General features: G+C 44.6%; 18 protein-coding genes, 7 long non-coding RNA genes, 2 other non-coding genes and 3 pseudogenes across 86 annotated transcripts in view; 16 read left to right on the top strand and 14 right to left on the bottom strand.

The window, feature by feature from the left end:
• Positions 1-9,552, bottom strand: part of Bspry (B-box and SPRY domain containing) — an 18,584-nt gene extending 9,032 nt beyond the window's left edge. Inside the window, exons 1-3 of one of the 2 annotated variants that reach the window (XM_015998192.3) lie at positions 9,285-9,552; positions 5,005-5,103; positions 1,637-1,867 (exon numbers count right to left, since the gene is read on the bottom strand). In XM_015998192.3, the coding sequence (XP_015853678.1) occupies positions 1,637-1,867; positions 5,005-5,103; positions 9,285-9,509 (555 nt within the window). In that variant the 5' untranslated portion in view covers positions 9,510-9,552. The remainder of the gene's footprint in view (positions 1-1,636; positions 1,868-5,004; positions 5,104-9,284) is intronic. The other variant, XM_076564323.1, reaches the window with a different exon arrangement.
• A 10,166-nt stretch (positions 9,553-19,718) lies between these two features.
• Wdr31 (WD repeat domain 31) lies at positions 19,719-44,716 on the top strand. 14 transcript variants are annotated; one of them, XM_076564319.1, is made up of 12 exons: positions 19,719-19,815; positions 26,269-26,365; positions 30,237-30,287; positions 30,446-30,585; positions 31,016-31,145; positions 32,235-32,309; positions 33,413-33,557; positions 33,661-33,761; positions 34,999-35,066; positions 36,544-36,685; positions 38,099-38,261; positions 40,002-41,553. In XM_076564319.1, the coding sequence occupies exons 4-12, from the start codon at positions 30,473-30,475 to the stop codon at positions 40,160-40,162; spliced, it is 1,098 nt and encodes a 365-aa protein (XP_076420434.1). In that variant the 5' UTR covers positions 19,719-19,815; positions 26,269-26,365; positions 30,237-30,287; positions 30,446-30,472; the 3' UTR covers positions 40,163-41,553. The 14 variants fall into 14 exon arrangements, 10 of the variants coding, with proteins under 10 accessions (XP_076420434.1, XP_076420433.1, XP_076420436.1 ...); XM_042271245.2 differs by lacking the exon at positions 19,719-19,815 and adding an exon at positions 23,047-23,179; XM_076564320.1 differs by lacking the exons at positions 19,719-19,815; positions 30,237-30,287 and adding exons at positions 23,092-23,221; positions 23,343-23,483.
• A 232-nt stretch (positions 44,717-44,948) lies between these two features.
• On the bottom strand, positions 44,949-45,067 carry LOC121827768 (5S ribosomal RNA). The gene has a single exon (XR_006070068.1). It is a non-coding gene; the product is annotated as a 5S ribosomal RNA (ribosomal RNA).
• A 7,759-nt stretch (positions 45,068-52,826) lies between these two features.
• Rnf183 (ring finger protein 183) lies at positions 52,827-60,620 on the top strand. Of its 2 annotated transcripts, none has more exons than XM_006979534.4 (2): positions 52,827-53,019; positions 59,584-60,620. In XM_006979534.4, the coding sequence occupies exon 2, from the start codon at positions 59,622-59,624 to the stop codon at positions 60,192-60,194; it is 573 nt and encodes a 190-aa protein (XP_006979596.1). In that variant the 5' UTR covers positions 52,827-53,019; positions 59,584-59,621; the 3' UTR covers positions 60,195-60,620. The 2 variants fall into 2 exon arrangements, with proteins under 2 accessions (XP_006979596.1, XP_042127175.1); XM_042271241.2 differs by lacking the exon at positions 52,827-53,019 and adding an exon at positions 58,832-58,944 and having other exon boundaries at positions 59,584-60,342.
• A 3,423-nt stretch (positions 60,621-64,043) lies between these two features.
• On the bottom strand, positions 64,044-79,776 carry Prpf4 (pre-mRNA splicing tri-snRNP complex factor PRPF4). The gene is made up of 14 exons (XM_006979529.4): positions 79,583-79,776; positions 78,724-78,901; positions 77,418-77,604; positions 75,092-75,179; positions 74,246-74,325; positions 74,004-74,097; positions 72,795-72,889; positions 71,479-71,537; positions 70,244-70,367; positions 68,830-68,919; positions 66,298-66,420; positions 66,076-66,183; positions 65,877-65,995; positions 64,044-65,415 (listed from the first exon to the last, which is right to left on the bottom strand). Exons 1-14 carry the CDS (start codon positions 79,607-79,609, stop codon positions 65,222-65,224), a joined length of 1,566 nt encoding a protein of 521 aa, XP_006979591.1. The 5' UTR covers positions 79,610-79,776; the 3' UTR covers positions 64,044-65,221.
• Positions 79,777-79,808: 32 nt separating this feature from the next.
• Positions 79,809-91,844, top strand: Cdc26 (cell division cycle 26). 5 transcript variants are annotated; one of them, XM_006979530.4, is made up of 4 exons: positions 79,813-79,945; positions 81,785-81,894; positions 83,197-83,382; positions 90,591-91,844. In XM_006979530.4, exons 3-4 carry the CDS (start codon positions 83,302-83,304, stop codon positions 90,768-90,770), a joined length of 261 nt encoding a protein of 86 aa, XP_006979592.1. In that variant the 5' UTR covers positions 79,813-79,945; positions 81,785-81,894; positions 83,197-83,301; the 3' UTR covers positions 90,771-91,844. The 5 variants fall into 5 exon arrangements, with proteins under 5 accessions (XP_006979593.1, XP_006979592.1, XP_042127173.1 ...); XM_042271239.2 differs by having other exon boundaries at positions 83,261-83,382; positions 90,591-91,301; XM_042271238.2 differs by having other exon boundaries at positions 79,879-80,100.
• A 2,110-nt stretch (positions 91,845-93,954) lies between these two features.
• On the bottom strand, positions 93,955-127,932 carry Slc31a1 (solute carrier family 31 member 1). Of its 2 annotated transcripts, none has more exons than XM_015998180.3 (5): positions 127,795-127,932; positions 99,923-100,109; positions 99,453-99,525; positions 97,741-97,909; positions 93,955-97,149 (listed from the first exon to the last, which is right to left on the bottom strand). In XM_015998180.3, exons 2-5 carry the CDS (start codon positions 100,052-100,054, stop codon positions 96,948-96,950), a joined length of 576 nt encoding a protein of 191 aa, XP_015853666.1. In that variant the 5' UTR covers positions 100,055-100,109; positions 127,795-127,932; the 3' UTR covers positions 93,955-96,947. The 2 variants fall into 2 exon arrangements, with proteins under 2 accessions (XP_015853666.1, XP_042127168.1); XM_042271234.2 differs by lacking the exon at positions 127,795-127,932 and adding an exon at positions 115,751-115,851.
• Fkbp15 (FKBP prolyl isomerase family member 15) lies at positions 127,926-193,006 on the top strand. 7 transcript variants are annotated; one of them, XM_076564310.1, is made up of 28 exons: positions 127,926-128,262; positions 140,955-141,070; positions 142,061-142,148; positions 143,124-143,193; positions 147,665-147,739; positions 148,121-148,219; positions 149,744-149,893; positions 152,491-152,559; positions 153,716-153,862; positions 157,449-157,591; positions 158,027-158,084; positions 159,630-159,737; positions 162,769-162,871; positions 164,151-164,257; positions 165,771-165,885; positions 168,158-168,267; positions 169,117-169,224; positions 170,106-170,200; positions 171,350-171,422; positions 177,686-177,857; positions 179,389-179,525; positions 184,630-184,785; positions 185,801-185,959; positions 186,845-186,964; positions 187,518-187,625; positions 187,897-188,612; positions 190,282-190,378; positions 192,387-193,006. In XM_076564310.1, exons 1-28 carry the CDS (start codon positions 128,210-128,212, stop codon positions 192,462-192,464), a joined length of 3,630 nt encoding a protein of 1,209 aa, XP_076420425.1. In that variant the 5' UTR covers positions 127,926-128,209; the 3' UTR covers positions 192,465-193,006. The 7 variants fall into 7 exon arrangements, with proteins under 7 accessions (XP_076420425.1, XP_076420424.1, XP_076420427.1 ...); XM_076564309.1 differs by having other exon boundaries at positions 171,350-171,452; XM_076564312.1 differs by having other exon boundaries at positions 128,132-128,262; positions 148,121-148,325; positions 171,350-171,452.
• LOC143271862 (ragulator complex protein LAMTOR2-like) lies at positions 179,628-180,262 on the bottom strand (annotated as a pseudogene).
• Positions 193,007-195,354: 2,348 nt separating the features above from the next.
• Slc31a2 (solute carrier family 31 member 2) lies at positions 195,355-253,764 on the bottom strand. Of its 4 annotated transcripts, XM_076564317.1 has the most exons (8): positions 253,611-253,764; positions 250,945-251,110; positions 249,675-249,959; positions 227,828-227,919; positions 214,475-214,558; positions 201,166-201,232; positions 197,710-197,899; positions 195,355-196,849 (listed from the first exon to the last, which is right to left on the bottom strand). In XM_076564317.1, the coding sequence occupies exons 6-8, from the start codon at positions 201,230-201,232 to the stop codon at positions 196,681-196,683; spliced, it is 426 nt and encodes a 141-aa protein (XP_076420432.1). In that variant the 5' UTR covers positions 214,475-214,558; positions 227,828-227,919; positions 249,675-249,959; positions 250,945-251,110; positions 253,611-253,764; the 3' UTR covers positions 195,355-196,680. The 4 variants fall into 4 exon arrangements, with proteins under 4 accessions (XP_076420432.1, XP_006979588.1, XP_006979589.1 ...); XM_006979527.4 differs by lacking the exons at positions 227,828-227,919; positions 249,675-249,959; positions 250,945-251,110; positions 253,611-253,764 and adding an exon at positions 224,599-224,617 and having other exon boundaries at positions 196,154-196,849; XM_006979526.4 differs by lacking the exons at positions 214,475-214,558; positions 227,828-227,919; positions 249,675-249,959; positions 250,945-251,110; positions 253,611-253,764 and adding an exon at positions 207,754-207,863.
• LOC121827255 (uncharacterized) lies at positions 228,237-234,215 on the top strand. Its single transcript, XR_013049143.1, has 3 exons — positions 228,237-228,314; positions 231,720-231,792; positions 234,092-234,215. It is a non-coding gene; the product is annotated as an uncharacterized LOC121827255 (long non-coding RNA).
• Positions 253,765-253,816: 52 nt separating the features above from the next.
• On the top strand, positions 253,817-258,916 carry LOC107401502 (uncharacterized). Its single transcript, XR_001578344.3, has 3 exons — positions 253,817-253,886; positions 254,052-254,112; positions 255,507-258,916. It is a non-coding gene; the product is annotated as an uncharacterized LOC107401502 (long non-coding RNA).
• Positions 258,917-307,585: 48,669 nt separating this feature from the next.
• On the bottom strand, positions 307,586-312,262 carry LOC121827491 (major urinary protein 4-like). Of its 2 annotated transcripts, none has more exons than XM_076563545.1 (7): positions 312,118-312,262; positions 311,636-311,772; positions 310,484-310,557; positions 309,687-309,797; positions 309,231-309,332; positions 309,019-309,105; positions 307,586-307,844 (listed from the first exon to the last, which is right to left on the bottom strand). In XM_076563545.1, exons 1-7 carry the CDS (start codon positions 312,223-312,225, stop codon positions 307,705-307,707), a joined length of 759 nt encoding a protein of 252 aa, XP_076419660.1. In that variant the 5' UTR covers positions 312,226-312,262; the 3' UTR covers positions 307,586-307,704. The 2 variants fall into 2 exon arrangements, with proteins under 2 accessions (XP_076419660.1, XP_076419659.1); XM_076563544.1 differs by having other exon boundaries at positions 307,732-307,844; positions 309,019-309,064.
• A 7,763-nt stretch (positions 312,263-320,025) lies between these two features.
• Zfp37 (ZFP37 zinc finger protein) lies at positions 320,026-332,430 on the top strand. 5 transcript variants are annotated; one of them, XM_042271227.2, is made up of 4 exons: positions 320,026-321,559; positions 324,543-324,624; positions 325,051-325,182; positions 330,691-332,430. In XM_042271227.2, exons 1-4 carry the CDS (start codon positions 321,431-321,433, stop codon positions 332,241-332,243), a joined length of 1,896 nt encoding a protein of 631 aa, XP_042127161.1. In that variant the 5' UTR covers positions 320,026-321,430; the 3' UTR covers positions 332,244-332,430. The 5 variants fall into 5 exon arrangements, with proteins under 5 accessions (XP_042127161.1, XP_015843030.1, XP_042127160.1 ...); XM_015987544.3 differs by having other exon boundaries at positions 321,098-321,559; positions 325,054-325,182; XM_042271226.2 differs by having other exon boundaries at positions 321,180-321,559; positions 324,540-324,624.
• A 23,024-nt stretch (positions 332,431-355,454) lies between these two features.
• LOC102904915 (major urinary protein 5-like) lies at positions 355,455-360,087 on the top strand. Of its 2 annotated transcripts, none has more exons than XM_042272658.2 (7): positions 355,455-355,608; positions 355,954-356,090; positions 357,085-357,158; positions 357,844-357,954; positions 358,309-358,410; positions 358,577-358,622; positions 359,799-360,087. In XM_042272658.2, exons 1-6 carry the CDS (start codon positions 355,501-355,503, stop codon positions 358,612-358,614), a joined length of 570 nt encoding a protein of 189 aa, XP_042128592.1. In that variant the 5' UTR covers positions 355,455-355,500; the 3' UTR covers positions 358,615-358,622; positions 359,799-360,087. The 2 variants fall into 2 exon arrangements, with proteins under 2 accessions (XP_042128592.1, XP_042128593.1); XM_042272659.2 differs by having other exon boundaries at positions 359,806-359,900.
• A 28,039-nt stretch (positions 360,088-388,126) lies between these two features.
• Slc46a2 (solute carrier family 46 member 2) lies at positions 388,127-397,758 on the top strand. Of its 2 annotated transcripts, XM_042271225.2 has the most exons (5): positions 388,127-392,383; positions 393,918-394,001; positions 394,593-394,749; positions 396,796-396,881; positions 397,330-397,758. In XM_042271225.2, the coding sequence occupies exons 1-4, from the start codon at positions 391,249-391,251 to the stop codon at positions 396,851-396,853; spliced, it is 1,434 nt and encodes a 477-aa protein (XP_042127159.1). In that variant the 5' UTR covers positions 388,127-391,248; the 3' UTR covers positions 396,854-396,881; positions 397,330-397,758. The 2 variants fall into 2 exon arrangements, with proteins under 2 accessions (XP_042127159.1, XP_006994073.2); XM_006994011.4 differs by having other exon boundaries at positions 396,796-397,758.
• A 1,964-nt stretch (positions 397,759-399,722) lies between these two features.
• On the bottom strand, positions 399,723-500,395 carry Snx30 (sorting nexin family member 30). The gene is made up of 9 exons (XM_006994012.4): positions 500,018-500,395; positions 453,146-453,337; positions 444,020-444,130; positions 431,868-432,026; positions 427,192-427,387; positions 425,653-425,852; positions 418,598-418,684; positions 409,218-409,370; positions 399,723-405,478 (listed from the first exon to the last, which is right to left on the bottom strand). The coding sequence occupies exons 1-9, from the start codon at positions 500,171-500,173 to the stop codon at positions 405,419-405,421; spliced, it is 1,314 nt and encodes a 437-aa protein (XP_006994074.1). The 5' UTR covers positions 500,174-500,395; the 3' UTR covers positions 399,723-405,418.
• A 7,406-nt stretch (positions 500,396-507,801) lies between these two features.
• On the bottom strand, positions 507,802-530,180 carry LOC143271860 (uncharacterized). Its single transcript, XR_013049142.1, has 4 exons — positions 529,839-530,180; positions 519,857-519,932; positions 510,210-510,286; positions 507,802-508,739 (listed from the first exon to the last, which is right to left on the bottom strand). It is a non-coding gene; the product is annotated as an uncharacterized LOC143271860 (long non-coding RNA).
• Inip (INTS3 and NABP interacting protein) lies at positions 530,148-551,427 on the top strand. 3 transcript variants are annotated; one of them, XM_006994029.4, is made up of 5 exons: positions 530,148-530,305; positions 531,744-531,824; positions 545,006-545,108; positions 546,299-546,389; positions 547,754-550,934. In XM_006994029.4, the coding sequence occupies exons 2-5, from the start codon at positions 531,800-531,802 to the stop codon at positions 547,847-547,849; spliced, it is 315 nt and encodes a 104-aa protein (XP_006994091.1). In that variant the 5' UTR covers positions 530,148-530,305; positions 531,744-531,799; the 3' UTR covers positions 547,850-550,934. The 3 variants fall into 3 exon arrangements, with proteins under 3 accessions (XP_006994091.1, XP_076420422.1, XP_076420421.1); XM_076564306.1 differs by lacking the exon at positions 530,148-530,305 and adding an exon at positions 530,759-530,834; XM_076564307.1 differs by lacking the exon at positions 531,744-531,824 and having other exon boundaries at positions 530,150-530,305; positions 547,754-551,427.
• A 15,725-nt stretch (positions 551,428-567,152) lies between these two features.
• Positions 567,153-740,105, bottom strand: Kiaa1958 (KIAA1958 ortholog). Of its 8 annotated transcripts, none has more exons than XM_076564299.1 (5): positions 725,619-725,871; positions 642,953-644,147; positions 610,667-610,750; positions 590,404-590,576; positions 567,153-572,662 (listed from the first exon to the last, which is right to left on the bottom strand). In XM_076564299.1, exons 2-5 carry the CDS (start codon positions 644,121-644,123, stop codon positions 571,856-571,858), a joined length of 2,235 nt encoding a protein of 744 aa, XP_076420414.1. In that variant the 5' UTR covers positions 644,124-644,147; positions 725,619-725,871; the 3' UTR covers positions 567,153-571,855. The 8 variants fall into 8 exon arrangements, with proteins under 8 accessions (XP_076420414.1, XP_076420412.1, XP_076420411.1 ...); XM_076564297.1 differs by lacking the exon at positions 610,667-610,750 and having other exon boundaries at positions 567,153-572,331; positions 572,455-572,662; positions 725,619-725,870; XM_076564298.1 differs by lacking the exon at positions 610,667-610,750 and adding an exon at positions 587,047-587,129 and having other exon boundaries at positions 572,503-572,662; positions 725,619-725,870.
• Positions 704,713-705,119, top strand: LOC107399570 (large ribosomal subunit protein eL34 pseudogene; annotated as a pseudogene).
• LOC107399572 (uncharacterized) lies at positions 725,972-732,689 on the top strand. The gene is made up of 3 exons (XR_006069430.2): positions 725,972-726,133; positions 727,628-727,710; positions 732,355-732,689. It is a non-coding gene; the product is annotated as an uncharacterized LOC107399572 (long non-coding RNA).
• Positions 740,106-746,167: 6,062 nt separating the features above from the next.
• Hsdl2 (hydroxysteroid dehydrogenase like 2) lies at positions 746,168-788,513 on the bottom strand. The gene is made up of 11 exons (XM_006994016.4): positions 788,247-788,513; positions 778,058-778,221; positions 777,043-777,141; positions 775,800-775,914; positions 772,410-772,513; positions 770,650-770,748; positions 768,123-768,317; positions 763,547-763,618; positions 755,977-756,228; positions 754,403-754,531; positions 746,168-747,109 (listed from the first exon to the last, which is right to left on the bottom strand). The coding sequence occupies exons 1-11, from the start codon at positions 788,261-788,263 to the stop codon at positions 746,997-746,999; spliced, it is 1,359 nt and encodes a 452-aa protein (XP_006994078.1). The 5' UTR covers positions 788,264-788,513; the 3' UTR covers positions 746,168-746,996.
• On the top strand, positions 773,020-773,126 carry LOC121827671 (U6 spliceosomal RNA). The gene has a single exon (XR_006069991.1). It is a non-coding gene; the product is annotated as a U6 spliceosomal RNA (small nuclear RNA).
• Positions 788,514-788,816: 303 nt separating the features above from the next.
• Ptbp3 (polypyrimidine tract binding protein 3) lies at positions 788,817-908,083 on the top strand. 5 transcript variants are annotated; one of them, XM_076564300.1, is made up of 15 exons: positions 788,817-789,120; positions 796,035-796,113; positions 848,452-848,536; positions 860,917-861,086; positions 868,308-868,454; positions 879,510-879,674; positions 884,106-884,216; positions 885,420-885,594; positions 891,861-891,938; positions 894,131-894,270; positions 894,509-894,542; positions 899,364-899,456; positions 900,564-900,780; positions 903,990-904,067; positions 904,210-908,083. In XM_076564300.1, the coding sequence occupies exons 2-15, from the start codon at positions 796,060-796,062 to the stop codon at positions 904,340-904,342; spliced, it is 1,680 nt and encodes a 559-aa protein (XP_076420415.1). In that variant the 5' UTR covers positions 788,817-789,120; positions 796,035-796,059; the 3' UTR covers positions 904,343-908,083. The 5 variants fall into 5 exon arrangements, with proteins under 5 accessions (XP_076420415.1, XP_076420416.1, XP_076420418.1 ...); XM_076564301.1 differs by lacking the exons at positions 788,817-789,120; positions 796,035-796,113 and adding exons at positions 816,113-816,335; positions 819,315-819,348; XM_076564304.1 differs by lacking the exons at positions 788,817-789,120; positions 796,035-796,113 and adding an exon at positions 816,119-816,335.
• An 8,339-nt stretch (positions 908,084-916,422) lies between these two features.
• Positions 916,423-922,609, bottom strand: LOC102905543 (large ribosomal subunit protein eL43 pseudogene; annotated as a pseudogene).
• Positions 922,610-952,685: 30,076 nt separating this feature from the next.
• Susd1 (sushi domain containing 1) lies at positions 952,686-1,076,114 on the top strand. Of its 11 annotated transcripts, XM_076564286.1 has the most exons (18): positions 952,978-953,143; positions 961,831-961,944; positions 966,202-966,357; positions 978,546-978,698; positions 979,300-979,479; positions 1,000,678-1,000,857; positions 1,010,586-1,010,683; positions 1,011,932-1,012,118; positions 1,023,302-1,023,411; positions 1,026,382-1,026,574; positions 1,040,749-1,040,840; positions 1,042,220-1,042,406; positions 1,053,315-1,053,411; positions 1,056,420-1,056,678; positions 1,063,894-1,063,992; positions 1,065,225-1,065,264; positions 1,074,961-1,075,054; positions 1,075,377-1,076,114. In XM_076564286.1, coding segments are annotated over exons 1-18 (2,358 nt in total). In that variant the 5' UTR covers positions 952,978-953,025; the 3' UTR covers positions 1,075,378-1,076,114. The 11 variants fall into 11 exon arrangements, 9 of the variants coding, with proteins under 9 accessions (XP_076420405.1, XP_076420400.1, XP_076420402.1 ...); XM_076564285.1 differs by lacking the exons at positions 1,074,961-1,075,054; positions 1,075,377-1,076,114 and adding an exon at positions 1,069,180-1,073,825 and having other exon boundaries at positions 952,692-953,143; XM_006994020.4 differs by lacking the exon at positions 1,063,894-1,063,992 and having other exon boundaries at positions 952,986-953,143.
• On the bottom strand, positions 1,022,882-1,025,720 carry LOC121827253 (uncharacterized). The gene is made up of 2 exons (XR_006069429.1): positions 1,025,405-1,025,720; positions 1,022,882-1,023,379 (listed from the first exon to the last, which is right to left on the bottom strand). It is a non-coding gene; the product is annotated as an uncharacterized LOC121827253 (long non-coding RNA).
• A 12,314-nt stretch (positions 1,076,115-1,088,428) lies between the features above and the next one.
• LOC121827252 (uncharacterized) lies at positions 1,088,429-1,102,959 on the bottom strand. The gene is made up of 5 exons (XR_013049137.1): positions 1,102,729-1,102,959; positions 1,100,153-1,101,240; positions 1,096,705-1,096,896; positions 1,092,914-1,092,990; positions 1,088,429-1,088,788 (listed from the first exon to the last, which is right to left on the bottom strand). It is a non-coding gene; the product is annotated as an uncharacterized LOC121827252 (long non-coding RNA).
• On the top strand, positions 1,092,876-1,105,497 carry LOC143271858 (uncharacterized). The gene is made up of 2 exons (XR_013049138.1): positions 1,092,876-1,093,231; positions 1,103,856-1,105,497. It is a non-coding gene; the product is annotated as an uncharacterized LOC143271858 (long non-coding RNA).
• Positions 1,105,498-1,145,000: the final 39,503 nt, after the last annotated feature.

The following is a 1,145,000-nucleotide window of genomic DNA, read 5'->3' as shown; positions in this document are numbered from 1 at the left end:
ACTGTGGGGATGCAGACTTGACAGCAAAGACCAAGCACGAAGCTTTCTGGGCTGTTCTCTCCCATGCTCCTCTACCCTCCCAACACGCACAATGAATCAGCCATTGCCCCCTACCCTGTGGTGCCCGGGGGTCCCCTCAACTCCACTTCAGGACCATCCTCCAGAGACCCAGCTCCCCACTGCCACCTGCCGTGGAGACGACCTGCTCTTGGATGCCTGTGGTTCTCTGACTCTTTTATTTGACTGTCCCAGTGGCTGGGACAGAATGTGCCCTTGCCTGGAAGCTGGTCCTGAATGAATGCACAATCTAGGGCAGTCTGTCTCCATGACCACCCTACTTGGAAGGCAGAGGGCTGGCCTGGTTGTTCTTCATTCTCCCTCTGTTTGGTAGTTTTATTCAGGTGTCTTACTGTCCCTCAAAACTGGAGGCATCTGCATATCTATAAAGTACTTTGAAAAGCAGCACACTGAATATTAATTGTGGTTATGTCTGGTAAAACCTAGAATGTGTTTTTTATATTGATGCCCTTGTCTGCCCCAAGCACTGCCTTCTCCCTGTGTACTTCTGAACCCCCTCCACCTCCCCAATTCCCTGTACCTGGGTGCTTTTCTTATTACTTAAGTCACTTCATCCAGGAAGCTGTCTATGATCCATTCCAACTGCCTCGGGGGTGTTCTGACCTCCAAGGGATTCCTCTACTGCCGTGGCACACCGTACTTGTCAGTTTATGCAGTCAGCTCTTGGGGAGGGCTGGGAGTAACTGCGGCTGTGCCCTATAACCACCCCATCACACAACACTTAGGCACTCAGTAAGCATCGGCTTGCCGTTGAAAGTATATTGTGATCAGGTGCCAAAACACTCCTAATTTTATTCCCTGCCTCATGCTAAAAATGGAATGAGTCAATGATATTAAACACAGTAAAGAAGACAGCTACAGGGACCACTCACTGCCAGGGGACCTTGCAGTGGGTGAGAGAGAGATCGAGTTCAACTTTGAATACAGCGTGGGAATTGATGGCCATGGAGCAGGGTGGGAACATTGGGTGGAAAAATCACTAAGAGCAGTGTTCTCACCCTTCCTAATGCTGAGACCCTTTAATACAGTTCCTTGTGTTGTGGTGACCCCCAACCATAGGATTATTTTCAATGCTACTTCATAACTAATTTTCCCACTGTTATGAATCATAAAGTAAATATCTGTAATTTCTGATGGTCGTAGATGACCCCCGTGAAAAGGTCAGTCAACCCTCAAAGGGGTTGCAACCCACAGGTGAGAACTGCTGGCTAAGAGGAAACACTGAGGGGAAGGGGATCCTAGTTAAACCTACCTAACAGCATTCTTGCTCAAGACAGGCCAGGATGCTGAGACACCTCTTGGGGATCGTGGAGATGTGGAATCTGATAAATGCCAAGGGCTATCAGAGGTCAGTGGTCGGGCCTTTTGGCCAAGCTGATTTAGCTGGGTTCTTTGCTAAGAAAGCGCATGGATGGGCCTGGATGGGAGCAGCTTCCCAGTCTGGCAGAAATCACTGGCATTCATCCCTGTCCCAAGGCCATCTTTTTGGCATTCTCTGGGTCTTCACATCTGGGGGAACCTGGCTAACCTCCCGTGTCCTCGCCCTCTCCCGACTCACAATTAGCTGGAGGTCATCCAGATGGGTAAGCATGCCCACCAGGCTGGTACGTAGGGTGTCCAGCTTCTTCAGTGCCTCGGCCCAGTGTGCCCGCTGAGTCAGGATACTCTGGTGGGCCCGCTCCTCTTCGCCATGCACCTGCTCCAGCAATCGCTGTTCCTCACTCTCACACAGGCTCCTCACAAGACTCAACCTCTGGATCACCAGTTCCCTCGCCGCACTAGCCATGCTCTGGCAAGGGATAAAATGAGGAGTCAGATCCCGGCAAAGTCCCAGTCACAAGCAGGAGAGAACGTACCTGCTTAGGAGAAACAGTGTCAACATTGATTGACAATGTCTGCCATGGGCAGAGTAAGGAGAACAAAGGTGCCCAGCAATTTACTTTGACACCCTAGCATTCAGAGTTCCAAAGTGTGGTTTAAGAGAAACTTGAGATCCAAACATCCGGGCCATGTCTCAGAAGGTAACGACCACAGTATAAAAAGTGGGCGGGGCCTAGAGATGAACTAGAATTGGAAACACGATGGTCATGGGACAAAAGTGAGAGAATCATAGTAATCACAGGGCAGGACAGCCTTAAAGAGTTATTCTCATCAACCGACCAATACGAACCAGGCTCCAGCTGAAATTTCACCTGGCCCGTGGGCCAAAATCTTATCCCCTCCTAAGGCTTGTTCATTCCAACTAGTTCCAACACAGGGTTTTTATGTGCCATAGAGGGGCTTTGAAAAAATTCTCAGCTACTGATTTTTTTTTTATATGTATGTTTTTGTTTTTGTTTGTTTGTTTCGAGACAGGGTTTCTCTGTGTAACCACCCCGGCTGTCCTGGAACTCTCTCTGTAGACTAGGCTGGCCTCAGACTTACAGAGATCCTTCTGCTTCTGCCTTACAAGTGCTGGGGTTAAAGGCCTATGTCACCATCTCAGGCTCAGCTAAGGATGTTTATGAGCATCATCTTCTAACTCCCAGTGGTCAGGGTCTGGCCTGCAGTAGGTACCTCCAAATGTACACTTGGTGACTGAGTGGGAAATTTCTGATGTCTTAAAGAAAATCTCTTGCTAGCTTGGACACCGTGAACCAGTGGCAGAGGTGAACTAGAAGTCCATCCTCCTGACTGTCGGTCTATGCCAGATGCTACCTGGTAACCAATCCTCCACTTGCTGCACAAAGCACCTGCACTTGAACTCTTGCCAGATGTTGGACTAGAGCTGTCTTCTTCAGGTCCGGGGGCCAAGAACAGCCAGTCACTTCCCTGGGCCCTGTTTCTGAAGACTTGCTTTGTATAATACAGGAAGTAGTCACCCTCTTTTATAGAAGAAACCGAGACCCACGATCTGCCCAGTGTAGAGGAGAGAACAGCTTAGTGACGATCAAGGAAACTCACTTGGGTCTGAACCCCACAGACTCCGCTTGTATTATTATAACTGCTTCCCACCTGGTCTTCTGGCCTTTATTTTTGCTATGGTCACTTCCTACTATAGGGGGTTCCTTTTTAAACTGAAATCTCAATCTGTCTGCAACCCCATCCTCAGTGTGGTGTGTGTGTGTGTGTGTGTGTGTGTGTGTGTGTGTGTGTGTGTGTGTATGTGTGTGTGTGTATGACTGCCACATGCATGTTCGCTCTCCAGGAAATGAAGTTAAGTGTGGTTGTGAGCTGCCCAAAGTAGGAACTAGCAAACAGACTCAGGTTCTCTGGAAGAGCAGGAAGTGTTCTTAACCACTGAGTCACCCCTCTATCCCCTAAATTTAAGTCTTTTGTCTTACTAAAAAACAAAACAAAAACCAACTTTTCAGTGGCTTCTCTTTATGTCGGAAATGAAGGTGAACCCCTCTGTGACCAGGAGGATGGGACCCAGCTTCTCCCTGAACCTTTTGCTCTCTGACCCAGTTTCTTCCTGAACCTCTTCTTTCTCTGATTTTACTCCTTCCTGCCACCTCACCTGTTCACGCTGCTTCCGCCTCGCAGGACTCTCCTGGGCAGCTCAGGCACCCTTCTGCCCAGGGCTTCTGCACTCGCTAACCTATCTACACATTCTCCCCCCAGATGTGTGGCTCGTGACGCCACTCCTTAGGTTTCCGAGCAAAGAGAAACCTTCTTTTCCTCAAACTTTTATTATTTATCGTTATTGTGTATTGTATGTGTGTACATACACACACACTGTATAGTGCATGTGTGGAGGTGAAGTTCCTCATCGGTGTATGCCAGTTCAGTTTATGCGATTAAAAAGAAACTTGGCTAAGGCAGTGTCGACCTTATTCTGTATGCTATGTGTACATGTGTGTGTGTGTGTGGGGGGGTTTCAAAAAGGGATTCACAAGCCCTGCCCCGAAGGCCATACTTAAGCGTGAAGACATAACAGGTGCTGAATATGGGATCAGCAGTGTGATGTAGCAGGACAGCAGTGGCCTGAGAGGCGGAGGATCCAGGACATAGAACTGACTGAGCAATGAGGCAGTAGGGTCTTGGGCAAGTCAACTAACTCCTGTAAGACTTATGTCCCCATCTTCAAATAGTGATGTTTACTGCCACCTACTGCAAAAAAATTGCCACAGAGTACTTCAAAAATTCCTGGCATGGAGGTGCTTGCCTGTAATCTCAGCACTCTGGAGATGGAGGCAGGAGGATCAGTAGTTCATGGTCAGTCTTGGCTATACAGCAAGTTTGAGGCCAGGCTAGGCCACACAAAACACTGTTTCAGTAAACAAAACAAACAAACAAAATCTCTTCAAAGGACTGGAGATGTAGCTCAGTGGTAGAGCATTGCCTAGTAGTGCCTCACACTGCCAAGAAGAAGAAAAGGAAGATGAGGTGCGGGGGGGGGGGGGGGGGGGGGGGGGGGGGGGGGGGGAAGAATCCATGTAAAAGTGCCTAATAATGTCATAATTCTGGAGATGAGCACAAAATAATTCCACAGTTAAAGGCCTGGGGCTGGAGAGATAGCTCAGCTGTTAAGAGCACTTGTTTCTCTTGCAGAGTATCTGGGTTCAGTTCCCAACATCCACCTGGTGGTTCACAACCATCTCTAACTCCAAGGGATCCAATGTCCCCTTCCGATCTCTGTGGGTGCCAGGCACATATGTGGTGCACAGACACACATGCAAGCAAAACAATCAGACACATATGATAAATAAATCTAAATTTTTGTGAAAAAAAAAAAGGTACTAGTCTTTTTGATTTTCTATCCCCAAATCACCAAGAATTCTGCTTTCTAGTCTGTAGCCTGTGTACTGAAGGAAGCAGTCAGCCAGCTCATCCAGCAGCCCAATGAGGCTGTAAGTTTGGAATGGGATTTTAGACTGTGCTAGACCTGGGCTAGAGCCTTATCCTGGGGGCGGCACAGTGTCGGGAGGAAAGGGAAAGACTTACCGCTGCTTTCTGGTTCTTCCCTTGCAGCACCTCCGCCACATACTTGGAGATGCCAGCGCTCTGCAACTGCAGCCTCTCACACTGGTCCACAATCTTGTTCTGCAACACAGATGACATTAGGGTGTCCCTCTTCGTGCAGATGGGCCGCTCACTCATTCAAGTGACTTTTCCCTGTGACTCCACCCTTAGTAGCCCACTCCCATGGTCCGAACCCAGACGTCATCAGAACCAATAATACTCCTGGGGCCTTATGTCCAGGATCCCACACATGCCTAGGATGTCTTTCCTTCCAGCTCACTAATGCTGGCCTCCCCATTCCAGTTACTCATTTGGGGCCATCAAGACGCTTGGGTCTTGATGGGTTTGTCCCCAACCCCCTCTCCTCCCCTCAGCTCACCACTGGCTACTTTCACTTCTGATATTCTATCCAGATGGTCATGACCTCAGAGGAACCGGTTAGAACACCCCAAGTTGGGCTTCCCTTGTCTATCTTCAAGCGCCCCCACTATCACAGCCACTTTCCCTAAGGGGACCAGTGCAGGCCGCGTCCGACTCAAAACCTCCCGAGGTTTTCCAATATAGTCACAGTGAGAATAAGGCTCTTATATGAGCCCACGGGTCCTACCTGACATAACCCTTTGTCTATGCCACCTTCTGCTTCACACTAACCTTCTTTCTGCTCCTTAAAAATGCCAGATTCCCCCAGTCTGTCTAGGGGCCTTTGGGCTGGTTGTCCCTCCTTCAGCCTCAGCCTCCCCTGATTGTCTTGTTCCCTTGATCTACTCCTAAGCCGCCTCCTCAGAGAAGCCCGCCCTGACTTACCACGACCTTTGTCCTGCTTTTTTTTCTCTTACTTACAACTCCTGACTACATATTGTGTGTTTACTTTTGTATGTTTTTCTGTCTCCCTACTACTGAAGCATAAGTACCACACTCTGACCTCTGACCTCCCATCTAGAAGGAAGTTCCTGCGTATAATAAAGGGCCTTAAATAAATACTTATTGATGATGAACGCTCATTGCCTTGACCACAAGTGAGTCGTTAGTTCTCTGCTCCCAAACTCACTAGTATCAACCATCAAGGAACAGGAAGAGGTTTAGAAACGAGGAAGCCGAGGAAGCCGAGGCAGAAGGTTAACTGGCTCACCGTAGGAAACACGGTTAGACCTGGACCTCCCCACTCCTTCCCACCCGGTAACAGCTGGAGCGCTGGCAAGCTGCAGTCAGCCCTCCATCCCTCCCCGTGAGCAGGCCGCACACAAGGGAATTCGGCTGCCTCTTCCAAGAGACTCCCAGCCCTCCCTCCCATCCTAAGGGTGGGTTGTAGCACTGTGGTCATCGTGGGCCCGGGGACTAAGAGGACTGGGCTTAGCTTCTGTCCTTTTTTCTTTAAAAAAAAAAAAGTTTTGAGCCGGGCGTGGTGGCGCACGCCTTTAATCCCAGCACTTGGGAGGCAGAGGCAGGCGGATCTTTGTGAGTTCGAGGCCAGCCTGGGCTACCAAGTGAGCTCCAGGAAAGGCGCAAAGCTACACAGAGAAACCCTGTCTCGAAAAAACCAAAAAAAAAAAAAAAAAAAAAAAAAAAAAGTTTTATTAGTGTATGCTAATCATAGAGAACGTTGCACTGACTCTTCTATCATATCTATCACCCTTCATTATCCACCATCCCCCACCCTGCTCCTCTCTTCTTTAATGCTCCCCCTTCTAAGTTTCATGTCTCTTTTTCTTTTCAAGTTTATTTATCTATTGTGGTTATTATCTCATGTGCACTGGTGTTTTGCCTGCATGTGTGTCTGGGTGAGGGTGTCAGAACCGTTGTAGCTGGAGCTACAGACAGTTGTGAGCTGTCATGTGGGCACTGGGAATTGAACCCGGGTCCTCTGGTAGAAGCCAGTGCTCTTAACCACAGAGCCATCTCTGCAGACACCTTTTTTTTTTCTTCTTCTTTTTATTTGCTTTAAAAAACATTTAGGCTTTATTATGAAATCCAAACTGGCCTCAAACTTGTCATCTTGTTGCCTCACAGGAGTGTGCCACCACACCCAGCTCATCCTGTCTTTTTATGGCTTGTGTCTAGGTTCCATGTATGAGACAAACCATGGGACAGTTGTCTTTCTGAATCAGGTGATAAACCTGATTTCCAATAAGGTATGTTTACTATGTTGTTTCTCTTAACATGATGACCTCCTCTTCCCCCACCTTCCGGCCAACCACATAATTTTATTCTGTATTATGGAATAATACTCTAGTGTGTGCATGTATGTGAATGTATTCACATTTTTCTTATCCATTCATCCAATAATGGATACCTAGGCTGGTTCCTAACTTGAGCCTACCTTCTAACTAGCGTGGAGGCATGAATCCAGAAGCTAACAGTGGCTGAACTGGTAGTATTTTGCCCAGGTCAGTAATGATTTCTCTGCAGGCTGGAGGGAGGACGGAGGAGTGTACTGTAGCAGGGATCTTAAACGTTCTCATTGATAAAATCAAACCCTGGCCAGGTATTGGGGTGAACTGGAAGATCAGAGAACCAGAACAAGCCACAGCCACCTCACCTGGCTGGATCCTCAGCTGGTCCTGTTTCTTCAGACTGGAAGCCTCTGAGTCCTCATCCCAATGGCTCTCAGCTGAACTGTGCTCAAAAACCTGAATGCTTAACCAGCCAAATGCTTAACCAGGCCAAAAATGCTTCTAGTTCTTGGTCCTTGTGCCTTATACATCTTTCTGCTTTCTACCATCACTCCCTGGGATTAAAGGCTCGCTTTCTGGGATTAAAGGCATGAGTCACCATGCCTGGCTGTTTCCAATATGGCCTTGAACTCACAGAGATCCCAGATGGATTTCTGCCTCTGGAATGCTAGGATTAAAGGTGTGAATGCCACCATTTTCTAGCCTTTGTATCTAGTGGCTGTTCTGTCTCTGACCTCAGATAAGTTTATTAGGGTGCACAATATCTTGGGGAACACAATACCACCACAGTGTACTGAAGGCATTGTGTTCTCTAGGGCTAAGGATGTAGCTCAGTGGTACAGCCTAATATGCAAGAGGCTCTGGTTAAACCCAGCACCAAAAAAGAAAAGCAAACAAACAAAACACAGTATCTAAGCAGAAGGAAAGAGCCAAGGCCAAGCATGTGTGTAAGGTCTTCGGGTGGCCCAGAGATGGTACCTGGGGCATGGTACCAAGCCTGTCATCCTGCCCCAGACTTCACCCCTCCCACCGTTCATGATGGCTACTTTTCAAGGTTTTCCATGAGGTCATTTCCTCTTCTTAACCACTGAGGTCAAGCAGTGGTTCCCTCTTGCCCAGTCAATGAATCTCCCCTTCTAAGCCCTGAACACTAGGAGTCTGGGAGGAGTTACCACCTTGCTGCGGGCCTCCTTTTCCTCATCTGAAAAACCTGAGTTAGAACCCACGCTTCAGAAGCCCAGCCTGGGTGGAATGAGATGATAAATATCTAAGTCCTTAGGAATTTTTAAAATCCTTACCCATGATGCAAGCTGATTATATCAACTTTACTCAAGTTTATTTTCATCGTCACCGAGTAACTGAACCCTGCTGGCCCCCGTGTCCAATGAGGTACGTTTATTACAATCTGGTTTGAGTAGGTGATGTCCCTAGTGACAGCTCTCTGCACAGCAGGGCTTAACGCCAAGGTGGGGTTGGGAGAATTAAACCATTTAATCAAATTGCAAGGAGTTCCCCAGGGGCCACAGCTAGCACGAAAGGAATACTGCAGCACCAAGGTGACTTGGCCTCCAATCTCAGCAGCTCAGGGAAAAGGGTGGGGCTGGGGGGTGGGGGTGTAACAGGGAGGTGACCGGCCTAGAGCCACACTGAACCAGAAGAGGAGGAGGCCTTCGGAGACGGAGAGCGTCCTGCCTTTCTCCCCACCCTGGTCCATCAACTTCAAGTACAGTCAAGGCCAGGTTGGAAGGGAACCAGATCCCTCACCAGGAAACCCGAGGGGAGGGGAGGAGACTCTGAGTCAAGGGGTGAGGGGGGAACTGAGTTTTTCCGATGGCAGCTATAGCAAACACGTGGTATTATGAATGCCCCGAAACTATCGGTGAAATACAAACTAGGTTTTGTGACTCACAGGGAGGGGTAGGATTCGAACTCCGATCGGGTTTAAACCAGAGGTCACACCTTTAACCACCTAGTTCTGAAAGGGAAGCCACAGAGAAAGCAGCCCCTACCCACCCCTGCTTCCTGGTCCCTCCCAGTTCCCCGGCTCCGAGAGAGAAAGCCACCCCAGTTCCCGGCCCCATGCCCGCTCACTCGCAGCTCCTCGGCGTGCTCCTCCGCCCGGCGGATGCGGTGCCCGTGACAGCGGCCGCCCAACCCGGCGCAGGCGGCGCACACCGGCCGTCTCTCGGAGAGGCAGAACCAGCTCAGAGGCTCTCCGTGCTCGGGGCACAACTGGCCCGGCTCGGACCCCAGCCGGGGTCCCCGTCCCAGCCCCAGCCCCGGCCGGGACTCGGGCCCCGAGGCGTCCGCGGACATGGCCGAGTGCCCGGCGCCGCGCGCTCCACCTGTCGCAGGTGCCGGGGGCGTGGTTTCTTCTGCCCACGCCCTTCCAGGCCCCGCCTTCTCTGGCCCCGCCCCCAGGCTGCGCCCGCGCGCTAACCCGCGGCACACTGGTCCAACCCGCGTTAGCAGGCTTGGGCTCTTTGTACAATGAAGATGTGTTGTGCCTGAGTTTTTCAAACAAACAACGAACAACCAGTATTCTAGTGGCTGAAGGAAACTTTAGTGAGCACTTACCAAGTGTCGAGCTTTTGCTGAGTCCTTTGTTTAACAGCCAGTTTGAGAGGCAGCTGTAGGTAGATGTTTTAAAGCCAGGCTCCCCTCTCAGCCCCTCAGTGGTCTTGATTGTCAAAGGGGATTGAGAATCTCTCTCTCACTTTCTCACCTATTTGGGTTGAGGAGTAGATAAATGAAAGTACATGAAATGAGTCAGGTGGGGTGGCACAAATCTGTAATCCTATTGCTTGAGAGATGGAGGTGGGAAGATCAGGAGTTCAAGGTCATCCTCGAACATACGATTCGAGGCTAGCATGGGCTACATAAGACCCTATCTCAAAGACACACAAAATCAAAATACAAGCTGTAAGTGGTGGCACACACCTTTAGTCCCAGCACTCAGGAGGCGGAACCTGGCTGATTTCTGTGAGTTAGAAGCAACCTGATTTACATAGCAAGTTCCAGGCCAGCCAGAGCTACAGAGTGAGACACTGTCTCAAAACAAATCAAAAAAGCATGAACAGTGTTGGGCACACAGCAGCTGAGCACTGCTAACAGTCAGGGGGGAAAGCACTATTATGACACTTTTTTTTTTGGTTGTTGTTGTTTTTGGTTTTTCGAGACAGGGTTCTCTGTGTAGCTGAAACTCACTTGGTAGCCCAGGCTGGCCTCGAACTCACAGAGATCCGCCTGCCTCTGCCTCTCGAGTGCTGGGATTAAAGGCATGTGCTTATTATGACACATTAAAAAATTTTTTTTTTGTTTCTTTGTTTTGTTTTGTTTTTGTTTTTCGAGACAGTTTCTCTGTGTAACCCTGAATGTCCTAGAACTAGCTTTGTAGAACAGGCTGGCCTTGAACTCAGAGATCTGCCTACCACTTCCTCCTTCCAAGTACTGGGATTAAAATCATGTGCCACCACTGCCCGGCGGCACATTTTTAAAATCACGTTTATTCAGTGTGTGTGTGTGTGTGTGTGTGTGTGTGTGTGTGTGTGTGTGTGTGTCTTAGTTAGGGTTTTTACTGTTGTGAAGAGACACCATGACCACGGCAAGTCTTATAAAGAAAACATTTAATTGAGGGGGCTCACAATAGTCCATTATCATCATCATGGTGAGCACGGCAGCATGCAGGCAGATGTGGTGCTGGAGCTGAGAGTGCTACATCCTGCAGGCTACAGGAAGTCAACGGACACACTGGGCAGTATCCTGAGCGTAAGAAACCTCAAAGCCTGCCCCTACAGTAAAACACTTCCTCTAACAAGGCCACACCCACTCCAGCTAAGCCACACCTCCTAATGGTGCCACACCCTATGAGATTATGGGGACCAATTACATTCAAACTACCACAGTGTGTGTGTGTGTGTGTGTGTGTATGTGTGTGTGTGTGTGTGTGTGTGTGAGAGAGAGAGAGAGAGAGAGAGAGAGAGAGAGAGAGAGAGAGAGAGAGAGAGAGAGAGAGAGAGAGAGAGAATACATGGAAGTGCATGCACCACAGTGCACTCGTAAACCAGAGGAAACCAGCAGCGCAGCAATGGGATCCCTCCTTCCACCATGTGGGTCCTGGAAATTGAACTGAGGTCACCAGACTTGGCAGCAAGTGCCTTCACCCCCTGAGTCATCCCACCCCTGGTTACTGTTGTGTGGAACTGCAGTGGCTGATTGATGGCAATGATAACAAGACCCAAACACTGTGACTTCTGGCTACTAGGATGAGTAAGTTTTAAGTTACAACAGATTGAGAGACCCATTGAGAAGGTTGATTTTCCAAGTAGTGTATTTGCACTCAAATTTTCTGATGATTTGGGGGTTTTCTTTTTTAAATTGATTTTAAAAAAACAGTCATGTATATCTATTTTGGAAAAAAAATGGAATATGCAAGTAAGCATGTAACGGAAGAAGAAAACCAAAACACCCATTCCAAGAACAACTAACTGTTAAGACGTGCTTGAGTTTCCCCAGATAGGAGCCCTCTGCTGGGCATGCAACCCAGCATGCCTGACATGTGTGGGAAAAACTGTTCCTAGCACAAAGCAGGCCTCCTGGGGGCTCGGGCCTCTCTACTCTGAAAACCCTCTAAGCCATGCAAAGAGGATAAAGCCTTGCCTTTGCAGCTCTGGTTTAGCCCCAGATGTGAACCCAGATGGTTAGCCTCAGAGTAGTAGTGAGTGGAGCCATCCTTCCAGTACCGACACAAGACCACTCAGGTACACGAATATTATACAAGTGACATGGAGAGAACACAGGAATGTAGGGTTATTGGTTATACCGCCTGCAGCTGTCGGTCCTTGGTAAGGTTGTCTGGTTCTTCTGGTCTCCCTCTCCTCGTTGCTACCGTGGAGAAGTAATATCTCACTTAGAGGACTGTTTCAAGAACTAAATGCAATCTCATCTGGGAAGTGCTTAGTCTGGGGGGTTAGCATGGACCAGGCATGAGAAATGCCTTTATTACACATGAGGTCCTGGAATGTACTCATTGCAAGTTTCAAAATGCAAATTATGTGAGGTTCTTGGAGGAGAGGGTACTGTGGTTCTGATATCAAAAAAAAAAAAAAAGAAAAAGAAAAAAGTAGCCTAGGGAGCTGGAGAGATGGTTCCATGGTTAAGAGTGAGCACTGCTCTTGCAGAGGATCTGAGTTCTGTTCCCAACACACAAGCACCTGTAACTGGAGCCCTAGGGAATCCACTGACCTCCACCATCACCTGTACTCATGTGCACATACCCACATGGAAACACACAGTTGAAAAAATAAACCTGAACAACCAATAAATAAAAGTTCTTTTAAAATAAAGGTGGTCTGGTGCATTCCAGGTGGAGATGACATCCTCAAACAGCATCCATCCTCCAATGAAGTAGAGATGGAAACAGGCCACAGTAATTAGGAATTGTTGTTAGATATTTGGTGTTGCTGTTGTTTGAAAGAGGCAGCTGTGGGGGACAGAGAAAGATACTCCGTGAGGTCCTTGAAGTAAACTGGGTGCCTTCACTGGGAGGACCCCTGGGAGGGGACTACAGAGCTGCAGGCAAACCACCAGACACGCTTCCGGGCCAAGGGGCTAGCATAGCAGAGAGCTAAGTAGTGAGTGTGTTTACGTTTAGAAAGCAGGCTTTATTTGTCCCATTGCCAGCCCTAAGGAAGAGCACACAAACCTTCTGAGGTCATGTTTAGCGTGTTACACGCTGGATGATGTTGGCCTGAACTAAGGTGGTGGCTAGAGAGGAATAGGCAGGCTTTTATTTTTAGGATAGATAGGAGGCCAACCTGAAAAGGCTTGGGTAATCACTCTTGAACAAGGAAGAGAGGAAGACATTACAAATGACACCCCCACCCCCTGGAAAGTACAGCAGGGCCTGCAAGACACCAGGCCTGCCACACTCAGAAACTCCCTGGCTGGGGCTTTGACACATTAGATGGCTTTAGAATCACTGGGGGATGAAAGAGGGGGGTAGTGAGAAATGGATTTTTCTAGTAAGAAATTTGTAGCAGGCTTTCTTTCAGGCCACCGACCAGCTTCCAAATCATGACATGGAGACTTATTATTAGTTTGGAATGCTTGGCCTTAGCTTAGCTATTATTTTAATTTGTTTATCTACATTTTGCTTCAGGGCTTTTTATCTTTCCTTCTTCCTTCCTTCCTTTCTTTCTTTCTTTCTTTCTTTCTTTCTTTCTTTCTTTCTTTCTTTCTTTCTTTCTTTCCTTCTGTCTGTCTGTCTGTCTGTCTGTCTGTCTGTCTGTCTGTCTATCTATCTTATTGTCCTGCCGTCTCCATGTCCAGCTGCTGGCTGCCTGGCTTCTGGCCCCGGGAGAGTCCTTCTCTTTCTCCCTCATTCTCTTCTCCTTCTCTCTTGCCTAGATTTCTCCTCCTAATTATTCTCCAGCCTATCCCTCTACTGCCTAGCTATTGGCCATTCACTCCTTATTAGACCAATCAAGTGCCTTAGGTGGGCAAGGTGAACCGGTAACACATCTCTCCATAATTAAACACATTCAGCATAAACAAATGTAACACACCTTTACACAGTTAAAGTAATATTCCACAGCTTAAACAAACGTAGCACATCTTTGCCTCATTAAGGTAATATTCCACAAAAGAAATTATTCTATCTGTGGGAGACCCTAGAATCTGTATTTTTAGCAGTCACCCCATAATTAGGACACAAATAAGCCCTCTGAACTAAAGAATGCACTAAGCAGTGGCAACTCTTTTATTAGGCAAGGCTAGCAAGTCAAGGAAGGAGGAAAGAGGAAGGAGGAAGGGAAAGAACACGAGCGTAAACACTCGCTCTCCTCGTTGCTAGTAATAGATCTCACTTAGAGAACTGTTTCAAGAATTAAAAGCAATCTCGTCTGTGAAGTGCTTAGTTTGGGGATTGTGAGAGATCCCCAGTTGTGCCTTGTGAGAGATCGTCCTTTTGGACTAGCTCCCATGCAGGCGCCAACAGACCCGTGTGGAAAACCAAATGGAGTTGCTTAAGCTCACCAGCAAACTGAAACTAACTCATCACAAACTCGTTTGTCTGGAACTTCCAAGAAAACAAGAGACAAGGATAAAAAAAAGAGATTGTGTGACAGAAAGAAAGCCACATAATCTCTTATTAACCTTCACAAGCCAGATTTAGCTCAGTTAACTAGGAATTTCCCTGTGTTTTGACTCTATAAGGACAGTAACTTTGAAGTGACTTTATTTCTGCTTTCTGTAACTCTCCAAGTAAACTTCATCTACTCAGTCCGTCCATTTTATAGAATGAGATGTTGCCTCGTTCTAGAATTGTTAATAAAAATCAATTTAATAACATAAATAAGTGTATAGTCATTTCATCTTTAGGCTATATAAGGAGGAAGTGGTGACCGTGAGTGTCTCTTTCTGTGGGTGAGCCTTGGTGGGCTTGAGGCAGGTAGTACTTGAACTTGAGGGCTTACAAAAGCCGGAAACGCTTTGGAACAGAGAAGAAAGGATACCTTGTCACATTACAGTCATCCAAGAGATTTATTGGGTAATTATCTGTGTACCTGCCCTGTTTAAGCACTGGAGCTACAACGGTCAAGAGGAACAAAGTCATCTCCGTAGACAAATACAATAGAGTGTCAGCAGTGATAAGAGCTACAGGAAAGATCCAAAGTTGCTGGACCTGGTGGTACAGGTACAGGTCCAGGATGGAAGGTTATAACTAACATAAGAAAAACTATATACAAAAGTACAATAACTATATACAATATATCCAAGTAATACATACCTAAACAATGTCTAGTCCACTTGTATTTGACAAATTCAGAGAAAATAATTCCATTATCTATCCTATTTTGGTAAGTCCAAAATGTATCTAGTTCACTTTCTATCCTAATTAATCTTCAACTATAACTAACTAAACTTCAACTCCCTCAGACACCCAAGAAGGAAATAATATTACCTAACAAAAACAAAAACAGGAAGTACATGCAAGCAACTTCCAAAAATTTGTGAGTTGACAGAAACAGCCAGCTGCCTGGACAGTCACCTGAGGTTTCTCCGCAGTGTTGGGTCATCATCTTCAGCCTATAGGCTTAGCGTATCTGACAGACTCATTTGTGAAGTAGGATGTACACAAGGTCAATAGTTCGACCTCACATTGGGTGAGAGCAGTCCATGTACCAGAAACACCTGAATTCCACTAGTGTCATGTCATGATTCAGGATTTTAAATTCTGGAAATTGTTGATGGTTTTTTAATTCAGCTGTCCATTTTTCTTGGCTGTGTATATATGGCTTCATCTCAGCATCCCCTTCTTCTCCACATCCCTCTATTAAATGCCAGTCTACTATTGAGAGACATGAGCTTAGTTACTCTTCAAGAATAACTGTTTCAGCTGCTGTTCCATTGCACATCAGAAGCCATCAGCCCACTGCCTGTTCAGCTGCCTTCGAAGAAAAGGGCACTGTACCTTTTCCAGATTGCAAAGGCTACTTCATGGATGATGCCATATTGTCCTGGCCTCAGAAGATGCCTGGCCTCAGAAGATAAAGCCATAACCACACTTGTTTTGGCAAGAATCGGTAGTCCTTTGTTTCATGTCCTGTCTGTCCATTTTGTCCTGTTGATTCGAGGATACTTTGTTGTCCAGTGGCTAACTTTTGCCACAATGTAAGTTAACTCCATATGAAGTTTCTTCAGTGCCCATATTTTTTCTGAAGTAGATTGGTACATCTATTTGGAAGATTGAGACAGGAGGATCCCAAGTTCAAGGCCTATCTGGGCCCCAGGGTTCAAGTCCAGCATGAGCAAACTAGCAAGACTCTATGTCAATCAATTAAATACTATATAATGTAAGAAAAAGTGACCTAAATTTAATTTCAAGTGTTGGACAATGGGGGGGGGGCGGGGGGGGGGGGGGATGAAGAGGTTAATTAGTTGACAAACTCTAGGCCAAGAACAAAAGCTGCTCTATATATGTCTCCTCGGCACAGCCAATGTAATATAATATAATATAATAATCTATATTATATATTATATAGATTTAATATAAACAACTTATGCCCTCCATCTCCAAGTTTTCCCTTAACTACTATGTCCAGCAAATCGTTTCTGTCACCTAGTTCTGCTGCTGGTGGTTGTAGGGACTTGTCCCAGGGTCTGCTTCTTTGGGGGGCTGCCATCTGTAACCCCATAGTGAATCCTTTTATTTCTGAGACCCCTTGGCTCAAGAGTGAGCTTGAACAAGAGGAGTGAGAACTTGTGGTGGTGCTGGTCTAGGAGGGAGGCCCTAGGAAGACCCTGGGAAAAGTGAGCCATGAGAATCCCCGGGAGAAGCTGGCTTTGGGCACAGGGACAGTGAGTGAAAACATTCCTAGGTTTTATTGTTGTTTGTTTGTTTGTTGTCGTCGTCGTCGTCGTCGTTGTTTTCGGTACTGGAGACGGAACTCAGGGCCCCACACATGCTAGACACATGCTCTATCAATAAGCTCAGTCCCCTTTTTAAAAACAATGTTAGCCCAGGTTAGCCTTAAACTTGTGATCCTCCTGCCTCAGCCTCTAAGAAACTGGGATTACACACACGTACCGTCATGCCCAATGCAAAAGTTCTTCTTATGACATCTGCTTCCCCTTAGCAATGAATTTCATGCAATTTATAAGTGCAAAAACCTACAATAAATGAATTTACAGTGCGATAAGGGATTCTTAGCCCATCCCACATGATACAGGAGGGAGCACTGATTGTACAAACTGGGATTTGGCGAACAGCCGGCTCTGTACCCACCCCTTCACTTCTGTTCACGACTTTTCAGTGCTAAAGACTGAACTCAGGTCTTGAGCACATCAGGCTCATTCTGCCCTGAGCTACACCCCAGGCCCTTAAGCTTATTCTCTTTTTTGTTGTTGTTGTTGTTGTTGTTTTGTTTTTCAAGACAGGGTTTCTCCGTGTAGTTTTGTGCCTGTCTTGGATCTCACTCTGTAGACCAGGCTGGCCTCAAACTCACAGAGATCCTCCTGCCTCTGCCTCCCGAGTGCTGGGATTAAAGGCGTGCACTAGCACCACCCAGCTAAGCTTATTCTTTGTAAATGTTTTTCAGAAAGTATTTTAGGGAGCATTCTCCTTCCCCAGCCGAGGTGCTCTTCAATGGCAGAAGAGCCTTCACCACCTGCCTGGCAAGGCTCTGTGCCCTCTTCCTCACTGTTTACACCCTGGTCCAGAATTGCTGGTGTCTGGGCTCAAAGTCATCCAACTTCAATCTGCTCAGATTCTGGGAGGAACAAGGCTAACAACTTTATGGCTTCGTTTCCTCCTGTGATGTTTTCACAGGACAACTAGCTTCAACTGTCACCTTTAAGAGGGCTGGGCAGTCTGCCAGGGCCAACAAACTCAGACACATAGGTCCCGGTGACAAGGTCAGGACCCTGGGGCAAAGAGGCCTCTCCACTTGAGGCACACCAGATGAGCCCAGAGCTCCTCCCTAGAGGGCTTTCATGACCAGTTCACTCCATAGGAGGAGCATGACCAAACTGGGTGAACCAGGAGAGAACCAAACAACTGAGGCAATAAAGAACCAAGAGCTGGGGTTTGTTTATGTAAAGTGGAAAGGTGACATCATAGGCACTAGTAGCGTAGGTGGAGGAGATAGGAGATGAGGGCCTTGGAAGCGTGTGCATGAGATCACGTTGCTTACTACACTCATGGTATTCTAGAACCTATTCTGATTCCCTCCAAGATTCTTCCTCTTTCATTCTTTTATCAAAAGCGCTCAGCAAGTAAGGCTGCAGAGAGGACCAAGAGGTTAAAAGTAGTTGTTGCAGGTGGGAACAGAGGGGGAGGAAATGGGAGGAGAGAAGGGAGGGGAAACTGTGGTCGGGATGTAAAGTAAAAATTAATTAATTAATTAAAGACAAAGAATACTTGTTGCTCTAGCAGAGGACTCTGGTTCAGTTCCCGGCACCCATACGGTGGCTCATAAGTATCCATAACCCCAGTCCCGGGAGATTCAGCAGGCACATACATGGTGCACGTACATGCTATGCAGGCTATATATTCACACATGTAAAGTAAAATCAACCCAAAAATCAAAACAAAATTTAAACACCAAGTGGCTGGAGACAGCTCAGGTTGTAGAGTGCTTGCCTGGCATGTCTGAAGTCCCGGGTTCCATCCCCAACACCATATGAAACCAGCTGTGATAGTGCATTTCTGTAATGTCGGCACTCAGAGTAGGTGGAGGTAGGAGGGTCAAGGGTCAACCTCAGATACATGAGCTCCTGCTTTTTTTTTTTTTAAAGCAGGGTATGGTGGTGCATGTCCTTAACCCTAGCACTCAGGAGAAGATATAGGCAGATCTCTGTGAGCTCCAGGCCAGCCAGGCCTACATAGTGAGATCCTGCCTCAAAAAAAACAAAAAGAAAGAAGGAGAAAGGAAAAACTCCACTCTAGGGAAAGTGCAAGAGCTTTGAAAGCACAGAAGTAGAATCACTAACCGGGGTGGCGGGGGAGAATGACTCTAAAGATTTAGTGGGTAGACAGGAAGGTAGCCTGTGAGCTGAGGGTACACAGCCAGACAAAATAGGTAAAGAGATATGGATTAGTTACTTTATATCTTGCTGAGACAAATACCTGACAAAATCAACTTAAGAAACAGAGGGATTGTTTTAGCTCACAGCTTGAGGGATATGTCTATCTGCGGGTTAGTTTTTTGTCAGCTTGACATAAACGAGGGTCATGCAGGAAGAGAAAGTGTTGTGTGACATTTTGGTTGCATTCTGACAATGAAGTTCGTTTTGAACCAGAGGACTGAGATAGCCACTAGCTGACCAAAATTAACCACAGAGGTTTTGAAGGCCTGAGGACAGATAGAGAGACAGGAAGTAGTAAGGCGGAACTTAGAGAGAGAGGATCTCAGTCCTTTTGGATGGAGAAACAGAAAAGACAGGAGGTCCCTGGTGGCTTCTCTGATCATTCAGGTTCTTACCCTGATATCTAACTCCTAATTTTTTAATGATAAAGAATAATTAGATAAATGCCTCAAAAACTGTCCTCATTGGCCTGTGGCAAGCCTGTGGAGCATTTTTTTTAAATTAATGATTGGATGTGGGAGGGCTCAACCCACTGTATAAGAAAGCAGACTGAGCAAGCCAGGAAGCAGCACTCCTTCATGGCTCCTGCTTCAGGTCCTGCCTCCAGGTTCCCTCCTTGAGTTTCTGCACCCTGACTTCCCTTCATGATGAACTACAAGCATAAGCTGAAATAAACCCTTTTTCCCCTCTGCTGCTTTTAGTCGTGGTCTTTCATCACAACAACATGAAGCTACCTGATTGATACAGTTTACCATGGCAGGGATGGCATGGGTGCAGAAGCAGGAGGCAGCTGGTCACACTGCATCCACAGTCAATAAGGAAAGGGTGATGGATACTGATGATCAGCTTACTTTCTCTTTTTCATTCACTCCAGGACCCCAGATAGAATTGATAGATCTCGAAAACCACCTCGGTTGATCTATCTAGACACTCTCTCATGTGCACCGAGGTTTGTTTTTTCATGATTCTAGATTCTGTCCAGTGACAGTACTAACCAGGACAGAATGTAAGGATGGTGTGCCAAGATTCCAAGGTAACAAACAACCAAGTGTTGAATCAGGTTGCATGGTGGCAGAGAGGGTAAAGATACACACACACACACACACACACACACACACACACATATGAAAAGCCTTAGAGACTGGATGAAGAATTTGGACTTCACCTTGGATATTCATTGTTTAGTGGGCATAACAAACCACCTAAAAGCTTAATGACTTTAAATGGCATTTGTTTATTTGCTTATGATTCTGAAGATTAGAAATTGGGTTTGCTTACCCAGACCACTTTTCCGATGACTCTTCTTGTGGTTTCCACCATGTGATGGTTTATTAAGGACTAGATAGTATAAAACAGTCTCACTCATATATAGTCAGACTTTTTTGGACCCCCAGATTCTGAATGATGACACCAAGACTTTTTATTAATTATAAGAGCTTGGCCTTAGCTTAGGCTTGTTCCCAAATAACTCTTAAAACTTAAATTAACCTGTTTATATTAATCTACATTCTGCCACATGGCTCATTACCTCTCTTCAGTACTTTATGTCTGACTGGAGAGTCATCCAGCCTCAAATTATTTCCCAGAGTTCCTATCTCTGCCCGGAAGTCCCACCTATCCTTTCCTGCCTAGCTATTGGCTGTTCAGCTCTTTATTAAACCAATCAGAAAGTGCTTTAGGCAGGTGAGGAAGGACAAAGACACATTTTCATACAGTGTGATCAAATATCCCCCAGTAATCATATGCATGCCATTTGGTGCTAGCTGTTGGATGTGCTGTGTCTCTCAGGTGAGCTGGCTAGGATTTCAACACTGCTGTAATGGCAGTGGTTGAAAAAGATGAGAGGAGAAACTGAGTCCTTTTGAACTTCAATTCAGAAGTTCCATTGTAACTTCTGCTACATTCAAATGGACAAAATAATTTTTAAGGCCAGGCATAATGGAAGATTCAACAATGAATTTATGGTTATTTTTAACCTATCACACCCTGGATGATGTTGGCCTGAACCCAAAAGGTGGCTAGGGAGAAATGAGAATATTTAGAAAGCAGAGTTGGAAAATCTTGGGGGGAGGATTGTTCCTGGGGAGAAGTTACAAATGACTCCCAGGTCTGCGGCTTGGGTGATTGATGGGTGGCATTGCCCGGTATTTAGAGAAAGAAAAGAAGAACAGGTTTAGGTAGAAGATGATGTCTCTGAGTCATGTCAAGGAAGAGGTGTCGTTTAGAAAGCCAGGTGTAGATGAGCAGGAAGTAGGTGGAATACAGGTGAGGCTCAGGGACAGGTCTGACTACAGATACCAGTTTGGAAGTATCAGCTGCCAGAAGCCTAAGGCAGTTCTCAAAGAGGTTGTATCCCAGAGCAGAGTGTTTTGGGGATAGGACACTAATAATAACTTAGTTTGTAGCTATACTTAAACCTACTGGAGTCTCCAACACAATCAGGAAGTCTATCTTCTGTCAAGTGTATTGTGACAGCAATGTGAAAAGCAACTATTACGTGTGCTAACTCCAAAATTTATTTAATGTAGCTATTTATTGAAGTTACTTGTTTTGCCACTTGGTTAGGTGACAGTATTGCTCTGGTGCAAAATGAGATGATGGAAGAAATGAATATGCACAAAAAGTCCTCAGGTTTTTTTTTTTTTTTTTGTGTGTGTGTGTGTGTGTGTGTGTGTGTGTTTGTTTGTTTGTTTGTTTTGTTGATGTTTTCAAGACAGGGTTTCTCCATATAGTTTTGGTGCCTGTCCTGAATCTTGTTCTGTAGTCCAGGCTGGCCTCGAACTCACGGAGATCCACCTGGCTCTGCCTCCCGAGTGCTGGGATTAAAGGCGTGCACCAGCGCCACCTGGCGAGTCCTCAGTTTTTAAACTAAGACTTCTAACCAACATAGATGGAGCTTAGCACCTGCCAAGAAATTATCTCCCAACAACAGCCTACTTGCTCTAAAAGTAATGAGTGCGTTATCAACAGAAGGAACATTAAGGGCTAGAAGAGCCCCAATGAGGAATGCTGCAGAGGAAATTCTCTCCGTAGACTGGAAGATAAAACCTAGTGGCCAAAGCTGAATCTGTGAGGGCACACTTCTCTGTTAACACCCGTAGACACTCAACTTTCAGAATCACCGCAAATCCCCATTGAATGGTAATCCTACTGGGTGCCTGCTTCACACAAGGAGCACCACTAGGATAAAAAAGACTTGTTGGTTAGGGTCTCATCCACTCCCTCATTCGTTCATTTGTTCAATAAGCCTCATGCTGTGCATCCAGATAAACAGACGTTGGGTTGGGACTGGAAACCATTTTGTAGTTGCTCTTAGCTGTAAGTATCTTCCCATTTGGATCTCAAGGAGGTCCTGAGAGGCCTCTTTGTTACAGTGCTGGCCTGTTTCAGTTTAATGAAAGTCAAAGTGAAAAGTATGTAGTTTGGCAGCACATATACTAAAATTGAAACAATGCAGGGACTGGAGAGATGACTTGGCAGTTAAGAGCACTGCTCCTGCAGAAGATCCAAGTTCAATTCCCAGTACCCACAGGGTGGCTCACAACCATCTGTAACTCCAATTCTGTGGGATCAGACCTCAGCTGGCATCAGGCACACAAGTGATGTACATAGATACATGCAGGCAAAGCATTCACACACATAAAACAAGTTATTCTCAAACTATACTTTTAATTGGAATGATACAGAGAAAATAACATGGATCTTGTACAAGGACAGCAAGCAAAATCAAAATGTTCCATACATATAGATTCGCTTTGTTGTTTTTTGTTTTTCTCTGCATAACAGCTCTGGCTGTCCTGGAACTCACTATGTAGACGAGGCTGGCCCTGAACTCAGAAATCCGCCTGCCTCTGCCACCACCCAGCTAATGTTCCGTATTTTTGAAACTCATTTCTTTATATATTAAAAAAATTAACACACACACACACACACACGCCGAATGAAAGGAATGGAGTGGATGTTGGGAGAAACGTCCGAAGAGGGAAAAAAAAAAATCTCTGTTTGTATTCGGGGAAACTTCAAATAAATTATCTCAGCGAATAATAATTACACAGATGACACTTATTATTCGCCTTTGTGGCTATGACAGAGATATCACTGCGTTTTTTAGAAGATAAAGATTTTTCAGGCAACGTGGTTCAGCACAAGGCTCCTCTGCGCAGAATATCCATATATGGTTAAATTAGGAAAGAAAAATAGGCGCGCTCGGCTCGGCCCTTGGAAGACTTCCGGCAGGTGGAACCTCTGTACCGAAGCTGCCGTGGGCACCGGGAGCGTTTAACCGGTACTCACACCCTAGCGACGCGCGCCTGGTTGCTAGGGGCGGAGGAGCGGGAGCCGATGGAAGCTGCGGATGCCAGCTTCTGGTACCTGCGGGCCTCGGTGCCAGCCCGCCGGTGGGTATGGAGCCCGAGGTGGGAGATGGGAGTGTCGGGGAGGTGGGAGCCCTCTCGCTGTCCCCGGAGGCAGCCACCGACCGGCCCGAAGCGAGGAGAGGGTTGGGGAGGGTCTGTGTTGGACCAGTGTCACCCTGCTTCCATCTTGACTGAATGCTCAGAGGGCACGTGCACATCAAAAACAAGCTCGGATAATGGACAGCGGTAGGAGCATTTATAATCGGAAGAGGCCAGAAAGAAAACAAAACCAAAGACCGCACACTGATTTGTCCTCAGCCTCGGGCGTTCTCATCTAGCACTGGGTGTTTGTAAATCCTCTTAGTGTCTGAACCTTTTCCTTTTCGTTATCACGAGAGAGTCAAACCAGACCATCACCTACGAGCTTCTCTTCCTGTAGTCTTGTTACTCTTTGAACGTTGATGTAGATGTCTTGGTCTCAGAGAGTCTAGGTTAGATACATAAGTGAAAGAGAGATTCGGGACGAGAGTGGAGGATAGAAAAAGTCATTTACATGACTAGTGTCATGCTGGGAACAATGATGACAAGCTGAAGTCTCAATGGTAGACGTATTAACAAGGCCAGCATAAACACAAAGATTTATTGAAAAAAAATATGTTGCAAGAAAAGACAGGTCTAGTGGGTAGATTCTCAGAGAGAGAATAACCCCCTGAGAGGGAATAGTTTTTATATAAAACAGCTATGCTCAGATAAAGAAGTAGGGGGACCTCTCACTACTTTGTTAAGTAGTAAAATTTACATCACCATGTGTCTTGGTTATTTAGGTAGTAACTAGGAGTCAGACTAAATGTTTGTGTAAGACATCTCAAGTCACTAGGGCCAGGCTCCAAGTAGTCAGAGTCTGATGTTAACATATAACAATTTGGTTTGTTTTGAGTCTTTTTTGTGTTTTTGTCTCTACAGAGTCAGAGGAGTCCAGGGAAATAATATTCAGTTCACTCAGCTCTGCCCCTGTGACAAATCAACCCTATGGAGCCCAGTTGTCTTAAAGGCTATAAAGGAGTTTTTGCACTGTATAACTAAAGAGAATACTCTGAGCCCTATTTAACATGACCCCCGGGCCTTTTGACAGCAGATTTGGGCAGAGATAGGTCCAGGGTTCAGATGTAGATCTGCTTCCACCAGAAACCAAGATGGACATCCAAAGCCATGATGTCCTTTAAAGACCTTCCCGGGTCCTTCCAGCCTGTGGGTGTTGAAGCAGTGCAAGGTGCCTTCAGAGACCCGTTGGACAGTCTTGTTATGCAGTTTAAAAAGACCGTTATTTGGAGGTCTGGTCACACAAGCCTGCGAGGCAGGAGGGTTTGGGATTGGAAGCCAGCTTGGACAATATAGCAAGATATTGTTTCTTTAAAAAAAAAAAAAAAGGAACCCAGACCCAAACCAGAGGGTGTTATGTTGTGCCCTTAAAAAAAGCTTCTGGCTAATCTGACTCTTCATTTTAGTATGCCATTCCCTCATTCAGCAGATAAATGCCTCAAACCCATTCTCAGTACTAGGCTGGAAGCACAGAGGCAGAAACGAGCAAGATATTATCCTCCCTTTCAAGTCTGTTACATGTTTATAATATAAGCAATAGGTTAGTCTATATATGATGAATATTATCCACCAAGTATGTATATTTTTGTTCTCAAAAATTTAAATTGCCTTAGTGTATAACATAATTTTTAGTCTGATTGTCATGTCACTCATTGGGTGACATAAATGACTTGGCTTAACACCCTCCACACTCATAAATCCATCTATATATGTTGTCTGTGTGTGAGAGATATGTTTATTATGGGTATACTGTGAGCAATCTTACTTTGCCTGTCTAAAACACCTGATGGTCTAGTAAAGAACTAAACGGCCAATAGCAAGGCAGGAGAAAGGATAGGCAGGGCTGGCAGTCAGAGAGAATATATAGAAGGAGAAATCTGGGAGAAAAAAAGAAGTAGCCAGAGAAGGAGGAAGAATCTAAGGGCCAGCCACCCAGCTACACAGCAAGCCATATTATAAGAGTAAGATTGACAGAAGAGAACAGGAAAAGCCCAGAGGCAAAAGATAGACAGGATAATTTTAAGTTAAGAAAAGCTGGGCTAGAAACAAGCCAAGCTAAAGCTGGGCATTTATAAGAAATAATAAGCCTCTGTGTGTGATATATTTGGGAACTGGATGGGGCCCCCCAAAAAAGAGTAAAAAAGCAACAACACTTTGACTATTCTGTGCTTAGTGTAAACTCTCAGAATTGCTAGACTGTTGATCAGTAAGAGTTTATCCGAACCCTTTAAATAGAGAGGAAATAAAGCAGTTAAAATTGCTGCTTCTGAATAGATGTTTGGGGTGGAAATTCTAGGCTCAAACTCAAGAGGGCTGCCAAGTTATAATTTTGCACAAATAATCTTTCTGCAATTTCTAGATCTTTAAATAAGGGGTAATTTTTAAAAGCTCTTTGTTCACAAGTTCTATGATTCATACTTATTCAAAACAGAAAAGTTACCTTTTCCACAAAAATAGTGAAATCTGAAGTAAACAATTTACTCTGAAGATTTTTGGTGGACTGAAGAACTATACTGTCAGCAAAACCCAAATGCTAAATGATACAGTTCAGTTTCTATTTTGCACATCCAGAAGCTGATACACAGTGTCTGGGATGTACCTTGGTTGGTAAAGTGCTTGCTTGGCATGTGTGAGGCTCTGGGTTCCAACCCCAGCATTGATAAGCCATGCACAGGGGCAAGTGTCTGTATCTTAGCACTCAGGAGGTAGAGAGAGGCAGGAGAACCAGAAATTCAAGGGCATCCTTGGCTACACTGTGAGTTTGAGGCCAGCCTGGGCTACATGAAACCCTATCTCAAAACAAAAAACCAAATGTGTAGTTAGCATCATACTATACTCTACCCTATTGATGGAAATATGAGGTTTATATACTCTTGGAAATTTGTGTGCTATTTCCTAATGAGGAAAGACTACACCAATAATCTTTTCAATTAAACAAGATCCCTATTTACACTTGCGTTGTAAATCTCTTCGGTGCAAACATATGCTTAGACAGAGGGAGATTAACTTGAGCGTCCTTTCGTTAATTACAGAGATTAGGAAGTGGCTGTCTGACTAGTTTCCAGAGGCTGAATGAACTATAGATCACCAAATACAGCAGCTCATCAGGGTGATCCTGTTGCCTTGGGGGTAAGTAGTGCCAAGTTACCCTTCCTTAGACTGTCTCCTCAGTGAAGATACCCGGTAAGAATCCAGTTGGTTTTAAATACATGTATAGCCTCCATGGTTTCCAGTGACCTAGATCTGCAGGCAGCACCCGTCAGCAGTTTGATGACAGTGTTGGATATAGGTCAGGCTGGCAGACAGGCAACTCTGCAACTCTGTATGTCTATAAACAGTACGTATCACAGGTTTCCCGGATGCCGTCCTAGAGTCTTCCCCTTTAATACATCTTGTGGCCTATCCCAGAACACCCTAGAATGTTTGAATTGGAAGAGACTGCAGGTTCCGTAGTTTGCAACAAATATTTTTGTCATACTGTACAAGCCATTTGGGGTACAAAAGAGTCCTCATGGAACACATAGTCACTTAGTAGTGTGCTGCTACAGTAGATAGGAAGGCTGATGCAGGAGCCAGGGCTGGTGCAGGGGGCTGATTCAGGAGCAGGCGCTGGTGCCCCTCGAGGACACGGTGAGCAATGGGTGAGATGAGGCGGAGCTGGGGCCAGATCCCAGACCTCTAGTGGCACACACTGCATCCTTGGCACTGCTTTGTGCCTCTGAGCTGTACATCTCTTCTTTCCAGGATGCTAGCTCATGCAGTTCCTCAGCAGTAGGATGGAATTCTGGGAAAGTCCGTTTTTAGTGGCAGTGGTGTGAAGAGGAGTCTGTATCTGGCAGCTCTTGGTTGTTTTTCTCTCCGTTCTTCCTGGAGCTGGGATGTTTGTGTCTGTGACACATGAGTCCTTCAGAACTTCTTTAAGCAGAAACTTGGAAGAAATGAGGACTGGCCCCTCTCATTGCTCCTTTTAATTCTCTTGGCTCTTCAGCGTGTCAGGGAATAGCTGGTTTGAAGGACACAGGACCCAGAGAAACTGAGATTGTCTCCTGGTCCAATTCCGAAAAATGCTGGTGCTGACCACCTCTTCAGACTCCTCTCCTGTTCTTTGTAGCACCAGCAACTCATGCAGGAACATCACATGCTCAGGCGCTATTCCCTGAGTTAGTGAAGACAGGAGATGGACATCCCTGTTATTTTTCCTTTTATTTCTTTTTTTGCAGTACTGGGGATCAACCCATGTTTGATCGTGCTAGACTAGCCTCGTGATAGCCAGGCAAGCACTCTGCCACCTGCTGCCACCCACCTGCTGCCACCCACCTGCTGCCACCCACCTGCTGCCACTCATGCTGCTGCACCTGCAGTCCTAACATGAGCTTGCTTTCATTCATAACTCACTCCTTCTTATGCTTTCATTCATAACTCACTCTTTCTTCTTAGTTCTAGCCTTGTGAGCAGATGAAGACAACTATAAGTAAATCTGAAAAAAAAATTCTTCTTTTTTTTAAAAAGATTTATTTATTTATTTATTTATTTATTTATTTATTTATTTATTTATTTATTTATTTATTTATTTATTTATTTATTATACAGTGTAATGTCTGCATGTATCCTTGCAGACCAGAAGATGGCACCAGATCTCATTACAGATGGTTGGAGCCACCATGTGGTTGCTGGGAATTGAACTCAGGACTTCTGGAAGAACAGCCAGTGCTCTTAACCTCTGAGCCAGCTCTCCAGCCATTATTATTATTATTATTATTATTATTATTATTATTATTATTATATAACATCCAATGCTAACATGATGTAATGTCTAGGGCAGTTGTTCTCAAACACTTTGGCCTCAGGATCTCAGAATTCCTTTTCATGCTTAAAAATTACTGAGGATCCCAGAGACCTTTCGTTTATGTAGTTTTTGATTGGGTTTAGAGTCCTGCTCACTATTTTCTATATTACAATAAAGCTGAGAAGTTTAAAAATTAGTTCCCACTTAAAACTGAAAGTAATAAAGCTCTTACAAGTACAGTGTGGTAGTGCCTGACCGAATTAGCAGCACTTGGGAAGCAGAGGCAGGAGGATTGCATATTCAAGGCCAGCCTGGGCTACACAGTAAACTCTGGGCCAGAGTATGAGACCCTGTCTGTAAAAAAAAAAAAAAAAAAAAAAAAAAAAAAAAAAAAAAAAAAGCCTATGTGGGCCAGGTATACATGGCTTTAACCCAGTGTCAGAGGCAGGTAGATTTCTGTGAGTTTGCAAGCTCTAGGCCAGCCAAGGCTATGTAAATAGCATGATTTATTAAAAATAAACTTTCCAAAAATATTAGTTGGAAAAAGTCGTACTGAGTCTTTTTTTTTTTTTTAAGTCTCTTTAGTGTGTGGTTTAAAGAGAAGACAATTGGTTTCTCATACCTGCTTCTTCATTCTGTCTATCGTGGTATATTGCAATAACTGTATAGAAAGAAAAGCAGGCCTCGCACTGAGATGAAGGGGAGGGGAGGCCTTGGGGCTCCTGAGAGGCTCAGACATGTCCCCAGTGTCCTTGCTTTGAGAACTGTTGTTGCACAATAAACTCACGATGTTAGTGAATTGATGCAGAGAAATGACTAAAGATAACAAGTAAGGAAGGTTACGGGCTCTTAAGCTTTTCCAGGGCTGGTGGGATGACTCAGCAGGTAAAGACACTTGCTGCTGCGGAAGCCTGGCGACCTGAGTTCAATCCCAGGCCCCACGTGAGGGTAGAAGGAGAGAAGTGATCCCAGAATTGTCCTCTGATCTCTATACTTACAGCACACACACATACACAGAGAGAAAATAATGACTTTTTAATTGCCAAAGAAGAAGCTTTGCTAATACAGATTCTATTTTATTCTCAATTACATGCACGTAGTATTTAATTTATTGTGGTAGAGTGTATGTAACATAAAATTTACCATTGTGACATTTTATACATAGATGGTATTGTGTAGTGGTCACCCACTATCTAGTTGTGTGACATTTTTATCACTCCCAAAGGAAACTGTGTCTTTAGTAAGTAGTCACATACACCTCCATTCTCCACCTTGGCTCATCTCCTGGCAGTCACTAACCAACGATCTACTTGCTGTTAACTGTAGATTTTCAAACTGGGTATTTCATGTGAGTGGGAGTGTGTGTGTCATGCAGCTTAGTGTGTCTGGCTGCTTTTTTTTTTTTTTTTTGCTTATCATGGCATTACTGGGGATCAAATCCAGGCCTGTGCATGCTAGACAAGCTTTCTATTTACCACTAAATCACATATCCAGGCCTGATTTAGTATTTTTAGAAAAAAAATTTATTTATCTCTTTAACCAGTTCATAAGAACAAAATTATACATATTAATAGAACATTATGTATTGTTCATAAATATTCATAGTATGTAATATTTAAATTAGTTTAAAAATAATTACTGGGCTGGGGAAATAGCTTGGGTAAGTGCTTGAGGACCCAAGTTCAATACATAGCACCTACATAGAAAGCTGGGTATGGGTGGCGCTTGCATGTAGTCCCAGCGCTGGGGAGGTGGATGTAGGCAGGTCTCTGAGGCGCACTGTCCAGCCAGCCTAGCCTAATTAGCCCCACATCTCAGTGAGAGACCCTGTCTCAAAAGGCAAAGTAGATATCTCCTGAGGAATGACGCCTAAGGTTGGGGTATCATGCTCTGGCCTCCACATACATTTCCATACATGTGCACATGTACCTGCACACATGAACATACATACACACAAACATGCACACATAAAATAATTCTTAGTAGGCTGGGTGGTAGTGGCGCACGCCTTTAATCCCAGCACTTGGGAGGCAGAGCCAGGCTGATCTCTGTGAGTTCGAGGCCAGCCTGGTCTACAGAGCAAGATCTAGGACAGACACCAAAACGGAGAAACCCTGTCTTAAAAAAACCAAAATAATAATAATAATAATCATAAGTCTTAGTGTTTTTGAACATTAGTTTTGACTTGTTTATCTGCTGAACCTATATTGACAGCTGCAGTTCCAGGCCCAAGAGAATGAAGCAGCAGAAGGAAAAGAATCAAATGTACGTGGTTAATCTCTTAAAAACAACAACATGCACCACACACACACACACACAGAAAGAAAGAAAAGGAAGGAAGGAGGAAGGAAAGAATCAGCCTAATCGCACCACTAATGTTGGACCTAATGAAATTCCGCGTGTGCGCTCTCTCCATTCCACAGGGACCACACCTCCCGTGACTGCAAGGGATGCTGTCACTAGGCTGCCAACTGAAACCAGCTCTTCCTCGGGTTTTCTGTTGGATCTGGGCTGTGATGGGGAAACTGCAGAGCAAACTCAGACACAGCACTTACAAATACAGGTAGATGGCATCCGGGGGTCCCCAGTTCTATACGCTCCTTCACAGTTCTCTCCTAAGGAGACAAGGGGAGTGTTGGTGATCTTGCCTTCCGCTTGGTTTGGTGTATGTACTGTTTTAGGTGAGGAATGGTCACCTCACCAGCTAGTGGCTGCACTGCACACTCTGGGGGGCCCTGCATCTTTGGAGTCACCTCTAATGAGAGCAAAGACTCCTTGCCCGCCTCAGAATTCCCCTTTATCAGATTTCAATAACCCTGGGTGTTTCCCAAATAAACAGCACCATTTATTTCTGGGCATTTCCCAGACAGACAGTGGGTCTCTTTTCTGCCTCTGCCTGGCCTGAATTGCTATCATTGTCCACGTTCTTCTGCCTCCTGCTCCCCTGTCCTGTCTCAGGCAGAGAGCCTCATTTTCCATCCTCTCTCTTGCAGGCCTGATGGACTTATAGAAGAGAGAGTCCAGACTAAAGCCTCCCAAGAGTACAGCCCCGCTCACGTGGATACTGTCTCTGTGGTTGCTGCTCTGAACTCAGACCTTTGTGTCTTTGGAGGAAAAGACAAGGTGAGGAAACCGGCCCACTACAGGAAGGGGAAGATGTCCCCAGAGTCGAACACTGCGTTTCTGCACTGCAGCAGCCTGGCTCAAAGTTTGAGGCTGGAGTTTGAGCCCCGGCTCTATCACTTCCTGTTACTGTAGGCAAGTCTACATTTTCTGAGCTTTGGTGTCTCAGTCTGATACACGGGTAAACAGTAACACCTGTGTCCTAAGACAGTCATGAGGCTCCAATGAGAACCTCACCAGGCCACCTACATGCTTTTATAGATGGGAATGTTAATATTCCACCCACCTCATTCTTAACAGTAATACTCAGACCCTGGAGTCAGCAAAAAGAATTTTCTGGTTGCTTTATGTTTTGTTTTCCCAGATTCATGCTGGTGTACACTGCCCTTTTATATTTCGGTCTTTCCTCTTGCCGTCACCCTGGACTGAACTGCTTTCTGTCCTTACATTAACAGCTGTCTTGACAGTCACTGCTGGTAACTGCAGCAACAATACAAACAATACACTGGAGGGAATACTAATAATATTCCTTATTTCTAATAGACTTTCAGAATCGTAAATTTCATTTGCAAACTGTATTTCAAATTTGTAAGATGTATTTACTTTGGATGCCATGGCTTCAAATCAAGATACACTTGAGTATCAATACTTAATTAGTAATGTGATTTCTCTCTCTCTCTTTTGCTTTGTTTTTCAAAACAGGGTTTCTCTGTGTGTATACTGGAACTCACCATGTAGACCAGGCTGGCCTCAAACTCACAGAAATCCACCTACCTCTGCCTCCCAAGTGCTGGGATTAAAAGTGTGCACCACCACGGCCTGGCAACAATGTCTTGTCTTAATGTCTATATTATTTTAGATCTAAGAAACTGTATTATTTACTCACACCTCTGAGAAGTAAGCAGGGCAAGGACTGTTACTCTGTTTTGAAGACTAGGGAGCTGATAGATCAGATGCAGCAGTGACTGGGGCCATGCAGTACTTGCTCCCTTCTGTAGCAGCAGACTGTAGACACTCAGGAGGAAATGCTTCAAGGTCCTTCTCAGGCGCCAGCGTGGTGGTGACACCTGTAATCCCTTTTCTCTGCAGACCGCTGTGGCCTATAACTGGAGAACTGGACACGTGGTGAAAAGGTTCAGAGGACATGAGCGGGAAATCACTAAGGTAACTGTCAGATGCTTTTCTGAAGGGAATTGAGGAGTGAATAAAGAAATTCAATAGCTATAGCTCTTGGAAGGCTTGGTTTTTGTTTGTTTGATGGTTTTTTTTTTTTTTTTGAGACAGGGTTTCTCCGTGTAGTTTTGGTGCCTGTCCTGGATCTCGCTCTAACTCACAGAGATCGGCCTGGCTCTGCCTCCCGAGTGCTGGGATTAAAGGCGTGCGCCCCCGCCGCCCAGCTTGGAGGGCTTGCATATTTAGTCTGAAGGAAAAATGCAAAGGCTTCCTTTGATGCCAGGAAGAGCAGAGCGAATAATCCCAAACAATGGAATTAACCAAATACTGGGCAGAGGGGTGGGGAACTCACTCTGTAGACCAGGATGATCTCAGACTCACAGAGATCCGCCTGCCTCTGTCTCCCGAGTGCTGGGATCAAGGACATGCACCACCACCAAGCTTATTCAGTCTTATAAAGAACAAAAGGGCTGGAGAGATGGCTTGACAGTTAAGAGCACTGGCTGCTGTTTCAGAAGAACTAGGTTCATTCCCCAGCACCCACATAATGCTTACAATCACATGTAACTCAAGTCCCAGGGAATACAACATCCCCTTTTGGCTTCCATTGGAGATTGTTGAAGTCTGTACAACTATGTGAATATATTTGCTGTCACTGAGCTGTATACTTAAAATGGTTAAAGTGGTCATTTCTGTAACACACATGCACACACACACACACACACACACACACACACACACACACGCTCACAGAGAGAGAGAGAGAGAGAGAGAGAGAGAGAGAGAGAGAGACAGAGACACAGAGACACAGAGACAGAGACAGAGACAGAGAGAGAATTAAAAATAAATCTTTTTTTTCTTAAGAAAAACAAATTAATCTGGTCTACAGAGTGAGCTCCAGGACAGCCAGAGCTACACAGAGAAGCCCTGTCTCAAAAAACCAAAAAGCAAAAAAAGAAAGAAAGAAAAAGGAAAACAGGTTAAAAGAGTGTGTGTGTGTGTGGGGGGGGAGTAGACAACGCCATGAGCCATTCTGAAGTCCTGTCTAATGTGCACACCCGCGCTACTTCTGTTTTTATTTGTCCTGTGAACAGATAGCCTGTATTCCCAAATCAAGCCAGTTTTTCAGCGCCTCTCGAGACAAAACAGTCATAATGTGGGACCTGCAGGGCTCTTCCGAGCCCAGAGAGCAACTGTGTGGCCATGCCATGGTGGTCACTGGCTTGGCTGTGAGTCCAGGTAAAGTGGAACAGATCTCCTGCCAGCTCCTGGGTGCGTTCCCAGAACCCTTGTCCACATCCCAGCTCTCAGCCACTGTGTCTTCTCTCCATTGTTTTTCAAGACTCATCACAGCTGTGCACCGGCTCTCGGGACAACAGCCTGCTTCTGTGGGATGTAGGTACTGGACAGTGTGTGGAGAGAGCATCTGTCTCCAGGAACCTGGTACGTATTCAGACGTGGTGTAGAACAGGATGGTGGGAAGCAGCACAGAGTGAGCGGAGCCTGCCGGGGCATAGCTCATCGTAGATAGAGTGTAGTTAGCATGGGGGTGGGGGGGCTTGGGTTCAGTTGAGAGGTGGCGGCTGGGAGTAAAGAGAAGGGAGGAAGGAGGAGAAGAGAGTGGTATCCTCATTCATTTCTTCAGAGCATACTGTTAGCATGATTTGGACGGGCCAGGCACTGCTAGGAATAGAAATGTAGCAAAGACATGGTGTCCTGTCTTGCAGGAACCCACAACTTATGCGTACAGAGTGTGCTATAAGATGGCCGCTTGCCCCTCTGAATACGGCATCATGCAGAGATCAGTGTGCCCCTTGCTCGATGTAGCTCACTCTGTGACAGCTGACTGCTGTAGACTTTGCACAGCCTTGGGGCTCTGTCACACCTGGCTTCCACACTTGTGTTTGTGTGGGTTTTTCTTTTTTCCATGCTGGGGATTGAACCCTAAGCCTGTACATGCTAAGCAAACACTCTGCCTCTAATTTCCACTCCCAGGCCTGCTTTCAAGCCACAGATCCATCCCTTACTATTGTGAGTCCTGTATGGTGCTACTTAATCTCAGATTCTGAATATCTCCATTTATAAAATGGAAGTTATGTCACTAGGCAAGATTCTTCGGGTGACTGAATGAGATAAAATAGACTATAAAACAGCTGTCATTGTGCACGGCACAGGGCAGATACTCCTCAGAGTTTAGTTGTCTCCTGTTCTAGTTTGGAAGTCCGCTGCAGATGGTAGGATGTGCTTGCCTGTGCCCTCCATATTCCAGAGGATTCTGTGCTGAGAAAAGCACACTTCTGCCCTGGGTTGTTTTGGAACCTGTTTCATGCCTGTTCACCAGGGCTGCGCGGCCAGGACTACTGTTACTCTTAGGAACCCCTGAGGTGTTACAGCAGAGTTCTGGGGACCCCACTTAGCACAGGGGCTGCTCTTCTGGCTGGGGTTCAGGTCGTCAAGATTAACCACCAGGCCTGCCTGCCGGTGCCTTTGCCCCTGAGCACCGAGGAGATACAGGTGAAGGAGGACTGATGGGGAGCTGTGAGAAAGAAGGTGACCCTGCTAACCCAAGCTCACGAGCTCAGAACCCTTGAGAGGGGAGGATGGGGGGGAGGCTGGCCAACTAACGGAATTTCAGCAGAGGAATGACCTGACGTGGAGATTTGTTGGTTGCTTTCTCCAGGTCACCCATCTGTGCTGGGTCCCCAGAGAGTCCTATGTTCTCCAGTCCTCCGAGGATAAGACCATCAGGTGGGCTACTGAGCCGCTGTGGAGTGTTTCTGGTGAAGGTCTGTGGCTCCTGAGCTTACATGCCTCTGCTTCCATCCTGCTTCTCCGTGCTGCTGGGCCCTTCCTAGAGTGTTGCCCTTCACTCCTAGCTGCCACTGGGGACTCTCTGACCTGGAGCTTATGCGGACAGAGGGAAGGCACAGGATGGGGTCAGGCTAAGGTCCTGCTCTGAGTGGTTTGGAGTAGCTGCCCTCGCTGGTTCCAGTGTGTGACTGTCCAGATCACCTCGGCCTCACTGCTCACCCACCCCGTCAGGCAGCCTGGCCCTGCCATCATGCCCTGCGTGATTCTTGGAGTTTCCAGGCACCTAGCCCTCAGCCAGAGCCCCCCTGGGAACAAGGGTCAGACTCTACATCTAGGCGTTCAGATAAAGTCAGGAACTCACAAACTGTGGAGCATGCCTCAAAATTCTGGCTCTCCAAAAAGATTTTTACTCTAAAATGGGAGGAATGAGAGGGGAAACAGGGAGATAAGAGGTTCTGCAGAACTCTCCACTGGACTCCAAGGCCAAGGCCGGCATGGGCAGCCTCAGCCCGGATCTGGTTCTGGAACGGTGGTGACACTCTGGTAAGGATCTGTTAGCTGTAGCAAAGGGTCTGGACTGCAGTCTGAGCGCTCAGGAGGCCGAGGAGCATGGCAGCCTGGACTATGTAGCAAGACCTGCTTCAAAACAGCAGTAAAGTATCTTTGAGACAATTTCAATTATAGGCACAAAAATAGCCCCTGGTCCATTGAAAGCAGTGCCGTAAAGGATCAGGATAACGTGTACAGTTAAGATGTGTGTTCCAGCTGGGCAGTGGTGGTGAACATGTTCGATTCCAGCACTCAGAAGGCAGAGGCAGGTGCATCTCTGAGTTCCAGGACAACCAGGGATACACAGAAAACTCCTGTCTCAAAAAACAAAAACCAACCAACCAACCAACCAAAGATGTGCATTCTAGTCAGGGGGTGTTGGCACACGGCTTTATCTCAGCACTCAGGAGGCAGAGGCAGGCAAATCTCTGAGTTCTAGTCTGAGACTGAGTCTAGGACAGCCAGAGTTACACAGGGAAACCCTGTCTCTAAAAACAAACAAAAAATAGTGTGTTCTAAAGCCTCCATGAAAGGGTGGTGAGGTGGCTCAGCAGATAAAGGTGCCTCCTACCAAGGCTGACAGCCTTAGTTCAGTCCCGGGACCCACACAGATGCTGTGGCTTGTGCAGCCCCTCCCCCAATAAATAAGTGTAATTTTTTAAAAAATCCATATGACTTGATTTCAAAACAAAGAATCAAGATGGCGTTGATTTGGTTACTTCCTGTCAGCTTTAGAGTTTGTTAGATTGGGTCATTCTGTTCTGACTGGCCGCAAAGAGTCAATCTTTCCCTGTTCGTGAGCTATCATGCGTGTGTTTTAGTCCCGTTTACGACAAAGTCGCTTTCTGCTTCTGCTTCCTTGCAGATTATGGGATAGTCGGGGGCTTCAGATGGCTCATGTGTTTCCCCCAAAGCAGCACATCCAGACCCACTGTGAAGTCAGCGTGGACGGACGCACGTGTATCTCCTGCAGCAGCGGCTTTGAGGGCGAAGGCTGTGAAGCCACAGTAAGAGGCCATATTGATGAGCAGGCTGCTCTGGTCTCACTCCCCTCACCGTGCTCCACAGATAGGCTCTGCAGCAGCACTGGCCTGCTTCAAGTGCAAACTGTCAATCACCCTGTGCACGCCGGAGGCTTCTTTAAGAAATCTGTTAAGCTGGGTCTGTCTGAATTGGTAATAGACAAGAGGAACAGGATGGGACTCAAGTAGAGAAGCAGCCTGCTAAGGTCCTTGCTCCTGGTGGAGCTTAGACAGAGAGGGACTGCTGGAAGGGCCATATATATGCCTTTTGTATATGTGGCCATGCCAAAGGAAGCGCAGCTCATTAGGGGAACTGTGGAGCTCTGAAACTGGTCCAGGCGCCCTACCCCCACCCCTTATCCAGCTGTACACCTTACTTGCGGTAATTTCAGGATATACTCTTTAGGCCCCTCCAAAGTCCCTAGATTCATAATTGCAGGTTGTCAGTTAAAAAAATCATCTAGCCAGGAGGTGGTGGCGCACACCCTTAATCCCAGCACTCGGGAGGCAGAGCCAGGTGGATCTCTGTGAGTTCAAGGCCAGCCTGGGCTACATAGTGAGTTCCAGGAAAGGCACAAAGCTACACAGAGAAACAAAACAAAAGAATCATCTAGTTTCCAAAGTTATCAGATTTGTATTTCCGAGTTATCAGATGTGTATGCCATGTCAGGTATTGAGCTAAGCATGCATGGTTTCATTTCATTTAATCCCTAAGACAAGCTGTTTCAATGCGTATTTTACAGTTGAGGGAATGGAGGCCCGGCAAGTTGGAGTCTCTTACTCAGTACATACTCTTAGAAGGGGTAGAATAAGGTGTTACAAGCTTTAGATGTCGCACCTCTTGTCAGAGCTGAGGGATCACAGGGTCTCCTGAGACCCTACCCAGTATTTGGACACCATTCAGTTTTCTCTTGTCTCTGAATGGTACCTTCCAGGTGCGATGTGACCTGTGTCAGTAGACGTGGGACAGGTGGGATTGTCGCTTCCTTGTCAGAGGCACTCGGCATCAGCTCAGAGTATCTGCGCCTGTATGCACACGTGAGAAGGTGCTCCTTACTGTATGGTCCCCACAGGACACACAGATGCCAGGAGGCAGCTCTCCGAGTTGTCACGGAGAACAAGGCACCCCGTACTGTCCCATCACCCCACAGCACTGTGAGCTCTTACTTCTCTCGTCATGGAAAAGGCAGCGCCCTTCCTCCACAGCCACAGCTAGTGTTGTTTGAGACACAGTTGATGCTACAGTAGTTGCTGGGTGGATGTGAGGTTGGGTAATGAGGGATGAGATAAGGACTTCATGAATGGAAGGGATCAATAGGTCATGGGGAATGGGAGGACAGGTATTAGAGACATATGAACATCTATATGAGTGAGCTGGCTGCTGTCATTTCTTTGCAGTTGTGGGACCTAAGGCAGACAAGAAACAGAATGTGTGAATATAAGGGGCATTTCCAGACAGTTGCCTCTTGTGTCTTTCTACCAAAATCCATGGCCTTGATGCCTATGATTGCTACCTCAGCACATGACTCCACGGTGAAGATTTGGAACCAAGATACTGGAGGTAAGCAGCCTGCTCTCAGTGTTTCTCAAAGCTGAGTGCAGCCTGGAGACTTTTCCCATTGCTCACCATATGCAAAGCCACTGTGTCCTGCCACTGAATAGTCCCTTTGTAGTTAAGAGGTGAAGCACCAAAGTACCCACGTCTTTCTGTTCAACCTCTGGCTCTAAGCCAGCACCGTGCTTCCCACATACCATAATGTCCAGAGTTAATCCTAAGACTCCAAGAGAACATGTTTGGCTCGTGTATTCTTTCTGAATTCTTGTCTGAAGTTCCCCACCAGATTTTAACTTGTGATGCTCGGAATGTCTGGAAAGGGGAAAAAGAATGCTGCTTTTGAGTTCTTATTTCAAAGATACAGTTAGAACCTCAGCTCTTGCTGGGACTGTGATAAAATGAGAACAGAGTCAGAAAGGCTCCCCCTGTTGGGACTCTTGAGATCTCAGTGAGGTCAGGGCCCCTTACTACCCCAGGAAATCCATGTCTTGTGGACCATGGCTTCCCAGAGTCTTCTACATGTATAGCCATACAAGTCAAATGGTAGACACCTGGGGATTTTGTGAGCCATGGTCTGAACTTTTGATGCCTAGTGCCTCTGACTTGAATTCAGTCATGGTGGGACATTTATCCCTTGGAGGTTGCCGAGTACTGTGAATAAGCGTTGCATTCACAGCACTGCTGGTGTGCTGTTTTACTCTGGACATGGGATTTGGCTAGAGACAGGAAATTGTTAATTTAGAGAACTTCAGAAGCTTCTCATAGTCACTCACCAACAACTCAGTTCCCCTCAGGGTGAGAGAACCACCTTCCAGAGAAAAGAGGTGGGCCTCTCTAATGTCACTCTGTAAACAGCTGTGGCCATAAGCCAAACTTAAATAGTGAAGGCAGGCCTGCCATCCCCTCCCCTGGAGCTGGATTCCCCACTGCCCAGGTGTGATATCTGTGGGTGAGGAAGTGGATGCTTCCGATGTAATGACACATGCCTCAAAGTGGGGACCATTGACCTGAACAGATGGCACCACTGTCCTGCATGAACTCCTGGCATTCCTAGAAAAGTTGCCTCAGAGATGCAGCTGGAGGGATGGCCCAGTTAAAAGCAAAGCCCAGCCTTTAATCCCAACTCTCAGGAGGCAGACGCAAGCAGATCTCTGTGAGTTCGAAGCCAACCTGGTCTTCCAGGATGGCCAAGGTTACACAGAGAAACCCTGTCTCAGGGAAAAAAAAAACACCAAAAAAACCCCAACCAAACAAAAAAGCAACAAAGCCCAAGCCTGGCCTGCAGCAAATCTCTCTGGCAGCCCAGATCCCTGTCCCTGTCTCTTTCCCCGACTCAGCCTGTCTTGTTCTCTACCCTTCAGATATGACCCCAGTTGTCTGGAATACTGCTTGGTAGCCTCCATCCTGTTGGGCCTGGGTACCGTTCTCTTTAGAAGTCATGGAGGTGACCCAGGTTCTCACAGTCAGGTGCACTGGACCTTGTTGAGAGGTGGAAGCCTCTCGTGGCTTAGATGGTACAGGACATGCTCAGCTTCTTGTCCTCATGATGTATACAGTCCCATACTGTCTAATGACGTTTCAGTGAATAACAGAGAACATCCAGGAGCTGAGAAGTGTGGTAGTGGGATGTACTATATCTATGCGTGCACACTCCAGGATGTCACAGAGCGGCCACACTGTCTAATGATGCCTTCCTCAGAGATGTTTCCATCATTAAGCATAGGACTGTTCTCCTTTCTTCTCCAGCTTGCCTTTTCACCTTGTCTCTGGATGGATCAGGACCCTTGACCTCCCTGGCTGTTGGTGACATCACCTCCTTGTTATGTGCAAGTTTCTACAGAGGAGTTCACTTACTAAGAGTGGACCACAGCCGAGGGCTAGAACTGCAGGAGGTGGCAGCCTTCTGAAGCCAAGAGACATTGACTGGACAATATCACACTGTGGCCCCTCCTTTCTGTGTGGCTTTGTGTTTTTACACATGGTCTTGGGGAGCAGGGTACAAGTCTGGTGTTCTTTTCTTAGGATCACTTAGAAGGCGTATCAGGGTTAGATGTTGGTTTAAGTCCGGTGATTGAAAAATTGTTTGTACCAGGATCACTCTGTAGCCCAGGCTGGACTTGAACTCATAGCAACCCTCCTGCCTCAGTCTCCTGACTACTGGAATTATAGGTGTGAGCCAGCATGTCCAAGAAAATTCAGGTTTAGAAACGTGAACTCAATATGAAGTTCATGATCTCAGGTAAATCCAAATGGAGTTTCTAGTGAGCTTTTGGGACTACTCTTCAAAAGAAATGTCCTTATTGCTCAGGATGATGACTTGGAGACTTAAGAGCAGCAAGCTTCTGTGAGAATGAAAACATGGGCTGGGGTCATGATGTTTTCCTTGTCTCCATGAAGGAAAAATGCTTCAAGACAGACCAAGCTGGTTGATTGTGTTGTTCCATGGAGGAAGTGGATGGTGGACAGTGAGATTAAACAAAACCACCTCCAAGCCTCTTACAGCAAGAGAGCAAAAGCCCTGGCTTTGTCCTGGGGAGCAGAACAGGAGGCAGGACCTCCTGCCATCTACCTTCCTGGGCCTGCGCTGCCCAGGGGATGGGCAAACAGGCACAAGGACACCTACCCCAAATGACAGGAATCATTGAACCTGCCTCATGTACGGAAAGCAGAGGGGATGGGAGACTAAGGCTAAGACATACGCATTTGTAATTTGAGTAGTTTTATATATATATATATATATATAAAACACACCCACATCCTCCCTACCTCCCACCCCTGGGGATGGCCAGAGGCAAAGGAGTCAGCTCTGGAACATAGAACTGGGACACAGAGGGATGGAATTAACTGAGCCTGGCTACTGCACACCCTTCAGTGAGGAGGGTGATGGTGCTTACATTCCTGTGTGGTTCCCACAGGTCAGTCCTTGGCCTGGAACTTGAGAGAAAATGGAGGCCTTTTTGCTTTTAGATGAGTCTGAGGCTGGCCAGAGAATGACTGCCTTTATAGCTGCTGGCTCCTGTCTGTCCGTGGTTCAGGACTGGCCACCATTTCCTCTCTCCCTCCTGCTGTCCCCAGGGTCAGGAGGAGAGTGTGTTCTTGAGGGCACAGAGTCTGGCCTGAGTGAAGTTCCACCTCATATGTAATAATGGTAATATTACATGGTAATATAATATAACATGGTACTCGCGGCCATACCTCCCTCACGGGGGTATGGTTCCTGAGGGCAAGATGCAAGGGAGGCACCAGTATCTTGTCTGGACTGAATGCCTTTTCATAATAAACATTTACCATTCCTTCATCTGTTGTCAGGTCTTATTTTCTAATCGTTTAGCCTTTCAATTCCCTAGTTTATGGATCTTTGAGCTCTAGAGGACAAGGGAGTGGTGTGAGAGGAAGTTACTTCATTGAACACCCTCAGTGGACTAAGTAGATTCTCAGCACCAACACCAGCCCTTCCTGAACTCTGCCTGTGTGCTCGATGCCAGATTCCCTCATCTGTGTCTGAGAAGCAGGAAGACAGAAATGCTCACATTTATAGAGCCTTTTAAAGTTAGTTTAGAGCCGGGCGGTGGTGGCACACGCCTTTAATCCCAGCACTCGGGAGGCAGAGCCAGGCAGATCTGAGTTCCAGGCCAGCCTGGTCTACAGAACAAGATCCAAGAAAGGCGCAAAGCTACACAGAGAAACCCTGTCTCGAGAAAAAAAAAAAAAAATTATTTTAGGCCCTAATTAGGATACTCTTGGTGTCCAAGATTCTGGCTGCTGAAGTCATGAACTCTTCATTTTGGAGGTTGCCCTCTACATTCATATAACGGAATGTTCCAGACAGTTAACTTTTTTCCTTCCAGGAAAGTGTGTAAGCCCTTGGAATCTTGTCAATCATACATTTAAAATTTAAACACATTTATATATTTATTAACATGTTTCTCATTAGGATAGATATACACCAAGGAAAATGGGTGGCGATTATTAAAGGTCTTAGACTAGGGTTAGCAGCAAAGCGCAGCACTCGGGTTACTTGGAGAGTGTAACCTTTCGGCATGGAGGAGCAGGACTCGGCTATTTCTGAGTGGCCTTTTGAGGGCAGTTATTAGAGAGCAGTTTCGTCAGTAAGCACAAGTGTGGCTGTGGTGGGACCTGCCTGTGTGCCAGCACATGGGAGGTAAAGCAGGGAGTCAGGAGTTCAAGGTCATCTTCACCTACCTCACCTACACAGTGAGCTCAAGGCCGAATGAGGTTTCCATGCCTGCCACCTGGACCCACTCCACAGATTACAAATATTGTTAGTTGTTCCCCTAAAGTTGGCGCATTTTGGCTCGGGTTGGCCCACTAATTCCACATTCCAGGCAGGTGTGCCATGGGAATAGTATGGAAATGACGTCCATTACGTTCACCCAGTTAGTTTGAAAGGAATGTGGATGGGTGGGTCCAGGATGATCCCTCAGGCCCATCCCCATGGAGGAGTTGGGGCATTTGCTAACTGCTTCATCGGCCCAGATGACCTCACAATGATGGGATTGTAAGATAGAAGGAAGCAGGGCCCCGAGTCACTTTGAGTTGAGCTACTCGCCTGCCTGGCCACACTGTTGCTGAGAGAGAAATGAGCCTCTTAAATCTACTATATAATTATTTTACTAGGTTTAGTAACCATGAGGACATTTTCAAATGTCCGAGCTTAAAGCTCTGAATTTTCACAAACTGAAAATACTCTAGAAACCAAAACCCGGCTGCAGATATGTGCAGGACTTAGAACCAGTATGTTGCTGTATTCCAGGTGAAGTTGGGCAGACCCAGAACCAAAGCTTAGCCCCTCCCATTCCTATGTTTGAAACCGTGGGCAAAGTGCTGCATGTCTCTGGGCCTCGGTTTTCCCATTTGTGAAATGGGAACATCACTGGGAGTGTTAGCGAGACTATGGATCCAGCTTTGTGGCCCTGCCTTCGTCCTCACGGACCTCTGCACCGACAGGTAAAGAGGGTGGTCCAGGCTTCAAGGAGGAGAGTCTGCACTGCAGGAATGAGGTCTTATGAATGACATCACCGAGGGCCACCAAGCCCAGCCAACCTCAGCAGCACAGCCTGGTACATGAACTCAGCACAGCCCACGATCCATGAGAAATAGTAAATCACGCTTGCTTCAAGACTGTGTTTGGGGTGGTTTGTGATGCTATGAGAGACTTCAGTGAGACAAGCATGGACTGGTCGGGATGCTTTTGCTCAGCATGTCCATGACATTGACACAGTGCTTACATGTAGTTGGACCCCATCCTCATTATTAGGCAGGAGTCCGTTGCATGGAGACACTGGTCTTGGCATGGAGTCAGTACTTGGTATTGCTCCTAGAACATTCTCGTAACAGGTCTTTCGGTGAACAGCTGCATGTTCTGTGCCCACTCTATAAGAAGCAGAGCACTTGCCGGGCTATTGTAACCCATGTTAACCCATGTAACCAGCTGTAGTCAATCAATACTGCCAGACATTCCCCCAGAGAATTTGTGCCACTCTGCTCTCGAGCAGGTAGCAGGGGAGTCAGAGGTCAGGCTCTTCACCTTTGCCCACCCTTGGTGCTCCGGAACTTTGCAACCCTCCATTATAAAAATAGCAGTGAGAAGGCCGGGGAATGCACCACAGGAGCGAGTTCCAGGGGCCAAAAATAGAAAGAGGCCGGGCCTCCTGTGGAGAGGTCAGAATTTCACGCTAAAGCCCGATGTGCAGACAGCGCCTGGTATTTTACACTCTCACGGTCACGGCCTCACCTGCTCCTTCCAAGAAAATAACTCCCAGAGAGATGGCATGGAAATTAGTATCTCCAATAGAAGAGAGGCATGCCCAAGGTCCAACAGCATGTGGTAGGCACAGACACGAGCCCAGGTCTTAAACACACAGGCTGGTTCTTCCTGGCAAGGCCCTCTGCTTTTAGTGGTTTTTATGGTGGGAGTCAGCCTGAAGGCCAAAGGGGCTGGGGACAGGTAGGAAGTGTTTGTGCCTACAGAAATAAGTAACATTAAGTCTAAACATCACACACACAACGCCCAGTTCATCCCAATGTTATCTCTTCCAGATCTGGAACACAGCAACCGTTCTAAGTCCTGCACACAGACAATTGAAAAGCCCAGCCTCACCTGGCTGTGGTGATGTGCACACCTTTAATCCCAGCAGTCGGGAGGCATTGGCAGGCAGATCTCTGTGAGTTCAAGGCTAGCCTGGTCTACATGGTGAGTTCCAGTACAGCTGGGCCTATGTAGAGAGACTCTGTCTCAAAAAAAACTAAAACAAAATCTTTAAAATATATTGACCATGGCTTACCTGGGTATTGAGTGTAAGCTGAGCTCATACGCTCTCTTCTGCCTTGAGTAGTTTTGTGACTGGAATATGTCAGCTTTCTTTTGTAAACTTACCTTTGAAACAGATGATACATTCAGGTAGTACAAGTACATTTACATTTACAAGCCACATTTCCTGCATCCTATGTTATGTACAGGTTAGAAAATACATGGGATTTTTTTTTTTTTTTTTTTTTTTTTTTGGTTTTTCGAGACAGGGTTTCTCTGTGTAGCTTTGCACCTTTCCTGGAGCTCACTTGGTAGCCCAAGCTGGCCTCGAACTCACAGAGATCCGCCTGGCTCTACATCCCGAATGCTGGGATTAAAGGCGTGCGCCACCACCGTCCGGCGGGATTTTTTTTTTTTTTTTAAGCCTACAGCACCCGGTATTCCCAGGCGGTCTCCCATCCAAGTACTAACCAGGACCGACACTGCTTAGCTTCCGAGATCAGACGAGATCGGAAGCGTTCAGGGTGGTATGGCCATAGACGGGATTTTTTTTTTTTTAAGATGGAGATTTCACAGTGAAAAGACTGGCTGAATGGGAGGATGGCACTGAAGTGTGTGAATATTTTGTTCACGTAAGTGCGCTGCACTCATGCAGTTCCCACAGCAGCCAGAAGGGGGCGTCAGATCCCTTGGGCATTACCAATGTGAGCCGCTGTTTGGGTGCTAGGACCTGAACCCCAGTCTTCCAGAAGAACAGCTGAGCCATTTCTTCAACCCCTTCAGGACCTTTGTTTTTGAAGTAAAGACTTCCCAGCCTGCATGATTTTATGATACAGAAAGAAAGATGGCGAGGTGGAAAGAAGGCTACCCAATGGTACACAGGGGCCAGCACAACAATTTATGAAATATATTTCTGTATTTAAAATATAAGGAAAAGAGACAGAGGGATACACATCTCCAGATGTGCTAGTCAATGACTAGCTAGCTCTGCGTGGAGGGTCTGAGGCGAGTTGATTCCCTCTTCCAGAAGGTGTGGCTTTCATAGCGGAGGGGTGGCTTAATCTGTGCATTAATGTCCTTGTCTGAAAAATGGAGAGGATGGTGAGAGGGTGTCATCAGGGTCAAGTTATGAAATCCGATGACCCTGGAGAGTGTGCCTTTCATTGTTCCTAAGTGTCAACAATTGTGTTCACCCGAGTCTCATCATTTTTCTGTCCTGGATGTATCTTATGGAAAAGTTAAGCAGCGGTGATGGGAAACAACGGGAGGGTGTGTGTGGCCGTGGAGAGCGGAACATCCAGAAGGCCTGAGAGTACAGCAGTGAACCTGCACACCCATGGCATAGGGATCGCTGACGTTTTGACTTCCACACTGTGGGAATCCCGTGGGAAAGACTTCCCGCTGTTGATTCTTTCTGTAACGGTATGCCAGAGACCGTACAGGCTAAGAGTTTCAAGATAATGGTGCAGGCTTCTGGTGAGGGTCTTCTGCGGCTTCAGTGCACAGTGGAGAGAGGGAAGGCAGCTGGGACTGCTCCGTGACAGCTCATAGTCTGCTCGATGAATCTGCAATCCATAGGAAGCATTACTCCTCTTAATGATCTAATCCCCTTGTAATGGCATCACCACCTTCAGCACCGTCACAAGCAAACAGCAAAGTTTGGGAGTGGACAAGCTATAATAAAACATAGCATTGTGGTGATATTGTGTTCCCCAATATATTGTGCACCCCAATAAACTTATCTGGGGTCAGATAACAGAACAGCCACTAGATATAGAGGCCAGAAATTGGTGGCACACACACCTTTAATTCTAGCATTCTGAAGGCAGAGATCTGTCTGGATCTCTGTGAGTTCAAAGCCACACTGGGAACAGCCAGGCATGGTGACACACGCCTTTAATCCCAGGCAGTGATGGCAGGAAGCAGAAAGGTATAAAAGGCATGAGGACCAGGAACTAGAGTCTTGTTAAGCTTTTAGGCTTTTGAGCATCAGTTCAGCTGAGATCCATTTGGATGAAGACTCAGAAACTTCCAGTCTGAGGAAACAGGATCAACTGAGGAATTGGCAAGGTGAGGTTAGCTGTAGCCTGTTCTGTCTCTCTGATCTTTCAGCATTCACCCCAATATCTGTCTCTCTCTCTCTCTCTCTTTTTTTTTTAAAGATTTATTTATTTATTATGTATACAATATTCTGCCTGCATGTTTTGCCTGCAGGCCAGAAGAGGGCACCAGATCTCATTACAGATGGTAATGAGCCACCATGTGGTTGCTGGGAACTGAACTCAGGACCTTTGGAAGAACAGCCAGTGCTCTTTTTTTTTTAAATTTTTTTATTTATTTATTTTTTGGTTTTTCGAGACAGGGTTTCTTTGTGTAGCTTTGTGCCTTTCCTGGAACTCACTTGGTAGACCAGGCTGGCCTCAAACTCACAGAGATCCGCCTGCCTCTGCCTCCCGAGTGCTGGGATTAAAGGCGTGTGCCACCACCGCCCGGCCAACAGCCAGTGCTCTTAACCGCTGAGCCATCTCTCCAGCCCAATAATTACTAGGGTTTTGTTGTTGTTGTTGTTTGTTTGTTTGTTTGTTTTTGTTCTTTTCTTTTGGTTTTTCAAGACAGGGTTTCTCTGTGTAGCTTTTGGAGCCTGTCCTGGAACTCACTCTGTAGCCCAGGCTGGCCTTGAACTCACAGAGATCCGCCTGCCTCTGCCTCCCAAGTGCTGGGATTAAAGATGTGCACCACCACTGCCTGGTTGTTTGTTTTTATTAATAAGAGTTTTTAAGACTCATGTTACATAGCATCCCATCCCTGCCTCCTCACAATGTAAAATACTCCATCCCCCAAATCTAAACTTGTTCCAAAGTCCATCCCCAAAGTCCTACTTTGTTTAGGCACCAGCTGTAAAGTCCAAAGTCCCATTTATCAGCTTATGAAATCACAGTAAGTGCTCTACATCCAAAACACAGCATCAAGACCAGCATAAGGTAGACAGACATACTCCTGTTCCAAAAGGGTGACACAGGCCATCTGCCCCCTAGGTCCTGAGTGTCTAGAATAGCAGCCACCATTTCAGGAGCCACCATTTTACTCTTCATCATCAGCTGGAGCTCATGTTCTGCACACACACACACACACACACACACACACACACACACACACACACACACACCATGAGCACCGAAAGAGCACAGGGTGTGCCCAAGACCGCAGATCCCCTGTCCTCCAGGAAGGGAGGGAAATTTGAGGCCCTGGGTCCCAGCCTCAGCTCTGACAATTAGCATTCATATTAGCTGCTCTAAAGGGCTTGATAATCTGGGTCAGCCTGAGGTCAGAAAGGGCTAGAAGATAGAGCTGTATCAATGTTTTTAATTTCGTTCAACTGACACAGTCTACATGTAAAATAAAATAACAAGATCAGCAGCCTAAAACCCTATCTTTAATCCCCAAATCCCCTGCTCTGAAAAATTAAGATTTTTTTCATTACATTTGATGCCAAAACTTCAGATACTGTTGTGCTGTTTATTCTTCTGATGCCAGTATTCATAATAAACTGTAGGCTATCTTCCAAGACTGGGGGTAGGGGCAGTGCATAAACTGGTAAACGTTATGGTTAAGGGGAAGGTTTTTATTGTCGATGTGAGGGAGAGAACAGCCAGAGGCATCGGAAAGAGTCCAGAGCACAGAGAGAAAGTAGTAGACTGAAAATGGCCAGCAGACTGGACCGGGAAAGGAGAACAGAGAGAAAGGGAGAGAGACAGGGGAAGACAAAGAGAGAAGAGCATGGCTGGACTAGCAGGGCTATGGGGCGACGAGAAGCTGGGATGGGACGAAGTGCCAGAGCCGGAGAAGTTTACAATAGAAGTGAGAAGAGCTAGGTTCTTGTGATACCGAGGGAGCCTGGAGGCCAGCATGCACTTTGGTGTGCCAATAGGCACCACAGATGGCCATTTGCCCCTCTGATGGTGTTGAGGGAACTGGCTCCTTTGGTAGAGGGGAACCTGCTTCACCAGTTCCTGAGGAACGCTGGCTTTTGTCTAAAGGCCAGAACTTGGACCTGACAGTCAGTGCTTACATGAATAGGAAAAAGCCACACCTAGGTTAAAGTGTCTACAAGGGTGCCGGACCAATCAGAACTTTACAATGGTGACTGACTAATCAGAACTTTACAAGAGTGCCGGACCAATCAGAACTTCCTGATGAGAAGTTTAAATTTGCTGATCCAGAGTCAAAATTACCTTGAGTTATCTTCAGTCTCTATATTAGTCATTCATTGTCCATCTACATGTTTGATCCAACAGAAAATGTTTAAAATGTATTTTTAGGGGACCACTAGCTTCTACCAATTCAAAACCTGAGAATGTCATCAGTTAACATCTGAAACCTATAGCAGATTTTTTTTTCCTTCTCTGCTTAACCCACCTACCCATGGCCCTCACCAATGTATTTAGTAAATGTGTTGGTTTATGACTTTCTTCTGTTCTGTGACTAATAAAAGCTCATGTAGGGGTGGAGAGATGGCTCAGAGCCTAAGAAGACCTGGGTCCTGTTCCCAGAACTCACACGGTGGCTCATAACCAACCACCTGTAACTCTGGTTCCAAGGGATCCCAAGACCTCTTCTGGCCCCCATGGCTCCTGCACATACATGGTGCACATAAACTCACACAGGCAGACATACATGCACATAAATAAATCAGTCTTCTTAAAAGAAGCCTATGTAACCACTTCCAAGGCAGGGCATGTCATTCAGGACAATCTGAGTCTGAGTTCTTGGGCTGTGATCACTCATAGTTGGCTCAGAGTAAACTGTCTCTTACTCTTTCAAGGTGATGTTGTGCTTTGTATCATCAGGTTTTAATGCCAAGGATGACCCACTTTCTCTAGAACAATCACCAAGACCAGTGTCAAGTTCTATCATGGGATGTTCATGCTGAACGGTCCGTGCGGTAGAAGGCTGGGGCCTGGACCTTCGTTTTGTTTCAGTCACTGGTCCATTGGTCTATTCTGAGCTGGTCCTTGGGTGTTCTCTCCTGTTTCAGAGCACTTGTGTTATTTGTTTACAGAGTATTTGGTTGGAATATTTGATTGCTGGCATCTAGCCTTTTTCTCCTGCCATTTCTTCATGTTGTATGACTTTTTCCTGGGGAGACATGAACAAATGTCTATTCACCCCAGTGTGCTGGCTCGGTTTATGTCAACTTGATTCAAGCTAGAATCATTGAAAAGGAGGGAGCCGCAATCGAGAAAATGCCTCCATAAGATCAGGCTGCAGGCAAGCCTGTAGGGCATTTTCTTAATTAGTGATTGATGGGGGAGGACCCAGCCCATTGTGGGTGGTGCCATGTATGTACTGGTGGTCCTGGGTTCTATAGGAAAGCAGGCTGGACAAGCCATAGAGAGCAAGCCAGTAAACAGCACTTCTCATGGCCTCTGTATCAGCTCCTGCCTTCAGGTTCCTGCCCTGTGTGAGTTCCTGTCCTGCCTTCCTTCAGCGAACAGTGCTGTGGAAATGTAAGTCAAGTAAACCCTTTCCTCCCCAAGTTGGACATGGTGTTTCATCATCAGTGACCCTAATTAGGACACCCCTGATAAGACACCAATGACTGACCAGAGAGAATGGTTCCACCAGAGTCTGTACTGGAGAACCTGTGGATTGATTAGATTAGGGTTACTTACAGACTTCTACTTACCTTAGAGTAACTATGTCTCCACTGGCTCTTGCCAGTAGTGATATTTGAAGTTTGGGTTGATTCTTTTTAACAAAATTGTATAGAACAATTCATCTCCAATAACAGCATTATTTATGGTGTTTTATCCTCTTGCCTGCTTCCATCCGAGACAGCCAATCCCTCCTTAGGCCCGGTCCCCCACCTTGGCTGTGATCCACCGAGTCTTATGACCCTTGGCTCACAGGTTCCAAGGTAATGCTTAGGCCAGGTACTTTTCCAGCTGGCTGGCCTGGTCCCCCCAAGCATGAACTAAATTAGTTTAACTCTCAAATTCCTGAGATGCCTCACCCTCTCTTCTGGGTATTTCTCAGATTAAAAAAAAAAAAAAAAATTCCATTGTTTACAAAGGACTTCTTAGCCTGGCCGCCCACAGACATCAAGATGATGGTCTCCTCACAGGACGGTTAGTGACCCAGCGGAGGGCCAGGGCCTCTTTTATGTCTGTTTCACGTCCTGCAGTGCCCTGACTGACTTCTTACCTGCACTACTTACTTTCACCTTAAAGTCTTTAAAAAATCATTGACTTTTATATTTATGGGTGTTTCACTTGCATGTATTTCTGTGCACCATGTGCATGTCTGCAGAAGCCAGGAGAAGCTGTTGGATCCCCTGAGAGCGAGTTACAGACAGCTGTGAATCACCATGGAGGTACTGGTTATCGAACCTGGGTCCTTTGGGAGGAGCAACCAGTGCTCTTAACCACTGAGCCATCTCTCCAGCCCCGATGCTTAAAGTCTTTAGAGAGCTAAAACATCCCAAAGTCCACAGTTTCATTTCATACAACTCTAGGCTAACCTAAAAAAAAAAAAATCTATAGTTACTATTGCATTTATCTTTTCCATGCAGTATTTACATATTAAAATTAAAGGGTTCTGCCAGCCATGGTGGCACGTGCCCATAGTTCTAGCACTTGGGTCGTGGCGATAGGAGGATCACCAGGTGGAGGCTAGCCTTGGCAATATAGTGAGTTTGAGACCAGCCTGGGTTGCCAGGACATCTTGTCTCAAAAGCAAAACAACAACGGCTAAACTTATTGAGTGATTAGTTAAGTAACCGGTGGCACAGCCATTCGACAGAGCAATGCAGCCGTTACAAAAATAAGAACAATCGGTCTGGTGAGGGTCAGTGAATAAGGGCGTCTGCAGCAAGGGGCAGAGCAGCCTGTAGAATACGCACGTGTGGATAAAAGGATGAGAAGGGACAAGGAACCCAGGCATTTTGCTTGTGCACACACAAGACATCTTTGAGAAGAGACACAAAAAGCATGTATAGTGTAATGCTTTAATTTTGAGTGCACCTAAATGGCTGGGAAAAGAGCTTTTACTACAAAATCAAGCCTTCCATATACTGAAACACATGAAATGTCCCCGTTCAAAAATAATGTTAGCCGGGCCGTGGTGGTACATTCCTTTAATCCCAGCACTCAGGAGGCAGAGGCAGGAGGATCTCCGTGAGTTCAATGCCAGCCTGGTCTACCAAGCAAGTTCCAGGACAGCCAGGACTGTTACACAGAGAAACACCGTCTCGAAAAGCAAAAAAAAAAAAAAAAAAAAAAAAAAAAAAAAGTGAACAAAAATGGGCTGTGTGTGAAGATGGTGAAGCCATAGGGCAGATCACAGGCTGGACTTCCAGTCTCCACCTGAACTCCTGCGTGTGTGCTCCATTTGCATTTTTATTATTTACCTGATCATGCTATAGTGACAATAATAATAATAGTTCTAACTGAAGTTCACTGTGTGTTTCTGTATGCCATTTACAACACGTCTGTGAATTAGCTCATTTAATCTGCACTCCGAGTAGGGGTGTGTGTATGCGCGCGCACACAGACGCATGTCGCATGTAGCGAGCAGCCAGAGGAGGATGTCAGATGTTTCTGCTTTATTCCTTTGAGGCAGAGTTCCGTCAAACTGGAAGTTGCTGTTTGGGTCGGCTGGCCAGCAGGCCCCCAAGACCAGCCAGTCTCTCCCTTTCGCCCTTTCCAATGCTGGGGTTATGGGCACGCCCAGGTTTTTACACACGTGTTTGGGATTTGAACTCAGGTTCTTGCACTAGCAAAGCCAGTCCAGTCCTCTTAGCCCACCCCCAGTAGGTGCATTTCTCCCCCTCCAGTTTCAGATGAGAAAACCCAAGGCTAGGAGAAGCAAAGTTCCGTCTTCATTGCTGGTCTGCATTCAGAAGTCACTGATTCTGGATTCCTAGTGGGTCTGATGTCTGGCTTGTTGAAGAATTAATTCAGTCACTTCCTGCTCATGTTTACTGAAATGTCATTTAACTCTTTGTTTGTTAGTTTGTTTGTTTTGTTTTCCTGCTGGGTTGTCTGTATTTTGAAAGAGCTCTCGGTGTGCCTTCATTGCTGTTTGGGCCTCAGAGTAGCCATGTATCTGGCTTTAGGGATCCCCTGGCTTCCCTGAAGCCAGGCTGAGTGCGAGTCAAGACAGGTCAGCCCAGAGTAAGAGGAAGGCTAGAGCCCCTCCCATTCCAGCAACCTGCAAGGATGAGTGGACTTCCTCCTACCAGCTCGGAGAAAGCCAGGGTGACTCACAGAAGTAAACGTCTAGGTCTCTCGTATGTGCAGAGGTCCAAAGTCGCCCGACGAGAGAACCAGCCAGAGTGGATCAAGAGCTGGGAGACCCATGCAAATGAGGCTGGCCCCCAGCAACCTGGAAGCCAGGGCGGAAGTGAGAAACCAAAGCACCCGCCTGGAGACTGCTGAGAGAGGAGGAGGAGGCTGGCTGAAGCTGGTGAAGACTAGGAAGAGGGTCTACCAGGTAAGGGTTGGGAGGGAGTCTACCAGGTAAGGGGTGGGGACGGGGTCTACAAGGTAAGGGGTGGGAGCGGGTAGTGCAGGTGGTGTTACTTAGTGTGAACTCTGACCTGGAAGGCAGGCTCCTGGGTCAGTTTTCAAGCTCTGCAACCCTGGCCACGTCCTTTTCCATCCCGAGCCCCACCTTTGCCATCTATCAGACGGGCATTAAGAAAATCATGCTGGCTTCTGTGCTGACCACCCACTGTGGCATGCTAAGGTCGATGCCACCCTCACAGCAGCCTGCGAGGAGGGGTCATAAGCTTCTTCAGTGCAGGAAAGTGGAGTTCAGAGAAGTGGAGTCATCACTCATTGAGTTCAGCGAGAGTCTTGTTTCACATCGTGAAGACTTTTTACTCCCCACTCTGGCTTGTTTCTAGCCTGGGTTTAGAGAATCAGAGGGCCTCATAAAAACAGAAACAGTTGTAAAAGGCAATTACACTTTCTCGAGTGTTACCACACTCAGCTCCTGGCAAGGACCAGCCCCCTTGGAAAGCCAGCAAGTGCCACCAGAATGCCCGTTTTCTATGCCTGCTCTCAGGGTGTTGACAACATGGAGCAGAGGCTACAAACAAGTTACCGTTAATAGTGACTGCCGGGTGCTGCGTAGAATTTACCATTGCTGACCTGTCCAGGTGGGAAGCTGGAGCCCATAAGTCCCCGAGTGTCTCCTGGAGACACTGAACTCTGTACAGTGGGTGTCTGAGAGAAGCACCTCTGATAAGGACCCAAGCAACAGTTGCATCTCTTTACTGATCATGCATTTAGAGCTGTGGCCATGGGACTTCAGAGAGAATGTAGGTCATCTGATCTAGGCTGACACGGGAGATCTTCAGGGATAGGAAGACAAGCTTACCAGAATAAAGTTAATGTTTTCGTTCTTTCTTTTTTTAAAAATGATTTATATATTTTTATTTTATGTGCATTGGTGTTTTGCCTGCGTGTATGTCTGTGTGAGGGTGTTGAATCCTCTGGAGCTGGAGTTACAGACAGATGTGAGCTGCCCTGTGGGTGCTGGGGACTGAACCTAGATCTTCTGGAAGAGTAGCTGGTGCTCTTAACTGCTGAGCCATCTCTCCAGCCCCAAAGTTAACATTTTTTTCAAGTAATAGAATTAAAAACAAAAACTCTAGCAATAAGCCAGGTTGACGTTTTTGCCCACATCGAGAACCACTATTGATAGTGAGTGGTTTCTAGGAGTGGCAGTGCACGCCATTAAGCCTAGAACTTGGGAAGCAGAGACTAGAGGATCACTGTGAGTTGGAGGCCAGCCCGGTCTACATAGAGAGTTCCAGGCAAGCCAGAGCTACAAAGTGAGACCCTGCCATAAACCAACAAACAAACAACAAAAAATACTTGGTAGTTATCTTTCGGTAGATATTTTTCCATAGTGCACACATTTTTCAAAGTAGATTCTGTTGTAATTGTCTTATCACTGATTCTTTAATACTTCATAATGTTATATCATAGACAAACTCCAAATAAGAATTGTTTTATCACATCATTTTAAAGGCTGCAGAATGTCTCCCTCTTAAATCCATCTTCAGTAATAATGCAAATCACCTTTCAAACAGAACTGGCTACCTGCATGTGTATGTAGTGCAGAGGAGGCCAGTGACACTGGGTCCTCTGGAGCTGGAGTTACAGGCAGTTGTGAGCCACTCCACGTGGGTTCTGGGAACTGAATTTAGTCCTCTACAAGAGCAGTATGTACTTTTTTTTTTTTTTCCAGACAGGGTTTCTCTGTGTAGCTTTGCGCCTTTCCTGGGACTCACTTGGTAGCCCAGGCTGGCCTCGAACTCACAGAGATCCACCTGGCTCTGCCTCCCGAGTGCTGGGATTAAAGGCATGCGCCACCACCGCCCGGCGACTTTTTTTTTTTTTTTTTTTTAAGATTTATTATGTATACAGTGTTCTGCCTGTATCTCATTACAGATGGTTGTGAGCCACCATGTGGTTGCTGGGTATTGAACTCAGGACCTTTGGAAGAGCAGTCAGTACTCCTAACCGCTGAGCCATCTTTCCAGCCCATCAGAATGAATTCTTAAGACTCAGTTGTCTCTGCAGTCTGTGTCCATCCTCTTGACCTGGGCTCTATCTAAAAGCTTCATTTACAAATTGGATACAGTTTGTGATCCTTGCCTAGCATGAGCAATGCCCTGGGTTCAATCCTGAGTACTTTAAGAAAACAAACTAAATGCTTCATGACTTTTAGCTTTCTTTTTCACAAAGGGAAATTGAGTCAAGAGAAGTTAAGCAACTCACTTGGAATTATAGTCCTAACAAGTGGTAGAGCCCCAACAACTTGGTTCCAGAATCTATAACCTTGCTTCCAAGATGCCTCCTGGCTTCCTGGAAATGATTTTGATTCTGTCTCTGAAGGTATCTTTCATGCAAATCCCACCATTTCCTTATTTCTTTTTTTAATTAAAAGTTTATAGTTAGTATACAAAACAATGTGCTTCATAATGTCATATTCATACATGTACATCATTGTACCTTCCTCCATCACCTCACTGTCCTCTCTCCTCCTCCTCATCTCTCTCGCTGGTCCCCTTCTCCTCCTCAAATAGTATTCCTTTGTTTTTATGTCCCATATATACACCCACATATGCATATATGTCTCCATTCCACAATTGAGAAGAAGCATGTGATATTTCCTTCTTCCCCTCCAGTTACCCTCTCTAGTTACCCCTATATCCTCCATCCATCCACATATATAGGAACAGATACATTTAAATCTAGATTCTGCATATGAGAGAAAATACACATTTTTCATTCTGATTCTGGCTTATTTTGCTTACCATGGTAACCTCCAGTTTCATCCACCTTCCTGCTAATGGTGTAATTTCACCCTTTATGGCTGAATAAAACTCCATTGTGTATACCTAACACTTATTCTAAAAATCCACTATCTACTGATGGGCATCTAGGCTGGTTCCATGTCTTGGTTATTGTTCATAGTGCAGCAGTGGACAGATGTCTCTGTGGATACGTATCTGCTCTGCTGACTTAGGCTCGCCCAGGTTCACACACAGGACGAACATGGCTGGGTCACAGAGTTGCTCCCGTTGTTCAAGGAGCCCCAGACTGATTTTCATAGTGCTTCCCGCAGTTTGCACTCCCACCAGCAGTGTACAAAGTTCCCTCCTCCTCCAAGTCCTTATCGCCCGACACTCATTTCCCTTTTTATCTACTTTTTTACATTCACTTCTTTTGGAGGAGCATGTGCATGTGTGGAGGTCGGAGGTCGGCTGACGGAAGTTGGTTCTTCCCTTCTACTATGTGCTCCAGGGGCTAGAACTCAGGTCATGGGGCTTGGCGGCAAGTTCCCCACGGAGCACCTAGATGGAGACCTGGTCGCCACTTTTGTTCTTTGTTTTCTTGATAGCCGTTCAGACCAGGTGAGGTGCAATCTCAATGTTAATTGACACTTTCTGATGGCTGAGGACGCTGAACAGTTTTCAGATAGTTATTGTGTGTTGTATTCTTCCAGCTGTACCCTCACCAGACCTACAGCAGACATCACCGTCACACACTTGAACTAACCGCTGTGGCCATAACTGATCTTTTGTATTCACTCTTGGCCCTTCCAGTCTCTTCTCTGTACTACAGCTGGATTGCCATTTTTAAAATGGAAATGGCTCAGGAGTTAGGAGCACTGGCTGCTTTTCCAGAGGATCCAGATTCAATTCCTAGCACCCACATGATAGTTCATAAATGTTTGCAACTCCAGTCCCTGGGGGAAAACGACACCCTCTGCTGGCCTCCATGGGCACCGGGCATACATTTGGTGTACAGATATACACTTAATACCAAAAAATTTTATATTAAAAATAAAATGGATTTAGGAATCCCATGGTGGCTCACATCTGTAATCTCAGCACTTGGGATTCAGGAGGCAAGAGAACCGTGAGTTCAAGGCCAGTCTGGACAAATAGCAAGTTCAAGGCAGCCTCAGCTCTAGCATAAGACCCTATCTCAAACAAACAAAAGCCTCCAAACAAATGAAAATGAAAGCAAGTCAAGGATTAGGCATACCCCATCAACAAAACTCAAATGAGGTTGGAACTTACAGACCCTGCTTCCTGCTTTCACTCTGAGCACTTCGAACTCTCGCTTACCCAGCCCCTCAGCCATCTTGGCCTTTTCTTTCTCACATTGGCAGACTTCACCTCTGGGTTTTGAGATGTGCTGTTTCCTGGGCCTGTAACGCTCTTCCTCCACTCTGCCTGGCTGGATTGTTTTCAACCTTGACTTAGCAGGCACATCACCTCTTTGGAGAAACTTTCTATTCATTTCCTTTTTTGTTCTTTGTAGCATTTGTTATAATCATGTGTTTCACTAGGTGTAATACTACACTAGGTGTAGTAGCACACGCCTTTAATCCCAGCATTCAGGAAGTAGAGGCATGTGGATCTCTGTGAGTTTGAGGCCAGCCTGATCTAAATAATGAGTTCTAGGACATCCAGAGCTGCATATATATAAAATGTAATTTGTTTCTCATTACTCATGAGACATCAGTTTTGCCTCAGCAGCCTATGAACATCATGAGATCAAAGACGAGGCCGATTGTGTTCACTTTTATCTGTCAGTACCTAATACAGCACCTGGCATGTGGTAGGCATTCCCTGATCAGGAAGGAATGGATGGCTCACTGCTTGGCATCAGCACACGTCCAGTGGCTGTGCCAGCTTTGGTTATGGCTGTGCCATCCATCCCTCCCGGAATGTCTTCATCTCCTTAGTCCATGTTTGAGCTGTGACTGAGGTCCAGACAAAACCAGGAAGTAAAAGTGGACACAGGGTTTGCTTTGGTATCAAATTGCTCAGGATATAGAACATTTTATCAAGGAAGTCACACTGCCCCGAAGTCTTCCTTTGCACGATTCCTGGGTTCCTACCCAGAGAATCTTAACTGACACAAGGAATCTCAGAGGAAACAGGAGTCCTTCCTATGTAGCTCTTTCCACACATCCCACAGGTGGACGGAATGGATGCAGCGTCTTTGTGACTGCAGCACATGGACTGGGAATCCAGACATGTGTCCCAGTGTCATAGGAACTAGCCAGAATCACTTCCTGTTTCCATGTGTAAAGTGAATGGTTTCAATGGAGTAGTTTCCTTAAATACCTCCCCCACAGCAACTCAACTCTTCAAATCATTTAAACGGCCAGTATAAGCAAGAGATAAAAGCCAAATGTTTCCGCTTGAAATGGGGAAACAGGGCTCAAATGCTCCTCTCCAAGGTGGGCAGAACGGCCAGCTCTGGGGCTGGAACTGTCCCTGTCCCCAAGGCTTGCCTGCCTTGGTTGTCGCTTCCAAGATGAGCGGTGAAAAGGAGAGGAACAGGCTTTGGGGATTTGATAGATCTTAGAGGTTTGTGAGCAAGCGAAGTGCACGGCAGGCAACTCCTTAACGCAAGGAGGAGGTTCCAGCGTTTTAGGAAAGAGATGAGGGCCCAAGAGAGAGGAAACCCAGAAGACTTGCCCTCATGGTGATCCTGAAAGAGGAAACTGTCACCCTTACCTTTCCAGTCCAGGGATTTCAGGTATGAAAAGAGCCACCCTCCGACCTGTATCTGCTCTAGATTCAATTGGTTGCCACGCCCTCTGTGTGTGTGTGTGTGTGTGTGTGTGTCTCATCTGGGTCTCCCAGGCACCACCCTGGCAGGTCTCTGGCCTTGACTCCAGGCAGGTGTGCCAAGGCTGCAGCCAGGGCCACCTGGCAGCTCCAGGTGCTGTGAGCATGCTGTCATGGAAACGGCCCTGGGGTTGGTGGCAAGGCGGCAGTTTCCCAAAGCTAGGAGGATTCAGGAGAGGGAAAGACGGGAAACTCATACCCTTCAGAGTGGTCTCTCTGATCCCCCTCTCCAGTCCACAGAAGCCCAGGTGGGTGTTGGGAGAAAGCGGGAAGGAGGAGCCATGGGAGGTGAGAACTGGGAAGAAACACAGAGCTGATCTAGTGGCCTGAGTGAGGGAGTCTTCTCAAGAGTTGTTCCCTAGGACCAGGACCAGTCAGTCAGCTGTGAAGAGCTGGCCTCTGGCCCAAAGGAAAGAGCAGAAAGGGGGCTGGCATTTGTCCCCAGCGGAGGGACAGACCAGGGAACTCACAGAGCCCATCTCTGCTCTGGTTAGGGATTTGAGGCTGCAGGAACGGAGACTCACCGAATGTGTAATGCTCTCTTGCTGCATCGAGCCAAGGCAGCCTAGAGTAAATGCAGGGAGGGAAGGCTGACGTTTCAGTCATCTCCAAAGCCCCGGTGTGGCCCCCTCCACTACCGGCTCATTCTACGGGTGCTAGGGTAGGGTGACTCATAGGGTGGCTCAGGCCTTCACCCTCGGTGATGGACAGCTTCAGACTTCAGTCAGTGATCAGGACGGGGTGTCGGTGGACAATATGCTTTTAGACATGCATCCTCCCACCTGTGAAATGCGGGTAGACAGCTTTTAGCCTCTCCGAGCTGAGGGCTGCAGACCAAGCTCAGGGACAGAGCCCCATGGGTGTGCTTTACTCTCTCTCTCTACCAGGACATCCCCTGTGGGGTTCCCCTGCATGTGATCGGAGGATGGCCGAGCCACAGGGCCAGGAACTCACAGCTGAGTGTCCCGTCTGCTGGAACCCCTTCAACAACACGTTCCACACCCCCAAAGTGCTGGACTGCTGTCACTCCTTCTGCGTGGAATGCCTGGCCCACCTCAGCCTGGTAGCCCCAGCCAGGCGCCGCCTGCTCTGCCCACTCTGCCGTCAGCCCACCGTACTGGCTTCAGGGCAGCCGGTCACGGACTTGCCGACAGATACTGCCATGTTGACCCTGCTCCGCCTAGAGCCCCACCACGTCATCCTCGAGGGTCACCAGCTCTGTCTCAAGGACCAACCCAAGAGCCGTTACTTACTGCGTCAGCCTCGGGTCTATACCCTGGACCTTGGCCCGGAGCCCGGGAGCCAGACCGGACCCCCTCCGAACACAGCCCCCGACGCCAGGCCTGTGCCCATCCCCAGCCACTACTCTCTCAGAGAGTGCATCCGCAACCCTCACTTCCGGATCTTTGCCTACCTGATGGCCGTCATCCTCAGTGTTACCCTGCTGCTCATCTTCTCCATCTTTTGGACTAAGCAGTTCTTTGGGGGCATGGGGTGAGCATTCTCTGTGCCAGCACAAGGAACCACGCCTTTCTCTGTGGTGGCTGTAATGGGGACTACCGAGCCGCCGTTGACGTTGTCAGTCTGTGTGGTATTGCTCATTTGACAGCCCAGGGATGGGTTAGGTCATGCGTCTGCTTTGGAGAACAGAGACCTGGAAGTGAACTGTGGGGGCATGGAGTGTAGAGGAGCAGTTCTGTGGCTCCGGGGTCCCACAGCAAGCTGTGCCAAAGGGCTGGACGGCACTGTCCAGACCGACCAGCTGCGATGGCTTGCAGCACCCACCACCGGCGCTGTGTTGAGCTGTTCGTCTGTTGTCGACAGTTCTGCAGTGTTTGGGTTTGTGGGCCAACGCGCTTGGCTCCCCTTTCAGCCTTCCTGATTCTCGCCACCATTCCCAGTAAAATCAGCCTGCATTCTTTAATCCACTGGTTTCTTCCTTCCATGACCATTTACTGGGCAGAGACAGAGGGAAGAAGAGAGAGAATGATGGGGGGTGGGGGGTGGCTCTCAGTGGAAGGGAGGGTGTGCAGGATGATGTCTTCAGCACGCAGTGTGAAGAAATCAATGTCAAGGTGAAGGAAGCTGTGGGGCAAAGGTCTGTTGCCCTGGTCAGCAGCTGCAGGGCGGATGGAGCTGAGGCCAGCACCAGAACTCTGGCGGGAGGACCCCTGGGAGGAAGGAATGCTCCAGCCCCATCTCAGGCTTGAGGAGCCCAGGGCACAGGGGTGACCCAGGTCTTCTCTTATGACAGACCCCAGAATCAAGTATCTGAAAGAGCCAGGCCAGCTGCTCTGGGGCAGACTGGCACTGTGCCATGTGTCAGTTCTGATTCTCTGGCCTGAACGTGTCTGTCTGGCACCAGACTTTGAAGCAATCCCAATGTGTCTAACACACAATCAGGAAGACATTTCCCTTTTTGATTTATAGAATAAGCTGTCCGAGGTCAGAACTTGAGCCAGTTTTATTTGCTCTAAATAGTATTTTCACAGAAGTGTCATTTATTTATAAATTCCTTAGGGGTCAAAGATGCTATAAAATAGTCAAGATATAAACTCTATTTTGGCTTAGTAATCCAGACAGTTTTAAGCGCTGACGTGGAGGAAAATTCTCCATTACGAAACTGGAAAGGTCCCTGGATGTTCCTCCTGAGACCAGCGCCTGTCTCCACTGACCGCACCAGGTAACTGCGCTGACGCCGACTCCGTCCCCACGGACTTCATTTCTCTGCACTTTTGCTTCTTAACTTGGTGGCAACTAAGTTAGGCAGCTACCTCACCACATTCTGAGCTAACCAGGATGGGCAGAGAGGAGCTGGTAAGAACCCAAGAAGGAGCATCTTCCCTCCTCCCGAGCCCCGGGACCAAGAAAGCTTCGTGCTGGATCAGGCTCAGGCCAGGGCTATCCAGCTACCAAGTGCTGGAGTCCTTTCTGTAAGAATAGAACTTAGATTTTATTTTATTTTATTTTATTTTAGTTTTTCGACACAGGGTTTCTCTGTGTAGCTTTGTGCCTTTCCTGGGACTCACTAGGTAGCCCAGGCTGGCCTTGAACTCACAGAGATCCGCCTGGCTCTGCCTCCCGAGTGCTGGGATTAAAGGTGTGTGCCACCGCCGCCCCGCTATTTTTATCTTATAGATAAAGAAACTGAAGTTCAGTAAGGTAGAACATCACAAAGCCCAAAAGTGCTAAATTTAGCATATTTAATTAACTAACTAGATTCTTAGGATGGTGGCTATACCAAAACTAGTTGGTAAGTTTGTTACACTGGACAGAAGTCTGTCTAGGGTGCTGGCTTCTACTTCACACATTACTTCTAACCCTAGGGCAGTGTGAGTGAGTCACTTTCATGTCACCGTGACAATAGCTGACAGAAACAACCTGAGGCGAGCTCGACTCCGACTCGGTTTCAGAGGGTACAGAGCTGTGCAGGGAGCCTGCTGCAGATGCTTGCTACATCACAGCACACCAGGAGGCAGAGAGCAGCTGGGAACAGAAGCTGGTGACCTATCGGCACCAGCCGGGTCCTGTCCCGAGGGTTTAATGGCACACCACAGTGCCAGGGACATTTCTGAACCAAATCCTAACAAGCACCTCACCCACTTACAGCAACACACATCTAGAAACACACAGGAACATCTTCTTTGGGTGTGCTAAGGTTGGGGACATAGACCTGCGGCTGTGCTGGTTCTATGGGGCAGTAACACCTCTCCGGAAATACAAATCCATTGAGCAACAGCAACAGGCTCCAAGTCAAGATAGGAGTGGAAAAAGAACTCCATTTTTCATAAGTCAGAGTGATCTGTCAATGGCATCTACAAGAAAGGTGAAAATGCTATCTAGCAACCAGGCCACATGTGCCATCCTGGCCTTGTCGTGTGTCCAACCTTCTCCATAAGGCTCTGTGAAATCACTTCACAGTCTCAAATGGTTCCACCACTTACAAGCCAGGTAATCTAGCAGGTCACTTGAGTCTGTTTTGCCCATAAAAATGGAATACATCTCAGTAATCTTTTTTTTTGGGGGGGGGGGGGTTTGGGGGGTGTTTTCAAGACAGAGTTTCTCTGTGTAGCACTGGCTGTCCTCTGTCCTGGAACTCACTCTGTAGACCAGGCTGGCCTAAAACTCAAGAGATCCGCCTGCCTCTGCCTCTCGAGTGCTGGATTAGAGGCGTGCGCCACCTCCACCCCGCTCCACCTCAGCAATCTTAGGAGAAGGAGCTGTCTTGGTGTGCCTGACGCACCACTTAGGCAGGGTTAAGTGATAAACAGTGGTTCTGCCGTTCAGGCTCCACTAATCATTTCCTTACAAAGGTTTACACAGAGCATTTCCAACTGAAATGCTCTCTTGGAACAACCAAAATGTCCTAGTAAAGTTTAAACCAGAGAAAGGGGAACTTGGAGTGCTAGATCCTGATTGCAGGGTAGCACACCAGTCTCATCATTTTACACACACTACAAGAAAGTCAAGAAAAAGGTCCTTTCCATGGCACACTATCATAGGAACCCAACAGGTCAAGGGCAGTAAGTGCCAAGAGAAGGGTAGACCTGAGCTTACAGCTATAGAGGAAATGTTTAGTTATAACTGGAATCAGATTAAAATTTGTTTAGCTGGGTGTGGTGGGCAGCCTCTTTAATCCCAACACTTGAGAGGCAGATGCAGGTGGATTACTAAGTTTGAGGCCAGTCTGGTCTAATACATCAAGTTCCAGGCCAGCCAGAGCTACATAGTAAGACCCTATCTTAAAATACAAAACAGAAAACCAAGAACAACATGTTTTGCTCTATACCACATATCCATAATCTGCAGAAGAGCAGAACAGAACGGGAAGCTGGTAGAGTGTAGTTTTGAATACTGGAGGGGACACCACCATAAGTCCATGGTAATTTTACTCTATACACAACCTTCTTTGAAATTACTCTTATGTGGATTTACTGTGCAATTCTGGAGCTGAGGATATATGCCCATAATGGGAAGGTGGAGATAATCACAAGACTGATGAAGAATTATGGAACCCAGACACACAGTTCACTGTAATATGTTCTCCTAGGCCAAGCATTACAAAGGCTGTTAATACCACCCCTTCACCTGTAATTTACAAACCTTGAGATGCAGAGGCAGGAGCATTAAGAGTCTGAGGCCAATATGAGCTACAAAACAAGACCCTGTCTTAAAAAAACCTATCCCCTGCCCCCTGAAAAACCCACCATAAAAATCTGTGAACAGTGATAGAAACTGAACAATTCACACCTGGAATTACATTAGATCTCAAAACTAAAAAAGGGAACCTCTTTGGACTAATGGTTAAGACTCATAAAAGGATGAACTAGAAAAGAATCCTTTGAAAGACATTTTTATGGTAGGATTTTACTCTCAGCAAGTGTATAATAAGGAAAAAATGTTTATGTTTGGGAATGCCCAAACTAGATTAGGGATTTGTCCCTCATTTACTTTGTCAATGAAGTACCCTTTAATACAGAAAGTACACCCTTTAAATAATCAACAGAAGGAGGTTGTACCAGACATCATGTTTGTTTTCTAAAAACTCATTTGAATCTGGATCCAGTGGCCTTGTCTTATCAGGAAGAATGCCAAACTTCAAAGCAAATGGAAGAGGTTTCCCCCAACAAGGCAGATGTGTTCAGTTCCGAGTTCCGTGATGTAGTTAACATCCTCTGTGAACTCCACAGGAAGAGGGTAAATCTCTGCTGCGGAACCATCATGCAGTTGCAGTCTACTGCTTGACATCTCATTCTCAGGGGCAGGAGAGGAGCGTGCCCTCAGGTCCTGCTCAACCAATGCACAGCAGCAGCATGCCCTCTTAACGGGGGAATTTCAAATATAGTCCGCTGTCTTCTTGCTGGATCACGTGTAGAAGGGAGCACATACCACGCTACAGAGACAATGCAGCTGTCAGGGGCAGCAGCACATTTCTGGAATGCCATCACTTGAAAGGCAGAGGCTGGAGGATCACTTACAATGTGAGGCCTCCTGACATGTACACAAGTTCCAGGTCAGTCAGGGCTAAATAGACAGACCCTGTCTCAAAATGCCAAATTAAAAAACTTAAAAATGAAAGAACAGCTGGGCGGTGGTGCCTTTAATCCCAGCACTCGGGAGGCAGAGCCAGGAGGATCTCTGTGAGTTTGAGGCCAGCCTGGTCTGCAGAGCGAGATCCAGGACAGGCACCAGAACTACACAGAGAAACCCTGTCTCGAAAAAACCAAAAAAAGAAAAAAAGAAGGAAGAATAGCCACAATCCTGAGTACCGAGAGAGGTGGGAAGGCATTCAAAAGTGATGAGTCTAAACAATGTCTACACAGTTTATGGCAGAACCTGAGACGAGGATTGCACTAACCACGATCATCTAGACACTGGGCTACTCAGAAGTGGGGCCGACGTGAAAATCCAATCCTACACGTGGTATCTGGCAGAAAACAGGACAGACCACAGCACAATTCTTTTCCTCTGAGGAAAATGGCTCCTTGGTGAGAGCACAAGGTCCGAGGCCTTCCATGGTCTTGCTTACTCTGCCATCCAGAGCTTGAAGGTCCTGTCGTATGAGCAAGTGGCTATGAGTTGCCCATCAGAAGAAATGTCTAGGCCCATTACTTTGCCCTCATGGCCAGCCAAAGTCTTCAACGGCGACCAGCCTGGGTGGGTCCAGATCTTGGCTGTGTTATCATAGGCACCCGTGAGCAAGAAGTCTCCATGGATAGCTGCAGGAGAAATGAAGCAGGCAGGAAGAATTTAAGTATTCAAAAAGAGTCTAACAACCCAAAGATCTGCCCAAACGTGTTAGTTTGAAAGGAAAATTATTTCTGCATTCAGATAAACCCAATACATAGATTCTGCATTTCTAGGGGGCCTCCAAGAGAAGGCAGTCACAAGCAGATTGAGGACACCCAAGGAACGGTAGGAAGGCGATGTGCTCTTTCCCTGGTGGACAGTCTGTTCAGGAACATCAAGCATTGAGTGCCTGCCCCACCGTCCATGGAAGACATACTGAAACAGCCTTCACCGGAGTCTGCCTCAAGAAGCATGCTTTGCCACAGCCTTGTCTATGGGTATGGCAGAGGCAAAGAGATTAACATTTGCTTCTTTCACAGAGGTTCCAGGTCTAGGTCTAACCCTGGCACGCACTCCATGAAGCAAGGCTGCAAACCAGGGCAAAGCTTACGCTCAAACTTGACGCCGGTCACTAAGTTCTGATGGGCAGGGATGGTGTAGACACAACGCCGCTGTCGGAGGTCCCACACCTTGCAGGTGTTGTCGCCACTGCCCGTCGCAATGTGGTAGCTGTGGATCAGAAGTACCACAGTCAGGACCAAAGAGTACGATCTATGACCAGAGCCCTCCCTTCACTCAATGTGCTTTACCCATTGGGGGAGAAATTTATCCCGTAGATCTCCTTCAGGTGGCCTTCTAGGAACATAATGCACCGTCCTGTGCGCAGGTCCCAGACTCGACCAAATGCATCCAGTCCCCTGAAGAAACAACATACATGTGAGTACTCCGAATCCCGTTCCACAGGAAGCAGGGAAGCCTAAGAGGTGAGACTACTGGCCTGCCCACCCCTTGCTTTGGGGAGGAAATCTTACCCAGTGCCAGCCAAAGAGCCATCTTGATGGAAGGCAATGTCATACACACCCATGCTGTGGCCTTCCTGATGCAGGATCTCCTCTTGAGCCTCTAAATCCCACAAGCGCCACGAACGGTCGTAACTTCAAAATAAATAAACCAGCAGACTGATTCAGTGTCTACTATCCACAAGGTACTACAAATAACTGCAGCGCAGCTCATGCTCCTGAAACTAGTCACTCAACCACGTTCCTCTCTGGCACAAACAGTGCCTCACCATTCAAGCCTTTATGTCTTAGATGACATCTGGGAGATCAAGAACGTTCTAGACTTTACTTGAGCGGCTATTATTAAAGAATTCCCCGGTTTGGGGTCAGGGCTCAATAGGAGGGCGTGGGGCTCGCCCGGTATGTGCGGGGCCCTGGGTTCAGGCACCAGCAGAAACAAAAACGCAATTCTTGACGAACAGCCCAGCAAAGACTATTGTTGCTTCCCTCCCTCATTCCAGTGCTGTATTCCTTCATCCACCCAGCAAGCATCTGTGTATCTACTAGAGCCTCAATTGGACGCTGGCATTTAAAAAAAATTCAGATGGACACATAGAGCAGATACAGACTAGACCCAGATATACATGATCAGGTCTCACTAAGGGTGCTAAAGCATTTTTAATAGAAATCTTCAATGATGGCAGCACACAGGCTATGGCAGTACAAATACAGAAAACATAAACTCAGCTGGGTGATGATGGCACACGCCTTTAATCCCAGCAGTTGGGAGGTAGAGGCAGGTGGGTCCAAAGCTACACAGAGAAACTTTGTCTCAAAAAAAAAAAAAAAAAAAAAAGAAGAAAAAAAGAAAAAATAAACTCGAGTCTACTCAAGAAGGGCACAGTAGCAGGGCGGTGGTGGTGCACGCCTTTAATCTCAGTACTCGGGAGGCAGAGCCAGGCGGATCTTTGTGAGTTCGAGGCCAGCCTGGGCTACAGAGCGAGATCCAAGAAAGGCGTAAAGCTACACAGAGAAACCCTGTCTCGAAAAACCAAAAAAAAAAAAAAAAAAAAAAGAAAAAAAGAAAAAAAAAAGGCACAGTAATTGGACCCTGCCCCAAAGAAGACATGCACACGGCCAAATCCTCACCAGCAAGAGCTGTGAGGGCAGTAACACTAATAACGTAAGGTTTGCTATGTGCCAGCTGCAATGGGTGAGATAGAAGACCGACAACAGCAAACACTGACAAAGCAGCCAAAGCAGCTGGTCACACGTCTTTACTCTGGGGAATGGGGTCCCACCATGAAGGCCAGGCTGGCCCAAGCTGTGGCACTGAATCCAGTTTGCCTGAATGTTTGAAGAAAGCTAAATATACATCTACTCTATGAACTAGCAATTGTACTCCCAGGTATTTACCCAAGAGAAAGGAAAAACAAAACAAAAAGCTTCAATAAGAATATTTATAGCTAGGGATGGAGGGACGGCTCAGTGGTTAAGAGCACAGGCTGCTCTTCCAGAGGACCCAGGTCTGATTCCCAGCACCCACATTACAGCTCACAGCCATGTGTAACTCTAATTCTAGGGGATCCAATGCCCCTTTCTGGACTTTGTGGGCATGAGGCACACGAGGCACACAGACATATATTAAAAGAAAAAAAAGTATTTATAGTAGCTTTATCCTGACTAGCCACACCCCAGAAACATGCCCAGGTGCCCATCAAGAGAACACATAAACTGGCAAACACACCACACACTGCTGCTCAGCTGAACAGCACACATGACTATAAACAGGCTGAGTGAGCAAGTCAAGTCAGAGGCTGCTTTGGAAGGGGAGGCTAAGAAGGGGTGGGAGAGAACTCTGTTGGGTGATAGAAACATTACAATGGTAAGGGTGTGGGCTATAGGCGGTGTGCACTTGTCATGGTTGACTTGTACAATAAAACAATCCCGTCCTATTGTATGTTACTTAAACCTCAAAGAAAAAGATTTTTAGTAGAACTAAGCCTCGCTAAACTAGAGAACTACAGAACTAGAAAGTCAATGTGTTGGCACAGAGAAATTTTATTTATTAGCATTTCTATTTTATTTATTTTTTCAAGACAGGGTTTCTGTGTAGCCCTGGCTGTCCTGAACTCGATCTGTAGATAAGGCTGGCTTTGAACTCAGAGATCTGCCTGTCTCTGCCTCCTGAGTGCTGGGATATAAGGCGTGCGCCACCACCACCCAGCTCTATTTTATTTTATTATTTTCAGTCTTGCTATGTAGCCCAGGCTGGCCTCGAGCTTGTGATCCTCTTGCTTTAGCCTGCTGAGTGCTAGGACGGTAGGTGTGAGCCATCACAGCCAGCTGGGAGCCATTCCCATAGAGTGCAGTGCACTCAGTGAGAGTGAAAGCAAACATCCTCTGCTCTGACGGCTTTTGGCCTCTTTCTTTCTGATTCTATTACTGAAGTTTGAGAAAGTCCTAAGTGAAGATCCTTGCTCTATATATTTACCTGGCACATAACTGAAAAGGATTATCAAAACCAACAGGCTTGTACAAACTGGACACTAACAGATGGCTTACCAGGTCGTGCCCAGGAAACGCCCCGATGGATGCCACATTACCCGAGCCACACGCACTGTATGGCCTTCAATATCTGCCACTGGTTCATCACTGAAAGGAACCAAACACACGGGTTAAACACAGCCCCTCAGTTTACTGCTGCTGTGCAGACACACCCACGCTGCAGTTTGTACACAGCATCTGCAGAGCGAGCAGCACAGGGGCTGACAGCACCTGCACACGGCTGTGCTAACTTGGAAATGCACCTGCAGTGGGTTACAGTCTTAGGGATAACAGTAATTTAAGCTACTTGCTAAGGTTCTGAAAGATGGAGGATTATTTCTGTGACCACAGAGTAAAGTGATCACTGTCTCAGTTCAGTGTGCCGATAAATTCTCCATCGAGGATAAGAGAAAAGTTCTTCAGACTGATGAGCAAAATAGTTCCACCACATCAAAGTATTCAAAAAAGAAAATATACTTTGGTAGAGGTGTGGAAACTGAAATCAGTTTTGGTCCAATGGGTTCCAGATAATCTGTTAAGCCTGTTCAAAGACTCAAATAAAAAAAAGAACTCCTAAGCTAGAGTGACTCAGTCCTCTGGATGGCCACTAATTTCTGCTACCTAGCAACAACAGAAAGGCTGAGACACCAGAGAGAGGAAATAAACATGAGTCTAAAGAGGGCAATTAGAAGGGAGTGCTGTCAACGAGCACACACAGACCCAACCAGCGCCCTATGGGGACAAGCACCGCTAGATATTACAAAAGCCAATTAAAACTTGCCATGCTAGTAGCTGAGACCCTATCTAGCAAAGACTGCAGATGCTAATTAGTGCTTTGGAAAATTCTGGAATAAAAACTTTGCTATGCTTTCTCTAGGAAAGAAAATGAACATTCAAATGTCTTTCAGATTATAGTATACTTCCAAAATTTGAGTGGACTAGTAAAAACACCCACATGCCCACATGAAGAGAGAAAACCGTGCTGTAGTTGGAAAATGCATCCTAGGCAGAGGATGACACCAGTGGCCTGTACTGCCAGACAGAACCTCACGTCCCTCTCCTCTGTGGCTGTGTGCACAGATCCAAGAGGCTGCCAAGATGATCACCTTTAGCCCATCTACAAAACTGCATGTTGCTACTGCTAATGTACCATGTAGGTTAAACTGGATTGTTTTAGAATAATGGGAGCTGGGAATCAGTGACTCCTATGCTAAAGGCAAAAACTGAAGCCCAAAGCCAGCAAGGAAAGAAAATCCCAGCACACCTTCTGTGAACGAAAATGGTCTAAGAAAGACATCTTCTATTTTCTGTGAGCTCCTTGGACTCTTGGAGCATGTCTGGGGTTAAATGTCCCATTTTAAACCTAAAGGCCTAGTCATCTGCACATCTGCTTTAGGGATGGCACTATGGACTGCAGAATGGTAATAATCACCTGTCCAGACTCCAAAGCTTCACAGAACCATCGGCTGCGCAAGAGGCCAAGTTGACATCCTTTTGGTCCAAGGAGACAGTGGATTTAGGATGGAATACAATAGCTCCTACATTTGTGTTATGGCCTAAAGAGATAAAGGAGAGCAGAGTTAGAGGGTTCTTATTCTTCATAACCTATGAGCAAACAGAGGCTACTATAAAGAACACGGAAAAGTACAAACTAGGGAATGTTAAAGTGACTAGTCAACTACTAAAAAAAAGAACATCTATTTATTTTTGAGACAGGGTATCTCTGTGCAGTTCTGGCTGCCTGGAACTTGCTATGAAGACCAGGCTGGCCTTGAATTTACAAAGATCGACCTACCCCTGCTTCCTGAGCGCTGAGATTAAAGGTGTGTGCCACCATGCCCAGCTATTTATTTTGTTTTTTAAGATTTATTTTAAAATCATGTATATGTGTGAGTATGTGCACATGAGCGCAGGTGCCTATGGAGGTCACGGGATCCACTGCGAGCCACCTGACGTGTGTTTTGGGAACTGAACTCAGATTCCGTGTAAAGGCAATCATGTTTTTAGCCGCTGAGTCATCCTCCAGTCCCCAAAAGAAATGTTTTAAACAAATACTCAAATTGCATTTTTTTTTTAATTTAGGGGGGGAAAAAGGTCAAAAATGGCATAGTGGACTTTATCAATAAATCTAGCACTTGGGAGGCTGAGGCAGGAAGATACTGAACTGAAGGAAGGCCTGGGAAACAGAGCAAGACTCCATTCTCAAAAGACTAAACCAAATAAAAAAAAAAAGACACAAAACCTTTGTGTCTTTTAATTTAGATGCTGTAAAAGCCTGTTTGGCTGGACAAGATAACAGACTGCATGTTGTGAAGTCCTAATATTCTGGTGTTGTGGGGAGAGAAAAACACACACATTCACTCAAATAAAAATAAAATGCATGGGCTGGAAAGACAGTCATCAGTTAAAAGATCTACTGCTCTTGCAGGTGGTTCACAACTGCCTGTAACTCCGGCTCCGGGGAATCAGACACCTTCAGCTGGTCTCTGCCACCACTTACATATGTACACAGAGTACACACACACACACACGTGTGTGTGTGTGTGTGTGTGTGTGTGTGTGTGTGCGCGCGCGCGCGCGCGCGCATGCGTGCGCTTATTAACTGGAGTTTTACTGTTTAACAGACTTGTTGAGAAAAGAAGGAGAGCTCCCGAGATTGTCACTCACCTCGAAGAGTGTGAAGGAGGCTGCAGTCAGGGACAGACCAGAGCTTGCAAAGGCCACTCCTATCAAACACAAAGGAAAGCATCTCAGCCAGGGTTGGTCTGGGAAGGAAAAGGCACCTTCATAACATCACCGAAGGACAATTTTGTCTTGCCCCTACACACTTGACAGTGGCCAGCAGAAAAGCAAAGCCTTGTTGAAAAGAGAGCTACAGCAGCTATTAGGCAACCAGTGGCCTCCTAGATTACCATGGGATGCAAGCTGCTAGTCTTAATGTACAGGTCAACTTGCTAGGGATGGGAGAAAAATTAAATTGGGTCAATAATGGCAGGACCTGAAATCCAAGCAGGATTTTGCCATCTACCAAGTGCTTTAGCCTTTAGCTTTCTCCTGAAGCACAGCTTCGATTTCTGCCCACTGAAGCCTTCCTCTGCAGTCAATGTTAAGTTTCCTCTTTCTAAGACAGCCACGAACAGGGTCCAGGAATTGGCTCACATACTCAACAAAGTGCTTGTATGCGAACATGAGGATTTGAGTCCAGGTTCTCAGCACTCATGTAAAAGTTCAGTATGTAATGCCCGCAACCCCGCACAGGGACAGGCAAATCCCTGGGGCTCATGGACCAGTCAGCCTAGGTGAAGTGATAATTCCAGGTATAGTGAGAGACCGTTTCAAAATAATGTGGAGAGCAGTTAGGGAAGGAAGAAGATGTCCAACACTGGCCTCTGGCCTCCACATGCATACACATATTGAACCGCACATGTGCAGAGGTCCACATAAACACATACATACACACCACACATACACATACCCCAGCACCCCAAAACCAAAGCGATCATACACCCTGAGTTTCCTGTATATGTGGTAATATGCACAAAGCAAAGATAAGACTAATAATTAACATTTACCAAGTTCTTATCAAATGTGTGGCAAATATTAGCTACTGTACCAATGGTACAGATAAAGGCACCGAGGCTTCCAAGGATAGCCTACCTCAGTGAAACCACAGAACTAAGAAAGCAAAGCTGGACTAAGGTTTATAAATACATACTTGGTTTATAAATTCCCATATGAACTACTCCAAGACACCAGTGGAAGAACATGAGAGACATTACATGTCACGGATCTCTGGGGCCTTCACGAGTAGTAAGACCTGCCCAGCAGAAGCTCTGCCCGTGCCTAGGAGCAGGCAGAGCCATGACACCTGCCGCAGAGGAGCAGAGGAAGAGGACAGAGGGACAGACATCTGAGACAAAGGCAATTTTTCTTCCTGAACCCATGCACAATTCAGAAAAATGTTACTGTAAAATGGAACTTACCAACAAGCTGTGGCTAGCATTTTAGAATTGGGACTAAAGTGACAATAGGAGATTGGCCGATCATCTCCAATCTGACTGCAGAAATTATTCAAAGACTGAAAAACAAAAGCAACAACACAAAAGGTGATCATTTCAAAGGCTAATCTAAGAGTTCTTTGGCTTTTCCACTTCTGGGAAAAAATGGGGGCTATGGGGCTGGGATAGAGGAGGAGGCAGCAGCAACATCCTCCCAGTGTAATCCACCTCAAGACCTTGTACACTTTGCTGCTGTCAGATGATTATGGTGGTATTTTATTTATACTGAAATGTGATTTTCATTGTATGTTAATAAATAAAGTTGCCGGGGGTCAGAGCTATTAGAGCCACAGCAAGAGCGTGGCAGCACCGGCAGCGGCAGTGGCGGCGGTGCCCGCTGGCCCACACCTTTAATCCCAGCACTTGGTAGAAGAGCTAGGTAGATTTCTGTGTGTTCAGGGATACAGCCAGCATTGGAGACATACGCCTTTAAGACCTGGAGGGCTGTATTTACAGGCAGTGACGAGGCAGTCATGTGCTTGGGTTTACAACCAATGAGAAGGCAGAACAGAAAGACTATTTAAAGACAGACACACAGGAAGTAGTTCTCTTTTGGGAAGCTAGGAGCACTGCAGGAGGTAAGATTTTAGCTCTGAGCTCTGACCTCTCGGCTTTCTCTTTTTTACATTGGTTCTGTGTTTTTTATTTTAATAAGACGGTTGGTTACATCAACAGATGACACTCATGTTGAAGGAATGGAAAGAACAGCATAAAGGCTCATCTGGAACGCTCCCCCACCCCCTTTACCCCCCTCACTCTGGTTTCTCTGTGCAGCCCTGGCTGTCCTGGAACTTGCTCTGTAAACCAGGCTGGACTCCATCTCAGAGATCCACTTGTCTCTGCCTCCCGAGTGCTCTGCCAGGGTACTTCATTAGCTTTTACATCAGTTAAACACAAACAAAAGCACACAGAAAATCTAAGCACCGCTTGACCAACTATGAGAAGGGAACAGTCAAGAGCAGAAGCCCCGGTCTCTGGGAGCACAAAGCACAGAATGTTCTTGTCACCACAGCTGACAGTGTCTCCGACATCACCGATCCATCAGGTGGCATGTGCCTTTACCTTCCTGTGGGTGGGGCCAAAACAGAATCTCTACTAATGGAAGAGACTGGACAATAGTGAAGAGCATCTTACCCGGAGAGACTTGTGCAGCTCTTGCATCTGGGAGGTTCTGGTTGTCTCAGGAATCTCCTTATGGAGACGGGCCTCCTCCAAGCGTTTCATTGCCCTGTGACCCATAAACATCATCACTAAAGGAGCTACCAACAAGGGTCTGTACACTCTCTACTTCTAAATCCCATACAGTAAACACCACCATCAGAGTTTAACCCCAGTCCCTGAAATGACAGGCTTCTTTCTTCTGGACCTCTGCTTACCTGGGGAGTGAATAATTAGCAATCCACAGTCTGGCCACTTTTAGGCTATTTGGCCCTTCATGGTACCAGGTTTGCTGATACTGAAAAGGAATTAACAGAAGAAATGTTAGGTCTGAAGCACACTTGCTGTTCTCAATTGTAACTGCTCACAAAGAAAGTGAATCGATTCAGTAATGGAAAGAAGCAGGCACATGTTCTTTCTATTAATTGCCTTTTGTTTTCTTTAAAAAGATTTAACTATGTGTTATGTGTCTACATGGGGGATATGCATGTGAACGCAGGTGCCATGGAGGTCAGAAGACCACATCAGACGGCTTGGTAGTTGTGTGTTGGTGACTCTTGTAGAGCAGTGTACACTCTTAAGGACTGGGCAATCTCTCCAGCCTCCTACTTTTCTTCCTTGATGTCTTACTAGTTTCTGGTTTCTTACTGAGTCACATCAAGAGGGCCACGGTGCCTTCCTGAATGGAGAACTTACAACACCATTCAGTTGTATAAGAATTACCAATTTGAGCCGGGTGGTGGTGGCGCACGCCTTTAATCCCAGCACTCGGGAGGCAGAGCCAGGCAGATCTCTGTGAGTTTGAGGCCAGCCTGGGCTACCAAGTGAGTCCCAGGAAAGGTGCAAAGCTACACAGAGAAACCCAGTCTCGAAAAACCAAAAAAAAAAAAAAAATAAATAAATAAATAAAATAAAATTAAATTAAAAAAAAAAAAATAAATAAAAATTACCAATTTGTGTCATCAACCATTCCCAAATGGCAGAACCTGTAGACACTTCCCCTCATCCTAGCAAAGCATAGCACTGGAAAGAAAGACCTATCCTCAAATTTCTTTACATTTTACCTCTTCTTTTGACTTCTTAGATTTTTCATCATCCTTTTTAGTCTTTTTTAAGGCATCAGTTCCAACCACTGAGAGGATATTTCTTAACCTGTAACAAAAAAAAGGTCAGAAACCAATATGGATGAAATAAGACTGTCAAAAGGTCCAGCAGGACCCCACCACCACTTGTGAGAGAGACATGTCAAGGTCCCCAGATGCCAACAACCACAGAGAGCAATGAACCCTACCCATACTGTGTTTGTTCCCCAGCTCATCTATCCTTATGATAAAGCTTAATTCATAAATTAGGCAAGGTAAAACGTTAGTAACAAAAACCCAGATTTTTATAATTATTCGAACAGGGTGTTTTCTTTCTCCTTCTCAAAATTATCTTACTCTCCTGCACACTAATGGAAGGACACAGCCGAAAGACAGAGCTGGATGGTGTGACACTGCACTACATCCCTCAGAAGGGTGTGCAACTCAAAATTTATATAGTGTCTACTTCTGGCATCTTCCCAGTCAGGATTTTTGGGCCTCAGACGACTATGGATGAGAGAAAGCAGGAAAACAAGCAAGACCACACAGCAAAGGGGAAGGCTGTGCACTCCTTAATCTTCCCCAGACCTCCCCCACTCCTCCTTCTTTATCTGAAGGCTCCCTAATGCAGCTAGCAGCAATTGTTCTCTTCCATTTAGTCAACTGGCCTATACATGGCTGCCACTCAGTCTTTAAGGATGGCTGGAATCCACTTAATGCCATGATGTGGAGGGCACTGATTCAGGGGCTAAGTATATTTAATGACTAAGAATAGTTCCAAGCTGGGCATGGTGGTGAACGCCTCTAATTCCAGCACTTGGGAGGCAGAGGCAGGCGAATCTCTGAGTTCAAGGCCAGCCTGGGCTACAGAGTCCCAGGACAGCCAGGGCCACACAGAGAAACCCTGTCTGGGGGCGAGGGTGGGAGTAGGGAAGAATAGTTCCAAAGGGACTATGCTTGATGGCACACACCTGAACCCCAGTACTTGGGAAGTAGAGGTAGGCAGATCGCCCTGAGTTCTAGGCTAGCCTGGTCTACAAAATGAGTTTCAGGCCAGTCAGGGCCACACACTGAGATCCTGTTTCAATAAAATAAAAATTAAAAGGCAGGTGTGGTGGTGAGCTCCGGGCCAGCCAAGGATATATAGTGAGAGCCTGTCTCAAACCACCACCACCACGAAAACTAAAGACTGATTCTGAAGGGACTACAGACCACAGTGCATTACACCAGTACTGGACAGCAGTGGGCAGCATGTGAAGGGAATGTGGAAGAAGTATGGAATCCAGGCTTGAGAGGAGTGTGGGGCCGATTCCAGGAAAGGCTTTCCAGAAAAGGTGTTGTCAAGTGCTCATTCAGGCCAGAGTCCAAACAGAAAGATGACAGCTGAGGCAGTGGGTAAGGAAATGTCAAGGCCAACAGTCAGGAAAACAGGCTGAGCTTAGACCTGCAAATGGGCAGTAGAGCTGGAATGTGGAATACAGACGGCCTGTGGAAATTCATGTGGGGGCCCGGTCACCCGGTCACCCGAGCTATTCATGCTATACACAGGAGGGAGGGTCTGCAAGGACAGTGATGTGGCAACAGGCGGGAGAGGAAGAATAAAGGTGGAAAACCAGGCTTTAGTGTCACAGCGAGCGCAAGCCACAGTGGTGGCCCTGAGCTAAGGCAGTGGCAGTTGGGACTCAGGCATTCACCTAAGGGACCCAATGATACAGACAGATGGGACACACGATGAGAGGGAACCAACTCTCACAAGTTGTTCTATGACCTCTACACCGCATCTTCACAGACACACACAAATAAATAGGATTTTAGAAAGCATCCTTTAAAAGGGCTTTCACAGGAAATGGGGGAGGCTTACTTCACAGGAGAAAGGATCTGTGAGTAAGTGGTACTTATTCTCAAACAAACAAAATGACTCTAAAAGGTGAGAGAGAAACAGAAAGTGAAATGCTGTGGACCAGGGCCAGAGGATATGGTGCAGCAGTTACAGAGTGCTTCCTGATCTTCAGGAGGACACAAGGTCCGTTCTCAAAACCATACAGCTCACAACTGCCTGTAACTCTAGCTCTAGGGGATGACACCATCTTCTGGACTCCCAGGGTACCAGAACTCATGTGCACATTCCCACACACAGATTTACATAATTAAAAATACATCTTAGAAAACAAGACCACCCCCCCCCAGCATTTCAAACAAACAACTTCAGAGGAGAGCAGGAAAGGGATTGATAGGAAAGCTGGCACCTTCTTCACAGTCCATAAAACCCTGTAATTAGAACAAAAGTGTAACTATTTATAAAGGACACCTTTCTCTTCTTTCAGCAGGGCCCTCTCCAAAAAGTGTGATAGGTTCTCCCAAGGCTCTGAGGCAAGCCTTGACCTCTGAGTCATCCGTGGAAACATTGATTTGTCGGGCTCTCTTTCTTCTTTCAAACTCTGCCAAGACTTCCGCCTGCCGCTCACTGATGTGTTCCTCGATTTCAAATACTTCCCCTATGCGAAGACCAGGCAACACGGGGGAGAGAGACAATTAGAAACAACTTCCAATCAGAGGCTGCGTGTCCTGGAGTAGAGCTTCTTAAACCAGACGGAGGTGCCATGTGGTGTCTAAGTGTGGGGCTCACAGAGAATTCAGCAACACTGAAGGGCTTCTGAAGGGGCAGTGACCAACAATTAATCCAAAATCAAGTTCAAAACAAATCTGCATGTATGCCTGCATGCCAGAAGGCATCAGACCCCATTATAGATGGTTATGGGCTGCCATGTAGTTGCTGGGAATTGAACTTAGGATCTCTGGAAGAGCATCCAGTGCTCTTAACCGCTGAGCCATCTCTCCAGCTCTTTTTTTAAAATTTTGTCTTTTTTTTTTTAAACACAGAGCCAAGGACTTAACCCAGGACCCTGTGCTTGCTAGGCAAGTGCTCTATTACTGAGCTAAATCTCCAACTCCTCACCCCCGCCAAAAAACAAAACCCAAACCAAAACAACAGGGGTTCTGAGGAATCAATCTCAGGTCCTAATGGTTGCACAGCAAACCTTTTGTCACCAGAACTAGCTCCCCAGGCCAAGAAAGGAAGGTTTTGACCCTATAAATCTTAATGTTATGTGGTCTGGGAAGGTGTTCATCAGAAAATTGGATCAGCCAGGCGGTGGTGGTGGCAGCGGCGGCGGCGGCGGCGGCGGCGGCGGCGGCGGCGGCGGCGGCGGCGGCGGCGGCGGCGCACGCCTTTAATCCCAGCATTCGGGAGGCAGAGGCAGGCAGATCTCTGTGAGTTCGAAGCTAGCCTGGTCTACCAAGTGAGTTCCAGGAAAGGTGCAATGCTACACAAAGAAACCCTGTCTCGAAAAAACCAGAAAAAAGAAAGAAAGAAAGAAAGAAAGAAAGAAAGAAAATTGGATCATTAAAGGTGCACGGTGGTGTACACCTGTTCTAGTCCCTGGGAGGAGGCAGGAGTGAGAGTTCAAAGGCAACTGACTAGCCAAAGGATGGAAATGTGTGGTTCAGTGGTGGAACACCTGCCTAGCATGCAAAAACCCTGGGTTGGATCCCGCCCCCCCCCCCCCAAAAAAAAAAAGAAAAAAAGGAAAGATGATTCACAATTTGTATCTTACCAGAGGTTATATTAATATTTCCGGCTTCAATGCCTGCTTTGAGTCCTTCTTTTCCCAAAATCCCAGATTCTCCTTTGGCCAGACGTTCCCTCTCTTTCTCTTCCAAGCTTCCATAATATATGTGTGGTTTCTTCACAACAGGAGCAACTAAATCATCAGGTGCTTTAGTTTTAGTTGCCTGTTAAACCAAAGACCCCGATTAAAGCTTAATCCGAGTAAACCATGCTTCCCAAAAGAACGAAGCTAATGCTTTCATTCTAATTTCTCCAAAAACTACAGGACAAGGTGGGTATCCGTCAAGATTGACTTTGTGCGAGTTCAGGCTCTCGTTAAGTTTGGCAGACAAATACAACGGATCAGCTTCTGTTTGAAGTATCTGGTTTGCTTTGGGGCCCGTTTGGATTGGAAATGCAATCTTCGGTTTTACAAAAATAACTGCCCATTACTGGACAAGTACCAAGAATAACCCCAAACAATCATGGCGGTTTTAGATGCACCAAGTCACAATGTTACCGGAATACACATTTCAAATACTTCCAGAGCCCATTTGAAGTTGGGAGGCCTCATCGTTAAGTCCCGAGTCATACAGTTTAAGTCAAGACATGTCTCCATTTCTAAGCACCGTGTTTTGGAGCAGTCATAAAAAGCGTTCACTGCTCCGGGCTGAAGTGAGATCGGTGCAGAAGGAGCTGCGGCACACTGAGGCGTTTAGACATCAGGAAAAGGCTGCTAAGCTCCTCGCTACGGTCCCTCAAGTCTTCCTCCTCCGCCCTGACCCTCAAGGTAACGGCCCCTTCCCGCGGGGACCCCGCCCTCTCTGGGATAGGACCGGCCTGAACTGCGATCCGGAGCTCCGTACCGTGGAGGAGGCTCGTGAGGAGGCCATGCCGGGCTAAGGAACCGCGAGGCCCTGGCCAAATCGGCGCTCTGCTTTCCAGATCGTCCACCGCGCGCCCAGCGAAGTGGAAGTGCGTCACCGGCCGGAAACGTATCAGAGCGCACTCCGAACTAGGAGTCGCGAAGTATCTTGGGCGTCGTAGTTGCCAAGCGTCTGCTGGCGTCGAGGGGCGTGGCCTCATGAGCGTTCAACACAAGCTCGCGGGAAAAAGAGGCGTGTGGGAAGAGAGGCGCAGAGTGTTCTGGGAAGTGTAGTTCGGGACGCGCAGCGATGGCTTCTTGGTGGGAGTTGAGGTTCTGGGAAGCTGCAGAGGCCTGAAAAGAGGTAGGTTCGCGGATTTCGACTGTAATCAGGAGCGAACCGAAGGTCTCTGCTCTCCTTCGGGAGGCCTTCCATCATCTCGAGGCCGAGAGCTGTGTTGCCATGGAAATCTCTCCCTAGACTAGTGCAGCCTTGGAGCTGGTAAAGAGGATTGTACGGTAGGTACGGAAGTCCTCCCGGGGGCCCCTCGTAACTGGGTGGCTCCGCAGCGATTTTGGGCTTCAAGAAGACAGTAAACTCTAAGAGCCTTCTAGGACTAAAAGACGTGGCGGGGGATCGGCGGCCTAGTTTGTTGTTGGTTTACTTGTCTACAACCTATTCTTTGTGTTCTTTGAGATAAAGGGTCCAGGGAGGCGCCAGGGAGAGTGCATACCAGCAGCTGTCGCTCCCCGGATTGCTAGGCCATCAGAGATAAGGTTTCTTTCTTCTTCTTTCTTCTTCTTTTTTTAATCCTTACATGAAGATTGTGCGGATTGCCAAAATATTCGTGTTTGCTGAGCTGGACAGACTCACTCCTGCTCTTTCCCAAACAAATGCAATTATCGGAGCACTTCATCTTCGAGTGCTTACTAAACGCCGAATTATGCACAAGGAGCTAATTCTATTTTAGTTATCCAAGTCACGTGACAACAGACTACAGAAAAATAAATTCTGGTGAGAAATGAAGCTAATCCGTCGTTCTGGAGCCATAGTGTAGTAGGATTATTAACGTGGCAAGTGGAGAGCAGTTCTTTTAACCCGCACTCAATACTGCCCTCTAGTGGCGAGGCTTTCAGTTTGTATACAAGTAGAAAACTTTTCTTCTAATTATTTCTTCCTTTTCCTTTGGAGCTGGCTTCCTCTTCCATTTCTCTACTTAGGGATCTGGTAGAACGTAGTATGTGATTTAGAATAAAGCAGTTTGAAATGTCATGGGCCAGTGTTTTGTACTGATTATATCACCCCTGGCTATGCTAAGAGAGAAAGGTAAATGTTTCTTCATTTGTATACATCGTAGTCTTTTGATTCTAGATGCATACAAGAGTAATTTACATATTCACACTATAATCTTTCACTTGGATCATTATCATTTAACTCTTTTCTCTAGTGGTCTATGTGTAACTTTTATAGGCAGCTGATATTGTTAACTAAACTGTTTGCTTCAATTTTACAAAACTGCAATAATTTTTCAAGCTTCACAAGTCTTCTGTATTAAAGTAATATAAAGAATGGGAATGTAGCATGTTCAGTGGGTAAAGGAACCGGTACCCAGCTTGACATCCCCTGTGGTAGAAAGAGAACTGACTCCCAAAGGTTGTCTCTGACCTTTGTTCATGGGCTGTGGGCTGTGTGCTGTGTGCTTCCACCCACACCCAATAAATAACCAAATATAAATTTTTTTTTTCAAAAAGCAAAGTTTTAAAAGTTACTAAAGAGAAAAAAAAAAACAATAATAATGGAAGAGTCTAGGACTCAAGAAAAGTTAGTTTCACCCTCTCTTATTTGGATAGCTTAGATTATTCCAAAACTTGTTGTTTGCTAATTATGGATACTGTGGAGGACATAGAGATGATACCTTCAGTGGGTACTAAGCTCCACTTAGTTTTTTGTTCTGAAACAAACATGGGCTTTGTCAACACAAGCATTCATTTGCCCTATGAAATGATTTTGAACTCCTGTGGCCTTATTGGTCCCTATCTGCCTCCCCTTCAGATTTCCCACAGGGAGTTGACATTCCTGGCCCCTCACATGCAGCCCGGCCTGGGCTCAGTGCTCATGCAGCGCTGTTGAAGGACCCTCCTCAGAGTTCTGTTTTTCCACTAGATTGCCGCAGTCTGTTGTCTTGTCTTGTTTTCCCCACAGGTTGCGACAGTGCCTTTAAATGTCTATAGCTCAGCACAGGAAACATCTGATTAGTCAGTGATTTGCCCATTTAGGACCTGGCTAGATCCTGTGGATAATCCTGTGAATTGGTAAGTTTGGTTTTCATGAGATTTAAGCCATGGTTTTAATATCCAGGAATGGTCACAGTCTCTGATGATGTTCATAGAAAGCAGATTGAATTTATGGCTTGTCCACTTTCCCTAACTATGTTGAATTAAGATGAGATCGTTAACCATTTCCCATTTTTCCTTTGTGTGTATGTGACTGTAAGTGTGGTATATTCACATGTGTGTACACCTTGAGGCTAGAGGATGTTTCCTGGGTGTCCTGCTCTGTCCCACTCTGTCTTACTCCTTAAGACAGGAGCTCCCCCTGAATCCGGAGCCAGGCTGATAGCCAGCAAACCCTAGCAATCTCCTGTTCCTCCATAGTTCAGGGCTACAGGCCTCTATAAGATCATGCCCAGCCTTTTTTTTCTTGAGACAGGGTTTCTGTGTAGCCTTGGTTGTCCTAGAACTTGCTGTATAGACCATGCTGGCCTCAAACTAAGATTCACCTGCCTCTGCCTCACAAGTGCTGGGAAAAAGGGGTGTGCCACCATTGCCTGGCTATGCCTGTCTTTTTATGTGTGGGTTGGAGATTTGAACTGAGGTCCACATGCTTGGGCAGGAAGTGCTCTACTTGCTCAGTCATCTCCCCAACTCCTGACTTTCTTCCTCTTGTTTCTCGTCTGTTTTTGTTTTTTTCAGACAGGGTTTCTTTGCTGGCCTCCAATGCCTATGCTCAAGTGACCCCAGGCAGTTGGGGCTGTAGTCACAGGCCACTGCCCTCGGCTAATTTCTTTTAGCTAGTGTATTTCTTTGGAGGTTATTGGAGCACGAGATTAAGGTGATTGTTGGGGGTCTTGCTTGGGAGCTCACAGCCAGAAGGGTTTCAGGACCTGAGTCTGGGGACCCAAGCTTGGTTTCTGACCTAAAACTCTTGACAGAGAATAGTTTCTGTGCTGCTGTATCTGTAATGTCCTCCGGGTTTTGAATGAAGCATCTCAAAAAGTGTTAAAAAGAAAAAAAGACACACACAAAACAACCCAAAAAGATTGCTGCCTAGATTCTCTGCTGGCATTTTGCTGGGTTTGTTTTTGAAGATTTCATTTTTAATTTTGTGTATATAGGTATATGCACATGAGTGCAGGTGTCCAAGGAGGGCATAGGCATCTGATCCCCTGAAGCTGGAGCTACAGGCAGTTAGTTACAAGCTGGGAATTGAACTTGTGTCCTCTGCAAGGGCAATATTTACTGGAGAACCATCTCTTTAGCCCCCAGCAAAAAAAGCCTATGCGTGAAAATCTAAATGAGTTAATGTCCTGTTTATTTTATTGTTCGTGTTTACAGATTTATCCGTTTGTAACTGAGACTCCGGCACCTGAAGTTTTTCCTCTCTCGACATTTTTAACAGCCCATAGCTCCCTGGGTCTGACTCCTATTGCTGATTTCAATATGCTGCGACGAAAACCAACACGCCTGGAGCTCAAGCTCGATGACATTGAAGAGTTTGAGAGCATTCGGAAGGACCTGGAGGTGAGAATTCACTTCCGATTCTTAGGGGTATTTCAGATAGTAATTACCTTCGGAACCTCAGACTCGACCAGCGGCTTATTTGAAATCTACTAGGGTGCTTTTCAGGGATCTCAAAATAAAAATGAATTTCCTGTGACTATCATAGCAAAGAATTTGGTGGCCCAAAACAACAGAAAATGATCCTCTTATAGTTCTTTTTTTATTTATTTACATTACTATTTTATTTGTTTATTAACTTTTTCATATATTTTGGTCATGTTTTCCCCAGCCCCAATTCTTCCCAGACCCTGTCTACCTCATTACTCACCCAACTTTATGTTCTTTCTCTCTCTCAAAAAACGAAACAAATTCCCCAAACAAGAAACAAAAAGTTGAGCCGGGCGGTGGTGGTGCACGCCTTTAATCCCAGCACTCGGGAGGCAGAGGCAGGCAGATCTCTGTGAGTTCGAGGCCAGCCTGGGCTACAGAGTGAGATCCAGGAAAGGCGCAAAGCTACACAAGAGAAACCCTGTCTCGAAAAACCAAAAAAAAAAAAAAAAAAAAAAGAATTTTGGGGCTGGAGAGATAGCTCAGAGGTTAAGAGCACTGACTGCTCTTCCAGAGGTCCTGAGTTCAATTCCCAGCAACCACATGGTGGCTCACAACCATCTGTAATGAGATCTGGCGCCCTCTTCTGTATACATAATAAATAAATAAAATCTTTAAAAAAAAAAAAAAAAAAGAAACAAAAAGTCCACAAAAATACCACTGAGTTCATTTTGTGTTGGCCACCTACTCCTGGGCGTGGAGTCTGCTCAGGAGTGTGGTTGATATCCCCAGTGATGTTGGAGACATTAGAGAAAACTGATTTTCCCTGAGTGTCAGTTGCAGCTAGCCTCTTGGTTAGGGGTGGGACCCTGTGTCTGTCTACTTCTCCCTCAGTGCTGGGACCCTGTCTGGCTCGAACCCGTGCAGGTCCTGTGTGTGCCGCCACAGGCTCTGAGTGCATACGTGCATCAGTCCTGTTGATCTGGAGGGTGCTGTGTCCTTGGAGGCATCCTTCTTCACCTCTTAACGATCTTTGTGCCTCCTCTTCCACATAGATCCCTGAATCTTGAAGGGAAGGGTTTGAGGAAGACAATCCAATATTACTGAGTGCTCCAGAGTCTTCCACTCTCTACACATTGTCCAGTTGTGGGTCTCTGTGTTAATTGCCATCTAGTGCAAGAAGAAACTTCTCTGATATGGCTGATCTGTGGGTACAGCAGTATGTCATTAGGAGTCATTTTATTGCAATGTTCCTTTATCAGAATAGTATTATGTTTTCCCTTAGGTCTGTGACCTATCTAGTCTCAGGCTTGTGCATGCTAGGCAAATACTCTACCAACTGGGAACATTACAGCCTGTCAGCATTTGTTATTAACTTGGAGTTATTTTATTTTCCCCTCAGTGCTGAAGATTAACCTAGGACTTTGTGCATGTTAGACAGATACTCTTATTGAACATTCACCTGCTCCTTGTAATCATTTGGTTGTTTATTGTAAAATCTTTTACATTAGGAACTTTGAGTAAAGAAATCCTATTCATTTTCTTCACCATTGAATTTCTAAAATCTAGCCTGCAGTGGGGTACTGTTTATATTTTTTGTTTTTGTCTGAGACAGGATCTCACTGTGTAGCCCTGGCTGGCCTGGGAACCCATTATGTAGACCAAGCTGGCCTTGAACTTGAACAGTTGCCTCCTGAGGACTGGGATTAAAGGCACACCCACACTTGGCAGCTGTATATATTTCTAAATCTGGCTTTGCCACACAATATTAGATATCTATTAATAAGAATAAATTCTTCCATGCCTTCAGGATGAAGTCCAAATTCCTAAGCATGGTACATGAGGTCCTTTATGACCTAGTCCTTGCTCATCTCTCCACTTTATCTGCCAGGTTGTCTTTAATCTCAGTGCTGTGTACTCTGCTCCCTTCCCACCTACCTCATCTTGACTTGGCCCCTTCCAGCCCCTGGCTGGATTAAGTTCACTCCCCACCCATGTTGATCTACCTCTTGTAGGTAGCACCACTCTCTGTTTTAACTCTCTGTTTTCTTCAGCTGGGCCAGAAGCTCCTTGAAGGCAAGGATTAGTATATTAAGCTCTGGACTCTTTCCAGAGGAGGGCTCCCTACAAGCCAGTTTGCATTTGCTGCTCGAGGAGGTACTTTATTTAGATGGTAGGGGACATTACATCTTGCATGTACCCAGCATGGAATTGGCTTTACATCATTCATACGAAGACTGACAACTTTGGTTTCTCTTGCTCTTCATTCCAGCAACTGTAGTGCTCATAAAGTATCATCAATTTTTTGCTGTGTGTGTGTGTGTGTGTATGTGTGTGTGTGTTGGTGGAAGTTCTATCCAGCCCACCAGTTCCCAAATAATGGACACAAAGGCTTAATACTAATTATAAATGCTCAGCCGATAGCTCAGGCTTATTACTAGCTAACTCTTACATTTAAATCAACCCATATTTCTTATCTGTGCTTTGCCATGTGGCTCATGGCTTGTTACCTCATTTTCTGCACGTCTTGCTTCCTTGGTGCCTGGCTGGCCTCTTCCCGAATCTGCCCTTCTTCCTCTCGGCATTCTCAGTTTGGCTGTCCCTCCTATATTTTTTGCCTGGCTACTGGCCAATCAGCGTTTTGTTAAACCAGTTCAAGTGACACAAGTTTTTACAGTGTACAAAAGTATTCCACAGCATGTGTGTGTGTGTGTGTGTGTGTGTGTGTGTGTGTGTGTGTGTGTGAGAGAGAGAGAGAGAGAGAGAGAGAGAGAGAGAGAGAGAGAGAGAGAGAGAGTGTGTGTGTGAGTGTCCTCATGCCATGGAACATGTGGCAGCTAGAGCACAACATGCAGAAATTATTTCTCTTCTCTCACCATGTTTATTCCTGGGATTTAATTCAGGCTCAGTCTTGGCAAGCAAGTGCCTTTACTCACCCAGCTGTCTTGCCAATCCAGGTCTTTTTTTTTTTTTTTTTTTTTGCTTTTTAAGAATTCATATTGGCAGTATATTATTAAGCATGAGGTTTTGCTCTTTTTGTGTTTTTAAGACAGGGTCTCACTGTGTAGCCCAGGTAGGCCTGGACCTCATTGTGACCTTTCACCTCAGAGTCCTGAGTGCTGGGATTGTAGGCATTCATCTTCAGTCCTGAAAAGGATGAGTTTCAAGAATGGTTTAGGTTTTAATTGTGATGAGTCAAAAATGCTGGCCCAGTGGACTTTGACTCTGCAGAATGAGCTCATTGTTGAATCGGCCTTTCCACTAAAGGTAGTGGGTTTGGTGTCCTTTCAAACAGTTCAGGAGAGAGGGACACTCTTGGAATGAGTGAAAATGAAAACAGTAGGAAAAGCGGCCCTTCCTCTTTCCGTCCTCCTCAGGTTCAAATAAGTAGCCCAGGCTGTCCCAGCTTCTCCTGCCCCTGCCTCTCAAGGACTGACACTATAATTGGGCACTGTCCTATGCCTGGCTCTGCTCTTCCTCCTTTCCTTTTCTTTTTTCTTGTTTGGTTTTTCAAGACAGGCTGTCTTTACATAGCCTTGGCTGATCTCGAATTCACAGAGATCCCCTGCCTCTGCCTCCTGAGCGCTGGGATTAAAGGCGTGCGCCACCACCGCCCAGCTCTGGTCTTTTTTTAAAAAAATCTTTGTGAACTTTTTGACTACATGTGTCCTCACCATGTGTATGCAGTGTCCATGGAGGTCAGAAGAGGGCATCAGAACCCCTGAACTGGAGTTACAGATGGCTGTGACCTGCCATGTGGGTGCTGGGAGCTGAACCTGGGTCCTTTGCCATGTGGGTGCTGGGAACTGAACCTGGGTCCTTGGCAAGAGCAGCAGGTGCTCTTTCTTAACTGCTGAGTCATCTTTCCGCCTCTACTCCTTGGTATTTCATTTTTCACTAAAGTTGTTTGCACCTCAGGAACAGTCTGTAGTTGTTCATAACATGAAACTTTTAAAACGATTTCATTCCAGTTGAGTATCCTCAGAGATCCCTTTGCTTCTTAGAAGTAGTTTTCATAAAGATTTTTGGGGGTGAACCTCTTAAGGTCACTTCTTTGCAGTGTTGACTAACTGAGATTAACAGAAATTCAGTACACATACAAACGTGCGCGCGCGCGCGCGCGCGCGCGCGCACACACACACAATTTTATTTATTATTATTATGTATATGATGTGGGTGAGTGAGCGTGTTCGTTTTCCACAGTGCATGTGTAGAGGTCAGAGGACAACTTTCTCGAGTTGGTTCTCTCCTCCGCCATGTTGAGGCAGGCTCTCTTCCTGTTTCTGTTGTATACTTCAGGCTAGCTTGCCCAGGAGCGTCTAGGCTGTCTCTGCCTGCTAGCTTACGGCTAGGAGTGCTGGGGTTACAACTCGGCACCACCACATCCAGTTTTGTTTTATTTATTTATGTATTAAAACCCCATGGGTTCTGGGGATTGAACACAGACTGTCAGGGTTGTGCAGCCATCGTACTGGCCAGGTTCCTTATGTTGTTATTTAAAAGGTAACCACAGGAAATTTCATATTTGGGGGCATTTTAGATTCTGGATTTTTAGCTTAGGGATGCTTGACTTCTGTAGCAAATGCATAATATTCCAAAATCTGAAAGAAAGAAAAAAAAAACTTGAATCTCAAATACTTTGGGTCCCAAGCATTTCGGAGAAGGGATCCTCAGCCCAGCCTTATTTGATTGACTCTAGTACATTGATGCTGGGATTTGAGGGGTCACAGTTCACAAGTGAGTGGTGCAATTACCATCATAATTTCAGTGATCAGAGCAGCTGAGCTGTGTTCCCAGTAAAGAACTGTAGATAGAGCATTATCACTTAATGCCATCTTTATAGTCAGGGAGTGGTGGCTGTAGGAATCTGTAGTCACTTGTGATTTAGAGCAGGACCTCTTTTGTGAGAGAACAAAGCCTAAGTCTTCCTCTGTATCTCCTGTTCAACTTGAATTGGCAAGGTCGAGTTCAGTCTCCAAACAGCCGTAAAGTTAGTCTGGTCTCCTGCGGCCTGACTGAAGCCATTGCTGCTGTAACAGGAGGATTAAGGGCGTGAATCAGAAGAAGCAAAGCCCTGATTGGTTGGATGTATTGATCTGACCTTTGCAGGTACAGCCAAGAGCTCAAGAACACATTTGCAGAAGTGGGGCAGACTCACAAATTGTCTGGTCTCGAGAAAGCCCCAAACAAAATGTTCATGGGCCGTGGTATTGTTCGGACAGATCAGCATTTGCTCCTCCATGCAAGGTGGATAGGCAGAGTGGAAGGAACCAAAGAGCCCTTTCTGGAGAGGATGCCTTATGCACATCAATAGTGAAGATTTTTGTTGGTGACAATAAAATACTATTCAGGAGCATGTGTTTAAGAGACTGCTTTGAACTGTAGAGCACGATTGAAAGAAGTAGTTGTGAAAACAGTGGAATAGAGAGGATTTGTCCTTATAACTTGTGCCAATTATCATACAGTTGATTCAGAAATAACACCATTCATTGGCATCCTTTTGACATGGAAAAGGCCTTTTTGAACAAGACGTTATCCACTGCATAACGAGGAGGCCGGGGCGGAGGTGGACCTGGTGACCTTTTTAGGTTGTGAAGAGAACTTTGGAAGTGCTGGAAGTAACTTTGGTCACGGTGGCAACTTTGGCAGAAGACGAAGCTACAGTGATGGAGGCGGAGGCGGTGGCAGCAGAGGTTGTTGTATGAAGCAGGCTGTGGGGGCTGGAGAGATCTGTAACCAGGATCCGGCTGTGGAACCTAAGCGAGACATGGTAGTGGCGGGATCCATGGTGGCTGCAGTGAAGGGAATTTGGCAGTGGTTTAACTAATCACAGTGGTGGTGAGAACTCCATGGCTTGGAAATCGGTCAGATCAGAGACCCATGAAGTAAGTTTCAGTGAAGGAAACTCAGGCAGTGTGGTGGTGGATTGTAGCATAATTCTTTTGTTTTTGAGATAAGGTTTTACCATATAGGCCAGGCTGGCTTTGAACTTGTAATAGTCCAGTTGTAGAGTTCTAAACAGCGCAGAGAAGGGCTTCCATTCTTAGGAAAGAGTTGTCAGGAAAGCTCTAGATTACTTAGGACAGTCCAGCCAAATGCCTTAAAGAAACTTTAGGAAATGAGCCACAGAGGGAATGACACCCCTTTCAGGAAGGTTTCTGCAGCGGAAGCAGGAAGCCCTTCTTGTTCAGGAGGTTCTCAGCCACAAGTGTAGAGACAAGTGTAGCAACTGTTGATGGTGCAGTGTGGTGCCAGCTGGATTGACACCAAGGTCATCTATCTGTTGTAGGTTTTCTTTCCATTGCATTAGACTTATGGCTCATTGAATTGCAATAGTGGTACCGAGAATAAAGAGGAAATTTTCCCAAAAATTCAAAACCAAACCAAAAGCAAACCAGGGGCTGGGATATAGTTTGGTGGTAGATTGCTTGCCTACCATGCATGAAGCCTTGGGTTCAATCCCTAGCATCATCAATAAACAAATAGACAATTAACTTACAAAACTGAAAAGGCAGAAGGAAGCCCCCAAACTGAGACCTGCCCCAGGTAGCATCGTCTCTTCTTGTGTTACCATAGTTGTGGGGAACCAGTCAGGCTGCAGGTTTCTTTTTTATTTTCTGGTTTTTTGAGACAGGGTTTCTCTGTGTGACCACACTGGCTGTTCTGGAACTCACTCTTTAGACCACTGGCCTCCAGATCACAGAGATGCACCGCCTCTGTCTCCAGAGTGCTGGGATTAAAGGCGTGCGCCACCATGCCTGGCAAGGCTGTGGCGTCTTGGTGACTACGAGTCATGTCATTTTTCACTTGTTCTCATTAAAAAGTTTGCTTGACACACCTTTTGTTGCCCCATATCCACTATCTCCACTAGTTCCTGCAGGCCTCTGTACTGTACCCTCTGTGACTTCCCTATTATAACCTTGAACTCTGTGTATAGAACTAGTAGTCTCCATGCCCGTTGCCTTCTAGACTGCGATATTCTGGAAGGTAGGGGTACATCTTCTAAGACTGCATGCCTGTATCCTTGTAATGATCCTAAACTTGGGATATCAGTTTATTGTTTATTAGCCCCTAACCTTGCCCCATACCCAATACTTGTGTATGGTAAATAAATGCTAGATTAAATATTTGCTAACTGAAAGAATGTTTTTCCTAATTTTTTTTTTTTTTTTGACTTTCAGACCCGTAAGAAACAGAAGGAAGATGTAGAAGGGGTAGGAACCAGTGATGGAGAAGGAGGGGCTGCTGGGCTCAGCAGTGACCCCAAGAGCCGGGAACAAATGATAAATGATCGAATTGGTTACAAACCCCAACCTAAGCCCAACAACCGCACATCTCAGTTTGGAAACTTTGAGTTTTAGAGATGGATTCTCTTGCATACCAGACCCCTGGAACGGAATAAAATGATGGCGGAAATACAGAACAGATTTAGAGAATTAAGTGTGTACAACCAAGCAGAAGGTTTTCTGTCTCCTGCAGGGAGAAATAATGTCTGCGTGAAATTACTGCTGTTCACCTTTTCTGATAAGCTAGAAGCCAAATTCTGGCTGTTTCTGGAAAATTGGACTGTGGAAAGCTTACCTGATTTTTGTTTTTAAAATTAAATATATTTTTGGAAAAAATGTGAGACATCCTTAAACGTAGTAGCAATGAAGTCCCTCGCTCTGAGAGGTAATCGCCATCAGAGGTGATGTCCTTGTCTTTACAAAAGGACCCCAAACCCGGACACTTGGAGTTGACCCCCTGGACTTTCACTTCACTTGTTTATTCAGTATTTGGTGACTGCTGCCCGTCCTGCAAGCAACAGAGATCCCAGATGAGTGTGCTCGTGGCTCTAACCCTGCACTTGGAAGGCTGAGGTAGTCTCATGAGTTGGAGGCTAGTCTGGGCTACAGAATGAAGTCTTGTCTCAAAATGTAAAAACACAAAAACAAAACAAAAAAACCAATCCAAACCAAGACAAAGACCCTCATGGAGATTGGATTCTAATGAACAAATTGTCAGAGTCAAATCAAAGGCTTTATACAATGAGGGAAACACGAGCATTCCTAACAGTAAGAGAGGTACTTTAATCCTTCTTCCCTTGGGACTCGCCTAAGAATTCTTGCAGCAGGAACCCATCTGAATTCTGGATATATTTGCACCATGCCCCATTTTACCATAAAATTCAGGGACAGAACCACCAGCTGTGGAAGCCAGAACACCTGGAATCAAGTTTCAAAGAGACTCCTTAGCTGGGTTTTACCCAGGCTTCTGGATAGTTCATGAGTGATGTATATGGGAAGGTAGAGAAAAAGAGGAATGTGTAGTTTCCTCTTCCTGCTCCACGCTTTTTTTTTTTTTTAACAAAACTTTTATTCCAGTTTTATTAATGACCCCTGAGCCCTGTTATCTTACTGTCTTAAAAAACAATAAAACCCGAGACACAGGCTGTAGATAGGGACTCTTTATTGCAGCCTGCAAAGGCCTTACAGAGGGCAAAGAGAAGATTCTGCCTGCATTACTCCTTCCCTCCTGCACCTCCCCGTAGGACTTCCCAGTTGTTTTCATGCCTCCTGCATGGCTTGCCTTTGTACTAATAGCTGTCATGCAGAGGGCTGTGTAAGACAGTGCGGAGTGATCCATGCAGACACCACAATTCCTGAAAGGGCACACCTGTCTGAGTCTGCAGACGTGAACCAGAGCTCAGCCATGAAGTGGCAGGTAGTAGATTTGAACCCGGGCAGTCTGCTTTCCTTGCCCATGCTTCTAAATGGCCTTCAATATGTTGCTTTCTTAGTGTTCCTGGCTGAAAGCAGTGTGTGGGGGATAGAAGTTTTTATTTTTAGGTTTCCAAGAATTTCCATGCTGTTTTATGAACAGAATGACAGTTATTCATCAGTAGACTAGGACTTACTGCAATTGCTAATCTTTTTTGGGCATTAACTACATTATGTTTCAATTCTGTATTCCTTAGGATCTGTTCATTTCTGGATTACCAGTGCCCAGGAGGTTAGCCAGGTGCTTGTAAAGATACTGACCTTATTCAGTAGAGTGACCTCTCATTTTCCTGAAGTCTTTAGGGACAGAATAACCAGTAGATAGTGAAAACAATATGGGTTGGATATGCCTGTGTTGTGTGGAGTACCTCATCCATTGCTTTTAATTTAAATAGGTAGGTGCTATTACTCCTTTGTGTGTGGGAGTATACACACTAGGCGTGCTACAGATTGAACCCAGAGCCTTAGAAAAGCACACTCAGGCAAGCACTCAACCACCAAACGACACCCGTAGCCATTTGTTTTTGCAACAGGGTCTCACTGTGTTAGAAGCCCAGGCCAAACACTGCTCAAGTTATGCCCTCTCTATCTCCATCTTCATAGCTGGTTCTGAGATCCTTGCTGCTGCAGGGACAGACATACTGTGGAGCATCTGTAAACAGAATACCCAGGTGCCAAGATTCCATTCTGTTTGCCTAGACTTAGAGATCAGGTTGCTAGACTCCCGGCCATTAGAGGGCTTCTGGTGGGGACACATCTGCCACCTGTGTGTGCCCCTCCTCCTTACTTCCCCCGTATCCAGAGTGGTGCATTTCTTTGGAATTCTCTCCTTGCCACCAAGAATCAGAGATGGCCTGACTGGTGCTGAGGCCTGAACTCTCGGACCCTGTCATGCTGCTGTCGATCTTTTCATGGCATTAACGACTCTGAATAGAATTCTTGCCCAAATGGAAAATCTACCTGTGTTCCCCTCTACCCCCAAACTGAAGACCTTTAACTAGGTAGTCCAGGTCTTTCCTCATAACCTTCCTGCCTCATCCTGCCAAATACTAGCATTACAGGCACATGTCACCACACTTGACTATCAACTGCCTTTTTATACATGAGAAAACTTTGAGATGGTTAGAATAGTTTGTCCTAAGTGGTGCAGCCCAGATTTGAGACCCCTGTCCTCAGGGGCCGTGTTTATCACAGCGCACTAAAGACTGCAGGAATGGTGGGGAGCGCTCTGTGGGCCAGCAGGAAGACCAGTCACGGCGACACCGGCCACTACCACAGCGCTAGGCAAAGTCCGGCAGGGAGCCTCCTGGAAGCCAGTGCTCCTGCCTGATGGCATGAATGCAGAGGTTATGAATCATGGATGAAACGGGGCAAAAGTTAGCTTCTGAACTCAACAATCCCTCCTATACTGAAAGACTTGCAGACACAGGACCCGTGTCCTATGCACAAGGTCATGCTGATCTGGCAGGCACTAGCCCAGACTTTTTTTTCTTTTTTTTTGAGACAGGGTTTCTCTGTGTAGCTTTGGAGTCTGTCCTGGAACTCGCTCTGTAGACCAGGCTGGCCTCGAACTCACAAGAGATCCGCCTGCCTCTGCCTCCCGAGTGTGGATTAAAGGTGTGTGTTACCATTGCGCTAGCCCAGCTTTTTAAGTACAGTGAGAGGACAGCAACAAGGCCACGTTATCTAAGAGACAGACATTGTAGAATTCATGGTAATGGCCAATCCCCAAAGACTGCAAAGCGACCAGCTTCCTTAGAGACTACTCTGTGTAGACAGACATGCATAGAATCACAAAATCAAGACATTTATTTTGTTCTCTTGCACACAACACTTACAACGTTCCCATTACAGCAGTCCTGCTCTCTGGGAGCTTACAGTCTCTGAAACAGTCAACACGAACGGAGACCCAGTGATTAAGGCATTACATCAAATGCAGACTTGTCATTTAGATGAATTTTCTGAAGTGGCTGGAAAGGGCAGGCTCAAGATTAAATGATATGACGTACACCCCGCCTCACTCTCCTGAGTCTAGTAAGGAACCCAAGCCCACAGTCTGAAAGGGAATTTGGGACAACCCTACCATAATAGTAAAGAAACTTGGATGGATGCTGAGGAGCTTCCCTATGTGGGAAATGGGGTGTTGAGTGTTCTTGCATCTTGGACTGGAGTTAGTACCTAGGATCTGTAACTCTGGGGGTAGGTAATCCTTTACTCAGCTTTATAGAAACTAATGGGGCAACTGCTTCTTGAAGCAAACTTAAGGCCTGTACCCAGTTATAAATACCAAGTTCTAATCAGTAAGATAATTATAATAAGCACAGCATTGCAATGCCTACTGCATCAGGAAGCTGAGAGACTTTAAAAAACTAAGCTGCCTGGGATAAGACAGGATGGGAAAAGTAAGCAGGGCTAAAGAAATTTAGACCTAGTCTTCCCACAGAAGAAAGGAGACGTTTAGATGAACACAAGAGCTGGGCATTAATGTTCAAGAGCATGGATGTTAGCTTACCTCTGTCCCGTACTAACCACACCCTCCAGAACCTAGTCAGGGATCTCAAGTGCAGGTTTTGCAGTAGACTGCTTCTAACCCGAAGAACCACGTCAAAGTGAGGTTTCTCTTGGTTTCCGATTCATAGCACCTTGTCCTAACTGGCCTTGGTTCTTCCCACCTCACTGGTAAGGTCTTGTTTCTGATAGTGTATGCTTTATTTTTAGGGTGTTGGTTAAACAAGGCCTGCATATGCTAGCTAAGTGATCCCTATCTGAGCTGCATCTCAGCCCCGGAAGGTGTTTTATGGCAGCTCATCTGGAGATTTTTAGAAAGCACCAGGGTCCCCACTGAATGTGGGTTCTGTATTCCCCTGGGTTGTTCATTCCTTGGCTTCTGAGATAACAACAGGGCACATCTGTCTGCACCATAATGTCGGGCTCCGTCAGTACCTGGCATTCACTGTGCAATGCTAAAAACCAGCACAACAGGATTGAATGAAGAGAAAAGCAAAGCTCTAAAGTGAATTTCTTAGATTTTTTTAGCCTCTATCCAGTAGGCTTATAACCCTCTCTTGGGTCAAAGCCACCAAAGAGCACATTCCTTGTTCTCCGAGGTTTAATTGGCACCCATAGAGAGGAAGTATAAACTTCAGAATCACAACACTGGCCAACAAGACAGCAGGTTTGTTTCTTCTGTTCCGAGGCACAACGGATCTAGCACCAAAGGAGGAGGGATGAACAGACGAGCACAGGAAGAAGAATCACTTTAAAGAGGTAGTTTGGGAACAAGCCTGTATGGAGACTAGTGATTGACAGCACATCCAAGGGGATTCTTCAGTGAGAAAAGGGGTTTTGGCCACTCTGAGCTACGTGAACCCCCATAAATGATAAAGGCGGTCAAGCAGAGGATGGGGACCTACATAATGCTCACTGAGAAAAATCTGGCTACTAGACCATGCCCCACGTCTCTCCAAACAGAAAGTCGGGTTTTTGCCCTTCTGGCCTTGGACTGGCTGACCTGCACTACAGGACAAAGGTCTCCTGGCCTTCAAACTACTTCCAAGGAACCCCAGATCTTTAAGTCAGGACTAGAGACTATATATGCTGCTAAGTGTACTTTGGCTATACACAAGTGTGTGTATATACATAAAGCCTACTTGGAGCTAAATAAGTTTGTGGAATGAATAAGTATTGACCAGCAGCATTTAGATATGACATGTGCCCAAGACATACCACCTACCAACCAGCAATTCTGATTCTTATGCCTGATGCCAGGGAGCCCCACCCTCTGTCCCTTCCAGGTGCAACTCTGCTATTTTAATGCTGATTCTTAGGGTAATCCTCTTGATGTCAGCAGAAATGTCACCTAGGAACTTAGAAATGCCAAATTGGTGGCTCTAGGGTTGATGTCCACCAAGTAGTGTCTTAACAAGCCCTCTGGGTGATTCTGAAACATTCTAAAGTTTGAAAATCACTGGTTTCAAGGAACATACAAAAAAACAATAATAGGAAAAACAATACAAACTCTTGCTTTGTTCAGCTGGGACAAACCAAAGTACTGAGTCAAAGTAAAATGGCAATGGTTTATTTAAAAATCTCTATTTCTGCTATCTCAAATTGATTGTCCTGTTTTGCTTTGATTGGTAAGTTCACTTCTAATCCAAGTGTTAATGGGAACAAATGTTGGTGAGTGAGGAAGAATACATACTCCACAAACCGTAGGCCGTATTTAGTCCCTAACCACGTTCTACACACTACTAGTATTTTGGCGTAACACATCACACCTAGAGAAAGGCACAATGTGTTTCCTGCTCACTAAGACTGGAGCTTATTTTCTAGTGTGAAATTTAAGTTCCGGGTTGGGTGAGATGTCCCTAATTACTATCAATTCTTTTTGAAGTTAAAATCCCTTTCTGTTACTGACCCAGAACCCCACCCACCCAACACACATATTATCTGTTTAAAACGAAAATGCACCCCCTCCCCCCAAAAAAAACCCAGAAAAATAAAAAGAAGCAGATAATCAAGTCATTAACTAGGAAGCTACCTGGATTAGACAAGACTCAGGATTATGAGAGAGAAGACATCTCACAGATGGCTTCTCAAGACAAAGTCAATTTCATCTTATTAGAAAAACCACTACTCAGAGACTGTAACTAAGCCTCTATTCAGTGTGTGTGCATAAAGAGACAGGAGAAAGAAGGGATGATTGGAGAGGGAATCACATCTTCCGGTCCCGAGATGCTTCCTACATACAATTGATAAGGCCACATGTGGAGTCTGATGTTAATGGCAGTGCTCTGTGATGTCCACTACCACTGCCTTCTTCCAGCTGAAGAGAAAGTATCCCGTCCCAGCCCCCGCTGCTACTGCGATGCAGAGGTACCCATTGTAGGTCATGAAGATGAGCATGAGGAAGTAGCTGATGACTACCTGGATAATGTGCAGCACTGTCTGCAGGAGGTGGGGGAAGCTGAGCATCTGCTGCCTGGGGAGTAAACAGACAGGAAAGTCAGACTTGGGAGGCTGCAGTGCAGGAGAAAAGCTGTGGCTGTTAGCACAGCTTCAACTGGACTGCATCACAGCTATCCCGGACACTGTGTGGGGGTGGGGTTGGGGGTGCGTGGGTATTTGGTGAGATAGAACTTTCGATTTTCATTGAGCCAGTCTCAAACTCACTACGTATCTAAGGACGGCCTTGAACTCGGATTCTCCAGCCTTCACCAAGTGCTGGGATTACAGGCATACATCATGCTTGACTAGATTTAACTTTTGACAGAAAGGAATCAGGTGCATTCTGCCATTCTTTTATATCTTGACTCTACATTCTTAAAATGCTCATTACTATTTAGAAAATATTTAAAAAATTGGATTCCCTTCAACTTCTTTCAAAGTGGCCAACACTTGCAACTTAGAACAACATGTATGTGCCTTTGCAGACTGCAAGTCCCGTAACCCACAGCTGCGAACTTCTAAAGTTACATGGAATCACTAACTCAGGGAGAAAAAAACACTTGCTTTGTTACATTCTTAAGACAGCTCTCTAGACCTTTCCTTTGGATCTGTTCCGTCTTCTTACCCAACAGTTTTGTGCGTCTCCATCAGGATGGTTCCATTTGGTCCGGGGACAGGCATGGAGTTGTAGCGAATGCTGACCTGAGACTTGCGCAGCAGACCTTCTCTGGCTATCTTGAGTCCTTCATAAAACATCGCTAGTAAGAACACGGCTACGAAAGCTCCAGCCATCTCTAAGAAAGGGAGCAAGGAAGGAAGGAGGTAACGGCACCGTCAAAATCATTGGCCAGCATGCTGCTGGGCACAGTGGCGCCCTCCTGTGGTCCCAGTGCTCGGGAGGCTCAGGCAGAGGATTCTGAGTGCAGTCAGCCTGAGCTACATGGCAAGGAACTATCTCAAAACAGAACAGAAAAAGTGTCATCTCAGTTTATGAATAATTGGATGGTTGCCTCTTTACCCACTCAGGAGAGCTGAGATGTTATCAAAAAAACCACTGCCTCTGCTCAAGAACATATTTACTTTCTGATTATCCAAACACATGATATAGAATATGGAAAAAGGGAATAGCCAACTGTTGTTTTGTTGTTTAACAGGGTTTTGTTGTGTAGCCCAGGTTGATCTTGACCTTCTGGAAAGTCTCCTGCCTCAGCCCCTTGAGCACTGGGATTACAGGTATGCACCACCACATCCAGCTAAAACAACCTGTTTTTAAAAGTGCTGCTTATGTATTTTGAATAAGCATTTTAAGAGATAATGTATATATAAAATGAAGAATTGGTAAGATGAATGTATTTATGTGACTAATTTAAATTTAACATACTACTTGAACTAAATGCTTCCCCCTCCTTCTCCAAAATCAAATTGGTTTATTTCAGAAATAACCTTGGTAGCTAAAGCAGTTTAAGTGACCAGTAAACTCACTGAATTGCATTTAAATGTAAAGCACCAATATATACATGATAGATAGCAAAGACAGGTGACAGCCACCTTAAAACTAAGAGTGACTCTATGATATGCCAAGTGTCAGGACATGGACACCATAGTTTGATGTAGCAGAGAAAAGTGCTGGTTTAGAGAGTTCTAGGAAGTATGATACTTGTTTTAGCTCTGTCGTAATAAACTGTGTGTTTCAGGGCAAGGCATTTCATTATGTGTATATATATATATATATATATATACATATACATATACATATACATATATATTCACTATATATATAATATATATATTCACTATATATATATATCTGTAAACAGGCAGTTATGAGATCAATACTTTTTTTTTTCCAGGCAGTATCTATGTAGTCTGGCTATCCTTGAACTCTCTATGTAGACTAGGCTGGCCTTGAACTCACAAAGATCCTCCTGCCTCTGCCTCTCAAGTGCTGAGATTAAAGGTATTCACTGCCACACCTGCCAGGATCAACAGTTCTTAACCAAGGGTTACACTGTGGTATTTGAATATGCTTGTCATCTTAAACCTAGGACCAATTACAACTTAGCAAGCAAGAAAAGGATTACAAAAGATCGTTATCTGAAATTTAAATTATTTTTCAGTGCTCCAAAACATACACATTACCTAAAGGAAGCTCACTGGAGGATCCAAAAAAAAATATCATGTAGTCCATCTTCTGATTAGGAAATAGGAATCGTGATGGTTATGTAGCACAACCATCCGGATCCGGTAATAGGACAGAAAGAGGTGCTGGACTTCCAAATCTATGTCACCATCTCTCATGTGATTGTCATCTCCAAAGATTACCTGATGGTTACTCACCTCCAGGTGTGTTGATTACCAAACCGGAAAACAATAGTTCCACATTATTAAAGCCAAAGTAGAAGGTCATAGGCTGCCAGAAAACAGAAACAAGCCAGTTAGAGAAGCCTGAAGAGCTAGTGGGCATCTCAGCAGAGGCTCACAGTAACACACGCAGACAAGAAGAAATACCTGAAGCAGTGGGAGGCTTTACTACCATGAGCACTAAGAGTCTCCCCCCCTCCATCTCATGTCCTTCTCTCTTTTCTACACAAAACACAAACACCAGGACTTAATTCAGGAAGGGATGGATTTCAAAAGAGAGGCTTAAAGAAAGAAGTCTAGAAAGTCTGGTTCTGGTGTCACTGTGTATGCTGTCGTCTGACTTGCCTGGGGCGGGGTCTGCTTTGGTTCTCTCTTTGGTGACCTCCCGGTGCTAAAATTCCATGTTCCTATTATCCAAGTGTGGGGGCAGGTCCTGTGACACTTACCATCATCATCATCATGCCGTCTCCTCCACCATGGGAGTGGGAGGTGGTGGGGTGATGGTGAGGTGGCATGGTACTGTTGTTGTCCATGTGGTTCATCTCCATATGGTTCATCCCCATATGGTTCATCCCCATATGGTCGGAAGGATCCAGTTTTCCAGACAAAGAAGAGAGTCAGCAGAAAAAAATCCTTCAAGAAGAACAACTATGTATTATTAAGGACATAAAATATTTTCTTGATCAATACTTTGTCCACACAGAACTTTGCCCAGTGAACAAATGCTCTCCTAGATACGGAGGTAACTTGCACTACTAGTAAGGATCACCTTCGAGACAGACGAAGGACAAAGGGCTGTACTGGAGACTCGAGACACCCACTCCTTATTCTGCACAACTACTCCTCTAAGACACAGGCTTAACAACGTGTGTTCAGTTTAAATATGAGGTAGAGGAAAGCAGCCTCTTCAGATTGCAGGAAATAGAGAATCTGAAATAACGTATAAATGGAAGCCATTAACAAAATGCGATGACTCCAAGGCTCTCTAATCATAAACACCAGTAGATAAAAAGCCAGGACCAGATAATTCTCCTAATTGGGATGGCCTGTGTTTAACCAGGAGAGTCAGATTCCACTTAGAGGACAATCAGCTTTGAGTTCATTTAAATCTCAAGAAAGGTCTGCTGCTGCCTCAGGCAAGGAGTGTGCCCAGCTTTCAGACACAATTTCAGCCACCAGGACATTAGCATTAAGAACATGAAAAATAAGGTATAAATTGGATGGTCTATATTAAATTAAGTCTAGACACTGCATCTTCAGCTTGTACCTTTGCACCATGTTAATACTTTACTGCAGAAGTCAACATGAGTCAGGGTTCAGTGACTCCCACAGCTGCTGTGTGGGCAGGGGACTATACTGTGCAGAGGTAGCCCTGGCTGTCCTGGAACTCACTATGTAGACCAGGCTGGCCCTGAACTCAGAGATCCATCTGCCTCTGCCTCCTGAGTGCTGGGATTAAAGACATGTACCACCACTGACTGGAAAAAAACTGTCTTTTCTCTAAGTTGTGTTTATTTTTATTTGTATGAATGTTTTGCCAGCATGTATGAATGTGTATCACTTGTGTGCAGTGCCTGAGGAGGCCAGACGAGGGTGTTGGATCCCCTGGAACTGGAGTTACAGATGAGTGTGAGCCACCATGTGGTTGCTGGGAATGGAGCCTGGGACTTATTCCAGAACGGCAAGTTTGCTTAACCTCTGAGCCACCCATCTAGCTCCTGAAATCTCTGTGTCCCTCAACTCCAGTGTGTAGAAGAAATTCAAAATAGGATCAGGGCATGGTGGTGCACACTGTAATCCCAGCACTCAGGGTGTTGAAGGAGAAATATTCAGACTCTGAGTCAAGCCTGGGCTACATAGTGAGCGCCTGTCTCAAAAAAGGAAAAAGAAATCCCAATTAGGTATCTGCGGACTTGAGTCTGAGTACGCTTCTGACCACTCAAGCTCCTATCATGGACCAGACTGGGAGCTAAGTACTAGTAGTTCAACAGCAAATAAAGGGAAGTACTTGGTAAAGAGAGAGGTCGTGAAGTAAGCAGAATAATTTCATGACGTAATCAGTGCTATGGGGGAACTAAACAGGGCAGCGTGACATCGCTCAGATGTGGAGAAGAGATGCAGCTCAACTAGGAAATTTACAGCCAGGAAGCTACATGTCTGACTCAAGAACAGCCGGCTTACATAGTTCTATCACACAGACATGATCCAAGTTCCACTTTCCACTTGAGTAACTGTCATTCTAGACTCGGCAGTATCATCACAGAGCTGACAGTCTATCTAGTCCTCTCAACACCATTGTTACGGTATTAAAATGTTGATCAGTGGTTTTACTCATGGAAATTTTATAATAAATACCAAATAACAGAATATATAAAATAGAGCCGGGCGGCAGTGGTGCACATGCCTTTAATCCCAGCACTCGGGAGGCAGAGCCAGGTCGGATCTCAGGGAGTTCGAGGCCAGCCTGGTCTACAGCGTGAGATCCAGGACAGGAACCAAAACTACACAGAGAAACCCTGTCTCGAAAAACCAAAACTAGAAAAAAAAAAAAAAAGAATATATAAAATAGTGAGCCCACAAGTGTCAATGATGAGACCATTGTCGAGCAGTTATCAGTTTTCCTTTAAAAAAAGGCAATTATGACAGAATGGTAGGAATATTGGTTATAACTCATGATTCTAAACCAAACGAATAAAAGGAGCCAGATGACTAATAAAGACACCAAACAGAAGTTATAAATTTCATTTTCTTCCAGGGCAAGGCTGGAAAATGATAACATTAGAAAAGCATAAAAGATAATTTCACTCCATATCATCGACAGGAATCCAGGTCATGGAGAGGCAGTGAACATTTTATTGGGTGCCTTTATTTCTAAGAGGCAGAGGGAGATAAAGAAATGAACCAGACACAATCTTTCCTTAGAGACTCAGTCGAAGGGGAAGTTGAGCAGTCACACTCTATGACATGTACTCTTTAAAAAGCAGGAACACGGCACCACAAACTGCTTGAGCCCCCACACCCTTAACTTCTCTGACCGCTGATAACACTGTTTTCAGTAACAATATTTGAAGACCGGGCAGTTAAGTCTGTGTAATGGTAAATATTATCAAAAAGCCTTCAGGCAGATCAGTGACCCAGGTTCAAGGCTCAAGGAAAGCTCCAAACCATGCACCTGCTCTGCAGTGTCGTGTGTGTAGGATGCATTCCACATTCAGACGCACCAGGGAAGAGAGCAGGAAGAGAATCAGCTTGTTTTTCTTGTAGTGCACAATGGACTTCTGTAATGGGAACCTTCTGCAAGGCTTCCCAGTGGGGTCTGGGCAGGGAGGAGATCATCAAGCAGACACTGTAGCTCAGACTCCAGCCTGCTGCTCCCTGTGTTCACCCAGTGGGGTCTGGACAGGGAGGAAATCATCAAGCGCACAGTGTAGCTCAGACTCCAGCCTGCTGCACCCTGTGTTCACTAAGCTTCTTCGGATTACTCAGGGATACAGAATTTGCTTAGTATGTGTGGGCTCTGGTTTTGACCTTAACAGCAAAGGTGTGAGATTAGGAAAATCCCACAGGACTATGTCAAATCAAATTTATAAATATATATATTACTATATTGTGCATCAGGAAGAACTTAGAAGTTATTTATGAAAACAAAACATATAAGGGCTGGAGTTAATTGCTAGGTTGCAGAGTTCTTGCCTAGCACTACTGAGGCCCTAGGATAAATCACCAGCATGGCAAAAAAAAAAAAAAAGGTTTTATTTTTCAAAAAATTTGTATCTTATTTACTTTTACTGTATGAGTGTTTTGCCCTGCATGTATATATGTTCACCACATGTGTGCCTGGTCCCTGTGGAGGTCAGAAGAGGACATCAGATCCCCTAGGACAGGCCATATAGGTGGCCGTGAGCCACTGTGTGGGTCCTGGGAATTGAACTTGGGTCTTCTGCAAGAGCAACCAGGGTTCTTAACCACTGAGCCATCTCTCCAGTTCCCTGAAACTTTAAATCATAGTAAGTACATGCCAGTCTATATGTTTTTTGTATCAACTTAGCTTTTCAGTGATGTGTCTGGATATGCCATGTGTCTGCATAACCGATTGTATATATAAAAAAAGATTCAAAAATCAAACACAACCCATTCTCTCTAGAACATAGGCAGCAAAATGGTATTTGTTGGTTTTCTTTTGATAGCTTTAAGTTGATCCAAGCTCAATTTATTGAGAACAGAAATGGATACTGAAGGAAGAAAGGGTAAGTCAGAACCCAGGCACACACGGCTGTTGGCCTTAGTTCACAGTCTGAGTGGTCTGACCTCAGAGTAATCTGGAGCCGGCTGTTTGACTCATTTATGTTTCCCAAACTCCACAGCATCTTGCTCTCTAAGAACTGTTTCCTGTGATTTAGCTCCACCCTTACCACCTCTTTCTAAGAACTGGATTCAAGGTCCACAAAGCAATTCCTGTACATTTTATGGACTCAAGTTCTCCATTATAAAGCAATTAGTTGAACCCGAGGATGAGTAAGAGATGGAATTTAAAATCTCTGAGATAAAGCATTGATTCAATGGGTGACTGTTTGGACACAGCGGGCATATGGTAATTCCATGCTAAGACTCAACTTTCTCTTTGCTCCTTATCCTCTATCATTTCATCAGGTTCACACATTATTTAAAAAGAAGAAATAACAAAACATGGATAGAACAGAAAAACAAAACAAAAAAATCCTTGATTCTTAACTGATAAAATCTACTTGCAATACTGTTGTTTAAGGGCTTCTTATAAGACAGCAGAGAGAACAGAAATACTGTGCTTTTTTTATATTGTTGCCATTCAGATTAAGCCAGTTTTCTTCAATAGAATTCAAGTGGGACCCATATTAGAAAAACACCTTTGTATTAGAAAAGATAGTCAAGCAATTTAGACCCGGTCGGTGGTGGCGCACGCCTTTAATCCCAGCACTCGGAGACAGAGCCAGGTGGATCTCTGTGAGTTCAAGGCCAGCCTGGCCTACAGAGTGAGATCCAGGAGAGGCACCAAAACTACACAGAGAAACCCTGTCTTGGAAAAAACAAAACAAAACAAAACAAAACAAAACAAACAAACAACCCCCCCCCCCAAAAAAAAAAAAATTTAAAAAAAGGCAGTGAAGCAACTTGACAGCAGGATGTGGAAGTTCCTAAGCTGCTAGTATGGCCAACTTGGATTGTTAAGAAAATACAAAACAGTCTAAGAGCTGACTTCAAAACAAAACAAAACATGGAGCAGATTTTAAGGAACGTAGTCCGTATAACCGCAAAGAAGGCTTTTTCTACTCAGCTTCTCAGGAGTACCTTACTTTAGAGGTACTTGAACTTGGTCCTGTCGCCCTCTCTACCTGTAGAGTCTATACTGAACACTGGATAGCTCTGTCGTTCGTTCTGTGTCCTCTTTTCCTGCATCTGAGCATAGGTGTTTGTTGTGGAATATTTGGCTGCTGGGACGACAGAGAAAGACCTGATACAAGTGTTTATACAAATAGCTTTCTTTCTATTACAATTCAGTCAGTCTACCCTAAGAACTATCAGAAAAGGGCAGTTTCCCCTAACTTCTCTAACAAAGACTTACCTAAAAGATTAACTTGAGGCAGGTCACGGCACAGACCTGTAATCCCAGCACTTGGGAGGCAGCTCACAAGTTTCAGGCCAGCCTGAGCTACATAAGGAAATCCAGTCTTACAAAGCCAAACCAAGCCAAGTAAAACAAAATGCTTAAAATGCCAAACTGCAAACCCTAGGATATCTAGCAAAATAAAAATGAATTTGTGGGCAAAAGCTAGACTGCAACAAGAAAGCTAAATCCTGATGGCTTTCGGGGCCTCAGCACTCACTGTACTTCTAATAGGTGAGCGCCACATTCCTTCTTTGTCCTGGCATTACGTAACGGTGGAGGAGAAACACTCCCTGGGACTAGCAGTGGACCCACAAAAGGCTATAAGGAAGTGGTTATGCTTGGCATGAAGGCCCCCTTCCCAGCCCAGGCAGATGGAATCTAGAGTCTTGGACAGTTCTGGAGACTGCCTAGGCCTTTGCCGACTTTCATGTTAAGGAGGATAAAGAAAGCTTTTATTCTTAAAGTGATTAGGTTTCTGTTTCCTTTTAGACTGGTACAAACATAAGACAGACACTCAGCTTTCCTGCTTTTGGCAAAAAAGATATGAGAAACTCAAGGTCAAACACATTAACCACAATAAATAGGGATTCATGTTCCTGGACTCTGTCCACATGGTCAAGTAACCAGTTTAGCTGTGCTAATACTACCTTCTGATGACCTGTACAGGGCTAATATAGATCCCGAGATTGGCCTGACTTTGTTTCAAGTGGCTTTCAAAACTTCCTTGTATGAAGGATCAATCTACTCTTCCATAGTTCACCTTTGAGACAGACTATAGGAGAACTTTCCAATGGCTAAACTTTAAACTCTCTTGATGGCTTTATGAAAATCAACCCCCCCCCTCTCTCACACACACACACACACACACACACACACACACACACACACACACACACACACACACACCTTCTCTCTTAGCTTTTCATATTTTAAAGCCCTCCAGTGAGCTGGTTCTGGTGGCTCATGCCTTTAATCCTGGTATTTGGGAGGCAGAGGCAGATCTTTGTAAATTGGAGGCTAGCATGGTCTACATAGTGAATTTCATGCTAGCCAGAGCTATACAGTGAGACCTGTTGCAAAACAAAAAAAAGAAAAATCCAGGTGAAACAATGTTTCAGTTTCACTCTAACTTTTTGCTGGTTGATAATAAAAAAAGCACTAAGGGATCTTCTATAAATCCTCATCTGCTTCTCTCCACAGCACTGGTGGGCTGAGAAAGACGCCAGGATGGGTTAAGGGTTAATGCAGCGATTCTTTGCAGATTTTAAATGATCACTATGTTATTTTCTCCTTCTTCACCATATATCACAGGAAGCATTACTTCAGGTCATCTGTGGCATCCCTGAAAGCACTTTTCATGGAAGGAAACTGGGCTTATTATTCATTGTTCACATTCAGGCAACAGTAGAATTCATGTGGCTGCCTTAGTCATACATTAGACTCCCAGGGCGCATCAAAAGTAACTACCCACCAGACACATAAAGGGGAAAACTACTTCAAACAATTAAACTTAAGAGCTTTCCTTCATAAGAGTGGCCAATAATCTAGGCAAACAAGAAATGCTGCATGGATTGACACGTTTTTAAAATCATAAAACAGCAGCTATCAATTAGTGGCTCTTCTACCTGGAGGCTCTTGGCTAGGAATATCTATTCAGCAAGGACAGTAATTTGACTGCCCTTGTCTCCAAATCTAATTCTGTCTGTGGAGAGCAAACCTGTGATCTGATTCTAATCAGAAAGAGACAAAAAAATACCCTGTTTCGGCTGTTAGCTGAAGGTCACCTTCTGGTGTCATAAATTTCATCAGCCCACATCACCCACCCCACTGTATGAAGCCGTTTGGACTGAAGAAGCCAGATAGGAAACCTGTTAGGGCAAGACAGATGCTGGGGGACTGCCTGCCTGAGGAATTACAGAGCCACCGAGGGCCATCCTTTTTAGAGAAATCATGCTAATGTCAAACAATGCTTAAAATGCTGCTGACCAGTCCCTACGTCACTCACGTCTTCTGACAAACATGAATGGACGGTACAACTACCACATAAGCAACAAAACACAGGAGAGGGAAAAACCAAACCCAAACTAGTTTAAACATGAGACTTGGTAATTAGTTTACTCGGAAAATTGTTTTGTACTTTAGAGCCTCACTTTCCCTAACTGTAAAAACAAGACAGTGTATTATTAGTGGGGCCCTACCAAAGCCAAAGCCTCATTCTACCTTCCCACGTGCACCCAGTAGAACAGAATGCCTCTAACACCCTTACTCCTGGACTGTAAGTTGAGGGAGCATCCTGCCTTCTTTACCTTTGGATTGCCTACATTTTAACACCCTGAATACAGTAATAAATTATAATAAAAACCTTCATAAGTAAATTGCTTTTTTGAGACAGTCTCACCACACAACTCTGGCTGGCCTTGAACTCAGAGATCAACCTGTGTCTGCCTCCCATGTTCTGAGATTAAAGGCACGCCACACTCGATTTCCTTAATATTTAGGAGTATACTAAGACAATCTTAATTTCCTCTTTACTACCTTAATGAATCTGACATGTTATATAGTATCTGATAGGCTTCAAAACTATTCAATAGCTTTATCTTAAGAAGTAGCAAACTGTAGTTGATGTAGAAGTAACATAGGCAAGTTTGTTAGCCTTACTTCAGACCTAAGTAAAATCTAGGAAAGGGACCTTGCAGGTAGGACTATTCATTATTTATTTTTGTGGTGGTGGGACTGAACCCAGGGCTCTACACCTTGGCAAGCAACACATAAGCGTACAATAGAGGAAATGAGAGAACTGTCAGATTAGATCAGCTTACAAGTACATTTACTCAGTACATTTACTAAATAAATAATTGCATAGAACCTGAACAAATGTTAAAAAAAAAATCCTTCCTGGAGGCTGGAGAGAAAGCTCAGAGGTTAAGAGCACTGACTACTCTTCCAGAGGACCCAGGTTCAATTCCCAGCACCCACATGGCAGCTCACACCTGTCTATAACTCCAAGATCTGACACCCTCACACAGACATACATACAGACAAAACACCAATGTACATAAAAAAATCTTCCTGAAAATCCAACATAGTATCTTTTCAAGATGGAGGAACCAAGGCACAGAGAGCCCTGGTCTGTTCAATGCTAGAAAGTTGAGGCCCCTTTGCTAGGACCCGCATATCTTCACAACTAGCCTAGTGTCTGTAAGTTAGAGATCTTCTGGCTGGCCTCTGGGTTTCACCATCAACAGCTCTGTTCTCACCTTTACATTACTCTTGTGCTCCAGACAATCATTTCTTCAGCATCAAAAGTCACCCTTCCAATCTCTTGGGCAACACATCCTCCCTGGCTTCCAGGGTCTACTTCTAAGATTGCTACACATCTGTGAAACATTGTACCTTCTCCAATAGTCTAACGGGGGTCAGGTGGCAACAAATCCTTAATCTGTTTTCATGACCTTTTCAATCTGTGCTTATTTCCGTCAACATGCTAACAGAATTGCGTGGTGAGAAGGTACAAATGGTTGAGCCTGGTCCCAAGCAGTCAGGACCCCCCACCCCCACAAAAAAAAGAAAAACCTGAATGAACTGGAAAAATCTTAGAAGTCGTATCATGCATGAACTCTTTTGTAGATGCAGGAATTTTTAATAACTTAATAACTGCTCCAACACCTGTGGGGACACGTCAGGAAAGTGTATTGCTCCATTCCAGACACATAAGCAAGCTCTTGCAGCCAGGCAAATGCAGAGGCTCCCCGGGATCTGAATCATGCTGCTTGATGGAGCTGGCGTTGGTCAGAGAACCAGCAGCCCAGGTTAAACTCGTGTCTCCACTCCAGGGCTTTACTGCTTCTCAAGCCCTAATTTGCTTTTTAGGCTGCAATAGGAGGAACTATCTTTTCCTCAACTGGCACTGATTTATTACCTGACTTTTATGTCTGTCTGTCTGTCTCCCCCTCACCCCCTTATCTCAGTCTAATCATCTTCACATGGATGTGTTTCACGAAGACAGTTCTTAGTTTTTCTGAATGAATTTAGCACTTTGAAACTTACTTTTCTTCCTTTTTTTTTAAGAACTATGTCCTCTTGGAACTCTTTTTTCTCCAATCATCTGCATGAGTCCAAATCCTGTCACCTTTCACATTCACTGTGCAGTACGCACACAGCACCCAAACTAAGGAGAGATCAAAGCCTGAACTCTTGTGAGTGTACACTCTGTCGTAGTCAGGGTTTCTAGTGCTGTGAAGCGACAGCATGACCACGGCAGCTCTTGGAAAGCATTTCACTGGGGCTGGCTGACAGTTTCAGAGGTTTAGTCCACTATCGTCATGGTGGAAAACATGGCGGTGTGCAGGCAGACATGGTGCTGGAGAGGAGCTGAGAGATCTCCATCCTGATCCACAGGCAGCAGAAGACTGTGTGCCACACTGGGCATAGCTTGAGCATAAATGACCTCAAAGCCCACCCCCACAGTGACACACTTCCTCCAACAAAGCCACACCTCCTAAGAGCGCCACCCCCTATGGGCCAAGCATTCAAACACTTGAGTCTATGGGGGACCGTACCTATTCAAACCGCCACAGTCTAATTCATTCTGTAGAAAGAACTAGGATGTCATGTCTATGAAGTTTTTCTTATATTTCTAACAAACAAAATCTCTTTTTGGACTTTCTTACTTACGGAAATTTTAACTGACCGTTCTTAACATTAGTTAAGATGGAAAATATCACATATACTCGCTAAGTTCCTTGAAGGCAAGTAACTTTCTAATTCTTACCCTACAGCCTCTGGAAGAACACTCTACAAGCAGTCTTTCAGAAGATATTGGTTGGGCTGGGTATGAAGTTCACTCAGCGGGTTGAGGGCTTGCCAGCATGCATGAAACCCTGGGCTCCCTCTCTAGCACCACAACAGGGCACGGTGGTGCAGGTCTGTATGCCTAGCATTTAGGAAAAGAAACGGAAGGACTGGAAGTTCAAGATCATCTTCAGCGTGAGTTCAAGGCTAACCTATGCTACATGAGATCCTTCCAACCTCCCCAAGCAAAAGTATTTATTCATTCTTATAAATTCATGTAGATTTTAATATCCATCTACATGGAACTAGATAAAAATGAAAAGTCATTGGCTTTTGGGGAGCTCCTATAGGAGAGAAAACCCTCATTAAATATAGAAGCAAATAAAGATGTGTAGGTGTAGACAGTCTGTGATAAGTGGATGAAGGAGTAAACAAGCATGGATGGAAGAACAGGAAGGACAAAATCAGATCGAGGGGGGCAGGTAGGAGAAGAGAGGAGTGCTCTTTAAGGAGGTGCCATCTCAGCACTGTTAACTTACTAGGGCTTGGTAAATGAGCAGGAGAGTGTCCATGGGGGCAAGAGAATCAAGGGCATCCAAGGTCAACAACACATTCAGGGAAGAGGTTAATGAGACTGAAGTGACTAGGCCTTTGTTCAGTGGTTCTCAACCTGTGGGTCACGACCCTGGGAATGGGGTTGAATATCAGATATCTTGCACACATATAAGATATTTACATTACCATTCATAACAGCAAAATTACAGTAATGAAGTAGCAATGGAATAATTTTATGGTTGGGGGTCACCAGAACATGAGGAACTGTATTAAAGGGTCTCAGCATTGAGAAGGTTGAGACCACAGGCTTAGACAGTGCTCACGAACAGAGTTGAAGAATGTCAGTTCAATGACTTATAGTTGATCAGTGAGAAGCCTGTAAGCTGCATCTCATGAGTAACTTGGAATTATTTCTGAGTAGCAAGCAGGGGATGACATAAGTGTAGAATTATATGGTATTCAAATCCTGGCTCTGTTCATTTCTGGCTCCTAGAGATAATTCTTTGAACAGTCCACGATCTTTAGGTTTGCAATAAGTACCACGCACAGAAGTTGTGTTGAATTCAATAGCACTTGTGTAAACCACTCAAATTTGGTACTTACTAGCCAGCTAGCCAACCAGCCAGCCAAACAAACAAATAAAATGTAGGTAGACTAAGCTCCAGGAAGAACACAGCAGAATAAAAACAGAAAGTGCTTAATGGTTTTTCACTGGACCTCGTAACTGTGCTACACCAGGACATTTTCTACAGTGACACAGAACAAACCTCATGCCTCACTTCTACCTCCCCGACCACATCAGTGACTAACAGGTAGTTCATTTTTAATGTCCTGCTTTAAAGACAATGGCCAACATATGAGATTGAGTCCACCAGCTGGATGCTGGTTCCAACACCGTCACACAGAATTATTTTGTGTAAAACACTTCTCAGTCTCAGGATCACTGACATTCTGAGCTGGAAATCCTTCATTACTGTCACATGCTACAGGATGTTTAGCACCATCTCCAGCCTCTCTCACATAGTAACAGCCAGAAAACCATTCCCACTCACAGACTCACACTTGTCTACATAATTCCCAGACACCGTGAGTTCCAGGCCACCCGACCCTTTATGGTAATTACAGTAGGAAATTTTAGGTCTAGCCCTGATTATTTTTCTTATACATTAGGCAATTTAACCTTTCTGGTCATAGTTCCCTGAGTCAAGGGATGGAATAATTTATCTTTAGTGCCTATTTAGTTTAAAAGTTCAGAAATGGACAGCAGTTTCAATAAAGCAAACACACACTTGTCTTCTAAATGTACTCGGAGTAATAGATGATATGCTTTAGACATTCTGACCTTTCAGTGTCTTTAGCATTTACTTATCAAACACACTTAGATCACCTAGCACTCTGCAGTTCACTTTTAAATAATCAGCTCCTCTGAGAGGCATTTTGCTAAAGTGGAGACAGCAAGAGCCTTCGCAGCTTCCAGAGTCAGGCTGCTGACTGGTATACGGCTCTGCCATCACTGGAACTCAGAACAACTTATTAAAACTTGGTGAGAACAATATGCACACATAAAACTGGGATAATAACATCACAACATTATAAAAATCAAATGGAAATATATAGATGAAAGCAACTGCTGCCCTAATCACACACACAGTAAATAATAAATGCTAATTACTTTCTTCCTAACTCAAGGGCTTCTCAAAGTGCAGTCCAAAGACTACTTGGATCAGAATTCCCAGTAACATTGCTGAAAATAAACCCAGGAAGCTAAGGAGACAGAATTATGAGGTCTAGGCCAGGTTGGGCTACATGGTAAGTTCAAGGCCGGCCTGGTCTACCAAGTGAGACTTTGTCTTACAAAAAGAGATGGCTCAATGGTTAAGAGCACTGGCTGCTCTTTCTAGCACCCCAATGGCAGCTCACAGCCACCTATAACTCTAGCCCCAGGGGAATCCCACACCCTCTTTTGGCCTCCATGGGTACAAGGCACCCACATGATACATGGACATTCAAGCAGGCAGAACACCCATACACATGAAATTTTAAAAAAGTGAAAAAAAGAAAAAGAAATGACAGGATACCACAATAACCCCTCCCCAGTCAGTCTATGTTCTGTGGTTCCGAGGTAAGTGTAACACACTGAGATATCTGTGGAAGGGCCAGTGAGCCCTTAGCTGCAAAGGAACCTGCGGCCAAGTGCGTTTACCCTAAGCCAGCCCACTGGCCCCCAATCATTTACTTCCTGCAGTTTTGCATTTCCAGTTTTAAAAACAAGGCAGCCATGGATAGAAAAGAGACATTTTATTTCCCCATAATGTTTCAAAGTTACTACTTCTGCCTACAAAGGATGCTTTTTTCATATAATTGCATATTTTAAAATATATATTCCTATGGTCATTTCACTAGGACTTTGGGAAGGAAAAGATAAAGGTTCAAATTGCCATATTGAAATGGAAATGTGATTGATTATACTAGTGTATATACATATAGAGTACAGTGTTCTTGCCCATCTTGTCTTTTCTAGTTTAGAGTAGGAACAGTTCAGAGGCACAATGCAGCACCCTCTGGTACAGCTGAAATCATAACAAAGGAAACTCTTCATGGCTGGTTTTCTGGAAGGTTTCGAAGCCTCTGACAGATTGTCTAGCTTGGCAGAAAGGTGGCCTGCAGGGCAGGCTTCAATCATCCTGCCACGACTTTCCCTGGGAGCCTGGAAAGCGTCAGTAGGGCTACCTAGGGAAGCCATGTGTTAGTCTCCAATTCTGTCCTCGAACCTCTGGGAGCTGTAGTTCCACAGTGGGCCTGGTTATTGCATGTCCCCCGTCACTGGAGCCATTCCACAGAGAAATGATGAATGAATGCTGAGAGCTTGGCCAACAGCTGAGTTTTATTCTCAAGCCCAAAAAGTCAACACTAATCAAACTGTATCATCTTGGTGGCTGTAAGAGTTCATAGTTGTGAGATGTGATGGCGCACACCTTAATCTCATCGCTTAGGAGGCAGAGGCAGGTGCATCTCTGTGAGTCTGAGGGCAACTTGGTCTATATACTAAGTTCCAGGACAGTCAGAGCTACATAATAGAAAGACCCTATCTCAAAAAAAAAAAAAAAAAAAAGTTATCTATTTACTTTGAGTTTTATGGTTTTATAAATATAAAGGGAGATTTTTTTGGGACTACAGGATACATGTTTGATATACCCCTGTGCTGTTCCCACTATGTGTGCTACCCTCCACAGCCGCAAAACAATGTTCCCAAACTTCAACTATAGCACCAAGAATGACACTGGAAACCAGGGATGTGTGCATGCATTTACTGCAACACATACACATGCACACATACCTCCTCAAAGGCTGCTAGTCTTTGGTCTTTTCTCTAGAATATGTGGAGGGATGCGGAGTTGAAAAGTGTGTCAGAGTTGTGCAGAGAAGAGGGAAGGCAGGAACTGACAGGGTAGCAGAGGCTGGACTACCTGACTTCCTACTCTCTGCCCCAGGGGCCACAGGAAATCCACACAAAAAGGTCAGGAGGCTCTGGCTTAAAGCTGCAAGAACCCACGGCAAATTTCAGAAAGGCCCTGGGCACCTGGCAGCGGAATGGAGGTGGGGGAAGGAGGAAGAGGAAGTTACAGTCTATGCTTAAGTATGAAGGAAAATACTGCACGTGGTGACATACATGCCTCTGATCCCAGGACTCCAGAGGGAGAAGCAGGGGAATCGAAAGTTCAAAGTCCCTCAGCTACATAAGTAATTCGAGGCCAGCCTGGCCACAAGAGACACTGACTCAAAAAACAAAAACAAAAACAAAAAAGGTAGCTGGCAATTTTGACGTGCTTTTGGTCTCTAAGCTCAAAAAGACACAACTGTGAGGGTGCCACACACTTCAGAAAGTTACCATAATCACAACATCGGAGGACAGGGGAAAACACAGTACTCTTTGTAACCCCAGTCCCTCTGTGGACGTTATGAAAAGGAATCTCTTGACTCTTATGTGTAAGTACGGCAAGCATGACTGGGACACGGTGCCTTTTTCTAAGTTTAGAAAATATTCACCTTGTAAATCAGCTCTTAAATAACGCCATACTGAAAAGCATTAGGAGATGTCCAGGACTGCGACACAGGTAACCGCAGTGCACTGTGCAGTTCCCAGCAGAATCTCATTTATAGGAAAAGGACATGTCTAAACAACGCCTTGTGCAATGCTGGTGGCTCCTAGTTTCACCTTATCAGCTCCTCATTCTATCCCAGGCATCTCCAGAGCACCTCACTTACCAAATGAGAGAAGAAAAATGGTTCTTAGCAACCATTTCGGGACATCACCAAATGAGATATGGCTGACAGAGACAGTTAGTTACATACTCTCTTGGAGAAGCCCACACTGGTACTTGGGTCCATCTTGCTTCTCCTCTCTTCCTTTGGGAAGCTTAAGTACATCTGTCTGTCTTCTGAGTGCTTCTTTCTCTTAATCTTCAAACTTGAGCCTATATTAAAATATCCTTAATGTCCCTAAAGCTTCAGGAATTCCTCAGGCCACTGAGGATGGCAGTGTAGAGCTGTATCTGTCCCTCACACTTGACAAAGTTACCTATACGAGGTCTCCACTGAAGATTTTGTCTCTAAATAATAGAAATTAAGGTGTTTCAAAATTCACTGTGCATTGGCAATTAATACCCCGCAAATCATAAGTTGGTCTTCAGTTTTCAGTATGATGTATACATCCCCTGACACCTTGAAACAGCTTCTAAGTATTTACCCTAAGGGCAAATGTATGAACTGTTATATGAACAAAGCTATGCATCACAGGCCTGTCTGTGACGCCACAACACTAAAAATACAACCCACGTGTTCACTGATTAAATTAGTTATATTTCCAGAAAACAGAATACTTTATAGCCATTTAAGAGTGAGAAATGTCTGTCCACCTTTATAGGATGATCGTTCAGATATACTATGAAATTGGTGGGGGGAGCAGAGCACACTGTATGATGTAATTTATAAAAAACGTTAAAGGGAGAAAGTATACACACATAGTTTACAGTTTTAAAAATCAAGTGATCAGGTTCCATGCCTTTATTTTCCAGTGGGGAAACGGATGCACATGTTACTGGAGAATGACATGAACATACTTTCTAGCCACCTTTATATTTGCTTCTGCAATGCGACTCTGTAACAGCCCTCCCATTTCTCCCCACGGCTTGCTGGGAAGTGGAAGCAGGAGGGGTTCCGAGCCCCACATAATCCTGTGTTGGCAGTAACCGTCCAGGAGCTCTTTTCCTTAGCCCACTCTCACCTTTCCACACAAAGCAGATCAGGTATAAAGCCACATTCTTCACAAAGGCCTTTAGAGAGCTTTTATTTGCTTGTTCCCCAGAGCCCAGCTCACACTGGATAGGACAAACAGACTGGAAAGGCCCTTTAGTTATGCAATGGCAGAGGGGCCCAAGTCCACTGATCTCCCGGACGCTGGCCCTCACTTCTCTGCTGCCCTTTGCTGCTGGCTGAGCCATCCTGGAATTAGGAGAGCAGGAATGCGCCCTTCCCTTCTCCTCTGAGTGCCCCACTGGAGTCTGGGTGCAGTTTCAGCCCCTAATCAGAATGATTTCCAGTATATTTTGAGTAAAGATTTCAGAATGCTTTATGTATGGTATCAGAGTGGAGGCAAGTACTGCATTATTCTTCACAGATAGAAGTTTGTCACATATTCGTTATGTGACATTAAGAAAATCACCAATGAGATGACTCTGTGGGTAAAGGCACTTGCTGAGCAAAGCTGGCAACCTAAGTTCGATTCCCAAACCCAAGCAAAGGTGGAAGAACTGCAGCCTCCACAAAGTCATACTCTGACCTCCACACATGTGAATACTCACACCCATATAAAAAATAATAAATAGTTCAGCTGGCCTTGAATTTACTATGTAGCTGAGGACAACCCTGAATTCTTGGTCTTCCTGCCTCCACTCCCCAAAGTATATAGCTTTTTGTCATTTGATTTAAAGAATCCTAGCTACACAGACACACACAGGGGCAGAGCATTTCTTTGGCTACTTGCTTGCTGTAGTCAAAGACAGATTGTACTCGCTACAATCCAAGGTCTTTTATTGTTTAAATCTGTCTTTAGTTACAGAGGATTTCAACTGTCTAGGCTATAATATTGATGTGCCCAGAATATGATCTGAAACAGAAACGTCAAAACAGATGAGTTGTTCTTTCTATTCAACAGAAAGCTGAAGTTAAATAGATTATGTGACAGGAACTTACGTCCCTCAAACCACTAATTAACAAAAGATGACTTTATCTAAGTGCAGTAGGAGAGAGAGTACAACTGAAAACAAGAAGATCCGCTCCTGGGTGTGATGGCTCAGACCTTTAATCCCAACACTTGGGAGGCAAACTCTGTGAGTTCGAGACCAGCGTGGTCTACATAGTATGAGCCTCTCTCAAAACAACTGAATAACAAACAAACCCTCAAAGAACTAAGTTGTCTGAGCTGGGGGTGGTGGGGTGGTGGTACACTCACACCTTTAAAGGCAGGCGGATCTCTGTAAGTTTGAGGCCAGCCTAGTCTACAAAGTGAGTTCCAGGACAGCCAGGGCTGTTACACAGAGAAATTCTGTCTTGAAAAGCCAAAACAAACAAATAAACAACCACACAAAAACAAAACAAAACAATACCCCCCCCCCCCCCCCCGCCGCCAAAAAAAAACCTTTAGCTGTCTGAAGCCCAGATAGAGGCTTCATGGAAGAGTGCAGCAAGTCCTGAGCTAGGCCTAGGAAGGGTGGTTGGTACTCTAGACCTGACCCCAGGCACTTGCTAGTTATGTGAACCTGAGGAACTTGTTCATTCATGCAATATTTCTAAAAAGATTTATTGCACAATGTAATGTAAATTTCTAGTCCTTCAAAGTTACTGTTACAAACTATTTAGATTAATTAAGAAATACAAGTTAGGGGCTGGAGAGATGGCTTAGAGGTTAAGAGCACTGACTGCTCTTCCAGAGGTCCTGAGTTCAATTCCCAGCACCCACATGGTGGCTCACAACCATCTATAATGAGATCTGGTGCCCTCTTCTGTATACATAATAAATAAATAAATCTTTAAAAAAAAAAAAAAAGAAATACAAGTTAGATCCCTGACTTCAAGTTCTATTATAGAGCTATAGTAATAAAAACAGTTTAGTATTGGCATAAAAACAGACACATGGATCAATGGAATTGAATCAAAGATCCTGACATAAATCCACACACCTATGAACACCTGATTTTTAACAAAGAAGCCAAAACTGTATGATGGAAGAAAGAAAACATCTTCAACAAATGATGCTGGCATAACTAGAGGTCAACATGTAGAAGATTGCAAACAGATCCATATCTATCGCCATGCACAAAACCCAAGTCCAAGTGGATCAAAGAGCTCAACATAAATCCAGTTACACGGAACTTGACAGAAGAGAAAATAGGAAATAGTCTTGAACACATTGGCACCGGACACCACTTCCTAAATATAACACCAGTAGCACAGACACTGAGAGCAACAATTAATAAATGGGACCTCCTGAAACTGAGAAGCTTTTGTAGGGCAAAAGGCATGGTCAATAAGATGAAATGACAGACTACAGAATGGGAAAAGATTTTTACCAATCCCACATCTGACAGAGGGTGATCTCGAAAATATATAAAGAATTTAAGAAACTAGACATCAAAATACTGAACAATCCAATTAAAAAATGAGCTAGGCAGTGATAGCACATGCCTTTAATCCCAGCACTTGGGAAGCAGAGCCAGGCGGATCTCTGTGAGTTTGAGGCCAGCCTGGTCTACAGAGCAAGATTCAGGACAGGCACCAAAACTACACAGAGAAAACCTGTCTCAAAAAAACAAAACAAAACAAACAAACAAACAAAAACAACAAACAAACAAAAAGGGCTACAGAGTTAAACAGAGAATTCTCAACAGAAGAATCTCAAATGGCCGAAAGACATTTAAGGAATTGCTCAACATCCTTATGTTGAGGAAAATGCAAATCAAAACGACTCTGAGATACCATCTTACACCTGTCAGAATGGCTATGATCAAAAACACTGATAACAGCTTATGTTGGAGAGGATGTAGAGCAAGGAGGAACACTCCTCCACTGTTGGTGGGAGTGCAAACTTGTACAGACACTTTGAAAATCTGTATGGTGGTTTCTCAGAAAACTGGGAGTCAATTTACCTTAAGACCCAGCCATACCACTCTTGGGCATTATTTGTAATAGTCAGAACCTGGAAACAACCTAGATGCCCCTCAACTGAAGAATGGATTAAGAAAATGTGGCACATATACACAATGGAGTATTACTCAGCAGTAAAAAACAATGACATCGTGAAATTTGCAGGCAAATGTATAGAACTAGAAAATATCATCCTGAGTGAGGTACCCCAGACTCAGAAGGACAAACATGGTATGTATTCACTCATAAGTGAATACTAGAGGTAAAGCAAAGGATAACCAGACTACAACTTACAGCTCTAGAGAAGCTCAGTAACAAGGAGGACCCTAAGAGGGACACATGGATTGCTCTGGGAAGGGGAAATAGATGAGATCTCCATGAGCAAACTGGGGGTGGGGGGGAATGGAGGGTAGGAGATGGAGGATGAGAACATAAGGGATCAGGATGGTCGAGCTAGAATGGGGACAGATTGGGAGAGCAATGAAAGAAATACCATGATAGATGGAGACATCATGGGGATAGGGAGAAACAGGGTGCTAGGGAAGTTCCCAGGAATCCCCAAGGATGACCCCAACTTAGACTACTAGCAGTAGTGGAGAGGGTGCCTGAACTGGCTTACTTCGGTAATCAGATTAGTGAATACCCTAACTATCATCATAGAGCCTTCATTCAGTAACTGATGGAAGCAGATGCAGAGATCCACAGCCAAACACCAGGCTGGGATTCAGGAGTCCAGCTGGTGAGAGAAAGAGGGATTCTATGAGCAAGGGCATCAAGATCATGATGGGAAAACATACAGAGACAACCAAACCAAAGTAGTGGGAACTCATGAACTTTAGACCAACACCTGTGGAGCCCCCAGGGGATTGGATTAGGACCTCTGCATAGGTGAGACAGTTGTCTTGCTTGAACTGTTTAAAGGGCTCCCTGGCATTGGGATCGGGATTCGTCCCGGGTGCATGAGTGGGCTTTCTGAAGTCCAGTGCCTATGGTGGGACACCTTACACAGTCTTGGTGCAGGGGGAGGGGCCTGGACCTGCCTCAACGGAATGTACCAGGCTCTGCTGACTCCCCATGGGAGGTCTTGCCTTGGAGAAGGTGGGAATGGGAGGTAAATTGGGGGGAAGGCTGGTGGGTGAGAGGAGGGAGGAAAGGGGGATCTGTGATTGATTGGTATGTATAAAGAATAGAAAAATTTTTAATAATAAAAAAAGAAAAAAACTATATGTATGAGTGTTTTGCCTGCATCTATGTAGATGAACCATGTGTATACAGTGCTCAGAGGCCAGAAGAGGGTGTCAGATCCCCTAGAACAGTGGTTTTCGAGACCTCTGGTGGGGGTGGGGGGGTGGTCGTCGAATGACCCTTTTACAGGGGTTGCTTATCAAATATTTTGCGTATCAGATATTTACATTGTGATTCATAACAGTAGCAAAATGACAGCTATGAAGTAGTAATGAAAATAATTATGGTTGGGAGTCACCACAACATGAGTAACTGTATTAAAGGGTCGAGCATTAGGAAGGGTGAGAAGCACTGCTCTAGAACTAGTTACAGACAATTGTGAGTTGTCATGTGCAGGGAAGCAAACCCAGGGACCCCAGGTGCAGCCAGTGCTCTTAATTACTGAGCCATCTCTCCAACCACAGAACTCTTAGCTTTTTAGATTTATTTTATAGGTATGAGTATTTTGCCTACGTCTATATGTATGTATATGTACCATGTGCCTACCTGATGCCCATGTAAGTCAGAGTGGGCATCAGAAGCCCTGGAATTGGAATTGGAAATACAGATGGTTATGAGCCACCACATGGGTACTGGAAATTGAACCTTGGTCCTCTGTAAGAGTAACCAGTGCTTTTAACCACTTAGTCACCTCTCCAGACCCCATTCAATACGACCCCCCCTCTTTTGTCGAGACAGGGTTTCTGTGCCACTTTGGAACCTGTCCTGGAATTAGCTCTGTAGACCAGGCAGGCCTCAAACTCACTGAGATCTCTCTGCCTTTGCCTCCCAAGTGCTGGGACTAAAGGCATACGCCACCCCCCACCCCACCCCACCCCCACCCCCGACCCATTCAATACTTCTTGCTCATGCACTGAATGAAAGAACTACAATGATGCCCTATCCCAAAGATGGTGAAAGAAACATGTAACTAACTACAACACAATTTGAGATGTATGAGTTACAGATAAAGACTATATGGAAGCTGATAAAAAGCTAACAAAGGCTGGGCATGGTGGCACACAACTTTTATCCTAGTACTTAGGAAGAGGCAGGCCCTTCTCTGAGTTCCAGGACACCTGGTCTACATGGTGAGAACTTGTCTTAAAAAGGAAAAAAAGAAAAGAAGAAAAGAAAAAGGAAAAGCTAACTGACAACGGACTAGAGACCATGGGAACATAGTTAACAGCATTCCCCTTTCATTTTATAAACCAAATAACTACATTCTAGTACTCTGAACTGCTTGAAAATTGTATCAATATCATTAGAGTTCTTTAACATATGTACTGTCTATTTAGGGAACGACCAACAAGGCTAAAAATGGTCCATTAATGTGTTTAAAGTTTTACTGTTGAACCATTTTTCTGAATTTACTTTTGAGAGGCAGACTTCCATGTCATGCTGTATTGCATAATGTCCTCAGCTACAAAAGCAGGTTGTATACAACCCCCTGGGGTCATTGTGCAAAGGAAAAGAGGTAGGGTGGACCCTTCTCAAGCCTTCCTTCTCCACAGGGTTTGCATTCCTAAGGATGGGCCCCTCCTCTGCTTAGGGATGTTACCTAAACCATAAAATGATACAACTCAAAGCCATGGAACTTCAAAAGCATTTTCCTTCCAGTACCTACTATAAGATGTGTGTGTGTGTGTGTGTGTGTGTGTGTGTGTGTGTGTGTGTGTGTGTGATAAACAGCACACTCTAATGTATTAAGTTTAAGACTTTTGATAACTTGTTACATACCTAGTTACAAAGGACAGGAGACCAGTTTTAAAAATGGCTTTGTTGTGCCAGGAGCTGAATGTGGGAGCACAGGCATGAGCAACTTCCTACTGCCTCCGCTCCCTGCCCCCACTCACACTTGCCTGGCAAACTTTCAAAGGCAGAAGTTTCTGGGTGAGTTATCTGACATCAGTTGAACTCTTGTCAATGTAAACATGTCATTTTCTGTGACAACTGTCTCATCTTTTCCCTCTTGTCCCACTGGGACAAAGACTCAACAACAGAGCCAAGTTAGAGACAAGAAAGACAAGAAGGGAAGGAATGACCTAAAGAGAAGAAACATTTCACACACACACACACACACACACACACACACACACCAACCATACTGGTCTCAAGCTTGTTATCTATTTACCTTCTCTGATCTTGAACTCCTCCCTCCCACCTCTCCTTCCCAGAGCTGGGATTACAGGCCACCATTCCAGCTAAGGACCAGAGACTACTAGAATTGAATTATTACCTTCACAACAGTCATTTCGTTTTATCTATAGTCTGGAACCTTTACTTTCTTCAACTTGAAATTTACATTATAATCCAAAGGGAAACTGGATTGAAGTTTTTAAGATTAATATCACTGCCCTAAGTAGTGTTTACTATGCTTTACCTCAGTCACTCTGCATAACCTCATGTTCTAGGGATTAAATTTTTCCTTTATAAACTTCTGAACTAACTGAATTTTTTAAATGTTGACCATGTCATGCTGTGCCAGTACATGCATATAATCTCAGCATGGTGGAGGCAGAGGCAGGTGGATCTCTGTGATTTGGAGGCAATCCTGGTCTGTATAGCTCCAGAATAGCTGGGATACATAGTAAGACCTTGTCTGCCGGGCGGTGGTGGCGCACGCCTTTAATCCCAGCACTCGGGAGGCAGAGCCAGGCGGATCTCTGTGAGTTCGAGGCCAGCCTGGGCTACCAAGTGAGCTCCGGGAAAGGCGCAAAGCTACGCAGAGAAACCCTGTCTCGAAAAACCAAAAAAAAAAAAAAAAAAAAAGACCTTGTCTAAAAATCAAACCAACCAACCAAAAATATTAGTCATGTCATTTAGAGTACAAATCATTTCATGCTGATCTAATTGGAAACTTGTTATCTTGGACTAATAAGTATAGCTTTGGGTTCCTTTTACATATTACTTTTTTTTTTTTTTTTTTTTTTTGGTTTTTCGAGACAGGGTTTCTCTGTGTAGCTTTGTGCCTTTCCTGGGACTCACTTGGTAGCCCAGGCTGGCCTCGAACTCACAGAGATCTGCCTGCCTCTGCCTCCCGAGTGCTGGGATTAAAGGCGTGCGCCACCACTGCCCGGCAACATATTACTTTTTAATCTTCTGTGTATATTATTATCTTAAATTCTCTCAAACAATTTATCTGACAAAGAGGAGATTTATTCAATGTGGCTACAACAGGAAGAGGAGGGAAAAATGCAGTGACCCTCCCCCACAGTCCACCTTCAGGATTCTGAAGTGAGGTGCTGTTTCAATAGAAGACCTGTCTAACAATCGCAGTAAAGGTGTGGTTCCACACATCACTGGGTCTTCTACAAGGCAGTCCAACAGGTTTAAATCTCTTTCCAGGAGAAGAAAGCGTTCTTCTCTGGCTGGCCCAGGCTTTAGACTTCTTTTCTCACAGTATGAGACCAAAGACTACTGTTTCAATAGTCTAGAAGCCAAACTGTGGGGACACAGGTATCATCCTTGCTAGGTCGGATATACTAACACTAACTGAGTACTTAACTACCTGCAAGTATTATTCTAGTACTTTATGCCTTATGTGAATTAACTCATATGACTCTAGGAAATGGGGTACTGCCAGGTGGTGGTGGCACGTGCCTTTAATCCCAGCACTTGGTAGGCAGAGCCAGGTGGATCTCTGTGAGTTCGAGGCCAGTCTGGTCTACAGAGCGAGATCCAGGACAGGTACCAAAACTACACAGAGAAACCCTGTCTCAAAAAACCAAAAAAAAAAAAAAAAAAGAAAAAAGAAAAAAAAAAGAAAATGGGTACTATTGTAACCCCTATTTTATAATGGAAAAAGCATAGCAACTTGCCCAAGGCCTATGCAATTAATAAGGAGTGAAGAAATTTGACCCCAAAGCTTAAGTACATAACTTCTACTCTACACAGCCATTCTAGTGGTTGTGTCTATGAAAATCAAGTTGAATGCTTCAGCTAGACTAGATAAGAAGGAGTCATATAGATGCCCACAATCTGCTGTTGGATGCAGGAATCAACTCTAAAGGCTGGCAGAAATTTTCATAAACCTCTAGAAAAAATTTGTAGTCAGGCTGCTTTGTGAGTGACTTTGAAGTAGTTATTGTATGTTGAAGAAAGCAACCATATATGATTCAGGCCAGGGTTGATAAGTTTTCTATAAAGGACCAATGACTAAACATTTAGGCACTGTGGACCACGTCATTGCTGCTACAGATACTCAACTCTACCTTGTAGGATGAAAGTAGCCATAGATAATATGCAAATAAATGAGCATGGCTGTGTTCCAATAAAACTGGAAAACAGGCAGCTGAGATAAGATTCGCCTGTAGTCTGCTGATCTCTGAGAACCATATTCCAAGAAAAAGTTGAGGCTTTAGGTTAAAAACAACAAAACTCACAGAGGTACTGTGTTTTAAGCTGGAATAAGATATGTAAAGTGTGCATGACCCCCTACTTTAACACACTTTAGTTAGCCAGGCCACAGTCCTAGGTGCAGCGGGTCAAAGGGCATCTCTTGTCTTGGAAAATTTTGCAAAGCCCCCTTTAGGCTGGCGATATATAGCTTAGTGGCAGAATGCTTGCCTAGCTTGTGCAAAATTCTGTCTTCAATTCCCAGTGCCATAGAAACATGCACCTGCCTGTGTTTGCCAAAGCTGCTTCTTCAACCTGGAAAGCCTTACCTCCCAGTGTCCTTTTGGAATCCTACTCATCGTCAAAGCCCTCTATGTAACCCTACAATTTCAGTAGTTCAGGAGTCTAAAAAGGAAAGGTTAATCCCTAGAACATGGGGTTTTGCAGATTGGCTGAGGTAAGGCATGGTTTAGGGCACTGGTACTAAACTTCAACCCAGTTTCCCTTTGGATTATAATGAAGAGATATGATCTCTTCCTACTTTGGTATTCTACAATAATTTCCTAGAGAGTTCATTCCTGATCTACACAAAGGCTAGCATTACACACAGTAGTCTCTGAGGTGATATTTCTCAAATTGTATTTTATATTCTTCTGCCTTTAGCAACTTGAATGAATAGAATACTATAGACATATTTTTAATCTACATTCAATCCATATCTCTATACCACTGGAAGATTTGTTTGATATAAAAGTTATCATCTTTTTGAAAATTTGATTTGAAGGAATTATTAAATTTGATGCTTCCTAGTTAATCTTCAGGGAATCTCTCTCTTTCTGTGTATGTATGTATAATATATGTGTGTGTGTGTGTGTGTGTGTGTGTGTGTGTGTGTGTGTGTGTATTTTAAAGACAGTTTTCACTATGTTGGCCTGGCTGGCCTCTAATTCTCAAGATCCACCTACCTCTGCTTTCCAAGTGCTATGATCAAAGAGGTATGCTACTACATTTGATGATCAACACACTTTCTACATATTTCAGTGCTGTATGGTTCAGAAAATGAAATGAACAAACATACTGAACTCGAACTTGAGCTTAGGGTTGTATTTATTACTTATCTTTGCACTCCCAGTTCTCAGCAGACATGCCTACATCTTATCCCTTTTTAAAGGTATTTAGGAAACCTGACCTAAACTCTGAGCACATTATAAAGGCTAGGGAGGAACTCAGGTTTCCAGACTCCAACTCCAGTAGTACCAAGCTAGATGTCCTAAACCAGAATGACTGGCTTTTCAGAAGCACCAGATCCTACATTTCCAACTCTAAGCCTGAAAGACTGAGGAAGACCAATTTCTACCTTTCTCTTCCTCATGTTGCGAATGAAATTCAAGATCAGATATTATGCCTGCCTAGAGTGTCCCAATCACCAAACAGGCCAGTTTTAGGGTTAATGAATACCTAAGAAAGGCCATTTAAAACACCCATGAGAAAAACACCTCCATCCAAGAATACAAGAAAAGAGCTCAGACACTCTCTAAGGTTTCCTGTTTACAACAAACAAACAAACAAACAAACAAACAAACAAAAACATTATTAGCCCAGTGTAGTGACATAGTTTTCAATTGCTGCACTTGAAAGGCAGAGGCTGATGGATCTCAGTGAGAGTTCAAGGCCAGCCTGGTCTACATAATGAGTTCTAGGACAGCCATGGCTACATAAATAGACCATCTCAAAAAACAAAAAAGCAACCAACAACAACAACAACAACAAAACCAAGCTGGGCAGTGGTGGTGCACACCTGGCACTTGGAGGAGGCAGATCTCTGAGTTTGAGGCCAGCCTGATCTACAGAATGAGTTCCAGGACAGCTGGGGCTACATAGAGAAACCCCGTCTCAAACAAAACAAAACACCAAACAAAAAACAAAAACAAAAATAATCCAAAAAAACTAAAAAAGAAAGAAAGCAAGACTGAAATGTTTTAGTACTGGAGTGATCAGACCTAGGGCAGGGTTAGAATTTATTATCCATTCATCCCCTCCTCCCAACTCAAGTTCATAATGTAAACAGAGCTACTGCTCTAGGCTCCAGTCCCTCTGCACAGATTCCAGTTTATCCTTGCTTTAACAGTCAGATTTCACTGCTGTAACCATCTTAATCTGTAAAATAAACACAGGAAGCAGACCAACAGCCTTATCCGCAGATAAACAGGAATAATTTACTTACAAAAATTATAAGTAACGTATAATATTTCTAGCTACACTATTTCCCCTTTCCCCTCCCCTGGAGTTTTAGACAATAGTGCAGTCACCTTCAATGAACAAAAGAGACCAAGCAACACAGACAGTTCACAGCCAGTACAGCATTTTTATCTTTCTGGAAGCTACCTATTAAAGACAAGAGCCATCGTTGGCTCTTTGGGTCACACGGGGAGGGGGCGGGAATGAGAGTAAATTAAGGAACAAGGATAAATTCTATTATTCAATCTAATAAAAAATTAATGAGAACCCACTGTGGGCAAGAAGACTTACAACTTAGTAGTTCAAAAACTATAATAAAGAGCCCCACAGGGGAAGTGCCAAGAGGTACAAAGTTCTCTGGGAGACAGCTACCCGTCCCTTCAACATCATCCAACAGACTAAAGCATTCCGGTAAGGGACACTTACAGGGCCAACCTGACTGAGAAGAAAAACTCAGAGAAAGAACTCCAATGAGATCTGTGGAAATGGACGCTACACTGGGACACGCTATCGGCTTATCCACAGCGTGGCTAACCAGGTCTGTCTGGTTCATGATTGTTCAAAAATGATACCGGGTTACCCAAAGAAATACAGAACACACACACACACACACACACACACACACACACACACACACACACACACACACACACACACACACACGGTGAAAACTGGAGGCGGAGAAGTCAGCAACAACTAATGTTGACTTAAAACCTTGGAAGCAAAACTCAGTCCAGCAAAAGTGAGCTGAGGATTTTCTACCTTCAAAGTTCCCTCCATCACCCACCCTCCCGAATATCCCAGCTCTTCTAGACCTCTCCTATCTGAATTTTAGAAACGAGGTCCTTTCTCAAGCCGTATGCCACACAGTCTAGTTAAGGGCCAGGGTTCTCCTTCACTCATTAGCTCTCCAAACCCTGATACAAAGGACCAGGTTTGCCCTTTACTCTGCGTGACCTCGGACTAGTCACCCAAGTGGTTAGTTCTCCTGTTTTCTTTTCTGCAAATTCGTTGATTAAGAAGAGACCCGGATCCGACTCGATGATCGCTGAGATTTTAAAACCTTGGCAAACCGCACACGGAGACACTGGACACACGGTCCTTTGCGTAGATGGGGAAACTGAGGCACCGAGCACCCTGCCTAAGGTCATAATCGCAATAACGCTGTGGGGGGACAGGCCACCGCACGGCTCAGATCCCCAGACTTGTAGTCGCCCGCTCTTTCTCTTTCCGCCCAAGCCCGGAGGAGCTGCGGGGGGTCCTGATTCGGGAGGGGAAAGGACAGCGGACACACTGGGATTGGGAAAGGGAAGGGACAGGCCTTACCCTCCCAGGTCGAGCTCCGCCGCCCGTGCCTTCCTCTGGAACTGGAACCCCTCACCAGGTCTGGACTTCTCCCAAACCCCCGCCACTACTGTCGGGCTCGACGCGTCCCACGACTGCAGCAGAGGCCACCGATTCCCGCCCCGGCCCCGCCCCCTGCGCTATCTGACCAATCGTCACCCAGAGCCTAGGAACTCCACCCCCTCGGAGGGCTGGCGAGGCCTTGCGTCACCAGGAGCTCACCTTCTCATTTGCCTTTGCTCCACCTTCTCCGCCGCCGGGTCTCCTCTGGGCCCCACTACCGGGAGAGAGTTTTCCTGCCGGAAAGCAGCTCGCGGCTGCGGCAATTTACGACATCGGTTGTGACAGGCCCTGGGAACATCGACTTCCTCCCTTAAGCCGTGCTAAAGCCGACGGGATGTTCGGGGCCGGAGACGAAGATGACACCGACTTCCTCTCGCCAAGCGGCGGGTGAGTGATTGAGAAGTCGGGGCTGGAGCGCAGGCCCGAGAGACCGGTGGGTGGTTGCAGGGGTCGGTCTCTGCTCAGGCCTCTTCTCAACTTCCGGGTCCAGCCCCCTGCCGCACTCAGGGGCTCGGACTTGGCGGTCTGAGCACAGCTCGCCCGGTGTCAGACCGGTCGATTTGGGTTCAGGACCTGGCATCTCCACCTGACACCCTTTTGCTTTATGAATCACAGTGTCTCCAGTGAAATGGAGATGATTACCGAGAAGACTGCCTGCCTCGGGGTTTTTATAGGAGTCTGCTTCTATAAATACATGCGCTGTAAATTCAGGAGACTTTCTCTTCCCAGTGAACCGGGTGGTGACACTTTGAACCAGGAGCTGGTAGGCAGCGTCCTTCAAAGCCTACCTCGGATGTTACCTTTTTGGCGATCCTCTGCCTTCACAGCCCCAGGCAGAATAGACTGCATTGTCTTCCTTATTCCCACGAGTCTTTTGCACATGGGAGCTACTGAAGTCTAAGTCCTGACAGAACTGCTTACGTTGCTCATTTCTGTCTAGCTCTTAGAAGAGTAACTCCTGGAGCATGTTGATTGCTCAGGAAGTGCCCGCGAACTCACACTTTGTAAGCCCCGAGGCTTAAAGCCATTGGGAGAGACCGCACCATTTTCTCCTGCGTCAAACATCATATGTACTGTCTTGGGACAGAAGTCTTTAAAGGGAGGCAAGATTTCCCCCCTCTTTTTAACAATTAGCTTAGTGTTTTCCATTTTTGTAGAGGACAGAGGATCAGTATCAGGTATAGACTTCCACTTTATTTTTTGAGACAGGTTCTCTCACTGAACCTGAGCTTAACATTTTGACTAGACAAAATGTTTCCATTCTTTCCTATTTCACCCAAAATGTTTGCAGCCTCTACTGCTGTTGGCTGGATTTTCAGCCAACACCTGTTTTGTTTGTGTCTGTATATGGGGCCTTTTGAATCTCTTCAAGGTTTGTTCATTTATTTGAGACAGTGTTTCACTATGAAGCCCTGGCTGGCCTAGAATTTTTTTATATAGACCAAGCTGGCCTTGAACTCACAAGGATCTGCCTGTCTGCCTCCTGAATGCTGGGATTAAAGGCATGTGCCATCACATCCAGCTTTGAGGTATATTTTAATTTCATAATCTTCACTATGTGAGAGTATTTGAGGAAAGTCTGTAAAGGAATTTTAAGACTCTCAACTTTCATGCATCAAGGACTCTGCTGCTGACTAGGCAGACAATGGCAGTCATGTGCTCTTCTCCTGATTCCTGACCCAAGATAAGTTTTTCCTAGCTCAACTAGCCTGCTTCCTTGAGCAGGCTTAACTAAGGATTTGAGATTCATTAAGCGTATGACTGTGGGTCCTAGGCATAGCAACAGACAATTTGATGATGAAAAGACTCAACAACAAAACTATACAGATCAATTCTTTGTCCCCAGTTATAGCTAGGAAAACAGAATCAAATTTAAGATTAAGAATAGAAAAGTGAATGGGGGAGATGGCTCAGTGGTTAAGAGCATTGGCTTCTTCTCTTCCAGAGGACCTGGATTTGATCCCCACCACCCACATGGTGGGTCACAACCTTCTGCAACTCCAGTCTTGTGGCCTTCTGGCCAACACCATCTTCTGGCCTCCTTGAGGCATGCACATGGTACATAGTACACACATGCAAACAAAACACCCACACACATTAAATGAAGAAAAAAAAAAAAAAAGACGAGAGGCAGTTCCGTGAGCAGTCTCTGATTCGGCTATCCCCCATTGGTTTTGTTAAGGAAATACCACATCTGACAGTGAATGCTGACACTGATTTTCAGTTCCTCTTTTACGAGTGCAGTTTAATTTTCCCGAAGTTATGACTTTCCTGATTCTATGTAGGCTATTGAAGGCTAACCGGAGTAGGAGTACTGATGTCTGGGGTGTAGCAGGAATCTTAGAGAGTCTTATTAATAAAATCAAACCCGGGGCCAGTTATTGGGGTGAATACTGGAAGATCAGAGAGACAGAACAAGCCTCAGCTACCTCACCTGGCCAACTTCTCAGCTGATCCCGCTCCTTAGACTGGAAGCCTCTGTGTCCTCATATCCGAATGACTCTCAGCTGAACTGTGCTGCTCAAAACCTAAAAGCTTAACCAGCCAAATGCTTAACCAGCCAAATGCTTAACCAACCAAATGCTTCTAGTTTCTGGTCCTCACACCGTATATACCTTTTTGCTTTCTACCATCATTCCCTAGGATTAAAGGCTCGCTTTCTGGGATTAAAGGCGTGTGTCACCATGCCTGGCCGTTTCCAATGTGGCCTTGAACTCACAGAGATCCGGAGGGATTTCTACCTCTGGAGTGCTAGGATTAAAGATGTGAGTGCCACCATTTTCTAGCCTTTGTATCTAGTGGCTGTTCTGTCTCTGACCCCCAGATAAGTTTATTAGGGTGCACAATATTTTGGGAGCACAATACCACCACACTGGGGTGGTGGTTTAAGTGACTGATAGTCTGCTTTTCACGTTCCTGGGCCTCTTTTTGTTTGTTTGTTTGCTTGCTTCTTTGTTTTTGAGACATAATTTTACTGTGCCTCTCTGGTTAGCCTGGTATTCACAATTTATGGCAGACTAGCTTCCAACTCAGAGATCCGTCTCCTTCTGCCTCCGGAGTGTTGAGATTACCCAGATTAATTGAGCCTGGACAAGTTCCCCAGCCTTAAAGTCAATGGCTAACCTAAAATAGTAAACAAAAAGCATATCTCTCCTTCCGTCTTAGCCCTTTCCCCACCGTTGTGACTGACGTGAAGAAATGGGCAAATGTTTGTTAAGTACATCGCGTTTGACTTCAGCTAAGACAGAGAGGAATAAGGCATAGTTCTTACCCCTTAAACAGTGGAGTAAAATAAAATAACAAACAAATCACAAAGCTTTAGACATTTTAGATTTATTTATTTAATGTTAATGTGTAAGAGTGTGTATACAGGGTGTCAGGTTCACAGATGGTTACAAACCACCATCTGGGTGCTAGGAACTGAACCCAAGTCTTCTGCAATAGCAAGAAATGCTCTTGACATCTGAGCCATCTCTCCAGCTCCCACAGGCTTTGTTTGAGATTGCATCTCACTATATTGCCCTGTAATTTCTTAAATTCCTGGCTTCAGATACTCCACCAGAGAGCTTCTGAGCTGCATCCCCACCTGACCTTCCTTTTATTGTCAATTATTGGTGTGTAAGCAATTATACCTTATCTAGATTTAAGCTTTGGGCCAGCAAAATGGCTCAGTGGATAAAGCCTTGACAATCCAAGTTCAATCCCCATAAACCACATAAAGACAGAAAAAGAGAATCATTTCCACAAAGTTGCCCTCTGGTCCTGCATGCACACTGTGGCACATACTCCTACACATGCAAGCACATAGACATTGTACATACGCAGTACTAATAATAAGTTTTTCAAGATTTATACATATAAGACTTGACAGTTTTTCACTATTGCTAAAGGTATTATTGCCCAACTCTTCTAGAATTTAACCCCTTTAAGAACCTCAGCCAGGCATAGTAGCACATGCTTTTAATCCCAGCACTCAGAGGCAGAGGAAGGTAGATTTTTGTGAATTCAAGTCCAGCCTACTCTACATAGGGAGTTCCCAGGCAGGCAGGCCTCATAGTTAAACACTGTCTTAAAAAAAGAAAGACCCAGCCCTACAGAAAGCACTAGAAGGGAAAATCCAACCCAAAGAAGCTAAACACATCCATGAAAAATCAAGCAATAGATAATCCCACACCAACATACACCACAGAAGGACAACACAACACAACCACAAAAAATAACAGGAATTAACAATCACTGGTCATTAATATCCATCAATATCAATAGTCTCAACTCACCTATAAAAAGACATAGGCTAACAGAATGGATAAGAAAACAGAACCCATCCATCTGCTGCATACAAGAAACACACCTTAACTTCAAAGATAGACACTACCTCCGAGTAAAGGGCTGGGAAAAAGCTTTCCAAGCAAATGGACCTAAGAAACAAGCTGGTGTAGCTATCCTAATATCTAGAGAAAAAGGATGTTTCAAAAGAGAAGAAGTCTTGTGGCAATGCCTCAGTGGTCCAGGTAACTACCAGAACTCGGAAATCCGCGACGGAGGCTAAGGCAGCAGAGATCTAGAGTGGAGTGCTGAGTTCTGGCAAACAGCTGCATCTTTCTTCCAGTAAGTACCTGAACAGGTCTGATGTGAATTATGTACAGTCCAGATTTTAAGAATCATACTCTCTCAGGGATCTCCACAAACTAGTGGGTGTCCTCCCTCACTGCCCCTGTGAGACAGTCTCTGTACGGGAGAGGCCTCACGTGACTTTGTCTCTGGTGTTCCTCTGGGGACATCTGTGTGAGAAACTGTATGCTCCAGAACCAGCTCTCGTGTCCTTTGGCCAATGCCGGAGTGTGAAATAGTCCAATGTGGGAAACAAAAGATGATCCCAATCGGGAATCGTGACATTTTTTTTTTTTTTTTTTTTTTTTTAGATGATGGTCATGTTCTGTTTTGAAATAACCTCTGTGTATTTCATTTATTTTCTTTTACCTGGCGATCTCTGAGCAGGCTTCAGATTTTGACAGTTGATGAAAGATACGACAAGCATTAATGTGTGGGTGAAAAGCTTGGTGAAATTCTGAGTGAAGTTTTAGTTAAAGTTGGTTGAACTTGGGATTGACTGGGAGGCCAAAGATTTAAAAAGCAGAAGATTCTCTCAAGACACAAGTTGTGTGATAATAGTGTGTTTTGTGTATGTGAATGAGAATTTGTAAATGTTGAATTCTAGGCTTCGACAATCATTGTCAGTGCAGATCAAGCTGCAAGTATTTTTTCAAATATCTTAAGTTATATTTTCTTTTTCAGAGCTGCTTCTTATTTGGGGCCAATTTTTTTTTTAAACAGGCGTAATTCATAAAAGGGTATATTGTTTTGATGAGACTTTTTACAACTGTGGCTGGATGTCTTTCTTTAGTCTTCCAAGAAGGGCCATTTTACTTTTTTAGAGTTACTTTTTAAAGTCATGAGGTCAACAACTTGGACTACTATGCATGTAAGTGCTAATGCAAATTAAAACCCAAGTTGACCTCCAGCAGCAGTTCATTCTATGTTGACAGTGAGAGAACACTTTGCCTGTTAGGATACTGTTACTTATGGACTGAAATGCTGAAGAAACCCCTCCCCCTATTTTGTTTTTTGCAAAAATCAAGGTATATTCTAGGGTTTCCTGGTTGACCTCAACAGATAAACTGAGATGATAGTCTTAGTTCAGAAATGATCTGAATGTAGATTTACAGTCTACGCGTACAGCTGGCTAAGTGAGATCGCTTTCACAGTTCTGCATGTATCCCATCGGCTCCCCATTAGTCACTGAACTCTTAAAACTGGTATTGTAACATTATCACAATGTTTTGCGCCAATTTTATAAACTTTACAGTGCAATATGTGTTCCTTTTCTGAGGCAAACCAAAGGTATATTTCTCAAGGTTCTGCTGCTAACAGCAGCGTTGATGGAGGATTTTTTATACATTTGTAATAGATAGAAATAAACCAGAAAGAAAGAAGGAAAAAAAAAGTGGTGGAGGAAAAGGTGAACATTGCAAGAATACTCAAAAGGCCTGAGAGTTGCAAACGCCAAGAATGGCTTTGCATAGTAAATGGAATAGAACAGCTCTGAACTATAGCTTACTTTTCCTGGTTTGGTCTGACAGAATGATTGAATGCTTTTGTACAAAAATCAGAGCCTTAAAAACAAGGATTTGGTGAGATTGTAAAATGGTGTGCCACTTTGGCAAAACAGTTTAGTGGTTGGTCAAAATGCAAAACATTGTTACTCTGTTACTCAACAATTCTACCCTTAGGAATAAATCCTCAAACTACTGAAAATGTGCACCTATGAAACTTGTACAAGAAAGTTTACAGCAGTGTGTTGCTAATAGTAAAAAAGTTAAAACAACTCAAATAGCTATCAAATACTGGAGAGAAATAAAATGTGGCTTATTCATACAATAGAATGTTATTAAGACAAAAATGAATGAGAAACTGACAGATTAAGTGACTTTGGTGAACCTTCATAATTTCATTTGTAGATCTTTCCATTTCTAATTTATAAATACATTTGGGGTTATAAATTATAAATGTACTGCCTCCTGTCAACATTGTATACTTCTATTTGATGATTTCTGTGTCAAACATTATATGGAAATGTTTCCAAGTATTTTCTGTATTAACTGTGAATGAATAGAACAAAATAAATTGCCTGTGATGGAAGAAAAAAAAAAAGAAAGAAAGAAAGGGGAGAGAATCTTTAGGTCACCCTGACTAAAAGGAAAAATCTCAGTTTCTCCTATGTCCTTTTATTTTATTAAGAAAAAAATTTTTTATTCGTTTTACATACTAATCACAGATCCCCCCCCTTCCCTTCTCCTGCCCACCAGTCTCCCCTCCCCCAACCCACTCCCCATTCCCTCTTACAAGAAGGTAAGGCCTCCCATGTGTAGCTAGCTACACCCATGGGGAGTCAGCAGAGCCTGGAACATTCAATAGAGGCAGGTCCAAGCCTCTCCCCCTGCCTCAAGGCTGTGCAAGGTGTCCCACCATAGGTAGTGGGCTCCAAAAAGCCAGCTCATGCACTAGGGATGTATCCTGATTCTACTGTCAGGGGTCCCCTTAAGCAGATCAAGCTACTCAACTGTCTCACTATGCAGAGGGCCTAGTCCAGTCCCATGGAGGCTCTAGAGGTGTTGGTCTAAATTTCATGAGTTCCCACTAGTTTGGTTCAGTTGCCTCTATAGGTTTCCTCATCATGATCTTGAAGCCCCTTGTTCATAGAATCCCTCTTCTCTCTCATTGACTGGACTCCTGGAGCTTGGCCTGGTGTTTGGCTATGGATCTCTGCATCTGCTCCCATCAGTTACTGGAGAAAGGCTCTATGATGATAGTTAGGGTATTCACTGATCTGATTACTGGGGTAAGCCAGTTCAGGCACCCTCTCCACTATTGCTAGTAGTCTAAGCTGGGGTCATCCTTGTGGATTACTGGGAACTTCCCTAGTACCCTGTTTCTCCCTATCCCCACAATGTCTCCATCTATCATGGTATCTCGTTCATTGCTCTTCCACTACATCCCTGTTCCAGCTTGACCATCCTGATCCCTTATGTTTTCATCTCCCGTTCCCTACCCTCTATTGCCCACTCCCACCCCCAGTTTACTCAAGGAGATCTCATCTATTTCCCCTTTCCAGAGCAATCCATGTGTCCCACTTAGGGTCCTCCTTGTTACTGAGCTTCTCTAGAGCTGTAAGTTGTAGTCTGGTTATCCTTTGCTTTACCTCTAGTATTCACTTATGAGTGAGTACATACCATGTTTGTCCTTCTGAGTCTGGGGTACCTCATTCAGGATGATATTTTCTAGTTCCATCCATTTGCCTGCAAATTTCATGATGTCATTGTTTTTTTTTTTATTTTATTTTACAATACTATTCAGTTCTACATAACAGCCACAGATTCCCTTGTTCTCCCCCTTCCTGCCTCCCTTCTTATCCCCCCAGCCCACCCCCCATATGTCATTGTTTTTTTACTGCTGAGTAGTACTCCATTGTGTATATGTGCCATGTTTTCTTTATCCATTCTTCAGTTGAGGGGCATCTAGGTTGTTTCCAGGTTCTGGCTATTACAAATAATGCTGCTATGAACATAGATGAGCATGTGTCCTTGTGGTATGATTGAGCATTCCTTGGGTATATTCCCAATAGTGGTATAGCTGGGTCTTGAGGAAGATTGATTCCCAGTTTTCTGACAAACCACCATACAGATTTTCAAAGTGTCTGTACAAGTTTGCATTCCCACCAACAATGGAGGAGTGTTCCTCCTTGCTCCACATCCTCTCCAACATAAGCTGTTATCAGTGTTTTTGATCATAGCCATTCTGACAGGTGTAAGATGGTATCTCAGAGTTGTTTTGATTTGCATTTTCCTCAACATAAGGATGTTGAGCAATTCCTTAAATGTCTTTTGGCCATTTGAGATTCTTTTGTTGAGAATTTCTCTGTAGCTCTGTAGCCCATTTTTAAATTGGATTGTTTGGTATTTTGATGTCTAGTTTCTTGAGTTCTTTATATATTCTGGAGATCAGCCCTCTGTTAGATGTGGGGTTGGTGAAGATCTTTTCCCATTCTATAGGCTGTTGTTTTGTCTTATTTACGAGGCTTCTCAGTTTCAAGAGGTCCCATTTATTAATTGTTGCTCTCAGTGTCTGTGCTATGGTTTTATATTTAGGAAGTGGTCTTCTGTTCCAATGTGTTCAAGACTACTTCCTACTTTCTCTTCTATCAGGTTCAGAGTAACTGGATTTATGTTGAGTTCTTTGATCCACTTGGACTTGAGTTTTGTGCATGGAGATAGATTTGGATCTATTTGCAGTCTTCTGCATGTTGACATCCAATTATGCCAGCACCATTTGTTGAAGATGCTTTCTTTTTTCCATTGTACAGTTTTGGCTTCTTTGTCAAAAATCAGGTGTTCATAGGTGTGTGTATTAATGTCAGGGTCTTCAGTTTGACTCCTTTGGTCCACATGTTGATTTTTATGCCAATACCAAGCTGTTTTTATTACTATAGCTCTATAGTAGAGCTTGAGGTCAGGGATGGTGATGCCTCCAGAGGTGGCTTTATTGTACAGGATAGTTTTAGCTATCTTCGATTTTTTGTTTTTTTCCATATGAAGTTGAGTATTGTTCTTTCCAGGTCTGTGAAGAATTGTGTTGGGATTTTGATGGGGATTGCATTGAATCTGTAGATTGCTTTTGTTAAGATTGCCGTTTTTACTATATTAATCCTACCTATCCATGAGCATGGGAGATCTTTCCATTTTCTGTTATCTTCTTCATTTTCTTTCTTCAGAGAAGTAAAGTTCTTGTCATTATAGGTCTTTCACTTGCTTAGTTAGAATTACCCCAAGGTATTTTATATTATTTGTGGCTATTGTAAAGGGTGATGTTTCTCTGATTTCTCTAAGATTATTATTATTATTTTTTTTTTCCGAGACAGGGTTTCTCTGTGTAGTTTTTGAGCCTGTCCTGGATCTCGCTCTGTAGACCAGGCTGGCCTCGAACTCACAGAGATCCACCCAGTTCTGCCTCCCGAGTGCTGGGATTAAAGGCATGCGCCACCACTGCAGCCGTTTCTCTGATTTCTTTCTCAGCCTGTTTATCATTTGTATATAGGAGAGCTACTGATTTTTTTTAGTTAATCTTGTATTTTGCCATATTACTGAAGGTGTTTATCAGCTGTAGGAGTTCACTATAGAATTTTTGGGGTCACTTATGTACACTATCATATCGTCTGCAGATAGCAAAAGTTTGACTTCTTCTTTTCCAATTTGTATCCCCTTGATCTCCTTTTGTGTCTTATTGCTCCAGCTAGGACTTCGAGTACTATATTGAATAGATGTGGGGTCTCCTATGTTCTTTTAGCGCTTGTTGATATCTTAAGCAGGCATTACTCTCACTCAAGTATTACATTTTCATTGTAATCTAAACCTCTGTCTTTAAAGAAAACATTTGTGGTCCCATTTACAGGACACTTAAAGGAACATTCTAGATTCTTTAAGAAAATAATAGTGCCAAACCACATTGAATGTATTTTGTGAAATACTAATGTAATGCACACATATGAATTATGCTTTTAAAAAGCCAGAAGAATTGAGTTGTTGAGAAGCTTCAGAGTTTGTACACCCCAACCAAGAGCAACTTTGGAGAAGAAGAATTCAGGGATAGACTGGATTTGAGAGTTAATTATTTTCTCAATTGATTTGTGTTGCTATAACAGAATAGAACAGACTGGGTAAGTAATTAAAGAAAATAGATCTAGGACTTAGTTGGTGAAGTACAACACCATATACGGTTGCCCCTTTGGATAACTCATAATTTGTGATATCTAATCTCATTTGATCATAAACTTCTGGAAAAAGAATCCAGTTTTGCTCACCCATGTTTACCTAGCTCTCAGTATAGTGCTTAACATCGCTTAAGCCCCAGGAAAACATCTAACTTAGATTAGATTAGCTTCCAGGGAGACCAGGCACAGAAGAATGCTCCAGGTAGAAAGAATAGCATGTCTAAAGGCCTAGGGATGTGGTTTAATGATCAAGTCTTTGCCCATCCTGCATGAGACTCTTGAGTTTAATCTCCAGCTACTGCACCCCTCTCCAAAAAAAAGTTCCTGCCTTATATAAGAAACTGAAGGATTTGGAGATGGCCCACCAGTGAAGAGCACTGGCCGCACTTCTACAGGACCTGGGTTCAATTCCTAACTCCCTTGGCAGCTCACAACCCTCTTTAACACAAGTCTCATGGAATCCGATGCCCTCTTCTGGCCTCTATGGGCACTGCATGCATGGGATGCACAGACATATATGCAGGCAAAATCATGATTTCTAGCATAGCCAGGGCTACGTATAAAATCTTTAAAAAGAAAAGAAGCTGAAAGTTCCTTATAGTAGCTGTAGCACACAGTTGGAGATAAGAAAGAAATGACTAAGTAGGAAGCTTCGGAAGTAAGGAGATGAAGTCTTGAAGGGTTTTCTAAAACCATCTTCATCTTGTAGAGTTTGGATTAAAAAAGAAAATTTTTTTACATTTATTTCTTTACTTATTTATAGTGTGTATGTGTAGATGCATGGGTACAGGCACACATGTGTGTCATGGCATGAGTATGGAGGTCGGGGTAACTTGTAGGAATTGTTTCTCTCCTTTTGCCGGCCACCTGCTTTCTGCAGATTGAGCTCATGTCATCAAGATTGGTGAGAAGCACCTTTACCCACTGAGCCATCTTGGTGGCCCAAGTTCCAAGTCTCTATCTTACTAATATTGAAGAGTCATCAAGAATAATCATGTAGATGCAGTGTGTAGAATGTATAAGAAGTAGATAAGAGTTGGGTCTGGTGGCACATGCCTGTAATCCCAGCTACACAGGAGGACTGAAAGATCAAGGTCAACCTGGCCCCTTAGCCAGACTCCATCATAAAGTAAAGTAACATAGAAAAGGGTGATGGTGATGGCTATAGCTCGGTGGGAGAGCACTTGCCTGACATGTTCAAGGCCCTATGGTCAATCCCCAGTACTGGAATAGGTCTGGGGAGAGAGAGAACTGTGTAAGACGTAGATGGGGGGGGGCGGGTGAATTAGGAGATTATTGCAGTTATTAAAACTATACAGAGGTGGCCAGGTGGTGGTAGCACACGCCTTTAATCCCAGCACTCTCGAGGCAGAGCCAGGCGGATCTCTGTGAGTTCGAGGCCAGCCTGGTCTACAGAGCGAGATCCAGGACAGGCACCAAAACTACAGGGAGAAACCCCATCTTGAAAAAAACCCATACAGTTTCTTCCTTTTCTCATGTGGTCTTCATTTACCATGGTCTCCTATTCCTTGTTCTCCCTCTCTGTTCTTGATCTAGCTGGGATCTCCCGCTCCCACAGGCTCTCTTTCCCTCGACCCTCGCCCTTCATTACTCCCACTCATGTCCAGGCTGTTCATGTAGATCTCATTCATTTCTTCATTATTGGGCGATCCTCCTGTCTTTCTTGGGGTCCTGTTTTCCAGGTAGCCTCCCTGGTGATGTGAGTAGCAATCCAGTCATCCTTGTTCCACCTCTAGTATCCTCCTATGAGTGAGTACATAGAAGAAACAAAGTGCTAGAGAGGCCCACAGAAATCCACAGATACCCCCACAATAGATACCCCCACACAGACTGGCAATGGTCAAGAGACAGCCAGAACTGACCTACTCTGGTGATGGGATGGCCAAACACCCTAATAGTCGTGCCAGAAACTCCATCCAAGGATTGAGAAATCTGGATGCAGAGATCCACGGCTAGGCCCCAGGTGGAGCTCCGGGAGTCTAATTATCGAGAAAGAGGAGGGTTTATATGAGTGAGAATTGTTGAAACCAAGGTTAGATCAAGCACAGGGACAAATAGCCAAACGAATGGAAACACATGAACTATGAACCAAAGGCTGAGGGGCCCCCAACTGGATCAGGCCCTCTGAATAGCTGAGACAGTTGATTGGCTTGATCTGTTTGGGAGGCATCTAGGCAGTGGTACCGGGTCCTGTGCTCATTGCATGAGTTGACTGTTTGAAACCTGGGGCTTATGCAGGGACGCTTGGCTCAGTCTGGGAGGAGGGGACTGGACCTGCCTGGACTGAGTCTACCAGGTCGATCTCAGTCCTCGGGGGAGGCTTTGCCCTGGAGGAGGTGGGAATGGGGGGTGTGCTGGGAGGAAGGGGAGGGGGGCAGGAGGGGGGAGAACAAGGGAATCCGTGGCTGATATGTAGAACTGAATGGTATTGTAAAATAAAATAAAAGGAAAAAAAGAAAAAAAACCCATACAGAGGTGATGGCAGCATAAATGGAGGATGTGAAGTGGGGAATGCATTTGGAAACTCTTTAGGAAATACAATCAGATGGAACTTGGGTCAGCTACTGATTTCAAATCACAAATACTTGATTTCAGAGAGCCTCAGCTGCTACTGCTGTTACTGAATGGTGAGCTACACCATCAGAGATATTTAAGATCACAGGCAGCAGCATTTAAAGTGATTAAAAGTTTGGGATATGTCAGATGAAATTTTATTTTCATTTTTCATTAACAGTGCCAGGCTGGCTTCTCTTTTTGGACTGGATCAAGCAACTACGGGCCATGGAAATGAATTCTTCCAGTACACAGCCCCAAAGCAGCCTAAGAAAGGCCAGGGAATAGTGGCCACAGGTAAGTTAAGAGGCATTAGGATTGTGTCATAATGGGTTGATTGGATGGCTAACTGTCTTTGGAAATGACATGCTATGATGGTTAATATTGGTTGTTAACTTGGTAGTATCTAGAATCACTTAAGGGACCAACTCTGGGCATATCTGTGAGGAGTTCCTATACTGGACTAACTGGATGAGGAAACTACTCTAAATATGGGTGAAGTTTTATGGGAACAGAATAAAGAAAGACACAAATCAAGGTTTTTTTCATATACCTCGGTGGAGCCATGAGGATAAAACAAACAGAAAATCTCTGCTGTAGGCCTCAGATGTTATCTGATGACATTCTTAGCCTTTTGGTTGGTGGAAGCTAGTGTTCTTTTAAGTTAATACATTCCGAAAGGCTCTGCCTGTTAGTCACCAGGATGTTAGATTAGACACATGAGTGGGCAAGAGAGGGCTACTGAGGGGGCTGAAGACAACCCAGGATAGGTTGTAATTAGGCTCTGAACCTGCAAACCTTCTTACCTCAGCCCGATCACTGGTCTTCTGGTCAGTTCATCAGCCTTGTAGGAGATTCAGTGTTAGGTGGAGTTCCTTCCAGGGACTTTCATCCACACTATCACCCTAAATTCCCTGTACTAGAAGAGGGAGATACATTTATTTTTATATACCCTAGTTGTCTGAGCATTGAAAAGAGAAAAGAACACTGTAGTATGGCCCTGTTTTCTAGACAGTACTTCTTATCCAGCCATAACATTCGTCTGTGGTATATGGTGTTGGGGCTGGAGTGAGTCTAGCATCATCTGCTGTCATTATGTAAAGCTCTCACTTAGAGCCTGTTTCCTTACCACCAGACAAGGCTGTGGAGCTCTTTCTGGATCCAACGAGGAGAGTGGTAATGAAAGCATTGTTACACCAACCAGAAAGCATGAAGTGGAATTTTGAGGCTAGTTTTGAGGTGAAAAATCAAAAAAATGAATGACACCTTTGTTTTCTTCATCTTCAGGAAATCAGACAGCACCAAAACCAGCAACCACCACCACCACAGGCACTTCGTCAGTACTGTTTGCAACCGCAGTGCACGCATATCGCTAGTGAGTAGTTGGGAGACAAAGCTCTGCGCTGGTGGAGGGTAGGGAAGTGTAGGATGCAGTTCCTGTCCTTTCTCAGAAGCCCATGCTCATTGCAGCCTAGTTCCTCAGTCCTTGCCTAGACAGGGCCTTAAATAACATTATCTTGTCTGTGCTGTTAATGTTTGGGCCCTCCACAGCAGCTTCTTAAGTTCTTAGGAATACTGTGGATAATAGATGATTTGTTGTATGATATCATTTTAAGATGTGTTACTTTTGTTTATGTTGCATTTGTTTAACTCTGTGAAGCTGTGTTGCTATGCTTATCTAAAACATCTGATGGTCTAATAATGAACTGAATGGCCAATATCAAAGCAGGAGAAAGAATAGGCAGGGCTGGCAGGCAGAGAGAATATATAGAAGAAGAAATCTGGGGAAAAAAGTAGTTGTCAGAGAAGGAGGAGGATTCAAGGGGCCAGCCACTCAGCTACACAGCAAGCCATGGAGTAAGAAACAAAGAAAGGTATACAGGAATAGAAAAGGAAAAGCCCAGAGGCAAAAGATAGATGGGATAATTTAAAGTTAAGAAAAACTGACAAGAAACAAGCCAAGCTAAGGGCGGGCATTTATAATTACGAATAAGCCTTTGTGTGTGATTTATTTGGGAGATGGGTGGCGGGCCCCCAAAGAGCTAATGGCAAAAAACAACTAATAAAACTGACTGAGGAATAAAGAAGTTGGAGCTGGGTGTGGTGACACTCATCTTTAATCGCAGCACTTGAGAGGCAGAGACTGCAGGATCTCTGTGAGTTCCAGACCAGCCAGAGTTATACCAATGAGAGCCTGTCTCAGAGAAAAAGCAGTTGCGGAGGAGCTTTAGATTAAAAACTGTTCACCTCTGACCTCTTCTAGAGGCCAGATGCCTAGCTGTATCAAAACAGTGCTGGCTCTTCATGGTTTATAGAGGTCCTGATATCTGTTGTTTTCTTGCTTTAATAGCATAAACGGTCAATATGCAAAGCAGGGCAAATTCGGAGCTGCTGTCCTGGGGAACCACACAACCAGAGAGGTGAGAAGCCCCACATCAATTCATATGCCACATCCCAAGTATTGTTAGTACCAGGGGTCTGGTTTTTATCTGCCTGATCTGGCTCATGTGTCAGGATAACAGTGGCTACTAATGATAAGTCTGAGTGTGTAGGATTCAGTAAATGGCCTCAGTTTGTATACTGTTAGGCATTAAAGCAGGTGCAGCTGCTCAGAATGTTTGCTTTAGACGTTTCATTTGTGATGGTTCTAGTGTCAGAACTGGAAAGCTTTGGAGTAAACTGTTAAGGATGTTCTTTGTTGGGTAGTTAATGATCATTCATTGTACTGTCAGCACATTCCATCTTTATCAGCTAATGACTGATATTTATCCTTTGCAAGTCTGAAAACAAGGTTGAGCAGTTGATCACTGCACATTAGTCAGGGTGAAGTGTCGTGGATGTCATCAAACACCCCTAAGCCTGACTTCTTTGAGTTGGTACATCTAGCTCAAATACCGCTCCAGAACGTTGAGTTAGACATTATTGAGCTGAACATCAATTCTAGCATTTCAGAGGCCCAGAGAACACAGGGTTCCTGCTGCTCTGCCACTCTCAGCACAAAGCTAAGATTAGTTGCCCATGGTAACTGATACAATGGACAGCACTGTAAGACACACAAAAACAGGTATGGGAGATTTGAAACACAAATCAGCGGGGCTTAAATATGCAGCCACAAGTATTAGTACTAAGCTCTTGCTAGGGTTATTAAGTCTTTCATCTGTGATCACACCCTCACCTTTCTTTTCACACTCAGCTTATTTTGAACAGATCTCAATATACAATTTCAGTGGTAAATGCTTTAGTATATAATTCTAAGAGATGAGATACTTAAAAACAAAACTGTCAGGTCATTATCACACCTAAAGAAGTAAACAGTACATCTTAATCTCAGTCACTACCAGGAAGTGTTCAAATTTCCTTGTTCCTGTTTTGTTTTTCTTCTTGTACATCCATTTGAATCAACATCTAGTGAGGTTACCCATTGCAGTTGGTCCCTGTGTCCCTTAAATCTTCCATCCTCCTATCAGGAAGCAAATGATGTCTGGCTGTCTCTTGTTTTGTGTTTTAGCAGCTGCTGCTAACTGTTATCTAGACCTGTTAATTCATTCGAGATTACAGTTTGGATCTTAGAACTCTAGCTGTGAGACATCACTATGCTTGACGGCCAGAAAGAGGTAGTAGGTTGGAGAAGCAATTATAAAGAAGCAGATAAGGGGCCGCGATATGGCTTAGTGGTTAAGAGCACCAGCTTCTCTTCCAGAGGACCTGAGCTTGGTTCTCAGTGCTCACATATTGGCTCACAACTGTCTGTAATTCCAATTCAGGGTATCTGATGCCCTCTTCTGGCCTCTGCATGCATGTGATGCATAGACATACATGTAGGCCATATACCCAAACATAGAAAATAAAATAAATTTGGGGGTCTGGAGAGATGGCTCAGTGGTTAAGAGCCCTGGTTGCCCTTTCAGAGGATCCAATTCAATTCCCAGCATCCACATTGCTGCTCACAACTGTCTGTAACTCAAGTTCTAGGGGATCCAATGCTCTCTTCTGGCCTCAACAGGCATCAAACACAAGTTACAGACATGGTGCACAGATATGCGTGCAGACAAAACACCCATTCACATTAAATAAAGAGTAGAAGCTGATAGCTGGATGGTAAGCACACACCTTTAATCCCAGGACTTGAGAGGCAGAGACAGGAGGATCTCTGTGGGCTCAAGGGAGATATGGTTTACATAGGGAGTTCAAGGCCAGCCAGGGCTACACAGTGAGGTCCTGTCATTAAAAAAAAGAAAGAAAGGAAGGAAGGAAGGAAGGAAGGAAGGAAGGAAGGAAGGAAGGAAGGAAGGAAGGAAGGAAGGAAGGGAAGGAAGAAAGAAAGAAAGACAGACACAGATAAATTGCAACAGTTATATTGTAAAGTTTTTTGGATAAAAACCTCGCTGGAGAGCTATAGAAATGTTGAAGGGAAGATAAATTAAAATCTTAAGGAAAAACCACCAATGAGGTGCCTCTGTTCTCTATCTTGAGTACATTGCTGACTTTAGGTGTAGTTTAGGCAGCAGGTATGACACAAGCAGAGAGACTGCTCAAGAGAAGAGAAGTTGACAAAACCAGAGTCTCGCAGCTCTACATCAGTTTTCCCCCCTAGGACATTTGTGGAATTCAGGGGTGCTATGGAAGTCCCGGCACTATGCCAGAGTTGGAACGATTACTGCAGCTTTGTGGTGCATAGGAGAAACACTTGTAGAGGGAGAGACCTACACAATAGCAACTCTCTTCCTCTGCTTGTATTTGCTAGATTTTGAACTTCACGGGGAAGTACTAAAGAACTCAGCTAAAAATCTCTGTTGAGTAGAACTTTAAGAATCAGGGAGTTGGAGAGACAGTCTAGGCTTTCAGCCAAAAGCAAGGTGCTGCCTGAGAATCAGGACTACTCAGAAGTAGATTGATTCTTAAAATATCTTAAAGATTTATTTGTTTTATTTTATGTATAAGAATATTTTGCCTGCATTATTTTTCTGTGCACCAAGTGAGTGCACTGTGCCCACAGAGGTGAGAAGAGAGTTTTGGATCCTTTTGGAACTGAAGTTAGGATGGTAGTGAGCCACATGTGGGTATCAAGGAATCAAGAGCAACAGCTATGTTTAACCTCTGAGCCAACTCTAATTATGATACTTTAAGTCAGCTCTAGGTTATTTGTACCGTCTGATAGATGTAAGTGCTGCATAAATCGTTACTATATTATTCAAGGACTATAAGAAGAAGTATATGTTTAAATCTACAGAACTGGAATCTAGGCACATAGAGGCCGACTGTGACATATTTTTTTTTATATATAAAATTTTGCATTTTAACATTTTAAGTACACAGTCCAGTGGCTATTTTGTTTTATTTTTTAATTAATTTATTATATATTTATTTACATAATGTATATGGGTGGGTTGCCTACATGTCTGTCTATGTACCACTTATGTGCCTAGTGCCAAAAGAGGCCAGAAGAGGGTATAGGATCCCCTGGAACTGGAGTTATGAGCTACCATATAGGTGCTGGGACTTAACTCAGGTCTTCTGGAAGAATAATCAGTGCTCTTAACTGCTGACCTGTCTCTCTAGCCCCAATCCAGAGGCTTTAATTACAATTACAGTATTAAGTGCTCATCACTACTAGTCCCATTTTTTTTTTTTTTTTTTTTTGTAATCTCAAACAGAAATGATCCATTAAATGGTAACCCTCCATCTCCCTACCCTTACTCCTCCATAACCTCTAATCTGCTGTCTCTGGGAATTTACCTGTTCTAGATACCTCATGTAATTGAAGTCATGTGACATTTATCTTTTTGTGATTGACTTGCTTTATTAGCTCAGTACCCTCAAAGTTCATCCCTGGTTTTTCTTACCCATGACCTTTCTAAGTACATGCTGTAGCCCTGTGCTATAATGCTGACCCCCTGTGTATAATTCTATGCCAAAAAAAATGCCCGTAAGAAATGAGGACAAAATAAATTTGCAGACAAACGAAAGTTGGGAGAACCTATTGTCAGTAGACTATTACTATGGGAAACTTGAAAGGAAGTTCATTAGGTAGAAGGAGGTACATGTCCACGTCCTCTATAAGACATAGAGAAAGTTCATAGATGCACTATCCATATAGTTTCAAACTGGACACAACTTGAATAGCCACGACTAGGAGAGTGAGTAAATAGGTTGTGGTATATTCATATAGAATAATAGTAATGGACAATAGAGAACCAAGTACTGGTAAATTAAGTGACAAGGCTTAGTCTACATTAAATGAAAAAGGCAGGACAAAAATCAAGATCTATAAGCCATTTATAGTAATTTAACTATAATGAAATTGGTCTATGACTGAGTCATAGTAGTGGTTCCCTGGAGTAGGAAGAGATTATTGATGGAAAGGGGCAAGGGAGCTATTAGGATGTAGGAAACAATGGTCTTTTCTCAATCTGTCTGGTTGCCACATGGGCACATATATGTGTGAAAATTCACTGAGCTGTAAGTGTATGATTTATATGATTTCCCCCCCTCAAATTTAAAAGATTTTTGTTGTTGGTTGGTTGGTTGGTGTTTTTTGAAACAGGGTTTCATTCTATAGCTCATGTTGAACTCAAACTCATGGCAATCCTCCTGCCTCAGCCTCCCAAGAGCTGGGGTTACAGGCATGCACCACCAAATCTGGCTTGCATTTTCTGTAAAGCATTCAGCCACTATCCCTTAGTTACCCCTCATATGAATGAAAATGCCAACAAAATACAGTTATTGCTATTTACAGTTAAAGAGTGAGGCCAGAATGAGAGGAGGTGAATGGCCAGTGAAAAATCCTGTTTCACAGACTGAACGGTTTTGAGATTTGTGGCTGCAGGAAGCATAGCCTCATGTCTTACTGATGGCCTGTTTTCTTTTCCTGTCCATTGTGTTTGACTACAGTATAGGATTCTTCTTTACATCAGTCAGCAGCAGCCAGTGACTGTTGCTACAATTCATCTGAACTTTGAGCTAATGGTAAGAGTCCCTCCTACTGGAATCTCTAGCCCCGTTAGGCTTGTGGGAAAGATGGGCCTGAACATTCCTGATAGAAAAAGATCCTCTGCTCAGGCCTGGACACCAGTAAGCAGCCCTTCAGAAAGGTCTCCTGGCTCCTTTTGGGAAAGTGGACGTGTGTGTGTGTGTGTGTGTGTGTGTGTGTGTGTGTGTGTGTGTGTGTGTGTGTGTGTCTGTGTGTGTCTCTGTGTGTGTCTGTGTCTGTCTGTCCGTCTGTCTGTGGGTTCCTGTTTACTTCCTGAGTCCCTGAACCAGTCCTCAGTCCTCCTCTGGGAGCTGAGACAGTCAGATTTACCCACGTGCTGCTCTGCTTGAATTACCCAGACTTTTTTGTGCCCCCAGGTTCGGTCCAATAACTACAGCACCTTTTATGATGACCAGAGACAAAACTGGTCTATCATGTTTGAGTCAGAGAAGGCTGCTGTGGCGTTCAATAAACAGGTGACGTCTTCTTACTCTTTCCTGTGCAAAGCCAGAGCACTTGTTTGGAGTCTTCCTTATTTAAGTTATGGCAAAACCATAACTGCTCTGTGTTATTAATGACAAGGTAAAGAACCCACTAAGCTTGCTGTGTTTCAGGAAAAGAATAGATGTTCTTACTGAAATTGCCTGAGGAAATATTTAAAGGGAAAAATGGGGAAATGTAAGCTTATTTGATTAAACTTTTTTGCTGGGCTGGAGAGATGGTCCCGTGTTAAAACACTTGTTGCTATACAAGTGTAAGGACCAGAGTTCACATCCCTAGCACTCAAGTAAGTGCTGGATGGGTGTGGCAGAGAGGGATTCCCAGGACAAACTGGCCAGTTAGACTAACAGAATCAGGGAGCTCTGCCTTCAGCCAGAGACCCTGCCTCAGTAAATACAGCAATCAAAGAAGACACCTAGCATTAGCCTCTGGCCTCCAGACACACACAGCCTCATATCCATGTGCCCACACATGTGAACACAGATACACATATACCACACACACATACAGATGCAAAAATCCCTACCTTTTTTGCTACACAATTTTCTTAAAGATACATGAAACCTGTAAAAGTAGCATATCAAAAGACTTAAAATTTTATAAGCTCATTGTAGAAAAACATCTAAAAAAATCATTTAAGAACTAGTTGGTAAAGTGTTTGTCATGTAAACATGAGGACTTGAGTCCGATCCCCAGCACTGTGTGATAAAGAGAAAGCCAAAAGTGGTGGTGAGTACTTATAGTCTCTACACTTTAATTCTTTGGCCTCTACACATATGTACACACACACATGTATCCACACACAAGCATGTAGCACACACACATTCGTAACTTTACTACCCAGAGTAACACATATTAACACATTACATTGCTTTTTTATGTATATAGTAAGTGTATGCATGTATATTCCTTCAAGAGTTCTATGGTTTCTGTATTTTATCTTCCTACCTCATGAAAAATTATTTAGAAGCTTGTACTATGGATTTTGTCTGCTATGGTTTGAATGTACCTTTCCCTAGGAGGTCACATTATTGAAACCTAATCACTAAGGTAATGGTACTAGGAGGTTGGGTCTTTGGGAGGTGGTTATTAGATCATGAGGTCAGAGCCTCTGTTTACTTACTGGTATTTCCTAGGTGCATTGCTAAGCACTCTGTTTGAACTGGCCTGTCTAATTTCCATAGCCACCCTATAAGATTTGCAAAGCTGTTCTTCATTTTGCAAGTGGGATCGGGTAAATCTATGGAGATTAAGTTATTTGCTGAAGGTCAGAGTTAAGAAGTGGCACTGCCTGGCTCTGTACCCAGACATTCTGACTCCAGTGCTGTCTTGTTAGGCACCTAGATTCCTGGCCCGATTACTGACTTGGGAATGGCTTACTTCTGCACTTGTAATCTGTTTGTTAGTAGATGCAGCTGTTTGAGAAGAATATTAGCGGTGATGGGATGGGTACGTATGAAGCTTAAAGCAAGCTTATGGTGCTCTGGTTTGACTTGCAGGTGTGTGTGGCCAAATGCAATAGCAGTTCTTCCTTGGATTCGGTGCTGTGTCAGGACCTGGTTGCAGCAGAGGGTCCTGCTGTAGATACTGGAGATTCTTTGGAAGTAGCCTATACAGGCTGGCTCCTTCAGAATCAGATGCTGGGCCAGGTAAGACAGTGTACTCTCCAAGTTCTTTCTGTGTAAGTGGCACGTGGCTTTCCATGTGCACATGGAATGTGATCTGTGGCTACTGATCAGGAGAAACCTTTGCAGAGACTGAATCAGTCTTCACAAAACACATTCATGAAGTACTTCTGTGCAAATGTGCTCAGTGACCCCCACACCCCATCTCATATCTAGGGGGACACAGTTTCCTAAGGATAATTGATGCGTATGTCTTGTCCTCCCTGCCAGTTTCAAACTTGAATATAACTTGAAGAAATAGATTATTGAGAGCTGCTGGTAGTGAAAGTCCATGAGAGTATACGGCAGTGACAACTAGTGTTCAGAAGGTCAACCTATCAGAACTAAGGGTTCTGTTAGAGGAAACCATCACACAAGGTGTTATGGGATTACTGCCTTTTGAATGAACTGGCTGTCTCTTGTTGTAAACTTCTTGTGCAATAACAGCTATGAGTCTCCCCACTTACCGTGCATCTCCATATTAGTGTACATGTAATCTCACAATTGCACCTCAATCTTGGGCACAACTTTCCCTATACATTTGGGGTAATTGGATAACTGTTCCCAGCTGTGTTTATTTTTCATTAACATAAATCTGGCCAGGGCCATTCTCCAGACAAAAGTATTTCAGCAAAGATACCTTTTTCCAAGGACAAAACTGCACATAAACATTAGCTCATCTCACTCACAGATAGAGAAAAGAACCACTAGCAATTAAATCCTAAACTCCTTACCTTCACCCCGGGTTATTTACACAAGACCTAACTTAAGAGATTTACTGCTCACATTCCTGGCATGAAGTTTTAGCCATTTGCTAGGTACTGAGTTAAGTCAGTTTCTTCCCACTGACCCAAGGAGATTGCCTCCAGGCCAGGCAGGCAATAGGTGCCAAGCTTCTTTCTTGTGCAAATTAAGTTTTTATTTCTCCTCAGCCAGGTGCTATTCCTAGATTTTCTCCTCAGCAATTACTCTGAGTGAAAGTGTTTTTACTAACCAAATACTACATGCTCTGACATAGGTTGCTTAGCCACCCAGCCTATGTCCCCCTCCCTATCAGAAAGCAGCTGCAGCCGGGCTGAGTGGGAAAAGTGGCGCCAAAGACAGTTTACTTTCTTGTGACTTACTGACCCCTAACATTCTACCTAGCATTTCTAGATTATAGTTTGAGCACATAAATTCCCTAGTGATCTTAGCCTTTAGTTGACCCTACCAGAGAACTCCCCATTAGTCACTCCCCTTTTGGGTTGTAATTGGAAGCTGACAATTAATTGCTTTATGTGTGGATCTTTATCACCTCTCTCTGAGACCCTGAAAACTTCAAGCCTCACATTGCTTTACCAAAGAATTACTGGGTGGGTATATAGACTGGTTCTCTGAGAGCACTAGAAGAGGATTGATGGAGAAGAACAAAGATGAGGACAGAGATGGAAAGAACTAGGGAGAATGATGAGAGAACAGCAGAAGGGACTGAGAGCAGGAGGGACCGAGAGGAGCTAAGTAAGAGAACAGAAATAAAACTGTGCAGATAGAATCGCCATAGAAGAATGAAGTGAATGGACTAAAGAACTCAGTGTGCTTAGATTCATTGAATAGCCCTCAGATTAGAATCCTCAGCTGGTTGGTAGACTCTTCCGCAGACCCTGTGAGCAAACAATATAGGCTGGACCTATTATTGTTTGCGTTAATAGATCTTATTTTTAGACCTTCTCACTGTCTTTCTTTTTCTTTTAGAGACAGGGACTCACTGTGTAGCCCTGGATGGCCTGCAACTTGCTATGTAGACCCGGCTGGTCTGGAGATCACAGAGATCTGCCTGTCTCTGCCTCTGCCCTCTTTCCAGAGTTCTGGGATTAAAATCACATGCCACTGTGTCTAGCTACCATTTTCCTTTTACCAGACACTGTAAATATGTTGGAATTGTTGTGTTTTTAATACTGTTACGTTCTCAAAAGCAATGGGATGTGACAGAAAGAGTTGTATGACTTAAAAAGTGTGAATATGTGGGCTGTGGTGGCACAGGTTTTTAATTCCAGCACTTGGGAGGCAGGTGCAGGCCTATTTCCATGAGTTCAGGGCTTGCCAGACCTACATAGTGAATTCCAAGCCCACCAGGGCCACATAGTGAAAGCCTGTATCAAACAAAACAAAAGACAAAACACAACAACAAGCAATGGGGGGGGAGGGAGGGCGCAGATCAAGGCCCAGCTGTATCCCAGCTTGACCTGGATCAAATCTGTGAAACCCGTGGGTTTCCCCATTTGTGCAGGGAGGTTAGTAATCCTCCCCAGCTTTCCTGGCAGGACGGTATCAGCACCAAATGAGTACAGTCACTGAAAATGTGTTATAGATGTGATGGTGCCAGAGCGTGCTGTTCCCCAGCTTGGCAAACCATTGTTCCCAGGGTGTTCGTTGTGATAACCTCCAACCATGACGTAGTCCCATCCTTTTAGCTTCTTCAGGAGCCACGTGCCCGTCATACCTGTTGTTTCCTGTTCCGAAGTACTGACCCCGGTAGTTGATTATCATCATGAGGATTATTGTTTTTGAAACTGACTGACTTTCTTTACTTTACCAAATGGCAGGTTTTTGACTCTACTGCTAACAAAGATAAACCTCTTCGCCTGAAATTAGGATCAGGAAAAGTTGTCAAGGTAAAAGCCTGTTGGAATTTAGCTTTTATGTTGTAGCATCCTCAACCTGTCCTTATCTTCTAGAGTCTGGAGATGCTTGGTTGAAAAGTGGGAAGGGGCTGGGGGGTGGTAGCGCATGCCTGTAATCCCAGTACTCAGGAGGCAGAGGCAGGCGGATCTCTCTGAGTTCGAGGCCAGCCTGGGATACAGAGTGAGTTCCACGACAGGCTCCAAAGCCACACAGAGAAACCCTGTCTTGAAAAACAAAACAAACAAACAAAACAACAAAAACAAAAAAAAAAGAAAAGTGGGAGGGGAAAGGTGTTCTGCACTGTCGATATTGGGGAATGTTTACCTATGAGAAGCTGTGCTGAAGAGGAGTGCATTTGTTTTCTTAGACTCTCCCTTCCTTTTCCTCCTGTGGCTCTGAGGAAGTTATTCCATTGTTCCCGCAGCCTGATGGAGAGGTGGCACTGTTTCTCCCAGCTGCTGCCATGATGCTCGATTCTCGTCTTTTGACTGCGTGTAGCATGAGGAGCCCTGCTCTAGGATTTGAGTTGTGAATTTTGCTTATCAGTGGCCATTTTAACATATGTTCAGTGTCATGGTATTGGGCATGTTAGGGCATTGTGCTGGGTCTATTCATCCATGTACAAAATGTTTTTTCACTGCATTGCCTATGCCTGTTTTGCCCAAATTCTTTGGAGACTTTTTCTGTTAAATAGTTAAGGCCTGCTCCTTGAAGTTTGACGGGTCTCATGTTCCACATCAGCTTAACACCTACTGACTGTGTAATCTGTAAGCCAGTTATTGAACCTCCAGAGTCTGTTTTCTCACTTAAGAAGTGAAGGCAGTGCTAGCAATCATGGGATTCAACAACAAGCAGGTGGAATGCTTAACCATAGCTATACCTGGAAAAATGTGATTTAATAAGTGATAGCTTCCATTCTCTTTTAATACTATAATTCTGCGCCCACTCCCATCATTTAAATGTCTTGCCCCACTCCAGATGTGCCAGCTTTTATTCTTTTTTTACATTTGTTTATTGTTTCTGTGTGTGTGTGTGTGTGTGTGTGTGTGTGTGTGTGTGTGTGTGGTGTATGTAAGTTTATGTGTTTGTGTGCATGTTTATGTTCTTTTTGTCTGATGAGCTTTTTCCTACTTCCGGTTTCTGTAGGGCTTAGAGAATGGACTACTGGGCATGAAGAAAGGAGGAAAGCGGTTAATTATCATTCCTTCAGCCTGTGCTGCTGGCTCTGAAGGAGTAATAGGCTGGACTCAGCCAATAGACTCAATCCTGGTGTTTGAGGTAGAAGTTAGGCGGGTAAGTGAAACTGACCTGTGTTGTGCTTGTAAATCTGATTCTGAAGATATAGATTGCTTTTAAAAAATAGGAATGGCAGGGAGGGAGAAGGTTGGTAGAGTCCTTGCCTTCAGGTCTGAGCTCAGTCCCCGGAACCTACACAAACATGCTGGTATGGTGATACGTGTTTGTAATGACCATACGTATTTGTATACATATGTGTGTGTGTGTGTGTGTGTGTGTACATATACATGTATATATATGTACATAGAAGACATATGTATGTTCATGCATTCCTAGGAATTTCTAGAAGCTTTAGAAGAAATGATGAGTGGTTTTCTCTGAGAATGGACTTGGAGTTCATCATCTTGTCTTTTTTTAGTGTATAAAAATCTTGTCAGCCAGGTGTGGTGGTGCATATCTTTAGTCCCAGCATTTGGGAGGCAGAAGCAGTCAGATCTTAGTGAGTTTGTGGCCAAACTGATCTACTAATGAGTTTCAAACCAACCAGGGTCACACAGTGAGACCCTGTCTTTGAATAGCTATAATTTCTATACTAAAATAGCAACTAAATTTGGTTGGTTTATAGTATCCCTTCCCTCAAATGACCTTGTTATTATTAGGGTTAAATGTTATGGTGCTGGTAACTATAAACTATAAAATACAATACAAATAATGAATATTATGACTATTTCTATGTAGTAGTTATGCCTGCCACAAAGAGAGGTAGCCCTCGTAATGAGAGACCCTTCTCTCTGCTGGCCATATCTAATCTTCTTACAGTGACATGTCCCCAGCTGCCTTTTTTATTTTCAAATATCTTCTAGTTCTCTCAGTTTTTCTTTGAGCCTCAGGAAATCATAGGTAATGATAGATGACAAACTATTTCAAAACTATTAATACTGACTTATAAACATAAGCAAAAGTTTTGTTTTTGTTTTTTTTTTTTGAGACAGGGTTTCTCTGTGTAGCTTTGCGCCTTTCCTGGAACTTGCTTTGGAGACCAGGCTGGCCTCGAACTCACAGAGATCCACCTGGCTCTGCCTCCCAAGTGCTGGGATTAAAGGCGTGCGCCACCACCGCCCGGCGCAAAAGTTTTCTACTTTACCAGTAATCAAGAAGTTAGACTGAATGAGGTAACCCAAACCCAGAAAGACAGTCATGGTATGTACTCACTCATAAGTGGATTCTAGATATAAAATAAAGAACAATCAGACCACAACCCATAGAACCATAGAGGCTATATATATAGCATGGAGGTCCCTAGGACAACTGTGGCTTATAATAAACTTCGGTTTTACTCAATTATTGAAGAAAAAAAAAAAGAAGAAGTTAGAGCTAGGCATAGTGACCTATGCTGTTAGTCCCAGCCTTTGAGAAGCAGAGGCAGGTGGATCTCTATGGGTTTGAGGCCAGCCTGATCTACATAGTGAGCATAGTGAGTTCCATGACAGCCAGAGCTAATAATAAGACCCTATCTCATATATCTATCTATCTATATATATATATAGAGAGAGAGATTAGAAAAAGCATATGTAAGACAGGAAAAGAGACTGGAAGGGGGAAATGAAGGGGAATGGGATGAGGGGGATGAGGGGGAGAACATCTACTAAAATATATTTTGTTTGAAAATGCCTTGTATCTAATATCTTATATGCTGATTAAACAAAAAGCCAAGAGAACTTTGAGTTTAAAAAAGATAAAGGAGGGCTGGAGAGATGGCTCAATAGGTAAGAGCACTTACTGCTTTTCCAGAGAACCAGGGTTTAGTTCCCAGCACTCATATCAGGCAGCTCACAACTGCCTGTAACTCTAATTCCAGAGGATCCAGTGCCCTCTGCAGGCCTCAGTGGTAACTGCATGCAAGTGCCACACATAAAGTTATACAGGCACACTCATTTATGCATAATTTATAAATAAATTAATCTTTAAAAAAATTAGCCGGGCGGTGGTGCACACGCCTTTTATCCCAGCACTCGGGAGGCAGAGCCAGGTGGATCTCTGTGAGTTCGAGGCCAGCCTGGGCTACCAAGTGAGTCCCAGGAAAGGCGCAAAGCTACACAGAGAAACCCTGTCTCGAAAAACCAAAAAAAAAAAAAAAAAAAACTGCATAAAAAAATTAGAGCTTGACAAAGCTGATAATGATAACCCTCAGCTAGCATGTCAAAGATGTTGAGAAAGTTTATATACTGCTATGGCTTATGGGCTGGTTCATATTTTATAAAGGGAATTTAGGGAATTTAATGATTTATGTAATAGTCTTTAAATATGAGCACACTCTTTAAAAAACATTTACTTATTTAGTTTGTGTGTGTGCGCACATATGTGTGTGTGTGTGTGCACATATGTGTGTGCGCATATGCTACAGTGCATGTGTGATGGTCAGAGGAATCAGTTATAGGAATCAGTTCTCTCCCTGTGGGTTCTGAGAATTGAATTCAGGTTGTCAGGGTTGGTGGTTAGTCTTTCTGGCCCAGGAATACACCTTTTTTTTTTTTTTTTTTTTTTTTGGTTTTTTCGAGACAGGGTTTCTCTGTGTAGCTTTGCGCCTTTTCCTGGAACTCACTTGGTAGCCCAGGCTGGCCTCGAACTCACAGAGATCCGCCTGGCTCAGCCTCCCAGGAATACACCTTTTATCCAATAATTTAACTGATTGGAATTTGTACTCAGGAAGTATGTAAAATTATTTGCAAAGATCTAGACATAGAGCTAGACATTAAAGCATTATTTGTGATAGAAATAAATTATCTAATTATGTGAAATAGGTTTTTATTTATTTAAAGATTTATTTATTTATTATGTGTACAGTGTTCTGCCTGCATGTATGCTTGCACTGCATGCCAGAAGAGGGCACCAGATCTCATTACAGATGGTTGTGTACCACCATGTGGTTGCTGGGAATTGAACATAGGACCTCTGGAAGAGCAGTCAGTGCTCTTAACCTCTGAGATATCTCTCCAGCCTTGAAATAGCTCTTTATAATAGCATATATAGCCGGGCGGTGGTGGTGTACGCCTTTAATCCCAGCACTCGGGAGGCAGAGCCAGGCAGATCTCTGTGAGTTCGAGGCCAGCCTGGGCTACCAAGTGAGTCCCAGGAAAGGCGCAAAGCTACACAGAGAAACCCTGTCTCGAAAAACCAATAAATAAATAAATAAATAAATAAATAAATAAATAAATAAATAAATAAATAAATAAATAAATAAATAAATAAATAAATAAAAGCATATATATTCATAACTTCCCTTTCAAAAATCCTTTGGAGACTTTATTTTGTAGATTATAGCAGGAAAGAGCATGACCTAGAAGTTAGACACACTCTTCAAGAACTGAAAACAATGAAGATAAATATTTAGTGACAGGAAATACATTAATGTATAAACAAGAAAGCAGAACAGCTATGAAGCTGTAGCCCCATTTGTAAAAGCACACATGCCCTCGTTCATACACGCAGATGATGTAATGGTAGCTAATTGTAACTAACCATTCCCTTTGTCTTTTCTTCTGCATTTTTGATTACCTATACTGAATAGGCAATAGCTTGTATGCTAAAGAATAAAGAAAAGAGACTACTGAAGGGTAAGCGTGTACATTCTGTTCTACCCCAGGTGAAGTTTGCTAGAGATTCTGGCTCTGATGGCCACAGTGTGAGCTCCCGGGACTCTGCAGCCCCCTCCCCTGTACCTGCTGCTGACAGCCTCCCAAGTGACCCTGCTGTGATACCACCCATAACACTGCCTCTCAAGTCCGGGTAAGATATTAGGGCCATGGCATGCTCTAGGATTCCTCAACATGGCTCCTCATATGTAGTTTAAAACTGCAATCAATATTAAGTAATTGAAAAAAAAATAAACAGGATCAGGAATGGGAAAATGCTGCATCAGATTCTTCTGACAATGGATTAATAGTCTGTAAAAGTGGTAATAAGAATATCTGAAGAACCCTGGGAGAAAGCTGAGTAAAGGGCATGAATACAGAATGCAGGCCCATGAGAAAGTGGACTGAATTTGAATGAAAGATTGTTCAACTTTGGTGGCCTTCCAAGACTATACAAGTAAAGAGGAGTTAAAATTCTGTTTTAGCTGTTCAGTTGAATATTTTAAAAGCAATGTTTTTAAGCCAGCTTAATTTGTGTTTATGACTATAGATTTTGTAGTATCTCAGGATTTTTTTTTTTTTCTTTCAGGGAGCCGGCTCTTCGTTCCAAATCTAACTCTCTCAGTGAACAGCTTACTGTAAATACAGTAAGTATGACTCTGTACCCCAAAGCCCTGGAGTGCTTGGTTTCATGTGCTTAGTACATGGTTTGAAAGCCACTGACTAGGTTAGAAATTAAATATTACTGTATTCATTTTATCCTACTTGGAAATCAGTCAGTAGAAATTAGCTTGGGCTAATACACCAGTAGTTCTGAATTAAAGGTATGTGGCCTTGAGAAAGGATCTGACTTTTCAGATCCTCAGTTTCTTTATTGTTGCAGTGGAGATAATTTTCACAGCCCCCATTTACAGTTCTTGTAAGGACTAAAGATGCTCTTAAAGCCCTGAGCTCAGAGCTGTGTAAAGTTGTTTTCAATGGGCAGTAGCTGTGGTGTTATCAGGAGAGAGGTGTGAGGTTGGGAGGGAACCCCTCCAGTCGAGTACACTTCCGTCTAGAGATGCCATTATTCCAACAGGGATGGATCAGAGGTTAATCCTTGGCTTTCTCTGTTGCTTATTCTGTGTGACCTTGAAGAGCTTACTCTCTAAAGAGGTTTATTTCTTCGTATGTAAACTGACGTAAGGAAATGAACACTTACTGAGTTTTCAGTATTATATCTGACATATTGTAAGTGATTAATAAGCATTGTTCACATTAACATTGATGCTAATATAATTTTATGTTATGTGTATTTTATCTCAAAAAGAACAAAATTCTGTAACTGCCACCACCACCAAAGAAAGTGTGTGTGAGAGGGGGATTGGAGAGCACTGATTTACCTGAAAGAGTAGACACCTTGTGCTTTTGTTCTCTCAGAGGAGCTGAGGCTTCTTCATCTACTGGTTGACTTTGAGCAGGTCATTGACTTTGTTTCCCCAAAGGTCAGAGGAGAGGACCAGTTGCTATTTCAGTAAAATTTGGACTTGAATGCCTTTAGGAGGCATGAAAAGGTAGTTTCCTGCTGCCCTGCTTGGTCCATGCAGGCTCTGAGTGTGCAGCAGGGGGACCAGATGGTAGACAAAGAACTTCAGGTTCAAGAAAGGCCTTTCCCTGCCACTGGGTACAGTAGGTGATGGGTGGAGCCAGCCCTGTGCACATTCAGCCACAGCAGGACCCACTTCATAAGTAATTGGTCCTGGTGGAAAAAACTTTCTAAACACAGGAAGTTAAACCAAGTGTGCATTAGCACTCTCATTTTACAGCGGGGACACTTGATTTAAAAGAGATGGATCGTATGCAAGCAGTCCATTCCAGATCTATAGGGACTCATTTTGACTGTTGTTGTTATTATTAATTATATGCTTCTATGCATGGCATCTTTAATTCTTACTTTCTTTTGTGGGGGCGCTATAGGGATTGCGTCTGAGCTAAATGTACACAGATAGGCTTCTTTCTTGTCATTATTTCCTCAATACTGTATTTATATAGCATTTGCATTGTATTTGGTATCATAAATAATTCTTGCTTTCTAGAAGAAACGGCTTCTAATAGGGAATAGTACGGGTAAAGGTTTTGATACAAGGCAAAGAAGTTGAACTGTTTGAAAGCAACAAACCACAGTCACAGTGATGTTTACGCCTTCTTTTTAGAGTCCTGACACAGTCAAGGCCAAGCTGATCTCTCGGATGGCTAAAATGGGCCAGCCCATGCTGCCCATCCTCCCACCACAGCTGGATTCCAATGGCTCAGAACCAGAAGTATGTCACCTTGACTGTATTAGCATGTGTGGTACAGGTGCTGCCATCTTGTGTTTCTTTGGTTGAAATAAGTTCCTTTCCTGTGTCTAATCCAGAGTCATGAGATCAGTGCGGGTACATGTCTTTCTACTGTGATTAGGCCTTCCCCAAATGGAGGTAAATCCTGCATATCTGACCCAAGAACTGGACTGTTTAGAAGCAGTTCTGCACATCAGGCACAAGAACTAGACCATTTAGAGAGGTTTGGTTAGTGTTCATGTACCAGGATCTTGAATCTGTCTTGCTCATAATCTTTAGCTGCCTGTCTGAAATGAATAAATCTGCTTCATGTTGAGAAAAAAGAATCAGTCTTCAGACAAGATGTACAACCCATAACAGGCACTCTATTCTACTTTTTGAAAGTTTCTTTTACTCTTTAAAAATTTTAATTTTATTATTTTTGTGCATGAGTGTTTTGCCTGCATGCATGTCTACAGGTGCTCAATTCTTTTTTTTTTTTTTTTTTCCCCGTGGAGACTGAGTCTCACCATGTTGCCTAGGCTCGTAACTCCTGGGTTCCAGTGACTTCCTACCTCAGCCTTCCCAGTGTGTAGGACCATAGGCACATGCCACTACTTCTGGCTTCCATCCATGTTTGTTAATTGAATGCTTGGATCAGTTTGGGAAATACTGGTCTTCTCACCCATGTTTAAATACAATGTTTAAATACCAAACTGTTACATTTTATGACTTTATATATGATGTTTTTTCCTGTGTTTTAAAAATATTATTTAGAAGTTCAAGAATTTTGTTGAAATCCTATCTACAATCCCCCTTGCTTTTTGCTCTTGACACTGTGCTCAGAAAGCATCCCCAGGATGGGGAGGTAGTTCAGTGGGGAAGGTCCTTGCTATGTCACCTAAGCAGCTCTCCAGCATCCACATCAGAGCCGGGGCAGTGCCTTGTGCCTGCAATCCGAGATCTGAGGAGGGCCCACAGAGGTACCCTTGGGGCCTGGGAGTCAACCAGTCCAGTCAACCAGTGAGCTCTAGGTCTGGTGGGAGACCTTGACTCAGAATTAAGGTTAAAAGTGACCATGCAACACACCCAGTGTTGACCTCTGACCTCCACATGCCCAAAAGTGTACAATGTGCACATTCCCTCCTGTATACACACGTGAACACATATAAACACTCATATACAAATGAAAACACTCCTATTTTTAGATTTTAGAAATATGACATATCTTTCAGAAATATGATTATTTTATATTTATTTAGATCTAAATTTGTGGTCCACAAGAATATAAAGTAACTTAAGCTGTTTTTTTTTCTTTCTTTTTTTATTAAGAAAATTTTTTCATTCAAATTATACACCAATCAAAGATCCCCCCTCTTCCCTCCTCCTGCCCCCTGTCCCCAAGCCTCCACCTTTCTTTGGTTTTTTTGAGACAGGGTTTCACTGTGTAGCTCTTGCTGTCCTGGAACTGGCTTTGTAGACCAGGCTGGTCTCGAACTCACAGAGATCCACCTGGCTCTGCCTCCCAAATGCTGGGCTTAAAGGCATGCGCCACCACCGCCAGGCTAAGCCTCTTTTCAGTGGTTAGCTTGTTACTGATAAAAAAAAAAATTCTTTCTCAAATGAACTGAAATATATGATAGATTGATTTTTGAGAATTTTTTCATTTGATATAAAATGAAGAGAAAAAATATAAAATGTGCTCTGAAGTAGGGTTTATTTTTCATAGTATTGTTTTATTTGTTTCCTGGAAAGTTCTAACATTTTAAATGGAGCTTACTATTTTGTTTTTGTTTCCTGGTTTCTACAAATGAAATTTGAATAATATAATTCATTAAAAATTACTTTTTTATATATAATTAATTAAAATTTAAGTATAATTAAAACTAAGTTACTTTATTGCATAATAATTAAAAATTATAAAGAAAGAATATACTTAACAAAAAAGGCATTTCCTTTATATATTGCTTTATAAACTAACTTTTAAACTTATTGTTATATCATAAATGCCTATGTTAATATCAGTTACATATATATATATATATATATATATATATATATATATATATATATATAATGTATATTGCTTTAAAGGCAATTCAGTGGCCTTCCATTTATCATAATTCCCTTTATTCTCTTGGTAGACATTTGAGTTGATTTAGGAATTGGTAATAATCTAAAAGTGGGTTGATTTTCCCAGAAGAGAATACTGGGGTCTGGGGGCGCTCTAAAGAATGACGAAGAAGTGACAGCCTTGAACCACAGCACTGCAGATGATGAACTGTGTGTCAGGACTGCCTGCCCTGGCACGAAGATGGAGCAGCTTTATTTAGGGTTACAGCTTTGGTTTTATGATTTTTTTCAAAAAATATTTTAAGAATGAGAGCCAACAGCTAGGTGTGGTGGCACACACCTTTAATCTCAGCACTTGGGGGGCAGAGACAGGAGGATCTCTGAGTTTGAGGCCAATCTGGTCCACATAGCAAGTTCCTGGACAGTGACAACTGCATAGAAAGACTCAAAAAACTTTCTCAAAAAAACAAAACAACGAAAGAGTTCGGGCAAACATTCTAGACAGGAAGCATCGAAGCCAGCCTGCTAATGAGGTGGAGTGAATCCCACTCTGTCCAGTTTCCTATGGCTGTTTGGGGTCTGTGAAATGATTTGGCTGAAGAGGTGAGGCTGGGTTGATGCTGGCTGTCCTTGTAGGAGGCCCTTCTCGTGGGAACGGGTTAGATCAGTTAGGTAGCTGATGGAGCGTTCTGTAGATCGGTCATGGTGAAACATCGACAGCTTAGAACACCAGTAGAGATAAACTGTGTTTGATTATTTGGTATGGTTTATAGGAAGAAGGGCTCTTGCATAATTGAATGCTTCCTGCATACAACTCATACCCTTGACTTTTGCATTTCTGCCTGCCTTTCCTTCCTCTTTCTTGCCTGGAAATCCTGTATTGCGAATAGAGTTAGAGAGGAGCAGCCTCAGTCTTCAGCTAAAGTCCTACACATAGAGACCGACCCTGTGTCTCTTTCAGGATACAACTGTTGTACGCGGAGCTGGGCAGTCCCTGGTGACACCGTCTGTCCAGCCTTCTCTTCAGCCAGCCCATCCAGTGTTACCACAGATGGCCACACAGGGTAAGAAAGGAACCTCTCTAAGGCTTGGCCCCTGAGTCGGATCTAACTTTTCTTCAGTGTTCCTTAGATTATTAGCTTGCCTTGTTAGTGCTGGGGCCTGGGTTGGGGACTAACACTTGAGTTTGTCTTAGTAGAACACTTTCAGACTCAGAAGGAGTCAGCCTGTCGTCGTGACTTCTGCTTTGTTGCATTGTCCCTTTTGGAAATCTGTGCTCAGCTCTTGAGACATCTCCCTGTGTGTTATTTGCACGTGTGTCAGCAGATGGGATCTGAGTCAGATGCACAAGGGAGCACTGTTTCCATCAGTTGCTGGGATGCTGGTGGAACAGTTCTGGGAGTTTAAGTGGGGAAACTGGTCCAGTTTAAAGCATGGGAATGCCAGGTGCCAGTCCAGACTTATGAGTGTGAAGGAAAGTTCCTGGAAAGGCCCCACCTGACTTGAACCTTCTTAAGGCTAACTTACTCGAGGTCAGTGATTGTGTAGAGGCAGAGATCCAGCAGGTTCAGAGACGAGTTGTAATTTATCTTGGGCCATTAATAGCTACCTGGAAGAATTCATTCATTCATTCATCCATTCATTTATTCATTCATTTATTCTATGTGTCTTTAATGGCCACCTGGAAAAATCTATTTATTTATTTATTTATTTATTTATTTATTTATTTATTTATTTATTTATTTATTTATTTATTCTCTGTGTCTTACATTGTGTTGTGGAGATCATGCTGATTTGGGTCTGCAGGTCAGGTCCCTTTACGTGCTCCAGCAGATCATAGATGGGGTGAATGATGGGACAGGCCTGGGCAGTTGTAGGGTTCGTTCACAGAAATGGAGACAGTTCTCCGTGCTGTCCCCAGCCTATTCTTAATAGCCACTTATTGCCCTTCTTTGGTTGTGACCTAACATCTCTGTAACTATTAGGTAAATCCTTTGAAATGTACAGAGTATTAGCCTTCACCAATCAAAAGCTAAGAATGTGGTCAGATAGCATCTGAGGCCCGAAACTAAAACCTCCTGCCTTTCCAGAACACACCCAGAATACAGATGTTTTCACCACTGTATTTAAAAAAATGTCTAGATCTGTGAAAACTTCATGAGATTGTCAACTACATGGGAACATGGAATTTGGAGTAACCCAAATCCATGTTCCCGAGCCATGGTCATGATTGCTTGGCTCCAAAATTATCTTTTATCCCCTTTGAGGTCAGAGTTGTGTTTTTGTGTTAACACAAGAAGCAAGGATGGTAACAGTAGAAATATCTTGCTTTATCATACCTAGCACCTCAGCCATCTGTTTCTGGGTTCCAAACACCCTCTGCTGCCTTGATGCAAGTTGCTCCTGTTGATTCCCACTCTGTTGTATCTGGAAATGCTCAGAACTTCCAGGTAAGTCTTTTTTAATTAATTAATTAATTAATTTCTTTAGTTGTTATTTTGAGATAGGGTCTCACTATGTAGTCTTGGCTGGCCTCGAACTCTCAGAGATTTGCTTGCCTCTTGCCTCCTGAGAGCTGAGATTAATGGAGTGTACCACCACGTCCAGCCCTCAGGTAACAAACAATATTATTTTAAAGTGGTTTTAGTCATGAAATATAATTTCTGTTGGTCTTCTTGTGTGAATACAGAAGATCCCTTCTCTCCTTTTTACACAGCAGCAGTTCCCCAAGTCAATATTTGTAATTTCCCTTTCCCTAAATTACTCCTTTCTTATCCCTAAACCACACAGAGTTGTCTATTCACAACTTCCTGTGAAGAGTAAGTGCAGGAATAAGCAAAGTACCCATTCAAGGCCTGGGCCTGGCACACAGCGAGGTCCCGTTGGTGCATGCAACATAGCAAGAGCTCTCTCCAGCCCCAGCCCCTCGTGGTGATTGTGAACAGAGACTCAAAACTGAAAACATCTCCCACAGTGGAAAATCCCTCTGTCACAGACTAAGAATTTTTGTTTTAATTTAACAATGTTTGGATTGTTATATTGTCCTTAGAAATAAACAAGTTCTTCTATGGGGAGAGAATAACTCTCCTCAAAATGATAGCTGATGTTTATTGAGCATTTGCCTTTTGCCAGGCATTTAATTTGCCAATTTTTAGGGGCTTTGCCTGTATTACCTCATTTAGCCCGTTAGCAAATCCCCATGAAACAGTAACATCTTCCTTGCACAGTTGAGATACTCCGGTTCAGAAAAATAAGAGCTTCTGGCCACCCAGATAAGCATCAGGATCTAGCAAGGGTACTGGATGTGGTGGCAAACATCTGTGATCCCAGCACTAAGGAACTGGAAGCAGGAACATTGAGAATGCAAGGGTATCCTTAGCTATATAGTGATTTTGAAGCTAGCCTGAGCTACATGGAACCTTGTCTGAAAACACACAAACAAAACAGAATCTAGGGGCTGAGCAGTGGATGGCTCAGCTGTTAAGAACGTACCATATCAGGTGGGTTAGAAACCCCCACACATTTGTGCATAGACATACATGCATACAGATTTTAAAAAGCCTGTAAAATAATTAAAAAAAAACAAAAAACGATTCTAGCAGGGGAGAGGCATCCAGGAAACTGACTGGCTTAGTTTGGAATCTTGAAAAATAACTTTTTTTTTCCTTCAAGAGAAACTAAACAGGGTTTGCTTAATTTCAAGTTTTTCTTAAAAATAGGCTTGATAGTAGGGAACCAATTCCCACTTTATTAAATCATATTGTCAGAGGACTGATAGTGATACAAGATTCCTGTTCCTCAGGTTCTGGGTAGGACTGGAGTGACCAGGTACTATCAAGTCCCAAAGACAGTGGCCTAACTGTGGTCTTATCATTTCCAGTTTTAATCACCTCAAGCCTCCTTCCTGTTTTTCTGCTTTGTTCTATCATAGGAATGTAAACAAGTAACTTGTCACTTTGTCAGCCCTGTGCAGGTGTGCAAGCCTACACATATCCCCAGGCATGCTCAGTTACCTCGCAGCTGCAGCCTGTTCGGCCCTTGTACCCAGCACCACTGTCCCAGGCTCCCCACTTTCAAGGTAGGGAATAGCTTTCTCCTCCCAGTTTCCCCTCTTCTACCTTTGCTGGGCTCTCCTCCCTCCCATTCTGTTTTCATTTTTCCTCCAACAGCTCTCTGCCCTTTCTTTCTTTTCATTGTTTTGTTTTAGCAGCTTGGTTGAGTTGTAATTTATATACCATATAATTCATTTAAATATATATTTAAATATAGTATATATAGTACATGTTGTGTATGTATATATGTGTGCATGCATATGAGTGTACAGGTATGCGTACTTGTGTACATATATGTGGAGGCCAGAGCAGGACATTGGATATCTTCCTCTATTGGTCTGCAGCTTATTGTTTTGAGACTAGGTCTCTCAGTGAACTGGAAATCTTGCCATTTTTGCATAGACCACCTAGCCAGGAAGCTTTCAGGATCCACCTGTGTCTGGGGTTCCAGGTATACACAACCATGGTCAATTTCCTTTGTTACTATTTTTGGTAGGTCCTGGAGATTCAAATTCAAGTCCTTGAGCTTATGGAGCAAGGCACTTTTACTGGCTGATCATCTCCCCAGACCCCAGCATCTTTTTTTTTTCTTTAGGAAAAGTTCCGAGTTGTGCATTGTAGTTGGAAGTTCTCCTGTGTCCTGCCCGGTCCGCAGCCGCTCAGACCCAAGTAAACACACAGAGGCTTATATCAATTAAAACTGCTCGGCCATTAGCTCAGGCACACTACTGACTAGCTCTTACACTTAAATTAACCCATTTTTGTTAATCTATATGTCGCCACATTTTCTTTGGCTTTACCTGTGTGTCATTACATGCTGCTCCCTGGATGGCGGGCTGGCATCTCCTCCTCAGTTCTGTTTTTCTTTCCCAGGATTCTCCTTGTCTGCTTATCCCGCCTATACTTCCTGCGTGGCTCCTGGCCAATCAGCATTTTATTAAACCAGTGCACAAAAGAGTTATCCCACAGCAGTGCATCTGTCACAACAATACATTTTTTAGAAAATTTGCATCTTCTCCGAAGTTCCTTTGTACCCACAGTCCTGGTCTTTTTCCCTCCATGCTCTCCTACCAGCCTTTTTAATTCTTCTGTCAGAGTGACTGGAGCCTATAGCAGATGGTGAAAGAGCAAACACTGGAGGGATTGAGAGGAAGCATGAGGACTACTGTGGGTGTTGAGTGCCTCGGATGAAAACTACTTTGTTAAAATTTGTAAATTAGGAAAGTAATTCACTTTAGTAAAAATGTCAAACAATACAAAATGGGATAAAGTAAAGGTAACTGTCTTCTCTGTCATTAAACTTCTGCCCATAGGAGAGCATCTCTCATAGTTGTGTGAGCAACTTTGTGTGTATTTTATGCACTTATGCAAGCATAGATGTGTTTTGTAAACAAAGTAAATGAAATGTTGACTGATGTGTGGGTTTTCTGCCATTGTGTGCAGCCTGTCTTTTGCTTGGTAATCACTTTGGCATGAGATAGTGGGAGAGGAAACTAGTGTATCTTCAACAGCCTAACTTGCAGTTCTGCAGTGGGAAGGGCTTCCTAAATGCAGCCTTTGTCTAGAGCCCTGTCCCTTCTCCATCTTTGAAACACTTTGGCATCCCTCCAACCTGACATTTCCTCTGGCTCAGCACCTCTCCATCCACTGCTTCTGTAGACACAAGTGCATATGAATGTCCCCAGAAGGTTAGTACTATTTTTAAGGTGCTATTTTTGTACCTTATACATGGCCTATTTTTTGCACTTGAAATCACCTCCTTAAAAAGTTGTTTTTCAGATAGTATCTCATGAAGCCCAGGCTAATCTTCAACTCTGAATCTTCTGTGTGCCTCATGAGTTACAGTCATGTGCTGCTGTGCCCATTTGAAATTTAAAACACTCTGTTGTAATGATTTGTCTATAAATTGAAGCCCACTAAGATCTGGGACCATGTTCTATTCATGACTGTATTCCTGGTGCCTGTGCAATGCCTGATACACAGCTAGGTGAAAGGGGAAGCAGTGTAAGTGCCAGGATTATAGTAGTCCAAAGTGGGTATACACTTGGACCAGTGTGCACTTGGCCAGACTCTAGCCCTTGATGCATTTTGCAGAAATATAACCTAGTTATTATTAGCTTGGGAGCCCTTTTGTCTCTATTCCTTCTTCTATGTCTTCTCCTGACAGTGTGAAATCACCTACTGCATTTCCTAGTACATGAAAGGGGTCCTTTCCTTTCTCTGCTAAAACTGCCCTTGACTTGTTCACGCATGGTTTCCTCTTTCCAGGTTTATAAGTTCCTTTTCATGTCTGTTTAGGATCAGGTGACATGATGTCCTTTCTCATGACTGAAGCCCGGCAACACAACACTGAAATTCGAATGGCAGTCAGCAAAGTGGCTGATAAAATGGATCATCTCATGACTAAGGTGACTGAGTCAGAGCTGAGGCTCTGTTGAAAATGGATCAGTTGGGCCAGGGACGGCTCAGCAGGTAAAAACACTTGCTGAACAAGTCCAGCAATCTGAGTTTGATTCCTGAAATTCATCATGCAAAGAGAGAACTGCTTCCTACAAGTTATGCTCTGACTTCAGCACATGTGCTGTGACACAGGTGTACATGTCTGTATTTACACATGTCATATGTACACAGAATAATGCATAGAATAATCTGAATAAATAAATACTAATTTTAATAAAGGAGAGTGGGTATAATAAAGACACATTATTTATATGTATGAAATTGTAATAAATAATAAATAGAGGGCTGGAGAGACAGTTCAGTGATTAAGAGTACTTTTGCAGAGGACCAAGGTTCTGTTCCCAGCCCTCACAGTTCCAGGAGATCTGATACCTCATCTCATCTCTGATGCACCAGGCACACACATGGTGCACATATATACTTGTAGGCAAAACACTCAAGACACATAAAATAAAATAAATAAATCTAAAAAAATATTTTAAATTTTAAAAAGAGATAACAAAAGTGTAAAAAAGGGGGTTGGGGAGACAGGAAGTAGACAATAAGTGGGACGTAAATAGGAGAAGCCACAGCTGTAAGAAAACTCGTCCTTGGTTTCCCATATTCACAGTCCTTAGTCATTTACCTAGAAGGGTGGTTATTTTTACTTTGGGATCAAGTTAGCAGGAGAAAGCAGGCTTACATTTAGATATTGTCTCAGAAATGTATTAACTTCCTTAAAAAAGTGATTGGTCCCGGGTGAGTTGCATTTCTCCAGTTAAACATGTTCACACAGTCTTTCTGGCCTCCCTTTGCAGGTGGAAGAGTTACAGAAGCATAGCTCCGGCAGTTCTATGCTTCCTCCTAACATGTCAGTCACCATGGAAACAAGCATGATCATGAGCAACATCCAGCGAATCATTCAGGTGAGGGTGATGGGGAGCACAGCTCAGCCTGGAGAGCTCGTCCATGCTCCCTCCTCAGATGTGCCACCCTGTGAAAATCTGTCCCTCACCCCGAGAGATAACATGTGTTGAATACTACAGTTGGACAAACCAATGGCTTAATTTGGTCCTATGACTTACACTGTCGTATTATTTTTCTTAAGAAAGTAGGGTTTGTTTTGCCTCCTAGTTTGAGAGCATGCAGCTTATCATGGCGGGTAGGAGTGGTAGCAGAGGGTGAGACAACTGGTCCCATTGAGCAGAGAGCCAATAGGAAGTGGGACCTAGCTAGGAACTCTTAAGGACCACCCTCAGTAACCCACTTCCTTTCACTGGACCCCACCTCCAGTCCACCCCAAGCTGGAGATGAAGTATTCGAACACATGCGCATGCAGGTGGCATCTCCTGTTGGAACCACAACCATCTATATTGTACTGTATATTCCATTATACTAAGCTGTATTATACTGTGCTCTATGTGCAATGTGATTTACACTATATGTGGTCAAAAAGAAACATTGCTTTTTGGCCCAATTTTAAATTCTCACTTCATTTTCTGATCATTTCAGTTCTCTAGCTATCTAGCCTAGTGATTAGAATCCATCAGGTATAATTCAGTTTGTTACTTTAACAGTTACATCTGTGGGGAAATAAGTTTAGTGTTTGTTTGAAAGTGTGTTCACAAAGCTACCCATGGGTTCAGTTATTCTGCCTTACACTTTGGGGATACAGTCTATCATGGCAGGAAGGCTTGGCAGCAGAACGTGAAGTGCTGGTCACGTTGGCTGCAGCCGGGAAGCAGAGAGTGGAGAGGAAGCGGGCACTTTGAAGACACATACCTTGTATGTTGTGTGTCTGGATCAGGAAAACGAGAGGCTGAAGCAGGAGCTCCTTGAGAAAAGCAGTCGGATAGAAGAGCAGAATGACAAGATTAGTGAACTCATTGAACGAAACCAGAGGTAAGGACAGGGACAAGGCCAGGGGAGGCTGGGCAAAGGGTTTAGTGTAATTTGTCCACTTTAACACACGTTTGTCGAGGGCAGTATATTAATCACAAGTCTCTGCTCTACGTTTGCTGTGTTTTGTTTCTTGAACCCGAGGACCTTGAACATACTAAGTACACAGTACCTCTCTCTGAGCTGCAGCCTATTCACCCGTCCATGTAGTTCAGCCATGTCAGTCCTGCCTGTTGTGTGAGTTACCTGTTCACTGCTTCAGGAGAAAACGCTGAGGTGCCTGTGCTTGGTGTGAGACCCTCAGCTCTGCCCTTCATTCTTGTGTGCCTTTGGGTATTTGGTTCATCTCTGCAAGCCTATTCCTCATTTCTGAAAAGCGTGTTATGTAGAAAATTGTGTCCACTCTTCTCTGTGTGAATTATTTTATCAATAGGACTCGACCAGAGCCTCACTGATTTCATAAAGCACAACCATTTTGTAGTTTTTAGTGGATCCTTCTGAGCTTTGTGAGGGTGGAAAGGTAAACAGGACTAGTCTCAATGCATTTCATTTGAAAAAGCCATTTTTCCTGTATTTCTCACCTAGTATTTTTTGTCTCTCTCATGGCAGGCTTGGTAGAAGGCTTACAGTCTTCTTACCCCCTTTTCTTTCCTCCCCATCTCCCATTAGCACACACCCTGTGTATGTCTGCCTTCATTATGCAGAGCAATTCTTCTGTGGCCCAGGTTGCCACCTCCTTGGTTACTGTCGATATCTTGGTTAATTTCTGCAGGTATCGAGAAAGCAAAGTGCTTTCAGATTATTTGTTTTTTGTTTTTTGTTTTTAAGATTAAAAAATATGTGCATATGGATGTTTTGCTTGCATATCTGTGCATTGTGTGTGTGCAGTATCCTGGGAGAGAAGACGGAGCTGGACCCCTTGGAACTGGAGTTACATATGGTTGTGAGCCACCACGTGGGTGCTGGGAACTGATCCCAGGACCTCTGCAAGAACATCGAAGGCTCCTAACCTATGAACCATCCCTCCAGCTCCCTTTAGATTGTTTCTGATGAAGGTGTAGAACAACGATGTGAGAACTGAGTGGGTTCACTTGTGCCTTTCAAACATTCAGTGTGGGGTAAATCTTCTCTTTGTCTTTATTTCTGTCTCAGGTATGTTGAGCATAGTAACCTGATGTTGGAGAAGAGGAACAACTCACTTCAAACAGCCACAGAAAACACACAGGCAAGAGTATTGCATGCTGAACAAGAGAAGGTAAAATAGCCGGGCAGAGGAAGGCCCAGGTTGGGATACGTTGAGCTGAGGAGTCCTACATAAGAACTTCCAAGTTTCTGTTCAGCAGGATATTTGTTGTCTTTGGGACAGACCTAGAAATCCAACGATTTTCATGTGTTAGTCACATCTAGATCTGTTTTACTATGTTTTGCAGTAAATTGACTCAGAAACAAGATTGAACTAGGGGTGAGGTTTTATGCCTGTAATCCCAGCTTCTGACAGCAGAGGCTGGAGAATCTGTAGTTCAAGGGCAACCTGAGCTACCTAGTGAGATCGTCTCTCAAAAAAAAAAAAAAAAAAGAAAAAGAAAAAATCCAATTGCTTGTCTTAATAATTTGATAATTATGAGACTATTATAGTTTATAAGAAGCTAAATTTATTCTTTTGATAGAATCAAAAGAAAATTACTATTATGTTATATAATAAATTTGTATGTTGTTCTTAGTGGAATTTAGGATTGTCTAGTTTGATCTTTCGTCTGTGTGTAGTTTGTTATTCATTTGAGTCTGACAAAAAACCATTTTAAAGTGCTATTTTGGAGCCAGACAGGTAGCATATGTGTGTAATCTCAGGACTTGGGAGGCCAAGACAAAAAATTACTGTAAGTTCAAGTCTACCCTGAGGTACGTGGCAAGTGCCAGGCCAGCCTGGACTACATAGTGAGACCTTTCCTTAATAAAATGCCAAGTGAGATGACATACACTTTTAATCCTGTTACTTGGGAGGCAGAGGCAAACTCATCTCTGTGAATTTGAGGCCAGTCTGGTCTACATAGCAAATTCCAGGCCATTTGGGGCTACATAGTGAGATTCTGTCTCAAGAAACAAAACAGAAGGAAAATAATGGAGTTGGACATGGTGACATATGCCTGTAGTCCTAGAGGAGTGTCAGGAGTTCCAGGTCATTCTCTGCTAGGTGGAAAGTCTGAAGCCAAAGTTTGAGCTACACGAGACCCTGCCACAGTAGATAGATAGATCGACAGACAGACAGACATATAGATAAGGAAAGAAGGAGGGCATGAATTACTGTGACTTCAGTCCTTCAGAGTAGGAATTTTGATCTGCTCTGAATAGAAGTGAGAAAGATGCTAGTGAGTCTTGGGTTGGAGTCAACTAATTCTGGAGTCCAGTTTCCCTCTTCTTGTTACTGGACACTGTCCAGAACAGATTCCTTCGTGTTTGGGTCATCACTTTTCAGCTGGCAAATCTTTGCTCTTTATCTTGTATTTTTTCATGAAATTCTAAGCAGTCTATCTATATTTTATAATTGACGTTTCCTTGGAAACATGCAAAATTGAACAGAATGAATATATAACTTGTGATTTTGACTTTCTTTCCTATACTCTGATAATAAGGGTTCCTTATTTATGTTTCAAGCTAACTTTTGTGTTTGCTTAGCCATACCATCCAGTAAGTAATGTCTTTGGCCAGTGTGGTGGTTTGAATGCCCCCATAAGCTCATATATTTGAATGTTCGTCTCCCAGTTGGTGGACTGTTTGGGAAAGATAGGAGGTGTGACCTTGTTGGAGGAGCTGTGTGACTGGGGGTGGGCTTGAAGATTTCAAAGGCCCACACCAGGCCTCGTCTTGCTCTCTCTGCCTATAACTTGTGGATCAGATGTGAGCTCATAGCCATGCTCCAGTACCATGCCATGCCTGCCTGCTTTCATGCTCCCTACCATGATGATCACGGACCAACCCTCTAAACTGGAAGCAAGCCCTCTGGCTTTGGTCATGGTGTCTTAGCAGTAGAACAGTAACTAAGACAGCCACCTATCCACAGATGAACTGTGCCTGGCCCTCTACAGCCCTGTCCTGTTCCGGCCCGGTTTCTTTCCCATTGCTACTTCATTCATTGTTTGTTGTGACAGCTACTAACGACCTGGTCATAAGCAGCAGCCTGCAACTTCATTGCTCTCCACAAAATGTGCCTTGCTATGTCTCCTTTCTCTGGTTTTACTTTTATTTTCCCTCCCCTTTTCTTTATCTCCCCAACGCCAGGCCTACTGGGCACCCAAATATGCTATTTATCCTCACTGTTGCTATTCAGGGGTAAATGATGACTATAACTTATTCTATAGACCAATAATGCCCAAAGAGTGGCTTAGCGACCTCAGAGTTGCTTGGGAAACTTGATCAGAATTACATATTTTGAAGCCTCACCTCCTGGGTTTCTAATTTAGTATATGCAGCCAAGATAACACTTTTCCAAAGCTCTTCTCTACTCCAGTACCTACCCAGGTATAAAAGTCATTTCTTTTTTGACATCTGGATACTTTTGCTTTTACTTAAGTTCAACATGTGACTTTCATGTTCACTGCACGTATTCACAAGTATGTTCCAGTGAAACTTTATTCCCCAAAAAGTAGTGGTCTAATTTGGTGTAGTTTATCAAACTTTTCCTTAGCTTGCTAATCCTCTCGTGGTTTTGCATTTTAAAATTCCACCTGTCTGGCACGGAGCCTAGCAGGTGTCCCATGTGTCATAGTCAAACAGCAGGGTAGAACAGAGCAGCCTGCCCCCCTTCCTCTAGAGGACCTCCCGCTGGTGACCAGGGCCTGCCCGTATATTCCACCCATCACCGTGATTTCAGCGAGCCATTGTGGGCCTTGACTGTCCCCTGGTAGTTGTTTTTTCTTCTTCTTTCTTTGTTCGTATAGGTTCTCACTGTATAGCCTGGGTGTTTTCAGTGTTTCGGTATGTAACCCAGGCTGCCACAGACTCTTCAGCCTCCTGCCCAGCCTTCCAGGTGTTGGAATTACAGATGTGTGCCACTATCCCTGGATAATCTACTTCTTTTTTTAAAATTTGCTGTTTGAGACAGGGTGTCACTATGTAGTGCTGGCTGGTCTGAAGCTAGCTATGTAGACCAGGCTGGCCTTGAACTCACAGAAATATGCCTGTCTTTTCCTCCGAGTGCTGGGATTTAAGGTGTGCATCAGCTTTGATCTACTTTAGCAGTCTCCCTGTGATCTCTTGTAAAGAGAGACCAGCAGTTCTTTCAGGAGGCAGATGTTTGCCTCCACGCACTTCTCAGAATAATATGGTTAAGTGTTCAATGAATATTTGGTAAGTGAAAATTTTTCTCTGTGACAGAATCGATTCATAAGAACCCATTTTCTTATGAAGTAATGATTCAAAGTGAAAAGCTGTTAGAGGAATTGAGCTCAATGAACTCATTTTTAAAAGAACAAATCAAGGCCCAGAAGATGGCCAGGACTTGCTCAGGGGCTCATTTCCAGCACTGTCCTCTCACATCAGAGTGCTGTCTCTCCTGATGCTGTTTTCCTGCTTCTAGTGTCAATGCTTCCTTGTCTTTGATCCTTGATTCTTCTCCCAGCTCTCTACCTCAACAGTGGACATTGTTCCAGGGTAGCAATCAGAGTCCTCCCACTACCATGTAGGTTTCTGCTGATTTCCTTTTCCCCTTGACATTGCCTATCCTGACAGTATTTAAAATATTGTGACTATATCTGTAAATACCTACATGCACACACATCATCACGTGTACCTTCTCCCAATTTATAAAAGTTTGATCTGTTCATTCTAATAAAATAACAAAAAAAACCATAACACATAAATCACCCATAATCCTTCTCAAAGATAACCATGGTTAATGTATTGCTGATGTCTTTGTATATGTACATGCGTTTGAATGAGAATATTTTTATGCTTCTGTAGTAGGCCTTTCTAGGTAAGGATCTGATATAAAAACAACTTTGAAGCTGGTCATAGTAGTGCATGTCTATAATCCTAGCCCTTGGGCTTGGGTAAGAGGATCATTTATTTAAGGCCAGTCTGGGCTAAATGGTGAGACATCACTTTAAAGTGTGGGGAAGCACTTTTGAGTGTCCCCTACTCTGTCCTTTGGACATAGGGGTCTTCCAGGTCTTGTGAGGGGCTCTGCTGTAATTAGTGAGCTCCCTAAGCTCCACAGAGGGGCAGAACTGTCCGAGTTCTATGTTAGTTCAGTTTTCATGCCTGTGCGAAGCAGAACAGCAAGTAGACTTTATTCCATGTGAGGAAGATGAAGCCTACTCTGGAGGTTCTAGACAAAAATTACCTTAACGCCTCCTGTAAAGGTTACATATACCCTCAGATCCATGGCCTATTTATCTTTAGTTCATATATACTTTTGTTTCATTTCCCTCACTGTTAGGAGAGTCAAAACCACAGACTTTAAATGAAAGCTAGAAAGTTGATAAATGCTTGGGGATAAGACAAGGAATAAATACTTTCATGTATATGTGGTACTAAGGCCTAGTTTATGCTAGGCAAGTGTTCCACTCCTGAGATATATCCCCAGCCCTAGAAATAAATACTGTAAACACAGGTGTGCATGGTGAATACCATAAGAAGCCACAAATGATAAGACAAAAGTAGACAGCTGTCTAATGTGCATAAAGTAGAACAGTGGAGAGGGAATCATGGTGGCAATATCATAGCATGGGGAGTCAGCCCAACCCCAGTTGACAGAAACAAGCCTGTCACCCACAGAGGAACCTCACCGCCTCTGCTGATGTCTGACTCTGTGTTGTGGGAGGCACAGCAGTTCAAGGCAATGAATGCAGTAGCTGACTTTTCTTGACCATCCTCGTAATCATTGCCATCTTCACTAGTGTTCAGAATACCACCTGAGAGTTTTCAGTCATTTCACCTGTATCATAAGTTCTGGAGAATATTTAGTCTCTTTAAAGTTGGTCCTTGTCTATCACAGAAACGCTAGAAAGTGGCCCAAGTCCCATTGCTCATCAGCTTGATTGGAATTTTGGCAATGAGTGGCGAAATGTGTAGAGCAGCTGCTGGAGGAGAACCAATGATATACAGAATTGCAATGGATTTCCTTCGATCTAGCACTCTGTACCTAGGAATATTCTAAATGGCTCTTGCATACACAGGGGATCACTGCATACAATGGATCTAAGATGCTCACTGGTGTAATGAGAAAGGCCAAAAACTGCATGTATGCTGCAGTACATAATAAACTATGTTATAGCCACATGGTAGAATATGATATAGATTTTAAAAAGCGGGGGAAGGGAGAAGACCCATATGTACTACTGAAGACTACATAGTTTATCTGCTGTTTTATCTGGAAGGCGTGAAGACTCAGTATGTATATAAAGAATCACTTTATACAAATGGGAAGTTGAATACATATGGCTTTTGTTACATTTTTATTTATTTTGTGTTCATATATGTTTATGGCCATGTATTTGCTACAGTGTACGTGTGGAGGTCCATTTTTTAGTATCAATGTTCTCTTTCCACTGTGTGAGTCCTGGAAATCAAACTCTGGCTGTCAGTCTTGGCAGCAGACATCTTTACCCACTGAGCCATCTTGCCAGCTCCTGAAAAAACATACTTCTATGTGGTTATCAATATGAGGCAAGGCAGAACTGTGTAGCATGGGAGAGTCTCACTGTTTACTTTTTAAATACTTTTAAAAATTTTTGAGCAACAGCACATTATCTTTTTAAAGAATAATCTGTGAAACATTTTTTTGAAAGGCTCATATAAAATCTAATCCAGTCAGCAAGAAGAAAGTAGGAAGTACCGAGTTTCTATCCAGCTTGGCCATTGATAGAAAATGCCCTGCAAGCTCTTTCCTTCACATATGGGTCATTTTACAAAAACAGAATAATACTTACCATGCTATTTGATAATCTGCTTATATTCTTCATTTAGCTGTAGGTTCCAGCTGTATTCCATGCCATGGAGTATTCTTTTTCAAATACAATTTTGATAGCCCACAGGATGAGCATTTCCTATTTTGCTGAAATCTTTTCAGTGTTTTATGTTAGTTCTACATTCTGTTAAAACTTAATGCTACATTGAACAGCCTTGTAACACAATTTTTGTCATCTCTTACAGTCCTGGTTTCTCTGTTTATTTGCTTTTGAGATGGTCTTGTTAATATAACTAAGGCTTGTCTTCGACTCCTTATCCTCCTGCCTCATCCTTTCAAGCTCTGGGATTACAGCGTGTGTTACCACACCTGGCTTGTGTAGTATTTCCTAAATACATATTCCTGCAACAGAAGTCAGTCCGAGCCCTTGGACATTTCCAAGTCTTGATTTGAGCCCAGTGCAGGCGGAAGGTGTCCTTCTCTCCCTTCCTGTCTACCAATATCATCAGTTCAGCGTCCCATGAGGTTGAATCAGCACTTGGGATGCCTATGTCTAAATGATGTCACCCTTTGTCACTGTTCAGGCCAAGGTGACAGAAGAGTTAGCAGCAGCCACTGCACAGGTCTCTCACCTGCAGCTGAAGATGACAGCTCACCAGAAGAAGGAGACAGAGCTGCAGGTGCAGCTGACAGAAAGCGTGAAAGAGACAGAGCTTCTCAGGGGCCAGGTCACCAGACTCCAGGCGGACCTCGCGGGTAAGTTCTCAGAGGAGGAGGAGGAGTTAAATGGCTTCCTTCCTGCCGATTCCTGTGGCATAATATCCATACCCACACGAGGACTGAGCATCGAGGAGGACTGGCAGAAAAACCACGTGGTGGTTTTACATGAAGAACAGGAAGACACCCCCCCCAATTCCGTTGTAATTGACAAGTCGCACTGTTTCTGTTTGAGGAAATGTTGCTTCAGTATCTTTGTTACTAACATGGTGGACTTTTAAGAAACAAGCACTTCCCGCTGTGGTTTCCTCCTTCCTGGAGCGTGGATTACAGTGCCCCAGCTTGGACTCAAGGCCCCTGTCCTGCGCTCACCTCCTGCTCTGTTGCCCAGAATCTGCCTTAACATCAGGCCTCCTGGCTGCGCTCCCTGTTTGATTCTCATCCCGTTCTTCTCTTGGACTAGCTGGGTTCAGATGGGTGTAGCCGTCGCTTGGCGTGCTCACTCACATCAGTAGTGCCTCCAGCCCCTCTAAAGTCTGTCTCTTGCACAGTTTTTCTAGACCATTTGATCTCTCCTTTCGAGTCCCTGATCCCTAAGTGCATTATTCTGACCTTCCATAAGCATCATTTATAAGTTTATTCTTCCCTCTAGAATACAAGTCCCTGGAGGGCAAGGACAGTGATTTAGTCTTTGTAAAAGTCCTTCCTCTGTCTGAGGGTTACGTCAGTGCTTGGCACAAGGGGCTGACTAAGGCGTGCTGATAGCTAGAAGCTTGTAAGTGCCAGCACGTTGGCTTCTGGTGTCTTGGTGTAGAGAAACCTGTGTGGGAGGAACTGGGACGAGTGGGCAGGGACAGAGGCAGCAGCCGAGTGGGTAGAGGCACAGTCCTTGTCTAAGAGAAGCTCAGGGTCACTGAGAGCATTGGAAGGCGGTTCCTTGCAGATGCATCCTCTCTTACAGAGCAGGAGTTGGCCCACCTCAAACACACTGGACAACTTTTGATTTGAATGTCGTGTAGGCATCTCACCTCTGTTTCTGTGGTTCCCTGTGACAGTCCTTTGTGACAGTTCCTTCAAGAGCCGGTTTTCAAACGAGTTTTAGTATACTAAATTAAAAGATAACCCCACCCCCAACCTCATTTGAAAAGGGATATTTTGAAAGCAAATTCTCAATCAAATGTCTTAGCTACCAAGAAAGTTGAGAGTCTTACCCAGGCAGTGAGAAGGCACTGAGCTCTCCTCAACAGAGACACTCCATGTGGTCCTCTGGCAATGGAAGCAGGGCTGAGTGATCGGTGTTAAAGGTGGTCTCTGACTGTTCAGAGACCATTCCCTCACACTTCGCATGTGTGGAAGGAGGTATAGACATACAGAAGTTACCCTTCTCAGGGTAAACATGGGTTGACAGTAGAGTCAGTGTAGGGCTTATTAATCCTTTCTGCAGGTCAGGGAGGCTCGTGTGGTAGGATTGGGAGATTAGAGCATGCAACGTTGAAGGAGCCTCCGGAGCGCCCCAGTGCCCACCGCGTCTCTGGTTCTCCGGTCATGTCTCCCCGCTCCTCTGTCCTAGAGCTCCGAGAAGCCTCTGAGCAAACACAGTCCAAATTCAAAAGTGAAAAGCAGAGCCGGAGACAGCTGGAGCTCAAGGTGACATCCCTGGAGGAAGAACTGACTGACCTCCGAGCTGAGAAGGAGTCCCTGGAAAAGGTAAGTTCCAAAAGCCAAGTTCTTCTCGGAGCCAAGTGGCCAGGCATAGCTGATTAATACACAATTTTCTTTTCCGTTTTTTTTAAGAGTTGAAATTTATTCAGAAAAAAGCAAAAGTCCCACCTTCCTGTGCTCAGCCCAATAAGGTGTTTCCAGGGCTCTGCTCCTCCCAGCCACCATCCCTTTTTGATCCAGCTTCCATCCCTCTATTATGATGCTGCTACTTGGGTGAGGAGTTCCTCCAGGCCCTCCAGCAATTGCCTGGGTCTGGGCCTTGAGCACTCCAAAGCCTATAGTCTCCTTGGCATTTATACATAGCAGAAGGTTGGCCACCTGGTAATGGCTTCATGGCCCTCTGTGTAAGTCCATGAGGATAAATTTGAGATTGTCTTCATTAAACGCTTGGTTCCCATTCTGATTGTACTCGGCCCAGACGTTACTGGTGCTAGCAGTGGTGACCCAGGCATCTGTGCCCCCTCAGCCCAAGTCGGCCAGTGTAGTCCCTCCTGAGTCAGCAGCGCGTACTGCAAGCGGCCCATGCCACCCGACTCCAGCACCTGATGCTCAGGTCCCTGTGCACTCACAGGGTGCTTTGGACTCCTTGGCTGTTGGCTTGGCTTAGCACCTGCGTCAAAGCCTTAAGATGCAGCATGCCTGTATCTCCTAACCCTGACCTGCATCCCTTACATTTTTTATAATATGAATGTGTTAGGGAAAGTGCAAACAATACAGAAAAGTATAAAATTAAAAAGTTGTTTTTAATTCCTTCTCTTATTGTATGTGTTATAAATAACAGCTATAAACAACACATGCACCTAGGTTACTCTCTGTATACATAAAATATTGCATATCCCCTTATATAAACACGTACTGATAATATGTTTTTCTAAACAATACTGGGCTTCTACCTAGTGAACTCTTTTAAAAGAGTGGTGAGGACACTATGCTCACTATGCACAGAAGTCTACTGTTAGTCCGCTGTGCAGCTGCTGTCCTATGCTGGACCAGTAGATATGTGTGCCTCCAGTTTCTCATTTCAGTCGGCTGTGGACCTCCACAGACTGAGTAGCTTCTTGTTTGTTTGTTTGTTTTTGTTTTTCAGACAGGGACTTTCTATATAGTCCTGGCTGTCCTGGAGCCATGTAGACCAGGCTAGCCTCCAACTGCTGCCCCTGCCTCCTGAGTGCTGGGATTAAAGGTCTGTGCTACCATGCCTAGCAGCTATGTGTTTTTATTAGTAATAAAGCTTTCATATATTTCATACCTATTTCTATTTTTCCTGTGAATTCTCTTTTGGAGTCCTGTATCCTCTTTTCTATTAGAATATTGAGTATTAATCCTTTGTCAGCCATAAACATTACTAATATTTTTCCATCTTGATACTTTTTAAAATTTATTCTCATTTTTTGAAGATTTACCAGGCATGAGGACACAGGACTCTAGAGGCAGGCAGAGGCAGGTAGATCTCTGTGAATTTGAGGCCAATTTGGTCTTATATAATGAATTCTAGAGCAGTCAAGGCCAATGAGACCCTGTCCCAAAACAACAACAATAAACAAACAAAACATCTAGATGTAATAGAACATGTCTTTAATCCTACCACTCAGGAGTCAGAGACTGGTGGATCTGTCTGACAGGCTCTTCTCTGTCCTGCCCTGTCCCACAGTCGCTTCCGATTAATCACTTATATTAATTATAAATGTTTGGCCAATGGCTCAGACTTATTATTAATTAGCTCTTAATTTAAATGAACCTGTATTTCTTATCTGTGCTTTGCCATGTGGTTTGTAGCTTGTTTCCTCATTCTCTGCATGACTTGCTTCCTCGGTGCCTGGCCTCTCCTGACTCCACCCTTCTCTTTCCCAGCATCCTCAGGTTGGCTTTCCCACCTAACTTTCTGACCAGCTACTGGCCTGTCAGCTTTTTATTAACCATTGAAAGTAATACATACTCATAGTATAGAAAATAATTATTCCACAGCATTCTGTGTGAGTTCAAGGCCGGCCTGGTCTACATAATAAGCTCTAGGTCAACTAAGTATACATAGTAAAACTCTGTCTCCAAAAAACCCACCACCACCAACAAACCCTGATTGTTGTTATTATTATTTTGTGTTTGGGTGCCTCAGGAAGGCAAAAGAGGGTGTCAGATCCCTTGGAGCTGGAGTTACAAGTGATTATAACCATCCAACATGGGGCCTGGGACCCCAAATCAGGTCCTTTGGAAGCTTTCTTAAAGGCTGCTGAGCTGTCTTTCCAACCCACTTCCCCTAGCTTGCTATTTTTGTGTTAGATATTATTTTAAATTTTAATGATTAAATTTTTAATATCAGGGTAATCACCTGGTGCTAGCAGGGGTTGGACAAAGCAGGAACATTGCTATCTTTTTCTTCGTACTAGAATGTTTAATATGAAAAGAACAAACTCTTACTGAGCTTTCAGTGAGCCTCTAGTAAAGCTATTCTTGACTAGTGCCTTTTTAGAGGGGGTCAATCCTGATCTGTGTTTACACAGAGTGTGTGTGTAAACACATAAGACGACTTTATCTTCTATGATTTTATCACTTTAAAGTGTGTGTATGTTGCCAGGTGGTGGTGGCACACACCTTTAATCCCAGCAATTGGGAAGCAGAGGCAGGCGGATCTCTGTGAGTTCGAGGCCAGCCTGGGCTACAGAGTGAATTCCAGGAAAGGCTCCAAAGCTACACAGAGAAACCCTGTCTCGAAGAAGAAAAAAAAAGTGTGTGTGTGTGTGTGTGTGTGTGTGTGTGTGTGTGTGTGTGTGTGTACAGTGAAAGTAGGTAGGGGGAGATCATGAGAGCAGAAGCATGCACACTCGGATGAAGGTCAGAGGAGACAACCTTAGGTGGCAGTCCTTACCTTCCATCTTGTTTGAGATAGTCTATTGTTCCCTAGCTGGCCCATGAGCTTCTGAAGATGCCCCTGTTTCCACTTCCCCTCTTGCCATAGGAGCGCTGAGACCAAGTCTGCGTTTGCATGGGTTCTGAGGGCCTGAACTCAGGTCCTCACACTCGGTGGCAAGTGGCTCGCCCTCTGAGCCACCTTCCCAGTCCCTCTTTCATTCTGTTGTGCTTTTTAAAGCACTTCCCTCTGACCTTGGGCTGTTCTCAGTTTCTCCTTGTTGCAGACACTATCACTGTGACTAACCCTATAATCTTTGACTAGAATTTACAAATTTACAATTTGTAGCATTTCTGGATGTATTTTGAAAGATTACCATCCAAAGAGACTATGTCCGTTTATTTTCTCACCAGCCAGCCAGATGTGAGTATCTGCCCTTTTGTATCTACATGAAAGTTATGCTGTCCCCAGCTCTTAGGAGAACAGCAGCAGATCAGTTACTCATCTTTTCCTTGTATAATTTATCTCACTCAGTAGCAGAGATACAAAATATAAAAGGGGGTGCTTAAAAAGGAACTGTAGTAGTACTTTTTTGTCGGGACTGCAAGCCTGCAAATAATGACGTGTCAACTTATTTTAATTCTAAAAGTTGGGCCATAGCTTAGGCTTTTTCCTAAATAGGTCTTATAACTTAAATTAACCAATTTTTTTTTTTTAATCTACGTTCGTCCACGATTGCTTCTTCCTTGTCTGGTTGATAACCCCATCTTTCTTCTTCCCAAAGTTCTCTCTCTGCTCTGAAGTTCTGCCTATACTCTACTGCCTAGCTATTGGCCATTCAGCTCTTTATTACACCAATTACAGCAATATATCTTCACACAGTCTATAAATACCTCACAATAATTCTCCTTTTTGTCTAAATTAAAAGGAAATGTTTTAACTTTAACAATGTAAAACAAAAACAGTAAGAACAATTATCAGGTAAAAATTACATTCACAATGTCTAGTCCATCTGTATTTGGCATATTCAGAGAAAATACTCTATTATCTATCCTACCTTGAGGAATCTAAAGTTTTATACCTAAATCATTTTCTATCATAATGTGCATTACCATCCTCAAAATATCTTTTTAAATCTCAAAACTTTTATTCAGATAACAAACTTAAGCTTTTATGTATCTCAACCTTATACACTTTACAATTCTTTTGTAAGTTTCTTTTCTAAATTTGGTAACAAGGAAAATGGTATAACGATCTGGTATAAGGTCCAAACTCCTTGTGTTTTCATCCTTATGTGGCTTATTTTTTTATATTATTTTACTCTCTTTAAAGACTTTATTATTTTTTAATTTTTTTTCTATGACTATCTATACCCATTTTCTTTTTGTCTTCAGTACCTAAGCACCCTTTTAAGAATACTGTACCTTTTTAGAGGTTTGTTTTGTGTGTGTCTGGGCCTGGCTTTCTGTGCATCTGCAGCGTTTTCTGACCAGGTGAGCCAAACCTTAAACTGCTAGGCTACTGCTGCTGAGTGGCGCTGGTGGATGGCTCCACGCCCCCTCCGTTCTGTGAGAGCCTAGCCTCATGTCAGTGGGTACTGGCCCAGGGCCACATTTACCTGTCCCAGCTCTGGGAATTTGTTGTGTCTGCCTACAGCTGGAGTTTGTACCCAGTGCCAGCTATTCAAACACTCAGCTGCACAGCAGGGCCTCTTAAAAGAGCTATGTTCCATGCGCAGCAAGCATTGAGTCTAGTTGGATTTTTTTTTCAGCTTTTTCAGGCCCTATGTGGATTTACATGCCCCATGTTGGGTGCCATTTATAGTGGTACTTTCCCATCAGGACTGCCAGCCTGCAAATAATGACACCAAGACTTATTATTAATTATAAATGTTTGGCCTTAGCTTAGGCTTGTTCCTAACTAGTTCTTTTAAATTAGCCCATATTTTTAAATCTACATTCTTCTATGAGGCTTGTTTTCTCATCTTTGTACTACCCATCCTGTTTCTTCCGTGGCTGGCTGGCGACCTCTCCTTTCTTCTGCCCAGAAGTCCTACCTATACCCTCCTGCCTAGCTGTTTGCCATTTAGCTTTTTATTATACCAATCATAGCAATACATCTTCACACAGTGCACAAATGTCCCACAACAAGGAACCATTCCTAGAAATGACCCACTGAGATCACTGACCACCACCCCATCCACACTATTCAGCTAGTACTGAGGATGGTTCTCTTGTTCCTAAGAACCTCTCAGAGAGGAAAAAGAAATCGGCTCAAGAGCGCTGCCAGGCAGAGGAGGAGATGGATGAGATTCGCAAGTCACACCAGGAGGAACTGGACAGACTTCGGCAGCTCTTGAAAAAGGCTCGAGTGTCCACAGACCAAGCGACTGCAGAGCAGGTAACGGGCCCTTGGAAATACAAGGAAGTTGTGAAGGACACAGCGAGAACATGTAGCTTCCACTTTCCCTAGGAAGATGTTTCTTGTGGCTTATGCACACCTGGGAGGGTAATGGAAATCCTGACAACCAGGGCCATCCCTCTCTGAGTGTTTAAAAGCTATACTTACTTTGGGACTGGGGATATGACTGAGTAGGTAGGAGTGCTTGCTGTGTGTAAGTGAGGGTCCAGGGAAACCACTGAACCACTACTCCATGCCTAAAAAGAAAGATTTATTGGGGCTCAAATCACAAGACTATCTCTGGGAGGGGGAGGGGGGAGAAGCAAAATGGTGGAAAGTAAGCTAATTGTATATGGCAGCCGGCAGGGTGGAGGTCTTTGAGCTCATACAGGCTGTTTGGATCGACGTGGACTAGATGGCCTTTGAGGTAGTTGACCTTTGGTGGTGGATTAAGGAAGGTTCCTAGTAAACAGAATCCCTAAAAGGAAAGCCTAAAGGCAGAGCCCTGTTTAGGACTTTGACACCAGCGCTGCCATTTGGGGGGGCTGCTTTGGACCTGACGCTGTGCAAGCATGAGGACCTGAGTTTGAATCTCCTGTACCCACGTAAAATGTTGGGTATCACTGCATGTGCACAGGCAGACAGGAGGGTCCCTGGGGCTTGCTGGCTGCCAGCCAGGCTCCAGGTTCAGTGAGAGACCCTGTCTCAAGGGAATGTCACGGAGAGAGGTGGGCACCTGATGTCTTCCTCCAGTCTCTGTGTGTGGATGTGAGTGTGAACATACACACACATACACGTGCATACACCGCTCACATAGAGACCAAGAAGGAATCAAAGGATACTTTCAAAGTCATTAAGATCTTTTCAACAGCTGATTTCTAGCTACGTGGGCAAGGGCCTTTAAATTCTGTGGAGGATGGGCTTCTTCTGTTGTAATGTTAACCCCGCCCTCAACTCCAAACCCCGCCCCCAACTCCTAACCCCGCCCCCCCACAGCTGTTGTTTCTCTTGGCAGCTGTCTCTCGCACAGGCACAGGCGGAGCTGCAGAGCCAGTGGGAAGCCAAGTGTGAGCATCTCTTGGCCTCTGCGAAGGATGAGCACCTGCAGCAGTACCAGGAGGTTTGCGCGCAGAGGGATGCCCAGCAGCAGAAGCTGTCCCGCCTTCAGGATGAGGTGGTTCTTTCTTTCCCTGAGTCAGCTCCGTGACACAAGGCCTCCAGGCTGTGGGAGGCCTGTCCAGCCTTGTGAGCTTGGGCGGTATTAACAGCTAGCAAACACAGCCAGGCCTGGGGAACCTGCAGTTAGTTATCTTTCACTTGCTTACACAGGGTGGCGGGTCAGGAACCTGGAAAAAGATAAAACAGCAGTGTTCCAGGACGTGTTTCCACTGTTGGACCCTTGGTTTCCTACGCAGATATTTACTGAGCATTAGTTTGGCTCCAGTCACTGTGTTAGAGAAAGGACATGCCAAGACTCTGCCCTCAGTAGTCACATGGCACAGAAAAGAAACGGAGATAAGTGGTCTGAGGAAGCCTAAAGTTGCTGGGAGGGAGTCCCAAAGGAGGTGACCTTTGAGCAGAACCAAGGACAGGTAATTGTGGTAAGGTAGACAGGTAGAGCGTGGGATATGGTGGGATACTTTAGGGAGAGCTGGAAGGTGACTTAGGGACATGTTATGACAGTCCCTTGTCTGAAGGGCAGTTCCTTGCATTATCCAGAAAAACCCTTTGACTTGGAAGCCTTGGAGGCAGTCTTGGAGGTGAATAGGTTGCTGAGTATTTGTATGTATGTGACTATCCTTACTCATACCCCCTCGTTTTCATTATATTCTTGACCTCACTGGGAGCAAGTCAAGTATCGTTGATGGGAAGGAAGCTGTGAGCTGATTGTTGAGGAAGTAGAGTGACCTGCATCAGCTGGTCTGGGGTGAGGACCGAGACTGGGCCCAGCAGACCTTGCTGAAGTCAGGACTTGTTCCCAGAATGGTTCTCGTGTGTTTCCTGACTGTCACAGGGATGCAGGTTCCAAGGCCACAGCCCGTGTCTGTTCACTTTGCAGTGCTTAGCTCTCCAGGCGCAGGTCGCAGCCCTCACCGCACAGAATGAGCATCTCCAGCAACTGGAGAAGAATAAGTCCCAGGCACCTGCAGTCAGAGCTGCTGCTGACCCCTCAGAGAAGGTGAGCTGACATTCAAAGCAGCAGCAAAACCTCTCCTATCAAGGCAGTGAATGTGCTTATCAAGTTTTAGAAAACATGGCCCGTGTGTCATGCTGACAGTGTTTCTCCAGCTTTATTGATTCATCACTTGTCTGACATAAAAACTAATTCTTTAGAATCTACCACTCTGGTAGCAAACCCAAAGAGACTCTCTTCCTCTGAAGCTTTGACAGCTATGGGAAGTATCCCTAAATCATAGAGAAGAGTTGGAAGATGTGCTGCACCCAGCACCCAGCCTCCACTAATCCCTGTGGTCAAGGCCACACGGCCGGCTGTGGTGCTCATAGTTGGAGTTACATCATATCAGCAAATGATCTTTGGGCAGTCTTGTACACTTACTATCACTGTGCGCCCTTGGCAGGAAATTCTCCTTTAAAACTGTCCTCCCCTCGGTGGCAGTCACAGACATTCGTGACTGTCTGTGTCCCAGCCTCTGTAGAGTTCCAACTCTGTGATTGTAATGCCTCACTTAATGACTTGACTTTGGTCGCATGCCTTTTTGATCTTGGCACAGGTCAAGAAGATCATGAACCAGGTGTTCCAGTCATTGAGGGGAGAGTTTGAGCTGGAGGAGTCTTATGATGGCAGGACCATCCTCAGGACCATCATGCACACAATCAAGGTACAGCCAGAACGCTGCCAGTTGGGTCACTGAAATGGGCATTTTCTTTAATTACTGTCTAAGCACTCATACTTAAAAAGTTCCTCAGGACCATCCATCCGTGATGAGGATTTCTGAAATGGCGTGTGCCTGGATGGATGTGGCCAGCCTCTTCCGGCAGGGAGAAGCACGGTCATTGAATTAGGTGGCAGCTGTGCCTCTGGGGACAGAAGACCTCTGGGTGCACACTGTCCCCCTTTCAGTGCTCATCTCCTCCTTGGCTTTTGAACAGATGGTGACTCTGCAGCTGTTGAGCCAGCAGGAGGAAGAGCAGGGGGAGAGTAGCAGTGAGGAGGAGGAAGAGAAGCCTTCGAGACCTTCCGTGGAGCAGCCAGGTCCCGCCACTCCAGGGCTGTCCCCAGCACCCCCACGTGGGGAGACACAGGAGGCCCCCAAGGTGCTGTCAGAACAGGTAGCAGGGGAGAACACCCCACTGCTTCCACAGGATCTCCCCATGCCACGGAATGGTACACAGACAAGGAGAGAGGGGTTCTCAGAAGCAGAGACGTCCTCGGAGATGAAAGACAGCTCCCTCCCACCTGAGCCAGCCGGCATCCCATCCCACAGAGTCCTGGGGCCCCCGACTTCAATCCCACCTAAACCTCCAGGCCCTGTGACTGTGGATTCCGAGTGTGAGGAGGCACTTGCTGATGGCCAGAGAGCAGTGCAGCCCGACAACCCACCGGGAGAAGAAGAACATGTCAGGGAAGTAGCCCCAGATGGCCCACTGCAAGGAAACTCCAGGAGATTGTCACTGACTCCAGACCCTGAGAAGGGGGAGCCACCAGCCTTAGACCCTGAAAGCCCAGGAGAACCTCAGCCTCCTGAGCTCAGAGAAGTTGAGGACGTCAGTAGCTCTGGTCCCCCTGAGGCATTGTTGGATACAGAGCTTGCTTCTGCGGCTTCAGGAGCATCCCCCAGACACAACCAGGACTCCCAGAACTGCAGGTGTGTATCTGAGCAGGCACAAGATGGCAGTCGGTGAGGTGATCTCTTTTCCAGGGTTGACACATGACACTGGCTGTTGTACTTTTTCTTCATCAACAGCTCTACATCCAGGGCTCTGTGGCGGGCCCCATGATAGCGTGGTAGGCAAGGCAGGTGTAGTTTCTGAGTCTGAGGAGCATACCGTCTAGTGGGGAAGATAATACATACTTACATAGTATAATAGTGAAGTGCATGCTAACAGAAAGAAACTGTGCTGGTCCTGAGGAGGGAAAATTCTGTTAGAACAGGTGGTTAGGGAATGCTTCTGAGAAGGCAGCATTTCAACCGTGATCCGAGGAGTCCTGAGTCATCCAGACTGACAGCAGGAAGTCTCTGCAGACAGAGGAGCACACAGAGGTGCTCTGGTGGATGGACACACCATAGGAACTGAGAGGGTCTAGTATGAGACAAGTCGGGTAAAGCTGAAGTTGGAAAACAAAGAAGGGGCCAAGATAGGTGAGCATCTGTGTCACTGTGAAGGCTTGAATTGTATGCAAGTACAGTGAGGAACCAGGAAAAGGATTTAAGCAGAGGAGTAGTGGAGTCTGATTTATTAACTTTAGAGATTGTGCTGGCTGTAGACCGGAAGAGGGCTGGCACAGGATGTAGACTGGAGGGGGTAATAGATATTATAGACTGGAGGAGGGGCTGATACAGGGTGTAGACTGTGGAGGGGTGTTAACACAGAGTATAGACTGTGGAGGGGTGTTAACACAGGGTATAGACCGTGGAGGGGTGTTAACACAGGGTATAGACTGTGGAGGGTGTTAACACAGGGTATAGACTGTGGAGGGGATTACACAGGGTATAGACTGTGGAGGGGTGTTAACACAGGGTATAGACTGTGGAGGGGTGTTAACACAGGGTATAGACCGTGGAGGGGTGTCAACACAGGGTATAGACTGTGGAGGGGTATTAACACAGGGTATAGACTGTGGAGGGGTGTTAACACAGGGTATAGACTGTGGAGGGGATTACACAGGGTGTAGACTGTGGAGGGGTGTTAACACAGGGTATAGACTGTGGAGGGGTATTAACACAGGGTATAGACTGTGGAGGGTGTTAACACAGGGTATAGACTGTGGAGGGGATTACACAGGGTATAGACTGTGGAGGGGTGTTAACACGGTATAGACCGTGGAGGGGTGTTAACACAGGGTATAGACTGTGGAGGGTGTTAACACAGGGTATAGACTGTGGAGGGTGTTAACACAGGGTGTAGACTGTGGAGGGTGTTAACACAGGGTATAGACTGTGGAGGGGATTACACAGGGTATAGACCGTGGAGGGGTGTTAACACAGGGTATAGACTGTGGAGGGGATTACACAGGGTATAGACCGTGGAGGGGTGTTAACACAGGGTATAGACTGTGGAGGGGTGTTAACACAGGGTATAGACTGTGGAGGGGTATTAACACAGGGTATAGACTGTGGAGGGTGTTAACACAGGGTATAGACTGTGGAGGGGATTACACAGGGTGTGGTCTTTGGAGGGATGGATGCACAGTGTAGGAAGAGAGATTTGAATTGGGTGAGTGGGTCTCACTTCAGGACCGGTGACCCTCGTAACTGGTGGGCACGGTGACCCAGGCAGACACAGCAACATATCTGTGGCTTGATTCTCCTTTAGTCTCTCTGGGGATGAAGAGGACGAGCTGTTTAAAGGGGCAACTCTGAAAGTCCCGAGGCCCAAAGTCCAGCCTGAGGAAGAGGATGAAGACGAGGTGGTAAGGAAATCTCAGGCTCTGCGGAGTCCTCATAGCACCACCTGGGGGCTCTTCCCTGCAGGCTCGGAGAAGAGAAAAGGAGTCTGTTGGTGGCCTACTTCCTGGACTCTGTGTACAGGACCTTGTGGGAGTGAGCTTGGGGTCCAGAGTGGGCAGCTCTGTAAGCAGAGTGGGGATGGCCAGCTGCCACTGTACTCTTAAAAGGGTGCCATAATCTCTGTCCCCTGGGGAATCAGTCCTATTTGCAGTAAGGGAAGGTGGGAAGATTCTGAAAGTCAGCTTGTGGCGCTCCTCCTTCCTAGACAAAGAAAGGTTAGAAGGATCATTCACAGGAGGCTGATGGTAGATTAGGACTGAGCCCAGGCTTCTCTTGGGTCACTTGTTTCTGAGAACTTCTGCTCACCTAGTCCACTTCCACCCTGCTGCTTGCTTTCTCAGCTCACACCCAGGGCTCATTGTTGACAGTGTAGTCAAGTGAGGGGACAGGAGAGCCGGGCCACAGAGGGAGCTGCTGACAGAGCCAGGATTGGAGCCCTGGCTTGGCCATCTGACATGTGACCATTTTGACGCTGTAATGGGAATTTCACTGTTATGAAGTGTGTGGAGGAGACAGAGGAGTGTTAGATTCAGTCTAGGGCAGAACTAGGAGGCTGAACATGGGCAAAGCCTGTTGCCCTTCTGTACCATCCATTTGGAGTGAGTTTTGCCTTTTGCCAGAAGGCAGTGACATCTGGAACCCAACTCAGGTGAAGCAGAGTCCGGCCCTCCTGCCTGCCTGCCTGCCTGCCTTCAGAGAAGGTACCCTATTCCTCCCATTAGCCTGCCTTCCTGAGAATTCAGTTTGCATTTGAGAACACTAACTACAAATTCTGCATAGAAAATGAAGGAGAAAAGAAGATGAGCGATATATTAATTGGTATTACTGCCAGTTCTATCAAGTCAATAATCTGTTTCTTCGGTAGTCAGAAAAATACTTCACAGTTTCATTTAACCTTCTACTAATATGATTATGTGTTATGCTTGTCTGGAGCCTCAAGCCTTGCGACACCTGACCAAAGCAGACGAAAGGCTAGAAGCTTAAATCATGAAGAGAGCAGGAGAGCCTCCTACACGGCTCCTTGTGTTAGTCAGCATTGTTCCTGCACAAAATGCTGGAAACAGGAAGTGTATACAGACAGACTGTATATTTTGGCTCAAAGTTTCAAAGGTTTGAGTCCACGATGGGTTCACTCCACTGCTTTCAGGCCTACGGTAAAGACATGTATAGAGGAAAAGCATCCTCTTCATGGTTAGGAAGTGGAAGAGTGAAAAGGAGGCCAGAGTTCACTGCCCCCTTAGAGGGCCACCTCTAGTCCCCAGACCTCTTACTGGGCCCATCGCAGAAGGTTTCCAGCACCTCCACCAGTACCACCTGTAACACAGTATCCTTTGGCTGGGACGTTTAGGGTCCTAAGACCCTTTATCCCTTTAGTCCACACTCCCATTAAAGAGAGCATGGCCCTGCCTTTGTGAGCTTTCTTTATCTCTTGGGATTCTCCACTTGAGAGTTTGGACATGCCTCTGCATCCACGTCTTTCTGAGTTTCTCTGGCCACCTCAGGCCACAGCTGGCTTTCTAATGTGATTGTACTTCTCCGGACCTCTCATTCTCCTGTTCCAGGCTGCTCTGCTTCCGTTTCTTCTCTTTTCCCATCTCTCCTTAACGAACCTTCTTTTTTCCACACGCAATTTCTAAGTTGACTTATCTGCCCTATCAATACGTGTTTCACAAATAAATTACAGAAACTGCCAAGCAAAATTGGTCTTTTGTCTCTGTTGAAAGATGGCTTCCCTCCGTGCCTGCTTGTCTCAGCTTTATCTGGATCAGTTCTCTGGCCACAAAGCCTGTCCTTCTAGTTTATCTCCTTTCCAGCCAGAGGCAGGACAGCTGTTGGACCACTTCCCCTCATAGGCAGGAGGCCCCTGGGCAGGGATGTGTGAGGACTGACCTCTCTTTCCTGTTTTGTCAGAGCATGAAGGGACGTCCGCCCCCAACACCCCTTTTTGGAGATGATGATGATGACGATGACATTGACTGGCTGGGGTGAAGATCTAGGAAACAGGCACACAGGTTCCTCTCCCAGCCCTTCCCTAAGCATGATTTTGCACAGCCGGCCTCAGGTCTAGGTGAGCCTCAGGGTGAGGTCCCGGTGGACATTCTGAGGACAGTGGTTCAGACATCTGAGTTAGCTGCCATCTGAGCCCCTGCCTGACCTGGTGAAGAGGACCATGAGCCTGTCTGCAGAACTGGTGGCGTAAGAGCCCTCAGGGAGTGGCCCTACCATGGAGGAAGGGCTAGGAGGGTCACCTGCAGCCAGTCACAAGCATCCCGCCATCTCTCCCAAGCTCTTCCTTTTCACTCATTCTCAAGGTGACCCATGAGCCCTCCTGCTCTCCCTGGGCTCACCAGAGCTACAGCAACAGGCCCTATGGCCTGGAGAGGGGTCTCCTCAGAGAACCGAGGGATCATGCTGGCCTAGCCTGTGGCTCTGGGACATCTATCTTCTATCTCTGCCTTAAATCTTTTAAAAGAGGTCAATAAGTACTTGGAATTAACAAGACTAAAATAAATGCCGACAATAAAACTTGACTTGGGCCCTCGAGGAAAAACTGAGTTTGGTTTCTAGGGCTGTCATGCTCCTTCTTGGGACCCTAAGGGGCGGGGGTGGGGTGGGGGGTGGGGTGGGGTTGTAACTTGGTCAGTTAATGTGCACAAAAGCACTGTGATATATTTGTTGGCACCTGACCTTGAACTTGAGGACTTTCAAAGAGTCACACACTGCAGTACCAGCTGAACACAGCTGCATAAGGCTCAGGGCATCGTGGTTATCAGGACCAGTCCCACCCTGTACTGATTTCTGCAGACTGTATTACAGGCTAAGGAGCCATGCAGGAGGAGAAGTGGGAGGCTGTAATATCCACTGTTTATATCTGAGGGATTCTTCCATTGCCTGTGAACCCCAGGGGCCTACGCTACTGCAGAGAAGAGCAGTCAGAAAATACAGGTGGCCTTTCACATATTCTAGGATCTTCCAAAGACCCTGCAGCCACTCTTCAAGAGGAATGCTTTTAACAGAAATGCTCCGTGGTTTTAAAGTTTGTAAGACTGTATCCTGAATTCCACTGCATCTGGCCATTACCCTTGCAGGCTTTGTGCTGGTCTCCCACATCTGGGTCTAGGACAAATCAAGAAAGACTGTATTAAACAGTTATTTAAACAAGTTACTTTAACCTCTAAGCCTCAGTTGTCTCTAGAAGATGTGGATAACGGTGTCCTCTTGCAGTGGCTGGTAGCGATGGGACAGTCTGGGCAGTGCCAGTCACTGAAGAAGACACGGTTTTCCCCACTTTTAAAAAGATTCGTTTTTATTTGATGTGCATGGGTGTTTGGCCCGCATGTATGTCTGTGTACCATGTGTGTGCAGAGGCCAGAAGAGAGCAGCAGAGCGTTCCAGACAGTTATGAGCTGCTTATGGGTGCTGAGAACTAAACCCAGGTCCTCTACAAGAGCAATAAGTGCTGTTAACTGCTGAGCCATTGGTCCTGCCCTGTTATCCCCAGACATAGAGGAGCAGAGTAAGCTGTCCACATTTCCATAGCTAGCAAGCAGGACAAGAGTTCTGGTCCTGTCCAGCTGATCAAGAGCTGGGCTCTTGTCCACCATCCTTGCCTGTCCCTGGGTAGAGGGGAAGGGCTAATGCTGCTTGCTAGGAATACGGGTCCCAGGGCTGTGTGTCTCAGTGGTAGAGCACTTGCCTAGCATGCACAAGCCCCAGAGCTGACTCTAGCACTACAGAAAAAAGAAAAATGTAGGCTCCTGGCCCCATCCAAATCTGGGAGACTTTCCAGCCATTGTGGAAACAGAACACAACATCTTCAGTCTCCATTCACTGTGTATCCACAGGCACTGTGTGGCCCGTGCCCCTCCTCTGAGTGATGAGGGGACAGTGAGTCCCAGCTCTGCTGCTCATCACCAGGTGACCGTCTCATACCTCAGCCTCCTCAGCACATATGCAGGTGTTTGTTTTACAGGCCGAGGAGAGTCCTCTGGTCTTGACCTGGCATTCCTCAGCTGCCGAGGGCCCGAGGGCCCGGAGACCTATCCTCCCCACATGCTGGCCATATAGCCAACTTGCCAGCTCATTTCATTGCCTGGGTTCCCTCCTTACCTTAACTAGCCAGAGTCCTGACCACCTGTGCCCCATTTCAGCTTGAAGCAGTTATGGAGAAAAATATGTTCCTGTGCTCCTTGTTCCCAGGACAGGCTTCAGGGCTAAGTTAAGGACGGAACCCCTGGCATAGGGGACCGAATGGGCTACCTAATGCCCATTGATGAGGACCATGAGCCTGTCTGCAGAACTGGTGGCGTAAGAGCCCTCAGGGAGTGGCCCTACCATGGAGGAAGGGCTAGGAGGGTCACCTGCAGCCAGTCACAAGCATCCCGCCATCTCTCCCAAGCTCTTCCTTTTCACTCATTCTCAAGTTGACCCATGAGCCCTCCTGCTCTCCCTGGGCTCACCAGAGCTACAGCAACAGGCCCTATGGCCTGGAGAGGGGTCTCCTCAGAGAACCGAGGGATCATGCTGGATGCAGCGCCTGGGGTATGCGTGACTGTCCACACACTTCTGCCGCCGCTACATCTGCCCAGCGTGTTTTCCCTCACTTGTGGGGTACCCTGGCCCAGCCAGCTGAGGGTCCCCCACACACAATATGCTAACACCTGTGACAATCAATAGCTTGTTACATGAACTTAACAGGACTAAGCTGACACTCTGGTGTCTACCAACAGGCACATTTCTAGGCATAGTTTCTCTGCACACAGTGTTGTCTTTAACACAAGCAATCTCAGTCCTTGGTCTCGAGTGTTCCAGCTCCTGCAGTGGTAACATGTAAGAGTTGTGCACTGTTGGAAAGAGGAGAAACAGACCAACAACTGCAGACTGTTCAAAAATAGAAATTTATTAAAGTGTATTTGTTTTTAATTCCCAAAGCTTAAAACCGTCTTTTCATTGAGCCCATGAGGTACTTGAACATAGACACTATGGTATGTAGCAGTGACTGCCGTGTGTGTGTGTGTGTGTGTGTGTGTGTGTGTGTGTGTGTGTGTGTGTGTGTGTGTGTGTGTTCATTCCAGGCTAGTCTGGAACTCTGTATGTAACCTGGGCTGCCCTCAGACCCACAATCCCTTGGCTCAGCCTCCCGGGTACTGGGATTACATGTACGTGTCCCCATTCCTGTCTCTAACTTTTTTCTGTAAAGTGAAAAGGCTCAAATACCTGGAGTCCACTTACCGCTTAACATGACCTGGCTTTGGTTTGCGTGCTATTGCGCCCTCAGTCACACCCCTGCCGAGTCAGTACTTCTATTGCACCCTCAGTCAGCCCCCGCAACACACCCCTGCTGAATCAGTCCTTCAGTGACTGACTCATGGCTCCCTCCCTCCCAGGTCATTGGGAGTTAGCAAGTAAGAAATGAGAGGCAGCCAGGCTGTTAGGAAATGCCGTCCTCTGTGGTGCACACAGGATGGGGTGTGGCCCTGGTCACGAGACTGACCTGCCGCAGGCGGGGCTGTCGGACGGGGAGAGCTCATTTGCACCGCAGACAGTCTGCAGCCTTGCTAACCGTCCTGGCTCTGCCTTGAATCAGTATCGGCTCCCTAAGCAAGGGAGCCTGGTCTCTGCAGACACTGCCATCATCATGAACACGGTGAGTTCATTAGAAACTGTGTTTCGTATAAATGTACAAAATTGCCAACCAGGGGGTCCAAGTGAAAAACTTGTTTTGTCAATGGCAGTCTTTATGTGTTCCAAGGCAAAAAGGTGAGAAGGAGCTGGCATAGTCTGTCCCCAAAGACTGGAGATGCCCCTGACATTAAGGCACAAAGCAGAAGAGGATATCCAGGTTCCATGGCCTTCCTCACTGAAGCTCTTTGGGAAATTTTAATTTGAAGTCTGAGATCTGTAGTCACAGGTCTGGCTACCTTTGCTCCAGGTTCCAGTCTCTTCCATGTTCCCTTTGGTCACAGCTACTTGCCTAAGGCACCACAGGAGGCCTGGCCCTATGTAGGCGGGGCTAGGAAGGGAGGTAGCTCCAATGACCTCTAAGCTCCAGGGACTGTTCGCTGGCTTCAGCTCAAAGCTGCCAGGAACTGGGAAAGAGGTGGACAGTGGCCATCGTAAGAAAAAGCATCTGGAAGTGCAATGCCTGGAGCAGAGGCCCCAGTTCTCTTCAGCCCTCACTCAGCATCTACGCAGGTCTGGCCCACTAAGTCATGTTGAGAAGTGGGTAGGCTAGGTAGTAGCCCACAGCCGAGCCCAGGACCACACCGAGGAAAATCCAGGTGTTGTAGGACATTACAGCCAGCATCACAAAGTAGCCAATGACCACCTGAATGACATGGACCAGGGACTGGCCAAAGTAACACAAAAACCACCTAGGCATAAAAGAGAAACGAGTTAGTTACATAGTGATGAGCAGATGTGTTTAGAGACAGAGAGCCCCGAGTCCCAGCCTAACATTTTACCCAGCAGAGATTTCTCTCCAAAGAGACATCCCCACCACATTTAGTTCTGAGCTTCCTGTATCCCTAGGCAGATGGGGAAACCATTATGGTTTATGTAGTCAATTTTGTCTGATAAGGGATAAGAAGAAATCATCGGGAAGCCAGTCTCTCCCCTGAATTGAATGTGGGAGGTAGATGAGTCATGAAAAGAACAGGGACTTGGATGCCTATTAAATCTCCGAATCTTTTGAGTGCTAATTTTCTTATCATTAAAACACCGGGAGAACTCCCACAGGGTGGTTGTGAGGGTGTGAGGCACCCAGGTAAGGTGACTGGGACATTGCGGGCAGGCTCGTTAAGCAGAGGTGAGGCTGCAGAAGGCAGACGGGCCTGTAAGCCTGGTCGGCGTGGGACCGGAGCCCAGAAAGGATGCCTCCCTCTTCCATCAAGTGGATACTAGGCTGATGGCAGTTCTTGCTTTGGTACACCTGCACATCTCCTGTGTTTGGGAGCCTGGGGAGAAAGAACAGTTGCCCATGCCTGCTGCTTGACAGGCCTGCAGCACAGGTTTGAAGTTCCCTGAGAAAGCCTTAGGATCCTCCCAAGGGGCTTCTTGATATATAGCTGTGGCCCAGACATCAGAGACTCAGGCTCTAGTTCATCTTACTAAATACTTCCTGGGGCCCAAATTATCTTTCTGTGCTTTCTGTGAAAATTCTCTTTCTCTGGGCCCAACCACCTCTCAGGATAGGAGTGAATGCTCTGGCCATCCTTCCACCCATGGTTTGTACCTGAGGCGGGTACTATTGGCTGGAGTTGATCCGGAGCCTGTAGAATCCTGGTCTGGTTCCGGGATGAGCTGCTGGCTGCTGGTACTAGGCAGGTTCTCCAGAGTCTTATGGAGCAACTTGGCTTTGCCAACCTTGATGCCTTCATACAGTACAGCCAGGAGCAAGACTACCAGCACTGAGAGGGCCATGCCTGTGAAGAGGCCAAGTTGAAAAATAGGTTTTGGTGTGCCGTGTCCTGTATGGTGATTGCAGAACCATGAACAAATGATACAAGTTTGAAGGGACAGGTGGCTGGCCCTGACTTGAATGCTACACAACCTATACATGTACTGAAACATCTCAAAGTACCACATAAGAGGGACAATTTTCGCCAATTAAAAATAAATAAGCTGGTCAGGTGTGGCGACGTGCACTAAAAGACAGGCAAGTAGATTTTTGAGAAGGAGGAGGAGGAGGGAAGGAGGAAGAAGAGGAAGAAGGAGGGAGATGGGCGAGAAGAGCAGCAGCAGCCACCTCTGCCGTATTCCCAGCACCGGGGAAGCAAACACAGTCATCCCTGGGCTTGCGGGCCAGCCCAGCCTAGCTTACTAGGCAGGTTCCAAGCCAGCGAGAAACCCTGTCTCAACAAGGAAGATGCCATCTGATGAATGATAGCCAAGGCTGTCCTCTGACGTGCACATGGACATGCACACATATGCACATCCACATGCACACAAGTATATATGTACATATGGTACATGTGCATATAAATAAAGCAAGCTGGATGTTGGACAAAGGCCTGTATGTAATTCCAGGTACTCTGTTGATCACAAGTTCAGTGCTGGCCTGGACTAGATTGGATTCCAGGCCAACCTAAACAACTTAGCGAGACCTTATCTCAAGAAATAAGGCCCAGAGACAAGAGTGCCTGCCTAGCCCAAGTGAGGCCCAAGGTTTGATCCCCAGTGCCCCAGAACAAGCAAGCCAAGTTGTAGAGCTGGCTGGGAAGGCAGGTCAGCCCACTCCCCACTCACTCTGAATCCACTCCAGCCACCGGTCTCTTCCTCCTTACCCTCATTAGGCTCAGACCTCCATCATCTCTTTGCCTCTCCAGACATCTCTTGGTAGTGCTGACATACTGGAGTGTAGCCCCTCATTCTGGCAGAGCCAGGGATTAAGGATGAGAAGCCGCACAGCATCATCCCCATTAGCTCCCCCACATTCTGCACACATCTCTATCAAGATTTCTTGCAAATGGGGCACTGTATACATCAAGGCATACATTTTTTCACATGTAGGCATACCAAAACCCTGGGAAGGGGTACAGCAGGAGAGCAACAGAATACAGTTAGAATACGGTGGGTGTTTACTTTCTTCTCACCTAATTTTCCAAAATTATTGTCTATGAGAATTCCATGCATTACATTTATAGAGAAAAATCCAGTAAGTTAAAATGAATAGTAAGTACTTACTAGTGCCTCTGGGCAAAATGAACTCTGATGCTACCTGTGTTTTACAGCAGACAGATAATAGATGGTCCATCTGAAGTATTTTATGAGGCTTTGTGATGTAAGAATATATTTGGAACTGGGAATAGAAGTGCATGCCTGTAATCTCAGCCCTGAGGAAGCTGAGGTAGGTGGATTGTGAGTTTACAGCCAGCCTGGGCTATATACTAAGAAACACTGTATCCAATAAATACTTGCTAGTGGGGGCTTATATGTGCCATTGACTTGTGGCTGAAGCCCCTAAGTAGCTGGCCTCAGGATGGAGAGGAACCAACATTAGATAAGATTGGAACACTCAGCCTTACTCCTAGGCTCTGAGGAACAGACAGGGGCCGCAGGCTGAGCTGATCACCAGTGGCTAGTGGCTTAATTATGCCTATGTAAAGCATTTCCCTAAGTTCTGTGAGTTGTTCCAGCAAATGATTGATGCCAGTTGGGGGGTGGGGTCATAGCCTTGATTTTACAGCTCACTGGTCAGAAGTACAAGCGTCTGCATGGGAGACAGTCCGCGAGGGACTGTGCTCTTGATCTGTGGGGTGGGCACCAACTCTAGGGTCGGAATTAAACTGAACTGTTGGATACTCAGCAGCTGAAAAATGGCTGGCATGGAAGAACTACACATCTGACCATGGAATATAAAAAAGAGGAAAAACCATAGGCTGTTTTTTTTTTCCTTCACAAAGGTAAAAGCCACAGGCTTTCTCTCTCTCTCTTTTTAAAATAGGTAATCATAGGCAATTACATGCCCATGGTAGAAGTTTAATCATGGAGAAGAGTATACACTAAACACTTCCCACACTCCCAGAACGCAGCCTCCTCTCCACAGCAGCCTCTGCAGCTCCATGTCTGTACCAGCCTTGGCTGTCTAAATGACAGCATCCCGTCTGCATACTCACCTGCATCGAGTTTCATCATCCATCTCCCCCAGGACATGGACTCCCTTCTGTTCACACACATCTACCTCATTTTCCCAGGTTACTCTACAGTGTCTGTGATAGAGTGCATCTTTCAGAGATGTCCACTCCCATATATCCTACCCACATCCTCCTTCCAACATGAGATGGGAGCCATGTTCCCTCTCTTTTAACCTGAAAAGGTCAAAGGACCAGTCAACAGGTGAAGATAATTCTATGCAACTTCCAAGTGTAGGTTTTATTTTTATATGTGTATGTGCATATGTGTATACATGTGTGCATGTTCGTGTGTGTGCATGCACATGTGTGTAGAGGCCAGGGGTCAACATTAGGTATCCTCTATTGCTCTCTACCTTATTTGAGACTGCATCTCTTGCTGAAGCTAAAGATAGGCTGGCTGGCTAGCAAGCCCCAGGGTCCTCCTGTCTCTACTCCTCAGTGCAAGGAATTCAGGTGCATGCTGCCGTGACTGTCTTTTGCATGGGTGCTGGGAATCGAATTAAGATCTTCATGCTCTCTCAGCAAGCACCTGACCAACTGAGCCTTCTCAGCAGCCCCTAGGGTAGGGTTTTAAAACCTCATGCATTTCACCCATGTCTTTTTTTTTTTTTTTTAGGATACCTGCTTAAAACCTCGCCATTCTGCCATGAGGAAGCCCAGGCTACAGGAGGAGCCACTGTGAGCCTCAGACGAGACCCAGCTGAGGCTGCAGTTCACAACCAGTACAAGACCCTAAAAACTCCTCCAAAAGCCTGTGTCCAGCCACTGTCTGGCTCACTGCATGAGAGGCCCTGAGTAGCATAGTCAACCCACAGAATCTTGGTGAGGCGTTAATGAGATGTGTTCTACCCCATTGCTTGGTCTACACGATGGTCATACATTGTAGAGAAGGGCACATCTGCCATGGCAGGCATCTGACCTATTATGAGCTTGCTTTAGAATGATAAATGCAAAGTTCTAGCTCAATGTGCCCTAACTGCCCACAGAAAATAAGGTTCTCTGCCGCCTGGCACCATGGGGCTTGCCAAACTACAAGTGACCTTCCCAATTCTTACCTGTAGGACTGTGGACTCTCCAGAAATCAAACAGAAGCACAGCCTCATCTGAGAAGATGAAATGCATCTGAAAGAGACGAGATCTGCATCAAAGGAGGCTTGGACACAGAGGTCCTGCTTCCTAATGCTCTCTAGCAGTTACCCTGGGGCTGCAGGACTTACATGCTGGAAGGTCCATTAGAAGCCAGATGGAGGAGGAGGGCTTGCCCAAGTGGGTCAATAGCACCTATAACCGAGCCCTGCTCCATGTGGAAGTGAAGATGGGGAGTGCCTATCCTCACAAGGCCAACCAGACTTGGGATGACACAGTATCCTTGGGTCTCATGGAGACATCCCCTCTGGGTCCTCTAAACTCATTAGGAAGTCCTAGGCCAAGCCTTACAGACTGGCTCAGCCTTTTTGCTTAGTTCTAAAAACACTCCCCATAGCCAGCAAGGAGTCCCAGTTGTCCTAGTGAACCTGGACAGATACAACAGAGTTTATCACAAAATGCTAAGGACAGATGTCTCCCATCTGTTCACCACACACATCCACTCATTCACTAGACTCTTTGCGGACCCCAGTCTGTGCTCAGCATTGAGTAGGTAAAGAGGAGAATGGAGCACTTGCCTCAAATACGTGAGGCCTTAGGTTCAACCCCTAGTTAAAAGCATAAAAAAGGAACACATTGATCCAGGCCAGCTCCCTCCCCCTCCACCCATCTCATCTGCAAATGGGAAAGGGGAGCCCCGAGAGGGAAAGAGATTTGCCCTGGGTGGGCTTTGCTCTCAATGAGTGTTCCAGGGGAGAGGACCTGGAGAGAGGATGGGTTCTCAGAAAGGCTGTGGGAGTTCTGACTGAGACATGCTTCAGTGCAAGTGGAGGGACAGGAAAATTAGGTCAGCTGCCACTTTGTCTGGAAGCTGTGCCACTGGGCATTCTCCGGCCACTTGGACGCCAGAGTCCAAACTTGTTTGTAGGTGACAGCCCTAAGTCACAGATCATACACATCTACCTTTTCCTTCTCCCCCTTCTCAAAACTGAGCATCGAAGGAGATGATAAAGAACAGTAGGAGGGAAGGGGCCATGGTAGTTCACAGCTGTAGTTCTAGCACTTGGAAGGCTGAAGCAGGTGCACTGTTCTGAATTCCAGGCCATTTGGTCACATAATGAGTTCCAGAATACGGTGGCTTAACTAAGAATGGCCTATACAGGCTCATGTATTTGAATGTTCAGTCATCAGAGAGTGGCAGTACTGGAGAAGGATTGGGCGCCATGGCCTTGTTTGAGTAAGTGTGGCCTTGTTGGAGGAAGTGTGTCACTGGGGGGGGGGGTGAGCTTTGAGGTTTCAAAAGCCCACACCAGGCCCAGAGTCTGTCCGTCTGTCTGTCTCTGCCAATCAGTCAGGATGTAGCTCTCAGCTACTGCTCCCTGCCATGCTCCCCGCCATGATGATGATGACTATAACATGAATCTTAAATGGTCCTGTAATAAAAAACCCAGAACTAGATATCAGGGTGAAAGCTGAAGGATCAGAGAAGCAGAGCAGCCTAGTTCTTACCTCTACAAAATCCTCAGTCTAAAGAGAGTGAGTTCCTGTTTCCTCACACCTTATATACCTTTCTCTACCCAGATATCACTTCCTGGGATTAAAGGCGTGTGTGCTTCCCAGTACTGGGATTAAAGGTGTGTGGCACCACTGCCTGGCCTTTATGTGTAATATAGTGGTTGGCTCTGTCCTCTGATCCTCAGGCAGGTTTATTGGGGTACAGAATATGTCACCACAGATGATGATGAACTAACTCTCTGAAATTGTAAGCAAGCCCCAAATTAACTGCTTTCTTTCTTTCTTTTTTTAAAGATTTATTTATTTCTTAATGTATATAGCATGTATGACTGCAGGCCAGAAGAGGGCACCAGATCTCATTACAGATGGTTGTGAGCCATCATGTGGGTGCTGGGAATTGAACTCAGGACCTCTGGAAGAGCAGCCAGTGCTCTTAACCGCTGAGCCATCTCTCCAGCCCCTAACTGCTTTCTTTTATGAGAGTTGCCCTAGTCATGGTGTCTCTTCACAGCAGCAGGACAGTGACTGAGACACAGGTCAGCCTGGAGTAAGGTGAGCCAGCATCTCAAAACAAAACAAAACAAAGCAAAGCAAAACAAAAAGATAATAGATTGGGAGCAAACCAGATCTGTCAACTAAGGGCTTTCTGGAGCCTCAGCACCAGCCCAGGGAAGCTGGGAGAAGTGTGAAGCGTTCATATGAGATGAGTCAATGGGCCCTCTTTCCCACATCTTGTCAAAGCTACAGGAATATTTCTCAAAAGGGTTCCATGAGAACCATAGGCTGCTAAGACATACTTTGAGAGATGATTCTGTAATCAAGCCTCGGAGAAGCTGGAATCGGGTAAAATAAAGCTCAACCGCTCTCTTTCTTGCCAGAAGGCAGACCCTAGAACCCTATCCCGAGTCCCTTCCCACCCCTTTTCTTGTTGGATAGAATCTAATTTGGGAGGGTGTTAATCTTTTCTCCTATCTGTTGGTATGCTGGCCAGCAGGTTTTCGCCCAGGCAGACTGGTTTCAGAGTCTGTGCTCTCAACACAACCTGTAAGGAAGCCCAAGAGGAAGTTAAGGCATGCCCAGGGTTACACTGTGAGGTAGTGGCAGTATCAGGACTAGAACTCATGTCTTCATACCTGACCCTCATTTGACATAAGGTAAAACAAACCTAATTTGTGGAGAAAACCCATGGGCATGCTTTTTGTTTGTTTGTTTTGTTTTGTACATATATATGGAGGGGGAGGGAGAGAGGGAGAGAGGGAGAGAGGGAGAGAGAGAGGGAGAGAGGGAGAGAGGGAGAGAGGGAGAGAGGGAGAGAGAGAGAGAGAGAGAGAGAGAGAGAGAGAGAGAGAGAGAGAGAGAGAGAGAGAGAGAACCTCACCATGTATTTGAACTTGCTATGTATACCAGATCCACCTGCTTCTGCCTCCCAAGTGCTTTTATTAAGGCATGAAACACCTTATCTGGAAAAATATTTTTATTTTTAATTATGTATCTAAGTGTGTGTCTGTGTGTAGGTTTTTGAATGTGAGTGCAATGCCTACAGAGGCCAGAAGAAGGTACCAGATTCCCCTTGGAGCTAGAGTTACAGGCAGTTGAGCTACCCAAGGATAACATGGGTTCTGGGACCCAAACTGGGTTCTCTGCAAAAGCAGAACACGATCTTAACTGTTGAACCATTTATCCAGTCCATTTTGTTTTGTTTTAGTCAGGGTCTTGTGTAGCCCAGGCTGGCCTTGAACTTGAGAATGATTCCGAACTTCTGATCCTCCTAATTCCACCTTCTGAGTGCTGGGATCACAAGAATGCACCAGCACACTTAGTGTCTGTGGCACCGGGGTCTGTGACTCTGTGTGTGCTGGACACGCACTCGGCCAACTGAGTCCTTGATTGTTAGTTTTAACACTTCCAAAAAAGGATGTGAAGGTAGCAGAGATGCAGTCCCACTGGGAGGAAAGAAGGGAAGAAGCTGGGAAAGGAGAAAAGCACAGGAGAAAAGACCTCCATGCAGTCACAGGGCTGGTGCTCAGGCCTTTAAGGATAAAGAAACGAAGCAAACAAGATCATGGTATGTGAAGACAGGCAAGAAAAGCCAGTGCTTGAGGGACTGCAGCTGAGAAACAGGGTGCAAGCGAGGGGGAAGAGGTGAGAGGGAGGCTGCGGAGCGGAACACAGACAGGTGTGCACGATCCTGGTTCCACACACACACAGGGAAGTGCCGGTGAACCGCTGAGTGTAGCATCCGTCAACAGGTCCCACACGGCCCAGGTCGCTTAGTGAAGGACATCATGTTCCCTTAAGACCCCAGAGCTTTCCTGAAAATGCAGGTGCCTGGCCTCCTTAGACCTGTCAATCAGAAGCCAGGCGAAGAGCCAGGTGACCTTAACGAGACCCATTCGAGGAAAGGGCTCTGATGCTCACTCAGCGTGGTACAGTTGGAACAGAGGAGCAAAGCCTAGTGCACAGAACACCCTGTATCTGCCTTCTTCTGCTGCTGGGACCTTGAAGCCACACAGCAAGCTCCTGCTGGAGCTCAGTCTGTCTGTCTGTAACATGGGAACTGAACCCAGGAAGCCTTTTCCCCTGGTTTGGCTTCACTTTCTCGGATCGCTGTGAACTTTGTACAGACAGGCTCCCATTGTGAGCTTCATTCCTACTCGGAATTCCTACAATAAAGGACAAGAGAAAACAAAAACGGAGTATGTCTCTGTGAGTGGAGAGGAATGCCTCACCCATGGGTGTTCTATTGCCCGTGTTCAGACTTGTACCCTGTAGACCAGACCTGGAAACAGGGATGGCTGTCCTACGTGGCACACATACCTTTCGGTTCTGATAGGCATCTGACTTTCAGAAGACCCAGAGGAGAGTAAAATCATCTGACTAAATAGCAGCCCTTTTCTTCTGAGGGCCTGCACAGGTTTGCACTGTGTTCAGCTCCTACCTACCCAGTATCTCCCCCAATCCAACATCTCTGCTATTGCCAGCTACTGTTCACCGGGCCTTTGTTTAAGGGCCCATGCATTCAGAGTCATAGGACTTTCTAGAAAGCATAGTTACTCTTCAAATTGCAGCATGTTTGATAAGCACTCTGGGTACTTCTGGGGGCAAGTATCTGTAGGGGTATGGCTGGGGAAATAGTCTGAACCACCACGTCCCTGCCTGCTAGCTGGGCCTGGTCAGGTAAATTATGGAACAGCTTCCATATGGAAAATAAGTAGTCCCTTCAAAATCATGTTGAATGATGAGCACTTTATCTTCCTAAAATGAACGTGGTGCTTGGCAAACATAAAAAGCTAAAATAGTACCAAATAGGAAAATCATTTTGAGTTCTACCATCCTGAGATACCTTGTCAGAATTTCAAAATGAACAGTTGATGACCTGGGAAAATGCTCACAAAAGAATACTATGATGAAGGGAACATCAGGGCAAAACTCCGTGTATCCTGAGGTTGCCTTCCTCAGACTGCGGAGAGGCCCCGGCACCGTCTCTAGCAGGTGGAGGCTGTGCCCATCACTCCTTCACCCAGTCAGGCTGGTACAGCAGTGGGTATGGATGGAATGAATGCCTCCAGTAGCTAAGTTAGTCACTCTGGGAGTTTCCACAGCTCATTTTATCCTATCATCCTTGGGTCCAGGCCAACACCTTTTGCTGCCCACAGAAAGACCCACACACAGTAAGCTTCTCTCAACAACATCCTTTGTGTGTGTGTGTGTGTGTGTGTGTGTATGCTAGGAATGTACAGCCTCCGAGGATGCAGAGGAATGAGAGGAGGCTGGCAGCATTCGCTCTGCTTAGCAGGAGAATAGATAATTAAAACAGAGAGACTGCAGGCAGAAGCAGGGAGGCAGGGGGGCCACCGGGGGAGGGCACAAAGCCACCTGTAGGAGGAGAGGCCAGTGGCTGGGACAGTTGGGGAGCTGGCGGCAGCTGGGAGGCCAGACTGCAGTGCCCATAGGGAATGAGTCCACTTCCCTACCAAGTTCAAAACCCCTGGTGCCTCACTCTTTCTGTATTTTGGTGCAAGAAGAGGATCCAAAATGAGCACACCCAGACTTAGGGGAAGCTTTGGGTTGGCAGGTCTCGTGCTGAGATATGTAAGGGCAGGGCCCCAGCCGTGTTCCCACTGGGGATAAATCTGTGTCTCTGGCAGTTTATCTGCTGTATGCAGGGCGGCACCTCACAGAGGAGGGACCGTGGCCAAAGACAGAGCTGTTCACAGGGCTTGTTTTCTTTTCCCTCATTTGGGGTTAAAGAGAGAAAAGTGCCTTCGTTTTTTAACCAGACACTTCAGGAAGAGACGAAAGCTGCCGTTGACGGCCTGGGGACCTTTTATCAAGGGGTTCTCATCTATTTCCCATATTAGAGGATCCGCAGGAGGTGGAGCGCCTCTCCACCAAACGGCCTGTGTAGGTTTCCTGTCTTAGATTCTGAGACATCCTTTGTGAGATGAAACTGATAGGATTTCCTCAAAGAGTAGTCGAGTCTTGCAAGCTGTCATTCTCTATCCAAGGGGGAACCTCGCCAGAAAAAGACGTCTGTTGAAAACGCCACTTTCAGATCCCGAGGGTAAGAAGGATGGGGAAGTAACTGGGTTAGTTTTAAAGAAGCAGACCCAGGAGCCTGCCCAGGACAGGGCACTGAGCTGGGGGTGTGTGCTCAGTGCCCGCGCCCGCGCGTGGGCTGCGCTGATCCCCGCCGGGCCTCCCCTCGGAGGAAACCTTCTGTAATGTCCCAAACCTGGGTCGATCCCGGGAAGGGAGGGCGGACAGCTGTCCTCGCTCTCCGCACCCATCTGCAGCGTCCCAGCTGGGGCTGGCCTGGCTGTAGAGACTGACTCCCGTCAGGAAGGGACAAACAGAAACGAACTCCCAGAGCTACAGCCAGCTTCACCTGCGGCGTCCCCCAGCCCTACTCCAGCTGTGACAGCGCCGCGGACACATCCCCCCGCCGACTCTGCAGCCCCGTGCCAGGGGCTGCGGGGATCTCCGGGAGTGCCGCACAGTCGGCCGCCTCCGTCCCCTCCGCTGCGCGTCGCAGAACTCACCGCCATGGTGCGCGCACTGGGCGGCCGCCCGGGTCGCGTCAGTCCGCTCGCGGCTCCCGACTCGACTCAGTAGGATTGGATTGCAGCTGCTACCGCGCCCCGGCCGCGCGGATCACGTGGCAGGGGCGAGGCGGCGCGCGGGCGCCTGGGAGTTGTGGTCCTCACTCGCTCCCCACGCCACGGCCCAGGCCACGCCCCCCCCCCCCGCCGCGGGGGAACCTACGCTCCCACCCCCCCCACCCCCGGGTCCTGGCTGCTCTGACACGGGGTCTCCGCAATCTGCAGCAAGCCCGGCCGCCTGCCATTCACTTTGCCTCGGCAATTATCATAAAAATGTTTATTACTTTTTTCTTTTTGATCAGACACCTAGCGAAGCTTAACATATGCTGAGTGGAATATTAAACTGTTCATCCCAGGAACACAATAGCAACAAATTGGGAGTACATTAAGTCAATTACACGCCAGACTTTGCCTGTCGCCACTTTATCTCTCCAATCTGATAAGCAATCAGCAGTGCAGTGCACAGATGTAATTTTCTTTCTTGTGTGCATGCTCACTATGATTATGTTTCTGTATTGCACACATTTTTCGTCCTCCTTGTAGGTAATACAAAATCTTAGTTCATTTGGGCTACATTAACAGACTATCACAGAATGAGGGCTTATAAACCATGGACATTTATTTCTCACAGTTCCCAGTCCAAGATCAGGGTACCAGTTCCATGTCTTCCCAGGGCTGTTTTCGGCTTGCAGACCGCTCTCTTCTCATTCTCCCCTCACAAATATTTGTATTTGTTTTATTACTAGGTTAATAAACTTTTTCTCTCATTAGTATTTCCATTTTTGTGTACTGCCTTTTCATCTCATTGACCTAGTTTTATCGGGGATAAATATATCACACTTTTAACACTATTAAAAACTTTCTTTTCCAAACACCAACCATCTTTTATATAAGTTCTTAAAGGCACTTGGTAATCCTTTGCCCACTAATCTGCCCATACAATCTCCTTCAAGAATTCTGACCAAGGGTTATCTGAGATCTTGAGACTGGAGTCTGCCCTCTCAGCTCGAATTCTGAGTTCTGGAGTACTAGCCATGAGACCTCAGACAAACAGCTTTACCTATCAGAGGCTCAGCTTCCTGATAAGATTAAAACAATAATAATAGAATCTATGTCATAGAGGTGTTGAAAGGCTGAAATGAAAACACGTGTTGACTTCTCAGCATTAAACCTGCCAGTGGAACCTTGCTTGATAAATGGAAGAAACCATTGTCATCATTAACAGCAAATATTTCCACCCGGTGAGAGCAAGCCACCTGCAAAAGGTTAAGCCATCGCTCAGGGTCACACAGCTTCTGGCCAAAGCTAAGGAGGATTGTGCAGCCTCAGGAAAAGCATCCCTGGCGGACACAGGAGGGAGATCTGAGCAGGGCAGGGAGTTGGGGATCTGGGGTCATTTTCTTACACCTTTGCACCTCCGCACAGAAGCAGGCTCTTGTGCCAATGCACGCCCCTTCCCCTTGTTGTTCACCGAAGGATTAGCAACATAGCCTCATTCATGTGAAGGTTTTCCTTGGCTTTGTTACAATCTGATGACCTTCACGCTCGGTTCTAGCTTCCCTGTGGATGTTACGGTCACAGCACTTAACCCTATGCTGCCGGTTTCTTTTGAGCCACCAGTGGCTGCCCCTTCTCTGGCCCGAGGGAGAGGAACCCGACTCAGACACAGAATCCTAGGTGTTAAGATTACACCAGAGCTACCCACACCTTGGTCTATGTCAGGATTCTTTCCAGAGTCTTTTTGGACAGCCCGTGGACTCCCTTATCCCTTTCCCCACAGCACATCCCTGGAGCCTGAGACAAAACCCTAGGCAGGAGAAACGACATCACCCAAAGAGAGCCAAAGGGCCCTTTAACTGGGCACTGAGCTGGTCCTGAGTCAGCTAGCAGTGGGGAAATCTGACTAGCCATTCCTGTCCAAGATTTAATACAGGAACTCACAGAGGCCACATGTACACAATGCTACTACAGCTGGACATCTGACTTTCCTGGGGAGCCAAGAACAAACGCACATTTCACCTGATATAACCCTAATAACAGGCCAGAAACATGACTCCAACCAAGTCCAACTTGAACCAGTGAGTTTAACTGGGCTTACTTACAGAAGCAGGGATTTAGGGGTCAAATACAAGAGCATGAGCAACTTACTTCCTGCCTGGACAATCCTCCAGCTCAACCAGAGCAAACATCAGGCCTACAGAGAGCTGAGAGAGACACTGTTTTGCTTTTGTGTGGCTGGGGAAAGTCAGTTCTCTGTGGATCCATTCATTGCGGAGGCCAGAGTTAAGTAGGACAGCACCTTTCTCTGCCTGCGCTGTGCTTGCAGACTCCTCTTAGACCAACCCTGAGGTTGCCCAGTGCAGCTTCCAAAGACTCGATGCCTGTGTCCTGCAGCAGGAGACTCCAAGTGTTCCCATCAGCGCTGCACCAAGCTCTGAGGCCAGATGCTCAAACTGAACATTATCAGTAGGAGAGACTGGCCTGAAGAACAGAGCTATCCACGTCTCAGCCAGCAAACGGCCGCAGATCACAACCACCCTTTTGAAAAATCACGGAAAGGCAGGGGATGTAGCTCAGTGGTTTGTGTGCTTGCTTAGCATGCATGGGGCCCTACGTTCAATCCCCAGTAGCACATAAACCGAGTATGATGATGTACCTCCAATCCCAGCACATGGCGGGTAGAAGCAGGAGCGCTAGAAGTTCAAGATCATCCTTGGCTACATAAGACCCAGTCTCAAGGAAAATATTAAGAAAAATATAAAATTGTATGGACCTGGAGAGATGGCTTGGTGGTTAAGAGTGCCTGATGGTCTTTCAGAGGATCTAGGTTTGGTTCCCAAGACCCATGTCAGGCAGTTAACAACTGTAATTCCAACTCCAGAAGAACCAATATCCTCCTCTCTTGGCTTCCAGACACCCACACATACCACCACACATGCTCACATAATTTAAAATAAAATAAACATCTTTAAAAATAAAGTAAATATTAAATTATAGCAAAATACACGTAATAGGGTCTGTAGGGGATGATTTAGTGGTAACCTTAGTGAAGACATGAGTTCAAACTCCCAGAAACCATGTAAAAAACTGGGCATAGTCAAACATGCCTGTAACCGAGCACTGGGTGATAAGTAGCAGAAACAGGAGGATCACTGGCATTCTCTGGCCATCAGGCTAGCTGCAGATTCAGTGAGAGACCCTGTCTCAAAGGAACAAGGTGGTGAATGATAGAGCAGGACATCTGATGTCTTTCTTTGGTCTCCAAATGTATGCACAGATATACATTCACAATATGTATGCATTCACCACACACACACACACACACACTACACATACCATAAAACTGATCATGTTAACCATTTCAGAGTACAGAATTCAGAGCGTTAATACAATTATAGTGCTGTGTAGCCAATCCCCAGAATTCTGTCTCATGAAAGTGAAATTCTATACTCATGATTCCTTCCTTCCCTCAGTCCCTGGTGACTACCACTGTACGTTCTGTTCCAGCTTTGTGACTTCACAGATTTTATCAAATAAAGGGAGCCGTACACAGCATTTGCCCTTTTGTGACTGACCTGTTTCACTTAGCGTGATGTCTTCCATGTTGAAGCAGGTATCTGAGTTTCCTTACCCTTGAAGGCTGCATAATATTCCACTGTATGCACAGACCATTGCTGTACTCATTCACCTACAGCCAGTTCACTGGGTTGTTCCCATCTTCTGGTTAATATGAAAGATGTTGCTATGCATGTATGTGGATACAACTAGTCTTTATCAAGAATCTACTCTGAACTACCAGTTCTTATGGGAAAATATTCTGAATTTTTTTTTCCTGCAGCTGCCAGCTCCTGCTCTGTCCCCATGTAGAGTCCCTGAGGCACACAGGCTCCAGAACGTGTCCCTGAGCATCTCCACCAGAGCCTAACTGGACTTTGGTTCTCAACCCCAGGGAAAGATGGGTCAAGGCAGGTTTCAGCTGGAGAACGGAGATTGTACTCTACAGCAGGTTCTTCTCTGCTTGCTAAGAAAAACTGTTTACCCCTAGAAACCCTATAAAGGTCCAAAGAGGAGTGTTTTGCTGGCACCCTTGGATGGTCTGCTGTGTCTGTGGGGCTCCCAGTGTATCATGACCCCAGCGATTGCTTGATGCTGGAGGACGACTGGGAAAACCTGTTCTCTAGTGGTGTGGGGAGTATCCATTTGAACCAGATGAAGTGGCCGACAACAATGATCATTCCTTTCCCTTTCAAAGACAGCAGCTGCATGCAGTTCACGCGCTAGGTGAGGGACGTGTGGGGAGACCTTCCCTCTCCCACATCGGAGCAGACAGACCCCCTTTCCCCTGTCTGAGAAGAAGGAAGGCGACGAGAGACAAAGCTCTGGCTCTGATGCAATCATCTGGGTGAGGCAGGTGTGTGTGGTGAGGGGCGCTGGCACGGGTCCAGCTCTGACTGCAAGAGTTGTTCTCCCGAGGGACTCCAGGTCACCCATGAATGAGCTCCAACTCTGGGATGTCAGGTGGGCGCTTGAGTGAGCCTCAGGCCAAGGCTGCCATGGTTAGCATGATGCTAACTAGGAGCCCACTTTCTAGTCACAGTCCACAGCTCTCTTGCTGGGCAGGGAAGATGGACTGCAGGTGCTAAATGATGGCCCAAGAAACTCACAGGTGATGACTGAGCAACCTCGGTCTGCAGAAACTGCTCAGAACCTGGGGCGCGGGGTAGACAAATAGTCCTGTGTGGGCCTTTTCTTTCTCCCTCCCTCCCTTCTTCCTTCCCTCCCTCCCTCCCTCCCTCCCTCTGTGGCACTGGGGGTTCAACCCTAGGCCCTGCCCATGAAAGGTAAGCATACTATTGTTGGGTTACATTCTAAACGTGTGCCTTTTACTCTTGGTTGAGAATCCCACAGATCAGCTTTTTTTCTTCTTCAGTTCTAGAGAATGAACTCAGGCCCTCTTACATGCCAGATGAGCACTCAACCACTAAGCTATGTCCCTAAGCACTGTTAATGTTTTTATTTGAGACAAGGTCTCGTGAGGTTACCCAGGCTGACGTTGAATTCACTCTGTAGCACAGGCTGTCCTGTCCTTAACGGTTTTCTGCCTTCGACTCCAGAGTAGCTGAAATTGCAGGCCTATACCACCAGGCCTGGATAGATAAGCCTCTTCATTTCATCCTCCTCCCACTTCTCGTTTTAAAATTTAAAATTTAATTTATTTTGTGTATATGGGTGTTTTCCTGACATCTAAGTCTGTAAGCCAATTGTGTGCTGTGTGCCCACAGAAGCCAGAAGAGGGCGTTGACTCCCCTGGAACTGGGGTTACAGACAGTTGTGAGCCATCATGTGGGTGCTGGGAATCAAACATGGGTCCCCTGGAAGAGCAGCCAGTGTTCTTTTTTTTTTTTTTTTAAAGATTTATTTATTTATTATGTATACAGTGTTTTATTTGCATGTATCCCTGCAGGCCAGAAGAGGGAGCCAGATCTCATTACAGATGGTTGTGAGCCACCATATGGGTGCTGGGAATTGAACTCAGGACCTCTGGAAGAACAACCAGTGTTCTTAACCTCTGAGCCATCTCTCCAGCCCCCAGCCAGTGTTCTTAACCTCTAGATAAACATTTTAAAAAGGGATTCACATTAAGGAATACTTTATTTAACTTGATAAAGGATGTGTGCAAACTGAAGTTGAAACATAGTGGCATCTCAGAGGGAAATATGAAAAACCCATTGATAACAGATGAAACTGTATTCACTCAGCAGACACCTTGCTGGCATTGGGTCCCAGGGACTGCAAAACACTGAACCTCCTGGAAGTTGGTAATTGAATGGAAGAAAATTTTAACTTGATATCCAGAGGTCCAGACATTCTTTCTAATCATGCCCAAATCTCCCTTTTGGAGACTGGCAGAGAGGGGTGAGATGCCACCTGGTGTGAGGATGTGCGTGAGTGTGCATATGTGGGAGCAGGTGTGAACAAGTGTGAGTGTGCGTGTGTGTGCATGTCTATGATTTGGTGTTTGTGAATCAGAGTAGATGGTACATTTGCACTTGCGTGTGCTGATGTGTGAACACGGAATGTAGGTAAGCGCTGGAATCAGGTGTGGGTAGGGCTAAACACTTGGGTCTGGAGGTCGGCACTTCAAGTGAAGCGGGAAAGGAGAACTGAGCAGGCATGCTCATCTGGCCATGGGATAGCCCTGGGAGGCAAATTTAGGGCACGACTGCTTCAGGGTTAATGGGTAACCCACACCCCTCGCCCCTACTTGGCAGAGCTCAGGGCTGGTACTGCTTCCAGTCAGAGGCAGTATTGACAGCAGTGAGTCTTTCTAAGCTAGTCTTTCGGGGTTTCTACTGTCTGGTCGCCTCTTGAATGATCTCTTCCCATTTCTTGGTGCCTCCTCTACAGTGGTCTCCATCTGCAGACCCTGCTGTTTTACAGAGAGGAAGGTAGGGTTCACGGCTTCCAGGAAGTGTCCTGGAGTGGCTTCCATAGAAATGAGTTGAGCCCATGAACCGGACAAGGTGGTTGCTTACACAGTCTCTCCAGTCACTGGCATAGAGAACAGTTTCTAGAAAGCGAGAATCAGAGACAAAGAGCCAGAAGGAGCCAGAACACAGGAATCTTTCCTTCAGAGAGCTAAATACAGGGAACATCTTACCTGAATGGGACTCAGGAAGCCTTACTCCACCCTGGGCTGTTTATTCTCCTGAGGCTGCAGAAGATGCTTTTCCTCCTCCGGCCCCTGTAGGAACAAGTGAGTGAAATGCAGACTAAAGATAATTTATGATATGAAATCTCTAAATGTGTTTCTGTGTTCATACTTCCAGCCTCTGACAGTGCCCTGTGAACTTGTCTATCTCTGCTACCAGAACACAGGAGTTTACTTTTGAATTACCAGGGCCTGACATAATCTCTGGCATGTATAGGATCACACTGATAGTGTCTAACAGTATTGAACCTTTACTTGAACCTAATTTTGTGTTAGCCACTTCATGTGAATTATTTTTTACTATGGATGCAATGATGCAGACCATGCTGACTTTTGTTCTTTTTCCGTGTTTTATTTATAATTACGTGTATGTGTGTATGTGGTGGTGGTGGGGGGGTGCGTGTGAATACAGAGCCTGCAGAGGCCAGAAGAGGCTTGTCAGGTCCACTGCAGCACAAAAGGGTTATGAGCCACCTGGGGTGAATGGTGTGTGTGTGTGTGTGTGTGTGTGCGCGCGCGCGCATCTGAAAGCCTGTTCAGAGGTCAGGTGTCTTCACCTATCAGTGTCCACCTATTCCTTTGAGGCAGGGTCTCTCCCTGAACATAGGGTTCCTGTTATCTTAGTCAGACTGGAAGCCAGCAAGTTCCGGAGTCCTCTCGTCTCCACTTGCCCCTGAACTTGGGTTATAGGTGTGTGGGAAGCTCAGCTTCTTATATGGATCTTGGGATCTGAATTCCATTCCTCATGATTGCTAAGCAAGTTTTCTTGCTGGATCTCTCCAGCCCTGACCTCCATCTTTTTTTTTTTTTTTTTTTTTTTTTTTTTTTTTTTTAGGACAAGTAGCTTACTGTGAGCCACCCACGCTGATAGAGAGCAGGTCCCAAGTGCTCTGGTTCTGAAGACTTTCTCTTAGGGCTCACTCTTCCATAGGAGGCATGCCCAGGTGCTCAAGAAGCAAGGATTACACTTCAGTTCAGTGAAAGAAGCCATTCCCTGCATTCAGTGTGCTGCAGGCCACAGGAATATATCAAGAGTTCAGCTGGTTATGGCAAAGTCACTACCTGGAGGGATTGATCCCTCCAGAGGAAGCCAAATTCCAAGAAGCTTTTGGTGTTACTTGGCTTGTTATGTATCAGCTGTCTTCTGTTATGAAAATCATGTGTGCCTTCATAGTTTTCCCAATTGACTTTTCCCTAAGAAGGGCTAACAGTGTGGACTGCTCACTCTCTGGACATACACATTCAAGGTATTTGGGGAACAGCCTCAGGAAAGGCTTTCTCTGAAATCAGGTATTTCCCTTAGCCACTTTCAAGGACTAGCAGTAATAACAGTCCGCATGCAAGTCTCCTGATTTAAGGTAAATTCCACAAGGAGACACTGCCTAGGTCAGGTGGACCTCAAGTAATAGCTTTACACAATTTAGCTCATACCCTCCCTTCTTACAGCCTTATTAACTTTATAGACCTCTAACTCCTTACCTAACCACTTCTAGGAATATTTAGATAATCTGTGCACTGACAGATATGCTCAGCCAGAACCCCAGTTTAAGCCTCCCTGTAATTATCATCATTGGCAGCATCTGGCCAGGTCCATCCCCAGACGGAGGAAAGTGCCTTATCAGAGATACCTCTGTACTCTCTAAGAACAGACTTAAGCATCCAGACTACCCATTTGAGAAGGCCTGGCAGATGTGCCAATTAAGCTTAACTTCCTCCTTTCCCAAATCTTACCTCTAGTTCCAGATCTCCCTTTAACTATCACCAGAGGCATCTAGCTGTACACAGGTTGCCTAACAACTGAGCATACTTTCCCCCACCCTGCAGAAAAACGGCAGATAGCGTGGACAGATAGGAGCCACAGGAAAAAAGAAGGCAGTTTTATTTTCTCCCATTGATGTAGCAACTTATAGATTTTTAACATTTTCTACCAATCACGTTTAAGATTATAGTTGTGCACATAAGATCCCTCTTCCTAGATATTACCTGAATTTAGCCTTTAGTTAATTCATTAGTCACTTCCCCTTTAGGTTGCAAATGGTAATTAACAATTACTGCCCCTCTATGTGATTCATATCACCCCTTCGTTTGACCCTGGAAGGCAGACAATCACTGCCTGAGGATATTTGGGCTGGGTGACCTGGGTGGAGGGGAGGATTGTGATTGTGTGGGTATGTAACTATAAAGCTGGAGATGGATGATGGATTAAAGCGAATGGACCAAAGAGCTTTGTGTGCGTAGATTGATTTGCCAACCTTAAGAATAGATTCTCAGCTAGTTGATTGATTCTCCCCCGGACCCTGGATAAGAGACTATTAGGGGCTGGACTCCAATAGTCTTTAATACAGATGCTGCCTGCATCTGTGTCTGTGAACCCCATTTCAATGATTGCTTTTCCTCACTCTCCAGGAAGACATTGCAGCGCCCAATGATATTCTTTTTTGAAAGGTGCTTCTTTTTCATTCTCATCTTAGTGATTCTTGACTCCTGGGTTCCTTTTTTGTTACTGTTGTTTCCAGACATCGTTTCTCTATGTAGCCCTGGCTGTCCTGGAACTCACTACTGTTGTTTTTTACTCTTTTGCTCTTTTGGGTGCCTGCCACCCAGTTCCCAAATAAATCACACATAGAGACCTTTCCTTACTAATAAATGCCGACCTTAGTTTGGCTTACTGCTAGCCAGCTTTTCTTAAATTATCCCATCTACCTTTTGCTTCTGGGCTTCTTCCTTTTCTTACTTCCGTGTATCTTACTTTCTCTCTTACTCTGTGACTTGTGGCTGTGTGGCTGTGTGGCTGTGTGGCTGCGTGGCTGCGTGGCTGCGTGGCTGCGTGGCTGGGTGGCTGGGTGGCTGGGTGGCTGCGTGGCTGGGTGGCTGGGTGGCTGTGTGGCTGTGTGGCTGTGTGGCTGTGAGGCTGTGTGGCTGTGTGGCTGGGTGGCTGTGTGGCTGTGTGGCTGTGTGGCTGTGTGGCTGGCCCTGACATCCTCCTCTCCTTGTTCTCTTGTTCCTCCTTGATCTCCCTCTTTCTCTTTTTCTCCTTCTATTCCTTCTCTGTACCTTCCAGCCCCACCTATCCTTTCTCCTGCCTCACTATTGGCCATTCAGCTCTTTATTAGAGCATCAGGTACTTCAGACAGGCAAAGTAACACAGCTTCACAGAGTTAAACAAATGCAACATAAAAGAGTGCAACACATCTTTGCATCATTAAACAAATGTTCCACAGCATAAACAAATGTAACACATCTTAAAATAGTATTCTACAACCATTTGCACTGTAGATCAGGCTGGCCTCAAATTCAGAGATCCACCTGACTTCGCCTTCTGAGTGTTGGGATTAAAGGCATGTGCCACTGCTGCCCATCAATTCCTGAGTCCTTTGTAGTATTTATTTATGTATCCTAGATCTACTGCCTCTTGGCATCACCAGGCATAGAGTAGGTGGTTAGTCAACATCAGGTTACTGAATAGAAAAAAAAGCAAAGAATCTTTTCTGAACATCTTCCTCAAAGAGACAAGTATTCCCTCTGACCAGTGGCACCTGTACAGGAAGCTACAGCCAGAGAGTTCTTTTCAGAACTCTGCGCAGATAAAGCCAGGATTCTTGCCCTTGGTATAGAAAAGCATTTCAAGATGAGCGAGTGTGAAGCAGAGTTAAAGTTTATTAAGATTTTAAAAAAGATTTATTTATTTCAGTTATGTGTGTATGGGTGTTTTGCTTGCATACATGTCCATGCACCACTTTCGTACAGTGCCTGTGGGACCAGAAAAGAGCATTAGATCCTTTGGAACAGGAGTTGTAGACAGTTGTGAGCTACCATGTGGGTGCTAGGAATCGAACCCAGGTCCTCTGGAAAAGCAGATAGTGCTCTTAACCACTGAGCCATCTCTCTAGACCCTTTAGAAGGAATTTTAAAATTGACTTACATGTGGGTGCCAAGAAAGAGAAGTGCCTAGGGAAAAGATAGTGTACGCCCAAGTGTGGGCTTCTTAAGACAGTTGTGCACAAGGGTCTTAACAGTAACCGAATACATGGTTTAGTCGTTCTGAAGTTACAGTGTTGGAAGGGTCTCTAAGGGACCCCTCTATTCTTTTTCAGTAAATGGGGTCCTAGTGTGGTTTCTGAGGTACACTGGATGGGATTACAATAAAGTAAGGCAAACTTATAGGTCATGAGGCTTGCATATGGAAAAGGAGACACATTTTTACTGTATTCAAAGTTAATATTTTTGTTAATATTATTGTTGTTTTATTTTGGAATTTTGAAATTCCAAGAAAATTGCAAGTTTACACCTGGGAGAGGAGGAAGGCCATATATACTTGGGCCTCAAGTATGGCACAGCACATTGCTATCTTAACATTTTTATTTGAAATATTGCTATATGAGAGGAATATTGTCTCTACATATGGCAGGTATTGTTAACTGTCCTCAAATTCTTATGGAGGTGCAAATCTTATGGAATGGTGACAGCCATTCTCTGGCCCCTGCATGGAGATGCTGTGAAGACGAACTAAGAGGAATCTGTGTAAATCTCACCTCTGATAAACCGTCAAGCGCTGTGCACCTTGAGACACAGAGAAAAGGGGGAAAGCAGAGCCTGGCTCTGCGCCATGAGGTCTCAGTGACTTTGGGCACAGTCAGACACAGTGACACTAGTTCTTTGTGAACTGCCAGCTGGGTCTGGATGCCCTTTTCCACTGCAGCCAGCAGGGCAAGAGGAGACTGCCAGGCCCCCTGTCCTACGTCTGGAAGAACCGTTCTCCATGCAGCAATGACCTTCGACCTTCCAAGGATGTCACCACTTTCAGCCTTCACTAATCATCATCATCATCATCATCATCATCATTTTATTGCTGCTGTCATTGTTGTTTTGAGATGGAGTTTCACGTAGCCAAGGCTGACCTCAAACTTACTCCTGCCTCTGCTTGCCAAGTGCTAGGTTTGCAGAATGGCGCCACCACACCTGGTTCTCAAATCGTCAGCCAACCCATTCTGTTTTTTTATTGTTGTTGGTTTGTTTTCCAGACGTGGCTTCTCTGTGTAGCCCTGGCTGTCCCGGAACTCGCACTGCAAGGTGGCCTTGAACTCAGAGATCTGCCTGGCTCTGCCTCTCAAGTTCTGAGATTAAAGACGTATGTCACTGTTGCCTGCAACCAACCCATTCTTCTTCAACAACTGCAGTTAAATATGAACAAGCTACCTGGGCAGTTCTGTCAAAAACTACGACATCTGAAACAGACAGGAAAGGAGGGTGCAGACAGCACCCACATAATGGCTCATCTTTATCGAGAGCTTTTCTTTATTTTTCAGCTCTATTCTTACTACTTTTAATTGTGTGTTTGTGTACACATGAACACAAGTACTCAAGGAGACCGGAGCAGCACTGGAATCCCCTGGAGCTGGAATCACAGGCCGTTGTGAGCAGTCCAGTGTTGGTGATGGGAACCAAACTTGGGTCCTCCGGAAGAGCGGTACATGCTCTTAACCACTGGGCTGTCTCTCCAGTCCAAGAGTTTATCTTTAAATGCTAAGTGCACAAAACTATGAGTTGAACACTATTTTTAAGCTGATCTAATTTATGGTTATTTTTCATATATGTTCTTAGTATATAAAAAGGGCCTTATATAAACATACATATAAGTGTGTGTGTGTGTGTGTGTGTATGTGTGTAGAAACGGGGTAGCTTGTGTATCCTAGGCTAGCCATGAAATTGCAAAGTAGCCGAGGATATTCTTGAACTTTTGACTCTTCTGCCTTCGCTTCCTGAGTGTTGGGGGAAAAGGCACATGCTACCATATGTGAGTATACTGTTTAAAGCAGTTAAGAAACTATAACGTCATTTACAGAAACGCTATTTAGAGAATATTTATATTAAAAGACAAAAATTAGTATAAATCCACCTAAAGTCATTTGTTCTAAACAGAGAGCACACACTGAGCAGGGCAAAGAGACCCTCATGCAGACCTGCTCCTGGAGGAGAAAACATGGGCCGCCCGGAAAGCATGGGGAGGATGGGGCACTGTTATGGTGAGTAAATTGTACAGTGTGTTATAGGAGAGAGAGAGAGAGCCAGACGGTTCATTTCCTGTAGACAGAGGCATAGCTGGAGGAATGAATGAAAGTGGTGAGGAGCGGGCTGAGGTGGGTGGCTTGACTGCCACTCAGTATCATGGTGATATCTGGGCCCTGATGCAGCCGAGGTCTGTGTCAATGTGAGCTTTTAAACACAAAACAAACATGTTCTGGTTGACATACCGCAGTTAACAAGAACAGTTAGCCAGAAGAGGAGCTACAGAAGCCGAATAGCAAGGTTAGTACATTTAGAGACTTTCCCAGAACGGTATGGACTTTGATGGATCGGGTCTTTGTTTTTGTTTTGGCAGGCGGTGCTGTCTACGTGCTGAGCTGTACCTCCTGAATGGCACTTCCATCATGGAGTCAGTTGTGCTAAGGTCTGCGGCCCTGTTACATTGCCAGCTGGCTCACTCTTGACAGGCTAGCTCTTCCCTAGACATCAGGGGCTCCATGTGTAGAGGAGAATACCGTATCACTCCTGGGGCATCGCTCCTTTGCCAGGGTGTGAATCCTGCCTCTGCCTGCTGGTTATGTGAACTGTGGTGAGCCACTGAAACCCTATTTTCTCGATTGTAAAATGAATGATGACAGAACACACATTCCCTGGGACTGTTGTAGGATTTTGATATAAAGAACCACGTAGGGGTTGGGGATTTAGCTCAGAGGTAGAGCGCAAGGCCCTGGGTTCGGTCCTCAGCTCTGAAAAAAAAAAAAAAAAAAGGCTGGAGAGGTGGCTCAGAGGTCCTAAGTTCAATTCCCAGCACCCACTGACTGCTCTTCTAGAGGTCCTAAGTTCATTTCCCAGCACCCACACGGTGGCTCACAAACATCTTTAATGAGATCTGGTGCCCTCTTCTGTGTACATAATAAATAAATAAATCTTTTAAAAAAAAGAAAAAAGCATGTAGAACAATGGTGGGCATTAAATAACAACAACAACAACAACAACAACAACAACCTTCTGTACCTCTGTGTTGAGTGTCAGTTGGAAATGATTAAGAGGAAACAAAAAGCGTGAAGTCTCCACTGCTTTCTAATCTTAAAGTCCTAGACCCATAAAATAGGCTGTTTTGGTGCAAGAGTCTGGAGTGTAGCCATGTGTAATCACAGAAGTGTATGTGAAAGTTAGAGGCTTGAAACTGGCAGCTCATTGCATTTCAATCATAACTCACTAGGTGTAAAAATACATAGAAACATCTAGCAATTTAAAGGTAAAGGATGAGGACTTTGAGTAAGCTACTGGGAGACACCAGTGTGCAGCCCTGGAGAGCGGTCTCCCTTTGCCTTCCCACAGAGACCCGAGCTCTTTTCAGGCCTCCCTGTTTCTGCTGCATTCAGCCGGGAGGGGGGAGCTGTGCTTTGAGGGTCGGGGTAGTTGTTCTATTACACAAGAGACTCTGAATTGCAGGATTCTGGGGTCCCTACCCACATGTAGGGAGGGGTGTAAAGGAATTCCTGCAGACCCTGAGGAACCAACACAAGCAAAATCTGGACCTCCTCACCTTAATCCTGATGTGGAGAGGATTCTAAATATGTGTATTCAGAAATATGTGAAATCACATTTATTCTATCTGAGCTGTGCTGTCCAGTAGAAATAATTTGAACATGAACCACATGTTCGAATGACACATATTTTAAGTTTTCTAGGAATCCCTTTTTTTGTTTTGTTTTTTGAGACAGGGTTTCTCTGTGTAGCTTTGGTACCCTGTCCTAGATCTCACTCTGTGAACCAGGCTGACCTCAAACTCACAGAGACCCGCCTGGCTCTGCCTCCTGAGTGTTGGGATTAAAGGTGTGCGCCCCCACTGCCCAGCCTAGGAGTCACATTTAAAAACTAAGAGAGGAGGGCTGGGAAGATGGATCGGTGATTAAAATGCAAGCACGGTGACCTCAGTTCAGCTCACCAACACCCCTGTAAAACACAAAAGCTGCGTGTGTCGTCCTTGTGTGCCTGTGACCTCAGTGCTGGGGTCAGAGCCAGGTGGATTCTGGGAGTTCCGCAGCAGCCAGGAGCTTCCAGGTCCAATGAAAAACCTATCTCAAAGGTAAGATGGAGAAATGACTGAGGGAGACATCCCCATGCCAGCCTCTGGCCTCCACATGTGCCCACAAGGGTGAAACACCAGCACACACACACACACACACACACACACACACACACACACACACACACACACACACACACACACAGTGAGGGGAGACAGGTGAAATTAACGTATTGTGTCACTAATGTAGCCAAAACACCATTAGTCATGTAATTGATATAAAATTATAGAGTACGCTGATACAGTTATTTTTAATAGGCCTTTAAAATACAACACATTTTTACCTTGATGGCGTAGCTCAGTTTGGGCTAGCCACATTTAAGGTAACTGAGAGTCACATGCAACTAATGACTACCTTACTAGGTAGTCAAGTGCTGGTCTGGTGAGAAGCCACATCAGTTTTTGTTTTGTTTTCTTAATGGGAATTGGCCACTAGGTGGAGCCAGTCAGTGCTCATTCTGAAGGGCACTTGAGGAAAAATCCCACAAGGAAGGGGAAGGCCAAAGCAAGGCAATTTATTAGGCTGTCCTTGCCTCACCCCACTGTTCCCCGAGAGGACTCGTTGCAAAGAGCTGCAGTGTGGTCCTGCACAAACTTCCTGGAACACAATATGTGGTCTCTCAGACCCGCATGGGTGGCTGGGGCAATGGGCAGTGTGAGCCAGACAGCTGGATGGGATGCCAGCTGGAACCGGCTGCCTTTGAACTGTCAGGCTTCCAGGTGACACAGAGAGGCCCTTTCCCACGAGGGAAACTTCTGTGCAAAGCCGTCCTTAGGACGTCAGCTAGCCCAACTGATACTGTCGGGCTTTACAAGAAGACAGCGTGGACACCCGTGACCCACTTCTTAGGAGGGTCCCATTTTGAAAGGAAACATGGAATCTACTTGTTTCTTTGCAAAAATCCTGTAAAACACAGCATTTTAGCTGCAAGTCTTTCTTGCCCAACCAACCCTTGAAAGCTAGGTCGAGCCCGGCAGTGGTGGTGGCACACAACTTTAATCCCAGCACTCAGGAGGCAGAGGCAGGTGGATCTCTGTTGCTAGAGTTTTCCGCCTTGCCCACAGGGACAAATCTTTGTCACTCGCCAGTCCCACAGCCGCTCAGACCCAACCAAGTAAACACAGAGACTTATATTGCTTACAAACTGTATAGCCGTGGCAGGCTTCTTGCTAACTGTGCTTATAGCTTAAATTAGTCCATTTCCATAAATCTATACCTTGCCACGTGGCTGGTGGCTTACCAGCATCTTCACATGCTGCTGGTCATGGCGGCGGCTGCAGCCAGTCCTTCTGCCTTCCTGTCCTTTTATTTCTCCTCTCTGTTAGTCCCGCCTATCCTTCCTGCCTAGCCACAGCCGATCAGGTTTTATTTATTGATCAATCAGAACAACTTGACATACAGACCATCCCCCAGCACAGCCAAGTGTAGACCATCTCAGACACCTGCACTCAGGCCCATGGTCCTAATCATCCTCTATGCGGATCTGCTGGGTAACGCCACAAAGAACCCAAGAAGGGCTCCCACAGGACATACAGAACATCCCACAGCAGATCTCTGTGAGTTCGAGGCCAGCCTGGGCTAGAGAGTGAATTCCAGGAAAGGTCAAAACTACACGAGAAACCCTGTCTCGAAAAACAAAAACAAAAAACAAAAAACAAACAAACAAAAACATCAACAAAAAAAGAAAGCTAGGTGAATTCTTCTCATTACTTTTTCATGGAGAGGTATAGAAACTCATCACAAACGTACTTCATAGGTAAGATCCCTTGGTTCCCCAAATGTGGCATGCTCAGTTTTACCCCGTGACAGAGAAGTCCATGGAGAGCCCACTGTTTTACACTGGGTAAAATCTTGACACTGGGTCAAGATTCTGAATATTCGTATCCACTCCATAGGCCTCACAAAAAGTGAATCGAATGGAATAGTTAGAAGACATAGACCAGACACTGTACTTACATCTTGACCTGCTGAGACTGTTCCCCTTAAAACAGTGGCTCTCAACCTTTTTAAGGCTGCAACCCTTTAATACAGCTCCTCATGCTGTGGTGACCCCCCAACCATAGAACTATTTTCACTGCTACTTCATAACTAAAATTTTGCTACTGTTATGAGTCACAATGTAAACTTCTGCTACGCAGGACATCTGATATGTGACCCCTGTGGAAAGATTGTTCTACAGCGAGAGTCGCAACCCACGGGTTGAGGACTACTTCTTTAAGTATCTTACTTTCTGGGCTCTGACCCAGTATGTGATCTGTATCTCTACTGGGACACCAGAGTGTTGGGGGCAGGTACCTTGGGTCCCAATTTTCAGAAGCTGAAGGGGACCACTTCCAGTATGGGAACTGAACAGAACACTTGTTACCATAAGTGAAAGAAGCCACTAGGTGAGTCCCTACAACTTGCCTTCTCTGATATTTTGAAGTGGCTGGTGGCCTGCTATCAGCCTGCATTCCGGCCCAGGAGGCAGGCAGCCTGTCTCCTCAAGTCTAACCCTCTGGAAGTCTGCTCTGCAGGTGGCCCCAGTGCTGAGTCACAGCAGAGGGAGGGAGGAGCATTGTTCTGCAATCTGAGGACCAGGCTTGTTAAAGTCCCAGCAGCACCTGCCAACAGAGGCTAGCTGCCAGCCAGCCCCAATGTACCACCAGAAAATGGCCACCTGCCCCCAGTTGCTCTCTATTCCATTTATTACCACATACACTGGCACTGCCCAGGGGTCAACACAGGCTGCCACAGTTGAGGTACAACGAGAGTGAAGGAGAGGTGTTGAGAGGTATGGACTCTGCCTGGCTAGTTAGCTCTGACAGGACTGAATGGAACAGCCCTGCTGTTGGGGAGAAGCATCAGCTGGCTTCGGAGATGCCTTGGAGTCCAAACATTGCTTTTCTAGATGTTGAAAACCTCGGGTCCATGGATTTCTGGACGTCAGACAGCCACAGATATTATAAAGGAAATGTTTTATGTCCATGTGCACAGGAACATTTCTCTATAGTTTCAGTAAATTGATGGAAGAAAATAATAAACAACACTGTATCCAAAGTCTCTGTGAAAAGGAGACAAATAATCTCAGTGTTTAGGGGAACTGCTTTAATAAACCTCCACACAGAAGAGCGACATCCTACCAGTTTCCTTCTGGAAAAATGAGCTTTACAACAAGGGGAGAAGGAAATAATTAGAATCTAAATTTTTTTTTTAAGACAGGATCTTAATATGTAGCCCTAGATGGCCTGGACTTTGCTGTGTAGACCAGGCTGGGCTCAAACACAGAGATCTCCAGCCTCTGCTTCTCAAGTGCTGGGATTAAAGGCATGAACACCATGCCTGACTCCGACAATGTATTTTTTAAAGATTTACTTATTCTTATGTGTATGAGTGTTTTGCTTATATGTGTATGTACGCACCATGTGTGTGCCTGGCCCATGAAAGCCAGAAGAGTGTGCGGGATCCCCTGGAACTGAATTCACAGTCATGTGGGTGCTGCCTGTAAACCTGGATCCTCTATGTGAGCAGCAACGACTCCTAACTGCTGAGCCACTCTTCAGGTGCACCCCAAAAGCAATTCTCTAATAAGGAGACACTCTGTACATGTGCCCCCTTACTGACTGGTAGTTTCAGTGTAACTGGCCCCATCATCCCCTAGGGAGTGACACTATTAGGAGAAGGTGTGGCTTTGTTGGAGGAAGTGTGTCACGGTGGGGGTGGGTTTTGAGATTTCCTATGCTCAGGATACCGCCCAGTCGACTTCTGTTGCCTGCAAGATGTAGGAGTCTCAGCTCCTTCTCCAGCAACATGTCTGCCTACACTCCATCGTGCTCCTTGTCGTGATGATAATGGACTGAACCTCTGAAACTGTAAGCGAGCTCTGTAGTTGGAAGTTTTTCTGTGTCCCACCTGGTCCTGCAGCCGCTCAGACTCAAGTCAACACACAGAGGCTTATATTATTTTCAAACTATGACCATAGCAGGCTTCTTGCTAGCTAGCTCTTATATCTTAAATTAACCCATTTCTATAAATCTATACCTTGCCACATGGCTTGCAGCTTACCAGTACTTTACATCTTGCCTCTCCTGAAATCAGCTAGCAGCATCTGCCCCACTCTCCTTTTTTCTATCTCTCTTGGATTTTCTTGCCTGGCTCCATTCTGCCCTGCCAGAAGCCAATGTAGCTTTATTTATCAACCAATCAGAGCAACACATATTCACATCATACGGAAAGACATCCCACAGCAGAGCTCCCTCAATTAAATGTTTTCTTTATAAGACTTGCTATGGTCATGGTGTCTTCTCACAGCAATAAAAACAAACCCTAAGACACTGACCCTCTCAAAGATGATGTTCTGAAGGGCTAAGTGACTTATCGGGTCACACAGCCTTGAGAGACCAGTCTCCAGGGGCTTCTAACCTTCAGTGCTTGCTCTGAGACCCGAGTTTTGCCTCTCGTCCCGGGCTGCTGCTGACCGTACCTGTTCCAGTTATGACACCAGCTATCTCTTCTTTTACATCAAGGGAAACAAAACATGATCAGCTTCAGCCAATGCTGTGTTGCTTAGGGGTCCAGTGCACTCATGTCCGTGGAGATCGGAGCTATGGAGATGTGCATGAGAAATACTTAAGAGAAAGCTGCTACTTCAGCTTTCTTTGGGGATTCTGAGAGAGAATCCTGGAGGGGGGGACAGTGAGAAGGGCCCCAGAGCCAGTGGCTTGGCCTGCTCACACTATTTCTGCTTCCTGACAACAGAACAGGTTCCCTGACTCCCAGGTCACAGAATTTGCTCTCTGTCAAATTGGCCTCTAGAGCATCAATCACTGTAGTGGTTTGAATAAGAACGGCCCCCACAGGCTCATAATGCGAGTACTTAGTCACCAGGGAGTGTAACTCAGAGCATTAGAAGGATTAGGAGGTGTGGCCTTGTTGGAGGAAATGTGTTACTCAGGGTACGCTTTGAGCTTTCAAAAGCCCATGCCAAGCCTCAAGTCTCTCTCTGCCTACAGTTCAGGATGCAGTTCTCAGCTACTGCATTGGTGTCACTTGCATGCCCGCCATGCTTCCCGCCATGATGATAATGAACTCAACTTCTGACACTGTAAGTCAGTTCCCAAGTCAATGCTTTCTCTTATAATAATTGCCATGGTCGTGGTGTCTCTTCATAGTAACAGAGCACAGACTTTAGACATGCAGTACTCACCTGAGCAAGCCTTACCAACAGAGGAGAAACCTCTGTTCTTCTTTGCAGGATTCAAGGAACATCTGAACAGCCTTTGATGTATAAGAGTATCCCTAGTAGCGAAAAGGAAAAGACTAAATGGTATTGTATCCACACTGAGCCTACTCCATTTTATAAGTGTCTTTCATGTCCAAAATAGCATTTTAAAGTAGACAAGACATCTTCACATTCTTGAAGAATACTTATGTGTTAGTCAGACATTGTATCACTGTGACGGAATGCCTGACATGACTTGAAGAGAGGAATGATTTATTTGCTCAGCATTTCAGAGGGTTTAGACAATCCGCGGTTGCTTGGCAACAGGGGCTTGGGTAGCATACTGTGGCATTGGGGCTATGTGGTGGAGGATGAAGGGGGGGTGCGGCTGAAAGGGGGGCAACATGAACAGGATAACACTGGCCAGAACATGTTCCTGGTGACCTGCGTCCTCTAACTAGGCCCCACCCGGGTAAGCCATTCATATCCAAACTGCCAAACGGTACCAGTTACTTTTCTCATCACTACACCTGACAAGAGCGGTTTATTCTGGCTCACGGTTTGATGGTGCAGTCCAACAGAGCAGGGAAGACATGGTGTCCGGAGTGTGAGGCAGCTGGCCCTGTCATACCCAGTCAAGAAAGCAGAGAAAGATGAATGCTGATGCTCCACCTACTTTCTCCTTTCTATACAGTCTGGAACCCCAGCCCAAAGAATAGTGCTATGTATTGTTAGCGTGGGTCTCTGTCGAGTGAAAAGGGCCAAGGCAAAAAACACCCTGACCCTGACTTGACCCCAGGACCAGGGCTTGAAAATCTCACCAATCCCTGAGTTTGCCCCTGAGTCAGGCTATAGAATTCCACCAACCACTGAGGTCCCTGAGCATGAAAACTCACCAATCCCTGAGCACAGAATCCCACCAGTCCCTGAGCTCCCTGAGCCACCCTGGAATGCTCTGCCTCCCAAGGAACCCTGCCAGGGTCCGGTCTTGGCTTGGGTTCAGGTCCTAAGTTGGGGAAGGGGCATCGGTGCAAGGAAAACTTCTGACCACCGAGCGGATTGCACTCAAGTGGCCCTGAATAGCTCAGGCCATCTTTATTTATACTTAAAGAGTTTTTCTTACCAGGGTTACATGAACAGCTTTATTATTGGTTTCTATTTTTGACTTTAAGAAATACATCATAATTTAAGGAATACATTGTGATCATTATGACCATTGTTCCCCTTTATGCTTCCCCAAATACACTTTCCCACCCCCTTCATAACCTTATTCTAGACATAGAGTTCAGCATTTTGCAGTCTTAACTAAATATCAAGAACATTCTGCTCTTGAAGCATTTATGTCAGCTGGCAGCCACTTGTGGTTACAAAGTTAAAAGTAATAGACATGGGCACAATGCTTTGAGGACAATATTCAAACCCAGACAATTCTTTCTTGTCTGCAAGATATGCTTTTATACAGTTCTCTTTTCTACAAGAGGGTCCTGTGATAAAGGCAGACCCTGACAAAGCGCTCTCTTCCCATTTCACTATACCATGCTTCTCCCACCAATATAAGCTCCTATGTATGGTAAAGATGGATCTATCCACCCCACATTTTGCATTGTATTTTTTCCTCTTGGAGCATACCAGATCCTACCAATGATTCCATGCTTGGTGTCCAGGGAACTTACTCTCAACAGCTGTCACTATATGTGTATTCCTGAGGCTTTCCCCCTAGTCTATGTATGCATGCCTTAGTCTCCTTTCCAGAACTGTGAGATGTGGTTAATGTTCCAAGTGTTGTTTTCTCATATGCACCTAACTGTTTCTCTTGAGTCAGAAAAGTTCCCAGGATTGGGAGTTATAGTTAGTAACTCCAGATAAGAGATTTGAGAATTATTAGCCCCCTGTTGAATCTTAGGGGAAAATATTTGAGAAAGAGCAAAATTATCAGGGAAAATTACAGCTATTGCATGTGTGACTGATAAAATAAAACTAAAAAACCACCCAAAGAATCACCAATATAATGAGAGAGAAAAGAGCCTGCAAGCTGCATGAAATTTGCAAATTCCTATGCTGTCCTGTCCTTGCCAAGTGAGAGTCTGTTTCCACAGGTGCCTTGCCACAAGGAAACTGGTTGGACAGGTAGTCATATGCTGATCCAAGATTTGGCTGCACAGCTCCCAACAAAACCCTGTGTAAGTTCTGTACCCTGCTCAGTTTGCTGCTGTTTCTCACCCAAGGCAGCCACCTTCCTAGATGTTTCCTTGACTGAGGTTTGTTGTGCAGTGTGACATTTTTCCCTGAGGAGATCCCTGCTGTAACAGCTTTTGCTGGAGCTGGAGCAGAGCAGAACTGTAACACTTTGGCTGGGGAAATATTCCCCTAGCAGAGCAGAGTTGTTACGTTACAGTTACACTGGGGTGGGGGAGACCTGAGCAGGGCTGTAACACTTCCCTGGAGCAGGGCAGAGAGGAGCAGAGCTGTTACAACTTCCCTGGGGAAACCCTCCCCTCCCCTGATGGAGCTGAGTTCTTACACTTGCACTGAGGAAACCTTTCCCTGGTGCAGGGCTGTAAACTGCTACGCTTATGGTGACTTTGTGGTGTTCCTTGGCTCTTGACTGCCAGAATACCTTTCCCTCTGAGCTGCAATGTTTAGTCTCCCCACCTCAATTAACCCTACCTAGAAACTGCTCCACAGATACACCCAGAGGTTTGTCTTCAAGGTGATTCTAGGATGACAATCAATATTATCCATCACACAAACCCTGACTCTATGGAGTATGTCTATATGCCAAATTCAGTGCTAAGTAAATAGAATTCAGCAGTGAGCAAGTTATGTATGGTCCTCGTTTCTATGGTTTCATAGCCAGAGGACAAATGGCTAGCTGAAGGTCACAAATTTCATAGTGAAGAAGGGGACCCCATGCAGATGCATCATTCTTACATTTAAAACATTTTCTATCAAAACTGGAGGGTCATGGATGGGAAATATAACCACACTTGGCAAATAACACCATTGGACACTACAGTTGGGTGTTAGGGCCAGACTGGGGCCAATAATGCATGAAGTCCCTGACTCCCACAAGAATGATTGGATCCCCAGCCAGGCATTTCATTCTGGCAAAGGAACAAACCTCAAAAGCCCTGGCAGATTTCAGCAGCTCACTAGGAAGCAGGATGGCTTTTCTGGATGTCTAGGCCATGCAAGTGCTCCATGAGCAACAGTACCCACATGGACACTCAGGCCCAGATATGTCCAACTCAGCACCAACACCTCACATTCCTGACCCCACAGCATTTTAACCTCTACATTTCTCTCTAGACCACAGAATCTCAGCAGAGAGAATATGATCTAAAGCCCCCCTACCACCAGAGCTTAGCAGCCTAACACAGAGCCCAGCAGTGGTTAACTTTTTCTTGCCTTGTTCTGAGGAACAGTGTGTATACTCCTACCCAGCCACATGGACACAGACACACAAGGGCAAGGAGCCACTGGGACTCAATGGCACATTGAGATTGCTGCATGGCTTGTACTGCACCAGACAGTGCAGGTACAAAAGCAGCTACACTGTGTTTTCTGTTCTCCTCTGCAGTGTCACGTAAAATCAGTTATACTGTAATCCACCAAGACAGGAACAATGGATTAGAGTATTAAGAAATAGAGGACAACTGCATCTTGGGAGGAAGAGGGAGGAATGGGGAGATGTTTCCTGATGTGATGCTGTCTCTGTGTTTAAGCTGGACTTCAAGCATTAATCAGGCAGTCAAGGGAGGAAAACGCCCATTTTTGCTAATTCTGAAAGCAACATTTCCTCTTCCTCCTCTTATTCTTATTCTCCTCCTCCTTCTTTTTCTTCTTCCTTCTTCTCCTCCACCTCCCCTTTTAAAAGAGTCTCTTGTTCAAGGGCAAATGAGGAAGATTCACATTGGCTCTCTCAATTGGAGTTCCTCCCCCCACTCCAGGTAAGGAAGAAGATGCACCCAGAGGTTTATGCCTTCCTCTCCTGCAGAGTGGACCCATGGTCCAGGAACTTCTCCTTTCCTTCTGGAGTTTCTACAGCTCCCTGGCCGGGGTTAACTCTGAAGGTGGTACTCAAGATATTTAAGAGGTTAAAGGAAAGATATGTAAAAAGGACTTATTACTAGTTCTGAAAACAAATTTTGTCCACTGTTTCACTCTTTAGTATATAAGGTGGTGGTACTGAGGTAATCTAGCACAGTTTTCTTTAGATTATTAGGTTCCCATGAATCTTTACAGATGAGAAAGTCATCTTCAGTTATACTATGATAAAAACACTTGACTGAGCAGCAGAGCCATATTTATTGTCATTGTGTCATGGTACTATATTGTGAGTTTGTTCAGATGGATGTCTCACAGCATTCGTTTCCTTGAGAGTCCAATGAACATTGGCTTGATTCTTTCAGATTAGCCAAAGGAAATTTGTTTTGTACCCCTTTGTTGCTGAAGATGTCATTTCTCTCTTCACGTAAAGATCTAGAATGTGAAAAAAAAAAAAAGATCTACAATGTGTGTTTTACCTGAACATGTATATTTGCATGAAAATTGCATACATCCGCATAGTCAGTTGGTTGCCTTTCTCACTGCTATGACAAAATGCCTATCTAAAGCAATCTCAGGGTGGAGGGCCCATTGTGGTGGGGAAGGCATAGTGGCTGAATCTGGATTGGGGACCATATGTTCAAACACATGAAACTGCAGGGGACACCAGATCCAAACTGTAAAAGGTGGTAACTTTCTCACTTCTCATCATGTTTTCTCTTCCTAATTGCTTTCCTGTCACTATTCTGTCTATTCCCTTCTGTATATATATATATATATATATATATATATATATATATATATATATATATATATATATATATATTTTATTTTACAATACCATTCAGTTCTACATATCAGCCATGGGTTCCCCTATTCTCCCCCCTCCCACCCCCTCCCCTTACCCCCAGCCTACCCTCCATTCCCACCTCCTCCAGGACAAGTCCTCCCCCAAGGACTGCGATCAACCTGGTAGACTCAGTCCAGGGAGGTCCAGTCCCTTCCTCCCAGACTGAGCCAAGTGTCCCTGCATAAGCTCCAGGTTCCAAACAGCCAACTCATGCAATGAGCACAGGACTTGGTCCCACTGCCTAGTTGCCTCCCAAACTGATCAAGCCAATTAACTCTCTCACCTATTCAGAGGGCCTGATCCAGCTGGGGGCCCCTCAGCCTTTGGCTCATAGTTCATGTGTTTCCATTTGCTTGGCAATTTTTTTTCAGTAATTGAGTAAAACTGAAATTTATTATAAGCCACAGTCGTCCTAGGGACCTCCATGCTATATATATAGTCCCTTCTGTTTTATATTAGTAATCCCACAGAATCTCAGTTCCTAGGGTGTACTCAGAAAGTATTTAGGGATTGAAAATGTGTTGAGTTAGACTACGGTGAGCCGTAGGTTCACCCCCTAGTACAAGGACACAGGCAATTTCAGGAAGGCTCAATCCAGCCTTGATGAGATCAGCACCGTGGACAGCTCCCGAGACCCTGACTAGTCAGATTAATCGGGTCAAAGGAACCCTTTCAGCAAAGGTGGAAGGCAAGAGCATGCCTTCCCCCTGCTTCCTTTGACCTGAAGTGTATGCCTTGTGAGGACAACACTGTGAATTTGTCCCCAAAGTAGCCTGTACCACTCTGCTATATGGTCCTAACACACCAGATGGTAGCAGATCAGAGGTTCCTTTGCTAAGTGTCACACAGTGAAAAATATTGTGGATGTCAAGGGTGGATCAAGGATATTGGCTTTCTCTAGGCAAAGCTTAAAAACAGTAAATCCTCCAGGAAGAAGTTCTGGGAACAGTTTCCAATGTAATTGACACACTCTCCTCTGCCCTCACTCCCTGCCATGATACCTCCCACACATCCCACCACAGCTTCTACAGCTTGCTGTGTGTTCCTCTTCTGTGGTACTGTAGGCCTCCTTCAGAGTGGGCCACCTGTCCTCCTTGAGTAAGATGTCACATTAGATGCTCAATAAATTCTGTTGAATAGATTCAGGGGAGCTACATGAATCAGCACTGGGGACAAGGTTCCCATGACCAAACCCTGGCCAGGAAGATCAGCAAGAAAAGCTTTATAATTCCTGACAGTGTGCCCTTTTCTTGTATTCTTGAAGGGTATAGATAAACTGATGACTTAGCAAATGGGGGAAAATGATTACTGACTGCTGATGTTTTTTCCCCATGTTGCTTACTGGCTATTAGGACGACACTGAACGACACCACAGAAGCTACTGGACAGTGTAGTGAACTCAGGCTGTTGAATGGTTCAGTGTTTCCAAGACTAAAGATGAAAAATCATCCAGAATAATAAAGCAAAGGGTATAAAGCTGTGTGTGATGTCTCATGCCTATGATCGCAGCACTTGGGAAACAGAAACAGGAAGATTTCCATGAGTTCCAGGCGAGACTGGGCCACCAAGTGCATTCTAGTCTACCCCAAAGTAGAGAGTAAGACCCCTGTCTCAAAAGCAAAAACCAAACAACCAGAAAAACTAAAAAAGTAATAAAAAATACAAAGGGCAGATGAGACTCTGAGCATCTTTGTGAGGCATAAGGCTAGCCCTGGGAGCTGGAGTGTGCTCTCTAAGGCATGCCAAACCCCTGTTCTAGAAAGAAACCATCTCCTGGTTGACAGGAGAGTTGTCCTTGTTTACACTACCTTTGACCCTCGTGGACCACTGAGTTTAGGTATGCCATCAGCATAAAGCTGAGTCCATTCCAAGGAAGCAGCAATCCTTTTTAAAATTATTTCCATTCCAAGGAAGCAGCAACCCTTTTTAAAATTATGATCTATTTTATGTGTGTTAGTATTTTACCTGCATGTATGTATGTGCACCACATGTACGCTTGGTATCCTGGAGGTCAGAAGAGGGGCTTGTATCCTTTGGAATTGGAGTTATGGGTGACTATGAGCTACCAAGTGGGTACTAGAAATGGAACCCAGGTCCTCTGCAAGGACAATAAATATTTTTAACAGCTGATCAAGCTCTCTAGTCCTGGGAGCACCAATATTTAAGCCACAGACGGCAACCTAAAAGCCAACTGTGACCTAGTAGCCTGACTGAGATCCTCTTTTTCATTGACCCTCTGCATTTCCAGCAGGCTTTTATATCACTTTCCGTTCTGTTGCTAGAATAAAACACTACAACCAATAACAAATCTATGGAAGAAAGCATTTATTTTTGGCTTACAGTTCCAGAGGGGGAGTTTAAAATGGGGGGGGCATGGCTACAGGCAGCCAGAGCATGAGGCTGAGAGATTACATCTTCAACCATAAGCAGTGATAAGAGAGAGCAAACTGGGAGTGGGGTGCAACTATAAACTCTCAGGTCCACTCCCAGTGACAATGCTTCCTTTAGCAAAGCCCTACCTCCTAAAGATTCCATAGCATCTCCAAATAGGCCCACGAGTTGGGGACCAAGCACTCAAATACCTGAGCCAACGGGGGATATTTCTCATTTGAATCACCCCCGCTCTGATTACAGAAATCCTTTTCTGGGAAGTTCATGCCTTGAAATCTCAGCTGTTGTTGTAAGGATTCAGATTTAGTGTCCCATGCTCACTGCACATCGGGAGTGTAGTAGAATATTATTTTAAAGTGTGTTACTTTGTTTATGTTGCATTTGTTTAACTCTGTGAAGCTGTGTTACTGTGCCTGTCTAAAACACCTGATGGTTTAATAAAGAACTAGCCAATAGTAAGGCAAGAGAAAGGATAGGTGGGGCTGGCAGGCAGAGAGAATAAATAGAGGGAGGAATCTTGGAGGAGAGAAAGAGATTTAGGAACCAGAGAAGGAGGAGGACATCAGGGGTCAGCCCCACAGCCACACAGCAAGCCATGGAGAAAAAGTAAGATTTACAGAAGAGAATGGGAAAAGACCAGAGGCAAAAGGTAGATGGGAAAATAATTTAAGGAAAGCTGGCTAGAAACTAAGCCAAGCTAAGGCTGGGCATTCATAATTAAGAATAAGCCTCCTTGAGTGATTTACTTGGAAGCTGGATGGTACCCCTGTAGCTAGAGTTTTCCGCCTTGCCCACAGTCAGGACAAATCTCTGTCACCCGCCAGTCCCACAGCCTATCAGACCCAACCAAGTAAACACAGAGACTTATTTTGCTTACAAACTGCATGGCCGTGGCAGGCTTCCTGCTAACTGTCCTTATCTTGCTAACTGTGCTTTTATCTTAAATTGATCCATTTCCATACATCTATACCTTGCCATGTGGCTGGTGGCTTACTGGCGTCTTCACATGCTGCTGGTCATGGCGGCGGCTGCAGTGTCTCTGGTCATGGCGGCGGCTGCAGCGTCTCCTTCTGCCTTTCTGTCCTTTTATTTCTCCTCTCTGTTAGTCCCGCCTATCTTTCCTGCCTAGCCACGGCCGATCAGGTTTTATTTATTAACCAATCAGAGCAACTTGACATACAGACCATCCCCCAGCACAGCCAAGTGCAGACCATCTCAAACACCTGCACTCAGGCCCATGGTCCTAATCATCCTCTATACGGACCTGCTGGGTAACGCCACAAAGAACCCAAGAAGGGCTCCCACAGGACATACAGAACATCCCACAGCATACCCCCCCCCCAAAAAAAAAGGTAAAAACCTCCAACAACAAGGGAGAATAAGATTGGGTGCAGATTAGGAAAAGAAAAGGCCCATTAAACAACTGAGCAGAATTAGACTTGTTTTGCAAAAACATTTAAGATTCATAATAATTACAAATTATCAGCTCTGCTGCCTAAAACCATAATGATATTGTGGTTTGAGAGAAAATGACCCCCAAAGGGAGCAGCACTATTGGGAGGTGTGGCCTTGTTGGAGGAAGCATGTCACTGTGGGGGCGGGCTTTGAGGTCTCCTATATGTTCAAGTCACGCCCAGTGAGACAGTACTTTCTTTCTTTCTTTCTTTTCTTTTTCTTTTTCTTTTTCTTTTTCTTTTTCTTTTTCTTTTTCTTTTTCTTTTTCTTTTTCTTTCTCTCTCTCTCTCTCTCTCTCTCTCTCTCTCTCTCTCTCTCTCTCTCTCCTCTCTCTCTCTTCTTCTTCTTCTTTTTTTTTCATTTTCCGAGACAGAGTTTCTCTATGCAGTTTTGGTTCCTGTCCTGGATCTCACTCTGTAGACCAGCCTGGCCAAGAACTCACAGAGATCCTCCTGGTTCTGCCTCCAGAGAACTGGGATTAAAGGCCCAGAGAGACAGTACTTTCTATTGTCTGCTCAAGATGTGGAACTCACAGCTCCTTCTCCAGCACCATGTCTGCCTTCATGCTGCCATGTCCCACCATGATGATAATGAACTAAACCTCTGAGTTGTAAGTCAGCCCCAATTAAATGTTTTCCTGTATGAGAGTTGCTGTGGTCATGATGTCTCTTCACAGCAATTGAACACTGACTAAGATATCAAACATTTGGATGGGAGACTGCACAGAACACATGCTTTTTAAAATGCACACACTGTGAACCCACTTCAATTTTTTTTCCATGGGTTGGTGGGGTGTGGGTGGGGTGGGGGGGATGGTGGGTGTGGTGGGTGTGGGGTGTGGGTGGGGTGTGGGGGTGTGGGTGGTGGGTGGGGTGAGGGGTGGGTGGGGTGGTGGTGGTGGGTGGGGTGTAGGGTGTGGGGTGGGGGTGGGGGAGGGATGTCATGGGGGATGGGGGGGAGGTGGGTGGATGAGGGGGTGGAGGGGGTAGGGGTGGGGGAGTGGGGGAGGGATGTCATGCAGGGAGGGGGGGAGGGGGGGTTAGAGGGTGGAGGGGGTAGTGGTGGGAGTTGGGGAAGAATGTCATGCATTGCTGGGTCACTAGAAGGGACTCCCAGTCATTAGTGTTGTTGTAATGATGGAAGGTCCTAAGTTTCAGCATGTTTTGATGACCAGATCTATGGACCTTTCTGGCACTCGAACTTTGCCTTTCTGAGAGTCGAACACAAGAAACAGAGGATGGGACAAGTAGTTTAAACCCTGCTAAGGCTGGAGGTCAAGTTTCTAAAATGAGGAGTTCTTTAAATGTAGAAAGAAAGCATGGTTAGACTATTTAAGTAAGACGAACTAGTCAAGTCCACTTCCTGGTGATCTCCTGGTGAACGGAATATGAGATGTCTAGAGCCAGGAATCCAGTCACCTGCTCAGCCCAGTGCCTGGCACCTCGTACTTCATACTGATGTCGGTAAAACAAGGAGGCAGAAACTAATCAGCTAGGACAGGGACTCCAACGCGGTTCTGAAGACATCTTTGCTGGAGGTCAGGAACACCCAAAGAGAGTTCTACTTCCTGGCCCCTGACTACCTTGCCTTTAAGCTACACATGAGGACATGACTGGAACTGAGAGAAGACACCTGGACTGGCCAGCTCATCCCTCTCCCACATCTCACTATAGTTGGTACCTTAAGACCCTCACAAGGCCCCAAAGTAGTACCTTTATGTTATCTATTCCCAGAGACCTGCCCCTGCTACACAGGGGCAGGGTCCCCTAACTTCCCACCTATGCACCTATGACAGGCTTATCTCTAAAACTCACCCTTTGGCATCCATACATTTTATGCTTTGAATTCCAGAGGCAAGAACTTGAAAGCCACTGGGTGGGGGAGCAGCTTTTGTGACTGTTTAGTTTTCTAGGTCTCTGGTCTGTTCTCCAAGTGTATCCTTCTAAGAGGCCTTTTAAGTAGAGTTATTAAGCCAGGGGTGGTAGCTGATGCTTATAACCCCAGCACTCGAGAGAACGAGGCAGGAAATTATCATGAGTTCGTGACCAGGTTGGGTGATGTAGTGAGTTCCAGGCCATCCTGGGGTATAGAGTGAGACTTTGTCTCAAACAAAACCAAACAAACAAGATGAACATCGTTATTAAAAATGTAAAACACACATCTTATTTTCTTATCTTTAAATTTTTATTTTATGTGTAAGGGTATTTTGCCTATGTGTGTCTGTGCACCACGTGCGTGCTTGGTTCCTACAGAGAACAGAAGTTAGATCCCCTGCAAATGGATAGTTGTAAGTTGCCATGTGGGTGCTGGAAAGGAAACCTGGATCTTCTGGACAAGGAGTCAATGTTCTTAACTACTGAGCCGTCTCCAGCCCTGTCAACAAGTAATTGCTATGAATTACGTGTGTGGGGGGGAGGGGCGCTGTCTGAGGTAAGGATGATATTTTAAGAGAAAGGAAGCCCTGACTCTTCTCTAGTTTTTTTTTTCTTCTTCTCTTCTCTTTGGGGGGAAAGAACAGAGACCAAAGAAAGCAGAGCTGAAGAGGTGAAGTTATGGGATGGAGCCTGGCTTAATCTGGCTAAACTCAGACTTGTTAGAAATGAAAGTTTACAAGGCTGTGCTATCTGCCTTCCTCTTCCTTGTTCGCTCTTCCACGGTCTCCCCCCATGAAATGCCCCATAGTTCCCGCCTCTGCTCTTTTGGAAGCTCACAGATTATTTAAGAGGCTTCTCCACGAAGAGCCCCTGTGCCTGGGCACCCCCTCTGTGGTTCCTGTTTTCATTAAGCCCAGAATCCAAGAGTCACAGCTTAGTTTAGCTGCAGTTTTGCTCAGGTCCGCTAAACTGTCTACTGCTGTTTTGACTTGCCTGTGAAGGCCCCTAGGGCCCAGGCTCATGCCTTGAGGGCTTAGTCTCACAGGCGGGGCTTTGTGGAAGAGAGCTCATGAAGATTCCCAGCTACCCAATGGATCAAACCACCGATAGACTGGAGTTGGAAGGCGTCATTGGAAGGTGCTAGAACTTAGGGTGTTGGAGGACGCAGTTAGAGGCCTTTGGAGTGTACTATGCCAAGCCCCTTCCTTTTTCTGTACTTCCTGGCTGCCGTGAAGTGAGCGGCTCGGCGCCACTGTAAACCCCGCCCCCCCCAATCTTCTTCCTTTCCTTGGGCCCCAAAGCAATGGAATTAGTTCACTGTGGGGTAAACCTTCTGAAGCCAGGAGCTAAAACAAAACTTCCCCCCCTTCCGTTTTTTGTCTCTGGCATTTTGGCACAGCAACAAAAAGTGACGAGTTAAAATACTTGCCAAACTTTTTTTTTTTTTTTTAACCCACAAATAGAGTTTATTCCATCTGGATCTCACATGACTAACAAATATCTATGTGCATGTGAAATCTATATTCATGAATCATGTTCCCTCTGTATGGTGAATGATTGATTTTTTTTGGAGAGGTAACAACATAAAATTAACCATTAACCATTTTTGAGGAGACAGTTCTGTGGCATTTGGTATATTTATAATGTTGTTCAACTATCACCCTATCTATTTCCAAGACATTTTTCATCAGTTGATAAGAAGATGGATACCCATTAATCAGTCACTTCCTCCTTCCCTGAGCCCTTGCCAAGAATCAGGCCGCCCTTTGTCCTTGTGGGGTCGATATACAAACACAGCTCTCGCCTCAAGGGGTAAGACAGAGCTTATTCTGGAGCCAGATATGAGTGACCATGGCCTGGGGAACACAGATTCAGGTGACTCTAAATTCCATCTTCTTACGAAGCAACAGTTTCACAAAGTTAACACATTCCGAAAGATTATACCACACCTGGTAGGTGTTAGGTCCCACATAGAGGTGGGCGAGGAATGGCTCTTGAGGGGATAAAGATAGCCCAATTAGTTGTAATTAGATTTGAAATGCCACATTCCAGCTCCTCCATAATCATCGATGTTCTAATGTAGATAGTTCGGTATAAGTTGTCTTGCTTCTGGGGACTCTCACAGTGATTTTTACCTTTGTTGGAAATCTTATATAGCTGAAATACCTGCATGACCTCTTGCACTTGTTTTCTTTCACTTTGCATAATATTGCCAAAAAATTTAAAGCGCCTACTTAAGCGCATCAAACATGCTCCTTGTCCAGGGGAAATCTGACTGCCCCACCCTGGACAGAGAGATATAAAACAGGATCGGCAAGCTGGCCTGTCATGACTGGTCCCAAAGTCAGACTCTGAGGTCCTCTAGAGATATGAAGGCGGGGAGAGTTTCTGTGCAGATACTAGACTGTGACTGACAAAGGACTGCCCCTGTGAAATTGCCGTGGGGCACAGCACTGCCCCACAAAGATCATGGTGTCTTGAGAGTTAGAGAACTTCCTCTGTGTCACAGGGCAGATGCTGACTCTCCTTAGCTGAAGCATCCTTGGATCTCAGCACTCACTCCTCTGCCTCCAGTAACTTCGGCACACTATTAGTTCGCCCCTCCTGAGGTCTTGCGGTACTTTATAAATTTTATAGTAACAGTTCAGTTTCCTTCGAGGGGATCTGGTCTATTCCTGGCCTACAACCCTGATTCCAGCACACAGAGAGTTCTCAGTCAATATCTCTTACTCAAACCCCTTTAGAAACCCTGGGATCCCTTCTTTTCGGAGCATCGCGTTCTGACTCCCACCCACTCCAGACCCGCATAGGTGCTTTTTGGGTGTGCACTCCCATGCGAACTACTTTCTGTGCAGATCGAATCCCGGCGACTGCAGCTGGCTTCCTATCCTTCACCTCAAAGGTGGGTCCCATTCAACACCGTCTAGTCGTGCATGGCATTCTTATTAATCATGTATTCATTGTACAAAATAACAAGTTTCATTCTCACTATCTCAGGTCCCCCCTCTGTCGTCCTCCCGCGGGGCCCCTTCAACAACAAGGCTGCAGCTTTATTTTCCTCTCAATTTGAGTGGGCGATTTCTTCCCAGAAACCGTGTTGAACGTGGGGTGGGGAGGAATATCACGTGTGAGAGCCTTCAGACACCTAATGGATGAATGTTTGTTTAAACTTGGGTTTGTAAAAACGGTACATGAGGAGAAAGGAGGGGAAGAACTCATGGGAAAATCCAGAAAATAGTTTCTTCTTTAACGTGTAAGGAATTTGTCTCTGCAGTAGCAAAGCTCTCTTCCTCTCTTCGCCCACCAGGACCAGGACCCACAAAACAAAACCGCAGCTGGGCTTCTAGCCAGGGAGACGCTGTTTGAACAGAGAGTGAGATGCGCGCCCTCTGCAGGCCGTTAGCGCGCAGTGCAGGAGCCATGGACTCCTTACTTGCCCCAATCGTGCTCAGCCTAACGCCTCTGCAGAGATGGCCTTAATAGGGAACCTGGACCTATTTCCTTCCGGGAACATGTCTGGGAGCAATGACTTGGAGAAAAGAGAATCTCCATGCCTTTAAGGTTTCTGGGAAGAAGAGTTGCTTGGTAGTTCATGACATGCCAGGACTGCCCAGGGATGGGTAACGAGCCGGCTAATCTTTAGATGGACCACAGGCAGAGCACCCACCTAAAACCAAGGGAAACACGGTTCTTTACTCATCTCATTCACCCTGGCCTCAGTAATCTCTTGACCTCTGTGAAATGAAGGTGGTGGACCCTATCCTGAGTTCAAATATGGTCCTGCTCCTTCCGTGCCTGTCTGAAAGCCTCTCATGCTTCCACACGGTGTTCTGAGATGGGGGGAGGGGGCCTAAATGGACATCTGTGGACTCATCCACACCTGCAGCCAGAGGCCCTTCTTCAGCAAAGCTGACTGCATTGCCTCAAACTGTTGATCCTGAACAGCAGGATATTACACACACAGTATTGCGCATCAAACCCTGAATCTGGAGGGGGCATCCCAGCCCTGGTATTTAATAACGGAGTGTCTTAGCTTCTGTCCCACGGCTTTTCCTCACTTTGATATAGTGACAATAGCTTCTCTCTTGTAGGATTATTGTGAGAACTAAATGGATAACTATACATGCATATATGTGGGCAAAAACCTATGCACATAAATAAAAAAAGTAAGACTTCCGTGTGTAGAGAACGCATCTCACCCCTCATGGCCTGCACTGTGCTCCCTGTTCCTTGGCTACAGTGAGCAGATAGATGCTGTAATCTACAGGACTAACGTACGCCGGGATGCTTGCTCCTTCACAGGCTGCTCTCCTCCCAATATGGCTCTTTTCCTCCTCAGAGCGGCACAAACTTGTGTGGCTTCTCAGACACAGCCTCTGCCAGCCAGGGAAGTGAGGATTCATTCCATTAGACACACACCGGGTTACTCCTCTTTTCAGATCAATCGATCTTATTTAAATTCTGCCTTCTGGCTAGAAGACTCCCTTCTTCCAAGGTTGCTGAGACACACAGGGGTCTGGAGCTTTAGCGTCTCAGTTCTAAGAGGGGCAGCAGCAGCATCACACACAGTAGTGCTCAGGCTGCTGAAGGCCTTGGGGTGAGATGGACAGCAGTGGTTGAGCCTGGGTTATCTCCACAAGGACTCCAGGGGATTCTGACCATGCAGGTCCAGGTCAGGGAACCCAGGCTAAGGTCACAGAGCTGGGAATAGATGGTGTCTTAAGGAATCCTAAAATAAGTGTCTCAGACTTACTTCTTCCAAATTCAATAACGTTGTTCTTGGGAGAAGATATTTTCTTAGAAAAAAGTTTTACCTAAAGACACAGGTTTTTAATCTGAGGACTATAGTTTTAAGATGAGGTGGGGAAGGGAGGCTCTTGAGGCCACTTGGAGCATGTTAATTCCTAAAGAAATCATATTCCATTTTATGCTTTAGATTTTTTAAATCCCGACATTGGACAAATAAATTAGTTACAGTCTTTGATGATTTTTTTCATGGTTTATTGAAGATTTCTTTTTTGAATTCTTGTTACCATTGACTGGCACCACAGGCTGGCCTTAAATTCAAGGTAACCCCCCACAACAGACTGCTGGCAATGGTCGAGAGACAGCCCCAACTGACCTACTCTGGTGATAGGATGGCCAAACACCCTAATTGTTGTGCTAGAAACCCCGTCCAATGACTGAGGGAACTGGATGCAGAGATCCACAGCCAGGCCCCTGGTGGAGCTCTGGGAGTCCAATTGGCGAGAAAGAGGAGGGTTTATATGAGCGAGAATTGTTGAGACCAAGGTTGGATAAAGCACAGGGACAAATAGCCAAACGAATGGAAACACATGAACTATGAACCAATGGCTGAGGGGCCCCCAACTGGATCAGGCCCTCTGAAGAGGTGAGACAGTTGATTGGCTTGATCTGTTTGGGAGGCATCCAGACAGTGGGACCTGGTCCTGTGTTCATTGCATGAGTTGGCTGTTTGAAACCTGGGGCTTATGCAGGGATGCTTGGCTCAGCCTGGGGGGAGGGGACTGGACCTGCCTGGACTGAGTCTACCAGGTTGATCTCATTCCTCTGGGGAGTCTTTGCCCTGGAGGAGATGGGAATGGGGGGTGCACTGGGGGGAAGGGGAGGGGAGTGGGAGGGGGGAGAATAAGGTAATCCATGGCTGATATGTAGAATTAAATTATATTGTAAAATTAAATTTAAAAAAATCCAAGGTAACCTTGCCCCTTCAACTTCCCAAGTGCCAGGATTACAGGTGTGATCTTCACCACTGAGCAGCAGTGAACATCCTTAACATACATGGCATTTGATAAATATGCTGTATGTGTGTGAGGATATACAAAACAAACACATAACGGAATGGTCACAGGGATCTGAAATGAACATAAGCTGGACAGCACCAGGGCATCCATGGAGTGCCAATAAATACCAAACGCGACCACGGGAGGGCACAATGGTACCGGCAACACAATCTTGCTGAAGATATCAGTGGTAGCCCCGGGAACTAGGGCTCCTGTCACAGTGACTGACTATGGGAGGCACTAGGGGCCTCAGAGCACAGGGAACTCAGGCACATCTCAAGATTCAGTATAAAGTTGGGCCCCTCAAGGATATCACTGTTCAGCCCACGCTGCCGTATTCACACCCTCATCTGAGCCCAGTGGAGGGAAGAGATTGTAAGTCATGAAACCCTACCTCAGGTTCCTCCTGTCCTCTATCCAACGGACAAGAAAGCAATTCCCCTGACTCTGTGCTGGGTTCAGACTGACTTCCACTTAGGAGCTGTGGGCACTGGTCAAGGCTCAGTCCTACCAATGAGCACCCTCTGAACCAAGAGAAGGCTCTGAACCAAGTGAGAGAGAAGGCAAGGCGGAGGACTCAGGGCAGGTGAAAAGCCTTCATACAGTGCTGCGTGGAGCTTGGAGGCTGTGGTTGACACCTCCCCTCTCATCTGTCCCGTTTCCCAGACTGCCATGATATCTGTCCCAGCTCTGGACCCAACACAATCTTGCTGAAGGGGCTGGGGGAGCCATAAAAGCAGTCATAATGACTACGTGATGATCTGGGGCATCTAAGTCTTTGGAGCACTGTGTTGTGACAAGAATGAGGTATACCCCACATTTCTAAGTGTGAGACTACTGTTCCCCCAGTTCTAAGACATTCATAATGTATGCTAGTGCACTCATTTTTGCAAACATGTTTTAAAACTGGTACTTTAGGAATACAAAAAAATTCTGGATAAATGTTGAGGTACCTGTGAGATCAGGTGGAGTCCAAGGAGGGCTATCCTAGGGTAGAAGAGGAGGACCAGAGACTGTCTAGCTTACAGGGAGGATAGAGGAATTTAACTGTGAGGATGATGAAGGGTATGTGTTTGTGGTGTGTGTGTGTGTGTGTGTGTGTGTGTGTGTGTGTGTGCAGGAGAACTTAGCATCTCAAAGCTAGTGTGAGAAGTTTGTGATCTAGTTATGGAAACAAATTATCCTGGGCTGAGGGCCATGGAATGACTTTCAGATCACAGGCCATTCTTGTCTCTTCAGGAGTTCTCACGTGTGACTGAACCTCAGGGAGAACCCCATGTTTCAAGAAGACAGAGAAAGACATGTGAGGCTGGTGGTGGAGGTCTGCTCCCATGGGGTTCCTAAACCAGGGGCTTTGGTCCCTTCCTTTATCAGATTGTGTGCACTGGCCTCACCTGTCCCCTCATAGAGTCCCGAAGAGGGCAGCCATGTCCTCTACCACTCTGCATCCCCCCTCAAAGCAGGGCTTCTTGCTGAACCCGGGGTTCACATCTCCACTAGGCTGAAAGCAGGGAACCCCCAGCAAGCCTCTCGTCTCCTCCCCCTGCGCTTGGGGCTACAGTGAACGGCAAGGCTAACCTCTGAACCATCTCCACAGCCCTCCCTGGTTTTCCATCTTTGGGAGGGGTAGGCATCAACTTTCTGCCACGTGACAGAATTCAGCAGCTTCCAACTGGCCAAGCAGGTTGCCAACAAGAGACAGACACAGCAAGGGAAGCAGAGGTAAAGACAAAAAAAGCCAGGGGCATTGTTTCTCCTCTCCTCTCCTCCTCAGAGGCTCGGAGGGACGGGTGGAACTCAGAGAAGCCAAGCAAATGTCCTCAGAGACACCGATAGTGAAGCAGAGAACACAAAGGCAAGCTTGGCAGGACAGAGCCAAAGCTCACATGTCCAGAGGCCTCGGGACGGAAGGGCTGGTGGTGAAGGCGCTGCTCATCCCTCATCCCTGGAGCGTGGCTGAGCCCTGTGAAGAGCTGCCCAGAGAGCCTTCAGCAGGCACACTGTCTAAAGAGCTGAACAGTCTGGGCCAGCACAAGAGGGCTCCCTCTCCCTGGCTGCGTCTAAACACCTCCAGCTCTGAGAGAAGACTGACACAAGGCAAGAACCCATGGGAAGGGACAGTGAGAGCCACCTGGGAGCGGGGAGGGAACATCAGGAAGTCTTTGGACCCGTGCCATATGGCCCAGGACACTTTTGAGACTGCCTCTGTCCTGTTCCCATCTGTAGGGAGCGACAGCTTCTGTGGAAAGTGACTTCAGGAGCAGTAATAGATACAGCCAAGACCTGAGAGGAATGGCAGACCTGGATGCTCTGGCCTGCAGGAGGCAGAAGAGGAGTCTGCCCCTTGGCCACCCAGTCAGGGAGGTGGCTTTTGGTGCTGCCCTGTCTGATCCAGGAAACCCTGCCTAGCAGCTTGTCACCCCTTGTCACCCCTTCCACATAATGCTGGATCCTGCCTATCAGGAACCACACCTCCCCCACCCACTTCCTTTCCCCCTGTCCCAAGGCCACAGACAGAATCTGGAGTCTCTTCTTCCTGAACATGCCACTTTCTTTGGGGCATGCCATGACCTGAGGGTTGGTGTCCTTCCAAATTCATATGTTACAACCTAATTTCTGCAGTGAGAAAAGGACCAGGGTTTGAGTACAGCACAAATCCTTTCATGAAGGTGACTAGTGTCCAAGAACACGGCCAGCCTAAGACCTGCCAACCCTCCACCTGTGGAACTCAGCACTAAGTCGCTGTTCATGAGGTATGCGCTCTCACAGATACTCTGTCAGGAACTCGGTCCCGGCCTTCCCAGTTCAGAGCTATTTTTCATTCAGTGTCTGTGTTTTATTAGGGATTGATCTTTAGTTATAAACCAGTCCTCAGGTTGTACCCCCTCACCAGGCAGCACCCACTCTCAGAATCCAACAAGGCACAAATCCTTGCCAATCGCAGAGAACAGAGAGCACCAGGGACAGATGGCCATGTGTCTCATGGTGCTCACACACTCACAAGTCCCGGGGAAAAAAGATTTAAAAAGGCCGAGAGAGGGACCACAGGAGACGTCACAGAGCCCAAGAAGACTGAGAACATTCTACAAGGAAAGCACGAAGTATCCTGGGAGGAAACCCACGCTGGCCTTTGCTTCAGCAAAGAGGAAGGGAAACAGGAGACCCAGGCCCCAGGCTATCCCAGAACAGAGCTCATGGAGGAATAATGTGACTCAGGAGTACAGGCCAGTCGCTGAGCACATCACAACTTCTGAGAACCACGGACAGGGCTTGGCTGTGGCCAATGCAAGGAACACAGCTACCCAAGGACCACAAAACCAAGTGCCCATGAGCACATGGGTATCTGCCCCACAGGAAGGGGATGAAACTCAAGGAGTCCCCAAGGACCAGTGCTGTCACCAGCAAGATGAAGGTCGTACCAAGGTCATAAATGCCAAGATGCCAAGGCAATCCGGACAAAGGCAATATGGGAGGCACGCCCATCCCCGCCACCAGCTTCTCTCATCCTGGTTTAGAGTCTCCTTGCCTGAGTTAGCACTCAGCAGACTAGGAAAACAGCCCAGGGTTTGCCTGTGTCTCCATCAAAGGAAACAGGAAGGGGCATTGGATTTGAAACCAAATGGACAGTGGGGCATCAGGCTCTTCACCCTGACGGGGAGTGGGGGTCAGAAATGAGTCCAACCAGGTATTTCAGGGGCTGCTTAAAGTCCTGGCACTCAGATGTGGCCCTGCCACTGTGGTCCAGGGAGCCAGGACCCGAGGTCAGCCTCTGGAGTCCCTGTTTGCTTGCAGGGATACTCTCCATCAGCATCCCGGAAACTACTGTCTCCAGACCAGCTTGTGAAATGGCAGCGTGCCCCACCACCGTGGCCCTCACCCTGGCCAGGCTCTCCGGGATCCTCAGTGGATCCTGAGCAAGGCCAGTTCCCCATGCCAGTTACCATTCCTGTGCTAACTGAGGTCCCCGGGCTGCTGGGAGACCCAGGCTCAGCTGCTCCAGGACTCTCTGGTCACAGCCTGTGAGGCCTCCACCACAGCTGTCCCCAGGACCTGGCTTGACCACTGCCACCTGAAAGGGTTGGGCACCGAGGCTTCCTGGCATTCCACACCTACCCATTTATAGGCTCCTTCACTGCACCTGCCTAGAGAGCCAGTTATGAAAATGCTTCCCCCTTTCTTGCTAGCTCCCAGAAGAAAAGAATTACTAAGCAGTGCTTTGAACTTACATCCTAGGACAATGAACCAAAGCCCAGAGACTACGACCTAGACAAAGAAGAGGATGCTCAAGCACCTCAAGCCCAGAAGGCAGTGAGCAGGTGAGCCAGGCCCAGGAGGGGTGAGGTCTGATCTCTTAGGAACTTCCCAGTACCTTCCAGGAGTGGGAGGGGCATTGGGTTTGAGGACCATGCATTCACAGTGGCAGGGCAAAGGGGGCCATTGGTGGCAGACCCTGATACCCAGTCTCCAGGAACCTTGGGCCACCCTGCCTGGGGCACAACCAACTCCATAGTCCCCCAGGCCTCGGTTCCCCTGTGCCCTGTGTCCACCAGGCCAGGGGAGGGGAGGATTCTGGCTCTGTGGGGTATGGTGGAAAGGACTCTGGGAGACCCGGCTCTGGCTCACAGCAGCCCCCTCGACACAGGGTGGGCTCCAGGGTCCCTCTAATATGCAAGCACACCCTCTCCAGACCCAAGAGAAGATAGGGCCTGCCTGGGTGAGGGGTGGGAGCGACACCAGGGTGGCTCCCATGTGAAGACAGCCTTCCAGGTGAGGTCGGCCAGCCAAGTGCTGTCAAGACAAACAGCAAGAGAGAGGACAGTCAAGGAGCCTTTGTTCTTCTTGCCTTTCCAACAGGAGGGCCAAGCCGAGGGAGGGCAGCAAGGATGCCAACCACAGACCAGGAGCCAGAGGAGGGGGTAAGGACATCATAGCTATGAGCAAGGAATCTCAACACAGTCACACGCGGTGTGCAGGGGCCCTTCCAACCACTGCTGAGGATGGAGGCCGCCTTCCCTGGCGGGAACACAACACCAGACCTCTGAGTGGGACTTGGCTCCCCACCAGCCCGCACCAAGAAGGCTCTGGAAAGGCAAGATTTCCCAGTGTCATGTGAACAAGTAGCCAGTGAGCACAGGGTCCCGGGCTGAAGGGCACAGGCCCAGGAGCACACTGGACGCCCGCCAGGGATCTGGCAAGCCTGCAGGAGAGCGTTTGATGTGGTGGTGAGGCTTCCTGCTGAGGCCATGTGCAGACCAAGGGAAGCCCCTTCTCTGGGCTCTCCTCCGTGGCTGGGACATCACATTCTAGCCGGCCTAAAGCATCAGCCGGCCCTCACTGTGCACACCACTTCAGTCAGAAGAAGCACCTTGGATGAAGGAGGCAGAGTGGCTATGGCTTTAGGGAGCAGTCACCTGGTGGCCCCTTCAAGGACACTGTAGAGTGAGGTGGCTCTCTCCTGGCTCCAGTGGGTGTGGCTCTTCTCTTCAGACAGGAAGATGACGGCTGAACCAAGGGACCTTTCTTTTGGCCTGTGCCTCAAGTCTCCCTCACCTCCAGTACTCACGACTCACAGAAAATGCTTATCTTCTGTGCAAACGACTTTCCTTAAGGGTTCTGGAGACCCCGGACCCTTCTCCTGCTTGGCACAGTCATGTCAGGACTCTCCAGGGACAGAGCTCACAAAACACAGGCAGGCCCTGTGTAGACAGACAGACAGACAGACAGGAGGAGACAGGTCAGTATGAACTCTTGGATGGCTCTTACTGGGTTTCACCTGCCTGCATCACTCTCTTTTCTGATGGTCAAGTTTCTCCAGGGGCCTCGTTCACTAAGGCCTTGCCTCCTTTGCACAAATCCCCAGCATGTGTGTGTAGGACCTGTCTCCACACTACCTCCCAGGTTTCCATTGTCCATTCCCAGGCTGGCCTTGTACTCTCTAGGCAGCCAAGGATCACATGACCCTCCTGATCCTCATGCCTCCATCTCCTGAAAGCTCAGGTGCAGGTGTGCCCACCATTTCTGCTTCACAGTGTCTCTGGGGATGGAACCCAGGCCTTCATGGATGCCAGACAAGCAAGCCTGCCCACAGCCAAGCTGCAGCCCCTCTCTTCCCTCAGGAGTGGAGGCACTTTCACAGGGAGGCTCTCTGTGGGCTCCCTTGTCTTCACCTCACAGCAGTCTCCTGGGTCATGCTCCTAAAGGGGAGCTAACAGGTCTGAGCCCCACCATAGGACTCGGCTTCAGAGCCTCCGTCATTTAGAGCTGTTTTCACTATGGAGGCAGGCTAACCTACAATTTCCAATATCCTGTCTCAGCCTCTGAGTAGCTAGAAGTACAGCCCTGGGACCCTGGGACTTGGCTTCAAGGCACTGATGAACACGTGTTATTCAGAACTATGAAAAACAACAACAACAACAAGGAAGATTGGTGATGGAGCTGGGGTCATGGCTGTTGCACCATTTTTAGACCTGGTGTGCAGCCAGCTGAATCCATGCCCCCTCTCAACTGTGTCCAGGGCAGGATTCAAACACAAGGGGTCTTGGGGGGAGGGGGCGTCTTAAAAATCTCTTGAGGTTGCCCTTTTCCACAACGTGGAAACAGATTACTTTAAAAATGACAGTCAACGGCAACTATTTCAGTGTGAGCAAAATACTAGCATTTTCAGGGAAGCCACGGCCTTACCCGGCCATCACAATACCCTGAGAAGGGCAGGGGTCAGCACTTGAGGAAGGCAGATTCGGGGAAGTTCTCTTCTCTCTGCAGTCTTACTATGAAGCCAAGAGCTCCTGCTTGCTAAGTCCCAGACCCCTCCAAAGCGACGACGACCGTTGAAGGTAGCCACGGGAGCCTGGAAAAGGAAGGACCATCTGTGTTGATGCCCATCCGTATCTTCTGTGCGTCGGACAGAAGCGTCAGGCACCAACAACCCCAATACTGTTTTGGAAAGGAGGCTCTCAGAACTTTTCACTCACGTTTGACATTACCAGACCCTCAGTAAAATCGCCGCATTTCCTTGCTTCTGACCAGGAATTGAAGTAGAAATACCCAATCCAAGAACATATTGAGCCTGAATGGGAGCCATGGTAAGTTTGAGACTGGGGTACCCGCCCTCTGCTGGCCGTTAGTTAGTGCGTGATGACGTCAGCGTTGTGCTCGCGCATGATTGGTTGTCAGTTCCCTTTATCTTAGGATTGCTATTGCTGTGATGAAAACCATAACCAAAGAAACTTGGGGAGGAGAGAGGGTTTATTTGACTTAGGCTTCCACATCAAAGCAAGTCAGGATTGAAACTTAAGCAGGGCAGAATCTTGGAGGCAGGAGCTGATGCAAAGACCGTGGAGGAAAGCTACTTACTGGCTTGCTCCTCATGACTTGCTCCAGCTTGCTTTCTTAGCGAGCCAGGGACCACCAGCCCAGGGATAACACCACTGTAGTGGGCTTGGCCTTCCTGTCTCAATCACTAATTAAGAAACTGCTCTACGGGCTTGCCTACAGCCCAATCTTATGGACGCATTTTCTCAACTGAGGTTCTCTTCTCTTTAATGACTCTAGCTTGCGCCAGTTGACATAAAATTAGCCAGGACAGTAAGTACCTCCAGGGTCATGGCCACTTTCTCCACAACGGACTTTTACTGACTGCCCAGTTACAGATGCTCTGTTCCATGCATGCCTGAGACCAGTGGGGTGCTGAAGAAGACAGTGTCTTTGTCTCTAACCCATTTGAAAGTGTCCTCTCTCCATCATGTGTGGTTGACATGATCTGCTCCAGTTTCTCATAGGACATGAGGTATCAAAATGCAGATGCCTCACAATTCTGGTTACTGTCAGGGGAACCTCAATCAGTTGCATCTGAAGGTCTTAGGACCTTCTGGATATATCACACTCTAGTCTTTATCACAATCAGGAAGCTTCAAATAGAACATTTGGCTTGCCTCTGTTTAGGAATCATTGCCTAGAGGTCCTAAGAGCTCACCCTCCCAGTCTGGAGGCAAACAAATAGAGGCGTTGTACACCCTGGGGGGCAAGAAGTGAGACTGAAATCTGCTTTGTCCTCATGTGACATGTCCTTCAGAAAACTACGGATGACATTTTAAATGTAGCTGATGCGCTATCAAGATTGCAGCTTGCCTGGCTTAAAAGGTCATCTTGAAGGGCTGTAAGACAGCTCAGTGGTTAGGAGCATTTACGGTCTTGCTGAGAACCGGAGTTCAGTGCCCAGTATACATATCAGGTGTCTCACAGCCATCTGTAACTGTAGTTCCACGAGATCTAATGCCATCTTCTGGCCTCCATGAGTGCCGGCACCCAAGTGGTGATTATTAACTCATGCACACACACATATATATATTCATTTTTTTAAAAAAGTCATCTTTACTGTTGTGGATCAGAAAGGAAATGTGGGCACAAATTCCATGGTTCTGTTTTAACACTATCTTATTTTTTTTTAAAGAGCTATCTTTATTTTCTTTTATGTGCATAGGTATTCTTCATGTGTGTATATACCAGCTGCATGCCGCACACGAGGAGGCCAGAAGAGGGTGTCAGATCCCCTGAAACTGGAGTCAACAGACCGCTGGAAGCCCACACACAGGTGTTAGGAAACCACTGGAAAACAGTAAGCACTCTTAACTGCTGAACCACCTCTCCATCCCAGAACACTATATTATATGTTATGTATATATATACATATACACATATACATATATATGTATATATATTCATTTATACACATATATGCTGTAAATAAAAACTAACAATTGCTTCATCGACCTTGGGTATCCTTTACTCTTATGTGAATTTGGCTTTTTTATAACATCTTTTAAAAGGGTATTTGCTTAGAGAGGTAGCTGTTGAAAACATAAGCAGCATTCAATAGCTCCATCTTAACACATTTCTCTTTTCATCCTTTACTGGACCAGCACAGGCACTATCCCCAGGTTGCCCGCTGTTCTGCCTCCCCTTAGGTCAGCTCCAGGACGGTGATTCCCTCTTGTCTTGAGGCTTTGGCAGATTTGCCATAAGCCAATAGTGCAGTTGTGGTATAGGGACAACCCTGGCACGTTTGAGGAGAGGGCAGTGCAGGGAAACAGGTGGAACACGGGTAGGGAACAGTCCTGTTCAAATAACCCATTATCCGCAGACACATCTAGTGGGTTGGAGTGCACCACTGAGACACCATGAACATAAATGCACCCAGGATAGTGCAATCGTGAGCATGACTGAGACGCCATCAATACAAAAGCTCCCAGGATAGTGTGATCGTTAGCGAGGCTCGGGATAGATAGTTAGAACTATGGGTATCAAAGCATTATTAAAAGGGGAGGAAACCAGCCAAGTCTCTGACCTACAAATATTTTATGTACTTTCTCCCGCTTTGACTTCTGATCACTCCTCCACAAATACGGTGACTGACTGGTCTAGGCAGAATAGAAGGGATTCCAAGAGATCACCCAGGAGAGGGCCCTTTTCAATGCTCACCTGTGTCGATGCTCGCAAACGGCCAGCAGAGGGCGCACGTGGCCTTTGGACTAACGGTCGCTTCCTCGCCCGCAGTCACAGACCTAGGTGGGTCATTTACGTCCTGGCCCAATTCCTAGCGAAAACCACAGAACAAGCTGCCTTTGGTGAGGCTCTCAAATATGGGTGGAGTCTCTCAGCGTCAGATGGGAGTGAAAGGTTCTGAGAGCCTCCTTTCCAAAACAGTATTGGGGTTGTTGCTGCCTGACGCTTCTGTCCGACGCACAGAAGATACAGCTGGGCATCAACACAGATGGTCCTTCCTTTTCCAGGCTCCCGTGGCTACCGTCAACGGTCTTCATCGTCGCTTTGGAGGATTCGTCTTGTAACGGGGTATTTAGACCACCTCTGTTCTCCAGCGCCAAGCTCAGTTTAGTCCGGCCAAGGGACGGGCTCCTGCTCACACACTTGGCAGTAGGATGGAGGGGAGGCTGCCTGCAGAGCCTTAGCTGAGCAAAGAGCCTGGAGCCCATGTGTAAGGAAGCCCTCTTCCCCACCGGCCAGGGCAAACCCTCCACTGAGTGCTCTTTAGTGCTGAGAGACAGGGCAGCGGCAGGGGTCTGAATCAGCAGCCTGGCAGGTCCACCCCTGCTGGGCAAGGTGCAAGAGGGGTCTGGGACTTAGCAAGCAGGAGCTCTTGGCTTCATAGTAAGACTGCAGAGGGAAGAGAACTTCCCCGAATCTGCCTTCCTCAAGTGCTGACCCCTGCCCCTCTCAGGGTATTGTGATGGCCGGGTAAGGCCGTGGCTTCCCTGAAAATGCTCATCTTTTGCTCACACTGAAATAGTTGCCATTGACTTTCATTTTTAAAGTAATCTGTTTCCACGTTGTGGAAAAGGGCAACCTCAAGAGATTTTTAAGACGCCCCCTCCCCCCAAGACCCCTTGTGTTTGAATCCTGCCCTGGACACAGTTGAGAGGGGGCATGGATTCAGCTGGCTGCACACCAGGTCTAAAAATGGTGCAACAGCCATGACCCCAGCTCCATCACCAATCTTCCTTGTTGTTGTTGCTGTTTTTCATAGTTCTGAATAACACGTGTTCATCAGTGCCTTGAAGCCAAGTCCCAGGGTCCCAGGGCTGTACTTCTAGCTACTCAGAGGCTGAGGCAGGATATTGGAAATTGTAGGTTAGCCTGCCTCCATAGTGAAAACAGCTCTAAATGACGGAGGCTCTGAAGCCGAGTCCTATGGTGGGGCTCAGACCTGTTAGCTCCCCTTTAGGAGCATGACCCAGGGGCCTGCTGTGAGGTGGAGACAAGGGAGCCCACAGAGAGCCTCCCTGTGAAAGTGCCTCCACTCCTGAGGGAAGGAGGAAGGGGCTGCTGCTTGGCTGTGGGCAGGCTTGCTTGTCTGGCACCATGAAGGCCTGGGTTCCATCCCCAGAGACACTGTGAAGCAGAAATGGTGGGCACACCTGCACCTGAGCTTTCAGGAGATGGAGGCATGAGGATCAGGAGGGTCATGTGATCCTTGGCTGCCTAGAGAGTACAAGGCCAGCCTGGGAATGGACAATGGAAACCTGGGAGGTAGTGTGGAGACAGGTCCTACACACACATGCTGGGGATTTGTGCAAAGGAGGCAAAACCTTAGTGAACGAGGCCCCTGGAGAAACTTGACCATCAGAAAAGAGAGTGATGCAGGCAGGTGAAACCCAGTAAGAGCCATCCAAGAGTTCATACTGACCTGTCTCCTGTCTGTCTGTCTGTCTGTCTGTGTGTCTACACAGGGCCTGCCTGTGTTTTGTGAGCTCTGTCCCTGGAGAGTCCTGCCATGACTGTGCCAAGCAGGAGAAGGGTCCGGGGTCTCCAGAACCCTTAAGGAAAGTCGTTTGCACAGAAGATAAGCATTTTCTGTGAGTCGTGAGTACTGGAGGTGAGGGAGACTTGAGGCACAGGCCAAAAGAAAGGTCCCTTGGTTCAGCCGTCATCTTCCTGCCTGAAGAGAAGAGCCACACCCACTGGAGCCAGGAGAGAGCCACCTCACTCTACAGTGTCCTTGAAGGGGCCACCAGGTGACTGCTCCCTAAAGCCATAGCCACTCTGCCTCCTTCATCCAAGGTGCTTCTTCTGACTGAAGTGGTGTGCACAGTGAGGGCCGGCTGATGCTTTAGGCCGGCTAGAATGTGATGTCCCAGCCACGGAGGAGAGCCCAGAGAAGGGGCTTCCCTTGGTCTGCACATGGCCTCAGCAGGAAGCCTCACCACCACATCAAACGCTCTCCTGCAGGCTTGCCAGATCCCTGGCGGGCGTCCAGTGTGCTCCTGGGCCTGTGCCCTTCAGCCCGGGACCCTGTGCTCACTGGCTACTTGTTCACATGACACTGGGAAATCTTGCCTTTCCAGAGCCTTCTTGGTGCGGGCTGGTGGGGAGCCAAGTCCCACTCAGAGGTCTGGTGTTGTGTTCCCGCCAGGGAAGGCGGCCTCCATCCACAGCAGTGGTTGGAAGGGCCCCTGCACACCGCGTGTGACTGTGTTGAGATTCCTTGCTCATAGCTATGATGTCATTACCCCCCTCCTCTGGCTCCTGGTCTGTGGTTGGCATCCTTGCTGCCCTCCCTCGGCTTGGCCCTCCTGTTGGAAAGGCAAGAAGAACAAAGGCTCCTTGACCGTCCTCTCTCTCGCTGTTTGTCTTGACAGCATTTGGCTGGCCGACCTCACCTGGAAGGCTGTCTTCACATGGGAGCCACCCTGGTGTCGCTCCCACCCCTCACCCAGGCAGGCCCTATCTTCTCTTGGGTCTGGAGAGGGTGTGCTTGCACATTAGAGGGACCCTGGAGCCCACCCTGTGTCGAGGGGGCTGCTGTGAGCCAGAGCCGGGTCTCCCAGAGTCCTTTCCACCATACCCCACAGAGCCAGAATCCTCCCCTCCCCTGGCCTGGTGGATGCCGGGCACAGGGGAACCGAGGCCTGGGGGACTATGGAGTTGGTTGTGCCCCAGGCAGGGTGGCCCAAGGTTCCTGGAGACTGGGTATCAGGGTCTGCCACCAATGGCCCCCTTTGCCCTGCCACTGTGAATGCATGGTCCTCAAACCCAATGCCCCTCCCACTCCTGGAAGGTACTGGGAAGTTCCTAAGAGATCAGACCTCACCCCTCCTGGGCCTGGCTCACCTGCTCACTGCCTTCTGGGCTTGAGGTGCTTGAGCGTCCTCTGCTTTGTCTAGGTCGTAGTCTCTGGGCTTTGGTTCATTGTCCTAGGATGTAAGTTCAAAGCACTGCTTAGTAATTCTTTTCTTCTGGGAGCTAGCAAGAAAGGGGGAAGCATTTTCATAACTGGTTCTCTAGGCAGGTGCAGTGAAGGAGCCTATAAATGGGTAGGTGTGGAATGCCAGGAAGCCTCGGTACCCAACCCTTTCAGGTGGCAGTGGTCAAGCCAGGTCCTGGGGACAGCTGTGGTGGAGGCCTTGCAGGCTGTGACCAGAGGGTGAGTCCTGGAGCAGCTGAGCCTGGGTCTCCCAGCAGCCCGGGGACCTCAGTTAGCACAGGAATGGTAACTGGCATGGGGAACTGGCCTTGCTCAGGATCCACTGAGGATCCCGGAGAGCCTGGCCAGGGTGAGGGCCACGGTGGTGGGGCACGCTGCCATTTCACAAGCTGGTCTGGAGGCAGTAGTTTCCGGGATGCTGATGGAGAGTATCCCTGCAAGCAAACAGGGACTCCAGAGGCTGACCTCGGGTCCTGGCTCCCTGGACCACAGTGGCAGGACCACATCTGAGTGCCAGGACTTTAAGCAGCCCCTGAAATACCTGGTTGGACTCATTTCTGATCCCCACTCCCTGTCAGGGTGAAGAGCCTGATGCCCCACTGTCCATTTGGTTTAAAATCCAATGCCCCTTCCTGTTTCCTTTGATGGAGACACAGGCAAACCCTGGGCTGTTTTCCTAGTCTGCTGAGTGCTAACTCAAGCAAGGAGATTCTAAACCAGGATGAGAGAAGCTGGTGTCGGGGATGGGCGTGCCTCCCATATTGCCTTTGTCCGGATTGCCTTGGCATCTTGGCATTTATGACCTTGGTACGACCTTCATCTTGCTGGTGACAGCACTGGTCCTTGGGGACTCCTGGAGTTTCATCCCCTTCCTGTGGGGCAGACAACCATGTGCTCATGGGCACTTGGTTTTGTGGTCCTTGGGTAGCTGTGTTCCTTGCATTAACCACAGCCAAGCCCTGTCCGTGGTTCTGGCCTGTACCGGCCTGTACTCCTGAGTCACATCATTCCTCCACAGAGAGAGCTCTGTTCTGGGATGCCCTTGGGCCTGGGTCTCCTGTTTCCCTTCCTCTTAGTCAGTGGTGAGGTTGCTGAGGCAAAGGCCAGCATGGGTTTCCTCCCAGGATACTTCGTGCTTTCCTTGTAGGATGTCTCAGGCTTCTTGGGCTCTGTGACGTCTCCTGTGGTCCCTCTCTGTGGTTGCTGATGGAGTCTTCCTCTTCTTTTTTTTTGTTTTTTTTTTCACTCTTTTCCACCTCAGGTCTTTTGAGCACATTTGGGACACATGAGGGTAGCACTGTCACGTGCTGGCCCAGACTGTTCAGCTCTTTAGACAGTGTGACTCCTGAAGGCTTTCTGGGCAGCTCTTCACAGGGCTCAGCCACGCTCCAGGGATGAGGGAGCAGCAGCACCTTCACCACCAGCCCTTCGGTCCCGAGGCCTCTGGAGAGTGATGCCCTTGGGGCCCCACCTCTCTGTTTCATATTGAGATATCGTAGAACCTTGGTGCTTTCTCTCACGTAATATTTTTAATTTCAGATTTATGTATCCACACATCTGCAATGCATTTTCTAGTTTGTCATACACATATGTCTCCCTTTTGTATAATTTAATGCATATGAAAAATATAGTGTCCCTGCTGGTTTTGTGGATCACACTTGTAATCTGGATGTGCAGAAGGCTGTGTTGGAGGAAGATATCTGTGAGGTTAAGACCAGTGTGTGCTTCTGTTTGAGTCTCTTTTTAATGTATGAGTCTTGTTTGTTTGTTTAACAAAGCTAAAAGATACCTGTGTTCTGTGAGAATGATTATTCTCAAAAAGAGTTGTCATTGAACATTTAAAATTCCTTCATCATCAAGGAATATAACTATTTTCATTGTCAAACACCATGATTAAAAGTCTGACAAGATGGATATTGTTTCATTCACAGGAAATACTGAGCATTCTGTAAGTGTCCTAAGAGTTTCTTCTTTGTTTCCAAGTCTGGCTAAGAAGATATTCTCAGAATAACCCAAATATAATTAGCGGCTGGAGAGATGGCCACAGGTTAAGAGCAAGGTTGCTCTTGTCGGGGGCCTGGTTATCTAGCGCCCACATTGAGCTTGTCAACTATCTGGGAGTCCAGTCTAGGGGAACTGCCCACCCTTGGCATCAAGTTCATGGCATACATGTAGGTAAAATGCTGATACACAAAAAATAAATCTTTTTAAAAATAAAATTATTTATATAAAAAAATGCCTTAGTATAGTATATAAAAAAGATTTTTTTTGAGACAGGGTCTCAGATTAATTTTTAATAAGAAGGAAACTTTGATCCTACTTTGTTTTTTTTTTTAAAAAACTATTTTTAATTGTGTGTGTGTGTGTGTGTGTGTGTGTGTGTGTGTGTGTGCAGGTGCCAGTGGAAGTCAGAAGTGGGTGTCAGATCCCTTGGAACTGGATTTATAGGTAGTTGTGAGTCACCTAATGTGGGTGTTGGGAACCAAACTGAAGTCTTCTGCAAGAACAGCAAGTGCTCTTAACTGCTGAGCGATCTCTCCAGCCGTTCCCCTAGCACGCTCTGGGTGTCACTGGCAATGGAAACATTCCAGGAACGCCACACCGGTAGCTGCCTGATTAGTTCTCTTTGGAGTTTTCCCACTTGGTCAAAACCAAAATTCACAGCTATGATGGAGAACCATTTCAGGGGGAGTCAAACATGAAAAGAAGCAAAAAGTACTCTGTTGTGATATTTTTATTTGTGCACCCCAATAAAGCTTATCTGGAGATCAGAGGAAAAAGCTAGCCACTATATTAAACATAGAGGCCAGGCAGTGGCAACACACACGCCTTTAATCCTAGCATTCCAGAGGCAGAAATTCATCCGGATCTGTGTGAGTTGAAGGCCACACTGGGAACAGAGCCAAGCAAGGTGGTACATGCCTTTAATCCCAGCACTAGTTAACCAAAGAGGTCTGGAGGTCAGTATAGACAGACAGGAAGTGATAGACTAGGTGGGCGGAAAGAGGAAGTGATGTAGCTGGGCGGAGAGAGGAAGTAACATGGGCGTGGAAAGGTAGATAAGCATAGTATACAGGAAGTAGCTCTCTCTGGAGGCTGAGGAGTTGGTAAGGTGAGGTCGGCTGTGGCTTGTTCTATTCCTCTGATCTCTCAGCTTTCACCCCAATATCTGGCTCTGGGTTTTTTTTTTATTGATGAGACTGTTTAGCAATTCGTCTTACAGAGCTCCAGTAGAAGAATAAAGTGGACAAGTGTGGAGAGAGTCCGGTGTCTCCACAAAGGGTAACTAAGAGGCCCTGGTGGCTCTCGTTACATCTGCACAGGTTGCTAAGCAACCACACCTTCTTTCCAACACTACTTAAAGTGTATACAGTATGTACCAAAGGTTAAATAACTTTTCTCCATTAACAAAGCTGTGAACGGCATTACTAAGGTCTGGGAGTGGGGAGTGATGGGAATATAAGGTTATTCATCATTTTAGTCTTAAGTAAGCACAGTCTAATTGCTGTCCTGGACATCACTGATTGAGGAATTACTGGGAATCTCATCTGACCCTAAGTGAGAGTAATTTATTATTGTCTTTGGTGAGATGCCTCTCGGAGAATGCATGTCTCAGTGAACTATTTGGTCTTCCTGTCTTCTGAGCAGTTTAAGCAGACCAGGTCCGAGGAGCAGAGGCCCCCTCTTCCTCCCAGCCCTTTCAAGCCAGGCCATTACAATCCCCCTTCTCTCTATCTTGGACCACCTCCCATCTTGGGAGAACTGAACAGCTAATGCTTTGGACTCCCCGTGGATCTTCACCTCCTGTGTGCCTGTGGGACCTGGAAAGAAGGGAGTCATCTGGACAGGCCGTGCTTGCCATGGACAGTTCTCCAGTTCCCCCATTGACAGTTGCGTAGAGGAGCTATTTTTTCTGCTGGAAGCCATTATATACGTAGAGTCCATTTGATTAAGACAAAGTGATGCTTTCTTGCCTATTTTAAGATAAAATGTGAAGGCTTTAGAGAGAAATCGTCCATTTATTTTCTGGTGGGGCATCATCGAGTGCTTCACCCAAGTGGTTGAGAGGAATCAGTTCTGCTGCCATAGCTGCTAGGAGAGCACGCAGCATTCCTGAGACCCGCGGTGTCGGAGCGAGTGAGTCAGACTGAGCCAGTCATCAGGGTGTGAATAGTGGTTAACAGAAAAATACATGTGTGGGCCATAGTGGGTGCACTGGGTGGTGGCTCTGGTTCTCCCTGGGGTCCTGAGTGCCATCCTATCCTGGCAGCCCTGAAACCCAGGGTTCCTCTCCATGCAGAGGCTGTGTTTTGCAGGCAGCCATGGCACAGCAGCAGGAGGACCGAACGTCAGCACCTCCTCAGAGCAAGCCCAGCCCCGCCACTCACTTAAGGCTTCTGTGTGTGTGTGTGTGTGTGTGTTTGTGTGTGTGTGTGTGTGACATCCTGGGTCCACTCACTTAAAGCTTGTGTGTGTGTGTGTGTGTGTGTGTGTGTGTGTGTGTGTGTGTGTGTGTGTGTGACATCTTGGGGCCACTCAAGGCTTCTGTGTGTGTGACATCTTGGGGCCACTCACTTAAGGCTTCTGTGTGTGACATCTTGGGTCTTCAATGATGTGTCCTTGAAGAGCCAGTTTAGGAGGATATGAAGTTTGTATTGTGGAAAAATTGTAAACAATTCAAATTCCTTAATGTGAAACCATATTAAAAGCCACACTGGGTTTTAAAACTTCAGGAAGCCTGCTTTTCCTGGGAGTTATCCACTGTGCTTTAAAGAAAAGGGTCTGTTTTCAAGGAATGAGGTCCAAATAAAGGCAGTCATAGCTTTGTACTGATGAATGATGAGGGGCATCCTACACAATCACATCTAATTAACTTCCACAAAGTTTAGGAACAAATGAACTATCTCAAGATGAGGTGTATGATGATTATTTTACAACTATTATGTGATCTCTTAGAATTAAAAAGAAAATGCCAATCAACAAAAAAGATTGCACCCACCTAAGTTGGGTGGTTTTGTTTTGTCAACTTCATAAAGCTGGGAAGTGGAAGCCTAGGCTGAGGAACTGCCTCAATCAGATCAGCCTGGGGGCAAGTCTGTACTGGGCATTCTCTTGATGATTGGTGGGCTCCAACCCCACTATGGACAACACCATCCCTGGGTAGGTGGTTCTGGAGTGGATAACAAAGGTAGTTGAGTAAGTAACGAGGGGAGACCCAGTAGAGAAGCACTCTCTGTGGTTTCTGCTTCAGTTCCTGCTTCCAGGTTCCTGTGCTGCTTGAGTTCCTTCCTTGGCTTCCCTCAGGATGGAATGTGACCAGGATGTGTAAGACAAAACCCCTTCCCTCCCAAGTTGCTTTTGGTCATTGTTTCTCACAGTTGTAGAGAACAGAACTAGGACACTTCCTGATTTACCAGCTATTGGTGAACTTATTAAAGCCACTCCATGTAGTTAAAAGGGAGGTTTATTTAGTGGCATAACTTATAAATGAAGGGATAGGTAGGTTGCAGGGTCTGGGGAAAATGTAGCACAGTCTGGTGGTGTTCTCTGGAGAACTCTGCTCGGTCTACCTCCAGCGTCCAGGATCCAGGAACCAAGCAAGAGAAGACAGCACATCTGGATCTCGGGTCTTCAGGGCCCTCTCTTGGCCCCCCCTTGTAGGTGTGACAGTTACTGCAGACTCAATGGGGGTTGGAATTTCCAGATCAAAGCTGGAGTGGCTACCCACTACAACCAGCCCTGCTGGCTATTCTTATGTCAACTCAACACAAGCTGAAGTCATCTGAAAGGAGGGAACATCAACTGAGAAAGTGCAAAAATGCTTCCATAAGATCTGGTTATGGGGCATTTTCTTAATTAGTGATTGATGAGGGAGGATCCAGTCCATTGTGGGTAGAGCCATCCCTGGGCTGGTGGTCCTGGGTTCTATAAGAAAGCAGGCTGAGCAAGCCATGGGAAGCAAGCCAGTAAGCAGCAGCCCTCCACGGGCTCTGCATCAGCTCCTGCCTTCAGTTTCCTGCCCTGCTTGAGTTCCTGTCTTGACTTCCTTTGATGATGAACTGTGATATGGCAGTGTAAGCCAAATAAACCCATTCCTCCCTAAATTGATTTGGTTGTAGTGTTTCATCGCAGCAATAGAAACCCTCAGACACCAGCCAATGAAGAAATGGAGGAAGAGACTTGCATTATGGTGATTCAAACAAAAAACAAATCTGCTCTCTGCAGCCAATCGGCACGACTGCCATTCTAGACTGATATCTGACTTTGCAAAGTCATTAAACTTCCTCACTTACACTAAAAATGCCAATCAGGCTTTAGCATAGGTAGGAAATACATAAGACCTCTATGTTAACATAGATTCTTATAGGCTTCTAGCTGTGCTTCTGGAACCCTGGAGTCAAATGCATGGGTGAGATCTGTGTTTACTTCTCCTGGTTTGATAGACAGAGGCTGCAATCTGATCTGAATCTTGCTGGCATGCCTGGAAACTGCCTTATTGATAAATGGCTAGGCAAACTCTGACTTCCCGAATCCCACCCCTGGGCTCTCCAGGACATGTAACCTCTGCCCATTACCACTCACTCAAAGAAGGAGCCATCCAGTTATCCTGCTTACAAAACGATGTCCTCAAGAGAAGAGCAGCTCATGTCCGTGAAGTATTTCAGATGAATCTTGGGTGATTGTGTCTCTCAGAGACCCCGTCTCCTCAGTAATGGCCCACACAGTCTGGAGGCCTCATTGCTCTTTAGGACCAAGAGGGAAATCTCAGTACAACCATTCCCAATACAAGAGAAAAGGGCTGGGGTCATAGCTCAGGGGTAGAGTGCTTGTCTAGCTTTCAGTAGGCCCTGGGGTTCAATCCCCAGAAACACAAACGGGGTGGAGAAAACAACTTTATATCCTTGAGATGTGGCTTAGTTGATAGAGAAACCCACCTAACATGTGCAAGTCCATGTGCATCACTGCATACACCACCAAAAACCAAATGGAGTTTTGATGGAGTGAAGAATGAGGTTGTGCTTCCAATGTACCCCTCGACATACCAGTTGCTTCACATGATCCTCTGCTGGCCATTGCTCTTTCGTCATGGTTTTGTCTGGCCCTTGTCCAGTTTCTAAGATGGAAACCAGACACGAAAAAGAGTCGACCATTTTCCATATGGTGTAGGAGCTGGGGCAAGAGAGACATGGAACGGGAAGTACTATTATATATGCTGTGTAACTTGTCCTACTCATCCTATGCATCACCCCCATGGCCACTGACATCAGCATTGAACTTCATCGTCCAGGCAGCATGAGATAATAATAGAGTCATATATATTTAGCTTTCAAATGGAATCCGGATCTTTTATCTCCATGACTAGGTTTTTTTCCCCCTTGACTAAATAAAACCCTTCATTTGGGGTACTCACAGACATTCTGATACACCATTAATCACCATAATTTTGTTCTCACTATGGGAAAATATTTGAAATTTAGCCTCATGTGGTTTGTTTTTGTGCTTTGAAATCTGATTCTCCCCCCCAACCCCCACCCCCACCCCCGTGGTTCTCTTACTGTCTCCCACACCATCTCAGTCCACAGAGGAAGGAGAGAGAGAACAGGAAGATCAGTGGCTCTTGTTCTGGAGGAAATGGGTCAAGAGATTTCTGGCTCTGACACAGGTCTCAGGAGGAGAGAGGGAGAGAGAGAGACAGAGACAGAGACAGAGACAGAGAGACAGACACAGAGACAGAGAGAGAGAGAGAGAGAGAGAGAGAGAGAGAGAGAGAGAGAGAGAGGAGATCTATGGGATCTCAGTGTGTCTCTGCCATTCCTGCCATCTCCCAGTGGGGAGAATGGAATTCCAGACGCATCTAAGGAAGAGGTCTTGCTTCTGATGGAGCACTGTGACAGAGGCTGTACCACACAAACTATGTGACACTAGCTAGAATAACACAGTCCTGAGCTTTTCCTGGGCCATAAACTGGGGTAGTATTTATAATATAATCTGAGTCCTCCTCAACAAGTAAAACTTGACAACCTGTTCACACAGCATGTAAGGGCCACTGGCACTCGAAAAAACCGCATTCCACAGTCTGCACCTCTCTGGCTTGTAACTCTATCCCAGTGTAGAGACCCAATCAGTCCAACTTAAAGAGTTGCCATTGTCTATCACAGTGACACCAGGGTTACAAGTCACAAGGCCAAAGGCTACATGGGAAAAGCCTGCCCTACCAGTCGGCATGGCCAGAGCTCCTGGGAAAACTCACCCAGGGTCTGAGAGACTGCAATTCACACACACACACACACACACACACACACACACACACACACACCACACAAAATCAGTGGAATGTAGGTCCTAAAGCCTAAAAAACACAGAAAGACAGAGAGAGAGAGAGAGAGAGAGAGAGAGAGAGAGAGAGAGAGAGAGAGAGAGAGAGAGAGAAGAGAGAATATCACTTTCAGGAATGGAAAGCACTCCATCATATTATCAAAAAAATTCCATTTTCTGTGTTAAGAAAAAGGCGTGAACAAATTTAATTGCGGTCCTCTACTTCGAACCCTCCTAATTTAGTAGAGAAAGGATGGCCAGGATCAAGAGAGAACATGGAGGACATAATCCAGTTGAATGGAATTTGCGGTTTTTTTTCCTGGGGGTGTGGCCTGTTGATGGGCGTGTCCAAAGCCTTCCTTTAATAATCCTCCCTTAAGCCAGTCAGCCCTGGACCCAGGCTCATTTCCCAGTGAGCTCTCAGGAAGACAGAGGCAGAGGGGAGGCTGTGGGAGCAGACAGACCTGAGTGATCACAAGTCAGGAAGGCAGGATCTGTGAATTCAGAGGCGCTCAGCCCTTCTTCCAAGAGAAAGCAGCCGGCAGAGCAGAAGGGAGAGGATGGAGAGCCTTGTGAAAGTGGGGTACAGCCCAGCAGGGCCTCCGAGACCTCTCCCCCTGACACAAGGTAGGGTTCGGATGGTTCTGGACAGACTGATGGGCTAGGGAACCACGAGAGACAGGTCGGGGTAGGACAGGAAGGAAGGTGGCAGGCTGCAAGCTCGGTGCCCTCAGAGTCCCAGAGTCGGTTGGTGGATGCAGTGGTCCTGGGCTTGGGTGGGGAGGGGCGGCGGTGAGGCTCCCCTTTTTTGCCAATGGCTGTGCCAGCCGGGGTTTCCTTTGCGACTGAATTTTTAGGAGCTTTTGCTCAGGGACATCCCCAGTTGTGTGTACAGGAGTGTGTAGGCCTTGGCAAAAGAGAGAATGGGGGTTTTCGGGGGACTAGACCGGTTTTCAAGCCAGTCTTGGAGTCTGGCCTCATCCAGTGGGATCTGAGGCCTGCAGAGAAGGGTTAGGGACCAGTCACTAATGACCTCATCTCTCTGCAGACACCAGAGGGCCCAGTCCAGAGGAGGCCAAGGACTCCAGGCAGAGTTCGGGTGGCTCCTCCTGCAGAAGCCACCAAGGAAGAGGCCGCCCCAAAGAGAAGAGGAGAAGGGCAAGGCAACCTCCCTCCAGAGAGAGAGGAGGAGACAAGGCTGAGTCCTGCCTAGCCAAAGAACACCAGGCAAGAGGTAGGTGTGGGCTGGGGCTGGGCTGTGAGGGCCCTGGATCCTTAGGAGCTGACCAGAGTGTGGGGAGGAGGTGTGGGGTGGGGGCAGATGTGACCTGCGTTCTCGCGGGTTAGGAAGAGGGACCCTCTGGCGTGGGGGTGCTGGTCCAGGTGGTGGGGGTGGGTGCCGAGTGAAATCGGTCTCCAAAGTGAGTATTTCCGGTAGTCTCTCCCACAGACTGCCTGCACAGAAGACCGCGGGTCAAGGACAGAAGGCCCCAGCCGAGATCTCCCTGGAGGAGTGTCAAGCGCAGCCTCAGCCCCTCTGGAGACTCCCACACTGCTGCTCCTCCACACAGGTCAGCCAAGAGGCTCAGGCAACATTCTCCAGAAGCCCTGTCATCCAGAGCGCTCTCACCGCTGTCCAGAGTCATGATCCGCATGGGGGCCTTGGAGGTGGCCCTGGAAGAGCTGCAGGCCCCTGGAGGAGCCTTCCTGCACACTGTGCCCCGGAGCAGCCCCAGCACGGAGTGCACAGTCTCTCAGCGCGCCTGGCTCACGTGGCAGCTGGCACATGCCGGGGCCGCGCTCAATTGGGCGCTTCACACTGTCAATCACATCTTGGCTGCTCAGGCCTGGCTGCCCAGATCCTCCCAGGTCCATGCAGACTCCACCTTGGCTCCAGGCCAGTGCCCACCTACTGGAAGATTCCCTGGGAACCTGGATTATGGAAAGAAAGCCTAAAAGGACGACATTCATTAGTCCACCTTTCTGAAACCTGCCCGATCCCATGCCTTGGGGATTCTCTGAAAAAACACCGACTCTTGCAAGGAAATCTGCAAATGGAGGTCCCTTATTGTACAGAAACATTCCCACTCTTTTGGACAGGCTCACTCAGGCCAAGTGGCTGTTGAACACGGTTTCTTTCTGCTGGGCGCTTACACACTGCCTGAAATCCACACTTTGCACAGGAGCAGCAATCCTGACTGCCAGCTCGTCTACGTGTTTGGATATGGAAGAAATTCAGCCCACAGCTCACACACAGTTCCCTAGAAGCTCTTTGTGAGAGAGTCCGAACTTCTAGTCTTTGAAATCTGTGATGTGTTAAGTCTGGCCTCTTACTGGATTGATTGCTTTCTAGTTTGTAGAAGCAGAAGCATTTCCATTTTGTAACGCTCATAAACCGTCGGTTTTCACAACTCTTCTCAAGATGTGATATATCTGCGTAGAATGCTTGTGGTGGATGTACACTCAACTCTCAATAAAGTATTTATGGTTGTACACTATTTGTCTTTGTGGATTAATTAGAAGTAAATTCCAGGATCTCTCTCTCTCTCTCTCTCTCTCTCTCTCTCTCTCTCTCTCTCTCTCTCTCTCTGTGTGTGTGTGTGTGTGTGTATGTGTCTGTGTGTGTGTGTGTGTGTCAGCAAGCACTGTAGTGCGAGACCAGGTGTGGGTGTGCATTCCAAATGCTTCCAGGATAGAGCTCAAAGTCTTAGCACAACTTCAGAGTGTCAGTTCTTCTCTTCCTTCATGGGTCTTTAGCAGGGTAACCTCAGGTCCTCAGCCTCAGTGGACATTTGTGTTAGTTTGTTTGGAGACTAGGTCTCAGTAGGCAGCTCTGCTTCTCCTGGAACTGGATCTGTACAGCAGACTCCCTTCTTACTCACATGGATGTGCCTGCCTTGGACTCCTGAGTGCTAAGAATAAAGTCCTGTTCCACACTGGGCTCCCCTGGAACTACCCAGTTCTTTCTTCCTCCTTTCCTCCTTTCTTTCTTTCTTTCTTTCTTTCTTTCTTTCTTTCTTTCTTTCTTTCTTTTTTCTTTCTTTCTTCCTTCCTTCCTTCCTTCCTTCCATCCTTCCATGCTTCCTTCCTTCCTTCCTTTCTTACTCCCTCCCTTCCTTCCTTTTTTCTTTCTGTCTTAACTTCTTTATTCCCTCCTTCATTCTGTCCTTTCTTTTCTCAGACAGAATCTTAGTTAATCTTCTGTTGCTCTGAAGAGATACCATGTTCATAACAACTCTTGTAGAAGAGACCATTTAATTGGGGCTTGCCTACATTTTCAGATTTTCTTCCATTTTGGTTCTGGTGGAAAGCATGCTGACACACAGACTGGCATGGTGTTGGAGAGGTAGCTGAGCATTCCACACCTCCATCTCCAGGCTGCAGGAAGAGAGAGACACTGAGTCTGGCTGGGCATTGGAAACCACAATGCCTACCAACTGATTTCACACCCACAATTCCTCCAACATGGCCCCACCGACTCTAAGAGCACACTGCCTCCTAATCCTTCTCAAGGAGTGCTGTTCTCTGATGACTAAGCAGTCAATTTAAGAAGCATGTGAGGGCCACTGGTACTCCAGACATCACCTTCCACTGTCTGCCCCTCTCTGGCTTGTAGCTCTATCCCAAGGTGAAAATGCATTCAGTCCAACTTCAAGATTCTGCATTGTCTATCACAGTGACACCAGGGTTACAAGTCACAAGGCCAAAGGCTACTTGGAAAAGCTTGTCCTGCCAGTAGGCGTGGCCAAAGCTCCTGGGAAAACTCACCCCGGAGTCTGAGAGACTGACAATCACACACACACACACACACACACACACACACACACACACACACAAAATCAGTGGGATGTAGGTCTTAAAGCCTGAAAAACACAGAAAGACAGACAGACAAATTGAGAGAGAGAGTCAATATCACTTTCAAAAACGGAACACAATCATATTTCCAAAAAAATTCTGTTTTCTGTATTAAGAAGTAGGCGTGAAAAAATTTAAATGCCGTCCTCAACTTCAAACCCTCCCAATTTAGTAGAGAAAGGATGGCCAGGATCAAGAGAGAAAATGGAGGACATAATCCAGTTGAATGGAATTTAGGGTTTTTCCGGGGGTGTGGCCTGTCGATGGGCGTGTCCAAAGCCTCCCTTTATTAATCCTCCCTTGAAGGCAGTCAGCCCTGGACCCAGGCTCATTTCCCAGTGAGCTCTCAGGAAGACAGAGGCAGAGGGGAGGCTGTGGGAGCAGACAGACCTGAGTGATCACAAGTCAGGAAGGCTGGATCTGTGAATTCAGAGGCGCTCAGCCCTTCTTCCAAGAGAAAGCAGCCGGCAGAGCAGAAGGGAGAGGATGGAGAGCCTTGTGAAAGTGGGGTACAGCCCAGCAGGGGCTCAGAGACCTCTCCCCTGACACAAGGTAGGGTTCGGATGGTTCTGGACAGACTGATGGGCTAGGGAACCACGAGAGACAGGTCGGGGTAGGACAGGAAGGAAGGTGGCAGGCTGCAAACTCAGTGCCCTCAGCTACCCAAAGTCGGTTGGTGACTGCACTGGTCCTGGGCTTGGGTGGGGAGGGGCGGCGGTGAGGCTCCCGTTCTTTGCCAATGCCTGTGCCAGCCGGGGTTTCCTTTGCCACTGGATTTTTAGGAGCGTTTGCTCAGGGACATCCCCAGTTGTGTGTACAGGAGTGTGTAGGCCTTGGCGAAAGACAGAATGGGGGTTTTCGGGGGACTAGACCGGTTTTCAAGCCAGTCTTGGAGTCTGGCCTCATCCAGTGGGATCTGAGACCTGCAGAGAAGGGTTAGGGACCAGTCACTAATGACCTGTTCTCTCTGCAGACACCAGAGGGCCCAGTCCAGAGGAGGCCAAGGACTCCAGGCAGAGTTCGGGTGGCTCCTCCTGCAGAAGCCACCAAGGAAGAGGCCGCCCCAAAGAGAAGAGGAGAAGGGCAAGGCAACCTCCCTCCAGAGAGAGAGGAGGAGACAAGGCTGAGTCCAGCCTAGCCAAAGAACACCAGGCAAGAGGTAGGTGTGGGCTGGGGCTGGGCTGTGAGGGCCCTGGAGCTTTAGGAGCTGAACAAAGTGTGGGGAGGAGGTGCGGGGTGGGGGCAGATGTGACCTGCGTTCTCGCGGGTTAGGAAGAGGGACACTCTGGCGTGGGGGTGCTGGTCCAGGTGGTGGGGGTGGGTGCCGAGTGAAATCGGTCTCCAAAGTGATTATTTCCGGTGGTCTCTCCCACAGACTGCCTGCACAGAAGACCGCGAGGGGTCAAGGACAGAAGGCCCCAGCCGAGATCTCCCTGGAGGAGGGTCAAGCGCAGCCTCAGCCCCTCTGGAGACTCCCACACTGCTGCTCCTCCACACAGGTCAGCCAAGAGGCTCAGGCAACATTCTCCAGAAGTCCTGTCATCCAGAGCGCTCTCACCGCTGTCCAGAGTCATGATCCGCATGGGGGCCTTGGAGGTGGCCCTGGAAGAGCTGCAGGCCCCTGGAGGAGCCTTCCTGCACACTGTGCCCCGGAGCAGCCCCAGCACGGAGTGCACAGTCTCTCAGCGCGCCTGGCTCACGTGGCAGCTGGCACATGCCGGGGCCGCGCTCAATTGGGCCCTTCACACTGTCAATCACATCCTGGCTGCTCAGGCCTGGCTGCCCAGATCCTCCCAGGTCCATGCAGACTCCACCTTGGCTCCAGGCCAGTGCCCACCTACTGGAAGATTCCCTGGGAACCTGGATTATGGAAAGAAAGCCTAAAAGGACGACATTCATTAGTCCACCTTTCTGAAACCTGCCCGATCCCATGCCTTGGGGATTCTCTGAAAAAACACCGACTCATGCAAGGAAATCTGCAAATGGAGGTCCCCTGTTGTACAGACACACTCCCACTCTTTCGGACAGGCTCACTCAGGCCAAGTGGCTGTTGAACGCGGTTTCTTTCTACTGGATGCTTACACACTGCCGGAAATCCACACTTGGCACAGGACCAGCAATCCAGACTGTCAGTTCATCTCCGTTTTTGAATATGGAAGAAATTCAGGCCCCAACTCACACACAGTTCCCTAGAAGCTCTTTGTGAGAGAGAGTCCGGACTTCTAGTCTTTGAAATCTGTGATGTGTTAAGTCTGGCCTCTTATTGGGTTGATTGCTTTCTAGTTTGTAGAAGCAGAAGCATTTCCATTTTGTAACGCTCATAAACCGTCGGTTTTCACAACTCTTCTCTAGATGTGATGTATCTGCGTAGAATGCTTGAGGTGGACGTACACTCAACTCTCAATAAATTATTTATGGTTGTACACTATTTGTCTTTGTGGATTAATTAGAAGTAAATTCCAGGATCTCTCTCATTCTCTCTCATTCTCTCTCATTCTCTCTCTCTCTCTCTCTCTCTCTCTCTCTCTCTCTCTCTCTCTGTGTGTGTGTGTGTGTGTGTGTGTGTGTGTGTGTGTGTATGTGTGTGTCTGTGTGTCTGTGTGTGTCAGCAAGCACTGTAGTGCGTGACCAGGTGTTGGTGTGCATTCCAAATGCTTCCAGGAGAGAGCTCAAAGACTTAGCACAACTTCAGAGTGTCAGTTCTTCTCTTCCTTCATGGGTCTTTAGCAGGGTAACCTCAGGTCCTCAGCCTCAGTGGACATTTGTGTTAGTTTGTTTGGAGACTAGGTCTCAGTAGGCAGCTCTGCTTCTCCTGGAACTGGATCTGTACAGCAGACTCCCTTCTTACTCACATGGATGTGCCTGCCTTGGACTCCTGAGTGCTAAGAATAAAGTCCTGTTCCACACTGGGCTCCCCTGGAACTACCCAGTTCTTCCTTCCTTCCTTCCTTCCTTTCTTCCTTCCTTTCTTCCTTCCTTCCTTCCTTCCTTCCTTCCTTTCTTTCTTTCTTTCTTTCTTTCTTTCTTTCTTTCTTTCTTTCTTTTTTCCTTCCTTCCTTCCTTCCTTCCTTCCTTCCTTCCTTCCTTCCTTCCATCCTTCCATGCTTCCTTCCTTCCTTCCTTTCTTACTCCCTCCCTTCCTTCCTTTTTTCTTTCTGTCTTAACTTCTTTATTCCCTCCTTCCTTCTGTCCTTTCTTTTCTCAGACAGAATCTTAGTTAATCTTCTATTGCTGTGAAGAGATACCATGTTCATAACAACTCTTGTAGAAGAGACCATATAATTGGGGCTTGCCTACATTTTCAGATTTTCTTCCATTTTGGTTCTGGTGGAAAGCATGCTGACACACAGACTGGCATGGTGTTGGAGAGGTAGCTGAGCATTCCACACCTCCATCTCCAGGCTGCATGAAGAGAGAGTCTGGGCACTGGGTCTGGCTGGGCATTGGAAACCACAACGCCTACCAACTGATTTCACACCCAAAATTCCTCCAACATGGCCCCACTGACTCTAAGAGCAAACTGCCTCCTAATCCTTCTCAAGGAGTGCTGTTTTCTGATGACTAAGCAGTCAACTCAAGAAGCATGTGAGGGCCACTGGTACTCCAAACATCACCTTCCATTGTCTGCCCCTCTCTGGCTGGTAGCTCTATCACAACGTGGAAATGAATTCAGTCCAATTTCAAGATTCTGCATTGTCTATCACAGTGACACCAGGGTTACAAGTCACAAGGCCATAGGTTAGTTGAGAAAACCCTGTCCTGCCAGTTGGCGTGGCCAGAGCTCATGGGAAAACTCACCTGGGGGTCTGAGAGACTGACAATTCACACACAAACACACACACACACACACACACACACACACACACACACACACACACACCTACACACACAAAATCAGTTGTGATGTAGGTCTTAAAGCCTGAAAACCACAGAAATACAGACAGACAAAGTGAGAGAGTAAATATCACTTTCAGGAATGGAACACACTCAATCATTATCAAAAAAAAAAAAAAATCTGTTGTCTGGGTTGAAAAGGATGGCCAGGATTAAGAGAGAACATGGAGGACATAATCCAGTTGAATGGAATTTGCGGTTTTTTTTCCTGGGGGTGTGGCCTGTCGATGGGCGTGTCCAAAGCCTCCCTTTAATAATCCTCCCTTGAAGGCAGTCAGCCCTGGACCCAGGCTCATTTCCCAGTGAGCTCTCAGGAAGACAGAGGCAGAGGGGAGGCTGTGGCAGCAGACAGACCTGAGTGAATCACCAGTCAGGAAGGCTGGATCTGTGAATTCAGAGGCGCTCAGCCCTTCTTCCAAGAGAAAGCAGCCGGCAGAGCAGAAGGGAGAGGATGGAGAGCCTTGTAAAAGTGGGGTACAGCCCGGCAGGGTCTCAGAGACCTCTCCCCTGACACAAGGTAGGGTTCGGATGGTTCTGGACAGACTGATGGGCTAGGGAACCACGAGAGACAGGTCGGGGTAGGACAGGAAGGAAGGTAGCAGGCTGCAAACTCAGTGCCCTCAGATACCCAAAGTCGGTTGGTGGCTGCGGTGGTCCTGGGCTTGTTTGGGGGAGGAGCGGCGGTGAGGCTCCCATTCTTTGCCAATGCCTGTGCCAGCCGGGGTTTCCTTTGCCACTGGATTTTTAGGAGCGTTTGCTCAGGGACATCCCCAGTTGTGTGTACAGGAGTGTGTAGGCCTTGGCGAAAGACAGAATGGGGGTTTTCGGGGGACTAGACCGGTTTTCAAGCCAGTCTTGGAGTCTGGCCTCATCCAGTGGGATCTGAGACCTGCAGAGAAGGGTTAGGGACCAGTCACTAATGACCTGTTCTCTCTGCAGACACCAGAGGGCCCAGTCCAGAGGAGGCCAAGGACTCCAGGCAGAGTTCGGGTGGCTCCTCCTGCAGAAGCCACCAAGGAAGAGGCCGCCCCAAAGAGAAGAGGAGAAGGGCAAGGCAACCTCCCTCCAGAGGGAGAGGAGGAGACAAGGTTGAGTCCTGCCTAGCCAAACAACACCAGGCAAGAGGTAGGTGTGGGCTGGGGCTGGGCTGTGAGGGCCCTGGAGCCTTAGGAGCTGACCAGAGTGTGGGGAGGAGGTGCGGGGTGGGGGCAGATGTGACCTGTGTTCCCACGGGTTAGGAAGAGGGACCCTCTGGCGTGGGGGTGCTGGTCCGGGTGGTGGGGGTGGGTGCCGAGTGAAATCGGTCTCCAAAGTGAGTATTTCCGGTGGTCTCTCCCACAGACTGCCTGCACAGAAGACCGCGGGGGGTCAAGGACAGAAGGCCCCAGCCGAGATCTCCCTGGAGGAGTGTCAAGCGCAGCCTCAGCCCCTCTGGAGACTCCCACACTGCTGCTCCTCCACACAGGTCAGCCAAGAGGCTCAGGCAACATTCTCCAGAAGCCCTGTCATCCAGAGCGCTCTCACTGCTGTCCAGAGTCATGATCCGCATGGGGGCCTTGGAGGTGGCCCTGGAAGAGCTGCAGGCCCCTGGAGGAGCCTTCCTGCACACTGTGTCCTGGAGCAGCCCCAGCACGGAGTGCACAGTCTCTCAGCGCGCCTGGCTCACGTGGCAGCTGGCACATGCCGGGGCCGCGCTCAACTGGGCGCTTCACACAGTCGATCACATCTTGGCTGCTCAGGCCTGGCTGCCCAGATCCTCCCAGGTCCATGCAGACTCCTCCTTGGCTCGAGGCCAGTGCCCACCTACTGCAAGATTCCCTGGGAACTTGGATTGTGGAAAGAAAGCCTAAAAGGACCTCATTCATTCATCCACCTTTCTGAAACTTGCGCGTTCCCATGCCTTGGAGATTCTCTGTCAAAACACCGACTCTTGCAAGGAAATCTGCAAATGGAGGTCCCTATTGTACAGACTCACTCCCACTCTTTCGGACAGGCTGACTCAGGCCAAGTGGCTGTTGAACGCTGTTTCTTTCTGCTGGGCGCTTACACACTGCCTGAAATCCACACTTTGCACAGGAGCAGCAATCCAGACTGCCAGCTCATCTACGTTTTTGAATATGGAAGAAATTCAGCCCAAAACTCACACACAGTTCCCTAGACCCTCTTTGTGAGAGAGTCCGGACCTCTTTGATATCTGTGATGTGTTAAGTCTGGCCTCTTACTTAGTTGATTGCTTTCTAGTTTGTAGAAGCAGAAGCATTTCCATTTTGTAAAGCTTCATCAACCGTCAGTTTTCACAACTCTTCTCTAGATGTGATGTATCTCAGTAGAATGCTTGAGATGGATGTACACACAACCCTCAATAAAGTATTTATGGTTGTACACTATTTGTCTTTGTGGATTAATTAGATGTAAATTCCAGGATCTCTCTCTCTCTCTCTCTCTCTCTCTCTCTCTCTCTCTCTCTCTCTGTGTGTGTGTGTGTGTGTGTGTGTGTGTGTGTGTGTGTGTGTGTGTTCCCAGGCATGCACTGTAGTGGGTGACCTGGTGTGGGAGTAAATTCCAAATGCTTCCAGGATAGAGCTCAAAGTCTTAGCACAACCTCAGAGTGTCAGTTCTTCTCTTTCTCCATGGGTCTTTGGCAGGATGACCTCAGGTCATCAGGCTCACTGGACATTTGTGTTAGTTTGTTTGGAGACTGGGTCTCAGTAGGCAGCTCTGCTTCTCCCGGAACTGGATCTGTACAGCAGACTCCCTTCTTATTCACATGGCTGTGCCTGCCTCAGATTCCTGAGTGCTAAGAGTAAAGTCCTGGTCCACACCAGGCTCCCCTGGAACTACCCACATCTTTCTTTCTTTCTTTCTTTCTTTCTTTCTTTCTTTCTTTCTTTCTTTCTTTCTTTCTTCCTTCCTTCCTTCCTTCCTTCCTTCCTTCCTTTCTATCTTAACTTCTTTATTCCCTCCTTTCTTCTGTCCTTTCTTTTCTCATACAAAATCTCAGTTAATCTTCTGTTGCTGTGAAGAGATACCATGTTCATAACAACTCTTGTAGAAGAGACCATTTAATTGGGGCTTGCCTACATTTTCAGATTTTCTTCCATTTTGGTTCTGGTGGAAAGCATGCTGACACACAGACTGGCATGGTGTTGGAGAGGTAGCTGAGCATTCCACATCTCCATCTCCAGGCTGCAGGAAGAGAGAGACACTGGGTCTGGCTGGGCATTGGAAACCACAACGCCTACCAACTGATTTCACACCCACAATTCCTCCAACATGGCCCCACCTACACTAAGAGCACACTGCCTCCTGATCCTTCTCAAGGAGTGCTGTTCTCTGATGACTAAGCAGTCAACTCAAGAAGCATGTGAGGGCCACTGGTACTCCAAACATCACCTTCCACTGTCTGCCCCTCTCTGGCTGGTAGCTCTATCACAACGTGGAAATGAATTCAGTCCAATTTCAAGATTCTGCAATGTCTATCACAGTGACACCAGGGTTACAAGTCACAAGGCCATAGGTTAGTTGAGAAAACCCTGTCCTGCCAGTTGGCGTGGCCAGAGCTCTTGGGAAAACTCTCCTGGGGGTCTGAGAGACTGACAATTCACACACACACACACACACACACACACACACACACACACACACACACCTACACATACAAAATCAGTTGTGATGTAGGTCTTAAAGCCTGAACACCACAGAAATACAGACAGACAAAGTGAGAGAGTGAATATCACTTTCAGGAATGGAACACACTCAATCATTATCAAAAAAAAAAAAAAAAAAAATCTGTTGTCTGGTTTGAAAAGGATGGCCAGGATCAAGAGAGAACATGGAGGACATAATCCAGTTGAATGGAATTTGCGGTTTTTTTCCTGGGGGTGTGGCCTGTCGATGGGCGTGTCCAAAGCCTTCCTTTAATAATCCTCCCTTGAAGGCAGTCATCCTGGACCCAGGCTCATTTCCCAGTGAGCTCTCAGGAAGACAGAGGCAGAGGGGAGGCTGTGGCAGCAGACAGACCTGAGTGAATCACCAGTCAGGAAGGCTGGATCTGTGAATTCAGAGGCGCTCAGCCCTTCTTCCAAGAGAAAGCAGCCGGCAGAGCAGAAGGGAGAGGATGGAGAGCCTTGTGAAAGTGGGGCACAGCCCGGCAGGGGCTCTGAGACCTCTCCCCTGACACAAGGTAGGGTTCGGATGGTTCTGGACAGACTGATGGGCTAGGGAACCACGAGAGACAGGTCGGGGTAGGACAGGAAGGAAGGTGGCAGGCTGCAAACTCAGTGCCCTCAGAGTCCCAAAGTAGGTTGGTGGCTGTGGTGGTTTTGGGCTTGTTTGGGGGAGGGGCGGCGGTGAGGATCCCCTTCTTTGCCAATGGCTGTGACAGCCGGGGTTTCCTTTGCGACTGATTTTTTAGGAGCTTTTGCTCAAGGACATCCCCAGTTGTGTGTGCAGGCGTGTGTAGGCCTTGGCGAAAGACAGAATGGGGGTTTTCGGGGGACTAGACCGGTTTTCAAGCCAGTCTTGGAGTCTGGCCTCATCCAGTGGGATCTGAGACCTGCAGAGAAGGGTTAGGGACCAGTCACTAATGACCTCTTCTCTCTGCAGACACCAGAGGGCCCAGTCCAGAGGAGGCCAAGGACTCCAGGCAGAGTTCGGGTGGCTCCTCCTGCAGAAGCCACCAAGGAAGAGGCCGCCCCAAAGAGAAGAGGAGAAGGGCAAGGCAACCTCCCTCCAGAGAGAGAGGAGGAGACAAGGCTGAGTCCTGCCTAGCCAAAGAACACCAGGCAAGAGGTAGGTGTGGGCTGGGGCTGGGCTGTGAGGGCCCTGGAGCCTTAGGAGCTGACCAGAGTGTGGGGAGGAGGTGCGGGGTGGGGGCAGATGTGACCTGTGTTCCCACGGGTTAGGAAGAGGGACCCTCTGGCGTGGGGGTGCTGGTCCGGGTGGTGGGGGTGGGTGCCGAGTGAAATCGGTCTCCAAAGTGAGTACTTCTGGTGGTCTCTCCCACAGACTGCCTGCACAGAAGACCGCGGGGGGTCAAGGACAGAAGGCCCCAGCCGAGATCTCCCTGGAGGAGTGTCAAGCGCAGCCTCAGCCCCTCTGGAGACTCCCACACTGCTGCTCCTCCACACAGGTCAGCCAAGAGGCTCAGGCAACATTCTCCAGAAGTCCTGTCATCCAGAGCGCTCTCACTGCTGTCCAGAGTCATGATCCGCATGGGGGCCTTGGAGGTGGCCCTGGAAGAGTTGCAGGCCCCGGGAGGAGCCTTCCTGCACACTGTGCCCCGGAGCAGCCCCAGCACGGAGTGCACAGTCTCTCAGCGCGCCTGGCTCACGTGGCAGCTGGCACATGCCGGGGCCGCGCTCAACTGGGCGCTTCACACAGTCAATCACATCTTGGCTGCTCAGGCCTGGCTGCCCAGATTCTCCCAGGTCCATGCAGACTCCACCTTGGCTCCAGGCCAGTGCCCACCTACTGGAAGATTCCCTGGGAACCTGGATTATGGAAAGAAAGCCTAAAAGGACGACATTCATTAGTCCACCTTTCTGAAACCTGCGCGTTCCCATGCCTTGGGGAGTCTCTGAAAAAACACAGACTCTTTCAAGGAAATATGCAAATGGAGGTTTCCTTTGTACAGACACACTCCCACTCTTTCGGACAGGCTCACTCAGACCAAGTGGCTGTTGAATGCTGTTTCTTTCTGCTGGGCGCTTGCACACTGCCTGAAATCCACACTTGGCACAGGAGCAGCAATCCAGACTGCCAGTTTGTCTACGTTTTTGAAGATGGAAGAAATTCAGCCCAAAACTCACACACAGTTCCCTAGAACCTCTTTGTGAGAGAGTCCGGACTTCTAGTCTTTGAAATCTGTGATGTGTTAAGTCTGGCCTCTTACTTAGTTGATTGCTTTCTAGTTTTTAGAAGCAGAAGCATTTCCATTTTGTAAAGCTTCATCAACCGTCATTTTTCACAACTCTTCTCTAGATGTGATGTATCTCAGTAGAATGCTTGAGATGGATGTACACACAACCCTCAATAAAGTATTTATGGTTGTACACTATTTGTCTTTGTGGATTAATTAGAAGTATATTCCAGGATCTCTCTCTCTCTCTCTCTCTCTCTCTCTCTCTCTCTCTCTCTCTCTCTCTCTCTCTCTCTCTGTGTGTGTGTGTGTGTGTGTGTGTGTGTGTGTGTGTGTGTGTGTTCCCAGGCATGCACTGTAGTGGGTGACCTGGTGTGGGAGTAAATTCCAAATGCTTCCAGGATAGAGCTCAAAGTCTTAGCACAACCTCAGAGTGTCAGTTCTTCTCTTTCTCCATGGGTCTTTGGCAGGATGACCTCAGGTCATCAGGCTCACTGGACATTTGTGTTAGTTTGTTTGGAGTCTGGCTCTCAGTAGGCAGCTCTGCTTCTCCTGGAACTGGATCTGTACAGCAGACTCCCTTCTTACTCACATGGATGTGCCTGCCTCAGACTCCTGAGTGCTAAGAGTAAAGTCCTGGTCCACACCAGGCTCCCCTGGAACTACCCACTTCTTTCTGCCTTCCTTCCTTCCTTCCTTCCTTCCTTCCTTCCTTCCTTCCTTCCTTCCTTCCTTCCTTCCTTTCTTTCTTTCTTTCTTTCTTTCTTTCTTTCTTTCTTTCTACCTTCCTTCCTTTCTATCTTAACTTCTTTATTCCCTCCTTCCTTCTGTCCTTTCTTTTCTCAGACAAAATCTCAGTTAATCTTCTGTTGCTGTGAAGAGATACCATGTTCATAACAACTCTTGTAGAAGAGACCATTTAATTGGGGCTTGCCTACATTTCAGATTTTCTTTCATTTTGGTTCTGGTGGAAAGCATGCTGACACACAGACCGGTATGGTGTTGGAGAGGTAACTGAGCATTCCACACCTCCATCTCCAGGCTGCAGGAAGAGAGAGTCACTTGGTTTGGCTGGGCATTGGAAATTACAACGCCTACCAACTGATTTCACACCCACAATTCCTCCAACATGGCACCACCTAATCTAAGAGCACACTGCCTCCTAATCCTTCTCCAAGAGTGCTATTCTCTGATGACTAAGCAATCAACTCAAGAAGCATGTGAGGGCCATTGGTACTCCAAACATCACCTTCCACTGTCTGCCCCTCTCTGGTTTGTAGCTCTATCCCAAGGTGGAAATGCATTCAGTCCAACTGCAAGATCTGCATTGTCTATCACAGTGACACCAGGGTTACAAGTCACAAGGCCAAAGGCTACTTGGAAAAGCTTGTCCTGCCAGTAGGTGTGGCCAAAGCTCCTGGGAAAACTCACCCCGGGGTCTGAGAGACTGACAATTCACACACACACACACACACACACACACACACACACACAATCATTGGTATGTAGGTCTTAAAGCCTGAAAACCACAGAAAGACAGACAGACAAATTGAGAGAGAGAGTAAATATCACTTTCAAAAATGGAACACAATCATATTACCCAAAAAATTCTGTTTTCTGTATTAAGAAATAGACGTGAAAAAATTTAAATGGCGTCTTCAACTTGAAACCCTCCTAATTTAGTAGAGTAAGGATGGCCAGGATCAAGAGAGAACATGGAGGACATAATCCAGTTGAATGGAATTTAGGGTTTTTCCTGGGGGTGTGGCCTGTTGATGGGCGTGTCCAAAGCCTTCCTTTAATAATCCTCCCTTGAAGGCAGTCAGCCCTGGACCCAGGATCATTTCCCAGTGAGCTCACAGGAAGATAGAGGCAGAGGGGAGGCTGTGGGAGCAGACAGACCTGAGTGAATCACAAGTCAGGAAGGCTGGATCTGTGAATTCAGAGGCGCTCAGCCCTTCTTCCAAGAGAAAGCAGCTGGCAGAGCAGAAGGGAGAGGATGGAGAGCCTTGTAAAAGTGGGGAACAGCCCGGCAGGGGCTCAGAGACCTCTCCCCCTGACACAAGGTAGGGTTTGGATGGTTCTGGACAGACTGATGGGCTAGGGAACCACGAGAGACAGGTCGGGGTAGGACAGGAAGGAAGGTGGCAGGCTGCAAACTCAGTGCCCTCAGAGTCATAAAGTCGGTTGGTGGCTGCACTGGTCCTGGGCTTGGGTGGGGAGGGGCGGCGGTGAGGCACCCGTTCTTTGCCAATGCCTGTGCCAGCCGGGGTTTCCTTTGCCACTGGATTTTAGGAGCTTTTACTCAGGGACATCCCCAGTCGTGTGTACAGGCTTGTGTAGGCCTTGGTGAAAGAGAGAATGGGGGTTTTCGGGGGACTAGACCGGTTTTCAAGCCAGTCTTGGAGTCTGGCCTCATCCAGTGGGATCTGAGACCTGCAGAGAAGGGTTAGGGACCAGTCACTAATGACCTCTTCTCTCTGCAGACACCAGAGGGCCCAGTCCAGAGGAGGCCAAGGACTCCAGGCAGAAGGGGTCTGGGCAGAGTTCGGGTGGCACCTTCTGCAGAAGCCACCAAGGAAGAGGACGCCCCAAGGAGAAGAGGAGAAGCACAAGGCAACCTCCCTCCAGAGAAAGAGGAAGAGACAAGGCTGACTCTAGCCTAGCCAAACAACACCAGGCAAGAGGTAGGTGTGGGCTGGGGCTGGGCTGTGAGGGCCCTGGAGCCTTAGGAGCTGACCAGAGTGTGGGGAGGAGGTGCGGGGTGGGGGCAGATGTGACCTGTGTTCCCACGGGTTAGGAAGAGGGACCCTCTGGCGTGGGGGTGCTGGTCCGGGTGGTGGGGGTGGGTGCCGAGTGAAATCAGTCTCCAAAGTGATTATTTCCGGTGGTCTCTCCCACAGACTGCCTGCACAGAAGACCGCGGGGGGTCAAGGACAGAAGGCCCCAGCCGAGATCTCCCTGGAGGAGGGTCAAGCGCAGCCTCAGCCCCTCTGGAGACTCCCACACTGCTGCTCCTCCACACAGGTCAGCCAAGAGGCTCAGGCAACATTCTCCAGAAGCCCTGTCAGCTAGGGCGCTCTCACCGCTGTCCAGAGTCATGACCCGCATGGGGGCCTTGGAGGTGGCCCTGGAAGAGCTGCAGGCCCCTGGAGGAGCCTTCCTGCGCACTGTGCCCCGGAGCAGCCCCAGCACGGAGTGCACAGTCTCTCAGCGCGCCTGGCTCACGTGGCAGCTGGCACATGCCGGGGCCGCGCTCAATTGGGCCCTTCACACTGTCAATCACATCTTGGCTGCTCAGGCCTGGCTGCCCAGATCCTCCCAGGTCCATGCAGACTCCACTTTGGCTCCAGGCCAGTGCCCACCTACTGGAAGGTTCCCTGGGAACCTGGATTATGGAAAGAAAGCCTAAAAGGACGACATTCATTAGTCCACCTTTCTGAAACCTGCCGGATTCCATGCCTTGGGGATTCTCTGAAAAAACACCGACTCTTGCAAGGAAATCTGCAAATGGAGGTCCCCTATTGTACAGAAACACTCCCTCTCTTTCGGACAGGCTCACTCAGGCCAAGTGGCTGTTGAACGCGGTTTCTTTCTGCTGGATGCTTACACACTGCCGGAAATCCACACTTGGCACAGGACCAACAATCCAGACTGTCACGTCATCTCCGTTTTTGAATATGGAAGAAATTCAGCCCCCAACTCACACACAGTTCCCTAGAAGCTCTTTGTGAGAGAGTCCGGACTTTTAGTCTTTGAAATCTGTGATGTGTTAAGTCTGGCCTCTTACTGGGTTGATTCCTTTCTAGTTTGTAGAAGCAGAAGCATTTCCATTTTGTAACACTTCAGCAACCGTCAGTTTTCACAACTCTTCTCTAGATGTGATGTATCTGCGTAGAATGCTTGAGGTGGACGTACACTCAACTCTCAATAAAGTATTTATGGTTGTACACTATTTGTCTTTGTGGATTAATTAGAAGTATATTCCAGGATCTATCTCTCTCTCTCTCTCTCTCTCTCTCTCTCTCTCTCTCTCTCTCTCTCTCCTCTCTCCTCTCTCTCTCTCTCTGTGTGTCTGTTTGTATGTGTGTGTGTGTGTGTGTGTGTGTGTGTGTGTGTTTGTGTGTGTGTGTGTCAGCAAACATTGTAGTGGGTGACCAGGTGTGGGTGTGCATTCCAAATGCTTCTAGGATAGAGCTCAAAGTCTTAGCACAACTTGAGAGTGTCAGTTCTGCTCTTCCTTCATGGGCCTTTGGCAGGATGACCTCAGGTCATCAGGCTCAGTGGACATTTGTGTTAGTTTGTTTGTAGACTGGGTCTCAGTAGGCAGCTCTACTTCTCCTGGAACTTGATCTGTGCAGCAGTCTGGCTTCTTACTCACATGGATGTGCCTGCCTTGGACTCCTGAGTGCTAAGAGTAAAGTCCTGGTCCACACTGGGCTCTCCTGGAACTACCCAGTTCTTTCTTCCTTCCTTTCCTCCTTTCCTCCTTTCTTTCTTTCTTCCTTCCTTCTTTCCTTTTTTCCTTCATTCCTTCCTTCCTCCCTCTTTTCCTTCCTTCCTTTCTTTTCTCAGACAGAGTCTCAGTTAATGTTCTGTTGCTGTGAAGAGACACCATGTTCATAACAACTCTTGTAGAAGAGACCATTTAATTGCGGCTTGCCTACATTTTCAGATTTTCTTCCATTTTGGTTCTGGTGGAAAGCATGCTGACACACAGACTGGCATGGTGTTGGAGAGGTAGCTGAGCATTCCACACCTCCATCTCCAGGCTGCAGGAAGAGAGAGTCACTGGGTCTGGCTGGGCATTGGAAGCCACAATGCCTACCAACTGATTTCACACCCACAATCCCTCCAACATGGCCCCACCTACACTAAGAGCACACTGCCTCCTGATCCTCAAGGAGTGCTATTCTCTGATGACTAAGCAGTCAACTCAAGAAGCATGTGAGGGTCACTGGTACTCCAAATATCACCTTCCACTGTCTGCCCCTCTGGCTTGTAGCTCTATCCCAAGGTGGAAATGCATTCAGTCCAACTTCAAGATTCTGCATTGTCTTCACAGTGACACCAGAATTACAAATCACAAGGCCAAAGGCTACTTGGGAAAATCTGGCTCTACCTGTAGGCATGGCCAGAGCTCCTGGGAATACTCAGCTGTAGGTCTGAGAGACTGATAATACACATAAGCAGACACACAAACACACACAAAATCAGTAGGAGGTAGTTTCTTGGTCCTGAAATATACACAAAGAGAGAGAAAGAGAGAAAGAGCGGGGCAGGGGAGAAACACTTGTGGGAATAGAAAGTACTTTACCATATTCTAAAAAAAAATTTCTTTTCTGTATAATAACAACACTGTTGTGACCAAATTTAAATGCAGTTCTCAGCTGCCTAAATTATGAAGAATAAACATCAAATACATAATTCAATCAGAGTGAGTGAGAGAGAATGTGCTCTTAATTTCCATTGTGAGATCTCTTCAAAATCTTTATTTTGACACTTCATTGTATGAACTTTTCTTGTGACACTACTTTTTTTGTGTCCCATATGTTTATTTGTGCATTCATTTTCATTAAATTCTAGGAATCTTTAATTTCTTTCTCTATTGTCAGAGCCTGCCGACAATCAGCTAAGTATCTGGGTAAGTGGGTGTGGATCGTAGAGGCAATGAAGAAGACAGAAAAGAGTCGGGAGGTCTGCCGGTCAATGCTGGACAGCCCCGAGTTTATTTCACAGCCAGCTGATATACAGTCTTGAAGGACAGAGGTAGAACCATGCACAGCATAGGCATTCAACTGCTATCTATCCTGCTTTGCATCAAGGAGCAGGCAGTTTCTTTTCTATCTCAATATACCTCCGGCTGGCATCATCAGTCTGTGTCTCCCTAGATGGTGTGTTCCTTCCTGCGGGCTAGTCAGGACTTTCTCACAGCCCTTCAAGGAGTCTCTGTGGGTCAATCAGGACTTTCTCACAGCTCTGAAGCAAGCAAGCTTGAACTCTATTGACTCAGAATAGACTTCAGATTCAAACTGGGAAACTGAGTCAGTTGTGGGCTCCCACACTCTATTTCTTTCTTGATCCAGTGATAATTTTGTAGAGAGATGTTCTATTTGCATGGATTCTTAGCCCTTTTTCTGTTGTTATTGGAATCTAGCTTTAATCGGTGTTGATCTGATGAAATACAGGGTGTTATTTCAATTTTCTTATCTGTTGAGACTTCCTTTGTGACCAAGTATATGGTCAATTTTGGAGAAAGTTCTACGAGATGTTGAGAGGAAGGTGTATTTCTTTTGTCTTTAGTTGAAACGTTCTGTACTTATCTGTTAGGTACATTTGATCATAACATCTTTTTATTCCATTATTTCTGTGTTTATTTCCTGACTGGACGACTTGTCCATTGGTGAGAGTGGGGTGTTGACATCTCCCACTTTAAATGTGTGGGGGGTCAATGTGTGATTTAAGTTTTAATAATGTTTCTTTTACAAATGTGCATTTGGCGCTAAGATGTTCAGAGCTGAGACCCTTCTTGGTGGATATATCCTCACTAAATATGAAATATCCTTCTCCATTTCTTGTTGTTTTTAACAAAATCTCAGTCATTCAAATTTTCCAGTACAGAGAAGGGAGCCAGATGCTGGGGTCAAAGCCTGCTAGTGCAGAGAGGCAGAGAAAGCATCCAGCTGACCTCCTTCTCTGCCGATTTCCCAGAAAGACCTTTGCCTTCACCATCTTAACCAAAACCTTCCTCCAACTCCGTGTCCCTCTCCTCTACTTCCTCCCTCTCCTATTTTCTAAGTTTTGTTTTCTTGTCATCTGGTTGCTTGCTCCACCTTTTGACCTATGGTTCACTTTACTTAATCTTGTTTACAATATTCAAGTAGAAAGCTCTTGAATTAATGGTATGTTAGGACTGAGCCACACCACAATTAGAAACATGTTTTTCCAATAAATAACACAATCTTGTGGTTCACAGTGTGATCAAATATCCTGCAATAATTTCTCTTAATTAATTGCTTTGACGTTTATTTTGTTGAGATATTAGGATAGCTACACCAGCTTTTTTCTTAGGTCCATTTGATTGGGAAATCTTTTTCCAACCCTTTACTCTGAAGTGTTTCTTGTATGTGTCAGAAGGATGGATACTATTTTTATATCCTTTCTGTTAGCTTGTGTCTTTTTATTGGTGAATTGAGTCCATTGACATTAAGAGATATTAGACCAATGATTGTTAATTCCTATTATTTTGTTCTTGGTGGTGGTGGTGGTAGTGTGTGTGTGTGTGTGTGTGTGTGTGTGTTTCCTTTCTTTGGATTTTGATGGTCTGAAATTATCTATTGCCTGTGTTTTTGTGGGTGTAGTTAACTTCCTAGGGTTGGAATTTTCCTTCTAGTACCTTCTGTAGGGCAGGATTTGTAGCTAAGATATTTTTAAAATTTCACTTTGTCATGAAATAACTTGTTTTGCCATCTATGGTAATTGAAAGTTTTGCTGGGTATAGTAGTCTGGTTATGATCTGTGGTCTCTTAGAGTCTACAAGACATCTTTCCAGGCCCTTCTGGCTTTGAGTCTCTGTTGCGAAGTTTGGTGTAATTCTAATAGGTCTGCCTTTGTATGCCACTTGGCCTTTTTCCCTTGCAGTTTTAAATATTCTTTTTTTGTTCTTTATGTTTAGTATTTTTATTATTATATGACAGGAGGACTTTCTTTTCTGATCTGATCTATTTGGTGTTCTGTAAGCTTCTTGTACCTTTATAGGCATATCCTTCTTTAGGTTAGGAAATTTTTCTTCTATGGTTTTGTTAAATATATTTTCTGGGTTTGTGAGCTAAGATTCTTCTCCTTCTTCTAGTCCTATTATTCTTAGGACAAAAGGGGAGAATATTAAATCTACTTTTAAAATAAAAAAGCAACTACTAGTCTTAAATAGTTTACATTACATTAAATTTGTACATTGATACAAATTTAAGGTTATTTTTGTTAGAGCAGACTGTACATAAGTTTTTACTCTAGTGCAGTTCATTTAACAATGTAATGTAAAGTTCTAGTCCTTTAAAGTTATTGTTACAAACTATTTGGGATAATAAAAAATGCAGGTTAGAGATCCAGGAAAGGCGCAAAACTACACAGAGAAACCTTGTCTTGAAAACAACAACAACAACAAACAAACAAACAAACAAACAAAAAACAAAAAAAAATGCAGGTTAGAAGTTAGCCCACCTATAACAATCAAACTTGAAGTCATGTTAGGTATGTTTTCAAGGTCAAACAGAGGTATATTTTAGATAGACAGGTGGTTTTCAAACACTTCAGAGATTTACAGAATATGGCATTTAAGATGTTTTTAACAACACAAGACTTTTCATGACAATGTGGCTTGTCTGTTCCTGGCAGCACCAATCTACTTTCAGAGAAGATGATGGGCATCCAAGGACCTCCATATGGAGTTTGCTTTCTTTGTGGCAAAAGTTAACCACTGGGCAAAGAAACTGCCCTTGCCTTGGTTGCTGACAGTATGCTGTCCAAACAGGACCAGCAGGACACAAAGAAAAGTGACTGGTAAATTTTGCCAAGACAGGGTGGGACAGTCCTTGGAAAATTCCTGCTTCAAAGAAAAGTCTGTCAGATATTCTAGGCCTATAGGGCAAAGACGGATGCCCCAACATTGCAAAGGAACCTCGGGTGTCGGTCCAGGCAGCCCAATGTCTCTGTTGTTTCTTTTAGTATTGGAAGTGGCTTGCTCTGCACTTCCTGTTTACTCAGATAATATTATATCCTCCTTGGATCTTTGCTGGCATTGAAGACTAGGTAGTTATTGTTGGAGCTTTCCTTAGTTATGAAAAAAGGTAAATTAGGTACAAGAGCTTTTGACTCATCAAGATAGAATAAATAATGAAATATTTTCTCCAAATATGCCAAATACAAATGGACTGGACACTGTAAATATAATTCTTACCTGATAATTATTCTTATTGTTTATAGCTTTATTATGTTAGAGTGAAAACCTTTTCTTTTTATTTAGACAAAAGGGGGAAATATTGTAAAATATTCCTTTACACTGTGTGAAGATATTTCACAGTAATTGGTTTAATAAAAAGCTAAATGGCCAATAACTGGGCAGGATTTGGGGGCAGAGAGAACACTGGGAAGAAGAAGGGCAGAGTCACGAGGAGTGCCAGCCAGACACAGAGGAAGCAGGAAAGCAACACAGGCAAAGAAAAGATAATAAAGCCAAGAGAGAGAAAGTGAATTAAAAGAAATGGGTTAATTTAAGGTACAAGAGCTAGTTAAAAACTAACCTAAACTCTGTGTAGTTTTACAATAAGTAGAAGGTCTCTATGTAGTTATTTGGGAGCTGTCAGGACGGAGAGAAAAATCTGTGTACAGTGTTCAGTGTGATCACGTAGGGAACGTCCCCCCAAACAGTCTGTTTCCAGCCTGAAACTGTCTAATGATTAGCCACTTTCATTGAGGAGTGGAGGCCACATTTAATTAACATTCATTCTCACTCTGTGCAAGGCCATGTAAAATAGCTTTCATTCAATTAGTCAAGACTTCCTGTATAGTTCATATGGCATACAATGTATCCTCTCAAGTCTCTTACTACACATCATGAGTTTTGTTAGATACAATAAAACAAAAATGATCTGACTATTAACACGATAGGTACTCAAATTCAGCATTTCTGTGAAAGCGTTCTGCAACTTTCTCACTTGCCTGTGCTTAATCAGAACTTCTAAAGATGGTTATAATTAATCAATAAAGGCCAGAAAAGTATGAGTTCAGTCACTAAATAAACCCTATGATGTAAAGAAAAGGCCCCTCGAAGCAGTTGTGTGTTAATCCATGCTATTTCAGATTTTTTGGCAGAGAGCAGTTATTTGGTAAGTAGAAGAGACAGTTCAAGACAATGATTAAGTGAATTTCTCACAGATGGTGGCAGTTTGGAGAATCTCAGACCACACAGGCATTCCAAATCAACAATGCTCTATGATTGGTTGTTGTTTTAAGGATAGAGAGATCACCCAGGTTGATCAACAAGCTAGGCTGAAATATTTTTTGTTTATGTTTTTGTTTTTTGTTTTTCGAGACAGGGTTTCTCTGTGTAGTTTTGGTGCCTGTCCTGGATCTCGCTCTGTAGACCAGGCTGGCCTTGAACTCACAGAGATCCACCTGACTCTGCCTCCCAAGTGCTGGGATTAAAGGCGTGTGCCACCACTGCCTGGTGAGAAATATTTTTTAAAGTTTAATCCTGTATTTTATGTCAAAAGAGGTTCTGTGCTGCAGTAATGACACGTTTCTAATACTGCATATGAGCTAAATGAAGTATAGTCTTATGTAAATACTGCACTGAAAAACCCATAGGGCCCAGGGACACAGCTGGGTGGTAGAGCGCTTGCCTGGCATGTGCAGGGCCCTGAATTTGATTCTCAGCACCACAGAAACTGGTTAAATTGTAGTCAATAATGAATTCATCTACAGGATTTCCTAAGGGGGACAAAGAGCCAAGTATATACTTAAATATATGTAGACCTCGATGCCTGGCTCCACCAGTATCTCAGACGGCTCAGAGTCATGGGTGGCATCCAGACCAAAGTACCATGAAGGATCTGAACAACCATCTCACCTCCTACTGATAGGATGAGAAGCCAGGAGACCGAGCAAAGGAGGTAGGGAAAAAAACTCTAGGAGCATCTGGAGAGGAAGGAGTCTCAGGGGTCAGGAACTGGGGCCATTCCTTCAAGACCATTGGGTCCCCGAGGGCCCAGACCTTGGTGAATTCTGTGGACAAAGCTCATGCCATCTACAGATCAACAATGTTGGCCTTGCTCCTGATGATTGTAGAGTCGAGTATGCACAGAACTGGCCTTGCAGCAGTCTGAAGAGCAGCATCCATGGACATGGGAAGGTCACTGGTGATATCAACACCAGGGGGTTGTAGCTAGTGGTGGAAACGGAGGCCAACAAGGAGCAGCTGAAGTTGTGAAGAAGAGCCCTGGGGTGGGGGGAAGGGTGTCAAAGGCCTGGAGCCCAAGTGTTCACGACCAGGGTAAGACACTGCGGATTCCCACCCTTCTTTATTGTAAATGAGACAGGGTCTCACTGTGGAGATCCCGATAGCCTTGAACTTGATCTGTAGATGAGGCTGGCTTTGAACTCAGGGATCCTCCTACCTAAGCTTCCTGAGTGCTGGGGCTAAAGGTGAGCGCCACCCTGCCCTGCACATTTTGCTTGTTTGTTTGTTTTCTCCTATAATCCGGGCATGGTGTCTTATACCTGGGATTCCAGCAATTGGGAGGCTAAGGCTGGAGAACTGCCACAAGGAGATCGTATCTCAAAAACAAAACGCAAGTGTCTTACTTTAAAAAACGTATCTGGGGGTTGGAGAGACTGCTTAGTGTTTAAGAGTACTTGCTGCTCTTGTAGAGGATGGAGTTCTGTTCTCAGCATCCACATGGCAGCTCACAGTGCCTGTAACGCCATCCCAGGGGATTTGACTCTCTCTTCTTGTCTCTTTAGAGAGGGAGGGTAAGAGGGAGAGGGAGGGGGAGAGAGGGAGGGGGGGAGGAAGAGAGGGGAAAAAGGGGGAATTAAAAGTAAAATGATTTTAAAATATCATATTGAACTGAGTTTAACTATGTTATCAAAAATTCTGTCAGGATATTATATAATCCCTACCTCAGAAGAATCATGAAATTCAAGCCCATTCTGGGCTCCACAATGAGACTTAGAAATAAGCTTAAGCTATAGGCTGAGTTTTCATAATTAATAATAAGTCTCCATGTCAGTATTGGGGAACTGATGGTCCCAACAAAAAATCCAACTACAAATGGTGTCCAACATGGGGGCATACGACCCAAGAAAGCTTTAAAAAAAAGTTCCAAACACACAGAAATTGAGCCAAATGCAGCTTCTAGTCTCACGGTCTCTCACAGGCCGCAGTACAGAGACACCTCTCCCAGCCACGGCTTGAAGGCTTGAGCTGCAGTGTGCTATGAGCTAAGCCCCACAGTGTGGTTTAAGGTTTTGTTCACGCAGACAAAGTTACAGATATGCAGTAAAGCAGGTTCAGATGGAAGCAAACCTCCAAACCGGTTACGGTGTGTTTAACAATGTGCGTAAGCTTAAGAAAAAAGATAAAGACAGTCATAAAAAATAGTTTAAAAATAATAAAGTCTTTAAAGAGAGAAGTAAAGTAATAAAAAAGAATAAACCATGAAAGGATGGGAAATATTATACCACAGGGAGTTTGGACCGTATATGGTGCTCTGAAAATTTTGATTTTTTAAATATTATATAATTTTTTATTAAGGAATTTTTTTTTCCTCGAGACAGGGTTTCTCTGTGTAGCTTTGTGCCTTTTCCTGGAACTCACTTGGTAGCCCAGGCTGGCCTCGAACTCACAGAGATCCGCCTGGCTCTGCCTCCCGAGTGCTGGGATTAAAGGCGTGAGCCACCACCACCCGGCAAGGAATTTTTTTTATTCATTTTACATACCAACCACAGATCCCCATCTCTTCCCCTACTTTTGCCCCTCCAGCTTTTCCCTCCCCCAATCTACCCCTTATTCCCTCCTCCAACAAGGTATGGCCTCACATGGGGAGTCAGCAGAACCTAGTACATTCTGTAGAGGCAGGTCCAAGCCCCTCCCCCTGCATCAAGGCTGTGAGAGGTGTCCTACCATAGGTAGTGGGCTCCAAAAATTCTGCTCATGCACCAGGGATGGGTCCTGATCCTACTGCCAGGGGACCCCTTAAGCAGATCAAGCTACAGAACTGTCTAACTTACGCAGAGGGCCTAGTCCAGCCCCAAGGAAGCTCCACAGCTGTTGGTCTAAAGTTCATGAGTTCCCACTAGTTTGGTTTGGTTGTCTCTGTAGGTTTTTCCCATCGTGATCTTGATGGAAATCAGTATGATGGTTTCTCAGAAAACTGGAAATCAATCTTCCTCAAGACCCAGCTATACTACTCTTGGGAATATACCCTAAGAATGCTCAATCATACCACAAAGACACATGCTCTCAACTATGTTTATAGCAGCATTATTCATAATAACCAGAATCTGGAAACAAACTAGATGCCCCTCAACTGAAGAATGGATAAAGAAAATGTGGTGCACAAACATAATGGAGTACTACTCAGCAGAGAAAAACAATGACAGCATGAATTGGATAATCAGGCAAATGGATGAAACTAGAAAATATCATCCTGAGTGAGGTACCCCAGACTCAGAAGGACAAACATGGTATATACCCACTTTTAAGTGGATACTAGATGTAAAGCAAAGGATAACCAGACTACAACTTACAGCTGTAGAGAAGCTAGCTAACAAGGAGTACCCTAAGAGGGACACACAGTTTGCCCTAGAAAGGGAAAATAGATGAGATCTCCATGGGCAATTTTGAAGTTTTTGAAGCTAATGAACAGACAGCTGCTGAGAAACATTAGATTGTGGAAGGGACTGCTGAATTAAACCAACCTATACACTTTAGGAATGCCTTCGCCTTAAAATGGAAGTCAAAAAATGTTTTACGTTGGGGAAGAGGTTATCCTTTTCCCCACAGGTTATCCTGTGGAAACAAAAGGCTATGGATTCCTTCCAGGTTAACAGAGATCAGATGTGACCAGGGGAGACCCCCTGAGGATCCTGGCTGCAGACATGAGGGGGAAAAGCCAAGAAAAGAGTACAGGACAGGTGAGATGTAGGCTGATCCCTCTGCATGGGAACAGCTCTGAGACGAGATGAGACATGATAAATCTTGTTGCTACAGAGTCCTCATGACTTAGTATTACTTTCACATGACATGGATAGAGATTTATATTACAGTTTGCTTATGCAGTCCAAACTGACTTATAAAGCTAACAGATGCCTTTTATCTACTCAAACATAGAACAAAAAAAATCATCTTTAACTGACTTGTACACACCGCACATTCCATAATTGTGTTAATGCAGATATATATGATACTTTTAAAAGTGTGTGTTCTCAGAGCAAGGGGACCAGACACCCATGAAAACTGGTAGCCCAGGTAATCTAGCCTCTCAGGGTGCCTCTGTTAGTTTCCATAGGGCTCTGCATCCAGAACAGCTTCAAGGCTGCTGGCTGAGATGGTCCAGCCTCACAGACTTTCCAGCTAGGACTTCAGATAAGCCTTGCACTTTCCCATTGCACAGAGACTAGGTAACAAATAATACAGCTAACTCTCCCAGGACTTGACTATTATCCCAATTTTCTCAGGGTCCTCTAAAGATACCAGTGCCCCCAGACAACAGGAAGCAGTCTAGAGAACACGATGCCCACATTCCCAAGAGGTGGGATGGGTGGTTTTTGGTCATTCAGTGAATTATGGATGTTTGTCCTCATTTTTGGGATACAGGTTGTTATTGGTCATAGTCAGAAAGAAAGCTAAATAAAGGTGATTAGATACAAGGATATCTTTCTAAAGGGAAAAGGGGGAGGTATAATATAGAAATGATGAGATAAAAGTCTCTATTTTATATTGGTATGGATTTTGGTATATTGATACAAATTTGAAGTTATTTTTGTTATACTGAATGTATGATTCTACTCTTTTGGGATATTGTGCTTATGCAACTCATTTAAAAATATAAAATTAAAAATGCAGGTTAGTAGTCATTTATAATAATCAAACTTATAGTCATATAAGGTATGTTTTCAAAGTTAAACAGATATATTTTAAATAGATAAATGGTCTTCAAAAACTTCAAAGTCCTACAGAATATGATATTTTAATAACATCAGGCTTTTCTTGACAGTGAGACATGTCTGCTCTTGGCAGTAGCAATTTGCTTCAAAAAAGGATGATGAACACTGAAGAACCTCCAATAGGTTTACTTTCTTTGTGGTAAAAGCTAGTCATTTGGGCAAGAAAGTGCCCTTGCCTAGACTGCTGACAGTATGCTGCTGTCCAAACTGGACCAGCAGGATAAAAAAGAAGGTGACTGCCCAGCTTTGTCAGGGTAGGGGTGGGGGGAGGGGAGTCCAAGGCCTGGAGCCCAAGTGGTTGTTTGAATGACACATGGCCACCACAGGCTTGGGTGTTTGAACCCTTGGTCCCCAGCTGGCAGTGCTGTTTGGAGAGATTCAGGAGGGACAGTGTTGATGGGGAAAGTGTGGGAGCCCGTTTTCAGGTTCCTCATGGCTTTACTCAGCAGGTCTGCATAGAGTGGAGGTCTGAGTGCAGGTGTCTGAGATGGTCTGCACTTGGCTGTGCTGGGGAGGAGGTCTTTTGCTCCACCCCTTGGCGTCTCTATAAAAACTCTGGGGCAGAGACAGTCCCGGCCTGTTGGAATAGGTTCCAGGCCCTCTCGAGGCTATCCTTTATTTTGTATCTGTTTATCTCCGCAATATTCTCCACAATAAATCCTTCTATCTAATATTTCCTGCTGTTCAAGAAAACTCTGGGGAGCTGTGGGGTTGGTGGGTAAGCGCCCCACAGGAAAGTATGTTTCTCAGGGTGGACTTTGAGAGCTCAAAGACCACTCTACCTCCAGTTTGCTGTCTCTGCTTCACGCTTGCCTTTGAAGATGTGAGCGCTCAGCTCCCGGCTCCTGTCACCACGCCGGCCACTTGCTGTCTCCTTCATCCCATGATGAAGTAAACTTATTCCTCTGGAATTAAAAGCCCAAGTGAACTCTTCCCTAGGTGGCCTTGGTGTTTTCTCACAGTGATAGAAGAGTGACTGATACAGCCTAGGCTGCCAGTTCTGGATTGAGCATGGAAATTCATGATCCCAGATCTCATAATCTCAACAGGATCACGGCGACATCATGACTTAAATGACAGCTGGCTGACAAGAACTGAAAGGAAATGGACAGGTGCTGGTCCCAGTAGACTGGGGAGAGCCAGAGAGGCCACCACTCAGACTTCCAAGTTCAGAGATGCCAAAATGACAATTACAGAGGTCAGATGCACCTTCCAGGCCTTGGACTCCACGAGAAATCTGATATTCAGCTCAGAGAGCAGTCTGAGGGATGTGGAGGCCTGTTCTGACACAGCCCAACAAGATCCCACTGCTCCTGGGGTTGGAGCTGGCACAGACCTGGGCAGAGGATCAGCACTGGGCCCAGGAGGACCTGTCCTGTGAACATCAAGGTCAAACCGAAGGCTGAGGTTGATAGCTACCACCACTTGCTGGAAGTCAAGGAGGTCATTAGTCTCCATGATGCCCTGGACACCAGCAACTCCGTGCAAACCACCCACAATACAGCCCCCTACAGGACCACCCATGGCAGAGTGGTGTGTGAGACTGTGACACCAAAGTCTCGAGGCTCTGAGACAGAGAAGGGGGGTACAACCCCCTGGGGACAAGGTGCCAAGTCCTGCATGGGTATGTGTGTCTATATATCATCCATTTGTCCATTAATTAATTAACCCCTTATCGTGTATGTGGGTACACGTGCATTTGTGAGACATGCATATACATGTGGAGGTAAGAAAACAAATTGTGTCCTTCCCCAGGAGTCTGCCCTCCACCTTTTCTGTGAGTCTCTCACAGGTCTGGAGGTCTTCAAGTTGACCACCAGAGGGCGCCATTGTAAAGTCCATGTTTCCTCATACTATTAAAAGACCTGGGAGGCTGCTTGAGAAAATACTGTGGAAACCCGAATTTGAGGGTGCACTCACTCTGCTTGGTGGCTTGATGAGTGAACAAGCAGTCTCTCGGGCAGTGGCATGGGTCCTGGGTGTGGTGTCCTGACTCCACTGATACCTGCCCTGCCTGGGGTGTTCAGAGCCGCAGAGTCCTTCCTGGCCCTGGACTTCCACTGCAGCAGCCTGGGGTGCTTTGCAAACCAGATACCCCGGAGTGGGACCCGGTACCTGATATCGTGTCCAATCCCTGGGTTATTGAAGAGCCTGTATGCCTGGGCCCCAGGCTTCAGAGCACTAAAGCATCTGCTGCTGCTTGGTAGCTAAAGAGGTCCTGAACCCTGGGGTTGATCAGACCGCAGGGGCCTGTTATCTATACCCCATGCTGGACTCTGAAACAGTCATGTTGCCAACTGGCACCCAGTTCCTGAGGCCCAGGCCCATGCTCACAGAACAAGGCCCCAGCAACTGCCCCTTGATGGCTGAAGCCACAGCAGAGGCCTTGTCTGGGCCACTTGACCCCTAAATAGGTGGCTATTCTGGAAGGCTTAAAGCCACTAACCGGCAGTGACCCACAGATCTGATTCCACCTGCTGAAATCCTGGCACCTTATGACAGGTGGTCCAAGACTCCCTGCCACCCAGCCAGGAGACCATCCTTCTGGGACCCTGAGTGGCCCGGCTCTGCCCAGTCCTTCCTGGATCTCCTCTGACAAATACTGGAGCAGCTGAGCAGATTGACAACAGTCAGGGCGAGAAGTGAAGAGGAAGCTGATACTTCAGGAGAGCAGAGATCTGGCCAAGGCTGACAGGACCCAGTGAGGAGACCTGGGCACCCAGGTCTCCAGAAGTTCCAGAAAGCCATCAAGTCTTCAGGGTCCATTGTCTCACACCCCAGGCAGAAGGTGTAAAACAGGGTCCTGCTAAGGGCCACAATACACATGTATGCCAAGGTTTGTCTGAAATGCACGAGACTGTTTACTGTTGGAGGCAGAAATTGGAGCTCTGGAGATAACTACAGAAAAATAGTTATCTTAAAAAATCTGATGTCTAATATTATTTAATCTCAGCGCACCTGTGTTGAGATGGTCTGTGCAAAGACTTCATTTCAGTACCAACGAAGTACTCTAAGTACACCCCCAGCAAGCTCATGAAGCCCATGTTAGACCATCTCCTGCCAGGTTCCTGACGTTGACATTTGGAGCAGGGTTATTGTGTTGGGAAGGCCTGTCTTGTGCCGTGCTACATTAGAGGGAGAGGCAGTGGGATTCAGGTCTAAGTTTGATGAGAGTGGTCTGGTCTCTGAGGCTGGGGGATGGCTGAGTGGGCAAAGAACTTGCTGTGCAGCATGAGGACCTGAGTTCAGATCCTCAGCACACACATGCGAGCCAGGCGTGGTGGCACTCATGTGATCCACTGCTGGGCTGAGGAGGCTGATCCTGGGACTCACTGGACAACCAGACTAGCCAAACGGTGAGCTACAGGTTCAGTGTGAAAGCCTGCCTCCAAAAATAAGGTGGGGAACAATAAAAGATACCTGAGGTCAGTCTCTGGCCTCCATGGGCACATGCATACAATACACACACACACACACACACACACACACACACACACACACACACGCACACACACACACACACACATGCACGCACGCACGCACTTGCGCACACGTGCGCGCACACAAACACACACACACACACACACACACACACACGCACGCACGCACACACGCGCACACACACACACACACACACACACAATGCCTTTGTCTCTTTCATCTCACCCAGCAGGCAGAAGGTTTGGTGTTTGGGGTCTGCTTGGGTGCAAAGCGAAGTTATAACCACTGGAACCAGACCCCGAGACCCCAGGAAGTGAAGGGAAAGCCACACCCCAGCATCTGCAGATGGAGGAGGGCTGGGAGCCAACAGGTGGGGAGGATGGAGGGCCATGGAGGCTGTGACTTTCAGAACTGCCCAGAATCTTGCTACAGAAGGGAATCATGTAACAGGGCCCCCTTCCAGATTGCCCCATGAAGTTTGCTGCCCTCCACTGGACAGCTCTGACCCATTCTGTGGAGAAGCTAAATGTGAAGCAGCTGGTGCTGTGGACAATCGGGACTGTTCTCAAGTGGACCCTCCAAGTGGATGCAGCTGGGAATCTCAGGGCTTCCTTGTTAACTGGAAAGTCAGCGCAGGGTCACTGTTACCCTGAGCTCTCTGTCCGGTGTTGATCTCTCCCTGGGGAGGAAGGAAACGGCCAGCACTTCTGAGATTACGGCATCTCTGCCTGCTGCTACTTCCTCTGCATCCTTTCCATCTTCGAGAGCTTCTGCTGCAAGCCTCTCTTCTTCACGTGAAGACCTTAGCTTTTAGGGTCTAGGTAAGGCTTCGGGGGAAGGAAGGATGACCAAATGCCCAATTTGCCACGTTTAACTGGAGACCTGTGGTGACTGCTTTTAAAATTTTAATTTTTTCTCTCTGTCTCTCTTGTTGCCTGTGTAAGTTTATGTGCACCATGTATGTACGTTTGTATGTATGTGTGTATGCATGTTTGTATGTATGTACATTTGTATGTATGTATGTATGTATGTATGTGTGTATGTATGTGTGTATGTATGTACATTTGTATGTATGTATGTGTGTGTGTATGTTTGTATGTATGTGTGTATGTATGTATGTGTGTATGTGTGTATGTATGTATGTGTGTGTATGTATGTGTGTGTATGTATGTATGTGTGTATGTATGTATGTATGTGTGTGTGTGTATGCATGTGTGTATGTATTTATGTGTGTGTGTATGTATGTATGTATGCCAGAAGACAGCAGCAGATGCTCTAGAACTGGAGTTGGAGGTGTTGTGAGCCAACACATAAGGGTTCTGGGAACCAAACCCAGGTCCACTACAAGAACAAGCACTCTTGACCATGAGCCATCTCTCCAGCCTCTGTGCTAATTTCCCTGTTCCCCGTGTAGGTTGTCTTGATTTCCTTAGACTCAGCTACCCTTGGTTAGCTGCAGTCTGGAAATATTAAATAGGAATTCTAATTTGTAATTAATTTGTAAGTTCTGAATCACTTGTGTTATAGTGTACTACCATAATTACTATATTAGCTATTGTTGTTAATCTTTAAAATACCCAAATTCTAAATTAAACTCTACTGTTGGCATGTGCACAGAGAAAACACAGAGTTTATTACTCCTTATGGCTTCCCACATTCACTGCACAGCTTAGGACCTGATCCCCTGGATAAGAGGGGACCTCTGAGATCCTGTGGGGATGTGGGGATCCTGGCAGCTGGGTGATAATCGGCCTTGAACTCTGATGCCTAGTAGCCTGAGGAGCAGAGCCAGGCTCTCTGGATCAGCCTGATGGACCAGTTCTCTCTTCAGCGAGTGGTTAGCCAGGAATTGTCCATTATTCTCTCAACAGAAACCAGTTCTACCAAAAACTTTTGGAAGCCCAGGTAAAATGTTTTTGAAATGCTAATTTTAAGAAACAATAGTTAGTACCATAGAGGGCTTGTGTCCAGGGACAGTGTGAACTGAATTCTGTTTTGCTAGAACAACATCAAAGGGACAAATCTTCCAAGCCAGGCACAGGGATTAGGGGTCTTAGCACTGACCCTGAATTCCCTAGAATAACCTGAGAGCACCAGGGCTTGATATTTACTCTAGAGATCTATTTGACATTGATCTGACTTTCATCTGCTTGAACTAAGGTGATTCGTGGTGTTAAAGGGAACAGTAGCAAGACTTTAAAACAATCTACACCTTAAATCACATCCCCAATGCCTGTTTTATTCCAGGCACATTCAGGGCTCTAGTCTGGCAGCTCTGTTTACCCCAGGGAAAAGGATGTAGAACAAAGACCCGCAGTGTAGAGCTGTTGGAGTTAACATTGGAAAAGGAGATCATCAGTGTGCCTGTCTCCACAGGACGGGTAGTAGAGAGTCTAGACCTCGAGGGTCACAATGCAAAACAAGGAAATGTATATACCACCTAAATAATAAACACTTGGACTCCCCAGGACTGTTATATTGGCACACGAACACACCAGTCAGTCCGTGGCCCGTTACGCACTCTGCCGTCATCCTCTGGATACACTCGATTGACTGTATGATAGAGGCAGCAGTAAGTATCAGTGAGCAAACAAAATGGGGCTGGGAAGCCAAACTCCTACTTCCCCTGACACACAAAGCAGACTCACCACACTGAAGGTTTGGCTGTGGTTTGGATGATGGTCCTCAAAAACTGATGAGCTAGAGACTTTGTCCCTAGGGTGGCGCTGTGAGGTGTGTGTGTCACCTTAGGAGGTGTGGGGCTCATGGGCAACCTTAGGTCATGGTGGGGGAGAGGTGCCACTGAGGGGTATGGTGGGAGCCTGGCATCTTCCTGTTCTCTCAGGAGGAGGGTAGTTCCCTCCGCTATGTGCTTCTATTAGGATGTTGTGCCCTTGTGAGAGACTGAATGCATGAGCCCTCTGATGCTAGATTAGAGCCTTCAGAATTTTGAATCCAAATAACTCAATCTTTCTCTCTCATACAGCCTGTAACTCACAATGTAGACTAGATCGGCCTTGAACTCAGAGATCCACCTGCCTCAGCCTCCTGAGTGCTTTCAATAAAGGTATGTGCCACCACAATCTCTTTTCTTTATATGTTAATTATCTCAGACATTATAGTAACATGAAGACAGTTAATAAACATTTATATGTAATAGATAAAACTATGAAGTTAGTAAGAGAAAATACAGAACACTTATATACAAGAAGCAGCGAAAAGCTTCCACAGCAAAAACTTAGAAGCTGGAAATAAACCCTGCTCCAATCTGGTGGATCTGATTACATGGGATGTCATCAGGTATCACTCATCAACACTGTGGGTAAAGGTAACAGTGGAAGAGGAAGTGAGGACATTTATCATATGTGAAGTCAACAGACTACACTATCCAGGGACTCCCATATGCCTGCTCACCAGAAAATAAATTTTCATAAGAAAATAGATATGAGGCTGGGCATGGTGGCACACCTTTAATTCCCTCATTGGGGAAGCAGAGTCAGGCAGATCTTTGTGAGTTCAAGGTTGGTCTGGTCTATATAGTGAGTTCCAAGCCAGCCAGTGCTGCACAGAGAAAGCCTATCTAAAAAATGAAAATACAAAATGATTTACTAACGATGAAAATTCACAGTGGAGGAATTGACCCCGAAGTCCCTCGTGTTCAGGAACATGCTAATGACACCATCATTAAGATTCTGATCTACACAAGAAAACCGAAGCAGTTCTACCCAGGCTGGAAGTTGTGTGGAAACACAAGAACACTCAGGAAACTGGTGGATGTGTGGAATGGGCAGGCTTTCTGGGGAAAACTGACTTTGACAAATCATATTTGCTCATATTCCCTCGTGTCAAATTCTAGCTGGCAAGGTCCAAAGGCGTTCTGAAGATCCATTCAGTGCAGCTCTGGGGTCTGGCAGGGATGGAGGGCTCGTGGGCCCGTGGTTGATGTTCTGGGAATGCTCCTGGGCAGCAGCTAGAAACGGTTCATATGTTATCTCGCTTGTTTTCAGTCTGTCACCCTCTTCTCTTTCCCTCTCTACTCCCTTTCTCCCTCCTCCCAGTCTCTTATTTTTTAGAGAGGGGGGAGGTCTCACTAGACAGCCTCAGTTTGCCTAGAACTCACTGCACAGTTTAAGCTGTCTTAAACTTATGATGTAGTCCAGCCTGGCCTCAAATTTTTGATCCTTCTGCCTCAGTTTCCCATGTTCTGGAGCTACAGGCATGTGCCACCCTAGATGAAAATTTTACTTTAATTAATGAAGTCATCTTCCTTGTTGACTTAGTTGTAGACGTTTTTATTATGTCATCTGAATGGTTACTGGAGGGGTGGAGTACATTCATAACTTCTTGCAGCCCATCTTTAAGGGTGTTATAGCAACCATCCTTAGAATAAGAACTTTAAACAGTGTGGTTCTAGTCTTCACTCTTCCTTCATCTTCTTTTTATCACACGTTTTCCCTCTACGTATTAGAACAGCCCAATATGTCATTATCGTGTTGTTCAAACCGTCGATGTCTTTTAAGATCGTGGGTAAAAGTAAGACACTCCCCTGTGGTTGGCAGGTTTCCTGGCTTTGTACAGACTCCTGTGTCATTTGGCATTGTTTCCTTTCTGCCTGGTGGACTCCAGAATCATCAGCTGGCACATGGTAGTTTCCATAGAGCAGTTGGTCGGTAATTTAATGTCTCAATGTTAACAAAACATCAGTTTCCACTGCTTTGTTCTCTCCTTGGAGACTGCATTTTCCTCTTTCTCTGTGGGCAGGTTAATACTTTTAAATTAAATGTCAAAACTGGTGGTTGACTCATTTATATGTCTAGCAGTGTTCTTGAACCTTGCTCTGAGAATTTCATTACTTACAAACAATTTTATTTTATTGGATCTTGATTTTAATATTTACTAGGTGGGATAAGAAAATTATTGAATGTAGGAATAGCATTTCTTTATTATGGAGGCAAGGACTTTCTGAGAATCCCACAGGATTGGGTCTTTTGATTAATTTTGCTAGTGTAGATAGGTAAGGTTTCTCTCTCAACCTGGAGTTTGCTGGTTGACTCTTGATTTACTAAGCACTAGTGATTCTCCTTTCTCTCCCTCCCCAGGGCTGGTACTAGAGGCCTGGCTTGCTTCCCCTGGCTCCTGGGGATCCCTGTGCAGCAAACACTTTACTGAGTCAATTCCTCAGCCCACTCCCCCAGCACACTCTTTTATAATCAATTTCTATTAGATACTAACACTATAATATTTGGTTATATAATACTGGACTTAGTTAGCCATCCACACATCTAACAAGCAGTATATCTGGACATCCACAAGCAATATCTCTGGACACTTTGTCCTGTCTTCCAGGTCCTCTTATCCATTATCTCCTCCTAAAATCACCAGTAGAAAAATACCTGGTATGCATTGCATCCCCGGCCTCACTCATTTCCTTCATTTGCTTCCAAAGAGTTAATTCCGTGGAGAGCTAGTAGGTGTCTGTCCAATCATTTTAATCATTTAATTGCCCAATCATTTGTTCAGAAAGCAGAGCTTCAAACCCTACCCCCAACCTCCTGAATCAGAGTTCCAGTCTAACAAGATCCTCAGGCAGCCTGCATCACATTGTGTTATACACACACAGTATTCATAAACAATGTTTTGCATTCCCTCAACGGTATGAAAATATTACAGGTGCGATCATTCTACACAGACCACTCAATGAGCTGTTTTCTTAGAGAGATGAGGCTAACAAAGATCCAGAATATTCTCTTTCAATTCCTTAAAGAAGATAGACATTTTGGTGACTGATGGTGAAATCTGTCATTGAACCGATATGTTGGTGGCATTGATGGTGCAGTCAGATTCGAATCCTGTCTCCTTAACTAAAGTAAGATGCAATCATCTACTTCCTTGAAGCATCATGGTCACAGAAGAGTGTAGTTCCCAAAGAAAGAAATTACTGTTTGAAACCACGAGGGGAATTATGTGCTGACGAAAAAGTAATGAGTTTACAAAGTCCTGATATCTCAGAGTCATAGGAATGTTCAAGGCAAATCCAGGGAGCAAGTATGCTTTACATTATCAGGAAAGGCTGGGGGAATATGAAGGGAGTTTACCCCAACTTAGGTTGAAAGTTGTTTCTTGATATCTTTAAGGAAATCAGCTAATAGACATCTCGAGGTTTTTATGTTCTTTCTTTTTCTTTTTGGTTTCTTTTTTTGAGAAAGAGTTTTTCTGTATAGCTTTGGAGCCTGTCCTGGAACTCACTCTGTAAACCAGGTTGGCCTTGAACTCACAGACATCTCCGCCTGGCTCTGCCTCCCGAGTGCTGGGATTAAAGGCGTGGGCCACCATCGCCTGGCGGCATGTTGCATGTTTCAGAGGCTGTCTGCTGACCTAGAGCTTTCTTTGTGAATATAGCATCTAGTTTGTTGTGAGTTCTGTTAGCCAAAGATTAGAGGACGTGTGATGTGGTAGAGATGCACCAGCTAAAACAACTCCTAGAACTTAAGCTGGCCAGAAGGTCAGTATCGGGATCAAGATTTCAGACACCACAGCCTGGAAATCTGGTGCCTTTAATTACATGGTGGTAAACCTTTGGTCGAATGATTGTTGATTGTGTCTTAGAAGACAAACTGTGCCCCGATAAAGACTGGAGCTGGAGAAGCACAGATAAAAACCATTCGAGTGATTGCTGTGATTACTGTTTTCAGCAAAACCTACCAAAGCCGGCATTCGGGCTGCAGCCGGCCACGTGGGAAGTGAGTGCAGGTGTAAAAGCTCAGCTCTTCCCTCCAACAGAATAAGAGAGAGTGTCTTCTGCAGCAGGCTTTCTTTGGGCCACCAGGCAGCTCTCAAATTATGACACAGAGACTTAATATTAGCTATGAATGCTCGGCCTTGGCTTGTGCTTGTCCCACTGGCTCTTAGAACTTAATTTAACCTGGTTCTCTTCATGTATGTTTTGCCTCAGGGCTTTTTACCTTTCTTTCATTCTGTGTGTCCTACTCCATGTCTGGCTGGCCCCAGGCTCCTCCCTCTCTTTCTCCCTCATTTTCTTCTCCTTTCTCTCCTCTTATCCTCTCTGCCCCTAGCTCTGCCTTTCCCTCCACTAGCTATTGGTCGTTCAGATTTTTAGTAGACCAATCAGGTGCCTTAGGCAGGCAAGGTGAAAGAAATGCAACACATCTTTACATAACTAAACAAATGCAACATAAACAAATGCAACACATCTTTACATAATTAAACAAATGCAGTATAAACAAATGTAACACATCTTTACATAGTTAAAGCAATATTCCACAACACAAACAAATGAAACACATCTTTGCCTAGTTAAAGTAATATTCTACAACGTTATTCTGAAGCTGGCCAAATATCCCAGCAGGCAAAGGAACTGACTGCCAAGACTGATTGTAGTCAGACTTCTTTTGTACTGCCAGTTCCCAAATAGCGACATGGAAACTTATTAATTATGAAAGCTTGGCCTTAGCTTAGGCTTGGTCCCAACTAGCTGTTATTACTTTAATTAACCCATTTATATTAATTTACATTCTGCCATGTGACTTGTTACCTCTCCTGCATACTGTACATCCAACTCCCTCCATGTCTCCCTGGCTTAATCCTACATGCCTCAGATTTTTCCCAAGTTCCTCTCTCTCCCTAGAAGTCCAACTTATTCTCTCCTGCCTCGCTATTGGCCATTCAGCTCTTTATTAAACCAATCAGAAGGTGCCTTAGGTAAAAACACATCTTCACAGTGTACAAAAAGATGATCTCACAACAACTGATAACCTGAATCCAATCCCTGGCACACACACAGTGGAAGGAGAGGATGAACTCCCAAAAGGTGTCCTCTGGCCTTTACACCCCCCATGGGATCACCCCTCCCCCAACAATAAATCTGTGTGTGTGTGTGTGTGTATGAGAGAGAGAGAGAGAGAGAGAGAGAGAGAGAGAGAGAGAGAGAGAGCGCCAAATATGAGTGACCATGGCCCAGGATTCAGGCTACACCAAATAACATATTCCAACGTGGCAACAGTTTCATGTGTCTTCATAGTAACATAGCAAAGAAAAGCATAAAGCAAGATACTTGAAAAATGCATTGGTGGGAACATCAGGTAGGTGGGGTCACATCAGATTGGGCGAATGTCTGTTATGGGCCTCAGATGCTGAAAATATTATTAGCCCAATTTACCTAAAGGTCACAAGGATATTAGGGTCACACATAGAGGCAGGACATGAAGGATTTAGGGGACTAATTAATAAACAAGACAATTTAGCTCTGAACCTACAACATTCCAACTCTTGACAATGGTTGCAGTCTTAATCAGTTAATCAACCTCGTAGAATGTCAGCACAGTACAGCTTCTTTTCCTGCTTCAGCTCACAGGAAGTGAGCATCACTAAGTCAGGCCTCCTTTGACTGCAGCCTCGCTCCACGCTCCTGCATCCTGAATGGAAGCAGTGTAGACAATGTCTGTGAAGTGACAGTCTACTCTCAGTGGCAGGTAAGACAGCTGCTGAGAGCTTGGAGGACTGCAGGGAGGAGGTAAAGGATCATTCCACTCAAGTCCGTTGTTTTAGATGACTTCCAAATGACCACCATCATATTAAGGGACAGGAAGGTGGTAGGCAGGTCCTAGAAGCCAATCTAGAAAATTCCAAAGTTCCAGTCTTAAATCTCTGTCTAGATAGGGTATCTAAACATGGAGAGGTTGAGAGGCAAACAAAAAAAAAATCCTCTTTGTTTTAGAGAGCCCAATGAACCCCATTTATAGCAAAAGGAGAAAAACATCAAGCTAATTCTGTAATTGGTAGAGAAGAGCTGTCATTCATTTTAGCCAGAGAACAGACATGTTTATAGATGGCAAATGATCTTGGTTTTGCCATCTCAGGATGGTCTTGCCTAATGTTGCTGTTTTATGAGGTTATTTAAGTCCCATAAGACCTTGCAGGCCAGCCATGAGCATCGGGCCAGCTTGTTGAAATCTAAGAGCCAGGCCAGCCCCAAGATGTCAATGGCTGCTTTGATCTCTCACACGGTGGTGGATCAAAGTGTTACTTTTTCAGCTCTCCCTTGCTCTGTTCACGGTCTCAACAATGCTTTCTGCTCAGTTCCTCCTTGCTCTGTCCTGTAGCACGATCTTAGAAGGTCTTATTAATAAGATCAAACCTGAAGCCAGGTTTTGGGGTGAATGCTGGAAGATCAGAGAACCAGAACAAGCCACAGCTACCTTACCCTGCCAGTTCCTCAGCTGATCCTGTTTCCTCAGACTGGAAGCCTCTGTTCTGAGTTCTTATCCAAATGAATCTCAGCTGAACTGCTTCTTGAAAGCCTGAATGCTTAACCAGCCTAGTTCCTGGTTTTCACACCTTATATACCTTTCTGCTTTCTGCCCTCACTCCCTGGGATTAAAGGCTCACTTTCTGGTATTAAAGGCATGTGTCACCATGCCTGGCTGTTTCCAATGTGGCCTTGAACTCACAGAGATCCAGACAGATTTCTGCCTCTGGAATGCTAGGATTAAAGGTGTGAGTGCCACCATTTTCTAGCCTCTGTATCTAGTGGTTGTTCTGTTCTCTGACCCCAGATAGGGTGCACAATATTTTGGGGAACACAATACCACCACACTGTCCACTATGGGATGCCTCAGAAAGGTTCTTCTCTACGCCAGTAAATGAAGATCTTCACACCAAAAACTCATTCGAGAAAGAGATTTATTTGGGAAGGAGGAGTCCAGGAGAGTAGCTGCCTCTACCAGGGTGGAGAGAACAGCCTTTTTCTAACTGACCAGGCAGGGTGGTTTATATAGGATGTATTGAGGGTCTAGTCAACCAATGATTGGGTAGTTTTTTTTTTTCTTCCCAGGGATTGGTAAGTTTTGTGGGCTAGGGGCAGAGATGGCCCTGATTTCAGAACCAAACTTTGTTTCTTTCCCTAGCCTTTTTTTTTTTCTTTTTTTCTTTTTTTCTTTTTTTTTTTTTTTTTTTTTTTTTTTTTGCCTTTTGACACTGCCTCAACGGCCAGGGCACATTTCTTTCATTGACTGATTCTAGGCACCAAGAGTGTTACTTTGGTACTAGTTTCAGAGTCAGGGCATGTTTGCTTGGTTCTGGGTTTGGGGATAAAGTGTTCACTTCTCTGGCTCAGGTCCCAAACCCAGGCTGTGTTTCTTTCCCTGGTTCTGGGCTCCAGGGTCATGGTGGGTTTTTTTTAGCCAACCACTTTCCCTATACTATGGATAGAGGAAGTGTGCAGTGAGACTGCGTTCCCATGGAATTTATGAGACTCTGTGGATGGAAGAAGTGTGCAGATGTCTGTGCTCCTATGGTCCTTATGAGGCCACTGAAACAGGAGACCCGAAGAGCAGGCAGCACTCACTGGGCTTGAGATTCTTGCAGAGGAGGTAAAATCCTGAAAGTCAGGTTAGATTCTGCAACATGGGGAAGGACCTTAGGTACAGGATCCAGGAGGTCCCTCATTCATTCACTGTCAGTACTACATTTTCTTGGACACAGAGACATATATGTAACTGCAAGGGTAATCTTTTATTGAACAGGGACAGGAGGACATTCATGGAGAGTTGTGGGTGTGGCAAAGAGAAATTTAAAAGAAAGCCTTTGATTCTCCATGAGTCCTCCCAGGTAATCAGGGAAGATTCTGGGGATGCAGGGAGTAAGCTTTCCTGGGTGTCAGTGATGGGAATCGGATCACAGAACTTGTCACAGGACGGTGTGTGGACAGGGAGGGATGATGCTGAGGTCCAGGTGAGGGGTCCCCGCTCGACACTGAGGAAGCCAAGAAGAAAGAACACAGAAACTCATCAATCACTGCTTGGGTTGACTTCAGGACACAGAGCTATTCTATCACATAGAGCAAAGGGTGAAGAAACAGACCTTCCCATGCCTTCTAACTGATGGTACTTACCAGAATACAGGAATGAAAGGCATAGAATAAATGACTTTTTCCTCATTGATGACATATGAAAAATAAAAGGAAGTAATGAAAGATCTGAGGTTTGTTCCCACTGTCTTTGGCATAAGAAGCTCTGTTGTGGGATATTTGTACACTGTGTGAAGATATGTCACTGTGATTGGTTTAATAAAGTGATGAATGGCCAGTAACAAGGCAGGAGATTTAGGTGAGACTACCAGGCAGAGAGAGAGAGAATCCTGGGAAGAAGAAGGGGCAGAGTCTCCAGCCAGAGGACATGGAGAGGAAACAGGAGGTGCAAGATGGAGAAGAGGTAATGCTGTGTGAATGTAGATTTAATATAAATGAGTTAAATTAAGTTATAAGAGCTAGTTAGGAACAAGCCTAAGCTATCGGCCAAGATTTCATAATTAATAATAAGTCTCAATGTCATTATTTGGGAGCTGGCTGGTGGAACAGAGAAACATTTGCTACAAAGACTGAAGAATTTTCAGTAAATTGAGGAATAATGATAAAAGCCTTGGCTACATTTAAAGACTTCCACACATAATCGGAGAGAAGTCTTGGAAGAAGTGGGAAAGAGGACAGGTGAGGGAACCCAGTGTGCTCTCCATACTGGAGAAATACAGACCAGGCAGTTCCATTCCCAGGTAGGAAGCCAAGGCCATACAGATTCAAAGGAAGACGTTATCACAGGAATGGGAGGGAGGCAGACCACAGACACTGACGAGCATCTATGTTCACATTCTTAGTGACACTGAATGCATTGCTGAGCCCGTTTTAGACAACCGTACAACAACTATGTAAAGCGCATGTCCTTGTTTTCTTGCTTAGTTGCTTGGGTCACTTACTTAGAAGCTCATGGTAGGACTAAATCACAAACCCAGATAATTTGAAGCCAAATTTCAAGCTCTCCTCAAAGGTTCCTTATCAAATTATTTTTATTGTAATTTTGAGCACAATACTAATGCTCTTACAAGGGACTAGTCCCTGCCAACACACTCTTCGCTCTCACTGGAGATTACCTACCCAGAAGCTCAGGCCTTTCCTCCATCTCGGGCCTGGAGACAGCGATCTGCAGGGTGGGAACAAGAACACGTTCAGGTACCAGGTTCACTTTATATCCCCAAGAGAAACCAGATGTCTCCAGCTGTAACACATGTCTGGTTGCCAATCCCTTGGGTTTTGCCCTTCAAGGATATAACAGCCAGGAGGAGAAAAATAGATGAGTTCTGACTTACCAGCCTCAGTTAGGTCCAATATGTTTTCCTCAACAATGCCATGCTTCTTGCATAGCTCCGCAAACTTTTCCTTGATTTTGGAACTCAAGTCTTGTTTCCGGGCTGTGGAAAATAATGGTGACAGTATGACTGCATCTTGTGTATTGACCACATTCACTGAGCTGAGTGATGGGACCAGGCTCCTCCAGAAGGATGAGAAAATGATTGACAGCATGATTGACAGGCATGGATATGACCTGTCCTGAATTTGGCATTCATAGAATATCTTTCCTGGAGCACTGAGAGACTTCAGAGTCCTCCACCACTGAGCCTGAGGGATAACAGAGGTGAGCTTCTGTCTTGAGGAGATAAGAAAGTGGCAGTTCAGGGCCCGGCAGGAAAGACCATGACAGAGCTATGGTTTCTTTCTTTTCCTTTTCCCAGCCCAAGATCAGTGTCTGTGTGAAAATACTCTACCATAGAGCTCCATCAGCTGGAACGTATTCCCATTGTTGACATTTTTGAGATGAAATATAACATAACCATCATAGTCTGTATCAAGCATAGTAAACTTATTGTGCCCATCATCTGTGGAAGAAATGAAATACAGCTCAGAAAATCTTTGGTCCTCAGGAAATAATGGGATCCTTTTACCTCTTCTCCCCCATATCTAAAAAATCAAAATGCATGTTCTGGAAGAGATGGGTGAAAATGTCAGATGCTTTCCATGTGTCACTCTTTGGACTTCATGAAGTAACTTCTAGGAGAAGGACACTGACAGATCAACCTCTAGTGAACAGTTAGCCACAGCAGCTGCTCACCCTCTGCTATCCCCTCTGCGGCCTCCCTCCCTCCCTCAGCAGCTTCCAGTGACATGTCTCTGTCTTTCATAAGCTCGCTGTGTCAAATACCTGCTGCTGTGTCCTATGCAATGTGCATGGGTGGCAGTCACTGGGGCAGAATCAGACAGATGGCAGGGGATGAGAAGCCATCTGGTTCCACCTGCCTGTTGAGGGATGCTAGCTATTAGATGCCCCGGTTGCGTTAGCTAAGCAAACAATGGTCAGGAAGCAACTGAGATTCTGAGGAGGGTTTGGATGTGGTTCAGCAGTAGAGAAGCTGACTAGTATGTACAAGGCCTGAGTATGTACAATGCGTGAGCACTTGAGAACACACACACACACACACACACACACACACACACACACACGATGAAGATATTAAGGTTTACTAAATTCCTTATGGATAGATATATAGACTCTTTCTGTACTTACATTCAACAAAATATTCACCATCCTTTTCTGTTTCATCACAAACTAAATACAGCCCGGTGCACACTCCATTTATTCTGTAAAACAAGGTGAGCTGGTGCTGAAGGACATTGATAGGGCTGGCTTTCTCAGCCTGCTCCACCCTTATCTCCAGGTTCTGATTCCATTTAACTTACGAATATTTTTGTAATATTAACAAGAGACTTTTATGTGTGTTGTTTCACTTATATCTGATACTTCAGCATTCACACCAGCCTATCATTTAAAGAAAGAATGACAATCACTTCCCATCACTGTGACAATGTGACTTCTTCCCAGCGTCACTGCCCCTTGTGCAGATTATCAGCCAGATGTCCACCATGCATCAAATTAGTGCTTTGCAAATGTTTCCCGATGGGCCCCCCAAATCCATGGAGGAGAATTATTATTACCCACCTTTACTGCAGGAAAATGTGAGTTGAAGGGGTGGATATTTTTGGCTAACAACTAGTAACAAAAATTTAATTCATGATCATATATTCTTAAGCTGTGCTATACTGTCTCACTAATTATGGTTTCAGAAATGTCCCTGACCTTTACTTATCCCATCCCAGGGCATTTATTGCTGTCACCAACTTTTGTCTCTGACTTTTGAAAAAGCCCTGGTTATGAAATTTTGGTTTAGTGTCAGATGGGCGAACTCTAGTTTTGGAACAGGCTCAGTGTGTGTGTGTGTGTGTGTGTGTGTGTGTGTGTGTATACACACACACACACACACACACACACACACACATATATATATATATATATATATATATATATATATATATATATATGCTGTGAGGGTGTGTATTACTCTGTGTATATAGTTGTGTGTGTGAGTATACAAGTACATGCTCTGAGGAGCATATATATATATATAGGTATATATGTGCATTTAAACTCATACATATATACACAAATGTGTGTGTATACATGTACATGCTGTTGAGGTGCATATGCTTATCTGTGTATATATCCATTTTCCTGTGTGTGTATATATGTGTGTGTGTGTGTGTGTGTGTGTGAGAGAGAGAGAGAGAGAGAGAGAGAGAGAGAGAGAGAGAGAGAGAGAGAGAGAGAGAGACCAAGCCAGGCGTCCATTTCATCTTTCTCAGCTAAGAACACCACACTTACTTAGTATGGAATTTAAAAGCCAGGGAAGAGTTCTCGAAGACATGGATGTCCTCCACAAAAACTCTCATGCTGCCATCTTCTTCTATCATTTCTCTCTTGTCAGAGGCCAGGCCAACGGAATACCATTTCCCCTCAATCTGTAATAGATAAGCAGGTCGTTAAGGCAGGAAGGGCAGGGACAGCACATGGACATGTTTCTACTCTAACCGTGGCCTATGGCCAGGGCATGAGCAGCCACAGGATTAGATGTCACATCAGTCGGCATAATACTTAACCTCCTGTCTCTGTCTCTCTGTGGGCGTGAAGGACCCCAGGCATTGTTAGATATGGATAGCATACAACTGGTCTCACTTCAGGGTCTGAAGCCAGTCATTTGTCTAATAGATTGAGGAGCTGCACCGCTCCCCTCAAAGGACCCACTTGACTTCAGAGTTCCCCGAAGCACCCCCGGAGTCAGAAGTTACTGTTCCCCACGAGTCTACCTTTTTTGGATTAAAGTTCTTTCCCCTGGCACTAGTTTCTCCTTCTGCGTGGACAAAGACTAGAGTCAGCTCCAAAGCCAGCAGCAGCAGCATCAACAGCAGCTTCATCTCGGTAGGGAACAGAATGGTCTCTTCGTCAGGACTGAGTCTTTCCCGGTGGGACTGCCCTCCGCTCCCCAACGCATTATATACTTTCTGAGTTCAGTGGATTTTTGTTTTTGTTTCTTTTTTTGGATCTTCTCCACCTTCCCTCAGCCTCTGCAGAGTGTTTTCTCAATTACTGATGTGAGGCCATGGACTGTTCCTGCCCTTTTCAGACTTGCCAGTCTGATCTCCTAAGGATTGATTTAGTAACCTTATGTTTCTCAAAACAAACAAGAAAAATAGTGGATGCTCTAGAGAGCTGCCAATGGAACCTGCCCGATGTAACTTTGGTTCTGTGTAGGGGATGGAACTGAACTGGGAGGTCAAGTGTGTAGAGAATTTCTGTTCTGAGACTCGAGTGGAGTGTGGAAGTAGATGGATTTATCATTTTCTGAAAATATTTACTTTTATCCTATGTTCATGAGTGTTTGTTTTGCATGTGTGTCTGTGTTCTACTGCCTGCCTGGTGCCGTCGAGGTCAGAAGATGAGTCAGTCCCTTGAAACTGGTTCTTGTAGAGGACAGAGTTCAGTTCCCAGCACCCAAATGGCAGCTCACAACTGACTGTAACTTCTCTTACAGGAGACACACCCTCTTTTTGCCCCTGTGCCCTCCTGCACACATGTGGTGCATTTAAACTCATGCAAGCACACACATATAAAATAATAAATATTTTTTTAAAAAATTAACGATTATCAAGCAAGGTCCTCCCAAGGTTAAGCTGACAGACTCCATCCCCAAAGTCCTTCCAAGCTTTCTTCAGAGAGCAATAATACCAGAATGCAAACTGCTAAGTTAATAGTCAAGTTGCATCAGCTATTTTTTTTACCTGAGAGACCTTTGGACTTCAACAGACTGGACATAATCTCATCAATAAAGGAAAACAATATTTTTCAAAGTCATAAGTTCCAAGCAGGAATTATGCCAAGAGTCTGCTTACAAAGGCACAGAGTTACAATGGGAACATACTTTGTAGCAGTACAAATTTCACTTACCCTGGAACCAGAAACATAAAACAGTGTTTGATGTGGGGACATATAGAACTCAACAAAGAGGCAGGTACTTAAGATTTATTTTATTTCAACCTTGCACCAGCTCTATATTGTATGTACTGTTTTATTCATTTGACCATAGTGTGAATTAAGACTCAGAAAGATTAAGTAACTGTACAAGGTCATCCAGCCAGTCAATGGGAGAACTTAGGTTTAAACCCAAGACCGTCTGACCCAGGAGGCCTCTGTCCTTATTAACTCCACTACCCAGGTCAGGGTGTTTTTAACACGAAGGGAGGATGATTAAAAAGAGGAAACTAGGAAACAGTGCTGTAGACCTTCAACGTGTCTGCCTAGTAGGCAGTACTGGATAACTGCACATGGAATTCTTTCCAATACAGAACTGTGGGTGTGGGTCAAGATGGAGTAAATGAGGTCTGGCTACAACTCTCTCCTGGTCTATAAGTATTTGATGGGTGAACGGGTGAATGGTTGACTTGGGGTGAGTGTTTTCTCTTTCTCCTCTTCCTTTTTTGTTGTTTATGGTGTGTGTGCACATGGGTGTGTGTGCACATGGTTGTGTGCACATGTATGCTAGTATTTGCAGAAGTCAGAAGAGAACAGCAGGCATCTCCCTCTACCCCTTTTCTTCCTGTTCCCTTGAGATGACAGGGTCTCTCACTGAAACTGGAGGTTGCTGTTTTTCAGTGAGGCTGGCTGGCCAGCAAGTCCCAGAAATCCTCCAGTCTCCAGTCTCCACTCACTGCTAGGGTTAAAAGTGCATTCTGCCATGACCATCTTTTAAATGTGATTTCTGCGGGCCTGATCTGACCTTCCTGGAACCCTGCATAGTAAGTGCTTACCCACTGGTCCATCTTCCCAGCACCTCACATGTAGGCTGGCCTTGAACTTAGGGTGTAGCCCTGAATGGCCTAACATATGTGGCAATCTTCCTGCTCCAGCATCCTAAATACTGGGATTGCGGGTTGTAGACCCACACCAGCCACATAACCAGCCAACAGCCCATTTTTAACTAGCTGGCATTTCTGAAACTAACTTAATAAAAGGAAATAGGTTTAATGACCTTGACCTCAGTCTCACTCTCAAGTAATTGAATAAGTAGCTCATTCAGAAAGCCTGTGGAAACACTCAAGTCATTTATATGACGCCAAGGTGTGTTCAGTGCCAGGAGTGTAGCAAGGAACACACGTTTATTTGATTCAGGTCCCAGGCAGAAAGATTCCGTAGTCCCCTAGAAGCCAGAGTGACAGTACAAAGTGCTAACACTGGCTTGACATCTGTCTTGTATGAAGCAGGAACACTAGGTCACGGTTTTGTTAAGTCATTGAGGGGAGAATGTGGACCCCAGGGAGACCAGCACCTCACAGGTGAGAGGAGTCTGAGGCAGGTAACAGCTGTGACTGTTAGCTAACCACACTCCTCACAACCAAGCTACAAGCATGGAGTGGGTGAGGTGCCTACGCCAAGGGCAGGGTGATTACAGCAGCTTGGAGCTCACACAGGTCCTGCTCCCTGACACACTGCCTCTGAGCAACAAGATAACTGGGATGAAGAATGGTTTGTTTTCTGGATTAATCTCCTCAGAAGACTTCTGTGGTCCATGCTGCTGCTGGAGGCCATGTTGGTGTCCATGATCAGTAATGCCGCAGCAGGCTTTGCTGATGTCTGCGGTCTGTGCTGGCCCGAGGGACCAGGTTGATGTCCGTGGCCTGTGCGGCCACTGGAGGCCATGTTGCCATCTGAAGTCTGTGCCGCTGCCGGCTACCATGGCAAGGAAGCTTTCTTTGCTGTCCACTGACTGCAGACTCTTCACTGAGAACGAGAGCGTTGACGGCTTCTGGGACAACAACCCCCTCAACAAAGAGAGCGAACAGTTCAGACAGGAAATAGTGACGAGAGCCCTCAAAACAGTAATAGAGATGCTGAGGTGCAGCTCTTCCCAGTCGATGGCTTGTGGCGTGGGTGTGGCGGGAAGGACTCACTTCTCTTTAAGGGGCTGGCCACTGTGGGTTTGACCATGCTCCAGGGAGAATATGGGCAACACAAGTGGAGGCTTTTGGGGGGTGGGGCATGAGGGTGGGAGGGTGGACCTGAGTGAAATGGAGAATGTAATGGGGTACCTTGTACAAAATTCCCCAAAATTAATAAAACGTATTACATTGAGGAGATACTTAACTGTCTCATTTCTGGAAGCTGTTACTCTGAGAACAAGGTGTTCAACTGAGTTTGTTTTTTCCTGTGGTCTTTCTCATTGGATTGTAGGCGTCTGCCTTCTTATGTCTTCAGGAAGTATTCCCTCTGGTGCAGCCTGTGTCCTAGTCATTTCTTGTAAGGACACTGGGCATATTATGTTAGAGTCTCCCTAAAGACCTCCTCTTACCATAATTACACAAAACCATACTCTCAGGCACTGTGGGTGAATCTTTCAATGCCTGTATTTTTGGTGGACACAGTTCATCCCATATAAGCTCATATGGGTCCATGAGGAACTTCACAGACAGGTGGCTTTCCTATAAATGAGAAGCAAGTAAAGAGTTTTTTTTTTTTTTTTTTTTGGTTTTTTGAGACAGGGATTCTCTGTGTAGCTTTGCGCCTTTCCTGGAGCTCACTTGGTAGCCCAGGCTGGCCTCGAACTCACAGAGATCCGCCTGGCTCTGCCTCCCGAGTGCTGGGATTAAAGGCGTGCGCCACCAACGCCCGGCGCAAGTAAAGAGTTTTAAGAGTTCAACAGGAGCATGGTCAGAGGTGTGCTTTTAAAAGCTCATCTGACTGTATCCAGATAAGAAAGAACAAAAGGAAGGCCCATGCTTTAAGGGCTAAAAAGGGTACTAACAGAAGTTCTCAGCCTGTGGGTAGTAACCCCACACAGGGGTGACATATGAGAAATCCTGCACATCAGATATTTACATTACAGTTCACCACAGTAGCAAAATGACAGTTATGAAGTAGCAACAACATGATTTGATGGTTGGGGGTCACCACGACATGAGGAATTGTACTAAAGGGTGGCAGCATTAGGAAGGTTGAGAACCACTGTGCTAGGAGATCATGAAGGAAACTACTGGAACATGCTGTCAAGAGATTAGGTTAGCTTCCTCCCACGATGGCTGGAATGAGAGACTTTTAGAGAGAAACTCCATGGTGGGCGTTTGGTGAGCGTGAAGGGTCAAGATCATTGTAATTTCATGTGTCTTTATGTAGATAAATTTAGAGTCATTGTGATAAACACCATGACCAAAGCAGCTTGGGGAGGAAACAGTTGTAGTCCATCATGAAGGGAAGTTGGGGGCAGCAAGTCAATTCAAGAACCTGGAGGCAGGAACTAAAGCAGAGGCCACAGAGGAAGGCTGCTTCCTGGTTTGTTCCTCTAGATTGTGAGCCTCCTTCTTCCTTAATCAGGACCCCTGCCCAGGGTGGTGTTCCATAGTGAGCTGGGCCTTCCTGAGTCAATCATTCATCAAGAAAACGCCCCGCAGGCTGGACAGTGGCCAGTTTTATAGAGGCATTTCTTGAGGTTCCCTCTTTCCAAATAACTGACTTGAGTCGAGGTGAAACAAAAACAAAAATGAAAAAGTAACCGGGGCAGTTATTAATGAAGGCAGAACAGACAGAAACCAAACCCAAAAACTCTACACGAGAAACAGAATAAAAATAAGCCCTTTGGCCAGTGTTCTGAGACCTGATGTCTGTGTCCCTTGTACAAGTGGGTGTGAGAGTGGTTTGTATACTGTTGACTGATATACGTAGATGCTGGTGAATGAGAGTTGGTGCGAGAATGCGCACATCGAAGGTCCTGGATTCGAACCTTTGTGATGTAGACAAGTCTTGCTTCTGTCTGCCTTTTTCTTTTCTATCTTAATACTCAGACTTTTCTATGTATCTGGCTGTGAATAGCCTCATGAATTATGCTCAGGACTTTCCCCTTCGAATGTATTGAGATGACTCATATATAACTGTCAGTCATTTTATAGATCAAAATGAATTGTGTTGGCACTTCATGCACTTCAACTGAAAATTAGTGATAGTACGTTAACATTGATTCCTTTTTTCCTGAGGCATAATTAGTGGTTTGAAATTACAGAATTTAAAAATATTTTAGCCATGAAAGTTAAAATCTTAAAACTAGATGCTTAAAGAAGTGCTTAAGGGACGTAAGTCAAGACCTCAGTGCTTAAGAGTGTCTCCAGAGATCCTTACAGACAACCAGATTAAACTCAAGTTCCTGAGGACCAGAGTGAACTGAAGTTCCTAGTCCCCATCTCATGCTGCTCACAACCACCTGTAACCCCAGCTCCACGAACTCGACCCTTTTCCCAGCCTCAGCGTGCACCTGCACATACTTGGGAAACACACACACACACACACACACACACACACACACACACACACACACACACACAAATAAATCTTAAAAATTAAAAACAGTATCAAAAGAAATGCTAAAAATCGGCTTATTGTATGTACCTATGTGGATGGTATTGCCATCCCTGACTTTATCCTTCCTAATTCATCTGATAAACATCATTGTGAGTTGGAGAACTGATTTTCTGAAGAGAATTGTCTTTCAGTTTTGATGTTACCACTTTGATTTTATTTAGGTGCAAAAGAAGTTTAAATAGTTTTTGAATGGCTACACAGAATGGATTTACCTGAAATGGATAATTTTTTTTAAAATCTCCAATTTTCAAATATACTATTTATAAATCGAATGTCACATATCTATTTATTGGTTTACAATAAATAAGTTTTTTTTGTGCAGAGAAGTCCCAATTTGTGTGACATTCAGTGTTAAATAACTGTGGTGCTCAGCTCAATTGCATGCAGTTTTTCCATCCAATAAGCAATAAAGTTTTGATAGACAGATACAAACGTGGAGGCGACTGGTCAAATTGCTGACAAACCAAGTTAGGGCTGAAGAAGGCCACTTGGTTTAGCACCTGGAGACTATAGGACAGACCCAGCCACCTGCGGTGATCTCTGCAATACAAATGGGTAGCTCTGCTAGGCTCATCCACACATGACAGAGGAAGAATCTTAACTAGACTTCCCAGCAGCCATCTGGACTCTGAGGACACGCAAGAAATTGGCAAAGGTTGATTTTATCTTAGGGGTTTGTTAGACTGGGAGGCAAGTGCAGCAAGGCGCAGGGTTTCCCTCTACTGGCCGACTCGAGTCTCTGCATGCGTTTGCCCTTTGTGTAAGCCTATTACACATATGTTGATATGTTTAGTTTGCAGCTAGTAGCTGGAGAGATAGAGGACAAAACTTGTACTCATTATAATCCTTCTTAAATATAGAAAAACTGAGGCTGGAGAGATGCTCAGAAGTTAAGAGCATTCGATATCCTCGCAAAGGATCTGAGTTGTGAGCTCACAACACTCTAACTACAGTTCCAGAAGATCTGACCCCCTCCTGTGACCTCCTCAGGCATCTGTCATGCACGAGGTGAACAGACATACATGCAGCCAAAACACTTATACACATAAAATAAATCTGAAAATTTTATACATAGACAAATTGGGGTTTGGACAGATGGGCCAGCAGTTAGAGCAACAGGCTGTTCTTCCAGAGGACCTGAGTTAATTCCCAACACCCACATGGTGGCTCACAACCATCTGCAACTCCAGTTCCAGAGGATCCAATTTTAATCCACTTTTAAATATTAATTTCATCTTTCATTACAAATGTTTTAAGCTTACAACCAAAAGCCTTGGTTACTATACTTTTAATCTTTGAGTTACATTCCTTTATTGTTGTTCTTTGAGTGCTGAGGGTTTAAACCAGGGTGTCATGATTGCTAACTCACCATTTACAAGTGAGCTATACTCCGATCCTTGAAGTTATACTCTTCTACTGAAGTTATTTTAGATAGTCTGAGTTCCTTCTCCATAGGGATGAAAGGTAATTCTTACCTGATAATCATTCTCATTTTTTAAATAGTTTTATTATGGTAGAATTAAAACCTTTCCCTTTTATTTTAACAAATAAATTTGAGAAATGTTGTGGAGTATTCCTTTACACTCTGTGAAGATGTATCACTGTTATTCGTTTAATAAAAAGCTAAAAGGCCAGTAGCTAGGTGGGAGCTATAGCAGAGACTTCTGGACAGAGAGAGCTCTGGGAAGAAGAAAGGCAGAGTCAGCAGCCAGACGGAGAGGATGCAGGATGGGCAGTACAGAGGAGAGGTAACCTAGCCACGTTAAAAAAAAAAAGTAGATTAAAAGATATTGGTGTTATGGAATAATCTCTCTCTCTCTCTTTTTTTTTTTTACACTGTGAAATGTCACTCTGATTGATTTGCTAAAAAGTTGAATGACCAATAGCTAGGCAGGATTTCCAGGCACAGAGAATGCTGGGAAGAAGGGCTGAGTCACCAGCTGGATGAAGAACAAACAACATGGGCATCACAAAGTAAAGTTAACTGAACCACGTAAAAGAACATTGATTTAAAAGTATGGTTTAATTTAAGTTAGAAGAGCTAAAAAAAAAAAAAAAATCCTAAGCTTTCGGCTGATCTTTCATAATTAATAAGAAGTCTCCATGTGGTTATTTGAGAGCTGCCAAGCCAGACAGAGAAAGACTCATTACATATGGATTAATTTAAGTTATAAGAGATGGTGGGAGAAGCCTATCCTATAAGTCAAGCTTTCATAATTAATAATGTCTCCTTGTCATTATTTGTGAGCTGGCGGTTCCAACAAGAAAGTTCATCTACAGGTCCCTCACCTATTCTGACCAGTGTGACCTGCACCAGAGCAGCCGAAGTCTGCTGGGAAATGGACACCTTCTATTAGCTTAAATCCATGTCCGAGCAGTCTTCTTGGTGAACACCCCACAAGAGGCCCAAGAACAAGAGGACGAAACCAGTGCTGACAGGCAGACAGTCCCCTTACTCCTTCAAGGCGAAGGTGCAAAACAGGGATTGATTGATTGATTTTAATTTGGGCTTTCGGATTTAGCTTAGTACAGAGCTCTTGTCTAGTAAGCAAGGCCCTAGCTTCTGCCTTCGGAAGGGAATGCCAGGAAAGATGGCAGCATCTTAAGTTCTTAGTCTTCTGAGAAGGCGCAGAGTGTAGAGACCATTGTGGTTGCTAATTTTGAAGAACTGAACGAGATCCCGATCTCGCTGAAACTGACTCTAGAGACTTGTCCTCTGACCTTCACAAAGCTCTCTCTTCTCTCCCTCTGCCCATACACAATAAATACATCAAGAACAAACTCTATTCTGTTTTGGCCTTTAGAGATAAGTGCTTTGCGGAACCCAGGCTAACCCCAAGTTCCCTCTATAGACCAGGCTAGTCTTGCAAAGACTGTGGACCTCGGCCTCCTAGGGACTGGGATTGCAGGCGGAGTCACCACACTCAACTCAAACAGGCCTGTTTGAGTTCAGTGAAGAGAAACGATGTGTTGGCAATAATCTCATCCCGTTTGCTCCACCGCAAATTTAAACTGGGGAATAAAGGCTGTGTACAATCTTGTTCTTTGCCCGGTACCAACAGAGCCAAGCACCTTGATCGAACATATTTACGGACTGAAACGCTATACAAAAACTGTTGAGTGGCCGCAATGAATATGTTAAGTGGTGCACTGAGAAGTCACTTTAACAGCTGTGCGAGTCTGGTGAAACGTCTCCACCAAAGCGGGGCTCTCTTCAGAAGTGATGAGTTCACTCACTGACGCCCCCGCGCCCCTCGACTTTCTCCATTGTTACAGTAATCCTAAGAACCTATCCTATGTCTCAGCTATAAATCAGTGTTACTAGTCCAGACTGGCTTTTCTTGTTTCTTTCACTGCGGGATCCGTCATCCTGCTTCCCGGTTTTCCCGGCAACTGCAGTTGGGAACCCCTTTGGAAAAGCAATTCCAAGTTCTGTAACAGAATTCCCGAGATGAAACCTCCCTGCGCCTCCGGGGTTCCAATTCTGGGGCTCGCGTCTCGCAGCAGCTTCCCCCCGCACTTCCTGCCTGGGACATCTCCCACCTGCGGGACCCTGAAATAACCAGTAGCCCGCCCTGCCTGGACAGTGACCCCAGAGGCGCCCGCGCCTCCGCTGTACGGCAGAGTCCATGCCAAGATGGCCGCGCCCACGAGAAATCTCCGCAGGGCGCCGCCATCGAAGCCGCGGGACCCTCAGAAGCGGCTCTCTGGGTGGCCGCCATGTCGGCCTCTGACTCCAGCCAGGTCCTGACAAAGCCAGAGGCGGTGGGCCGGAGGAGTGCAGGAACAGCCGACAAAGCCAGGCGTCCGAGGGACATGGCTGCCTCTGAGCCCGGGGACAGCGATGCGGTGAGGGCCGTAAGGGTTTGGGGGCGGCTTGGTGGTCAGTGATTGGAGGGTGACTGGAGTCTGAAAACAAGGTTTGAGAATTTGTGGCGTCGATGCTGAATAATCTTTTGGGAGGCCGGTGTTCGGAGGGATCTAAGTATTAGGGTATTATGGTCACACAGAGTATTAGGTATACGGGTATAATACCCGTGGTATTAGAGGCATTAGTCGGGGATTGCTATAATTTTAAGAAATCCGTGTTTTGACGGATCTGCCTAGGGATGCCTGGGGGCGGGGAGGCGTCTGTAACTGTCACTGACAGCGCTTGAGTCTGGGTCTGGAAAGCTGGCAAGATCAGAAATGGGGGCTTTGTGATGTATCTGAGATGGGGAAGCCCTATAAAAGGATTAGTATTTAGACTGTATGGGAACAGTCATTACAGGTAACTGAGGACCACAGGCTGTGGACTGTCAGAGGGGCAGTGTTGAGATTTGGAGAACTGGGCCTTTTGGAATATGTGGGGTTCAGAGGTTGGGGCCTTGGGGTCGGGGATGGTGGTATTTCTAGAAGTCCGATCAGCAGTGTCTTTCAATGTTTTGTGTGTTATGATGGGTATTTGGGAGCCTGGAAGCTAAGGGGAGGGTGATAGTTGGTGGAATATGAAGAGTGGCATATTGACGTGCCTATGGGGATGATGGTTTGTCATCTGGGGAGAAAAGGTACCAAGAGTCCTAACTGTCTCATTAGCGATGGGGTTCTTGGTAGGAATTATTAATAATTATTAAAAGTCCTTTATGATTCTGTGATTAGGATCCTGAGGTCAAGATTTTATGAGGTGGCTGGACTTAATGATAAGATTCTGTGAGGTCACTAACGAGTTCAATGGAGGTTATCGATAGTTCTGTGAAGAATGGTAATTGGGAACTTCTATGTAGAGGAGGTGTGTGACTGAGGAATATTTGGGTGTCAATGGATAGAAAACTGTAGAACAAACTGTAAGATGAGCATCTATTTTATGTCAGAGAATGTCTTAAGTAGCAACACACAGAGCCAGCCTGTCTTTTAATGTCTTAAATTCTAGAAACAGGAAAGAGACAACAATGTTTATGAGTGTAAGTAATATAGTTTCCAGGCAATAGTAACTGCTATGAAGAAAGTAAGAGAGGACAATGTGGTAGATCAGGAATGAGAGTTTTTTGAGTTAATCTTTTGAAGAAATGATAGTTGATTTGAACACAAATCATGACAGGCTGTGGCTAATGCACGGATCCAAAGAGTGTTCAAAAAAGAAAGAATGCCAATTGCTAAAGCCTGGAGATAGGAATTAAGTTCTTTGAGAGAGAGAAAGAGAGAGAGAGAGAGAGAGAGACAGAGACAGAGACAGAGACAGAGACAGAGACAGAGAGAAGATTAATGTGGTGGAACACACACAGACAGACACAGACATACATATATAGGAAAAGCAGAAAAACATGAAATCAGTGGTAGAAGGTATTAGATCATGTTAGATCATATTGGTTTGTGTGGATTTGGATTTTATTCTAATTTCAATGAGAAATCACTGGATTTGAGCAAGAAAGGAATTTGGTCCGATGGATACAGCAAAAAATCATCATGGCTTCTGTATGGAAGATGAGCTTAGAAGCTACAGTGGGTATCAGAAGGTCAGAAGTTTATTGCAGCAATCAAAGGCAAGAGATTATGGAGATAATTTGGACTTACACTGGAAAAATGAAATTGCATTCAGAGTACATTGGGATATAAGCTAATAGGATGTGTTGGTGAATTAATATGGGTGAATATTGGGATTGAGAGCTAGATTTTTGGCTTTAGGAACTGGAGTGTAGGATTTTTGTATATGCCATCAGATGCTCTCTATATAACCAAGTTCCTAGCAAACTCCTTGAACACTGAATCTCTTTGGACCTTTGCTGGAACTTTCCAACACATTTCACATGTGTTGCCAAAACTTGTTTCTGGAGGAAACAAGCATGTTCTATGTGACTTTACTTGGAAAGGACTCTTGGATGCTGTGTTCATTTTCATCCTGAACTCATCCCCTAATGATTCACTGATTTGCCCTGTGTCCTTTAGCCATAATGAACCATGACCATGACTAGAGTTACATGCTGAATCTTGTCACTCTTCCTATTGAATCACTGAGCCATATAAGGTTAATGTATTAAAAGCTGGCGAGTCTGTAAACAAATTTGAGCCAGTGAAAGTGGTTAATAAATGGACGAAGCAATCATTTCCGTGCATCATTAGATCCTAAGGTACATAAGCCATGGAAAAGGATCAAAGGTAGCCTCTGCTTGAGATCACTGCAGGGAAGCAGGATCCTTGGGAGATGGGTGGATTTTATTTAAAGTGGACAGATGAGGAGAGGTTAGGGCTGGAGTTTGATGACAGGGACTAGGGTGTCTGTGATGGCCACTGTCCAAGAGTTCTGTTGGTGCCAGGTGTTGGAGATTAATTGGATTAGAGATTTGGGGACTCCTGGGAGATAGAGATCAATGTGTCTTGTAGACCTCCATGATTGAGCAACCCATGAGGCAAGTGCCTGGGAGGATCTGCTAATGTCTGGTGATGGAGTTGTTGGCACTGGTCATTTTAGAATTACTCAAAAGATTAAGGAGGGCTATACTGATTTGGAGATTTGGAGGGCAGTGGCAATTAGTGTTGGGGTTATTGAGAGTGAAGACTGGAAGCCTGTGAGGTAGAGATTAGTGACATATCAGAGTCACATATTGCTGATCTGTGAGGGTGAGGAATTACCTTTAAATGTGGGGCAAGCATGTTTTTGGAAATGGTTGCGGGGACAGGAAAACCCCGCCTACAATGTTGAAATGTACATGGTGGTCAATAGTGGATAGTTGAGGTAAAAACAAATTCTCTTGTTTAGATCACTCCTGAATGTAGAGAATTAAGAAATACTAGACTGATAGGAGTATGATAAGAATCAGTAACACTCAAAGGTGTGTCTGTGGCTTTTACTCAGAAGGAATGGGAGCCCCTGGAACCTGTGCAAAGGAAGTTGTGCAATGAAATGATGCCAGAGAACTGTAGCAGTCCAGCCTCAATGGGTAAGGATGATCCTCACCACTCAGAACGTGCTCCCTGCAATCCCGTCTGCCTCAGGTCTCTGATGCGTTTTGTTGTTGTTGCTGCTGCTGCTGCTGCTGCTGCTGCTGGTGTTGGTGGTGGGGTGGTGGTGCTGCTGCTGCTGCTGGTGCTGGTGCTGGTGCTGGTGGTGCTGGTGGTGCTGGTGGTGCTGGTGGTGCTGGTGGTGCTGGTGGGGGTTGGGAGGTGGTACGTCAGGGAGTTTCAATCCCTTTTCGGTACTAGGAAGGACACCTGTCTATACCCAGTTGAGGTACATGGGTGTCCCTATGGTGGAACATTAGAAGCCATGTTTGTTTATTATCCTTGAAAGGCCCTTAAGTGCAGACATCAGGGCTTGATTTCTAAGACAGTTGGTCCAACACTCAGTTTCTACCATTTCTTACGAGTAGGAAATCAAGATCCCAAACAAGGCATGATCCCTAAGTTGGAAAAAGAGCGATCATTGGAAGACATGAAAACAACCAACCCAAGTAGTGTGAACAAAACAGCACAGCCCAAGAAAGCAGGAGCCAATGCAAGTAAGTTTTTAGTTTCTGGGAGCTGACTTTGGAATTCTTCAAAGAACAATTTGTGAATTTTTATTAGGGCTGGGGATACAGCTCATTAGAGAGAGTGCTTACTCACATGTGCAAGGATCTAGATTTAATCCTCAATATGAAAAAAACATTTTTTTCTTAAAAGTCCAAGATTCTCTTTTCTTAACCAGGAAATAGTAGAAAAGTACCAGAATCTCTCAGGAGAAAAAGAATTCAAACTACAGATATTTTCTTACTTTCGAGACTCTAATATCTTTTCTTTCTGTGAACTTGTGCACATGAGAGGCTTAGGACAAGCTCTTATTTTATGGAAAAGAAAAAAAAATGAGTGAGTGGAGCCACTTAATAACTCCTAAAATCACTGCTCGGATGTGGTCGCTCTCCATTTCAGCTCACTTTCGAATGGCTAGGACAAGACACCTGGTTCAGAGGGGTAGGCATGCATAACCTCTCCACAGGAGAGCTGCAGCAACCCAAATGGCCATGCTGCCGGAGAGTCGCAGGGGCATGATCTTCCATAAAGAGCGATGTACAATCTGGTGCTGTTCTGACGGTGATGGGGGAAGAGCTGAAAGCCAGGGCTCTGAGCCTGCAGTAAGTGACTCCTTTACTTAGTCTCTCCCTGCCCATGTGCCCATTGCTTGGCTTTCAGAAGACTCTTGAACTGTCCTCTCAGTCTCATTCCTGATTACCATATGTAAAAAGGAATTGTCTCTTTATAGCCTCAATTTTCTTCCTGCCCTCTACCCACACACCAGTTTCCTAATGTATTACATTTTCTCCTGATGAATTCAGACATTCTTAGATCAATTTTCTTTCTGCGTCTCTGGAAATGATGCCCCTGCTCCCGATGGTTTTGTGTCCTTCCTTTAACTACAGAACTCCCTGGACCTGTTCTATGAGACATCATCACATCTGCCCATTAGTCCTTAATCCCTGGGATGGTTTGAATGAGCTGTCCTCATAGTCTCCAGCATTTGGATGCTAGGTTCCCAGTTGGTGGTGCTGTTTGGGGAGACTTAGGAGGTGTGGCCTGTTTCCTGCTTGCAGTTCAAGATGTGAGCTCTCACCTTCTTGCTCCATGCCTGTCCCTTCCTGCTGTATCTCCCTCCATGACAGTCTCTTATCTCTCTAAAACTGACCTGTTGCCTTGGTCGTGGTGTTTTAATCCCAGCAATAGGAAAGTAACTAAAATGATTGATATAGTCAAACTGCACACCCTCTAGTGCATATGTTAACAGCTTTGATTAACCTGAAGTTCTTGTCTTGTCACAAGCTTCCTTTACTGGTGATGGTCCCTTAAGGTCATGTCTCTGTGTGTTCTGTTCCTCTGTTGCATTGCTTTTAAACAGACACACATGTGTAAATATGAGCTCATTTTCTACATTGGCATCTTCTCAATGGAGATCTCCAAGGTCTCTGTCGTACCCTCTTATTGGAGCTGCTTGTAGGGAAGTCTTTCCTTAGGAGTCAGACAGGGAGTTCTATCTTCGTTAGTTGAGCTCCCCCCCCTCTGTTTTTGTCCTCTGACTTTAGCCCTGGGTTCCACGATCCTCTTGTCAAGTCCCATTTGTCTTTTTTTAGCTGTCACTGCTATTACACAAGTCAGGTTCATCTTATCCCTGAGTCCAGTTCTCAGGAAGATTTAATGAGTTCACTTTTTAAAAACCCATCTTATATGCTGCTGATAAACAGTACGTATTTGCTGGGACTAGTGAGTTACATGCTTAAGTTTCTGAAGTTACATTTGATTTCTCTTAAAATTCAGGTTCTGTTGCTGTCTCAAATTAAGAAAATGATTTTTGCTGGGTGGTGCATGCCTTTAATCTCAGTACTTGGGAGGCAGAGGCAGGCAGATCTACATGAGAAAGAGACCAGCCTGGTCTACAGAGTGAGTTCCAGGTCAGCCAGGGCTACACACTGAAAAAGAAAGAAAGGAAGGAAGGAGGGAAGAAAGGAAGGAAGAAAGAAAGAAAGAAAGAAAGGAAATAAGGAAGGAGGAAAGAGAGAGGGAGAGAGAGAGAGAGAGAGAGAGAGAGAGAGAGAGAGAGAGAGGAAGGAAGAAAGAAAGAAAGAAAGAAAGAAAGAAAGAAAGAAAGAAAGGGAAGAAAGAGAAAATGATCTCAGCTTTAATGAATTACTCTATCACACCCAAATCTGCCCGAGTATGATCTTATTCCATACCAGGACTGTAATCTGCATTGTCTTCATGCTTTCTCTTTGGAGGAGTGGATGTTAGTGTGACAGCTCAGTCCATCACTGTAACAAGTATGTTATGGGCTAGGGAGACAGCTTCGTTTGTAAAGTGCTGTCCACACAAGCAGAAACACTTGAGTTCAGATCCTCAACCCTCATGTAAAAAGCTGTGCTTGGCAGCACACACCTGTAATCCTAGCGCCAAGGAGGTGGAGACAGAAGCCCTGGGACTCACTGGCCAGCATGTCTAACCAACTGGTGAGCTCCGGGTTCAGTGAGAGACCTTGCTGCAAAAATAGATAGATAAATAAATAAATAAATAAATAAATAAATAAATAAATAAATAAATAAATAAATAAATAAATAAGCAAACAAACAAAGAAATAAATAAGATGAAAAGAAAATAATCCAGGAATAGCTTGATGTCAAACTGGCTTCCACATGCACGGCACACATGTCTGTGTACACATACACAAATGAACATGCACACACACAGGTAGAATTTGTTTAATGTTACATGTCAAGTGGATAGGTGTAAGTCTTGATCACTTTCTTTCAAGAAGGAAATTTGTCTCTGTCTTCCCCATCATCACTGGGTATCAGAAGACTTGGCATGCTACCTGAAGGGTCCTGTTTATGTCTTTATCCCAGGGTGCTGACTCTCTTTAGCGTCCCTGGATGAAAAAGCAGCCATCAGTCAGCTTCTCTGGGCTCCCTACTGTGCCTAACCTCCACCAAACTTGTCTCTTGAGATGGGTCTCTATTATGTAGCCCTGGATGGCCTGGAACTCACAGAGATCTGCCTGCCTCTGTCTCATGAGTGCTTGGATTAAAGGTGTGTGCCACCACACTCCACCAGAAAGCAAGTCTCTTAAATGCCCTCCATAAGAGAGAATTTCAGCCATTGGTTCAGATACTCTTATTTTCTCCATATAAAACTCCTTTATCACTGAGATGACTATTCATTCCTCCATATGTTTTTCTCTTTAAATGTTTAAAATTCTTACTTCTGATGATTTCCCTGCTCCATTTCTATGCAGAGAGCCAGTGTGTGGGGATGATCTTAAAGTGTCTGTGTGTGTGTGTGGGGGGGGAGTCTTAGAGAGGAGGAGCACTGTTTAAGAAGATTTCTCTAAACATGATTGTGGAATATGCAGGAGAAAGAATGTAAGCAACTACTTAGACCTGGAAATAAATTTTAAATTGATAATTGGCTGTTAGAGTGAAGACAGGAACCAAAGGTATGTTCTCAAAAGCAAACCTGAAAAACGGTGGGTGTATGAATGAATACATATTACTGCAGCATGAAGCTTAAATGGTATTATTAATAAAAACAAACCCAAGCCAGGTATTGGGGTGAATACTGGAAGATCAGAGAAGCAGAACAAGCCACAGCTTCCTCACCTTGCCAGTTCCTCAGCTGATCCTGTTTCCTCAGACTGGAAGCCTCTGAGTCCTCATATCCGAATGAATCTCAGCTGAACTGCTGTTAGAAGCCTAAAAGCTTAACCAGCCAAATGCTGCTAGTTTCTGGTCCTCATGCCTTATATACGTTTCTGCTTTGTGCCATCACTCCCTGGGATTAAAGGCGTGAGTCACCATGCTTGGCTGTATCCTTGAACACACAGAGATCCAGGTAGATCTCTGCCTCTGGAATGCTAGGATTAAAGGCATGTGCTACCACTGCCTATCCTCTATGTTTAATATTGTGGCTGTTCTGTCTCTGACCCTAGATAAGTTTATTAGAGTGCACAATACCACCACATATTACTCTCATTAGTTATTAAAAAGCTGACAGGCCAGTAGCTGGGCAGGAAGTCAGGTAGGAAAGTCAAACTGAGAATGATGGGAAGAAGGAGAGTGAAGTCAGAGATGCCAGCCAGCCAGCTGCCAAGCAAGCAGGACATGTAAAAAATGCGGTAACAAGCCATGAGCCATGTGGCAAAGCATAAATAGAAATATGGGTTAATTTAAGTGTAGAGTTAGCTAGTAACAAGCCTGAGCTATTGGATGGGCATTTATAATTCATATTCAGCCTCTGAATTGGTTTTTTGGGACTAGGCAGTCAGAACAGGAAACATCCATTACAATGGATCTGTTGGCTATTTAGTAAGGATGTCCTTGTTACATGGCTTATGGATGAAAACAGTGGAACATCCTTTCGGGCATATTGTCTCAGTTGTCCTTGGCAGACATATTCTCTATTTTAGTTTATTTTAGTTAGCCTTAGTAAATGGAGGGATTTATTGAAGAGGCATGAGTGTATCTCTTATAACCTAAAGGCAGAGACTTTAGCCAGACTCCACTGGAAACAAGAATTAGCAACTTGGAGGTCACAGGAATTGAAATTATGCACACTGTGTTCTTGAAGACAAATGATCATACATTTCTACTTCTTTCTGTGTGTGAAAGCTTCATTCTTTGTATTTTTTGTTTTTGTTTTTTATTTATTTATTTATTTTTTAATATTTTATTTTACAATACTATTCACATTCTTTGTATTGAAGAGCTCTTTATTTCATAGGATAAGTGTGGCTTTCATAGTACTTGCATTATGTCATCTTAAATTTAATCACAAGGGGGAGACTAGTAATGCCTTGCTGTGTAGCCCAGGCTGTCCCCAACCTTATGAAAACCCTCCTGTTTCAGCCTTCTGAGTACTGGGATTAATAGGCATGTGCTACCCGACCTGGCGTTGGCATCTTTCAACTTAATGCATTCCTTGTTCAGAGCTCCCATGTCTATTTCACCTTCTATCCCAGGTTACAAGACCCTATTTCTTGCTGCTTTTTTTTTTTTCAAGACAGGGTTTCTCTGTGTAACAGCCCTGGCTATTCTGGAACTCACTCTGTAGACCAGGCTGGCCTCAAACTCACAGAGATCCACCTGCCTCTGCCTCCCAAGTGCTGGGATTAAAGGCGTGAGCCACCACCACCCAGCTAAGATCCTATTTCTAAGCAGACAAATTTTGTAGTTTTATCCCAGCGAGTTCCAGGAAAGGCACAAAACTACACAGAGAAACCCTGTCTCGAAAAACCAAAATAATAATAATAATAATAATAATAATAATAATAATAATGTGTCTTAATGACTACTATCAGTCTTCTTTTCCCTGGTTTTCCTACAGCTTTCTCTCCCTCAAGCAGATAGGGACATTCATTCTTGATGCTTGTTTCACATTGGCATGTTAGGGTTGAATACTTACTCAAACAGGGCATCTCTTTATGAAACGTACAAAGAATTTCAGTGGGAGTGCAAAAATTTACAAGAATGTCTCATTAAATTCTATTTTAGAAGTCCAGCAAGATGATGAGCAGATAGAGGAAAAGCAGAAATCTCAAGGCAAACTCATTAAGGAAGCTACATTCAAGAAGAAAAGTTCAACTGGTAAGAAAAGCAGTGAGTGTGCTTCATCGGAGACAAAAGGTGTCAGTAAAAAGCATGTTCCTTCCAAAAAAAGGCTTCTGAAACCCGCCTCACATGGGAAGAACTTGAAGCAGACTTTCGACTTCCCTGGTCAGATTGAAAACGCTACAAAAAAGAAACCCGATAAAGCTAAAGAGCACAGGAAATCATCCAGCTCTACCATATCTGAAACAAAGAAAGCTAAGATTGCAACTAGAAAGAAATGTGAGAAAACACCCAACAGTAAGTCCCCTGGTAAAGGTGACCGAAATCCAGCTGGCAAGAGGTATGAGAAAGTGTGCCGTCATAGCTCGCCCAACACGAAAGAAGACAAGATCCAGACTAGAGAGAAACAGAAATCACCCAGCCATAGCGGTTCATCTACTGTATCTGACAAAGCTCCAGCTTCTGGGAAACCTTATGAATGCAATCAATGTGGGAAGGTCCTCAGCCACAAACAAGGACTCCTTGACCATCAAAGAACTCACACTGGGGAGAAACCATATGAATGCAATGAGTGTGGGATAGCTTTTAGCCAAAAGTCCCACCTTGTTGTACATCAGAGAACTCACACTGGAGAAAAACCATATGAGTGTGTTCAGTGTGGCAAAGCTCATGGTCATAAACACGCCCTCACTGACCATCTAAGAATTCATACTGGAGAAAAGCCCTATGAATGTAATGAATGTGGGAAAACCTTTAGACACAGCTCAAACCTTATGCAACATGTAAGATCTCACACAGGTGAGAAGCCTTATGAGTGTAAGGAATGTGGCAAATCCTTTAGATATAATTCATCTCTTACTGAACATGTGAGAACGCACACAGGTGAAATACCATATGAATGTAGTGAATGTGGCAAAGCTTTTAAGTATAGTTCATCCCTGACTAAACACATGCGAATTCATACTGGTGAGAAACCATTTGAATGTAATGAATGTGGGAAAACTTTTAGCAAAAAGTCACACCTGGTTATACATCAAAGAACTCATACAAAAGAGAAACCTTATAAATGTAACGAGTGTGGAAAAGCCTTTGGACATAGTTCATCTCTTACTTACCATATGAGGACTCATACAGGTGATTGTCCCTTTGAATGTAATCAATGTGGTAAAGCCTTTAAGCAAATCGAAGGCCTTACTCAACATCAGAGAGTTCATACCGGGGAGAAACCCTATGAATGTGCTGAATGTGGGAAAGCCTTTAGTCAAAAGTCCCACCTCATCGTACATCAGAGGACTCATACAGGGGAGAAACCCTTTGAATGTAATGAATGTGGAAAAGCCTTCAGTGCAAAATCCCAACTTGTTATTCATCAGAGATCCCACACTGGAGAGAAACCCTATGAATGTGATGAATGTGGGAAAGCCTTCAAACAAAATGCTTCTCTTACCAAACATATGAAAGTTCACTCAGAAGAGCACTCTCATGAGGAAAATTAATTCCTCTCATGTAGGAAATCTGACAACTGACTGGTTTGGTTTTGTTTAACCCTAAAAGATGTTCTCAACTTGATGAATATTTGAAAATCTTTTTTAGGAAATCACTACTTGTTATACACGAGAGCATTTGAATACGATCTTTACGTAAGAGCAATGGATGGTAATAAAATTTCAACTTCATCCTGAACCTTTACAGAAAATACTGTATTTTTACACTTGTTATAAATTATCTCCATGTTTAGGATAAAATATGGAACTTTTAAAATTGTGAATAAGGATCTGGGGAGATAGTTTAATCAGTAAAATGTGTCCTAAACAAGTTTGAGGACCTGAATTTCATCCCTAGGATCCATGTAAAAAGCTAGATGTGGTGGCATGTACTTTCAGTTTTAGAATTGGGAAAGTTGAGACAGGAGAGTCCCTGGGACTAGCTTGACCAGCTAGACTAGCCTAATTTGAAAGCCCTAGATCACAAGGAGAGAGACTCTTTTAAAAACAAGGTCCAGTGCTCCTGAGGAACAGTACTCAAGGTTGACATTTGGCCTGCACATGTTCACCCACACACATGACCACACACACACACACACACACACACACACACACACACACACACACAAACGAAAATGTTATTATAGCAACAAATGAACAGTAAAATATGCCAACAATTCATGAACTGTTTGGGCATTGTATACTTAAGAACCACAATTAGTATTTAATTTGAATTTATGCTTATTGCATACTTACTGCCTTTTGTAAAAAAGTGTAGTCATCCAATCTGGTATCAACTAGCTTCCTTTGTTAAAGTTTATGTTAGCTCTGAATCAGTAGAAAACTTTCTGGTTCTTTGTTTTGTTTTGTTTTTTTTTGAGACAGCATCTTACCAGGTATCCCTGGCTAGCCTGGAACTTGCAATGTAGACCAGGCTGGCCTTGAACTAACAGAGAGAGATGTGCCTGTCTCTGCCTCTCAAGTGCTGGGATTAAAGGTTTAAATAGAAAGCTTTAAGGAGTTTTGTCTAGATGTTGTTAAGAGGTTAAGAAGAAGTGGGGGAAAAAGCTGAAAACTGTGCTGGTAGAGAATGATACTCAAGCTGTGTTGTTAAGTACAGAAAAGTAGATTGTTGAACAGTGTATACAGTATGTCCTCATTGTGGACAAAAAGTGTGTGTGTTTGCCTGTCTTTTTCTGCTTCTCTGTGTACATATGTATGTATTTATACTCATATATTTGTATATGAATAGACTTGTTTTTTTTTTTAAATCTAGAAGAAACTTTAATGGTTACCACTGAACACAGAAGTGCAGGATTGAGGTCTGACATTTTTATCATGTACATGTGTTTTATTCAAATATATATTAAAATACTTTTATATGCACAAATTAACAGTTTAAAAATACACCTGAGTCTATTCCACAGTGTTGTTTGACAAAGTAACATAAGGTTTCTATGCTCACTTATGAAAAATTAATTTGAGGTATATAACATTAAACCTTGATATTGAATTCACAAAGATTTTCCTACTGAACTCAGATTTTGTTAACATGATACACAACTATAACGGCACTTTATTTCTCTTGTTTGCTATTAAACTGAAGATGAATTTTGATTGCAGATGAATGAAGGTGGTATTTCAAACCATCATTCCATTTTATTTCCTATTCAGAGTGCTAATTCACAAATGCCTTAATCAGGGATTTCAACTATATTGCAACAAATGCCTCCATACTCTGTTCTTGCCCAGTGAACAGATATTGTTGCTGGATCACTCACTCTGCTGCTTTGAGAGTCTATTTCAGAATGCTTGTCAAGCATGCATCCCAGAAGGTGCTGTGCTTTGTTCAAGAGACCTATCTGCCATTGCATGTTCTACTAGCTAGGGTCTGTTCCTGTGATTAGCCACCATGACTACAAGCAACTTGGGGAGAAAAGGGTTTATTCCATCTTACATCTTTATAGTCCGTCATCCAGGGAATTCAGGGCAGGAACTGAAGGCAGGAATCTAGAGGTAAGAAGTGAAGCAGAGGCCATGGAGGAGTACTGCTTACTGACTTGCTTCTCATAGCTTGCTCAGCCAGCTTTATTGTGCATAGGACCACCAGCCCAGGGGTGGCACCTCCCACAGTGAGCTGGGAACTGTCACATCCATCATCAACCAAGACAAAGCAGCTAGGCTTTCCCATGGGCAGTTGGGAAAACTAGTTGGGGCATTTTGTCAACTGATGTTTCCTCATGCACTCATAATCCCAGCACTTAGGAAGCTGAATCAAGAAGATCACAACTTGGAAGCAAGCTTTTAAAGAGCCCCATCTCACTCCTTTCTCCCCAAAGAAAATATTTGGTTGTATGCTACCTTTTATATTCTCATAGCATATTCGCTATCTCAAAAGAGTCATGGCCCAGTCACTAGAACTTGGCTAGTACTATTCGGTTCATGGTAAATATTTGATCTACACGGTAGTCTAGCAGAGTGATAGGCTCTAAACAAACAGGTGATTAAATGCTATCTGCACATACTTCATTCCTGTTCTTGCCTTCCTAACTTTCTCTTTTCAGAGAACCAATAAAGTATAAATATAAAACAAAGTGTATGTGTAGACATGTACATGTTTGTGTTGGAAGATTGCTTTATGGATATTGTACCCCCATTTCCAAAAAACTGATTTGCTCTTGGGTAAAGAAAGTGCTATGTAAAATCTATTTTTGTCAGTTAATTTCTCACCAAATGGAAGTCTGTGCTATGCACAGTGCTGGAGGAAGCCTGCATCTTTTAGAAGGTTGTAGGTTAAAGCAGTTGTAGGTTATGGCTCTGTTTACCATTCACACCTGTTGTATGAAATTTGTTTGTGCTCTGACAAATAAAGCTTGCCTGGAGATCAGAGGGCAGATCTAGCCATGAGTTAACCATAGAGGCCAGGCAGTGGTGGCCTTTAATCTCAGCACTTGGGAGGAGGAAGCAGTCTAAAAGAAAAACAGAGCTGGGTGGTGGTGGCTCACACCTTTGATCCCAACATTGGAGGCTCACACCTTTAATCCCAGCACTAGGGAGGTGGAGACAGGAATATAAGGTAGGTGGAGACAGGATCTGCCCCATTCAGTCTGAGGATTCGTAGAGACAGGATCACTCCTTATTTGATCTGAGATTTCATAGAGGTAAGATATCTCTGGTGGCTGGCTGCTCTACTTCTCTGGTCTTTCAGCTTTCACCCTAATATCTGACTCGGTTTTTATTAATAAGAATTAGGATCGCACTTCACATACCTTTTGAAGAACCCACAAGAGTGCCATAATAAGAAATTTAGGGATTCCTGAATAGTAGATGTAAGTACTTAAATTTTCATGTATTAAAAATTATCATTCATGATTGAAAAATATATGTCTAAAAGAACTCGGTGTCATGGCTGAGGGGTGATTCAGCAGGCAATGGGGTAGAAGAAAGAGGATGTGAGTCTGGATCCCCAGCACTACGTAGAAGCCAGACAGGCTGGCGTGTGTCTGCAAACGAGTGCTGAGTGCTGGTGAATCCGGGATGTGCTGTCCAGCCATCTCCAGGTTCAGTGAGAGACCCTGTCTCAAAACCATAAAGTTTTTTGGAGCAAGAGGAAGACACCTGACATCACCCTCTGGCCTGCACTAACCTATGTGTGGGCCAGTGCACCTGGGTTTGATTCCAAGAACTCACATGGCAGTTTACAGCTGCAACTCCTGTTCCAGGAAATCCAATGGCCTCTAGCCTCCATGGGAACCAGGCACACCCATGGTGCACAGACATATATGCAGACAAAACACCCACTGTTGGGGGATATTGATCACACTATGAACCCTGAGTTAGCGTTTGCATTAATTAAATAAAATTAACCTTGCATCAGGAGGCTGAGTTAGCAACTAGTTGACAGAGAGTAATCACAGAGCATCAGAGGGCATCTGGAAGAGACAGAGAGATGCATAAGAAATAGAAGGGAGGGATTCTGATGTTTTGTTGTTTGTTTTGGTGGAGCAGAGAATGGGCTTTTGGGGAGACCAGCAAGGAAAGAAGATTAGTTGCTACTCAACCTCTCTAAACTGACAGATTTTCACCCCAGCCTTTGAATCTTGAGTCTTATTTATAAATAGAACAATTGAGATTTAGTTAAAGTCTTATTTATAAATAGAACAGTAAAGGTTTAGTTAAAGCTGCCTTTAGTGGCAGTGACAGAGGTGGGCCCTTCGGGAACAGAGAAGCAGGCTGGTAACTTTGGAGTTGCGGCGAGCTCCTCGACCAGCGAGGAAGAACGACCACCACGCGAGGATTCTTCTCTGATCACACTTTATTGGAGCGCCTCTTGATTAAGGGAGAGAGGGAGGTGAGGGGGCCCGAGGACTAAAATGCAGCTGCTTATATAGGGAATCAGGCAAACGTGCAGTACTGTGATTGGGTCCTGCCAGAATGCAAGCACGGGGAGCCACGGGATAGGCTGAGGACATAAGTTCGATTACCATACCCGTGCATGCACAGGTCACAGGACATGTAGTCCCGAGAGCATAGCCAAATATGGAGTTATTTACAGCTAGGCTACCAGGAGGCCAGCGCCATCTTTGAATGGCGGCTCCCTACGTGGAGTCACAATTGCTGCCTGAAGATTAAGGCACAGCCAATATGCAGAAGATAAAACAACAACCCACACGTATCAAAACAGTTTCAAAAAAGATTTAGGATGTAAACAACTCTCAAGTCTCAGGAAGTCTCTGAAGCCAGATTACAAAAGGTTATAAAGGCAATCATGACTGCAGAGGCAACAAAACTGGGACCTGCTGGTGCTTGCAAGTCGAGCCCCAGGGCTTTGTGAGCCCATCCTGTGCTGGGCTTTCTATACAGCTGCTGCCTATGAGTCATCATCCATGCTCTTGTAAGTGACCTCTTACCCATACACCTGCGAGGACCCCTTAGAAGCCCACTGGTTACCAACTGGGCTTCGGTGGCATCATTACCCCTGTGTGTCACAGGTTCTTTAAGTGGGGTGAGTAGATAGTTGTTCATGCCTCCCCAGGAAACGGTCACACAGCCATCTTTATTCATCCCTCAAAGGGATTCATCAGCACAAAAGGACAGTTAAATTTCAACATGGGTCTTGGAGGAGACATTCATATCATGGCACACAGAATTTTCCACTAACCTCGATTCCGAATCCTAGGGGCCTATTTTGCAATTATTTTATTTTGTAATAATGTTATTCCTGTGCCCCAGGAAATCATGAGTTTGAGGCTAGCCTGTGCTGCATAACGAGATCTCCTATCAAAAGGACATGAAAATCAGCAAGAACATAGTCAGCAGCACTGTCCTAGTGGGGTGTGGTAACACACACCAGTAACCTCAGCACTTGGGAATGGAGGCAGAGGATCATGAGTCAGGCACCATCCTCAACTACAAAGTAAGCTCCAGGCCAACCTGGACTATGGGATGACCTATTTCAACAACAAACAAAAAGGATCATGGGAAGAAGTACCTTAAGAGGGTGATCTAGACCACCATGATTTGGGGGAGAAAAGTGAAGGCGGGAAACTTGGGCCCATCTGGAGAGGGCTGACCCCTTTAAGAAGGGCTGTTCCTTACTCCCAGGGATACCCCCTCTGTGGGATTCCACCCCACCTAGATTCCCTTCCCTATGGACTCCCCCTCCCCTCCCCCATCCCCAGGAGATTGTAACTGTTACTAAAGGGTAAAAGAGCCTATCAGGAGGAGAGAGTCCTGGCAGAACCAATCAGGGAGAAGAGGGAGTTTGGATGGGACCAAGAGGACCCCCAATAGCCTATAAAATGTCTGACCTAGAGCCCCTGTGGTGACTCTCATCTCTAGGACAATTCCCATCCCCTTTCTGGGTTCTGTTCATCGGTTCTAATAAATTTTGTCCTTTATATTCTTTTCTCTCTGTGTGATTGGTGTTTCTCCGTTCCCAAGTCAATCAGTGACCGCACTCCGTCCGCTGTTCTCAGGACCTGTCACAGATTCTGCTGGGGACCCTTGGTCTCTCTTCTAGTTTCACTCTCAAGTTGCTGCCTGCTTTCATGCCCCTCACTCAGATCTCCAGCTGTCACAGGCCAGCGACTCCTCTCTCCAATCTTCATCTCACATTTCTGTCTGAGGGGTCTTCTTTCCAGGATGTGGGGTCCTTTGTCCCTCCCACAGATGAACTTAGCAGTACGTCTAGATGACCACTCTTACCCAAGAACCTGTAACAAAAGGATATGGCACTCACCTCGTAAATATTTGCAACCCCTCCTTAAAGCACAGAATTTACTGTATTGCTCCTCTCCAGTGCTCTCTTTGGGATCACAGACTTAATCTCTCGCTGCTAAAATGTTCTCCTTGAGCTATCTTCTCACCAACTGAATTCTTTGAGAAGACAAAAACCAAGGGAAAACCTTCACGTGGCATTGTGGGGGTATTCACCAGAGAAGACTGTTTAGGCATGGGTTTATGCAAGTAGAAAGTCTTTATTAGCCAGCCAGCAACTACACTGGGTACTCGGGATCTCAGTGTAGCCCTGAGCCTGTCTCGGGGTGAGCTTTTAAGTACAAAAAAACACATTCTGGATTGACATACTTCAGTCAACAAGAACAGTTGGCCAGAAGCAGAATTACAGAAGCCAAAAAGCAAGGTTAGTGCATTTTGAGATTTTCCAAAACTATGGATTTTGATGAAGTAAGCCTTTGTTTCCATTTTGGCTGGTGGTGCTGTCTGTGTGCTGAGTTTTACATCCTGAATGGCACTTCCATCATGGAGTCAGTTGTGCTAAGGTCTCAGGGCCCGTTACACTGGGAGCATATTATGGGATGTGACGTTATGTGGTGTTTGTGACCAGTAAACTGGACTCTAAGGTGATTTTCACTGGAAGGGAGGCACTCTAGTTTATATCAGCCAATATTGGCCCAAAGGACTTTTCCACAACCTCCCTCTGCTACAGAAATGGAAAGGGGGTGTCAATGAAGGAACATGGCTGATACAAGCCCACAGAGCAAGTTTGAGATATGTCTGAGAAAGAACCTAGAGGTCTGAATTACACTTCATTTTATCTCCAAACACTTCCCCTCAGCTGTTACCTATGCCTTTAGTGGAGTACATCCAATCCCAGACAGGAAAAGTTCCCAGGACAGGACAAAAGCAGTCTGCACTAGATAGAGCTCACTAGGTAAAAAGGATTCTTGTTTCCCTCTTCCAGGGCCATGCCCCAGGGAAATCCTCACCTCACCTCCACTTCTCACTCTAGTAAAAGCCTAAGGAAGCATTCTCTGTGAACACACAGGGAATGCTCAGTGAACACTGACTACTGGTACCTCTGTCCCAGATTAGGGAGTGCTCAGTGAACTCTGACTACTGGTACCTCTGTTCCCAGATTAGGGAGTGCTCAGTGAACACTGACTACTGTTACCTCTGTTCCCAGATTAGGGAGTGCTCAGTGAACACTGACTTCTGTTACCTCTGTTCCCAGATTAGGGAGTGCTCAGTGAACTCTGACTTCCGTTACCTCTGTTCCCAGATTAGGGAGTGCTCAGTGAACACTGACTACTGGTACCTCTGTTCCCCAGATTAGGGAGTGCTCAGTGAACACTGACTACTGTTACCTCTGTTCCCCAGATTAGGGAGTGCTCAGTGAACACTGACTACTCTACTATTACCATTGTTCCCCAGATGCAAATAAACTAAATAGCCAAAACATCAAACAAAGAACAAACCCAGGACCTAATAGTTTCACTGGTGAGTTCTACCAAACAAAGAAGCATTTATAAAAATTATTCTTAAACTCTTCAACAAATTAGAAGAACAAGTATTTCCAAATTCGTTGCATAAGCAAACATCACCGATACCAAGTGGAGACAAGGGCTCCAAGCTATAAAAACAAACGAAAGCATTGGGGGCTGGCAGAGTGTCTCAGCAGGTGAAGAGCTCCCACAAAGTGGAAGGAGGGAATCCACTTCCCTGGTCCTCTAACCTCCATAGGTGTGTCTCAGCATATGCGCCACCGCACATACCATTCACAAGCACACTACAATACCTGTGGCTGGATCCCGGTGATACTAGTACAAAAGAAAAAACACCACACAAATGATAGCACATGAATAATAAAGACACAATGGTTTCTAGCTACAGAGATGGGAAGAATATTGGTAATGAGCTGAGAATGTTGACAGAAAGGTAGGCCACCTATTAGAGGCTGGAAATTTTATTTTTCTCCATAATGAGTTTAAAGTAATTGAAGTTGAAATAGAAGAGTCTAGTGGAGAAAGAATTTAACTAGAGGGATACACTGTGATAGAATGCAAATGAGATCTGTGGGCTGGAAAACAGGGGATTAATGATGTGGGAAAATATATAAAGATATCACAGTGCATGAATTCTTTGAAAGAGAGAGAGAGCAAACACGTAGAAAATACACCTGTGCTGGCTAGTCTTGCTTGTTAACTTGACCACATCTGGAAATAACTATTTTTCTCAATTATATAATTTGAAACGGGAAGACTCACTTTTAATCCAGATCTTTTGAAGGGGGAAGATACATCTTTAACCTGGGCCACACCTTCTGGTGCCAGGGGCTAGCTCTCTGTTTGCCAGCTTGCTCTCCCAGGCACTGACTGGCATTAGAGCCTACATCTTCTGGATTCCAGCATCTACTGAAGACCAGCTGAGACATCCAGCCTTGTAGACTGAACAACTACTGGATTCTAGGACCTTCCACTGGTAAACAGCTGTTGTTGGACTAGTTGAATACACACATATATATAATGTGCATATATCTCCTTAAGTTTGAATATATATTCATTATGTAAGTTCTGTTCCTCTAGAGAACACTGACGAATACATATTTTGGTACTATAAGCAGTTCTAGAATAACAGATGTATAAGGCTAAATTTTTTAAGTATCTGGAATAGGGTTTTCAATTTGCCAACACCTATAGTTTCAAAAGCCTCCCCAGTTACTGAAACCTTTCCTAGAAGCTCGGAGAGTATTGAATGCCCATGGTGTGGGCTATTTTACGAACTTAAGGAGAGAGATGCATTTGATTATCCTGACTCAGCATTTGTGAGAGGCGATGGATTTCATGACTCTCTATAGAAAACTTTTGACAATTTGTGGGGGAAAAAAAGGAAAATTGTGCTGGTTGATTGCTCCTAACATCTCTGGATAAACTGACAATGGAAAAGAATGTGCTCCACGATAAAATTAACCAAGTTCTAGTATCTCAGTGAAGGATAACAATGAGTTTGGTGATAAAATTGATTGGCTCCAGATGTACATAAACAGTCTAAAGGTTTCTAAGTGTACTCAGAAAGATAATCTTCTCTCCAGCAGCCAGTGAGCACAAATTGAAGAAAACCAAACTGAAGCCCTCAGACTGGCCAAATTACAACAAAAATTCAAGTCCCAGCATCAGAGGGTGGAGGGTGTCTCAGTGGTCACAGTACGGGCATTGATTAGTAAAGACTAGTATGCTGTAACTTGGGGTGGAGATGTGTAGGAGACCCTACTGAGGCTGAAAACTTTGAACCCTCAAATTCTCAAAGGTTTTTCTCACCCGAGGAAGAAGCTTCTCCACCCTCAGCAGATGGACTCCTACCCCCACCGCCTGAAATATTGCCCTTTCTACCTTTGACTGAGGAAATTAATCCTTCATTGTCTGCTAGACCAGCAGTGACTTCCCCTGAAGGAGAGGGCAGGCAAGACAGTACCGATGTCCCCCGGGACCACCAATAGTTGCCTCTAGATCAAAGGCAAAGCAAACACTAGAAGGGAGGGAGAAAGTGTAGTCCGTGAGGAGGGGCACTGCACGACAAAGGAGTTTAATGAGTTTGATAATTTATTCAAGCAGAAGTTTTGGAAATATGTGTGGGAATGGATTTTAAGGGTGTGGAATAGTTGTAGAAGGAACACAAGATTGGATCAGGCTGAGTTTATTGATATGGATGCACTGAGTGGAGATTCTAGGTTTAATGTGGAGGCTTGTACAGTTAAAAAAAAGATATCAGAAGTTAGAATGGTTGGCTGAAGCATTTGTCAAAAGCTGGCCTACTGAAAAGGAAGTGGAGATGCCTGATATCCCTTGGCTTAGTGATGATGAAGGGATTTGAAAGCTCAGTGCAAATCTGACTTTACACTGTGTAAACCCTAATCCCCCACAATGGGAAGGCCCAGAAGACACGCCCTTCACAAATCCTGTAAGACACAAAATGGTGAGGGGTCACCAGCACCTGTGAAGAGCTTTGTCTTCACCCTTTTTCTTGCACCAGACCTTAAGGTTGGAGATGCTGCTGCTCAGTTGGATGGATTAAAGGCAGTGCATTTAATAGCAGGGGCCTGGCAGTAACCCTGAATCACCAAGGCAAGGTTATCAGAATGGGCAGCACAGATGTGTTAGTTAGCGTTTACTATTGCTGTGAGGAGACACCACGACCACGGCAACTCTTAGAAAGAAAACATTAAATTGGGGTGTCTCAGAGTTTCAGAGGTCCAGTCATTAACATGAAGGGGAGCATGGCAGCATGCAGGCAGACGAGGTGCTGGAGCTGAGACTGCTGCATCTTGCAGGCAACAGGAAGTTGACTGTCACACTGAGGGAAGCTTGAGAAAAAGACCTCAAAGCCCGCCTCCACAGTGACACACACTTCCTCCAACAAGACCACGCCCACTCCAACAAGGCCACACCTCCTGATAGTGCCACTCCCTTTGGGGACCATTCTCCTTCAAACCACAACAGACAAAGCAATGTTCATAATGGCCTAACTTGTAATGGTCAGCACAGGGAAGGTGAATTTTATAGTGGCATGACTCATATGGACTTTTAGTACTGGCGAGTCAATCACTGCATTTCCAGGCATAAAATAGATAAGACGCCTGTTGCATTTCTGTTTGATGTGTATAAGCAGAAAAAGACTCAAACATACGAAAGAAAGGCTGAATTGGATCATGGCAAAAGATAATCTCATTCAGTTAATTCATTTCCAGACTTGAGCCAGTTTGCAGACCCAGAACCCTTTGAATGAAGGGGTGGGCAGGTTCCCCTGAGGAAAGATCCTGATAAGATACCTAAAAGTTTTAGAGTTAGCCTTTCTCCAGTTCTTCCCCAGAGGGACCTATGACCATTTACAAGGGTAACTGTACCCTGGGGGAAGGGAAACAACCAGACTTTCTAGGGTCTGTTGGATATTGGTTCTGATTTGACACCAATTCCAGGAGACCCCCAAGAAACATTGTGGCCCTCCAGTTAAAGTGGGGGCTTACAGAGGCCAGCTGATGCCTGACTCACAGTAGGCCCAGTGGGTCCCCAAACTCCTCCTGTGGTTATTCCCCCAGTTCCAGAATGTGTAATTGGGATAGATATACTTAGAAGTTGTCAGGTTGGTTTCCTGATCTGTGGAGTGTATAGTTGGCTTTCTCTTTCTTTGGGGGGCGGGGGAGGGGGCCTCCACCCAGCTCCCAAATAAAGGCACAGAGACTTATTCTTAGTTATAAATACCTGGCCTATATTTAGCTTGTTTCTAGCCAGTTTTTCTAACTGAAATTATCCTGTTTCTCTTCTTCTATGTTTTGCCCCTGGGCTTTTTATTTTTCTTTATTCTGTATGTCTTTCTTTTTCACTCTGTAGCAGGCAGGGTGGCTGGGTGGCTAGCCCCTGGTTTCTCCCGCTCTCTCATTCTTCTTTTGTCCTCTTTTTGAGCCTAGATTTGTCTTCCTATGTATTCTCTCTGACTAACAGCCCTGCCAGTCTTTCTCTGCCTAGCTATTGGCCATTCAGCTCTTTATTAGACCAATCAGGTACCTAAAACATACATCCTTACACCATTAAACAAATGCAGCATAAACAAATGTAACACATCTTGGCCTGGTTAAACGAATATTCCACAACAAAGTGAGGGTTATTATGGTTGCAAGTGATAAATAGAAGCATTTAGAGTTGCCTCTGCCAAAGAAAATAGTGAATCAAGAACAGTATTGCATTCCTGGAGTAACTGCATAATTTAGTACAACCATCAAGTACTTGAAAGATACAGGGGTGGTGGTTTCCACATCTCCCTTTAACTCTCCTGTCTGGCCAGTTTAGAAGACAGATGGATCATGGAGAATGATAGCTGACTATCGAAAACTTAATCAGGTGGTAACTTCAATTGCAGCTGCTGTGCCAGATGTGATGTCCTTACTTGAGCAAATTAGCACATATACTGGTACATGGTATGCAGCCATTGATCCAGAAGATGCCCTTTTCTTATGGTACCTGTCGATAAGGACCACCAGAAGCAATTTGCTTTCAGCTGGCAAAGCCAGCAGTATACCTTTACAGTTTTACCTCAAGGATATATTCACTCTCCTGCCCTGTGTCATAGCTTAGTTAGAACAGATCTTGGTCATCTTTCCCTTCCACAAAATATCACATTGGTGCAATATATTTGTGACATTGTGCTGATTGGACCAAGTAAGCAGGAAGTAGTAACTACTTTGAACTCATTGATAACACATATGTGTATCAAGAAAATAGAAAATAAATTCAACTAAAATTCAAGGACCTTCTACCTCAGTGAAATTCTTAGGAATCCTGCTGTGGGATAATGCTTCTGTACACTGGTTTAATAAACTGTTGGTTGGCCACTAGACAGACAGAAAGTATAGGCAGGATAAGCAAACAAGGGGAATTCTGGGAAGAGGAAGGCTGAGTCAGGAGACGTCCAGGGAGCAACATGTAATGGCACACAGGTAAAGTCACAGAACATGTGGCAACATATAGATTAACAAAATGGGCTGAGTTTAAGTGTAAGAGCTAGTCAGTGGTAGGCCTGAGCTAATGGCCAAGCAGTTATAATTAATGTAAGCCTCTGTGTGTTTGCTTGGGTCTGAGTGGCTATGGACTGGGCAGTACACAGAAAACTTTCAGCTACATATGGCACCCAACATGGGGGCACAAACCCATGACCCTGAGATTAAAAGTCTCATGCTCTACTGACTGAGCTAGCAAGTGAAGACACCATGGCCCAGATGATCCAACATCCAAAACAGCTTCAAGGCAATTGACTCAGACAATGCAGCCTCACAGACTATTCCAGTCAGGACTTAACTATAATTCTTAATTTTCTCAGGATCCCCATAAGAATACATCACTCTCTATCAGCAGGAAGTAGCCTAGAAAACTACACCCACATTCCCCCAAAATGGATTATGGATGTTTGTCTTTGTTTAGGTTATTGGTTACAAATTGTTATTGGTCATAGTCAATATTTTTCTAGAAAAAAAGTGTGTGGGGGGAATAGAATATTGATATGATAGGATGAAGGAGTAGATTATTGAATCTACTTTTAAAGAGCAACTTGTTTAAAATGTTTTACATTGCTATGGATTTTAGTTTATTGATACAAATTTAAAGTTAATTTTGTTATACTATATGTATATTTCTACTCTTGTTTAAGGTATTATGTTTATTTAGCTCATTTAAATTGTAATGGATAATTAAGAAATACAGATTAATAATTAGTCATCTATGATAATCACACTTATAGTCAGGTTAGTTCATTTTTCTAGGTATACATAGATATATTTCAATTAGGTAGGTGATCATCAAACACTTCAAAGACCTACAGAATATGACATTTAAAATGTTTTAAAAACTTAGACTTTCTGGACAATGAGACACATCTGCTCCTGGCAGCACTCAGAGAGAAAGATGGGCATTGAGGACACTCCATATGGAGTTTATCTTCTGCTTGGAAAAATAGCCATTTGGGCAAGAAACTGTTCTTGCCTGGACTGCTTCACAAAATGTTGTATCAACTGGACATGCAGGACCCATGGGAAGGTAACCACTAAACTTTGCAAGGTGAGATGGCCCTTCAGGTTCCTGCTTTACAAAGGAGACTGCCAGATATTCTACAGGACACACGGAGAAGTGACTAAAAGACTCTAGGCCTGTGGGCTGAAGAAGGATGCTCCAAAGTTACAGAGGAACTTTGGATGACTATTTAGACAGCCAGCTGTCTCTGTCATTCTAGATATTTGAAAGTTGCTTACAATGCATTTCCTGTTTACTTAGGTAATATTATATCCTTCTGAGGTCTTTGATGTAGTTGAAGACTAGATAGTTATAATTTTCTTTGGTTATGATAGAAGATAAATTAGACATAAAACTTTAGAATCACAAATATAGAATAAATAGAATATTTTCTTTAAATTTGTCAAATACAGACTAGATATTGTAACTATAATTCTTGTTTGATAACTGTTTTGTTATATATAACTTTTCTACATTAAAGTTAATACTTTCCTTTTTAATTAAACAGAAAAGGGAAAATGCTGTGGGATAATGCTTTTGTACATTGGTTTAATAAAACGCTGATTGGCCAGTAGCCAGGCAGGAAGTATAGGTGGGATAAGTGGACAAGGAGAATTCTGGGAAGGCTGAGTCAGAAGACGGCAGCCTGCTGTCCAGGGAGCAACATGTAATGGCACACAGGTAAAGCCACAGAACATGTGAAAACATAGAGATTAACAAAATGGGCTGAGCTAAGTGTAAGAGCGAGTCAGTGGTAAGCCTGAGTTAATGGCCAAGTAGTTACAATTAATGTAAGTCTCTGTGTGTTTACTTGGGTCTGAGTGTCTATGGACTGGGTGGGACACAGAAAAACTTTCAACTACAGAGTCCAGTGGTATGGGGCATGCAGGGATATCTGAGATAAAGGATAATTTATTTCACCTGAATTCTCCCAGCACCAAGAAAGAAGCGTAAACTTTAGTGGGCCTGTTTGGATTATGGAGACAGCACATTCCCCACTTGGGTGTGTTACTCCATTCCAGATACCAAGTGACTCAGAAAGCTTCTACCTTTGTGTGGGGCCTGGAGCAGGAGCAGGCTCTTCAACAGGTCCAGGCTGCTGTGCAGGCTGCTCTACCACTTGGGCCATTTGATCCAGCAGACCATGTGGTACTTGTGGTGTCAGTGGCAGATAGGGCTGTTGTTTGGAGCTTTTGGTAAATCCCCCTAGAAGAATCACAGAAGATACCTTTGAGATTTTGGAGCAAGGCTCTTCCATCATCTGCAGACAACTGTCCTCCCTTTGAAAGTCAGCTCTTGGCCTGCTATTGGGCCTTAGTGGAAACTGAATGTTTGACAATGTGTCACCAAGTTACCATGAGACCTGAACTGTCCATCATGAACTAGGTGTTATCAGACCCACCAAGTCACAAAATAGGATGTGCACAGCAGTAATCTATTATCAAATGGAAGTGGTTTATTGGAGATTGGGACCAAGCAGGTCCTAAAGGCACAAGCAAGTTACATGAAGAAGTTGTCCAAATGCCCATGGTTTCTACTCCTGTTACAATGCTATCTGCTGCATTGTGTATGTATAGCCTCATGGGGTGTTCCTTATGATCAGTTGACTGAGGAAGAGAAGACTAGGGCCTAGTTTACTACTGTCTCTGCTGCACATTATGCTGGCACCACCCAGATGTGGACAACTGCAGCATTACAACCCCTGGAAGGAACTGGTGAAGGGAAATCTTGACAATGGGAAGAACTTCCAATAGTACACATGGTGATACAGTTCCTTTGGAAGAAGAAATTGCCAGATGTGCAAATGTTCACTGATTCCTGGGCTGTAGCCAATGGATTGGCTGGATGGTCAGGGACTTGGAAAGAGCATGATTGGAAAATTGGTGAGAAAGAGATCTGGGGAAGAAGTATGTGGACAGATCTCTCCAAATGGGCAAAGGGTTTGAGATATTTATGTCTCATTTAACTGCTCATCCAAAGGTGACTTCAGTGAGGAGGAGTTGAATAATCAAGTAGATAGGATGACCCATTCTGTGTACAGTCAGCCTCTCCCCAAGACATTCCTGTCATTGCCCAATGGGCCCATGAACAAAGTGGCCTTGGTGGCAGAGTTGGGGGTTATGCATGGGCTCAACAACATGGACTTCCTCTCACCATGGCTGACCTGGCTACAGCTGCTGCTGAGTGCCAGATCTTCCAACAGCAGAGACCAGCACTGAGCCTCACGTATGGCAATAATACCTTGGGTGACCAGCCAGCTATCTAGTGGCAGGTTGGCTACATTGGATCACTTCCTCTGTGGAAAGGACAATGTTTTATCCTTACTGGAGTAGATACTTATTTTGGTTATGGATTTTGGTCAAGGAATGTAACTCAAAGATTAAAAGTATAGTAACCAAGGCTTTTGGTTGTAAGCTTGAAAATTTTGTAATGAAAGATGAGATTAATATTTAAAAGTGGATTAAAAACTCTGGAACTAGAGTTGCAGAGAGTTGCAGATGGTTGTGAGCCACCATGTGGGTGCTGGGAATTAACTCAGGTCCTCTGGAAGAACCTCTGTTGCTCTAACTGCTAACCCATCTCTCCAAACCCCAATTTGTCTATGTAGAAAATTTTCAGATTTATTTTATGTGTATAAGTGTTTTGGCTGCATGTATGTCTGTGCACCTCATCCATGACAGGAGGGTGTCAGATATTCTGGAACTGGATTCAGAGGTGTTGTGAGCTTTCACGTGTGTGCTGGAAACTGAACTCAGATCCTTTGCAAGTGCTCTTAACCTCTGAGCCATCTCTTCAGCCTCAGTTTTTCTATATTTAAGAAGGATTATAATGAGTACAAGTTTTGTGCTCTATCTCTCCAGCTACTAGCTGCAAACTAAACATCAACGCGTGTGTAATATGCTTACACAAAGGGCAAACACATGCAGAGACTCGAGTCCACCAGTAGAGGGAAACCCTGCACCTTGCTGCACTTGCCTCCCAGTCTAACAAACCCCTAAGATAAAATCAACCTTTGCCAATTTCTTGTGTGTCCTCAGAGTCCAGATGGCTGCTGGGAAGTCTAGTTAAGATTCTTCCTCTGTCATGTGTGGATGAGCCTAGCAGAGCTACCCATTTGTATTGCAGAGGTCACGGCAGGTGGCTGGGTCTGTCCTATAGTCTCCAGGTGCTAAATCAAGTGGCCTTCTTCAGTCCTAACTTGGTTTGTCAGCAATTTGACCAGTCGCCTCCACGTTTGTATCTGTCTATCAAAATTTTATTGCTTATTGGATGGAAAAACTGCATGCAATTGAGCTGAGCACCACAGTTATTTAACACTGAATGTCACACAAATTGGGACTTCATGCACAATAAAACTTATTTAGTTGTTTTATGATAAATAAATGCATGTCACTAGATTTGAAGATTGGAGATAAAAAATTCCATTTCAAGTAAGTCCATTCTCTGTCGCCATTCAAAAATTATTTAAATTTCTTCTGAACCTAAATAAAATCAAAGTGGCAACATCAAAACTGAAAACCAGTTCCCTTCAGAAAACCAATTCTCAAACTCACCATGATGTTTATAAGATGAATTATGAAGGACAAAGCCAGGGATCGCCATATCATCTGCATATGCACATATAATAACCTGATTTTTAGCATTTCTTTTGATACTGTTTTTAATTTTTAAGATTTATTTGAGTGTGTGTGTGTGTGTGTGTGTGTGTGTGTGTGTGTGTGTGCCCCAAGTGTGTTCAAGTGAACGCAGGGGCCAGGCAAAGGGTTAGATTTCCTGGAGCTGGGGTTACAGGTGGTTGTGAGCGTCCTGATGTGGGGGCTAGGAACTTGAGTTCACTCTGGTGCTCTGGAACTTGAGTTCACTCTGGTCCTCTGGAACTTGAGTTCACTCTGGTCCTCTGGAACTTGAGTTCACTCTGGTCCTCTGGAACTTGAGTTCACTCTGGTCCTCTGGAACTTGAGTTCACTCTGGTCCTCTGGAACTTTAGTTCACTCTGGTCCCTAGGAACTTGAGTTCACTCTGGTTTTCTGGAAGCATCTCTGGAGACACTCTTAAGCACTGAGGTCTTGACTTATGTCCCTTAAGCACATCTTTAAGCATTTAGTTGTTTTTTTTTGTTTTGTTTTGATTTTTTGAGACAGGGTTTCTCTGTGTAGCTTTGTGCCTTTCCTGGGACTCAATTGGTAGCCCAGGCTGGCCTTGAACTCACAGAGATCCGCCTGCCTCTGCCTGCCGAGTGCTGGGGTTAAAGGTGTGCGCCACCACCGCCCAGCAAGCATCTAGTTTTAAGTTTTTCACATTCATGACTAAAATATTTTTAAATTCTGTAATTTTAAACCACTAATTATTCTTCAGGTAAAAAAGAATCAATGCCAACTGTAATATCACTAACATTCAGTTGAACTACATGAAGTGCCAACACAATTCATTTGATCCATAAAATGACTGACAGTTATATATGAGTCATCTCAATACATTCAAAGGGAAAAGTCCTGAGCATAATTCATGAGGCTATTCACGGCCAGATACATAGAAAAGGATGAGGAATAAGAAAGGAAAGGAAAAGGCAGACAGAAGGAAGACTTGTCTACATCACAAAGGTTCGAACCCAGGACCTTCTATGTGTGCATTCTCATACCAACTCTCATTCACCAGCATCTACTTATATCAGTGAACAGTATACAAACCACCCTCACACCCACTTGTACACAGGGACACAGACATCAGGTCTCAGAACACTGGCCAAAGAGGTAATTTTTATTCTGTTTCTTGTGTAGAGTTTTTGGGTTTGGTTTCTGTCTGTTCTGCCTTCATTAATAACTGCCCTGGTTACTTTTTCATTTTTGTTTTTGTTTCAACTTGACTCAAGTCAGAGTTGTTTGGAAAGAGGGAACCTCAAGAAATGCCTCTATAAAACTGGCCACTGTCCAGCCTGCGGGGCGTTTTCTTGATGAATGATTGACTCAGGAAGGCCCAGCTCACTATGGAACACCACCCTGGCAGGGGTCCTGATTAAGGAAGAAGAAGGCTCACAATCTAGAGGAAAAAACTGGGAAGCAGCCTTCCTCTGTGGCCTCTGCTTTAGTTCCTGCCTCCAGGTTCTTGAATTGACTTCCTGCCCCCGACTTCCCTTCATGATGGACTACAACCGTTTCCTCCCCAAGCTGCTTTGGTCATGGTGTTTATCACAATAACTCTAAATTTATCTACTTAAAGACACAGGAAATTACAATGATCTTGATCCTTCACGCTCACCAAATGCCCACCATGGAGTTTCTCTCTAAAAGTCTCTCATTCCAACCATCATGGGAGGAAGCTAACCTAATCTCTTGCCAGCATGTCCCAGTAGTTTCCTTCATGATCTCCTAGCACAGTGGTTCTCAACCTTCCTAATGCTGCCACCCTTTAGTACAATTCCTCATGTCGTGGTGACCCCCAACCATCAAATTATGTTGTTGCTACTTCATAACTGTCATTTGCTACTGTGGTGAACTGTAATGTAAATATCTGATGTGCAGGATTTCTCATATGCCACCCCTGTGTGGGGTCACTACCCACAGGCTGAGAACTTCTGTTAGCACCTTCTTTAGCTCTTGAAGCATGGGCCTTCCTTTTGTTCTTTCTTATCTGGATACAGTCAGATGAGCTTTTAAAAGCACACCTCTGACCATGCTCCTGCTGAACTCTTAAAACTCTGTACTTGCTTCTCATTTATAGGAAAGCCACCTGTCTGTGAAGTTCCTCATGGACCCACATGAGTTGCTATGGGATGATCTGTGCCCACCAAAAATACAGGCATTGAAAATTTTACCCACAGTGCCCAAGAGTGTGATTTCGTGTAATTATGGTAAGAGGAGGTCTTTAGGGAGACTCTAACATAATATGCCCAGTGTCCTTACAAGAAATGACTAGGACACAGGTTGGACCAGAGGGAATCCTTCCTGAAGACATAAGAAGGCAGACGCCTACAAACCAACCAATGAGAAAGACCACAGGAAAACACAAACTCAGTTGAACACCTTGTTCTCAGAGTAACAGCTTCCAGAAATGAAAAAGTTTAAATGTTCCCCAACATCATATTTTTATTAATTTTTTTGGGAATTTGTGCTAGACATCCTTTCAGACTCATTCTCCATTTCTCTCACGTCCACCCTTCCACCCTCATGCCCCACCCCCCAAAACCCTCCAATTGTGTTGCCCATATACTCCCTGGAGCATGGTCAAACCCACAGAGGCCAGCCCCTTAAAGAGAAGTGAGTCCTTCCCGCCACACCCACGCCACAAGCCATCCACTGGGAAGAGCTGCACCTCAGCATCTCTATTACTGTTTTGAGGGCTCTCGTCAATATTTCCTGTCTGAACTGTTCGCTCTCTTTCTTGAGGGGGTTGTTGTCCCAGAAGCCATCAACACTCTCGTTCTCAGTGAAGAGTCTGCAGTCAGTGGACAGCAAAGGACGCTTCCTTGCCATGGTAGCCGGCAGCGGCACAGACTACAGATGGCAACATGGCCTCCAGTGGTCGCACAGGCCACGGACATCAACCTGGTCCCTCGGGCCAGCACAGACCGCAGACATCAACCTGGTCCCTCGGGGCAGCACAGACCGCAGACATCAACAAAGCCTGCTGCGGCATTACTGATCATGGACACCAACATGGCCTCCAGCAGCACCATGGACCACAGAAGTCTTCTGAGGAGATTAATCCAGAAAACAAACCATTCTTCATCCCAGTTATCTTGTTGCTCAGAGGCAGTGTGTCGGGGAGCAGGACCTGTGTGAGCTCCAAGCTGCTGTAATCACCCTGCCCTTGGCATAGGCACCTCACCCACTCCATGCTTGTAGCTTGGTTGTGAGGAGTGTGGTTAGCTAACAGTCACAGCTGTTACCTGCCTCAGACTCCTCTCACCTGTGAGGTGCTGGTCTCTCTGGGGTTCGCATTCTCCCCCCTCAATGACTTAACAAAACCGTGACCTAGTGTTCCTGCTTCATACAAGACAGATGTCAAGCCAGTGTTAGCACTTTGTACTGTCACTCTGGCTTCTAGGGGACTACGGAATCTTTCTGCCTGGGACCTGAATCAAATAAACGTGTGTTCCTTGCTACACTTCTTGGCACTGAACACACCTTGGCGTCATATAAATGACTTGAGTGTTTCCACAGGCTTTCTGAATGAGCTACTTGTTCAATTAGTTGAGAGTGAGACTGGGGTCAAGGTCATTAAACCTATTTCCTTTTATTAAGTTAGTTTCAGAAATGCCAGCTAGTTAAAAACGGGCTGTTGGCTGGTTATGTAGCTGGTGTGGGTCTACAACCCACAATCCCAGTATTTAGGAGGCTGGAGCAGGAAGATTGCCACAAATGTAAGGCCATTCAGGGCTACACCCTAAGTTCAAGGCCAGCCTACATGTGAGGTGCTGGGAAGATGGACCAATAGGTAAGCACTTACTATGCAGGGTTTCAGGAAGGTCAGATCAGGCCTGCAGGACTCACATTTAAAAGATGGTCATGGCAGAATGCACTTTTAACCCTAGCAGTGAGTGGAGACTGGAGACTGGAGGATTGCTGGGAATTGCTGGCCAGCCAGCCTCGCTGAAAAACAGCAACCTCCAGTTTCAGTGAGAGATACTCCTCTCTCAAGGAAACAAAGGAAAAAAAAGGGTAGAGGGAGATGCCTGCTGTTCTCTTCCGACTTCTGCATATACTAGCATACATGTGCACACACACCCATGTGTACACACATCCATGTGCACACACATCCATGTGCACACATGCCCATGTGCACAAACACTCATGTGCACACACACATGTGCACAGACACTCATGTGCACACACACCCATGTGCATACACACCCACGTGCACACATACCCATGTGTACACACATCCATGTGCACACACATCCATGTGCACACACACCATAAACAACAAAAAAGGAAGAGGAGAAAGAGAAAACACTCACCCCAAGTCAACCATTCACCCGTTCACCCATCAAATACTTGTAGACCAGGAGAGAGCTGTAGTAACCCTTCATTTACTCCATCTTGACCCACACCCACAGTTCTGTATTGGAAAGAATTCCATGTGCAGTTATCCAGTCCTGCCTACCGGGCATACACGTTGAAGGTCTACAGCACTGTTTCCTAGTCTTCCTCTTTTTAATCATCCTCCCTTCATGTTAAAAACACCCTGACCTGGGTAGTGGAGTTAATAAGGACAGAGGCCTCCTGGGTCAGACAGTCTTGGGTTTAAACCTAAGTTCTCCCATTGACTGGCTGGATGACCTTGTACAATTACTTAATCTTTCTGAGTCTTAATTCACACTATGGTCAAATGAATAAAATAGTACATACCATAAAGAGCTGGTGCAAGGTTGAAATAAAATAAAACTTAAGTACCTGCCTCTTTCTTGAGTTCTATATGTCCCCCATCAAACACTGTTTTATATTTCTGGTTCCAGGGTAAGTGATATTTGTACTGCTACAAAGTATGTTGCCATTGTAACTCTGTGCCTTTGTAAGCAGACTCTTGGCATAATTCCTGCTTGGAACTTATGACTTTGAAAAATATTGTTTTCCTTTATTGATGAGATTATATCCAGTCTGTTGAAGTCCAAAGGTCTCTCAGGTAAAAAAATAGCTGATGCAACTTGGCTATTGACTTAGCAGTTTGCATTCTGGTATTATTGCTCTCTGAAGAAAGCTTGGAAGGACTTTGGGGATGGAGTCTGTCAGCTTACCTTGGGAGGACCTTTCTTGATAATTGTTAAATTTTTTTTAAATGTTTATTATTTTATGTGTGTGTGCTTGCATGAGTTTAAATGCACCACATGTGTGCAGGAGGGCACAGGGGCAAAAAGAGAGTGTGATCCCTGTAAGAGAAGTTACAGTCAGTTGTGAGCTGCCGTTTGGGTGCTGGAAACTGAACTCTGTCCTCTACAAGAACCAGTTTCAAGGGACTGACTCATCTTCTGACCTCGACGGCACCAGGCAGGCAGTAGCACACAGACACACATGCAAAACAAACACTCATGAACATAGGATAAAAATAAATATTTTCAGAAAATGATAAATCCATCTACTTCCACACTCCACTCAGAACAGAAATTCACTACACACTTGAACTCCCAGTTCAGTTCCATCCCCTACACAGAACCAAAGTAACATCAGTCAGGTTCCATTGGCAGCTCTCTAGAGCATCCACTATTTTTCTTGTGTGTTTTGAGAAACATAAGGTTACTAAATCAATCCTTAGGAGATCAGACTGGCAAGTTGGAAAAGGGCAGGAACAGTCCATGACCTCACATCAGTAATTGAGAAAACACTCTGCAGAGGCTGAGGGAAGGTGGAGAAGATCCAAAAAAAGAAACAAAAACAAAAATCCATTGAACTCAGAAAGTATATAATGGGTTGGGGAGCGGAGGGCAGTCCCACCGGGAAAGACTCAGTCCTGACGAAGAGACCATTCTGTTCCCTACCGAAATGAAGCTGCTGTTGATGCTGCTGCTGCTGGCTTTGGAGCTGACTCTAGTCTGTGTCCACGCAGAAGGAGAAACTAGTGCCAGGGGAAAGAACTTTAATCCAAAAAAGGTAGACTCGTGGGGAACAGTAACTTCTGACTCCGGGGGTGCTTCGGGGAACTCTGAAGTCAAGTGGGTCCTTTGAGGAGAGTGGTGCAGCTCCTCAATCTATTAGACAAATGACTGGCTTCATACCCTGAAGTGAGACCACTTGTATGCTATCCATATCTAACAATGCCTGGGGTCCTTCATGCCCACAGAGAGACAGAGACAGGAGGTTAAGTATTATGTCGACTGATGTGACATCTAATCCTGTGGCTGCTCATGCCCTGGCCATAGGCCACGGTTAGAGTAGAAACATGTCCATGTGCTGTCCCTGCCCTTCCTGCCTTAACGACCTGCTTATCTATTACAGATTGAGGGGAAATGGTATTCCGTTGGCCTGGCCTCTGACAAGAGAGAAATGATAGAAGAAGGGGGCAGCATGAGAGTTTTTGTGGAGGACATCGATGTCTTCGAGAACTCTTCCTTGGCTTTTAAATTCCATACTAAGTAAGTGTGGTGTTCCTAGCTGAGAAAGATGAAATGGACGCCTGGAATGGTTTCTCTCTCTCTCTCTCTCTCTCTCTCTCTCTCTCTCTCTCTCTCTCTCTCTCTCTCTCTCTCTCTCTCCACACACACACACACACAGAAAAATGTATATATACACAGAGAAGCATATGCACCTCAACAGCATGTACATGTATACACACACATTTGTGTATATATGTATGAGTTTAAATGCACACATATATATACACCTATATATATGCTCCTCAGAGCATGTACTTGTGTACTCACACACACAACTATATACACAGAGTAACACACACCCCTCACAGCATGTATATGTATATATATGTGTACACACACACACACACACACACACACTGAGCCTGTATCCAAAACTAGAGTTCGCCCATCTGACACTAAACCAAAATTTCATAACCAGGGCTTTTTCAAAAGTCAGAGACAAAAGTTGGTGACAGCAATAAATGCCCTGGGATGGGATAAGTAAAGGTCAGAGACATTTCTGAAACCATAATTAATGAGACGGTATAGCACAGCTTAAGAATATATGATCATGAATTAAATTTTTCTTACTAGTTGCTAGCCAAAAATATCTGCCCCTTCAACTCACATTTTCCTGCAGTAAAGGTGGGTAATAATAATTCTCCTCCATGGATTTGGGGGGTGCATCGGGAAACATTTGCAAAGCACTAATTTGATGCATGGTGGACATCTGGCTGATAATCTACACAAGGGGCAGTGACGCTGGGAAGAAGTCACAGTGACGTGAAGTGATTGTCATTCTTTCTTTAAATGATAGGCCGGTGTGATTGCTGAAGTATCAGATATAAGTGAAACAACACACATAAAAGTCTTTTGTTAATATTACAAAAATATTCGAAAGTTAAATGGAATCAGAACCTGGAGATAAGGGTGGAGCAGGCTGAGAAAGCCAGCCTATCAATGTCCTTCAGCACCAGCTCACCTTGTTTTACAGAATAAATGGAGTGTGCACCGGGCTGTATTTAGTTTGTGATGAAACAGAAAAGGATGGTGAATATTTTGTTGAATGTAAGTACAGAAAGAGTCTATATATCTATCCATAAGGAATTTAGTAAACCCTAATATCTTCATCGTGTGTGTGTGTGTGTGTGTGTGTGTGTGTGTGTGTGTTCTCAAGTGCTCACGCATTGTACATACTCAGGCCTTGTACATACTAGTCAGCTTCTCTACTGCTGAACCACATCCAAACCCTCCTCAGAATCTCAGCTGCTTCCTGATCATTGTTTACTTAGCTAACGCAACCGGGGCATCTAAAAGCTAGCATCCCACAACAGGCAGGTGGAACCAGATGGCTTCTCATCCCCTGCCATCTGTCTGATTCTGCCCCAGTGACCGCCACCCGTGCACATTGCATAGGACACAGTAGCAGGTATTTGACACAGCGAGCTTATGAAAGACAGAGACATGTCACTGGAAGCTGCTGAGGGAGGGAGGGAGGCCACAGAGGGAATAGCAGAGGGTGAGCAGCTGCTGTGGCTAACTGTTCACTAGGGGTTGATCTATCAGTGTCCTTCTCCTAGAAGTTACTTCATGAAGTCCAAAGAGTGACAGATGGAAAGCATCTGACCTTTTCACCCATCTCTTCCAGAACATGCACTTTGATTTTTTTAGATATGGGGAAGAATAGGTAAATGGATGCTATTGTTTCCTGAGGACCAAAGATTTTCTGAGCTGTGTTTCATTTCTTCCACAGATGATGGGCGCAATAAGTTTACTGTGCTTGATACAGACTATGATGGTTATGTTATATTTCATCTCAGAAATGTCAACAAAGGGGAGACATTCCAGCTGATGGAGCTCTATGGTAGAGTATTTTCACACAGACACTGATCTTGGGCTGGGAAAAGGAAAAGAAAGAAACCGTAGCTCTGACATGGTCTTTCCAGCCGGGCCCTGAACTGCCTCTTTCTTACCTCCTCGAGACAGATGCTCACCTCTGTTATCCCTCAGGCTCAGTGGTAGAGGACTCTGAAGTCTCTCAGTGCTCCAGGAAAGATATTCTATGGATGCCAAATTCAGGACAGGTCATATCCATGCCTGTCAATCATGCTGTCAATCATTTTCTCATCCTTCTGGAGGAGCCCGGTCCCATCATTCAGCTCAGTGAATGTGGTCAATACACAAGATGCAGTCATACTGTCACCATTATTTTCCACAGGCCGGAAACAAGACTTGAGTTCCAAAATCAAGGAAAAGTTTGCGGAGCTCTGCAAGAAGCATGGCATTGTTGAGGAAAACATATTGGACCTAACTGAGGCTGGTAAGTCAGAACTCATCTATTTTTCTCCTCCTGAATGTTATATCCTTGAAAGGCAAAACCTAAGGGATTGGCAACCAGACATGTGTTGCAGCTGGAGACATCTGGTTTCTCTTGGGGATATAAAGTGGACCTGGTACCTGAACGTGTTCTTGTTTCCACCCTGCAGATCGCTGTCTCCAGGCCCGAGATGGAGGAAAGGCCTGAGCTTCTGGGTAGGTAATCTCCAGTGAGAGCGAAGAGTGTGTTGGCAGGGACAAGACCCTTGCAAAAGCATTAGTATTGTGCCTCAAAATTACAATAAAAATAATTTGATAAGGAACCTTTGAGGAGAGCTTGAAATTTGGCTTCAAATGATCTGGGTTTGTGATTTAGTCCTACCATGAGCTTCTAAGTAAGTGACCCAAGCAACTAAGCAAGAAAACAAGGACATGCGCTTTACGTAGTTGCCGCACGGTGGTGGAAAAAGGGCTCAGCAATGCATTCAGTGTCACTAAGGATGTGAACAAAGATGCTCGTCAGCGTCTGTGGTCTGCCTCCCTCCCATTCCTGGGAAAACGTCTTCCTTTGAATCTGTACAGCCTTGGCTTCCTGCCTGGGAATGGAACTGCCTGGTCCGTACTTCTCCAGTCTGGAGAGCACACTGGGTTCCCTCACCTGTCCTCTTTCCCACTCATTCCAAGACTTCTCTCCAATAACGTGTGAAAGTCCTTAAATGTAGCCAAGGCTTTTATTATTATTCCTCGATTTACTGAAAGTTCTTCAGAGGTTTGTAGCAAATGTTTCTCTGTTCCACCAGCCAGCTCCCAAATAATGACATTGAGACTTATTATTAATTATGAAATCTTGGCCTATAGCTTAGGCTTGTTCCTAACTAGCTCTTATAACTTAATTTAACTCATTAATATTAAATCTACATTCACATAGCATTACCTCTTCTCCATCTTGCACCTCCTGTTTCCTCTCCATGTCCTCTGGCTGGAGACTCTGCCCCTTCTTCTTCCCAGGATTCTCTCTCTCTCTGCCTGGTAGTCTCACCTAAATCTCCTGCCTTGTTACTGACCATTCATCTCTTTATTAAACCAATCACAGCGACATATCTTCACACAGTGTACAAATATCCCACAACAGAGCTTCTTATGTAAAAGACAGTGGGAACAAACCTCAGATCTTTCATTACTTCCTTTTATTTTTCATATGTCGTCAATGAGGAAAAAGTCATTTATTCTATGCCTTTCATTCCTGTATTCTGGTAAGTACCATCAGTTAGAAGACATGGGAAGGTCTGTTTCTTCACCTTTTTCTCTATATGATAGAATGGCTCTATAACCTGAAGTCAACCCAAGCAGTGCTTAATGAGTTTCTGTGTTCTTTCTTCTTGGCTTCCTCAGTGTCGAGCGGGGACCCCTCACCTGGACCTCAGCATCATCCCTCCCTGTCCACACACCGTCCTGTGACAAGTTCTGTGATCCGATTCCCATCGCTGACACCCAGGAAAGCTTACTCCCTGCATCCCCAGAATCTTCCCTGATTACCTGGGAGGACTCATGGAGAATCAAAGGCTTTCTTTTAAATTTCTCTTTGCCACACCCACAACTCTCCATGAATGTCCTCCTCTCCCTGTTCAATAAAAGATTACCCTTGCAGTTACATATATGTCTCTGTGTCCAAGAAAATGTAGGACTGACAGTGAATGAATGAGGGACCTCCTGGATCCTGTACCCAAGGTCCTTCCTCATGTTGCAGAATCTAACCTGACTTTCAGGATTTTACCTCCTCTGCAAGAATCTCAAGCCCCAGTGAGTGCCACCTGCTCTTCGGGTCTCCTGTTTCAGTGGCCTCATAAGGACCATAGGAACACAGACATCTGCACAATTTCCATCCATAGAGTCTCATAAATTCCATAGGAACGCAGTCTCGCTGCACACTTCCTCCATCCACAGAGTCTCTTTTTCAACAGAGCATGGAGAGACACATCCTTCTGAGGCTATGCCTGCTCAACATGGTTCCAGACATGACCCATGGAAAAAAGAATGGTTTGGTCACCAGAGGCACAAAAGCTAAAGAGAAAAGGCCCCCTACCTCCCCTAGCATGCTCTGACCCCTAGATCAAGAGATTAAATGAGGTTCAAGCTCATGACTCCTGAATCAAGTTCTTGGTGTGCTTTGATAAAATATGGTAAAACACTATTGAGAAAGCCAAACAATTTCGCTGGAACCCCCTCGCTCCTCCCATACACACCCCCCATGGACTCTTACTATGTGTCTAGATTGGCCTGAAATTCCTGAGTCCAAGCCATTCTCCAGCCACAGGCTCCTAAGTGGCTGAAACTACATTCATTTATAGCCGTGCCCAGCTTTTCATTTTTAATCTTGACATATAAGAGACAAAAATATCTGTCACAACCTAAGCCATCCTTGAGAATACTTAGAAAATAAATAACAGTTCTACTCCTGACTTTCTTGATGATAGGAAATGGTTTGACCATGGCACCATGAGACAAGATGCAACAATCCACAGAAAGGCCTCTGGCTGTTCCCAGGTCAAGACGGCAGCCTGAGTTCACCCCAAAGCTGCCCCTTCAACACGAAACACTTTGTGGAAATGAGTCATGAAACAGTAAACACAGTCAATGTCAAGGAGGAAATTGCAAACCTCAGACACAGCAATCCCTTCTAAGGGAAGAAGACGGGGAAGTGATGAGGGTTGGCAGGGTAGTCTATTCTCCATGGTCTGGGCCGACTGCCGCTAACCAAGCATACAGGATTGAGGGCAACTGTCTCAAGGGCCCAAAGGGATGTCAGATGAGGATGCACCCCTCAGAGGAACAAAGGCCGAGGCAGAGTGATTGAGGACAGCTCCCCACTCTTACCTGGACATACAACAAGAAGACAACTGCCTCTGACTACAGAAGTGGGGTGAGCACCACCCATGTGAAAGATCAAAGCAGCTGTTGACATCTTGGGGCTGGCCTGGCTCTTAGATTTCAACAAGCTGGCCCGATGCTCATGGCTGGCCTGCAATGTCTTATGGGACATAAATAACCTCATAAAACAGCAACATTAGGTAAGACTCTTCTGAGATCGCAAAGACAAGATCATTTGCCATCTATAAACATGTCTGTTTTCTGGCTAAAATGAATGACAGCTCTTCTCTACCAATTACAGAGTAAGCTCGACACTGTCTCCACTTGCTATAAATGGGATTCATTGGGCTCTCTAATCACTGAGTTGTCGCTGTTCCCCAATTGAACCTAACCTAGATCTTCCTAAGACATCCCCAAATCCTATAGCGGGTTCCTTGTTTTATTCCTCTTTGACTTGTGTGTGTGTGTGTGTGTGTGTGTGTGTGTGTGTGTGTGTGTGTGTGTATGTATATATGTGCATGTGTGTGTAAGCCGGACGTTGGTGTCAAGTGTCTTCCTCTATCACTTCCCCACCTTGTATCTGAGATAGACTCTATCACTGAACAAATCCTTATGAATGTGACTAGACTGACTGGCCCACAAACTCCCAGGAACTCCTGCCTCTACTTCCCTAGTGTGGGATTACAGGTGCAAACCACTACACTTGGATTCTTCCATGTTTGCTGGGAATCCAAACTTAGGTCCTCAGACTTTCAGGGAAAGCCCCTTACAGACTAAGGCAGCTCCCCAGCCCGGGTTCTTTCTGAGATGCCCCTGACTCCGCCTAGAGCATCCTTCCCAATTTCAGTGTAGACTAGTAAACCAGACCTTAATTTACTTACAAGTGTGCTCCTAGCAGTCTTTAGCCAGGTGATATTAAAATGTTGAGACAAAACACAGGTCACCCCAGCCCAAATCATGAATGCAATGCTGGGTTTGGTGCTGTGCATTTAACATGGGACAGAACCAAGAAGTCTTCAGACTCTAGTCCGAGCCATCAGAATAAGATGTCATTGCTCCAAGTCTCTTGGGAGAACAGATTTAGTGGAGAAGGGAAGGCCCCAGTTTCAAACCTTTCATTATCCAGATAGGCCACTAGAAAGGGCCCAGGGCTGGGAAGGTGGCTGAGCTGGTAAAGAGTTTGCTGTGCAAATGTGAGGACCTCAGTTTGACTCCCAGGACCCACGTAAAAGAGTGGAGCTCGGTGGAGCACAGTGGCACATGCTTGTGCTGGGGACGTGGAGACACGCGGATCCGGCAGGCCCAGCCTCCAGCTCAGCCTGCTGGGCTCCAGGCAAACAACCGAACTGCTCTCCAAATACAGTGAGTGGACAGCCTATGGCAGAGAGCACTCAAGGTTGACCTCTGGCCTCCACACACACGTGCACACATGCAAACCTGCACCAGTGCACACACACATACATGAACACCCACCATCATGTACACACACACACACACACACACACACACACACACACAGGCCCCAAAAATAATCCAATATGGCTCAGTGAAGATTTTATTTCTCTCTCCACGTATTCATTTAGGAACCTGTATTATATCTGTGTTATATCTCTATATTATCCCCATGGGACATGTCCTCGTCCATATGGTACAAGATAAGAGGAGACAGTGGGTGACCCCTGTCTTCTGTTCACGCTACTCTGACTCTGAAACCAGGAGGTTCTGCCTTATGTGTTATCCTCCATGGCCAATTCCCACTTCCTGTTTGCTCAGATTCAGAGTGATTATCTTGAGGATTAAAGAGTCACATGTTTCGTCAAAGGCCAGGCAAGAATTTCTTTTGGCAGCACAAAATCTTTGAAAATGTAGAGGGTGTTTATTGTGTTTGCCTCTCAACCTCTTCATGTTTAGACACCCTATCTAGACAGAGATTTAAGACTGGAACTTTGGAATTTTCTAGATTAGCTTCTAGGACCTGCCTACCACCTTCCTGTCCCTTAATGTGACGGTGGTCATTTGGAAGTCATCTAAAACAACAGACCTAAGTGGAATGGCTCTTTCCCTCCTCCCCTGCAGTCCTCCAAGCTCTCAGCAGCTGTCTTACCTGCCACTGAGACTAGACTCTCGCTTCACAGACATCGTCTACACTGCTTCCATTCAGGATGCAGGAGCGTGGAGCGTGGAGCAGTCAAGGGAGGCCTGACTTAGTGACGCACACTTCCTGTGAGCTGAAGCAGGAAAAGAAGCTGTACTGTGCTGACATTCTACAAGGCTGATTAACTGATTAAGACGGCAACCATTGTCAAGAGTTGAAATGTTGTAGGTTCAGAGCTAAATTGTCTTGGCTATCATTAGTCCCCTAAATCCTTCATGTCCTGCCTCTATGTGTGACCCTAATATCCTTGTGACTTTTAGGTAAATTGGGCTAATAATATTTTCAGCATCTGAGGCCCATAACAGAGATTTCCCCCAATCTGATGTGACCCCACCTACCTGATGTTCCCACCAATGCATTTTTTAAAGTATCTTGCTTTATGCTTTTCTTTGCTATGTTACTATGAAGACACATGAAACTGTTGCCACATTGGAATATGTTATTTTGTGTAGCCTAAATCCTGGGCCATGGTCACTCATACTTGGCACTAGAATTCTCTCTCTCTCTCTCTCTCTCTCTCTCTCTCTCTCTCTCTCTCTCTCTCTCTCTCTCACACACACACACACACACACACACACACACACACACACACACACATTTATTTAATTATTTATTGCTGGGGGAGGGGTACATCCCTTGGGGGGTGTAAAGGCCAGAGGACACCTTTTGGGAGTTCATCCTCTCCTTCCACTGTGTCGGATCCAGGGATTGGATTCAGGTTATCAGTTGTTGTGAGATAATCTTTTTGTACACTGTGAAGATGTGTCTCCACCTAAGGCACCTTCTGATTGGTTTAATAAAGAACTGAATGGCCAATAGCTAGACAGGAGAGAATTGGTGGGACTTCTGGGGAGAGAGGAACTTGGGAAGAGTCTGAGGCATGTAGGATTAAGCCAGGGAGACATGGAGGGAGTGGGATGTACAGTATGCAGGAGAAGAATATCACTTTAACTAGGCAAAGATGTGTTACATTTGTTTGTGTTGTGGAATATTGCTTTAACTATGTAAAGGTGTGTTACGTTTGTTTATGCTGCATTTGTTAAATGATGTAAAGATATGTTACATTTGTTTATACTGCATTTGTTTAATTATGTAAAGATGTGTTGCATTTGTTTATGTTGCATTTGTTTAGTTATGTAAAGATGTGTTGCATTTCTTTCACCTTGCCTGCCTAAGGCACCTGATTGGTCTACTAAAAATCTGAACGACCAATAGCTAGTGGAGGGAAAGGCAGAGCTAGGGTCAGAGAGGATAAATAAGAGGAGAGAAAAGAGAAAAAAATGAGGGAGAAAGAGAGGGAGGAGCCTGGGGCCAGCCAGACATGGAGTAGGACACACAGAATGAAAGAAAGGTAAAAAGCTCTGAGGCAAAACATAGATGAAGAAAACCAGGTTAAATTAAGTTCTAAGAGCCAGTGGGACAAGCACAAGCCAAGGCCGAGCATTCATAGCTGATATTAAGTCTCTGTGTCATGATTTGAGAGCTGCCTGGTGGCCCAAAGAAAGCCTGCTGCAGAAGACACTCTCTCTTATTCTGTTGGAGGGAAGAGCTGTGTTTTTACACCCGCACTCACTTCCCACGTGGCCGGCTGCAGCCGGAATGCCGGCTTTAGTAGGTTTTGCTGAAAACAGCAGTCACAGCAATCACTCGAATGGTTTTTATCTGTGCTTCTCCAGCTCCAGTCTTTATCGGGGCACAGTTTGTCTTCTAAGACACAATCAACAACCATTCGACCAAAGGTTTGCCACCATGTAATTAAAGGCGCCAGCTTTCCAGGCTGTGGTGTCTGAATTCTTGATCCTGATACTGACCTTCTGGCCAGCTTAAGTTCTAGGAGTTGTTTTAGCTGGTGCATCTCCACCACATCACACGTCCTCTAATCTTTGGCTAACAGAACTCACAACAAACTAGATGCTACATTCACAAAGAAAGCTCTAGGTCAGCAGACAGCCTCTGAAACATGCAACATGCCGCCAGTCATTGGTGGCGCACGCCTTTAATCCCAGCACTCGGGAGGCAGAGCCAGGCAGATGTCTGTGAGTTCAAGGCCAACCTGGTTTACAGAGTGAGTTCCAGGACAGGCTCCAAAGCTATACAGAGAAACTCTGTCTTGGAAAAAAAAAAGAAAAAGAAAAGAAAAAAAAGAACATAAAAGCCTGGAGATGTTTCTTAGCTGATTTAAGATAGCAAGAACACAACTCTCAACCTAAGTTGGGGTAAACTCCCTTCATATTCCCCCAGCCTTTCCTGATAATGTAAAGCATACTTGCTCCTTGGATTTGCCTTGAACATTCCTATGACTCTGAGACATCAGGACTTTGTAAACTCATTACTTTTTCATCATCACATAATAATTCCCCTCGTGGTTTCAAATAGTAATTTCTTTCTTTGGGAACTACACTCTTCTGTGACCATGATGCTTCAAGGAAGCAGATGATTGCATCTTACTTTAGTTAAGGAGACAGGATTCGAATCTGACTGTAACATCAATGCCACCAACATATCAATTCAATGATAGATTTCACCATCAGTCACCAAAATGTGTATCTTCTTTAACAAATTGAAAGAGAATATTCTGGATCTTTGTTACCTCGTCTCTCTAAGAAAACAACTCATTGAGTGGTCTGTGTAGAACGATCGCACCTGTAATATTTGCATACCATGGAGGGAATGCAGAACGTTGTTTATGAATACTGTGTGTATAACACAATGTGATGCAGGCTGCCTGGGGAACTTGTTAGACTGGAACTCTGATTCAGGAGGTTGGGGGTAGGATATGAAGCTCTGCTTTTTGAACAAATGATTGGGCAATTGAATGATTAAAATGATTGGACAGACACCTACTAGCTCTCCACAGAATTAACTCTTTGGAAGCAAATGAAGGAAATGAGTGAGGCCAGGGAGGCAATGCATACCAGGTATATTTCTACTGGTGATTTTTAGGAGGAGATAATGGATAAGAGGACTAGGAAGACAGGATAAAGTGTCCAGAGACATTGCTTGTAGATGTTAGCTGTGTGGGTGGCTAATAACTTCAGGTATTATATAACTTCAGACATAGTGCTAAAATATCTGGGCTGGGGAATTCACTCACTCCATAAAGTCTTTGCTGCACAGGGATCCCCAGGACCCAGAGGAAGCCAGCCAGGCCTCTAGTACCAGCTCTGGGGAGGGAGAGAAAGAAGGATCACTAGTGCTTGGTAAATCAAGAATCAGTCAGCAAACTCCAGGTTGAGAGAGAAGCCCTACCACAAAAGGGGAGGGGAGAGAAAAGAACAAAATGTGGCCGAGTAATGACTCAATGGATAAAATGCTTGTGGGGAAGCAGAAGGACCTGAGTTTGGATCACCAGCATCCACGTGACAGCTGGGTGTAGCAGTGTGTGCCCGTAACCTCAGCGATGGAGGACAGAGACAGGTGGATCCCAGGGACCAACTGGCCAGCCATTCTAGTCTGAACTGGTAAGCTCCAGGTTCAGTGAGAGACCTTGCTTCAAATACTAAGATGGAGATTGACAGAGGAAGGTGCCTAACATTGACCTCTGACCTCCAGATGTGCATGTACACTTGCATGTGTACATGTACACACACACACACACACACACACACACACACACACACACACACCATGAACACACATCATTTTGGGAGGTTTCAGTTCAAGATTCGTTGGCCCCATTGCGCCCATAAAGTGTAGCCATCAGGGTAGAAACGTGACTGGACAAAACCATTCACCTCATAACCAGGGAAAAAACACAAATGAAGAGAAAAGAGCTGGGTTCCCCAGGTCCCCTTCAGAGGTGGACCCCAGTATCCCAAAGACCTCCAACTAGGGACCACCTCCAGCAAGTTCCAATGTCTTCTGATCGCTCCATAGACCGGGAGCCAAGCTGTTAACACACAGGCCATTGAGGGAACATTCCAGACACAACCTGTAACAGCGATTTATTTTCTGCTTCCTAGTTTGGGGTTTTGTTTTGTTTTGTTTTTGTCAGGTTTTGGATTTCGTTTTTAAAAAGACGGTGGGGGGGGGGCAAGTAAAGAAAGAAAAGAGTCAAAACCAAGAATAGAGTTACCTGGTGATGGTGGCGCACACCTTTAATCCCAGCACTCGGGAGGCAGAGGCAGGCGGATCTCTGTGAGTTCAAGGCCAGCCTGGTTTACAGAGTGGGTTCCAGGACAGCCAGAGCTACATGAAGAAATCCTCTCTTTAAAAAAAAAAAAAAAAAAAAAAAAAGTCTCCAAGCTGCATTCCTTTTTTGAGGGCATTTGCTGGTTCATGGCCCCTTTCTCCATCTTCAGAGCCAGAAGTATCAGGCCAACTCTGTCTGGAATGATGATCTCTCTGCTTCTCCCAGCAGAGTTACAAGGGACCGCAGAAATTCAGGCCAGTCCCTCCCGTCAAGGTCAGCGGACCAACAACCCCAGTTACCTGGACTGTTGTCTTAGGGTTTCTATTGCTGTGAAGAGACACCGTGACCACCGCAACTCTTACAAAGAAATATTTACTTGGGGAGGCTCGCTTACAGTTTCGGAGGTTCGGTCCATTATCATCATGGCGGGGAGCATGGTGGCATGTGGGCAGATGTGGTGCTGGAGCTGAGAATGCTACATCCTGCAGGCAACAGGAAGTTGACTGACTGTCACACTGAGGGAAGCTTGAGAAAAAGAGACCTCAAAGCCACCCCCAGTGACACACTTTCTCCAACAAGGGCACACTTCCTAATAATGCCACTCCCTTTGGGGGCCATTTTCTCTCAAACCACCACAACTGTGTTATTTAAAGTACTCTCTGGTTCTAGAAATTTGTGTGTGTGCTTGTTTAGAGACAACTGTGGTATATGGCACAGGTCTCCTCGGAAGTCTTCTACACACTGTCCTATGTAGACTTCTCCAGCCTTCATTCAGTCTTGTGGACTGGCACTGTGAGCTGTTGTTGTTGTCTTAAAATCAGAAATGTCTTCACTTTTATTTTATGTATATAAGTGCCTGCCTGCATGTGTGTATGTGGACCATGTATACATATGATACCTGCAGAGACCAGAAGGGGGCACTGGATTCCCTAGAACTGGAGTTACGGATGGGTGTGAACCATCCTTTGGGTGCTAAGAACCAAACCTGGGTCCTCTACAAGAGTAGCGAGTGCCCTTAACTGCTGATTTCTCCAGTCCCTCTTCTCTATGTTAAGTCAAGTTTCCCCACTATTTTCTAGAAAGTAATGTTTTTCTCTTCCCCCCCCCCACCCCCTTCCTATACTGAAGAGGAACAAATAAACTACACTGGTAATATTGCAGACCCCTTCAGATCTAGATAAAGACCATACTTTTAATATACATTGACGAAAGCAAATAAAGACCTAATCATTCATGCTGTGGGATGCTCAGAAAGTCCTTGCCTCAGTAATAAGGAAATGTTAATCCTACATTCAATGATGTTCTTATCCCACCTAGTAAATATTAAAATCAAGATCCAATAAAATCAAGTTGTTTGTAAGTAATTAAATTCTCAGAGCAAGGTTCAAGAACACTGCTAGACATATAAATGAGACAACCACCAGTTTTGACATTTAATTAAAAAAAAATAACCTGCCCACAGAGAAAGAGTAAATGTGGTCTCCATGAGAGGACGAAGCAGTGGAAACTGATGTTTTGTTAACATTGAGACATTAAATTACCGACCAACTTCTCTATGGAAACTACCATGTGCCAGCTGATGATTCTGGAGTCCACCAGGCAGAAAGGAAACAATGCCAAATGAAACAGGAGTCTGTACAAAGCCAGGAAACGTGCCAACCACAGGTGAGTGTCTTACTTTTACCGACCATCTTAAAAGACATCGACGGTTTGAACAACACGATAATGACATATTGTGCTGTTCTAATACGTAGAGGGAAAACGTGTCATAAAAAGAGGATGAAGGACGAGAGTGAAGACTAGAACCACACTGTTTAAAGTTCTTATTCTAAGGATGGTTGCTATAACACTCTTAAAGATGGGCTGCAAGAAGTTATGAATGTAGTCCACCCCTCGAGTAAACATTCAGATGACAAAATAAAGACGTCTACAAATAAGTCAACAAGGAAGATGACTTCATAAATTAAAGTAAAATTTTCATCTAGAGTGCTGCATGCCTGTAACTCCAGAACATGGGAAACCGAGGCAGAAGGATCAAAAATTTGAGGCCAGGCTGGACTACATAATGAGTTTAAGACAAGCTTGAACTGTGCAATGAGTTCCAGGCAAACTGAGGCTGTCTAGTGAGACCTCCCCTCTCTCTAAAAAATAAGAGAGACTGGGAGGAGGGAGAAAGGGAGTAGAGAGGGAAAGAAAAGGAAGACAGATTGAAAACAAGCGAGATAACATATGAACCGTTTCTAGCTGCTGCCCAGGAGCATTCCCAGAACATCAACCACGGGCCCACGAGCCCTCCATCCCTGCCAGACCCCAGAGCTGCACTGAATGGATCTTCAGAACGCCTTTGGACCTTGCCAGCTAGAATTTGACACGAGGGAATATGAGCAAATATGATTTGTCAAAGTCAGTTTTCCCCAGAAAGCCTGCCCATTCCACACATCCACCAGTTTCCTGAGTGTTCTTGTGTTTCCACACAACTTCCAGCCTGGGTAGAACTGCTTCGGTTTTCTTGTGTAGATCAGAATCTTAATGATGGTGTCATTAGCATGTTCCTGAACACGAGGGACTTCGGGGTCAATTCCTCCACTGTGAATTTTCATCGTTAGTAAATCATTTTGTATTTTCATTTTTTAGATAGGCTTTCTCTGTGCAGCACTGGCTGGCTTGGAACTCACTATATAGACCAGACCAACCTTGAACTCACAAAGATCTGCCTGACTCTGCTTCCCCAATGAGGGAATTAAAGGTGTGCCACCATGCCCAGCCTCATATCTATTTTCTTATGAAAATTTATTTTCTGGTGAGCAGGCATATGGGAGTCCCTGGATAGTGTAGTCTGTTGACTTCACATATGATAAATGTCCTCACTTCCTCTTCCACTGTTACCTTTACCCACAGTGTTGATGAGTGATACCTGATGACATCCCATGTAATCAGATCCACCAGATTGGAGCAGGGTTTATTTCCAGCTTCTAAGTTTTTGCTGTGGAAGCTTTTCGCTGCTTCTTGTATATAAGTGTTCTGTATTTTCTCTTACTAACTTCATAGTTTTATCTATTACATATAAATGTTTATTAACTGTCTTCATGTTACTATAATGTCTGAGATAATTAACATATAAAGAAAAGAGATTGTGGTGGCACATACCTTTATTGAAAGCACTCAGGAGGCTGAGGCAGGTGGATCTCTGAGTTCAAGGCCGATCTAGTCTACATTGTGAGTTACAGGCTGTATGAGAGAGAAAGATTGAGTTATTTGGATTCAAAATTCTGAAGGCTCTAATCTAGCATCCGAGGGCTCATGCATTCAGTCTCTCACAAGGGCACAACATCCCAATAGAAGCACATAGCGGAGGGAACTACCCTCCTCCTGAGAGAACAGGAAGATGCCAGGCTCCCACCATGCCCCTCAGTGGCACCTCTCCCCCACCATGACCTAAGGTTGCCCATGAGCCCCACACCTCCTAAGGTGACACACACACCTCACAGCGCCACCCTAGGGACAAAGTCTCTAGCTCATCAGTTTTTGAGGACCATCATCCAAACCACAGCCAAACCTTCAGTCTGGCGAGTCCAGCTTTGTGTGTCAGGGGAAGTAGGAGTTTGGCTCCCCAGCCGGGTTTTGTTTACTCACTGATACTTACTGCTGCCTCTATCATACAGTCAATCGAGTGTATCCAGAGGATGACGGCAGAGTGCGTAACGGGCCACAGACTGACTGGTGTGTTCGTGTGCCAATATAACAGTCCTGGGGAGTCCAAGTATTTATTATTTAGGTGGTATATACATAAACTTGTTTTGTATTGTGACCCTCGGGGTCTAGACTCTCTACTACCTGCCCTGTGGAGACAGGCACACTGATCTTTTCCAGTGTTAACTCCAACAGCTCTACACTGCGGGTCTTTGTTCTACATCCTTTTCCCTGGGGTAAACAGAGCTGCCAGACTAGAGCCCTGAATGTGCCTGGAATAAAACAGGCATTGGGGATGTGATTTAAGGTGTAGATTGTTTTAAAGTCTTGCTACTGTTCCCTTTAACACCACGAATCACCTTAGTTCAAGCAGATGAAAGTCAGATCAATGTCAAATAGATCTCTAGAGTAAATACCAAGCCCTGGTGCTCTCAGGTTATTCTAGGGAATTCAGGGGCAGTGCTAAGACCCCTAATCCCTGTGCCTGGCTTGGAAGATTTATCCCTTTGGTGTTGTTCTGGCAAAACAGAATTCAGTTCACACTGTCCCTGGACACAAGCCCTCTATGGTACTAACTATTGTTTCTTAAAATTAGCATTTCAAAAACACTTTACCTGGGCTTCCAAAAGTTTTTGGTAGAACTGGTTTCTGTTGAGAGAATAATGGACAATTCCTGGCTAACCACTTGCTAAAGAGAGAACTGGTCCATCAGGCTGATCCGGAGAGCCTGGCCCTGCTCCTCAGGTCACTGGGCATCAGAGTTCAAGGCCTATTATCACCCAGCTGCCAGGATCCCCACATCCCCACAGGACCTCAGAGGTCCCTTCTTATCCAGGGGATCAGGTCCTAAGCTGTGCAGTGAATGTGGGAAGCCATAGGAGTAATAAACTCTGTGTTTTCTCTGTGCACATGCCAACAGTAGAGTTTAATTTAGAATTTGGGTATTTTAAAGATTAACAACAATAGCTAATATAGTAATTATGGTAGTACACTATAACACAAGTGATTCAGAACTTACAAATTAATTACAAATTAGAATTCCTTTTTAATATTTCCAGACTGCAGCTAACCAAGGGTAGCAGAGTCTAAGGAAATCAAGACAACCTACATGGGGAACAGGGAAATTAGCACAGAGGCTGGAGAGATGGCTCATGGTCAAGAGCGCTTGTTCTTGTAGAGGACCTGGGTATGGTTCTCAGAACCCTTATGTGTTGGCTCACAACACCTGTAACTCCAGTTCTAGAGCATCTGCTGCTGTCTTCTGGCATACATACATACATACACACACACACATACATACACACATACATACATACATACATACACACACATACATACATACACACACATACATACACACATACATACATACACACATACATACATACACACACACATACATACATACACACACATACATACACACATACATACATACACACACATACATACACACACATACATACATACACACACATACATACATACACACACATACATACAAATGTACATACATACACACACATACATACATACACACACACATACATACATACGTACACATACATATATACACATACATACACACATACAAATGTACATACATACATACACACATACATCTATACATACATACATACATACATACACACATACATACACGCATCCATCCATACATACATACACACATACATACAAACGTACATACATACATACATAGAAATGTACATACATACACACATACATACACACACATACATACAAATGTACATACATGGTGCACATAAACTTACACAGGCAACGAGAGAGACAGAGAGAAAAAATTAAAATTTTAAAAGCAGTCACCACAGGTCTCCAGTTAATCGTGGCAAATTGGGCATTCGGTCATCCTTCCTTCCCCTGAGGCCTTACCTAAACCCTAAAAGTTCAGGTCTTCACATGAAGAAGAGAGAGGCTTGCAGCAGAAGCTCTCGAAGATGGAAAGGATGCAGAGGAAGTAGCAGCAGGCAGAGATGCCGTAATCTCAGAAGTGCTGGCCGTTTCCTTCCTCCCCAGGGAGAGATCAACACCGGACAGAGAGCTCAGGCTAACAGTGACCCTGCGCTGACTTTCCAGTTAACAAGGAAGCCCTGAGATTCCCAGCTGCATCCACTTGGGGGGTCCACTTGAGAACATCCAGATTGTCCACAGCACCAGCTGCTTCACATTTAGCATCTCCACAGAATGGGTCAGAGCTGCCCTGTGGAGGGCAGCAAACTTCATGGGGCATTCTGGAAGGGGGGCGCTGCTACATGATTCCCTTCTGTAGCAAGATTCTGGGCAGTTCTGAAAGTCACAGCCTCCATGGCCCTCCATCCTCCCCACCTGTTGGCTCCCAGCCCTCCATCTGCAGATGCTGGGGTGTGGCTTTCCTTCACTTCCTGGAGTCTCGGGGTCTGGTTCCAGTGGTTATAACTTCGCTTTGCACCCAAGCACCAAACCTTCTGCCTGCTGGGTGAGATGAAAGAGACAAAGGCATTGTGTGTGTGTGTGTGTGTGTGTGTGTGTGTGTGTGTGTGTGCGCGCGTGCGCGCGCGCGCGCGCGCGCGCGCGCGCGCGTGTGTATTGTATGCATGTGCCCATGTATGGAGGCCAGAGACTGACCTCAGGTATCTTTTATTGTTCCCCACCTTATTTTTGGAGGCAGGCTTTCACACTGAACCTGTAGCTCACCGTTTGGCTAGTCTGGTTGTCCAGTGAGTCCCAGGATCAGCCTCCTCAGCCCAGCAGTGGATCACATGAGTGCCATCACTCCTGGCTCTCATGTGTGTGATGAGGATCCGAACTCAGGTCCTCATGCTGCACAGCAAGTTCTTTGCCCACTCAGCCATCCCCCAGCCTCAGAGACCAGACCACTCTCATCAAACTTAGACCTGAATCCCACTGCCTCTCCCTCTAATGTAGCACGGCACAAGACAGGCCTTCCCAACAGAATAACCCTGCTCCAAATGTCAACATCTGGAACCTGGCAGGAGATGGTCTAACATGGGCTTCATGAGCTTGCTGGGGTGTACTTAGAGTATTTTGTTGGTACCGAAATGAAGTCTTTGCACAGACCATCTCAACACAGGTACACTGAGATTAAATGATATTACACATCAGATTTTTTAAGATAACTATTTTTCTGTAGTGATCTCCAGAGCTCCAATTTCTGCCTCCAACAGTAAACAGTCTGGTGCATTTCAGACAAACCTTGGCATACATGTGTATTGTGGCCCTTAGCAGGACCCTGTTTTATACCTTCAGCCTGGGGTGTGAGACAATGGACCCTGAAGACTTGATGGCTTTCTGGAACTTCTGGAGACCTGGGTGCCCAGGCCTCCTCACTGGCTCCTGTCAGCCTTGGCCAGATCTCTGCTCTCCTGAAGTATCAGCTTCCTCTTCACTTCTCGCCCTGACTGTTGTCAATCTGCTCAGCTGCTCCTGTATTTGTCAGAGGAGATCCAGGAAGGACTGGGCAGAGCCGGGCCACTCAGGGTTCCAGAAGGATGGTCTCCTGGCTGGGTGGCAGGGAGTCTCGGACCACCTGTCATAAGGTGCCAGGATTTCAGCAGGTGGAATCAGATCTGTGGGTCACTGCCAGTTAGTGGCTTTAAGCCTTCCAGAATAGCCACCTATTTAGGGGTCAAGTGGCCCAGACAAGGCCTCTGCTGTGGCTTCAGCCATCAAGGGGCAGTTGCTGGGGCTTTGTTCTGTGAGCATGGGCCTGGGCCTCAGGAACTGGGTGCCAGTTCACAACATGACTGTTTCAGAGTCCAGCATGGAGTATAGACAACAGGCCCCTGCAGTCTGATCACCCACAGGGTTCAGGACCTCTTTAGCTACCAAGCAGCAGCAGATGCTTTAGTGCTCTGAAGCCTGGGGCCCAGGCATACAGGCTGTCCAATCACCCAGGGATTGGACATGGTATCAGGTACCGGGTCCCATTCCGGGGTATCTGGTTTGCAAAGCACCCCAGGCTGCTGCAGTGGGAGTCCAGGGCCATGAAGGACTCTGCGGCTCTGAAGACCCCAGGCAGTGCAGGTATCAGTGGAATCAGGCCACCACACCCCTGACCCATGCCACTGCCCGAGAGGCTGCTTGTTCACTTGTCACGCCACCAAGCAGAGTGAACGCACCCTCAAATTCGGGTTTCCACAGTATTTTCTCCAAGAGCCTCCCAGGTCTTTTAATAGTATGAGGAAACATGGACTTTACAATGGCGCCCTCTGGTGGTCCACTTGAAGACCTCCAGACCTGTGAGAGACTCACAGAAAAGGTGGAGGGCAGACTCCTGGGGAAGGACACAAGGTGTTTTCTTACCTCCACATGTATATGCATGTCTCACAAATGCACGTGTACCCACATACACAATAAGGGGTTAACTAATTAATGGACAAATGGATGATATATAGGCACACATATCCATGCAGGACTTGGCACCTTGTCCCCAGGGGGTTGTACCCCCCTTCTCTGTCTCAGATCCTCGAGACTTTGGTGTCACAGTCTCACACACCACTCTGCCATGCGTGGTCCTGTAGGTGGCTGTATTGTGGGTGGTTTGCACGGAGTTGCTGCTGTCCAGGGCATCATGGAGACCAACGACCTCCTTGACTTCCAGCAAGTGGTGGTAGCTATCAACCTCAGCATTCAGTTTGACCTGGATGTTCACAGGACAGGTACTCCTGGGCCCAGTGCTGATCCTCTGCCCAGGTCTGTGCCAGCTCCAACCCCAGGAGCAGTGGGATCTTGTTGGGCTGTGTCATAGCAGGCCTCCACATCCCTCAGACTGCTCTCTGAGCTGAATATCAGATTTCTCATGGAGTCCAAGGCCTGGAAGGTGCATCTCAGCTCTGTAATTGTCATTTTGGCATCTCTGATCTTGGAAGTCTGAGTCGTGGCCTCTCTGGCTCTCCCCAGTCTACTGGGACCAGCGCCTGTCCATTTCCTTTCAGTTCTTCTAAGCCAGCTGTCATTTAAGTCATGATGTCGCCGTGATCCTGTTGAGATTATGAGATCTTGGATCATAAATGTCCATGCTCAACCCAGAACTGGCAGCCTAGGCTGTATCAGTCACTCTTCTATCACTGTGAGAAAACACCAAGGCCACCTAGGGAAGAGTTCGCTTGGGCTTTTAATTCCAGAGGAATAAGTTTACTTCATCATGGGGTGAATCGAGACAGCAAGTGGCCGGCGTGGTGACAGGAGCTGGGAGCTGAGCGCTCACATCTTCAAAGGCAAGCGTGAAGCAGAGACAGCAAACTGGAGGTAGAGTGGTCTTTGAGCTCTCAAAGTTCACCCTGAGAAACAGACTTTCCCCAGCAAGTCTGTCCCTCCTGAATCTCTCCAAACGGCACAGCCAACTAGGGTATTCAAACACCCAAGCCTGTGGTGGCCATGTGTCATTCAAACAACCACTTGGGCTCCAGGCCTTGGACTCCCCTCCCCCACCCCAACCCTGACAAAGCTGGGCAGTCACCTTCTTTTGCATCCTGCTGGTCCATTTGGACAGCATACTGTCAGCAGTCTAGGCAAGGGCACTTTCTTCCCCAAATGGCTAGCTTTTGCCACAAAGAAAGCAAACTCCATTGGAGGATCTTCAGTGCTCATCATCCTTTTTTGAAGCGAATTGGTGCTGCCAAGAGCAGATATGTCTCACTGTCAAGAAAAGCCTGATGTTATTAAAATATCATATTCTGTAGGACTTTCAAGTTTTTGAAGACCATTTATCTATTTAAAATATATCTGTTTAACTTTGAAAACATACCTTATATGACTATAAGTTTGATTATTATAAATGACTACTAACCCTCATTTTTAATTTTACATTTTTAAATGAGTTGCATAAACACAATATCCCAAACAAGAGTAGAATCATACATTCAGTATAACAAAAATAACTTCAAATTTGTATCAATATACCAAAATCCATACCAATGTAAAATAACTGAGACTTTTATCTCATCATTTCTATATTATACCTCCCCCTTTTCCCTTTAGAAAGATATTCTTGTATCTAATCACCTTTATTTAGCTTTCTTCCTGACTATGACCAATAACAACCTGTACCCCATAAATGAGGACAAATATCCATAACCCACTGAATGATCCAAAACCACCCATCCCACCTCTTGGGAATGTGGGCGTCGTGTTCTCTAGACTGCTTCCTATTGTCTGGGGGCACCGGCATCTTTAGAGGACCCTGGGAAAATTGGGATAATAGTCAAGTCCTGGGAGAGTTAGCTGTATTATTTGTTACCTAGTCTCTGTGCAATGGGAAAGTGCAAGGCTTATCTGAAGTCCTGGCTGGAGTAGTCTGTGAGGCTGGACCATCTCAGCCAGCAGTCTTGAAGCCTTTCTGAATGCAGAACTCTGAGGAAACTGTAACAGAGTCACTCTGAGAGGCTAGATCACCTGGACCACCCATTCTCATGGGTGTCTTGTCCCCTTGCTCTGAAAACACACACTTTTACAAGTAACATACATATCTGCTTTAACATAGTTATGGAATGTGCAGTTTGTACAAGTCAATTAAAGATGTTTTTTTTTGTTCTATGTTTGAGTAGATAAAAGGCATTGTTAGCTTTATAAGTCAGTTTGGACTGCATAAGCAAACTGTCATATAAATCTCTATCCATGTCATGTGAAAGGATGGCATGTAATAATAAGTCATGAGGACTCGGTAGCAACAAGATTTATCATGTCTCATCTCGTCTCAGAGCTGTTCCCATGCAGAGGGATCAGCCTACATCTCACCTGTCCTGTACTCTTTTCTTGGCTTTTCCCCCTCATGTCTGCAGCCAGGATCCTCAGGGGGTCTCCCCTGGTCACATCTGATCTCTGTTAACCTGGAAGGAATCCATAGCCTTTTGTTTCCACAGGATAACCTGTGGGGAAAAGGATTACCTCTTCCCCAACGTAAAACATTTTTTGACTTCCATTTTAAGGCTAAGGCATTCCTAAAGCATATAGGTTGGTTTAATTCAGCAGTCCCTTCCACAATCTAATGTCTCTCAGCAGCTGTTGTCTGTTCATTAGCTTCAAAAACTTCAAAATTGCCCATGGAGATCTCATCTATTTCCCCTTTCTAGGGCGATCCATGTGTCCCTCTCAGGGTCCTCCTTGTTAGCTAGCTTCTCTAGAGCTACGAGTTGTAGTCTGGTTATCCTTTGCTTTACATCTAGTATCCACTTATGAGTGGGTATATACCATGTTTGTCCTTCTGAGTCTGGGGTACCTCACTCAGGATGATATTTTCTAGTTTCATCCATTTGCCTGATTATCCAATTCATGATGTCATTGTTTTTCTCTGCTGAGTAGTACTCCATTATGTTTGTGCACCACATTTTCTTTATCCATTCTTCAGTTGAGGGGCATCTAGTTTGTTTCCAGATTCTAGTTATTATGAATAATGCTGCTATAAACATAGTTGAGAGCATGTGTCTTTGTGGTATGATTGAGCATTCCTTGGGTATATTCCCAAGAGTAGTATAGCTGGGTCTTGAGGAAGATTGATTTCCAATTTTCTGAGAAACCATCATACTGATTTCCATCAAATTCATGATGGGGAAACCTGCAGAGACAACCAAACCAAACTAGTGGGAACTCATGAACTTTAGACCAACAACTGTGGAGCCTCCTTGGGACTGGACTAGGCCCTCTGCATAAGTGAGACAGTTATTTAGCTTGATCTGCTTAAGGGGTCCCCTGGCAGTAGGATCAGGATCCGTCCCTGGTGCATGAGCAGAATTTTTGGAGCCCACTACCTATGGTAGGACACCTCTCACAGCCTTGATGCAGGGGGAGGGGCTTGGACCTGCCTCTACAGAATGTACTAGGCTCTGCTGACTCCCCATGTGAGGCCATACCTTGTTGGAGGAGGGAATAAGGGGTAAATTGGGGGAGGGAAAAGCTGTAGGTGCAAAAGGTGGGGAAAAGACAGGGATCTGTGGTTGGTATGTAAAGTGAATAAAAAAATTCCTTAATAAAAAAATTATATAATATTTAAAAAATCAAAATTAACAGAGTACCACATACGGTCCAAACTCCCTGTGATATAATATTTCCCATCCTTTCATGGTTCATTCTTTTTTCATTACTTTACTTCTCTCTTTAAAGACTTTATTATTTTTAAACTATTTTTTATGACTGTCTTTATTTTTTTTCTTAAGCTTACGCACATTGTTAAACTCACCGTAACCGGTTTGTTTCCATCTGAACCTGCTTTACTGCATATCTGTAACTTTGTCTGCATGAATAAAACTTTAAACCACACTGTGCAGCTTAGCTCATAGCACACACACAGAGAGGTGTCTCTGTACCGTGGCCTGTGAGAGACCATGAGACTAGAAGCTGCATTTGGCTCAATTTCTGTGTGTTTGGAACTTTTTTTTTTTTTAATCTTTCTTGGGTCGTATGCCCCCACATTGGACACCATTTGTAGTTGGATTTTTTGTTGGGACCATCAGTTCCCCAATACTGACATGAAGACTTATTATTAATTATGAAAACTCAGCCTATAGCTTAAGCTTGTTTCTAAGTTTCATTGTGGAGCCCAGAATGGGCTTGAATTTCATGATTCTTCTGAGGTAGAGATTATATAATATCCAGACAGAATTTTTCATAAGATAGTTAAACTCAGTTCAATATGATATTTTAAAATCATTTTGCTTTTAATTCCCCCTCTCTTCCTCCCCCCCCCCACTCCTCCCCTCTCTCTCTCCCTTACCCTCCCTCTCTAAAGAAACAAGAAGAGAGAGTCAAATCGCCTGGGATGGCGTTACAGGCACTGTGAGCTGCCATGTGGATGCTGAGAACAGAACTCCATCCTCTACAAGAGCAGCAAGTACTCTTAAACACTAAGCAGTCTCTCCAACCCCCAGATACGTTTTTTAAAGTAAGACACTTGCGTTTTGTTTTTGAGATACGATCTCCTTGTGGCAGTTCTCCCGCCTTAGCCTCCCAAGTGCTGGAATCCCAGGTATAAGACACCATGCCCGGATTATAGGAGAAAACAAACAAACAAACAAGCAAAATGTGCAGGGCAGGGTGGTGCTCACCTTTAACCCCAGCACTCAGGAAGCATAGGTAGGAGGATCCCTGAGTTCAAAGCCAGCCTCATCTACAGATCAAGTTCAAGGATACCAGGATCTACATAGTGAGACCCTGTCTCATTTACAATAAAGAAGGGTGGGAATCCGCAGTGTCTTACCCTGGTCATGATTAGTTATTTCCTTGCAGATGGATGAAGCACAAAAATATCACAGGATTTTATGTAGGGCAAAGTAAACAGACCAAAGACCCCACTCTCTTCCTTCTCAGGAGCACTGGCAGTTTTACTGGTTTATCATACCTATGATGAAATGGTCATGCTAACGAAATACATACAAGGGGTTAAACGACTCTCTATATATGAGTTAACTGAGACCTAAAAGTTATTCCCAAGTTTCCTGCAGAATAAAAAGACTGAGAAATTCTCAAGAGTGGAGGTTTGGCGTCTGGAGAGATGGCTTAGTGGTTATGAGCGCAGGCTGCTCTTCCAGAGGTCCAGATTCAATTTCCAGCACCTACATCGTGGCTCACATCTATATAACTCCAGTTCCAAAGGATCAAACTCATTGCTTCTGGCTTCCCTGGGCACCAGGCATGCAAATGGCGCATAGATACATGCCGGCAAAACACCCACACACATAAAATAAAATGCAAATTTAAAAAGAAGTGAAGGAGATGGGTCAGTGGACAACACACCTGGGGCACGAGTGTGAGGACCAGAGTCCAGACACTCACATGTCAAAGGCCAGGCACGCATGTTAGCTGCCGGTAATCCTAACACCCGAAATGCAAAAACAGGGGGTCCCTGGGGCAAGCTGACAAGCTAGTCTAGTTGATTGGTAAACTATGGGATCAGCTGAGAGACCTTGCCTCAATAAATAAAATGGAGAGCAATTGAATGTTGTGGGATATCCATCAGAGAAGACTACTCAGACACAGGTTTAAAACAACAGAAAGTTTTTATAGTCGGCCAGCAACCACACTGGGTGTTCTGGATCCCAGTGTAGGCCCGAGCCTTTCTCAGGGCGAGTTTTTAAGTGCAAAAACCATATCCCGGGTTGACACACTTCGGTTACCAAGAGCAGTGAGTCGGAAGTGGAACTAGAGGGGCCACAAAATAAGGCTGCTATATACAGAGCCTTTCCCCAGAACTGTGGACTTGGCTTTTTTTGGCTGGTGGTACTGTCTACATGCTGAATTTTATGTCCTGAATGATAATTCCATCATGGAGTCAGTTGTGCTAAGCTCTGGGACCTACTAAGGTCTGGGTGCCTGTTACATTGAGGAAAATATCCAGTGTCAGCTTCAGGACTCTACACACACACACACACACACACACACACACACACACACACACACACACACATATGTAAACACATGCATGCATACCACACTCACACATACACGTGTACACACACACACATGCACACATGCACACACATACATGCGAACACACACACATCCAAAAGAGCAAATATCAAGAGAGGAAAGGCGAGGCAGTAGTAGAATTTTGGAGCTCAAAGGGACTGGTGAAGTTCAGGACTAGGAACTTTGGAGCTCGGAAGAGTGGGAGATGGCTGGGGAGACAGAGGAGTCATTGGGTAAAGATGAAGGAGTGTTTAACCTTGGAGTCTGTGGATTCATAGTGACGTCAACCTGCCTTGTTGTAAGGCTTCTCCCAACAGTCCTCAGCTACTTGACTAAGTTCTTCCACAGTTGGCACACCTTAAAAAGACAGACAACAGGGAAGGGTAGATGGAACAGTAATGAGATGCCCCATAAAGGAAGAGGGAAAAGAGAGAGAGCCACTGATCTGGAAGATTGTATATTTGCGTAGGTGTCAGTGGGTCCTGATAAGATCAGAGAACCGCCGAAGTGGAAGCAGTTGAAGAAGCAACAAAGAGGAGGCCGTAGTCAGTGGGAAGTATGAATGGACGACTTTGGAGGTGGCATGCCTCCGGTGGAGAACCAGCTGGAAGATCCAAGGAAGTCTGTAGCTAAGTAAGGTCAAGGGTCAGTGGAGATGAGTGACTGGGGGTCTGGCACCATCAAATTTCTTGTGTTTGCAGTTGACAGAAAAATCCAAATCAGACTGCCATCATCAAAAATGACTGTAGTAGCTTTGGTTATTAAAATGTGAAAGGATAACTTAGTTTCAGGTGCAGCTGTGTCCGTGAGTCATGGGAAGCCACTGGGATTTGGACCCCCCAGTTTTGAGCTCTGCTCTGCTGGGTTGGTTTCCATCTCAGACGAGCTTTTCTACAATGGTAGGGAAACTCTAGGTTTTCCTATCCTTCGGTCCAAGGCCAGCAGGGAAAAAAAGAGGATCTCTCTCTCCCAGCTACTCAACAAGCCCCAGTCTCGGACCGCCTCTTACCGGTCCAGATTTGGATCCTCTTTCCATCACTGCAACCCCGGGCACGCAATGCTGTGACTGGACAGTGACTCATCTCCACCTGGGTTGTGCCGAGGGCCTAAAGTCCCAACTGTCTGGGAAGCATAAGCAGAGAGGGTGAGTGACTGGGCTGGTCAGAGGAAATGTGAGGCACGGTTACCACTGCCCTGGTGTGTGCAGGGCAGCAGACACAGACCGTGTCTTCCTTCATAATAGCGAGTCGGTTGCTTATGAGATCATTCAGTCTGGAAGCAGAGCCCGGGGTGGAGAGGAATCTCATAAAGCCAGTCTTGAAAGAGGAGGCATGGCATGGTGTCAATAATTTTATGTGAGAAACAGAACTTGTAGTGTTAGTACCATGAGTGCCGTTTATTTATTTATTTATATTACATTTATCTATTTATTTTTATTTTGTGTGTGTTTGTTAAAGGAGGGGTGTGTGTGTGTGTGTGTGTGTGTGTGTGTGTGTGTGCCACAGCACACGTGTGGGACTTGTGGGAGCTGGTTCTAAGGAGCTACCATCATTTGGGTGTTGGGATTGAACTAGGTTGTCAGATTTGGTGGCCGGTGCCTTTCCCTGCTGAGCCATCTTGCTAACCCGATGAGTATCATATAATAACTCTTTAGGATGAAAGGTCCTTGAAGGCAAGACTTTGCACTCTTGGTACATTCTACTGGGCATGATACTCAATAATGTTTGTAAAGGATGGATGGAAGGGTGGATGAATGGATGGACGGGTGATTCATGAATGAACAAATGGACCACTTCAGTTTGAAAATATCATAAATAAAAATAAGTTCACACTATTCAACAGAAAATGTTCAACAGTTAAATGCCATCTTAAACTGCATCTCTTCTTGATTATTTCAAGTGCAATGTAAAAATGGCATAGTCTCTGAAACCACACGAACCTAGGTCCTGGCTCCATGTGATCTTTGTAAAGCTCAGTTTCCTCATCTATAAAATTGGGTAACATTATTATTAATAGGATGCCATCTCAGGGTGGAAAGAATGAATCAGTTTCCCAAGAGGTTGCATGGGTGTATTCATTATATTGATGAATTAACTTGAGCCAGGATCTGACTCTCAACCCAGCAGAACAAAGAAAAATCACATTTCATCAGCACCATGAGAGGGAAGGCATTTCCTAGACAGACACCTGTATCACCTACATCAGAAAAGCAGACAGAGAGTTGAGGCAAGGGCTTAGTTGGTAAAGGGACTGCCTAGCTTGCAGGAAGCCCTGAGTTCAGTCTCCAGTACCACAAAAACAGATAGGGTGGGTTTCACATGAAACCTGTAATCCCAGCATTCAAGAGGAGGAGGATCAGGAGTTCAAGACTACCCTTGGATGCATTGGAAGTTTAGATGAGAATAGGCTACATGAGCCTCTGTCTCAAAACAGAAAAGAAAAGGGAAAAAAGGCAGATAGATCACGATGTTCACTTATTAACTTATCAGGTAAAATGACTTGGAAAGTCAAGTAACTAGCATATTTTCTTCCCGTCTGCATACAATATATTGGCAGTAAAATAGTAACTGGAGGATTGTTTGTGACCAAACAAAGGGACTTGAGCTGTGTCCTTAATGTAGTCACAGCCCAACCACTGGAAAACACTTGAAGGAAGAGTACTGTGTTCTTAGAGACACAAGGCAGAAGACTGATTCTGGTGGCCCCAATGGACCTGGCTTAACCATGTTCCCAAATGACCAAAGAGGGTGTAATAGCAATAGAAGCAGAAAATCAATTTGTTGAGCATATAGGAAGCTAATATGGGGACCAGCATCCTAGACTTGTCTGTGAGGTACCAAGAAGAACTTCAGGCTATATAAGAAAGGAACAAAACTGATCCGGGTGATTGTTATCTCAGGGGTGTCATGAGGAGCCTGGTTGGTGACAAGAAGGGACTGCCCACAGAGTAGTTTTGATTCTTATTGCAACATGTTTATTGGTCAGACCTGTCGTCTCGGAGTCCACAGTAAGTGCAAGAAGAAATGACTCAGAAAAAGCTCTCTTCAGAAGTGCATGATGGTTAGTTAGGTCAACCACTGAACCTTCTTGCAGGGTTAAGACAATAACTGGAAACTTCTAGACGTTTCTCTGGTGGTCTGGAGCATCGCATCTTAAAGCTAGAATCTACAATCTTCCTGCCACCTCTCCCGTGATGGTCTCTGAGTCTGGGGGTTGGGGAACAGCCTGTGACATAGATGTCCCATTTGTGGCTGAGCACGCCACAGACATTATTCTCTGCACTTTGACCAGTCTTGAGTTAACTACATTAACTACATCCTCTTCACCAAGAAGTTTCTCTAATGAGGCCTGGGAACTGAACTCATCTCTGGGTACAGAAATTAATTTAGAGGGGAGTATCATAGTCTGCTTATTTGGCAGAATAATAGAAGTAGGTTTGGAGAGGACCGTAGTGGAACAGTGATTTTTTTTGGAGAGGACAGGACCACCGCAGTGATGAAGTTCAAGAAACTGTGATTGCCTGTACAAGACAGAGTTAGTTAACACTGGTTTGCAGGGCAAAGGGGCTCACACGCTGGAGATATTGACAGCTGGAGAGAGAACCAGTTCTCTTTAAGAATGTGGCCCCTAGTAGGCTGACACGTTCCGGCGGCTGGCCCTACATGAATGAGTGTATGAGTAGCACAAATTGGATCTGGTGAGTTATAAAAAGGTAGGAGTGGGCTGGCGAGATGGCTCAGAGGTTTGGAGCAAATACTGCTCTTGCTGAGGACCCACATTTGGTTTCCTGCACCACCAGTCAGGTTTCTCACGACCGCCTGTAACTCCAGGTCTAGAGGACCCAACACCTCTGGGCTCCTCAAGTGCACATGCCCCGACACAGACACACACATGTACATAATTAAAAATGTAAAAATCTTAAAAAAAAAAAAAAAAGAGGACACAAAGTGGGGGGAGATGAGGATTGGGTGTAACTGGGAGAAGTCAGGAGTGAATGTGATCAAAATACATTGCAGTATGTGTGAAATTCTCAAAGAATCAGTAAAAAAAAAAGCCTAAATCACACACATAAAGGCTGGCGGTGGACAGTTTCCTGTTATTATAGCCCTTCGAGTGTTAACAATATCTGAGTTACTCTTGGCGTCTTCAGCCTTTCAGGGGTGGGGGGCTACCAGTTTTAGGTGAGCAGCTCTTAATACAGAGTTGAGCAGGAATCTGACCTAAAGTTTTAAGTGGTCAATGGACGGAGGCAATATGAACACTGTTTCTTCTTCTTCTTTTCCAGTGTTCTTTCTTCTTCTTTTTTTTCTTTATAACTTTTTTTTTCATTTGCATACCAGCCCCAGTTCTCCCTCCCTCCCCTTCTCCCGCCCCCCACCTTACCCCCCCATCCATTCCTCAGAGCGGGTAAGGCTTCCCTTGGATAGTCAACAAAGTCTGGTATACCAAGTTGAGGCAAGGCCTAGCGCCTCTCCACTGCATCAAGGCTGGGCAAGGTACCCTACTGAGGGAATGGGCTTCAGAAGGCCAGTTCACACACCTGGGGTTAAGTCCTGGTCCCGCTGCCAGGGCTTCCACAAGCAGATCAAGCCACACAGCTGTCACCCACATTCAGAGGGCCTAATTTGGTCCCATGCAGGTTCCCCAGCTGTCAGTCCAGAGTCCATGAGGTCCCACTAGCTCAGGTCAGCTGTCTCTGTGGTTTTCCCCATCATGATCTTGACCCCTCCCCAGCTCATATGACCCCTCCTCGATCTCTTCAGCCGCTCTCCAGGAGCTCAGCCCAGTGCTTAGCTGTGGCTCTCTGCACAAGATGCCAAGTTTCCATCCTGGTTCTTAGTGGTCCATAGGGTATCTGCAGGCCCACGTGGAGAGATAGCACACCAGCAAAACAGCAGCTAAATCTCTGTTACCCTTGGATGCTCACTGCCAAGGTCTGCCTGTCTTCTTGGGTGAGTGCGCGTATCTTTCTTTGTTGTGTTATATACATTTACATTTTAATACATTTTAATATTGTGTGCATGCCACAGTGTGGATGTAGAGGTCACAGGACAAGTTAGGAGAGTTGGTTCTCTCCTTCTATCATGTGAGGCTAGCAACAGAACTCAGTTTGTCAGGCTTGGCAAGCATCCTTATCAGCTGATGTATCTCACAGGCCCTATTCTCTTATATATTTATGATTCACAGGATATCTTATCTCCTTATTTTCAACATTTTGGGGTGGAAAGGTTTACCTCGGCCCCCAAAGCACTAGTAAAAAGAAGAACACCCGTGGCTCGCATATCAGCTGTGAGGGATTTTCTTTTCTTTCTTTTTTGTTTGTTTTGTTTTGGCTTGGTTTTGGATTTTGTTTTTTTATTTTCAAGACAGGATTTCTCTGCATAACAGCCCTGGCTATCCTGGAACTCACTTTGTAGACCAGGCTGGCCTTGAACTCACAGAGATCTGCCTGCCTCTGCCTCCCCAGTGCTGGGATTAAAGGTGTGCGCCACCTGGTGAGGGCTTTTCTATTACTCTGGGTCCAGGTCAAATGTTTCAGCTCCTGCGTCCAGTAGCCTGTGAAAGCCAGATCCTGTCCCATGTGTCAACCTACCTGTGGGAGACACGTGCTTCCAGGCTTCTCTGGCTCCCCCAGGCTTCTCCGCCTCCCCTTCTCTGAGGACCTTGCTCAGCTTTGTACCAATTCATATGGGAATCACAGATTCTCCACCAGATAACAGAGCAAAGACTCTTTTTTTTTTTTTAATTAAGAAACTTTTTATTCATTCCACATACCAACCACAGATTCCCCCCATCCCTCCTCCTGCTTCTCCCCCCACAGCCTTTCCCCCTAGCCCAGCTCCCACCCCCTCCTCTGAAAAGGTGTGACCTCCCATGGGGAGTCAACAAGCCCAAGAACAGAGTCCTACACTAGTCAGTCAAGGGAAGGGGAAGGTGTCAACATGACCCCAGATGAAACAGTGGATTGTTTGAAATCTCCACCAGCAACCTTGATTAGTTTATTTTGACCCCCTGAGTTTAATTATGGCCAGGCATGAGCAGGTGTGGGTCCCATTTACTGAAACACGGGCAACTTGAGAACACTAAAACACAGGGCACACATATAGGAATTGTCAAAGGATAAAAGAGAGGGGACAGACTGAGGGACACTTAAAAAGAGAACTGTTCATTCTTTTCACTCTTATATGTGCTGCTTAAAGGGTTAGAAGAAATTTTATTTTATATTTTTCCTATAAACTAGATACCTTTTGAAGATTTGCTCTCTCTCTCTCTCTCTCTCTCTCTCTCTCTCTCTCTCTCTCTCTCTCTCTCTCTCTGTGTGTGTGTGTGTGTGTGTGTGTGTGTGTGTGTGTGTGTGTGCTCATGCCACAGCAAGTTTGTGGAAGTCAGTGGACAACTTGAGGGAGAAGTTTCTGTCTTCTCTTTTCCTTTGTAAAATAAATCTGGGGCCATTTATTAAGGTAACAAAAGTGTTTCCCATTTGATTGTAAAGTACCTGCGGTGTAAGTTCAGTCAGGGAGCTTTGGACCACACTTCTCATTCATTTCTGCAATCCAGCACTGAGCAACAGTAATGCCCATGTTGGCAGTGGTGTTTCTGCATCTCTCCATCCCCTTGTTAGTTGAGAGGGCATCTTCAAAAGGATTGCAGAATTCTCCCCACAGCCGTAGGCTTTCAAAGACTGCCTGATGCTAAATATTGGCTTCCTGTGTGAGTTTGTGCAAATCATTCAACATCTCTGATTTCAGTCCGTAGACTTCCTGGGACGATTAACTGAATTCAATAGTGTAATGTACTTAGTACATGGTAAGAGGTCAGTAAATGTTAAAGGCCACCTTTTGTGGGCTAGGGTAGGGCTGGCGGTGTAGTTCAGTTGGGAGAGTGCTTGCCCCACGGGCACAAAGCTCTGGGCTCCATCCCCAGCACCCCATAAGCCCAGCATGTTCCCTAGAGTTCCATCAAGAGGTAGAAGCAGGAGGACTAGAACGTTGAGGTGAGTCTGAGGCTAGCCTAGGCTACATGAGATCGTGGACTAGTATACCTTTACTCATATAGAGATAAGAAGTTTGACTCTTTCTCTTTCATAAAGCCAGTTATGGGCTACAGGTTAGATTCCTGAACAATCCTCACAGCTGACATGCAAGGCAGTGGTATTCACTTTATTGCTAGTGCTTTAGGAGTGGAGGGAAACCTTTCCCAGAAAATCTGGACCCCAAGGAAAGGTAGCCTGTGGAAGATATTAAATCTTGACGTGGCAGAGTCGAGGCTCAACTTGCTGGTAACCTGGGTCACATAAGATGGTCCAGTACAACCTCGGTTAGACCCAGCATTCAGAGATGAAGAGGAGAGTAGGAACATAATGAGAATATAATCCAACCCACAGTAGTCTAAGATGAGGCAGGCATCATTGGACCTGAGACTAGATCATTTCCAGACCAGAAGAGTCAGTCCATAAGCCTGGAGGACCCCAAGGCTGGCTAGCACCCAGCATCTCCAAAGTCTGACGTGAATCTCTCAGAGGCGCTTTATTTCACAAGAGGATGGAAGAAGCTGGGAACCCATGAAGCCTGCCAGAGATTGGGCAAGGTTGCCTCCTGCTGTCTGCTGCACCAAGAACAGACTCCTTTGATCCAACGGCCCGAGCGGTCGGTCCTTCTGGTTACGCCATCACTGATTGCAGAACTTTCTCGCAATTCAACCGTCCTTGGAGTCTCTGCCACGCATGGGAGCAGGCTGCTGGGTTGCGTGCTGAAGCCTTGGAAAAGTATGTTAGGAATGGAGTGGGAGAGTCAGGTATGGGTTGGTGAAAACAGGCCGGGGGTGGGTGGGGTGGGGGAGAGAAACTGGTGAGCCAGATCCACAGGTACATCTCACAAGGGGAGACTGGGTGGCACATCTTTCTCTTTGCAGAAGTCAGAGCTGTCTGGGTCTGGACACAAAGAAGGTCCTGAGCGGTGACAAGGAGTAGAGAGGACACCCCACTTAAAAACTACCAAAGGGGCACAGGATTACCCAAGCACTGCCTTGAATCTAATCCCTACCCACTGTAGAAGCCCATTATCTGTCCGGTTCTAGACCCTCCCAGGAGGTTTGTGTGTCCTCTTTGTAACTTTGAATTCATGCCAGTCGTGAGACCATTGCTGTGTCAGGGTCGAGGGTGGAGAGACAAGAAAGGAGGCCGGGTGATATTCTAACTGTCCATGTGGAACCGAAAGGCCATCTTACTCCTTGGTGTCTTTTGATTCTTGTATCACTCTGAGCTTCATTCCAGAAGCATGCCCTTGAAGAAAGCCAGGGGCCGGGCCGGGGAACAGAAACCTTGGCCAGGCTACAGAGGATTGAGGCCGTGGGGCAGGAAGAACAACCACTAGGAAGCAATAAGGGCCTCTGCTCCTGTCTTTACTCAGAAGAACCTGCTGTCTCCAGTGAGCTCCACCCACCACACTCTGCCAGAGCCCAGCTTTATGCTCTGAAGGGACATCTGGGACTGGGAGCTGAGGCTGGAGCCCAACAGGGAAGGCCCATCCGTACAGGTGCATGAAGGAGGCGCTTCTCTGAGAGGCCTTTGGCCGGAAGGAGCTGCCATTGAGTTAACTTCTTTGAAAGTCTGTGCCAGTAGCTTCTTATACCATGGGCCCTTGTTATTTTATTTTTATTTTTAATTACTTGGTTGTGTGTGTGTGTGTGTGTGTGTGTGTGTGTGTGTGTGTGTGTGTGTTTCTGTACTACAGTATGTGTAGGTCCGAGTCAGAGTTCTGAGTGGTTCTCTCCGTCTATGGTGTGGGTCCCAGGGATTGAACAAAGGCCAATCCTTTCCCTGCTGAACCATCTTTTATGTTTGTTTATTTTTCTTTTGCTTTTTGTTTTTAATTTTTATTTATTTATTTATTTTTTTTGAGACAGGGTCTCTTGTAGCCGACTCTCTGTGTAGTTGAGGATGATCTTGAATTTCTGACCCCTCTGCCTCCACGTTTTGAGCGCTGGAATTACAGGCACGTGCCATCATTCCTGCTTTACATGGTGCTGGAGTTAAGACCTAGAGCTTTGCGCACCTCAAGGTTCCTCCTACTTTTGACAAGAAAACTTGATACCTCAAAGTTACATCAAGCAGAAGCCCAGGGTTCAGACCCCTGCCCAAACCTGCCTCCAAAGGAGGAAGAATTTGGAAACGCTCCCTGGGTGGGCTCCAGAGCTCGCTCAGCTGAGGTTCAGTTCCTGCAGTCCTCACCGGAGGCCGGTTGTAGGGCCCGCTCCAGGATGTGTGGGGAAGGACCTGAGGCTCCTGTGTACTCTGGCTTCACTGGGCAGTTTCCAGCCTGCTCAGCCAGACCCGGGTGGAGGTGGGGGCGGAGCGCCGCTTTTTTTGACCTGGGGAGGAGGGGCCGCAGGTAAGTCCCTTGGCAGCTAGACTAGCTACTGTCACACGCGCCGCCCCAGCGCTTCTCCCAAGGCGCACCTGAAAAGGGCTCTGGCACTGAGCCCCGATCCTCCAAGCCTCCGTAAGATTTGGGAGCATCTCCTTGCAGATAGCAAACTCTGTCTCCTGTCGCATAGGTTACATGGGTCCCAGAGTCACCTGTCCGTGCGGAAGCCGTCTCTCTGGCTTCCAGGTGAGGGCTTGGATCGAGCCTGTGGTGGCCTCAACCCAGGTGGCCGGCTCCCTCTACGATGCAGGACTACTCCTGGTAGTGAAGGAATCCTTCGCATCGGAGGCTGGCGGCTCCTCCAATCACAGCGCTAGCCAGTTGTTCGGGAAGCAACAGGAGAACCAACAGCAGAAGGCCATCTCCAATTTCTACATCATCTACAACCTCGTGGTGGGTCTGGCACCCCTGCTGTCCGCCTATGGCCTGGGCTGGCTCAGTGACCGCTACCACCGCAAGATCTCTATCTGCACATCAATGCTGGGCTTCCTGCTGTGCCGCATCGGACTCCTGCTCAAGGTGATGCTGGACTGGCCCGTGGAGGTGATGTATGGAGCAGTGGCGCTCAGTGGGCTGTGCGGGGGCTTCTCCGCTTATTGGTCCGGGGTCATGGCGCTGGGATCCCTGGGCTGCTCCGAAGACCGCCGCTCCTTGCGCCTCATCATCATCGATTTGGTGCTGGGCTTGGCTGGGTTCTGTGGGAGCATGGCCTCAGGGCATCTCTTCAAGCAAATAGTTGGGCACTCTGCTCAAGGCCTCGTGTTAACCGCCTGCAGCGTGGGCTGTGCGGCGTTTGCCCTTTTCTACAGCCTCTTTGTGCTGAAGGTCCCTGAGTCTGTGTCCAAGCCCAACAAGGTGTACCCCACCGTAGATACTGTGTCCGGCATGGTGGGCACCTATCGAACCCTGGATCCAGATAAACTGGACAAGCAGAATGTATCAGAGAACCCTCTGGCTCCCGGCAAAAAGAAGTCCTCTCGAACCATCATCGCTTTGCTATTCGTGGGTGCCATCGTCTATGACCTGGCCGTTGTGGGCACAGTGGATGTCATGGCCCTTTTTGTGCTCAAGGAGCCTCTCAGTTGGAACCAAGTGCAGCTGGGCTACGGCATGGCTTCTGGATACATAATCTTCATCACCAGCTTCTTGGGTGTCCTCGTCTTCTCCCGCTACTTCCGGGACACCACGATGATCATAATTGGGATGGTCTCCTTTGGGTCTGGAGCCCTTCTCTTGGCCTTTGTGAAGAAGACATACATGTTCTACATTGGTGAGTCTGGGGCTTAGGGAGGCAGGGCACTGCTAACAATCTGTGTCAGAGCTTAGGGGTGTGGTCTTGGAGTCCCAGTTTAGTACCAGGGACAGAACTTGGGAGTCCAGGAGGTACAAGGGAGACGGGAATGGGTTTGTCTGTTTTGCGCTGGGTATTACCTGTATTGCTGACTGAATCTCGCCACGGTGGGACTCATGGCTCTGGGTCAAGGAGGTGTGGTCAGTGGATCTTGGAATCAGCATGGAAGGCTGCCAGACCGCCTTAAGTGGAGATGGGTTCATTTAACTTTAATAATTTTAAAATGGTATTTATTTCATCAGAGTGGAGAGATGGGCACGTTGTAATGCACCTGTGATGCTCAGAGGGCAGCTTGCCAGAGTTTATTTCTCCTTCCATCATGAGGTTTCAGGGACTGAACTCAGGTTGTCTGACAAAAAAGCAAACCCCGTTACCGGCCAAGCTGCTTCCCCCGTCCTCTCCTCTCCAGCGTTTTTTTGTTTTTGTTTTTGTTTTTGTTTTTTTTGTTTTGTTTTGTTTTGTTTTTTTGGAGGGGGGGGTTTCGAGACAGGTTTTCTCTGTGTAGTTTTGGTGCCTGTCCCGGATCTCGCTCTGTAGCCCAGGCTGGCCTCAAACTCACAGAGATCCGCCTGGCTCTGCCTCCCGAGTGCTGGGATTAAAGGCGTGCGCCACTGCTGCTTATTAACAATGCACAACATTCCTCAATAAGTGGCTCCAATCGAGCTCCATTGGCTCTACAACCGATGGAGCACCTTCCCATAAGACCATGGGCTGAGGTTTCCACTGGGGGACAGACGCCAGCCAGACAACCTCAGGCAGAAAGTTCTAGAACTCCTGCTGCAACAGAACTTTCTACAGCTGTGGAGTGGGCGTCCATCTTTCAACAAAATGTCCACTGGGCTTGTACGGCTCCCAGGCATTTGCTGTGTGGCTGTGTAAAGAAAGAAGGGAGTCCAAGGTTTATTTCATGTTTCCGTACATAGGCTGCATGTGCCTTAATAGCTAACAACTTGGAAAGAAAATTCTAGATGGTTATCAGGGAACTGCCCCAGGCCACCCACCTCAGAGACAGCAGCTAGCAAAATGGCAAGGTCCCAGTTAAAGTCTTCTGCAGAGGACAGAGTGCCCCTCTCTCCAGCCCTTCCTATGGTATCTCTCCATTCCCCCCCCCTGCCCCCCCCCGCCCCGCCCCACCGCCCCCACCGCCCCCCCACCGCCCCGGGGGCCCTGTCTCTCCCTAACCTCCCTCCTTCTCTCCCGCCCCGTCTGCAGTTGGCTAGTTAAGAAGGCTTTTGGGAGGTGTGGTGACTGAACTAGGGGGCCTTTTCTGAAAGGGCCAGAGATTCAGAGTCTGGGCTACTCGGGGTGGTGCTCCCAGCAAAGAAGTCTAATGCTTCCAGACCAAGGCCACGGGGACTGTGTGGGGAGGGACCGGGAGGGAAGCCTTTGCTTTGCTCTGCTCGCCTGGGTTAAGGCTGGACTCCAATGAAAGTGTTCTTCTGATCTGCTACAGCTCGAGCCACCATGCTGTTCGCACTGATCCCCATCACGACCATCCGATCAGCCATGTCCAAACTCATAAAGGACTCCGCCTACGGTGAGTGAGCGAGAGGACTCTCCCCAGGATGTCCTGCCCGGGCTGGCACAGACTTACTCAGCTTGTGGCACAGACTTTCAGAAATACTCAGAAGATCCAGAAGCAGGGCTGGGAAGGCGGCTCAGTTGATAAAGCGCTTGCCTGAGGTCCTGAGGTTGGATCTCCAGCACTCGTATAAAATGCTGGTGTGGAAATGCATACCCAAAGCCCCAGTGCTGGGGAGTCCGAGAGGAGGATTCCTGGAGCTTTATGTCTACCCCTGGCCTTCATACATGCACATATGTGCACGAACACACACACACGCGTTCTGGAAGCATCCTCGAACTTATAGGAACACACTGGTCTCTATCTAGGGCAAAAAGAATGGAGAGGAGAGTGGACAAGCCTCACAAAGCTAGTCACTGCAAACCAGAGTCAGAGAAAGGTTCTTCGGGAGGATCCAGCTGGATGGAGGCAGGATTCCCATCAAATGGAGCCACGGGGACTGGAAAGGAGTCCTTAGGATCACGAGGGGTCTCTGGAGCTCCCCAGGGACCAGGTAGAGGAAAGGGATAACAGCACATCTCTTGATAACCCTTGTCTCCTCCACAGGAAAGGTGTTCGTCATCCTGCAGCTGTGCCTAGCTCTGACAGGTGTGGTGACATCCACCATATACAACAAGCTCTATCAGCTCACCCTGGACAAGTTCGCCGGCACCTGCTTCGTCCTGTCCTCCGTTCTCTCCTTCTTGGCAATTGTCCCAATTGGGTAAGACAGAAACTGTCTGCTATGTGGGTTGGGGCCCTGGTGTTTACGTCAATCAGACTTTTATTATTATTATTATTATCATCATTATTATTATTACAAGTGCCCTCAAAGAAGAACAGACGGCTCCCAAAACCTGGCCCCTCCCTGGCAGTTTCACAGAACGATCGATTATTAGGGGCTTCACATACTTCCCTGCAGTTGGAGGCCCTGTTAGAAACTCGCAGGAGCCATTCTGACCAGATCTTTGGTTTGGATCCCTTTAGGACCCCTCGTCACTTCCAAGGACTGTTTCTTCCCTGTGTCCTGAAGGGACTCAGCCACCACCCCTTGGTGTGAGCTTCCCAGCAAGGCCTTAGCCAACAATCCCTTGCCCTCTTCCTCTGAGGGACCATCTCCTTTGTGACCTAAGAGCACTCAGCTCCAGGGGAGCAGAGACAGAAGGCCCCAGCCATGAAGAGCAGGCCAGCTGCTCCACAGCCAGGCACTGCTAGCCGAGGGCTAGAGGGCTCGGGAATGGAAAGAAAGGACGAAAGGACGGGTTAATTCTGGCTTCACTAGGAAAGAGTGTGAATCACAAAGGGGTGTGTGTGTGTGTGTGTGTGTGTGTGTGTGTGTGTGTGTGTGTGTGTGTGTTAAAGTTGGTAAGGAGTCGCTTTATTTTTAAAGAATTGTATTTATTTTTATTTTGTGTCTCTGAGTGTTTTGCCCACATGTACATCTGTGTGCACCAGGTATGCAGTGCCTGCCCACTGAGGCCAGCAGAGGGAGATGGAATCCTCCAGAACTGAAGTTACAGATGGCTGTGAGCCACCAGCTGGGTGCTGGGAACCCAGCTCAGGCCTTTTGAAAGAGCAGCAAGTGCTCTTTCTTGCCCCCTTTTTCTTTTTATTTAATTTTGTCTCGTACAACACATCCTAACCACAGCCCCCTCTCCCTCCACCCCTCCCGGCCCCTCCCGACCTCCCTTCTCCCCCAGATCCACTGCTTCTCCATTTCCCTTCAGAAAAGAGCAGTCTTCCCAGTGATATCAACAGAACACTGGCAGCAAGGGATCTTAACCACTACGCCATCCCCTCAGGCCCAAGAAGCCACTTTCTTGTTGTTGTTAATTTGAAAGATGGGCTATAAGTAGTAGTGGAGTCCCTCTTTTATCCCAGCACCCCAGAAGCAAAGGCAGCAGATCTCTGAGAGATGGTCTTGCTATAAAGCTCAGGCTGGCTTCAAACTTAAACCTTCCTGTCTCAGTTTCCTGTGCACTGGGATTGCAAGTGTGTGCCCCTACATCTGGCAGAAGCCACATTTTAAAGCACAAAAGGCAGGCTGGGGGTGTAGTTTAATCGGTACAGTGCTTGCCTAGCATGACAAAGCATCAGCTTCCATCCCTCCCAGTGTGATGGTGTACATCTGGGACCCCAGCTCTCAGAGGGTGAGGCAGGAAGATCAGAACGTTCCAGGCCAGCCCCAGCCTGGGCTTCCTGAGACTGGCCTCAAAATAACAACACGAACAACTGGGGCCAGGAAGATGGCCTGGGTAAAATGGTTGCCGTGTAAGATACAAGTTCAGATCTCCAGCACCCAGGAAAAAGCAACTTCAACCTCAGTGCTGGGGGTGCAGACAAGGTCCTCAGAGGCCACTGGTAACTGAACTGAAGTTGAAACCACTAACTCTCCTTGGGATCAGTGAAGGTTAACTAGGCCTTTGATATTCATGGGAACTCATCACTAGGCAGGAGTGAGAGGCAAAGAGGCGCTGGGAAGATGGGGCAGCTGCCTAGTTCACAGTGTTACTGGAGACAGGGAGAAGTTCATTATCCCGGGACTGGAAAGAATCGGGAGAGTTCTCTAGAGCCAGCCTTCTGGAACTTAGTAACATCTGACGCACTATAGAGACAAATTCTCTCCCCGTCGGTGAGAAAGATTGGTGGGAGATGATTCAGGCCTAGGTAAAGATGAAGAGCTCCCTACCTCGCCCCCCCCACCCTCCCCCCACTCCCCGCGCCTCATCCCAGCTCTTCTTCTATAATTCTCTTTTGCAAATTCTTACAGCCTTGTGGCCTACAAACAAGTCCCGAGGTCGCAACAAGGAGAGAGTGCCGAGAAATGAAGGAGTTGAAAACACCAGCGATAACCAGGTTCTGCCCGTGAAACCCAAGTTCCAGCCTTCCGAAGACCTGCTGTGGCCCTCGGGCCCCCGGGGGGAGGGAAAAATCACTTTCTGGGTATTGGAGGAAATTTCCTAGTTCTCAGATGTCTCTGCAGGGTAGAGGTTAGGGTCTGTGGGTACCAGCTGCTTGCACAGGCATCCTAGGTCCTGGAGGGGTTCAGGCTCCTTCCAGCCAGCCCCTGTCCTCCATCACTGTCTTAAAGGCCCCAAGAGATGGTTAACAAGTCAAGTGCTAGAAGTTCTATGGAAGGCTTAAGCCCAAGGGGAATGAGCAGGAAATGGGCATTTTGTAATACTGACAACAGTTTTGTATGTACGACAATAGTTTTTAAGTTAATGTAAAATCTTGAAAAAACGAGTTTTCTTGGTTGAGTCTTCCTCAGCTGGAAACAAGAGGTTAACACTGTTGCTTTTAGGAAGCACATGTCAGGACCAGGGCTGCAGCTCCGCGGGTGGAATCCTTGCCTGGCATGCACGAAGCCCTGGCTTCCATCCTCAGCACCTCCTAAGCCAGGCACGGCTGTGGGCACCTGAATTCCCAGCACTTAGGAGACAGAGGCAGAAGGGTCAGAAGTTCAAGGCGATCCTCAGCTGTATCGCCAGTCTGCAGCCAGCCGAGAATACATGAGATCCTGCCTCAAAACAAAACAAAACAAACCCAGCAACAAAAGCCAAATCCAGCAAGTCCAGAAATATGCAATGGAACATTTTCAGTCTCTTTCCTGAGTGAATGGTGTAACAACACAGGGGATGTTGAGCAGCAGCTTATTCTGAGTTACTTATTCAGATTGTCTGTTTTGCTTACAGAGCAGAATTATCTCCTAATAAAATCAATATTCACAGTGTGAGTACAAATCGTTCTTTCCCTGGTGGGATCCCCCTGTAACTACAGATATGGCATTCTCAAAGTAGAGTGAAATACAGAGAATGTATTTAAATGTCAGGGCATCTGGACAGTTTGTATCTGACTCCCTGCAGGGAATGATCACAACTTGACTTCCTCCGCCCTCCCAACCTCCCTGCACCCACCCCATCCTCTTTCCTTTGTCCTCCTTGCATCTTTAACTCTTGAGGTGCCAAAGGCACTTGGTTCTCCAATAATCTGTCCCCCCACCACCCCACAGACCCCAGAATTTTTCCAACACCTGAGTCAAAACTTCCAGCTCCCCAAGATAACTTAGCCCCCTTATTTTCCCCTCACTCACCACTTAAGATTACCGTATCCTTTCTCTCTTCCCTGACTGATACAATAGCATCACCTCCACCTCCCAGGCTGTAAGGCTCCAAATGACCTCTGACCTAGTCTCCTTTCTCACAGTCTTTTAATCTGGCTGCCCCATAACAACCTCCTCCTTTATCACTTCTTGCCATGGCTTTTAAAAAGATATTTATAACCTCTGTGTGGTGTGTGTGTGTGTGTGTGTGTGTGTGTGTGTGTGTGTGTGTGTGTGTCATTTACCATGTGGGTTCCAGGGAATGCCAACCACCTTCACCTGCTGAACCATCTCACCAGCCCTTGCCATGGCTTTTGCGATTTATTTCTACCCATGTCCCAGGTCTCCAGCCTGACCCCAATCATCCAGCATCTGACCTCTGTACCTTTATAAAAGGGAAGGGGGAAGGTATATAAACAGTCCTTTAAAAATCAGCTAAACATATAGGAAAGGCTTACTCATTAATATTTAACTTGGACATATCTCAACAGGTAGTAGGAAAAGCCCTGCCATAAGGGCTGTCATATAGCAAGTGCCCACCAGAAAGGTGCTTTGTGTACATAATTACTAGCTTGTCAAGAACCCTATAGGGAAGGCCTGTCTGTACTTTAAAGTATTGAAGGCTCAGAGATGTAACTATTCTAGAACTAGTTATTAAATCAGACAATGGAATTGAAATCTCAAATCTCCTTATTCTATCTTGCTGTCCCATTTTATATCACTGTAGTATTGAATTAATGATGTTGGATTAACTGTATGTATGTATGTATGTATATATAAACACACAATATATATATATATATATATAAACATACATATATAAACACACATATACATTGTTTTTAAATAGCACCTCACCATGGAGCCTTGGCTGACCTGGAACCCAATATTTGACCAGACAGGTCTCAAACTCACAGAGATCTGCCTGCTTCTGCCTCCCATGATCTGGGGTTAAAGGCGGGCACCACATCCAGCTTCATTTTAAACTACATGTATATCGGTGTGTCTGTTGAGTGGGAATGTGCATGTAAGTGAGGATTAGAAGGCAAAAGAGGTCCCTGGGTCCCCTAGAGCTGGAGTTACAGGTGGCTGGGAGCTACCTGGCACAGGTACTGGGGACTGCATTCGGATTCTGTCCTCTGCAAAAGCATTCTCATAAACTGCAGGCATTCCCTTTTCTTGGAAATGCCTCAAAAACATGGCAGGAAAAAACGAAACAAACAAACAAACAAACAAAAACAGGAAATGGTTGCCCCGACCTGGAATAGAATGAGCTTGCTACTGTTCCATGCAGGAAGAATCTCTGTGTAGCACCCGCCTGGCAGTCTCAATGATACTACAGCAATTTGTCTCCCTAAATTGGTGCCAACTTAGAAGATGCAGGAGAGGGCAAACGGTGGCAGGGCCTCTGGTCAACACCGAGTTTATGTGAGTACTTATGTATGCCTTTTCCTACTACCCCGCATGTGAGAATCTGCATGCTCTGATTCTCACACGCAAGTTGTCATCTGTTCAGAGAAACTTCTAAAAAACCAGAAAGACAGGCGCCCCATTTCCCCTGTCCTAACAAGTACAAATGAGCACATGACCCGGGGTAAATAAAGCATCTTTTATAGGTTTATTGGTCCATTACTTTAAGTTAATTGAGGTAAAGAATTTTACTTTAATTTACAAGCTAATAGTTTATCAAGCAATACAAATTCTTTGTTTACCTCAAAATGTAATACTAATTCCATAGTAAACAAGAAACAGAATTTCTTACACACAGATATACGAAAAACCAAAGTGAACAAGAACCTCGGGCCAGCATCAAAAATACAACAAAACAACTTTTTTTCTTCTTTTTTTATAATCTCTGGTTCCATAACAAAGAAAAGGGTGACATTCTTTTTTGGTAGTTTCATGAGACAAAGACTTGGATCTGTAAATAAATCACTTTCTTATCAACACGCATTCTCTCAAGCACTTATGTTCACAGCTTTTGTTTTGGCTTAATGGCAGCATGGAGAGAGAGAGCACACAGCGAGACTCCATACCTCAGAAGCCTGCTTCTTTCTCGGTAAGTTTTAAACACAAAGAACAATTTCTAAAAATTAAAAAAAAAAAAAACAGTCCAAAATTTTATTTTAATCCCCCCATTGACCAGTTAAAATGTGAGTTAGAAAGTTTGCTGGCAGTTTGTTTTGTGGGAGTCTGTCAGATAGAGGCTGTCTCTCCATGCATTCCTGGCCAGGCATGAAAGGAACAGGCGCACACACACACAGTGAGCGGGACTCTGAGGAGAGGTCCAACCCTCGGCAGGCACGGTCTAGGTGGACAGTGCTGACTGGTAAAGATGCTGGTTTGTTCCCGGATGAAGGCCCAGCTGACACAGCCATCCCTTTGTTACACCAATCCACATGTTGCTTTGCAGTCTAGGAAAAAAAAAAATCCCTCCTCCTCCTCCTGCCCTCCAGCACTGTTCCTGGCAGAGCATCAGTCTAAGGCTGTGAACCAGCCTGTCCAACAGCAGTGTGCCCAGGTGTTGGCTGCTCTGGCCTGGGCTGTGGAGAGCCCAGAATCACCCGATACTTGGGCGGTACTTCTGGGAGAGGCGCATATCAACTCGTCACCACTGGCTTTAATACTAAGTGAGTCCACAGAACAGGTTTGTGTTATTTGGCATTTCAACCTTTGGAGAGTTTCTATCCCAACGTGCTCTAGGGCCCGTTCTGCAGAGGCAAGGGTAAACCTTCCATGCCGGCCCAATCTAGAGGATTCTCTGAAGCTGTGGGATTCGTCACTGCTGAGAATGTCTGTATCCTCCACAGCCCACACCATGCCAAAGCATACGAAGTTCATCTGTCCCACTCGGAAACAGCAAACAGTGCCGTGGTCCCTGTTTCTCGACATTATTTCAAGTATCATTTGGCAACAGCAATATTTAGTCTCGCCTCCCAAAAGGCCACCTTCCTTCTGTGACCCTCACTTCTGGCTTGTGACTTTCAGAGGACTGAACATGGCCTGTGTTAAGTTTCTAGACCACCTGCTTCCACGTGTAAAACGTTCTATGCAGACTTTTTAAAACACCAGCTGAGGAGTAAGGCAATGAGTGGGTACTGACAAGTTTCTAAGAACTAGTTATGCTTTTAACAGTCCGGCTTTTTCTGGATGTGTTGGTTTTCAAGTGCTGAGAACAGATAAGAAGAGATACACATCTTACTGGTCTCTTTAGAGGTTCCCCCCACCCCACAGCACTTACTTAGAAACTACAGTAGTTAAAAACTAGTAATGTGGTTTTGGTTTTGCCACGAATAAAGGGTTGGACAGTCAGCCACACCCAGGAATATTTCAAACAGATATAATCAAGAGAGAATGGTCAGTCCCCACCCCAGCCTCCTCAGACAAAGAGTCCCTGTCCTCCGATGTGTGTAGCCACAGAGACACCTTCAAACCTAGAGTGGGTTGGTAGAAGAAACAGAATCTCTCATTATTCACTAAATTATAAACAGGGAGGGAGGGAGCAGGCCCAACACACCTACAGCATCTCTCTTTGGCCAAGAAGAGGTCACTTTCAACTATACTGCTAAGTGCCACCTTCTACCTGAGCAGAGACAACCGCAGGTGATGAGAAGGCACAGCCCATCGGTTGCCATCCTGAAGTCTTTTGAGAGTGAGAAGGCAACCCCAAATTCCAACATAATCTTGTAAATGAAGACGACCAAAGTCCCCTAGCTGTGCCCTATGCTTAGCTTAACTGATTTCCAAACTCCCTTTGTGAGAAGGTGGAGTTCCAGAAGTGAGAAGGGGGTGCCCCAGCCCCAGCCCCAGGAGCTGATCCCCTGGAAGAATCACTCTTCAGGGTCACCAGTTCCACCTAGCCAGAAAGGATCCCAGTTCCAGTCCACTCCAAGACCCAGACCAGTAGGGCCAATGCAGCATCTAAGGTAGTCCTTGGCCTTGCTCTACCCATCCCAACCAGCTCAGGATAGCGTAGTGTAATGACGTTTCCATGATTCAAATGACCTCACTGAAACAGAGGCAGCTACCTAGGCCTTCAGTTCCACAGGACAGGACCAAGTCAGGGAGTCTGAGTGTTGTCCTCAAGGAGAAACCTTGGCGCCACACTCAAATCTAAACCAGAACTTCACTGGCCTCTCCAGAGGCTGCAGTGTGCATGGACAGTTTCCTCCCGTTGAGTAGGAAGAACGCATTCCATGGGCTCACGTTTGGCAGAAAAGGAGACTTACATTCCACTTCTCTCCCCAGATATGGTGGGTTTTTCTTACTTGGGCTGCGGGGAAATGCCTGGTGAGTTCAGGATAGCTTGGTGCGCACCAAGCCTGGTTCCTCCCTAAGCCTATTCTCCATTCCCCAGCACTCATTACTGAGCCTTAGGAGAGGCTAAAAGCCAAGCCCACACAGGCTGGAGTGGCTCCCTCCTTACTCCAGAGCAAAGCCTCCTTGCTTTGGGCAGAGCAGCCCAGATTCTTCTTGCAAATTGGCAGCATTAGTATTAACCTTTCCTGCTACAAACTACAGCAGTCTCCTAAACGTTCACCTCTCTCAAATTCTCTTTCGCCTTGGCAGATTTCTAACCCAGTGAACAAACCCTCCATATCTCAGGACCTGGACAGTTACTAGAGCCAACTTTCATTTCTCTGTCATGCGTTCAAGCCCTAAAAGCTATCTATATCCCTCTGCCTGAGGTACGGTACACTCTACCCTCAAGGCAAAGTCTCATGGAAAATAAACAAGAGGGGTCTGTGACTTCAAGGCAGAGGCTTTGGAGACTCCAGAAGGAACTAATGGAGCCTCTGAGGCATTTTGGCACTGTGATCTCTGAGCTATAGTTTGTGTGGGGGAATCTCTTTTGTGCTTGGCCAAGAGGAAGGCAATGCTTATGACTGCTGAGCTTCCGGGGACTGAGGGAGCCACAGGAGTAGGGAAGGCAGGAGGCCTCCTTCACGGGCCGCTGCCCCTCTCCTTCAGGACCAGCCTCCTCAGCTCGCCAGATGCTACCTGAAGACAGACAAGAGTACCTTCTTGTGCATGGGGTTCCTGGCTCGGCCACTGACATCGTTCCTAGGGGACAGAAGGTCTCCATCATTCCAGATCTTTCTGGAATCTCAAAGCCAAGGAACATTGCTTGCTGGCCAAATAAACAGAAAAAGACAAAAATTTCAAGATGCTGTGAAAGGCAGCCTCTCATGAGGGAATGACTGTGGACCCTGCATCCCTCCCTACATTTCCCTGTGCAGCCCAGGGCTGTTTCCACAGGGCTCCCTTCTTTCTTAGCTAACCGGCACACAGGATTGACTTGGGGTTTCAGCAAGCAGCTGGTCATCAGATTTTGGCTTCTCCTTAATTCTTTCCAAGCATCATGACACTGGACACTTATCAAGCACAAGGTCCACAAAGCGAAGTTTCATGTTTCCCAAAGCTGCACATCGCTGCTGGGCCAGTCTGGTGTCTGCTGCCATCCATCAATGGAGGCCTGTTGGTGACTGAATACATGCCCTGACTCTACCAGCATGCTTGGGTTGGCTCTGGGCATTCACACCCACGCCAACCCGATGGTTTAGAGGTAGAATGAGATGCCGAGCCACTGAAGTTGGGGGTGTACAGACTGTTCTTACCCTTCTGCTTCAGTGGGTCATTTCTATTTGTACCAAACAAAATTCACATCAAAGGATTTTAGGATGGCATAGATGGATGGGGTTTAGGCAAGTACCAATAGTTTCAGGAATTATTATTTCCATCACACATTGGTCAAGTTCCGGGAAAAGACAAATAGTTTCATGCTGTCTAGCTGCTGTCCACGATGTCCCAGAGGCAGCTCAGTGGAGGTCCAACTCTGTTAGCAGGAATGACAGGATTTCAGCATGCTGTGTGTGTGTGTGTGGATTGGAATTTGCAAATTAACTTGTATATGAAGCACTAACTCGACTGCTTCATTTTAAAAATAAACAAAACCCCTTCCCATTTACTGGCGGCTAGGATTTATGGGTTTTTAGCAAAGAGCCACAGAAGAAAGAACATACTATGCAGCTTCTTTCAGCAAGAAAATGATCTGAAAGAGATCCTTCTAACTGTTGTTTTTTTTTTTTTTTAATGGCAAACTGAAAAGTTTCAAATGCAGACTTTGAGCACAGCCAGCAGGTCCCAGATTTTGGCTGCAAATGGAGATTTCCACAGAACCAGAAGCAAGGAGCCTGCTGTCACTCCTCACATCTGGGGGGGGGGGGCTGCAGATTCCTTCCTGATCACAGAATTTGGGGGGTTAAAACACTCATATAGAACATTCACACTGAATTTACAAATTGTGGCAGTCCTAACAATGCCACACACCAGCCCTCACTGCGAGGTTGCCCAGATGTTCAGTGGGCAGGACAGGAAGTATGAAACCAGACATTTTTGGTGAGGTAAAGGCAAATTGCACAAAGCAGACATTGGAGCTGAGGCCTGGTACACGGGGAGAGTCGCTGACCACAAGACAGCAGCGGTTTCCTAACAGGTCTAATCCCAACCACGGTGACGAACAAGCAAGACAAACACACTAACACCTTCACGGAGAAAAAAAAAAAATGCACCTTTTTTTCCAATTCACACCAAAAAGCTTCTCATCTATAGCATTCTGGTGCCAGAAACAAGATCCGGGAGCATTCCCTTCAGCTTCCTGAGGCGTCAAACACGGACAAGGACGCTGGCCTGCTCACTCAAGCACGGATGCACACAGACACTGACTTAAACGGACCCATGTGAACCAGAAACAAGCCAAGGGATGCCACTCACGATGAGCAGGCAGGAGGCCACAGTCACAGCCACAGGCCACCGTAAATTAAGGACTTTCCAAGAAGGTACCTATACCTCCCACGCTGGGACACGTCAATGCCCCCGGGGGTAAAGTGCGGAGCCACAGGGTCTCCACAGCAAGCCACAGCTGCCTTCTTCGTGTCCCGTGTCCCTGACTCTGTCCCACAACAGCAATTGGGCTGCCCCCAAAGTGCCGTCACGTCATCTGGGGGCTGTCCTGTCCCTCAGTTTCAAGTCTTCGTAGTGTTCCATTTAGGAGGTTCCTTCACAACACGGAGGTATGCTTCTGTTGAGAGATGATTACTGCCCCATGGGCTCCACCAAGGAATAGACAGGAAACTGAAAACAACGGTGGGGGGAGGGGCGGGGGGTTCACAAAGGAGAGGCGCTGCTCTGCTGTTTTCCCATGACCACCTCTCGGTTCTGCAGGGACATTCTGGTTCAGGGTGCCGTGCCCTGTGGAGGCAGAAGAGTCTCAGTGCCGCCGGGAACACAGCTACTTGGTCTCCTGTTTCTCTTGCAGTAGTGGAATAATCGACTCCCACGCCATGAGGCACTGAAACGAGAAAGCCCACGCAAGGTCAGCTGCTTAGCACTACTCTGCCAATCCTGATCCTGCGCGGTCACCCTTGTCCATGGCGCCCACCTGCGTTATCAATGCTGCTATCAGCAGAGGAGGCGACAGGTGTTTGTCCGGAATGTGTCACCCCCGTCTTTATCAAAGAGCAGTGTCCTTACAGGGCTCGCAAGCATTCATGAGTGGGAAGCCTACACCCAGGGAGTGGAGATGGAGCCACGCTAAGGAAATCTGTCCCTTGACTACGCAAAAACCAGACCAGGCAGGAAACTTGATGAGGACACCAGTTCTGAGCCCCGATGGGGACATGGTTGGAGGTGTGGGTGGAGCTGTACAAGGATGTAAACATGAAGGGCCAGCCACCTGAGTCAGGGTGGGTGGAAAACCTGCTCTCACTCACCAACCTCAAGTTTGGTTTGCTTGTCTGGGCTACTCTTAGTTCTCCCCAAAGAACAGGGAGAAGGGAGGCCAACAACGTTTACAGTGATTCCTGTGCATGTGAAGGGCGGGAGCACATGTACCAGGACATGTGTGTGTGGATGTCAGGACAACCTGAAGGGGTCAGCGCTCTCCTTCCACCATGTCAGGCTTGGCAGCGAGTCCCCTTACCCACTCCAGGGGGCCATCGCACTGGCCCAACTATCAGGTTTCACTAGGGCATACACTGTTCTCTATTTTCCATTCATTGTCACGTGGTTCAGGCAGAACATGAATGCAAACTGATATTCCTTTCGCTGCAAGCTCCTTTCACTCCAGGTCCTCGGAGAGGCCAAGAACTTAGAAGCTGTGGGCACTGGCACTGAGAGTGGTGCCCCAGTAGACACACTCCTCCCTCTGAAGACTCTTGCAAGAGGGAAGGATAAACCCACTGTACCAGACAGCCTGGGGAAGGAGGACTCTGCTGAGTCACTGGGCGGAGTTCTGCAGAGGAGAGAGGCATCACCAGGTCAAGCAGACGGAGGAGTGGTGAAACTTCTCCCTGATACCTTCCTGGGCGACGCAGAGGCCTGTCCTACATAAGGACAGACTAGGCGGCCTCAAGGAGCTTGCTTCCAGCAGTGGACCCCAAGGGAAGTCCACAGAATTCCAAATTCTAAACTAGCCCCTCCTAGCTACAAGGGTCTTTGTGCATGTCCCAAGAGGAACCATGACCAGGCAAACCTTCTTTTCGGTCCTCAAATGTGTCAGTTCTTTTCTTGCCCAGGGACTTGCATATGTTGTGCCCTTTGCCTACGGTAGATGTGAGTCAGATCTTTGTCTCTAGGGATCAGAATAAATGTTATTTCCACAGACTGGTCTTTCCTGCCCTCTCCACCAGGCCCCTAGGTTTTTGTTTTTGTTTTTGTTTTTGTTTTTTGTTTTCCCTGTTCCTTACCTTTAACATACTTATTTCACCCCTGCCTCTGGGAATCTATCATCAGCGCATCTCTGATGGACTGGGGATGCCTAGGGGGCTGTGCAAATCCAGCTATTCACCAACTTTGTAAACAATCCTTCGCACACAAGAAGTACAGGAAAAACGTCAATTACACGTAGATGCCAAGACCAGGCCTCAAGGTAGTTACCCTGTTTAGGGTACAATGAGAAGAAACAGACATAGACCCGAGTGCGCATTCTGGGACTTTAGAGATGGTGGAGTCACCCACCACGGGTATGATGGAGACACTGAACCTGTTGGTTTTAGACTGGGAAGTAAGAACAGGAAGGTAACTTTTACTGACTGTTTGCCACATGCTGAGTATGTTCTGGTAACGTGAATGTGCATTTTACTTTATCTTCACGATCATCCCCTGAAAAATGATTAGGACTTAACAAATCAAGAAGGAGAGAGATGGGCGGGTGCCTGGCCTAACTCACAGCCAGCAGCAGGAGGCCCTGACCTCATGTGGGGAGCTTCCTACCTTTGAGGAACCGAGGCTGTTTCCAAAAGCATGTGGCCCATCTCCTAAGCTGATTGTGCGTGGGACAATCCGGACTCACAGTTCCATCAGTTAGATATTTATAGTTTGGTACTCAAAGGGTGGGTCGGCTTGGGAGGAATTTTTAAACTTCTGTGAGTGTTGGTTTCTTTAGCCAAATTGAAAATCATAACATCTCCTTTGCCACACCACCTGACATGACCATGTGGCTTGGGTCCTGGAACCTTGACGAGGGGGTGGCGAAGAAAAAAGGACAGACATACAGACAGGCATGCAGCAAAGCTGGGATCAGGCGGGGGTGTGCTCACTCTGATGGAGGGCTCCTACTGCCAGCAGCATGGAGCCTCAGTGAGTTTATTAGGGACAGCACAGGGGAGGGGTATTAGCCAGTGCTGGTAATCTCTGTAGGCGGCCTGTAGGCTGAGTTGAGCAGGCTCAGGCTGTAAACACCTGGCAGGAGGAAGCTAGGGTTCCAGTCTTTGTAACACCCTGATCAATTGTTCAACACCACTCACACTCCGGCCCCAGCAAGCTTTGCTCTCCCTCCTGAGCCTGCCCATGATTAAATGGATTTGCCAGTTTCCTGTGGGTCAGAGGCCTCGGAAGCCTGGAAATGGGTCAACAATACCTCACTCAGGACTTCCTCTGATACCCACACCTCTGAGCCTGATGGAGGGTTAAATTTCATGAGCTGACGTGTGCAAAGCACCCGGGGCAGATCCAGTTCAGAAGCAGCAGGGACTCGAGAGAAAGGGCAGGGAAGGATGGAAGGCGCCTCCATCTCCCCCCACGCTCAGCTCTGTCTCCTCGACTTTCCTTCAGGAAGCCGGGAAAAGCACAGGCACATCACCTCAGAGCAGCAGCCGCAACCACAGAAGCCTCAGCAACAGCCCAGGCCAAGGAGGTGTCCTACGGCCACAATCTAGGAGACAGGCCTATCCCCAACACCTTCCGGGGTGAGAGGCTGCCCTATCCCCAACACCTTCCGGGGTGAGAGGCTGCCCTGGTTCCCACAGCTGAATCTCAAGGTCACAAGTTATTTCAGCTGAAACCGGACCGTTGTTTAACTGTAAGTGCAGATGAGACACCAAGACTCATTACCAGAAATGACTCCAAATTAGATACATTAGGAGTGAATCTTGATTTTAGGAGATGGCTCTCTCCCTCTTACCCTCTCCTCCCGTGTGTGTGTGTGTGTGTGTGTGTGTGTGTGTGTGTGTGTGTGTCTGTGTGTGTCTGTGTGTGTCTGTGTGTGTGTGTGTGTCTGTGTGTGCGTGCACACGTGTGTGTTAATGGGAATGTTTAACCTGAGGTCCATAGATCAAGAGGATACAGGAATGAAAGTCTTTTCTAATAGCATTGCTTTCCTATGTAATTCCATATACCTTTATTTTAGGTATTTAAAAAGAGTATTGTAAAGTCTAACATTAAAAACAAACAGGATTTTGGTTAAGATGTCTATGAGCTTCAACAGATGACTAAAGGGAGTCCTTGGCATGGTGAAAATGAAGACCCCTCTATGTGGAACCACAAGGTAACATAAGAAACCCCAAAGCCTCCATAAACTGGGGGCACCCAGGTGCTGGTCTAGCCACTTCCCCCAGCACGTGCCGGGGAGCCCGTGAGAACTCGGTCTCTGCTCCCACACTCAGCTGCGCTCTGCCAGGGCACTGGGGCACCTCTGATGCAAGTTAAGGATGGGACAAGGAGGATCGTGCTCTGGGGTTTCTGGGGGACACCCCTGCCCCCGCCAGGCTCTGGCCACTAGAAACCGCAGTGGCACGGGACCTGCTGCTCACCTTCTCATAATACTGGATGTTCTTGTCCGCCAAGCCCACGAGCAGCTGCCGGAAGTCATGCCGCTTGCTGCCCTGCCACCTCTCCATGTCAGCCTTCAGGTCAGCGTTGAAGCACTCCATCCTGTCCTGGCACTTCTCCACATCTGCTGGCACCTGGAAGGGAAATGTATTCGTGGCTGTGAAGTGTGTCTGGTTTCTCCTGCCGTGAGCCGAAGTGCTAAATTAAAATGTCCCTGGAAAACAGCGGCTCTCGGGTTGTGGGATCCAGGAAGGGTTCGTAAAAAGCAAACATCATCCCACTCAACAGAGCAGAGACGCACAGGAAACGGGCGTCTGTCGCCATTTACAAATGGGAAGGAAAAACCCTGCAATCGGAGTAAGGTGGCTTAGGATCCTTTCAGGATTTACCCATCCATGCTGACAAATGGGGACAGACTTTCCACGTACAGCAGCAGCCCTGCGTACAGTCCTATGTCATTTCAGAACTAGGAAAGAAGGGGTTTCCTGGGTCACGGGAACTAGTCCAATACTCGTGATGTCTGATGATGTCTTCCCTCATTTTCCTGCGTCAACTGTAATAACCAGACAACCAGTCAGCTCCCTCCTCTGAACTCCACGTCATAAATAAACTGGGTACCTTTCTGCGCTCTGGGTGGCAGATAACCAGAAAGTCCCAGAATGAAAGGAAAGTATCCAAAGAATTTGAAGCATAATACAGCAGGTAGTGTCAAGTTTTTCTTAAGGTTTAGGAAGACCATCTCCGAAGGGAAGTGCCCCCTGGGTTTCGTGACCTTCACTTTGCTACAGTGAGTTGCATTCATCCCACGTGGCTAACGGGGCTCCCGGTCACAGTGGCTTGCCCAAGCCAGACTTTCCTGTCTTGTCTCCAGTGCCCCTCTGGGCCCATGTCAGGTGCCAGAAGCAAGTGAGACTTTCAAGGTTTCAAGTCCCCAGACCAATGAGCCCAAATGTCCCCAAGTACAGGAATAACTACTGGGAGTCAGTGTCTATCAGCCAGGACAATGTCGACATGGCAAGGACCGGGCTGAGGGAACTGGCACCTTTCCTGGTGAAGTTGCCCAACTACATGAATATGAGGGCTGCTGACAGCTGACACCCAGGCTTGCAGGTAGGTGACGTTGTGACTGTTTCTTGTTTGCGTGTTTTTGTAATAATTAACTGATGAGTAACACCTAGTATTCCTTATTGTTAGTCACGCTCCTTGCGTCTGACAGACATTGGGATGGCAATATCCAAGGATAAAAGATGGGCGCTCTCTATAATAAGATACAAAAAATTGGGGGCTGGGTCACCTGCTAATGCCTCACATGGCAAAAAAGTCTGAATTGAGGATAAGCTGTTGTTCCCACACAGGCTCCTCCATGTCTGATGAGAAATTCCATCAGAAAAAGGCTCAGGTATGGGTGCTAATGGTCGCGGTGTGCTCGTTTGTTTGGTGAGCTAACGCTGTATGTTTTCGTGTGTGGTGATGCAGAGTGGTAGCCTAAATCCATCTGAAATCCATATTCTTGAGCTCTTTTTGTGGGCAGGGCATTTATATTAGGGCATCCAGGCCCTAATATATAAACCTCTACCCGTTTCCTTCTCGAAGCAAGGCCACAGATTCACATTATTCATTCCCTACCACTGGCTATTAGACTCTCCCAGGAATGTAAGACAGACAAAAATCCCAAGACTTGAGGGAAAGAGGTGCTCATGGCTTCAGGTCCCAAGACTGATGACAGACTAATTCCTCTGTCACGAACAACACTGTGGTTTCTCAGCCAAGTACACTGAGGAGAGCATTTCCTTCCCCGAAACTGTGAATAGCAGCGCATTGATCCTCACAGCCCACGGAAGCCTGAACCCTAGACAGGCATCTCCAGCTCAAGCAGCCCCATGTGTTACCTGTGTGGTGCACAGAGGTTTCTGTGTGAGCCTGAGGTAGGAATACAGAAGGGCACAGAGTGAAAACACCAACTCCCGGGGAATGGTGAGGAGAAGGGAATCCAGTGACTGAGAAGCCAAGAGCACATTCAGAGATGGGGAGCCACGGGCTCCTTTCCAGGGAAGAAGCTAGAGAGACAGAGCAAAAGAGCCAAGAGGAGGCCCACAGTCTCCCCGAGGCCCTGCAGCGCTCATCTCTGAATGCTCACAAAAGCCAAAGCTCGCCTCAACGGTGCAAAGGCCGCAGGGAGCCCATGTGGAACCCGTAAAGGCAGCCAGCACTGGCCCAACATCTGTGAAGTGGGGACACTCACACCGACAGAAGGCTGGAATGAAGAGGGGGGGATAACAGAACCCTGCCCACCTCGGTCTGCAACCACAGCTGCTGTGAAACTTACCAGAAAATGCCTGTCTCTCCACCTGCCAAAAGTATTTGGAGATGATAGATAGATACCCTTGCTTAATGCTCCCCGGTCTCTTAGAGCTCGCCATTAAGATGTCTGGGGCTAGAGACACGGCTCAGTGGTGGAGTGCTTGCCTGGCAGGCATCAGGCTCTGGGTTCGGTCCCCAGTACGGGAAAGGGGAGTCTCCTAGAAGGATGTGATGCTCGGAACTGCAGCATTAGGAAGGCAGGAGCAGGAAGACAGCCAGTCAAGGTCAGCCTGGACTACAGGGTGAGACACTCACTACGCCAGTGACAGCGTGCTGGGGCACAGCTCAGGGGACAGTACGTAGCTACTGTGCAAAGGCCCTGAAGTCCAATCCCAACACGGTGTGTGTGTGTGTGTGTGTGTGTGTGTGTGTGTGTGTGTAGTTGCTGCCCTTTTGACACAACTGTGGTCACTGTCAACCTGACTGGATTTTAGAATCACCCAAGAGACTCTCTGGGTGTGTGCAGAAGGGGTTCCAGAGAGGGTCAACTAAGAGAAGGCCCACTCCAAACACGAATGGGGTGCCTGCTGAGTTAAAGGGGAAAGGGGCAGGGAAACTTGACTGGAACCCACGTTCACCTTTCTCTGCTTTCAACTGTGCATACATGGTGCCTAAAATAGCTGCTTTCTGCCATTTTTCAAAAATTCCTTTTAAAATAACTATATTACTTGAAAAACCAAAAAAAAAAACAAAAACAAAAACAAAAACAAAAACAAAATAACTATATTATGCCGGGTAGTAGTAGCACATACCTTTAATCCCAGCACTCAAGAAGCAGAGCCAGGTGGATCTCTGTGTGTTTGAGGCCAGCCTGGTCTAGAGAGCGAGTTTCAGGACAGCCAAGGCTACACAGAGAAACCTTCTCTCAAAAAAACCAAAACAAAACTCCATTTTTGCATAGCATCTTTCCTGGCCTCCCTCATTCTTTCTTGTTCGCTGTTGGCTTCTTGAGACAGTGTCTGGCTGGGTACCCCAGGCAGGCCTCTAACTGGGGATTCCCTTGCCTCTCAGGCTCCTGAATACTGGGATTACAGGCATGTTCCACCAGGCCCTGCTTCCTTATTTTTTTCTGATTTAATGATACGTGAATGTATTAGCATGGAAAAGAGAAAAAATGCAAAAACTACAGGTACTGGAGAGGTGGCTCAGTGGTTAGGAACACCTGCTACTCTTGCAGGACATGGGTGTGGTTCCCAGGACCAACATGGCAACTCAGCACTACCTGTAACTCCAGTTCCAGGGGTTCCAACACCCTCTTCTGGTCTCCACAGGTACATGGTACATACACATACATGTAAGTAAAACACTCATGCACATAAAGTAAGTCTTTCTTCTAAATGCAAAGTTGACTGAAATGTAAATGTCCCCTCACTATTTACTCAGTGTGCCGATGTCTAGCCCAACTTTACATATCAAGTCCTCTGACACTTCTGTAGTAACAGCTGAGTCTCTCTCTGAAGAGGGCCACATTCTAAGACTTGTGAAGTCTGGTCCTGGAACAGCCAGCAGAAGGCAGCTGGTCTCCTCCTATGCCTGTGGTTTCTCAACATTAAAACCAGGAAGAAAGCCAAGTGCCTTCGTTACGGTTTCTATTGCTGTGAAGAGACACGATGACCCCCTGTCTCTTCACAGACTCGCAACTCTTATAAAGGAAAACGTTTAACTGAGGTGGCCTCTTATAGTTTCAGAGGTTCAGTCCATTATCATCATGGCGGGGAGCATGGCGGCGTACAGGCAGACATGGTTTTGGAGAAGGAGCTGCTACATGTTGATACGCAGGCAACTGGAAGTAGACTGAGTGCTACACTGAGCAAAGCTTGAGCAAAAGTGACCCCACAGTGACACACTTCCTCCAACAAGGCCAGATCTGTTCCAACAAGGCCACACTCCTAAAAGTGCCATTCCTTTGGGGGCCATTTTCTTTCAAACCACCACACTAAGTCTACACAAAACAGCTCCACTTTCTGAGGGCAAATCAGCTCAGTGTCTATGGTTTTCTCAAGACTCAAAAAAAGAGCAAAACTAGAAATCCTATCCAGTTATGTCTCTCTCAGCACTAGAAGCCTCACCAGACCTGTCCTCGGCTTTCACCGACAGACCACAGGGCTCCAGCCAGCACCTCAGCCATGCGGTCCGATCCTTCATCCTGACTCCTCCATCCTAGAGTGACTACTCTATCTGAGGGGAGGATCCTGAGACCCATGAAACTCCTTCCTTCCTCTGGTTTACACAAAAGTAATTAGGTTTTAGGCTGGGGACACAGCTCAGTGGGAAAAACTCTTGCTGTATAAGCATGATACTAAGTTTGGATTCCTAGAACCCACATGATTCTACAGAGTCTGTAATGGGAGTCAGAGATAGAATGGCCGGAAGCTCTCAGGCCAGGTAGTCCAGCACAGAGCAGTGAACAACAGAGACCCTGAGGCTTCTGGGTACCCACATGAACACATCACACACACACACACACAGAGTTTTTCTTAAGTGATTAGATTTCAGTATGCCACCTCAAAATTCTCACTCTCTGGATCAACTTTTTTTTTGTTTCTTTCCTTTTTTTTTTTTTCTTAAGATTTCACTTTCTGTTGCTATGTGCAAACCCAGCCCTCACCTCCCACCACTAGACTACCAGTAACTAACGGAGCTGGCTGGGTCTCTGGAACACAACTAAACCTAACTCACTTCCTGATGCCCTGGCTTTTTACTTCACTAACAGCGGCTTTATTTGTGAGCTCGAAACCATATGAAGATAAGCAGAGCAAAGCCTAAAGTTGCTCATTTCCTCGATGTCTGTCCACATGCTGATGGACAGACAGCCATGGAGCAGGGGTGTAGGGGAGAAGTGTGAAGTTGGAGCTTAGGATGCAATGAAATGTGTCTAAGGCTCAAAAAAGGCCAGAGACTGGAGGGTGGCAGAGCTGGGGAGATCAGTGAGCAAGCATTGCAATATGAGGACCTAAGTTTGAATCCCTGACACCCACATAAAAGCCACCCCTGGGCAAGGTGGCCCTGGGCTGTGAAGAAAGTCAACTGAACAAGTCATAGAAAGCAAATCAATAAGGACAGTCCATTCCTCTATGGCTTCTGCTTCAGTTTCTGCCTCCAGAGTCCTGCCTTGGCTTCCTCCAAAGGACTGTGCCCAGGGAGATGTGTGTGTGTGTGTGTGTGTGTGTGTGTGTGTGTGTGTGTGTGTGTGTGTGTACACCATGGTCTTTATCACAGCAACAGAAAGCCAACTAGGACAAAGAGTGACGTCTGGATTTTTAAGAACGCATGATTTGACATGCACATAAACCATGTAATGATACCATAATCACTCTGGCATCCATGGCACCCAGGAAGCACATCAGATCTTCAGAATATGCTCATTTTATGACTAAAGGTCGGGCCTCTTGAGCAGCATCTTTTACTTCCCCACTTCCTAGAAACCACCTTTCTTCTCTGTGTTTATAAGTTCTTTAGACTTTACACATGAGATCACAGCCACTTATGTTTTCCTAAGGTGACCTCTACCTTTTTTTTTTTTTTTAAGATTTATTTATTTATTATGCATACAGCATGTTTGTCTGCAGGCCAGAAGAGGGCACCAGATCTCATTATAGATGGTTGTGAACCACCATGTGGTTGCTGGGAATTGAACTCAGAACCTCTAGAAGGGCAGTCAGTGTTCTTAACCTCTAAGCCATCTCTCCAGCCCCGATCTCTATCCTTATAGTTAAAGCTAAATCACAAAAAAATAAAATGCTAAGCTGGGCAGTGGTGGTGCACACCTTTAATCCCGGCACTCGGGAGGCAGAGCCAGGTGGATCTCTATGAGTTCAAGGCCAGCCTGGTCTACAGAGCAAGATCCAGGACAGGCACCAAAACTACAGAAAAACCCTGCCTTGAAAAACCAAAAATAAATAATATAATATTATTATTATTATAATATTTATAATAATAAATAAAATAAAATAAAATAAAATAAAATAAAATAAAATAAAATGTTTAAATATCTAGTCTTCCATGTCATTCCGTTTCAACGAGGCTGGGATGTGGGCTCAGCACACGGAGCTATGTTCCAGATCATAAGAACAGCTAGAAGATTCCAGTGAAAGGGGCAGCATGAAGATGGCGGAGACTGTGCGCCTGCCCTCATTTCCACCATGGGTTCCTCACAGCACACAGGAAGGGGGCCTGCGACAGCCCATGGCAAGAGAAGCAAGGGGTGGCAGGGGTGGGGTGTCCATCAGCTACATGCTCTGGGCTGGTAGACAAGATGGCCAATCCTGATTGTCAAGTTGATGAAACTTGGAGTCATCATGGAAGCAAAACCCCAGGCATGTTTGTGAAGGGTTTCTAGATTGGGTTAACTGAAGCAGGCATCATTCCACAAGCTGAGGTTGTCACTGAATAAAAAGGAGAAAACGGGTTGGGTACTACTCGTGTCCATGGCTCTTTGCGTCCTGGTTGTGATACCATGTGATCGGCTGCTTCATGCTCGTCCTGCTATGTCCTCCCAGCCATGCTGGACTGAAACCTCAAATGTAAGCTAGAGTAAACCCTCCCTTCCTCTAGTGACTTTGGGCAGAGCAAGGAGGAAAGTAACCCACATGGGATCCTATCCCGCTTTCTGTCAGAGGCAAGAAGCACTCATGTTCCAGTGTGGATTGCTGCGGGATATCTGTGCACTGTGGGAAGGTGCATGCTGTGACTGGTGTAATAAAAAGCTGAATGGCCAAGAGCTAGGCAGGAGGTATAAGAGAGATTTCTGGGGAGAGAAAGGAAGAGGAGGAGGAATCAGGCACACAGGAGACACAGAGAGGAAACAGGAGGTGCTAGATGGAAGAGAGGTAACATCACATGGTAGAATGTAGATTAATAGAAATGGGTTAATTTAAGTTACAAGAGCTAGTTAGGAACAAGCCTAAGCTATAGGCCGAGCTTTCATAAGTAATAAGAAGTCGTCCCCCCACCCCCCCCAAAAAAAGAAGTCCCTATGTCATTATTTGGGAGCTGGTTGGTGGGACAGAAAAACACTTGTTACATATGGCATCAAACGTGGAGTCTCGACTATCTACATAGGACCTGAGAAAGTTTTTTTAAAAAAAGTTCCAAACACACAAACACAGAGCCAGACACAGCTTCCTAGTCCTGCAGTGTCTCAGGCCGACTGAGGTGTACAGACACACGGCTCCTGGTTGCTGCCTGCAGGCTTGAGCCAGCTAGGGCCATGGGCAGAGCTGCCCAGTGGGTTTAAGGCCCTTTCCTTGACTGCTGACAGTATGCTGTCCAAACTGGACAAGCAAGACACAAAAGAAAGTAAAGGCCGAACTTTGCCAAGACATAGTAGGACAGTCCTTCAAAATTACTGTTTCACAGAAAAGTCTGCCAGATATTTTAGGCCTGTAGGCCAAATATAGATGCCCCAACATTACAGAGGAACCCTGGGTGACTGTCCAGGAAGCCAGAGGTCTCTGTGTTTCTACAGTTTTGGAAGTTGTTTACTCTATACTTCCTGTTTACTCAGGTAATATTTTATCCTTCTTGGGTCTTTGATGGGATTGAAGACTAATAGTTATAGTTTTACAGTTTTCCTTGTTACCAAATTCAGAAAAGAAACTTACATAAGAGATGTAAAGTTTTTAAGTTTGAAAAACATAAAAGCTTAAGTTGTTTACCTAAAAATATGTTTTATGGTCTAAAAAGATATTTTTTAAGAATGGTAATACAAGCTATGATAGAAAGTGGTTTAGGTGGGGGCTGGAGAGATGGTTCAGAGGTTAAGAGCACTGACTGCTCTTCCAGAGGTCCTGAGTTCAATTCCCAGCAACCACATGGTGGCTCACAACCATCCATAATCAGATCTGATGCCCTCTTCTGGCCTGCAGTCATACATGCTGTATACATAATAAATACATAATAAATCTTAAAAAAAAAGAAAAAAGAAAGTGGTTTAGGTATAAAACTCTGGCTCATTAAGATAGAATAGATAATACGTACTCTCTCCTAATTTGCCAAATATAAATGGGTTGGAAATTGTGAATGTAATTCTTACCTAATAATTGTTCTTATTGTATATAGTTTTAGTATGTTACAGTTAAAAAAAAATAAACCTTTCCTTTTTTATTTAGACAAAAAGGGGGAAATGTTGTGGGATATTTGTACACTATGTAAAGATGTATTGCTGTGATTGGTGTAATAAAAAGCTGAACAGCCAATAACTAGGCAGGAGATTTCTGGAGAGAGAAAGGAAGAGGAGAAGGAATCTAGATGCACAGGAGATACAGAGAGGAAACAGGAGGTGCTAGATGGAAGAGGTAATGCCACATGGTAGAATGGAGATTAATATAAATGGATTAATTTAAGTTATAAGAACTAGTTAGGAACAAGCCTAAACTATAAGCCAGGCATTCATAATTATAAGAAGTCTCTATGTCATTATTTGGGAGCTTGCTAGTGGGACAGAAAAAGACTTGTTACAATGGATCACTATGGTAACACATGAATCAATACAGCAGACATGCATCTACGCCTGCTATGATGGCAGACTGGGTCAGAAACATCTGCATCCAAAAGGCCAAGAGATGCACAGAACAGCTCTGTGACTCACTTTCCTGCCCATGAAATGGGGTAATACTACCTCCCCTTTGGGTCAGATGACTATCACAGTAATATGTGAAACAATTAATTAAAAAAAAAAGAAAAGGCACACACAAAGTCAAAGAGTGTTATCTCTGAGGTCTGAGTTTCAAATTCTCCAAATCTGTTCCAGGGAGAGGAGTACAGATGACTAGCTCTGACGTCAGACTATTTGCCTGAACATTGATCCTTACTATAACATTTCAATGACATTCCCTACTCCCATCCCTTCTGTGAATACAACTATAAAGTCTAATCACAAACAAACAAGAAAGAGAACGACATATTGGTAGTGGCAAGAGTCTATCCTTAAATCTAAGGATGATCATCAACATCAGTAGGGAGCCTGCAGCATTCAGCCTTTGCCGGGTGCTGTCCTGACCTTGGGGCGATCTTCCTTTCTCAGAGCCACAGCTTCCAATTTGGCTTCATACTCTGCTTGAACTTGGTCCCTCTTCTTCAGCACACTCTGTGGAAGGTAGAGAGAAGCATGTTAACAGTCTGTAAAGGGGCCTCCAACTCCCAGCCCTCCCCAAATCACAGCACCCTGGCCCAGCCATGTGTTCCCAGGACAGGGATTGTGGTCCAGAAGCTGTATATGACATGAGCTCTGAGAACAGGAAGGAAGGAGAATCAATCCTGGAGACTGGGCTTTCCAGGGAAGAACGCCGCCAGATGTTGACAGCAGTAGATTTTGGAAAGGGCAAGTGTGGAGATGTGCACCCACCAGCACACTGCCGAGAGGCCTCAGCCTTACCATGTACAGAGAACTCTGACCGATGCCGAGCTCTGTGCTTAAACACAGGGCCGTCTTTGGTTTCAGTGGAAAAAAAACAGTCAAAAAATTAATTATTAATTTACATAACTGACAAAAATCATACATATTTATTGTGCACAAAATGTTCCAAAAACATGCATATTATGGTGTGGCTACACTGAGCTAATTAACAGACATTACCTCATGCTTATTTCTTTGTGGTGAGAGCATTTAAATCTGCTCTCAGCAATCTCCATGAATACACTAATCAGCTATCGTCACTCCATTATAGGATGATTATAGGCGAGTTCTTGACTCCTTGGTGTTGGCTGATCCTTGGTGGACTGACCTGTCCACTGTTCCATCAGTCACTTGTTTGTTGTCTACTCTGGGTCGGGACCGGATGCAGAGACTCAATCCTCACCTGAGGGTTCAAACTGAACCCTCAGGTGTGTGCACAAGCTCTGTGTGACAGGTCTGAGTCCCTAGAACCATGCAGCAAGCCTGTCAGGATGAGCAGCAAATGGCTCAATGACAGCCAGCCTGGGGGGGACAGAGGCAAGGCAGGTGGGTGCTCACGTGAGAAGTGTAGGGACGTGTTCACTCTTCAGTCCACACTAGCAAGGAGCACCTGAGAGTGAATGGCACCTTGAGCCTGTGCCCTGGGTTCCCTTCCCTCCCCAATCTTAGCCCTGCTGCCCAGACCCTACAGTGCCAGACACAAGACTTGTCCACAGTAGAAAAAGCACATCTCAGTTCTTCCCCGCAACCTTCCTCAGGTACATCAGAAAATGGCAAACCAGGAATGGTGAGAGCCTTCTTACCCAATGACTCAGAAGCCACAAGTTTCCAAGACAGGTTCTAATCCACACAGGGACCTTCCAACACGGCATGGAGTCAGGGCAAGAAGGACCCATTCCTGAACTGCTAGGCACTTGGTGTCCCTGGGGATGTGTTCACAAGTGCTGAGTGCCTAAGTGTCTGAGGGTACTCTACGGCCCATCTTCTGAAGGGAATCATCCACACTGGGGGCCCCACATCTTCTCCTGAGGAATTTACTTTGAAGACTATATAACCTGTAATCACTCATTCTCCAGGTGGGCCAGACATCTTTCCCCTAAGGGCTCTGATGCTCACTCCCCACACTCAGGAATGTCTCCAATGGAGCTTTCTGTTGTGAGGGAAACGGTCTATAACACAGCAGTTACTAGCCCCCTCTGCCTGTCAAGAACCTGGCACGTGGCTCATGTGACTGAAGAAACAGGTGTGTGTGTGTGTGTGTGTGTGTGTGTGTGTGTGTGTGTGTGTGTTGTGTGAATGCAGGTTCCCACCAGGGCCAGAGGCGTCAGATCCCCCTGAAGCTTGAGTTATAAACAGTTGTGAGCACCTGACATGGGTGGTGGAACCATAATTTGTGTCCTCTGCAAAAGCAGCCAGTGCTCTTAACCACTGAGCCATCTCTCCAGCCCTGAATTTTATTCATTTCATTAAACTTAAAGTCAAATACATCATCATACATGGCCAGTGGCTACCACATTGAACAGCTAAACCTATAAAACACAACAAAGGAAAATAACAAGGATTTCTGATTTCACAAAGTCTAGGCTATAATCTAAATCTACCTGTCTGGTATTAGAAGTACTGAAAATCATCCTCTCTACCCAAGAGAAATAAACTCACAACGCTGCCTGTGGGAGCGACGGCATCTTATCCAGCGCGCGTGTGTGTGTGTGTGTGTGTGTGTGTGTGTGTGTGTGTGTGTGTGTGTGTGTGTGTGTGTGCTCCCTTCACAGAACGCTGCACATCTTACTGGAAAAGGCGGGCATTTTCAGTCTAGCACGTCAAGGAATGAAGCCGCACAGATAGGTGCTCTGTTGGTGTGACCAGAATCTCCGAGCCAACGTTCTTGAGAAAAGGCCTTGGGCTGTCAGCCCAGTGTGTGGTTTTCTCTCCCTGGTTTGTATTATGTCACTTTGTTGAGGGTGCCAAGACCCTCGAAGGGAGGGAAGTGAGAGAAGACGCATCCACCTTAGATGGTCACTATTTATCCCATTCCACAAAGAAGGCAAGAGAAGCTCAGACCCAGCTAGTCTGGGCTGCTCTTCTGTCCACGCCTCTGCCACCCAATCTCCCCTGGAGCAAACAGATGCTGCTTTCATGAGCAGGCTCAGGGAAGGACCTGGGCTTACATCCCATGATCACCAGACAGCATGAAAGGCTCCCGGCAAAGGACACAGAGCCTACTGTCTAAATGAGGAGACTTGGCCTGGTGACAGTGCAGGGTGTCACACTGCGGGATGGCAGGACAGTAGCAGCTCAGTGTCCACCATCTTCTGACTTAGGGTATCACAGCTTGACCACAACCCAGCCATGCTGAAGGCTGGGTATCTTCTAAGGGGGATCCTCTACACACTGCTGGCCATGTTAAGGATGGCTCCCCATCCCAAACACACAGTCTCTGGGGATACAACTGCCCAATCCAGCTTATGGCTGTCAGAGAGGGTTGATATGGGAACGAGAGAGCCAGGAAGCTCCATCTTCAGAGAGGCCCCTGCCTCCGATGGACAAACACAAGCCACCCGAGCCTCTCTTGAGGTCACCAGCCTTCCTCCCCAACTTCTGCCTTTCAGAATCATGGTTCATCAACCTAGGGGCAGAGAAGAGAACAAACACTTTTGCCTTCACGGTGCTCCCATGCCAGAGAGGAGGTGGGCAGGAAACATGCCAGCAGTATTGGGGTGGCACGAAGTGTCACCCAGGAAAAACAAAACAGGGACAAATATGGGGAGGACTGAGGCCTCGGGGGACAGGGTGAAGAGTTAGAATGGCTTCTCTGGGATGCGCTTTCAGATGCTGAGCCCTTCAGCAGGATTTTAAGTGGACCTAAGAATCTGGAACTTCAGATGAAGAGAAGGCTAAGGACTCAACTCAGTGCTCACTTTCAACAAGAAAATTGTGAGGAAAAGGAAAAGATGGGAAGAGATTTTAAAATATTTAAGAAACCTCCCAATGAATAGACAGAGTCTGATGGGTTTGGGAGGGAGGACTAGAAAAATCGTGTGAGACAATTTGAGCACTACTGGATAGGTGACCATAGTCAGAAACTGTTTATTAAAAGTGTGTGTGTGTGTGTGTGTGTGTGTGTGTGTGTGTGTGTGTGTGTGTGTGTGTGTGTGTGTGTTACATTGCATACCCATGTTCATGCACACAGAGCCCAGAGGAGGACACTGGGTGTCTCCCTCTATCAATCTCCACCTATTCTCCTGAGACAAGGTCTCTCCCAGAACCTGGAGTTTATAGGCTTAGCATTCAGCAAGCCCAGAAATGCCTGTTTCTGTTACCCCCTACCACCACCCAGCACTGGGTTACAGATGCATGGAGCCACACCTGGCTTATGTGGGTACCAAGAATCCAAACTCAGCTCCCCAAGCTTTCACAGAAAGGACTCTTAGCCAACTCCCCACACCCAGTCATCTCCCCAGCCCAGTAATTGTTCATGATTTTTCCCACAGTGCTGAGGGGTTGAACCTTGGTTCTCAAACATGCTAGACAAGTGTTCCACCACTGAGCTACCCAGCCCTTGGCTTTAGTTTGTAGCAGTTATGATAATGATATGGTTTTTTTTTTTTACTTGGCTATAGGAGCATGTATATTTGTGGTGCTAAGTATTTTTCTACAAAATTATAATGATGCTTAGGATTCACTTTAAAACACTAGGGGGTGGGGTGGGAGTGGCTGGATCATGAGTAGTCAACTCTTGAACTCTTGAACATGAGGTGGGCTTGCCAGACTTTCAGTTTCTGGACATGTTTGAAATTTTCTACAACAGAATTATCAAACAATACAAACGTAAGGCCCGTCACCCAAAATGTTCGCAATGAACTAACAGTGCCAATGACATGTCTGTGGCAAACAGCCTTTCGCCGACAATGAGAAAACCACCTGGAGGAATCAGGGGCATAATCTGTGGTTTGACTTTCGGTATCAACACTGGATTTGCGAGTATATACCGGAGAGCACAAACGTCTCCTCCTGAGCGCAAGTCCGGGTCTTCCCCTGGAGAGGCTGCGAGCTCATAAACTGTGGGGCAGGAAAGAGGGCTCCAGCAGCTGCCAAGAGGCTTCCTCAAAGACCCACTTAGGTTCAGTCAAAGCTAGCACCAGTAACCACCATCAGAGCGAAGCCAGCAGGGCCTTCCTGGTCCTAAAGCCTGTCAGCAGCTGGAGGGGAAAAAAAGGTGGTCTCCAGGCCTCAACTAAACTCCCTCTCAATTTCAGTTTTCCTAACAAATACCAAAGTTTCTCTCACTAATCTAAAACATCTGGGCATGGTGGCATGCACATTTAATCCCAGCACTCGGGAGGCAGACGCAGGCAGATCTCTGTGAGTTCGAGGCCTGCCTGGTCTGTACATTGAGTTCCAGGACAGCCAGGGCTACAAGGAGAGACCTGTCTCGAAATAAGATAAAATATCAGAAAGTTTTCTGGAAAGAACTACAGGACTCTCTTGGAGAGTAAAATATGAAAAAGGATTTTTAGGCAGCACCAATATTCAATGGCAAGGGAACCAATAAAGACACACTTCACTCTCTGAAAGTCGTCACTCAAGCCCCTCACACCCCAACAATCTTAGGTGCCCCTCTGGCTTTGTTGTCGGGTCACCCCTGTGCACCCCTGAGCAGTCTGTGGAGGTGTCTTTCTGGAACCAAAAGGGCCAGCAGGCAACCCCTTTCCCCAGCAGCTTACCTGGCCTGGCCCTGGGCCAGAGCCTGGGTTTCAGGTACTGCCGGCAACACTTGCGTTCCCCACGCCCTTCCCTACACACCGGAGACGATCCTTCTCCCCGCCCCATTAACCTGAGTGCAGTACTCTGGGGATCAGTGATCAAGAAACTCAGTACAGTGCTTCACACATGTGGTGAAGGAAGAGAAAAGCCAACACCTCTTTACCGTATGACTTCAGCTGCCCTGTGCCTCACAGTGTAGCCCAGGTCTCAACTAAGAGACCAGGTAAAGCTTTGCTTAACAACAATTTAAAATCCTGTTCGAAGAACAAATGTATACTGAATATCAACACATTTGCCACACGCTAGAATAGGAAAATTTGTACAACACCCTGAAACTGTGCATGCACTGGATTCTGTCTGAGCAAGGCTGGGGAGCATCCTGGTGAAGGAAGGGTATGTGTATATGAGTCAAATCCAGACAAATACCAAGGAGTATAAAAATTTATTCTTCATTTACAAAAGCAAGCACTGTTGTAAGTAAAGTGAAAAACATTTTGGTTCATTTAAATAATTTAGGATGCCTTCCCATACTTGCTTCATCCACACAATTAAAAGTTCTTTTTCTCTCTATGTATCTGTATTTAAAAGCAACGTAACAGATGAGAAGAAGCTGGGGCCAGAGGTTTCAGGTTTTCAGCTTCTATTCCAATATCATCAAATTATTATTATTATATTATTATTATTATAATACATCACCTCTGAGCCAGGCACGATGATGTATGCCTGGAAGTCAGTTAGTACTCAGTACACATCTGTTTTTAAGTGGGAGGATCAGGAGGTCAGGGCTATCCTTGGCTACCTGAAGGGGGCTGCTTGGAGGTGGGCTTCCAACACAGAGCCATGCATCTTCTCATGCTGTTAGGAAGACGGATCCTTTCTCCACCTGGTGCCACGGTCATAGGAGTGCCCTGAAGCTGTGTCCTCAGCCAGGCTCTATGGGCCGTATGTGGGCCATGAGAACATCTCCATCCTTATGCTATAGACATCTACAGATCTGTGTGTCCTCGGCTGGTTTTTCTCACTCGCCACCATTAGACCAAAGCCGCCCTCACTCTCACCCTTGTCTACATTACCTCTCTCTCCCTTAAGTACACAGTGGCCTTTGCTGGACTGGTCTCCTCTTATTCATTTTGCGGGACAATTAGCACATTCGTTTTACTCAGAAGACTTGTAATCTTCAGGTTTGGGAGATTTTATTGTACTACCTCTTTCCTAATTGCCTTCCCTTGGTTATTCCTGTTCCCTCAGTCGGGAATTCTCCGAAAGATGCTGAGCGCTGAGATTGAGGCCGCCCCGCCCCTCACCTTCCCACAGCTCTGCAGATCTGCATTGTGTTTTACTGACCAACTACTTTTCTTGGTCTTTCTTTCTAAGATTTCCTCAACCACATTTTCCAGCTTTACCAATTTTATTTAACAAATCATGTGCTTTTTTAATTAATTAATTTGTATGTGTCTGGGTGCTCTGCTGGCTTGTCTGTCTGTGCCCGTTGCCTCAGGAGGCTAGAAGTGGATTCCTGGGACTGGATCTACAAACAGTGGTGAGCTGCCATGTAGGTGCTGGGAATTGAACTCGGCTCCTCTGGCAGAGCAGCCAGTGCTCTCCACCACTGAGCCATCTCTCCAGCCCCAACAAATCATGTTTTTAAGTCCCAAAGTTATCTAACCATCCTTCTCCCACAGTATCTCACTTCTCAATATGACAACTCTGATCAAAAATTTCTTCTGATCTTTTCTTCCACTTAATTCACAACCTCTGTTCACCACACGTTCTATTTATATGTTTCTGTTTATGTCTATTTATATGTGTATATGTCTATTTGTCAGTCTTCCCAACTACAGACAAGTACCACATGCAATAATTTTGATGAGTGTGCAAAAAGCAAGCCAGCTTACCTTCATGGAGTCAGAGTATAGAATGTATTCCCTGAGCACGGGCAGGAACTCCTCTGTTATGTCATCGGTCAGCTCTTCCAAGGCTGTGGAGCAGTTCCCAATGCAGGCCGAAACACCTTCCAGGGGCTCCGCCAGCTCGCCCTCCAAGGCGCTCCACGTGGAATACACAGGCCCATATTCCCTCAGCTCGACGAGGTACTCTACAGGAGGAGAAGCCACTCGGTTGGCGAGCTCTCGCTGCTATGACTGACTTAGGACTCCACGGCAGAGACCTCTCTGCATGAGGGTGCACAGCCTTGGCTGTTCTCTTTCCTGGGCACCCCCTCCTTTACGTGTAATATATTCCTAACATCTGTCTCCAAGCTACTGTAAGTTACTAACATTTGAATATCTAGGGTTCTTGTTACTAGGAACCAAAATGCCTTGTGGGGGAAATGGCTAAGAGCCAAACCCAGAGAATTTCTTTGAAAATAATCACCTCTACCCATGCTGCAAATGCAACACTTTGTAGTGTGTGTGTGTGTGTGTGTGTGTGTGTGTGTGTGTGTGTGTGTGTAGGGGGAGGGGGAGGGGGGCTTTCAAATAGGTGCAGAGGGCCTCGGATCCCCTGGAAGTGGAGTTATAGGTGGCTGTGAGCCACCAGGTAGGTGCTAGGAACTGAACCCAGGTCCTCTGCAGGTGCTCTTGACCTGCGTCATGTCTCTAATGCTCGGCAGGGGGATCTTCTTGAAAGAAAACAAATCAGTCACACGGACAAACAACGGGATTACAGGGAACACTTTGCTGAAAGAGATGCGGTCTGACATAGGCAGACTCAGTCCTTCACCCAATGGTCCCATCAGTGGTTGCAAGGAATAAGGAAACTATTATTATCTGGCCCTTCCCTTGTTACCAGGATTCCTGCCATTTTTAACAGAATTTGGTTGTTGTTGTTTAACTATTAGGAAATGGCAGTAACTGGGGTGTTTTAAACACCTGTGTGACGTGTTTCATGTCTTGGCGTGATAATTACCATTGTTCAGGTGTTTGGCATATGTAAGGGGGACAAAGTGCCCCCTGATACTGGGATGTGGCTAATTAGTTGGCCATGACAGGAGAAGGGCAGACACACAGGCAGTGGTGGTGGTAAGAATGGACAGACTTAGGCTTGAGCAACTCCCCGGCTCAGAAGAGGATGTGAAGTGAAGCAGGGCAGAGTGACGGCGTAGATACCAAGTTCAAAAACTCACTGGGTCACAACCTTGGCAAACACAGGTCCCCACACTGTTCTTGTGAACCACCTCTCTGCTAAGTTCATTTCTGTAATCATCGGCCCTGTGGATGGAGAGCATGGGAAAAGCACCAGGCTGGGTGCAGTTCAAGGTCCGAGTGCAAAATTGCATTCTCGTCACAACCAGCTCCTCCCGCTTCACATTTGGTTTTTAAGCAGAATAAGACCTGATTCTGTCACTGTGGCATTTCTGCAGGTTGTTTCAGCCTGGCATATATGAATGCCATTCCTGCTACTCTGGGCACCGTCAGCCTCAACAAAGAGCTCACCTATTTCTTCTTTGATGATCCGCTGGGCTATCCGATCGATGGTTCCCAGTTTGAGTGCAAACGTGTCTAAGTAGTCGCCGATGGCTGCAAACTCCAGGGGCCGACTCCTCAGCTTATAGCCTCCCGTGACATGCTTGACGGACTCACCCACCCTGGTCAGCAGTGCTATCCCCTGCTTCTTGTAGGCATTCAGGTCCTGCAGACGACAAAGTGCCATCTTGGTCACACAGCCAGGGCTAAGGAAACCAGCGACTACTGGAAACAGAAGAACTAGAAAGCAGGAGCTGTCAGGGCCACACACACATCACAGCCCCATGTAGGAACTCTTTCCCTGGGGAAGCCAAACAAACACCTATCTACCCTTACAGGGCAAACCAAAGCACAAGTCCGATGTCCAAACTGAGGGGCCAGTCAGTTCACTGAGCTTACAGAGTACAGGGGAGGGGCCACTTACAGGAGCGAGGGGCACACACACAAGAAAGTCTCACTCCAGCATGGATGAGGACATCCCCAGAGCCAAAAACACGGAGAGCCTCCCTCAGCTAAACTAGCATCTCCCAAGACCATGAGGCCACGTGCAACCAGGAAGAATCATATACAGCTGGCTGTAAAGTGAGGGAGGGCGTGGCTGGGATCCAGGGAGGGTCCAATGAAGACCCCCCCCACCCCACCCACCACACACATGCCTATCCTTCTTTGAGGGAACAACAAGTCACCAGGACCCATTCTTGAGGGTCTCTTGCAAAAAGTCACGGCTGCTCTGACAAGATGACGGCTGTTCTGTTTGGAGAACAGAACTCTACAACAGACCCCCAGACTCACATCCATATGTTCATGTCCAGCTTCCCTGTCAACATGGCTAGACCCCAGGCCCTCTGGGCAAATCTACCCACTGCTGCTGTAGGACAAATCCATTCCACCACAAATGAAGGCCACGCCTACACAGTCCACCAAGCTTCCTTCCTCACACTCCCAGCACCACTGCCTTCTTCTTGGAGACATGTCTAGTTTGGGTTAAGGGCATGTCATCCCCAAGAGGACTGTCTCTGCAAATGCTGCATACAGGTGGTTCATCTAAGAACTCAGACTCACTCCACGCTGTAAGACACTGCCTGAAGCTTAGTGCCTTCATCAACAGCTGCATCTACCCAGGGACCCATAGGTCAGGCTTGTTGCTACTCACAGGAGGAAGACCATCAGACCTCAGCTGAGACTCCAGCCACTCCTCCCTAGACCTCCCTCCCAGGTGTATGGAATTCTCCTTTGTGGTGGGAGTGATCTTATTTATATACAGCACAGGAAGTTAATAGAAGGGAATACTCATCTGTGCAACCACAGGAACATATGCTGGGGTGAGACTCTTTTGCTGTGTGGTTGATTTAATCATACATTCTGCTGTATGTAACCCTTTCCCCAGGCTCTGTAAATAAAACCCAATGAACCCACTGGTTTGTGGAGCTCGGCTTTGGAGGCATCATTATGTTGGTGCCCTATCTGGAGGAGGAAGAGATGGTTGCTGACATCTCCCCAGGGGGGTTCACACAACAGTATGTCAAAGGAAAATATGGAAGAGATGGGTGAGGAGAAACAGCTCTTGTCTCATGAGGAGAGTTTCAGATTTGTTAAGACTGGAAAGTTCTAGAAGAGTTCTGGAGAATGGTTGCATAGCAGTGTGAATATACTTAACGTTACTGGCCTGTGCATTTAGAAATGGTTAAGAAAATACAGAGAGATGGCTCAGAGGGTAAGAGCACTGACTGATCTTTCAGAGGTCCTGAGTTCAATTCCCAGCAACCACATGACGGCTCACAACCATCTGTAATGAGATCTGGTGCCCTCTTCTGGCCTACAGGCAGAACACAATATACATAATAAATAAACCTTTAAAGAAAGACGTTTCACATCATATATATTTTATTATAGTTAATTTTTTTAAGAACAGATGAGCGGTTTGGCGAGTGACACTCAAATGGGGTTACAGGTTTTTCTTCCTGGCTTTGTTCTCTGTTTCTTCAGGCAGGGGCTCATGTAGCCCAGGCTGGCCTTCAATTCATTATGTAGCTAAGGATGTCCCTGTCCTAATCCTTCTTCTTCCACTCCCCAAATGCTGGGATTAAAAGTGTGCACCACACCAAGCCCGGGTAGAACTCCGTGTTCAAGGGCTGCTTTCCTGCATTCACTTACACGGAACAGGATTTCCATGGAGACACCGCAGGACCGTGTTATACATCTTAAAAAATCTGTCATACTGTTTAGCCCAGAGATCTCAGTTCACCTCTCTCCGAGACACACACACTATTTCCCACTCATTCTTCATGCAGATTCCTAAGGACCAGGAATCCAAGCCACAACTTCATTCAGTAATGAGGACAGCCTGAGGCTACTGGATAAAGGACCTGCAACCTGAGAACTGACTTGCACTTTGGGAGAAAAGGAAACCTGAAGAACCCTGCCCAAACATCCATACGCTGAGAAATGCTTACATTAACCATGTTCAACCTGTAGGGGGAGCTAGTGCACTGGCTGCCATCGACTGACTTAAAAACAAAAACTTAAAGGACTTTGCAGATAGTTTCCATGAGTGGCAAACAGAATCTTCCAGAAGCCTTAAATGACAGCAGTTTCTGTCTGTACAGATGTCTCTGTTTTCCTGTCATTTTAACAAAGTAAAGTGGACAGTACTTAGACCTCAATACCCTTGTCATTAGAGTGTACTATATACGGCTGGAATGCAGGAATCTGAAGCTAAATGGGTTGGCTAGGGAGAAGCCGCCTGGGAGTCTGAGCATGTGACCCCATTTGTGCACGTGAGAGTGCAGTACCTTAGACTGCAGGCCAGTTCTGCCAACAGCAAGCAAAACACAAGGCCAGTGAGCAAGCAACTTGAGCTTGAGCAGTCTCTAGCAGGAGGCTGGAAACCAACGATTTTTCTGGCAAATGACTGGAAAGCACACCTAAGAGGAAGAGAGCTGCCAGCAGGCAATGGCCAAGCCTTGGGATACAGGCGGAAACTGAGGCTAAGAGCCCCGGGACCCAATTTCCAGTCCTAGTGATGTCATCGACTGACCGAGTTTAATCTCTCTGAACTTCAGTTTCCTTGTCTGAAAAATGAAGCTACAGTTATTTACAGGGCCCGTGAGGGGCCCGAAGGTGTAAAGGCAGAGGTGAGGATGAACACTCTGCTCAGATTATTAACTTCGTCGACCCGGATCAGACCCGGGGCACCTGATGCCAGGCGGGTCATTGTCAGCATATTTAAAACACAGCAAAATTTGGGGAAAAGGTTCCAGGCAACAATCATCCCAATTCCAGGTGCACAATAAAGCTTAAGGTGTGATTACATAGGAACTCCTTTGCAAAGTACATGTGGCCATGAGGGTGGGTTCTACAGCTAAAGGGAATAGAATCTAGTGTGGCCTCTGACCAAGACAGCACAGAGCCAGAAAGTGCATGTAACATCTTCCCTAAGGATGGCTTCTATTAACTAGGGGCTAAAGACAATGTTCTAGGGAGGGTAGAGTCTGGGATAAGCATTCTGGGTGATTTGGGTGAGGTCTGCCTCTATAGCAAAAGGTAGTAGTTTGAATGTAATTGACCCTCATAATCTCATAGAGGGTGTGGCTTTGTTAGAGTATGGCATGTTGGAGGAAGTGTGGGCCTGGGCTTTGAGGTTTCCTATGCTCAGGATACTGCCCAGTGTCTCGGTCAACTTCCTGTCACCTGCAAGACGTAGGACTCTCAGCTCCAGCACCACGTCTGTCTGCATGCCGCCATGCCCCCTATCATGATAACAGACTGAACCCCTGAAACAGCAAGCAAGTCACCCCAATTAAATGTTTTCCTTTATAAGAGTTGCTGTGATCATGGTGTCTTTTCACAACAACAGAAACCCTAAGGCAGTGGATGAGATGTACCTCCACAGATAACAAAAAGGTCACCAGGTTGTTAACAGTATCCACTCCCAGCCTTCTGGGTGGAAAACAGGTAATTCCTCCATTGAGAGGAGGCCCTGTGTGTTTAACATTCCTGGTTCCCTGTGCTCTGTGGGCACAAGGACCTTTGTGTCCACAACAGGTTCTTACAGAAAACACTCTTGTAATGTATTATTTTGAGAGAGAGAGAGAGAGAGAGAGAGAGAGAGAGAGAGAGAGAGAGAGAGAGAGAGAGAGAGAATGAATCTGTGTGTGTCTGTGTGTGTGAACCTTGGTGTGTGGGTGGCATGTAGAGGTCTGAGGACAACCCTGTGGAGCTGAGTCTTTCTACTCTGGAGAGAAGACTTGGCTCCTTAGGCTTCCGTGGCCAACACTTGACCCACTGAACCATCCTGCCAGCCCTGAAGAACACTCTTACCAAATGCCCAGTATCCTTTCTCTTCTGTGCCTATTGTGGTAAGCCTCACCTACTAACACTGCAAGAAGTGTTTACTGGACATTCTGCTTTCGGCGAGAGAGAATACTGGCGTCCACTGCCACAGCAAGAGAGGCAGCTCGTTCTCCACCTGGATTCTAAGACAGTAACCATGCCAATGCCATGGGCACCAAGGACGTAGGGAGCCTTGATGGAGCCTACCTCAGAGGGCCATTCACAGAAGAGGCTCGTGAAAGACCAAAGCGGTTGTCTGCGAAGGAGCCCAACAATGATCGTGTACAGAGAAACCCACGAAGCTCTGCCTGTACCTTAGCAGTGAGGAACACGTTGACGTGTTCGTTGAAAGAGAGCACGGGGTGATCTGTAATCCTTTTTAGAAATTTATCCAAAGCTTTTCTTCTGGTCTCCACAAACTCTTCTGAAAAACGATCCACGACACCTTTCACCACAAACTTCTCAGGAAGCGGCTATAAAACAGGAGAAAAAGAGACCAATCAAGACGGTGTAAGAAAAACTCACCAGGCTAGCAAATCTCTACTGCCCATCTGCCCAAGAACAGTGCTGGGTGTTATCTGTTTGTCTTTCTTTCTTTCTTTTTATTTATTTATTTATTTTATTATTATTTTTTTGAGGCAGGATCTCATGTAGTCCAGGCTAGTCTCAAACTCACTGTGTATCTGAAGATGACTTAAACTCTTACCTCCTGACTCCGGCTAGATACTGAGATTACAGGTATATCCATCCCACCATATCACTTTATGCAAAGTACTTTACCAACTGAGCTATATTTCTAGCCCAAGAATGGCAGTTCTTAATCTGTGAGGTCTTTTTTTCCCCCAAGACAAGATTTCTCTTGTAGTCTTGGCTATTCTAGAACTCACCCTGTAGACCTGGCAGGCCTTGAACTCAGAGATCCGCCTACCTCAGCTTCCTGAGCGCTTGCATTAAGGCATGCGCCACCACATCCCCGAGTGTTAGTTCTTTATGCTCTCATCAACACAAAGATTTCTGGGAAACGCAGCTGTAGCAAATCCAACAGCCCTGTCATCGTCATATGCATAGAACAAAACACTATAGCACAGCCCCTGAACTACTGAGACGTCAACATCTGTCCAGAAAATGCAGCTGGACCGTTTTAAATTGCCCAGATGTTATAAAGAGAAAGATGGAAGACAACGTCTAAGACAAGAAAGCAGAGGCTGGGGGGACGGCTTAGTTGCTGAAGTGCCTGCTGTGAAAGCTCAAGGATCTGAGTTCAAGTCCCAGAGCCCACTTTAAAAGAGCCAGGTGTAGTGGTGTGCACTTGTAATTCCGTGCTGAGGCTGCAGAGACAGGTGAGTAACACCCGGGGCGGGCTGGGCAGTCAGCCTAGCCTACTCAGTGAGCTCCCAGCCTGCGAAAGACTCCATGTCCAAAAGAAAAGAGAAGAAGAAAAGAAAAAGAAAGGGTAGACCATGCCGGAGGAACAACACCCAAGGCTGTGCTCCACAGACACATGCGTGCGCGCGCGCGCGCGCACACACACACACACACACACACACACACACATACCTACACTACCTACATATGCATATACATATACCCACCACCCAAGGCTGTGCTCCATAGACATATGCACGCACACGCGCGAGCACACACATGTACCTACACTACCTACATTACCTACACATGCATATACATATACACACTAAAGAAGGGGGCAGACAATATCAAGCACACAAAAATTTATTAAAATACCTTAAGACTCTGCTCCCAGTTCAAAGGGTTCAAGAACATGGTAAATGGAGAACTGAGGAAATAGACAAACTCACACAGCCTAAGACAATCTTTATTTTCCTTTTAGGTTTGTAATCAAAATGTAATCTTTACTTCTCTCATTCAAATTTCTCTATCTAAATCTTTGAGTCAATACTGTTGAACAATTTAAACTAGCTACTCCTTCAGGGACCTTTGAGCTCCAATTTCCTTGGTAGCTTATTCAAATGAGTGATTAAAGATGTCTTTCTTACTGCCTCCAAGTGGAAAAGAGACCGCTATGCACAATTGAAAAATATCTGGGTCCTGACCAAAAAAAAAAAAAAAAAAATGTTGGTGAGGATGTAGACAGAGGAAAGCCTTATCTACCTACCGCTGGTAGGGATATAACCCAGTTCCCTACCATGGAAACCACTGGGGCGGTTCCCTCAGTAAACTAAAAACTGGCTTCTCTTGATAGCACATGACTTTAATCCCAGCACTCTGGGAGGCAGAGGCAGGCAGATCTCTGAGTTCCAGCACAGCCAAGGCTGTACAGTAAGACTGTCTCAAAAACAAAAACAAAGAACAAAACTGTGGCAATGAAATATTCTAAAACTATCTCTTGCAGTCTAAGAGGTTAGAACATTGGCTAGACCACACAGCCAGAGCTAACAATACACCTTGAGGTCACTAAGTCTACCAGCTAGCCTACTGCTTGGCCTGCTCCTAAGTGACAATGTAACAGTCATCCTTACTTGCCTTGGATTTCTCATGTAACCACCGTTTACAATCTAAACTAATGCATAGCTATAATCTTTTTGTTTTTATTGTTTTTGTTTTTTATTTGAGGCAAGATTTCTCTGTGCAGCCTTGGCAGTCCTGGAACTCACTCTGTAGACCAGGCTGGATTAGAACTCGGAGATCTGCCTGCCTCTGCCTCCCAGAGTGCTGGGTCAATGGCCTGTGCCACCACCACCTGGTCATAGCTGTAACTTTCAGTTACGTACTCTTCTGTGCCCCTGACCCAGAACAACGTGTGTGTGTCCTTTGCTGAAAGCAGCGAATACAGAGGTTGGGAGCAACTTCCTCACTACCATGAAGGCTGACAGCACATTTATGGATATTGACTGATAAACAATATTTACAGTAGTTTGTAGTGTGGATCTGTTGGAGCGAGTGACTTCATCCTTATAAAGCGTTGAAGATTTCTCTACAGTAGCTCATTCCCTCCCGTGTGTGCTCTCTGTGCCGTTCAATAAAGATGGAGCGAGGCCCTTCGATTAAGCAGACACACATCTCATAAACTGACAGACAGAAGACCCAGACACAGGGACAGATTCACAAAGACAGCCTTCAGGCAGGCACAGATTCCTATCACACAACAAAGGACAGAAGACACAGGAGGAGCATGAGGTGGAGAACTCAAATCTGGGCTCGCTCTTGGTTAAATGACACCAAGGGGAAGTACTTTTATTTCTTTCCTTAATGCGAAACCAGTGCATTATTGTTGACTCAGAGTTAATCACTAATGTGTCTAATCCCTGCATAAAATCTGTAAAACACAAAACAAACAAAAAACTGAAAGCAGATCTGCTACATAACCCTGTCGTACAACTGGGTGTCTGCCAGAAAGACTCTCAGCCAGGGAACCACACAGACTATTCACAACAGCTAAGCTAAGGACCACAATGGAAGAATGGATGAAGAAAATGTGCCATATACAGTCTTCTTCAGCCACAAAGGAGTTACGTCATTTACAAGCAACTGGACATAATTAACCATAGTAAGTGAATCAGGCCAATCCCGGGCGGAGGGGGGGTGGGGAGAGGAGACGACTATCAAATGTTTTCTCCTGTATTTGTGGCTCCTAGATTTTATACATACATGGGCAAAATCACCTATGTATAGATGACATGAACTTGTACAGGGAAATAAGGGGTGAATGGGAGGTGGCAAGGTGGATATGCTCAGTGGACATGTATCTGTGTGAAAATATCCTCATGTACCACAGTACCATGTATACAATAATTATATACAATAAAAAATGTTTGAGTTTTAAAATGTTTAAAAACACATTTTTTAAATGGGTGATGTTCATGAAGCTCAGTAATGGAGCAATAATGTTGGTGATTTCTCCCACAATCTAGAAGCAGCCAAGGAGCACCTGAAAAGACACCCACCACAATGACCAGGGAAATGAATCCAAACAGTAATGAACTTGGATGTGGGGACAACACGTGTGATCTCAGCATTCAGAAGACTAAGGCGAGAGAAACCTGAGGCCAGGCTGGGCTACATTAGCCAGTGTGGGCTACACAACAGGTCCTCATCTCAGAAACAAACAACTCTAAATATCTGTACAGATATATGCTGGAATCTATACAACAGATCCCCATCTCAGAAACAGACAACTCCAAATATCTGTACAGATATATGTTGGAATCTATAAAAAAAATCCTACTTGCAAATTATTTCAATAATCCTTTGGAAACTTCAGGGTTTAATTTTGAAACACTGACATTATACACAGCACCTGAGAATTGGGGGTATATGTTATATGTGGTTTTAGCTTAAATCTGGTTTGTAATGGGAAATAAAAGCATATTTCATGTACATTGTCACAGAGAAGTGTATTTCTAAGTAGGAAATCTACACACAATTGCTCAATAGTGGATTAGCCAACTTCCTCTTGTCAAGAGTCAGTCCCTGAATTCAATAAAGGTTTACTGTACACTCACTTCATCTCTCAAACCTGTCCCTTCCTACCCTTCCCACTTGATAGAAAACCTCACTCCAAGGCAAGATTCACTGCCAAATAAAGAAGCATCAAGATTAAAAGCCATGCCATTAAGAAGAAAAACTGCCAACCCTAGTTTAATTCAAAGTACTTGCAAGTTCAATCAATATTTTACTATTAACTTCCCTACCGAGTAAGCTAAAAGTACCTCAAAATAAGCATGTGCGGGGGAAGGGGGGGTGGGGGGCTGGGGGGGTACACGGGGGATGACGACACGACACTAAAGAGATGGTTTGTCGGTCAAGAACACCTGCTGCTCTTGCAGAGGACAAGAATTTGGTTCACAACACTCACATCAAGTACCTCACAAATGCCTGTAACTCCAGTTCCAGGAAACCCAATGCCCTCTTCTGGTCTCCACGGGCATCTGCATACACATAGCAGATGGCACATACATGTGTAAATGTTTTATTTAAAAAGAGGGATTTGTTGTGGGATATTTTGATTGCACTATGATGCTCCCAAGACTACCCAAAAAAGTTATACCTTAAATCAGGGGGGCAGAGCCAGATACTAGCTGACCAGAATTGGCCATTGAGAAACCAGTAATTTGGATAGAGAAGATGCACAGGAAGGAAGGGGCAGGGCCTGGAGTTTGACCTTCCTCTTGGTTCTGGGACAAGTGAAGAGAGGTGTCTCTTACAGTATCTCTGGCCAAAAAGCAAGATCGGATAGTTGCTACTCAGCCTCTCTGAGCTATAGGAGATTTTTACCCCAGCCTTTGACTTTTTAATCTTATTGGTAAATAGAATGACAGAGACTTAATTTAAACCTACATATTGCAACCACAGCAGAGTAGGACTAAAAGCCCTGGCCTGCGTGGCCGTGAGGTGGCAGATGATAATTAAAATAGCAGGAGAGTCATGTGCAGCCACTAAGCCAACAGAAAAACATCAGGGATTGGCTGGAAGATGAAGTCATTTATCATTTCAAACTGGGGGGAAACAGTTGTTACAATACAAATTCTCCTCATTAACTCCAGTGAGAATAAAGCCGCAGAGCAAATACATCCTTCCTCCTTCGGGAAAAGCAAACAAGCAGAATTCAACACCAACGTGTTTAATAGATGTATGCGCATCATCTCCTGAGCCTACACATGCCCATCTAATTGTGCCATCTGTCTGCCGGGCAGTGAGTCACAGTAAGCAAAGCAGTGGCGAGGCTCCTGGGCACCTACAGAAGCACAGCGAAGCACAGTGGTTGCCTGGGGTGGGGGAGGAGCACATGGGGAGCCGTTTAATTCATATACACGATGAATATCGTCTCCAGTGAACGCTATGGTGTGTACTTAAATATGTGCTATGAAAGAGCTCATGCGTAGCTTGATAGAAAGTACGAGGCCCTAGGTTTAATCCCCAGTACTGCCAAGAAGGAAAAAAAAAAAGATAAAATAGACCAAAAGGAGACGTAATCTTAATTCTCAAAAAATAAATAAAAATACTATACTTTAAAAATTTGTTGTATGTTGTATTAAGTGTTCATACACACAGGGACACTTCTGAAGCAGGTGGAATGTTACTGTCTTGACTGTGGTGACAGACACACTCGTGAAACTGTCCACCTGTAAAATGTACAAGGTTTGATGTACATCAATTATATGACTTACAAAGAAACGGTGTGAGGAAACAGTCTCAATTTAAGACTTTCTGGTGCCTCCATTACATAGTAAGAAAGTGAACTGTCTTTACAAATGGCAAGCACACCCCACACACATCCAGCTCCCAGCACATGTGGTTACTTCTTTCTGCTTTTAAAATTCCAGAGGAACAAAGCAATATATAGAGAGAAGAAAGCATGTCAGAATATAAGACCTCAAAGGGCTCATCTGAAATGTCTCCTACAGACTCACATGTGAAAGGCTTGGTCCCCAGGTGGCAGCGCTATTTGGGAAGGTGACAGAAACTTTAAGAGGAGGCAACTGGCTGGAGGAAGCAGGTCGCTGGAAGGGCATGACTTTGGGATATATCTGGACAGCCCTTTCCTGTCTCTCTGCTCCCTGGCTGCTGTGAGGTGAACAGCTTCAGCCACATTCTCCCGATGCTGTGATGCTCTGCCATGCCTCAGGTTCAGAAAAGGGATCCAACCAACCAAGGTCTGAAACTATAAGCTAAAACGCACCTTTCTTCTTTTAAATTGTTTCTGACAGGTACTGGTCAGTGATGAAGAAGTCTAACAATACGTGTACAATTAACAGTTTAGGATGGTGGTCAGTGGCGAAAGCGCATGCTCAGTCCGTGTGAGATGCTGTGTTCAACCCTCAGAACCGCGGGGGCTGGGGCACGACAATGACAGGATTCTTTCAGCAGGCCAGGATTTGTGGAGACAAAGCAGAAACGACTGAATTGAAAGGAAAGTCAACAATTTATAAATTTTCTTGTGATTCTCCTCAGGAAAAAGAAAGGAGTGGGTCTAAGAAGCAGGAAATTGGGTTTTTCCACCAGAGCCCACAAAGGATGCCGAGTCTGAAGTCACAGAGACTGGAAACAAAGCAGGTATATTCCAGTTCATGAGGAGAAGCAAGTCAAGCATCCGGGTGCTTTCCTAGGGCCACTGTCCAACTGGCTACAACTTCCACGGCTCCAGTAAAGTCTAAAGGAGGTAAAGTAAAGTCCACAAGGAACTGGAGATGGAACTCAGGGGCCTGTGCATGCTGGGAAGCACTCAACCAGAACTTTATCCCTCGTCCTTTTGACGAAATGGTTTCATGTCCACACTCCTAACCTAAGCAGTCAAATCACAGGGCACAGCCCTTCTCGGACATGTTTAACCACAGCTGGTTTAAGATGGGGAGAGAGGTGGATTGACAGGTGCCCCAAGGTCACTGTCCCCTAAGGTTCCCAACCGATTCAAATAGATTCTAAAGTTCCTTTCCACAAAAATGAAAAAGACATCTCCATTTTTAAGGGGGCAAAAAGGGAGCTAGAGAGATGGTTAAGAGCACATTCTGCTCTTGAGGAGGGCTCAGGTTTGATTCCTAGTGCCCACGTCTGGTGATGCACAACTGCCTATACCTGCAGCTTCAGGGACATCCACACCTCCGGCCTCCAAGGGCACTGGCACTCACATGCATATACCCACACACACATACACAATTAAAAATAAAATCAATCTTTAAGAAATTAAATGGGCAAAGAATCTGAACAGGCATTTCTCCAAGAAGACATGCAAATATCCACCAAGAACATCAAAGGATGCTCTCAGCTCTCAGGCAAATGCAAGTTAAAAATCACAATATGATGCCACCTCACACCCACTAGAATGGCTATAATTAAAGACAGACAGTAATCACTGTTTGTGAAGATGTGGAGGAACTGGAACTCACACACAATGTGAGGGACTGTCAAACACCTGGCAGTACCTCAAAAGGTTAAAAACAGAGTAACATATAATTTAGCAATTATACTCCTAGGTATACGTCCAAATGTAAAGACACTTGCCACAGAAAGACTTACACACAGTGTCCGCAGCAGTTTGTGCGGAACAAAGGCGAAAACAAATGACGTTCCATCCAGGGGTGGACATGCAGACAGAATGCGGTACGCTCACACACAGACTATCCATCACCTTACAGTAAGAAGGAAGTGCTAACTGGTGCTCCACTGTGCGGAACCTTGAAAACATGCTGAGTGTAAGAAAGAAGACAAGACCTATAGGGATAGGAGGCAGAGAAGAGGTCACCAGACTCGAGGGGCGCCAGTGACAGGTGAGGGATGGGGCGATGGAAAGGTCCTAACACTGACTGGTTGGCTGTTCCACACTCTGAATACACTAAAAGTGTTGGGACTATAAATTCAAATGAGCGCATTGTACATACACTGCTCAGTAAGGCTTTTTAAAATGGGGGAATCATGGGACGGGAGAGGTTCTAAGAGTGCATATGGCTCTTGCCGAAGGTCCGGGCTCAGTTTCTAGCATCCATGCCAGGCAGTTCCCAAGTGCCTATGTATAACTCTAGCTCCAATTAGAAATAAGGAAGCTGGAGAGATGGCCCAGTGGTTAAGGATACTGTTGCTCTTGAAGAGAACATGCGTTGAATTCCAGCATCCAGGTAGCGGTTCACAACCATCTGTAACTCCAGTTCCTGGAGACCCAACAACCTCTTCTGAGCTCCCTGGACACCCAGCACACACACAGTACATATATGCAGACAAAACACCCACACATAAAATGAAATGAACAAGTCTACCAAAAATTTAAAAAATAAAAATAAAATCTTCCTTAAAGGAGACAGCAAAAATTTAAACAAGTAAGTATGCTGTACATTTTCCTGGGTTTCCATTTCTGTTAAGGTTTTCGTGGATATTTCTTTTAAAAATATTTTTACTTTTATGTGTATGAGTGTTCTGCCTGCATGTACGTCTATGTTCCATACGGTGCCTCTGGAGACCAGAAAAGGGTGTGGATCCCCTAGAACTGGCGTTATAGACCGTGGTGAGCCTGGGTCCTCTGCAAAGCAGCAGATGCTCTTAACCACTGAGCCAATGCTTTAGCCCCTCAGTCTCTACTGAAACCGAGTTCCCCGGGCAGAGGCCCCTGTCTATCTTAAAATTCCTCACCTCATCTATGCTCCTACCAGCACCTGCTTACACACCAGGTCTACTGAAGAACACACAGCCGCTGCTTCAATGCTGAGGGATCCTGTCAGATGAGTTTGTGTGGGAGGTGGAGCAAAAAGCTCACTTCTCACCTGACTTCTCTATTTAAACCAGAGATACTTTCCTAAGTTAAATCTCTCCACTTCGGGTAAGTATCAAGCACTTGTGAAGAAACTTAAGTCTCTGCCTGCCTGCTTCTAAAGCACTTTCCTGCCCAGTATCGATACTCAGGCAGTGGAGACTGTACTGAAGGATGCCAGGACCCTCCCTGGATGCGGGAGAGACACTCAGTGCCGCACAGGATCTATGGACCAGTGGCACTACATTTTACCAGCAGGTGTCTCTCTCGAGCTTTTGATTCTCAAGCGCCAAACCACAAGGAAATAAAAAAAAAAAACAAAAAGAAAACACTGGCTGTGGGGAGGGGTGCAAGGCTTGGGCTACAGGGAAAGTGTCTTACAGTGAGAAGGGGGAACAGAAACTCCCCACAACGTCCTCTGAAGTCATGTGACCCAGATTAACAGTCTGCGGCTATAATTTTCTTCTCCAAAACACCTTACTCCACTTTCATGCTCTAACCAAGAAAGCCTTCAGACAAATGTCCACTGAAGCATCTATGAAACACCTCACTACCAAACCTCTAAATGTAACGGTCATCCGACTGTGGCTTATAATAAATTTTGGTTTTACTCAATTATTGAAAAAAAATAGCCAAATGAATGGGAACACATGAACTATGAACCAAAGGCTGAGGGGCCCCCAGCTGGATCAGGCCCTCTGAATAGGTGAGACAGTTGATTGGCTTGATCAGTTTGGGAGGCAACTAGGCAACGGGACCAAGTCCTGTGCTCACTGCATGAGTTGGCTGTTTGAAACCTGGAACTTATGCAGGGACGCTTGGCTCAGGCTGGGAGGAAGGGACTGGACCTGCCTGGACTGAGTCTACCAGGTTGATCGCAGTCCTCGGGGGAGGATTTACCAAGGAGGAGGTGGGAATGGGGGGTGGGCTGGGGGAAGGGGAGGGAGTGGGAGGGGGGAGAATAGGGGAATCTGTGGCTGATATGTAGAACTGAATGGTATAAATAAATAAATAAATGAATAAAATAAATAAAATTTTTAAAAAAATTTAATGGTCATCAAATCCCAGGAAAGTTTGAGAAACTGTCACAAGCAAAATCAGTCAAGGGAGCATGACCATGAGGTCCTGGCCTGGAACTGAAACATTAGGCAAAACTCCTCAACTCTGAATAAAGTCCTCTGAGTGAATATATTTACTAAACAATAATGACTGGCTTATTAAGTGAGGCCAGCAGCTCACATTTGTGTAAAATGTGGCAACTCGGTGTTGGGTACATAAGAACCTGCTCTCCAATTTTCACAATAACCCTGAAGCTGTTCTGAAATAAAAAGCATATGTTTTTGCATTTCAGGAAAAAAAAATCATCACTAGCTGCCCATTTGGCCAAGTAGGATTCTATTTTAAGGACTTGTTCCGACTGCTTTAAAATGGCTGTTTCTTTTTCAGGCATGTTCTTAAGTGACTGGAAGGCAGAAGAGAAAAGCCACAGGCTTGAAAACACAGACAGGACTTGTGGCAGCGAGAGAGAAGCCTGGCGGAAGCTGGGATCCCTGGGGGCCCCATCGCTTCCAGCCCAGTGCTAGCCACACCGATCACCTCAAAACCCTAAAAATGCTCAGTGTTCACAGCTTTTCCTGAGGGGAAAGGCGGCTGGGGGTACAGCAGTGATGCGGAAGCTGGGCAGCCCTGGCCGGGACTCAAACAACGTCTTCCTGAGTGATAAACCGGCCTCTGGAGACTCTTGGGCTCCAGACTTTCCTAAAGCCCCCAAAGAAGATGGGGACCAAATAGCAATTATCTCAACTGAAAAGATTGGAAAACTACTCAATACATATGATAATTATTCAGTCTTTAAAATTTTAGTTATCAGCTGTTAAAAAAAAACCAAACAAGCAGAAAGTTGTAAGTGGTGAATCCACATTCCGCTGCATCAATACACAGGGGTAGGTGGTTTTCTTGTCTGTGTTTTAAATAAAAGGCTGTGGTGGTGAAGGAAGGGTGTGCTAGATTCCTGCCCGTCCGCCGCAGTCTGAAGCATCAGCTTAGCCTTCTTGATAGGCAGCCAAACCTCAAGAATAATATCCACCACGGGGGAAAGTAGTTTCAGTGAGACTCACTTCTAGGCTTCAATCTTTTTGTTTTTATTGTTGTTTGTTTCTCCAGACACTGTCTCATACTGTAGCCGAGACCAGATGGAACTCATTATGTAATCCAAGATGGCCTTGACCTCACAGTAATCCTCCCACCTCCACTACTAGGATTACAGATGGGAGCCAGAGTACCAGCTATCAGACTTCAGACTTTTATTTTACACAGTTAGGGTGTCCCCCTTTTAATTAAAAAAAAGAAACTGTCATAGTGCAAGTGAAAGTCTGAGCCAGGCACAGTAGTTTTACACAGGGCTGAGGCAGGAGGATTGCCACAGGCTTGAGACTAACCTGGGCTAGATAATGAGTTCTGGGCCAGTTAGGGCAATAAGATGAGAGCTTGCATAGGAAAAAGATAAAATGTGAGCCTGGTGGTATATGCTTGTAATCCCAGGTACCCAATAGGCTGCAAGTTCAAGGTCAGCCTGGGTAACTTCGTAAAAAGAGGGCTGGGGTCCAGCCCAGTATAGAGCAGATGCCAAGCAAGTGTGAATCCCTGGGCTTAATCCTCAGTACCACATAAAAGAGAGAGACAGACAGAGAGACACGGACAGAGACTAGGGAGATGGCTCAGTAAGTAATGCCAGCTGCAGAAGCTCACAGGCCAAGTCCAGTCCCTGGAATCACAGGCAGAGCAGGATGAGTGAGTGGTACACATCTGCAATCCCAGCATTCCTTCTGTTGAGATGGGAGGCAGGCAGGGGACTCACCCAGAAGCCCATGGACCAGCTGCCGGGAGTACAAACAAGAAGGCAGAAAGAGGAGCCAACTCCTGAAAGCTGTACTCTGACTTCCAATGCGCGCACACGCACGCACACACACACACACACACACACACACACACACACACACACACACTGATTAGTATCATTCAACAGAAAGGAGAATGGGAGAAAAAAGTAAACGCCTATCCCACCTTAGCTAAGAAACTAGCAGAGAGGTCAGACACTGGGAATGTGAGACACACCCCCTCTACCTTGCACACACTCTCGGTGGGCGGACTCAGTATAAAATCAGAGTGACCCTCACTGCAAAGAACTGAGCAACACCTGTGTGGACGTAATTCAGGAAAGCGAGAAGCAAGCTGCCGTGACTTACTACCTACGGGAATGAGATGAGTGGGCTGCGATTCTTCCAGTTTGTTCCTCAACCAGTCGAAATCCTGGTATCTTCTGCGAACAGAATATTCTGGTAAGTCAAACTCCACCCGAGTGCTCTGCAAAGAAGAGAGGAGGAGAAACGTGTACAAGTGAGTGGGAGTGCATTCTCGCTGAGGAAAAACACTTTTAGAATAACCAAATAAGGCAAGGGCACACACACGTCCTTCCACCATGCACCAGACCAAAGACTGAGTTTACCAGCAGGCTACAAAGTCAAGGAGCTGGGATGGAGCCCAGCATAGTGGCGCACGCCTTTAACTCAAGCCCTCAGGAGGCAGAGGCAGGCAGACCTCTAAGATCAAGGCCAGCCTGGAGCTACAGAGTCATTTCCAGGATACCCAAGATTACACAGAGAAACCCTGTCTCGAAAAACCAATAAATAAATGAATGGATGGATGGATGGATGGATGGATGGATGGATGGACGGACAGATGGACAGACAGATAGATGAGAGAGGGAGGGAGAGAAGGAGGGAGGAAGAAAGAGAGGGAAGGAGGAAGGGAGGGAGGGAGGGAGGGAGGGGGGATAGATGGAGCTAGGACGGAAACATCTTTGGTTTGGTTTTGGTTTTGATTTTTTTTTTTCCTACCCTCAGGAAAAGGAACTCAGCAATTCCTCAGAATTGTCTAGAACATTTGATTCATTTCCTCCAGCTTAACTCTGAGAGGGCTGTTGGTGTTTTCCTCCCTAGAATAATATAATTTCAGATATTGCTGCTGAACTGAACCCAAATCCATGGGAAGGAATGCTGTGTCCACCTTGTTACATATGCGGACAAGCCTTGCTGAAGGCCAAGGGAACCAATCAAGCAGGACAGCAGCTCTGCTCCCGTGGGAGGCAGATTCTAAGGCCTGCCGGTGCAGTGGCGCACGCCTTCAGCCCAGCACTCAAGGCAGAGGCAAGGGAACTCTGTGAGTTCAAGGACAGCCGGCCTACATAGTGAGTTCCAGACCAAAAGGGATACACAGTGAGACAATACAAACAAACAAACAAACAAAAAAAGAAATCTACCCTATTCTTCATTCTTCATCTACCATATTCTGCCAGAACAATGACTTTGAATGCATACTGCATTTTAGATACAGATGAGGAAATGTCTAGAAAAAAAATAACAAAATGCCATGTTGTTGCAGAAAATGTTAATGATCTATGAATTTTTTAAAGTTTTCTGAAATGTAATTACATCAATTTAAAAATAAACCAATGTTAAATAAGATTAAGTTACACTAAAATATGATTTTTACTTATTAACTATTATCTTTTCTCAGATACACCATTCCTCCCTGGGTGGATACCGGCAGTTGCTGATCTCAAATATGAGATAAACTACAAGATCTAAGCCACATTTTACAAATTTATTCTTTCAGGCCCAAAGTCTGTTTTAATGTAAGACTTCCAGAAAAATCTTTAAAATACCTGAAGAAGAGTCATTCACCAAACAAGGCTGTGAGCAGCTTTTGGCTCTGAGATTATGATGTTGTTCTCCCCAAAGCTGTGCTCTTGGCCTGAGCAGAACTGGAAGGGAGGGCTGACCCTCAGGGCCTGCATCAGCTCCCCGTCCAGTCCCTCACATTGTAAGCATCCATGAACACGTCCTTCCCCATGTCAAAGCAGGCGGAGTGGGAAGACTGGGGGAAAACAACCACAAAGGTACTGCTGAGTTATCAGGGGGCTTCCCGAGGAAGTGGAACTGTGGATGAACTCAAGGCACAGCGCGGCAGGACCACCACCGACCCACGGGGCTGTGCTCTGTGGCCCCAGGGGCAGTTAGCACCCACTCCAGGTCCCTGAAATGCATGGAGTCTTACTTTCCACCACATTATGAGCTTTGAGAGAGACACTGTCCAGACCCCTCCCAACACCTGGCCTCCAGCAGAAAACCTGTCAGCAGTGGTGAGGGGAAACATCGTTTTCATCATGAAGAGTCTCTCCCTCCACCTTCCTAAACGTTCCATGATCAAATCTACCACGTTCCCTATTATGTCCATCAGATCAATTCCACAAACCACCTTCATGTAACATTCCTACTCTATGAAATCAATACTTGGTAACTACAAAGGGCACAAGCAGAAGCTGTTTTTTGCTTCAAACATTTCTATATCTGGAGATCTGGCTCCACCCTTCTCTCTGTCCAGGTTATATTTGCTTATTTTGAATCCTCATGAAAAATATGAAAATGGATATAGTCCTTCTAAATAGAAAACAAAATTAATATTTAAATTTACAAATTTACACTTTTCTATGCATATTCATTCAGTTTCTGTATCATTTTACTACATCCTGGACACCTTTGTGTCCAGATCTTTAAAAATCACTTAACATATATATAATATTCAATTGAGTGACTATAACATAATCAATCCCTATTTAAATTGTTTCTGATTTTTAAACTATAAACAACATTACAGTAAACATCACTGTGCTTCTATCCATTAATCCCACTAAAATAAATTCTTAAGGATAGAACTGCTGGAGATATATTTACATTATTTGTATTATATAATACAAAACTCCAGGGATGAGTACAGTCAGTTTTCCTCTGTGAGATCCAGGGTTTCTGCTCTCTAATATCAGTGGACAGACCAATTCCATCATCAGAGAGGACAGTGACACGGTCCTTCCATACTGAGACTATACCCTACAGTGTCCATCAGAGGTCGCCTACCACAGTCAGATCTGAGACAGTAACTAGGCACAGAGTGACTGTGAAGGACTCACCATGCTATAGGTTCAGCACCGCCGTTCCATATGAACACATCTCTGGTCATCTCTGGAAATAGTGGCATCAAAGCCGAAGTCTATCAACACCCAGCAGGACAGCCTGCACCTGTGCCCCACAGACCACAAAAGGTCTCCCCTCCCACCAGACCAAGAAGGCGCAGGGCTCTGGAAGCCCAATGCCCTACACAGGAGTAACTTCTATCCTACAGACTATCTTATGGGTACCCAAGATTTCGAACAGACTTTTTGAAAATTTAAATGGTACAAAAACCGACTCCAGTGGCAACAGAATTCATGGTGGTTTTATTGAAACTGGCCAAAACACTAAATTAATTTAGCAACTGCTAACTTCCACAAACTGAAAAGGTAAGACTGTCCTCTGGTAGCATCTGAGCATTTAGCAGTATCAGGCAGGGTAACACACAGTCTACAACAGGATCCCTAACCCGGCCAGGCAACCTCAGCCTTCCCCACAACATCAGCTATTAAAAAGCTGCAGACATCTTGAAAACTTCTTAACCTCAGTACTTATCTTCATTCCAGCTGGATGACCTTGTCACTCTGCCCTAGAGAAAACTGCAGCTATAAGCAAAGAATCCCTTAACTTCCTCCACGAGACACGCTCCCCTTCCTTTTTCCAGAACAATGGGGGGAGAGTGTGCTTCTCCTACCAGCGGCCAAGCCGTATGCCTGTCAGCACACAACTCCTTACACACCCAGCAAGTCCCGTCCTCCTCTCCGATCTGCACCTCGTGTCTACTTTCCCTGTGCCATCCTTGTCTTGTCCAGCTGGCTCTTAATGCTCCTTCATCCTCAAAAACAAAAACAAGCAAGCCAGACACAATGATGCGTATCTGTAATTCCAGCACTCAGGAGGCAGATCAAGAATGAGTTCTATGAAAGCCTGGACTACACAGCAAGTTTGAAGTCAGTAAGACTCTGACGATCACACTCATACACATACACACACACACACACACCACGCACACACGCACGCACACACACGCACACAGCTTCTCTCTCAATCACGCGCTCTCTTGCGGTTACTGCTCTGGCCTGATGCTACGTTCTTGCCAAGTGAACTGCCAAGCTACCAACACGCACATCTCCCCCCACCCCCCACCTCCCATTCACATTAGCCAACTGCAAACCACACCAGTGAAACTGCTCACACCACGGTCACCCAAACCCTCGTCAGTGAGCCAAACCCTCACGATAATTAATCCTGAACTCCTTGTCCGAACCTCTTGGCAGTGTTTACACTCTAGGCTACTGAGGCATCCGATAGAAACATGCTGAAGCACAGAACTGGTGAGGACGAGCAGACACAACCCTGCGTGTGCTCCAGGGGACTGCAGGTCCACTGGACCTGACAGTGAAGACTAGCCATCACAGGAGAAGGACAGCACAATTACTAAGAGAGAGGACTCTGGACTCCAGCTCCAGCCCCACCGCACATTAGCCGCATCAGTGAGCAATTATACTCATGTCCCTGTGTCTGAGTTCCATTTTAAAACTAAGAACAGCTGCAATATCCACCTCACTGTGTGAAGATTAGCACAGCACTTAAAGCACTCTGCACAAAATAAACAATGGGACAGCGGACAAGAGAATAGGGCTGCAATCTCAGAGATGCTGGCAAAGTGTGCTGCCTGGGACTTGCCAGCACAGAAGGATATATGCAATGAGTCATTGAGTTGGCTACATGCAAATGTTTTCATGAAAGAGGAGAGACAATAGCACACTAAGTCACCAATAGTGATTTCTGACTATGGGCTTATATAGGCATGTTTTCATTTTATTGTTTTAGTTTACTTTCATTTTCTAAGTTTTCTACGACAGATTCAGTACATAAAATAAAAATTGAAATGTCCATCACAAAACAGATAGACATGTGGTTAAGTGTCCAATAATTAGCTGTTACTGTGTTGTTACTTTCTAAGAGCTGGGAGAAAAAAGAGCCAGGAGCTGCTGGACTACAAGGGGCTGTGCCGGCCTGCCCATCAAAGAGGAAGGCATGGACGGTGGAGATTTGATGAACACTCCTTACCAGAATGTCTCCAGCTAAATTCAGCTCATTCCTCCATCAAGAATCTGAATTAGGGGGGTTGGGAGATGGCTCAGTGGCTAAGAGCACTGACTGCTCTTTCCAGAGGACCTGGATTCAGTTCCCAGCACATACATGGCAGCTCACAACTGTCTGTAACTCCAAGATCTGACACGACACCCTCACACAGACATGCATGCAAAGCAGCAATGTATATAAAAATAAAAATAAATACATTTTTAAAAGAAAGAATCTGCATTAGAGGGGCCAGGGAGGTAGCTCAGTGGTTAAAAGCACTGACTGTTCTTCCAGAAGACCCAGGTTTGAGCCCCAGCGGCCACATGGCAGCTCATGATCACCTGCAAACCCAGTTCCAGGGGATGTAACCCCCTCTTCCATCCTCCAAAGTGCACCAGGCATGCACGTTGTACATAGACACACATGCAGGCAAAATACTCATACACATAAAATAAATTTTAAAAATTAAAAAAGAAACGATCTGAATTAGAGATGCCATAGTAGCACACAATTCTAATCCCAGCACTTACGAGGCAGAGTGGGCAGACTCTGAGTCCTAGGCTAGTCAGGGCTACACAGTGAGACCCTGTCTCAATCATCATCTTCATCATCATCATCATCACATTCATCATCATCATCACATTCACCCTGTAGAGGTTTGAGGGGTTTAGAACCGTAGCACCTCATGCTATGGCCACTATTTGAGGACCTCAGTGGAATGCAAGCCCCAGGTGTAGATCTTGTGGTCCCATCTGCACTCTCTCTCATTCCCAGATACCACTATTTATCACGTGAACAGCTTTCAAAAAAAAAAAAAAAAGACTTCAAACACACCACCAAGATAGTGGACCTGGTCCACTTTTAGAAACAGAAGAGCAGGCAACTCTGGGGGTCAGGAGTGTAAGGAGAGAGATAAGAAAAAGTAAGAATTCAGCAGCAATCCGTCACCCCCAAGTGAAAACCCAAGACTAGAACTTGGAAAGAGCAGTTTCTCAGTTACAGGGAATCAAATAACCCCAGGAGAGAGGACAGAAATAAGAACACAGGGGGGAGGGGGCAAGGAAGGAGAGAGAAGAGGCCCGGGCGGGACGGTGAGTTAGGGCAGGTGCATTAGCCTGAACCGGTTCAGCCCCGCGGGGTCTGCTTTAACTGCTTTAACACGTCTGTGTGCTGTGGGGAGGCGGGGTGCAGGAATCACGCAGCCCTAGGGAATTGTAGGGTGGGTCAGCAGCAGTGCAGCAAGGCAGGCACCCTGTCACCAGGCCGCTGACAGCACCGAGTCAAGCATTGTACTCGCTACAGGGCCAAAAGTAAGTTTACCCAAAGAAAACGTAAACAAATGGAAAGAATTCCTGGAAACATGAACATCACCTAGGACGTCTGAGGAAACCATACATGTGTGAGTACCCCCTCGGGGAGATAACGGGGCAGATACACACGGCCAGGCAAACCTTCAAGTGTGGCCAGGTGCAGAAAGATGGGGTGGGGGGACTTCAAAAAACCGAGAATGGTTTAAATGTCCACCTACTCACCAGCGTGTGCGTGTGTGTGTGTGTGTGTGTGTGTGTGTGTGTGTGTGTGTGTGTGTGTGTGTGTGTGTGATAGACAGAGACACACAGAGAGATTTATATAACCACTGCGTAATCAGGCAGACCCAGAGAGTAAGCTCCACGTAGTCATGGGGACATGGAAAGGCTTTAACAACACCGTCAAGCAGAAGGCAAAGTATGAGAGCCGCCTACCCCGGGACCCAAACAATGTGCTCTCTAAGTGTCGTGTGTGCCCACAGAGCACCCGGAGGAGGGGCGGGCACGCGCCAAGGGGCAGCAACTGCTGCTTCTCGTGAGAAGACGGTCCAGCTGAGCCGGGGACGGGAGGTCGAGGTTTCCACTCTGTATTTGGTCTTTGTTTCTGTTCTATGAACATGTATTTTACCATTCATGTGATTTTTAAAACATAGTGTTTCCACCCAATAAAGGATGAAGAATATGTGAACCTATTTCATTCTGTTTATCTCGCCAAGAATTTAAACAGGTACAGAACCTACCAAATTCTTACAATAAAAAAAATAAATGTTTGTTGGGTATAGAGGCACACATTTCTCACCCCAGAGGTGGAGAGGCTGGGGTAGAGGATCAAGAGTTCCAGGCCAGCCTGGGCTACACAGCAAGACTTTGCTCCCTGCCCCAAATAAATAATTAATAAATGATTTTTTTAATTAAAAAAAAATAGAAGGCCAGAAACATAGCGCAGTGGCACTGTGCCTGGTATGTGAGAGGCCCCATGTTCAATTCTCAGCCCAAAGGGGAGATGAATAGTAAGAAAAGAGAGATGTGGTTTGTCTGAGCCACTAACACCATCCATAAAGGTTCATCCACAAAGGTTCATAAAACGTCTGTAATTCCTCTGCAGTGTGTGCTTTGTGGTGGAGGAAAAACAGACAGAAAGAAGGTTTTTCCTTCTTTCTCCTAAAGCACTTACTTCATACGCATATATAACATATCCTGGCAGCATTCACCACCACCCCTTTGTCCCTGTCTAACCTACCAAGTCCTCCCTCCCCACACCAAGTCTCCATCCCACACCAAGTCCCCATCCCCACACCAAATCCTCCCTCCCCACACCAAGTCCTCCCTCCCCACACCAAGTCCTCCCTCCCCACACCAAGTCCTCCCTCCCCACACCAAGTCCTCCCTCCCCACACCAAGTCCTCCCTCCCCACACCAAATCCTCCCTCCCCACATCAAGTCCTCCCTCCCCATACCAAGTCCTCCCTCCCCACACCAAGTCCTCCCTCCCCACACCAAGTCCCCATCCCACTTTCATATCTTTGTTCTGTTTTTATAAAGCACTTTTTAAATTCTAAACTACAAAGCGACAACATGGATTTTCTCCTTAGTAATGTGCTCAGTAACTTCCTATTAAGGAGCAATTTTGCTCCGCAGAAGTGTTTGGCAAGGTCTGCAGATATTTCTGATTGCCACACGGTGGGGTTGGAGGTAGGTGGAAAGTGCTCCTAGCATCTAATGGACAGAGCCCAGGGACGTCACCACATCCTACAACAGGAAACCCCCCAACAAAGTACTGTTCACCCAAAATGTCAATACTGCCAGTCAAGAAACCCTGCTCCAACTCTAAAATTTTAGTCCTATTTTAAATATGACAAAAGACTCAAAAGTAAAGAGGACAGTGCAGGTCTAGGGATGTGGTTCGGGGTAGAACATCTGCCTAGCGGGCCCAGGGCCCCATGTTCCATCCTCACCACCCCAAGAGTAAGCATTAAATGTGTTTCTACAAGTGGAATTAGACGAAGAATATGGACTTGGCGGTCTTACAAATCATGTTAGAAACCTAGTTACCAATTTTGTTGTCCCATACAAGTTACTCTGTTTCCTCGCCTATAAAATTCTAACTAAACACAAATCGTTTGGATTTCTGTGAAAACTGGTCAGTTTAGCCCCAGTGCTCTGCCCTCTATGGGTCTGGCAGGCGGCGCAGCAGAGTCACCAGGCATCAGCTTCAGGCCCCTCCCTTCTGTCTTTAACCGCTCTTAGGCCAAATTCCAACCCTGGGCCCATCACAGACTTAAGTTGGGATACAGCCATGCATATTGTGAAACAAACACATTAAGCAAAACTACCATATGACACAGAGTTATTACAGGGATTAAATGTTTTATTTAAACTACTTCAGCCACAATTTCTCCTCGTTTTAAGAGTAGAAACCTATTCTAAGTCTATAATCCTTTTACTTTTAATGTAACCACTCTCTCCCATATCTGTAATCAGGTGACCAGAGGAGAGACCACAAAAGCAGAGGAGGATCTCAACTGGCCCAGAGCATTGTTCTAGGTCTCCTCTATTGCTGTGATAAAACACCACGACCAAAAGCAACTTGGGAATGAGAGGGTCTATTTGGCTACACATCCCAATCACAGTTCACCACTGAGGGAAGTCAAGGTGGGTACCTGGAGGCAAGGACTGATGCAGAGACTATGGAGGAAGGCTGCTTACTGGCTTGTTCTCCAGGCTCATGGTTAGCTCTTCCTTATACCTCACAGGACTACCCACCCAGGGGTAGGACCACCTACACTGGGCTGGGCCTTCTTACATCATCACTCATTAATTAAGAAAATGCTCCTCAGACCTGCCTACAGGCCAATCTTATAGAGGCATCTCCTTAACTGAGGATCCCTCCTCCAGATAACCCCAGTCTTTGTCAATTGCCCAAAAACAAAACCACAAGCACAAGTATGAACCCCAACATTCTGAAATAGGGGACCTACTTTAGTGGTGATCCTGTATGTGATGTAGGTCTCCATTGTACAGACGTGCTTCTTGGGATCATCAACTGTGACAAAGAGATCTCTGGTTTCACCATCCATGTCATCATCAAGCTGGAGTCTGTTCAGAAGGGAAGATGAAGAAGCTGGGCTCGAAGTGCCTGCTGGAGTACCACCATTGGGCAAAATGAGATCCTGGAAGAAGAGAAAAGTACAGCCTTACAAATCACAAGGATGGAGAACCTCACCAGCCACAGCTGTGCCTCTCCTCACTCCATGTGTCTGAAATGAACAGGTCAGAGGAGGAACTCAAGCAGGAGCTGACGCAGAGGCCATGGAGGAACGCTGCTTACTGGCTTGCTCCCCATGGCTTGCTCAGCCTGCTTTCAGACACACCCTAGGATGACCTGCCCAGGGGTGGCACCTCCCACAGTGGGCTTGGCCCTCCACATCAGTCACTAATCAATACAATGCCCCACAGACTGCCTACAGGACAATATGATGGAGGTGTCTTCTAGACTGAGGTTCATTTTCAAAGCAGATGGCTCTAACTTGTGTCAAGTTGATAAAAAGCTAACCAGATCTTAGCTTGTCAAACCATCTGTCCCCTTTTGTATTTAAAATTCCACAGTAAAAAAAAAAATTTTTTATAGAAATTGTCAGAGGGAGAAATGTCAGGAAGGGAGGGAGGGAGGGAGGGAGGGAGGGAGGGAGGGAGGGAGGGAGGGAGGGAGGGAGGGAGGCTGAAGAACAATAGCTCTCCTTCTCTTTCCACCTTAGGATGAAGACCTAAGGCTACCTAGATAAATTACATGTTAAGAATTTGTTACAAATATAATGTTTTATTTTTTATTAATATTTTATGCTTTTCAAGACAGAGTCTCTGCGTAGCCTTGGCCATTCTGGAACTTGCTCTGTGGACCAGGCTTAGCCTTGAACTCAAGAGATTCGCCTACCTGAGTGCTGGGGTTAAAGGCCTGTGCTACCACCGCCCAGTGTGTGTGTTTGTTTGTTTGTTTGTTTGTTTTTTGCAAATATGTATTTTTAAAAGGCTGTGGTGGTTTGAAAGAAAATGGCTCCCACAGGCTTCATAGGGAGTGGCACTATTAGGAGGTGTGGCCTTTGTTGGAGTAGATGTGGCCTTGTTACAGGAAGTGTGTCACAGGGGGTGAACTCTCAGGTTTCAAATGCTCAAGCCAGGCTCAGTGTCTCTCTCCTGCTACCTGCCAATCCAGATGTAGAGCTCTCAGCTTCTCTCCAGCACCATGTCTGCCTGCACACCACTATGCTTTACACCATCACAATTATAAACTAAACCTCTGAACTGTAAGCCAGCCCCAGTTAAATGTTTTCCTTTATAAGAGTTGCACGGTCATGGCTCTCTTCGCAGCAACAGAAGCCCTAACTAAGACAAAGGCCATGAACATTTAAGGCTCAGTCTCACAGTTCCCCTGCCGTGTTAGGACTTGACAAGGGAACACAGCCCGTGTCTAGCAGAAGATGGGAAGACCCCTGAGTGTCACCTCAGAAATCATTGGAAGACAAACTAAGACTGTGGCAAGAAAGTGACAAGATACCAATGGGAAGGCATTGGTGACCCAGATCATAGGGTGGGGGTCAAGGAAGTGCTCTGGGGGCTCTGATCTGTCCCCTGGAAGTCACCTCAGCAGTCATATCCATGAGCTACAGCTGATCAGAGGAGACCCCAAAGAAGAAAGATGAGACAAGGCAGAGGAAAGCATGGCCCGGGTCAAGAGAAATGCCACCCTGCTCAGTGGGTGACAGACGTACACAGAAGGTTCTCTCCTATGCCTCCATCTGTGCCAACCACAGATCACTTAATCAGACACTTAAGGCAATGTCAAAAATAATGCTAGTGGTATGTGCCTTTAATCTTAACACTGGGAAGGCTGAAGCAGGTGGATCCTCTGTGAGTTCAAGGCTAGCTTGGTCTATATAGCGAGTTCCAGGACAGCTGGGGCTATGTAATAGAGAGACCCTGTCTCAAAAACACAGAACAAAAAAAAAAATTAGTTTTTGTAACTATTAAAAGGGTGCCATCTTTTGTAGTAGGCTTTCTCTTTGGGCCACCAACCAGCTCTCAAATACAGACATAGAGACTTCTTATTAGTTATGAATGCTCAGCCTTACCTTATGCTTGTCCCACTAGCTCCTGTAATTTAATTTAAGCTGTTTTCTTCATCTATGTTTTGCCTCAGGGCTTTTTACCTTTCTTTCATTCTGTATGTCCTACTTTCCTGCTTCCCCTGGCTGGCCCCAGGCACCACCCTCTCTTTCTCTCTTCTCTCCGGCCTCAACTCCTCCTCCTGCTTATTGTCTCTGCCTGCCAGCCCCACCTATCCATCTCCTGCCTAGCTATTGGCCATTCAGCTTTCTAGCAGACCAATCAGGTGCCTTAGGCAGTCAAGGTAAAACAAATGCAGCCCATCTTTACATAGTTAAAGTAATATTCCTCAACGGTCTTTACAGAAGGTGCTCATGGGAACAAACCCCCACCCTACACGATGCTGCTTTCTCTCAGCTATCTGCCAACTGCGGCCAGCAGGAGGAGGGCCAGCGGGGCACTGTGTCCTCTGCAGCCGCTTTGGTATGGATACGAAGGCAGAGCCTCGCTACAGTGGCTGCTGCTGACCTGCTGGCCTTCTGGGGTGTCCACACCACAGGGTGTGCCCCACTTCTCCCCACTTGGGAGGCATCTGCACAGATGCAACTGTAAATATTAACCATTGATCTAAGGGCTGAATAGATGCAGCTCTAGTTAAGGGCACTTCCTGCTCTTGCAGAGGACCAAGGTTTAGTTCCCGGCACCCACCTGGTAGCTCACAACTGTCTGTAATTCCAGTTCCAAGGAATCCAAAATTCTTTTATCGCATCTGCAAGTACCATGCACACATGTGGTGCACACACATACATGTAAGCAAACAAATATTCGTACATATAAAATAAAAATAAATATTTTTAAATTGTTGACTTATACACCTGACTTATCCACAAACAGTGGCTTCCCCTTGTGTGTGCATGTATACATGTATGTGCATGTGCTGGTGTAATTATCTATCTGCCTTCTCTTGCTTGATCTACAGCGACTCTATACGAATGCTCCTAGGTTTTACCCTAGGGACCTCAGCTAGCAACCTTGAGGAATAGCTACATATAATCTGAAATGCCCTGACCAGTGTAGGAAGGGAGAGTCCAGCAATCAAATTCAGTCACAACCAAATCTGGTCGGATCCTTGCATCCTGGGACTACACAGCCAGGGAAAACACCTTCACCTCTCATTCCAGGGTGTCCCCTGCAGTAGCTGGGCACACATGAATGACAGACGAGACTCAAGTGTCTAAAGTCTCTGGAGCAGTAATGCTACCACTCTGACGACCAATGACAGCCTCACAAGATCAGCAATTTTTCCAGTCCCTTTGCTAGTCTTCCTCTCCATTCTCTGGTCATAAATCCTTCTAGGTAAACATGAATCTGCTGTTTTTAAAGCCAGTCAGGTAAAGCCAACGTTTTTTTCCTTTGGGGTCATAAGTTTATCACAAAATGACTTTCAAGACCCTGCCACATGAGAAATAAATGCACTAAGAAAACACGAAGATCTTAGGGGTGACAAGTGAGTGTTGGGTGGCGTGACTGGTCCAGGCACCTCTGCCCAGCAGAGACCTCAGCAGCAGAGTTTATTGTGCTTTGACCGAAAGCAGGCATCTCATGGTAGCAGCACCATGAGCTGCAGGTACTAGGCTGTTATCATCAATTAGTTCTCCATATCACAGCTAGGGTGCTTCTAAAAAATATCTAAACCCAAGGCTAGGGGGATGACTCAGAAGTTATGAGTACTTGATATTAGCAGAGGGCACCCACATAGGGTGGCTCACAACTGCCTGGGACTCCAGCACTAAGGAACCTGACGCCCTCTTCTGGTGTCCTCAGGCACCTGCACTCATGTGTACAAACTCACACACAGACACACACATATGTATATAATTTAAAATAAATAAATAAATAAATATAGCAAGTTCCAGGACAGCCAAGGATACACAGAGAAACCCCATCTCTAAAAGCAAACAAAAACAAAACAACAAAAAACCCACTCATTGCTGTAAAACGTCAACTCTGGCCTGTAGTTGTAGGACATTTCTTCCTCTGTCCCCTGTCCCTCACTCTACACCCAAGAAAGACACACAGAGAGAACTGCATTGCTTCAACAACTCCTCTGGTTCAAGGAATTTCAGTTTCAAGATCAGTTACGGCCAGTGGTTGGCAAGATAACTAACACACATCTCTGGCGGGATTCTTTGTTATGTTAAACACGAGGTTCCTAATAGCAGAGTGGCATCTACTGGGAGCCAGTAAAAACACAAGTCACGCTAACATAGTCCAGCTTCTCTTTTGACACCACTGGGGAAATGTGGGGAACATGAAGACCCCATTTCAGAAGAGCCCGGCAAAGCAGCTCAAGGCGGCCCACAGGGAGGACAGCGCTTGCCCACTGCCGGTACCTGCCCGGTTTGTCCTAAGTTGCCCACTGCCAGTACCTGCCCGGTTTGTCCTAAGTCACGTGCATAGCAGGGACCAGAAGAATGACTGTGTCCTATACAAATCCAACAGAACACTCTTGACTGATGATTTTGCTGTAAAATTCAATTTAAACCCACTATACAGAATCAACTCAAAGGGAAACACTCAAAAACAGGCTTATCAAAGATACTCAACAGAACAGGGAACACAGGGAGACCTGGAAAATGACCAGGACTGAGTGTTTACAGTAACAAGGCAGACAAGATGCTGTACACTCATTATAGAAACTATAAATCTAAGGTGGGCAGAGAGAAGCATGCCTAATGCTAGTACTGGGATGGCAGAGGCAGAAGGATTACAAGTTTGAGACCAGTCTGCATTATATTGCAAAGCTCTCCTTTAAAAAATAGATAAATCTAGACAGACAGATAAAATTATAGATCTAGACTTCCAGACCATCTCAGTGAGTTAACTACCACAGCTTACTTCCTCCCACCCTACCACCAGATGCTAACCTCGCACCTAAAGAATGGGAGACAAACAATAGGAAAAGCAGTGACTCTGGGAACCAGGAGAGGCTGCCACCCAAGGGCCAGGCTTTCGAAAATCTTCTACTAGATATAACTGCTGAAAAGGGAACCAAGAGACACCTTTCATAGAGTTTTTGAGGCTATTTCACTGTCACTGAGGCTTGCAAAGAAGTAGAAAATGCCTTTATCCCAAACCCTTCACCCTTTAAAAGGAATATATCAAGGGGCTGAAGAAATGGCTCAGTGGTTAAGGGTCCCTGTTGCTGAGAGGACCCTGGTTTGGTTCCCAGAACCCACATGGTGGCCCCAAACCATCTGCAGCTCCAGCTCCAGGTATTCAACAGGCATGCATGTGGTGCACATACATGAATGCAGGCAAACTATTCATACACAAAAAGTAGACAAACATTTAAAGAAGCTGGGTGGTGGCGGCGGCGGCGGCGGCGGCGGCGGCGGCGGCGGCGGCGGCGGCGGCGGCGCACGCCTTTAATCCCAGCACTCGAGAGGCAGAGACAGGCTGATATCTGTGAGTTCAAGGCCAGCTTGGTCTACAGAGCAACTTCCAGGACAGCCAGGGCTGTTACACAGAGAAATTCTGTCTCCAAAAACAAAAACAAAACCAATTTTTTTTTAAAGAATATATCAGGGAGCCAGTAAGAAGGTTCAGTGGTTAAGAGCACTGGCTGCTCTTCCTGGGGACCTGGGTTCAGTTCTTAGCACCATCTCATGGCCATCTGTAACTGTCAGGCGACCAGCATTGCGGTTCAGCCCTGACTACTGAAGGGTTCCTTGATGGAGGGAGTGAGGAACTGGGAAATGATAGAGAGAAATATAGATGTAGAAAAAGACAGAGACACAGGACAGCTTCCGGAGGGCCCTGGGTCAATACACAGCAGCCTTGAGTTTATTTCTAATGGGCTTTTTATACACTAGCAAGGGGAGAGGCAGAAGACCTCCCCCTTTCAAGATCAAAACACAACATACAACCAAGTGTAGACCCTTCAAAACACCTGGTAACCACACCCCATGGCAAAGCATCCTGTGATCAGGCCTTGACATATAAGACACCTGGTAACCACGCCTTTGCACCCTATTATGCAGCCTTGGAGAGCGACATAAACTCCCTCTGTCCTTGAGTGGAAACACAAGCTGGAATCTTTGTGGGCTTCCACATGTAACTGCAGTTCCAAGGAATCCAATGCCTCTTCTGCCCTCCTAGGGCACTTCATGCACATGGCACATAGACATACATGCAAACAGAACATCCATACACATAAAATAAAAATCATTTTGTGAAAGAATAGGGGCCTTGGGGTGGCTCAGTGGGTAAGGGTCAGGGCACTTCCCACCAAGCCTGACAACCTGAGTTTGACCCCTAGGACCCACATATTCTAGAGTGCTAACTCCCACAGGGTGCCTGCCCTCTGACCTACACACTTGTGACATGGCACTCATCTCCACCCCCTCCTGGCCCTGCATACACGATAAATATGTAATATTAAAAAAAGAATGTGCCAGGCGGTGGTGGCACACGCCTTTAATCCCAGCACTCGGGAGGCAGAGCCAGGCGGATCTCTGTGAGTTCGAGGCCAGTCTGGGCTACCAAGTGAGTCCCAGGAAAAGGCGCAAAGCTACACAGAGAAACCCTGTCTCGAAAAACCAAAAAAAAAAAAAAAAAAAAAAAAAAAAAAGAATGTATGGTTCCAAGAAGGCAAGAAGCCTTCAACATTAGGAAATGCAGTGATGTAATTACTACACTAAGAACTGTACGCAGACGGACAGTTGATAGCAACCCTGTCCACAAGGTCCAAAGTGTCTACTGGTGTCATTCACTGGGAAATATGAGCAACTCTATTAAAATCTCTAAGCAAAATTAAGGGTTTGGAAAAGGAAAGTTCATAGTATGTTAAATGCTATCAGAAATATCAGTAATCAACTTTGAAAACCTTATTCTAGTGAAGGAAGCCAAACACAGAAGGCCACACATTTTATGATCCGCATACGTTACTGTAAGCACAGGCATGTCCTCAGACACAGAAAGCAGACTTCTGGCTGCCGGCTCAGTGGCAATGGTGATGGTGATGGTGGCTTCACCGTCCTGTGAACACACTACAAATCAACCGTATGGTTGACGATAGTGAAACTTCATCCTGTGTGAATCATCTCTCAAAAATAATAATAATACTGGGAAACCCTGGAGGCACAGCTACTGAATTCAGAAAGAAGAGCCTTTTTCAAGGAAGAGGAATGTTGAGGTAGGGTCTCATGTAGCCCAGGCTGGCCCAGAACTCACTACGAAGATAAGGATGACCTTGAGCTCCTGATTCTCCTACTTCAGCCTCCCAGTGCTGGGATTCAGGTGCGTGCCCCCTCACCCAGCTTCAGAAGTAAGATCCTGACACCCAGTGTTGGCCACCGTTCAGAATCTGGAGACACCGCAATGAAGTACTGAAAACATGCAGTCATCAGCCACACTGCTTCATGGCAAGTCAAGCTTCCCCCAAATTAACCTAAAATTTAATACGAGGAACAGTGAGACAATGTCTTCCACACATTTAGAAATGATAAATGCAAACGATGTGTTTACAAACATTACTAAGTGAAAGACTGTAGGGGGCACTACACAGAGGGGCAGTCAGTGACACCCAAGTGACTGACCCCTCCTGCAAGAGGATCACACATTCTTACTACTACAAATGGTTTCTCACAGAGACACCGCATCCCATTGGCTGTGGGTTAGGTCATGTGATTTACTCCAGCCAATGGCAAATGAATGAAGGGCAGCCTAGGCCAGCCCTAAGCCGAGCTTTAGAAACTTATCTCTCACAGTCTCTTGCTCTTTCCTCTGCCTAACATGTCCCCAAAAGGGACTGCTCCTTCAGAAGCATATGACTTGGGAAGAGTGGGTGCACCTGACTCCCAGCCAGAACACACAGCATGACCTAGAAATTAGTGTTTGTTGTGAACTTCAGAGCTTTGGAAGTTGTTTATTATTACAGCAGTAAACCTGACTAGTGCAGATAATTACAAAAATGTCTGTATAATTTCTAAACTGTAGAGAAGAAATGATGATACAAACAGTGGAGAATTTTAAAGACATTACCCATTTTAAGCCTGGAGTTATTCAAATGTCTTACTAAACTAGTATGTCCAGGTTCTTGGACCTGCTCTCCTTATTCACAACAAGAGGTTCAGTTTTGCCCACCACGGACTTAGAAACACCACGTCAAGTAGTCTCCCAAACCTCCACAGCTGTCTGCACCCATCCATCGCGTCCTGGGACCAGCACAGTCTGTTTTCCAGGCCGGCGCTGTCCGAGAATGGGTTTCCACCTTCCTGCTCTGTATTCTGACCATCTCCTACATGACAAATCTTCCTCTGTGTGGGCTCACAGACCACCTGTCTCCACACTTACAGGCTGAAAAAGCTTTTTAGAAATTGAACATGCTTCTCTAGCCTTCCTATGAGAAACCCTGCCCTTTAAATTGCATCTATCGGCCCAATGTAAAAGACCACCTTCAAATGAACCTCAAAATCAAAGAGCCCCAGTCCACATTCTTTGGCAAGGTGTCCATGATCTGTTATTAGATTTCTGAAGGAATCTCAAGACTGTAGTCCTTGTTCTGGACATTCTTAGAAGCAAGGATTTTGTCTAACTCTCAGATTAATTTAAACATGATTCCTTACATCCTCTAAGGAGGAGCCACTATTTCAAGAATATACTGAGCATTAAGAGATGTCAGCCAAAGGGACGATGCAGGGCTCCTGAAACACAGGGTTAAGACCATCTGTGTTTAAACAACTCAGTCTAGCTAGGGTGTGAGTGCCAAAGCCTGTGGTGGTGGTGATGATGCAAAGCAAAACTGGCTGTGACAGCACTCTGTGCATCAGAGGGAGAGAGCAAAGGGTGCCTCGGCAGCTTGAGGAGGAGGAGGAGGAGGAGGAGGAGGAGGAGGAGGAGGAGGAGGAGGAGGCTTGCCAAACGGAAAAGCGAGGCTAGAGTAGTACACAGTCTGGACAGTCCAGGCTGAGGAGTCACCACTACTGAAGGAGAGAGGTATTCTCAAAAGCTTGTCCCCAGATGAATAATAACTAAGGGCCACAGCGAGAAGACTGGCTACTACAGGGGCAATGGATGACCCTGACTGTCACCTGTGGACATGTCTGTAAGGGAGTTCCCAGGTTAGATTAGCTGAGGTCGGAAGAGCCACCCTCCACGTGGGCAGCACCGTCATATGGGCTGAGGCCCTGGGCTGAATAAAAAGGGTGGGAGCTGGGCAGCAGCATCCATGTCTCTCTTTCCCTGAGCACAGTTGGAATGTGACCAGCCACCTCATGCTCCTGCCTCCATGCCTTTCCCATCCTGATGATCCGCAGCCTCACACTGTGAGCCCAAAGCAACCCTTCTTTCCTGAACTTGATTTTCTTGGGTATTTTGTTTGGTCACTGTATGTATACGCCACCTGGCAGACTGAAGTCCAAGGACACAGCTTTCTAAGAAGACAGAGTAAGCTTTCCCAGCTCCACCTAAAAACACAAGTCTACCTAAAAACCAGTTCTTTTATGCCCACCTCCAACCTGCTCTCGGGATCCTGCCAACCCAAACCCACAAACCTGAGCAAAATGTTCATTCCGCTACTGGCACTTCTGCACCCACATCGCCCAGGCCTTGGGGCATAGAACCCTCCAGAAGTCATCAGAGCTGTTCGTTCTATAGTAAGGAAGGCTCTGAGTGACAGGCACAGGTTCATTCGAGTGACATAAAGAACACAGGTCTCGTGTACGGCTGAGCAACACCACACTTGTGGAGGGGCAATGTCCTCCAAGCACAACAGTCATAGCATCTCATCAGAGGAGCGGTGAGCGCCCAAGCGACCTTCAAGACGGGCTACTGATGTGTCCAGGGAAGGGACCGTCATTAGCCCCTCATCTCAGATCGGAGCCACTCTCTCCAGGACCCTCCCCTCCCAGCTGGATTCAACTCTGCCCCAACCCGCACAAGGCCGCGCGCGGAGCTACTCAGGCAGGTATCCCACCTTTTGACATTGCAACACAAAGTTGTCATCCACACAGTTCAGGCTCAAGACGCATCAATCAAGTTACCAAAAAAAAAAAAAAATTATACACACACACAAACAAAAAAAAAATCAAGTTTTTATAATTTTGTGTTGGGCCCCATTCACAGCTATCCTGGGGTACATGCAGGCCATAGGGTGCATGTTGGACACACCTGTCAGCTAGAACACACAGAGGATAAACTAAAGGGGTACTCCATCTACGCAGCTATGGTTGAAGGGATGAAGGTGAATCACGGATGAGACCTTTTGATGATATGGCTGTTTGGAGGTCACCCACAACCCTGTTAAGTAAACCCAAATAAACTCATTGGCTCACTGAGCTAAGTAAACGGAATCATTACTTTGGTCCCTGGGGGCAGGGGTGTAGACATTTTTTACATGTCCTCAGGGAAAGTTAAGGCACTAACTACAACTCAAGGGCCCCTTCTTATATGGAAGAAGGTCCTAGCACAGTCTTTATTTACTGTATGTGCATGTACAAATGTGTATGCAGTGCCTAGATCCCAGAAGAAGGTATGGAACCCCTAGAACTGGAGTTATAGTAAGCTTCCATGTGGGTGCAGACAATCCAACCTAGTCCTCTGCAAGAGCAGAAGTGTTCTTACCCACTGCTCAGTCCCCACCCCAACCTTGTAACCACTATTCATTCATCTTAAAAATTTGGTCACATGTTTTTGAACCACCACCTGACATAGCACCACACAGACATGTCAGAAAAATTAGCAAAGAACGTTCTTGGCTGTCAGAACAAAGGTCTAAAAGAAACAAAATACTAGTATGTTCTGTGTGAGCAAATGCTTATGGGTTAATCATCACCCGGACCCAAATCCCTTGAGGGTAAAAACCAGTCAGGCAAGGAACAGCACAGGACAGACTTGCAGACCAATGGCAAGCATCAAACGTTCCTGTGAAGTTGGTCTCACCAGCTCTCATCTCTGAGATGTGTTTTCAAATCCCCCACGTTTTCAGTTGTCCTCTGACCACCACACACACTTTGACACACATGCAGTCACACACAAAATAAATAATACAGTAATAAAATTCCAAATATCAAGGAATAAGAGAAAAAGCAAGTTCTTTAAAAAAAAAAAAAAACGATTCACACATTAGGAAATAAGAGAAAAAGCAAGTTCTTAACCATGAATGCATGGAATCTCCAGGACTCGTCAAAGCTAGAAAGGACAGGAAAGAGAAAGAGCAGCTTGTATTTTAAGCTAAATGTTTTTAACCAAAATGTCAAAAAGTTTTTTTACATTTCTTACAGTAAAATGAGATGTCACCAGATTTAAAACTGCATCCACTTATTGCAGCCTGAGTGCACGGAGCTCAGAGGCTGCACTGTGCTAGGTAAGAGCAGATGCAGTCAGCCAGTGACCCCAGGGCAGCGTCCGGTCCTGCAGCTCCACATTCATGGTGCTGCATGTCCTGACAAGGCTGTTGCTGGTTGGTATCTTTCACGTCATGTTTCACTTCCTTTTTCTCGTGTGTAGATAGATTTCAGTTACAGAAATCCCACCGTTTCAACGGCCTACAGTACTCCAGACGCTAACATGCTGTACAGCTGGGTGGCCTACACCCGGGCTGTGCTCCACACAGCAAGCCCCACCACCACTTGGGTTTGTGTAAGCACACACCCCGATGTTCATTCAACGAGGAAGTCATCTAGAAGCACATTCCTCAGAACACAGCCCTGCTGTAAAGAAACGCGGGGCTGCAGCGGTCACAGTCCCGTCCTCTTTGCAGGGCCCTTCTGAGTTCAGCTGCAGAAATGGACTCTGTAAAGAAGGGCCAGATCTGAGTCCTCACTTGACAGTAGACGGCAGAGAGGCAGACAGACAGGTGAAGGAAGAAGGAGAGGATGAGGGACAAAACCTTACAACCTTGTCTAAACTGTTACAACCAAGTTGGAAAGGAGACGACCCCTTCATGTTGGCCTAGCAGTGACTAAGGGTCTCACCCAGAGGGAGAGACTCGCAGGCTTGTCTTGAAGCCAATATCCAGGAGATCGTACAGTGAGGAGTTCTAAAAGTCCCGGGTCCCTTTGTTGTTTGGGGTTTGAGAGGGTCTCTGCCTAGGCAGCCCAGGCCCAGCCTCCCGGGGCTGCAATTACAGGTGTGCACCACCACACCTGCTGAAGATGCTTCTATGCAGGAAAGCACCAGCTGTTCAGACGGACGACTATGACTATTATCAGTTAAGCCGCGTAGAGAAAGGCGCTACCAGGTTGCGGAAGCTCACTTTCCTTAAAGCCTCTCCCAGGTACAGCTGCTGTTGGACAAAAGTTAGCTAAAAGGTTACATTTCTAAAATACATATAATTAAACATGCGTTAAGCACCTCTCTTCTAGTAATAAAATATCTGATTATGTCTCTATGAGATGGCGGAGAGACAAATAATTATCACTCCCTATTTATGTTATAGAGCAAAATACAGGTGTTTTCCAACACATGGGATTTTGAGTGGCGTAATTAACAGGTGCTGTAGCTCCCCCCACCCCCAACCCACAAATGAGAGGATATGAAGAAGCAAAATTTATTTGTGCGTGTATTTAATCCAAACACGGCATTCTTGACGACTGCCAGGTGCTATTCTGGGAAGGAAAGCAAGCTGAGAAGGGACTGAGTGCAGGAATCTTGTGTAGGCTGCTGCGTGGAGCATGGCAACACGATACACAGTGATTAATGCACAGATGAAGAGAAAACCCGTGGTCAAGAGTGAAGGAGGAAAGGAACCTGACTCTTGGAGGATACTTCAGGATGACTTCGTTTCTTCAACAGCATGGCAGAAGGGCCTGGGTTGAGATCCCAGCCCCTCGGACTCACTCACACTAGCAAGCCCCTCACACTCACTCACTCACACTAGCAAGCCCCTCACACTCACTCACACTAGCAAGCCCCTCACACTCACTCACACTAGCAAGCCCCTCACACTCACTCCCACTGGCTGGAAGAGGAGGCAGGTTGCACAGGGATCTGAGAGTGTGGGTGCAAACTCCGGAAACAGGAGAGTGCCCTTCAGTGGAAGAGAAAGGCAGCCCAGCAAAGAGAGCTGCAGGAGCTGGAGAGCGGACCCTGGAGGGGCGTGAGCTGCTTGGGAGGAAGCGGCAGGAAACGCAGCCTGGGAAGAAGATGCTCCACCCTCCCGGATCTTAAGAAGGAATCAGGCAAGTGCTCCACAGAGGATGGGAAGCTTTGAAGCAGGAAAGTGGTGGTCATGCTCCGGCTTTTCGAAACCCCTTCGGAAAAGCACACAGAACCAAGAGGGAGGGCCAGTGCAGGCAGCCGTGGATGGGAGGGCCAGTGCAGGCAGCCGTGGATGGGAGGGCCAGTGCAGGCAGCCGTGGATGGGAGGGCCAGTGCAGGCAGCCGTGGATGGGAGGGCCAGTGCAGGCAGCCGTGGATGGGAGGGCTAGGGCAGGCAGACACCATCCGCTTCCCCCAAGATGCCAGGAGAGGAAGGGCAAACGAGGGGTCCTAAATGCCAAGGTTAGGTGGCTAGGATCACCCCACCGCTCTCTGCCTGATTTCTGCTCATTAGAATTTAGCATATGCTCTTGCAGTAGAAACAGGGTGAAAACAAAGACGAGGATATTCTCTTGAATACTTCTCAGGTAGGGGGAAAAATAGATCAAACCAGAAGGAAATTGTGTTTTAAACAGAGGACTAGACAACGTTTTCCTTCAGGCAAAATCGAATGAAGCCCAAATCAACAACGACGTAATCCCCCAGATTCCATCCTTACGACTAGAGGGTAAGAGCTGCTGAGTAACTGTTCAGAGAACGCCGGGGCCAAGGGCACCTAGTGCTTGTCATTCTCTTCTGACCCCCGAGAACTGTTTCCCAGAGACTGCTTCTCTTCAATGGTCTGCTTCACTGGCACCTAACCCGGGCCATTTTTCCACTGTTCAACATCAACAGCCCTCACCTGGGGACCTCCCCGTCCATCTGAGGAGGTCAGGGTCACAGTCTACAGACTGTCATCATACAGTGTTCTTGGGACAGCTGAACCCACCCTCAACAAGCGAGCAAACGATGTCCAGCTGAGCAGCCAGGAGCCTGGGCTATTAGCCAACGCGTAAAACAGAAATGAACTGGGCATGGTGGTACACCCCGGAATACCAGCCCTCCAGAGTCAGACGCAGGAAGATGGCAAGTTCAAGGCTAGCCCAGGCTACACAGCAAGTTCCAGGCCAGCCTTGCTATATACATAGATATAGTGAGACCCTATTTCAAAACATCAAATAATAATAATAATAAATAATGTTTTAAAAACAAAACAAACCTAAGGCTAAACAATTTGTATTTGGAGATAAACTATATATTTCACAGTGATCATACATGACTACAATCAAGGGAAGGAACCGTATTCTAAGAGCACGCTCTCTGCCAGACAGTGTGCAAGGGAGTCACCCACATGTGGGTCCTACTTACCCCTTAGAGTAACTTGGAAGCAGAGAGGAGATTTTATTATCCCAATGGGATTACTGAGAACAGAACATGGACTAAGAAGGTTAGAGCACAGGTCTAGAGTCACACATCAGTGACAGGCAGAGGGAAATAGAACTGGGCCTGGGACCCCAGAGCAAGCACCATCTGCCACTCACATCCCAGAGATTTCATTAAACAGTATCAACCAGACAAAATATTCCAATACCACCTTCTTTTTTTTTTTTTTTTTTTTACAATGTGGCATGTAGAGAAGCCCCGGCCACAATCAGCCTTCCATATGTTTCTTAGAACAACAACATTCCCGCTCCACCAGTGTCAGAGAAATAACTGGAGTCATGCCACTGCTCAAGGGCCTTCAGAGCCAGCCAGCTCCAGAGAAGGGCCATAGGCCATTAACAAGCAGCTCCATCTGGTCTCCATCCATCTCCTGGACTCTGGAAAAATGAACCAAGAACCCTACCAGTGTCTGCACTCAGATGTAAACCATGTGGCCAGGCACCACTGTGGATGATCCATCTGAGGTGAGCCTTCAGCGTTAATGCATGAAGTCAGGGATTCTCATTCCCGGAGATCCTTGTATAGCACAGATCCTGTCCAAAGAGCTTGATGGCTGACTCACCCTGACAGCCCCAGAATCGACAGAACAAATCTGAGTTTGAATATTAATTGATAACTACAGAAACTCAAATAATGAAGAGATAATATATTATTCAATGAACACTGATGGAGAATTTGGTTAACTATTTTTAAAAGGGTAAAATAATCAGGACCTTCTCAAATAATGTTCTCAAATTCCAAATGCAAAAACAAACGTCAGATTGCTTAAGGACTCTGATCACAACTTATATCGGGGGCTACAAAGTTTTCAGAATCAGGGTGAATATGCTCATGTCTGTAACCACCTGTTTTAACAGCTCAAGTAGGCCGTAACTTTGCTGTTACCTAAGGACAGGGAAACTTTAATCTCACTAGTTTTTACATATTACAACATATAAGAAAGACTTCAGATTATTTTTCATGTATTTAAGATGTGAAAAATATTCCAACATCTGAGGAGCTGAGGCAGGAGGATCATGAGTTCAATGCCAGCCTGAGCTACATAGATAAGCCCTGTCTAAATAAATATTTTCTTTATAGTGAGAGGTTAAGAATGGGGAACTGGTGGTCGTGGTGACAATAAATGGTAGCAAATGAGTCCTGACATAGTGTGCTGGTTGAGGAAATCTGTACACGAGATAGAAGTGCATAGAAATGCACACATACACACACACACACACAGAGAGAGAGAGAGAGAGAGAGAGAGAGAGAGAGAGAGAGAGAGAGAGAGAGAGAGAGTCCAACACAAAGAAAACGAACAGCTATAATATACAGCTAATAAACAACTGTTCACCCTCATTAGTAAATAACATGAAAATGAGTTTTCTTTTGTTTTAATTTTATTGCATGTATACTGCTGGTGTGGTTGCTCATCCTGGTTGTCAACTTGACTACATCTGGAATCAACTAAAACCTAAGCAGCTGGACACACCTGTGAAGGATTTTTTTGGATGGGATCATCTAAGCGGGAACACTCATCCTAAGTCTGGATCATTTGCAACTGGTTGGCTCACCCTAAACCTGGGCCTCACCTTCTGGTGACAGACCACATAAAAGGACACAGAATAAGGAAGCTTTGCTTTCTGTCTGCCTGCCCTCACCTTCACGGCAGGTTTCATCGGTGTTAGAGCCTACCTCTTCAGGATTCCAATACAGATGGAAGACCACCCAAGACATCCAGCCTTGTGGACTAAACAACTGGATTATTGGCCTTTCTGTTGGGAGACAGCCAGTGGTGGTCTGAATGAAAATAACCCCCAAAGGGAGTGGCATTATTAAGAGGTGTGGCCTTGTTGGAGGAAGTGTGTCGTTGAGGGTGGGCTTTGAGGTTTCAAATGTTCAAGCCAGGCCCACTGTCATGGTCTCTTCCTGCTGCCTGCAGATCCAGATGTAGAACTCTCAGCTCCTCTCCAGCACCATGTCTGCCTGCATGCTGCCTTGTTTCCCACCATGATGATAATAGACTAAACCTCTGAAACTGTAAGCCAGCCCCAATTAAATGCTTTTCTTTATAAGAGTTGCCCTGGTCATAGTGTCTCTTCACAGCACTAGAAATCCTGACTAAGACAAAGCCATTGCTGGAGTAGCTGGACCACAGCCTGTAAGCTATTCCTTTTTAACATATATAGATTCATTTTACTAGTTCTTTCTCTAGAGAACTGTGACTAATACAGGAGTTTCCCCTGCATGGATGTCTGTGTACCAGGGCCTCATTCTATAGCTCAGGATGGCCAAGAATACACAATGTAGCCCAGGCTGGCCTTGAAGTTTTCGGCAATCATTCAGCCTCCTGAGAGCCACCACACCCAGCTCATATCAAAATGAAAACATTATCATTTCTCCTGTCAACTGGGCAGACTTTAAAGACTACCTCTGACCACAAAGCCACACTGAAAACAAATGCAGAAACATCACCACTCAAGGACAGTGTTTGTTTGTTTTATTTTTCTCAAAATCCCATCAGATCCAAAGAACAAAGAAGGACTTTGCAAACAGGAAGAGAGATGGTGATACATGGGTCTAAGGCTCTGTCAGGCTAGCGGAGCTAAAAGGAAAATGAATTACAGACCCAGTGTCTCCTCTCTTCAGTCCTCAGCCAGGCCAATGGCAAAGATTTAGAATGCATTTTACAGCACCCATTTGTCTTCAGTGACCTAAGTGCTTTTCCTGTCGGCCACAGACAGGAATACTCCTGCCTAATGAAGTTCATCTTACTGTGACAGGGACAGCCCAGGAAAGCAGACAGCCTCAGAATCACAGCCCAGGCCCTGGCCACCAGACGATATGCTAAAGCCAGATGGAAGGGACATCTTTGATTCTGTGCACAGGGTGTTCGATGCCTGAACCTACCTACAAAGCTGGATGCAGTAGGGGCAGGCATCTAGGAGAAGCAGCCAGAAGTTGTTAGGCTGACTGGCCTGGAGTACAAGTGCACAGAGCAACACCAGGAACAAGAGCCCTGCCTTAAAACAAGGTAAAAGGTGAGAACTCCTAAAAGTTGTCCTCTGACCTCCACACAAAGGCCATGGCACGCTCATGCCACACACACACCCCACACACACACCCCACACACAAATTAAAACATAAATAAATACCGGTACCTAATGGGGCTGGGCATGATAGCAAATATCTTTAATCCCAGCACGGGGAGGCAGAGGCAGGCCAGGCAGATTCAGGGCCACAGTGCTTGAAAGCAGAAGCTAGGAAGGGATTGGGGAATGGGCGTGGCCAAGGCACTGGAGGGTGTGGAGTGGTTGGTTTCTCGGAGAAAGCAAAGAGGAAGGGTATTTCCAGAACAGCTGTGAAACTCTCCATTGCAAGGCAACTCACTTCCCACTTCCTCGGCTGAGAAGGCTCCATCCAGCCTTCTGTCTCAGTCCCAGCCAGAGCACAACAGAAGGCTTCGAGACCAAGTCCAAGGGTCCCGTCTCCAGTGTTCTCCCTCCCCAACCTAATCCTACACCTTTCCCAGTCCCTGCAGCCTGAGCAAAGGCCATCCATAGCCTTAGTGCCCAGAAAACATCACACACCACACCCAGGTGTTGCACAATGCCGTGGGGGGAGGGAGGTTCTTAACTTATGGACACAATGCATCACATTACTAAATCCAAATAAGCCTTACTCAAAAAAGAGAGGGGGGGGGTAGCTCTGGTGACAGAGAGCTTGCCTAGCATGCAGGAGACCCTAGATCCCCAGCACTGCAGAAAACTAGATGTGGTAGTGCATGCCTATGATTCCAGCAGCAGAGATTCGGAAGCAGGAGGATTATAAATTCAAAGTTATCCTTGGCAAGTTCCAGGACAGCCTAGGGTAGAGTGGGGGTCAGCGGTCAAGGGGAGGGAGGAGGAAAGGAGGATACTTTGGTTGTACCTTAATAAGCACGAGGCCCTGGGCACAATTCCTAGTACAGACAGACAGACAGACAGACAGAAACTCCTCTCTCTCATAAAAAGAGGAAAAAAGGATGGCATTAGTTTAATAGAGAGCTGACATCACTGTCAAGTTTGAAGCTATTAAGCAAAAGATTCATAAAATAAAAGGAACATTAATTTTTTTTAAAACCACAATCATGAGGTCAAAGCCAAGACATCAATAAAACCTAGATATGAAAGAACGGCAAGCCATAACATTTCTCCTCGTTCTGGAGAAAATTAGATAAAAACTAACCTGCCTATGGAAAAATATATAGCTACAAACATTAGTCAAATGGAAACACGAAATAGAACGCAGAGAAAAAGGAATTGAACACAGCAAACCTGATCAATCAAGCCAGTGAGGAAATGGGGGGGGGGCAGAAAATAAAAAATAAATTCAAGCCGGGCGGTGGTGGCACACGCCTTTAATCCCAGCACTCAGGAGGCAGAGGCAGGTGGATCTCTGCAAGTTTAAGGCCAGCCTGGGCTCCAGAGTGAGTTCCAGGAAAGGCGCAAAGCTACACAGAGAAACTCTGTCTCAAAAAACCAAAAATAAATAAATACATACATATATACATACATACATAAATTCAAAATTCATACAAAGCATTAGCAAGGCCAGAGAGATGATTCCATGGGTAAATGTGCTTTACCATACAGGCCTGAACATCTGAATTTGATCCCAGAACCCACACACAAAGCTAAAGCTAGATGCAGTAGCCCATCTGTAATCCCTGCATTCCTATGGTGATGGGTAGTTTTTGAGACAGGATGCCCAAAGGCCAGTTAGCCGGGGGGGGGGGGGGGGGGGGGGGGGGGGGGGGGGGGGGGGGGGGCGGGCGGGCATGTATACTGCACAGCAGACAAGACAAGGTAGAAGGCAAAAACTGCCCCACGAGTTGTTCTCTGACCTCCGCACAAATACCCTGACATATGCACACGCATGCATGCACACTCACTAAAAATAAGGAAAACTTTAAACCATCAGCAAACTAAATCCAAAGCAAAGTAGGATGCATTCTAAGTATTCACGTAAGCATAGCTCAATATCAAGAAATCAACTGACAGCTGGGCATGGTGGCACATGCTTTTAATCCCAGCACTCAGAAGGCAAAGATAGGCGGATCTCTATGAGTTTGAGGCCACCCCAGTCTACATAAAGAATTCTAGGACTGCCAGAGCTACATAGTGAGACCCTGTCTCAAAAAAAGGGAGGGGAAAATTAGTCAATTAACTAATATAGAAAAAAAACAAGTAATATAACAATATCCACAACATCAATAGATGCTAAATGGTGCATTTTATCATAACCATTCCATTCATTTCCTGATATTTTTAAAATTAAGGGCTGGAGAAATGCTGCTCTTCCCGAGGGTCAGGGTTCGATCCCAGCACCCACATGGTAGCTAACAACAGTCTGTAACTCCAGTTATAGGGGCTCCAACACCCTCTCCTACCCTCCATTGGCACCAGGCACACACTTGGGGCATAGATATATATGCAGGCAAATACCCACACACATAAAGTAATTTTTCAATTAAAAAAAAAGTAGAAAAAAATTAGTAAGAAATTAGTAGCAAACAAAGCTAATGAAAACACTCATTGCACGCCCCTTTGACAGACCTAACAAGAATGACCTCATCTAAGAACTGCATAGGTCCAGGCCAACGCAATAAAATATTTTGTTTTTAATTGTGTGTGTGGGGGGGGTGCCCATAGAGGACAGAGGGCAGCTGGAGTTAGACATTTGAGCTGCCTGATATGGGTTCCAGGATGCTAACTCCCATGCTCTGGCAAGCACTAAGTCTCTTACCCACTTACCTCTCCAGCCCAAACCAAATTTGGTTTAGGGTTTTGTTTTGTTCTGTTCTGTTTGGGGTTGTTGTTGTTTTGAGACATGGTCTCACCATGTAGCCCTGGTTGGATGGGAATTTGCTATGTAGACCAGGCTGACCTCCGACTCACAGAGATCCACCTGCCTCAGCCTCCCAGGCGCTGGAATTAAAGACATGCACCACAATACCCAGTCATGTTTTTTACTTATTATTATTATTATTATTATTATTATTATTATTATTATTATTATTATTAAAGAAACCAACGGGTTTCAAATGTGATTACCCTGAATTTTCAAAGTAGACAAGTGTGGTGGTTTGATTGATAAATGTCCCCCATAGTCTCGAGCATCTGAACACTTGGTCCTGAGTTGGTGGCGTTGTCTGGGGAAACTTAGGAGGTGTGGCCTTGCTGAAGGAAGCGTGCCACTGGGGGCGGGCGTTGAGGATTCAAAGCCAGGAGCCATTCCCAGTGGCTCTCTCTGCTTCCTGTTCACAGTTTACGACAGGGCTCTCAGCCTGCTGTTCCAGCTGCCACAGCTGCCTCCCGCCATGCTTGCCCACCCCACCACGATGGCAGTGGAGTCCTCATCCCTCTGGAACCTGACGCCCAAGTCAACTCTTCCTTCTCTTCTGTTCATCGCAGCAGGAAAAAAGAAACTAGGACCGGGTAGATATTCAGAACCGGGGAGAACTGACTGCAGTCACTAGATGCAAGGTAAAATTTTCAAAATAGCTCTCCTGCATACTGACAATAAAAATATCAGTCAGGAGCAATAACATTTTTAGTTTGAGACCTTCACCTTTAATATCGGGGCAGAAGACACGAAAGGGAACCCGGAAAGTCCTGTGCAGAGGCTCGTCCAATGGGGATCTGGCTGTAAGCACACGGCCAATAACCACCACTGGATAAATGTTTAATGACTACGTGAACGGAACCTGAACTCCCTGACTAAGTCTGGTTTCTCTCTTGTTTCCTTTGCCAGCTGGCATAAGCCTTTCCTCAAGGTGCGCGGCACACATATCAAAAGGTTCCTCTGCTTTTCGCCAACTTCACGTTCAACGGGCCGGCAGTAATTCAATCTTCCTGACACAAGATGAAAACTCAAATACAGGAGAGGAAATGAAAACGTGTGCCATGAAGAGATCAGAGTCAGGACTGGGTCAATGGTAGGGTAAACATAACATAAGAGTGGATAACACTGATGGATGATTAGTTTCCAGACCACCTACAATTTGTCTTCAACATCATAGTAGATGACTCTTGGAATTGACTTGGGATTTTCTCCCCACTAATACACACTGCAGAACTGGGTTTGTTCTCTGTGTGTGCGTGTGTGTGTGTGTGTGTGTGTGTGTGTGTGTGTGTTGTAGGAGGTGCAGAATGTGGATGTGGGCCAGTGCACAGGTTGAGGGATGTACTCATGCATATGTGTACCTGCACATGGAGGCCACAGAGCAAACTCACGTTCCTTTTCTTCAGGATGGTGTCCACCTTGCTCTCTAACATATGTAGGCCCGACAGCCCAGTGCTAGGACAAGCACACACTACACTGCTGGCATTCTGTTGAACTACGGTCCTGGAGGGCCTCACCACAGAGCTATCTCCCTCGTCTCCTCCCCGCCTGCATTTGCTACACAACCCTGCTGGGTCAGAAGGCATTCTTCCTTTCATTTCTTAAATTATATTTAATAATTTTTATGTGTACAGGTGTTTTTGCCTACATGCATGTCTGTGCACCACATGTGTGCCTGGTACCTGAGGAGACCAGAAGAGAGCACTGGATCCCTTGGGACCGGAGTTACAGACAGCTGTGAGCTGCCATGTGGGTTATAGGAATCAAACTCGGGTCCTCTGGAAGAACGGTCAATGCTCTTAACTGTTGGCCTGTCTCTCAAGCCCCAATTCTTATTTTCTCTCATCACTCATGTCTGGATGGTCAAGGTATCCCATCTACTGTACAATGCACTCTACCTACTATCAGAAGCTATCAAGAGCAGGCAAAGAGCTGATATGGTGGTTCATAATTCCAATCCTAGAACTTGAAAGGCTGAGGCAGAAGGATCACCTTAAATTCAAGGCCAGCATGAGCCACAGAGTAAGATGCTCTATCAAAAACAAAACCAAAAAAAAAAAAAAAAAAACCTCTTTAGTCATATAAGATATGTTCACCTAAGACCTGAAAGATGGCTTCGTGGGTAAATGGCACTTGCTGCCAAGTCTGGTGACCTGAGTTCAATTCCTGGGATCCACATAGGAGAAAAGAACAAATTCCCATAAGGACCTTCACCTACACACATATACACACACATCATACACAAAACAAAAGTAAAGAAAATTTTTTAATTACATTCACTGAAGTTAGCAGAAATCACTTACAAAAACAGCGTTTGAACCTTACAAATCTCATTAGGTTATCTGAACAACCTAATGAGGTAAGTGGTATTATTATTATCCTCTTTTTATTGATGGGACAGCCAGTAAGTGATGCTATCAAGATTCTCTTGGCAACCTCCAAAGCTCCAGCCTGCAGTAGCATGCCCAGCCTGCGTTTACAGCCTTTAAGCAATCTCTCCAAGGCAAAGCTCCCAACATCACAGAGGCACTTCCTGCTTCAGAGAACACTGGGCAGCCCGTGCACATCACACACTTGGCTCCTGGCTGCACTGTCAATCACTGTGAACAGATTCTCTTCCCTCATTTACTGCAACATCATAACCCCGGACAAATGAAATGTGTCTGGTTCACTAATAAGCCCGTAGCAAGACTTCTCTAGCCAGCCACATATTTAAACACAAACTTGGAAACAGAATGCTGTGTTTCTGTTTGTTGTTCATGACGGAGCAAACAGGACAAGGTCAACACCTGAAAACACAGTCATCTATACACACTGGCTTCAGTGAGATGAAACTCTTCTTGGGACACGGCAATGCACAGTAAGTATTCTCATGGTCTGCGCTCACACACTGTGTAGAGGGGGCCTGAAAGAGTCAGAATGGCTGGAGGACAACACAGCTGTGCCTGAAGGTGGAGCCACAGCCATCTGGTTCAAATCACCAACTGAGATGTGCTTAGTAAGCGGCAGATGCATGTTAGCGCCACAGCGTCACACCTAGACCCCACCTGACCCACAAATGAAGTGCTGTCTAGTCTAGAATAGTACAAAGATAAGCTGTGAGTTGTGCAAAACCCTCAACAACACCGAAAGTCACACACCAGCTCTCCAGCACACTCAAATCCTCCAGCTTGTTGTTGCGACAGGATTTCTCACTGAACCTGCAGCTAGCCATGTGGGCTAGCCTGGCTGACCAGTGAGTACCTGGGATCCTCCTGTCTCCGTCCTCATAGTGCTACAGCATGTGCCACCATGCCCAGCTTTTTACAAGGGTCTGGGGAACCAAACTCATGTCCTTGTGTTTGAGTAACAAGCACTGTACCCACTGAGTGTCGGAACCCAGTCCAGGAAAGGAGTCATGCAAGGAGAATCCTGAGTGCTTGCGAAAACACTCCAAGAAACGTCTTGTGACCTCAGTTTCTTCAGAACAGAATTTTCCTTGGAATGTGTTTTCATGTTCCTCCCAGGTGTATCGGATAGGTGTGAGCTTACTTCAGATCACTCATTATTGCTTGCTGTTGTTATTCAATTAAATGGTTAAATGATCTTTTATATGCCTCTGTGGAAAATCATCTTTTTTGCCATGTGCAGCTTGTCCTCATGAATGTATACAGCTCGACTCATGAAAACTTTACTCACGTGACCTTTCTGAGCCCTCAGAGTATAAACTGTCTGAGGCTCTGAATTAAGTTGGCTACTGCATGGGACTTTAGTGCACCTCATTCATCGGCTTCATCCTCCAGGTCCCACTGCCTAGCAGTTTATGCCTGTAATCCTATCATTTGATAGGGAGAGGCAAGAGGATGGCTGTGAATTCAAGGCCATCCTGGACCACGCTGCAGACCAGCCTGGGAAACAAAACCAGCTCCCAAGTGGTAGCTACTTAGGTCCTTTTGCTATTAAACGTGACACTGAAACAAGTAGCTTTATAGAGACATCACTTAGCACATGTTCATTTACTGGGTCAACAAATGTCTGTGTACCTATACCCTAGGCTTTATTCATGTATTGAAACTGCATCAATAAACTGACTCAATAAAACCCTCTTCCTTAAGTGGTTTATAGCAATGGAGAGACAGGTAACAAAGAAAATATCTGCTGGTACAAAAGCTGTTAAGCAAAATAACGTAGGGTAGCAAGCGATAGAATGGGGCCAGGAAGGCACCAGTGTACCCCTTACCTATGGGGTGTACATTCCAAGAGAGCCAGCCCCCAGCAAGCACGGGGAGGGAGGCTGGAGCTGAGACACACACAATATGGCGGTTTAGTCTATGGATGGAGCCCAGTGGAGATTAACACTCGCTAGGAAAAACGAAGCAACCGTAACAAACTGCTCTAATAAAACTGCCGGCATCACCACTCCTGCACTTTGCGGCCTGTGGTGTTGGAGAAAGAATGGTCCGGTGTTTGAAGACTCGGTTCCCAGTCGGCCGTGCTGTTTGGGGGGGTTGGGAGGCACAGCTTTGCTGGAGAAAGTGTTCCTGGAGGCAGCTCCGAGAGGTCAAAGACTCTGCTGCTCCATTTCCCGTTCTCCCCTCTTCATGCTTAGCTTAGCAACTGAGGATGTGAGCACCCAGTTTCCTGCTCCAGCTGCCAGGACGGCCACTTATTACCTCCGCTCTGCCCTCACGAGGTCTTACCCTCCGGAACTGTAAGCAGAAATAAACTCCTCCTTCCATAAGGGCAAAACTAACTAACCTGGGGGCATCTTAAGTAAAACAAGGGTTGATAACTTAGATGGCTACTAAGTAGCCAAGGAAAAGACAGTGCGTTTAGCACTGACATCCTGAGCCAGAGGTCATCCCTGAGCTGGACCGGACACGGCAGAAAAGTGCTGGGTTTTAACTTGCTCCTTTAGCTGGAGTGCAATTTAAAAACTCAGAAACTGTGTAGATCTGGAGCTTTCCACATAAGATGTTTGGGCCACCGCTGACCATGGGTAACAGAGAAAGAGAAGCCGCAAACTACTTGCTACAGGTAGAGCCCAAATGAAATAAACAAATTAAGCCACACTGCTCTCTGGGATAGGATGCTCTGCAGAGGGGACACAAAGTGTCAAAGACCTGAGGCAAGGCAGGAAGCAGGGGGTGGAAGGTGGGGAGCAGCCAGGGACCCTTAGCGGCTGGGAAGGACGACGGAGAAGGGAGGCTGAAATGCCTCCAAAGTGAGCCCGTGATGGGACTTACGTGTCTGTTGTTTGAAAGGACCGCTCCGACTGCTGTTGTTCACTGAGGGAAAGGGAGGACGCTGGAAGCAAGAAGGCTGGCCAGGAGGCTCCTGAGGGAGGAGGGGTAATTTAGGAAAAAGATGAGGCTGCCTGGGCCAGGGTAGCTGCAGTGTAGCGTGGTAAGGAGTGACCAGATGCTGGAGGTACTTCCAGGATGAGAAAGAGAGAAGAGCTAAGGATCATCCTAAAACATTCCAAAGATTCCTAGTTTTTTGTTAGCCTAAGAAATCAAAATAATATGAGGGCCAATCAATCCTGATACAGGAAAGACTGGAGGAAGCCGTTTGCCCACTTCCCAGGTGAGTGGGGAGTTAAGCCCCCAGAGAGATACAGGTCTGGGTGTCAGGAGTCAGTGAGAAGCATCCAGAATTAGGAGAGGGTTTGGGATGGTACTCCCCAGTGACAGGTGGGGAGTCATAAAGCTAGATGTAGGACACTATGCACATAAGAGATGACAAGACTGAGTCCCAGAGCATCTTGGTGTTTTGAGGAAAACAAGAAGGGACCAGCAAAGGAAGCTGAGAACTGGCAGTCAGCTAGATACAAAAGGACCAGAGCAGCAGCATCCCAGAAGCCCAGGATCACCAGTTCCCGTCTGGGTCACGGAGGCGCAGGGCCCACGTGAGCAACAGGAACGCTTGGCTGAGTCTGGAGGCCGCAGGGGCAGGGACCCCGACACCAAGCTCTCTGAGAAGTGCAGCTGTGTGCCGGTGCCGAGTCCTGTCTTTTCTTCAGGTCACCAGGCTGGCTTCAAATTCACATCCTCCTGCCTCAGCCTCCCCGGGGATCACAGGCTTACACTACCGTGCACCCCTGGGATCCAAATTTCTCGAGGTAGGGTCCAGGCAGCATCATTGCCTAAGGGCTCCTCGGAGGCTCTGAGTGCCCAGCTGCATCTCATAACCTGTTCTAAGACAATGTTCCTACAGGAGGGAAGGAGGGAGGGAGGGAGGAGGGAAGGAGGGGGGAGGGAGGGAGGAAGGAAGGAAGGAAGGAAGGAAGGAAGGAAGGAAGGAAGGAAGGAAGGAAGGAAGGAAGGAAGGAAGGAAAAAGAAAAGGAGCAGCAGCATTTTAGGTCTGGCTGTGCGGCCCAAGTAGGCTTCAAGCTAATGACCCTCTGCCTTCCAAATACTCATATTATAGATGTGTGCCACCATACCCAGCACCCCATCCATATTTTGATTTTTTTTTAGGGGGGTAAAGGTTTAAGCAGGGTCCCTCTGTGTAACCCTGGCTGTCCTGGAACTTGCTTTGGAGACCAGGCTGGCCTCAAACACACAGAGATCCTCCTGCCTCTGCCTCCCAAGTGCTGGGATTAAAGGCGTGCGCCACCACTGCAGAGCCCATTCAAATTTTGATATGCATACAACTCACTTAGGGGTCTGATCAAAATGCAGATACTGATTCTGCAGCTCTGGAACTCAGTCTGAGATTGGGAGATTCGAAATTTCCAACAGTCCCTCAGGTGGTGCCAGTGCTCCTAGTTTACAGTCTACGCCCCCTCCCCCACCCCCCGCCCCCCTGCAGTGTCCATTCATTCCTTGCAGTCGTCAACAGCAATCTGAGGCTACGACAGCACAGTGGGATGGGCTGCGGCCACGTTCTCCTGCTATTCTAATACACTGTCATATGCTTGGAAACAAGAATTCACTTCCCATGCCGGCAGCTCATGAGGAAATCAGTTGGTGGCAGCATAGTCTGCTAGGAGGGAAGAGAGATAAACAGGTCCCTGCCCAGAGAAAGCCAGGCTGGCTAACAATGTCCACTCAGGTGGGAATGGCCACGCAAGGCAGTCCTCGAGGAATGTGGAATTTAGCTAGCGCTCAGGACATGAGGACCTGGCTGAAGGAAACAGACAGACATAGGTCTCGACGTGGATGCCAAATATGGAAAGTCGGTTCACTCGGTGAGTCTTCATTAAGCATCAGATGGAGAACATGGCTGTGAAGATCCTAACGGCAGCTTGGCCATGAGCTGCCTGGGTAACTCTGATAGATCTGTTTCCTCAACTGAGAAAGAAGAACTTGGGGTAAATGAGAGATGACGTCCACACTTCCTCAGCTCTGGTAGCCGGGATTCCACGGTGGAGAAAAAAACTACTGAACCTCATGAGCCAGGCTGCCTGGACAGGCCCGGGATGATGTGGGTGTGACACTGAGTCAGAAGGAACCAGATGGCAGGGCAGATGGGAGCAGTACACAGAGACCACTCATCCAAGGCGCCCATGGAGATGGGGACCATAAGGCATCAACCTCAGAAACAAGGCAGAGAGGTCCACCGGGAGTTTAAGGCAAAAGCCCGCAGCTGAGAGGAGCGAGCCGATGCAAGAAGACACAGGTGGGTTGCCTGAAGACTGCGCTCTACACAAGAAATGCAAGATGGCCGATTCGGGGCCATGCTATATGGCAATGGGGAAGGACACTGCGCTGAACAGACCCAAGTTCAAATCCCAGCCTCACCCTCTTCCAGCTCTGTAACTTGAACAAGTTACTTCACCTCTCAATGCTTGCTTTTGCGGTTGTCAGAAGAAATGGGACAGCAGCCATGGCAGAGGGTAGCTCACTGAAAAAGACACCAGAGGGCACCCTCCAAAACTAGGACACCCCGAGTGTTAGCAATGGTTGCAGATGCACACCTGTGACCTCTGGGAGACAGTAAGGGGGATGAGGGAGCATACATTGGATGTCTGTGGTGGTGTTGTGTTCCCCAAAATATTGTGCACCCTAATAAACTTATCTGGGGTCAGAGAACAGAACAGCCACTAGATACAGAGGCCAGAAAATGGTGGCACACACACCTTTAATCCTAGCATTCCAGAGACAGAGATCTGTCTGGATCTCTATGAGTTCAAGGCCACACTGGAAACAGCCAGGCATGGTGACTCACGCCTTAAATCTCAGGAAGTGATGGCAGGAAGCAGAAAGGTATAAAAGGCATAAGCACCAGGAACTAGAGCCTAGTTAAGCTTTTAGGCTTTTGAGCAGCAGTTCAGCTGAGATCTATTTGGATGAGAACTCAGAGGCATCCAGTCTGAGGAAACAGGATCAGCTGAGGAACTGGCAAGGTGAGGCAGCTGTGGCTTGTTCTGCTTCTCTGATCTTCCAGCGTTCACCCCAATACCTGGCTTCAGGTTTATAAGACCTTTTAAGATTTGTGCTACAGGTGTCCTTGATGCACACAAGACAAAAATAACAGGAAAGAGCAGAAGCAAGGCTAGGGAAATGAAGGACCACCAGGCACACATCAAACAAGAAGGCTACAGCTGGGCCTTGGGGAGGCTGTACTAAGTTCTCCTACAAACGGGGAATGCTACAGAAGGAATCTTATGACTCCCCCCCACACACACACACACACCCTGTCACACGGCTGGAGAAATAAACCCCGACAAGTCCAGCTGTCTCTCTCACACACACAGGATAGAAGGAGGACAGACCTGGAGCGCAGCACAGACTAGGCATGTCTTAACTGGACTGGGAAGCCAGTGTCCTCAAGGACACCTGGGGCCTACGTCACGGACATGCCATCTGTGCACCTGCACATGACCCTGTGTTCAGAAGTGTCCCGATGCTGGGCCTGATGCCCTATTGTCACCACCCCAACACATTTAATATTTTCAAATGTTTTATGGCCGGGCGGTGGTGGCGCACGCCTTTGATCCCAGCACTTGGGAGGCAGAGGCAGGCGGATCTCAGTGAGTTCAAGGCCAGCCTGGTCCACAAAATGAGTTCCAGGACAGCCAGGACTGTTACACAGAGAAACCCTGTCTCAAAAAAAAAAAAAAAAAAAAAAAACAAATAAAACAAAACAAAAGTTTTATGTCTGTGGGTATTTATATACATAAATGTATGTATGTGTGTCATGTGCATGCCTGGTACTGGTATAAGCTCTAAGAGGGCACCAGATTCCCTGGAACTGGAGTTACAGAAGCCTGCGAGCCAGCACTCGGGTGCTGGGAACTGAACACAGGTCCTCTAGAAGAGCAGCCAGTGCTCTTAACCGCTGAGCCATCTCTCCAGCCCCCATGCTTAAGAAAGCGTGCGTTTGAATTGTGCACTGGGCCTCACACACTTCACAGCCAAATGTGGATATACTGGTAATGAATACTGACTAGATTAGAAAAAAAATCTAAGGGCCAGGAGCTGGGGAGTTAGCGCAGTCAGTACAAACATATGGACCTGAGTCTGATCCTTAGTACCCGTGTCAAAAAGCTGGGCATGGTGCCACAAACGTGTAATCCCAGTGATGGGGAAGTGGAGGCAGGAAATGCCTGGGGTCCACTAGCCAGGCAGCCAGTCTATGGCCAATGAGGGACCATCTCAAAAGACACAAGTGGAGAGCTCCTAAGGGCAACATGGGAGACTCTGCTCTAACCTTCATACACGCACACGAGGGAGGAGAGATTGAGAGAGAGAGAGAGAGAGAGAGAGAGAGAGAGAGAGAGAGAGAGAGAGAGAGAGAGAGAGAGAGAAAATACGAATATCTAAGGGCTAAAAATGAGGGGGGAACTCTCATTACCAAGCCAGAAAGCAACCATCCAAATTCTCAGTAAAACTCCAAAACTGTCCATTAATTTAAATACAAAATGCAGTTGTTACCTGATTGGCCACCCAAGTCCCCCTCAGTCAACTGTGCTTCACTTTCAAAGTTCCTTAACAAAAATGAAAAAAAAATCACGGTGTCCATGCCCCGCCTCCCAGGCACTGTGTGTATCGACGACATCAGCTTAGACAGCAGTTTTCGCCTGTCTTGTCCTTCCTCCGCCTGGGCGACTAGCCTGTGAGGTCACATCTCTGAATCCCTCAGACACAGCACATGGTAGGCCTGTACAAAATTCTGAGAAGTTGCCCTGCCCTTTACAACTGCTGACAAAAGTCATGGCGTGCGTGCACAAGGTCTGCCTGAGCAGATGGTGCGGGGAAAACGCTGGTGCAGAGTTTCTCCAGCAGAACGCTGACTGACGGCGCAGGACAAGCCCGCTCCTCAGCACACACCGCGGCCCGCCCCCCCTCAGCTGGCCTGGGACGGTCTGGACCTCTACTTCCGTGGTAAACCACTTACCCTACAGCCCTTGTTATAACTGCAGGAAGATGCCGTTCGCTGGGATGTCTGAGACACGACCTGTGCTAAATGCATGGCATTTCCAGAACGTAAGGATCTTCCACGTGGGTGCAGTCCCTGCAGAGGCCAGAAAAGGGCTGCAGATCCCCTGGGACTGGAGTTACAGGCAGCTGCAAAACTTCATGCGGGTACTGGTAACCACTCTCCAGCCCAGCCCCACTCAATATAGCATTTTTCAAAACAGCCAAGAGGCAAAAAGCCACCCAAATGTCCCTTAGATAAATGGATACTCTCTATACAGTGGATATGTCCAACAGAATATTATTCAGCCTTAACAAAAATGAAGTCTTGTCATATGTTACAACATGGACGATCCTTGAAGACATGATGCTAAGTAAAACAAGCCACAAAGAGAAACATACTGTCTGATCACATCCTGGAAGAAGTGTCTTAAGGGAACCTCACAAAAACAAAGAGAATGTGGGTCACTGGGGGATGAGCGAAGGAAGGGTACAGGAGCTGTCACGTAGTAAGGGCAGTTTCTCTTCAGTGTTCTGAGGATCCGCAGACAATGTGCCTGTATTTAGCACAACTGCACTGTCCATGTACAAAGTGAAGATGGTGAGAAGAAACCAAGGCACTCGAGACCATCCCATTGTACACTGGAAATGAAATGATTAGGTAGGCATATTGGGGAAACCCTGTAATCCCAGCTACTGCAGAGGCTGAGGCAGAAGGACGGCCAAGTTCAGGGTCAGCCTGGGCTACACAGTGAGTTCTAGGGAACTAAGTCAGAGTTGGTTTTGAAATTTAAAAAGGAAAAACAGAAGTGAAAAGAAGGCTGGAAATACCGCTCAAAGGCTGGAGCAATTACCTATCATGGTGAGGTCACGAGTTCAATCCCTAGTACAGTTTTTAAAATGAATTAATTAATTTAATGTTTAATGATTAAAATGGCCATTGACGTCAAATGTCAAAACTATTATAGAAAATTGGGTAGGTTACTTTTGCTATCCTTTTGGGAAGAAAAAAAAAGAGACATAGACCTAGAAAACAACCTAACGTCCACCAGCTGATGAAAGGATGAGAAAATGGGGGCCATTTATAAAAAAAAGATTACAAAAAGGACCAGAGCAATGCCGGGGATAGAGGGGTTGAGGGAAAAGGGGTTGTGTTAGTCAAAAGAAAAACATCACCTGTTATAACATGAGTAACTTGTAGAGACCTAATGTGCAACATGGTGACTCAGTTAACAATAAATATTTGGTACTTGAAATGTGCTGAAATCTCAAATGTTCTCTCCCATTACATAAGAAAACGGTAACTAATCATGAAGTGATGGGTATTTTAAATAGCTTGACAATGGTGGTTATTTCACGATACATAACATAAACATCACAGCATGCTGCACGTCTTAAATATAGTCAACTATTTGGCAGTCAGACTGTGACGCTTGGGTCACCAGAGGACTGAAGCAGCGACATCTCTGACATGGATGACCCTTGAAAACATCAGAGTAAGTGGCAGGAGCTCGCTGCAAAGGCCCACATACCCTATGACGCTACCAACATGAAACATCTGTGCCTACATCTACAGAATCGGGCGGCGGCGGCGGTGGCACACGACTTTAATCCCAGCACTCGGGAGTCAGAGCCAGGCAGATCTCTATGAGTTTGAGGCCAAATGCAGGACAGAAACCAAAACTACACAGAGAAACCCTGTCTCAAAAAAAAAAAAAAAAAAAAAAAGAATAAACAAACCTACAGAATCAAGAATTTGTAGTTGCTAGGGGCCGGGAACAGGGAAAATAAAGAATGCCTGAGCATGGGCTCAGGGGTCTTCTGGGGCCATGAAAATGTTTTAGAATCAGGTAATAATTATGTTTATGAAATCTCATAATTATACTGAAAACTACTTTGGTGTATACTTTAAAAAGTTATTTTTGTGGCCAGGCATAGTGCCATGTGTCCATAGTGCCAAATACCAGAGAGTCTGAAGCAAGAAGATCACTTGGCCCCAAAAATTCAAGGAAAGTCTGGGCAACATGTAAAACTCTACCTAAAAGTCAATAAATAGGGCTACAGAGAACGCAGTGATTAAAAGCACATATTGCCCTTACAGAAGACTTGGGTTCAGTTTCCAGCACAGTTGATGACTCACAACCTGCTGTAATTCCAGCTCCAGAGATTCAGGGACCTCTTCTGACCTCCATGGGCACCTGCATGAACATGCTCATACCCCAACACTGACACATGTGCATACACATAAATATAAATAAATCTTTTAAAACAAATAAAATACTCAGGCATGATGGTGCACGCCTTTAATCCCAGGACTCAGGTTGAGGCATGTGGATCTCTGAATTTTGAGGATAGTCTGGTCTACATAGAGAGATCCCGTCTCAGTAAATACATACATACATGGATGAATTCTGTAGTATGTGAATATATAACATTTTGTTTGTTGGTTGGTTTGTTTCAAGACAAGGTTTCTCTGTGTAGCTTTGGAGTCTGTCCAGGAACTCACTTTGTAGACCATGTTGGCCTCGAACTCACAGAGATCTGCCTGCCTCTGCCTCCCAAGTGCTGGGATCAAAGGCGTGCGCCACCGCCTCCCGGAGAATATGTAACTTTTAAAATCACATATGCCTTAGGAAGCCGGTGCTTTAATTTCTGACCCGTGTCTCCCAGCTATTAAATAAGACCAAGCATACTCTCAACTTCCTCCCCAGCCACAGATGACTGGCCCAAGTTAAGCCAATCAGTGTATCAATCTCAAGGTCCACTTGATCTGGCATGTGACCCAAGCCAGGCAGCCTTGACATTTTCCGTTCACTCTGGTGTAGAGATGTGGAATGTGTGGGATGCAACAGCTGCCACGTTTCCACGTGGAAGAAACTGGTCTGGGAGACTGGCCTGTCCTCAGTGGCATTAAGAGGTTCCAGCTAAGACTGTCACAGGCTCCCCTCCTTTTTTCTTGAGTTAATGGAAGCTGGATTCCTATTACTAGCAAATAAAACTCTCCAGCACATTCCCCGAGTCCAGTGAGGGGCGCCCTGTGGAACTGCACCCCGACCACCAACAGTCTGTCTCTAGCTCTAGGTTCTCTATACAGGAGAGCCATGCTGGGGGCTTGATCACCAGGACCTTGCTTAGAACCACACAACAGCCCGGCTCCTCCCCTCTCCTTATCACTTGACTGGCCTCCCCACTGCCAGCTGTAACTGTCCACTACAGCTCTCAACTGCATGCGCCTAGCCAGCTGCCTCTCCAGTCCCACCACCCACAGCACTTCCCCAGTGACACTTCGTGTAGGACTTTGTAGGGAGGGGGTGGGCTGAGTTTCCTATTTCTCTCCATTAGGAAATCACCTACTTAATTCCTGACTCAAAAACCAGCCCCTTGGTGGCAGCCTCTCCTCTCACCGTCATTCCGTGTACATAGACTTCACGGTAACTGCAGCAGGTGCCCTCAGTCCCGACAGTACACGCTCCCTGCACATAGGCTTCACGGTAACTGCAGCAGGTGCCCTCAGTCCCGACAGTGCATGCTCCAGCTCGGACCACCTGGGCAGCCTCTGGTCTACCTACCAAGCCCAGCACCTGCATTTCTCAGCCTGCCTGTTTACCCAGCTGAACCTGCTCTGTCTCCCACTAGGCAGTTTGAAAAGTGCTGTTAATTCATGGCCAAACTCCCCACCTTCAGCCAGTGACTAATGACAGCCCCATCCCTTCCCCTGCAGAGGCTCCCGGGAGGGGGGGGGGGCGGGGGGGGGGGGGGGATAAAGCTCCAGCTCTGCTCCGGGAGACTAGCTCGGTAACATACCGTCCTCTGCCCTGCTGTCCCTGGTCTCGCTTCCCTGCCTCTCCAGTTCCCAAATAAATTACAGACATCTCCTCTCAAGAATGGCTTGTAAGGCAACAACACACAACATCGGCATCCTTTAAGTGAAATGCTTGGGTCCAATGTTTCAGATTTTGGAATATTTGCAAATACTTTAACCAAGTTAGCATCCCTAAACCAAGCATTAGACTTCTGAAATGTTCCTTTTTTTTTTTTTTTCAAAGACAGGGTCTCCCTTTGTAGCCCTGGCTGGCCTAGAATTCACTCTGTAGACCAGACTGGGTCAAACTAACAGTCTCCCATTGTATGTATGTATGTGTGTATGTATGTATGTATGTGCCCCATGTGCATATTGTACACTAGAAGGCCAAAGGGGGGCATCAGATCCCTGAAGTTATAGACAGCTGTGACACCATGTGGGTGCTCAGAACCAAACCTGGGTCTTGTGCTAGAGCAGCGAATGATCCTGACTGTTGAGCCATTTCTGTAGCCCCGAGTACTGGCATCTTAGAGGAGGTGGTTTCATTTGCTTTGCATGGAATGTCTGTGTAGAAAAGGGCCGGCTGAGGCATCTGGTAACTCATTTTTAAATCCTTTTGGAATCTCCATACTGTTTTTTTTCCCTTGTTCTTTAAACTCCAGGACAATTTTACTAAGAGTTTAAAAGAAAAACCTCCGGAACAGGCAAGCTGTAACTCTCAGCAGCTCCTAGGAGGAGGAGAATAGAGCAGAGAAGGAAAACAGAAGGAAGCCACTGCCCTGGACCCAGCCTGGAGATGAGACACACGGTGGACGAGCCGCCACACGGCGAAGGCTGCTTTAGGGAAAGAGGAAGACACACTACGAGGAGACAGAAACAAGACAGAAGCTGTGCTTCTCTGACCCAGGCCCAGCGGAAACACACGGTGGCTTGCAGGGACTCCCACCACACTGTCCTACCGGGGCTCTGCTGACCTCCACTGACCCACCGCGTTTTCTTGCCTTACCTCCTGCTCTCCCACTCTGAGTCAGTGATAACAGACAACAATGGTTCTCCAACCCCGCTTTCCCTTTGCTCCTTCCTTCTTATTTTGGTTCTCTTTTGTGGTGCAAGGGAATGAACCTAGGACCTAACAGGTGCTGGTGCTGGCCCCTGAGCTGCATCTCCAACACCTCTACTTGCTTTATTTATTTGTTTATTATTGCTTATTTGTGACAAGGTATCACGTAGCCCAGGCTGGCCTCAAACTCTCTGTGTAGTTGAGGCTGCCCCTGAACTTCTGGTCCTCCTCTCTCTACCTCCAGAGTGCTTGGATTACAGGGGTGCACCACCACCCATGGTTGTTTATGGGGCTCAAACCAAGGACTCCCTGCATGTTAGGCAAGCGCTCTACCCCATCTACTTTAGATAACGAGGCCCACCTCAACAACTGCCGGGTTTCACTCGGTCTCCTTGCTTTATTCTACTTGTTTATGTCTTTCCCCACGGTCCAGAGAGCAGAGGCACCTGGGGCATCATCCCACGTATTTCTCCGGTGCTGGGTTGTCTTTTGTTTCCACAGTAGGCTCCTAATGGCCACAGCTGACCTCCAGCTTCGGTCTGCTGCCCACACTTTCTTCCTTTCCTCTACCTTCCTATTCTGTCGATGATCTCAACCACACCTGAGACGCCACAGGACAGAACTTTTCAGGAAATTATACAGTCTGAATGAGCACCTCCCTTTCTTCCCATTTTCGAGGAGGAGTTCATGTGGCCAATCCTGGGACAGTCCACTCCTGGAGAGATCCTCTTCCTCACCTGAGTCTTCCTCCCCTATAGTCTGAATAGGATTTGTCTCCCCAACCTCCAAAGTCCAGATGTTGAGAACTCGACCTCCACACTGGTAGTACTGGGAGATGGTAAGAACTTTAAGAGCCAGGTGGTGGTGGTGCACACCTTTAATCCCAGCATTCGGGAGGCAGAGGCAGGCGGATCTCTGAGTTCAAGGCTAGCCTGGTCTACAGAGTGAGTTCCAGGACAGCCAGGGCTATTACACAGAGAAACCCTGTCTCAAAAAACAAAAACAAAAACAAAAAACCTAATTAATTAACTAATTAAAAAAACTTTAATAAGAGGGTGATTGGGGCAGACTCCCACCTTTGGAAAGATTTCGGAATTCTAGTTTGTGTTTTCTGAGTCCTGCACAGTAAGATGATAGAGGCATTGTGCCCTTGAACCTCCAAAACTTCAGTAAATGTGCACGTGTGTGCGTGAGTGCGTGTGTGTGTGTGTGTGTGTGTGTGTGTGTGTGTGTGTGTATGTGTGTGTGTGTGTGTGTGTGTGTGTTGGTTGGTTGTTGATCCCCCAGAGCTTTGCATACTGCATGTATGCAATCTACCACTGGGCTACACTCTCAGCTTAAATCTTTTCTGCTAAAACCAGTTGACCCTGGGAATTCCACTGTCGTCATACAAAGCTGGCAGGGCACACACCCAATGGGCTCATTTCCATCTACATCTGAACATGATCAAAGGAAGAGTCAAGAACATCTTTCCGTGGTGGTCTGCCCCTCCATCTCATACTTAATGTTTATGTGTATATGTATATGGACATATATGTGTGTGTGTATATGTGTATATGTATATGGATATATATGTGTGTGTGTATATGTGTATATGTATATGGACATATATGTGTGTGTATGTGTATATGGATATGGATATATATGTGTGTGTATATGTGTATATGTATATAGATATATATGTGTGTGTATATGTGTATATGTATATGGATATATATGTGTGTGTATATGGATATGGATATATATATGTGTGTGTGTATATGTGTATATGAATATGGATATATATATGTGTGTGTATATGTGTATATGGATATGGATATATATGTGTGTGTATATGTGTATATGTATATGGATATATATGTGTGTGTATATGGATATGGATATATATGTGTGTGTGTGTATATGTGTATATGAATATGGATATATATGTGTGTGTGTATATGTGTATATGGATATGGATATATATGTGTGTGTGTATTATGTATTTTTGTTCCTGTTCTCTGCAAACCAATTTAGAAATAAGGCGTGCCGCTGTCTTCTCTACTTGTAACCTCTGGCTTACTCCTCAGCTTCCTGTTATCTGGTTTTGTGACGTTGCTATTCAGGGTCCTCCATGACTTCCTTATTGCTAAATCCAGTAAATACTACCCACTCCTTATCTCACCTGGCCCTTTGCAGGTTCCACCGACCTTCCGAGAACCCCTGAGCTCCAAGCCCTCGCCCTTGGCTTCCTGTGTTAGTGCTCCGGAGCCAGGTGCTTGCTCTGACTCTCAGCTCCACTAATATGGTCTTGACACTTCCTCACCTGTAAAAAGGGTCAAGGGGACCTCCATCCCAGGGTTGATGTGAGATCAAGGGAATTCACAGTGTGCTAAGGAAGCTTTTCTTAATCCTTAATATGTTCCTCTATGTTTTCCTTCCACACATTTGTATATTCATTGTGATTTCTTTATCACTTGTCGTCCAACTGAAACAAGAACTACTAAGGTCCTTCAATCTGTGGGACTGTAGGGCAGGGAATTAGTTGTCTAGGTGATGAGAAACCTGAGGAGCCAAGCAGGGCGTGGTGAGGTCATCAAGAGCAGCAGAGGCAGGATGCTCCCATCATCCTCAGGTCTGGAGGGGCAGTGGAGAAGCTGATCTTAGTAGAAACTGGTCTCTTCTGTGAACCCTAGCTGGGCAGCACCACTGTGCCCCTACACCTGGGGCCACAAAAGAAGCCCTGGATAGCAGCCTAGCCAGCGTCACTCTGAAGAAAAGGAGAGGGGCAGAGGGAGAGAGACCTGACCTCTGCCTTCATCCTGCATTCTGGTCTCTCATCAGTGTCTTCTACTGCCAAAATATGGTCCTCAGTGGGCAGCTGATGTGGGGGAGCCCACCAGCATTTCCTGAGATTTGTCACATACAGAGGAAAATACCTTTCTATTAGGTTGGGAGCAATTGTTTCTCATAATGCACAGAGTGCCTGCCTAAAAATGAAGTCAAGCCAGGTATGGTGGTGGCACACACCTTTAATCCCAACATTCTGGAGGCAGAGGCAGGCAGAGCTCTGTGATTTCAAGACCAGCCTGGCCAACAAAGTGAGTTCTAGGATAGAGCTACATAGTGAGACCCTACCTCAACATAAAATAAAATAAAATAATAAAATAAAGCCAGAGGGGAGTAAAGTAGGAGAGAAAAGGGGGTAAGATCATTTGAATGCTAGAGCCAGCCGGGCCAGCAGCTAGCGTGACTTCCTGGTTATAGGAGCCAATTTCCTTCTGTTGATACCGCTTTACATAAAACTGGAAAAAAAAAAAAGTCACCTGAAAATATGAAGTGAGAATTGAGTTTCACTTGGGGAGTGTCAACACGGTAGTGAGCGCTTCTTATTGGTCAGTCCCACTACTGAGGTATTTGCATGTCTGTCTGCAAGCGGGCGTAGGTGGCAGGCGCTACGCATTCATCTGGTCCTTGAGCTCAAGGGGGCTTTCGGGATGAAGTGGGGTGTGAGGAAAGCACCGGCCGAGGAAGTAGCTTAAGCAAAGCTCTCAAGGCGGAGAAGAACTGTGCTGGCAGAAGATGACTGAGCAAGTCAAAAGCAAGCAAATGGCCTCTGAGCACCTTCAGGTGGGGACCGGTCAGAGAGGACGTGGGTGGAAAGGGCTGAGACCCTCTCGGTGCAGCGATAGGAAGGTTCGAGGGTCCGTTTGCTCCTTTAATTTTTTTGGTCTTTTTTGGTTTTGAGAAGTATTAGCCAGTGCTACTGGGTTACTGAGTCGGAGAATTTGTGCTCTGTGGTTGGGATGAGGAGAGTCTGGCAATGAAAGGTCAGATAGGAAGGAGTTTGGCCGAGACTGGAGTTGTTGCCTGGGGAGGAAGGATTAGGAAGTATTCAACTGACTCTAGTTGGTGGAGTACAGACTGGCCTCGCAGTCCGAGGGACTGGAGATGATCTGTACCTTCCCCGAGGACGAGGGTTCAGACAGGAAGCGAAGGTGCTAGTGATGTGTTTAGATGACTAGAATGTGGCGTCATGAGTTATTTAAGGACAGAGGTTGTCCAAAGGTCACTATTGAAAACCTGCTCCAATGAATGCTGCCCTGGGAAACTTCATTCAGATGAGCAATCACCGTAGTCTGAATGGAATTGAGAGTACAGGATGAAGAAGCTGAGGTCGGAACTTAGACAAAAAGTGTTGCAGGGAGTTCTGGGTTAGCTTGGGCTACACAGAAAGTACCAAACCAGCCAGGGCTGCAGAGCAAGAAAGAAAGAAAAAAGAACACAGATGGCATTGACAATAAGGGATGGCAAGATGCCATAGTGGCCTGGGAATTGAGAGCTAGGGGAGGCTGTAGGGAAGATAGATGTCCATGACAGACAAGAGCTTCTCAAAGCAAAGGAAGCACAAAAGACATCAGCTTGGCCAAGGGACACTGGTGGTCTATGAGCACTGACACTTGCTAACTACAGAGTCCTTCATTTGGACCACCAGAGCAGCAAATAAGAATTAACAACATTTATGTGGGTTCTCCTGTGTGCGCAGAGGGGCAGAGTGGGGAGCCAGGGCTATTCAGGGAAGGTTTCAGGGGTCCTGTTTGAGAACTGACGGAGGCCAGAAAGCATGTGGCACATCTGTGCAGCCAAGTGCAGGTACTTCCAAACCCTTACCTCTGCAGCCATGTACCCAGCTCTGTGCTTGATGCTCCGGAATAGACAAAGACAAGCAGAGGTCTGCCTCTGGAGTGTTCACTGTCCCGTGAGAAGGAGACACGTCAGCATACGGATCCAGTGGATGTGACAAGCACTTAACAGCTAAGCTTTTGTGGCCTGGGACAAACTCCTTTATGTTAAAATGCCTCCATTTCCCAATCTAAATTTTGTTACAGGAATGTTCTAAGATGTGTGTGTGTGTGTGTGTGTGTGTGTGTGTGTGTGTGTGTGTGTTCTATGGTGTGGAGGTCAGAGGACAACTTTCAGGAGTTGTTTCTCTCACTCCCCCATGCTGAGGCGGGGCCTCTACTGTGGCTGCCACTCTTTGCAGTCCAGGCTAGCTGACCTTCCAGCTTCCAGGCTCTTCTCCGGTCACCTCTGCCTCCTGTGTCACTGGAGGGCTGCTGGGATTACATCTGACTTTTGTGTGGTGAAGGGATTGAACTAAGGTCACCAGGCTTGTTCAGCAGCTACGTTTGCTGGATGACCTGTCTCACCCCACTGTTCTCACTTCAGGTGGGGTGCTCAGCATCTTCTACAGCACAGTAGCTACTGTACGTCGACCATCCCTAACCTGAAACTCTGAAATTCTAAACGCTAGGAGACGCAAAATCACCCCAAATCTGAGAGGGTTAGCCAGTACACTCTGCAAAGTTTTGGAACAAAGCCGGGCATGATGGTGAGCACCTTTGATTCCAACATAACTAAAAAAAAAAAAAAAAAAAGGAATCAGATGTGGTGCCAGATACCTTTAATCCCAGCACTCTGGAGGCAGAGGCAGGCAGATCTCTGTGAGTTTGAGGCCAGCCTGGTCTACAGAGTGAATTACAGGATAACCAGGGCTACACAGAGAAACCATGTGTAGTTTCTCTGTGGTGAAAAAAAAAAAAGGAGAAGAAGGAGGAGGAGGAGGAGGAGGAGGAGGAGGAGGAGGAGGAGGAGGAGGAGGAGGAGGAGGAGAAGAAGAAGAAGAAGAAGAAGAAGAAGAAGAAGAAGAAGAAGAAGAAGAAGAAGAAAGCTAGCGGAGAGCAAGCCACAAGGCTAGAAAATATGCCTCATTCCTCCCTGGTTTCTGTCTGAGACGAAAATAATATGTTACTCTTCACAGTCTGCAGGCACAGTTTTAGATAAACTTAATTTGTATGTCCACTTACAAAAGTCCCGCAATCCAAAGGCAACTGAACTCTAGCTCTGCCTGATCGGGCACAAACACGGGTGTGGGTGTCTGACCCACTTCCAGCCAAGACACCAGCCAGAGCTCTGCCCGGACTATCAGGAAGCGGGGCCCTTTCTGCTTGTTGCAAGTAGCAGATTCCCAACATCAGCACCACCTTCTCTAGCCATACCTGAAGCCAAATTATCTGGGTCTTTTCAGTAAGGAAGCTTGGACGTTTTCCTATGGCCAGCTTGCTTTTTTAAACTGTATGTCCTTTTAAAAGAACCTTAACTAGGGGCCAACCAAATGGCTTGGCGGGTAAAAGCGTTTGCTACGCGAGCTGACCACCTGAACTAAATCCCCAGGAGCCCACTCAAGAAAGCCTGATGGTGTCCAGCTCTAATGGCAGCACTCCTACCTCCAGACCGGAGGTGGAGACAGGAGACGGCCCAGGAGCTCACGGGCCGGCCAGCCAGGATCAAGTAGCACCATAGACACAAGAAACCCTGTCTCAACAAGTCAAGGGAGAATGGACTCAAAAAAGTTGTTCTTTGATGCACACACACACACACACACACACACACACACAGGGATGGGCGGAAGAAGACTAATAATAGCCAGATGTGATGAGCCACGCTTTAATGCCAAGGAACCAGAGGCAGGCATATCTCTGAGTTCAAGGCCAGCTGGGTAGATCTACATAGCAAGATCCGCCTCAAAAAAAAAGGCAAACATAATGTCATAACACATGTACATGGTGTGTGTGCAACAGTATTCGGAGGCCAGAGGTCAACAGCAAGTGTCCTCAATCATGCCGACCCCTCCCTTTGCTGTGGCCTCTAGCTCAGAGATCCACTGGTCTCTGCCTCCAGAGCGCTGCGATTAAAGGTGTGCCCCATCACCTGAAGCAAGCTCCAGCTTACTTTTTGAGACAGTCTCTTGCTGAACCTGAAGTTCACTGGTTCAGCTAGACTGACTGACTATGTGTCCCAGAGATACTCCTGGCCTGCTCCCAGTTACTGATGTGTGCAACCGTGCTTTACGGGGGTGCAGGGGACCCCGATTCCAGTCCTCATGCTCACACAGCAGGTACTCTATGAACAGAGCCATCTCCCCGACCTCCATGCCCTTGCTTTTCTAAAGACAGGCTGGCCTTGAACTCTCCTGATTCTTCTGCCTCTCCTCCCAGTGGACTACAGGTGTGTGCCACCATCATGCCCTGCTCATGCGGTGCTGGGGACTGAACTCCAGGCCTAGGGCATGCACTCAACCAACTGAGCAACATTCCCATTCTCTTCATTCACCCTTTTTGTTCATTCAGAAAATATGTGAGGCGGTCAGACACTGTTCTGGGAACACAAGATTATTCACTAAACCAGCAAGACCCCTGTTCTCCGAGTACGCACTGTGTTATGCAGCAGATGCTCTGGAAAGAAGAAAGCAGGGTGGGAAGGGGTCTTCAGGACCACCGGCTATTGGGAACGGGACTTGCATAGGACTTTCTGAGAATCTGAAGAAAGCAGGGTGGGAAGGGGTCTTCAGGACCACCTGCTATTGGGAATGGGACTTGCATAGGACTTTCTGAGAATCTGAGACTGGAATAGACTTCAGGACAGGAGGGAGGTGACAAATGGTTGTCTGCAATAAATGTAAGGTAGAGGGCACGGTGGAGGAGAGGCCTACAGAAGGCAGGGTGAGTCAGGGAACAGCCTGGAGGGGTCAGGGGAAGGGTCAGACTACGTTGGCCTGGAAGGACCCCTGAGAACACTGACCTTTACTTTTGAGTGCCCGGGGGACATTCCAGGGTCTTGAGGAGAAAGAAGCCAAAGCTGGACTCCCAGGCTGCCGAGCTGGAAATCGCTTGCTTGATCCACTATATTAGCTGACTTTCTTTAAAATGTGTCTTTGTTATTGTTATTAGTTGTTTCTGCTGTGTTTTGTTTTAAGATAGGGTCTCCTGGATGTTCTGTCCTAGAGTTCATTCTATAGCACTGGGTTTAAAGGTTAAAGGTTTAAAGGGGAAAAAAGGAATCAAAGATGAAAGGGGAAGATCTGGATTCCCACACCCAGTGAATGAAATGCAAACGGAAGAGACACCTTGGTGGCAGGAAGAGACACCTTGGTGGCAGGAAGGGTCAAAAAGTAGGTAGTGAAGAGGGTGGGATATGGTGAGAAGTGTAAACCAGCGGGGGTTGAAAGGGTTAAGTGTTCAGTTCCAGAATGCACACTCAAGTAGGAAGCTGAGTCACAGGAGAAGTGCTCAGAATATGGGGACAAAAGGAAAAAAGAAGAGAAATAGGTCAAGTTTATTTATTTACATCTTTGGCCGAAGAAAAAAAAAAGAAGTGGTATAAGGCCCGGGGGTTTAGCTAGCATCAGAAGAATTCATCCATCTGGCCCTTGGTGGACAATAATTCTTCCCACTGTTCCACAATTTGGACACTGTGAGAAGCTGATAAGGGAGCATCCACCTTATCATCCACGTTCTTTCCTACCCCAGAACCAAAAAGGCCATTCAGAAGTGACAGCTAGACTGATGATGACACCATCTGAAGCCCGAGAAAGCAACTACCCGCTCTACAACAACCTGGCCCTGCACAATAACCTGGCACTGTGTGCAGCCTGCCAAAACCTTCATGCCCCTTAGCCAGAACCAACCCTAAATCCTTGTCATCTAGGATGGAAATCCCAATGGCTAAAGAGGCAGGGGAAAGGTCTCTTCTCACAAGACCGATCACAGGACCTGACTTGACCTCCAACAACACGCATGCTACCCCGACGAGGCAAGCATGGGCAAGGAGAGTTTCCCTCCCACCGCCCTCACCTCTGGGGCTTGCTAGACTGGGGGGGGGGGGATGGAGTGGAGGAGTTGGAGAGATGGCTCATCAGTTAAGAGTACTTCCTACTCCTCCAGAGCATCTGAGTTCACCTACCGGCACCCCTGTCAGGAGGTCAGAGAGCCTGTAATTCCAGCTCCAGGCAAAGCAACACCCTCTTCTGGCCTCTGAGGGGACCTGCACACACACAGCATCCACTCACACAGACACACACACACACACACACACACACACACACACACACACTAAATCTCTTTTTAAAAATGTATGAGAATACAGGTATGCCAAGATAAGAGAATATTACTCCCAATCAGTAAAAAACTACCATGCTTAGCCTCTAAGGAAAAGTGGCTGATTGTAAATCAGGCCCTTGAGACTTGTGTCATTTAGATGCTCCCCACACTTGTTAGGATACTTATTAAATATTGAATAATTAATAACAGTGCCTTCAAGACTCTTTCAAAGAAAAGATCCTGTGGAGGAAACCATCCATAATTAGACATGGGCCTCACTTCCTGCCAACCAGCCAGATCTTCGTGGGACAGGGAACTTACCTTCCCAGAGTACTTATTAGTAAAATGATTCCACTTCTGAATTAATTATCCAAGAGTGGCGCATAAGCGAATATTTAAAATAGCAGTCTGTGAGGCAAGGGATATAGCACTTGGCATGGGTTCAACCCCCTAGCAACACACAACACACAACACACACACACTGTAGAAGCCAGGGTCCAAGATGGTCACAAGGATCTCCATTTCCTAGTGTTCCCTAGGATTCACACCCTCTACCCATGTATCAGTGTCCCTCTATAGAATCCAGCAGAAGTATGTCACTTTGGGGATCAGTTACATAGGGCTGGCTGGAGTCTTGGGCTGTCTTGAATCACTTTCTCTGGCAGAAACCAGTTACTATGCTGTAGCCTGTGAAGAACCTCATGAATGAGCCTAGAAGGGAGGTTAGAACCCTCCCAATCCAGCCTTCAGATGATGGCAGCCTCCTAAAGGTCCAACCCAGAACCACCCAGGATCCTGACCCATAGATAATATTTTCAGATGCTAAATTCTGGGGTAATCTGTTACACAACAGTAAGAGAATAATTTCATTTCCTACACAGAACCAAGACAACAATTGAAGGTTTAACCTTAGTTCTCATTCGACATCCATTAAAAATCAATTTCTCTGCTAATAAGAAAAAAACAAATTATCATTCAGGCATTCAACAATCACTTTCTGAATGTCAAACATAAGCAAAGGGTTTGCAAGCCTATGTTTTCATATAATCTAAAATCTATAAAAAGCGATAACCACAGAGGGACAGGCATGCATGCAAGAACACATTTTGAGCTGTTCAATCCATCAATTTCATTAGCTTCTACTTTAGAAATGTATATCACTCCCTGGTCATTCCCAGGGCTTGAGGCTATCAAGTCATACTCTCCCATGGGCATGGTTACCCTTGCATATGGCCTCCAATCTAAGGGAAGGAGAAAAGTTAAGTCTCTCGATTCCATTAATACTGGGGAAAGGAGAAATTCATTTAGTATTTTAGCAGGAGGAAGAAACCCTGATCTCGAGTGCTAAGAACAACTGGAATGTCTACAACTCATGACTAAGTGGCAGCAGGAGCGCAGATCACTGCTCAAAATCCTGGTCACGGCTGAAATGGCGATGGGGGCGGGGGAGATGCTGTCTCTTCCTCCTCACTGGACTTTGCTATCTCTCAAAGCAGCAGGAGGGTAGAATAGCTCTACAACCAAGAGCCTCCTTATGCACAAAGAAGGTCAGAGGGCGAGCTTGCTTTCCGCTAACCACAAAACCTGCCACTGCCAAACCTAATCGATGTGGTCCGCTCCAGGAGGTGAATGAAGCCCCAGACAGAAAACCACAGCAAGACTCTCCTCCCGCCGCCGCTGAGGTCGGAGTCAGGTGACTCCTCGGGGCAAACAGCAAACCTAAACAAAGATCACTCCCCACATGACCGACTGGGGAGAAGAAGAGCAAGGCTGCTCGGTCCCACCCCAGAAAGCCATTAGCCATTAACTATTGCTTCTTTGCAGTACCGAGAAGCTGGAGGCGCCAACAAGTTATTCCTATTCCGCAGTCCTCTTCAAGGAATGCACCTAGAGGGGTGAGGGACCCCCTTCCCAGGACACAAGGGCCAAGCACCGCAGCACAAACCCCGGGCCCCCACTTGCACGCTGCAACCTGAACCCCTCCCTACCAGCTGTCACCCGCGCTCTGGGCCAGTCTCAGCCAGAGAAACACATGCCCTCTGGCCACTCAGCCCGCAGCTGCGACCCCGCGGGGGCAGCAAGAGGACACGCTTTGGCCAAGGGATCTAGGGGCCAGAGCATGCCTGATCCCCGGGAAAGGGGCGCTAGGGTGAGCGCGGCCCGGTGGCAGGGGTGGCCCTAGATCCACCATCCTTCCTCTCTCCGCCCCAGGAGTCCCCAGACACGAGCACCCCACCTTGTCACCGAAGCTGCGGGCCATCAGTAGGTCCGGGCTGGGCGTGCTGTCTCCTCCCACGGCCTCCTCGCTGCTGGAGCCGGCCAGCGGGTGCGGCATGTCGCGCAGGGAGTGGGGCCCCGTGGACGGCAGGGCCTTGGGGGGCCCGCCCGCCATGGCGCGCAGCGCTCGGGACCCGCCGCCGCCGCTTCCCCCGCCCCGCAGCGCCCGGGCCCCACTCGGCCTGAGGCCCTGCACCAGCCGCTGGGGGCGGCCGCCGCCCGATGCTTCTCCTGGCCGCAAGGCTGGGCTTTCCCTAGAGTCACACCGCAGCTCCGCGCGCTAAGCCGCCACGATCCCCGGCACCTCCGGCCCCGCGCCCAGCAAGCAGCGCCACGCCGCCCACGGCTCGCAGCCCCGCCCCCGCGGAGCCTCGCCCGCAGGGAGGGGAGGGGCGGGGCGCAGGGGGCGGGGCTTCAGGAAGGAGGCGTCCCGTCCCGCCCCGCCCACCTCCCGGCAGGAAGTGCGCCCACCGGCAGCTGCGCTGCGGGCTGGAAGGCTAAGGGACTCGGGAGGCACCCGCCTTAGCCAGGGTCTTCCAGCCTCACCGCGCTCGCAGAAAGCACCCCAGATAGAAATGTGGGGCAGATCTTAGTAACGTAGAGAGTTACGTGGCTCAGAGGGGCTAGAGAACATCGGGCAGAGAAACTAGAAGGACATTTAAAGAGGCAGTGTGGGATGTCTTCAGATCCCACACTGCCGTCCCCCGTAAGGTCTGGCTTCTGCCGCTGAGCAGGGTTTATGTAAGGCGAAACCTCAGAAACATGAGCATCCGTAAATAGCGTGTGCTACACATGAGTTATGGCCCCAACGCGCACACGTAGTCCACCAGTCTTCTGCAAGAACCGTGAGGTTCGAGTTATTTTTCATACATTGATGGTTCCTATCCTGGCCTCGAGCCAAGCTGGATTCTCGACTTTTATTTGCTAGCATGGTGGAGATGGCCGAGGCATTACTTCCAACTCTTTAAAGAATACCTTCGTCCCTTTTTTTCCTGTCAGGGGAGCTTCTGTTTCTAAGGCCAAGTTAGAGGGTCATCTGCCCATCTAGCAAAGCCTTAAGTACTGTGTGTGGCTCACTGTGAGAAACATGTTTTTTCCGATCCTCAAACTTCTTAGGTCTGTCCAGTTTTGCCTGCTAAAATAAAAATAAAATGGTGACAAGTCTTGGCATTGGGATTCACAAAGGGCTCTATCTGTCACACTTTCTCTGGAAAGAAAAGTGGAGAATGCAGAGTTGAAACCAACCCAAAATAACTCTGAGAGTCTCGTTTAACTTCAGTTGGCTCCTTTTCTTCTGGCATAGTCCGAAGAGTTGGACCTTTAGTACTGTAGCGATTGTCTTTCGTCTCCTTCGGAGTGGTCTGCCTGGACTGGGAAAAATAAGATCGAAGGGACACTAACAACATTTTAAATGCATCTATCTCATGGGAGTGCTGAGGTCTGATCCTCTGAGTTACGCAAAATTGTCGATCCATTTACATTTAGGAACTATTACATACCCTATTATCTTCATTAAAACAGATGATACGAATACAACTAGAAACGACTGATGTATGGATATCTAACAGATTTTCTTGACTATTGTTATTTATTTTAACAGCTGGGCCACGTTAATGTACTAGAGCTCTTAAGATTCCATAGAAGTGGGGCTGGAGAGATGACTCCGTAGTTTCCACTGACTGCTCTTAGAGAGGACCCAGGTTCGACAACATCCATAAAACAAGAATAAACATCAAAAGAAAATTCCACAGAAGAGCCAATTACATGGCTCAGTAGGTAAAAGAACCTGCCACCCATGCTTAAGGACCTGAGTTCAGGCCCCAGAACCCACAGGAAAAGCCAGATGCTGTGGCATTTCTTGATCAGGCAGAGGCTGGCGAATCATCCAGAAGCCTAGAGTACCCAGTGCTGCGGCTGCATCAGCACAAACATAAGAAACTCTGCCTCCGGGGCGGGGGGGGGGGGGGGGGAGGAAGGTGGGGGGAGGAAGGGAGGATTGAAAGAACCAACTCAGCCGGGCGGTGGTGGCGCACGCCTTTAATCCCAGCACTCGGGAGGCAGAGCCAGGCGGATCTCTGTGAGTTCGAGGCCAGCCTGGACTACCAAGTGAGTTCCAGGAGAGGCGCAAAGCTACACAGAGAAACCCTGTCTCGAAAAACCAAAAAAAAAAAAAAAAAAGAACCAACTCCCCAAAGTTCACCCTCAGAGCGCATGCCTGTGCGGACGCGCATGCACAGTAAAGGGCCAAGTAGGGAGACAGCAGAGTCAGACACAAGAAAACGGTGGGAGAGAGCTGGGACTCAGGATCGAGGTCCTTGTTCAATGCTAAGAGCTCCTTACATGCTATTCCCTCCCTTTTTCCTCGGGTTTTTCTCTACCGTTCTTCTGAAATAACAACCACAGAATATCCGTAATTACATGATGCATTCCAAACTCCACGTCCTTAGTTTGAGTCAGAATAACATGTTTTACGCCTCCCCACATCGGAAGGAGGAGAGAGGAAAAACAAAGAGGGAAGGAAGAGAGAGACAGAGACAGAGACAGAGAGAGAGATCCTAAGGGCCATGTGAAAGTTTCTTTATTTACTTTCCTGGTCAGTCAGAGGCATCTGGCAGAAATGATCCCAGTTGTGGTAGTCATCAAGACTAAAGAAAGTGAACTATAGGAAGTATTTTTGATGGAAAGTTCCAGCATTCATTTTCAGCTGAGGCCCGCCTGTTCCTGTCCACCGTTTCCTGTTTCATTTCAGTGCTCCTTGTGGTGAGGAATGGTTCTTGAAATAACCGAAGTCCCAGAGCACGTGACTCTGTCTACTGAGAGCAACATGGTGGGGAGGAGGAAACATGGGAAGTTTATCAGAACAAAAGGCTGTGGTGTTAGTTGGAAATTATGGAGAGAAACTTGGACTTCTAGGGCTGAGCTCTAAGGAGGACATGGGAGTTGGTAGGGTTTCCCGCCTCCTCATGTCTCTACGTATTGGGAACTGCACTTGCCTAGAAAAGCCTATTTCTGTTAAGATTCCACAGATTAAATGATTACAACTTTGTGTTGTTGGAATATTGCAGGTCATCTTTGGCTATCTTTAGTCCCCTTGATAGTCATTTGTTGCTGGGCATAGTTGTCCATGCCTTTAATCCCAGCAAAGGCAGGCAGATCTCTGAGATCAAGGCCAGCCTGGTCTACAAAGAGAGTTCTAAGACAGCTGGGGCTACACGGAGAAACCCTGTCTCTAAAAAGAGAAAAAAATGGTTATTTATTACTAACCCATGTATCTGACCTAACTTCCTTTTGACTATCAAGTAAAATCTTTAGGATGTGTTAACTCACCAAACCACTGGCTTCCACCAACCCCAAAACTGAAAAACTGTCATCAGAGAGCACCTGAGGCCTGTAACAGCTGACCCCACTTTTCCATAGCCTGTCTAACTGATGTCCCCACAAATGTATTTGGTAAACACATTGATTTATGACTTTCTGTTGTTCTGTGACTATAAAAATGTATCTAAGTCAGGATGTGGTGACACCTGCCTTTAATCCCAGCACTGGGAAGGCAAGTGGATCTCTAGGGGGCCAGCTTGCTTTATATAGTGAGTTCCCAGCCAGCCGGGGCTACACAGTGAAATCCTGCCTCAAGAAAAGGAGGGAGAGCGAGCAGGAGGGAAGAGGAGAGGAGGGGAAAGTGTGGTGATAGATTGTGTACCCTAATAAAATTTTCCTGAAGATCAGAGAGCAGAACAAGCCACTAGATTAAACATAGAAGCCAGGCAGTGGTGGCACACACCTTTAATCCTAGCACTTGGGAGACAGAGATCTGTCTGGATCTCTGTGAGTTCAAAGCCACCCTGGACTACATGAAATTGACTCAGTCTAGGAGAGAAACAGCCAGGCAGTGGTGGCACATGCCTTTAATCCCAATAATTGGGAGTCACACGCTTTTAATCCCAGCACTTGAGATCTCACACCTTTAATCCCAGTATTTGGGAAGCACACGTCATTAATCCCAGCACTAAGAAGGAAGTGATGGCTGGGTGGAGAAAGGTATTTAAGGAATGAGGAGACAGGAACTAGAGGCTTTTCAGGCTGAGGAGTCCTAGAGGTAAAAGGTGGCTGTGGCTTGTTCCTTTGTCTCTCTGATCCTTCAGCATTTACCCCAATATCTGGCTCCGGGTTTTTTATTAAAAGACCAATTTAGAATTGAGTTACAGGAAGGGGGAGGGAAGGGAAGGGAAGGGAAGGGAAGGGAAGGGAAGGGAAGGGAAGGGAAGGGAAGGGAAGGGAAGGGAAGGGAAGAAAAGAAAATAATCATGTATGAACTTCCACAGTAAAACGTCATTCCAAGTACATTCAACCCATGTTCCTTGGGGTATGGCCAAACATACTTGGCCCAGAATAAACTATCTACCTTTGGAGCAAGACCCAGTTGCATGGGCCCTTCCCCATCTACAGGGAATGGTAGGCACTTAGCCTGGGACCTATCAAGAGACAGGGCCCTGGGCCCCACAATTTAGTAACTTTGCCAAACAGGAATCCCGTCAACCTTACTGGCAATCCTGTCAGGACTGCACGTGAGTGCTCAGTCCTCAGAAACAAAGCCACGCCAACCAGGCATTGTCTCCTTTTCTCCCTTGGTACAGCGTGTGCTTGGGCACTCTTGGTGTTTGTATTAGCTGCTTATCCTCCTCTGGCTTTTAATACAATCATAGCTTTATTCTATATGGCATCCCAAGCCCTGCCTCAAAATAACACCACCACTTCTGAAGTGGACGCTGGGGAGGACAAAGGAGGTTTTCAGAGAACATTCAGAGTGACATGTAACAAGCCACAGAGGGCTGTCTCAAACAAGGGGTGGGGGGTTCCCAGCTGAGATGGCACAACCCCAGCAGAGAGAAATGTGTGTGGACAGTTCAATTCAGCTGGTGATGTCCCAGGAAAGAAGCAAATCCACTCGAAGCCAGGATCTGAAGAGTTTTGCAGACAAGAAATTAGATCATGCTGGAGAGCCAACAGACCAGCTCTGGGGTAGATGACAGGATCGTTTTATCTCCACATCACAACGCTCTGAGGCGGGGTGGGTGAACGTGCTTGCCAGGCAAGAATGAAGGCCTAAGTTCAGATCCAACGCTCCCATCAAGAGCCAGGTGTAGGAGGGATGGCTCAGTGGTTAAGAGCACTTGCTGCTCTTGCAGAGGACCCTGGTTTGATTTCCAGCACCCGCACGCTGGCTCACAGCCAGCTGTAACTCTAGTGCCAATGGATCTAACGCTCTCTTCTAGTCTCCAGTGGTACCAGGCACTCACACACATACAAGTAAACATTAATACATTTAAAAAAAAAAAAAGATGGGCCAGGCAGTGGTGGCGAACGCCTTTAATCCCAGCACTCGGGAGGCAGAGCCAGGCGGATCTTTGTGAGTTTGAGGCCAGCCTGGGCTACAGAGTGAGGTCCAGGACAGGTGCCAAAGCTACACAGAGAAACCCTGTCTCGAAAAACCAAAAAAAAAAAAAGGCAGGTGCAGCACCAGAGAGGAAAAACAAGAGGATCCTCGAGGCTCTGGCCAGCCAGGCTAACCAAATCAGTGAGCTCCAGGTTACAGTGGATATCCTATCTCCGATGATGATGATGACGACAACGATGATGTAGCAGGTGCTTGTAGAAAAACACCCAACATCCAGCGCCTGCTTCCATACATGCACACACATACACACGAGCACAGGGTAGGGTCGGGAGTCTGGAAGCCCCACTTCTTTTGGGTATATGGGTGCAGGTTTGGATGGGCCCATGTGCGTGCAGGTGGAAGCCAGAAGAGGACATCAGATGTCTTCCTGTAACTCTCTCACCTTGCTCTCTTGAGACAGTCTCTTACTGGTCGCCATTTCAGCTAGGCTGGCTGTTCAGCATGCTCCTGGGATCCACCCATCCTCCCCACCCCCAACACGGAGGTGACAAGCATGTGCAGACCAGCTTTTATGTGGGTGCTGGGGGTTCGAGCTCAGGTCCTTCTGCTTGCACAGCAATGCTCTTACCCACTGAGCCATCGAGCCATCTCCTCTCCTCTCTCTCTCTCTCTCTCTCTCTCACACACACACACACACACACACACACACAGGGGGAGCTAAAACTAGAAAGAGCTCACGTGACTTGCCAGCACTGTAATGCATAAGTGAATGTGGCATATTTGATTAAGAGAATATTACACAGCCATAAGAATGAAGGAATACAACACACCCATGAAAACTCAGGCAATAGATAATCCCACACCAACAAGAATGAAGGGATACATGATGAATCGGCCTCACAAACATAAGGGTGAATGAAAGAAGCCACATACAAAAGCATATCTACTACATGATTCGACTTAACATAAAATTCAAAACTAGACAAATTTCATGTATGGTGCTAAGAGACTACTTGTACATTTACAGGGAGTACTGGGTGCTGATAACATTCAGTTCCTTGAACCAGCAAGTTGTTCTTCGTAAGACTCCAAGTAACACATTTATGATTTGCAAGCCTTGATGGTCTATTGCATTAATTTGCCCAGCAAGATGTCTCAGGGGGTAAAGACACTTGCTGTCAAGACTGATGACCCGAGTTCAATCCCTGGGACCCACATGGAAGAAGGAGAGAACTGACTCCTACAAGCTGTCTCATGACCTCCATGATACATGCTGTGGCACACATGCACTCAAGCATGATAGATAAATGTAATGAGAAAGTTTATGTTTTTCAAAAGCATCTACTTTGTGACCCTTGCTTTAGACATGAGGAGATGAGGTCCAGAGGTAGCAAGTCACTTGCATAAAGTCAATCAGCTAATACTCTTTTCTGCTTGGTTTCATGTTGGTGACCGCCTGAGTTGGGGAGCAGGCTAGTTTAGATAAAGCTAGGAAGCTGTGGGTATGGCTCAGTGGTAAAAGTGTGTGCTTGTTCCTCAGGGGTGCAGCCCCCAAGAGGCTACCCATGCACACCTGGCAGCACTGAGTAGACTCACAAGGTTAAAAACAAACAAATATGAGATTGGGAGGGGATAGTGTGGAGAGTTCCTGGGGAATGTCTTTCTGTATGCTGTGAATATATATTGTTCCCATTGGTTAATAAATAAGCTGCTTTGGCCTATGGCAAGACAGCTTAGAGGCAGGTGGGAAATCCAAGGACAGAGACAGGAAAGAGGAAGGCAGAGTCTGGGGAGAAGCCTGGCTGCCGCCCAAGGAACAACATGCCAGAATACCAGTAAAGCCACGGAACATGAGGCAAAACATAGATTAATAGAAATGGGTTAATTTAAGATGAAAGAGCTAGCTAGCAAGAAGTCTGCCATAGGCCATACAGTTTTTAAATAATATTAAGCCTCTGAATGATTATTTTATAAGTGGCTGATGGACCATGGGGCCGGGCAGGACTGGAGAAAACTTTTGACTACAGAGGGAGATAGAGAAGGAACTGGAAGGGAGTGAATGGGGAATGGACTCGATCAAAACACATTATAAGCATATATGAAACTCCCAAACAGTAAAGAAAAAGGATGTGTTCTCAGCATGTGTGAAGCCTGGGTTCCACTCCCAACAGCTAGAAAACTAAAGCCAAAGGAAAAGAGAAGGAAATAAGCAAAGGGAGAAAGAAATGTGTCACCCACCGCTGCCCACCAGTCATTTGCCCTTCTTCCATGATTCATTGCCTTCTTGCTTGCAGCCTGCCACTGTCTCTTCCTTTCAATGAAGTCATGGTGTGTGTGTGTGTGTGTGTGTGTACACCAATGCCTGATGCTGCTGCAGTCATCCTGTGGTCATGAGCAGAGCTGTTCCTAAGTACGCCAGGATAGCTGTACAAGTAAGTAGGGGAAATTCAAGTCTTCAGCAATGTCCTAGTTGGTTTCCTATTGCTGTGACAAAAATACCCTGACCAAAAGCAAATTGGGAAAGAAAGGCTTTACTTCATCTTATACTTCTAGGTCACAGTGATCCTTGAGGGAAGTCAGGGCAGGAACTCAAACAAGAAGCATGGAGGAATGATACATATTGTCTAGACTTCTGGCTTTGCTGTGGTACCCACCATACACAAGACATTAAAAGAAACCATAAATATTTAGGAATGTTCAACATCAAGTGCTTTACAGTCTTTTATTTATTTTAATGAAAATTAATTTCTAGCCTGATCACAGTTTTCCCTCCTCCTTCTCCTCTCAGTCACTCCCCCAATCTTCCCTCCTCCCATCCACTTCTCCTCCTTTCTCTTCAGAAAAGGGCAGCACCTCCTCCCCATGTTTATCAGCCAGTCATGGTATATCAAGTTGCAGTAAGGCTAGGCACCTCCTTTCCTACTGAGGGTGGACGAGGTAACCCAGTAGGAGGAAAGGGTCCCAAAAGCTGGCAACACAGTCAGAGATAGCCCCTGTTCCCACTGTTAGGAGACACACGAGAAAAGCAAGCTATACATCTGTAACATATGTGCAGAGAACCTACATCATTCCCATGCAAACTCTGGCTGGAAGTTCAGTCTTTGTGAGACTAGGTTAGTTGATTCTGTGGTTTTCTTGTGGTGTCCTTGACCCTTCTAGCTCCTACAATTCTTCCTCCCCCTCTTCCAAAGGATTCCCTGAGGTCCTCCTAAGGTTTGGCAGTGGGTCTCTGCATCTGTTTTCATCTGTTGCTGGATGAAGCCTCTCTGATGTCAATTGGGCTTAGCTAAAGCAATAAAACAACAAGGAGATCAAGGGGATATAAATTGGAAAGGAAGAAGTCAAAGTATTACTATATGCAGATGATATGTTAGTGTACATAAGAGACCCAAAAAAATTCTACCAGGAAACTCCTATAGCTGTTAAACATCTTCAGCAAGGTGGCTGGATACAAAATAAACTAAAAAAAAAAAATCAGTAGCCCTCTTCACAATGCCCACAAACAGTATAAAATGTCTTGGTGTAACTCTAACCAAGCAAGTGAACGACCTGTAGAGCAAGCACTTCAAGTCTTTGAAGAAAGACATTGAAGAAGATATCAGAAGATGGAAAGCTCTCCCATGCTCATGGATTGGTAGGATTAATATAGTAAAAATGGCCATCTTACTAAAAGCACTACAGATTCAATGCAATTCCCATCAAAATTCCAACACAATTCTTTACAGACCTTGAAAGAACTATACTCAACTTCATATGGAAAAACAAAAAACCTAGAATAGCTAAAACAATCTTGTACAATAAAAAAACTTCTGAAGGTATCACCATCCTGATTTCAAACTCCACTATAGAGCAATAGATAAATAAATAAATAACCACATGGTATTGGCATAAAAACAGATCAATGGAACCAAAGTGAAGACCCAGACATTAATCCACATACATGTGATACCAGATTTTTGATAAAGAAGCTAGCAATATACAATGGAGAAAAAGCATCATCAACAAATGGTGCAGGTCTAACTGGATGTCTGCATGTAGAGGAATGCAAATAGATCCATATCTGTCACCCACACAAAACTCAAGTCCAGATGGATCAAAGACCTCAGCATAAAACCAGATACAGTGAACCTGACAGAAGAGAAAGTAGGGAAGGCCTTGAACACATTGGCACAGGAGACAACTTCCAGAACAGAATACCAATCGTGCAGGCACTAAGATCAACAATTAATAAATGGACCTCATGAAACTGAAAAGCTTCTATAAGGCAAAGGACATCATCTGCTGTTTTTCTTATACAGCCCAGACCTACCTGCCTAGGGATAATGTCACCCACAGTGGGCTAGACCCTCCCACTTCACTCATCCATCAAGACACTCTCTCACAGACATGGCCACAGATCAATTTGATCGGGGAAATTCCTCAATTAAAGTTCCCCTCGCCATGTGACCAAAGGTTGTGTCATGTTGACAATAAAAACTAACCAACAAAGATGGCCCACTGTACCACTGTACCTAATGCCAGACAGGCTTATTAGTTGTGTGTGTGTGTGTGTGTGTGTGTGTGTGTGTGTGTGTGTGTGTGTGTGTGATTGTGCCAAGGCACAAATCTGGCAGCCAGAGAACAGCTTGTGGGAATCGATTCTCTCCTCCCACCATGTGGGCTTGAGGGCTCAAATGCAGGCTGTCGGACTTAGCAGGAGGTGCTTTTATCCACTGAACCATCTCTCCAGCTCTCTCGAGACTTCTTAACTGCTTACAGTTTCAAAGGATTAGTCCATCATCATCATGGCAAGTAGCATGGCACAGGAGCAGTAGCTGCAAGCTACATCCTGATCTGTAGGCAGAGAGAGAGAGACAAGCTGGAGTTGGGGTGGGCTTTTGAAACCTAAAGCCTAAACCCCCGCCTAGTAGCACACTTCCTCCAACAAGGCTACACCTACTCCAACAAGACCACACCTGCTGATCCTTCTCAAACAGTGCCATTGCTGATGGCTAAGCATTCAAACATATGAGCCTACGGTGGCCATTTCTTTTCTCTTTCTTTCTCTCTTCTCCTTTTTTTTTTTTTTTTAAGACAGGTTTTTTTTTTTTTTTTTTGTGTAGTCTTGGCTGTCCCAGAACTCACTCTGTAGATCAGGCTGGCTTCGAACTCAGAGATTCATCTGCCTCTGCCTCCCAAGTGCTGGGATTAAAGACGTGCACCACCACCGCCTGGCTATGGCGACCATACTTATTCAAACCACCACAGGTAGTAATAAAGAAAATCCGTAAGCATGCAGAGTAAGTTCCAAAACATGGTGTGTCTGGCTCCTGAGGGCAGCATTCTGGCTTCTTCTTAAAGCCTCTGAATCCCTCGTCCTCAGAGCCACTGTGCAAGCTCTGGCCTGGCTGCTCTGCTCACTTCCTCTTGAGTCTTGTAACCCCAGTGACAACAGAGCGTGCAGGTCCACAGATAAGCCCTCAGGGCAGAGACTAGGAGACTGTATGTATGACTCAGTCCTTGCTCTGTGTCACCTCTAAACAGTGGGGGGACGGGGTGTGGGGCCACAGGAAGAAAACTGTAGTCAGGGCTGGCATATAGCTGGTAGAGTGCTTGCCGAGAATGCCCAAGGCCTTGGGTACGATTCCTAACACCAAAAACCAGATGTGATGGCATACGCTTGTAATTGCAGCACTCAGAAAATGGTGAGCAGATCAGAAATTCAAGGCCATCCTTCAGTACTTAAGGAGTTTGAGGCCAGCCTGGGCTAGAGACCCCTGGCTCAAAAATAGTCAGTCACTCGAATATACATACACATATGAGATCATTAATTATGTAAGAGTTTTGGGATTCTTTCACATAGAGGGAAGCTTGCTTTGCCCTGTGCCCTCCACCCAGGACTTCCTGTTTTGTGGCAAGGAGAACACTATCACTACCACTCATGCAGAACATGGGAGGATCAGGAAGCTGCCCTTACCAGACACTCATTCATCTGACTTCCTCTGCTCGCTTTAGGCTAATAAATGGTAACTTCTGGAAGTTTAATCTGATGGAATGTTCATATCTTCAAAACCAAACCCAGTCCTCTTCAAGACTTCGTAAACTACCCTGCCCTATGCTAGAATAAAGGTTCATTCTGATCCCACTTTTAGGGCATTGAGTATATCTTGGCTCCTCTAGGTCAGCATCATTGTGAGATTGTCATCTCCCAAATGTATTCATTCAGCAACTTCTTGGCATCAGGTCAAAACAGGCCAAAGTTCTTCCCAGGAAACATCACATATCCAGGACTTTTGTTTTGTTTTGTTTTTGTTTGTTTGTTTGTTTTTTGAGACAGGGTTTCTCTGTGTAGTTTTGGAGCCTGTCCTGGATCTCGCTCTGTAGACCAGGCTGGCTTTGAACTCACAGAGATCTGCCTGGCTCTGCCTCCCAAGTGCTGGGATTAAAGGCGTGTGCCACCACTGCCTGGTGAGACTTTGATGCTAACAATTTAACACGGAAGTGGGAGGAGCAAGGTTCTAGACTGACCTTGACCAGAGAATTTCTGCATAGTCTCAGAATTAAGGTGTCCATGGCTGACTTTCATGCAGCAGCACCATTGCTACCCAGAATTCCATGGAAGTATCGACACATGGTGTGATGGTTTGAATGAGAAATGTACCCTACAGGCTCAGATATTTACACACTTGGTCCCTAATTGATGGTGCTGTTTTCGGAGGTAGTTCAGTCTTGCTGAAGGAAGGAAGTCACTGGGGGTGGGCTTTGATAGTTACCAACCCCATCTCACTTCCTGTTTACTCTTTCTGCTTTGTGTTTGAGGTTGAAGATGTGATCTCTCAGCTTCCTGCTCTGGCAGATGAAGCAAGAGATATGTTGTGCTGAAAGAAGGTACCAACACGTGACAGAGGGTAGATAAGAAATACGGTTTAATTTTAAGTTGTAAGAGCTAGTTAGTAGCATGCATAAGCTATCGACCAAGCTTTTATAATTAATAAGAAGTCTCTGTGTGGTTATTTGGGAATTGGCTGGCAGGAAAGAAAAGTCTATCTACAATACCAGTAGAAGACAATAGTATAAGCCAGGCCTGTTATTAGGGACCTATAATCCTAGCTACTCAGAAGGCTGAAGCAGAAGGACCCCAAGTTCAACAAAGCCAGCCTGGACAACTTAAACTTTTTTCTAAGTAAAAAGAGGGTTAGAGATATAACTCAGAGGTACAAAGCTTGTTTAGCATGTATGAGACCCTAGGTTCAGTCCCTAAGACCCACCCTGCACAAGTATTTTTTAACTAGCTAGTGTGTGTGTGTGTGTGTGTGTGTGTGTGTGTGTGTGATGGAGCTGGTTCTCTCCTCTACCATGTTCTCACTTGCACCACATGGGATCAAACTCAAATCCTTGGTGGCTAGCATCTTACCCACTGACATGTCTCTCCAGCCCAAAGCCCAGCTACTCATATCTATACAACTCCTGTATGTTTCCCATTGTAGAGAGGATGTGCTTTATATTTGATAATACAGCTGTTGATAGTTTGTGGAGAAGCTACGCGAGTTTACCTTTTCCAGTTATGTCCCAGCATGGCTTGGGCTAAGAGGACAAGCGACGTGGGGTGGAAGGAATGTATCCATCTGCAGCTCCAAGTGTTACTGAAATCAAGAGATTGTGGAAAGCTAAGAAAAAATGGGGAGCCAGAACCCAGGAAGCCAAAACAAAAAGAGTGTAGACAGTGGCAAAGATGAGAGAGAGAGAGAGAGAGAGAGAGAGAGAGAGAGAGAGAGAGAGAGAAAGAGAGAGAGAGAGAGAAAGAGAGGGCGCCAGGGTCCAAGAACCAGGAGCAGCAGCACTCGGGTACACTAGGACCACTGAATGCTGGTGTGAGTCCATGGTGTGGCCAGGACAGTTAGGATCCACTGTCACAGGGAGTTTCTCTGAGAGAGCTGTGTTGGTGGCAGTAGGTGTTGAGAAATGACTCCTCAAAATTCCTTCCTAACCATCCGTATAATTTGCTCCAATTAAGCCCTGGGTTGTAGATGCACCAACTCTATTTCTGAAGGCAGCATGCTCTTTTGGCTTAGCTGAGTTCCCTCAGGAAGGATGTGGCTGGCAGGAGTAACTGAACCCCTCCTCCTCCTTTCCATTTAAACTTTTTATTTTTTAGAATGCTTTTAGATTTCCAGAAAAGTTGCAAAGTTGGTACAGAGATTTTTTGGCATATGCTCACTCAGTGTCTCTTGTTGTCTATATCTGTCATCATTACAGTATATCTGTCACAGCTGAGGAGCCAACTTGGTACACTGCTGGACCAGGTTCTCCATTCAGAGTTCATTAGTGTTTCCTTAATGTTCTTATTTTCTCAGTTCAGTATCCTATCCAGGATACCCCGTTACTCTGTGTGTGTGTGTGTGTGTGTGTGTGTGTGTGTGTGTGTGTATGTGTTACGTTGTATGCATATGTGTGCCCACGCATGTACAGATGAAGGTTGGAGGTTGACATTGGTGTCTTCCTCTATTGCTCTCCACCTTGTTTGTTTTTTTTAATTATTTATCTTTAGTTTCTGCATATGAGTGTTTTGCCTGCATACATGTCTGTGTACCATGTGTGTTGAGTGTCTATAGAAGTCATCCTATACCTAGAACTGGAGTTACAGATGGTTGTGGGCAGCCATGTGGGTGCTGTGTAGATGTAACAGTCTTATTAAATAAGAAATACTGTGGTGGTATTGTGTTCCCCAAAATATTGTGTACTCTAATAAATTTATCTGGGGTCAGAGAACAGACAGCTACTAGATACAAAGGCTAGAAAATGGTGGCACTCACACCTTTAATCCTAGCATTCCAGAGATAGAAATCCCTCTGGATCTCTGTGTGTTCAAGGCCACATTGGAAATAGACAAGCATGGTGACACGCCTTTAATCCCAGAAAGCCAGCCTTTAATCCCAGGGAGTGGTGGTAGAAAGCAAAAAGATATATAAGGCGTGAGGACCAGAAACTAGAAGATTTTGGCTGGTTAAGCTTTCAGGCTTTGGAGCAACACAGTTCAGCTGAGAGCCATTGGAATGAGGACACAAAAGCTTCCAGTCTGAGGAAACAGGACCAGCTGAGGAATTGGCAAGGTGAGATAGCTGTGGCTTGTTCTGTCTCTCTGATCTACCAGCATTTACCCCAATAACTGGCCTCGGGTTTGATTTTATTAATAAGAACTTTTAAGATTCCTGCTACAAAATACAGAGCCAAATGCAGAGTTAAAAGCCCAAGAGGTCAGAGCAGTAGTAAGAGCTGAGACTTAAAATCACCTTCTTACCCTTCCTGCCACTGCCGTCCTTCCCCTCCGAAAGAGACCTACTTCCTGTGTGTCTGTCCTTTTATTGACTTTCTGTCCTGCCTTCTTATAGGTTGTAAACCTAACCACATGACCTTCTCGTTACTGCCTGTCTATACAGACCTCTAGGTCTCTATGGTTGGTATTGAGATTAAAGGCGTGTGTCTCCATGCTGGCTGTATCCTTGAACACACAGAGATCTGCTTGTCATGTGATCGGGGTTAAAGGTGTGCGCTACCACCGTCTGGCTTCTGCTATGGATTGCTATTAGCTCTGACCCCCAGGCAACTTTATTTATTAACATACAAATAAAATCACTTTTCCAGCCGGGCGGTGGTGGTGGTGCACGCCTTTAATCCCAGCACTCGGGAGGCAGAGCCAGGCGGATCTCTGTGAGTTCGACGAGGCCAACCTGGGCTACCAAGTGAGTTCCAGGAAAGGCACAAAGCTACACAGAGAAACCCTGTCTCGAAAAGAAAAAAAAAAAATCACATTTCCGTACAAATGAAATACCATAGTGCTAGAATTGAACCTAGGTCCTCTGGAAGAGCAGCCAGTGATCTTAACCTCTGAGCCATCTCCCCAGCCCAGGTCTCTCACTGAACCTAGAGCCCACCAATGGGCTCACTTGCTCAGTCAGCAAGCCCCAGGGATCTTGTCTCTGCCTTCCAGTGCTGGGACATACGCACCCCCAAATGGACTCAGTAAGTTGTACTTTCATATTTACACATGCACGTGGTACGTGTGTGTGTGTGTGTGTGTGTGTGTGTGTGTGTGTGTGTGTGTGTGTGTAGTGAAATAATCCAAGAAAAAGAGGAAATAGCCCATCAATTTGAGAGGAAGTGGAGGGAGCAGGAGAAGGTTGGATGGAGGAAAGGGAAAGAGGGAGTGATGCAATTAGATTTTAACTTAGAGAAAGTGGGGCAAAAAGAAAATGCCCCCATAGACTTGAGTGCAGGCTAATCTTTTTTTCTTTCTTTCTTTGTATTTATTCTATACATCTTCTACATCATGCATCCCGATCCCATTCATTTTCCCATCCCTTCACATCTTTCCTCTGCCCCTGAATGGTCCCCAAATAAAACAAAATTTAAGAGAAAAAAGGGAGAAAGGGGGGAGTTAAAAATTTCATGATGGAGGCTGCAGTGTGACACAGTGAGTCACGCAGTGACCCCTTTGTCCATGTATCTTGACTTGCAAGTGTTCATTGCAAAGAGTCATTGGTCTGGTTTGAGGCCTCTGGTTTCTACTGTACCATCCATGTTGGGCCCTCACTGGGATATCCTGTAGTTACCCTGTGTTGTGGAGATCCTGTTGCTTGGATTCTTTGGGTCAGGCCCCTTCACGTAATCCAGCAAATCATAGATGGGGTAGAAATTGGGACAGGCCAAATCATAACCCTGGTTCTGGGCCTAGGCAGCCTTAGGATTGGTCCGCCAGCCAGTTTTCCCTGTCCACACCACCAGGGTGAGCTCTCCAGCATTGCCCAGGCTAATTCAACTCGTGCAGCAAGAGGATGCTGCACTTCCAGAGGACCCAAATTTAGTTCCCAGAACCTGTCAGGCAGATCATAACCATGTGTATGTAACTCCACGCCCAGCAGACCTGATACCATCTTCTGGCCTCTGAGGGCATCCACAGACATGTGCACACAGGCACACAGAAGAGAAGAGGTAGAGCTCTACATACAGGAAGGTCTGTGACACATTAAATAAAAAGTAGCCCGTAATATGCAAGGTGTTGTGCAATTTTTGGAAAGTAAAAATCCATACTTACTGATGTCCACACATATGTATGACATGTGCACACATATATGAATGTATATGTGTAGACATTTACTTGGAAAGATATGCAGCAAACTGTTAAGGTTTTACCTTCAGAGGAGGGCAGGGACATGCAGGAGATGAGTGAAGAAAGGCTAGATTGTTTCCTTTCTACAATTTCATATTATTTGCATGCATGCAATGCAAAGATCATTGACTTCTTTTGCAATTCATTAATCTGAAATGAAAGCTTAAACATTAAAATGTAGGAAACGTATGAGTTGAAGATATTTATAGTAGCTCCTACTTCCTTCCCAAGACTAAGCAATATATTAATATTTGGGTTTTTTTCTTTACTTTTTAAAAAGAATTATTTTAATTTCAAATTATGTGTATGAATGTGTGTTGGGTGGGGGTATGTGCGTGTGACTGCAGTAACCCTTCAAAGTCAGGATAGAGTCAGATCCTCTAGAGTTGAAATTACAGGTGATTGTGAGCTGCCCAATGGGAATGTTGGGAACCAAACCTGGGTTGAGAGCAGTATACACTCTTAACTGCTGAGCCATCTCTCCAGCTCCTTCCTTCCATTTTCCTTCCTTCCTTCCTTCCTTCCTTCCTTCCTTCCTTCCTTCCTTCCTTCCTTCCTTCCTTCCTTCCTTCCTTCCTCCCTCCCTTCCTTTTCTTTCTTTCTTTCTTTCCTTCCTTCTTTCTTTTTTAGGTTATTTTTCACTTGTTTGGAACTTTTGGTTTTTCTAAGCCAGGGTCTCATTATGTAACCTAGACTAGTTTAGAACTTGGCTATGTAGCCCAGGCTGGCCTTGAACTTGTAGAATTCTCTTGCCTCAGCCTTTTGAGTACAAGCAATGTATTTGTAACTCCAACTTTATGCCTATGTTTCTCCACTACAAAAGTGATAGGATTCCAGAAATGTCCATGGCACTGCTGAGAAACTTTAATTACATGCTACTTTGTGTTAGCAAAGACCATTTCTACGAGCAAGTCTAGAGCTCCTCAACAGCTGTATGGCCCCCTTTGTTAATCTTGAAATTCACCTTAGAAAAACCAGTTCCACTATTTTGGCCAAATTAAAGTCTATTTTTATTAAAATATTAAATGCTGACCATGATGGAATTTGATCAGGACCACCACATGTAAACTTTTCAGTTGAGTGGCCCAAGGCACTGTTGTCAGGGCTTATAAGGACAAAACACATAGGCCACTGTACTTTCCCATGAGGCTTTGTTACTATTTTCCAAGAACTACAACTCCCAGAATTCCAGGAAGTTAACTGATCTTTGGGCACGGGTGGGGCTTAAGGTTAATTTAGGGTCTAACACCTTCTCCTCTACAAACACTTCTCCAATCTCACTTTGAACAATGTATTTTGAAAAATGTGTTAACAAGCATGATTAAATTATGTCATAGGATGTGAAGCCCATTATAGATATACAGTTTTAGAAAAAGCTTCAGTATTACTTTCAGCCAGAATTGTTTTCTTTCAACTCATAATTGTTTGCCATTTTGTTGTTATCCATATAAATAATGTGGATTCATAAATGGAGCTGCTATATATCCTCAATGTCTTCATTTAGACCAGTGGTTCTCAACCTTCCTAATGTTGTGACCCTTTAATACAGTTCCTCATGTTGTGGTGACCCCTCAACCATAAAATTTTTTATTGCTACTTCATAACTGTATTTTTGCTACTGTTATGAATCATAATATAAATATCTAATATGCAACTCCTGGGAGAGGGTCCCTCGACCTAAAGGGGTCAAGACTCACAGGTTTAGAACCACTAATTTAGAAACTGACCTTTTTTTTTTTTTTTTTGAGACAGTGTTTCTCTGTATGATAGCTCTGGCTGTCCTGGAACTTACTTTGTAGACCAGGCTGTCCTCCACCTGACAAAGATCTGCATGCCTCTGCCTCCCAAGTGCTGGGATTATAGGACGTTCTAATTTTTTTTTTTAATTTTGGTGGTGGTTAAGTGCATAAAACATAATACTGAAAGTATAAAATTTAACGTGAAGCTTCACAGCTTCCATTTCTAGTGCCAATTCAAACCATACATAAGTCGATTAAGCTGCATAGACTTTAGATCTGGTTAATTCTGGTGTGTGATAGTTTTATTTATTTGCAAGGGTGTTAAAAGATAATATAGTTTGCTCAAAATGGAGGTGGGTCATTTATTTGGCTGGAATTCGAGCTCTGTGGTAGATGATTTGCTTTGCATGTATAAAGGTTCAATGCCAAGTACTATCAAAAGAAAGGGAGGGGGGATGGATGGATCAAATAGATCAGTTTAGACTTATATATGTTATAAGGAATTAACAGGAGCTGGAATGTGTTTTAAAGCCCATCTGGATATTTGGGGGCTAAGGACAAGAACACAGACACAGGCTTACATTCTGTATTTCTAGATATTTACTTTATTTTATTTTTGGCAGTACTGAGGATCAAGCTCAGGGCTTTGTGCCTGCTGGGTAAGTACTCTGCCATTCAGCTAGACCACCAGCACCTGTCTAAATATTAAAGTTTATAAATCAAACTAATAGAAAGCTGTGACTTGGAAATGACGGAAAGTTGGTGTAATATCAAAGACAACTGTTACTAGTCATATCTGGATAATCTTGGTAATAATGCATAACAAAATAAATATATACATACCTAAGTATTCATAAATTATTTTAAATGTATACTGTAAAAGATTTTACCTTTATATCAACAAAATAAGTAGTGGAGCTCACTTTGTAGACCAGGCTGGCCTTGAACTCACAGAGATCAGCTTATCTCTGCCTCTGAGTGCTGGAATTAAAGGTGTGCACTGCCACACTATTTGTATTACAATAATAAAATTTTATGATTTTTTTCACAACAGCCATTGCTTATTGATGGTGATAGCTGACAAATCTTGTGTAATTATGGTTCTTAAGTATAATTTTGAAATCATTTTATTTTGAAGTAAAGTTTTGAAATTATTTTAATTTGAAGAAAATATTTGACCCAATATAGAAACAATTGAAATTTCTAATTAAATAACTTCAAGCACTATGCAGATTTAGAAGGGATGGGCTGCAGGACTGGAGAGATGGCTCAATAGTTAAGAGCACTAGGTGTTCTTCCAGGGGACCTGGGTTGGATTCCCAGCACCTGCATGGTGGCTCACAACTGTAATTCCAGTTCCTGGGGATCTGATATTTTCTTCTGGCCTCTGCAGGCACTGCACACAGTGTTACACAGACATACATGCAGGCAAAACACCCATACACATGAAATAAATAAATCTTTTCTAAAAACCAGAAATAGTAGACTGGGATGTAGTCAGTTGGAGTGTTTACCTACCAAGCATGAGATCCTGGGTTTGATCCCCAGTATCACCTAAATCTGGCATTGTGGTGTACACCTGTGATCTCAGGACCTAGGAGATAAAAGCAGGGGAATCACATTCAAGGACAGTCGAAGGAAAGAAGGAAGGAAGGAAGGAAGGAAGGAAGGAAGGAAGGAAGGAAGGAAGGAAGGAAGGAAGGAAGGAAGAGATGAGGGAGGGAGGGAGGGAGGGAGGGAGGGAGAGAGGAATGAAGGATGGAGGGAGGGAGTTACAGTGATGTTTAATAAGACATATGTTGCTGTGGATATCGCTCTGTATGTTGTGAATATGTTGCTCTGATTTGGTTGATAAATAAAATGCTGATTGGCCAGTAGCCAGGCAGGAAGTATAGTATAGGTGGGATAAGCAGAGAGGAGAATTCTGGGAACAGGAAGGCTGAGTCAGGAGAAGCTGCCAGCCACCACCAGGAAAAGCAAGATGTAAAGATACCAGTAAGCCATGAGCCACGTGGCAAGGCATATATTTATAGAAATGGGTTAATTTAAGATGTAAGATCTAGCTAGCAAGAAGCCTGAGCCATTAGGCCATACAGTTTGTAATTAATATAATTCTCTGTGTGTTTATTTGGGTCTGAGTGGCTGCGGGCCCAGGCAGGACTAGAGAAAACTCCAGTCACAATATGCATTACATACTATATTAAAGAACTTATCAGGGGCTGCCATAATAAAGACCAGGGATTCAATTGCAGATACTAGTTTCTTACAGTTCTAGGCACTAGAGAGTTCAAGCTCAAGACACCAGCAAGGTGGGTTTCATTCTGAAGCATCTTCTATTGGCAAGTAGTTAGCCCCTCATGTATGATCCTTCCTGTAAGCTTTAGGAGAGAGCCAGCAAGCCTTGCAGTACAGTTATGAGAGGACAGTATCCTGCTATCTATGGTAGAGCACACCTGTTCTATCTTCTAGCATTTGGGAGCTAAAGGCAAGGGGATCACCACATGTTTGAGACCAGCCTGTTTTCTATAGCAACTTCCAGGTCAGGCACAGATACACAGCACAGCTTGGTCTCAATACAAATACTCAAATAAACAAATAAGCACAATCTTTTTAAAGGAAGAGGAGATTTGTCTTCCTCTGGCTCCCTAGTTCTGGGATTATTGAGGCATGAGTCACCATGCCTGGCATAGTCTATTAAAGAAAAAAAAAACAACACAAAACTGTTTTGAAAGGACTATCATTGTCCTTCAGCAGAGAATCAATCTCATGCTTTACCATGTTCCATATAAATGTGCATATATAGGAACTCAGCAGGGATATGAGTGGTTAATGTTGCAGACATGTTCCTCAGCCACAGTGCACTGCATGAAGACTGCACTAAGAAGTGTCTCCAAAATCACAAGAGAGAAGAGAGATTAGAGAGACACTCAGCTGTGCAAGACCCTCCCGACTTCATCTGATGTGAGAAAGGTGTTTGAAAGTTCACAAATCCTCCTTTCTCTTACTTGAGTAGTTTTGCTAGTCAACTATTCCCAGCACTTTAAAAATTAGATTGAGTCCTTTTATTTTATGTGTGTTTTCCTGAGTGTATATATGTGCACCACATGTGGACCTGGAGTCACAGATGGCTGTGAAACATGGGAGTCCCAGGAATTGAACCCGGGTCCTCCGTATGAGCAATAAGTGCTCCTAACCACTGAGCAAACTCTTCAGCCCCCTCCTTGCATTTTTGAAAAGTGTTGTCAGATATGACAGGAGCAGAGGATAACCTGTAGACCACCACAGTATTCCAACGCAGCTACCTTTTGTTTCCAGAACATGGGGCAAGAGACCTAAAGTGTTTCCATAGGGCCTAATGCTGTTTGTCACAGGAGATGATGTTCAGGACTCCATTTGTGCTGTGCCAGTGATGTTCTTATTTGTTCCTTAATGTCCGGTATGTTTTGTGTCAACTCCATGCAAGCCAGTTATCTGGGAAGAGGAACCGCAGTTGAAAAATACCTCCCTCCAATAGCCTGTAGGTGGATCTGTGGGGCCTATTCTTGATTAATGATTGATGTGGGAGGACAACAAAGCAGGCTGAGCAAGCCATAGGGAGCAAGCCGGTAAGCAGCACTCCTCTATGGCCTCTGCTTTGGTTCCTGCCTCCAGTATCCTCAGTTCCTGCTCTGAATTTCACCAGAGATGGACTACAAAGTGGAAATGTAAGCCAAATGAACCCTTTTCCCCCCAAGTCCCTTTTGGTTATGGTCTTTATCAGAGTAATAGAAAGCAAACTTAGACACATAAAAAAACTGTCTGTGCATATGTCTGTATAGGACCCTCTAAAATGAGGGGGCAGTTCTTCTCCTCTCTTGGTCTTATGGGTAGTATTAGGTGTAATGAAAGGCAATGACTTTGAACCATGCTATATAAAGGAAGAGTTTTCAGTCCTTTCAAGAGAGAACATTTGGGAGAATTAAGTCATCCAGGTCAGGTAGTAGTTTCAATGAGCAATCTCAAAGCAATGCACACTATAGCTATGAACTTGCTCTTCATCATGTGAACAGTGATAAATCCATCATTGACTCATAGAGTTTAGTGTGTTGATTAGAACTTACCAGTTTAGTGGTTTTGTTTGTACTTAATGTTATAGATCAGAATTCTGAACAAGCTTTTTGAGAAAAGGTCACATGTAGCCCAGGCTGGCTTCCAACTCTCTATGTAGCCAAGGATGACCTTGAACTTCTGGTTCTTTTACCTCTACCTCCTGAGTAGAGGTATTTTAGGCATATGCTACCATGCCTAATTTTTGTGGTGTTGTAGGTCCAACCCAGGTCCTTGTGCATGCTAGGCAAGTACTATACCAACTGAGCTACATCCTAGAATTGAACAATTTTACTTTTGAGAAATCTGACGCTTATTTTTTTAGCCTTGGAAAGAGGGTTGGGATATAGATCAGTGGTAGAATGCTTGCCTAGCACAGGCAAGACCCAAGGGTCAATTCCCAACATCACAAACAAGCACGCAGAATCTTGTAAAGGTAATTAATCTTCATATGCAAGCATAGAACTTGTTTGACAGGTGTTAGGAGTAGATTATGGAAAATCATTCCTATTGTCAATTAATAAAAGATTTCTCAAAATAGAAAATTGATTTCTCTTAGATTGCTCTAGGAGAGCAGCATATTTCTAAAAAGCCTCATGAGTAGCAGCAAGAGAAATTAGAATTTTATTAATCTAAACCCCATGTATATATTGGAAAACACAGCAAGTTTTTTTTTTTTTTTTTTTTTTTTTTTTTTTGGTTTTTTGAGACAGGGTTTCTCTGTGTAGCTTTGCGCCTTTCCTGGAACTCACTTGGTAGCCCAGGCTGGCCTCAAACTCACAGAGATCCGCCTGGCTCTGCCTCCCGAGTGCTGGGATTAAAGACGTGCGCCACCACCGCCCGGCGACACAGCAAGTTTTAACACAATTGTGAAAGGGCTGGAGAGATGGCTGGGTGGGTAAGAGTACTTGCTGCTCTTCCAGAGGACCTGGGTTCAGTTCCCAGAACCCACACGGCACTTGACAACCATTTGTAACTCCATTTCCAGGAAGTCTAGCACTCTCTTCTGGCCTCCATAAGCACCAGGCATAAACAGTGCACAGACATACATGTAGGCCAATCATACACATAAAACAACACACACGTAAGAGATTTCATTTTTTAGCTTTTTTAAGCAGCAACATTAGCTATTGTTAGTGCAAAATGGTTATATACAATTTGCCTTTTACCATCAACACTCAACACTTGTGTGTAGAAAGTCCTCAATAGAGAAAGCCCTCCATGGAGACACAAATTTCAATACACCTTAGAGTGTGTGTGTATATTTACATATAGTGTAAACATTTTTTACAGTGCCTCAAAGCATTTCAAACAATGCATATTTGGTAAAGGTTAAAACATTTCAAACAATGTGATGTTTTTCAGAGATTAAGTGTAAAGAAAGTGTGTGTGTGTGTGTGTGTGTGTGTGTGTGTGTGTGTGTGTGTGTAGCTGGAGTTTTAAGAGAACAAACAAACAAACAAAAAACCTACTCCAGGAGTCCCAAGGACTAGAGTTGCAGTTACCAAAAGCCCCCCAGCCTCCACCCCTTTTTGAGATAGGGTCTCACTGTGTAGCCCTAGCTGGGCTGGAACTCACTATGTAGATCAGGCTGTCCTGGGACTCAGAGATCCTCCTGCCTCTGCTGGGCTTAAAAGTATCTTATGGAGACAAGAAGACATCATTTGTTTGTATTTTTCCAGTGTCCCATACAGCGTGTGAGTCATTAAATATTTATTGAATGAATAAATTTTGACATCTTTCTTCTGCAGGATTGAACACGGGGCCTCAAGCATTAGGCAAACACCTACTAATGTACCTCTCCAGCGCCACATCTCAACTTGAACTGGGTTTAAATTAAACATTAATCAACCCTGTACCTGCCTGGCATTCTTCTAGGCACTTGAATAACACTAGAACATGCTGGAAACTTGATTCCCTAGAGGTACTCAAATTAGAAGTAGGTGTCAGGAAATAATACATTGGTAACCATGCAGCCATTCTGCAGGAGGCCTGATGTAATTCAGTGAGCCCTCCAAACAACCCACAGAAAACAGCAGAGTTCAACAGTCAGTGATGAGACAGGCGTCAGTCTAGTTACAAATGACCACACATTAAGGAATGGTGCCCACATGGCAGCTAGTAGCATACGGTTCATACTACTAGCATTCTTGATGGAGGTTATCAACCCAGGCAGCATTTTCTGCTGGATCTGTTCACTATCATAAACAACAACAACAACAAAAACAACAACAATTGTAGCATCTTAGGCAAGTTGCTTTATTTCTCAAAGTCGCAATGTATCTTCACCTTTAAAATGGTAAGATGACAAATATATCCTTCTAAAAGGTTGGTCTTGAGAAAATGTATGTGAAGGTTCTAGGACACAGTAAGGATTTAGTCCAGCCACATATTATCACACATCAAGGCATAGGGATGGAGGAAGAGGGCACACAGTTTGCATATAAGTACCTGTTTACAGGTGTCGTCCTTAGGCGTCCAACATCCAATACTTCACAGTCAGTTCCAAACCATGCACCTTCTATCGTCCAGTAAAGCGCCAGCTCTTCAGAAACACACAGGCAGTTGTACTACCCTATCCCTTCTCTTTACTGCCATCTACCGGCAAGTGAATGGATGGCTCGCTCTTCGCAAACCTTGCCGTCATCCTAGAGAATTTCACGAAGATAACTCACTCTAAAGCAGTCAGGCCATTCCCTTAACTAGACAATCCTCTTCCATGGCTAATAGGATCACCTTGCTGATCTTGTAATATTAACTATATATCGCTGTGTAGAAGACACGAGGTCCTTGTGCTCACAGACAAGCACCGGGGAAACGAGGAAGGGTTGTCTCTTCAATGAAAGATATGTATACCTATTTTCCACCCAGAAGGCTGGGTGTGGACACAGTTAACAGCCGGGGGACCTGTGCTATCTGTAGGGCCAGACCACACCTGAATCTCCCAGACAACGATGTTCACCCCAGACCCTTCCTCCCTAGACCTTTATCTTGAGCACAGTTTCTCACTCAACAGAGCCCATCCTTAGGGGAGAAGTCACATGTAATTTATAACTTGCTGACCTCTACACTATCTACACAAGCAAGACCACACCAACGTCTCCCCTAGGCCCTTTAAGCTATAGAACTCATTCTTATGGAAGAGATAACATGTACTTTGCAGAAGAGTTTCAATGTCACCGTGCCTTAAGCACAGGATTGAGATAATTGTTACCAGGAAACTTTTTTCCAAAATTGTATTGTACTTAAATATGACTAAACAAACTGCCCAGAGTCAGACTCGAGAAGTTTGAACCAACACCGTTTACTGAGTCAAGTTGAACCAGACTTTGTCCTTGCCTCACACAGATCATTGCCTTACTGACTGTAGCATTTGCAGAGCACACCCTGCCCCCCACCCCCCACCCCGCCTGTTTTAGGGTTTCTATAGCTGTGAAGAGACACCACGACCATGGCAACTCTTATAAAGGATAACATTTAATTGAGGTGGCAGCTTACAGTTTCAGAGGTTCAGTTCATTATCATCATGGCGGGGAGCATGGTGGCATGCAGGCAGACGTGATACTGGAGGAGTAGTTGAGAGTCATCTTGCAGGCAATAGGAAGAAAACTGAGACTCTGAGTGTTATCCTGAGCAAAGGAAACCTCAAAGTCCACCCTCACAATGACATGCTTCCTCCAATAAGGCCAGCCCACTCCAACAAAGCCACACCATACATCCTAATGGTGCCACGCCCTATGAGATCATGGGGGTCAATTACATTCATATTACCACACCCCTCCCACATTAGTGTATAATAAGTTATCACAAAATTTAATAGCTTAAACTGGCAGATATTTATTATTTTATATAGTTTCTGTGGATTAGAAAATTTTTAGTAGAGAGATACAGTCGAGATACTGGGAGCCATAGTGGTGGTTGAGAGGTTAAGAGCACTTGCTGCTCTTCCAGAGGGCCCGGGTTCCGTTCCCAGGACCCACAACCACCTGCATGTCCAGCTCCATGGAATCCAACACTCTCCTCTGGCCTCCACAGGCACCAGGCACTTACATAGCATACATACATGCAGGCAAACACTCATATGCATAAAATATAAATAAATAAAAAGTTGTAGTCAAATGGTCCAGTTACTCTGAAGGCTGAGGCTGTAGGATAACTTGAGCCCACAAGTTCGAGAATAGCCTGGGCAACGTGATAAGAAAAAAAAAAAAGAGAGAAAACTTGCAAATAGTTTCCTAGGTGGTCCTGTGGCTCAGGCTCAGGGTGGAGGCCTACCTGAGGCTAAAGAGCATAACTTACCTAAGAAATGGCAGCTTGCTGCTGGTTGTGGGTACAAAGATTGCCTCAGTTCCTGTCATATGGGCCTTTCCACAGGGGCTGGCTGCTTTAGTGACCTCCTGGCATGGTGGCTGACTGGCTTCCCTCAGAGCAAGTGACCCACAGTGGAAGCTACAATGTCATACACTAACATTTGCACAGTATACTATGAATATATATATATGGAGAGCCTGAGAGCAACCTTGCAGACTTCTCCTTTTGGTTGTACGAAATTTTCTGAGCTAGGTCTCCCTATGCAGCCCTGGCTGACCTACAGAAGTTCCCAAAGCTCTCAGGGAGAGGACAGATGGTTGCAAGGATTCCTAGTCACAAAATAAAAGGCAGAACAATTGGTCATGAGTTAGATTTATCTTTCTGCTGATCATGTCCCCCGCAACCCTGAGACACTGAACTTGTCAGGAAATTACAAATGTTCTGGAGGAACTTTCTCCCATTCCTTAAACAAGGGTCTTCCAGAATGTTCATTATTTTAATTGTACAAATGTAGGCAGTGTGGTGTAATAATAAGCTGTATACATTCACCTGTCATGATCAGGGTAGTAAGCATTTTCATCTACTTAAATCTTTTTTTATTTTTATTTTTTCTATTTGGGAGCTAAAGAGCTCTCTGTGCCCTAGTCGCTGTATTGACTAGCCAGGCAACAGGACAAAAAAGAAAAATTCTCTTAAGAATGTAGGTCTCATTTATCTTTTCAGTTCATACCCAGTCTCACAGAGGCCTTTTAACTGAATTTGTTAAGGATTTTAAACTTGAATAAGACTATTTTCTCAGCAAATTATAGAAGACTAAAATGTTCTCCCTACCAACATGTTTTTGATAGATAAATAGATGATAGATGATAGATAGATAGATATATGATAGATGATAGATAGATAGATGATAGATTTTTGTTTTGTTTTGTTTTTTGAGACAGGGTTTCTCTGTGTAGTTTTGATGTCTGTCCTAGATCTCACTCTGTAGCCCGGGCAGGCCTCAACCTCACAGAGATCCGCCTGCCTCTGCCTCCTGAGTGCTGGGATTAAAGACAGCAGTCAACAGAGCTGGGTGTGGTGGGACAGGTCTGTAAGTGCCCGTGCTCAGAGTTGACACAGGAGAATTCCAGTCTGCAGCCTGGGATACATGGTCAGTTTAAGGCCAGCCTGTACATACCAAAATCCTGTCTCAAGGGGAAAAAGTCACTAAAAGCTGGTCCTAGAGGAATTCCTTCCACTAAAACAAAGACAGTATGCCAAAGTTAAGAATCTGAGCCTTAGGCCGGGCGTTGGTGGCGCACGCCTTTAATCCCAGCACTCGGGAGGCAGAGCCAGGCGGATCTCTGTGAGTTCGAGGCCAGCCTGGGCTACCAAGTGAGCTCCAGGAAAGGCGCAAAGCTACACAGAGAAACCCTGTCTCGAAAAACCCAAAAAAAAAAAAAAAAAAAAAAAAAGAATCTGAGCCTTAGCATTCGGCAGAATTTTGGGGTTTAGCTCAGTTCTTTGATGGACACAATGTAGTAACATTGCTGAGCCCCATACACAAATCAAGCACAGACATCAGCTGAGGATAACTAGCACCTAGCATGTGAAAACACTCAACAATTTCTTGCTGAGAACTAAATAAATCCTTGGTATTGAATTTACTGTTTCAGTCATGGACTCTGTACAACAAAACTGTGCATCATAAACATTGGCAAACATGCTGGGTGGTGGTGGCGCACGCCTTTAATCCCAGCACTCGGGAGGCAGAGCCAGGCGGATCTCTGTGAGTTCGAGGCCAGCCTGGGCTACCAAGTGAGTTCCAGGAAAAGGCGCAAAACTACACAGAGAAACCCTGTCTCGAAAAACCAAAAAAATAAAAAATAATAAACATTGGCAAACATCAATTATTATTTTAGAAATAATATATTATTTCTAAAATAATAATATTTAGAAAAAGGTTTTAGCCAGGCAGTGGTGGCGCATGCCTTTAATCCCAGCACTTGGGAGGCAGAGCCAAGAGGATCTCTGAGAGTTCAAGACCAGCCTGGTCTACAGAGCAAGATCCAGGACAGGCACCAAAACTACACAGAGAAACCCTGTCTCAAAAAAAACAAAAAAAAAAAAAAGAAAAGAAAAGAAAGAAAGGTAGGGAGGAAGGAAGGAAAGGAAGGAAGAAAAAGAAAGAAAGAAAGAAGAAAGGAAGGAAGGAAGGAAGGAAGGAAGGAAGAAAGAGAGAGAGAGAAAGAAAGAAAGAAAGAAAGAAAGAAAGAAAGAAAGAAAGAAAGAAAGAAAGAAAGAAAGAAAGAAAGAAAGAAAGAAAGAAAGAAAGAGAGAGAAAGAAAGGAAGGTTTTATATAGTCAAGACTGGCCTCAAACTTACTATGTAGCAAAGAACAACCTTTTACAGAAGATCCTCCTCTCACTAAATTCCCCAGTGCTGGGTTAAGGATGTATGCTCTACCATGCCCAGTTGTATTCGGTGCTAGGTACCAAATTCAGGGCAAATACTCTACATCTCCAGCATCGCAAACATTAATTATGAAGAGCACAAGTTGGAAAGTGATTAGTGACCACAGAACAAGTGACACACAGTAAAGAACGTTTACTTTTGTTTGTTTGTTTGAGACAGGGTTTCTCTGTGTAACAGCCCTGGCTGTCCTGGAACTTGCTCTGTAGACCAGGCTGGCCTCAATCTCACAAAGATCCTCCTGCCTCTCCCTGCCGAGTGTTGGGATTAAAGGCGTGCGCCACCACGCTCGGCGAACGTTTACTTATTATAACCATCTAGATTTAGTGTGATGCAAGGCAGCATCAGGTGATTCCCCAGGAGCATCCTGGTGTGACACTCACTTTTTTTGTTTGTTTGCTTTTAAGGCAGAGTCTCACAGTGTAGTCCTGACTGCCCTGGAGCTGGCAGTGTAGACCAGGCTGGCCACTTCTGTCTCTGTCTTTCTAGAGTGCTGTGATTAAAGGCGTGCGCCACAACACCCCGTCCACACTCACTTTTAAAATGCAGATTTTGCACAGTAGTGGAAAACTGTACCAGCTTAGTGCTTTTCTTATGTACAATTATTCAGACCGTAAACAACAAAAATATTTCTGGGATGGTTGTTCAAACCTGAAAGTGAGCTCGACTCTCTTCTGACGCTCTGCTGAAGTGGATTAGCACCACGTTTAAATCTTGACAGGCCAACAGCTAGCCTCCTGCAAACCCGGAGGACTAAAAAGCCAATTTAGGTGCTCGGGACCCGGCTCCCTCCCAGCCTCTCAGCGTTGGGCTCCGCCCCCCGCAGTACGGCCTGCATCTCCCGTGAGCCTCCTCGACTGTCAATCCTCAGAAGGGAAACCCCTTCCTGCCAGAGAAGCCGCAGACCTCGAATCGCCTGGAGTAGCGTCCGTTACGTCCAGGCTTAGAGGCGGGACTTCCGCTCCCTCGGGCGCTGTCAGTCAGGAGGCGGAAGTTGGTGCCGGCGGGAAGGTTGTAGTGCGGAGTACCGTTGTGCTCTTGCTGGGATCTGCGTGGGCGCGCCCCTCCTGCACAACAACGACCCGACAGCGAGGTTTCTCGGGTCCCCTCGCATCCGGGTAAGTCCAACGGACTGGTGGCGCCGGGAGAAGCGTGTCCCGAGCGCCGGCCACGGGACAGCGGCCTCGTGCGGACTAGCGGGCGAAGGTTTCTCACTTCCCGTTTGGTTTCGCCCACCTCGCCCGCGGGCAAGGGAACCCTGGGACTCCCTGTCCCTTTCTCAAGGTGGCCCCGATTTCCTTCACTGTTGGCCCGGCTTCGCTCACACTGTGCTCCAGCCGTGGGAGACGCGATTCATTCACACCCGGCATCTGCTTCGAGCCCTTGTCTTTTGCTCAACAATTAACTCTCTACTTCCGCAACCCTGTTCGCGCCTTGTTTTTGAGACAAGGTCTGGCCGCGTAGCCCGGGTTGGCCTGGGACTCTCGGTTCTGCTTCTGCCTCGTCCTCCCGAATGCTGGGATGACCGCTATTGTGCCGTCACGTTTTTAAAGAGCGCACTTGTTAAATGGGTTCCCCCGGCCCCTCCCCCACCCCAATGTGATGACTTGAATGAAACACAAGGGCCGAGCTCATCTTGTGATTTCGGTACTACCTAATACAAAACTTAATTTCTAAACTTAGGAATCAGCGGGCTTGGGGCTGGGAAGGTGGCCCAGCTGGTAAGATCACTTGCTGCCCAAGCATTAGGATCTGTGTTGGAATCCCCAGCATCCATCTCCGAAGCTAGTGTGGTTGTAGCGCCTGGACCCCAGAGCTGAGGGAAGGCATAGACTGGAGGATCAGTGAGGAGTGCTGGCTGCCAGCCTAGCTCCAGGCTCACTGAGAGACCCTGTTTCAAGGGAACAAGGTGGAGAGTGATAGAGCAAGGCATCCAATTCCTTCTTCTGGCCTGTTCACACATTCACACATGCTCGCCCCTGGGCATACGCCACACACACACCACACCACACCACACCACACCACACCACACCACACCACACCAAACCAGGAGTCCAAGTTTGCTTACTAGTTTTGTGACAGTTGACCTCCACGTATATAAAGATGCTCACTAAAAACATTTTTGGAAACATCTTTCTTACACAGTGTATGATGCAGAGTAGGTACTTGTCAGGTTCCTTTTTTCTTTTACCAGCATGGCAAATGCTGGGATATGTTTTTAAATGAATGGAGAGTGATTTTTATAGAATTTTATTTTTCTTCCTAGCACTGATCATATGGATACTTTCAGAAGGTTGACATATTTGGTAAATACATCTTAATGATGTAAATTGAAGTAATGCTAAATGTTGGTATTAACAGCTTCAAGACTAAAAACGCTTATTTAATAAGGTGCATGAGGAGTTTGCAGAGTTAAATTTCTGATTTAAGTCTGTGCTTTTTATGGGTATCTTTCTGGAGACTAAGAAACCGAGCTCAGCCCAGCTGTTCTTCACAAGTTTGAGACTGTACTTTAAGGCCAGTGCATTTTATGTGTGCACATAAATTTTTTTACAGATGATTGTAAAGTGCTGATCAGTGGCCACTGAATAGAATTGAAACAGAATAGGAAGATGGCAGCAAATCCTTCAGGACAAGGTAATGCATGCTGGGATTCTGTTATTACTAGAAACTTTCCCTCATTCAATTAATGTATTTGTAGTAGAGAAAATTAGTATAGAACAGTTACTGCATCCAGAATTAAAGAATGAATAGCAAAGTGGAAACCCCCAATTTAAAACCAGTTTAACACCATATTAGTTACACATTTTTAATACTACTAATTGTGTATTTTAACCTGTTAAGATTAGTGATTCACATCATAAACATTTTTTTTCTTTTTTCCATTTATTTTTGTATGGTGTGCATCAGTATATATGCATGTTTGCATGTATGGGTGCATGTATGTGGGGGTGGGCGTGCATGCATGTGGAGACTGGAGGTTGACATGGAGAATCATCCTTCATCACTCTTCACCTAATTCACTGAGGCAGGGTCTCTCAGTCAAATCCAGAGCTTGCTGATGTGCTTTCTCTCGCTAGCCAGCGTGCTCTAGGGATCCTGTCTCCACCTTCCGAGGCTGGAGTTACAGGTGGGCCGTTATACCCACTCAACATTTATGTGGGTTATAGGGATCTGAACCCTGGTCTTCATGGTTTTGGGAACAAGCGCTTAACCACTGAATCATTTCCCAGCCTGCATCACACACTTTATCTCGGGCACCTGTTTTCTTGCTCTTTTCTTTCTAAAACCGTCCTCAGATAATGACTGCCTGCGTCTTCATTGCTGTAAAACCTTCAGCCATCTCTCCTGTCTTCAATCAAAGCAAGTTAGGCCATGCTGCTATTAAGGAATTTTTATTTGTAAATGTTCTGTTGAAGTCAAAATTTATTCAAGTTTTTAGCTTTTTGAGGGCTATGTATTGAACTGTGATCCTCCTGCTTCAGCCTTCCAGTTGAATGTGCCAGATTCAGCTTAAAAATAAAAGTTATTTATTTGTTTGTTGGTTTGTTTATTTTTGAGGCAAGGTCTTGCTATGTAGTCTTGGAGTCTAGAACTTATTATATAGAGCAGGCTGGCCTCCAACATAGAGGTTTGCTTCCCTCGTGCTGGGATTAAAAGCATGTGCCACCACACTTGGCTCATAAAAATTTAATCTTTAGAAAGTTTATAAGTATTTTTTGAGTTGGTTTTTTTTTTTGTTTGTTTTTTGTTTTTTGTTTTTTGAGACAGAGTTTCTGTGTATAACAGCCCTAGCTGTCCTGGAACTGCTCTGTAGCTCTGTAGACCAAGCTAGCCTTGAACTCACAGGGATCACCTGTCTATGACTCCTGAGTACTGGGATTATTTTTAGGTATTTTTATGCATAAAACTTGAAATGGGCCTCTTTCCATATCAGGTCTGAACTGTTTGACTTTTAGGTGTGTTTGACCCATCATCACAGGTAAACATATTTATCTTTAACTTCTTTTCAAAGTTAAGTTAGAAAGGTTCAGATTAAAGTAGTTTGTATGAGATCCTTGGTACGCCCCACCCCTGCCAAAATAGCCAAAATAAGAGCTAAAAGCAGCCCGTTTAGGAAAGAAAAAAAACATAAAAACCACACAATGTAGTCACAATGAAAACATTTTAAATTATCCTGTTCTGATAACAAAATTTGCTGGTAACTTTTCTCTGCAATTGTTGTAGAAACAACTATGGTTGGTATGGTTTTTGGTTGGCCTGTAGCCAGATCTATGAAGCATCCCAAATCTAACGAGTAATTAGTTGAATCAGCCATTTGACTTTGATTACGCCTATAGGAATTCTTTGAGTTACAGAGCTGCTGCTATTGGACACCAGCAGAGGGAGTCTGTATCATGTTCTATAGACTTGGAGATTCTCAGTAAAGAATTTAAAAAACATTACAATTTAATGATGCTTATTTATTTATTTTGAGACAGGGCCTCACTATGTAGTGACCTGGCTGGCCTGGAACTCTTATTTTATGTGTTTGAGTGTTCTGCCTGCATGTATGTGTGTGTATCACATGCATGCAGTATCCTTGGAGGCAAGAAGAGGATGTCAGCTCCCCTGAGACTGAAGTTACAGGTTGTGAACCACCATGTGGGTGCTGGAAATCAAACCCATGTCTTCTAAGAGAGCAACCAGTGCTCTTAATTGCTGATCCATCTCTGCAGCACCTTAGTAAAAATTTTAGTCTTTTATTGTATTTTACTATCTATAATAAATGACTTTTGCACTATTTATGTGTATAGAAATTGGATGGAGGCTGATTGTCTCGCTTATTCTAAAATGGTAACTGAAAGAAACATGATTTATAAAAATAAGAAAAAGACTCAATATATGCATTGTAATTCATTAGTGTCTCTTATGCAGGGGTCAAACATTCAGTGTATTCTTGTCATTGGCTGGCTTGGGTTGAAAGCCCAGGAGATGAGTTAAGCACACTGGGTAGATTTGTGAGGGGATGTAAGAGGCAGTTAAATCATAAAGGAGCCAGCCTAATCAATGGCTTAATCTCTTGATGGAGTCAGGGTTTAAAAAGCCTGCTAGGAGGTGGTAGACCTGTGAAAGGGCAAGGGTGGGGTGTCATTCGGGAAGTGGGTTATGGAGGGTGGTTGGAATGTCTTGGCCCTGTTCTCTCTGCTCTCCAGCTGCCATCATGAAATTATGTCTCACCTCAAGCTCTAAGCAATGGATCCAGGCATCCATGCACAAAAACTTCTGAAACAGTGGGCCAAAAAGACCTGGGTTCAATTCCCAGCACCAGTGTGGCAGCTCATAATCATCTATAATTCCAGTTTCAGGGAACCTGGTGTCCTTGTGTGGCGGGCTTCCTTAGACACTAGGCACACGCGTGGTACACAGCTATGGGTGCAGACACAACGCCTACACACATACTACCCTGTTGTGCGTGTGTGGGGAAGGGATTGCTTCTCCCTTCCACCTTACGTAGTCAGGCTTGTCAGCGAGCGCCTTACATTAGCTGGCCCTTCCTGGTGTTTTAAGATCGCCAAAAAAGCTGGGGGAGGGGCAGCAGGACACACACCTAACGCTCTTTCAGATCTACTGAGCAGTTTTCCACAGCATAGTAGTAACCAGAATTTCTAAATTTGTTAAGCTTTTGGCAATCACTGAAGTCCTACTTTTCTTTATCCAGTGTAATGTGGAACATTTGGTTGGTTCTCAATAATCATTTGATTTATGAGTTGATTAGTTGTAACATCTTAAGAATTTTACATGTTTTTGGAGAAATTTGAATGTAGATGCAGACCACAAACTAAAATTTGGCTAAGGTACCATTCTGTATCTTTTGCTTTTAGGTTGTATACATGCTCGTGTGCGTACGTATGTGTAGGCGTGTGTGACCTGGTGTACATGTGGAGGTCAGGAGACAACTTCATAGAATCTGTTCTCTCCTTCCACCTTTATGTGGGCCCCAGTATTGAGCCCGGATTGCCAGGCCTGTGTGACAAGCGCCTTTCCCTATTGCAGCATCGAGCCTGCCTCTCTATTTCTGTACCTTGAATGGTGTCTTAGTTCTTCCCTATGGATAAATGTGGCAGCCAGATCAGTCCAACTTGGTTTCAGAGAGAGCCTGTGTAATACACATGGAAGGAATGGGAACTCTGATTTCATGGTTTCCTAGAGTGGTAACCTGGAGATCAGTGGGCACTGCTGACTTGGAGTCACTCTGGGTGCTCTCTCCTGATCGTAGAGTCCTGTGTAGGAATAGACTGCCATAGCATCTGGGAAGGGTCCTGTTTGACCCCTGCTTGGTTTTTTTTTTTTTGTTTTGTTTTGTTTTGTTTTGTTTTGTTTTTTTTGAGACAAGATTTCTCTGCATAGCTTTGACCTCACAGAGATCCGCCTGCCATTAATTTCCACATAGACTGTAACTGTGACTAATGACATGAAAAATCACCGTTGTAATTCAACTACAGAAACAACCACCACCGCCCAGCTCAGGCTTATATTTTAAGGTGTGCTTGTCTCTCAAGCATCACTATGTGTTTGAAGGATTTGTGAAAATTCTCATATTTATACCTTTTAAAGAGTGTAGATGCATTTGGGCGGTGGTGGCGCACGCCTTTAATTCCAGCATTCCGGAGACAGAGGCAGGTGGATCTCTGAGTTCGAGGCCAGCCTGGTCTACAGAGCGAGATCTAGGAAAGGCGCAAAGCTACACAGAGAAACCCTGTCTCGAAAAACCAAAACAGAAAAAGGGGGGGTACAGAGACACATTTTGGAGTAGGATTTTAAAGCCTAGATCCCTTTTTTATTTCATTTTTGAACTGCTAAAGAAAATACATGTTAGGGTTTGAACCTAGGCCCCAGGTTAAAATTAGGGATGAAATTGGGTCAAAGAAAAATAATATTGTAAAGTAGCAAGAAGATCTGTGTAGTTCGGAGAGAGCTTGGGTCCCTCAGTCCCATCAGACTGGCCTGGGAGATCTCTAATGTGAATGTAACTTAGAAAGCTGATGCTCATAACTACCCTGAATAATGTAACACTGCTTACTGAAGGGGTTAACAGGAGTCTGTTGATGTTAGCAAGAATGGAGAAAAGAATTCTGGATGATAATGAGTCATAGTAACTACTTGCTAGGTGTTTTCTTATGTTTGTACTTCCTATAACTACTCTTTGATGTTGTTACTGTTATCCCTATTGGTTCTAAGGCATGGTGAGGCAATTTTCTTGATAGTAATTGATAGGTAGTCTACTGGTACGAGAACCCGATTAGATTCCATGTCTCAGTTCCTTATTCATTTAGTTCCCACACTGCTTGCTTGTATTCGAGTTTTCTAGAGGAACAGAACCAAAAGAACACACACACACACACACACACACACACACACACACACACACACAGTTGTAAAGAGGGATTATTGTATCCTTAGACTGTGGTGAATGTATGTAATGGCTGCACAAAAAAAATATTAAGCCAATAAATACAAAATATTAAACTGATATTCCCAGAGACTTTCCTTTAATACCAAGTGTACATGTCATAAGTGTGGTACTTAGATTTGCTGTATAGTTGTGGAGAGTTTGCAGCTTGTAGGATAGCAACTTGAAAGGTTTAACATTAAGGTAACTTTTAAAAGTCTTGTTTTAAAATCAGTATAATAGCTGTAATTGAAAAATATATTATTAGGGCTGCAGAGATGATTCAGCAGTTAAGAGCATTTATGCTCTGTAGATGTCATTCTAAACAGTCTTATTAAATAAGAAACACAGAGCCAAATAAAGAGTTAAAAGCCCAGAGATCGAGCAGTAGCCAAGAGCTAAGACCACCTTATCTTACCACTTGCTGCTGTCTTTCCCCTGAGAAAAGAGACTTTCTTCCTGTGTCCTTTTTATTGCCTTTCTGTTCTGCCTTCTCATTGGTTTTAAACCCAACCACATGACTTCCTCGTCACTGCCTGTCTATACAGACCTCCAGGTCTCTATGGTTCATACTGAGATTAAAGGTTCGGGTCATCGCTTGGCTGTCCTTGAACACACAGAGATTCTGCCTGCCATGTGATCAAATTAAGGACGTGTGCCTCCACCGCCAGACTTCTGCTAAATGGCCTGCTTTTAGCTCTGATCTCCAGGCAACTTTATTAATATACAAATAAAATCACATTTCAGCACAAATAAAATCACCATAATGCTCCTTAAAGGGCCAGAACTCAGTTCCCAGTACTCACATTGGGTGTGGGAACTGCCTGTAATTTCAAGAGGATCCAGTGCCCTCTTCTGGCCTCCATGTGCACTGGCATGCATGTATACACACACACACACACACACACACACACACACACACACACACACACACACAAATAAAGTTTCTTTAAGGCAGCCGTTCCTAACCCATGAGTCGCAAGTCCTTTGGGAACCTAATGACCCTTTCACAGGGGTCCCATATTAGATATTTACATTATAAATCATAACAGTAGCAAAATTACAGTTATGAAGTAGTAGTGAAAATAATTTTATGGTTGGGGATTACTACAACATAAGTAATTGTATTAAAGAAGCTCAGTATTAAGAAGATTGAGAGGGGAAAAAGTTTAAGGGAAGTTTTGTTTGTTTTTTAAGAGAGAAATAAGTTACCTATAAGTTTGCTATTAATTATACAGAATAGTTTTCGTTCTTTTATTTTAGAAATAAAAAGAATTCCAGTTAGTCTGTAAATACGGTAGAACTGGTAAAAGGAAGTGACTATCACCTCTTGGGTTCTAGATGTGCTTTGAGAATTGGTTTCTTGAGATTTTTTTAGTGACAAAGGAAAATATGGGAGTAAAATGTTTCTGAGTGTTAAAATGAGAATCTGTAATTGTGAATGAGTGTTTCCTATTGCTGTGTAGAGACACCATGACCATGGCAGTTCTTGTAAAGTAAAACATTTAATTGGGTATCTTACAGTTTCAGAGGTGTAGTTCATTATTATCATGATGAGAAGCATGGTAGCACACAGGCAGACTTGGTGCTAGATAAGGAGCTGAGAGTTCTACATCTTGCAGGCAACAGGAAGTGAACTGGGACACTGGGCATGGCTTGAGCATGTATGGGACCTCAAGGCCCACCCCCACGGTGACACTTCTTCCAACAAGGCCACACCTACTTTAACAAAGCCACACCTCTTAATAGTGCTACCCCCCATGAGCTTATGGAGGCCAATTGCATTCAAACTACTACATTCCACTCCCTGGCCCCCATAAACTTAAAATATAATGCAAAATGTATTTAGTCCAACTTTAAAAAGTCCCCAGAGTCAATCACAGTCTCAACAGTGTTTCAAAGTTCAAAATCTCTTTTGAGATTCATGTAATCTCTTAACTATAATCACCTATAAAATCAAATAAAAAACAGACCACATACTTCTAACATATAATGGCACAGGATATACATTACCATTCCAAAATATAGAAAAAGGAGCATAGTAAGGAAATACTAGATGAAAGCAAGACCAAAAACCAGCTGGGCAAATTCCAACTCTGCATCTCCATGTCTGATATCAAAATGCTCTTCAGATCTCCGTCTTCTTTCAGCTTTATTGACTGTAACATACTTCTCTTTCTTGGGCTCATTCCACTCCCTGTTAGCAGCTCTCTATGGATTCCATGGCTCTGGCCTCTCCAACATCTTGGGGTCTCCAAGGCAATCCAGGCTTCACCTTCACAGCTTCACAGAATAGCCTCTCTAGGCTTCCATTTATTCTGGACCCTGGAATCCAGACTCCAGACTCGCAGCCTTCCTTAGTTGCTCCTTGACTCTAAAGCCAGAACCACATAGCCAAAGCTGCCAAGTTTTGCTGCTTGCTGGGGCTGGAACATGGTCCCCTTATTCAGCTACATCTTCACCAGCTTTCTGTTTTCCGTGGTTTCCTTTATTGCATAAGCTTGGCTGTCCTGAAACTGTTCTGTAGACCAGGCTGGCCTTGAACTCAGAGATCTTTCAATTACATCTTCACTTTCCTTCACTGCCTAAGCTTGGCTGTTCTGGAACTTCCTCTGTAGACCAGGCTAGCCTCAAACTCAGCAGTTCACCAGCCTCTGCCTTCCAAGTGCTGGGATTAAAGGCCTGCATCACCACACCCAACTCTAAGCTTTTAATTCCTTTTCACAAGTTGGAATTTAGCTGGGTGGGATCTTTCCCTGAGGTCACCACTCCCTTTATTCCATTTCTTTTTTGTTGTTGTTGTTGTTGTTTTTTTGTTTTTCGAGACAGGGTTTCTCTATGTAGCTTTGCGCCTTTCCTGGAACTCACTTGGTAGCCCAGGCTGGCCTCTAACTCACAGAGATCTGCCTCCCAAGTGCTGGGATTAAAGGCGTGCGCCACCACCGCCCGGTTTATTCCATTTCTTAATCTGTTTATCTCTTTGAACACAGGACTTTGTTCCATTCCACTTCCTGGTGCTCCTTTTCTCCTCAAATTATATATTTTGTATTTTTCCTTGTTCAGCTTGCTCCCTTTTGTTATAAATCTATATAAGCAAGATGTAGAACTCTCAGCTCCTTCTCTAGCACCATATCTTCCTGCATGCTGCCATGCTTCTCTCCATGATGATAATGGAAAATGGATAAGCCTCTGAAACTGTAAGCAATCCAATTAAATGTTTTACTTTACAAGACCTGCTGTGGTCTTGGTGTATCTTCACAATAAAGAAACCCTAACTCAGATAGAAGTTGGTACCAGAAGTAGGGTCTTGAGGTGATGAGTCTGACCATGCTTTTGTTTGAAGGGATATGTAATCACATCACATAGCTATATGAGGCTGTTTTGAGATTTCCTCTGCCAACAGAATTAATTCACATCTCTTCACTTGAGCCTCAGCCATACTTTTCAGACAAGGGCAAAAAGCAACCACATTCTTTACCAAAATATCACAAGAAAGATCTCTAGGCCACATATTGATATTCTCCTCTGAAACCTCTTGAGCCAGCCCTGTCACAGTTCAAATCACACTCAGCACCACTGTCTTCCATGTTCTTGCTAGGATGGCCCATTAAGCAGCACTTAAAGCATTCAGTTGCTTCTCTAATCCACAATCCCAAGGTGTATATCCCTTCAAACAAAAGCATAGTCAGACCTGTCACAACAATACCCCACTTTTGGTACCAACTTCTGTCTTAGTTAGGGTTTCTTTACTTTGAAGAGACACCATGACCACAGCAGCTCTTGTAAAACATTTAATTGGATTGCTAACAGTGTCAGAGGTTTGTCCATTTTCCATTATCATCAAGGTGAGAAGCATGACAACATGCAGGCAGACATGGTGCTGGAGAAGGAGCTGAGAGTTCTGTATCTTGCAGGCAACAGGAAGGGAACTGGGATACTGAGCATGGCTTGAGCATGTATGAGACCTCAAAACCCACCCCCACTTCCTCCAACAAGGCCATACCTACTCCAACAAAGTTACACCTCCTAATAGTGCCACTCCCTATGACCTTTGGGGGACAATTACATTCAAACTAAGACTTATCATTTGAAAAGTGAAAGTATTTTAGTGTACTGTTTCATTCTAAGAAAATTGTATTTGACCGACATGAGGATACTATAGTTCCTACTGTATGTGAGGTAATACAGTAAATAATCCTTGTGCTAAAAGTGAACACAGGCACATAAGTTATAGCATGAGACCATAGGTATTAAAGAAAATCTCACTAGTGAGTATACCCCTTTGTTTAAATAGTTTAACCTTTGAGTTTGTAAGAATTCTACTGGTGAGAGAAAATGAGAGAAATTGTACCTTACCTCATATAACCAGACAGACTAACTAGTTTGCCTCAAGTTTCAAGTTTGAAGTAAGAAATTATTAGTACTTAAATAGTATTTGCTGGATTTTTTATACTTTCATAGTGTAAATACTTTGCTCAAAACTCATACTCCGTTAGGTCATGTTTTTTGTTTGTTTTTGTTTTTGTGACAATCTCACCATGTAGACTTATCTGGCCTGAGACTCACTATGTACATGTAAGCCAGGCTTGCCTCAGAACTCAGCTCTACCTGCCTCCCCGAGTTCTGGAATTAAAGGTGTTGCCACCACACCCAGTTTAGATCTAAAACTTTGAAAAGGAAGGATGCATTTCAAAATGGCAAGGCCAGCTCAGAAGATGCGGACCTACACAGCCTTTTCTCTGAGCTCTGACTTTCCAGTCCTGGGGTTACAATGTATCACTGCGCCCCTGGCTTCAGGTTTCAACTGTAGTAGTCTTTAAGTTTTCGCTGAATTTGAATGTCATGTGTAAAGTTGAGAGGTTTTTAATTTGTAAGCATTCTGGAATATTATGTATGATTATGAAGCAATTATATCCAATTATAAATTAAGTTGCTTAGTAATGCTTTCAAAGGCAAAGCGGAAAATCTTTCACAAATTTTCTAAGAAGCGTTTCCATGCTGTCTGTGAGCTCATTTTAACATGTTAGTTGTCATATAGTGTAGCCCTCCACGATAAAGAACCTGGGAATTTCAGAAACCCAGTGGTTGCCCTGCAGTCACTGACCCGTCACTCCAGCTGTAACTCGGGCTATCACCTCTTCTTGTCTCTCCCTCTCCCTGTCTCTGTTTGTTTTTAGCTTATGCTAGCTTAGAATTCATTCATTACCAGTAGCCCAGATTGGCTGGAATTCCTAGCAGTCTTCCTGTTTAAGAGCTCTGGGGCTAAGATTACTGGTATGAGCTTCACACCTGGTTAACTCTTCTCTTTTTAATATTCAAATTGACAGTCTGGTTAGCCTCAACTGGCTTCTTTGTCCAAGGGCAACCTTGGACTTTTTTTTTTTTTTTAATGGACTTCTTGCCTTCTTACAGTAAGATATCCCAGATCTGCAGTGCCCTTTATTTTTTTTGTAACAGGGTCTGATGTAGCCCAGGCTAGTCTTAAAACCTTGCTGTACAGCTGAAGGTAGTCTTGAATGCCTGATCCTGCTGCTTTTACCTCCCAAGGGCGAGTACCCCCCAAGAGTGGGTCATCATGTCCAGCTTCGTGGTGCGTCTTTACTGTGGGAGAGAGGCTTTATACATTAGACCACATAACCAGTGACATCATTAGCTTGCCTTGCTCTCGGAGATCAGTGCAGGTTCCTGCTACATACAAAACTATTCTGTTCTGTTTCCACTGTACTTGGGATAAGTTCACCTTCCCTGGACATTTCATGCTTGGCCTGTCTGACCCACTGTCACTACCTGGGAAAAGAGAAGGGGCATTTCAGCAACCTGACAGTTGATGTTGATGGCCCGTTTTCCTCCAGGAGCATGTCAGCAGGAAATGGGCTCTAGATCTAGTATGAAAAATTGCCTGGAAAGTTCATAAAACCATCTTTTTAGAAATGCCAGAATGTACTGTCACTGGTAGTTATTAAAAAGTAGTCTGCTGTTACTAGAATTTGTGGTATAACAGGTTCAGAGATGGAAAATGGGAGAGGATAAATTACTAAAATAGATATGGCATTTCCCAAACTCCTGCCTATAGACAGGCTACTGGTGCCTGGTTAAATTGAGAACTGCAAGTTTCAGCTATTCTGGTTAGGCCCATATCTATGAATACCTTATACATGCTGTGCCATCTCAACCAGTCTCCCTCTCGGGGACATTTCCACCTACCAGGTCTTCTCTGTAAGTCATTGTACAATTCCCACAGTCCCACAGATGGGTATTTAGGCATGCTTAGGTCTACCCTTACTGAAAGTGCCCTCATCCCAAAGTTACCCTTCTAGTCTCCAGAGCTGTAATTGTCTCCTGCTCCTCCTATTCAATATCCTTCTGTGTTTCCCAGTCCTTTTACACTCCCAGGACCCCGTCTCTCTGTCTGTCTCCCCTCACTAGCTAGGGATCAGAAATGCAGACTCCTATGGTCATACAAACAAGTCTGCTCAGGATTATAAAGAGCTTGAGAGTGGCCAGCTAGAGGGAGAATACTCTTTTTGGTTCTGGCTTGTTGCTGCTGTGTGGGAATCTGAATTAGATAGATTTGCAGAGGCTAGAGATCTGAGAATGTGGAGTCCTTCAGTGTTCACATGTTGGCATTTTAATTTGGATTTGTTTGTTTGTTGATTGTTTTTTGAGACAGGGTTTTAACTGTGTAGCCCTGGCTGTCCTGGAACTCACTTTGTAAACCAGCCTGGCCTCGAACTCAGAGAGTCACCTACTCCTGTCTCCCAAGTCCTGGGTTTAAAGGTGTTTGCCACCACCATCTGACTTTAATTTGGATTTTTAAAGCTTAGCCGCATACTGCCTGCTGCAACGTGCTGAGATCTTCTCTAAGTTTAAGGCTTAGAATTAAGTCAAATATTAAATAAGTATTTGATAAAAGGAGGTGTCTATATATCCTATGAGTTGTGCTATTTCTTAGACTTGCTTTCTGGTCTGGTCATTTGGAATTATTTGGTTTTTCCTTCAAAAATGTTTCATTTTTTTAATGAATTTGATCTGAGTATGCACAGTATTTGTTTTGGTGGGGGGTTTTGTGATTTATTTATTTATTTTATGTATATGAATGCTCTATCTGCATATACGCCTTTATGCCAGAAGAGGGCATCAGATCCCACTGTAGATGGTTGTGAGCCACTTGTGGTTGCTGGGTATTGAACTCAGGATCTCTGGAAGAGTAGTCAGTGCTCTTAACTGCTAAGCCATCTCTCCAGCCTGCATAATGCTTGTTTCTTCATGTAAGAATCTGCACACCTGTAGATTTGACTGTGCAATATTTTGGGCCCCCAAATTTAGTCCAAAACAAATGCTATAACTCATACCTTGGTGAGTAGAATTATTTAGACCAGAGTCTTGGTGCTTGAATTGTGGTTAGTGGAAGAGTGCTTGCATGGGATGTACAAGGGATGGGTCCTGCTACTGCAAAAATTAATAAATACATCTTAAAAGTCCTTGCTTTTATTTTGTATCCATCTTTTATGCTCATTGGGTTTTTTTGTTTTTGATTTTTTTTTTTTTTTTAGATATTATTTGTATGGGTGTTTTGTTTACATGTATGTCTGGGTGCCATGTTTGTGCCTGGTGCCTACAGAGTTCCAAAGATGGTATCAGATCCCCTGGAACTGGAGTTACAGTTGTGAGCTGCCTGTGGGTGCTGGGAATTGAACCCAGGTCCTCTGGAAGAGCAACCAGTACTCTTAACTATTGAGCCATCACAGCACACACATGCAACACACTTTTTTTAGGGTCAAACTAGGTAGCCCTAGTTGACCTAGAACTCAACAAAAATCCACCTGCCTCTGTTTCCTGAGAGTGTTGGAATTAAAGGTGTATGCTACCATTGCTGAGCCTGTTTTTTGTTTGTTTGTTTTAAGTCAGGGTGTTTTAAGTTTGTTTTAAGTCATACAGCCCAGGCTGCCCTTGAATGTGTTGCATAGCCAGAGATGACCTTGAACTCTTGCTCTCTGCCTCTACCTCCCCGGTGTAGGTATGCACCACCACATCTGGTTTATGCTGTATTGGAGGTCGAATCCAAGGGTTTTGCACATTCAGCAAACACTCTACCAACTGAGCTACACTCCCCACCCCACTGGATTTTTTGTTTTGTTTTAAAGAGATAAGGGCTCATGTAGGCCAGGCAGGCCTTGAACTCCACCTCTCAAGTGCTGGGATTATATGTTTGCCACCACATCTGGTAATGTATTCTGCTCTTAAAGTTGCTGGGAAATGGCCAGTAGGGAGAAAGAACTTACTAGTGAGTTCATGACCATGCTAGAGAATAGGAATTTTGCTTTCTGGCTTCTACATGGCCTTGGTCTAAAATGCTTCTTATTCCCCCTCCCTTCTTTTTCTTTAGGTTTTCAAAATAAAAACAGAGTTGCGATTTTGGCTGAACTGGACAAAGAGAAAAGAAAATTACTTATGCAGAACCAATCTTCAGCAAGTCACCCTGGAGCTAGGTATTGACTGTTCTTTGGAGGTGCTATTATTAATCATACTTTTAAAGAGAAAAGCGCTGACTAGCACTCTTTGGAGGTCTCATTACTGTTAGAATTAGGTCTACACTTTAAGCTTCTCCTTACCAAAATCCCAGTGCCTGCCCCTTCCTATTACGTCATGTGCATCATCACATTTCATCATAGCTGCTGTTGTCTGTGATTTGTTTTGCGTCTCTGTATATCCCTCGTGCTTGGCACAGAGCCAGCTGTCTGGTAGCTGCTTTAGAATCTCGTGAGTAAGCCACTGTCAGCTTGGCTTTTTTTTTTTTTAATTCACAGTTGTTCAACCTGTGTAGAATATGGTCATCATAAGTTTAATTATGATACAGACAATGAAGTATGGTTTTACTGTTGATAAACATGCTATTTGTTAACAGTTTTTAAAAATGTTAATGTCCAGTATGTATACCTTTAATCCCAGCACTTGGGAGGCAGAGGCAGGTGATTCTCTGGGAGTTTAAAGCCAGCCTGGTCTACATAGTGAGATCCAGGATAGCCAGAGAGAGCTACAAAGTGAAACCTTGTCTCAAACCCACTCCTTCCCCCCCCCCCCCCCCCCCACGAAAAAAGCAGCAGCAGCAACCTGAGTTCTATCCCTAGGACTTACATGGTATAGAAAACTGATCTCCATATGTCTGACACAAAACCAACAAATTAAAAACAGTTTTTAAAGGAATACTTAATGAACACTATGTGATTTAACGTAAATCCATAAAGGCTTCAGGATTACTCTGGTTTAGTGTGCTTGAGGCCTTGGGTATGATTTCTAGTGCTACACATAGAAAACAGAAACACCCACGATCTCTTCAGATTTCTTATACAGCATGGTGGTTAGTAAGTAATGACGTACACCTGAAAATTACTGAGAGATCTTGTATAGTATCATAGTATTGGCATGTGACCTGATGGATAGGTTATCTGGCTTGACTTAATTTTTAATGTATACAAATATCAAAACACTATAACCGTAAATACGTACAATTCTTATGTGTCCGCTATACTCCTCAATTTTAAAATGTAATTTACTATAATAAAAAATATGCCAATCTAATAAATACCCTTGTATAGTTTTTGTTTTGTTTTGTTTTTGTTTTTTTAAGATCAGGATATCTCTGTGTTCAGTAACCAAGTAACCAAGATTTCCATTTTAGCATCTCCCTCTCCAGACCCTCTCTTAATAAGGACTTTCGGGATCATGCTGAGCAGCAGCACATTGCAGCCCAGCAGAAGGCAGCCCTGCAGGTGAGTAAAATGAATCTACAGCCTGCTCTCAGTGGAGAGTTCCAGGTACTAGAAGGCAACACAGTGCTTACTTTGTATCTCAATGGAGCAATGTCTATAAACCTGTTCTAAACATAATCAGGGTGGTTTTCCAATGTTTGCTCATGCCCAGAGGGATTGAAAGACCAGTACAGTAGTAATCAAAGTATCTTTTATGTGTTAATGCAGTCATGATTAATTCTCTGCTGTGCTTTACCAAGGGATTGCTTGTTCACAAAAAATATTTAGACAGAATGATACAGAAAATTGAACTGGCTGGTTTAATAGGAGCATATGTATCTTCAAATTTGTCACACCATTACTTTGTCTGATTGTCTTCCTGGTTTACCATTTGGATATCTTTTTAATAGTCTACACTGCTTGCATGGACAATATTTTAAAGATTCTTACTGTTAGGCTTATAAATGTGATATTCCAGCTTGGAAACATTATTCTAAAAAGTAATAGTTTTAGTATTACTTTCCTCTTGGATAATTTACAATTCCCAGAGACCTTGGGTGAAACATCCTTTTGGGGGGTGGGAGGCAGGGAGGTTATTCATATATAAAACCCCTGTAATATCATCACTTCAAGGGTGGAATGGGAGGATCTTGAGTTCCAGGCCAGCCTGGGCTACATAGCAAAACTCTATCTCATAAAACTTAAAAAAATTTGAAAGGTATAGTGTAATTGCCTTTGCTTTTAAGAAGAATCCCAGAATTAGAATGGACATTATAAAGATCATCTCACGTTAAATGGCCAAAAGCAGTCCTTTCTTTCTTTCTTTCTTTCTTTCTTTCTTTCTTTCTTTCTTTCTTTCTTTCTTTCTTTCTTTCTTTCTTTCTTTCTCTCTCTCTCTCTCTCTCTCTCTCTCTCTTTCTTCTCTCTCTCTCTCTCTCTCTCTCTCTCTCTCTCTCTTTCTCTTTCTTAAGAGAGAAGTTACTGACAGTTTTAAATGAGTTGCATTCCAAAGTCCTCTCTGTTGGATTTTAGTCATCAGTGGTCACGGTTCGCCATCCCTTCAGATGCTGCCCTTCCCCAGGCTTTGGGCTCGTGACCTCTGCTGCTGCTTTTCTTCATTCCAAAGAACAAAGCAGTCGTGTCTGCTGATGGAAGAGAGTCAGTCCCACAGAGATAGATACAGAGGCTGCTGGATGAGTGCCTGATACAGCGTGTTAATCTGAACGACGGTGTTATTGTCCGTCTGTGTAAACAGAGTTAGCAGGGTTAGACCTGCTGCATAAATACACTAGATCTTAGGCATCAGAAAGGGTCCGGACTGCTGACGCCTTAGTGGAAGCAAACGTGTCTCTTACTAGCTTTTGTGTTGTTTGGCTCTTTCTCAGCATGCTCACGCACATTCATCCGGATACTTCATAACTCAAGACTCAGCCTTCGGGAATCTCATTCTCCCTGTTTTACCTCGCCTTGACCCAGAATGAAGACGGTGTCTGGATAAAGGGACCTCATACTATCCAGTGGCAGAGCTCTCACTCAGCTCTGTACAAACTGACTTTCGGAACTTTGGAGAACTTAGTTTTTGTTTCTTTAAGAAAGGAATAGTGAGTGAGTGAGAAGAAGGGAGCTGGATGCTGAGGACTTTGGAAGCTCTATTGCTGGCAGAGTTGGTTGTGCTGGCCATGACTACGTTTTTTGTATTACCATTTAACTCTTCACTCTCAGACTCAGAATCGCTTAGTTTCATAAAATCTGCATCACGTTCTTCAAGTCGGACTGAATGTCTCCTGCATGAAGCCCTGGGGTTGACCCCAGCACTACACAGACAAGCTCTGATGTGCATGCCCGTAATCTCAGGGGCATAGAGAAACACAGGCGGGAGGATGAGAACTTCAAAACCGTCCTTGCCTAGGTAGTAGTGATTTTGAGACCAGTCTGAGGATATAAGACTGTGCCTCAAAACACACACACACACACACACACACACACACACACACACACACACACACACACACACACACACCGAAAGAACCATGTATAGCCCTAACTTTAGAGAAATGAGGATGCTTTTTAAAAATGCAAATAAGCCAGGTGGTGGTGGCGCACGCCTTTAATCCCAGCACTGGGGAGGCAAAGCCAGGCGGATCTCTGTGAGTTCAAGGTCAGCCTGGGCTACAGAGTGAGATCCAGGACAGGCACCAAAACTACACAGAGAAATCCTGTCTCCAACCACCCACACACACCAAAAACAATGCAAACAACAGGCTTACATTACAAACATTTGTGGTTTCTGTGCTCAGAAGCAATCCAGAAATATTCTGAGTTGATAACTAGTTCTCCTACTCTGAATTTTAAAAGAAAATTACAAATAAGACTCAATTACCAACCAATCTTAAATCATTTTCAAATAAATGCTATTATAAATGATGTGACTAAATACTGTTATGAAAAACAACTAAGTAATATGGTGGCTTTAAATATATTTGTCTTCTCACTTCATTTTGCTACAGAAGTGGTGTGTCTGAGTGGTCTTATATTTTTATCTAATTGAAAATTTAAAATTAGGCAAATTAGGCCTTTTAAAGTCTTTTAAATAAAAAAGACTTAAGTTAAGCAAGTTACTCAATAGGGCCCAACTTTAACAAGAAACTAAGGTGCTTACTTAGATATGTAGTTACCACTGTCTGCCCTTTCTCCTACAAAACTAGAGTGTGAGTAAAATAAAATGTGAGCCGGGCAGTGGTGGCGCACGCCTGTAATCCCAGTGCTCGGGAGGCAGAGACAGGCGGATCTCTGTGAGTTCAAGGCCAGCCTGGGCTACAGAGTGAGATCCAGGACAGACTCCAAAGCTACACAGAGAAACCCTGTCTCAAAAAAACAAAATAAATAAATAAATAAAAAATCAAGTGTGGAAGCATGGGTTAGACAGTTCTGGAACACATCTTGCACACAAATGTCATGATCACAGTGATCTTTGTGAGGATCCTGAGGACTGACCCTAGGGATTTGTAAAAGCTGTGCAGTGTTGTCTCCCTGAGCCACAGTCCCAGTCCCTCTGCGACCCGTGTAACAGACTGTCCTGCATCCCCATCTGGTGTGGGGCGTTTAAACCTCACGTTTTCAGTCGGGTCAGCCTTCAGCCACAGTTAGGCTCCTGATCGTTCCCTGTAGGTGTTTTCACCAAGCACAGCACCCCTGCTCAAAGGAAGCAGTAGCGAGCAGTCCTAGAAGACGCTGTGCCTCTTAAGAACGGGAACTGACTTGTACATCTGAGTGAGGTGGAACTCTTCTAGTTATAAAAGTGCCCCCACTGCAGGGCGTCCTCATATCTGCCGTGTCTGCTCCTCTCCTGCCAAAAGACCGTCCAGCGTCTGTCTCCTTGGGCTCCTAGGAGCTGTGTCTGTTCTGTGGGATTCCTGACATACTGACACGGTTCTAAATCTGTCTACTGATACTAGGGAGATCAGTGTGTGTATAGTTTCCACTATTGAAGCCTTGGCCTACTGTGTGACTTTGTAATTTAGGTGCCTGTGTTCCTTTCCTGTTTCTGACATAAAGTACCCTGAGGAAAAAACCCTAAGGGAGAAAGGCTGGTGTTGGCTCACAGTTCAAGACACCGTCCATCGGGTGGAGAAGTCAACGCAGCAGGAGCCGGAAGCAACTGGTCGACCTCATCTACAGTCCAGTGGAGGACAAAGAGCAGGTGCTACCGTTTTCTCCTGCACAGCCGGGCAGTGGTTCTGCTCCCAACAGTGGTGTATCTTCTACCTCAGTTAACACTATCAGAGGATTCTGAAAGGCATGCCCAGAGGCCCATCTCCCAGGTGATTCTGGGTTGTGTCACACTGATGATGCCATCCCACCAACTAGGACTTTTCACTGGTCCTCTGCCTTGTGTAACAGATACACAGAGATGAGTATGTGGCATGTGCTGTGCGTGAGAGACAAAAAGATCACTGAGACCTGTGTATGGGGAGGTGACATTGAGGAGGCCTACTCTGGCATACAAGTAGTCATAAAGCAAGCCGTTATGGCACAAGAGAGGCATCTTGGTGTACACTGCAGTCTGGAGAGGGTTATAAGTATGTAGGTGATGTAACTCGCAAGAGTGAAGGGTGCCCCAGACAAAGGTCAGAACTGCAGTCCAGTCCAGTGTAGTGGATCATGACTAATCCTAGCACTCAGGTAAGGCCAGCCTGGGCTACAGAGTATGCCCTACTCCTTAGCCGTACCCACACCCCCCAAAACAGTATGATGAAAGAGAATGAGCTGGGTCAGGGATGAGTCAGCCTGCAGTGTTGAAGACAGGATTGGATTCAGCTGAAGCCCTTAAGTGAAATGTCTGCCAGTGCTCTTTCTCTGAGCTCATGGGTGAATTTAGGTAAATCTCCGAACCTTTTTGCACGCCATGCCATCTATAAAATGGGAATAGCACACACTGACTATTGTCTTACTTGTTTAGGCCGGTATTTTTTAAAGTACAAGTCTCAGCTCGTTTCTCCAGTTAAGGCAGCTTAATGGTTTAATGCATTGTATCCGCATTAAATAAAAAAGAAAAAGGAAACTGTACCGCATGTGTTAATTGGTGCTTTAGTTTCATGAAAGTTCTGTGTATGTAGTTTGCATTCTATTTATAAGTCTTCAAGGGTAAAGATTGTGGGTTTTCTCTCTCCTCTTCATCTAGAAAAATACCTGCTATGTTGGGGTAGTTTTATCTACTTATTGAAAGAGTGAATGCAAGAATACGTACACGCCCCCAACCTTGGTTGCAGAGTAAAATAAAAATTTCTCCACCTTGTTTTTGAAATAGGGTCTGCTGCTGACGCTGGAGCTCACTGATTTTGTTAGACTGACCAGCAAGCCCCAGGGATCCTCCTTTTAAGTTCTGGGGTTACAGTGCCGGCCAGGCTTTTATGTGGGTGCTGGGGGTTGAACTTAGGTCCACATGCTTGTGGTTTACAATTTGAGCCATCTCCCTAGCTCCTAAAAAGATGTTTTTGTATATGTGTGTTTTGTTTTTCTGAGACACGGAAAATAAAATTTGAATACTTGAGATGACAAATACTTGAGATGACAGTACTTTTTATGATGAAAGAATAAAACCAAAAGGCCTCAGTGATTTTAAAGGCAGTTTGGTTGGTTGTTTTGTTTTTTCTCCCACCCCTGAATCTGTGAGCTATTTTATTAAATCATCTCAATTCTTTGCTTTGCTTTGGCAAGAGAAAGTTCTATGAGTTCAAAGCCCACTTAGGCAAGGGCTTTGACAAGATTCTGAGAACAGAAGATGAACAGAATGGGAATTGATGGTTTGATTCGGCCCCACCCAAGAGTCCCCACCCAGAGTCCCATCAGTGAGCACAAGTCCTACTGTAACAATGTTGAAGTCAACCAGTAGTTAGGAAGTGCCTTCGCTCTTCATGTCTGTGCATAGAGCAAATAAAGGATGAACATGGACCACGAGGAGGGGGAGAACACAGTCACTGTACTAATGAGTCTAACCAGGTCGAGTACACACAGACAGATACCCTAATACCAGTGACTCTAGTGAGACAACTGAGGACATGAGCGTCGGGGGACACATGAAGGCTATATCAGAATAGCATTTGAAACTTCATTTACAAGATGAAATATTTTGAGACAAAACAACATTCAGGGTAAAGGCAATGTCTACATGGAGGCAGGAGGATGTCAGCTGTGTAGGGGTCATGGAACAACCAAAGTGCAAAATTTGGCTGGAGCACAGGTTTGTATATTTTAAAAATGACTAAATGGACAGTTCATGGGTCCATTGAACTTAGGTCATAAGGTCCTAAGTTCAATTCCCAGCACTGATATTTACAAAATGAGGCTCAGTCTAGGGTGGATTCATATTTCAGTCTTGAATTCTGGGGTGAGCTACTTTGCTTGGTGCAAAGCTGGAAGCCACTGAACATTTAGGGACATAGTCAGGTATAGAGATGAATAAACTTAGCCCACATCAGCTCTTAGAAAAGGTGAACTTGGGAGACACCAAAAGAACATGACTAATTCAGCTCACCTTTACTTCATTGATATCTGCTGTCTTTTCCATCTTGTTTTGACCCTTTCCCCCAGACTGTTCTTACCTTGCCCCTTTTATAACTATATTATCTCGTGGTTTCTTCTTTAGATAGGTTTCCAAGAGCTTTTTAAGGAAAAAGCCAGGTACTGTCAGAGGGTATTTAATCTTCACACAGCTCATGAGATAGTGAGTTAGAATTCTTAGAATTTACCCAGCACCATGTTCTTCCTAACAGTCCCATTTTTATAGGCCATGTTTCCTTTTATGGAATTTGACTCAGCTCCATCCACAGAAGTGGACCTTACATGCTACACAAACCACCATAATTCCTCATTGCCAGAGTAATAGTAGGTCCTGCCTGAGCCAGCATGCACATTTCTAGAACAGACTGGTTCAGGTGAGACTTGGGAGAGTTTGCTGGGGGGTTAGAAAAGTTCCAAGGGGTGCTCTTCACATGATGGAAGGAAGCAGTGCTGCTGGAGTCAGGCGGCCACCGTGGGTGTGGAACCAAATTAGGAGTGGAGACACCACCCTAAAGGCAGAGCAGAGGTGGCCCTCACTGGTGATGTGCCTGGGCCTGTGACTGACATGACTCAGATAACCTCAAGGTGCTGGTGGTCCTGAAATGTCTAATCTGGGATGTGACGAATTCTCATTACATTGGATTTAGGTAGGATTCTGGGATTTTTGTCACTTGTCTTATAAAGATCTTAATTCAAGGAATCTTAATTTGCTGCCATCTTAGCCACAGAGTAGGCAATGGGAATACAGAACTCCAGTTTGTTTGTTTGTTCGTTTTTTTGACCACACAATGCTGCTTCAGCGTGCGTTAGTGTGCTGTCCTTCCTAGCCACAGAACTTGTTTGCCTGTTCCTGTCTCCCTGCAGCTCAGCCTCCTCGGTACCTGCTCACCTTCCGCGATACATCCTTATAATTTCCCCACTGTGATGTGTGGAACTTTTGGTTCCATCACAAAAATACATGTATGCAAGTATTTTGAACTTCTCAAGAGAACACAGCTCATTAGCCTATAGCCTGGATGTGAATTCAGTTAGTCTCTGACTCGCTATGGCCACCACGGGGATGCAGCATGCCCGGGACACTTGGTTTGACCCCTATGGTCACATCTATGCCAATGTCATTGTCAAGTGCTGTGCTCTCCGTCCCTTAAGGACCTCTACTGCGTCTTCCGAGGCCTGTGCACTACTGGGCAACGCTGAAGCCATCAACAGTCCAGGGCCACTTTAACAGGACCCAGACGGATACCCTCATCTCCAGATGCCTGCCATCTTTTGCTCCAAAGGCTGCCCTCTCCCACTCTGGAGAAGAAAGAAACTGGAAACATGTCCTCATCCTCCTCACCTGCATCCCGCTCTGGGGCCACAAACCCTGAGATTGTAGTTACCACCTTTCCCCCTTCCTACCTTTGCCCCTACAGAACCATGCTTCTAGCTCATATGTGTGTGTGTGTGTGTGTGTGTGTGTGTGTGTGTGTGTGTGTGTGTGTGTGTGTGCATTGTTAAAGACCTTCCGACAGGACCCGTCCTTTTCAAGCCTGGATTAACTGTGTCCCTCCCCAGGAGACTGCTCTGTCTCTACCGCAGCTTCCCACTAAGAATGTCTAACCACTTGTCCTGGGTAGCCGCGTACTCTGGTTTTCTTAATTATTTTGACTTTCTCCTTCCTTTTTTATTGCAATGGTAGATGGTTTGCACTCTCTAAAGGCTGTTTGTCTACCTTTGCCTTCTCTTGGCTTACATCTCATCTCACCCCTCTGCTTCCCACCTAACACATTCCAAGAGTGGTCTGTGCTGGCTGCCACTGCTTCTCTTCTAGTCTGGAACCCACCCAGCTCAAACTGACACGGATTCACTGAAATTTGTAAAAGCTCCATTCCCCAAGGCCAGCAGTAAACTTTGGTGTGTTGCTTCTGCTCTCTGTAGCATCAGGTGCTACCGATCATCCGGAACCATGGTTACGCTCTCAGGGTTCCTCTTGCCTTAGCAGCCACGCCTTCTGTTCCCTCGGTGGCCAGCTTCTCTTTCCAAGTGCAGCATAGTGGAATGTCCTTGAAGATGAGCTTTTAAAAAAGTCTCTTGCCTACCTTCATCCTGTGTTAGTCTGTCCAGAAACATGGCTTTGGGCGCTATCCTTTGATTACTTTTCAAGTTGTATCACTATTACTGACATCTCCCCTTGTGGTTAGTCTCTCAAGTGGATCTCGGTCTGTACGGATGCACTCGAGGGAGTGCAGCAAAGAATCCGCCCACATGGCTGCTCCATTATCGGGAGAAAGGTTCTTATTGTGAATAAGAGAGAATATCCAGAGGCATCTTGGAAGAGTCCAGAGCAGTGAGAAAGAGCAGTAGACTGGTCCTAGCCAGAGCTATCTGTGAGAGATAACAGAGGACGAGAGAGCGTAGGGTGGACAAGTCACATGGATTATAAGAACCAGAGGAGGGACTCCTGGGGACGGAAAACCATCTCACAAGTTCCTGAGAAGTGCTGGCTTCATCTAACTGCCAGAAATCCTTCTACAGTCCAGCTTGAACTCATTTCTAGATACCTGCACACCCCGAGACCTACCAATGCATGTGCCACTGTCCTTATGGTGGGTGGGCCCTCTTCACTATCTGACTTCTCACAAACAGTATGGCAGAGAGCAGGATATCTGAGACCGGGCTTAGCCTTTAAGAGGCCAGGTAACTTCTGCTATTGTCCTGTATTGAGAAGCCAGGGAGGAGTCTGACTCCCTGTGGCCTGTAGTATGAGGAAGCCTAAGCCAAGTACATGAAGAGCCCCATGGAGCACTGGCCTAGTTAGGGTCACTATTGCTATGACAAACACCATGGCCAAAGTGACTTGGGGAGGACAGGGTTCATTTGGCTTCCACTTCCACATCAGAGTCCATCATCAGAGGAAGTCAGGACAGGAACTCAAACAGGGCAGGAACCTGGAGGCAGGAGCTGACGCAGAGGCCATGGAGAGGTGCTGCTTAATGGCTTGCTCAATAGAACCCAGGGCCACCAGCCCAGGGATGGCACCACCCACAATGGGCAAGGCCCTTCCACATCAATCACTGATTAAGAAAATGCCCCACAGCTGGATCTTATGGAGACATTTTCTCAGTTGAGATTCCCTCCTTTCAGATGACTCTAGCCTGTGTTAAGTTGACATAAAACTAGCTAGCACAAGCACCAAGCGACCAGATAGTGATAATAAGTGACGCTATTGTGAGACCAAAATGAGCCATCTTAGAAATGCTTTCACCCCAAAACTAAGGCCTAAGATTTCTCCTTTTGGGAATAGGCCATTAGTTACTGAAACCAGTCAGTTCAGATTCCAGAAACCAGGAAGTGTAAAAGTACAGAGTCACAAGATAGTCACGAGGTAATGCCTGCCAGACTATGGAATGTCCTCTCCCTGGTTTCCAGGGTAACTGACCACAGAAATGCCCCTACCTGAGGGCAGCCAATGAGAATGGTGGCAGGCAACCACTCCCTTAGAAGTAATTTCTAGAAGTCCCTAGAAGCAAGCCAATCAGAATTGTACCTGTACTAGCACCCCTAAATGATGTAACCTTGTGACTTTTCCCTTTAAAAACTGAGCTTGCAGACAGGTGGGCGCTTCCTCCAGCCTCCACTGCGTTGGATGTATTGGACGAAGTCCCTGCCTAGGCTTGTATTGCTTTTGGATATCCAGAATTAAACCTTGCTTTTGCATTCCGGCATGCTCGTCTTTGGTGGTCTCTCTGGGGGTCACGATCTGGGCACAACACTATCATAATTGGCCTAGCCACCAATGGATGAGGCCAAATGAGTAACCCCTGCTGATGTCACAGGGACCAGCACTACCCGGATGAGCCCCGTTGACCTACAGAATTATAAGAAAACTGAATTCTCATCATTTATATAAGTTTTAAGATTTTTTTTTAAAATTTATGTACATACCACAGAGCATGTGTGGAGCCCAGAGGACAGCTTTGTGGAGTTGGTTCTCCTTCCCTGTGGGTTCTGGGAATCGGTATCCAGCCTGGTAGCACATGCCTCTCACTGGCCCACTAAGTTAGGGAGCAGTTCACTATGTAGCTAAAGATACCTGAGACACCTTCCTCTGCAAACCCACATGCCTTTTCCTGTCATTGTTTCCTTCCATGTGGAAGTCTAATGGGCATGCAGACTTAGCATGTCCAAATGTGACTGCAGACCTGTCCTCCGGGTCCTCGCCTTCAGTGAAGTCATTGTAGGACTTTTTTCTTATATTGTCTCTTTTAATTTGCTTGGCCCAGCCCCTAGGTATATCTGGAATCTCATGAATGCTTACCCTCTCAATGCCGTTATCTGTAACACAAACTGCTAAATTGGTCTTTTAATAAAAAAAAAACAAAAACCCAGGAGCCTTATGTTAGGGTAAATGCTGAAGGATCAGAGAGACAAAGGAACCAGCCACTGCCACGTCTCACCTCACCAACTCCATGAATCCTCTGACTGAACTTCTCTGAGTCCTCACCCAAAAGGCTCCAGCCAAAAAGCCTTTAGTTCCTGTCTCCTCACGCCTTATATACCTTTCTCCGCCCAGCCGTCACTTCCTTCCTAGTGTTGGGATTAATGGCGTGTGACTCCCAAGTATTGGGATTAGAAAGTGTGTGCCACCACTGCTTGGCTGTTTCTCTTCTAGACTGAGTCAATCTCATGTAGTCCAGGGTGGCTTTGAACTCAGAGATCCAGACAGATCTCTGCCTCTCGAGTGCTAGGATTCAAGGTGTGTGCCACCACTGCCTGGCCTCTGTGTTTAATCTAGTGGCTTGTTCTGTCCTCTTATCTTCAGGCAAATTTCATCAGGGTACACAATCGATTGCCACAGTCATCGATTCCAAGCCGCCATCATCACTTCCCTAGTCTTCTGTAGCAGCCTAATGCCTGCCTTTTCCTCCTTCCATGCCCCCCCATTCCATCCTGCCCCCCAGTGGAGAATGCAAAGCAGTCAGTGAGCCATTACAAATGAGTAAAGCAGAGCCAGGCGTGGAGGCACACACCTTCAATCCCAGCACTCTGGAGGCTGAGGCAGGTGGATCCTTGAATTTGAGGCCAGCCTGGTCTACAGAGCGAGCTCCAGGACAGTCAGAGTTACATAATAGACACTGTTTCAAAAAATCCAAAAATAAATACTTAAATAAAAGCAAGTAAGACACTTTAAAATATGTTTGATACTGCCAATTATTCCATTATAAAGTACTACCTTGGTAGGATGACTGTTACTAAAAAAGTAAAATAAAATACAGAAAATAACAAGACAAGGATGCAAAGGTTGTGGAAAAATTGGAAGTCGTAGGATTCTGCTGGAGAAGCAAGCCCCCAGCTACAGGCCTTCCTGTCTGGATTAGCACGATGCACCTCAGCCAACCCTGAGGAACTAAGAAAATAGGCCCGAGGAAATTCCTGGGCTTCACACAAAAACCGCAGTCCAGACCTATTTAGATAATTTATGTCTGTGTGCTAAGGCTGTGGGAGTGGGTAAGCCTGTCCTAACTAGTCTGTGCTTAAAAGTGGTTAAAAGCACTGGCTGCTCTTGCAGAGGACCCAAGTTTAGTTCCCAGCACCCACAGGACAGATCACAACTGTCTGTAACTCCAGTTCTGGGGATCCATTGTCCTCTTCTGACTGCCGACAGTACTAGGAACTCATGTAGTACACATACATACACACATGCAGGCAAAAGTCATATGTATAAATACATTTTAAATAAATCAGAAAGAAAGAGAGAAAGAAAGAAAGAAAGAAAGAAAGAAAGAAAGAAAGAAAGAAAGAAAGAAAGAAAGAAAGAAAAAGAAAGAAAAAGAAAGGAAGGAAGGAAGGAAGGAAGGAAGGAAGGAAGGAAGGAAGGAAGGAAGGAATAAATAAATCAGTTGAGGTACAGATACCTTGCTCAGGATTACAGAGCTAGGAAGAATTGGAATTTAAACATGAATAGCAAATAGAAATCAGAGGATGCTTTTCTTTTTGTTTAAGGCATTTACTTTTTACTATAATATAAGTTCAAATTTTATTTATTTATCTATTTATCTATCTATTTATTTGTTTGTTTGTTTGCTTATTTATTTGAGACAGGGTCTCTGTAGCTCTGGCTGGCCGGGAACTTGTGGCCTTGAATTCACAGAGATCTGCCTACTTGGACTTCCTGAGTGCTCAGATTAAAGGCAGGCGTCACCAGGCCAGGTACTAAATTCACGTTTTTAAACAAGGAGTCAACATAAATATAAAACATCAAATACACAGTGGAATAAGCAAACTTGTAACAAAAGTTGTGAAAGTGGCATATAGCGCCGGACACTTGGGGACCGTATGCAGGCTGGTGGTCGTGCTAAGAGACAGAAAGGCAAGAAAGAGACAACGTGGGAGTGATCTTTGCAGGGTCTGCCCACGCACTGAGAGACAGAAGGGCATGAGAGACGTGGAGGTGATCTTTGCACCGTCTGCCCACGCACTGAGGACACAGTACAAAGGGAAAGGTGAAGATCACACTTTTCCCCGCTGAGAGATGTCAGATTGCAGCCTTTCAATTCTGGGCTATTATCCAAGGGACGGACAGGAGTAACAGGGCACAAACACGGCTTCCCTATCGACTGTCAAAGGTACATCTGTTACTGGTACGGTGGATCCTCGGACGCTGTCATAAAAAGTTGACTGGGTTCTTTAAATTTGTCCGAACTCTTAAAGACAATTACCACAGCTAAGCGTGTTAGAAATGTGCTAAATTGCTTCCTTGATTGCATGCTGAGCATTTGAGGAGCTGAGTACACTGTAAATACTCCAGCAGGAAATTTTGTTTCACATCTTTATTTCTTTGGGATCCCATGAGAAATATAAGGATCTTGTTTATTGTTGAAATGCATCTTGTTTAATGTCTTTCACATCTGTCCCTGGTGTCTTACCAGCAAAAATGGTGGTGAAAATGCCCCTAAGAAGAGGGAGGAATCAGACAGACTCCAAGGACGAGAAAGAAAAATACATGTACTGGAGAAGGAAAATGGAGCCACATACCTGAAAGAAGCCCCAACATTCTGAGCAGGAGAGGCTCTGGGCACTAGGAGAAAGTAAGGACCCTAGATAAGCCTGGGTGGGCAGCACAGGACCGGAATGCCTGTGCCCCGGTCCCCATATCCGGCTGGTGCTCTCAGGGAGGACACCTCCCCTACACCAGCACCTCCTCGGCCATGTGCATCCTTTGGCCCTTTGGCCTCCTCCTGCTAATCTGTAAGGGACACTGGCATGCAGGCGACACGCGTCTGTGTGTCATAGCACACCTGTCTCAACAACCCACAGATCTACGTTGAAGGAAGCAGGTTAGCGGGTACAAACAGGGTCGCCCACAGCCCATCACGCTCCCCCAAAACTCTGCTTCAGTTTCCATCCACGCCATTAACAGCATCATCCCCACATCTCCGCAGGCCCCTCCTTTCAGCTGAGGACGCTCACCTCTGAGGCGGTACCGTCTCTAGAACAGCCTTGTGGTCTGCTGTGTGTGTTTGTTTGCAACTGTTCTTGTTTATTTCATCTTACACCTCCCCGGTCCCACTCTGTCACCGAGGGGACCCAGGGAGGGAACTCCTCACAGGAAATGAGACAGGAACCAAAGCAGAAGCCATGGAACAGGTTTCAGGTATCCTGGGGTTGGTCTTCACACTCTCAGGGGAGACTGCGCTGGCAGTCAAGTTTTGTGTCAACTTGACACCGCTGGAGTCACTTGGGAAAGGGGAACCCCGGTTGAGAAGATGCTCCCGCTAGACTGACCTGTGGGCTAGCCTGTGCTGCATTTTATTGATTGATGATTGGTGTTGGAGAGCCCAGCTCACGGTGGCTCAGTCACTCTGGGCTGCTGGTCCTGGGTACCATAAAAAGCAGGCAGAGCAAACCATGCAAGCCAGTAAGCAGTGTTCCTCCATGGTCCCTGCTTCCAGCTTGCTGCCTGTGATGACTCTTCTTGGTTGTCAACTTGACCACATCTGGAATGAACTAGAATCCAGAAATGGAGGGCACACCTGTGGGGGGCTTTCTTGCTTGTTTTGAAATGGGTAAAGTGGGTGAATGCACTTGTAGTCCAGACCTTTGAGGCAGGAAGACCTACGTCTTTAATCCAGATCTTGAGGCTACACCTTGAATCTGGGCCTCAGTCGCTGGCAGCCTTTATAAGGAATGGAAGCCGGTTTTTCATTCAGTTCTTCACCCGCTTGCCCTGACCTTGCCGGCACATTCATTTCTTCACTGGCACTGGAGTCTACTCTTTCAGGATTCCAGCATCTACAGAAGACCAGCTGAGACACCCAGCCTTGCAGACTGAGCAGCTACTAGATTCTTGGACTTTGCATTCACAGCCAGCTGTTATTGGATTAGCTAGACTGCAGCCTGTAAGTCATTCCAATAAATTCCCTTTTATATATAGAGAGACTCATTCCATGAATCCTGTGACTCCAGAGAACCCTGACTAATACACTGCCCTAATCTCCCTTCACGATGTACTACAACTCTCAGATGAAAATCAACTCTTTCTTCCCCAAACTGCTTTTTACCACAGCAACATGACTTGTACCACATCAACAGAAACCTAAGATACCCAAATCTATTCTGCTGGAAATATTTTTTAAATTTCTGTTTCTTAGAAATGAGTTTATCTGTTGTAATACAGAGAGCAATAGACTTCCACTTGGAAGTTCTGAGGATTAAATGCCTCCAAAGTAACAAAACTGGAAGAACTAAAAACATGAACTAAACATTAACTAAAGGCTTGAACGCAGTGGCCAGTATATGACTGAGACCTTTCCATGGGAATCGGGCTGCAAATTTTAAGAGAGCCAGAGGAGGAGGAGGCAGCTGCAGCAACTACCTCCACAACACGAGCCCAGGAGCATCAGGTGGGCAAGGAATACACCACATGCCGGCATCGCAAAGCACCACTCACGAGAATGTGACCCGGATGTGAAGATACTCAAGCTGCTTCCTACATGTCATACTCAGATAGCTAGGCTACTTTAAGAAAACAGACACAAAATATACCTTTTTTTTTTATTTTTAAAAATCTGGGTTGAACAGTAAAGCTGCATATACATGAATAAAATCAAGCAACACTTTAAAACAAACCAACCAACCCCAAACATTGCAAATTGTTAACAGACTACTAGACCGTCAACTGGAGGGTCGGACCACAGGAGTAAGAGACCCCCTTCCAACACCAACACTGACAGAAAACGATGCAAAGGCTCCCCGCTCACAGGCTCCTGTGTGCACGTGTGTGTTCCCAGGTGTGGCCGCCAGGGGAGAAAAAGTTGGAAAGGGTACAATAAAATCAGTCATTAGTAAATGAACACCAGCCAGAAAGACTTTCCTAGTGTGTTTAAAAACACCCAGGAGAATAAAACCATTACAAATGCATTTTTGTTACAAAACTAAGAACTGTCACATAGAAAACACTGACATTTTAAGTAAAGACAAATGACTTATCTAAGTGGTGAAGTCAAACGGACTTGTCAATCACAGCTAAGCAAGAGCACCCTGGGAAGCTTACACTAGGTCTCCAAACCAGAAGAGGCTGCCAGTCCCTCCGGGGACAGGTTTTGCAAGCACAAAGCAATCTGTAAACTCCTGTATTGCTAATTTAAAGTAAACATCCGGGGTTCACTGGGCAGACAGCTAGAAGCACACACTGCTGCAGGAGCTGAGCCGGAGGCTGAGGACACCCTCCACTCCTGTTTCCAAGCCTGTCCAGGGCAAGCACGTGAAAACAAAAGAACAGGTTTTAGTGCCAACACGATACTGTAGGTTCTAGAAGTAATTTGTTCTCACTGTTCTTATTCTCTTCCTGCGCTTCCCCTTTGCTGCACCAAGCTGGGCATTGAAACCAGGGCCTGGCAGGGCATGGTGGCACGTGCATTTAATTCCAGCACTGAGTTCGAAGCCAGCCTGCTCTACGTAACGAGTTCCAGGCCACCCAAGGCTACATAGTGAGACCCTGTATCAAACATCAAGCAACAACAAGCAAACAAAACAACAAACAAAGCAAAGGCCAAAACAAAACAAAACAAAAACAAAGAACCTAGGGCAAAGCGCTCTGCCATTGAGCTACATCCACAAGTTCACAACACTTGAATTTCGACAGGTGTTTACAACTTCAAGTATTGTTTAGGAAAGCACCACTCTCTTGGCCAGCTTCCTGCAGTTAACATCGAACTTTTCTTATCCTTGCACTCTAGAAGACACCATTTTTTGGTATGAGTGCTCTGTCTGCACATATGCCTGCAGGCCAGAAGAGGGCATCAGATCCCATTATAGACGGTTGTGAGCCACCATGTGGTTGCTGGGAATCTCAGGCCTCTGGAAGCACAGGCAGTGTGCTCGTAACTACTCAGCCACCTCCCCAGCCCCCAAATCCAGATTTTTTTTTTTTTTTTTTTTTTTTTTTTTTTTTTTTTTTTTTTGGTTTTTCGAGACAGGGTTTCTCTGTGTAGCTTTGCGCCTTTCCTGGAACTCACTTTGGAGACCAGGCTGGCCTCGAACTCACAGAGATCCGCCTGCCTCTGCCTCCCAAGTGCTGGGATTAAAGGCGTGCGCCACCACCGCCCGGCTCGCAAATCCAGATTTTTAAAAGTTTATTTTATGATTGTTTTGTGTGCATGCCTAGAACCTGTGGAGGCCAGAAGAGGGTATTGGATCCCCCGGAATTGGAGTCACAGACAGTTGTGAGCTGCCAGGTGGGTGCTGGGAATTGAGCCTGGGTCCTCTGTAAGAGTAGTCAGTGCTCTGAACCACGGAGCCATCTCTCCAGCTCCCCTCCATGTTTAAAAGGGACCCAGATCCATTCTGTAACTGTCTAATTGTGTACAGCTCCCCTCCCCACGTTTAAAAGGGACACAGATCCATTCTGTAACTGTCTAATTGTAACTGCTGTTACTGACTTTGGAGAGAATGAAACAGTACATGTGATGCAGTGAACAGGCACAGTCCGGGCTCTGAGACCCCAGAACAGGACAAGTGGCCACTTAAAAGCAATGGGCTTTTTCACAAGAGTGTTTTAATTGTTGGAAAAGCCTAAAATAATTTAGATTTTATTTGTAAGAGTTGTAGCTGAGTTTTCTATTTATAATTGCCATGGGCTATTTCAGTAATAAAAATAAAAAAAACAGTACTGTGGCACTACATTTACTTTTAGATACATGTTACATTAACTTAGCACATTCAAGAGAGGACTCTTGGCATTTTTAGATGCATGACTTCTAGCCTTATTGTCTATTTAAAGCACACACTCCTTTCCTCTCGTGGATAATGGCCCAATGTTTATTATTCCAGAGACACTGAAATTAGAGACCCATTTAAACTAAATGATGCATTAGGATAGCTGGTATTTTTCTTGGACTTTCTCATATTTTAGATATTAAATTATAAAATTCCAAAGATACAATCTTTCTCTTGAGAATTCCCTACTGTTTCCCAGCACTTGGTGCTGTAGAGGAGCCGAAGACAGTCCTCTTCTCTCTTCTCAGAGACTGCTTCCTGCCTTCTGATTGGATGTCTGAAGAATCCTGTCCAGAAGTGTTAGCTGTGTGTGTGTGTGTGTGTGTGTGTGTGTGAAGCTGGGATACATCGAGCCTTTTCAAACTTTACAAACACTGATACTCATTTGTTCAGGAAAGATCTTGTTTCTCCGTAGTCTTTCCATTAAAGACAAACTCAAGCTACTGCCATTTTTTGTTTTTGTTTTGTTTTTCGAGACAGGGTTTCTCTGTGTAACTTTGGAGCCTTTCCTGGATCTCACTCTGTGGACCAGGCTAGCCTTGAACTCACAGAGATCTGCCTCACTCTGCCTCCTGAGTGCTGGGATTAAAGGCGTGTGCCACCACCGCCCGGCTATCTTCTTTAAAAATGTTTTAAACAGGAAAAGCTCTCCTGTCTCTCACATTAACTAACATTTTAAAGGCGAAGTATTGTTCTTTTTTCCAGTAGGTTTCAATCTACTACCGTCTTAATCTTTCCTAAAGTCCTTTCTGATCCATTTCCTTTTCCGTCCAATTCTGCTGCATCTCTCCCAACCCTTTAAGATAACTTCATATGACACAGAGGCAGACCATGCTTTTACAATTATGACAAAGAGAATCCCAAAATTTTCCCGTTTCTCGAATATACCACTTTACTGTCAAGAGTGCTGTTGCTCAGACCTGGTAACACCTGGAATCTGAGGCAGGAGGACTGGATGAGTTCAAGCCAGCAACTACATGAAATCCTTGTCCTTACCCCTCCCCCAAAATGCTTTGGAAGCTGTTCATTTTCTTTGGGCACACTCTTAACGAATTTCTCTCCATTTCCATCCTTAACTGTGAGTTCTTTTTCGCTTTTGTTTTTTTTTCCTCAGATCCTGCACACTCGTCAGTTCCCTTTTCGGTGAAATCCTGGGTCATGGTAAGCTCACTATGCACGCTTGCACGCTAGTCTACAGTGCTCTACTGGCTTAGCCTCCTATCGCCCAGCTTTCTGGATCTCTGAACCAACACCATACAAGAAGTCATAACATTTGCATTTCCTGGGGCTGGAGAGATGGCTCAGAAGTTAAGAGCATTTACTGCTCTTCAAGAGGTCCTGAGTTCAAATCCCAGCAACCACATGGTGGCATCTCCTGGCATGCAGACAGAACACTGTATACATACTAAAATACATCTTAAAACATTTGCATTTCCTGCTGTCCAGACTTTGTTTCCACTTTCACCTAAAGGCTTTATTCTAGTTGTGTGTCTAGCTGTCCCTTCTGCTTTCTGGCTATTGTCGCCCTACAGTTTGGGGTCTTGGACTAGATGAGGATATATATTGGGAAGAGAGTGAAATCTAGAGCCCACCCTTCATGGTGCAGCATCAGGTTAAGCTCAGCATCTCTGGCTTGGAATCCTTATCCTGAGTGAGAAGCATGGAGACGTAGGGACTGCTTGTGAGGCCAGGGACTGAGCTCCAGTCTGCCTGCCACGCCTCGCAAAGAGGGTTGATTCCATCTAGACTCTACAGTTGAGATCGGTCTTCTGGTCTTCACGAGTCTTTAAAAAACTTTATCTGGGGACTGGGGATTTAGCTCAGTGGTAGAGTGCTTGCTTAGCAAGCGCAAGGCCCTTATATGAATGAGTGTTTTGCCTACATGTATGTCTGTGCACCATGTACATGCCTGGTACTTGTTCAGGCCAGAAGAGGGCGCTGGATACCGTGGGACGAGCTAGACAGTTGTGAGCTGCCATGTGGTGCCAGAACTCAAGCCCAGGTCCTTTAGAAGAGCAGCCAGTATTTTTTTTTGTTTTGTTTTGTTTTGTTTTTCGAGACAGGGTTTCTCTGTGTAGCTTTGCACCTTTCCTGGAACTCACTTGGTAGCCCAGGCTGGCCTCGAACTCACAGAGATCCACCTGGCTCTGCCTCCCGAGTGCTGGGATTAAAGGCGTGCGCCACCACCGCCCAGCGAGCAGCCAGTATTCTTAACCACAAAGCAAGTTCTCCAGTCCTAATGAATCTTTTCTGCTAGCCAGATATTGTGTTATTAATTTTTAAATCCCAATCTTCCCAGATATGCTCTGGAGGAACAAGTTCACTCACTTCCCAGGCCTGATTCTGCAACCTGCTCCTGACTGGTCCTGGCTGGTTAGTCCTTAAAGAATTTTCAGACAGGATCTCAACAGCCCAGTTTAGCTTATGTAGCCAAGTATGACAAACCCCTGATCCTTCTGCCTCCAGCTCCCAACTGCTAGGAACACAGGTGTGTGCCACCATGCCAAGCTAAAACTTCTAAAATTAATTTTTCCAAAGTTAAATGTACTTCAGCAGGCCTGAAGGAGGCTTTTTTCCCCCTAATAAACTGAGCACTGGATTTGTATCAGAAGACTTGATATTGGTTTATGTTCTCCAACTTATTAGCTCTTTAAGAATTTGGGAAGTTAAATTGACTTATCTGAGTCTTGGTTTCTTCACAACAAACTGGGAATAATTAGATGTCTTTTATAAACTGCTGTGAAAGTTAACAGAGAATGAGGCAGTCCTGGGGAGCCCTTACCACAGTGGTGGTCAGATTGGAGTCTGCATTTGAAAACTGGGTGGATTCAGTGCTACACATGAGACAGCCCTGAATCAACAGTGAAGCCTCTGGGCTCTTTTCCCTTTCAGTGGGGGAGGAGGAATCTGTGCAGTTGGTATGAGTGGCGATAGAACTATTATGCACTTACCAACACATCAGACATTCTTTTTTTTTTGTGGTGGTGATGGTCTTAAGTACTTCCTGAAAAGGCTAACTTCTACATAAGCTTCATTAGATAAATAATGAAGAGCTTTGGTTGAATCCAACAATGTGATTCTGATCAACAAAGTCTCTTGTACCAAAAAAATGCAAGAAGTGCCGAAACTCTTACTGGTAACAGTAAAACTCGGCTTGAAGGCTGGGCTTTGGAGGACTTGAAGAAATCCTGGGATGTCAGATGTAGGAATTTCCAAGGATAATCATTTCATTTTCATCCTCCTGGCCTTGTCTCTCAGAGAGGGGGGTGCAGCTATATTCTACCTCACTTCTTGTTTTATTATTCATTCATTCATTCATTCATTCATTCATTCATTCATTTATTCAAGACAGGCTCTTGCTGTGTAGCCCAGGCTAACCTTAAACTTGCAATCCTCCTATCCCTGATCCCAAGAGCTGATGTTACAGGTGAATACAACCATGTTTAGCTTAAACTGACTCATTCACATGGAAATAATACAACAAAGATTTTTATGTAGGAACAATGCGTGAACAACAGAATGTTTTTCTTTTGACACAGAGAATTAAATTTTGGTTTAGAAGTGAAATTACTTAAACTGTCCACCAATTTTGACTCTGTTCACAGCTGTCTGTTAGCTCCCAAGCAAGTACAGAGGCAGCTCAGACCACAGCAGAGCCGACCAGCTTCTGTGAGCTCCTACTGTGTGCATTCACCCATGCCTAAGTAACTGGCTCCAAGTTTACCACATTTAACTTTTTTTTTTTTTTTTTTTAAGCAATCAATGTCTCATAAAAGTGACAAAGCGATTAACACTTGACAGGGATGATCTTTAACCATTTTGTCCATTTAAATGGTAACAATATGGTCACTGTTAGCTTAGACTGACAAAAATCGCATTCTGTTGTCTAGAGACAACAAAATAACTTGAGAAGCTCTGAAACCTGAAAGATTAAGAAAACATGTATTTCCCAAGACGACATGCTAGTGTACTGAGAAATGCTACATTAGCAATGTGGCTGTTCCCTGGCCATGAGCCAGCCCGCTGAGGTGGTTGTGGAGCCGGGGTGCAGAAGCTGCCGAGTGAGTGGTGAAGGAACGCCCCAAGATCTGTGCCCCGGGCTCTGTCAGGATGTTTCATTTCTACGTAAATACCCTCTTGTTCAGACCCTCTTGATGGCTGTGTCTATGAACACGCTGAAATGCTTGGTGCTTTTAATAAAACTGAATAAACACAAAAAAGTAGTAAGATTTCACATTTTTTCAAACATCATTTATGGGTCTGAGCTGACTAATCAGAACAAAATCCAAGGATAGGGGACTGGGCCACATGACCAAAGAGACCAAATTTCTTTCACAGCTTTGGTTAAATATAATATTTCTGTTTTAAAACACCAAAAACAATGGAGAACCTTTCCGTAAAGCCTCTGCAGACTCCTGGTCTTCCTTCTCCTGTTTTGGCTTGTGTCTGAGGTATCCGGCTGGTTGTGCTGGAGGTAGACTTCATAGGCTTGGGTGTGTTCATCTGACCAGATGACCAGGTTTGGTTTCCTCTTCAAGTTTAAAAATGTAAGGAAGAGAATCTCCACAATGGAGGAAGCAAGTGACACCGTGTGACTAGAAGTTTTAACAACAACAACAACAACAACAATCCATTGCTTGCCTAAGATACAGCTGTATGTTCAAGTCTTCATGTCCAATCAGATCTCCCAAATCAGGATGACAACCTATTACCTGGCAAGCCATTCCCTAGAGGGAGGCCCATGGGCTCTGGGGAGGTGGCACCTGCAACTTCTTTGATTTATGAAGTGTGGGGGTGTTTTATCTGTGTATGCTTGTGCGCTGTGTTTGTGCCTGGAGCTCATGGGAGCCAGAGGAGGGTGTCAGATGTTGTGTGCCTCCAGGTGGGTGTCAGGAATTGAACCCAAGTCCTCTGGAAGAGCAGCCAGTGCTTTTAATGGCTGAGCCATCTCTAGCCCTTTAGTTAATTTTAAGTTTTTCAGTAGCCCAAGATGGCTATGATAGCCTAGGTTGGCCCGGAACTCATGGCGGTCCTCTTGCCTCAGTCTTGCGGACATTGGAGGTGTGAGCCACCATACCTACCTCAGCTTCTTTTACAGCAATACAAAAGGTGTTGTGGCATGACCTCCTCCAAGGGTTCCAGGGGTCCTCTCAGAACCCAGATGGCAACTTCCCTCACGCAGGGTCCAGAGGCAACTTGCATTGGGGTGAACTAGTGAAGGAATTTATTTCTTTAGTGCTGGGAATGGGACCCACGCTCTTGCACATGCTAGGCAAGCATTCTGCTGCTGAGCCACTGCCCCAGCTGAAACTGAAAGTTCTGGGTAACCATTCCAACTCTGGCGCACAGAGACCCCAAGGCAAGTGGGGGAAAGTGCTTGTAACTTGCCCTGTCCCTTCTGGAATTCTCCTTTCTCTTGCTTAAGCCAAAAGCAGATGAATCTCCTGTGGAGATGGCATGTAACTGACTGGAGAGAGGCCAGCCCCTTCATGTGAACCTCAGCCACTAGTTCTTGACCCTTCTCTAGAGCACGGCCGTCCAGGCAGACAGCTACCTGCCAGGCCAGTGGGCTCACCCAGCTTGACCACATGCCGATTTAAAGTGTGTTTCACATAGACACAGCTGCACAAATACACAATAAAGTTGCTCATGACCTACGATAGCCCTGGATGCCAGTGTGTTCTTCCTCACTCTCATGACCCAAGGAGGCTTAACTCAGAAGAATTCTCATCCCATCAGGTGTAACCAAAGATCAGACCCCTGAGTTTAGTATACCTGTTCACTTCAGAATTCTGAGAACTTACAATGCATCAAACAAGTGACAGCGAGCTGAGGCAGAAATGCTTACTCAAATGCTGAACAGTCCCAGTTCACAGGAATATTGATGACACATGGTCAGTTATTGCTACTATCGGAAATGTTAAAATCGGAAAGATCACAGTATACCTAACGGCAACATTTTGAATCTATTTAAAATAAAAATGAAGGTGTTAATAATTAAGCTGCAGGCTCTGCAACTTGTCATACAAGTCATGTCTCCATCTCACATGCAGAACTGACAAGATGACTGCTTCCTACAAACAAAACAACCTTTGGGTGTTCAGCAAACTGAAGAAGACTGCCCTAACGTTTGCCTTTTGTTTTTGTTTCTTTGTTTTGTTTTTTGTTTTTTTTTTTTCAAGACAGAGTTTCTCTGTGTAGCTTTGGAGCCTGTCCTGGATCTCACTTTGTAGACCAGACTGGTCTTGAACTCAGAGATCCGCCTGCCTCTGCCTCCCGAGTGCTGGGATTAAAGGCGTGTGCCACCACCGCCCAGCTGCCCTAACGTTTTGTGACTCTCTCTCCTTCTCCTCCCTCCCCCTTCCCCGCTCTGAGACAGGGTTTCTCTGTGTAGCCCTGGCTGTCCTGGCACCAGCTTTGTAGCCCAGGCTGGCCTCACAGAGATCCACCTGCCTCTGCCTCCCAAGTGCGGGGATCAAAGGTGTGTGCCACCACACCTGGCTTGTCTATCTCTTCTAAACCAAAACCCTAAAATCACAACTGGAAGCCACTACAGACCAATACACCGGGTTGAGTCAAACACTGATTATTGATTGCGTGTTATTTACACACAGAGGGGGCTACTAAAACTCATCACTACCCAGGGAAGGTCACCTAGTGAACAGAACTATAACATGTACTCACTAGAAAGGGAACAACGTGAGTCCTTAAGGCAGCAGTGGTTGAGTCTTCTCTGGTAAGTGTCATCTATTTCCATGACTAATGAGTGACTTTAAAACATCAACTCAAAACAAATATTAAAGTAGTGCTTTGAAAAAGAAATGACGAATGTAAGGACTCCTGCAGTCTGAATCTGCACTGGGATTTTCATTTGGGATCAGAAAATACACGAGAACATAATGGTACAAATTATGCACCATTACATAAAGCAGACTTCCCTTGAGTAGAAAGTAGACTAGAGACTTCTACTATTAATTAGCACTCTTTGGGCTCCCTTTTAAAAACTTGCATTCAGAATAGTTACCAGAAAATTCAGCTGTTTAAATAACACATGGTCTGGCTGAGTTTTATTAACGTGAACTGATTTGAAAATGCATGAGTAACCTATGGTGATTATCTGACTCGGTCAGCATGTCCTTAGCTGGTCTGCTTACCTGGCCGGCTGCCTAAATCAGTGTCCCAGGCACTAGTGCCAGCCCTCAGAAGATCTCCAGGATCCTTACAAATGCTTGGGGAGTTTGTTTTCTTTGTGGCTCACTTTGTTGATTTTCCTAGTTAATCACTGCCATTACTGCTAGCCTTACATGTCCAGCGACTCTTGCCAACATGGTGTGAGAAACAGATTAAATAAAACAAAACAAAGTTCAAACAGCAAGCGCTCTCCCGGTGTGGAGAACTCAGACAGACGCAGGCACTTCCGCTTCAGGTTTTCACATCTGGGTCACAGTCACAGGTGGCTTTGCAAGTCCCCCTCTCGCTGCTGAAAACGCTCGCGGTGCAGACCGCTGAGTCCGCTGCACATGGTGTCTCAGAAACACCCGTTCAGAGTGCGGATCGTCCACTCAGCAACCATCTCCGTCAGCGGCACAGCGGAAATGGTGCTCCTTTCTCCGTGAGCAGCCCCGCCCCCCGGCAGAGTATCCACCAACAAAACAGAACGGTGTTGAGTGCAATTCTGCTCTCATGTCTGCCTCCCTTGCTCTAGGTCCCGATGTGAAAGAAACCCGACCAAGTGTATATAATGCTATACCGTTCGTTCTAAAGCTACTGGGCTACTGGGCTATTTTTTTTAAGTGACTACTTAAAACATTTTTTCTTTTCTTTCTTTTTTTCTTTCAAGAAAACCTGTGCTAAAAAAGGCACTAGATAGATAAAATGAATTCCTTCACTCTTGTATATAGTAATTATATATTGTGTTAGATTCTAAGGTTTAACAAGGTATCACACATTTAGATAAAACATCCAAATTATTCAGCCATCTACTTTTATGTAAAAGTGAATTTCAAGTCCGAGGAATGGCCTGCTGCAGTAATGGAGGCCGGCTGGATCCTGGAGTGAAGACGCCAGCCTCTGTCGGCCCAGAACCTGCTGCTGATGACTCTAGCCGCGGCCACGTGAGGCGAGTCTCCAAGGTGAGCGAGCAGGACCGTGGCCTGGCCTTGGAGGCTTCACTGGCAGCAGCTATGGGAGCCAAGTCGCCTGGAGACCTGAGTGAACGAGACAAAGGTGAAGTTCTCACAGTTGTCCAGCTTGACCTTTCTGGCTAAATTAGGGACGATTCCCCGGAGGGACCGCAGGCCCATCCTCTGTTCTTCATACCACACACTGCCCATGTCTGTGGCTTCCTTCCTGGCTGTCAGGTAGAAGGGAGACTTGGCCTCCATTTGGGTAGGTGGCCGGTGGATATACATGTACTTGTAGAGGAGGCAGTAAGGGCACTGTTTGTGTCCCCTGGAATGCTCATGGTAGATTTTCCCGTGACACACTCTGGTGGAGCCACTCCGGCTCTCTCGCTTGACACTGTCTGTCCGGGCAAAGTAGGGCTGGTTCTGTGGGTCTTTGAGCAACTCGATGTCACCGTACATCAGGTCGGCATGCTCCTGCAGCGTCCGCATGTTCAGATACTGGCTGTTGTACTTGACCACTGTGGACAGGAGAGTAATAGGGCTGTCATCTCCCAGACACCCCGCCTGCCACATCTCCTCCTCATCGGAAAGGGAGAAGTAGACGATGTTTCGAGAACGCGCCCCCGACATCCCTGCCTTACTCAGAACCCACAGCTTCTCCTTGAGTTTCTTGGTGGAGGAGCTGAAGGTGCTGCTGGTGATGGAAAAGCCCACGCCGGCATTCTTCAGGATGCGGTCCAGGCCGCGGCGGATGGCATGCAGCGAGGTAGCCAGGAAGTCGGAGCCGTCACTCTTCTTGACAGTGACGTAAAAGTTCTCAAGCAGCTCATTCAGCTTCACTGCGGGGATCTCAAAGGAGACAAACACTGAGGTTACACACGGGAGGACACGCAAACAGCTGACCCCTCTCCTCCCGAGTCCTCCCTAGGGACTGTACTAGGGAAGGACAGTTTCTGGACCTCTGGAGGACTGACCCTCTCACACACTACAGGAGAAAAGCAGCGAATTTCAAACTGGATGGTCTAGGTTTCAGAGTTGGCTCCCTCTAACTTTACAACTCACCGTTTCAATCTGCAAAATAGCGCATATGGGCAGCCACTGTCCCAAAGTTCGTAAGCAATGCTTACAGGAGATATGGACCATGAGTTTCCAAGGGCTTGTATGCAGCAATGAGCATCCCCCTCTTACAAACGTGTGCCTACAAATGCATGCAGACTACTCCAGGACTGGCCTTTGTAATGCTGACTATTCTCTGGACGGTCCTTTCTTCTTCTTTGTTTCCTTCGCCTTTAATACGGTCCAGCCATCCTCTCTAAGGGATCCCATAACTGAACCTTGGAATTATTCCAGCATTAATGTCCTTCATACCTTCCCATACTGATGGTCCCTACTACTGAGCATGGGCTTCGGAGGAAGAGGAGCAACACATCCAACTTACACAGCAAGTTAATGCTCTGTGGGTTTTCGCTTAATAATCAATAGGTTTTCAATATCGGTCTTCTAAGTTTGGCTCATAAGAAATCCTTGAGGTCAAGATAAAGATGTAAAGAGCAAGCAGCCTTGAGTCGGGCTATAGTACACACATGCTTTGGAGAAAACAGAAATTCCAATACAAATGTCTGAGTAGAAACTCTACAGTTATCACTCATTTTGCTAACAGCCTAAGAGTCAAAGAAAGACTAAAAGACGAGTCATGTATTAAAAATGAGCCACATTAGGGGCTGGGAGAAATGTGAGTAAGGTGGAGAGTCCTTGGGCTCTTGCACTGATGTCACTCAGGGACTCACAGCCGTAACTCCAGCTCCAGGCATCAAAAGCCCCCTTCTGGCCTTTGCAGGCACTCACATGTGTGCGCACACACACACAAATAAAAAAGAAATCTTTTTAAAAAATGATATCCATGGAGAATTAGATTTAAAAACAAAAATTGACTAATCTATGATTATATAAAAGTATATCTGATTGGAAAAAGCACAGGGACAACTAGCCAAACTAGTGGAAACACAAGAACTGTGAACCAATAGCTGAGAAGCCTCCATGGAACTGGACCAGGCCCTCTGGATAAGTGAGACAGTTGATTAGCTTGAACTGTATAGGGGGCCCCCAGGCAGTGGAATCAGGACCTGTCCTTAGTGCATGAGCAGGCTTTTTGGAGCCTAGTGCCTATGGTGAGACTCTTTGCTCAGCCTTGGTGCAGGAATGAGGGGCTTGGACCTGCCTCAACTGAATGTACCAGGCTCTGCTGACTCCCCATGGAAGACCTTGCCATGGAGAAGGTGGGAATGGGAGGTGGGTTGGGGGGAAAGGCTGGAGGGTGGGAGGAGGGAGGACAGGGGAATCTGTGGTTGATATGTAAAATGAATAGAAAAATCTCTTAATAAAAAAATAAATAGGGGCTGGAGAGATGGCTCAGAGGTTAAGAGCACTGACTATTCTTCCAGAGGTCCTGAGTTCAATTCCCAGCAACCACATGGTGGCTCACAACCATCTGTAATGAGATCTGGTGTCCACTTCTGTATACATAATAAATAAATAAATAAAAATCTAAAAAAATAAATAAAATAAAAACATTTATAATAAATAAATAAATAAAAACTATATCTAATTAAATATACTCCAATAACATAAACTAGATTTATGATTTGTTAGAAAACTTTATTCTTGGTAAACAAACATATATACCCCCAAAGCTAGAAAAGTAAATCAAATTCATAAATAGTAAAATGAGCCAATAAAAACAAAAATGAAAATTAGTGAAGGAAGAAGGAGAAATTAGTAGGTAAGGAAAACATCAACCTTTGAGAAAACCCATCAAGCTGATAAAGTCCCATCAGGTCTGGGAGGACGAGGAGGGCAGAGAAGGGAACGTAAGCACACCAGGAATAAGGAGGCCACACAAAAGGAGAGTAAAGAACACGGACGCACACTGCATGCCTATGTATATTATGTGAGCATCTCTATGACATGGATGATTTTATTTTTAAATTGTGTGTGTGTGGGAGAGACACTGCAGCCGCCGCCATGACCAGCAGCATGTGAAGACGCCGGTAAGCCACCAGCCACGTGGCAAGGTATAGATTTATGGAAATGGATTAATTTAAGCTAAAAGAACAGTTAGCAAGAAGCCTGCCACGGCCATACAGTTTGTAAGCAATATAAGTCTCTGTATTTACTTGGTTGTGTCTGAGTGGCTGTGGGACTGGAGGGTGACAAAGATTTGTCCTGACTATGGGCAAGGCAGGAAAACTCTAGCTACAAATGGTGCCCAACGTGTTGGCAAAAGTTTCTACCTAAAACCTGAAAAAAGATTCTAAAACGGAGCTAAAAACAGCTTCCTAATTGTCTCTCTCAAATGAGCGGCAGCCTGCCGGTTTGAGCTACTGGCAGGTTCCTAGCATGCAAGCTCGATCTGCAGTATGGCGGGAATGAGGCCTCTGCAAGTGGCACATTAAGCTGCATGGTGGATTTAGCCTTTGCTAGTACAAAAAAAAAAAAAAAAAAAAAAAAAAAAAAAAAAGAGGTTTCTGGGCTACACGCTGCTTGGATAAAAGCATAGACCCACGATGGCTCCCAGAGTTGGTGGAAAACATACCACCGCCATGTTGGGAAGCTGAAGTGGGTGGAGCCAGCAGCCACAGCGCCGTTTCAGGCTTAAAAGGCTGCAGTTTAAAACAATAGGCTCAAGGTGATATAAAACATAAGCCACATAAAGATGGCTACCACACAGAGAATCTGGATTATGTTCTCTTTGATATTCATAACTGAAGAGAAACATTTGATTGCAAAAGCTGTTGAGTTATGCCAAAATGTGTGTTTTAAAGGTACCTTGACTTCAAAATTTGGATGTAAGGATATGTTGCTTTGGAAAGGAGGCTCTGCTTTTGTTTCCACAGAAAGCCAGAGGCTATGGATTTGTTCCAGATTAAGATACATCAGGTTTGACCAGCCAAGACCACCTGAAAGGTCTCCGATGACACCATGGCCCAGATGATCCAACATCCAGAATCCTTTCAAGGCAACTGGCTCAGACGATACAGTCTCACGGACTACTCCATGATCCTAAAATTTTCTTTGTGTCCCCATAAGATACAGCGCCCCCCTCCAGCAGGAAGTAGTAAGAGAAGCTACGCCCAAATTCCCAAATATACCAAGCTGACTTTGGAGATGTGTAAAAGTTAAAACCTTCCTTTTAAAAAAAACAAAGGGGAAGTGCTGTGGGACGGTCTGTATGTCAAATTGCTCTGATTGGTCAAAAAATAAAACACTGATTGGCCAGTGGCCAGGCAGGAAGTAGGTGGGACAAGGAGAGAGGAGAATTCTGGGAAGCGGAAGGCTGAGGCGGAGAGACACTGCAGCCGCCGCCATGACCAGCAGCATGTGAAGACGCCGGTAAGCCACCAGCCACGTGGCAAGGTATAGATTTATGGAAATGGATTAATTTAAGCTAAAAGAACAGTTAGCAAGAAGCCTGCCATGGCCATACAGTTTGTAAGCAAAAAAAAAAAAAAAAAAAAATTGTGTGTGTGTGTGTGTGCGCGCGCGCGCATGCTTGCACACACGCAGAGGTTCATGAACACACAGGCCCACACGCACACTGCAGGTATGTGGCATATAAGTCACTATACTTGTACAGTTTGACTCTGTCTTACTGTAGTGCTGGGAATCCAATCAAATGCCTGCTACGTGCTGGGCAAGTGTGTGACCACGGACCTACCAATTCTTCTGGATTAAACAGCTTAACAATATGGAAAAAAGGCATCGAGGCTCTCCATTCTTATCTGACCCACATCTACAGAGTATATCAAAAGCCAAGACATATGAATGGAATCCTAAACATAGGCAGCCTTCATGCTGCATATAACTGTGTCAGATAAGATGTATTCAGATTAGCAGGATGTCAGGAGAGCCATGCCAGGCTGGGGAGAGGGCTCAGCAGACGACCTGGTTCAAGTCAGAACTCCCGGACAGGGCAGCACACATCTGTAGAGCTGGCACTCCTCCAGTGAGATGCGGGCAGAGAGGAGCAGTGCCCAGGCTACCTAGCCTGGGGTACTTAGCCAACAGAGCCACAAGTAGACCCTGCCTCAGAAAAAAAGGGCAGGAGTCAAGAACTGACCTCCACAAGTTGCCCTCTGGCCATCACATGTACATCACAGCATGTACCTGTGCTCACGTACACATACACAAACACAATAACAAACACTAAAGAAGGAGACAGAATGTGTTCAAGCGCAATGGTCCTGGTGTGCACAAGTTCCAGGTAACATGGTCCCTTGTATGACACCAACTGACAGTCAAGATGTCGGGGCAGTCACCCTGCATCCCAAGAGGTGTCACTACAGTGTAAGGACGATCCAATCTCAGTCACTATTTACATGCAAAGACATTGACATGACAGAGAAAAATACGAATCTGACAAATATTGAAAAAATTATATTACAGATGTGGCATCTACTTTAAACTTTTCAGAATTGAATTGAAACTGACACTGCAAGAAATAAATCCACTTAATAAAATAAAAGTATTTTATAGGTGAGAACTATAAAAATATACCCATAATGACAATTAGATTCTTCCTTATAAAGTGAGGGGCAGGATGGCATGCTGAATTGAAAAATAAAAAAAGAAATGAAGAAGGGAAGGAACACAGAAGGACAAAATGTCATTTTCTGATAATCTGTTAGTCTGTCAACAGATTAGGATGGCTCTGTACAAAATGTAAGACTAGCTTTCTTACTTATCGACAAAAAAAGTTAAAACAAGCTGGGCAATGGTGGCACACATCTGTAATCCCATCACCAGGGAGGCAGAGGCAGAGGGATCTCTGAGTTCAAGACCAGCCTGGTCTACAGAGTGAGTTTCAGGACAGCTAGGGATACACAGAGAAACCCTGTCTCAAAAAACAAACAAACAAAGTTAAAACAATTAGTTGGGATTCCTTTGGTTGTAGAAAAAAAAAAAATCAAACCTGAACAAGCCTAGATCTTAAAGTGGGATTCAGAATTAGGAGAGACCAAAGCCATTAGATATTCTCTCCCCAGCCCCAATCTCTTCTCTGGCATGGGAAACTAAAGCCACAGGGAGTTCTACTCCACCCTCACTAGGATGACTAGAATTAAGAAAAAGAGAGAGAGCCAGGCGGTGGTGGCGCACGCCTTTAATCCCAGCACTCAGGAGGCAGAGGCAGGCAGATCTCTATGAGTTCAAGGCCAGCCTGGGCTACCAGTGAGTCCCAGGAAAGGCACAAAGCTACACAGAGAAACCCTGTCTCGAAACCCCCCCCCCAAAAAAAAATTAAAAAAAAGAAAAAGAGAGAGGATAACAATTGCTAGTTGGGATGTTAGGAAATTAGAATGCTTGTACACCTTGATCGAAATGTAAAGTGATGCAGTTGCTTTAGAAACTGACTGTTAGTTCCCCCCAAATCTAAGTCATATACCCAACAAGACTGATAGCATTTGTCCATACTATATGTGTACACACACACACACACACACACACACACACACACACACACACACCAGTAGGTAAGTGGATAAACAACATGAGGCATATGTGTGTGTATATATATAAATGAATTTTCTTCAGCAATAAAAAGTGAATCTTGAAATACCATGCTAAATAAAGCTCCCTTTTTCCACTTCTACAGACACAAAAGGGCAAGTGAGCCAGAGCTAAAGGACAAAGATAATCCTACTAACGTGCAGAACCTAGAGTAAGAAATCCACAGAGGCAGATGGCAGGGCAGTAGTTACCAGAGCCAGGGGCAAAGAGGAAATGGGGAACTATTCTAGTTGGTGAATAAGGAGTTTCTATTTGGAAGGCTGAAAGAATTCTGGGAATGAATAATGGTGACGGTTTGCAAAACAGTGTGAAAACAATAAATGCTAAGCTGTACACTTAAAAACTGACCGCCATGGTAAACTATCTCCAAGGGTACAACAGTAGCATTCATATCTGGTGAGTGATCAACAGCTATCTAATTGGAGTTACTGCCAGCTAAAAAGGAGAGAAATAAACCTAGCCAACTCCCCACGGCTGGTGAAGTCAGGACCCTAGAGGAGAGCCGAGCACTGCCACTTTCCTAAACCAGGATGGTTCCTAACGACACTCGAAATACTTCTCCTTGGAGCCACAGTGAAGTGCAGCTCCCGCCAGCAAAGCTTTCCTTTGCAGCAGATGAAGATCACAGAAATCTACAAATAGTCAAAATTCCAGAACTGACTATGGAGTCCCCAACCCCAACTGACACATCTATAATACAGTTTCTGCCCCTTGGGCTCAGGGGACATCATGGAAGAGGGGAGGAAAGATTCCTAGAGCTAGAGGGCCAGGATGCCTGTGGTGAGGCAGGGTCCACACATGACAGGAACCTGCACCCATGACACCTCTACTCTACGATCACCTAAACAAGACCTGCACGGTGACACCAGCTGACATGCCAATGTGGAGGGGGAATCCTACCACTTGATGAAATCCACCACTAGATGAAGAGCTATAGGCAAATAATGGCTGCTGAGATAGGGAAAGTCAGTCTTCTCCAGAGACAAGCCCCCAAGACAGGTTACCCAGTCTCGAGTAGCCAGCCCTAAACACATGCACAGAAGCAACACTAAAAAGACTCAGCAGGCTATATGTGTGTGATACAGTATATATACAGATAGATGTATATGGTAAAGAAAGGTACAGAATTGAAGTTCATTCTGTGAGACGACAGTTTCCAAATACAGACAAATACAGACACACAGACACACACACAGACACACACAGACACACACACACACACACACACCAATAATAAAGAAGAGTCATGAACTTGAGACGAAGTTGGGAATGTGAGGGGTTGCGGTGGAAATGACAGAAATATAGTACTTATGTGGGAAATCTCAAAAAAGCAGCAAATTTTTACATTACAAATAGCTCAAAGGCTCAATTTTATAATATGGATATTGTGCCACAATTTAAAAAACTCAAATAAATTACTGGATGCGGTGGCAAATGCCTCTAATCCCAATGCTACGGAGGCTGAGGCAGACGGCTCCCTCTGAGTTCAAGGCCAGCCTGGTGTACATAGCCCAGGCCAGCCAGGGCTACACAACGAGATCTGTCCAAAGGGAAAAGAAAGAAAGAAAATCTGCAAACAGTTTATCCGGGTGGTTCTGCAGTTCCAATGCTGGGATTACATGTGTGTGTCTCAAGATCTTGCTAGGTAACACTGTCGGTCACAGTCCTTGGTATATGAAAGAAGCCACATTTATACGCTGCTGCCAGCGCTTCCCCACGACACGGTAAGCTGGCTCTCGACAGCTGAAGTAACATAGCTCCTCACATTTTAACAGACTGAAGACCTTGTGATGGGGAGTATCTGACAATCAAGCAGGCTGAGAAGCGAAGGAGGCAGAGACACAGGCCAGAGTGAACTGTTTCTTGTGTGCAAACAATACCCTCTGTGTGGGCAGACACTTCTGGAACTACCTGCTTACTGTGACTGCATTTCCAAATGTGTGGTATTTTGTGGAAGCCAAGAAAAATGGTCTCTATCTGTGTCTGTGGGGTGCTCCTGATCTCAGGTGAAGTCAGTGACCTGACACATCCACCAGCACACAGGCTGTTCTCTATCTGTGTCTGTGGGGTGCTCCTGATCTCAGGCTAAGTCACTGATGTGACACATCCACCAGCACACAGGCTATTCTCTGTGTCTGTGGGGTGCTCCTGATCTCAGGCTAAGTCACTGACCTGACACATCCACCAGCACACAGGCTATTCTCTGTGTCTGTGGGGTGCTCTTGATCTCAGGCTAAGTCACTGACCTGACACATCCACCAGCACACAGGCTGCCACTATCTATAATCAGGTGGAATCGTGTTGGTGCTGGAGACCGAGTCCTGAACAAGTGCAGCCCAGGTGGGTCTCCGCTCTAGTGTTTCTCCTGGGGTGACCATGTGGATGCGTCATTCGGACAGTGGGACACTGCCTGCCGTATCTGTAGTTCAGCTGGGCTCCTGCACAGGACAGCACCTCACAGCAGAGCCCTGTACATGTCACACGGGAGCCCTGAGTCAAGTGCCAGGAAAGCTGACTCCACCCGGGGACACTGGTGAGGGGTGTGCACACAGGAAAGGGGGACACTGGTGAGGGGTGTGCACACGGGAAAGGGGGCACTGGTGAGGGGTGTGCACACGGGAAAGAGGGGCACTGGTGAGGGGTGTGCATACGGGAAAGAGGGGCACTGGTGAGGGGTGTGCACACGGGGAAACACTGGTGAGGGGTGTGCACACGGGAAAGAGGGGCACTGGTGAGGGGTGTGCACACAGGGAAGAGGGGCACTGGTGAGGGGTGTGCACACAGGAAAGGGGGCACTGGTGAGGGGTGTGCACACAGTAAAGAGGGGCACTGGTGAGGGGTGTGCACACAGGGAAGAGGACACTGGTGAGGGGTGTGCACAGGGGGAAGAGGGGCACTGGTGAGGGGTGTGCACACAGGAAAGGGGGACACTGGTGAGGGGTGTGCACACGGGAAAGGGGGCACTGGTGAGGGGTGTGCACACGGGAAAGAGGGGCACTGGTGAGGGGTGTGCATACGGGAAAGAGGGGCACTGGTGAGGGGTGTGCACACGGGGAAACACTGGTGAGGGGTGTGCACACGGGGAAACACTGGTGAGGGGTGTGCACACGGGAAAGGGGGACACTGGTGAGGGGTGTGCACACGGGAAAGGGGGCACTGGTGAGGGGTGTGCACACGGGAAAGAGGGGCACTGGTGAGGGGTGTGCATACGGGAAAGAGGGGCACTGGTGAGGGGTGTGCACACGGGGAAACACTGGTGAGGGGTGTGCACACGGGAAAGAGGGGCACTGGTGAGGGGTGTGCACACGGGGAAGAGGGCACTGGTGAGGGGTGTGCACACGGGGAAACACTGGTGAGGGGTGTGCACACGGGAAAGAGGGGCACTGGTGAGGGGTGTGCACACGGGGAAGAGGGGCACTGGTGAGGGGTGTGCACACGGGGAAGAGGGGCACTGGTGAGGGGTGTGCACACAGGAAAGGGGGCACTGGTGAGGGGTGTGCACACGGGGAAGAGGGGCACTGGTGAGGGGTGTGCACACGGGGAAGAGGGGCACTGGTGAGGGGTGTGCACACGGGGAAGAGGGGCACTGGTGAGGGGTGTGCACATGGGGAAAGAGTGCAGCACCAGGAGACAACCTGCACGCAAGGCTACCGGCTGGAACCGATCAAGGACCAGGGAAGCTGCTGAGGTGGTGTCTCTCATGTTTGTTTTGAACCGTCTAGGAATTTGTTCACCGTATCTATGGCTGCTTCTGGGGGACACAGTTGTTCACAGAATCCTTTCTCGCTGTTGTAAGGTAGGTAGTAATACTCTCTTTTATTACTGCTTTTAGTATTTTAGATTCTTTTATATTCTCTGACCTTAATTTCTTGTCTTTTCTTCCTTTAAAAAAAAAAAACCGAGACAGTGTCCCTCTACAGACTCCAGGCTGCCCTTGAACTATCCGTCATCCCGCCTCTGCCTCCTCAGTGCCGGCATGGACCACCACCCCGGCGTGACCCCTTTGACCTGCTGCCATCACCTTGCTATTCTACATATTCAAAAAAGTCTTCTCATTTTGCTTACAATTTATTATTTTGTTGTCTGAGTCTCAAAACTTTCTTTTACATTAGTTTGTTTTGTTTTCTGGGACAGCGTTCTCTGAAGTAGGCTTGGCTAGCTTGGAACTGACTCTGGCTGAGGCTGACCCTGAGCTTGCCGTGGTCCTTCTGCCTCTGTCTCCCAAGTGCTCCAAGTGCATCTGTGCCACCAGGTCCTGCTTGTTAACTTACTTCAACATTACACTGATTGACTGATTGATAGCTGTAACAGTCACTTTCATTTCCTAACATAAGCTTTTAGAGTTAACCTATATTTTCTCTACAAATACTGCTTTTGCTGCATTATTTTACTCCTCCATATTTTTTTTAATGTACATACCTTTTATTATTTAAATCTGGGGGTGATGGTTGAGACAGGGTTTCTCCTGACTGTTCTGGAACTCACTCTATTATGCAGACTGTCCTCAAACTCAGCGATCCGCATGCCTCGGCCTCCTGAGTGCTGGGGTCAAAGGTGTGCACCACTACCTGGTTTATCACTTAACTTATTACAAGAAACCTTGGAAGCAGGACCGGAAGTAATGCATTATTAAATGAAAATTTAAGTGCCAAGAATGAGCACTGTGAGTTACTGGTCAGCAGAGTCCCAGACGTCTGGGAAGTAAGACGGCTATTGCCATCATTCTTAGTCACCTGTTACGATGTGACAGGACCTTACAGCTGAAGACACCACATACTTTAGTTGCCAGATACACAGAAATAAGTCTAAAACTGACTGGGAAACCCTTCCCCGTTGGCTAGCTTACATGGTGCCAAAGGTTCTGTATAGCTCTGGGAGAGAAAAGACGCCAATGGTCTTACACATGAAATCCTCAAATAATAAAAATTATTATTTTTTTTTTTAAAGAAATTTGGTGAGTAAGTAAAAGAATTAAGTCTTCTCAAGACTTGGATTCTTTTTCATTGTAAACCAGAGAAATAACCCTCAAAGTTCAGAGTTGGCTGTAAAACTTAATGATTCACATTCTTTCTCAATGAGCCTGTGGGGTGACGGACTCAGAAAACACCATGAGACACAAGCGACCACACTCAGCTCTTGATAGTCTAAGGCACAGGCTCACCTTCAACATAAGCCATATACTTGAGAGATGCAATTAAACTATTTTCATGTCTTGAATTGATTTTTTTGTTTTTTTGTTAAAATACATTTTTTTTCTCACATAATATATCTTCATATGGTTTCTCTTCCCTCAACCCCTCCCAGTTCCTCCTTGTCTCCTCTCCCATCCACATCTACTCCCTTTCTGTCTCCCATTAGAAATCAAAAGGGGTTCTAAGGGATAATCATAGAATAAAATAAAGTAAGGTAAAAGAAAAAATAGCACATTGGAGTTGGGCAAGACAAAGAGAAGGAAAAGAGCCCAGGAGATGGCACAAGAATCAGAGGTCCACTCATTTACACACTCAGGAATCCAAAAAAACACTAAACTGGGAGTCATAGGACATACATAGAGGACCTGCTATAGACCTATTCGGGTCCTGTGCAGGCGCCTCAGTCTCTGTGAGTTTGTATGAGCTTTGTTCATGCTAACTTAGAGGACCTTATATTCTTGGAGTCCTCCATCTCCTCTGGCTGTTACATTCTTTCTGCCTCCTCTTCCAAGGGGTTCCCTGAGCCCCGAGGGAAGGGACTTGATGGAGATATCCCATTTAAGGCTGAGTGTTCCAAGGTCTCACTCTCTGCATAATGTCTGGCTGTGGGTCTCTGTATTTTTTTCCTATCTGCTGCAGAAGGAAGTGTCTCTGCAGATGGCTGAGCAAGGCACTGATCTATGAGTATAGCAGAATGTCACTACAAGTCATTTTATTGCTACTTTTTTGTTGTTTTGTTTTTTACTTTCTGAACAGTAGTATTTGGCTTCTTAGGTCCATTTGCTTGGAATATCTTTTTCCATCCTTTTACTCTGAGGCGATGTTTATCCTTCATGTTAAGGTGTTTTTCTTGGGTGCAACAGATGGATCCTAGTTTATTATCAGTTCTGTTAGTCTGTGTCTTTTTATTAGGGAATTGATGTTGAGCGATATCAAAGACCAATGACTGCTGATTCCTTTTTTTTTTTTTTTTGTTGTTGTTGTTGTTGGTGGTGGTGGTGTGTGTGTGTGTGTGTGTGTGTGTGTGTGTGTGTGTGTGTGTGTCCCCTCTTTTGATTTGCTGATCTGGGATTATTTATTCTCTCTAATCTCTTTAGGTTGGACTTTTTCTTCCAGCATCTTCTGTAGGGTTGGACCTGTGATAGAAATTAAGTTTGGATTTAACATAGTCTGTCTTATTTTCTCCATCTATTGTGATTGAAAATTTTGTTGGGTATAGTAGTCTGGGCTGGCTTCTGTGGTTTCTGAGAGTATGTAGACCACCTGTCCAGGCCCCTCTGTCTTTTAGAATCTCTACTGAGAAGCCAGGTGTAATTCTAACAGGTCTGTCTTTATATTTTATTTCATATTTCCCCTTGCAGCCCTTAATATTCTTTCCTTGTTGTATACCTTGAGCATTTTGATTATTATGTGCCATGGACTTTCTTTTCGGGTCTAATCTATTTGATGTTCTGGATGTGTCTTGTACCTTGATAGGCATCTCCTTCTTTGGGTAAGGGAAATTTTCTTCTATGATTTTGTTGAAAATATTTTCTGTGCCTTTGACCTGTGTTTCTTTTCCTTTTTCTATCCCTGGTCTTCTTAGATTTGGTCTTTTCATAGTGTCCCAGATTTCCTGTATGTTTGTGCCCGTTTTTTAGATTTAACATTTTCTTTTTTTTTCTTTTATTTATTTATTTTTCTATTATCAGCTTGATACAGTATAAATTCTTATCCTAATAGTGAAATGTTTCATTGAGGCTTGCCCAGTAAGTGAGTAAAACCAAAACTTATTATAAGCCACAGTCATCCTAGGGTCCCCCCTGCTATGTAGCCTCCCTGGTTCTGTGGGTTGCAGTCTGGTTATTCTTTGCTTTATATCTAGTATCCACTTATGAGTGAGTACATACCATGTTTTTTCTTCTGGGTTTGGGTTACCTCACTCAGGATGATATTTTCTAGTTCCATCCATTTGCCTGCAAATTTCATGGTGTCATTGTTTTTCTCTGCTAAGTAGTACTCCATTGTGTATATGTACCACATTTTCTTAATCCATTCTTCAGTTGACGGGCATCTAGGTTGTTTCCAGGTTCTGGCTATTACAAACAGTGCTGCTATGAACATAGTTGAACATGTATCTTTGTGGTATGATTGAGCATTCCTTGGGAATATGCCCCAGAGTGGTATGGCTGGGTCTTGAGGTAGATCGATTCCCATTTTAGATTTAACATTTCCTTTGCCCAAGGTATCCACAATTTCTATTGTGTCTTCAGTGCCTGAGTGTCTGTCTCTCTTCCATCTCTTATATTCTGCTGGTGAGGCTTGCTTCTGAGGTTCCCGTTCTAGTCCCTAACTTTTTCATTTCCAGATTTCCCTCAGCCTGGATTTCCTTTATTGATTCTATTTCCACATTTAGGTCTTGAACTGTTTTATTCATTTCCTTCCACTGTGTGTGTTTTCCTGAATTTAAGGGAGGTATTCATTTCCTCGTTCAGGGCTTCTGTCATGTCCATCAGGGCTGTCTTGGGTCTCTGTCTCGTGCTTCAGCTGTTACAACACTCAGGCCTGCTGTGGTAGGGAGGCTGGGCTCTAGGGGAGCCCTGTTGTTATGACTGTCACTGTGTTTTTATTCTGGTATCTAGGCATCTGGACTGGGATGATTGTAATTCTTGGTGCTGATATCTGGTCTTGTCTATGTTGCCCAGGTGTTTTGCTCCTGGGTCTCTATTGTCCTCTCTGTTCTTAGCAGTGTGGTGGCTGGATGTTGCCTGGTAGGAAATTCTTCTGGGATCCTGACAGGTGTGGTCACTGGGGATGCCAGGTAAAATCTGTTCCTGGGTATTGGAAGCTGACACTCAGGAATGAGGATGGGCCGGAGAGGGGCTGAGGCGGTCCACAGGAGGGGGGAAAGCAGGTGTTTCACTGGGGTCTGCTTAGTCCCCTGGGACAGGGGTAGAGAGTAAGGAGAAGCCCCAGATGAAGGTCTGCTACAGAAGAGACTGGGAGGCTGGCCTTGGAGGAATGGAGGGAGGGGGAAGATCTGCAGACAGCCTACTTGCTTCCCTGGTCGGGGTGGCCTGTGGGTTCCCCAGGAGTGCCTGCTCAAGTTGGGGGCTGGGAGAAAGCAATGACTGGGGTACGAGGTTAGGAGGGGAAGAGCTGTGTGATCCGAAGGAAGGGAGGCTGCACAGCTGTGCTGCTGAGCTGAGGGTGAGACTGGGGGTTGGATCTGGAGGGATGGAGGAGAGGCAAAGCTCTGCAGTCAGCCTGCCTGCTTCCCTAGCAGAAGGCACATCCTATGAACTCTAAGCTGTGACTTAATTTTCATTTGGTTTATGATATTTTATAATTTCCTTTGTGGTTTCTTCTTGATCTATAGGTCAGTTAATAACTTCCCAGAATCAGGGTCATTTTCGTTAGCGATCTGTAACTAATGCAACTTAATTCTGTTATGCACAGGGACACACTACAACTTCAATATCCTGAATCAAGACTCACTGTGAACTTCTCCATTGGCTGGTGGGTCTTCCTTTACTGCCATGTCTGCTGATGCCTCTGCAGTTGCAAAATACAACTGTTTTCTTTCAGAGAAAGAGAGAGGAAAGAAAGAGTGTGGGGAGGAAGGGAGGGAGAGAGTGGAGAGGGAGAGGGGTAGGGAGGAAGATGGGGGGAGAATAGAGAGGAAGAGAGGGTGGGGAGGAAGGGGGGAGAGTGGAGAGGAAGAGAGGGTGGAGAGGAAGAGAGGGTGGAGAGGAAGAGAGAGGGGGAGAGGAAGAGAGAGGGTGGAGAGGAAGAGGGGGAGAGTGGAGAAGAAGAGAGGGTGGAGAGGAAGAGAGGGTGGAGAGGAAGAGAGAGGGGGAGAGGAAGAGAGAGGGTGGGGAGGAAGAGGGGGAGAGGAAGAGAGAGGGTGGGGAGGAAGAGAGAGGGTGGGGAGGAAGAGGGGGAGAGGAAGAGAGAGGGTGGGGAGGAAGAGGGGGAGAGGAAGAGAGGGTGGGGAGGAAGAGGGGGAGAGGAAGAGAGGGTGGGGAGGAAGAGGGGGGAGAGTGGAAAGAGAAAAAGGAGAGAGTGGGGAGGGGGAAATGAGGAAGAAGAGGGGGGAGTGGGGAGGGAGAGGAGGACGGGGAGGAAGGAAAGGGGAGGAGCAGGGAGAGGGGCAGTATAAAATTTTAGGTGGACAGGTTTCCTTTCAGCTAGTTACAAATGTTACCCTGACGGGGGAATGTCTTCTGTATGCTGTGAATATGTGTTGCTCTGATTGGTTGATAAATAAAGCATTTTGGCCTATGGCAAGGCAGCTTAGAGGCAGGCAGGAAATTCAAAAAGATTGACAGGAAGAAGGTACGGGGAGACACTGTGAGCCACCACCATGAGAAGCAAGACGTAAAAGCACTTACTGTAAGCCACAAGCCACGTGGCAAAGTGTAGATTTATAGAAATAGGTTAATTTACGCCGGGCGGTGGTGGCGCACGCCTTTAATCCCAGCACTCGGGAGGCAGAGCCAGGCGGATCTCTGTGAGTTCGAGGCCAGCCTGGGCTACCAAGTGAGTTCCAGGAAAGGCGCAAAGCTACACAGAGAAACCCTGTCTCGAAAAACCAAAAAAAAAAAAAAAAAAAAAAAAAGAAATAGGTTAATTTAAGATGTAAGAACTAGCTAGCAAGAAGCCTGCCATGGCCATAGTTTAAAAATAATATAAACCTGTGTGTGTTTATTTGGGTCTGAGCAGCTGCTGGACTAGCAGGTGAGAGAGATTTGTCCCAACCCCAGGCCCTGGAGAAACTTCCAGCTACATTATCCCCTTGTCTGTGGCCTGCAGACTTGCCAATGAAGACGTATTTTGCCCATTTTCCTCTCTTCCAGATCAGTTTGCTACTTATTGTTCCACTTTATCTTGTTACTGTTTTTGTTTAAGAAGCCAATGCTGTTCCATAGAGATTTACACAGCAGCCTCTTCACTGTTCTCTCCTCCCTTGGTGATGGACCCCATGTCCAGATGCTATTGTCTCCTTGTTGGCTGGAGAGGACATTAAACTTCCTTTAGTGTTTCTCACAGTGTGGGGCTGCTACTGCTGAGTTCCCTCATCTCTGAATGTTTCAAAAGTCATTATCTCATCTTATTTTTAGAAAGACATCTTCACTGTGGATACTGAAATTACTTTTCTTTCAATAATTTAAAGGAGACATTTGTCCCCATATCTTTTCATCTTCCTGGTTTCCAATAGCAAAGCTTCTGTCAACCTTTACCTTTGATTCTCTGTGAATCATCATCCTTTTGTTCTAGCTGCTTATTTTATTGCTGGTTAAGAATGTGATTATGATATATTTGTACAGCTTCTTCCTCTTTTTTTAAAAGGATGTTTTTTAAAACATTTATTTTATTTTCAAATGTGTCTGTGTGTGGATATAGTCACGTGAGTACAGGTGTCTGCAGAATCCAGTAGAGAGCACTGGACCCCTAGAGCTGGAGTTACAAGTTACAAGTGAGTTACTGAATATGCATGCTGGGAATTGAACTCTGGTCCTTTGCGAGTGCTGTACCCACGCTTAACCACTGAGCATCTCACCAGCCCCCTGACGTGGAACTTTTTCAGGAACCTAAAGGTTCCTCCTCTAGCCAAGGTCCTTCAGACATCTACCTTCCTCTTGTCTCCTCGATATTACCAGTTCTGCCCTCAGAAGGAAACATGCTCTTTGGTCATTCACATTCTTTCTTTTGCCCTCACCCCCAGGATGCTGCTCTATCTTCATGTGTAACAGAAAAGCCTCTCACACTACTTAACGCACCATGCTGCCAGAAAGAGAAAGCCAGGGTTTCTATTTCAGCTTTTATTGATTCCCTAACTGCATCACCTAAACTCTGAAATCTTACACGCCTCAGGCTTCAACTAATGGCCGCTACCTGTGAGACATTTAAACCTATTTCTCCAGCTCATCATTTCCACCATTTTAAACCTCACAAACCCAACTGCTTAATGGATATATCTGTCTGGATCTTGGCTTAGAATCACTGTGCCCATGTCCCCTACTATTCACAAATCTCAAATACTTGAAGTTGGAAGAGCTCTTAAGAGCACATTTCAAGCCGGGTGGTGGTGGTGTACACCTTTAATCCCAGCACTCGGGAGGCAGAGGCAGGCGGATCTCTGTGAGTTCAAGGCCAGCCTGGTTTACTGAGTGAGTTCCAGGAAAGGCACAAAGCTACACAGAGAAACCCTGTCTTGAAAAACAAAACAAAACAAAACAAAACAAAACAAAACAAAAACAAAAACAAACAAAAAAAAGAGCACATTTCATAAGGCAGAGACTGGGGACCAAGGATGCTAAATAACTATTTTGTTCATAACTTCTAATTAGTTTCTCTAAAATACCACTTTTAATGTTCCTTTCTGCTCAAAAAACTAATGTATTCTTTTTTTCTTTCTTTCTTTTTTCTGACCCTAGATACTCACAGCTTTTACAACCAGATCCTGCAGTGTGGAAATCCAAGACACATCAGTGATTCCCAGTGTTTACAAAACCCCGAGCTTGTCACTTAAGCATCATTGATGTCTGATTTTCTGTCTAGCGAATGGCTCTGCCATTTTGCTCTTTCTCACATCACTTGCTCTACTGGTCTCCTGTCTAATTCTACCAACTCCTGCCTCTTCCTGAAAACATGGCTTAATTTATTCTTCTTTATATGTCAACAAACGTACATTCATTAGACACTTTCTAAATTCTACTTGGGTCTGTAGATAGTTTCCTTTGTATTTCATGCTCTTTGGTGAGTGCCCCCCACAGCCCTTTGCAGGGTGCCTGGCACCTGGAAGCTCGGTGAAGTCAGCCAGAAGGATTAGCAAACTCACGCGCCCCTTACCTTGGTGATGTCCGTGTGGTCTTTGAGCCCGTTGGTCATGCACCAGTAGCGCCACACGTTTAGGGCGTACCTCGTGGCTTTGGTGGTGTTTGGGCTCACTGCACTGGTACACAGATCATTCAAGTCATCATTAATATTAAATACAGGAAATTTGTTGAGCTTAGTAGAATAAGCTAGAAACAAAAACAACAGAAACATTACAAAAATTTGCCATCCCCTTCTTAGTGAGCTTCATCCTGGGGTGATATTAAATAAAAAAGAACTTAAAAAGGACACCTAAGAAATGGAATTTCTAGCCAGATGTGGTGGGCACACCTCTAATCCCAGTACTCTCTATGTGCTTGAGGCCAGCCTGATCTACATGATGAGTTCCAAGAAAGCCAGAGCTACACAGTGAGACCCTGTCTAAAAAAACTGTTTACATGTATGAGAATCCATGCCTTGTATGTAATCCTGATCATTTTGCCATGTACACTGGCTGACACACTGGAAAACATTTCAATAATAGGATGGAATACTAGAAAATTGTAAAGTTTCACTAGAAAATACAGCATTTCTACTAATAGCAAAAAAGTGAGAAGCAAGAAGTAGTTAGGGAAGACTAAAAAAAGAGGAGAGGGAGGAGATTAATAGGAAAGGGAGGACGGCTACGGGGAAGGGAGGACGGTTACGGGGAAGGGAGGACGGTTACGGGGAAGGGAGGACGGTTTCGGGGAAGGGAGGACGGTTACGGGGAAGGGAGGATGGTACAGTAAGGGGGATGGCACAGGAAAGGGAAGGTTACTCATCTTCAGTACACAAAGACTCGTCATCTCTGTTAATACAGCGTCAAATTACTTGTGTGCCAACAGGAGCAACCTTAAATTATATGGAGCTATACACCTCCTAATCCCTTCCTGGAAGTAATGCGTACACACTCATACCCCCACACCCACACACATGGGCATATGAGGGAGAGTTGATTGATTTAAGCCTTGATTACACAAACCATAAACTAGTTTCAAATCAGAATGGAAGATCAAATGAAAGCAATATTAGGAAAAAAGAGGAATCTGAGGGCAGGCTCACCTTCAGAAGAAAGGAAAAACAGTTTAAATTGCCAAAAAGAAAACCAAATCCATAACCATTAGCTGGTCTTTCCTTACACTCTGGAGTCTGATAAACCAAGTGTCCCTCTGAGGAACGTATATTCAAACAGAAACTGGCTAGGTCGCAGAGAGACCAAAAAATGATAAGTTAGTGCAGTCTGTGATTGGTTTCACGTCACCTAACCTATCTTGGTTTTCATGGTGCCCACTGAGGATCTCCTCTGTACCTTACTCCAAGCATCCTGGGGACTCAGAATCCTCCAGCACCCAGGAGAACCACCCCCTCCCATCCACAACAGAGCTGAGAAATGCCCTTGAGTTAATCAACATACTTAAAAAATTATTTATTTTTATGTGTACGGGTGTCTTGCCTGCAAGTATGTTTTTGTACCACGCGTGTGCCTGGTGCCCATGGAGGTCAGAAGAGGGCATCGGACTCCCTGGGACTGGAGTTACAGTTGGTTGTGAGCTGCCATATGGGGGCTGGGAATCGAACCTAGGTCCTCTAAAGAGCAGCCCATGTTCCTGACCATGGAACCATCTCGCTAGCCCCTCAATACACTCTTATCGATTTCAACCGTACTTCTAGGGCAGCTTTCTGCATATTAGCACCTCCTTTTCAGATGTTTCACATCTGCCTTTTCATTCCTCAGGTGTGTGTTCTATGGTGTTGGTTTCCGTGCTCCTGTGACGTCACATTTGTTAGCTTGATCCTGCCCATGATGTGGAAGGCACACACTGCTTTACCAAGCACCGGTATTGGGAGGGATGAGCGACACTGAGCACATGCTGTCTGAAACACCTTAGTCCCCTCACCTCTTCCACAAACCTACCTAACCTCAGTATTTGTGGGACTTTCTTGATACTAATAAGATGTGTGGAAAAATGATTAGCATACCTGGTGTGGGCTCTTACTTTAACTGTGCAAAGGTGTGTTATATTTGTTTTTGCTGAATTTGCTTAATTATGAAAAGAGGTGTTACTGTTTCACCTTGTCTGCCTAAGGCATCTGATCTGTCTAATAAAAAGCTGAGCAGCCAGTAGCTAGGCAGGAGAGGGATAGGTGGGGCTGGTGGGAGAGAGAATAACTAGGAGAAGGAAGAATGAGAGGAGGAGGAGGAGGAATGAGGGAGACACCCATGGCCAGAAGCCAGGCAGCCACAGCCAGTAGACACGAGAAGCCGTGGAAGTAAGATACACAGAAGGAAGAAAGAAAAGAGCCCTGAGGCAAAAGGTAGATAATTTAAAGGCTAATTTAAGTTAAAAGGGCTAGCCAGAAGCAAGCCCAAGCTAGGCTGAGCATTCATAACTAATAAGAAGTCTCTGTGTCATGATTTGGGAGCTGGTTGGTAGCCCAGAAGAAAAAGCCTGGTATCCACACCTAACATCAATGGAAGCCTACTATGTGCCAATTTTAAAAACCTGTGTGTAATCAGTAACCAAGTACATGATTTTACCTGTTTTACAGACAAGGAAATAGCATCAAACATCTCAACAGCTTCACACACTCATCAGATATTTATCAAGGAACCTTCACTGTGCAAGAAGTGTACTGCTGAAGCCATGAGCTAGCAACTGGCAGAGCCAGGCTCCAGACACGAGTTTGATGGCATGTCCTGGCCACAACAGCAGTGGTACCAACTACTGTGGGGACACAATCTCAGTAAGAACAATTTGGATAGCCCCTTACGCATATTAAAAATATCCTTGTTCCCCAAATTTCCTTGGATTAACCTTCAGTAAGGACAACAGCCACAAGCTGGATGCTGGGGAATGGAACCTGGGTTCTCTGAAAGAACAGCATGTGGTCTGAAACACTGAGCCATCTCTCCAGCCCTGTGAGGGGAAACCTATTTATGAGAGCTTGGGCCTCGCTACTGCTGTTGAACTCCACTAGTATAGCCCGGTGTTCAAGACTACCTGCAGAAGTGAGTTCTGTCCAAATGCATCAAGTGGGAACCCTCAACAATACTGAATTCCTACCAGCAACTACTAACCTAGACTTAAGTTTTAAAGGATGAGCACACAAATATAACTGATGCTTGCCAAGCTACAGATGCTCAACAATGATCCCACATTCCTACTAATCCCCCAAGGATAGTACATTCACCAAACAGAAAAAAAACAAAACATTCAAAACACCACAAATGTGCTGGGGATGTCTTTTTGTATGCTGTGAATGTGTTGCTCTGACTGACTGATGATAAATAAAACGCTGATTGGCCAGTAGCCAGGCAGGAAGTATAGTACAGGTGGGATAATCAGAGAGGAGAATTCTGGGAAGTAGAAGGCTGAATCAGGAGAGGCTGCCAGCCGCTGCCATGAGAAGCAAGATGTAAAGTACCAGTAAGCCACAAGCCATGTGGCAACTTATAGATGAATAGAAATGGTTAATTCAGGATAATAAGAACTAGATAGCAAGAAGCCTGCCATGGCCATATAGTCTATAAGTAATATAAGTCTCCTTGTGTTTACTTGGGTCTGAGCGGCTGCAGGCCCGTGTGGGGCTGGAGAAAACTCCAGCTACACAAATGTATCAGTGGGTAACTGAGAAGATAGGGTATCAGACACAAAGATGAGCCATCACTGTGAAAGAAGAAATGGGAACACATCCAATATTATACACAGGTACAGAAGCACCACCTGCGTACATGTGATAAGGACTATCTCTTCCTGAGGACAGACAGAATTCATGGGATGAGAAGGTATTTCAAACTGCATGGTGATGAGAGTGCAGCATGCCCCAGATCTAGGACACAGTTTCTCTGTGCCAGAGAAAATGAGAGCATCAGCTGGACAGATCTGAAAAGCAACACTATCAATTATACCAAGAAACTGTAAAAAGAAACATGGAATATACTACGATAAGCTGGAAGAAGGAACAAAAACACAATCATTGAAATAAAAAAAAATGCCAAGATGAACTTGAAAAGACAAGATTTTAAATACTAGCAAGGGAAAGGGGTCAGGGGAGACAGGTTATCACATCAGAAATGAAAATGATCCCTAGAGCTCAGAAAGAGTGTCTACTTAGGGTTTCTATTGCTGCAATGAAACACCACGACTAAAGAGTAAACTGGGGAGGAAAGGGTTCATTTGGCTTCCACTTCCACACTGCTGTGCATCACTGAAGGAAGTCAGGACAGGAACTCAAACAGGACAGGATCCCGGAGGCAGGAGCTGATACAGAGGCCATGGAGGGAGCTGCTTACTGGCTTGTTCCATATGGCTTGCTCAGTGTACTTTCTTACAGAACCCAGGATCACCAGCCCAGGGATGGCACAACCTAAAAGGGGCTGGGCCCTTCCACATTGATCACTAATTGAGAAAACATCTTACAGCAGGATCTCATGAAGGCATTTCCTCAACTGAGGCTCCCTCCTCTCTGGTGACTCTAGCTTGTGTCAAGTTGACACACAAAACCAGCCAATACAAAGAGAGAGAAAAAAAGAAAATATCATAAACAACTTGAGGCCAGTAGACCTGAAAATTGAATAAAAAACACAAATGCCACGAAGTCACTACTTACCTAAACATACTAAAAAATTATCAAGTTAAAACAGTCTTCTATAGTTTACAGAAATTGGACCTATAGTAAAATACCTTGAAAGAAATCTTCAGATTCAGATGAATTTTACTAGCAAATTCTTCCAACTTTAGGGAACAAGTAATGACTTATCCATTTTTCATTTTTATTTATTTATTTTTTTAAGACAGACTCTCATTGGGAAGCTCTGGCTGGCTTGAAACGCAGACATCCACCTGCCTCTGCCTCCCAAGTGCTGTGTCTAAGGTGTGCACCACCACATCCAGATTTATTTTTATTCTGGTGTGTGTGTGTGTGTGTGTGTGTGTGTAGTGTCAACAGACACCAGAGGGAAGCATCAGATCCCCCAGAACTGGAGTAACAAGAGGCTGTGAGGCAAATGATGTGGGTTCCAGGAACCAAATTCAGGCCCTCTGCAGGAACGGAAAGTGTTCTTAGCCACTGAGGCAGCTCTCCAGCCCACCTACCATTCTTTATAAGACAGTGTAACTTTTTCATAAAAACAGAACAAAATAAAGAAACCTACAGACTAACTCAGCTATTAAACAGACACAAAAATTCTTGGAGAGGACCCAGTGTTCAATTCCTAGCACTCACATGGTAGCTCAAACCATCTGACATTTGACACACTCTTCTGACCTCCCTGGGAATCAAACATGCACATGATACACAGACAAGCAAAATGCTCATACACAAAAAATAAAAATCTAAGAAAATTTTAAAGGTAAAAAAGAAAAGATTTAAGTGCTTAAAAAACATCCCAATTAAAAAAAAAAAAAAAACTGAGGAAACTGAATTCCTACCTCATACCATAAACAAGAACAATAAAACAATCCCAAATGAACCAAGCTGTAACCTATATAGTGAGTTCAAGGCCAGCCTGGTACATGAGGCCTTGTCTCAAAAGTCAAGACACAACAAAACCATCTCAGCTCTATGACCTTGAAGTAGCCAGATATTTTTAAACCATACATCAAAATCAATACTAAGTAAAAGACTGAGAAGTCGGATTATATAAAAATTAAGAGCAAACACACCCACCCACACATACACACCACAAAAGCATCATTAAGTGAAAAGGGCAAGCCACATAATGGGAAAAGACACTTACCCTGAATTTATCTGACAAATCAACGAGAAAGTGGACAGTCCAACTAAAAATGGACAATCTTGGGAGCTGCAGAGACAAAATCACCAGTGCAAAGCACTGACTGTGCCCGCAGAGGACCCAGGTTCGGTTCCCAGCACCTACCAGGCAGTTTCACAGCTACGTGTTACTCCAGTTCCAGGGGATCCGATGCCCATTTTTGACCTCTGAGGGAACTACATGCACACACATACATACACTCCAGTAGTACACACACATAAAAAAGGACAAGACTTTAATGAGCCTCGTATAAAATTAGTAATAATCTGGGAACCCCCACATTAATATTCACTGAACAAAACACCTTCAAAGAAGAAACATCAGGTGTCAATAAAGAACGCTTTGCTGGTGCAAGAACACAGCCACCATCATTTTGGTGCTAATTCACAGTGTCTGATGACGTTGGACATCCATCCATTACATCATTCGTGATTCTACATCCCCAGGAGGGTCACACACAGCCAACACAAGTGTATGCATATGCATCGAAAGGCATAGATGAATGTTTGTAAAAGTCTAACAGTATAATAAATAGCCCCAAACTGGAGGCTGTCCTTTGTCCATAACATACCAACTGCATGTGAAATTAGAAAATATTGAACAACAAATTATCATATAACAATAGTGAGGAATGTACTATGTGCAAATCATGAGTGAATCCCACAAACCTAATATTAAGAAAAAGAAGGCAGAGGGCAGAGTATACTGAAAAGGCCACTCATGTAGTTCAAAAACACAAAATGACTCCACAGTCATATAGTAGTAGCCTGGGAGGTAACAACAGGGACAGCAAAAGAGAAACTTCGGGGTTCAGGTAATGCTCTTATTCCACTGGGCTGGAGTTGTGATAGTGTTTGCTTCAGAAAAATCAATTAAACTAGATACTAACGTTTTGTGCATTTGTCTGTGTAATTCAATAAGAAAACAATCCAAAACTCCTTAAAATTAAAAATACCTTCTGGATAAAGTGTTATATACCACAAATGTGGATGGAGGGGCCAATTAGGTATTTAATTTAGTCAAGTAATCTTCTTTTGTTGTTTCTGTTTTTGTTTTTTGAGTCAGGGTTTCTCTGTGTAATTTTGGAGCCTGTCTTGGATCTCGCTCTGTAGACCAGGCTGGCCTTGAACTCACAGAGATCCGCCTGGCTCTGCCTACCAAGTGCTGGGATTAAAGGCATGCACTACCACTGCCTGGCTTCAAGTAATCTTTAATTAAATATAATTCTAACCCAAATCCTCTTTTATTGGATACTGGACAGGCCAATTTTAAAGCTTAGTAGACAGAGTAGGTAAATTTTTTTTTTGTAAATGAATTTTAAAAAGGCAGTTATAAAAATAGTAACTGAGAGGCCTGGTCTTAAGATATAAATGTGTTATAAACTAAGAATGTGATAAACTAACCTGGGTGGTGGCCCACGCCTTTGATCCCAGCACTGAGGAGGCAGAGGCAGGATGATCTCTGTGAGTTCAAGGCCAGCCTGGTCTACAGAGTGAGTTCCAAGATAGCCAGGGACACACAGAGACCCTGGTTTGAAAAACAAACAAACAAACAACAAACAAAAAAATTTCAAAAACCAAACGTGATAAACTGTCACTTATTAGTAAAGAAACAGTGTTTGGTGTGTAAATACACACTGGGCACACAATAAAGACTCAAATTCTTACTCGAGGACAAAGGATGGGCCCGTCAGGCAACAGTTTATTCCAATTAACTGGTTGTCAAGTCAGAAAAAAAATAAATAAATTGATTCATATTTAACCACACACACACACACACACACACACACACACACACACACACACACACACATTTCTAAATGGTTCCTTTTTTTTTTTTAAAAAAAAAAAAAAGCTGTTTTCCCAAAGGAGATGATTTGCATAATTTGGGGAGTGAGCAGTACAGCCTTTGTCCAAGTGACACAACCCATAAGCTACATAAACAGCAGCAGATCAGACATCATCACTGGGGGAATCTTAAAAGCCAGTAAGTCCAACTGTTAAAAAAAAAAAAAATCCCAGCACTCGGGAGGCAGAGCCAGGCGGATCTCTGTGAGTTCGAGGCCAGCCTGGTCTACAAAGCAAGTTCCAGGAAAGGCGCAAAACTACACAGAGAAACCCTGTCTTGAAAAACCAAAAAAAAAAAAAAAAAAAAAAAGAGTTATGGGGACCTAGGAAACGCTGCTAGAAATCTATGAAGAAAAGATAACTCACTAGAAAACGGTCTCAGAATGACAGACAATTATTCACAGAAGAAACACAAATACTGAAATACATTAATAATAGTCAGACACTAAGATGAAAACGAGATGGATTTCACTTTAAAAAAGCCTCCATCTAAACAGAGGCAGAGTATGGGGAAGAAGCTTCGTTCTTGGCCAATGTTCCATGATGTCTGCACTCATACTTTTGTTGAGCCATTCTAGCTAGTGTAGAAATAAGTAGGCAATGATAAAGATGTCTACAAAAAACTCCTTAGTGGAGGAAAGATTAAATAATGCATATGTATAGGCTATCATTAAAAGCTGTGCTACCTTTTACAAGAGTATGGAAACAGGTCCACAATGTATTAAGTAAAAAAGGAAAATTGAAGATGTGTAGTCTGATGCCATTTTAACAAGAAAATAAAACTTAAATTGTCTATTTATAACTTCATTTTGAAAGTCCTAAAGGATACATATCATGTTAGTTATTTGTTCCATAGTATTTTCAGTCCCGTATTAAGTATGAATATATTATTTTTGTACATTGTAAAACTCATTAGGAATCATGTAGGAAAGAGTAAACTTCTTTTTCATGTGATCTAAGACTTTCTTTTCAAAACCAGGGATTTTATCAGAAATACAAAAATGTATGCATAAGGAGTTAATGCAAATTTATAAAAGTTAAAAAAAAAGAATACAACTAATTAAGGTACTTTAAAACAGACCTTGGCACGTTTGTTCAAAGCAGTAAGAACTTATTTAAAAATATTAAGGTCCACACCTCCAATCTCAGCACTTGGGAGGCATTGGAAGGCAAAGTTCTGAGTTCAAGGCCAGACCGATGGACATAGCAAGTTTCAAGTCATCCATGCCTGCAAAATGAGACCCCAAATCTCAACCTATCTCCCTCCCTCTGCTGCCCCATTCTAGGGACCCAACAGTAGGCTCAGTACCTTAAAGTAGGTGCTTTCTCACTGATCTACAATCTCCAGCCCTGATGGTTCATGGGCGCAACACCCACATCCCAAGTAAGACTACGAGAAAGTCTTATCTGCGTAGCAGTTTCTAAGAGTCATCTTTCCAGCATCCTACCTATTCCTGCCTGCTCCTTACTTGCAATGGCTGTTCATCGATATACCAGTCGGAAAGCACCAGAATGTTCAATAAAGTGAATGCTGGTTTCACTTCCACTTAAAATAAGTTTGCTCTGAATGCTTGCCATTTTCAATGTTTGCTTTAAAAACTTTTAACCAACATTATTTTGTACATATTAACCATTTTAGTTAAATAAAATCCTTTTTAAAATTATTATGAATTTTTAAATAGAAACAATTTTATGACTTGTACCCGAGTCAACCTGAATCCTAATATTCTTTCCCCATAAGCAAAGTTAAGAATCATCATAAATATACAACTTGTAAACATATTTAAAAATGGGCTTCGTGTTTCTTGAAATACTATGAAAACACAGGCATAACACTTACAGTTAGTCCATCCACACTGCTGTTACAATGAAACAGCCATCTCCATCTGGAACATTCAGCCGAGAAGACTGGTGAGTTATTCATATATGAAGTAGGTTTACATTTCAGCAAAATGGTTGTGAGTATTCATACAATTTCCAGGTATTTTTTAAAGCTTTACTTTATTCTTAATTTATTTATTTTTTATTATTTTATTTATTTATTAGTCACAGTGCTTGGAGTGGTGTATGTGCACAGGTGTCCTCAGACGCTCGGGGTGTCAAATCCCCTGGCACGAAGTTATGAGCCACCTGACATGGATGCTCGGAACTGACCATAGGTCCTCCATTAGGGCACTGCATATGCTTAACTGCTGAGCTGTCTCTCTAGAGCCTAAGGCTTTTTACTATTAGATCATTTTAGCAACCCAACAAAGATGCCTGAGGTTAATCATCAAGGAATCAGTTTTGCTTTGTTCAAAGAACCATGTCAAATATGCCAAATGTGATAAATAACACATAGAGAACACCATCTGACTAAAAGCACTTTTCCGAAAATAAAGAAAACTAGGACCTGACATATATTTAAGAAAAAAAATGTTTTGTTTTTCGAGACAGGGTTTCTCTGAGTAACCCTGGCTGTCCTAAAACTTGCTTTATAGATCAAGGCTGGCCTCGAACTCACAGAGATCAACCTGCCTTTGCCTCCTGAGTGCTGGGATTAAAGGCATGTGTCACCATACCTAGCTTTAAAGTATGTATTTTTTTAAAAAATGTGTGTGGGTGCTTTACCTGCATATGTCTGTGTACCATGTATGTGCCTGGTGCCTGCAAAGGCTGGAAGGGGGGTCAGATCCCCTGGGACTGGAGTTAAAGGCAGTTATGAGCCATGTGGGTGCTGGGAAACAAACCCAGGTCCTTTGGCAGCCTGAGCTGTTAACTTCTGATCATCTCTCCAGCCTGCCTCTATGTATTAGAGCAGCATAACTGTATTTATTTGGAAAGCATTGACTCCCTCTGTGAAGTAAAGGGAAAGGACTAACAGAGGTGTCCATACAGACAGCAAACAGAGATGCTCTCACACACCCACGATCCCAACACATGAGAGGTGGATTCCAGAGAATCAGTTGTTCAAGTCCACCTTCTGCTATGGAACAAATCCGAGACCAGCCTCGGCTACATACCGCCTCAAAAATGGAAGCAAACAAAAGGGGGGGGGCTGCTTAATAAGCAAGAGGACCTGTCAAAACCTGTTTCGGTGCTTGCATGTAACTTAAGTGTTGGAAGTCAGAGGCAAAGGGATCCCAAGGGCTCAGTGGCCAGGCAACTGAGCTAAAATGTTGGGCTCCTGGTTCACCGAGAGAGCCTGTCACAAAAGTTACAGAGACAGGCACTTGGTTTTGACCACTGGCCTCTGTACACACACACAGGCCTGCACACCCACCACAGTAAGTATGTAAATAAGTAAATCAGACAGCCCACAGCTAATTATCAGCTGCAGAGCATTCTGCTCCATAAGTGGGCCCAGGGCTACAGAAAGCCCGTGAATTAACCAGCTACAGATCCATTACTCAGGAATTTCATTACCTTACAGAGTCCTGTAAACAGCTGTGTACATACATACTTCCTTTTCCAGGGCTGTCCCCTTCAGGGTTAGACATGGAGTGCCTGGCTTTGTACACACTGTCAACATCCCAGGGGCCACTGCACGCCACCAGGCCAACAGTTTGACTTTCCCCCCAAACTGTGGCCTGCTTTTTAAATTGGAAGAGTTACAAAACCAGCTCTCTTTGCAGAAAATAATTTATTAGCTGAAAATTGGTCATCATGCCCAAACACAGAAAGGACACGGTGACAGAGCAAGCTCTAACTAGAGACACTATGGACACACACGGGCTGGGTTTATTGGACTGCTTATTTCCAAAGATCTCAAGCTGCATCAACAAACTGAAAAAACAACAACAGAAAATCTCACTACGTGAGAGCAAACGCTATACACGTGATGGACACAAAACTAGAGCTTTATTTAAAGCACAAGTGCACAGACAGTTATGAAGCAAAAACAGTGAGCTGATAAAAATGAAACATCTTAGTGTAAAAGGTCAGTGAGCAGCGAAATAAAAATGAAACCAATACCATATACTCTTAGTAACCAAACAGTCTATATTACAAACATTGACAGGCAGGAGCAGCTGACACATTATCACAGTTTTTTTTCATTTTAATCCACACTGTTCTTCTTCCTTTCCCAAGTTAGAACTGTAGCAGCTTTAAAAAGAAGTTTTCAATTATGATTTGAGTGAGGCAGACACACATGTACTTTTTTCCACGTCAATCATAGAGAAGCCAAGTGGCTAGAAAACACACAGAAAGACAACAATCTACCAACCTGGGCAAGTAAATACATCCTAAAAGGACAGCACGACCCTCTGTGGTTTCATGAAAATTTCCCCCTAAGCATATTAATTGTGGTTACAGCATTTTCAAACAGATGCCTGGTCGTCAACCACAGGGACTAAAATGATAAATCTGTTTTTTTATCCCCTAAGTCCTCAGTGATGGAAGACAAGGAACTGTATGCACACTTGCATGATTTATAACAAAACAAAGGACCTCCCTGAAGTTGACCCTAGCCTCCATTCCATGAGAGCACACCAAGTCTTCTTGTAGTGGTCAGCTGGGCCACATACTGATTCTGGTCGATTCAAGTAGGGCCAGTCATTCTCTTCACCAGCCTTCGGGTCAATGGGATTTTAATGTTTATATTACCGCACAGAGACGGAAATGATCACTCACCACGAGGCTGATCTAACAACTATATGTCCAACTTTAGCAATGAATGTTTACATGGGGAAAATAGAAACTATAAACTAAAAACCTACCAAGTATTTATACTATTTGTTCAAAAAAATTGCTCCAGACATAAAGGCCTTGGACAGAGAGATTCAAAACACAAGCTCCAAGGGTGGAAAATAAACCCGAAAATACATGTCTACCACCAACTGAGAGAGACTTCATCATAGGACCTACCATGCCAGTCTTTGGTGTCTGAAATTTCCCAGTACAGGAATCAAGAGATGCTCCAGTGTGGCTCTGGGGCTGGATGACAAGGGCTGCTCACACCACACAGAACCCAGTTTCCTCTTATTGCTTCAGCACCTCATGGAGGGCTGGACACTTACAGCACATTCTGGCAGGGAGGCTCACAGTTAAATCTGCCTTTCTCTGCCTCTCAGCCACCGTTTCTCAGCCTTCCTAATGCTGTGACCTTCTAATACAGTTCTTCATGCTGTGGGGACCCCAACCACAAAATAATTTTCATTGCTGCTTCATAACTGTAATTTTGCTACTGTTATAAACTGTAATGTAAATATCTGATATGCAGGGTATGTGACCCCTGGAAAAGGGCCACTTAACCCTCCAAAGGGGCTGCAACCCACAGGCTGAGAGCCACTGCTCTAAGCAAAGAATGACAGCGGCCTTGAGGAATTAGTTTTAATAATGTTGGAATTAAATCAGTAATTTCAGCACCCATGTGTCCAAACACAGCACCGGCTGTCACTATGCTTCTGGTAGTCACACAAAAAGCCTGTATCTACCTCAGGAGATTATCCTTTCATTAAAGGGATCTTATAATTATTATCGATTGAGCTGACAGGAGGAAACCCAGTACCACATGGGGAATTTTGGCATGTTGGTGTGAAAAGGCTCTTTAGGATGCAGCCTTCTTTGCTTAATATTTCATGATAGTTTAACCTCTGCTGTAAAAGAATAAATACTAGTATAATGATACTTTCTCCGTGCTGAATTTTGACCAAGTACAGGAGACAGAGTTAATCTGTCGTCAGAGTGTGTGTGGGACCACTGAGGCAATCGGGAAACACCAGGCACTGAACTGGACAGACAGCTATGAAAGACCTGATGGGCATACTAAATACACGCCACAGACCTAAGTAAATACTGGATACAAAAGCTGGCATTAGGAACTATAAGGTATACATTAAATCATTAATTATTCTTTTTTTGGTTCATTTTTTCTACTATTTTTAATTATATGTAAGTATGTGCAGACGTTTTGGCCTGGAGCTAGAATTACAGATACCCAATGTAGTAGCTGGGAATAGAACTCGGGTCCTCTGGAGGAGCAGTACATGCTCTCAACCACTGAGCCATCTCTCCAGCCCCGAAATTACTAGTTATTCTTGCAGATGCAATCCTAACAGTAAGCCATGCTGAGCAGCTAGCCCGCGTGTGCCTCACAGGCTCCTGCTGCTACCCCGTCAACCTAAAATATCCAGGCCAGGGAGACTGTTCGGCTCCACTGCCACTCTGCTGGACTCTCTTCTCCTGTAAAAACGCTCAGTGACACAGTACTTAAAACCAAACACACAGACTGTTTGCTTTCTGTTTTCGAAGGTGTGGGAAGGAAAGCTCTCTGGACGGCAATGGTACACAGGAAACACGTTCAGTGCTTCAGGACAACCGTGTTCCTTTTGTGAGGCCACTAAGTGCTGTCTCCAAAGACTAGACCAAGTACTTACTTTCTCAAGTCACACACACACACACACACACACACACACACACACACACACACACACACACGCAGCACAGCCTAACTCTAGGAAGTGATAGCAGCGATGGCTAACGATTCCACAGCAACGTTATCAACACTGAACGAGCATCTACAACAACATGCAAAACCCCCAAAGTCACTCAATTATCTTAGAATGCATAGAAATTGTAATGGTTTTTGGCAAGTTTCTTTCATAACAAATGCTTATAAAGCAGAAGTTTTTTTAGTTATAAATGCTATTTTTAAAGTGTAACATAATGGATTACTGGTATAAAAGTTCAGTTAGATAAAGTTAATCTGGTTGGACTAATACTAAATATGGACACCCAGTATAAATAATCAATTACAAATTAATAGTACAGTACTCTAAGGTACGTGACTTATAAAATGTAACAACACAGACACTCAACAGCCACTAAAACACTGTGTGTACAATAACTGTTAGGGTTCTACATTTCCAATGCCGTCCTAATTCTACCTACCACGAACGAGTCAACTAGGTCAAAGCATTTGTAAAGCTCCCATGGAAATCAATGCAAAACGGTAAGAATGCTAATTCCAATGTCATACCAAGTCAGACATTCCGTAAAAAGACAACTACACTGCACTTTAAAAAAATCCTAAAATTTGATATTGTCTCCACTGATTCTGATAAACACAATTTGCAAATTGTGTCTGTGAAATTTCTTATGCTTGAATTCCAGAAGAAAAGTCCAGCTAACACAGGAAACCCACTTTGCATTTCTAATCTCCCTGCTGCAGACCTGTATCACCGCCTACCACTTTTCCCTTTTTACTGCTGAATAAATTCACTTAAGAAGATCTTAATTATGTCGATAAAATTGTAATCCTTTTGACTGAAGGTATGTCTCAAACTGTCAAATAGTACAAATTGTATCTCAAACCAATAACATGGGTACCGTAGAGCTGGATTTCCAGGAGAATGCACAATGAAACAGGAATTCCCTTTGGTCCATGATCTGCAACTGGAATCCAATACTTAGAGATGTGGGTAGTTTGCCTCCCCATTTATAGTTGACAACTAACTATAAGTGGGATGAGCAGAGTGACATTTGTTAGGAAACAATTACACTAGAAGTGATTCTAACAAATTTTACAATGAAACATGGCTAAAAATCAAGATATAACCCTATACAATGAAAAGTTAGGTTTCACATTCAAACAGCCTATAACAAATGTGAGGGTTAATTCTGGGCACGGTGGTGTACACTTTGATTCCAGCACTCCAGAGGCAGAGGCAGAGGCAGGCAGATCTCTGTGAGTTCAAAGCCAACCTGGTCTACATAGTTCCAGCTAGCCAAAGCTACACCATGAGACCCAGTCTTAAAAACCCAAACAAATATACAGAGGTTTAAAATACAATTTGGAAAAGAAGAAAAACACATTTAACTCATGGTTTACTTCCACGTAGGTGGGATTTCTTTTCTAAATTCTATCAAGTTTTTCTGTAAGGACAGGAGTCAGGTGTCTGTGTACTCCTGGCTCTAATCCTAATGAGACGGGAAGACCCAGGTACTCATCTCTGTGGGGGCTGTGGAACAGAGGTAACATCAGCCCATTCAGCACAGCCAGTCTCAAAGGACAGAGGAAGTCTAGGAGCTAACTCTCCAGCAAATGTGTATGAGTGTGCACGTTCATATATTCTTTCTGAGGTATCCATCCCTTTACCTTCCTTACTATCTCCCTGAAGGAAGATATGGTTTCTGAGTCTAAATCTTGGTAATCACTGGGCGAGACAACTTCTTAGGTCCTTTCTAGGGGTGGCCTCTAAGATCACAATTCAACAAAGACAATGGCTTTATAGCAATACTCGGACCTAACTAACACTGATTCTAATTCATCATGGCTTGCACCAAAACTCAACTTAGTACACTAAAATGTCATATTTTAAAGAAACCACAATCTTCAATACCAAATCAGGCCTTTCATTCAGTTCTGGCAAACCCAACGGGTCAATTTTCAGGTAAGCTGGACCTTGAGAGATCTGTCTTCCTTTTCTCTGCTTAGAAAGGTCAAATCAGAGTTGCTGGTAGTTTACCGATACAATCCCCTTTATCTGCTATCAGTAGAAACACAGCAGTAACTGGAAGATGGTATCTACAGTGCACTTCTGGGTTCCCAGACCCGTTTGACGGGAAGGACTGCTAATTTTCATCCCAGCTCTAGCACTCTACCTTATGAAAGGACAGCCCAGCCTAACTGCTGGGCCCCAGGCTCCAGTCAAAGCCCTTTCTCAAAAAACTATCTTGTACCAGAGATTTTATCTACAGCTTGTGACTTCAGAGAGCCTACTGCAGAATTACCAGAGCACAAGTGAGTGGTGCCTGGGTAGCAGCCACAGAAAAGGACAGGACTTGGTGGGAACAGGACGTCCTTCAGGGACCAGCACTGCTTCTCCCCTCTCTGTGTGACCAGGGCAACCCGTCCGACCTTCTTCTCCCTTACAAAGAGCAGCAATGTTCATTTAAAATAATTACTAATAAAGACACCTTAGGGAAGCACCTGGGACGGGGCACACTGTACGCTCTGACAGACGACTGTCACCACACAGCCTGGCTTTCCTGTGTGTATGCACCTAAGTGAACACAGGGATAGCACACAAATGGCTTCACCGTATTACTGATTTTAGGAGAAACTCCCAGCACTGGGAGGTAGAGGCAGGCAGATCTGTTAGTCGGAGTATGGAACATTCCACATTAGCCCTAATAACCATGATAAATGCTGGCGTACACCTCTGCCACGGCGTGGAATCATTTTATAAGTTAAAATTCTAAGTAATAAAAACAGGTAGTGGTACATCCTCAGAACTGTTTAGATAAAAATACAAAATTTAAAGGTAGTCATGGACTTTGTATAATTTAATTAAAGAGGTTCTAAGTTGGCTATGCTTCTTCTAGTAAGCCATTTTTCAAAAAGTTGTTTTAATCTAAATATCACAGTGTTCCTATCTGGTTAGTTATCACAGCAAAACATAAATAAATAAAAGCAATTCACATTACTGATGGAGCTGTCTTGATGAAAATGTAGTACTTCAGGAGAGGCAGGGCAGGGGCTCCTGTCAGTTCTCACCACCACCCGCAGGGACTCAGAACTGCCTAGTTCCATCCTTAGTGGAGTGCACAGTGACAGGCTTCCTTTCTCAAAACCAACTCTGCTGCCAACATGATCGAGGATTTAAAAACTATGACGATAAAAAATGACAAGTATACCACATAAAACAGCCTTTCAAAAAGTTCCCTTACAGCGGGCTTGTCTGCCTCCAAGAGTGGGGAGGGTCTGCAGAGGAGCTGGGAGAAAGCAGCTGCGTATTTAAGTGGAGGCGATGGGGAGGTGGGTCAGAGGATTGTGTGCAATCACGAAACATCACCCAGAATTCCTTGAAACTAGACAGCCTTCAGCAAAGGAAAGACACTGTTCTCATTTCTGGCTCATACCACCCAAACCAACAACTAGCTCATAAGATGAATAGAAAAAGGCTGGGGTGAGAAGACAGACTCCTTCATCTAACCGACTTATGATTTCACCATAAAAAGAGGATAACTTGCTTCCTCTTTAGGGTGCTCAAAGGATTTAGACAATACTTGTATAGAAATATATACCTTTTCTTAATGATGCTTCTCTCAGAAGGACAAGCTCATAAAGCTACTTCTACCCACCAAGGCCCCAGGCTCACCTGCTACTTCTGCACTAAGGACCACAGCCTAGAAGAAAGGCCCCTGTGCACTTATTACATATTGATGCAAAGAGCCACTTAGCCATGGGAAAGCTCGGCTCTGTGACAATTTAGTAAAGCAAATGAAAATATTTCTCTTTTCATATCAGAAGATAATAAAGTACCACCTATCCTCCAAGCTGATGTGAGTGGTAAGGTTGACCTGAAGAATAAACAGCTCCCCAACAGGGTGCTCAACTGTGACAAACCAATGATGGTTTTCAGAGCCCTTCCATATTACTGATTGCATAGGATGGGAAGGAACCCAGCTCAGTCTTACTGTGGCTCTAATGACTAAATGTATTTGATTTTTGAAGTGTTTTAACTAATAATTTACTACAGTCTTCAAGACTTGAAAACAAAGACTGGAAAAACCACCACAAATGTTTAACCAAAATTATTCCAGCTACAGATTACCACAGACGAATGCATTTCTATTTACTGAGAAGAAACTCAAGAATGCTTTGAATTCTGCTAAGCTGGGTAACTAACTATTGTGATTTAAGATGGGTGTCAATGCTCCCTTGATCCTAAGTGCAGAGTCAAGTGCTCCCCTAGGGAAAAGAGCTGGATTGAATGCTTAGACACAGTAACAGGATCCTGCAGCTTGTTGTCTCCACCAAGGTGTCTAGATTGTTAGTGGGGCCTCCATTTTCTACCCTCTCTTTTATTCTTGATAGACAATCTAACACTTGGAAATATTTTCAAAGTTCTTGAAAGTTTAAAATTTCTTGTAAATCTGATGATCAAACTCATTTACACTGACTTAGGAAAAAAGAACACCCTACACAGGTCCAATCACACCACTAAAAACGAGCTCTGTAACAGTCTCCCCACCCTCACGGTATCAGACCTTGCATATTATTTAGAAATGAGACGTCTTCCAAAAAAGAATGGCACCTTTATTCCTCCTTCTACATGCCGTCCTGTGTCCCGCCCCCCCCCCCAAAGAAAAATTCTTTAAGCACTGGGATCTCCATATATGGTGAAAAGTGAGGTCCAGGAGCTAAAACTCTACACTAACAACACACGTAAATAACTTGACGCCGAGCTTATGATAGACACCCCTTCCATGACCTGCTCTGGCTCAGCAACATCCGGCAGGAGCAGTAAAGGTGTCTCCTCCAGATTCATAGAATTTTTAAAAATTAAAAAAATAAATCCATCTATGAAGGAGATCAAAAGTGGGATGTGAGGAGGCAAGGAGTGAGGACATGGTGAGGACTTGAATGACTCGGTTTCCTTTCTGACGGTTTTTTCGAAACGGAATTCTTTCTCTACCGTTGCCTGAGAACCACTACGGTTTTGCCAAGTCTGTAACAGCAATTACATGTAATCACCCACAAGCACACTTATTTGTCTCAAGCCTATAAATACTGTGTTAGTGGTACTAAACTATTGCCATTGGCTTATCTGTAAAAAGAAAAATAGAGATTTGCATTTTATAAAGTTAACACTGAGGGCAGGTGAAAGGCGACGAAATGCAGTATACAAGGAGAGTTTCTTGGGACACAGAAACCCAAGTGAGGTCTTGCGTAACAAGCCACCTGGTCAAGCTGTGTCTGAGGAAGAGTCGTAAGAGGAGACAATGAAATTGCCGCTGTTGGAGTGGCCCGCCACTGACTGGGCGGCCTGCTGGCTCAGGTTGTTGCAGATGAGGACCAGCTGGTTGCTCTGGGCCTCGGACAAGGTGCTGCAGCTCTGGTAGACACTGAAGTTGGTCTTCCTGCCCGGGATGTTGCCCTTCTCGCACATGGTTTTCACCATCTTGGCCAGCTTGTTCTTGCCGAGGGCCTGGCAATTGTACCAATGCAGAGCCGCCAAGTTCACGACTGGCTTGATGGACAGGTAGAAGGGGGCATCCTCATAGCGCATGGCCGGAGGCCTCCGCTGGGCGTACTCCTTATAGTCCTGCACCGGGCAAGTCTGTGGGGCGTGCTGCGTGGCATAGACTCGCGAGTCTGTCCCTCCTCTCTTGGTTTTGGCGTTCAGATCACCGGTGTCCTGACCCATCCATTCCAAATACTCGAGCCCCGTTTCTGTGACCCGCAGCCGGATGTCGCCCCATTTCAAGGTGGATCCATGGAAGCCTGTACAGTGCCCAAAGGCTTTTGTATTGTTAAGCCAGACGAGGTTGAGCAGACCCTCGGGGTTATACCGGCTCAGCAGTCCTCTCTTCCGCAATATGAGCTCGTCGGCAAAGGTGAGCTTCATGGACTTGTGTGGCTTGTTTCCTTTCCCTTTGCAGCGGAGCTCAATCTGCTTCTGTTTCAGGGCCTCCTGGGAACGCTTAAACTCCTTGTCCCTGGTGATGCTGTAGCCATAGCGGTGCTCTTTCAGGTACCGTTCCAGCCCACACTGGTAATTCGCCAAGCTGTTGGGTTCGTACTCAGACCCATCCTTCTGCCTGGCATCCACGAAGAAGGAGGCAAGGTAGGCATCTAGCTCCTTGCAAGGGATGACATAGATCTCTCTGGTTTCGGAAGGGTACTTGGAGATGAGGAACTCCCGGAAATTGCGGAGCGCGGTCTGCGTGCTCCGGATGGTTTTCTCATTCTGCTCCCTGCTGAGCTCAGCTGCTCTTTCATCCTGGTCTGCAACAAACGGGGGAGGGGAGGGACAGAGAGGGTGTTGATGAGTTCAGACAGTGCACTTGCTACTCTGAAATAAAGTTCCCTTTTATAATGAAACGGGAAGGTCGGATCAACTTTGAGAGGACAGCGATAAATAGTATTGAAAGCATTGTCGCACTATTGAAGCCAAATTCAGTTTCACAAATGTAGTGGACAAAATATGGCCCATGACGAGAGAGAACTTCTTTGTTAAAACATTAAATGCTGTTATTATTGTGTTGTGTGTGTGTGTGTGTGTGTGTGTGTGTGTGTGTGTATATGTGTGTGTGTGAGTGAGTGTAGGTGCAAATCCTTCCACCTTTCCACAGTTCCAGGGATTGAACTCAGGTCCTCGGGCTTGCACGACAAACACCTTTGTCCTCTGGAGCCACCTTGCTGGCTCTGAGTGGCTGGCACCTAGCTTAGTGAGTGAAGGCTTGTAGACAGGGTGGGAATGCAGGTAGTCTTTTGGTTGGAGGAAAAATGTGGGGCAGAAATGTGCTACCTGTCCTACGTAGCATGAAGGCATCCCCTCCCCAGCTGGTAAACTCACTTCATTTGTGAAACTGGAGGCGGCACTGGGTCCACTGACCGCACGGGCCACCTAACACATCACTGAGAGCCGATTTAGAAGGAAATAAAATGATGGCAGTTCATCTGATACTTGCTCTTCTGTAAGAATTCAGGTCAACACAACTTTTAAGTATTCTTTATGGATAGCAAAACAGTTTGTATGTCATTAAGTGATAAGAATCAACTTGGTATTTTAAAGGAAAACCAGGACTAAACTTCACAGAAACAAGAGGATAATTAAACATGAACTTTATAACTGAGGTGAAAGAAAGGGCCTATCTTGGTTCTGTTTGTTTTCTTGCTTTATTATTTACTTTCTGCCTGAAGGATTTGTAGTACAAGCTCTAGACCACCCATTAAGCAGCACTGCTCCAAGGTAGCAGGCTTCACACTGTACTATGCTTCAGACTTAAAATGCTTGGCCAACTACAGGCTACCTGCCCGCAAGCCTATGAATCTGCATTTTAGCCAGTACCTCTGTGCTCATGATGAGACTCAAAAGCATTCCCGGGTAAACAGAGTTCTAGCAGCTCAGGCCTGTAACTCCTGCTCCTTCGGAAGCCCTCAGGAGGTAGAGGTCTCAAGTTCAAAGCAGAACTTGACTCAGAAAAGTCAAGTTCTATGCCTGCCTGTGTCCTGGGTAGGAAACTCCATTTTGCCCATTTAAAAAAAGGTTTCATTTCAGTAACATTTAATTTAAACTTGAAACCTTAACATGACTAATAAAAATACTTGGTTTAAAAAACCACCTGCTCTGTATGTCAGCTGTGGTCTGGACAAGACTCAGAAACCCAACAGAAATACACAGCAGAAAACTAGTCTACCTACTGCTATGCAAAGAAGCTGGTTTTCCTAGTGATTTTAAGAGGGAAACACAGAAGTTAATTTAAAACAACAAAAAAATACAACTTAAGACTCTTGAGTATAAGGCAATAGCATTTTGTTTATTGAAAATATCTATATAGGAAAAAATTCAGATTAATTTGTAAGACTGTTCAGTTAAAGTCTTTGTAATTATTATACCCAATAATGGAAAGTTTTTAATATACTGGACTTTATTCATAGAACACACTACTTTTTTTATAGAGCATATTACCATATTATATTATTGTATATCTATAAATAACCATGTTATTTTTAAATGGCAATTCTAAGACAGATATCCAAATTTCATTATGTAAACAGGGACACTGGAGAGATCACATCTCCAAAATTCAAGGACACAAAGAGACTTTCTGTTTCAACAGCTTAACTTTCAGTCACCTCTTTTTGTAGTTGAAATTGTTTACATATTAACAACGCAGACCACTTTCTCTTTCCATTAAAAACAAAGAAGCAGAGTTGAGTGTGACCTTTCAGCCCTGGTCCCCTTGCCTGTTCGCATGTGGAGTCAGAGGCCAGCACAGGTTTGCTCTGGCTGCTTATGCGAATATCTAAAAGCAGTCTGCAAACTTCAAAGGCTTTCCAGGAAATAAACGTTCACAGGCAACTCAGGGAAAAGATTTCCAGCCCCTCAACACTCAAATGAGCTCTTAGACTGAGTCTGTATACCCTGTTATCGGAATTTTCCCAGGGGCCTGCCCTGAGAAAAGCCTTCCCAGAGTCCTGGGGAAGCCGCTATGTCCGGTGTGGTGTTAACTGAGGGAAAAGAATCTATTTACACAATGCTCTTTTGTCTGTTTATTTTTCTAAGACAAAATGATATATATACAGCTTCAGCTTCCTCTCTGTCCCTTCTTTTTCTGTCCTCTAATAACTAAGCTCTTATGCTTTCGATCTCATCTTCATCCCCTGTTCCTTCATCATCTTTCCTCCCTCTTCTCCTCTCCTGACCAGTTCAAGTCCACCTATAGCACACAAAACTTTTCCTTGCTGCTTACTCCTCAGCCGGAGCCAGTCTGCCCTACCATCTATAGAAACCCTGCACTGTTCTCTTCTCTCTGGCCACGCGACTCTGACTGGACCAGGAATTCTGCTCCAGTCTTTACTGTACCTGGTTCTGCAAAAAACTCCTTGTTCTAAGAAGTTGCTCCAGGCCTGTAAGAGGATGGGGAGATCTGAGCTTGATTTGCACAAGAAGCAAAGCTATGCACCTAGGGGGCTGTCCTCGAAATGTTTTACCTTAGTTCAGGGGCTTCAGGCACCTAGCAGGTGGTCTGGCCAGCTATTCTGTTCATCTGCTTGTCCTTGGATGCTTTGTTTGGAGATGGCCCTATCTTTGGATATAGCTAAAGGGGATATTTGCAAAAGGCAGAAGCCCAATTCAAATGCTAAAAAGGGAGCAGGGAGGGAGCCCTGAGGCAGAAGGCCTTGACTATGTGACCTTATCTAAGTACTTTGAGTGTATATGCCCAAGAAGCGGTTCACACACACTGTTCTTGGGGAATTATGAGCACAAGAAATTCATAGCAAGAAACAGCTGAATATTAAAAGCTGAATAACACCAAATATTCCCCGATAAATGGCTTCCCCCTAGAAAAATTCCTTGGCCTTTCTAGTATAGCTTTATTATATACAGTTGCATCTCTATAATATATTCTTGTGGCCTGCAGCACCGTCACCTGAAATCCACTACAGTACCTGTTCAGAGGTATAATTTATCAATCAATGATCAAATCCTAGCACTTCCTATTAAAAATCCTAACAGATAAGATCTGCCATTAGAAACGGTCTTGGGAGTCTGAACCAAGGTGCTACAAACCAGTATTTCCCAAGAGGATGTTGAATCTTTAAGCTGGAATATTGTAGAGCTAACAAAACACTCCAGATAAACTAGAGATTTAAAATTTCGCTCATTTCAGTGTGCTTGTATTTGCAAGGTACTCAGCAACTGCCATCAGATCCCATCATGAGATACCAACTCTACTTAGCCAACACTCATTTTTAGTTTGTAAAATATTTGGTATTTTTACCTCCTTTTACAGAAATGAATTGACATTTGATTTGAGAACTTTTGTGTGTCAACTGAAGAGTGATGATTTCAGGGTATGTAGCATACAGTCAGGCGCACTGGACATGAAGCATGGGGCATCATGAGCTGGTGAGGAGCACTGTGAAATGGTGTCATCACAGGATACAGCTCCCTGACCAGTGGCCTGCTCTCCTCTCTGTCTCTGCCACATTTTCAGCTCCGGAAAAACCCACTCTGAGCTGACCTCCTCAGTCCATCCTCAGCCTCATCTTGTTTGCAAGGCTTGCCTTCTTGTTTGCTGAGTCTCAAGCTCAGTTTAAGAAGCAGAAGTTACATCTGCAGGAAAGCAGCCCTAGTGAGCTGCAGCATGGCCACTGACTTTTCTAAGGCAGCTTGGAATGCACCACAGGAGACAGCTGGAAGGGAAGACACCCTCATTGACTTTGTATAAATGAGGGCAAAGAAACAGTTTTCAAACCCAGTATAAGTAGTAAGTTCTCAGCTAATAACAAAATCAAGTAAGACCAGAGAAAATCAATAGGAAATACAAACCAACTACAAGTATCATGCATCAGTCTCCAGAAAAGTTTCTGCTTCATTCCTTTTAAAATTTTACTTGGAGCCAGGCCAATCTCTGTGTGTCCACCCTGGTCTACAAAGTGAGATCCAAGACAGGCTCCAAAGCTACACAAAGAAACCCTGTCTCGAAAAAACAAACAAACAAAACAAAAACAGAAACAAACAAAAAAAACTTTATTAGGTGTAACATACACAGAATATAGTCATTATGTGCACACAATTTTGACCTGTGAATCTAGTAATCACTTGGAAGAATTCCTTCTTCCATCATTCCCTAGCACCAAGAAAACTGCTCTCTTGACTTGAAATATAGTTGGGCTGGCCTATTACTATAATGCCTATGCATGGAATCTTGAGCATCTGACTTCTTTTTTCTCAGCTTCAACCACTGTTGTGTATTTGCAGGTACTTCATCATCATGGCAGTGTGACGTTCCACTAGACATAAATCCAGCATCTCAGTACACGTAAACCCAAAGGCCGAAAAAAGTTAACAAAGCAGAGTATGGCAGTCAAAAGCATGAGGACACAAATGATTTTCTTCTAATTAGAGCAAGTTTTTGGTTTTTGTATCTGTGTGTACCTGTTCATGTGTACAATATGTGCAGGTGTACGTGCACAGTACTTGGTATAGCCAGAGCTTGACCGTCGGTAGCTTCTTCAATGTTCCTCACATTATACTTGTGTGTGATGTGTGCACACTCATCTGCATGAGTGTGGGTGCACATGCAGAGGTCAGAGGACAATCTTGAGTTTCAATTCTTCACCGTGAGACAGTTCACCACCACATGGTGTGGGCTAGCTGGCCTGCAAGCAGCTGGGAACTCTTCTCCGTTTCACTGCATAAGGACTGGGGTTTTACACGAACACACCACACCCAGACTTAGTTCCAGGCATTCAAATTCAGGTTTTCCTTCTTTATCCATTCAGCCATCTATCTCTCCAGCTCTTCCACTTAATCTCTTGAGACAGAGTTCCTCACTGAACTTAGAACTCACCAATTTGCCAGCCTGGCTACCCTAGTCCCAGGGATCCTCTTGTCTCTGCCTCTGCAGAAAAGGAATTATGAGTACACAGTGCTACACACGACTTTTTACACTGGTGCTAAATCTGAACTCAGGTTTGCATGGAAGCACTTTGCTGACTGACCCATATCCCCGGCCCCTAAATCAGCGGTTCTCCACCCTCCTAGTGCTGCGACCCTTTAATACAATTCTTCATGTTGTGGTGACCCCCAACCATAGAATTATTTCGTTGCTCCTTCATAACTGTAACTTTGCTACTGTTATGAACCGTAATGTAAGTATCTAATATGCAGGCTATGTGATATGCGACAGGTTGAGAACTGCTGCTCTAGATCAAGTATTTGAATCGAGTAAATAAGTGAGCAGGGATGAAAATAATGTCTCCTACAGCTTCCACTAGCTTATATGCCTAACAGGCTCATCAGTATGTACGTCCTGAGACCTAGCATGTAACTTAGGACCTAAGGAGCTATCCTACAAAGCTTCATCTTCCACTCAGTCAGTGCCTGCCCACCCACCTGGGCAGCAGCCTGAAACCTCAACCTTCTCCCTCCCTCTCTAGAGCTGAGCTGGGCCACTTCACTTTCACACCAAGTGACAGGTCAGGAACTAAGTGGTCTACCAACATAATCTACACAGCTCTTGTTTTATGGATTTGTCATCTGGTAGGAGGGCAGTAACCAGAGTCAATCTTTAGTAGACTAGCCCAAGTGCTAGTCTTTTTAGCAAACATAGTCAGCTGTCCAGAACACTTCCCAGTTCCCTACAGCCAGAGTAGTGTTTACACCCTGTCCATGCTCCATTAATCCAGTTATTCCCTCCCTTGTTAGGAAATGGCATGGAAACACATAATTAGAGCAGTATCTTACGCTCTCATTTAATTTGAGGACGTCTATGATAGATTTAACTCCAGACACGTTTGCTCTATTGATGCTGCATCCAATTAAACAAGCAAACTTAGCTACGGCGGCATCCCTGCGTGCTGTTATTACAGCAATGCATCTGCAGTGAGGGTGAGCAGTTCCTGATGTTTAACGGCTCCTATTATTTCCATGTAAAACAAAGAGTATTTGGTCTCATTTTTCACTTAGTTAGTGTTCTAATTCTCTATAAACTAGTGAACAATAAGCCCATGAGCTTATTAAATAAGAATGTATTTTAAATTTGAAAAATAAAGTATCTGGTGAGCTGACTTACATGTAGGAAGCTGAGGTTAGAATCAATAATGAATACACATTCACAAGTACCGTTAAGCCCTGAGCATTTGAAGGATTTCTGTGGGGGAAAAGACAAAGCCTTAACAGTTGTGAGAAGACACCACAGCTAGAGAGGTCAGCAATGCACAGACAGCTAGTTCAACAGGCCACGGCCCTGTGAACTGCTATGTGTTCTGCCGGAGCTGAGATCTTCCAGCTGGAGCTGTAAGGGCACGTCCTCTATCTTTAATCTGTGGAGGGAGTGGACGATGCTCTGGAAGGCTGGTACCATTTGATTAAGCAGCAGAGGAGAGTGGAGCGTCCCTGAAGAAGCTGCTTGAGCAAAAGGCAAAGATGAGAAGAAGCAGCTTATGCTCCTGAGTTCCAAGCCTCTGTGTAGGGAGAAAACTAGACCAGCGGGGTGACCATGGAGACTATGCTGGGCACAAAGAACCCCCGTATGTTAAATCTGACAGAAGTACTTTCTAAATAAGTAAATAAATCTACAGCCATCTTCCCATCTCTGCTGTCCCTGCCTCCTTCTTGCTGTCACTACCTTCTAGTGCTTATCATCATCTGTGAGTGCTCATTTAGATTTGTCTCCTCTGCACAGCTGACTCCTTCGATGGCGATGCCTTGTTCAGTCTGGACGGGCAGCTGAGAAGTAAAAGCGCTCAACAGACCAACGTTGGTGGGCTGAGTCAGCACTCAGGCTCAAAGGAGAGTCACTGAGACAACTGTGTAATTCCGTAGTTCACTCCAGATCACCTATGCTGACTGCATTTAGAAGGCAGGAAGAATAAAGCAAGGATCACTCGTTTAAATTTGTGGTGTCACAATCAGACTTCACGTGCTCACTTGATCCTTTTTTAGGACTGTTAACAGTAAGCTGTGGTCGGGGCTGGTGCTGTTGACTATCCATAATAACGTTATGAAAGGACATAAGAGGCTCTGGTAGTTTTCCCCAGGGATATTTCCGTAGGAAATTAGAATTACCAGCCATCACAACAAACTGCTTGCCGGGCATGGCGGTACAAGCCTGTAAGCCAGTTAGAAGCTGAGGCCAGGATTGTGAGTCAAGGCCAACCTAGGCTATATAGTAAAACGATTTCAAAGAACTCCAACTCAAAACAACAACAAAAATTGCTGCAAGATAACATCTTTATCTTATTAGGATAAGAAAACAAATAATATTTTAACAAAGTCTGTGCTGGAATCGATGTAACCATAAAAGACAATGACAGCCCCTCCTCCTTTTCTGATCTTCACTTTAAAGATAAACTGGTATTATAATGTGAGGTACTTACCTCTTCATAGATATATTTTGGTTGAGAGAAACAAATTTCTTATGACTTTCTATATTGGAGAAATAGGATCCCTGTTTGACAGTCTTAGGAATCAGGAAACCTCAATTTTATTTGTTAGTGGCTATAAAACTTACTTGGCAACATTTGTGCTTCATTTTTGAAAAGAGCAATAGCTTAATATCCACAATAGTAAGCTATGGTTGCCTTAACTGTAGAAAATAAACTGCGGTGATTTTATAATTGACATTAAAAAGTCATCGGCTTCCTTCTCTTCTAAGCCTGTTCCTTGTCCATTTTCTGCCTTTTGCTAGAGCTTTAAACCCAAGCGACTTTCTAGGACTGTTAACGTCACTAAGTGAAGACAGGCCTCTTCTACTGTAGCTATCTGACCAACAAATTATTCCTATGCTTTGTTCATCTTTTTCAGTTGTAGTAAAACACATTACACACACGCACGCACGCACGCACGCACGCACGCACGCACACACGCACGCATGCATGAACACAGGCACACAGGCACATGCTTCAAGAACATAAAACTAGAAACAGTATGGTTAGTTCAGTTTGTTTTTGACAGTGTCTTTTACTGAAGTAGTAACCCTGGGTGGGTGCACCATGTGATCCCAAAACCTCTGGATAATTTCCTCAACATAAATTTAAGAAAAATAAAGGAAGCACAGAATTTTGTCGTGTTTATTAAATCAACACAGGAGTCTGACATGCAAGGAAAAAGCCTATATCTGAATTAAATCAGACCATGAAGATGTATGCTGGAAGGTGGGGGTGAGATGCCGCCACACAGAATTAACTTACGGCCATCAGGGTGCAGGAGTCTGATTTTTAACAAGTCACCAGATGATTCTAATACAGGTGTGGTCCATGAGTGCACACCTGAGTGCCTGGAAAGGTTTCTTCTTCCTCCCAGGAAGCCCCCGACCAAGCTCTGTCTCAGATACCTTACCGGCCAGGCTGTCTGCAGAGTGGCTTAGAGTCTGAGAGTCACTTCCCAGCAAGACAGTTGCTAAACACTGGCCAAGTTTGGTTTGTTGTTTGTTTTGGAGACAGGCTCTCTGTACCATAATGGCTTCGAGATCATGTAATCTTCTTGCTTCAGGAAGGGGTCTCCTTCCTTCTCTGGAATCCTTGTTACTTATTTCATTTTAATTTTTCGTATATGTGTATGTTTTGTATTACTGGGTTTATGCATGTCACTGTAGTGCCTGTGGAGGCCAGCAGATCCTCCAGAACTGGAGTTACAGGCAGTTTGGAGTGCTGGGAATTAAACTCTGCAAGAATAGTACACACTTTTAACCACTGAGTTCTCTCTCCAGCCCTTGGAATCATTCTTAAGTTAAACACTGTTTACCTAACTACAAGACCATTTTTAAATCACATCTACTAGGCCCCATCCACCTGATATAGGCAGTGTGGTCAATGGTTAATAGATCTTTGCTAATGTAACATCCTTTTCAAATCTTAGAAGCACTGCTTGAGCTGAGCTACATAAAATCATGTCTTTTAAAATCTAAGCCTTAGTATCTTCAATTGAAGTGGTTATAAATTGTACCTCTTAAGAGTTATATGACAGTTGAATAAGACAGACTGAGAAGTATACTGTATTGGGCACACACTTTATCAAGTTCAATCCTTTAGAAAATGTGTTCCAATGCACTGAGCCCACATCTCCCTATCTCAGCTGGAGATGTAGCCCAATGACAGAACACTTTCCAAGAATGAATCCTGGGTTTGATAGTACCACAAACAAAAAACACCAGTCTTTTAGTCTCAACTGAGTTCCACTATTTACGCTGTTCTGTAGCAAATCATTTACTAATTTTTCTAAGCCATTCATGCATAAGTAAATACTTCGATATGGGCAGTTATGAACTGGAGTTTATATCACAAACAGCCTTTTGGAAGACCATCCATCCATTCCCCAAGTTTATGGTGTCACTATGAGACAAGGTATGGTGCCTGAGTTCAGTACAGAGTTAAGCAATGGTACAATTGTAGAATTCTCTCTTCTGAAAATGTTGGCTTTTTAAATTAACAAAGTAAAACACTAAAAGGCAAAAAGGAGATCGTCCAATGGGTATAAAAATAAATTAGGAAAAACCTAAATCTCAAGGTTAATTTCTACCCATGGAAAGAAATTGGGCGTTTCAAAGCAAAGGCAAAAGAAGAGGAGAACAAGAGAATAAATATTGTATGATATTAATCACAATAAAGAGCACTTTCATCCTGGCTGAAATATATTCTTAAATCAACTGTAGAATGTGGCTGCATTTGTAGGCTTAACAGCATGAAAACTGCACGATGGTAATTAATGTAATAAATCATCTTGTGGACCTTTTCATAGAATCTGACAGGCTCATTGATAAATTGCTTGTTAGAGACCACAGAAACTTCTCCCCCACCTTTTATTACACTGCCGGAGACACTGAATCAAGAGTTCCTTCTGATGGGTCTGAAATATCTGCCACCGGTGTAACAGATCAAGTATCCCATGAGCTGCCGCCGCCAGCCGACTCTGAGACACAGCGCAGCACACAATTCCCCAGGCCTGTTCTCACTCTGCCTTTCCTTGGCTTGAGGCAATGGGGAAGAACGCGGATTCATCATAGAGTCAACACTGACATTTCCCACAGATTCAGTAATGACGCCTCAGCGCTGCCCTCACACCACCAGCTCCTTTCCAGTTCATTCTTTACTGATTCTGCAAGTACACAACACAAAAATCTTCTACAGACATTTTCAATCAACCCACACGTTTTCCCAGTGCTTTTAACATGACTCCTAAAAGAAACACACTAAAAAAATTCAACAGTAAATCATTCCCAAAGTAAAAAACAGTCCCTGCATAGTTGGAGAATTTAGCCCGGACAGCAGAGCACCTCAGTGAGCTGACACACCCTTAATCTGCTGTGCAGATCTCACTTTTGATTTCTAAGAGCTAAACTGTAAAGAAATAGACGGTTTAAAAGAGTAACTACTCATATATGAAAAAGGGATTATATGGTAATATAATCCCCCCCCACCCGGAAATTAAGAAAAAACATAGCAAAGGTTAAAATGACAACTCACACACATACACACACACCCATAAGTCCATCACTGAGACACTGTCACTGGATACATTTTGATGCCTGTCTGGTTTCCCAGTTACATTTTCCTCCCTTTAGTGCTGAGGATGAACCCAAGGTGTTGCACATAACTAGGAAAATGTTCTATTACTGGCCATCACCCTCAGCTCTCAATTTAAAATTTAATTAAAATACTACCCTTTAATTACCAAGAGTAGAGTCCATTCTGTCCTAATTACAGTCTTTGTTTTCCTTTTGTGTCCTATCTTTTCTCTGAAGATACTGCTTTGTCAATTACTCAAGACCCCCCCCCCACCAAAAAAAAATCACTGTTAATAGAGCCTGGCTGAGTTATCATTTCTGATACCTTCTTTTTGTTCACTCAGAAGTGCATAGGCTTTGGATTTGAATTCACTATCCACAGGTGACTCAGAAGTCCCTAGTAGATTCCAGGGTATTCCTTAGGCCCCGACCATGCTGCTCAACTGTCCTCCACACTGCAGCAAGAACAGACCTTCGCAATTCCAACCTGGCCACGCTGTTCCCCTGCTCAGCCTCCAGGGATTCCCACCACAAAGCCCTGGCCACCACACCAGCCCCATTCATTCTCCCTTCCAGCCGCAGGGGCACCCATTCCCCGTTTCAAATGTCCTCTTCTTTCGGTCGCTTAGGAGCGTCTCTACTAAAGGGTTTGCACATGAGCCTCCTTCAGGAATATACTTCTGCCCTCCATCTCTTATGGTCTCATCCTTAATTCTCAGCCAAATGCCACTCTCCTTAGGGAACCTTCCCAAATCCTCCCCCATCCCAACACATTGCTGATAGCACCTCTAGCAATGTGTATTACACACTTGTGTGACTATCATCTGACTAACATATCAGACTGACATCTGACATGACCTTATAGTATAAGCTTCATCAAGTTGGGGACTTTCATTTTCACCATGGATTCATCCACGACTGAAGAAGTGAATAGCAGGCACTTACTCATAAACAGTTAAGTGAATTAATTTAAGTATCAGGACATACCCACTAAAACTGTGTAAGAAAACTATAAAGCCAAAAGAGAACAGAAAGTTAGTCCTAGTCTTTTAGAAATGATTTATTATAGCACTGGTGAGCGTGTCTGTCAGTGTTTGTGCGGAGGTCAGAGGACAGTGTTTGGGAGTCAGTTCTCTCCGTATACCCGGTGAGTCCTGGAGACCGACTCAGGCCGTCGGGCTGAAGACTGTGCTTCAACAGCCAACAGAATCTACTCAGTGCCTCAGCCCAGACGACACTGCTTCAAGGCCTCTGAGCACGGCAGTTAAAACTGTTGTTTGTTTTTTAACTTTCTTTTCAGTTATTCTTTGTGTCTTTCACATCATGCATCTTGATTCCATTCATCTCCCCTACCCTTCGTATCCACCCTCTGCCATTGCACACACCCTCCCCAGGAAAATAAAATAAAATAAAATTTAAGAGAGAATTAAAAAAAGAAAAAGAAAAATCTCGTCATGAAGCTGCGGTATGACACAGTGAGTCACACAGTAAACCTTTTTGTCCATACATCTTTAACTGCAAGTGTTCACTGTAAAAAGTCACTGGTTTGGTTCGAGGTCCCTAGCTTCTGCTACACCATCAACACTGAACCCTCACTGAGACTTGGCTATCTTCTTGTTGCCCTGTGTCATGGAGATCCTGCAGCTTTGGATTTGCAGGAAGTGCCCCTTCACGTGTTCCAGCAGGTCACAGATAGAGTGGATGTTGGGGTGGGCCAACTCATATCCACGGTTCTGGGCCTGGGTAGTTGCAGAGTTGGTCAGCCCACCAGCTTTCCCCCATCCTTGCCCCCAGGGTGAGCTCTCTGGCCAGCTACTTTATCCTATGCGGCAATGAGCAAGGAGTAAGGCCAGCTCACCTCCATCTATACCATCAGGGCCAGCTCTACTGTGTTGCCCAGGCGAGGTCCAGGAGCTGCAGCTGGTGAGGGGCAGGGCCAGCTCTCCCATTCTTATGAACTCAAGGCCAGTGAAGGGCAGGGGTAGGGGGAGTTGGGGGTTCCCTCTCTCCCTCCTCCTGCTACCATAGCAGATGAGAGGTGGGGCTAGACCTCCCAAGCTCATGTTCTCAGGACAGGTTCACCCACGCCCCTGTCAACAGGGTCAGCTCTGCTTTGCTGTCTAGACGAGGTGCAGGGCCTGCTCTCCCCCTGCTGCAGCTGGTAGAGGGGAGGGCCAGCTTCCTCGCCTGCTGCAACTTATAAACCTCATTTTCATCCCTTCTGTGAGGACAACCACAGTTGGAGACTAGAAGTAGGAAAGAAAGAGAGGAAGTTTGGGCAGTGAGGTTTCTGGAAGAATAAAACAGAGAAGATGCTGGTCTAGGCACAGAACACCACTTTGCAGCTAAGGAGAATGCTGAAAAACAAGAGAACCAGCATCTTGGTCAGGAGCACAAGCTTGGGCAGACTCCCAGGGTTGGAATCTTACAACTCTCATCTGGTTACTATAGGGTGGCCTTCCTGTGACTTAGCTTCTTCATCTGTAAAGTGGAGTTTGTATCTATCATTCTATTATCCCAGTATTGTGAGAACTGAATTATCACAAGTCACTCGAGAGATAATAAGCACTTGGGCAGCATTGGATATTACCGCTGCTACTTTATACAAACTAATCAAAGAGCTAACCAGCAGTGACTCTATAGCCTGCAAAGGTGTTAGGAAGTTAAGTGAGTCACTTTTTGTCAGCCAGGCACATGACACTTGGGAGGCAGGAGGATTTCTGTAAGTTCAAGGCCAGCCTGATCCGTATAGTAAGTTTCAGGACAGCTAAAGCTATATAGTGAGACCCATATTAAAAACAAAACAAAACAAACAAACAAACAAACAAAAACCCAAGAGCTACTGTCTGTCATCAGTTCACTGGTACAACAGAATTAAAGATTATCAAAGTCTTCATCACAAGCTTGTCAAATCTTTCTGGCTTCAACAACTGACAACAAAGATATCATGAGGTAACAGGATGGGTATGAAATGAAACACCATATCCACTACACGAATTACCAGAAACTTCTGGTTAGAAACCGCTTCTTCTTTTCCATTTACACCTCATTTATATGACTGCATATTTTAGTCAGTACAAATAAAAATATGAAGACATCTTGTATAGAAAATGCATAATAATGTAAAAAACAAAAAGCAGTTATTAATCAACCTGAAGTAAAAGATGTATGGTGCATAAAGCACACAGAAAACAAATAACATAAAAATGGAAATGTGTAAAACTCTAATAAATTATCTCCTGTTGAACTGAGTTATTAATATTCATTAAATTTCACCCAAGAAGCAATAACCTAATAGACAGAAGGAAGATGCTAATTTCCCTAGGTCGGCCACTGATAACCATAAAGTACATTTTAGAAAACTTCATTGTAAAATAAAAAATAAAGTATTTTTTTATGTAGGTTAGTATTCTATCACCCAGTTATAAATAAAAGCAAAAGAGTAAAATAAGGCCTTTAACAATGAGATGACTGCTTTCCACAATAGAGAACAATTTAGAAGCACTAATTACAATAGTAGTCAAAGCATTAAAATGCTAGTAACCATTACATAAATCCCAGCACACTCAGGACGAAAGCTATCTGTAAAATAAGAGTTCAAACATCATTTTCAAAAAATATTCAGTTGTGTGCTTTGAATCAAATCTTAGCTCCATAGAAACAATAGATATTACAACTTTACACGGAGTCATTTTTTCCTACTGAATGAAATTTAGGCATTAAATAAGCAAGTAATGCAAGTTTATTTTACCTCTCAACTATACTTAGCTATTTTGTTTACTGACTATGTTAGAGGCCTTCAAACCTTGACTGTACATACCTATATGTAAAAACTGAATTTTTAAATTAATTTTCTAGCTAGCATATAAAATAATGGTTTCATTATGACATTTTCATACATACAGATCATTGGTAAAAAGTATTTTGAATTAACTCCTCCAAAAGTGATACTTCTACCTCATTCTCTCCACCCACCCTGGTGTAGTTCAGTATATTAAAAGCCAATGAAGCTGAATTCCTAGTCTAAACGAAAACCAGGAAATCTAGTATTTTCTTTGGGTACTACAAAAGATCACTGTGTGACTGTACTGTAGAGCACTGAGCTGTATCACCCCAGGACTCTGCTTTGCCACTTCAGTATTATCTGTACTTGCATTTTATTATTCCTCAATTACTGCGGGCTATATGTACTTCTACAGAGAAACCAACCACCTTTGTTCCTATACATCACTTAGAGATAAAGGAAGAGGTAAACAACGGTGTAAGTATACATACATAATTATACCCAAAGTGGCAAGATTTACTAGTCATTGCTGATTTGAGTGAAAAACATATGGATGCTTCTGTGTTTCAAAATTACCATATTAAATATGGCCCAAACAATACAATAAAACGATGCTCAAGATTATCATTCATTAGAGAATGTAAATTGAAACCACAATGAGCTACAGAGCCTCACATCCAGTATTGATTTGGTTATAATTAAAGGCAGAGCGCAACATATGTTAGCAAAGATCTACAAGTTAGACCCACAGATGTTGATGGGAAATAAATGGCACAATCATTTAGGAGAACAGTTCAGCAGCTCCTCGAGATGACAAACACAGAGCTACTGTATCATTTGCCAAGCCCACCCCTAAGGTACATGCTTAAGAGAACTGGAAACATCTGTCCACATTAAAGTCTGAACCTGAAGCTGGGTAGTCATGGCCCACACCTTTAATCCCAGCACTTAGGCAGAGTCAGCGGCAGAGGCAGGTGGATCTCTGTGACTTCATGGCCAGCCTGGTCTACAAAGCGAGTTCCAGGACAGCCAGGGCTATTTCAGAGAGAAACCCTGTCTCGAAAAAGCAAACAAGTCCCCTCCCCAAAAAAACTGAACCTGAGTTCTTTTCCATTCACAACTGAGGTTTTTCCATTAAGAGCCAAAAAGGCAAAACAAAAAGTAATGTCCACAAATTGACTAAAGGATGAACAGAATGTGTCACATCTACATAACGGATATTATCTAGCCTTAAATGGAATGAAGTACTCATACTCAACATGGGTGTGTCTAAACATACAAAGAGAAAAAATGAAGTTCAAGAACAGATAAACTATGAAACCAGTTTATAATTTGGATGGACAAATAGCATGTGTCTGAACAGGAAATGAGGAACAAGACTGGAGTTAGGAAATTAAATGCATTCTCAAGAATCAAAGCCAGGTGAAAACTGAGAACTTAAATATTTCCTGAGATTAAAATAAAAATAAAACAAATAAAACTTTCCTGAATTATTCCATACTGAATGAAGTGTCTAAAACAGGTAAACCCATAGGTACAAGGTCATGAGCTGTTCCAGAGGTTCCACGCAGGCCACTGGTGGCATCTGTGGACTTACCCAGTATGCTGTAATACTGACAGCCAAGGAAGATGTACCCATGGTGCAACTGTGGCATGACTGGTATAAAGTAGCCAGCCATATTACACTTGGACTTGAGGCCTGCTGCATGAGGGAATTTGTGCCTGTGTGGTGGTTTGAATGAAAATGACCCCAAGCCAGGCGGTGGCGGTGGTGCACGCCTTTAATCCTAGCAGAGCCAGGTGGATTTCTGTGAGTTCGAGGCCAGCCTGGTCTACAAAGTGAGATCCAGGACAGGCACCAAAACACCACAGAGAAACCCTGTCTTGAAAAAAAAAAACAACAAAAACAATAATAATAATAATAATAATAAAAAAATGACCCCAATAGGCTCATAGGGAGTGGCACTCTTAGGAGGTGTGGCCTTGATGGAGGCAGTGTGGCCTTTGGTGGAGGAAGTGTGTTATTGGGGGCGGGCTTTGAGGTTTCAGATGCTGAAGCCAGGCCAGGTGGCTCATTCTCTCTGCCTGTTGCCTATGGACAGGGATGCAGAACTCTCAGCTCCTCCAGCAGCATCATGTCTGTCTGCATGCCTCCATGTTTCCCACCATGATGACAATGGACGAAACCTCTGAATTGTAAGCCAGCCCCAGTGAAATGCTTTCCTTTATAAGAGTTGCTGTGGTCATGGCGTCTCATCACAGCAGTAACATCCTAACAAAGACAGCCTGGTACTGTGAACTGGGTCCAAAGCTCTCGGTTCCCAGTGGGAAACCCGCTATGGTTTTGCTCAGCCATCCCACTGTCAATTGCCTTCTAAACAGTTATGTTTATGTCCATACAGCTGACTGCTCTCAGCCTTGCACAGACTTCTTTGTGCAGTAGGCAGTAGATACAGAGACTCGCTAACTGCTCAAAGCACTGAATAAGTAATTGTTGAGTGCTCAGCCCTAACTAGGACATCTATATCAAACTGCCTTACAACTCAAAGATTCAGGGAACATGACCAAAGAGGGGATAGCGATATAAGAGCCAGAGGAAGATGGGGAAATGCTGGGAAATGTTGTCTTCATGACCCACATGGCTGGTGCACTCAAACTCACAGCAGCTATGATCACCTGTACAAGACCAAGACAGTCAAAACTCCAGCACCACAGGGAGGGGCGTGTGAGAGCCCCGCCACTAGCTGGGGAGATACTAGCAGCTGATGGCTACTAAGGAAGAGAGAGTCATCTTTCTTTTGGGGTGTGGCCACTGAAAGGCTGTCTATGTTCCAGTGGATGCTCACCCATATGTGTGGGTTAAACCCATGTGTGTATGGGCAGCACTAACCGGAACAATGAGTTCCTGAGGAAAAATGAAGGCTATGAAGTTGGGAGAGTCCGGGGTGGGGGTGGGGCAGAGAAGAAAGTGGGGTATACGGAATATACATTGTGAGGCTGCAAAGATAGCTCAGTGGCTAAAAGCACTGGCTGATCTTCCAGGGCACCACCCAGGTTCAATCCCCAGTATTCCCACGGTGGCTCACCACCACCCACAAATCCAGTTCCTGGGGGTCTGACACCCTCCTCTGGCCTCTCTGAGCACCGAGAACACAGATGGGTGCACAGACATACATGTAAAACACCCATACACATAAAATTAAAAAAAACACATCACAAACAGAATGAAATCCTTAAAGAATAAATTAAACCATTGTAAAACTCGGAAGAGCCTAAGTAAGACTTAGGGCCTGAAGGTCAAGGTGGAGGCAATGGGGTATGAAGTTCACAAACTCTGTAGTGGACAGAAGCACGGCCCTGAGACTGTATCAGAAATCTCCAAACTGCCCTCCAGTGAAAGGACTGTATGGTACACGAACTGTTTCCATAAATGGGAAAATTTCTGCAAAAAAACTGCAGGCTGGTCACTAAAATCCAAGGTCCGCATTCCCAGAACTTCCCAGGTAGATGTTTCTAAGTCTCTCTTACAGGTGGCGCTTGAGAGTGGCTCTCCCTCAGTGTGGTCTAAATCCCTTTCCCCCTTGGCTCTGGTCTGTGACAATTCTTCTACCTGCTTCCTCCAGAAACACAGTCCCAGCCAACCGGATCAGACCACAGGGTCCAGTCAGACAAGTTCTTTCAGCTCCTTTCAATGGTTCTCAAACTGACCGCTGAAGAGGAGAAAGGGTGAGCTTCCAGCTCCTGCTGAAACGTCATTCTGTATAGACATCACCTGCAGCTTGTGTTTCCCCTCAGCCTCTGAATGTGTCTGAACTAGTTATGTGCTGGCGAAGCTATCTGAGTTCCAGTGGAGTTACAAGGTCTTCTGCTACAGCAGAGGAGCTGGACAATGCCTAACAGAAACAATGACAAAGTGAGGCTCACGTTCTCAGGTTTTCCTTTTTGTCATTTAAAAACACGCATTTTAATTTTAAAAAAGAAATACATTCACTGTAAACAAAGTAGAAAGATGTTTCTGTCTGATCCTGCCTCAAAAGTCTATCCCTAATTCTCATTTTTCAGAAGTACCACCTTTGAGTTGAGGCCAGCCTGGTCTACAAAGTGACTTCCAGGAAAGGCGCAAAGCTACACAGAGAAACCCTGTCTCAAAAAAAAAAAAAAAAAAAAGTACCACCATCCATAAATAAACCAGTCAAAGCTGGGTGAGGTGATGCGCACCTTTAATCCCAGTACTCAGGAGACAGAGGCAAGCAGATCTCTGTGAGTTTGTGTCCAACCTGGTCTGCAGTTCCAGGACAGCCAGAGTTACATAGAGAGACTTTGTCTTTAAAGCTATAAAATGTTATATATAATCTGTAAATTCCAATATTAAAAGTTAATTTCTAGGAGCTAAAGAGATGGCTAGGTGGTTAAAAGTGGCTGCACTTCCAGAGGATCCAGGTTGGATTCCTAGCACACACATGGTGATTCACAACCACCTACAACTCCAGTTCCATGGGAACTGACCCTATTCTGACCTCCCTGAGCACCAGGCACACATGTAGTCCAGACATCTACATAGGCAAAATACTCATATATGTGACAAAACAATTAAAAATTTTTTGAAGTTGCTTTCTACTGCATTAAGTATGTAGCTATAAATACCAAGCATTTATATCCAGTATTTCAACCAATCTTGCTTTTACTTGACAATTACAGACCCCGTGAAACATGGTGCTGTACACTTTTAACCCAGCACTTGGAGGCAAAGGCAGAAGGATCTCTTGAGTTCCAGGCCATCCTGGGCTACACAGTAAATGATAGTATTTTTAAAATTTAGAGCTAGGTTATCAGTTGTCTGCAAAAATGAAATTACAATGTTAATATAACTAGGCTTATTTGCAGCTGAGTAGAAAGTGTCTTGAATAAATTATGAGGACTGGCTGGCTTGTAGCTTCTCCACTTTTAATTTCTGGCTAAGAAAGGCTTGGCTTTCATTATCACAGCAGCTTAACTGCTCATCCAGGGCTCCTTCCGAGTCGTGCATCATCCTAAAACAGTCCTAATGAATGGGTTCTCTGAGGGCAAACAATCTAGGCTTACAAAGTCATTCAATTTGATAAACAACATCACACTTGGACAATTATTTGAAACTGAGTTTTGTGTGAGAATTGTTGAAACCAAGGTTGGATAATCCCAGTACTCAGGAGGCAGAGGCAAGCAGATCTCTGTGTGCACAGGGACAAACAGCCAAACGAATGGAAACACATGAACTATGAACCAAAGGCTGAGGAACCCCCAACTGGATCAGGTCCTCTGAATAGGTGAGACAGTTGATTGGCTTGATGTGTTTGGGAGGCATCTAGGCAGTGGTACCGGGTCCTGTGCTCATTGCATATGAGTTGGCTGTTTGAAACCTGGGGCTTATGCAGGGACACTTGGCTCAGTCTGGGAGGAAGGGACTGGACCTGCCTGGACTGAGTCTACCAGGTAGATCTCAGTCCTCGGGGGAGGCTTTGCCCTGGAAAAGGTGGGAATGAGGAGTGTGCTGGGGGGAAGGGGAGGAGGGCAGGAGAGGGGAGAACAAGGGAATCCATGGCTGATATGTAGAACTGAATGGTATTATAAAATAAAAGGAAAAAAATATGTATTTTTTGATGACAAGCATGAGTCATCAAGCCAGCTGCTGAACAACCTAGGTTGTTTTGAGAGGGCAAGGCCTAGGAGGGGGGTCTTTGGCATTTGTATCATCCGACCTGAACTTTGCCCTTGGTAGGCTTGCAGTGGGCATCTGCTTAGTTAGCAGGTGAATGAACAGTTGAAGCACACGCAGAGAACTGCACACAGGACTTCACTATCCTGAAGACTTTCTGGTGCTGTCTAAAACAGTGGTATGCTTTTAAACAGGGACTGTGTAACTAGCAACGTCCCCAGAGGCCTTCACAGGATGCCCTGGAACACTGTTCCGTCTCTTCTCTTCAGTTCCTTCAGCGGTGCTGTATGTGAGCAACCACTCTTAACTGGGGCACTAACACCCTCTAAGAGCACGATCTTCTAAGACGAGGAACTGTGTAGGCCACTATGACATCATAGGCACAGCTTTCCCAGGTGACTCCAACTTGTCTTTCTGCCCTCAGTCTCCCATCTCCCCGACTGTTTTCAAGCCACACTCAACTCTTGCACTCTTCCCGTGTTCACAGCCCTACTGCCTTTGCTCATGGTGTTCTGTCTGAAATGTTCTTCCGTGTGTTCTTGAAAGCCTAGTCAACCGTTCCACATGTGTATTTCTCTCCACCTTACGCACTGGAAGTAGCTGGTCTGATGGCCCCTTTAAATGATGCTATCCCCAGGACAGGGAATTTGACATTCATCTTGGGCTCTTCACCATCCCAGCACAAGTGTCTATCATATCATATAGCCAGCTGAGGCTTTTGTTAAATGCAAGCGACTTGTCTAGATGCTTGGGGAGGAGGGCAGATAAAAACAAAACTAAGATACATAATGCTTTCTTGCTCCTGATATACAGAATCTTTATTTTAAAGTCCAGGACCTTTTAAAAAGGATTCTCAAAAAACTAAATGATTTCTTTAAATCTTTTGGGGACATAATCTTATGGCATAACCTGGAAATAAAAAGGGAGAGAGGAAGCAACAGTTTTAAGATCAGAACCTACTTTACTTCGTAAGGAGTACTCCTGTACTCTAACGAGGACAATGAAAGTACTAATACTGGTGGGAATTACTCAGTTACTCCATGTTTATCAGAGGTCAGGACCCCTCCTTAGTGTTTACCTTGCAATTATGCATCTGGTCTTTACAAAACACATTGTTATTTTGCAAATGTGGTTGCAGGCCAGCAGGAGGCATCAATTCAAAAACCATCTTATTCTGCACAGCCAGGCTGCCTGCCACACAATCCTCAGAGAAGCACTCTTTGATGAAGAGGAGAATGATGAGGAAAAAAACAACCACTCTGCATTTGTTTACTGTCTCTCACATCTTTCAACACTTCTGTCTCATGCTTTCCTGGAAGGAAGTATGAGAAAAGGTAAAGAAGGCCAAGTTCAGTCTTGCTCCTTTTTGTAAGAGGCACACACACCTTTGAAGAATACAGCAACGCAGAAAGAATACTGCATGTGTGTGCACACATAAGTTTACACATTTTACATATTCCTATCCTTTAGAACACTGTTTCAGTGTACGCCAGTATGTCTCTAAATGACATAAAACTTTTTCTCTCTGCCCATACAGATCATCCTAGACTCACTGCACATAACAGCAGTAGGTAGCTCTGTTTGCTACCTATCTCAAGTTTGGAACTTTCAAGAACATTCTTGTCCTATAAACTTCATCCTGATTCTTTCTCTAGCTATTGGTTAGCCTAGGACTGGACTCAATATTACTTCTAGGGTAGGCCTGACGCTCCTAAGATTGGCCAGGGGTTAGTACAAATGCTGTGACATGGGTCCTCTCACTGCCAGACACGTTCCCAGCCAGCACAACCAACCTCACTCCACACGCCAATCAAGTATGAGAGAAAGCAAATGGTGCCCTGAGAAAGCCAAGGCTGAAGACGGCAAGAACTAGATGGCATGTGAGACCTGGAGGAATGCTTGCTTGAAGATCTCATCTAGCCTGAAAAGCAACTCATTTTCTCCTTTGATTTAAGGCAGTTTCTGTTTCTGACAAAAGAAATCATTATTTATTGTGTCATCATGAATCAAACAACAGGAAGCAATATACAACCTTTATTAATTTTTAGAAGCTCATTAAACTCAATTTTATATTAGGAAGTTTTCAAGAAGGATAGTAAACAATTTAGACTATATCACTTCTAAATGTATTCATTTCATATAAAATATAACCATGCGGTAAAAATTACAAAAAAAATATAAGGAGGTCAATAAAACAGTAAAAACCAGAAACAGACTCAATTGTAAACAAAAATGTGATATGTAATACATTAATTCACTGGAAATGGAAACTATTCAATAAATTCTAGAATCTTACAAAAAAGAATGACACCAAATCTCACTCCCAATGTATTCTACTTCAGTTTTAAATGTCAAAAAAGAGAAAAGGAAAGAAGAACATAGAAGAATCAGAAGAACAAACAGATAACTGTTTTCTGATTAATTTTAATTTTTAGTGTGTTTGCCTGTATGTATGCAGAAAGGGGCACAGGATCCCCTGGAACTGGAGTGATAAAGGGATGTGAGTCACCATGTGGTACTGAGAATTGCATCCTATTCCTCAGCATGAGTAACAAATGCTTTCTTTTAACTGCTGAGCCATCTCTCCAGCCCCAGTTAACTATCTTTAAAATGTTTTTTTATCACTGCAAATGTCTGGGATCTAACCCAGTTGCACCACTGAGACACACCACACCCCTAAATAACTATTTAGCTGATCTCAAGGTAGGGAAAGGACTTCCTGAATAAAATACCCAAGGCAGAAAAGACGGCAGATTAAACAGACAATGAAAGAATAGCCATCACACAAAGGCTTAAAAAAACTACACTTCCCAAAACAGTACCAACAAAATTAGGACCCAATATATTTTCAAGAGACATGATGGACTGGATTACTACTAACACATTCAGGTTTCACATGTCAACATTTCGGCCAATGACAGGCTGCATGTAACAGTAAAAGCATCTCATGATTACCACAAATGGGAAACTTCCCCTCACTTGATGGTCACACCGATCCCAGTGCCACGGGGCAGTGCACTGGCTGTGTGTAGTGACGCCAATGTAAACAAACTCTAAGAGCACAGCACTCACCACTATACCCGGCCTAACCCTTGATGATAAGGAAGTATCCTAGTTTATGCGCTTACTAAATTATACTACCTTCTAACCAGTTGAATATACTCCTGCACATACACAAAATAAGAGGATGAGGACAGCCTTAGGTAGGTCCTTTAACAGACATTAAAGACAAGGTAGTTCTGTCACAGGAGATGGCAGCTCTACCTTTTATGACCCCCAAAGATCTTCCAAAGAGACAAGATGTGGAGGAGGAAGAAGGTGATATTTTTTTAATTTGCTTTACCAACAACGGTTTCCCTTCCCTCCTCTCCTCCATTCCCTCCCCCACCTCCTTTCTACCCACTGCTCCATCCACTCCTCAGAAAGGGTAAGGCCTCCAACGGGACTCAACAAAGCATGGCATATCAAGTTGAGGCAGGACCAAGCTCCTTCCCCTTGCATCAAGGCTGAGCGAGGAATCCCACCATAGATAGGAAATAGGTTCCAAAAAGCCAGCCCATGCACCAGGGATAGGTCTTGATCCCTCTACCAGCAGCCCCACAAACAGACCAAGCTACACAACTGTCACCCGCATGCAGAGGGCCTAGGTTGGTCCCATGCAGGTTCCCTAGCTGTCGGCCCAGAGTCCATGAGCTCCCACGAGCTCAGGGCGGCTGTCTCTGTGCGTTTCCCCATCATGATCTTGACCCCACCCAGCTTATATAACGCTTCCTCCTTCTCTTCTGCTGGACTCCAGGAGCTCGGCCCAGTGCTTGGCTGTGGATCTCTGCATCTGCTTCCATCAGATATGGGGAAGGCCAGTTCAGGCACCCTCTCCACTACTGCTAGGAGTCTTAGCTGGGGTCATCCTTGCAGATTCCTGGGAGTTTGCCTGGAATCAGGTTTCTCCCTAACCCCATAATGGCCCACTCTATCAAGATGTCTCTTTCATTGCTCTCCCTCTCCGTCCCTCCCCCAACACGACCATCCCAATCCCTCATGTTCCCCTTTCCAATCCCCTCCCTTCTATCCTCTCCTACCCCCAGTTTACCCAGGAGATCTCATCTATGTCCCCTTCCCAGGGCAATCCATGCAACCCTGTTAGGGTCCTCCTTGTTACCTAGTTTCTCTAGGACTGTGGATTGTGGCCTGGTTAGGAAGATGGTGATATCAATGATCCTGACTATGAAGGTCTTAGCTAATGTGTGTGTTTATTTCTTGGTTTTTAAGTAAACTAGCTTAAAATGCTGTTAAAAAAAAATCTACATAGACTAAAGATGGGTTAATTTTCAGCGAAGAAAGACGTTTTTAAAGTGAGTTGCATACAGCTGAGTGTAGTTTGTAGCCTACATGATCTGGTGTGGCTGTGGCCTTTGTTCTGTGAGATGCTTCAAAGTCTTATTAGTAATGTCTGGGTCCCTATGAAACCCTACTAGACCCAGGTTTACCAAAAAATTTGGGTAGAAATGGGGTTAATGACCTTCATCCTTTATAAAATCAGGAGTGTTGATAAAAGAAGTAAACTTTTAACTAAACTAAACTAATTTAGTCAAAAACCAAGCAATAAACACCCTTATTAGCCCATTTTGCACCTGCCCATGGTCCTCATTAACTGTTCCCTGACTCCACTTAAGACAAATTGTGTCAGCTAAACTTAAGCAAGCTGTGTTAGATGGGAACATGGAATATCACTGTACATTCATCTAAGTACCATTTACAACATGGCATCAATAAATGTATCAGATATGTTACCCCCCCCACACACACACACCCAGAAAGACTATAGTAATGCTTGGTGCTCACTCACTCACCCAAAGCAACTTTGGGTCCTATAAACTCCATGCATGGTGTGTGATCGAAACAGACACTACTTATTTACTATTTGATCTATCACACTTCTACAGTACTTTTTTATTTTGGCTATGCTTAGACCCAGAAGCACCTGCCAGTGCGGTGCAATTATCTACAGTACTCGTTACAGTAGCGTGTCACACTGGTTTGCAGCCTGGGAGCAGTAGGTGGCACCATAAGGACTCGGCGTGTATGTGCTACACCAGCCAAGTCTGTGTAAGGAGATCCTAAAATATTTGCACAATGACAAATCCGCCTCCTGACACATTTCTCAAAATGTATCCCCATAGTTAAGTGATACACGACTGTTCATGAAGATTATATGGTGATCTATTACATGGAGGAGAGACAGAATCGCCAACCTTCACCCTTGCTCATGGCACACTCATGTGTGCCTGTGCGTATGTGTGGGCGCGCGCGCGCGCGCGCGCGCGCGCACACACACACACACACACAATTCTGAAAATAACAAGAGGGAGCCCTACAGGAAGTGCATTACTTTCCTTATTGCTGTGACCAAAGCCCTGGCAAGGGGAACTTCAGAAGAGGTTTACTTTGGCTCCTGTCTGGGGAAGACAGCCCACTCTGGTGGGAAGGCAGGCCTGGGGGTGGCCCCTGGCCACGGGGAGCCTGTCGCAGCTGCTTGCTCACACTTGAGCAGAGCAGGAAGCAGAGGAAGGGGAAGGCTGGTGCACACCTGGCTTTCTCCTCTGCTTCAGTCGGCCCCACCCCTGGCCTATGGGATGGTGCTGCCCACTTCACATGGGTCTGTCTGCCTTAGTTAATCTTCTCGGGAAAAGTGTGATTCTAAATCCTGACAAACTGATAATGAGTGTCAATTTCTATCCTAGTTAGGGTTACTATTTCTATGATGAAATGCCTCGGCCAAAAGCAAGTTGGGGAGGAAAGGGTTTATTTGGCTTACACATCCACATTGTAGTCTAACACTGAAGGAAGTCAGGACAGGAACTAAAGCAGGGCAGGAACCTGGAGGCAGGAGCTGATGCAGAGGCTGTGGAGGGTGCTGGCTTATTGGCTTGCTCCTCATGGCTTGCTCAGTATCAGTATGCTTTCTTCTAGAACCCAGGACCACCAGTCCAGGAGTGACCTCACCCACATGGACTGGGCACTCCACATCAATCACTAATTATAAAAATGCTCTATAGGCATGCCTGAAGCCAGATCTTCTTTAATTGGGGCTCCCTTTTCTATGATGACTTTAGCTTGTGTCAAGTTGACATAAAACTACCTAGTACAACAAAGTTACAGATATGTGAGTATATTTAAGAAACAGTCATAAAACTCTAATTCATGACACAATAGAGCTTTAAGTTTCATCATGACAAATGAGCTACATTCATAGAAACCTCAAAGCTTAATGGAATCAAAGCCACTGCTAGTAATTCTAATAATATCTGTCCACTCTGCTTACTGCTAATGACAGGGATATGAAAATCAATACTCTGATTCACACTTTAGTATTTCACAACTTTATAAATTCAGTTCTGAACCGAAATAAGGATGATTTCCTACCAGGGAACAAAATTTAAGTAATATCAGCACTGTGGCAATGCATTATGGAAATATCTCCTACAGTCTAAAAGAAGAGAACTTTTGCTGGACCTCACGAAGTTAATATACCTTGAGGTCACTTACGACCACTTGCCTACTGTGTACTCAGGTGTTTGTTTAACGTGCCTTTAAGAGAACAAAGCAAGAATCAACTTTACTTGTCCTGGATTTCTCATGTAATCAACCTTTACAACTTAAGCTAATGTATAACTGTAACCCCCCCCCCTTTTTTTAAGACAGGGTCTCTCTACATAGCCCTGGCTCTCATGTAAGTCACTATATAGACCAGGCTAGCTTCAAACTTACAGAGATCTTCCTGCCTCTGGAGTGCTGGCATTAAAGGTGTGCGCCACTCCCAGCTCCTAGAGTAATGTCTGTGTATTCTAATGATTGTTTGCTGAAAAAAGCAAAAACAGGTTGAAAGCAATCTTATAAAATAAATATCCACTATAAATGTTGATCGCAACATACAGATATTGCTTGATAAACAATGATGTTTGTAATACTATTTGTTATCTGGATCAGCTGGGGTCAGTGACATAATCCCACGTAAAAATCTGTTACAGATTTCTTTAAAGTATCCCTTATTCCTTCCCCATGTGATGCTTTCTGTGCTGTTCAATAAAAGAGAGCAACGTCCTTTGCTAGGGAGAGATTCACAAGACCGCCTTCAGGCAGGCACAGATCCAGGCTCACACAACAGACAGGGACATGCAGAGTGAAGTAGAGAATTCAAATCTGGGCTCACTCCCAGTTAGATGAGACTAGTAGGAGGTGCTTTAATGACACCAAGGCATCTGAGGAGACTCTGAGTTTTATAATGTGCTCAAATGACTGCATGGTACCACTAAAACTAGAACAGCTTCTCTTTGCTTCAGACTGACTCAATGAGCCACTTATCAGATTATTATTAAAATAGAATCTATAAAGCCATGTAGTATTACTGCGATGATCTGAGAAAGACCCAGGCTTCTATGGTGTTCAAGTGCCTGTTCTATCCCGCTTAATATATTGACTGTGTAGGGTCCACTTATACTGTAATCACATACATTTGTATATGCTGGATTGTGTGTGTGTGTGTGTGTGTGTGTGTGTGTGTGTGTGTGTGTGTGTGATCATCAACTATAAATAATCATACAAACACAAGTAAATAAGTTAAACTTTAAAATTTAGAATGCAGAACCTATATTGGGCTCCAGGAAGTAAAGGTAAATTATGTTAAATTTATATAACTCTCACACAAGGGAAGTGTCAATTGGGTTTTTATTAATCTCACCACTGTTTCCAATCCAAATAGAGTTTCTCTGAAGCCAGTAGCATGGTGGAAATTTGGTATCTTTCCACAACCTGAGAACCACATCTCAGAAACCTGCCATTACTGGCTCTTCAGAGTGCTTTTCTTGAGCAGTGTACGCCAGGCCAAACTAATTCTCCTTGTGAGAGTAAAGACAGATCAGGTCGTGGCTGGATGCAGTACATGCTGTCTTTGGTCATGCCTGATTTTCATAGCTGATATAAGAAGTACAATTTCAATATTAATGGAAGAATTAAAACAGCTTCTTTTTCAAAAAGGTTGAATTTCCTGTCCAAATCACTATATAGTAACCTTCAATGTGCTTTGCAGTCAGGTCCCACAACTTATTTCACAGGGTTAGTGTGGATCAAAGAAGTCTTAGTAAGCTAGTGAATGAAAGACCCTAACCCTTCAGGCTTACACCCCCAAGCCCCAGGAAATAAGGAACTAAAAAGAAAACTAGTTCCAAGGGCCACCTGACTCAGCCATTATTCAACCTGTAACAACGTAACAATGTAAAAAGAATTCTGTTAAGAGATGTGCTCAACTGTGACTGGGATAGTTGCAAGTGTTCCAGGAAGGACCACTGTGACCTTTGTGTAAACTCCACTCCCACCTTGATATCCCCTTTGAGGTTTCAGGAAGAATGTACATGTGGAGGTGACTGTACCCACTCTGTGATCAGACCATGATCTTGTGAAACGAAACTGTATGGGAATTGTAATCTTAAGGCTTTTGTGGGTTTTTCCTTTAAAAGCCCCCATGGGGCTGCAGTAAGATGCGACTCTTGCTCTCAGGACAAGAGTTTGCCCGTCTGTACAGTCGCTTCTTCAATAAACCCCTCTTGCTGTTGCATCAACTGGACTGGAGTCTGGGTTCTTGGGGCGCCCCCTCAAGAAGGTAGTACCCTGGGTCTAGGGTCTATCAGTGAACACACTAAACAACTCTGCAAAATGTATTTTTGAACTGTTTCATTAAATGTAAATTGAGGATATAGAAAACTCTGTCAGGTTGTCTATTTTAAAAAAAGAGGAAATAAAACAACTATTTAGGTGAAAAATACTTAGACCTCCATATATTAAAAATTAGATTTCCTAGTATAAAGATCTTTTCTGCCTGATACACATGTGTCCAGCAATGTGAAAATTAGCCTGAGCCCACAGGATTATACAATAATTAAAGTATAAAGTTCTTTAAAAAAAAAGAAGAAGAAGAAGAAGAAAGCAAAACTAAACATGATAATGCCTGTAATTCTAGCATTTGGGAGGCAGAGGAAAAAAAACAAAACAAAACAAAAGTTCCAGGCCTTCCTCTGAGAGGGGGGTGGGACAAGAGAGGGAGGGAGGGAGGGAGGGAGGGAGAGGTAAGAGAGGGGGGAATATATGAAGGGAGGGAGGGAGGGAGGGAGAGTGTGAGCCTACAGAATAGGAGAAAATACTTGCAAATCATGTAAGAGACTTACATCCAGATACAGAGAACTCTTTCAACTCAAAGTAGACAAGAGAATCTATTTTTAAAATGAGCAAAGAATCTAAAAATTTTCAAAAGAATATACATATATGACCAATAAGAACATGAGAAATGCTCAATACCATTAGATACTAGAATAATACAGGCTAGATCATAAGACTACTTTATATATGTGATGGCATAGCAATTTTTTGTTTTAAGTCAGGGTCTCCTTATGTAGCCCTGGGTGGCTTAGAACTTGCTATATAGACCAGGTTGGCATCAAACTCACAAAGATTTGCCTGCCTCTGCCTCCTGTGTGTTGAAAGTAAAAGAGGAAATTTTTTTCTAAGATTTATCTTCTATCTATCTATCTATCTATTTATCTATCTATCTATCTATCATCTATTTATTTATTATGTATACAGTGTTCTATTTGCATGTGTCCTTGCAGGCCAGAAGAGGGCACCAGATCTCATTACAGATGGTTGTGAGCCACCCTATGGTTGCTGGGAATTGAACTCAGGACCTCTGGAAGAACAGCCAGTGCTCTTAACCACTGAGCCATCTCTCCAGTCCAAAAGAGGAATTTTTAAAGCATGGAAAATAATGTGTCAGTGACATACAGAGAAACAAGAACCTTTGTCCCTTAGTGCTAAGAGTTAAAACCAAGTGGCTTTAGCAAACAGATTCGTGGCCCCTCATCTTGAGGTAGATTACCACACAAAAATCAAAGGAAATGTTCACATAATAACTGGTATATAAATGTTCATAGAAGCAAACAGACCAAAGGTGGGAACAGCCCAAATGTCTGTCCAATTGACTGAAGAAAAATAAAGTATATTTATAGTAAAATGTTATTTGGCAATAAAAAAATGCTCTAATATGGATTGGTCCTGAAAATACCAACACTAAATCAAAGTAGTCACAAGAGGTTATACAGTAAAATACATAAAATAAGTAAATTCATAAAAAAGTAGGTAAGTTGTTGCCAAGAACTGGGAGAAGAAAAGAGAAACTGCTTAGGAGGAGAGGGCTCCTTCTGAGGCTGAGTGGCACTTTAAAGGAGTGCTCTCAGCAGCCAGGGAGGCCTCTACACTTAGGAGCAACTGTTGCTCTCGAAAAGGACTTGGTTCAGTTCCCAGTACCCACATGATGATTCACAATCCGATGTCCCTTCCTAACCCCCTTGGGCACTAGGCAAGCATGTGATGTGTGTGTGTGTGTGTGTGTGTGTGTGTGTGTGTGTGTGTGTGTGTGTGTATTGACATAAACACAAAATAAAATCTTAAAAAGCGTCTTTTATGGTATGAATCACATTTCAATAAAACTGTTAAGAAAAATAACCAAGTAACATTCTACGATTTTCAACTAGTATACTTTTAAAAGCAGCTGGCTGACTGACCATTTTCGGTACGTGTCCTTACTGAGGGCAGCAGGGCTGCGGTAGGAAAGTCTGCAGTGGTAAGCAAGCTGCCTTTGGAGACCCTGGGGCTGACACGACTGTAACTGCCTATCTGTAAAGGCAACTTAATTCCAGGAAGTTTCAGGACAAAAACGTGGGTAGCTCAGTCTTTTAAGGATGTTTCCCTGGGGGCCAAAGAGATGGCTCAGCAGTTAAGAACACTGGCTGCTCTTCTAGAGGTCCTGAGTTTAATTCCCAGCAACCACATGGTGGCTCACAACCACCTACAGTGGGATCTGATGCCCTCTTCTGGCATTACATGCAGATAGAGCACTCATATACATAAAATAAAGAAATAAATCTTTTTTTGTTTCTTTGTTTGATTTTTTGAGATAGGGTTTCTCTGTGTAGCTTTGGAGCCTGTCCTGGAACTCACTCTGTAGCCCAGGCTGGCCTTGAACTCACAGAGATCTGCCTGCCTCTGCCTCCCGAATGCTAGGAATAAAGGCGTGCACCACCACCGCCTGGCTCAGAAATAAATCTTAAAAAAAAAAAAAAAAGATGTTTCCCCAAACACTTGCCCTTTTGAGAAGGACTAAATGTACCAAAGTGTTCTGCTTTCTATATTCTGTGGGTCTATTCACCCTTGCCCATATATCTACTTATGCCCTTTTAGATTTCAATTGTAGACCCCCAAAGTATGGTTGCCAAACCCCCTTTATATCACAATATCCTAGCTCAAATAAACAATGGACATTTGAATTAAAGAGTATTAGAATGTTAGAATTGTAGAGGTAGCAGCTATGAATAATTCTACAAGCCTCAAATTGTGAATGCACTGAGTTAAGCTGGCCTACTCCAGAAATGTATGTTTTCTGTGTTTTTTTTTTTAAGTTTTGAGAGACAGGGCCAAACACTTGTTTAAGAAGTTACCTGCTGTGTTTTAAAAATCGGTTTAAGTTATCACACTAATTAAAAGGAACAGCAATAGGAAATTGGTTCAAATAAATAGTAAGGAAAAATCTATTATCATATACCTTATTCAACGTCAGTTGGTTTAACTACCTTGTTACCAATAGGAGAAAATAAGTGAACTATAAAATGCTCAGCTAAGGTTGGATATGAATCTTAAATCCGGCCATCCACAGCACAATCTTCCAGTCGTCAGCTCAACCCTAAGGTGCATCTACCAAATGGATGGCCTTCAGATGGAGTTTCTCCATAGTATCAGTTACATGTAACAGATTTCATTATTTCTGTCTTCCTGAGAATGAAAAATGACTGTACCCTAGCAAATTAAAACAGTGGTCTTAGAAGTGCTGACGGCGCAGAATTCTCTCAAGTACACGGATGAGGGACTTGAGGTCACCTCGGGTTCCATACCTGGAATGCACTGTGCAGTGGCTTCAGTGGTTATGGTTGGAGCAACAGGGGGCTGCTGTTGACTGGAGCTCACTTCGGGCTCTGTGTTAACTGAGGGAGAAAGGGCTACCTCACAAGATGAGACCTGGCTAGGCAAATGGGGCAGGAACTCCTCCGAAGCAACTTGCTCATCCTGTCCAGGCAGCTGAAGGGCAGACAAAGGGATACTGATCTGTTTGTTAGGATGTGATGTGCTCACAGGCATCTGCATGGTCACCTGGTGGGCAGTGCCATGGGCACCAGAGGGTCCTCTGTTTGGTGAAGCCAGAGATACCCTAGCAGTCTTTGGGATGACTGGTCTGGAGATCACAGAGGGGGATGCTGACAGAATGTGTGGGTCTAGCTCCGCACTGAGGGCAGAAGTTACATGGGGAATCAGTTTAGCAGACCCCACACAGGAGGGACCAGCATGAGTCTGAAGCTTGGGCTTTGCCATCTGTGTCAATGAAAGGGCTGGTCCATCTACTCCTCCAGTCAGCTCTGCATTTGCCACAATGTAATAATCTTCTGGAATCTCTTGCTTGATCTTCTTGATGATGACATCATTACTGCACTCATCAACCATCTGTCCCTGGGAACTCGAATGGATAGAAGATGGGACTATTCCTGGCCTTTTGCGAGCAATGCTTTGAGGCCTCTGGGTTTGGGGTTCAAAGTCACTGTCCTCATCTGTAACAGAAGACTCACAAACCATGTCAAACAGTGTGTTTTCATCTTCGTACTCCTCAACAGCTTCGTCCAGCTCAGAGGGCTCACTGCAGTAAGAGAAGTCACAAGAGTCTCTGGTCCGGTTACAGTCCAGCTTTGCCTTCACAGGTCTCCCAGGGTATCTCTCCACAGGGCTAGTCTGCGTCTCGGAAGGCACCCCGATTATACTGGGACTATCAGAATTAAAACTTCGGTTGTCCTGGAAACAAACCCTCTCTTGGGACCCAGCTCTGCAAGTAGCTGTTAGTGGCCAGTGGTAAGCATGACCAGCACTGCAGCCCCACATTGCAGTCAGGTTCCCATGGGAACCTTCAGACAGCAAGTGTTTCAGGTTTGGAATGAGGCTGCAAATAGTCCCATGGCTGTGGGCCCAGCTGACCAATTTGGACAGATTCTCAGATGAGGTATGAAGACAATCCTCCATGTTACAGGATCAGCAGTGTCTTTCCTAAAGGGAAATAATCAAAATGAGAAGCTGTTATTACCCAAGACATTCCCATAGAACTCATCTTTCCAACCATAATCACTCGGAATAAAAAAGGAAATATACTTCTAAGCTGCATGCAGATGCCACCACTGCAGAGGAACAGGAATGGGGACAGCTGACTGTCCACACAGTGTGGGATTTGAAGACAAATCTGTTCGTTTCCTTTATTGCTATAACAATTCCTGCAGACAAGAAAAGAAACAGTGAAGAGAGCACTGGCAGCAGTTGGAGCATTTCTTCATGGTGCATTTTCCTTCTGTAGTGACAGGAGGTTCATTTGCTCAGTCCTTCACAAAACGTGGGCGCTTCCTACAATAACCAAGAGGACTGCTCTTCCAACGGCACCATCTAGTAGACTTCATTACTGGAGGCAGAGCTGAAAACAAAGTCTGGATCCATTGGAGGACGAATGTCAGATCGAGAAAGTCAATCTGCTGGACACTAGAGAACAAGACAAGTGAGAACCAAGGAGAGAATGAGGCACCACACTTAGCAAGCCACGGAAGAAAGTCTTGGAAGAAAAGGGAGAAGAGGCTAGAAGGAAATTGGCTGGGCGCGGGCAGTGGGCAAAGCATCAAGGACAGCAGCCTGGGGTTCTCGCCAATCAGAGGCACTCCAAATTCCTGAAATGGCACCATTCACTCCAGACAGAGGGAAAGGTCAGAGGTGTACTCTACCTCCCGAGGGCCCCAAGGACAAAGAACTAAAACAGGGTAAAATCACTCCTTAGGGGTAGGTGTCAGAGTCAGTGGCTCTAAGTCCTCGGCTGGCTAGGGGCAAAAGGATGGAGAGGGACGTGGAAAGAGACATGTGGACTCTTCAGGTAAGGGAAAGGCTAGACAGGGAGACACAAAGACCTTCATGTGTATTTTATCTGCCCTGTTCATTTTCAAAACCTGAAAATGACTTCACATGGTGTTTTTCAATATCTGATATGGATGATAGGATATCAGCATTATAGCCTTACCAAGTGACATGTCATTAAATATTAAAACTGAAGAGTCCTGGCTGGAAGAGTTTGTGTGTGAGATATGACTACCCCAGATTAGAAAACAAGCCTCCATAGTCTTTAACATTGCCCCGTATGTTAAGTTAAGTAAGAGATGTTCCACACACCAGTAAATTCAAAATCAGAAACACATTAACTATGGAAGTAGATGATCTACCATTAAGCTCAACACCAATCCATAGGCTTGCACATCAAAAAGTAATGCTACTTACTATTTCAACTAATATTTATTGGCCAATTACTACTGTCAGGCATATAAACAACCTAATTATTTAAATAATTTTAATTTGATTCAGTGATTTAGATTATTATCTTTTGTTTGTTTGTTTTTTGTTTTTCGAGACAGGGTTTCTCTGTGTAGCTTTGGAGCCTGTCCTGGAACTTGCTCTGTAGACCAGACTAGACTTGAAATCACAGAGATCTATCTGCCTCTGCCTCCGAGTGCTGGGATTAAAGGCTTGCACCACCACCTCCCAGCCACAGATTATCTTAATATTATAAATGAGAGGCAATTAAGGTACTTGTACAAAATAGGTAGCAGACCTAATATTTGGCCTTATGTTGCACCTATGCTAGTCTATGTTCTTCATAACATTATTCTGTCTCTGGCATTCTTTAAGATTAATTTTTTTTAAATTTTGTGTGTGTGTGTGTGTGTGTGTGTGTGTGTGTGTGTGTGTGTGTGTGTGCGCGCGCGTGCCTGTGTGTGGGTATGTGCACATTGAGTGATGGTGCCCTGAAGGCCAAAGGCATCATATCCTTCCAAGGCTGAAGTTATAGATGGCTGAGTCATGTGACATGGGTGCTGGGAACCAAATTTGGGTTCTCTGCAACAGTAGTACAGACTTAATCCCTTAGCCATCTCTCCAGCCTCAAAGGTATTACCTGACTGGCTTCCAATTTAGGATCCTCTTACCTCCACCTGCTCAGCATACCCTCCCTACCAGTGTGGACCAACACAACCAGCCAGCGTAACAGCAGAAGAAAGAGTCATCTCAAGTCTGGGTCACTATTACATTAATGTTGATTTGAATTTATGCTGGTTTTACAGGTTTACTTAAGTTGAATTTTAAATTTGTCTAGGTTTATGCCTGTATCAGAACTGTAAGTTCTTACAGTTATATTTATTTTTCTTTTCAATAAACATATTTTGAAGCTCCCCATCTAGTCTGGGCCACTAGTCCAGTATCGAGTTCTGCCCTCGCTGTAGTGAATAAACACCACAGACCAAATGAGCCTGCCACTGCTACTCTCGTGAGAAGCAAGACCACACCTGGAACCAGGAACCGGTACTGTGAAGAGCCCACTGGGAAAGAGGCAGGCAACCGGAAGTCAAACAGGATCCAACAGGTATTTGCAGCAACAGTGCTCACACTCTTGGTGTGAGTAAGCCATGCACTCACAGGATTTGATCACGGCGGGGAAAGCAGGCCCACAAAACTTCCAAGTCCGAGGAACAGAGGAAACATCTGCCTGGACAATCAGTTACACTCTGCAGAAGGCAGACGGGAAGAGGGCAGGCAGGGCTAGCAGGTGCAGCTTCTTTTTCTATCAGGAGACTCTCACTCGCTAGGATTCCTGCATGGTCTCTGTAGGTGATGGGGAGCTGTCTGTGGAAGTGTGCCTGCTCCTCAGGCAGTAGTCAGCTCATTCCCACCTTCCTGTCTTCTGGAACCTCTGCTCCTGCTCACTGCTAGATCCACCTAGGCAGCAGGATCCCCATTAGCAGCAAGGAAGCATTGTCCTTCCAAGACTGTAAGTCAGACTCTTGCTTTTGCTTGGTGATCTCCGCTCATAACCACTGCCTGTGCACCAGGTGCTCAAGGCAAAGTGTTCGCTGAAATAAGACCACATAAAAGGATGCAAGTACTTGGGGCTCCACAGATCACCCTGAAAGGGGCTGTTTCAAGACGTACAGTGGTGGTGCACGCCTCTAATCCTACAGAGAGTTCCAGGAGAGCCAGGGCTACACAAAGAAACCCTGTCTTGAAAACCCAACCAAAAAGAGAGAGAGGGAGGGACGGGGAGAAGAGAAAAGAAAAGGAAAGGAGTAGAGGAGAGGAGGGGAGGGGAAGAAGAAAAGAAAAGAAAAGAAAAGGGGCTGTACCTTGGGCACCTATGGACGTGTTATGGAGACTGGCTGCCACTTGCTTGGCTACGTGATGTGCACTTACTTGTGCAGCACACCCAGCTTTCCGCATAGTCTGCTGTATTTGGATTCCTTCTTTCTACCTGCGGCCACTGCTGCTGCTTTTTTGGTGGGTGTCTCAGAAAGCAGTCCTGCGGCACAGGCACTGTGCAATCGCTGAGGGAGACAGCCTAGGTACACCCAGGCACAGGCACTGGGAATCGCTGAGGGAGACGGCCTAGGTACACCCAGGCACAGGCACTGTACAATCGCTGAGGGAGACGGCCTAGGCGCACCCATGTCCTGCACTCCCCCTTCCTGCACAGGAGCTGCATTCTCTGGCTCCTCCTGCTCCCCTCAGCCTCTACACTCAGCTCTGCCTCTTCCCGAGGTTCTCCCTCCATCGCCCTCTACTCCTCTACCTTTATGGTAGCGGATATATGCAGCATGACCTCACCTTCATTCTGTGTGTGCATGTAGTGTACGGTGTATGTGTTCGTGTGGACATGAACATGTGAGTATAATGCTTGAGTGTGGATGACCAAAGCGGACACTGAGGGTCTTCCTCAATCACTTCTCTACCTTATTTATTTGATTGATTGTATGTGTGTTTTCATCTTGTCTGCATGTATGTCTGTATACCACCATGGAATCTGGATCCACTGAAAGAACAGCCAGTGCTCTTAACTGCCGCGCCATCTCTCCACACCCTACCTTATTTCTGAGGCAGGGATTCTCACTGAACCAGCTCACTGAAGTGGTTAGGCTGTCTAGCCAATGAACTCCAGGCACTCTCCTGTCTCCACACCGCTGCCCTCTACCCTTAGCACTGGGATTCCAGGGTGTGCCGTCATAACTGGGTGCTAAGGACGAACTGAGGAGCTTGTTTGTGTAGTAGGCACTCTACCAACGGAGCCGGCCCCCAGCCCTGGTTACATGTCTTTAAATAGCAACATAACAACTTATCAGCCCTGAACTAAAGAGGAAGGACAGAGCACGGGAATAACTTTTCTCAATAGTTTGAAAACAATGGTTTTCTAGAAAATAGTATTCAGGTCTAAAGCATTATGTTACTTTTCCAGAACCAGAAAAAGCTAGCTAGCAGTTGACCAACAGTGAAAACCCGACTAGCTTCCAGCTGGCATTAGATACCTCAACTTGCTGGACAATCTTTATAAGTTCTAACTCTTCCAAACCTTTTAAAATTTGCTTGTTTTAAAACTACCAGGTCTCAGTTGCTCACATACAAGAATTCTTTAACGAACTGATTTTTAAAAATGTTTTTCAATAAAAGCTCAGATGATTTCACTGGTAAATTCTCTTAGCCTAGGAAAAAAATAAGTTTTAAAAAGTTATGTCCCAGGTGTGGTGGTGCACGCCTTTAATCCCAGCACTCAGGAGGCAGAAGCAGGTGGATCTTTGTGAGTTTGAGGCTAGCCTGGTCTACAGAGTGAGTTCCAGGACAGCCAGAGAGAAAAGAAATATTTGGAAAAAACAAAACAAACAAAAACTCAGGAGGCTGAACACTGAGGCAAATGCTTGTATTATCATCACTGGGGGGTGGGGGGTGGAAGCGTGGAGGTTGTGAATTTGAGGCCAGCCTGGATTGCATAGCAAAATCTTATTTCTAAATAAATAAATAAGAAAAAAAGGAGGGAGTACTCCTTAACTTGTTTAAGGAGGACAGCCCAACCCTTACACCAAAATCGAATGAAGTTACTGTAATAAAATTATAAATCAAGACTTCTTCCAAATGCTGATGCAAAAATCCTTCACAAAGAATTAGCAAAGGGAATCCAATAATGTAAATATAGGTAACACACTGTTACCAAGCAAAACATACCCCAGGAGAGCCAGGCAGAACAGACAGAAAAACATAATTCAAGGTATTAACAGTTGATAGGAGAAAACCCGAAAGATCCCTTCAACAGATGCAGATCCTCTTAACAAATTGATAATATTCGGCAAATTCCCCAAATGGACAAAGGGCACCTCTGAACATCTATGGCTAATATCTACACTTAATGTAGAGGAATGACTCATCTCCTCTGAGTGCCCTAAATCACCTCTGCTCAACCCTGCGCTGGGAGACCTAAGCACGGAGGAGAGGTCGAGAGGGACAGGAGGAGGAGGAGGAAGGTAAGAGGGAAAGCAGTCCACGCTCCCATCTGGGAAAGGCACGGCTCTTCCACTCGAAAGCCCAGGAGAACTCAGAGCCTCTGCTGGAAACCATTCCTGAGTTTTACAGAAGCAACAGAAGTAAGTACAATAAAAGACGTTGACGACTTCTATACTCAAAAGCACAAAGCAAGCTGGGCCTTTAATGCCAGCACTCGGGAGGCAGAGGCAGGCAGATCTCTCAGTTCATGGCTAGCCCCGTTTACAGAACGAGTTTCAGGACAGCCAGGGCTACCCAGAGAATCCATGTCTTGAAAACTACAAACATAAAGTACAAAGCAATAAGAGAAATTAAGCATGTCATAAGTAAGTAGATAAACTGTATTAGTGCATTTCAAACGTTGACATAGTTAGGCTGTCTCCTAAGCCATCTGTATGTCCGATGTAATTCCAACCACAAAGGCACTGCAGGTCACGGAAAATATTTTTTGGAACTTTATTGTAGAGATAACAGCAGAGCGTTATGTGATTGTAAGCAGGACAGTGACTTTAGAGTCATTCTGGTTATAGGAGGAAAAGATAAGACTAGAAGCAAGAATTCAAGTGACATGTGACAATAACCAGCCTTGAAGAGTGGCAGATGGATGGGGAAGAAGGATCTGAACACTCCGTAGAAAGAGGCTAAGGAACTGGGGGCAGGGGAGGAGAGGAACCAGCTCTGGGGCTGCACCTTCCCTCCGAGAGCCATGGTCACGCCACACTAACGAGTTTATGCTTTTCTCAAGAAAACAACCAGGGCTGGAGCCATAGCTAGAAGATGAAGGATCAGTTCCTAGCACCTGAACAGTCCTTAACTACAGTTCCAGAGGATCCAGTGCCCTCCCTCTGGCCTCCACAGGCACCCATGCAGTGCACTTACATACACGCAGGCAAACACACTCACACACATAAAAATAAATAAAATCTGAAAACAAAACCACCTGATACTTCGAAGTCTAATTTTCAGTGAGTCTAATTATCCCAACCCTAATTCTTCCAGTTTGCACTGAATGGGCGTCTCCACTCTACTGCACTGAAATGGATAAAGGATGGATAAAGGTCAGTTACGGAGGGCCTGCGTTCATTCCATCTTCGTCACTAGCGGCATTACCGGGTCACATCTAAATGTGGTGTTCTGACTCTGACACAGGACGTGGAGGAATCAATCAAGCCTCCTCTACCATCCAAGCTGGAAGGGAGAAAGCAATCCATGGTCCTACCCAGCTGTGAAGTTCCTAAGTCACAATGGCCAGCATAGCAAGATATCCCCAAAGGTTCAATGACACTTTTACCTTTGGGTAAGCCCTGCTCAGGAGGATGGAAGTCATGCCTGGTCCTGATCCTAGGTCCTGGTCCTAGTCAACTACCAATGGCTGGTGGGGCCAAGGAGAACCCAGAAAACTACTGCTACCTTTCCAAAGCAGCATGTCTCACCGCATTGCTAAAACTCATCCTTAGGCCCACAGGTAAGTGCAGCTCTTACCCCTCATCAACAAAGCTTCTTTCTGCAGCAGACAGAATCCATTACAGAAAGCCACAACTGGTCAAGACGACAGAGAACAACTGGCTGTGGGATACTTGGCCTCAACTGACATCCAACACAACCCCTACACCTAAACTCTGGGAACACTGAGGAGAAGGGGGAGAAAAGGGTCTAAGAGCCAGGGACAGGGAAGTCTGCTGCAGGATTATACACAGGGAAACTACACTCAGGTCTCAACAACATGGCTGCTTAAACGAGACCTGAGCAATGGCAACACCAGTTGACAGGCCAGCACAGACAAAAGGACTCATGAGGAACCACCCCTAGGAGCACAACAGTCAATTAATAACTGCGGACACAGAGAGAATTAGTCTTCCCCGGGGGTGAACCCCCAATTCGCTATCCAATATCAAGTGGTTAGTCCTAAAAACATATACATACAAGCAATAAATGGACTCAGTAGGTTGTATCTGCATGTTTATACATATGTAACAATAAAAATTAAAGAGGAGGCTGTGAATTTGAGAGGGGGAGAACTTGGGAGGGGTGGAGGGAATAAATATGAAATTTTAAAAAGAAAGAAATTCGCCGGGCGGTGGTGGCGCACACCTTTAATCCCAGCACTCGGGAGGCAGAGCCAGGCAGATCTCTGTGAGTTTGAGGCCAGCCTGGGCTACCAAGTGAGTTCCAGGAAAAGGCGCAAAGCTACACAGAGAAACCCTGTCTCAAAAAAACCAAAAAAAAAAAAAGAAAAAAAAAAAAAAAAGAAAGAAAAAAAAAAAAAAGAAATGTGTTTCCATCAATGGTCATGATTCCACATGATGCTTCATGCTTTTACGGCCCATGCAAAGAAATACAGTAAGTGGAAAATTTGAAAATTCTTTCTCACAGTAAATGAGGCATGCATTCTTAAACTGCCTTTAAATTTACACAGCTTCATTTTTGAGATGTTCAAGACTTAGTAATGATGTCTTTCAAACAAGAATCTGTCCTAGATGTTGGCTGAAGACACAGCCCTACCTTGTTAGTAAACTAAAGGCAGGCTGGTCCTAGATTTCCCAGAAAGAACAGCATGAAAACAGCACCTACCACCTTTCCCCCAAGGCTTTGGTCCACTTCACCCCCCCAACCCCCCCACCCCGCCCCAATGCTTTGGTCCACTTCACCCACACCTCCCCCCCCCAGGCTTTGATCTACTTCACCCACACCCTTCCCCCCCAGGCTTTGATCTACTTCACCCACACCCTTCCCCCCCAGGCTTTGATCTACTTCACCAGCCCCCCAGGCTTTGGTCCACTTCACCCACACCCACACCCCCCCCCCCCCCCCCGGCTTTGATCTACTTCACTCACAACCTCCCCCCCAGGCTTTGGTCCACTTCACCCACACCCACACCCCCCCCCCCCCGGCTTTGATCTACTTCACTCACAACCCCCCCCCCCAGGCTTTGATCTACTTCACCCACACCCTTCCCCCCCAGGCTTTGATCTACTTCACTCACACCCTCCCCCCCAGGTTTTGGTCCACTTCACCCACACCCTCCCCCCCCAAGCTTTGGTCCACTTCACCCACACCCTCCCCCCCAGGTTTTGGTCCACTTCACCCACACACACCCCCAGGCTTTGGTCCACTTCACCCACACCCTCCCCCAGGCTTTGGTCCACTTCACCCACACCCTCCCCCGCCCCAGGCTTTGATCCACTTCACCCACACCCCCCCCCAAGGCTTTGGTCCACTTCACCCCGCCCCCAGGCTTTGGTCCACTCCACCCCCCACTCCCCCCACGTGAAGAAAGCCCACTGTCATCCCCAGGCCTCTTCCTCCGGCTTCCTGGCCCTCAGCTCCTCTCTTGCCCCTCTTTTCCTTTGACCCCAGGTCCCTGTTTTGTTTGCTGTGGCTCCTCACTTCTTTTCGACTTTCCTTAGCAGAATTTCTTTCTACATTACAGTTTCACGAGAGGTGTCCTCCTCCACCCTTGACTACCTGGTTATCTATCAGGCAGAGTTCAAATACAAAGCCTTATCTTAATAAATGACAACATCCTCTCAGCTGCTGAAGTTTACTCTAGAAGCCACCCCCGACCCCAATGTTTTTATCTGTCCAAAGGCTCCAACAGGACTAGTTCGATTCTGAGAACTCATTCCAGCCGCTGGTTTTCCAAATCACTGTTTTATAAAGTTTGTGGTTTGTAGCTCTGCAACCCTTCTGGAACTTACAGAGAAAGATGCAGCAGTCAGACAGGTGTGCTTTCTTTCTTATGCACAGTGTGACCTTCTAAAATGTGGCAACGTTTTGCCTACAAAGTCTTTTTTTTTTTTTTAGATTTATTGATTTATTATGTATACAGAAGAGGGTGCCAGATCTCATAACAGATGGTTGGTTGTGAGCCACCATGTGGTTGCTGGGAATTGAACTCAGGACCTCTGGAAGAGCAGTTGGTGCTCTTAACCTCTGAGCCATCTCTCCAGCCCTACAAAGTCTTATATAAATCAGCTCCTGATCATCACTGGCCCTCGGGAAAGGAGGATGCATCTGCCTTATTACTGTGAAATACTTATCCCATCCCAACAGCTCCTGTCTTCTGACTCTTTAGGAACAAGATGACAAGTGCTGCACGCGATGTTAATTGTCCCAGAAGAGATGGGTAGACAATGGGACACTGTGGTGCGAGGAACCTATTTCTACTCATAGATACTTAGAAACTATGAAATAGGTTTAACAGACATCAAGATGGTTTGAATCTCAGGATACCATTAATTAAACGAAACCCTCCAACTGGGACTATAGTATTTATTCTAGAAAATACTAAGGAAGACCATTTTCCTAAGAAATGACTACAGTATTTATTCTAGAAAATACTAAGGAAGACCATTTTCCTAAGAAATGCAAAGAAATAAAACACTGATTGTTTGGTTATTATGGTCCTTTCATAAAAGCACAAAAAATGTTCACACTTTCTCCTTAATTCCTAGATTTTCTATTCTGATCTATATGTCTCTAGGGCCGAGGAGACATCTCCCCTCAACTCTGGACCTGAGCACCACAAACCTGTCAGATGCAGTGATACACATCTGGAACTGCAGCCCTGGGGGGCAAAGGAGACACTCAGAGCCCTGAACTCACTGGATCACCCAGCTAAGTGAAGAGCTCCAGGCTTTGTGAGACCCTTCCTCAGAAAACCAGTGGACAGCAATTCAAGAAGACACTCAAAGACAACTTCCGGCCTCCACACCTGCACTCCCATGTGCATTGACACAAACAATTACAACACACACACACACACACACACACACACACACACACACACACGCACGCGCGCGCGCGCGCGCGCGCGCATGCACACACACACTCATGCCCTTGTCTGAAATCCCTGCAGTTGATTATGTTTTTATTTTCAGGAAGGCAAATCTCTATTTTCTTGTATAACATTTTATCTTACCTATGCTTAAGCATTTTTAATTCTAATTTTCATGGTAAAACTTCTCTATTAAGAATGATATTCCATACTTATTCTGAATAAATTTTCTCAGCTATGTTAAGAGTATTTGCAGTTTCTTAATGCAAAGGGATATTAATTTTGTGAAACAGCAAACAACATGTTACTGAATGAAAAAATAAAATAAAAAGAAGATATGACTGTTCCTAAGGGGTTGAGGGTTTTTATTATGATATAAGGGAGAGGCAGAGACATCTGGGCGAGTCCATAGTGGACATGACCAGCAGACTGGACAGGACCATGTGAGGAGAGGGGAAAAGGGAGAGCCAGATGCTGTGGGATGTCCTGTATGCTGTGAATGTAGGTTGTTATGATTGATTGATAAATAAACCGCTGATTGGCTAGTAGCCAGGCAGGAAGGATAGTATAGCAGGACAAGCAGAGGAGAATGCTGGGTGGAAGAAGGCTGAGGCAGGGAGATGCTGCCAGACGCCGCCATGAGAAGCATGCTGTAAGATACCGGTGAGCCACGAGCCACATGGCAAGGTAGAGATTTATAGAAATGGGTTAATTTAAGAACAGTTAGCAAGCAGCCTGCCACAGCCATACAGTTTATAAGCAATATTAAGTCTCTGTGTGTTTACTTGGGGGATGTTGAGTGGGAGAGATTTGTCCCGACTGACGGGACACAGGAAAACTTCAGCTACAGCCAGGAAACAAGAGGCCAGGAGGCAAAGAGACCAAAAGGTAAAAGGGTCAAAAGGGCCATAGATCCAAAACGGCTGGGTTATACAGGAACCAGAGGGGCTGGGGGAAGTCCCTGGGATGGAGTTTAGGGTGGAGTGCAGTATGCCAGCCAGGAGGACCCTTTAACAGGTGGGGACTCAGGGCTGCTGGGAGAACCTAGAGGCCAGAGTCCGATTTGATGTGTTAGTATTAGTGATTTTGTCCTGTGTTTGAGACCTAACAGTTACATTTGAAGATTTCTCTGTCTACAGATTTTACATTGCCACTGCTAATTTCTCCCAATTTCCATTATTCACAAATGGTCCTGGCATTCTTGTCTCACCAGTTCCTCTATGGATCTGGTCAACAGATACATGTGCTCTGCCCTAACATCTGTCTCCTAGACACCACAGTAAATAGTGTCACTATCTTGTTGGCTGCTAAGATTAAACCCAGAGTTAAGATTTTAAATTTGTTCATTAAGATTCAGGAATTGGGGGCAGAGAGGATGGCTCAGAGGTTAAAGATACAAACTTCAAACCCCAGGATCCACATAAGAAGCAGGATATGGTGGCAGCATCTGTAATCTGAGCAACATGGACAAGAGTGGAAATTTCCTGGAAGCTCCTGGGCAGCTGACCTGGAGTATACAGCACAGCCACAGAAGCCTTGGCATGTGGAGGGCAAGAATGAGCTTCTGACAGTTGTCCTCTGACCTCTGTATCACTGAGCATGTGCGTGCCCACACCCACTACAAACAACTTTTTAAAAACATCCTTGGTAATCTTTATACAAAAATACCCCTCTGAATGGACAGTGATGGAACATTCTCAGATGTTCTGCTGCTTTGTGACCCTTCTGAAAGCAAAGCATAAGACAGACACGTTGCCCACAGCTGTCTATCACCTCTACAGCGCCCAGAACATACAAAGCACCAGTAAATATTGATCAAGCTCAGCTGTCTTCTCAGGAATTCCTTTATTTGAAATGTTTACCCACTGTGTGTCCACCTGCCAGCTCGACCTACTTTGCATTGTCTCCCACCCGCTACTACCTCCTGCCCAACCTGTGAACACAGGCCACTCCTTCCGGGTCAATGCATGAAGCATACAGTGGGCAAGAGAAGGGGAACAGGCCAAGGATCCAAGGGGAGCAGTTACTAGCTAAAAACCTTTCAAGACTGCACCATCTTCGTTTAAGTGTTTACTTATCTCTGTGTTTGTGTGCAAGTAGCAAACTTTTTAAACTTCTGTGCCAGTAGCCACCTGGTTTTGAAGGCAACAGATTCCTGCCCTAGGTACAGACTGAGTAGGAAGAGACAGGCAGGCCTCCCTTGAAACCACAAGGACAGAATCTAACAGACAGCTTAAGTCTACTTAAGGGAAATGTGGTATGATGTGTGTATGTGTGTGGTGGTGGTGTGTGTATGTGCATGTGTATGTGTGTGGTGGTGGTGGGGAGGTGTGTGTGTATATGTGATATGTGTGTGTATGTGGGGTGGTGGTGGTGTGTGTGTGTGTGTGTGTGTGTGTGTGTGTGTGTGTATGTGTGTGGTGTGTGTTTATGTAGTGTATAAGTATGGTGTGTGTGTATACAGTGTATAAGTGTGTGTGGTGTGTGTGTATGCAGCCCTCTATGCAGCCCAGGCTGGCCTTGATCCACTTACTTCTGCCTCCTGGGTTCTGGGCTTACAAGGAATATACCAGCTCACCCAGCTTTCTGTGTTTCATGAAGTTCACGTGGTGGTGGTGGTATAGTTTGAATGTGATCCTCTCTGAAGTCACACTGAAGCTTAATCTCCACTGTGGTAGTACTAAGAGGTGAGGCCCCAGAGAAAAAGGCTAACTCGTAGTTTAGCCCACATAAATAGTGTCTTTTTTTAAAATGAAAAAAATTATTATTTATTTATGTGTATGTCTGTATATGTGCATGTATCTGAGGCTAGGGCCATCCCCTGGAGCTAGAGTTACAAGCAGTTGTAAGCTGCCTGATGAGGGTGCTGGGAATTGAACTGGGTCCTCTGCAAGAACAATATATGCTCTTAACCAGAGCCCCCATAAATAGTGTCTTGTAGACAGCAAACTTCGGCAGCTTTTGTTCTGCTCTAGTCCTGGGTGAAGAAACAAAGTTCAGTGAAGCCAGCCCTCCTCACCAGACCCTGACTCTGACAGCACCATCACCTTTACCTTCCCAACCTTCCCACACAAACATAAATCTCTGGTCTTAGCAAGCCACCCAGTCTCACGTGTTTGGTTATAGCAGAATAAACAAATCCAGTACTGGGTCACTGAGAGACAAAGCCAGAGGACAAACACTACGATCACCCACAGTGTGACACAAACCTCAGCTGTACCTCAGCCCCCAGCTTTCCCAGTCCGCTCAGCGTCTCAGGAACTTCACTGGTGGCTAAAGCTACAAACCAGTTCACTGCCCCTTTGTCAACTTTCACAGTTTTGTGTGGTTTTGGTGGGTTTTTTTTTTTGGGGGGGGGGTGTTTGTTTGTTTGTGGTTTTTGTTGTTTTTTTCTGAGACAGGATTTCTCTGTGTAGCCCTGGCTGTCTTGGAACTTGCTCTGTAGCCCAGGCTGGCCTTGAACTCACAGAGATCCACCTGCCTCTGCCTCCTAAGTGCTAGGATTAAAGATGTATGCCACCACACCTGTTTATAAGTTTTTTGTTAATTAAAAAAACTATTTTCATGTATATGATCATTTTGCCTGCAAGTATGTCTGTGTATTGCCTATATGCCTGGTACCTGCAGAGGCCAAAAGAGGTCACTAGATCCCCTGGAACTAGAGTTACAGTTCTCTAGTTGTGAGCTGCCATGTGAGTGATGGAATCAAACCCAGGTCCTCTGGAAGAGCAGGCCATGCATGCTCTCAACCCCTGAGCAATCTCTCAAGCCCGAATTCACTTTTTTGTTGTTGTTTTTATTGAGACAGGGTTTTTCTATGTAGTCCTGGCTGTTCTGGAACTGGCTCTGTAGACCAGGCTGGCCTCGAACTCGCAGAGATCCACCTGCCTCTGCCTCCCAAGTGCTGGGATTTAAAGGCATGCGACACCACCACCCAGCTCACTTATTTTTAATACCATTTCAAAACGCTGCCTGGAGGTAAGCTCTAAACTGAAGGTTTTGTACACACAGCCAGCAGCAGCTCCTCAATACCTTCCACGTCCAAACCAGGTCCTGCTGCGCTGATTTAGGGGATAATCTGTGTTCATTTTCAGAAAGCCATCTCTAATTTGTCTGGGAATTAGGGAATGGGAGAAAATGTGAGGGAAAAGTACTTTTTCTTGCCATTGCCCATTGTGTGTGTGTGTGTGTGTGTGTGTGTGTGTGTGTGTGTGTGTGTGTACGTACGTGTGTACGCTCGTTCTTCCTTTCTTGGTTTCCTATAGATTTGGATTCTTTCTTTGATTCTTAGTGGGCCCTCCATTTGGTTTTAAGAGATACTAAAGCCTTAGACTTGGCTGACTGCAGATGACCTGAGAGCAAGCAACAGTGGTTCTCAAATGAGACGGCTGATACCACCTAGGGTTCTTGTTAGAAAACACATCATCTGGTCATTAGGTCAGCCCTAGAGACTGATGCACTGACCAGGAGGGCTTGGGCTGATGTGTTTATATCAACTTAGTAGCCAAGACTAAGAGTGTGCATTTGAACACCATGGTTCTACATAATGTTTACGAAGACTGGTATCTGTGTATGCACGTGTGTGTGCAAGTGCCCAGAGGCCAGAGCGGTGTCAAGTCCTCCGAAGCCAGGTTACACAGGTGGTTGTAAGCTCCCTTACCAAGAACTGAACCCTGATCCTCTCTCTAAGAGCAGCAATGGCTCTTGAACTGCTAAGCCATCTCTCCACCCCAATTCTACATGATTTTTAATGATACATTAACTATAACTAACCAGGCCTTGAATTTTTGATATTTGATTTGTTAGCTTAATTTCACTTACTAATATATTTAACAATAAACATCTTTTTATATTAACTTTTTTAAGAAAAAATATTTTATTTTTATTTATGTGTGTCTGCATGTGTGTGTATGTACCCAAGGAGCCAGAAGAGAGTGTTGATCTGGAGCTGGAGGTATAGGCAGCTGTGAACTGTGTGGATGCTGGGAATAGAACTTAGGTTCACTGAGCCATCTCTCTAGACCTAGCTCATCTTTCCTTTTCTTTTTTCTTTGGGGGGGGGTTCGAGACAGGGTTTCTCTGTGTAGCTTTGCACCTTTCCTGGAACTCACTCTGTAGCCCAGGCTGGCCTCGAACTCAGAGATCTGCCTGGCTCTGCCTCCCAAGTGCTGGGATTAAAGGCGTGCGCCACCACCGTCTGGCTTAGATATTTTTAATATACTCCCTTTTGTGATAAATGCCTAGACACAGAATAAAAATAAGAGTTCTTCAATTCCTTTAGTCAAACCACCTTCAGAGTGGATCTACAAGACTTCTCTTACAGATGTGTCTATTTTCTTACCACTCTGCACAATTACATTATTTTAAAAGTATTTGATAGTTCTCAAAGTATAATGACATCTGAATGCCGGGTTATTTTATAAATGTAGAAACCCTCATTTTATCCTTATATCTTGACTATTTACCATGACTTGTGAATAATGTGAGCAAAGGCTGTCCAACAACAAGGCTGTTCTCTGTCTTATGCAGAAAGCATCACACTGATCTAATAATCAAACAATCCCAGTGAGAGATTCTTACTATCAATACTGTGGTGATGGTGCTATTTGATCTTTCTAAGCAGTGTTTGACCTTTCTGAGTTGTCGAGAAGATCCCGAGAACTGACGTTAACAATGAAGATAATAGTAATGGCCTAAACTGACATGGAGCTCACTGTCTCACCAAGGTCTGTTCTAAACACATTAGATGTAGTAATACACTGACCTTTGTGGGGAGTTATTATTTTCATGTTAAAGGGGAGAACAAAGTCAGAATGCTCATACCCAGTAAACAAGGGAGTTAAGATTTCATTCAAGCTGGGTGGTTGGTTGCACATGCTTTTAATACCAGCACTTGGGAGGAAGGGGTATATAGATCTCTGAGTTGAAGGCCAGCCTGATCTACAGAGTGAGTTCTAGGACAGCTAGGGCTACATAAAAGAAACCCTGTCTCGAAAAACAAAACAAAACAAAGATTTAATCCAAAGCTAACTGCTACAATGTGACACGTCTTAAGTGATGCTCCTGAACCCTGTCCAGTGTCCACATAGTCTTCGCACTACCAATCCTGGTCCTCACCAGATGGGAACTGCTCCATCAGCACACAAGCCCCATGATGACTCAGGCAATTCCGGATCTTTGGTTTTGTCTTTATAATCCTCATCTCTAAAGCTAAATCAGCTTACATTGTTAGAAGTAACCAACCCATACTGTTCACAGACCTGAAGTGTTTAGTATAAGTAGAAAAATAAGATTGTCAGAGTTTGACAACCCATCCTGCATCTCTAATCACTGTTTACTATATAGGTTTAAGAAAATAAGAAGTGGCCGGGCGGTGGTGGCGCACGCCTTTAATCCCAGCACTCGGGAGGCAGAGCCAGGCGGATTTCTGTGAGTTCGAGGCCAGCCTGGGCTACCAAGTGAGCTCCAGGAAAGGCGCAAAGCTACACAGAGAAACCCTGTCTCGAAAAACCAAAAAAAAAAAAAAAAAAAAAAAAATAAGAAGTGGTAGGTTTTTCTCTCACATTCTGGTGAAACAGCGATGCTTAGCGTTCAAATGTGTTGTAACAAATGATTACCAACAAATCTCGAACCCATGTGCACTTGTTTTCACCATTTAGAGACAGAACACTTCTCTCCCCTCCCTAGAACTTTGGTCAGGTGACCTAGGCTACAGAAGGTTGCCCTAGGCTCTGACAGTCAGAGTACGCCATCCTAATCCTCACTTGCATCTCCATGTTTATAGCAGAATTAATTAATTCACAGAAGCCAAGCAATGGCGCCAGCCCAGAGGTTCATCAACAGATGAGAGAATGTGGTACATACACACAATGGGGCCACCCTCAGCTATACAGACATGGAATCATACTATCTGAAGTCAACAGATAGAACTAGAATCATTATAGCAACCCAAATAAACCAAGACTCGGAAAGACAGACATTGCATGTTTTCTCTCACATGCAGAATCTAAATTTGTGTGTGTGTGTGTGTGTGTGTGTGTGTGTGTGTACGTACGTGTGTGTGTGTGTGTGTGTGTGTGTGTGTGTGTGTACGTGTGTATGCAGACATATACATCTACGAGAGCTCAGAGGAACAGTGAAAAGGTGGGAGCAGGGACTGGGAAGGACAGCGAGAGAACAAATGTGAGCAAAGAACAACAATACAAATGAAAATGTCATAAGAAAATCCATTATTTTGTGTACTAACTGAAAAAGTTAATTAAAAAGAAAAATGTCCCAAAACAGGGGGGAATAGGCACTGAGAAGAAAATGGGATATAATGTGGAACTCTGGGAAACAGAAACTTACTGTTAAAAAAAAAAAATTAGGTACATAGAGGACAAAAGGTATCTTTATCAGGGCAATACACACAAAAGGCTTAGCATCCGTATCCTTTGTTAGTTAAGGGAAAAGGTAAACTATTATACAAAAAAGCCTATGTTCATATGACTCTGCTCTTTCAACTAACATTTCTTATAAATATTAATCACTTATTAAAGAGGTTAATTCCAAGAAGCTAATGTTTAGTCATTAAAATATAAACCTTTAGCAACTGTTACATACAATAAAGTATGTTTAGTCAGAAACTGTAATTACTACGGCACAGACAATATAAATCAGACTTAAGGTTATAGTCTCATGATAAAGCCAAGGAAGAACATAAACAATTCATATTATTTTTTGTATAAACATTAGAAAATTAATATTGTACACAAAATCTGTAATTAAGGCATACACAGTCTAATGAACTCAATATCCACTTATATTTAATAATTTATTTTTTGCTTAGAAATGTATGTGAAGTAGACAGATGGCTACTTTGGGGACACATAAAATGTCAGGAGATTTAATAATATTAGGTCTTTAAATGGGCTGAGAAATTTGGAATACTGCTGGCAACAAGCGTTTGCACAAGCCAGGCTTCAAGCTGCTTCGATTCACCCAGGGCAGAAACAAGCTGTGCAAAACATTGCACACTGGATCTCAGGAAACAAACTGTCTAAAGCCTTGGCGTCTCTTTTTTGAATTTCTGAGACACTAAGATGACATGAGAAACACACAAAGCAAGCTATGTGACTTCCCAGCTTGCTTCTACTTTGAGTAAAATTAACTCAAATGTGTGTTAATTTTGCAGATGATAACTACACTAAAGTTCTTAGTGCCTAAGTACAACCAAATACCATCAACAAAACAGTAAAGTACCCAAGATCAAGAGCTAGAGATGTGAAATAAATTACAGGAAAAGCAAAATGGATACATTTGTATACATACATACATACATACATATATATTAATTTTCCTTTTTTTCTTATTATTTGTCTCAAAGCAGATCTAAGGCTTAAGATATATTATTTGGTGTGTTTTCAAATACCAAACACTAAGAAATAAGTGTATGTGTCACAAAACCCACAAAAATGTAAATAGTAGTCTTATTCTTAGCAAACTGTGCAGCTGGGCAGTGGTGGCACATGCCTTTAAGACAAGCACTTGGGAGGCAGAGACAAGTGGATCTCTCCGTTACACAGAGAAACCCTGTCTCAAAAAAAATAAATAAATAAAAATAAAATAAAAATAAATTAACAAAACAAAACAAAAAATAAAACTGCAAACAATCCACATTAGGAGAACAAACTAAAAGTGTTCTGTATTCATACACTAGTACCACAAGCAGAACACACTATCAATACATTTCAGAATACATATTGCACAATCCATGCACATGGATTTGTGCGTGGCAGAAGAATCTGTGATGATAGAAATTGGAGTCCGGTTCTCTCTTGAGGCTGAGCAGCACCTAGGAAGGGGTGAATGAAGGAGTGGGGTGACAGCAGTGTCCCGAATTGATCTGCACGGTGTGTATGTAAGTTCATACATATGTAAGATGTAGCAACTTACAGATTTCTGTTTTACCACATGTAAATTATAGGGGAGGAGATCAGCTATGGGACCAGTAAATGGAGCTTGCTCTCAATGCAGGCATCTAACCCCAAAAGTCACTTTTTATCACTGAATCAACAGTCATGGGGGAACGGGAACCTGGTACTGCACCGCCTGGCATTCCAGTCTCATTAACCCGAGCGCTTCACACCTAGAGGTCATGAAATGACCCTGCCCTCCCTTCTCCTAGGATTTCACTGGTGCTGTTCTCACATAACCCAGCCATGTTCAAAATCCCCTCCCTTCCTTCCTTTGTTTTCCCAGAGTAGACACAATAATAAATGATGATTCATTTTATGCTGAGAAAGGGGGCTTTAAATTAATTTGCAAGAGCCATTTGCTAGGAGCCAATTCATCAACAGACCAATTTGCTGAATGTATCAAATTCAACTTCATCCTTTTTGAAGATTTCAGTAAAATTTTACTTTGCTTCACAGCAACTTTTAAGACTATTTAGTTTGCAAAAAAGCAAAGGGTTTTAGGATAAGCTAGCATTCCTATGAATATATTCTTTGTGAATATATTCAATAAATGTGAATATATTCTTTATAATGATCATATTCATGAATATATCCTCCTTATGAATATATTCATGAATACATTCTTCTTTGCCCTGTTGGGAAAACTTTTTTAATACAGTTTAAAATTAATGAACATGAATATATTCATGAACATTTTTATAAGTATATATTCATATTCATGAACTATGTTCTTGACCATATTGGGACATTTTAAAATCTAGTTTAAAATTTAATGAATATCAATATATTCACTAAGAATATATTCATGTTTTCATCAGCATATATTCATATTCATAGCCTGTATTCTTGACCATATTGGAAAAGCTTAGAACTCAGTTTTAAATCTGATAAATATTAATAGATTCATTAGGAATATATCCATAAAAATGCACTCATATCCCTTGAATATGTTTAAGAACCGTATTCTTGCAAGTCAACTAATACATTTAATTGACAAAATGAACATTCTGAAAAGCAGGGCTAAGAACATATTTGCTTATATCTGGTAAACTGACTTACTTCTATAGAGATGGATTTTTCCAACCATACATCAGCCAGGTCTGGAAAAAGCAAATACAGAAGGCAAATTGGTCTCTTCATTTCCAGCCTTTGGACACAAATAAGCTTTATGGCCTTTGAATCCAGGACTTAAACAGCAGCCCCTGGGTTGTCCAGTTTTCAGTCCCGAAGTGGGACTTGCATCAGCTTCTCTAGTTCTGAGGCTTTCAGCTGGGATAGAGCCACACTACTGGCATCTCAGGGTCCCCAGCTTGAATACAGGGGTCATGGGGCTTTGCGGCCGCTATAATCATATGAGCCAATCCCTAAAACACCCCCTCATATCCCTGTGTACATATTCTAGTGACTGTCTCTCCAGAGAGCCCAAACAGACTTCCCTATCTGGGTGACCCATATTGGCAGCCTAGTTTATGTATCCATATATATTTATTACATGTTCATATAGTCACATCCACACATATATTCATATGCAGTACTATCGTTTTATGAACACAGTCAACCATATTTTCTATATCTTTTATATATGTATGCATTCTATGCATAGGTGCACATGTAAGCATAGAAGCACAGCTGTGCTTTCCTGTGTGGGAGTGTGTGAAGGCCAGGGGTTAATTTGGGAATGTCTTCAATTGCTTTTCCACCTTAATTTTTGAGACACGGTGTCTGAATGAACCTGGAGCTCACCGTTTCGGCTAGACTGGCTGGCCAGTGAGGCCCGGGGACCCACCTGTCTCCACCGGCTCCTCCTCACTAGCATTGGGGGTGCAGTACTGCTGACTTTTATGTGGCTGCCTGGGATCCAACCTCAGGTCCCCATGTGCAGCAAGACTACACCACCATCCCACACAGCCCTTGCTATCCTTATTCAAGCATTCAGTGGTGAACTCAGAATCAACAAATAGAACTCATTTTTTTTGTCAATAGCAACTGTATTAAGATATATTTTATATACCATATTTTTTCACATACTATAAATATACCAATTTCAGGCATATAATTCAATAGTTGTTGTTGTGTGTGTTTGCAAAATGATCACCACAATCAATTTTGGAAAACTTTAAGCTAGATATGGCAATGCATACCTATAATGGCAGCACTCAGGAAGCTGAGGCAGGAGAACCTTAGGTATCAGGCCAGTCTGGGCTACATAGCTTGACCATTTCTAAACAACTAAGTTAGTAAGTATTTTTGTCTCCCTTCAAAGAAAGCTCTTATACTCGGCAATGTTTCCTTTTAATTCTACCACTCATCACTGAAGAGCCTACAGATTTCTTTCCCTAGCTCACATAAATGAAGTACGTAATCCTTCATGACTTGATTCTTCCATTTGGCACATCTTCAAGAGGTACATTTGTTGTATGTACTCTTCTTTACAAGTAAATAACATCCCATTAACAAAGATGCCACATTTTATTTACCTATTAGTTGGCAGGCATTTAGACTGTTTTGACTTTTTTCAAGATTTATTTATTTTTATTTTATGTGTACAAGTGTTTTGGTTGCATGTATGTATGTACACTCCATGTGTTCCTGGTACCTGTGGAAGCCAAAGAGTGTGTCTGACTGACCCCCTGGAACTCAAGTTACTGAGTTGTGAGCCACCATGTGGGTGCTGGGGACTGAACTCAGGTCATCTGGAAGAGTAGCCAGTGCTCTTATTTATAGCCATCTCTCCAGCCCTGACTGTTCTATTTTATAAATAACACAATTATGATCATGCATATACAAGTTTGTTTTATGTAATGCTAAGGATTAAACACAGGGGCCTTGTGCAGGCTAGGCAGGTACCCTATGACTACACCCCCAGCCACATACAAGTTTTTACACACGCGCGTACACATGCGTGCACACACACACACACACAAATGAGGACTGAACTCATAGTGTAAGACTTGGCAGCGCCTGGCAGTGATGGTGCACGCCTTTAATCCCACCACTCAAGAGGCACAGGTAGGTGGATCTCTGAGTTCGAAGTCAGCCTGATTTACAGAGTGAGTTCCAGGACAGCCAGGGTATGCAGAGAAACCCTGTCTCAAAACAACAAAAAAGATTTGGCATCAAGCACTCATACCAACGGAGCCATTGTACTGACACCTCGTCCCAAGTTTGCTTTCAATATCATGGAAATTAATAACCTAGGAGTGGAGCCTGCACTGTACGGCAACCCCAAGTTCAACCTTCTAAGAATGGGCCAGACTGTCTCCACAGCAGTAGGACTGTATTACATTTCTAAGAGTAATATTTACAATTTTGATCTCCACATTGTTTTTCACAAAGCCACTCTGTGACTGTGACGAGGTAGCGCACACTCCGATTTGCATTTCCAGGACACTGAAATCTGTTGCAGACTACAAGCTGATTGGTCATTTGTATACCTTACTGGGAAAAATGACTTTGCTGAGGCTCATAAGTTTTAGAAAGAAAGATCAACTATTTAACAATGTAAAGCAAAAGTAAGGGAGTAGGTACCAAATATAGCCCAGCTACCATATATTATCATAATTACTGACTGCATTTAGTACCTCTAGATCCCACACTGAAAGAGTGCACAGAAATAACATGCAATATTGGAATTTTACCATATTTTCCTTTACTTGTTTTGGTTTTGCCTAATATGTTGCATATTTCATATATGATTGTGGATTGAACTGTCTATTTTAAGTGCAGGGAGCCTAAATTTACTGTTTGCTTTCTGTATGGGGGTTTACTTTGGTTTTAATTTCTGTACGTTTTAATGTTTTCTTTATTTCTCCAACTCATTTGCTTCCAGGAGTGCCTCAAGACTTCCCCCCTTCTCAGCATCTCTTCCAGAAAGGGCCTCACTATACAGCCAGGCTGGCCTCAAGCTCACAGATCCACCCACCCTGCCACCTCAGTGCCAGAGTTCAAGTGTGCCACCACACACACTCAGGTTGATTTAACTTCTCTTTGAATGGGAGGATCCAATCTGTTTGTGTTTAGTCTGCTAATCAGCGCATACAGCCTGGTTTTTTCTTTCCCTTTCATTTTTATTTCTATTGTCCCCATTTCCCTTTTCCTCTGTTTTTGTTAAGTTTCTTACACTTCTTCCCATGTTTTCTCGTTGCTATAGAGGTTTTTTTTTTTTATTAAATTTCTCGATTTGAAGGACAATTCCTTTCATTTTCTTGCTCTGGGTGTTATTCAAGACAAAACTTCCATTTATCCGACTTTGGGGATGTCTTCTATGCAGCACTAGGGATGGTAACAGATTCTCCTTCTACATGCCCCGCCCCCCAGGTTTCCCTGTCCTAGCCTTCTTAACTAGTCTAGAACTCACGCTCTTCTTAATTTCTGAAAGTACTTCCTATAGCACCATCTGTGTTACCTGGCTGTAGGAACTCCTGCTGTGGGATGGTCTGTATATCAAATTGCTCTGATTGGTCAATAAATAAAACACTGATTGGCCAGTGGCCAGGCAGGAGGTAGGTGGGACAGGGAGAGAGGAGAATTCTGGGAAGCAGAAGGCGGAGAGAGAGAGACACTGCCAGCTGCTGCCATGACAAGCCGCATGTGAAGACACCGGTAAGCCACAAGCCACGTGGCAAGGTATAGATTTATGGAAATGGATTAATTTAAGCTATAAGAATTGTTAGCAAGAAGCCTGCCATGGCCATACAGTTTGTATGCAATATAAGTCTCTGTGTTTACTTGGTTGGGTCTGAGTGGCTGTGGGACTGGCGGGTGACAAAGATTTGTCCTGACTGTGGGCAAGGCAGGAAAACTCTAGCTACAAACTCCACTAAGGCTCTGTACATGAACCCCACTTTCAGTCACAAGTGCTGAAGTAACTAACCTCTTCCTCTCTGTGGCTTGCATCACACTCTCGAGCATCAAGTTAGTTCCTAATACCAAAGTGGTCCTATCTATGATGTTTCCTTGATGATTATGGCTTCTTGTTCTCATTTAAGATACTGTGCCTATCACATAAAGCAGGCACGTCCATCTCATGGGTATTTACTTATTTTTACCCTTAACATTTAAATCTAGCCAGGTGGCACATGCCTTTAATCCTAGCACTCTGGAGGCAAAAGGCAGGTGGATCTCGGTGAGTTCAAGGCCAGCCTGGTCTACAGATTGAGTTCCAGGACATCCAGGACTACACAGAGAAACCCTGTCTCAAAAAACAAAATAACAACAAAATTGAATCTAAAATTCTACTTAGAATTTCAGTGTATAAGCTTAGCATCAATGTTTTTCCATATGGATATCTAACTGATGTGCACCATTAATTGATAGGATCATAGATACATGAGCCTGTTTATGGATTCCCACTGGTTTGTTTATCCATTGTTGGCATTTATCCTTGACTACACAATTTTACAACAAATCTGGATATCCTACAGAGCAGCAGAAGGTAATCTTACGACCTGTAAGACATCATCTGCAAAATCTAAATTATATGCCGTCTTGCTCATTAGAGCAGAAGTATGGTGACCCTGCCATAGACTACACCCTAAGTCCTACAACTTTGTCCTTCTGTTTGTGGCCATTTGTATAGCCATATACTTTTTGTAATAAATTCACTGGTATCTCTCTCTCTCTCTCTCTCTCTCTCTCTCTCTCTCTCTCTCTCTCTCTCTCTCTCTCTCTCTCCTTTTACTTTCACTCAACCCCCCCCCCCCACCTCCTGAAAGTGATTAGGTAACTGGGTATATCGTTGACTGGGAGAATCCGTACCTGCCTCTGAAACTAAGAATATACTAAGACCCACTACTTCCTGATCCAGAGCGTTCATGGGAGAAAAGCCAGCTTCTCTTGTGTTCACGTGTGATGGAGCAAAGACTTTGATTATACCCAGCTACCTGTCGAAAGGAGCGGTCAGCGTGCAGATAGAACTGAAGGTGAGGGAGGTAGGCAGCCGAACCCCTTGCTATGCGGCGGCCTGTTCACAAATTGTCTCCTGTTTGGTCCCAAGCCCCACGCCGGGCAGCTTACAACTCTCTACAACTCCAGCTCCAAGGGGTCTGCCACCTCCGGTCTGACACCACACACAGACAGAGACACAGACAGACAGACAGACAGACAGACAGACACACACACACACACACACACACACACACACACACAATTTGTTTGTTTGTTTGTTTGTTTATGAGTTTTTGAGACAGGGTCTCGCTATGTAGCTTGGCTGGTCTTAAACTCACTATGTAGACCAGGCTGGCCTCAAACTCACAGAGATCCACTTATGCCTGTTGAGTGCTAGGATTAAGGGCATATGACATCACAACCAGAGAACATAAACATAATTTTTAAAAAATCAAGTGGGGACTGACAGTGTAGCCCCATGAGAAACAGCATTTGGCTCCAAGCCTGACAATCTGAGTTAGATCCTCAGAACTGACATGTTGGAAAAGGACAACTACTCTAACCTCCACATGCTCACAACCCTAAACACACAATGAATAAGAAACAGGAGGGTGCAGAGAAGGGGGAGGAAAAAGAGGAGGGAGAGGTAGAAAGAACACATTTTGGGCTGACAGGATGGATCAGCAGGTAAGGTGCTTTCCATCAAGGCGGACAACCTGAATTCGATCCTGGGACTCACATGGGAATACATATAGTGATCAGAGAGATCGGACTCCTGAAAATCGTCCTCTGACCTCCACATATGCATGCATGCATATGCACAAGTAAATAAACGTAATAACAAATTTGAAGTGGGATAAAAAAGAGTCAGTGCCGAGAAGGAAGTGAGAGCAGAGGCCCTGTGGTTTACTGCTGGTCCTGGGTGCTATCTAACATGCCTCTCTTGGTGCTACGATCATATGGTGAGGACACCCCTAGACATGCAACTTTATGAAAAATAATCTTGAGATACAGTTTAATAATGTGGCTGGAAGCTACAATAACCCAGAATTTCCTCTTTTAGCAAGTTACCCTAAAAACCCAACAGCAACTAATTATATGCATTTACCAACCCATTACCTACATAGGAGAAGCTGGACATGCTAGTACATGCCTGTAACGCCAGCACATGGGAGAGTGAGGAAGGAAGAGCGAAAGTTTAGCGTCAGCCTGGGCTACACACCAAGTTCAAAGCCAGCCTGAGCGACACGGTGAGATTCTGTCTTCAAAAATAAGGCAGGGCAGGACACTTGCCACCAAGCCTGACAACCTGAGTTTGATCCCCAGAACCCACGTGTGGAAAGAGTTGTTCTCTATCCTCCACGCGTGCTGAGACAACCATGCCCCACACACACCAAAAAACGGTGGAGAGAATGAAAGTTATCTGACAAACACATATTTTGTGGAAATGCAGGTTATATACACTTTAACACACATATATGTGTACTTTATGAATCTGGGAAAATAGACTTAATTTTGGAGGAAGAGGTAAGATTATTTAGAGAGACTTCATTTTTGCCACACTCTCGGCATACTTGAATTTGCTACACTATCTGCATATTTGAAAATGAGTATTAGAAAAATTTCACTTAAAGTAGCTTGAGAGCCTCAGTTCCAATGCCCAGAAGCGGAGCGAGGCTGGTGTGGCAGCACATTTTCCCGGTGCTCCTAAGGCGAGGTGAAGGGTGTCAGGAGAGCCTCCAGCTCACAGATGGGCAAGCCGGGCGGACACAGGGCGCTGGCAAACAACCAGACCTCGCCTCAAACAAGGCAGAAGGAAAGGACCTACAGCGAGGCTGACCTCTAGCTTACATACATACTCTGTAGGACACACAGAACACACACATACACATGCATGCACACACATGCACCCATCATACACGTATACACACACAACACACATGTACATGTACACACATACACACACAGATTATAAAAAAAAAAGATATTCCGTAGACTTCAGATATTGTTCTCTTACTTTTAATATGCTATTTTTCAACTTTAAAACAATTTTGTGGATAGACAGACAAGCAGTTACACTTGTCCTTAATGCCGACATTGATGGCTTTATTCAGCTGTTGGTTATCAGGCTAATATACCGACTGACAAGTGCCATTCTGAAAACGTCACAGGCTCTGCTGACAGCGGCACTTGCCTCCTCTGGCTGCACTGAGGCACCCGCAGACCACAGGACCTAATCCCACTAACACCATGAACCAGACTGCACAAATGCTGAGCCAGTGTTTCCTGTCACAGTCCTACCTCCAGCTGGAGACCGCCAGCTGCCATGATAATCCCTCCAGTGCTTTACACACAGGGTAAACACACCCAGGAAATAATCCTCCAGCCTCTGCCTCCTACATGTATTTCCCAGAGAGGAAGAAGACAAGGCAGGGCATTGGCCATTAGCAACAAGGGCCATTTTATCAGAAGGGGTGTCTTTAAATATGTTTCTAAATGTTAAGTTAAAAAGTATTGTTCACTAAGAGAAAAAGAAACAAGGGTGGGTGGGAAGAACAAAGTAGGTAGGAAATTTAAAATCCATCGTTAATTGCACTAATATCAGTCCATCCCAAGGACAACCAGAGTCAACAGCCTAAAAAGTTCACTCTGCAGCTTCCAAGATTGAGTCATGAACTTTATGCACCTCCCCTCAGCACTAGAAGTGGAAAAACTAGAGGTAGCTAGACAATGAATGCTAGGTATGTTCACTCCTAAAGGACCTGGAGGTGTCTCTACAGGCCACCGGGCACCTCAGAGAAGAATGTGAGATGACCTCTCAAGGGTGCCGGACAGCACAAGAGTGGGTGGCGACAGACTCTGATCCTAACCAGAGCGTCTCCAACACTGCTCCAGAAGCAGACGCCAGAGCCATGAGGCTCAGTTCATCAACACTGGATGCTAGCTAACCTTTCTACCTGATCACTTCTTCTATGACTGAAGGGGAGAGCCATTCAATACCAATTTTACTAAACAAGATACATAGAATATCTGTAAAGGTTAAAATGTTATAAAAATGAGTCAGTTAGTAATACAGAAAACCAACTAGAATTGTGGGTTATTTTCAAAAGGCCTTTTAACTTTCAGTATTTAGAGCAAAACCCAAAAGGTGACCCAACAGACTTTGCGCTTTCCCATAATTCTCCCTAAATTAAAAAAAAAAAAAGCTCCCATTTATCTTCTCATAATGATACATGACCATTTATTTCTACTTTGAAAACAGAAGATCAGTATCACACAACCTGATAAAAGGAGTCTCTAGTAATCCTTTGCTTTTTCCTGCTAGTCTTTCATTTGTTCTTGGGATCAGTTTCCTTTAGACAGAGCTGTAGTGACGCTGGATCACAGTGCTCCACGTCATTCTACCAGCAGACCTCAGGAGAAGCAGAGCATGGGTACATAATGGAATTACTGACAGTTTCATAACACACTCTGAAATATTTAGCTGGAGAAAAAACATATTAAGAATTCCAAGCTTTTAAAAGCTAAACTTAATTTCTGGCAAACACAACTGGTAATTACAACCAAAAGCCAAATATTGTGAAGTCCGTTTTTAGACTAAGCAATCTTACCACTCAGCACAGGCAATCACCGGACCACTCAGGCATGAAGATAGCTGCTCAGCTCCTGAAAACCAGAGCGACATCACACTTCTCTAATGTGACTTGCAAAGTGAAACTTGTATGTGAACAAACTGGAAGCATAAAACTGTGGCCACAGCACTTGGGAGGATCTCTGTGAGTTCGATGCCAGCCTGGTCTATAAAGCAAGCTCCAGGACATACAAGGTTTCACAGAGAAACCCTGTCTTAAAAAGAAAAGCAACAACAATAACAAAAAACAAACAAACAACAACAAAAACCCACCAAACCTACCAACCAACAAACAAAACTTGTGGCCACAAACACAGTATTTAGAGATAATTTATAATAATCTACATTTTCACCTATGAGAAACAGCCAAACAAATAATCACAAAAATAAAATTCAATATTGAAAAAAAATCATTTTGTTTTTGTTTTTCAAGACAGTTTCCCTGTGTAGCCCTGGCTGTCCTGGAACTCGCTCTGTAGACCAGGTTGACCTCAAACTCAGAGAACTGCCTGCCTCTGCTTCCGGACTGCTGGGATTAAGGAGTTAACCACCATACCCAGCAATATTAAAAATATTCCAATCTATTCACACTCTGGCTCATATATGCAAATCCACATATCCCAAATCCTACACCAAATCACTGAGAATATTTAAGTTTTCCAAGCTGACGAAGGAAGGCTCAGAAGGCAGACTAATGAGTACAGCAAAGGGGCTGAGGAGCCAACTCCGAGAGCTCTCAAGGGCCGATAAAGCTACAACACTTTCAGCAAGAAAATAAAGGAACACTAGATTCTAACCCAGAGTATCCACGTGTTATGTGACTTTTCCTAGAGTGACAGGAGCAAACCTAATTCACCCCAAACAGGAAACACACAGACCAGAGAAATGATTCCACTCAAGAATAGATTACTGAACCAGTGAGTTTTCTGGAACTAATTCTAGGAGCACAGGTCACTCAAGAGCAACCAAGTTAACAACAAATCCAATCCAGCGTTTTTGCAGTTCCCCGAGCAACTTGCAGGCAGTCCCACTGAAGAGCCTCTCCTTTCGTTCTAGCAATTATTTACTGATTTTATCTCTTTCGAGGGTGGGGGCTCCCAAGTCTTGTAAGTTTTGTCAACTTATGTCCTACACGTAGTCCTTTGAATGAGACACAGCCCCCATAAGCTTGGCTATTTGGACACTTGGTCCCCAGTCAGTGGAACTGTTTAGGAAGGATTAGGAGGCGTGGTCTTGTTGGGGGAAGTGTGTCACTGGGGGCAAGCTTTCAGGTTTCCATAGGGAATTTCCATAGGGAATGGGCCAAGTTTTTCAAAACTCTGCCTCTCCATGCCTGCTGTCCCTCTCTGCCTCCTCACTCTGTCTCCCCGCCCCCTCCTTCTCTCTTCCTGATGCTTAATAATTTTTGAGATGTGAGTTCTCCACTCTTTATGTCACCATTTCTTTGCTCTCCCATCATTGACTCTAACCCTCAGAAACAATAAGACCAACTAAATGTTTTCTTTCATCAGTTGCCTTGGCCCTGGTGTTTCATCATGGCAACAAAAATGTAACTAAGATATGGAACATTTAGGACCAGGAGCCTTGCTGGAGTTATTATATCACTGGAGGTGGGCTTTGAAAGTTTACAGATTCACCCAATTTCTTTCTCTCCCTCTCCCCCCCCCCCCCTCTCTCTCTCTCTCTCTCTCTCTCTCTCTCTCTCTCTCTGCTTCCACTGTGTGGTTGAGATGTGTGGCTCAGCTTCCTGCTCCAACCTCTTGTTACAGTGCCGCCCCTGTCGTTATAGACATCCAGCCCTCTGGAACAGTAAACGACGGTAACAACAAACCCTGTTTCTCCAATAAGCCGCTTTTGGTCATGGTATTTTATCACAGCAACAGGAAAGTAACTGATACACCTAGTCTTCTGAGCTCCACTCCCCCATCCCCAGGAAATGCTTCAATTTAGAGACAGCTGTGTATCACTACATATGATACTAACCGAAATCAATGTATGATTTACTAGTAGGAAAAGCAGAACTCTACCATACAGGATTTTAAGTGATTTCTATAGATGCTGCCACCTCAAGAAGGCAAAGTACATCTCCTCACCCATGAAGTATTGGCTGCTTCTTCCAAAAAGTGAAGTGTGTGTATGGGGGGGACAAACCTATAAGACCCAGAAAACACCACTGCAACCAGGGAACGGACAGTGCTAATCCGTGCTGAGATCAGGCACCACTGGTGTGACATGATAAGGATGGCATTTTAGGGACAGCAGGAGAACTCGGGTAAGTCAAGGTGCTTTCTGCCTGATCCCTAGAATCCACGTGGTGAAGGTGAGAACCAACTAACCAATTCCCACAAGTCATCTTTTTACTTCCACATCCATATGTGGCACACATGTGCAGGTGCACACATGCATGCGTGTACACACAAAGTATTTAAAGAAGAACTTAAAAGACACTTTTACCATTGTTCCTATTCCCCAGAACTCTAGCAAGGGGGTATAAGTTATAAGTGATGCCAGACTGAGGAATGTCTTATGTTCTCTAAAATATGCTGCCAGTGTTCCCTCAAGATCATCAAAAACATTCTGAAAGACTATTACAGTTCAGAGAGGTCATGAGGAATGAGTGTTATATGGCAACATGGGGGGGGGGGGGGAGGATCCACTGGCCAAAAAGGAGACATGAGGTAAAAACTAAGAATATCTGGATAAAGTACAGACTTCAGACAGCATTCATTTATCAATATTGGTTCATTAACACTAAGAGACATCACACTAATATGAAACATAACAAAGCATCTTTCACATGGGAACTCTCCACCCTCTAAACTTCCTGCAACTCTCAAAGTAGTTAGTCTAGACCTTGAGGTCTGATTGTAACATTATTATAACGTAAGCATTAGATGGAAATGATATATTGCATGTTGGTAGGTACTGTTCACACACATCTTACTTCCAACAGGGCAAGAAACTGTTTTGCTCATTGTATTCCATTGTTAGAACATCTCCTGCCACTCAATAGTTTGGTCTTTATTATTATTATTATTATTATTATTATTATTATTATTATTATTATTATTATTATTATTATTGGTATTCCTGTTTGGTCTGTGTGTAAGTCAGTGCACCACAAGCATGCTTGGGTCACACAGTGGCCAGAAGAGGGCGCTGAATCCTCTGAAGTTACAGACGGTTATGAGCTGCCATGTGGGTGCTGGAGACTGAACTAGGGTACTCTCACGTTCTCTAGAAGAGCAGCCAGTACTCTTAACCTCTGAGTCATCTCTCCAGCCCCATTCAATAAGAAATTGTGGAATAAATAAATAAGTATACACTTTTGTAATACCACTTTTATTCCTGTTACTCATGATTATTCCTTTATGTCTATATTTTCATTCACCAAAAGATGCTACCAAGAAAAAGCTAATTAATTCTGGTCAAGAAATTGGCAATGACTGGGGTCAGAAGTGGCTCAGCAGGTAAAGGGGCTTGCCATAAAAGCTCTATGACCTGAGTTCAATCCCTGCAATCCTAAAGATGGAAAGAGAAAACCACTTCAAAGTTTTCTTCTGACTTCCATGAGCACACTGTGACATGTACTACCCAATCCCATAACACACAGTACATTTTAACTGACAACTATAAACAGATCTATCCAATAAACATTTACTACTTCTCTCCCATAATCCAAAAATGACATAGCATTGGGGACATTAAAAAAAAAAAAAAAGACTTCATATTGAAGTCTAACTGTGGGCGGCACTGATGTACATACAAATGAGAATCAATACAATGAGTGAGTGTCAAGTTCTTGCTCTGGGTACCGTGGGGCAGTGTATTAGGAACACTGACCACATCCCACACCCCAGGATGGTGAGAACAAAAGATTCATGAGCAAAGCAGGGTAAACAGGCCGCAAACAAGTGAAGTGTGTGTGTGTGTGTGTGTGTGTGTGTGTGTGTGTGTGTGTGTGTGTGTTGGGGGGGGTGTCTGTCACATGGGAAATTAAGTACTAAGCAAAGCAGTGACGGACACTGAAATGCAGGCAGACAGCAGGCCATCAAGAGGCCTGGGCAGTCATGGATGAGGGGTTAAGGGGGTATTCAATGGTAAGGCGGTGACTTCAACAGATCGAACCCTCTGAACTCACTGGAGGACAAGGCAGAATGAGCCGTAGGAAGTTAGAGAGGTTGAATGAAAGATGGCAGACCACGACAGTGGGACCATTCGGGAGAAGACACAGCAGACTGATCTACTGTTAACTATAGCGACTTATATCATCAACTTTCAATTCCACTTCACCCTGCCTCCTTCAGACTCTTCCCTCACAGAAGACAGACTATCTTTCAAAAACATAGATCACCTCACTCCCAGCTTAAAACTTTCCAATGCCCTGCCATGACATATTCCAAAATCAAACTCCTCAGCATAGCCTCTCAAAGGTAAAAGACTCAAGTTTCTGCTTTCTCTTCCGATTTCACTTTGTGCATCCTCCAACCATATTACTTTTCTTTCAGTTCCTTCCTTCAAAAAGCATCCACCTTGCCAGTAACTCAGCACTCCAGGGGGCAGAGGCAGCGTGAGGCTACTGTGGACCACACAGAGGTCAAGCCTAGCCAGTTACACAAGGGGCCCCTGTCTCACAACAGAGCCAACACAACAACAGCAAAACTACAAAGCAAGGCTGGACATGGGGCTCACCGGAAGGAAGGGCTTGCCTCAAACACGAGAGGTCCTGTCTCTGATCCCCAGCACTGAAGGAGGGGCATTCCTCATGCCTAAAATACTCCATTACTTGTTCCATGGATTTCAATTTAAAATTTGTGACTTTCCAAGAGGACCAAACTAAAGGCAGGCCTCTTTCCCACACAGTTACCTTCCATTATAATCTCTTACTTTTCTTTACACTTAGATAATAAGCACGCCTTTAATCCCAGCACTGGGAGGCAGAAGCAGGTGGATCTCTGTGAGTTCGAGGCCAGATTGGGCTACAGATCTAGTTCCAGGACAGCCAGGGCTACACACAGAGAAAGTCTGTCTCAGGAAAAAGAAAAAGGAAGGAAGGAAGAAAGAATATCTGAGAGTAAACACGGGGCTGGAGAGATGGCTCAGCGGTTAAGAGCACCGGCTGCTCTTCCAGAGGACCACGGTCCAGTTCCCAGCACCCACATGGCCCCTCACTATTATCTATACTCCAGTTCCAGGGGCCCCAACATCCTCTTCTGCCCTCCAAGGATACTGCACATGTGGTAAACAGACACACATGTAGGCAAAATACCCATAGACATAAAAAAATAAAGGAAAAATTTTAAAGAGAGAAAATAAATGTGTGAATGGGTAAGAGATGGTCAATCATGGAGACACTTAAAATGTAATATGGTCAACGGCTGAACAACCATTCTAAACCACGCACAGAGAAAAAGCAGGAAGCATAATCAGAATGGTTAGGGAAGGCTATTCTCAAAAGGGAGTTCCTAGGCTGAAAACCAAAAAATGCAAAAGGCAAGTTATATGAGGCTGAGGGCATAGAAAATTCCAGACAAAGATAAGTATGAAGGTTCTGGAGTAGGAATATATCTTTCTTGTTGTTGTTGTTGTTGTTTGGTTTTTTTTATTTTATTTATTTTATTTTACAATACCATTCAGTTCTACATATCAACCATGGGTTCCCCTATTCTCCCCCCTCCCACTCCCTCCTCTTACCCCCAGCCCACCCCCCATTCCCACCTCCTCCAGGGCAAATCCTCCCCCGAGGACTGCAATCAACCTGGTAGACTCAGGTAGGAATATATCTTAATGTCTGAACAACATCATTAAAAGCTCTCTTAGGCTTACAGAAGAAGCAACTTACACCAATTTAACACCTGCCCAAGCTGTCCAGATAACTCCTTTCCAAAGTCCTGCAAGTCGATGGCAACTGTGACAGCTTCAGCGTCTGCCCCTCCCAAACACTGATTGAACTGTGGGACTGTAGGGGTGTTCTGGACATGGATGCTGTGTCTTCACAGTGGGGGTGTTCTGGACATGGATGCTGTGTCTTCACATGGGACTGGTGCCTGAATAAAGGGAGAGCTTGTCCCTCTCGGTCCTCCAACCTTCTTATTCTTCACATGGGACTGGTGCCTGAACAAAGGGAGAGCTTGTCCCTTTGGTCCCCCTCACCTTCCTATTCTGCAACATTCCAAGGCCCTGAGGCCTTTGCCAGCTGTCGTCACCTCAGGACCTCCCAGACTCCACAACTGGGGCCGACAAACGTCTGCTCATTAGAAATTGCTCAGTCTCAGGGACTCTCATATGCCGGTACAACGGGGACTAACATGGACGTCAGAGCCTCTGCAAAGTCAACGACGCAGATAAATTCCTTACCAGAGACAACATCAAGAACACAGAAGAAACTTTCCAACACCTCTAACAACCAGGACACTGCAGCCCAAGCCCTGTCTTTCCTCCTCCTCTGCACTAACTGAGATCTGTCTGTACTGTGGGTGCGCAACACAGTGATTGAGTGAAGCAGTAATAACAACCAAAGACACGGGCTCTGTCATTCAGAGGGCGAAAAATGCGAAATCCTATGAAAACTAGAAAACTATATGAGAAAGAAACTGTAAGTAAACTGCAAAAACTCTGGGTTTGGTGTCCCAGGTTTCGGCACCAAATGTTAGTAAATTGATGGCTGAAACTGGGAGGAGACAGCTCAGCCCTAGAGGGCGAGTATCCCGGACACCTCGAGCTACTTAGAACAAGGGCTCTGCCCTGAAGGTGTCCCGGACACCTGAAGCTGTTTAGCACAACTCTGATGGCTGAGACTACAAAGAAACAGCCCAACCTTGGAAAGGAAGGTTTTCTGACTTCTCGGGAGAGTCAGGCCTGGAACTGCTTCAGCAAGGAAGGGTATCCTGACTCTTCGGGAAAGTCAGGATATACCTGGTGTGATGGGGGATTGTCTCCCTGCAGGACACAGCAATCCTGCTCCTCTCCTGGAGAGCCACAATCTCTGGCTCAGTGTTACCAGCTCTCTCTTGCTCAGTCCACTATGGGATGTCCCAGCAAGGTTCTTCTGTGTACCAGTGAATGAAGGTCTTCACCCAAAACTCTTTTGAGAAAGAGGTTAATTTGGGAAGGAGGAGTCCAGGAGAGTAGCTGCCTCTACCAGGGTGGAGAGAACAGCCCACAACTGACCGGGCAGAGTGGTTTATATAGGATGTCTAGGGGGCGAAGTCAACTGTGATTGATTAGTTTTTTTTTTTGTTTGTTTGTTTGTTTGTTTTTCCTGCCCAGGGATTGGCCAGTTTTGTGAGCAAGGGACAGGGATGGCCCTGATTTCAGGGCCAAACTGTGTTTCTTTCACTGACCTTTCTTGGCTTTTTTTTTTTTTTTTTTTTTTTTTTTGGTTTTTCGAGACAGGGTTTCTCTGTGTAGCTTTGCGCCTTTCCTGGGACTCACTTGGTAGCCCAGGCTGGCCTCGAACTCACCGAGATCCGCCTGCCTCTGCCTCCCGAGTGCTGGGATTAAAGGCGTGCGCCACCACCGCCCGGCTCTTTCTTGGCTTTTTAACACTACCTCTAAGGCCAGGGAACATTTTTTTCACTGACTCTGATTCTAGGGGCCAACAGTGTTATTTTGGTACGAGTTTCAGAGTCAGGGCATATTTCCTGGGTCCTGGGTTTGGGGATAAAGTGTTCATTTCTCTGGCTCAGTTCCCAAACACAGGCTGTGTTTCTTTCCCTGGTCCTAGGCTCCAGGGCCAGGATTCTACTTTCCTGCTCTGTGATTGGTTGGTTTCACAAGTCTGTTGGACAGGGGCAGAGATGGCTCTAATCTGAGCTAAACTGTGTTTCTCTCATTGGCCTTATCTGAGCCATCCCTTCCCTAATTCTGGGCTCCAGGGTCAGGGTGGGTTTAGCCAGCCCCTTTTCCCTAGAGAAACATGTAATAAATTCTACTTTATATAATAGGTACTAGACAAAATTACTTTTACATATGAATAACTGCAGCCAATAAACACCAATAAAGCAGGAGTAATGGCGACATTAGGAACAGCATAATTATTCAGGCAATGAACAGACCACCAGTGGTCTCCAGAATCAAACTACTTCACCATTACTGGAAACACACTATTACGAATAAAATGAAAAACCACAGGAAATGCTCATTTCCTCAAGATTTGTAATGCTTGCAGGGAGGTCAACTGCTGTGGACTCCAGGAGAGAATAAATTTTAGTGTTTACAGTCCGGAGAGGATGGGCAGCAGGTAACTAGTCGGAAATCAGAGCAGACAGGAGGAAAAGCATCAGGTTTCACCTCTAGAACTGCACAGTAGCGACACTATCTGATCCATGGCTGTGTAGAATACTACCTAATCCTCACTCATAAAATATCATCTCAAAGAGTGTACCCTTCCTACACACAATGTGCTGCAATCTCCTGTGTGGGGAATTCTGAGGAAATAAAACAGGGGAGTCTGTTCAAAGAATCTGAGGTCCAGGGACTGGAGAAATAAACAGCTTAGCCATTAAGACCTGTGGTTACACTCCCAGAGGACCCAGGTTCAATTCCCAGCATGCACATTGTGGCTCACAAACATCTGTAACTCCAGTTTCAAGGGCACCCAACATCAGGCATGAAAGTGGGTACACAGGAATGCATGCATGCAAAACACCCACACACATAAAATAAATGTAAAAACTCTGAAAAATCTGAGATCTAAAGATGGTCAATCTGTGGTGGTATTTTCTTTGTGCACCCCAATAAAGCTTATCTGAAGATCAGAGGGAAAAGCCAGCTACTACATTAAACACAGAAGTCAGGCAATGGTAGCACACGCTTTTAATCCTAGCATTTCTCTTTGAGTTCAAGGCCACACTGGGAACAAAGCCAGATGTGGTAGCACACACCTTTAATCCCAGCACTAATTATGGAGGTCTGTACAGACAGGAAGTGATAGAGCTTGGTAGAAAGAGGAAGTGATGTAGCTGGGCAGAGAGAGGAAGTAACAAGACAGGGCACAGGAAGGTTTATAGACGTGAGTATACAGGAAGTAGGTCTCTCTTTGGCTGAAGATTTTTAGTGATAAGAACATGGCTGGCTTCTTTCTGCTTCCCTGATCTCTCAGATAAGCTTTATTGGGGTGCACAAACGAAACATCACCACATCAACCAACAGGTTTGAAATATGAATGAGGATTTTTATCATTAATACAGAGTGATTCTCAGCCCAACACCGATACATAACAGAGTCAATCAAATTTATTATCATCTCTATGAGAAAATGCAATCCTCATTTACTATAGTAGCAGACTCCTGAAATTTGGAGACATGAAAGTACAGTCCACCAACAACCATAAGAGTTCCAGGATCTCAAGGGCTGTAAAAACTTGCTAAAGGTTAGGGATGAAGCTTAGTAGAAGAGCCCTTAGCCAGCATGTGCAAAGGCTCTAGATTCTATCCCCAAATCCTCTCTCCCAATAAATAACAACAACAACAACAAACTAACTAGCTAGTCCTCTCTTCCAGTGACTACTTCAATAAAAAACACACATAATTAAAGGCTGGGCCAGGGAAGTAGCCTGGTTGGTACAGCACTTGCCTAACATGCATACAGCCCTGGGTTTACTCCGTAGGGGTACTGGTGGCTCACACTTTTAATCCCAGCACTCAGGAGGATCAGGAATTAAGGCCTCTTTGGCTTCATAGTAAATTAGAGGCCACCCTGGGTTATATGATCCCTGCTCCTCCCTTCCCTTAAAAAATAGATAGCGACAACGCAGAAATGATTCCTTTGAAGAGACAGCCCTGTGTGCTTAACATTCCTGGTTTCCCTAGTGCTGACCTGTGAGCACAAGGACCTCTTGCCCTTTACACCCACCCACCTTTTATTTTAATAATGCTATGTCCAGAACGCCTTCTCAACCTTCCTCACACACAACCTCTCGTTAAGAACTGTGTGCATCACTGAAACTTTGACTTCGGTGCCTTAAGGGGTTCTGTTGCCTTTCTAATACATGGCAACATGGATGGGAAACACTCAGCCACCAAAGAACAAGACAATTAACGAGACAGTTGTCTCCTGCACAGCCTCAGTGTCCCACCAAGCATCTTACCCCAAGCATCTAAGTCTGAGCCACTTCTCAGAGTAGGAGCTATGTGTGAGGAGGGAAAATAAAGTTCCTAATGGGTAGCTGAGGATGGTGGTGATGATAGAAACCGTTGTGCTGTGGGCAGGAAAGATGCTGCCCAGCTATCAAACACCCCATACCTTCCTCATTCAAGCCATCTATACCCATTAATTTGGGTGTACCCCACACACTCACCGTTAACAGCCACTCTAAAAGCAGCCTAGCCCAAGTCGTTTCACATCTCCATCCTGCCTACTGTGAGGAGGCAGATGCTGGTGTTCGAGTTCACACAAGAACGAGCTCCTGCACTAGACCTGGCAACTGCCTGAAGTCTCCTGGTGTGTTAACACATTCATTTTGCTCAGCTGTTAGTCTCCAGTCTGGGTAAGGATGTTCGACTTTATGGCCGAAAGTAAATATGGTAAACAGAAATTAAATGGGTCAGAGAGGGTCAGGGTCCATGGACAAAGCAAACAACAAGAACGACTGCCTTCATCAGACCAATTGTACCCTTGGTCTAAAACCAAGGGGGGAATTGTGGGCTCCTTTAGATACCAGGATAGGTGCCAGCACTAACTGATACTCAGAATAATGAAACCCAGAGACCAGAGACAGCAAAGGTGACTCAAATAAAAGGCAAGAGGGTCTTGGAGCCCAATGTAGGGGAGAACAGAGAATGCATTTTAGTCATATGAAAAGTAAATTATAATAAGAACTCAAAAACATTTAAAAAACTAAATAATTAAACTAAACTGGAATTAATAGACTATACAGGATATATATTATTTTCCAAACTTTGGGGGGGGGGGGCATTTCTCAAAAATTACCATGTAATAAGAAACAAAATAAACCTCAAAATTCCCAAAAGCAAAAATCATGCAGGTTTATGATCAAAATGTAATAAAACTAAAGATCAGAAGGAGACATTCTTTTACAATATTATTTTAAATGATTAAGGTTATTTAGAAACAAAAGACATCTAAGTTTTTTATTGTTTTTGTTTTTTAAGACAGGATCTCTCTACATAACTCTGGCTGTCCTGGAACTCACTATTTAGACCAAGCTGGCCTCAAAATCATAGCTCTGTCTGCTTCTGCCTCCCCAGTGCTAGAATTAAGGCAAGTGCCACCACACCCAACTTTAGAAAAAGAAGTTAGGCAAAGCAAACCCCTGCCACAACCCCGGAAGCTGGACTACCAAAGACTCTTGGAAAGGTCAAAGAATAAACACACTAAATATGGAAGTCAAGGAGCCCGAGGATGGGAAGCTACAGAGAAGGGTTTCTAAGCAGTCAATGAGACAGGGCTTACTGAAGACAGCATTGACTGCATCGTGAAGGAAAAGCAGATCCAACATAAACATAACCGATTCCACACTTCCTAACTCCAAACACTATATGCCAGATGCCAAAGCGGAAAAGGGCCAACATATGCTGTCTTGATCTAAGCCACACACAGATGGTCTAGAAATGGTTCCCACAAGGAAAACTCAGGAAGGACATCAGGATTTCTAGCCTCCATTTTTATTCTTATGTATGTGGTGTATGCATGTATACGTGTTTGGTGTATACATGAACGTGAGTGGCAGGTGCACATGTATGCAGAGACCAGAGGTCAATGTTGGGGGGTTTTCCTCTATCACTATCTTTTTTTTTTGAAAGACAAGCTCTCTTCACTGAACTAGGAGACTAATTCAGCTAGGCTGGCTGGTTAACGAGCTCTTGGATCCACCTGTCTCCTCCTGAGCCCACCCAACACCGCTCCCCCTTCTGCTGGAGTACAGATACTCCACAAGTCTGGGTTTCTACATGGGTGCTGAGAGCTGGAACTCAGGCCCTCGTGCCGTGCAGGGAGCACCTCACCCACGGAGCCGGATCTCCAGCCAGCATTCTATTCTTCACACTTTGGTTTTTGTCACTAGAAGTTAAAAATGTACTGATCTTGTCAGCATTTCCTACGGCGTATAATTATATAGTGGGAGAATTTACTTCCCAGTTGCACCAGTGTTTATTTCTGTTCCTTCACCTCTTCCTCACTGATTCTCCTCCCATCTGGAGTCTGTCTGTGGAGGTAATTCATATAGAATGTCCAAGCCCTTACTGTAAAAGAGTTGGCTAGAGCACAGAGTATTATGTAGGCAGAGGTAAGAGCACTAAGCATATGTTGCTGCTTTATCAGACACAATAAATAATGCACAAGTTATGCGAGATAGCAATTTCATCCCGTCCCTGGTTATCTGAGATTAGCACATCAGCATGCTGCCCCCAATGAAGGAGTACTTCTACTCCAAGCCACTGAGGAAGGATGAGTAGGACTCCCTTGACAGTAATGTGGTATGCTTATCTTCCTTTATCTCTTCTATTTCCAGCTAGGGCGTGGACATGCAAGAGCATTTAATTCACCGCATCTTTTCTACTAAGCAATTTAATCAATGGAGCCAAAGTATTCAATGACCAACAACTGTTTCACTTGGCCATTTTCCCAAACAGAACTTCAGCACTCTTTGATCTTAATTAATTAATTAATTAAGATGGTATCACTAAAAGGCTGAGCCCTGCCTTTTCTTTTCTTTTCTATTTTTTTAACATGGTGTCTTTCTACAACATCACATGATTAGGAACAAAAAGGTTTATCAACAGTTATAGAAATATTACTGTAATAATTTTTTTCTTTGCTTTTCTTTTTTCTGTTTGTGTTTTTGAGACAGGGTTTCCTTGTGTAACCCTGGCTGCCCTGAAACTACCTCTGTAGACCAGGTTATCCTCAAACTCACCGAAATCCACCTGTTTCTGCCTCCCCAGTAATGGGATGAAAGGCGTGATCCACCACCACCTAGCTGCTATAATAATCTGACAATTATATAAATAACAATGCACTGCCATCAAATTACTAATACATACTGTTTGTTTTATCAGAAGCAAGTTAGTACAAAAAACACTGTATTTAAAAGGTGCACCAGGAGAGGTGGGTGTATGCCTGCAGTCCTAACCTCTCGTACGGTTGAGATAAGGGAATGACCACAACCTGAGATTGAGCCCAGGCTGGGTAACAGTAAAACTGTCTTTAAAAATTATCCTTTTCTGGCTGGGCAGTGGTGGAGCACACCTTTGATCCCAACACTCGGGAAGCAGAGCCAGGTGGATCTCTGTGAGTTTGAGGCCAGCCCGGGCTACAGAGTAAGTTCCAGGAAAGGCTCCAAAGCTACACAGAGAAACCCTGTCTTGAAAAAACAATATATATATATATATATATATATATATATATATATATATATATATATATATATATATGTCCTTTTCCACTGAATTACCTTTCCACCTTTGTTGAAAGTTAATGGGTTATTTCTGGGGACTATTTCTGTTCACCATGTTGTTTCACTACCTGTTTATAGCAATAATGAACTGACATGCTCACTGTGACTTCAAGAATCCAGGAAATAAATGTAATACAACGGCATTTTTTTTCTCTGAAGTGACTTTGCTCAGCTAAGTCCTCTGCATTTCTGAAGAGATTTGAGTACCAGTTTGTCCATTTCCACCAAGTAATTGCTGAGGTATGGACTGAGCTCCCATGGAAAGTACAGTACCCATCTGTGAGAACTAATCTCCGAACTGCAGACTGTTCAATGCATAAACACGCTATCACTTGATTTATTTAAGCTTTTACATTTCTATCAGCTGTGAATTATAATACAAAGTGTATAATCTCATGTGTATTTTGTTACCTTTATCTCTACATAATTACTTTTTTGGATGCTCCTGCAAATAGTACATTAAATTTCAATGCCTAACTGTTTTCTGCTAATCTACAGATAGGCAATTGAGTTTTATATGTTTAATTTATATTCTGCAACCATCTCAAGCTGAGCAGTTTTGGTATTGCTTTTCATATATACTGCAGGATGTGGCAAAATCATGTCACCAGTGAACACAGAAGTATTAATTCTCCCTTCCTAAGTGCATTACTTTTTCTCTCCCATCTCCACTTGTCTTCTCTAATCTCACTAACTAGAAACTCTAGTACAAAGCTGAATGCTCCTTATCAGACTTTCACCATTTCACTATTAAAAATGAAGTTAGCTACACAATTTTCCCCGATATGTTTACCAGGGAGCGGAGACCCCTGCTCCCCTGGTCTGCAGACAATAGTTGTTTTTAATCAGGAACGGATGTCCAATTCTGTCAATATTCTTTTCTGCTCAGGTGGTAGCATGATGTTCTTTTTTACACTGTTTATATAATAAACTGCATTTCTGGAATCGTGAGTGTTCAGCTGACCTTAGGACTCCTGGGGATAAACTTTACTTGCTCAAGATATATCTTCCTTGTTTTGTAATTTTCTGAAATTCATTTGTAATAACTCTGCTAGCAGTTTAGCTATATTTGTGACAGATAACAAGTCTATGGCTCTGACTTGTAATGTCTATGCTGCACATCACTGGGAAGTATTCTCCCCTTTTTAACAGCGGAAAGGGTTGTATACAACTGATACTATCTCTTCCCTAAATATTTAGAGGAATTCCTTGATGAAGCCATTTGAGCCTACACTTTTTTTTCTGTAAGGTTTTTAACTGCAAATGCATTTTTTGTGACAGTGATAAGCACTCTGGAAGTCTGGAGTCATGGGTTACCAGCTTTACAGTACTAAGTTACTCCTGATAATCTCTTACTATATTTTTAGTAGCTATAGATTGGCTTTATGTGTTCTCTCTCTCTCTCTCTCTCTCTCTCTCTCTCTCTCTCTCTCTCTCTCTCTCTCTCTCTCTCTCTCTCTCCTCTCTCTCTCCCTCCCTCTCCTCTCTTTCTCTCCCCCCTCTCTCCTCTCTCCTCTCTCTCTCTGTCCCAATACGGGTGATCTGGCTCTCCTCTTGTTTGTCTGTCAGACTAGGAAGTATCTTTTTTAAAGTTTTTTAAACTATCAACAGGAAAGAGCTCAATCTTTTACTTATATATTTAGATTTCATGTGTATGATTGTTTGCCTGTATGTATGTATGTACACCACGAGTGTGTCCAGCGCCCATGGAAGTCAGGAGAAGGCATGAGATTCCTTGGACATGGAATTAGGGATAGTTTCAGACTTTGGCTCTGATGCTCTTTTCCCCATTGTCGTTTGCTTTCTTCTTGAACATTCTTTACAGCCTGGAAGCTGAGATTATTGTGTTTATTTGTTAGAGATTTCTCCTAAAATCTTTCAGCGGCTTCTCACAGACTTTTGTGGTTTTATGTGGTTTTGATTTTGAGATGAAGTTCAGGATGTTAGTGATCTTCCTCCCCGCAATGCTGGAGTTGCTGTGGGCCGCCATGTCTGCTTGTGCTTTCATTTTCATTTCTCTCAGAACAATTCCTGTCACCCACCACCCCCAAGGCATGTCTCTCATCATCATGTTATCCAGGCTAGCTAGACTCCAGCTCCTGAGCTCACACGACCCTGTCTCAGGCTCTCAAGTGCTGGGACTACTGGGACATGCCACTACACCTGCTCCACGTCCTTTCTCCTATTTGACCCAAGGGTTACTCAGAACAGTGTTGCTGCCTTTTTAAATATTTGAGGATTTCTCAGATATCTTCCATTATTTTCCCGTTTTCAACTGTAGTCACAGAACTACTTTACATGACTCAAACATTCCCAATTTATTAAGACTTACACATTAAATCATTTTTAAGGCCAGGATTAGTTTTTGTCAATATTCCACACGAACTTGTATAGAGTCTGTGTTTGATATTACTAAGTGAGATTTCTACAACTATCAATTACATACATGAAGTGGGTTGATGATTTTTTTTGTTTAGTATTCTGCATTCTTGCTGATTTTCTGACTTCTGATTCTATCAATTATTTATTATGATGTCTCTGATATTGTTTTAAAATTTGATGACTTCCAGTTAGTTAACCTCTTCCACACAAACTGCCCTCCTGTCCTTATGCTTCTGATGTCACAGCGAGAGTCTGTGAACAAATGTGAGGTCATGAAGACTTACTCCTTTTTATTTCCTAAATGTTTTATAATTTTAACTCACATCTAGGTGGTTGATCTATTTTGAGCTACTGCTTATGTAAGGAATGAAGGAAAGGTATGATTTCATTCTTTTGCATGCAGAAATGTAATCACTCCAGCATAACTTGATTAAACTATTATTCCCACCACTGAGTAGACTTGGCACTCACCTTGAAAGTCACCTGGACACAGGTACTACTGTATTTACAGACTGTCAGTTTTACTCCACGGTCCTTATGTCACCACCATACAGGTTCATTAAAGTCTGTAGTCAGTATAAAAGTCACGATCCGTCAGTCCGCCAACTTGGTTGATCGTTTTCAAGACTGTTTTGGGAATTCAGGGACTCTTAAAATTCTAAATTAATGCAGAGATCTAGTTTCCATTTTAAACTGTAGTTACAATTTTATAGGGGTAGCTTTGGAGAACCCTGACTTGTTAAATTATTACATTTCCAACAAGAGCATAAAAATAGATTTCCATTTATTTAGGTATTCTTTACTGCAGCAATATTTTGAAATTTTCAGGGTACAAGTCTTTTACCACCTTGGTTAAATTAATTTCAGTGTATTTTATTCCATGAGATGCTACTGCAAATGGAACTGCTTTCTCCTTTTCCAGTTTTGTGTGATATAGCAACACAACTGATCTGTGTTCTCTGATCTTTTTCCTTCCTTACATCCTTCTGAATCTCTTTGGTTTCTCTACAGGACCACGTTATCTGTGAGCAATGACGGTTTCATTTCCCAAGAACTTTACTGACTCTGGGAATGTCAGCTTGGCCTCCTCAGACTCCCAGTTCCACCTTCTTACCTCTGGCAGATCTGCAGGCTCCACTCAGCTGGTGTGGCAAGGCAGTCACTGAGTCTGTCGGATTTGTTTGTCACCTCTCAGAGATCACTCTCCTTGTTACCTCATGTCCAGTATCTTAAAAAATCACTGCCAAACTATCTTTTCAGTTGTGTTCATCATTCAGATGGTGTGATGGTTAAATTCAGGTGTTCAACTGACGATTGGATACTTGGACATTTGGTCGAATATTAGTGTATATATACGAGAGTAATTGTGCATGAAATTAACATCTAAACTGAGTAAAGCAGACTGTCCCCCTGATGTTAGACTCATCCAAACAAACAAATATGGCAGAGGAAGAGGAACCTCTTGCTGCTTTTTCACCCGAGACACCTCTTCCCTGTCTTTGAACAGAACTGGAACACCAGCCCTTCTCATACCCCCAAATCTACAGTTTCCAATGGAAATTCATGCCATAGGCTTTCCTAGGGCTCCAAGATACTATGATTTCCCAGTCTTCATAATTGCCTAGGTCAATTAATTCTTTATAATAAACCTCTTCACAAACAAAAAGAAACACACACAGACAGACCACACAACAAAATTTCTCACTTCTGCCAACGTTACAATACAGGTTGTGTGTCTGGGTACAGTGCCTCCCAGTCACACTGCCGTTGCCTGAAGTGTAAGTCTGCTGCATTTCTAAGACAGGAGGTTATTATTCGGCAAGTGATTACAATAGTCACAAATACCTTTTCCACATTCTTCTACAAGATTTGTACTTTTTTCATTGCTATGAGGCACGGTTCTTTATACCTCATAAATAAAATACGAGCTATAAAGGGAGAAAGTATGGAAAATAGTGAGTGGGACGGAGACTAAGAGAAAGCACTTCACACTTCACAAGGTTATTTCCAAACATTTAGTTCATGCTCTGAACAACCACGAGGCTCAACTCTTAGGCAGTTGTAGTTCCCAGCCATGACACCCAAACCAGGTCCCGAGGTTACAAGACTTACCTAAGACCAGACAAAAATAAATGCTGTGCAGCACACAGTTTTAATGTCAGCACTTGGGCGGTGAAGACAGGAGAACCGTAAGTTCAAGGCCAGCCTGGGCCAAACAGGGGGAACGTAATCCAAGAGACAACAATAGTAAAGTAAATAAATACTAAAACAACAACAAACGCTCGATTAAATATTGCTTCTTCTGACAAACTGTTCTACAATCAAGCAGCACAGGTAGGAAGGGGAGCCTGGGAACAGAATCAGACAGATCTGTGTCAGGCTTCCTTTCATGGACTTACTCTGACTCAACTGACCCTACTGACTGACATTTGTTCACTGTCCTCTATACTCTACACCCCGTCTTCATTTTTCTTATGCAGCTTAGAACTTATGGCACATCATTCATAACAACCTCTTGTACACACTCAATTCCCTCTACCCTTCTTGCTTCAATGTAACCTAATGACTGTTTTTACAAAGAAGACCACTAAATCCAAGTGAGTCCTTAGTATTACCTGTTAACTGTTCTTACCCGTGTCCAGTGCCTCTTCAAACTCATGTGCACCAAAATAACCCAGTAGGCTTAAGAAACAGTCATCTGCAACAGTTCTCAATCATCAGGCCTCAGCTGGCCCCTGAGCATCGGTCCAGGGACCACACTTGGGTAACAGAGCATCTCTTCAGATCTGATTCTTCTGTCCCCAGCTTTATTCTCACAGACAAAGGGATAGGCAGGCAGAAGACTCTGTCTACTTGTCCCAGCACCCGATCCACCTACTCCTCTGCTTCCTCAGGCTACTCTGCTCGACCTGCAACACCAAACACCCCCCTTGCTTGTCCTCACACATACCACTGTCCCTACTTCAAGGAATTCATCCTGGCTGCTTAGAATGCTACAGACAGATATCTGTGTCATCTGTCTCTCCTCTTCAAGTCCACTGAAGTGTTCCTACAGAAAAGCTTCCCTAGACTGAACTACAAAATTAGCAAACCCAGGGGCTGGAGAGACGGCCCTTTAGTTAAAAGCACTTGCTGCTCTTTCTTACATAGGTCCTGGGTTCAGCTCTCAGCACCCACATACTGCCTCACAGCTGTCAGTAACTCCAGGGGATCTGATGAGCTCTTGTGACATCTGCAAGCACCACAGACACGTGTGGTACACATACACACATGCAGCCAAAACACCAGTACACGCACAATAAAAATGAATAGAAAACATTTTTAAAAGATTAGAAAGCTTTCCCACATGTACCTGATGCTACCTATCCCACCTACCCTGGGCTACTTACCTGTCAACTGATAGCTTACTTTGTCTATTGTCACGGGCCATAGGAAAAGACCATAAGAACGCAGCTGGTTATGGCAAAGCCACTACCTGAAGGGATCAAGGAACTCCTTCAGAGGAAGCCAAATTCCAAGGAGCTTTTGGTGTTATTTGGCTTGTTATATATCAGCTGTCTTCTGTTATGAAAATCATGTGTGCCTTCATAGTTTTGCCATTGGTTTTTCCCAAAGAAGTGCTAACAGTGTGGACTGATCACTCTTTGGACATACACATTCAAGGTATTTGGGGAACAGCCTCAGGAAAGACTTCCTTCCCCACAGCCCATCCGTTTCTCCCCTTTCAGCACTGGAATCAGATATCTCCCCTAGCCATTTTCAAGGACTAACAGAAATAACGGTCCAGACCACCACATGCTAGTCTCCTGATTTAAGGTAAATTCCACAAGGAGACAACACCTAGGCCAGGTGGACCTTAAGTAATAGCTTTACACAATTTAGCTCGGACCCTCCTTTCTTACAAGCCTTACTAACTTTATAGAACTCTAACCTCTTACCTAACCACTTCTAGGAATATTTAGATAACCCTGTGTGCTGACAGCTATGCTCAGCCAGAACCCCAGTTCAAGCCTCCCTGTAATTATCATCACTGGCAGCATCCGCCAGGTCCATCCCCAGATGGAAGAAAGTACCTTATCAGAAATATCTCTGTACTCTCTAAGAACAGACTAAGCATCCAGACTACCCGTTTGAGAAGGCCTGGTGGATGTGCCAATTAAGCTTAACTTCTTTCTTTCCCAAATCTTATCTCTAATTCCAGATCTCCCTTTAACTATCACCAGAGGCACCTAGCTGTACACAGGTTGTCTAGCGACCGAACACACTTTCCCCCACCCTGCAGAAAAATGTCAGGTAACTTGGACAGATAGGAGCCACAGGAAAAGAGAAGACAGTTTTATTTTCTCCCATTGACCTAGTAACTTATAGAGTCTTAACATTTTCTACCAATCATGTTTAAGGTTATAATTGAGCACATAGGATCCCTCTACTTAGATATTACCCAAATTTAGCCTTTAGTTAATTTATTTCCCCATTAGTCACTTCCCTTTTGGGTTGCAAATGGTAATTAACAATTACTGCCCCTCTATGTGATTCTTATCACCCCTCCGTTTTACCCTGGAAGCCTGGCTTTGGATTGCCAAGGGATTACTGCTTGTAAGTGTATATATACTGGGACTCCCAGGGCACAGAAGGACGGAGAAGAAGATCTGGAAGAATAAATGACTGGACTAAGAGCTCGATGTGTTGAGATTCTATTTCCCGAAAATAGTCCTCACTGTTCATAGCTCTCTCTCCTGAGCCCCTGGGATGTATAATGTTAAGGTTGGTCTCTCTAATATCATACAAGAGTCTATGTGGAAACTTTGAGTAGAAAGAAGCAGCTGTCCAATTCTCTATGAAAAGGAGGTGTAAAGGTAAGAAAATAAACAGTGCATGTTAACCCACTTATCTGAGACTCACGTTCATGAAATAAAACAAGAGAATAGTGTTGTGGGCTCAAGCATAGACTCCTCAAAATGCAGAGACAGAAGCAGTGTACACCTAGGAAACTGAGCTCTTGCCCAGCATCCAGGAGGTCCTGGGTTCAACCTCCAGTACCACACACACACACACACACACAGCAGCAGCAGCAGTCACTAAGAGCAAGTGCTCAGAAGAAACAGACTCACACCAATTTTTCTTTTAAAAAGGTGTCTAGGGCTCGGGAGATGGCTCACTGTGTCCAAGTGCTTGTGCACAGCACACACCTGACAATCTGAGTTCAGATTCCCCAGAACTCAAGGAAAAGCCATACTTGGTAGCACAAGCATCTATAACCCCACAGTAACACTACGAAATGAGAGAGGGAGACAAGAGCATTTCAGAAGCTCAGAGACAGTCAACTTGGCTGATGCCGCAGCAAAGAGAAGCTGTCTCGAGCAAGGTAGAAAGATTAGGGCTGATTCTGAACTCAACACAGGCACCACAGTGCATGCACATCCCTTCACACAAACACAAAGACACACAAGAATGCACACCTTCTCTCCCTCTCTCCTTCCTACATACATACAATGTGTAAACACAAACACACACACACACACACACACACACACACACGCACACGCACACGCACACGCACTAGGAGTTTATGCTATGAAGGGTTTTATGGACAAACAGTTATACAACTATCTAGGCTTTTTGTACATATCCAAAAATATCCGGACTTGCCCGGTATAAAAGTGCCATCGCGTCTGTTTGGACCTGCCCGGTATAAAAAAAAAAAGTGCCATCATGCATATCTGGACTGCACCAATTGTACTCACTGAGTTCATAATAATAATGATAATAAAGGACATGAAATTAGGACGGGAATGTAGGAAGGCATCTTCAAGGAATTGGAGGGGAGTGTATAAGTGGGTTGAATATAATCTAAATACATTGCATGTATGTATGAAATTCTCAAAGAACAATATTATATTTTAAAAATATCCTCCAGTCTTTTCCTAAACAATTTCAGCCTTTCTTACCTTACTAATAACTGGCCCTAAAGAGCCTCGAAATTCAGGGTCTGACCCAGTCAACTATCAGCTTTCAGGAGCAAACTTGTGAGGCGGAGGGAACCCACTTCATTAACACTCAGGTGGTTATTCCAACGCCCTCTCAGGTAAGTCACAGCTCACACTGAGATCCAGGGCCGCCTGGCTCATGGGAAGCAACTGCTGTGTCTTACTAATGTGCCCGCAGCTGAGCTCCTGGAGACACTCCAAGTCATTTCTCATCATAGCAGCTGTTTAAAATCCTTTCTCCCTCGTCTTATTAGTTGTTCAATTTCACCCTCACTCCTGACTCCATGCTTAGCAAAAACATGACGGACTCACTATAGAAAAAGTTAAGCCTCAGCCAGGCAGTGATAGCATGCACACACCTTTAATCTCAGCACTCAGGAGGCAGAGGCAGGAGGATCTCTGAGTTCGAGGACAGCCAGGGCTGCTACACAGAGAAACCCTGTCTGGGGGCAGGGGGATGTTTAGCTTCCTCTCCCTGTATTTCAAGCTTTCTTCTTATCAGTAATATTCTTCTTTGCCATCTCTTTTCATGCAATAGTAATTGATGTATGGTTTCCTTTCCCAGATTTCTAGCTCCTTCATTGCCTTTCATACACAGCAGGACTTCTGGAACATCATAGTGATGACAGCCTTGTATTCGCTGACTTAACCTGCAGGTCTTCAGTGTCTTCTCCCTGGCACATACCTTCAGCATTTCCAAATCAAGAGGGCTGGGCTACTGGCTTCTCATAATCATGTTTATTTTAAATGTCTCAAAGATAAAATATCCACAGGGAGTCAGTTCCAGGCTCATACAAAACTTTTTCTCTATTTAAAAACAAACAAAACAAAAAAACTTTGCCACACACTATTTTTTGGATAAGACATTAAACATGTCTACATTATCCTTTCAAAAAGTGTTTTTACATGGCTGGAGAGATGGCTTATCATGGCATTTGCTGCCAAGCCTAATGACCTGAGTGTGATCACATGATGGAAGGAGAGCCGACTTCTACAGGCTGCCTATCCTCTGACCTCTACACATGTAACATGGCATGTATGCAACTATCCACACACACACCAAATAAATAAATAAATCAAAAATGTATTTTTTAAACTTTACAATATATTATCTTTCTGAGCATTTTAATCACAAGCAGCTAATTGTTGAAAGGTCTATTTCAAATGTTTTTATTACGGAATGGTTTTCTTTTTGTCATAACTATGAATGCAGGCTATATTTGATCATTTCACAATAGCATGATATAGGTGGATGGCCTTATAAAACTGAAAAATTTTTTAAATCGAACTATATAATTTAACTAGTGGCCAAAAGAGCCAAATAGTCTTATATAAAAATCTTAGTAGAAAAAAGATCAGACCATCAGCTTTACAGTACGAACCAGCCAACAGAAAACTGATTCCAAAACCAATCTTGGGATGTTTAATAATGTATACTTTTATGACATGACATTCAGCTGTTGTTTTACCTTCCAGCTAGACTGAATCGAATTGTAACCACCCTTATGGCACTGTACATATGCAGGCAGCAAATGCACTCCACTGAAGCAGAGCAGTGTGTGTAAAGGGCTCAATTAAATGGTGGAATGTTTCTTGTAAATTAAAGCCCTACTGAATAATCATCTTCTATGCAAATTATCTTTCTTGGGGTGCTCGACAATATGCCATCATCATATGTAGCTACTTTAATACGTGCTTATTTGTAATGCTTGACATAATGAATTCTCCCTCTTTATTCCCTTAGAAATGAAAATGAGAATGTAAGCTTTTTAATTTTTTTCCTTGCTAGACTGCCTTTGTGAACACACCGGTAGGAATACACTGTATCTTTATAATCCATAGTGCAGAAGATTTTTTTTTTTTTTGGAGGTAGGGTTTCTCTGAAGCCTTGGAGCCTGTCCTGGAAATCGCTCTGTAGACCTGGCTGGCCTCAAACTCACAGAGATCCCCCTGTCTCAGCCTCCCAAGTGCTGGGATTAAAGGCATGCACCACTACTGCTCAGCCCCAGAAGAATTATTTAATCACATGAACACTACTAGTACATTTATCTGGAAAATTTTTGAATAGATTTCTTATGAAAAACACCATGTTGATCTTTCTTCTCTCAAAAAAGTAAATTTCCCCAGAAGTCCAGCTCATTATACTATCCTTATTAAACACCTTAAGTTCCTATTCTTACAAGAAAACCAGCCAGGTGGTGGTGGCGCACACCTTTAATCACAGCATTCGGGAAGCAGAGGCAGGTGGATCTCTGAGTTCAAGGCTAACCTGGTCTACAGAGTGAGTTCCAGGACAGCCAGGGCTATACAGAGAAACCTTGTCTCAGAAAAAAAGAAGAAAAAGAAAACCATACGCTAAAGTACAACTACACAAAATAGAGATTGTTAGCATAACAGATCAGAGGAGTCCACCTACAACCTAAATTTCACACACCACTGGACATTGTAGGGCTCAGTGGCCAAGTGTTTGTCTAGCAAGCAGAAACCCTGGGCTTGGTCCCAGCACTAAAACAAACTATGTCCAGATGGACATGATGGTCCATGCCTGCAGTCCTGCACTAGGGAAGCTGAAGGTAGGAGGACTACTGTGAGTTCAAGGTCAGCTTGGGCTACAGTGATTCCAGGTTAGCCTGGGCTAGAGTGTGCCCTGACAGAATAATACAAAACAAAACTGTATATTGTGAGTGTGGATGAGTCAAAGTTAATCCAGTTCTAATAGGGGTTTAAAAAACACACAGGAAAATTAGTACCAAATAAAGTTGAAAGATGGTGTCTCTGGGTAATACTTTGACATTGCTGGGACAGAAATCTGGTGTCCCCAATGGGTACAAATTCAGTTCCCCTGGTGCTAATGGTTCACTTCTTGTAACACCCAACAAAAACTCCCCATTCAAAAAAAAAAAAAAAAACCAAAGCATTCATTCATAGTAATTTCTTACATACATTCATAGTTATTTCTTACAACTCTGCCACACATCCCCTTGAGCATTCTTATGCACATGTAATATCACTCTAAACTCAGAAGAGAGTAGTATCAAAGGTGTTGTGGAGGAATCCAAGTCACAAGCCAGTCCCTGGACCTGAGCCTGGCTCAGCAGGAGAGCCGGGAAGAAATGCTAATCCGTATCATACTTTCCTGGCTCATGAAGGGCTTTATGGGTGCATGCTTTCTTCCTTCCACCCCCAAACACTCCTTCTAAGTCATTAGTTTACCTGCTAAGTCATAAATATTAACTGCACTTGAAAAATAGCTTCTCAGAGGCCTGTTATAGGTCATGAGGAAAATTCCAAGTGACCCCTAGGTTCAATTAATACCACAACTGTTAATAAGAGCAATAACCACTGAGTGTGTAAGTACCTGAGACCTGGTAGGAGCTCACTACAAAAATCAGCACACTTAATGGCCGAGCACAACCTAGGTCTTAGTCACAGATATGTGCCCACAGGAATCCTGCAATACAAGCTATGTGTCTCTGTTACTCAGTGGAGTAGAAGTGCAGTCTCTATCCGTATTTGTCCTGTCATTCTTCTTAAGCTGAACAAACACATTATGGGCTACATATAAAGTGTACCTTGAAAATGCTCATGCACTGAAGGCTTGGATGATGACTTTCTGGAAGCATCTGGATCCTGAGGGCTCTAGATTAACCCATTAATGGAGCTATCCCTCCATGGCATCACTGCACACAGTCTTGAGGAATGGGGCCTACGGAGAAGAGGTAGGACACTGGGGCTTGCCTTTGACGGCAGATCTTGTTCCCTGACCTACCCTATCCTCTGCTTCACAGCTGCCATGAGGCCATCAGCTCTGCTCATCACACCCTTCAGCCACAATGTTCTTTTACATCACAGGCCTAGAAACAATGGAGATGTTAAGTAAAACTCTTAAAGGTTTACTACGGGGAAAAAATAAAATCAGCATTGCAAAAAGATTCCTAATTTCCTTAATAAAAACTAGTCAAATTCTGCACAATCCCCAATGATAGGTTTCACACCCTGATATAAGTTTATGCACTGACACATTAAGCCACATCAAGACAGATTAACAAGCAAAAGACCAGGTATAGTTGAGCAAAGCACTCCCAGGTGAGTCCTCCCGTCCCCAGAGAGTGAGGCTGGGGGTGGGGGGCAGAGATCACACCTGTACTAAAGGAGGGGGTTAAACACCCTGCGGGTGCAGGACAGACACATCCCCACAAGCTGGGTTTGTGCCCAATTATAACACTTTGGTCAGGGATTGGGGAGCTGGCAGCCTCAGGGGAGGAGCCTCCACTTGGCGGTTTTTCTGAGAGGGCAGGTTTTGGAGAGAGAGAACTGGGGCCAAGCTGGAGATTCCAGCAGAACACCCCAGTAGCCACAAAGACAAACTAGATTAGAGATGGCATAGAGATCGCATATGGATATAAAGTTATCTGTCCTTAACTACCACAAAGAAATATAATCTCAGCTTTAGTTCCACAAGCTTTTATAGTACACTGAATTAAACTTCATTTTCTCCATCTTTTAAATTTCACCAAACCATTGCCATATTTTTTAAACTTGTAAATTATTTATTCTTAGTTAAATTCATTATGTGAGTTCAGTGGCTAGCATCTGAGGTCGGAGAATATGCAAATACCAGAATTGTGGTGGTATGTTTAAAGGACAGTTACATCTTTGTCTACCACTCTCCACAGGATCCTCCTTACTTCTGTGTCTGTTTAAATCATGCTCATCACCACCCTGACCTAGATACTCACAAAGCAAGTCCCTGCCTGCTCCAGCAACAAGCAGCCTTTCTAGGAGCTCCCTTTTGCCATCTATCCTGCCCCACATTTCACAACACTGCCACTTAGGTGAACAGTACGATGTCTGCCTTACTCAAATAAAGCCAGCATCCTTCTCTCAAAATTCAGTAACTAACTGGGAAGGCTGCCACTCAGTCCACAAATGCACATAATTTGCTACTACTGTAGTAAGATGGCTAGTTTAAAAGTGTTCATAATATATTACCTGTGTGACCTGTGTGAAAGACACAAACACACAATAATACTTCAAATTTAAAAATGCTTTAAGACATTTGTCTATGAGAGATGGCTTTAAAGACATATTTAATTATAAAGATTTCTTTCAGGATTTCATTTATCTTATTTTATATGTATGAGTGTTTGCCATATGTACATATATGCACCATGCCTGTGCCTGTGCCCAAGGAGCCCAGAAGAGAGAGTCGGACACACTAGAACTAGCATCAGAGATATTAGGCACCATGTGGTCACTGGGAAGAACACTAGAGTCACCGAGTCAGGATTTCTTGAGTTCAGTTTTCTCAGCACCCAGGGGTAGGGGGTGGTGGGGTGGTGGGAGGGTGTGGGAGGGAGGCAATGACTCTTCTAGGTATTTAAAGTCAATACTAATCATCTTATGTGCCTGGCACTCTGCCCACACGAATTCACTCAATCCTGAACAACTCAATGAAGCACGTGCTCAGTGTCACTGTAAACTCGGGACAAGAGCTCGGATGGCAAGCAAGCAGAAAGGCCGGAGAGCAGTACCAACGATAAATGCTAACGCCAGTAAGACCGGCCAAAGTCTGCTTTTAACGAGGCAACAGACCCCGGTACTGACACCAGAGCTGCTGGGGTGGACTGCGCCTGGAAGACCGGCAGGAAACAGACTTAGGCTTCTTTTTCCCCCCAAAGATGCTATCTTTACAACAAAGACTAGCTAAATTACTAACCACAAAAGGCGCTCAGGTGCTAGAAAGGCACAGATTAAATGATGACAGAAGATGCACACACTTGCACAAGGAGCCAGAAGCCTGCCTAGCTTCTCCCGATCGCTTCATCGTCAGAAAGCACGAGTGAAAGGTTACCCCTGCAGTCCCTTTAGTTAAACACATGAAGATGAACACTGACAGTCCCTAACTCCGTGGACAGCCGAAGGCACTGCTGTCTGCCCTCAGTAACATTGCATCACATCCACCATGGGAAGACCGAGATACTTGACTTCAAAGATTTTTTGTTTGTTTGTTTGTTTTTCGAGACAGGGTTTCTCTGTGTAGTCCTGGCTTTGGCTTTCCTAGAACTCACTCTGTAGACCAAACTGGCCTCAAACTCAAGAGATCTGCCTGCCTTTGCCTCCCAAATTCTGGGATTAAAGGTGTGCACCACCACGGCCCAGCTCTATTTCAAAGATTTTCAAAGACACAACTATACAAAATCTTTCATGCTTGTAAAAATCCTTTTAAAACTGATGGTGAGGTGTCTCAGCGGGTAATTGTGCTTTCCAGGCAACCCTGATAACCAGAACCCATGTGGAAAAGCCACTGCATGCAGTAGCTCCTGGGACTAACCCCAGCCCTGCACCCCTGGAAGGGGGTGGAGAGCAGCAGTCCATGGTGGGGTAGCCTGGGGTATGTATCACAGCAACAGAAACAACAAAGACCTTCCTTAAAAAACAAAACGAAAGGCGAGAACCCACTCCTGAAGTTGTCCTCTAACCTACACACACACTTTTAAAATAGCGTAACAACAATAAAATAAAATACAGCAAAATTCTAGAAGTACAGCAAAAGGAGTAATATAAAATTCATAACTGTACAGTATCAGGTCCAAAGGAAACTCCCAGCTCCCCAAACTCCAAAGGCAGTATATATGCCCAGAAATGACAGTCTTGGACCACCTCAAACCAGAGTATCAAAGAGTTCTGGTAGGAGATAAAAGCCAGCATTCCTCGGGACCTTTGGACAAGGCTCCCTTTGACAAAAGGAGTCCCTTCCCTTGCTGTTGGCAGAAGAGTTGTAGACTATACCTGTGGTTACATATCAAAGCCCACCTCTGCCTCCAGGTTCCTACAGCCCTACCCTAAGTATCCTTCATACATTCCACATTCCCAAGCCCCCAAGCTAGCTAGCATCCTAGCTCTTCCTTCTCACCTCTCTCTAACTGGCAATGTCACACACACACACACACACACACACACACACACACACACACACACACACACACACACACACACACACACTGCATCTCCACTGTTCTCTCCCAGACAGCCCTACCCATGTCCAGTCTGTTTATTTTTCTCTCTACTCTGGACTCTTCCAGATGCTTCTGGCTGTTCTCTTATCTACAGTCAAAACCTTCCTCCAATGGAGCAGCCATTTCAGTGGTTTCTTTACTGTGCCCCTCGTACATATACAGCATATTAACACAGTTTTTCAGCGCGTTTTCTTTATGCATATTTAAATACCTGTCATGTCTAGGGGGATACAGAAGACAGAAGGGCTGTCTCTTTCTTTTTCTACTTGACAAACTTACAGCAGGAATTTTTCCTTCTGCCACAAGCTTCTACGTGGTCTGGCCATCACACACCGGCCCCCCCTTCCCTTCCGATTGTCTCTCCATCCCTTCTCTCCATCCCTTCTTCCACTCACTTCTGTCACTCAGCTGCAGCCCTGAGCTTCATCAGACACACTTCTCGGTACTTGCTCTAAACACCTTGCTTTTAGTCCTTACTTAAGAGTCACGTTTTCAGTGAGCTTTTTCTGTTTTTGAGACAGGCTATCACTATGTAGCCTTGGCTGTCCTGGAACTCACTCTGTAGACCAGCCGGCCTCGAACTCACAGAGATCTATGAACCCCTGCCCCCCAAGTGTTGAGATTTAAGGTGTGCACCACCATGCCTGGCTCAGTGAGTTATTTTGGCTAACTCTATCCCAAATGTCAAGCCCTAACCCGGAAACATCCCCTCATCCTCTTCCCTAAATCACCCTATCTCTTAGGAGTTCTTTGTTCTTGTTTGGTGTCTCTGCCCTACTCAAATTAAAAAATTTACAAAGACAGGTGATAGTTAGTATTCAGACTCACTTCTTGAAATTCTGGCCAGTAAGTAGATAACACTCTGGCCTGCCCAGTCCTGACGTCATCTTACATAAGGCCCACTTTAAGAGAAAACTCCCCCTTCCTTTCTTTCTATACCCATGAGGTGTGCACCTCCTCCCTCCCTCCCCACTTTCTCCTATCCTGCATTCCCTCTCCCCTCCCCCAAAATAAACTCAGTGCATGGTGTGAGTGACTTTCCACAGCTCCACGCCACAGCCTCGTCTGCCAAGGCTTCCCACATGCAGCATCATAACATTGGTGCTGCATGTGAAAGGTTGATAATGGCGCGGGTGGTGGTGCTGGTTACTGCGTGGAAAGGTCACGGTCACAACAGAACCCAGGGTTAAGTTTTCAGAGCTTTATTAGGAGGGAACAGAGGGGTAGGGGAGAGAGGAGAGCCAGGCAGGCCTCGAGAGAGAGAAAGATGGTGGGATGGGGGGAGAGGGGAGCAGAGCAGAGCAGGGAGGGAGTGGGATCTGCATCTGTCTGGCTTTTTAAGGCGCATAAGTAGTCAACAGCGCACACTGATGACGGAAGACACAAGACCTTTTGCTTAACTCCTAACCTGTGCATGTGCAGTCACGCAGCTGGAGTAAGGGCGGAATCCTAACAGCGTGACTCCTGGCGCTTTCTCCTGCCTGCGGACAGCCTGAGACAAACCAGGATCTCTAGAACCTTCAACACTGCCATCATAATCGGCAAGTCCCCCTTCTGGCCATTTCCCACAAGTGAGGATTCGTCTCACCTCGACTGTGGTCTCTCACCTCTTGGCCCCATTCAAATTCTGGTACCAGCGACCACGCGTCCCTGCGTCCCTCTGGCTTAGCGGCCCTCCAGTCTCTGTTCTCTGTTTTAGGAAACACTGCAACAGCTGTTGCCATTTCGCCTGGACCTCAGTGACCTTCAGGCCCATCAACGTGTTTCTGATTGACTTTTGAATACTTGAGTTTATCTGTTCCATGTTAGTTCTGTATGTCTTAAAACAAAAAAAAGGGGGGGGGGGCAAGGTTAGGCAGGCGCCATCTTGGCTAAGGTTAAAGATAGACAGGTCATATGACCTCACCAACAACTTTACTAAGGGCAGCAGGGAGCCACATCCTGTCTGTGGCTCAAGCATGGGCACAGGGCACGGTGCCCGGTGACTCAGCCTCAGCCCATCCCTCCTGCCCAACCGGGCTCCGACCAGGGAAGGGCCCCAGGCAGCTCTGAGAGCATGGCAGCACCAGGCTTGAGGGTACCTGTGGGCAGGGCTGGATCAGAATTCACCTCTGAGCTATGATTACTAGATTTGGGCTAGCACAAGTTCAAATGTCTTTTTGATACAATGTTAAAACTGTTTTATGCTGTTCTTCTTTATGGAAAAGCTGGCTCTAGGGTTGGATTATGGCTCTTCCTTCACTAGACCCACGGGACCTTAACAGTTTTGCCAAGTGATCTTCTCCAGAAACACCCAGCTTGTTTTATATAAATAAAAGTCAAGCCTCACTTTTTCTAAAGTTACTAGGTCTCTTAATAAAAAGTGTTCTAAGATATAAAAGTCCATGCATGCTTTGAGGGTCTTAAAAAATGACTTAAGATATAAAAACTAGTTACAAAGTTACAAATAGGTGATTTAAATGGTTCAGATTACTTTCTCCTTCTAATATATTGTTATATTAAGATTTTAAAATTTCAGATTTTAACATTAATAGAGTTCTGATGCTATTCTGGTCACAAGTTCAAGATTTTGGATTTCCTTTGGTTATCTTCCAAATATAAACTTATATGTATGAGTCTACTGCTGTTTTTCAGATATCCATTATCTGCTTTTTATGTCCTTTTATAAAATAAAAATTCATATAAGCTTCAAAGAATCAAAAGAAATCATAAAACTTAGATCCACTTCACAGAGGTCAAAAGAACTCCAAATAAATGAGTTTTCCTCACCTGTCTAGTCTTGAGAATGGCATTTTTCTCTTTCCTGGTCTCCCCTTCCCAATTACTAAGACCATGGGCCTAAAACTTCCAAATAAGTTCATAAATTTTAACTCTATCTGCTTCAGCAGGTTTCCATTTGGCTGACTGACACATCTAGGCATCGGCTACTGACTTCAATCTGTGAGACATGGACTTGCTGAAAGCTGTTATGGACTAAACCAGCTGATATGAATGCTCCTTGTTTCCAGCTGGATCAAATCAGATGCTTCTGATGAATACCCCATTGCTTAAATTCCCTCCTTACCTTTGACTAGCCTTTCAACCTCCCTGGACTCTGACCATCTATGCCCTGTTTCAGCCTGAAGCAATTATGGGAGGAAATATCTCGTCCTCCCTTCCTTTTCCTCTTCCAGAACGGTGCTCAGAGGCATCAGAATGGTCCAGTGTTTGACATACCATCATAGGCTTTCCTACAACACAGCCTCTAACAAAACTAGGCTGTCTCAAACCCCTGGCAACAGGATTATTTACCTTTATACCAGGAAGGTTGGGAAAGCCTCTAAATCTGAATGCAGTGTGTGCCCAGGCAGGCTTCGAGGTGTTCATGCTGTGAGACCAAAAGTCCTTATGAGGTTGTCTAAGATAAAGAAGCATGTCAGCAGGGACTACAGTGGGTCCATGTGTGCCAAGTGTGTCCGCGACAGGATCAAGTGGGCTTTCCTTATTGAGGAGCAGAAAATTGTTGTGAAGGTGTTGAAGGTATAAGCACAGAGTCAGAAAGCAAAATAAATATGCAGCTTTTTAAATTTAAAAACAAAAAAACATCGTCCTGTGCTCCCTGTTCCCAAAAAGGCTAAAAGCCTAAGTTAAAGGTTAAACCCCCTGGCATAGGGGACAAAATGTCCACCTAATGCCCACTGATATACCAGAAAACTAGACCAAAATTGTCAATTGATAGACTTATTAACTAAAATGATTCTGCAATAAGACAAGACACTTGACCTTCTTTATGCAGAACCAAAGAGGTACCATATGACCACAAGAAATTATTATTTCAATATAAACCATTCAGGATTATAATCTGGCTGTACTCAAAGATCAGATCAAAACCACAAGGTCTTAAAAATGGTAATCGATGCAGATATCGAGGCCAATGGCTTAAACGTCTCTCCCCTTACTCAAGGTCTATTCAGGCTTAAGAATGTAAGCCTCCTTGTCCTTGTTAAATTTATCTGATCAGATTAACAAACGCTAACCTAGAGATTTACACCTCCAGAGAATTTAAATAAATGATGGCATATGTTTGATAAATAAGAAATTTGATAAACAAGATATATATCTTTGGATGAGTTTCCGGTCCCTCGAGGGGGTCCTTTTCTCAGGGTTGGGCCACGCCCCAACTCACCCCTTTCTCCTGTTCCCATTTCACCCTGGGACCTTCTCCTTGCCTTCCCAGGAGACAGCCTTAACATCTTGGTACAAACTTATTTTGTTTTTACCCACGGAATGGCTATTTTGTTTTGGTTTCTTTACTAAACCCATATTTGATTCTAGAAGAGCTTCAATTCAAAATAATTGTTTTTAAGGCTACTTATTGTAGACTGTTAAAGAACAAAAGTAAATAGTCGCCAGGCGGTGGTGGCGCACACCTTTAATCCCAGCACTCGGGAGGCAGAGCCAGGCAGATCTCTGTGAGTTCGAGGCCAGCCTGGTCTACAGAGCGAGATCCAGGACAGCATCAAAACTACACAGAGAAACCCTGTCTCGAAAAACCAAAAAAAAAAAAAAAAAAGTAGTCATCTTACAAATAATCAAGTTCTTTAATTGTAGTCATGCTAAATACTGATGTAATTAATTACAGGGATAAGCTTTACTTAGTCCCTAGCATATGTTATCAGGGTTGAGCTTGAAACAAGTAACTAGAAACAAAGTTTGCCTATTCAGATATACCTGGACAGCCCTCATACTTCAGAGATCTGCAGTATATGGCATTTAAAATGTTTAATTAAAAAGCGTTTCATGACAGAGGGACCTGCTGGCTCCTGGCAGCACCTTTATTTCCTCCAAAGAAGATGGCTAGGCCCAGAAGAACCTCCACCCGGAACTTGCTCCAGAGGGGCAGCACCAGCCACTGAGATGGGCACAGAAGCACCTCGACTGCTGCCAGGGCCCTCTGCAGACCGTGGACAGCAGGACTCTGGGAACACATTGCCTCATTTCTGCCTAGACAAGGTAGACTGGTCCTTCCCACAAGGTCCTACCCCACAACCGTTGGATCGTTCTGAGGCCTGGCAGCTGAAGACTGATGATGCTGCCCTGAGACTCCGGCCCTCAACAACCGTGGAGGACCCGGGGGGGGGGGGGGGGGGGGATGGCTGTCTAGGTAGCAGCAGTCAATCTCCGTCACTCTCGATCGCTAACTCAGGTAAAATATATTCCTCTCAGATCTCTGATGCCGTCTAACCACCAGCTCTGCTTCAGCGGCCTTCTCAGTTCCTGTGAAATCAGCAGCCTGTTCTCCTAGGGCTACTACTGCTCTCTGTATCTCCGGTGAACTGGATAAAAAGAAACAGCTTCAAGGTTTGTTTATAGGAAGCTAGGAGAGCTGTCTCATTTCTGTTCCCTTATCTGCCTCAGACCTGATGATGTTGCCAGTTTTAACAGCTCTCTCCCACAACTCCAGTTTCTGTGGACTTTAATGGTCCCAGCTTTTAGAGACAGGCTACAATGGAGAGGGTAGGGAAGCCTGCCTCCCCCCCCCCCTCCTCCTCCTCCTCCTCCTCTTCCTGCTCCTCCTCCTCCTGCTTGTTCACTCACCTAACCACTTCCATTCAGTAAATTTCCTCTGGTTAAAGATTTAAAGATATGTTTCATTGGGCTGAAACCAGGTCTTAAAAAAACCAGGCTGAAACCAAAGTCATAGCCTTTTGCTATGACACCAAGATGTAAATCTGTTCCAGCTGTTTTATACACTTACAGGTTCCTGCATAAGTCTACCCCTCCTGACAGACCAACCCTCAGGGGCTCTTCAGATATATCACCAGCTCTGAGGATGCCAACCACCAACAGAGGATGCCAACCAGGCGAATATTGGCAGGTTGATTTCACCCAAATCCCCACTCATAAAAAGGCTCCGTATCTCTTAACTCCTACAGACACTTTTACAGGATGGATGCATTTCCCACCTCCAGAGAAAGAGCAGATGTGACAGTTCCTATACTCCTAGCACACATCATCCCTCAATTTGGTGTGCCATCTTGCCAAGCTCCTGGGACTTCATTGCTGGTACCACCTCTCCAGGCTCAAGCCGGCACCTACCCAGCAACTGGAACCTGGTTTTCCAAGATGTCCCAATGAAGGGCACATCTGCTCTTGGGTCTCGCTCATTCCCCCTTGCCTCTTCTCAACAAGCAGGGCACTCTGCCACTCCATTCTTCCTGGCGGTTATCACTTTTCCACGGTCAGCCCTGCTCATGGGGCTGGTGACAGCAATCTATTGTTTTTCCTCTAACAACCTGCCTTCTCAGCTCCCTTAAGGGGTCTCCAGGATGACTAAACGTTTCTTCACTCACACTTCCCACTGTGCATGACCCTGACCCCACCTTGTCCCAACTCAGCAGGAAGCAGTCTCGAGAATTTGGCGCCCTCATCCCCCCACCTGCTATCCATAACTCTAATTTTTATAATAATCAAAACGGGAGGAATGTTAGCACTCACACTCACCGGGAATCCTGGCCAATACCCTGGCCCACCGTGTCCTAAGGCCATCTTACGTAATGCCCACTTTAAGAGAAAACCCTTCCTCCCTCCCTCTCTAGTCCCATGAGGTGTGCACCTCCTCCCTCTCTCTCCCTCCCTCCCTTTCTCCTTCCCTCCATTCCATCTCCCCTCCCCCAAAATAAACTTTTCATGTGGACATGTGTCTGTTTCCACAGCTCCACGCCACAGTCCGCTACCAAGTCTGCATGGTGCATCTCCCTCACCGACCAGGGCACCTTGGCCCAACCTGCCAAGACCTCCTGCACACCGTATCATAACAACAGGTAGTTTTTGTCTTTAGTAATTTCCTAGGACTGAGGAAAGTGCCTAACACATGGCAATTGCCTAGTATTTTCTGGGTGAATGATATGTATAGTTGTTGCTATAAATGGTTGTAGCAAGATGAACAAGGATTTATCCAACAATTCCCCAAATGTTAACTGTTCCAGTTATTGTCCAGCATCCACTTTTTTACAGGATGCTTTAATGAGATCAGCAACCAAGCTTTCCTCCAGGTGGGCCAGATAGTGAATAGTTTCTGGTTTTCAAAGACCCTGTCTAATTACTCAGTCCTGCACCGTGGCACAGAGGCAGCCACAAAGAGTTGGGCATGGAGGTTCACTGTAACCCCAGTATTTGGAAGGTAGAGGCAGGGAGAAGGCAAACTCCAGACCAGGTTGAGCTACCTAACAAATTCAAATCCATCCGGGAGTGTAACAAGACCTTGACTCCAACTTCACCACAGACAGTGAATGGTTTGGGAATCTCAGCTTTGATAAATGTTTTTGTACATGTATCTTTTTTTAATCCTTTAAGTGAGAATTACTAAACTAATAAAATGTATTTATGGCTCTTGAAAGTTTCCCTCAGGTCCAAAGGAAACTCCACACCCCCAAATTCTGGGGCCTGTTCTCCTCTATCAAAGGAGCCACTCCTCATCGCTGTCAGAAGGGACCAAAGGCTGTCTGTGGTGCCTATTAGCATACCAAAGCACAAGCTGGCCTCCAAGTCCTGTGGCTCTTCTCAGCTCTTCTCACTCCACCCCTACCCTAAACTACTCCAGCTCATGGACTTCCCTCCCCCAGCTTCTCATTCCCTTAGAACCCTGCTGTTTCAGCTCTACACCCTCTTTTCTCTTCCTCTCTTGCTCTCCACACCCCCATGGCCTGGTCCAGCTGCTGGCCATGTTCAGTTTACTATTCTCTCTCTGCTCCGGACTTTTCCAAAGCCTCTGGCTGTACTCGCCCTCACAGCTACAATAAAAATCTTCCCCTCCCCCTCAACCATACCTTGGAGTCTTCATGTCCTCAGTTTATACAGCTGGTACCAAAACTCTCAGTTTATACTCTCAAACTGCTTTCCAAAGGACAATCAAGGAGTACAGCAATTAAAACACTCCTTGTGGGGTATGAACTATATAATCTGGAAAACTGGTAGAATCCACTGAAGGTGGACAGACAGACAGACAGACAGACAGACACACACACACACACACACACACACACACACACGAGCTGTCAGCCAGGGTTTTACTCTCTGTATTAGGTACAAAAGAGCACAGAGTGCCAATGTCCTGCTTATTGACCTAAATGCCAATCATACATTCATTCAATCTATAAAAACTAATAAACTGTACATGTTGACAGGTTTATTTTATACAAATTATACTTTTAAGTTTTAAGGGAAAACTATATTCCCATCAGTGATGTAAGAATAACTTCTCTTGCCCTTCCCTAGCAATGGGTATTATTTCATTTTATGTTATACCAATTTTTTTTTTTTTTTTTTTTGGTTTTTTTCGAGACAGGGTTTCTCTGTTTAGCTTTGTGCCTTTCCTGGGACTCACTTGGTAGCCCAGGCTGGCCTCGAAATCACAGAGATCCGCCTGCCTCTGCCTCCCGAGTGCTTGGATTAAAGGCATGTGCCACCACCGCCCGGCATTACACCAATTTGATATGGCTAAAAAACAGCATTCAGGAGGATGAAACAGGAGGACCTCGAGTTATAGGCTACCCGGAGCTACATAGAAAGACCTTGTGTCAGACAACAAACTTCTGAATTGCTACAGTACTCTGTGTTATTTACACAGCCAGGGAGGCTGATTTTTTTCTATAAATTTTTATTTTTTATTTTTCCTACTATTACTCATTTTTACAAATCATGAAATCCACACGGGTGCTGGGAGACGGATCAGCTAGCCAGCACAAGCCTGATGACCCACTTGATCTCCAGAATTCATATAAAATGACAGGCTGTGGGAGCATGTGTAAGTAACACCGCTATGTCAAGATGGGAGGCAGACACAGGAGGACACTCTAGAACCTACTGCCTGGAGTGTGCGGCACTGCAGCGGAAACAACACTGCCTCAGCGAGGTGGCAGGAGGGAAGAGTCCTGGAAGTTGTCCTCCAGTCTCCACACACGCACCTACCTGTACATGGACCCTCCCCCCCCCCCTCTCTCTCACACACACACACACACACACACACACACACACACACACACACACACCATGTACAAAATAATAAAATTAAAAACTACATAAGCAACAATGTCTACAGATATCAACTCTTTATTATACCATTTCTTGACTATTTCTGTTTTTAAATTTTTATGTATGTATGTATGTATTTGCAATGCTAGTGATGAAGTCAGAGCCTTGTAGGGAATGCTCTACACACCAAAGAGCCAACCCCCAGATGCAACTTACTCTCTTACAATAGCAAAGTTTAAATATTTACATAGTTAAATCCATCCTTTTATTGATGACCCTTTCTCAAAACTATTATCTAGAACCTTATATTGTTGCTTATTACATGTAAGGAAATGTTTATTTCTCCGATCAATAGTGTGCTTTTTTTATAGTATTGTTATGGAATAATCATTTTGTACACTGAAAGATGTGTCTTTGCCAAAGTGCCTTCTGAATGGTTTAATACAAGAGCTGACTGGCCGGTAGCTAGGCAGGAGGTATAGGCAGGACAACAAGACCCAGAGGACACTGGGAAGAAGAAGGGCAGAGTCTCGGGAGTCATGAGAGATGCAGAGAAAAGCAAGGTGAATGTGCACATGACAGAGGGCAGATAAGAAATATGGATTAAGCTGGGCAGTGGTGGCGCACGCCTTTAATCCCAGCACTCGGGAGGCAGAGGCAGGTGGATCTCTGTGAGTTCGAGGCCAGCCTGGTCTCCAAAGTGAGTTCCAGGAAAGGCGCAAAAGCTACACAGAGAAACCCTGTCTGGAAAAACCAAAAAAAAGAAAAAGAAAAGAAAAAAAGAAAGAAATATGGATTAATTTAAAATGTAAACATTAGCTAATAATAAGCCTGAGCTATTGGCCAATCATTTATAATTAATAGTAAGTCTCTGAATGGTTATTTGGGAGCAGCTACCAAGACACAGAGAAACTCAGCTTACAAAAGGTGCCCTATGTGAAGGACCTACATCCACATAAGACCTAAGAAAGCTTTTAAAAGGTTCTAAACACACAAAAATGGAGCCAAATGTGGCCTCCTTGTCTTGGATCTCTCATGCCAGCCACAGTACAAAGACATGTCTTCTGACAGCTGACAGCATGCCATGAACTAAGTCTCATGGCAGGTTCCTGCAGTCTCTCACAGAAGCTGTGGTACAGAGAGGCATCTCCCAGCCTCTGCCTGTGCTGCTGCATGGTGGGTTTAGGGTTTTGCTCATATAGACAAATACATATGCTCAGTAAAAACAAACCCAGATGAAAAATACCTCCAAATGGGTTACAGTGTGTTTTAAAATGTACAAAGGCTTGAGAGAGAAAACAGAAAGGGTATAAACAGTCATTAAAAAAAATACCTAGTTTTAAAATAATAATGTCCTTAAAAAAGGAATAGAGTTTAAAAAAATACAATAAGCCATGTAAAGATGAGAAATACACAGAGAGTTTGGATCCTGTATGCTATTGTGTTGTCTTTAAATTTTCTGATTGTTAATGAAGGAACCACAGCTGCTAAAACACATCGGATTATGAAAACTGCTGGATTAAACCAAACCATATATTTTAAAAATGTCTTAACTTCACAATGGAAGTCAAAACATAAGTTACTTTGGGAAATAAGTTATGCTTTTATTTTTATTTTATTTTATTTATTTTTGGTTTTTCAAGACAGGTTTTCTCTGTATAGTTTTGGTGCCTGTCCTGGATCTCGCTCTGTAGACCAGGCTGGCCTCGAACTCACAGAGATCCTCCTGGCTCTGTCTCCCAAGTGCTGGAATTAAAGGCATGCGCTACCACCGCCCAGCTTGAAGTTATGCTTTTATATTTTATTTCCACAGGAAATGCGAGGCTGTGGATTCATTCTAGGTTGATATGGATCAGATTTGATTGGGAAAGACCACCTGAAAATCCTGGCTACAGACATAAAGAAATAAACCTAGAAAAACTACAAAACACCTAATGTATATTTTACCTACTCAAACATAGAACAAACACCTTTGGCTGACTTGTGAACAATACACAGTCTATACTTGTATTAATACATATATGTATGTTATCTTTAAAAGTTTATGTATTTTCAGTGCAAAGTGACCAGACACCAATAAAAATGGATGGCCCAAGTGATCCAGCATCCAAAACAGCTTTCAAGGGTGCTAGTTGAGATGATCCAGCCTCACAGAATACTCCAGAAAAGACTTAATAATTATCCTGATTTTCTCAACGTTCCCCCAGAGATGACAACACCCCCAGACAACAGGAAGCAATCTAGGGGGAAAAAAAAAAACACCCACATTCCCAAAACATGGGTTATGGATGTTTGTCATTGTTCAGGGGAGGTTGCTTACAAGTTATTATGGGTCATAGTCAGGGAAAAAAAAAAAAAAAAAACAACTAAACAACTCAATTCAAAGATCTCTTTCTAAAGGAAAAAAGAGGGATATAATATAAGAATGATAGTGGGAAAAGTAGATTATTGGATCTACTTTAATACAAAAACAACTATTAATCTCAAAATATTTTGCATTGTATGGATTTTGGTTTATTGATAGAAATTTAAAGTTAATTTTGTTATAGTGCATGTATGTTTCTACACTTGTTTGGGGTATTGTGTCTATGCAGCTCATTTAAAAATGTAATGTATAAATAAGAAATACAGTAGTAGTCATCTATAATAATCAAACTTATAGTCATGTTAGGTATGTTTTCAATGTCATACACAGATATATTTAGATAGATAATTTTCAAACACTTCAAAGACCTAAAGAATATGGCATTTAGTATGTTTAACAACCTAAGGCTTTTTATGACAATGAGACATGTCTGCTCCTGGCAGCACCAACTACTTCAGAGAAGATGATGGGCATCAAAGAAACTCCACATGGAGTTTGCTTTCTTTGTGGCAAAAGTTAGCCACTGGACAAGAAATTGCCCTTGTCTCAATTGCTGACAGTATACTGTCCAAACTGGACCAGCAAGATGCAAAAACGGCGACTGCCACACTTTGCCAAGACAAGGTAGGACAGTCCTTCAAAATTCCCTGCTACACAAAAATGTCTGTCATATATACTAGGCCTGTAGGTCAAAGTTGGACACCCCAACATTAAGAACTCTGGGTGACTATCCAGGCAGCCAGGTGTCCCTGTCGTTAGGTAACATTTCACCCTTCTAAGGTCACTGTTAGAGTTGAAGACTAGATAGTCATAATTAAAATTTTCCTTAGTTATAGAAAGTAAATTAGGTACAAAACTTTAGACTCAGAAAGACAAATAACAGAGTACTTTCTCCAATTTTGCCAAATACAAATACTTGGGAGGCAGAGGCGGGCAGATCTCTGTGAGTTCAAGGCCATCCTGGTCTACAGAGCGAGTTCCAGGATAGGCTCTAAATCTACACAGAGAAACCCTGTCTGGGGGGTGGGGGAGAAGAGCTGACTAGATGGTAGCTTGGCAGGAGGTATAGGTGGGACAGCAAGACACAGAGGATGCTGGGAGGAAGAAGGGTAGTCTCAAGAGTTTCGAGAGACTCGGAGAGAAGCAAGGTGAATGTGCCATGTTGAAAGAAGGTACCTATACGTGACGGAAGGTATGTAAGAAACACGAGTTAGTTTGTAATTTATAAGTCACTGAATGATTATTTGGGAGTGGCTACGGAGACACAGACAAACTCCTCCTACACAGTAAACAGATAAAGACTGGGGGAATGGCTCATTTGCTCAAGTACTTACTTGCCTTGCATTGCACAAGGACCTGAGTTTGAGCCCCAGAAACCACATTTAAACAAACAACAAACAAAAAACTGGGAGGAGGTAGGTGGATCTCTTTGGGGCCAGCCTAGTCTACACAGTGAGACCCTATTTCAAAAAAAGAAGGCCGTAATAAAGAAAAGGAAATGCGCTCTTGTGATCCTATCACTGCACAGGCACAAACAGGCAGATGGAACTTTGAGTCTTATCTTTTTGTTGTTTTTATTGTTTGTTGTTTTAGTTTGTTTTCTTTTGGGCTTTGTTTGTTTTTCAAAAAAGGATTTCTCTGTGTAGCCCTGGCTGTCCTAGAACTCACTCAGAACAGGCAGGTCTAGAACTCAGAGATTTGCCTGCCTCTGCCTCTTAAGTGCTGGGTGGGATTAAAGGTTTTCGCCACCAGCACGTCTTAGTCACTGTTCTATTGCTGTGAAGACACAATGACCAAGGCAACTCTTATGAAAGAAAGCAAGCCCCAATAAATGTTTTTCTAGTCCAAAGTCTCAAAGTCTTCTATATCCCCCCAACAAATAGCATGGACAAGTCCATCACAGCAATACCCAACAACTGTCTTAGTCATTGTTCTATTGCTGTGAAGAGACACCATGACCAAGGTCCCTAATGGAGGGCTTACTTATTGTTTCAGAGTTTTAGCTCATTAACATTATGATGGGGAGCGTGACAATATGCAAATAGACATGGTGCTGGAGAAGTAGATCAGAGTTCTACAACCAGATCTGCCAGCAGCAGAAAGAGAAACAGAGACTGGACTCGGCACGAGCTTCTGAAACCTCAAAGCCCCACTTGTGACACATCTCCTCCAACAAGGCCATACCTGTATGAGCTTATGGGGCCATTCTTACACAATCCACCAAAGGTCTGGCTGGCCAGCCAGTCTAATCTACTTGCAGGCCAGTGAGCGAGCCTTCCTCAAAACAAGAAGAAAAAGATGGTGGATGGTGCCTGAGGAATGACACCACGAGTCATCCTCTGATCCCCTCACATGCACTCACATCCACGAGCACCTCTAACATCGATATTACACACACAACACACAACACACAACACACACACACACACACACACACACACACACACACACACACACTATAGATTTTGAATGCTTAACAGCAAAAAGATGACCTAAAGAAAGGAAAGCAATAGAGTAAATTTATAAAATATTATGACTTTTTTTTAGGCAGGACTCCTTATGCAGCTCCAAAGCTGACCTCCAGCTAGAGATCCTCTTGCGTCATGTCATTGTCCCAGATGCTGGCATTACAGGCATGTGCCACCACACTTGGCTTTAAACCTAATTTTCAACAGGAAAACTAATTCCTTAAAGGAGGTTTTATATCAATGTAGACATCATAAAGAAGTGTATATAGAAAACACACTGCATGGTAAGACTTTTGACTGCCAGAAAGAACATAGCCAACTGGCTAAAAAGCAACTGAAGTAGGATATATACAAATCAAACATTCATATATCAAATATGTTCACAAGTACAATATATTCATAGGCAGAATGCTATTTATAAGATACACGTTTTTCCCGGACTATGTTCAAGAGGGAAAATGCTCCCAAGACTAAGCCATCAGATGATGCTTATCTTTCGAGGGCTGTTCTGCAGAAAGCACAGGGGGACCTCCAGTTAACATTTCACAGGTATCTCATCAAAGCCTATGCAAATAAGACTTGGGGGAATCAGTAAATTGAACGGACTTGTCAGTAAGGCTGATCGATCCTTTCTGGAACTGGTGACAGAAAACAGGACTAAAGATACAAAACTTCAAAGGTAAGAAACTTAAGACAATTGTCCAGGGAAAGAAAAAGATAATCTTAAATGTTTCTGTTTGTTAATCCAGATTTCCAAATGCAAATAAAGGTACAACTGTTTTTACTTAAAACTCACTGAGGCCGGGCGTTGGTGGCGCACGCCTTTAATCCCAGCACTCGGGAGGCAGAGCCAGGCGGATCTCTGTGAGTTCGAGGCCAGCCTGGGCTACCAAGTGAGCTCCAGGAAAGGCGCAAAGCTACACAGAGAAACCCTGTCTCGAAAAAACCAAAAAAAAAAAAAAACAAAAAACAAAACTCACTGAGAAAATACATTCACAAAAAAGTTAAAATAGTGAACTTTTCCCACGTTAATTTTTACTATTTGAGAAAATCCACTAATGTTTAGCTTCTAGTTTTCCGAAAATCTGGATAAAGTGAATTTCTAAACCTAAACTGCCATGAAAACATTAACAAACCTGTCTTTACAAAAGAATTAGACTCCTTACAATAAATATGCCTTGGTTTATCACTGTAAGTTAGATAAATTAGATAAACTAGAAAATTGATCACCTAGGTAGGTCAAAGGGGGTGTCTGTGTGAGAGAGTGTCACTTCTGTTAATCTTAAAAGATGGGAAACAAGAAATTTTAAGTGAAGTTGCCTCTACGAACAACCAATCAAATTGCTCAGGCTTCCCAGCCATCACAAAACTGTCAAGTTACCACACTAGTTTTGCTGCTCTCCAGATCTAAGAGAAACAATGGGGCAGGATTTATTTTAGCTCACAGTGTCAGGATCTGTCCATCTCTGGCAAGGGGGGTGGGGTGGAGCAGAGCATCACAGAAGGCAGGAAGCAGAGAGAAGGAATACAGGAAGAGGTCAGGGCAAGAACACAACCCCCCACCCCCACCCCCAGTGATTTACTGCTTCCAGCTGGCCTCACCCTAGAAAGTTCCCAGAACTTCAGAACGGCACCTTCAGCTGAGAACCAACACTAACCACATCGGCCTAAGGGAGCTACTTCATGTTCCGGCCATAACACTGACTTAAGAGCCCCTGGGAAGAAAGCTGTGAGCTAGAGTCAACCAACCCCAGAGGACTGAGTGAGACAAGGCAGAGACAGACAGACAGACACCCAAGAAAGACCAGCTTCAGAGAATATCATACAAGAGGCTCCATGAAAGGCTGTTTATTTCCCTTTGTATTCAAACATGATATACAGTCAGAAAAGAACAGAAATAATAAGTAAATATCTTGCTACTACTTCAAAATGTTTTACAACAGAGCCTACAACCAGATCATGGAACATTCATTGCACTCAAGGAGCCCCTATTTTTTCCTTTCTTTTTCCACTTCCCCTGGGTAGACAAACAGACACATAGACACGCACGCACGCACACACACACACACACACACACACACACACACACACACACACACACAATATTATTAAGCCTTTGGCCTAGGACTCTGGCTATCGTCTTAGGGCAGTATTCTCCTCAATGCATTTATGAAGCTGCCATAGCAGTAAGGTTTGCTAATATCCAGTTGACCAAAGCAGACCACTAGGGAATGAGACAAAGGTATCAATACTAGATGTTATTTATTTGGGGATATCGATGTAGCACTCTAGCTGGTAGCGTCTACCATCTACTGTAGTGATGGTCATCGTGAAGAGTTCCGTTTGGGGATATTATAATTAGTGCTGCAAACGTTCATTCTAGTACATTTACTTTGGTGGTATGTATCTCCAAGTGGAACTGCTGAACCATAAGGCATGCATGTGTTTAGTGTAAGTAGATACTGCCAAACAGCTTTCCAATTTGTTCATTCCAATTTACATTCCCATACTAATGTATAATTCCCACAGCAATGCAGAATTTCAGTTGCTGTATGTTCTCACAACACTTACTAATTTTCATTCTAATGAGTGTACTTCACTTTTATTTTTGAGTGGCCATATTTTAAAATACTTCACAAAAGGAATAAAGGAGAAAAATCCTGAACCATGAAACCAGGACAACTCCCCATGCCTAGCACAGCAAGCTCCTCCTAAAATATAGACATAACCATCTTGTTTAAATATAAATGTGAAAAAGGGACAAGGCTATCCCGTGGCAGGTACTGTAAAGATAATGAACAAGAACCGAATAAGGAAGCCAACAGAGGCAGACCACAGAACTGGCACAGACAGATGCGCTGTAGCCCAGTGTTTCACCATCCGCACGCCTAACCCCTGGGAGGTAGGAGGCATTGTTCAAGCCATCTTTGGCTATATAGCGAGGTCAAGAACAGCCTGGGATACACGAGACCAGAAAGGCACAGAGAAAGAAAAGCAAAGCTGGGGTTGGGGGAGGAGAGACAGAAAATGAAAAGCTAAGAACTTACACTGGACAGTTGACAGAAAGATGCACAAAGAAAAATGATAGCAGTCAGGACAGACTGGGAAAGAAGGGGACACTTAAAGGGACACTATGGCTACACACACACACACACACACACACACACACACACACACACACACACACACACGTCTGTAGAAGACAAAGTAAAGGGCTGGCAAGGTGACATGATGGGTAGTAAGAGCTGAGTTCAATCCCACAGTGAGGAGGACCTACCCCAGAAGGCTGTCCTCTGACCTTTACATGTGAAGGGAAACTTCACACACAAATTAAAAGTATAATTTTTTTACAAATATGAAGCAAATATGAAGACTATGGTTTTAAAAAAAATAATTGGCCAGGTGTAATGGCATACTCTCTTCAATCACTGCCCAGGTAGATCTGTGAGTCAGAGGCCAGCCTGGTATATATAGCAAGCTCCAGGCTAGCTTTGGCTGCATAATGACACCCTGCTTAGAAAACAAACCAAAAACAAAAAACCCACAAAAAAATGTTAAACGGTATATGCATAAAAGTTAAGCAAGGATTATCTAGCATATATATCACAGGAACCCTTAAAATGAAATACGTTCAATAGTAGAAGTTATAACAGATTAAAATATTTGGGCCAATATACTAAAATATATTGTGTATCTTGGAAAATTAACAAAGAACAAGTAATACTCTGGCATATTCCAGTAAAAATATTGCCTTTTCAGGATGGAAAAAAATATCCTTTGAGGATCTAGGCAGAGAGACAGAGTTGCCTGTAAGAAAATCCAAACTGGACGTACAATTCCGTGGTACACTGCCCATGTGGTACATATGAGGCACTGGGCTCAATCCCCAGTCCTCCTTCGAGGACAGTCCAGTTAACCAGAATACGATGGAGTAAGTCTGTAAACTGTGATTTGTGACCAGCTGCAATTCACAACTGGTTTTACCAATCAAACTTCTCTCAATAGAGCAGAAATCATGCTAGTTCGTTTACATATTCCCATAGCTGCTCTAGCGATGCGGTGGCTCAGTTAATAACTATAACACAGAATTATGACCTAAAAAACCAAAAGCAAGAAATATTTTTCATGAGTCATTTTTATATTGATGAACTTCTACCAAATGATTACAGAAATGCTATTATAAGGGTTTGTGTTACACATGAAAAATACAAATACAGTGTTTGTGTGCATGCACGCTAAGGTGAAACCCAGAGCCTTGTACGTGTTAAGTACATGTTTTACCACTGAGCTACACCTCCTGTCCCGGTGTATATTTAACTGTAGACTTAAGACCAATTGCAAAAGTTAAAGGGCAATGTATCTGTATGGAATGAACAGACAGAATGGAGAAAAGCTTGGAAACAGTACTGATGAAACTAGAGACTTGATTATGTACGGAAGCTAGGACTGAGGATAAGGAGTCACCCCCAAAATTCCTGTTTAAATTAGAGGACTATGAGATCGCAGAATGATGCATAACTCCCTAGAAAGCAGCACATTACTACCAATAGACCATCAAAAGAAACATGTCCTCAGAAGTCAGGAAAACAGAACAGCTTTTGCACTTCCAATGAATGTGGTCACGCTTAAAAAGTCTCTAGTATTCCAGAATTTTCTAATTTAAACCACTAAAAATAACGAATATAAAAAGTATAAACAAAACAAAGCCTGAGGCAGACAGTCAGATTCCTGGAGCACACTGCCACTGCCCCGCCAGCCGAACGGAATCAATAAGCTCCAGGTTCATCCAGAAAGCCTGTTTCCAAAACTAAGGGTAAGATGGAGGGTAACAGACAGTACCAATCTCTGGCCTCCACAGACGGGCATGTGCAAGCACACCCGCATGTTCATGGGCACCTGCATGCACACATTCACATATACACAAATACATACACATACAAGCCACACATGTACAAGCACACCCATTCTTTTAAAAAGGCTGGAGAGATGGCTCAGTGGTTAGGAGCGCGTGCTGCTCTTATAGAGGACTAGTATTTAATTCCTAGCACTCACATAAAGGCTCACAACTGCCTTTAACCACAGTTTCAGGAATCCAGCTACCTTGCTAGCCTCCACAAGCACTGCACACACGTGGTGGACATCATGAAGGCACACACACATACACATAAAATAAAAATAAATATTTAAAAAAATAATAAACCTGGGAAATGTGAAAAGGCAAAGACATAAAAGATGGAGCCACTAGAAATCACTAAACAGAATGGAGTAACTATGTAATCAGGGCTCCAAATGGGTAGACATGCAGGCTGGGCTACGGGCTAAAGTGCACCCTCAGATCCATCTTTCAAGCCCTAAATGCCAGTACCTCAGAATGGAACTTATCTCAGGAGCTAAGGCCTTCAAAAGAAGTAATTAAGGTAAAATGAAGTCATATTGGTACTCTAATCTATATAATCCTTTTTAGAATGACTGATGTCTGTACAAAATAAGATTAGGACACAGACAGGCAGAGGAAAACCAATCCAAGAGACCCTCAGAAGGCGACCACACAGAAACCTCCTAGGCTGAAGAATTATCAGAACATCACCCACAGTGTGATGCTGTTAGGGAAGCTGTGGAGAGAAAGGCCATGTCCCATCCACACAATTCACAAACATCCTTCAATGTGCCTTAGACATATTAAGTCCTGCAATAGAAGAGAGGATTTTTGATAGGTGATAATTATGCTTTAAATGATGCAATGACAACGGAAAAGCCGGAACAGTATTTGTACGGAAAACTGAAGGGACACAGTATTTGCAATTAGAAAAGGAATAAAGGATTCAAGTCATGCCAGCTTTGAGAAAAGCCAAGAACAGGAGAACCTAGCCAAGACATGTTTTATGCCTGAAATGAAGTTAACCAAAAGGCAAGTGAATTATTCAAAAACAACATGGTTAGCAAGGAAAAGGGATGGAGACAACAGGCACATGTATTTTCTTTTCCTTTTTTTGGTTTTTCGACTTCTCTGTGTAGTCCTGGCTGTCACAGAACTCACTTTGTAGACCAGGCTGGCCTTGAACTCACAGCAATCCACCTGCCTCTGCCTCATAAGTGCTGGGATTAAAGGCTGTGTCGCCGCCGCCGCCGCCGCCGCCGCCGCCGCCACCACCACCTTTTAATGTTTAAGCTAATGAAAGAATCCTTGATGATTCACAAACAAACAAACAAACAAATATGTTCAGGCATCAAGTGAAAAGACATTTGCAATGGTTTTAGTTTGAGTTCTGGTTCTCTGTAAGTTTCTTCTTGTCTCCTCCTTCCTGACCAGCAGCTGCACTGGGCATTGCTTTTTGTCTTATATCTAGAGCCACAGAAGCCAGAGTTCCAGAGGAGAATAAGAAAGAGAGAGGAAAGCTGGTCTCTAACTTGCAGTTCTGGGACAAAGGTCAGACAGATCAGAAGGGAAAACAACTAGATTATAAATACAGCAGTTTATCATAAGATTTTTTTTGGTATTTTTTAAGACGTTTTTCAGCTGGGTGTGATGGTGCACACCTTTAATCCCAGCATTTGAGAGGTAGAGGCAAGTATATCTCTGTGAGTTCGAGGCCAGCCTGGTCTACAAGGCAAGTTCCAGGACAGCCAGGGCTGCATAGAGAAACCCTGTCTCAAAAAGCAAAAAAAAAAAAAAAAAAAAAAAAAGAGGAGGAGGTTTCTCAAACACTTTTAATTTTTTTTTTTTTTTTAGAGTTCTATTTCACGTGAAGATGCACAATTGTTTTGAAATATACATGTTACTTACTTCTAGGCATAAAAATATTGCTGATGCCTTACACCTTGCCCCTTTGCTCTCTACATGATTTGCAAGTGTGATAACACACTTCTGAAATACATCTCCTTTGTCACTAAGGCCACCACCATCACCAGTATGAAATAGTGAAAGACCTCCCCAACTGCTTCAAGTGTAATACTTTGCAAAACAAATGAACGTTGCTGGGGAACTTGCCTTTCTCCAGAAAAGCCTATTAAAACGTTGTTGATGCTGGACACAAAATAAAATCCCCAAATCTGCATTTTTCAGTACTTTTGCTTTCTTGACCTTTATTTGAATTTGAGACTAAGCTTTACCAAACAACAGAATTTACACAGTCACTAGCCAACCACAGTCCTCATTATGGAATCTGTGCAGTGCATTTGTTCCCTAGGAAACCGACCAGAGCACACACAGAGTGCAATTTCAGACTAGCAAAAGAATTTTCCAATCATGGTGGTAAATAAAGTCCATACATAAGTCAGCTGATCCGAAGCAAACTCAAAAAGTGTCAGCGAAGAGCTAAGCTCCATGGAAACTTTCCTAAAGGGAAGAGAAAAAGAAAAGAAACCTGTGGGGTGTCTTTGGGTAACTATGTAGATCCCTTAAGTAAATATTATGAGCAGGTTTCTTTATAAACACAAACTGTCATAAAATAAACTGTTCAAAATAAATGGCTTCTCTCCAATCTTCAGCTTCTCTGTTTCTGACAGTATTTAAGAGGGAAAGCTTCTTTAGAGCCAGCCTCATACATCTGGTACCAGGGTATTAATCCAAGAATGGATCCTTCATTTCAGCAAGCGGCATGGGCTTGCGCTCTTAGTGAGAGGAGATGACAAACCCTGCCATGAGCAGTTTCTGTCACACCTCTCCCTCAGGCTTGCTTCCCCACCACGCCACAAAGAACTGCACTGGGGTGGGCGGGGACCATGCCACAGGGCCAAAAGTCACAGGTCTGTAAAGAGCAAGTCTGCTACTACTGCCCAGTTTTCTACTTTATTACCCTAGAACTGAACACAAGAAAGAACTAGAAAAGCCTGCAGACTTTCAAGTCTCCCGGATTTAACTGAGGACAGCTTAGTGTTGCTTAGGAAAACAAAATACAGTTAAATGTCAGCTTCATTTTAGAGGCCAATTTACACAAATTCCTATTTTCTGCAAGGAGCATTTATTTATTTGTCATAAGGTTTAAAGAAAAAAGCATCAGGACAAAAATTAATTCATTTGCCCTCTTAAAACAGCAACTGACCAAAAGGAAAATCAGTTAAAAACATGTAAGCCTCTCTGGAATGCTTCTGATTACACCATTATTAGTTACACAGAAAGAAAAATAGTAACATCTACACACCAGTCAAAAACAAATGAAAAGGCAAGGTATTATCTCTCAGCCAGCGCATATAAAAACACTATAGTGCTGATCCAAGAAAACTCAGGCACAACTACTCCTTTGCCAAAGCACTCCCAACACAGACTCACTGTTAATTTTTCCCGTTTACACAGAGATGCTTTGTTAAGTCTTATCACTACCACTGACAATCTAATAAATACACAAACAAGTGATTCAGTTTGTCAGTCTGCTTTTTTTTTTTTTTTTTTTTTTTTTTTTTATTTCAACCAGGGACAAAGAGCTGCAACTCTGATGATGTTCTAGAACTCCCTGTTCATGATAAGGCCAGACCTAATTGGAGATGCCTCTTTAAGCTATTCATAAGGTTTAGGCCAGAGTGGACCAGACCCACACACTAAGTTCTGTGTCTTTGTGTAGTTTAAATTCATTTACCTAATCTAGACCGGAAATAACAGCAGGAGATGATAAAACCTGATCAATTATGGTGGATAAAGCTGCCTCTAGACATTAAGTGTGCATAGATGTATAGTCCAATAACATAAAAATTCAGTATGCAGCACAGACAATCTAATGTAACTGGGACAAGAATCTAGGGTAAATTTTTCTCCCACAAAAACCACTATTTTAAGCATATTAAACTATGATAAAAATAGTGTACTTGAATAAAAGTGCATTGAATTGTATTTTTTCTTTAATATTTAAAAAATTAATGGAAATTTAAGTAGTTTCCCCACCATAATATTTTTTTCCTTCAAATTTAGTTTTTTTAAGGAATCTTCCACTTTCTCCAAATGGCTGTACCTACCATTGTTTAGTGACCCTCAAATCTATTTTTAAAAAAACCAAAACCTCCCAGGTAACAGTCAAACTTACATAAGTCAATATGAATTCTCACACAGTAGGCAAAAAAAAAAAATTCTAAAAGTGAGGAATAAACAGATTAACATAAGAACATAACCCTGTACCTTCATAGAAAACATTAGTCTGTGAAATGAATTTTATGAATGCTCACTGGCCTTCATTTATTATTTGACTATCTATGAACACATAGCAACTGTTCACGAAGTTAGCAAGCTAATCAAGTAAGAAAATTCAGAACTACTACTACCTTACACCTTTCGAAACACCATACCGAACATATACAACAACCTAATCCTTGGTTTGCATGCATGGAATACATAAAGAAATACAGGTGGGAAAATCACTTCTAACATCACGTTCTCCTCATAGGATGTGAAAAGTCTCCTCTCTTAAAACGGAAAACAAAGGTTTTAGCCTGCGTGGAAAGACCTATCGGTTTTACTCTCTAATGCAAGCCCTACAGTAAATCTGTCACTACCGGACATTGATTGTAGTTAACTATCTAATAGGTAGACTATTCTATTGGTGCTAATCCTAACGACCATGAGAAAAAACTTTACTCCAAAACTTCAAAACCAAAATAAATACAATTGTTAAAAAAAAAAAAAAAAATCAGCCGTGCTCGATCTCCTCCATTTAAACCACTATCTGACCTTTAAATATTAAAATCAAACATAGCCGTAAGAAAACCACAAACATTTCGTTTGTTTGTTTTGATCTGGTCAACCCAACCTCCTCTCCCCAGGACACGCACTAGCTTTCTCGATCTATTTGATAACAAACACAAATCACTGTGCGCAGCCTCAGACTGGGGGGAGCCTTTGGGAGAAAGCCCTCCTCCGTTAGAAACAATAAATAAGGGAGCGAAGCGCCGCACGTTCCTTCACACACCCCACACGCACCTCCCGGCGCCTCCCGACAACCAAGGCAGCCCGGCAGAGCCCCGGAGCACCTCAGGACTCTGCAACTAGCACGGCAAACCGTCCCTCCTCCTTCCCGCCCTCCTGCCCGGCTCGAGGATGCTGGCGCAGGGACAGTCCCCTCCGAGACGCCGCGGGCCGCGAACCCGCGGGCGCCGGGCTCTGCGCCCGCAGACCCTTCCGCCCCTAGCGCCCTCCCGCCTCGCTGGCCCCAGCAGACAAAAGGAAGGTTCGGCGGGTCACGGGGCGGCCGCCCACACACAAAGAGGCCCCGCGCCCGCCGGCTCCCCAGCCCCGCGCGGGCTCTTACCCACCTGCAGGTGTCTGTGCGTCTGTCCATAGGAACGCGGGCGGTGGGGCCTGCGGGAGCCGGGCGGCCCGGGCTGGACGGGGCGGGACGGCGGCGCGGAGGGCGGCAGCACCGCGGCCGGAGGCCCAGACGCCGGAGCCAGTGGAGCGGGAAGGGCGCCCCGCGGGCTGCGCGGCGGGGGACGGCGGCGGAGCGGTGGGGGCGCGGGCGCCAGCCTGGCTCGGCCACCGGCGCGCGCCGCTCCGTGCGCCCCGGGCTCCGCGCGCCCGGCTTGGAGCGCGGGGGCGGGGCCGCGCGGGGCGGGGCCGGAGAGGGGCGGGGCGGGGGCTCGGACCCGGGCTTCAGCCGGCACCGGAAGCGCTCGGCGGGCGGCGGGACCTACAGGAAGTGTGTAGCGACGCCCGCGGAAGGCGCTCGACCCGCGGCGCTCCCTGCCCCTACGGGGGCGAGGGCCAAGCCTCCCGCCGCGGACGCGCGCAGCACTCAGCCCGCCGAGCTCGGCCCCCGCCGCTCCGACAGGTACGGAACCCGCGGTCTCTGTGACTTTCCACGCGGGTCGGTTGGTCCCCCGTCTCCACGCACTTCAGCCGAAACAGTCGCAGTACGCGGAGCCTGCTCGCTTTGAGACGCGCGCCGGGTGGCCTGCGACCCACAGTGTACTCACCCCGTAGTGTCCCCCCCACCGCACCACACACACCTGTAAACCCCACCTCTTAGGGGGAAAAAAAAAAAGGATGTTGCACGGTGTTAAAGAGTCTATTCTACAAGGCAAAATAATTTCACTTCAAGATTATGAAGAGTTAAAATGTGGCAGACCAGAGCCAAATTATCGTGGGCTTTTTTAGTTCCTTTGGAAGCCATTTATTGCCCACCCATGTGTCAAACATTATACCCTTGTGCCTGAGGAAAACCTTTAAAATGTATTCACAGAGGCTGCAGAGACGACTCTGGTTAAGAGCACTGGTTGCCCTTCCAGAACACCAGGTTCCCAGCACCCACACAGAGCCTCACAACAGTTTGTAACTCCAGTTTTCGGGGCTCGGATGCCTTCTCTAGCCCCTGCAGACACAGACTGAAATGGTGCACACACGTTACATGCAGGCAAAACGACCCTAAACATAAAACATAAAATAAAATGCATTATTAGCTGACTACCAGCTTCCACTAAGCCAAAAGCTACACATCTCATCAGCATACAGAAAACCACTTTGCTGTAATCCACCTACTTGTACTCCGTGCCATTTGGGAAATGCCTTGATTCTGTGACTTTCTTTGTTCTAAAATAATAATTTAAAAAAATCTCATGTAACTACTTCCACAGTGAAACGTGTCTCTTGGGGCAATCTGAACCCATGTTGCTGGGCCATCATCACTCATATTTGGCTTAAGAACCTCTCTGAGCTAAGAGCTATGTTTTTTTGCATCTACACACTCATCCCACCTAGGGAGTAGGGCTGTTAGTAACACCTAAAACTCTCAGGCTGGTGGTCTGGTACACAGGGACAGGAAATAACCTATACATCCTGGCAAGACGGGGCCAAAGCTCCATGTTTAAAAACCCCTTTCAGCTGGGCGATGGTGGCACACACCTTTAATCCCAGCACTCTGGGGGCAGAGGCAGGCAGGTCTCGGTGAGTTCCAGGTCAGCCTGGTCTACAGAGCAAGAGCCAGGACAGGCACCAAAACTACACAGAGAAACCCTGTCTCGAAAAAAGAAAAAAAATAAATAAAAAATAAAAACCCTTTTCATAGCACTTACCAGAGGCTCAGGTTTGTGCCAAGCACTGGGTGGGCTATTAATTAATTTAGTACTAGGACCCTACAAATCTGGGGCTGCTAACATCACTATATTATGGAAAAAGTGTTAACATTTTTCATTGTTTTTATATGTATGGGTGTTTTGCCTGCATGTACGTCTCTGTACCATGTGTGTACCTGGTGCCCTTGGAGGCTAGTAGAAGGTGTCAAATGCCCTGGAACTGGAGTTACAGATGTTTATGAACTTCCACATAGGTGTTGAGAATCAACCCAGGTTCACTGGAAGAGCAGCTAGTGACCCTAACCACTGAGCTATCTCTCCAGCCCTGCTTTCTCAGGTATGTACTGAGAAGTGATATTGCAGTTCATTAGATTATTATGATTTTAGTTTTCAGAAACTGAGGTTCATAGAAACTAAGAGATCTTAAGTACCTAATTTCTTGTAGAAGCTAAGATTCATTCAAAGCATTCTCACTCCAGAGTCCATGTTCTTTATTTTTTTTTTTCTCTCCCCCACCCCTCCGCCAGACAGGGTTTCTCTGTGTAGCCCTGGAAGTCTTGGAACTCATTCTGTAAACTAGGTGGGCCTTGAACGCAGAGATCCACCTGCCTCTGCCTCCTGAGTGCTGGGAAAGGCATGCACCACCACCATCACCTGGCTCCCATCCTCTTTCAAAATGTTTATTATTATTATTATTATTATTATTATTATTTATTACTATTATTATTTTTTAGACAGAATGTCATGTAGCCCAATATGACCTCTGCAATCGAGTTTGAAGTGAAACCACCTAAACACCCCATGGGTAGAAAGAAAGGTTTATTGGGACTCAAACTGCCAAGGCTGAAGGCAGAGTCCATGTTTTTAACTCTCTTTTCTTCTCACAACACTGAGCAATTTCCAAAACATTTATAATGCTAGTAAGTCATATTTAGAACATAAATGACTAGCCTTAGGTACGACCCACATCTTGGCCTCACACCTCCTATGATAGGAAATCTCAGTCACTCCTACCTCTGAGGTAAATGAGAGAAGAGACTATGACAGATTGTAAACAAAAGATCCAGGGCCATCCCAGACCTGTCAGGTAACTTACATTGCCACATCAGTCAGTTCTCTCCTACATGGCAGCTTCCGCCAGTCCCTCACAATCATGAGCTGTTTAAGGCTGATATTCTTTTATTTAAGTACTTTATGTGTATTTTGCCTGCATGTATGTCTGTGTACTACATGCAGGATGGCCCACCAAGGTCACATTGGTGGGCATTGGAACTGGAGTTAGAGACCATTATGAGCTCCTATCAAACCTGGGTCCTCTGGAAGAGCAGCAAGTGCTCTTAACATCTGAGCCAACTCTTTAGACCCTTAGGCTGATATTCTTACCCCTATTCATTATCAAGACTCAGGTCTGAGCTAAATAAAAACATTTTTATAAATGGTCTGAGTCAGTGAAATTTACTCAGAGCAAAGCAAAACTTCTCACATAATTGTGGAATAATCTTTTTGTACACTGAAGATTTGTCACTTGGATTGGTTTAATAAAAAAGGTGGTGGGGGGGCAGGGATCTGAATGGCCAATAGCTAGGCAGAATTTTGGGGACAGACAAGACGCTGGGAAGAAGAAAGGTAGAGACAGGGAGAGTCACCAGACAGACAGAGAGGAAGCAGCATGGGCAATACGGAGTAAAGAGAATAAAGCCACAAGACAAAAGTAGATTGATAATAAAAAAAAAAAAAAAATAGGTTAATTTAAGTTGTAAGAGCTAGTTAGTAACAATTGTAAGCTATTGGCCAAGCTTTAATAATTAATAAGACATCTCCATGTGGTTATTGGGAGCTGGCAGGTAGGACAGAAAAATCTGCCTCCAAATGGAGGGAAGGAGAAAGAGGAAAGAGAGAAAGAAAGAGAGGGGGAGCTGCACACCTCATGGGAATAGAGAGAAAGAGAGGGAGGTGCTGTGGGACGGTCTGTATGTCAAATTGCTCTGATTGGTCAATAAATAAAACACTGATTGGCCAGTGGCCAGGCAGGAAGTAGGTGGGACAAGGAGAGAGGAGAATTGTGGGAAGCAGAAGGCTGAGGCGGAGAGTCACTACAGCCGCCGCCATGACCAGCAGCATGTGAAGATGCCGGTAAGCCACCAGCCACGTGGCAAGGTATAGATTTATGGAAATGGATTAATTTAAGGTATAAGCACAGTTAGCAAGAAGCCTGCCACGGCCATACAGTTTGTAAGCAATATAAGTCTCTATGTTTACTTGGTTGGGTCTGAGTGGCTGTGGGACTGGAGGGTGAGAGAGATTTGTCCTGACTGTGGGCAAGGCAGGAAAACTCTAGCTACAGGGAGGGAGGAGGAGTTTTCTCTCAGTGGGCTTTACGTAAGATAATGTCAGGACATTGGGAGGACCGGGGTATTATCTGCTTATATCTACCAGGATTCCAAGAAGTGAATCTGAATGCTCACATGGTGAGCAATGTGGGGCCACATATTTCTACATAAGACCTGAGAAAACTTTTAAAATAACGTTTTAAACAACCCCCCACCCCTGCAAAAAAAAGAGTCAAATGCGGCTTCCTAGTCTCAAGTCTTATGCCGGCTTCAGTACAGAGTGACATGTCTCCCTACAGCTGTCTGCATGCTTAAGCCACCAGTAGGTCATGAGCTAAGCCTCATGGCAGGTTTAAGGTTTTGCTCATGCAGACAGAAAAGGTTACTGATACGCAGAAAAACAAGTTCAGATGGAGAAAAACTCTAAACAGGTCACAGTGTGTTTAACATTGTGCATAGGCTTAAGGGGGAAAAATGGGTATAGATAGTCACAGAAAAAAATTGATTAAAAATAATAAAATGAAGTGTTTAAAGAGAGAGTGGAGTAATAAAAAAATAAGCCACTTAAGGAAGTAAAATACACAGGGAGTCTGGATGCTATATGTTATTTTGTTAACTTTGAACTTCTTTTTTTTTTTTTTTTCCGGAGCTATGGACCGAACCCAGGGCCTTGTGCTTGCTAGGCAAACACTCTACCACTGAGCTAAATCCCCAACCCCAACTTTGAACTTCTTAAATGCTAATGTGCAAAAAAAAAAAAAAAAAAAAAAAAGCTACTGAGAAACATTGGAATATAGAAACTGTTGAATTAAACCAACTTATATATTTTTAAAATGTCTTAAAACTGGAAGTCAATAAATATGTTGTGTTAGAGAAGAGGTTATGGTTTTGTTTCTACAGAAAATGAAAGGCTATGGATTAATTCAAAGTTAAAGAGGATCAGGTTTGATCAGGGGACACCCCCTGAAAATCCTGGCTATAGACAATAAAAACAAAGCAAAACAAAACCTAAAACAACTACAGGACAGGGAATGTATATTTTACCTGCTCAAACATAAAACAAAAAATCATCTTTAACTGACTTGTACACACTGCATATTTCATTCTTGTGTTAATAGAAATATATATGTTACCTTTGAAAATGTGTATGTTTTCAGAACAAGGTGACCAGACACCAGTGAAAACTGGTGACCCAGGTGGTCAGGCATCTCAGAGTGCCTCTGTTGCTGTTTCCTCAAAGTTTGGCATCCAGAACAGCTTTAACGCTGCTGGCTAAGATGGTTCAGCCCCACAGACTATTCTAGCCAGGACTGCAGATAAGCCTTGTACTTTCCCTTTGCACAGAGATTGAACAACAGATGATACAGCTAGCTCTCCCAGTACTTGATATTACCTCAGTTTTCTCAGGGTCCCTTAAAGATGCCATCACCCCCAGACAACAGGAAGCAACCTAGAAAACACGACACCCACATTCCCAAGAGGTGGGATGGGAGTTTTTTGGTCATTGAGTGGGTTATGGATATTTGTCATCACTTGGGGGATTAGCTACAAGTTGTTATTGAAAATGGTCAGGAGGGGCTGGAGTGATGGCTCAGTGATTAAGAGCACCAACTGCTCTACCAGAGGACCCAGGTTCAATTCCCAGCACCCACATGGCAGCTAACTACTGTCTGTAACTCTAAGATCTGACACCCTCACACAGACATACATGCATATACCAATGCACATAAAGATTAAAAAAAAAATAGGCTGGGCGGTGGTGGCACTCATGCCTTTAATCCCAGCACTCGGGAGGCAGAGCCATGTGGATCTCTGTGAGTTCAAGGCCAGCCTGGGCTACCAAGTGAGTTCCAGAAAAGGCACAAAGCTAAACAGAGAAACCCTGTCTTGAAAAACCAAAAAAAGGAAGGAAGGAAGGAAGGAAGGAAGGAAGGAAGGAAGGAAGGAAGGAAGGAAGGAAGAAAGAAAGAAAAAGAAAATGGTCAGGAAAAAAGTTGAACAAAGGAGAATAGAATCAGGGATCTCATTCTGAAAAGAAAAAGGGGAATATAGAAATAATACGATAAAAGGGTAGATTATTGAATTGAATCTACTTTTAAACTAAAAAAGCAACTACTAGTCTTAAATATTTTACATTGGTATGGATTTTATATATACTGATACAAATTTAAGGTTCTTTTTTGTTATATCTGTTTCTACTCTTGTTTAAGGTATTTTTGTATATTGATACAAATTTAAGGTTATTTTTGTTAGAACATCCTGTACCTATGTTGCTTTGGAAAGGAGGCTCTGCCTTTGTTTTCTGCTGGTGTTTGTGGCTGCTGCTCTCTAGCATGTGGTTCCTCCTGGTCCACTCGCGTCTTCTCTTTTCCCTTTGCATTCTGATCAGTCTCCATCGGCTCCTCATTTTTCTGGGACTTGTGCACTTCTACTAAGGACGCACTGGTCATACTGAAAATGCCATGGACATTCACCCAGACCTTGACTTTCACTTTTGAGCTGCAGCCGTCAGACTGTGGAGTGCCTTTCTGAACTGAAAACTGAGCGATAGCAGGATCTGGATAGGGCACATCCTGAGGAGAGCTATAGTGGGCCTCAAGAGGGAAAGGTTCCTTTCTCCAAAGTCCTCACCTTTTATTTGCCCTATCCAGACTGATCAGAATACAAAGGAAAAAGAGAAGTTTCAAATGGACCAAGAGGATGTAGTGGGTAGCCATTCCAGCTTTGATCTGGAAGTTCCAACCCCCATTCAGGCTTTGGTAACTGTCACGCCTACAAGGGGGGGGGCCCAGAGAGGACCCTGAAGCCCCAAGATCCGGATGTGCCTCTTCTCTTGGTTCCTGGACCCTGGTCGCTGGAGGTAGACTGAGCAGAGTTCTCCAGAGAACACCACTGGACTGCGCTACATCTTTGCCAGACCCTGCAACCTACCTATCCCTTCATTTGTAAGTTACGTCACTAAATAAACCTTCCTTTTAACTACGCAGCGTGGCCTTAATAATTTCACCAATAGGAGGAACCACATGTTAAAGAGCAGCAACCGCAAACACCAGCAGACCTACATTTCTACTGTGTTTAAAGTATTGTACATATACAGCTCATTTAACAATGTAATATAAATTTTAGTCCTTGAAAGTTACTATTACAAACTATTTAGGAAATACAGGTTAGTAGTTAGTCACCTATCACAACCAAACTTGTAGTTATGTATGTTTTCAAGGTCAAACAGAGATATATTTTAGATAGACAAGTGGTCTTCAAAAACTTAAGAGCTCTACAGAATGTGGTATTTAAGACGTTTTGATGACCTAAGGCTTTTTATGACATTGAGACATGCCTGCTCCTAGCAGCACCAATCTACTTCAGAGACAATAATGGGCATCAAAGAACCTCCTTATGGAGTATGCGTTCTTTGTAGCAAAAGCTAGGTACTAGGCAAAGAAACTGGCCTTGCCTCAGCTGCTGACAAAATGATGTCCAAATTGTACAAGCAGGACACAAAGGAAAGTGTCTGCCAAACTTTGCAAAGACAAGGTGGGACAGTCCTTCAAAATTCCTGCTTCACAGAAAAATCTATCAGATATCCTAGGCCTGTAGGCTGAAGATGGATGCTCCAACATTTGAGAGGAACCTTGGATGACTGTCCAGACAGCCAGATGTTTTTGTCCTTTCTTTCAGTTTTGGAAGTTGCTTGCTCTACACTTCCTGTTTACTTAGGTAGTATATCCTTCTGGGATCTTTGATAGAGTTGAAGGCTAGATAGTCATAGTTTTCCTTAGTTATGATAGAAGGTAAGTTGGGTACAGAGCTTTGGACTCATGGAAATAGAATAAATAAGCCGGGCAATGGTGGTGCATCCCTTTAATCCCAGCACTCAGAAGGTGGAGACAGGTGGATCTCTGTGAGTTCAAGGCCAGCCTGGTCTACAGAGCAAGTTCCAGGACAGGATCCAAAGTTACAGAGAAACCCTGTCTCAAAAAACAAAAAATTAATTAATTAACTAAAGATAGAATAAATAGTGGAGTATTTTCTCCAAATATGCCAAATAAAAATGGACTGGACATTGTAAATATAATTCTTTTTTTTTTTTTTTTGTAATCAGAGATCTGCCTGCCTCTGCCTCCTGAGTGCTTGGATTAAAGGCGTGCACCACTACCACCCGGCATAAATATAATTCTTACCTGATAATTGTTCTTATTGTTTATAGTTTTATTATTAGAGTTAAAACCTTTCCTTTTTTTATTTAGACAAAAAGGGGGAAATGTTGTGGAATAATCTTTTTATGCACTGTGAATATTTATCACTCAGATTGGTTTAATAAAAAGCTGAACAGCCAACAGCTAGGCAGAATTTTCGGGACAGCGAAGACTCTGGGAAGAAGGGTGGAGACATGGGGAGTCACCAGCCAGACGGAGAGGAAGGAGCATGGGCAGTACAGGGTAAAGGTAATAAAGCCATGAGACAAAAGGTAGATTGATAAAAATGGGTTAGTTTAAGTTGTAAGATCTAGTTAGTAACAAGTGTAAGCCATTGTCCGCGCTTTTATAATTAATAAAGAGTCTCCATGTCTTTGTTCATTTGGGAGCTGGCAGGCAGGCAAAAAAATCCACTACACATAGTTAATTGCTACATTTTCCTAAGACATGCTCCTGTGGAGAAAAATGGAACCCTTATGCATTACTGATATAATAAGGTGCAGCCACTATGCAAAACAAAATGGCAGATTCTCAAAAGATGAAAATTAAATTATATGACCTAGTAATCTCACTTCTAGGCATGCGTCCAAAAGATAAAGTCTTAAAGAGGTATCAGATCACAATATCCCAAGATGTGGAAGCAACCTACATGCCTATTGAGAGATAATAAAGAAAATACAAATAGTATTCAGCCTTTAAAAAAATCTTGTCCCATGCTACAACATGAATGAACCTATTCTAAATGAAATAAGCCTATTACAAATGGACAAGTACCAAATGATTCCATATTTGTGAGATAGCAGGTGTCACTGAAATCATGGAGGGAAAGGCAAAATAGGAATTAATCGGGCCTACTAGTGGGCATATCCAACATTGAAACTGCAACATGACACCACCTACGAAGTCCATGCTCAAGAACTGCACAATTGAATATTGTTTGAAAAGGCATTGTGAATGAGGTCCAGGATACCTAGGGCTACCCAAAGAAACCCTGTCTTGGAAAAAAAAGAAAAAAAAAGTATTAAAAACAAAATTTTATAATGGGCCCTCAAGCTGGGGAAGATGCTTACCTACAAGTCTGACCCACGTGGCGGAGGAATGGATCCTGTTCTTGCAAGTTGTCCTCTGACCCACATGCACACCCACACACAGACTTACACAAAATACATATTAAAAATGTAAATCTCGAGGCTGGAGAGGGTGTAGCGTTGAAGAATGCTTCCTATTCTTCCAGAACACCTGAGTTCAGTTCCCAGCACATACATCCTATAGCTCATAGCACCTGTAACTCTAACTCCAAAGGATTCAACACACTTTTCTGGACTCCATGGGCACCCAAGCACACCAAAGCATATATACACAGATGCACACACATAAATAAATAAATAAAAATCCTTAATAAAATAATAAATCTCATACTGTTTTAAGTAAATTTGCCATTTTGTTGGGCTGCATTCACAGCTATCACAGATTAGATAACTCTGCCAACAGTGGCATGAAGATTTAAATATAATTAGGTGGTGGTGGCAGACACATTTAATTCCAGCACTCAGGAAGCAGAGGCAGGCAAATCTCAATGGGTTCGAGGCCAGCATGGTCTACTGAGGAAGTTCCAGGACAGCCAGGGCTATATAAAGAAAGCTTGTCTCACAATAAAATAAGTAAATAAATAAATAAAGAAACAAATGAATAAAAATAAAGATTTAAATATAGTTAACACCACCAGGATATACTACAAGTTATTAGGAGACTAAATTTTATATTCTACTTTTGCCACAATTAACTATATGTTTTTGCTGTAAAAACAGCCATTCTTTATGTCTGTTTGCCCCAGAGAACTTATGGATTCCTTACCTGCAAAACAAGGGGCAAGGAGCCAAGCACAGAAGTGGAAAGAAACTGCTACAGAAAAACATTCTAAAAGGCATCTTCAGCTGCCTCATGGTGCTTGGGCTGGAGAGTTTCATGTCAACTTCACACAAGCTGGGGTTGCTGCAGGCTGCAGGAAAACATAATGGACTTCAGCTACTAGCACAAAAGCTACTGCTTGGAAAAGTCAAGGACTTCTCCAAAGGTTAAGCCATGGCTTAAGAAGTCTTGGTGATATTTTAGCATGTATATGTGTATATACATATATACATGTATATAACGTAGGGAGAAATCCAGCAAGAAAGGAGCTAGGCATGAGAGCATGTATATGTGTATATATATATATGCTGGTATATATATATATATATATATATATATATATATATATATATATATATATATATATATAAAAGCTGGTTCCTAAAATGATTTTCTTGCATGCTTCCAAGAACTCCTAACAATGTATTTATCTAAAATGCCTATCAAGCATCCAAGGCCATACAAAACTACACCTGTCTCCTAGGTCAGGTGGATAGCTTTATTTCTTGTGCAAATTAGGGTGAGATCCTCCTTTCTGATACAACCTTACTAACAGACCCATAACTTCTTACCTAACCACTTCTCGGAAAGTAGACTGAGCACATAGATCCGTTTTTTGATATACTGCCTGGTCATTAGCACTCAGTTGACCTCCTCTTTTGCCACTCCCATACTCTTTTAAGTAAATTTGCCATTTTGTTGGGCTGCATTCACAGCTATCACAGTTGTAAAAGAAGGCGTGACAGTCACTACCAGAGGAAAATTCTTAACCTACCTTTATGACCCCATAGAATTTAAGCCTGGTGACTTTGCTGGGCCAGAGATTTGCTATTGCTTGGGTTTATAACTGGATTCCAGAGAGACTTAGAGAGAACTGAGAGAAAAAGGGAGACAGAAAAGAGAATGGAAAAACCAGATGGGTAAGAACTAGACTGAAGAAACAAACAGACAGGGAAGAACTAGACTGAAGGGCAAGAAGAGAGGATTAGAGGAATGAGATGGAAAATGAGGAAGAGTCAGATGGGGAAGAACAAGATAGAAAGAAGGAGATGAGAGAGGAGCTAAGATGGGAAAGAACTAGATGGATAAGTACCTAGATGGAGCAGAACTAAGATGAAAGAATTAAGATAGAACTTAGAGGGGACAGCAGATTAATGTAGGGAGAAATCCAGCAAGAAAGGAGCTAGGCATGAGAGCAGAATAGAAGCTGTGTAGAGAGAGAACCCACACAGAATAATAAAGTGTATGAACTAAGGAGTTTCATGTACATAAACTCATTTCTTTTCATCAAAGATTAATTATCAGCTGGTTATAGATTCTTCCCAGACCCTGGGAGGGAACTATGGAGGGGCTGGACCCCCATAGTCCGCGATATGGCATCATCTGAGAGGAGGGACCTCAATTAAGAAAATGCCTCCAGGGCTGGAGAGATGGCTCAGTGGTTAAGAGCACTGACTGCTCTTCCAGAGGACCCGGGTTCAATTCCCAGCACCCACATGGCAGCTCACAACTGTCTATAACTCCAAGATCCGACACTCCTCACACAGACACACATACAGGCAAAACACCAATGCACATAAAAATAAAAATAAATGAATTAAAAAAGAAAGAAAGAAAGAAAGAAAATGCCTCCAGCCAGGTGGTGGTGGCACATGCCTTTAATCCCAGGACTTGGGAGGCAAAGGCAGATGGATCTCTGTGAGTTCAGGGCCTGCCTGGTCTACAGAGCAAGTTCTAGGACAGCCAAAGTGACACAAAGAAACCCTGTCTCGAAAAGCAAACACAAAACAAAGAAAATCCCTCTATAAGATTAGGTTGTAGGCAGGCCTGTTGTTGGAGGTTTTTGCTCTTTGCTCTTTTGTGGGGGGCCCACCATCCAGCTCCCAAATAAATCACATATGGAAGCTTATTCTTACTTATGAATGCCCAGCCTTAGCTTGGCTTAGTTTCTTGCCAGCTTTCCTTAACTTATTCCGACTACTTTTTGCCTCTGGGTTTTTTTCTAACTTCTGTAAATCCTACTCTTACTCTGTGGCTTGCTGTGTAGCTGGGTGGCTGACCCCTGGAGTCCTCCTCATCTGGCTCCTAGTTCTCCTTTTTCCAGATTTCTCCCTTTATATATTCTTTCTGCCTACCAGCCCCACCTATCCTTTCTCCTGCCTTGCTATTGGCCAGTTCTTTATTAGACCATCAGGTGTTTTAGACAGGCACAGTAACACAGCTTCACAGATCTAAACATATGCAACATAAGCAAAAGTAACACACCTTAAAATAACATTCTACTACACAGGCCTGTAAGGCATTTTCTCAATTAGTAATTGGTGGGGGAGTGCCCAGCACATTGTAGGTGGTGCCATCCTTGGGCTGGTGGTTCTTAGTTCTATAAGAAAGTAGGCAGAGAAAGCCATTGGGATTAATCCAGTAAGCAGTTCTCCATGGCCTCTGTATTAGCTCCTGCCTCCAGGTTCCTGTATGAGTTTTTGTCCTGCTTGAGTTCCTGTCCTGACTTCCTTTGATGATGAACAGTGATGTGGAAGTATAAACCGAATAAACCCTTTCCTCCCCAATTTGCTTGGTCATGATGTTCATCACAGCACTAGTGACCCTGACTAAGACAGTGCTGGGAAGAGTTTCTAGATAGGAGTGTAGTCCTGGGTACACACCAGTGTCTGAACTGAGACTGATCATGAACCAAAGTCAGAGCAAAAGCAAATCAGAATGGTCCCACCAGTGCCTACAATTCAACCTTGAACTATCTCTGTCCCTGGTTGATGAAGTTCCAATATTCTGCCTGCCAAATATAAATCTTTGGTAAAGGAGCTTTTCAAATTTTTTCCTACATAATATCTGGTACCCTACCAATAATTACCATATATATAACAAGAAAAAAGAATGAAAACAAAAATGAAAAGAGGACAGTAAAAACATGCACACATGTCCCAGATGTCCTGGTCATTCGCTAGAACCTTTAGAACAGCTGTGATTAATATGATCAAGACATACAGGACAGAATGGAGGCTTTCACTGCACAGTAGGAATTTAAAATAATCAAATAGAGCCCACTGGGGACATTTCAACCAAAACCGCAGTAGACGCCGGTGTGCATCCACTAGGATGATGATGGCAAAGGCAGTTGAAGCACTGGTGAGGAGGTGGGATACCAGAGGTGGGGTACCAGAACTCCACTTTGGTGCTAGCAGGGTGCTGTGCACTTTGGAAAACATGGCAGTCCTGAAAAAGGTTAAACAAAATTCCCATACAACACTGCAGAACTTCTGGCCAAGAAAAATTGTATCAGCACAAATAATTTACATGAATGAATATTCACAGGCAACATTATTCATAGTAACCCCAAACTGGAAAGAACTCAGCTGTCCATCAGTTTATGAAGGGGTGAGTGTTGTATCATCATACAGTGAAATACTAGTTGACAGTAAAAAGGAAGGAAGTAGTATTTGTTGTGATTTTTGTTACGAGTTTTTTGTTTTGTTTGACTATAAGCCACAAAGGTGACTTTCTAGAGCCATGACCAAAAGTTAGATTCAGGTGTCAATTAGGAGAGCTATGAGGTACAATCAAAATGAGTAAAACACAAATTTATTATTCTTGGATCTCAAGAAGGTTGGAGGTGCTGAGAACAGGAAACTTAACTAGAGGCAGGAAAGAGGCAGAAGGGAAGGAAATTGGACTGAAGAAGTGGTTCAGTGGTGGAGAGCACTTGTTGCTCTTGCAAAAGACCAAGATTGGTTCCAGAATCCACATGGTGACTCGAAACCATCTCGAACTTGTTCCAGGGAACCTGATGCCCTCTTCTGACCTTCATGGGGACCAGGCACACACATGGTACACATATACACAACACTCATAAAATTAAATGATTTTTAAAAAAATTAAATCTTTGGTAATGAGGAAGTTCCACAGAGTCTATCTGATAATCAAAGGGACATATTCTGTGTTAACTCACAGCAAGCACAAAGGAGCTGGTGTCGGGATCCAGGAGGGTGGGGCTCAGTCCAACACAGTTTCCTGGAGAACTCTGCCTTGATCTGCAGCACCAGCATCCAAGACCACAAGGTAGTCAAGAGAGAGCAAGCAATCTAGGTCTTAAGGGGGCCCTGTCTCGGCAACTCCCCGGGTGGGGGCAGGTACCTAGCAGTTATCTGCTGCCTACTACGGGCAGTGCTTTAGGGTACAGACAACCACCCCTACCTTTTGGTGCTGTGTTGGTTAAAATATGTCCACGGTCATATTTTAGACTTCACCGAGGGCTTATGTGTAAGCCCCTTGAGCCTCACGAGTGACCAAGCCCCTCCCTTCAAGGACCTCTAAATGCCGAGTTCCACCAACAGAACACTCTAACTGCCATAACTTCTGGACCCTGCCCCAACCCTACAAAGTAAAAAACCCAATCTCTGGACATGAAATCTCTTCAATTTCTACCCTGGAGAGTTCCACCCTAAGAAGTTCCACCCCCTTCCCAATAAACCCTATATAAGCCCTGTATCCTATTCAGTTCTCTGCTGTTTCTCACCTGAGCAGAGGCAGCCTCCTGGAGTTTTTTTCCCCTCCCAATAAATCTCGTGTGTGAGGTTTGTTGTGCAGTATAACTTTGTGGTATTCCTTGGCTCCCTGCTGCCAAGATACCCTCCCATCCAACCTGTAATGCTTATACTGGGTGCTGTAACTCAGATAGGCTCTCCTAGTGCCTGCATTTCCCCTCATGGTCTAAGCTTGCACTGGGACCCTACTCCTCATCTCCAGTCTACCCACAACAGACTCACCTTCTGGCTCAGCTCTCCATCCACCAACAATAATTAGGTAAGTTCCCCCTTTGGTCAGTGTAAATGTTTCCCTGAGTCTGAGGAAGTAACTGTTGAGTGTCTAGTACCCCTCTGGTGCTCTTGGAAGTAGAGGTACTGTTAGGATCTGCAGATCACCCCATAAAAGACCATCATTCATGTATGCAAAAGCAAGAGCATTTATTTCTCGAGAGAAGAGTTCCTGCATGCAGGGGTCAGCACACAACAAAATGGTGATGACCCCCAGAGAAGCTCAAAGGCTCCTTTTATAGACAACCAGGCGGGGATTAGGTCATCCTAAACATGATTGGCCAAACGAGCAGCAGCCACAATAATATGTTGCTGATTGATTGGGGCTGTAAGTGCTGAATCATGCCTGGTATGCAATATCTCCCTCATCTGCCTAATCAGAAACCAAAACTGAAACAGAAACTGAGATCTAAATAGAACTAAAACTTAACTGATCAATACTGGGTTGCATGCCCCCTTTTCACCAAGTCCAGGGTGACAGGCAGGTTCATGTGCCCTTTTTACTCTGATAAGGTCCCCCCAGTCTTTGGGGCCTCCCACCAACTGTCACCCCTGGAGACACAATTCCATGAGGCACAGAAATAGCCATTTGCTGCCCCCCCCCCCAGGTCCTTTCCTGGGCCTTAGTTATATCATGTCCAGGGCAAACATAGAAATGGAGATAATGTTTTTGAAGAAACAAATCAGTGTAGACGCACCCATGCAACACCAGGTTCACCCTTTCTGCTCAAAGTGCCCCCAAGTCAAAGTTCAGATCAGGAAAGCAGGTCCCCAAGGGGGTAGAGTGGGTGGTCTGATTTAGGACCTCCCCCAAGTCTATACTGATGACCTTCCAAGTGAGGTTAAGGGGCTGATGGGGGTTTGGGAAAAACCCAGCAGACGTGAACCAAGGAAACTAAGGAAGCATAGAGCAAGCCCATCACTTAGCTGGTTCAATGACTTTCTGGATTCTTAGTTTGAGAGGGTCCTGCGGGTATGTAATGGCCCTCCATAGTCCAGGGTTGGCCTCCTCTGGGGCACTGTCCTCAGGATGGTTGTGTGGATCTTCGGATTTCGTGTGAGAGTGGTATATGCAGGTGTGGACCCCATCTACTTTGGTAGTGTGGACATTGTCAGGATGATAGTGTAGGATCCCTTCCAGCCAGGCCCCAAAGGTCTCCTTTCAGTGTCTTTTGATAATCGACGAGTCCCCTGGCCAGAACCTGTGAGGAACAGGCAGAGATGCCTTCTCGTGGACAGCACGTATTTGGGGCCAAATCTGTTTCTGCACGTGGAACAAGACTTGTAGAGAGGAGAGAAATTTTTGGTCATCAAATTCAGCTAACAATTCTGCCTTAAGACTGGGTAATAAGGCTGGGGGTCTGGCATACATTATTTCTAACAGGGTTAAATTCAATGTGTAAGGAGAATTGCGAACCTGAAAAAGAGTGAAGGGAAGGGTGGGTACCCAGTCACTGCCAGTCTCAAGGGTTAATTTAGTAAGGTCTCCTTTAGGGGCCAATTTATTCTTTCTATGTAGCCTAAACTCTGGGGGTACAATGAAGCTTCCAATTTGTTCCCATAACCTTAACTAGCTTTTTGGGTTACCGGAGAGATAAAGCCATTGTCTCAGCCTAATAAGACAGGAAGTCCATACAAAAAGGGGATGATACCTTCTAGAAGTTTCTTGGCCACAACAGTGGCTGTCTCATTTTGGTAGAGCAAGTGTGGTGATATATCGTGTACCCTAATAAAATTTGCCTGAAGATCAGAGAACAGAACAAACCACTAGATGCCAGGCAGTGGTGGCACACACCTTTAATCCTAGCACTTGGGAGGCAGAGATCCATCTGTATATCTGTGAGTTCAAAGCTACCCTGGATTACATGAGAATGATCCATTCTAGGAGAGAAACAGAACCAGGCAGTGGTGGCACACGCCTTTAACCGCAGTATTTGGGAAGCACACATGCCATAAATCCCAGCACTAGGAAGGCTGAGATAGGAAGTGAAATGGCTGGGTGGGGAAAGGCATATAAGGTGTGAGGAGACAGGAACTAGAGAGCTTTTGACTGAGGACTCGGAGATTTCAGTCAGAGGATCCGTGGAGTTGGTGAGGTGAGGCATGGCAGTGGCTGGTTCCTTTGTCTCTCTTTCAGCATTTACCCCAATATCTGGCTCCGGGTTTTTATTACTATAAGACCTTTAGAATTCGTGCAACAGGTAAGCTTCGGTGGATACTGAAAGGGTATCTATAAAGACCAACGGGTACCTGTAGCCATAGATCCCAGGCTTTACCTCAGTGAAGTCAATCCCCCAATTGGCGCCAAGCTGCATTCCTCTTTCTCTGCTCCCTACTGATGCTCCTGTGCCTGATTTGGCATTCACCAGTTGACATGTCGGACAGTGGGTTATGGCTTCCTCCATTTTTGGTCTCAGGTCGAACACCTTGAGGTTTGCTTTTCTTAGTTGGACTTGTATTTTCCTCTCCTCTCCCCCAAATGGGTACTTTGATGTATCTGCCAGACTAATTGGCTGGCAAAATCTGAAGGGAGGATAATCTGCCCATCAGGAATCCTGTTCCATCCATCCTTTTTGTAGACATTGGTGTAAGTTTAAATCCTCTGAAGTTCCTTTTTGGTATAGGCAGGGATTTTGGGCAAGGTTGGGGCTGCTAGTTTAGGCACGTTGACTATCAGGGCAGCTGCCACCTGAAGGGCTGCTTCTCATGTGACTACATCTACCCACTTGTTTCCCTTAGAAACAGGGTCCTCTCCTTTCTGATGTCCTGGGTAGTGCATGGCAGTCATTTTCCCAGGCAACCATTCAGGATCTCCTGCTTCTTCTTGATAGCCCTTCCTTCTGCCATCAGGAGACCCCTTTCCTTGTAGATGGCATCATGGACGTGCACAGTGGCAAAGGCATATCGACTGTCTGTCTGTATGTTGAGTCTCTTCCCTTTCCCCATCTGCAAGGCCTTGGTCAGGGCTATTAATCAGCCCTTTGGGCTGAGATACCTGAGAACAGGGCTTCTCCCCCAGATGATTGCCTGTTCCATAGTTACTGCCCCCCCCCCACACACACACATGGTGCCATCCTTGATGAACCTATTGCCATCCTTGTACCAGGTGATGTTGGCCTCTTTTAAATTGAGTCACCAAGGTCTGACCTTGTTCCCTGTAGGTGGCACAAGATTTCCTGGCAGTCATGTAGAGGGCCATCCAGGTCTGGGTCTGGGAGCAGGGTGGCTGGGTTGAGAGCACTACTGGTGGAAAATTGGACTTGAGGGAGAGTTAAGAGCAAAACCTTATAGTGAATCAGACTGGCCTTGGTCAGCCATCTATCAGGTAAATGTCTGAGGACCCCTTCTATAGCATATGCTGTGGTTGCTATGAGGGCCTGGCCAAGAATCAGTTTGTCCAAGTCCTTGACCAACAAGGCAGTGGCTGCTATTATGTGGAGACATGGGGGCCATCCCATTGCCACCGGATCTAGCTTCTTTGACAAATAGGCCATTGGCCTCTTCCAGGGTCTGAGAGTCTGGGTTACCCTGACTTTTTGGCTACCACTTTCTTTTTGTCCATGTATAGGTGAAACAGCTTTGTGACATCCAGCAAGACCAACACCGGGGCCTCTAGCAAGGCTGTTTTGATTTTGTTGAAGGCCCCTTCCATTTGCTTGGTCCATTCTAGGGGAGTCCCTCTGCCCCCACCTACATTGCTTCATATATTTGTCTAGCCAATTCACTGGGCACACTCCCTACAACACCCTTCAGGGCCCCACCACGTGTGCAATTCTACTTACTCAGACACTTGCACTTCACCAGCTATTTTCTCCTCTACCTGCTCTAACCACTTGTCTCTCCCCTTCTATTGGGTAAGTGTCACTACAGAACTCCCTGCTTTGTCTACTTTACTACAAAAGCCACACAGGAGTGACAAGATAAGCTGTAGGTATTCCTTTGCTTCCAACTGCCAGGATACCTTCCTATCAGAGCTGTGACACATTTTGGTGCCCAAACCTGGGATTGACTACTTTCCTAGCTATTTACCATTGGTTTTCCCCCAGTTCATCCAGGATCTCCAACAGTTCAGACTATCCTTACCCTCCAGGGCCAAATAGATTCACTGGGCCACAATAAGTGCTACAAAATCTACAAGAATTGGATTCACTAACAGCAGAAAGAGGTGGTCTTTGTCTCTTCCTCAGGGAGGAATGTTGCGTCTATGTCAACCAGTCAAGTATAGTTAAAAGACAAAATCTGATGGATCTCCAAAAATGTAAGAAACAGCTTGATGCCTCCGGATAGTGGCTCATTGACAGTCCAATATGGAATTAGATACTACCATTCTTAACTCCCTTCTCCTGCTTTTCTTAATCCTACTAGTTGTACCTTGCCTTATTAAACTTCTTGTCTAGATTTCAACAATATATTCAAAAGATCTCTAACCAGACTTTTAATCAGTTGCTATTATAGTATTACTGGTGTGTAGCTACAGATCCAGAGGCCAGTGATTCCCAATGACTTTGACTACGCCCTGACTCAGCAGGAAGTAGTTCAATGATAACATTGCCCCCTTCCTGTGATCTGATTGTTTATCATTAATGAACAAAAGGGAGGGAATATAAGCCCCTTGAGCCACATGAGTGGCCAGGCCCCTCCCCCAAGGACCTCTAACTGCCAGGTTCCACCCACAGAATATTCTAAGTGCCCTGACTGTTGGACCCTGCCCTTACCCTACAGAGTAAAAAGCCCAATCTCTGTACATGAAATCCCATCAATCTCCACCCTGGAAAGCTCTACCCTGAAAAGTTCCATCCCCTTCCCAAGAAACTCTATATAAGCTTTGTATCCTGTTCAATTCTTTGCTGTTTTCCATCCAGAGGCAGCCTCCTGGGTTTTTTCCCTCCCAATAAATCTTGTGTGTGAGGTTTGTTGTGCAGTGTGACTTTGTGATATTCCTTAGCTACCTACTGCCAAGATAACTTTCCATCCAAGATGTAATGCTTACATTATGTATTGGGTGTTTAAAGAAAACACTAGCCAAAGAGAATTTTTTTTCCAAGATGCTAAAATGGTGTGCTATTTGTTTTTATTATGGTTAGTAGCTATCAAGTATGTTGGGTTTGAGTCACTGGGATAAGAAACAGGTAGACTATATCATAAAACACCACCAGAGAATAAGTTTTGCATGGGCAAAAGTCAACAGGGCACAAAAGGGTTTTAAGTAACTTCTGTTAAGCCCCAAATGGATGTCAGTGCAACAAATGTACCCAGCTTTTTTTAACCTTAATTTTTAGGTTCTAATTCATTGTGATGATGGTTGCTTAACTTGGGAGGGGGCTCAGAACAGTGCATTATATGTTTAGTGAATGGATTATATAGTGATTTATATATTAGGTAAAACTGGTATTGTTTTGTATTGTTATATTTTTGCGACAGGTCTTAGTGTGTTATACAGGCTGGGTTATCCATTCTTACCATTAGTATTCACTATTATATTGGCCTAACAGTGTAATATGACAAGAAAAAGAAATAAAAGACACACAAAATGAAAAAAAAGAGACAAATTCATCTTTATTTGAATATAACATGATTTCAAGAATCTGTTTTTAAAGCTGCTAAAGGTAGTAAGTAGAGCTAACTATTACATGGCATAAGGCATACCAACAAAATTATATTTCCATATGTTAGCACTGAATACTCAATTTAGCTAGGCATCTTGGCTCACATCTGTCATCATAGCACTAAGGACACTGGGGCAGAAGGACTGACCTGAGTTCAAGGCCAGTTGGGTTATCCCATCTGGAAAAAAAAAAGGAAAAGCTAAAAATTTAAAGATATCTAGAATAGTATCAATAATGTAAAATGCTTGTGATAAGTTAAACAAAATTTTGCCTGCAAGCATTATACACTGAAGTTTATAAAACACTGCTAGGAAAAACAAAGGTCCTTAAAAAAAAAAAAAAAAGGCAGGGGCAGTAGGCAAGAGATATATTGTATAGTTCTTCGCCCATCTGTCTTTGTGAAGATAAAGTAACTTCATTTTACATGAGAAGTTTTGTAAATAGCTAATTCTATTGCTTGATACTGATTAGTTTTTCATGATATATAGTTTTCCTGCAAAAAAAGCAATGAGTGAAATAAAGGCTTAGAGGGAAAATCTGAAAAAGGAAAAAAAATGTATTAGATGCCACTTAATTAAACTTGTAATTAATTGGTTAGTTGTTTTAATTACAATTTCAAATCATATAGATACAGAAATTCTACTTTTTTCCAGAACAAACATATGTGTCCTTATAAGACAGTGGAGGAGACATCTGATGTTAACTCTTGAGGCTTTTTACTTCTGAGAAGAGTCGATGCTTTTGCCCTTGTCCTTCACAGTCTGGCATTCATCTGGGTCATTAGCTTCTCCAGTTTGATTGCGAGGGCCATGTTTCCTTTAATCTTCAGTTTTCCCGACATGAATGCCATGGTTGGCTTTAGTTTCCCTAAAATGAGAAATGAGACAGAGAATGCAGCATTAGTGCCCTGAGGGGTGGGCCACTGCAAGAACGTGCATTCTAAGAATTTCCTAGTTATATAAATCCCAGAACTCAGAGATTTCAATTACAACATTGCATATTACTATCCAGGGAATCTTGTTCCTGATTTGGATGTTAACAATATCCTATCATACGGAAGATAAAGTAAGAAACAGTCTGCAGAAAATAATGGCAGAAAGCTCAAGATGCTACATTTATACATATGCTGGTTACAGCACTCTAAGGAAATGAATTCTGGTAGGTAAATACTATGTTACTTAATTTTCCAATCTGTTATAGCTTATTAAACTCTTTAACTATTTCAAGCTTAAATTCAAGAAATCAAATGGTGCAAAAATGTCTAAAATATTTACAAATGATTATTAAGCTGGGCACGGCAACACACATCTTGTAACACCAACAGTTGGGGGCTGAGTCAGGGGGATCATAAGTTCAAAACCAGCCTGAGCTAAACAGTGACATTGTGTCACAACAAACAACTAAGACCATTAAATATATAGCATTTAGGAGCTGGGGAGATGGCTCAGTGGGTAAAGTACCTGTTGCACAAGTGTGAGGACCTCAGTGCAAATCCTCATAACCTTGGTAAAGCTGGCACTATAGTGCACATCTGTAATCCTAGTGTTCCTGCTTTGAGATGGGAGGCAGAGATAGAATCCATAAAAGCTTGTGGACAGCTTGCATGGCATATATAGCATTGAACAAAGACACCCTGTCTAGTGGTGGAAGGTGAGAACTGACACCCAAGGTTGTTCTCTGACCTCTATGCATGCACAGTGGTACCCAAACATGTGTACTCAAATAAACATGCAAACACACACACACACACACACACACACACACACACACACACACACACACACACACAATTTAAGTTCTGTGGGATTGTCTGTATGGCAAATGTGTTGCTCTGATTGGTCAATAAATAAAACACTGATTGGCTAGTGGCTAGGCAGGAAGTATAGGCGGGACTAACAGAGAGGAGAAAAGAAAGAACAGGAAGGCAGAAGGAGTCACTGCCAGCTGCTGCCAGGACAAGCAGCATGTGAAGATGCCGGTAAGCCACGAGCCACGTGGCAAGGTATAGATTTATGGAAATGAATTAATTTAAGCTATAAGAACAGTTAGCAAGAAGCCTGCCACGGCCATACAGTTTGTAAGCAATATAAGTCTCTGTGTTTACTTGGTTGGGTCTGAGCGGCTGTGGGACTGGTGGGTGACAAAGATTTGTCCTGACTGTGGGCAAGGCAGGGAAACTCTAGCTACATTTAAGAAATGGTTTTATTTTTAATATAGTGTTGCAGGATATTTTTACATTGTGTCAAGATGAGTTGCTGTGATCGGTGTAATAAAAAGCTGACCGGTCAATAGCTAGGCAGAAGAGTATAGGCGGGACTTCCAGGCAGAGAGAGAACTCTGAGAAGAAGAAAGATGGGATTTGCCAGGAGACACAAGCGAGATGGAAGAAAGGTAACATCACGTGGCAGAACATAGATTAACAGAAATGGATTAATTTCAGTTATAAGAGCTAGTTGAGAACAAGCCTAAGCTAAGGCCAAGCTTTCATAATAGTAAGTCTCTATATTATTATTTGTGTGCTGGTGGCCCAAACAAAAGTCCAACTACAGTATACTCTATGAACACAAAAGTATGCTGGCATTTTTCAACCAGAGAAGTGTAAGCATTAAAAATAGAATTATAAGGCAGGAGATGGTGGCACACACTCTCCTGCCTTATAATCCCATCACTCATGAGGCAGAGGTAGGCAAATCTCTGAATTCTAGCCAGCCTGGTCTACAGAGCAAGTTCCAGGACAGCCAGGGATACACAGAGAAACCCTTCAACAACATCCCTGCCCCCACCCTCCCAAAAAAGCTGTAGCTACTAACAAATAATATTAGCTCTGTAGAGAGAAGGACCTTTGCTCTCTTTTCTACTATTAAATCAGTGTCAGTTCAATCTGGAGCACAGGGTTAACAGGAAAACCGAGGCTCAAAGAGGAATTTAACTTGCTCAAAGCCACACAACTTGTGTACATCAGTGCTTCAATTCTTAGCCAGGTATGCCCAACCAGCATTTATGACTTCCTTACACTGTGACAGTTTAGACACTGCTCATATCTCCTAGAAGGCACAGCATGTGTTTGGTACATTAGTGACCTATCCCTCCTCTCACCTGTGACATATGCAGGTTCAAAACAAAGCAAAAAACATGCAAAAAGCAATTTGAGGTAAATAGGAAATGCAGATGCAGAATAAAAACCCTGAAATAATTCATGATGTTGGAGATTATTAACAACAATATTAATAATAATAATAAAGAAGTAAAAATATTGATCCTGGAGAGATGACTCAGTCTGGTGACCTGAGTTCAAAACCACAACCCATATAAAGGTTAAAGGAGAGAACAGGACTACCAAATTGTCCTCTGACCTCCACAGAAGTGCTATGGTACACACACCCATCTACCCCATACACAACCTCATACAAATAAAAGTAAAAAAATTAACTCAAAATGGACCATAGACCTAAATGTGAGAACTAAAAATTTAAAGTCTTAAAAGAAAACACAGGGGTACTGTGGATTTAAATGAGGATGTCCTCTGTAGGCTCCCAGTCTGTGGTACTGGTTAGGTTACAGAACTCGTAGGACATGAAGCTTGCTGGAGGAGGTAGACCACTGCAAGGAGGCTTTGAGAATGTATATCCTGTCCTACTTCCAGTTTCCTCTTGGTTTCTTGTGTGCAGCTGAGAAGTGATCTCTCAGCTCTGTCTACCTGCTGCATGCCTCCCTCACCATTATGGATGCTCCCTCTGGAACCATAAGATAAAACAGACTCTGTGTTATGTAAGTTGCTTTGGGTCATGGCATTTTTATCACAGCAACAGAAAATTAACTAATACAAATCTTTATAGCCCTAAGTTCGGTAAGGACTCTTAGAATTGACAATAAAGGCATAAGCAATGACAAAAAGATAAATTTATACTCCTACCAATTTTTTTTAAGAATTACTTTAAAATGTATCATCAAGAAAGTGAAAGCCAGGCGGTGGTGGCGCACGCCTTTAATCCCAGCACTCGGGAGGCAGAGGCAGACGGATCTCTGTGAGTTCGAGGCCAGCAAAGCTACACAAGAGAAACCCTGTCTCGAAAAAACCAAAAAAAAAAAAAAAAGAAAGAAAGTGAATGGGGGGTTGGGGATTTAGCTCAGTGGTAGAACACTTGCCTAGCAAGCATATGGCCCTGGGTTAGATCCTTAGCTAAAAAAAAAAAAAAAGAAAGAAAGAAAGAAAGAAAGAAAGAAAGAAAGAAAGAAAGAAAGAAAGAAAGAAAGAAAGAAAGAAAGAAAGAAAGAAAGAAAGAAAGAAAGAAAGAAAGAAAGAAAAGAAAGTGAATGGGGGGCTGGAGAGATGGCTCTCCTGAGTTCATTTCCCAGCAAACCTGATGGCAGCTCACCACCATCTATACTGAGATCTGGTGTCCTCTCTGGCATGCAAGCACACACGCAGACTCATACACTTAAAAATACACTCTTATACATAAATCACTCTTTAAAAAAGAAGAAAGAGAGTGAGTAAAAAAGCAGGACATAGTTGCATATAATATACTTGGAAATATAAAAATAATTCTTAAAACTCACGGATAAAAGACAATTTAAAAATGAGAAGAGGGGGAGCTGAAGAGATGTCTCAGTGGCTAACAGCACTTGCTGCTTTTCTAGAGAACCTATGTTTGGCTCCTAGCACCCACATGATCACAGCTGTCTGTAACTCCACTCCAGTTCAAGATCTCATGCCCTCTTCTGGTCTCCATGGGCACCAGGAATGCAAATGGTGCTCAGATATACATGTAAGCAAAACACCTGTATATATAATATTAAAACCCTTTTTAATAATTTGTTATTATTTTATGTAGATTGATGTATTGCCTGCATGTATGTCTGTGTGAGGGTACTGAATCCTCTGGAACTGGAATTTATAGACAGTGAGCTGCCATGTGGGTGCTGAGAATTGAACCCAGGTCCTCTAGAAGAGCTCTTAACCATTAAGCCATCTCTCCAGACTCTAAAAATTTTGGGGGGTTGGGAATTTAGCTCAGTGGTAGAGGGTTTGCCTAGCAAGCACAAGGCCCTGGATTCGGTCCTCAGCTAAAAAAAAAAAAAAAAAAAAATTTTAAAGAAAGATTTAATAAACATTTCTCTAAGAAGTTACACAAATAACCAATAGGCACTTTTTTTTGAGACAGGGTTTCTCCATGTAGTTTTGGTGCCAGTCCTGGATCTCGCTCTATAGACCAGGCTGGCCTTGAACTCACAGAGATCTGCCTGACTCTGCCTCCCACGTGCTGGGATTAAAGAAAGCCATGTGCCACCACTGCCCAGCAATAAGCACATTTTTAAAAATACCATCCAAACCAAAACTTTAAGATCCCACTAGGATGGCAATAAATTTTTAAAAACAACTGAACTAAAAATTAGTACTGTCAAGGGCAAGAATTCAAAGCAACAAACGCTCACATTTCCTGGGGAAATGGGAATGACACCAGCACTGTGTTCAGAATGGCCCAGAACAAAACAACAATCTCCAATCTGCACAATGGCCATCAGTTGGCGAGGGGCAAAACGATACATGGTGTGAGAATGACACATGGTGTGACAATGATGGTATATGTTTATAATCCCAGAACTTTCGAGGTAGGGGCAGGAATACCAGCACTTCAGGGACAGCCTCAGTTATATAGCAAACTCGAGGACAGCCTGGGCTACCAGTCTGAAAAAGAATAATACAGCATATCCATACAATTAAATATGCAGCAAGGAACGTGACTAAAACTACCGACACATGCAGGACTCTTAAGAGCATTAAGCTGAAAAATGTCCGATGTAGGACTCTATCCACTTCAATTCCATTGATAAAAACTAAACGGAAAAACCGAAAGCAATAATGTTTGGCTAGCTAGGGACTGGATCGAAACAGAAACTGGGAATTTTCCAAAGGAACAGAAGAATTCTCAAAGTCAGTTTTAGTGGAAGCTGACTAATTCTAAAAATATAATAAGGATCATGTTTGTTTATCTTAATGGATTTTATTGTATGAAAATTTACCAAAATGATATTGATAAGGGAAAAAACTTTCAAAGGATGTTATTAACCACAATGTAATAATATATACATATGCACCCCTCCTCAGATAAGGGAATATTTTTAGAAGGGGTGTTTTTCATGACAGGGTTTCTCTGTGTAGCCTTGGCTGTCCTGGAACTCGCTCTGTAGCCCAGGCTGGCCTTGAACTCACAGAGATCTGCCTGCCTCTGCGGGACTGGATTAAAAGCATGTGCCACCACATCCCAGCTGATAAGGCAATCTTAAACTCTACTTTCTTTCCTTTTTCCTTAAGAGATAGGGAACCTCACTTTGTTGTCTAGACTGGCCACAAACTCCTAGCTCAAGCAATCCTCCTGCCTCAGCCCCTAAAAAGCTGGGACTGAAGGCATGTGCCACTGGAGCCATCGACAGTTGACTCCTCACTGCTTTCCCACACAGCGGTCTCTACTGGCCAAAAGAGAGATTGTTGTTACTACAGGTTTCTATACCTATAATGGTGTATGCCTCCATATAAACAGACATAGACATGGTCTCAAAAAGATAGATCTCTAAAAAGAGGCTTCTTGGGCTCCAAGGTCTAAACTGTACCCATATAAAGGAAAGCTTATAAGATAAATAGAATGTAGGACAAGAGCAGAATGTTCCCAGTCTAAACTCCAGCTTTAAAATATGCCTCAGATAACTCGTGACTTGGGGGAACTCTCCAGCCAATGCAAGAACACATTCCCAGGAAGAGAGAAAGCTTATATAAAAGGGAAAGTTAAAGAAGGCACTGAGCTGAGAGTAGCAGGGCCAGCACTAAGGTGGGGCAGGAAGGTTAGCTCAAGTCATCTGCAGCTACGAAGTTTCCCAGCCAGTGTGAGCTACATGAAATCCTGCATTAAATTAAGGCAAAGGGGGCTGGTGATTTACCGACCCATTGATTAGAAGGTCCATTAGAACAGCAGAGTGATTAAGAGCAACAATCACCTTCATGATGGCTCAGTGGATAAAGGTGCTCCTGGGCAAGCCTGACAACCTGAGTTAGATCCCCAGGACTCACATAAAGGTGAAAGGACAGAAGTTACAAAACATCCTGCCCTCTAGAAGTGCACTGTGGCATGCACATGCTCCTCCACCCCATCACACATACCCACACCCATCCACTTCCCTACACATTAATAATAAATTACTGGGGTTTGCTAGCGAACAGCCGAGCTCCAGGTTTCAGGAGACCCTGTCAGAAGGGAATATGGAAAAGCACAATAGAGCAGGGCACCACATGTCCTCATTTGGCCTCTACATGTGTGTAGCTGCTTGGGCATTTGTACCTGACCACACTTATGCAAGGAGCCCACACACACAATAGCTAAACTTTGGTCACTGGGTTCGTCTACAATGTAGCCCCGCTAGCACCCCTTCTTAGACCTGGAAAACAGGCCCTGGAGAGCAGAGAATATACCGATACTGTTTAACAAGATTTTAGAGAACAAACATATGAGTAACACTTTCTGATTCCTTATATGAAAGACTTTTATATTTGAATATTGCAATGCCTTAATTGAGAGTACTGTTCCTAACTTCTTAGAGTTTGTGTTAACTTGCCAGTTTGAGTGTATTCTAAGACAAGAAAACAGAACAAATCCTCCTTAGAATTACTTCAGCACTTTTAGAGCTAACTGAGCAGAACATAAAATCATACAGAGGATTCCCTGGAATAGAGAATCCACAAAAGCAAGGTCCTGGGGCGCGAGGAAGAGCTGGCTCGGCTCCTTCATGGCTTCTGGTGAGGCAGAAGCGCGACTTGACTTTATAAGGGAGCTACTGCTGACCTCTGAGCCTGCAGCGACTCCACTTTGCAAGTACAGTACCTTAGGTCAGGTAGAATGAAGCCTACTTAGTGATCCTTTCTAATCATCTCTGTTCCTAGCATTACTCTCTCAGCTTCTCCTACCATCGGCTTTCCATCTGTCAGATGAGGTAGAAGAGGCAACAGAGGCAACCTAAGAACAGCCTTCCCAAGACTACATGCTTTTCAGCATAGACAACACCCATTGTTAGGAACATTTGTGAACCTTGACTATCTAGAAAAAGAGAGAGTAGAATGTCCAAATTTTTTCATTTAAAACAAGTGAGCTTGGAGACTTGAAAACTTACCTGAAAACATTTTGACAAAGTTATCAGTGGTCATACTCATCACCACGTCTGCCCGATTGGAGGGCTCTCCATGTCCAACTTTCCCACCCTTACTCTTCAGATCAAGAAACCATGTGCCACCATCTTCCCCTGCACAGATAAATATGTGGAAATAAGCACAATCATTCCTACAGTGTTAATTAACAATCTCCCACCATGTGGCCCCTGGTTAAAATCCTCAAGCTACCATTGAACTCAGCACTTACTATGGGTCAAGTACTATGCTAGGTGTTCTGGAGACCATTCAGTAACAAAAAGCAAAGCCAGGTTCTTCTCCAAAGAGGAAGCAGAGGTGATCAAGCTTGGGATGCTCTGATGGAGAACTAAGCTCTTTCCCACTGGGGAGAAAAGGAGGCCCATGATGGCCGATTTACATCGGATGGCGGGAAGCTGACAACAGAGAAGTCTAAAGTGCTGCTTAGACCTATCTGCATAGGGATAACAGATGAATCCCTCCAAGTCCAGCTGATGCTATTGCTTTGGTTTTTATCTAACAAAATCGGGCAGCCTTGATGCAACTCTGGGGCAACCAGATAGTCTGATTCATCCAGAACTAAGCCTTTGATAGATAGGTCATGAAATAAGCATGAAAGGTTCAGTAAGTTTGGAATATCAGGGGGAAAAAAAGATCGAAGCAACAGACCATGAGTTCAGAAACAAAAAGGAAGTAAGAAGGGTAGGTTGAGGTATGGCAGAGAACAGCATAAAGAATGACAAAGTTTGCATATAGCGGAACTCAAGTCGTTCTTAAAACTACCATTAACCTGGGTTACTTTTATCACATAGGAAAACATGTGAAGCATTGTTGTTGTTGGTTTGGTTTTTTCGAGATGGGGTTTCTTGTGTAATAGTCCTGGCTGTCCTGGACCTTACTCTGTAGACCACGCTGGCCTCTAACTCAGAGATCCACCTACCTCTGCCTTCCAAGTGCTGGGATTAAAGGGGTGTGCCATCACCACCCAGCTCTTGTGTAGAGGTTTTCATACTGACCTAACTCAAACATAAAAATGGTCAGCTGCCCACAACTAATAAATTATTGTATTACATTACCTGTCACAATGCATATGTCCATCTATGTAGGATTTCCTCTCTATTATATATACCAAAGAGTTATTTAACACTGAAAGTATATGCTGTGAAAATGTATTCCACATGTTTTCATATAAACAAATCTAACTCAAAAAATATAAATCGATAGTTATTTGCTAGTTTTGAATGTCTATTTTCTTTTCTTTTTTCTTTTTTTTCCGAGACAGGGTTTCTCTGTGTAGTTTTGGTGCCTGTCCTGGATCTCACTCTGTAGACCAAGCTAGCCTCAAACTCACAGAGATCCTCCTGCCTCTGCCTCTCGAGTGCTGGGATCAAAGGCCACCACTCGACACAAAGCATGCGCCACCACCGCCTGGCTTGAGTGTCTATTTTCAATAGTCCTAGATATACCTAACAATCCAGGTACCAAAGGCTGGTTTTCTTTCAACAAAAACTTTCTCCCCATTGTTTCATAAAAGGCCCAGATCATCAGACACAATTTTCACCTGAGAGTTCAAACTGATAGACTGCTTGTGTGGCTCGAACGACCTCATCACTGAGAGATTCCTTAACAATTCTAAATGTTTCTTCCACAGCTCCAAAATGTGGTTTTGGTGGTGCCTGTGGCTGCATCTGTGGTGGTGCCTGTGGCTGCATCTGTGGTGGTGGCTGTGGTTGCATCTGTGGTAGTGGCTGTGGCTGTTGCTGTGTCTGCAGCTGTGGCTGTGGCTTCTCTTCTTTTACTTGTGGCACAGGATCTGTAAAATATAATTTACATAAACAGCCGTAAGGCCTTGGCAGTGTAAGACCAAACACAATTAAAGCAAGACAGACTTGCTACCAAAAAGCCCTATTTGACCAAATGATTTTAAATGCATTAAGTGGCATCTAAAAGCATAAATCTAACTGATAGGAAAAGCAGCCAATCATGTCAGTTATGGCTGTGAATGCTAAGAAGCTATCTCTCTTAAAAGGCTGGCTTTTAAAATAGGTTACAGACAACCAAACCAAACAAAGCCACTGCTAAACAATACAATGATCACACAAAGTAACTGCAATTTGAGGGATATTACTCACCCTTTTGGATGGTCCATCTAAGCTATAAAACCAAATGGTATGAAAAATAGAAATCTATAGTAGTAGCCAAGTAAATATTACTTTGTAAGTAAAATGTATTCACCTAATCCTTCCCCCACATATTGAACCTAAGTTCACCCCCCAATCCTGTGACAGGCACCCATGTGAGCACACACACACATCAACAAATAATTTTTAATGTACCAAAATAAGTCTGCAGATGTAGTTCATTATTAGAACACTTGTCTAACATGTGTAAAGCCTTGGTTTTACTCTCTAGCACAGGATAGATGCGCGCGCGCACACACACACACACACACACACACACACACAATCTAGGAAGGAACTCTATGGTACACAGACTCAGTCTAATAACCATGGGCCTGCTTGTGCTTCGGCTCAAGAGAGATCTCAAAGCAGGAACAGCTCAACCTGTTTAAACAAAAGAGAAAGCTACTCACATATTTAAGCCTCTAGATTCGAGTCTGAGTTTATCCTTCTGTTTGACAGATGCTGCTTTTCAAGAATGACTCAGATGGTGGTGCATGCCTTTAATCCCAGCACCCAGGAGGCAGAGCCAGGCGGATCTCTATGAGTTCGAGGCCAGCCTGGGCTACAGAGTGAGATCCAAGACAGGCATCAAAACTACACAGAGAGAAACCCTGTCTTGAAAAAAACAAAAAACAAAAACAAACAAACAAAAAGGATGACTCAGTATTATTCTTCCTTCTCATCTTTTAACTCCAAGTTCAAAGCTTAAAGCTTCCAAAGGAGAAGAGCAGAAAGTAGAGGAGGGGACAGTCTATTGGAAGAGAGTTGGGGTAGAGATCCTATGGGAAAGGAGCCCTGGGCAGGGAAGTAATTCTGTAGTGGTGCATCATGGAAAGTACATGCCCACAGCTTGGCTGATAAGAATGGGGAAGGCAGGGGCTGGAGAGATGGCTCAGCAATTAGGAGCACTGCTGCTCTTTCCAGAGGACCCGGGTTGTGTTCTCAGCACCCACATGGTGGCTCACACCACCTATAACTTCAGTTCCAAGGGATCAGATGCCCTCTTCTGGTCTCAGGAGGCACTAGGTACACATATGGTGTACATACATGCAGGTAGGTAAAAACTCACACACATAAATGGAAAGTTAGCAGAGGTGAAGATGGGCCTAAGTTGGCCTTGTACCGTGGTGATAGCTGAGAACCCGCAGAGAAAAAAATTCATTAGAAGACAGAATGAAGCAAAAGCAATGAATATGTCCCTGCCATCTCATTACACTAGCTCCAGGATATCTCTTGTAAGAGAACAGATTAATAAGAATGAGCCAATAACCTGATGCTGTGAAAACAGTATCATACTAGGGTAGGAGTAAATTATGGTGGGAAAAAAACCAAAGTCTATTTATACAACAGCTTACTATAAAACTCAAAAATTCCTTCACATGGAAGCTATGCTTATGATGTGTTGGTCTCAACAAGCACACCACCATGGAGGAGAATGGAGGCACCGCATCAGGCATGGGGGATAGATGGCCGTCTGGCGCCTTCCTCTGATTTTGTCGTGAACCTGAAGCTTCTCTGAAACCTCAGGTCTTACAGACACACTGTGTGAAATGGGTGCTGGAAACTATGCATCACTGGCTTAGTGGAACAAGGGGATGAAGTACAAAAGCAAGTCTGAAGCCAGTGACTTGACAAACAGAAGTACAACAGTGACCGTTCTTAATGTAGACAGTTGAACAGAAATAAAACTCTAGCCCGGCAGTGGTGACGCACACCTTTAATCCCAGCACTTGGAAGACAGAGACAGGTGGATCTTTGAGTTAGAGGCCAGCCTGGTCTACAGAACAAGTTCTAGAATAGCTAGGGCTACACAGAGAAATCCTGTCTCAAAAACAGCAACAACAACAAAACTGTAGAGAATCTTGACAGATTACATAATACTGAGGATAAACTCGACAGGGTTTTTCAAATACAGAAGAAAAATGCAGAAGATGGAATAATGAGGTGTGCTGGTAACTGCAGGGAAAGGGAGAGGAGCCGAGCTAGGAATGCATGGTGCTAACAACTCAGGGCAACAGAACATAAGCAACCCACACTATAACTAAATAAAACAAAGAAATCAACTAGAAAAGACTAGGCTTCCTGTGTTCCAGCGGGGAGCAGAGATAAGGAACATCAACAAAATGGCAATGATATGTTTGTGGTAAAAAGTAAAACTCCATTAATTAAAAACCATGTACAATGTTTATTATAATCTCTCTCCTCTCCGTCTCTCACTATAATATATAAATTTGTATCAGATATATGTGTATATATATTACATGTGTGTAATATATGAATAGATATGTTATAATACACATATAATGTATGTGTGTGTTAATTTTGTTTGTTTGTTTGTTTGTTTTTCGAGACAGGGTTTCTCCGTGTAGTTTTGGTGCCTGTCCTGGATCTCGGCTCTGTAGCCCAGGCTGGCCTCAAACTCACAAAGATCCGCCTGCCTCTGCCTCCCGAGTGCTGGGATTAAAGGCGTGTGCCACCACTGCCCGGCTGTGTGTTAATTTGTATCATATATATGTACATATATAGACTTATAAATTAATATACACAGTTCAAATTCCAGAAGAGGTACAGCCAACAGTTAACAGGGGCTATCATCAGTAGTGGATCCAAAAGAAATGTGAACCTCTCACCAGGAAGATGAGGGTTATACACTGAGCCTTTTGAGTTAAAATACACAGAAAACAGGCAATAGATCTGGATGTGCACATGAAAAACCATCTGGCAAAGGCAAATTCCACCCCAGGCCAGCTATACTTACTGCCGCCTGTGTAAGTCCACCATATGCCTACAGGAGATGTCCATTATAACTGCCAGTGATGACAGGCTGGGCAGAGAGAGCTATGGAACTGAGTGCCGTCTCTAGCACGGTGTGGAGAAGGCTGCCCAAAGCCGGGAGTGTTCTGACCTCCAGGATGAGAAGTGAGGGCATCTCGGTAATGGGAACTGCAATGACAGCTCTGCCCACCCAAGCCTGCTGTCAGTGTCTCCCACCACACTCTTTAACCCCTCCTGTTCTGAGCCCACAGCCACAAACGACCTTCCGATTGAGACTGCTCCTCCTGTAATTGTGCCCAAAGGGAGAGTGCTGAACACGGCAGCTACTTATTTAGTCTCTGTGGCAACTCCTCATTACAAATTAATACCCGGCACTACTGGGGAACTGTTAACATTTTAAAGGACGTTTTAGAATTCAGGCTTTAGGGACGCCAGTTATGTAGACAGGCTTTGGACTAGAAAAACATGAGTCCAAACCCTGGCTCTGCCCCCTGCCAGCTGTGTGAATACAGCTCAGGTCAGGTCCTCAGTATTAAAGGAGGCAGACAAAAAAAGCTGCCCCAGCATTTAGCACACAGGAGGCACACAATAAATGTAAGACAGCCAATTACATGGTTCTTATTTGAAATTGAGAACTTAGATAAACTCAGTTCATGTGTCTCCCGCCGGAAGACGGATCCAATCTTAGGGTATTCGGCCAAAAACAGGATTTGGGGCCTCTTGCCTTGAAGACCAGACTCAAGGATTTTCTAAGAGTTCTGGGTGATTTCTGCCATTCTGTAAGAAATCTTTTGAGAAAAAGATTGATGATCCTGTTTCCTGGGTTTTTCTCTCCTGGTGAACCAAGGATCTAACTTTTAAACCGGCAGTCTCTGGACTGTACGACTATGAGTCACTGTTTTCCTTTCTATAGCTTTTTTTAATTATACAAAAGAAAAATTATCCTTTTATTATCTAATTTTTTAACTTCTTCAAAAATTTAGATAAAGCACAGACACAGAAAAGACATGACTAATCTGGAAATAGAGCTTGGCAGTAAATGCATCAAGGTCCCACAGATGTCTTAAAGGCACAGAGAAATTTCTTCCAAAAAACTTCTGTTAAAAAATGTTTCTTCTGGCCGGGCGTTGGTGGCGCACGCCTTTAATCCCAGCACTCGGAAGGCAGAGCCAGGCGAATCTCTGTGAGTTCGAGGCCAGCCTGGGATACTAAGTGAGCTCCAGGAAAGGCGCAAAGCTACACAGAGAAACCCTGTCTTGAAAAACCAAAAAAAAAAAAAATGTTTCTTGTAATTTGTACCATATCAAGATGATGAAAAAATATGCTGGCTGTACTTTCAGGAGGGGAGGCTCAAATCTTTTTAGATTATGGATTAGCCTATAGAAAAATGTCTGCCGTAAATCAAACCATGAAGGGGAAGATGAATAGGAATTCACTTACACAACTTAAGTAAAGCATAGGTCTCTGAACAGATGAAGATAGGCTTCTTCTGTATCCCAGAATCTAATCAATATTTATAATTCAGCTATAATTTGGTTTAAAAGGGCTTATTGGGAAATGTTATCATTTTTACTATTTTCTACACAGAAAATATTTTCCAGTTTTAAATAACCCTGGACTTTTAAATTATAACCTGTTTTTATTTTCAAGCTATCTGTGTATTATTTCTCCTGCAGTTGTACATAAAATGTTTTTACATTTAAAAAAGGACAAATACTATAGAATTGTATTACATGAAATATATAGAATATACAAATTCATAGAGACAGAAAGATTAGATATTATCTCAAGATGGAGAAGAAAGGAATATAGAGCAATGATTTCCTAAGTACAGAGTTTCTGTTTTGTGTGATGGAAAAGCCCCACAAATGGACAGTAGTATCAGGACATAATATCATGAATGTAATTAATGAATATCATAAATATAGTTATTGAATGAATACTGAGAATGTAACCAATGAATACCACAAATGTAATTAATGTAATGAGTGTAATTAATGAATATCATGAGTGTAATTAATATCTTGAATGTAATTCATGCCACTGAATTGTGAACTTAAAAATGGTTACAATTGCAAATATTATGTTCATTTAAAAAATAATGTGGAATGTAATCATCATACATTTTATGTGTGTATGAAACTGAAGACAGTGATGTTCAAAATAGAAAGTGGTGATGGTGTCATGGGCCTATGAGAATGCTGGACTAAAGTCTATCAAATTGTGCAGACAGGCAAAATGTATACTGTGTGAAATATTTGTCAATAAAGATTTTATAAAACATAAAAAAAAAAATGTTTCTTGTGATGTGTTTCACGAACCCATGGGTGATATGCTAGATAGATCACAAGGATTAAGAGGTATCACACACACATACACACACTCACGCATGCGCACGCGCACGCCCATAATTTAAGGCCCATTGTCTCTGAGTTACAAAAACAAAATGAGGTAAGCCCAAAGCCTCCTTTGAAATTAACTTCCCAGCTGGGTGGTGCTGACACTCACCTTTAATCCCAGCACTCAGGTGGCAGAGGCAGGTGGATCTCTGTGAGTTTGAGGCCACCCTGGTCTGTGAGTTCTAAGACAGCCTGGGCTACACAGAAAAACCCTACCTCAACGCCCCCCCCCCCAAAAAAAAAGCGAAAAAAAAAATTCTCATCATAAAGTAGTCACATAGTAAAATTATGTTAGATATGCTCTAACAGGACACATCTTCCTCCCAATATCAACATAAAATACCCAAAGACAGCTGTCAAGGAAAACAAACAAAACTTGGGAGACAGCTACAAAACCAAAACCAAAGTCTTTCTTTCTAGATTTCCAGAATTTTACACAATGTATTTAAGTTACAGAATAGTTTAGAGCAGTGGTTCTCAGCTGGTGGTGGCAACCCCTTGGTGGGGGCGGGGGTCAAACAACCCTTTCATAGGTATCCCATATCAGATCTCCTACATATCAAATATTTACATTATGATTCATAACAGTAGCAATATTATAGTTATAAAGTAGTAATGAAAATAATTCTATGATTGGATGGTCACCACAGCATGAGGAACTGTATTAAAGGGTTGCAGCATTAGGAAGGTTGAGAGCCACTGCTTTAGAGGCAGAGGGCAAAAATATCATTATTACAGCATCAACTCTATGTTTTACAAGAAAGTCAGTTAGTGTTTGTATTTTTCTATTTAAAATATGGTTTGCCCAGACATGGCAGTACATGCCTTTAATCCCAGCACTTGGGAGGCAGCGACAGATGGATCTCTAGGAGTTCAAGTCCTGCCAAGGTTACACAGTGAGACCCTGTTTCAAAATACATATACATGCTCTATGATCTTCGTGTTAGAGAGATAGCTCAGCAGTTAAGAACACTGGCTGCTTCCCCCAGAGGACCCTGGTTTAATTTCCAGCGTCCATAAGGTAGTTCACAACCATCTCTAGCTCCAGTCCACTTGGAGTTCCAACACCCTGCTGTGGGATGTTCTGTATGTCCTGTGGGAGCCCATTCTCAGGTTCTTTGTGGCGTTACCCAGCAGGTCCGTATAGAGGATGATTAGGACCATGGGCCTGAGTGCAGGTGTTTGAGATGGTCTGCACTTGGCTGTGCTGGGGGATGGTCTGTATGTCAAGTTGCTTTGATTGGTTAATAAATAAAACCTGATCGGCTGTGGCTAGGCAGGATAAAAGGACAGAAAGGCAGAGGGAGACGCTGCAGCTGCCGCAATGACCAGAGAGGCAGCAGCCGCCGCCATGACCAGAGAGGCTGCAGCCGCCGCCATGACCAGAGACACTGCAGCCGCTGCCATGACCAGCAGCATGTGAAGAGGCCAGTAAGCCACCAGCCACATGGCAAGGTATAGATGTATGGAAATGGATCAATTTAAGATAAAAGCACAGTTAGCAAGATAAGGACAGTTAGCAGGAAGCCTGCCACGGCCATGCGGTTTGAAAGCAATATAAGTGTCTGTGTTTACTTGGTTGGGTCTGAGCGGCTGTGGGACTGGCGGGTGACAGAGGTTTGTCCTGACTGTGGCCAAGGCAGGAAAAATCAAGCTACAACACCCTCTTCTGGCCTCTGCAGCACCAGGCACTCATGTGGTATACAGACATATATGCAGGCAAAATCCCCATCCACATAAAATAATAATAGTAAAGTATGCCCTAGAATCTTACCATGTGACTCTGTTTTCTTCATAGTTTCATCTGGGTGTTCATCTAAGAAGAAATCTGGAATCAAGGGATGGCCTGAAAAATTAACCACCAAATAGTAAGGTTATAATAATTATATAATAATGATTATACTACATTATGAACCTAACAATTTTTAATAAAATTCATATCCTTTTTTAAAAAATTCTTTTGTGCCAATGGAAAGGGCCCCTAGATAATTGAACTATTTGATCTAATCTATTAAATTATTTTTTTCTATAACTCAGTTACCCTTTTCCTCATGACAAATTTAATCTTAAGATCTAATTTTATTTTATTTTGTTGTTTTGTTTCTCATAACAGAGTTTCTTTGTGTAGCCTTGGCTGTCCTAGAAATAGCTCTGTAGACTAAGCTGGCCTTGAACTCCCAGAGATCTGCCTTCCTCTGCCTCCCGACTGCTGGGATTAAAAGTATGCACCACTACATTGTCTAAGATCTAATTTTTTGTTTCATTTTGTTTTCTGACAAAGTCTCACTAATTCTGGCTAACCCAGAACTCCCTATATAGATCAGGAAACTTGCAGCAATCCTCCTGTCTCTACTTCCCAAGCCCTAGAATTACATGTGACTATGGCCAGATATGTATTTGTATGCAGGGATATATATGCGTGTGTGTCCACATGTATGTGTGGCTGTGCACACCCGTGTCTGTGTGTATGTGTGTGAAGGCCAGAAATCAACATCAAGTGTCCTCCTCAGTCACTTTCTGCCTTATTTTTAGACAGTCTCTCACTGAATCTGGAGCTCACTGATTCAGTTAGACCAACAGCCCAGCAAGTCTGTCTCCATCTCCCAGCTCTGCATGCAAAACGTACTCAGCCTTTTACTACAGAACAGCAGTGACAAAGACTCATGGTTCTGGTACCAAAGCTGACATGGAGGCCAGCAGAAGAGAACTGAAGGTCCAGAGAGAAACCACAGAGCTGCAGTCACCTAACCTTTGACCTGATCAACACTCAATCCTCACGTTTGCACAGAAAGCCCTTTACACACTCAGCCACTTCCCCAGACCCCTGAAGTCTTTTTCTTTTCTTTTGTTTTTCTGCTTTTTGAGATATAGTCTCACCAGGCTAGTCTTGAACTCACTGTTTCCCAAGTGCTGGAATTAAAGGCATGTACCACCACACTTGGCTGGAGATCTGGTTGGCACAAATGATCCTGTCTCCTCTATTGAGCTGTCCATCAGTTCCTTAGTCCATTTACTGACCAGGAGATTTGAGGGCGTGGTTGATTTTTCAGTTCTTTATATTTTCCCAGCACCATCTGTTAAAGAGGCTGCTTTTCCCCACCGCCAATTTTTAAAACCTTTGTCAAAAGTTAGGTGACTGCGGCTCTGTGGTTTCTCTCTGGACCTTCAGTTCTGTTCTGCTGGCCTCCGTGTCAGCTTTGGTACCAGAACCATGAGTCTTTGTCATCACGGTTCTGTAGTACAGTCTGAGGTCAAGTGCTGTGACACCTCCAGCATTGTTTTGCTAGGGCTGATTTGGTTATTGGGTCTTTTGTACTTCCCTATGAATTTTAGTACTGTACAGAGAGATGGGGAAAGGAATGGGGTAAGAAGATCAACAAGGCCGGGCAGTGGTGGCGCACGCCTTTAATCCCAGCACTGGGGAGGCAGAGCCAGGCGGATCTCTTGTCAGTTCAAGGCCAGCCTGAGCTACAGAGTGAGTTCTAGGAAAGGCACAAAGCTACACAGAGAAACCCTGTCTCGAAAAACCAAAAAAAAAGACAATCAATAACAACAAACTATGTATGAAAACATCAGATTTAATTAATTACTTTATATATTATTGTTATTGTTGTTTTGATTTTTTGAGATAGGGTCTTTCTACATAGACCTGGCTGTCCTGGAATTCACTATGCAGACCAGGCTAGCCTCGAACTCAGAGACCCGCATGCCTCTGCCTCTGGAGTGCTGGAATTAAAGATATGTGCCACTATGCCTGGCTGTATGTCATATTGCTCATTGGCCTTCTGGCTAAGATTAACCATAAAACAAAACAAATAAAACCTCTTCTGCAAAGCTGTTGTTACTCTCCTGTAATCCCAGGAGCCTGCATCCTTATCGTCCTTATAACCTCTCATCCTACATCCCTCCAATGTGCTCAAGATCAACTTCTTACTTGGCCATGAGAGCAGGGGGCCTTAATTAAGGTCTTGTTTCTTAGCATCCATGTATTTAGATCTTTTGTCTCTTCATTTTTCTTTCTACCACCATGAAAACTAAGCAAAGCTAAGATGTTCTCTCTCACTGGGCCTTTTTCCAAATAACAGTTGTGGTTAGGAGGTTAACTATCTTAATATCATCTTAATATAAAATGATACCTACAGTACATGGACATGAGGAGAACTGAGGGTCACAGAGCCTTCAGAATTGTAGCCCCCCCCCCACACACACACGTAGGGAAGTAACATCATTTCTGTTATACGCTCAAATCACAGTACCTCATCATATTTCTTGACACTTGGCAGGATTGGGGGGAGAGGAGACAGGATCTTGCTATACAGCTGAAGCTAGCCTCAAGCTTATGTTCCTCCCTCTTCCACTTCCCAAGTGCTAAGACTGCAGGCCACAGATTTAAAAATCTATATACAATGGCATAGCTTAAAACCAAAAATGAGCCAGGTGTGGTGATACACACCTGCAATCCTCAGCAGAGGCAAGAGGATCATGAGTTCACCAACCTGAACAACACAGTGAGACCCTTACTCACTCAGAAAGCCAAGAGCTGGGAATATAGCTCAAGGGTAAGTGTGTGTGCTTGCTGGCGTGTGTAGGTCTAGAGCTGGATCCCCAGAACAATGCCCACAGACACAAACGCCCTAAAGGAATCATTACAGTGCTCCAAACCCAGAGAACCTAAGTGTGTCTCATTCAGGTTCTCCCATCTACCCACAGGCAAAGTGCTAGAAGAGCTTTGAACCCATTGTACTACTTGTAAATAGTAACCACTGAACACTGTTTGTGCCAGGTACTCTGCCACACACATTACACACACTTTTGCACATAGTTGAAATCCTGCATAGAAAAAGTTATTTTCTTCAATTTTATTAATAAGGAAATGGAGGCTCAGAGAAATGGGTGACAAGCTGACACTGCTAAGTGGCTGAGAAGCAGAGTTAAGCTCAATCTGGGCTGACTTCTGCCAAACACTTTTCAGATTTTTTTATTTAAATTTTTGTTTTTTTCAGACAGGGTCTTAATGTGTAGCTCAGCTAGCCTAGAACTTGTTTTGTAGGCAAGGCTGGCTTTAAACTCATAGAGATCTGCCTGACTCTGTCTCCTGAGTACTAGGATTAAAGGCAGATGCTACCATACCCTGATAGGTTCATTTTTATTATTTGTGTGCATGGGAGCGAGCGAGCGAGCGAGCGTGCGTGCGTGCGTGCGTGCGTGCGTGCGTGCGTGCGTGTGTGTGTGTGTGTGTGTGTGTGTGTGTATGTGTGTGTGGTGTGCACGTGAGTGCCCAGAGTCCAGAAGAGGATGCAAGATCCCCTGGAGCTGGAGTTACAGAAAGTTATCGGCTGGGAGAGAGACTTCTGTCCTCTGGCAGCAGATGCCCCCTCCCCCCACTTCCAAGCTTTTCATCAGTTACCACTGCTTCCCTGGGGACTGCTAGAAGGTTACACAGAGAACGCAGGAGAACACGCTCTGTACAATGGTAACCAGCTATTTAATTCAATTGGAACTGAGGAATGAAAAAATATAAACATGTAATTCAGTCATCTACAAGCTCAGATTCATGAATAACACTTAAAATATGCTTATGTACAAACAGAATTCCCAGTTTGGGGCTACAATCTCTATTGTTTAGGACATACCTCGTTTTTTTTTGTTTGTTTGTTTGTTTGTTTGTTTGTTTGTTTTTTTCAGAGAAAGGACTATGTTGCCCAGGTTGGTTTCTTACTTTTGGGCTCACACCACCTTCCTACCTCAGCCTCCTGAGAAGCTGGGAGTACAGTGGAGATCTCTGCACCCTGCTTAGTAGAAATATATTTCATATAAAGTAAAAATTCATTATCATACTTTTCTGTAATTTCAAAGGAAGAGATTTTTAAACAGTGGAAAGTTCTGGAAATGCTCAAATTAGACAACTATTTGTAAGACAGACTTGCTCATGCATCTTCATAGTCTACAAGATTTTACTTAAAAACAAACATTTTAAAAGGGTGTGGTTTTTGTTTGTTTGCTTGTTTTTTGAGGAAAAGGAGAATAAAGAACTCTACTCCTGTATCATCTGTAACACATGTCTGAATCTTCACTCTGATTTCTAAGACTAACTTCAGAATGTTCAGTTTCCGAATTTGGAAGTGGATAACTGAAACAACCTTCTACATCATCATGTAATTCCAAAAGCACTAATCGTACTTCTATGTGATTATCACCTTTTAAGGTAGAGGTGGTGTGGGGTTCCCTTCAATGGAAAATAGCTTGTAAAATAATATACTCATTTTATAACCACACAAACACACATAAAACATGTCTGTCCATTGAACAAAATGTGGGAAAACATGACTTTAAATAAATATATGCATTACCTGGTGCAATCGCATAGACATCAAAATTGCTTATTCCTTCTTCTTTTAGGATAGTTTCATCAAGAATGAAGTTTCCAGTAAAGCTTTTCGGCCTTTTGAAAATGGAATATGCAGCATCTGCAATGATGTCCACTTTTCTACATTGGCTTTCAATACCAGATCCTCCAAGCATATCCATCGCAGCGGTGTGTATCGCTGTAGAGGAAACATGAACACACATGACTCCACATCAAAGATGACTGCGGAAGTAACAAGCTGGCACCACCATTCAAACTTGCCAAGGCAAATTTCTTTCTCAGAGGATGAAAAATAAGGCCAAGTTAAGGAATTCACTGGATGTTCTATAGACAGAACCAGGGAGACAACAAAACAAACATGTCCTTACTCAACACAAAATCAAGGAGACAAGCAAGCAAAGACGTCTGTTCCTCAACACAGACTGCACATGCAGAAATCCTTCATGAGAAGCACAGCAAACCTACTTAGAGTTCTCATTTAGAATGTTCAAGAATTTGTACAGCAGTCTTGAGAGTTTAAAAAGCCAGTAAGGGCTAACAAAAAGGCACCGAGCTGAACGACAGGCGAAGAGGATTTCTACACCGACTGGACCGTGACTTCTGGTAAGCCGCTGTGACCCTCTGGACCTCAGCTTCCTCTCTAAAATACGAAGCTCCCTTCCTCCGTTTCCGTCTCTGCCCTCTGCGTTAGAAAATGTGGACCCTGCTTCTCATTTGTCACTGTACCGCCAGTGTCTAAACAATGACAAGGCTGGAGGTGACCCTCCTCTCTGCTGCCATTACCAAAGCAGTTACTACATGGCCACCCCCTCCCTACACACACACACACACACACACACACACACACACACACACACACACACACACACCACACACACACACACACCTGTGTAAAAATCTGCTCCAAAGTGGACTTTCCTGTTCCCACCACTCTGGTCCAGCCACTCCCTCTACTTAGCAGAAACCATGAAAAGATCTTGTATGAAGAAAAAAAAATCACAGTCCTGGAAACAACTTAGCTAAGAGCCTGAGATCCTCCTTCCAGAAAACACAAGAACTCCCTGCCCCCAATCCCTTCTCTGTACACGCCAAATTCATCAGAGGCAAAGTACCACAGCCAGGAGGGCCCACTGTTGTGGTTACTTTCCCTCAGAAGTCTTGTAGTCATCGATGATGCTTCCTTATCTCTCTCATACCACACCCAGCCCACCAGGAGACCCTGCTGACACCACCTTCAGATTACCTCAGCACTGACCTCTCTCTCCTTTACCGCCACCACCGGGTCATGGTCACTGTCATCCCGTTAGTGACTACATTATGTTATTTCAGTAACCTCCAAATGGCTTTTCCTTTTGCTTCCTCAGCATCCAGCCTCAACACTCATTTACTCAGTAAAATCCTGTTTGACCTCCATTTCCTCATCAATATCAGACCATCATTTCCTACCACTTTGCCTCACTTCAGCTCCACTGCTCTTGTCCCTGCTCTTGGATCCTGAGACCAGACATTTCCATCCACAGGAATTTTGTATTGGCTGTATCCTTGAACACTTCTCTCAGCCACAAGGCTAACTTCAATCACTTCCAAATCTTTGCTCAAAACCCACATTCTCAAAAAGGTGAAACCTTTCTACCCTACTAGAAGGTAAAACCTGGCTGGGTGCCTCCCTGCACTCAGAGGCAGAGACAGGTGGATCTCTGTGATTTGAAGGCCAGCCTGGTCTACATAGTGAATTCTAGGAAAGCCAGAGCTATGTAATAGAGAGATTCTGTCTCAAAAAAGTAAAATAAATGAATAAATACAAGTTAAAAGCTTCTCTCTTCAATGCCAGAGACACCCAATTTTGCTTCATTTTTTACAAACATTACTACCTTCTGGCATACTAGCTATGAACTCCCATGCTCAAGTGATTCTTCTGGCACAGCCTCCAGGGTATCTGGGACTACAGTCATGTGTATAAACCTAACTCAACTACCACTTCTTTAACTAGCCTTTCAATCTGAGAAATCTAAGAGAATTTGCTGAAACCATTTCCTGAGACTCTCCATATGTTCTAGCATTATGCTCCCATCATAGCTGCTGGCTAAAGAGTCAGCCACTTAGTTAAAGCTGGGAGCTGGACGACGACGACAGACTGTTATGATGCACAGTAAACATAAAGTCAGGGGGATGGAGAGATGGCTCAGAGGTTAAGAGCACTGTCTGCTCTTCCAGAGGACCTGAGTTCAATTCCCAGCACCCACATGGTGGCTCTCAAGGGCTAACTCCAGTTCCAGGGTCCCCGGCACCCATGGCAAAAACCACAAAAGCACATAAAAATAAAATAAAATATAAAAAGATTATATAAAAAAAAAACCATAAAGTCAGGTGACCTGAGATGCTTCACAAGTTGTCCAGGACAGGGCTGAAGAACTAGCTCACTGGCAGAACGCTCACCTAGAGTGAGACACTGGGTTCGAGCCTGGTGTGGAGGAGAGTTATAAATCAAATTAAGTGATTTAAGTACAAACCTGTTTTAGGCCATAAGGCATTGACTGCAATTTCACCTCTAAATTCTTCTGCCATTCCAAGCACACACATAGACATGCCATATTTGGCAATGGTATAAGCTGAAAGAAACCACAAAGAATAATAATATAATTGAAAAACAAGTCTTTGAGTAGAAACAACCAACTTTCTGTTAATATTTTCTCCCTGGTAAATTTTTGACAATTCTTTTCAAAATACAAAATACATCAGATAATTCTTTATGTAGACAAGAATGACTCTGAACTCCTGATTCTGCTGCCTCAGCCTCCCAGGTATTGGGAGTATGGTTCACATCTGACCAAATATGCTGGTGCTGTTTGTTTGTTTTTAAAGACTATATTTTTGTTAATTATGCATACATCTGTGTGTGCCATTGAGTACTGGAGGAGACCAAAGTTGTCAGATGCCCCTGGGCTGGTGTTACAGCTGCCTGATGTGAGTACCGGATCTACATAGCAAGTTCCAGGACAGCCAGAGCTCCATGGTGAGACCCTAACTCAAAAACAAAGCAAGCAAACAAATGAAGACTGAGGTGATTATTTAGAGAGAGTTTCACTCACAACTCAACAACACAGGTACGGTGTAACTTAGTGGTAGAATAGGTTCTCCAACACCACAAAATAAAAGGTAATCAGGCTGCAGAGATGGTCCAGCAGTTAAGTGCACACTGTTCTTGCTGAGGACCTGAGTTCAGTTCCCAGCACCCATGTCAGGCAGCTCCCAACTGCCTCAAACTCCAGCTCCAGGGAATCTGATGCCTTTCTGGCCATTAATGAATGGCACCTGCACTCATATGCACATACACACACACACACACACACACACACACACACACACACACAAAAAAAAAAAAAAAAAGGCTTCCTCCAATTGACTGAACTTCATCAACTGGAGAACAGCTTTAGACTTGCTCTGTGGGTTCCTACCCCAGTGCCTTCCTAAATTCAAGTGAATAAGGACTAAGTATTTGATACTGCTTTAAGTGAGGTGCGATGCACAGCTCTTGTAAACCACCACATTCGCCTTACGTCATTCCTTTGTTATGAAAAGTATTTCATATTTTCAACTTTAACAAATTACATGTAAACAACACACCTACTGAGACACAAAAAGTGGTGGAAATCTGTATAATTTGAGTAGTTACACAGTATACATATTTGCCAGAATTCATTAAATCAAACCATTAAGACCTGTGAATTTTATCAAGTAAAAATTATACTTCAGACTTTTGAATTACAGATAAATGATTAAGAATTTACTAATGGCGGTGGTGGCATACGCCTTTAATCCCAGCACTCAGGAGGCAGAGACAGGCAGATCTCTTGAGTTCGAGGCTAGCCTGGTCTACAGAGTGAGTTCCAGGAAAGGCGCAAAGCTACACAGAGAAACCCTGTCTCGAAAAAACAAACAAACAAACAAAAAAAAGAATTTCTTTGCCGGGCAGTGGTGGCGCATTCCTTTAGCCCCAGCACTTGGGAGGCAGAGCCAGGTGGATCTCTGTGAGTTCGAGGCCAGCCTGGTCTATAGAGCAAGATCCAGGACAGGCACCAAAACTACACAGAGAAACCCTGTCTCAAAAAAACAAAAAAACAAACAAACAAAAAGAATTTACTATCTTGATCACTGATGTAGCAGAACATTCAATATTCAGTATTACATCCAGATTGTGATTACAGAATAAATACACTGATTAATTCAAAACAAATGAGCCAAACAAACTATCCCCTCAGCTAACACTTACCACAGTGCTGTTTGAACCACAGAGGATTTAGGTTCAAGGGTGGGCTGAGATTGAGAATATGAGCTACTTTGCTCTTTCTTAAAAAAGGAATACATGCTTTGGATCTGAAAAAGAAAGAAACACAAGTCAAGTCAATAGCTTATGTTTTAAATACTTTGACAGAGCAACTGAAACTGCTCAGTCATCTATCTGGTACATCTTGTTTGCAGAGTACTTTTGTTTTCTAGACTGAAAATAATAAAAGGAACTGGTTTTCATGCTTGAAATCATGCTTCATGTCCTGACCACATGACCTGCTTGATGGACAAAAATCAAATCCGTTCTCTATTAGCTTTATGCTCAACTGAGGATATCTTTAACCACAACTGTTCCAAAGTCTCCCATCTAAACACACACTCACAATTTCCAGAAGCAGTTAATATACCTGTCAGTCATAGGTTCAAATCCTGCTTCTTCCCCTTTGTATGCCACTGGGTAAATAAGCATTCTAGTTCTCAGAATGTTACAATAAAATGGGTAATACCCCCTACTGTCTAGGACTGATCCTAGGATTCAGATGAGATACTTCAAATATGCATACGTTGAACATGAAATAAAAAGCTGTTATGGTGTGCTTGCTTCGGCAGCACATATACTAAAATTGGAACGATACAGAGAAGATTAGCATGGCCCCTGCTCAAGGATGACATTCAAATTTGTGAAGCGTTCCATATTTTTTGAGACAGTTGATTAGCTTGATCTTTTTGGGAGGCATCCAGGCAGTGGGACCCGGTCCTGTGCTCAGTGCATGAGTTGGCTGTTTGAAACCTGGGGCTTATACTGGGACACTTGGCTCAGCCTGGGAGGAGGGGACTGGACCTGCTTGGACTGAGTCTACCAGGTTGAACTCAGTCCTCAGGGGAGTCTTTGCCCTGGAGGAGATGGGAATGTGGGGGTGGGCTGGGGGAAAGGGAGGGCCCGGGAAGGGGGGAGAACAAGGGAATCTGTGGCTTATGTGTAAAATTAAATTAAATTATAAAAGAAAAGAAAAAAATTTAAAAAATAAAAAAAAAAAAAAAACGCTGTTAGGAGTGGCATCACATACACTAGTTAATTTTACCGATACAAAATGCAATGTGCCTTTAAAAGCAATATGTAATTGAGAGCTTTGGTTTTGATTACTGTTTTTTTCTTTTTGCGACAAAGTGTCACTACACAGGTTAAGCTGGCCTAAAATTCACTATGTAGTCCAGTCTAGCCTTGAACATGGAGCAATTCCACTGCATCTGCCTCCTGGGTGTTGATATTATAGCTATATGCCCCTTTAAGGGCTAATTTTATTTTTAACTGCTTATTGAAATACATTGTTTATTTTTTAAGAGATTTATAACCAATATTTTCATAATTTTAAGTATTAAAGTCATAAATCGTATAGCTAAACAACATATTGTAGCTCAATTATAGCTTTAATTCATATTCAAGAACATCTAAGGGCATCAAGCATGGCAGTGCATGACTATAATCCCAGCATTCAAGAAGCTGAGGCAGGAGGATTGCAAGTTCCAGGTCAACCTGAGCTGCATAGGGAGACCGTGTCTGAAAAGTACAAGGGAAATTCTTGAGGTTGGGGCTGTAGTTCAGTGGTAGAGCATCTGTCTATGATGCATAAAGAATAAGGTTCAAGCCCCAGCACAGAAATAAAAAAGGGGGCTTGTGACCTAAACCATTCTTCTTTTAGGTCCGTTTTTGTTTGTTTGTTTGTCTTTCAAGACAGGGTTTCTCTGTGAAACAGTCCTGCCTGTCCTGGATCTCACACTGTAGACCAAACTGGCCCCGAACTCACAGAGATCCATCTGCCTCTGCCTCCCGAGTGCTGGGATTACAGGCGTGTGCTGCCACTGCCTGGCTGGTCAGGTTTTTTTGTTGTTGTTTGTTTGTTTTTTGTTATGATTTCCAAATACAAAATTGTTACCAAGACTAACATTTTTTTTTTTCCTTTTTGGTTTTTTAAGACAGGGTTTTTCTGTGTAGCCCTGGCTGTTTCGAAATTCATTCCGTTGAACAGTCTGTTTTGAACTAAAGAGATTCAACTGTCTCTGCCTCCCAAATGCTGGGATTAAAGGTGTGCACCACCACTGCTCAGCCACTCCAGTTTACACACCAAATACAATCAATACCACTACAGAGTTTTTGTGCAAACTATTTTTCATTCCTAAAGGTGTTTCACTTTTTTTTTAAAAGATTTATTTATTTATTATTATGTATACAGTGTTCAGCCTGCATGCATGTCTACATGCCTGAAAAGGGCACCAGAGGCCGGGCGGTGGTGGCGCACGCCTTTAATCCCAGCACTCGGGAGGCAGAGCCAGGCGGATCTCTGTGAGTTCGAGGCCAGCCTGGGCTACCAAGTGAGTTCCAGGAAAGGCGCAAAGCTACACAGAGAAACCCTGTCTCGAAAAACCAAAAAAAAAAAAAAAAAAAAGGGCACCAGAACTCATTACAGATGGTTGTGACCCACCATGTGGTTATGGGGAATTGAACTCAGAACTCTGGAACAGCAGCCAGTGCTCTTAACCTCTGAGCCATCTCTCCAGCCCAGTGTTTCACTTTTATAAAGGTGAAATGAGGACAGGCAAACAATATTATAACTGATTTTCATTAAAACTAAAATTGCACTCAACCAATCAATAGGAAAAAACTGAGTCCATTCTAGCAATATGACCATACTTTGCAATCAGAGGAAGGAGTTCATTTCATTTACATCAAAAAACATCAGCTCTCTTGTAATCTATTAGATAAAACCTTGCTAGCTGCAATTTGCTAGCCAGCAAGGCCAATAACATTACAAACCCACATCACACTTTTCATAACAACAAGCTCTGTCTTATACATCATATTGAAAACTCTCAGCACCACACTTAACCGCTGTGCTGGCCAGTTTAATGTCAACTTAACACAAGCCAAAGTCATCTGAGAGGAGGTACCTGAAATAAGAAATGCCTCCATAAGATCGGGCTGAAGGAAGCATGTAGGGCATTTTCTTAATTAGTGACCAATATGGGCGGGCCTAGCCCATTGTGGGTGGTGTCCCCCCTAGGATAGTGGTCGTGGCCTCTGCATTACTCCTGCCTCCATGCTCCTGCCCTGTTTGAGTTCCTGGACTGACTTCCTTCAGTGATGGACTATGATGTAGAAGTGTAAACCAATTCAACTCTTTGTCTCCAACTTGGTTTTGGTCATGGTGCTTCATCACAGTAATAGTAACCCTAACTAGGACAGATATCATTAGCTTAATTAGATACCAAGTAGATTTTAAATTGTACTGCTGTTTGGTCTCATCTGCTTATATATAAGTAAGTTCTCTGAGAACACAATAGGACATCCTTCCCCACATTCTTGTTTGTGACTCACGTAAGGTAGGTGCCCCTGGTGTTCACACTCATCATCAAATCCACTCTCTTTGTAGGAGTATCCAATGTGTTGGTCAAGCTAATAGCACTCGCATTGTTCACCAAAATATCAATTCCTGTTTCCAAAGAAATCAGTTCCATTTTAATGCAAGTCAGAGTCGTCCCCGCCCCCCATATACACAAAACATTTCGTCCATGGTTGATCCCTCAGCTGATTCACAAATAGGCACAGTGGAGATACAGCCAATTACCAGAGCTCTATGGAGAACCATAAGAAAGCTTAGTCCTTCCAAGCTGTAGCTACAATCCTTAAGTATCGGTCTTCTCTCACTGGTCCAGGAACCTTGGGTCAAATCCTCTCTAGTACTCTCTGACCTATGACTTTTCCAAGAATACTACTCTCTCTTTCCACACAGCTCCTTTATTTCTTTCCTTTTCTTTTTTCTTTTTTGGTTTTTCAAGACGGGGTTTCTCTGTGTAGCCCTGGCTATACTGGAACTCATTCTGTAGACCAGGCTGGTCTTGAACTCAGAGATCTGCCTGCCTCTGCCTCTGCCTCTCAAGTGCTGGGATCAAAGGTGTATGCCACCATTGCCCAGCCATAGCTCCTTTCTTAAGGGAAGGGCTCCTTTCTGGTATTGGAAACTGTGGAAAAAGAATGATCTTGAGTTTCAAATCCCAAACAAGACTTTTTTAGTGACTCATATACAGAAACACACACACACACACACACACACACACACCTAAAATAATTCCAATTTCTGTGTACTCTATTCAGTTTCTACCTATATGCAATATATCTTTTCAGTTATATGCTCAACAAAAATAACATTAAATGAAAATTTCAGTGAAAAGGTAAAAATACTTCATTGAAAATACTGCTATGCAGAGGGTGCTAGTTACATCTAAGGTGAGAACAACCATCTGTGACTTGTGAAGAAGTTACACGAAGCTCAGGCTATCAACCAGTTGGCTTCACTGAGTTATGTACCCCAACTTCAGGTTGCAACAAAAGGAAGCGACCGCAGTCATGTGACTCATCCTGTTACTCTGACTCCTCCATTTTACCGCTATTGTTCATCTCTAACGGGGCCTAGTTTCTATAACATTTATCACAGGTATGCGGGTATAGGGGGAACAGCATAAACAGGGCCACATACTACCCGTGGTTCAGGCCTCCACTGGAGGTGGTTACAGCTCTGTTTTATCAATGCTCAGTAAGTATGTCAGAATCAAGGGACTACCTCCGAATTTCTCGACAGCTTTTTCCACTGCACTGTTGATTTGCTGCTCATCTCTCACGTCAACAACACATGGCAAGGCCTTTCCTCCAGCGGCTTCAACTACAGAAAAGCAAACAAAAAAGCATCAAAGTATTTATAATTACACCTTCGTTCTGATGCAACAATAGTCCAAAGAAAAAGTTCCCCGTTTCCAGAGAAATTGAGATACATTACAGGGTCTTATAACCACAACAGACAGACTGACTAACCCAACCAGCTGGGGCTCTGCGGGCTCTAGGCATGAACACAGTGCACACACATACATGCAGGCAAAACACTAATGCACACAACATAAACACCTCTAAAAACAAAATGTTCACCCCATCCTACCGTCAGCGTCTCCTCTCCACTTGCGCTTTACCTCCACCTCCACCCAAGACTAACTGTTGTAAAGAAATGATTTTTTCCCAGTGCTGGGAATAGAACCCTGGACCTTGTACCTCTAACTTACAGTCCCAGTTCTGAGATATGACTATCCTAGAATCTCTCATAGTGCTCAAAAGAGCTAGAGGTGAAAAAATGGAGAGAACTCCCTCTCTTGGTAACAAAATAAATACTTTTTAAACACATAATTTTTTTATTTAATTTTGAGACAGGATTCCACTATGTAGCCTTGGCTGATCTGGTTCTCACTCTGTAGACCAGGCTGGCCAGGAACTCACAGGTATCCACCTGCCTCTGCCTCCCAAGTGCTGGGATTAAAATGTGCACCACCATTTACTTAGTTTTTTGTAATGCACTCGCACATGCTATAACATGCACAAGCAAGTCGCCTCCACAGCGTGGGTTTGGGGGTCTGGCGCAGGCTGTTGGGCATGGCAGCAGGCACCTTTCTTTACCTGCTGAGCCACCTCACCAGCCCTGAACACAGTTACTTTTAAAGTAGCTTTCAAATAGCTCAGACCACGCTCTACAGCAAATTATGCCCCGAAACCACTGTAAGGAGAGTCCGTGAAGCGGCAGTTGTCACACTCACTTTCCTCAGCAGCGGTGTAGATCGTGCCTGGGAGCTTCGGGTGTGTCTGGGTGGTTTTCGCAGCGATGACAATATTTGCTCCATCCTTCGCTGCTTTCAACGCGATAGCTTTGCCAATGCCCCGGCTTGCACCGGTGATGAAAACCGTGCATCCCGCTAGCTTCCTAAACGGAGCAAAGGGGACCCTATTAGAGACTTCACGCTTTTATTTATACCAGCTCACATGCATTTTCAAGATTTCCTCTACACCCCCACCCGACAGATTATAACTCCGCTATATTTCCACTGCATACGACTGATAAATTATTTATGACAGTTACAGCTGGCCAATCTTATCTGAGATCTGCAAACAAAATCTGCTCAAATACAAAGTACATCTTAAAGAGAAGACATGCATTTTTTTCCATGGGAAAAGTATTCACAAGGCTGTGTGTGGTGTATAGGATGTATGTGTGCAGATGTATGTGCCTAAGTGGATCCACAGAGACCAGAGAAGGACCTCAGGTACCCTTCTCTCATCACTCTCTACTCCAGTTCTCTTGAGACAGGGTCTCTAGTGAGCCTGAGGCTAGGCATATAGCAAGCTAGCTGTATATAACCCCAGGATGCTCTGCCTCTGCCCACGGCAGAGTTACAGAGTGTCAGGTTACAGGTAACTGTACCCATACCCAGCTCTTTTACAGGGGAGTTGGAGATTTAAGCCCAAGGTCCCCAGGCTTACCCAGCAGGCACCTTTACCCATAGACTCATCCGCTAGCCTGAGACTTCTGTTGTTGTTTGGAGACAGTCTCATGTAGCACAGGCTGGCCTTGATCCCCTAATCCTCCTGCTTCTACCTTCTAAGAGCTGGGATACAGGCATATACCACTATGCCTGTCAACAAGGCTTATTTGTGAGTGGCAGACTTACACATACATTTTTATTCTTTACAGTCTATAGTACTTTTCAAATTTTCTACACTAAATACATAACACTTGATCTTTAAAAAATTCTCTAAAAATAGTAGCTAGAGTGGAAAAAATGCAAATATGGATTAACTAATGAATGGATAAATGTAAGTGGTTTACCCCCACAATGGAATAGTGTTCAGTAATGAAATGGAATGAATTACTAAGATATACTACAGTATGGACAAACCATCTAATCACACAGATCACTTTCTTAAGATTCCATTATATGATGTGGACAGAGCAGTCAAACCTGTAGACTCCAGCGGCTGCCCGGAGTGGGAGTGGGAGGGTTTGGGAGCCAACAGCTGAGGCCTAGGAACTTCTTTCTGGGATGACAAAGGTTCTAAACTGATTGTGGGGACTTTTCTTTCTATGCAGACACAGAACCACTGACTGATGATGGGTGTAAGAATTACATCTCAGTAAAGCTGTTCAACAAGCCTAAAAGGGGCGAGAACAGCTGACCAGAAATAGCCCTGATTCAAATATCCTGACATCCCCAGCTCCCATTTCATTCTCTATTCCTCCCATCTTCACACTGAATTTTCTACTTATTCTGCTGCTAGGTGACAACAAGAAAGGTGATAACTAGATAGGTGAGTGTAACAAATGAACAGGAGGCTCCTGCTGGTCCTGGGGGATTACACTGGAGTAGGGTATCGCAGGTGCAGGGAGGGGCGATTTTGAAATAAAGAGTAATCATGTATCAGTTGCTTTCTTGTTTCTGTGATAAAATACCATGGCCAAAGCAACTTAGAGAGGAGGAAGGGTTTACTTGGTTTTACGGTGCCAGAGGGGAAAGGCGCTACTGTCACAGCAGGCAGGCCTAACGGCTGAACAGCAGGCTGGGAGTTCACACTGGAACCACAAGAGGAAGCAGAGAGCAAACTGGAAATGGTAGCCTCAAAGCTCACCCCAGTGACATACTTCCTCCAACAAGGCCACATATCCTAAACCTACTAAACAGCACCACCTGTAAGCGAGTGTTGCAACTCTGGGGGAAAGGTAGCCTGACTGTTCAGGGCGTCAGGCGACACCTGGAGCTGCTAGGACAGCTCTGGCAACTGAAGCTGCAATGGGACGGCTCAGCCCTGGAGGGGAAGATATCTTTATCTTGACCGTTCGGGAGTCAGGCTATACTTGGAGTTGGGGTGTGGTGGGGAATGGTCTCCACACAGGATATAGTAATCCTGCTCCTCTCTTGGAGAGCCACTACAGATGAGCTTTGCCTAGCCCCTCCTTATGGGGACTTCCCAGCAGAGTCCTGCTTCTTCTCTGGCCCACAATGTTGCTTCTTTTGCTTCACTCTGCTAAAGGGGAACCCCTGCTCTGGCTCTGGCAAAAAAGTTACTTTCCTGCTCCACCTTGCTCAGCCCCTAAAGGATGTCTTACCAAGGTTCTTCTCTGCACTGGCGAATAAAGATCTTCACACCCAAGACTCTTTTATTTTTATTTTTCGAGACAGGGTTTCTCCATGTAGTTTTGGTGCCTGTTTTGTATCTCATTCTGTAGACCAGGCTGGCCTCGAACTCACAGAGATCCGCCTGGCTCTGCCTCCCAAGTGCTGAGATTAAAGGTGTGTGCCACCACCACCCAGCCCCAAGACTCTTTTGAAAAAGAGATTTATTTGGGAAGGAGGAGTCCAGGAGAGTGGCCGCCTCTACTAGGGTGGGAAAGAACAGGCACAACTGAACAGGCTGGGTGGTTTATATAGGATTTCTTAGGGGCAGAGTTTTTCCAGGGGAAGATTTTCTGCCCCGGGATTGGTTATTTTTTTTCTCCTCAGGAATTGGTTAGTTTTGTTGGTCCAGGGCAGACATGGTCCTGATTTCAGAGCCAAATTGTGTTTCTTTCACTGGCCTTTCTTAGCTTTTTGGCTCTAATTCTAAGGCCAGGGCATATTTCTTTCACTAGTTCTGATTCTAGAGACAAAGTGTGTTTCTTTGGCACTGGTTTCAGAGTCAGGGCATGTTTCTTTGGTTCGGGGTTCAGGGATAAAGTGTTTCTTTCTCTGGCTCAGGTTCCAGATCTAGGCTATGTTTCTTTCACTGGTTCTGGGCTCCAGGGTCAGGGTGGGTTTCTTTAGCCAGCCCCCTTTCCCTACACCACCACCTGGAGATCAAGCAATCAAAAATCTGAGCTTCTGGGAAACACTGTAATCCAAACCATCACAAATCACTGTGAGGGGAAGAAACCAAAGTAGAGAAGTGGGGAGGAGACAGAAAAGTAAAATACAGTAAACATAAAAAACCATGTAAAATGAGTGTATAAAGCCTAAATAGAAACAGACAATGGGGTACCTACTAACCAAGCCAAGAAACGGAGTAGTACCAAAGCCACCAGCCCACCTCTCTGTTATGGTTTGAAAACAAAACATCCTCCACAGTCTTTTTTTTTTTTTTTTTTTTAACAATTGTTCTCAACTGGGGAGCTCTTTAGGGTGCTCCTTCAGAAGGCTGGCTGGGGGAAGGTCAGTAGGAGCAGGCCCTTGAAGGTTCTACCTGGCCCCACTTCCTGCCCCTTTCTCTGTATCTTGGTCCACTGTGATGTGGAGCCTCTACACGTCCCTGCTGCCCCACCCCCATACACACACACACACACACACACACACACACACACACACACACACACACACACACACAATGGACTAAGTCCCTCTAAAGTTATGAGTCAAAATGAGCCTTCCCATCCTTGTTTCTGAGAGGTATTTTAGTCATAGCAATGCAAAATAACTAAAACATTCCCCAACTCTACCTGCTGCCAGCATCTACCCCACAAAGCAAAAACTACTTTAAATGTTAACATTCATTCTTTTAAAATAATATATAATACCTATGCATCTATATCTAACCCAGGGTCAGACAATTATGGCCCACAAGCCAAGTCCAAATCATTACCAATGTGTGTAGAGGAAGGGTGAGAGCTAAGAATGACCTCTCCAGATGAACATTTGCAGCCAATTTAATGACAGAAAATACCAATCCTAAGCCCCAGTTTGTAGTACTTTGTTATAACATCCTAGAAAGCTAGATCACTCTAACAACCCTCAAAACTTCTTATGAGATATTGTACTACAAAAAAAAATGTGCCCAATTATTTTGAATATCCACAACAAAAATATTATGAAGATTTATTTTTATGTCTTAATATATATAAATGCATCCATCTCCAATGTTGCCTTTTGGTTCATAAAACCTAATATTTACTAGCTGACCTTTTACAAAAAATCCTTTCTAACTATGGTCTGAACAATGCACTATTTAGGCTTTTTGCCTCATTTTGAACTCTGTATAATAGACTGATAACGCATGTAATTCTGTTTAGAGAGCTATCCGTATGATTTAAGTAACCATACTTATTTTTCATCAGTACATGAATCCCACACACGAACACACTGTAAGTTATCTACTCTACCATTTAGCAATAGTGTAATAAATGTTGCTGAGCTCATCTTCCAGTCACTTGTGCCAGAGCTTCACACACACACACACACACACACACACACACACACACACACACACACCAGTGAAAACTGTCCCCTTATGCACTGGTTTCTTGTCTCAGTGTGACAAAATGCCTTTTAAAAAGCAATGAGAGGAGTTGGAGAGTTGGCTCAGCAGTCAGGAGTGGAATTTGGATCCCTGGAATTTGGATCCCTGCACCATACCAGGCAGCTGACGAATGCCTACAACTCCGGCTCAAAGGATCCTACTCACCCTTCTGGCCTCTTAGGCATCCACAGACACCCAGAAACAGATATACACACATAAAATAAACATCTTTCAAAAGCAACGAAGAGTTTCTGAGGGCTCCCAGTCTAAGGGGATGCATGGCAGGGCAGGCATGGTGGTGAGAAAGTGGGGTGCTGGTCACAGCGTGACTACAGTCGGGAAGCAGCAGAGACAGTGCTGCTGCCCACTTCCTTGACCCTTCCTTTCCCCTTCTCACTTAGTCCAGGCCCCATGCCATGCTGTGGTGCTTCTCCTCATACTCAGGGTGGTCTTCTGTTTTCAGCTCCACCCCTCTTTAAACCCCCTTCAGACACACCCAGAAACATGGCTCCTGGTGACTCTAAATCCAATCAAATAATTGAAATCAGGGAGGACGCCTAGCTCAGTGGTAGAGTGATCCTGAGGTCAACCTCTGCCACTGTAAAGGGGGGGGGGGGGCGTGCTGATGTGTCTCTTCCCTTACAAATCAACCACCATATTTTATATGACACTGTTATGGATCAAAGAAAACCTCAAAGGTAACCAGAAATTCTGGGGCACTCCTTCCAATCCCCCTCGCCCCCCCCCCAACTCTGGCTTGACCTCCTAGCTTTTGTTCGACAAGAGACTGTGATAAGCACAGCGTAGTGGCACACATCTTTAACCCCAGCACTTGGAGGCAGAGGCAGGTGGATCTCTGAGTTCAAAGCCAGTCTGGTCTACAGAGTGAGTTCCAGGACAGCCAGGACAGTTTCACAGAGAATCCCTGTCTTGAAAAACACAACAAAAACAAAAACTAAAAACTTAAAAAAAAAAAAAAAGCTGGGCAGTGGTGGCACATGCCTTTAACCCCAGCGCCTGGAAGGCAGAGGCAGATGGATCTCTGAGTTCGAGGCCAGCCTGGTCTACAGACAGAGTTCCAGGACAGCCAGAGCTGTTATACAGAAAAATCCTGTCTTGAAAATCCAAAAAAGGTCGAGGGTATAGGTCAATAGTACAGTGCATGCTTTAGTACGTATGAGGTCCTGGGTTTGATACTTAGTACCACAAGGGGAAAAAAAAATAAACTGTCAAGTTAGACATGTGACAGTAGAAATCCTGAGCTGAGCATAGTGATACACACCTGGAATCCCAGCTCTTGGAATGTTAAGTCAAAGAATTACCAAAAGTTCAAGGCCAGCCTGGGATATACAGTAAGTTCCAGGCTAACTTGGGTTAGAGACTCTATCTGAAAGAAAGAGAAGCGGGGTGGGGAGAGGGGAGGAAAGGGAGAGAAAGGAATCCCTGAGATTTGGGGGTAATCATACTGACAGAGACTTGACTCCTCTAAATGAGGACAAGGGAGGGCAAGGACCTGAGAGCCAGGTGAGAGAATGAAAAGAATTTTTCCAGGCTCTCACTCATGTCAAAGGGAAGAACAAAGATACCATCTGTTCTTCTGTCGGTAAGACAGAACAAGAAACAGATAAGCAGAGGCCCGAGGAGACAGCTCCGTCAGTGAAGAGCTTGCCCCAAGCTTGAAGATCTCAATTCCGACCTCACACGCACATAAGAAGCTAGCTGTGGTAGGGCACACGGCAGAAGAGATCTTTGTGAGTTCAAGGCCAGCCTGGTCTACATATTGAATCCCAGGCCAGCCAGGACTACACAGTGAGCCCTGTATTTAAAAAAAAAAAAAAAAAAAAAAAAAAAAAAAAAAAAAAAAGTATACACAAACTACTCAAGAGATGTTTAGAGGCTAGAGAGATGACTCAGAGGTTAATTAGAGAGCTTGGCGCTCTTGCAGAGGACCAGAGTTCAATACTGAGCACCCACATCAGGCAGCTCACAATCTCACTCCAGCTCCAGAGAACCTGACACCTCTTAAAGGCTCCATGGGCACTGTACACTCACAATACACATACATAAAAATAAAATAAAAAATACAAATAAAGAGATGTTTAATGTTAGGTACACCCATGAAAATGTCTGCCAACTGTTGATTTACAGGCTTATCCCTCTGCCTGGAACACAGCTGGACTGAATCCCAGTAGGATAAAGGGCATACTCCTGCTCACCCAGGGTCCGGGGCATCGGCAACAGGGGCAGCAGAGGCAGCCAGGTCTGTCCTACAAAGTCCTCTAGCTGCAGAGCATTAGGATCAGGATGCCCATGGCAAGGGTGTTCTCAATGTCACTGGCAGGTGACTAGAATCTGCAAATGCAGAGACAACCCAAACTTTGATTTGCCAAGAGTCTCTCAAAATTACAGTAAATGTGATTAAATTTTAAACCATTTTTAAAGAGTAACAACTTCTTTAAAATATATATATATATCAGTAAAGCATGCCTTTAATCCCAGCACTCAGGATGCAAAGGCAGGTGAATTCCGCATCCTGTGAGTTCGAGGTTAGCCTGGTCTACAGAGAGAGTTCCAGGACAGCCAGAGCTACACAGAGAAACCCTGTCTTGAAAAAACAAAACAAAAAATATATGTAAATATATATTTGCAAGGCTCACATTCTAAAATTTCTAAACTAAATACCCAAGAATAGCCAGGAAGATTCTAAAACACAATCCAAACGACAATTGGCTTCTCCAGATTTTAATGTAGTTTGTAAACTTGTACAGACAGACGAGGTAATAGAGGAGAGAGTCTAAAACAGATCCCTATGCACACAAAATCTTCATTTATAATAGTGGTAAAGGTACACTAAAAAGAATTAAATGATCAGGCCAATTTGGCTGTGACAGCGGGAAAAGCCATCTAAACCAAAATGAAATGGGCTTCCTAACTTACTTCCTAGGCCAAAATGAATCTTAGGTGGATGAGAAAATATGAATATAGTACACATGTATATATGTTTGCCATAAAATATAAAATATTTACTGAAAATATAAAACTAAGGGCTGGGAGTTTAGCTTAGAAGAACTTGTCTACAGCAAGTAAATGCCTGAGTTCAATCCCCAGCATCACAAAATGAGCAAATAAGACAGTGTAATACCATAATAGATTAGAATACCACCTTAAACAAAAGACCTTAGTTGAGTGTGGTCTTACAGGCATGTCACAAAAACAAAATAGCCTTAAAAGAACAGAGTGATAATTCTGACTTCAGAAAAGCATATTTATTCATGTTCAATGAGTATTATAGTCAACAAAAAGAGCTCACTGGTTAAACCAGATAAATAAAACGATACAGAGGGGGCTTTAAACCCCACTTTCTCAGTCTCTGCACAGCTGACATTTTGGACTGGACAATCCGTTATCAGGGGCTGTGCATCGCCTGCAAGCAGTTCACATGCATCAGTGGCTCCACTCCCTTAGCTGCCGTATAGCATCTCCTTTCATTGTGACACTCACCATCTTCTCAGATATTGACAATGTCTTCTGGAGGTCATAGTGCCTCATCTTCGCTAGTGAAAACATAAAAGCAAAGTTTAACTGTAATGAAGAGCCTCTCCCCACTGGATTTGTATTATCAAATGCTTTGTTACTTACTCTGCCTACTCATGTGTTAGAACTATTTCAATTACTCTAGTTTTATAAACTAGTTTAATATCTGGAAAAGCCAGCCCCCCTCCTTCAAGTTTTGTTTTTGTCTTTTCTGGCTGCTCTGAAGTATTTTTTTTAGAAACTTTAGACCTGAGACTGGCTAGGTTGGATACTGTTCTCTCATTCATGCTTTTGACTGCACAGTCCTTTTGGTGATGAATTTCTTTCTGTCTGTTTTGTTTCATTTTTTTTTTTTTTGAGACAGAGTTTCTCTGTATAACAGCTCTGGCCGTCCTGGAACTCTGTAGACCAGGCTAGCCTTGAATTCAGAGATCCATACATCTGTCTCTGCCTCCAGGCTAGCCTTGAACTCACAGAGATCCATACATCTGCCTCTGCCTTTTGGTTCTGTCTTGCAACGTCAACTTTTAAAATGTATATTCTCAGGGCTGGAGAGATGGCTCAGAGGTTAAGAGCACTGACTGCTCTTCCAGAGGTCCTGAGTTCAATTCCTAGCAACCACATGGTGGCTCACAACCATCTTTAATGAGATCTGGTGCCCTCTTCTGTATACATAATAAATAAATAAAATCTTTAAAAAAATAAATAAAATAAAATGTATATTCTCCTCGAACCACCAATTTTGTTTTCAAGCATTTATCCTAGATGGTACATTCATCTATGTGTAAGCAGACAAATAGAAGAAGGATAAGGAAGCCGTTAGGCATGGCAAAGGCAGAAAGATCTCTGTGAGTTCAAGGCCAGCTTGGTCTATATAACAAGTTCAAGGACAGCCCAGACTACACTCAAACAAAACAAAAGAATAATAATGGAAGCAAAGATGGAATAGAAACAACACCAACATAAAAGATAACAGAACAACTGGAAATGATTTAGTACCCCACAATAAGGAACAGGTTAAATAATTGATGGTCTTCAATAACAATACACAACCATTAAAGAGAACAAGGAAGAGCTGCACGTACTGGAAACTTCTGTATAGCCAAGACATGTCAGATAAAAACCACAAATCCAAAATGGAGTTTGCTACTTTTTTCTAAAAAGTAGGAGCTGCCCCTGTAGGGTGTACAAAATATGTTTGTAAATGCAAAGAATACAGATATATCAGAGAGAAATTGGATATTTAAGGATTAAGTGATTTTCATTTATACCCTTTTGAACTATTGAGATTTTTAGCTGGCTCTATGTGTCAAGCTAATTCCAGAATGGGCTTGTCACTTGCATAAGACACCCAAACTTTATAGAACACAGTAGACCCACCTGAGTTTGGTAGGGACTAAGTAGGGCAAAAGACACTGGAGGAACATTGTTTAATAGGTATCTGTTTTGATTTTGCAAGACTGAGAAGTCCTGGCGATTGGCTGCACAACTGTGTTAATATATGTGTGGAGGTTTGCGGGAAAGGGAGGTGTAGACAGGATCTCATTCTGTAGCCTTTGTTGACCTAGCACTCACTATGTAGATCAGGAGAGTCTTGATCCTTCAGTTGGGATTAAAAGCATATGCCACTATGCCTGGCTAGACTGGGGTAAATACACTTCACTTTAAGTTAAAAACAAAAATTAAAAAAAAAAAAACTGTCCCCAAAGGTATTTGTATTGCAACATTTTAACTCGCAGTTAACTTGAAAAGCATTTTCAAAACACACCATTCTTTTACTGTCCTACAATCAAGCACACAGAACAAACAGAAAGTTTAAAGTCATTAACTGTCCCCAGAGACCTTTCACCTAGAAGCTGAAAGCAATACTGTCACCAGACCAAGCTAAAGGCAAGGTCGGGGCCACACTGGGGTGTCGGGGACACCTACCCTCGAGACCCTCCCTGTGGGGTATCTAACTGCGCTGCGCCCTACAGTTCACAACTTTGGGTTCTCCTGTAGGGACACAACTTTGGGTTCCTGTGCACGCGCTGTGCCAGCGACTCAATCTCCTCCGCGCACCGGAGTTCCAGCGCGCGCCGCAGCTTCGCCGAGCCTCCCTGCGCCCGCCGGGTAGCACCGGCGACCTCGCGACCCACCCCCCTGTCCCCTTACCCGGTGTTGGGCAGCATGACCTTCGCAGCTCAGAGGACTTGGGAGCAGTGGGACAGCGGCGAGCCCTGAGTGACAGGCGAACCTCCCCTCCTCATTTAGCCGCGCCCCCGGCCCCGCCCCGAGGCCCGCTCGGGAACCGGCTCTCCTACAAGATGGAGATCGCTGTGTGCGCCTGCGCACGCCGGGCGCTAGGCGAGACTTTCCACTCCACAAACGACGCCCAGGAAACCAACTCTCTGCGCATGCGCCCTGGGAGCCACCTCCGCCCCGCCCGTTTCCCGGGTCTGGCGATGACAATCAGTGCCTCCCGTGGGCCGCTGGCGTGTCCAGAGCATCAGTCCTACGTAGGCTTTCCTCCGCAGTCCGACGTTCGGCGCGGCGCCGGCTCCGGTCCAGCAGGATGGCCGATTGCCAGGCGCGCCGGGGACTGACCCAGGGGTGCTGGGCGTCGTCCGTCCCCCGAGCCAAGGCGTTCGTTCCGAGGTCCCTCAGGAACGGTTGTGGACGTCTGAAAAATGCTTTTGCATAAAGCTGGTCAGCGTCGTATTTTAGCAGCCATCGAATCTGGACTTAGTCGGCCTGACCTCCAGTGTCTGTAATTAGGCGGCGAGAAGGCACCTCCTGGAAGAGATCTTTGCAAGGACCACCCACAAGAATCCATCGTCTATCTGGGCCACAGAAGCCAAATGTGGAGAAGGAAATTCTTAGTCCTGGAATGAATGCTGGAATGAGGTCGATTCTGGAATCCAGTTTCGCCTTGGAGTTATATCTAACTCAGCTACTCTGGAAACGAAATTGTTTTGTATTTTGTAACGGTAGAAAAGATGCTAAAGAGATTATCTGAAGCCTAGCTCAGGAAACCAATTTAAGATAGGTATGTACCCTCCTATTTGACACAGGCCAAAGAGATTATCTGAAGTAGTTCAGGAAACCAACTTTTAAAAAAAAGTTATGAATTTTTTCAGTCATAAAACTGGTACCTTTGCAGGGCGGTGGTGGCGCACGCTTTTAATTCCAGTACTCGGGAGGCAGAGGTAGGCGGGTCTCTGTGAGTTCGAGGCCAGCTTGGTCTACAGAGCGAGTTCTAGGACAGCCAGGGCTACACAGAGAAACATTATCTCTAAAAACCAGAAAAACACGGGGCTGGAGAGATGGCTCAGAGGTTAAGAGCACTGGCTGTCCCTGAAGAGGTCCTTAGTTCAATTCCCAGCACCCACATGGTGGCTCACAACCATCTATAATGAGATCTGGTACCCTTTTCTGGCATGCAGGCATACATGCAGACAGGACACTTGTATACATAATAAGTGAATCTTAAAAAAATAAAATAGCCGGGCGGTGGTGGCGCACGCCTTTAATCCCAGCACTCGGGAGGCAGAGACCAGCCTGGTCTCCAAAGCGAGTTCCAGGAAAGGTGCAAAGCTACACAGAGAAACCCTATTTCTAAATATATATATATATTAATATATATATATTATTTTATGTTTATGGGTGTTTTGCCTGCCTGCATGTCTGTGCTCTTCCTGTGTGCACTGCCTGAAGAGGCCAGAAGTGGGTGTCAGGTTCCCTGGAAATGGAGTTCCAGGCGGTTGTTAGCTGCTACATGGGTTTTGAGAATCGAACCCTCCATCCTTTGGAAGAGCAGCCAGTGCTCTTAACCATGGAGCCATCTCTCTAGCCCTAAATTAAATCTTTAAATTAAATTAATAAAATAAATAATAACAAGACTGGAGAGATGGCTACATGGTTAAAAGTGAATGCTGTCCTTGCTGAGGACCTGGGTTCAATTCCCAGCACCTATGTCTGGTGGCATACAGCCACCTACAACTACAACTTCTGGGGATCTGATGACCCTCTGTCCTCCACAGGCAACTCCACACATGGGCATACACAGACACGAACTTATACATAAATATAAATAGCCAGGCATGGTGACATACACCTTTGATTCTAGCACTTTGGAGGCTGAGGCAGCTGGCACTACTTAGTGAGACCCTGTCTCAAAGAGATTAAGTAAATAAATAAACAATCAATCTACTGCATTAAATACTTTAACTTGTGTTAAAATGTGACTTAGAGTTATCCATGGCCTTCCCCAGTAGTGATTAATGAGGTGTAAAAGCCAGACATGGTGGCTCATGCTTCTACCCAGCCTTCAGGAGGCTAAGGCCAGCCTAAGCTGTATAGCGAGACCCTATCTCAGTATAGTGAGACCCTGTCTCAAAACAAAACCCAAGCAATGCCAGAGGTGGAGAGTGGGCAAGGAAGCACAGGTCTTGTTAATATTCGATAAGAGTTTATAAGATGAACAGTTTGGGTTTAGACTTTAGAAAGATTTCTTCTGGCTGCAGTGTGAAGAATGGCTTCCAAGAAGATTGAGGCACAGAAGCCTATAATAATGTCATGAATAAGAAAAATATTAGATGATGTGGCCTAGAGCAGTAATGGTGGGTGGGAAGATATATTTAAGAACTAGAACCAACCAGATTTAACTAATGAATATACACAGAGAGAAGAGAAGATGGTGTCACAGATGACTGCCACATTTCTGGGAAATTAGTGGCACAAGACAGTGGTTCCTCAAAAAATTAAAAATAAAATTGCTGTATGATTTATCCTAACTCCTGGCAAACTGAAGAGAGGTTTGCACACCTATAAAGGTAGCAGCATTATTTAGAATAACCAAAAATTTCCAAGTATGGAATGGTAAACTAAATGTAGTATATATGTACCAGGTAGTATCACTCAGTTTTTTTTTTAAGTGTGTGTGTGGGGGGTTTGGGTGTTGTTGTTGTTGTTGTTTTTTTTTTTTTTGTTCTGTTTTGTTTTGTTTTTTGAAACAGGGTATCTCCATGTAGTCCTAGCTGTCCTAGAACTTACTGTGTAGACCAGGCTGGCTTCAAACTCACAGTAATCCTCGTGCCTCTGCCTCCTGAGTGCTGGGATTAAAGGCGTTCTCTGCCACCATCTGGTGGTGTATGATGGTGTATTTTTTATTTTATGTATATCAGTGTTTTGCTTGTATGTATGCCAATGCATCCTGTGTATGCATTTCCCTCTGGGGCCCAAAGAGCATTGGATCCCTGGAACTGGAGTTAGAGATAGTTGTGAGCCACCACGTGGGTGCTGGGAATTGAACCTTGGTCCTCTATAAGAGCAGCCTTAGCCTCTTAACCACTGAGCCAGCTCTGCAGCCTTCCCAAAATTAAATCATTTTCAAAAAAGCAAGCCAGCCATGGTGACACCTCTCTAATCCCAGCTTCTTGGAAAGAAGAAGGAAGAGAGTTACGAGACCAGTGCTCACCTGGGCTGCATAGGGAGTTCAAGTTGAACACCGGTTAACTGAGCAGGACTGAGAATTAACTACATAGTGAGACCCTGTCCCCAAACAAGACAAAGCCATGGAATGTACATGTCATCATTTGTCCAGACATGGGTGTGTGTGGGTTCACACAGATCCGTGGAAAGAAGACTCAGAGGCATCTTAAGAATGAATCTAGCCTGTTATGGCTGCAGGATGGTCCAGCCTCGAAGGACTGAAGCACTATCCCTTCGCCTAGGGCATTTTTATTTACTCTCTATTTACAGTTTAGCCAGTTAGTTTCCGTACCTTCAAAGCAACCCGAAAGGAGCTCCCAGAGATAAAATGCCAAGTGCAAATTACTTGGTTCCTCAGGTACTATGGTTTTCTGGGTTTCCTGAACTAAGATTTACACAGGCCTTTGATCCTTGGGGGACTCTCTGATCCTTGACTCTCAGACAAGGTTCACATAGGGCGATAAGAGAAACAGAAGGTAAGAGAAACAAAAGGTGTGGTCAAACAAAGGAAGAAGTAGGGCTGGCTGCTGCCCCTTGGAGCCAGGCCAGGAGCTCAGCAGGAACGCAGCCACATGTACAACATAGCACATGAACACTAATGTAAACCATGGACTTGATGGACACTACGTCAGTGTTGGTTCAGTAATTGTATCAGCTCTAACACACCAATTTGAGGTGTTAATGGTAAAGAGGGGTTCACAGGTAAGTGACTAATCATCATTGTCAGCTTGACTGAATTTAGAATCGTCACCACGGAAACACATCTCTGAAAGGGCCTATGAGGGTATTTACAGAGTTTTTAACTGGGGATGGAGGACCCTCACCGATTAGGTGACCCGATACCATGGGTTGGACTCTAGGGCTGAAGAAAACAAGTTTGAGTACTGTCATTCAGCTCTGCTCTTCCTGGCTTTGGATGAAATGCCCAGCTGTCTTCCCCGACAGGATGGACTGCATCCTCGAACCGTGAGCCAGAAGAAACTCTTCCTACACTGTCCTCATCAGGTTTTGTCACAACAACAATTAAGATATTAATGCAAGAGGAAATCCATACTTTCTGCTCATTTTTTTGATGAACATTAAACTGTTCTAAAATGTATGCTCTGTTCAGAAACAACAAACAAAAAGCTAAGACGGTACTAGCATCAAAGCAGGCAGGTAGACCAGTGTAATGGATTGGGAGCCTAGAAATAAACCTATCCATTGCCAATTGTTCTCATCAAGTACGCAGACATCATTCAGTTTGGGCCAAAACATCCTGTTTTACAAGGATGTCAAGATAACTAGAAATTCACATGCATGGAACTGGATCCACCCTTGCACTTCACAGAAAAGTCAATGGAAGATAGATAAAGCCCTAAACGTAAGAAGCAGAACCATAAAGTTCTTAGACAGAAACACAGAGGTCCAGCAACAAAAGCCCAAACAAGAAATACAAGGCATTGAGACTGACTCATCAGAGTGTAAAAGGTCTTAGGCAGATGGTACACAGCTGTCAGCCCACTCACTGCCCCTTGCCCTGTACTTGGCAAACCTATTTTCTCCCTACTAAGTGTTTTTAATTTTCTCCTTTTCCAATTTGTGTGTGTGTGTATGTGTGTGTGTGTGTGTGTGTGTGTGTGTGTGTGTGTGTGTGTGTGTGTCTGCTCTTACATGTATGGGGGTATAAGTGTGTGGCGCACATACACATGTGTCCGCATCCATAAGGCTGACGTCGGGAACTTCACTCCGTAAGGCAGTGTCTCTCATCAAACCAGAGTTCGTCAAAAGAATATGGCTAGTCCTACTAGCCAGTTTGCCTGGGACACTGAGGCTGGAATTAAAGGCAGGTACCACGTCTGCCCAGCATTTACCCGGGTGCCTGGGGGGACCTGAGGCATTTGCTTTAACCTCTGAGCCACTTTTTCAGCCACTCAAGATATTTGTGCCTCCAAAGATGCTATCTAGGAATGGAAAGAGCGCTGGGCGTGATGGTACATGACTGTAATCCCAGCACCAGGGGAGTGGAAACAGGTGGATCTCAAGTCCATCCTTGACTTTACCGAGTTCAGTGCCAGCCTGGTTACCTGATACCCTGTCTAAAAGAAAAGAAAAAGAAGTTGAAAGGACGACTGATAGAGTGGACAACCAGATGTATACATCGTCTACCTGATGAAGAGCATTACCTAGCATTTGTGAAGAGCTTGCGACATAGCGAGAACGGTAAATGGCCCGAGTTTAGAGTGGACGAAGAGGGCCACTGAAATGGCCCTGTGGGTAAAAGCGCTTGCTCTGGAGACTGGTGAGTTCAGTTCAGATGCACGTGGGTGGAAGGAGAGCCCCGTCTTCCGCAGGGTCTCTCCACTGTAGCACCCAGGTGTACACCTGGGACTTTAATAAGTCATCAGAGGGGCTGGAGGCACGGCTCCATGGTCAAGAGCACTGGTTGCTCTTCCAGAGGACTCAGTTCAATCCCCAGCATCCACCTGGCAGCCCACAACTGTTTCTAATGCCTGTTCCGGAAGACCCAATGTCCTTTCTGCCTCTGTGGGCACTGCATGCATGTAGTACACAGATATACCTACAGGCAAAATGCCCACACCTACAAAAAATAAGAAACAGCCGGGCGATGGTAGCACACTCCTTTAATCCCAGCACTCGGGAGGCAGAGGCAGGTGGATCTCTGTGAGTTCGAGGCCAGCCTGGTCTACAGAGCGAATTCCAGGACAGGCTCCAAAGCTACACAAAAACCCTGTCTTAAAAATAAAAAAACAAAACAAAAAAAACCCGCCAGGCAGTGGTGGCGCATGCCTTTAATCCCAGCACTCGGGAGGCAGAGCCAGGTGGATCTCTGTGAGTTCGAGGCCAGCCTGGACTACCAAGTGAGTCCCAGGAGAGGCACAAAGCTACACAGAGAAACCCTGTCTCAAAAAAAAACAAAAACAAAAACAAAAAAGCTAAACTTTTAAGTTAAAAAAGAACTAGAAGCAGTACACTTGGAGGCTGAGGCAAGAGGATCGTTTGAGCCCAGAAGTAAGAGATCAAACTAGGCAACACAGGACACTCTATATTTAAAACAAAAACAAAAACCCTTGTAGGATCTGAATAGAAAATCCTCTCCAAAAGACATGCAAACAGGCAGCAAGCTGATGGGGAAAAGTGCAGCCGCATTAACCATAAGGGACATGCAGCTAAATACCATGAAATTACATCACTTTGCATCTACTAGGATGGCTACAAATGAAAAGGATAGACAATAACCAGTGCTCAGGGCATGGAGAAGTTGGAACCCTCAGACATTGCAGCAGGGAATGTAAAATGATGCAGGAAGCATTAAAAAGCCCTATCACAATCTCAGACAACGGCCTTACTGGACGTCCATTCGCTCACCCGAGAGAGTAGGGAAAACACTCAAAACAACCGCCAGATGGCGGTCTTGCTTTAAAATTAAAATTTATTAGCCAGGAAAACATTAATCTGGTAACATTGTGACAGACAATTACCATTAGAGTTAAGGCAAAAATATGAGATTCTCTATAGGACTACCCTTTAAAAAGTAAGAATATGTCGGGTGGTGGTGGTGCACGCCTTTAATCCCAGCACTCGGGAGGCAGAGATAGGTGGATCTCTGTGGGTTCGAGGCCAGCCTAGTCTACAGAGCCTGTTCCAGGACAGCCACAGGGCAACACCGAAAAACCCTGTCTCAGATAAAATATATATTTTGGGACAACAATAAAGGTTACAATTTAAATTCCTAAAAGAAATGTTTTGGCCTCAAGCTCTCAATCTTCCTATTTCTGCCTCTCAAGAACTAAAATTACTACAGTTCCTGTGCTCAGAAAAATGATACTTTACCATTAAATGGTCCTCCATCTGGTGGCTAACAACCACCTGTAAATCCAGATCCAGGGCACCGAAAGCCCTCTCTGGCCTCTGTGCATACCTACATGTGTGTGCGCATGCACACATGCACACATGCACACACAAATAAGTGAAAATAAATATTTTAGAAAGAAATTAACTCTATAACCAAGAGCAGATATTTTCAGTGGCTTTAGGAAAGTCAAGGGTCTCTTGGAAATGTTCCTTTTCTTCTCACAGATAGGTCACTTTGCCCCAGAGTCGCCTTCTGAGAAATCCCTGGGCTTTTGAGGGTGTGGCAATCGCTTCTGATGTGGGACCAAACCTTCCACACAGAATTCCTGGGTCTTTTGTTGCTTTGTTATGCTGCTGGTTACACAATAACTGTAGGATAAATTCATCATTGTATTCTCATTTATATTCTTTCTGGTGGTGTATAATTCCAAAGACAAAGGGAGAGTGGACAGCCTCTTCTAATAATAGTCTTTGGAGAAAATTATCATTACATTTCCATCTCCTTTAAGACTGAAAATTTTGCATTAGTTTTGAAAGATTTTAAAGCAGAGGAGAGATTTTATATTTACTACACTGTCTTGAAACCTATTTTTTGGTTTTGTTTTTATATTAAAGATGGGGTCTTCCTATGTAACCCAGAATGGCCTCGAAGTCACGTTTCTCCCACTTGAGGCTTCCAAGTTCTAGATTACAGGTATGTGCCAGCATGCCCATTCCTGATTTTGTTTAGCTGAGTGTATCACAGATCTCTTTCCATGTTTACACCCCCAACCTACCTTAACTGTGTGTGTATTAATAATATATATGTATATTACTTTGTGTGTGTGTGTGTCTGCACGAGGTGTACTTGACTGTGAATGTGTGTGCTGTGGGTGTGTTGTACCCAGAGGCCCCCAAAGACCACCAAGAGACTGAATCTGAAACAAAAGCAGAGTCTTTGTATTGTTACAAGTTAACTCGGGACTCTTTGTCCATCTGATGCAGCAGCAGAGCAGGAGAGACCCTGAGAAGCACTGGGGCAGAGTTTTTAAACCAAAGGGGGCTAAAATCTACAGACTACATAGGAACAGACTCAGGATTGGCTTATGCGAGTAGCAATTATGTTAGTAACTTTTAATTGGCTAGGGTTAGTTAGGGGTTATAGTTACCATTTGGGGATAGGCCTGGACAAGTCCCAGGCTTTGTCCTTGAGCTGTCATGGATGCTGGCTGGCCTGGCACATTCACACTGACCCATGACGTACCTCTAAGTTGGTGAGGGATCCCAGACAGTAAACAACTGGCTGAACCTTGAGCAGTCAGAGTACGTGCAGAAAGGGAGCTATTGCAAGGACTATGTCTTTTGTTCACGGCCCTCCCGGAAACTGCTTGCTCAGGTCTCAGGAAACTGAAATTGAGGCCTGACCTCTGAGAGAAGACTGACAGCCTGTCCTGGCGTCTGCCTGGGCCTTTCAGGTGTGCATGTGAAGGTCAGAGGACAACTTTGTGTGGTTAGTTCCCCACTTCCACCTTTAAGGGAGTTCCAGGGCTGGAGAGATGGCTCAGCGGTTAAGAGCACTGACTGCTCTTCCAGAGGTCCTGAGTTCAATTCCCAGCAACCACATGGTGGCTCACAACCATCTGTAATGCGATCTGGCACCCTCTTCTGTATACATAATAAATAAATAAAAATGGCCGGGCGGTGGTGGCGCACGCCTTTAATCCCAGCACTCGGGAGGCAGAGCCAGGTGGATCGCTGTGAGTTCGAGGCCAGCCTGGGCTACCAAGTGAGCTCCAGGAAAGGCGCAAAACTACACAGAGAAACCCTGTCTCGAAAAACCAAAAAAAAAAAAAATAAATAAATAAATAAATAAATAAATAAATAAAAATGATCAAACTCAGGTCATCAGGCTCCCATGACAAACACCTTCACCATCTCACCAGCTCCTTACCTGAACATTGTAGTAGTAGTAGTTGTTGTTTGTTTTTTGAGACAAGGTTTCTCTGTGTAACTGCCCTGGCTGTCCTGGACACACACACACAAACAAACACACAAACAATCCAGATGACAAGTTGCTGCAATGATTTGTAGCATCATCACAGAGATGACTGAGACTAGAAGAGGGCACGGGATCCCCAGGAGTTGGAGTTGTGAACTCCTCGCTGTTGGTGCTGGGATCCGGAATCTGGTCCTTGGAAAGACCCTGTAAGATGCGTCTAGCCATCTCTCCGCCCCGCCCCACTGGCTGTTTCCATGGGACTCATTCTAACCCCGGTCAGATGCTACCTGTGTGGTTTGGATTTGCAGCTCCCTGATGATTAGCGGTATTGACCTTGTTTTACATACTTCGGGGCCGTTTGTGTATTCTCCATGGAGAATCGTCTATCCAGGTAATTCACTTCTTTTCTGATTAGACTTTCTTTCTCTGGAAATGAATCCTGGCCCGTTTGCAAATCTTGCCTGCCATTCCATCTGCTGTTCGTTCCTCTGTTCATTGTTTCCGTTTAGAAGCTTCTTAGCTTGATGTCATCGCTTTGGCCAATTATTGCTTTTGTTTCCTGTGCTTTGATGATCATACCCAAAAGATCTTTGTCAGTAGCATTTGTTCTGAAGTGTTTCTCTATTTCCTTCCTGTGGCTGCAAAGTTTGGGCTCTTAAATTTAAGGCTTTATCCTCTTTGAATGGATGATGAAAGATGGGGGTCTAGATTTCTTATTTCTTATTTTCCTATTTCTCTCTCTCTGGTATGTGTGTATGGGGTGCATATATGTGACACTCACATGTTCCTGTGCAGGTGTTCATGCGTGTGCATTCTGAGATCAGGGTAGTACACCAGGCGTCATTTCTGCCGCTCCACCTTGCTGCCTTGAGACAGGCTTCTCCGACACTGTATTGATCAGAAGTCAAAGTAGACCTCTCTGTTTTGTTTCTGGTCTTAGAAGAAATATATTTTTTTGTTTTTGTTTTTGTTTTTCAAGACAGGGTTTCTCTGTGTAGCTTTGCGCCTTTCCTGGAGCTCACTTGGTAGCCCAGGCTGGCCTCGAACTCACAGAGATCCGCCTGGCTCTGCCTCCCGAGTGCTGGGATTAAAGGCGTGCGCCACCAACACCCGGCTAGAAGAAATAATTTCAGCTTTCCATATTCAGTTTGGCAAAGGACTAGGGTTCATCATATATTGCCCTCATAGTGTGAAGCTACATTCCCACTGTCCATAATTTATAAAGGATGTATTTTTTTTCACCATTGAGACTGTCAAATTCTAACAAATGCTTTTCTATAGCTGTTGAGATGGTGGGTAGTTTTCTCCTTCATTCTGTTGCTGGGATGGAGTGATCACGTTTGCTGTTTCCTGTATATTAAACCATCCTGCATCTCTGGATTAAGTCCCACTTGATCATGATCTTTTTATCCACTGCTGGATTAAATTTGCTAGCATTTTGTGACGACTTTCTTTTCTTTTTGCATCTCTGTTGATCAAGGACATTAGCGTAGTTTTATTTGTGGTTTCTATAGTCTGGTTTTGGGTATTGGGCTAATGCTGACTTTACAGAGTGAGCTTGGAAGTATTTACTCTCGTTCAAGTGTCTGGAACAGTTTGAGAAGACTCTGCATTAATTCTTCTTTAAACGTTTAGCAGTGACATCATCTGACCTTGGGTGTATCTTGGTTAGAGACATCTTAGGAGTGATTCGGTCTCATTACACCATATTGTTCTGTCCCTATGTCCTATGGCTCAGTTCCGGTAGGTTATATGTTCCATATTTTCCAACTTCTTCACATATAGTTATCCCTAATGAGTCCTTATATTTCTGTGGTTCCAAGTGTAATGTCTCCTTTTTTACCTCTATATAGTATTTTGGGGGGGTCTTTTCTGGATTAGTCTAGCAAAAGATCTGTCCATTTCATTTTGCTTCTTTTCTTTTATGTGTGTGTCTTTGAAGCACGTGTGGGTAAATGTTCATTTAGGTGCTCGGTGCCCTGCGTGCCTGTGCATGTAGAGGTCAACTTTGGGTGTTCCTTAGGAGCTAGTCACTGTGTGTGTGTGTGTGTGTGTGTGTGTGTGTGTGTGTGTGTGTGTGTTTGTGTGACAGAGAGAGAGAGGGAGAGAGAGAGGGAGAGAGAGAGAGAGAGAGAGAGAGAGAGAGAGAGGAGGGAGGTGGAGGGAGAGACACAGTCTCTCATTGGCCTGGAGCTCACTGACTAGACCAGCTGGGCTGACCAGGGAGCCCCCAGGGAACTAGCTGTCTGCCTCCCAACAGGCCACAGCTCGGCTTTTTGTATAGAGGTTGTAGGAGCTAACCCCTCAGGTCCTCATGTTTTCAGGACAAGCGTTTACCACCTGAGCTGTCTCCTCCGTTCTGTTTTTCCAGACCTTTCACAGCATGTACTTATCCTCTCCGCAGTTTTTCTTTCTGCTTAGTTCTGGTTTGTTCTCGTCTTTCTTTTTTTTTTTTTTTTTTTTTTTTTTGGTTTTTCGAGACAGGGTTTCTTTGTGTAGCTTTGCGCCTTTCCTGGAGCTCACTTGGTAGCCCAGGCTGGCCTCGAACTCACAGAGATCCGCCTGGCTCTGCCTCCCGAGTGCTGGGATTAAAGGCGTGCGCCACCAACGCCCGGCTGTTCTCGTCTTTCTAGTTCCTTCTGATGCATTGTTAGGCTGTGTCTGCCGACTTCCTTCCTCTGACTACTGCTTTTTTTTTTTTTTTTTTTTTTTTTCCACTGAGTCCTGGAGGTTTCAATATGCTGTGTTTTCATTTTCATTTCTTTCAAGATGTTTTACACTTCCTTTTTTGTCTTTCAACAGCTCATTCATTCAAGAGAATGTTGCTTAATTGACAAGCATTTGTCCAATTTCTAAAGCTCCTCTTGCCGACTCTTTTCTCTCAGAGAATGATTTAAATGTTATTGAATTTGCTGAGACTCAGATTATAGCCTAGCATACAGCCTGTCCTAGGGGATGGTTCACTTGGTGATGAGAAGGAAGTACCTATCTGCAGCCTATTCTGCACCCTGCTCGAAGGCATGCCGACATGCCGTGCAGATATCTGCCGGACCCATTTGGTCCATCATATAGTTTAATGGTTCTTTGTGGATATTTCAGTCTGGATATTTATATATTCGTAGGAGAGGTATAGTAAGGTGTCTGAATATGTTGTGTTATAATTTGTCTCTCCTTTTATACGTCATGGTATTTGTATTCTATAACTAAGTGCTATTGTATTCATTGTATGTTTATGAATTTAGAATAGCTATTTCTTCCTGTTGGATTTGTCTTTTTATTCATTCATCAATGAAGAGCCAGCTTCACTGACTTTTTTTTTTTTAAGATATGATCCCTGACTGGCCTTAAACTCAGTATGAAGCAGGGGATGGCACTGAACATCTTTTGTTTGTTTGTTTGTTTGTTTTTGAGGCAGGGTTTCTCTGTATAGCCCTGGCTATCCTGGAACTCAGACCCATCCAGTTTATTCAACTCTTTTTTTTTTTCAGATATGGTCGCACTATGTAGCTCTGGCTAGCTTACAACTTGCTATGTAGACCAGGCTGGCTTCGAACTCACAGAGCTCCACCTGCTTCTGCTGGGATCCAAGGCATGCACCACCACACCCAGGGTTTAAAATATAATTTTAATTTAAAGTCTGTTTTATCTCATACAATTATAGTGACTCCTGTTCCTTTTTTGATTTATGTTTTCACAGTGGTCTTTTCTCGCCCCTTCCTTTTTATCTGTGTGTCTTTTCTAGTGAAGACACTTTCTTATAGGCCACATGTAATTGTGTCTGTGTGTTTGGGTTTTGTTTTTCTGTCCACCAGTGAGTCTGTACCTTTCAACTGAGTAAATCCATCTGTTTGTATTCGAGGTTATTGCTGATCAGTAAAGACACACTTCACTGGTTTTTTCTCCTGGTGGTTCTGCGTATACTTGTTGCTTTCTTGTGTCTCTGTGGTTTGGTGGTTTTCAGAACGCTGAGGTTTGATTTTCTCTCTCGGGTGTGTGTGTGTGTGCTCTGCTGTTAGCTCTCACTTACCAGAGTGGACAGCACCCTTTCACTTCGGGGGAGGACACATTCCACTGTTTCTACAGGCCGGTCCGATGGCGTTAGGAATCCCCTCTGCTTCTGCCTGCTTGAGAATGCAGCATATCTTGATTCCTGCTTCCCTTCTGAAGGCTAGCATTCCTGAGGGTATGAGTGTAGCTTCTACCCACCACCCCTCAGTGTGTGTGTGCCTCCCTTTGAACTCCATTTGAATGAGGAGTCTCAAGAGAATATAACTTAAGCTCAGAAGTTTGTTTGTTTGTTTTCTTCCTGATTGGTGATGCCCTCGCTGTCACCCCCAGACAGATGGAGTCTCACTGTGTAGCCCTGGCTGTCCTGGAACTCACTAAGTAGACCAGGCTGATCTGGAACACACAGAGATCCACCTCCTTCTGCTTCCTGAGTGCTAGGATTAAAGGCACGTACCACCATTCCCTGCCCACTACAGTAGTTATTGACTTTGATTGCAGATTGAAATAACTTGGGAGAATGTTAGAACATTCTGAGTCTGGCTCTTACATAAAAGGGTTCTCATGAAATCAGTAGGGGGTTATACTGGTTGCTTTTCTATTATTCTAGTAAATACCTACGATAATCAGCTTCTAGAGAGTTTGGGGCTTCCAGTCCATGATTGGTCAGTACAAATGCGTTTAGTCCTGTGTGAGGAAGCACATCACGTTGGAAACATGCGACAGAGCTTCACAGGTGAGTTGAAGCTTATTCATGGCCAGGAAGCAAATAGAGGAAGAGCTGGGTCCCACAATCCCCTTGGATGAAAAGTTCCCAACAGCTCAAAGCCATTCCACCAGGCCCCATCTTCTACATTTTCTACCACTTCCCAACAGTGTTAAACTGGGGGCAAAGCCTCCATGGGCCTTTAGGGGGCTTTTCCAAACTCAGATTATAGCAGGAATGCACACAGGGAGCTGTATGCTGCAAAGTCCTTCGGCTAGTTTTCACATGCAGCCAAAGCTGAGAATCACTGATCTTGACCAATACAATCTTTATTCTCTTTGTCAATGTCCTGTTCAGAAGTGAGTGTAGGATCGGGTTTGGACAAATCTAGGAAGTTCTCCTGGAGAAGCCAAAGAGGGTGTCAAATCCAGAGTCTTCATGGATTATGTATAGAAAATGACAAGCCAAACAGTCCTTTTTGCACTTAGCAATTCCTCAGCTGACTTCAACTTGAAGCAATTGATTTACTAATCCAGCGTATTTTGGGGTCGTATGCCCTGCTTCCTCCATGTGCATGCAGATTATAGCATGCTTTGCGTCTCGTGTTATGTTGATTTGCTCAGCATACCACTGATACAGCTGATTCCTTCAGGATCCTGTCTTGCCCGCCCTCCAAGAACGGAGTGGAGTGAGTGACCAGACAGCTAATGCACAAACCAGAAGGACTTTTATTTGCAATGCGCGATCAACAATTAAACAGGAAAAACTTGAATAGGAACCCAAATAGGAAACCGGAAGGTCCAAACTTCGCTGTAGTGGGGTACCAACCCACAGGTTGCTGGCAAAGTGCAGCTCTGGGCTCTCAGCTGGCCTGTGACACCAACTGAGAGTCATCCTCTGAAGAACAAGTGTGTGGAGAGCAGGCTGCAGAAGAGGCAGGTCTCAGGTGAGTCTGCCTCAAAGGTCCTCCAAGGCAGGGGCGTCTTCCTTCTCCAACAGGGAGACTGACTCTGAAGTCTGGGGCTGACCTCACCCCCTCCTCAAGCTGGGCTGCCAGAACTTCTCCATGCATAGGGCTCAGCCAGGCCCTGATTAGTTTGGTGTGTGTGTGTGTGATAATGGATAATAGGTAGGTGGCTCTTTTTCTCTGTCAGTTAAAGAATTAAATGACGGGAAGGAGTTCAGAGCGATGCAAAACCAAAATGTGTCTGTAAGTGTTATAGACTCTCTGGACAGAGAGGGGTCCCAGAAATGGATGCCTCTGGGGACCAGGGGGTTTGGGTTTTCATTTGGGTTTACAGTGTTCTGCCTGGTGATCCTCCCTCCCTCCCTCCCTTTCTGCATGGGTCTAAAAGGTGTTGGCGAGCCCTTTCTACAGCAGGGCTGGGTCCCTGTCTCTGTTCACAAACATAGAAATAGGAGCCCCTATCCTGGAGTATGTATTAGTGACTTCCTGTTGCTGTGATTAAAAAAAACATGCCGTCACCAAAAGCAAATCCTAGAAGAAAGAGTTTATTCTGGCTTCTAGCTACAGAGACCATAATGGCAGGGAAGTCATGGCCGGAGCGGGAAGCTGCTGACGCATTCCCTCACACAGCAAGCCGGGAGAGGTTGTAGACTCCTAAATCCTGCCCTCAATGATATGCTTCCTAACAAGGCTCCTGGTCCTGAAAGTTCCCATTCTCTGTGAACCCCACCGGGTGAGAATAGGACCACCGCCATAATTTCAAGCCAAACTGGAAGCAACTTTAAGTCAATACTAGCCTGGCTGGGCTCTGGCCAGGTCCATTCCTGGGTTCCCAGAAAATGGTGACATTTTGCAGAAGCTTATAAAGGCAAACCCATAAGGCTACGTATTTCCCACCAGGTCCAATCAGAGGCCAGCATACATCTTGAAGTATTTCCTGCCTGCACACCTCCCCCCTACCTGTGATCAAGCACATAGGGTGGGGCGGGTCAACAAACCTGTTCAGAGGAGCCACGACACATTGCTTGTTATCTCCCATAAACAATAGCCTCCGGTATCTTGGGAAGTACCTGACCTTGGGCAAGGGGCTTACGGGTGAGAGGCATTTTTGTTTCATGGATCGCTTAGGTACAGTAATTAACACTTAAAGTATAACTTTGGCTCTCACACCAAAAGAGGAGCAAGTGTTCAAATAAGGAACCCATGGGGGACATTTCTCATTCAAACTGACACACTGCACTACCATAGTAACAGCTATTGCCGGGCGGTGGTGGCTCCCACCTTTAATCCCAGCACTCGGGAGGCAGAGGCTGGCAGATCTCTGTGAGTTCGAGGCCAGCCTGGTCTACAGAGCGAGATCCAGGACAGGCACCAAGACACCACAGAGAAACCCTATCTCAAAAAACCAAAAAAAAAAAAAAGAAGAGAAAGAGCTGTAATAGGGTCCCTTGCACTGACGCATGAGTACACAAACCATTGTTGGTGAGTGGGGTTACAGTTTTCCCCAACCCCCTTTGTCCTTTGTGGTGTAGCATGGACAAAGAGACTCATTCCAGGTAAAGGGAAGTGACTTACTTTTTGGGGAAATGGAAACTTACTGCTGGGACCAAAAAGCCACATAATAATAACACTAATTTTAAAACTCTCGTGTTAACTCAAAGCGTAGTTATTATATTCCCCCTTCTTTCATCCTAGAGGGCTATGGACCAGTTATTGGAATAAGGACCACTCCAGGCTGGAGAGGTGGCTTAGTGGGTAAGGGTGAGTACTGCTCTGGAAGACATCTGAGTTGTTTCCCAGCATCCATGCTGGGGATGTGGGGGCTCATAATATCCTTAACTCCAGCTCCAGGGAGTCTGACACCCTCTCTGGCTTCTGAGGTCACCTGGACTCATGTGCACATGCCCACACACTTACACATAATTAAAAATAACATACATCTTAAAGAGAGAGAGAACCAATTAATTATGAGAGAGCATCAAACCTAGGGGATCCAGGAAAAGCCACGCCCATCAAAAGGTTTCCCAAGCAAGTTTGGTGGCTCCTGCTTCCCTTTCTCCTGGTGAGGCCGTAAGGAAGCAGGCCCCCCAAGTCGTCAGAGGAGCTTAACTGGACAGTCTGAGCCCAGGAGTTTCCATCTGTTTCTGGCCTCCAGGGATCTTTGCAAAGTCTCTGACTCATCAGTTGTTGACTGAGGGCCATCAAAGGCAGTCAGCGCCAGGCTCTTTGTCCCTGAGGCTTGGGCTCCAGGCTACCACCAGGAAGCTCCAAATCTTGCTGAGACTTTCCTCCTGTCTGGAACCCCGTCACTCTGTAAGGAAAGAGTTTTCCCTTTGCATGACAACAACTTTATCAGAGGTTCCTAGTGACCTACCTATTCTCCTTTCTCTAGTAGTAGAAACATGTTCCGCACAAACACGGCACCCACCAGTCTCTCTTGCAACTAAGCGTGGTCATGAGACCAAATTACGGCCGAGATATACATTGAAAATATTTGGAAAGATTCTGGAAAAGCTTTGTTTTTCGTTTCTTTTTTAAGTGTGGAGAGAGAGGGAGAGAAAGAGAGGGAGAGGGAGAGAGAGAGGTGTTTGCAAGTGTGTAGGGGGGACATGTGTGTAGGGAGGCCCGAGCTGACACCCGGGCTCTTCCTCTGTCACTCTGGACTTTATACATGGAGGCAGGAGCTCACACTTGAACCCAGAGCTTGCTGGTGTGGCCAGTGGGTCCAGCTAGCCACCTTGCTCTGGAGATCCTGTCTTTGTCTTCTATTGCTAGGATTCTGGGTGGGCTGCCACACCCACCTTGCATTTCCCTGGGTGCAGGGATCTGAACTCAGGTCCTCAAGCTTGTGCAGCAAGCACTTTACCCATGAGCCACCTCTCCAGACTCTGGAAAAGCTTTCGAAAGACTTCAGACACTCTGGAGACTAAGGGTGAGAGTCATAGACTCACATGATGGGACCAAGAGGAGACTGGGTTATTAATGAACCAGCCTTGAATCCATAACTTTGAACTTCTTTTGATTGAGCACAAAATTTAAAAACAAAAATAATTTTTTTTTCAGTTACTTTGAGTTTTCTTTTAAAATATGGGTGGACCCAATTCTTAATGGATATCCTATTTCAAGACAAAAGGATCAAAAAAATATGGTCCATTACAGGATTCTTAAGCACAATCACATTCCTAATGTTTTTCTTTCTGAGAACATCCCTTTTGTTCAAATTTCCTTCATTAAAATTGCTTTTCCTATCTCCACCTCCTGCTGCTCCCGGCACACAGGGCTGTTCTCACACCAGGATCCAGCCTCCTTTCCCAAGTCAAACATTTTCGTGTCTGAACTGCTAATTTTGTTTTGAAAATAACTAGCAAGAAGGTCCAGGGTGAGTGTGTGTTGTCCAACTTCCATTGGAGATACTTCCACCTAATTCTTCCTGGTGCCTTGTCAGTAAATATTATGTCAAATGGATCTGCGTTTTCCAAAGATAGATGTAAATTTTGAGAAACAGAATTACTGCATTTACATGTTGAGAAAGAGAAATAGTTGACATTCTCTGGATCAACGGAAGCTTCCTCCTTCCTCCATGATAATGGTAGAATAGTTAAAAGGTCCTTTACCTTTGGGCTTTTAGATTGTGCCTGATGTTTGCAATTAGCTTAAGATCAAGCCCGATAGCTTCTCCCATATCTCCTAGTGGCCTGCAGTTTGCGACTCAAAGGTCAAGCTTTGGAAACACTGCATTTCTACTCTCTGCCAAACGACATTCCTCCTAGGTGTGTGTCATCCTCCTGCTGTCCTCCACAAAATTAAATTTTTGATTAAGGTCTCATCCTCCCTGTGTTTTGGAAGACAGGCAATATGAAGACCTAAGCCCCTGGTGCAGGTCACCCTCCACTGCCGAGAGTGGGAGTGAGGCGGGGAGGTTCAATTTTCCAGTTACATAAATAAATAATACATTCACGGGGAGAAACTTTCCAGACAGGGCTCTGTTTTCCTGTGTGTGTGTGTGTGTGTGTGTGTGTGTGTGTGTGTGTGTGTGTTTCTTCTTCTTTTTCAGACTGACCTTTTGCTTATTTGCCTACTCAGGGTTGAACATTTGCCTGGTGTCCCGCGGAATCATCGCAGGCAGTTAAACATTTTTCAGAGCCAGACTGGGAAGGGAGAACAGCTCTCTCCAGTTGTCCTGACATTCCAGGAACTTTCCCACTACCTTTTTGCATAAGGCCATTATTTGACCAAAGGCAAGTCTGGAAGAAAGGAGACAGGTATATGCTAACCAACCCACTTGGCTCTATGCTAAAGACTTCTGTCAAAGGGTTATATGGATGCATTTGAATTAGTGACTAGAATGAAGGCTTTGTTCTAATTGCAAACTACAATTTATATTTCCTGCTGGGTGTGGTGGCCCAAGCCTCTAATCCCAGCCTTTAGGAGGTAGAGGCAGGCTGATCTCTGGAAGTTTGAGGGCTGCCTGATCTACAACACGAAGCAAGTTCCAGGCCAGTCAGGGCTACATTGAGACCCCTCCCCACAAAAAAAAAAAAAAAAAAAAAAAAAAAAAAAAAAGATTTCTATTTCGTGCTTGTTATGTGGTCTCGGATACCCGAAAAGAAACTATCCGTTTCCTCCTCCCCGCCCCCCAAAGACCCGTACTAACAGTAATGCTATTATGGGCATCTATAATATTTATGTACTTCATACTTCAGCGGACAGAAGGAATGCTGAGTCAGCACAGAAACTGTCTTGATATATATACAGGCTGCAGGAAAGCAATTTTCTGCTGCCCTAGAGCAGTTTTTTCTACCTTTACTTCTTTGAAAAGATTAGGACCAGGCCCCAGTTTCTTAGTCGGTTAGAGATATCTAGATAAGTTAGGAAAAACTCACGCCAAGGGCTGGTGAAAGGCTGGATGAAGAGTCAAAAGACTTGAATGAAAGTCATTGGATGCTACAGGACTTCTGGGGGCGATGGTGTCCTAGTAAAGTGGGGAGAATGAACCATGACCAGAGAAGAAATGTCAACAGTAATGATTCTGGGCACGGATAGAATCCACGCCACGGACTATGAAGAAGACTTTGCATTGTGTCCCCAAATCAGGGGAAGCATTGGGGTTTGACAAGGGCTCCCTCCAAAAGGTAATTCAATGCCAGTTTTAGCAAGTGAGACATTCCTAAAGGTGCAGTAGCAACTTGGATCTTGAAAGGGTAAAAACCAGAGCTCAAGTATGTCATCTACAAATTAAGAACACCCCTGGGGTCCATTCCCAGGAGTAGGGTAGACCGGAAGAAGACAATGCACCCTATGTTTCTATTTCCCAGGAGTCAGTTTCCTGATCCATTATTGAAATGTGGACATGAAGGGAGGCAGAAGGGCAGGGCGAGTGAGGGACCTGCAAAGCTGATCCGCCAGGGTGGACCAAAGGAAACCGAGTAGTATACATTTATACTGATTCTAACATAAAGCCCCTACCACAGAGAGTGGGTGACGGCATCTCAGTTGATAAAGTACCACACACAAGGACCTGAGTTGGATCCTCAAACTCTTTTTTAAAGTAAGAATGAAATCTGGGTGTGATGGTGCTTGTTTGTAATTCCAGGCCTAGGGAGGGAGAGATAGGGGCCCCCTGGGGCTCACTAGCCAGCTAGTCTTCCTTACTCAGTGAGTTCCCGGCCAGCAGGAAAACCTGTCTTTGAAAAAATAAAGTGGATAGTGCCTAGGGTTGTTCTCTGGCCTACACAGATGCCCACTCATGCATGCACACCTGAACACACAGGTGTACACACACACACACCACACCTCATTACAGGATAGATCTTTGGAAATTCTCAAGTTAAAAACTTTAGAAGCAATGAGCACACTTAGTACTCAGATCTTGTTTTTGACAAATGACTGATCCACACACGGAGGCAAAAAAATAAACAAGATGACTCTGGAACATCTTGTAATACCATAAAAGTTAAAAGTCAAGAAGTGTTCAATAAAAAGCTGGATACAGTAGTTTGTGCCTGTGGGCCCAGGGTTCAGGCGGCTGAGACAGAGGATTCCTTGTGTCCGGGAGTTTGAGATCAACCTGGGAAATACTGAGAGACTGAAGAAAAATACACAAACATGCCCCCAACACTGACTGGAATGTGTTAAGGATCACCGAAGTCAACCAAAATAGCTCCCACTGGCCAGTGGCTAGAGCAATTTGGAAATTAAGAGAAAATGACACTAGGTTATAATCAGATTGTAAAACAAATGTCGGTGAGTCTGTAATGAAAAAAAATAAATGATTATATATACAGATTCATGGGGGAGAGTGGCAATACATAATCCTAAATAATTTAGGTAAATGCTGTCCCTTCAAGGAAGTGGAGAGTAATGCCCCATTCTTTAAGCACGAGCTGTGTATGGTGACATCTTTCTAGAGAAGAAATCTGGAAAAAGGATGGCAAAGAAAAAAAAGAAATAATAACAATGATTAAAAAAATCCTACTTTAGAGTAAAGAAAACTCTGAATTCTTATCTCAATCAGGTGTTCAAAGTCAGTCTCAGCTTGAAGACTCACGGTGAAATATGCACCTTAGATACGGCGTGATGAAAATGGTTTTTTACCCCTGTATCTTCCTCTCTAATCCTACAAACAAACTCCAGTTGAAGGGCATCCTACACGATCTCTGAACAGTATTATTCAAAGATGTCAAAGTTTGAGAAAAGGATCAAGAGACCTAAGGAATACTATAGCTTGCTATCTTAGATGGGATTATAGGACAGGTATACATTATTAGGTTAAAAATTAAGGAAATTGCTGGGCGGTGGTGGCACACGTCTTTAATCCCAGCACTCGGGAGGCAGAGACAGGCAGATTTCTGTGAGTTCAAGGCCAGCCTGGTCTATAGAGAGAAATCCAGGACAGGCACCAAAACTACACAGAGAAACCCTGTCTCAAAACAAAACAAAACAAAAAATTAAGGAACTTTATTAATAAAGACTTCAGTAATAATATCAGAATTATTTAACCTTATTAAATACACTGTTCCAGTGTAAGCTACAATAGCAGAAATGGTATAGGACATGCATAAATGCTATCTTTGAAATTCACCTGTAAATTCAAATTTGCTCAAAAATTATGTTTATTTTAAAATTTTGCCAGTTGTGATGGGGTATGCTTCTAATTGTAGCATTTGAGAAGTGGAGGTAGAGGCATCAGGAATTCAATGACAATGATATTTGGCCAAAAAAAAAACTGCTTTACTTCGTTTGGATAGCTTATTATACAGCATACAACACAGGAATATCAAGGTAGAAGATGTGTATATGGTGAGGTACAGGGGTGGAGGAAGAATTTCTATGCCCTCTCTGGGAATACCATCTTCCCAACACCTCCATGTATCCAAAAAACCTGGAAGTGCCTCAGATCTCTCTGTGTGAGAAATCTGTCATAGAGGCTAGAGAGATGGAGTCTTAGGGATTTAACTGCTGTGAAGAACCACCATGACCATGGCAACTCTTGTAAAGAAAACATTTAGTTGGGGTGGCTCGCTTACAGTTTCAGAGGTTCGGTCCATTATCAACATGATGGAGAGCATGGAGGCATGAGGGCAGATGGGATGCTGGAGTAGCTGAGAGTCCTGCATCTTGCAGGCAACAAGAAGTCGACAAAAAGTCACACTGAGGGTAGCTTGAGCAAAAGAGACCTCAAAGCCCGCCCCCACAGGGACACACTTCCTCCGACAAGGCCACACCTCCTAATAGTGCCACTCCCTTTGGGGGCCATTTTCTCTCAAACTACCACAGATAGCCCAATGGTTAAGAGCACTGGCTGCTCTTTCCAGAGAACTTAGCTTCAATTCTGGGCACCCACAGAGTGGCTCACAACCCTCTGTAACTCAGGTTCCAGTAGATCCAATGCCTTCTTCTGGATTCTGTGGGTACCAGGCACACCAGCAGTGCATGGACATCCATACTGGCAAAACACCCATACACATAAAATTTAAAGAAAAAAAAAGACATTAAAAGAATTTTGTTATAGTTGGTTTTTAGACTGCTGGGGAATATATATATATATATATATATATATATATATATATATATATATATATAGTTTGTTTTTTTTTTGAGACAGGGTTTCTTTGTAACAAAGCTCTAGCTGTCCCAGAATTGTTTGTAGACCAGGCTAGCCTCAAATTCAAAGCCATTCGCCTGTTTCTGCTTCCAGAGTGCTGGGATGCACCACCACATCCTTTGGGAGTGGATAGTTTATTTCTGAGCTATGTAAACCTTCTGTCCCAAGAATTTCTGTAGAACTTAATCTCCAATTTCCCGCTTTCTGGAGGTGAGTAGGTAGGCTGAAACAAAAATCCTCTACTGTCCCAGTGGTTTAATCTTTCTGATGTCTAACCCCAGGAGACTTCTAGTTTAAGAACCTGTTCTTGAGGGGTAAGAGGTTTTGGTTTTTGTTTTTTCAAGACAGGTTTTCTCTGTGTAACAGTTCTGGCTGTCTGTAAGTCCCTTTGTAGGCCAGGCTGGCCACAAACTCAGAGATCTGCTTGCCTCTGCCTCCCGAGTGCTGGGTTAAAGGCATGTATCACCCGCCCACCTCCCACCCCAGCTGGGTTTTGTTTGCTTGTTTTGTTTTGAGACAGAGTTCTTGGTCCTAGAACTCACTATGAAGACCATGCTGGGCCTTGAACTCACAGAGATCTTCCTGCCTCTGCCTCCTGAGTACTGGAACTAAAGATGTGTACCATTACACCCAGCTAGGGTTACCAGTTTTAAGGACAGGAGGTCAATGTTTAGGAGTAATGATTCTTTAAACATTGGTGTTTATCACTTGGACTGTCCTCCAGTTTAAACCTTAAAGATTTTCCTCTGAATAAAAATAGGAAGGAGAGTTATATTAAAATCTCTGGACAACACAGGGAGCCTTGTGGCACAGGATGACAAAAAGGACAGGGGGCAGGAATCTCCTCCCTCTTTCGAAAAGTGCTTCAGAATGTCCAATGCAAGTCTGGCAAGGTTGGACACTCTAACTAGAGTGACAGAAGATAACAGCATCATCTTCAATATAGACATAAGGATCCTCTGCACCAGCTATCGTCCATGGGCAGGTAACTATATGAGGGCAGTCACAGGATGAGCAAAACAGACATTACTCATGGTAGTTTCAGGGGAAGGATTTCAGCAAACCAGAAGAAAAATACAAGGAAAATGAAATTATAATTTTTTTAGAACTATCAGAGTATACAGTAACCTGCAGTGAGCACACAGGACACTGTGATGCCATCTCCTCCAACCGTGGGGAGGGGTTTGAGGAAGGGCTGATGCCACACACTAATTCTGTGCGTGTCAACTATTACAGCCTCATTTGACAACCACAGTGAGGGTTCCTCTGAAAAGGAAGACCATACCCAAGCGTTTTTTTCTTAAGCCTTTGAAGTTGGTACTGTATCAGTACTGAGGAAATATCAAATACTAACGGAACAATCAGATAACACTGATCTCTTAAAATTGTTGTTTTATTCTGAAATAATTGCAGTGTGCAGACATTAAAAAGGTAATGTGACAAGGCCCTGTGCTCCCTCGCCCAGTTTCATCTAATGGTACCATCTTAACCCAAACCAGGAGACTGACACTGATGCATCCATGTACTTGTCACTTTTATATGGGTGGGCATCTGCAGTCCTACACAGTCTACATCACGTGAAGATTTGTATAAGTTCACCCACCCTTGCAAATCAAGACTCAGAACTGTTTCCGTAACTACAAATATTCTCCTTGCATACTACTTTACAGTTACAGGCATCTATTCCCTGCATCCCATTCCTAATCTCTTCCAAACACTGACTTGTTCTCTGCTATATATTTTGTCATTTTGAAAATGTGATAGAAATGGAGTCACAGTAATATAAGCTTTTGAAACCGGCCTTTTCCATTTAGTTTGATTTCAGAGGTTTCTATTTTAAGGAATAGATGTCAATGTTTATGCTTTGGAATTGTCATGAGATAAAATGTTCATATAATGACTTTCTGAGATTCATCTAATGACTAGTATTATTTCTGAACTATACTGGCATCTTTTTTAATGGCATCTTTTATGTCTTAAGAAGTCTTACCTGTAGACAGGAATGTGGGTTAAATGTTAACTATCCACTGCATAGTGGAATAGCTTAAGGCAAGTGTTCAAAGGTTACTTTTTGTGTACACATAATAATGAAGGGGTGTGCCTCTTATCAGATAAACAAGTTTCAGGGGGATTTTCTTAAGCAAACTGGAACAAAAATACAGGGGAGAAATATAAACTAAATTACTTAGAACCATCTTTTCAAAGTATACAGGAATCTGCAGAAATTATCTTCTTTGGCACCAAGAAGACAGAATATTATAAAGTGCTTAATCCAAAGTCATGTGGGTAATATCAGATTGCTCTGAAAACCCAGAACCTTCTGTTGAAATTACAGAAGACCAAGTCTCCTCTATGTTATATGACCTATGGGAATACCTGAAATCCTGAACATAGACTTTAAGAGGCAAACTTCAGTCTGTGAGTTTGAGGCCAGCCTGGTCAACAGAGGGAGTTCCATGACAGCCATGGCTATACAGAGAAACCCTGTCTCAAGAAACAAAAACAACAAAAAAAAAGCATCAAACTCCATTCTATCCTCTGGTAGTTGTTGTGTATGTGTGTACACATCTGCAGAACAGAGGTCAGCATCAGGTGTTTTCAATAGCTCTCTACTTTATTATACATACATACATACATACATTATATATGGTTTATTTATTTACTTTTCGCTTCTTTTGAGACTAGGTTTTTCTGGGTAGTTCTGGCTGTCCTGAAACTCATTCTGTAGACCAGGCTGGCCTGTGAGCCACTGCCACCCAGCTCTTCATTTTTTTAACCTTGTAAATCTGTATATTTTTAGAGTTACCTTTGCAGTGTTTTCAAATTTGATGTGCTTATACCTTTTTTTCTGCAATTCTATTTACAATATTCTATTCCTCAGATGTAATAATGTGTTCATAGCTACATGTTTCATGTGACACTGTTAGTGATATTGAATAGCTACAAATAATTTAAGCTTCCACTATTTTGGAAAAAGTCAAATAAATTATGGCATATTAAATTATGGAATACTAGGGAGTATTAAAAAGAAGTCAATTAAAAAAGTATTATAAGCCAGGTGGTGGTGGTGGTGGTGGTGGTGGTGGTGGTGGTGGTGGTGGTGGTGCACACCTTTAATCCCAGCATTTGGGAGGCAGAGGCAGGTGGATTTCTGTGAGTTTGAGGCCAGCTTGGTCTACAAAATGAGTTCCTGGACACAGAGAAACCCTGTCTCAATACATAAATAAAGATCTAGATAAATATACACAAAGTGGTTAGCAAGGGAGTGGTCTGGGGAGAAAAGCCAAAGCTTTTCAGGCCTGTATGGCAGTTCATCTCTGTAATCTCAGGAGGTTGAAGCCAGAGAATCTTAAATTTGGTGCTAGCCTGAGTTCCATAGCAAGTTTCAGCCGGGCTGTTCTAGATTTAAAACTTGATCTCAAACAAACAAAACTATTTCCTACTGTTTGAGTTTTGAAAAAACAAAAAGCATTATATTTACATGTGTAACTAAAAAGTGAGCGAGGAAACTCATAACACAATGTGCCCCAGATACAGCAATACAAACACTTCACCGGCAGCTTCTCTTGTTAAAATAAATAATATAAATAAATAATGATAAAATATCATTAGTTTTTTTGTTGCTCATTTGTTTTTTGTGACCCAGGCTGGCCTGGAACCTACAATGTAGCTCAAGATGGCCTCAAACTCAGGAAGGAACTCCAGGCACAGACTATTTTAAAATCCCACATAGCAATGTAGGGTGGCAATGTTTCCAAACATAACTTAATACTTAGATTTAACATACAAAACACTTTTGACATTTTGAATAGGGGAACAGAAATAACTTTAAAAATGACCTTCCTGAATTACAAACTAAAAGTGTCTACTATTTTAAAGTAGGAAATCAGGAAGGATAGACTGAAGTTGTTACTTCCTTTGAAATGGGTGTGGGCGGCCCACTCTTTTGTTTCCGAGTTTGAAGACTGCCTTAAATTTCAATGATCTGTGAACTGGAAAAGCACTCAGTTCCAGAAGTAGGTAGGCTGTGAAAGGTGTGTGTGGGGGAGCATGTTCTCAGTAGTTGTACGCATTATATATATCAAATAGCTATCCTATACTTTATGTATAATCTGTTTTTGCTCATACTAGAGGAAAGGGCTTTGGTGCAAACGAAACGTTTTCTGACTGAAATTCCGGAGATCACTCGTGTATTTTCATCTGGAAAAACAATAATCCTTTCCTATCTCCCCCCACCCCCGCCAAGGATGAATGCCTAAACTTTTAATCCCGGCACTATAATGATCATCCCACAGCTATGCAATGAAAGTTTCGTGTGTACTTAGTATTAGACGAGAAAAGCACTCAGATTAAAACTGTTAAAAACGAAGTCCGGGGCAGTCTCGTCTACCTAATTCCTTTCCCAACCACACCTATCCGGCCACTGCGGGTCTCTGAGGCTGACTTCCAGGGCCTGGCGGCCGGCCGGCCGGCGATCTCCCACAGGCTCCGGGGTCGCTGCTCTCAGGTCCCGGAAGACCTGCACTGTGGCCGTCGCGCCGGTCCCCCGCCGGTCCCCCGCCGTGCCGCCCGCAGGGTCGCCCGCCCGCCCGCAGAAATGCCTTCGGGACTTCAAACGTCCCTTGGGGTCCCGAGGCTTTCCTCGCCATCAGCGGGAAGCGTTCAGGCCCCTGCGGAAAGCCGGAAGGCCTGCGGGCTCGCGGGAGGGCGAGCCGCGAAGCGGGAAGCACAAGGCGCGCGTCCCCGCGAGCGCGGGCGCGACGCCGGGGGGGGGGGGGGAGGAGAAGCTGGGGCGCGCGCGCACGCGCCGGGTCGCGGGCGGGCGGGCGGGCGGGCGGGCGGGGGCGGGGCGAAGAGGCGAAGGCGGGAAGAGGGCGCCCTGGAGTCCAGCCGAGTCCAGGGAGGGCGTCGACGCCGAGGGGGCGGGGCCAGGCGAGGCGGGGACGCGCTCGCGGGCTGGGAAGGCGGGGGCGCGGCGCTGGCGGGAGCGTGCCCGGTCCCCGCCCCTGTTTCCCACTCTTCCTTCCACCTCCGACCGGCCGGAGCTGTGGAGCGGCTCGGCTCGGCGGTCCCCGGAGCCGCCGCCTGCTTTCCTCCGCCCGCGACGAGCCCGTCAATCCCCGCACAAGGCGCTCCTCCATCTGGGCCATGGATGGGTAAGTGCCGGGTGGCCGCTCGGGGGCTGCGCTGGCCTCGTTTCCTTTCGGCGTCGCGTCCCGCCGAGGCCGGGGAGCAGGGCGCGGCGCCGGGCTAGCGGAGGAGCGACCCGGGGCCGAGCCCGACGGCAGGGACCCGGGGGACGCGGGGGGTCCGTCCGCCGCAGTCTCGGCTTCCTGCGCGCGGCGTCCCCCCCCACCCCCCCGTCACGTCCGCCCCTCGCAGCCTCGGGGCGCTCTCGGGAAGCGGAGACGAGCCGGGGCCGGGGTGCCGGGCCAGCCTCCCCACACTTCCTCTCAGAAAATGGTGCGCGGCGCTGGCGGGGGCGGAGGCTGAGGCGGCCGCGGCGCTCGGGGAGTTGCTGTTTACCGGCGGGGTGGGGCGCGCGGCGGAGCTTTCCCCGGCGGCGGGCCCCGGCGAGAGGCGACAGCCGTCTGGGCGGCGACCGGGTCTCGAACCGCCATCCCGTACGGGTCTCGGGACCGGCGGGGTCTCCTGACTTGGCGCTGTGAGATACGTTAACCATTTCTACAGAACGAGCGTCTGCACTTTGTCACCACCGGGGACGCTTCCTCCTCGTCCTCCTCCCCCCCCGCCCCCCCCAAGAAACTTAGTGAATTCGCCGCGGGCGATGTCAGATATTGTGTAAGTGCAGTTTTCCGGGCGCTTTCAACTGCTCGGTTTAAATGGGGTCCGTGACTAAAATTAAAGGAAAAAAAAAGATTTACAACCACCCTTTCCGAGTTGATCATTTCTCTCGGAATTTGAGACATGGGGTAGGACCTGATGTATTTTAATAAAAGTGCCAAGTGGAGGATTTTAGTAAATTGGGGGTCATACAAATAGTATTGTTCGTCAAGATTAAAAAAAAAAAGAATTCTCCAAGTCTATTAGAGATTCCAACTCCTTTTATTTATTTAATCCTTAGGCGTTTGAGTTGTTCTTAACACCTGCCTCCGCCGACTTTTGACAAGATTTCTGTAAACTACTGGATGGTGGAGCATATAACTTGTTTGAAAAGTAAAAGCCATTTAACAGGTTGCCGCGTATTTGATTATTGCTTGCTACGTACTTACGTGAAGACACTGGGATCTTGCAACAGTTTTTTTTTTTTCCCTCGCTAGGTTTCGTTTAAATTAGTTTCACAATATTGTGATATGGATTATCTCGTTTGAATGCAGATTGCATGCTGCTGCAGATATCAAAGTGCAATTTTAGATTTGATTTATGGTTGTGATGTTCTTTAAAGGATTTTTATTTAATGGAAGCTACTTTGTGAAAGCTTCTCCTTAAGCATTGACTTCTCTTTACCTGACTGATTTTACCTGTGAAATCATTTCAGTGATTTATGCCATAATGCCCTATATCAATCAGTCAGGAAGTGAAGTTACCGTCTTGAGAAGGTTCGACTTCGGGTTTGGGGAAACAGGTTCGCCTTTTGTGCCCTGAGATTTACAGATAAAGGGCTTCACTTGCTTTCTTCAGTGTGAAGTGCAAATTCCTCCCCTCATGCGCGCTCAGGGATGTGGGGAGGGGGAGCAGGAATAGTCAACCTTATTCAGCTTCCTGCCGAATTGATCCAAAGCATTAATTGCATAGGCTTTTAGTCGTCATCTGCTACATTCTCCGTCTTGCTTGTGAAGAATGGCACACAAAGTAATGGTTTCATTATGCCATCTCGTACATACATATCCTGGCACTCTGCTCACATTTGCTCCTCCACTCACCTCCCAAACTTAGTCTTGCTGATAGTCTTTAAGAACTTTGACGTGCTCGTGGTGTTCAAGCTACGAAGGCAGTGGTGCCGAACAGAGGAGGTCAAATAGGAAAAATATTTGCTTTTTCCATCAGGACCAATCATGACACTATTACACACTTTCAAAAGTGGAGCTTACCAGTTACTTACAAGGTTTAAATTCCAGAAAAATGAATACAAGTTTCAGAATTCTAAAAGGGAAATATTGTTAAAAATAATTGTTTAAAACATTGAAATTTATACCACTTGATGCAGACACGTGTTTGCATACCTTTAGGAAGTTATGATGGTATTATGATTAGTAACATAATACAAAGCTTATTTGTAGCTTTTAGCAAATATGGAGATAAAACTGCTAACTGAAGATATAGAAGAGTTGAGTTTTTGTACAGAGTAGCTGTATAGGGCTTTTTACACTCTTAAGGAGTGTAGCTTTGAATATAGTGGATTATACTGCAGGCAGGTTTATTAAATTTTATTTTTCCACAGCTTGAAAAAAGCCCATTTCCTTTATTCAGAGTAGTTAAAAAAGCAAACAAAAAAACCACTAGCCAACATATTTTTAGTTTCTCTTCGAGCCGTGTGTGTGTGTGTGTGTGTGTGTGTGTGTGTGTGTGTATTCATTTCCACCAAGGAGGAATACTTTTGTACTCACAACATAGTATTGATGTTTAACTTCTTTTTAATAATAAAATTTACAATAAAAATCTTACAGTAAAATTGGATGTGTGAAATGTGATGTTTGTACTTATTCTAGCTATGGGAGACAGTCATAACAATATTTTGGTCAGTTTTTGGGATGGTAAGATGCAGGTTTCTGAGATTTTTTTCATGTCTGTAAAATCCAGGCACAGGTTTTGTTTAATTTAAAGCTTTATGGTTTGGTCACTCATTTCAGGGACTTAGTGAACTTTGGTGATTTTAGTTTTCGTTTGGATTTGCCAACGTGAGATCAACACATGCTTATTGTATGGAAGCACAGCTGTACTTTCTACACACTAGAGAGGAATTTTTTCTCTTGCAATGAGGTGTCAGGCTTTGCTTTTGAACTCTGCTGTTGCTACACTGTCCATTGTTTTTTCTTTATTAACATTTCACAGTTCATCATTTTTTCATTATTTATTATTATAATGCTTTTTCTTTTTCTTTAATCTTACCTGTCTTTTAAAACTTGTTCTCTAACTTTGTTTTCCATTTTCTCTTTTTACTTTTTTCCATACAGTGTTGTTACAGATCTTATAGCAGTCGGTTTAAAGGTAGGAATCTTTTACTATCCTTTCATAATCATTTTTTATTTTAATTTTGACATCTCCCCCAGTGGTGAAATAATTTCACCTGTTCATGAAATTGTATTTTGTTCTGTGTGATAATAATCTTTATTTTTAACTCCAAAATGAAGTAGACCCATAGCTAATTTTGGATTTTATGTACTTTTCAGGAGCAACTATAGTATTATATATGTAAACTTAAAAAAAAATCTAAAGTTTTACTTAACTATCCAGATGGTGTTTTTTGTTTGTTTTTTGTAATTAAAATAATCCTAGGCTCTGATTTATTTTTCTAATGAGTCCTTTTTAAAAAAACAACCTTTGTGGTGTGTACTTATGAGAAATAAAATAACAATACTTGTTTTGTTTTTAGTGTCAACTCTGTGCCATGTGCTTTACATTTACATGTATTCTCACTAGTCATTATAACATTTCTTTAAGATAGGTAATTACTATTTTTATTTATTTATTTATTTATTTATTTTTTTCAAGACAGGGTTTCTCTGTGTAGCTTTGTGCCTTTCCTGGAACTCACTTTGTAGCCCAGGCTGGCCTCGAACTCACAGAGATCTGCCTGCCTCTGCCTCCCGAGTGCTGGGATTAAAGGCGTGTGCCACAACTGCCAGGTGGTAATTACTATTTTTATTTTAGAGATGAAAAAGCAAGTTGAGAAAGTTTGTTCAAGATGTGATGTTCTGGTGTTCAAATGCTTGTCTTCCCTTTCTGTTTTAAAAGCCTGACCTTTGTTTCATTATACCTCATTGCTAGCAATGAAACCTCTATCTAAAAAGGTGACCATCTAGAGAACTCAATATTTTGTAGTAATGATTTTTCCAAATTACAAATCTTTAGTTATACCAGGACCTTCTCATTACTGCATTAAAAAAATACAAATCAGCTGGGCGGTGGTGGCGCACACCTTTAATCCCAGCACTTGGGAGGCAGAGACAGGCAGATCTCTGTGAGTTCGAGGCCAGCCTGGTCTACAGAGTGAGTTCTAGGAAAGGCTCAAAGCTACAGAGAAACTCTGTCTTAAAAAGCAAACAAACAAAAAATATATATAATTATCTTGGAGCTGCGAGATGGCTCAGCTCTTTTTTTAAATTTTTATATATATATATATATATTTTATTTTATAATACCATTCAGTTCTACATATCAGCCATGGGTTCCCCTATTCTCCCCCCTCCCACCCCCTCCCCTTACTCCCAGCCTACCCTCCATTCCCACCTCCTCCAGGACAAGTCCTCCCCCAAGGACTGCGATCAAGGCTCAGCTCTTAATAGTACTTAGTGTTCTTGCAAATGACCCGGGTTCTGTCCCAGTACCTGTGTGGTGATTCACAACTACCTAACTCCAGTTGCAAGGGGTCATATGCACTTTTCTGATCTCTTGAGTGCACATACATACTCTGGCATATACACATACATGAAAATTTTAAATAAAATAATAAAAGATAACTGTCATAAAATTTCTTTTGGTATTTTGGTATTTGATACTGATGTGGGAAATCTAGTTCAGTAGGCCACACAGTGCAGATTACTGTAGAAAGTAGAACGAATTATTTAACCTTTGTATATATTTTAAATAAGCTAGGTTCATTTATATAGTTTGATCACTTTCTAGTCTGTTTTTGTCAAAGTAAGCACAAATCCCACCACTGTCTCCCTAATTCTATACACTTTGCTAGCCAGTTCCATATTTCTATTTCTTTACACTTAGTGGATCTGGTGGTGGTGCTTATAGTCTATGACTTCTTAAGAAATAAGCATAGCGACAACCAATGTTGGAGAGGATGTGGAGCAAAGGGAACACTCCTCCACTGTTGGTGGGAATGTAAACTTGTACAACCACTGTGGAAATCAGTATGGCGGTTTCTCAGAAAATTAGGAATCGAACTACCTCAAGACCCAGCCATCCCACTCTTGGGCATATACCCAAAGAATGCTGATACATACCATAAAGATACATGCTCAGCTATGTTCATAGCAGCACTATTTGTAATAGCCAGAACCTGGAAACAACCTAGATGCCCATCAACGGAAGAATGGATGAAAAAAATGTGGTACATATACACAATGGAGTACTACTCAGCAGAGAAAAACAATGAAAGCATGAAATTTGCAGGCAAATGGATGGAACTAGAAAAAATCATCCTGAGTGAGGTAACCCAAACCCAGAAAGACAGTTATGGTATGTACTCACTCATTGGTGGAGTCTAGATATAAAATGAACAATCAGACCACAACCCATAGAACCATAGAGGCTATATATATAGCATGGAGGTCCCTAGGACGACTGTGGCATATAATAAATTTCAGTTTTACTCAATTATTGAAAAAAAAAATAGCCAAATGAATGGAAACACATGAACTATGAACCAAAGGCTGAGGGGCTCCCAGCTGGATCAGGCCCTCTGAATAGGTGAGACAGTTGATTGGCTTGATCAGTTTGGGAGGCATCTAGGCAGTGGGACCAAGTCCTGTGCTCATTCCATGAGTTGGCTGTTTGAAACCAGGAACTTATGCAGGGACACTTGGCTTAGTCTGGGAGGAAGGGACTGGACCTCCCTGGACTGAGTCTACCAAGTTGATCACAGTCCTCGGGGGAGGACTTGTCCTGGAGGAGGTGGGAATGGAGGGTGGGCTGGGGGTAAGGGGAGGGCGTGGGAGGGGGGAGAATAGGGGAACCCATGGCTGATATGTAGAACTGAATGGTATTGTAAAATAAAAAATATATATCACAAAAAAAAAAAATAAGCATAGCAAGAAGCAGCATTTAACACTAAGAATGGGATGTCTGAGACTAGCATATTTGGGAGCTGTTGTTGTACTGTCTTTTGGGGTTAGGTAGAATTGATCTGCTTTGGCAAGCTTTGAATATGTTTATGAATAGGAAATAAATGGAGGAAGCCTTTTCTGGAACTACCCTCTCCATATGTTGTCTCATGTGAGAATGATACTCAGAGATTAGAAATTAAACCCTTAACTATGTGTCTGAAGGTGTCTGTGGGAGAAGAGATATTTCAATGAATTGTTTTGATCTTTAAAGATGTGATTGTGGCCGGGCGGTGGTGGCGCATGCCTTTAATCCCAGCACCTGGGAGGCAGAGGCAGGCGCATCTCTGTGAGTTCGAGGCCAGCCTGGACTACAGAGCGAGTTCTAAGACAGACTCCAAAGCTACACAGAGAAACCCTGTCTTGAACCCCCCCCCCCCCCCCCCCGCCCACAAAAAAAGAAAAAAAAAAAAGATGTGATTTGTGATTCTAGTTTTTTATCTGGCGTATAAATACAGCAGACATTTAAAAAGTTACCACTTAAAAGTTAAATTATGCTTGAAGGACCCTTGCTTGTTTTATTATGGTGAAAACACATCCATAGTAAATGAAAGAATATTTAAATGTTATGCCTAGGAACCACATGTGAATACAGGGTATGATTTTTCTGTCTATGTGTTTTGAAATAAGCACTTTAAAAGCAACAAATCTGAAGAGATGATAAGCTGATTAATTGGTTTAGTAGGCAGCCTGAATATATATGCCCATATGTTTATATATTATAAATATATTCAATATTTACATATTCATGCTATAAAATATTCAATATATTACTTTATCTTTTTCTTCCCCCCCTTTTTTTTTTTTTTTGTGTGTGTGTGTGTGTGTGTGAAGGTTTCTCTGTGTAGCCTTGTCTGTCCTGAAACTCCCTCTGTAGACCAGGCTGGTCTTGAACTCATAGCAATCTACCTGCCTCTGCTTTGGAAATGCTTGCATCTCATGGCTGTTATATGTACTTTTTGACAGAATTATTCTTTCTTTGATCTCACCAAAGAAGTTTAGTTATTACCAAATAATGAGCCATTAAGGCTTGCATTTCATCTAGAGTATGTGAAAGATAAACCAACATTTGCTTCCTCTGTTTGGTGTCTGAATAATTAATGGCTTTAGTTAGTAGCAAGGATGGAATTCAAGTTGTGTTCCCTAAATTTACTTTTGTGGATTAAAAAAGTTATTTATTTTAAAATTTATCTTATGTGTATGAGTGTTTTTCCTGTACATGTTATGTATATGTTACATGTGTGTCTGGTGTCAGAAGAGGGTGATCTGGAACTGAAGTTAAGGATGATTAGAGCTACTTTGTGGGTACTGGAATCTGAACCTGAGTGCTCTTTCCAGCCCTAGAAAGTTATTTAGAGTTTGGAAAAGATAATTAAAAATATTCTTAAATATAAAAATTATTTTAGCAACGGAAAACTAGTTGGGTTTAGAATGATTTAGAATGTGTCACAAAGGAGAACATTTCTGATGTTTTCTTTACTATTGTGTTTCCAGTGTCTGTTGTATTATAATCTCAAAAGATGTTTGATGCATGAATGAATGCTGAATTGTAACACACTTAAGTGGCATACATACTGGAACCCAAGCTTTCCGATACTGCTAATATTTCTTCTAATAGGCATAGACTTAGTGAGAAAGAATTCCTTTTCTTTTAGATTGGAATTTTATTGAAAACATGTTTACATTTTCAGGTGTTTAGGATTCTTATCATGGTATGTACTTGAATGTTCTTTGTGGGGTATTAATTTTTGAACCTTGACCAAATTAAAAGATTAGCTTTTGGAATGCACCATGAAACATTTTTGTTTTGGGATTATTGAGAAAGAATCTTGCTAGGTTAACCAAGCTGGACTTGAACCTTCTTCAATCTCCCAATGGTTGGGGTCACAGGAATGCACTACCGTGGCTGGCGCTCTCTGTGTGTGTGTATCATTGAGAAACAATGAACAGTGAGTTCTTTTAAATGAAGACACAATCTGATGATGAAGAGTGATAGGGCACACATTTCAAGGATTTTATTTTACCACATAAATCAGTGTCAGCATTGTAGGTGATTATTTTTTCTGCGTGCCTTAGTGCATTTTAAAATTTCAGCTTATGCTTTCATTAGTTCTAGCTGGCTAGTGCTCAAAATCTTAAAACCACATTTCCTGTATTTCTTTTTATTTTTGTCTTCCATATTCACTGTCATAGTCTTTTTTAGGTACTCATCCTATCTTTAGTGGGTTGTTGAGTATAGAGAAACACACTTAAACAGAACTGTAAATGGCTTCTGATAATTGTCATGCCTCCTATGTAGAAAAGAACAGTACAGCATATTGAAATTAATTTTGAGCATCCGTTTTCTTTATTCTGACATTGGGGGTTAACAAGCAGCAGCCATGAGCACATCCTGCTCGACACCTGTTCTCTGTAAGTAGTTTTATTGGAACACAGCCATGCTTATTTGTTTCCATATTGTCTGTGGTTACTTTCACATTATATATAATTGCAGAGCTGAGTAGTGGTCACAGTCTGCAAAGCATAACATATTCATCTCCTGGCCCTTTACAGAAAATGTTTGCTTACTGTTGTGTATCACTGTTGGAAACACAGAAGTCTTTGACTGCAAATTCTTACCCTTTAAAAATGAGATGTTATTTATGTAGAGTGCAGTTCAGTAACCTTTGACAAAATTTAACACTTGATCAAAATGAGAGAATGCTGCTCTAAAGATCTCTGTTATCTCTTTCCAGACACAGTTTAGGCAACTGTTCTGAATTCTATTAATGTAGATTAGTTTTACCTGTTTTTGCACCTTATATGAATGGATTCATAGATCATAAGCTCTCTGGTGTATGGCAGTTTTTTTATTTAGCAAAATGAATTTTTTAGACTTATCTATGTTGCATAGTAGTTCTGTTTAGTTAGTAGTCCATCTTCATTTATGTGTATTTTATTGTGTCTTAAAGTCTGTTCTCATGTTGATGGGCACCTGAGTTCTTTCCAGTTTGGGAATATTACAAATAAAGCTTCTGAGAAGGGGTGTGTGTGTGTGTGTGTGTGTGTAGGATACTGTTATATATATCTCTTCCAAGCCCAGGAATAGAAGTGCAGGGTGATAAGACATGTATGTATCTCAGAAACTGCTAATATTGTTTGGATTTTGAATGTTCCCCAAATGTCTGTATGTTAAAGGCTCACTGTGCAGGGTAGCATTTTGGGGAATTAATAGAATCTATTAGGAGGTTTAGTCTCCAGAGGTTTTAGGTTTCCGTGAGATTGTGGGATGTTGGCACTCTCCTCTTTCCCTTTGCTTTCTGGCCTTAAGGTGAACCGTTTGTCTATCATGAACACACTGCCATTTCTACCTGGCATTCTCATTAGAGGCCCAAGCAGTAGTCCATCTGCTTGATCTTAGACTAGAACCTCCAGAACTATGAGCTGAACAAACGTCTTGTGTAAGTTAGTTGTCTCAAGTATTTCATTATACTGATGAAGCGCCTGCTTATGAACTGTAGAGCCGTTTTCTGCTCATGAACTGTTTTCTAAAATATATGTACTTCACACAGCCTGCTTTATATTGGAGGTCACATCTGTGGCCATACTACCTTGAATGTGCCTGATCGCCTGGTCTCATCTATAGAGCTCAGGTTGTCTTTCATCCTTTGCAACCCTTGGTATACTGGTTTTTACTTTCACGTGCTTTAAAGGGCATAGTTGAATGACTAGTGTCAGTAGTATTTCAGTACACTTGCAGTTTTGTTTTTTGTTCTTTGTTTTTTCGAGACAGGGTTTCTCTGTATAACAGCCCTGGCTGTCCTGGAACTTGCTTTCTAGGCCAGGCTGGCCTCAAACTAACTGAGATTCGCCTGGCTCTGCCTCCCAAGTGCTGGGATTAAAGGCATGTGCCGCCACTACAGTTTTGTTATTGATTTGACGATTGGTTAGTGGTATTTATTAGCACCCTTTTTATGTGCTGTCTAGTGGTTCATTTTTTGGGAGGGATGCCTGTTAAACCTTTTTAAAAAAATTTTTTTTAAGGTTTCATATGAGTGTTGATTGTGTGCATGTGTGTGTGTACCACATGCATACCGGGTGCCTTTGGAGGCCAGAAGAGGGCATCTGATCCTCTAGAATTAAAGTTGCAGAAAGTTGTGAACCTGTGTTGGTACTGGAAGTTGAACCCCAGAGTAATAAGTGTTCAAACCCTGAGCCATCTTTCCAGGCCATCTGTTAAGTCTTTAATGTTTCATTTTGTGTCTCTAACCCCGCCACCCAAGAGTTTCTCTGTGTAGCTGTCCTGGAATTAGTTCTGCTTCCTGAGTGTTAGAATTAAAGTTGTGTGTCACCACCACAATCACCATCACCACTGGCTCTTCAATGTTTCTTATAGACAAAATGTAGCTTTTAAAAATCATATTTACTTATGTACTTAGGTAATTGTGTGTGCATGTGCCACAGCATGTGAGTGGAGGTCAGAAGCATCCTGCTGGAGTTGATGTCACCTTCCAGTCTGTTAAAGTTACAGTACTTCCCCCCTTCTTCCCTCCAGCCCTTCCCATGCATTCCTTTTTGTTTTCTCTCAGATTTATGGGCTATAATGGGTTTTTGTTGTTGTTGTTGTTGTTGTTTGTTTTTCAAGACAGGGTTTCTCCTGTAGTTTTGGTACCTATCCTGGATCTCGCTATGTACACAGAAGAAGGCACCAGATCTCACTACAGATGGTTGGGAGCCACCATGTGGTTGCTGGGAATTGAACTCAGGACCTCTGGAAGAGCAGCCAGCATTCTTTACCTCTGAGCCATCTCTCCAGCCCTATAATTGGAATTTCTAAGTACAATCTATTCTTTTGTTACTACTTGTAATTCATTTCTTCTTTGCCTTCCACCCTTTTCTCCCTTTTCTCCCTTTTGTCTTTCTTCCACTTTCTAGCCCCAGTAGCCTGGAGTGCGGTTCTTGTTGCACCTTCCCGAGTGCAGGCCTTTTAGCACCGTGGTCTGCTTGTTGCTTTTATTTGGTCACAGGAAAATAGTCTCAGGAGATTCCTTTGGATGAAAATTGAGACTTCTTTAACAAACTAATACAGGAATTGGCAAACTCAGGCCAAAGAGCTAAGTAGAGCTCACTGTCATCTGTTTTTATATGCCTTGCAAGCTAAGATAGTTTTTAGACACTGAGTGTTTAAAAAATAAGATTAATATTTCATGACAGGAGAAAAATAGGTGAATTTCAAATTTTAGTGTCTTGTGTTTTGCTGGAACAGAATGGCTCATTTCTGTGTTGTATGTGGTTATCTTTTGTTCATGCAGCAGCATAGTTAAATAGTTGGTCCAAGACTCTTATTATCTGGCCCTTGATAGATAAGCTTACCAACTTGATACAATATCTGTGGTATGCTGCCTTCTTTGTACATGGGAGATAAATATTCTACCACTTAGTTAGAACTGAAGACCAAAATGTCTGCATTTTGTAAATGGTCATGCCTCGCTGGGTATCTGAAGATGCTGAAGATATTGAAGAGTATCTGTTAGCACAGGTTATTGACTGTCTCATTTGTTTTCTCTTGATCTGTCTATCTAAACACACACACACACACACACACACTGGTTGGTTGGTTGGTTTTTTGAGACAGGATTTCACTGTGTCGTGTCCCTCGGTGTCTAGAATTCTCTTTGTAGACCATGCTCACCTTGAAATCATAGAAATCCGTGTGCTTCTATTTCCCCAAGTGCTGGGATTAAAGGTGTGCACCAACCGCCATGCTGGGTCCTTTTGTCATATTTTGTATCTTCAGTTTGTTAGTCTTTAAGGATTTATTAAAAATTTTAAATATGCTGTTGATTTTCATCTTTCTTTTTTTTTCTTTTGGTTTTACTTTTTTTTAGTTTTTTCTTTTATTTTACAATACCATTCAGTTCTACATAACAGCCACAGATTCCCTTGTTCTCCCCCTTCCTGCCCCCCTCCCTTCCCCCCCAGCCCACCCCCCCATTCCCACCACCTCCAGATCAAGGACACCCCCGAGGACTGAGATCGACCTGATAGACTCAGTCCAGGCAGGTCCAGTCCCCTCCTCCCAGATTGAGCCAAGCGTCCCTGTATAAGTCCCAGGTTTCAAACAGCTATCTCATGCAGCGAGCCCAGGACCTGGTACCACTGCCTAGATGCCTCCCAAACAGATCAAGCCAATCAACTGTCGATTTTCATCTTCCTATATTTCATTGGCTTTGCTTTCTTTGGGTTTCAATTTTACTTTTTGATGGTAAATGCTTTAACAAGATATCTCATTATTTTTATGTGTTGGTGAGTGTGAACATACATGTGCCTATGTGAGAGTTTGTGTCTTCATTAGTCCCTCTCTATCTTGTGTGTATGTGGTATGTATGTGTGCCCATGTGCATGACTTTGAATGATGGTCGGAGATTAATATCTGTTGGGTTTCTTCCCCAATTGCTTTCCACTATTCATTCATTCATTATTTATTTTTTATTTATTGGTTTTTCGAGGCATGGTTTCTCTGTGTAGTCCTGGAACTCACTCTAGACCAGGCTGGCCTTGAACTTGGAGATACACCTGCCTCTGCCTCCCAGGTGCCCACTTATTTTTCAATTTTAATTTATTTTGTGTGTGTGTGTGTGTGTGTGTGTGTGTGTGTGTGTGTGTGCGCGCGCGCTATGCCTGTGTACCCACGCACTTACATATGTGGAGGTCAGAGGATAACTTTGGAGTTGTTTAATGCTTCCTTCCTTTATGTGTATTCTGGGTTGCCAGGCTTGTGAGGCCAACACCTTGACCATCTGAGCCATCTCTTTAGCCCCACGATGGCAGGGTCTTGTGCTGAACCTGGAATTTACTGACTGCTGTTGTGTGGACTGCTGGTCAGGAAGCCCCAGGGATCCATCTGTTTCTACCTCTTCAGCAGAGGGAAGAAGTAGAGTACTGTACTAGGCCCTTTCTATTGATGCTGAAGATCTAAACTCAGATTTTCATGACTGCATCACACACCTTACTAGCTGAACCATTTTTTTAAAGAAATTATTATTTTTTGTTATTTTTGTTTGCATATATCTATGTGCACTAGGTAGATATTCATGGAGGCTAGATTCTCTAGAACTTGAATTACACAGGGTTGTAAGCTGCCATGTGAGTGCTGGGACTTGAACCCAGGACCTCTGGAAGAGCAACCTGTGCTCCTAACTGTGGAGCCATCTCTCCAGTTCTCATTTCTGTCTTTCTTGAATTCCCTGTTGGCATTGGTTTTCTCTTTTGACTTGATGATTCCCCCCCCCCTCAAAAAAAAGTGGATGTGTATTTGTATGGCAAGTCTTCTAAGGTTTTGTATACTTGAGGGTCTTTTTAAGCAAGAAAATGTATTTTAAAAGCTTTCTTCAAACACCTTTCACTGAGACTGGTTCTTCAGCCTCAGTCTGTAGCCATTTGTCTATGTCACCCTCACATACAATATGTGGAGTTATCCTGCTTTCTTGGGGTTGTTTCTTTTGGTGTCTTAATTTCTGGAACTCATATATTCCTCTAGCTTTTGTAAATATCCAGTTAAATTTGGGCATGAGAGCAAGCTTTCATATTAATTTCATGCTACAGACCAAAGGCCAACTGGTCAGCTAGCACCATGAGTATGAAAGATCATCACCTAGATGAGCCCTTCTGTCATGAGATTTCAGAACTTCGTGCATGAGGACATGATTCTGAAGCACCCAGGAAGGAAGAAGTCAGTTTTAAGTAAGTGAAGGTCTGATTAGACTAAAGGTCTCACTGGCAACTTAGCAACCACACTACATGCTCCATGAACACACTATCATTTTCTTGAGAAAATAAGTTTAACCCAGTACTGTGAGTCAAATGATCCTGTTTATCGGTGGAGTTCTCACATAGGCATGAGCCTATAAACTTTGCTGTGCCGATGGCCATTTAGTCATTTAGGGTGCACCTAAGCAAAATGAAGAAGTAAACTAAGAACAAGGAAAAAAGGTTTTAAAAAATGATGAGCCATCCCAGAAGAGCAGAGAAAAGACTTTGGTAGACAACTGCCTAAGAATGCTTAGAAAGCTGGCATTCTAGATTTGTACAAGGAGAGATCCTGGTGGGATGAATACTGTCATAGCTTGAAACAAAAGTGGGTATGATATAGGACAAGAGTATAAACGAAACCAAAGTTAAGGTCATTAAAGATGTGATGGAAATTTAAACAAGCAGGGTGAGAAAATTATGGTTGTTAACGGACCAAATTAGACTATGACACGATTTTGTGCAGTTAATAGGACTGTAATAATGCACTTGACCTTAAATCTAGGGAGCATTTTTTTGTCTTCATGTAGCTGTAAGGTTGTGACATTGGACCATAGAATAGAAAATGAACTGTATCAGGACTGTGATTCCTTAATAATAATGACATAGTTATAAAAGTGCTATTTCTTGATTTTCAACTTTGAGTCAGCCTTTTATTCACCACAGGAATGGACAGATCCCAGTATGCTGTGATCACAGGGAGAATGTGACAATTATAATAACAAAAGGGATAAACTAGTGGAAAGGGGCAGGGCAATTGCTACCTCTAACAGCTTTGTTTTTCACAATGAGACTCAAGAGTAATGTTGAATTACAAATAAGCCATAAAGATACATTGTTAAAGTTCAAAGGTGTGCTAGGGCACACCTGTTCTCCTATAATTTGGGAGGCAAAGGCAAGAGGACTGTCAGGTTGAGAATCGCCAGCCTGTATAGAAAGTTCCACAGCAAGACCCTATCTCAAAAAATTTTTTTCCACGAAATGTGTGAAGACTTTCCAAATATCAGGAAAGAGATGGGTATCTAGATCTAATAGGTTCAAAGTGTTGTGCCCAGATCGTGACCCCCAGAGAGACCACCAAAGATGAGCAAGCCGGAATGCAAAAGCAAGGTTTAATCGTGGATATCCAAAAGCAATACAAGCCTAGGCAGGGACTTCGTCCAATACATCCAACGCAGTGGAGGCTGGAGGAAGCACCCACCTGTCTGCAAGCTCAGTTTTTAAAGGGAAAAGTCACAAGGTTACATCATTTAGGGGTGCTGGTACGGGTACAATTCTGATTGGCTCGCTTCTAGGGACTTCTAGAAATTACTTCTAAGGGAGTGGTTGCCCGCCACCATTTCTCATTGGCTGCCCTCAGGTGGGGGCATTTCTGTGGTCAGTTACCCTGGAAACCAGGGAGAGGACATTCCATAGTCTGGCAGGCATTACCTCGTGACTATCTTGTGGCTCTGTACTTTTATACTTCCTGGTTTCTGGAATCTGAACTGACTGGTCTCAGTAACTTCTGGCCTGTTCCAGTAACTTATGGCCTGTAGCTAAAAGGAGCAGTCTTAGGCCTTTAGTTTTGGGGTGAGAGCATTTTGGTCTTATTTTGGTTCCACATTTCCCCCTTCTCATGTGCCTAATGGAACCCAATCATGGGTTTTGGACAGTTAGCTCCTAAGTATCCCTCTCTAATAATGGCCATGTATAGTTAGCCATCTTGTCTCTATGCCAGGGAGTTTTCTTTTGACCCAGCATTTCAGCCTTTTCTGAACAGGGAATATGGGTGATGTATTCTCTTCTGGAACTGCTTCGAGCTGGCATTGGGGCGCTGCTTTCAGGGGCCCCAAAAGGCTGAAAAGCTGGTCAAAGACTGGGCAAGGGGGCATTTGTCAGAAGCATGTAGCTGCCTGACTCCATAGGGACAGGGAAGAACCATCTGGAGCAGTGGAGTCAGCAACTGAAACTTGGAGGTGACTGCCAGCCAAGTGGAAATCTGTTGAGACAAATTTAAACTAGGAACAGAAGTTAAAATTTATGAACTTATTTGGAACCCTTAGGTCCATACCCTTAGTAATGGGAAAACCAGTAGTCCCAAGACCAGGAGAGAGGAAAAAATACCATCTTTAGGAATACTTATCTGGGGTCCTTTCAACTTCTGTGAAGTGGGTCTAGGTTTTTATAACTCTTTTGATCCTTTGAGGCCTACTTACAAAATGACATAAAAAGTTTTAGATTCATTAGTATTACCAATCTGCACTGAAATCCATATTGTCTGTAAAACAGCAGAAGTGGACTCAAGCCTTTGAGTCCCAACAAGAACTACAGATTTGGGTTAAAAGCTTGTGCATTTTCCTTCTGTCCAGAAAGCCAGGTATAAATTGGACAGAGATTTTTGGCCTGGTGAGAGGCACTTTTAGGTTTACATTTATACATATTTAGATGACATCTAAAACAAATCCAAAATATTGAGCTTGTGACTGAACAGTAAGTAGTCATTGCTCTACCAGCTCATCAGGACTCCTAAATGTTAAGCTCTGAACCATAGAACAGGAGAGTAATCTGAAACTTATCTCATTTTGGACTCATATCTGAACCTTTATGACTTACTTAAACTTTTATATCTTAGAACATTTTCCTAAAAGTGAGCTAACAAGCCAGCTATGGCCTTGCAGAAGGATCTGGTTGATGCTGCCATGCTGACAAAGTTAGAGCTAGCCTGGCCATCAGTACTGTCAGAGATCTGAGAAGGATAAACTATATCTGAGTGCAGACCAAGAAGCTTCCAATCCTATAAATTACAGGGATCAATCCCTACCCAGGTCTCCATATGTTGAAGGCACCAGTCAGAACAGCATCAATCTTCTTCCGCCATCAGGTCCATAAGGCAGAGTATTTTTCCTGTGGAATCGGGACATGGAAGACTGACCTTGATCACGCAAAAGGGTGCAATCAATTCCAGTGTCCTACTGCTTGTCCACAGTCTGGGCTGGGTCCTGGCGGCAGGCGTTGCATTGGGGCATCTTGCCCTGTAGTCAGCGTTGTCATATTTCAGGCAGAGACGTTGTGGTGCCTCATATGTAATCTTCTTCGGAGACCTTGGGTCACTGCTAGGATCTGGAAGCCTGTCTGATATAGTAAGCTTTTAGATCAACATTTAAATGCCATATTCTGTAGATCTCTGAAGTATGAGGGCTGTCCAGGTATATCTGAATAGACAAACTTTGTTTCTAATTACTTGTTTCAAGCTCAACCCTAAAAACATATGCAAGGGACTGAGTAAATGAGTAAACTTACATCAGTACTTACTTACCCTGACTACAATTAAAAACTTGATTACTTATGACTGACTATTTATGTTCTCTAACAGTCTACAATAAGTAGCCTAAAAACAATGCTTTTAAGTTGAAGCTCTTCTAGCATCAAATACAGGTTCAGTAAAGAAACCAAAACAAAATATCATTATACAACATTCTTAAGCCTGAACATACCTTGGGTAAGAAGAAACATTTTTTTAAGCCATTGGTTTATAACTATAAAAACTGTTCTTAAAAGACTGAGATCTCTCAAATGTCTTCCACCACTGCAACTAGACTCTTTTTGGAACTCTAGTCCTGCCATACATTTGCAAACCTCAGCTGTTTCCTATGGTTCCTTTATGTTGCAAAGTTTGGCTGCCAGAGCAAGGTATATTCCTGTGAACAAAAGCATTGATGTGCAGCTTTAATATTAATCAAATACCTTATTTATTAAACATATGTTGCCATCTATTTAAGTTCTCTAGAAACTTGCTGTTGAACACTTGGTAAAGACATAAGTATTAGGTGTTAACCCGAGTAGATCTTTATAACCTTAGTAAAAGATGGCTGCCAGCCACATGGCTGCCCATGAGTTCACCAGACAAGATGGAGGGAGCCACGTGGTTGCTGTTTAAAGCTCATTTTTCTAAACAATAATTACTTGCACACATACACACAGTTGGATCCAAGTTACACACATACATACATACAGTTAAAGCTTGCTTACATTTTCAAGTCACATACCTGTATACATACACACAAGCAGTTTGCAGAATCATTAGCCATTCTTAAGATGAAAACCAATAAGAATTAACTTTCAAATTCAGTATTTGCAGGTATAAGAAACCATAACAAACAGTTTACATCACATCCCCTCTGACCTTCTACAACCTTCCATGTACCCTCAGTCCGTTCCTTTGATCCCTCAGACATTTACTCCAGACAAATTCCGCTTTTTCTTTTCTTTTAAAACAGAAACTCTTACCAAAGTCTTTCTTGTGATTTCCCTCAGTACTCTAGAATATATTGTAAAGTTACAATATTTTAAACAAGAACAGAAATACATGCACATATCATAACAAGAACAACTCTCAATTTGCATCAGCACTGTACCGCGACAAGAAACTGTTGGTGACATTCCATTCTTGGAGCCAGACCTTGATCAGGTTTTAGCCCCAGGGCAGGTCTTGGGAGCCCCACCCAACAGCATGGAGGAGAACGGGGAAGACATGCACCATGGAGACAAAAGATTGCTGTTAACCTCAGACCCTCAAGTACATGAGAATGGCAGACTGAAAGTGACTCCATGCCCTGGCTGGGCCCACAGACCTGTAGGCCACTCCTCAGCTGTGACCCTGGAGGGGCAGTTAGTTCTCCACCAGCCCCCACACTGAGCTCCTTGAGGCTCCTGCTGGCTCCCACCATCTCTGCCCCATGTCCACACAGGAGCCCAAACAGAACCTGCTGGCCGTATCTGGGCCCCACAGTGCTCACAGCCCGCTCTAGCACAAAGCCATGCCTAGTTCCCATGCAGCCAAGCCTCTACTCCATAGCTTTTTGAGCAAGCTGGGGCCCGAACCCGCTGTATCTAGGCCCCGTGATGCTCATGGGCCGCCTAGCCCTCTCAGCGGCGCCCTGGGTCCCTGAAGTAGCAGCTGTGCAGCCGCTGCCTGCCGGCTGCTGCCTGCTGCCTGTGCTCTGGTCAGAGAGAGCGAGGAAGCAATGTTAGGTTAGTCTGTGCCAGTTCAACCACCGAAGGGGTCTCCATCCCTTCGGCTGGCAATCGGCCCACAAGTCCCAATGCACACACAAGCTCAGGCATAAAACACTCACACATGTGGCCACAGTTCTCACACATTTAACAAATCACACTGACGAACAAGATAGGCAGACAAAAAGGAAGAACAAGGGCCCTACAGATGGTCCAGGCAGATGAGAGTCCGGAGAGGGAGCCTCGATAATGCCAAAGACCTACAGATGGGACAGGGACAATTCAACAGAGTCTCCCGATCCCCAGATGGATCCAAACAGACGGACCCCTCACGGGCATCTCCCGATCCCCAGACGGATCCAAACAGACGGACCCCTCACGGGCATCCTAACAGACGGACCCCTCTCAGGCGTCCTATGACGGGGGGACCTGTAAGGACCCCCGCGTCCTGATGAGGGGTTGGAACGTCTTCCAACTCCTCCAGCGTCACCTTACAGGCGCGTCCGCCAAGGTGAGCCTGTCAGATTCAACCGCCGGCTTCGGATAAGAGAATGAAAGTAACAGGAAAACACAGACAAGAAAATGGAGCGCTCTTACCGATCGGTGCAGATGGACCTCCGGAGCTCTTAGGTGTCCCAGCGGGGGGTCTCTGGGGATCCCGGAGAGCCCCCAAATGTTGTGCCCAGATCGTGACCCCCAGAGAGACCACCAAAGATGAGCAAGCCGGAATGCAAAAGCAAGGTTTAATCGTGGATATCCAAAAGCAATACAAGCCTAGGCAGGGACTTCGTCCAATACATCCAACGCAGTGGAGGCTGGAGGAAGCACCCACCTGTCTGCAAGCTCAGTTTTTAAAGGGAAAAGTCACAAGGTTACATCATTTAGGGGTGCTGGTACGGGTACAATTCTGATTGGCTCGCTTCTAGGGACTTCTAGAAATTACTTCTAAGGGAGTGGTTGCCCGCCACCATTTCTCATTGGCTGCCCTCAGGTGGGGGCATTTCTGTGGTCAGTTACCCTGGAAACCAGGGAGAGGACATTCCATAGTCTGGCAGGCATTACCTCGTGACTATCTTGTGGCTCTGTACTTTTATACTTCCTGGTTTCTGGAATCTGAACTGACTGGTCTCAGTAACTTCTGGCCTGTTCCAGTAACTTATGGCCTGTAGCTAAAAGGAGCAGTCTTAGGCCTTTAGTTTTGGGGTGAGAGCATTTTGGTCTTATTTTGGTTCCACAAAAGGAGTCCATAGATTTGGCCTTTCTTTCTTTCTTTCTTTCTTTCTTTCTTTCTTTCTTTCTTTCTTTCTTTCTTTCTTTCTTTCTTTCTTTCTTTCTTTCTTTCTTTCTTTCTTTCTTTTTTTAAATCCTCTCTGAGGCTTATAGTGAATCCATCAAAAGTGTGAGATTTCCAAAAATAGCAAGAAAAAAGGTGTCAAGTTAGCCTGTGCATGTACGCTTAGTGGTAGAGCACTTGCCTGGCGTGCACAAAGAACTGAGTTTGATCCCATCACACACACCCCCCCCATACACACACACAGGATCCAGTTTGATCCCATCACCCCCCCCCCATACACACACACAGGATCCAGTTTGATCCCATCACCCCCCAAAAAACAAAACAAAACAAAACAAAAAAAAAAACAACAACAAAAAATATAATAAAGGGAAGTGCTGTTAAACTTCCAATAGATGTCTCTGGAGAAATCATATAGGCCAGAATCAAGTGGATGTTATATAATCAAAGTCCTGGGGTGGGGTGGGGAGGAGCAACCAAGACTACTGTCCCTCCTAGAGTTATTCTTTAGAATTGATGAAGGCATACTTTCCAAGACAAGAAAAGCCAAAGGCATTTACTACTACTAGAGTAGCTGTAGTAAATGAAGATGTAAAAAAGTATGAAATGAAGCTTGAAAGAATCAGTTAGAGAAAACCACCAAGTAACACAGGATACAAAACAACCAAAAGTATTTTAACAGAATAGCAAGGTTTTTTTTTTTGTTTTTTTGTTTTTTTGGTTTTTTTTTGGTCTTTTTGGAGACAGAGTTTCTCTATGTATCCCTGGCTGTCCTGGAACTCACTCTGTATACCAAGCTGGCCTCAAACTCAAGAGGGATCTACTGGCATGTGCTACTATCCCCAGCAAGAACACACTTTATTAGTAATAACTAATGTAAATGTATTTAGTTATTCAGCTAAAAAACTGGAAAAAATGGCGGAATAAAGAAAACATGTGGGATCAGTTCATATGCTGCCTATGAGAAACCCAGTTCATTAGTGAAGACACATAAAAACTGAAAATGAGGCCGGGCGGTGGTGGCGCACACCTTTAATCCCAGCACTCGGGAGGCAGAAGCAGGCGGATCTCTGAGTTCGAGGCCAGCCTGGACTACCAAGTGAGTCCCAGGAAAGGCGCAAAGCTCCACAGAGAAACCCTGTCTCGAAAAACCAAAAAAAAAAAAAACAAAAAAACCAAAAAAAAAAAAAACTGAAAAGATCAAAAAGGATTCTCCACAAGCAGAAACCAAAAGTGAGTAGAGAAAATACACATTAAATAAAAAGACTGAAAAGAGGTTACTCTATAATGATGAAGGGATGGATAGTTTAGCAGGCTAGAATAATAGTTACAAGTATGTGTTTGATTCTAGAGCCACTCCTTTATATAAAGCAGACATTACTAGATGTAAAAGGAGAGTAGGCTCTAATGCAGTGTTGTTTGAGACTTTATCTCATGTTCATTTTTAGAAAGAAATCACCAGGGAAGCATCAGAGCTAAGAGTATACTATAGAATAAGTGGATCTGACAAACATTTACATAATACGCCACCCAGTAGCTACAGAATCTTTATTCTTCTGCATGTAGAATATTCTAACTAGACATAGGCTACAAGACAAATCTAGACTTAATAACTTGACATTAGAGGGTGTTTTCTCTGACAACAGCGAAATAAGTAAAATCAGGAGAACTCTAGAAATAGTAGAAATGAGCTTGGTGTTGGTGGTGCATGCCTTTAATCCCAGCACTCAGGAAGTAGAGTTCAAGATTTGCCTAGTCTACAATTCCAGGACAGCCAGGGTTACAAAGAGAAACCCTTTTCTAAAAAACCCAAATAAACCGCTGGGCGGTGGTGGCGCACGCCTTTAATCCCAGCACTTGGGAGGCAGAGGCAGGCGGATCTCTCTGAGTTCGAGGCCAGCCTAGTCTACAGAGTAAGTTCCAGGAAAGGCTCAAAGCTACACAGAGAAACCCTGTCTCGAACCCCTCCACCCCCCAAAAAACCCAAAAACAAGAAAACTGAAAAACCCAAATAAATAAAAATAAAAACAAAAGAAATCACAGAAATGTATGTACATCAAGTAATTTCTTTTGAATAATCAATGGGTCAAAGGAAAAATTAAATTTAAAAAACAAACTCTTGAAACAAATGAAAATGAAAATGTACTAAAACCAATGGGATATGGTTGTAGCAGTGCTAAGATGGAAACTTTAATAGACTATTATAGCATATGGAATTACATGGCTATAAATAATCCTAGTCCTCAAGAGGTAGCAATAGGAGGGTCGTGAGTTTGAGGCCAATTTAGGTCATATAACAAATAAGGTCTTGTGCCAGAAAGAAAAAGAAAATCAGACCAAAACAGATTTCAAAAATTAGTAGAAGGAAAGAAATGATAGTAATCAGAGCAGATGGAATCTTGGAGTGGGAGGTCCAAAATGCTCAAGCAAATAAAAGTACAATGAAGGGCTGGTTTATTTATTGTAATTGTAATATGTTTGCAAAACCTTTAGCTAGACTAACCAAAGAAAAAGACAGAAGACACAGATAAAAATATAAGAGGTGAATAAACAGATATTACAGTCAATAATACCACCAAAATTGAAAGGAACAGTAGAGACTATTCTGTAGAATTTCATACTAGCTAACTGGGACCAGGACACATTTGTTTATAGATATGTATTACCTTTCAGAATCAAATCAGGAAGACATAGAAATCCAGAAAGTCAAATATCAAACAAGTTCGAATCAAGGGTAAAATTCTAACAAAAACCCAGGACTGTTTTACTGAGGGGGGAGGGAAGAGAGGGGAAGAGAGAACTTGTACATGTGTACACACATGCTTGTGGAGACCATAGGTAAAATTAGGATGTTCCTCATTTGTTTCCTGACTGTATTTCTTGAAATAGGGTCTGAAGCTTGCCCATTTGCTAGATTGGCCGGCTAGCAAGTGTCAGAGATCCTCCTGTCTCCACCACCCAAGCACTAGGATTATAGGTGTGCACTAGACTTGATGTGTTGGGAATCCAGACTTAATTGTGTCCTCATCCTTGTGTGTCAAACACTTTATGGACAGGGTTACCTTCTAAGTAAGTTTACCAAATAGTTAACACTATTTCTGAAAGTGTTCCAAAGTATTATAATAGTGGGAACCAGCCAGGCAGTGGTGGCAAACGCCTTTAATCCCTGCACTCAGGAGGCAGAGGCAGGCAGATGTCTGAGTTCAAGTGCAGCCAGGGATACACAGAGAAACCCTGTCTTGAAAACATAGAACAAACAAACAATGGGAACCATCTTATGAGGCTAGCATTTCCCTGATACCAAAGACAAAGACCTATCAAAAAAGGAAACTATAAACCAGTATGTGTGATAAAGAGATGCAAAAATTGTCAACAAAACTTTAACAAATCTAGCTCAGCCATACATTAATATTGTACCTGCGAATAAAACGGTGTTAATTCCAGAGATGTAAGGATGTCTCAGTGTGCACAAATTGATAAATGTGGCATATGACATAAGCTGAGTGAATAATAACAACAGCAACCAAAAAGAAATTAGTAAAATTTAACATTAGATCATGATAAAACAGTCTTTTAAACATTAGGTAGAGAAGTAGTGCAACTTACCACAGTAAGGATGGTATATGAAAGTCACACATAGCCAGTATCATTGGATGGAGGAAAGCGGAAATTGCTGTTTATAAGGTTAGGAACAAAGCCTTTTATCTCAGCACTTGGGAGGTATAGGCAGGTAGATCTCTGTTGTGGAATATTTGTTTAACTATGAAAGATTTGTTTAATTATGTAAAGATGTGTTGCTGTTTTACCTTGCCTGCCTAAGTAAGGCTCCTGATTGGCCTAATAAAAAGCTGAACAGCCAGTATCGAGGGAGGGGGTATAGTTGGTACTTTCAGGCAGAGAGAGTAAGACAGACCTGGAATTTAGGCTTGGGGGATGTAGGGGGAGGGGAGAAAGAAACAGATGAGATGCCAGGGGCCAGCCAGCCATGGAGGAAGCAGGAAAGTGGAACATAAAGAATGAAAGGCAAAAAGCCCTGAGGCAAAATATAGATGAATAAGAAACAGGTTAAATTAAGTTAATGGGACAAGCCTAAGCTAAGGCCAAGCATTCACAATTAATAGTAAGTCTCTGTGTCTTTATTTGGGAGCTGGTTGGTGCCCCAAAGAAAAATCCAACTACAAATCTCTTGAGTTGGAGAAGCTGGTTCTAGAACAGCCAAGGCTACGGAAAGAAACCCGGTCTTGAAAAACAAACAAAAAAATTAGCAGCAAGACAAGGATGTCAGTTATCCAACACTGTTCAATATAGTATTGGAAATCATACCCAGGGCAGTAAGATGAGTGGAACAGATATAGGCCATCCACATAGGAAGAAGGACGTCAAATCAACAACATCAGACAACATGATATAGTATGGAAGAAAACTTACAGACTACCAACATTGTTTGAACTGACCTTTAGTAAGGTTGGAGAGTTCAATATCTAAAAATCAGACTTTTATATACCAGCAACAAAATTACTAAAGAAAATGAGGCTTCTAAAAGGCACTTAACTTACAAATAAATTTAACTAAGGTTGAGCTGGGCATGGTGGCACATAACTTTAATCCCAGCACTTGAGAGGCAGAGGCAGGTGGAACTCTGAGTTTGAAGCCAGAACAGCCAGGGCTACACAGAAAAACCCTGTCTTGAAAAACCAAACCAAACCAAACCAAACAAAAATTTAAATAAGGTTATTACTGATTTATAATGATACTAAAAATGTTATTAATGATTTACAATGATAATACAAAATGTTTTTTTTAACTTTTAAAAAAAATGTACATTGGGGTTTTGCCTGCATGTATGTCTGTGAGGGTATCAGATCCCTAAACTGGAGTTACAGACAGTTAGTTGTGAGCTGCCATGTGGGTGCTGGGAATTTAAACCGGGTCCTGTAGAAGAGCAACCAGTGCTCTCTCTCGCCCTATAAAATACCTTTGAGGAAAAAAAATGCAAAGACATAGAGTATTTATAAATGGTAAGAATTAATTTTACTAAATGGCAATGCTACTCAGTATTTTAAGATTCAGTGTAATTCCTGTTAAAATATTAGTGATTTTTTTTGTTTGCTTTTTGAGACAGGGTTTCTCTGTAGTTTTGGTGTCTCTCCTGGATTTCGCTCTGTAGACCAGGCTGACCTTGAACTCACAGAGATCCACCTGCCTCTGCCTTACGAAAGCTGGGATTAAAAGCGTGTGCTACCACCGCCCAGCTAGCTAATATATATATATATTTGAATGTTCAAGGAAATATGTCAGGTAATAGATAGGTCAGTTATTATGATCCTGATCATTATTGTATACATAAGTTGATATATACTTCAGACTGTGTTCCACTAATATATATAATTATTCCACATGCACACACAATTACTGTGTGTCAGTTACAAAGTAAATATTTAATCCCCCCTTTTTTTTTCTTTTTTGGTTTTTTTGAGACAACATTTCTCTTTTTTTTTTTTTTTTTGGTTTTTCGAGACAGGGTTTCTCTGTGTAGCTTTGCGCCTTTCCTGGAGCTCACTTGGTAGCCCAGGCTGGCCTCGAACTCACAGAGATCCGCCTGGCTCTGCCTCCCGAGTGCTGGGATTAAAGGCGTGCGCCACCAACGCCCGGCCAAGACAACATTTCTCTTGTGTAGCCCTGACTGACTCTTGTAGACTAGGCTGGCCTAAGCTCAGAGATCTCTACCTTCTGAGTGCTGGGACCTTGCATGCACTACCAGCACCCTAGTCTTGATTTTATTTTTAACAGCTGTAAAAAATTTTAAGTAGTTAACAGTTTTTATTAAGTCCTCTCTTGATGGAATTTCCAATATTGTGCTCTAATAATTTTTTTTATATTTTATTTGTTTTGATTTTGAGACAGGGTCTCACTGTGTTATACTGTCTGGCCTGGAACTTGCTTCGTGTAGACCAGGCTGGCCTTGAATTCATAGATATCTAATTGCCTCTGCCTCCTGAGTGCTGGGATTAAAGGTGTGTGCCACCGTGTCCAGAATAAACTTTTTTTTTTTTTTTTTTAATTCTTTTTTTTTTTGTTTTTTTTTTGTTTGTGATATATATTTTTTATTTTACAATACCATTCAGTTCTACATATCAGCCATGGGTTCCCCTATTCTTCCCCCTCCCACGCCCTCCCCTTACCCCCAGCCCACCCTCCATTCCCACCTCCTCCAGGACAAGTCCTCCCCCGAGGACTGTGATCGACTTGGTAGACTCAGTCCAGGGAGGTCCAGTCCCTTCCTCCCAGACTGAGCCAAGTGTCCCTGCATAAGTTCCTGGTTTCAAACAGCCAACTCATGGAATGAGCACAGGACTTGGTCCCACTGCCTAGATGCCTCCCAAACTGATCAAGCCAATCAACTGTCTCACCTCAGAATAAACTTTTTATGAATAATCTTGTGTATATGTCACTTCATAGACGAGTAGGTAGTTTGTGAAGTAGAATTAAGGCATTGGTTTGCTATATGAAAAGTTAGGGTGAGAGGGCAAGAAAGATGAGATGATTGCATACTTATCTTGCAATATTTGTGTTTATTATTATTATTATTATTATTATTATTATTATTTTTTGGTTTTTTGAGACAGGGTTTCTCTGTGGAGCTTTGGGCTTTTCCTGGATCTCTCACTCTGTAGACCAGGTTGGCCTTGAACTCACAGAGATCCGTCTGCCTCTGCCTCCCGAGTGCTGGGATTAAAGGCATGCACCACCATCGCCCGGCTATTATTTGTTTTTATGTTATTAAAACCAATATATGTAGCTTATGAAACTGGGTATTTTGTAAATTTATATCCAGGTTTTAAAGTATGATACTTTTTTTTCCCAGTTAAATCTTTTTGTTTATTTGTGTATATGTGGGTGGATGTCCATATGCCATAGTGTTGTGGGGATCAGAGGACAACTTAAAGGGAGTCAGTTTTCTTCTTTTACTGTTGGGGGATCAAACCAGGTTCTCAGGCTTGACAACAAGCATCTTTTTCCAAATATTTGACTATCTTGCTGGCTCATGCTTCATTATTTAGTAACCGCCTAGTATTTATTGGGTGAATTTACTAAAGCCCATTTAATTTTTGTAAATTTAAATGAACTTAGTGAGTTACAGGCCAGCCAGGGCTATGTAGTGAGATCCTATCTCAGAAAACTGAAAAAAAAAAAAAAAAGGTATTTCTTTAAAACGCTGCTTTATGCAGTGGTTCACATTGAAAACTCACCATTTCCTTATCTCTGTACTGACTTGTTTAAGCAAGGACATTTTGTTGAGAGAGTGTGTGTGGTTTTTAACATAGATGCAGACATGCTAAAAGTAAGTTCTGTGAAAGAAGCTGTAAAGGAGAGCACCAGTGGACCCACACCAGGCCAAGGGGGTAAAGGCTCAGTACAGCAAGAGACAAGACCCAGGACCCTGAAGAGGCTGACAGAGAGTGGAGAAGGGAACCAAAAGGAGATGCCTTCAGGCATGCACCACCACCGCCTGGCCCAATGGAACAGTTAACTAAGAGCAGGACAAACGTTTTCCATTCTAGAAAGTTTCACAAAGGCTTGTTAATTCATCTGCTAGAAACTTGGCTTTGATTGAAGGTAATACTTGGGTATTAATTTCAATATTTTGAGATTCTGTTCATATGAAGAAAAATTAGAATCCTAGAGAATTAAGAATTTTTTGATAGATAGTAAAACAAATAATATTTTATCCTAGAATTTCATGTGCGCGTTAGGTATGATCTGAAATTTAGATTTTGGTTTAGTTTCAAAATCTTACATGTTACTTCAGTGGCTTTTTATCAGTTGTACAGATTGTCTTTTAATCACATTAATATTCTCACTTGAAATTCAAATAAAACCATTTTCCATCAAATTTGATAATGGAACATTTTATTTATACCGCTTAATCACAGTATTCCTTTACTTTGTTGTCCTGTATATTTAATTGTTTTCAGTAGGAGGGAGCATCAATAATTGATGCTTGAGGCAAATGAAGCTGATTTATGTGTTGACTCAGTCAGAGAGCTGACAAGTCCACAGGAAATTGCTGGACTTCTGTAAACTGACCGTGTGTTTCTAAGGAGACTGTTGATACAGTGCTAACCACCCTCCCACACCTGCCACATGATGTCTTCAGTTTTTGGCCTGTTAAGACCTCCTTGGCAATACTGTTAATTGTTTACCCATGATTCAGTCTTTTTTCCTTCTACGAAATATTTTCGTTGTCTTTTGAGGAGAAGACTGACTCCCTTAACACACACATATATCACCCAAATTAGTAATAGTAAACCTAACATAAGAGTGTGTTCTTGGTGATTGACCTCTTAATGTTTGAGATTACCCTGTTCTGTGGGAGAGTAACTCATTGCTCCTGTGTAACCATTCCATGCATTGATCATTGAAGCTTTATTCTGTAACTATGACACTTGGTTGTTTCCAGCTGCTCTAGTATGAATAGTGCTCTGGGAATAGTCTTACATCTAAGTGTGCATAAATAAGAATCTCTTGGGTGTGTGCAGAGGCTAGGACACAGGGATCCTTTAGATATTCATGTTTGGCTTTTGTAGGTTGAATAGTGTTAAAAGTTGTACCAATGTATTATTTCCATTAAATCATACCCGGTTAAAGTTCCATTTAATTCTAAGAGTTTTATTGCTCTGCCTTACCAATGCTCCATTTTGCTACCTTCCTTCACATGATGGTATTGTTAGGGTCTTAACTTACATGTCCATGAATAACAAGTTAGATTAAACTTGTTTTCCTATGTTGATTGCATATAATGCTAGAAAAATACTTCTTGTTCATTTCCAGTGTGGGTGGTTTTACTTATTCCTGTGCTGGAAATTGGGCTGCTAGAGTAAAGATTTCCTTCTGTGTTCTTGTTATAGAGTGAAAGCAAAGACAAAACAACAAATAAAAAGCTTGGCAAAAAACATTAGCTTGTGCTTGGCTTAAATATATGTCATGTCTGTACTGCCAAATGTCAGTGAGGCAGGAGGAGGTTCTATTCCAGGCATCACAAGTCATGGGCCCGGGAATGGAGAATTGGTAATCCTTTCTCGGGTAGGGCAAAGTACAGGTGCTCTCCGGTGATCACACAGTCCACTGCCCCTTGGTGAGATGCTGCTCACTCGTCATTTCTTGTGTCTTGTGTTTTGTTCTTTTGTTTATGGTGGTTTGTTTTGTTTTTTTAAAGGCTATGGCTATAAATCCTTTGCAGATTATTCTCATACATATGAGCGTGCCATTATCATATTTTCTTTCACTTTTTATTTTATTCTAAGTACAAATCTTAATTGTAAAGTCTGTATCTGTATTTTGTTGTTGTTGTTGCTGTTTTGTTTGATACAGTTTCACTGTGTACCTTGGGCTGGTCTAGAACTTGTGGTTCTCCTGTCTCAGCCTCATAAGTGCTGAGGTTATGGGCATGTACCTAGCTATTTTTGTTTCCTGTGTAAGAAATAGTGTCTTACTCTAAAATCACAAAGTTATTCCTTTATCTTCTGGAGTTTTCATCATTTTTCTCTATTATTTTAGTCTGCAGTCCACATAAAATAGTTTTTGTCATTTAAACATAATCATCTTTAGAATATTCTGTGCAAGGGTTGCTCTGATTATAATGAGAATTTTAGTGCAGTCTCGACCCACTGGGCTCAGCCACCTGTCTTCATTTTTGTGAGCGAAAGAAATGTATAATAAAAAAGGAGAGTTAATCAACATGCATTAGGAAGAGGAACAAAAAGAGGGGTCCCCATGACCATCTTAGATAGAGGAAGCATGATGTTGGGTGGGGCAGGAGGTTTGGAAAGCTAAGCACTGTTGATCAGGGTGTGGTCTGTTTATTGTCTCTTTTCTGGTTCTGCAAGGTGGTCAGAAGGAGTTCTTACTACAGTAAGGGACAAGCTGCTTTTCAGATAATTAGTCATGCTCCAGAGTGCTGCCTTGCTGTCATGGACAGTACCCTCATTTGGCTCATGGTCTGTTCTGTGAGGTTCTGTTTCTGGAATCCATGGTGACTGCAGGTTTAGGACACTGACTGGAGACCTTTTGACACTTTGTGGGGATCTGGAATAGGACATTATAAGATGCCTCAGGTACTCTTCTTATCTTTGTGCCTTCCTCCTTGAAGTGAAATGAGAGGTTAGTTACTACCTACTCCTAGGTAGTGATTATCATGCCTGTGTGCAGAATTAAGGAGTATAGTTGCAAAGTGAAGGGGGAGTTACCAGGGTTTTATCTTGCTTTTGGTTACCTTGTGGGCTCAAGGGAGGAGTCAGTGGTTTTAGCAAAGGGAGGTTTTTAAACAACTTTTTACCAAACCAGCTCTATTTTGACATGAAACAGTGATACTAAAGACACATATGTAGAAGATATATTTATCAGCAAAGTACATTTTACCAAATTCTTTAGAAATTAGGAAAGCCTGTGATTTAAGTAATACACTATCCTGGTCTTTTGGGGAGAATTGGGATTTGAAAAAAAATTTTTTTTTCAATCCTGATTGGTTATTTAATTCCTTTGGGTTTTTTTTGGAGGTGTCTTTGATAAACTTAAGTAAAAGAGCTGAGGGTAGTAATTTCTGGGTGCTTACAACAATAATTGTTTAAATAATTGTATTTGTAGTAATGTAGACACTCGAGTTAGTCCTTCAGCAGAAGCCAAAATATTTGTTGTAGAGGCTGGAGAGCTAGCCTAGTGTCTAAGAGCTGCTGTTGCAGAAAACCAAAGTTTGGTTTCTAGCACCCACACTGGGCAGCTCACAACCACCTATAACTCCATTCCCAGGGTATCAAACTCCTCCTTCAGGCCTCCTTGGGCTGTCTTCTACTGTATGCCCACGGCATACATTCTCTCTCTCTCTCTCTGTCTCTCTCTCTCTCTCTCTCTGTCTCTCTCTCTCTCTCTCTCTGTCTCTCTCTCTGTCTCTCTCTCTCTCTCTCTCTCTCTCTCTCTCACTCACACACACACACATAAATTAAAAATGAAAATAAATATTTGTGGTAGTATTATTCTAAAATTTATAGTTATTTGAAGATTATGTTCTATCACTCAATGAGCCAAAATAACTTATTCTTAAATTTTTACCAAGATGAACAAATTTGATCCATTTGAAATAGATTGGTTTTGACTTTTTACTACATATTTATTATCATTTTATAACCTTGGTGATCTATACTAGGATTATAATGAAAAGGATTGTCTGATACATTTTAGCATTGAGAGTTCAGATGTGTAAGTAAGACAGAACTCTTGCTTGGACAGGTACTGTGGCTTATTCTGTAATTTCTGCATCCAGAAGGCCGAAGCAAGAGAATAGAGAGATCACCTTTCAGCCTTGGCTGTATAACACGACTCTCAGAAAAACCAAGGTCTGGGGCTGTAGCTGAGTGGTAGGATGTTTGCTTTGCAAGGCGAATCAATACCCAGCACCAGGAGACAGACTTCTCTCTTACCATAAATGAATAAAATTTTGAAAACATTTGCTTAAGATATAGTGTACATCTCCAATCATGGTGGTGTGCACTTTTAATCCCAGCACTCAGAGGCAGAGGCAGGCGAGAATCTCTTGAGTTTGAGGATAGCCTGGTCTACAGAGCAAGTTTGAGGCCAGTCAGGGCTGTACAGAGAAACCTTGTCTTGAAAAACCAAAAAAAGAAGGTGTGGAGGGAGAAATATAGTGTACAGCAAAGATAGTTTTTAGGATTAATGGTATGGAAATCAATAATCATGAAATTTTGACCAGTATGGATATAAATTGTGTCCTTGGAGCTCTATTTTTAGAAATGAGTATTGAAAGTAGGATTCTTAGAATGTATACATTAATTGTTTGCATGTAAATGTATTTCATAAAAAACTTTTTGAGAACGTAGTCTCCTAAATACAGTTTAGTACTTCAGACATAGCATTTTGGGCAATTGGAATTGGTCAGAAACATTTGCAAAATTATGTCCCCACTGTTTCTCTTTTTATCTTTTTCTTTTTTCTTTTGATTACTAGTCTGAGCATCTGCTGTAATTTTTCTTTACCACATAGTTTGCTTCCAACCATCTTTAAAAATATCTTTAAATAATACTAACTTTTAGTAAATTTATTAGTAAACACAAGCCATTATTTTAAAACTTGCTTTATTAATTTAGCATTAATTTTGCTTTTCAGCGGGGATCTGATGAGCTTCTTTCTCCTGGTGTCATTAACGGACCTTCTACCATGAACAATTCTACTCCTTCTGCAAGTGTGTATGGTAAGTTTTGCCCCTCCCCCCACTTTCTTTCTGTGAGCCCCCCCCCTTCATTATTTCTTATATGCCACTATTGACAGTAAAAATCTGTGCGAATTTTACTCAACGAGAAGTAGAAGAGTCAGTTAAGGAAAAAAGATGGTATTTGTTGAAGAAATTTATGAATGAGTCCACCATATTTTAATCTACCAAAAAATTAATGGGAAAGATTTTGTAGGAAGAGGATTTGTTACTATGAACATGTGAACAGAGTGATCTGGGAATTGAGACTAAAGCCAACTTTGTAAAGTTGAACTCACATTGGGTTCATCAGAGAAGAGGCTGGGGAGATACGTCTATAGTTTAGTGGGTAAGTCTTGCAGTGCAAGCATGAGGGCCTGACTGGATGGCCAGTACCCATGTCTGTAACCCCAGTGGTGGGGTGTGAGGGATGGAGAGGAGAAAGAATCGTTGGGGCTTGCTAGCCAGCCAGTCTAGCCAAAACAGGAAGCAGCTCTAGGTTTACTGTGAGACCCTGTCTCAAAAAATGAGGTGAAGAATGATAGAGGAAGAAAACCTCAATCACCTTCTGGCCACTGTAAGTACATGCATGCCATCAGTTAGCAGAGGATGAATGCTGGCACTCACTACCTTTTCCTTTTTATTCATTCGAGGAGCCTAGCTCATGGAAAGAGACGGCCCACATTTACTGAAGTTGGGTCTTCCCACTTCAATAAAGCCTCTTTCTTTGGAAACCCTTCCTAGATAACACCCAGGGGTTTGTCTCCCAGATGACTCGAAGTATCCTAAAGTTGACAGTCAGGATTAACCAGAACACTCAAGAATAACTTGGAAGTGCTGAAAATCTGCAAATGGCCTGACTTGCCCTTGAAGTTTTTGTGTGTGGGATATATTTGCCTTTGTTTTTAGAGCTCTTAGGTGTTGCATGTGAGGTACAGACAGGCTTGAGCACCATTACTGAAAATTTCACTATCCTTCTCAGGAGTGATCTAACTCCCCAGAGTTGTCTCCTCCTGGAATTCCAGTTGAACTTGTATAGGACCAGCACACCTACCTGTCTTGCTTGGTTTTAGCTTCTCATATATTTTGTCATTTCTTTCTCCTTAAGAAAATGCTGTTTTGGATAATTAGAGTACTTTTCTGATTCACTCATTTGGCCTTCTCTGTTTGCTGTGTAAGCATGGGAGGGGCCTGACTTAGATTGCCAGTACCCAGGGAAAGGCTAGTCACTGCCCATCTCTGTAACCCTGGTGTGAGAGGTGAATGGAGAACCCTTGGGGCTCCATTGGGTATTTTGGAGTTTTATAGTTTTCATTTCTCTATACCTGCCTGCCTGCTTGCCCGCCCGCCCGCCCATCCGTCTATTCTTCCATCCATTTATCTTCTGCCAAGGGGCGAGGGGAATGTTGTTAGGGATCTAATCTAGTCCTTGCAAATGCTGGGCAGGCCCTACTCATCCAGCCTTGTTTGATTCATGCACCTCCTAGATTGTCCTGTAGATTGTTGGAGCACTGTGTCCAGGAAGGTGAGAGGGGGTGGGTGTGGCATGAGTGTGGGGGTGTTGTTAAATAACAGTACCTTGATTTTCCTTATGATTTCCACTTGGTAATAATGTAGAATAAACTTTTTTTCTTCATGCTGGGAAGTAGACCCAAGACCTTTCACATATTAGAATGAAGTTGCATTTCTAGAACCAAAGAAACCTCTAAAACAATGATAATTTAATTCTTGGTAATAGCCCAAACCCAAGTGTGTTCGAGCTTGTGATTTTTTTTTTCTGCCTCTGCATCCAGAATGCTTCTGGTGTTACAGGCATTTGCTACCATTACTCACTTGAACAATGAATGTGACTCACAACTACCTGTAACTCCAGCTTCTTCTTTCATAGGCATCAACATATTCGTGACATGCACACGCACATACGCGCACAGGCACACACGCAATTAGCAAATTACTACAAAAAAGTCACAGGAGTAGACTTTGATGCTTTCTTAAGATGCTTATGTAATTTTTCTTTTTTAAAAAGATTTATTTATTTATTATGTATACAGTGTTCTGCCTACATGCATGCTTGCAGGCCAGAAGAGGGTACCAGATCTCATTACAGATGGTTGTGAGCCACCCTGTGGTTGCTGGGAATTGAACTCAGGACCTCTGGAAGAAAGCCAGTGCTCTTAACCGCTGAGCCATCTCTCCAGCCCGCTTATGTAATTTTTCAATGACACAGCATGAAGTCTTACTTTGCAACGAAGTGAGAGCCAATTATACTGACTTGCTGAGTGATCTTTTTTTCTTTTTCTTCAGTAGAATCAGAAAAATTTTGTAGCTAATCTGAATATCAATTTTTAAAATACTTTAAGAAGTCTGGGGAGGCTGAGTGGTGGTGGTACATGCCTTTAATCTCAGCACTTTAAGAAGTCTGGGGAGAGCCGGGCGTTGGTGGCGCACGCCTTTAATCCCAGCACTCGGGAGGCAGAGCCAGGCGGATCTCTGTGAGTTCGAGGCCAGCCTGGGCTACCAAGTGAGCTCCAGGAAAGGCGCAAAGCTACACAGAGAAACCCTGTCTCGAAAAACCAAAAAAAAAAAAAAAAAAAAAAAAAAAAGAAGTCTGGGGAGGCAGAAGCAGAGGATCTCTGAGTTCAAGGTCAGCCTGGTCTACAGAGTGAGTTCCAGGACAGGCTCCAAAACTACACAGAGAAACCCTGTCTTGAGGGAGGAAAAAATATAGGGAAAACTCATTTCTATTGGTAGACTATAGTTTCCTTGTTTGAAAGCAGGAACTAGGCTTGCACCAGACCTCTTGCAAGTACATAGCTGTCTCATAAAATTTTTGCCAGGTGTGGACAACAGTGATAGGCTGATGATGCATGGCTATGATTAACCAGAAAGACAGAAGAAAGCTGAAGTAGAGAGTTTCTTACATACACTGTGGGGTAGATACAGCGGCTAAGCTTCTGAAAGGTTTGTGCCACTGAGAGGAGGGAAGCCTTTTACAGCAGTTGAGGGGGCAGGTTATTTAGTCTAACTTCATGGACCGTTTTCATGGGGTCCAGAGCTGAGGCAAGAGCCACATCTGAAGGGACAGACTAGCTTTCTGCCCTTGTTAACTATTAAGCTTTACAGCACTAGTTGTCTCTGGAGACTGATCTTTGGGGGTCAGGTGCCATGGATCATTGGTGTTTGTCTTGGAGTGTTTGTGTAAGACAGCACAGGTTGCTAGAGAAGGCTACAAGCAGCTGGATTTTGATTGTTAAATGTGGAGACTGAAGGATTTGTTTTTGGTGTTTTTTGTCTCTATGATTTTCAGTAAGAATCGTGTTCTTACCTTGAGTATGTGGCACCAATATTTTCATTTTAGTATTACCTCAAAATGTTTATTACCTCAAAACGTTTTTTTATCTTAGCCAGGACTCAGGAAGCTGAGGCAGGAGGATTTTGAATTCAGTGACAGCAAGTGCCTAGGCCAGCCTTCACTACAAAATTCTATCCTACCTCAAAGTGATGATAGTAACAATTTTTTTTAAAAAGATTTATTTATTTATTATGTATACAGAGGAGGACGCCAGATCTCATTACAGATGGTTGTGAGCCACCATGTGGTTGCTGGGAATTGAACTCATGACCTCTGGAAGAGCAGTCGGTGCTCTTAACCTTTGAGCCATCTCTCCAGCCCGATAGTAACAATCTTTTTACCTTTAATGTTGAACTCCTAAAACTGAATTTAAATATATTAGGTGGAATTACTCTTCTAATGTTAAGTTGGATTCCACTGAAAGAATTCAGAAGTGTGCCAGTATTGTGTAATAGTTGCTTTCCTAAAGTTAGTAAATGGTGACAAAACTGAACAGTTAACAGTTTGCTAATGGAGTTGCTAACTGTCTCTTTATGGCATATACAGGAAAAGCTGCATGTGAAATTAAGGGAAATTGTGAATTGATTCATTGCAAGATATTAAACAGAATAGTGATAAAGTTATATTTTATGTGTACTTTGCCCATGTAAGGGTATATGTGTGAGGGAGAGAGTGATTGAAAGCTGTTAGAAAAAGCTAACTATTCCTCCTTACTCATCTTCTACTGTATCTGCTGCTTTTAAATCAAAGGCTCTGTATGTTGTCCCTGAATTTGTAAAGATGTCCGTCTTTCCTTGATTAACTTTCAGATTTGACTGCTCTGTCTAAATGAGTAGATGAGACTGTAGCAGAAGCCTGTGGCTAAGGAATTCAATCTATAAATACCATTCTGGCTTTTTTAGGTACAACTAACAATATAGACAGATATATTTAAAATGAAGAGTTTTATGTTGCCTGAGGATATTGGAACATTGGTGCCAAGTTATGACTTCCCGAGGCATCTTGGGACCTATGGTTGTTCTCTTTAATGTTGTTAATGTTCTTTTCAAATCTCATCCTCTGGGCTGCTGAGGTGCTCGGGAGGTAAGGTACTTGCTGCCAAGCCAGGTTTTACATGTGAAGGAGAGACCCGACTCCTCTTGTCCTTTGACTTCACAAGTCTGCTGTGACACAAACATGTCTGCACATGCACACGTGTGTACACACCAGATCAGTAAATACAATGTAGCTAAAAAGAACAGAAACCTTTCTTTCTTGTAGCTACATATCCTGTAAGAGATTTAAATTATGAAGCTTAGTTCTAAAACAAAGAATATCTCTTCCTATGAGCTTTACCTGTAAAACAGACTTGAAGAGATTTTTTATTCAACTTACTTTAAATTTATGTTACTATAATATACTGGTTTCACTGGTGTGTGTGTGTGTGTGTGTGCGCGCGCGTACACAGGGCAATGTTTTTTATTTGGCAACTTGAACATGGTTCTGTGCTGTTAAGGTTTTTTTCTTTTATGCCTTCTAATAATTATGAAAAAGAATTCCATACTTCATGAATTCTACTATCCCTTTAAATATAGTTGTATAAACTAATGGCAGAAACTGTGATACTATTTTTTCTTATTCTTGTTTTTATTTCAGCCTATTGTTACTCAGATTAAACAGCTACTTTCAAAATCTTCCTTTTGGTTAGAGGTGGTTTTGACTAATAAGTAGTATTATATGGGATCTGTGGGGCATCTCTGTATACTGTTTTTCTTTTCTCCTACTGCTTGGAGGAGTTCTGTCTTCTGTCTGAGATTTTAAGGATGAGGATTACATTTTAGCAAGAGACAAAACCTAAAGTCTTGAGGCATTTATAGTGTTGTATGTTGCTATTAACTAAATATATAATACTAACTTCACAAGTATAATGTTAAATGAAAGTCAGTGTATGTTACATGATTGGGTCAATTATGTAATGTTTAAAAACACAAAAATACTAATCTATGTTGTGAGAAATCAAGCTAGTGATATACTTGGAAGATAAATTTAAATGGAAAGAGGAAAGAAAGACTCAAGTATATATAACACTTGCGTGTTTCTGTGTGAGTGAATGCTGTTGTGTGTGGGTGTCTCAGGATACCAGTAGAGGGTGTTGGATCCCTTAGAACTGGGGGTGTAGGTGGTCATCAGCCACCTACCTGGTGTGGATGCTGGGAATTGAACTCAGGTCCTCTGGGAAGAGCATCAACAAGAGGTTTTAACCTCTGAGCTGTCTTTCCAGCCCAGTGTTCGGCTGCTGATTATGTAGTCCATTTATTTATGGAGCTATGATAATAGTTATACTAAAATTCATTATATGACTCCAGTGTAAAACAAAAGCTATAGGGAAATACTTTGATTGATACAATTATGAATTCTAACATGTACACAAGATGAACACAGTATGTACATGGTTGAATGTGTATGTGATTAAGACTCTTAGTGGTCCCTATGATGTCTGTTTTCCTTTCCTTTCAAAACAGTTCTCAAATTATTACTAAACTTGCATATAAGAATAAAAATCCAATTTCCTTCTCCTCCTTGAAACTGGATGGTCAATAGAAAAAGAAGATTGACAAGGATGAAGTTCAGCTTTACCTTTCCTTTTACCTCTCCACTAGGGAAGGGAATGACAGTGATTGTGGTGGTTTGACTAAGAATGCCTCAGTAGGGCCATATATCTGAAGGCTTAGTCATCAGGGAGTGGTACTACTTGAGAAGGATTAGAGGTGTGGCCTTGTTGGAGGAAGTGTACCTCTGGGAGGGTTGGGGTAGGGTGGGGGGTTCGGAAGCCCAAGCTAGGCTCAGTCTCAGTCTATCTCTCAGCCAGTGGATCAAGGATGTAGCGCTCACCTACTTCTCCCGCATCATGTTGTGCTACCATGTTCTCAGCCATAATGATAATGAACTAAACCTCTGGAACTGCAAGCAAGCCCTCACTGAAGTGCTTTATTTTATAAGAGTTGCCTTGGTTGTGGTGTCTCTCCACAGAATAGAACAGTGACTAAGAAGTGATAGAGTGCTATTTTACATTTTAAGAAAGTAGTCGTAAGTTACAAGAAGATCATGTTAACAATCTGGTTCCTAATCAAGAAGTCAAATCTCCTGTCCCCTACCCATATTTCAGAAGATCTAGAAATATTCCCAAGTCTGTAGTTTGGGGTTTGAATTATAGCACTCTCATTTCTATTTTGAGTTAAGTAACATATGAAATAATATGCCCATGATTGGCCTAGCTTAATCCATACATACGAGAACAGGTCCAAAACAGGAAGTTGTAAAATACGTCACTACAGCAAATAAATGGAGACAAAACCTTATAACAAGTTAATAACATAATTAGGCCCAGATGTGGTGATGCACACCTTTAATCCCAGCACTTGGGAGGCAGAGGCAGGTACTTCTCTGTGAGTTTGAGGCCAGCCTGGTCAACAGAGCAAGTTCCAGGACAGCCAGGACTACACAGAGAAACCCTGTCTCGAAAAACAAAAACCAACAAATGAATAAAAATAAAAGCATAATTATAGCTGTAATAAAACAGAAAAAGAAACTAACAAAGCATGATAATGAATTATTACCCAAATCTAGTAATCAAAGGATCAAATAATGGATGAACTTGGGTGTAGCTCATTTTCTATGACTCTTCTTTGAGAACCCGCACCCATTCTCTGGGGTATGTCTTACTCTCTTCTGAGCAATCTAGTGTTTAACCATATATTGAAATATCTTTATTAAATCCAACCCTGCTTAATTAAAAAAGATTTAAAAAGCCATTTTCATTACAGTTTAAAATAAGACAAATAACAGTTATAATTTACCACTACCATCTAACTTATTTAGAGGGAGGTGCCAATGAATAATTAACCGATTAGTGAAATGATCTTTGTATTTATATACCTGAAATTATTTTCATTACAAAGTCTGGAAGACTAATGACATAGCATGTATGAGGTTCTGGGTGCCATACCCAGAATTACAAAAGCAGCAGCACACTAACAGTACATGTCTAGTAACAAATACAGATGGAAAAATAGTAATATCTAAATGAACTTAAACATGGTAGTACTTACCTATGGTCCTCTAACTCAGGAGGCCCAGGGAGGAAGGTTATGAGCTGAAGGCAACCTTGGGGCACAAAATGTGTTCCAGGCCAAACAGATCAACAAAGTGAGACCCCGTCTCAGTTTCCGCCTCCAGAAAACTAAAATTTATGTGCATATGACAATGTTAGAAAGAAGTTACTTGACAATTTGTCATTTGTGTAAGAAACTAGCAGTTGGAGAAGTAGCCTAGTCATAAAGTACTTGTCTCATAAATATTTTAATCCCACAAAAAACCGAGAGCATGCTTGTAACACCACCTCGATGTGGTGAGACGAGAGAACTGCTGGCATTGGTGGCCATCTGTTCCAGCCTAACTGAGGAGCTAATTTAAATCAGTGAGGCCCTCTTCTCAGAGCGGTGGCCATCGTTCCTGAGCATGACACCCAGTGTTGGTTTCATTCATACATGTGGATCTGAGCACATACATGAAAGAAAAATACTAACTGCAAAGGAAACATGCGATGGTGACGGTATTCTGCCTCAAGTTTGGTAGTTATAATACAGATACATAGATCTGTCAGATCATCAAAATCTGTATTGCTTGACATTTCTTTAGTTTTGTGGTGGACACACAAGATTGGTTTCATTCTTTGAGACAATATTTCCCTGAGTAGCCCAGGCCGACCTCAGCATCTACAGTACTGGGTTATAGGGGTGTGCCACTGAATCCACTTAGGATACAATAATAATAATAAATAACAACAACAACACCCTGAGCATTGTGGCTGGAGAAATGACTTGGCAGTTAATGTTTGTTGCTCTTTCAGAGGACCTGAATTCAGTTCCCAGTACCTACATCAGGAGGCTCCCAGTTGGCCAGTAACTAACAATTGTAGAGGTTCCAATATTGCTCCCTTTTGGCCTTTACAGGTACCTGCACACACATGTGGCATACACATAAATAATAAAATTCAAAATAAAATAAGACCTGGCAGGTTGGCTCTCACCCTCTAATTCTCAAACTTGTGAGGTGAGGCTAGAAAGATGGGTGAATATCAGGCCTGCCTGGGCTTGATAAAGAAACTGTTTCCAAACAAGGGTTGGGGAATATAACATTATAGTAGAGTATTTGTGTAGCATTTTCAAAGCCCTGGGTTTACTCTCTACCACTGCCAAATAAACAGATAAGTAAACAAAGTATAGACACTTCCACATACATGATATTTGATAATTTTTAGTGTTTACTTAGTGAAATACAACATTTATAAAAACTGTATATTACTATTTCCATATTGTTTGTTAATACCATATTCTGTTTATTTATGCATGTGTGTGGGGGAGTGTGTGCCGTGGTGCATTCAGAGGACAACTTTGAAGACTCTTCTCTCCTTTCACCTTGTGGTTTCTGCGAATCATGCTTGGGTCATCTAGTTTGTTAATAGTACCCATTGAGCCATCTTGTAGGAGCAGCCCTACTTTGGCTTTTCATGTTCACATGTTTGTTTATGAACATTTCTGCAACTTCAGTTTTTTTTTTTGTTTTGTTTTTTTGTTTGTTTTTTCGAGACAGGGTTACTCTGTGTAGTTTTGATTCCTGTCCTGGATCTCCCACTGTAGACCAGGCTAGCCTCGAACTCACAGAGATCCGCCTGGCTCTGCCTACTGAGTGCTGAGATTAAAGGCGTGTGCCACTACTGCCTGGCATAACCAGATTTTTTATTAATCAAGTCTTTTAAAGATAGTCTTTTTTTTTCTGAAGTAAGACTTTTAAATTTCATAGATAAGATTTTCAGTTAGTGTATAGCAGTGTCCTGAACTACTGAAAACATCAAGAAAAAAAATTAGAATCATTTGACACCAAGTAGTAGAAACAATGTAATTTCTAGGTTGAAAAGTTTTGTTTTGTTTTTAAGAAAAACCAGATACGCAGTTGATTACTTTGTACTAGAAATTGTGCCAGGCATTTAAAAGATGCTGAAAGTTAAGATGATTTAGTTTTATAATTTCCCTGTTATCATATTTATGGAAAAATTTGAGGTATAGTAAGTAACAAGTAGTCTGTCCAGAACGGAACATCTGATTGGACAGCTGGCCAAGTGCCCTTTCCCTTCTCCTTTTTTTGCCCTTCCTTTTCCTTAATGGTGACCATGTATTTTTATCACGCAGAACAGTTATTTATGTAAAAATGCTTGTTTATAACTGCTTGTGTCTTGGTAGTTTGCCATGTTAGATCTGTTGATAGTGCAATGCAGTGGGAGTTCAAATAATTGCTCGCTTCTAGCATTCAGTTTTTCAAACACAGGATACCTCTGTCAAAAAAAAAAAACTTCCTTTTTTAAATTTTAGTTTTGATTTACCTATTTTATATGTATGATGGTTTTGCTTCCATGTGTGTCTGTGCACCATGTATGTACCTGATGTCCAAGCTGGTTAGAAGAGGGCATTGGATTCCCTGGAACTGGAGTTGTGGATGGATGCTTGTGAGCCATTATGTGGGTGTTGAGAATCAAACCCAGGTCTTTTACAAGAGCAGCAAATGTTCTTCACCTCTAAGCCATCTCTCCAGCCCCAGAAACAACCTTAGTGTTCCTTTATTATGTTTACACTATTCAGGATGAGTTTACAGTAGCTCCATGCCTTGAGCAATTTCTTCAAGTACTTAATGCCATGGCGGTCATTAGTGTTGAGCTCTCTAGGTCACAGAGCATGCCCTTGCTCAGCTTCTGCCTGAATGGCAGGTGTTTGGGGTTTAAGTCTACTAACAATATTGCAGAACTACCGTTTGTTATTCATATGTGTAAACCTGCTCATCTGCCCACTCTCCTGCCCTCCCTCCCCCCACCCCCCAGAAAATTTACAGTATCTGTTGAATTTTCTTGCCCTTTTCTAGGAGTGCCAAAATACTTTAGAGATTTTTGTGGTTAAAAACTGCCTTTAGAGTTAGACCTTAATTTTTATATTTATGGAACTAAATTAAGTCAGTTTAGGTGAAAAAGTTTTAAAATAAGGAACTAAAGGTTATTTTGGTTATTTGGAAGTCTGTCAGGTTTCTTCGAGCTAGGTATTAACATGGTAGACTTTTGGTTAGGTTGTCATATTAAATTCTGAGGACATGGGTGGGGATCCATAGGAAAGGAGATCGAAAAGGGACAAGGTCAGAAGTGCTGTTGGTGATATTTAGAGTGGAAATGAAAGAAGTCAGAATTGAATTTTGAGAGACAAGGCTGAGTTTCTTGATGTAGTAGTTTAATTCACCAGTAAATATGTCATTGCCTATTTGTTGGAAAATTTGGGAGCAAGTGTTGTGTGTATGTTTAGGATTATAGGTAGTATATTTTCATTAGTGTTAAGGGAAAAGATATTAGGGGTTTGGCAAAACTATTTTTCTGTCAATATTGGCAAATATATTAATAATTAAAGCAGAATAATGAAACTTTTACTTTTAAATAATTATATTCAGCCTGTCTTCATTCTCTTCTTAGAAGAAAAATATTTCTGAATTTCATATGCATAAACTTGAGTAATCATTATAGGCAGGTTAATCCTAGTTAGTAAGATTTAAATAAAATCCAGCTATGTGCTGGAATATGAGTTTACTTTTGCAACAGCCATTCTGAAATTTCAGGTCAGAACAGCACTCTTGTGGACATGCTGTACTGTAGATGGAAGATCTGTAGTTTGAAATATGTAAAGGGTATTGGAAAATGTGGATTTCAACCAGGGTCTGCTTATTATTACCGAGTAGGATTATCTTAAGAACACAAAATTTAGCTAGTAAAATAGAGTGATAGAACCTATATTGCCTGGGAAATACACTAACATTTGACATGTAACTCATGTATATCTCCTTGGTTGTGTTAGATACAAAAGGTATATTATAATCTTTCCTAAAATTTGTTGTTTTAATTATTTTTTACTTAGTAGTACAAGGAATTGGAAAAGGGTCTGTAAAACTATATTAGTGGGGTTGGAGATATTGCTGAATTTTTTTTAAAGATTTAATTTATTTATTATGTATACAGTGTTCTGTCTGCATGTATGCTTGCAGACCAGAAGAGGATGCCAGATCTCACTACAGATGGTTGTGAGCCACCATGTGGTTGCTGGGAATTGAACTCAGGACCTCTGGAAGAGCAGTCAGTGCTCTTAACCTCTGAGCCGTCTCTCTAGCCCGATATTGCTGAATTGTTGAGAGCACTTGGTGCTGTTGCAGAACACTCAGGTTCAGTTTTCAGCACCTATAGGGCAGCCTAAAACTCTGTAATGTTAGCACCAGGGACACTAGTACCCATTTCTGGTTCCTTGGGTACCAGACACGTAGATTGTACATACATGTGTGCAGGAAAAATGCTCTTCCCCATAAAAATAAACTTACATGTATGAGACATTCTGAATATTGTTCTGAACATTGATGTAGAGGTATAGTCATACCTCAGTTAATGATTGGCATGCATCTTGCCTGTTTTGTCATTAGTAAGTAAACATCCTAGTGTGTGCTTACACTTACTTACTACACACTTAGTTTACATACACACATATGGTATATGTGGTTTAGCCCGTGCCCCAGCCTGGAAGTCTCTACAGATTGTCACTGTATTGAATACTGTAGGTATTTGTAGTTAGTTCTGTGTATCTAAACATAGAAAAGGTAGACTTGACTTGAGTGCTTACTTCGTGAAGGTGGTATATATGACTCTTTATGAAGTAATATACTTCATTTATCCTAATACTTTTCCTTAAAAAAAATCAGACAACAATTAAAAAAATTTAATGGCCATGGTTAAAAGCCAAAAGTGGTTCATCAAGAGGTAGTTGGTTTTCTTTTCTTTTCATATCATTCTTATCAACCCCATAGCTCCATGAATTTCAAATCTAATAGACTAGAAGGTCAAGTGTGACAATTCAGTTAAATGCAGTATGTCAACCCAAATTAGTTTCAGTAATTAAAAAAAAAATCTTATGTTTTTTAGCTAATGGGAATGACAACAAGAAATTTAAAGGAGATAGACCTCCCTGTTCGCCTTCCCGTGTTCTCCATCTTCGCAAAATTCCATGTGATGTCACCGAAGCAGAGGTCATATCATTAGGTCTACCATTTGGCAAAGTAACTAATCTTTTGATGTTGAAAGGAAAAAGCCAGGTATGTAATATTTAAAGATCAACACTGAGTGATTATCTTCTGGGTGGTAGTATTTCAGATAATTTTTATTTTCCTGAACTTAAAAATTAACAAGTTGATTTGAGACAGGGTCTTTCTTTGTTGCTCTGGCTGGTATCAAATTCATAAGCTCCAGTGACCTTTCTGAAGTTCAGCCCTCCAAGTATCCGGGACCTCAGAAGTGTATGTCACCATGCAGCTCAGCTTTTCTTACTATCCATGACCACACATTAGTTTTTAAGTAGATTTTTTTTCCCCTTTGTTTGACAATAGGCAAAAATTAACACAAGGAACAGGAGTATTTCTTTTCTATTGACTTGGGATCATTTTCTTAAGCCCTATTTTGTATTTTACTTAATGTTTTCTACTATAGGATGGTTCTTAAACATATTCTGTAATTACTGATAGAGAAGTTATAATTATGCTTTGTTTGTCCAAATAAAGACCAGTTAAATTTTCCATACTATGCAGTTATCACTATAAGCTAAAGATCTAATTGGCTTTTACATGGGATTCAAGTGTTGGGAACAGCTAGGCATACTGGCACACACCTTTAATCCCAGTACTAGAGGAGCAGAGGCAGGTGACTCTCGGTGTGAGTTCGAGGCCAGCCTAATCTACATAGTGAGTTCCAGACAGCCAGGGCTGTGTAGAGAGACCCTGTCACAAAACCAGAACCAACAACAGTAACAATAAAAAGAGTTGGGAGATATCTCATTCAGTAAAATAGACTTAAATATTTAGCTATACTTTTTTTTTTAAAGGCTAGAGATTTAGCTCAGCAGTTAAGAGCACTTGCTACTCATGCAGAGGACCTAGGTTCAGTTTCTAGCACCAGGGGATCTGACACTCTCTCCTAATTCTATGGGCACTAGACACATACTTGGTGCACATATATATAGGCAGGCAAACATGCACAAAAGTCTAATTGTTTTAATGGATTGGTTTACAGTAGGCTAGTTTTCTTGTAAGAGCTAATTCCCCTTTTTTAAAAAAACTGATTGCTGTGAGTCTTTCACTCTGGTCTGTTGTAACCTGTTGCTTTAGGCTAGACTAAACCAATGTCATGTCCCTCATTCCATAAAATCGTTGAATACTGTGTATATTCTAGTTGTAGAATTATCATGTAACTTCTTTAATAATTTGAGAGACAGAAGAAAAGCTTCATTGTACAAATGAGTTTTTACATTCAGTTATTTTTAAGATTTTATTACCTTTTTTGTTGTTTTTTTTTGTGAGTTCCATACATGTTTTGATCATATTCACCCCCTCTCTCCCAACTCTTTTCATATCCCCTTCTCTTTCCTACCCACCAAACTGGTTGTTTGTTTTTGTTTTCCTCCTCACCTTTCAGAACAAATTTTAATGGATGCATGCAAATATACAATTTGTATGTATGAATGGGATACTAATTGATGTTTTAATTTATGAGTATATCATGTAATGTTTAAATCAGATTCAAAACATCTGGAACATTCTTTCTTCTTCCTCAACCCCCCTCCCCCCCCTTTTTTTGGTAGGGACAGGTAGAGGGAGCAGTGTCAGGGATTGACCTTAGGGTTTTGCTTGTGCTTGTAAAAGTACTTTACCTTTGAGCTACAACTGACAATATTATTTATTTCTTTGTGGTAAAACCATTTAAAATCCTGTTCTCTAGCCTTTTAATTATGTAGTATATTATCATTATTTCCCCCCCCCCTTTTTTTTTTTTCTTCTTCCAGTTTTTCAAAACCAGGGTTTCTCTCTGCCTTGGCTGTCCTGGAACTTACTATGTTGACCAAGTAAACTAACAGATCTGCCTGCCTCTGCCTCACAAGTGCTGGGATTAAAGGTGTGAACTACCACCCAATTTATTATTATTTTCTTTAATGATGTATTGAGAGAAAGCACAATCAAACTTTTTTTACTCCTATCTAAGGATAGCTTAGGCTCATTGATCAACTTTGAGAAAGTCTTTTGTCTCACTCGTTTTTTCCCAGCCTCTGGTACCTACTACTCTGTGCCTAACTTGTGAGAGATCAGTATTTTAAAAGAGTCTACGAATGAATAAGATAATGCAATGCTTATCTTTTGTTTTTAAGCATAGTTTACTGAATACAACAATCTCGAGTTCCATCCATTTTGTCAAAAATGGCAGGTTTTTTTTGTGTGTGTGTGTCCCCCATGGCTGAATCATTTCATTGTATACAGGTAACACCTTTATATATTCATTGGTCGATAAGCACTTGAGTTGTTCTGTGTTTTGGCTGCTGTGAGTAGTAATGGAATAAATATGGGAGTATAGATGTCTCTGTGACCCTCTGGTTTTGTTGCTTTTGAATAATACCCAGTAATGGATTGCTAGATCATAGGTTAGCTGTATTTAATTTTTTTATTAAAAAAAAAATCTCTTTACTGCATGCATAATGGCTACATCAATTTATGTTCCCACTTGCAGTACAAACAAGGCTTTTTTTTTTTTTTTTTTGAGACAGGGTCTCACTGTGTAATTAGTCCAGGTTGGCCTTGAACTCAGATTCTCCTGCTTCTGTCTCATGATTCCTGGTATTAATGGTACATACCATCATGCCTTGCCCTCCCCTTAGTATTTTGATAATAGTCATTCTGTTATCAAACAGCTAATTGTAAGTTTGATTTTTATTTTCCTGATTAGTGGAATTGTATATATATTTTTTTAAACAACTGTTGACCATTTGTTTGTTTTCTTTGGGAAAAAAAAATCTGTGTAGGTCTTTTATCTGTCCTCTAACCACCAAGGACAGGGTCAAACTAACCTCTCACCTTTTCTTCTTGAGGAACCTCTTGCTTCCACCTCCTACCTTCTGGAACTACAGCATGTACAATACTAGTGCTCTAACTCCTGAACTGTGGCGCCCTCGCCTTATAGCTGTGTACAGACAGGCCCAGCTCTATTACCTGGTTTTTAAAATAGAATTGTTTTTTAGTTTTGTAGTTGAATATTTGGAATTCCTTATCTATTCTGGATAATAACCCCTAATCAGATACATAGTTTGCACATATTTTCTCCCATATAGTGTATTTCTTCCATATATATCTCTGTGTCTCTTTGTCTCCTCTCCACCTCTTCATCAAAACCAAACTAAAACAGCAACATAAAAGTTGGATTTTTCAGTGTTTCTGAAACAGTTTTTCTTAAGGTGAATAAGGAAGCTTCATTTTCTGATACCTAACAAAATGTAGTACCTTCTTGTTCCAACTCAGACCCTAGTAGAAAAAATTTCCTTAACACATTTTTGGTTGTCCTGAAAATCTTGTATGCCCAGCATTGTAGTGAAGAAGATATCAAATCTAGGTCTTAGGAATTTTGTAGCACATTGTAATGTGTTACCTGTTTCTTCTGCTTTTCTTGAGTAGTTCCATTTATAAATAATTCGGACATGACACTGGATAATGCCTGATTGAGTTCATTTTGTTTAATAGACAACATCCCTATTTAATTTAGATGAAGTCACTAAGAATTAGAGACATCAAGTAGCATTCTGTAGCATTCTGTAGTATTCAGTCTGTGCTTACATGTTTCTTGGAATTGGTACGTGGCTATCACTGAAATCATTGTCTCTGCTACTAAAAATTGTATGGGTTGTATGTTCATCTCTAAGATTGTCTGTGAAAGGCAGTCTGCATGCAAGCCCGCAGCTTCCCTTTGTGTTTACTGTTGATTCTGTACGTTAACCATAGCTGTTGTCTTTTAGTTTGGTCATGGAGCTCTTTTAGTAATACATTCACCAAGAGATTGTGATGCCATTGGAAACACTTGCGAAGGTGGAATGTTAGGGAGAGAGTTGGTGGTAGTTTCATCAGCTTTCTCCCTGGGTAGTACTTTGGATTATAACTTTCAGATTATGAAAGTAGACTTCTTTACCAGTTATTTTTTGAAAAAACATCAGTAATACCTTGTCTGGATTCCATATGAAAGTTTATTTTTGTTTTTAAGATTTATGTGTATGTGTGTTTTGCCTGCACTCACATATGTGCACCTTGTACATACCTAGTACTCATGGAGGTCAGAAGAGGGTGATGGATCACTTGGGAGTAGAGTTAGAATTCTGAGCTGCCAAGTGGTACTGGGAATCAGACCTGGGAACAGATCAGCCAGTGTTCTTCAGTTTGTTTATTCTGAGACCAAGGGCTCTCTTTTGTGGAGAACAGGCTGGCCTGAAATTCATGGAGATACATCTGCCTCTGCCTCCCAAGTGCTGGGATTAATGTCTGCCACCCTGCCCGGCTGCCGCCAGTGTTCTTAATCAGGCTGGCCTTGAACTCACAGAAATCTGTCTGCCTGTTTTTACCTCCTAAATTCTAGAATTAAAGGCGTTCACCACCATGTCTGGCTTACTCAACATTTTAATAATTTATATTACCAATACCTATTAGATGCTTATGTTAATTTTTGATCAGTTTTTTTTGCATAAATTTGAGATACTCTTTTTTTTTTTTTTTTTGATTTTTCGAGACAGGGTTTCTCTGTATAGCTTTGCGCCTTTCCTGGAACTCACTTTGTAGCCCAGGCTGGCCTCGAACTCACAAAGATCCGCCTGCCTCTGCCTCCCGAGTGCTGGGATTAAAGGCGTGCGCCACCACCGCCCGGCTTGAGATACTCTTATAGGTAGTTCTGAGTGCTCAGTATGGTTGGTATGTTTATATTCTTTTTCATCAGCCATTAAAAAAGACAAACCTTGGGGCTGGAGAGATGGCTCAGAGGTTAAGAGCACTGACTGCTCTTCCGGAGGTCCTGAGTTCAATTCCCAGCAACCATATGATGGCTCACAACCATCTGTAATGAGATCTGGTGCCCTCTTCTGGCCTGCAGGCATACATGCAGACAGAACACTGTATACATAATAAATAAATCTTTAAAAAAAAAAAAAAAGACAAACCTTGATTCACTAAAAGTTTGTGTGGTGACACATACCTTTGATCCCAGCACTCAGGAGGCCAAGGCAGGGGATTTCTGAGTTCAAGGATAGCCTACATAGTAAGTTCAAAGACAGACAGGTATATATAGAGAGACCCTGCCTTCCCCAACAACAACAAAATGAAGAAAATTTTATTGCTGTTTTAATCCTATCACAGAAATCCCGGCAGTCTGCATAGCTAGAATCAATGCATAGGATAAGATCTAAATGTTAAGAGGCTTCTTCCAGTGCTGCTTTCCCATGCTGTCTCTCCCGCCTTGTATTAGTACAGTGATTATAGGCACCAACTGTCACTTGAACAATTCATCAGTATTGAATTCACGTAGGAAGTTCCTATATTTCTCTATTTCAGTAATTGATCCTTTGCATCTTATTTTAAAAATAGTCTTTATTTTATTTTCTAGTATCTCCAGGTCTTTTGTGAAATATGGTTATATTTGTGTTTATGTGCTATAAATGTGTACATGTGTGTTTTTAAGAATCCCTCAACACTTATATCTAAGCCCCAGGAGCATTAGCTAAAATAATGTAAGTTTCTGCTAAGGCGTGGATGATGATAGGGTGGTGGATAAGGTAGTAAGTATATGTTCAAAAAGATTTCTTCACAGGAGCAAAGATGGATAAGTGGATATGGAACGTAGGAAGCTCTTGGTGTACCTTAAATTAATGCTGTCTGCTGACAATGTATACTTGATTTCTCATTGTGGTCTACAATTTTAAGTTTTATGAAGTTCTTATCATAAATCTTAAATTGGGAAACCTTTAAGTAATTAAAAGTATTTCACATGTATAAAGAAAAAATTCACAAGTAGAGAAATTTTTTTTTTTTTTGAAATGTGATATTACCCAGTCCTGTTCTTTGCTGGTAATAGTTCAAAGTGCTATGTGAAGGTAGGTGTGTGTGTGTGTGTGTGTGTGTGTGTGTGTGTGTGTGTACACATATATGTACACATTACATAATATACAAATGTGTAAACACAATGTTTATGTGCATACAGTGCGTATAAACATAATGTAGATATATATAAAACAAAATACTTTATATAGATTTATATGTAGCTTTTGTTTTCAAGTATACAGGATGAGTGTTGGTTAGAAGCATAATTGAAAAGTGAGAAAAACTGAATGTGTGGGCTGGAGAGATGGCTTAGTGGTTAAGAGCACTGGCTGCTCTTCTAGAAGATCTGGGTTGGGTTCCTATCACCCACATAGGTTAACAAATAAAGCTGCATCAGCCTATGGCAGGGAATAATGGGAACAACATATACTCACAGCATACAGAGAGACATCCCACAGCAGATAGCTGCATATTTTAACAGAGGAAACTGAGGCGCAGAGGTGTCTAACCAAGTTACTGTAGGTAGGTGGAGATTTAAATCAAGTTTTTACTCAGGCCATGACATTTCTTATTCCCTGCTATCAGATCATATTGGTTGGCTCCTTGTTGACAGTGTTTAAGATGATAGGAACTCTGACTGAAAAAGGAATGTTCCATTTCATTTGTAGAAGAAGAGCAAATTATTATGCCCAGATCCTATTTAAGAATTTAGGCAGAGTAGTGCTTTTCCACCAACTGTCCCCCTTTCCTGCCCTCTAACAGGTCTTTCAACTTTTCTTGTTTGTTTTAAAACAGAAAACAGGGTCTCACTATGCTCTGTACCAGACTGTCCCAGAACTCAGAGAGTCTCCCACCTCTGCTCCCAGTACTGGGGTTAAGGTGTTAACCACCACACTCACACTTGGACTTTTGTTTTTAACGCCTTTATATGCCCCCATTGAATGAAATTCTATTATCTCTTTTGTGTACTCTAGCAATTTAGCCCCAAGATTTTAACAACAACAACAAAACCCATCAAATCATAGCTCCTGAAAGTATTTATTTGTAATGGTGATGCAAACATTTATTTTTACCTTTGTAACTATTTTTAGGCATTTGAAGAAACAGAAGTGAGAAAAAAAAAACAAAATAATTATCAACTGGCAATTTCCCAAATTGTGTCCGTCTGGCCCCCCCCCCCAATGTACATACAGGGTTTCTTTGTATAACAACTCTAGCTCACTTTGTAGGCCAGCTGGCTTTGAACTAACTCATGGAGATCTCTTGCTTGAGTGCTGGGATTAAAGGTGTGTGGGCTTCGAAAACTCATAATGAACCCAATTTTCCAAATTTATTCCATCCTCTTAGGAATAATGTCATGTATGGTAAGAAAGTAGGAGTTTAGACCAGTATACAATAATTCTTAACCATCTTTTGTGTTTATTGCAGGCCTTTTTAGAAATGGCTTCTGAAGAAGCTGCTGTTACTATGGTAAATTATTACACTCCTGTTACTCCTCATCTACGAAGTCAGCCTGTTTATATCCAGTATTCCAATCACCGAGAACTTAAGACTGACAATCTGCCTAATCAGGCTGTAAGTACTATAGGCAACTATAAGAATAATTATAGAAACGTGGTATCATAACTTAAAATTAATTTTCTATACTTTAGAGAAGAACTACCATATATTCATTTAAGTGCACTTTATTATAATTGAGTATATAATTTGTTCTTAAAGGCTTAATAAATAAAAACAGTTTTGTTTGGAAAAGTTGGAAGTACAACATTAGAAATGACACTTACTGGGGTCACATTCTTGTAATCCGAGCAATAGGAAGCTGGACTATACAGGAAGACTCTCAAAAAAAGCAAGAAGTAACATTTTCCCCCCTCAAAACTATTTTCACTGCTGTGGGATGTCTTTCTGTACACTGTAAATATGTGTTGTCCCCATTGGTTAATAAATAAGCTGCTTTGGTGGCTCTTTGTCTAAGAGTAGGACCTGTGCGATTTCCCTCTTCCAGTTTAGCATTTCTATTGGTGTTGTCCTTGTTCAGGTCTTGGCTTAGGCAGCCACATGTTGATGTAGGTATCCTGGATGTGGCTTCCCAGTCATTTCTAGGAGATAGCATCTCATAGCAGACTTCTTGTCCTCTGGCTCTTAAAATCTCTTCCCTTTCCCCCCATGGTGTTCCCTGAGCTTTGGATTCAGGGGTTGTGTTATAAATGTATCGGGGGGGGGGGGGGGGGCTGGCTGGGCACCTGACCATCAGTTTTTCTCTGCATTTTGACCAGTTATGGTTTTCTGTAATGATCTCCTGTCTGCTGCAAAATGAAGGCTGTTTGATGAAAGGTCATCTGTGGGTATATGCGGGAGTTTTTTTTTCCAGTCAGGTGCTCCCAAATAAACACACTGAGGCTTATAGTATTTATAAATGCTCAGCCAATAGCCCAGGCTTGTCACTAGCTAACTCTTACATTTAAATTAACCCATATTTCTTATCTATACTTTGCCACGTGGCTTGGTACCTTTTCTCATTACAGCATGCCCATATTGCCTCTCCCTACTAACTTGGTACCTTTTCTCAGTACAGCATGCTCATCTTGCCTCTCCCTTGACTCTGGTGACTCTTAATTTTGCCCTTCTTCACCCCAGCATCCTCAGTTTGGCTCTCCTACATAACCTCCTGTTCAGTTATTGGCCAGTTAGCTTCTTTATTGAACCTATCTAAGTGACAAATTTTCACAGCGTACAAAAGGATTGTTCCACAGTATGTGGGTATAAGCATAAGTATTTAGAATGTAAGATTTTTTTAATATAAAGAGAATTTTGCATGTATTCTTGATCTAGGACAAGAATTCTCCAGCTTTTTACTTGAGAGATTATTATGGGAACAGCATTTGTAAATGTATTAAATTAGTATTTTCTACATTAATACAGGAACATTTCCTGCACATAATCCTTATTTTAGTACATAATGACATATAATAAACTGATGCAGTATTTGATATTGTTTAATTGAACAGACTTTTTATTAATCACCACTCATTCTCTTTTCCTTTCTTGGTGATCAAATTTAGAGCCTTAAGCATGCTAAAGAGGAGCTGTACTAATGAGTGATAGCTCGGACTATTTTCTTCAACGAAAATTGAAGTTTATAGATCACAAATAAGAAGCCTGCTCATGGTTAAACATTTGAGCAATCTAGAAAAATATGGAGACAAAAAGCAAGCATCTATTTGACCAGGATAATTGGTGCTAATGTTTTCCTTTATATTCTTTTGTTGCGGTATCTGTGTATGTAACTGTACACAGATGGAATTCTGGTGTGTGAAGTGCTTTCATTTTTACTCCGTAACAATATTTTGTGGATGTTGTTCTATAGCACGAAACATAAAGCCATTTTTGGATTTTCAGTGACTGCTTGTTATTCCCATAATAGAAGATCTATAATTTGTCCAGGTTTTTGATAAGCATTGAAATGTTTTTCCTGTTTTATGGTTTTACTAATAATTTTACTGCAACAGTATACGTTTTGGCACACTTGGAGCCTTATCTTATTAGATCCTGTTTCTAACAGTGAAATTCTTGGGTTCAAGCATATCCATGTTTTAATCATCTGTTCCTGATTGCTTTCTTTACTGAATATTAAATAATTGTATGTATCTTATTGATAAACTCTTACTTAATAATTCATAACAATTTGCAGTAGTTTTTCTTAGTCATTTCCTTTAACTTAAAAAAAACCGTGTGTGTGCGTGTGCGATATGTTCATGTTTGTACATCGTAGTGTGGGCACAGATGTGTGGCTTTTCTGTTTAGAGGTAGAGGACAACTCTGGGCATCATTCTTTGCCTTCCACCTTGTTTGAGACTCTGTTATTTGACACTGAACTCCAGGTTGGCTGGCCCTTGAGTCTGAGCATTCTGTCCTCACCTCCATCTCCTGGAAGAGCACAGGGATACCTGTGGCAGTGCTGAGAGGTTTTCCACGCCTTGAGCCTGTGAGCATTCTGTCCTCACCTCCATCTCCTGGAGGAGCGCAGGGATACCTATGGCAGTGCTGAGAGGTTTTCCACGCCTTCCCTGGACTTAGACTCAGGTCCTCCTGCTTGCATTGCAGCAGATGCTTTAACTGGTGATCCGTTTCTCCTGTCCTCCTCTCACTTTCTAGATTGTAAGAGACACATAACAAATTGTTTTTCCCCCGAGACAGGGTTTCTCTGTGTAGCTTTGGTGCCTGGGTCTCGCTCTGTAGACCAGGCTGGCCTCGAACTCACAGAGATCTGCCTGCCTCTGTCTCTCCAGTGCTGGGACTAAAGGTGTGTGCCACCACCGCCTGGCCACATAACAGATTTTTAATGTTTGTTCAGGACAACCATGACTCATTCATCTTTGGAACTTTTTCACTGTTTTGAACTGAAATTTTCTGTCTTAAATAAGAACTTTCCAGTTTCTCCTTTTGGCCTCTGTCAACTACCATTCTACTTTCAGACTATGACTTTATGTTTAGATATTTTTTTTTCATTTAGTAACCTTCCTTAAGATTATCTTGTCTTTCCATACCATGTTCCAGTACAGTGTACCAAGATTTAAATGAAATAAAATTTCTTAAAATATTGTTAAAATGTATTTATTTATTTTGTTGATGGTGTATCTATGAATGTACACCACATGGGTGTGTGGTGCCCATGGAGATCAGAAGAAGAAAGCATCCGGTTGCTTGGAACTTAAGCTATGGTAGTTGTGAGCCACAATGTGGGTATGACAAGCTCAACCCATGTCCTCTGCAAGAACAACAAGTGCTCTCAGCAGCTCAGCCAACTCCAGCCTCTCTTCCAATACTTTTGATCGCTTTGGGTTTGATATTCAAGTCTTTGTTCTCTTGTTGGTTTCTTTATTTGTTTGTTTTGAAGAATAAAAATGGAGCTTTATTCTTTCTTATGGCAAGATAAGTTTCTTTTTGATTACTTATTTAATAACCCATTTATTAATCTACTGATGAGAAACTTATCTTAATTTTTCATGCATGCCCTTCCTGCATGCTTACAATATGCATTTATATACACTTGTTAATAAATATATGTTGCATTCGTTGTTCATGAATGCTGCTCACTTGGTATGCACTCCAAGTCTAGTTTGGACCTAACATTTCTATTCCAATCCTGCCTTAGTGAGCACTAGAGCTTAATCTGTTGAGGAACAATATACTGTACTGTCTCTAGAAATTAACTGATCATATTCTTTATAATTATTTTGTTAAGTCTTGTTTTCTTTTTAATAAATTGGAATTGGGTTGAGTTTTGTAAGTTTGGAAATAACTAACATATTCTTCTCTTATCCTTTATTGCCAGAAGTTCTGCTTTGTTTGTTTTTCTTTTACTCTTTCAGTAGAATTTAAACATTTTCTTCATGTAAGTCATACAGTTTTAGCAATAGTCTGATTCTTAAGGATGTTAGTATAAATTGCCAGAAGAAAAGATAATTTAATAAAAACTTAAAGATTGGATTATGCCAAAGGGAAACAGTGAGAAATCCGAGTTGCTCGGCAACCATGGGCACCCAAATGGCCTAGTTTATTCTTAGATAGCCTTGATTTCTTCCCAGCCCTTTTTTACTTTCACTTTTGTACAGTGTTCATTCCAAACTCCACACCAACGTTAAGTCAAAATGGAAAGTACCTGTTTACATGTCCTTAAAAATGTCGAGATTTTTGTTTGTTTTTATTCTGAAAGCCTAGGAAGTGGAGAAATTCACATTTCTTCCCTTTTTGGTTCTCTGAGTATCAAGATATACCCCAAAGCATGCATGATACTTGTTCAAGTCCATATGAAGTCAGTGTTTCTCCACATGTAGGTTGCGACCCCTTGATGGGTCAAAATAACATTTTCAAAGGCGTTGTCTAAGACCTTCGGAAAACAGATATTTACATTACAGTTCATAACAGTAGCAAAATTACAGTTATGAAGTAGAAACGAAAATAACTTTTTGGTTGGGGGTCACAACAACATAAAAAACTGTATAAAGGGTCGTAGCATTAGGAAGGTTGAGAACCAGTGATATGAAATAGTTTTACCTCCTTGATTTACAGGAGAATCATAATTATTAAATGTAATTGTGGGTCAATGTGAAAAAATGTAATTATGTTGTGAAGTACAAAATTTGAAAACTTTTTATTTTGGAGTTTTTCTTGACCTTGTTAAGTAGTTTATGAACCTGCAGAAATGACTTTGTCAGGATTTTACCTTTAAAATGTTCTCTAAATAATATTAAAATTAAGAGTAAAGACTAGAATATTTACTCTATGCTAGTTTCCTTGTTCTTGACTTTGGAAGTGTATTCTTCATATCACACAGATACTTTGTGTTTTATTTATTAAGATAGGGACATACTATGATGCCCATATGAGGTTGAACTCTCTTTGTAGCCAAGGCTGTCCTCCTACTCCTGTTCTTTTATCAGCTTCTAAGTGCTGGGATTACAAGTATTGCCACCATGCTCCCTTGGGCATGTTTAAGCTTTATGAGAAATATATCTCCCTGACTTAATAAAGTCCTTGTGCTTGTTTGATTATACTGCTTCTGTGTCCCTTATTAATAGTATAGTCATTCTAGAATTGTTGCCCCAATTTCTAAAAATCATCTCCCACAGTAATTTTATTGCATCATAATTTGAAACATCAGAAGCATTTTTATCTTCTCTCACTTTTTGTTTGCTTAAATGTTTTTACTTAGTTAAAAATTGCTACTGAGAACTTGGTATGTGGTATTGCATATTTATAATCCCAGCACTGGAAAGGCTGAGGCAGGAAGATTTTAGCTCAAATTTGCGCTTGGCTTACCGTGAAACCCTGTCTCAGTTCAAAAGAAAAAGCTCAGAATCTTACAATTATAAAATATATCATATTTTTCACTGCCCCCCACATTTTTTTTTTTTTTTTTGGTTTTTCGAGACAGGGTTTCTCTCTGTAGCTTTGTGCCTGGAACTCACTTGGTAGCCCAGGCTGGCCTCGAACTCACAGAGATCCGCCTGCCTCTGCCTCCCGAGTGCTGGGATTAAAGGCGTGTGCCACCGCCGCCCAGCTGCCCCCCACATTTTTAAAATTCAAAAGTTCTTTTCTTTCCTTCCTCTCTCCCCTTCCTGTCTTCATTCTTTTCTTTGCTTCTGCTCCTCCCTCCCCCTCCAACTCTTGAACTTTTGATCTTCCAGTTTCAATCCCCTCGGTGCTGGGATTACAGGTACCAGCATACCCCACTTTAAAAGCATATTTTCATTTTCTTGTTAGTTCTTTAGAGAGCACCAGTGCAGACTCTATTGAATGCTCTAGTGATTAGGACATTATGCACCATTGAATCTCATATTTTTCTGCCAAAGAGAAAAAGTGAAGAAAGAACAATAGCAAAACTAGCAGCAGCAAGCACTCACTAGAAATAAAATTAATGGACAATGTAAGTAAAGAATTGAGATGAGATTTGTGTTTAGTTGCACATGCTTTAGGTATTTAATCATTTTTAACGTGAGAGGAATGCTCACTGTGATAATGTCTTTGCCCAGATACTCCAGAGCTGTAATACCCAATGCAGAAGTAATGACCTATTATTTTGCTAATTGTAAAATTCAGCTCCCCAGCTGGGCAGTGGTAGCATATGCCTTTAATCCCAACAACACTCAGGAGGCAGAGCCAGGCGGATTTCTATGCATTCGAGGCCAGCCTGGTCTACAGAGCAAGTTCCAGGACAGTCTCCAAAGCTACACTGTCTTTAAACTCTGTCTTTAAAAAAACAAAAACAACAAAATTCAGCTTCCCAGTTACTGTAGCTGATAGCTGTTATTGAACAGAGTTAAAATCTAGGCTTTATTACAGAAATCTGTTAGCTGTAGGATAGCTCTAATTAATATCTTCCATATTCCTCTTTAACTTGTGTGTATAGAATACAGTTCATATAATATTTGCTCGTTAATTCTAATCTTGTAACTTTTTTTTATTGGTACCCCTCACCCCATACACATCAAATTAAAGATTCAAATGGAAATCTGAGTTAGTTTTCAAACCTATAAAAGCGGCACCACCCTCATTTTCTAGTAAAATCTTACTAAGAATCTCACAGAGGTAGATTGTGATGTTTAAAGCAAGACTGAGGTTCTAGGACCCCACACTATTGGCTATAAGAGAATGAAGTAATGAAACAAAATATTCAGTTAATTCACATGTTGTTCATAAAGGTGATGTTGCTTTGGGAACTAAACACTGGGTCGTTTTTTGTATTATCTGATATTTAAAAAAAGTCTGTATTATAAAATCACTTAAAATATTTGTACACTAGCATTTTTGAAAGGATTATGTTCACCTTAGCATATGTAGACATTGGAATTGATAGAGAGATTAGTGTGGCCTCTGTACTCATACAGATTTGAGAAGTATTCTGTATATTAAAAAAAAAGACTAATTTATAAGGAACAAAAGTGTTTAAAATAGACAAAGAACATATTCATAGCCAGGGACAATGGTACATGCCTTTAATTACAGCACTTGGGAGGCCAAGAGAGGCAGATCTCTGAGTTCAAGAACAGCCTGCTCTACCTAGTTAGTTCTAGGACAGCCAGAGCTACATAATCTCAAAACAAAGAAAATAATAAAAGAAAAAGAACAAATATAGGTGTATTTTTTAAAAAAAAGGGGGGGGGGATTTGTTGAGTTAAGCATATAGAAGTAAAAGGCTCCCAAGTTTGATAAAGGCACTTAATTTTAACAAAATTCATTATAGCAAAACACTAAAAACTCAAGCATTTCACATTAGAAAAATTATAAACAAGACTGGGCGGTGGTGGCGCACGCCTTTAATCCCAGCACTCGGGAGGCAGAGCCAGGCGGATCTCTGTGAGTTCGAGGCCAGCCTGGACTACCAAGTGAGTTCCCGGAAAAGGCGCAAAGCTACACAGAGAAGCCCTGTCTCGAAAAAACAAAAAAAAAAAAGAAAGAAAGAAAAAGAAAAATTATAAACAAAAAGTTAAAACTACCACCAATTATTTAAAATAACAATTCTATGACTAACATTCTGGAATTGAATATAATGTATGAAAATGAAAGCTATGTTAAATTTGTAGAATTTTTAATTTTGATGCACACACATTTTCCATATTATTACCATTCTTGAGTAAATATTGCTAGCATGGAGGAACTTGCTGTAATTTCAGCACTACGCTGAGTTTGAGGCCAGCTATGTCTACATAATAAAGCCCTGTCTCCATTGGGGTTGGGGTGCACAAGGCCTCAACCATGCACAAAGAACCACAGGCAACTAAGGAATGCTGAGAACTAAAAAAATAGTCTTCCTTGGGCAAGAGTATACCAATTTTCCAATAGGAAAAGGTCAGCTCTAAAATATATATACATACAGTTAATGTTATGTGGGTTGTACCTATCCTCCTTTCACTTCATGTTTAAAAATAATTATTGTAAGTTTTGAGGAAATTAACAATGTAGAAAATATATGCAGGTAGAATATAAAGTTTCAATTCTCCAGCCTTTTGAGAGTATATGACCAACCCGCTCCTTCATTATTGACTGGTACTTCGTGTATGCTTCCTACAAATGGGGCATTTCTTCTACCAACTAGAATAAGGTAGTCAACACTGGTTTGGGTTGGTGGCACAGACCTGTAATCACATTTACTTAGGAGGATCAGGAGTTTAGGATCTATTGGGACCACACAGTGTATTTTTACAGCCAGCTCAGATGTGACTTTATGCAGTGTGGTACCTTGCGCAGCCTTGATGCAGAGGAGGGGGCAGTGGGGGGGTGGTGCCAATGCCGGGCTCTGCTGACTCCCCATGGGAGTCCTTGATTGGGAGGATATGGGGATGGGGAGTGGCTTGGGTGGGGGGAGGGAGGAGGTGGGGGCCTGTGGGTGTTATGTAGGGTGAATAGAAAATTTCTTAATTAAGAAAAAAGTACCCCAAAAATTCTTGGATAGGATGTTTGCCTGGTGTGCCTTGAGTTCAGTACCTACTTGAGTTCAGTACCTACTTCTGGACCACCCCCACCACCACCCCCAAAAATAAGAAATTAGTATTAATACATTACTCCTCTGCTACCTGTAGATCCCATTTGCGTTTTGCTAATTGTTCTAATAGTACTGCATGTAGCAAAGTGGTATAAGTAGGTTCATGTATGTGTTCTGTTTGGTTATATTTTTTTATTTTTTTATTTTTTTTTATTTTTTTTTATTTTTTTTGGTTTTTCGAGACAGGGTTTCTCCGTGTAGCTTTGCGCCTTTCCTGGAGCTCACTTGGTAGCCCAGGCTGGCCTCGAACTCACAGAGATCCGCCTGGCTCTGCCTCCCGAGTGCTGGGATTAAAGGCGTGCGCCACCAACGCCCGGCGGTTATATTTTTTTAGTCATTTTAGACAAATTCTGCTTTTCTTTTAATCTCATGACCTTAACATTATTGAAAATGAAAAGGCAGAGAGGTAGGCAGATCTCTGTGAGTTCAAGGCCAGCCTGGGCTACTAGTGAGTTCCAGGAAAGGCACAAAGCTACACAGAGAAACCCTGTCTCAAAAAAAAAAAAAAAAGAAAGAAAATGAAAGGCAGTTTATTTCTCAAAATGTCCCTCAACTTTTGTTGGTCTTATATTTCCTTGTGATTTCAGTTCAGGGTATGTATCTTTGACAAATATATCTAAAAGTGACACAGTCATGTTTGCCAGGCTTCTGTACTATGGAGTTAGTACACGTCTCACCCATTATTCATTGAGAAGGGTGGTAGGTTGGTTAGTTGTTTCTTGGACCCCCCCCCCCCCCATTGTAGCTGGAATTTTTTCTCCAGGTCCCGCCAAACCCCGGCAGTCCCTTAGCCCATTTATAAAATAAACATACAGACGCTTATATTATTTAAACTGCTTGGCCATTAGCTCAGGCCTATCATTATCTAGCTCTTACTCTTATATTCAGCCCATTTTTATTAATCTATACTTTGCCTCGTGGCTTACTGGTACCTTACATCTTCCTTGTCCTGCGGCTACAGGCAGTCTCTCCTTCTCCTTCCTGTTCCCTCCATTCTCCTCTCTGTTAGTCTCGCCTATACTTCCTGTCTGTCTACTGGCCAATCAGTGCTTTATTTATACAGAATGATATCCACAGCACCCTATTCTAAAAAAAAAAATCCAAGGATGCTAAAACCACTTCTATGAAATGGTATAATAGCTGTATATACCATAAGCACACATTGTTGTGTATACTTTACATTCCCTCTAGATTACTTAAAATAACTAATGCAGTGTGAACGCTATGTAAGTAGTTGTAATACTGCCAGGTGTGGTGATAGTACACCCTTGCAGTACCCGGCACTCAGAAAGGAGGATGACAAATTCCAGGCCAGCCTTAGCTACATAATAGCAAGACCTGGTCTCAACAAAAAACCCCAAGGGTGTGTGTGTGTAGATGGAAATTTTTTCATTTGTGTTTAGATGTTGTACCTGCAGATATGGAGGACCCAACTTAAAGGGGGAAAGAAGTAATATCTCATGCACAGGCATTTGGAGATACCATAAATGCTGTTCTTTACTAGCTATCAGTTGTTAGTTAGCATTATGGTCTTAGAGGCTCCTGTTTGTTTTATGGATGACTTTTGATGTTCAAATTTCTTGGATTGGGCCAGTGGGAGCCCTTTCAAGTTGTTTTCTGTATCCTTTTGACATATCACCTTTATCATTTCAGTGATTTTTGCATTCTGGAAAATATAACAAAAATACTGCAAAACCAAAATTATTTCACATTTACCTTCCTGCTTTTCCTGCTACAGCTCTGAACCAGTTGTTTTTAAAATTCCTTGTTTCATTTCAGTGGAAATGTATTAGAAGCTTGCTTGTACACTAACACCCCTTGCCAGGCTAGCTCTTCATACCGGTTCATTGCTTGCCCACTCCATGGACCTCTTCACCCTGCTCAGGCTGTCTTCATCACATTGGCTACCTATATCATTGTGGGCACCCTTCTAACTCCTTGGGCTCTGGCATTCTCAATCAGCTGCTCCCCACCCATCTTCTGATTCTTCTCATGCTCTTCAGATGATAGCGAACATTGAAAGCACCTTACACACACACACACACACACACACACACACACACACACACACCGTAGATATTTTCTATTCCTTATTTGGGTTCAGATTTCCCTTTGCAAGGCAGCCCTGGCTGGGATTTGCTCCTCCACTTGTTCATGATGTGCATGGCAGGGAGGCTTGCTTATAATAATGACCTACTTTCCCCACTAACACACCAGTCACATTTACGCTTATCTTAAGTCATCCAAAGACTTGAGAACTGAATTGTTAAGCAGTAATGCTGGAACTAAAAGCATGCACCCCTGCTCCTGGCTTTTTTCATGTGTGTTTGGAAGATCAAACCCAGGTTCCTCATGCCTACACAACAAGCACGTTATTGGCTGAGCCATCTCCTGAGCCCCATCTTTTAAAAAAGAAAAACCAAGCACACTGAAAACTTGGCTCTCTACAACTTGGGATATGTGCGTCCAGATAAAGTATACGGGAATGAATTATTGTATGTCATCTCAGCTTCAGGATCCATTCACTGCTTCTGTGATCAAAAGTGATAATTTTTCTTTTTTCTTATTTTTGGCTTGTTTTCTAGAGAGCCCAAGCTGCACTGCAGGCTGTCAGTGCTGTCCAGTCAGGAAACCTGTCCCTTCCTGGAGCTCCTTCCAATGAAGGCACAGTGCTAGCTGGACAGAGCCCTGTGCTCCGGATAATTATTGAAAACCTATTTTACCCTGTCACTCTGGAAGTTCTTCATCAGGTAAGGAACAAGCTCTCTGAAAGCAGAATCAAAGGTGGTTTCTCGAACTTCAGTTATTATCTGTTTTTTAAGTTGGGTGTGATAGCACACAGCTTTAATCCCAGCACTTGGGAGGCAGAGGCGGGCAGATCCTTTGAGTTCAAGGCCAGCCTGGTCTACAGAGTGAGCACCAGAACAGCCAGCACTACACAGAGTAACACCCCCCAAATCTGTTGTTTACTGATTTGATTGATATTTTCTTTTCATTATCTGCTTAAGTAATAAATAAGATTTACCATCCTGTTTCATAGAAGAAATTGTGTCAGGTATTTTTTGACGGCCTCCCTTCTCTAAATTTTCTTCCTTTGTTTATTTTGAGACAGGATCGACCTATATACCCCTGTCCTGTAACTCAAACTGTAGACCAGACTGGTCTCAAACTCACAGAGGCGTGCCTGCCTCTGCCTCCTGAGTGCTGATATTAAAGGTGTTATGTCAGTACATCTGGCCTAACTTGAATTTTAGACTTTAAAAGATGCATAAGAGTGGCAGGGCTTAGGATGTAGTTGAGTTCTAGAGACATGTGGCACGAATAACTTTCATGCATGAGATCTTACATTCAATTCCTAATACCAATAACTACGAGAATAATACCAAACGCTAGAGGGAAAATAGTGGATAAAAAATTCTAATTTTAACCAGATGTAGTGGCATACATTTATAACCCTAGCACTTAAGAGGCTTAAACAGGAGGATTGTCCAGTTGATAGCAAAACCCCATGTCAAAAATCATCAAATTTGAATTATTTTCCTGTCTTTAGTCATTGTTCTATTGCTATGAAGGGCCACCATGATCAAGACAACTCTTACTAAAAGAAAACATTTAATTTGGGGCTTGCTTATAGTTTCAGAGGCTTATTATTAGTCCATTATCATCATGGCACGTGTACACACACACACATACATACACACACACCCTTATAAATAAAAATATTTGGCTGGGCAGTGGTGGTGTACACCTTTAATCCCAGCACTTAGAAAGCAGAGGATCTCTGTGAGTTCGAGGCTAGACTGATCTAGAGAGTAAGTTTGAGGACAGCCAGTGCTACACAGGGAAACCCTGTCTCAACTACCCCCCTCCAAAAAAAAAATACAGGTAGGTAGGTAGGTAGGTAGAGATATGTATATGTGTATATATGTATATATAAATTCTGAAGGGAAGATCTATAATAAGCTTTAGTATATACACAGATATATGATATGCATTATGTTAGATAATCACTTATGTCCAGTGTAATCTTTGTAGGTAATTCATTAGTGCATGTAAACTGTCTTATCAGAGATATTCCACTAAACCAGGGCTAGTGATATTTTAAATTTACTAATTGGAAAGTCATCTACTTACATAATTTTCTAGTGAGTAAAACTGGGGACACATTCTTCAATAAAGCCATATTTCCTAATCCTTCCCAAATAGTTCCACCAATTTGGAGCCAAATATGCAAACATGAGCCTATAGGAGCTATTCTCATTCAAATCACCACGCTCAACTCCATGGCCTCTCCTAAACTGTGTAAGAAGATTCCACCATCTCTTTACTCAGGTGTCCTTCATGACTCTAAAGCCAGAACCACATGGATGACACTGTTGTGTTCAGCTGCTTACTTTATGGTAGAGTTAGGCACCGTTATTTTATCTCTCAGCATAAGCGTTGGCATCTCTCCTGAGGCTCTTTTTTTCTTCAAACTGTATACTTTATACTCCTTTTGCTTCACTTGCTCTTATCCGTTGTAGATCTGCCTAAGTGTGATCACTAATAACCACATGGCAATCAATGCTAGGCTGTTAGTCTATCAGTTTTGGTGGGGGCCAGGTTGAGACAGGGTTTCTTTGTGTAGCCTTGGCTGTCTTAGAACTAGCTCTGTTGACCAGGCTGCCCTCAAACCCACAAAGATACACTTGCCTCTGTCAGCTGAGTGCTGGGATTAAAGGAGTGTGCTGCTACCACCACCCACCACCAGCAATGGCTTAGTCTATTACTTTTAAATTTAGCTGAAGGCAAATTCTTAGGACAAGGACAGAAAATAGTCACAGTCTTAGCCAAAAATATTGCAGAAATGGTCTCTAGCCCAGTTGCTGATATTATTGTTCCCTCCAGAAACATCTTAAGCCAGGCTTCCATAGTCCTCAGCACTACTGTCTTCCAAGCTTCCACTAGGATGACCCATTGAGCTCCACTTTTATAATTCAGAATTCCAAAGTCTTGCACATTTCTCAAAAACAGTACGGTTGGGTTTGTCACTGTAGTAGTCCACTCCTTGATTCCAATTTCTGGGAACCAGGTATCTAAATATTTGAGCTTATGGGGGACATGCTCATTCAGACCCTCACATGTGCCTTTGGATATGTATGTCTAAATGAAGAATTGTAGGGTGTGTGTGTGTACGTTCAAAAACTGAAACACATCTTACCTGAATTCGAACATATAAATAAGTGGGCTCTTAGATACTCCTACTTCTACCATTAGCATTTCAGTTTATGATAGGACTTAGATCCTTTCCCAGTGTGTTCCCAGGAATGTAAATACCAAGTAGACCAGTTAGTAGGACTACTGTGTTTCTTTCAATAGTTATCTAAGTACCATTTTCAAAATAAAAAGTGCACATGTGAAGCATTTCCTGGGGAACTTTAACAGTCAAGTTTGTAGCCACCCTTGTCCCTCCCTAAAAGTAGTTTAGAGTTGCTTAAGTCATTGGTTTCATTGTTCTGTTAAATTTGTTTTCTGTTTATTGCACAAAGTAGCATTTAACAGTCAAACTACTGGAGACTTGATTTGTAACTGGTCTTTTATTCTGTTTCTTTCACAAAGATAACAACGACCTCTGTTACCTATCAGTAGAGTGTTTGCATCTGCTTCTGTAATACTGTTGCTTATTTATATTCTTTAAAAAGGTACTTTTGAACGACTCAACATTGCCACCATCCATCAGATGCACTTGGTGTCATGAGGTCATGTCCTAATGATCTAGTTAGCATTTTCCCCAAACAGTAACAGACTTTCTTATATAGAAGATCATGGAATCCTGAGTGAGCAGGACTTTTCAATTCACAGTACCATCAGTTGGGTTAAGACTTTCAGTCTTTAGTTACAGAAGCCATTGTTTAGTTCTTCTTCCCAGGGCAATGGGGAAAAAATCTTTACCAAAGCCTTTAGGCTTCACATACAAATGTTACCCCTATTTACTTATCCTCAGTACCCAAAATGCTTTAATACCTTGTCTTTTCTGGAACCCTGTCTATTTATGTTCTCTGTTCTACAGTTCAGCCCTATCTTTACTTCCCTTTCTGTTTCTTGGGCTTGGCATACTCCTTAACCTACAAAGTCAGTTGGCTGATGTCCATCATTCAGTCATCTCAGATGTTTCCTCCTTAAAGAGTCTTCCTTTACTTTAAGTCCTCTCCCTCAACACTGTATCTCCTTCACCCTGACTTAGTCATTGTTCTGTTGCTGTGAAGAGACACCAAGACCATGCAGCTCTTACAAAAGAAGACATTTAATTGAAGGCTTGCTTACAGTATCAGAAGTTTAGCCTATTATCATCATGGGGTGGGGACTGGGCTGCAAGCAAGCAGGTGCTCGACCAGTAGCTGAGAGCTACATCCTGATCTACAGGCAAAGAGAGAAACTCTGAGGTTGGCATGGGCGTTTGAAACCTCAAGGCCCACCCCCCGGTGACACTTCCTTCAACAGGATCCCACCTCTTAATCGTTTTAATCCTTTCAGATATTACCATTCCCTGGTGACTAAGCACTCAAATATATTAGCCTGTGGGGTCCATTCTTACTCAGACCACAATGCCCTGCGGAGATTGTGTGCTTAAAGTTAGAGGAGCTAGAGCTGGTTTGAATTTTGCTCTACCAGTGCACTCCATTTAATCTCATTCCTCTTTCTTGCTCCTATTTTTCTTATAATACTTGTATATAACCAAACATTATGGTTTCCTTTGCCTATTTATTGTCTCAAGAAAGGCAGACATTTTTGTTGCTCTTTAATTTGCCAGTACTTAAAAAAGTGTCTTATAATTTGAACAAGCCTGTATTTGAACATTTTGTTTCTGCTTATAAAAGCCTCCAGAAGTAGCTGGTGACTTACAGGGGTGAAATAAATCATTGACTTATTTGACTTCCTATTTTAATTCATACACTTGTGAACATCATTGTATCACTATCAGTTAATAACTATTATAGCCTTCTGTTTTAAAATTGTACCATTTGTACATACTATAAAATTGGTTAAATATTTGAGTACCTGTTGTACCAGAAGTTTTAATAGAGAAAATTATATTTTACATATTAAAGGGACTCATTGATAGGTAAGAGATCATGAATTTGAAGCCTACTTGAACCACTTAACAAGAGATTGTCTTAAAACAAACAAACCTTTTTTTCCAGATATTTTCTAAATTTGGCACGGTCTTGAAGATTATCACCTTTACAAAGAATAATCAGTTTCAAGCCTTGCTTCAGTATGCTGACTCATTGAATGCACATTATGCCAAAATGGTAATTATACTTTTCCTTTTCCATTATTAGTCACTCACTTTGGAGACACTTGAAGGAGCCATCACATCTCACTTGCTCCTTCTGTTTTATTAAATGTGCCTTTTGATTGTTGTAAACTGTATTTTTTCCTTCTAAGCTAAAACTTAGTGCTTTCCCATTGGAAAAAGCAGTTTTAATCTATCACTTCTCAGATCTCTGAGACTCATTGCTGTTGGTCACATTTAAATCTATAACTAAGCATAGCACTCCTGATGCAGTCTGACTGATCAGTAGATGTTTGACCTTGTGGTTTCATTTACTTGTCTTCAATCAGCCAGAGATTGATTTCACTACTTTTATAACCATATTCAGCTCTCATTGTTATTGAGCTCTGATATGGTGAAGACATTAAACCTCAAGAAATATGCTGCTGTCAATCTATGTTGTTTTCTTTTTTTAAGTGCATGAATCTTTGGTTTTGTTTTAATGAGACAAAATAACATACTTGGTCACATTAAATACAGCTCTCTTGGAAAGCTGTCATTAACCTTAATTCTGCTTTGTTACTTGTTTAGAGATAGAGACACAAGTTTAGCATACTTTTGTTTCTCATACAGTTTGTGGAAGTCTTTTCATTTCCTGTATCCTCTAGCTGCATGTTTATCATATAGTTACATGTTCTTTGGGTTTTGTGTCTGTTTTTATAAATTTGACTATTTGTGAAAGCAGGTAGTAACCACAAATAGCCCACTGGTAAATTTATTCTAGCGAAGGGGAGGATTACTGATCTTTGGTCACAAGTGACTGACCCCCTTTGTTTTTTATTCAAAAAAGCAATTATAAAAAAAAAAACATGGCAGATAATATTTTATGTAATATGACTAACATACTATTTACAGTGGTGTTTCATCAGTACATTATATTCACCAATATAAATTATACTAAAATGAAATTGAAGTATAAAATTAACACCTTTATATATTTACTGTGGACAAAATGACCATAATAATGGTGTTTCTATAATACAATACAATAGTTTTCCAAGCTTTTATATTTTTTCTTTCATTGATATGACCACTTGAGAATAATAAAACTAAACCTAGATCTTTGGCCTTTTGTCCTTTGCTCTCTGCTTAGTGTTGGATTGGTGCTGTCTCAGAAGAGACTAGTAAGTGAGTCAGTATGGTCTTGATAAAACACCAGTCCCTTTCTCATCTGCCTTAGGCTTTGGATGGCCAGAATATCTATAATGCATGCTGCACTCTGCGGATTGACTTCTCCAAGCTCACCAGCCTTAATGTGAAATATAATAATGACAAAAGCAGAGACTTCACTCGCTTAGACCTTCCTACTGGTGATGGTCAGCCATCTCTTGAACCTCCTATGGCTGCTGCTTTTGGTGAGTAGTTCCTTTTTCAGACACAGAGCAAATTTTCTAAAGTTAGAGTTTCACTTATTTATGTCAGTCTTTTTCTTCTTGGGTTCTCTTGTGACTTCTAAAGGAAAGCATATGTTCTAAGGAAACAAATACACCTGTATATTAAACCTTAATAAGGTAGTGCTGTTAGTTCACAAAACATAGATGTATGAAATTCTGTTCCAAGTTATTTTTCAAACATTAACACATTCATAATATTACCAAAACTACTTATTTGCTTTAAATTAATTATCTTAATGTTAGCTTTGATTTTAAATATGCAGATTTATAAGCAGAATTTTGGCATTAAGTGCTCTTGAGAAAAATAATTTTTCTTTTAAAGTAATGATAACTTGCTAACTGGTGGTGCACGCCTTCAATCCTAGCACGTGGGAGGCAGAGGCAAATGGATCTCTGTGAGTTCTAGGCCAGCCTGGTCTACAGAGTGAGTTCCAAAACAGTCAAGGCTACACAGAGAAACCCTGTTTCAAACAACAATAGAACCAACAACAACAAAAAAAGTAATAACTTTCAAATCAGTGTCCTAAATTAGCAGTTTGTTTTTCTTTTATTCAAACAGAATTGATCTTATTCTGTTTTACTTAAGCAGTAAACTTCATCTTTGTCTTAAGCTCTGTGAATATTAATATTTTACAGTAAATAGACCCCTTGAAAATATTTGCTTTCCAAATTAGGTCTGCAAAAGTAGGTTTGAAGAGTTAGTTTCCCTCTTATTTAAAATAAGTAAATTTTTACATTAAGTAAAGATTTTTTGGAGACAGGGTTTCTCTGTGTAGCTTTGCACCTTTCCTGGAACTCATTATGTAGCCTAGACTGGCCTTGAACTCAGAGAGATCCAACTGGCTCTGCCTCCCAAGTGCTGGGATTAAAGGCATGCGCCGCCGCCGCCGCCGCCGCCGCCGCCACCACCACCACCACCACCACCACCACCACCACCACCACCACCACCCCCCCCCCACCCCCCCCAGTTAAAGTAAATCTTAATGGCCAGGTATGGTGGCACACACCTTTAATCAGGAAACAGAAGAAGGAGGATGTCTGTGATTTGGAGGCTAGCCCTGGTGTTCATAGTGAGTTCCAAGACAGCCAGGACTACATAGAGACCCTGTCTCCAAAAAAAAAAAAAAACCAAAAACACGAGCAATAACAACAAAAATCTTTAAAAAGATAAACCTTTATGTAAAGGCCAAAAAATGGATTGACTATCTTGCATGTATCATTAGATTAATTTTCAGCTTTCTATATCTAAAAAGTAATATTTATTATTCAGGAAAGTTAAATTTAAGTATCATTGGGGTTTATTTTCTTTCCTCTGCTAAGTAACACCTTAAAATATTGTTGATACCTAGTAGTATTTAATCCTCCTCTCTCCCTCCCTCCTCTCCTCTCCTCCCTCCCCTCCCTTCCTCCCTCCTCTCCCTTTCTTCCTCCCTCCTCTCCCTCTCTCCTTCCCTCTCATTCATTTATTCATTCATTTTTTTTGAGATTATGTCTTTATGTAGCCCTGCCTGTCCTGGAACTCACTATGTAGACCAGGCTGGCCTTGAACTCACAGAGATCTGTCTGCCTCTGCCTGCAAAGTGCTGATATTAAAGGATTGTGCCATTATTACTAGCTCAGACTTCTTTTATATGTGAGAAAAGTAAAGCATTAAAATAAATAATTGGTTTTCCAAAGTTTTTCTAGAAAGTAGTTTGTAATTCTATTTTAAAGTAAAACCCTTTTGTCTTTGCCATTAGAAATCAGGACAAATTTAAGCTTACAAGAACTTGGCTATCAAATGCAGAACAAGTTTTATTACAATAATTGGAAAATATGTATATTATATATATACTGATATAACAAATATTCTGTTATGAAAGGAGAAGTGCCTTTGAAAATTAAGAGTTTTTTGTCTCTGAATATAAGATACTGCACAGTAATGTCTACATTCTAAATGTAATTTATCAGAGAAAAATATTTATGTCTTATATGAAAGTTTGTTCTCTAATATTTGATTTTTTCCTTGCTTCTCTTGGTTTGGAGACTGCACACTCTCCTTTCCTCTGACATCACTTTAAAAGTTGTGTGTGCACACATGTGTGCTTGTGCACACGGAGGCCGGAGTTTGACTTCACTTGTCGTCTCTGTCATTCTCCACCTCTGAATCTTGAGCTCATTTACTGGCTACACTAGCTGGCTAGCGAGCCCTCGGGATCCTCTTATCTCCACCCTCTTCTCTACTCAGGCCTTCATATTTGCATGGCAGGCACTTCATAGACAGCTATTTTCTTAGCCCTCTAATGATACCTTCTTATCACAGAAGTTTTTACCACTATTAATAAAGAGCACTTTTTCATTGGACACCCTTTATAAATTTTCTCTTCAATTCTTCTCAATTTTTATGTATAGTTTCTTGTTTTTTGTTTGTTTTCTTTCATTTGTTTGGTGTTTTTGTTTTGTTTTTCAAGACAGGGTTTCTCTATAGTTTTGGTGCTTGTTCTGGATCTTGCTCTGTAGACCAGGCTGGCCTTGAACTCACAGAGATCCACCTGGCTCTGCCTACCGAGTGCTCGGATTATAGGCGTGTGCCCCCACCGCCCAGCTGTTTTTTGTTTCTTGAGACAGGGTTTCTCTGCCCGGCGGTGGTGGAGCACGCCTTTAATCCCAGCACTCGGGAGGCAGAGGCAGGCGAATCTCGAGTTCGAGGCCAGCCTGGGCTACCAAGTGAGTTCCAGGAAAGGCGCAAAGCTACACAGAGAAACCCTGTCTCGAAAAACAACAACAACAAAGAGAGAGAGAGAGAGAGAGAGAGAGAGAGAGAGAGAGAGAGAGAGAGAGATTCTCTGTGTTGCCCTGGCTTTCTTGGAACTTGCTCTGTAGATCAGGCTGGCCTCAAACTCAGATCTGTCTGCCTCTTCCTCTTGAGTGCCAGGATTAAAGGCCTGTGCTACCACTACCCAGTGGTAGAACTTGCTTATGAGTTCCATATTCTAGTCCTTTTTGTGTAGAAAGTTTTCTTGTTGGACTGTCTTTGGATTGCCAGCCCTCAAATAACGACAGGAGATTTATTATCATGAAAGTTTGGCCTTTAGCTTAGGCTTGTTTCCAATTAGCTCTTACAACATAATTATCCCAATTTTTTCTAATCTACCTTCTGCCATGTGGCTCTTTACTTTTCCCCAGTATGGCATGTCCCGCTTGCTCTGCATCTGCTGGCAAACTCTATCTATGTCCTTTGATTGCTCCTCAGTTCCTCTCTGCCCAGAAGTCCCGCCTATCCTCTCTTGCCTAGCTTATCGGCTGTTCAGCTTTTTTTAAAAAAATATACTTATTTGTATTTTGTGTGCATTGGTGTTTTGCCTGTATCTATATCTGTGTGAGGGTGTTTGATCCCCTGGAACAGGAGTTACAGACAGTTGTGAGCTGCCATGTGGGTGCTGGGAATCAGGTTGTCTAGAAAAGCAGCCTGTGCTCTTAACCATTGAGCCATCTCTCCACCCCCCTCAGCTTTTCCTTAAAGCAATTAGAAGAAGCCTTAGGCAGAGACAAAAGCAGCCTGTGCTCTTAACCATTGAACCATCCCTCTATCCCCCTCAGCTTTTTATTAAACCAATCAGAAGGAGCCTTAGGCAGAGACACAGTTTTACAGTGTAGGAAAAGATTATCCAACAACATTGGCTATTTAGAAAGTTTCTCCCAATTTGGGCTTATTGATAGTCAAATTTATTGTTTCCTTTATATGATGTGATTGTTGTTCAGTCTGAGGAGTCTTATATAAAGAATGGTTATTAGCCCGAAGTTATAAAGATATTTACTTATATTGGGTATGGCAGTGCATGTACCCAGTACCCAGGAGTTAGAGACAAGGATTGTGAGTTTAAGGGTAGCCTTAGCTACATAAAGAGACCCTGTTTCAAAAAATAAATATTTTTTCTCATACAAAGATCACTACTTATATTCTAAAATTTATAGTATTTTAGGTGGCTTTGTTTTTAAAATAATGTAAGCAATAGGAATAGCATAAATAACTCCATATTTCTCCATTGTTACTGTCATGCCTCATTTACTTTATCATCTCCAATTATATTTGTATATATTTATAGCTATGTCTCCCACTTGAAACCATTGGACAGTAAGTTGCAAATATGATCGACTTCTAAATATTCACTGAATGTTTACTAAGAACAAAGATATTTTATGTGTGTCTGTGTTTTGTGGCTTTTTTTTTTTTTTTTTTTTGAGACAGGGTAGCCCAGGGTGGCATTGACCTCATAGCAGTCTTCCTCAGCCTCCTAAGCTAGGATTCCAGGTGTGAGTCAACATGTTTGGCAATCAGTATCCATAAATTCATTTGTCAAATTCAGAAAATTAATACAATAAAACTTGTGAAATTTTCCAGCTACAAAAATAATATATAGCTATTTTTTCCTAAAAACTTGAAAATTGTCAGGATTGTTCACTGAGGCATTTCTCCAGCACAACAATGAAAACTTTTAGTGGCACTTTGTGTATTTGTGGTGTGTGTGTGTGTGTGTGTGTGTGTGTGTGTGTGTGTGTGTGTGTGTGTTTAATAGCACACACAAATAAGTATAATTACTTGCCTGTGGAGGCCATAGAACAAATTTAGGTATATTCTGCAGGCACCGTCTACCCTCTTTCCAAGACAGGATCTCTTCGCTGGTTTGGAACTCACCAGTTTAGCTAGACTGACTGGCCAGTGAGCCTAGGTGTGTGCTTGTATCTGTCTTTGGAGGGCTAGGGTTCTGAGCACCACCAGGCTCACTCAGGTCTGTAATGTGAGTTCTGGGCATCAAAAGCAAGGCAAGCACTTTACTCTCTCGGGCATCTTGCGTGCTCTCAATGCCATTTTTTAAAATTAATGTTTTTAATATATATAATCGCTGTACATAGATGTGGTGAATAATGTAATATTTAAGTACATTACAAAATGCCGAATGATCACACCAGAGTACTTAGTATTTCTTTGAGTTGGGAAAAACTTTTTGTAGTGTGTGATGACTTAGAAATAGGTTTTGTCTTAATTTGTATTACCTTAGTTTCTGTCATGGGACATTTTTCAGATGCATGCAAAGTACCTGTTCTTAATTATTATAAATGATTATTAATGGTCTCCAACCACTTTTCTTAAAATTCTATGTAATCTCTTAATAAGATGAAATAGGCAGGCTGTTTTCTAACAGATTATTTCCAAGTGGAAATACAAATGGAAATAGCTGAGTCTTTGCTTGGACTTCTGCAGTCTGATTTCTTTTTATTCCCTGGAAACTGTTCCTTTCTCATTATTTCTTGTATAACTCCTATTGAAAGGCCTCCCACATTTTTAGTATAGTCCATAGAATCCCAGGGATCACTGTTTTTCCCATTCCTAAGGCTGTTGTCTTTCTTTCCTCCCTTCACTTGAGCCCTGATCATCTTATCGTTTATGTACTTTTTACTGGAGCCTTTTGTCTATAGGCACTCCTGGCTAAGTCCACATTATTCCAAGTATGTTGCTTATAGTAATTATTCCGAGTTTGCTTTGGTGTTTTCAGTTGGATATCTTACTGTCATTTCACACTTCATTCCTCCATTGGAACTGACTCCTGTTTTATTGACACTGTCACCAGGCTTCCTATAGAAAAGACTGGAATTGTTTGTCTAAATATACATGGCACTGTGCTTTGTAGTAACGTACTGTCTAGCTCAAAATGCCTTAACTTGCAGAGATATTTTCTAATCCATCATAGTGAAGTCTCTGTAATTCATACTCTTGTATTTTATAAACATCTCAGTGACAAAAATGTATCTCATGTTTGTTTAAACAGAATCATACCTTAAATTCATGATCCTCTTGCTTCAGTAATAGAATTAAAAGCATGTGCCACAATGTCCAGCTTCATTATTTCTTTTCATCAGTCCAGTACTACTTTAATACAGTATAGTTTAACAAGCATTTGATGACTTTCCATAAAGGAAAAAAAATGCTCCAGAGAAACACCAGAATCTTAGCCTAGTCCAGACTTAAACAGCTAAGCTATGCTCTTTATCCTTGAATCCAATTGAAAGCCCTCAGCCTCTGGAGACAGTAGGGACTTTTATACTTTAGGGATTACCTACTGAACAACTCTATGATTCCATAATGGTTCAATTCCATTTATAATTTATTTTCATATGGGCAGTTCATAGTGTATTGATAAGCATAGTTAGCAGGCAGTATTATTTATTGTAACCTCTCTTCTTCACAGGTGCACCAGGTATAATTTCTTCTCCATATGCAGGGGCTGCTGGATTTGCCCCTGCCATTGGATTTCCTCAAGCTACAGGTAAATCTTTTCAGGTTGAATTTCAAATGGTTCTTTAAATGAAATTTTTTGTCTTCTAGGAGCTCACCAAATTTGAATGATTTAAAATATTAGGTGTAACAACCATGGAGTAACTTGCTTAGTATGCTCAGCATCTTTATAGTTACAAACAATTTTCTCTAGTTCCACTGTGCACTTCAGTAATTCCACTGTGGGTTTGTTTTTTTTTTTTGTTTTTTTTCCCCAAGACAGGGTTTCTCCGTGTAGTTTTGGTGCCTGTCCTGCATCTCTCTCAGTAGACCAGGCTGGCCTTGAACTCACAGAGATCCGCCTGGCTCTGCCTCCCAAGTGCTGGGATTAAAGGAGTGCACCACCGCCACCTGACATAATTTTTTATTTTAATATTTTAATTCTGTAAGTTTCAGCTACTATCTTTGTTGGGGAGAATAGAATTAACTCAAAAAGACTGATTTTGAAATTAAATATTAAGTCCTAGTTGATTGATGGTTTTAATAACACTGAAAAACATGTTTATGTGACTGTTCTAGGTAATCTTTTTTAACAAAAGAAAACAGAAAACCCCCATAGAGTTTGCTTGTTTGAATCTCCAAAGTTTTAATTCTTGTACATCTGGAAGTGATAGATTGGTTTTCTTTCATTTTAGATATTTTGCTTAGACACCCTGTAGTTTAAAACAGAATAATATACATTAAGGGGGCTGAAAAAAGATCAATGAATGCTCCTAATTTGATAAGACGTATAAGGCTAAGTAGAGCACATACATATACTGTAGTTCTTCTTTTAGCTGATATATGTGACTGACCTATAGATGGTAGCAGCAGTTGAAAGGTTGGATCAGAAGGGCATAGGAAGTGGATCATATGAAGGAAAACATTTACTATAAAAGGAATTCAAGCTAGGTGTGGTGGTGCACACCTTCATTTGTAGCACTCAGGCCGAGACAGGAGGATTTCAGAGTTCCAGGCTAGCCAGAGATATAAAGTAACTCTATTTTCCCCCACCTCATCCTTCCAAGGGCATTCAATTGGAGAATGCTATCTGCACAGTCTTAAATTATTAGATTATCAAACAAAATTGGATGAGTTTCAAGTCTGTTGCAATTTAATTACATGGTGTATAATAGAGTGGTCAGATGAGAACAAAAAAATGTTAAACTCAAAGAACCAAATTGAGACTGGAGATGTATCTTAGCAATTCAGTGTTTGTCTAACATGCAAGGCCCTGGTTGGTTTCATTTCCAGTACAGCAAGATAAATACATTGGTTCCCTTTCTAGAACCAGAGGGTCTCTGTGTTCTTAAATACTTTGAAAGCAAAGGTATAAGTAGTGGTACTTCTGAGAAAGTGCTGTTTTAAGTATATAAAAGCCTTTTCAGTTCAAGAATATCTTGGGCAGTAATCCTAAAATATAATAAATTTATTGTTAATCATAATAGTATATATAGCACTTTACAAGGCGAAAAAATATTTTCCTATGTAAGCATACATATTTGAGACTTCTTTTGAAGGGATATATATATATATATATATATATATATATATATATATGTGTGTGTGTGTGTGTGTGTGTGTGTGTGTGTGTGTGTGAGATATATAAATATCAGAGTTTATTTAGTTTATTTTTAGCTAATTTTGTTTGTGGTCAGTATGAAAATTACATCCAAGCCGGGCGGTGGTGGCGCACGCCTTTAATCCCAACACTTGGGAGGCAGAGCCAGGCCGATCTCTGTGAGTTCGAGGCCAGCCTGGACTACCAAGTGAGTTCCAGGAAAGGGGCAAAGCTACACAGAGAAACCCTGTCTCGAAAAACAGAGAGAGGGAGAGGGAGAGGGAGAAGAGGAAGAGAAAGAGAAAGAAAGGAAATTACATCCACTTGACATGAAGGTGCTGGATAAAAAAGTGGTTGCAGGTAATAGGCCCTCTGCAAGCTTAACTGATTTTTAAGACCAGTGAGTCCAGTTATTCTGCAGATATTAATTTAATTAATAGAATGATATTAATTAAAGATAATGCCAACCAATAAGGAACTCATCTTTCAGACATACTATGGAAGAAAGCTGACCTTGGGTATTCTTTATGATAATCTGGATACTTTTTTTAAAAAATGTTCACTTTCTTGGCTTGAGTTCTACCTATCAAATGTTATTCTCCTGATAACTGGAATGTAAGAGTCTATTTTGGTGTTTTTAATAGGTCTGTCTGTCCCAGCTGTTCCTGGACCCCTTGGTCCTCTCACACTCACCTCCTCTGCTGTCACTGGAAGGATGGCCATTCCTGGGGCAAGTGGTATACCAGGGAATTCTGTTCTGCTTGTCACCAACCTCAATCCTGATGTGAGTTGAGAAGTGGTCTGAGTAGTCTTACAGGAAGTGGGATGATGGGTTCTTACATATAGTCTAGGTTTGTGTTACAATGCTTAAGTTTGTTTTAAGGATTTTAAATAATATGTGTCAACAGGATATATAGATACAAAACAGTGCTGTAACAGTAAAAACTGTCTTTATTACATTGTAAATAAACTTTTTTTAAAATTGTGCTATATTTAGTTATATTTTGTGTTATCTTTTTCAGTTTATCACACCACATGGGCTTTTTATCCTATTTGGTAAGTTCTTTTTTGTTTATTTTTAGTATCATCTGTAGATGTGAAATGAGCACATGTGATTCATTTAGTGATATTTATTGATTATTTTTATATGCTTAGTAATATGTTTGACACTGGAGCTAGAGCAAAGATAATGATCAGGTGTAGCAGGAATCTTAGAAGGTCTTATTAATAAAATCAAACCTGAGGCCAGTTATTGCGGTGAATGCTGAAGATCAGAGAAGCAGAACAAGCCACAGCTACCTCACCTTGCCAGTTCCTCAGCTGATCTTGTTTCCTCAGACTGGATGCCTCTGAGTCCTCATCCAGAATCAATCTCAGCTGAATTGCTGCTCGAAAGCCTGAATGCTTAACCAGCCCAAAGCTTCTAGTTCCTGGTCTTCACACCTTATATACCTTTCTGCTATTTGCTATCACTCCCTGGGATTAAAGGTTCACTTCTTGGGATTAAAGGCATATGTCACCATGCCTGACTGTTCCCATTGTGGCCTTGAACTCACGGAGATCCAGAGGGATCTCTGCCTCTGGAATGCTAGGATTAAAGGCGTGTGCTACCACTGCCTATCCTCTATGTTTAATATTGTGGCTGTCCTGTTCTCTGATCCCAGATAAGTTTATTAGCGTGCACAATATTTTGGGGAACACAATACCACCACAATCAGGGAACTTAAGTTTGTAGATGGTGGTATAAAGCAGGGAATGCTTATTTAGCTGACTTAGAAATGGTAGTTAAGCTGACTTGTAAAAAACAAGGAAGAATCAACCAAAGAGACGTTGAGGGTATATGTCTTCACAAACAGTTGTAGGCGGAGTTTTCCTGTCCTGCAGTCATTCTCAAACATCCTGAAGTTTATATTAAGTATAAATGCTTGGTCAGTAGCTCAGGCTTATTACTAACTAGCTCTTACCTTTTAAACTAACCCACATTCCTTATTTACACTCTGCCATGTGGCGGTACCTTTATTAGCATGGCACATTTATCTCCTGCTCCCTCTGCATCTGACTGGTGACTCTGACTACACCCTTCTTCCCAGCCTCCTTTGTTTAGTTGTCCTTCCTATACTTCCTGCCTGGCTACCAGCCAATTAGCTTTTTATATTAAACCAATCTGAGTGACAATTCTTCATAGTGTACAAAAGGATTATTCTACAGCAAATAGTAGCATTTGGAGATTTCCTAGAATAGGGAAGGTAAAGGAAGCCCAGTGGAGACTATGAGACAAACATGTTGAACTGAGACTGATGGACTGGTGAAGAGTCATAAAGGGTTTATAAAGTGTATGAAGAAATTTGATTCCCTAAGAAAGATGGGAAACAGTATCTTTTTTAAGCAAGATTAAGACATAATGACTTTCAGGTATCGTTTTGATTTTGGAGTACTGGGAATCAAATGCAGGACCACTTCTGTGGAAGGACAGAGCTACTAAATTATACCCCTCAGTCTTTATCAGGCTAGTGAGACTCTATCTTTAAAAAAAAAAGTTGAAAAACTTCTAACAATCTTTCTCTCTTAGTTAAAAGCATAATGATTAAGCATGTATTCCAATTTCATAAGACTTATACATCTATCTTTTATTATACTCACATGTAGTATTAGTATACAAGCATAGAAATGGGAACAACAAAATAAGCAATACTTAAAAATTTAAAGAACTTAATACAATGCTTTTCTCCATTACAAATATTAATATTTCACAAGATACATGATATATTTATACTTTATTTTAGAGAAATTGGTTTCATTTTAATTCGGTATTCCAAGGATAAAATATAAGGTTCAAATGGAAGTGTTTCATTTTGGTGTACTTGTGCTAATATTTTTAGTTGTACTAACATTTAGTTTAATTTAGTCCTTTTTGATATGCTTTATCTAGAAAAGTTCAGTGTTCCTGTTAGCAGATTTTTAAAACTGTTGTATTTGAATGTTAACAAATGGGGCAGGTATTCATTTCTAAATTCTTTAGGTGGTAATAGATTGTTTTTTCAGGCCTGGAGATTGAACCTAGGACCTTATGTTTGTTAGAGAAGGCATCCACTGCTGCTGAAATGGAGTCTGGTTTTTAGCCCAGAATATCTTTCTGCCTTCAGAGTAACTAGGACTCTAGATTGCTGCATTGTACTTGGCTGCAAGAGGATATAGGGTAGTTTTGGTTTCTTTTTTGTTTTGTTTTTTGAAGTTAGAGATGGGATATAGCAGTTAAGAGTGGGTACTGTTCCCTGCTTGCTAATCATTTATTTCATTTATTAAATTTTATTACTGTGTTGTGTATGTGATATATGTGACTACACACCAGCCACAGCATACATATCCATATCTGAAGGTTAAAGAACAACAGTATAGTCACTTCTCTCCTTCTACCTTTAGGAGTTCTAGCAGATGATTTCACTGGTTCTTAAGATTAAACAAAAAAAAAAGTTTAACATTTATTTACTTTATGTATTAAGGGCATGTTTTAGTCAGTGTTATATTGCTGTGAAGAGACACTATGACCACAGCAACTCTTATAAAGGAAAACATTTAGTTGGGGCTTGCTTACAGTTTCAGAGGTTTTAGTCCATTGTCCTCATGGTGGGGAGCATGGTGGCATGGAGGCAGACATAGTACTGGAGAAGTAGCTGAGAGTTCTACATTCATATCTGCAGGCAGCAGGAAGAGAGAGGTACTTTGGGATGGGCTTTTTGAAATCCTAAAACCCACCCCCAGTGACAAACTTCCTCCAACAAGGCCACACCTCCTAATCCTTTCAAATAGTATCACTTCCGGTGACCAAGTATTAGATCTGTGAGTCTTTTGGGGCCATTCTCATTCAAACCACCACAGGACATGTGCATGCTGTGGTGTGCCTGTGGAGGTCAGAAGCTAACTTGCTTGAGTAGGCTCTCTCTACCTTGTGGGTCCTGGAAATCTAACTCAGGTTGTTGGGTACCATATCTAGGCCTGACATTTTTAGTTTGTGTTCACAGTTGCTTAGGATTACCATAGTCCAGGTTTAGGATTATGCCATCACCCAAAAGAAACCACTTGTGCTCCTCTTTAGTCACCATCAATGTTGCTAATAATGACACATGTAATTGATGGTTGTATAATATTGAATTAATTCTCAGTACCTTTTGTCTGAAGTAGGTCTTTGTTAATAGTAAAATACTTCTTCATTAAAAAAAAAAAAAAGGAAATCTCCCATGTCTCAACAAAGTGTATGTATCTATTTAGTTGTTGGGGGTTTGGTTTTACTGGTTTTTTGAGATGGGGTCTCACTGTGTAGTCTTGGCTGTCCTGGAATTCTTTGTGTAAGCCTTGCTGGCCTTCAATTCAGAGCTCCACCTGCTTCTGCCTTTCCCGAGTGCTGGGATCAAAGATGTGTGCCACCATGCCCAGCTTTATATGTAGTTTTCAGAAAATGCCTACTTTAGTCTCGTCATTTTTGAGATGGGCAGTTGTAGCTGAAATTTTCCTATGTCCTGCTCAGTCCTGCAGCCGCTCAGAACAAAGTAAACACACAGAGGCTTATATTACTTATAAACTGTATGGCCATTAGCTGAGGCTTATTACTGACTAGCTCTTACACTTAAATTAACCCATAATTCTTATTTATATTCAGCCAAATGGCTTGGTACCTTTTCTCAGTTCTACCTTGTCATCTTGCTCCTTCTGTGTCTAGCTGGCAACTCCTGACTCAGCCTTCCTCTTCCCAGAATTCTCCTTGTCTGCTTATTCCACATACACTTCCTGCCTGGCTCCTGGCCAATCAGCATTTTATGTATCAACCAATCAGAGCAACACACATTCACAGCATACAGAATGACATTCCACAGCAGGCAGTAGATTCAGAACACTTGATTTTTTTTGTTTTGAATTTTAAAATCCATGTCTAGATTAAAAGTTGTCTTTAGGTGTTGGTAACCATCTCTCTTTTGTTTGCCTTGAAGATTTACATAACTATTTTCTTATTGAATTACAAGTGTAATGTTGCTTCTATACAGAGATCTACATTTATATACTGTATAAACTGCAGTATATTATAGTTCATTAGACAGAAGGAAATGAAAGAATGCTTTTTACATCATACACCCTCCTGACTTTAATTTTTGTAGAATAAAAGTTCATGAAATGTAATTTTTCATGTTGGCTTTTATTGTCTTCCCACACCCAGATTAATTATTTTGCCTGTCTTCTGTGATAGAGGACCCACTCTGGGAACCAATAATAATAATAATAGTAATGATGATGATGATGATGATGTCGTCTAATGAGATGAGCTAAAAGGTGTTAGGATAACAGTTGTGAGGGATGCTTACTTAGGCCATAAATTCCAAAGATGCTGGTGATTGGGCGAAAGATTTTTTATTTTTTTGAGACAGGGTTTCTCTGTGTAGCTTTGGAGCCTGTTCTGGATCTTGCTCTGTAGACCAGGCTGGCCTTGAACTCACAGAGATCTGCCTGGCTCTGTCTCCTAAGTGATGGAATTAAAGGCATGCGCCGCCACCGCCTGGCAGACGACAGATTTTAAGAAAGATGGCAAAAATGAGTGTCTGACAGGAGCAGTTGTGTGCCTACTGCTCCCTTTTATCGTTAGCCAGGCTGTTCATCTCTAGAAATAGGAAGAGGTAAGAGCAATTCAATTCATTGGGGATATAATGAGATATCTGTGACAGATTGAGAGGTGAGAAGCTGTGAAACTTAAGACAGCCTGCATGAAATTGCCATGGGATTGTAGGTAGGAAAGTAAGAGAAAAAGAAACCTGTAAACACAGGGGTAAGACTAAAGACAGCCAGGCACTTAAATGCAATGTTTTGTGTTTTGCCTTGTTTTGTTTTAATTAGGGGTGTATGGTGATGTACATCGAGTGAAGATCATGTTTAACAAGAAAGAGAACGCCTTGGTGCAGATGGCAGACGCGAGTCAAGCTCAGCTAGGTACTGACAGTGGTGATGCCCGATTTGCATGTGAATTCCTTCAGGATGAGCAGTGGAGAACTAGCAGGGATGAATTTTGCAGCAGTACTTCCTTATGATAGTGTTTTCCTTATTATTTGCACCTGCTTTACCCGAGGCTTCTGAAGTTCATTATTTAAAACATACAACACATTAACTTTAAACTGATAATCATGACTTGCTTTGTTTTACACATCTGTATGGGTCTTCACTTTTCTTTTAAAAGTTGAAAAATTATATGATCTGAAGGGAAATGAGAATATTCTTTTCTTTCTAAATTAGATTTCCTAGAGCTGTTGAGTAATTTATAAGTGGCAAATTTTCTAATAATGGTACAAGAATTTGTCATTCTCTGGCCACTAAAATATAACTACTCAGCTGTCTTAAAAATGCTTTGCTTAAGACAAAACAATGTAGTCAGTAACTGTTTCTTGAGGGTCTGTTGTGTTCTGTGTCTGGAGCTTCCTAGCACTCTGCTCAGGAGTTATTTTGTTTGATTAGGCTATTTGTTAAATTGCTTTTATTATAACAAAATGAAGTTATTTAATGCTTTTTCATATGAGCTCTTTTTTAATTGTTGTTTTAGTTTGGTTTTGGTTATTTTTGAGACATAGTTTTTCTGTGTAACATGCCTGGCTGTCCTGGGACTCAGTCTGTAGACCAGGCTGTCCTTGAATTCACAGAAATCCTCCTGCCTTTGCCTCCTGAGTGTTGGGATTGAAGGCATGTGCCACCACTGCCCAGCTCTTAGATTTTTTTTTTTTAATTTGTAAAAGTTTATATGTGTGGGTATTTTGTCTGCATATCTGGTTGTGCACTACATGTGTACCTGGTGCTGGCAGAAGCCAGAGAAGGCATTGGACCCCTTGAATTGGAGTGAAAAGACAATTTGAAGTTGACATGTATGTGCTGAGCACTGAACATGGGTTTTCTGGAAAAAGCATCAGGTGCTGCTCTTAATCTAGGAGCCATTTCTTGATCCCCTGAGCTCAGACTGTTTACAATTTTAAATGAGAAAATGAAAAATGTGGTAACAGATATTAAATATCTCAATATTCAAAGTTTCCTTATTTTCTTCCTATACAATAGCAATGAACCATCTAAGTGGTCAGAGACTTTATGGAAAAGTACTTCGTGCTACACTGTCTAAACACCAAGCAGTTCAGCTCCCTAGAGAGGGACAAGAAGACCAAGGTCTAACTAAGGACTTCAGCAATAGTCCTCTGCATCGTTTTAAAAAGCCCGGCTCAAAGAACTTCCAGAATATCTTTCCACCATCAGCTACTCTGCATCTTTCCAACATTCCGTATGTATCTAAAAAGTTATTTTGGTGATTAATCTAAAATACGTGGTTTGTGAGAAGCAAAAGCCATAACATTGTTCTAAACTTAATAGTTCTCTTGGTTGCCAATTTTTTTTTATGTACCATCATGCTGTGAAGAGCCTGTATTTTAAAAAAATATTTTAAATGATTTATTTAGTCTTACTTTATGTGCATAGGTGTTTTGCTTTTATGTATGTTTATATGAAGGTGTATGATCCCCTGGAATTGGAGTTAAAGACAGTTGTAAACTGACATAGGGGTGCTGGGAATTGAACCCAGGTCCTCTACAAGAGCAGCCAGTGCTCTTAACCGCTGAGGCATCTCTCCAGTCCCTAATACCTTAAAAGTGAAATTATCAGCATTTGAGGATTTTCAAATAAAGAATTTCAATTATTGCTTCTCTGTTTAAAGTGGGCATAAAAATAAGTATATGTAGATATTCCTTTGGTAGACATTTGTCCACTTCTTTGTAGAAGTACAACTCTCAGGTAATACAGCAGCGTCAAACGATTTGTCTGAAAATTTGAAGTATTCTATGACACGAGACAGTAACATAAGTTGTAAATGTGGTATAAAATCACTGTGCCACTGTGCTCATTCATTTACACAATACCTTTGTTGCCTTGAAGCTACTTAAGAAATTGAATGCTTTCAACAAAGATTGTACAGTTCACACACAGCATGAGATATTTATAGTCTATGACCCTTCAAAGAAAACATTTATTGTAATTCCTTAATATTAAAATTTTTTTTTTGTCTACTTTACTTACTCATGAAAGGGGTACACTTTGGAACTAATGCTAAAAGTTGTGGGTACCCCTTCCTGCCCCCTCCCCAAGTAACAGCCTAAACAGAAGCAATTGAAGAGAACTCTAAAAAATTGTGAAGAAGAAGCTAAAGGGTAGCTCTCCACAATTGATGCTTCTGGCAGGGTGCAGGTGGGGAAGGACTCAGTTTTCTTTAAGGGAGACTAGCTACCAGGAGTTTGACCATGCTCCAGTGAGTGTATGGGCAACACAAGTTAGATCCCTCCCCTTTCTTCTTTTTTTTGGCAGAGGGGTCACAAGGGTGTGAGGACAGACCTGGGAGGACTGGGAAGTGAGTGTGCTCTGGGTTCATGATGTGGAATTCCCAAATATCAATAAAAATATTATGGAGGGGGGAAGGAAAAGAAGTTGTGGGGATATGTATTTGTGTATTTATATGTGTATAGTTTAAAACCCAAGGGAATGGATGGGTTAAGTTTTGGAATGTAATTGTAAGAACCTGAGCTAACTAGGAAAGAAAAATAATTACTCAAAATAGTTTTGACTACTCAGTGTCTCTGCTGGTGTGCAGTCAGGCTTGATGAGAGTCTTTTCATCTGAATTAGGCAGTAAAATCAAACCTCATGCCAACTGGTAAATGGAGGAGTCACTTTAAATGAATTCCTGCTGGGCAATAGTGGTATACACAGAGACGGTGGATCTCTTTCAGTTTCTGGTCAGTCTGGTATACAGAGTGAGTTGCAGGACAGCCAGGGCTACACGGAAACCCTGTCTTGAAAAACAAAAATTCAAAAGTACCAGCTCATCACTGTGGACTATGTAAATGGGCCTGTTATTGTTAGGTGTCTGTGTATGTGTGTGTGGTTGGTTAGTTGGTGGTTTTTTGTTGTTGGTTTGTTTAGGGTTTTGTTTTTTGTTTTTTGTTTTTCTGGTTTTTTGAGACAGGGTTTCTCTGCGTAGTTTTGGTGCCTGTCCTGGAACTCACTTGGTAGCTTAGGCAGACCTCAAACTCACAGAGATCCGCCTGTCCCTGCTTCCTGAGTGCTGGGATTAAAGGTGTGCACTACCACTGCCCAGCTTTGTTTTGTTTTTTAATCCCTGTACCTGGTCCTCATGTATGGTTAGCAATGTCTACCATTGAGTTAGACACCTAGTCCTTTTTTATCTCGAAGCGTCTCAAACTTGAGACCCGATAGCTTTTAGCATTATGCCCAGCCTATTTGTTCCTTAAATATAGCAGTTATGCAGGATCTGGTCACAGAAGACATTCTAGGTGAGAATTTCTGAATTATGTCTGTGCTGATGCATTACATGTGTCACCTCATTTTATCTTCATAAAAACCTTTTGTTTTGTTGTTTTGTTTTTATCTAAAATCTATAGAATGATGTTGATTTTTTTTGGCTGTTTTAAGTATATAGTACAGTGCACATTCACATTAAGAACATTCATATTTTTGTGTAACTATCCACTATCTGCATCATCTTTTTATCATCCAAATTGAAACTGTCTTATTAAGCAGTAACACTCCACTTTTCTAGTCTGGTAAGTTCTGCCTCTTACCAGTTTATCCATAATAATCTTTGAAATATGGTCATTAGTTTCAGTTTATTGATGGAACTCAGACTCAGAATAATGAATTCAAAAGGATATACAAGTGAGTTAGGAATATAGTGTAAGCACCGATGTTTCCCTGAAGAATCAGTGATTGTTTATGTTGTGCGTCTCCTTTCGTTATGTAACTGTGTGATAGACCTCGGTATCAGTTATTTATTACTGTATAACATTTACCCCAAACTTAGCATAGTATTAAATATTTTTTATCTCATACTTTTAATTGAATGTAGAGGTGGCCCAACTGAATGATAATCTCCTGAGTGTGTCTCATAAGGTTGTAGTCAAAATGCCAGGCAAAGGGATATCAGAGAACATATAGCTCAGTGGTAGAGCTTGTACTTGGCGTGTGGAAAACCCTGGATTCAGTTCTTGGCACATACTGTCATTTCTATACTATCCTAAGGGTTACAGAAGACATATCTATGCAGTATGAGAGGAAAATGAATAGCCCAGGTGTAAATATTCTCAGAAACTGGCTAACCCAAAAGCTGTACAAAGTGTATAATTCTGGGCTATAGCAGGTAAGCTAGAGCTGGGGAAATAGCGTTGATATTACTAGAGCTAATTACTAATGCCAGTAGTGTGAGAGTAATAATCATTTTGAAAGAATACATAGTTATTTTTTGTTTTGCCTTTATATACTTTCCACTGTCTGCAGACATATATGTATCCATCTTGACTATTGACTTGGGGGACTTGGAAAACATTGTTGGGGATATAAAGTACTTTAGAAATTTGATGATAATCAGAGCTCATCCTTGTTTGTCTTGCACACGGGACTAATGTAGTTGACACTGATATTTTCGCAGCCCTTCTGTTACAATGGATGATTTGAAGAACCTTTTCACAGAAGCTGGATGCTCGGTGAAGGCTTTTAAGTTCTTTCAGTAAGTTCTTGCTTTCTAAAGTAATATTATTTCACAGGGTTTGTAGTTTGTTTAAAGTAGTTCAGCAAAGTCCTTTGGTAAAAGAAGAAGGTTTAAAAACAAAATTAGTTCTAAGTACATTTCTCTTTCTCTCGTCATTCAGGAAGGATCGTAAGATGGCACTCATTCAGTTGGGGTCTGTGGAGGAAGCAATGCAGGCCCTTATTGAGCTTCACAATCATGATCTTGGAGAGAATCACCACCTCCGAGTGTCCTTCTCAAAGTCCACCATCTGAGCTCTCTGTGAATTTTCTCCTTCAACTGGACCATAATTTCAGTAACGTCTTCAGGCACGGACTGAAGCAGCTCGAGACCAATTCTGCCTCTTTCACAAAAGTCACTCTTGGGGAGTTTAGTTTGATTGATACTCAAGTACATTCAAAACAAGAGATAGTCCTTTTTATTCTCTGATTTATTTTCCCCCCACCAGTGTATGATCAAAGGTTTGCTTTTCCTTTGTACTGCAGTTTCTATGAAAATAACTTTCAGGAAAAAAGATCAGGAAAATATTTTTTAAATAATTTAATTCCCTGAATTAGATTTCAAAAAGACAGACTTTCTTTAAGTTTGGGTCCAGATCAGCCTTACATGACATTTCTAATATCCTTTGTACTTTGAGGAATTTAGACATACAGACTTTTACAATTTCTTGATGTAATTTAAACCACTTAAAACCAAGTTTTTAACTTTATGATTCAGAAGTTTCCCTGTAGAAAATGATGTTCACATATAAATTATATCAGATATTTGCATCTATTGATAGTTATTAAACATAACCACATGGAGTTATTGGAAGCAGGTTTATAAACATGCATGCTTTCTTTCAATGTTTTTTTTTTTTTCACTGTATGACACTCCTTTGAATAATGCATATCTTCTCTTTCAAAGACTATTTGGAAAAGTAAAGTGTTGCAATTGTCCCCAGGGAAACAGAAGTGGAATTCAGCCTGGATCTATTACAATATCAGAATAATTAATCATTTTAGAAAAAAACCATGTTTTAAATTTCAAAACGACATTTGTCAAGTAATGTAATGTGATCTTGGAAAATTTTAAAAGAAAAATAATCCTACTTTTTTATAATTGTTTTCAGAAAAAAAGTTTACAGTCTTAAGGAAAATATTCAGGTCTATCATATGGTTTGACAGATTTTTTAAAAGTTATTTTTGGTAAGGTCTTCTTTTAGAAAAAAAATCTCAAGGGTTTTTTGTACCACTATAATCTCTAATACTCAGAATTACTGTGTATTTACTTAATTTCTTATGTGCCTTATTATGTGCTTAAGATATAATAGATTAGAGTTTTATCTAAATATCTAGAAAGATAAATTGTGGGCTTGGTGAGCATTCTGTTATTTCTTTCCTTGTCTTGGATTTTAAGGTTTTTTTTTTTCCCTTTTTCATTGGAATTTTAAGTGGTTTTCAGTAAGTAATAGTTTTTATTCAAACTTTTGGTGCTTTGGTGTAGTGATGGGATAGGGAGGGGAGTGGTTTGGAAATCACTTGCTGTGCACCTGTAGGCCTCTGACTGCTGGGAGTCTCCAGCCTTTATGTCCAGTCAGAACTGCAGAACTGGATCTCAGTTCACATCTGTCTGACCTTTCCCACCCCTTAGGATTTGTCTCAGGATTACTTGGTTCTTTCTCAGCACTCAAGTAAGAACTTGATTTTCTTTGTTAATGGAACTTCATTACTGAATACCCACATATTTGGAGTATGAGAAAGTGGGTTATTTTTTATACTCTGACCCTCTTTTTTGGTTGAATGTAAAAGTACATGTTAATGTTGCTTCAGTGATTGTATCATGTAAAATTGTTTCTTTTTAATATAAAACTGCTTTTGTTAATTATTCCTTCAATGCTTAGTCGGTTTTTAAAATACAGAATTTGTCAAAGGGATCAATTTTGTCCACCCCTTTTCACTTCACTATTCTCCGAGTTGATCATCTCATCTTTTAAAGAGTATCTCAGTCTTCTATTTTTCAGCCATTAATTTGAACGTACATTTTTCTCTTTTTAAAAACAAAGGAAGAAAAGTTTTATAGAAAATAGAAGCTGAAAGAGATAATTATAGATTGTTTAAAATCAAATCAAAATTCCCTCAATATGAAGCAACAGTTGGTAGAACAGGCAGAGAGATGCTAGGTTGAGACATTTCAGCTGGGTCACCTTAGTATTGGCTGAATAGATAGGCATGACAATTGTCTAGTTGAGTGTTTTCCCACTTATCTTTGAGGTATATTTTCACCTGAATACGGAATAAAAGAGGGGAGAAAGTTGAAACAGTCTCCCCAAATTTGCTTTTTTCTTTCCACACAGACACTATATTAATCTTCAGTGACATTTTAAATCGGATTGTTTCCTTTATTTTGAGTTGGGAACTACAATGTAATTTATTAATTCATAACATAACATCCAGCATAAGTGTAGCAAAAATTATTGATAGCAGAAGGGAAGTCGTAATAGTGTTGAATGTAATTCTGAAATAGGGATGGCCTTTAAATCTGAGAGAACATTGAAATCCTTTTCAGGGATTTGTGTAGATATGTGTGCGTTTGTGTGTGTGTGTATAAATAAGTGTATATACATACATATACTCTTTTAATGTTATATATGCATATGCACATTACGTACATTTTAATTTATTGACAAAATTAACAAAATTAAGATTTGGGAACGTAGGATATGCTTACTTTAAAAGCATGTTTGAAGTCATCAGATTGTGTCTAAAATTAGCTGTAGCATATGGATGCTGTCCATATTGAGCTCTTTATTGTTTAAATTATAGAGGTCTACAGTATTTGTGTTGGCATAGTTTTAAATATGAGGTGGTGGAAAAATTAGATCTGTGTATTTTTATTTTGGCATGCATTTATTCAGTATCTTTTAGCAGTGGTTTATTTTTACTATTGATCTTTGAGAATACCTTGCTGAGTTAATTTACTTTATTTTGAAGAGTGTTGTCATACCACTTTTCAAGGTATCCTAACTTACAAAGCATATGTAAATTCAGGACTTAAGGAAATAGCAGTACACATTTATTAATGGCACTGTATATCAAGATGCTTTACTTTGGGGTTTGGATAACTCATATACTGGTAAAATGTGTTTTGTGACATCTGAGAATAGATAAATCATGCTTTCTCTTAATTGACAATTAGCTAAGGGTTTCAGGAATACCCTGTATCCCCATAAAATGACATGAGATCTTTGGGACTCAATACTAGAAGCAATTCTTTGTAGCAGTGTGTGAACTGAATGTTCTGGAGTCACAGTTGCTGTCTTTTTAATTTCTTCTTTGTCTTTACCTGCTGTGGTAAGTAAGGGTCCTGTTGAAGTTTAGGAATTAGCCTTTTGAGCCAGGCATGGTAGCAACAGAGCTATAATCACAGTACTAGAGGAGGCTGAAGGTTGTGATTTTAAACCCAGCCTGGACTGCAGAACAAATTCCATGCCAGCCTTGCTTCATAAGACCTTGTGTCCCATCTCCCCCCAATTGAAAACAAAAAACTCTTAGGAATCTACAAAAGAAATCTACAAAGTGTCATGTTATCCGGCATTTATGTTTGAATATATTATCATGTAGTTTCTCTTCTAGTTTCATTAAATATTCTTGGACAGAAAATGGCAAACTCAGAAATAATGACCTTTTGTGCCTCGGTGAATCCACCTGGAAACCCCAAACTTATCTCTTAGAAAACCCAGTGTGTACTGCTATTTTTAAAACCAAAAAGCATGACTGTGATTAGAACATTTTTCTCAGCTTTTCCTTTGTCTTGATCTACTGTCAATGAAAATAAAACTGCCAGACTTAAAAATACTCACTGTTGTGCTAAAACAAACACAATTTAGATTGTACATAACTTTAAAGTATAACTCAGCTGTCTTTTTAAGGGTTGTTTTAGGTAGAAGACTGTTTGCAGTCCTTTTCAGAGCAAATCCTAACAGGTACTTGTGAATTGTTTTTTTTTTTTTTTTTTTTTTTAAATAGAAAATTGCAGAAATGTTAATTGAGGGGGGTGTAAAGGAGAAAAACAAAACAGGACCAAAGTTTATGTGCCTTCTTCAGTAGTCTTAATTGACCTTTCTTCCTATTTGAGCTTAAGGTAGCATTGGTATTTTGATTTTTCAGGAAATATGTAATATACAGTTTAAGAGAATGTTGTCCCACAAACTAGTCATACAAGCAAATAGTTCTAACTGAATAAACAAAATCTCAGTGACTCTCTGGCCTTCAGGACATGATGCAGAGCCTTGTACTGGTCCAAGAGCAGAGCTGCTCTCAGTTTTTATGGTCGTCAGCTTAGCTCTTGTGGGCTGAGGCACATGCTCCAGAGGACAGAGACCTTGGTGATAACAGCCATGCCTGAAAGCTGCTCATGGCAAACTTCACTTAACACTGTCAGCAGAGTTTTGTTATGTTTGTAGTAGTTTAAGAACAGGTATTTTAAGTAGTTGTTTTTGGTGTCATTAATAATAATATCATACTGTATTCTTTTTTTTTTTTCTCCCCTTACCACTTTGTTGTTACCCAGATCTTTCAAAAAATACATCCCATATCCAGGAAGTACTAATTACAAAGATTGCTGACCACACCAAGTTTTACATTGAAATTTCACCTCATTGCTCTGACCAAAGACTGCCTGTTCTGGTTTATTTAAACTCGTCTGTGAAGCATTTTCCCTGAGCTCTTTTCTGAAAGATCCCATGCAGAGCGGCCTTGACTTTCCATTTCCTATTGATGAATATACTGCTTAGAGAAAATGGGAATTTTACTGTGAACAGAATGGAGTGGGACAAGAAAGATGGATGATCTTTTTCAGTACTGTATCTGAAGTGGAAAATAGCACAGCTAGAAGCCTCTAACATTGTCTGGTGATTTACATGATCTGTTCATAAAATTCCCTTTTTCTGTTTGTAAGAATGTTCATCTAACAGAAGAAAATGCTGTAAATATTTGTAACAACTTTTTTTAAAACCAGGCCAAAAAGAAAAAAAAAAAGGTTTTTGGGAACAAGTTAACATATAAAGTGGTTTTATAGAAAACAGCGATTGTCTTGTATATTTTGATAAGCAGCAGTACCAGATTTCATTTGTAATACAGTTTGTGGTATTGGAAGAAAAGGATTCTGTGATTGTCTAAGTGAATTATGTTATAAATGCAAAGAGGAGAAAATATTAAAAACCATATTTTCTAACTGTGTAGTGCATGGTTAATTCAAGCTTCTGTACACTACAATATTGATTCCATTCCTTCGGTTTGTATATTTGATACCTGTTACTTGGAATCTCAGTCTCTTTTCCTAACAAGTATAGCATTGTAGCATGCCTTTTAATAAATGTCATGGCATCTGTACTCTCTTAAAATTTTTCTGTGTTCTTGTCTGTGCTTTGGGTTCCCCTTGTCTTACCTGTAATTCTAATGATGTCATATTTTCTTTTATTTTCCATGGCCATCCATCTCAAGTTTTCATACTGAATGGCAAATACTTAAACAACTTTAAAAACTGGGGTTTAAAGAGAAAAAAACCAAAGTCATCCACTCTTTTGATATAATTCTCATTTTAAGGAGCAAAGCACTTCTCTGATCTTAAAATACACTGCCTTGTTGGGATATTCTCCTCCATTGCATACTCAGTCTCTCTCTCCTCCTCTGCCTTGTATATAGCTTGAGATATGCAATGTGGCCCTCAGTGAGCTTGTGTCCTTTGAGTTAAAGGCTAACAGTTACTAGTTGGCCATATATTACTTTCTGTAGACAAACACTTTGCTCCTTGATTAAACACTTTGCTACTTGGATATAAGTATCGTTGGCGTTCAAGAGTCTTGAGTAATGTCTATTTTAATCTTTTACTCAAAGATTTCTAGGAAGTAGGGATTTATCTTTAACAAAACAGAAAATTTATACTACTATTCATCATTGTTGGCTTACTCGTGGGATTTATTATATTCTTAAATGTTACTACATAAGTATTTCAGCCAAAGGGGGCATATTTGTTTTGAAAAAGATAACCCTGTAACCAAATGAAACTTTGATTGGTTTGGTTGACTGAAACTCGAACACAGCGGAGTTATTACCAGGAACCATGCCCTTTTGGAGCTTACTTTAATTTTCAGTTAATTACCGGTTTCCTTGCTTTCATTCAGTACTGTCTACTGCATGTAGGTGCTACAGTTTTTTTTTCCCCCCCAAGCACTGCTAACATGACAGTGAAGGTCTACAGCGCTGGGGGTGGGTGGGGGTAGGGTAGACGTATGTTTTCTGAAAACTACCAAAACTAACTTAAAAAGACACTGAACAGAGCGGGCCAGTGGTGGCACACACCTTTAATCCCAGCACTCTCATTTTAAGGCAGAGGCAGGCAGATCTCTGAGTTCAAGGTCAGCTTGGTTTACAGAGTAAGTAATGGGACAGCCAAAAGGACACTGAACAGTATGCTAGGAGCATTTTGCTAAAGGCTAGAAAAGTTTAAATTGACTATGTAGTTTGGTATAAAAAATTAAGGAAACCCTGATCGTTAAAAAGCTCATCCCTCACAGTTGTAGGACCTGAAAATTCAAGTTGTTTTTCAACTTCTGATGGGAATTTGACACACTGTTTCTCTTTATGTGCAGTTTTTATTCCTTCTGGTACTAATTTTCTTGCTGTGTAGATTTGTGGTCTTCGTGTGCCTTCCTGTGGTCTTCCGTCCATTTGTGTCTGTGTCCTGATCTCTTATAGGGCCAGCAAGATGGGTGAAACAACACATGCCTGTAGTCTTGGCACTAGAGAAGCAGAGATGGAGGTGTCACTTGGGTTCCATATGGAGATGCCCAACAACAAGACAGGCATAATTAAGGCACACAATCTCACTCACATAAAGGCCTGTCTCTAAACACAGTTATAGTCTTAGATTTGGGGAGTTAGATTCTAACATGTGAATCAGGACGGGTGTGCACAGTTCAGCCCACAGCACTGCTTAAATGGAATTACTCGGGGTACTGTAGACTGCTTATGCCAGCAGTTGAGTTAGGTGCTGGGTAAGGTGCTGGGAAAGTAGACATGTAAGGCATGTGACTTGGGAGGATACACTGTAAGTGGGCATAAAGGCCGTCTGACTCTGTAAATCAAATACCTTTAAATGTCTGCCTTTAAAGTTCCAAAGCTGGATGATGGTGTGGTCACTGTTCCGCCAAGGTATGCACACCTGAAGCTGCCATACAGCTGGCTAGTCATGTTATGTAGCAATGCATACTCTGTGACAGTGACGTTCTTCTACTCTAGAAATAAGCCATTTGGAAGCATTCATTGTTGCTCAGATGCCATTATTTGAAGAACATATAGTGGAGTAACAGGACACAGTCAAGCTGGGTCTCGTTCTTTTTTTTTTTTTTTTTTTTTGGTTTTTCGAGACAGGGTTTCTCTCTGTGTAGCTTTGCACCTTTCCTGGATCTCACTCTGTAGCCCAGGCTGGCCTCGAACTCACAGAGATCCTCCTGGCTCTGCCTCCCAAATGCTGGGATTAAAGGTGTGCGCCACCATCGTCCCTCTGGGTCTCATTCTTAATCTGCAGTTAATCTAAGTTAATTATCTTAATCTGGTAATTGGATGGGGGTACCTTGGTTAGATATGGCTAAACAGAGGACAGCTGTTTTGTGTTTGTTTTGCAGGACATTCCTATATTGGGCTTTTTTTTTTCTATTGTCTGTAAACCAATGGGAATTTGCCCTTTTGTTTTGTTTTGTTTTGTTTTGATTTGATTAAACTAAGGTTAGTGGAATTCCCAACTCTACTAGTCTAAAGAAATAATTAGCCAGGAAAAGAATGACTAAAGTTCTGTGAAGATGTGTTAATAGTTCTTTTCGGAAGAAATTGCCCCCTGTGAGGTCAAGTCAGCACTTGTACCTTTGCCTGAGGTTATGGAATTTGCAGAGTTCTTGATCTTGGGAGAATACAAATGTCAAGTTCTAATCTGTTTAGAGGGATTGTCTTTAACCAAAAGAAAGCTGATGTGGAGTATCTGAATGTTGGCAGAAGTACACTTTATGGAGGTAAAGGGATGATAGAATATTTACATATGGAACGGTACTGTGCTACAAATGAATACTGTGTACTACATGGGAGAGTCTCACACATAGGATGGATGCCAGTCAGTCAGAAGAAGCCATACACAAATGACAGAACTTGAGTATGTGTTTGCATCAGGTTCAGAAATGGGACCTTGGAATTTCTTGGTGAAGAAGGTAAAAGTATATGAGGAGGAGGTCTCTGGTGTCTGGTTAATTAGTGGTTTGTATCTTTGTCTCTGTAGCAGTTGACCAGGAATGTTTACTTTCTGACAAATACATCTTTTTACCCTTAGGATTCATGTGTTTCTGTGTTACCCTTTAGTGGGATTTTAAGACATTCCTATATCAAGCTAAAAGCTATAATGCAGTCTGTATGTTACTTAAATCAATAGGGTACCCTATCCATTAAGACCCTCTTAGGAAGAACTCAAAAGGCCATGGACTAAGTTTACTATGAAACTCCCATATGTGCGTATATTGAGTTTCTCTAACAAAAGAACCTTGGTTTCAAGTAAAATTTATCTTCTGAATTGTTTCATACACAGCTGGATTCAGAAGTGGTATATTTCTATGCGTATTAGCTTTGCACTTTCAACCGTAAGCCTGATTTGGTGGGCTGTTGATCTCTAACCAAATGTATTTCTATCTAGAGAAGCCAGGGAGACTACCTAACTCTGGCATCCCAAGAGACTATAGTAAGAGGTTTAATGCGACTTGTCACTTAGATACTTAAACACATTCACATATAATGTGATAAAACCCCCGTATACCCAGTATCTAACTGCGGTTACTGAGCTGTACTGGTAATTGATGTAGGGCCTTATGCATCCGAAGCAGGTATTCTACTGCTTAACTTTACCCCCCCCCCCAGCTTCTTTTAGTTGTGTTTATTTATTCTGGTATGCTGAGGTATGAACCAAGGCCAACATGTTTGCTAGGCAAGTTCCTGACTGCTGAAATACAAACCCAGTCTCTCCGCCCTGATCACTAACTATACCTGCTGGCCAGTACCGTTTCATTTCTTTACCTTTTTTTGCCTGCCCCCAGGATTATTTTTAAACAATTTAATTAAGTCCATATTGAAGTGCAGTTGTCAATATTAAGCTTTTCTTTTCATTATTTTCTTTGCATTTTGTTTGTTAAATTGAGCTCTTGTAGAAAGTGTTCACTGACTGCCTAGATTTTACTTAACTTAATTTCCCAGTTAAAATTGGTCAGTCACGCAGACTCTGTTTCTCTCCTTCCTTACCTTTCTCCTTTGGGGGGTGTAGGTGGAAGTTTCTCGGTCCCTCCAGGCCCGCAGTCTGGACAAATCTCTCTCATCCGTGGTCCTGTAGCTGCTTATAAAATAATTACACAGTGGCTTATATTAATTACAAATTGTATGGCCTATGGTTTTAGCTTTTGGCTAGTTAGCTCTTTTATCTTAACCCATTTTTATTAAACTATGTATTGCTATATGGCCATGGTGTTACCGGTCTGTTGTCATGTTGCTCCTTGGGCAGCAGGCTGGCATCTTCTTCCCTCTCTGCGTGGATTTTCCACCTCTAAATTGCCTTGCCATAGGCCAATGCAGCTTTATCAACCAATCAGAGCAACACATGTTCACAGCATACAGAAAGACATCCCACAGCAGAGGGGGACAAGAAGACCTCACAGATGACAGTGTGTCCTGCCTTGTGATAGCAGTAACCATTGATAATCATTTCCTAGCTTCATTAATTTTTAGGGACTACAAAATGGTAAAACTGGCACTGAGGATTAAACTCATGCATGACCTTTCACATTAGGTGAGTGCTTTACTGCTGAATTACATCCCCAGCTTGCAAAGTTCTAGTTGACTTGCTTATGTGTATTAATTGGATTGATTCTGCATAAGGGAATTTTCTTGGTACCATGTATTTAATATTCAGAGATACAGTCCCAGTAGCAAAACAAAATTCCTGGAGGATTTTTTTTTTTTAAATTATTTTGGTTCCTGTCATACTCCAAAACTTTTCCCTTAAAGAAGCAAACTTGTGTTTCTCTAGAAAATTTCCAATGTCTATGATGGCAAAGACTTGTATAATTAAGCTTTGTTTCTGTCACTCAGTTAATGCAATTCATAGTCAGTGTTTTATATACCCCACATTTCTTTCCCCTTAGGAGGAGCAGAGCCTCATGCAGAAGACCTGTATGTAGTGGATATTTATTGAGTAGATATTTGATTACTTGTTTTGTGTGTTTAAGAGCTAGTGGCATTCTCCCCTTCTTTCTCTTGGCAGCCACCATCCACTGCCTCTGAAGCCAAAGAAAGTATGGCCAATAAGACTAGACTGATACCTGATAAGTTGTGCTCGTCAGTGAAATGCAGACAGCTGAATGGGCACTCAGAGAAGGAAATAGACTGTACCTTAGCCTACCATTGTACCTACTCTTGGGCTGTAGAGATGGTTCAGTGGTTAAGAGCACTGGCTTCTCTTCCAGAGGACCCAGGTTCAATGGCAACTCATACATGTCTGTAACTAGTTCCTGGGGACCCAACATCCTCATACAGACATACATGTAGGCAAAACACCAATGCATATGAAATAAAAGTAATAAAAATGCATTCTCTTGGGGAAATTGGTAAATAATAAGAAAGTACAAGTATTTTTTTTTAAAGAGTATACACTCTATATGTTTGTGTTCTGTTATCCTCTTCCAAGGACACTGATTTGAGGCTCATTCATATAGCCTTATTTATATTGTTAACTTTTTAAAGGCCCTATCTCTAATTACTTTGGGCTGCAACTGGAACGTGATTCTCGCAAGAGACAGAACCAATTGGATGGACAGATGGATGATGAAGTAAGGATTTGGGGAAATGGGTCCAAACAAAATCATGGATGGCTGTGCTCAGGCTTTGTTCAAGCCTGAAGGCATCAAAACCAGGCATGTGTTAAATTCCTTACCAAACAAAAACAAAAGCCACAGAATTTCTGGAAATGGTCTTAAGGGCAATCAGCAAACCAACACTTTTTCAGACTCCTGCATCTTTCTGTTGCTGAAGTTACATCCCAAGCATGGTGGAGGTAGAAGCATTGTTTGGCCTAGACCTTGCTCATAAAATGGAGTTTCTTGGGGTATGGTTTCTCTGGGGTTCTACTCACTTCTATATTAACTTGTGTTGTTAATTTTACATGAATTAATGTTTACATTAATTAAGGCAACCCAGAAAGATCCCAGCTGTTCCCAACTACAGAGTCTTAGACTAGTTGAGCCAGCCTCCTCTGAATGATTTCCTTTCCTCTTCTGCTTTCCTTTCCCCCACCGCCTTCCCTCCCACGCCCCAACATCAACCAAAAGCTATGGCTATCCTATGTAACCCAGGAAGGCCTGGGATGTACAGGTTTCCACCTGCCTCCCTGGTGCTGAGATTCAGGTATGAGCCTTGACCAGCCTGAGCTATTTTTTAGATAGGCATCCTTGGATTTCAGTCTTAGGAATCAATTAATTAGAATCTCATATTAATGGAAATGCTCAATATTTTATTAAATTCCTCATTCCCCACTGTTGGTATGACCTTGTTCTCAACAATTTCTTTTTCCCTTGATGTCTACTTTTAGTAATTTTCCATCTTGCAACCTCCCCACATCTAAATGGCAACTTATACATTTCCATTGCTGCTCTTATAAGTTTGGTTTCATCCCTGCTAATTTGAGTCTTAAGTGATTACTATCGTGATAGCTCTAAACAAAGTCCTCTTAATGCATTTGAGGACAACCTTGCCCACCGACCAGGGGCCTAGACTAAAACATGCTACAGTTGCCTGTCCCAGCTCCAGTGTGTCGGCTCAGAGTATGCTTTGGGAAAAACAAAAAACAAAAGCTAAATAAAACAAAAGCCAGGCCATGAAAATCATTCTGAATCTCCATAAGAAGGAATTGCCTTTTGGGCTGCAGTCAGCTCTCAGGCATTGACTTGTCTAATGTTCACTGGACAACAGTTAGTTAGACAAGAACTCTGTGAACAATCTATTCAGTTGAAGATGCCAAAACTGGATTGGACAAACTGTGGTGCAATTTATGCCCCCAGAGCATAGTTGAAAACTATAAAGCAGTCATCTGACTGCAGCATGACTTAGCAGCTGACTGGCCAGGGAAGAGAGGAAGTAAGCCTTATCAAAACCACTGATTCCTAATACACTGTGTCCAAAGGCCAACAGAGGCTGAACTTGGTACAGGGGAAATGAACTTCATTTCTTTATTTTTATGTAAATTAACCCATTTATTAGAGCACAGGCAGGTCTTAAACAGTATGCTTCTGGTCTTTCAGTTCCTTCAGTCTTCTGATGGCGGACTTCACTGTGACGGCAGAAGTCGGTTGTCGGTTCAGGCCCCACTGGCCACTGTTTTCATGCAGGAACCACAGAGCCAGATGCCAGCGGCTTGTCTCTTCATCTTGGTCTTGCCACAGAATGAGCAGGTGTACTTGGCATGCTGGCTGATTTCAATTTTCTTTACCATTTTCTGGAGGGAGGCACCATAGCGGGTCCCGTATTTCCCAATGATCCCAACCTTCCTGGTGCATTTAGCCAGGTCGCTGGAACTGAACCCCAAGCTGGAGAGGAACTTCATTTGTTAAATGAATAATAAGAAAACAAGTTCTAGAGAATGGGACTAGTAACCAAGATCATTACAATGTTTTCTGAGATGAACAGTTTTTAACCAAAATGGCTGCCCATGTAGAGAAACATGAAAGTATTACCCATACAGGAAGGGAAACAAAGCATTGTGTGTTGGGGGGTCTAGAGAAAGAAAGGTCTTAGCATTTAAGAGTATCTACTACTTCTGTAGACCACCCAAGTTCAGTAGTCAGCTCACAATTGCCTGTACTTCAGCTCATGGAGATCCAATGCAGCCTTCTGGCCTCCACAGGCACTGTATTCATGTACAAACCTACACTCACATGCATATACATAACTACTACTACTACTAAAAACATGTTTTAAAGAAAGATTGTGTATTGGAGAGGCTAGATGTCAGATGTCAGATTTATTGGGAAAATATTTTCCAGTAGCCAGTGTACATGTTCAAAGAATGAAATTATGCATGGTTAAGGAAGTAAATATCTGTTGTTATACTGAATACACCCTCAGAAAATTATTTCAGGGAACCATATAACTTAAAGAGTTCAAAAACATTGGAAACAGAAAGCTCACTAGAGGTGTCCAACAGTATTTGAACTGGCAAAAAATAATAGAGATTAGATAAATTGAACAGACAAAACAAAAAATGAAGAGAACCTTGGATGTAGAAAGCTTCTACATCATAGGGGAACATCTTTAAGCAGCCGGGGGTGAGGTGGGCGGAAACATTGCTTATAAGGGACGCATAATAATCTGACTTAGCAAAAGCAGTAGAGGCCAGAAAGTAGTGGGGTAACATTGAAAGTGTAAAAGAAGCCAGGTATGGGGCTGGAGGGATGACTCGTTTTTTTTTTTTTTTTTTTGGTTTTCGAGACAGGGTTTCTCTGTGTAGTTATGCGCCTTTCCTGGAACTCACTTGGTAGCCCAGGCTGGCCTCGAACTCACAGAGATCTGCCTGCGTCTGCCTCCCGAGTGCTGGGATTAAAGGCATGCACCACCACCGCCCGGCGACTCAGTGTTTAAAGAAGCACTGAGTTTAAATCCTACTCACCCACACGTCAACTCACACCGTCTTTAACTCCAGTTTCAGAGGATCAGATTCTTCTGGCCTCCATGGATACCAGGTACACTCATGGTACAACAGATGCGTTTAAGTCACCCACACCCGGAAAAGTAAGATTAAAAGCAACAAAATAGCTGAGCAGTTAGGCAGAGGCAGGCGAATCTTTGTGAGTTCAATGCCAGCCTGGTCTACAGAGCTAGTACTAGGACAGCCAGTGCCACACAGGAAACCCTGTTTTAAAAACCAAAAACTAAAACAAGAAAAATAAAATGTTTAAAAAAAAAAAAAAAGAGTCAGGTATGATGGCTCACAACTCTAATCTCAGCATCCAGGAAGCTGGGCAAGACTGTTGTCAATTTTTAGACCAACCTAAGCTACATGGTGAATTCCCGGCCAGCCTTGACTACAGAATGAGACATTGTCTGAACTATTAAATAAAAAATAACTATCAACCAACAATCTCCTACCCAACAAAACTGTTCAAAATAAAAGGAATACAAAGGCTTTTCAAGCAAAACAGAAACTGATAACTTTGATACTGGCAGACCTGCCTTGAGAAGAAATACTCAAGGAAGTTCTCCCAGCTAAAGGCAAATGACCTCTTGGCCTCCTTGCATGTAAGAATATTAGCCAACACTTCAGCACTTCCCTTGGGTACTTTTGTAAATTGTGAAGTCAACAAGCACAAAAAAATGCAAGAACATGACATTGGCTATAAGAACATTTGTTAGTGCCAGATCTGAAATAATGCCAAGTAAGTCACACTGTCCCACATCATCTAAGAATGTATATGTTGGGTAGATCAAATTGTTTTGTTATTGTGCATATCATGAATGACCAAACAAAAACCCTGAGTATTGGTTTATGGATTACAATTTTTTGCAAATAGGGAAACCCAAAAATAAGTTTTGAATGATGAAGATTTGACTATGTGCCAATAATAACTCCTCCTGCATTAGCCAAAAGGTGGTCTGTATAGCATTGTCATTCGCCTCAAACTGTGAGCCAAAATAAATCCTTGAAGGTTTTTTTGGGGGGTGGGGTGGGGTATGTTTTATTTAGTGGAGTATTTTGTCAGAGCAATGAGAAGGTAACAACTACAAATAGTTTTCCCAGCTCTACTCCTACCTGAAGTGGTGGCTACAAAATCTCTAGTGGCAGTCACCGATACCCTCTAACAGTATCTCAAGCAATCAAGACATTTAGTCACATGTCTGGTGGTAGCAAGACCATATGTGGTTCAACAGCCCCACAGAACTGACAAATAACTACCTCCCTATTTTACTACTTCTTGCTTAGCGTTGGGCTAAGCATGATTGCAAATGGCTGCTCCAGTTCCTGCACATTTCAAGGAAAGAGGCAGTGATGCTGTCTGTCACAGTACTCATGTCCACAGAAAAGCAGATCTTTATAACTCTGTAAGCCAGCTTTCTGTTACTGTAACAAATACCCGAGGTAAATCAACTTAATTAGAGGAAAGATTTATTTAGACTCATAGCTTTGGAGGTATTAGCTCATGATCAAGTGATGCCTTTGCTTTGAGGTCTGTGGTACAATAGTATATTGTAGCAGGAAACAGTAGACAGCAGTTCAGAGCTGCTCACCTCAGGTGATTAGGAAGCAAAAAGAGAGGAAGGAGCTGTATTGTCCCTACTCTTCAAGGGTGTGGCTACTAATGACCTAAGATCTCCCACTGAGCCCCAACACCGAAAAGTTTCTACCACTTTATATTATTGCCAAATTGGGAGCCAATCCCATAGGCCCTTTGGGGACAGAGCAAGTCCAAATTTTAGCAAATATATTGATGAGAATTACATTATGTGGCTATCTAGCTGCAAGAGAAGCCAGGAACATCTACAGATCTCTGCCTTCCATGTTAGAAATAAAGGAAAAGACTAGCAAGGGTTATCAGGTAGACGAGCCAAAGGTGACTTCCACAAAGAGTTGAATTCTGAATGACAAAAAGAGTGGAGTATTTGTCTCAAAGCTGAACACTGAAACCATCTACTTCCACAGTCAGCATAGAGTCAGATAGATCCCAAATCACATCATATTGTGTGCATCAGTTTGTCTTTGTATTATTTCTTTGTAGTCATTAGCATGGCCTTATTTTTGCAAAAGGAGGCAATCTACAGAAGCTGTGGGAAGTAATCAAGAATCATAAGGGCGGTGTAGACACAAGAAAACCTGCCTAGACTCAAAACCCAAGGTCTAAGAACCCTTTCCTGCCAGCTGATTGCCAAATAACTACACAGAGGCTTATTACTAATTATGAATGCTCAGCTGATAGTTTAGATTTGTTTTTAACTAGCTATTATAACTTAACCCATTTCTATTCATCAATGTGCTGCTCTGAGGCTCATTTACCTCATCTAAGAACTTCCTGTGTTGCTTCTTCTGTGTCTGGCTCAAGACTCTTGTGACTCCCTGACTCCATCCTTTCTTTGTCCTCAAACTCGCTTAGTCTGGTTTTCCTGCCTAACCTTGCCCTACCTAGCTATAGGCCAGTTATCTTCTTTATTAAGCCAATCACAGTGACATAATTTCTTTTCATTTCCACATCTTGATGACTCTCTAAAGGAGAAGAATTGGCTTTTTTGTGACCAAGAAAAGGAAATTCCAACTTCATCCAGCCTGGCTGCAAGGCAAAACCAGTTACACCTTTTCCTTGTGTCAGAAGTCAACCCGAATTTCTGCAGTGAAATTCCTGGGCAAATCTCTTTCTTCCACACACTCAGCCATTGCCAGAACAAAGCCACAAGAAAGGCTTGCTTGACAGAGCTTTGAGGCAGTTGTAGAAGATATTCGGGAAAAGCACATCAGGGATGAAGCACACGCACAGTTGGATGCCATTATGCCATTTCCAGTGCTCAATGTTTGCTACTGGAAGAGTCTGCACTTCTGTGTGAGCCAAGGTGGCAGGCTTAGCTTTGAAAATGCAACAGCAAGGAAGTGAAAATTGTGCTTTCTAAAGGCCTACATATAGCTGTTCCTAGAAAATTACCATTGTTTTGTGTCTAGCCATGATGCTTACATTACTTTGAACCTGGTAATGTCCCTCTAGGGAGGCAAGAGATTTGTATGTTTATCAAAGGAGAATTAAAGAGTCAAAAAAAACTGCTCTCAGTGGACAATAAAGGCCCTGAAAGTATAGACCTGACAGAATGATATGGAAAGTGTGTGCAGGACCTCCTTGGTATCCCATCACTACCTAACTTAAATCCCTGCCCTCAGTGAGAGGACATACTTCCTCCTTTGAGGAGGAAGACTCTAGGCCTTATGTTTTTGTTGGGCAGTATCTCATATAGCCTGGACTGACCTGGAATTGCTCATGTAGCTAAGGATGACCTTGAACTTCTGATTCTCCTACCCATCTCAACCTCCCAGGGGCTGGCATCACCAGTGTACTCCATGCACCATCACACCCAGTTTGTGTGGTGCTGGAGCTTGAACCCAGGGCTTCATGCATGTTAGGCAAGCACTCTTCCAAGGGTGTGGAATATTCCTTTTTTTCCCCTGAGCTGAGGACCAAACCCAGGGCCTTGCTCTTGCTAGGCAAACACTCTACCACGGAGCTAAATCCCCAAACCCGTGAAAACATTCTTAGCAACTATTTGAGATGCGACTTGAGAGGCCCCCAATATCCTAGACACTGTACACAGGAGTGCGAATCTCTCCTAAGAAGCCCATGCCTGCTTTGGGGTGTGTCTTGTTCTTTCCCTGAGCACCCTCCTTCACATCAACCCCACGTGTCAGTCTGGGTTCAACTCTCTTTCTAGTTGACTCAACTCTTTCAGACTTGCTGGTCCCGAAATTCTTTTCCACAGGGAAGAATCCCAGCTTCCCCTGAGTAGAGAGTACTCTGAAAAGAACTCAAGCTGCTGCAGATCACAGAGTGTGGCCATCTCCAGCCACCCGCTCCCCGCCCCGCTGCCACTGGCAAAACAAGGCAAAGAAATCTGGTGTTTCCTCCCTGCCCCTTAATGATCTCGATGCTCTGCATGCAGACCTTCAGCAATGCCAGAAATTCTGGAGCAACCTCACCAAGCTCTTGTCTCCTTTTCCCTCTGCCCTCCCTGTGTTCGGGTTCTTGTTCCCTCCACTCCTCAGAGACCTCACTCTACCCAGTATATAAAACCCATCGTTTAGGTGTTGCCAGAGCAAGGCTATAAAGTGTTTGGTATAGCCAGGGTGCTAGGGAGGACTCCTTACATGTGCAGCTTCAGAGGTCTCATACCAGAGGTCTCACTCAGCCTTCTGCAGCCTGCCTCCGCTCTTGTTGCCTTTTCTTCTTTCTGCCATATGGAGATGACAACTTTCACCAGATCCCAGCACCTCCATTTTTGACTTTCTGCTTTCTAGACTGTGAGAAAATGACATGTCTGCATTGCCCAGGTCAGATAGCCCATCCCCCCATGCACCGTCCATCCCCTATGCACCGTCCATCCCCTATGTACCCACCGTCCATCCCCTACGCACCGTCCATCCCCTATGCACCGTCCATCCCCTATGTACCCACCGTCCATCCCCTATCCACCGTCCATCCCCTAATGCACTGTCCATCCCCTGTGCGCCGTCCATCCCCTGTGCACCGTCCATCCCCCTATGCACCGTCCATCCCCTATGTACCGTCCATCCCCTGTGCACCGTCCATCCCCTGTGCACCGTCCATCCCCTATGTACCGTCCATCCCCTATGCACCGTCCATCCCCTATGCGCCGTCCATCCCCTATGCACCGTCCATCCCCTATGTACCCACCGTCCATCCCCTGTGCACCGTCCATCCCCTATACACCGTCCATCCCCTATGCACCGTCCATCCCCTATACACCGTCCATCCCCTGTGCGCCGTCCATCCCCTATGCACCGTCCATCCCCTATGCACCCACTGTCCATCCCCTATGCGCCGTCCATCCCCTGTGCACCGTCCATCCCCTGTGCACCGTCCATCCCCTATGCACCGTCCATCCCCTATGCACCGTCCATCCCCTGTGCACCGTCCATCCCCTATCCACCGTCCATCCCCTATGCACCGTCCATCCCCTGTGCACCGTCCATCCCCTGTGCACCGTCCATCCCCTGTGCGCCGTCCATCCTCTATGTACCCACCGTCCATCCCCTATGCACCCACCGTCCATCCCCTGTGCACCGTCCATCCCCTATGTACCCACCGTCCATCCCCTATGCACCGTCCATCCCCTATGCACCGTCCATCCCCTATGCACCCACCGTCCATCCCCTGTGCACCGTCCATCCCCTATGTACCCACCGTCCATCCCCTATGCACCGTCCATCCCCTATGCACCGTCCATCCCCTGTGCACCGTCCATCCCCTGTGCACCGTCCACCCCCTGTGCACCGTCCATCCCCTATGCGCCGTCCATCCCCTATGCACCGTCCATCCCCTGTGCACCGTCCATCCCCTATGCGCAGTCCATCCCCTATGCGCTGTCCATCCCCTATGCGCCGTCCATCCCCTGTGCACCGTCCATCCCCTGTGGACCGTCCATCCCCTGTGCACCGTCCATCCCCTATGTACCCACCGTCCATCCCCTGTGCACCGTCCATCCCCTGTGGACCGTCCATCCCCTGTGCACCGTCCATCCCCTGTGCACCGTCCATCCCCTGTGCACCGTCCATCCCCTGTGCACCGTCCATCCCCTATGTACCCACCGTCCATCCCCTATGTACCGTCCATCCCCTATGCCCAGTCCATCCCCTATGCACCGTCCATCCCCTATGCACCGTCCATCCCCTGTGCACCGTCCATCCCCTGTGCACAGTCCATCCCCTGTGCATTTTAAAGCATAAACCTCCAAGGCCCCCTTGCTGACTTCCTTATTCCCCATTGCTCTCCTTCCCCTTCATAGGCCAGGCTTCTGAAAAGAATTGTCAGGCCGGGTGGTGGTTGTGGTCATGGCGCACGCCTTTAATCCCAGCACTCGGGAGGCAGAGGCAGGCGGATCTCTGTGAGTTCGAGGCCAGCCTGGACTACCAAGTGAGTCCCAGGAAAGGCGCAAAGCTACACAGAGAAGCCCTGTCTTGAAAAACCAAAAAAAAAAAAAAAAAAAAATAAGAAAAAAAAAATTAAAACCTACAGTTGCCTTAAAACAGAACTTACCTTGCGTTTGCAGTGGAAGCCGACGGCCCCCAGCCCGTACGGCACCCAGCCCCTACGGCCCCCAGCCCTTACGGCACCCAGCCGGTCGCACCAGCAACGCCCCGTGGCTGGCGGCTGTGTGCCCAGTGTCGCCTGGGCTCTTCAGCCCGTACTGACGTGCTCCCCCACATCCTCCACACACCTGCCCGCCTAGCTCCTTCCACTTGAATCTCTGTACTTTGTGTTAGGGGGAAAAATGAGTGTTCAAAATACAATCAAAATGTTTCCTTGCTGTTCATCAATCTGCTGACCCTCAGGCTTGAGAATCCCTGGGCCCAATAAGAAGCATTCAGAGAAATAGTTAATTCCACCTTTGTTAGATAAAATATTTATCCAGCCAGCCTTTCTGTGTTGACACTGTTAATGTCCCTGGAAGTACCGACAATTAGAACGTAAACAAAGCCTTGCAATTATGGCGTCAGAATGCCAAATGACCTTTTTTAAATTTCCCACTGTGGAAATGTCACTGTGACTAAGAATGAATGTCATCACCCACAATCTCTGTCTTCTGATTACCAACTACCATATAAATAACACGGCCACAAATATTTGAATTTACAGAGACCGTGGACCTGTTTCAAGGGAGGTGGCCTTTTCTTTCAGGCACAGAGGAGATGACACTAAGGGAGGTAATAGCCTTGGTGTGACTAGAGACGGTTACACCCCAGATTCTATTAGACTGAAAAGCATCTAAGATGAATCCTGATTGTAAACTTGAGAAATGATTGGCCATTCATTCCCTCACTCAGCACACACTGTAAAGTAGCTAATGCGCTGTGAAAGTTCTTGTGATGAAAAACTTATAAAAAAAAAAAAACAATAAACAAACCTGGTAGTGGTGGCGCACGCCTTTAATCTCAGCACTTGGGAGGCAGAGGCAGGTGGTTCTCTGAGTTTGAGGCCAGCCTGGTCTACAAAGTGAGTTCTAGGACAGCCAGGGCTACACAGAGAAACCCTGTCTCAAAAAAAAAAAAAAAAAAAAAAAAAACCCAAAACTTGAAGAAGACCAGGCACCCGGTCCTGGCTAGCGAGGACAAGGTAAGTAAGTGGGCTCTCACAAGTATTAAAGGCACAGGGCTGTGGAACACCACAGAAAGGGGAGAATCTGTGGCGGCTGGACAGGTCTTAAATGGTGGCTTAGACTCTAGGCGACGCTGTTAAAACATTCAACTGTAGCTTCCCAACGACAGTTCGTTCCTGCAGGCAAGGCCGCCATCCTCCACGCGGTACCTGTACCGTGTAGCACATATGGCCTCCAAAGCCTGAACAGGGAGCAGAGCAGTGACTTTTTGGGCGGTAGCAGTGTTTGTATGTTTTTGAGACAGAATTCTCACTATGAGAATTCTCAGCTCAGGTTGGCCTTAGACTTACGATCTTTCTACCTCGGATTTCCAAATGCTGAGATTACAGTCGTGTGCCTCCACCACTGGCAAGGGTCTCAAACACCTGACTTTTAAAATATCTTTTCTGAAAAGTGTCACATGTCGCATGCTCGGGGTCCACTGGACTGCCAGGGAGGCTGGGGAGGTGTTTGCTGAGCGACTGTCCGCAGATGATAAAGTGGAACTGTCCTGGAAGAGACACAGGTAGGAGAGTCCAGTAAGGGTGTGCGGGAAGACGGGAGCAGCAGTGAGCGGCTGCTAGGTAGGAAGTTAGGCGGCGGCGGTTGCACCTTGACAGCTGGCGTGTCGTGCAGACTGTTAATACAGTGCCAGGCTAAGAGATGACTGTGAGGTTCAAAGGAAACTCCACTTCCCCAGACTCTAAAACCCGAACTATAGAAAGATTTCTGGCTGTTAAATAAAAACCAGCGTTCCTCAGGAACTTGGGAAGCCGGTTCCCCTCTACCAAAGGAGTCATCTCCCTCACCTTTGGCAGAAGGGACATATGGCTACCTGTGGCCTCTATCAGCTTATCCAAGCGCGTGCTGACCTCCAGCCTCCCTCAGTATCACAAGGACCTGGTATACATTTCAGAGTCCACACTAGCATCCTAGTCCTCACCTCCTCCTCCTCTGCCCTAAACTTCCTCCAGCTCATGGGCTTTCCTCCCCACAGCTACTATCACCCTTCTGTTCTCCATGTCTTCTCTATACTCTGCTTCTCTCACCATGTTTTCTCTACTCTCTATCCTCTGGTCTTCTCCCATCTCTTGCAGATAGTCCTGACTGTGTCCAGTCTGCCAGCTGCGTCCAGTCTGCCGGCCGCATCATCTACTTCTCTCTCTCTCTCTCTGCTCTAGACCAGGGCCACTGACTATTCTCTCTCTCCTACCTGCAATAAAAACCTTCCCCTTAACCATACCATAGAGTGGTCATCTCATCTTCTGGAATGAACTGGGAAATTGCTAGAAGTAATGGAGCTTTTACTTGAGTTTTTTCTAGTGACATAAACCCCTGGAAGACTTCAGCAAGACTCACTGAGCTGTCCTGAGCCTGTACTATATATAGTCTCCATCTTTCTGGCTCTATGTCTTTCTGTCTCTGTCTGTCTGTCTGTCTATGTGTGTATTTGTATGTGGGTAGGTGGGTGTCCATGTGCTTGAATGAATGCGTGTGTGTGTGTGTGTGTGTGTGTGTGATACAGTGGTTGAAAACATCTGGACTTGGGTTTGTCAAGCTCTGCATGAGACTTTGGAAAAGGTATTCATTTCCCTGTCCTGTCAGTTTTCTCATCTGGAAGGTAGGACTGTAGTAGGTACCATGAAGTTGCTCCACAGGCATGTGTTAAAACACAGAAGTACTTAGAATAGTACTTGGCATAGAGAAAATGCTAGGTAACTTTTGATGGTTATTATTTCCTCATTTGGCAGCCTTCTTAGCCTCCACCCCCGGTTTCTGTGCATCCTCCAAGATCAAATGTGCAACCGGTAGCAACGTTAGAAGCCCTGTCTTGCTAAGAACGTTATGGAACAGAACACCAGCTGCTGTGGGATGTGTTTGGAATCAACTGGTCCCGGGTATCAATGGTGCTCCATGGAGGAACACTGCTCTGCTGCCCAGGTGCGATTCCTGGATTGTCCCACCTTCCACCCGTGCTTGTCTTAGGGGAGAAGACTTCACCCAGAGCACAGACTGATTAGTGCAGGGCAGAGGTATATATAATTGTGGGGTTGGGGGCAGGGAGGATGCCTGGCTTCTCAAACTGTAGCATAAATAGATGTAAGGCTCATTCTAACGTGACCAGTTAATCTGGAACGAGTGTTTGCAGACAAAACACAGGACACCTACTTGTACTTAAACTTCAGATAAATAATACTTCATTCAAACAAGATAAATAGCTTAGACCACAGCTGCTGGAAGACTCACAAGGCTGCCGGTGTGGTCAGGATTGCTGCCACAGCTAAAAGACCTCATCTGAACTAGAGGCTCCTGCACCCCCTAGGAGCTCTGGTCGGTCCTATTTAGCAACAGGAAGAGAGAGATGTCCTTCTAGGCATTCTATCTGTCTGAATGTGCCAATGGCCAGCACATTCACACACGCCAGACTGAGGTGTGTACCTGCTCTGGTTCTGAGTTCTCTCAAACTACCATCCAAGGCTCGGGGATCCATTTTCCCGGGCAGCAGCATCCATGGCCAGGCCTCCCCAGTCATTGGAACTCGGTGTGCTTCTGAACACACTCTGGCAGGCCTTCCCTGTATTTGCAAAGTCTGTGACAAGAGCAAACAAAACCTGCTGCAAATTGGAAAATGCTCTTCCCCAAATATAAACTAGAAAGATATGTGGAAATTTTGACTTGCACAAGACTGGAAGTTGGCAGACTATTAAAGATGATGAAATTCAATTATCACTGCACATGTCTGGGTGTTCTGTTGAGAAGTCAGCGATGTCTGGATGGGCAAAAACATAAATTATACAATGTTATGGGCATAGCCCATAAAATCTGTTTTTCTTGTATTCCTTTCAACAAAATTTTGTTGGTACACTAAACATATTTACATAATTTGTGCTCTGTTGGCAGTAACTACCTAGAAAGTAGAAGTTGGCCAGTCTTTTCTGTATGTTACCAGATAGTAAAAACTGACGTTTTTGAGAGCCATTTGCGATCTATGAAAGTTATTCAACTCTGCCATTATGACTTTAAACACCTATAGACAACATATAAATGAATGAGCTATGGCCAGTTTCACACATAAAAAAATAGATGGCCATATTTGGCCTGCAGGATTAATAATAAAATGTGATTAGAGCCAGTGAGATGCTTCAGTGGGCAAAGACACTTGTATCCAGCTTGATTACTTGAGTTTAATCTCCAGGACCCACTCAGTGGAAAAAGAGAAACAACCCCCCAGCTGCACCTTGACGGTATCCAAACACACGTATACATACAATAAAAGTAGTAAAAACTTGAAGTGAAATGTGAATATATTCACAGTATATCAAATTTGAATATATTATTTTAAAATGTAAATTAAAGTAAAAAACGAGGGCCAGGAATGTAGTTTATAAATTTGCATACCATTCAATGAGGTTCTGAGTTCAGTCTCCAGCTCTGTAAATTAATTGATTAAATTAAAAATTATTTGCATAGATTTTTCCATAAGTTCTCTTCTAAAATGTTCAAATTAAATAGTAAAATTAAGCATAAAATATAAATTATGATGACTGAACTTCAACATTTTAAAGCCAAATTATGTAAATAAAGCTGACTTAATTTTGTAAATATTTGATTAAATTTTATTCAAATCTTTAATGAAAATAGAACTATTCACAGTTATCATCATAATATTCATTTGTTTGTTCATGTAGGGCAACATCATGAGTTTCCTAAGAGTGAAATCTAGACCTGTCTTGTCACAACTTTAAGAGTAATAAGAATTGTTGAATTTCAAGTGTTGCCAAATGTCCCTCACCAGGCTCCTGAGCAATATTTGCAAATACTATGCAAATTTGTGCGTACTTCTGGAGCCACAGATTGGAGCATGAAAAACAAGAAAATGGGTAGCACTTCCATCACGCCAAAGCCGGTTCCATCCCAGCTGAGTCAGGGGAAGACCAAGCAAGGTAACTGTGGGTTCTTTTTCCTGGACTTCTGCCCCTCCAGCCTCCCTGCGGTTTGAAGCTCCGCCCCCGACGCTGGCATTGGTCCAGGAAGAAATTTTCCACCTCGTGGATGCTGCCCGGGTTCGTTTCTAGAACAGGGCACTAGCCATGTGGAGCAACATTTCTGGGCTCAAAGCTTCTCTCTGACAGTGGGTGTTTGCAGTTGTGATCACGCTAAGAACAAGACCCGGATTGACGAGACTCATGTATGTCTTCATGGGGGCTGGCCTTCCGCTCCCACTCTGCACTATGAGGCCACACAAGTTCTCTTCACGTGAGCACTCTCTCTCTGCGTGGACGTGTGTGTGTGATGTATGCATGTGTGTACATGTACCCATAGGTGTGTGAGCCCACGTAAGTGTGTGGGTGCATTGACATGTGGAGTCCAGAGGGTGATGCTGGGTCTCCCCCTGTTGCTCCCCACCTTGTTTCTTGAGACAGGGTCTCTCATTGATCTCCGAGCTCACAGACTCCTTTAGCTAGCCATCTTGTCCCAGGGTTCTGCCTGTCTCCCTCTAGAAAGTGCTGGCATCAGAGGCATGTGCCACCACATCCAGCACACATGTGGACTGGGGATCGGAGCTCAGGCCTTGCACTTGAACAGCAAATGCTTTTACTGACCGAGTCATCTCTCCTGACCCCACAAATTAATTTTTTATGTTTATTTCATGTCTTCCCCTTTGTTTTAGTTTTAAATTCTATTTAAATTTGGTTTGTTTTTCTTGTGTTTGTGTGTGTGTGTGGGAAGGTGGGGGATGGTCAGTGGGTGGGTGCCAGCCCATGGGAGTAAATTCTCTCCAATCATCAGGCAGGTCCCAATCCACAGTCAGGTGGTGATAGGCGCGGTCAGCTACTGAGTCACCCCGCTGGCCTTGTGTCTTCTATGTTTTTCTATTAGTGTTCCATGACTTACTTGCCTTGTAAAAAATGAAATGAAGGGGCTGGAGAGATGGCTCAGTGGTTAAGAGCACTGGCTGCTTTTGCAGAGGACCCATATGGCAGCTCACAACCGCCCATAACCCCAGTCCCAGAGTGTGTGTGTGTGGGATGTATGCATGCGGATAACAGGCACACATGTGGTGCATATCCATACATGCATGCAGGGAAAAACACTTATATGCATAAAATAAAAATAAAATTCAAAAACTGTTAAGAATAAAATGGTGACTCAAAAGTTCTATCTTATACATTAATAAATTTTTTAAATGTTTCTAATAGGCAGGTTCCTCTTAAAAAACCCTATAATTCAGGGTAGAAGGCCTACACTGGTGTTTGGAGACAAGTTCTGTGCAAGGGTTGAGCCGCATGGCTGTGCATCAACAGCTTCTTCCTTTTCTGTCACCCCACCACCCACCCCTACCCCCACCACCCTACTCCACCCCCCTTCCACCCCCTACTCCTTAACTCCTACCCCCACTCCCCCTTCCACCCCCCACCCCTGCATTCTTTCCCAGCCTAGAATCAAATGCCTAATACACTCCCAGGAAGCGCTCTACCGCCAAGGCATACCCCCCCCTCACCCCTGCCTCGTCCTTAGCTCTGAGTTTCTTCAGATTCCACAGCCAACATCGTCTCATAACACAGTTTTTGTTTCTGTTTCTCAGAATTGAGTCTCCCTATGTAATCAAAGCTGGCCTCAAATGGGGGCTTCTCCTGCCTCAGCCTTTTAAGTTCTGGGGTGACAGGCTTGTACTGAGGCTCCCAGGAGGAAATTTCTTTGCACATATTGTTCACAGGAGGCCTTTTCCTCTGCTATCCTGTGACCTTTTGGGGGTCCTGTTTTCACTTGTTGAGACCTAACCACCTGTAGGGTCTGTCTTGAAGGTGTCTCAGATAAGGACATCTTTCTGAGCTTGACGACAGTCGGAGAGTTTTTTTCCTTTTTCTGATGACTCATAGACCTTAGTTTTAGTTGGACAGGAATGCTTCTGAAAAACTGAGGAGATGTCTCAGTGGATAAAGAGCTTTCCACATATTGTAGCAGGCTTTTTCTTTTGGGCCACCAACCAGCTCCCAAATCATGACACAGAGACTTATTAGTTGTGAATGCTCAGCCTAGCTTAGGCTCGCTTCTGGCTAGCTCTTTGAACATAAATTAACCTGTTTCTCTTTATCTACCTTTGCCTTGGAGCTTATTACCTTTCTTCTGTATGTCTGTCTTTCACTGCTTCTCTCTGTCTGTCTGTCTGGCAGCTGCATGGCTTCTTGCCCTGGGCATGTCCCCATTCTTTCCTTCTCTCATTCTTCTCTTCTGAGCTTGGATTTCTCCTCCTGTTTATTCTCTCTGCCCACCAGCCCCGCCTATCCTTTCTCTGCCTAGGGATTGGCTGTTCAGCTCTTTATTAGACCAATCAGGTGCCTTAGGCAGGCAAAGTGAAACAAATGCAACACATCTTTACATCATTAAACACACATCCTTACATCATTAAACAAATGCAGCATAGACAAATGTAACACAACTTTACACAGTTAAACTAATATTTTTGCAGCATAAACAAATGTAACACATTTTCCCCCAGTTAAAATAATATTCCACAACAACATATATGTGAGGACCAGAGTTCAGATCCCCAGAACTCATGTAAAAGCTGGGTGATCATGGCAACCCACCTGTTTTCCTCACTTGGGAGGCAGATACAGGGGACTCCCAGAGCAAGCGGAGTTCTCCACTCATTGAGAAAGCCTGTTTCAGTATGTAAGATGAAGGGTAACTTAAGAGCCATCTGACATCAGCACATGTGCATGCACACCCATGTGCACATGAACCCCAACATGAGTGAATACGAGTGCATAAAGTCACATATGCATCCCGCCCCATACATGTGGTCTTTCCTAACTCTTTGCAGGAGCTATGAGTGCTGTGTGTGGTTTCACTAAAGCCATGCATTTCCCTGCCCAGTACCTCACCTGTTACCCCACTTGCCAGCTTGTGGTGATATTAAGACATCATTCCTGGGCTGGAGAGATGGCTCAGCAGTTAAGATTACTGGCTGCTCTTCCAAAGGACCTGGATTCAATTCCCAGCACCCACATGGCAGCTCATAATTCTCTATAACTCCAGTTCCAGAGGATCCTACACCCTCACACAAACATGCCTGCAGGCAAAACACCAATGCACATAAAATAAAAATATAAATTATTAAAAAAAAATCATTTGTAAGTGAGGGCAGAGTTGGTCTCTAGAAAGTCATTCAGGATATACCCCGGTGTAATTATGCTAAAAGAAGAAATATGATGATTGATTGAATCTAATAATACAAAATACATTTAAGGGCATGTAAGGTCCTGTATTTGAGTTATAAAAAATAACTGAGTAGCAGGGTGTGGTGGCTCATGTCTGTGATGTCAGTACAGGTAGCAAAGGCACAAGGATTTCTGCCATTTTGAAGCCCTCCTGGTCTACATAGAGTTCCAGGGATACTTAATGAGACACTGTCTCAAAAAAAAAAAAAAATCAGCCGGGCGGTGGTGGCGCACGCCTTTAATCCCAGCACTCGGGAGGCAGAGCCAGGCGGATCGCTGTGAGTTCGAGGCCAGCCTGGGCTACCAAGTGAGCTCCAGGAAAGGCACAAAACTACGCAGAGAAACCCTGTCTCGAAAAAAACCAAAAAAAAAAAAAAAAAAAGAAAAAAAAAATCAAAAGAAAAGAAGCATTTTGCTGGGGTTTAAGTGTCAGTGTTTGTGGGGAAAGATCCACTTAATTCTACTCTGGTCAGAAAACCCCTATTCTCAGTTTTTAGCATAAAATAATTTTCTATATACATGGTTATGGTGAGACTACCAGAAATGACCACTCAGAAACAGTTAATAGCCAAATGAAAGTCTTTATTTTAGCTAGTTGAGGCTACACTCAGGTATTCAGGACTCAAGTGTAACACCGAGGATTCGGGGTTTTTAAGGCAAAAACTACATCCTGGTATTTCACTCAGCAGCAGCAGGGGGAGATTTTGCACAAGCAAGCAGTTTAACAGAAGCAGATAAGATAGCTGAAGCATCTTGACCCCAGGTTCCTGGAATTGAGTTGGGCAATTTTCCATGGAATTTTCCTTCAAGGAGAGCAAATTTTAGTTAAACCTGAAATGGCCTTAGCAAGAATACAAGATGGCTGGACCCCTGCACTGTCTCGCCCTTTCCCACATGTAACTAAAATAAAAACAACACTGAAATAGGAGTTACTCAGAATGATGAGAGACCAAAGTCATGTTAGAATGCCAATGGAGAGACATTTGAAAACTTCCAGCCCGTTTAGGTTACCATGTCTGAAAATTCATGTCAGCTGAAGCAGGAAGGGCAAGATCTGAGCTGCTGTAAGCCCAGAAGCTCAGTGCTGCCGGCAGACTTATTGCCCAGTGTCCCTTTACCGTCCTGAGAAGACCCAAGCTGGCACCTGCACAAACCACCCCTTCCCAGTGCAGTCCTGTGGGTTACAGAAGGCTGGCCCTATAGTCAGGGCCAGCCTGGTGCAGGGGAGCTAATTGTTGGTCTTAGAATCCCTTACAGCGGTATGACTGATTTAGCTGTGGGCATTCGCTGCAGGGACAGCTAGGCTCTGGGCGTCATTTCTTTCTGTCTGTTGGATTTTAAGCTGAGAAGATGGATGGACTGTGGCTGCTGCCATCCTATGATCTTGAGGGGATGCAGGAATGGAACCAGAGATGCTGAGAAGAAAAGCTGGATTCTGGGGGCTGGAGAGATGTCTCAATGGTTAAGACCACTACTGCTCTTTCAGAGGACCTGGGTTCAATTCCCCACCACCACCACCATCACCCACATGGCATCTCACAACTGTCTGTAACTCCTGTTCCAGGGGATCTGATGTCCTCATACAAACATCCATGCAGGCAAAACATCAATGCATATAAAATAAAAATAAGTTATTTTTAAAAAAGAAAGAAGAAGAAAAGCTGGATTCTAGTGACATTATCTGAGTCACCAACAAATCACAACTCAAGTCATTGAAGCTACAAGCAAAATTCCAGCTTGCCTTCCTCTCTTCCTCTCTCTGTCTTTTCTTTCCTTCTTTCTTTTTTGAGACAGGGTTGATCCTGAACCCCTGATTTTCCTTCTCTGTCTTCTGAGCTCTGAGATTATAGGCATCCACCACCATGACTGGCTTATGTGGTACTGGGGTTCAAAACCAGGGCTTTCTGCATGCTAGGCAAGACCTCTGCTAACTGAACTATATCTCTCACCCATTTTTAAAAAATGTTATTTGAACATAAAGTCTCCTAAACAGGCCACAGTAAAGCTATGACAAAGAAGAACCCAGAATAGATGAATTCTGGGGAGAGCGAGCAGCTGGAACATTGATAATCCAGGGAGCCAGCCTGTTTGGACAGGTGTAGGCAGCTTGATTTAAACAATGTGTGGCAACCTGTGTTTTATGTGAAGATCTAAGGTTTGTAGCTTGTCCTCCTGACATTGTGGCTGATATTAGCAAATTGTATTTACGAAGTAGTTGCCATGATGCAAAAGCATAATTTGATTTAAAAATTACCCATGAGTGCTTAGAGTTCATCCCACAAACCTGCCAGGGAAAATCAAAGCTTGAGAAATCTTTTGAACTGACTAATGTACGCTTCCTTTTCCATCATCCACTTTGGCACAGCATCAATATTTCTCACTCTTATCCATTTTAAAACAACCGTGTGAACAAGTCAGAACAGTGCAGGGCCCCTCAGAGTCTTGGAGACGGCCCTTCGGGACACAGACATCTGGGGGCTGGATCATCCGAGAAACACGGATCTTTTGAATGAACAGGAAATGAGACGTGTAAAGGGATGATTCATCTCCACCTTTTCCACCCTGCCTGGCTCCATGGATGTTTAGCTGAGCTGCATATCAAAGTCAACTGGCAAGCGATCCTTCCTTTCCCCAAATGTAGACTATTAACTAGACCCGAGGCATCGTCCCAGGCACAGTGATACTTGGCTAACATGGTTGTTGGGGTTTGAGTATGCTTGCTCCCTAGATGGTGATGAAAACTTGGGAAGGTGGGGCCTAGCTGGTAAAGGGAGGTCCCTGGGGGCCATACCTTTGATGGTTATCCCTGTATCTCTTGTCCTATCTGCTCCCTGTCTTCCCTGAGGTGATGCCACTGCGATGCTGTGCCCAAAGGTCATGGGGTCAGGCAACTGTGGACTATAGACTTGAAATTGTGAAGGAAAACCAAGTCCTTCCTTGTTCTAAGTTGTTCTGTCAAGGATTTGGTCACCATCAGCAAAAGTAACCGGCACAATGACACCTTTCCATGCCCTTGAGCAGTTTATAGTCTAAAGAGAAAGACACGTAAGTGAGCGTTCAGTACGTGCGGGAGATGTGACTGACGGGGGCTGTAGAGGAAAAGGCACATGGAGATTTGAGCAGATTACAGAGAAGCTAGTACGATACAGGAAGTCACAGAGGGTTGTTTTTTTTTTTAGTGAAAAATATTATTTATTATACGTATCAGTTGGTACATCCTCATTTCTAGAACCCCCCCCTGCCAATCCACATTGTAACAGTGAGAAGTCATCATCAAACGTTTAGTACCAGGAGGTCATTTGTCTTTTAGTCATGTTATGAAGCTGACCACTCAAGACCCTTCATGTCTTTTCCCTGGCCAAACCCAGGCTAAGTATGCTGGGAGAGTCAATGTGTGGATTATAACACACTAGTAATGAACTCCTAGTCACCCATAATGCATCGACGTTCCATTAAGGAAATAAATAAAAACACTCCCCCTCGGAGTCATCTAACCAAGAGCAAGTCCTGATTTGAATTCTCTGCCTCACACTCCCTGTGTCTTCTGTCCCCTGGCTGTCTGTTGTGTGACCTGAATCTGTGCTTGCCTGAAGGCTGTTTTATGAATCCGTCTGACCCTCTGCCTGTGTGTATCTGTCCTTGTGTGTTGTTTGAGCCGTGTGTCTGTGCGTGGTGTCCGGCCCTAACGGAGGGTTTATACTTATTGAATCTCACAGAAAGCACACATGGTATACTTTACAGATCTTTAGCAGTTTTGCAAGGGTTTAAGTCATGGGCTCCAATTGATCCCACCTGGCCCAGACAGCAATCATTGTTAATGAACCAGTTATCCGTAAAGGGTTGCTTTCCACATTTACAGCAGATTTTGGGAAACTGCTTTCCACTTCTGTATTTGTGGCTTTCAGCAAATGATGCACGTGTGTTATCAGGTCAGGAGCATGGAAGAGGACATAACCTAAGGCACCGCTCTGCACTGGCGTAGGCTGTAAATCCAAGGCTAGTAAGGTTGGCTGTTGCATTGCTCTCTTAAAGGAAGGGTAACAAACAGTCTGAGTACACCATAGGCTAGCAGTCCAGTCTTAGGTGACACGCTGGCTGTGAGATTCAGCAAACGTTCCAGTCTCTTAGAATTCGAGAGATATTTTCAGAATACTGCATCTCCACAGGTCAAGACAGACCAGTCACTTCCAGATGGCTGGGCTTGCACTGAGGAATTCATAGGCTGCTGGCACCCAATCTTGTCAATCATGGGCTGAAAGGGACCTACCAAGGGGAGGGAACAAGCAGATACAATAGGAAAAGGGACAGGAGATACCCTCCAAGGGGTCCCAATCCCCTCCATTGCAATCCGTCCCCAAGTCTTGTATTTCTTTGCTAATGTTCCATGATAAACTCTTCAAAAGATGAATTAAGATTTTCTTTTGCTTTGGCTAGTACAGCTGGGATTCTTTTACTCCCAATGAAAAGAATATCAATAAGTTTGTATGTTAAGAAGTTTACTGAAGATGCTTCTGGATGATAGACATGTATGTTTACCTCTCTGTTTTTGGAAATTAAAAAAAAAAAAAAAAATTAGCCGGGCAGTGGTGGTGGTGGCGGCGGCGGCGGCGGCGGCGGCGGCGGCGGCGGCGGCGGCGGCGGCGGCGGCGGCGGCGGCGCACGCCTTTAATCCCAGCACTCGGGAGGCAGAGGCAGGCGGATCTTTGTGAGTTCGAGGCCAGCCTGGACTACCAAGTGAGTTCCAGGAAAGGCGCAAAGCTACACAGAGAAACCCTGTCTCGAAAAAACAAAAACAAAAACAAAAACAAAAAAAAAATTGTGTGTATACTGTATGTGAGGGGCACAGTAAAGAAACTGAAATGGACACTCCATGGGTGGAAAAGAAACAGTTTTATTCCAAACTGCTGAGGCTGTCTCTCCAGAAAAGCAGAGAGAAGCGAGGCTGGTGTGTGTGTGGGGGGGGGGGGGGGGCCAGTGTCTCCAGGGTGATAAGGATAATAGGTATCTGGGGAAGAAGGAAGCCTGTGAGCTGGAAGGGAGGAACTGGGGCTTTTCAATGTGTAACAAGTATTTGTGAGTGGGAAGTGGGGGATCCTGAAAGCTAGTGGACTTGGATACGCTCATAGGTGCCATAGGTATATGTCAATCGAACGATCTTGTCGCTTTTGCCAGAAGTAGAGGAAATGAGTCCTCTTGGCAGCTGGGGACCAGTTTCACAAGTTTCTGAGGAATGCTGGCTTCTGTCTAACCACCAGAAATCTTTCTATAGTCCAGGTTGAGCTGGGCCTAGACTCAATCTTGGACCAGCCAGTGAGCTTGCCCTTTTAAGGGGGGCACACTCTTTGTGCCTGATGTATGCAGGGAGGCAGGTTGTGCGCTAGTGAATGGAGATGCCCACAGAGGCCAGAAGAGACGTCGGATCCCCTGGAGGGTGTGAAACACCTGATGATGTTGCTGGGCGTCAAACTTAGTCCTCTGCAAGAACAATTTACTCTTAAGTGCTGAGCCATCTCTGGAGCACGTCCTTCGACACACTTACTATAACAAAGGAACACTTAAAAAATAAGGCTGAATTGAATAAGCAGCAGATGAAAATTAAGAAATGCTTTTTAGCAGCTAGAGAGATGGCTCAGCAGTTAAGAGCACCAGCTGTTTTTCCAGAAAATCCAGGCTTGAGCCCCAGGTTCAATTTCCAACACTCATATATATAAAATAAAATTATACATATATGAAAGAAATATTATTTAACCACATAGAGATTTGTATATGAATGTTCATAGAAGGATTAAGCACTAGAATAAAAGTTGAAACAATCTGAATTTTCACCAGCAAAGGTATAGATGTTTGAATGTAGCATGTTCCTACAGTGAAGTATGTATGTGGGGTAGAGTCTAGTCTCTTCCAAAAGAAGATCTATCTGGCCTTTGCCCTGGGCTTCAGGGATGTAATTCTGTTCTGTGCTGGAATGTTATGACTGATAGGAGAATCTTTGTTTGCCTTGGGGCCTTGGTTCTTAACAGATAGTCTCAACGAGGTGATTTAAAATGGGAGTTGGTCACCCCCTTACTGGGCCCCACAAAGTGGAGTCAGATCAGAAATCAACAGTGTGACTTTGGATGTCCCCTGGCTTGTTGACCTGGAAGCTGAGATCAATCACAGGTAATCAACCAATCAATCAATTAGTCATGTCTATGAGGTGAAATAAAACTCTACAGACCAAAAGTACAGGCAAGCTTCCCTGACGGCAATATTCTACTCACAGTGTCCCGTGTTAAGGTCAGGAGCCAAAGGCAGCCTGATTCCATGAGGAAAGGGTAATAGAAATGTCGTGTTTGGAATTCTGCTGGACTCTGCTCTACACATTGCTTTCTTAACGAGCCTTATCTGTGTCTTTTACCTGTAATAAAAGGTCACCATGGTGGGAATGCCTCAGTGAAGGACGGGAGGCTTTCTGGTGAATCATCAAACTCCAAGGTGAAGCTGTGGTTGATGTCGGAAACGGAGGCAGTCTTGAATGGAAACCGGGCCCTCTAGCCTTGTAATCGGCTCAAACCATTCATAGTTTGCTGGGCAACAATGGACACAAGTGTCCTTATATACAACAATACACAGGGGAATCTTGGAGACATTATGCCAAGTGAATGAAGACAGACACAAAAGGTCATGTACGTATGTAATTCCATTTTATAAGTGGATGAGAGGAAATAGGGAAGACATAAGGGAAGTGATAAAAATATTAATAATGATAAAAATGTTCTGGAATTTGATCATTCTTGTCCTTAGCTATGAATAATGTACTCAAAACCACTGAATTGTACACCTAAAAATGATGATTTTCTGTATTGAGTTCCACCTCAGTAAAGCTGTCACCTAAAAGCAATATTTGTCCCTTCTGCCCACAGGGCCATTCTGATCTGGGTGACCTGTGCTGCCACCAGGGCCACAGTGATGTCCAGGCCTGAGCTGCCGCCGAGGGCTCTGCCTTGATTCTGCTGCAGCTGGGGTCTGGGATAATGTCCACGGCCCGTGTTACCACAGGGGGTCATAGGAACCATGCATGTTGAAATCCGAGGGCTGTGCTGAGCCAGCCCCACCCCTCACGAGACACCCCCGGGACAGCTATCCCTGCCCCTTGCTGGACACTGCAGCAGGAGTGCTGACCCCACCCCCCACGGGAGAGCTGGCCCCCCACACTAGAGAGAGAGAGGGTCCCACCTGTTGCATGAATGCTAAAATAGGTCTTTTAATAAAAATTAAAAAAAAAAACAAACAAACCCGGAGCCAGATATTGGGGCAACTGCTGAAAGAGCAGAGAGACAAAGGCACAAGCCACAGCTACTTCTCACCGTGCCAACTCCGAGAATGTCTCTGAGTTCTTCGCCGAAAAGGATCCAGCCAATAAGGCTTCCAGCTGAAAAGGTTTCAGCCAGAAAGGGCTTCTGCCGAAAAGGCTCCAGCCAAAAAGCCTTTAGTTCCCGTTTCCTCACGCCTTATATACCTTTTTCTGCCCAGCCATATCACTTCCTTCCTAGTGCTGGGATTAAAGGTGTGTGTGCTTCCCAAATACTGGTAGCAGCGGCATGAGATCTCAAGTGCTGGGATTAAAGGTGTGTGCCACTGCTCCCTGGCTCTGTTTCTCTCCTAGACTGAGTCAATCTCATGTAATCCAGGGTGGCTTTGAACTCACAGAGGTCCAGATGGATCTCTGCCTCCCGAGTGCTAGGATTAAAGGTGTGTGCCACCACTGCCTGGCCTCTATGTTTAATCTAGTGGCTTGTTCTGTCCTCTGATCATCAGGCAAATTTTATTAGGGTACAACAAAATATCACCACATCCACCCTTCAAAACCGGCATGTGAGCGCTGGCCCGGATGGCGTGGGCCTGGGAAAGCTGACTCTGCCCTTCCCTGAGGAGGGTGGTCCCAGGGGCCTGGCCTGGCCAGTTCAGCATCCTTACCATAATTTTTTTAAGCATTCTCTTCAATGGCTTTCTGTCTAGGCTGTTACTTTGTGTGTGTGTGTGTGTGTGTGTGTGTGTGTGTGTGTGTGTGTGTGTGTATGGGGGTCGAGGTTGTCAGGGAAACCTCTGTCCCTCTTTCTCAACTGTGAGTCTGCAGTCACGATGCCATGACGAAAGTAGCTTCCTTGTGCTTTCTGGTCTTGGGGAGCATGGATCATGGACTTCCACGTGGCTTCTGGTGACAGTATGGGCTATAGACATCCACATGGTCTCCGGTGTCAGCATGTCCCTGGACCTCAGCATGGTCACAGCAGCACTACAGACCACGGATAGACATCATTATAGCCCTCAGTGGCAGCACAGGCTAAGGATGCCAAACATGCACACACACCCCTCATTCAATAAGGAAGCATCCAGGGGGCCTGAGAAGTTCTGGGTTTTTTTTTTTTTTTTGCATTTATTTATTTGTTATTTGCTTGAAACAGGTCAAAGGACAACTTTTGGGAGCAATTCTCTCTTTCCACCTTGAGGGGTCCAGGGAGCCAATTCAGGTCTGTATAACTGAGGACATAATGGCTCCAAGGTATGGTTGAGGGGAAGGTTTTTATTGTGGATATGAAAGAGAGAACAGCCAGAAGCATCTGGAAGAGCAAGGAGAGAAAGTAATAGATTGAGCATGTCCAGAAGAATGGACTTGGTCATAAGACAAGAGCAAGAGAGGAGGAGAGTGAGAGAGGAAGAGATGAGGAGACCAAGAGAGGAAGAGAAAAGAGAGGAACAAGAGGGTGCTGGCTGAAATGGCAGGGTTGTCCAGGAATGTGAAGCTGGAAAAGGGACCCGCCCCCAACTGGAGAAGTTTGGGGAGGGGGGTGAGTAGAGCTGAGAGGAGCCCAGGTACAGAGGGAGCCTGGAGGCCAGCTTGCATGCACGTTGGTAGGCTAACAGGCACCACAGACAGCCGTCTGTCCCTTCCGACAGTGATGAGGAATGGCTCCTTTGATAGAGGGACACAGTGCCAGACTTGGAGGGAGTGGAGTTTCCTTTGGAGCTGACAAGGTCATTAGACTTTGTGGCAAGTGCCTTTACCCACTGAGCCATCTCGGGACCCAAATGTTCTGTGTTTTGGTTTAACTGGCAGCTGTATATAAACTCATAGAGCAATAGACTTAATATTTACATATTTCACTGTTTATATCTGTATTATGGCTCTCGGCCTCTAACTTACTCCTTAAGACAGGTTATACAAAGTAGAATTTCTGTCTCCCAAGGTGGATAAAGCAAATTTTAATCCCTTCACACACACACACACACACACACACACACACACACACACACACACACACACACCACTCTTCTCTTTTAGCTGGCCATAATAAATTCTCTGACCAACTCTCATTCAACAATGGGTCATAAGACCTTCCTCATTCCAGAGGACGCTTGCTGTATACCCACAAGGAAGGAATACTAAAGAATCTGGATAGACAGGATTTGCTGGATCTCCCCACCCAGTCTAGCATTCATGTCTGCACAATAAAATCTCCATAAAAGCCCAGAAGAGTTCAAAGTAGCTGAACACAGGAGGTTCAGAGGAAGAGGAACAACACTCCCATACGCCAGTAGGGTGCTGCACCCCAGTTCTGTGGACAGGAGCTCTTGTGCTTGGGACCATCCCAGATCTCAGCGTGTATCTGTTCATCTGGCTGGCTTTATAATATACACCATTATAAATGATACTAATACGTATAATAAACATGAGTATAATGTTTGTTTTAGTTACTTTTCAGTTGCTGAGACAGAACATCATGATCAAGGCAATTTATAAAAGAAAGCATTGACTTTGGGGCTCACAGTTCCAGAGGGTTGGAGTCCATGGCCATCATGGTGGGGAGCATGGCAGCAGGCAGGCAGGCATGGTGCTGGAGCAGTAGTTTAAAGCTTATGTCTTACTACATAATCTGAGGGGGCTAACTGGGAATAGTGTGAGCTTTTGAAACCTAAAAGCTCACCTCCACTGACACACCTCCTCTAACAAGGCCACACCTCCTAATCCTTTCCAAACAGTTCCATTAACTGGGGACCAAGCCTTCAAATAAATAAGCCTATGGGGGCCATTCTCATTCAAACCACTGCAGTGGTTTTGTTTGGTTTGGTTTTTCAAGACAGGGTTTCTCTGTGTGACACCCTTGGCTGTCCTGGAACTAGCTCTGTAGACCACACTGCAGTGTTTTTTAAATCTTATTTTATTGTGCATGGCTGTGTGGTGTGCATATGTGTCTATGTGTGGGAGAGCATGTGTATGTGAGGGTGCTCGTGCATGTGTGTGAGCACACCTGTAGAGACTGAAGGCTGACATCCATCTAGTGCAGTGGTTCTCAACCTGTGGACCACACACCTAAGATCATTGGAAAGCACAAATATTTACATTATGATTCATAACAGTAGCAAAATGACAGTTATGAAGTAGCAATGAAAATGATCTTATAGTTTGGGGGGTCACCATGACATGAGGAAATGCGCTGAAAGGTCGCAGCGTTAGGAAGGTTGAGGACCATTGGTCTAGTGTCTTCATCAGAGGCTCTCCATCTTTCTTTGAGGTAGGGGGTTTCAGTTCAACCTGGAGCTATTCAACTTGCTTGTTTCTGCCTTCCAAGGAACTCCAAGTGGGCTGCCACATCTATCTGGCGTACGTGGGTTCTGGGGATCTGAACTCTGGTCCCCATGCTTACACGACAAACGATTTATCCATTGAGTCATCTCTCCAGCCCCTACAGGGAACAGCAAGGCGAGGGAATGAAACTCCCCTTTTTTTTTTTTTTTTTTTTTTTTTTTCTTTTCTTGGGGCAGACTCTTGCTATGCAGTCCAGGATGGCCTAGGATGCAGTGATCTTTGTTTGTCTCTGGAGTGAAAAAAATTAGCTACCTCTTAAATATTTTGAACCCACTGATTCTATATTCAGTATATAATTAAATTATAAGGCTAAAATCAAACTTGGACATGCAAAGACTCAGAGTGTTTCTATCCAGGGTTTCTTTCTTCAGGGGATACTCAAAGGTATATCAACAGAAGGCCAAGAAAGAGGAGAAGCGGGTGGGAACAGAATTCAACAGTGGTGAGCCAAGAAGTCATTAAGACCTGGAGCTAAACCTGCTGCGAAGTAAGCCAGGCAAGCATTTTCTGTTCTGAGGAGCTCACGTTTGTGAGGTTGGTGCCGCTGGCCTTCGAGGTCAGCTGACTCTTATCAGCAGAGATCTGCAGCCATAGATAGGCTGTGCCCTTGGGCTGCCTGAGCTGCTGTGCTGGGCGCTGCTGATTGGCTTCTGCTGCCTCTTGCTGCCTGCCTGGTTTCTGCCCAGGATAGTGGGCAGCTGCAAGGCCCCTCAGCTGATCCTGAGGCCGGAAGTGGCTGTCAACACGCTTCCTTTCAGGCTGCGTAGAACAAACAGACCAACAGATGAAGCTTCCTATAATGGGCCAGGTGGTGTGTGTGTGTGTGTGTGTGAGAGAGAGAGAGAGAGAGAGAGAGAGCGCCTCACCTCTTTACCCGGTGCCCCCCCCATACCCCTTCATGAAAGGTCAGAATTACTGTGTTTGTGGCTCTCACAGCTTCTCTGAGAGAGTGAAGTTCATTTCCAAATGCAGATCCTTCAGGGCATCTGAGGCCCTGTAGAGTCCCTGTCGAGTCAGTCTGCTTACAGTGTAAGACAAAGAGAAGAGTGCCACTGTCAGAGCAGGGAGCTGAGGTTTCTGCCTGCTGCACCCGGCAGTGCCCTTCCGCCCTGTGGCTTTGCCTTCCTGAGAACACTGGTGCTGGGGTGGGTACTGCAGTTGGAGTGTGGTTCGTCTCTCGTGAAATCATGGTTATTTTTATAGGGTTTATTTATATGTGTCTGCATGACTTTGTGTGCACCAGATGTGTGCAGGTGCTCCTAGAGGCCAGAGAGGTTGCCTGAGAGCCTAGACCTGGAGTTAGAGGTGGCTGTGAGTCACCTGATATGGGTGCTGGGAACTGAACCCACGTACTCCGCAGGGGCAGCAAGTGCTCTTAACTCCTGAGTCATCTCTCATGTTGGGGTCTATCTAATGGTCAGTTATGAAGGTAGACAGGCACCCTAGCCTCTGTCTGGTGTTTAGAGGTGGGGCCTCTGTGAGATAGTTAGGATCAGGTAAGATTATGGGGTAGAGTCCCATATTTGATTCCCATTGGCCTTATAGAAGATGAGAATGGGCAGAACACACACAGGTAAGCACGCACATGCGCGCGCGCACACACACACACATCACATTCCTGTCTCTTACTATGTAATGTCCCTATGGAAACTCAGGTGAGCGTGCACATGTGCACACACACACACACACACACACACACACACACACACACACACATCACATCACATTCCTGTCTCTTACTATGTAATGTCCCTGTGGAAACTCAGGACACGGTTAGTGAAAAGCTCACCACCAGATGTTGGCCTTCAACTTTGGAGCAGAACTATGAGCCCCAAATAAGCCCCTTACCTTTGTAAAGACCAGCGTGTGGACTTGTGTCGATAACAACAGAAAAAGCCCGCGGTGTGGGCTACGGGCTAGCACAGCCACAGACTGCAGCTAAGACTGCATTTGCTGCCCAAGGCCCATAAACTCATTCCAGGTAGGATGTTTGTTTTGGGGCGGGGGTGTTTGTGGGCAAGGAGGGGCATGAGAAGGCTGACGGAACCTCCTGTGCCTCAGAAGGCAGCAGGGTCAGAGCCACTTAGCTTCCAAGAAGAAGTCTATTTACCTGGAGGTGGCAGCAGGGGTGGGGGCGGGGTGACATTTCTCCAGAGGAGCAAAGCCTTTGTTGGCAGCTGGAGTCTCGTGCTGGAGGCGTGGCTCCGTGGTAGAGTGCTTACCCAGCGTGTCTGGGGTCCTCCACGCGGCGTGGTTCCGTGGTAGAGTGCTTACCCAGCATGTCTGGGGTCCTCCACGGGCAAATGAAACAAAACAAATCTGCTAAATTGAAGACTACCGGGGGAGGGGCCACTCGCCTCCTTTCAAGGTGGTCTTGGTGTGTTTGCAGACGTGGTGGGCAAGGGATACATGTGTGGGTGGGGCTGGCTATTACAGACGGACCTTGACTTTCATTAGATGCAATGGCCCACATTTTAGCCAGCAGAAAAGTGTCTAACACACAGACTTCATGTAAAAGGTGGAACCTGGGAGCATACTAGGTCTGTCACAGTTAGACGGTTACAGTGCTCCTGAAACACCCATGTGCACATGCACACAAGCTTAAACCAGTGTCCGGGGAAAAGCAGAACATTATTTCTGGTCAGGAATGTAGCTATTAAACAGTGGATTTTTCCAGAGAGCCCCGAGGTTTTTGGTATCTATCCTCCTGGACCTCTTTCCTTCTGCCCTTTATCTAGATGGGAACCCGTCATAAAAACTCCAGACTCAACATTGGCAGCAGACGCTTTGAACGGCAGCCTGAGGGGGAAACCCTAGAGAGAGGACCAGTGCTCCAAATGAAATCCCTCTGTTTCCTTGTCTGCCCTCTTCAGGATCTTGGTATCCAAACTCAGTGTTCTCCTGGAACCCAACCAGGAGTCAAGGTGGGGGCTTTCAAAGGACCATTCTTGTAAATCTGATGCCACATTAATTTCTCAGAATCTAGATGTGTAAAGGCCTATACACTCATGCCTGTCTGATGAACTAGAAATAGAGTTAGTATGTGGATTTTTCCACTGATTTTTAAATGGCTATTTGAACCACTGTGCTCTTTCCATCTTTGTGTGTGTGTGCACATGCACATTTTTGCATATATGTGGGTACACATGACCATGTGTGCAGGTGGCAGGGAGCCCCGGGCTGAGATCAGGAATCATCCTCTACTGCTCTACCTTATTGTCTGAAGCAAGGTCTCTCTCATCAAACCTGAGCTCCTGGGTCTGGCCAGTCTTGCTAGCCAGCTTGCTCTGGGGATTCTGTGTCTCCGCCTCCAGCAGTTATAGTTGCTGGTGGGCCACCGTACTCTCCTGGCACGTCTGTGGGTTCTGGGCACACACTCCAGTCTTCGTGCCTCTCCAGCAAGCACTCTAGCCACCACGCCATCTCTTCAACCACGAGTCATTGTTAAAAGTGCATTTCCTCACGTGCCTCCAGCACACCACAGTGTGGCTAGCACCACCCACCACCCACTGGACTCGACACAAAACCCAAGCCCTAGGCCCTTCTACACCAATTCCTTAGTCCCCTGGCCCCCTGCCTGCAGGACTCTATGCTATCTCTCTATTCACATAATTCATACGCGTGGTCTCATATACAGCAGTGTCCTTTGTGACTGACCTCTTTAACTTAGTATAACATCTTTAAGTATGCGGCCTATTTCAGAATTCCTTCCTTTTTAAAGGTTGATAATGTTCCATGGTATGTATAAACCATATATTCTTACCCATTCAGCTGTGATGGACCTATGTTTACTTCGACCTTTCGGTCACCATGAATAATGCTGCTATGGACATGAGTCCACGAATATTTCCATTGTCCCTGACTGTTTTAGCTGCACAGCAATGTGCATTAAAATGGACCTTAGTGTCTTGTAACCTCAGATGACTAGCAATTCTAGAATTATCAGGAATTGCCTTCTTGCACTTATAAGGGTAGAATAATTATTTTTGTCTGGTCTCTTGGAAGGCTCTCTTGAGCACACATACCTGTTCTGGGTCCTTTACGATCCACTTCAGATATTGGTAAGTCATCTCAATATTGTTAGATAGACTTTAAGTATTGTGTACCTATCATGTGTGTTCAGATGTGTGCACATGTGTGCGGGTGTGCTTGCCTGTGCATGGGCATGAGGAGGTGAGAGGTCAACGTTAGACATCTTCTTCTACCAACTCTCCGCTTGATGTTTTTTTGACTCTGGATCTCTCACTGAGCCTAGAGCTTTCGATGAGCCTTCAGGTTCCCTTCTGCGGCCCAGCTTTGGGGTTACAGGTGCGCGCGGCTCAGCCTGGCTTTGACATGTGTACTGAGGATCTGAATTCATGGAGGTCTTCAGGTTTGTGTAGCCAGCGCTTGGCCAGCCTAGCCAGCTCCCCAGCCTTTGAAGTATTTCATCTAACTACATGGATGTCCTCTGATGAGCAAATTAAAATAGTTTTTTAAAAAATATGAAATAAAGCAGACATTGATATCCCATGCCATTCTGAGAAAGACCTTCCTTGTCTAAAAAAAATAAAATAAAATGATATTTTAACGGTGCAAGAATTATTCTTTTTAAGTCAGAAAACTGGCATTTGTGTGGCAAAAGAAGTCGCTGACCATAGCAAAGAATACAGATAGGAACAAAAATCCTTTTACGCTGGTAAGAACTTTATTTTGCATTTCTTACATTGATTCTGAATTAAACTTCTAAGTTAAAATATAATACATTGAGCCAGGTGGTGGTGGCTCTTGTCTTTAATCCCAGCATTCAGGAGGCAGAGGCAGGTGGATCTCTGAGTTCGAGGCCAGCCTGGTCTACAGAGTTCCAGGACAGCTAGGGTTACACAGAGAAACCCCGTCTTGAAAATAAATAAATAAATAAAAGCAAATACATTATGAAGTTTGCACATTGCATTCATGTATACACATAAAAACTTGAAGTGTGCATGTAGTTTTTATTTTTATAAGGTTCATTATTTTATTTTTCTCATCCCAGTAGCTGCCTTTGTGGAGGACACACGTAACAAAGCTGGCCTAATGTACTCCTCCGAGCTAGCTGCTTCGTTGATGGCATGTTTTCCTGTTTCAAAGCACTGTTGCCTATTTAATTGTGAGCATCTGAGAGGAAAGAAAGGCCCCCAAACTGCTATTTCCTTTTGTGCTCTCTAATTCAACACAGAACACCGCTGTGACCAGATGTGTGGGAGTTTTTCCACATCCACAGTCAAAAGAAAAAGCAAATCGAATTGAACAGTTAAATTGAACAAAGAGCCATGAATTGGGCAGCCCTCAGAACCAGAGGAGGTTCGGGGACACTTAAAACGGTTTGGTAACGTTTATAAACAGGAAAAGGAAAGCGAGGAACAGAAAATGGATGTGAAGTGTAGAAAAAGAAAGTGGGGTACAGAAAGAGGAAATGGGGTACAGAGACAGCTGGATGATCAGTAGGAGCTTGGCGTTTGCCTGACGTGGACATGACTTGAAGAGTTGGCCACACACAACCGACTGATGCTCGGCTGTTGTGACCGGCAGAGACCCAATTACTTGAGGCAAACTCCTCAAGCGTTTCATTTGTTTACATAGTGAGTTAGCTGAAGTCTCCTCAGCGGGACTGGCTGGCTCAATACCTCAAACACCAAGGAACTCTTCAGCGGACAAAAGATGGGTGTCATAGGATTCAGTTCAACCTGACAGACTACCCCACTGCACCCCCACTTTAGAGGAGGACTGCAGATCCCAGGTTGAGACCTCTGCTTCTGACTGTGAGTCAGAGTGTCAGGTTTTCATTCTGGGGTTCAGCCATTTGCTCGGCTGGTTCACAGAACATTTTACTTCTGTTTGTTGTGAGGGTAGCATGAAGAATGTAACAAACAACCAGATGAACTGCCCAAGGCAAGGGAGGGATGGGCGGGGCCGCATCTTCCTCCCAGCCCCTCTCCCAGCTTAGCAGCCCAGCCTCAAATTCATCATTTTCTGGGAGTGTTTGCATAGCTTCCTCTTCTTCACACCCCCCCCCCCCCAGGTTAGTGAGAAGGACTCAGGACTTCTCACCCCATCATCACTCTGTCTTTTGGGGCCTCACCTTTGGGATTTCTAGAGGGTCTTAGTAATTCATCAGTGTGAAGTCAGTTGTTGTAACCGTCTTTATGGATAATAAAGGGTATTCCTACCTTCAGGAAACGGGAGCCCTGTTGTGGGAATGGGGGACAAAACCCAGTACTGTGTCTGCCACAATGTGTTTTTGGTCATTTCACTGGGACTTGGGAGGAAGGGCTAGAGCATTTTTAGGGCTGAGGAGCCCATCTTGGAATCAGAGTTCAAATTCATGAAGTCCTTAAAGTCAAACTCATCAAGTCGTTTAATCAAGGGTCCTTCCAAATTCCCTTTTAGGAAGTGTGGGTGTGCCCACTGCACCCTCTTCCAGGAACATTTTCCTTAAGCCAAATATTTTTGCGGCAACCATTTCACTGCTCCAGATCTAAAACTGGTTCACTATTCTGTTTTGACTCCTGAAACGATACTGAGGAAATAACCTCTGGGGCTGTGGTGCAGTCCCGGGCTCCAGAAGGCTCTGTCCCAGGTGTGATGCTTCATAGCTTCAATGGACCTTTTTGCTCTCAGGAGCCTGGAAAACCCCAGTGGCCAATTTCATCTAGGTCAGAGGAGGGGCAGTTGTCCTGATGGCCCAGTAGAGAGCCTGGGATGGGCATAAACTTTGTTTGCATGAAGAACTGCACCTGGATTGGTGCAAGCATGGTCCACTGTTTGCCTGAAAGACTGCCATGATTGGGGAAAACAGCCTTGCCACACACAGGCCCTTTCTGGTTGTGCATACAGTCTGTTAGCTCACCCTTAGATCAGCCCAGCCAGAGGCATTCAAAGCTATGTTCTTCCTTCCTTCCTTCCTTCCTTCCTTCCTTCCTTCCTTCCTTCCTTCCTTCCTTCCTCCCTCCCTCCCTCCCTCCCTCCCTCCCTCCCTCCCTCCCTTTCTCTCTCTCTCTCTCTCTCTCTCTCTCTCTCTCTCTCTCTCTCTTCTGCAGGGGGAGGGGGGTCTCACTCTGTAGCTCTGGCTATGACCTGGTACTTCCTATGTATTGAGTAGGCAGGCCACAACCTCACAGAAGCCGTCCTGTCTCCCCAGTGCTGGGATCAAAGGTGTGTGACACTGTACTCAGCCTACAAAGCTTCTTCACCAGCATTTTCCTGACTACTCCGGTGTGTGTGTGTGTGTGTGTGTGGTATGGTGTGTAGACATGGCGCATGTGTGTGTGGGGACAAGCGGTGGAATGCACGTGCAGAGGCCAGAGGAAGCCTTCAGACACCTTCTGCACAGCAGCTTTGAGACAGGTTGTGTTGGTGAGCATGAAGCCTACTGTTTGGGTTAGGCTGTTTAGCCAGTGAGCTCCTGGAATCCGCTTCTGCCTCTCGGTGCTGGGATTAGAAACATGTGTAGCCATGCCCGTCTCTTTGACTCACTCTGTGGATTCTAACTCACATTTGCATAACAAGTGTTCTTATTCACTGAGCCATCTTCCTAACCCCACCCGACTCCTCTTTTAAAACCCTGAGACACCGTCTCAGGTACCCCAGGCTGACCTTAAACTTGTTGTACAGTTTGAACTCCTGATCCTCCTGCCTCCGTCTCTTGGAGAGCTGGGATCACAAGCTTGCACAACTATACTCAGTTTTATGCCCCGGGCTTCATGCATGCTAGACAAGCGCTCTATCTCCTCAGGCCCTGGTTGCTTTTGATCTTTAGAACTGGTGGGGTGGGCTGAGCTGGGAACACACAGAGGAGATGGTGGTCTGAAGCGGTCGGTCGGTGGAAGGCAGCAAGTCCAGGGAGACAGCAGCAGCAGGAATAAACTGGCTAAAAACGTCTCGAGCATGACCCCGCAGGGAGGAGAGAAAGTGGGCTGTGAGGAGCTTAAGACGAAGCCCTGGGTGGCTAAGGCACTGGAAGAGTTCCAGGGAGTTGTCAGTTCCAATAGCCACTGGGTCCCAGGGCTGTAATGGCCACTACAGGAGCCGCTGGTCTAAAACCCAGAGCCCACTCAGGAGCTAGAGCCTCCCTCACAGGAACTGCCGGCTGTTGCCTCATACCGCTGCTGGGAGGACTGGATTACAACAGTTGCAAAATGCTGGGGTTGGCTGGTGGTTAAAGTCCAGAGCAATAAGCCTCCAGCCTGAATGCCTAGTCATGCCTCTGGCTTCTAAAGCATGAAGCAATGGGCCCCTAGTTATCAGTCTGGAGCTGTGAGCCTCTCAGCCCAGTCCTGTGCCCCCGCCCCTGCCCCCGCCCCCGCAGCTCTATGGATTCATGCCCTTGGAGGCTCTGCTTGTACTCACAATATTTTTGTTTGTTTTTTGAGACAGGATCTCTGAGTTTATGTAGTTCTGGCTGTCCTGGAACTTGCTATGTAGACCAAGGTGCTTGGAACACAATTCCTCTTGTCTCAGCCTCCTGAGTGCTGGGTGTGAACCACCATGTGGGATCTCTAAAGATTTCTTTCTATCCAGGTGAAGGACCCCAGTCAGCTCTGGTTGGTAATACTGTCATCAGGGTTCTTCAAGTTAACGTCTACTCTTATAAAGCTGCAAATAAGCCTAGTCAATAGGACATTCATGAAAGTACACTTCTGAGTTGGATTCCCTCAAAGTGGATTAGACAGCACCCCCAACCCAATGCCCCATACAAAGACACCTAGTAATTTCTCTTGTCATTTCCAAGTTTTGGACAGTTTTTTGGCATCACCATTTCTTTTTAAAAGTATACATATGTATTTCTTTTGCAGAAGGGCATGGGAGTGGAGATAAAGTATATTTTATAACGCCTTGAATGGTGGATTTGTTGAAACAATGGCATGTCAAAGTTCACGGAGAGCTGGATTTACCAAAAAGTTGCCTAAACACCAGAGACATTTTAACATACTGTCCATCTACTTTCCAAAGCAGGCTTCTCTCTTTGTTGGACAGAAATGATCTTTGAGAAAGCATGTTACAAGAGACTAGAAAGTTTATTTTTAACGGCTTCTTCCTAAGGCAGCAGCAGCCCAGCCCTTCTATGGGTGTGTTTGCCCGTAGTTAGAGGTAGGGAGAGTCCACTGAGAGCAAAGGAGGGGCGTGCTGAAGCGGTGAGTGCCCCTCACCTGGACAGCCCCACAGGCAAAACTGAAAGCCTTCACCCCAGATCTAACTTCCTCCTCCGCAGCCCCCATCAACCCCAGTTCGCACTCCCAGTGTTAACTCTATGTTAACACCCAAACCAGTGCTCGCCCAAACCATCGACCTAAGTGACACGTGGCAGTTCCTCCTTACTGCTCTTTCTAATAGTATACTAGTGTCACCAGATGGTGGACTCCGTTCCTGGACACTCCATTTCTGCCTCTCTCCGAAGTTCAGAGATCACGTGCCCCACCCCTAAAGGGTTGTATTTCCTGGACTCCCGCAGCAGCTCAGGGCTGGGTTCCCTCCCGCCCTGCTGCTGATCTTATTCTCACAGCAGAGACCTTTACCTCGGCGGTAAAATTTATTTCTCCAACCGTTTGTCCCCACTCGAAAGCACTCCCTCACGCAGTTTCTAGAACACACCGTGTTCCTTCATCTTCGTCTTTCTCACCACGTGTTTCTCCCTTTTCGATTCCTAACGTGCCGAGCTGGGTGTCTGTCCAGCGGCTGGAACTTTTGTCACCTGATCCAGTATTTTCACCCCGGGTGGACTGGCCCATGACTTGTCGCCCTCTCCTCTCCCTCCCTGGTGCGGCGGCCACCACATCCCAGCTCTCCATCCCGTCCAGGAAGAGACCCTTTCGTGTGGCCCTCGCCTCTCTCGGGTCTTCCCAGAGACCCTACAAGTCACACTTGCACCGGGACGTTTCCTCCCCAGCACAGTCCATTTTCTCCCCGTGGCGTGTCCCGCGCGCAGCCGGTGCACCAGGTGCACCTAGGTCCCGGGACCCCGGACCCGCTCCCCCTCTCCCCCGCCGGGACCCCGCGCTCCGCTGCCCTGCGCCGGAAGCCACTGCACCGCCCCTTCCCCGCGCCGCTGGCCTTATCTCTGCGCACAGGGCCCTCCGGGGAGTGGCGGGCGCCGGGAGGGAGCGGGCGGCATGGGCCGGGGGCCCCGGGGCACGCGCCGCTCGCCAGGCCGCCGGGTGCTGCCCCTGCTGCGGCTGGTGCTGCTGCTCGGCCTGGCCTGCGGCGTCAGCGGAGAACCGGGCACGGACGGTGAGTGCGAGGCTCCGGGCGAAGCGGACGCTTCTCGCTTAGGGTCCCGTGGCACAGAGTCGGGGCGTGGAGGAATCGCGGAGGCGGAGCAGCCAGGAGCAGTCAGGGCTGCCCGCCCTGGGGACACTGGGGCGTGGGTGGAGGCGGCCCTGCTCCAGCTCGCGCCTCCCGGGATGGGTAGGGAGGTGGGGACTGGGCAGGGGTGCGGGTCCGGGGAGCAGCGCCCAGGTGGGGGCGCGTGGGAGGGCAAGCCACAGGTCCCCCTAGCTTCCCGTCGCGGTGGCTTTTGCAGGACAAATTCTTGACCTGTGGCCGTTCCCCCCTCCCCTTTTCATATTTTTCACTTCCCCGAAGAAATTAATGTTAAGAATGCTAAGAAGGAAGTATAAGAAAGTTTATAGGAATAGAATTCATTCTTTAGTTCATTCATCCATCCATTCATTAATCTATTTATCCATGCATCTGTGTATCCATCCATCCATCCATCCATCCATCCATCCATCCATCCATCCATCCATCCGTAGAAAGCCCATTAATATCTTCTTCCCTGTGTCAGATGTAAACATGCAGTGTTGGCGCTCTAGCGGTGCATAGATGCAAGGAAACAGACAAGCAAATAGTCCGTGTCTTAGACAAACTGAAAAACAACAAACAAGCAAGCCGGAACATGGTGGGATTTACCTGACATGGAGGTTCAGACAGAAAAGTGAGTTGACATCTACTCACACACCAAATAGAAAGCAGAAGGATGTTAGCGCTCTGAGGAGGTGTACTGGCCGGAAGAGGGAACAACTATGTCTTCCTAGGGAGCCATTATGCGTGAGATAAGCGAAACTGCGCTTTAGGGACTGATCCTTGGATTTAGGAAGAGGACGCGGAAAGGCATTCCATCCCATAGAGGAGGGCACTGACCACTCTTTACAGATGTGTGTACAATGAGTGAATCCAACTTGGGAGACAGGCAGGAAGATTATCTTGAGTTCGAGGGCAGCCTGAGCTACAGAGTGAGTTCCAGACCAGACTGGTCTACAAAGTGAGACCCAGTCAACAAACAGATAAACAAAAAACAACGCAATGGATGAATTCCAGACTGCCGACAATGTGCGATGCACAACATAGAAGGGACCAGAGATTTAAAAAGCAGACTGGGTTTCACAAGAGGGACTCATAGTCTTACGCCAACTGGCAGACCGTAGTGCTTGGGTTTAACTGTTCCTTCATGGTGGGAGGTCAGCAGAAGCCACTGTAGGAGAGCATGCCGAACAGTGTGTATAAGGATACCCAGTCTCTCACTGCCATTTCCTTTAATAAAGCCAAACAGTTCATGCCTATAATCCTAGAATTTCGGACGCTGAGGAGGGAGGATTGCTATGAGTTAGAGATCATCCTGGACCATAGAGTGAGATGTCTCAAAAACAAACATGCACAAAACCCAAACATGATGTAGAAGTGGAAGGGAAGTGAGCTAAGGGTGGACTTTGGGGGGACAGATTCCTGTCCCCCCAAATTCTCCTTGCCTGGCACTGTTTGTTTTGTTTGGCTTTTCTAGACAGGGCTTCTCTGTGTAGTTCTGGCTGTCCTGGAACTCGCTCTGTAGACCAGGCTGGCCTGGAATTCAGATCTGCCTACCTCTGCCTCCTGAGTGCTGCGATTAAAGGCTGCCTGGTGACTTTCTCTATCACTTTGGGTATTTGATGGCTCAGTTTTCTAGAATGGCTTTCTCCCACCCACGACATCTGGTACTCCAGTAGGCTTTCTTCCTCCCCTGACTTGGTCTCTCTGTCTTAGTTGGGGTTTCTATTGCTGTGATAAAAAACAGAACATTGTCCATAAACAACCTGGGAAGGAAAGGGTTTATTTCAGCTTACAACTCTCAGGTCATACTCCATCACTGAGAAAAGTCAAGGTAGGAACTCAAGGAGGGAACCTGGAGTCAGGAAGTGAAGCAGAAGCCATTGAGGAATGCTGCTTACTGCTTGCTCTCTGTGGCTTGCTTAGCCTGCTTTCTTGTAACACCCAGGACCAGCAGCCCAGAGGTAGCACCATCCACAGTGAGCTGGGCCCTTCAACATCAATCATCAATCAAGAAAATGCAGCACAGGCTAGCCCATGGTCCAGTCTAGCAGGAGCCTTGAGATTCCCTTTTCCCAAATGACTCTTGTTTGTGTCAAGTTGACACAAAAGTAGCCAGCAGGGTCTCCCATGAGAGTGTGAATAAAAACCTATGGAGACTTGAAACCTGTTTTAGGATCTGTGTGAAGACTCCAGCCTAGGAAAGTATTAAGTGTGGTCCACTGATTTGTTGGGCTAAGATGGCTGAACATGACTAACAGTCAATGCCAAATCCTCTACAATTTCTTCTCTTTTAGACATCTTTGGTGCTGTGGATTGAACTCAGGCTTTTGCATGCTAAGCATGAGCCACATCTCTAGCCCGTTTGGAAGGTGTGAGATGATTTGGGGACATGAACACGGGGCTGCCTCATTGAGCGCCTCTCCTTAGGTAGAAACTTTTCTTTCACTGAGGAACAGAGAATCCAGTTCTACAAAAATCTCCTTTCCTGGAGGTGGAAAATGTCGGGGTGAAACGACCCTCCTGCCTCAGCCTCTGAAGTGCCATGTGTCCAGCTCAAGGATGGGTCCTTGGGGCGGAGCTAGGTAGATGCAAGGAAGGGAGAAAGATGCAGCCCCAAATGCGTGGGACGCCTGGGCTAGCATGGCGCTGAGGAAGCCAGACGTTGGCGCCCACAGTATGCTGAGAAAAGGCCTTTGGACTCTGTGACTCTGGCTGACAACACAGGGGTGCTTGGAGAAGTTAGAAGGAAAAGGAGGTTACCCTTCAGCTAGGCTGGCCAGGTCAGTGCAGGATTTGGGGAAGAGCAAGTCCATCTGCTCATATATTAGAGCGACAGCCATTACTCAGTAGGGAAAAGATAGAAATACAAGAATGGACAAGATATTTAATAGAGCTCTTGTAAAGCTGAGCTGTAAATGGGAGAAGTCAGGAAGGGGTGGGGAGGGGAGGGGAGGGGAGGGGAAGGGAGGGGAGGGGAGGAAAGAAGACTGGCAACGTGCCATTTCCTCCTCCTCCAGTCATCTACCTCATGAGTGAGCGCTGTTTATATTTCAGAACCAGGCTGGCTACTCCTCTCACATGCTGGAAGGCCATCGGGCACTGTCCGCTTCTCTTTGACGCCATGGCCACACATCTGTTGCCCACTGTTGAGTCAGACTCTGTTCTTAGACCAAGAGTCCCTTGTGAAAAGGGGTTGTGGTTCAAATTCCGAATGATGTGGGAGTAAACAGGGCCCCCCCCCCAATGGTCACAAGCAAATGAAGACTGTTAATGCGAGCTGGCTGTAGCAAGGGGGGCAGCCACTGCCTCCCAAATTTGGGGTGGGGTGACTCCAAAGCAGGCAGTCAGGATGGGAGAGACTGGATGGGACATGTAAGGGAGGGCCTTAGGGATGGCCCGCCTGGGAAGCTGGGGCTGTTTGCTAGCAGTCACTTACAGGTGTCTGGTGTGACTGCTTAGGGGGCTTATTTGCCTTTCTCTGGTTGGTCTGGTTGTGCGTGTGTGTGTGCTTGTGTCTGTATGTGTATATATATGTGTTTATGCGTTTCTTTGTGTGTATGTGTTACGGGTGTGTTATTTGTAAGTGCATGTGTTGTTTTTTGTTGTGTGTTGTTGTTTGTGTTTTGTTTTTGTGTGTGGTGTGTGTTTATATGTGTGTGTACATGTGTGTGTGTATACATGTGTGTGGTGTGTGTGTATATGTGTGTGTATGTGTGTATGTGTGTGTGTATACATGTGTGTGTATGTGTGTGTATGTGTGTGTACATGTGTGTGTGTGTACATGTGTGTGGTGTGTGTGTATATGTGTGTGTGTATGTGTGTATGTGTGTGTGTATACATGTGTGTGTATGTATGTGTGTGTGTACATGTGTGTGTACATGTGTGTGTGTGTACATGTGTGGTGTGTGTGTGTGTGTGTGTGTGTGTATTTTTTCCTTGAGACAGGATCGTCCAGTGTAGCCACAGTTGGCTTCAGACTCCCGATTCTCCTGCTGTCTCTGAGTGCTCGATAACAAGCCGTGGGCAGCCATTGCTAGCTAGCATCTCAGTTGCCCTTGTAGATTCCCTCCCTAGCAGCCTGTGCCGAGGTACATTTAATTAATGGAAGATGCTTAGGGGAAGTGAGCTGAAGCCTGTGTTTGAGGGAGGTGGGGGAGCACACTGAGTGGGTGGGGTGCCTGGCCCCAGGGGACTGCAGAGGTTGTCACTGGGTGAGGAAGGGTGGAGCTGGTCAGTCCTGTTCTCAGCCTCTCTGTGGCTTTGCCCCAGTCTGGGAGTGGTTGGGGAACCTGTTGGCTCAGGCCTGGCTGGTTCAGGAAGGCCAGGGAGAGACAGAACCGGGGTCGTGGTGGAGGAATGGCGGGCAGTACTGGGGAGATCCCACTCTGTGAAGTGAGGTGCACCTGCTGCGTGTTTCATAGACGTGGTCCGCACTCTGTCTTCATGAGAGATGGCACCATAGTGGGCATGGCGAGGCAAGAGAGATGGAGAGAGTGGATGGTGTCAGGGCGACGGAAAGTGGCTTCCGCTGAGGAGTGAGGCGAGACTTAATGAAGGACTTCCACAGGGGCTGCCTCCCCCCTCCCCCCCCAGGGACTTGACGCTGTGCACATCCATGTTCTTCTGGTCAAATCTAAGAGCAGCTCTCTGATGTGTGCAGCTGTAACTAACAGCTGTCTGTTGGATTCACAAAACAGTGCGCAGGGCTGGAGGTGTAGCTCAGTGTGGTTGAGTGCTTGAGGCGCCCTAGGTTCCAACCCCAACCCCACCAAAAATAAAAAAGTGCAAAGACTCACAGCCTTCTGGAGAAGGTGTCGGTCGGGTGTGGGGCGGCGTGAGAGAGGAGTAGAATGGCTGAAGTAGGCGACGGCTGGACGTGAATTTCGGGGTGGGCCCCAAATTAATGGCTACTTAACTCCAGACTCAGAGTTGAGACTGGGGCACTGGGTATTTTTATTATGGATTTGGTTTTGGTCTGGAGGTGAAGTGTGGGGTCCACTGTGGATTGATTTTGGTCAGATAAGAAAGTGAATGAGAAATGGACAAAGGAAGCCAAGGCTCCTGGAAACATTTCACACAAGGAAAGGTTAAGGGTTCAGAATGGTCAGAGTTAGTTCTGGGGCTAGTGGGATGAGGGGGTACAAGGGTTCGGGTTACTTGTAATGATTACTTGGCTTAGGAGAAAGCGCCTTCTGTCTTGGATACATTTAAAGGAGAGACCAAGGCTTGGGTGTAGATCTGTGGTAGTGCACTTGACTGAAGGAGAGGCTGTGTTTTTTCTGTCAAGGATGCCGGAGAGGAGAGAATATGGTATTTCTCTGGCTCCTGGATTCTATCTCTGGAATTTGATGTAGTTTCTTAGGAACAGTGCAGTTTGGCATAGAATTCTAGACATTTTTTTTTTTCTGATTTTTGGACTCTATTGGTCCCCCACTTGGTGATTTAACGTATTCCCACATGTCTCCACAAGTTTGGGGAAGGCAGTCTCAAGGAGGTTGAACAGTGAGTTTGCTGGGTTTGTCGGACTGGGACAGCTGGAGTTAGGTGAGGACAGATGTTAAGTTCAAGGGCTCCAGCAGACTCTTTTTCTCTCTTGACTGTGAACGGCATCTTACAGGCAGGTTCGTCTCCAGTGTGTTTAAGGAGTTGCTGTGCTGGTTGGTTTTTTGTCAACTTGACACAAACCTAGACATGTCTGGGAAGAGGGGATCTTAACTGAGAAGATGCCTTCATCAGATTGGCCTGTGGGCTAGTTAGTCCACGGGGCATTTTCTGGACTGATGTGGTAGGACTCCACCCACTGTGGGCTGTGATTCTGAATGATGGGAGAAAATAGACCGAGCAAGCCAGTAAGCAGCATTACTCCAGGGCTTATATGGCTTACACCTTGTCTTTCTAGGCACCCAGGGACTTTTGTTTCTTCCTCTCGTCAAAGCAGTTTCTATGAATTGATCTTTCCCATCTGAAATAACTGCTAGCATCCTTTGTCTGCTCTCGTCCCTTATTTTAAGATTTATACTCTTAGGGGCTGGGGAGGTAGAGATGCTCTGGTGCTCACCGGCTAGCCTGCCTAGCCTATTGGTGAGGGAGTGAGCGATCCTGTGCCAAAACTCAAAACGAAACATGTAGACAACGCCTGAGGAATAAATAGTACTGCGGTTGTCCTTCATGTATAGGTGCACACATATACACGCACATCTACATACATTCTACATACATATAATATACATGCACCGCTCCACACACATCCAGAAAGATTTACACCTTTCTAATCTTTCATTTCATGTTTTTTTGGTTGTTGTTTTTCTTTTTCTTTCTTTCTCTTTTTCTTTTTCTTTCTTTCTTTCTTTCTTTCTTTCTTTCTTTCTTTCTTTTTTTTTTTTTAAGGTGTAAGGGGATTGGGAGTACTTGAAATCTTCAGTGTTTACCAAGAAATCTTTCTTTTGTTTTTAAAAATATTCTTTTATAATGCTTAAACCCATATTTTTCCCCCCTCAAACTTCTTTCATTAAAATTCTATGTCTCTTCTGTGGTTGCTTGTTTTTTTTTTTAATTACTTTTTAAAAATATGAAAGCATAACAAACTCAAATTTTTGCAGTAAGTTTTTATATCTATCATTATGCATTTCAGCTTGGACATTACCTTTGTCTGGTGAATGCTTTAGGAGAATGTTGCATAAGTGGGTTTCTTTGGAGGAAACTAGACATAGGTTTTTTTTTAAAAAAACTCATAATTAAAAAAATTCCTCTATGTACATTGAGTACTACCTCAGACAGTGTTTTGTTTTGTTTTGTTTTTCTTCAACAATTCAGTATGGTTTATTTATTTGTACTTTATGCACACTGGTGTTTTGCCTGCATAGATGTCTGCATGAGGGTGTTGGATCCCCTGGAACACAGGAGTCACAGACAGTTGTGAACAGACTTGTGGTACTAGGAGTTGAACCCAGGTCCTCTGGAAGAGCAGCCAGTGCTCTTAACTGCTGAGCCATCTCTCCAACCTTTAGACATAGGTGTTGCTTTGAAGTTTTATTCCATTATTCCATGGTGGTCAGATAATATTTATTATTTTTCTGCATTTTATGGTCATGGGATATTTATAGATATTCCATGGTTAATTTGGTATCGGTAAGCATTAGTGCTTTGCTTTGTTTCTATGTTATCTTTCATTTTATTTGTGTTTATTGTTTGGCATTTGTTTGATGGACTCTCATTTAGCCCGGGCTGGCCTCTCATGTGTTGTCTTTTGTTAGTAAAATAAAAAACAAAAGGAAGAGACATGATTAAGAGTATTTAGGAATCTCCCAGTTTCTGTTGGTCTCGTGCCTGGAGCAGCCTGAGGGCTAGGCTGTGTTATCTGGGTAAGTACAAAGCCAAGACTAGGATGAAATTCTATGCTGGAACATTCTCCTTACAAGGCCACTCCTGAAATTACAGAGACACAGGCAGGAAACTCAATATTCCACACAGCCTCGAGTAGAAATTCTTGTTTGATCTCAGGTCATATATCACCATTTGGTAAACTGAGATGTCTTAAGAGTTTTAGCTTCAAATATTTCTGTTGTTTATCTAAGTAACTGGGGTCTGGCCATCCTGTTGGGACTTGGGATCTTAAACACACTCACTCTTTCCCTAAAGGGAAAGAGAGAGAGTATTGGCACATGCATTCCTCTCCCTTGCCTTTGCCTTTAGAGCTGTAGCAAGTCACATTTTAGATTCATTTTATGAGTATGGGTGCTTCGCTTGCTTGTATGTCTGTATGCCATGTGTATACAGTGCTTGCTGAGGCCAGAAGATTGGAAGAGGGTGTTTGATCCCCTGAGACTGGAGTTACTGGTGGTCGTGAACCACCATGAGTGGTAGGAATTGAACCCGGGTCCTATGGAAAAGCAGCCTCTGAGCTATCTCTCCAGTCCCCATTTTAGATCTCTTTATCCAGCCAATAAAAATATGTTGAGTGTCTATATTGTGCTGTAAAAATCATATGGTTCACTCATAGTGCCAAGAGAGGATTAAACATATTCAGAGATTAACATGATTGTTATGGAAGTATACATGTTTTATGGGAGATTAGAAGATGTGTACACCTTTCCTTAGGAGTGGAGAAGACTTCAGGGAGAATGAGGCGTTCTGCCTGGCTCCTGAAAATAAGAGTGAGTTTCAGACAAGTAGAGAAGAGGGCATAGGCTTTCCAGGTGAAGGGAGCATCATGACCATGATGACAAGGATGAGAGTAGCTAGTAGATAGTAGGTAGTAGGTTGTAGATAGTAGGTAGTAGGTAGTAGGTTGTAGATAGTAGGTCGTAGAGAGTAGGTCGTAGATAGTAGTTGTCCCTTCTGCCTGGAAGGTACCATGCAGTTGGAGTTTGGGAACATGAAGCTGGAGGAGTTGATGAGAAGACAGATGGTGGAGACTGCTGATTTGATTGGCAGAAGAATGTGCATTGTATATTGTGGACAGTGAGTCACTGTTGAAGGTCTTAAGGATGAGATGGGAACTTGACCTGCTTTATTTTGGCATTCACGTCTTGGTTCTCTGTGATACATGTCCATTGACTAAACATTTCTCACCTTTAACTTCCCGTTTTGGACACATGTGATTTCTGACTTAGATTTGGATGTCTGTGCCACTTGCCACGAACATGCCACGTGCCAGCAAAAAGACGGGAAGAGGATCTGCATTTGCAACTACGGGTTCTGGGGCAACGGGAGGACGCGGTGTGTTGGTAAGTTTCAGGGGTGGGTTAAGCTGGAAATGTGAATCAAAACCAAAGGCTCTCCCGTTTCAGAGTGTCCATGCAGGGCAAGCATTGTTACTTTGTTCACGTTTTTTCTCAATGGGTTTTTGCCAGTTACAACAGAATCTTGCTTTTATTGTTTAGATATAGCTCTTTTCTGGTGTTGCCAAGGAAGAACCCCTGGTGTTAGATGCCATTGACCTGAACTCTCTGGAAACTTTGGCCTACACAGATTTGAAGTCTGTTTTGTGTCCCAAGTTTAACTTAGTAACAAAAGCAAATATTACATTTCTTAATCTCTCAGGTTGTTTTGATATAAAACTGCTTATCTTAATATCATGGAGGAAAATAAAGCCTTCTTTCCTATTGGAGATTTTTGATTAATGGATAAAATGACTAACTTACTGTGTGTCTTATGTCCATCCGAATCTGTCCTCTGAATTTTTGTAGTTGTGACCCTTTGGGATGACTTCAAGGAATACTTTAAGATGACTTCAAGGTTTGTTTAGACCAGATGCAGCTAAGATTCTTCTTCTTCTTCTTCTTCTTCTTCTTCTTCTTCTTCTTCTTCTTCTTCTTCTTCTTCTTCTTCTTCTTCTTCTTCTTCTTCTTCTTCTTCTTCTTCTAGTTCTTCTTCTCCTCCTCCTCCTCCTTCTCCTCCTCCTCCTCCTCCTTCTCCTCCTCCTCCTCCTCCTTCTCCTCCTCCTCCTCCTTCTCCTCCTCCTCCTCCTCCTCCTCCTCCTCCTCCTCCTCCTCCTCATCCTCATCCTCCTCATGGTGTCCATGCCAGGACAATCAGATAACATTGAGATTCAAGCACAATTCAGAGAGAATGTCATAATAATTTAAGTATAATAAACGTGATAATAACTTCTCAGTTTCCTCCTTGCTATATGCTGTAAAGGTTTTGCCTTGTAGCTGTGGACAGGCAGTGTCCATGACCTTGTTGAAATACCTTTGTGTTGATTTTCATGTGAGAGTGAGGACGTGTGTGTTATATGTGTCTTGTGTGTGCACATGTATGTATGTGTGTGTGTGTGTGTGTGTGTGTGTGTGTGTGTGTAGAGGTGTGTGCAGAGGCCAGAGGAAGACACTGAGTGTTCTTTGTCACTGTCCACCTTGAGACAGAGTCTCCCATCAAACCTAGAGTCAGGCTGTCAGTCAAGAAGCCCCCGTTACCCTCCATTGCCATGTCTGCCTCTCTCTCTCTCTCTCTCTCTCTCTCTCTCTCTCTCTCTCTCTCTCTCTCTCTCTCTCTCAGCAGGGTCTCTCTACATAGCCCTGGCTGTCCTGGAACTCACTCTGTAGCATCCATCTCTGCCTCCTGAGTGCCAGGACTAAAAGTGTGCACCACCAGGTCGGGCCATGCCTGGCCTTTTACAGGGGTTCTGGCTGGGGCTTTGAACATAGGCGCTCATGCTTGTGTGTCACGTGATTTTAACCTGCTGAGCCATCCCCCTAGCCCTTTGTCTTCATGTGAGTTCCCCCTTTTTTTTTAACTCCTTAAAGAAAAGTAACAATTCAATCCTGCATTCAAACAGTCCTATTCCAAAGGTTGGTCGAGTCCCATTCCATTTCACGGATACAAGCTGTCCCTGGAGCCACCATTGCCCATTCTGCAGGCTGGACTTTGACCTGTTTTGACCAGTCTCACTCCGGAGGGCTCTTCCTGGAAGAATTGTGGATGCTCTGCTGTCAGTCAGGTGTCTTAGGGAATTTCTCCCACTTTTCCCGCAACAGGACGTGCTCCTTTGCTAGCAGCTGGAGCTGAGGAGCTGGGCAGCTGTCCTGTACGGCAGTGGTTTCTCAACCGGTGGGTCGCAACCCCTCTGGGAGGTCCAACAACCCTTTCACAAGGGTCGCTTGAGACCATTGGAAAACACAGAGATTTACATTAGGATTCATAACAGTAGCAAAATCACAGTGATGAAGTAGCAACGAAGATAATGTTATGGCTGGAGGTCACCCCAGCCTGAGGAACTGTGTAAGGGGTTGCCGTGTTAGGAAGGGTGAGGAGCACCGCTCTAAGGAACTCCTCTCCTGGATGCTGCTAACTGTGCTCTTCATTGCCCATTGACTTCCAAGCAATAGGCGCATCTCCTAGGAGAGGAGAGAACGTCACAACATTTCTGCATTTGCTCCCACTGGTCACTGCCTGTCCTAGTGCTTGGACTGCTGCACGCACAGTGGCGGTTACTAGTGAGGTTATCCTGTGCCAAAGGTACCACGATATGGCATTGTGTCAAAGGACTTAAGAATTCTAAAACTTTCTACAAACCTAAATAGGCCAGTCGAAACCTTCAGGGGAACATTGTTATCAATTTAAATGAGACATGACCCCTCTAGGCTCCCGTGTTTGGACACGTGGTCCCTAGTTGGTGGTGCTGTTTGGCGAGGTGGTGCAGCCTGCTGGAGGAAGTACGTCATTGGGGGTGGGCTTTGAGAGTTCAGAGCCGCACCCTACTTCTGGTTTGCGCTGTCTGCTTCGCGCTTGTGGTTGAAGACGTGAGCGCTCCCCTTCCTGCTCCTGCAGCCCTGCCTGCTGCTTGCGGCCACGCCTCTACGCCTCTGGAAGTGCAAGGCTAGATACACTTCTTCTTCTTTGAGTTGCCTGTTACGGTACTTCATCGCAGGAGTAGGAGAGTAACACAGACATGTTCTGAGGAAGCAGGACAAAGGCCAGGGCACAGGTGGGCGTGTGCCCGAAAGCGCTGTGTCGTTTATCACCTGAGCTGTGCACTCCACGGAGCTGTGGCTTGAGCGTTCAGTTGCCCCGCCTCTCTCAGGCAAATCTTAACACAGATCGTTTTACCCTTGAGTTGTGTACTAGATGCAGTTGAAAACTTCAAAGGGTGCTGGCTACAACAGCCTACCTCTGTGCTGTGGAGGCTGAACCTAGATTCCTCCTCCTACTTATTCTCTCTGCCCACCAGCCACACCTACCCCTCCACTGCCTAGATAATGGCTGTTCAGCTTTTTATTAGACCAATCAGATGCCTTTGGCATGCAAGGTAAAACAGCAACCCATCTTTACATAATTAAACAAATGAAGCATAAACAAATGTAACACACCTTTACATAGTTAAGGTAATTTCCACAACACCTGGGTTTGGTTCCCAGCAGCTCTGTCAGGTGGCTCATGACACTTGTAACTTCCGTCCCAGGGCATCTGGCCTCCAAGGACACCTTCACTCACTGACATAACACATAGCTAGCCAACACATACTATTAGCCCTAACTCTCTAATACTGAAGAGACCAAGAAAGTGGCTGAGTTGGAAATGGGATTGTTCTAGGCCTGTTTCCCCTGGCTTATCAAATTTCTATTAAATTAAATTAATGTATGTGTGTGTGATACGTGTTTGTTCATGTGCATACGTGTCCTTGTGTGTATTCTTGTGGGTGTGTGCATGCATCAGTCAGAGGACAGCCTCTAGTGTTGGGTCCTCACCTTCCACCTTGTTTACAACAGTGTGTCTTGTTGCTTTCAACGGTATACACCAGGCTTGCTGGCCACTGAGCTTTTGGGCATTCTCCTGTCTCTATGTCCCCATTTCTCCACAGGAGCATTGGGGTTACAGATGCATGCTGCCATGTCTGGCTTTATGTGGCTTGTGGGGATTTGCAAACACTTTACCCACATCTCCTCAGTCATTATACTTTGACATTTTATTTTTATTACGTTTTATCTGTGTATGCACACGTGTGTCAGTGTGTCACACTTTGAGGTCAGAGGACAACTTTTGGGAATTGGTTCTTTTCCTCAACTTTGTAGGTCCTGGGGATATAATGTAAGTTCTAGAAAGTCCCTTTATTCTCTGAGCGGCCTAGCTGATCTGCTAATGTTTTATTTTGAAAGTATTATTACTCTCATGGGATTAAACCCAGAACTTCATGGATACTAGGCACAAGAACTCCCCCACAGAGTTACATTTCCAACCCTTTATTATTTTTTTTCTTAAATGTGAAAAAAATTAAAAACTAACCTGCTGCCAATCTTCAAGGAAAATGGATTCCCAGATTAGAAAGTTGTGTTTCTCTGTGGTTTCGTATACAGCAGGTGCATAATTATGAGAGTCTGGTTCCCGTTAGTCTGGAAAGCATGAGGCTGGAGAAACAAAGAGACCGGTAAGCTGTTGTGGCAGAGCAGAGATCCCTCAGTCTGCAGTGCGAGAGGACTCTGGGTGAGACGCATGGTGTGGACAGGAAGCTTTGGTGTGAGTCCTTTCTGTGTGTCCATCTGCAGATAAAGATGAGTGCCAGTTTGGAGCCACTGTGATCTGTGGGAACCACACATCCTGCCACAACACCCCTGGAGGGTTCTACTGCGTTTGCCACAAAGGCTACCGAGCTACAAACAACAACAAGACATTCATTCCCAACGATGGCACCTTCTGTACAGGTACTAGAGGGGCTGTGGCGACGGCCACTTGGTGTTGACACAGCACTTGATGAGTGGAGGGTAGAATCACGGTGGAAAGCCTTGACCCTGGACATAGACTAAGTAGTATTAGTCAGCATTAGAGAATTAATATTATGGGTTGGCTAGCTTTATGTCAGTTTGACACAACTTAGAGTCATTTGGGAAGAGAAAACCTCAGTTGAAAAAAAATGCCTCCATGCCGGGCAGTGATGGCGCACGCCTTTAATCCCAGCACTCAGGAGGCAGAGGCAGGCGGATCTCTGTGAGTTCGAGGCCAGCCTGGTGTACAAAGCGAGTTACAAGGAAGGTGCAAAGCTACACAGTGAAACCCTGTCTCGGAAAAAAAAAAAATGCCTCCATAAGACTGGCTTATAGGAAAAACGTGTTAGGCATTTTTTTGGATTAATGATTGATGTGGATGGTGCCACCCCAGGGCAGATGATCCTGGTTGTTATTAGAAAGCAGGCTAAGCAAGCCATGGGGAGCAAGCCAGTAAGCAGCATCCTCCATGGCCTCTGCATCAGCTCCTGCCTCCAGGTTCCTACCCTGACTTCTCTCAGGGATGGAGTATAAACTGAGAATTGTAAGATAAAATAACTCTCTCCTTCCCAAGCTATTGTTTGTGGCCATGCTGTTTTATCAGAGCAATAGAAACCCCAATGAAGACATGCTGTTAGATGGGCTAATGGTATTGTGGTCTATAGAACGTTATTATTTTGAAAGATGTTGAATTGTCTGGGGCATTATTATGAAGTGTTTGGTGTTATGATTTCTGTGAACAGTTTTAAATGACAAAATGTGAACACTGATTGGATAATTTATGCTTTTTGGAGGGTGGGTGTCTGATAATTGATTTACTGTTTTTCTAGTTTTCTGGGTTTAAACATTTAAAATTTATTATATGTGTTTATGTGTGTTCATGTGTGCGTGTATGATGTATATGTGTATGGTGTGTGTGTGTGTGTGTGTGTGTGTGTGTGAGAGAGAGAGAGAGAGAGAGAGAGAATAGGCCTGTGTGCATATGTGTGTGTGTGTGTGTGTGTGTGTGTGTGTGTGTGTGTGTGTGTGTTGTGGGGAGGATGTCAGAGAACTACCTTCGGAGTTCTATTCTTTTCCTGTTGGTCGTGGGGATTGAACTCAGGTTATTAGGCTTGAGCAGTAGGTTCTCATACCCACTGAGCCATCTTGCTGGCTTGTGTTTAAACCTTTTTATAATGAACCATGAGGCTGGCCTCTCTGGAGACCGTGTGCCAGGTACATGTTCCTGTAACTAAGCACAGCACCCACTAAATGCCAAGGGTTTCTGTGCCTCATAGGAGGTCTAAGCATTGTCACGAAGAGGACTTGCCAACACAGGCTCCGCTGAGTTAGGAATGTGACTTTTGGCACCACAGTAATCTTGTTGGTGAGATTCCTGGGCATATGTTGGTTGAATGGAAGCCATGAGAAAAGCCCTCCTGATGTTCGTGACTCTGGGCGAGCTCTGTTTCTAGGTAGCATATCCTGATAATACAGCTCTTCAGCTTTCTCAGGTCCCTGAACAGTCAGTCACAAAGGTGAGAGACCAGAAACTCCTCGTGGTTCTGAGATGCTTGACATAGAAGCTATGGCTGTTTAAAAGCTTTGTGGTATTTCCTGGTTTTCAGGGAAGGAAGGAAAGCAGAGCATGTTTGATATTTCTATGGCTAGGAACCGCAGCTTCTGGCCTCTGCCATTCTGCTTGACCTGTGCCAAGATGAAATTCCTGGAAGGATACATTCATTCATTCAGCTTTTTCTTACCAAGAACTAGAATATTGTCTCGGAGAACACATTGTATCCAGTGTCATGTTGTCTTTGCAACAAATTCCTGCTCTGTGGTTTTAAAACTGTGATGCTGGGTGGTGGCTCACGCCTTTAATCCCAGCACTCGGGAGGCAGAGCCAGGTGGATCTCTGTGAGTTCAAGGTCAGCCTAGTCTACAGAGCAAGATCCAGGACAGGCACCAAAACTACACAGAGAAATCCTGTCTTGAAAAATCAACAAAACAAAACAAAACAAAACTGTGATGTTGCCATATTATAAGAAGAGTTGCACATTATAAGAAGAGTTGCTTTTTTTTTTTTTTTTTTTTTTTTTTTTTTGAGACAAGATTTCTCTGTGTAGCTCTGACTGTTCTGGAACTTATTCTGGAACTCACTCCATAGACTAGGCTGTCCTCAAACTCAGAGATATGCCTGCCTCTGCCTCCTTAGTGCTGGGATTAAAGGTGTGCAACACTATGCCCGGTGAGATGCTGATTTTAAAAACCGTGTATGATGATTATCTATTATCAAGCTCACTTAGATACATTTCTAATGGTTTTCTTCTCTGCCAAGGAAGTACCAGTGGAAGATGACAGGCAGACAATTAATTTTCCTGTCACGGTGTTAGTGAAAAGTGATCAAAGGTGTTATCTGGAATCCAAGGGTGGCCCTTATCTTAGCAGTGAGGAAGAGACCTGGGGATGGTCCAGGAGACATGATACCTGAGATTGCTCTTTAAAAACTGCATCAGTATTGTTTTGAAGGATGCATTCAACTTTTAAAAGTTAGATGAATGGCCAGGTGTGGTGGTGCACACCTTTAACCTTAGCACTTGAGAGGAAGAGGCAGGTGGATCTCTGTGAGTTCCAGGCCAGGCAAAGCCACACTACACAGTGAGTCCCTGTCTCATAAAAGAAAAAACAAAACAAAACAAAAAACACCCAAAAGATAGGAAGAAAGAATGGAGCTAAGGTTGTAGCCTCCCTCAGTGGTAGAAACACTTACCTAGCATAAGCAAGGTCCTGGGTTTGATCTCTGGTTTGCACACCAAACAAGCAGAAGTTGGAAAGGATGAAGTGGGGGAGGGGACAAAGAACAGGAAAAGAGAGAAGAAAATATTTTCTGCAAGGGTCAGATAGACAAGATCCTGCACAGGCCCTCGTGTATTTATTGTTTCTTGCAATTATTGGTGATCGTTCCCATTTTGAGAAAGAGACACAATTCACATTCACTAATCTCCCTCCTTTGGAAGTGTTTAATTCAGGATATTTACAATAATGCTACTGTTGCCAGTGGCCATAACCCCATAACGAAGCCCATATTCCCTGGCGGTCATTCCCTTGACTTTTCATTTTGAGGTCTATTGGCCCCTTGTAAAAGCTGATCAGCGCTTTTTTCTTGCTGGTGCTAAGAAGCCCAACACTTCAAAATCAGTTGCCAGAGAGACATGAGTGGATGCTAGTTGGGGTGTAGGTCCAGTTTGGGGGTATCAGCCTTTATTCAGTGTTTGTTTGGAGCCCCGGTCCCTGAAGCCAGCTCCCTGTATTCTGAGGGATCTTCTTCTAGGAATATGTTGTCATTTGCAGAGTCTAAGTCAGGCTCCAGAGCTGGTGACAGACGTCTTCGGAGGTCACCAATGATAGAGGAGGAATGAGCTACAGTGGTTCGAGTATGGACTGACACCAGTCGATTCTGGAAAACCAGAAAATGTTCTGGTGTCCGAAGATGCCCTGCATTGACGCTGACAAGTCACCGAAACCTTGCCATGAGGCAAGGTCTTCAGCAACAGCAGTGTGAGAGTAGTCTGAGAGTTAGTGGAGAGAACTGAGACCCGTGTGGAGTAAGGCTGGTGACTGTCATTTCCCTGCCCAGGGGCCTCCAAGTAGGCATGGGTCTCCCAGGGTCTGTCGAAAGCTTCAGGGTGACCTCCCCATGCCTTTTGAGTTCCCAAGTCTTGTGTACCATCCTGCATGGCAGCAGCCTCGTCACGGGAATTCCCTGCGTTGTTTGGGCCTTGTGCTCTTGCTTCTGGAGGAATGGGACCCCTTCACCCCTGGCTGAGAAAGGAGAAAGTGACAAAAAGAACCGAGGAATGTTGCCACTTAGCAGCTCCTGGGGACGTCTCTCTCACAGGTGTCCACTTCACACCTTCATGCCTGGATCTCAGTTCTCACCCATTTCCCAGTCGGTGTCCGCCTCACACCTTCATGCCTGGATCTCAGTTCTCACCCATTTCCCAGTCCATGTCCGCCTCACACCTTCATGCCTGGATCTCAGTTCTCACCCATTTCCCAGTCTGGGTTAGGTCATTTGTCCTTCGCCCAGGGCAGGAAACTCTTTCTAAGAGAGCAAATGTTCCCAAGTTGCTTCTCTCCTGCTGCTCGGTGCGTGAGCCTGGCCTGGCCTCGGCTCAAATGTGTAATCACACTCAGACTGCCTGCTCTCTGTGGCGAACCACCCATTTGGCTTGTTTCTGTCTTAGGGTTTCCTCCAGGAAAATTTCCAAGTGGAAATGTAAAATAGGGTATTGTGCGAAGAAATGGTATGATATTTCCTCAAAAATTAAAAATAAAATTACTACGTGGTTCTGCAATTCAATTTCTGGACATTTCCCCAGACGATTGAAACTGGAATCTTAAAAAGACGTTTGTACACCCACGTTCACAGTAGCATTGTTCATGATAGCCAAGGAACGTCACAGAAGTACTCCAGCTGTTCATCCACAGATGGGAGGTGAAGATAGTGCACATCAGGCAGCGTGGTTCAGCTTTCAGAAGGAGGGAGGGGGCACAACACAGGGCACATGCTTAGCATGGGCAATGGTCTAGATTCAGTCCTCTCTGTCTGTCTGTCTGTCTGTCTGTCTGTCTGTCTGTCTGTCTCTCTCTCTCTCTCTCTCTCTCACACACACACACACACACACACACATTTTACACATGCTGTAGTGGGCATGAATTTTAAGGACATGATGTTGAGGAAACATTCCACTGAGGCACAAAATTGCCAGATTTATAGACAGGGAGTCGAACGGTGTTTGCCAGGGGATGGAAGAGGGGGACCTAAGGGCATTAATGTCGATAGGCACAGAGCTTCCCTTTTACAAGATGGAAAGAGTCCCAAAGATGGCTGCCGGGGGCCGTGGCATACAACCCTGTGACTGTTCCTAACATCCTACCCTGTACTCTTAAAAATGGTTAAGATGGTCATTTTTACAGTATTGTTTTATCATTAAAATGTTACATATTTACTCAGATGTTCAGCTCCAATACTCAAGTGCAGTGCAAATTATCAACAGAAATAGTCTATCATTAAACACAAAGTCTTGATGATGACAAGGAGTCTCTCCCTCCTCAGGGGATAATTCTGGTAAGCTTGATAGGTCAATCAGTCAAGATTCTAGAGTGGACTAGAAAAGGGATAATTTCTAAACATTATAAGGCAGCAGATGATTAAAAATCAAAGTCATGGGACTAGAGAGATTGCTTTGTAGTTACGATCACTTGTTGCTCTTCTAGAAGACCTGGGTTCAGGTCCCAGCACCCACATTGGATGGCTCACAACTGCCCGTAACTCTAGCTCAGAGGATCCAACATCTTCTTCTGGCCTTCAAGGGCACCTGCACTCATGTGACACATATACACAAAGGCATGCATACATTCACATAAATAAAAAGAAATCTTAAAAGAAATTCAAAATTGCCAGGTGGTGATAGTACACGCCTTTAATCCCAGCACTTAGGAGGCAGAAGCAGGCAGATCTGAGTTTGAGGTTAGTCTGGTCTACAGAGCAAGTTCTAGGACAGCTAGGGCTATACAAGCCCTGTTTCAAAAAAAAAAACAAAACAAAAAGTCAAAATTATGTCATAGCAATCTCAGTTGTATGTGATAGGCACATCTGAACTTAACTAAGACAATTAATTACATCTTCGATTCCATAAGATAGAGAACTATTGATTGCGATAATGCACAATTGGATGATGGTAGTGAGTGGTTCTGAATGTGGACTTCTAGGTAGGTACTTGCCTTCGAATCCTGGAGTTTCCATTGCTGTCTGAACCAATTGCTTAACCATTTTGTCTGCTTTAGTAACCTCCAAAGGGGCTATTGTGGAAATTAAATAAGATGAATATAGTATTTAATAAATAATGAAGTGTTTAGGACAGTGCTTGACATGTGGAAGATGACATGCAGCCATTATCGTTATTAGCAATAATTATGACAATTATGGCTATTAGGTTGTTGAGTGACTGTACACAAGGCTAACTGATAATGACTGTGGTGACTCCTCCAGCGTTGGTCAGCAGCCAGAAGTCCCACGTCTTTTCCATACCCTCGCTACTTACCCACATTTGGAAGTGCAATGAAAAGCCCCGCATTTATTCTCACTCGGTATTTTTCAAGATGTCTCCTAGAGAAGGTGGGGTGGCTGTCTCTGCTGCTGTGGTCTCTTGAATAGCTTTAGCTTTGTCAGCTGTTTCTTGTTCAATTGACAGGTGAGCAGAAGTACAGTACAAGCTAGAATGAGTCAAACCTAGCAACGGTGTTGATGTCTCCAGGGACAAAATCATCTTAAAATGTGTCCTTAGGGTTGGAGCGATGGCTCAGCAGTTAAGAGCACTTGTTGCCTTTGCAAAGGATCTGAGTTTGATTCTCACACCCACATGGCAGCTCAGAACCATATCTAGAACTCTAGTTCCAGGGGATCTGGTGCCCTCTCTGGCTCCCTTGGGCGCCAGGCACGTTCATGATGCGCATACACACATGCAGGCAAACATACATGTAAATGAAAATAAATAAATCTTTTTTTAAAAAAGAAATAAATTGACCCAAATTGGTGTTGGTTTTATTTTGTATTATTTATATTTTAAGACTCTTTTCATAACACAGCCCCTAGTCCTGTGATTGTATTGTCAATCATTGTTTGACTGGTTTTTGACCTCCTCATTCTTCATGGTATCTTTAATTTCCCTCAATATTTTTGCAGTGCTGGGAAATGAACCCAGGCCTCCAGCGTCTGAGTGACATTCCCAACCACCTCCCTTGGACACGCTTTATTCTGGTCTGATTCACTGCCTAGAGCACTTTCTCAGCTCTTCTTTTTTAGAAAAGAAATGTCAGTGGTGCAGTTGTTGAAATCATCATTCTGAACCACCATTGCTTAGCCAGAGCGTGCTGTTTTGTTCCCTTTCTTAGAACTCTAAATGTTACTCAGTTGCTGGGAAGGCCTGTGTTCCAGACAGGAAGTCCTAGGTCAGGTCGAGTGAGTCCTCACAGCTTCCCATTCCTTTTCTCGGGAGCTTTCTTATTTTCTTATTTATGGATTTCAGAATGACTTTCATGTTTTGTTTTCCTTTTCTTTTTTAACAACTATCATTTACATAACACCCATACACACATATTTGTGTGTTTGTTTTTGATGATCTATCCCAAGGGGTATATTCTTGTCTGCCTGTCCCTCCTTCCCCCACTCCCTCGCTCCCTCCTTCCACTAGGCTGGATATGAATCTGTAGCCAAGGCTGGCCTGAGACTTACTAAGTAGCCCAGGCTGGCCTTGAACTGGTAGTAATCCACCTGCCACAGCCTCCACCCCACCCACCCCCCACCCCCACCCCCCCCCACCCCCCCCCCCCCCCCCCCCCCCGCCCAGTGATAGGATTACAAGTACGAACCACCGTACTGGGTTTTCTCTTTTAAAACTGGCTGCTTCATCGAGTATCCTGAACCGTGCCTGCCCACTTAAACTGTACAGTACACCGGTGGTTATTGTAGTCATAGATTTCCGCAGTGTCACCACTGAGTTTTGAAGATCTTCCATCTTCCCACCAAAGCCCACCTCACCAAGGCTACCGGACACCCGCTTTTGTGTCTGTCGTTTGGTTCTTCTGGAGACTGCTTTTGACCGTGGTCGTGGTACTCCTTCCTTCTTTTATTATCCCGGGCTTTTGAAGTAGCTCTGGTCCTTGTATCAAAGACTGCCTTCGCTACCAGCTCCATGCTTGCCCTTCTTCCTGGAGGTGTGGACAGGGCTGCAGTAGGGTGCCCTGTGCCCAGCCATGGGAAGACTGAGACTGGGCCCTGGGGACCAGGTACCGGAGCTTCAGGAAGAGCCAACCGGAAGGGCGTGGGCCGCACCCCTCCGGAGCCCTGATGGCCAGCTTTGAGTTTGCTCTTCCAGCCAGAGTCCAGTGTTTGTCCACAGAAGAGTAGCTTTTGTTTGCAGTGTTCATGCTTGTGACCTTGAAACTCTGTTTGGATTGGGATGTGTGGGCCGGGGCGCCTTTCCCTCACTTTGAGATGAGCTCTTGCTCAGCTGCCCTTTATTTCTTCAGTTTCTCTTCAACAGTTCTCGGCTCTTTTTCATCTGCCTCTGTAAGACCTTGCTTTTTATCTCATGATTTCTGCCTCACACCAACTTTTTCACTGTGTCTTGGGAGGATTCCTTAAGTTGGTATTCACAAACCTGTTTTCCAGCAGTAGCCTGTCTATGGCTTAATGCCTTTTTGTGTTTTTATTTTTGGCATTCACATTTTGTTTTCTGTTTGTAAGATTTCATTGTATTCCTAGAAATTCTCCCTTGCAAATCGATGTTTTATTTTCTTACTTGCGCTTATTTGAGCCCTTCATGTGTTCAGGGTTTTCCCGATTGTTTATCGCTGCCACCCAAAGAGCCCCTCACGTTTAGTGGCTTAAAGAGCAATTTATGGGCTGAGGAAAAGGTTCCGTGGATAAAGCGAAGACTGGAGTTCAGATCCTCAGATCCGTGTAAAGCCGGATGTGGTGACTCATGGTAGCTGTAATGTGGCTCTCTCAGGTGAGATGGGAGGTGGAGCCGGGAATCCCTGTGGTCTTCTGAGCCAGCTAGTGTGGTGTATGCAGCACTAGACAACAGAGAGACCTGTCCCCAGTGAGGGACAACAGAGAGACCTGCCCCCAGTGAGGGACAACAGAGAGACCTGCCCCCAGTGAGGGACAACCGAGAGACCTGCCCTCAGTGAGGGACAACAGAGAGAGACCTGCCCCCAGTGAGGGACAACAGAGAGACCTGCCCCCAATGAGGTGGAAGGCAAGGCCAGCATATGCATGCCTGCACTCACACACATGAGCATGTACACACACACACACACACACACACACACACACACACACTGAACAATTTGATATTTCCCACGATTTCTGGTTCAATCATATGATTCTTGTATCTGCTGTGGACTGAGTGACTGTGTGCGTACACTGAACTGGTGCCTTAGATGACAGACAAGAGGAGGCCTTTCATATGTTAAAACCTCCATACTTACAAATGGCTTCCTCACTTTAGTTCCCCACATGGCTTCTCCATCCCAATGGCAGTTCCTCCTCAGGGACTTTCCTTGGGGCCTCTCCTAAGCACAATAGCCTAGACTTTCTTATAGCATGGCCACAGAATTCCAAGAAAAAGAAAGAGGAAGCTGCCAGGCTTCTTACAGACCATGTGTGGAGGTTAGAAAGAAAATGGCCTCCAAAGGGGGTGGTACTAATGGGAGGTGTGGCCTTGTTGGAGTGGGTGTGGCCTTGTTGGAGTGGGTGTGGCCTTGTTGGAGGAAGCTGTGGGCTTTGAGGTCTCCTATATGCTCAAGCCGTGCCCAGTGAGACAGTCCATTTCCTGTTGCTTTCTGATCAAGATGTAGCTAGCACCATGTCTGCCTGCACACCGCCATGCTCCCTGCCATGATGATAATGGACTGAACCTCTGACACTGTAAGAGAGCCACCTCAATGAAATGTTTTCCTTGTAAGAGTTGCTGTGGTTATGGTGTCTCTTTGTGAATAGAAACCCTAAGATACTGTGTTTACGGGCTCCATGTTCCCTCTGCTGTATTAGGTCGGCCAAAGGAAGTCTCAAGACATGGCTAGAAAATTCTATTATTAAAAAAATTCATATATATATATGAATATATATATATATATGAATTTGAATGGCATATGAATATATGCCATGTGTATGCAGATACCCCTGGATGCCAAAAGAGGGTGTTGAATTCCCTGGAGCTGGACTTTAAAGGCAGTTGTGAGTGGCCCAGTATGGGTGCTGGGAACCTAACTCAGGTCTCAAAAAGAGTGAAAAGGTGCTCTTAGTCACCGAGCTGTGTCTCCAGCTCCACTCTCCACTTCTTTTAATGTCAGGGATCAAACTACACTCCAACCCTGAAAAACCAGTGACTCCACGCACACACACACACACACACACACACACACACACACACACACACACACTGGGCATATGGGCTGGAAAGCCATGCTTGCCTGTTTCAGCATTTTTTTTAACTCTTCAGTAACTTGTTTTATACTAAGAACTTCAGTTTAGATCTTTCATTTCTTCAGTTTAGATCTTTTATTTGATTTATTATTAATGATTGCCACTTTGGAGATCAAATTCAGGGCATTTGATGTGCATGCCAGGAAAGTGTCCCACCACTTGGTGAACATTTAGTTTTTTTTTTCTTTAATTTTTGAGACAGGATCTCACTATGTACCCTTGGCTGGCCTGGAACTCTGTAGACCAGGCTGGCCTCAAATGCATAGAGATCCTCCTGCCTCTGCCTCCTGAGTACTGGGTTTAAAGGTGTGTGACACTATGTTTGGATTTTTAAAATGTACTTATTTTTATTTCTATGCAGTGTGTGCATGTGTACACGTGTGCACACATGTGCCTGCCTGTGTCTATGTGCACCATGTGTATGTAGTGTCCTCAGAAGCCAGACAGGAGCATCCTTGGTTCCCCTGGAACTAGTTACAGCATTTGTGAGCCACCTGATGTGGAGGCTTAGAACTGAACTCAGGTCCTCTGCAAGAGCCACAAGCATTCTTGACCACCTCCTAGTCTCTCCAGCACTTCTGGTTTTTTAAGACAGCGTCTTGGCATTCTAGCTAGTCCAAGCTGGCCTCAAACTTAGAAACTTCTTGCTCCAGCCTCGTAAGTACTGGGATACTGGCACTCACTACCATGCCCAGCTCATTTTGGACATAAGCTTACTTTAAGAGCATCCTTATTTTACAGGAACCGAAGTTTTTGTTACTGTTTGTTTGTAGTGCTGTAGCTTTTACCCAGGTCCTCATGCACACTAGGTAAAAGCTTCACCACTGGGCTGCATCCCAACCCTACAGGTGGTTTTATTTGAGACAGAATCTCATTTCACGGTCCAGGCTGGCCTAAAACTCATGCCCCCTACCTCAGCCTCACACGTGCTGGAATTACAAGTGCATCATGTGTATGCCCGGTGCCTAGGGAAGCCAGCAGACAGTGTTGAATCCCTGGGACTGGAGCTGGAGATGATTGTGAGCTGCCATGTGGGTGCTGGAAATCGAACCCAGGTCCTCAAGCGGAACAGCCAGTGCTCTTAACTGCTGAGCCATCTCTCCAGCCCTAGTTTTTTAATTTTTAAAGTTAGTTTTTAATGTAGTGTAATATGTGTGCACGTGTATGTGTACATGCACACATGCCACTGCACACAATCGCAGCCAGAGAACAACTTACACAAGCAGCTTCTCTCTTCCTACCACGTGGATCTCAGGGATCAAACTCAAGTTGTTGGGCACCTTTACTGATGAGCCGTTTCGTGGGTCTGCATAGGTTTTTTTTTTTAAGAAGCATGATAGATAGATGCATGCGTGCGTGCGTGCGTGCATGCATGCATGCATGCATGTGTGTGTGTGTGTGTGTGCATGCACATATGTGGGCCTGAGATCAACACTAAGTGTCTTCCCCAGGTTCTCTTCACCTTGGTTTTTGAGACAGGATCTCTCAGCAAACCTGGAGCTAATGATTTGCTAGAATGACTGGCCAGTGAGTCTCACTCATCCTTCGTCTTCGCTCCCCAGGGCTGGGATTATGGGTCTCCAGATATTCCCGGCTTTTATGTGGGTGCTGGGGGCTGAACTCAGTTCTTCATGCCTGTGTGTCAAGGATGTGACTTAAGGGTTTCCCCTGCCATTAAGTGCTTTGTTGAGTGTGTGTGTGTGTGTGTGTGTGTGTGTGTGTGTGTGTGTGTGTGTTGGGCCTTGAAACAAGGACCTTATTTACGTTGGGCAGGCATTCTGCCACCGAGCTACATCCTGAGCCCTCTAATATAGTTTGTTTTTTTGAGTCTCATTTTGGGGAATTTTTTTAACTTGTCAACACACTGACGAGTATTTATTATTGAACATTTCCTATGCTTTCAATGTCTTTGGTATAAAGAATTTACACGAAGAACCTATAAGGAACAAAATAAAATTGCAGTACAATGGCAAACAAGTGTATGCATTTATTGGGGTTGATGGACAGTGTGAAAAGGTGACTGCCACAATGTCCTTCGTTCTTTTCTGTTTTTTTTCCTTCCCCCTTTTCATACTTTGGGATGGGTCCTAAGACATCGATGAGTGTGACGTTCCTGGCCTGTGTAGGCATGGAGGTCAGTGTATCAATACTCCTGGGAGCTTTGAATGCTACTGCATGGAAGGATACTTGGCAAAGAACGGCCCTGAGCCTTTCCACCCAGGCACGGACGGCACATTATGCACAGGTAGGTGTCTGCCAGAGATGCAGCATCTGAAGGTGAGATTTGGTGGGTGCTATCTTCTCTTGTTCCAGTGTTTATAGATCTGTAGTGGAGACATGAGTAGATATCGCTTCCCATATTTTTATGAAATAAAACAAATGGCCTAATCAAGATAGAGTCATGTTAAAAAAAAAAAAGCTAACTTCAAGTGATAATAAACTTTATCAATTCACAGATATTTTGCTATTAACTCTTGCCTGTTAGGTCTGGTAAGAGCCCAACATCTCAAAAGTGACCTTGACAATTAAGGAAGTGCACCTAATTTAAGGGTGCTTGCGATCAGATTTTTACTTCATTGGTAAGGTGTCTCTTTAGTAAGCATGAGTCAGGGTTGATTGCTGATTCTTTCTGTTTTGTGCATGTGTGGATGCTGTTGTGTACGGAGGGCCAGAGGAGCAATAAGGACAACCATTGGAAATGTGCTCAGAAGCCTCATGGAAATGAATCTGTGTTCTTCTTAAAATAGGGCCTGGGGGTGTGAGGCATTGGGTATGAGTAGAGAGATGGTAGATTCTGAAAACTTGTGTTCATAAAGTAAAGAAGTTGGCATGGTTTTGTTTTTTAGAAATAGACTGTGGCACCCCTCCTGAAGTCCCTGGTGGCTACATCACAGGAAATTACAGCTCCACGCTGGGTGGCCAGGTCCATTACAGCTGCAAGGAAGGGTTTCTCAGGGTCTCAGGAGATACAGTTTCACGATGCACAGCCCTGGGCATGTGGGAATCTCCGAAGTTACATTGCCAAGGTGGGTTTTCAAAAGCCTTAGCCTCCTGGTTATAGTGTCCTGAGGTGGTTTTTTTTTTTCAGTTTACCTTCGGGATAGGAAATGTGTTTAATAAATCCAACAGGTCCTATTTGTTTCTGGCAGGTTTTAATTTGGTTCTCTAGTATTTTCCGGGTCTGTATCTTGTCTGTAAACAACGGCCCTACCTTTTGTTCTTCTGCATTTATAAAATTCTGTTTTTCTATTTCAGGGTCTTGACTTGTGTTTCCAGAATGAAAACCTAAATAGTGGGGTTAACATTGAATGTTTTAATCATATTTTTGACTTGTTTGGAAATGATTTTGGTGTTTCAACATGAATTCAGTTTTTATTTTTTATTTTTTTGGTTTTTTGGTTTTTTCGAGACAGGGTTTCTCTGTGTAGCTTTGGTGCCTGTCCTGGATCTCACTCTGTAGACCAGGCTGGCCTCGAACTCACAGAGTTCCTCCTGGCTCTGAGGAGCTCTCAAGGGCTGAGATTAAAGGTGTGCGCCACCACCGCCCGGCATGAATTTAGTTTAAAAAATGTAAAACTACCTTTATTTATGTGTGTATATGTATATATAAGTGTGTGTGTGTGTGTGTGTGTGTGTGTGTGTGTGTGTGTGTGTGCATGCACATAGCATAATGTGTGTGTAGAGGTCAGAAGACAACTTGATGGAGTCAGTCTTCTTCCACCATCTGAGTCCCAGGGATCCAGCTCATTGTCATCAGGCTTGGAAACAAGTGCCTTTTACCCAGTGAGGCATGTCCCTGGCCGTGATCTCAGTTGTTGATGTGTGTGTGTATCTATTTATGTGCATCCCCAGCACAGCCACTGCTCCCAGCCACAAGTAGTCAAGGTGTAATCGATGTAGCACTGTGTGCTAAGTCCATGCTAATCAAATCCCTGAAATTGAGTCATTTGGTGTTTAGAAGATCCCTGTGAATGGACGAGAAGGCTGCCCTCTCCAGGCATCAAGAGGTTAAATTGTTTAAGGTCACACACCAGGGGTAGAAGCCAGAGATGCCAGTTTCAGAGGCTGGGTTTTCAGTTTCTCTGTTATTCGCTTTTCTGTTTACTATTGTAGTTATTTTTCTACTTTTTACTTTTTCTGTCTTCAGTGATCTCCATTTTAACAGTTCTTGGGTTCCATATAATCTTGAGGAAGTGTCCATCCATGTTCCTTTTACTATGTTTTAATCAGACACTAGCTATTTTTTTTATCATGTCTTTTAAGCATGTATAAAGGTAACTACACACATTTTCTCTTAATCAGTAATGTGAGTTTCACTAATACGTCTTTCTGATAATGATTAGTATTGTTAGGATGAATTATTTTGAGGCTTTGGCTTCTTATTTTAATCAGGATTGTATTTGCTAAATATTACTTAGAATTCTTCACTGATACTCAAAGGGTGCCATTTTTGTTATATTTAGTATCAATGACATTCTGAATTTAAAAATACCAAAGCATTTTTCCCTTGCTCTGTAGAATTTTTAAAGATTTGGGAGATTTCATTTGGAAAGCCATCTGGATATGACACTTTTGGGCACATTTTAGCCCCTGAAGTATTTTAAAAACTCCAATCCAAAGGATCATCTCTATGGGCAGCAATCCCAAGTGATTTTTATGTCTTAGATACTTTCTAGATTGAAGGGACTTTTGATATACCAAAAAAAAAAAAAAAGGTAATTAAAAAAAAGGTAATTGTCATAGTTAATACTGATTGTCAATGGACAGGATCTAGAGTCACCAAGGAGACAAGATTGTAGGCATATCTGTGAGGGGTTTTCCTAGGGGTTTTCCTAGGTTAGGGTAATTGAAGAGAGAGGAGCACATTCCATAGGTTGGGGTCCTAGGCTGTCTTCAGAAGGGGAGGACTCACTGAGCATCAGCATCCATCCTCTTTCCTTCCTGGCTATGGATACAGTGTGAGCAGCTGGCCCCCCCCTCCTGCTGCCAGGCCTTCCGCTGGATAGACTGTGTCCCTTCCAACTGTGAGACAAAATAAATCCTCTCTGGATACAGTGTGAGCAGCTGGCCCCTCTCCTGCTGCCAGGCCTTCCTCTGGATAGACTGTGTCCCTTCCAACTGTGAGACAAAATAAATCCTCTCTGTTGACTGTTTTATCACAGCCAGAAAAGCATCGACTACAGCAATGATGGAAAAGGGAAAATCTCAATTTTCTTTGAATTTATTGCACAGCTAAGAAGTTGCGTTGTATGAGACTAAGTTAATCTTGCTACTGTTCTACTTGTTGGGGTTTTAAACACGTGTAGATACTTTCTTACCATCCTCAGAGTGAAGAACTTATAAGAGTTCTCAGATTATCTTTCAATGGATCAATTAAGATAGAACACTTAGAATAAATGTACTTTGGCAACAAAGGAAGCAGTCCATTGAGGGAAGAGAACCTACTGAATGAGAGGAATTACAGAAGATTTGCAGAATGAGTTATTAAAATTAGTCACCTAACAAGGGGTTAGTATCTAGAATATACAAGGAACTGAACTACTCAGTAGAAAAAAATAATTCAGTTAAAGAACAGGCAAATTGGGGCTGGAGAGATGGCTCAGCAGTTAAGAGCATGAAGTACGCTTACAAAGGACCCAAATACAGTTCCCAGTATCCACATGACTCTAGCTCCAGGGAATCCCACAGCATTGTCCCTTGTAGGTACTTGCACAGACACACACCCATATACATAATTTAAAAATAATACAGTAAATGTTTTTAAGAGAATGGGCAAATGATCTAATAGACCTTTCTCAAAAGAATGCATGCAACTATATGGAAAAAAAAGTTCAGTATCACTAATCAGAGAAATGCAAATCGATTTCCACAGTCTTATCCCATTATCTGGCCATTATCTAAAAGACAATAAGGAAAAAATACCAAATGCAGGGAGGGGGGAAGATGGGGGACTCTTGATGGGAACGTCAATTAGTGCGGCCATTATAGAAAACGCTAAGGAGCTTCCTTAGAAACTACAAATAGAACTGCCACATGGGCTAGCTGTCCCACTCCTGGGCACACACCCAAAGGAGATGAAGTCCTCGGATCAGAGACACCTGCACGTGCATTCCCAGCACAGCCACTGCTCCCAGTCACAAGTGGTCAAGGTGCAATCAGTCTTGGTGTCCACCAGTAAATGATCAGTGTTTCTATCCATATGTACAGCGGACTACTAGAGTCATAGGAAGACAGGAATCTTGTCATTTGTACCAACAGGAAATGACCCAGGCACAGAAAGCCAAACACTGCATGATCTCACTTACATGTTGAATCTGAAAAGTTGATCTCGGGCCTGTGAGATGGCTCAGCAGGTAAAGGTGCTTACCACCGAGCCAGACAACCCGATCTCAACCCCCAAGGCCCGCATGGTGGAAAAAGAGAACCTACTTCTGCAAGTAGTCTTCTGACTTCCACATGGGTGTCATGACCACACACACACACACACGCACACACACACACACCCCTATACACACACACACACCTATATGTATATACGTACCTATACACAAACACTTCTGTATATATATACATACACATACACCTGTATATATACACACACACATACACACACACACACACCCCTATACACACACACCTATATGTATATACATACCTATACACAAACACTTCTACACACATACCTATATATACACATACACCTGTATATATACACACACACACCTATACTCACACACCTATACACAAACACTCCTACACACATACCTATACATATACACACCTACACACACACCTATACACACACACCTACACATGCCCCCCACACCCACAACACATACCTACACACACATCTCTATACCCATACCTATATACACACACCTACACACACACACCTATGCACACACATACGCATGCAGACACACACACTAAAAGCCTTGACATAAAAAAGTTTAAGATTAAGCCAGGTGTGGTGGCACATGCCTTTAAACCAGCAGAGCCAGGAGGATCTCTGTGAGTTTAAGGCCAGCCTGGTCTACAGAGTGAGGTGCAGGAGAGCCAGGGCTGTGTAAAGAGATTCTGTCTCAAAACCAATAAACAAACAAAGTTTAACAGTAAAAGAACTTTAAGTTCGTCTCCTAGAAGTAGAAAATCAACAGTGGTCATCAGAGACTGGGAAGTATTCTAGAAGTTCCACAGGATACTGTCTATCCTGTCCTTTGAAGCAGGGTCTCTCACTTTTGTTTTCTTGCTTCAGAACTACTTATTTTTGTTTTTTAAAAATATAACATTGTGGTGGGTGGTGGTGGCGCATGCCTTTAATCCCAGCACCTGGGACACAGAGCCAGGCAGACCTCTGTGAGTTCGAGGCCAGCCTGGTCTACAGAGAGAAATTCAGGACAGGCACCAAAACTACACTGAGAAACCCTGTCTTGAAAAATAAAAAACATAAACAAAAACTATAACATTGTAACTAGTTCTTTGAGAATTTCATGCGATACATTAATCATATTCACCTCCCCACTCCTTTTCCTAACTCCACCTGAGTCCACCCCTCCCCTGCCCACCCCTTTCTGATTTCCTCTTTTTAAAAATAAGCCACTGATCCAATGTGTGCTGCTCATGCACATGGGGCCGGGTCATTCCCTGGAGGGTGGTCGACATACCAGGGGCCATACCCTTAAAGAGAACGGATTCTTCCTCTCCCAGAAGCCCTCAGCTGTCCACAGCGCCTCGGGGCAGAGCTCCAGGAACCTCTTCTAGCTCAGTGCTAGAGTGTTGTCTGGCTTGATCTTGTGCAGGGCGTGTGCAGGTGACCACAGCTGCTGTGAATTCACAGGCAGTAGTCCGGTCGTGTCCAGAGGACACCGTCTGGCCCAGTTGTCATGCTTTCTGCCTGCCTTTCTGCCCTGGTTCCTGAGCCTTGGGCTGGGGCGTACGTGGAGTGTGTGGTGGTGTACTTGTTCCATGTGACCCATTGCTCCAGTAACAGTCTCTCACTTTTACCTGGACCTTCTTGATTTACCTAGGCTGGCCAGCCCGCCAGCCCTAGGAATTACCTGTCTCTGCACCATCATGCCCTGTGTGTGTGTGTGTGTGTGTGTTGTGGGGGCAGATATCAGCCCCAGGTAACATTCCTCAGGAGCCATCCACTTTTTTTTTTTTTTAAATTCAGGATCTCTCATTGGGGCCTGGGACTTGTGGTGAGCCCTGTATACCCATCCATCTCTGTCTTTCCAGCATGGGGATCACAAGTGCTCACTACCATGTCCTAGGGAGCAAACCCAGGCTCTGTGTGCCTAGTAAGTACTTTGCTGACTGAGCTTCCTTGCATAGTTTACAAGAATTCTTTAAACATTTTTAATTTTCTTCGGGGTGGGGGGCGGAGGTAATAATTTTTAAAATAAACAGGAAAAATGAATTCAAAGATTCCATCACAAGGAATGGCTAAATGTTTAAGGATATGGGAATGCTAACTACTCTAATTGAACCATGACACATTGTGTGTATATATATCAAGTTATCAGTCTGTACTCCATTAGCAAATATGCTTAGTGGTTGTGCTGGCTGGTCTTATTTCAACTTGACACATAAACTAGAGTTATAAAAGAGGGAACCTCAACCGAGAAAATGCCTCCATAGGATCTAGCTGTAAGGCATTTTCTAATTAGTGATTGATGGGGGACGGCCCAGCCCATTGTGAATGGTTCCATCCCTGCGCTGAGGGGCCTGGGTTCTACAAGAAAGCAGGCTGAATAAGCCAGGGGAAGCAAGCCAATAAGCAGCACTCCACCATGGCCTCTGCATCAGCTCCTGCCTCTGATTCCTGCCCTGTCTGAGTTCCTGTCCTAACTTCCTTCCACAATGAACAGCAATATGGAAGTGTTTGCCGAATAAACCCTTTCCTCCCCAAATTGCTTTGGCCATGGTGTTTCATCACAGCAATTGTAACCTTAACTAAGACACAGGTCAAGTACAAAGAAGAAAAAAACATAGCAAATTGCATATATAAAACCTGGGACTTAGCTGGGCCGAGGTTGCATGCACCTTTAATCCCAACACCCAGGAGGCTGAGGTGGGCGGGTCTTTCTGAGTTCCAGGCTGGCCTGGTCTAACAGAGTAGAATTCTAGGATGGCCAGGGCTACACAGAGAAACCCTATCCCAAGGCGGGAAAATCCCAAACCCCAGGGCATTGTTACTGAAAGGATCATGCTCCTGTTTCCCTCCTCCTTTCCTGTGTCACCACATGGCCCTGGGTTCTCCACTGCCTCGGCTGCCCCCCTTGAAGAAGCACCTCTTCTTATTTACCCTTCAGCTCCTCTTGGCTCCCAAATCTGGGCCATGTACCAGCTGACACTGTATTTTTAGCCGTGTTCTGAAGCTACAGGAATTGGGAATTCCACCAAACACGCCCTGAAACTGTGAACTTGGCTGCCACGGAGCAGGGAGCTTGTGAAGGCAACAGCTGTGTGGCAGGCCGTGGCTTTTGGGATCAGCGATGGGCTTCCCTTATCAGAGAACTGGTGGGTGGCATTTGCCATCTGGTCGCCTGTATTTGTCTTCTGTATCTCCTGGAGCAGGGCCTGAAGTACGAAGACCTCCCTTCCATGGGACTTGAAATGGTAATATGTAGCTGGAAGTTTCTCCGATCCCATCCGGCCCTACGGTCCCGTGTGTCTCTGGTCCTGCCCAGCCCAGGGGTCCTTATAAAACAATCACTCAGAGGCTTAATACTCATTGCAAATTATATGGCCTATGGCTCAGGCTTCTTGCTAGATAGCTCTTAACTATGAATCTATGGATCACCACGTGTTCCGTGGCTTTACCTGAATCCTATTACATGTTGCTCCTTGGATGGCAGTTTGCTGTCTCCTCTGCCTCTGCCTTTCTTCTTCCTGTCTCTCTCTCGGATTTCCTGCCTGGCTATAACCTGACTCACCATAGGCCAGAGCAGTTTCTTTATTAACCAAACACAGCAACACATATTCACAGTGTACAGAAAGACACCCCACAACAGTAATAGGGGCAGCTCAGTTAGGTAATGGTGTATTGAAATGCCTGTTACACATTTCCATGAACTCAATGGAAAGGGAGAATTGCCTGCCTGAGCCTCCCATAAGTCTTATTTTTTATTCTTCAGAGAAGATACAAGCTATCAGGGGCAGGTTAAAGAACTTAACCAACGGATGAGCAGAGGGGCAGGGGTTACTCTTAACTGGGCTCCTAGTTAGGGCTTTGTTGGTGGACTTTTCTTTCCCACCTACCAGTTCCCAAATAACTGACACAGATCTTAATATTAATTATAAATGCTCGGCTAATATCTCAGGCTTGTTACTAGCTAACTCTTACATTTTTAATTAACCCATATTTTTATCTACGCTCTGCCACATGGCTTGGTACCTTTCCTCAGTATGGCATGTCCATCTTGCTTCTTACTCTGCATCTCTTGCTCCTTCTTTAACTCCGCCCTTCTTCCCAGCATTCTCAGTTTGGCTCTTCCACCTAACCTGTCCAGCTACTGGCCAGTCAGCTTCTTTATTAAACCAATCACAGTGACATATATTCACACAGTGTAAAGGAATATTCCATAGGTTTCTATTGCTGTGATGAAACCATGACCAAAAGCAAGCTGGAGAGGAGAGGGTTTATTTGGCTTATGCTTCCACAACACTGTTCACCACTGATGAAAGTCAGGACAGGAACTCAAGCAGGTCAGGAACCTGGAGGCAGGAGCTGATGCAGAGGCCAGGGAGGGCAGCTGCTTACTGGCTTGCTCCTCATGGCTTGTTTAGCCTGCTTTCTTACAGAACCCAGGACAGGGATGGCACCGCCTATAGTGGGGTGGGCCGGCCCTCCCAAATCAATAACTAATTAAGAAAATGCTCTGCAGGTTTGCCTACAGCCCGATCCTGTGGAGGCAGTTTTCCCAATTGAGGTTCCCTTCTCTTTGATGACCATATTATGTCAAGTTGACATGAAAGTAGCCGGCACACTGGGTCATCATTAACAACCAATCTAAAGTCTGGGATTACCACTGTGTGTGCTGGACACTGGGACTAAGAAAGTCTTGAGTGAGACTCAAGTGTACCAGCATCTATCCTGTTGGGGACAGATATGAGTATTATGTGGAGAAGATGCAAAGCACTGCGATGTTGGGGAGAACAGGGAATGGGGTGGTGGCGTGGAGACTTTGTGCAGTGTGCCGAGTGCTCTGGCCTCCTGTACAAGATCCAGTGAGGAATGGTGAATGTGGACAGACCAGCTTCAGGGTTTGGGGAGATGTCTTTCAGATCTTCTCCTCTCCTTTACAGGATCTACCCTTTTCAGGATGGGACTTCTCACCATCAGGGTGTCTGACACTGAGGCTGTAGTCTGGTGGTATAGTGCTTGCCTTGTGTGTGTGAGGCCCTGGGTTCAAGCCCTAGTACTGGGATGAAAAAATGGATCTGGGACAATCACTTTCTTTTTTTAAAATGTAGAAAAGCAGGAGGTGTGGTGGTGTGAGCCTATAACGCCGACAGGTGGAGGCTGAGGCTAGCTTGAGCTTCCTAGTGAGACCCTGCCTCCAAACGAAAGACCTGTTTCTGTGTTTGCTCTGACCTCTCCAGTGCCTTCCCCACATTGCAACAAAAAAGAACCTTCTCAAGTATAAGTTGTATGATTATTTTCTTTACTTAAGAGTGTTGCAACTTCTAGATGACCACTGAATTTAGAAAGAAATAACCTCCTAACTGTGGCTTCTGAATGTGCATGCATTCTGGTTCCTCTCTCCCCATTCTCTCCCATATCCCTCCCATTCCTATCAGAGTGAAGAATTTCCTTTCTGGAGTCCTGTCTCATCCTGACAAAGTTCACCAAAGTTTGAGAAAGGTCTAATACACACCAGTGCATCTGCATCACAGGTGGTGGGCTAGCTTACCTGTGTGGCTGCCTCTGAGTACTGAGCGCTGATGGCTATGTGGAAAGAATTTTCTTTGTGTGTGAGATTTGATGATCCTGCTCTTGCCCAGGCTGTCCTTGAACTCCTGTGCCTCCTGAGTAGCTGCAACTACAGGCCTGCACCACTGCTTTGGTCTTTGGAAAGGATGCTTAGACCACATCCAGACTTAGCATGGAAAGTGCCCTAGTTGACTAATGGTACCAAGCAGGGATGCACATATGCAGGGATGCAGGAAGACATATGCACATCGGGTGTCTATGGCCTGTGCTGAGGTAATGGGAAGTTTAGTTCATTTGGAATGTATTTTCGGGTATCTTACCATATACTATTTTTTTAAAAAAACATTTTAATAAGCTATATTGCCTTTCTTCCCTTTAAAACCATTTAAAAAGTTTTTGATAAGTAGATGTGGTTAAAATATGACTGTGTTTTGGATTCCCCTGACTGTGCCAAATGAGCTATGGCTTTGCTCATGAAACCGCTAAGAATGAAACAGGAGCTTTGGAGACTGAGAGACCTTTGTGGCTTGTGGATTAGCTGCTTGCTGGAAGCTCTCTAAACTTGTTTCCATGTATAGAAGGGATAAGATGCGTCTCATTCCATACATTCTTTCCTTTTAACACCCTGTGAGCTTTGATGAGAGAGTTGCTTCTGGATTAGTGTTGTACTCACAAACCAGAGGCCATTCTCCACCTGTGTGTGTGTGTGTGTGTGTGTGTGTGTGTGTGTGTGTGTGTGGTGTGCCTTTGTATATGTGTGTCCCATATGTGTATACACGTATGTGTCTATGAAGGCTCAAGGTTGAGGTTAGGTGTCCCTCTTGATTGCTCTCACGGAACCCAGGGCTGGCTGTTTAGACAAGTGTGCTTAGCCAGCTTGCTCTGGGATTCCTGGATTGCTTGGGGCCGCCACTTTTTTCTAGACTTTTATGTAGGTTCTGGAGATCCAGACTCTTGAACCACCTTCCTAGCCAGCCTCAGGTCAGAGTCTTATTGGAAACTGAGGCTGGCTTACAATTCAGAGGTGACCTCCATATATAGCTGGTTTCAAAGTCCCTATTTTTTGGCCTTAGCCTTCTAATTGCTGGGGTTACAGGTGAGAGCCACCACAGCTGGCTCTATTTTGAACCAAAATTGGAAATCTACATTTTCTATCATAAAATGCATGTATGCGAAATTCAGGATTTTTTTTTTTTTTCTAAAGCAGGGTCTCACTATACAGCCCTGGCTATCCTGGAACTCACTCTGTAGACCAGGCTGGCCTTGAACTCACAGAGATCTTACTGCCTCTGCCTCCTGAGTGCTGGGATAAAAGGCGTGCACCACCATGCTTGGCTAGATGTGAAATTCTTCAATCATCACTTTACTAAAGTTATTTGTTGTTAATCCAGAGGGTCTGTTTACAGCTGGAATGTTAAGATGAAGGCTCTAAGGTTATCCTTTGAGAAGAGAGACATCCACACAGCAGCCTTAAACACGATTAACACCTCGCCAAACAGAAGATCTTGACAAGCATGCAGATAGCCCCCAGTCCCCTCCTAACACTCACGCGTCCACCCGCCCTGTCACCTCCCCCGCAGCCTCTCAAGTCTTTCAGTGCCAGCTGTTTCCAAACTAGACACTAGCTATTGACAGTGCGTGCGTGCCATTGTGTGAAATGAAAATTTTTCTTCCAAGCGAGCTCTGTCTATGAACATGAGCTGGAGAAAATATATTGTTTGTCAGGGCTAACGATGATAGAAGACTTCAGAACACAAGATACATCAAAAAGTAATTTTTGTCTTTCTCCTGCCTTAAGGGCAAGTGGCCTTGTGGGTGCTAATGAGCTCATTAGCTTAGTTAGAGCAGCTGATGAGCTACTGTGCGCAGAGAGCCTCATGGCATAGAATAATTCTTCTCTTTTCCTCGAATAGTTACAGTAGCATTTTCTAAATCTAACTTGCCCCAGACTGAGACATTATCTTCCAACCCCCAGCCCAGGGACTAACACATGTAGTGGCCAAACAGCCCTGCAGCAAGGTTCTAAGGACACTTCGGCCGAGTCAGAAGGTGCTAGACAGCGTATCAACGTCCGCTGCAGATTCCAGATTTGAGGTGCCTTCCTTTGGCCGTATTATATGCCTGTGTACCTAACAAGGTCAGTGCCCTCAACAGTGTTTGGAACTCACCCATCTGCAGGGGATATTTAAACATATAGGGTGGTAGGCACAGCCCCCAACGTCTAGGAATTGTGTTGGATTATCTGATTCAAAATACAAGGGTCCTGTAGGTCCTGGGGCCAGCCTGCCTAAATCACCTGGGCCCTTACCCGCCCCCATCCCACTGCTCTCCAGGTGCCTTCTGACTGTTGATTGGATCCTCAGCATGACAGCCATCTCTGTTTATTGCTGGATAAAAAGAAAAACTGACTTTAATATGATTTTTTTTTTTCAGTTTGCACACTTGTTTCTGCTCGTTTGTGGAGTTTTACTCGTACTTATTTTTCTGGGGAGATTTTGTTTTGGGGAGGAGTTGGAGTCAGAAAGTGGAATGGCTCAACTGTCCATTCTCCTGGGGGTGGAGGACACCCGCCACAATTGATAGTCACTCTCGGTCACTTTCTTGGCTTTCTTAGCTTATTATTTATCGATCTCTAAAGAGTCTTAGGAGAAGCCATATATTACTCTGCGCTCCTTTCATCCACCCCCATCATTGAGCCAGTGTTTATAATAAACAACGGCCACCGTGGGGGACAGTCAGCTCTGATTAGATGCCCTAAGCTGCCTGTGCCTTTCATCCAACAGATCTCCTGCTGGACTATTTTCATGGGTAGGAAGCGGATCACACCTCTAGATAAGATGTGAAGTTCCACGACAGACGTGGTCTTTGGAACTTCCACAATACATTCCCCGCACCAGGGAGACCTATTTTGAAGTTGATTATTCAAATGAAACTGAAGACAATGGGAGACGAAGGGAAAATTCCCAGCCGTGCTCGTAATTAGTTGACTGTATTCCTAGTGCAGGTTGAGGCATCGTTACTTAATAATGTAATTAGCCAGAGAGACATGCGCTTTAATGAACAACCCCATGCATATGCCATGCAGATTTGTCCTCTTCATCTTTCTTTCCTTTGCATATAAACTGTTTCAATGTTTGTTTCCTTGTGAGGGTAGGGGCTTTGGAAGGCTTTAATATAGGAGTTTATCTTTATTACCTTTGTTGGACTGACTGTTAATAGGAGTAACCTTCAGCTTGTTGGGGATACCTGTGGCAGGACAAATCGAAGAACTGGTTCCACCCAAGTCCAGCTTGGCGAACCAGTGAGGTGTGTTTCCTATTTCTTTTTCTTTCTGAGGGAAGTCGGAGGGGGAGGTGTTGCATACAGGAGCACAGTGACTCAAGGGTGGCTACGTCACAGAAAACCTCCCCCCAGCATAGGGGACAAGTCCTGAAACCTGAGTTCCACCTAACCTGCAGACCACTCCAGTGAAAAGTCTGCTCTCACAGCACGGCCCCTGTGTGTGTGAGCCTGGGCAGGGGCCTCTTGAGTCTTGTCATTTCCCGAGCTTCCTGAATCTTGTCAGCCTCCTTCCTCCCTCTAGGAGGCAGTGTTTCAGTTAGGAGGAAATGGTGACCAGCTCTGGGGGAGAAGTCTATCTGGCTGGGAGGTCTGATCCCAACACTCTTTGGCTCTGGGAAATTTCTCAGAGACAAGATTGGCCTGGGAGGTTGCCATGGAGTCCTTGTAGTCTGATCTGAATGGACCTTCATGTGACTTCAGCTCAAGTGTTAGCTACCCTATCAAGTCTGTGCTAATCAGGGCCTGTGGGAGCCCCATTGTTTGGTGCCTGGATTTAAAGATCTCCCCTTCTCTCCCTGACCCATCATCTCTTTTCAGATAGTCTTCCTGCTGTTTTTAAATCCTTAAAAAAAATAATAGAGATTGTACTTCTGAGGGAAACCATGAGGTACTTTCTGAGAATGGCTTACTTGAGAACACTTAGCATGGTGATCTGTAGTTCCAGACGCTCCCCTGGAGCCTACATAGTCTAGTTGTTCTTTAAGGCTGGATAATGTTCCGTTGAATGTGTGAATCTGTCTTTCTGTATGTGTTTATACCACACAGACTGATTCTGTACTTGACCGTTACAAATAACCCATCAACAAATACAAACAAACATGTATCTCTGTAGCACTTTGACTTAGATTTCTTATACTATATGTACCCAGGAATGGTATAGCTGGATCATATGGTGCTCTGTTTTAACTTCCCGAGGAACCACTGTACTTACCTCCATGTTGGCTGTACTGTGTTACACTCCCACCAGCAGTGAGCTATACATGATTCCTCCCCCTGCACCCTGGTCAGCATTTGTTGTCTTGGGGCTATTTTATTTGATTGAGATGTTCTCTAGTTCTGCACATGGCTAGATCATTCCTCGGGGGCCTAATGAAGAGGTTACATCTCCAGAGAGTTCAGACTATCCCTGATCCTCTATTGGAAACTTCTTTTGTGTGCCATCACATTCTTGTACACATTCATGTTTAACTTTTACCACAGTCTGATTTCATCTCATGATTTTTTGTCTATTGACCCACTAGGTTCTGTGAGAGCGACAGCGTTGTCCATGTGTTCGCTGCTATAGTGACCAGCACAAACTAGTTACTCAATAAACAGGCACCCAATTGAACAAATTAGCACAGACCACAAGAGTGGAGGGAACTTTTATCACTCACAGCTCTATCAGTCATGGAACATTAGTGCTTGAGAAGGGTTTTTCTAGGTCTGAGGGAGAAAGTGTTTCTGGAAGAATAAGAAGTGGAAGGGAAACTACTGGACAATTTCAGAGATGGAGCAGCTCTTGAGTGAGCTCTGGGACGCCCCCTAATTACTCCTGTGACTTTGAATGTCTGTTTGCCACTTGAGACATCTCCATCTGTATATGGGAAAGTGCTCCTTACTCTGGAGGGTTACTCTGAGTGGTAATTACTTAGTCTTTGAGCACTGTTGGAATTCATGTGATGACTAAAGGTAATCATTCACACCATTATTTCATTCAGATTCCATCACTGTGAGCCGTGATCCACACAGCAAAACATTGCCAAAACACACACACACACACACACACACACACACACACACACTACCAAACAAACCACCCCACAAGAAAAATCAAAACAAATGCAAAACCAAAAATCTCACCCCAAATTTCAGCTGAGGATGCACATCAAAATCAGCTGAGTTTTGTAAAAATGTGGGTGTCTAAGACCTCTGCTAAGTACTTCTGATCCAGAGGAGTTCTCCCTGGGTAGAGACGGGAAGCGCTTTTTCATACTAGTTAACAGTCCTCATTGCTGTAAGAAAACACCTGTCACAAACAACTCCAAGGATGAATGGTTTCTCTTGGGTCATGTTTTGAGAGGTAGAGTCCATCGTGGTGAGGGGTAGAGTCCATCGTGGTGAGAAAGGCAGGGTGACTGAGGAGTCTGGGTTCATGGCAGTGAGAGCTTGTGAAGTGACTTGCTGTATCCACAAAGGAGAGGAAGCACAGAGCTTGGCCTGGAATCAGGACCAGTCAGTAACTAGACCTCAAGATCGAGTAGCCCACATCACTCAGGAAGGGTCTGCATCCCAAAGTTTCTACAGCTTTCCAAAGTAGTACCACCAGCTAGGAACTCAGTCCTCAAACACCTGAGCCTATGAGAGACATGTCACATAGAAATCATAATACTCTACTACTGGCCTCAATAGGCTCGTGGCCATAACAGAATGAAACATACATTTAGCCCAACTCCAAAAGTCTCTGTAGTTTTAACAATTTCAACACTGGTCAAAAGTCTGCAATCTGAAGTCTTCTCTGAGCCATAGGCATAGTTTTGGCTGTGAAGTCAAAATATGTGTCTATTCCCATATACACTGGCTCAGAGTAAATCTTCCCATCCCAAAAGGGAGGAATTGGATGATAACAAGGAAAGCCTAGACCAAAGCAAGGCTGCCGCCCATCAGGGGAAGCACCAACCTCTGAAGCTCCGTGCCCAGCATCCAGGGCTTGTAGTAGCATCACCTGGGACTCGAAGGGCCTTGAGTAGCTCTGCCCCATGTAGCTCTGTTGCCTGAAGTGCATGTGTCCTTTCTCTTGGGTCAGCTCTCCTTGGTACCTGAAGGCATCCTTGGCACACAGCCACATTTCTGACATGTCTAACATAACCATCAACCGTTTCACGCACAACCCACTCAGGAGCCCCATGTAGGGAATCCAACCCTGCCACACATTGCCTGGCCTCAATACCTTTCCCCCCCTGAAATCTTGCTGTAAGCCTCCATGACCCCATAGCATTTTGTTCTATATACCTGCGGAACTAGCACCGAATCCCACTGTCAATTGGAGATGTTCCTGGCTTTTATTTCCCACAGTTGTAGTGGTCTCTGATGCCTGCCTGCCTGACTGCAGGCAAGTCATTTCCTAGGCCGTCCTATTTTAGCAGGGACAGGAAATCCTGCAGTGGCGCTCTCTGCTTGTGTACGCTTTTCTTCAGACACTCTCTTTTAAAAGTAAGTTTTAAAATTAGCTTGCATTTTTACGTTCTAAAGCCTTCGCTGGGTGAGCTCACGTGGTCCCATAGTGTGTGCCTCTATGCATAAGAGTTTAAGGCTTCCCTTCAGTGGTGCCAGTGAAACAACTACTGTTTTGTCCACACCTGCCTCCTCTGTAGCTTTAAGTTCCCATGCTCCTTTCCCTGCCAAAAATGTGCTTGAGAAAACTCCTTTCTGTTCTGCCTTTAAATCCCCGTCATTGCTATAAATGTAGCTAGAAGAAGTGAACAGTGGTCATGCCACGTCCTTAATGTTATGACATCTTGAAGTTTCCTCTACCCAACAAGTGAACATGATACTTTCAGCTTCAGCTTCATTCAAACTGTGAGGAGCCAGGCAGAGCGCCAGACCCTTTGGCAGAGTGTGACACAAATAGCCCCTCGCCAGTCCCCAACAGAACCGTGGTTCTCCGAAACCACGTGAGCTGGGTCTTCACTGTGACTTCTCTTGGGGTTCTGACCTTCCCAGCTTCCACCAGAATGACCCATTAAGTGCTGCTTGCAGCAGTGGTTCTCAGCCTGGTGGGTCGCGACCCCTTTGGGGACAGGAATCGCACATCAACTATCCCACATATCAGATATTTACATTACAATTCATAACATTAGCAAAACTACAGTTATGAAGTACAACAAAATAATTTTATGGTTGGGCGTCACCACAACATGAAGAGCGGTATTAAAGGGTCGCAGCATTAGAAAGGGTGAGGACCACTGATTTACAGCAAACTAAGGCTTCTCTAACCCAGAGCCCTAAATTCTTCAACAGCTCTCCAACAAGCTAGTTGGATTATTTAGCAGGGCATGTGATGCTTTCCTTTAGTGAGACATGTAAATTAGATTAGGGACCTTGGTATAAGGAAATACTTTGTGTAACAATCAGTAAATATGCCTTTGTGTGGCTGTTTGGGGGTTCAGGCTGGACCTTCCTGCTGCCACGCAGGCCTTAAAATTTCATCTTGGAAAGCCTGGCACCAGTTCTGCATTACTCTTCTGGTTACCATGACAAAGCAATGAACAGAAGCAAGTTATGGGAAGAATGATTTATTTTAGCTTATAGTTCAAGGGAAATGGTCCTTTATGGTGGGAGAGGCATGGTGACTAGTTCCGTCGGTGACAGCCAGGAGCTCATGGCATACCTTATTATCTTGGAGGGTTGGGAAGTAGAAGGGATTAGAAGCAGGGCTAGGATACTGTCCTAGGCTTATGCCTAGCAGTATGTGTTTCCCACTTTGGACTTACACTCAAGGGGTTCTGCAGTCTCCCGAAACAGTGCCATTGGCTAGAGAACAAGTCCTCAAACGTGGAGCCTATTGCACACTAAGGCCCCAATAGTCCACATGCATACTTTTCATACACTCCCTATGCGATTCTTAGCGATAAGTGCTTAGAACAATGTGTTTCATCCAAATCACACAGTATTTCTTAATGTCTTCTGCCAAGGGATTGTGCAACTTGAACATCTCTGTAATGGGAACTCACAGAGCTGTAGGTACTGTCTGCCGTTGAATCTTCCTCTCTAGGGACCAAGCCAATTATTTCTCATCAATCTGGTACTTTTTTTTTTTTACTATAAATTATGAGCTTGCAATCACAACTAAAGTCATTATGCTTTCCATTGCTCTTGAATATGTTTAAGATGGAAGGCAGCCTCGTTGTCTTTTATAATCTTATTCTCTTACAACCTACATGCCTCTAATAATTCAACTACCTATTGCTGGCTTCCTTTTCTAACCTCACCACTGAGATCTTTAGGAGTCCATATTCAAGGTACACAACGCTGTATTTTCAACTTCAGTTCTTCATTGATATTTCGATTTCCAGCCCTTCTCTGGTATTTCCTCTTCTGTTTGCTCCAGCTGAATCCTGGCTTAAACTAGAAATTTTGTCAGTGCTCTTAACCTCTGAGCCATCTCTCCAGCCCCAAACTAGAAATTTTGTATGCAAGTGACTTGGCCATCTTAGAAAACATTAACTACTTGTTTGGTTGACTGCTCATGTACACACAAATAATACTGATGGCTGGCAATGTTTGGGGCCAGTAAAGGTTTGATGCTGGGAAACACCATGAAGGCTAAGGGGTCTTGTGTTTGGTAAACGTGTGTGAAAAGAGAACAGAGCCCCCCTGTGAGCAAACGTGGGACGTGGTAGATAGAGCTGGGACTTTACGAAGTGACCACTTCATTCTGGTCCCATAACTGCTTGTGCTTTGAGCTTGTGTTGACTGGAAGCTAAATTTCAGCCAGAATACTGATGAGGTGAGCTGGGCTGTTGTATTTATCATAGATCTTTGGATAACTCCAACAACAACAGATGAGAACTCTGATCTAGGAAGCGTCTCTTAGGGAAGTAATTTTAGGTCCTACAACACGCCCAGCATCTGTAATGAGACAGAGAAGAGCAAGTTCCTTAGATCCAGGGGTTCTGTGTCAAGGACTCAAGAGAACCCCCCTCCTTTTCTTTTTTGTAGTACTGGGGGTTGAACCTAGGGCCTTGTGCATGCTAGGCAAGCATTCTACCACCAACCTATACCCCTGTTCTGCATTTTACCTTTTATTTTGCCACAAGGTTTGACTGCATTTTCCCATCTGGCCTTGAACTCACAGTGCAGCTCAGACAGCCCTTGGACTAGAGATCTTCGTGCCTCAGCCTCCCAGGTAACTGGGCTGCCAGCTTATACCAGCATGCTCAGTGAGGCTGCCTGTTCCTGAGGCCAAGCATGGTCGATGGAGCTGTGGGAACATAATACATCGTTTTCTTTAATTCTGAATGCTTTAGCTCAGTAAGTGAACTTTTATTTAGAAGTTGTGGGTGTCAGGAGTGGCAACCATTTCTGGCTTTCTAGAGATGAAGTAGAAAACTAAACATCAAAATGAATAGCACAAGGGTCCCTGCCTCCCCATTTTCGTTTCTCGGTGCAGCTGAGACTACTGGTTACATGTGGAATTACTATAGTCGTCCCTTCCCCCCGGTGTGTGTGTGTGTGTGTGTGTGTGTGTGTGTGTGCTTGCGCACGCACGCGTGCGTGTGTCGATGTGTGTGTATGTGTGCGCGCGTGCGTGTGTGCGCGTGGGTGTGTTAAGAGTGAATGTATCCCAGGAGGACTTTGAACTTTGAACTTTTACTATTTATTTATTTATTTATTTATTTATTTATTTATTTATTTATTTATTTATTTATTTATTTTTTGAGACAGTATTTCTCAGTCTATCTCTGGCTGGCCTGGAACTCACTATGTCGACCAGGTTGGCCTTGAACTCACAGAAATTCTCCTGCCTCTGCCTCCCAAGTGCGGGGATTAAAAGCTGGCCTTGAACTTCTGCTAGGGGTGCAGGCAGGCAGCACTCCTCTGTGTTTAGTGGTGCTGGGGATGAGGATGGAACTTCCAGCATCTTTAGAGGGCACTCTACTAGCTGAGCTACGTTCCCAGCCCTCTTATGCTTGCTGGTCTTCCTTGCATAGCTTGGACCTGTAAACTGCTCACCGTGGCATCGGTGACAGATTACCTTTATGTGGTCCCTGAGCCTTGCTGCTCAAGTTTTACTGAAAAACTTTGGAATTGTGTTTTTGTTACTAATTTTTTTTATGTTGCTCAACCTTTAAAATCTTCTAAGAATATTATTTCAAGTGGTCCAATTTAAATGGGTATAGAGACTTATCTGTGTACCTTGTCAATTTCATGTGTTTCCTAACACCTGTCTCTCCCTCCCCATTTTCTCTGATTCGTTTTCCTTTTGTTTGTTTGTTTTTTTTCGAGACAGGGTTTCTCTGTGTAGCTTTGCGCCTTTTCCTGGAACTCACGTGGTAGCCCAGGCTGGCCTCGAACGCACAGAGATCCGCCTGGCTCTGCCTCCCAAGTGCTGGGATTAAAGGTGTGCGCCACCACTACCTGGCCTGATTTGTTTTCTTATCAGATTAGGTTACTTTTGATTTTTTTTTTGGGGGGGGGGGAAGAAACTATAAGAATCTATTAACAGACAATAAGCAGTATTTTTAAAGTTCCTGTGTATTTTTTGAAACATACATTACACAGTCCATTGCTCAACATATGTATGTAATTAACCTTGGGATCAAAGAAGGAAAACCATGCAAAAGAGATTTCTATGTATTTAGACGAAACCTGCTGTTTGACTCAATCATGGACGTCTTTGTATCATGGACGTCTTTTCACACCAGTGTGTGAATCTTTCTAGTCTTTCTATGACTTACTCAGTAGCATTGTGGTTTATTTGCCTAGTATTCTCTATCTTCTCTTGGGCCTCTTGTGGCCCAGGCTGGCTTTAAACTCCTATTCTTCCTGCCTTTCCCTCTGGGGTGCTGAGATTATAGGCAGGACCACACCTAGCACCCAATTCTCTTTTGATAAACATTTGGGTTGTTTCTGATGTTTCAATATTCAAGACAATTGCATTTTCATTCATATTTATTTGTATGTTTTTTTTTTTGTTTTTTTTTTTTTTTTTTTTTTTTTTGGTTTTTCGAGACAGGGTTTCTCTGTGTAGCTTTGCGCCTTTCCTGGAGCTCACTTGGTAGCCCAGGCTGGCCTCGAACTCACAGAGATCCGCCTGGCTCTGCCTCCCGAGTGCTGGGATTAAAGGCGTGCGCCACCACCGCCCGGCTTATTTGTATGTTTTATGTCCTTTTATTCTGAAATGATTTAAAGAAAGGGGGGGGCGGCAAAAGGATGTTGGCAAAGTAGGCTTACATCTGAAAGGTGAACCCTATCATTGAAGTCATGCCAATCAGTGAAATTTAAAGAAAAAACTGAAAAAAAAAAAAAAAAACCAAAAACCCTCAGAGGCCATGAACAATGTCTGCAGCCATAGGGCAAGAGGAGGAGGGTTAAGAAATAATGTGTTCATTCAACAAGTATTGAGTTTGGAGACAGTGTTTGACGCTGCAGCCCAGGCTGGCCTTGAACTTTCAGTCTCTTACCTCAGCCCCCTAAGTGCTGGCCTTACAAGTGTTTGTAAAGTCAGTGTTTTATTAAATTGTTTTGAATTTTTGTCAGAAAAGGTACACAGGATGTTTTTGAAAGTTAAAAGTATCTGAAGATGACTGCCTTGTGTTCTGAGGTCTGGTTTGGATGGACTGAGATGGTTACATCATACTTTTTCTTTCGTATAAAGTTCTGTGTAAACTGTCCACTAGCTTTTAAGGTTGTAGAAGAGAAATTTCACATCAGTTCAATACTTTCTGATCTGTCTCTCTGCAGGTGTCCTTTTCCCTTGAGAATTGCCTGTAAGTTGAATGTAGGAAGAGAAACACTTTCTGTATTGCTTTGCTGTAAGAATGTCAAGGATTTTGTAATATTTTATTTATATTCAGTTGACAACAGTTGCTACAATGCACTTTCAAGAGTTAATGATTTGAAGATACATAGTAAAAAGTTCTACAGAACTTTAGAATGCAAATGAACCCTAAGGAGTATTATTTCATAGACAAGGAGCTCCATGAGTAAGCCATCTCATAATTTGTCTCTTCTCTCTGTGTGCACGTTTGAAAATTTCATTAAATCCAGGCATACCAGTTTCCTGTACTTCTGAACAACCTTAATTTTATATAATTATATTTGAACCATTTGAAGGAGTTTGTGTTTTCTCTTTTTCCCAGATGAATGGCCTCTGTCATCATGAAATGTTTATTTCTGAGATCCTAATTGCAGGCATGGAAGTCAGGGCTCCTCACAGGTGTCCTGTTGCCTCTCATTGCAGAGATCAGTTGTGGCAGCCCTCTTGAAGTCCAGAATGCCATCTTGGTGGGCAATCACACCTCCAACCTGGGCAGTGTGGCTCACTATGTCTGTCAGGAGGGCTTTGAGAGTTCCGGAGGAACGATCACTTCTGTTTGCACGGAGAAAGGCTCCTGGAGTGACGTCACTCATACGTGCACAGGTACAGATTCCGGTCTGCTGAGCCCCTTTTACCTGGGACCTCAACAGCGGAAGGATCGGGGAGTATGAAGCTACCTCCCCCTGGATTGTGCCTGCCTCTGCTGTTTACTTGGGTGGGCACTTGGCTTTAGATTTCTCAGCTTAATCTTGATGATTTAGATGGTAGGTTGGGAAAATAAGTTATACAGAGAATTTTACGCCTTCATCTTTTTAAAACACCATAATTCACTATGCTTTTTTGCTCTCTCTCCTTATGATGGCAAAATGCAAGGAGTTAAGTTTTATTTAATTGTATCAAAACACAAAATACAAGTAAGTATATTATATTGGTTCTTTTTCACTAAACAATTCATTGGTGTTATGTGTATCCATAGTATTGTATAACCAATCTCCAGGTGTCTTTTAAAAGTGGAACTTCCCATTCCTTTCTCCCACAGACTCTGGTACCTTCCATTCTGCTTTCTTTCTTTTTTCTTTTCTTTTCTTTCTTTCTTTTTTTTCCCCCGAGACAGGGTTTCTCTGTGTAGTTTTGCGCCTTTCCTGGAACTCACTCTGTAGTCCAGGCTGGCCTTGAACTCACAGAGATCCACCTGCCTCTGCCTCCCAGTGCTGGGATTAAAGGCGTGCGCCACCACCGCCTGGCTCCATTCTGCTTTCTATCTCATAGGAATTTGACTACTTTAGGCATTCCATATAAATTGAATCATATGTTATTTGAGTTGGTTTTGTTTGTTTGTTTGTTTTTAGCTTGACTTATTTCACTTAGCTTTTTTTTTTTTTTTTTTTTTTTTTTTTTTTTGCTTTTTCAAGACAGAGTTTCTCTGTGTGGCTCTGGCTGTCCTGGAACTCACTTTGTAGACCAGACTGACCTCAAACTCACAGAGATCCACCCGCCTCTGCCTCCCAAGTGCTGGGATTAAAGGTGTGTGCCACCATCGCCCAGCTTTAACATACTATTTTTAAGGTACACCAACAATGTAGGATATGCCATTTTCCTTACTTTTTAAAGGTAAGAAATAATCTATTGTATTCATTCACACATACATACATATGTGTATTATTTATGTTGTTTATATTAATCTACAGTCTACCACATGACTCATTACCTCTTCTCCATACTGTATGTCTGACATGCCTCTCTTCTTTTCAGAGTTCCTAACTCTGCCCAGAAGTCCCACCTATCCTCTCCTGCCTAGCTATTGGCCTTTCAGCTCTTTATTAAACCAATCATAAGGTGACTTGGCAGAGACACATCTTCACAGTGTATGAAAAGATTATCCCCTAACAACACTATGTCTTTAGCTATATTTTTCTTTCTTTATGTGTGTGCATGTTTATACAGGTATATTTGTACATGTGTGTGCATGTTTATGCAGGTGTATTTGTACATGTGTGTGCAGGTGTACATGGAGACCAGAAGTTAACCTCAGGTGTTGTTTCTCAGGACCCATCCACCGTATTATTATGTTTTTGAGACAGGGTCTCTCATTGGCTCAGAGATCACCAATTAGAAAAATCTGACGGGCCAGTGAAACCCAGGGGTTTGTCTGTGTTTGTCTTCCTAGCACGAGACCGCAGGAGTAGCTCACCGTACCCTACTTTCTTATGGGAGTTCTGGGTGTCTGCCTTAGGTTCTCACACTTGTATGGCAAACACCTCATGGACTGAACCATTTCCCCATCCCTGAGAGAGAGAAATTTGAGGATATCTATCCTACCCATCCATTCATCCCAAAGATGTCTATTTAGTGTGCACTATGTGTGAAGTACTAATTCTTTGGAATTTACAGTGTGGTAGAAGAATCAGACCTCTCCCCAAGGAAATGCATGTTCATATGTCCTTGTAATGTTTTGTACAGAAATTCAAACCAGCACAGACTGCTGAAGTCTGTGGGTAAAGAATCCTTGGAGTAGACAGAAAAATCCTTACATTTAGCTATCTCCACCATCAATACAAAAGATGTAGGCTAGAGAGTGGGGAGAAAACAGAAGGTGAGAACCCAGAGATCTAGGCGAGCTTGTTTTGGGGATGTCTGGCTGGCTGAGCAGAGAAGCAAGGCCAAGCTTGTAGCAAAGACCAAGGACTTCCGGGGCCCGGTCTTCTGGTTTCTCTAAGAGCAAACTGACCTAGACTGATGGTCTCTGTCACATCTCTATCAGCACCGCCAAGATTTATCTGGAGGGTAAGGCAGCTTTCTCCAGGAACTCTTCCCCAGGAATGGCTTGGAGAGGGAGCTGGGTAGAGCTATGGCCTCTTCACCACCTGCCCCCCTGCTCAGGGCCCTCTGCTGCCACCGTTCAGAATTCAGTGGGGGCACAAGGATTAGTCACTACATGAAAAACCAGGGGATCAGCATGGAGCACAGTAAGCTATTAATTAGCTGGTCCTTGCACAGCACTTTGAAGAACAAACATGTTATGTAACCGCTAATTATAATTACTGTCCTCAGCCTTCCACCTTTCACTAAGTCTGTGGCTCCAGCTGCAGCTGTCCATGGGCTTATGCAAGCTTTGATTTAAGGAGAGAAAAAGGCATTCTCCCTGGGAGCGAGGCTCTTTCTGTGAGGAGGCTTGTGTGCCCTCCATCACGATTGGCAGCTAAATTCGATTTTCACAGATAAAGGGAGCGATTTACATGCTGATTAATTCATGGAAGGGGAGGCTGGAGAAGCTTCTGGAAAAGTGAGAGATGCTGGTTGTCATGACTCTTGCTTAGCTGCCCCCCTCTTCTCTTCTTGCCCTGTTTTTCATCAATGTCTTGATCCCCCCACATCACTCTGTGTAGTTTGTATTTACTTCATTCAGGGTCCACTTTTAGCCTCTTCCCATCACCATCCTTTCTGGTTTTCACTCCATCCACTCCTCTTTCTGTCTTTAATTCCAAGCTGGGTGGAATGACTTCTCTGGACACAGACTGTTTTTCTTTACTGTAAACTATTTTGGAGCCCCCTGCCTCTGCGTTAGAGGCACAGATCTGTAATGTTCTTCGTGGAGTATGAACTCTAACGAGGTGGTCGGACCTTCTTCCCTAAGACCGAAGGTGGTGGGATTTTTTTTTTCTCTCAGGCTAGTTTGAACTGGAAATTCCAGACAGCAGGGAATTAAGCAAGTGTGTTAGTGTCTGGAAAAACCCCAAGGTGGAAGCTTCATGTTAGTGAGTCAGTTTGCTTCAAGATCAAAGAGTCTGATTTGTTCCTGATAAGGCTGTTCCCGGCTTCCATTCTACACAGGTCATTTAGCTTTTATGTTTGGAGTCTGGGTTAATAATTACAAGGTTAACCCTCCATGCTCTGTCTCTCCATCACTTCATGCTCTTGGGGGAGTAACAACTCATTTGAAACACAGACTGCTGATCTGCCAGGATCCTTTCTGCATTCCATAACCCGCCCTATGCTGTGCTACTGCAAATGCTACCAAGCTCCGTGACCCTCTGTCCCTCCTGCTTGTCAGCCCTCCTCACCAGCCCAGTGAGTGCTCACCTGCAGCTCTGTACATTTTAAATGGACAAGAAAGGCCGTCTGGGGTGAACTGACACATTACTACAATAGACTCACAACTGGGTTGGATCTGAATATGTGTATAATATTTGAACTACCAACATCATTATGATGCTCATTGAACACCAGCTTGCACACCCAGGGTTCTCTTGGGGCCCGTGATGCTTGGCTTCATTTCCTCCTCAGAGAAAAACTTGGAAAGCAAGTTTTTCATAGCTGAGTGATCTAAGACTCATGGAGGTTAAGCAATTTTCTTAGGGTCATTCTGTAACTAGTACTTGATGGAATTATGATTTGAACTCAAGTCTGGGAGCCCTGGAATCCCACACTTTCCTATTCATGTTCTTCCAAGCTTGAAATATTTGCATACCACCCTGATGATCTTTGACATAACTAATGAATTATTTACATAGCTTGTTTTTAAAAAATAATATATATACATATGTATATACACACATATACATAATATATTCACACATTTTATACACACAGGCACATTTGAGATGGAGTTTTGCTATGTTGCTCAGGCTTGTCTCAAACTACTGTTCTCAAGAGACCTCCCTGCCTTAGCCTCCCAAGCAGGTAAGTCTATGGACATCTATTACCCTGTGGTAGTTTGAAAGAAAATGGGCCCCCAAAAGATGTGGCAGTATTAGGAGGTGTGGCCTTGTTGGAGTAGTTATCGTCTTGTTGGGGGAAGTGTGTCACTGTGGAGGCAGGCTTTGAGGTCTTTTGCTTAAGCTTCACTCAAAGTCACAGTCGACTTCCTGTTGCCTGCAAGATGTAGGATTCTCAGCTCCTCCTCCAGTACCTCATCTGCCTGCGCATTGCCGTGCACCCGTCCTGATGATAATGGACTGAACCTCTGAAACCATAAGCAAGCCACCCCGATTAAATGTCTTCTTTATAAGAGTTGCTGTGGTCATGTGTCTCTTCACAACAATAGAAACCCTAACTAAGATACCTGACAAATAACTTAAACTTGTAGTTTTAATGTACCAACCAAGAATTCTTTGTAGTATGTGGTATATCATGACTTTGATGAGCTAGATATATTTTTCCTAATGTGCACAAAAAATTAACACCCAATGAACATATCAACATTTATTTATTCATATGCCACAAAAAAATCACCATAAACTATGTAACACTTTAGGAATTTAGCCACTTTTACCCATTTTATATAACTTTAACTTAGGACTTAACACAAAGAAAGGAAGAATTAGACTGTTTATAGCCAAGCCTTGTAGGGCCCTTCTTTTTTTTTTTTTTTTTTTTTCTTTTTCATTATTTTTTTTAAAAGATTTATTTATTTATTTATTTATTTATTTATATGTATACAGAAAGGGGCACCAGATCTCATTACAGATGGTTGTGAGCCACCATGTGGGTGCTGGGAATTGAACTCAGGACCTCTGGAAGAGCAGTTGGTACTCTTAACCTCTGAGCCATCTCTCCAGCCCCTGTAGGGCCCTTCTTATTGTCAAATTGGAGATGTCTTTGTGTCTTACAACTGGACAGATCCAAGGCCTGCTCTCCCTACTTCTGCCCAAGGTCAAACCTTGAGTCTAAGCATTGGTGGGCATTTCGTCAAGGAGAAAAGATGAAGGATGGGAGAGAGGGAGGTTGACCTTGCCTCTGGGCCTTCATGGCATGCGACACCCTACCTGGTGGAGTAAGGGAGCTGAGTGAGATGGGGGAGGCTGCTCTAAGGAAGAGACACGCCTCCATGTCCTTCCTTCCCTTCACTTCCTGGGCACACTTCTCTTAGTCACTCCCCTCTCTTCCCTGCACTACCCTTGTTCCCTGGGTCTCCTTGGGATCAGTGTTTCTCTGGGCTCTGCCACTGAGCCCCTCTCCATGACCTACTTGCGTGTCTTTCACTCACCCGAGTCTTCTACTTCACCCGCAAATCCATGGCTCTTAAGGCGATTTTTCCAGTGGGTAGTCAGCAGACAGCTCCTATCTAGCATGTCCTCAATACAGTTCATCGCTCTCTTTTACAGGCCCGCCCGGCCTCCTCTCATGTTCCTTTGGAGAGCAGTGAAGGGCCATTCATCCAACCCTTGAGCTCAAGGGCTGGCAGCCAGCCTGGACTCTTCTCTGTTCTGTTTCCTCACCTCCCATTCATCTCCTTCAGAATTGTTTCTTGTTTCATAATACAGTACCCCAATTTCATGTCCTAACCTCCTGCCTGAGTAACTACTTCAGTGCAAAGGCTCTTTGTGGTGGGGTGTGACAAGTCTAATTGTGAGTCCAGACTCAGTCCCTCGTGCTGTCTATCCCTTGCAGGTTCCTTAACTTCTAAGCCTCAGGTCTATAAAATGGACATGGTGATGTCTAGTCGTCAGGTTATTTTGAAGGTTCAAGTCCTGTGCATATTCTCTGGTCCATAGTTATAACTCAATAAGTGTTCACTCTTATTGGTTTTATTATTGCTTCTTATGACTGCTGGGAAAATGAGATCACGTCTGTCAGGAGCAGTCCGAGCCTGACATATAGTTGTCATTGAGTAAACAGTATTATGTTCTATTTTATGACCTCCGGTTCTTCTGCACTCTAGTGCTTCCTTCCAAATGGAAAACTGTCCCTATCATTACCCCACAGCTTGTCTCTGTTTGGAGGAGTGTCTGTCTTTAGTCCGGCAAGCAGTCCCTTCCCCAGGTCCATCCTGTGCTTCCTCGGCAGCCTCACTCCCGCACCAACCTGAAATTCCCGGGACCTCCAGTGAGAGCTGTTATCTTCCGGTTCTGTACCCTTCAGTATTTGTCAGGATCCTGTGATAACGCTATTGAGTTGCAATTTACCTGCATCTGTGTTGCCGCTTCCATTAGGCAACATGCTCCTTGAGGGAAGACCTGAGCTCTAGTCTTCCTCACAGCCCAGTGTTTGACACAGTCAAACAGACGCAGTAGGATGCTTGGCATGGGGCAGCAATTCTGTACGTCGTGAGCAGTGAATGGAAGAGGAGGCTGCTTCAAAGGCTTTCCTCCATGTGTTTTCTTCTTTTCCTTTTCCCTTCTTTTCAATCTTTATGACGTTTGTTTGGCGTGTATGTGTAGGAGCATGCATGCCACTGTGCACATGGGGAGGTCAGAGGACAACCTATGGGAATATGTTCTCTCCTCAGGGTTTCAAGATCAAACTCAGGTCATCAGGCTTGTTGGCAAGAGCCTTTCCTTTATCCCCTGAGGCATCTTATCAGCCTGTATTTGTTTTTCGGTTATTGGCATAGTTAGAATTAGTGTACAAGTGTCATGTTTTCAAAGGACAGCACTGATGTATAGAGTTAACACCTGGTATTTTTATTAAAAAAAAAAAGTCTTTTCACCTTTTTGTAGGTACTTGGTGGGAAGAGTCACCAACTGTGCTCAGCTACTCTCTGGGATGGAATATCTGGCATCTCTATAATCAGATCTGGGTCCCATCTGTGCAGAGCATGGCATAGGCTGGAGGCAGATGGCATCTTTGAGATGTCATTTACAGTTGTCATAGTGAATGAGCAAAAAGGAAGAGCAAGAAAGGAAACCGTTTTCTAATCTCTACTTGGGTGACACAGGCACCCCAAATAGGAAGGCTGTTGGCTTTATTGGCAATTCAGGGAGAAGATGGGGAGGGGGGCCGTTTCCTCTGGACCAGCTGCTGAGTGATCATCAGAAGGCCGTAGGAGTGAGCAGAGATGTTGAAAGTTCTGGGGCTTTGAAGGGCAGCAGCAGAAGTGACCAGTAACACTTGAAGTGTCTCCAGGCCGGTACACTGGTATCAGCATCATCTTTGCTACCCAAGGAGGTGAACCAACAAGGTCATTACATTCCTTTGCTTATTCATGCTCGTAACTGGATTATTTTTTTCACATTACCTGTGTTCTGAAGAGAACCATTGGTGTAGAAACTTAGGGATTTTTTTTTTTAGGCTTCATAGCTGATACTCTGATATCTCTAAAGAGATTTGTGTTTTGTTCTCTGTCTCAGTTTATTCTCACTTATTAATAGGTAGCTTGGCTTTACCCAAAAACAGGTGTGGGGGGACATAGATTCTAGATAATGCCAGGATACAATGATTTAGTAAATGTATAAAATCACTGATGGACATAGAGATCAGTAGACCAGGTGAATCCAAATTTGATTTTGGTTCTGTACAGGAGAAATGAGTTAATTCTGCAGGTGTTTAAGGTTCAGGCTCTTTTTTCCTCTTGGTGACTGAGAAGAGATTTATTATAGGGAAGAAACAGGAGCTAGTTAGAAGAATTATAGTTTTCATTTACACACACACACACACACACACACACACACACACACACACACACGGCCAGAGGTCACCTTGGATATTGTTCCACAGGAACCATCTGTTTTGCCTTTTGAATTTGAATGAGTCTGTATGGGTGTGTGCAGTGATTGCTGCTGGTGCCTGTAACAAATCCCCTGGAGCTGGAGTTATAGGTGGTTGTGAGCTGTCTGATGTGGATGCTGGGAACCAAACTTGGGCTTCTGAAATGAGGTCTTTCACTGACTTGGAGCTCACCTACTAGGTGGGACAGGGATCCAGCAATTGCCACCTTCCTAGTGTTGGGGTTATAAGCATGTAACACCAAGCCCGGTTCTGGGCCTTGCTCCAGCCTCCCTGAGTGGAACACCAGTGGCCCATCAGGCTAACCACAGTGCATGAATACGCAAGCAAACAAGCCTGGGTCCTGAGGCTCAAACCCGAGTACTCGTGCTTAAGAGGCAAGCAGCCTTCTCACTTATCTTGACGCAGGGCTTAACCTTGAGTTTCTCCCAACACAGAACCAGGAGTTTGTATTATTATGTAACGGGGAGTAAAACCCCAGGAAGCAGGATCCGGGACCCAGAGGGGTAATAAGGGAAGGAAAGAACCAGTGTGAGGATGCCACAGTATCCCCGTCTCCCCTGGGTAGGAGGGACTGCCCACTGCTGGTCCAGCATTCCGAAAGGCTATGGAAACTCAGACACCTAGGACAGCGCCTCCAGGGAACAAAGGGCAGTGATGATCCTCTAGCTCCGGTCCTCAGAGGGTTCACCTCCTCTCCTCCTCCAGGCTGCATGTGCTGGGGAGTATGCGTCACAGCAAGGAAGCCCCGGATCAGGAGGCGTGGCACCGTCATGTCATCACGGCATGTTCAGGGCTGGCCCACACTAGACCGAGGAACCTCTGAGATGTCTGGGTCCCAAGAAACAGGGCGGTGGAGTATTCCCTTCCCTTTGGATGAAGTGAGGATTCTTGTCTCCAGGGAGGCTAGTGCATGTGCCTAACTTAAGAGTGTTTTGTTTTCTCCTTTCCTCCTTTTGGATTGTATTGTAAAAGAAATGGCTTTAATTTCCTTTAATCATTCATCTCTATTGTGAAATGATTATCAACTTTGTGTCCCTTAACCTTGCTGAACTCTTTTCTTACCCTTCATGGATTTTTTTGTTTGTCTGTTTTTTAAATTTTAATTCCTTAGGAGTGTATGCAAATAAGATCATGTCATTTGCAACTAGAAATAGCTTTGCATATCTGTAGGAAATCTGACTTTAAGAAGTGGAAAGGTGGGTTTTCCCCATACCACACTGAACGCCTTGTAAGTGATTGGCTGGCTGGGTCCATTGGAAACGATCTCACTTAAGGGAACCCTTATGTTTTCCCACATTGCCAGATTCATCACATGGAACAGAAGTGAGGGTTATTTAGAACAAGCAGAACCCAGAGAAAACATGGCTTCCCACCAGATCAGATCACACGGTTTCTGCTAGAGGAATCCCAGGGTGAATCGGGACTCTAGGGAGAACTTAACTCAGTTCATCGCAAGCTTCTCCTGAGGAATCTGCCTTTGTGGTGACACATTTTCCTTTTGCGAACAGCGGTTGGTTGCTTGAGTGAATGCCCTACCACCCAGGGTAAGATAAGGGAGGCAGAAGCCGGGCTTCCAATCAGAACTCGGTTCTGGCCCTTGGACCGCCTCCCTGATGGAATACCAGTGGCACCCAGTGGCCCATCAGGCTAGTCACAGTTGGAGTTCTTCCTCACCCTTTGCCTGGCCAGGCAGTGGGCCAGGCTCATTCATGATGAACCATCTGGGATTGCTTGGATTGCTCAGTTCTGCTTCCGAATCGGAGTGTGACTGGTGCGCAGGGGAGACACCAGCTGGACAGATGCACCCCGTCCACTAGGATTTCCCCAAAGCCCTCTGATGCAGTTCATGAGCCAATTCTTCTCTTTTCTTTTTTCTGTTCCAGAAGTAATGATAGAAATTCATAACGTGTCTCTGTTTAATGACACCTGTGTGAGGTGGCAAATAAGCCCAGAGGGCATAAACTCCAAGATCGTGTACGTGGTAAGTCAAGTGAGCTGCTTTGCCCTGCTAATGCCGAAGTGGAGACATGAGCCAGGAGGACTTGGTCTACATAGGAGCTTCGTCCCCCACAGCCTCCTGCTGCTTCCCTCCCTCCCTCCCTCCCTCCCTCCCTCCCTCCCTCTCTCCCTCCCCCTTCAGCTCTCTTTCCCTTCCTTCAGTCACAGAAAGTGAAATCACATTTATTTGCAAATGTATAATAACAATCTATGACCATTTTAACTTACGAAACAGCATAGTTAATCACTGAGTGTAGACAGAGTCTTGCTCACATATTCAAGTCTGGGTGAACATCCTTCATTTTGTAAACTTTCCTGGGATACCTCCTTAAGCAAAGAGTGTTGAAAACATACATTGACATTTCTGTTAGAGCCAACACAACCCTGAGACAAGTTTAGAAGGTACTATTTTGGTTTTTCAAGACTGGGTTTCTCTGTGTAGTTTTTGGTGCCTGTCCTGGATCTCACTCTGTAGACCAGGCTGGCCTCGAACTCACAGAGATCCACCTGGCCCTGCCTCCCGAGTGCTGGGATTAAAGGTGTGCACCACCGAGGCCTGACTAGAAGATACTTTTAAACTCCTTTCATTAGAAAAGAATTATCTTCTTTAATGGGTCTTATATGCTATTATCGCACAAGTAACCATGAAAGTAGAATGATGATGTTTCCCTAACTAGGAACAACCACCAAATCAGACTGGTTAGTGCTGCTGTCTACCAACTGTATGGTTTGAAAGAGAAACGGGAAGATCAGTCTGATTGTTTTCCAGCTCCAGTGTCCCTTTAAGAAAGTGGATGGGATTTTTAAGATATGTGCATATTTTATGTCTATCGTATACGCCATCCAACAGAGTGTGATTGTGGGACATGCATTTATGTTTGGCGTCCTCATGTGGCTTATTTCTAAGGACTTGTACTTTTCTCCCTCAGCAAGGCTGGAAGTATACGCTGATTAGGTACCGGGACCTCCTTTTATTGTTGGTCATTTGTGGTCAGGAGAGCACTCCCAAATAGAGATCTCATTTCCATCACAGCTTAGGACCACCACAGCTTGGTCCCGGGGATGATTAGAGCTTGTCCTCAGGTCCCTCACGGCAGAGCTGGCCCTATCCTTCCTCCCTGGTTACCCAGTGTCTGAAATGGGACGGCAGAGAAACAGCGCCAAGCACCATGCCGTCTCGGTCATTCTGTCTGGAGTCATGGTGAATTCTCTTGTCTTTCCTCTTCTAAAGATACACATCGAAAGACAGCAGCCACATGCTGTGGAATCCGTTCATGAGGAGACAGTCAATGTGACCACAGACAGCAGGACCCCAGAAGTGTGCCTCCACTTCCAACAAGGTGCCAATTACACCATGAGCATTTCGGCAGCTCCTCCCCGGCACTCTGTGCCCACCATCTTTGGTTTCCAGATGGCTGGTAGGTGGAAGGGAAGTGGCGTTTCCTCCTGGAGAATTCGGAGTGCAGGCTGTGGGAAACCAGCAGGGCAGGGGGTTTCTGCTGGTATGAGTGGAGGGATGTGGCTGCTCCGTGGTAGACCCAGAGCAGCAGGAGGATAGAGTCTTATTCTGTTGTCATCCAGATGAGTGACACTGGCAATTATCTCTCCACTGAGCCCTGGGAGAGAAGTAGGTGGTGACAGGAAGGACATTAGATGATGATGCTAGGGATTTGCATGTATACAGGGAATAGAGCGGCTCACAGCTTATGCTTGTTAGGAAGCCCACAGGCCTTCCTTTCCCTTTGCTTAAGAAAGAGGAGGAACAGAGGCTGAAGGTCACCTCATTTACTATGAGCTGCTCTGGCTGGGGACTCAGGTCAAGAGTGATTAAGTGGGCTGGGCCATGGTGGCGCGCACGCCTTTAACCCTAGCACTCGGGAGGCAGAGCCAGGCAGATTTCTGTGAGTTCGAGGCCAGCCTGGTCTATAGAGTGAGATCCAGGACAGGCACCAAAACTACACAGAGAAACCCTGTCTCAAAAAAAAAAAAAAAACCAAAACAAACAAACAAACAAACAAATAAATAAGTGGTTATGTGGGAGCCGGAGGCAGCCCTAGCATGCAGAAAGATCCATGTTGGTAAATGGGGGCGTGGCCCCAAAGGAGCTTTAAGAAGGTGGGATGGGAGCCAGAGGTGGTGGTGCGCACCTTTAATCCTAGCACTTTGTAGGCAGAAGTAAGTGGGTTTCTGTGAGTTTGAGGCCAGCATAGTCTACATAGTGAGTTCCAGGCCAGCCAGGGCTGCATAGTGAAACCCTAGCACACAGCACCTGAATTTGGATCCCCAGCACCCATGTTAAAAGCCCTGAGTAGTTATGCATCTAAAATCTCAGCACCGGGAGACAGGACCCCTGGGGCCTGCTGACCAGCCAGTCTAGCCAAATCAGTAAGCTCCGGATTTAGTGAGAAACTGTCTCAAAACATGGATGATTTAGGACACCCAGTGTTGCCCTCTGGTTCACACGAACCACACACACGTGCATTCCCCTGCCCCCAACACACACAAGTACAAACACATGCAAATTCAAGCATGTATGCAAAAAGTAGGAATAAGCCAGTGCATGTCACTGTCACGGGATTTAAGACTGTGACACAATTAGAGGACGTCTGTTCTGGCCTGCGCAGCCAGCTCTTTGCCAAGTAAGCCATCTCCACAGCGCACGTCAGTTCTTTCTTCCAGAGAGACTTGAGGCCAGAGAGGCGGCTCAGCAGATGAGAGTCCTTACTGTGTTGCAGAGGGTTGGTGGCCAGCACCCACAGGGCAGCTCACAACGATCTGTAACTCCAGTTCCAGGAGAGCCGATGTCCTCTTCGGGTCTCTGTGGTCACTCGTATCCATGTGTGCATGCACACATATGCACAAAAAACCCCCACAAATACTTAATGAAGAGAATTTGTGTTTAATAATACCTTGGAGATAAACTTGGGGCAGCAGTTGGTGACATTTATTATTTTAGACAAGTTAATTTGTAACTAGTTGTCTGGTGTCCCATTAAGAAAACCTACCTCAGCTATTGCTGTCGCCATATACTGGGAGATGACAGCCTAAGATCGGGGAGAAATGATGAGACAGTTTGCCTCTTGAAACGATGTAAGACCAACTATGAGGTTAGGCCTCTTCGGACTTTTTTTTTTTAAACATAATATTTTAATTGATTATTTGGAAATTTCACATAGTGCACTGGATCACATTCACTTAGCCAGTTCCCAGGTCTGCCCCCAATTCTTGTGATCTCCCCCAAAGCAGAAGAAGAGGAAGAGGAAAGAGGAGGAGGAGGAAGAGGAGGAGGAAGAGGAGGAGGAGGAGGAGGAGGAGAAGGTGGTTGTCCGATTTGTGTTGCCCATATACTCACTGGACCATGGTAGTTCCTTTAAGGAACAGTGGCCAGTCCTTTCAAGAAAACCGAGTCCTTCCCCACCCCCACCCCACCAGAAGCCATCAGCTGTGAAGAGCTACACTCCAGCTTCCTTATCTCATTTTTAAAGAGTTCTCTTCAATGGCTTCGTGTCTAGACTGTTTCTTTGATGTTAATTTGGGGGTGGGGATGGGGGAGAGAGATTGTCTCGGAAGCCTTCTGTCTCTCATTCTCAGCTGTGAGTCTGCCGTCATCCATACTACTGCAAAAAAAACTTCCTTGCCCTTTACGGTCAGGGCCAGCAAGGGTCATGGGCTTCCACAGACAAGGGTCATGGGCTTCCACAGTACAGACCACAGACATCAGCATGGCTTCAGGTGGTAGCACAGACTGTGGACAACCCCCTGGCCTTCAGTAGTAACGTGGACCACAGACCACAGGCATCGGCATGGTCCTGGCCGCTGCAGCTCTTCAGACTTTTTAATGAATAAAAATTATTTTATTTCAGGTATATAACGTGAAGAAAAGATAAGAAATCAATACGTAACTAGAGAAACTGTAGTGAATGAACTCCTGTGGGCTTTCAGGGATGTGTCTCCTTGAAGAGGTCATGGGAGGACTTCAAACGCATCTGTCTGTCTCTAAATCAGAATGACGGCCGTTCTCACCAATACCTGAGGACCCCTCAAATGGCTTTGCCCGTAGAACAAAAAGTGTGATCTTAAATGTGTGTGTGAGTGGGTGTGTTAGAGTACCCACTGTAGCTAGAGTTTTTTTGCCTTGCCCACAGTCAGGACAAATCTTTGTCACCCGCCAGTCCCACAGCCGCTCAGACCCAACCAAGTAAACACAGAGACTTATATTGCTTACAAACTGTATGGCCATGGCAGGCTTCTTGCTAACTGTTCTTATAGCTTAAATTAATCCATTTCTATAAATCTATACCTTGCCATGTGGCTGGTGGCTTACCAGCGTCTTCACATGCTGCTGGTCATGGCGGCGGCTGCAGTGTCTCTCCGCCTCAGCCTTCTGCTTCCCAGAATTCTCCTCTCTCCTTGTCCCACCTACTTCCTGCCTGGCCACTGGCCAACCAGTGTTTTATTTATTGACCAATCAGAGCAATTTGACATATAGACCGTCCCACAGCAACCCACCTACTTGTATGTGTGTGCGGAAGCCCAAGGTTGACCTTGGATCTCTTCCTCTGTTGTCCTCCATCTTTTCTGGTGTTTTTGAAACAGGGTCTCACTATGTAGCCCCGGCTGTTCTGGAGCTCACCACATAGACAGCAGGGGTGGCCTTAAACTCACTGAGACCCTCCTCCTCGCGTTAAAGGTGTGAACTGTCATGCCCTGCTCTGCAAGAGCAGCCAGTGTGCTTAACCACCAGCCCAGGCTCTCTGTTTAGTCTCTTTCCAGAGAATGGACTCTGGTTTCTTAACTCTGTTTCCCATTTCTACCTTGTTCAATCCATTCTAGGTTTTATTATTTCCTCTCCAGGCTTCTCTTTATGTTGGCTTCATTGATTATAAATTCTTGGGATTTTGTTTCTTTGTTTGTTTTTGAGACGTGGTCTCATGTAGCCCAGGTTATCCTCAAAATTACTATGTAGTTGAGGCTAGCCTTGAGCTCTTGATCCTCCTGCCTCTACTTCACTGGTGCTGGGATTATAGATATGCCATCATACCCAGAACATTTTTAAATTTTGGAATGGAATACCAAACTCAACATGTACCCACATTTTGCTATTTAGTAATGAAAGTCCCAAAGGCATCCCTCTCCTGTGCAGATTTAAGTTTTGACAGGATCCCAGAGACACTGTCATTTATTCTCTTGTCTTGTCTTCCAAGGTGTGACTTAATTGCTGTGCCGATTTCCCTTTGGCTTAAATAATTATTTTAAAGTGTGTTAATATATGTTCTCTTTGCTCGTACTTCCACTAATGGTACAATTGCTGTGCTGATTTCCCCTTTTAAGAATTAATTATAGTTGTATCACATCACACAATTAGTGTGACAGATATGCATACATATCTACATGTCTTAGGGTTTTATTGCTGTGAAGAGACACCATGACCACTGAAACTCTTATAAGGGAAGATATTTGATTGGGGCTGGCTTACAGTTCAGAGGTTTAGTTCATTGTCATCATGGTGGGAAGCGCGGTGACATGCAGGCAGACATGGTGCAGGAGAGGTAGCTGAGAGCTCTACATCAGGATCCAACAGGCAGCAGGAAAAGAGGGTGAGCACCAGGCCTGGCTTGAGCTTCTGAAACCTCAAAACCCTCCCGCAGTGACACACTTCTCCCAACAAAGCCACACCTCCAATAATGGCACTCCCTATGAGTCCATGGGGGCCATTGTCATTCAAGCTACCACAATACATGCACACATATTTAAATTAGTATATGAAGTTAGCCTGTTTCCTTATGGCATTTTCATACTGTTTATTTTTGTTGGTGATCTCCTGTATCTCTCACTAAACTCCTTGCCCCGCCTCCAGCCTTTTATTATTATTATTATTATTATTATTATTAGATTTATTTTGTTTCTGTTTCCTGTGTTGGATCCTCTGAAGCTGGAGTTACAGATGGTTGTGAACCATTTGAGGTGGGTGTTGGGAACTGAACTCAGGTCCTCTGTAAGAGCGGCCGGGCTCTTAACCCCTGAGCTGTCTCTTAAATCCCCTAGCCTTTTCTTTTTAATATTTATTGCACGTCAATGTTAATTTCCAGTCTTATTACATTTTAACATGCTTTGAGGATTTAGTGGGCACCTGTGTGGATCTTACTGATTGGTTGGGCTGTTTTCACCATGGTGGATGCTGGGAAAGAGTGTAGCGTGTTGGCATGTAAGTGGAGTAAGATCTGTCTCAAGTCTTTGTTATTAGATCAGTGGTTGTTTCTCATTTTTCTCCACTTCTCTTGTAGATGCTAATTGGTGTCTCTTGTATGATTTGATGCTGCAGTTCTCGATGGTTCTGGTGTGTGGATAGAGTCTCTCACTAGCAGCAAATGGCTCCCTCTATCTGGTTAACGTCCTTTGGCTTACATTACACTTGGATGCAGTACTGACTTTCTCAATTTCTTTGTGCTTTTGCTTTTGCATGGCATGCCGTTAACTATCCAGAATAGTTAACAGCATGCCATGTCTGTTATGAGGCTGACATGTCTGGATGAGGCTGCCTTGGTCAGAACACACAGGACATTTCTGGGGGAAAGGCTGATATTGAAGCAGATAAACGAACAGGCTTCCGTTAATGCTTTCTGGGTTAGGATTTCCCTTCTAACATTTTATTTTCTATTTTCATGCTATTTTCCTAGGTCTTTTGTCTCTTTTCGTTCTATCATCTCCACAGGGTTCTTTTGGCAGTGAGTCAGACAGTGCATATTTTGTTTTTCTCCTCCAGTTGACTGCATTTGTAAAAGAACTGATTTGGGTGTATGTTTCTCTGATTACCAGTGTTAAGGCTCATACAGTGCTACTGTCTCTCTGAATAAGCAAGGAAGGCAGAGTTGTACACTCGCTTCTTCTTCTTCTGCCCAGGCTTTCCTATGCTGTCCGTTTGGTCTGGCGTTTGGTTTTGTTTCATACAGCTCACAGCAATGTTTGCAGCAGCCATTTAACCTTAGGCCCGTGTTTTAATGGGTGCAGTGTTTACTGTGAATCTCATGAAGTCCCTTTCTCCGTTTCCTCCTCCACTTCTGCTCACCTGTCTAAAGGACGATTTCTGTCTTGTTTTCACTGTGGAAATGGGATCCTTTCTGGGTCTATGATTATCTGAGAACGTCTTTTGTTGCCTTCACATATGAACGAAAGTTCGGGAGTGGAGATAAATTTTTGAGTTATAAACTTGTTTTAAGAATTCTGTGAACAGATCACATTGGCTTTGGAATTTAAAGCCTTAGTGGAGGGTTTGGGAGAATGTGTGACTTTCTGTCTCCTTTTGAAGGGGGAGGAGTTGCTGAAAAGTCAACCTTGGGTCTCACACATGCTAGCACAGACTCTAGCATCCAGCTATACCTCAAGCTTCCCCTGACTCCCTGTTTTTAATCCTATGAGGCAATCTGATTTTCACTGTGGATATCAGAACTGCTTCCTTTAGCAGTAAGTTAAGCCAGTAGTCACGTGTTCACGCTCAGGTAAGTGCCCCCTGACAGCCTGGTTACAGGCACTGAGTTCAACTGTGAGGACAGGAAGCTTCTGTCTGGGGAGTGTGGGTGCTGGGCACTGGCTCAGTCTTTCTAGTACCCTGGGGGACTTTGATCTGTCCACACATTAGGAACGATTTCCTTCACCAAATCTCCATCTCAGATTGTTGCTTCTTCCCAATTCCATTTTATTTTCCCAAATATACCAATGTGGAACCCTCTGCTTTCTCCTTCTAATGTTCACGTCCTTTTCTCTCTGCCTTGTGCAGTGTGAACCATGCCTAGTGTGTGTGTGTGTGTATGTGTGTGTGTGTGTGTGTGTGTGTGTGTGTGTGTGTGTGTGTATAATGCACTGTAAGTTCTGTTGTGCACCTTCATTTCCTCTTTGAGGAGTGTGTGGGGAATCTCAGCTAGTTCTCTTTTATATTTCTACCTCTCAACATTTCCTTTCAAGTACATTTTTCTTTCATTACAATCAGTTCGGATGTTTTTAAGAAGTTATTATTGAAAGCACAGAATGGGTGGGTGCTGCTTAATCTTACTATCAACAACAAAGCAACAGCAACAAAACTCCTGACCTCGTACGCATACCTTCCTCTCTTTTCTTGGTGTGATAGAATCGTCATCTCATAGCCTTCTAGATCACTTATCCCGGGATGATTAAGCGCTGTCTAGCCTGATGCTTCCTCATGGGGTGGACGTCATTCCCTTTGACCTTACTCTTCACTGGAAAATATCAGTGTGCTTCTCTCAGACCTCCCTGTGAAGGTTGGGTGAGCGCCTCCTTTGAGGGGCAGCGGGGGGTGGGGTGGTGGGGGAGCTCAGCCCCCTCAGTTTAATTGCCGAGCTGGTTAATTGTGAAGCGGTTAGTCTTGGGCCAGCTCTGCACTGTATTGGTGGCCGTGTCAGAGGAACTGCAGCCAACCATGGAGCGTATGGAGTTCAGTTCACCAAGTAACGAAGCTACAATGAGTAAACCCTGCAGAGGCAAAGCCCGGGGTGGGGAGTGGGGGGATTGTCTCTAGAATGCCCCTTGTTTCTGCTGGACTTCCTCCTGCTTGCTGCTGCTGGGTTCCTGCTGTATTTGGCATGGTGTGGTTACTACATGAAAGATTTCCACTGTATCTAATATAGCGTGATTGTTTCCTGGGAAAATCCCACTCCTCACTGGGCAGTTTACTTGCAGATCGTAATGAAGATGATTTTTATAAGAGCGATGATGATTAGTTAGATCTGTGATTTAATTGGACTTTCTGAGTTAGAGACAGGTGTCTGGACAGTGAGTAAGCATGATGAGGGCAATGGTTCCGATTGTTCTGTCAACTGCTCCAATAAGAGATACAAAAAAGACAAAACAAGAGGCTAGAAATTACCTTCCCCGTTGTTAGACGTGAGATTTGCAGAGGACGGGGAATAAGAACCAGGAAGTTTCATGCATTATAGACCCATGAATTCTGCCTGTTGGAAAAACAGGCTGATGATCAAAAAAAGCAATTATGTCCCTGCACCCAAGGTTAAGCCTGAGTTCCAGTTCACAGGTTTCGGTATGTACCTTTAAAAAAAAACTAACAACAACAAAGTTGTGAAAGGAAATTAAATGACCTTATTGTGTGTCAAGAAAAATAGATGTTTAGCTGACCATTTGAGTCAAGTTTTGTAGGAATCTGCTACACTACAAAAGGAGCTGGCTGAAATATACTTCGCTTGCTTACAACTTTGTTAATCAGTAATAAAAGAACCATTGCTTTTGGGGGTGAAGATGCTATGGTGGGAAAATTAATACAAAAGAAAATGTTTAACTGCCTGTGGGTTTCTAAGAAGAACAACTACCTTGTGATCATAATGTGATTTCTTCCTGCCTAAAGATTCTCATTTGTGAGCTGGGCGGTGGTGGCGCCCGCCTTTAATCCCAGCACTCGGGAGGCAGAGCCAGGCAGATCTCTGTGAGTTCAAGGCCAGCCTGGTCTATAGAGTGAGATCCAAGCTACACAGAGAAACCCTGTCTTGAAAAACAAAAACAAACAAACAAACAAAAAAGATTCTCATTTGTTTTTGGAAAATATGTCACTTGTGGCTGTCTTTCATAGAAATCTGTATTAGGAAGTATAAAGGGGAAAGTGATGTATTAGGAAGTATAAAGGGGAAAGTGAAAACCAAGAGAAGTAGAGGAGAACAGCAGAGGAGAAGAGGAGGAGGAAGAGGAGGAGGAGGAAAACAGGTTAGAACAGAACAGAGAAAGAACAGTAGGAGCAGGAGAAAGAGGAAAAATGAAATGAAGAATTAAGCTTTGCCACCTCAGATAACATCCGCACGTGTGTCTGTGCATCTGTCCAGTAGTTCGCTGACTCCATGCCTCCTCTCCGGTTTCTCGGACCCGCTGAGCCCTGTTTCTCTGGGCAGTCCTGGCTGACTTCAGGATGCAGCGGCAGCCTACTGAAGCTGCAGAGTCAGGCTGTCCTGTCAGCCCAGGGTTTTGTCACGTGGAGCTCTCTGGCCCTGGGGTCTCCACTTAGATGCTCTTCCGCGTTGCTGATCTTCAGTGTGCTGGAAAGTGACCATTGGCATTAGCAATGGTAGTGAATATACTTTTTGCCCTCTCAGAATTGCCAGGTGAGTCTACAGTCAGATGACCCAGAATGTGCCTGATCTCATCTATCTCAGAAGCTAAGCAGGACGGGACCCGGTTAGTCTTTGATTGGGAGAACTGTCGAGTGAACTTTAAGACACGCCATAGATGTCCAAGCACCATTTAGAGTGTCTGTGTGGTTGTGATGTGCAATTAGATTTGGGGACGATGGACTGTGGCTCCACAAGGATGTTCATCATTGACTTGTCCTGTAGCCCACCTAGATTCTTCCGAGGTCTAGAGTTCTCTAGTCCTTCCTTTGAAATTTGGAGACCATGCGCATTTGCTTGGAAGGCAGATTGAAGAGTTGCTCTGAGCCTCCCTATAGCCTGGTCTCTTCACACTGTGTTAAGCCTAGATGTCTTTGTGTGTCTGCCTTGCATATGGCAACCAACCTTTCCTTCCGACCCAGATGCAAATTTTGACCCATTTTTAGTTATTCTCAGTCACTTCTGTCAGGAGCGGGGGTGGGAAGTAGAAGCCAGACGCCTTTGTTCCCGGCACCGTCTTCCTCTGAATTCTGACTGTAATGGCTACGTGGGAACTTGTAGAGAGCACCTCTGCGTGTCTTGTGTGTGTGTGTACAGTCACAGACATTATGTGCTGTCTCTTCTGTACATTCCATACACGTATACATTGGACGGTGCTCAGAATCCTGTGGCTGTTTTTCCCCTTCTGATATCCTTGTGAAAACGTTAAACACTGAGAGGGTAAAGAAGCTTGACAGGTCTTCAAACTCCTAGAACCGTATTTTCACATTTTCCAGTTACAGTCAGGAATATTGTCTCCCAGCTAATTGCCTTGTGCTACCTATGTTAGCAATGTTGAAAATGCTGTGGGCCATCCTGCTTTTGAGTGGAATAAGTTGGCATTCTCATGACTACTTCTTAGGTGACCCAGACTCCCATGGGAGAGAGTCTCCCTGATAGATGTTTAAGCTTTTGTTTGGGAGCCGTGGATGCAGCTCAGGAGAGAGTGCATGGTGTGCACACATGAGCTGCAGGTTGATCCCCAGCACTATAGAAAGAAAAACCAACAAAGAAACAAACTACCTTTTTTCACTGGTGGAGAATGTAAAGGCTTATTTGTTAGGAAATTTGCTTTTCCTTAGAAATTCCTCCTAGACTGGAAGTGGGTTCTTCAATTCATCCTATGGAGTCTTTTCTTTTGACTGCATTAAGAAAATAAAGGATTGCAGGAATGTTCTGTCCGCAGGAGGTGGGGAATGACTTTTTCTATATAATGGTTAGGGCAAGCCTGCCTCCGGATTGTTAATTGTCTTAGCTGAGAACAGCCACGGAGCTGGGGCAGCGTGTCTGCTGTGAGAGCGCGTATCTTCTGCCACATAGTCCACTTCTGGTCATTTTCTGTTGGAAAGCACCAACAGAACTCCTGAGACTCCTCACCCATAGCTTCTACTCACCATTTCCCTCATTCTCAGAACATCTGTCCACAGATACGCTTCAGGACATTTTAACACGGTCCATCTAAGTACAACTACCTGCTACAAAGGTCATAGCTTGAGTAGTTTCCGGCAATATTTCAGCATTTCACTTAATTCTCCCAACTGCCCATGATGTGAGAAAGCAAGTTGGATAACGTGATTTCACAATGAGAAAATTAAGATTCATAAGAAACTCTTCTGAATCTCACTGAGTTCATATAACTCAGGAGAGGGTACATTTCTGGGTGTAGTGGTACGCGCCCATAATTCCAGTTCTTGGGGGGCTGAGGAAGAGGGATTAGGAGTAAGGGGCCAGACTGGGCTACATAGTAAGTCCAAGGAAGCCAGGGTTACAAAGTGAGACCCTGGCTCAAAAGACAAAGCAAGGGGGCTGGATAGATGGCTCAGTGGATAAGAGCATTTGTTGTTCTTGTTTCAGAAGATCTAATGCCCTCTCCTGGCCTCCAAGGGCATCAGGAAGGCATGTGGTACATAGGCATACATGTAGGTAAAACACTCATAAAATGAAAATAAATAAATCTTAAAAAGAAAACCAATCCCCAAACAAATGAAAAACCAGAAAAGAGACAAGGCTGGGGAGATGGCTCAGTTGTTAAATCCTTTATTGTGTAAGCGTGAGGACCTGAGTTTGATCCCTAGAACCCACGGAACACACCCAGGAGACGTGGAACACACCTGTAATCATTCCTAGCACTGGGAAGACAGGAGGATCCTGGGCGCTGCCCAGATAGTCTAGCAGAATCGGGGAGGCTCCAGATTCAGTGCGAGACTCTGTCTCGAAGGATAAGGTGGAGAGCAATTGAAAACACTCACAAACATTCAAACAAACCGTGGAACTAGCGCTTGAGTCTAAGTCTGCAAACCAAATGTCAATGTCAATGTAAATGCTGTGCTCTTCATACTAAACACCTACCGGCCCTTGAAAGTGTCCCAGCTGCACTTACATTCAGCCATGATTTGTCTCCTTGGTGATTTGACCTTTTTATATGCTCTCTTGTCTTCTAGAAGATGATCTCTTAGAAGATGGCGGAATTCTCAATATTTCAGTATTTAATGAAACTTGTTTGAAGTTGAACAGCCATTCTAGGAAAGATGGATCAGAACAAATGTACCAAGTAAGATGAACCTTTTTCTTATCTGTTATAGAATTTATCATTCAAAAAAATCGAGTGATTCATTCCCACACGGGGTATGCATTATTCTTTTCCTGAGCATCTCTCTTGCTCTTAACTCCTGAGCTTAAAATATTTATTAAACACATCTTTTCCCTGAACTGTGACTCTTCTTTGAAGAGCCCACACCCATGCTTTTGGGTGTGTCCTTGCATCAAGTCTATATTAAAATATCTTTAGTACAACCACAACTCGGCTTACAAAAAATGTGGGCTATCTCCAGTGGATGGTCCAGAATATTTAAAGACACTGTTTGTGATGGCCGTTTCTAGAGATGAGTGCATGTGAGATGGCCATGAGGAGGAACTAAGTTCAAAGAAGGTACTGTGTACTTGGTGATTTTCTACCGTTTTCCTGCCTGCGCTTTCTCATTTATGTTTTAATGCGTTTAATATTTATATCCTGCTTTGCCTTCAGATCCACACATTGGGCATAGATTTTTGAGAAGGTCATTGGGTGGCTGCTGCTGCTGGCTTTCATTTCACTCCAGTTTTCTTCTACAGCCAAGCAAGTCAAAAGCAAATTTAGGAAGGGATCTGGATTTGCTTTGTTGTCGTGTTTAGTGCCTAGCAACTCTGGCAGCATGCAATAAAGTTATTAATTATTCATTCCATAGATATTTAGCAATTATGACCTGGAAATTTTAATTCAAACAAGTAGGAATGTACAAATAAACAGGCAACTGTAATATGGTACGATGAGTCATTGATAAAAATGCAATAAATAACAGAATGGGACGTGTGTGTGTGTGTGTGTGTGTGTGTGTGTGTGTGTGTGTGTGTGTTGTTTGCACATGCGTGTTCCCAGGTATAATTTTTTTAAAATATTTATGTTTTATTTTAATGTGTATGTTTTATCTACATGTATGTGAATGTACCATGTATGTGCCTTATGCCCATCGAGACCAGAAATGGAGTGTTGGATCCCCTGGAACTAGAGTTCTGCATGGCTGTGAGCCATCCTTTGGGTGCTGGGAATTGAACCCAGGTCCTCTAGAAGAACCGGTGCTCCACTTCTCCCTGCCAGGGTGTAAATTTTTAAGAAGAGAAACCGTGTTGTGTCATAGAAAATGAGTAGGATCTAGCTGGAGCAAGGGTGAGGAAGGAGTTGTGGGTGGCTGGCACAGCGGCTAACACGAAAAGCCAGGAGGAGTAGGTGGGAAGAGGGGAGGTGGAGAGCCCAGCGGGGGCTGGTAAAGCCTTGCTTTGAATTGAATGCTTGGCGGGAGCCACTGGAGGATTTTAAGCGTGTAAGTGAGTATTTAAGTTTCCATGTTGGAAAGAGCCCTGGGGCTAGAGAAGCGTTCAAGGACCCAAATAGTTTATTCTATGGCTAAAATGGTTTTTCAAATTACTACTGAAAGGAGTTTTATTTCAGCTAGCCAGAGACTTGGCTAAGAAAACAAGTGATTCTTGGGACTGGGAAGATGCCTCAGTTCATAAAGTGCTTGCCACCCCAAGCATGAGGAACTAAGTTTGAACCCCGTCACTGCCTAAAGAGCAGGGTACAGGTGTGTGCAGAGTCAAGAGGACCCTTTTAGCTGCTGGCCAGCCAGGCTAGCTAAATCTGTGGGCTCAAGGTTCAGTGAGAGACTGTTTAAAAAAATAGAGTGCAATAATGGAAGATATCCAGCCTTGGGCATTCACGTGCAGGCATGCATGCACATGCACACACACACACACACACATACACACACACACACTCTCTCTCTCTCTCTCTCTCTCTCTCTCTCTCTCTCTCTCTCTCTCTCTCTCTCTCTCCTGCACTAAAATGATTGAAGAATAAAATTGAAAAAGAAACTAAACTTTTAATGTGTCAGTGATTAATTTATGTAACACATGAAATATAGATAAATACACTGGGGGAAAATGAACATTTCAAAAGCTGTCTGCATAAGAGAATATAATGTTGTTCATATCATATATGAATGTACTACCTGTATTCGAGAGTGGTCCAGAAGAAGAGGGCATCGTGAGATCTTGTGATCCTCTGTTGGCGATGCTGTCTAGACCCTGGAGCATGGCTGTGGATGGCTGGAACGGAGTGGAGAACATTGGTAACATTGAGCTCAAGGAACTCTGGGGCCGAGTTTTGATGGTTTATCCCTAAGGATACCAGGAGAAGGATCCAAGAGAAGGAGGACATAGCTGAAGATGAATCTTATGAGCTAGTTATTAAGGTTTTGGATAACCTGAGGAAGGCTCAGTGATTGACGTAATGAGGAGGGACGGAGGTTGGTGGAGCCAAGGACGTGAGCTCCAACTGAACCACTAAACTCACAGTATCCACCAGATAAAGTGCACTGGTTGTTAATGTTTGATCCGATTATTCTGGAATCGTCACAGAAGTGTTCCCCTTGTGACTCAATGTTGCTTGAGTGGGATGATTCAGACAACAGTATGTGTGATGCCCCCACAGTCCTCAGCTCTTACCACGCTCTGACGGGAAGGAAGGAGCAAGGGAGAGGGCATTGTTGCTTTAAAAGCAGAGCCTGGGGTAGTTCTTTCTCATGCTTGTACCCGCACAGTGGGGCTTGTCTGTGGGTTTCTCAGGATGGAAAGAAATGGAAAGAATTTTGCCCAGTAGCTTCATTACAGTCTCTTTCACTTGAGTGGGCACCAAGGGATTGCTTTAGAATAGCCGTCCAGTTTATTCATCTGAGATGTGTTTATTTCTAACCATCAGTGGTGATGCGGTTTAATCTTAGTCCTACACCTGGCTGAGAGGGAAACTGGGTAGGGTAGGTTCAGTGGCTTCGTAGAGGTTGTCCTCAGTTTAGCTCGCTGGTGTCTTCAAGATAATTCTAAGAAGATCAACAGAGGGAAGTTTGTCGTACCTCCACTCGGCTTATAGTCTAGAAATCTGCAAGCCAACAGGAAGCTAATGCGACACTCACTTTCCATCTTGTGACAGGTCAAAGTTCTGGGTCAGAGGTGGTATCTGGAAAACTTTTATCACGCCACTTTGTTTAACTTCACCACAAGAGACCGAGCTCCGGAAGTGTGTTTAGATCTGTACCCAGCCACTGATTACACAGTAAACATCACCCTCCTGCGAACCACTGAGCTGCGCTCGGCACAAATAACCATAACAACCGCACTAACAGGTAGGCACGGATGCCTTTCTGTTTTGTACCTCAGGACAACAACCTAGATATGAGAGTTGAGTGGTATAATGTGGGGAACATGAAGGGCGGGGTCAAGAGCCCTGTGTTCTAGTTCTAACAAACTGCCAGCTTTGCCTTGTGTTCAGGATGCTCACATCTTGCCATTCTGTCCCTTTGTGTGGTGTTTTGGCTTCTAGAGGGTCCAGGCAAGGAGATGCTGCTTCCTGTGGGGGATTCCAGGCAGCCTTAGAGTGAGAATTCTGGAAACCTCTGTCTCTCATCTCAAATTCAAAATGGCTTTGGCTCTGAGGATATTGATAGAGACAACTAGAAGTATCTTCCAGGAGACAGAAATACCATCCCCACTGAAACTGGCAGAATCAAGAAGGCTCACGCTTGGGCCATACGGGAGCATGGGCACACTTAAAGAATAGGGTGTTGTGGTCCAGTTTCAGTATGAGATAAGCCGGAGTGCACTGGAGTTCCAGGAGGCATTAGGCCCTTCCCTTCCCTAGCTGGAGGCTGGGGTCTGTTTGTCTCAGGCCTCTGAGGGTTAGACAAATTCCATGTGACTGGGCCCAGGATCCAAAAAGGGGAACAGAGGTAGCCTCAAGCCCCAGACTGTTCATTGGATGAAGCTTTGTGTCCTAGGTCTATGAGATGGGCAGTTTGGAAGGGGTGCAAGTTCCAGACTATAGGAGAAGAGGACAGAATCAGTGATTTGGCCATTTTTTTTTTTTTTTTTGTCTTTTCTACAGAACGATATATTAAGAACTGCTTTGTGTTCACTAGACTCTTGGATTTTTTTGTTATCATATTTCCAACAACCTGACTCAGAGTCGCGGTCTTTTGACACACAGGCTCCTTGGAAACTCTTCCTTTGTGGACTTTCCTGGAAGCCACATAGAGGCCAGCCGTGTTAACCACAGAGCTCCCAGCTAGTGCTGAGGGACACAAGGTCTCTCCCTTCCCCTTCCTCCCTCTCCTTTCTTCTTTTCCCTAGAGAACCCACCCACCCAGCACCCTGCACAAGGAGGCAAGTGTGCCCTACTGAGCCACACTGCCAGGCCCCTCCCACCATTTCTTTAATTCTTTGGGTTTAATGGTCGTATTTCGGGACATCCAGGGAAAGAGGCTGCCCCTTTGAAGGAAGCAGCAGGATGATGAGCCTGCCCCCATCTTCTCAGGACCTCTGTTTCTGGTTCACTTTTGCTCCTAGTGGGTAGGGGGCGGGCAGATGGTTTGGCTTTTGTACTTAGGAAACTGCAGTTCTCAAGACACGAGTGCACTCACTGTTTATCTCACGAGTGGGCAAGCTTGGGATCACAGGAGAATTATTAAAGCACAGGGTCACAGGCTCTGTCCCAGGAGTTCCAAGTCAGAAGGTACAGGTGTGCACCCAGAGTCCAATTTCCAGCAAACTCTGCCCTGCTGATTCTGCCTGTCCACATCTTGGATGGTGTTGTTTTAGCCACATGCAACTTAGCCACTTCTGGTCAATTACACGGTCCATGCAGGCAGAGACACAAGGAAGAAGACAGGGAGGGAGGGAGGGAGGGAAGAAGGGAGGGAGGGGAGTAACTAAAATATTCATTCCAGGAAGCTAGTGTACTAAAATTGGCCCGATCATGTATTTTTCCTTATGATCGAATACCCACTTCCTCTGTTTCTGCGTTCCTGATTTAGAGACCTCGCTGAGGCAGCTCTGATCTTTGTCTTTGTCCAGTCAGTGTATTCACATTTTGTAGCGAGAAACCAAGTCTTAATCTTCCTTTCCACGTGGGATCGCACAGGATTAATAGACAAAACATCATCCTTTCTGTTCTGGGCAATTCCCAGGATGACCCTCAACACAGACTCATGACGTGATATGTTCGCCTTGGGCTGAACAGCAGAGGGATTGCTGTGGGCAGATAACCTATTACCCACTTCTTGGAGGCTAGGGCTACATGAAATACCACAGGCTGCAGACATCAGCAATCTGCATCTTGTTTACTCAGTGGCCTGTGACACAGGAACTCTGTGCAGTAGGAAGTGTGACCCGAGGAATGGTAGCTTCCTGTCCGGCAGGTCGTGTGTTTACTGTCCCTTGAGGGTGAACGAGTGAGGAATTGTCTTTTCCTTTGTGGGAGGAGCGTGGCAGGGAAGTGGTCACCCTTAGCACACTTGAGCAATGGAGCTGCCCTTTGCGATGTTGAACATCAGGGGCTTGGATATGAATATCCGTGGTCACCCCAGGAGTCTGCATTGGGAAAGTAATTCACTGACTTCCAGGTTCCTAAAGACCACGCCGTGTGTGTTTAAGAACATGCCTGTCCCCTCACTCTCTCCAGCAGGGATGTACATGTTTATATGTGTTAAACTATTTCTAGAATAAGCTTGACAAAAATTTAGAAACATTAAAAGAGGTTAGGAGCTGACATTCTTTCCAGGGAATGAAACTGTAGAAATGTATAATCTTTTCATTTCACTCAGAAGTGATTCACTTAACCCTCCATCTTTTTTGATTGTTTGAGTGGAGAGCCTGCGGATTTTTTCTTTATTGTTAAAATGTGATCATTGTATTTGGGTAGGTTTTGAGGCCATTTTGATTCAGCTTTCTTAGGTACCTGGAGTATCATTTTGATATTTATATTCAAGTACGTTTTGTTTTTTGTAAGATTATCTTTAATTATGCTTTTAAATATTAATTCGTCTCAATGTTTTCCTCCCCACTTCAGAGACCCTAGTTATGTATATCTTGGACCTTTTACCTGTACTTCATTTCAGCCACTTCAGTTTTGACCTTTTGTGCTTTAAAAAAAAAAATCTCATTTTAGGCCAAGCCTTTCATTTCAGCTCTTGGAGGCAGAGGCAGGTAGATCTCTGTGAGTCTGAGGCCATCCTGGTCTAGAGTGAGTTCCAGGCCAGCCAGGGCTACATACTCAGACGCTGTCTTGAAAAGAAAAATCTCATTTTATTTTTAAAATGTCTCTATTACTTTTTATTAAATTTTATTCAAATCCATTCTTTCATAGACATCAAGAAATTCAGCTCTTATTCCCAGCGCCATCTTGTCCCTTTTACCATCAATTTCCTGGATTCGGTCACTTCTGTTTCATTTCCTTCCTACTTTGTCTATTTCTGTTCCGAGCTTTGATTTCCTGACTGGCGAGATCCTCTCCACAGCCGCAAATGATTATTTATTGTGTATTCTTTTTCCTCGTTTGTGGGTTTTAAAGATAGCTCGTCCAGGCTGCCGGGTTTAGGTCATAAAAGCTTGTTTTTGAACAGACTGCTCCTGCCTGTCCAGTCGATGGCTGCAGAGGCGGCTGAATTCAGAGCTTAGCCAGGCGAAGAGCGCCCTCTTCAGGCCTGGGCCGAAGTGCAGCCGCCGTAAAGGGTTCTTTGGGGTTTTGCGCTTTGGTCGAGCATGAATCATCTGTTCTAGTTTAGGGTTCTTCCGGTACGTGGGATCTTGCACTAAAGTTCGTGTTTCTTCCTCTCAACCCTTCGACTCCAAGGCCACGTGCACACGCTTCTTTCTTCTTCGCCTTTTCTCTCCAGGAGCGGTGACCTCCTCAGCCGCTCCCCGCTCCTTCCCATGTCATAGCCTCCCTCCGCAGCCAGCGCTCTGGTGACTGGTCTCTTGTCCCATGATTTCAGGGTGAAAGTGGCATTTCTTTTGCTGTGAAGGACTCTAGCTCCTTGCCCCCGCCTGCCTGCTCCCCCCCCCCCCCCCCCACGGCTCTCTGCTGGTAGGAAGTGGAGAGAACCCGGCTGGGAGTTCGTGCTTCTTTTTCTATTTAAGCTTGTTGTGTTCGCTCTGCTTTCCAGTTAGAATGAGGGCTGTGGGTGTGTGTTTGCGCTGTATGCATCTGTGTGTGCACGGCAGTGTGTTCACACGTGTGTGCATGTGTACAGCCCAGAGGCGGGTGTGAATGTGTTTGTCACTCTCTACCTTGTTTTTTGAGACAGGGTCTCTCACTGAAACTGGGGCTCACTGTTTCCACCAGTCTTTAGTATCCACCCTCCCCATCCCCACCCCCACCTCCCCACCCCCACCCCCACCTCCCACCCCCACCTCCCCCCTTGGAGCTACAGATACAAGCTACAGTTCCTGGCTTTTACATGGGTTCTGGGGACATGAACTCAGTGCCTCATGCCTGCTCAGCACACACACACTTTACCCACTGAGCCATGTTCCCAGCCCCAACAGCATCGCTTTTTATGTTGTTTTATCTGCTCCTCCTTGTGACTGAAGAATATTTTGGAGAATATGTAGAGAGATTCAGACTGAAGGGACCGTGGTTTTCCTTGGACTTATTAGAACTCTACAATATGTTCTTAAGCACTGATTTTTGTTGTTGTTGTTGTTGTTTTTGAGACAGGGTTTCTCTGTGTAACTTTGCACCTTTCCTGGAACTCGCTCTGTAGCCCAGGCTGGCCTCGAACTCACAGAGATCCACCTGGCTCTGCCTCCTGAGTGCTGGGATTAAAGGTGCATGCCACCACTGCCTGGCTAAGCACTGACTTTTTATCTCTGTGTCTTACTGGTTCAATTTTTTTCTACCTTGAACCCCCCCTTTTCTGTAGTCCATATATTGCCTCCTTTTACGTAAGTTTTCTTCTTTCTGGATTCCCATGATTGATTTCAGGTGGTTTGGCCAGCGTTCCTCTGGAACCAGATTGTCTAAATTCAAATCTCAGCTCTGCCAGCTCTATGTATTTGAATAAGTTACTTAACCTGTTTGTGCCTTAGTTACCTTAGCTGTGACTGAGGGAGTGAGGTACTTACGTGGTGAGTTTGTGATGAGCACTTGCATGGGTTAATTCACATGGAAAACCAGTCCGTATGTGACACACTGTGTCTGTAAAATGTTAAGCATTACTTAATTTTATCTAATGATATTTGTTATTTGCCCCATTATATTTTTGTTACACTTACATAAAAAGTGACTCCTCTCCTAAGTAAAATTAAGATCGTGTGTTAATTTCTGTTGCTGTTGCCATGACAAAACACTCGGTCAAAGGTGATTTAAGGGAGGAAGGGTTTAATCTGGCTCCAGGAGAAGGGGACAGTCCACCATGGACAGTCCAAGGCGGTAGAGGCTTGGAGCAGCTGGACCCTTCCCACCACAGTCCATCAGCAGAGGGCGGTGAACACACGTCGCTGCCAGTCTGTCCACGGTCTCCATGTTATACCATGCAGGGACCCCACCCATCGAGTGGTCCTGTCTCTAGTTGAGATGGTCTTCCCCTACCAGCTAACCTAATCAACAGTCCCTCACAGGCATGCCCAGTAGCTCCGTCAGTCCCTCGGGCTGGTCTCTAGGCCAGTTCCTGTCAGGTTGAGTATGAGCATTAGCCATCACCAGGGAGGAAGTCAGTTTTCTAGCACTTCCGTTGTTCCACCGGGCTAATGTCAGCTGCTTGAGGCCTCCTTGTTGCTGATGGCTTCATTTAAATGACCAAGACTGCCTGCCGCTCTCCTCCTCTATGGGAACACAAGGGTGACAGAATCCCACCCCTCCCCGACCCCAGAGCTCCCAGATTAATAAGGACCACTGACAAAGATCTACAATTCAGTGTATAAAGTGCTGTTTCTAAGTTTGTGGGGTTCTGCTGAGCTGAAGGAGGAATGCCTGAATTCCCCAGAGTCGCTCTCCCACAGTGTGAAAGAAAGCCAAGTCCCAAAGAGCCTGCTGGACTGAGAGCCAGGTCTTCCTTTCGGTGAGACATTCTTGCAGGTCTGGTTTTTCAGCTCCATTATTCTAGAGTAGATTGGCCCAGTGGGTGGGGAAAGGGAGGATGGAGGGATGGCCAGGGACGGGAGGTTTGTACGAGCAAGAGGCATGTGCACAGTGTTTCCAGTAGCAGACGGTGAAGGAGCATCTGGCTTCTTTATTTCTTAATTTTTTTTGTCCTTGCGGTATTCTTATAGGCATACTTTCTTACCAGTTCGTGTTAAAGTGTGCTAATTTATTAACTTGCATATTATTGAAGGATATTGAATTTTCTCCTTTCAGGAAACACTTCTGTTAATATGCAAGTGTGTAGTATGTCTTACTGATTTTAAGATCTTTATTTTCACATTTTGACATCTATGAATTTTTAGAGTTGCCTACAGTCAGGTGTCTATCTGCTGTGAACTTGTCTTTGCCCATGTGCACCTCGAACTGGTCCTTACTTAGGGTTATCAGCTGTTTACAGTGTCATTTAATGTATTTAGTTACAGTCATTAGTGATGTTTGTATCTTGAGTTTCATTGCTATTTTAGAAATTTTTCAGAGTGGTTTGACACTGAGACAAAACACACTCCATACAGAAGACCATGGAAACAACATCAGGGTGTGGCATCAAGTGTCAGCATCAGAATGGCTGTCAGGGGCTCACAGGAGAGGCTGGAAATGTGGGGTGCACTTGGAAGAAATACTGGGCTGGGACTATAGCTCCGTCATAGAGTGGTTGCATGCTTCACAGAAGACCCTGGGCTCCATCCTCAGTAACACATGCGCGCACACATGCACACGTACACGCATGCACTCATGCACACATGCACACACGCACATACACACAGAAGAAAGGCTAGAGGGAGAAAGGAAAGAAGAAGGAAGGATGGAAGGACAGACGTTAGGAAGGGCCCCTCACTGAAACTCTAGATAATACAAATAAGGATATTGCATGATCTGGGTTGATGTCAATGGCTCAGCAGGTAAGAGTGCTTGCTGTGTGTCCTGGCCAGTTTTATGTCAACTTGACACGAACTAGAGTCATCAGAGAGGAGGGACCCTCTATAAGATACAGGCAGATAAGCCTGTGGGTGTTTTCTTAATTAGTGATTCATGGGGGAGGACCCAGCCCACTGTGGGTAGGGCCACCCCTGGGCAGGTGGTCTCTGTTCTATAAGAAAGCAGGATGAGCAAGTCATGGGGAACAAGCCAGTAAGCAGCACCCCTCCATGGCCTCTACATCAGCTCTTGGCTCCAGGTTCCTGCCCTGTTTGAGATCCTGCCCTGACTTCCTTTGATGATGAACAGTGATCTGGAAGTGTAAGACAAATAAATCCGTTCTCCTATATTAGTCAGGGTTCTCTAGAGTAGCAGGACTTATAGAATGAATATATGTGTGTGTGTGTGTGTGTGTGTGTGTGTGTGTGTGTGTGTGTGTGTGTGTATGTGTGTGATTTATTAGAACCACTTAAAGTCTATGGTCCAACTAATCCAACAGTGGCAGGCTATGAATCCCAAAGAAGAAGGCTCTAATGCCAGTGAAGGAATGGACTTGCCAGCAAGGTGAGAACAAGCCGGCAAAGAGCACAAGCTTCCTTCTTCCATGTCCTTACATAGGCTTCCTGCAGAAGGTGTGGCCCAGATTAGAGGTGTGTCTTCCCACCTCATGATCTTAATTAAAGACTTGTGTCTTCCTACCTTAAGATCCAGATCAAAGTGTGTGTCTTCCTACCTCAAAGGTCCAGACGAGAGGTGAATTCACCTACTTCAAACTAAGCAAAAGTCTCTCACGGGTGTGCCCTCCATTTCTTGATTGTAGTTCATTCCAGATGTAGTCAAGTTGACAACCGAGAAGAGTCATCACATACCTCCCCAGTTTGCTTTCTGGTCGTGGTGTTCCACTGCAGCAGCAGAAGCCCTAACTAGGGCACTGTGTATTAGCTGCTTTTCTGTTGCTGTGAGAAAACACCATAACAAGGCAGCTATGGAAGAAAGAGTTTATTTGGGCTACAGATCCAGAGGGATAAGAGTCTATCAGAGGGGGTGGGGTGAGGTGGGGGAAGTGGGGGGAGAGGACAGGGGGAGCCATAGCAGTAAGGTGCAGGCGTGGTAGCTGGAGCAGGAAGCTCAGAGCTCACATCTTCCAAAGCAAGCTGGAAGCAGGGAGAGCAGACTAGAATTGGCAGGCTGCTGCCGCCCCACCGGAACCTTTCCAAATAGCACACACCACCAACAGGGGACCAATGGGAGATAGTGTCATTCCAGCTGCCACACTGTGCAGGTGTGAGGGCCAGAGTTCAAGTCTGCAGAAGCCATATAAACAGCCAGCACACTCATGTGCATGCTCATAACCATGGTGGGGGCCAGGGCCAAGACAGGGGTGTCACTGGGGCTTGTTGGCTGCCAGCGTAGGTGTGGGTTCAGTGAGGGACCCTTTGTCAGGAGAATATGGTGGAAACTGATAGAGCAAGACGCCTGAAGTCCTCCTCTGGCCTCCACACACGTGGGTACACCCCCCACTTTCACCCAGTACAGACACTGCTCCTGCAATTAAACAGTGAGAAATCTTAGATAGCCAATACGAGACATTTTTGTTTATAACATGATACAAATTTAGTGTTTACAGGGGTCTGAAAAAGCTCTTTCAAGCAGCATAGTTTGGTAAGATAAGGAAACAATCATCATTGTTCACTGGGTAGAAGTTTTTCTTTTTTAGTAATATACAAGATTCTGGTGTCTCATAAAAGAATGTTATCTTAAATTTGATGAGATATGGCTGGTGTCCGCATACTTAGAGGGCCCCATGGCTCTGTAACATTGAGTCCCACCTCAATTTTGAATCACCTTTACAGAGACGGTGCCGGTTACACGCATACTAACAGTCAATGGAAGCTTGCTAGGAAAACGTTTTTGCTGACATCGTATATGACCATCCTTAGTGTTTGAGAGTCCCGTAAACAACAACCGCTTTCACTGGGTGCTGGGGACTGAGCCCGGAACCTTGCATATGGCTCGGCAGTGGCTCTCTGATGCTGAGCCATGTTCCGCCCCTTCCTTTATCTTACTGGGAACTTTGTTGTTGTTGAAAGGCCTGTTGGACTTGCCCTGGGAGTCGCCTTTTCTCTTTTCTCCCATCTCTGTGCTGTTGCTGTGGTCAGTGTTCCGGCTGTCAGGCTGTGGTAGACACTTTGGTGTGTGCCTGTCACCAAACACCTGCTCTGAATGGCTTTTTTTTTTTTGGCTTATGGTTCCCGAAGTTTCTGTTCCTCCTGGTGGAGCGGGCATGGCAGAGCCGCAGCCATGGTGGACCTTGTGGGGGCAGCTGTTCACGTGGAGGTGGTTGGACTAGAGCAGGGAACAGGTGGAAGGCGGGGCCAGGCTACAGTTCACACAGATCCGTCTCTTGTGGCCTCCTTCGGCAGCCGGTTTCTGGTTGGTTGGTTGGTTGGTTGGCTGGTTGGTTTTTCGAGACAGGGTTTCTCTGTGTAGCCCTGGCTGTCCTGGAACTCACTCTGTAGACCGGCTGCAGAGATCCCCCTGCCTCTGCTGAGATGAAAGGACTGCATCTCCGTGCCTAGCCAGGCAGTTTTTAAGAGCTTGGTAGCACCCCCCACCCCCATATCACCAACAGCTGGGGGATTACTGTTCAGAACGGGAGCCCGTGGGAGTCATTTCAGATTCAGACTTTAGGGCGGCCACTTTTTGTTCAACCCCACTGCCACCCTCGTTTGTGACTTACCTTTCAAATTTGGCTATTATATCTTTCGCCACACAGAAAAGTTAACTTCCTTTAGTCAAAGAATTCTTTAATTAATATTTAGGGGCTGGAGAGATATCTCAGGGCTTCAGAGCACTTGGCTAGTATTTCAGCAGACCCAGGTCTGGTCCCCAGCACCCGTATGGTGGCTCACGACCATCTGTAGCTCCAGTCCCAGGGGATCCAGCACCCTCTTCTGACCTCCACAAACACCAGGCACGTATGCGCACAAACATGCATGCAGGCAGCACACACACACACACACAAGAAAAATCATTTTAAAATTAGTTTTTGTTTCTTAGTGTGTCTTTCCTACCTAGGACTATAGAACTATTAATTCTTTTATATATTTTATAGTGTATTTTAAATTTAAGTTTTGCTCCAGTTGAGAACATCTTTTTCTGATTATATCCAGGTAGAAATCTACTATTGCTTGGCCACTGATTTGAAGTGCTGTTTTCTCATCTCTAAGGTCCCCCGAGTGGCTAGGCCTACTGATTGATTCTGCCCTTCCTTCCCATTGATTAGTTTATTTGTTCCTTTACTAACAATAGAATATTTCATTACTCCAGCATTCTGATCATGGCAGATCCCACTCCTAGAGGGGCAAAACCTCCCACAAACCCACAAAGATTGCTTTTTAAAGGGGGGCGGGTACCCTTTTTAAAGTATGAAGCATGGAAAAACAGTAAAGAGAACACATCTATGGTAGATAAGCGAACTAGGAAAAATATCTATTTAAGAAAGATCTCTTGCTGGGACCATCACAAAGAACATGGAGAGGTAATGCTGTATTTTTCGTTTAAGACTTACTTTATTCGTGATTATGTGTTTGTATGTGGGTATGTACGTGTGAATGCAGTGCCCTCAGAGGCAGAGAGGTTGCTGGATTCCCCTGTGTCTGGAGTTTTAGGTGTTGTGAACTGTCTGACCCGGGTGCTGGATGTTCAGCCCTTATAGTTTTATTGTGTCTGGCCATGTCCCTTGTCAGTTGATTGCCACCCCCCCCACACACACCATTTGCTTTTTCTCATTAATCCCCCCAAATAAATTGAGCAGTGATCGTTTTCTGTTTGTTGAGTGTGCCAGCTGGCTTCTGCTGGTTCTATTTCGTGCCAAGCTGGCTTCTGCTGGTTCTATTTCACCCCGTGGTTTCTTCACTCTTTCCGTTCATGACGTTTCTCTATGCATTGTTTTCTTTTATATCCTTTACCAACTTTTTATGTTTCTCCCTCCTCTTCCTCTCCCTCTGCTTCTACGTTTTTGTTTTTCAAGACAGGTTTTCTCTGTGTAGCTCTGGCTGTCCTAGAATGCACTCTGCAGAGCAGGCTGGCCTCGAACTCAGAGTGCTGGGATTAAAAAGGCCTGTGCTACCACACCCGGCTGACTTTTTTTTTTTTTTTTGATAATTCTGTTAGATTTCTCTTAGGCTGCTTGGAGTTGTTATCACTTCAGTCGGGTCTTTTCAGTTTTGTATTTTGTTATTTGCACTAGTTTCCTATATCACTGAGAACCCGGTGTCTTAAAACGGCACAGGTCGACTGTCACAGAGTCGCGGAGGTCAGGCACTGCAGCCGACGTGTGGACAGCCCACGTGCCTGTAAGGGGCCGACGGGAGACCCTGTCTCCTCACTCTGAGTGTTTCGAGTCTGCTTATGTGTCGACTCCAGCTCGTGGCCCCACCTTCCGCCACTTTGCTCTCTGCAGCATTCTGTCACTCACAGGGCCTCCCTGCATAGTCCAGCTGCTCTGCCTCAGCCTTGAAGCACAGGATTCCAAGAGAATGCCCCCGTACCGTCCTCCCTCCAGTCCTCCTCCTCCTCCTTCTTTTCATCTCCCCCCTGCCGCCTTCACCCCTTTTCCTGCCTTCTGGTGAGATGTGTGTGCGCCTGTGCATGCCCATGCATGTAGAGGTCAGAGGTCGTCATCAAGTGTCTTCCTCAGTCACTCTCCACCTTCGTTTCTTGACTCGGAGTCTCTCACTGAACCTGGAGCTCACTAATTCAGCTGGACTGGCTGAATGAGCCACAGGGATCCGCCCACCCAGGGATGAGGTTACAGATGCACTCACCTGGCCTTTTATGTGGGTGCTGGGGATCCAGACTCAGACTCTCATGTCTTCACAGCCTGACTGTGACTGACTGAGCCATTCTCTGCCCCACCTCCCACCCCCAGCTTTACATCCCCTTTCCTTAACTCTAATCCTGTTTTGTAGCGATCCTGGCTATTCCATTGAGCCTGTCTGGATAATCCAGGCTAATCTCCTTGTCTCAATCACCCCTTGTAGGTCATACAGCCATCGTCTCAGGGGCTGAGGTTGTGCATCTTAGGGCATCACCCAGACAATCATGCTTTTCTTGTACACGGGAAGAAAATGGCTTGCTCCCCGGTCCATCTATCTGAATGCACTTTGCCGAGGTCCTGCAATCTTGTCTCTCTATTGTCTCCAGGCAGTGGGTGTGCTCTTCGTTCCCCGAGACTTACTGGCTGTTGGGCCCCTTTCCCGATTTCATCTTGGCATTCATACCTCATTGTTTTCTTGTTTCTTGTCTAGAATGTCCTGACTAATACCAAATAATAGCCTTGAGACCAGACATCCTTGTATTGTTGGTAATTTTACAAGAAATTGCTTAATTATTTTACCACTGAGCATGGTAAATTCTAATAAACGTGATTACGCAAAAGGGCTTCTGAGAAGTTGAGTCCCTGTGAACCAAGATTTAAGTCAGGAATATATTTAAATGTAGTAGCCATTATGAATATGAAAGTGACCACGCAGTCTCTTTTATTCCACTAATAGCTTTTCCAATCATGAGTGTGTATTCTGGGAATAAATTTTTTCTTCGTCATAATTTGTGTGTGTGTGTGTGTGTGTGTGTGTGTGTGTGTGTGTGTGTGTGTGAACTACTACCCACTTCTATGTGCTGATATGTACATACAATTTTACTCAAAAATAAAAAATAAAAAGGCTGGGTGTGATGGTATGCACCTTTAATCCCAGTAGTTAGAAGGCAGAGGCAGGTGGATCTCTATGAGTTCCAGCCCAGCCTGGTCTACAGAGTGAGCCCTATCTCAATACAGTTAAATTAAAATCTTACATGTATGAGTCTTGTGCACCTGCACGTGTGTATGTGTGCCATGTGTGTGAGCAGTGTGCATGGAGGTCAGAAGCGGGGATTGGATTTCCTGGGACAGGAGTTACGGATGTTTGTGAGCGACGCTGTGGACGCTGGTACCTGAGTCCGGGTCCTCTGCAGGAGCAGCTAGCGCTCTGACTGCCGAACCATCGTCTCTCCAGCCCCGTTTGCTGCTTTGTCCCCTGTGTGTGTGTCAGCCAGTGAGTTTGGCACAGACTGGTGTTGGTTTGCCATCCCCTGTGTGTGTATCAGCCAGTGAGTTTGAGTTTGGCACAGATTGGTGTTGGTTTGCCATCCCCTGTGTGTGTATTAGCTGGTGAGTTTAGCACAGACTGTCTGGTATTGGTTTGCCATCCTCTGTACAGCTTCGGCACTGTGAATCATCTAGTTACACGGAACTGGAAACCAGTCTACTTTTTGTGTGATCTCACACTGGTGGGCTAGTATTGTTCATGCTGGCATTTTTAACTGGGCGTGTCGCTCAGCAGAAGGATGCTTGCTAGCAAGTGTGAGGCCCCAGGTCGAACCCTAGTCCCACAAAACAGAATAAGCAATAACATTAATAACAAAAAATAATAGCATTAAATATTATTTGCACTTTGAAGTGTCCAGAGACTTAGGTCTCTTGGGTCCCTGTTCCTACTCTCTCCTACCACCTCTCAGTAACCGAGCAGTGGGGTTGTATCCCCCAGACCCGAGGTTCTTCCTCCCTTGCTGTCTTGCAGCATCTGAAGTGAGGTTGTGACGTGTGGAGCAAGTTTTCTCATTGTAAACATGCTCAGCCCACACAGGAGGGTCACATCTACCAACTCAGCTTCATTCATAGACACCTGTCGGGTCGGAGGTTTGCTCAGGATAGCCCTGCTTCCCATGGGACTTTCCTTTCAGGTGCCTTGGGAGTTGTCTTTTAATTGTAGTCACTGCAGTGTTCCTATGACATGCCTAGCATTTCAGCTATGTTATTTCCGGGCTGGGGAATAGTTGTAGCCACCTTTGCTGTCAGGGTTGGCAGTAAGTAAGGTGGTCCGGTAGCTGTGCTTTTGGAACAAATTGTTTAAGGTTGTGTTTTGGCATTTAGATCCATGAGCATGAAAATGAGCAGATTTCGAGAACATGGTGTGGAAATACAAGTCAGGGGAACCTCACTTTTTCACAAAAAGCCAGGCTGCTTAAGATGGCAGTTTTCAGTTCCTCAGAGAGTGATTCTCCAGCTGAAATGTTCCCTTTAGTGCAGAATTTCAAACAGATGCCCATTGATTCCCAAAGCCCAGGGCAGTGAGTTCTAACTTAAGCCTAGTAAACCCAGGGGGTTGACAGTGACTAGCCTAAGTATTTTAAGAGGGATTTTCTGACTGGGTATCTTTGGTTCTTAAATCTTCCCCAGGACTCATTCACTTAAACACGGACTTGGTGTCTTTTGAAAACTGCTGCCACTGACTTCTGAATCAAAATACTGCTGAACTCATCCTATGTAAATGCTTTCCTAGGAAATATTTCAATGAAAAGTTAGTGGGTTTGTGGGTTTTTTCCCCATACAGTATAAATTCAGTTCTTTTTTTCCCTCTGCAGCAAAACAGACCATCACTAATATTTCAATATATAATGAAACCTGCCTGAGATGGACAAGCCTGAAGTCAGCCAGTGTAGAAGAGATGTATTTAGTAAGTTTCTAAAATTTATCTTACTTGCAGATATGGGTACTACGTGGAAGGCTTAAAACCTATCTAGGGCTGTTGGGATGGCTCGGCAGTTAAGAGATGGCCCAACTGCTCTTTCAGAGGACCCAAGTTCAATTCCCAACGCCCTCATGGCAGCTCCCAATCATCTATAACTCCATTTCCAGAAAATTCACTACCCTTTTCTGACCTCTGCGGGCACCAGGCATGCACACGTACATATGCATACATGTAGATAAAACACTCATACATATAAAATAAAAATAAATAAATCTAAAAAGAAATTTTAGATCTACAAGACTGAAAAATATGTTGCGGCTGCCGTTGGCAGCAGATGTCGTGAAGACTGAGTAAGAAGCATTGACGGCCACTTCCAATGTTTGTCTGCAGACAGACTCCTTGGGGGTGGTAAGAAATCGTGAACGTTTCTCAAGTTGCGTATCCTGGTGCAGAGTCAATACCCAGGCAGAGGCTCTGGTAGGAGTCCAGTTATCTTTGAGCACACTGGTGTCTGTGCAGAGCCCAGGGTCTATGTGTGCTGCCCCGACAGTCAAAGGCAATCTCTGAAGCTAGGTGATAACTGAGTGAAAGGTGGTCATGGGAAGAGAAAGGTCTCCAGCTTCAGCTACTGGGATGTCCCGAAAAGGAGCTCCCTAATCAGGCTGTGCCTGGTTAGATTCCTGATTTTCTCTCCAGGAAAATGTTCTTTGGCCATGCTTCCGTGGTTTTGCTGGCAGGCTTCCACACTGTCTGTGCAAGGATGAAAAAGAGCAAGCTGCCTGTATAGGGGCCTCTGAGCTTTGCTCTTTCATCTTATTTTTGAGACAGTTTTACTGTGTCTCTTAGGCTGGCCTTTGTAGACCAGCATGGCATAAACTACTCAAGAGTGTCTGCTGCTCCTGCAGCAGCCCAGAGTTGGGTTCCCAGTACCCACACAAGCTCACACCTGCTTGTGATCCCCACTCCAGGGGATTCAGTGTCCTCTTTTGGCCTCTGTGGACACCTGCACAGAGGTACACCCACCTACTCCCCACACACATAAATAAAATATAAAAATATAAATAAATCAAGTCTCCTGAGGGTTGCAATTCCAGCTATCAGCCAAAACGATCAGTTTGTGTACTTTTACTATAAAATATATGTGTTATCCTCATGGTATTGTAATCACCACATGTACAAAATATGTATAGTGTTGAAAATTGACTTTATTAGATTATTGTTGCATTTACTTCTTGAAAAAAAAAAACTCTAAAGGAGAGAGGGGATGAAGAAGGGAGTGGGGAGAAAACTGGTAACCGTGTAGGTCTCGAGGCATTCAGAACCTTCAAGCCGATGATTCACCCTGTGAGCTTTTTATCTTTCAGTTCCACATTTGGGGCCAGAGATGGTATCAGAAGGCATTTGTTCTGGAAATAGTCTTTAATACCACCAGCAGCAGCCAGGCCCCTGAGATATGCCTGGACCTGCATCCAGGTACCAACTACAATGTCAGCCTGCAGGCTCTGTCTTCAGCCCTTCCTGTGGTCATCCACCTGACAACCCAGATAGCAGGTAAAGCTTGAATAACAGCATGTGCGTTCATGAAGTTGCCGCAGAGCTCTTGGTAGCCCAGATAAGGAATACTGTTGCTTTCTGTCATGATAAACGAAGCTTGAAAGAGAAGCTTGAAAGAGACGGGAGGAAGGATGTGGGATTGGAGAGGGGTCTGAAGAGGCCGACAGCTGTGCCTGCACTGTTTAATTATCTGAAACAAAATGTCAATTACATTGAAATGGTGTAAGCCTGTGAGTTAAGTCCCTTCTGGGTGTTTGAAACATTTAAAACGTTTCAGCGAGGCATGGCGCTTCATACCCACAGTCAGTATTTGGGAGTTGGAGGCGAGAGTCAGGAGTTCATAGCAAGTGTGAGGTCAGCCTGAGCCAAACCCCCAAATAAACCAAACAGCAGCAGCAGCAGCAGCAGCAGCAGCAGCAGCAGCCAACAAGTCTAAGACGTTTCATACCTGAAAAGATTTCTTGTTGCTGTTTTCTAGTGACACATTAAACTAGTGTTCTAATTGTAGTGAAATGGCTCAGTGGTCAAACTGCTCACTGTACAAGCACCGGGGGGGGGGGGGGGGGGGAGGGGGGGGGACGACCGTCACTCGCATAGAATGTCAGGCATGTGACTCAGGGCTGGAGTCAGGCAGGCAGACTCCAAGGCTTGCTGATCAGGTAGCTAACTGAATCAGTGAGCTCCAGGTTCAGTGATAAACCTTGTCTCCAAAACTAAGGTGATGGTTCCACTGTACATGCCGCTAAGCCCGAGCCCGGCATTTGTCCCCGTAGCCCACACGGTGGAAGGACAGAGCCAGTCCCATGAGTTGCCCTGTGACTTGCACACACTCACACAGTGAATGTATCAATAGACTGGCATTCTGGAGCAACTGCCTTCTGGCAGGTTAGTGCCGGGAGTATACTAAGCCTTCTCCCTTTAGACCTCCAGTCAATTCGCCTTCTGCTAACTTATCCCTGCTGTCTTCAAGTCTTTGAGCCCTGACCCCTGGCCTCCAGCCCAAATGTCGTTTCTTGCTTTTTGTTTCAGTGAGAAATGAAAAATGCTGAGGTGGAGATTCATTTCTCACCCCTTCCATTCCTACCTTCCTTCCATATATATGGCCTTCCCTTGTGTCCCTGTTCCTGTCTAAAGCTGCCATCCCCTCCAGTGTGTGCTCGATGACCCCATCCCTCCTTGCCAGCTTCCATCCAGTGCAGAATGATTCCCGACGCTCCCAAGCCCGTATTGCAGTGTCTTGTTTAACAATGAGCCCCCCCCTGCCCCCCAGCTACTTTGCCCTCTTCAGCCTCCCATCATATTTTCTGTGTAGCCCAAGCTGGCTTCAATCAGGTGGTCCTCCTGCCTCAGCCTTCCAAGGGTTAGGGTTGCATACCGGCATGCGCCACCACGCCTGGCTTGTGTAGCCATTTTCCTGTTCTCACTCCTGGCTGCCGCTCTCCGCCACAAACGGTAACCTTAGCTTTCACCATGCTTTTAAAGGATCACCTCGCAGCTACGGGGTCAGTAAGAATGTGACGGTGCTTGCTCAAAGGTCTCCAGCGAGTTCTAAAGCTGGACTAGAATCCATTTTTTTTTTTTTTTTTTTTTTTTTAGCATAGAGCATGTACGCCAGCCCTGGACCACTTCCTTTAACTCCCCCCATCTCCTTCCTCATCAGGTACTAGCTGTCTCCCCCTCTTTCGCCTTCTTGCTTCTTCTTAAAGAGGTGAGAATCGTCCCTGCTCCAGGCTTTTCCATTGGCATGATCTCTCTGTGATTTCCCATGAGCACTCAGGTGTGATTGGTGCCACCTTGTCTCACTCTGCTCCCGGCTGCTACAACTGACCGCAGATTGGGTGATTTACAAAGAATGGTTTCCTTCAGTCCACTGTTCTGGATGTTGGAAAGGGCGGACTGGAGGACAGCATCTGGCCAGAGGTGGTGAGAACCTTCCTGCTGGGCCATGGCCTGGCAGAGGGTATCACATGGTGAGGTAGAGAAAGCATAACCAGACAGCTGGGTTTTATTCAGACCAACTCTCCCGGTAACCCGTGAGTCCATAAATGGATTAACCCACCGTAGTAAGGACAAGGCCCTCACAACTCTATCACCTCCCAAAAGTCCTGCTTCTCAAATACTGCTAATGTGTGGGCTTTTGGCACATGATATCTGGGGGACATATTTAAACCACAACACCCTTAGAGGGCTTCACCTGACCATCCTTTCAAAAACACCCTCCTCACTCTCTACCCTGTTACGTTCTTTTGAAGATCTCTTTACTTATGTGTACGGGTGTTTTGTCTGCGTGTACATCTGCACCCCAGAAGAGGCTATCGGATCCCATGGGACTACAGTTATAGATGGTTGTGAGCTGCCATGTGGGTGCTGGGAATTGAACTCAGCACCTCTAGAAGAGCAACCAGTGCTCCTAACCCCTGAGCCATCTCTCCAGCCCCTACCCTATTACTTTCTACCACTCACCCTCATTGAATTTCTTCATAGAACTTGTTTTTCAGATCTTAAAAACTGTTTTCTTATCTTTCTCCCCCTCTAAAAGTGGAGTTTTTTGAAAACAATTTTTTTCCGTTGTTTCTATATTGAATTCCTCAACAAATACAAATGACACTTAGCACAATTAAATCCATGTTTGTCAAATAATGGGGGTAATTGATGCTGAGGAGTTAGATTATAAAGTCTAATTTCAAGAGAAATTCTGAGTATTTTGTGCCAGAGACAAGTGATGCTCAATTGAATGTTTATAGAGCAGAATAGATGTTCCGTGTCCTCGTCTCTGGTCCTTGTCATACTTGGGCAGGTTTTACTGCTTTAAAAATATTTCAGTTACACTTTATTATTTTTATTTTCTGTGTGTGGAGCCAGGAGAGGGCTGGCCATGGGATATATGTGTAAGTCACAGAACAACTTGCTATAGGTATTTTGTCTTTATTTATGTATTTTTGCTTTGTTTTGAGGCTAAATGTCACTCAAGTGTCCTGTATCTGTGCTCACGACCACCAGGGGGCACTGTCAAGCTGTTCAAGTTCACTGGGGCAGTGCAGCCAGTTTTAGCACATTGAGATCATGGCTGTTATATGACCTTGCTTTAGACTTGGCAGGTTTTTTTTTTTTTTTTTAAAGCATGAAAATTCAAATTGGTAAGACTTTATAAAGAGTTGAGGGAGAAAAAAAAATCCCCTTTCGTACCATAGAAATGAGAGAAAAGAGAACCTGGTATGTTGATGTGAAAGGATCCTCCAGATGTGTGTGGCATTCATTGTTTCAGCAAAGCCAGGAACTTGGAAATGTTACCAGAAGTGTTAGGTTAAGGATTTGGGTCTGGAAAACAGAGCGGATGCTTTCCCAGAAGAAAAGCGGGTGGAATTTCCCTTCCGTGAGCCTCCCATTAAACTAAATCTTACTGATGGGAACGATGAAAACAAGAACTTTAAATATATTGCTGACCTCAGAGGAGATGAAGAGGAGTGTAGGGACCAGAGGCAGGAGAAAGCAGGAGAGCGGATGCTGGCTGGGGGGTGGGAAGAGGGGATAAGGGAAGCTTCTGGCTCCTGACTCCTGTGCTGCACGAGGCGGCTCATTCTTCAGAACAGGCTCATTCATGCTCCTCTTTAGGGCAGGGAGGAGAACAAACAAGCTTTCATCTTTGATGTAGACCCCAAGGAGTTTTTCTTTTCGTAGAGACAAGGCAGGAAACCAGAGAAGTGGTGGTGGTGGATGGGGGGGGGGAGTGGGGGGCAAAAGTAGGTGTACTTGTGGGTGTGATGATCAAGTCCAGTTGTTCCACGTGACATGGCTGTTGTTTGAAGTCAGCTGTTTCTTCTGGAATGCGGAAAGCCGGAGGAGAAAAGGGGAAGGGATGGAAGGGTGGAAGTCATTTCTCTGTTTGACTTCAGTGCCAATGCTGGGAACTCACGTGGGAAATTTCCTGTCTCTGCTTGCCTTCGTGGTAAGAAAAAGAGAAGATGCTCTTGCAGATGTGCAGGAAGACAGCCAGGACTTCCTGTTCTCTCCGCCCCTGCCTCTGGAACCCCTGTTCTTATCGCTGAGTGACATCACGGGGAGGGGAGGCATCATCAGGACCACTTCTCCTGAGTTTTTCTCCTGCAGACTTCTGTTCCATTTTGGGTGACCACCAACTATTTAAAGGTTTGGCACCCTGTGTCCTCAGTGAAGACCCCATTCTCCCCAGCTAGTTCCAGGGCACCTCAACGGATCTTGACACCTGGGTACCTGGTGTCAGGGGGAGCTAAAGTTGCATTAGAGGTCTGGATAAGGATTGGCTTTCACTCATCTGTTTTCCTTTCAAAGTCTTTGATAAATATAAGCTGTTTGATTCCTGGAGACACAGTGTTGGGTCAGGCCAGAATCTCCAGTGCTTCTGCAGCTCATGCCCTTGTCCCATTCCATGAAACATCCGAGCTACTTTCTATCCCAGATCTCCAAAGTAAATGGCTCAGTGGGCATGGGCCACTCTCCACTCCACTCACTAAAACCATTCAGTTCCCGTTAGTCTTCATTGAGACCCGATGACCTCCCCCCCGGCCCCCGTGGAAGGAAATGGGCTACTTGGGTCACTTTCTTGCATAAATTTTAACCATATAAAATGTGTATGAGGCTGGGAGTGGTGACGCCTTTAGTCCCAGCGCTTGGGAGGCAGAGGCAGGCAGATCTCTGAGTTCAAGGCCAGCCTGGTCTACAAAGCAAGTTCCAAGACAGCCAGAGCTACAGAAAAACCCTGTCTCAGAAAAACAAAACAAAACAAAACAAAACAAACAAACAAAAAAGTGCATGGGAAGGTTTCCTTAGATCAGAAACCTAAAAGCCAGAATTGCTGTGGGTGTGATGGATATGGTAGAAGGACCATGCTGAAACTCAACACTTGAATTCAGGTAATATTTATTAACTGGTTATGTACAAATACCTATGCAAAATGCTGAGAGGTATACGGTGGGGCAGGTCCTCACAGCTCTGTGGGTTGGGAAGGCTGGTCTGACCTTGTGTTGATGTCTTATGGTGGACATTCCCATTTCTTTGTTTCTGTGAACTTCTGTTGAGCACATCTTGGTTGCATGGAGCCATGCCTGAAGTTTAGCAAAGAGGTGTGTTCATTTTTCCTCCTACACTTTTGTTCTAGAAATCTCAGGAAGGCAGCGTTATACCGAGTTCTCAGGCAGTAGAATTGTGTTTTGATTTAATCCCGTATGCTTATACTATAAAATTGGGACCTTTGCTTACTTTTGGTACAGGTAAAATTTCCTTTTTAAAGAAATTCATTGTCATTAGTTTTAGGTGAAAAAAATGTTAATACATTTGCATTTATAACATTTCTTTTTATTGATTTAGTGATTTGTTTATTTTAGCAGTATTAATCTTTAGATATATACTATACATTTTCCATATCAAGATAATTTATTCTTTTCATTTTTTTATTTTTGGTTTTTTGAGACAGGCTCTCTCTGTGTAGCTTTGTGCCTTTCCTGGAACTCACTCTGTAATCCAAGCTGGCCTTGAACTCACAGAGATCTGCCTGCCTCTGCCTCCCAAGTGCTGGGATTAAAGGAGTATACCACCACCGCCTGGCTCTTTTCATTATTTTTGACATTTAGACATTTTAACATGTGTATAGTATATATATATATGGGTGAATGTGTGTGTGTGTGTGTGTGTGTGTGTGTGTGTGTGTGTGTGTGTGTATGTGTACATATCTGAATATGGAGGCAAGAAGTTGATGTGCATCTTTCTCTATTGTACTCCACATTATGTATGTATGTATGTATGTATGTTTAGGAAGAACCTGAGCTCAGCATTTTGACTAGACTGGCTAGCCAGTGAGTTCCAGGGATCCTCCTGTCTTATTACTTCTCCCAGCCTCTACCATTGAGGTTATAGATACACTGTCACACTTGGCGTTTACATGGACGTCAGGGATCCATACTCAGACCCTCAAGCAATGGGGAAAGCTTTATATCCACTGAGCATCTCTCTAGCCAAACAGAAACTTGAAAATTTCATATAACATATTCTACTGATGTCTTAAAGTTTCGTCCTCCAATGGTACCAAAAAACAGATGTCCCCCATGTCTGAAATTTAGGATAATTTTTGTTCTCTGGTATTTTCTTAACTTGGCAGTGATCTGGGCTCATTTAGACTGTTCTGACTTAAGACATGAAGCTGAGTCTACATGGGAATTTTCTTCTCCTTGATACCTAAGCCGCCTCTCACTTGCCTTTGAAACAGTATCTGTATTATCGTCTCAGCTTGTTGGACTGTGTTTTTCCTGGATCGCATGCTCTTCCCTGTACTGTTTCTGTTTGTAATTTTGTCTTTAGTTTTCTCTGGATTCTTCAAGGTTTTCTCACATGATAACCCTGATATCCTTTAGTGGTTTGCTTCTAGCAGAGGATCGAGGTTACTGGAGCTTCTGAATGGTATGGGAAGCTTCTGCCTCTGCTCCCGCTTCCGTATCATGCACCCATGGCGAAGGGCTGCGTTTCCTACCCCAGATAGGACCGTTTTGTTTTACTCTGCTGAGTTTGAAGGACCGTGGAAAGGAGAGCAGATTTGCCCAGGACAGCAACTTTGGAACCGAGGAACAATTCTGGGTAACGGAGCAGGAAGTCAGGGTTACTTCACCTCGAAATGGGGCAAGAATCAGCATGCTGAGGTCCAAGCTTCTGCGTTTCTTAAGAATTGCAAAGTGTGGGATAGATCAAGTCGGGAAGGCCTTGTGCAAGCAAGCCAGAAAGCTACCTGGAAATCGTGTGCTGAGTGGCTGCCAGAGGGCGGTGGTACCCGTGAAACTGCAAGCTGGCATCCTGCACGAGGTGCTCAGAACGCGCCTGAGACAGCCTTCCTGCTGTTCCCCTAGACAAGGCGAGTGAGCTTAGTGCTGCTGCTCTCGAGGGTGGGAAGGAACTGGATGGATTGAAAGGGTAGTCAGGCGATGAACTGAGCGAGGATTATTTATCTTGGAGGAGAACAGAGGAGCACCTGAGAAGAGCATGAGGAAGGTTGAGCGATAAACATGCTCCGTTTCTCCCGTTGGGGTGAATCACAGGCATCGTGAGACAAGGGACAGCAGTTTCCTTACTGTCACTACAGAGCACCCCAGCGCTTGGCGAGGGCACGCAGGCCTGAGGCCGAGTCTCGGATGAAGGGCCTTGTTGCCCTGGCTGCATCCTTCTCCTCCCCCACTTCTGCGGCCATCTTTCTCAGGTGTGTCCTGACCTCTCTCTCTGGCTTCCTCTCGAAAGGAAGACAGGCCCTCAGCAGAGGTGTTTTGTGAAGCCTTGCCTGTAAGCAGGGCCTGTTCCCAGTGAGTCCCCTTCCTGGGGCTCTGGGCGGTGAGGATATGAGCTGTGTCACGGTGGCTCCAGAAGCACCTCTAGGTTTGGTGTGGATCTCTGGCTTCCTTTCTGACAGGCCCACACATATGTCAGGCTCAGCACTAGAGACATGAGCTACTTGGAAACTTTCTCCACGCCCTGGTGAGTGACATCCCGGGTGACTCAGCGGCTGTCGTAGCAGCCCATGGTCCTCCATTCTCTGTCCTCCATGATGTCCTACCTCTCTGGTGTCTCTCCTACCGGCCCTCTTCAGACTGGAAGCATTTCTTACCGAGACAAATGGCTTTTGCTCTTTTCCAGTTCACCCTCTCTTCTGCTCTTCCGCTGAACTTCTGATCCAGATCTCCTTCAGCTCTCCTTATTTCCTGATCCTCGGATCGGACCCAGGCCTGCCCTCTCCCCCTGTCTCCACTGCCAGAGCTCAGCTGGTTAGCCAGGGGGTCGGGGATGGGCCTAGATTCACAGTAGTTCTCACACAAACGCAGAAGAGCCACTTCCGGCCTGGTGCCAGGGTTCCCTCCGATGGGCAGGCAGCTGTGTGTTCTGCCCTTCAGCAGAATGTGAGGGTGGCTGGGAGCATTCTGAAGTTAGTCAAGGCTGTTTGGGCTGTAAATGACAGGAGCCAGCTCCAAACAGTGTAAGCCTGTGGAATGTGCTGGATCGCAGATGGAAGTCAAGGAAGGCATCTCTCTTGAAGCACAGTAAGGTCCCCAAATGGGCCGTCAGGGCCCCGACGCTATCGCTCAGCTGCTCCGCCTTCTTTTCGTCTCAGGTCTTTTACACAGACCTGGAAAGATGGGCATTACCGGCATATGTGGTACTTAAGCTGTGATCCAAGAGTAAGAACAGGGTGCTGTCTTCCCTCCAAGTTACAAGAATCACTCTTCCTGATAGTCCTGGGTGTGGTGGACAGATAGGGTTTGGAGGACCGTGAGTGACAGCCCCACAGGAACTGTATGGGAAGGGGAGGGGCTACTACTAAGAAACTAACTGGTTTCTTAAATTGATCTATTGTTTTTAAGCATAACGCAAGAAAGAGGTTTAACACACTTAAACTGGTGTAATAGCTCAGTGGAATTTGTATTTCAGATTTTGGACGGGATGAAGAGGGAGATACCCAGAACCTTTCCCCTAGAGACCCCCAACTTGACCCCACAGGTTAATGAGGTATCCTGTGGATGTCATTAGTCTATGACATCAACGACACAGATCTTTCTTCCTGCATCAAATCCCATCAAGTTATTTGTCCCCTGGCCGACAATCACCTTTAAATGAGAAAGAAGCACTGGCATCATCCAGGCTGGCATTCTTCAAGTCACTCACTGATCAGGTCAGAGAGCTAAAGCAGCCTTGGCCCCCCGAAGGCACTCCAAATAGTACAGGCACTGCATTTTCCAGGGTGCCGATTAAGGGTCAAAGTGGGTGTTGTTCTTATTCCCACTTTATAGATGGGCAGCTAGAGACAAAAGCCACGGAAGCAAGAGCCTTGGTCTTACCCATCACCTTGATGATTATTTCTGCACCTTCACTTGGCCTTGTCTCTCTGGTGTGAGCGACACTCTGGTACTGCAGTGTGATTGTGAAAACAGATTCTTGTCCTGGAGTTGACATGTTGTAAAGCCTTTCTTCATTCAGTGTATTAAAAATGGATGTTATTAATTCACTGAGTGGAAGATTTGGCGGAGCCAGGCATTTAAGAGACCGGTGAGGGGGTAAATGAGAAAGGTGAGTAGCAGAGAATGTGTTCCTATCCTGTCTCTGCTATAGGGTGAGTATGCATGGGCAAAGAACTTACACTCTGTTTCCTCGTCTGTAGATGGTCAAAAGAATAGATGTCAAGAGTATTAATCACACTGGTACCACCTCTAAGTTTAGGAAAACTTAAAAATATACATGAGTGAGATAGAGGCCAGGCAGTGGTGCGCGCCTTTAATCCCACTCAGGAGGTAGAGGCAGGTGGATCTCCAAGTTCGAGGCCAGTCTGGGCTACAGAGTGAGTTCCAGGACAAACAGGGCCATACAGAGAAACCCTGTCTCAAACCCCCGCCCCCCAAACAGAACAAAACAAAGGTGAGATAGTATCTGGTTGTTGGTTCTGTGGCTGGTGAGATGTGGACACCTGTCCTGTGTCCAGATGACGCCCTGGGAAGGACAGAAAGGCGTGAGCAGAGGGGACAACAGCCCAGCATTGTCCATCTCATGAATCACGTGGCTAGAAGGACAGGCAGGCGCTTCCCATGATCCTTTGGCGAGCATAGATGTTCCCATTGCAGAGATCAAGTAGGAACAGCAGGAGAGGGAGGAAATGATGTGTCCATACATGTTGCCCTCTCGGTAGCTTTACTGGGGAGTGCCATCAAAGTGAAACATTGGCAGGACACATCTAGTGTGCGATACCAGTGTCCAAATTCTTCTTCTTACATTGCCCATGGGCAGACTGGCAGCTGGCGCACTGACCTCCTGGATGTAACTACCAGTGATTTGGTAGAACACCGGGGTCAGCCAGTCAGTGTGTTTTTCTCAGTCAGTGAAAAACCCCCAGGGAGTCTGGTGGACAAGAGCTGGGAGGCAGAGAGCAGTGTGTGGCACACAAAACACCATGATTATAAAGGACACAGAAATCAGACACACTGGTCTTTTGTACTACGTTAGTCCTCTTTCTGTCGCTATAATAAAGTGTGCAAAGCTGGAAAAGGGACAGGTTTCTTTAGCTCACACTTTAGGATGCTAAAAGTTCAAGGTGGGGCTGCTCCATGATGGCCCCAGGTGAGCGCTGCATGGATTGCTTCATAATGGATTATATTGGGAAGTGTCTATGTGCCTTAGCAGTGAGCACAGGAATGCTGGGTCCTGTCTTGTTCCTTCTATGACAGCCTACTTTCTTGGGAACTAACTCACTCCTTAAACCAGCGCCAGTCACTCCCAGGAGCATCACCCTCAGTGACCAGTTCGGCCTCTACCAGGTTCTGCATCTAAAAGGTTCGCCACCTCTTACACGTCATTGCTCTAGGAACAAAGCTTCCAATGCCCGAAGTTTTGGGAGCCGCCTTCAAACCATCTCTGAACCGTGCATAGCACCTACCAAATAAGGATTTGTCTAGCAAGTATCAAAACCCCAGGACCCATCCCCTGTGGGTGTGGGAGCGTGCTTATCACTTCTTTTTATTGTGGAAAAAAATGTATACAACCTAAAATGTAACAACATTAACCACTTTTAAACATATACTTTATTAGCTTTAGGTCATTCACCGCGTTGCACAACCCCTACACTACCTGTTTCCAAAAATTTTTATCACTCCACATAAAACCTCTGAGCATTAAGCAGGGAATTCAGCGCCCTGTCACACCCCTCAGTCCTTGGCCACCCGCTCTATGAAATTGACTAATCTCGATGCTTCACGAAAGTGGACTCCTACAATATTAGTCTTTTTCGTGTATGGATATTTCACTTTCTGGGTTAACAACTTGCATGGCATCCCGGAGGACCACTTTCTTTGTGCTTTCCCCTTGGTCTAACCTCCTGCTCCCCCCGTCTTTTCTCCTCCTTCATGTTTTCAGAGCCCCCGCTTCCAGAGGTCGAATTTTTCACTGTGCAAGGAAGGCCTCTACCACACTTCAGGCTGAGGAAAGCGGAGGAGATAAATGGACCTATCAGGTGAGTTCCCGTCTTTCCTCCACAGTTGCCCAGTGGTCCCACTATGTGAGTGAGAAGACTCCCTGGGGGTGGCTGATTTTGGGTAGTTGCATTGGGCAGTGCGAGAGGGACTCTTACTTTGTTTCCTTGAATGCACACGGGGCTTTTCATCCCAGTAACATCCTTCCGAATCAAGAGTGAAGCCTGTGAGGGACCAGAGACAGGCATTTGGGCAGCCTAACTCAGGACACTGAGTGTTGGTGTGGTCACAGACCTCGGTTGACAGCATCGGGCAGTGCCCCCTGCGTCACTTTAAGGATGGGGGACACAGGACGGTTTCACTTCCCAGAGACAGGATGTGCCCTTTTCATGTCAGGCTGATCTTGAGCGTGTGTGGAGTGGTTTCTGAAAAGGTCATTTAGAGAATGATTTTTATCTGTTCACATATTGAGTTACAGGCAAGACACTGTGTCGTTAGTGACCTGCTGGGATTCCAGATGGCATTAAGAAGGAATTAATTTACCTCTGTTGGGGGACCACGGTTTGCTCAGTTTTGCATTGTATTTACAAAGGTCACAGAAGGATTAGGGAAGTTGAATTAACCCCCTTCTCAGAGAGGAAGATTAAGATTGGCCTGCAGATGGGGATCAACAGTCCCAGATCACAGAGTCATGGTGTGCGGGGGCCTGGCCTGCGTGGCTTTTAATCGCCCCTAACCTTTCAGTGTAGTGACCCTCTCAGTGCAACCAAGGCAAAAATAAATATGAGATAGTGTAGAACTATGAAAAGGCAAGTCTGGAGATAGGGTTACCCTGCTTTCAGGCAGGGCAAGTCTTTTCAGGGACAGACATTGCCCATACAGCTCTGTTTTTGGATTCCTGATAAGTTACTGGAAAGTATTGTAATTCTGATGCTGTAAGAAGAACAGAAGTCATTGCATCCTTGCCTGAATGAATTTACAAGAGCAGATGTGTTACTTAAGCCAAATAATTGCGTCAGGCAAAAAGAAAAGCCAAGTGACAGCCGACCCTTGTGGCAGTGTATCAGCCTGTGCCTTCAAAACAGGAAGTGGAGACCGGGTGAGTCATCCAGAGAGGGCGGTGGGGAGAAGTCCTTTGCAAACTGGTCAGGTGGTCAGGTTCCAGACCACTGTAACAGCTTCTTTGTCGTCGTCATCGTCACCGGGGCTGTTTACCAGAAGGTGAGCATGCCATTCCCGCAGCCTGGCTGCCTGCCTGGCCAGAGCTGCAGGTAGCAGCTTTGCCAGGCCAGAGCCTGCTTTGGGTCTTTTGTGTGAACCCTGGCATGGAGCACGCAGAGCTTGGGCGGGTGGTCAGACCTGTCCCTGGGCTCCCTGGAGGCTAACGTCTCTCTTATCTTTACTAGCTGACAGGAATCAGCTAGCATGCTTTATCAGCAGCAAACATTCCCAACTCTAGTGCTGGAGACTTTGATCCAGTAGGTTTGGGATGGGGCCTGGGCATTCCTATAATCGCCAGGCCAAATAGGAGGCCTGCTCCCTGACTTTCATGGGCAATGTACAGAATGGACTGGATGCAGGGGAGCCTTGAACTTCCCGGCAGTCGCTCACCTATCAGGATGAGACAGACTGAGAATGTGTGCTTCTGGACAGAGTGGGGCTTCTTGCTCATGGCCACCATACCTTCCAGTCCCCAGAAAAGCTGTCCCAGGTGTTCCCCACAGGCAGTGGGGACTCAGTCAATGTTTATTGTGGCTGGCTGGTAACTGTTTGTTTCCCTGCAGGTTTTGCTTAATCTCTTTTGTTCAGAGTCCTTTTCTGAAAGTGAGCCAGACTCTGTGGAAGTCGGGGTCCTAGGGACACCTAACATAGTTGGGTACATAGCAGGTGGCTGGAGACTTTCCAAATCCAACAGTGACTATGGGGAGGGCTCCCCCCTCTTAACCTAGTGATTCATGTGCTTTTCGGGAGCAGGAAACGGGGCATTAGAAATGTGGAGCAGGAAGTACAAAATCGGTGGTGAAATAGAATTACGTGGCCTAATGAGTTTTGGAAATCACCCTAATCATATTTGATGCTGATCCAGGCATTTTTTTCCCTTTATTGAAAATTCAACTCAACCAGCAATTATGGGGAGTTCATCATAGCTAAGGAAATGTGGAAGGGCCTGCAGATGTGGGAGACAGTCCTGCAAACCCGCATTATCAAGTTCAGTAGAGACAGGTGTTCGTACGTTTATGATGCCAGAGGTGGGGAACAAAGGCCGAGCTGGTAGGAATGGAAAGGGGGACATGATTCGATTTCACCCTTACACTTCTTCCTTCTGGCTGGTTTTTCCCTTCGGTGGATAACTATTACTAAAATACATGACAAAATGACACCCGATTGCTAGTGTTTCTGTCCCCTCCTTTAGGGGACATTTCCACCAGATCCATATGTCTTTTCACTTTCCCAGGATCCTGTCAGCCCAGATTAATTCGTGGTGACTTTTCACTCCTGACCGCTCATTGGTTTGGCGTGAACTTTGGCGTCAGCCTCTGAACTGTGGGGAATGTAAATCATATGAGTTCTGTTTTAAGTCACCACATGACTGTCTGGAGCCGTTTTTCAGACTTAGCACATTCACTGTTGAAGGTGCTCAACCTTCATGTGACTTCTAAACCCTTCCCACTGCCCACGTGAAACACTGCCGTATGACAGACACAAGGCAGTGAGTGATGCACGCACCGGTTTCTCCCAGCTGGGGAAGCTGGGACTTCTGTTCTCATCTGGCTGTGGGTAAACTTGGAGGTTCGTGACTGTTGGAATTACAGACACTAAATCCTGTGTGAGCCAGAAGTTTTTCTTGTCCACTCTTGTGTCTCTAGTGCCTCAAAGGTGCTTATTGCATAGTACGAGTTCAATAAGCCCAAACACACAGTCCTCCAAACAGGAGTGCATAGTGAGCTTTATGAAATGCACATCTGGTGAAGGGCCTGATGATGACTAAAATCTCCCTTCTTAACGGGGCCCCTGCCAATTTCTCTGCTTTTTTTTCTCCTTTCCTAAGTTCCTATCAGCTGTTGGCCCTCCCCCTGTCCTTGGGGAGCACGTTCTTTTGTGGTTCTGAAGGCATGACTTCATTCTTTGGCAACACCTCTCATGCTGATGGATATGTAGCTGCAGAAATCCTGGCCAGTGATGTTCCCGATGACACATTGGAGATACCTATTGGAGACAGGCTGTACTATGGGGAATACTACAATGCACCTTTGAAACCGGGACATGATTACTGCATTCTGTTACGGATCACAAGTGAATGGAATAAGGTATAGTTTTTAAAATGGTGCTGTGACCTCGCTCTCTTTCACATGAGATTTAAACTGTTTGACTATGGCCCCTCCCCCAGGCCCCACATCTGTGGCAGATGCCACGCGGAATAAGCGCAGAAACACGTTGTGACTCTTCCCTCATGGTGCTGTCTTTCTAAAGGGTGGGTGGGTGGGACCTGCGGAGAGGAGAGCCCACCCTTCTGGAGTCTTACTGCACCTGCTAGGGGACTGATCTACTTTGTGGCTCCCGCTTCCTGAGCCCCAGAATTCAACAGCACTGCTGAAGTCGGAGCTGGAAGGAATGTTGAGATCCGCTGCGTCCTGTATGCCCGGAAGGTTGCTGCCTTCCCTCATTTTCCAGAGAAGCAGGAGAGAGTGGCGGACACAGAAATAAGACGGCCATGTCTTAGTTTTCATAGGCCCCATTCTCCCCACCCCCCTTTCAGAAAGCTTCCTCTCTACCAGCTGTGTTTCTTTCAGTAATTAGCAAATGTAATGAGCTGGGAGAATTCTAAACTCGGTGTAAAATCATGTGGGTTGGAAACTAGGAAAATTATGGAAATACTAACAAAACGTCTCTCGACTGATACATTTGAAGCAAAAGTATGTAGCCATCTCATTTGTAAGGTTCTTCATATTTAAAACAGGCATCTATTACATTCTGTCGAGGACAGGAGTCTGACTAGCCACGGCGTGCTGACAGCCAACCGAGGCTGACTTCTTAAGACTATGTACGGGCAGCAGAGAGGCCAAGGACTGCCTTGTGACAATAATACAGGGATTAAGGATTGGGAAGCCTAAGCCCAGAGTACTGTTACCTCGAAATATCAATGTAACAGGCACCCTGATGGGTGTGAGGCAGTGCCTTGCTTGGGTCTTGTTTTGCATTTCCTTAAAGATTAAGGATGTTCAGCATCTTTTTAAGTGCTTGGTGGCTGTCACTCCTTTAGGACAAGTGTCTATTCCAGTACTTTCCTTTTTTTCTCCTTTTCTTTCTTTCCTTTTTTCTTTTTGCCCCCACGGGGTTTCTCTGTGTAGCCCTGGCTGTCCTGGAACTCACTTTGTAGCCCAGGTTGGCCTCGAACTCACAGAGAACCGCCTGGCTCTGCCTCCCGAGTGCTGGGATTAAAGGCGTGCACCACCACCGCTGTTGTTTACTAATTTTTAAATTGAGTTGCTCGATTTTTTTTTTTTGTGTTTGGAGTGCTCTTATAATTTGGATATTAATCTCTTATGAGATGAAATTGAGAATATTTTCTTCCTTTTTTTGCTGTTAATGTTGATGCACAAAAGTTTTAAATTTTGTTGAAGTTCAATTTGTCTGTTTTTCTTTGCGGTCTGTGTTGGAGTCCCAAGAAGCCATCGACAGGAACTTCCTACTTGTGTTGGCTTCTAGGAGTTTTGTAGTTTCAAGTCTTACTTTTGGGCATTTGATCCATTTTGAGTTAATTTTTACATTTGGCATTAGGTAAAAGTCTAGCCTAGTTTTTTTTTTTTTTTTTTTTCATGTGAACACTACTTGTTGAAAGACAGGTCCCCACTGAATTCTTGGTATTTGTTCTAGTTTCTAGCCCAGTTGCTGTGATGATAAAATTCCCTGACAAACAGCAACTTTGAGGGAGGAGTTTATTCAGCTCACAATTCCAGGTTACAGCACATCATTTGGGAAAGTCGAGGCAGGAACCTGAAGCAACTAGTCAGTCAGGAGCAGAGAGAGAATGATTACTCAGCATTCTTTATTCAATATTATGTACTCCAGGACCCAAATATGGGGAATGGCGCCACCCATGGTAGGTTGGGTCTTCCCTGTTGGTTAAAATGATAAAAATAATCTCCTATACCTGCATACAGACATACCTGTAGACCAGCCTGATCTAGATGGTCCCTTACTGAGACTCTCTTTCTAGGTGATTCTAGATTGCATTGAGTTGACCAAACCAACTATTGTAAGTGCTTCTTTCAAAAACATCTGACATATAGGCAAGTGTGGTGATGTATTGTGTACCCCAATAAAGCTTGCCAGAGGATCAGAGGACAGAGCCAGCCACTAGATTAGACACAGAGGCCAGACAGTGGCTGCACACATCCTTAGTCCTATCACTCAGGAGGCAGAGATCAGTCTGGATCTCTGTGAGTTTAAGGCCACACTGGAAATAGATCCAGGCAGTGTGGCACACATCTTTAATCCCAGTACTGGGAAGCACACCTGCCTTTAATCCCAGGAAGTGATGTCTGGGCAGAGAAAGGTATATAAGGTGTGAGAACTCACTCTTTTTAGGCTGAGGATTACAGGAACTCACTCTTTCTAGGCTGAGGATTTTGTAGAGGTAAGAACTAGTGGCTGGCTGTTCTGCTTCTCTGATCTTTCAGCTTTCACCCTAATATCAGGCTCCAGGTTTTTTTTTTTTTTATTAAAAGACCATCTAAGATTCGAACAACATCTGGCATTCAACTTGTGGGGCATGAATTCATGAAAAAACCACTTGCCTGTGGCTCAGGCAGGAGCTACATGCAGCCAGAATCTCCACCCTGCCTGGGCTGGAGTCTCCACCCCACTGTCTAAGTTTCTGTTGCAGCCTCTCTGCAGCAAACTCCCCAGGCTCAATCTCCAAACACCCCAGAATTAGCTGCTTTCACATGTTCCCCAGTGCAGAAAGCTGGCTTTTTGGCATCTTTCCTCTTGGTGGGTTCTGGCTTTCCTTGGGCCCCCTCCTTGGGCTGCTGCCACACCATCATCTGAATCGTCATTATCAGCAGATTTGGTGAGTCAATTAAGATTTCTTAAAGGGAGGAATTAGTTAAAAGAAAGTTTTTTCCCCACATTAAAAAATGAGGAATGTTTTTACAATGGAGAGTGTTTGGTCTCTGTTTGATAATACGATTGATGTTCTGAAAATGGAACATCAATCTATTAAATGAGATTAATAAATCTTAAATCTATTAAGTTGATGGGATAGATGTAATGTCAATTATAAGTATTATTTGTTTGATCATTTTTGTTTTATCATTAAAAAAGTTGGTTAATATGAGTGCCAAGATAGAAGTTTTAGAAAAACTTGTTAAAACAGATCATAGAGATATTCAGACCCAGACAGAAGAATTTAAAGGTGAACCAGTCTCAGCATTGCATCACGGTTACAGAGAAACAACCTCAGGCTTTCAAACAGCCAACGTTAATGTATCCAGTAAACTTACAGGAACTGCCAAATGCTCAAGGCTATGTAAAGAGTTGACTGGACTCCTGTGCAAATGTTAGATTTGAGGAGATTCAAAGAAGCTATGTGTGGTGTGGTATGAATTCCCCATTTGTGAAGCAGATGTTAAATTTGTGGTCAACTTGTGATAGAATTATCCCTCAAGACTAGAGAGATTTGGTTACAGCTGTCCTAGAAGCTGGTCCACAATTACAATGGAGGACCTGGCAGAAAGATGAGGCTAAGACCATTGAACAACAAAGTAGGGCTAGAGGTATGGAAATCTCCCAAGATCAACTTTTTAGAGAGTTGCTAAAAAGTTGTTTCTACTATGCTAAAGTAGAAAGGCAATCTCTATATGATGATCACTCCCTCCCTGGCTTATGCCACATGGCAGTCTTTAATGCTTAGGACAGAATTGAAGAAATAGGAAAGAAAATTGAGTCATTTACTGATTTCTTAGAAAGGCTGTCTTTAACAGTAAATAGAATGATACTAAATTCAGAAGCTAGACATATAATAATTGAATTTCTGGCTTTTGAAAATGCTAATGTGCAATGCAAAAGGGTAATTAGGCTGTTAAAGACAAGAGCAGCACCCTTGGAGGAATGGATCAGAGATACAATTAATATTGAATCTCATGACCATGATGATGCTTGGATAGGAGAGGTGATTTCCAGAGGTTTGAAGAAAAATAGTAATGTCACATGTTTCAAATGTGGTCAACAAGGTCACCTAAAAAGAACTGTAAACAGGATGTTCCTAGAAACAACGTTTTTTCAAGAAATAATCCCAACAGAATGCCCCTCCCTTCTGAATTATGCAGAAGGTATGGCAAAGACAGACATTAGACTAATGAATATAGATCAAAAAGGGACAGGCAAGGTAATTCCTTGCCTTTGCTGTCAGGAAATGCCCCAAGGGGCCTCTTGCAGGCCCCCATGACAAATTTTGTTCAGTCCTTTCCTGCCATCATGGAAGAAACCCCTTCCTAGAGCAATTAAAGACCCTAATGCCTATTGTAAAAAACCATACTGCTCTGGATGATAGAACAGCTTTAGAAAATAAAACAAAAATTTAAGGAGAAACCATAAATCAAAATTGACAAAGATTAGATTTGGAAACTCCCCAAAGTTAGAGTTGAGGAAGGGATTTGTTTTAGTCTTTTTAGGAAAATAAAAACAAACATCTTGAAGAATTTAAAGATGTTTGAACAGATAAACATCTAAAGAAGAAGAGAGAACTGCCTGGAAAAAATTACCAAGAAAAGGAATAATCTGACCCAATGCGATTTTGAAGTCTCCAAAAAGATGATGGAACCCCACAATGAAGATTCCATCAGGATAATACTACTAAGCTGAAAAACACCACCCAGAGATTGGCTTTGGACTACAAACTGCTCAGGACAATTTTGAGATGGCTAGCCGAGGTGATCCAGTTTCACAGACTACTTGAGCAAGGACTTGAGACAAGCCCTGCACTTTCCCATTATGCAGAGACCAGACAACAAATGATGTAGCTACCTCTCCCAGGGCTTGACAATTAACTCAAAAATTTTCTTTTCAGGGTTCCCTAAAGATGCCTTTGACCCCAGACTGCAGGAATTAATTTTAAGAACACAACACATACATTCCCAAGAGGTGGGGTGGGTGGTTTTTGGTCTTTCAATGGGTTATGGATAATTGTCATTGTTTAGGATGGTTGGTTACAAGTTGTTTTTGTTAATGGTCAGGAAGAAGTCTAAACAAAGAAGATTAGATTTAGGATTCTTGCTTGAAAGAAAAAAAAAAGAAAAAGAAAAAAGAGAATATAGATATAAGATAAAAGGTAGATTATTGAATCTACTCTGAAAAAATATATAGAGAAGTGGCCAGGCGGTGGTGGCACATGCCTTTAATCCCAGCACTTGGGAGGCAGAGGCAGGTGGGTCTCTGAGTTTGAGACCTGCCTGGGCTACAGAGTGAGTTCCAGGAAAGGCACAAAGCTACACAGAGAAACCCTGTCTCGAAAAAAAAAAAAAAAAAGAGAGAAGTGATGGATAAAGGGTAGATTATTGATTCTTCTCTGAAAAGAAAAAAGGAAGAATATGGAAATGATAAAATAAAAAGGTAGATTATTGAGTCTACTTATAGAAAGCAACTACTAGTTTTAAATATTTTATAATGGATTGAATTTTTTATATTGTATATTAATTATATATATTGATACAAATTTGAGATTGATTTTGTGAGAAAATACTGTATATTTATTTCTACTCTTGTTCAAGGTATTGTGCCTATACAGCTCATTAACAATGTAATGCAAATTGCTAATCCTTGAAAGTTATTATTACCAACTAATTAGAATATAAAGAAATGCAAGTTAATAGTCACCCATTAACACTCGAATTTATAGTCATGTTAGGTATGTATTCAAGGTCAAACAAAGATATATCTTAGATAAAGAGGTCATCTTCAAACACTTCAGAGATCTATAGAATATGGCACTTAAGATGTTTTAATTACATAGATTCTTTTTTTTTTAAATGACTATGAGACATGTCTGCTCCTGGCAGCATCAATGTACTTCAGAGAAGATGATGGGCATTGAAGAAACTCCATATGGAGTTTACTTTCTTTGTGGCAAAAGTTAGCCACTGGGCAAGAAAATGTTCTTGCCTTGACTGCTGACAGTATGCTGTCCAAAATGGACAAGCAGGACACAAAAGAAAGGACTACCAAACCTTGCCAAGACAAGGTAGGAAGGCCCTTCAGAAAATCCTGCTTCACAGCTGAGTCAGTCAGATATGCTAGGGCTGTAGGCCAAAGATGGATGCCCCAACGTTGCAGAGAAATCTTGGGTGACTGTCCAGGCAGCCAGCTGTTTCTGTCATTTCTCATGATTTTTTGGAAGTCATTTGTTTGTACTTCCTGCTTACTCAGTTAATATTTCCTTCTTGGGTCTCTGAGGGAGTTGAAGATTAGATAGTTATAGTTATAGTTTTCCTTGTTAACAAATTCAGAAGAGAAACTCACTAAAGATGTGTAAAGAGTATAAGTTTGAAAGACATCAAAAGGTAGTTTTCGGTTGGTAATACAAGTTAGGATAAAAAGTGAATTAGGTACAACACTTTGGACTCACCAAAATAGGATAGATAGATAATGGAGTATTTTCTCTGAATTTGTCAAATGTTTATGGACTGGACATTGTTAATGTAAATCTTGATTGTATATATTGTATATACTTATTGTATATAGTTTTACTTATATTAGTTATAACCTTCTTTCATTATTTCAGACAAAAAAGGGGAAATGTGGTAATATATTGTATGCCCCAATAAAGCTTGCCAGAGGATCAGAGGACAGAGCTAGCCACTAGATTAGACATAGAGGCTAGACAGTGGTGGCACACACCCTTAATCCTATCACTCGGGGGCAGAGATCTGTCTGAATCTCTGTGAGTCCAAGGCCACACTGGAAATAGAGGCAGGCAGTGTTGGCACACACCTTTAATCCCAGTACTGGGAAGCACACACGCATTTAATCCCAGGAAGTGATGTCTGAGCAGAGAAAGGTATATAAACCTTGAGGAAACAGGAACTAAGGCAGTTCAGCTGAGACCCATTTGGGTGAAGACTCAGGATTTCAGTCAGAGAATTCGTGGAGTTGGTGAGGTAATAGGTGGTAGCTGTGTTACCGGATTTTTTTTTTTTTTTAATTAAAAGACCATTTAAGGTCTGCAAGGATTCATTGATGAATGCTATAGTCTGCTTCATTGACTTATATGTCTGTCTTTGTGCTAGTATTACACTGTGTTCATGGCATACTTTGAAAGCATAAGTCTTCCAACATCTCCATTTTCTTTTTTCTTCCATATATTTCTCCTAACCCATGCCCCATTATGCCCTGTAGGAGGACGTGAAGAATAATTCTCGACTCCTCCCTCTCTCTCAGCTTCTCTGTTCTGTCATCAAATTGGGTCAGATCTATCACCTTAATGCATTTTAAAATCATTCTTTTCTTTTTTTTTTTTTTTTTAGGTCAGCACAGTCCATAGATGGCCATCTTTTCTCTGCCCATCACTTGTTCAGATTCTTGTCTCTTGTTTTACCCACCTCCTTGCCCTGGCTACTGCCAGGGTGAGTTTTATAAACTACGCCTCTGATCCAGGCCCGTCAGTGACCTTCCTGCTCACTTGGCCCGTCCGCTTCTCTGTTGTGGTGTTTTCAGTTCCTTAGTAACCACCTTACTATCAGAGAGCCCTTTGCTTCTTGTTGTCTTGACAAGCGTATTTCTCCATTTCTAATTTCAAGACTTAGCCTCAAGACAAAGTGTAATTATATTCAAAACCCGTGGCTACTTAAAACTTGCCCAGAAAATTTCAGTTTAAATATATTTAAAAAGCAAAAACCAAAAACAATAAACCCCCTTTTTAAGAACATGAAAACCAGCCCCAGGCATGGTGGTGCATACCTTTAATCCCAGCACTTAGGAGACAGAGGCAGGCGGATAGTTTGAGGCAAGCCTGGTCTACAAAGTGAGTTCCAGGCAGAAAAACCTTGTCTTGAAAAACAAACAAACAAAACAAAACAATGCAACGTAAAAACCAGAATGTCCAAGTGTGTCACGTGAAACAGATTCTCATAGTAAGATTGGAGAGGTCGTTCTGTAACTTCTTCCCCTAGGGGAGACTGTACCAAATCTTTAGTCATGTACAAGAGTCCCAGACGTCCTGATCGACAGGTATGTGTGTGCTAACAATGGCCAGAAGACGAGGTGCTCCATTCTAGTGAGTTTGTCGATTTCTTGCTTCGTCCTGTTGCTTTCTTGCTGGTTTTTGGACACATTTGGGGTGAATGGAGTTGCTAAGCCTCATCTAGATAGATGAAATATTATTACATACCAGACCTTCTCATTGCTTGCCTATAACACCCCCCCCCCCAGTGCTTCTTGGTGAACCTAGGTGTGGTCTCCGAATTTTCAGCAGTACTCAAACAGTCCATGCCAGCTGCTCAGATCTGGCAGCAGCAATGATGTTCCCGACATTCTGTTGTCTACTCATGGTCTGAGTTTTCTGAGCTCTTTTGGAAACCCACGGACTCCTATACCTGTTACCCATGCCGGCCCCTTGAACACTGGTGATACATGGCTGAATTATAAGGTGTAAGAGGTGGTAAAAGCACATGTGAAGACATGGCTTTATTACCCAGCAACACATAACAAATGCAGACACTTAAAAAGCTAGATGGGACTTGAAAGGTTTTTCTAGTTCAGATTAGAGTGTGAAAAGGAGGGATTTAGCATCTGTGTTATATTGTTTAAAATGACGCCCTGTGCCTCCTGCTTAGATGGATTTCTGTTTCCCTTCCAGGTGAGAAGATATTCCTGTGCCGTCTGGGCTGAGGTGAAAGGTAAAACCGTGTTCTTTCTATGCATGCCGTCCTTCTCCCATGTCCAAGCTGCAGCACCAGTTTTATATGGAGGACTTGTTTTAAATGGTCCTAGATGACAACAGATATACAAGTTAAGGTGTCTTCAGAAAAGTGCTGACAGTCTCATGTCTTAGGGTAGGACGGACGTATTTAAGCGCAGAGCCATAACTAAAGAGGCGGGAGCTCATGGTATTATACAGAAAGCTGTCACCAGTCCAAGACATCTCACCTGGGATGCAGTACCATGAGTGGGGGCCATCTTTGCCATCGGCCTCTCACCTCTGCTGTGCCAGTTGGGCCTCTGTTTCTCTTCTGTGGCCGTGTGACAGCAGATATGAGCCCCCAGGACACTCTGAATGAGCAACTTCAGTGAGGACAGAGTTTTGCAGTTTAGAGGAGTCCTTCCTCCTAGCTTAAGTGACTTTCCATTGGCGGAGTCAGCGTGGATTTGAGATAGGGATCAGTCTGTGTTGGGTTTTGTGATTTTGACTTGTTGGGGACAGAGCAGCGTGAGCAGCTATCCCACCAGAGTGGAACTGAGAAGGGGGAGATTCTTATCAAGTTAGGGGCACTGGAAAGAAGCCTGAGACCTGCTATTTGGCTGTACACCATGTATGCACACATACACATACTCAGTAGTCCCATACCAGTAATGACAATGCAGTCAAGTGGTGGACCACAAATCGAGGGGAAGGCACATAAGATTGCATCTCCTAAAGCTTGGCGTGGACCATATGTGCCTGTATCCCAGCAGTTACGGACAAGTGGAGGAGGAGGAGGAGGAGTTTGAGGTCAGCCTGAGATCCATAACAAGACCCTGCTGAAAAGGGGGAAAAAAAGTTTATGTTGGCTAGCCACATAGCCATTCATGCTATTTTGCCGAAGAACAAACATTCTGTGATATTTCCCAATGACATTTTCACCCATTGACACTTTTCTCAGAATTGTCTCCACTATTAAATGATGCATAATTATATTAAGAAAAATAATTTATTAACAAACTAGAACTATTCTACATATAGGAAAAATAAATAAATAAATAAATAAATAAATAAATAAATAAATAAATAAATAAATAAATAAAAACTTCAAAAGGAATGTAGGAAAAGAACATAGTTCAAAGGTTGGCTGCTGCATCTGGTTCCAAGGCCGGGAATCCAGGGGCTGTGCATTCTTCTTGATCAGATCCAGATGTGCAATCACGATACATGGGAAACGTAATCACTCTCAAACTTCAGTGTATGACGGACGTCAAATGGCAAACCGGAGTGCCTTTGACAGTGGCCGCCTCCTGGGTAGGTAAAGCCTTCGCTGTCCTAGCAGCGGCACGGGCACGTGATGAGTCAGGCAGGCTTCCTGACTTGGGTCCGCAGATGGGACAGTCCTCCTCCTCCTTCCTTTTCCTCCAGAGCTGGCTCTTGCTGATTGGTGCTAAACCTTCCCCTTTGTGCGGACAGAGTTATCCAAGGGGTTGGAAAGCTGCCTCCAGGATTGGGTAATCATAGATCCTTGTTTCCCAGGCTTCCCTGGCAGGACATTTCTTTAAAACCAATAGGCAGCCAGCCAGTGGAATTGATTCCCAGAATTCCACTAGTTTGTAGCTAATTCCAGAAATCTTGTTAAATTTATAACCTTCGAGTATGGACCTTTTCCTGGTGACAGGTTGAGGCCTGCTGCCCTCTGCCCCTGGGCCACACTGTCACCCCATCCATACTTCTGAGCACAGCCACAGGAGACAATGGGCTGTAGTGGTGGGGCAGCCAGGCACACGGACTGCCAGGGATGGACTTCACAATGGGTGCTCTGTTACTGTCGGTAGGGGCCATTAGTGGGCCGTGTGGAGGAGGGGCCGAGGGGGTGAGGCTTCTGTCTGCCTGCCTTTCCCTTCGTCTCACTTTCCCTTTTTTTATCTCTACTCAAACTTTCTTCAACAAGGATAGAGATGTTGATTTTGGATCTGGGCCAGGTGAGTTATCTGGCCGCCTTCTTGTATTGTAGATTGCCACATGTCTTACCAGAGATGTGTACCGCCTGGCTGGGCTCTCTTTTCTGAGGCGGTTTAAAGAAGGGTACGGGGAACAATCACACATTCCAACATCCAAAACGCGGTCATCCAGTCCACTCCCCGAAGCTCCAGGGACAGAATGGAGTTCTTACAAGGGAAAGAGTTGTGAATTAAGATGGGCAGGCTTTCTGACACAGACAGCAGCTTCTGGAATCCACCCTACCCGGTGACTCTTTGATATAATTGGGAAACATTCAAACTGGGCAGCAGAAACAGCCAGAGAGGAGGCTGTGGTTCTTCTGTGGTGACTAGGAAGGATTTTGGGAATACCTGAGTGGCTTTTGCAAGTGGCCCTCTCTCTCTCCTCTTAACTTAGGAATCAGTACTGAGAACCTTTAATCCTAGCACTCAGGAGGAGAGTCAGGTGACTCTCTGAGTCCGAGGTTAGCCTGGTCTACATAATGACTTCCAGGACAGCCAAGGCTACATAGTGAGACCCTGTCTCAAAAACCCAAATAATGATAATGATGACAAAGATGATGATAAATAAAAAGTGAAGACTCCTATGCTGGTTAGTTTTATGTCAACTTGACACAGGCTACAGTCACTGGAGCCTCAACTGAGAAAATGTCTCCATAAGATCAGGCTAGAGGCGGGCCTGGAGAGCATTTTCTTAATTATTGATTGATGGGGCAGGGCCCAGCCCATTGTGGGTAGAACCCCTGGGCTGGTGGTCCTAGGTTCTATAAGAAAGCAGGCTGAGCAAGGCAGTAAGCAGCACTCCTCCACGGCCTCTGCATCAGCTCCTGCCTCCAGGCTCCTGCTCTGTTTGAGTTCCTGTCCTGACTTCCTTCAATGATGGACTACAATGTGGAAGTGTCAGCCAAATAAAGCCTTTCCTCCCAACTTGCTTTTTGGTCATGGTGTTTTGTTGTAGCCATAGAAACCCTGACTAGGACAGCTCCCATTTCAGAAGGTAATTTGGAAAGGACTGTGATCCAGGTTTATCCCCAGTTCACTCCAGGTCCTCGAAGTACACACAGCCTTGTTCCTATTCTGGCTTTTGCCCAGTGCTGAGTTTTGTGTTTATATTTTGCACAGTGACACCACTAAGAACGTTTTAGAGCCAGGGAATTGCATTTGATGTCAAATGCAGAGGCCTGGGCTTCCTCGCCTCTGTCAAGCTCCTGATCAGACAGTGTCTTTGAAATGGTATTTAGCTTGGCCAGTCCTCAGTTGCCTCTGCCTGGGCTGAGATTCCTTCCAGCCACAAAGTACTGTGAGTCTGTGATTTCTTGAGTCACCAGGATGATGGCAAACTATAATCAGGGGACATTCTCTAGGCACAGCAGTGAAACCCTAGTCCTTGGTGACGCCTCAGTTCCCTCTCAGCCTGCATGTTACACTGGCTTCCATTTCTGTCACACAGAGCTTGGGCCTTCATCCCTGTCGCACAGACAGATGGCACAGCCTGCTTGTCCATCTCCCGTTACAGGGGTTCAGGTTTCCCCTCTTCCTCCCAGCCTGCCTGCTGCCATGGACTCACTTCTGAACTGAATGACTCCTTTAGTGTTTCCTTTGGTGGCTCTTCCAGGCTTCTCCATGGCTTCCCAGCCTCGCGTCTGGAGGCCTCTATTTGAGACCAACACACCTTCTGATTAGTTCTCTCCTTCTTCTCCGTTCGGATGGGTGTCCTAGTTATTCTCTTTCTTTCTCTCTAAGGTCTTTGCTCACACAATGGCTTGATTCCTCCCACCCGAATGCCCCGCCAGCTACCTGTGACTCCCTGCTTGCGGCTGCCCCCCTGCTTAAGATGAAAACCCAACACCCTTTTCCGGAAGCTTTTCAGAACTCTCTGGGATCACACCTTCCTCTCTCTTTTTCTTTAGCTATTCTCCCCAACTGCAGAGCAGCTGGCAATGATCTTTTTCTACGAGGTTTCAAACACTTGGAGAGAATACTGAAAACAAAACCTGGATCATTGCTTGGCATGCTTCAGATGCTCACCACAGGGCATTGAATAAGGCAGGTAGGCAGCCATCAGTTTTATGAAGAATGAAACATAGCTTTAATACTCGTCAAATTAAATAAACAAGAAAAATTGTAAGATACAAGCTTAAGGTGAATGTGCAGGTAAACAGAGTCAGCCAGCTGTCTCCGGGGTTCTGCATCTGTGGATTCCATCGACTGCAGATTGAGATAGTCCAGAAAACAATGGCCGCTGCCCTGAGCATAGGCTGGCCTTTTCCCTTGTCATTATTCCTAAAACAATATAGTATATCCGCTATTTGCTTCGCATTTACACTGTTTTCACTGTTCTAAGTAATCCAGAGAGAAATAAAAAGTATGAAAGAGATTGTAAATAGGTTATATGCAAGCACATTTCATGTGAGACTTTAATATTAAAAAAATTTGTTATCTTAGGGGAGGGTTTTCTGGAACCAATCCCCTAGGAATACTGGGGAATCTCTCTCTCTGTCTCTCTGTCTCTGTCTCTGTCTCTCTCTCTACACACACACACACACACACACACACACACACACACACACACACACACACACACAAACACCTTCAGAGTTATGGTAGGTAGAACTAAACTGTAAGGTGTCTCTCATGTTCATGGACCCTGGTTATTCATTCAAAGGCTATTCTAAGTGATGCTGTGGAGGACACCCTTTGAGGATGGAGTCTTCAACAAGCAGATTATTCTAATAGGCCTTACGCATCACACAGACCCTTGAGCCTGGGTCTACAGGTCAGGGACTGAGACAGATTTGACACTGGGAGTTTCCTGCTAGCGTTGAAGGGCCACAGGGTAAGAGGTGCAGGTGACCTGCAGGAGAGAGGCCCTTGCTGACTGGCCAGCGAGGGGTGCAGGTGGCCCACAGGAGACGATAGGTGCTTGCTGACAGACCATAAGGAAATGGGGACCATAGTTGTATAGCTTCAAGGGACTGCATTTAGCTGACAGTGAGAATGGAATTGGGAGCGGACTCCTTCCCAGAGCCTGCAGGAGGGAAGGCGGGCATTCAACACACTGCGTCCAGCTCTGCAAAGGTGCACAGAGAACCCGTCACAGTGTGTCCGAACCTGGCTCCACTTAACTGTGAGCTAATCAGTGGCCTTACAGCTATCTAAACCTATGGCAATGTGTTCAGTTACAATAGAAGGAACCCAGCATTGTTGCTGCTTTATCAAACATTAATTACCTCTAATTTATTTCCTGTTTGCTCCCCTTTTCTAGTCCCCCCACTGCAGGGAACTCAAATAAGAAGACCCTAGAATAACAAAGAGAAATCAAACGCACTGAATCATTACTCTTGTTCTTCCGTCTTCAAACTGAGGCACAACTGCTCTCTGAATATGTATGTCCCAAGTCAGACGAGTCATGGCGCTAATTTATTTGTACCATTTGATGGCATCAGTTGCTTTCAGGAAATGACCATACTTGTGTACAGTTCTGAAAACAACATGTCCACGCCCAGAGGAAGTCGTCAAGGTTGTCCCTGGGTCTAACTTCCTCTTCAGCACCTGTGATCTATCAGTGAAGGATTAAAGAGAAACCCGTTTACTGTTTACTCCCAGAATAGAGAGTCTCTGTGGAGAAGAGGGTTACGGTTCAAAGGTATTTACTTTCTCTAAGAATGACTAACACAGCACATGAGTCACTCAGCTGAGTTTCCAGGAGAATGTTCTACAGATGATTCACAAGGAAAATAAAAGGTCCCACAGCATGAAACTGTGGAAGGGAGGGGAGCCAGAGAATGGCAAAACTATTAAAAAAAAACAACAACTATAATTCAAATTGGCCACTTGTAAATTTTATTAGTTAGGTGTTCTCAGAGGAAGAAGCTGTGTGGCCACACCCCCTGAGTGTGCTTAGACTGAGAGTCTGTGCAAAGTGAACCACAGATATATAATCAAGAACTGGACGTCCTGGGAGCCAAAGTCCAAATTATGCTTCGCAGATAAGTCAGGGTCGCTCCCTGTTTCTTTTTATTTATGCTTGTGCCTGTGTGTGAGTGAGTGTGTGCTGTATGAGTGCAGTACCCTCAGAGGTGAGAAGAGAATGTCTGGTCCTCTGGAGCTGGAGGTACAGGTCGTTGTGAGCTGCTGCTCGAGAGGGGTGCTGGGAGCTGAACTCCAGCCCTCTGGAAGAGCAGGAGTGCCCCTAACCCCTCAGTCATCACCTCATCAGCCCCGAAGGTTGAAGGTCACTTTTTAGTACTAATGTCCGCAGCAAGGAATAGCTGGGCCACCCGCTGAGGTGGATGCTGCGGGTGGATGGTCTGGGGGAGGCTGGGTTCCTCGGCTCCTGCTTTGCCTCTGTCCTTTTGGATTGTGAGGGGTTTGGTTAGTGTCTTTCCGCCTAGATGAAGCACATCAGAGCAGGCTCTTACCATTTTCAAATAAGACAGATAAAGAACTGCAGATGCCCTTTGTGAGATCTGGAAGAGGGCTGGGGCTGGGGAGTGGACAAGGACTTTGTGCAAAGGAAGGCGTCACCAAAAGTGTTCCTGAAGATAGCTTGAGGTCAAGGGCAGGCCAGATCATCAGGTGATGGCTTGGCTCCCTGATAGTGACGGTGGCCGTGTTTCTAATGAGTCAGACGGAGCATGAGCTGTCACTTAGGTGTCTCTCCTTCCGACTTAGACTCACTGGCCGAGGAAGCAGGGCAGACAACCGTGTACTTTGACTTCTGATAACAGTTAGCAACACCCCTGTGGACACAGTGGCCATAGGAGGGCTGTAGATGGGCCAAGACATGGGTGCACTTGATGCACATGGTGGTGCAAGCCAACATCCCCTAACTAGCAACTCCTGATGAATGGACAGCAGACCCAGGACTCACACAGCGTGGACTCCAGTCTGTAGTCCTTCAGGTCAATGTTTTCACTTAGCCAAGATTAAAATGTGGAGGCAGTGTATGGGGAAAATATAAGGGGGAATAGTGATAACAAAACTGGAGAGGAGGAGGAGTTCCTTGATGAAGCAAGCACTCAATGCAAGTACCAGCCCTCCTCACCCCCACCCATCTCCAATGCTGAATCCCCCCCCTCTCGTTTGTTTGTTTTGAGACAGGGTTTCCTCTGTGTGGTCCTGGCTGTCCTGGAACTCACTCTGTAGAGCAGGTTGGCCTTGAACTCAGAGATCTGCCTGCCTCTGCTTCTTACGTGCTGGGATTAAAGGCAGTATTTTCTCTTAAAAACCCCAAACCTCACTAATTGTGCAGATGGTGCTTTTTAACCTCACTAATGGTAGTTTTGTGTATATAAAATGCATGCTTTTGAATGCGGTTAAGTCTATAAGGCTCTCGGTTTAATAAATATAATCAGACAATTCTCACCACCTTTAATATTATATAAACATTCACCAACATTTTTCAGTTCTTCCATATTCCAATTTAAGCCTTTAATCTACCTGAATTTTATGTTGGTATATAGAATATGCTTTAGTGATCAAAATCACTTTATTCTAATTAGCCATTTTTTTTCTCCTTACCAGTTATAGGTAATTTATTATTTCACTCAGTTACTTGAAACAGTTACAGAACAATGGTGAACAGTAGTTAACAGTAGCTGACATTTGTTGATGGTTACTGGGCGGCTGGTGCTGTGTGACAAGTCATTATTTCTCACAGTAACCCTGGAAGGTGGTACTGTTGTTACAGTTTCCCTAGGAGAGCAAACTGAAACATACAGCGGCTGATGAGCTGGTTTCAAGTCCCATGGTAGAGAGGATGGTGTTGAGCTAAAGACTTGGACGCCATTACTCCAGTGTTCAAGCTGTGAAATGGCTTGATGGGGTTGGCTTTGTTCCTAGACACTGTTTTGTTCTAGCATGTTCTTCCCCCAAGCTAGCATTCCACTGTCTTTATATCTGCTGGTCCAGTCTTCTCATATATAAGATACAAGTAACTTCCAGTTTCCTCACTGATCCTCTTCCATTTGATAATTTAGCTTCTTACAGTGTCAAGACCCTCTTGCCCTCTTGGTCTGATTACACAAAGTATAACTTCTTTCTTTCTTTCTTTCTTTCTTTCTTTCTTTCTTTCTTTCTTTCTTTCTTTCTTTCTTTCTTTCTTTCTTTCTTCTCTCTCTCTCTCTCTCTCTCTCTCTCTCTCTCTCTCTCTCTCTCTCTCTCTCTCATTCTTATTTTGAGATAGGGTCTAACTATGCAACCCAGGTTGGCCTCATACTCATGATACTCCTGCTTCAACTTCCCAAGTGCTAAGATTATAGATGTATACCATATACCTGGCCAGTCTGTGTTTTTCTAGAAAGTCTTGGGACAACACTTCCTGGGACAGTGAGTTTTGGTTGCCTATGAGAAGTGGTCTGTTCCATGGCTATACTTGTGAGTGCCAGGGACACCACAGAGTTTCCACTGGAACCAAATTGTCCTTAAGCTGGGCATAGACATCTGAGCTGTGCTTAATTACTCTGTGCCTCAGACCCTCATCTATAAAGGGGGAACAATAATGATTCTCAGTATAAGCGCTGATTAGGAGATGTATGAGTTAATTTCTCATCATGATAACACAATAACTGAACAAAACAGCTTACATGCGTGAAAGGTTTATTTGGGCTCACAGGCCCAGGGCTGTCTGTCTATAGTTGACTAGCTCCAGGGCTCTGTCTTGAATGAGGCAGCGCAGCATGTGCTGGAGGAGGCTGCTCACCTCTTCGGAGCCAGGAAGCAAAGAGAGGGTAGATGAGCCCAAGCCAGCCAGCCTCCTTCTGCATCTGTTCATCAAGGCCTGCAGCTTATTGGATGGTGATGTCCATAACCAGGGTAGGTCTTCCCTCTCAGTTCCTGTCTCACAGACACACCCAGGAGTGTCGTCTCCTGATCTCCCAGGTGTCTCTCAACCCAATCAAATTGACATTTAGGACTAACTACCACAGGAGACTGAGTTAACGCGTGTGAGGTGATTATAACAGTGTGACTACTAACTAAGTATTTCCAATAAAAGCAGAACCTTTGCTGAAGTCACAAAGCTCTGAATTAAGTCTCTTGGCCCAAATGTGCGCCACAAATGTGGATGTTTTTCAGTTTGTAACCAGGGATCTCCCTGGAGTGGTCATGTGACACTCCCTAAATAGCACATGTGTTCCAAGTACTTTTACATGGACTTTTGAAAAATCCTCAGAGAGGCCTGCTGAGCTGAGCAGTCCTAGCCTGCTGATAATATAGGGAAATAAAGGCAGCTGTGCTCAACAAATCATGTTTGTATGTGACCACGGGTGCTGGCTAACGTTTTTGAAGCCCATGTTCAAATGATGTCAGAATGACTTCTTCCATGTGAAGGGAAATGGCCCATAAAAATCCATCAAGTGTAGCTGACCTGAGAGAAGATCTGTACACAGCACGTATCACGTAGCTTTGGTGTGTCCACAAGTTTTGTTTTTTTCTCACTTGTAACTTTAATACGATCTGGTTTTATGCTTCCTTTTTAGAAATACTTTGAAACTGTGGTTTCCTGAGGTCTGACATCGGCAGGACCAGTTGGGGACACAGAGGCACTGTGGGGGCATTCTTGGAATTCTTTGTTAAATGAAGCCCAGCTCTGGGTTAAAACAGAATGCTCACAGTTGGATGTAGATCTCCTGGGAGGGCCGTGATGGGATGTGCTCCGGGCTGGCTCATCGTGTGGTTTCTTCCCACAGATTCGTCCCTCACACCGCAGCAGATGGTGGGGGTTGGACTGGGCTCGGTGGCTTTTGTGACCATTCTCACATTCCTGTCCTTCTCAGCAGTATGGTATGTGAGACTGTCACTTTTGAAAAATGAGTGGAATGGAGGGGAGGCTGGGGTGGGAGTCATGCAGAAGAGCTGGGCATGAGGAGGGTCAGGGTGCAGGCAGCAGGTAGCCAGTGTGACTAACCTCAAAGCTGGGAAGAGGAAGGGGATGACCTCCTGACCCGAGGAAGAGCAGGGATAGTGATGACGGGCTGGTCACTCCAGCAGGCGGGCTGATCCAGGCAGCTTGACTGCCTGTGGACATGTGTATGAGCTGCACACGGGTCCCGCAGGGAAGAAACAGCAGAGTGTGCACTTACTTGTACCTTCTCTCTACGTCTAGATGGCTGGTGAGCACTGCATGGGAAGACTGCCTCGATGAGGAACAGTTGTTCCTACAGCTTCTCAGGTGCCTGGACTGTGGGGCTCCCATCTAGAGCCCTGAAACTTTCTCCATCCCAGCATGGCCTCATTCCTGAATTCAAGATGGCAGCCATCTCTGTGGAATCTCCCAAAAGGAGACAACTTGGGAACTGTTTATGTACTTCCTGCTTTCAGGATCAGTGTGTGTCGGTGAACTTGAGACTCATGCCCAGTGTAATACTGACCACAGCCTCAGGCTACATTCCTGAGCGTCAGCTCCTATAGACATCAGACGTACACAGGCCACAGCCCTGAGAGTCAGCTTCCATACTGACCACAGGCCACAGAGCCTGAGAGTCAGTTCCTGTAGACACCGGATGTAATCTTCCAGGTCTTCCTTTAGGTACCCCTGCTAATTAGTTCAGGATCCATTCTTTCACAGTAGGTAATGAGATGGGCTTAAGTCTGGGCTAGAATTTGGCTTTCTGAAAGAGGTCATTGGATAAAGGACACTGACATGAATAAATGTTACAAGCATTTTAGAAGTAGCCCTTGTCTACAGTTAACTGATAAACTAATTAGAAGCTACAGTAGCTTGGCCACTCTCTCGGGTTCCCTGCATGACTGTTGGGCAGTATTGCTTTGATACAATTCTAGGTGGTTATGTGAGATCAAAAGTAATGTTCGCTTTCCAGTAAAATACATTTTGTAATATTGACCGTTCTTCCCTTGGTTTTGTTTTGATTTTTCTTACTCACCATCTACAGAACTATTCTCTGCCTCCCTTGAGAAATTCGAGTTTGGTGGCAATGGAGAAACAGTGGGTTAAGGCAGCATCCATCCAGTTCATGGCCAGCATCTGCATGAGTTGTGGGGGAGGGGAAATGTTGGTTGACATACCTTATCTACACCCCAGTAGCCGTGACTGAGACCTGTCATGGCCCATGAAACATTAGCTATAGGCAGGTCAGGCAGACTGTCCATATAGTGACTATACAGGTAGAGTACATTCGGTTTGACTTTGAAAACCCAGTTGGTAGTCTTCAGCTTCTTCTCTGACCACAGCTCAACTCCAAGGCTGTGGCTTCTCTCTCCCTCCCTCCCTCCCTCCCTCCCTCCCTCCCTCCCTCCCTCCCTCCCTCCCTCCCTCCTTCACTAGACCCACAGAATTAAAAGTGTGGGGGGAAGAAAAGAGGCATGGTTACAGGGTACAACCTCAGGGTGGAACACAGAATGTGGCCCTGGAACTGTGCACTCCTGTGGTCCTGAGGAAGACAGACAATCCTTCCAGGGCCATGGCTGGTGTGTTCCCTGCTGGCTTGTGAGGTGCTTGTGGGTGGAGGTCATAGCTGAATTGCCCAGTGCTATGATTTATATGTGGTTTATCTCCACGAAATTCTTGGTGAAATTTGATTGGGGTGGGACCTCTACAAGCGGAATTGAATGTTAGGAGGTGTTAGTACCCTTCTTTCCTTTCCTCTGAGACTGGCTTAGTTACCACAAGATCACGAGGTACTCGTGAGTCCATCCTTCCTTTCTGCATCTCACTGTGCTTTGAAGCATCAAGAGGCCCCCATCAGAAGTTGTGAAGATGCATTTGGGCTTCCCAGGCTCCTGAACCCCGAGCCCAAGTTAATAGCTTCTTTGTTCTTTATAGATCACTGATACTCAGCTATTCTGTTAGAACAGCAGAAAACAGACTAAAACACCATCAAACTGCCCATAAAGCTGTTCCAACCTGGTGGGGTGGAGGCTTGTGTTCTACTCAATTGGAAAAAGTCAGGCAGAGGTGTAGACAGAAGTTGTCCTGTGTCCCGCCTGGTTCCAAGTAAATACACAGAGGTTTATATTAATTACATTCTGTATGGCCTGTGGCTCAGGCTTCTTGCTAACTAACTCTTTCATCTTAAATTAACCCATTTCTATTAATCTCTATGTTGCCACATGGCCATGGTGTTACCTTGTCTGCTTGCTCCTTGGGCGGCAGGCTGGCATCTCCTCTTCCTGCCTGTCTCTTTCCTGTATCTCTGCTTGGATTTCCCACATGCCTCTGAGCTGCCTTGCCATAGGCCAAAGCAGCTTACTTATTAACCTGTGGTAACAGCATATATTCACAGCATACAGAAAGACATCCCACAGCAGAGGGAAGCAACACCCAGACTTGTGTATTCAATGCCAGCTGCTGGCCCTTTTTAGTCCCCTGTCCTTTGAGCTACGTAGGACCAATATTTCTATAGCTCCCTAATTTTACATTCTAGGATAACTGTGCAAGATATAGTTGCCCACATGGAGACTCAGCATAATTACCACTGAAAGGAAGAAATCTCACCTGTCTAATTAAAAAAAAAAATGCTTCTGGTTCAATAACTGATGAAATGTTAAGTAAATCTTCAGCTTGTAGTACAGTATAGAAATGTAAAAACAGTTCATTTACAGCCGCAAAAATAGCAAACACACAGGCTTTGTTATTTCCTCTGATTGTTCCACATTATAATGTGGAGTCGCTCTATGCACACTCGCAACGGGAGCAGGTGGTGGGCGTTTGCAGAAACCTCGCTTCATTTTCCTGCTGTTCTTAAATTGTTCTCCCATAAGCATGAAGAAAGCATTAAACTTTACACCGTAATACTTTCCCCTGCTTAACTGGATTCCTAACTAGCAGAGGAACAAGGGATAACTGTAGACTATGGTGTTGATCTAGCTTCTGAGTCCCTCTAACTAAAGCTAGAGCTGGAGTCGGAGAGGTGGCTGAACCTGACGACCTGAGATGAAGCCTTGGGACCCACACAGTGGAAGGAGAAAACTGATTCTTGCAAATTGTCCTCTGAACACCACATGTGCTCTGTGGCATGTGCATACCCACACATATGCCCATACATGCATGCATACCAAATAAATGTAATTTTAAAAATACATTTTAATGTATTTTAGATCCTAATGTGGAGGTGGAGGAAGGTTCTTTCCCACATGGCCAACCTTGGGAACAGCTTAAATCTGGCTTTAAATTATCTTCCAGATTGGGAATCAGAATTGAGGTGTTGCCCAGTCATGGTACAAGCACACTTGCTTTGGGCTGGTGTGTGTGTGTGTGTGTGTGTGTGTGTGTGTGTGTGTGTGTGTGTGTGTGTGTGTAGTTTGTGGGTACACCCTTAACTGTACAGCATGCACTCTTTCATTCCATCCTCACTAGATTCTGTGTAGTAGGAAGGTCAGGGGTTTCAGGTCCCCACTTTAAAGGGAGAACTGGGTACAGACAGATTTGTGACTTGAATCTTTTAAGGTAAGTCTAGTTTTCTTCTCTGGCACTTGCTAGCCATTGAATTAGCCACTGAGGTAATTTGTAGACTGCCTGTTTGGTTTTGGGAAAGACATGTCTTTAGATGTCTAAACAATATCATGTCAACTTTATATTGCCTTATTGTTAGTCTCTATGTTACCTAGCCATGAGTCTCTGTGCCTGTCTTTTGACAGTTAAGTACCACTACCCATCACTTCTAGAAGGATGCAAACAGCCAAGCAAATGAATTTAGACCTGGAATTACACCAGAGCATTTGAGATAAGCCCAGAGCAGTGGTGATTATTTTGAAATTCCACAGCAGCTTGGAATAAAGTTAATATTTAAATTGATTTGAGAGGAAGTAAAAAGCATGCTCAGTGAACACTTTTGATTGCTAAAGTCTCATTCTGATTTTCAAGATCATCTATTTTTCCATTCCCTTCCCAAAACCACTGCTTCTTCTCTGTTGTTTGTTTGGCCGGGCAGGACCAGAGAAACTTCCGACTACTTCTCTTCTATGAATCACTGGTCATAGCACCCTAAAGACCTTTTGCCTGTGACTGTCATTATCTAAGGCCAGGTGCTTGCTTCTGAAGGGAAGGAGTGGGAGAGAGAGAGAGAGAGAGAGAGAGAGAGAGAGAGAGAGAGAGAGAGAGAGAGTTTATGCAGTGAAGGATACAATTAAGCAAATCAATTTTTAAAGATTTATTTTGTGTGTATAAGTATTTTGCATGCATGTATGTACATGAACCATGTACATGTCAGAAGAGTGCATTAGATCCCCTGAAACTGGAGTTACGGATGGTTATGAGCCACTGTGTGGTTTCTGGGAACCGTACTTGGGTCCTCTACAAGAGCAATAAGTGCCCTTAACCCTGCCAACTTTCCATTTTTTAAAGCACTGAGCATTGTATGCTCTGGGTACAGAGAGAATGGGTCAGTTGTGGTGGCCATGGTGATATGAGTCTCGATAACCCTACCTTTTAAGAGCATCATTCAGGTTCCCCAAAAGGATTCAGACTATGAGACTTTGTGGTGTGCTTTCACTCATCAGTATTTCCTGGACAATAGTCAATAGTGACTGACTTGCAAGTATATACTGTGGTTTATTTAATAGTATTCTACCATGCATATATATCTAGAGTGTTTCCAGAGTTTTCCTTATACAAGTCTGTAGAAAGGCATGCAGGTATTACTTACATTAAATTCATAGACGGAAGGTTGTTGGAATGAATGTATTTTACATTCCAGAGGAAGTTCCACAGGAAGTCAGTTTAGGCTTTCACCAATAGAAAGCCTCAGCTCCGGCAGCCAGAGTTGGCCATTCACCTCCATGCCTCTGGTAGGAGGAAAGTAATGTTTTCATGTTTTGCTTGCATCTCTTGACAGTTTTGCATGCTGGTTGGCCCTTTGTAGTTTGGTCTTTGAGAACCATTGCCTTTCCCCCCCATAAGATACTTACCTTTATTGACTGAACGAGCTCTTTATGGAGTAGAGAGGTGCCTCCATGGTTAGGAGCACACTCTGCCCCTGCAGAGTCCCCGAGCTCAGTTCCCAGCACCCACATCTCTAGTGGTTCACAATCACCCGTAACTCCAGATCCAGGGGAAACTGATGCCTCTATGGCAACCTGCACTCACATGGACCACCCTCTCCCCACATGCACCCTCCAAAAGCTCTTTATATCATTGTGATTTTCACACTTACATGTCATATGTTTTGTTAACTTTCTTCTGTCATTTTTAGAAAGAATAATACTGTTTTAAAACTTCATTTGGGCTTCATATTATCACACAAATCCTTCATATTGTAAAGTCAATTCACCAGTCTTTTCCTTTCCAATTGCCTTCTTGCTGTTCTCAGAAGGACCTCCAAACTCAAGCTACTGAATAAAACACGAGGTTTCAAAAATTAAATCTTTAATCTAGTAGGAATTGATTTGGGCATAGGAATGAGGCGGGTGGAGAGGCATGATTTTTATTGCTGCTCAATGGTTTTCCACATGTTCATTGACCTCCCTTGTCATCTGAAATGTCTTCTTTTGTTCTATTGATCTGCCCTGTGCCAGCATGACCTGCTGTAACTTTAAAATAGATTCGTAAAAAATACCATAGTACTGTTCTTTCTGTTACTCCCAGAGTGTTCTCAGCTCTTTTTATTCACGTATAGGTATTTATTTACATAAAGATTTGGTCAAGTTCCCTTATTTTTAGTGTCCACATGCAAGAGTAAACATGTAACACTTTTCTTTCTGATTCTGGTTTAATTTTCTCAGTATGATAACCTTCCTTTTCATTCATTTTCTTACAAAGGACTTTCCAGTCTTCTTAAGTGCTGAATAATACTCAATTATGTACATCTACCACAGTTTGTTTTTCCACTCACCATTCCTCCCATAGTCCTATGATTTGTAAACATCACTTTAAAAAAATACAAACAAGCCGGGCGGTGGTGGTGCATGCCTTTAATCCCAGCACTCAGGAGACAGAGGCAGGTGGATCTCTGTGAGTTCAAGGCCAGCCTGGGCTCCAGAGTGAGTTCCAGGAAAGACTCCAAAACCACACAGCGAAACCCTGTCTCAAAAAAAAATCCAAAATTAAATAAATAAATGAAAAATAAAAAACAATAAAAACAAAACAAAAAACCATTCATAGTGAGATGTCTTCTCTCACCTTTCAAGCCAGGAGAAACCCAGTTTGATAATCCCTCCTTTGTAGAGGCTGTGGGGAAACAGGAGCTCATTGGTGGTTGGAGTAAGAGGCACAACTGTTAGGGAAGGGAATGTGTCAGTATGTATATAGTTCCACCTCCCTTCATCCATCTCCCCAGAAGTCTCATCTGGGACCTGTCCTTGTGGACTGATCTGCACATGTTCAAAATAAGCAATGCATCTCTTCCCTTTTGCATAGTGTATAGAAACAGAAAAAAATCTACACACAATCCAAATGTCTCTGTGGAAGAAACTAGGTGAATCAACCATGCACTTCTACATACACAATGGCATATTATACTGCAGTAAAAAAGACAAAGAAAGTCTATGTGTGGACACAGAGAGATCTCCAAGATGTATTGTTTTAATGAGAAAAACAAGATATGACAGTATATATGATATGTTTTCTTTTGAATAAAAAAAGAGGGTGAATAAAAATAGTTTTTGGGGGATAATAACAATGAACTAGTGAAAATGGCTATCACACCTCTGAGTTCTTGAGATGTAGAAGAATTCAGATATATTTTAGTTTTTGCTAATGTATGCCCTAAGTAACAATTGCACAGTCTGTCAAAGTATATTTCCAAACGAGCAAAACCCAGCTTTTCTAAGAAAGTATCTATTCCAGATGTTAATTTAAACTTTACACACACACACACACACACACACACACACACACACAATTTTTTTTTGAGACACAGTGTACTATGTATCCCTGGTTAGCTTGGAATTTTTATTGTAGCCCAGGCTGGCCTCAGACTTACAGGGATTTCCCTGCCTCTGCCTCCCAAGTGCTAGAACTAAAGGCGTGCACTATGCTTGGCCTAAATTTTTTATTTTTGAAATTTCAGAAATTCTCCCAGAGTTTCTCATGACAGATACATTTTTCCCTGATGCACAGTGTTGACTCAGAAATCTTAATATAATTTCTGCATCTTTGGGAATGAGATCTGGGGTGTGTGAAATGTTTGCAAAGAAGAACAGAGAACAAAGTCTACGGCACTATTGGCCCCTCAGTTTTGGGGGGTCAGGAATCCAGGAATGACCCTCTGCTTGGGATATCACAAATCACAATGAAGACAAGGGCCGGGCCGCGTTGGCATCTGGAGGGTTGACTTGGAAAGACTTCCATGTTTGTTGAGCTTGTTGGCAGACTTCATGTCCCCATGCCTGTATGGATGGAGCCACCAACATTCTGCTGGCTGTCAACTAGAGGCTGACCTCATGACCTAGATGTCTCTACAGATCCTAGAAACCAGCTGCTGGTTGCCATGTAGACTTCTGCAACGCAGCTGATTGCATCATCAAATTAGAAAGACGAACTTCTGAGGGAAGGGAGGTGCTCATCTCTCCATCTGACAAAGTCAGATCCTCTGAGACCCACAAAGTCTCCTCTTGAACTAGCTGAAAATCAGCTAATTTGGAATCTCAATTACATCTGAAAAAAAAAAATCCCTTCATTTGCCAAATTCTGTTAGTTAGAAGCAAATCACACCCCAGGGACATTTTCTGTGAAAGCTGTGCACTCCAGGGGACAGGGTTTATGAGGGTCATCTTCGAACTCAGTCTGCAACCTGCATGAAAATCGATTCGTTTATACTTTCAATTTTACTGTAAGAGTTCCTGGGCTCTTTTGTCAGAGTGGCTTGATTTTATAGTACAAGCCCGGGGCTTGATTCTTGATTAGCAAGGGAGCAGTTGCCATAGCTGTCAGGGGTGGAAATGGCCAATAACCATCATAGCCTAGTTCTGTAAAGTGACTTTGTCACCTTTGACCAGATGAATTCACTTGAGTATCACCCATTTGAGGCGCGGGACACACACACACACACACACACACACACACACACACACACACACACACACACACCATTTCTTCGGGTCAGGAGCGTGGGCCCTATTGCCTAGCATTTGAATCAGGATACACGGTCCAGGAACTCCACAAACTGAAGAGAGCCTGAGTGTGTGGATCTGAGGAGGTAGTTCTTTCCCAACCTCCCCCGCAAATACTCCCACACCCCTGAGCTATCTTGGGTCAGAGGCTTGACATATCAATCAGCTTTAAGCACACCCAAACCTTTGAGAGGCAGTGAGTTTTCTTGAGCTCTCCCTAGCTCCGGCACTCTGTAGATAAGATCTTGGCAGTTGCTGTGTGCAGAGATGGGGTGAGGTGGGGATGGGGGGGACCATAAGCCATCGATACCTATATCCAAGAACACCATGAGTTCCAGCGAAGGGTGGACCCAATGATTTGAGGAGGGTTAGAAGACCAGAGTGAATCTGGGCTGTCTTGACATGGCCGCTGGGGGTTGAGATGTCACAGAGATGAACACCAGAATTGGGGCGCAGCAGATGAGCTCAAGTGCCCTGATGGCTTGGGGGCATAACAGAGGACTCTCCATCACACTGTCTTCTTCCTAAAGAAGGGCAGGACCTGTAAAAGGAGAATTATTGTTATGGATCTAGAACAGAGGCCATTAGAAAATAGAGAATGGGCAGTGTACGCTTCCTGCGCATGCTGTGCTGGCTGGAGGGGACAGGGCAGATGTCCCCACTGCATGCAGCCCTGTAAGAGAGAACACATGTGACTAGCAGCCTTGAAAACTGACCGTCGTCCCTCGACTTGGCCTCCAGAGGCTTCGAGTTGCTTCCTGAGGCTGACTCGGTGTCCCGTGATTTGCACTGAACATGCACTGAACATCCTTACTTTATTTTTATGTGCGCTGCAAACTGACTCATATCCATCTGGTCTGAAAGTCAGTCTGAGCTTGGTGCAGCTGAAACAGTTCCCTGGATAGACAAGAGACTGGAGGGACCCCACCAAGGCAAAAACGTCAGTCCCCATCCTGATCGACAGACATCCCACCTCCTCATCTCCATGTGTGACACATCTCTGGTATCTACTCCCCTTTCCCTCAGTTCATTAAAGAACTTTTAAAATTTACTTTTTGTTTTATGTATCTGAGTGTTTGGCTTGCATGTATGTATGTGTACCACCTATGTGCCTGGTGCTCATACTGTTCAGAAGAGGATATCAGATCCCCTGGACCTGGAAATATGGATGCTTATGAGCCACCATGAGTGCTGGGAATCGAACCTGGGTCCTCTGCCAGAACAGCAGGTGCTCTTACCCACTGGGCTCCTTTTCTAGCCTCCTGTGCCCTCATTTCTGCATGCAACTGGCTTCTTCTTCAATACGGAAATTGGTACTTGCTGTGGGATGTTCTGTATGTTAAATGTATTGCTCTAATTGGTTAATAAATAAAACACTGATTGGCCAGTAGCCAGGCAGGAAGTATAGGTGAGACAAGGAGAGAGGAGAATTCTGGGAAGTGGAAGGCTGAGCCAGAAAGATGCTGCCACCCGCCGCCATGAGTAGCAACATGTAAGATACCAGTAAGCCACCAGCCACGTGGCAAGGTATAGACGAATAGAAATTGGTTAATTTGAGATATAAGAACTAGATAACAAGAAGCCTGCCATGGCCATATTGTTTTTAAGCAATATAAGTCTCTGTGTGTTTACTTGGTTGGGTCTAAGCAGCTGCGGGACTGGCGGGTGAGAGATTTGTCCTGACTGTGGGCCAGGCAGGACTGGAGAAAACTCCAGCTCCAGCTACTGCTCCACCTCACCTCTGCACACCGCTGTAGAGAGGTCCTTCAAGGTAGGAGCCAGGTGCTGGGCTGGAACACGCACTGGAGATCCTCCTGAGGGAGCATCAGTGAGATCGGGCTTCTTCCTGAAGCAGGTGAAAGAAAGGAAGCGAGGGAAGGAAGCAATCTGCCTTTCTTGGATCAGGTGTGTGGTGGTCTGAGCGAGAATGACCCCCACTGACCCACACACTCGAATACACATTTCCCATTTGGTGGAACTGTTTGGAAAGAACTCGGGAGTGTGGCCTGGTGGAGGAGGTATGTGAGGGTGGATTTTGAGGTTTCAAAGGACACCCCCCCACACACTGTTCCAGTTAGCTAATCCCCCACCCCCACCCCACTTGGTAACTGTGAATCAGGATGTAAGCTCTCAGCCAATGCTCCAGCACCACGCTTTCCTGCCTGCTGCCATGCTCCCCGCCATGATGATCATGGATTCTAGCCCTCAGGAACCATGAGCTCCAATAAACATTTCCTTTTATAAGTTGCCTTCATCATGGCATTTCTTCAGAGCAATAGAAAAGTAACTAAGATGGGTTGAGAGGGAGGAGATGGGCAACACATACCTCAGAAGAACCCTGAGTGGCTGATTATATGCTTTGGAGGACTGGTGGTGTCTGGCTGTGCATTGGAGGACTCACATGCAAGGAAGGCTAAGGAGGTTTGCAGTTGGCATGTAACTTGCCCTGCATCCATCAACTGGCTTTCTAAGGCTGACCAGCCAGGTTACCATCCTTAGCTCTATCTGCTGCTCAGTTTTCAACTGGCTGGAGTTTTACTGTCTACCCCCTCGGCTACCCAGGTCATTGCCCTCAACTGTGAGGCATCACTGGTTTCCCAAAATGATAAGGCTGGCATTACTTCTAGACTCCTGCTGCATGTTAGCCTGAACTTTGAAAACTGATCTTAAAAGTTCTTAAAATGTGTTATATAGACACTTTTACTATATAAGACACCTGCTTTGCATAACTGCTTGCTTGGCCAAGCACCAGGCTGCTCTCTGGTAAACTCAAAGGGAAGCATGCTGTTTGAGCAACAGAAAGGATCTATTGAGCGGTTACTTCTGAGTGACAGGAGTCCCTGAAACTGGGCCCGAGGAGGAGAATCTAGTCATGCCAGCCTTCCAGTGCTCAAAAAGTCTCCGATCTCAACAAATTCTCAATCTAACTCCAAGGGGACACCTCAGGACACCACTGCAAGGGTGACCAAGATCCTTAGAGTCTCCTAAGCTATTTTCCTAAGGCACCTTGTGGATACTTAGCAAAGGAAACTGCTTTGAAATTGTGCCAAACACAGATGTGCACAGCAAAGGGAACCATAGTTTCCGCCAGAGTTGGGTTAGAGGTTGGTCATGTTCCAAATTCAATATTTATGTTATGTGCTCCGAGGCCAGTGTGCAGCTTATTGTCTTTTATTATTTCCAGGAATAAGTTTACTGAATCATCAACAGTTTTCATTTCCTTTTTAAGTGCTGGGTTCCTGATGATATTATCCAAGTGGCTTGTGGTTGCTCTAGGCCCACACTTGAGCTTACAGTTGGCACCCTTCTGCTGCTTGAAGAAGCACACTGCTGGCCCTCATCCTTTATGTTGTCAAGTACAAAAAACAAAACAAACAAAAACCCGAGGCAACTTCACATCTGTGGGAAATAGTGGTTTATTAGGAGACATGAGAGTGTCTAATCGTGTGAAGAAAACTTGTGAGCAATGTATGTGGTTAATTAAGTCCGGGCGGTGGTGGCACACACCTTTAATCCCAGCACTCAGGAAGTAGAGCCAGGCGGATCTGTGTGAGCTCGAGGCCAGCCTGGTCTATAGAGCGAGATCCAGGATAGGCACCAAAGCTACACAGAGAAACCTTGTCTGGAAAAACAAAAGAACACACACACACACACACACACACACACACACACACACACACACACACACACACAAAGAGTTAATGGGCTATTTTTAAATTCTTAGGTAGCAGTAATACCAGCAATTTTGATGTGTGTTGGGAGAGATGATATAATTTACAATGAACTAGTGATATTTTTCTCTGGATGCCATTTTTCCTCGTTTTATTGAAATATGGTTAACAAATAAAACAGACAAACCACATGGTTGTGAGCCACCGTGTGGGTGCTGGGAATTGAGCTCAGGACCTCTGGAAGAGCAGCCAGTGCTCTTAACCTCTGAGCCACCTCTCCAGCCCCCTAAATGTTTCCTTTTATAAGTTACCTTCATCCTGGCATTTCTTCACAGCAATAGAAAAGTAACTAAGATGGGGTGAGAGGGAGGAGATGGGCAACACATACCTCAGAAGAACCCTGAGTGGCTGATTATATGCTTTGGAGGACTGGTGGTGTCTGCCTGTGCATTGGAGGACTCACATGCAAGGAAGGCTAAGGAGGTTTACAGTTGGCATGCAACTTGCCTTGCATCCATCAACTGACTTTCTAAGGCTGACCAGCCAGGTTACCATCCTTAGCTCTATCTGCTGCTCAGAATTAAAACAAATAAAAGGTGTGTTTAGACATATGTGTATGTGTTTGGACAATTGGTGACACAGTACATGTGTACATTGTGAAATGATGGCTACAGTCAAGCTAATATAAAAAGAATACTTAGAGTTAGAGCCCAAGACGACAGTCCAGTGTGTAAAGTGTTTACTGTCTGAGCCCAAGGACCCAACATTGGTTGCTATGTAATTATTTTTTATTTTATTTTTTGAGACAGAGTCTCAGATTAGCTTTGAGTTCTCTATGTAGTTATGGATGACCTAGAACTTCTGATCCTCCTGCCTCCAACTCCTGAGCTAGTGTTAGGATTACAGGTATATGCTGCCACACCTGGGTTTTGCATGCTGGGGATCAAACCCCCGTCTCATGCATATTTGACAGTCACTCTACCCAATGAGTTACCATCTCAGGATTTGCGTGTGGAGCCTTGGCATCTACATACAAAGTTGGGCATGGTGGTGTGTGTCTATAGTCCCAGTGCTGGGAGGAACTAGAGAAGCATCCTAGTGATCTGCTAGCCAGTCTAGCAGAACTGGTAAGCTCCAGGTTCAGTGAGAGACCTCATCTTAAAAAAGAAGGGAATGATGGAGGAGTGAATGAATCTGACTATAATTTCTGGTCTCCACATACGCATACACATAAACATGTGCACCCCTCCACACACACACACACGTACCCACACATGTGTGCACACACATAAGAAAGAAGCGTTAAAGCCGGGAGGTGGTGGCGCACGCCTTTAATCCCAGCACTCGGGAGGCAGAGCCAGGCGGATCTCTGTGAGTTCGAGGCCAGCCTGGGCTACCAAGTGAGTCCCAGGAAAGGTGCAAAGCTGCGCAGAGAAACCCTGTCTCGAAAAACCAAAAAAAAAAAAAAAAAAAAAAGAAAGAAGCGTTAAAATTGCTTTCACAAGAAATTTCAGCTATGAAATGAGTTATCACTAAACACTGTGCTGTGATCAGATCTCTGAGACTCATCTGTCTTCCGACTGCCCAGCATCTTCCTGTGCCCAGCCTCTTCCCTTTCCTCATTCTTGCCCTCAGAAGCGCCTTTCTCATTTCTGTTTCTGTGCGTTCTACGGCTTTAGATCTCACAAACAAGTGATAATTCCACAGACCGGGCTAGGGGCTGTCTCACATTTTCTTTACTCTGTTGACGGGGCCTCGGGTTGCTCCATATCTCGCCTTCTGTGAATAATGGGAAGATCAGGGGAGTAGAAAGATCTCCTTGATGTCAGGATTTCATTTCCTTTGAATGTAAAGTAAGAAGTAGGGTTGAAATTCTGTTTAATTTTTAAGGAAATTTCCTTATGTTGTGTGATGTCTCTACCAACTCACATTCTCAACAACTGTGAACAAAATCTTTCTTTTGTAGATAGGCTCTTGCTCTAGCCCAGGATGGCCTACATCTCCCGGGAATCTTGCTGCTTCAGCCTCCAAAATGCCAGGAATATAAGCATGAGTCACTATACCTGGCCATCTGCTTTGTTATTATTTTTTTCCATGATAACAAGTCTGAGGTGAACCTCACTGTGATTTTGATTTCCCTGGTGATCAATAATGTTGAACACTTCCATACACTTGCCCATCATTTTATGTCTTCATGGGGGAAAAGGTCTACTTAGATCCTTTTCCATTTAAAAACAACGTGTCCCCCGTTATCAAGTTCCTTACACAAATCTGGACAGTAACCTCTATTGGGTTCATGGTTTTTGACTATTTTTCCCATCCCTGGGTTGTTTTTTATCATTTTGTTGATTGATGCATAGAAACTTTCTATCTTGATGAAATCCCATCTTTGAGTTTTTGCTAAGGGAGAGAGAGGAACTGACTTTTGGCATTTTAGCTTCATTTTTTTTTTCTTGTACTGGCGAAAACAAAGCGATAATTGGAGATGATGGTGGGAGTGTAAAGTAGAGATGAGGTGAGAAGCTGGTGGCTTTTCACCTTGCCTCCCACGGATGTGTCTCCACCCTTTCTGCTACCAGATACATCTTTGTTTCCTTTTGTGTCTTAATACTCTTGTTTTCTAATTGATGACCTGCAATTGACCACATCTCTTTGGGCTCTTTTCCTACACAGAAATAAAGACCAGACGTGTGGCCTTCACATGCTGGTGGCATCAGAAGCTTCCCCTCCAGGTTTCTTTCTTTCTTTTTCGTTTTTTTTTCTTTTGAGATAGCATGTCACTATTAGCTCAGCTTGCCCTGGAACTTGTCACATAGCCCAAGCTAGCCTCAAACTCACAATCCTCCTGCAACGGCCTCCTGACCACAGGCATGCACCACCATACAGCTTCCCACAGAGTTCCCAAAGAATTAGACTGAAAGTTTAAACGTCAGCCCTTTTGTTTGTTTGTTAATTTTATGTTCATTCTTGGCAAATTGAACTCGTAACTGATAGGGATAAACTGATGTCATTTCCTTTAATTATGACTCTGAATTGCCCCTTGTGATTGGGAAATCAATCTAATCTTTATTTCCCATTACTCAATTGGTAGTTTACCCCCCCCTCCCCAGTGGTGAGATTATTACACTGTGGGTGGGGTAGAGTAACAGGCAGTCTAATGGAGAGGACCATGGCTGGAGGCAGGGGGAAGGACCAGCAGAGTTCAATCGGGCAAAGACTAGAAGGGGACCCTGGGGCAGTGTGTATTAGTGTGCCTGGGTGGTGTGTATTAGTGTGCCTGGGGTAGTGTGTATTAGTGTGCCTGGGTGGTGTGTATTAGTGTGCCTGGGTGGTGTGTATTAGTGTGCCTGGGGCAGTGTGTATTAGTGTGCCTGGGGCAGTGTGTATTAGTGTGCCTGGGGTAGTGTGTATTAGTGTGCCTGGGGTAGTGTGTATTAGTGTACCTGGGGTAGTGTGTATTAGTGTGCCTGGGTGGTGTGTATTAGTGTGCCTGGGGTGGTGTGTATCAGTGTGCCTGGGGCGGTGTGTATCAGTGTGCCTGGGGTGGTGTGTATTAGTGTGCCTGGGGCGGTGTGTATCAGTGTGCCTGGGGTGGTGTGTATCAGTGTGCCTGGGGCGGTGTGTATCAGTGTGCCTGGGGTGGTGTGTGTTAGTGTGCCTGGTGTGGTGTGTATCAGTGTGCCTGGGGCGGTGTGTATCAGTGTGCCTAGGGTGGTGTGTGTTAGTGTGCCTGGGGCGGTGTGTATCAGTGTGCCTGGGGCGGTGTGTATCAGTGTGCCTGGGGCGGTGTGTATCAGTGTGCCTGGGTGGTGTGTGTTAGTGTGCCTGGGCGGTGTGTATTAGTGTGCCTGGTGTGGTGTGTGTTAGTGTGCCTGGGGCGGTGTGTATCAGTGTGCCTGGGGCGGTGTGTATTAGTGTGCCTGGGGCGGTGTGTATCAGTGTGCCTGGGGCGGTGTGTATTAGTGTGCCTGGGCGGTGTGTATCAGTGTGCCTGGTGTGGTGTGTATCAGTGTGCCTGGGGCGGTGTGTATTAGTGTGCCTGGGGCGGTGTGTATTAGTGTGCCTGGGGCGGTGTGTATTAGTGTGCCTGGGCTCACATAAGAGTATGAACATAAGCACCAAGCTGCACGTAAAGTGCTATTAACGACTGGAACCGAGGGCCCAGAGAGGAAAGATCTAAGGCAGGACATCTTACCAGTGCAAAAACAATGCACTGGCTCGTTGGGTTGTCCCAGTGTTGGAAAAGGTCAGGAGGTAGGAAAGGGGAGGAGAAGATTCACTTATTAAGCCTTTCAAAATAACATTTAAAGAGAACATCTGGCCAGGGCCCAGTTCAGTGGTGATGTGCTCGCCTAGCTTGCCTGGTATGTGCGAGGGCCTGGGTTCAATCCTCAGCAATGCAAGAGGACAGAAGGGAGGGGAAGGAAGAGAGGGAGGGAGGGGAAAGGGAGAGAAAACATTATGACTAATGAGACTTTGTCCCCAGGCACGCTAGATACCCATCTAAATTATATCTGTCCTTCTAAGTAGTCACTTGGTGAGACTAAACACTTACTACAGTGGCACTATTGGAAAAGACCTTGAGAGATTCCCTTTGATAACTGCCTTCTGAGTATTTTTATGAGCCACAAATGAATGCCTGCATTATTGCCTCAGAAAACTGTCTCGATTTCTCTGTATATGGTGAGAACATTATATATGGACATAAGATGTATTCAATTAAAATTTGGCTGGTTGGACATTTCTTTTACAAACTAAGAATATGTAGCAAATTGCTTTTGTCTATTTTCCAAAATAATCCAACCTGGAGAGTCCTGTTCAAGAAGACTTCCCGTGGAGATGTAGAACGCCAAGAAAGAACGGGGAGGGACCTACTCCAGACCAGGAGAGCAATCTTCAAAAAGGTAGTCCAGCATTCTGAACAGTGGTACCTCCACAGGAAGACACAGAGCCAGTATTTAACCCGTATCTACATTCTGGGTTTTTGTTTTTAATCTCTGTGGTTGGAAAAGCTGTTATATGCCAGCTTGTGGTCAACCTTGGTGTCTTGCTGGTGGCTCCTAAGCCATCACTAACAATCAGGTAATCTCCCTAAGTCACTCATAAAGACCTAACCAGACTGCAGGGGAAGATGAATCAAGCTCTCCATAGTTTCAAGTTTAGGGAGGAGATCACCTAGAAGATGCCTGTCAGAGTTGCTGACCACCACAAAAACAGACACAAATCCCTCTAATCCACACACAAGCTTAGATTCTTTTTTTTTTTTTCCCCAGAGCCGAGGGCCGAACCCAGGGCCTTGCACTTGCTAGGCAAGCACTCTACCACTGAGCTAAATTCCCAACGCCAAGCTTGGGTTCTTTATGTCTTTAGATCCACTGGACTGCAACTCTGGCCCACCCACGTGAATGAGATAAGGTGTACAGAGCCCACAGTTTAGAAGAAGCTATTTAAAACCCACATTTGGGCATCAGGGTCATTAACCTGTCTGGGATGTACATAGTTTCCCATAAGAATTCATATAAAAAATTTCTCAGAGAGCAAGGCTAGAACCTGTTATCTTCCAACATGGCCTTCTTTCCGTTATTCAGCATAAGTGCTTCTTTAATCCTAGAGATCTTTCTTCCCACCGCTCTGCCCCTCTTTTCAAGTTTTAACAATTTCATACCCATACACAATGTATTATCCCAGTCCCCAGCCACTGCTCAGCACTTGGACCACTGAGGAGTCTCAGCATTCCCTAAGGCTGTTGCAAAGAGAAGCTTCTCTGACCAAGGCTGAGAGCGGCCTTAGTCAAGGTAGATAAGCACAGACACTTGGAAGGAAGGCAGCTTGATGGCCACCCAGCAAAGCCCCAGCTTTTAGCCAGGTTTACAGTAACAGGCATGTATTCCCTCCCGAGGAGCCAACTCCAGAGATGATCGGAAAGTGAGAGGTTACCATTGTTGTACCAATGGGCCCGTCTTACCTGTCTGCCTCTCGTTTCCTGGACTCCTTGGGGGCAACAGCTGTTTACATTATCTCTCGTCTCATTTTGTGCATTATCTACAGGAAACAGCAGTTCATTGGTTTTTGTTAACTGGCAAGATAGCCTTTCTTTGTTTTAAACAATTTCTAGCCGGTAGGAATGAATTCTTTCCTCTCTAATTTTCCAATTGTGTCAGCACAGTACTCCTTGATAGCGACAGGCTTTGCCTCCAGCCTCCACCATAAGGTGACGTAGGATGGTATGCCATGCTGGGCAGCACAGTGTGTCCTGCAAAACTGCATTCCTCGGTGATCAATGGTGAGTCAATGGCTTCCCAGTGTGTGTGTGTGTGTGTGTGTGTGTGTGTGTGTGTGTGTGTGTGTGTCCCCGGGTGTGTGTGTGTGGGAGGGGGTATCTTATTCTTCCAGCAACTTACTCTCTCTCCCAGCACTCCCAGCGGCAAGGCATTTGGAATTTCTTACACTTCGGACCTTCAGCACTGTCCTGTCCTTATGAACTAGAGATTCGAGTTAGGTCACGAGACTCCCTCAATTTGTTCCAAATGGCATCTGGCTGAGTTCTTTAGAGCATGTCGCATAACCCTGGGGCCTTTGCTTCCTATAGCACAAGTCGCCTTCCTTGTTCTCTGGTTTTTAGTTCGTTCACGTTGGTGTTGGTGCAGGGTTTGGTTACTAACATGCCATCCCTGATCCTCACAGATTGTGTGACTTGGAGAAAGTCTGAAAGCAGGTAATTTAAAAGGATTCAAGATTTAATGGTTCAGGATTCATTCAGAAAATGAAACAATTGTGGAGAACTTAGAACATTTTGGAAGGGGGCGAAAAAAGAAAGGGGTGGGGTGGGTTCTTCCCAGATAGTAAACTGTGTAATAAGGCTGCAGAAAATAAATTATGCTGGTGCTGAAACAGAGCCGTTCAATGGAAGCCCAGAAACATATCCAGGGAAACACTACCAAGGCTTCCATATAGACTTAAATTCTGATCCCAATGTGGGAGGCCCAGGAGTGGGGCTGAATGAGAGACCCAGATTAAAAAGATTTTGCTTAGTACTGAAGTTACTGTGGGTCAGTAGCACCCTTCACCCCTGGATCCTGGAGAAATGGGTGGACTTTCTGGAGGAAGTAATCTCTTGTTAGAGCCTCAAGAGCTTCATTGTTATTACGAACGACAATTCAACTATCAGCGGACATCTGAGGAAGTGAGACTCTGGGCCTCAGAGCCAGGTCCACAGTTGCCAGGCAGCTAGCTCTTCCAGGGACTTCGGCCATTGAACGCACAGAGAATGCAAAGTGGCGATGTTTACAGAAATAAGATAGGATTTTTAAAGGGGAGTAAATGATCAAAGATGGTCCAGGGTGCCCGGAGAGATTTAAAAATAACCAAATTGAGGACCGGACCCTGGGAGGATGGCTGGACTGGTAACGTGCTTGCTACACAGATGTGAGGACCTGAGTTTTAGTCCCCAGAACTGGTATTTTTAAAAAAGCTGGGCACGGTGGCATGCACTTATAATCTCAGTGCTGGGGAGGCAAAGATAGCTAGATCCTGGGGCTTGGTGTACTAGGAGGCGAGGGGAGAGACCCTGCCTCAAAGGTCAGCTCCCAGGGAATGACACAGCTTATCCTCTGTGTACAGGCACATGGGCATCCACACAGACACACCCTGTCCACCCCCAACACACAACAACCAAACTGAGACATATCTTTTTAAGCAAAATGGAAAAATTAAATTGATAATAGTAAATGTGTTACATGCTAACTTTTGTGTAAGAGACTAATATATATATATATATGTGTGTGTGTGTGTGTGTGTGTGTGTGTGTGTGTTTTCTTGTGTAAGAAAGCAGTAAAAGCACCCATAAGCTAATCAAAATGATATCCGTGGAGGCTAGGTGGGGATAAAGTAGGGTGGATTTCTCAATGCATTAACTTTTTAATTTTTGAGACAACATCTTACTATGTAGCTCAGGTTGGCTTCAAACTCACAGTGCTTCCGGCATAGCCTCCTGAACGTTGGATTATAAGTATATGCTACCAGAGCCATCCTGTGCTACATAGTAGGTTCCATACCATCCTAGGCTATATGGGAAGTTTGGGGCTAGCTGGGGCTATAGAATGAGACCACATTAAAAAAAATCACACATCACTCAGTCCATAAATTAATCAAACAAACACTAGTGTGTCTCTAAGTGAAACCATGCATCTTTTATTAATGCCAAAACACATTAGATTTCTATATGATCCTTACATAATAGATGGCCATAGGTAAGGGCTATGGGCTCCTTAGTTAATAAGTAGAACATGACTTGAGGAATGAGTAGCGTCTACCAAAATGCTGTTCTAGGATTAGCCTAGTATTTGTAAACAACCTATGTTATGGGTGTTTAACCACTACCATTACCATCACCATTACCACCATAACTATCACCATCATCATCACCATCATGACCACTGTCACCACCATCAATCACCAGCATTATCATCACCATCACTAGCCTCCTCCTCTTCCTCCTCAACCCTCTTTTAAAACTGAGGTTTAGAGAGTTGTCATTATCCAAGGTTACCTTCCAGAACCTAATAAGAGTGGAATTCTAAGCTTCTTGTACTCTAAATTCTAAGCTTTGTTGTTTTGGTGTGTATGTGTATGTGTGTGAGTGTGTATGTGTATGTGAGTATATATATGTATGTATATGTGTGAATGTGTGTGTGTATGTATGTGTATATGTGTGTGAATGTGCATGTGTGTATATGTATGTGTATGTTCATGTATGTGTGCTTGAGTGTTTGTGTGTGTGTGTGTGTGTGTGTGTGTGTGTGTGTATGTGTGTGTATTAACATCCTGTCTCTGGTTAAGAGACTGCTAAAAGATCAAGTCATAGGAATGAAAATCAAACACTAACAAATATTTTGTTCACCAATGTCAAGGTAACTTTACAGTTGGCTATTTTCCAAGTTTGAGTATGTCTCATTGTGTTTCTTGGCAAATACATTTTCAGCGTTGTAAACTTTGAGCAGGTGTTTGTTCTAGGTGCTTGCATGTAAAAAATAACCCACATGGTAGTTAATTTTTAAATGGTTCCTGGCAGGTGGTTTCAATAGAATTCTAGCCACTGGGAGAAGTGAGTAATAAGCTTTTCTCTTGAAATCACTACATGAATGACTTTTCTTGCTCTGAGTAATTCAGTTCTCATACTCAGCTCCATAGTGGAAGCAGTATCTCGTTAATTTCTAATGATACTTAAATCTCTTCTTCTGTACAGTCACAAAAGCACTCATTATGCCAAAACTCGTGGCTTTCCAATTCTTGCCCATATTAACAATCCACTGCATTTTCTTCTAGAATCTGCAAATCCCCCAATTCCAGGTGGCAATTCTGTTCCCTTTAAACTGAATCCTAAGTAACCTATCTTGTAGAAAATGGACTCTCACATTAGGGATCTTGTCTGTCCTTAATATTTCACACTAGACCTTGCCAAAGCACACATGCCCGGCTCTCACATTGTCAGTGGATTCAGAAACCCGGGAACAGTGTTGTGCAACTTTTCTCGCACGTGTGAACCACCAAGGAGGCTTTAAAAATACAGATACCTGGGGCTGGGAGAGGGCTCTGTGGGTTCAGAGACTGCCGAGCAAGCCTGGGTCCTTGAGTTCGGAGCCCTAGCACCCGCATAAGACCAGGCAGGACTGCACAGCTGTCACGGTGCTTCATCTGAAAAAATGAGGGTGTCAGTGGGGCAATTCCAGGATTAAATGATCACCATTCTCGTCATACCCTGTTGTAATGGTCTCTCTCTCCTCTTCTGCAGCCTTCCTCCACTTCCTCCTTCTACTCTCTTCATTGATGAACTTTGGAGATCTCTCCCACACAGCTCAACAAAATGGCAGAACAGTGGGTTTTCTTCCACAGAATCTCCTGCTCACGGTTCCCCATGTGCTGGCCGTGAGTAGGACGGTCAGAGGTTTCCTAGGGAAGACAAGTCAGCCCATTACCACAGGCAGAAGCTGGGGCTTCCTCACTGCTATTGTTACCTATGCAAAATGTGGCCCGGAGAAAGCCCCTTCTCTGTCTGGCCTCTCAAGCCTCCTCCCCCAACTTCCTTCTCCAGGGTTCCCACTTTGTACTTCGGTTTTCTGGGAAACCCTAACCTTACTTGGGGGCAGTTAGAAGTTATAGGTGCCAGAGTCTTCAGAAGGCCGCATGACCATCACGGTGGTGGGCACCCTTGGACTAGACTGTGCCCCCTACGGACGGAGAAGGGTGCTGCACTCCCAGCACATGGAGATGAGTACTATTCAGGTTAATTTTCCCTCCGGCAACAGCCTTGGCTGACTTAGTCTTCCCGGTTCTACACTTTTGGGAAAGAAGCAGGCAGTAAATGTTTTAGACTTTGAAGACCCCGGAGGTCTACGCTGCAAGTCAAGTCTTTACCTTGTTATGTTGCCCCAAAGCAGCCACAGAGAACACCTATGGGAACAGGTAACGTAGGGTCCCCTCACTTCCTTTGTGGACTCTGAAATGTTTCATGTGATCTCCACAGGTCATCAAAGAGGAGTCTTCTAATCTGCCTCCCCAGCCATTTAGTAACAAAAAAAATCATCTTATCCTGTGAGCCACGCCCAACACTGGGAGCTGGGACTGGTCCATGAGGCGGAGTTCCTCGATGCTGACAGGCACATCACTAGGTGGTGGTTGGCCCAATCCTGCGTGCGCGTTTGATACTACTTGTGGGGTCTGCGGGGAACTATAACCACCCTCCCGCCTACCCTGGGAATTTTGTCTAGATCTTAGCTGTCTTTTGTCAGAAAAGCATAAGATTATTCTCCTTAATTTTATTTGTACGCCAGGGTGTGGTGACAGAGAACTTCAGTCCCAGTACTCAGCAGGCAGATCTGTGAGAACTCCCTGTGAGTGTGAGGCCAGCCTGGACTACGTAGTGAGTTCCAGGCCGGTGGGGCGTCATAGTGAGAGCCTCTCTCCAAGAACTGATTTGTGATGGGACTGTGTACTATGTGGGAAGGGCACATCAAGGAAGACTACATTTTCTCACTCTGGCAGCAGATTGTGTCAGTAACGGATGTCGGATGGTGTTTTTGTCCCTGGAAAGCCTTTCATGAAAACCATGGATTAAGTTGCTGTGTTGGAATCTGCTTCTGGGGTGACAGTGATCTCTGTCAATGGCTGCCTAAGGAGCTCCACTTCGGTTTGGTTCTTTTAGTTCTGTAATACATTTGCAGAGAGTAGAGCTAGCGTGTCCATAAAATGATTTAGGGATGTGTGGTAGCATTTAGCGCTATCCCTCCCACACCCAGCACGGCGCCTCCACTCCTCCTTACCAGGGGACAAAATGAAAAATGGTGAACATTCAGGTTCCCTGGCAGGAGGTGAGCCGATTGGGGGTGAAGCTCTAGGCAGTGTACTGAAGTGGGGTGTCAGTGGGTAGGGTTCTAGGCAGTGTACTGAAGTGGGGTGTCAGTGGGTGGGGTTCTAGGTAGAGTACTGAAGTGGGGTGTCAGTGGGTAGGGTTCTAGGCAGTGTACTGAAGTGGGGTGTCAGTGGGGTTCTAGGCAGTGTACCAAAGTGGGGTGTCAGTGGGTAGGGTTCTAAGCAGTGTACTGAAGTGGGGTGTCAGTGGGTGGGGTTCTAGGCAGTGTACTGAAGTGGGGTGTCAGTGGGTAGGGTTCTAGGCAGTGTACTGAAGTGGGGTGTCAGTGGGTAGGGTTCTAGGCAGTGTACTGAAGTGGGGTGTCAGTGGGGTTCTAGGCAGTGTACTGAAGTGGGGTGTCAGTGGGTGGGGTTCTAGGCAGTGTACTGAAGTGGGGTGTCAGTGGAGTTCTAGTCAGTGTACTGAAGTGGGGTATCAGTGGGTGGGGTTCTAGGCAGTGTACTGAAGTGGGGTGTCAGTGGGGTTCTAGGCAGTGTACTGAAGTGGGGTGTCAGTGGGTGGGGTTCTAGGCAGTGTACTGAAGTGGGGTGTCAGTGGGTGGGGTTCCAGGCAGTGTACTGAAGTGGGGTGTTAGTGGGGTTCTAGGCAGTGTACTGAAGTGGGGTGTCAGTGGGTAGGGTTCTAGTCAGTGTACTGAAGTGGGGTGTCAGTGGGTGGGGTTCCAGGCAGTGTACTGAAGTGGGGTGTCAGTGGGTGGGGTTCTAGGCAGTGTACTGAAGTGGGGTGTCAGTGGGTGGGGTTCTAGGCAGTGTACTGAAGTGGGGTGTCAGTGGGGTTCTAGGCAGTGTACCAAAGTGGGCTGTCAGTGGGGTTCTAGGCAGTGTACCAAAGTGGGCTGTCAGTGGGGTTCTAGGCAGTGTACTGAAATGGGGTGTCAGTGGGGTTCTAGTCAGTGTACCAAAGTGGGGTGTCAGTGAGGTTCTAGGCAGTGTACCGAAGTGGGGTGTCAGTGGGGTTCTAGGCAGTGTACCAAAGTGGGCTGTCAGTGGGGTTCTAGGCAGTGTACTGAAATGGGGTGTCAGTGGGGTTCTAGTCAGTGTACCAAAGTGGGGTGTCAGTGAGGTTCTAGGCAGTGTACTGAAGTGGGGTGTCAGTGGGGTTCTAGGCAGTGTACTGAAGTGGGGTGTCAGTGGGTGGGGTTCTAGGCAGTGTACTGAAGTGGGGTGTCAGTGGGGTTCTAGGCGGTGTACTGAAGTGGGGTGTCAGTGGGGTTCTGGAAAAGCCACTGCTTTGCTGATAAAGCGCAGTTTTGATGGCTGCCTCTCCTACCCCTCTCCTTCCCCCTTCCCCATCTTGTCTTGAAAGCAGATTTATGGTAGCCATCTGAGTGTAAGGAGCATTTTACTCGAGTTTACAAAAAAAAGGTAAGCCAGTGAGGTCAGGGGGCCTTTTACAACTCTGTGGAATGATAGTTTATGAAGTAGCCTTTCTCTGTAATTATGGGGAAAATTAGGCAAATACTAGCTAAATTCTGAGAGAGAGTTTTCTGTTTGTTTGTTCATTTACTTAATAATTCTTGGTTAAAGATTTCCTCGATGCTAAGTATAAAGATTAAATAAATGACCTCATTGTCAAAGGTCAGTTCATGCACAGATAAGGACTGGGACATCAGTCTGGACAATGGCCTCTGGTTCCTAGTGCAGGGGACAGCAACGAGAACATGCAAGCATTCGGGCACAGATACCCATCCCTGTGGACTCCTCCCAAGAGCGATTTCCCAGCACAGACTGTTCATGTGGTCTAGGCTTCACTGTCCACAGACACTTCCTTCCTTACCCTCTGGGAGGACTTTTTCTATTCCAGGTTGTCTTGTGTAAGGAACACTGGCTTCCTCCTGGGGAGCATGTGGCCATAGGCACCCTGCTGGAAGCAAGTCATGTCACCACAGCCTGAGCAAGGTCAAGATACAAGGAGAACATAGTATGAGCCCTTTGGAGAGTGTGCCTGGAGAGCAAGGGAAGGGAAGGGGCCGTTCCAGCTAGGAACTGAAGATGTTTATGGGGAGAATGGGTATTTGACCCTCCCACCCCCGTTCTTGGAATTATGGCTGAAGTTTCACAGGGCTTAAGCCATTTACCCAGCGTATAGGTGAATGAGCTTTTGTGGGAAAATGGAAATCGGCTGTTAGGTATTCTCTGTAGTGCAGAGACACTGCTGGGATCCTTCAGAGGCGAGCAGCTCTCCCCATCCCCCCAGCACAGAGCTGCCTTCGAGCCAGGGCAGTGAGTCAGCCTTCGGTGGCTGAGGAAACGGTTTATCGTTCTATCGAGGAAGATGGTCTACTTCCGTTCTTTGTCATCATACCGGGCAGACACCTCCTTTCGGAGGTTTATAAGGAAACAAAGTCAGTGTCCGCTGAAGGGCAGGAGAACACCACGGCCTCCTCACAAGGCCTGGGCTTGGAAGCTCTGAGCCCAGGCAGGGTAACTCACGGTCCGTCTGGTCCTTGTACGTCATTCAGTGTCCCAAGAAGGTGGCCAGGCCTGCTGTTCCTAAGTTCTGTAGACTATGTCCCTTCCAGCATTTCCCTCCTGGCTTCAGGGAACTAGAGCAGACTGAGCCTTTGTAGGGAGTTACAGAGTGGCTCTGAGGAACAGTGTCCTCGGTCAAGAGAGAGCTAAGTCAGTTTCTAAAGGGAAGGGATGGTCTCCATACTCTCTGCAATGACGGGCTTCTAGAGGCTGAGGGAGGGCTCCGTCTCTGAAGTACCTACCTCCTGAGCACAGGAACTGAGTCCAATCCCCAGAACCATGGAAAGATGTCACGCACTGTCATCCCAGCACTGGGAAGGTGGCAGTAGGATCCCGGGACTGTCTGGTCAGCCAGTCTAGCCCACTTGGTGAGCTCCAGGCCAGTGAGCAATCCTGCAGCAAAGGAGGTAGATGGTGTCCCTGAGGATGACACCCAAGGTGGTCCTCTGATTTCCACATGCACACAAAGGCATGTTCGTGAGCACCCACATGGTGTCCCTGAGGATGACACCCAAGGTCGTCCTCTGATTTCCACATGCACGCAAAGGCATGTTCGTGAGCACCCCCACACAGAGACGTACACACACTAGAAAATAATGTGCTTCTACGCTCCACCTTCCACTGAACCTTGGGGGCTCCTAAGGAGGTGACAGCCTATGGCATAGAGGAAGATCTCACTGGATTCTGAGTACAGAAGCTCTCAGCTCTGGCAAAGATATCAGGGCAAACAGAATACTTGACCTCAAGGATCTTTGTAGACCTTGGAAGAAATCATGTAGGCAACCATGGCTATCCTGTTCATGCATAGATCAAACCTGGGTTTTGCATGACCCATGAAGTAAGAGAATACAGTTATAATGTCAGGGGTGCTGGCAACTCAAGCCAGAGTCTCATGTATGCCGGGCAGGTGCTCTACCACAGACTTACGCCTCAGTCCTATATCTATAAATGTTTTGGATAAAAAAAATTTAATAACATGGGCTTACACAAGATAAAAATTTTAGCATCTATAAACAACATCTCCTTGGAACACAGTTAAACTCATTCACTTGCCTTTGGCTGATGCCTGCCTTCAAGTCACAACGGTGGAGCAGAGAAGTGTGACAGAGAAAGGCCTGGCCTGCACAGCCGAGTGACAGTTGGCCCATACAAAATCACTGAGACTTAAACTTGTAGCAATGACACTGGGAAAGAGATAAGATCACAGTTTTTGCAAAATTCACTGCCTGATACATTTCCTTCTTCTGAAGAGCTATGGCTAGTTCTGTGGTTTAAAATCGTTCTTGGTACTGGTCTCCCACTCCAGTGTCCCCCTTTACACTGTCATAGTCCTGTGGGCACAGTGGGTCAGGGAAGGGAGACGGGAGGAAAGCCTGTCAGTGGGATCAGGTGAGATTATAGTCATGAGGGTGAATGAAGGCCTGGAGAGGCCCCAACCCCAAAAACCAGGAACAGAATGGGAGGGGTGTGGGAGCCCGTTTTCAGGTTCCTTGTGGCTTTACCCAGCAGGTTCGCATAGAGAGGATGATTGGACCACGGGCCTGAGTGCGGGTGTCTGAGATGGTCTGCACTTGGCTGTGCTGGGGGGAGGTCTTTTGCTCCACCCCTTGGTATCTATAAATACCCTGAGGCAGAGACAGTCAGGGCTCGTTGGAAAAGGTTCCAGGCCCTCTAGAAGCTATTCTGTATTTTCTGTTTATCTCCACAACCTATATCCTTCTATCTAATATTTCCTGCTGCTCCCACTCAAGAAAACTCTGGGGAGCTGTGGGGTTGGTGGGTAAACGCTCCTCAGAAGGGGACTGCTCTGATAGCGAATTCTGATGCTTATTCCACACCCTCAAGCCTCTCTGAGGGCTTCTGCCCCTGGCATCCACTCACCAGGGCTGTGGCTGACATCCCGTACTCTGTGACGGTTTCTCTCGCTCCTGCTCGGTCTTAGCTTTTCTGTAATCTAACTGGAAATGGAGCCAATTCTCCTGCAGAGGCCCAAACAAATCTCAGGATGGACCTCCTGCAGAGATGGAGTCATTTGTAACTCACAAACTGTGGGTTTGTTTGTGTTTAAAGGCAGAGATATTGTTCGTTCTTCTTCCTGGGAAGTGGGCCCTGTGTGCTCGCCCATAGAGTGCAGCTGCTGAGCTGGCACACCTCTGAGCCTGTTCGCTGGAGGGAGGCCACCTCTGGCAGACAGCTGGGGTCAGAGGTTGGGAGTCAGGAGTCTTTTCTGGCTTTTGTTTAAGTCCCTCTTTTTCACTCATCCCTTCTACACTATGAAAAGATTCTTAAAAAAAAAAAAAAGCCTTTGTCCGCATCTAGGACAGCTGCGAGCCGGTCCCTGAGGGAGGTGTGTGAACAGAAGCCAGGCTGGGTCTGTACAGTTCTAAAGCTACTTATGAGAAGTGTGATACGAAGACAAGCTGGTCTGTCTGTCACCTTAGAACCCTGCCTGCGCCTTCCACCTGCCGAGCGTCTTCCCCCATGGTCTCTGCTGGAGGGCCCCCCCTCCCCCTTCAGGTCTTCGAGACTAGGTGACAGGTGTCTTCCCGTTAGATTTCAAGGCTTGGGCAGATCCACTGACCAGTGAGGCCCATGGATTCCCTGTTTCTATCTCCTCGGCTCTGGGACTGGACTTTTTATGACTTAAATTTTTATTTTATTATTTTATGTGAATGGTTGTTTTGCCTGCGTGTATGTCTGTGTGGTGCCCAGAGAGGCCAGAGGAGGGTGTTGGATCTCTTGGAACTGGAGCTACAGATAGTTGTTTACCACCACATGGGTGCTGGGAATTGAACTCGGGTCCTCTAGAAGAGCAGCCAGTGCCCTTAACTGCTGAGCCATCTCTCCAGCCCCCTGGCTTCATGGCTTGTTTATGAATGATGAGACAGCGGGGGAGGGGGGGTTAAAGTAGGCTCTTCCTGCTTGGGTGCAAGCCCTGGACTGAGCCATCTCCCCAGACTCCCCACCCCTCTGTGCTGCCGTCTAGATAGTCTTTCTCTTCATTACAGCTAAGCCTCTGGAGAGTGATTATCCGGGTCGTGTCCACTGCCTCACCCGTCACCCACAGCAGCTGGGTTTGCTGCTGAGTTCTCACTGCTGGGACCACTCTGCTGAAGCTGCTCTGTTTGGTCTTCACCTCTGACCACACCTGGATTCTGGTGGTGGAACTCGGGTCTTGATACTTTCAAAGCGGGCACCTTACCGACGGAACCATCTTTCTAGCCCTCTGTTTTCTTTTGAATCAATATCTCTGTGAATACAAATAGGTCAGGTTTGATTTGGGGTGGAACATTTTGGTAGTCTCAACTGAGACTGGGGAAGGAGGTTTTTTGAGGTATTTAAGGCATTACGGACAGGGCCAAGTAACATCTTGGAGAAGTCTCGACTAACCCTTGACAAGTGTAGTGAATGAACACTGCTGCATTGGTCCTTTACAAATGTCTGTTTCTCAGCACGGCTCAATGGAGAGACACATTCCAGCTGGGGTTTCAGCCAGACGATTCCCCTTCGCCCAGCTCTGTAGATCTATAAACCTACAGGCTCACACGTGAGCTCTTAGAGCAATGGTTCTCAACCTGTGGGTTGTGACCCTTTGGGCCGTCAAAGGACCCTTTCATAGGGGTCACATATCAGATACCCTGCATATCAGATATTTACATTACGATTCATAACATTACCCAAACCACAGTTATGAAGTAACAACAAAAACAGTTTTATGGTCGGGCGCCCCCACAGCATGAGGAACACGAGGGTCAGCATTAGGAAGGCTGAGAAGCACTGCCTAGAGCCAGCTCGGAGGGCTGCTGCTGTCCCGTGGCTCTGCGCAGGGCTGCCGGGCCAGCACCCAGGACTTCACTACCGTCACTACAGGCCCATCTTATCTAAAACCTTGACATCTCTCTGTTGCTGATGATAAAGTTTGAGAAAACCACGCTGCTCAGGGAAACTTCTCCAGTTTCCTTGCTCGTCGTCTTCCCCTTTGCTTCATTTCCTGAACTGTAAACAGGCAGGATGGGAAGAGATGACTCGTGCAGACGATAACCCCAGCGCTCCACTGAGCTCAGCACATCCTGTTATGGTCGGCTCTCTTTTCTTCGCCTTTTCCCTCCTTTTTACGGGTGTGTGATTAGGGTGCTGAGTGGGTCTGTGAAAATAAATGTTTTAGTTTTTCACTGTGGTAGCTAGCATGGTCTAGTTGAAAGACCATGTTCAAATCCCACTTCTGACACCAAATGCCAATGTCTTCTCTTTAGTGGGAGATAAATAAAAACGTTGGCTGGAAACCACTTTTGAGGCCTGTATAGGAGTGGGAAAAGACTCCATAGGACGGTGTCTGTGTGAACTTAACAACGTGGGAATCTGTTAGGAATGTGGGGTTCGTGTGGAAGTGGGGGGGCAGCTTTCGGGACTCTGCTTTTCCCTCTGCTCTTGAAAGCTTCCCCTGACCCCGGTCAGCCTGGGCCCCGATGGGCACAGATTCTCTACAGAATTTGTCCTAACGTTGCTTCCCTTCCATCACAGATGCTGAGGACAGAAGCTTGGCCTGCCCCGTGTGTGTGTGTGTGTGTGTGTGTGTGTGTGTGTGTGTGTGTGTGTGTGTGTGTGTGTGTGAGAGAGAGAGAGAGAGAGAGAGAGAGAGAGAGAGAGAGAGAGAGAGAGAGAGAGAGAGAGGTGGGACCTAAGTATAGGAAAAAATGACAACATGTGGGTTGTCTTTGTGCAACTGATTTCCTCAATGTGGTCCTTTGCCTCCTTAGGATTAGCTTTCCATGAAGTGTGCTGATCTCCCCTTTCTGTGTTCTCTCTCTCTCTCTCTCTCTCTCTCTCTCTCTCTCTCTCTCTCTCTCTCTCTAACATACAACACACACACACACACACACACACACACACACACACACACACACACACACATTGCAGCAGCCTTCAGCTCCCAGGAAACAGATGCATCAGGCCAGCTCTCTCCAGGGGCAAGCTCAAATGTAAGTTCATCAGAAATGTCCATGGAGGAGCCAGCAGTGGAGTGAGTCGATAGCTGGCTCATGGCTCTCATTTATTAACCCAAGTCAAGCCAGCCAGCTATTTAAGTTGCTCTATTTCTGCCTTTTCTTTCTTCTCATCAGCCATGTCAATGAACATTATTAATATTAAAACAATAATATCAGGAGTTCTAGGACTGCTCTGATATATACAGCACCTTGGTTTGCAACAACTAAAATTAAGTCCTTCATCCAAGGCATAGCATTAGTTAGTGATTAACCAAATTCCAGAGGGGGATTTAGCACTACATCCTTCTTTGGCTTTTAACATTGCATTGAAGCAGAACAGGGTATCCAAAAAGACTCTCAGGCTTTAGAGGTCCAGGTTTTGGATAATGACCCAGAGATGAATAGTTTACTGGGATACAATCAGTATCATTTGAATAAGGCTTACTTATATATTTATAACTAGAGCTTGATACACACACACACACACACACACACACACACACACACACACACACACACACACGTATATGCCTATGTGTGGTGGTTTGAAAGAAAATGACCCCCAAAGGGAGTGTCACTATTGGGAGGTGTGGCCTTGTTGGAGGAAGCATGTCACTGTTGGGGCGGGCTTTGAGGTCTCTTTTCTCAAGCTTCACTCAGTGTGACAGTGAGTTGACTTCCTGTTGTCTGCAAGCTCCAGCACCACATCTGCCTGCATGCCACCATGCTCCCGTTATCATGATAATGGTCAGAACCTCTGAAACTGTAAATGAGCCACCACAATTAAATGTTTTCTTTAGGAGGGGCTGCGGGCATGATGTCTCTACACAGCAGTAGAAACCCTAAGACACTATGTAACCATTTTTGGGAAAAAAAATGTACCTTGCATCAGCGTACTAAAAGATGTCAACACACAAGAACAAAGTACAACATGCATGTATGAAGACTCAATGGTGAAATTCATTATTTTGTTTTGTATGTTAGTTCAAAAACATGAATAAAAAGAAAGATGTCATAAAAATTAGATTTCTGCCAGGCAGTGGTGGTGCATACCTTTAACCCCAGCCCAGGGACAGTAGAGGCAGTAGAGGCTGGTGGATCTCTATGAGCTCAAGGCCAACCTGGTATACAGAGAAGTTCCAGGGCTACACAGAGAAACCCTGTCTCAAAAAAAACAAAAATTAGATTTCTATACAAAACATTAAAGTTTATTCCATGAATTAAAAAGAGAGCAAAACTTACCCATAAACTTTTTTTCTTGTTCTGGGTTCCACTTATATTACCAAAGCATCAATTATCCTGAAGATTGGAGTGGCCCTAAAACTGAAGATGAAAGGAACATGGGGGTCCAGAGAGATGGCTCAGCAGTTAAGAGCAGTATTTCAGCTTGTCACCCACATCAGGTGGCTCACAGCCACCAGTGACTTCAGTTCCAGGGTTCTGAAGTCCTCTGACCTCTGAGGGTACCTGCACACATGTAGTACACACAACTCACACAAGCACACAGAAATACATGTAAAACAAATACATAAATTAAGAAAATCCTTTTTGCTGTTTTTTTTTGTTTGTTTTTGTTTTTGTTTTTGTTTTTCGAGACAGGGTTTCTCTGCATAGCCCTGGCTGTCCTGGAACTCACTCTGCAGACCGGGCTGGCCTTGAACTCAAAGATCTGCCTGCCTGCCTCTGCCTCCTGAGTGCTGGGATTAAAAGTGTGAGCTGGCCTAATTAAACAATTCTTTTAAAGAAGAAAATGAGCACATAAAGCTTCTGCTTTCAAATACAGTCTCTAAGATAAAGGGTGTATTCCAGACCTTGTCTGATAAGCCTGGGGAAGAGACAATGGATTTCAGCTGTAAGATTCAGAGAGAAACAAACCCCTCATTGAGTGACCCCATCTCTGGGTGGGGTACCAGGAATGAGTGAGATTGACACTGATGTCATTCTGAGGTCCAGAGGCCACTAGGCTGGCACTGTGCTCTCTGAATATGGCTGTCACCACCTCCCAGCTGCTTCTGCCTGGCCGCTAGCCCGAGCATTCCCGGTGACAGTTCTTCAGAGTTCACCAACTTGACAACACAGACCGGACCAGACCTGGTGGACAGAGCAAATGTGGCCACACCGCAGCTTTTCTCCCCACTGAGATGTGGGTGATTGAACACACGTCCTTGACGTGTTTACTGGAGAAACACACGGGTTCACGGGCACGGATGTTTAAAAAAAAAAAATTAGTCCTGACCACAAAGGTAGTGAAAGTACATTTGAAAGCACCATTCCCCATGGTGGAAAGTCAAAAATATTAGTCAATGGCTTCTGAACACTATCCGGAGTATTTTAGTTAATGTTGATAATAAACCTTATAAACTAGGTAATCCTATTATCTCGGGGAAGCTGAGGTTTTGAGAATAACAATCATTTAAGCTGTCACACAGCTGCTCAGTGGTGAAACTAGGATTCAGATCCAGTTTGACTCTTGCATTCTTGTCCTTACCCACGGAGCAGTGTTTCCAGGCCCTCTAAGCCTGTAATATGCCTCTGAAACTAGGTTGAGTTAACGGTATCATCACCCAGCTGGTCACCCACACTCAAGAGCCACCCTTGAGTAGGCCTGTTTCAACTCCCTTCATCCACCTGTTTAACTCACTGATGGTGCTGTCCCGTGTGTAACTCACTGATGACGCCGTCCCGTGTGTAACTCACTGATGACGCTGTCCCATGTGTAACTCACTGATGGTGCTGCCGCACGCTCCAGATAACATGGCTGCAAAGGCAGTGAGATATCCTGCTGAAGATATGTCAATCAATCATAATCCCCTTTGGGGTTCTACAATTGGGAACCAGACGGAGGATAAATCAATCTCTGGTTGAAGCAGAGCGAGGAAGGCCAGGGGGCCTTGGGAGATTGTGTTTCTTTTTCTTTTTCTTTTTCTTTTTTTTAATAGGGAAGTTGGGTGAGATGGTCTGAGGCTGTGGCAGGTGTGTGCTCTACAGTGTTTTTTGTTTGTTTGTTTTTAAGATTTATTTATTTATTATGTATACAGAAGAGGGTGCCAGATCTCATTACAGATGGTTGTGAGCCATCATGTGGGTGCTGGGAATTGAACTCAGGACCTCTGGAAGAGCAGTCGGTGCTCTTAACCTCTGAGCCATCTCTCCAGCGCCCTGTGTTTCTTTTTGAGTGAGGGATTGAGCTGCAGTACAAGGACGAGAAGTGGGAGGTGTTGAGAGAAGGCCAGACAGCTTGTCCCCTCCCTCTGTTGTTAGGTCACTGAACCCTGATGTGACGTATTGTGTTAGTCTGTTGACCTTTTCCGTCTCCTACCTAAAATGGTTAGAGCTGTGTTTCACCCACCCTCCACCCATCTGATCGTGAGTGATACAGACTTTCCCCGTCTCACCTGATACCCCACTTTCATGCTGTGGTACCCTTTCTCATAGCAGCCTTTCTGAGAGAGCGCGCCTGGCCAGCTCACGGAGACTCTTGTCCAGCTGTGTCCCCGAATCACAGAGGATGGCTGCCAGCTGCCACATCAATACTCCTCGGCCCATCTAGCAGGCCATAGTTCACTCAGATACTCACTTGCTTTTGGCTCACATTGGATCAGAAACCCTTAAAATTTTACATTTTTACGGGTGTAGCAGCCATGCTTGTAATTCTTGCCCTTAGAATGCTGAGGCAGGAGGATCTCAAGTTTCAGGCCAGTCTGGACTACTAAGTGAGATTCCCCCACCTCTCAAAATTGTACTATATAAAGACACAGAGCCCTAGATGTGAGCCATTTTATTAAAGTGGTAGAGAAGGGACTGGAGATATGACAGAGTCAGTAAAGCAAGAAGAAGAAAGTTCCATCCCCAGAAACCATGTGAAAGCCAGTGTGGGGACAGGTTACTATTGTAGTCCCAGCCCTGGGGAGGACAAAGATGGCCCTGGAGACTGCCTGTCCTATCTGACAAGTTCTATGTGATAGATCCCACCTTTAAAAAAAGTCCAATACCTAAGGTACAACCCCCAAGATTATCCTCTGGCCTCCACATAAACACGCACATGCAGGAGCACCATGGACACACACACACACACACACACACACACACACACACACACACACACACACGAGGAAGAAATTCCTCAAATCTTTCAACAGATGGGAAGGATCCTGGCTGTTCCTGCTTCAAACCCAACTTTATCTTGAAAGTATAACGTTCTTGATATTTTAGCATTTTCCTAATGAAGAGATGAAATTATTAGGAAAATGCTGGGCATGGTTGGCTCATACCTTTAATCTCAGCATTAGGAAGGTGGGTAGATCTCTGTGAGTTCAAGGCCAGCCCAGTCTACATAGGGAGTCCCAGGTCAGTCAGGGCTGTATAAAGAGACCCCGTCTCAAAAAACCAACAAGCAAAGCAACAAGGAAAGGCTGACCACACGTGAGGAATGACAGTCTGGAGCCGTCCTCTGGTCTTCCTGTGTACCTACACAAACATACACCCGCATACAAAGGAATGTGCAAAAACCCATGAACATGCACACACTAAGACAGTCTCCCGTTTATACGTAGAGGTTGTGTTGTCTAAATAAGTCACAATAATATGTAGGGTTTTTCTATTTTCCAATTGTGAGACAGAAATCAAGGGGGAGGTTCTATGATATGTTGATAATGTCTACACGGTGGTGGGGCTGCAGAAGTGGAGAAGTTGCCTTCATCCAGTCACCCCGTCCTTATTCACCCCAGTTCTCTCTGCAGAGCTGAGTGAGAAACTCTAATCAATGAGACTCAAAGTCACACTTGAGTAACGTGAGCCAGTTCCCAGCCATGCTCAGTGAGACATCCTTGAGAATCCAGACTGCAGCCGGGGCTCAGGGTCAAATCTAAACAGAGGCTTTGCCTAAATCTCTGGACCAAATATTCAGGCACCATGTGCAGGGAGCTGGCTGGATTCTAAGACGCCTCTGATTATCTCAGGAGGCATGATGGGTCTCTAGACACGCAGAGCCAGGAAGGGAAGAGGAAGCAGGCCGAGCTGCTGTCAGACCACCTGGCTGTGGGAGATGGCAGGCAGCCCATGAAGAGTGTGCAGGGAGAGGCCTGTGCAGGCAGAACCTGCCACTCCCTCCTACGGAGGACAGGCTTTATCTCTGTGGCTTCCTTTCTTCCTGAATGCCTGCTTGTGCTTTGTGATCAGAAAAGATGATCTGAGAACCTAAAGACATCTTCATGCTAGGCTGTTTCATTGTGACATTTTTAAAGATACCATACACACGCTATTCATACATACATACACATACACACATACATACATACATACACACAGACATAGTTGTCATCTAGTAATGGTTCATTGCATGTATACATACAACCTGCTGAGTGCATTTAGTGGTGCTCATATGCATGTGTGTTTAGGGATCTAACCACTCGGGATTGGCTTGTCCCTGGAGAAAACTGGTTCTCCTTCTCTCAGCAACCATTAATTGCCTACAGCTCTTCATCCAGGACTGGGGCTTTGTGAGACTTCCTCCTCCATGCTGACCTGTCAACTGGTGTCCTTGTGCAGGTCTTCTTTAGGTGGCCGTCCCGTTAAGATCTCACGAGGGGGCCTTCCCTGTCATGTATGGAAGACACTGTCTTGTGGAGGACAGCCTGGTCCTCTGGCTCTTAGTCTTCCCACCTTTTCTGGAATGTTCCCTCAGTGTTAGATGTAAGGGTTATTACAGATGTATAACTGGACCTGAGTACCCCACGGTCAGTGTTCTTTGCATTTTGACCAGTTGTGGATTTTTATACTGATCTCTGGTGCAAAAAGACCATTTTTGATGTAGGGGGAGAGCTACACTTATCTGTGGGTGTAAATATTTATAATGCAGTTAGAAATTATACTGGTTTAGAGAGGTGGAAGTTATAGGTTCTTCTTTTGGATGGCGGCCTCACTAGTCATGGGTAGATGTCTCAGTTTACAATACCAAACGTGAATTTCCTCCTATGGAGAGGGCCCTAAATCCGATTCGAAGGCTTTTGGTTGCGATCGAGATGTAAGAGCCATGGTTGCAGTCTCAGGGATGTCTTGCCAGGCCGGTCATAGGCTTTCTGAAGACTCTGATGCTCTTCTTCCTTGACAGCTTTCCTAACACCTTCTGATATGACGACGAGAGCCAGTCTTCAGAGGGGAAGCTTCCAGGTCAGTTCCTGCTCAATTCCTCCAAGTCCTGTGGCTGAATTGTGTGGTGTTTCAAGTTCTGGGAGGCAGCCAAGGACACGGACAATAGCTCATATTGTTTTGGGAGCCTCTTGGATCCCCCCAACAAAGAACACGAAGGGATGTTTCCCAGGCCTCTGTCCTGATAGACAGGGTCTCTAGCTATAACTGTGATTGGTTTCTTGTTTCAGGTCTCTCAGTTTTTGCCTCACGTAATTTGGAACTTCACCATCAGGTACATGAGCACCGACTTATTTGATTACCTTAACTGGTGTGGAAGGGAACTTCTCATGTTGATTAGCACTGGGTTTAGCACCAGCCTGGTGACACAAGTCTTGGGAGACCTGGGGCCTCACAGCACAGTGTGGACAGACTCTGGTTTGCAGGCCGTCTTCGTCAGGAAGTGCAGAGGTGGCGTCTCTCAAGGTCACTGCTATGAGTTACCTAGAACGGTGTTATGTGAGCTCGTTAGAAGTCTGAAAGTGACGCACCAGAGGAAGGAGGTCAACACTGGTCAGTTAAAGGAACGCTGTCTTTGGGGAGCTGCTGAGGACTTGTTCTGGGGGTTGAGGGTAGTCCGGTGTGGTCCCCATTTAAATCACTGCCTCCCTCCATATAATCTTCAGACGTGGGTAGGAAAAGCAATCTGAAAATATCGTCAATAACTCAGGCCTGAGAGCAACATGTGGGGTAAAAATCATTGACAAGTCTGCTTTCTCGGTGAATGAAACCAGGTTCAGGGGTTGATCTTGTCCTCAGTGTATTTTAAATGCAAATCAACTCCACTCATTGAGGGTTCTTTTTTTTCTTCCGAGAGAGGGTTTCTCTGTGTAGCCCTGACTGTCCTGGAACTTGCTCTGTAGACCAGGCTGGCCTGAACTCACAGAGACCTGCCTGCTTCTTCCTTCCAGAGAAGAGCTGGGGTTAAAGACAGTGCCACCACCATCTCCCCAGGAATTCATGCCATGGACAGTAGCTAATAGCATCTGGCTCAATTTCAATATCTTTTAAGATCTACTTTTATTATTTTAAAATCGTGTGTGTTGGGGGGGTGTACATGTGGAGGTCGGAGGACAATTACAGGAACCAGTTGCTCGTCCCACCGTGTGAGTTCGGAGATTGAACTCGGGTGGTCGGCCTGGCAGCAGGTGCCGTTACCTGTTGAACCCTCTCACTGGCCCTAAATTAGAACTTTTGAATTTAATTTAAAGAAATTTGACGTGGGCCATCGCTTAAATAAAAAGTAGAGTTTTGCCTATTTATATTATGAAAAGTTTCACAGTGCATCAATATAAACTTCGTGCATACTCAAAATATAGCTATAAAATCAATTACTTATAAATTAAAATTGCTTCTTTATTAAATACCATGCAGATATTTATGACCCTTCACCTTTTAAGAAATGAAAAAAGTAGTAATTGATATAATACATTAAATGATTCTTATAATTTATACTTCTATGTAAAACTATATATACGTAAAAACTATATATGTGGGGCCGGGCGGTGGTGGCGCACGCCTTTAATCCCAGCACTTGGGAGGCAGAGGCAGGCGGATCTCTGTGAGTTCGAGGCCAGCCTGGGCTACCAAGTGAGTTCCAGGAAAGGCGCAAAGCTACACAGAGAAACCCTGTCTCGAAAAACCAAAAAAAAAAAAAAAAAAAAAAAAAAAAAAAAAAAACTATATATGTGGGTCTAATAAAGATGTGTTTTACTGAAAATAACTTTGGCACACAGTCTATATTTGAAGAAGGGGCTGAGAGGAATCAGGATAAATTTGTGTCCTTAGTTTATGACACAAAGCCGTTGTCCTAGACTTTGTCCTCTCCAGTGACTCACGTGGCCACATTCAGACAATGCCCCCCCCACGTCCCCATCTCTTTCCCAGAGACTATTAGAGACACAAGTCATCCCCCACCCAGGGTGTCTTCCCTCTGAGAAGCAGACAGTTAGGGTGATAGATGAAGAATTCTCTAGACCCTCAAGAGCCAAGAGAGTTGGCTGGACACTGAGTGTTTCCCTGCCTTCCCACCGCACCATCTTCTCTCCCACGTCCTTCGTGGAAGTTGGACAACATGGCAGAGCAGACTGGATGTTCCCACACTCAGGAAGTTACCAACATGGCCCGAATAAGCACAGAGGGTCGTCTCTCTCTGCCCTATAGGCCAGGCTGTCCAGTGTTGGCATAGAACCTGGGCTGGTTAGCTGCTTATCTTTAAACTCAGCTTAATTTTCCTTTCTACAGCCCCTGCGATCTACACTGTAGAAACCGAATCCCTGCTTCCACTCGCCTAGACTAGGTAGCCATTCATGACAGCAATCATTATACAAGTGCCTAGCCTATCCCCCAACCCATAGTTCTTCTTTTAAAAAAATTAAATGCATTATCTAGTTGGCAAAAAAATTACATATATTTACCAGGAACATGCAATATAATGTTTTGATGCACATATACATTGGAGATGCATATGTATATAATGTATATATAACATATATGTATATAATGATTAACTAGCTAATGATATTTTTGTTTTGTTTTTTGAGACAGGTTCTCTCTACATAGCCTTGGCTGTCCTGGAAGTCCCTACATAGACCAGGCTGGTCTCAAAATCACAAAGATCTTCCTGTCTCTGCCTTTGCTGGGACTAAAGGTGGGCACCAGCACACTGGGATAATTAATGTATTTATCACCTCTACTATTATCATTTTTTATGATGAAGACATGGGAAGTCTACTCTCTTACCACTATGAAAATACCCGACACCTTACTATGATTATATTGCTATGCAGTGATTGGATAAGAGAACTCAGTTCTCCTGTCTAAATGAAACTCTTCATCCCCTGACTGACCTCCCTCTCCTCTTCCACATCAACATCACTGCCCCCCCCCCAGCCTCTCTAACCACAGTCTGTGTCAGTTTCCAGATGTGTGCTGTACCTTGCTCCGAGGGCCCGCTTTCCTAGGCTGTGCACAAGTGAGTTGTTCCTTACCTTCCCAGATGTCTGGTGCAAAAGAGGAACCAGATGCTGCCTCAGTCTAGATTCTGCAGGTCAGGGAGCATCAGCTCCTCTCCGGCTTCTTACCACCGCTGCCAGGCTCACTTCAGCTTTCGCATGGCTGGGCTGTTAAGATCTCTTTTTGAGTGCAGTGAACCTTGAGGTGCTAACTTCTCTATAATCAATGCAAAAGGTTATTCAGGTCCCCCAAACCCTTAGAAACACACCTCTTTCAAAACTGAGTTCCCTGTGTCACCTAGTTAGGAAGCCAGAACCTTGTCACATGTGTTGTACTCCCCTGCAGGTGACAGACCATGGTATGTCAATCATGCAGATGTTGGGGCCCTTTGCCTCCAGCTGGGCTTTAGAGAATCTCAGCTGTCTGGATGACACAGTAGCAAGGCGAGTGGGATGTGTAGCGATGAGAGCGAGATAAGGAGCAGTGGAGGTAGAAGATGATTCTTAGAATGGGTTGCTTAAATAACGTGTAGGTAAGCACACTGATGGGAATTTTTTCACAGCACCATTTTGCTCATTGTCTTTGCTAAACTGTATGCTCATGAGGGAAACATTACCTCCTCCCCTTCTTTAACCACTGTGTCCTGCAAATCTTACACATACTAAGTGCATATCAGGGAGTAGAACGTTAGATTGTGAGTGAGAGAAAGGTAGGCAAGCCCAAACATAAAAAAAAAAAAAACAAACCTTCTCATTGGGTAAATAAGTAAAGTCAAGTCTTAATAGTCTTTTAAACATTTATTTCCCCAGACACATTAAGAGTCCAGGTAGCAAAACTTTAACACTAATAGCAGGAGGTTAAAAACCAGAACTGGTCAGGGGTGAAGCTCAGGTCAAGAGAGCGCTTCCCAGCAAGTGCAAGGCTCTGGGTCCAATGCTGTAAAAGTGAAAGAAGAATAAGAAAAATGCCACAGATGTCGGAGCCGATATAAGTCACAACCATACACTGTATATATTTTAAAATATCACACTCTACTACATAGACATGTACAATTATTGTGTGTCAACTGAGAATTTTTAAATTACAGCAAACCACAGAATGCAAGACAAAATGAAAGGCAAAGGACCAAATTTATCAGGTAAGAAAAAAAAATATACATGAGTCAAATAGTTTTAGTAAAAGATGAAGACTTTACTCAGACAGTCCTAGTTAGGGTGACTACTGCTGTGATGAAACACCATGACCAAAAAGCAAGTTGGGGAGGAAAGAGTTTATTTGGCTTACATTTCCACATCACTGTTCATCATTGAGGGAAGTCAGGGCAGGGACCTGGAGGCTGATACAGAGGCCATGGAAGGGTGCTGCTTACTGGCTTACTCCACATGGCTTGCTCAATCTACTTTCTTGTAAAACCCAGGACCACCAGCCCAGGGGTGGCACCACTCATAATAGATTGGACCCTCTGCCATCAATTATATATATTTAAAAAAATGCTCTACAGGTTTGCTGCTGTAGGATGGTCTGTATGTCAAATGTGTTGCTCTGATTGGTCAATAAATAAAACACTGATTGGCCAGTGGCCAGCCAGGAAGTATAGGCGGGACTATTGAGAGAACAGGAGGACAATTGAGAGAACAGAAAGGCCAAGGGAGACACTACCAGCCACTGCCATGACAAGCAACATGTGAAGATGCTGGTAAGCCATGAGCCATGTGGCAAGGTATAGATTTATAAAAATGGATTAATGTAAAATATAGGAACAGTTAACAAGAAGCCTGAGCCATTAGGCCAAATAGTTTAAATAATATAAGCGTCTGTGTGTTTATTTTATAAGTGGGCTGTCGGACTGCCGGGGCTTGACGGGACCCAGAGAGAAAACTCTCCAGCTACAGTTTGCCTATAGCCCAATCTTCTCAATTTGTCAACTGTGGCTCCCTTCACTCAGATGACTCTAGCTCCTGTCAAGGTGACATAAAATTAGCCAGCACACAGGTATTTAAAAAATAATTGCATTTATTTATTTGTTTCTGCGTGTGCACACATGTGCCACAGCATGTGTGTGAGAAGCAATTCCTGTTAGCTTTCCCTTTCCACCACGACCAGTCAGCCTTCTCTCTGTCCCAGTCACAGTCTTGCCTCTATCCCCGCTTTGCTTGGTCCTGTCCTTCACCCATGGGTAGTGCTCCCTCTCTGGCCAAGGTGGAAATAGTTCACTGAGGCTTGCAGCTACAAAAGCCTGATACAAATCTGTTTCAAACAGCCTTGCCTCGGGCTGTATTTTCAGGAGTCTGGGCAATCGGCCACAAGCTTTTGCATAGTTGTCTCAAGGCGTCTTGGAATCCTCTAAACAGAAGCTGTGCATCTGCTTGACTGACAGCCTTTCTGCTCAAAGCAGGACTGGCAGCGAGAGAGAGACTGGCAGCTGCTAATTAGTCAGATGCCTCTTCTCCAATGTCTTTGCTTGTTTACAGGGAAACAAACACCAGAAAGAGAAAAAGCACTTGTAAATATAAATTGGAACAAAGTATCATTAACATCAAAGTGAAGTTTAAGATTTGTTTTTATTAATTTTAATTATGCATAAGTGTCCTCATGTGGATGTGGGTGTGTATACGTGAGTGCAGGAGCTTAAGGAAGCCAGAGGCATCAGAGAGCTTCAAACTAGAGTTACAGATAACCGTGAGACACTCAACATGGGTGCCGGGAACTGAACTCTGGTCTCTGGAAGAGCAGCAAGAGCTCTTAATCACTGAGCTGTCCTTTTAGCCCCGCCAAAATGATTTTTAGCAGCACCTTAACAGTTCTTGACATTTGCCTTGCGCTGAGAAAGAGGTAGAGTCCCTTGGTTGTCTCTCTAGCACAGGCCAGACTTTTTTTTTTTTTTAAATCAAAATGTGTACTGTCTAAGTGGGGTGCAGTGTCACAGGTCTATAAACCCAGCACTCACACAGCAGGGAGAATCACTGATTTAAAGCCAGCCTGGGCCTTACATATGTGGGCTGGAGACAACCAAACACCTTATACAAGCTAAAAAAGAAAAACAAAAAACAGAGGAAATGGCAAAGAAAGGTCAAGTGTGAGCAAAAATTAAGCACAGAAGGAAATATGAAATTTATAAATATAATTTAAGGCAAGGCAGACTAAGGCAAAAGCCATTAACATCGATAAAAGTCATGCCTCATGAATAAGGTTTTGAACTCTTACCAACTAAATAACATTATCTAAATAGATAAAATATTGTTATAAATTTTACAGAAATTTATATGAAATATAAATTTTATAAGGAAGCCACAATTATAATGGAAAACTTAACACACATCTACCACTTTCCTGCAGAATAAGAAAGACAAAGCAAAAGAAAAGAAATTATCTATTTGATACAATGTTTAGAAAACATGAACCATGGGCTAGAAACATTCTAGAAACTGCACTGGTGCAGAGCTGGCATTAATCATGTCCCTGTCAGAAGACATCAAATGTAAACACACAAAGGTGATGAATTTACAAGAAGATAGATTAGTACGCAAGAGACCAGTAGAGTGTCCAGCAATGGTGGGGCCAAATAGCTCAGTCTTGGGTCTAGGAAAGCTTGTATACTAAGCTTTTTATACTAAGACTTAAAAGTTACGGTAGAAGAGGTTTATCCCAGTGAAGATAGGGTAGAAGACAGAAGAGGATATGGAATTGCCTGGAGATAAAAGACAGAGAATTCAAGCCGGGCAGCAGTGGCTTTAATTCTAGCACTTGGGAGGCAGAGCCAGGCGGATCTCTGTGAGTTCTTGGGCCAGCCTGGTCTACAGAGCAGATTCCAGGACAGACAGCCAGGGCTACACAGAGAAACCCTGTCCTGAAAAACAAACAAAAACAACAGTGAATTCAGGTCTGAATTTGGCTAGTGGTGGGACGTCAGGAGACTCTCCTGCTTTGTGCTGGAATTTGTGACTGGCTTGATCTTGTACAGACCTTGTGCAGGCAAGCACAGCTGTTGTTAGTTCGTGTGTGCAGCCAGGTCGCATGCAGAGAGTGGCACTTCAGAGCTCTCCTTCAGCTCTTACAACCTTTCCTCCGCCCTCTTCCGTGATAGTCCCAGAGACTGGGATGGACTGGACTTGTGTTGGTACCCTGTCTATAAGTACTTGCAGCTGCTTAGTCTCGGTACTCTAAACACTAACCACTAACTTCTGCATCTGGCAGTTGATGGAAGAGTCCATTTTGGGGGGTGGGGTGGGGGCTAGTCATTGGTAAATTGTCAATGCCCCAGTGAATGACCACACCCATGTGCATATGGGCAATACTAATTGAACCCAGTGTGTTTAAAAAATAAAAGAGGCCAGATGATGGTGGCACATACCCCTAATCCCAGCACTTGGGAGGTAGAAGCAGGTGGACCTCTGTGAGTTCAAGGCCAGCCTGGTCTACAAGGAGAGTTCCAGGATAACCAGAGCTGTTACACAGAGAAACCCTGTGATGAAAAAAATCCCCCAAATAAGTAGATAGATAGATAGATAGATAGATAGATAGATAGATAGATAGATAGATCGATGATAGATAAAAGAGGACATGAAGTTGGAAAAGAGATGTGTTGAGGAGAAGGGAGGTTGTTGACAGGAGAGAGCAGGTGTCCATATGATCAAAATACTTTGTATACATCAATGAAAATTTCAGAGAATAAGAGAATGTAGCTTCCTATCTGCCTAGAGTACAGGGTGAAAAGTGGGACAAGAGTTGAGGATATGTGAGCAGAGGACAGGGATTTTCATGAGGGTAGTATGAAAGAAACTATGGCAGTTGACATCGGTTGCCAACTTGAGGAGATCTAACATGACTCTTGAAGCCGCCTCTGGGATGCCTGTGAGGAATTACCTAACTGAAGGTACCTTAAAGGTGGGAAGCACCATTCCATGGGCTTTGTCCTGAACTGTGTGAAGAGAAGCAAGCAAGCCAAGCATCACTCATTTCTCTGCACTTTCCAGTGCCTGTGCCATGTGACCAGCCAGCCCTCGGCTCCTGCTCCACGCCTTCCTCCTTTGATGGCGGAACACACTCCCTCAGACTGTGAGCCAGAATAAACCCCTCCTTCCTTAAATCGCTTCTTGTCAGTTACTTTGTCATGGCAACCAGGGAACTCATCAACACGGGGGCCAAGAAAGAAAGTTTGGTCAACGTAAGCTTAGTTTATCTTTTAAGAGGGTGCCTTAGAGGGGGACTTTCAAAAACCACGAAAGTCAGTCAGAAGTGGAGACAGAAATCCTGAAGTGGCCTCCAGGCAACGACAGAAGGAAGGAGAGGAGCCGAGGCGTTGGACAGTTGTTTCTGGGGCTGGAGAGATGGTGCGGCAGTTATGTGCACCTGCTGCTCTTCCAGGGGACTGGAGTTCCGTTCACAGCACCCTATCAGGTGGTTCACAACCATCTGTAACGCCAGCTCCAGGGGCAGCCAACACGTTTGGCCTCCATCAGGATCTGCACTCATGCACACATACCCACACAGATACATACATATAATTTAAAACAATAAAAATTAAAGTTAAAAAATAAATACTTTCAAAAAGGAAGTTATTTCCAAGGTCATATGGCTAAGTCTCCGTGAAGGATTGTGTAGATGAGCACATCAAATGTGTGGGCATAGATGGCCCTATTTTCATCCATGTCCTTACCTGGGTTGGCCTTAGGCCTGCTCTAGAATATGGAAGTTACACTGTGCCACTTCAGTTACAGCATTCAATTTTCCTCACCCCATCTACCCTCACTCTTAGAACCCTGCCTCCATGTAAAGAAATGTGACTGGCTTGAAACAATGAGCTATGAGAAACCCAGACCACCAGGAGAGACCCTGGAGAATAAGATGCCATGGAGGCACAGAGGTCAAGTACTGGCTCCAGACAATGTGAGTGAAAGTGACACTCCCCCCACCCCCTACATAGCCAGCTGAGGACATACAGACCAGAGGCAAGCCACTTAGCCAAATCCTTCAGTCCTTCTGGCCCACAAGCCCTTGAGCAAAATAAAAGGTTGCTTTTAATCACCATATTGTGGGATAGTTTGTGACTTGGTGAGAGAGCAGGCAGACAAGTGACAGGCAAAAGACATGTACGAGTGCTCACATGTCAGCTAGCCTCCTGTCACGGTCACAAACACCTGAGGTGATCAACTTATGAAGAGAAAATGTTTATTTGGCTTGCAGTTTTGGTGGTTCCAGTCTGTGATTGACCCCAGAGTGATGAGGGAGTGTGTCATGGTGGGAGCATTGGCCCCAGAGGGATGAGGGAATGTGTCATGGTGGGATCATTGACCCCAGAGGGATGAGGGAGTGTGTCATGGTGGGAGAACTGACCCCAGAGGGATGAGGGAGTGTGTCATGGTGGGAGCACTAGCCCCAGAGGGATGAGGGAGTCTGTCATGGTGGGATCATTGACCCCAGAGGGATGAGGGAGTGTGTCATGGTGGGAGTACTGGCCCCAGAGGGATGAGGGAGTGTGTCATGGTGGGAGCACTGGCCCCAGAGGGATGAGGGAGTGTGTCATGGTGGGAGCACTGGCCCCAGAGGGATGAGGGAGTGTGTCATGGTGGGAGCACTGCCCCAGAGGGATGAGGGAGTGTGTCATGGTGGGAGCACTGGCCCCAGAGTGATGAGGGAGTGTGTCATGGTGGGAGCATTGGCCCCAGAGGGATGAGGGAGTGTGTCCTGGTGGGAGCACTGGCCCCAGAGTGATGAGGGAGTGTGTCCTGGTGGGAGCACTGGCCCCAGAGGGATGAGGGAGTGTGTCATGGTGGGAGCACTGGTCCCAGAGGGATGAGGGAGTGTGTCATGGCGGGAGCACTGGTCCCAGAGGGATGAGGGAGTGTGTCATGGTGGGAGCACACAGAGCAGCAGAGCTTCCCACCTCATGCCCAGGAAGCAAAAAAAAAGAGAAGGGGAAGGAGCTGAGGTTTTACTGTTTCCTTCAGGGACATGCCCCCAGCGACCTGAAGACCTCCCACCAGTACTACCTTTTAAATGACAGCATGTTGGGGCCAAGCCTTTAATCCCTGGGCCTTTGGAAGACACTTACTGTCCAAACTATAATAGTCACAGTTTCTCTGAAACCAAAGATTTGTTGAGAAGGTGGTAAACTCACTGAATTTTAAGGTTTTTTTTTATGCATATTTTATGGGTGTTTTGCCTGCATGTATGTAAGTGCACATATGCATGCCAAGTGCCTGTGGAGGTCAAAAGAGAACGTCAGATCCCCTGGAGCTGGCGTTAGGGGTGTTTGTCAGGTATTACGTGGGTGCTGGGACTGAACCCCGGTCTTCTGCAAGAGCAGTCTGTGCTCTTAACCTCTGAGCTATCACTCCAGCCCTTCACCTGAATTTTAATTTATACCCCAAAACCTTTGTGGGGTTTTCCAGTAAGTACATACAACACTGGAATAGTGGGCAGAGACGAAAACAAGATGGAATCCCAGGAATTCCAACGTTTAATTGAGTATAGTGATTCACACTTAAAATCCCAGTACTTAGGAGGCAGAAGCAGGAGGATTGCTGTAAGCATGAGGCAAAACTGAGCTACATAGGAAACTCTAGGCCAGAGTACTAATGTTTAAAATCTTGCAAAGAGAAGTGGAAGCCTGTCCCCACCCACACTAAAGGAGGGCAGGCCTGCTCAGTGCCTGGTGCATGCCTTTGGCTAAAGCTCAAAGAAATCAACCAAACCAGGTTGATTGGCGTGCACATGTATGCCAACTGGTCACAAAGCAAGTGAATGCTGCTTAGTCTTGACTGAACCAATGTGCTTGTGGTCAAAGTCTGTCTTTGACGTTCACAGAGTCACAATCGCACGGAGGGTCTAAAAATTGCTCAGTTAGGATAGGAGGTTGTCATTTTCTGATCCTCGCATGTCGAAGGGGCCCCCTCGGATTGAGAGTCATGATTCTCACGGTCAAAAGGTGATGACAATTATTTGCAGAGAAAGCAAACTTTCTGACATTTCCCGAGACAGGGTTAGAATCTAGGAGTTCTGTTTGGAAAGGGGTTGCTTATTGCCAGTTATGTATTTGCTCTCATTCTAAAAACCATTCGACTGCTACAGACAGCAAAGCCTCTGGATGAAAATCCTGATTCCCCCAAAACTAATGTTTCCTTCATGGATTCTGTGCCTTTCTGTTACAGGAAGAGGGGGGAGAGGGGGGAAGGGAGGGGGAGAAGGGGAGGGAGAGGGAGAGAGCGAGCCCGTCAGTGCCCGGCATGTGTCACACATGATGTGTATCAGTTTATTGTCACTGAATCCGGGCAAACCATGGTGGCCAGTCCACAGGAAGTGTAGGTGGCCTTCTGGTCTCCTTGCCGAGCCTTCCTGTGAAATCTCCTGTTAAGATGTTAAGAACAGAAGCCACAGCCCTTGAGACCATCCTCGTTACCATGACTGCCCCTGTTAGACACAGCTGAGCAAAAGTTGAACCTGACCCTCTCTGCCCATCCAAAACAGGCCTGCCGCCATGGAGAGGACAGGGGTGGGCACGACTTTCTGAGACAAAAGGATGCCTTCTGCAGCACGGACCCTCAACCCAGCTAGGACTGAGGCTGGCATCTTCTTCATTTAGAAGGAAGGTGGAGTGGTCCACCTTGCTGTCTCCTGCTGTGTTCATCTTCCTTTGGCCGATGGAATCCACTCGATGTGAAAGGCTGCAAGTCCCAGGTCCTCCCTCTGGGCAGCAAGTCCTGACCAACAATATTCAAAAGTGTAGCATCAGGTCCAGATGAGAAGGGATGCCAGAGGAGGACAGGAAAGAAGCCAGGGCATGTTGGCTCCTCAAAGAACTTCACAGGGGTGGAGTTGCCATGGCAGATTTTCTCTCCCTCTTCTGGTGGGGCAGTCTCTTCACCATGCCAACACCATTGAGGACACAGACACTCGAGTCCCCAGTGGTCATGTTCACACCTTCATTGTGCTGCCAGTTCACACCCTCATTCTTAAGGCATCAGTGAAGTTTCTCACCCAGACTTTACCTACTAGGCTTTGTTTCCAAAATGCAGGGGCTCCAGATCTCTCATCTTGCCCTGGACAGTTAGCAGACCTGTAGGCCTTCCCTCAGGCATGAGTGGAACATTCACATCCAATTCCATGCTGACCTACTCCCTGCCTCCTCAGAACCAGCATATTGAGTCAATCTAGACTTCTCCACTCTGCCCTGAGAAAGTAACTCCCCCTGAATACAGCCTTCTACTAAGATTAAACCCAAAATACAAGATCTTTGAATAATTCACCTCATATCTAACATTGGTTGAGTGATTACTGTGTGTAGATTCTTGAGTTAAGCTCTTTTTCATTGGTTTGTTTTCGAAGACAGGGTTTCTCTGTATAGCCCTGGCTGTCTTGGAATGTGCACTGTAGACTAGGCTGGCCTCGAACTCACAGATCTGCCTGCCTGAATACTGATATTAAAGGCATGCCACCACCACCTGGCTGATTAAAGGTCTTTATGAAGGGATTTACTTCCCCCCAACAATATGGATGTCGCCATATTTCTTTCATGATCCTCATTTTAACGTCTCTAAACTTGGTGCATCTTACTATAAATAGGGCAGCCAGTTTAATGGACAGCAAGCTTTCCTGCCTCAGTGGTACATTATGCAACACAGCAGTTCTCACTGACGCCGTCTTAGATTAGGAGAAGATGGAATCGGAAGCAGTCCACGTAGCACAACGTCCTCCATCTGCCAATCCCAGTCGGGGAGCCAGTAATGCCGAGACTCTCAGACGTCTCCTTGTGAGAGTCGGCACCCCTCTGCGGCTCTGCTACCCTGATCGTCGTTACACAAGGAACATTAATCACACCATGGAATATGCAGCTTAGAGAACACAAGTAAGGATCCTGGGAGCAGTGGTCCCTCAGTCAGAAGTACCAGATTCTCATCTTACCTGCTCAGTGTGGGATGAGGAAGGAGGCCCACACTACCCCCTGCAGGCCTCTAGTACATCTTGCCCAGGAACAAGTCCTCTGGGGGGAATGGAGGGCTTTAGCAGAGTGGGTGGGAGCTGTCTTTTGTCCCTGGAACCTGACTGTGCTCCTGGCAGCTCTGTGATCTTGGACAAGTGGCTTTATCGCTCTGGGTCTGTTTCCTTATCTATAAAGTGGTAAATGGTGTTGATAATCATGCTTTTTTTTTTAAGTGGATTTATACAAAGTTAAATTATTAATATAAATAGAAAATAGAAAGCTAAAACAAATAAGCATAATGTTAGTAATTCACTCTAGCTACTAGTGTTCTTAGCTCCAGTTACTCCACACTAGAGGGTGCTCTTAGCCTTAGGGGCAAGTGGTACTGTTCATGGTGGGCGCACCATACCCAGACTGAGGAGATCAGCAGTTAAATGGTTTCTACTCTCTCCCTCATTTGAACAAGGAGACATTTTAATTGCTGAAGAGTCAGTTGCCCAAGTTCCTGGAAAGGGGAAGGATGAAGTGAAGCCACAGAAAGTTCCAGCAAACTAGAGTTATAGTGTCAGATCCAGATGGTCTGGAGCTGGCGTGGGGTGCCCTGACCTTGGCTTCTGAGACATCACGTGCATTGTCTACTGTGTGCCTTTTGGTGGCAGCCAGAGTTAGCTAGAAGGACCTGGGTCTTCAATACAAGGAAAGGGAGAACCAGTCAGTATTTGACTCCCGTGTGAGGGAGCTAGGGAAGCAAGCTGAACTCCCATGTGCAGCCAAGAGTCTAAACATGAGATCAGAGGTGAGAAGGAAGGAAGCAGGTGCTGGAGGAATGCCGGGAAGAAGAGCAGCTGAGGCTCTGGTTAGGAAGAGGGCCCTGAGGCCATAGAGCTCTTCCCTGCACAGATGAAACCATGGTAAATACCGGAAGCTTAGCGGTTGTTATTGATCACCTCTGCAGTCCCAGGAGGGCTGGGGCAAGCTTCCTCTTCTTTTCCTGTGTCTTTCCACCCTGTTTCCCTTTCTGAGGTGGGCCCTCTCCTTAACATTCATGCTTTTGCCTTCAAAAAGTGGGGGGAGGTTTTCCTCTTTCCAGAGTGTTCTGGCATCTGCTCCAAACACTAACTGCTTCCGGGTCAGGATGGCAAGGCGATTTATGGAGAAAGCCATAAGGATTCTGTTCTTCCGGCCATGTTTACTTACTTCCCTCTCCTGGTCTCCACCCCGGGGGAAGTGGGACCTTTGGGCTTCCTGGCCCTGAGCTTTCAGTTTCTTTCTTTGTTGCAGGAGTAAAGGTGAAGGATGAATCAGAAAAGTATCCCCGGAACTTTGAAACTTCAGTGCATAGAAAGGAGCTGGTTCCCTGAGGAGCGAGTTCCCTGAGAGCAGGTTTGGGAAGCAGATTCAGCTCCCCAGGTGGGGAGACTGCTTCAGGGAGCTGATCTGAAGGCTGTAGTTCTTTCCCTCCTTAGCTAAGCCAGTCTCCCTCCCTCCCTCCCTCTCCATTGCCCCGCTGAGGACTGAAGCCATAGCCTCATGCATACTAAGCAAATATGCTACCCCTCAACTGCATCCTCCACATAGCGGCCTGTATTTCCATGAGTGGCATCCCTGGTCCTCTGGGGAAACCTGTAGCTAGAGTTTTCCTGCCTGGGCCACAGTAAGGACAAATCTCTCTTAGACCCAACCGAGTAAACGCACAGAGACTTATATTGCTTACAAACTTTATGGCCATGGCAGGTTTCTTGTTATCTAGTTCTTCTATCTTAAATTAACCCATATCTATTAGTCTCTAAGTTACCACGTGGCTTGTGGCTTACCCATACCTTACATCTTGCTTGTCATGGCGGCAGCTGGCAGTGTCTCCCTGGGTTAGCCTTCCACTTCCCAGAATTCTCCTCTCTCCTTGTTCCGCCTATACTTCCTGCCTGGCTACTGGCCAATCAGTGTTTTATTTATTAACCAATCAGAGCAACACATTTAACATACAGAACATCCCACAGCACTTCCCCTTTTCTTTTTTTCAAAAAGGAAGGTTTTAACTTTCACATAGTAAAATTACAGATAACAATTATCAATCAAGAATTACAGTTACAGAAACTCCAGAGAAACAAGTATCTAGGCGGCAGTATTTGCCTTCTTGAATCCAAAGGACTCAAGCCCTGCACTGAGTTGCCTCTTGGCTGGCAGGCACGTGGCTGTCAGTCTCCTAAGTATGTGTGAGTGCACAATAGGAGCCTGTCAAAATGACCAAGAGCATCTGAATTATGACTAACACTTCATACGCCACTCGTCAGATGGGCAAGGGCCTCCATGTAGATAAACAGTTGAACCATTCTTACATCTGAGTGCATGGCAGAAAAATTCACATCAGTTACTATGGTGGTTTCAAAAAAAAAAACTGCCTGTGTTCAGGAGGAGGCACTCTGTGGTCTAACTTGAAAGGTTCTAGACGGTTCCCGTGGTCACTAAATGTCTCTCTTACCTTCCCTTCTGTGTCTGGCGCTTTTGTTAGTAACATTATTCCTGTGTTTTTGAAGTAGATGCTTACTAAAAGTAGGAGGGAACTATAAGATCAGTTCTGCACTGTGAGCCCACAGGGAACTGGGCAGGAGCAACCTCAACACAGGCACTTTGCTCTAATGCTTCTTCCTCTGTCTGCTGAAGGGGCCACACTGGGGCCAGTTTCCCCAGAAGTTGTTTTCTCTCTGACTCAGTTGCTCGGCCGCATTATTTTCTGGGGTTTCCTAACGGAAGCCTCTGGCCATTGTTGATTCATAGTGGCCGGTGATGGAGTACACACAAGCCCCCGGTGGTCTTGAGCATGTCCGTGCTTCCTGGTCTCTCACCTCCATTGGGGTGGGGAGCTCTTCTCATGTTTCCTCTTATAATATCTTGGGGACAGTGCCCCCTTTATAAGGAACCAAAATTGTGAACTAGCCTGCTGGAAACGTCCTTCCAGTCACTCTTTCTACACCCACAAGCTTGGCCCAAACTCTCTGTGTAAGAGTTTGAGTGAAGCCGGGCGGTCGTGATGCATGTCTTTAATCCCAGCACTCAGGAGCAGAGGCAGGTGGATCTCTGTGAGTTCGAGGCCAGCCTGGGCTACAGAGTGAATTCCAGGACAGGCTCAAAGCTACACAGAGAAACTCTGTCTCAAAAAACCAAAAAAAAAAAAAAAAAAAAAAAAAAAAGAGCTTGAGTGAGAAATGTCCCCCATAGGCTCAGGAGTTTGAACACTTGGTCCCCAGTTGGTGGCACTGTTTGGGGGAGACTGTGGAACCTTTAAGACATGGAACCTTGGGGAGGAAGCAAGTCACTAGAGTGGCCGTGGAGGGTGTATGCCCTGGCCCATCTCCAGTTGGCTGAGGCGGAGGCTGGGCTCCCTTGAGATGATGCCATGTATGCACTTGTAGCAGGAATCTTAAAAAGTCTCATTAATAAAAACAAACCTGGAGCCAGGTACTGGGGTGAATGCTGGAAGATCAGAGAAGCAGATCAAGCCACAGCTACCTCACCTCGCCAATTCCTCAGCTGATCCTGTTTTCTCAGACTGGATGCCTCTGAGTTCTCAGCCAAATAGATCTCAGCTGAGCCTAAAAGCTTAACCAGCATCTAGTTCCTCATTCTCATACCTTATATACCTTTCTGCTTTCTGCCCTCAGTTCCTGGGATTAAAGGCATGTGTCACCATGCCTGGCTGTTTCCAGTGTGGCCTTGAACTCACAGAGATTCAGGCGGATCTCTGTCTCTGGAATGCTAGGATTAAAGGCGTGTGTGCCACTATGTTCTGGCCTCTATATCTAGTGGCTGTTCTGTTCTCTGACCCCAGATAAGTTTATTAGGGGGCACAATATTTTGGGGGACACAATACCACATGGACTGTTTTTGTCACTGCTGTGGCAATACTCCTGATAAAAGCAGATTAAGGAAGGCTTGATTACGGCTCTGACAGTCCATAATGGTGGAGAAATCAAGGCAACAGATGTGTAAGGCAGCTGGTCATGTTGCTTCTGTGGTGAGAAAGCAGAGGGAGAGGAATGCTGTGGCTTCAGTGAACTTTGTGTTTTTAATTCAGTTCCCCTCACTCCCCCCCTTCCTTGTGATAACACATTCAGTGTGGCTCTTCCTTCCTTAGTTAAATCTTTCTGAAAACACTCTCATAGACATACCCAGAGGTGTGTTGCCATGGTGATTTTAAATTTCATCAAGTTGAGCGTCAAGATTAGCCATCACAAGGTGGGAAGGGGTTTCTTTCTGACCTGAGGGTGTTATAATTCCAAGGCCACTGGCAGGTGCTCTGGCTCTATAAGTACCAATCATCAGATTCTGATAAGAGTCCATATGCTTCCCATTAGCTGGGAACTGGGCAGGGGTGGGGGAAGAGGGATGAGAAGTTGGTCCAGACAACTACCTCAGCTCTACCCAGATATCAGTTTCCCTTCCCTAGAGAGGGTTTGCTCAAATGTCCCCAAAGAAACCCTTGCACGTACCTCCTTCCTAAGCCCTGCATCTTTATCAAAGAATAAGGAAGTAGAGTTTCATTTCCTATATCCTAAGTAGAGCTCTACCACCTATTGGCTGGGGACGTGGGCAGACTGCCTGATGGTTACAAGTCTGAGCAGAATTCAGTTTTCCTGGAAGAGTCCCACAGACAGGAGAAGAGAAGCAGTAAGTTGATTTCCAGCACTTGGAGCTGGAGTCCCACTGTCCCCAAGGGGGCTTGTGACTCATCTCCGTGGGACAAACGAGCTGAGGACTGGCAGAGCTGTGGCTGCCCCAGAGGGAAAGACAGCTACTTGGTCTGTTTGGAGAGCTGAGAGTCCCTGTGTTGCAGAGAAAACAGAGGAGAAAAACTCACTGAGGAGATAGTGGAGGAAGATCCCACAACATGGTCGGTGTGTGTGGTGGTTTGAGAAAATATGGCCCCCAAAGGGAGTGGCACTATCAGGAGGTGTGGCCTTGTGGAGCAGGTGTGGAGGACGTGTGTCACTGTGGAGGAGGGCTTTGAGGTCTCATATGCTCAGGATACCACCCGGTGTCAGTTACTTCCAGTTGACTGCGGATCAACATGTAGCAGCTCCTTCTCCAGCACCATGTCTGCCTGCATGCCGCCATGCTCCCCGCCATGATGATAGTGGACTCAGAAACTGTAAGCCAACACCTCAAATGTTTTCCTTTTTAAGAGTTGCCACAGTCATGGTGTCTCTTCACAAAAATAGAAACCCTAACTACGACATAGATATGCAATAATCTTCAGCCTTTATGGGGTAGTGGCCTTTTGGTAGGCTCAGAGCTGAGCCACAGCTCCCGGCTTGCTCCCTGATGGGCCTTGCCTAAAGTCAGTGCCCAGTTAGAGGCAGGCCTGTCACCTGGGGAGCTAAGAGACCCCGCGTCAAGAATGCTGCTGCTGTCATCTTTGACCTCGCTAACCCTCAGCCACCCATCATGAGCAGTATGCGTCCTGGCGACTTTCCCATCCAGAGACTGGCTGTGGCGGTAAGGAAGGAAATCTCCCCCACTCCCTCTCCCAGAAGGCCAGCAAGACCTCGCTTCCATTTCATGGCTGTATTGCTACTCACTAAAGAGGAACAGACATGTCACAAGACCAACACACCTAATGCTACCAGAGATTTTAGGGTCAAAGCCTAAACTCCAGCAGCCCCTACAAGTTAGACTCAGCCACCTGTTCTCAATATGCCAATTAAAGATACGAGTGACAGTGAAAAACAGCTTTGTTCAAAGTGGCCACATTAAAAAGTGGAATGCAGCCGGGCAGTGGTGGCGCAGCTCTGGGCACCACTCCCAGCACTCAGGAGGCAGAGGCAGGCAGATCTAAGTGAGTTCGAGGCCAGCCTGGTCTACAGCGTGAGTTCCAGGACAGGCTCCAAAGCTACACCGAGAAACCTTATCTCAAAAAACAAAACAACAACAACAAAAAAGAAGTGGATTACAGTTGTCCAGTGGCCCCCCCAAGACTGTCCTCAGGCTCTGTCAGAGTTTCACATTTAAATAGGGGACAAGAGATACGAGGAAGTAGGTGGCCCTGGTCAAAGTGTGGTCCTACCCACAATTGGGTCGTAATTACCTCTGCTTCTGTCCTGCCAAGTGGCCCACCGAGTTGCCAGAACTGTAAGAGCTCTTCCTGGGAGGCAGGTTACTCCTCTGGCTGACGCCAGGCCTTTGGCCTTTCTCTCCCTCCTGCATGAGATTCCTGGGGAATTTTAATTTTCTGTAGCTCATTGTTTTAGTAGTCAGGCTTGTGTGTCACCCTGCATCCTTATTCCCATCAGGAAGGTCACACCAGGAGGTGTAACAGCCTTTACCACGCTGGTCCCTCGTCCCTACCCACTCATCCCTCATGTGCTTGCCAATGCCTTCATTTATGTAAGGAATACTTACAGGGCACATGTTCACCCCACCAATCGAGAATAAGACCACTACCACAGTTTAAAGCCAAATTTGAAGCAAGCTTTAATTAAATACTGGCCAAGTAGATGGGCTCTGGCCAGGTGCATACCCATGTTCCTGAGAAATGGCCCAGAATCACAGTTTGTAGCTCCTTAAGAAGGAAAACCCATAATTCATTGCATTTCCCATCAGGTCCAATCAGGGGCAAACATACATCCTGATGTACATCCAGCCTGTGTACCTTCTGACCACATGTGATCAAGCACAAACTTGTTTAGGGGAGTGAAAACATGTGACTTGTTATCTCCCGTAAACAATGGCCTCCAGCATTTCAGGAACTATCTGTTCTTAGGCAAGGGGCTTGCAGATCAGAGGCATTTTTGTTTCATGGATCTCTTAGACATAGTAATTAAAACTTAAAATGTAGCTTTGACTTTCATATTCCCCCCTTGAGTTGTATCCTGAGTCAAATCCTTGACTGTGTGATGGGTACTTGTTTATATTGGGATCTAATAACCATCAGCATAATGGTACCAGACAGGAATTATCATTTGGTTAAGGCATCAATGATACAAGAGCCAACAGCAATTAGTAGAAGCAGCAGGGCCAAAGGCCCTGTGATGACTGACAGAGTTCCTAATTAGAAGGAACCTAGAAATGAGAATGGGGACCAGGCATGTACTTCATCTCAGGTCCCCTGTGATAGGGAGCTTCCTTTTGATCTAACATTCCAGTCTGTTGGGGGACAAGGGATGATGTGTTCTCTTCTGTAATTACTTCCTGCTGAAACTAGGACATTGTTGTCAGGGACCAGGAAGGCTTAGCATGCTAATCGAAGGCAAGGAGGGGATTCAGGCAATGGGGCATTTATTCATCTGGTTCGCTGACCCAGCTGAAGAGACAGGGTGCAATCACTTCAGCTGGACTGGTCCATATCAGCTTTCAGCAAGTCCAGAGCTCACAGTCATTTGAAGCAGGTTGTAGTCAGCAATTGATGCATGGATGTGTCTGTCAGCCAAGTGGAAACCTGCTGAGGTAGATATAGACTAAAAAGAGAAGTTAAAATTTAGGAACTTAATGGAAAATCTTACATTTGGAACTTTCAGGCCCATAGTCCTAGTAATTGGAGAAGAGTCCTAAGACCAGAGGAAAGAGAGAGAGAGAGAGAGAGATATTTCATCCTCAGGAACAGATAGATGGAGAAATGTAGGCTGTACTTCTCTGGAGTCCTTTTGATGTGTAAAAAGTGGATTCCAGTCTTATTCTTGATTCTCTGAAGCTTACATGATTTTTTTCAGTTTACAAAAAGACATAAAAGTTTTAGATAGTATCAGCATTACCAATCTGTACTGAAATCCACATTGTAGAAAAACCAGATGCTACAGGCCGCAGGAATATGTCATAAGAACTCAGCTGGTTGTGGCAAAGCCACTACCTGAAGGGATCAAGGAACTCCTTCAGAGGAAGCCAAATTCCAAGGAGCATTTGGTGTTACTTTGCTTGTTATATATCAGCTGTCTTCTGTTATGAAAATCATGTGTGCCTTCATAGTTTTCCCATTGATTTTTTCCCTAAGAAGGGCTAACAGTGTGGATTGATCACTCTTTGGACATACACATTCAAGGTTTTTGGGAAACAGCCTCAGGAAAGGGTTCCTTCCCCCCAGCCCATCCATTTCTCCCCTTTCAGCACTGGAATCAGATATCTCCCTTAGCCACTTTCAAGGACTAACAGAGATAACAGCCCAGACCACCACATGCTAGTCTCGTGATTTAAGGTAAATTCCACAAGGAGATACCACCTAGGTCAGGTGGACCTTAAATAATAGCTTTACACAATTTAGCTCGGACCCTCCTTTCTAACAGCCTTACTAACTTTATAGACCCCTAACTCCTTACCTAACCACTTCCAGGAATATTTAGATAACCCTCTGCACTGATAGCTATGCTCAGCCCGAACCCCAATTCAAGCCTTCCTGTAATTATCATCACTGGCAGCATCTGGCCAGGGCAATCCCCAGAAGGAGGAAAGTACCTTATCAGAAATATCTCTGTACTCTCTTAAGAACAGACTAAGCATCCAGACTACCCATTTGAGAAGGCCTGGCAGATGTGCCAATTAAACTTAACTTCCTCCTTTCCCAAATCTTACCTCTAGTTCCAAATCTCCCTTTAACTATCACCAGAGGCATCTAGCTGTACACAGGTTGCCTAGCGACCGAACATACTTTCCCCCACCCTGCAGAAAAATGGCAGGTAACTTGGACAGATAGGAGCCATAGGAAAAAAGAAGGCAGTTTTATTTTCTTCCATTGACCTAGCAGCTTATAGATTCTTAACATTTTCTACCAATCACGTTTAAGATTATAGTTGAGCACATAAGATCCCTCTTCTTAGATATTACCCGGATTTAGCCTTTAGTTAATTCATTTCCCCATTAGTCACTTCCCTTTGGGGTTGCAAATGATAATTAACAATTACTGCCCCTCTTTGTGATTCTTATCACCCCTCCATTTGACCCTGGAAGCCTGGCTTTGCATTGCCAAGGGATTACTGCTTGCAAGTGTATATATACTGGGACTCCCAGGGCACGAGAGGACGGAAAAGATTTAGAAGAATAAATGACTGGACTAAGAGCTCGGTGTGCTGAGATCCTATTTCCCAAAAATAGTCCTTGCCGTTCGTAGTTCTCTCTCCTGAGCCCCTGGAATGTATAATATTAAGGCTGGTCCCTCTAATATCATACAAGAAGCAAGTATCTGGTGTCTGTAAAACAGCTGGAGTAGAGTCACACCTTTGAGTCTTAGCAAAAGCTATAGATTTGGGTTTAAAAGCATGAACATTCATTCCACTGTCCAGAGAATTGGGTATAGATTGGACAGAGATGTCTTTAGCCCAGTGAGAAGCACCTTTAAGTCTATACTTTAGAAGACAACCAAAAGAAATCTAAAATCTTGAGCTTGTGACTGAACAGTAAGCAGTCAGTGCTCTACCAGCTTATCAGAACTCCATTGATCAATGTTAACACTCTGAGCTTTAGAAATCCTAATGTAAGGGCATAAGGGGAAAGAAATCTGAAACATTTCCCATTTTCACATATCTTAAATTACTTATATGCTTACAACTTGCATTTACATCTTACATCACTTTCTGAGACCTTCAGAACTTACTTAAATTTTCATATCCTCAGACCTTTATATATCTTAGACCTCAGAATTTACATGGACTCTTATATCCTCAGACCTTTATATATCTTAGAGCTCAGAATTTACATAGACTTTCATATCCTCAGACCTTTATATACCTTAGAGCATTTTCTTAGACCCTCAAAACTTGCATAGACTTTAACCCCTTTTCCCCCATCTAATCATTTACCAGAGACATAAGCAGTTATTACTGAGAATAGTATTGGAGGCTCGAAGCATTGGGAAAGTTGAACCATTGGCTTAGAGAATGTCTCTTCTTACCTAAGGTCTATTCATGCATAAGAATGTCTGTCTAGCCTCCTTGTCTTTGCTAACTTTGTTTAGCTTAAGCTATTTCAATACACTGGGTCATATAAGAAACTGTTATATTCTGTAATGGTGTACTTTCCAATAAGACAAACAAAACTCCCAACCAGAGCCAGAACCGGAACTGGGTGGGCGAGCAATGCCTTGCTATATGCCAGGGATATGAGAATATTAGGGTTCTGTTGACTCCCCCTCTATGTCCCAGATAGGGATCCCACAGAACAGAACCAGACTATGACCCACCAGGAGGCCTCCATAGTTGCTTGCTGCGTTTCTCAGCATGGAGGTTTACCCTGATATTCAGCAAACTGAAAGCAGCCTTAGAATGTCTCAAAGCACGTCTCTCCTGAAGCGGCCCCTCAGCCTGGAGTTCCAAAGTGAAGGTCCAGCTTTAAAATTTGGGTGGGTGGTCTGAATCCCACTGGGGCCTCCAGAAAAATGTTCACCCAACCAATCAAGAATGAGACCGCTACCACAGTTTAAAGCCAAATTTGAAGCAAGCTTTAATTAAATACTGGCCAGGTAGATGGGCTCTGGCCAGGTGCATACCCATGTTCCTGAGAAATGGCCCAGAATCACAGTTTGTAGCTCCTTAGGAAGGAAAACCCATAATTCATTGCATTTCCCATCAGGTCCAAGCATACATCTGATGTACATCCAGTTTGTGTACCTTCTGACCACATGTGATCAAGCACATCAGTGCAGATGGGTCAAGCAAACTTGTTTAGGGGAGTTGAGAACACATGGCTTGTTATCTCCCATAACCAACAGCCTCCAGCATTTCAGGAACTGTCTGTCCTTGGGCAAGGGGCTTGCAGATCAGAGGCATTTTTGTTTCATGGATCTCCTAGGCATAGTAATTAAAACTTAAAATGTAACTTGGACTCTCACACACCTACAGTGTGCCAGAGAGAACCAAGTACTAGGGATACAGCGGTGAACAGATAGCTGTAGCCAAGATTTCTGCCCTCATGCAGTTCCTGCCTCACCCGAGACAGTCCTGGGAGGGAACCTGATGACTTGTGTTCTCTAATGGAAGCCCATCACTGGAGCACTGTCCTACAAGGGCTAGAGGCAGATGTCCTGGAGCAGCCAGAGTCAGTGCACCAGGGATGGATGCCACCAAAAGTTGGGACCAAAAAGTCAGGACCAAAAAAGGCAGTTTTTGTGTGTTTGGTTGGTTTTTGGTTTTTTGAGACAAGGTTTCTCTGTGTATCAGTCTTGGCTGTCCTGGCTGGAACTTGCTTTGTAGATCATGATGTTCTTGAACTCAAAGAGATCCGCCTGCCTCTGCCTCCTGAGTGCCAGGATTAAAGGCGTGCGCCACCACCGCCAGCCTACATTGTTGTTTATTAAGAAGTGAATTCAGTATTGCAAATGGTTTGGACCAGGCATTGGAAAGAGGTTAGGATGCAGACCACAAGGGAGAGGGCCATTGACATGGCAGGGTTAAAGGAAGGGCAGAGCATAGGGAATCTGTCTTTCTGGGCGCTGACTAGAGAGGGGGCCAGCAGTCAAGGCTAATGATGACAACGCAGAAATAATAATGTTTGCTGGCTGGGTCCTGTCAGCCACCAAACTAAGCAGTTCATGCTAAGCACAAACAGCTTCATGCTGGTCTTAAGCATGGGAGGAACCCACCAAACTTCTCCATTCTGTGCCCCAGTCAAAAGACCAGGCCAAGGCACTGCTCACTCTCTCCAGATCTTCTTAGTAACTGCGCCCTACAGTGGGTAGAAAGAGAGACAGAGGCAGAGCAAAAACCTCCTCACATTCTAGGAAGACAGTTTCAATCTCTGAGAATCATCTGCTTCTCAGGCCTTTGCACATTCCAGGAATGAACCTTTCTGGACAGGAGTCAAGTGCCCCAGGGGTAGGTCGATAGTGTGAATGAGTAGCGTGGAGGAAGAAAAAGTGACCTTAATCTTCAGAGCAAGAGGAAATTCCCCTGGCAAACTTGGCCATCAGGGAGGTGCTTCCCTGCCCACACAAGGAACTTCATCTTCAGACCTGATTATTTTTTCCCCCAAAGAAATCAGGACTAGAATGTGAAATCTGTAAGTGTTCTAATGTAGATAATATCAACATAGAAACAGATCAGCAGTTCCTGGTTGTGACTTTAATGACGTAAATCAAATGAAACACCCTGGGCTGCTGAGTTGTCAACGTGTCAGCTGCCCAGAAACATCAACACCGAATCCAGGGGCCTCAGGCCCCTTGGTGAAATGTGCTAAGTAAGTCTTTGTGCTCAGCTTGGAGCCCCACTCCAGCCCCAACTCTTGGGAGTTGGAATTGGCACAATTCCTCTCATTTGTGACTTCAGGGCAGAAGCAGGAAGGGAAGGCTAAGAAGGAGAGATGCGGAGAGGCAGGGATGAAAGCATGGGGTAGGTAGGGGCCGGTGTCTGTGATAGAATAACTAGCTAGTATCTCTGAAGCAACCCTCCCAGTGTGCCTGTTGTTCAACATAAGATAAGCCTTGCCTACGGTCACCGATAACCAGCTCTTTGGAAGGAGATGGTGCAGTATCTCGTATATCTCAGGAACTGACTGAAGGGACATGTAAGAGTGAGGCCTCAGGGTTGTTGACAAGCTGCCAGTCTTTCCCAGTGTCCTTGCTGACTGTCAATGCACTAACATGAACAGTTATCACTAAACAACTGGACCAAAGAAGATGGGCAGTGAGCATGTTAGTCATCCTGGCAGGAATGAGGATTTCTAAAGGGTTTCTTATGCTCTTCCCTTTGGCTATCTGACTACTGAAACAATGGACCTCGAGAAATTAAAATTTCCCCAGACATCCACTGATAAGAAGGCCAAGGAGAAGCTCGCCTCCTAGAAAGAGATTCCATCCAGTGCTATTCAGGAAAATAATTTTGTGCTAAGATAATGATAGGTCAATGATGGGTGACCACATCTTGACTGGGACAAGTTAGCAATCTATACCTTCTGCCTGCTAGTTGAGTCAAAGCCTTACATCAGGATCTCAGAGACGGGCTTGGGGAGAGCTACTGGACTTTTTGTTCCTCTTTCCCGTGTGTCCACATTGACCAAATCTCCTGTTTCTGTTTTCACTATTTATTGTGTCTTTAAGTGGCCTGTTTTAGACTGGCGGTTGAGCCCAGTTTGTTAGGGCTGCCCGGGTGCAGGCTGGAGTCCCACAGCTCAATACCCCAGAGGGATTAGCTGTGGTCCCTGCTTCACTCTGCCCCTCACAGGCATCACTCCCATGTGCTGTTTTTTTTTTTTTTTTTTTTTTGTTTTTCGAGACAGGGTTTCTCTGTGTAGCTTTGCACCTTTCCTGGAACTCTCTCTGTAGCCCAGGCTGGCCTCGAACTCACAGAGATCCGCCTGTCTCTGCCTCCCGAGTGCTGGGATTAAAGGCGTGCGCCACCACCGCCTGGCTTCCCACATGCTTCTTAAACACTTGGTTCCTCGGTAGTGTTGTTCATGGAGACAGAGGAAGCAGAGCCGCTGGGGATCCGACGTCTCCCTGCAAAAGCTCTCAATCTGAGACGAACATGGCATGGCTCAAAGGACACGAGTTAAGGCCATCTGATCTCTGAGACACCTTGTTGTCCAAAACACAATGAAATGATCCACACTTTCCATCCCGCCAAGACACAGAAAAAAGGTTACTCAAAATGAAGGGCAGTCTTGGAAGTTGTCCTGAGAGGCTCCTCCAGGAAAAACCCAGAGGAGGGCTCATTAACTAGAAATGCCTATTTTGTCCCATTTAAAAACCATATCCCTGGACTGTTATTCAGTAATCAAAAGAAACAAAACACTGTACGTAGTTCTGCATGGATGAGCCTCAAAAGTATACTAGGTAAAAGAATCTGGACACAAAATACCACATGCTTAATGATTCCACTGATAAAATACATCCTGAAAAAGTCAATGTATAGAAGCAGAAAGTAGATTAGTTATTGACTGGAGCTGAAGGAGCAATAAGAGTTAACTATAAATGAGTGTGAAGCATCTTATTGGGGACAAAAGATTATTTTATTTTATTTAAAATGTGTTAAAGAGTTTCATGTTTAAATCACTTCCACCCTTCCCTCTCGCAGATGCAACTCCTCCCATACCTCTGAAGCCCCTCTAAAATGCATGACCAATCTTCTACAACTATTATTGTATCAGGTATAACCTACTGAGTCCATTTAATGCTGCTCCCGTGTACTTGTGATTAGGGCTGACCATCAGGATTGGAGAACCCATCAAGGGGTCATCCCTGGAGAAAAGCATTCTCCTGTCTCAGTAGCCTCTGAATGCTCTTCGTCTAGGAGTAGGCCTTGAGAAAGTCCAAGTTCCCACACCCCAACCCTCATTTACACTGGCATGTCAATCAATTGTTGTCGTCTTTATGCAGGTCTTATTTAGGCAGCCATGTTGTTGAGATTTCATGAATGCAGATTTCCTGTCGTGTCTAGACAACACCATCTAGTAATAGGCTTCCTGGGCCTCTGGCTTGTACAGTCTTAGATGGAGAGGCTTTTATTATTATTTTTCTTTTTATTTATTCTTTGTGTCTTTCACATCATGCATCTCCATCCCATTCATTTCCCCGTCCCTTCATATCCACCCTCTGCCCTTGTAATCTCCCCCAACAAAATAAAATAAAATAAAATTTAAGAGAAAAAAGGAGAAAAGAGAGTCATACAGTAAACCCTTTTATCCGTATATCTTTACCTGCAGGTGTTCATTACAAAGAGTCACTGGTCTGGTTCGAGGTCTCTGGTTTCTGCTACACTGTTGATGCTGGGCCCTCACTGGGACTCCTCTTGACTCTCCTGCTGTTGCCCTGTGTTGTGGAAATCCTGCAGCTCTGGGTCTGCAGCTCTGGTCCCTTCACGTGCTTCAGCAGATCACAGGTGGGGTAGGTGTTGGGGTTAGCCAACTCATAGGCCTGATTCTAGGCCCGGATAGTTGCAGGGTTGGTCAGCCCGCCAGCTCTCCCCTGTCCTCACCAGCAGGGTGAGGTCTCCTGCACTGCTCTGGCTAGTTTACCTTGTAGCAATGAGCAAAGGGCAGGACCAGTTCTCCAGCTTTCACATCCACAGGGTCAGCTCTCCCACACCTACACCTTCAGGCTCAGCTCTGCTGTGCTGCCCAGGTGTGGCACAGGGGCCGCTCTCCCGAGTCCTGCAGCTGATGAGGGGCAGGGCCTGCTCTCCTACATGCCTCAGACATTGATGAGGGGGAGGGCATCTCTCCCCCACCCATGCTGCCACAGGACAGATGAGTAATGGGGACAGCTCTCCCATGCTCACAGCTTCAGGGCTGGCTCACCCACACCTCCACCAACAGGACTGGCTCTATTGTGCTGCCCAGGCGAGGTTCAGGGCCTGCAATGGAGAGGCTTTTAAAGCAGATTGTGGTGTCGTATGTATAACCATGTAAAAACCCAATCAATTGTATACTTAAGCTGAGTGAAACTTGTGGTATCCAAACATTATTACACACACACACACACACACACACACACACACACACACACACACACGCGCGCGCGCGCGCACACACACAGAGACAGAGACAGAGACAGAGACAGAGATAGAGAGACACAGTCAAACAGACACAGAGTGAGTTTGGGACTTGAAGGAAGCCACCACACAGTACCTTTTATGCAAAGCCAAGCCAAGGAGGAAAATTAGAGAGACTCTAGCCTGACTGGTCACCGGGACAAGGCACAGGCTCAGAGTCACACATGTGGTTTGGGAGGGAAGTAGCGATACAGTCATGTGAGTTTTGCTTTCGTTCCACATGGCTACAATGAGGATGCGTGGGAAGGAAGCGGCCCTAAATTTAGATTCCGCAGCGAAGTCAGAAAGGAGAATTCCTTTCTGAGAACAGAAACTTAAACAGTGAGAGAAAGTTGACCCTGTGGAGTCCTGGGAAGAATACTAAAGAAGAGCAAACAGCAAGTCCAGAGCCCCCCAAATGAGAACGAGTTTGGGCAGATCTGAGACCATGTGAAGGATGAGGTTTTCTCAGGGTGGGGTATGTGTGGGGCTGGGCTCTGTCTTCACTTAAAATGTTGGTATTTTGTTCAGGGTGGACTTTTCCACAACCAATCTAGAGCCTTTCAAAGTCTTTTAAAAACTGTGATTACTAGCTTGGTGGTGGGGACACACTCCTTTAACCTCAGCATTTGGGAAACGGGGGGAATCTCTGAGTTCGAGGCTAGCCTGCCCTACAGAGTCAGTTCTAGGGCTACACAAGAAACCCTAGCTCAAAAAAAAGTGATTACTGAGGCTTTGGGGGCACTAAATTTTGTAACTGAGGGTACAGCTTCATTTACCTCTGGCCCTGTGGGCAGAAAGAAGCTGAGTAAAGGGCCAGCTGCTACTACTATATAAAGTAGGGGTGCCTGGTATAAGGGGTACATCCTGTCATTCTGTGACTTCATGATTTATTGTATTTTAAAAGATTTATTTATTTTTGTTTTACGTGTATCTGGTGCCCACAGGGCCAGAAAAGGATATCCTCGAAATGGAGTTACAGACAGTTGTGAACTGCCGTGTGGATGCTGGAAATTTAACCAGGACCCTCTGCAAGAACATCAAGTGCCTGTTAACTGCTGAGCCATCTCTCCATCCTTGTTTTATTTTGGAGACAAGGCCTTGCTATGTTGCTCAGGATGGTCTCCAACTTCTGATTCGAGCAGTTCCAGCCTTAGCCTTAGCCTCAGTGGTTGGTGCTGGGTCTACAGGCTTGACGTTGGATTACTGTAAAAACAACAACAACAACAAAAACAACTCAAATAATAAACAGCCCCCTGTATTCATTCCTCCCTCTGAAAAGGTGTGCGTGTGGGGGTGGGGTGGGGGTGGCTGTACTCAGAGATTCCAAGTCCAGCTGTGTCCCTTCCCTCTTAAGATTGTGTGTGTTCCAGGCACAACCAGGGTCCCCCCTAAATTGCTCTAGAGAGGGAGAAAACTCCAGGGCCCTCAACTGTGCCATCACTTCTAGCCAGTTCTCCCAGGTGAACCCTACACTGATGGGCTCAGCGGTACAACGCCCCTGTAGTGTGGCCAAACCCGGGGTTCGGTTCCTAGCACTACTAAAACCTGTGTAAACAGCAAAACTCTAACCAACTCTCACCCCTGACCAGGCCTCAGGCCTCTCAGACACCACTGGAGAAAATCCTCGTCGTCCCCTTTGTCATTCATTACCTCTACCAGAACGAGGCAACTTGGCATGTTCTCTAAGCTTTTCCTTTTCTGGTTTCTGGAACTTTCTGCAGGAAATTGAAATCTGGTTTCACCATTCCATAGCTCCTTCATTATTCCCTCTTCTAAGGGTTACATAGAAAATTCTTTCTTCTCTCCTAAATTTGAGCAACATTTATGATTCCCCGCAGCCATTATGCAAATCTGTTAGTATCTTTCCTCCTCTCCTGCTCCCCGCCCCCTCGCCCCTTCCTCTTTTTTTCCTTCCTGCTCTCACTTGATAGATGCATTTTTGAGCGCTTGTGTGTGTGTGTGTGTGTGTGTGTGTGTGTGTGTGTGTGTGTGTGTGTGTGTGCTCCTGAACTGAGGACCTGGGGTGTGACCTGGTGCTGTGCTCACAGTTTTTGAGCAGACACAGGAGGCCATCACAGCGTGGTTGCTCTCATGGAAGAGCAGTGAGGTGCTCTCAGAAGAGAGGAAAAAAGTTCTCACCCTTCAAAGCAAGGGACCGAGACTCAGAGAAGGGAAGCACCAGCCTCCACTTCCCAGAATCATGTTCTCCTTTGAGTTTTACTCTCTAATAAAAAATCTACCTCTGGGGCCCAGAAGATCTTAAAACTGGCGAGCGCTCCACTTGTACGACATCAAAGCAGAGGGAGTTGTTGGACAAGCTAAGCAGCCTGACAGAGTACGTGGTTGAAGCCAAGTCAAGGGCAGTGTCTTCGAGTACCACGTGACGAGCTGGGGCCAGCCTGGGCTCATTCTTACTACGTCAGCCCCCTGGGGATGTGTGGGCTGCAGGGCAGAGGGTCCAAGACCTGGTAGGGACCCTCACAGAACCTCCCGCGTGTTCTCCTCATGTTTCTGGTGCCAGCTCTGCTTTGTCAGCACGTGTTCAGTTTCCAAGCAGTGGCTTGAATTCCACATGGAGACCAGACGTCTGAGGTGAGTGAGTGTGCAAGAGATCTCTGTACTGAGACAGGTGCTTCCTCAGACTCCCAATCAAACCGCCCCCATTCTACTGGCTCTTGCTAAGAGTAGCTTTCACATGTTTCTGGAAAGTCCTGAAATATTTGTACATTTCTATTCCGTAACACACGTCTATGGATCTCTTACAGGAACTGCACCAGGTAGGCACCCCGGACACATGAACACAGGACTCTAGCCTTATCTTATTAGCCTAATCCTAAACAGCTTCCCTCCCAAAGGACATTGTTAATAGGGATTTGTGTAGGAATTTAGATGCTGAAAGAGGCACCAGCTAAAGAAGGAAGATGCTTTCTTTGCCCACACCTAGATGATGGGCAACGCCTGCTACTCTGGTTGGGAAAGACCCAAAGTGTACTCTCTCCGGAGGTCACTGCTGTTTCCCAGGACCTTTCTGACCCAGAGTAACCCCTTTCTGTCATTACATTGAGTTCTAGGTGGAAGCTGAGGGCAGGTAGCTGGTGCTTGGGGATCCAGAAAGCCTGGAAATACAGGCAGAGCGTTTGACCTTAGGTAGACTTGGCATTGGCCTCAGCTGACTCAGTCTTGCATTTCCAGTGCCATGCATGCCAGCAAGGTAGCAGGCTCCCTGGCTTTGCTGGGCTAGAAGGGCCATCCAAACAGACATGTAGATCGGGTTCAGTTGAGCTATCCAGAGTCTTCTCTGGCTTCTCCAGGAAAATGTGAAAATTCTACATTCTTTAAAAAAAAAAGTTTAAGCTGGGTAGTAGGGGCGCATACCTTTAATCCCAGCACTCAGGAGGCAGAGGCAGGGAGATCTCTGTGAGACTGGGCTGGAGTGAGTTCCAGGACAGCCAGGACTACACAGTGAAACCTTGTCTCGAAAACAAAAACAAACAAACAAAATGTTTAGATGTACATATATTTTAAGTATTTTTTTTTCATCTTTTAATTTTTTAACTGTGTATGAGTGTTTTGCCGGCATGGGTGTGGACCACATGTGTGCTCTGTGCCCACAGAGGCCAGAAGAAGGTATCGGATCCCCTGGAACTGGAGTTATGGGTAGCTGTGAGGCTCCCAGTGGATGCTGTGGGTGAACTTGGGTCCTATATAAGAGCAACGAGTGCTCATAACCACTGAGCCATCCACCTCTCCAGCCCAGATAAATGTGTGTGCATGATTATGTTTATGTGTGTAGGATATATGTGTGTCCGTGTGTGTGAGAATAGGTACATACATATCACAGCATGAATGTAGAGGTCAGAGGATGATTTCTTGTTCTTGTCAAATTCCACTTTGTCTGATGTAAGGTCTCGGCGCCTGCGTGCACCTGACTAGCTGGCACGTGACTTCTAAGGGGTCTCCAACCTCCCTCCCGTCTAGGATTGCAGCTGTGTATGCCCTGCTGCATCTGGCTGTACATGAGTTCTGGGGATCTAAACTCAGCACTTGCATAACAAGCAATTTTCTTACTGAGCCATGTCCCAGCCTTCCCCTCTGTTAATACAGCTCAAGCAACATTAGGATTCCTTAGGGGGAAATCCAAATGCAAAGTGTTCCTGCCAAGGAAGGCCGTAACAGGAAGAGCGTTGGAATAGTCAGATCTCTTCATCAGCAACCTGTTTGGTGAGTGTTATTCCTAAGAAATTAAACTTTAATGTGTTACCTTATCAAATAACACCCCACAAAGCAATGGCTGTGAACGCTGACCACACACAGGGATCGCCTAGGAGACCCCGAACAATGCCGATGCCTCGGCCCCACTCCAGAAACTGGGACTGCATTGTTCAGGAGTCAGCAGTTATAGAAGGACTCCCCAGCCAGGACTGAAAAAACAAACCTGTGCTAAAGGCCGCCAGCCTCCAGGTTCCCATGCCTGGCGCCTACTGAGCCAAAGGAAAGGTAAAGGCGGCCAACACATCAGAGGCTGCTGTAGAGGTGGACAGGGCACAGTCACATCCTGCAGTCAGCAGCGACTCCAACCATTTTCCCCAGAGGGCCCCATGATGTAGCCCTTCTTTCCCCCATAATTCCACACTCTTATCATCTATTAAAATTTTAGTAAAAATT

This window comes from Peromyscus maniculatus, chromosome 2, assembly GCF_049852395.1.
Source record: "Peromyscus maniculatus bairdii isolate BWxNUB_F1_BW_parent chromosome 2, HU_Pman_BW_mat_3.1, whole genome shotgun sequence".
In the NCBI taxonomy this organism is placed as follows: domain Eukaryota; kingdom Metazoa; phylum Chordata; class Mammalia; order Rodentia; family Cricetidae; genus Peromyscus; species Peromyscus maniculatus.
The sequence above is the reverse complement of the archived record's forward strand: the minus strand, read 5'-3'. Positions and strand labels throughout refer to the sequence as shown.

Excerpts from the sequence above, each read along its gene's own strand:
- Wdr31 (XM_076564319.1), top strand. The coding sequence starts at position 30,473 with ATGCTGTCACTAGGCTGCCAACTGAAACCAGCTCTTCCTCGGGTTTTC. Across the intron at positions 31,146-32,234 it reads TCTTTGGAGGAAAAGACAAG|ACCGCTGTGGCCTATAACTG; the intron begins GTGAGGAAACCG and ends TTTTCTCTGCAG. Across the intron at positions 33,558-33,660 it reads TGGCTTGGCTGTGAGTCCAG|ACTCATCACAGCTGTGCACC; the intron begins GTAAAGTGGAAC and ends TTGTTTTTCAAG.
- Rnf183 (XM_006979534.4), top strand. The coding sequence starts at position 59,622 with ATGGCCGAGCCACAGGGCCAGGAACTCACAGCTGAGTGTCCCGTCTGC.
- Prpf4 (XM_006979529.4), bottom strand. The coding sequence starts at position 79,609 with ATGGCCTCCTCACGAGCCTCCTCCACG. Across the intron at positions 74,098-74,245 it reads GCTAATTATTCACTCCCCAG|GGCAATGAAACGCTTGGAGG; the intron begins GTAAGCAGAGGT and ends TATGGGTCACAG. Across the intron at positions 70,368-71,478 it reads CCTCCTTCACACTCTTCGAG|GCCATAACACAAATGTAGGA; the intron begins GTGAGTGACAAT and ends TTATCTCTTTAG.
- Cdc26 (XM_006979531.4), top strand. The coding sequence starts at position 83,302 with ATGCTGCGACGAAAACCAACACGCCTGGAGCTCAAGCTCGATGACATT. Across the intron at positions 83,383-90,590 it reads GCATTCGGAAGGACCTGGAG|ACCCGTAAGAAACAGAAGGA; the intron begins GTGAGAATTCAC and ends TTTGACTTTCAG.
- Slc31a1 (XM_015998180.3), bottom strand. The coding sequence starts at position 100,054 with ATGGGGATGAACCATATGGGGATGAACCATATGGAGATGAACCACATG. Across the intron at positions 99,526-99,922 it reads ACGGCATGATGATGATGATG|CCTATGACCTTCTACTTTGG; the intron begins GTAAGTGTCACA and ends GTTTTCTGGCAG. Across the intron at positions 97,150-97,740 it reads GAGACGCACAAAACTGTTGG|GCAGCAGATGCTCAGCTTCC; the intron begins GTAAGAAGACGG and ends TTTACTCCCCAG.
- Fkbp15 (XM_076564309.1), top strand. The coding sequence starts at position 128,210 with ATGTTCGGGGCCGGAGACGAAGATGACACCGACTTCCTCTCGCCAAGC. Across the intron at positions 148,220-149,743 it reads CTGTGGCGTTCAATAAACAG|GTGTGTGTGGCCAAATGCAA; the intron begins GTGACGTCTTCT and ends TTTGACTTGCAG. Across the intron at positions 171,453-177,685 it reads TGCATGCTGAACAAGAGAAG|GCCAAGGTGACAGAAGAGTT; the intron begins GTAAAATAGCCG and ends GTCACTGTTCAG.
- Slc31a2 (XM_042270341.2), bottom strand. The coding sequence starts at position 202,192 with ATGCTCAGTTTTGAGAAGGGGGAGAAGGAAAAG. Across the intron at positions 197,900-201,165 it reads GAGAGTCCACAGTCCTACAG|GCATGGCCCTCTCAGTGCTG; the intron begins GTAAGAATTGGG and ends GCCTCTTCACAG. Across the intron at positions 196,850-197,709 it reads GCCAATAGTACCCGCCTCAG|GTGGTTTTTGTGTTACTTTG; the intron begins GTACAAACCATG and ends TTTTATGCCTAG.
- LOC121827491 (XM_076563545.1), bottom strand. The coding sequence starts at position 312,225 with ATGAAGCTGCTGTTGATGCTGCTGCTGCTGGCTTTGGAGCTGACTCTA. Across the intron at positions 309,798-310,483 it reads TGGTGAATATTTTGTTGAAT|ATGATGGGCACAATAAGTTT; the intron begins GTAAGTACAGAA and ends TTTCTTCCACAG. Across the intron at positions 307,845-309,018 it reads GGAAAGGCCTGAGCTTCTGG|TGTCGAGCGGGGACCCCTCA; the intron begins GTAGGTAATCTC and ends TGGCTTCCTCAG.
- Zfp37 (XM_042271226.2), top strand. The coding sequence starts at position 321,431 with ATGTCGGCCTCTGACTCCAGCCAGGTCCTGACAAAGCCAGAGGCGGTG. Across the intron at positions 321,560-324,539 it reads AGCCCGGGGACAGCGATGCG|AAGGAATGGGAGCCCCTGGA; the intron begins GTGAGGGCCGTA and ends GCTTTTACTCAG. Across the intron at positions 325,183-330,690 it reads GAAAGCAGGAGCCAATGCAA|AAGTCCAGCAAGATGATGAG; the intron begins GTAAGTTTTTAG and ends ATTCTATTTTAG.
- LOC102904915 (XM_042272658.2), top strand. The coding sequence starts at position 355,501 with ATGAAGCTGCTGTTGATGCTGCTGCTGCTGGCTTTGGAGCTGACTCTA. Across the intron at positions 356,091-357,084 it reads GCTTTTAAATTCCATACTAA|AATAAATGGAGTGTGCACCG; the intron begins GTAAGTGTGGTG and ends CTTGTTTTACAG. Across the intron at positions 358,411-358,576 it reads ATTGGACCTAACTGAGGCTG|ATCGCTGTCTCCAGGCCCGA; the intron begins GTAAGTCAGAAC and ends TCCACCCTGCAG.
- Slc46a2 (XM_042271225.2), top strand. The coding sequence starts at position 391,249 with ATGGGTCCCAGAGTCACCTGTCCGTGCGGAAGCCGTCTCTCTGGCTTC. Across the intron at positions 392,384-393,917 it reads GACATACATGTTCTACATTG|CTCGAGCCACCATGCTGTTC; the intron begins GTGAGTCTGGGG and ends GATCTGCTACAG. Across the intron at positions 394,002-394,592 it reads CATAAAGGACTCCGCCTACG|GAAAGGTGTTCGTCATCCTG; the intron begins GTGAGTGAGCGA and ends TCTCCTCCACAG.
- Snx30 (XM_006994012.4), bottom strand. The coding sequence starts at position 500,173 with ATGGCGGGCGGGCCCCCCAAGGCCCTGCCGTCCACGGGGCCCCACTCC. Across the intron at positions 444,131-453,145 it reads CATACAGGATCACCACTAAA|AGCACTCGGGTGGAGTTTGA; the intron begins GTAGGTCCCCTA and ends TCTTCTTTGCAG. Across the intron at positions 427,388-431,867 it reads ACGTGTTCCTCACTGCTAAG|GACCTGAATGCCTACAAGAA; the intron begins GTACAGGCAGAG and ends TGTCGTCTGCAG.
- Inip (XM_006994029.4), top strand. The coding sequence starts at position 531,800 with ATGGCAGCAAATCCTTCAGGACAAG. Across the intron at positions 531,825-545,005 it reads AGCAAATCCTTCAGGACAAG|GTTTTCAAAATAAAAACAGA; the intron begins GTAATGCATGCT and ends CTTTTTCTTTAG. Across the intron at positions 545,109-546,298 it reads GCAAGTCACCCTGGAGCTAG|CATCTCCCTCTCCAGACCCT; the intron begins GTATTGACTGTT and ends TTTCCATTTTAG.
- Kiaa1958 (XM_076564299.1), bottom strand. The coding sequence starts at position 644,123 with ATGGAGGATTGTCTTCATACCTCATCTGAGAATCTGTCCAAATTGGTC. Across the intron at positions 590,577-610,666 it reads GACCGCGCTCCGCAATTTCC|CTTATTCTACTAAGCTCAAC; the intron begins GGGAGTTCCTCA and ends TTTTGTTTCTAG. Across the intron at positions 572,663-590,403 it reads ACCACACGGACATCACCAAG|ATCCCCGCAGTGAAGCTGAA; the intron begins GTAAGGGGCGCG and ends GTCTCCTTTGAG.
- Hsdl2 (XM_006994016.4), bottom strand. Across the intron at positions 763,619-768,122 it reads TGTCTATGCGATTGCACCAG|GCCATCCCTTGATTCCAGAT; the intron begins GTAATGCATATA and ends TTAATTTTTCAG. Across the intron at positions 754,532-755,976 it reads CTATCAGTTTGAACTCTCAG|GGGAAGATGGTGGCACATGG; the intron begins GTGAAAATTGTG and ends TTATCTGTGCAG.
- Ptbp3 (XM_076564300.1), top strand. The coding sequence starts at position 796,060 with ATGGCCTCGAAGTCACGTTTCTCCCACTTGAGGCTTCCAAGTTCTAGA. Across the intron at positions 891,939-894,130 it reads TGGATTTCCTCAAGCTACAG|GTCTGTCTGTCCCAGCTGTT; the intron begins GTAAATCTTTTC and ends TGTTTTTAATAG. Across the intron at positions 894,271-894,508 it reads TCACCAACCTCAATCCTGAT|TTTATCACACCACATGGGCT; the intron begins GTGAGTTGAGAA and ends TATCTTTTTCAG.
- Susd1 (XM_076564285.1), top strand. The coding sequence starts at position 953,026 with ATGGGCCGGGGGCCCCGGGGCACGCGCCGCTCGCCAGGCCGCCGGGTG. Across the intron at positions 1,053,412-1,056,419 it reads GAGATAAATGGACCTATCAG|TTCCTATCAGCTGTTGGCCC; the intron begins GTGAGTTCCCGT and ends TCCTTTCCTAAG. Across the intron at positions 1,065,265-1,069,179 it reads CGTCTGGGCTGAGGTGAAAG|CTATTCTCCCCAACTGCAGA; the intron begins GTAAAACCGTGT and ends CTTTTTCTTTAG.